Source organism: Lissotriton helveticus, chromosome 10 (assembly GCF_964261635.1).
Source record: "Lissotriton helveticus chromosome 10, aLisHel1.1, whole genome shotgun sequence".
Lineage (NCBI taxonomy): Eukaryota > Metazoa > Chordata > Amphibia > Caudata > Salamandridae > Lissotriton > Lissotriton helveticus.
The window spans coordinates 820,896,842-821,924,910 of NC_136071.1; the positions used below are offsets into that span (position 1 = coordinate 820,896,842).

General features: G+C 43.8%; 1 protein-coding gene across 3 annotated transcripts; it reads right to left on the reverse strand.

The window, feature by feature from the left end:
* Window positions 1–5,749: 5,749 nt before the first annotated feature.
* Window positions 5,750–817,967, reverse strand: APBB1IP (amyloid beta precursor protein binding family B member 1 interacting protein). Of its 3 annotated transcripts, XM_078663434.1 has the most exons (15): window positions 817,798–817,967; window positions 676,710–676,792; window positions 563,326–563,397; window positions 530,949–531,036; window positions 481,319–481,632; window positions 434,653–434,730; window positions 326,962–327,121; window positions 287,820–287,941; window positions 157,957–158,031; window positions 150,662–150,805; window positions 92,781–92,891; window positions 55,129–55,227; window positions 48,991–49,096; window positions 24,276–24,367; window positions 5,750–10,694 (listed from the first exon to the last, which is right to left on the reverse strand). In XM_078663434.1, exons 3-15 carry the CDS (start codon window positions 563,395–563,397, stop codon window positions 9,987–9,989), a joined length of 2,169 nt encoding a protein of 722 aa, XP_078519560.1. In that variant the 5' UTR covers window positions 676,710–676,792; window positions 817,798–817,967; the 3' UTR covers window positions 5,750–9,986. The 3 variants fall into 3 exon arrangements, with proteins under 3 accessions (XP_078519560.1, XP_078519561.1, XP_078519562.1); XM_078663435.1 differs by lacking the exons at window positions 676,710–676,792; window positions 817,798–817,967 and adding an exon at window positions 632,981–633,099 and having other exon boundaries at window positions 9,857–10,694; XM_078663436.1 differs by lacking the exons at window positions 676,710–676,792; window positions 817,798–817,967 and adding an exon at window positions 623,841–623,887 and having other exon boundaries at window positions 9,857–10,694.
* Between the last annotated feature and the right edge of the window lie 210,102 nt (window positions 817,968–1,028,069).

The following is a 1,028,069-nucleotide window of genomic DNA, read 5'->3' on the forward strand; positions in this document are numbered from 1 at the left end:
TCGTCGAAGATCCCACCAACGAAGGCTTAGGATGTGATGTCCGGCACCGAAGATGCTCCGTGCTGCAGAAGAGATGCGTTGGTTCCGCTGTATTCACAGATGGGCTAGCAGAACACCTTCCGGCCCACTTCCAAGGGTGCAGGACTGGGGTTGCATCACGTGGCAGGTACTAGTCAAAGATGGCAGAGTCCAGGTGCTGGGTTCAAGGTTGTTGGAGACTTCTGTCCATGAGGCTCTAGTCAGGAGGCCAGCCACCTAGCCCTAGGAATCATTCTGGGATTCTGGGTCCAACAGATGCACGTCCAGTCCTTCTCACACAGGCAAGAGGGCAGCAGGTCAACACAGCAAGCAGCAGTCCAACAAAGTGGCAGTCTTTCAACAGCACAACAGTCCTTCCAAGCAGAGTCTTCCACAGGTCCAGCATTTATACCTGGTGCCCACATTGAAGTAGAGGAAGCTTCTAGAGTCTCCCCCCCAACCCCCAAGGTGTTATGCATCCCCTTCCTCCCTGTCCTGGCCCCAGCTTGTCTGGGGTCACAAAAGACTAGCGACAAACCCTTTATGAGATTGCTCACGCAGAGCCTTTGTGATGTGCAAGTGAGGGAGGTGACAGCTCCTCCCTCTCGTTAACTGAGGTGTTGACAGGATGGGCCAGTCGAAGTTTTATTTGTCTCACTGTCTGGGAGAAATACACAAATACCAACTGCCAGGTGCACCTAGTCATGTGTCCCAGGATCAGGCTGTAGGCACCAAATGGTTAGGACAAGAAAATGGCAACTATCTAAAAGCAGCATTTTCAGCATTGTGACTACAAATCTGACTTTACCATTAAAGAGGAGTTTAAAGTACAATTCACTTGAGTCCAAACATGACACGCCTACCCGTTCCTAATCAAAAGTTAGCACCTATTAAATATAATAGGATAACGTAATGTTATCCTACGGGAGAGGGAGACCTTTCAGTAGTGACAAACAAATTTAGAAGTTTTTCACTACCAGGACTTATAAAACTTAAACCCACATGCCCTATTTTTTAAATACAATGCCTCCCCTAAGGGGAACGTATATGTATTAAAAAGGAAGGTTTGGGTCTTGCAAAAGTTCTATTGTCTAAACCTTCCTTTTTAATACATATAAGTAACCTCTTGGATAGGCCCTAAACAGCGCAGGGGGCATTGTATTTAAAAAATAGGACATTTACTTTTAAGGTGTACATGTCTTGGTAGTGAAAAACTCCTAAATCTGTGGTCTGCCTATCCTATAGGATAATATTGGAGTTCTTCCACATCTCCCAATAAAATTGGTACCTCACCTGCGGTAGTGGGTCTTGTGCCTACAAAAGGCAAGGGCCTAAAGTGCCACATGGACAGATCTAATGTTTCCTCTCAAAACCAACACTCACTTTTGCAATTTGGGTAGCTCTAGATTGTGGGCCCTAGCTCTGCAGCATCTAGGAATACCTACCAAACCCGCACATTTCTGAAACCTAAACTCCCACGGGAGTCCATGGTGGGGTGACTCTCACCCGGTTTGCTTACCCAGAAACCAAAGCAAACCTCAAATTTTAGGCTAAAAATTCATATTTGCCTTACATTTTTGTGAGGGAAAGGTCTGGAACTCGGGATCCTCAAAATTCCTACTGCCTAGAGTTTCTCCACTTGTTCTGATAAAAAACACTTTCCTTCTTGTATGGGAGGGTTTAGGACCTGTGACTCTAAAAGGCCCACAAAGCAATGTGGCGATATCAATATTTCCGCTCAAAAGATAACCCTATTTGGTAATAGGAATAGCTGCTTTGGCTCGGCCACTACCTAGAGAAACCTACCAAACCAGGCATTTCTGATAAATAGACCCCCCGGGGAGTCCAGGGTGGTGTGTTTCGTGTGGATCCCATGATGTTTCTTCCCCAAAATACCCTTAAAATCCTAAACTTTAACTAAAATCACATATTTTCCTTGCATTTCTGATGCAAACTTCTGGAATTCGCAGGGATACAGAAAATTCCTACCACCCAGCTTTCCCCCACTTATTCCAATACAAACGCTACCCCACTTGTGTGGCTGGGAATGGTGCCCGTGACAGGGTTAGATCAAACCAGGGTCAAGGAGAGTCTCGGGGTTTACATCAGCGAAATGCAAGATTTTTGGCAGAGTTTGAGTTAATCAGAGCACTGTAGTTAAGAAAATATCATGAAATCCACACACAGCATACCACCCTGGACTGCCCTCGATGTCTAGTTTTTAAAAATGGCTGGGTGTGGTAGGTTTCCCCAAGTGTCCGGCCTACCCAAGTCAAAAAATGCAGCCATTCACCTTGGCAAGTGGGGTGACATTTGGATTTAGCCCCACTCTCATGGCCCTTATGTAAAAATACCCAATAGCATCAAATGTCTTCTCGCTTGTCATTTGAATGAGATTTTTTAGATTCAGGGGAGCATAAAGACTGTTGTGTCTTTAGGGGTGAGGGTGGGACCTGATGTTAAGATGGACCAGACCCACACATTCTTATATATTAAAATAATATTCCTGCCATCCAGTCGGCTTTCTATCCTATTGGGGACAAACCTCCTCTTTGCCCGCCAGAGAGGCCAAAGTACTGGTTTGACCTTTTTGGGGTAGAAGCATGGACCAATGACAGAGTACAATCCCTTGGCCCCCTTTTGCCTCAAATGCAAAATCCCTGGTATCTGGTGAGCTTTCTATCCCCCCCACCACCCCCAGGGGTAAAGATTTGGGGCAACATGCCCAATTGGGACAAACCTCCTATGTGCCCCCAGGGGGGCAGTAAGACACTATTGTCCCTTTTGGGGCGAAGGTATGGCTCGATACCAGGGTAGGCCTCCCCATCCTTTACCTTCTTTTGGAATCATTTTGCAATCCCTGGTGTCTTCTGGGCTTTTCACTCCAAAGTGACCTGTATTCTTTCTCTATTGGCTCACTAGAGCTCTATGGGCTGCAAATTACTGGAATTATCAAATCATGCACAAGATCATATTGTTATTTGTCATTTTATTATATTTTTAGACTTGTTCATGTTTTCTCAATTCATCTTAATTGTACAAATGTTAAAAACATGTTATGGAAACCACAAGAAATTCTTCAATGTAAACATACAATAGTTCCACATTGAAATACATGTGATGGTTATTCTAGTGCAATGTTCAAATTTGTGAATAATACATATATATTGAAACATTTAGTGTACCCCCTAGAACCAACCACACTGACATTCTAACCTCACACGCAACAACACGCTAACACTTTCTCATCACATACATGGGCTACTCAGCCACAATTACATACACCGATGGTAATCACAGAGAGGACACTTCAAAAGATATCTATAACCGTATTGTAGGCTGAAATTTCACAACAACCCGGTCAACCCACTTTTGGCGACTTTACAATTTCTATCCACCTTCATCAGTACCACCCATTAATGAATTTAATGGTGAGTGGTAGGGGCATCATGAGGTTCTCTGGAGCTGTCTAAGAAAATGCCTCTGAGGAATCACAGAAATGAAGAGATAAACCAATACTGTCCCGCCTGAGACAAAGGTTCAGTATAAGAATTGCTATGGGAGGATTATCCCATCAATGGAAACCATATTGGCCCTTTTGGTGCAGGAGTTTGACCAATGCCACAGTGCAATACAGGAAACCCTTTCTTTTTCCCCTAAATACGAAATCCCTATTGTCTAGTGGGCTTCCTGCATGGGGAGGCTAATTGAATTAAATCCAAGGTGTGGCAGAAAGACTTGCAACTTTTTGGGGGTGAGGCATGGCCATTTCCATGATGAGGCAGGCCCCCACCTCTATGTTTTCTTTTTTATTGGTCAATATCCCTGGTGTCTAGCAGGCTTTCTGCCCCCTGGGGAGGTAGATTGAGACAAACCTCCAATCTGATGCACTTTTGTTGGGATGGGGCAAGCTCATGCCCATGATGAGCAGCTCCACCCCTATGGTTTATTTAATAAATATTTCCCGGTGTCTAGTGGGGTTTCTCCTCCCCACCTCCCAGAGGAGGCAGATTGGGTAAACCTACACTCTACCCCCAGGAGCAGGAAGACTTTTTCACCCATTTTGGGTGAGGCCACGGCTAGCCTCCACCACTATGTTTTTTTAACATATTGCCCTTGTGTCTGGTAGACTTTCTGCCCCCCATTCCTGATGGGGTGGCATATTAGGGGTAATCACCCCCATCCACCCACCAGGGGGGCAGAAAGTCTACAACTTTTTAGGGAGGTGCTGTGGGGGCAGAAGTCCTTGCCTAGGAGGCAGCTCCCCCTGCCAAAATCTATTGTGCCTAGTGGGTGGGTCCTTGCTTGGGGATCGCCCTCCTGTGGCAGTGAAAGTAAAACAAAACTAAAGTAAAGGACCAGAGGGTACTTTATAGCCCTCCCCAGCGATTCCAATGTCAGTCATACCCACCGAGTGCACTTAAAAGGTTAAAAAGTAATGCAAAGCAGACACTAGGGAACAAATTTATCAAAGAGTTGTGTTGCCTTTGCATCATGCAAGGTAACGCAAGGGCAACGCAACACCAAAATCAGATGTACTAAGCCATGCTAAGCTACCTTGTGTGGCACTTCGGTGCTTGGTAAATCTGGAGTAACGTATTACTCTGCCCTAGAGAGGTGTTTCATGGGTGGAGCAGGTGTGTTCCCACACATTCACCCATAGATTTTGGCCCACTCCCAGATTTACCATAAGTGGTAGATCTGAGACTGCGTCAAAATGCTACGCCTTCTCATTTCTTTTTCTTGCTACGTGTGCTACATTCTGCAGCACTTGTAGAACGAGGTAAAAGCCACAAATGATTGTTTGTGTGCAAGAAGGTGTCCCTTCCTGCACAATTAGAATCCTCCCTGCAACATAGGCACCCTTGCACCATGACGCAAGGGTACCTGCATTGGAGCTAGGCAGCCAAAAGAGCACAAGAAGAGGAGTGAAATACTCCATATGATGTTAAATATGGCGCATTCCTGCTCTCTCCCTTTCACGCAGCACAGAAAGATGTTTTGCTTGTGTGCTGCGTGAAATAGTGATAAATCTGCCTCAAAGTATTTGTAAATGTGGGCCCCAATTTCCCTCCTGTAAAATGGACGATGAGCAGAAGTAAATGGAGGAGACAACAGAAAAAGAGGATCACCAACGTGAACTTAGATAATGCCTTTCCGTTCATCTTGATGTCGCCATTTGTCCTCAAATCCACTTGCAACCAGAATCTCTACTGCAGATCAGATGATCCAAAGTCCATGGTGAGAAAGGCCAAACAGAGAGTCCCACCAGTCACATCCAACGTCCAAACGTTCCACACGTGCCACTACAAATTGCATGATTAGTGCAGAACTGCAGCATGAACACCAAGGGGGGACTGTTCAATGTCAGCATTGTTTCATCATAAGATACTTTGCGATTTTGATTAAGATGCTGATTTCTTTATCACTCAAATTCAGTCAATGTGTAGAAGGAAGGAGGCTATGGGATGCCCAAGTCAGACGTGTTTGTCTTCATCCCAACAGCTCATTCAATCACATAATTTCCCAACAACACAAACTTTAAAAAAAGAAACTTCGAAATGACCCATGAAAGTTCATTTGCAGGTTACCTGTACTATGGTGCAAGTTGAATAGTCTGGATTTATTGACTAGCGTGATCTTTTATGACTTTCTTCCAGTGCAGAGAGTTCGAAAACAAACACAAAACTCTATCATTTTAGTTCTAAACACCATCATATTTATTTTTAAAAAATGTTCATAGCCGAAGAACTTCTAAACAAACATTGGAATTTTGCCTGACTGCATAGTAATAATGTAATGAAAAAAATCCACACGTTGCAGAATTTAATAACAACAGCATTTAGAATCTCTCACTTCTGATTGGCAAATATCCTTACATCTGTTACTTCCAGTTGATTTTAACACTTTAATGTTCAAATTGTAATGGATGTACAACTCTTTTTATAGAATGAACCTTTGCATAGCAATTCGTTACGACATGGCAGTGATGCACACATTGCAACATGAAATTCTGAATATATGCATTTTTTACAGAAAATTGTTCAAAGAAAGAAAACAAAAGACCTCTTCATCCCTTTCTTTTCGTCGCATTCCTTAACTCTGCAGTATGCCCTATTCTCAGATAGGCCAAATGTTCATCACCTATTATCTTTTCCCCTCAATACTCCTTCTCCCTCTCTTCCCATGGTTCCTCCTACCCGTTAAGATGTCAACACATCACAGAACTTTTTCTCTCTGATCACAGTTTGCCGCTAGGACCTTGTTGGCAGGAAAGGGTGTCAAATTTATGGGAAGGTGACTAGTCCTGCAGGGATCTCGCTATCTTTCTTTGAAGAGCATGCTGAAGAATTGTTGGCTACATGTATCTAATAAAATCCTCATAGATAAACCCCTTGGTAGGCCCCAGGTATGTGTTGTATGTGGTGCCCAGGTGATTCTCTCTCTGAGTTCAGGCAGACATCTGGAGAAGAGAGAAGTGTCTCTATGGAGTCTGGAAGCGTCAATGGAGACAGGTCAAGCATGCTCACTGTTCTGCAACTTCAGGTAGCAGAGCTGGAAGTGGAATACTGGAAGGGGCTTTAAAGAGCCTGTACAAAGGGAGCAGATCCTGCAAACTGATTGATCATTTGTTATTTGGAAGGATAATTACCTGGATTTAGTTGTAATTGTACACTCAAACGGAAAAGCTGGAGGAGAGAGTGATTTTGTAGGTCTCCTTCGTGAGCTGACTCAAATACTGTGACGAATGTTTTGGATCTGTGCATCAGTGGAAAATCATCTGCAGAGGGCATGATTGACAGCACTTTACTGAAGCTGACTGAAGGGATAAAAAGGAGAGTTCAAAGTCTCACCATTCAGACTTGGATCATGGGTCTGACAAAGCATAGAAGCTGGAGGCTAAGTGGCTGTACATGGCCTCTGAGTGAAGGATGTCTGTGAAATGTAAGGGATAACACTTTTGTGTGAACTGGAAAATAAGACCCCAATGAAATTTGATAGATGGATGAATGGTCTGATAGATCTGATTTCCAGGAGACTGGCTAAAGAAAAGGGAAGTGGAAAGATCCCCAAACTGCACTTCAGCTTAATCATGACTGTTATTTCTTTCCTTAAGCAGTTGCCCAGTAACAGTGATAAATCAGCTACAGGAGCCAACAAATATAGGGTCTTTTCCTATATCAGGGTGTCACTCAGCTGTACCGCGGTAACTGTTTTAGCTGTAACTGGATCTCTTTCAAGAGTAAAAACTGACTTAGAGCCCAATAGAGCTATTCCCCCTACTCAATTCTACACTCACCTGTTGCTCCTTTGCTGTTGTCAGAGTTTAAGATGGACTGACTTATTTCCTATCTGCATTTAATTTCTTGGAAAACTGCCAGATTTATGAGTGACATGGGGTACCATGATGGGCTATCGTTCATTTCAGATGTCAGAAGTGTTTAAGATCTTGCTTATGGTTTCCTTAGTAGACTTGTGAAGACTATTTAAAACCATTTTTGTTGAATAAATTGGAGGTGCACTGCAATTAATTTTGGTTTAGAATTTTATATGGAATTTGTAATTCTGACAGTCCGCCAGTGCCTACTATTTCTAATTCCAAAGCCAGAACTTATATTGGTAATGCTATGATAATCTTAGAACTCTTAGAATTATGAACTTAAACAGTGCTTAGTCTCTTGTTTCAAATTCTTCTAATGGACCTGAGTTGCAGCCTGCTTCTTACCTTTCAATTATTAAACCATTTTCCATAAATCAAGACCTTTTTTCACTTTCATCCCTCTAGGCCCAGTATAACTCACAAGACATCCTGTCAGCAAAATCTGGTTTCACGGAGATTGACAAACATCCAAAACAGTGTTTTATAAATGCTCTTGCCAATCTTTAACTCTCAAATGAATTCTGCCTCCATTTACAAAACTTTAGAGGAATTGAGAAAAGCTGGCCACCCAAAAAAGAAAGAAGCCATGGATAGGGCATTGGAGGATATCACAGATGCTGCCTTTGTACGACTTTCTTGTTTAGAGATAAGGAATGGGACAAGGAAGAGATGAGATGCTGATGTCTAAATTACACTTCATTGTCCAATTCCTTAGATTTATCCTTCTTGCTAAAGTTAGCAAGCCTTGGCAGAGTCAACAAGTCTGGTTTGGATTTTAAACTATAAACCAGACCCATAGACTTTGCCTTTCCTTGTTAGCAGCTGCTCAGCAGCAGGATGAAAAGGAGCTTCTGGGTGTGCTGAAGGCTAGCACTGCCAATTGGCAAGATGAAAATGGGCCACTGGGTATTCTGAACATCAGTGGTGGCCCAGAGACAGGATGACAGGGAGCCATGGGACAGAGAATGAGTGAGCAGCACAGGGGCAGTATCAGAAAGAGAACCACTGGCCACACTCAGTACTGCATGTGTCCCAAAATGATGGTATAACAGTAGTACACGTTTAAAAGAAATTACATTGTGGCACTGCATATTAAATGGCATGTTCCCAAGATGGCTGACCGAAGAATCGTGAGACCTGGCATCTTGAGACCAAGCTATCCCAATCTGCAAATAAATAAACTAATAAAGCCACCATCATTAGATCAGACTCAAACTCGAGTCCTCTCAAAAACGATTCAAAAAGTCTCCTGGAGATAAAAATAATATCAAAAAGGGATTGCTTTATATACAGAATGCATGTATGACAGTAAATCACTGGATTATGTGATGATTGAGTGGCATGTTGTGGTGAGACAGTAATCCTACATGTACTTTTTTAGTGGTTAGAAATACAACGTCGGAAGGCAAGCTAGATTTTTCTGCAGCCAGACCTAGCTAGGGGCAGGGGTTGAGAGATCCAGTAATGGAAATAAAAACAAGAAGGTCTGGGATGGGTCTCCCTCTTGTACCTCTTAAGATTATGACGATTGTAAGGTGGGTCAGTTCGAAATGTTCCAATCAACCTTCCTTTGGGGGAGCTATTGCCAGGAAGTGCAAGAAATCTGCATACAGAACATGAAAGGCCAATCAATACTTGTGCTTCATCTACATTTCATTACAAATATTTTTAAGATACATATTAAAATTAGCCGGACATAAGTCATTTTAGCCCAAGTATATATACACACACACACACCAATACCTTAGTAGCTTTAAAGTCCTATATACACACATATCAATACCTCTGGAGCCTTAAATTCCTATCTATGTTCTTACATTGTAACACTGACAAATTGTCCGCCATGCCATTTCAGTCTGTTGAAAAATGAATGTGTGGTCATCATGCCACTATCTTTCAACTATTGCTTTAAAATAAAAAGGCTTCCAAGCTATGTTGATACACGATAAATAAAATTGACCATGTCGCCCACATAATCTAAGCTTAGTAAAGATTCTTTTATGCAGCGTCCATGTAGAATGAATTGGAGGTTAAGCTAACATGGAGCTTAGTCAAATGAGCCAGTTATTTGAATCAAATGTCCAGTTATCAGAAAGTCTTCCAGATAGTAACTCTGGACGGCAATCCTTGTTTGTATGTAGGACGAAAGTGTTGAATTGCAACACAAGTTGGGTAGGTGCCCATTATTACGCCATTCCAGGTAGCAAAGTGCCGGATAGCACACCAGATCCTGAACTTTTAAAATGTTATTTTTCCAACTTCTTTAGCACAAAAATTTACAAATGAGTTAAACATTTAAAAAGTAGGAGGGTACTGATTGTGGCGACTATATACAGTGTTTATCTCTTTTTCATTCCAACCTCCGGAAAATTAAACTGCAGGAGCGGAGGGTACAATAGTGTTACTGTAGGGACAACTAGGATAATGCGGCAGTACTTTTATCAACATGTTAACTTTAAAGTAAGGTATCACTGAGTTGATGAGGACCCACAATGTTCTTTCCCAATGAAGGAGGTTGACGAAGACTACCGCTCTACAGTTTCACATGGTACCTAATGTGAAACACTGTATACAGTAGCAGCATTCCTCAAGATATATTGGCCCTCTTCTTCTGTAAAGCTTTCATTAAGTCAGACATAAAATCTGGCTCTCCTGCTCCACCTCCACCTGGAGCACGCCCCGCAGGCCTTGATTCGCCAGGTGTTAGTCCAGTATTCCCTTGCCTCTTTGGGGGAGCTGGCAAAGGTTTTTTTATCGACGGCTGAGTACGGTTACTGAGCATGGCGGAAGGTGGAGGAGGGGCATTTCCGTTCCCAAAGATCTTAGGAGGAGGAGGGGGGGGTGCTGGAGGTGCCCCGGAAGTAAAGGCAGGTGGTGGTAAGGGAACTCCAGTAAAGGCGGGGGGAGGAGGAGGAGGTGGCGGTGGAGGAAATCCACCCTGACATGTTAGAGAAGGAGGAGGAGGGGGGAGAAAATCGGGTGGAGGGTCAAAAAAATCAGATGGAGGAGGTGGCAAATCATGCTCAAATAATGGAGGGGGTGGCAGAGCACTTGGTGCTGGTGGCAGTAGGGGAGGAGGAGGTGGGAAAGTAACAGTTTCAGATGAAATCCCAGAGCTCATATATTTAGGTTTCACTGGTACTGGTGGAGTAGAAGGAGCCTGATAAAATGAGGACCTTCGTATGGGGGTGGGAGGAGGTACTTTCGATGATGGCACGCCTGTGGTCTTCATTCTTGGCAGAGTGTTTGCTGTCTTGTTTATGCTGTCTTGGTTCATGTCCATTTTCTTTGATTCCTGCAAGAAAAAGAGGAAAGAAAAATATTGGTATGATTGAAATTATTATACAGTGCCCACATTAAAATTAGTTATAGTACTACTTCAGTGCTATAAATACTTCACATTCACCAGGGCTTTCAGATGCTGGAAGTGTAATGTTCCTTCATCGTCACCGAGGATGTTATTAAGCAAACCACTTTCAATTTGTAAATGCACAGATGGGCAAAAAAACAAAAGGCATATACATTTTAAGTGTGTTCAAAATGGCAAACTGTCTAGCTCAAAATGTGAGCGTTCTTGCCTTGTTTGCTGTTTTTCTTCCTAATGTTACATGTTAGCATATTTCTAAAGGATTCTTCTACCTGCAGATTCCACACCTTAAACATCTACTCGAGGCACCAGATTGGATCTTGAAAGTTTGCAATAGCTCTCTTATGCCAACAGTTGGTGCCATGGCTCCAAATTTATACTGACACTTCTTGGATAAGACTTCAGGGAGCTATATATGACGCCAACCAGTGCTCTACTGCCAGTTCCCTTTGAAGCAGACACGATGTACTCTGCTCTGATATATCCAAAGATTTTGCAGTATTATAGGTTCTGTTTTTTAGCTACTCCAGCATCTCTTGGTGTCTTGCCACTCTGGTATCTTCACCCTGATGAGTCTGGGCCATCCTACGACCTGTGTGGTTTGGGCATTTGTTATAGCCTCAGGTAGATGACCAGTGTAACCTCCCTTTGACCACGGATGGCAGAGAGGGAGACATCAGTCCAAGTCTCTTCAGGGATCCAGCACCCAAGGTATTTTCTCAGATTTGCCCTCTTTGTCCTCCCTAGAGCTCTTAACTTCAACTCAGTTCAGACAGTGTCTATCTGGCATCGTTATTGACCCCAGAGGGGGTCTGTTCCCGGAGGAGGTGTCTGAGTCTGAGCCATGGTGCCACAAGTCTGTGTGAGAGAGCTATTGCAAATTGTCCGCATCCAGCATGGGGCCAGGAGGAGAGTCAACAGGTGAGGAATCTGCAGGTAGGCATAACATCCAGCAGAATGATCGTTACCAAAGGCAAGCCATTTTCTCATCTAGGGATGGCATATGCCTACAATTTTAGTAGTACAGTTTTACAAATGTTCAATGATATATTTAAAAGATTGTTGTAAACTGGAACTGCCTGTCGAATTTAGTCAAACGGGATCTCGCCAGAAAAGAAGAAATCCTCCACAGAGCAGAAGTCATATATAATTTCACCAGTAGTGAGGAATTGAGCGCACCTGACAAAACTTGTGACGCTAGTCTAAGTACTCATGTACTTCAGAAAGCACATGTCGGCTGATAACACCAATACTCACATATCCTGAGTCAGCTTATAACTATTAGTGCATCAATAATAATAAAAGACATAACAAATCAGAAAAGACTTAAGAATATTTTGCTTGAAATACCTAGAGAACAGTGTTAAAATACTTCTCTTATAAGTGCAATATTCAACTATATTTAACAGTATTACATTCATATTCTGAGACGTATCATTGTCTATTGACGTTTAAGGGACATGTGAAAATTGTAGAGGGGTGGAATTTGGAGACTGGCAAAACATAACAAATCTAGGGTATTCTGGTTAACTCCACTCCTAGTTTGATGTTAGTGTTTAAATGTGACTCTGTCAATTAGTTATTTAGATGTGCAACTCATTGCATGTGGTTTTAGGTGGCATAATAATAGCTTTTTTGAATAGTACTTATACCTCAGTTTTTCTTTCTCAAAGATCTGTAAATAAAACGGATTCTATTAGCCAATGTACTGGTACTCAGTTTATTGCTTCACACGGGAGTTAGCTTATTTGGTTCCCAGGATTCAAGTCTATGATCTGCAGGTTACAGCAGATGTCAGTGGCGAGCATTTAGCTCATTGAGTCATCTTTGCCAAGTGCATTAATCTCTTTGAGATCTACGTTGGAAATGTGCCCTTTCTGTTTGCCTTCTGAGGCTGAACCCGTTTTTGTTGGCCAAAGGACCCTGTGCACTTTACCCTTGCTAAACAGTGCTAAAGTGCATGCACACTTCCCTTTAAACATGGTAAACTTGCCATATACTTGATTGGCACATTTAATTTACATATAAGTCCCTAGTGTATGGTACTCCATGTACCTATTGCCCGTAAATTAATGGCTACTAGTAAGCTGCAGCACTTATGCCACCCACTAAAGTAGCACACACTGTAAAACATGCCTCAGGCTAACGATAGCAGCCTGGTGTGCAATTTTAAAAATGCCATTTCGACCCAGCAAAATAAATCTTTTGTCAGGCATAAACCTTAATTTGTAATACTTGTAACTCGACCCTAAAGGCTCATTGGGCAGGGTGCATGGTATTTAAAAAGGAGGACACCTGTACTTAAGTTTTAGATGTCCTCTTTTCATGTACCCACAGTGAAAAAACCCAAAGTTGTTAGGTCTCGCCTAGGCAGCGCTTGCGCTGACTCTTCGAGACAAGCTGTATCCAGGATATAGGCATTCAACACGCCCAGCGCATTTGGTTGGTTAGTTGCTTTGCCTTTCTAAATTTCTTTACTGTGGTTGGTTAATAATATCCATCTGTCCTGCCTTTGTGCGCTTGGTTCCATCCCAGCCGACATCACCAATTGTTTTTTTGAGATGGCCATGTCTGGGTATCTGTTGCCTCCTCACTCGCACCCCCTCCCTCCCTCCCGTCATTGCTGCCGTCACTTAATCTTCCCAGTACCCCACCTCCCATTGTGCACTTAATCTCTCCAATGTCCCACCTCCCATCGTCGCTGCTTGTTTGTTGGGTTTCTGCACCTGAAAATGCCTGAGGGGCTTGCTGAACTTTGGCAGCACATTAATCGTGTGTGTCAGATGGCTTTGTGCAATGAGCTGAACAAACAGGTATTCGTGTGCTTGTGTAGGATCTGGAGCAGAGCAGCTCTATTCAGTGGCTTGGAAGTGATGCTGAAATTAACTAATTGTAGTGCTGGTTAAGACTGCAAGGTAATTAATGAACCACGGGAGCTAATGAGGTCTGCGCTGTGCTGGTTGCCTTGGCCATGCTGCTGCTTGTTATCACTTTTGCACGTTTAACTCGCCATTGAAAATGGATTCATGTTTCTTTGCACTTAGTTACTTTGTGCACTAGTGCACATTCTGTGTATAAACACATGACCATGTTCGCCAGAAAGGCACAGTTTTGCATGTAATGCAAATGTGGGAGCAAACACAGTAAAAACGTTATAAAAATAGATAATGGAAATAAATACCAGTATACTAGCAGAATAGCGGTGCGCGTCACTGTTATACTTTTATGGTAGGCATCCCGATGATTTTGAGAACATTTTCAAATAGTACGAAATCTGAGTAATTCATTCCTAAGGTGTGCCTTCATTAAAGATTGCTACACTAGTAAATAAATAGAAAAAAATACGGTGGCCGCTATTTATTGAGTTTTGTAGGAATGGCGGCTCGCCGCACTTTAGCTTTAAACATCTAATTCTTAAGCGTGGGGTGCCACCATTGCTACAAAACTCAATGAATAACAAAATAAAGCCAGGCAGACGCCAAATTCCTTTCCCATTTGCAAAGCCAATAGATCTCCATTTTAAAAAGAAGTTTTGCATTGCAAATGCTTGTTTTTCACTGTGGTAAGGCTAGCCTTCCATAGACTACCATGGGTTTGTCTTAATACATTAATTACATTATCACAAGTGATAACTTCAGTATGGGAGCAGCTAGAAAAATACTTCTGCTCATTTTGATTGTAATTTAAAATCCTCTTTAATTGGAAACTCGGAATTTAAATTACTATTTAGGAAATTGCACTTTTAGAAAGTTGACACTTTTTAGCTTAAACCGAATATGCCTTTCTGCCAGCGTCCAGGGTCACATGACTGTGAACGTCTCTCTTGGGTGATGTATATTCCTTCCAGGCAGTTGACAAAGGACCTAGGTATGGGGAGGTGAGGGTCTTCTGACAGGATGGCTGGGGAGGAGCCTTGCCTCTGCCCTATTTGCACTTCAGAGGGTAGCATGAAAGCTGTACCCTGCCCTTTCTGACTTCAGAAGATGCCTACCCTGTCCCTGGAAAATGCAGCTCACACCCTGGGATTCCTGCACTTTGCTTCCCTAGACAGACAGTAGTCGTACTCAGGGGAAAGGGAAGATTGGACCAGAACTAGTTTTGCACTGAAAAACCAAACAGGTCTCACCTTTTTAGCTTTGCCAAGGCAGAGCTACTGGCTATTCAACATCAGCAAAACGAAAAATGGTTTCTGCGAATGCTGAACAGCATAAGCCCAAAAAAAAAATATGACAATGAATATGTGCACATACGTCATCATGAATGCACACTTACAGCGTTACAGCTGCCCAAACGTGATGATGTGTATATGTGTATATATATATATATGTGTATATATATATATATGTGTGTATATATATATATATATATATATATATATATACATACATGGATGCATTGGCATATGTCGTGATGCAGCCGACCATTTTGTAAATTTACTGCTTCAAGACGGTGAATGCCTATCTTGGAGCAGTAAATTTAAAAACATAAATAAAATGTGCCAGGAAGCGCCTTTTCATCAAGCAATCAATCAATCAGGGGAACTGTAAGTGCACTACTCACCCGGGAAGGTCTCAAGGCGCTGGGGGGTGGAGGTGCGGGGGGGTCACAGTTCTGTTTAGCCAAAGAGCCAGGTCTTGAGAGTCTTCCTGAAGGTGTTCAGGGAGGGGGCGCGTCTGACCTCTGCCGGTAGCTCGTTCCTGGTCTTGGCTGCGATGTGAGAGAATGATCGTCCGCCTGCTCTGGCTCTGTGGATGTGCGGGGTTTCGGCCAGTGCGAGGTTGGAAGACCGGAGGTTTCTTTTGAGTACGTGGAAGTTGATTCTGTCACTGAGGTATTTGGGTCCGATGTTGTGTAGGCATTTGTAGGCGTGGGTGAGGATTTTGAAGGTGACTCTTTTCTCCACGGGAGCCAGTGGAGTCTTCGTAGGTGTTGGCTGATGTGTTCATGCCGGGTGATGCGAGGACGGGTCTGGCGGTGGTGTTCTGTATTGTCTGGAGTTTGTGGAGTATGGACTTGTTGATGCTGGTGTAGAGTGGGTTTCCGTACTTCGGTCTGCTTGTGATGAGTGCGTGGGTGACTGTCTTCCTTGACTCAGGGAGATCTATTTGAAGGTCTTGCGAAGGATTCGGAGGGTGTTGAAGCAGCTGGAAGTGACGGTGTTGACCTGTTGGTTCATGGTGAGAGATGAGTTGAGTACGATGCTGAGGTTTAGGCGTGGTCTGAGGGGGTAGGTAGGCTTCTGAGGGCGGTCAGCCACCAGGTGTTGTCCCATGCAGAAGGGGTGGTTCCAAGGACGAGGGCTATTGTCTTCTTGGCATTGAGTTTCAGGCAGCTGTTGGTCATCCAGACTGAGACGTCTGCCCTGGTAGCAAAATGCAAGTGGCTGGACCCTTCTAAAAAGTAAAATAAAATGAAATGAGGAAAAGAAACAAAACAGGCCAGAAGGAGTTGGGGACAGTAGAGGATTGGGGTATGGGATATCAAGTAAGTGCAGCTGACAAGCGGTGGTGTAGAGGAGGGAGGGGTCGGGAGCAATGGAAGGGTTGGTTAATATAGAAAGCCAAGTTTGATCGGTGATTAAAACAATGGATGTGATGAGCGTTTAAGAGTAACATGGAGAGAGTGGCGGTAAGGCAAAGGCGTGAAGGTGGAAGCAGCAAGCTGGGGGGGGGAGCAAAAAAACACATGCACTTCGATGAAGTGCTAAAAGTAAAACAAAAAGAATTTTCACTGAATATAAGCAGTGGAAGGATACAAGTAATCCATTCAAAAGGATGGTAAAGAAGCTATGCTCCAAGGGAATGACAAACAGAAAGCAAGATGAGGAAGTAAGGTTTTTGAATAAGAAGCAAATGAGATTGACTAGTAAGCCAACTAATGATAAGCAATAGGCTGACACAAAGCCCACTTTAAGAATTGGTACTGTCCACAATAGATCTTTCAACAGCAATTCTTGAGACTTAAAAATGTTACACAGTCTGCTGTCACAGTCCATTGTGATCTAGCCCTTATTATATATATATACCAATAAATATTTGGCAAACATGCGATAAACACGGGTTGCAGAAAGTTGCAACTGCCCATGTTTAAACACAAGTCTACCAGTCTCTGTTGGAGCTAAGCAGGATCTGCAGACGGTGCAAAGACACCCCTTTAAAGTGCACTCTCTCTTCCTAATTGATGTGAGACCCACAGGCTCAACCTGGTTGTTTTTAAGATGTTTCCAATAGACTTTAACCAATGAAATACGAGGATTGGAACTTGAAATTTGACTATATGTGGACCAGGGTTAGTGGGAACAACTGGCAAAACATCCCTGTCTTTGTATATTTGTAAAAAACACTGAATAGGATGCTATTCAAGATGCTGATCCACACCTACAAAGCCCTCCACAATCAAGGACCAGCATACATCAATCACTGCATAAACTTTCACCAATCCTCCAGAAACCTGCACTCCGCCTCCCTCTCCCTCGCTCACAACTCCCTCATCCCCCTAAGCAACAGCAGAGGTTTGTCCTTCTCCTCCCTCACTGCTATGTCCTTGAACGAGCTCCACTTGTAACACCCCTGGAGCTCATCCTCTCTTCTAGAATCCAGTAAGGGAGTCAAGACCCGGCTGTTCAATATAACCCGCCTGAAGCAGCAAGGCCCTCAGTGCCTGGATACCCTCACGGGTGATTAGCTGCGCTTTATAAATCCTGATTGATTGATAACTTAAAGAGGCAATGCATTGTGGTAGTCTCTGGCAGCCTGACAAATTTAGTTAAGTACCCTTAGACACCTTTTCAGTTATGTCTCTTCATTTGAGTCCTATGGAATGCTTTAAGTAAAGGCCCTATTAGTCACCATGCACCTCAACCAGTACCCCTTCCTCACCGTAGTAATGTTTACCAAACATAACAAAAGAATTGAGAGTGGGTCAAGCACATTTTTAAAATTTGGTGAAGATGGGTTCAACAGTTCAAAGTGATAAGCTGCCCTTTGCTGAAGCCTCAGTGACTGAGTTAAAAAAGTGACCGACAAAACTTTAGGAAAATGGCTGTTTAGGTTTAAACTCACCTTGCCTTAGTTATGTTATATACCATTAATTTCTAACTTTTATTAGGTCTCTGTATGGATTGCTTAGTATGTGGGCACTAATTAATGTTGTTTGCTCAATGAGAATGTGATGCAGCCACATAGAGCAGACTGTGAGCGGTAGCCTGTTTCTTTGCATGTGAGTTTAGGGTGACGAGTTAGTTCGTTTTTAAATTTATAGTGCGCAACAGATACCCAAAAAGAGTTTCCAGCCGCAAAGTAGCAAGAGCCTTATTGTCCAAGTAGATCAGGTGTTCCTAGCTGTTAATTACCCATCCTCTCATTTATGACCCGTCTTCTTTGGCTCATGCCCATTAACTGAAAGGCAATTAACAATGGTTAATGCCCCCTGTAGAGGGTGTTAACCAAAGTTCATGCCCAGAGCATAGGCTACAACACGTAATTCGAAATACAAATATGAATAAGCGATTTTAGTCCCATTATTATTCCCCCTTTCTCTCAGTCCACACAGCCCTATTAGGAGCCATGACTATCTCGCTGCATGGGCAAAAACGCAATCACGAAATTTGCTGTTTGCTGCAGGGTGGTGATACACAGTTACTGCCTGATGGTACCATTTGTAAGGCTGCACAGAGGTTCCCATGGTACTCCTGGGTATCTCCATGAGTGGGTGAAATCACAACTACACTCTCCTATGCTTGGGGTTCTTGGTGCGGTTTTGAAGCCAATGTGAGCTCACAAAGATACTGAGGCAGGAACCACAGACTGGTTCCACAATACCTGTGCACCCTGCAATCCAACCTCAGCCCTCAACAGTGGTGAGGTTTCCTGTGGAGTGACAGAGTGGTGGTTTGCATTACAGCTCTGCTTTTTCCAGCACATGCCCTAACCAGGAAAATTCGCACAGTCCTGAAGACAATACATTATTTTGGTTAATGGGTTGCGTAACCCTGGTTTGAGCCAGGCTCACCAACGGGTAGATTTACTAAGATTTCACGCAACGAAGCAAGGAAAAACTTCCTATACGAAAACTATACTTTGATAGGTCCCTGCAGCCTTGGGTAGGTGCACCATTTTGGTGCAAACCCATGTTTACAAATCATTGTAAAAATGGGTTTGTGTCAAAATACATGGGTATATAAATGGGAAAGGCCATGCTCCACCCATGTAACGCCTACCTGATGCAAGGTAGCTCTATGCGCTGTTACTATTTTTCTCGAGGGGGTCTGAACTGCTCTAGGTTTGGGGGAAGGGGTCAGGCTGTGGCCAAGAGGAAAATTTATTTAGACTCTAGTGAACAGAGACAAATATTATGTTTAAAATTGTGTAGTGTTTTTAATGAAAGAAAAGAGATTGGCACTTAGCCACTCTGTACTGGACCATCACTGTTGTATTTTTAACTCATCTTTGATGAGGGATCACTGTGTGGCTACTGTTACACTTTTAGGGGGAATGGCTGCCACAAGTATGATGGCAATCATGCATTTGATTGCATTTTCTAAAGGGACTTAGAAACACAACTGCAGTATTCGAATTGCAAATATGTTCAGAATTGCCAATTTTATATAATAGTTATGAGAAAATACGTTTGTCATTCCAAGGTACCCAATGATTGCTTTACATGATGAGGAGTAGAGCATTAAACACCACTGACTTATGAGGTTCAGAGGTCATCACCATGCACCAACGGGGATTGAGACCCTGTCCACCAGGGTGGGTATGAGAGGGAGACGAGATACATTGCTACACATCCCCTGTCGCTTAACTTGTTACTTCGGCAATCTTTTATGTTGCAGACTCCATGCATTTATTTTTTCTTAAAGCATTAATGTTTCTTAAACCAGTAATGGGTCATTTGTTAATATTAAGTCAGCATGATGCCCATGTGGCTGCCCTCAATGTTGAATTTCATGTCAGCTCGAGTAATGGGTTGGACAGAACTTCTTTCAGTAGAAGTTGAGTGCTTATTCCAACTTTGATTTGTGCTTCAATTTATTTGTGAGACATCTGGATAGCACTAAAAGAAGTCGTTCTTTCTCAATACAGTCGCACGCGTTTGGAACACTCTTGGAAGTAAGAAGCAGCCACTCTCCGTTGAAACTAAGAAGCCTAAGACCATTCTGCATGGCTAAACATGCAACTCTGTAATTTACAATTATTATTTTTATTAAAACAATAAAAACGTCTTCTAGTGCGTGTGCTCCTTGGCATGGCACTTCATATGAGCCATTACCAAAATGAGCATGACTTGCATACCAGGCTTGTTTCATACTCTATTAACTGAATCCATGTTGGACCTGATCCCCCTTCTGGAATAAACCGCTTGACACCAAACTAAATTCTACCGAGCTCTGCCCACAAGACTCACTGTTCTATCCAAAATATTACGTTATGATCCATATTCTCTTTTAATTTATTACACTAATTATCCGATACCCCTGAATTGAGGTTGTATAATGGAAATATCCCATATTCCAATGATATCTCATTTGTTAGGTTCCAAGGCTAGAAGCAGGAAAAAATGTATATCAAATTCTGTAAAATTGGCGTGTAAAACTGATGGCTTGGAATATTGTAGGCTATATGCGAGCAAGCAGAATCACAACTTTGCCTGTGCAGCTCTCAAAAGTTTAGCAAGTATTGGCAAAGCCAATAGGTGTGGTGTTGGCTGTGGAACTTTTGCTTTGCCTATGCTTATTTTGTGTGTTTTTGTATGAAGACACGTAACACATGAACGGCCTGGAAGAGGTATTGGGGAGCTGCCGATCCCTCACTAAAGTAAAACAAGCAGTCAGTAAAAACCCAAATAGATATATTTTTTCATGTAAAAGCACACATTCCACTAACAGTTCCTGAGACTGAAGGGTACTATTTACTGTGTGGATGTGTACATTGGGCAAGAGCAGAATGCTGTCCCTAACAGTCCTGTAGGCTAATGGCTTAAGTCGACTATATGCTGTGGAGGGCAGAAATAAAACGTGAATGCCACAACCAATGAATGAAGAGGGATAACTGAAAGTCCCTGTAAATAATCATATAGAGTATATACAAATATTTTTATGATTATAATCAAAAGATTTTGGCAAACGCCAGACCTAAAAAGAAGGTAAAAACAACTATGCATAGGAGTCAGGCTCCATGAAGCAATTGATAAGCAGGGATTTAGAAAATACGGCTCACTTTTATCCCCCATGCTATAAACTGGCAGGTAAATCTGAGCCTCATATACACAGATAAATTAAACAGATGCAAAATATGAGCGCATGACAGGTCCATCATTGGTAAGGGGAGCTGACAACTAGGAAGTGGCACTGCTCTATAATTCATCTCACTTGAAGGACAATCCTGAAGATGTAGTATATCCAGCAATAACGTTGCACTAGTAAGCCTGAATACATCCAAGCACAAAGAAAAGTTACAAGACATTATTTCAAGATCTACTTGAAACGCAGATGTCCTTTCTCTCCAGGAACCATGGAGAAGCACGGTTTAGGTATGCTTAGTTATTATGGGCCAGATTCACTAAGGTTTTACCTTAGGGTCGCACCACTTTTGTGGTGCTGCTCTGGCACAAAGTCCATGTTGGGATTTACTAAGCCATGCAAATCAAGAATTGTGTGCTTTTGCGTGGGATTTGAACCCAAAAGTAATGAAAATTAGGGTATAGCACTGCCTTGATTTACTTTGAGTCGGAGAGGTGTTACATGGTCCTTCCTGTGCATCCATCTATGTATTTTGAAGCAGGAAGGCACACCTTCCTGCACAAAAACCATCCTTAGAGGAATTTTTCTCTTTCTAAGTGTGCTGCATGATGCATAGAAAGAGGACACAATGAGGAGAAATAAAGATCTTTTTCTCCTTGTTGCACCTGCCCAGGGCAGGCGTATCATTTTGACGCAATCCCAGATTTACCAGTGTTGGTACATCTGGGAATGTGTCAAAATCCAGGGGTGAAAGCATGAAAACACCCACACTCCAACCATTGAATGCCTCCCTGGGACCAAGTTACGCAACGCAGCAATTTATCAAGGAATGCAGGGCCACGCAAGGAGGCATTGCGTAGCTTGATAAATCTTACTTTAGTGTTGTGTCACCCTTGTGCCTCCCTTGCGTGGGGGCACAACACATTGATAATTAGGACCCTTAAAGTGTGAAGTGAGGAGTGGATCAAACAGTGGCATAACTTCCATAGATAAGACTAAAAGAGTAGGGTAAAAAGATGCAAGATAAAAATCCAGCAGGCGAAGTGGGAATCTGTGACCCCTTGGACACTCAGCACAAATAGGAATCCCTGAACTGGCAACACAGACAAGGAAGCATGGCTCACACCACCTCCATCCCATCATTCTCCCGCTTCCTGCATGGAGGGCAGATCAATGAGAGGATTATGCTTTGTTTAATATCTGATTGCTAATAAGCATCTTGGCAATTTTCTTTAGATTATATTACGCTGCCTCTCATAAACAAAGCAAGGATTTCATTTCCTTAGAGGGAATTACTGTGCTGAAGAACTATTTTCATTTCAGCATTGGGACGTTAGAAGCAAGCATCACCGCTGACATGATATGCTTTAACTCCACTGCATCCGCAGATAATGTTGGAAGGTAATGATGCTGCTAAAGCTCAGACATGGGTCGTTTCACAGGGAGTTTAAGAATTAGTATTATCAAAACTGTCTCTCTTGCGTTTGCCTTTCAGCCATCAGATTTCCAACGATAGGAGGCCTGGGCCAGTGGCCTTATACCGCTTCAGGCATTGAAAGCTGCGGACACAACTGCAATCTTTATAGGCTGTTTCCCAGACCCCTGCACTTAATTGTCACCAGAAGTGAAAACACTTGCCAAGTATTGCTGGTCATAGTACATTTATCGCATACATTGAGTGATAAACATAGCTTGTGTCATTTGGCTTTGACTGCATGCCTGATTGTAGACACCCCAATTGGCAACACTCACTATGGTGTGCCCCCTGAATACTGAAGGTGGAATATCGTGGGATAGAAATATTGAGGAACAAATATCTAACCCAAAATATCGAAAGGTATGAAAGTATAGATTTTCTATATCGAACTCTACATTTATGTTCCTTGACGATATATACATACCCTCAAGGCACGTAGATGTGGAGATAGGAATAGTAAATATATACATCCTGTAAATGCACTAAACTGTTTGCTATTTTGATCTTCGATATTTGTGCTGCAATATTCTTGTGATATTCATATTCTCCATATTCGTAGTACAATCTGCCCAAGGCGGTGTGCAGGTTATGGGATAGTGGAAATGGAGAGAATCAGAAACAGTTAGGTCCTCATTTCTTGGGCTGCACAGATTGATTACAATTTACTAAGGGTTGCGCAGCACCTCACAATTTTGTGCTGCGTCCATAAGCCATATTTATGACAAATAAATCAATGGAAGTCTCTTTATGCTATGTGAACGCCTGCACAACACATTAAGGAGTAACCCTTATTCGGTTTTTGGAGAAAATAGAAGTTTGTGCCTGAAACATGGCGTAAATTTGTCCATTACAGCGCTTAATCTGCTTGTATTTCGGTCAGCCATACAGACTTAGGGCTAGATGTACGACCACTGGCAAAAACGGGATGCATTTAAAAAATCTTTAAGGGCAGGTAGTGGTCCCAGTCCTTTGCGCAGCCATTCACAAAGGTTTGCGAAAGGTTTACCACCCTCTTGAAGAGGGTGGTAAACTGCAAGTGTTTTGCGACCACAATGGCGGTTGCAAAGCATTCTTAGATAGGGTTTAGATTCGCTATTAGGTAGGGACGCCCTTGGAACACCCCTTCCTAATAGTGAGTCGCTAATCCTATTTTGAGAGTCACTATTTAATTAGCGACTCGCAAAATACGGTTAGTACATGGACCCTTAGGTTGTTTGCATGCGTAAACGGATCTAAAACCCATTTGCGCATGCAAAAATCCGTCGTACTTCTGGCCCTTGGTCGTTTCCTCATTTTGCTGTTGTGCATCAAATATCGGTGAAATTGATCACTCCTGTAGATTCAATCATTCAAATCTGGCGTTTTTTACAATTATTATTAAGATGACCAAGGGCGATTAATGAAAATGTTGAATACAAGGTGTAAACCATGAGATTTAACCTGAACATATATACATGAAACCCTTTTTGCACATTTATGTTTCCACAGTTCCTTTTTGAAACTGTTAAATCCGGTTCATAACGCAACCTGACTAGAACATTCATCCTGCCTTACTTCACCCTATTTTGAATGTAGGGAGGGGGAGCAAGTGGAACACCCTGCAGGCGGGATCTGTGTGTAGATGAAAGGAGACGCTCGCGCACATCAAGGTTCAGTAAAAAGAGCCCCGCCAATGCTTTTCGTGGCGTTTTCAAACAAATGGGAGTTTTCTTCAGGCTTTTCAAGATTTTATGACGTTTGGACCTTTTTTGAAAGAAGAACGCAAAGCCGCAGCTGGTTCGTTGCATACCTTCGTCTCCTCGGCTCGTTTCCAGGCCTCTGAAAAAGCGGAGCTGATGGGCGTCACCGACTGATGGATCTGTCCGTTCGGCTGAATCCCACCTGAAACACAGGCATAAGGGGAGAATGAAACTCACATTCGCTGTTAAAATAATCATAATGTTAAGTGATTCAACTCTGCAAGATTTGTATATGCTACATTATTCAGTCACATTTTATTCAGCGGAAATATAATCCATGCTTTTATCTGGTTTCAAACCAGGATATATCGTATTTATTAGAATTTCGGATAGAAAGGCGTTGTGACTGGACAGTGTGATTTGGCTCTAGCTGAAATTAAAATAGCTGTCCCAGGCCTCCCGGCTGTACAGATGTCAGTCACCTCTGCCTGGCAAACCTTTATATAGTCTATGCTAGTGGTTTTGAACCTTATGCCTTCTGTGGACCCCACCTTAATGATTACTGGAACCTAGATACTCCCGTTGAATCATTATTAGAATCTGGGAACCCCAAGGAGTTATTACTGGAAACCGGTGACCTCGGCCTAAGCATTTTCAATAAGTTGAACCAAAAAACATTACATGAAAAATACAGAAATAAGCATTCATCAAACAAATATACAAATTATGAAATATTTATTTCACAAACAAATATACATAAATCTGAATGTTAATGGGAAGATTGGAGCTGTACTTAATTTAATTAAGGCCACTCATTGTCCATAATATATGCTGTCTGAACTGAAGCACTTGCACTGCTCCTATCTGAGAATTTGAGAATACTACCTTAATTGCTCAAATTCCTTCACGCTTGCAGAATGTTTTACAGTTTTCACCTGAACATTTTGCATTATATACAGTTTATTAATCTGCTAATATTTAATTTTCTAAGCAGTCGCGGACCCCCTGGGTAGGCTTTGCAGACCCCCAGTGGTCCCCGGACCACAGGTTAAGAACCACTGGTCTCTGCACTTTCAAACAGGAAACAAGATGTTTGAAGTAATGGAGAGAACTACATTCTCGTTTTTAATTCCAAAGATAAAATATGAATTTCATTAAATCAAACAAACTCCAGGGGCAGAGGGAAGTGACAGCGAGTCTTCTGGGCAGCGCGGCCTGAGCAGTACAGGCTCTTCTCCTCCAGCACGGCCCTTGCTATCTGTGAAATACAAAAATCCAAGGGCACCTTTGGGGTCCCCAAGCCCTAGGGGACTCCTTGGAGGACTTTGGAGCACAAGTGCGATGGCTGTAGCGGGCTGGGGAATCATGTTCCGAAAGGAGCTTGCACCATCCGCAACCTTACAACATGGCAGTAGGCTCGGCCCCCCCAATTCAAATGTATCTTCAGGAGCAGAGCAACACTCAAGAGTACATTCAAGAAGACTTTGAGCATTTCAGTTGAAAATAAGTGCCTCTTTTTATTAGCCTCTCTCAGATGGTGACTTGAAATGTTGTGTCCTTCAATTTTGGCCAAAAATGTGGCTTCTTCTAGTTGAATGGTGACTAAACATGGAAAAGGTCAGATTTCTTATTCTTTCCAAAGCCTTGTGGGAACTTTTATTTTATAAATCACTTACGACTCTAAGTTGGTAACTAAACAATGGTTCGTGGCCACAATAGTGGCAAAAAAAACAGTGATATATTCCATGCCTGTAAGAAATTGGGTTGGTGGTTGACTGAGGTGTGAGCCCTGGTCAGGCAGCTATCACAATCCTTGTCTGGGTGAGACCCACGCCAACCCGAAATTAACCTGTGCATAACCCTCGGGTAGTTTGGCACAGAGCAGTTAAGCTTAACTTTGAGGCAATGTGTGAAGTATTTGTGCAACACTTCAAACACTAATAACTGTAATAATGTGAAAAACAACACACAAAAAGGATCCCACATCATGTTAGAAAAATATAACTTTCTGTAATAAATAAGACGAGACGAAAACAACAAAAATCCCATCAGTTGAACCAGTGATTTGCCATAGCGCCTACTCTGGCTGGGTCTGGTACCCTGTATCCAGCACCTCCCACACTGGTTAAAGAAAAAGGCTCTCTGTCGTTTATGTGGTTCGGCGCCGGAGGATATGCCGCATTTGCTGTGCTTCTGTGACAAACTGCTGGAAGAACGAAAGCACCTGCTAAAATTCAATTTTAACCAACGAGTAATTTGTTCACGAAGACAGGCAGTTCTTGCCTACCTCGCACCCCATGATCCTCAGTTGAGCTGTAGATTTGTGAGGTTCATGATGGCAGTGGAAAAAAAATGCCAAAAGCTGACTCCTAATTGCCTTTTAGACATTCTTTGCATCTCACTAACCTCACTTGATCTGCGGGCTTGTGAAGCTCAGGAAGGCAGTGGTCAAGAAAATATTAAGACGTGTTCTTAATTGTCTTTTAGATAATTTTCGTATTCCGTGATCCTCAGTAGAACAGTAATCTTGTGAAATTCAGGAAGGTAGAGGAAAAGAATTTGCCAAAACCTGTTCTTAACTGTTTTTTAGATAATTTTACTAAATAATCTATATGTATCTATTGTTATTTAAAATATGAGATCTCATGAAAAGGAAAAACTGTGAGTGGTGATATATTATTTCTTTTTTCTCTTTGTACATAGAGGTAACTTAAAATGTTCTGACATATTGTTTTATTTTAAAGCTTGTATTACAATGGTTTCAATTAACTTTGCAAATTAAAACTATTCCTATTCCTACTCGTATTTTTGGTTGCACCGGACTTGGACAAAGTCAGGCTGACCGCAATAGAGTGCGAGCAAATACAGGGAGCCAGTAAAGCCCGCTGAACAAAGTACCTTAAATCCTGGTTTGTGGTGCATTGCAAAGATTTGCGTCGAAGATGTGTTGCACAGCTGAAGAGATACACCGGTACTGAGATGCAGCAAGGGTGTGGTGCGAGGTCCTGCATTGTCATGAGGATCCTGTCAACGAGGGCTTGTGATGCAAAGACCAGTGGTGAGGATGCATTGAGCAGTCAAGGCAATGCATCAGTTCTGAGGAGCTGTGAGGTTGTAAAGGAGAGTCCGACATTGTCGTTGCGGCTGCCGTCAATGTGGGATGCAAGGGCTGGCACCGAGGATACATTGCACAGTGGCAGTTCAAATGGACTGCGATTCGATGCAGGTCCAATCCAGGCAGCAGGGTTGATGCGTCAGTTCTGTTCTGGTTTGCATCGCAGATCCTAAGAGATGTGCCAGTTCCACTGGATCACAAAGGCTGGCAGAGCATCATTAAGCCCCCTTCTAAGGATCCAGGACTGTGTTGGGACCACTTGGATCGGCAGACTCGCATATGGCAGAGTCCAGGTGCAGGTGTAAGGCTGTTGGAAGCCTGTGTGTCCTGAGGCCTCATATCAGGACTCCATCCAACTGTCCCTTGTAGTCACTCTGGGGTTTCGAGTTAGAGGTGCTGGTCCAGTCCGTCTCACCCAGGTAAGAGGGTAGCAGGTCAGCACAGCTGGACAACAGTTACTTCAGAGCAGCAGCCCTTTCAGCAGCACAGCAGTCTTTCTTCCTGGCAGAGTATTTACAAGTCCAGAAGTGTACTGAAATGGTGGTGTCTGAGGTCCAGTATTTACACCCAGTTGTGCCCTTGAAGTGGGGAAATCCTTCTAGAAGCAGGCCTTTGAAGTGTACAGGTGTCCTGTCCCTGGCACCATACCAACTACAAGGGGTATGCTTCCCTTTGTGTGTAGACAGGACACAGCCTATTCAAGTGTAAGTGGGGCTGGGCCAAACTCCTCCCACCCATCCTGCCAGTTATGACATATCCAGTCACACCGATTGTGTGTGGCTGTCTAGGAGGAATACACAATGCCCAACTGTCAACTACACTCAGGCATGTGACCCAGAGACAGGCTGCAGGCCCAATGTCTAAGGCAGGAAAACTTGCATTTTCCAAATTGTAATTTAAAATCCAACTTCACAATGAGTTAGGATTTTTCATTACAATTCCAAAGCCGCCAAACTTGAACTGGTAACCTGTTCCCATTTGGAAATTAAACTTACAAACTGTAATGAGGTAACTACAATGTTATCCTATGGGGTAGGTTGACCTTACAGTATTGAAGATTCATTTAAGAGTTTTTCACTACTACGACATGTAAAAATTAAAAGAACATGTCCTACTTTTTAAATACATTGCACCCTGCCCTCCAGGTTGTCCAGGACCTACCATAGGGGTGACTTATATGTACTAAAAGGAAGGTTTGGGCCTGGCAAAAGGTTTGTTTTGCCAGGTCGAAATGACATTTTTAAACTGCACACACAGGCTGCAATGGCAGGCCTGAAGCATGTTTAAAGTGCTTCTTATGTGTGTGGCACAATCAGTGCTGCAGGCCCACTAGTAGCATTTAATGTACAGGCTCTAGGCACATGTAGTGCCACTTTACTAGGAACTTACAAGTAAATTAAATAGTACAATTGGATATAATTCTACCATGTTTTAAGGAGAGAGCATAAGCACTTTAGGAAAGTGAGCAGACTCATGAAAGCTTACACAACTGTTCAGAAAACAGGAGGGTGAAGGTTAAAGTTTGGGGATTACCCTGCAGAAAGGGCAAAGTCCAACAATGCCATACTGCTAAGAGGAAGTGAACCTCCATTTCATGCCCTGTATTGTTTGCAGTTTGAAAAGAGTCTCAAAAACACTTTCTGTGTCCAAAAGAGTTTTTAAACTCACATTATATAGTGCCTTGTGTTTTTAAAGACTGTGATTTTGCAAATCACACACATATTAAAAACCGATATGGCAACCCATTTCAGTAATCACATCAAAAAACAAACAAAACGGAATGTATGCCAATACAACAGGAAAATGAGTAATGTATATACAATACAGCTACTAACGAAGGGGTGGTTTTTCACCAATGTATTGCGGGCCACATCATAGACAACTACGGCAAAGCTTAGGCCGATAACTACCATCTACAATTTAATGTCATGAGTGATGTAATATTTAAGGTCATAATACGAGGCCGTAAGTTATAGGTAGCTTAATTATAAGTGCTGAATTTCTATGGTTTTGTACGAGTGAAATTAATTTCAAAGTTTTTTTTTTTATTACTATTTCCTAACTATAACGTCCCAGTAACCTTTGATTTTTTAAGTGACTTCTAAAGGTTTTTTAAATTCCATTTCTAAAATATTATGTCTTTCTAATGTTTAGTTTCTTTAGTTAATTTGTGGGTTTTTATTTAATCCTAAATGTATTACAATTAATTTAGATTTTTAACTTAGTGTTGTTTGTACTGCTAACATTCATTTTTTCATACAAATACTTATTATATGTTTAAAACAAAAAAAAAATCACATATGTAGTTAATGTAAAGTATATGGAGATTTTTAAATGTAATTAAACAATTGTTATATTTAAAAAAAAAATTGGGGGTCCTGCGGTAACTTCGCAGGTCCATAAACATAGACGGAGTACTACTCAATGGTTTTTAATCCCAATCACATGATCGGTCTGATCTGCAGATTCACAGAACATTTTATAGATTACTGCGAATATGTACACACTTAAATTCTCATTAATTACATCAGCGTGAATATATTTACGAGTATATCTGTTTTCCCAAAAAGTTATCAGTTTTGCAACTTACGCGCATCGGCAATTTTACGTACCAGATTCCAGAATTCACTTGCAAGAACACCCAGACCTTGTCCTCTGATTGAACATATTTAAGACCCCACCCTTGCAAATGGAAAACCACACTCAAAAGCTTCTCCGGTTAAGTCTCTAGAGGGAGGATTGAGAAGCATTAGTGCTCTGATTTCACACAAAGGATGAAGCTACATCGTCCGTCCAAGATGTGCATCCACAGCCTGTTGAGGATGAGGAAGAAGACACACCACTTCGCAGAAAAATAAGTGATGTGTGGAAGTACTTTACTGTACCCTGTGGGGAAAAGAAGGTGATAGCAAAATATGTGCAGGGCACTATCTGTGGCAAGCAGTTATGCAGAGGTACTGGAAATAAGTATTCACATGGGACAAGTTCCATTTGGAAGCATCTAAAAATTCATGAAAGGGTCTACAACCAGATGATGCTAGAGAAAGCAGGTGCAGCAGAACAGTCGACCTCTACAGCAGCCTTAGGAGAACCACCATCCGCTGCAATCATTAGAATACGAGCTGACTGTGAAGAATCTGAGTGACATGGTTATTCACTGCGCGAAATGGCACAGTAAAAATGTTAATTGTTGGAGCATTCTTGGATACAGTGAAGACACATTGCTGTTAGGTTTTTATTTAGCTTAAAGTGACTACATAATGTTTTTGAAGACTGAAGCCAGTTGCTTCTTTGCATTTCCCCATTCTTACCCTTTTTACTACCCTGTTCACTTTTTGTTAAAAAAAGGGAAAAAAACAGTTAAAAACCCTTCTAGAAAAAAACTGTTCTTGTTAGAAACACCATCTACTCAAAGAGCTAACGCTGGGTTTTTAATGTGTCAGTGACTTTATCAGTGTAAGAGTGGGTATGTCAGTGTGTGCATCAATGCTTGCCTGGGTGTGTCATTGGATGCATTAGTGTGTGCTTGGGTGTGTCAGTGTGTGTTACTGGATGCATTACAGTTTGGCTGGGTGCATCTGTGTCGGCATTGCTGTATGTCCGGATATGTCAGTGTCTGCATTGGTATGTCTGGATGTTAGTGTATGTGTACGTGTCTGCCTGGGTGTCTTATTGGATCCATTAGTGTTTAGAATGGTGTGTTTTGTCTGCATTGTTGTAAACCATCGAGTGTCAGTGTCTGCACTGGTAAGTCTATGGGTGTTTCAATGTGTGCGCCAGTGTATGCTGGATGTGTTATTGGATTCATTAGTGTTTGCCTCGTTGTATCAGTGTCTACATTGCTGTATGCCCGTGTGTGTGAGTGTCTGCATTGATAAGTCTCTGGGTGTCTCAGTGTGTGTGCCAGTGAGTGCCTGGGTTTGTTATTAGATAAATTAGTGTTTTGCTGGCTTTGTCAGTGTCTGCACTGCTGTATGACTGGGTGTGTCAGTGTCTACATTGGTAAGTCTCTGAGTGTCTCAGTGCGTGCATCAGTGTGCGAATGGGTGTGGATGTAGAGAGAGATTTGAAGAAAAACACGTATTATTCTAGTGAATGGTGTGCATACAAAAAACAAAAAAAATTAAAAATCTGGCAGGAACTACTGGATGCAAATAAGGTGAAGAAAGCTACATTATATTTTAAAGACAATGTGTACTATAAAATGCTTTTCAGGTAATACCTCTAAAACTACTGTACAGATTTACACCACATAACAAAGAAGCAAGCTTTCTGAGCAAGAGCTGGCTTTCTTCCTAATTTGGTGTAATTCCATTGTGCTGTTCGTGCTCTAGTCGTGCTCAAAACCCTATGGGAAATTGCATGGGGAAAATGCAATTTTGGACTCCCCTTGTTTCTCGGTCCACGCTTGACGGATCACTCCCAAACTTTTAACACAGCAGCTGAAGTGAGTGGCAAACCAGTTTTGAAAATTTCGCAAGGATTCGTCAAACAGTGCCAAAGTTATTGCCAAAACAAAAAATGCTTTTCCTATGGAAATAAGGTCCTAACTATAACTACCTATTGGAGACCGCCAACATATAATATATATATATATATTATATACATTGTAAACACATTTATATACACTTGCATATATATATTTTGTTTTTTAAGTGAATATATATATGTATATATATATTCACTTAAAAAACAAAGGTTATAGGGATGTTATAGTTAGGCTCAGATTTCACATGTACAAAACCATAGAAAGTAAGCAGTTATAGTTACCAGAGCTAATTATGCCTTAATCCCCCGCAATGCACTGCTTCTGACCCCACATATTACATCACTCATAACATGTTCAGTGACATCACTGATGACATCTCAAACAACATCACTGATGACATTATCAAGCAAGTGAAAGTGTTTTTAAGAGTTTATGGGAGTTAAATATATATATATATATATACTAACCTACTACAAAAGTTAGGTTAGTATACTAGTTGCACTACTACTGAGTGATACTAATTCTAATATATATTATGTGAGTGGTGGCTGTGTGACTATATGTATCCTTGTGTGTATGAGTGTGTGAGTGGCTGTATCGGTGTGTGTGTGAGTAGTTTTGTGAGTGAGTTACTATGTGAATGGCTGTATTGGTGGGTGAGTGAGTGGGCGTGGCACCGGCTGTATGGGTGAATGAGTGACGGTGTGAGTGGCTCTATAGTTTGGGAAGTGGGTATGTAGTGACTGTATGGGTAAGTGAGTGAGTATCTGAATGGTTGTATGAGTGAGCAACTGGGTATGTGTGTGGCTGTATGGGTGAATGAGAGGCTGTTTGAGTGGGTGTTTAATTAAGTGAGTTGATGTGTGAGTGGCTGTATTGAGAGTAAATGTCTGTGAATGGCTGTATAGGTGAGTGAGTGATGTGTGAGCGCTTTCATGGATGTGTGAATTGGTATGTAAGTGTTTGTGTGGGCGTGAGTGTGTCTGCTTGTATGGGTGAGGAAGTGGCTGTGTTCAGAGGCTATATGGGTGAGTGGGTGTGTGAGTGACTGTGTAGGTAAATAAGTGGGTTATGTGAGTAGCTGTATGGGTGAATGTATGGCTACATGACTGGCTGTATGGGTAAATGACTGTATGAGTGGCTTATAGGTGAGTGAATGGTTGTGTGAGTGGCTGTGTGAGTGAGTGGGTATGTAAGTGACTCTATACAGAAGTGAGTGGGGGTATGAGTATTGTAAGGGGTTTGTGAATGGGTATGTGAGTGGTTGTGTGAGTGGTTTTGTGGATGATATCAGTGATGTCATTTAAGAAGTCATCAATGATGCCACTGACTATTTCATGAGTGATGTAATATGTATTGTATTGTTTTGTATTGTAATTGCATTTATATAGCGCTTACTACCCCTGACAAGCCGTCAAAGCGCTTTTTCGGCGAGTAGCACGCTACTCCAGGACCCATAGAGGATTAGTTTTGAATTAGTATAGTGAATCATGCAAGTACATTTTAAGTGGTGGATAGGTTAGTCCGTTATTTGGATTTGGAATGATAGCGAAAGGATAGAGGAGGACAAAGGTTTGTATTTATATAACGCTTGTTGACGCACGCTATTCAGGAAGCCTACAAAGGATTAGTGGTGAATTAATATGGTGAAATATGAAGTCATTTCAGTGGTGGATATTAATCAGTTACTTGGAGTGAGAAGGATAGTGGAGGAATAAAAGGGGAAGAAAGATTTGCATTCATATTGCACTTGTTACCCCTGATGGGTGTTGAATCGCTTTTCTGGCGAGTAGCACGCCACTCCGGAACCCATAAAGGATTACTGTTGAAAATTAGTATAATGAAAAAAATATGAAGTCATTTGAGTAGTGGATATGTTATTCAGTTATTTGGGTAGTATATTAGTATAGTTTAATATGGAATTTGAGAAGTGAACATGTTAGTCTGTTAATTTCGATTGAAAAGGATAGTGGAGGGATAAAAGAGTGAAATATATATTTATTTTTTTAGGTCTTAGCAATAGGAGGAGGACTGTGGGGGAGTAAGTATAGTTAGCTCAGATAAATATAACTACAGAATTTTTATGGTTTTGTATGAGTGAAATCTGAGCCTAACTATAATGACTGTAATCTTTGTTTTTTTCCAGTGAATTGCTAAGGTTTTACAAATTCTATTTCCTAACTATAATGTCCCTGTAACCTTTGTTTTTAATATTATTTTCTATGTTTTTTTTAAACTGGTAGTCATGTTTGCAGAGTGGTGGAGAAAGGGGGCGGGGCCTCAGACCAGCTCTCAAGAATCCCACTGTGTCGGACTTACAGGAGTTAACAGTAGGGCTGCTTGGCCCACAAGAGGACTTCGTTCCCCAACGAGTAGTGTGCCAGGAGGTGCATTTGCAGACTGGTGGAGAGAAGGGGCGGGGCGCCTCCGACCAGCTCCAAGCAAACGCCCTTAGTTGGACTTACTGGAGGTAACAGGAGGGGTTCTTGGCTCCCAATGACCCCTCAGCATCCAACCGGACTTCATCCCCCCAACAAGTAGTGCGCCAAGAGACGTGTTTGCAGAGTGGTTGGGAAAGGGGGTGTGGCCTCTGACCAGTTCACAGCAATCCAACTGTGTGGGAATTACTGCAGGTATCAGGAGGGGTTCTTGGCTGCCAAGGTTCCTCAGCATCCAAGGGGACTTCATCCCCAAATCAGTAGTGTGCCAGGAGGTGCGTTTGCAGAGTGCTGGAGAAAGGGGGCGTGGTCTCCAAAGACATCTCAGCAATCCTTCTGTGTGGGACTCACTGGAAGTAACAGGACCCTGAGCAGCCAAGGGGACTTTACCCCCTACAGGAGTCGGCATTACATTTAGACATACGGAGCTGCTGGAAAGGCAGTTTTATGTGTCTACAAGCAATTCTACTCAACTTCCAGCAAGCATGAGCACTTTTAAAGCTCTTGCTTGCTGGAAGTGAAGTGTTTGCTGTTGCTTGGCGGGAGGGGTAAAGCTCCCGCCAAGCAACAGGAAACAGCTAATTCCTGGGGGGGGTACCCCGCGACATAGCAGGAGCCGGCCCTAGGGGGTGGTGGTCCTCAGGGTCATTTATGGCTGCAGGAGGGGGCCACATGGCCTCCCTCCATTTTTGTGTGTAGGGCCTGTACTGGAGAGGTGGCAGACCTTGGAGCCGTGAATAAATAGGAGGGGGCCGCGCGACCCCCTCCCTATTATTTAAAAAGAGAATGACCTCAGGGAGGTGGTAATGCTCTCTGGGCACCGGGGTCCCTGAAGCCCATGAATACAAAACATTATGGCCCTGGGGAGGTGGTGGTGCACAGTGCCAGGGAGGTCTGAGAGGTCCCCATAATATTACATCAGTCCCGGGCAGGTGGTGGTCCCCAGGGGCTGAGGCCTCCTGATTTCTTTTTGGCATGAGACCGCGGGGAGATGGTGGTCCCCGGGGCCTGGAGGGGTCTGAGAGGCCCCCCATGTTGTAAATTAAATAAGACCCGGGGAGGTGGTGGTCCCCAGGGCATTAATATGCCCCAGGTGGTTGGGGCCCGAGCACCCCCCTCCTTTATTAGCACCAGGCCCCTGGGACCTGGCCTACCCAGGGGCTGATTACTAACAAAGCATGGGAGTCCATGTTTCGTTTTTTAAACATTTTCAGTGGAAGCTGAGAATCCAACACGACTCATGTCTAAATGTTTTTTTAAATCTTGTTTGTCCCTAAGAGACCTAGGGGTCAGGGTATTCCTTCCCTGCCCCCTTTCATTTTTTGTAAGTTTATTCTGGGACTCGGCTCAATCCAGGTACCAAGATGACTGACTACAGATCCTGGTTTGAAGTGTTGGCAGCCGTTCAGATTTGAACACAGAAACTGTTGGATCCTCAGAGGATATGCTTCCCTATATATACTAATTGGGATTTTCCTTAATATTTCCTAAACTACTGAACAGATTTATGCAATTTACAACAATTGGGCTTTCTGGACCAACAGCTATCATTTTGCCAAATTTGGTGTGATTCCATTCAGCAGTTTAGGTGCAGTCGTGTCTAAAGTTCCTAAGGGAATTAACCTGAGAAACACATGTTTTTTTGACCCACCCCCTCCCTTATACTTGGCACTTGCTTTAAGGATCACCTAAAAGTTTCCATCTGCAACAATATTCATTGGGGCACCTGTTTTTCAAGAATTTCACGAAGAGTCGTCAAACAGCGCCAAAGTAATAGGCAGGACAAAAAATGCTTTTCCTATGGACACTACATCCTAACTATAAATACCTACTGACGACCGCTTGTAGGTGATATATATGTGTGTGTGTATGTATATATATATATATATATATATATATATATATAACACACATATATTATAGATTCTATATATGTATGTTTTAGAAACTAGATATATTCTTGAATTAGATAGTCGTAGCCCGGGGGGTCTGAACGCAAGCGAGGACCTGTACACTTGCCTGTGAAAAAATGTCTTTAAAGAAAACATTTATATTGGAAAAGGGAAAGAGAGAAAACAACATCTATATAAAATTCACAGTGATTTAGGGCTACTGATGATTATCATCATAATTTCTTATTTCTATAACCCAGTGGAATGGTCTTATGGATTATAATTGGTTTCACATGTTTGCGAATAACTGTCGTAGAATCAAACACAAAGAAGGAAGGGGCTCCTCTCTTTTTTACTATGTGAATATGAATTTAATAGATTTTGGTTAATTCATTTAATTAAAATCTATTGCACTTGGCACTTTTTCTATATATTTTGTATTGTATAAATTTAACTGCTCTTTGTCACATGTAGTGATATACATTGAAAAGAAGTTTACACTTAGATTTAAAATGTTTGCAATAGCACTTTATTCTACCCCACTTGGGACTTATTAACTGAGGTTTTTTGAAAAAGGAAACGTAGGATTTTTTTATGTGATTTTATCGACATACGGTTTGATGATGTTACATATTTACATTTATTGATATGTACAGATATATGACCATTGCGATTAGTTGCACATGTATATATTCATATAATGAACTATGTATGATGTTTACTCACTATGAGTTTTAGTCATTGTTTAGACAGAAGGCTTTTATTTTGTCTTCAGTCTTTCCTTTGTTTCCTTTAAATGAACCCTTGACATGGGGAGGGTGGGATTATATGGTCCGCCCTTTGTGTTCACTACTTATATCCCACTTGTGACATAGTAGTCACACCATGTGATCAAGACTGTGGAGACAGTCGAAACGCGTCGTGGCGGCATGCTGAGCAGAATTATGCATAAATAAAGGCACCTTTTGTTTTGGCACCAAATTGGGATCTACTCTTCGTTATTTTTCCAGTTGAGGATGATAACTGGAGGTGTTTTCAGCGTCTGGCGAAGTTTTGTTCATATATACATTTATATACACATGTACACACACATATATATGTATAACCTTATCAGCCCCAACCCCGGAACCCTTACCTACCCTAACCCATACAAATACTCTTGCCACCCAAATACCTTACCCACCCAAAACCCCCAAAATTACCCTTACCATCCAAAATATCCTTACCCACCCTAAATCCTAAAAATACCCTTGCAACCACATACCTTTACCCACTCAAAACCCTGAAAACACCCTCGCCACCCAAATACCCCTACCCATCCTAAACCCTAAAAATACCCTTGCCATCCAAATATGCTTACCCCTGTAAACCCTAAAACTACCCTTTCCACCCAAATACCTTTACCCATCCTAAACCCCCACAACACTCTTGCCACTCAAATACCCCTACCCACCTAAACCCTAAAAACCTCCTTGCCACCAAACATTTTATTTGATTTTCATCACATACATATAGATTGCATTTAGAAAAGATGAATGATACAGTATTATCGTGTGGCGCAATCTCAAATATTGATACATACAATGTCTTTCACAATGCTAGTGTTCCCAGTGTTAGAGAATGTAGTGCTACCAATAAGTGCTGTGGTTCTGGGTGTATTGTGTTAGGTCTATCATGCTCTTGTTGTAAGCCCTTGGCTGTTTCATTGTAATGAGCTGACGTATGGTGGCGCACTGTTAGTGCAAAATGTAAGGGGTTTAACTTTCATCAAACATGGGTGGTCGGGTATGAACTGGGGCTACACTGTGAAGGGAGTACACGTCCGAATAGCAAAGATGGTGGGGGTGGGTGTGGGTATGCAGCATTGGATTGTTGGGAGCTGTGGGGAGTCGGTACACTCAATGCATTTGGTGTCCATGTATTAGTGGGGGTTGAATATCGTGATTCTCTGGTCGAGTGTTGCTCATGGTTCTGGTGGGAGACAGTATGGTGCGTGGTTGTGGGGGGGGGGTGTTTGTCAGTTTTTGAGATATGTGCGGCGATGTCATCCTAGTGGTAATTTGTTTGAAGTCATGGAGGAGTATTGCCCACTGCATGGAGATTGGTTGTTTGCGTATTCCCCTGGCCTCTTCATATTAGAGGGTGTCTTCTTTGGAGGTTCCCCACTTATTGCCTGCTCCTGTCCAGGCCACCAGCCAATGCATAGAGTTAGGGATGCAAATCTCATCTGAACTTTGTGGTATTTAGGACGCAGGGCTATATTTGTGAGTCCTGTTGTTTCGCGTATCGTGTTATGGATTGTGCCCCAATATGATTGTATCATTGGACAACTCCAGAACATGTGATGGAATGTCACATTGGGGGTATGATGTCTGGGACATGCAAATTGTGTATTCGGATACTAGCTTTGGAAGCGGTCAGGTGTTAGGCAGGCACGGTGCGGTACTTAGAATTGCATATTTTTAAAATGGGCATTGCGGGAGACCTTTTTCAGGAACTCCAGTGCTTGTTCCCATTCTGTGTCACGTATGCCTTTTAGAATCCTTGTAATGATATGACGCCTGGTTCCATTTGTAAAATGGCATGAATGACCTGGTGTGTCGTTGGTTCGTTTCCGACTATGTGCCAGGTGCGGCGACAGTCGAAGATCACTTGTCTATGCAAGAGGAATCGCCCCAGGGCTAAGTCCATACTCCTCTGCTAGATCGTCGAAGAAGAGTAGCTGGCCATCTGCAAAGAGGGATCCTACTTCTATAAGCGAATGGTCAGTCCGGAGAGTGCGTGAGGTGTAGTGTTCTTGACCTTTGGGTAGTCCCACAAGGGGTATCAAAGGGGTTTCTCGACATAGTCAATGGATGCAGGACATACAGGACTGCGCTCTTTGCACTTGTAGAAAGTGGGTCAAAGGCGTGGGAGCCTGGCAAGAGCATGCGTCGAATTACCGCCATGGGCAGTGGCCCTGCACCCACAGCAGTTTCCTCCAATGTGCGCCCCGCTGTCCAGCACGACAGCCACTGGAGATGGGCTACCAGGAAATATGCTTCACTCCTTGCCAAAAAAATACCGTTACCCACCCTAAACCCTCAATCTACACTTGCCAACCAAATACTCATACCCACTCTAAACCCAAAAAGTACCCTTGCCACCCAAATACCCCAACCAACCTTAAACCCCAAAAATACCATTGCCACCCAAATACCCTTACTCATCCTAAACCCTAAAAACACCCGTGCCATCCAAATACCCCTACCCCATAAACCCTAAAAACCCCATTTGCACCCAAATATTCCTATCCACCCTAAACCCCAAAAATACCCTTGCCACCCAAATACCCCCGCCCATCCTAAACCCTAAAAATACCCTTTCCACCCAAAAAACCCTACCCCCAAATACCCTTGTCATCCAAATACCCTTACCCACCCTAAACCCTAAAAACACCCTTGTCACCTAAATACCCGTACCCACCCTAAACCCACCCTTGCCATCCAAATACCCCTACCCTCAAATCCTAAAAATACCCTTGTCCTCCAAATACCCTTACCTACCCTAAACCCTAAAAACACCCTTGCCATCCAAATACCCTTACCCACCCTAAACCCTAAAAGCACTCTTGTCATTCAAATACCTTTACCTAACCTAAACCCTAAAACTACCCTTGCCACCTACATACCCTTACCCTCCCTGAATCCTACAAATATCATAGTCACCCAATATCATCTCCCACCTCTATGACCTAAAAGCGAAAACATTTATACTTACTTACCTTTCGATATTTTGGATTCAGTATTTTTTCCTTGATATTTCCATGCTTCAATATTCAGGGGGCGCACTATTACTTTGCCTTTATAATATGAATAACCTGTTTATAATATGACATTTCATATCTCACTTCGCTCATTTCCTTGCCTGCTCAAATCCCAATTCAGTGCAAACTTCCAGTTTCTGCCCAAATCGTTATTACAACTCAGGTGCTAAATGTCCACTCCCTGCTTATGTAGGGCAATCACCCCCACTCCAAAAAGTGTGAACAGCAATATTTGCATGTTATTCCTCATTCTGAGAACTTAAACTTGAAACAGAAACTGCATGTCCAGCAAAGTCCACATCCCATTGCCCAGTTATCATCAGCAGTTGCTGGTCAGGTGGAATAAGGTTTTATGTCCTTCAGATAACAAGTGTCTCAATAACCAAATGTAATGGTACTCAATCCCCCCAGTCTTAGAAGAGCACAAGACTGAGTTACCCTACCAGCAGTCAAAGCAGTGTCCTGCAAAGAACAGCAGATGTCTGCGGCATGCGTCAACTCGCTGAGCCACTTTGTTGCACACGACACACAGATCCCTTCGGACCTAATCATTCTGCCACATGCACAAAAGGTAGCAGCAAAAGTAATTCCACCATTCACTGAGGCCCAGGCATGCAAATACTGATTTTGCTAATGTATTTTTGAAGTACTCAAGGTATTTCAAAATTATACTTTCCTAATGCAAAAAAGCCATAGCTAAAGCAGCCTGATGCATCACCACAGTAATGATTTTCCTCTTTGACGGCTTAAATTTGAGGCAGAAAGGGCACTTTCGTCCTATTAGAATGCTGAAATAATCTTAGTTGAAGCAAAAGGCTGTAGTTAGTCCTATCCCTTAGATATTCCATTTGCACTGCTCAATATATTTCCATTATAAACACTCAATGTTCTATTCCAAAAATAATAGAGACATTATTAAGTCCTCCAGACCTAGCCCCAGCGCAGCTTTAAATGCACGAGTCTGGTTGCTCAATGTAAATTAATTTCGTGTATTTTAATATGTTTTGCATCGTCCACGGCAGAAATTATTAGTTCTCCAGATGCTTCGGTGGTGCTGCTTGTTTTGTTCTTTTCAATTCTGTATCTAGGACCTTATATCCGATCTAGATTCATGAACATGAACGTAAAGTTACTCTTCTGAAGGAGCGAGGGTTGGTAAGGATGCTTTGTACTTGGAGAAGCTGTTCCACGTTTTAGAAGATTTATCGGTGTACTGACATGTTAAATGCAGTTTCGTGGGGTTTGTCTATGAAAGGGCTCCTACCAGAGAGCAGGGGTGAAACTTTGTTAAACAGCCGAGTATTTTAAGGCTGGTCAGATGCTTTTGTAGTTTTCTGTATTTTTATTTTTACCTGAAAATATTGCATTTCTGTCATCTCTATGGTCATCATTTTTTAGGCCAGAACTGAGCCTCGTGGCTGAGGTGTGAACTTTCACTAGTTCATTCGCATGGTATTCAGGAAGCCCAGTATAGAACCCACACATATTGTGAAGATATACCTTTTTAAATGTTCTCACCATCTAGTTCTGGGGCAACGCTTTGCCATATTGGGTCTATATACTAAGACCCCGATTTGGAGTCAGGTGGAGCAAAATTACAGCACGGAATGTCACTCCACCTAATGCAGAGTGGGTTGGTTATTCCAATCAATCAATCAATAAATTCGAAACCTGTATTTCCGTGGTGTGAAACCGTATGCACCGTCTAAAGTGGGCATGTCTTTTTGTCAAGCCGGGGGAAATTGCATGAGGCTTTGGCGGTCCAGGCGCATCCAAGCCTCAATTCCCAGTTTCCTTTTCACACAAGGAGCTCAAAATGCCACCCCTGCTGGAAAAATCCTTCCCCTTCCCTTAGCTCCGCCCCACAGGTAACCTGCATAGATTTTGCAACTGCTGAGAGCAAGTGGTAAATGTATGCGTTAAAAATCCATGGAATTGGTAATTCCATGTGGTTAATGACTGTAAAAATGTATCCCACATAGTAATTCCACATTCCATAGGGTTTTACTAGTTATTGCAAAACACATGTGTGTATTTACTGCACAGTAACGGCAAAATCACATGAAATTGTACTGTTCCCAAGTACTGTTCAACTTGTAATCAGACCCTACAACCGGTGTGAAGTTTCGCAACCTGGTTGTCTTCAAAAGATACAAATGGTGCGGTGTGGTTGAAGAATGTATAAGGATGGGGTGGTCAGAGTGCTGCTGTTTAGAATTGGTGATCTAGACCATTCAGAAGGCCTTCTTTCTAGGAGCTGTTATGTAAGAGGCAAATTTGCTGCTTTAATTGGTTATAAGGGATACAGGCACAGACATTTATGTAGCTATTGATGTCCTTAGTGTGACCTTGTAGGGGGTGAGATTTAAATCTGGGAGGAAACCTGTGACATCATACATACGAATGCTGAACTGGAGGGGTAAAAGCTGAGAACGTGGCTGCTCAACAGGTGATGGTGACTAATTTAGAGAAAAAGGGTCAATCAAGAACTTTTCTCACTCACGAATGAACTGACTCACTATGATGTATATACAAAGGGAGTATTGGCAGTGCAGTCATGCAATGAGAGTATAGTTAGAGACGATGCCAAGATCACGGCTAGGCAAAGGACTAAGAACATTGTTGAAGCGTTTTCCTCTTGTTGGATGAAGATGTTGCTCAGGCAGAACAAGGGATGATGTCTGTAATATCTGGGCTAAAATCCAAGGAATATATGATATATACGTGTTCTATGATATGTTAAAGATGTTAGCTCACCAAGTTCCCAATGACTGTGGACATCCATTGTAGGACAGACTAGAGAGGGGTTCTTGTTTGGAGTGGCACATTATTACAAAGCGATGGACTAGATTGTGGCCAGAGTAATTCCCAGTGACTGAAATGAATTCATGCATTCCACCCATTCGCCTTTTATTATTCAATGGAGGAAGCTGGCAATAGTTCTAGAGTTCCCAAAACCCAGGGATGGTCTTTCTCAGGAGTTATTTGAGAACTAGATTGTGCATAGGCTTTTGGCATAGTGATTGAAGTGTGGTCATCTTTACACGGTAGGTAACTAGTGTGCGAGGATTTTGGCACATTACTTTACTAGCATATTAGCCGGGTCAAAGTGACAGTGAAGAAAATAAATAAGAATAACTACATTTGTGAACGACACACTGTAAAGAATCCATTAAAAAGCAAATGCACTTTATGTTGCAATGACCGTCATGAAGAAGCCATTTAAAAAATACCAGGATGAAGACAGTCTTTGAGAACAGCCAAAACTCTTAGTGTATCGCAAATCTTAATCATAAACACAGACTAAATGGTAATCTTCACATTAGACAGACCTCTACCCATTTCTATTTCTCTAACCCTCAACTAATTCCTATCCATAACACATCCACCCTCCCAAACATAATCCTAAACCCAAACTCTATGCTGAATGTAAAAGAAAACCTAAACACGACCGTATCCTTGTAGTCGGCCTATCCCTAATACTAGTCCCAACCCTAATCCTAAACTAATGAAAAATACACGTTCGAAATGTGTAATGGTCTTTTAATATCAGAATAGAAATTCTCATTTTATGTCATTGTTATATATATATATAATTTTTTTTAAACTTTGTTTATTGATTGAAATCACAGTAGTACAGTGCATGATTGAACGACATATTGCATGTTTCCACCAAAATATTCCAGCAAAACGTCAATCAAAATTACTCAATACATATCTCCTACCAGTCTCTCTTGCCTACGCATTTCCATTTCGCTCGTGGGTGACACACATAGATCTCCCCTGTGTTTGTTCCACTGTGACCACTTCTTGTCCCATTTCTTGGGGCATCCCCTGACCTTATAGACCTCAGTCTCTGCCAGCATATATCTGTCTATTTCTTTGACCCATAGGGTGACACGAGGTGGGTTTATGTCCCCCCAAACCTTAGCCACTTCTCCCTTTACCAGCGTGTAACCCAGTGTTGTCAACTGTTGTTCGATTTCCGTTAGGTCAGTGGCCTCCCAGATGTTCAATAATCCGAGTTGTGGGGTTAGTGTTATAGCTTTTCCTAAGGCAGTGAACATGTCATTTTTATATTTTGATCATAATGAGCTACTTCATTTTCACATAATGTCATACTAGAAATGCATCTCTAGATTTGGAAATATCTGGTAGACACAGCAGAGGGTGAGGGTATATTTGGAGGTTTACATGGTTGGGTTGCTTACCAGATTGTTGGGTGTCGGAGTTTGTTGTGGGCAATACAGTTTGCAGTTCATTGGGTGTTTTACAGGAAAACAATGTTATTTCTAACTATAGCTTTTGTAAAAGGGTCGGGGTCTATTTAGTGCTGTTAATGTGGCATTCCCGTTGACTTCTCATGTCTAATGTCTGCATTAGGGAACACCCATTACCCCCGACTGCTTCAATTGTTGTGATACCATCTTCTAACAGCCGTTTTGTGACTGCAGCCTCTCTGTTAGAACGTGTGCCTTCAAAACCTACATGGCAGCCTCTGCACCAAGCACTTATTTCAGGAAACCAAGACACTATATTTGTCCCGGAGGCAGAAGTCCTGCTTCTAGTGGATTGTAAGGAGAATCACTGGTGAATATTGTTTTTTTTTGGGGGGGGGGGGGGGAGATTTATATAGTGTAAACTCGACCCGAAGGTATCGTAGCGCTTTACATGGGCACCAGCTGCGTCACAGACAGAAATTTACATTTTTGTTAATCTCAGGAGATTAAGTGATTTGCCCGGAATCACAAGATGTTGAGCATCCCTGCCGAGGATCAAATCCTAATCCCCAGATTCGAGGTCGACGTTCTTGCCATTAGGCCACAGCTCTCCCCTCTTGTTCTGTTATGAGAGCCTTGAGCCATCTAGTCGTAGATTCTAGTCGTAGAATTAAAAACTGCATTTTAGTAATTAAGAAATATAATCCCATGCACGAAGTGTTAAGCATTGGTAGCACCCAGTGGTTAATTTGAGCTGGTGGTTTCCGGTGCTCAGCACAGGCACTCAATTGTTAACACTGTTACTTATGACAGTCTGTAACGTGGTGGCGCTGACTGTCTAATTTAGAGATAAGCACAACAGATGCTTATTAATTCAAGATACATTAAATAACTATTACCAGTGCTCATGTAATTCTTATGGCTTTGAGGGCCTGGAATAGTCTGAATAATCACCCTTTTAGGAGTGTGATAATTAATAGTTGTGACGGTACTGTCATGAGCAACGCTGGCTGGAGCAATGGGTGGTGCAAGCTGCAGTGGCCGCCTGTTGAGGGCCTCGCACTTTTTTGTTTACAAATTAAGCACTGTTAGGAACCTCCATATAGTGTGACCGAAACAGTACATAGGTTGTGGCTGATTGCAATTGATGCCCTGAAGTCGCCACAACCAAAGTACTGCTTTAGTCAAACTACAGGTTTCTATGAATTAACGGCATGCTCCAAAGGTAAAAGTGGACCACGCCAGTGGTGGTAGAGTCGGTGGTGCCCTCTAAGAAAACTGTAAGTACCAGTGCCTATTTTAATGCATTTACTTTTTTATGTATTTATTTCTACAAATTAAGGATTGTCTGCAACTCAAAAGAGAATAGTGAAAATGATATGCCTCACTTGTGAGTTTCTTAAGTAAATCATTCAATATAATGATTTTTTTGCAAAAGTAAAAAAAATGTTGTTGTGAGATGCCAGTATCTACATAAATCTCCCTTTCTATAACTTCAGGGCTTACTCGAATATTTCCATCGCCACACAACAACACAAAAGTCCTGGGAAGCAACCAAAATGTTCCAAAAGCATGTCAGTCAGTCAAAGATCTTTATTCGGGCTAAAAACAGCCATTAAAGAACACATTAAAAAACATTATTTCATAAGAATTAGCATGGTACACTTTAACCAACATAATTAATACGTAAAAAATCATTTTCTAACAATGTTACGGAGGCGAACTGCAGAGGAGATATACTTATAAATCATTAAACAAGTGAATTCATCATTTAAAAGGAGTAAAAAGCATGTATAATCCATGTTCTTAATATTTTTATACTATCTGTGATATTGTTATGTATGTAAAAAATTATATCAAGTTTGTCCTTGTTACGTAAGGCTTCTTTAGGATACTATTAGCATGAACACGATTTCATAACATAGTTAACCAATGCCCTGATGTTAAACCGGTTAAGACCCTAGCTGCGAAGCCTGTGTTGTGCCTGGCGGAGTTCTGCAGCCTACGATCAATCAATCATTTGCATTTGTAAAGCGCGCTACTCACCCGTGGGGGGGGTTTGGGGGTCAGTGCTCAAAAAGCCAGGTCTTGAGCTGCCTTCTGAAGGAGAGGTTGTCCTGTGTGGCGCGCAGGTGGCTGGGAAGAGAGTTCCAGGTCTTTGCTGCCAGGTAGGAAAAGGACCTGCCCCCGGCGGTGGCCCTGCGGATGCGGGGCACGGCTGCTAGGGCTTGTCCTGTCGAGCGTAGGGTGCCAGGGGGGCAGTAGAAGGAGAGGCGTTGGTTGATGAGTTTTGGTCCGAGGTTGTGAAGGGCTTTGTGTGTGTGGGTGAGGAGCCTTAAGGTGATCCTCTTGCTGACTGGGAGCCAGTGAAGTTTCTTCAGGTGTCCGGAGTCCGGAGATGTGGTGGTGGCGGGGGATGTTCAGGATGAGTCGTGCGGCTGCGTTCTGGATTCGTTGAAGTTTCTTCTGTAGTTTGGTAGTGATGCCGGCGTACAGAGTGTTCCCATAGTCCATGCGGCTGGTGACGAGGGCGTGGGTGATGGTCTTCATGGTGTCGGTGGGGATCCAGCGGAAGATTTTGCGGAGCATGCGGAGGGTGTTGAAGCATGCCGATGTCACCGCATTGACCTGTCTGTTCATGGAGAGGGACGAGTCCAGGATGAAGCCGAGGTTGCGAGCGTGGTCGGTGGGTTGGGGAGTGCTGCCCAGGGCGGGGGGCCACCAGGATTCGTCTCAGGCGGTGGGAGTAGGGCCGAGGATTAGGACCTCCGTCTTATCGGTGTTGAGTTTAAGCCGGCTGTCTGTCATCCAGTCCGCTACTTCCTTCATGCCTTCGTGTAGTCTGGTTCTTGCTGAGGTGGGGTTGTTGGTGAGGGAGAGGATGGGCTGAGTGTCGTCGGCATAGGATATGATGTTGACAGACCCAAGGAAGATCTGGGAATACAGGTTGGGTTCCTGACCACCTTCCCTTTCTGACACGCATCTCTGCAGGCGAATATATATTACTTGACATGGAATATGGCCCATAGGGTCAGACGTTTCTGGACACTAATGCTTTTAAATATCGTTCGGTTAAATATTTTAACGTCTAAATGGTACGGTCCATCAAGAACATGCCACTTATGTAATAATGGAGTCCAGGAATTTAAGCATGTTCTTTTTATTTGTCCAGCTATGTTGTAATATCATCTTAAGCTGTTGAGACGCCTGCTATGCATTTATTGTTCAATCCACCAAATTAAATGTTCTGTATAGAAGTTTTAACTTTAAAATGTTTTTTTAAATTGTATTGAATTACTCTGCACAATTTCGTTTTCTGATTATTTAATTAATGGTATCGCAGGGGGTAACCTGTTTTATGATATTAAGTTCATGCTGCTTATTTTGTATAATCTTTGTATATCTTGTTTTATGTGGACCTCCCAGGAGTTCCAAATAATGAAATTAACTTGACTTGGAGGCAAATATAGACCACACTAACAGATTGCTCCCAATGAGCTTCATTTTTGCCTGGCAGCTATCCACAAAAGGATATCTTTTAGGTATAAATGGTTTTACTCCTATGTAATTGTAGGTCACGACTGCATACAGTTGCGCATTAGTATATCCCATGCAAGGAGCAGTGCGTACATGGACAATAGCATGATTTGGTTTGAGATTTGTAAATACCCAATTACTTGTGAGTGTCATGGAATTCAGAAATGCCTCTCCAACCCCTGCCAACCCTGGACATGGTCAGAGACGTACTGCAGCAAATGGCTGGAGTAAGTTTCCTTCCAAGACTGGAAAGACACCTCCAAACTTTGTTTGGGTGGAGGGGAACGGGATTGTCCATGAGGAAAATGATTTCCCTGTGCAGACGAAAAAAAGTGCACCTTTCTCTCATGCGGATTGCACCCGGAGTCCAACTTCGTATTTATTAAATAGTAGATGTCACATGACATTTGCAGCAGTGCGCAGGGGTGGCTACTCCGTTGGAGCGGAGGAGGGTTGCCCCACTTAAAAGCACCCGAGATGAAAAATAAAATGGTAAATGATTATAATTTTATTTTTCATTCCCCCGTCCCGAACTGAGTGTCAGGACAAGGGCGGGCCGCTGCTGCGTGACAGCAGCAGGGAGGAGGGTGGGCTGTGTATGCACTGTTTAAAGTGTGTATGTCTGTTTTTTCTGCCCGTCTTGCTATGACCAGCCACACATGCGCACTTTAAAAATCTCTAACCCAGCTATATTGATAGCTAATTTAGAGCATGTGCATGCCTCCAGAGCACTGCGGAGTGCCGAGTGAGGCCGCTCCCTCCAATCAGGGTGATGGTCTCGTGCTGGTGAGATCAGTGCCCTGATTGGTCAAGAGAGTTTCTTTTTGGCCGGGCTGCAGTAGCGATGAGGAAATCCACAGCGAGGCGGTCCTGTTAAGTAAGGGATGGGTTTTATTTATTTATTTATTTTATTTAATTTTATATGCTCGCCTGCCCCCCACCTCCCCGTAGATGCCAGCCGCCACTAGCAGTGTGCCTGAAAAGCTGTGACAAGGGCAGCTTTCCAAGTGTACTACTGGAAGTGTTTGTGAAGTCCCAGTCACCGAACTCTCCCGAGCTTGCAATATTCTGATTACCAATGGCTGTGGCTTCTTTATCCCTATTCAGGTATCAATGCCGCTGCCGGGATTGGGATTCAATTTAGTCAGTTTCTTATGAGTCAAGGATTGAAAATCAAATCAATAAAGAACACATTCATTTTGCTGTACTCTCTAAATGTCACTTGCTTTGCATTAATATCCTATTAAGTATACAGTGCCTGGATTTCCAACTGTAGGGCAAACAATTCACCCAACGGGGCAGGCCCTTTCTGTTGTGAGGTTTAGTTACCTGTGGCAGTGTTTACTGGGTCCACGTTGCTTAGGTTCGCCCATCGCGTGGCCGTGGCAGCCCTCTGTGCAGCTTGTTTATAGTTATCATACAACGCCTTTCCATACTGCACAGAAAGAAAAGAAAGATGTCACCATGGGGCATAAAGACAAGAGACACAATAATACAGCCACACTGCATTAAGGGGGTCGTTAATTGCTAAACACTTGGCCCTCATGACGAGCTTCCCGCTGTTTTCGAACCCTGTGCAAGCAACTGTTTATGCAATGACCAGAATTACAAGTTACGCAAATGTTATCACACCCGATGATAAAGATGCATATACCCTAATAAATGTCAGCATGTCAAATCTACTGGGATTTAATATGCGAACAAAGCCTGTCACATATGCTGATTTGAGTGCATTAAGTACCAAAACCAACATGTTATTTCCAATTTTTTGTGTAAAATTTGTAATATGTGCCATTTATCACATCTGATAACTAAAGATCCTTGGAAAATATCACACTTTACAGTGGGCCACATTTAACGAAGGCCAAACCCGGATTCACGTTTTGAAAGAACTCAATTAAATGCCAGATATTTGTTGAAAATTTTCTATGGCAACTTACTTAGAGCGATGTCCCCTTGAAGCACTGACCATTATTTGAACAGTTACAGAGAAATTATCCTAAAAGAATGTTTGAAAAGAGGCACTTCTGCACTCCTCTCACCCGCTCCAAACAGAGCGAAAGGAGTGCTGCCAGTTGCACTAAAGAAAAAAGAGGAGATTTTTACAATGAATAAATACAATGAGCAGAATGCATGGGGAGTAGTGCTTTTGAGACTTGCAACTGCGCCATCACAGATAAAACATGAATTACACATTTAGAAGGACCACAGTGCCATGGGAGAAGGAGAGAGAGGAAGGACTAGTAAAATACTTAAGGCCTGATTGGGATTTTCAGCGGTGCAGGAGTGGGCGGTACGCCACCGCTGCGCTCCAGCTCCGCCGAAGGTCACCGCCGCCCATCCGGTTGTGCGGGCGGGATGGAGACTCCATTGCGGTGCCTTAGAAAACAGGCACCGCAATGGGACCGCACAACAAGGTTCCTGTAGGACATAGACTCAAAAGTCCATGCAGTGCAGAAACTGGGGTACATGCACATAATGTACCCCCTGCATGAAACCCCATGCAGAGGAGGCTTTTTCTCTCTGCCAATGTGTTCATGGAGTGTATACCTTCATGACACCGCCGGCGGAGGGGAAACTCATAATATATTTGGCGGGACCACGACGTCCCTGTAGTAATGTAAAGGATGATCAGGTCACGTAGGTTCTTGTAGAAAGATATATTTATTAATTAAGTTGACATGAGGTGGTAGTTCAAGATAGTAAGAGTAATTCCAAGGTAAATCCCCACCAGGAGCTGTCACCAGTCAGCTCAATCCTCATCTCCCAACTGATTCTAGCATCAGAGCATAACATTCCAAACAGTCATCCTGTGTGGTAACATTCCATTTGATGACATAGGTAAAACAACTAGAAAGCCAACACTACATATCTTCCTCTTTTATACATTTTGCAATTGCAACCAAAAGTTAAGATGTGAACAAAGCAATTACAAGTAATAATTATATATTAAAGAAGATAAATAGAAACGGACGTAGAATTGGTTATATTAAAAGTGAACGTGAAGTACGAAGAAACGGGAGTAGAAATGGCAAACACAATCATAAGAATAGTTGACATAAGAATAAATAAATGGTGAAAGTTTAAATATATAAGAATCAAGAGAAGTTTTGATTAGAGATGACTGAAAGAAAGAATTAAGAAACGAGAGTAAACTTAAAAGAATGAACACAAAACACATCTCCTCCCTAAGGGAATAAAGAGAAAAGATCATACGAGAGCGAATAAGAACACAAGACATCTCCTCCCTAGGGAATAAAGAGGAAGGATTATACGAGAGTGAAAACCGTTAAGAGGAGCACAAAATTCAACAACTGGCCATATTGGAGAAATTGTGAATCATAAACGAATGGATGAAAGGTAGAAACACATCAAGAATGAATAAAAAGAGAAAAATATATATATATACTCAACAGGAGAAACAATCAGAAACTCCAGCAAAATTAAAAGAAATGTAAAAATCAGGAGCACGAATAAAGAACATCATTGCCAGTTTGAACAATCATGAAATAAACCTTAAAGGTGAAGAAAATCTGGCATAAACAATCAATCAAAAGCAATACAAGTAAATCATTAAAACTTATGTATCATTAATAAAATGACAACTAAATTCCATGTGACGTACGTCTACGCACAGGAAATGTTCAGTAATAATAAAACTTTTGCGCAAAAGGTAGAGTATAATATCAATAGAGCTCTAGAATAACCATCAGAAAACAGTACTGTTTTTAAAGAATGACACCATAAAATATCATTTAAAACCGGTAACGTAGACAAATAATGTCCACTCATAAAGCATGCATAAATTTGAATTACTTAAGTAAATAATATCAATCATAACTGTATCATGCATCATGAAATGAAAATTTTCACGAAGAATGTGTCATTAATATTTAACTATCATAACAAAAATTACTGGTACTATAATAATCCTGTAATGATAATCATGAAAGAATTAAGCAATAAAATTAATCAGTGTTGTATCATAAATACATTAATTTTCAGAATGTAATCCATAGTAATCATACCTGCTGCAACCTACAATCAAAATAGCATTAAAATAGTAAAAGGTATACATATACTGTACATACTCAATAATTCATGTTATTATTAAGCAATGAACAAAATAATTAACTAAAATAATTAAAGTGGTCACCGTTGTCAATGTAGGAAAATAAAGGACTAAAATTAATAAATCAACACAAAAAAGTAGTACAGTCATCCTGTGTGGTAACATTCCATTTGATGACATAGGTAAAACAACTAGAAAGCCAACACTTCAGTCCCACCCAGCATTTTACTTCCTCTACCTCACCGTGCCACTACCAGGGAATTGTGGTTCCCTGGTGGCAGCAGTCCCAAGGCGGTCCGACAGCCAAATGGGGTGGTCGGGCTGCCGGTGCAGCGGTGGATGGACTGCCACCGTTGCGCTGCCAGACTTGTATTCAGGCCTTAAGTAGTTTTTTTATTGTTTTTTTATGTAGACCACACATTGTTTATCTTAATTTATGCAAACAACTTAAGTGTGTGGGTACTATTTCCTGTGTTACATTGTTGCAATTTTTGAGTTTTGACAAACACTTGCATATTACATAGATTGAATTATTTTTGTCATAATTGCGCACTTTAGGGTATCAGTGAACAAAGGAGTGTCAGACTGCAGTATGGCACAATCACAGGACCTATCCACTGACACAGAAGGAGATGCCGGCCACTTAATATGACCTCCAACATAAAAATAAAGCCTTATAGAAGCAAGAAGGCAAACCCAGTCTTGAGAGTCTGACCAGGAAGAACTAGAGGTCACACTGCAGGACAGGGCTCTCAAAAAGACAATTATCAAAAGGGCCGCTCCACATAACGGCCTCCTCATCACTTCTTGAATTCCACAAGAAGCTGAAGACCAGGCTTTTCAAGTAGTGTCAAGAGGCCCTAAGTGTGGCTAGACTCACACCTGCTCAGCACCAGGATACCCTCCCTGGAAAACATCTGCATAACACAACAAATGGCAGGATGAAGAGGTGGCCATTTAAGGGTCTTCTGCGTCTGAGGTAACAGCTTGCAGTCTAACCTGCAGTGGGAGGGAATTCCACAGGGAGGAGCCATGGGCATGGAAAGATTGACCCCCATAACTCTTGTTGCAACATGGTAGAGCGTGTTGCAAGTGTCGATGCAATTCTGCACTGAGAATTTGTCCAACGCTTGAACCAAATAACCAGCATAAAATGCCTGTCCTGCACTGGTCATTTGGTACAAATGCCTATTGTAGTCGTTGTAGAAATCCACAAATGCTGGTACAAAGTTGCACCAACTCTAGTGTTGTTTATGTAATCTGGAAATGCTACTGCAAAATTGAAGGAAAATGCACTCTAAAGCTGACAGGAACATCTCAGCAAATCATCCTTCTGAGGCTGATTGTTTGGTTTGCATGACGTGGTTTGATAGTAATACACAACATTACAGCCATAAGAAGCTTCCATCCATTTAAAACCCTATCTGACAAATCTTTACTACCACTGGGAACACATGCTCGATAAATCACCAGTACTTTACTGGAAAGCTATTTTAGAGATTTGATATGACGGGCATATTGAGAATTCTCTGCCTTAAAAGTGCTATAAATCATTGGGTAGTAATTCAACAACTAGTTGTCATACATGTTTCCACCTTTTAGACATGTCCCTGTAACACCAGATACTATGTACATCTGTAATTCCAGTGGCACTTGCAATGCAGTTGGGCAGAGCAGCAGTACCTGAGATTGTAAGAGACGCTGCTTAGAAGGTGGAGTAAGGAAGACTTTGGGGCAGTCGAGAGGTAGGGGAAAGTACCAGGGTAGGATATGTCAAATATATTTTGTATATGGGTTTTGGGACACTCTGGCCCGTTTCATCAAAGTGTCACGCAACACAGCAACAAGAGAGCAGGAACGCGCCATACCTACTAAGATATGATGCATTCCTGCTGCGTCCCTGCGCTGCTGTCCTGAGTGCTGACTAGCGCCAACGCAGACACCCTTGTGCCATGGTGCAAGGGTGAATGCGTTACAAGTAGGATTGTTCTTGTGCAGGAAGGGACACATTCCTGTGCAAAAACAATCCTTAGAAGCATTTTCCTCCTTCTACGTGTGCTACATAATGGAACTAACAAGGAGAAATAAAGGATTTTTTCCTTGTTACTCCATTGTTAGGATGGCGCACTATTTTTAAGCAGTCCAGGTTTGCAACCCTTAGAAAATCTGGTATTGTGCCAAAATCCATGGGTGGAAGCATTGGAACACCCATGACCACCCAAGGAACGCCTTCTCAATGCAGCGTAATACAAGGAAGCGATTTGCACTGCTTTGCTTTACTCTAGATTTACTAAGCCACGTAGGGCCATGCAAGATAGCTTTACGTGGCTTAGTAAATCTCACTTAAGCCCTTGTGTTGCCTTGTGTCACCTTTCGTGATGCATACACGATCTGCCCCTCCCTTTATTGTTCCGTTCGGACATAAAAAAAGGCTACATAGTGTAAAGCCCAGGTGAGGAGCGTGGCACCTGACAATAGTTAAACAGTATAAAATACAGAACGGTTACATTGTCTGAGATTGTAGAGCCTCTTCCCACTCTGGAGAACTCATTGACTCTCAGTACCAAACAAATTGTTTCTATGTTATAGATGACGTCACTGCAGAACGCTTGAGTAAAAGCAGCTGCGCCTGGCTTCGTCATCTAGGGATGTTGGGCGTTGGATAAGGCAGTAGGCAAAAGACACCATACAGAGCATGGCATCATACTTCATTTGAGAGGTTCTTCTACTGGTCATGGGGTGAGAAAAAGAGGTGCAGGGAAATCAACTACTTAGGTAAATAAGTGAGGATCCTATTCAAATTTAGACTATGAACTCAGAGTAGTCCGGCAATCCCTACCCTTGAGCAAATGTGATTTGCACCCAAATTGGGATTGAAGGTAGAGCATATGAAATGGGCATACACATTTTGCATGGAAACACCTGGAAAGATTTGCACCTGAAAAAAGATCAGAACTGATGGAGGAAATGGGAATTGGATGCACAACTCTGAGGCCACAAGTTATGCATGATTTTGACCTCCCCAATGAGGCATATTGGGTAACACCACCTGGGGGGGCTACCATACCCGGTGATATTCCCTGAGCGGTAATACAACACTAAAATACCGGCAAACTTGTAATAAGGTCCTAAAATGCAATATAAATTGCTTGATATGTTTGGGTCTTAGACGACAAATAGAACAAAGGCACCCATTCCCCTATCTGAAGACTGATGAAGCACAGGTGGTGCCTCCAGGAATAGAATACATGTGCACAAAGAAGTTCATCTCCCAAGTATGTTTTTAAAGCCTTCAGTCTATCGCTAACGCTAGGATTCATCCAAATGCCATTATTCCAGCTCAAGATGCAATGAACTAGGCTGGGACAAGCACAGAAGGGACCTCTCCCTCTCACCTTGGCAATCCGTATCCCTGTCACCCACTGGTGCAGCGTCCAAGGGTCGTCACAGCATAAATACTTGATGTATTGGGATTCCTTCTGGATCTGAGGATGCTGCAAGAGATACATGTTTGAAATTTAAAACAGTGACATGAAAAGGCATACATGAAAATAATGACGTGGTAATATTAACTCTTGAAGAACCACTCACTGGAAAAACTAGCAATATAGGTGACAAAAAGCAGGATATATTTTAGCAATGCAGAGTTATTGTTATTCCAGGAAACACCAGAAGTCCAAATTTCATTTGGTCATCATTTGAAATACAAAATAATATTCTATTTAAAATACTCCTAAACTATATTCACAAAGATGATAATAATAAAAGTATCATATTCAAGTGTGCCTGTGACTTCGTGGACCCGCATTAAATATAGACTGCAATGTCCCTATCAGTGCCATGATGCACCAGATGGGTGCGCCTGGCGCAGACCGAAACAGTGCATCCTATTACAGTAAATGTGCTGTCCTCAAGGCAGCAAAAATCATGCGTTTGCCCTGGAGCAATGCATTAGTGAAAGATGGACTGGCTGTTTGAAGACACTAGTCCACCTTTCACTGTGCAGGCAACACCGAGAATGCCTTTGAGTGGGAAGCTGAAATCCAATGCAGGCAGGTGCAATGCACCTAAATGCATAGGGCCCTTTCCCCTTCCAAGGAGCACCACAATGTTGTGCAATGTCGGTGCACCTTTCGATAGCTCCTTTGCCTCTCCACTCAAGTCTGTAATATGTCATGAATGAGAGCAAAGCATTTGCTTATTTGCATACTAACACGACCCAATGCAAATGAGGGAATTCCACCTCATGATCAAGCCTGTTCTAAATATGTGCCAGTACAATCCGTATTATTGAAGGGGTTGAAGTTGAACAAACATCTGTTGCTTAATACCAGACTGCCCCGAGGGCACAAGCATCAAGTACAAACCCCTAGTGTGTCCGTCAAGTACTTACTGTAATACGACCCATGGAGCGCTTGTTGGAAATAAAAAATATTCTGACCCTGATAAACCACTTTGTGAGAAAGGGTACTTTTAGTTGGGGTGGATGGTAGTCCACCACAAGTAATAAGGGCACTATTCATGACCAATAAATGTTTCAGTACTTTAAAACTGAGCTCAACCCCTAGTAGCCATGGCACAGAGGCAACAGGGTTAACTTAAGAAAATGTGTGAAACATTTAGAAGTGCCAAAATGGTTAAAAATAGATGACCCAATACAATAAGTATCCCACTCCAATTTGTAAAAATGGTGAATCATTTAAAGAACAAAATGACACCAAAATGACAAAGATCAAATACTATTTAAATAAAGATAGTGCCAAAAGCACTAGCCCTAGCTCCTCCCCTACTGGGATTGATGCCTGGCTCTTTAGAGGGACAAAGGAGGTGTCAGGCCCAGGTATTAGCTACATCAACATCTCACGGTGACAGGATAGGGACCTTAATGTTAGTTATGTTCCTGGGCACTGCCAAGCTGGTAATCCTGTCAAAGGAACAGAACACCTCCTCACACCCAAGGCCTAAGTCTCAGCTCTGAGAGCAGGTTCACACCTCTTAATTCAGGCTATTCAGCTCTAAGGTGACAGTGGAAAGCTCATGCTAATGGACTTCCAGAGGCTTTATGCAGGCAAAAGGTATGTTTTTAAAGCTACTTTTCATTTTAAATATTTAAAACAAATCCAACTTTAGCAATGAATTGACTTGTAATAAATATTCTTAAAATTGCAAGAATGAACTTTGTATTTGGTTCCTAGATGGAGATACCATTATTAAATGTAATATTGTATACCAATATTTTCTAATTGGACTGCTAACTGTGCTACACTGAAAACAGCTTCAGGGCCTTGTCGCTGTAAAGTCACATTTAACATTAAATGTTTCCAAATCTTGCTTTTAAATACCATGTACCCTGCCCTATGAGCATTCAAGTCCTGCTCCAGGGTGACTTAATATTTAAAATGAGGGTGTAGGCTTGTCAAAAGGGGTTATTTGGGAAGGTCGAATTTGTAGTTCTAAAAATACACAGACAGGCTACAGTGGTAGGCCTGCAGTCATGTTTTGCACAGTCACTCTAGTGGTGGCACAATATGTGCTCCAGTCCATTGGTGAAATTTAACTTACGGGTCCTGGGTACACTTTGTGCCATAAAGTAGGGACTTATATTTAAGTTAAGTATGCCAATTAGGAGTATAGACCATTTTGGCATGTTTTAGGGTTCACAGCACATACATTGGGGCCTGGTTAGCAGAGTTCCAGTGCACAGAGAAAAAAAAACAGCAGCATCTGTCCCAAAAAACTTGACGGCGATCATGCAAAAAGAGGTATTTTCCTAAACATACCATTCAGTTGTTGATTTGCATTTTTTAGCACTCACTGGCAGAAAAATACTTCAGTCCACTTTTTCGAAACTTGTTGTAGTAAGACATAAAAAGCTATAGCGCTGTGTTGAAAAATTGTACAGCAATATATTTACAGCGAGTTGAATGCTGATGATGTCACTGGTGGCTATCATACAAACAGGAAAAAAACATTTGTATGTGATGCTAAGCATGGAGTCCATCCATGGACAAGTGGCGTAATATGTGTAATTTTGGAGAAATTACATGTTTTTGCTTTTATTTGGCACTAGATTTTCACACCAAGCCATTTTATCTTACGGTAGTAGGTCTGGATCTGTATGGCATTTTAGGGTGGTTTGTTTTGCAAGTAACAGGGACCCCCTGATATCGGATCACGTTCCTGGGTCAGGGTGAGACAAATTATGACAAGTAACTAGCCCAGTCAACAATGAGGACAGTGGCAATGTAAATAAACAAGGAAAGAAAAAATATATACACTTTGAATCGCAAAATTGTTCGATTTAATATATTTTATAAAAATCAGATAAAAATAATTGCAAATGCATATTCATTTTTTAAAAAAAAGAATTTTAAATTCTCTACACATAAATGTATTAAATCGAACAATTTTGTGATTCAAAGTGTATATATTTTTTCTTTCCTTGTTTATTTACATTGCCACTGTCCTCATTGTTACCTGGGCTAGTTACTTGTCATAATTTTAGGGTTGTTTGCTCATTACCTGCTTATTGCACCTCCTTTTCACAATAAAGCAGGTTGCGTACTATGCGCTACACAGCAATTTTGCCATGCGCTTCCATCAAATTTTCAGAGCAAAACATTTTTATATTCAAAAGTTCATCGATACTGTTGCTTGCATTGCTTTGTGCTGTGAAAGCACTGGAGCAAAAGCATAGTAATATGGTCTCATGCAGTGCTTAATTTGTAACATAATAAGTACTGTTCCAAAACGTTTTGTTTAAAAGCCAGCGGCCAGTGCTATCAAAGGTCGGGACGCCTAATACCAAGGCTATGTAGTCTAAATTCCACCCATTGCTTTTTTTAATCCACCATCAGGTACTCCCACACTCTTTATCTCACTCTTTCAGATTCCTTTTCATCTTTGCTTTCACCCTTTATCACTGCTTTTCCAGCTTTCTCTTCCTCCTTCTTTCCCCCTTGTTTCTCTCTCTTGCCCTGCACGAATGGAGAAATATAAGGGCTAATCCCCCAAAATAAGTGCCGTTGTGCCCCACCTGCAACCACCGGCTCCAATTAAGCACTGGTCTCACTGTCGTAAACTCTGCTGACAGAGCGGATTCATTACCCACCCGATAACACCTGCAAAACCGTATTTAAAACCTTTGACCAATTGTACATTTGGTTCATCAAAACCGATACTTCTGAAGTACTAAGTTTTGGTTGATAAAAACGGTAAGTAAGGCCCTGCTGCCGCCTGCCCTGGTAGAGATTACAGAAACGAAGGTGATAGTTTCAATGAACAGGCCAGAAGGTTGGGTTGAATATTAGGCTCCACAGAGGAAATCGGATGTTAGAGGTAACTGCAACATGCGTGAGGGCTGGAGGGCTCACCTTCGGTTTCCTTCAACAATACCGCATCTGCTAACGCTCTGACACATGCCTTTCAAATGATGGGGAAAATTATGCCATTTATGTCTGGATAGAAAGTGCCAGTAAAACATCAGAGAACAGTGTCAGAGGACGAAAAACAGATTGCTGTCTGCGCCTGGATTCAAAATTAGGAATCCAGGCACAAAGGAAAGCAGACTTACCATCTCTTTACACAAAAGGCTCTGTTTATTTAAGATAAACGAAAGATCTGGTGGGACACAGGTGGAATGAGACAACTGTTCCTGGCACAACCTGCTTCCTCGAAGCGGTTTCATTTGACTAAAGGATGCTTTGAGCTCCATTCACAAAAATTTGAAAATCTATGGATCGTGGGTTTGTACGTATGACATGCCTCTACGTGTGCATTTTTCAAATATGGATCAAAACTGTATGCAGTTCGTAGGTTTCCAGGTATAGTCTTAGCCCAGCAACAGTTACTCCTTCAGACTGTTCTCAGTGCATACAATGCACAAAAATAAATGTGGTGGAAATCTGATCTGTAAAATTATACTTTTCTACTTTCTTTTCTTCGCTGTAGTGAATATCTTTCCATATGGAAAAAATTGATTTTCATCAATTTGCACACCTACCAGAGCTTCTTCTCACTATAATTAAGTACGTAAATTGAGCGTGAAAAGCCACTGGAAATAATTTAGGAAACTCCATTACAAATGGGCTCCCGCGCTCCTCTTCTGGGTATTTCTATTATTGATTAGGGTCAGAAATTCATCAAATATTGATTCTGTGCTTTGGAAACCCTATATCTAACCCTGGAGTCATAGCCGTCATTGCTGTACCCACACATGTTATAAATTGTGGCCTTCTGTTAAAATATTCCATTCTCTTCATTGCTGCACCGTTTGGTACAAACCTTAAGTTGCTTGTCCAGTGGTGGATTTGCCCAAATGATGTCACTCGAGGCCTGGGCTCAAACTTCTGCACTGGTACTTTATCAGAGAAAGATGCCACGCCAAAACTGTTGGCTTAATGCACACTCTTTCACATGGGTGGGACCATTTTAAGTAGCAAATGGCAACTTATTCACGCTGGCCCCAACATTAGGTTTGTTGTGCAACGGCCCTTCAAAATACCCAGCTGCCAGACATCCAGTTTGGCACTAGCTTTCCTTCAGTCTTAGTGCCTTGACTGGGGAATTATGTAGCACAAAGTATGCACACTATTGCCAACATTAATAAAGTCCACAAGCTCTTCAAAAACCACTTGCTAGCAAACACTTCTAACTCCCCAGACCCGTTTGCCTAAGTCTCCCTCTTGGCATCTTGAAAACCCACCTAAATGTTTCCGATTTGCTTTCACGAACTTCCCTAGGGCAAATTCCAAGAAGTCTATGGCAAAAACACTCTCTTATATGGATTTTACCCTTTGGCTTTCACCTTCAACCTGGGCCAATAAAGCTAGAGGGGCCTTTATTAAAACACTGGAATGTTGGGCGCTCCACAGGACACTAGAGTATGGAAGAGGGCTAATAATGGCTGTTACACACCTACTGCTCCGTGGAAAAGGGACAAAAATGGTATGTTGTAGAGTCTAGACCTCCTGCTCTGCATTTCAATGTACGTTTTGCTGTCTGATTTGGAACGTTCTACCCTAAATGAGTAAAATGCTTTAATAGCATTACAGCCCTCTACCGTGGGTTGTGCTGGTCGTTACAGGCTCCAATTCTTCTTTATAGGCCTTTTCCTAAGTATCAAGCAGTAATGCTGTACTGTGGCATTAACATGCAACTTAATATTTTCACTTTAGCAATACATATGTGAGTAAGCATTTATCAACAGACTGCTTGTAAATAGCACGTCACATTGGCATGCCCCCTGGCACCCCTGGCACTGCTTTTGCGACCACTATCGTCAGCAGTGGCAAATTCACTGGCAGAAACAGAAGCAGCTCGTCCTTATGGACGTCGGTGGGGGCTTCACTCACCCCGCTGTTTGTCAATTTTTTTATTAAACTAATAATGAATGATATTACATTATTCACTTACTATTAGTTTAATTAAAAAAAATTGGAGTACAAATAGCGCGAACATGACTTTTTCCTGGCAGCTGAGGTAAGCAAAACATGCTTTTAATTGTATATATATGGTGTGCGTGCTTGCAGTTTTGAGTTTGTTTATGTAAGAGAAAGTGAGTGTGAATGTGTAGTCAGTGTGTATGTGCGAATGCATGTATATGTATGAAAATATGTATGCGTGAGTGAAAGTAAAGGTCAAGGGGCGTGTGAAGTCACTTTCGCTTCCCCAGGCATTTTGGTGAATTAACGTCCATGCACATTGGGACACGTTTTATTGGCGTGGCGGAAACATAATAATCTAATGTAATAATGTAGTGTTCCAAGAACGCCTGTAGATGTCAGTATGTACTTTGATGTAGTAATAACCCAGTTTTCGGCAACCATGAAATGTTGCTTCAGAACCTGGATTAAGCCACTCACTGAATCTGAATGTCACTCTTTGATGTTTTAAATGGAATCTTTTCGAAAAGAAAATTACGGAGCCAACATCAGCGCCAGTAATTTAGGATTTACCCGGAAGACTGTGGGTGAATTCTAAGTGGTTGGAGGGGCGGAGAGTGAATGGAGAGATAATCATAGTAACGACGGGGAGAGACGACACAGGGCATGAATAAAAAAGAGTCGACAGCACTAGGAAATCATTAAAAAAAAACCTTGGACAGAGCAATTTTAATAATGCTTTCATAATTAATTATTTTTTCCCTTTTTCGTGAACTGTGCCTTTTCAGAGACAAGCATGCAGCCAGGCAGATGTGCTGGCAAAAATAACCTTATTTATTCCGCGATTAGAGGTTTCTACAGCATGACAGGGGGTGGAGGGGTGGGGATGGGGGGGGGGGGGGGGGTGGGGGGAGGTAGGGTTAGTGTTTAATGTGAAAAGGCCTGGTGCTCTTCGGGACAGAGGTAGGTGGTGTGTCTGCGGTGTGCAGGCAGGAGATACAAGGGCAGGGGCATACCAGTGGTTAATTTGTAAAAGAATAAGTGCTGGGGCTATCGTCAGTAACCAACTTGCACCAGTCCATTTCTCCCGTTCGTACTGTATAAAACACAACCAGCTACTTACCTTGAAAGTGGAGAATGGATGTGGCGTAACGACCAGAGCTGATGACTTCGGCCCTGGAGAACCAGGTTCGAGTCTCAGCTGGCTCAACATCCTGTGATTCTGGGCAAATCCGTTAATCTCCTGGTAGATAAATGTGTCCTTCACTGGTGTTCATGAAAAGTGCTGGTGTTGATGATTAAGTGCTGAGCACTGGAAACCACTGGCTCAAATTAAGCACTGCGGCAAACATAAGGACAAGCTGCGCATTTCAAAGTTCATGCATCAGTCAGTATTGTGGAAAGGTTATTGTACAAGGGGAGTTCAGAGTTCTCACCCAAGGACATTTTGGGGGCAATTCAGTGCTTAATTTTAGATGGTGGTTGCAGGTGAGGCCCACCAGCACTCTTGTATTGGGACCGGATCTCACTATTCCATCATTATGCTTTGACCCACTGCAAGGATGAGAAAGACAGCAAATGGGGAAAGAATGAGGAAGGTAATGGTGGAAAAAAGTGATAAAATAAGAAAGAAGGTAGGAAAAAGAACCTGCAAGAGTGATATAGTGGGCCAGGAAGGAAGTGGTGGATGGAAGAAGCATGAGGGGTAATCAAGAGTAGACAGCTTTGGTAGTTGGCAATTCCACCACTCGGTGTCAGCTGCAAGCTTTTGAGAAAAAGTTTGAGATTGGGCACTTATTTTATAAATTAATCACGGGATATTATGGTGGCAAATAGATCATTGCTGCAAAGGAAAACAGAGGTTTTTAGAGGACGTTTGCTGATTTCAGAGAAATGGCATGATTTTGAGAGCACGAAAAGTAAGTCTGGTTGTGCCCCCAACAAAACGAAGAACAGGGCTTAAAGTGGGGCAGGTCGTGCCAGGTCTAAGACCCAGAATTAATTAAAAACTGACTTTAAAATGTGCCTCTTTAGAGTCCTAAAGTCATTTCCCTAAATTAACATACAAAACAAAGATTGATTTCTCAACAACGACTATAAAAACCCTTAAAATAATCCATGTCAGCGAGGCACTAGCTATTTACAATTTACCTGTTGTACTTCATCTTGCATCCCCTAAGAGTATAAGATTTTACCAGATGTTTTGTGGCTGTAGTTATTTTTATGTGACATAGGATTCTTGTATAGTGCATAACGTGATCTGAGTTGCGTCTAGGTGTCTAGTTGAGTTCAGTTTGTCAGGTTGTGGCTGATTGTTTTTTAGACCTGGCATGCTTGGCTTGGTTTATCCTATAACATTTGGTCTTCAGTCCTCCTGTTTGCTGACTTTGTTTTGTTGGTTTTAGGGCTCTGCACACTTTACCACTGCTAGCCAGTGCTAAAGTGCTTGTGCTCCCTCCTTAAACAAGCATTGAAAATGCAATAGGTCTCACCTTTGATTAAGTTAAAACAATTTGTTTTGCTAATGGTATTGTATAGCAAAGCAAATAGCTTTAACTTAATAAAAGAAGAGACCTATTGCATTTTCAATGCTAGTTTGATTTACCAACCCAAAATGGTGGACACCACGTAGGAATACAAAACATTATTCAATGGTGCTAACGAGCAGATCTTAAAGTGCTTAATGTGGAGTGGCACGACAGGAAAACAGAAGAGCTGGGTACTCTAAAAACTGTTAAATAACTAAGGACTGCAACTCTGCAAGGGGTAGGACAGAAACGGTGTGGGTGGAGTGAGAAGAGGAAAGTAAGCACACAGGGGACAAAGCAACACAGGAGTATATGAAAGAAGCACCCAAAGAAGCGGTCCACAGAGTAGCATGGAAGTCGCACAGAAGAGAAACACAGTGAGCAACACGTGAGGGACTGAGCAACAAAGAACAGCTATCCGACAGGGGTACATGAGTGAGAACGTAAACTTGCACTTTTAAGGAGTGCTTAAACAAATGTTCTGAGAGCGAGCAATGGAAGGGCACAAGACAGCCAATTAAAAGCATAGTAAACAAAATATACTCTAGATGCGAGAGAAACAAGAAAGCATGCCATCTAATAAGAAGCAAGCAAATGAGTGACAAAGCCAACTAATGGTAAGCAATGGACTGGTTATAGGGCAACTGTACTTTTTTTGGCAAGCCTAAAATAGATCCTCCACAACCAGGCAGCTTATGCTGTTTGGTGAGACCTAAAAAATGCTTCCTGCATCAATGTGTACAAGTAGCGGCTGAGGAACGCCAACACACAGCATAGGCAACAGCTGGGCATGTAAGCTTAAAATCAGGATAAAGAACTGACAGCAAATGTCCAAGAAACGCACACCGTCTTTCTTCTGGCTTTAAACATGTAGTCCTAAATAAACATAAGAGAACCTAAGCTGTCAGCTAAAATCAGAAGACTTTAAAAGACCCCTTTGTTTCATCTTCAATTCTGGCTACCTTATATTTATGTGGACAACAGTAATAGATTAAAAACAAATATTGGGTAAGTAAGACAAAGTTTTTATTTTTTTCAGGCATGCAAAAAAAAACAAGGCAGCGCTGGGAGGGGGGCTGGGCACGAAGGAAGGAGAAATGCGAGTCACGGCCGGAGGCCGGCCGTGAAAACAATGCAGCGCTCGTGAAACTGAAAGCACGGCCGGCCGTGAAAGCCTTTGGTGCCGCAGGGGGTGGAGCGGCACCAAGCTGGGCAACAGATGGCTGACGATTTGATGCTGTGCACGCGCATTTTAGGTCAATGCGATTGCGCATTGACCTAAAAGCGTACGGGCACAGCATCAAATCGCCAGTTAGTTAAAGTCTGTTTAAGCCCCTATAGTCTCGCTCCGCTCAATGCGCATGCGCATTGACAGGTCGCGAGACCTAAAATGGCAGACTTGGTTTATATCCAATTGGCATACTTAATTTACTTGGAAGCCCCTAGTAAGGTGGAACTGACAGTGCCCAGGGCCGGCAAATTAAATGCTACTGCTGGGCCTGCAACACTGTTTGTACCACTCTCTTAAGTGGCACTTTAAACATGTCTCAGGACCGCCACTGCAGTTTTTGTGTGTGCAGTTTTAAACTGCCATTTTGACCTGGCAAAATGAATCTTTTACCAGGCTCAAACTTTCCTTTTAATACATAGAAGCTACCCCTTGGGTCGACTCTGAACAGGCCAGAGGGCAGGGTGCAGTGTATTTAAAAAGTGGCATGTACTTTTAAGTTTTACATGTCCTAGTTGTGAAAAACTCTTTCTATTATTTTTCACTACTGCAACATTATTACATTTAATAAACTGTAATTTCCAAATAGAAGTAGTTAACCAGTTCTTCTTTGGAGTCTTTGGAATTGTAATGAAAAATTCTAACTCATGGTAACATTGCATTTAAAATTACGATTTTTAAATGCCACTTTTAGAAAGTTGCCATTTTCCTGTCTCTGGGTTACATGACTAGGTGAAATTGAGAGTTGGGTATTGTATATTCCTCCAAGACAGCCACACACAACTGGAAGCTTAGGTGTGCCTGGATGGACCATCACTGGCAGACTGGGAAGGAGGAGCTAAGCCCAGCCCCACTTAAAATTAAATAGGTTGTGTACTGCCTCCACATAGAAGACTGCAAACCCATTTTAGTCAATCTGGACCCAGGGCCAGGAAGGCAGGGCACCTGTGGTTTTCAAAGTCCTGCCTCTAGAAGCTTTTCCCCACTTCAAGGGCACAACTGGGTATAAATACTGGACCTCATACACCAACCCTTCATCACATGTCTGGACCTGTGGATACTCTGCCAGGAAGAAGGACATCTGTGCTGCTGAAGCGTTTGCCCTTTCACTATGAACACAAAAACCTTACTTTTGGAACCAAATAAAGTATGGACAATTAGAGGGCAGACCAACTGCAATAGCGAGAATGTCATCTATCGATTGACATGCCCTTGCGACCTACATTACGTAGGAATGACCAGTAGGAAGATAAAACTACGTATCGGAGAGCACAGGAGCACCATCAGGTGCAAGAAGACGAATACAAAGCTCACTGAACATTTTTTGTCCATAGGTCACACTGCAGATGACCTCAAATGGACAATCATTGAACAAGTTCAACCAGGTACAAACCTGACCAAACGTCTATTCGAAAAGGAACAGAGGTGGGTCTACAGACTTTCCACGCATAAAACCGGTTTGAACGACAATATACCGTGGAATAACGTAATGACATAAGGGGGTCCATCACATTCCCGATTCTCCCTACATTAAAATATACTGACAAACTATGTGCCCGATTTATCTGCGAATGGTGGTGATCAAACCCGTTTTTGGTCCTGAATAGTTTTTCTGTCCTGAATAATTCTCTGAAATTTTCCCTCTATTTTATTTGTTTTATATGCTCACGAAATCGCTGGATGTAATAAGCCCGTATGTTTCCTGAATAAGATATACCATCACCATAGCGATGTAAACAATGAATCATACTGACAGAGTAGTCCTTCTACTATGTCAAACGATTCAACGTGAGTGGCCACCACCGGACCACGCGTTGAGCACACGTGACCCGGCCACGCCCAACCAGGAAGTGCGAGCAGGTTTACTTTACCGGCAGCGCTCAGGCACCCGAGACACTCCACGGGGCACGCCGGACAAGAACCAAGTAGGTTTTCGGTCTGACGATCAGAAGGCACAAGTAAGTACACTTGGTTGGATCGAAATGCGGTAACATTGGACCGCACTTTTCCTAAAGGCAACATTCGTTTGTCAGTACTCAGCGACTACAGAGCTGACACTCGATATATGCTTTCTCTACCTACAGGAGACGGAATCTTGTCATCTTGGTAAACGCTGGTGCCCATGAAGCGATAGTTCCGCTTCCAAGCGTAAGCATCTACCAATAACTAGTCGACTCCACAAATCATGACAGTTATTACACGACTGCTCACAACGTCTGGCAGCCGTACACACCGCAACACGCTAAAAGGTCACCCTCCCATTTACCGATCCCTGTTTTTTTTCACATATCCATGACGCCAAAACCACCCCGACACCTCTCATTTTGGCGCCGGTCCTTTGAGTGAAAAGGCACAACTCGGCAACTTATCACTGTAGTACCATTGTAAGTACGCAATAGAGAAAATCTACACTCAATATTGATATGCTGGCATGACTCAACACCTGGATGTCACGATTGTGGTGTTGACCACTAACGCTTGTGTTAAATGTGGTATAGTCATTTTGTCTACCCCAGTATGTGACCCCTTCCTGTTCTTTGTCTTCCTGTCTTTCCACAGGTTTTTTCAAAAAAGAAAAACGCACCTTTTTTCACGAGATCGCAATTTGCGGTCTCCTACTTGAACTAGGGCAGGACGCTCCTTAGCGTGGGCGGACCACCCAGTTCAAATCACCACGGTCCTGACGAAAACCCTTGAATTTATGTATGGGTTGAAACATGTAGACCTCCTTAAACAATAGTTTGTATAGATTCACATTCACATAGCACACTTTAGCTATTTTTATATATTTTAATACTACTTATGACACCAAAGCCTACCTAATTAGGCAAAGGTGCCACACTTTAATTTTAATGAGGGTTCAAGCACTCAAGAATAAAATACTTGCAGTGAGTAGTGTTGGCCCTTTTTAATACAGATTTGTTGATAGTCTTGAACACATAAAAGAAATAAAACCAGCTCCACTGTAATCAGGTGTCGCAGCACACCCTATAGGCACTCGGCCTATGGGGTGGGACCCCGATGATGAAGCATGTCACCAACTAGGTTGGTGAGTGAGGGGTCTTCTACAAGGATATTCATTATCCAGTAACAGGTTGGGGCAAAATGTGCTGACCAGAGCACTTAAGCTCATTGTCAGAGAGGTACCTCTCTCTGCCTACGAGGGGTTACTCCTCCTTTGTTTTTGCAAATTAGTTGGGGGACCAGGAGTTCCCACCTCACATAGTGCCTGTAATTATTTTCCCTCTCTCTCTCTTTTGTTATGAAGACTGCTGAAAGGACAGCCACTCTGCTGGACTGCTGCCCTGCTGTGTTGACCTGTTGCCTTCTTGCTTCAGTCAGGACTTGACCTGCATCTGCTAAACTTGGGACCGTAGAGTGCTGCAAAGGCTAGTTGGCTGGCCTCCTGGTGAGAGCCTCAGGGACATAAGGCTCAAACAACCTCAATCCCAGCACCTGTACTCTGCCATCTGTAACTCTACCCTGCCAAGTGGTGCCACTACAGTCCTTGACTCTTGGAAGTGGGTTCAAGGTGCTCTGCCAGCCTCTGTGGACCCAGTGAAACCAACACATTCCCTCTGTTGCACAGTGAAACCTTGATAAGAACCGATGAATCACAGCTGCTGCCTTTGTTGGACCCGTTGCAAAGACGCACATAACCTTCACAGCCCCTTCAAGAGCCTCTGCACGATCATCCTCGGCACAGGCCCTCACATCTCTTGCCGACGGCAGCTTAAATGATGAAGCTGGACTCCGCATGGCAGCTCCTCGTAAAATATGCATTGCTTCAGCTGCGTGACATCTTAAACGTGGATCTGTTGACTGCTCTGCAAACTAGGATTTAAGGTACTTTGTTCAGCGGGCCTAACTAGGTCCCTGTAGTTGGCCTCTGTTCTATCGTGTCAGCCTGAACTTGTGTCCCCGTCCGTCGCAACCAGATATCTACAGTTGGCAGTTTGTGCCTTTTGGTGCAATTGTTCCTAAAATCTTTCAAACTGCATATCTTTGGTTCTACTGATAGGATTTTTGTCTTTTTTATTCATTAAAAAACAAACTTTATTTTTCTAACTTGGCATCCTTTTGTGTGGTGTTTTTCACTTTATTACTGTTTCAAGCATTGCACAAATACTTTTCAAATTTCTTCTAATTTGAGCCAGGCTGCTCTGTGCCAAGCTACTAGAGGGTTGAGCACAGGTTACTTTAAAATGCAGCACACATAGAAAAAAGAGGAAGTAACAAAGAGAAATAAACATTGCTTTTCATTAAGCCAGACTGAGGAAGGTGCAGCATTTTGAAGCATTCCTAGGATTACTAGCTTTATTAAATCTGGGAATTCCCTAAAATCCATGGGTGGATGCATGCCAATGTCCAATCTCCACCCATAAAGCACCTTCCCAACGCAAGGTAGTGAAAGGCAGTGCTTTGCGCTACTACTTGTTACTCTGTATTTACTTAACCATGCTAAGTGGCTTTGCGTGGCTTAGTATATGCCACAAAGGATTTTGCGTTAGGGCTCCTCACAAAAGTGATGCAACCCTGATGCAAATTCTTAGTAAATCTGCTTGAGTAAGTGTGTTTGTGAGAGTGTATAGTGTAAGGGAAGTGAAGTGAAAAACGTACATGCAAAATGACAGTGAAAAGACAGTGATGCCGAGGCAGGAGATGGCGTGAGATAGGCAAATAGAGGATTTCAGAAATATGTGGAGAGCAAAGGACACAAGTGTGTACCAGAGTGAGTGACTACACAGGAAGGTGGTCTGAAGGGGAGGACTGGACTGATAAAGAAACTACAAAGACGACTATCCTTACACAGTCCTCTGTAATGTTTAATTTATAGTCTAAAAAATTAAAAACATAACCTTTTTGATTTAATTTACTCACAATAAAATCGTTGTTACTCCTTTATCTGATAGATCTAACAATTATCGGTAAAGCCAATGGGTCCGTCTTCTTTTAGGAGAATGCTTGTTGGTTTGTGATACATATGGATGCAATAACAGAAAACTAACAGTGTGGCACCTAAAAACTGGGAAGGTGGCATGCTGTGTGAAGCACATGATTTTAGTTTTCCTGGTTTAGGCCACATCCTGAATGAAATTCATGCTTCTTTGGCTGTGCCCTTCTAAGAGACCCTCCCAACCTTTTCCTTTCTCCTTAACACACTGGTTCAGGTCTCACAAACATGAGCTATCCAACAGAAGACACATAATTTAAGGACTCTGGGTTCATGCATCTTTCCTTTTCCGTGCGACACACATAATTTAGGTACCCTGATTTAGCACACACATGCTCTCCTATAGAATGTTAAAAGCCGGACATCACACAAGGGAACCACCCCTCTCTGTTGACAAGCATCTGACACACAAGGCCATATAATGAACGTGCACCGTTGCAGGGCACAGCTTTGATGTGCGTCTTTAACTTTAACTTTAATTGGAGCAGTGTTGGGGGGTCAGGATGTATACAGGGATGCTGTTCAAGATCCTAGGTGCATAGATGGAAAAGGTCTGCTGCCTTGTTTTTACTCCGCAGCCTCATGGGCCCCGCCCATAAGTGTGCAGAGAACCACCCGAGAGGGTGAGCAAGATAAGCTGTGCTGATGGTCATGATAGCTTCGTAAATGATGCAGCTGGTTGTGAAGATGGTGTGGACTGGCAAAGGGAGCCAATGGAGTTCCAATCCGGATGAGGCGGTGATCTGATCATATTTCTTTAGGCCCTGTATATGACCTGCTGTGACATGTAGGATGCCCTTAAGGGGTGTCAGTGTATTGTCTGGGAGGCCATGGAGTATAAGGTGTGACCACAATCCAAAAGCAGAAGTACAAGGTCTAAAGTCACATTCTGGAAGAAACTGTTTCACTTTCTTTGGAAGAGAGCACTGGTCTTCGTTCTTCTGACGATGTGTTCTTGTAAAGGTGAGATTGGTGTCAAGGGTGAGTTCAAGTCTATAGGTATTTAGTTAAAGGACCACGTCATTAAACCAGGCCTTTCTCTCAGGCATACACATCTTAAAGCCTGAGGCTTACACAGAATAGCTCTCCCTCACATTGAAATACTCCCACTAAATGACTTATAAAACTTAACACAGATTGACCAGGAAATTGGTCCAAGATCACACTGATCTTGGCAAGGAGCCTCATTTGAGCCCAGCCCCTAAGTAGGCTGATCGCTTTCCAGTCCACCCTTCTCATTTGTTGCTGATGAAGCTTTCCTGTACTCTCTCTCAACATGTCTCCCTTTTTCTAATTTCTCTCATACATTCACTTTCTCTGTATCGTACACTCTAGGTCTCCCTCTCATCTTATGTCTTTAGTTCACCTCCCTTGCTTATTAACCGTGTTATTAATCCCAACACTAAGCTGGTCAAATGGGATTCATTTGCAATTGGAAACCCCGTTAGCTAGACCCATTTTAAACATATTAGGTAAATACCATTAGTCGAAACGTTGTAGAATTTAAAGACCACTGACCTAATCAAGAGGCTGCAGTAGAACTTTTTTTTTATCTGCAATGCAGTCTAGAAAACCCTAAAGTTTGCCCACTTGCTTTCAGTGCAGTAAATGCATGTGCATGCAGTGGTATTTCAGGATATTGACTTCAGCTTTATCATGCTACAGGGATATCACAGGGAAAACACGTCGGACGGCCGGGGGCTGTCCTGAGCACTGAAGAGGTTAAGACTCAATATCCCGATCCCCTATAGCAACTGCAGCAAGTATCAGCTATCATACAAACTAGCCAGTATTCTGGCCTCTTGCTAACTGCGGGGAAAAATGCCCCACCCCAGATCTCCATCTTGCTGGCGACGGACTCATCTGTGGAGAAATATGAACATTTTCCGAAACTTTTCAATTTCTGAAGTAAAGGAGATAAAATAAGCAGAAATGACAGTGAAAAATATTATTGATATTTTTTTGACCCAGACCAAAAATGTGGGGTCTCTTTATCCATTGGACCCATGTCTCCTCAGCTACAAATCCTTATGTCACGGCCTCCATCTCCCTCACACATCTCCCATGGTACCCACATCCCACAACAGCCATTCTTTCTACTGATGCCAGGATATCTGCACCTTAACGGACTCTTCCTTTAGCCCACTCTACATGTTTCTAAACCTACCTTCACTCATATAGTTGCTGCATTCAGTCATAGGAGATAGGAAGAAGTCTCTGAGCGACATAACCCCTTCGGCGCTTGGAACATTTTCGCCCTGTGCGGACAATTTAAATAGTGAGCGGGATTCAGACGGCCCCCGGACGGCCTCCGTACCCGCCATGGGCCGTCATGCGCATCGAAGGGGTTAATGACTTGTGACGTGCTTCCTTGTCCCAGTAGCTCCACATATTTTTACAGCGTTACGACAGGCTTTGTTTCTGACTGAACAGAGGAAAAAAATCTGTGGGTAATGTTCAAAAGTTCAAAACTGTGCTAAAAATCTAAGTATAACTCAAAATGTACAGGTAATCAAGAAATCCGTAGGCAACTAAGACATCTGTGTTTTCCACAGCAAAATCTGTGTTGTAGATTTGGGCTACCTATACTTCTGAAGTATTTAAAAGTGGCCACGCGGAGGCCCAATGAGTTGAGGTCATTTGAAGAATTTGACAAACAAAGTGAGCAAGAGAAACATGGTTAGAATTTGTGGAATTCAATATTAAACTACACCTTGACCGACATACACCTGTGTAAACTTTCTTATGCTATTTTATAAAAATGTTGGCTCCCTAAAAGTAGATTCTTAGTGGGGGCTTTGAAAGATTACGTGTTGTGTTAAAGAAATGTGTTGGGATCAAAACCAACATTTGTTTTTTTATAGTAAAACATATATACTGCTGGTTTAATATGATCCTCTCTGTGGCTAGTGACAAGAAACTAGGTGGGTTGTTAGCAGCTGTCAGGTCCTCTGGAGAAACTGCTGCGTAATGTTAGTTACAAAGGCATGTACTTATCCTGCCAAAATGAAATAAGGCGTCTATACATTCATATACCTAAATGCTTGGGTGCTTGCATGGGTGCACAAAAGAGTGCATTCCTCTAGTTACATGACTACATCCCTATGCAAATCAGTGAGACTCGACTCTGCTGCCACACATACCCATTCACAGTGTGAGCTGAGCCAAGGCACCATTCAAGGGGTTTCAAGGTCATAGACTAGCCAGTCGGTGCTCTTCACTTTGTTCCCTGAGTGGACACTCTGGAAGAGCCCATAGAGGATCACAGGGACCTTCAGAGGTGCAGAGACAAGGATCTTCCTTTGGAAGTAGTGTGTGTAGCCCCATCCATAGCTAGGTCAGAGGGCCAATTGATGCAAGGATTTGCAAATAGGCTCATGCTCGTTTTATATTGGACTAGAGCCCCAACTAGCTTGTCACTGACACTTTTAAATGTTTTCTGGCCCTCCTCAATGGAAGGGCTGTCTACAGCGCGTTCTCGTGGAGCCGCTGGTGATACAGCCACTCTGGGTCAGTGGGCTAGAAGATGTTTGCATACACTGTAACTGAGTGCACTTGCACAGCAGAGTACAGCAAAAATGTCATAGTTATTGTATAGTTCTGGTCTGCACACGGCTCAAACACTTGCAGACCACCACAAAGCCACCATTTACATAATACACACAGATGTCTTTTGCAGAATATTCTGTTCTCCTTCATGGTGTTTAAAGCAGGTTGCACACCTCTGTGTTAAAAAAATTCTGGCAGGGCTGATTCCGTTTTTCATCCTTCCACGGTACATTGATTGAGTGACACCATACCACTGATACCATACCATCTGTTACCAGCACCTAGAGTCAGTTATGTTCTCTTTGTGATCTATGCCTCACGATATTTTAGGACTATTGTTAATTGTTTTCTTTTCATTTTTATGATTATTACTTATAGTAGTAGCATTATTATTATTGTTGTTGATATTATTATAGTTATTATGCTTAATATTGGTATTGTTGTTATTATTTGTAATAATAATGACAGCACTACTATTACCAATAGTAGTAAGTGTTGCATCAATAATAGTTTCCTGGCCACCAATAGGGAACCAGGATACATAACCCCAACGATGCACTCCTTGCACCTGCTATCCTCCCAACTTTCAGAACCCAGCCAGCTCTGCTTTCCAAATGTTTACCCGCATTAGGCCTGAAGTGCACCATCTGTCAGTGTTTCGAGTGTGAATCTTTCTGACTGAGCTTCCTTGGCGCCGCCATGAATGAAACAGACACCAGCCATTACTCCGAGAGATTCCATCTGCGTGTTTGTCTTTTCTTCAATGATATTGCCACTCACTAAAATCACCCACAATGTTTTACAAAGCAGTCTTCGTCACATGATCTGCCTCATAACTCCATTTCAGGCACAATTTCACCTGGCTTCACACATTACGGTATCTGAAAGGGCACATTTCTGGCGGATTCTTCCAAGAAAGAAAGTACAATCTCTAATGGACGAAAAAAGAACAAACGCGGCGAAACGTCTCTTCTTTTAGAAGATTGCAATCATCGTTTTATTGGGTTTTTCTGCACACTGGATCCAGTTACATCTGGCTCTGATGTGCTTCTATGCGGCCCTTTGTGCACACAGTCGGTTCCTAATTGTGGATAGGATGTGGCCTAGCGGCTAGGGCGGTCGATTTCAAATCTGTTAAATCGGGTTCGTGTATTGGTAATCGAACAGTACATGCCAGTCTCACCGCCCAGTACCACAAAGGAACACAAAGAACGCAGCAGTGTTATTCCAAACAAAAATGAAAATCAATCCGGCTGGATAGAGGAAAGGGACGGAAATCCGTTCCAGCAACAAACCACAATAATTTCCTGGAACATCGTAGGCATCAACAAAATTGTAGAAGGGGAACATATACAGGATTTTCTGACAAGGGGCAATGTATTATGCTTCCAAGAGACTTGAGCCCTGGCCAGCACCCCTCTGGCAGGGTTTTATGAATATCACACTGCAGCAATGAAAAAGAAAATTTTTGGCTGACCATCAGGTGGACTCTATCTTTCTGAAGCATGCCTGACGATTTGTGGCTAGAGAAGTTCAAACGAGGACTCCCAAGCTTCAAGATTTTTTGATTAAAGGTTTGCATTCAAATGTTCTACCACTACGTCTCCTGCTAATCAATTGTTACATCAAACCTGTATATACCAACACAGAACAATCTATGGATTCCCTGACAAATTCACTAGATTACCTTTTATCTCAAAATTAGACCAATCAAGTAATTATCGTGGGGGACTTCAACTTAAGGGACCTAGACAAAACACTTAGCGCTCCGAGGTGCAGGCGTCGGGGAGAATCATTATTTAATTTACTTAACAACTACAAGCTTATAACAGCCCATGCTCTAAAGTTGGCATGCACACCACTATGGACCTTAAAACCAACCTTTAGGAACATCTTGACGATTGATTACATCTTGGTTAGTGAAAGCATTTCATCAGGATTGATAGATTTCGAAGTTGTAGATAGGGCTGAAAGTGACCACAGACCTCAGAGGGCCACACTACAACTAGAGGCACCAATAGCTACCTCCTTTATTCCAATTGGGGAGGCGACAAGAGAAGAAACTCATATGGTTCCTCAAAGAATCAAGTGGTCAGTGAAAATTGAAGACAAAATGAGAGCATGGATCGAATTAAAGCAGCATGGCCCCGAATCACTAAAATATGTCTCATCAATAAAAGGCTGGGAGAATATAGCAGGAGATCTACTATCATACCTGGGAAACGGACAGCAACAGCACTCTGGCAACAAGCCCTTTGCTATTATTAGCTATCCACATTTTTCTAAGAACATAATTGACGGCAAACAAGCTATACGAAAGGCCCTGTTAGTCAGGAAAAGAGGGGGAATCCCACAAGAATGTTTCTCCCTCACAATCTGAGGTCAGCTTACAAAAGAAAGGTTTGGAAGCAAAAGAGAGAACATATTGAAAAGGAATGGCTGAAAGTATTCTCCCTGAAGAAGGAGAAGAACCATAGCAGTCTCTGGGGGCATATTAATCAGCTGAGTAACCATGGAGGGTCAAGAGTGAATGTGGTTGCCGAGAGTGACTGGCTAAGCCATGTAAAGCATCTATACACGAGCAACTCATTGAAAGAAGTCTCCACAGAAGCAACCAAGAGGGGAGCAGGGCACCGTAGGCCAATTACAGTAAAACATCCGATTTCACACCACAATATAGAAAAAGGTCATATAATTCTGAATAGCCCAGAAGCAGGACAGTACAGGCCTCAGCCACAACATTCAAAGCCAACGCGGACATCAAAACAATTAAGAAAATGAGGAATGATGGAGCACCAGGAACAAACGGTTTAACAGCTCCGGTATTTAAATCGGCACATGAATTTTGGGTAGCTGCCCTAACACCGCTTTTCAATTACATCTTTTTAACAGCAAGAGTACTGGACTCCGATTTTCAAGAAGGGCGACCGCTCCAAACCCGCAAATTATAGGTTAATCGCTCTTCTTGATATAGAAGCAAAGTCATATGCAAGCCTCCTTATGAAAGATTTGGAGGAATGGGCACAAGGAGAAGGCATCATTCCACCTTATCAATCAGGTGGCAACTATTACGAGTAGTGCTCTGGCACTAGCATGGGAGTCTTTTTCGCTCCCAATCTAGCAAATATCTATATGGACGATATCAAGTAAAAGTCGAATCATAATATCGAAATCAAGTTGCGTTTCTTGATCTTAATATCATTCATGACAATGTCATGTTATACACCTCACTCCGTAGAAAACCTACGGAAAAGAATACTCTCCTCTCCAATCAGAGTCAGCATCCGCGTGCTTTAAAAGATGGTATCCCTTTTGGCCAATTCCTTGGGGTGCGCCGAAACTGCACTTTCAAGGCAGATTATATGCAAGAGGCTGAGGTACTTAGGGCCAAACTTGTCACAATAGGGTATCCTAATAGGCTTGTTAAAAAGTCCCTTAAACGCGCCTGGCACTGTCCCAGAGAATAACTTCTTAAAATCAGAGACAAACCCAACTTCAACAAGATTGTTTGTGTTACTACCTTTGACACACATACCAATCAAGTCCGCAAATTGATAATGAAAAATTGGAACATAATCCAAAGTATTGACCCCACCATTGATACGCCTCTATTTGCCTACAAACGAGGGAAGAATTTAAAAGATCATTTAGTCAAATCAGCAACAGACATATCTACCAACAGGAGCAACACACTGATCACTGCCTGGGGTCTACCAAAAGTGAAAGGGTATCATAAGTGTGGAAACTGTGTTTGCCGTGACTTCACATTTAATACTAACACATTCAAACATGGAGTAATTAAACATAACTTAGAATCATTTTCTAACTGCAACCCGAAGAATGTTATATATTGTATTTGGTGTCCATGTGGCCTCCCCCAACGCAACGAGTGCCGTTGGATAGATAAGGCTAACTCCATAGATGAAGGTCTTAACACAGCATATGAATGGAGGGGTTATGTCACTACCCTCAACTAACAGTCACCAATATACTTGTCTCTCTCTGAATTTAATAGCGTTGTGGAAATAGAACCAACCGTCCGCTGACAAGCATCTATACTGTGTGACTCTATGATTAACATAGCCTGTACCTATTATAAGCATGGAAGTAACAATATATGTTTTATATCAGGACTTCACGCGCTATGTGTGGATGCTGCTTGATTGCACGATTGATGGAGAATGTACCTACAACATCTTTGTCCTGACAAATACAAGCGCGTTTAAGGCAATTATGCTGCTATGCCTTTTCATAATGAGCAGAACACAGTGATCAATGTATATGTAATCCCTTGTTTTTCTTGTGTTTTTTGCAACCTATTGTAATTTTATTTTCCATATGTCAAAAGTAAAACTGGAACACACCTTTAAGTTCCTTTCGCAAAATGTAGAACACAACGATCGACGTGCTTGTAATCCTCTTTGTTCTATGCATTTTATAGTAATTTTTTATTTTCCTATGTGGCTAATAACTATATGCATGCTTGTCCATTAAATGCGCATTTTAACCCAATGCAGCCAAACTTCCAATATGCCACACGATCTATGCTTCCCATCTAAGGTCTTTCTTCACTCTTTATCGCGTAGATACCGAGCACCGGATTGCTCAGTACAGCAGTTATCCATTGGTAGGTCTGCCGGTCCTAGGCCTGACACATTTTTGGCGGGAAAATCACTGTACTTAGCTCCCACCCCCAGCAGGGCTCATTGTCACTGTACCTCACAAGGCTGACGGAAGCAGCCTTGCTACTAGAAAAGGCGGAGCGCTGCCCCGTGGGATATTTATCTACATTCTGGTAAGAAACTGCATTATTAGGCCCCATTCAATCATTTTAGTTTATAATTTATATAGTCCAATTTCACCAACTATGTTTACACATCCCCACAGGTTACAGTGCATTTTAACTGGTTAACTTTTACCAAAGGGATTTCCCCCGCTACGGCTGCAGCGAAGTACGCCTTGAGCCCATCTGGCCGCATTCCAATAATTTTACTGTCAGTTTTTCCTCCTATTGAGGTAAGATCCTTAATTTAAAACATCACATCCAATTGGGTCTTGCTGTATTTTGATTGTGTTTTCTAACCTCATTATACTCCTTCCTCACATATCAGTACCCGGACGGGTTCTCATGTGAGTAACTTATTTTCTTCTATTGTTCCACGTGTGGCACACAATTCACAAGACTGCCCAGTTACATCCTCAGGTACCTTCTTATTACATTACCTTTTCACATATTTCTCACATTTTTGCCGGTATATGGGACTAATGCCTTGTATTTTCTTCATTAGATGTCCCTTCGTTAGTCCTGAAGAGACCCTACACGGACTATAGGGTTGAAACGCCGTCGACACACAGAAGAAGCGAACCATTACACAGCGCATGTAATTGCATATTGCTGCTGTCTACATAGAGATTATTCTTGTTAATGGTCGACTTAAAAAATTGTGGAAACCTTGTATATAGAAATTCACACTGTCACTTAACTTTGGGTTCCCGTTCTCACTTGGGACACAATGCACTAATGTTTTTTGATTTTCAAATTATGTTTATATTGCTTTTAGTCCAAAAATGTATAAAAATGTTACATGGATTCTCCTGTGTTAGTGTTTCTTTCGCACTCTGTCATTGAGGTACCCTCTAAAATATAGCAATTTTGCCTCATTTATTACAAAGGTACCATTGTTTTTCCTTATATAACTATTACCCTGGTTCCATAGTGAATAGGGTTTCCCTGTTTTCCTTCCTTGTCTAAAAGGAGTAGGGCCCATAGGCTGGGGTCTACTTTGACTATTTGGTGATCCAGAACTGAGCCTGGGCGTTTTGAAAGAGCAGTTGAGGAGGGAAGTCTGCCACGCAGGACCTTTGGGGTTCTGCTGAGGAATACTCAGATCAGATCACATGGGGGTTGGCAAGCCCAGAAACCTTACATCGAAGCTTCTGCTTTAAGGAAGAGGAACCTGTGGTGCCAGAGGCCACAAGGCTGCTGAAGAAAATTCTCAATCTCTGGGCTAGGAGGTCTGCAGCTACTGGTCCTGATGACTTGGGCCCGCCCAGAAAGTAAAAAGCAGAAAGCCCAGCTTTAAATCATCATGTTGGGACCAAGAAACCTACACCAGGGGTAGCTTATGATGCGTGGCATTTTTCACTGTTGCAAGTGGGCCCCTGCTGCTGTCACCAGAAGCCTAACACCATCATGCACAGCTGAAATATGGCTCTGGGATGGGGCCCAGAGGAGAAAGCCAGCTCTGTCTAGATACCTGCTGCATGCCTTGTTCAGCGGGTGCACATGATACAACGGGGCACCAGCGCTCATCAGTTTTTTTCACAATGTTGAAGGGAGATGAGGCACTTGGTGAGTCTTGGAAAGCCTCAGGATAGATGCTCCCTTCACAGTAAAACTTCCCCCTTTGCTATCTCACTAACCGAGCCCTGTCTTCCTTCCTGTACCGATCCCACTGAAATATTCCAAACACATCAGGGTCACATCAGGGCAAGTAGCCAGGGTGCAAGCAAAAAGGACTACCAGGATAGTGATTTATTGAATGTTATTGAATGTTATGGTTTCTGAGTGCCAGCCTGCAACACCTCCCCGGGTCAGACCTGGATTGTTCTGTTCCATTACCCTGAGAGTCAGGTGCTAAAAGAGGTACTTAGTCCCAAGGTAGAGAAGCCCTTGTACCCAGAGCACCAGAGGTAAAAGACACTTGTTGATAGAGTAAGGGCCCAGGAACTTGCACCGGGACTCCTTGAATTGGATTTATCCAAATTCCTTCCAGTCAGGGTTCTACCTTCAAACAGGAAACAGAAACTGACCTGGAATCCATGGTAAATGATAATTTAAGTCATGCAGATAAGGAAGCTCTTTCACTGCTGATTATGTGTGACTGTGGGGAACACCAGTGTTGACTAATGCCTGTCACATTGGGTATTATTACACCTTTGCAATGGTTCAGGTTATTTCTAATCATCCAAGAGCAGGAGTTGAGAACTGAGGTTTTTGTTTACTCTTCTGAAAACTGCAAAAATGGGGCAGGAAAAGGATCAATAAAACAACATTTTCCAGATAAAAAGTGGAAGCAAAAGAGCAAGAAAGCAGAAAAAGGGACAGAGCATGGATTCCCAAAAGAACTAAGCACAAAGAGAAAAATAAAAGCCAAAATAGACAAGAGGGAACTGTGTGAGATGAAACACAGGGGAAGGAGGGTTTAAAAACAGAGAAGTGAGTATTGGGAGTTTTCTCTCCAAAGGGAAACATAGCTACAATAAATAAAAACAGTAAAGTAGTGAAGCAGAGGATGGAAAACGAAGTGTTACAAATAGAAATAAATACTAACAGAAGTAAACAACTAATTAACACTACTAAGAAGTATACTTAAACATTTTATGGGATACTTTCAATGAATTAACCAATACAGAATTGATGTTTGAAAATCAATAGTTTTAGTGGCATATATTCCAGTTTCAATGCTTATCCATTGAATGGGCATAGTATTACATAGACCCATGGCTAGAAGATACATGGATGGACTATAAAGGTTTAGGGGTCCACTGATGGTTGCATATTCTACTTTCACAGGTGTCAGTTAGTCCATCTTTGTAGTAGAATTAAATAAGATCTGACATAAGGGACTTTGTAAGGCATGTTTTCACTTCAATTACAATAGTGTATGACTGTTGGTCATTATTTTGCAATCCTAAAGATGAGATGTCATAAAAAAGCTCCAACAGGGTCCCACAAAGGCAGGACGTGATGCCTTTTTACTGTTGCCAAAAATGTCACTTGTGATTCAGTATTTTAGCTCAAGACAAGTTTTTGTCTATCCAAGGGGAGCTGCAATTCTGTGGTGGCACAACAAATGGTCACCAACACAAAAAGTACAGTAATGTGTTTTGTGCGAGCCTGGCAGGCTCACCGGGGCGCTCAGAGACGTAAACATTGATTAAAGCAATATAGAACACCCAGCTCTGAGGTTATGCTAGCCATAAACACATCACACCTTTGTTTACCTTTCACAAGTAAGCTGGCAGTCGTCCAGTTATTTATTGTTTTGAGTCTGACAATTAAGACCTGTGGGATCTCCACCTGCCATTCTGTGGTGGCACAACATAAGGTCACCGACACAAAAAGTGCAGAAATGTGTTCTGTGTGAGCCTGGCCAGCTCACCGGGGAGCTCAGAGACATAAACATTGATTAAAGCAATATAGAACACCCCAGCTCTGATGTTATGCTCGCAATAAACACACCAACCCTTGGTTTACCTTTCACAAGTAAGCTGGCGGTCATCCAGTTATATAATTTTTTGAGTCTGACAATTAAGACCTGTGGGATCTCCACCTGTCAGCAGCCTACCACAGCAAGCGTTGAAGAATGTGGAATGGAGGAAAAGAATATAGGGACGGTGGCCTTTCACTGATGCCGAAACTATTGGCCTTTACTATGTCTGTAAAGAACTATTTTTTTTATGTTCAAAATATTTTATTAAATTTTACAGCAAGAGAGATACAGTGATGAACGAAACTAATCCACAGTAGAAAAGGAAAGTAACACTAGGGGGAGAGGGAGGAGGCTGTGCATACGTTGATATAGTAAACGCTCTACATCAAGGGTTGGATGGTACATTGTTTAGAAGTTAATATGTAGGCATGCAGATGTATCACAATCATTCTACATTAGGAATAGAACAGTACTGTATATATTGAAAATACATAGGCATATGGAGATGAATATTGCAGGGTTACATACTATGTCATAACATATCATATGGAGTGAACTAAAATGCCATACATACATCTTGTACATTAACCATTAAACAGGCATGAGTATTAGAAATCGGCATATTAAAAGTTAAGTGGAGTTAATAATCTTAACATCTATGACAAAATAAAAGGCACAGGGGTGAATAAAATGGATATATCTCATATGAGTGAGGAGGGAGAGCGACACATGTGGTTGTATGGGTGGCTGAAATAGTATAAGCGAGTCATCTACAGAGTGAACTGAGAGAATTGAGGGTGAGGTGAGTTTACCATTGTGATGATCATGGTAGTTTATAGGTGAAAACGCTTGTATCTAGGGCGTTCGAGATCGAGCATCGTGAGTGTCTCTACGGGGAGGATTGAAGAGCAATGTTGTCAGTACTTCTAAGAAAAGTTAGCCCCTCCTGCCATTTAGAAAAAGAAACTGCTTTGAAGTTTTTCCAGCTGTTTAATATTAGTTTGCAGGCTAGAGTAAGCATAAGGTCCAGGAGGAACCGATCATTGTCGTTCTTGATTTGGGGGTCCAAGGAGCCCTGTATAATGTATGAGAAGTCTATCGTGGGGACGATTTTTAGGGTATGTGTGATGAATTCGAACACTTAGACGCAATAGTCGTGGAGCAGGAGGCACTCAAACAACATATGTGCGAGGGATCCCTCGTGTTTGCCGGAACACCAGCATTTCAGATCTTTTGTAAGGCCTACCTTGAAGAGTCTAGCGGGGTTCAATTACAATAGTTTATGACTGTTAGTCATTAAGTTGCAATCCTAAAGATGAGATGTCATAAAAAAAACTCCAACAGGGTCCCACAAAGGCAGGACGTGATGCCTTTTTACTGTTGCCAAAAACATCACTTGTGTTTCAGTATTTTAGCTCAAGACAAGTTTTTGTCTATCCAAGGGGAGCTGCAATTCTGTGCTGTCACAATATATGGTCACCAACACAAAAAGTGCAGTAATGTGTTCTGTGTGAGCCTCGCCGGCTCACCGGGGCGCTCAGAGACGTAAACATTGATTAAAGCAATACAGAACACCCAGGTCTGATGTTATGCTAGCCATAAACACATCACACCTTGGTTTACCTTTCACAAGTAAGCTGGCAGTCGTCCAGGTATATATTGTTTTGAGTCTGACAATTAAGACCTGGGGGATCTCCACCTGTCAGACCACAGCAGGCGTTGAAGAATTTGGAATGGAGGAAAAGAACATAGGGATGGTGGCCTTTCACTGATGCCGAAATTATTGCCATTTACTATGTCTGAACTATTTTTAATAAAGGAGTCAGTATAAACTGACAGACATTGATCATTTTCTTATTCCCAGTTGAGTAATTTGCACCTTACAATAACTTATATTTTCTTATTTTACATGTCTTGGTCATCAGATTAGAAATGCTGTGATTGCTTAATTCACCCTGTTTGTGTATTAAAACTAGTACTGACCTCCACCATGTGGATGGAAACAATGTCTCTTCAACCGAATGTCCCACGTATTGGTCTCATAAACCAGGCCTTCAATTTGGACAACATTGAGAACACCACATTCACGCTGTAAATGGGGTCAACTTCCCTAGATGATTTAAAAGTACTAAATATGTTCTCAAAGTTCTCAGGGTCATGAAAATGTTTAGGTCAACTCAATCACCCTTATATTGTAACTCTTCAACGTACAGCTTTGGGATATGCCTTTCTCCTCCTTGGGCAAATATCACAGTCACGATTTTGAGGCCCTCCCTGTTAACCAATAGCTTCTAGAGTATTTGAGCGTCCCTTGCTGAACCATCGGTACATACCCGCATTGCTCTAGTCTGGGATTTCTTCTTATAGCTGTAGCTTGACGGCCATTTTCCATTTACAACTATAAGTCCATGTTTTCCTGTGCTATCTGGTGTGCCTCGTCATGGCCTTCTATGCTTGCCACATTTTTTGGTCAAACCAGTCAAGCATTTTAATCTCTGGTTGAATGTTTTATACCAATATTTACATGATTAGCAATCACACTCCTCCAAATAAAGAAGATCGCTCATTCAGAATAATAAGTCATGACATAGGTTTCAGCCACAGATCCTGTTCCTCATTAAATCTATACCAGTCAATGGCAGGTCTTCTGGACACGTTTGGAAGCAATTTCTTCTGGAGAAGACACAGTCTGCCAGTTCCTTCTCCTGGCTCCATGTTTGTAAATAAGAGCATGGGTATGTTAAGAAGAAGACTGGGAAACCCACAACTTTTGGAGGGCAGAAAACTAGATTCCACAAAAAACATCTGAAGGAAGCAAACATGCCAACTCAAGAGTAGCGGATCTAGATGCAAGAATACCAACTGTCATTGGAACAGGCAGGAAACTCCTCAGAGCAAGCAACAGGCTAAGCAAACAAAGCTGTGACACATCAAATAGTAAACTTACCATACTTGTATAGTTTCTATGGACTTATGACCTGGAGGGGGAGGATAGGAATAGGAAGAAATAGGTGGAAACTGTCCTCAAACACAAAAACCTGAACAGGAAATAAATCTGGAATGGATTGCACAGTTCTCAAGATTTCTATTGCCTGTAGCTAACAAAAAGACCGAATTCTCAATAGTCTCTTTTTTGGAATGAGGGGCCTAAGATGGAAGAATGTCAAGACCCCCACAACTCAGCCACGCTATTTTTCAGTCCAGGGAGGGTGTGAGTGACGACATGATCGTGACACTGCTGCATGTGTGTCGAGCAGGCACCATAGTAACAGCTCCATGAAGGAGATGAAAGGCAGTCCTTTCTGATCTGATGCTAAAGCAGCTCACAGTGCCCACCACTGCCCACAGAGACAGTCTGCAGAGCTGCCAAGGATACCTGATCTCAGCCAATCTTTGCCCAGAGCCAAGGTAAGCATCTTCGAGTACCGGGGTGCCAGGCCTACTGGTTTCCTGGTTTCATAACAGTGTCTAGCCACTGTAACTAATGTGTTCTATGCGCACTGCATCTGTTATGCTTGTTTTTAGAAAAAATCAGATAAATATATTTCACGTTGTATGAAAATTAGAATAAAGATTACATTTGGTCCTTAAGCAAACGTATTAAAGTAGCTTAAAAATCTCACTTTTGACAGAGTAAGAGTTTAGAACTAGCTGCAAGCGACCCTAGAATCAGAATGTTCCACTCACTCTGTTGTTGGTATTATTTTAGGAAAACTGCCTTCCAATTGGGTGCGACTCAATGACTCATCCACCGTATTCACTGAAGGTGTTTGCATTAGATTGCCTTCCCTGGAAGCCTTCAAAGGTGGAGTGTTATCATCACTTATGAATTAACAGAAGTCCCACTGGATGCCCTGGTGCCTTATAATGGAGAATACGATTGTTGTACTTACTATTGAGAATGCATTTTACTGATGGACTGACTCTCATGCATTTGTACGCCAAGGCCCGTCCTGCCCTATTGAAGTTTGATTGGGGATGATTTCCAAAATGCCCCAAATCCTATTTGAATGGAGATATATCCACTGCCAACCCGAATCCTCTCTATTTATACTAATAAAATATCTCTAAACCAAAGGGATTATGTATGCACAGAGTCCTTGCCTGTACTCTGACAGATTACTCATGCCTGTTAGCTTGGTGAACAGGTTTGTGAAGAGCTTCCTGATTCAGTGTTTAAGTTAATTGACCCAAATAAGTTTTTTACACTGCATGTTCATATTTATTTCAAAATCTGTTATGTCTGTCTATTCTTGACTGTTATAAAAACTACACATAACACCACTTGTAAGGAAATTAATTCAAAGGTCAGAAAATACGATTCTGGCGATATTTCCTTGACAGTTTGGGGCTATCCAATCCATCTTGTTTAAAAAAGGCAAATTATTAGCATTAATAAGTAAAGTACCACTGGGGCTGTTTCGAGTTAGTCCCGATTCTGTTCACTCATGTAAAAGCTTACCCCCAAAACTGAATCTGTTTTCACGTATAAGTTGATTCCGGTCCATTCTCTCGGGCATTTAACATTCTAGTTTTCTAAAGTTAGCACATGATTGTTCCTGGTAGTTATACGACTGGCCTATCACGGCTCTTTCATTGAGATATTGCTCAGGAATTTCCTATGATGCCCTACATTTTTTACAGTCGGGTTTTCGACACTTCCTCCAGGTATTTTGACATTAAAATGACAGCATATTTTGAGACTCCATCAATGGGTTCATTCCGTTGATATTCACACTTTGCTTTGACAATATTCTTCTCATTCACTGGGGCATTTACCAATTTATTAAAATCCTTTATTTGCCTGTGGTTAATGTGGTCTTCGCGGAGGGACGGGCCATTTATTCCACCAGGCATTTCCCGGCTGAAGCCCTTATGGGCCGGTTTTTAGCCCGGGCCCCTCCCGGTGACTCTGTCACTTCCCCAAACTTAATTGCAGTAGGCATGGGGGGGGGTAAGAGAGAGAGAGACAGAGACAGAGAGACAGAGAGACAGAGAGACAGAGAGACAGAGAGAGAGAGAGAGAGAGAGAGAGAGAGAGAGAGAGAGAGAGAGATATCGATTAATGGAAAGAGAGCGATTGCGCGAGACGAAGGGAGAGGATTTGAGCATTTTTGCCAGGGCTGCTTGTGGTTCCTCGATCTGGCCCTGGGGATCTTTCTTATTTGAAGTGAAGCCATACTGCCATCATGTATGAAGTGCTCAGCTTTGAAAAACTTCTGCAAGCACAAGATCTAACAGCACATTGACACAACACCTACTCCTGATGTCCATATGGAGATTCCACCAGGCCAGACACCCAAATGATTTACCTTCCACATCATATCTGCATGTGATCTTGAAAGTTAACTAGTCACTAAAGCTCACATTGTATGAGACTGGCATAATGCCATCAGCAATCAATAAGGAAATATCTAGAAAAACACTACTACATCATCTATGTGTCCTTTTACAATGCACCTTCCTAAATGTTCAAGACGGGACAGGAAGTGTGTCTCCTAAAAAAAAAGAACCTGCATTGTGCTGAAGTTATAAACTATTACCCAATTACACAATTGCTATTTTTGGGAAAGATCACTGAGAAGCCAGCCACATGCCTCATATGGGCCAGTGGCATTGTTCTTTATACATGGATTAGTATTCACATCAGATGACTCTCTGCCCTCCTGGCTGATCATTTCACCCATTTATAATCATTTTGTCTTTATATGTATTCCTATTCGAAACTGTTCCTATGCAAAAGGAACCTGGCTTAGAATGATTTGCAACATCCCTACATGAATTAAAATGAATAAAATATAGCTATCACAAACCTGGTCCTTAACAAGTTCAACATCATGCTGCACAACTTTAGATTACGTTGTGGCCTGGAAACAGCAACTGTCCAAGAGACCGACAATGTTCTTTAGATCACAGACAGTGGGACCCTGCCTTCTCATCCTCCTGGACTTCTGCACTACCTTCAACAAAGTCAACCTTCATGACCTGCTCTGCAACCTCGCATTCTACATGGGCTTTGATGGCATTGTCCTGCTATGATGTTAATAGTACTTGAGGAACAGAGCTCTCCTAGCCCAAGGTGGGCACTTGAGGTCTTATCCATAACAAGTGACACCCCTAAAGCTTTCATTATCACACCATTCATTTATTTTCAACCAGTAGAAGAGCATCTTAGTGTCCTACGAGCTGGCGTGGGTGTTAGTGTTCACCAGCATACGTGTTTGATGGACCTTGTTGGCTTGCTACTGCAACTCATTGACAATGCCAAATCCCTGGACTAGTTCAGAAATTCAGAAAAGCGTTCAGGCTAAACCTCATTATATTATAAACTTTAGGTTACATAATTCATTGGTAGATTGTCCGACCGCCGACCCTGATTATAGCGCTGTTTCCATACTAACCCCTTTAATGATCAATTTCCCTTTAATGGCAGCCCTTGTACTCCTGCCCCTCCCATAAGCCACTCTTTTGTACTATCGCTGCCCTCAACTGTTGCGCTTTTATTCCCTCTTTGCACAACAGCGCATTGCTTTTGAGCTAGGTTCTCACTCTGGAAGTCCATGTATATACATACACCTACCTATTACTGTCAGAACTTTCTATGGACTAAGTATTTGTGTAGATTGGACTGCATCTTTCACTATTGCTCTACTCAGTTTTCCTGTCACTCTCAGATGTTCTCCTATTCTTTACTGCCTTGGTTTTACAAACAAAAACCAAATAAAGTGTATTTGATTAATTGATTGATTGATACTGCCTTGTCTCATTAAGGAGCGTCGTCATGTCACTCTCTTTTCATGTATATGCTGGTAAAAAAACATGGTGCATTGGTACAGATAAAGAGGCGACTGGACAACGTCCTAGATGTTTTTCTTACGTTGATTTATTTTTCTACTTCACAACAATGATTCACATTAGGAGCTTAACTAAATACTTTTATGCTGACTTCAGACCACATGGAAGTAGAGGAAGCCATGCTTGGTAGCTGCAATTTATTAGGAGAAACTCTATGCCTGTAGTCTCTCTACATTATGTGCTTTAGAGTAATATTAATATATGAGAACTGTCATTTCGTTAGGCAAAGTGGGATTGAACTGAACAAATATAAGTGGGCTGCACCACCATGTTAGTGATAGCAATTCCGCCCGCCCAGAACCAAGAGAGGAAACAGATCCAGGAAGATGCTGATTCTTTGGTCATCGAGGATGTGATCGCTATGTCCCTGCAATCAGAGACTCGTCTGTGTGGTGTGTCTGCATGCCCACCAGTCAGTCAAAAGTACTTTATTCGGTTCATAGCAAAAACCATAAAAGTATACAAACATCAAGAGTCAGTCCCATAATGAAATACAATAATTAAAAATACAAATACAGACAACATATTAACATTCTAAAATTTGTCAGAACTTGATCGCTTTTAAGGTAGGTGAGCACAGTAAAAAAACTACAAAAAAAACATTCCCATGAAAAACAGGACCCGCTACGCACATCTCTTCCAATTGATTTTTTTGCTCAATCTCATTACTATAGTCAAAAAGTTCGACACATTAAAAATTTCCCAAATGTTCGACAACAGCTGAATGTACAGAAGGGCCGGTTTCACTTGTCTAAAACCTTTATCTTTGAATAGGGGTAAAATACATTTTTTCCGTATTAAGATAAAATATTTACAGAAAAACAAAGTGCGTGGTATCCATGATTGAGAATCCATCACATGGACAGATCTCTAGATCCTTCGCCTTAGTCCAGCCTGGGCGTCCTGTAAGAAGGAGATGGAATTTATTTAACCCGAACTTGGTCAACAAAAATCTATGATTACAATTGTTTACCACTCTCAGGTATAGTTCCATCTCGCCAAAATGTGTTAACAGCTGATGCGCTCTTACAGTTGGTTTAGTCAATTCATTATCTTCTCTCTCTAGTCCCTTAATAAGCTTGTATGTGTATTTTACCTATTTCACATCCCCCTTAACTAATTTAGAAGGCTGACTGAACAATTCTGGGCGACCTAAAATGGCCGCTACCCTCTTAACGTAGTTCAGCCATGGGATGGAATTGCTTTGCTCGAGGGCTAGACAGTCCCTCAATACCTCATGATTTAATTCTAGGTCTGGGTTCAACCACACTGTAATCCATTTTAAGAGCGGTGCTAAGGCTATTCGATTCACCAAATATTCCAACCCACATTCTTGGTGAACAATATAACCCGGGGTAAATTGGGGGACCGATAGAATATTCCTTAAAAACTTATCCTCCACACCCTGCAACAGTTTTACATCTTTAAAACCCCATAAATCTGCTCCATACATGGCCAAGGAAACACATTTAGCGTCATAAATTTTTTAAACAGCTTGCAATGGTTTCACGCCTAATTTCCGCGCAAAACCTAATACAGCCAAGGTAGCCCTTGCGAAAACGTTACGCTTAGCGGCCAGTTGGTGCAGCCATGAGGAGCTGTCATCAAAAATAGCCCCTAGATAAGGAAATCTCGAAACTTTAGACAGCACATTTCCATTGCAGTACAGGGTCTTCGTTTTTTTGCCCTTCATGCCCACAGCCATTACATGGGATTTAAAAAAATTAACACTTAGATCTAATGCTTTCATAAAATCATAAAATGAGTTTAAAAGCAGCTGTAACCCTACCGGTGTGCGTGCTAGGAGAGCGGCATCGTCCGCATAAAGTAATGCCGGTATGGCAAACTTGCCCGCTCTCGGTATGTCCTTGCACGCCTCTCCTAGGACCGCACCAAGTTCATTAATGTAGAGGGTAAAGAGAAGGGGGGGCTAAGATACACCCCTGCCTAACCCCATTCATGATCCCGATCTTGCCCGTACAATTGCCCTGGTGGTCAAACCTAACTGTGGCCGTAAGGTCCCTGTGAAGATCTGCAAGGAAGTACACAATATGGTGTGTCTGCATGCCCACCATTTGTAGGTCACTGGCCCCTATGTCCATGGCAGTTCAGATAAAGTTATAAGGCCCAATTCCTGGGGCGGTTTTAGTGGGAATAAGCATGATTTTCCCTTGTACATCCTCTGGCCAACTACTCTTCCAGAGGCCTTCCGATGGGTCAATGACGTTTGAAAGGACTTTGTTGCAACCCTGAGGAAGAGCAGCACATTGTTTGTCTATAGTAATATGGTGTGTAAATTGCATCCCAGCCTAACTCCCCTGTTTCCACTTTCCCACCAGATTATAAATAACAAAGGCTTTATTGCCAAGGCAAAGGTGATAGGGGGCACAACCGACATGTGCCTCTTTGTACAGAAAAGGACTTGGAGATTACTTTTCTGGTTTTTACCTCAGCTGTAGGTCGTTATATAGTAGTTTTAACCAATTGTAATCTCAGAAATGAAGCCCATCTTGTGGAGAACTTCAAATAGATACTTCCAGGCAAGGGAATCAAATGCTTTCTCCTACGCAACCGACACTACTATGGGCAGGCCAATGTCTCTGGAGTACTCATTCATGATATGAACACGATATTGAGGGTTTAGCACAATATTTATTTGTCTAATGAAGCCGGCCTCGTCCAAATGTACCAGCTCTGCCAGTAAGGGGGTTATCCTGGTTTCCAACACTTTACCCAGAAAATTTCAGTCCAGATTCTGGTGCGACAGTGGCCTGTATGGGGACACTTCCAGTAGCTCTGTGCCATGCTTTGGTAGTGTGACTATCAAAGCCTCCCTACAGTGGCGCATCAAAACTTGCAGGGGCCCCCCTGCAAAGCGCATGGAGGGGGCCCCCCATGCTCCGGACCCAGTTTGGAGCTCTCAGGTCCGCCTGTGCACAGTGCCAGAAGGGGGTACCTGGAGCTCAAGGGGCCCCTTCACTGCTGGGGCTACTGTTATGCCACTACCTCTCTACACCATGTTGGGAGCTCACCGCTATATTTCTGGATGTTTGATATAATACTTGGAAACTGGGTGGCAGGAGAAAATTGTATGTGTCATAAAACTTCAATAAGGACCTATTGCGTCCCAGAGTTTTACCCATAGCCAAGTTTCAGATTGCTATCTTGATCTCCTTAGAGTTAGTAGTGCATCTAGCTGTTTCATCTTTCATTGCCTATATTCCCTTCTCATTAATATTCCTTTCCAAGATGTGGGCATTGTGCCATCAGTAACATGGTACATACTTTCACAGTATTCCCTCATTGAATCATTAATCACACTGTGAGATTCCCCCTAGGCACCCATCTGCTGTCTGAAGCGCCACCACCGGACTATATGTTTTTGTTGTGTTCAGAACCCAGGCCAAGGTGCGGCCCACTTTACCTCCTTCAGCATGTTACTGATGCAGATACTGTTTATGGCCAAACAGGCACAGTTGGCCCGTCATTTCTCTGTGTTCATCCTAAAACACCCTAGCTCATTGTTTGCCTTGTACCACTCTCTTTTCCACAGTTCCAATTTCTGTTTCTAATCATGTGGCAGTCCCATTATGGGAACTTTTTACCTCAAATGTCATTTGGATACAAATACCTCCGAGATAAACCTTGAAGAGCGTCCTTTATATCACGGTATTATTGGCTGCACCTTGTTTTCTAAGAAGTAGTATGTGATGTATTTTCAATGTCACCTCTGGAGGCCTCGACGTTCAGTCCTGTCACTTGAGGGCACCATATCGGAATTCTCCCTAAAGATGGATTAAACTGATTGTTCAACATTCATGGCGCTTAATAAAAACTTTTTCCAGCAGCCTGTGCCATCAGGTTGGTGCACAGTGTTGCAATTTTTTTGTAGCAGGCCTACACTTTCATTTGTGACAGGAAATAGTGTTTTAATGTAATAGCTACATTGCTGACATTTACAAATTGTTTTCACTCTGAAGGTTGCAATAAAACGTATTATGATGTTGCAGTTTTTTCCTATTTTGAACTGTAACAATATAAGTCATTGGGTTAATGTCGGTGGCTCGTGTCAGTGACGCAAAGATCATTTCCGAGTCGTACATTAATACATTCAAGCTGCAGACAATTATTTCGCATTAGAGGAAATATACATGGAAGCACTGTAAACCGAGAGAGGTCAGGCTCTGACACACGGACTTCTGGTCTAATTATAACAGCATCGCTCCTTCTCGCTACGGCCCAGAGGCCACCGCCCACGGCCATTGTCCACGGTCACTGCGACAGAACAAATCTCACATTACGGCGACGTGACATCGTCTGCATTCTCGACATACCTTCAGGACAAAGCAGTGGTCGGTGGGCGCTTTATACTTCATTTTGCACTGCGTCGCATAGTAAACATTCACATTCTCAAACTGAACGAAGCACGACAGGTCCCGGGAAGTCTGGAAATAAAAAAGAAAACAAATATTCATTGGTACAAGCAAAACACCGAGGTCACGTTGCATCAAAGAGCCGGCTAACACCGGTTTAATAGCGTTAAGCTGTTGTTCTTTCTCATCATAGCGGCTGCAGGGAATTCATACACGCTGAACACTCTTGCAGCCCTTTATTACATTACTTTGCCTGTGAACCGTGCCACTGACAGCAGAAGGTCAAGTTGCCTTTTGAGAAGCAGCAATAACAGAGCAAACTCGGAATTACAAACGTTCTGCGCTGCGTTTTACTGCCTGACGTAAAGGCTCCAGTGTGGGGCTAACCGAGCGTGAAAGAGCCTCGCGGACGCACCTTGGCGGGAATGGGGGAACCAAGCTCGAGCTAATTTATGCAAATAGGTGACTAGCTTGCGACAACGCTCGAATGATGATGGTTTTTGGTGTCCCTCTCGGCATTTTGCACAGTTTATTTTCCACTAGGATACATAATTATGATATGAATATAAATACCCCCGCTAAACTACTATGCGTTTTATCCATTCTTCATTCAGATTACTGCAGATAGATAGACTGCTCTGCAGTCTAAGCCGCATCCCTCTTGTTCAGCAGGTTACAATTTACTGTGTATTGTTCTCTGGATATTGCCATGGCAACGAGAACGTGCCTTGCGTCAACGCGGTACGCGGCGGCCATGCAGAGACAATATAACGGAGGAAACCTGCGCATTCTGACACATTTCACGGTGGTTGTGCACCGGCCTATCTACCGGAATGCACTCACGAGCCAATCGATAGGTGCTCGGGAGGCGAACTACCCGAGTTTATCACTTTTCTGCCAGGAATGGCAATTTGACATATCATTTATTTCCCATCTCAATATTCCTCATAATGAATGCAGTGCTGTGGAAAGCTATTACACATTCTAATGTCATTCTCCTCTCTCCCGCCTTGCCCTGAGTGAAAGCGAGGTTAATTTGTTTCTAATTTCCAAATACCACCGGCAGTGCAGCTGCTAGACAGATTTCTATCAGTGCTGCTTTGTGGCAGCGGCCTTGCACTGCTGTTTCCTGCGGGCAGCCTTTGCTGTCATGGCAAAGGAACTAGGGGAATATATAGTACAAAAAATTTGCAAAATGACGCCCTTGTTGTCACAGGCCAGAGTAGAGTGTCTCTTCAGATGTGGGCTGACATGAGTTGTAAATGTGAATTAAATGAATTCTAATCAATAATGTTAACACACTGGCCTACCTCACTTAAACTGTAGGGCGAGATCAGGAGATAACATTTCACTGCACAGTTTACAGGTTTCAGTGGGAAAATGCGGAATGAGTACACTGACTTTTTTTTGCTCATTATTCTGTGTAAATTACCCGTGCTATTGTCAGATGCAATCAGTGAATAGTAAAACCACATCAAACCAGGGTTATTTACAGAAACGTGTAACTCTGTGTAAATAGGAAAATAAGTAGTAACCAAGGGGCATATTACCAAGCATAAGCGATAATTATCGCTAAGCTTGGTTAGAGGCAATAATTTTATCGCCGTGCTTCGCCTATTTTTATCGCTTAGAAACCTTGCAATTATCAAGGTTTATCTCCTAAGCGATAAAAATCGGCCGAAATGCATGAATATCGCTGTAAAGTCAGCAATATTTATGCATTACCGAGCTAATGCTCTTAGCCACGTTATCGACCTACCATTGGATAACATGGCTAGGAACTGCTCTGGGCAGGCGTTAGCTTTTGGAGATATTCACGCTTAGCGCGATTATTTCCAAAAGTAGGTAATAGGCGATAGCGTTGTTAGCGACTGTTTCCAGTCGCTAACATCTTGGCACGCCCACTTTCCATGTCATTAGCGATAAATATCGCTGACATGCAAAGTGGGCCCCAAGATGATCGCTATCACCTACTAGCTGTCGCTAACTGGTGTTAGCGACATCTAGGAGGTAATAGGGCGATAAAATTATCGCCGCTTTAGCGGGAAAAATTCCCGCTAAAGCGGCGATAAGGCCCTTGGTAATATGCCCCCTGGTTACTGCAGTTTTTTCTTTAAAATGTTGTTACCACAGCCCTCTAAGCGAGGGTGCACGTTTTCTCTTTCTTTCTGCAGTCCATACGATGTGAGGGTTCACAATATCTCTGGCACTGGAATCCCTTTTGCTTCCTTTACCTTTGAATAAATCACGTTCTAAAGAATTGCGTCCCACCAGGATGTCCACATATTGCAATAGTAGTAAAAAACCTACTACACCCACTCACTCTACCCACTCACTGCCTGTACAGACACTGCCTAAACCGTTTGGTGTTCTCACTAACACTCAGACTGGTTGTTCGATTGGGGTCAGGGTCATCCAAGGTCAATATGAAGAGATGCTTTCATTTTTAGTTTAGTGTCTTAAGCTTTGTGCTTTTAGTATACACAGCAGATAAACGCATTTGCAATGCAATAGGTCTTGCATTAACGAGAGTTTAAGCTATCGGCAATGCAATACATTAAACTCTCGCAAATGTGAGACCTATTGCATATATTTGTTTTACTAGCGTCCATGTGGCGCTTTCACATTTATGGAGGCCGCGCCCCTTTCTTTAGACAAGCCTCGTCTAACAAAGGGGGCGTGTCCTACATTAAAGTGAAACCGCGGCATGGGGGCTTTGACCAAATAAAACCCATCTGTTTTGTCAAGTTGACAAACAGATTTTTTGGGAGGTAAAAGAGCCCATGCTGAGCATTCACTTTAATGTCAGCCGCATATCTTTCTTTAGATGCAGTAAATGTGAAAGCGCCTGGGCGCGAGTTAACAAAATAAATAAATAAATAAACACAGCCACTAAATGCATAACTAGCTGCTAAAATAAATAAATGAAAAAAACGTGCCTGCTATAGTTAAAGCGGACCGCTTTTAGTAAAAATGTAAATAAAAGTGCGCGGCTGCTGCGAGGTTGTGTGTGGAATAGGGGAAGAACATTAAATAAAATAGTGCTCATCACCAACCCTTAAAGCAGACCATGTAACATCACCAGTGAAAGGTCCAGTCATTATGGGAGGTAACACATGCAGACAAGGAGATACCAAGGAGGGACTAACAATCTTAATAACCACTCAGTAGCCAGCATTTATGAAGGACAATGACACAAGGCAATTAAAAATATGGGCGAAGAGGGGGCGGGGCTTTATGGCATGCCTCAGTAGCGCATGCGCTGCCCAGGCTCAACCTAAAAAAGGAACTGAAACGGTTCAAACATGTTTTAGTTAGGTAAAGTGTGCAAAAATCTAGCCTGTTAGGTCAGTGGTGGCTGGTAATCTTTGAAAGTGATGGGCTGTAGTAACTGACCAGAATTCCAACGTGCAAAGCTAGCCCACCTTTCTTCATGTAGACTTATAAGGATTTTTTCCCCCCCAAGACAATTTTTTCTAATAACATAGGGTCAACTCAATTAACACAGTTTACAGTATATTTTTCACCTATTATTTGCTAATCAGTCAAAGTCTCTGAAAGGGTATTCAATAAAAATAACAATTGTTCAGGGTAACACTTAACTAATGTAAACTGTAAACACTAACAGAAAGCAGACACTCGGAATAGTGCATAGAAGTGTAAAACATGTTTAAAGCAACAACAAAGATTGCCTCCACTCATTTCTGCAATCCTCGCTTTGTTGTTCCAAGTTCAAAATGAGGCTGCGCACACTAGGAAGGTTAATCCAAACTGTGCAATGTACAAAACAGAATGGCAAAATAGCAGTGCATTTAAAATACGTGTCAGTGTGCAATAATGCTAATGCTTTAGTAAACTTTCAGCTGGTGTACAAACAAAATTGCAATTGATTAATACAACCTACATGATAGCACAGATTAAGGCCTATGCATGAATTTACATTCTCAGCTTGCCTGTTGTGTTGATAACACTAAACTTGGTAAAAGGAAGATCATGGCTTGCAGCCAAGATGAGGTGAACTTTTGGCATCTGAAAGTGTGATTTAAAAAAAACGTGGTTCTGGTAGTAACTGAGGGGCATATTTACATTTTTTTCATGCAACGCAGTGCAGCAAGTAAACCTTAACAAGAAGAAATACATCTAAGTCTCCTTGTCACAACTCTGTCGGGTAGACACACTATTTGGGTGCAAACCCAGGTTTAGAAGGCTTTGTAAATCAAGGTATGCAGCAAAATACATGGGTGAATGTATGGGAACGCCATGCTCCACCAATGGGACGCCTACCCCGTTAAGTAATGCAAGGAAGTGCTATCCAATGCATTGCGTCCCTTTGTATTTACTAAACCATGTAAAGCCATGTAGAGTGGCTTAGCGTTAGTTAGTAAGTTCCAGTTAAGGTTTGGGTACCCTTGGGATGACTTGCGTCACACAAGGACAACTAAGTCCTTATTAAATCTGCCTCCAAGTATATGTATAGACACTTTTGAACCATCTGCTCTTCTTTGTCCCTTCTTTGTTTCTCTCACACCCATGACCTCACCCCTGCTCATTAGAACTGCAACACATAGAATTGTGGGGGGGGGGGAGGGGAACACAACTTCTGCTCTCTATGGAACAGTACAGAGCTGAAGGCAGCTGATCAAATATGACCCAGAGAGAAACAATAATTGAGGTCGGCTGAGCAAATATGACCCAACGAGAAAAAAATATTGTGAGAAATCCAGGTCAAATGGTACCAGGGCAATCAGAGTTTATTGGATCCCAGTTGTGATGTGTTGGGGTTCTTCATAGTACCATTCCTATACTTGGAGCCTGCTATTCCATTTAGAACTTGTTTCTCAGAGGAGTAAGGTAGAGCAGTCCATGTCTTACTTAGGGAGGTACTGTGGACTAGAAACTCAGAAGTCAGCAACACAGCAAATTGTAGGAAAGTCAAGGAAGGACACGAAGTAAGTTGAGATCAGAGACGGAGTTTATTAGGTGCTCACGTCTTCAGGTTCAGGCTAGTAATGCCAGTTCAACAGATGTGGTACAATGATAACATTCTCGATGTTTCAAAAGATAACAAGGAGGTACAACAACACGAGCTTGTCACGAGCAGCCAGACATGCCTGAACGCTCATGACAGCTCGAGTCAACAAGAATACATTCCCAACACACCTTCCCCACTTAAAAAAAAAAAAAAAAAAAAACACATAAAAAAAAACAAGATCAATTCATCACAAAATCATTAAACCTAACAGGTAAGCGATGTGAGCGTAATGCTCTGGTGTTGTTAAAATCACACACAGCTTGAGGACATTCGCCATTATCATTCATTCTTCCAACATCATAGAAAATATTGCTGTCCGAATCTTCCACCGATTGGAAAGGACCATTAAACAAGGAAACCCTGCTCAAGTTCCAAACAGAACCACCATCAAGCCTGACCGCATTTCTAAAAACTTCAACAACCTTCTTGGGATTTGACCAAACAGGAAAACCCTTACTCACACCCTCTTTCTTTTTAATGCGAACGAGATCGCCCACCTTGATAGAACGACTAGACGTAGGACCCATCCTTTTGACCATATCGCGTTTCATCCTTTCCTTATATGACTGAACCCTGTGTAGAACAGCTTCAAAATCAACTTTATAACAATTTTCAAAACCAGCTAAATTTTTCTTTAGCCACCAAGGGACTAACTTGGTGCTGGGCTTCCGCCCTCTCAGAAGCTCAAAAGGAGTAACTAAAGTCACAGAATTGGGAGAAGTTCTATAAGCCAATAACATGGATTGCAAGGCATTCTTCCAGTTTAGATTACCTTTAATAGAAAGCTGTATGGCTTCTTTGACCACACGGTTGAAGCGTTCAACCTGACCATTCGCTTCAGGATGGAAAACCGCAATCTTCCTATGGACAATACCACATTTAGCAAAGAAAAGCTCTATCTCCTTACTCACAAACTGTGGGCCATTGTCAGTCACAATTTCCTGGGGAATCCCTTCCCTACAAAAGGTCTCATCTAAGAATTCTATAACTTGACTCGAAGTAACTTCCCTAACCATTTTGACCTCAGGCCATTTAGAAAAATAGTCTATGAGTACAATGCCGAAAGCCTCCTGCTTTGGTAAACAACTGAAAGGTCCAATGATGTCTAATCCTAATTTTCGCCAGGGACCTAAGGGTAATTCAATGGGACATGGCTCAGGACGTAAAGCGACTGCTGATTTATCGCTGTTAGAACACTGGGTACACTTTCGCACAAAATGCTCTACACACGAGTCAATGCCTGGCCACCAGAAAGACTCCTTCAAACGCCTTCTGGTAAAGGAAATCCCCAGATGTCCTTCATGCGCAATTTCAAGTAGAGAATTCCTAAGTTGAAAGGGTGGAACAATCTTGTCGCCACGAAGAATCAAACCATTTTCCACCGCAAGATTCTCCTGAACCTTAAAAAAACCCATCATGTTCCCGGACAACTTCCTCTGTTCAGGCCAACCCTGTATAAGGTACTTCTTCACACTGCTTAACTCCAAATCTTTATCCATCTCTTCCATCCAAACATCCTCCTGTAAAGAAAATCGTTCGCTACATACAGAATTGACATCTTTAAAATTGAAAGCAACCTCACACTCTTCTTCATGCACAACTCCCGAAACATCAGATTCGGAAATCAATCTGGACATGCAATCTGCATGAACATTCGCCTTTCCTTGAACATATTCAATTGTATATTGAAAAGACTGCAACCTAGAAGCTAATCTTGCAAGGCGTGCTGACATAGTCCTTCCTCCACCTGGAGCCATGAGGTACACCAATGGTTTATGATCGGTTTTTATCAAAAATTTAGTCCCCCACAAAAAAGGTCTGAAATGTTCAGCACCCCAAACACATGCCAGTAACTCCCTTTCTATAACGGAGTAATTCTTTTCAGCATCACGTAGAGCCCTAGATGCATAGGCCACAACCCATTCTTTTTCACAATCTTTCTGCAAGAGAACTCCACCTAAACCGGAGGAACAGGCGTCCACCATGATGATGCATTTCACGCCAATGACAAAAGGTTTTAAGCAAGGGGCATTCACAATAAACAATTTTAAGGATTCAAAAGCTTGTGTCATTACATCAGTCCAAACAAACTTTGCGTTTTTTTTCAAAAGACATCTGAACGGATCAACTTTCATTGAGAAATTTGGGATGAACTTAGCGTAGAACTCAATGAGACCTAAAAAAGCCACAAGTTGCTCTTTTGACGTAGGCACAGGAGCATCTACAATGCTCTTAACATGATTCTTCTTTGGTTTGATTCCCATTCCACTAATAGTATGTCCAAGATATTCTACCTCCTTTTGCCTAAATTTACATTTATCAAGGCGAAGTGTAAGGCCCTTCTGTGCTAATGCAGCGATCACACACCTTAGATTATTGTCATGCTCATAGTCATCCTTCCCATGCACTAAAATGTCATCCTGGAATGCTATGGCACCACTCAAACCTTCCAGGGTATCTCTCATTAGCCTCTGGAATACGGAGGCAGCACTTGCCAGTCCAAAGGGCATGCGACAAAACCTATATAACCCTTCAGGTGTGATAAAGGCAGTGATATTTCTGGACTCCTCAGCAAGTACAACTTGGTGGTAAGCGCTGGCTAGGTCAACACATGAAAAACTTGTGCACCAGCCAATGTCGACACCATTTCATGGAGGTTTGGTAAAGGGTGTGAATCAACCCAAATAGCATTATTTACACTGCGAAGGTCAATGCATAGCCTAAGTTCATCATTGGACTTAATCGAAATAACAATCGGAGAAACCCAAGGTGACGACTCTATAGGTTCAATGATGTTCTTCTCACATAAATCCTTTAGCATATCCTTAAGTTTAACTCTATAGGATAAAGGAACATTCCTTACTCTATGTCTTACAGGAATGGCATTCTCATTCAATCTGATGACATGTTCAAAACCTTTGTACTGACCCAAGGTACCACTGAACACAGTGGGAAAGGATTGGCGTAAATTCTCAATAAGTAAAGAACTGTCCCCAGTGACACTAGATACACTCACAGGTTGCACCACATACACGGGAGGATCAGCCCTGGGATCAATTTTCATCCCCAATTGAAATTGGTGTGGCCAACTCAAAAGTGACAGACCAGATCTTGACACATAAATCTTCCCTGAAATGTGGCTCCCAGAAAATTGTATGTCTGCTATGAAATAGCCAATTATGTCAATTCTGTGACCCGTATAACCACCAGTGGAAATATCCGAGTCAATTAGACTCTTATTCGGAAATTTATCTTTAAAGACATTTAAGGAAATTAAAGTGTACCAAGCACACGAGTCTACAAAAATTTCCAAACTCACATTATCAATGGTTATAATACAAGATGGAAATTTTGTGCAATCTCCATCTTCACAAACATTGATAACGGTGTTAACTTGAAAAGTTCCTTCGTCATCTGATTGAAACTCTTCACAGCATTCGTGTACACAATTCGTCTTCCCTGGTGTGGATTTACAATACTTTGTAAAATGACCTTTTTTATAGCACTTTGAACAAGTTTTGCCTAGAGCAGGACAATTCTTACTATCTGCTAAATGTCCATCACTTCCACACCTAAAACACAATAGTTTAGAGGTTCTCTTGTCATATTTCTGATTCTTATATTTGTTATCGGTCCTAGAAAAAAAATCATTTCTCTGCGAAAAACTCTTCTTAAACTTATCCCTGTCTTTAGATACACTGAAAACATCACTCTTATCATTACCCCTGATTTCTTTAACAAACTTCTCTGAATGTTCTATAGACTTTGCAATATCTATAGCATTATTGAGAGACATATCAGAGGTTGTCCAAAGACGTTCTTGTACTTTTTTGTTATTAGTTCTCATTAAAATCTGGTCCCTTAATACTTGCTCATAAGAGATATGTTCGAAATCACAAGTTACAGCCAATGATCTTAAGGCTGATACAAAATCCTCAACAGGTTCATCAGAACGTTGTTTTCGAGAGTAAAATATAAACCTTTCCATGACCACGTTCTTCTTTTTCCCATATCTCAAACATAACTGTTGTGAAGCATATTCATACACATTTATGTTTCCAGGATTCACTAAAACAGGTAAAGTTTTAAATTCCTTCAAAGCCATGCCGCCTAAACAATGTTTTAATAAGGACAATTTCCTTTCTGGTTCACACTCCCCTTCTTCTAACACATCAACATAGGCCAAAAAGACAGGTTCCCAAATCTCCCAAGCCATGGGTGGCTCTCCAGGTGCTGACAAAAATGAGGGTGGTGGTACAATGCCAGACATGTTACCTTAATTATTTATATACTATGAGGAAATTGATATGCACATATAACTATTATTGAAATATGTATAAGCACTTAAAGAAAATACACAGTCGCACTGTAAGTCATAAATGTGTGTAAAATGCGAATAAATAGTGACTAAAATCGTCCAACACACTTAAAGAAGGAAAGGAAAAAAAAACAATAATAACTTAAAGTTATTTTGAATTTGCTTATAGTTATCTTTGGTTGAATTTCCAGTAGTTCGATAACTGAGGGTAGCAGGATATCCACAGTACTTTAGAAGAAGAAACGATCAATTTCGTATAATGGTTCCCGTTTGCGCGAAGAAAAACCGGCACTGGGTTGCTTAGCAACGTTGCGTGATGACACTCGTGGGCGATGATGCAAAACGTCACGTTGGTTTGAAGTCGCGCGATGATAGAACGTAGTCGTGCGCGATGATGCAAAACGTCACGTTGGCTTGAAATCGCGTGATGACAGAACGTAGAGTTGCGCAATTCAGAATGGTGTGCACGGACTTCTGCAGTAACGATTCGAAGGATGCCACCAAAGTGAAAAAGTAAGAAAAGTGGAATTTTTCGATTCTTTAAACGAAACGATGGTCCTTCTGCTTCCTTCTAAAACGCAACAATCCAAAGGTCCTTCAGCTTCCCTTTAAACAGCTATAATCCAACGCTGTTCTGGTAGCGCCGGTAATTTCCCAATAAAATCCGGGAAAAATAAAAATAAATTATTAATCCAATGGTCTTTAGATGCAGGTGATGCAGTTCCCGCTCGTCGCCAGTGTAGGAAAGTCAAGGAAGGACACGAAGTAAGTTGAGATCAGAGACGGAGTTTATTAGGTGCTCACGTCTTCAGGTTCAGGCTAGTAATGCCAGTTCAACAGATGTGGTACAATGATAACATTCTCGATGTTTAAAAAGATAACAAGGAGGTACAACAACACGAGCTTGTCACGAGCAGCCAGACATGCCTGAACGCTCGTGACAGCTCGAGTCAACAAGAATACATTCCCAACACAAATATCACGCAATGAGTGCTGTTTCTGTAAAAGGGAAAAGTACTTTAATATATACAACACTAGATACTATCAGAAAAATTACAAATCCATTCAAAGGATACACCCTCAAAAGGCCCTCACAAGTTATAGGGGTTTGCATCAAAAGAAGGTCACAGGTGAGAAGTAACTTCTAAATCTAGACTGGGACTAATAGGTCTGCGGCACCTTTAACAGAACCAGCAAACCATAACCGATAAAATCACCACTTTCTCCCCAATGTGCACATAGCAAAACATGAAAGATGTGTAAACATAAAAAGCCACTCTTACTGGTTTTTATCAGAGGATTGTTTACAATGCAAGCAGCAATGGAAGATTAGACTTCTTAACAGCAACAACCCTTTTGGAGTGTTTAACAAATGAGCACATATGTTTTGTTTCAGCACGCACAAACCTAGCCTATTGGCTATGGCACACATAAAATGAACATTGCAGCAAAACATTTTGGGTAACAGGGGTGCTTTAGGGAGGTTACAGCCCCTGAATTTCATACAGCAACAATCAATCAATCAAGATATTTGTATAGCGCGCTACTCCCCCGGAGGGTCTCAAGGCACTTGGGGGAGGGGGGTCCGCTACTGCTCGAACAGCTAGGTCTTGAGTTGCGCCTGAAGGAGAAGTGGTCTTGGGTCAGACGGAGGTGGATGGGGAGGGAGTTCCAAGTCTTGGCTGCCAGGTAGGAGAAGGATCTGCCTCCCATGGTGGCTCTTCGAATGCGTGGAACGGCGGCGAGTGCGTGGCTGGTCGATCGTAGCTGGCGGGTGGGAGTGTAGAAGGTCAGGCGGATGTTGAGGTACCTGGGGCCCAAGTTGTGGAGCGCCTTGTGTGCGTGGGTGAGGAGTCGGAACGTGATTCTCTTGCTGACGGGGAGCCAGTGCAGGTCTCTTAGGTGTCCGGAGATTTGGCTGTGTCGGGGGATGTCCAGGATGAGTCGTGCGGAGGTGTTCTGGATGCGTTGGAGTCTTTTCTGAAGTTTGGCTGTGGTTCCGGTGTAGAGGGTGTTTCCGTAGTCCAGTCGGCTGGTGAGGAGTGCCTGTGTGACCGTCTTCCTGGTTTCGGTGGGGATCCATCGGAAGATCTTTCGGAGCATGCGTAGGATGTTGAAACATGATGATGAGACGGCGATGACTTGTCTGGTCATTGAGAGGGAGGAGTCCAGGATGAAGCCCAGGTTGCGTGCGTGGTCCGTTGGTTTGGGTGCGCTGCCCAGGGCAGGGGGCCACCAGGTGTCGTCCCAGGCAGAGGGTGATGATCCAAGGATGAGGACTTCCGTCTTGTCTGAGTTCAGTTTTAGGCGGCTGTTCCTCATCCACTCGGCTACGTCTTTCATCCCTTCGTGTAGGTTAGTTCTGGCGGTGGCTGGGCCTTTGGTGAGGGAGAGGATCAGCTGGGTGTCGTCGGCGTAGGAGATGATGTTGAGGTTGTGTTGGCGTGCGATGGCTGCGAGGGGGCTCATGTAGACGTTGAAGAGGGTGGGGCTGAGTGATGATCCTTGTGGTACGCCGCCGATGACTTCGGTGGCCTTGGATCTGAACGGGGGGAGGCGGACTCTCTGGGTTCTTCCGGTGAGGAACGAGATGGTCCACTCTAGTGCCTTCTCTTGGATTCCGATGTTGCTGAGGTGCTGCACTAGGGAGCGGTGGCAGACAGTATCGAACGCTGCGGAGAGGTCCAGGAGGATGAGGGCCGCTGTTTCCCCGTTGTCGAGCAGGGCTCGGATGTCGTCAGTGGCTGCGATGAGGGCGGTTTCGGTGCTGTGGTTGGCTCGGAAGCCGGACTGCGAGTGGTCGAGGGATCCGTTCGTCTTGAGGAAGGCGGCAAGCTGTCTGTTGACGGTCTTCTCGATGACTTTGGCAGGAAAAGGGAGGAGCGAGATGGAGCGGTAGTTCTTTAGGTCGGTGGGGTCTGCTGATGGTTTCTTCAGGAGGGCGCTGAGTTCGGCATGCTTCCAGCACTCCGGGAAGGTGGTGGTGCTGAAGGAGCAGTTGATGATGTCCCGGAGTTGGGGTGCGATGACGGAGTCGGCCTTGTTGAAGATGTGGTGGGGGCATGGGTCGGTTGGTGATCCGGAGTGGATGGTGTTCATCGTGCGGATGGTGTCTTCAGTGCTGACCGGGGTCCAGGCACGGAGGGTGGTAGTGGGGGGCGCCTGTTCGTGGTTGGGTGCGTGGGTCTGTGCGCCGAAGCTGTTGTGTATGTCGGCGATCTTGCTGTGGAAGAACGAGGCGAGTGAATCGCAGAGGTCTTGCGAGGGAGTGATGTCGTTGTTTCCGGCGCTGGGGTTGGAGAGCTCTTTGACGATGCTGAAGAGTTCCTTGCTGTTGTGTGCGAGTCGTTCCTTGAATGCTGTCTTCTTGGTGGTGTGGATCAGCTGGTGGTGTTTGCGGGTGGCGTGCTTGAGGGTGGCCATGTTGTCTGTAGTCGGGTTTTTTCGCCAGGCTTTCTCGAGGGTACGGCAGTTCTTCTTAGAGTTCTTGAGGTTGTCGTTGAACCAGGCGGCTTTCTTGCTGCCGGGCCTGCTGGGATGGTTTTTCAGAGGTGCGTGGTCGTCAGCGCAGTTGGTGATCCACTGTGTGAGGTTGTTGGCTGCTTGGTTGGGGTCCGTTGAGCTGGTGGGAGGGTTCTGGCTCAGTGATGTGGTGAGCTGGTCGGTGGTGATCTTGTTCCAGCTCCTGCGGGGAACCTGTTGCGGGTGGTGGTGAGTCGTGGTCTTTCTGAAGCTGAAGTGGACGCAGCTGTGGTCTGTCCAGTGGAGTCCGGTGGAGTGGCTGAAGGAGATGTACTTGCTGGAGGAGAAGACTGGGTCAACCGTGTGTCCGGCGTAGTGGGTGGGGGTGTTCACCAGTTGCTTGAGTCCGAGGTTGGCGAGGTTGTCCAGCAGGGTGGTGGTGTTGTTGTCGTTGTTGTTCTCCAGGTGGAAGTTGAGGTCCCCTAGGAGGATGTAGTCAGCGGAGGGGAGGGTGTGTGGGCTGATGAAGTCTGCGATGTCTTCGCTGAATTGTGTGCGGGGTCCTGGGGGTCTGTAGATGAGGGTGCCTCTGAGAGTGGTCTTGGGATCGGTGTGTATCTGGAAGTGAAGATGTTCGGCGGCTGTGAGGGTGTAGTCGGAGTCGGTCGTGATGCGGATGGTGTTCTTGTGGACGATGGCGATGCCTCCTCCTGTCTGGTTGACGCGGTCCCCCCGGGTGATCTTGTATCCGTCCGGGATGGCGATGGCAATGTCGGGCGCTGAGGAGGCGTTCATCCAGGTTTCCGTGAGGAAGGCGACGTCTGGAGATGTGGTGTCGAGCAGGTTCCAGAGCTCCATGGCGTGTCTGTGGACAGAGCGGGTATTGAGCAGGATGCACTTCAGGTGGTTGCTGCTGGTGCTCGGCTTGGCGGGTGCGGTACAGGTCCGGCTGCAGGAAAACTTGCAGGATTGGCAGGTGAAGGGTCCGTGGGTGCGTCTCGGGGTGGCTCGGTAGCAGCCGGGGATCCGGCAGGTGTTGAGTGCGTTGAGGGTGGCGGCGTCGTATGTCCGGCGGTTTGGATGGCATCTGCGGGGGCCAGGGGGTCTGGCGCTGGGCGCGGACGGGCGCAGACGGGCTTGCCTTTGGCGCACAATCGGCGCGCCCGCTGCGCGTGAACGCTGCGCGTACGTGCGTACTCTGCCATAAATGGAGAGTGGGGGTGAGGGAGGAGCAGCTGGGAGGCGGGAGCGGGGTGGCGACTAGGAGGGGAGAGGGTACAGAGGAGAAAAGGGGGCGGGGCTGCGGGGGAGCAGCGGCAGGGAGCAGGGAGAAAACAGCGGTAAACCAGGCGGCAGAGCAAGCGCAAAGATTACAAGTACAGGGGCGCAGGGGGGCGAGCAAAAATACGTCACAGAGCAGAGAACAACACAAAAATGGGCACAGGCGGCAGAACAAGTGTGGATTTGGAAAGTACAGGGGGCAAACGACAAAAGGCACAGAGCATGATACAAGGCGAAAAAGGCACAGAGCAGAAAGTAATCTACAACCAAGGCACATGAGCCCAGGGGCCGCGGCGACCAGGCGGCACGAGCAGGGGGGGGGACCGGCGCACTCAGGAGGAGTCACGCGGCGGGAGGAGCGACCGGCTCTGACTAGGTCAGGTCAGGTCACCAACAATGCAGTCCTTCAGCTCCTCTGTGGCACCAGAACTATCAATACTCAAATTTAAAACTACCCCAATGGGCTTCTATGATTGGACTTTGGCCCAAGGCGTTTGTCCTTCCTGGGCCATTCTTGTGGCCGCCGGCCAGCTCGGAAATCATTACTTTCTTTTCTGTGAAAACCCGATGATTTGCTTGGGTGTCTCACAAAACCAAGCTCCCCTGAATCCTTCTGTTGGCACTCATGTTAACCCCAGGAGAGCATCTTAGAGCTACTGAACCACCTGGTCAACACACACTCTCACCAGCCCTGGCACTTTTCTTTTCAGTGTCATATTGGTGATACAGTGCTGCTGCTACTTCCGCTCCCATAGGCAAGTTCACGCGGAGCAGGAAATGGAGTGTGACGGTAGTTACAGGGCTTGAGGATTTCCCCTCCTTAGAGCGGCAAGCCCACTGGTCTGTGGACTCCCCAGGTGGAACAGAGATCTGGTTCCTCCACCCCTAAGGGGATACTCTTAGGTAAGTGCGACAGTGCCAATGACCTAGCTGATCCCCAGAGCGGATACACCAGGAACCTGACTCCTCAGGGGATATATTAAAGCTGCTGTTCGTGGTCATGATTTTGAAACTTTGGTGGCCACTCAGAGCTTCAGATGACCTGCTGGAGACTGTGAGGGGGCTTGCATGAGCGACCTATTTAAATGGAAATTTCTCTGGACTGATTTTGATGGGAGTGGGTCTTGTTTTGCCCCTTGTGGCCTGGTCCTGTCACAAGCAGTGTTCCAGCAGGGTCTCCCGGTCCCCAAATCTTCAATGTAATATTATGGCTAGTTCCATAATAGTTTAAATTGAGTTTACAACCCCTTTGCACTGCTGCTTCTTCCTCCTAGCAGAAGTGGGCCGAAAAGAATTTTCAAACAGTCCCCTTGTTCTAGCTTTTGATATTATCCTGACCTGGAGTCTTCATTTTTAGGTAGTTAATTGCCCAGCACACATTGGCAGAGGGGATTTAGAAAAGACAGTTCAAACTGCTTCAGTATCTAACCTCACCCGTTGAGTAGGGTGCAAAACGACAATGAACTGAAACAAAATCTGATTTCAGCCTCTAAAAAACATTAGTTCTTTATCTTCTTTGAAAAGCCACTGAAAGGGTTGACATGTGTTCAAAACTGGTTCTTGAATGCATCCTCTCCCCAGCGGTAGAATATTGAATGTGAAGTGGTGACTGTGAGGATAAAGGGCGCGTCCACTGATCACAGGCGGGTTCAAAATGGGATATTTCCGTATGGAGAGAGGAGGCCCACGAGTGTGAAAGAGGAAGGTTATTTTATTTAGTGTCTCTTATATAGCGCGCAGCTACCCCAACGGGGTGTAAAAACACTCACCAGTTGAGAGGCATACTCAAGCCCTACAGAAGACTACCTTGGTGCCATTGAGTATGCACTTAATTTTGAACTTGGTGATATGCTGGAGTTGTCTGAATAGCAGCCATTAGGTGGTCCCTGTGTGGTTTGCACATTGGAACTATACAGTGCATGAGGATATGCACAAGCATATCACAACCCATAAGACGAATATACCCCTGCGGTGTACTTGTGTGAGCTACAGTTAGCCGAAAGACCAGGTGTTGTATTTAGAGGGCAGGGTCTTCATACAAGTCTGTAGCAACTCGGGTAAAAAGTAAGTTCTTTATTTCATGTTAGGACCTTTAAGTTAAAGCAACAGCAGTTAGGTAATGTCAGAGTTTCATTCCCCTCCAACTATCCCTATCATCTATCTACCACTGCCGACGACACACCGACATTCTATTACACCGTTCACTCTCAGCATCCCACTCCAGCTCAGAAATACATGGAATGAACATCTAAGCGTCCTCTTAGATGCACAGCTATCTTTTGAAAGTCAGATCAGGGCAACAGTAGGCATATGCTTCGGGGTGTTGAGACTGTTAAAGAAGCTTCTGAGGGTAATACCGGCCGCAGCACAAAAAACAGTAGTGCAGGCCTTGCTGGTGTCACGGCTCGACTACTGTGATGTGCTCTACTTGGGTACTTCGAGAGGCAGGCTGGCAATGCTGCAAAAAGTACAAAACGCTGAAGCCCGGATGCTTCTAAGATTACCGAAATGGTCTTCCATTAGCCACGGTTTGGCTGATCTTCAATGGCTCCCAGTTAAACACAGAATCACATTTAAAGCCCTGTGTTACACCCACAAGATGATGTATTGGAGGGGTCCCAGTTATCTCTTCTCATTGATCAATGCTCACACTCCTTCCAGAGCACTAAGATCTGGAGAAGCAGCGCTGGCAGTAATCCCCAGAGTACGTTGTGCACAACTGTGGGGGCTGTTCTTTTGGGCTGCACGCAGCCATGCTATGAAATCCAATGCCAATTAACCTAAGACTTGAACAGCCTGGGTGCAAGTTTCCACAAAACCTGAAGACCTGGCTCTTTAGACAGTTAGAAGCCCACTTGCCCCTTCCTGGCCAGGCCCTGATTCTGCTTAACGTGGGGACACTCCTTCGGAGTAACCAGGCGCATTATAAATCTAAAATTCACTAATTCATTCAACAAATAGCATACTACAGCAGGCTTGTAACAGCTCTTGACATTGGGAATGGGGGAGATCGGAGTGAATATTTATGAATCCCTCCCTGCCAGCAGTCATTGTGAAGGTAGGAGAGTACTTTCAGAGTAGGGAGCAGTCAGGTGCATTGTGCACACATCATAGAAAATACTTTAAACCCAGCAGGTGGGCAGACGAGTAACCTGTATACTGGATGTTTCAGCTTGGCAACCATCAATGCTCTTACCTTACCACTCTCTAAAAGAAACAGTAGTGACATTTTTACAAACATAACTGGCATTTTCTGAAGATTGGCAAATGAAATGAGGAGTTCTAAATATTGCAAGATGGGTACATTGTTATTAACTACAAAATAGATGTTGTTAATCAATGAAAAGTGAGAAAACAAAGACTTAATATTTAATCATATACAATAATTTGTTATTTGTTATGATTAAAGGCCCTCGTACCTTTTCCACATAACTGGGAAAAAGATTCATAGGAGAAGCCAATGCATCATCCTAACTAACTCTGTGCTTTCTGTTGTAAGATATGACAAACTGGTGACAAGGGGAGAAACCCTACTGCACAGCAGTAGACCAGCCAGGACGGACCTGGGCAGCTGCCACTCCCACACCTCCACCATCCTGTCCTCTGGGTGCTGAGAGCGCTCGCCTAACTGTCGGAGAGTGCCCATGACTCCTGACGACCTCTCGCACCGCAATCCAGTAGCGGCCCAAACTCCTGGCACCTCCCTGCCTCCAATGCTGCCTCCAATGCTGCCTGTCAATGCTCTATACGGTGCTGATCATCAGTGCACCCAATCTCCTGCAGACCCTCGCAAGGTCCTCGGAGGTAACTACAGCTGTTGCCAGCATATGCCAGTATCCAGGCCATGTCACCCTGCTGGAGAGCATCTTGGATTGGGGAGGCCTATTGATTGCCACGTTTATGAAGTGGCTGCCCCTGTTCGACATGTCCAAGAATCACAACATTGGAGCACGGTGGGCTGACTGGATTGAAAACAATTGATCATTTCATTGAAGCTAGACGAGCCAGATAAAACCAAGGCAATTAGATACCTCTAGAACCTCACAGTAGATGACATCAAAGCAGCCCTCAAGAAGATTGCGAAAGAAGAGGCCAACACATATCAAAAGGTGAAAGATGAGCTTGCAAAGAAGTTCGTCCCTGCCACTAAAGTGGACTATGAACACTACACACTCAGCAAACCCTACCAGCAACCGAAAGAATCAATTGATGACTTCATAGAGGGCCTGGAAGGCCTCCTCAAGCACAGTCGGTTCAACAGATTTTCCAATGAAGAAGCAATGTGCCTCAGGATCATAGATGGCTGTTAATTGGGAGCTTTCATTATACGCATGCTCAGAGAAACCCACTCTCTTGACACAATGTTGGCTGCAGCCCGCGCTTAACAGTGTTTTGACACGCAAGCGGCTGCCAATGAAACGGGCAACATCACCAAAGGGACAGTTTTAGCCATAGGGGCAGCCACCGTGCATGCAAAGACAAGTACAAGCCACGGCCTCTGGAAACTGCAAGAATTTGCTACAGATGCCACCTGGCATACACTCACAAAGGAAAGTGTCCAGTCATCAGACAGGTGTGCAAGGACTGCGGTAAGTAAAAACACTTCAAATTTGTCTCCCGAGTCAAGCATCCGCTGTCTGACTGCAGTAAATTCAGAGTCAAAACAAGTGGTGAGAGCCGCTGCTGCCACAACTCAGGCAACAGACCCAGATATCATGTGCGGATTGTCTCCACAACTCCCTGATGTCAACCGCCCATCTTGCTCTTCCTGACAGCCCACTGTGTCCATGGCCAGTGACAGTGGGGAGGATGGCTACCTCATGATGATGTCTGCATGGAACTGCGCAGCCTTGCGACCTACCGTGACCTTCGCACTAAATGGTCACACCATGAACTTCATTATCAACAGTGGGGCTTTGGTTAATGTCATCAGCGGGTGAAACCTAGTGGGCCTCCAAGATTGTGTGAAGCTGACAGAGATTCGATGAAAAGTCTGCGAGTAGGCTGAGAGCACACCAATACACACCAATACACTGCATAGGAAACTTCACAGCATCCCTCACCAAGAAGGGGCAAAGTGCCCCAGCCAATTTCTTCATCCTGGACTGTCGAGCACCAGTCCACAGAGCCCTCTGTCTACCCCTGTCACCAGTCTGGGACTGATGCATGTACACTCAGAGAATGGGACTATCCACCATGTGTACCTGCCAAAATCCACCTGCACCTGTCCAGCTGTTCACCTAGAATTGAACAGACAATCCATTCCATTCTTTATTTACAGTGGGATGTCCATCAATGTGATGCCGGTCAATCGCTTCACTAAACTCGACCCAGTCCAGAACCTCTTGAGGTCACCCAACAAGGTCTATACTTAGGCTGCATCCAAGCCGCTAAACAACCGTAGCTCATTCAATATGACCATAGCACATGGCACAACCTCAATTACAGCATTAATACATATGCTGCCAGGCAAGGCCTTTGGGGCCTGCCTCCCCAGCTTCACCACAGCAGCTGAAATGGGTCTATCTCCATCAACTACCACCTTGAGATGGACCAAGGCATCACTCATCAATTCCCAGCCAACTTCAGCTAAACTGAAGGATGTCCGCATCCACCTCTTTGTTGATGAGAGTGTTCACCTGGTAGCGCAACGACACAGGAGTATTGCGTTCCACCTGCAAGAAGCGGTCAGGTTCAGGAAACTTCTCAGCCTTGTCATTTCTGAAACGTCCAAATGCCCCACTCCCTGGGTGCCCCCCATTGCAGTCCCCAAGAAAAACAGAACAGGAGATGTCCAAATCTGCATCGACATGCACCAGCCCAACAAGGTAATACATAGAAAATTAGCACCACATCGTGGACATGATCACTCAGCTCAAAGGAGCAAAACTTTCTCCAAGCTCGACCTAAACAAGGGCTAACATCAGATTGAATTAGAAGAACACTGCTGCTACATTACGACCTTTGCCAATCACCTAGGACGTTTCTGTTACAAGAGACTGAAGTTTGTTATCTCGTCACCTGCTCAAATCTTCCAGAAGGTCATTTGGAGGGTCATTCAACCAGGACCCAATGCGACTGACGGGAGTCCCCGCGAAATGGCTGCCGCTTCGCAGACACAGCGGACCTGAGCCGGCAGGGGTGCATAATCCCCGAGAAGGTGCCGAACTGTCTCTCTGAGCTCCCCGAAGGCTATTTCACCGGCGGACTTTGCAGCGCCGAGAAGCTGAACCCACTGACCCGAGCAGTGGGGGGAAGCTCTGCGGACACGCGACCTCCGCAAAATGGCGGGGCGGCACCTTGCTCGAATCGGCGTCCGCCTGCTGAAGGATCCCCACAATCTCCCCACGGCCCCCCCATTGGTATACTGATTCCGAGTGAGGAGCAGGCTTAAGGTGTGATGGCAGCCCAGAAACCTTACCCATTCTAAGACTGGCACAGAGAGGCTGCACAGCATGGAGTTCGCGCCCCCCCCCTCTTCACCCACTACAGGTGAGCGATTCCAGGGGGCCGATGGGGGGCAATTGCAGGCGTGATGAGTCAATGGAGCTGGGGAGCCACAGTGATACCCGTGCATCCTTGTCCACCAGAAGACCATTTGGGAATGCCTGACTTTAATATGGCCGCCGGGGCCTATGCCTGATACTTTGAATGTGGCACTTCTCCTGGGGCTGCTCTCCCTTTACAGCTCTGAACAGTGAGAAGCGGTGAAAGGGGAGGTGGGGACACCGGCCCTTGCTCCCCGTAAGGAGGTTCTACCCTCTGAGGCATCTGGGCTGAGGCTCACATGAGGTTCCCCGAGAACAGCTCCGCTTTCCATTGGTGCCAGTGTGAAACAAATATAAGGCGCGATGCTATGCCTGGCATGCCAAGCCTGACACTCTTATAGTGGCCCGCAGTCACCTTTAGGCACTCTCCGATACCTCCACAAGAAGACGACAGCTGACCAATGAGATTTCCTCCCCAAGCGCCCCCCGCTGCTGATAGGGGACAATGTCTGAGGGCCCGCTATCTGTGCAGGAGGGAGAGCTGAGCTGATACTGGAGGTGGGGGCCATGAGTCTCTAGTGTGCCTTGTGAAAGACCGCGAGACCCGCAATTGTCCTCAGCCTATGATTACACCAGGCCTCTCATTCGACTGCCAGCACGAGCTGATCTAGGCCTCCCCACGGACGCACCTGTGTGTGTGCGTGTATGAAAGACTATGTTCACATTTGTGTGTTCTTGTGCATGTCTGTGCGTGTGATGGTGTTGACATGTATTTGTTTTTTTTTGTATTAGAGCATGTGATTCTACGTGTGCTTGTATTTGTGCGCACAGATGTTTCTGTATGTGTGCTTATGTCTGAGTATGATGGTGTGTGCATGTATTTGAGTGTTTTTATATTAGAGCATGGAATTGTATGTGTGCTTGTGCGTGTGGATGTTTCTGTATGTGCGCCCTCTGTTCGTGTATGAGAGTGTGTGCGCACATTTGTTGTGTGCTTTTGCATGTCTGTGCGTGTGATGGTGTGTGTGTGCATGTATTTGTGTGTGCGTCCTTGGGTATTTTTGTTCTGGAGCATGTGATTGTATGTGCACTTGTGTTTTTTTTGTGGATAGTTTCTGTATGTGCTTGTCTGCGTGTATATGAGAGTGAGCACATTTGTGTGTGCTTGTGCATGTCTGTGCTTGTGATGGTGTTTGCCTGTGCATGCATTTGGGTGATTTTGTATTAGAGCATGGGATTTTATGTGTGCTTGTGCTCTTGGATGTTTCTGGCTAAGTGCTTGTCTGTGTGCGTCAGTGCGCATATGAGAGTGTGTGCTCACATTGGTGTGTGATTGTGCATGTCTGTGTGTGTGATGGTGTGTGCACGCTGGATTTGTTATTTTCTGTCGGCTGCTGTCCTGGATATTGACTTTAACTGCCTGATAATAATAATAATAATAATAATAATAATCCACATTTGTAAAGCGCACAATCACCCGTAAGGGTCTCTAGGCGCTGGGGGCCGTCGGGAAGATTAAGCAAGCTATTGCCCAGAGTCACATGGTGCTGGGCTAACCTGCCGCCGGAGCCGGGGATCGAACCGTGATCCCCAGATTCCAGCGTCAGTCGCCCTGGCCGCGGCGCCACACCTCTGGCCACCAGTGTACCAGTGTACAGTACAGTCCCCTGCCTGACCCCAATATGGCTTCCTTAGTGGTCCCTTACACATTGTTTTACTTCCCTGGGACAACAATTGGACATTGACCAGACCTTGAATCTATCCCCTAACCTGCCTACACATCAGGACTTGGAACCTGCGGAAATTACCCCTGATGCAATTTGCAACATTATTGTCCCTCATGTAAAGCGCTCTGATTCCGTCGGGTCTAGCCAGCGCTATATAATAACTCATTAATTAAATTTGTTCCCATTTAGTACTCTTTCTCCCTTCGTCTACCTCCCTAGCTCCTATCCACTCTCCCCTGAATCTCTCACCTTGCCTGCTAGTCTGCCCAGCCCCCTGTCCTTTGTTCCCTTTGAGTAAGTCCACTGCGCCAAGGGAGCCACTCACAGCTGAGGTATGGTATGGCACCCCTTGCCAAAGCACTCCCTCTCCCCTTTTTGGGGAAGGATCCAGTATGTAGGCTTTGGAGTCTCAGAGACCCCTCTGAGAGAGTCCAATGCGTAAAGGGAGCCTCCCGCAACAGAGATAGGGAAGTGATACCACTTCCCCTGGGATCACAGCTTACTGGACTTTGGACGTTGCTTTGACTCATCTACCGGTTGTTTGTGTCCCAGTCGCCCTTACCCTCCTCTTTCCATGCGATGTTTTTCACCCTCCCCTCCTCTTTCCCGCCTTCATTACCTGTCTACTTCCCCAGCTCCTTCCCCCTCCTCTGAATCTTTCCCCTTGCCTGCTTTTCCCCTTAAGTATTTGTGCATATTGTTTATCTTGACCTCACAAGTTAACTATGTTGGCATGCTCTAATAACTGTGTAGCCTTTGTAACGATGTAACCTGTAACTATGATCTGATGCTCATGTTAAGTGCTCTGATAACTCCGGGTCGAGCCAGCACTATATGAAACTTTTAAAATAAATTAAAAAAATAAAATAAAAATAAAATGTGACGACATCCTAGTCTTGGAGCCTATACGCAAATTACATTATGTAGCACTCAAAAAAGACCTGCCGCCAACGGTGCGCGGCTGCTCGCACTCTCAACGCTGACAAATGTGAGTTCCATAAAACCAGACTGAAATTCTTCAGGCACCTGTTCTCTGAAGGGATGACCACCGTTCCAGCTCACAGTTGCCATCCCACTAGAGACGTTCTCGTTCTGTGTTCCTTTTTGGGAATGGCAAGCTACTACACCATGTACATTTGAGTCAATGCCACCCTCAGTGCCCCACGCCATCACCTCACAGGGCAGAAAGTGGTTTTTCAGGGGTTCCTAAAAGGTAAGCACGGCTTCCAGCAAATAAAGGCAGCCCCTGCTATGGCCACTATCTTGGCCTTCTTCGACTCCAAACTGTACACAAAGGTGACTGTTGATGCCAGCCCAGTGGGTCTCAGAGCCATCCTGGCACAACACTCTGGAACCCTAGATTCCCATCATCAAATTGTCGGGTAAGCCATCAGCAGTCTCTCTGCCACTGAGAAAGCCTATTCTCCACCCGAGAAGGAGAGTCTCGCAGTGGAGTGGGCCTGCAAACATTTTCCTATTTTCCTGCATGGCAAATGGTTAACCATCATAAGTGACCACCAGGCTCCTCGCCGTCTTTGGTAACCCCAAACTTAAAATGCCTCCCAGACTTGAACGATGGGGAATACGCCTACAGCAGTATGACTATACTATAGTCCACAAACCAAGAAAAGAACACAATCTGACTGACTACTTCTCTAGACAGCCATTACACCTGATGAAGCGGCACGCATCCACTGCTGAGGTATACTTCAATTCATAGTAAGCATGAGCGTGTCCATACACTCTTGATTCTTCAAATAGTCATTGCCACATTGCCTCATTGACAGACACAAGTAGAAGCACAGCAAGGAGTGGAGTAGTGGCTCGGAAGAGATCAAAGCGTTCTAAAATGTCAGGGACAGGCTGCCAGATACACAAGGACTCATCCTAAGAGGATCGAGCATTGTGATTCCCAAGAACCTCCACAAAGAAACGACCGACCTGGTACACAAAGGGCATCAAGGGTTCGTTGCCACCAAAAGGGTCCTCTGAGACAGACTATGGGTCCCTTGGCTTGATGCCATGGTAGAAACGGAACTGCAGCCACGCAACAACTACCCCTGGAGATGTCTGAAATACTGGAGAGAGTATGGGAGCAGATAGCAGTTGACGTTTCAGGCCACTTCAGTGTGGCAAGTATCTTCTGATGGTAGTAGAAGAATACTCATGATTCCAGCTAGTCAAAATGGTCTCATCAACTGAAACTGCCAAGGAAATCATGAGCCTGGACAACATCTTTGCTACATGGGGATTCCTCAAAGTCCTGAAGTTGGACAATGGGCCCCCATTCCCCAGTGGGGGCTTCAGACAGATCCTGAAACGTCTAGGCATTGAGCATCAACGGAGAGACCCACTTTGCCCCAAGTCAACCAAATAGCAGAATGATCATGGCCACATTCAAGCGAACTGTCCATAGAGTCTACAAAGAAGGAATTGCGCTTGAGGAGGCCTTCTGTCAAGTTGAACTGCCACACTCATGTTTTCCCAATCTATTTGAACCAAATTGCACAGTGGTCGCATGAGTGTCAGGTGAGTCTGGACAAGATCCACTGACTGGGAGAAGAAGATGAAAGTGCATGTGGAAACCAAGCGGCAAGTGCAAGAGACTCTCCCTGAAGTCGACAAAGGGGTAGTGGTCAAGCAGAGGCAACAGAGTAAAACGGACATCCCTTTTGACATCAAACCACTCCACGTGACAGTTAAGTAAAAGGGAGCATGGTCACACTGACTCGCCGTGGGAAGTCCATCACCCGGAACGCGTCGCACAGTGGCGTAACAAAGGCCCCACAGCCCCCGCCGTATGGAGGCCTGAGCTCATGGGGCCCTCTCAGCACAGTACCCTGGCCTGAGAGCTCCTAAGTGACTCAGGAGGGGGGCCACTCATGTGGTTTGCAGGTGGGACCCCTTAAGTTTCGTTACAGCACTGGCATCACAGTTTAAGACAACTCCCATGCAGAACAATTACCTCTGCCTTGGTACAGCAATGAACTCTGAGCTAGCAATGGACGTCTCTTCTGACCTGCTGGTTAAAGAACCAACTCCTCCAGGGGTGACCACTCCAGGCGTGACCACTCGGTCAGGTCATGTGATAACTAGGCCTCGATGGTTTATTGAAGACATCTAGACTCATGAGGAAGAACTGGGATTCATGTTGAAACAGGGGGTAAGTGTAGAGTCTGGCTTAGGATCCGGCGGTGCATCAGGCTGAAGCTATGATGACACAGCCAGCCAGAGGCAGAAGACAGGAGGAGGGGAGGGTTTAGGTTTTGCAGAGGAAGCACCGCAAGCAGGTGTGCAAGCAGCCTGCTGGCGCAAGTTAAAATAAAAGGTTACCCAGCAGTTCACGCTGTGTCGTGTCTTCTTTCTGCCATACGACACAACAGTAGGGTAAAGAATATCAAGTCTCTATAGGTTTTCCATGACGACTCCATACATATACATATATATATATATATATATATATATATATATATACATATTACCTACTGGCGGTCGCCAGTAGGTATATATAGTTAGGATTTTTTCTCTATGGGATTTTTGAAAATTCTATGTCTAATAACTTTGGCGTTTGTGGACGGAATTGGCTGAAATTTTCAGGAAAATGGCACATTTTGTTTCTGAGCAGCCCTTGAAAATTTGGGGGGGGGTTCGTCAAGGGGGGGCCGAGAAAAAAGGGGGGTCCCAAAACGTGTTTTTAACATTGAGTTTTCCATAGGGCGGTTGGCCTCACTTTTAGCCCGAACGGCTGAATGGATTTGCACGAAACTTGGCAAAATTGTAGGGACTGGTAGCCCGATGTGCCTTTGCTAGGTCTTAATATATGTGCTTCAGTAGATTTTGAGACATTAACGTTCAAAAAAAGATATATATCTGTAACAGCGGACCGGGCAGCGCTCCGGTTCGCGGACTTTTCGCGGTACGGAGCTTTGTGAAGCGAAGCTGATTGGTTCTCCGGCGTCTGTGAACATTCCAAACAGTCCGTAGCGGCCGCCATCTTGTCTCTCGGTAGGATCGAGAGACAAGAGGAGGCCAAAGCGAAGGGGCAAATGACCATAAGGGGGCATAGTAGATCCTCGCTGACCCCCTAGGTTTGATGTGGAGGTTTTAAAAGGGCCCCGCGGGGCAAAAAAAAAAAATAATAATAATAATCGAACGGCTGAATGGAGTTGCACGAAACTTGGTAAAATATTAGGGACTGGTAGCCCGATGTGCCTTTGCTAGGTCTCAATATATGTGCTCCAGTGGATTTTGAGAAATTAATGTTCAAAAAAAGATATATATCTGTAACAGCGCTCCGCTTCGCGTAACGGAGGTTTGCGAAGCTGATTGGTTCTCCGGCGTCTGTAAACATTGCAAACAGTCCGTAGCGGCCGCCATCTTGTCTCTCGGTAGGATCGAGAGACAAGAGGAGGCCAAAGCGAAGGGGCAAATGACCATAAGGGGGCATAGTAGATCCTCCTTGACCTCTTAGGTTTGATGTGGAGGTTTTAAAAGGGCCCCGCGGGGCAAAAAAAAAAATAATAATAATAATCGAACGGCTGAATGGATTTGCACGAAACTTGGCAAAATTGTAGGGACTGGTAGCTCGATGTGCCTTTGCTAGGTCTCAATATATGTGCTTCAGTGGATTTTGAGAAATTAACGTTCAAAAACAAGATATATATCTGTAACAGCGCTCCGCTTCGCGGAGATAAAATTATCTCTGTATTACCTAGCTGTTGCTAACACCAGTTAGCGACGGCTAGTAGGAGATAGCGACCATCTTGGGCCCCACTTTGCATGTGAGTGATATTTATCACTAATGACATGCAAAGTGGGCATGCCAAGATGTTAGCGACTGGAAACAGTCGCTAACATCGTTATCTCCTATTACCAACTTTTGGAAATATTCGCGATAAGCGCAAATATCTCCAAAAGCTACCACCTGCCCTGAGCAGTTCTTAGCCATGTTATCCAATGGGAGGTGGATAACATGGCTAAGAGCATTAGCTCGGTAATGCATGAATATCGCTGAGTTTTCAGCGATATTAATGCATTGCGGTCGTTTTTTATCGTATTTGCGATAAACCTTGATAATAGCAAGGTTTATCTGCGATAATTTCTGAAGATGCTTAGCGGTAAAAAATTAGTTGCTAAGCATCGTTAGGGATAAATATCGCTTAACTTTGGTAATATGCCCCAACGTCTGTTAACGTTCGATTCGAAGGAAATCAGGAAGTGTTGAAAAACATTGTCTGCGCCATCTTGCCTTTTTTCAAATGCCACACTTTTGTCGTGCACGGCAGTCATTTTAGATGCCTTGACCAGACCCACTCTCTGCACGCTGTCGATCCTTAGCATGGCTCCCCACCCTCGTAAGCATCTCCCCCAGGCAGTGGTCACCCCCGCTCTCTGTCTTATGCATGGGTAATAAACCACCCCCCATCTGCGCTGCTCTTCACTGAGAATCACACCCTGTGCCCGCCCGACACCTCCCTTTCGCCCTATTCACTACCGCACCCTCTGACACTCCTTTTCCTCTGTGTCCGATTGTCCAGGCCGGTCCTAGGGTATTAGCTAGCCCTGCAGATGTAGTTTATGGCCCCAGCTGTAAAGAATCACCCCTCTTCAAAGGAGTTATAGTAGATCAAGGCCCACACTCGATGAGATCCGTCACAGCAGACGCGTTCCTATTATCTGAAAACCATCCTGTATTGTGATTGGGGAGGGGACCGAGCCTGAAGCGGAAGATTCCAGGGATGACTCTTTGTACATCAAAGTTTTTACAATTATGTGTCACATTAAAAATATATAGCACCCCAACAAAGTAGTAAGATTATAAAACTTTAATAACTTATAAATATATACAAGAAAACAAAAACAGTAATAACATATAAACATTTTTAGGGAAAAACAACGAAGTAGCGGTCGGCTGTGCGAATAGTCCCAACGCAGCACAACGTCCAGATTTCACTGATTTCGGCATCCGGCGTGGGGCGTCGCGGGGGGTGGGTCATCAGTAGCAAACTGTTGTGCGAATAGTTCCAAGGCAGCAGAATGATGGCACCAAGGTGATGTCCAGTAAGTTGCCGCACTGGTTTTGGTATCCTACAATGCTGCTCCGAATAACGGCGTGGGGCGCCCCGGGGGAGGCGGCGTGAACGGGCCTCTCCAGGTGGAGTCTCGTCTGTTGTAGTGGGGCGCCCCTTTACCGTTTCAGTTGCCATTCCGTCCGCTTTTGGTCCACTGTGTCAAAAGCCTCAATTCAGCTGAGTTGCGCCCACTCTTGCGGTGCAGCGATAGGCGGCTGTCACAGGACTCTCAAAATGGCGGCAGGCTGTTTCCTTTTTGGGCCTGGTCCACTGAAATGGCCCTGGGACACCTTGGAAATCGGACACTTGTCTGCTAGGTCTTGGACCCCATTCTCGAAAGCGTCCCCTCCGCCTTGAGGATTCATCAAAAGTTTTGGGGGCCCCCGACTCCTGTAGGCTTCTGGTGGGGAGCGGCTGCCATGATTGCTCGCGGAATGACCACGACGGAGCTACGAGATGGTGGTGCTCTCATGCTGACGCCAGCTTCAGTCTGAAACATCCAGAAACAAGGTGGGGCTTTCATCGTTTGGGAAAAAAAAAAGTTTTCATCCAATGAAAAGTGTTGTTTTTAGGTCATATGATCAAGCCTTCCATCATTAGGAAACCAAAAGTAAAATGAACCAATGAAAAGTTTTATAAACAAGTCACATGACCTGTTATGCGGCATAGGGTATAAAATGCGGAGAAAATACGTTGGCACGTGAGGCGGCGTCAGTAGCCGACCGATGTGCGAATAGGCCGAAGGCAACACAACGCGCCAAGATCCGGATGGCACCGAGGTGGTGTCCAGCAAGTTGCAGCACTGGTGTGGCCATCCTACAATGCTGAAAGTCGGCGTGGGGCGCCCCGTTGGCCTGTGAGTTTGCGTCAGTAGCGGACCGATGTGCGAATAGGCCGAAGGCAGCACAACGCGCCAAGATCCGGATGGCACCGAGGTGGTGTCTAGTAAGTTGCCGCACTGGTGTGGCCATCCTACAATGTTGAAAGTCGGCGTGGGGCGCCCCGTTGGCCTGTGAGATGGCGTCAGTAGCGGACCGATGTGCGAATGGGGCCAAAGGCAGCGCAACAAAATTTTTGACTAGAAGACACCACAAGGCGCTGAGATGCCAAGATTCGGATGGCACCGAGGTGGTGTCTAGCAAGTTGTGGCACTGGTGTGGCCATCCTACAATGGTAAAAGTTGGCGTGGGGCGCCCTGTTGGCCTGTGAGATGGTGTCAGTTGCGGACCGATGTGCGAATGGGGCCAAAGGCAGAGCAACAATATTTTCTGTATGGAAGATACCACTAGGCGTTGAGATGCCAAGATCCGGATGGCACCGAGGTGATGTCTAGCAAGTTGCTGTACTGGTGTGGTCATCCTACAATGCTGAAACTCGGCGTGGGGTGCCCCATTAGCCTGTGAGATGGCGTCAGTAGCGGACCGATGTGTGAATAGGCCGGAACCAGCACAAGGCGCCAAGATCCGGATGTCACCGTGGTGGTTTCATAGTTGAGAGGCACTTCATCTGCAGTGGGGCGCCGAGATCCGGATGGCACCGAGGTGATGTCTAGCAAGTTGCTGTACTGGTGTGGTCATCCTACAATGCTGAAACTCGGCGTGGGGCGCCCCATTAGCCTGTGAGATGGCGTCAGTAGCGGACCGATGTGTGAATGGGGCAAAGGTAGCGCAAGAATATTTTCTGAAGAGGAGACACCACAAGGCGCTGAGATTCGGTTACCACCGAGATGATGTCTAGCAAGTTGCCGCACTGGTGTGGCCATCCTACAATACTGCTCCGAATAACGGCGTGGGGTGCCCGAAGGGGGGGGGGAGGGGGAGGCGGCGTGAACGGGCCTTCCTAGGTGGAGGCTCGTCTGCTGTAGTGGGGCGCCCCTTTACCGTTTCAGTTGCCATTCAGCTGAGTTTCGGCTGCTCTTGATGCTACAGCGACAGGCGGCTGCAACAGGACTCTCAAAATGGCGGCCTGTTCTTTGGATTTGGGCCTGGTCCACTAAAATGGCCCTGGGACACCTTAGAACTCGGACGCTCGATTTTTTTTTCCTTTCCTGTACATGCAAAAAAAGGTAAATGCCCGGTACGTTACACGCTTCATCTGCCACGATGAACTCTCCAGAGGAACCGAAAAAAAATATAGTTATGGTAACTATACCATGCATCGTCATATGGAGAGGTGGCACCAATTAATTATAGTGCTGCATAAAAGAGAGATTTGGAGGAGAACCCCTGACCTGCTAGTACATTCATCAAAGAAGTGGCACTGACAGCATCAGAGGCAAGGGAAACGGTCCCAAATATTTAGAAGAACTTTGGAAAGATTAAAATGACATGTTTAGATTGTGGCAAATTAATTTCATGTGGACAGATGAGTGTTACTCTAATAAATACAGCATATGAACATCATCATAGTCGATGGTTGGTAGAGACATTTTGACTATATCCTGGACCTGCCCGTCCTCGCCCAAAATGGCGCCGTAATAAATGGGACTCGTAACTCCTTGTTGTGTACTGGTTGCAGAACCTTGAAATCACGAGATACGTATGCAGTTTTGAAGCACATGGCGGGCGGGGACGAGAATTGATTGAATATTTCGACATCCCTATTGATATTAAGTTCTGATGTGTTATTGATTACTGTACTATTGAAAGTTCGAATTAACGTCACCCATGGTACTTGCCCGCAAATGTATATCTAGATAATTTTATTGTAACTGGCCCTGTCGTATTTTAATTATAAAATGTACGTCCACCGATTCCGTAACTGTTAGACACCTTAGTTCTTGCAACCTAATGGCCCGCCCGTTACGTTCCTCTACAGTGTAAATGTCTACTCATCATATACGATTACAGTTTGCTCCGTGGCAGGCCCACGTGGTTATAGGCTCGTATTTGTATAATGAAATTTTCACAATAAAGGTTTTTAAAAGAAAACATGGTAGTAGTATATACATTGGTAAAGTTTTTAATAATAGTCACTGTTTTAGAATCATTAAAAGGCAAGTGAAATAAAGCAGACCAATTACATGAAGGGTAAAAGGTATAATACGAAGGAACGCAGTAAAGATAAATGGTCAAGGGCTGTTGTGTTTTCTACTCCTGCAACATAAAGTGATCGATAAGAATCTCATATTCAGGCGTATCGGCGACTAAGACAGCAGGTCGACCCTCTTTTGCTCAACGGCTCCGTCATGGGACGAAGAAACGCTCTTTTTCTCGAAAAAAGAATATATTTTACTTGCAGGACAGTTGTAAATTTTCCGGGAAAGTACATTAGCCTGGAACATTATAACATATATTTAAGAAAAAATAATGTTCGGAAGTAATAAAAAGCGTAATTTTTAGGTCATATGACCAAGCCTTTCATCATTAGAATAAGAAAAGTAAAATGAACCAATGAAAAGTTTTATTAACAAGTCACATGACTTGTTATGCTTACGTTACGCGCTGCGCGCCCCGGATGACTTCCGGATGCGCTAACGCGGCGCGTCATATGACGCATTACGCGACAACGCAGGTCCAGAATATAGTCAAAATGTCTCCACCAACCAGCGGTCGGAACACAACCCCTTTCAGCAGGCTAAATAGTTCTGTTAAATGACAACAGAAGGGACAGGCAACAAGAACCATCAGTCAAAGAGGGGAGGGCTAGTTCTTCTCTACCGGGTTACATTGGGGCGCTACCGGAACTGATCGAATTGGTAGTCTACAGTGTTTCTGGATGTTTCAGACTGAAGCTGGGGTTAGCATGAGAGCAGCACCATTTCGTAGCTCCGTCGTGGCCATTCCGCAACCAATCATGGCAGCCGCTCTTTATCGTTATTTTGGGCGGGGTGGGTGGCGGAGCCGAGCTGTTTTGCAGCCATCATTGTGTGGAGTTCAGTTCATCTCACTAGTTTTGTATTTGTCATGAGGGGTTGTTCCTAATGTTTCTATTTTAGCGAGGTCAAAAAGAGATCCCATTAGTGGCCTACTGATTTTGCTCGATTCCTTTTCTTTTTTTTTTTACACGATTTTTCGTTATCTGCAAAGACTAAACAGAGTATTGCGACTCTGTGTTTGTTTGTAAATAGAGAATGAACCAAAGAGAACCAATTCTAAAACAGTAAATACTTGGAGAACAATCAATCAAATGGAGAGAGAAGCAGGCACGACGTATTACAACGGGGGCAAAGGCCTGCGTTAACTACCTTTCACTATCTGCAAAGAGAGAGTACTCCTAATAGAAATGAGGGGGGGGGGCACCATTCAAAGCAGATCAGTGTGCATAAACACGAAAATGTTTTCACTTACCACGTACTTGACATTCGACAGCTTATGATATTTGCTATTAAAAAACCATTGAAATTCACTGAAAAAACCATAGGTTATAGACCATATATAGTTAGGAATTAGCATTTACAAAACCTTGAAAATTCACTGAAAAAACCATAGGTTATAGACCATATATAGTTAGGAATTAGCATTTAAAAAACCTTATTTTACTCACACAAAACCATTGAAATTCCATATATAGTTAGTTGCACTAACTATATATCGCGCACCCGCAATCCACTGCTGATGATGTCACATATTACATCATTCATGACATGGTCAGTGACATCACTGATGACATCACTGATGACATCTCAAATGACATCACTGATGACATCTCATTTGACATCAATGACCACATCACTGATGATATCATTCATGTGACAATACAATGCATCTCCTCACATTTTAATATAACCTCTGTTTCACCCAGTGTTAAATACAGAGTATAATTTCTGAAACCATTGACACACCAATACTAGTTACTAAATACGTACTCACTGATTCCTACGTCTACACACACATTCACTCATTCACCCATACAATCATTCATACATACAATCACTCATCTTTACAACACTATCATATGCACTCATACACCTATACAGACACTCACACTCTGCCACTCATCCATGGAGTTACTCACACACCTAGTCAGTCCTGTAAAGAATCAATCACACTTCCATTTTCTTGTCTATACAGTTAAACATAGAGCACCTTACATTTTCAAACATATACTAACACATACTTACTTTCTTATACAATCATTGATACAAGTACACATTGATCTGCACAGAGTCACACACCTCCCAGCCAGCCACACACACACTCAGTCTCCCATACAAATACTTGGACAATCAATCAATAACCCATATAGTTAATCATATAGCTACTGATCAACACATGCAGCAGTTTACAGAACAACAGACATAATGATGCACAAATTAAGACAGTTTAGTCACTAACCCATGCACTCAGTGAGACACATTTAATCACTCACTCATACATTCAGTCATGCACCTACTAAATCCTTCGGCCAGACACTTATACATCTACTCATTCTTCAATATGTAAAACATATTTAAACTTTACAGAAACACACAGTCACTGGATGATGTCATCAGTGATGTCATCAGTGATGTCATTTGAGATGTCATCAGTGATGTCATCAGTGATGTCACTGACCATGTCATGAATGATGTAATATGTGACATCATCAGCAGTGGATTGCGGGTGCGCGATATATAGTTAGTGCAACTAACTATATATGGAATTTCAATGGTTTTGTGTGAGTAAAATAAGGTTTTTTAAATGCTAATTCCTAACTATATATGGTCTATAACCTATGGTTTTTTCAGTGAATTTTCAAGGTTTTGTAAATGCTAATTCCTAACTATATATGGTCTATAACCTATGGTTTTTTCAGTGAATATATATATATATATATATATATATATATATATATATATATATATGTATATATATATATATATATATAGAGAGAGAGTATTAGGCGGGTGGCAGCACTATTTTCAGCAATATTTATTGAAACGAATCAATTATGAGTCTCGTAAAAAGGATGTGAAATTAAAGATGGGGATTTTTATTGCAAACATTAGAGGAATTTCTTCACGAGATTTGGAAAATTAAAAGGAAATCATTTTACAGTTAGAGCACTTTAGGCACTCAAGCTCGCATTGTACTTCACTGTTTCTATTAGTCTGTTTTCAGGTAGGAGAAAACGGTATTTGGAAAGATATCCAAGTGCTATGGGGCTTATTTACAAGCCCCTTGCGCCGCTGGTGCGACACTATTAATATGGGAAAAAGTGACGTACCGGGGGCGCAAGGGGTTTGTAAATAGGCTCCTATGGATTTTTACAACGGAGAAGGGAAGACACATTATCTATTGTCAGTATTCTCAAATGCTATAAATATGACTTGCTCTAGCTATTTTATTGAGGGGTCATTTGTAGAAATGTTCTGAGTGAATATTGTATGATTTTATTTAGAAACTTAGAACGTATTATATGTATCGCTAGAATTATTGAAAATTACGAGGCAAGATATTGCTACTGCAAATATTGTAAAAACGAATCGGTTTATGATAGATATATTAAGGACTCAATTCTAAAAATTAGGAAATATCCATGTGCCTAGGGTGGGACTCAGTGAAGCTGGGAGTGTTCAGTAATTTCCGTTTGTGCGATTCCTTAAATGCAATGCATGAAAGTTTCAAAAATAGCGATTTCGCAATTAGGGGGAGCAAATTACCATGAGGGTAAACCTCATGGTAATTTGCGAAAACTTTGAAAAATGCACTTTTGTGCATTTTTCAAAGTTTAATGTTGTGCACACACATGCCCTTAGGACATGTGTGTGCACAACATGTGCACAGATTAATTTCAGGGGTGCAACAGGGTGTCCTTAGGACACCCCTGCACCCCTGCACCCTTGAAATCGCATTCTCAAATTGTGAATCGCAAATTGAGAATGTCTTCCCATTCCTTCCTATGGGCCTCTAGGCCCATAGGAATGACTGGGGAGGTATTCCTTAATTGCGACTCGCAATTTGCGAGTCGCAATTAAGGAATGTTTAGAAATCACACATTTTTCAGCGATTTCTTCATGCATAGGCTTTTGCGATTTCTTAATTGCGATTCCTTAAAAATCCCAATTAAGAAATCGCAAAAGCCGACAATGATGCATGAGCCTGTTAGTTTGATTCCTTTGACGCGTCGTTATTTCTAGTTTTGTTGAATGAGTATACTTTGCAGACGAGGCAAAGACTGGCATTTCTCGAGCCTTCTGAATAAAAACACCAGATAACCCCTCAAAGGAGGCCTTCCCGTGAATGATGAGTCGGGAACAAATGCTGTGCTCGTGGGCACCGCTTGCTGCTGGCTTTGATTTCAGCTTTTTGTTATTGGACAGAATGTCAGCAGCTATAAATCACGATGCAGTGCCTCTGTGGCATAAATGTTTTTTCTGAAGGTCTACGTTCAGTAGGCACAATTCTAGTTTAATACCATCTAAAAGAGGAACACAACTGTTCAACAAAACCCATCCACACATTGTGAGGATTTTTAATCCTTCATAAACAAACGCTATTGCTCACAATATTAATATATACGGATGAGTTAACACTCTAGTTCAAGTGCGCGTTTTGAAAAGATTAATAAAAAATGACGTGAACACAGGTGGCTTATTTTAAATGTTAGCGCTGCCATCACTAGGAAAACCTGGCGGGCTGGATTACTGAAATCTGAAGGTCGTGGTAAACGGTAATTACGGCGCCTTGGAGAGAGAGCTCTCCTTTTTAATCTTTTGCACATTTTGTACACATAAATAGGAATTGTGCATTAGGTCTGCAAATCAAACAAGAATACCACGCTGTTTATATTCAGAGGCAATCAGATTTTCTTCTTGGCAGGCAGACCTGCAAAAGACATGCTTAATACTTCTACACTTCCTGGGTTCTAGAGTACACAGGAAACCAGGAAATAGAGCCCATATGACCTTTCTCTCCATCTTTCTCCATGTTGTCATATGTTGTGGGTCAAATGAAGTAAATGAAGGTCTCGAGTTGATATAAATAATCCGTTTTGCACCCACAGACACAGGTTCCTCTATGACTCAATATCCAGCAGACTTTTACTCACAGGAAAAGCAAGCAGCCATGGGTACCACTCGATGGGACCCGAAGAATGACAGATCCATATGTAATGAAATCACATTAATCGCTGATTAAGTCCGCTCCATAACCACTCCATCACGATTCCCAGCAGTCAAAGAAACCAAAAGCACAACTACACGGGCAGCTCTCCACAATGACCATCAACATTTATTTGTGCATGTCAGTCCTCCGGTAAAACACCTTCACTCCGCAACTTTCACTCTGCATACCTTCACTCCTCATACCATTACAACGCAAGTACCATTACTCCGCATTACTAATATAACGCATTTTATATGCTTTTACCACGCATGCTTTTACAACGAAATTCGTTGTAAATGCATGAATGGTAAAAACATATGTTTTTCAAATTTAAGTTTAAGATAAGTATATGGTTTTAGTTTGGGGGTGTTGGGGTACATGTTTTAGGGGTTCAGGGGTACTTTAAGGGTGGGGTTGGGTTATGGGGTATCATGGTATGCGGGATTTCTGTTTGCGGAATAACATCATATATTCCAGTCCTCCTGCAATAGATCCTGATTGCCTCCTCAGTAGATCACATACAATGGAACACACCTTCCCAGGTAGTTACCCTTCCTTCTTTGAGTGCCCACTACCAATCTTTCCCTCTGAAGGCTCAACTGTGATGATTTCCAGCACACAGGTGCCACAGGAACATCCTTTGATGATTTGGATGCCATCCTAAATTCCTTTCCCCCCTTCATTTCTCTCATTGTACTGTACAACCTTATTCTCATTCTGGAAACAAGAATACACACTTACTGGTCAATTCATGCCTTGATTAAAATCCACTCAACTCCACTGTAAACATCCAGTCTTCGATCTAAGACGGTCAATTTGAGGATCCTCACTATTGATCTAACGCCCTAATCATCCTTCATAAGACTGTTAACATTCTCCTCTGACAACACCTTTTATGAAGCCTCATTCACCTCAAGAACACACATGCTAGTCCATCTTGAGTTACCTCAATCACATCAACAGCGACCTTGCCTTTCTACCAAATGTTATGTAATATGACTTAGAAAACAGTACTCATCCGTCAGCGTTCAACTCTCGCTACACCTTCAAACATTCACTCCAGGAACCTCCTGTACCCAAATCAGGTTTATGCCTACAACCTCAAAACAAAATAAATTAGTCTCCCCATCTTCACCGCTGCACTTACTACTAAAAGTGGCATATTTTCACAACCAGATAACTACACCAAGCTCATTACTCCAATTTGTGGCCTGCGACAGTAACACACTACTGTCTCCCTAACTATATATCTATTATTTAGTCATAGCACCCCGCCTCTGATGTCACTTTTCCTCCTCCAAACTCGCTACCATTCACTTCACTCTCACTAGGCTGATCCTCTTCCTTCTTCCCTCTCTTACACCTTAAAGCACTCCCAATTTTTCCGATCAGATCTCATTTTAAGCTTCCATAGTCAAGATCGCTAATTCTATGCACAATTAGACAGAAATTATAAAACATACCGCACTCCCAAGAATTTACCCTCCCCTAACCTCTGTGTTTAGCCACTCATTTCTATCTGTGTTGTACCATACATAAATCCAAATTGTTGTCATTCTACCATTACTGACGAATCCTATTTACAACCACAACTAAAAACTTCGCTTTTTCTGCTAAATCCACTAAATGCCTTATGTCCAAATGACTCAAGTGCTATATCTGGATGCACAATCTAATTAATCCTCACCAATTTGGCTTCTGTGTTCTCCATTTCACCATTACGGTTCCTGTTCAGATTTCGAATGTCTTTGTCACTGCACATCAAGGCTGCCTATTCCTCAATGTCATTCTGAGTGACCTATAAGCGGGAGTCACCACTGTTGATCACGCTAATCACAACAATCGCAATAATCAGTACTGCTGGCACAACACAGCCCTGGTTTCCCTCTTACCACTCTGATAGATCTTTCTCTGCTGCAGGTCTAAAAATGACATTGTAGTGGTGTGTAACTATATAATCCATTTTCTATCTATCTAAGTTCATCTAAATACCCTTTGCCCAGCTGGTTTGAACACAGATAAGGTATACACTGTATTTTGACTTTTTCCCGGCACAAGTTGGTTCAGGTTCATACAAATGTTCAGTCACCATTAAAGTTGGATAGCAAAATATGGTGCGTAATTTCTTTTCTGCATTGATTGATGTATTTTACTTTTGAAACACTCAGATATATGCATATTATTTATCGTTTTACACTTTCTCTTATGAACTATCGCTTTACATTTCTTTCTTATCCTACTTCTTTATTACCTCTTTCTTTGTTGTGCATTCTTTTTCAGTTTCTTTCTTTTTCTTCTTGTTTTTCTTTTACTCTTACTCTTACTATTTGTCTCTACTTTGTTCTAGTTTGTGATTTCTACCTCTATGTTTCACCTTTCCTTCATTTCCCATTGTTTCTTTCTTACTTTTCTCCTCGTTAATTCTCTTTATTTTGAGCTCTTTTTTCTCTACTTCTTTCTTTTTTACCATGCTTCTTCTCCTTCTTTCTCTCAATGACTCTTTCTTTTGTTGCCTCATTCGTTTCCCCCCGTTTTTGTCTTTTGCCTTTCTCCATACATTTGTAATTCATTCTTCCTTGATTACACTCCTTCTTTTCTACTGCCTTTATTTTGACCTAGCTCCGTCTTTCTTTACTTCTCTTCTCGTTTCTTCTTTCTCTCCTTTCTTTAAGTCTCATATTAATTCTCAGTCTTCATCTTTCCTCCTCTGGTATGCTTTTCATGTCTTTCTTTTTCCTGATATGTATTTATTTATTGCACTTTTTCATTTATTTTTTCTTGTTTCTCCGCCATGGCTGTCCTTTTGACCACGTCTTCCCTTTGTTTTATATTTTCTTTTTTCTATTCTTTCTCTCAGTTTTTCTTCCCTTACTTTTCACCCTTTTCTCATTCTCTTTTTCTTTCTCTTGCTTTCTTTAATGTCTCCTTCTCTGTTGGGTGGTTCCCTGTTTAATTTTCTTAATTTATCATTCTTCCTTTGTGTCTTTTGCTCCTTTCCCTATTTATTTGTGCTTTTATTTTTCCTCTTTCTTTTTCTGCTTCCTTTTGGTTTCCTTCTTTTCCTGTCTTTCTCTGCTTCTTTCTTATTTTCTTTTTTTTTGCTCTCTTGACTTTCCCCCCTCATTTTGCAATTGTTTTCCTTCTCTGTCTCTCTCTTCCTTTTCTTTCACGCACTCTCTAGCTCTCTTTCTCTTTTTAGGTCTCGGCCTATTTCCATTCCGCAGGAATGGAATAGGACGAGTCTATAGCAGTGAAACCAAGAGTTTCACCAAGAGCCCAAAAAAGAGGATTTCCACGAGGGCATGTGCTCTCGTGCACGAGCTTGCCCGAGCCTTCTGCCTGCCTCCTGCCTTGAAGGCAATCTGCTTCACCATATGCCTGCTCCCCACCCCCGCCCCCCACCAGACTTCATTGGAATGTGCTACGTGCATTCTCCCCTCCCTTTCAGCCTTTTTAGCCTCTTTCCCAGCACCCAGCCGGACCCTCCTTTCGTCTATCTCGTTATCTTCTCCACTCTCGCCTAATTTTTTAGGGCTCGTCCTATTAATCCCGCAAGGGATAATAGGACGAGAGTATAGCCGTCAAACCATCGGCCGGATTTTCAAGAGTGCATGTGCTCATGCACAAGCTTCCCATTTGCTTCCCAGCCTCCTTGCATCATGCAGCTGGGCCTCAGGCATTCACCCCAGCGTGCGCTAATTACATTTAATTAATCCCTGCTGTTTCACACTTCTTTGACGGCCGCGAGGCCGTGCTTCAAAGGGATCCGCTCCCCCGCCCCTAAAAGCTTCTTTTCGGCGATGTTCTTGTTGATACCGGTGCAAGCAGTTATGGGGCTTCACCCCTGTAGTTCCGGATCCTCGCCATTACAGAGACGCTCTGAATGGAGTATTAAGAATGCTTCTAGAACTGAATCTGTTCTGTCCTCTAATCAACAGAGATCCTGTTTTTTTAACTGAAGTTGCTGTATCCCCTCGCCTTAAGAAAGCTTTCCTGCGGTAATACCGTTGTCTGTCATCGGCTGTGTTGGTGTTGTGCTACTCTTGATGGGACTCGTGCCCTTCAGGCAGCCACCCACTCTAGTCTCATCTTTATGGTGCCTCAGTGATGCATGTTGGTGACAGTCATGTCCCTGCACAGCATTTGGTCTAGTGATTTGGCACCGCAGGGTAGTTGGGCTGCTGGTGTGCGTCATCCTTGTGAGTATTATTCACGTGTCTGCACAGCAAGCTGGTAATTTTCAGCAAAGAGCATCATAAGAGATCGTCTCGTCTACAGTTACGTTATTCAAATCACCTGGAAGAAGTTCTTCATTAGTAAATTCTTTCTGTGGATCGGACTACACAGGAATTCCTTTCTCTTCAATCTCCGTTTTGTCCATTCTAATTGCACACCACTGACTGGTTGCGATGTGCTATTACACATTGTTCAACTGTAACCTTGTCGACTGTGTAGCAACAGCGCCATCTACTGGCTTTAATTCAACTTCATATAAGACGGCTTCAAATACAATTGAAGAAATAATAGAAGAAATAATAAACATCTGGCTGGCTGGCAATCTTCAGCAGCGATCCACATCCTATTTTCTGACTGCTCGCAGCTACTCACTGCTCATGACAGGTAGTTTGGCTCTGCACTGGAGTCAGATGGCTGGGACGTACCATCCATGTGAGTGTACCTGGCGCAGGATCTGTGTGATATCCTGTGTGGATTTCCTTGGTGAACCCACACGCAATTTGTGTTCATGCTCCACTCCACTCTTGGCCATCAGTGTCAATCTTTCTGGACATTTCCTCACCTTCTGCGAACTGCTGGGGCATTCCTGTCTGTTGGGGGTATACCCATGAGGGTCACTCTCTTACCATTGTGATGGCGCTGCTACCTCTGCCCTAGATCCCTCCCTCATCAGTGTGGGCAGAGCAGTGCTATGATATGTCACGGCCCTTGAGATTCTGATTGCCCCTCCAGCTGTAATTGCCTTAATTAACTTCCCCCACACTGGCTCCTCCTCGCACTCAGCGCAGGCAGCCATAGCAGCAGGAAACGCTCCACTCTCCATTCCTGGGCCTTCATTCAGTGACCTGGGTTCATCCTAAAATATTAAGTAAATCTGCCGCCTCTGCTAAAAGTGTGGCTCCGAACACTTGAGCCCACCTGATCCTTTTTCACTTGCCTTTAATAGATTAATCGGCTCTGAGTTTCGAACCCGAACAATACAGCTGTTTTTCAAGAATCTGGCATTTTAATTCAGCCTTCCCAGTAAGTGCCCCTTTACTCTACGCTGCCTAGCTTTCTCACAGAGACCCCATGCACCTGATTTTAATTGGTGCTTTTTCCTTCCTTCCCAGTCTCTATCTCGAACTAACGTGAAGTCTACTGTAGCGCTCCATAGTCTCTTTTCATTTGATGCTTAATCATACCGCAAAAACACATGAGTATGTCTCAGATCTGTTAGTCTCATTGTTATGCGCTGTCCTCCCGCTTCTCTCGTAAATTCCCATCCATCCATCCCCCCACTCCATCCATCCCACTCCATCCATCCATCCCTCCCCCCCACTCCATCCATCCATCCCCCCACTCCATCCATCCATCCCCCACTCCATCCATCCATCCCACTCCAATCATCCATCTCACTCCATTTATCCATCCATCCCCTCCATCGATCCATCCATCCCCTCCATCGATCCATCCATCCATCCCCTCCATCGATCCATCGATCCATCCCCTCCATCGATCCATCTTCATCCATCCCACTCCATCCATCCATCTTCATCCATCCCACTCCATCCATCCATCCCCCCACTCCATCCATCCATCCCCCCACTCCATCCATCCATTAATCCATCCATCCATCCATCCATCCCCCCACTCCATCCATCCATCCATCCCATTCCATCCATCCATCCATCCATCCCACTCCATACATCCCCCCCGCTCCATCCATCCATCCATTCACCCTGCTCCATCCAGCCCTCCCTGCCCCACACTCCATCCCTGCCCCGCCCCACACTCCATCCCTCCCCTGCCCCACACTCCTTCCCTCCCCCGCCCCACACTCCATCCCTCCCCCGGCCCACACTCCATCCCTCGCCCACACTCCACCCCTTGCCCACACTCCATCCCTCGCCCACACTCCATCCCTCGCCCACACTCCATCCCTCGCCCACACTCCATCCCTCGCCCACACTCCATCCCTCGCCCACACTCCATCCCTCGCCCACACTCCATCCCTCGCCCACACTCCATCCCTCGCCCTCTTGCCCTGCCTCTATCTCTCGCCCTCCCTCTATCTATCTTTCGCCCTCCCTCTATCTATCGCCCTCACTATCCATCGCATCACCACAGCATCACTCAGGGGCATCACAACATCACTATGCGCTACCAGAGCATCACTGAACGCCACAGCATCACTCGTCGCCGCCACAACATCATTCAGAGCCACCACAGCATCAATCTGTGCAACCATTCAACAACAACTGATTCAAATATGTTCTCTCAATGTTTCAAACTTTATTAGAAATGTCACAAAAAAATGTTACTATTTCACTTCTGTTCTTGTATTTTCATCACAATAAAATACACTAAACATAATCTTCCAAAAAGTTATTTGCAAAAGTTTAAGCTATTGCCATTATAAATTACAATAACTTTTATTTAAGTATTAAATATTGAAAAAAATACAACCCATTGTTATTTTTAATATTAATACATCTAAGTCATGTAAATACAACACATATTGCATTACAAATGCTATAGGTGTCACGTTTGCAAAAGTTAACACTATTGGCATTGTAAATGACAAAGTTATTAATTTCGCTATTTTCAAAACAAAAACATAAATAAAAAATATGTCATTTACAATACTAATACCTCTAACTTTACTAATGCGAGCCCTATTGCATTGCAAATGCTTGTTGTGCCTTTCTGCCCTCTGTTAGACTCGTTTTTTGTGCTTTCCTGCCCCCTGTTAGACTCGTTTTTTGTGCCCTTCTGCCCTCTGTTAGACTCGTTTTCCCTTGTTTTTCTGCCCTTTTGCGCTCTGTTAGACTCGTTTTTTGTGCCCTTCTGCCCTCTGCATCACCACATCATCACTCAGCGCTACCCCAGCGTCACTCAGCGCTACCCCAGCATCACTCAGCACCACCACATTATCACTCGGCACCACCACATTATCACTCAGCACCACCACATTATCACTCAGCACCACCACAGCATCACTCAGCACCACCACAGCATCACCACAGCACCACTCAGCATCACCACAGCACCACTCAGCGCCACCACAGCATCACTAAGCGCCACCACAGAATCACTCAGCGGCACCACAGCATCACTCAGCACCACCACATTATCACTCAGCACCACCACAGCACCACCACAGCATCACTCCTCAGCACAACCACAGCATCACTTAGCACCACCACAGCACCACTTAGCACCACCACAGCACCACTCAGCACCACCCAGCATCACTCAGAACCACCCCAGTATCACTCAGCACTACCACAGCACCACTCATCACCACCACAACATCACTCAGCGCCACCCCAGAATCAATCTGCGCAACAATTCAACAACAACTGGTTCAAATATGTTCTCTCAATGTTTCAAGCTTTATTACAAATGTCACAAAAAGATGTTAATATTTCACTTCTGTTTTTCGTCACAATAAAATACACTGAACATAATCTTCACAAAAGTTATTTACAAAAGTTTAAGCTATTGCCATTATAAATTACAATCACTTTTATTTAAGTATTAATTATTTTAAAAAATTAAAAGTCATTGTAATTTGTAATATCAATACATCTAAGTCACGTAAATACAAAACATGTTGCATTACAAATGCTATAGGTGTCACATTTGCGAAAGTTATAACTATTGGCATTGTAAATGACAAAGCTATTAATTTAGCTATTTTCAAAACCAACACATAAATAAAAAAAAATCATTTACAAGACCAATAGCTCAAACTTTCCTAATGCGAGACCTATTGCATTGCAAATGCTTGTTATATTTCTAACCTATTCCCTTCCCTGTTTCGAGAGCAAAAGGACAACTCTTATCCTTCGGGACCCAAATGTGAACCTTTTTCAATACAGTTCCTGTGCCATTAATGCTGTATGCACACTGTTGCCAGACTGGGCTACCCAAGTGTTTTAAGTGTTGACTGTTTGTCAAAAATACTGGATCTATGAAATATTCATCAACCTGGATCAGGGAGTGTGCTGAAATCGGGGTTGTCCTCTACTTACAGCTGGAAATTAGAGTGTGAGATTTTAAATTTGGAGTCTTTCATCTAGCAGGGAACCCTAGAGTGATTGCATTAAGTGAAATCAGGATCCCGGGAAGTTGCCTGTCCTATTAAGTTATTACACGTAGGCATAAGTGTGTTGGTGATAATTATAATGGACCTGTGCAATAATTCTCTGAGATCCATTTCAGTTCCGTTGAGTTGGGAGCACACAATCATCACACCTATCATAAAAAAATACAACGGGTAAGATGTTGGAGACGCATGTGGAGGCATTCTCTCCATATTCTTATAATCCAATAAGACCTTGGCTGCTCAGGATAGTTTCAGAGCTGTGCACACCACTGAGCCACCTTTGATATTAGTGGTGGAATAGAGAGAAGGTGTAGTTTGTATAATGAAGGTTATGCAGCCTTCATACCGTTAGATCTTTTGACTGCCTTTGACACCCTTTTTCAAGGCAATCTGCGAGCTACTGGTAGCTCACGATCGACGCGTTGGAGACTCCTGTGCTAGAGGATGCCAAAGCATGTATTTAGGATATCTAGTGGCCTGAATCCTCCCCGCTATCAATAAACATAATTTTTACAACAGGTTTTAGTCTTAACCTCCGATTGATGTGTTAGCATTGGCATGCGTTTCAGAAACCTTTTGATATAGAAGTATGAAATGTTTACTCTGGATTGTTTTCTGTTCTGAATTACATAATAGGGGCATCACTCTATGCTTTTGGACACTTTGTGTTAGTTTCTTCCAATTGCCTGGACTCAGTGAAATACATCAGGTGTTGTTTTTATTCAATTCCAAAGAGTTTGGATAGTGTTTCGCAATTTAAAAGCTGTAATACTCTGCTTAGAATGGATAATGTGTATGTCTTTTTTTGGCTTGCTTTTGACCTCAGATGAAATTTTGCTAATCATTGATTAAAGAGCTTGGTAGAATGCAGATACTTGTCTGGGTACAGTTAGAATGTTGCTGGTGAACTGATGTGTTTAACTTGGAATCCCTTCAGTCAAAGTGGATTCTTCGTAAAGTCTGTTTTCAGGTCTCGCCTACTAGACTTCACATGTGCAGCGAGTTGCGAGACACTGATTGTGCCACCCACGCAAGTAGGCTTTCAAATGTATCTCAGACCTGCCACTTCAGTGTCTGTGAGTGCAGATTTAAACTGCCAGGTTGACTTGGCAAGTGCCCCCACTTGCCAGACCTTAACCTTCCCTTTTCTTACATGTAAGTCACCCCTCAGGTAGGCCCAAGGTACCGCCATGGGCAGGGTGCAGTGTATATCAAAGGTGGGACATGTACTGGTTTGTTTTACATGTTCTGATCGTGAAATACTGTGCATTTTGTTTTTCACTATTGCAAGGACTAGCTCTCCTATAGGTTATCATGGGAGCTGCCTTGAAACATTTTACAAATGTAACTTTCACTTGCAAACAGCTAGACATTTGGAGTTTAAGTTCTCTGAACTCAGAATTTAATAACACACCTTTTACTGAAGGTGGTTTTTAAATTGTGTGTTTAAAAATTCCACTTTTAGAAAATGAGCACTTTCTTGTTTAACATAACATAACATAACATAACATAACATAACATAACATATAACATAACATAACCTGTGTATTTGTAAAGCACACGTTCCCCCATAGGCATCTTGGTGCTGAATAACAGATGTTTGTTGTTACCCAACTCAATGGTACTCATTTTATTGACCTCAAATGGATGAAAAGCTGAGTGGACCCACCAGGATTTGAATCTGTGACCATGAGGTCAAACACAGGCCCCTGCAGTGGGCGCATTAGTCCATTGAGCCATCAGACCCGGTTTAACCATCCTGTGTGCCTCTGCCTGCTTGTGTATTCACTGTTTGGTTAAGACTGACAAAGGCTGTTTGTGCATTCACTTCAGACACTCACATAAAGGAAGCTGAGGTTTGTCCTGCATATGCTGATGAGGCATCCGGTGCTAGAGTGGTGGTAGGAGTCGTTCCTGACGCCTGAATAGGCTGTGGCTGCTCTGCACAATGCTGTCTTCACCTCCTGTAGTGAAACTGGACCAGGGAGGACAGAACTGGCTTTACTGAACAGGAGAGACTTTCTGAACAAAGACTTCAAAGGGAAAAGGGATTATAAGTATTATACCTAAAACCAGAGAACTTTAGATTACTTCTTGAATCAAGAGGAACCTCTGCCAAGGAGAAGAACTGAAGAGCTGTGGGGAGAAGTACTGCCCCTTTGCTGTGTGTTGCTTGGCTGGGTTTGCCAACAGTTGCTGCTTCTGCCAAAGAGAGGACAAAGACTGGACTTTGATGTGAAACCTGCTTCAGCAGAATCTCCAAGTGCTTGTGTGTGCTGGCCTCCTGTTCTGAAGTCTCAGGGACATAAAGACTTCACCTAGAGTCTTTTTGAAGTCCAGTGCTGGGAGTTCTAACCTACCTTTGCGTGCCTATACCAGTTCTGGACCCTTGGAGGATGTTCCTGCTACCGAAAGATCAATGCTTTGCTCATTTTGGGGCAGAATCTTCCCATGCAGCACTGCTGAGTGGGAGAAATTCCAGGCGCACAGCCCTGTGCAGCCGAAGAAATCCATGTAGCGCCTGTCCGCGGCCTGAGAAATCACTGCTCGCCGAGTCCTGTTTACCGATCTCCGAAGTCTGAGATCACCGCATCGGCTTCCACTCAGGTCCTGTTGAGTGGTTAAAGGAAGCAACACATCACCAGTCCGCGGCTATAGAAATTCATGCAATGCCTGAATTTTCTCATGCATCCACCTGTGCGACAAGTTTTTTCGATGAAACACCTCCCCTAATTGCAGAATCGCCTGGGAAATAAATGCATCACTTCCCCCTACAATCTAGATTTGACGCATCACTTCTGTATGCCGCAGAACTGTCACCTCGCCTCCCCAAGGACTCAGGAACTGACGCATCACTGTGTTTTTTGACGTTTTCCTTCTCTGCGGCTGTTTTGCCTTGTGGATTTTGACACATTTGAGGTACTTTGCGTAAAAATCATGCTTCCATAGATTACTATGGACAGATTTGCTTGAACTCATTTAAAAGTCATATCTTGAGTTGTGTATGTTTGATTTTTGTAATTTGGTCTAGTTTGGTTTCGATAAAGATACTTTGGGCTAAATGCCTCAAAGGGTTTTTCCCATTGTGTGTCTATGGGAAAATGTGCTCATGCATATGGCCCTTTATTTTTCGAAACTGGTGTGGCATCCATTTGTAATGTTTTCACTGTGTTACTGTGTGTTTTATGTACAAATACCTTACACATTGCCTCTGAGATAAGCCTGCCTGCTCGTGCCAATCAACCAAGGGGGTGAGCAGAGTGTGTGATCCCCTTACCCTGACTAGAAGGAATGGTCCATGCTTCGACAGGGTGCAAACCACTGCCAACTAGAGACCCTATTTCTAACAATTATTAACTTACAGAGGTGGGTTATTGGAACATATTTGCGAGTGCAAATAAAATATAAGTGTATGGGCCCAAAGTTTTTCTGATGAGCCAGCTGCCAGCGCTGCTGAATCCTGAGTTGTTGACAACCAGTTCTGACTAGATTTGATTCCGTCTCATATCTAGTTCTTCCACACCCTACATTGTCTCCCTCCATACCTCTTTATTGCAGGCTCTTTTTCATTCCTGCTTTCTCTTCTTCTCTTATTTTTTCCTCTTTCTCATTTCTCCCCTTTAACTTTTTACTTCTCTGGCTCAAAGTTCGATGATGGCAAATAAGCCCTGGTCCTGGAAAATAAGTACTGGTGTCCAATACCCCCAAACAACACCACAAACTAAGCACTTAGATTATGCTAGCAATTAAGCACATATGTCTTCGCCTGCAACCTTATAGAAGTCTTGCTCAACAAATTTAATGGTAACAAGCATTGGAAAAGCCAACATGCCTGGCTTTGACTGCCAGCCTTTTGGCTTTGTCAATGCTTGCTTTGCTTTGTCAAGTTTTTGATAAAACGTTATTCTTGGTGGAACTACTGGCCCAAAAAACCCCAAACATAGGTTAAAAGCAAAAAATATTTTTTTTTCTCAAAAAGCACACACTGCAATAGTAGTCCTTAGCACTGAAGGGAACTACACCTGTGTGTGCACAGATGTGCTTGTTGTGAAAGAACAGGATGTGGTCCCTCACAGTGATGCTAGCCAATTACTGAAATCAGTTGACTCATTGTCCTATGGTGTATTCTGCAGTGAGTGAAAGAACATGGAAAAATGACACTACAACAGATGCTGAGAGCCCTAGAAGTAAAAAAAAAAAATATATTACCTACTGGCGGTCGCCAGTAGGTATATATAGGTAGGATTTTTTCTCTATGGGATTTTTGAAAATTCTATGTCTAATAACTTTGGCGTTTGTGGACGGAATTGGCTGAAATGTTCAGGAAAATGGAACATTTTGTTTCTGAGCAGCCCCTGAAAATTTGGGGGGGGTTCGTCAAGGGGGGGCCGAGCAAAAAAGGGGGGTCCCAAAACGTGTTTTTAACATTGAGTTTCCCATAGGGCGGTTGGCCTCACTTTTAGCTCGAACGGCTGAATGGATTTGCACGAAACTTGGCAAAATTGTAGGGACTGGTAGCCCGATGTGCCTTTTGTAGGTCTCAATATATGTGCTTCAGTGGATTTTGAGAAATTAACGTTCAAAAAAAGATATATATCTGTAACAGCGGACCGGGCAGCGCTCCGCTACGCGTACTTTTCGCGCAACGGAGCTTTGTGAAGCGAAGCTGATTGGTTCTCCGGCGTCTGTCAACATTCCAAACAGTCCGTAGCGGCCGCCATCTTGTCTCTCGGTAGGATCGAGAGACAAGAGGAGGCCAAAGCGAAGGGGCAAATGACCATAAGGGGGCATAGTAGATCCTCGCTGACCCTCTAGGTTTGATGTGGAGGTTTTAAAAGGGTCCCGCGGGGCAAAAAAAAAAAATAATAATAATAATCGAACGGCTGAATGGATTTGCACGAAACTTGGCAAAATTGTAGGGACTGGTAGCCCGATGTGCCTTTTGTAGGTCTCAATATATGTGCTTCAGTGGATTTTGAGAAATTAACGTTCAAAAAAAGATATATATCTGTAACAGCGGACCGGGCAGCGCTCCGCTACGCGTACTTTTCGCGCAACGGAGCTTTGTGAAGCGAAGCTGATTGGTTCTCCGGCATCTGTCAACATTCCAAACAGTCCGTAGCGGCCGCCATCTTGTCTCTCGGTAGGATCGAGAGACAAGAGGAGGCCAAAGCGAAGGGGCAAATGACCATAAGGGGGCATAGTAGATCCTCCTTGACCTCTTAGGTTTGATGTGGAGGTTTTAAAAGGGCCCCGCGGGGCAAAAAAATAATAATAATAATAATCGAACGGCTGAATGGATTTGCACGAAACTTGGCAAAATTGTAGGGACTGGTAGCTCGATGTGCCTTTGCTAGGTCTCAATATATGTGCTTCAGTGGATTTTGAGAAATTAACGTTCAAAAACAAGATATATATCTGTAACAGCGCTCCGCTTCGCGGAGATAAAATTATATCTGTATTACCTAGCTGTTGCTAACACCAGTTAGCGACGGCTAGTAGGAGATAGCGACCATCTTGGGCCCCACTTTGCATGTGAGTGATATTTATCACTAATGACATGCAAAGTGGGCGTGCCAAGATGTTAGCGACTGGAAACAGTCGCTAACATCGCTATCTCCTATTATCAACTTTTGGAAATATTCGAGATAAGCGCGAATATCTCCAAAAAGTAGCACCTGCCCTGAGCAGTTCTTAGCCATGTTATCCAATGGGAGGTGGATAACATGGCTAAGAGCATTAGCTCGGTAATGCATGAATATCGCTGAGTTTTCAGCGATATTAATGCATTGCGGTCGTTTATTATCGTATTTGCGATAAACCTTGATAATAGCAAGGTTTATCTGCGATAATTTCTGACGATGCTTAGTGGTAAAAAAATCGTTGCTAAGCATCGTTAGGGATAAATATCGCTTAACTTTGGTAATATGCCCCAACGTCTGTTAACGTTCGATTCGAAGGAAATCAGGAAGTGTTGAAAAACATTGTCTGCGCCATCTTGTCTTTTTTCAAATGCCACACTTTTGTCGTGCACGGCAGCCATTTTAGATGCCTTGACCAGACCCACTCTCTGCAAGCTGTCGATCCTTAGCATGGCTCCCCACCCTCGCAAGCATCTCCCCCAGGCAGTGGTCACCCCCGCTTTCTGTCTTATGCATGGGTAATAAACCTCCCCCCATCTGCGCTGCTCTTCCCTGAGAATCACACCCTGTGCCCGCCCGACACCTCCCTTTCGCCCTATTCACTACCGCACCCTCTGACACTCCTCTTCCTCTGTGTCCGATTGTCCAGGCCGGTCCTAGGCTATCAGCTAGCCCTGCAGATGTAGTTTATGGCCCCAGCTGTAAAGAATCACCCCTCTTCAAAGGAGTTATAGTAGATCAAGGCCCACACTCGATGAGATTCGTCACAGCAGAAGCGTTCCTATTATCTGAAAACCATCCTGTATTGTGATTGGGGAGGGGACCGAGCCTGAAGCGGAAGATTCCAGGGATGACTCTTTGTACATCAAAGTTTTTACAATTATGTGTCACATTAAAAATATATAGCACTCCGACAAAGTAGTAAGATTATAAAACTTTAATAATTTATAAATATATACAAGAAAACAAAAATAGTAATAACATATAAACATTTTTAGGGAAAAACAACGAAGTAGCAGTCGGCTGTGCGAATAGTCCCAACGCAGCACAACGTCCAGATTTCCGGCATGGGGCGTCGCGGGGGGTGGGTCATCAGTAGCAAACTGTTGTGCGAATAGTTCCAAGGCAGCAGAACGCGCTGAAATCTAGATGACACGAAAGTGATGTCTAGTAAGTTGCCACCCAGCAAATAACGGCGTGGGGCGTCGCGGGGGGTGGGTCATCAGTAGCAAACTGTTGTGCGAATAGTTCCAAGGCAGCAGAACGATGGCACCAAGGTGATGTCCAGTAAGTTGCCGCACTGGTTTTGGTATCCTACAATGCTGCTCCGAATAACGGCGTGGGGCGCCCCGGGGGAGGCGGCGTGAACGGGCTTCTCCAGGTGGAGTGTCATCTGTTGTAGTGGGGCGCCCCTTTACCGTTTCAGTTGCCATTCCGTCCGTTTTTGGTCCACTATGTCAAAAGCCGCAATTCAGCTGAGTTGCGCCCACTCTTGCGGTGCAGCGATAGGCGGCTGTCACAGGACTCTCAAAATGGCGGCAGGCTCTTTCCTTTTTGGGCCTGGTCCACTGAAATGGCCCTGGGACACCTTGGAAATCGGACGCTTGTCTGCTAGGTCTTGGACCCCATTCTCGAAAGCGTCCCCTCCGCCTTGAGGATTTATCAAAAGTTTTGGGGGCCCCCGACTCCTGTAGGCTTCTGGTGGGGAGCGGTTGCCATGATTGCTCGCGGAATGACCACGACGGAGCTACGAGATGGTGGTGCTCTCATGCTGACGCCAGCTTCAGTCTGAAACATCCAGAAACAAGGTGGGGCTTTCATCGTTTGGGAAAAAAAAAAAGTTTTCATCCAATGAAAAGTGTTGTTTTTAGGTCATATGATCAAGCCTTCCATCATTAGGAAACCAAAAGTAAAATGAACCAATGAAAAGTTTTATAAACAAGTCACATGACCTGTTATGCGGCATAGGGTATAAAATGCGGAGAAAATACGTTGGCACGTGAGGCGGCGTCAGTAGCGGACCGATGTGCGAATAGGCCGAAGGCAACACAACGCGCCAAGATCCGGATGGCACCGAGGTGGTGTCCAGCAAGTTGCAGCACTGGTGTGGCCATCCTATAATGCTGAAAGTCGGCGTGGGGCGCCCCGTTGGCCTGTGAGTTTGCGTCAGTAGCGGACCGATGTGCGAATAGGCCGAAGGCAGCACAACGCGCCAAGATCCGGATGGCACCGAGGTGGTGTCTAGTAAGTTGCCGCACTGGTGTGGCCATCCTACAATGTTGAAAGTCGGCGTGGGGCGCCCCGTTGGCCTGTGAGATGGCGGCAGTAGCGGACCGATGTGCGAATGGGGCCAAAGGCAGCGCAACAATATTTTCGGAATAGAAGACACCACAAGGCGCTGAGATGCCAAGATCCGGATGGCACCGAGGTGGTGTCTAGCAAGTTGTGGCACTGGTGTGGCCATCCTACAATGGTAAAAGTCGGCGTGGGGCGCCCTGTTGGCCTGTGAGATGGTGTCAGTAGCGGACTGATGTGCGAATGGGGCCAAAGGCAGCGCAACAATATTTTCTGAAGAGAATACACCACAAGGCGCTGAGATGCCAAGATCCGGATGGCACCGAGGTGATGTCTAAGTTGCGGACCGATGTGCGAATGGGGTCAAAGGCAGCGCAACAATATTTTCTGTATGGAAGATACCACTAGGCGTTGAGATGCCAAGATCCGGATGGTACCGAGGTGATGTCTAGCAAGTTGCTGTACTGGTGTGGTCATCCTACAATGCTGAAACTCGGCGTGGGGCGCCCTATTAGCCTGTGAGATGGCGTCAGTAGCGGACCGATGTGTGAATGGGGCAAAGGTAGCGCAAGAATATTTTCTGAATAGAAGACACCACAAGGCGCTGAGATGCCAAGATCCGGATGGCACCGAGGTGGTGTCTAGTAAGGTGCACTGGTGTGGTCATCCTACAATGCTGAAACTCGGCGTGGGGCGCCCGATTAGTCTGTGAGATGGCGTCAGTAGCGGACCGATGTGCGAATAGGCCGAAGGCAGCACAACGCGCCAAGATCCGGATGTCACCGTGGTGGTTTCATAGTTGAGAGGCACTTCATCTGCAGTGGGGCGCCGAGATCCGGATGGCACCGAGGTGATGTCTAGCAAGTTGCTGTACTGGTGTGGCCATCCTACAATGCTGATAGTCGGCGTGGGGCGCCCCGTTGGCCTGTGAGATGGTGTCAGTAGCAGACCGATGTGCGAATGGGGCCAAAGGCAGCGCAACAATATTTTCTGATTTGAAGACACCACAAGGCGCTGAGATGCAAGATCCGGATGGCACCGAGGTGGTGTCTAGCAAGTTGTGGCACTGGTGTGGCCATCCTACAATGGTAAAAGTCGGCGTGGGGCGCCCTGTTGGCCTGTGAGATGGTGTCAGTAGTGGACCGATGTGCGAATGGGGACAAAGGCAGCGCAACAATATTTTCTGACTGACACCACAAGGCGCTGAGATGCCAAGATCCGGATGGCACCGAGGTGATGTCTAGCAAGTTGCTGTACTGGTGTGGCCATCCTACAATGGTAAAAGTCGGCGTGGGGCGCCCTGTTGGCCTGTGAGATGGTGTCAGTTGCAGACCGATGTGCGAATGGGGCCAAAGGCAGCGCAACAATATTTTCTACAATATTTTCGGAATAGAAGACACCACAAGGCGCTGAGATGCCAAGATCCGGATGGCACCGAGGTGATGTCTAGCAAGTTGCTGTACTGGTGTGGCCATCCTACAATGGTAAAAGTCGGCGTGGGGCGCCCTGTTGGCCTGTGAGATGGTGTCAGTTGCGGACCGATGTGCGAATGGGGCCAAAGGCAGCGCAACAATATTTTCTGTATGGAAGATACCACTAGGCGTTGAGATGCCAAGATCCGGATGGCACCGAGGTGATGTCTAGCAAGTTGCTGTACTGGTGTGGTCATCCTACAATGCTGAAACTCGGCGTGGGGCGCCCCATTAGCCTGTGAGATGGCGTCAGTAGCGGACCGATGTGTGAATGGGGCAAAGGTAGCGCAAGAATATTTTCTGAAGAGGAGACACTACAAGGGGCTGAGATTCGGTTACCACCGAGGTGATGTCTAGCAAGTTGCCGCACTGGTGTGGCCATCCTACAATACTGCTCCGAATAACGGCGTGGGGTGCCCGAAGGGGGGGGGGGGGGAGGCGGCGTGAACGGGCCTTCCCAGGTGGAGGCTCGTCTGCTGTAGTGGGGCGCCCCTTTACCGTTTCAGTTGCCATTCAGCTGAGTTTCGGCTGCTCTTGATGCTACAGCGACAGGCGGCTGCAACAGGACTCTCAAAATGGCGGCCTGTTCTTTGGATTTGGGCCTGGTCCACTAAAATGGCCCTGGGACACCTTAGAACTCGGACGCTCGATTTTTTTTTCCTTTCTTGTACATGCAAAAAAAGGTAAATGTCCGGTACGTTACACGCTTCATCTGCCACGATGAACTCTCCAGAGGAACCGAAAAAAAATATAGTTATGGTAACTATACCATGCATCGTCATATGGAGAGGTGGCACCAATTAATTATAGTGCTGCATAAAAGAGAGATTTGGAGGAGAACCCCTGACCTGCTAGTACATTCATCAAAGAAGTGGCACTGACAGCATCAGAGGCAAGGGAAACGGTCCCAAATATTTAGAAGAACTTTGGAAAGATTAAAATGACATGTTTAGATTGTGGCAAATTAATTTCATGTGGACAGATGAGTGTTACTCTAATAAATACAGCATATGAACATCATCATAGTCGAGGGTTGGTAGAGACATTTTGACTATATCCTGGACCTGCCCGTCCTCGCCCAAAATGGCGCCGGAATAAATGGGACTCGTAACTCCTTGTTGTGTACTGGTTGCAGAACCTTGAAATCACGAGATACGTATGCAGTTTTGAAGCACATGGCGGGCGGGGACGAGAATTGATTGAATATTTCGACATCCCTATTGATATTGAGTTCTGATGTGTTATTGATTACTGTACTATTCAAAGTTCGAATTAACGTCACCCATGGTACTTGCCCGCAAATGTATATGTAGATAATTTTATTGTAACTGGCCCTGTCGTATTTTAATTATAAAATGTACGTCCACCGATTCCGTAACTGTTAGACACCTTAGTTCTTGCAACCTAATGGCCCGCCCGTTACGTTCCTCTACAGTGTAAATGTCTACTCATCATATACGATTACAGTTTGCTCCGTGGCCGGCCCACGTGGTTATAGGCTCGTATTTGTATAATGAAATTTTCACAATAAAGGTTTTTAAAAGAAAACATGGTAGTAGTATATACATTGGTAAAGTTTTTAATAATAGTCACTGTTTTAGAATCATTAAAAGGCAAGTGAAATAAAGCAGACCAATTACATGAAGGGTAAAAGGTATAATACGAAGGAACGCAGTAAAGATAAATGGTCAAGGGCTGTTGTGTTTTCTACTCCTGCAACATAAAGTGATCGATAAGAATCTCATATTCAGGCGTATCGGCGACTAAGACAGCAGGTCGACCCTCTTTTGCTCAACGGCTCCGTCATGGGACGAAGAAACGCTCTTTTTCTCGAAAAAAGAATATATTTTACTTGCAGGACAGTTGTAAATTTTCCGGGAAAGTACATTAGCCTGGAACATTATAACATATATTTAAGAAAAAATAATGTTCGGAAGTAATAAAAAGCGTAATTTTTAGGTCATATGACCAAGCCTTTCATCATTAGAATAAGAAAAGTAAAATGAACCAATGAAAAGTTTTATTAACAAGTCACATGACTTGTTATGCTTACGTTACGCGCTGCGCGCCCCGGATGACTTCCGGATGCGCTAACGCGGCGCGTCATATGACGCATTACGCGACAACGCAGGTCCAGAATATAGTCAAAATGTCTCCACCAACCAGCGGTCGGAACACAACCCCTTTCAGCAGGCTAAATAGTTCTGTTAAATGACAACAGAAGGGACAGGCAACAAGAACCATCAGTCAAAGAGGGGAGGGCTAGTTCTTCTCTACCGGGTTACATTGGGGCGCTACCGGAACTGATCGAATTGGTAGTCTACAGTGTTTCTGGATGTTTCAGACTGAAGCTGGGGTTAGCATGAGAGCAGCACCATTTCGTAGCTCCGTCGTGGCCATTCCGCAACCAATCATGGCAGCCGCTCTTTATCGTTATTTTGGGCGGGGTGGGTGGCGGAGCCGAGCTGTTTTGCAGCCATCATTGTGTGGAGTTCAGTTCATCTCACTAGTTTTGTATTTGTCATGAGGGGTTGTTCCTAATGTTTCTATTTTAGCGAGGTCAAAAAGAGATCCCATTAGTGGCCTACTGATTTTGCTCGATTCCTTTTCTTTTTTTTTTTTACACGATTTTTCGTTATCTGCAAAGACTAAACAGAGTTCACATTCACCGTTATAGTAGAGCTTACTATAACATGTGTCCCTGCCATGCACTGTTTATGACCTGACATATTACATCACTCATGATGTCACCTTATATCACTTTTTTTTTTTACTTCAGGACAGGGGATTAAGTCCCGTTTTGGCTGCCAGCAACATTGTCTGATGTTGCTGGAAGCAAATCAGAGTGCTCGCTCCTGCGTGAGTCTGACTAATGCCGGAGAGAATTGGCCAATAGAGCATTGGGCAAATAAGAATGCTCTTTTTTTTTTAAGTTTCTCGAGTGTTTCACAGACCCAACCATCCAGATATGCAAATATTGTAGACCCTTAATTTCCAAATAACTACTGACAGGTTTACATCACATCAGAAAAAGCGCAATCTGTGAACTAAGATCTAGTTTCTTGTCAAATTTGCTGCAATTCTGTTCAGCAGTTTTTTCAGTAGAGCTTCTTAAAGAAGTCTAGGAGAAATATATATATATATATATATATATATATATATATATATATATATATATATATATATAATTTAGTAACATTAAAAGGTCTAACAATAAATCTAAAAATAGTCTTTCAGAAATATATGTATGGCCAAGTTACCTGAGCAAGTTTCTTGCAATCTGTGTGACAGTGATAACAGCTCTGGCTTATTCTTGTTATGCACATCAAACTTGCTTTATTTAATGTTCTTGCCAAGAGAAGGAGAGAGCGACTGTTTGAATACGATGATGAATGGCAATTTCCCACCGGGACCTCGGTGTACCGTAATTGTGTTATTTTCAGGAAAATGTCAGCCTCTAGTTGTTTAAAGCCAGCACTTAAATGAAATACGCCACTTTTATCACGCTGCAGAAACCAAACACTTGTTAAAACCCAAAAGGATTTAAAAATCATATCCCAATATTTGCTCAAGTGGTGCGGTCAGGGTAAAAACTCTCAGGTGCACCAGGCATGCACTTAACATTCCGCCTAGGGGGTTCTTTACTTTCACCTCCAAGAACTGCTTTATTGCTAAAATGTTTCCTGTGACCTCCTGACCTTGGTCTTCCCCTTCGGTACATAATAAATTCCAGAGGCCCGCAAGAGGAAATAGCGTCGTTTCCAGGATTTCTTTCCGTCTTCCCTCAAGTGCAGGGCTCCTTCAATCTCTGGCACAATGACGGAGGTTCCACAGAAGCTTTCCTGCACGACAAAAAAAACACGAGGGGTTAAGAGCATTGGTGGCAATACACAGAAATCACTCAAACGGTTGGCAGTGCCCTGTGAAGATGCAGAAGCAAAAGTGAATAAAAACGGACATATTTGTACACCTGGTAAATAGGCGATGAGACTCAGGAATTAGGAAACAGCGACTAAATGGAAATAGTTTCATAACTGCTAACAGAAATTTAGAATAAATTAAAAAGTATTAATTTGCTATTTCATGCCCACAGCACCATATTTGAAAGGATTGTCTTTTTTTCAAAATAATTTTTATCAAAGTTTAGCATATTATAACAGTTTACAGAGGCATATCACAACAGGTGGGTTGGCACAGTTCTTAGTCGATTACAGCATACTACTACGGGGGTTGTGATGCTCTTAAGCACAGCGGCGTAGTGTGGGTTGCCAGCAGGATTGGTAACGCAGGCCCTCTGGAAATGGCCGAAGGGCTGGCAGCCATGTTCTAGCTGTGGGCAGCTTTTTTTGGGCAGCCTGGGGGCTGTCTGTGCTGTAAGGATGCCGCCAGCGGCCCAGTGGGTGCCTGAGTGGCCTGTCCAGAGGCAGATGGGCGGAGGTATCTGTCCCTTTTTCTCACTGGGCTGGCCCATTAATGTATGCTGATTGAGCGGGGGCAGGGGGCCTGAGCAGAGGTGGTCTCACTTGAATTCATGTGTGGCTCTTTTCATAAAACTAAGCTGAGGCAGTGTTTTGTGGAAAGACAATACGCAAATGTGGGCCACTTTTTTTGGTGTGCCTGGGCTGATTTTTGATCCCAATCCAACCCTGGTTGCCAGCGCCCGGGGCTAGGCATGTACTGCGCACCCAACCCATGGACCGTTAGCACTTCCTGAGCCCCTTCCACTTTTCTTTGAAAATTTAGCGCCGCTAAGAATTTTGCACCTGGGGCAACTGCCCCTGTAGCCACGCCCACACTACGCCTCTGCTTAAGCGAACTCGAATATTTACCATACTAACGACTGCCTTTGTTGTACATAGATGTACGATGACCAAGTGTTTACCTGCTTCACAAGCTCCTCTCACGCCTATCCCCTGAAAGTCAACCCAGTAAACCATTATGCCCTAAACACTTGCGTGTTTGAAGTAGGTGTGTGTATAGTTGCAAAGTTATGACACTTGCAACTTGGCAAATGTTTCTGAGCTACATAATATATGAAGTTCTTTAGGTTTATAGGGCAGTTTCAGAAGTGCCAGCAGTGGGCAACTGGTCCTGTAGCTGCATGGAGCAGCAGGTTGACTAGTAATGCTTTGTCCTCAATCAAAGACACCCACTCCAACACTTCCCCTGCACCTCGCACCATCCTCTCAGAAACAGGGGCAGTTTCAGCAGGCCTTTCGGCAGTGGGAAACCATATCTGCTACTAAGAGAAGCAGTAGGGTCACTGGTGCTGCTTAGCAACTGCCCACTTTACCCTGGCACATCCTGACTCTCTCATCATCCTACCCTCAAAATGATCTCTCCTCACTCCTACGTGAGGTGCCTGGTTGCATAATATATCAGCAGGGCCCCTTCCTCCAGTGCTTAATTTGAGCCAGTGGTTTCCGATGCTTGGCACCGACACTTATTTGGCGGCACGGCACTTAATTGCCAGAACCTGCACTTATGACAGTTGCCACATGGTGGCGCTGTTTGTGCAATTTAAAGTTGAGCAGAAAAACTGTTGATTGTTAATTCAATATACAGTCAAAGCAACTAATACCTTTGGCGGCCTTGAACAGTCTTGATTGTCACACTTGTAGCAGTGTGATGGTTAGTAGTTATGAAAGTGCAGTAGCAATGTGTGATGAACACTGTGGTGGCCGGTTTTTATTTTCAGAATGTTGCGCCCTTTCTGGGTTGAATAATGTGGAACTAAGGGCGGACCCCTGTGGGTCTCCACATGAGATCTATAAGACATCTGAGAAGTGGCCGCCTTCCATTATCTGGAGAAAAGAGGACAGCCAGTCTAGGGCACTGTCTCTGATACCTGCCTCCTTCAGTCTGTGGATCATGGTGTTTTAATCCACAGTGTCAAAAGCCACACTAAGGTCAAGTAACAGGATTGCGGCTGCACTCCCCTCATCGAGGATTCCCTTGAGTTCCTCAGTGACCACTAGCAGGGCTGACTCTGTGCTATGCTGCGATCTGAAACCCATTTGGGTCTGATGTAACACCTTATTCTAATCCAGAAACTGGGACAGGGTATGGTTAACATGCTTTCCACAATTTTTCCCAACAGGGGTATTAGTGAGATGGGGCAGTAGTTTCCTGGGTCTGTAGGTCTAAATTGGGTTTCATTAGTAATGGCTGGACTATAGCATGTTTCTATTTTTTTGGAATTATCCAGTGTGCAAGAGATAGCTAAAGAAGTTCTGATGTAGTGGCCAGTGTTGTATTCCCGCCCTGCAGTAGAATGTGTGGAGGAACTGGGTCTTGGCGGGAGCCTGATTTACTGTTCCGCAGGATCATGCTTGTGGTTTCCATACTTAACACCGGGAAATGATCTAATATTGGTCCTGTGGCCTGTCCCTGAGGGTCATTGGTTCCTCGAGGGGCATCTATGCTGTCTGTAAAGTGCTTCCTTGCATAGAGTTATAGTTTTTCCACCTTGTTTTTGAAAAAGGTTGCAAGCTCGTTGCATTTCTCCTTTGAGGATTGTTGAGAGAGGGTCTCCTGTTCTGTGGTAGTTAGGGATCTAAGAACCTTAAAAAGTTCCCTAGAAGAGTTCAGGGCTGAGTTGATTTTTTCCACAAAGTGCTTTGCATGGGCTTGTTTGATTTCATTGTGGTAGTGTCTGATGACCTTCTTATATTGACATTTGATAGTAGGATCATATGTTTTCCTCCAGTTTCTTTTGATTTTTTACATGATTTTTTTCAGTGAGGCTCGAATGTTGTTGAACCATGCAGTTTGGTATGTTGACCCAATCAGACCATATCATATCCGCCTCCGCTACATCATTTCTTTTAATCCTTTTCATCCAATATTTGCACTACAATACGAGTGCAAATGCACGTCTTGGTTTTTTCATAATAAAAGGAATAGAGGTATCCAACACCATGCTATGAAACATGCTGGAAATGTATGTGTCCACGTATTCCTCAAAATAGTTGCACTGTTTTAATTTGCCTTTGTGACCTACTAAGGATATGTTTGTAAAAAGAGGTGCAGGCATAACCATCTGCTGTTTCGTTGGTGACATTCCAGAATGATATTGTTGGTTAAGTCTCCATTTCCTTTTTGATGAGTTTGCACACAGGTTCAAATAACTGTGGCAGTGGGAAAAATGTTGCACAATGCATAAAATTAAAGCACTCCACTCCTTCTGATCTGATTAAAGTGCATCACCATTTGTGCTTTGATGTGATCTTTCTAAAGTTGCAAAAAAGTGATGAATGCAATGATTGAATTATTCTCAGCCACTGGTGATTACTTGGGCTGCTTGCCAGTCCATCGTTATTCTGCACACCATGCACTTCAGTTTGGACTCAGTCATATACACATCTGTCTTCACCCTGATTCAGTGGGAACAGTCCAGCCCAAACTGCCTGGCCAGGTCCTTCCTGGACAAGAACACAAGGAACACAGGACTGGTTTTGACCTAGCTAGAGCTCATTGGTCAGATATAGCGTTGTTCCACAGACACAGTGTACAAGGGACCCACGTCTGGGCATACCCGTTACACCTAGGGCAACACACTAAAGTATACAAAAAAGAGATAGATGGAATGCTGGAAGTAATCTCAGCCTCTGGTAATTACTCTGGCCACATCCCAGGGTATTGCTATTTTGCACACCATGCCACCTCGGTTTGGGCCCCTTTTTAGGTCTCGGCTAGCGTAGGCTGCGCATGCGCAGTCTCGCGGGTGAGATCTTATGTCTCAGAGTAGCGAGGCTTAAACCCCCCCTCTCCTCCATTGGCTGGCCTCCTAAACGGCGGCAAGCCATTGGAGAAGAGGTCTCTGTGACATCATTGTCTCGCTGTAGACCCCGTCCTTTTCGGATTCAGGGGCGTGTTTTTTTCGTTTCGTTCTCTCCTCGAAAAACACGCCCCTCAATCCGAAAAGGACGGGGTTTACAAAGCACGGCGAGCGCGTGGAGAGTCCCGCTCACATGCGCCGGCACTTCACACCCACTCGAGCTGAATGGCAGCAGGGCTGCAACTGAGCATCCATCTGTTGGTTGTAAACCCCCTCCCCGCCCCCTCTTCTCTCTCGCATTGTCTGTCTCGCTCAATTTTACTCAGTCTTTGGCCCGCTCCTTCTCTCGGTCTTTATCCACATTTTCCGCTACTTATCCCTCTTACACCCTCTTGTTCTTTCTTATTTTCTCCCAGTTGTGTTTTCTCCGGCCCTCCACCCCCCGGTCCTATTTAGTGCCTTTCTCACACAACTTGCGCCTGCTCTTAGAGCACAGCCTCAGAATTCTAAACGATGCATCAAAAATAAGAGCAGTTTAAATAGCCAGTTTACACAAAGGCTGTAAGATGAGGTCTGGTGCCATCTTTCCCGAATCGTTGCAGAGATGAAGCTGTCCCAAGAACTTGCCTGGTTATTTGTTTCTGCGGAATGCTCGCAGGCCGTGCCTTCCTTTACAGAAATGATCCCCTCGGGGAGACTGCCCCAGCAGCCCCCCTCCCCCTCCCCCCACAGACGTCACCACAAGACATGAGGAGGGAGCGAGCAGCTGCAGGAAGGTAAACACCTGGCTGCCTCCCAACACGTGTAAACACGCCACCAGAAAGGCTCCGCAGCCGCAAACCACATACTCCCTCTGAGATCCGGAGGAGCAGGCCGCAGCCAGGGGCTCCTTGGCGACACTGAGTGCACCTGGCAAGAGGGCTTCTTAGACCTGCACTTTTAGGAAACATGTTTATCTAATTGTGCAGCATGAACCTACCCAAAACGGTGAGTAATCGCTACCAAGTAACTAAAGTGCTTCGTACAATGACAGGATGGATGCATGAGAGCCGCTGGATGCGGTAAAACAGGTTCCTCGCAAAGCATGGGGTACTTTTAAGTTCTTGATCGGGCAGCCTGTGGATTCCTACTTCTACAAGAATAGTACCCTCACAACGATAATAAGGAAGGAGATATTCCCGTGCTTTAAAATAGAAATATGCAACTCAGGCAAGGCTCGATACGGGCTCTTGCCACGCTCGACCTCTGTCCCATGGAGAATGGTGGGCCAAAACAGAGCAGAGTTTCTGAACCTTGAACATGGTGTGGAATAGCTGCCAGCCTCAAATTCACCAAGAGACTTAAGCACGCAGTTTGATGCACACTTGTCACCCCAAAAACCTGATAAAATGCCATAGGTTAAGAAGGGGCACTTATGAAATATTTCAAAACTTTCATTCATGGTGCGTTAAACAAGACTCTGACACCCTCCCTTCAAGAGCCCGGGGTCATCACCCTCCTCAAGACAACACTGAAATACTCTGGTATACAGGGACTTTTTCAGCACAATTTCTGTTAACAATTAGCTTAAAGGCCACAGGTATTGGAGACAGTTAAAAAAAAAGGGTCATGCAAATTCACGTTTCATCATGTCGCAAAATGTACAAATCATGTTTAGGTTTCGCTTATCTGACAGCCATTGGCTTGCCCAAATTGTGGCTATCCCACCCCTTAAGTTTGCCCCTCCTCTCACACCCCCTCACCCCCTCACACCCCCTCACCCTCACACCCCCTCACCCACCCTCACACCCCATCACTCACCCTCACTCACCCTCACTCACCCTCACTCACCCTCACACATCCTCACTCACCCCCTCACCCCCTCACCCTCACACCCCCTCACCCTCACACCCCCTCACCCTCACCCCCTCAACCCTTCACCCTCACCCCTCTCACCCTCACAACCTTCTCACCCTCACACACCCCTCACCCACCCCCTCACACACACCCTCAGCCTCACACACCCCCTCAGCCTCACACACCCCCTCAGCCTCACTCGCCCCCTCAGCCTCACACACCCCCTCAGCCTCACACACACCCTCACCCACCCTCACACACCCTCACCAACCCACCCTCACCCACCCTCACACACCCTCTCTCACCATCACACATCCTCTCTCACCCTCACACACCCTCTCTCACCCTCACACACCCTCACTCACCCTCTCACCCCCTCACTCACCCTCTCACTCACCCTCTCATCCTCACATCCCCTCACCCTCACACCCGGCGCTCTGTGTGTGTGTGTCGCTGTGTGTGTGTGTGGCGCTGTGTGTGTGTGGCGCTCTGTGTGTGTGTGGTGCTGTGTGTGTGTTTGTGTGGCTCTGTGTGTGGGTGAAAATGCAATAGGTCTCGCATTTGCGAGAGATTAAGCTATTGGCATTGTAAATGACAATGCCATTTATTTATATGTTTTAAAAACAAAAATAATGTCATGAGCAATGCCAATAGCTCTAACTTTAACAAAGACGAGACCATTGCATTGTAAATGCATGTTGTATATTTTAGTGTGTTGCCTGAAGTGGGAAGGGGCAAATGTCTGCAGCCCCTTCTGTAATACCAAATTTCCACAGAGAGGGGGTATACACACAAGTTGCTACCCTGGAGCACTTTATGTAATACGGCCCCTGGAAGGTACATTAAGGGAGCTAGTAGACTACCTAAAGATGCTTTAAGTAAGTGTTCTGGTTTGAGGAGATTTCCCGTTCCACTCAGTCATCTAGTCAGTAGTAGGGGGAAATCAAGCACTGGAAAAGCCAATAGGTTAGAGCTTGGCACACCTGCAATTATTTTATTTATTTATTTTTGGAAACAAATGCAAAAGGCATTAATAGTGAAAAAGTAATACAAAAACTAAAAAGCCGCTGGCTAAAGGTGGCATGCATATGTTTGCAAAAAATGAGGTAAAAAATATTTCATTGAAAAAATTAATTCAAAACCATGAAATGGAAGTAAGAATAAATTCGGAGATTGGCCAAGCATCCTGGAATTGTAGTCGGCTACTTTTTAGGTACATGTGCACATGTGCACAAGTAAAAGAGCTAACGTCTTAAGAGGTCTGACCTCTTTTTCCATTCTGCATGTTGTGGTGGGAAAAAGCAAAATGGAAAGGCATACTGCATGATAACATTCACAATACAAAAGAAAGGTATCTAAATGCTACCTTTACCTTACCTCTAGTAAGATTTCCTTGTTTTTGTCATTCATGTCCTTCCTTTCATTCTTCCCTTTGCTGGCATGGTAGAAATTCTATTAAAAAAACATATTGCCAAAAAGATTAATACAAGTTAAATAGATTCCAAAAAAGCGCTTCATGTCGATGTGAAATTAAGTCTGTCATCGGGGACAGATGCTTAGCTGTCAAAACATGGCTGCCTGAATCTCATTATGAGTGATATTTACCTCAACAGTTTATACAGCTTATCAGCTAACTCCTCGGGCCAAGACAATAATTATGTTATGTAAACGAGGGAAATGCTTTGGGCCAGAGCTGCATCGTGATTTTAGTTTTTACTCAGAGAAACAGTGACAAAATGTAACTATTATGACAACAATAGAAAGCTTGCTCTTCTTGTATTATTTATTCAATAAGTGCTGCTCCTGATAAAATCATTAATTGCTGCACCATAGCAGAATGTATTCAGTACAAGCTGTGCATACAAAAACACAAATATAAGAGCCCTCCAGTCAACAGAAATAATAATGAGCAGTAAAAATGATGAAAATCTATTCTTCAAGAGACACTTCCAATTTAAAAATATCACGTTTTAACTTTAAACCTACAGGAATTTTATGGTTAGTCAGAAGGAAAATGCCCAAGACAGTAACATTTAAGTTGAAAGCAAAGGCGCTCAAAATATCTTTAAAATGAGACCTTGCTGATTTTAGACATGTGAACCTGTAGCCGGCTTCCAGTGTATGAATTATATTAAATTACTTAGTTAGTGGGTGGTCAACATATAGTGTAATGCGAATATAAACATATCATATAAAAGAACTCATTGAGTCAGCCTGATGTCATCGTTGTCCCACACACTACAACGCTGGATCAACGAAAATTAAAAGACTATGAAATAAAGTTTAATATTAGGTCATAATATTTTTTAACAATCTAGGAGCAGCATTGCAATCTCGACGGAATACAATCCATATGGAATGGAAATATGAATTTGAGTCAAAAGGAACAGCATTATAAAATATAAAAAAATATTTGTGTGCATACACCGATCCATATGAAACTTTTATTCCTCAATTCCCGGGACTTTAGCCTACCCATTAGCCCTGTATTTCCTGGCCACATCACGCCATTAGGGCAAAATTGTAGAACAGTTTAAAGCATTTTGATGTGGATAGTTCATTTCATATGCACATCAACATTGTCCTGCAGCCATATCTCAGAGACTGTTGCTAGAATATTAGCAACCCAATATAGGCATAGTCTAGGACACATCCAGATTGTATGGTAGACATCCCCAACCAGTCCACATCCGTTGACGTATAGTTCACAGTTAATCTTGTCATATGTAAGCAAATCTGTTCAAGTAGAATACATCCTAAGCAGTATTTTTATGTGCACTAACCTGAACCCATCCCTTATGCCACCTCATGAGGGCATTGCAAGTCCTCCTCCCACCCAGTATCATCGCCCCAGATGTGGTGCCCATTTTAACCTTAGGTTGTCCAGTGGACACAAAGAACGATTGATCACTATCTGTAGAGTAACAAAATATTTTTGGGGATAAGGCTTCAGATAGTATTCAATGTTCAGGTGGGAGCTTCTCCGATAGAGCTATAGCCTCTGGTACATGCACCCTTATGGCATGCCTGAATTGTAAATATCTAATAAAAACACAGGCTACTAGTATAAACTCTTGCTGGACTGTGGAAAGGATTTATTGGAGTTATGTCCCCATACACCAGCCAGGGATGATACGCTGATGAAATCCTAATTACTAAACCCAGCAGGTGTTTTAACTTACTGAGCCTTTTGCATACACATAATGTAGTGTATCCGGCATATATATCTTTCCATCCTAGTTTCGTTGTGGTAGCCCACTATAATCTCGCCACGGCATCAAGTGTGTGTTGGTAGCCAAGTCATCAACCCCCTCCCATACAGCTTAAATATACGCATATAAGCCCTAAGATGTGGTTACTGTAGAGAAAAGAAAACACATTCATTTATGACCAGTAGTTGTGTTGCACAAGAATATGTCTCGTTATCCCGCATGCTTTTTTTACGCATGCCATTACAATGTGGACATTACAACGACCGCGCTGTAACAATTTATGCCAATACTCAGCAAGTCGGTACAACAACTTGCTCTGGGGAATGGGGGGGGGGGACGCTGGATGTTGGAATAGTATAATTTACTATTCCACCTCCAGTCTGTGCAACAGTAGGGAGGCTGTTGGATTTAAAATCCAACACCTTCTGACCCCTAGAGAAAGTCATTGTTCCGACTGGCGGAGTAATGGCATGCGTTGTAACAACGCGGGCGTTGTAACTAACACGTAGTAATGGCATGCGGTGTTCCGGTTACGAGGTAAACGATGTTTACCATCGCATAATGGTAGTTGAATAGATATAGGAGTGCAATCCCTGCGTCATATATCCCAAGCTAGCCTTGATTTACAGGATTCCCATAGCAGGGTTTGAAGTGCAACATCAACTCTTTAAAAATGGTTTTCCTGTACCCAGAAGGGTGTGTTTTGAAGCAAGAAAATCAACTTAGGAAACACAATCGTTTCATATTGCGTTGAACAGCTGAGGAGCGAAAGACGGAGCAAATGCCAATGTACTTTATCATACATAGATTTGTTCGGTACCTGACTCAGGTTAAGTTCTTAAAAGGCCTACCTATCACTTGTGACTAATACAGAAGACATGTTAAAGCCCTTAAATCTGTCCTAAAGGGAAATCTGGAAGCAGCCTTTCCATGTCCTGTCGTCAGAGGGAAGAGAGTAGACTTATCCCAATTAACATGAAAGTCAAAGTCTATACCTACTGTCTTGAAATATGCAGGATACCATCTGGCGTCTCTGTTCACGAGTTCCCTTTTGATGGCATCAAAGGGTTTATGCGGGTTTTGAATGGCTTGCATGAAGTTTGAAAAAAGAGGATGCTGAAATTTTCAACCTTTAGGGGTCCATGCAAACATGAGGCTTGCAAACTGACATCCCTGTCGCTATAGTTGAGTAATTGGGCTATCTACTCTGGGATGAACTCCGATTCTGGAAGGCAGAATTAGGACCCTTTTAGTGCATAATTTGAGCCGGTGGTTGCTGGTGGGGCAAACTGACGCTCATTTTTGAGGCCTAGAGCATACTGTTTTTGATCTGACATTTCCTGAGAGCAAGAGAGGGAAAACACACAAAGGGGAAAGAAGGAGAAAGACCGATAAACCATCAAAAAGGGAGAAAGGAACCTGCAAGAGTAAGATAATGGGGCATAAAGTGGCTGGCGGTGGATCAAAGTGCCTGAGGTGGTCCCTGGTATTCGGCGTGCTAACCTTTAATATCGCTGGGCTCTGGCTTCTGAGCATAGCTTTGGGCACCGGCATTCATTGCTTTACAAATTAAACACAGGACCCTTTGCACTCACTCCACAGAAAACAGATAGGCCCTTGGGTTGTGTGTGTCTAGAATCAGGGCTTCAACATATAGTTTGACACTCAGTCACTCACTCCCCTTTCTGGCACCCTCACTTTATGGATGTAGTTCTGCAGGAGCATCCCTTGATGTCCTCTGCTCTTGGGGCAAGCCATCTAACTTCAGCTTTGTTAGCTTTGATTTCCTCCTGCATTACTTTTATAGTGAGGTACTATTCACACACAGTACTTGTTGTTGTACCAACTCTTTCTGTCACTTTGGGAAGATCAATACAAAAAAGGTAGAAGTCTATTGTGTGATTCTTTGCTCCAACAGAGATAGAGTCTCTTTCACCACCCCAATACTTCCTTTAATATAGCATAAAAGTTCATCGGTGCATTCATTGCAGTTAGTGCTCCTGCTGATAAGGGGATTGAATTTGTATCACCCATGTGAACTCTACCAGGAAAGCCAAGAAAGCATATTTCTCCAGCCAGTTTTGTTGTGATGCCCTTGCCCTTCTGGCACAGGCCACGTTCCTCCAATTTCTGCAACTCTGCATCAAGAGCTCCTTTCATATTCAATGCATTAAGGTGCCTGTGTGGCAATGCCAGGACATCCGCATCACCAGGTGTAGATATTTATTGATCTTTCCAGAAGAGAAATTGTATAGTTGCCAGCAACAAATTTGATGCCAAGCAAAGAGACACTAGTCGGATCCATTTTTTATGTATCTTTCTTCATCCTGAGGAGAACGAAACCAATTGTGCAAAGTCAACCATTCGCTTCTTGCTGCACTGCCAACAATCGACGGAAATGATCTGATATTATGTGTCTGGTATCAGTTAGTTTTTTTAGGAGTGCTTTGTGGCACTGTGACAGAACGAAGGAAGAAGAGAGCAAAGAGCACTTCTTTCGTACTGATAGTCGCCTGATTGTGTCAATATAACAAAGAATCCTTGGCCAATCACTCACGTCAGGTCTTCTATGCCGATCATCCATTCAGTGGTGTGCCGATGACCGGGACCAGCGCCTGTGACCCATTTCAATGTTTTACAAGGGTAATTGAGTCAAGGGGGCATTTGTGACCCACTCCTCAACCGGAATTTGTAGTCGTCGACATAAGGTTTTCTCTGCCCCTCCTGCCTCTGTATGCAACTTCCTCACCAATTGGATAGTTCGCACTGGCTATGCAGTGCAGGAGTGTGGCCCTCTTCTGTGCACCACTGCAATCTTACTAGCTTTGAAACCGGATTCTTCACCGCACTCCCCCTTGTCAGTGGATGCAGGAGCTATGATCCATCCAGTGCTTCACAACCCTTTTGCAAGGTACTCTGAAACCAACCTTCAGGTCCCCAGACACGTTTCTTGGCCCCAACCATAGTAAAGGAGGAAGGCAACACAAGGCACAGGAGCACTCCCGATCCACTCCACCGTGGTCATTGATGCTCTCACGGCCTTGGTTCCTATTGGTGCATTTCCCATTGAGAGAGCGCAAATTAAGAAAAACTGTAGAAGTGCACCATATTTACAAGCACGTTGTATTAGTTTAGTAAACATTATATAAGAGTGTCGAAATTATAGAGTGAAAGTACATAATAGTGTTTAATTAGAATAGAATACTTATATAGAGTGTGAAAAGCTAATGTAGATGTTTTTAGAGATGTTAGAGATGTTGAAATCCTATGTTGTGTGACTGTAAGAGAAAATGTAATTCGGCTAAAACGTAGAAATGTGTAGGCCACATGGCAGTTCACAAAGAGTACAAGAAACTGATGTATTTCCACATAATTTGGATTTTAATGTTATTATGATTCAAGTATTACTGAACCTAGGACTGATATATATATGTTTTATAGACGTTTATATAATCATTGTGTGTAATAAGTTAGAATATTGTTTAAACTAAAGAAATTAAATGTTTTGCAGAAGTGCATAGGCCCGTTTCATGGAATCCTAACAGGCCTGAATAGATAAAGTCATTTCTTTTGATCTGCATGTGCTCGTTAGAGAAAGGTCAGGTTAAACACAAGACGCAGAGCCTGTTACATGGTTTACGACTTAAAGATATGGTGGAGGTCGGAATTTGGGGCCCACAGAGAAAGTGTCTTTTGCAGGTGCGAGGGGGTTTAATCAGGAAAGTGATGAATAGACTTTTGTTCAAGAGAGCCTGATACAGGCCTGGAGGAGTCGTCAGGAATTTCCTGGGGGTACCGTCTTGCCGGAGAGGAGCCTAGGAAGCAAGGTCAACGCTAACGATGGGCCTAGAAGGAGTACCAGCATGGAGCACCCACACCACGTGAGGGGCGTCTCTAAAGGGCGTTTCTAATGTAAATGTGATTTTGTATTAGGGACAGCACCCCTGGGTGGAGGCAAGGCAGATGATCTGAGGAACCTAAGAGAGCGGATGGGTAGGCAGATAGGGAACTGCAAGACATCGTTTGGAACAAAGACTAAGGGAAGTGCGTGATCTTCTTTGGAAGTCACCACTGCTGACACCTTTTTAGGTTAAGATCTTGCTAAATAGGGATGTCACTTAGTCTAGTGTAGGGACAGTCTAATCTGATTTCTTTCCTTTCTGTAAATGACACATAATCTACAGCTTGTGTTTATCCTCGTAACTTTGATAATTCTAGAGTTTGTTTTAGTGATATTCTTCTGCCGACTAAGAGCATTTAGAAAATTCATGTTTGTATTGATACCCGTATATCTTTTGAATCTTATTTTGAGATGTTTGTATCTCCAGTTAAGTTTGGCTTTGTAATAAACTTTTAAAACTTTTAAGCTTCAGTGATTCTTTAGAGTGGAGTAAGTTTTTAACTGATTAACCTAGTAGTGGATTGCCTTTTACTCAATGACAGGTACCAACGGTTCAGTCGACCTGAGTTGGGATCTAGATCTATAACTATAGACCAGAAATCCCGCGTTAACAGTTGGTAGCAGAGGATGGTTACCTTCTTGAGGAAGGTGATCTAGACTAGGTTAAGTTTACCCGAAGGTCGCTAGATCGAGAGGTGGCCTGCCGAAGAAGGTGCTGACGGCACGAGAGAAAAGCAGCAGAATTGGACGAGAGTGAGTATAACAAGGGTCATGCATGGACAGATTGCGGTGTTTTGTGTTGTATTTGTATTGTAATGTCAAGCGGAGTTGAATGCCTGTAGTGTGAATGAGAGAGGGTTGTGAGCGCGCGCAACCTGGTAAATCTTAAGTTCGGGGTAGAGCTTAAGTGGTTCGGGTGTATCGAACATCCAGAGTAGTTGTAGACCAGAGTAAGGGGGTCATGAGGTACCATTGATCGCCCGCAGGACCGAGATAGGGGGAATGCAAGAGTGAGTGTGAGGGTAACGGACGCAGGTCGAAAGTTACCGTGTGCAAGTAACCTATCAGAGAAGGCGGTTGTCTGGACGTATACGGAAAGACATTTCGTCAGTTAAGGTGACAATTACAGTTAGACTGTGGACGTACAGTCAGAGAAAGGTGATCGCTTGGTCGGAAGTAATCATTTTTCGGAGTATGAATGGGACGCATGCATGACCGGGAGACGAGCGGAAAAAGGAGGGGAACTGCTGCAAACGGGGACGAGTGACGTCAGCGAGAGCCGCGCTGTGATAGGGCAGTCACTGTGAAGCCGCGCTGGGACGAGAGACGTCAGCGAGAGCCGCGCTGTGATAGGGCGGTTGGGGTGACGTCAGCGAAGAGCCGCGCAGTGATAGGCCAGTTAGCGAAAACCGCGCTGAGATTGGTGGATTGTCATCAGGAAGTAAACGAACGCGGAGAAAATAGAAATTTGTAGAGTTTGAACATGAAGTGTTTTAAATGCTTGAGAGGGATTTTTAAGAGAAAAAGAAGAGAATCTTATTCCGGGGAAGAGGCGCCGCCGGAGGGTACACCAGCTCACTATATGGCAATGTTGGGTTGCATACTATACTGTGGCTTGGGACTTGGAGTAAGATTACAGAAGGGAATGAGGAATTGACCTTTCCGAAATACGGAACGTTTAGACTAGAGGTGTTGCATCAGTTGAAAGCAGTCATGTCCTCACTGAGACCTTTGCCTAGACCAACACAGTTTGAGGCCCTTAATGCGTGGATTAGGGCGGCGCACGACAGGAGTCAGAACAGACGCCAAGAAAGGGTAAGGCGATCAGTAAGGGCAGTGCAAGATGCTAAATGGGATGAAGAAGCCAAGAAGTGGAGGGTACAGGTGATTGAGGTAGATACGTTGTACCCCTTGAGAGAGGTTACAGGTGGAAAGAAACCCATGGAAGAGGATGATGAGAGCGAGTCGGAGGACGGCCTCATAAATAGGTTGTTGATAGATAGACCACCTCCGGACAATATGGAGACAGAAGGTACGGGGCTCCCAAAAGAAGACAGGGTTGGCATAGAAGGGTATAGGCCACTCCCTTTAGCGGATTGGGTACCTACCAAAGATGAAGGGACACTTCAACATAGTCCTGTACAGAGAGTAGTCGGAAGGTTTGTGGTGCAGAAGACGCCAGCAACAGAGAGGGCTGAGTCTCATGGATTGCCAGAGGCTCTTCAAGTACCTGTTACCATAGGTCCTATACGGTCGATTTATAGCCCAGAGAAAGCGAGAGAGGAAAACCAGGTACAGCTGGACAGGGAAAGAGTTGAGATAGAAGGAAGGAATAACACGACCAATGCCTGGAGGCAATTGCCAGGACCAATAACGTGGAGCACCCCATTGGATTCAGCAGTGGGCCCCGTAATAGAGCAAGGGGGACAGAGAGGACCGATGGATCTGAGGGGACCACGGCCGAAATCCTACAAAGAGCTGAGGGCTGACTTGAGAGAATGGGATGCGTCGACAGAAGCACAGAGCAACAGGTCAAGAGCAGAAGCAGAATGGGGAAGTCGAGGCAATGGAACATTATCTCATTGCGGGGCTAGCGAAGGCAGTCAGGAGTGGGATGGTAAAAGTCAGGAGAGTAGAGGAGTTATACGTCATACAGACAGAGGAAATGAGCAGGAGCAAAGAGGCAGAAGTACGGAGTGTGGGGAGACATCTCGTTTCATTCAAAATGAGGGAGGACAAAGGACCCAAGAGTACAGGGATAGGTTTAGGTGCACTCACCATGCACCCAGTGATAATGTACAGCACTGGAGTCGTGGGAGCATAGGGAACAGTGAAGGATCTTGTCAGGTGCCGACTGATCAGAGACCACCGGCAAATGGTGAAGAGATGGGGAATAACGGAATGTCTTACCATGCACCTAGGGAAGCCAGGCAAAATGGGAAATGTGGAACTATGGGGAATAGGGGAGTGTTTCACTACCAACCTAGAGAGGATGGAACTGCATGGGACCTGGAGAGATGGGAGCATGGGAGGACTCCCCATAACACGCCTGAGCCCAGACGTAGGACTCAGAGCTGTGATGGGAGAGATACAATTGGACTATCTAAAGATAGTATACTGAAAGCTGTGATAAAAGCCAAAAGACTCGATGTGACCAGCTTAAGATCTGATCTGAACGATATAATAGACGGTACATTGTCTTTAGAAAGGATCGACATGTACGAACAAGATGAGCTACTGTTTATAGCAAAGGACATCACTCGAAAAGCCAAAGCAACTCATGAGAAACTGTCTGAATTGGCAGACAAGTATATGGTAGATTTGTCCAGAACCAAGGCATTACAGGGTAATCACAGGTTGCAGTATTCAGATCAGGACTTAGATGAGAGGGGGACAACTGGATTAAAAACACACATAAGGGAACTGATCACAGGAATAAGAGCATGGAGAGACCTGGACAAATGGGAAGAGAGGTGGTCCAAGAAGGGAACTGTCAGGCGGAGTGCGAATGTGATGTCTCCAGAGGGAAGGCTAATGCAGATGGAGGCATTCCCTTTGCGGGAAATATCGAATGGGAATTATGTACATGTGCCCTGGAGTAGGGGAGATTTGGCTGCATTTACCAACTCATTTCCGAAGTTAAGGGAGAATCCTGTAGAGTGGTACAAGCAGGTAGAGAGGTTTGTCAAGATTTCAACGGTGTTGTGGATTGATTTGAACACCTTGTTTGATATTGTGGTTCCAGGAGACTTGTGGATAGCATGCAAGGTTAGTGTCGATTGGCCAACTGTAGAACCAGAAAGGGATCCTCGTACTAATGGACCGTCAGAAAGTGTAATGTTAAAATATGAAAGGGTGATTACATGGTTGAAGGATAAAGTGCCACCACAAGACATAGACTGGGTAAAAATAGACCGAACAAGACAGGAACCAAAGGAGACAGTTCATGAGTATTATGAGCGATTGCTGAAAGCATTCAAACAATACAGTGGACTGGATGTAATGGACCCCAAAGATATAGGACAGTTTGTATCAAAGTTTGTTTTGGGGTTGAGACCCGATATTTGTCTGATGATTCAGCAGCATTTAATTTGTTGGCAAAACAAACCATTGGATGAGATTTTGAGATACGCAAGATACTGCAGTGATGAGATAGAGTCCAAAGCAAAGAAATTAAAGGAAAAATTGATGGTGGTGCAAATGCAGTCAGCTGCAAAGGGAGGACAGCAGCAACAGGGAACAGGGACCATGGGACGGAAATCAAACAGTCAGAATAGGGACAACGAGGAAAACCCTAGACCTAGGATAGATCTTGCTACATTGAAAAAAACGACAAAGTGCCACCAGTGTCACCAGGTGGGACATTGGAGAGGCGAGTGTCCCTATAACCCTGAAAATGGAGAAATAGAAGTAGAGGAGGAAGTTCAGGAAGTTCCAGTTCAAAGGGTGACAGTGTCAAGAAGTAATGTGGCCAAAGGGGGGACTTCGGCTCCACGAGCTCAGTTCCCTCAGCCACCAAAGATTACGACAGGAGGAAAGGTCTATAGACAAATGCCTTTGTTCACAGGTAAAGAAGAGTGTTACTACGTTGATCCATTGACGGGACGACGTGTAAGTAGAGAGGAGGACTGTACCCTCGGGGCAGTTCTAGAAGTGGATCAACGAGGACCATTTGTTGAGGCAGAAGTGGCAGGGTGTCCTACAACATTCTTGGTGGATACTGGAGCTACTCGATCAACTCTGAGATCGGCAGTGGTTCCAGATCTACCAATGTCGGGGGAAACGAATCAGGTGGTAGGAGTTGCAAATAAGAGACTGAATAGCCCTTTGGCGGAACCAGTGTCAGTGAAAATAGGAAACTACACGGATGAACATCAGTTTGTGGTATGTGATTCTAGTCCTGTGTGTCTTTTAGGAAGGGACTTATTGTGCAAACTGAACTGCACGATATACTGCACACCTCAGGGAGTAGAGGTACAGACTACAGACGATGACGCTACCTTCAAAGTTGTAAATTCGAGAACATGCATAGAGCTGTATCCTACCCTGACAGTGGAGGAGCTCCCATGGGATTTACGAGATGCAGTGTCATCCGAGGTATGGGATTTTACTGGAGAAGAGATAGGACTGATCAAAGGAGTAGAACCAGTGAAGATTATGGTTAAACCAAATGCTGAATATCCAAGAACGCCCCAGTACAAACTGACCCCGGAGACGATTGCAGGAATAAAACCCGTAATCGACTCTATGATTCAACAGGGAATACTGAAGGAAATCGTGGGAAGTCCATGCAACTCCCCGATTATGGGTTTGCAGAAACCTAGTGGGAAATTTAGAATAGTGCAAGATCTTCGAAAAATTAACAACATAGTTGTTTCATGTTGTCCAGTGGTACCGAATCCATCAGTGATATTGTTTCAGATACCATTCCAAGCTGAGTGGTTCACAGTGATAGATCTTTGTCAGGCTTTCTTTTCAATCCCATTGGATGAAGAGAGCCAGTACCTTTTCGCTTTTAAAATGGAAAGTCGCGTTTTAACATGGTGTCGTATCCCCCAAGGGTTTACAGATAGCCCATCAATTTTCAACCAGCTGTTGAAGAAAAATCTTGAAAGTCTGGTACTGCCCCAGAACTCGGTTCTGGTCCAGTACATAGACGACCTACTTGTTGCGTCAGAAACAGAAGAGGCTTGTAAGACAGATACCATTGCCTTGCTGAACCATTTAGCTGAAAATGGACACAAGGTATCTCCGAGCAAATTGCAGTACTGTCTGACAGAAGTACAGTACTTGGGACACCGGATAGAAAAAGGAAAGCGCAAGGTGTCACCAGATAGGATAGAGGCGATAATGAAAATGAATGCGCCTACGACACAGAGAGAAGTCAGGATGTTCCTAGGAATGGTTGGTTATTGCCGACAGTGGATAGCTACCTTTTCACTGAAAGCAAAACCCTTACAGAAACTGACGCACAAGGAGGTGAGTGATCCGGTACCATGGGACAATGATTGTTTGATGGCGTTCCTGCAGCTGAGAGAGGATTTGTGCCGTGCTCCGGCTTTGGGAATGCCAGATTATGAGAAACCATTTGCACTTTTCTGGTGTGAGAGAGAAGGCTGTGCTTTGTCAGTCTTGGTACAAATTCATGTAAATGCCCGTAGACCAGTTGCATACTTTTCGGCTACCTTAGATCCAGTAGCCGCAGCGTTGCCCGGATGTCTCAAATCCGTTGCTGCAACGGGTGTCAGCATTGAGCAGTGTGAAAATATTGTAATGGGACACCAGTTAGTGGTGTATGTACCGCATTCTGTAGAATTGTTGATGACCAGGACCAAGACACAGCACATGACCAACAGCAGGCTCACGCGCTACGAGCAAGTTATTCTTGCTGCAGAGAACGTGACCCTTAAGAGGTGCTCTGTTTTGAATCCTGCTACATTGATGCCACTTCCTAATGATATTGAAGGCGAGGAATGTGAAGATCACGACTGCCTTGATGTGACTGAACTATGCACGAAGCCAAGACCAGATATCGTGGATGAGCCGTTGATCGACCCTGATGAAATTTTCTTTGTTGATGGCTCATGTTTAAGAGACGATACTGGTCGGTTGAGAGCAGCTTATGCTGTTTGCACCATTACTGGAGTTGTGGAAGCCGCTTGCCTGGAAGGAGTACACTCCGCTCAGGTAGCAGAAATCATTGCATTGACACGTGCCTGTATAGCAGGAAACAAAATTAGAGTCACCATATATACAGATAGCCAATATGGTTTCGGTGTAGTTCATGATTTCGGGCAGTTGTGGTCTCAGAGAGGTTACATGACCTCCTCTGGTTCGCCTATTCGAAATGGAGAATTTGTGCGACTACTGTTAGAAGCATTACAAGGTCCAGCTGAAATTGCAATAGTCAAATGCACAGCCCACACCAAAAATACAGATTTTGTGTCGCAAGGAAATAGATATGCAGATGAAGTTGCGCGCTATTGTGCGGAGCAAGGATATTCTTTCACGGAGGTGGAAGTAGGTGGGGCTCAGGAAAAGACCGAATTAAACATGATGTTAGAAACAGTAGATACTTGGGAGGATTTGAAAAACATGCAAGAAAATGCACCTGATTCTGAGAAAAAGGCATGGGAAACAGCAGGTTGTGTGAAAGGTGAAATGGATTTCTGGGTTTCAGCAGATGGAAGAGCAGTGTTACCTGAGGAATTAGTGAGTCCAATGACACGACAGATACATGGTCCAGTACACCTAGGAAGAGATGCCATGCTGAGGGTATTCAGGCAGACTTGGTATTGCCCTAAGTTTCGGATTGCAGCAGAAGCAGTGTGTAGGAGATGTGTCACATGTCAGCAACTAAACGTAGGGAAAAGAACACCAGTTACAATGAGTCACATTGGGAGGTCTGGGGGGCCTTTCAACAGAATGCAATTAGATTTTATTGAAATGCCAAAAAGCAACCACCTCAGGTATGTTCTGGTGGTTGTATGCATATTTTCCAGATGGGTCGAAGCATACCCTACACGCAGGTGCGATACACTCACAGTAGCAAAGTTGTTGCTTAGAGAGTTGATCCCGCGCTACGGGGTGCCAAACTCCCTGGAATCAGATCGACGAACTCATTTTAACAGTGAAGTTGTGAAAATGCTTTGCTCTGCATTGAACATTGATCAGAAGTTGCACTGTAGCTATCGACCAGAGGCTTCAGGTATCGTGGAGCAGATCAATGGCACGTTGAAGTCCCGAATAGCCAAAGTATGTTCATCGACTTCCTTAAGTTGGCCTGATGCTCTGCCTTTGGTGCTCATGAGTATGCGTAACACACCAGACAGGAGGACAGGTCTCTCTCCGCATGAGATCCTGATGGGGAGGGCAATGAGACTTCCAACTGTCCCAACCACTGCTTTGTTGAACATTACAGATGACCTAATCCTGGATTACTGCAAGGGACTGTCTGACGCCATTCATTCTGTGTCCTTCCAGGTGCAGGCTGCTGAGGTTCCATCTTCCAGAGACTTGTGTCATGATCTGTGCCCAGGGGATTGGGTTTTACTGAAAAAACATGTCCGGAAGAACTGTCTAGACGTGCGCTGGAAGGGGCCCTACCAGGTCATCCTTACCACGAATACCGCTGTGAAGTGCGGAGGGTTGCCAAATTGGATCCATGTTTCCCATACTCGAAGAGTTCCAGCACCCCTAGAAGAAACAGCTCCTCTCGCCGATGAAGATTCAGTTCTGGACGGTGAGCCACTAGAGGGGATCAGTCAAGCTGTGGGGGTGTCTGAAGAAGTTGGGAGCGCTACAGATCCAGAAGAAGAAAGACAGAACGGCAGTGAAACTGAAGTTGCCACTGAAGGAGAAAGCTGCTGTGAAAACAACTCAGACACAGATCAAGTCCAGAGTGATCAAGAACAGAGTGAGAGGACAAGAAATAGGAGAACAAGGCGTGGAGCAGCTATTGGCCTGAAAGAAAAAAGAGGCCAAGCTTGAAGCCAGCTCGAGAGGAAACTCTTGCTCCTATATCCGAAGACTCGGATCTGGACGAAGGTGTACAAGAGCAGGAACAGGAAGGTCTAAGGAGATCAAGGAGGGTGCGAGTGCCTTGTAGAAGATACTCTACTCCTGAGTGGACCTACCTCGCTGCAGATGTCAGAAGCACGCAGAACTGGGAGGGTGAGGCAAGTGACCCTGACCAGAATTGACCCCATCATAACAGTGGAAATAGAGTTGCTGATACCAGGAGTGGAGGTCGAAGGATTGCTGACTCTCAATATTGTCTATCCTCCTCTCCTGAGTGGAATAAGAGACTTGGTCTTAAACACAGTAGAATTTCCGGTTTGTTGTTCAAGGAGTCCAATACTCGAGGAGCTCCTTCTTCGTTTAGAAATATTAGAAGGTGTGATGAGAGTCGTTGGAACACGTATAATTCCAGATTGCTAAAGACTTTGTAGATAAATTAATGAAGAGATAACCTAGCACCGAGTGGAAGAAGAAACTAGGGACTTCCATTTAGTGGACGGAGAAGGGCTAGGGTTGTCTGTTGCTATAGAACACAAAGATTGATCTTGCGGAGAAGATTATCAGCTTCCAGGTGTGGTTCGACTAGAGACATTGTGCTGAGGAAGAAAACTGGAACTACACTGTTTGAGGTCATGGAGGCTGGCAACCCGAACCGCAGGGCCAAATGTATAATAGGCACTCTTTTAGTGGGAGTGATTTTTCTTATAGCTTTAGTGGTTACAATATCATATGTAGTGGGACATGAAAACGAAGAGAAAGCAACAACAAAACCAAAGATTACATCGACACAGACACCTACTATTGCTGGTAAAAAGGGGGACAATACAGGGAAAGACAAAGCTTTACTAGCAGCTGAGACTCGTAGGTTACATGTAGATGAATCACAGGGGAACTTTAAATCGAATGCATATGCTAAATTGCTATACGAATATGTTGATGCTATGGAGGCAAAAAATTGTTATGTCTGCATGAAACTGCCAGCCTCTGTAGACAAAGGTATCAGATACCATCATCTTCCATTGACTTATGGAATCACATGTAGTTTGTTGCTGAGCATATTTTATGAACGGGATGGGTTCGAATACTATTTTTCGAACTTTGATTCAGTGCTACCAGAAGTGCCGAACTACAAGCATTTAAATAAGTGGGATTACTATAAGAGTGAAGACAGATTACAGAAGTTTTTCCTTCCCTGGAAAACATTAGATACTTCACATGCCCGAAGAAATAATTTGACTTGTAAAGTGTCAGAAATTGAGAAAAAGTTTATAGGACAGGTGGATGATCGATACAGGAGACAAAAGATTTTAAAATCTTCAGGTCAATGGAAAACAGATTGGACCGAGGAAGAAAGGGCACACCGAAGAAAGGGCACACCAAAGAAAGGGTAGCAATGGTCCAATAGCTCTAGATAGAGAGAAAAGGGGGAAACTGTGCATACACAGAAGTGAAACTTATTACGAGAATGTGTTTGTGGGAAAAGTAAGTTGTGAACATGCTTTCCAATTAGAGTACTATTCTAAAGATTTCTTGAAGGAAATGCAGGTGATCCCGAATGTATATTTTGTCTGTGGTAAAAACGCATACGTGAAACTACCAGATAATTGGTATGGATCATGTTATTTGGTAATTGTCTTCCCCAAAATATACCATGCTAAGGATTTAGGAATCATAGAGGGGAAAACACAAGGTAGAGAAAGAAGAGATGTCAGCACCGAGGAAGTAGTTGGAGACGTATTTGGTGCTATGTTTCCTATTTTAGGGATAGCACTAAATGATGTTAAGATAAGACGATTGGCAACAGTTGTAGATAGGTTGTCCGCCAGTACTGCTAGATCACTAATGCTGGTGGAAGGAGAAATGCAATCGATAAGGGCAATGGTTCTTCAGAACCGACTTGCTCTAGATGTTTTGTTAGCCAAAGAGGGAGGAGTCTGTAAGGCTTTGAAGGTCCAGGAATGTTGCGCTTACATTCCAGACAATTCAAAACCTTTAGAAAAGTACATTCGAAACATTACTGAAATACATCATGAAATTGAGGATTTGACAAAGGTAACAGTGTGGGAAAAGGTAGGTCAAGGAATGGGTAAAGTTGGAGGTTGGTTTGCCAACCTAGGAAAGAATATCATTTGGTACATACTGAAACCTATTATCATAATAGTGATTTGTATAATCGCTTTGTGGGGATTGGTGCGGCTGTATCAATGGTATAGATCAAACAAGTTGCAAAGAACCATGAGAAGGCAAGAGAGGAGATTGACTGCGATGCAGGATAATCAGTATAGGAGCCTAAAGGCTCTAGAGACAATGAAACGAGGGAGTGCTGAAACGACTTCAGTTTGACTAAGTCCATACCTCAGGGATGGTGTTTTGAGGGTGATGACTACTGAAAGTCATCAAAGGGGGGATTGAGAGAGCGCAAATTAAGAAAAACTGTAGAAGTGCACCATATTTACAAGCACGTTGTATTAGTTTAGTAAACATTATATAAGAGTGTCGAAATTAGAGAGTGAAAGTACATAATAGTGTTTAATTAGAATAGAATACTTATATAGAGTGTGAAAAGCTAATGTAGATGTTTTTAGAGATGTTAGAGATGTTGAAATCCTATGTTGTGTGACTGTAAGAGAAAATGTAATTCGGCTAAAACGTAGAAATGTGTAGGCCACATGGCAGTTCACAAAGAGTACAAGAAACGGATGTATTTCCACATAATTTGGATTTTAATGTTATTATGATTCAAGTATTACTGAACCTAGGACTGATATATATATGTTTTATAGACGTTTATATAATCATTGTGTGTAATAAGTTAGAATATTGTTTAAACTAAAGAAATTAAATGTTTTGCAGAAGTGCATAGGCCCGTTTCATGGAATCCTAACAGGCCTGAATAGATAGTCATTTCTTTTGATCTGCATGTGCTCGTTAGAGAAAGGTCAGGTTAAACACAAGACGCAGAGCCTGTTACATGGTTTACGACTTAAAGATATGGTGGAGGCCGGAATTTGGGGCCCACAGAGAAAGTGTCTTTTGCAGGTGCGAGGGGGTTTAATCAGGAAAGTGATGAATAGACTTTTGTTCAAAAGAGCCTGGTACAGGCCTGGAGGAGTCGTCAGGAATTTACTGGGGGTACCGTCTTGCCGGAGAGGAGCCTGGGAAGCAAGGTCAACGCTAACGATGGGCCTAGAAGGAGTATCAGCATGGAGCACCCACACCACGTGAGGGGCGTCTCTAAAGGGCGTTTCTAATGTAAATGTGATTTTGTATTAGGGACAGCACCCCTGGGTGGAGGCAAGGCAGATGATCTGAGGAACCTAAGAGAGCGGATGGGTAGGCAGATAGGGAACTGCAAGACATCGTTTGGAACAAAGACTAAGGGAAGTGCGTGATCTTCTTTGGAAGTCACCACTGCTGACACCTTTTTAGGTTAAGATCTTGCTAAATAGGGATGTCACTTAGTCTAGTGTAGGGACAGTCTAATCTGATTTCTTTCCTTTCTGTAAATGACACATAAGCTACAGCTTGTGTTTATCCTCGTAACTTTGATAATTCTAGAGTTTGTTTTAGTGATATTCTTCTGCCGACTAAGAGCATTTAGAAAATTCATGTTTGTATTGATACCCGTATATCTTTTGAATCTTATTTTGAGATGTTTGTATCTCCAGTTAAGTTTGGCTTTGTAATAAACTTTTAAAACTTTTAAGCTTCAGTGGTTCTTTAGAGTGGAGTAAGTTTTTAACTGATTAACCTAGTAGTGGATTGCCTTTTACTCAATGACAGGTACCAACGGTTCAGTCGACCTGAGTTGGGATCTAGATCTATAACTATAGACCAGAAATCCCGCGTTAACACCATCTCAAGTGGCCATCTTCCACAAGTGGTAAAGACATGCCCCCAAGCGAAAATGACTTTATACAAGTCACTAAGTCTGGCAATGCTAAGTTGATATGTAGATGAATGCATGCTTTATTTGAATATGTTATTATGCGCTGCTGTTTGCGTTGGCTGTTGGAGATATCATTTGTAGTATTCTTTGTGTATCAATAGATTCATGTATGACTGTATAAAGAGTGTATCATGCGTGCATTGCAAGTATCATGATATATGACAATGGTGTCTCATCAAGTTGCTAGGTACGTCACTCATCTCCCAGATATTTGAACATTATGTTCACATACTCCTAATGTTCACACAATATACCAAGTATAACCATCTTATTTACTCTGAACTGGCAGGTCGTGTGTGCATTCAGTGAGAAAAGTTTGGCAGTGTGCGTGGAGTGTTGGAGCCACCCGGAGAGAGGTTTCGCACCTTCAAAGGACGCTCTATGCAAGGCACCAGAGTACTATCATGAACACTCCAATTTCCCTGAAGTCACCTGGAGAGAGGCTTCACACCTTCAAAGGACGCCCTATGCAAGGCACCAGAGTACTTTCTCGGGACTACAATTTCCCTGAAGTCAAATTATTCTCACAATGTCTGAAAACGTCTGTAGTCATTTTGATGTTATCAAGCATAAGTTCCTTGTTATCCACAGCATCCTTGCTATGCAACTGAGTAAGGTTGTTTCTGCAGTGAAACCTTTTTCTTAGAACCTAGGAACACCTTGGAGATTGTTAACATCTTTGGAAGTGACTGACTTCAGCATAGGAGTATTTTTAGAAATCCAATTTTTCGTGGAAAATACCTCTATTTGTCTATTTCAGATATATCCTTAATGAAGTATAAATGTATATTTTCTTTGTATTATCTTTTGCTTATCCAGGTGAGGAATGGGAGGGATCCTCTTCTCTTAAAAAGACTTATGTTTATGTTTATAGATTTATAAAGCGCATGGCTGCCGGATGGCTTCCCAACGCTGAGGACAAAATGCCGTCAGGGTATAGAAGTTATCAGGGAAAGAGCCATGTTTTTAGTTTTTTCCTAAATACCAGTTCATCTCTTAGCAATCGCATTTCTTTAGGTTGGGTGTTCCACAGACTAGGAGCCAGATGAGCAAAAGATCTTCCTCCCCATTTTGATCTCTTTATTCTTGTCCTTTTCATGAACAGATCTGATGAGGATCTTAGAGATCTATCCGGAAAATAAGAAGCTACAAGCTTTCTTATTAAGGCCGGGCCTTTGTCGTTCATGGCTTTGTGGGCAATACAAAGCGATTTAAATGTGATCCTGGCTTGGATCGGGAGTCAGTGCAGCATTTTCAGCGTGGCCTTCGCTGAGTTTTGTCTGGGGATGCCGAGTAGTATCCTGGATGCGGCATTCTGAACCAGCTGTAGTCTGTTTGATATATTTCTCAAGATGCATATACTGTGTTAGGGTAGTGATTTGAGTTTTGTGAAGTCATTATTTGATTTCAATATTTTAATGCACTTGAGGATTTTAATGTACTTAAGGAAGATATATGGATGGCGGAAATATGTAGTGATTGAAAGGGAGGGAATTTCGTCTTGTTTTTGTAATTGTATGTGCCAAACAAGTAATTCAGATTATTCTTAGAAGAAAATTAAAGTATGCTATTTTATTGTTATGCTTTGGAAACACTTGCACTTTGAAAGGTTAGTGGTAGTTAGTCGTAAGCCAACTCCATGTCTTTTTAGATTTCATTGTCAAAACATGATGGGCTTGGGGCCGTTATTTCATGTGTTTTAAATTGTATTTGTTTTATGTAAATATTTTGTATGAATTAGTTGTATTAATTATAATGCTGAAGCAAAAACGAAAAATTGATTGATTGATAGCTATCATTATGAACATTATATATCTAACGATTGTTTGTTATGCTACAGAGTAAGAAAACAGCCTTGAATATATATTCCAACCAAAAAGGATGTTACCACGAAAAAAGAAGCAGTTACCTTATCAGTATAAGGAATGAGATCATTCTAAATATTTAAAACCTTGGTTTAAAACCTATTATTTGTGTTTCAGTGTTGAAGACATGAAGATATAAAGAAGGTATATAATTTGTAAAACCAAGCGTTAAGCACTACAACATATTACTAAAAAACTACGGTGAGGTCCTGGCAACATTTAAATTAGGCTGGAGTAATGCTTGTAATTTGGGGAATTTGGCTTTACTCTTGTTATGCTAAATTCCTGAATTTACGCCATTATGCCACATCTTATATTTACTTGTCATTCATGAAAAAATGTGGCAATGACAGCTGTTTGTGTCTTGCACAATGCGTTCTTGAGTAAACATTGAAGCAAGGTTACCTCTCGTTCTAAAATATAGTACTAAATGATAAATTGGCATTTTATATAATTATGTGTGATGTTACTAAAACTGCATATAATCATGAGACAGCAAATTATGCAAATTTCGCACACCCCTACTAAAGATCTTAATTTTGTTTTCAGATATCCGTTATGAACTAGTAGAAGGCAATGCCCATCAGAGTGATGAGTCAGTGTGGCCATAAACAGTGCCTCTGTTTTCTTTCTTATTTGATTACCATTTCTCCTGTCCAATGTTAACCAAAGTTAACTAAAGTATTCCTCGCGTGTATGGTTGGCTGTGGATTCAAAGAAGTGCGGAAACATTCATCGCTGTTTTTTTTTTGTTATTTAGAGAAAAGAAACTCCTACTTTGGGAGTACGTTTTCTCTGAAAACATGGGATTTGCCTAGCAAACCTGCAGTACAGAGATGTCCACCAGGCAGGTGGAGATCTCTAAATAGGGTGTATCTCCTCTGTCAGAGCGGCGGAGGCTATTGCCTCCATCTCCCTGACTGACCAGCGGGTTGTCTGCCAGGGTCTGAGTGACCTTAGTGCCCTATTCACAAACCCAACCAAACACATCTTTTTTATGCCTGTCATGAACCCATTAAAAAGTTTCCTAGCATGTGTAAGAGGATTTATGAGTGTATATTTCTCCACCATGAGCGTGCAGAAATCTGCTCTCATAAATGCCACTCAAGGGGTAGGAAGTAGACATTCCAAAAAATGTAACAAACATGTATACTTGCGGGCATTCCCAAACTTCTCTCCATTCCATTTCCACCCTGCAAACGGTTGGAGATCTATTTTAACCAAGGGCTGGAGTAACTCTCCCTCCATGATGGGAAAAGGATCACCCCCACATTTACTGGGGGTGTACATGGAGGGATTTCACCAGGAGGATTTTTTTTTACCATAAAAGTGTGTATGCACCATAAGCTTCTATTCCTTCAGAATATGTTCCTCTGCATGGGGAGATATGTCTTCGGGCGAGGCATAGTTCTTTTTAGAGGCTATAATGTAGACATGTATTTATTTTTGGGGATTTACTTTTGCCTGTTTTATTTCTTAGGCATGGCCGTTGTTCTTTAGCCAATGATATAGGGCAATGTAATGGATTACCTATTGATTGTGAACATATTATGCAGTATCCAAATTTCATTTTTGTGTTTGAAAATATAATCGATTAAAGGTAATGTGTTTTAGAATATAATGAAATGATACATACAGTAAATATTTGTGCTTGCTCCATACGAATAAATTAAATATAGAAAATGCGCTCTCCACCAAAATATATAAACGTTATAGGTTCTATTTCTGCAGAATAGTGTAAAATAGCTGGTTAGCATGGGTGGACTGGCCAAGTGGGTTTTAATATCTGCAGTGCAATTGATACAGACTAGTTTGTTCCTTTAATTCTTAAAACTCCAACAACTACATCAATGACTAATGGGACATGATTTGTCGAGTATTGCCAAACGGTCAATATGTTCTGCATTAGATTTGCACACCTATCGCAGCACAAAACTAGGGTCTGGTTGCAACGCAGTCGCTGTGCAAAATATAGAGACGCTTTGCAATCTGTACTTTGCACATCAAGCCATAAGTTTCCTTTCCTTTTTCAGGCCCTCAGCAGCAAATCGGAGTTTGTTGTTAAGGCCAAGGTTGGAACAAGGGGTCAACTGTGGCATGTCAATGAGATTCAAATGGTGAGTGATGTAACTTTGCTATCCTTGGTATTTTGGTGAATCAGTGACCTTGAACCCACAATCACAAACACGTTATGTATTCTCCTGTTTCAGTGTTTCTAGAACTGTGTGTCAGAAGCCAATTTTTGGTGAGTCACATAAGTCCAAGCAATACATAAACATGCCTTTGAATTCTGTATTTACCTGGTCACATTTGCTTCAAAGACAGAGGTCAAATGTCAGGCAATGCCTGCTGACAAATTGCTGCTTATTATTTTAACGCGGGCATTGGTGTTTACAAACTCTTCTCACTTTGCAGGCAGAGAAAGAGAAGTAAAGTGAATTATGTGATAATCTTGCTGGGGTACCGTGAGTGTTAAAGTAAATGCTGATTTTTGTAACATACAACAAAATGTAAATAACCAGAAATGAACTGTACACAAACAACAGTTAGGAAAGTGAAAACGAAGCACTTTTTTGTATTTCCAAAATGTGATGGAAACAAAGATTTTAATAGCGCCAAAACCAATCAAGACACTTAACTGGGTCACACACAATTGATAAATATTAACAGAACCCTGATTTATTTTCACACTTTGTCATTTGTGTGCAATATGGTTTTATCAGTAAAAATGCAAGTCTGTGCAAATGCAGTGGCCATTTTAATGGAAACTGTGTTGTCTGTAAATGGCAGTGCACTATTACATTATGCTTTGGTTACATAAAAAAATCGTTTGCCTCTTGTCTATTAAAAGTAGGTGGGTCGCAAAATGTTCTAAAAATTAGATTGTGGTTCTAAAAAATTTGAGAAGCACTGTCCTATTTCATTAACAAATTGCCCTCAAATTTCAAACTGGGCCAGTGTAACTACAAACTGTCCCTAGATGCCTCCGATGATGTTAGCACGAATCAGCAGTGAACCCATAGCAACTCAATAGTAATGAATAAATAGGCATACAATATACAAACTGTTAATGAATAATCAGTGTTTGGAGTTAGGCACAGGACTTAGCTAGGGGAAGAAGGGTCAAGTATAAGAATATGTGGATGGACAAATTAAGCCAGTGCCTGCTGAATTACATTAACTTGTAGAGCAGGGCTTCCGTGTGGAAATTTAAGTGTTGGAAATCCCTTGGCAGTATGGTGCCTGTTAGTGGGTGCAGGGCAGTGTTCTGCAGCTGCATGCGATTTGTCAGAGTGAAACTGTAGCCTGAAATGTCAGTTTTGATTGCAGTGACATTATAACCAGCAAGAGCAATTTAGGAAAACATGTCTGCAGGATTTAGAAAAGTACATTTTGATAGATGGGCTGTCAATGCCATATGGCAAAATGAGAAACTGCTGTGGGGAGAAAGACTTAAAAAAGAAAACAATTCTGGAAAAAGAAGAGTTTTTTAACTTCATTCAAGGGTGTTGAAACGAGATGATTTTGTGCCCAAACTACACTGATGTGCCAAACTAACTGGCAGATCCCATACCATGACAACAGAAGTCCAACTTTCTAGATGATAGCAATATTCTCAAACTGGGTAAGGTGTATGCTCTTAGAACTCTTTTTTTTACCTAAAGAAACTGAATACAATTAGTTTTCCAAACCCTTTGGCCACAGTCATTAATATAATTTAAGTGACTTTTTTCAAATTATGTTCATCTTGAGGCAGGGGATGGGGTGTATTGTAAAGAATATTTAATATATATTCCATGATGCAGTGCTTAATGTGTGCCGGTGGGTGCAGGTGAGGAGCGCGAGCACTCATTTTTGAGGACTGCAACGTATTTTTCATCATGTGTTTTTGCCCCAGAGCAAGAGAGTAAATACCAGCAAATGCTGCAAGAAGAGAAAAATAAAATAATGGTGATAAAGGAAGAAAAGCAGGGATGTAAAAAACACCTACAAGAGTGGGATAAAGAGGCACGAAGCATAAAGAGTTGGAAGTAAGAGCCATGAGATTAAATCAAGTTTGGGCAACCTGGGAAATTTGGCACCGCCACCGTCGGGCTCCTTAGGAAAACATTACCCCATACTTAATTTTTATTCTAATAAAAAAAGCAATGAAATGACTTGGTCACCAGTATTTTGGTACTATGCCACAGTCAGTGCCAATACGCTCAGGCGGGTTCCTAATGGTCTTCAAAAGTATCTCCTGATAACAAAACATCTCAATGTTCCTGCTCGTGTATCCTGGCTGGGTTCATGCTGGTGCCTTTTCTTCTGTAAACGTTCAGTATTTCTATTCAAAACACTATGAGAATAGTTGGTATTCTAGCAATGTTCGCTATTTTGGTCATTTGTGTTTTTTTAATAAGGCACCAGCTTGCAAATGCGTTAAATGACACAATGAAAGCGCTCTCTGAACAGTACTGGGTGTCCTGGTTATGCATACTTTGAAAGAGATCCATCTACTCATATTATAATTTAGGGATTATATTACTTGCCACTTTCTTGACCTAAATAAAGTTCACAGGCTTTGCACTTCTGGCCCATCCTAATCCACACTTGTTAACATTAGAAGACTACTTGTGCACATCACTTAGTGGCACCCAGTAACTCAGTGAGAGCTCTTCGACTCACTGTTTATAATATCACCGCATCCTCGACTCACTGTTTATAATATCACCGCATCCGTCACCTCTTCTTCCAATGCTGCCAACCTACTAAAGCCTTCAAGAGGGGGGTGCACAGTGCTTAACTTGAGCCAGTGGTTTCCGCTGAGCACCGGCACTTAATCATCAACACCAGCGCTTTTCATGAGCCCCAGTTAACGACAGATTAATTTATGGTGAAATTAAGAGATTTGCCCATAATCACAGGCTGTTGTGCTGACGCCTAGGCTCGCACCTGATTCTCCAGCTCTAACGTCAGCAGATCTGGCCATTTGCCAGATCCTATCCCCACTTTCATGGTTGGTAGTTGGTTCTGTTTCAGGTGGTGCTAGCAGGGGAAATGGGCTGGTGCAAGCTGCCTCCTGACAACAGCCTGTCACTTTTTTTTTTTTTTTACAAATTAACCACTAGGGGTGCACTTCTGTGACACGCTTAAGTCTTAGTTTGAGTCCTCAGCTGTCTGCAATCAACCAACTAAGGCAACCTCTAGAGATTAGAATTAAGAGTCCTAGGGGCTCATTACGATCAGTCACAATCCGTGATCAGGTTTTGCAAAGTGAAGCTCCTGGTGACTTTTATTATAAGAAAGCAAATAGGACGAATTTGCAGAGCATTATGTAACTGTTCTTATATGTCATGCTAATACAAATAGGATCAAGAGAGGGCAACAAAGGCTTACCTATATAAGTAAAAATGACGCTTAACAGAACCACGCTGTAAGGAGGGAGGTAAAATGGTGACCAAATGCTCTCTTCTGGGAAGGAAGTGAGCAGGATTCAAAAGTACATTGTGTTGTGGTAGGACAGAACATCTTGCAAATGCTCATGATTGTCATGACGTCAACTAGTCATCAAAAGGATGTGAAACGTTTATTAGACAAGTAATTGTGACTGCCAGAGATCTGCAACACCATGAAAAGATCTACCTAAAATTTGATTAAGGTTATGAAGGGGATATTCCACAGAAAGTGGATCTACTGGAAAACGTGTTGACAACAGTGTATAATTCACCTCTTAAGACATAAGTGAAGTTTTAGTAAAGAATGGAATTGTAAACTGTCTCTCACCCCAAGTAATACCCTAAGGCCAATGTGGTCATAAATTTACGGGGAGCATAAAGATGGTTATGCGAGATGGATGGGATTGTGAGGAGGCAGTGAACGATTGCCATCTGTCGACGGGTTCCTCATGCAATCACTGAAGAATTACCATCAGGAGTATGACTCTGATGCAAGTCCATTTCCTCAATGTGTCCTTAAGGAATGCAGTGAGAGGGGAAGTTGCAAACTGATGATCTGGCAATGAGAGACTGTGAAAAGCAAACGTAGGGAACAACAAAAGAGTCCTATGATGGTTGTAAAGCGCCAAAGGCAATCGCCCTGAAGGGAGGTTAAGAGTGTGAAAAATAAACTTAAGATCTTTATAGAAAGGCTTTGCTTGTTTCCTCAAACTTTTAGTGTGATGGGTTTCATAAGAGGGCTCTGAAGTTTGCCTTATTGGAGAATTGTAATTTTAGCACGGTTGCAAAGTTTTCTCCTCCATATGAGAGCGCCACAAGTGACATGCTGTTTTCCACAGTAAGGCAGAGATGAGTCAGTCATAGGGGCAGGCAGGAAGTTTTGTCCACTGACATGATTAGTTATGTACACGTCCTTGTATTTTGTACGGAGATGTGGTGATCGCTACATATGTGTGTGGTTATTGCCAGAGATGAATGTTGTGTGTGTGGGGTTCTGAAGTCCTGATGTGAGTAGCAGGTGGGAGCATGTTTGGCCTTTGAGGGGGTAGTGCTGCCTTATCCTACTGCTGGTGGATAATACCTTTGTAGTAGGTAGAACATCTTGGTCCTTCTTTCAGGTTTCCTGCACATTCCAACATGTCAAAGTTTTTTTTGTGTTTTGTAATTCTTTATTGAAAAAAACCATAGAAGCAGTACATTCATGCAGTACATCCCACCAGGTTTCGGGGTAGGAGGTAGGCAGCAGGAGGGGGGCAAATAAGCAGAGCCTACATTACATGCATTGTCCTCAGGAGAATAATACCTTGGTGACAGGATCAAATACATCCAGCTGGCCTGGGTGGGGGTAGTGGTACCTGGTTAGTAACCAATAGTAGGGTCTTCTTGCTCTAGGCCTGTTTATTGCTGGCAGGTGGCTCAGCAATGAGGGGAGGTTGGTATCTTGTCCGGAGGGAGGGGAGGCAGAGAATAGGAGAGGGGTGAGAGGAAGACGGGGATAGCAGTGAGAAGGGGGGAGGGTGGGAAAGAAAGGGGAGCAGGGGTTTGATGGGGGTCCCCTTGAGATTTGGGGGGAATGCCCGATGCCTGTCCCTGTGCAGTTGGCTGGCCTCAGCACCGCTATGCGCCAATTTTCACTGCTCTGTGTCAAGGAGGAAGGGCGGACGAATGAGCAACGGGGTGGATAAATGGGCAGAAATAATGGAGACGATTGATAGGGGGATGCGGGAGGCCCACCTGAAATGTTGTCTCTTCAAAACAGTGAACGATTGGCATTGGACCCCGGCGAAGCTGCACAAGGCAGGACACGCAAACTGTTGGCAGTGCACCACCCAACCGCTGCGACCTGGTGCATATACTATCTTAACCCGTTGGCCGCGGCCGCGATTTCGCGGCAGTGCGGCACATCCTCAAAAACGGGCGGGGCCGCGTCGGCCGTAGGACGTGTGCAGCACTACGAGGTAGTGCTCACGACATCCAACGGCCGACAACAGCACTTAAGGTGTTAATGCCCCTCAATCCAACCATTCTGGGACGCGGTGAGGAAGGTGTTAGGCCATGACGCTCAGGACCCCTCTCCCCCACTCCCTGATTTTACTTCATGACATAGAGGTCTGCCCGGACCTCTCCCGCACTCAGCACCACCTTCTGCACACAGCCCTGGCAACAGACACATTTGCCTCCTTCGCCACTGGCACTCCCTCACACCCCCTTCACAAGAGGAGTGGCTGGCGGCAATGTTCCAGGCGGCCTTGACACAAGCGTGCCACATATAACCTCCATGATAGAGCAGAGATAATGTTAAAGTTTTGAAGATTTTCTCTCTTACTTAGCATCATTTCAGGCCTGGGAACGTAATCACATTTCTTCTGACCCAGATCCAGGCAGGACACGAAGCCATTTAGCGACGGCAGTTTGTTAATGGGACAAGCCTGAAGGCCCTAATTTCAGGCTTTGATGGTGATGATAATAAATCAAGTGCGCAAGTCAGAGTCAAAAGTCACTCTCAATGAAAATAACATATTTTATTGCGTTTCGGTTGGTTAGAGTTTTCAAGATAGATACAAAAAGTCCTTGACTTTTGAGGAGACAACCGAGAGATTAATTTTAAATTAAGACCATGAATTAAGAGGCTCTAAGGAAGTTTATCCTGATACTGACGGAGGGAATGCCAATTACATACAGCAGCATGTACAGGGTCTGGCTGTTATGGATGGGTAGGGATTATGCTATACACATTTACATAGGCAAGATGGTCAGTCGCCAATCAGAAGCATGAAATATTTAAAAGCAATCATTCAGGTAATTGATCATATATTTCTAGTCGGTCTCTGTGTTTTTGCCAAAATGGAACACGAACATGGCTTCTGGGGTGAGCAGAACAACCTTCTTTAATATGGTTTCTCTCAGATCCTGTGCAGTAGATGATTGGCACATCTCACGCTACAGGGTAGGAAGTATTATTTGGTGTATTTTAGAGTTAGAACATTTTAGCAGATCTTTGCGGGTTTGTGTTTTTAGGGTATCATTAACAACAGTATTATGCATTTTTATACATGATTCTACAGATCTGACCTAAATTAATTCAATTGTTTTTAAACGAATTTACTAGGATGTATAGAAGTATGTTTATTTATGTGTTTGTGTGTAAAACTCCATCTTGAACTAGACTGCAGTCATTTCTTCACTCTCTCGTGCTTCCCCCTGCGCACATTTTCTTCCCACAGGCTCCACAACACACAGTCAAGCTGGAGATTTAATAGTTTCTTTCAACTGTTTTGTTATTCTGCTCACTGTAAATCTTTAATGGTGCTGATGTAAAATTGTTAAATGTTATCAGTTTATTCACTGGACCCATTCATTCGCAGAAAGTATTTTTGTTAAATGTTTCCTATTTATTTAAACATCTCCGGATGAGACATTAACATAGAGGGTGGTGAGTAATTATTTGAGAAAATGGGATAGTGCTTTTCTTGTGTTCTGATTTACTGAAACATTTATTCTTTCACTCACAATTGTGTATAAAAATCCTCGATTTTAGGGGCGAGTCAGAAAACCTTCCTGTTCTACTAGAGGTGCTGCCCGATTATTTATTGATTACTGGCTTTAACGCTGATGGCGCTTGGTGAGGGGATCTTTGTTGACACCCATCAATGGTGCACCTCAGTTCATCATAGTCCCTCGCTCATATTTAGGGTGTCAGACAGACAGACACACACACAATACAAAGACAATAATTTATACAAGTGTGCAAATCAGTGTATAGGAAATGAGGGCTACAGAATGTATGAGTTGCATATCATTGACACTGGGACGCATTAACCTCTTCGATGCTCATGACGAGCTGAGCTCGTCATGAGCCACGGCGCTCCGGGGCTCATGACTAGCTCAGCTCGTCATGAGCCGTGGAACGCTCAGGTGCGGGGAGAATTCCCCACCTGTGCTGAGCGTTCCACAGGAGGCAATGCACCTGTGACGAGCTGAGCTCGTCATGAGCACAGGAGCGCCGTGCCTCATGATGAGCTCAGCGCGTCCCCCTCCCCCCCAGCACAGCACAGCAAGAGTGCTCGACCTAGAGTAATACAGAGTCAGAATTTAAAATGTAACACAGTAGTTGGGTTTGCCTGCCCTAATCCAAAAATTATTACTACACAAAGGCACCCTTTTTTTAGCAACCTCAGAATAAAAAAAGATTGAGAAGGCAAAAACAATACGTTTCTAAACCAACGCCTTGAAGTTTGCGTTCAGCTATTTGATGCTGGTTACTGTGCTATATTAGAAGGATTGAAATTTATGCAAGTAATAAAAAGATGTCTATGACAAAATCATTAACTCAGTCGGTTATCTACATGAAATACAAATCTGTGATCTGCATGTTAAACGTTTTACTTTGCAGCAGACACATTTACCCTATTTGTTTGTGATGGATCAAAACTTCCACTAGACAAAACTCAGACCTCTCCAGCACATATACCAATTATCACAGTTAACTTGACATTTCTATTATCGCCTGAAAATTGCAGGTGAAGCGAAGAACTTTACAGCATGTGCCTTTAACTGCGTATGGTATTTTAAAGTGAAGTGCCGCAGATCGTGGGGCCCAGTGCTGTGGCACCAGTGGAAGAACCATAAAGGCTCCACTGGACCAATCTACTAATATAATTCAATTTTACTAGACAGACGCGGACCCCCTGAATGTGGGTCACGAGCCCCCAGGGGGCTGCAGACCACAGGTTAAGAATGACTACAGCAGACAATACCCTGCCTTTGAAATAGGTGCTTGTATCACCAAACACCATTCTTGCCCATTTTGCATCATTTTGCTCACCTGGTAGCATCTTTGCCTTGCGTTTGTTGCCATATGAATTACTGGACATTCTCTGAAAACCTCAATATTGTTGGTATAGGCTAGTGCTGTGTAGCTGCCCATATATTTTAGTTCTAAAATATACTTTGGTTCTCTATCGCTCAATCCTCCTCCTGTATCACACTGCTAGATACTGCACCTCAAAACAAGATAAGAACCCCTTTCTAGCCACATATGACACCAAAATGCTACCAGCAGAGGCCCAGGACAAATACAACACTGTCAATCATGCACCCTCTCATCCACTGTGTAGTAGTCTGCTATCTGTCTAAAATTTAGCTTCACCCACCTACATACAGGTATGAAACACTATATTATTACTACAATTCAAACTCAGTCTACATGATTCTAACGCTCACATATCATTTTTGTACTGAAAGCCAGACCAACAACTTTCATCAATTACTGTGAGGTGTAACTGTGGGCAGAGAGGAACAACGACTTTTCCATTGATTCATGGATTATTTGGAGGGGCATTAGAAAATGGAGGTTACTGGTGCAAGGAAAATGAACCACCTTGCACTAGATCAGGCAATAAATATGCCACTGCATCTAATGCACTAATGACAACGATGATGCTGATAGAACTCAAACACACAAACTCTCATCAAAGTACCGACGTATGTATGTAAGTGGCATAAGTACAGCATGAATATGGGCAAAGGCAGCGGAGAGCTGTGCATGGTCCAATTCTAGAATGCAGTCGAAAAGTGATGAGAGGTAACTGGTTTGTGGACTGTAACTGCATTACGATGTAGTATTCTTTAAAAAGGCATTTATTTAACTCTTTAATGATTGTAGTGGGGTTGAGGTGATCCTGATGAAAATGGGCCTGTTTTTCCAGATCCTGGATGCATAGATGCAAAAGGTATGTTGCCTTCTTTACACTTCTTTGACTCTATTCTGCTGGTGTCCTTGTTGCAGGTGTGCTGAGAGCCAACAGTGTGCATGTCAGACAGACAGGAAGGGGTCCCAGTCGTGATGGGTTTGTAAATGATGTATCACGTTTTAAATATGGTATGGGCCGGCAAGTAGTGCCATTTGAGTTTATCAGGATGGGGTTGATGCGATCATATTTATGCAGGCCATGAATGATCAATGCCGGGCGCATAGGACACCTGTATAATGGGTGGCAAAGTGGAATCAGGTAGGGCCACGAAGTGAGTGTTTTCACCATTCAGATGTGAGAGTAAGAGGCCTTGAACAGAAGTACTGAAGTTGCTTCATGGCAGGGACCATTTCACTTTTCTCACATGAGAGCATGTGCCAGGTTGTTTTTAGTTTTCTTGTTATTTGTTCATTGAGGGTAAGATAGGTTGTCCAGTGTGAATCAAAGTGACCTGGTGTTGGACTTGGGCCTTCTGGCAGGGTCACCCCTGAACTTTTTGCCTTGAAAGTATAGTGATTTCTGGCCTTTGCGCACTTTAGCACTGTGGCGCAGTGTAAAGTGCGTGCTCTCCCTGAGTGCATGTGTGAGATTGGCCTGCCCTCCCATAGGAATGCATGGGGAATGTCTGTGTCCCTGGTAGTTCCTGATGCGTGAGGTGTGCATGGTCAAGTTTGGTATGTGTGAACTCGGGGGAGTGAATGCTGCGAGACGGTGTATGCGGCATGTATCTGTCTAGAAGGGAAGTGCTACTTCTAGACATTGATGTATGTGTGCAGTGAGGGTGCTGGGGCGTGATTGGCTGGAGCTGGCTGGCATGCCAGGCTCCAGGAAGTCTGGGTGGGTCTGCCCGGTGGTGAGTGTGAGATTAGCATGAGTGATGTGTGGGAGGAGTGTACCTGTGTCCTGGATGGGCTGGGTTTTCCCCCACACAATGCTGGCTCCGCCCCCCTGTGCTGTGTCTGATGACCCTAGCCCTGCCTGTGAATAGAATGGGTGGTTGGGCCATCAACAGTACTCCCAGACCAGCTGCGACTGGTTCTGCCCCCACCCTGCACCTAAAGACAAAGGGAAAAGGTGTATAAAAGAGGGGCTGTGACCCCATGCAAATGTTCTTGTTTGCTGCTTGAATCTGCCAGGGGCGTGCTGCTGCTTGGGCTCAGGGATGGCTTGCCTCCCTGAGCCCTGCCCAGCCCCTGGCTTGCTGATGGACCCCTGAAGGACTTGCTGTTGCCCTAGCGCCTGGGAGCGCTTTCCATTGACCCCTGGTGCATGTGAGCGGTATTCTGTGTGCCTAGCGCTGGGGGAGCGCTTTATTTGCCTTTTAGCGCTTGGAAGCGCTTGATGTCCTGCTAGTGCTTGGGAGCGCTATGGATCTCAGCCGGTGCCCACCCGGCGTTATTTGCCCCTTTTTATGACCTTCAGCGAGCGAGTGCCCACCTCGCTGTATATTTTATTTGAGGTGCCCAAAGTTGGAATCACCGCCGCGGCCCCCTCGCGCCGCAAACCGGAAGTCAGGCGGCCGGGTGCCTGGAGCGGGGCGGGACTTCCGCTTGCTTCAGGAAGTCCCGCCCGCCGCCGCGCCGCGATTGGCTGCCTGCCCAGAGGAGGATAATTATTTACAACAAGGGGTGGTGATGGACAGAGTCTCTGAATTAAGCAGAGTACTCTCACCCAGTCAAGAGATCAGGGCTAGATCCAACACCGTTTTTTAGCTCATTGCACCATCCCAGTTTCAGAACCTGGCTGTATGCAAATTAGTCTGTCCCTGGCCCAGTGCATCATGGGAACAGGGCAGACCAGACTACAAAAGCCAATTCTTACACTGGGAAGGAAACAAGCTTCCGGGGACCGGTTTCTGGCATTTCAGCCGTCTTCGGCCCGGCTTGCTTGAATCCTGATGGTGCAATGAGCAAGGGACTCACATCTGAGTATACCCTTCCACGCTTAGGGTGGACAAAATTATTTACAACAAGGGGTGGTGATGGACAGAGTCTCTGAATTAACCACATGAGCGCTAGCGAAATTCTGCCCCTGTGCTCGTTTTTTAAAAAACCCATTATTCATGACGAGCTGGCTAGCGTCGAAGGGGTTAAGCAGAGTACTCTCACCCAGTCAAGAGATCAGGGCTAGATCCAACACCGTTTTTTAGCTCATTGCACCATCCCAGTTTCAGAACCTGGCTGTATGCAAATTAGTCTGTCCCTGGCCCAGTGCATCATGGGAACAGGGCAGACCAGACTACAAAAGCCAATTCTTACACTGGGAAGGAAACAAGCTTCCGGGGACCGGTTTCTGGCATTTCAGCCGTCTTCGGCCCGGCTTGCTTGAATCCTGATGGTGCAATGAGCAAGGGACTCACATCTGAGTATACCCTTCCACGCTTAGGGTGGACAAAATTATTTACAACAAGGGGTGGTGATGGACAGAGTCTCTGAATTAAGCAGAGTACTCTCACCCAGTCAAGAGATCAGGGCTAGATCCAACACCGTTTTTTAGCTCATTGCACCATCCCAGTTTCAGAACCTGGCTGTATGCAAATTAGTCTGTCCCTGGCCCAGTGCATCATGGGAACAGGGCAGACCAGACTACAAAAGCCAATTCTTACACTGGGAAGGAAACAAGCTTCCGGGGACCGGTTTCTGGCATTTCAGCCGTCTTCGGCCCGGCTTGCTTGAATCCTGATGGTGCAATGAGCAAGGGACTCACATCTGAGTATACCCTTCCACGCTTAGGGTGGACAAAATTATTTACAACAAGGGGTGGTGATGGACAGAGTCTCTGAATTAAGCAGAGTACTCTCACCCAGTCAAGAGATCAGGGCTAGATCCAACACCGTTTTTTAGCTCATTGTACCATCCCAGTTTCAGAACCTGGCTGTATGCAAATTAGTCTGTCCCTGGCCCAGTGCATCATGGGAACAGGGCAGACCAGACTACAAAAGCCAATTCTTACACTGGGAAGGAAACAAGCTTCCGGGGACCGGTTTCTGGCATTTCAGCCGTCTTCGGCCCGGCTTGCTTGAATCCTGATGGTGCAATGAGCAAGGGACTCACATCTGAGTATACCCTTCCACGCTTAGGGTGGACAAAATTATTTACAACAAGGGGTGGTGATGGACAGAGTCTCTGAATTAAGCAGAGTACTCTCACCCAATCAAGAGATCAGGGCTAGATCCAACACCGTTTTTTAGCTCATTGCACCATCCCAGTTTCAGAACCTGGCTGTATGCAAATTAGTCTGTCCCTGGCCCAGTGCATCATGGGAACAGGGCAGACCAGACTACAAAAGCCAATTCTTACACTGGGAAGGAAACAAGCTTCCGGGGACCGGTTTCTGGCATTTCAGCCGTCTTCGGCCCGGCTTGCTTGAATCCTGATGGTGCAATGAGCAAGGGACTCACATCTGAGTATACCCTTCCACGCTTAGGGTGGACAAAATTATTTACAACAAGGGGTGGTGATGGACAGAGTCTCTGAATTAAGCAGAGTACTCTCACCCAGTCAAGAGATCAGGGCTAGATCCAACACCGTTTTTTAGCTCATTGCACCATCCCAGTTTCAGAACCTGGCTGTATGCAAATTAGTCTGTCCCTGGCCCAGTGCATCATGGGAACAGGGCAGACCAGACTACAAAAGCCAATTCTTACACTGGGAAGGAAACAAGCTTCCGGGGACCGGTTTCTGGCATTTCAGCCGTCTTCGGCCCGGCTTGCTTGAATCCTGATGGTGCAATGAGCAAGGGACTCACATCTGAGTATACCCTTCCACGCTTAGGGTGGACAAAATTATTTACAACAAGGGGTGATGATGGACAGAGTCTCTGAATTAAGCAGAGTACTCTCACCCAGTCAAGAGATCAGGGCTAGATCCAACACCGTTTTTTAGCTCATTGCACCATCCCAGTTTCAGAACCTGGCTGTATGCAAATTAGTCTGTCCCTGGCCCAGTGCATCATGGGAACAGGGCAGACCAGACTACAAAAGCCAATTCTTACACTGGGAAGGAAACAAGCTTCCGGGGACCGGTTTCTGGCATTTCAGCCGTCTTCGGCCCGGCTTGCTTGAATCCTGATGGTGCAATGAGCAAGGGACTCACATCTGAGTATACCCTTCCACGCTTAGGGTGGACAAAATTATTTACAACAAGGGGTGGTGATGGACAGAGTCTCTGAATTAAGCAGAGTACTCTCACCCAGTCAAGAGATCAGGGCTAGATCCAACACCGTTTTTTAGCTCATTGCACCATCCCAGTTTCAGAACCTGGCTGTATGCAAATTAGTCTGTCCCTGGCCCAGTGCATCATGGGAACAGGGCAGACCAGACTACAAAAGCCAATTCTTACACTGGGAAGGAAACAAGCTTCCGGGGACCGGTTTCTGGCATTTCAGCCGTCTTCGGCCCGGCTTGCTTGAATCCTGATGGTGCAATGAGCAAGGTACTCACATCTGAGTATACCCTTCCACGCTTAGGGTGGACAAAATTATTTACAACAAGGGGTGGTGATGGACAGAGTCTCTGAATCCCGGAAGCTTGTTTCCTTTCCAGTGAAGAATTGGCTTGGTAGTTTGGTCTGCCCTGTTCCCATGATGCACTGGGCCAGGGACAGACTAATTTGCATATAGCCAGGTTCTGAACTGGGATGGTGCAGTGAGCTAAAAAACGGTGATGGATCAAGCCCTGATCTGTTGACTGGGTAGGAGTGTTCTGATTAACTCAGATACTCTGTCCATCACCACCCCCTTTTTGTAATTATTTTGGCCACCATGAGTGTGGAAGGGTATGCTCAGACATGAGTCCCTTGCTCATTGCACCATCAGGATTCAAGCAAGCCGGGCCGAAGACGGCTGTGATGCCAGAAACCGGTCCCCGGAAGCTTGTTTCCTTTCCAGTGAAGAATTGGCTTGGTAGTTTGGTCTGCCCTGTTCCCATGATGCACTGGGCCAGGGACAGACTAATTTGCATATAGCCAGGTTCTGAACTGGGATGGTGCAGTGAGCTAAAAAACGGTGATGGATCAAGCCCTGATCTGTTGACTGGGTAGGAGTGTTCTGATTAACTCAGATACTCTGTCCATCACCACCCCCTTTTTGTAATTATTTTGGCCACCATGAGTGTGGAAGGGTATGCTCAGACATGAGTCCCTTGCTCATTGCACCATCAGGATTCAAGCAAGCCGGGCCGAAGACGGCTGTGATGCCAGAAACCGGTCCCCGGAAGCTTGTTTCCTTTCCAGTGAAGAATTGGCTTGGTAGTTTGGTCTGCCCTGTTCCCATGATGCACTGGGCCAGGGACAGACTAATTTGCATATAGCCAGGTTCTGAACTGGGATGGTGCAGTGAGCTAAAAAACGGTGATGGATCAAGCCCTGATCTGTTGACTGGGTAGGAGTGTTCTGATTAACTCAGATACTCTGTCCATCACCACCCCCTTTTTGTAATTATTTTGGCCACCATGAGTGTGGAAGGGTATGCTCAGACATGAGTCCCTTGCTCATTGCACCATCAGGATTCAAGCAAGCCGGGCCGAAGACGGCTGTGATGCCAGAAACCGGTCCCCGGAAGCTTGTTTCCTTTCCAGTGAAGAATTGGCTTGGTAGTTTGGTCTGCCCTGTTCCCATGATGCACTGGGCCAGGGACAGACTAATTTGCATATAGCCAGGTTCTGAACTGGGATGGTGCAGTGAGCTAAAAAACGGTGATGGATCAAGCCCTGATCTGTTGACTGGGTAGGAGTGTTCTGATTAACTCAGATACTCTGTCCATCACCACCCCCTTTTTGTAATTATTTTGGCCACCATGAGTGTGGAAGGGTATGCTCAGACATGAGTCCCTTGCTCATTGCACCATCAGGATTCAAGCAAGCCGGGCCGAAGACGGCTGTGATGCCAGAAACCGGTCCCCGGAAGCTTGTTTCCTTTCCAGTGAAGAATTGGCTTGGTAGTTTGGTCTGCCCTGTTCCCATGATGCACTGGGCCAGGGACAGACTAATTTGCATATAGCCAGGTTCTGAACTGGGATGGTGCAGTGAGCTAAAAAACGGTGATGGATGAAGCCCTGATCTGTTGACTGGGTAGGAGTGTTCTGATTAACTCAGATACTCTGTCCATCACCACCCCCTTTTTGTAATTATTTTGGCCACCATGAGTGTGGAAGGGTATGCTCAGACATGAGTCCCTTGCTCATTGCACCATCAGGATTCAAGCAAGCCGGGCCGAAGACGGCTGTGATGCCAGAAACCGGTCCCCGGAAGCTTGTTTCCTTTCCAGTGAAGAATTGGCTTGGTAGTTTGGTCTGCCCTGTTCCCATGATGCACTGGGCCAGGGACAGACTAATTTGCATATAGCCAGGTTCTGAACTGGGATGGTGCAGTGAGCTAAAAAACGGTGATGGATCAAGCCCTGATCTGTTGACTGGGTAGGAGTGTTCTGATTAACTCAGATACTCTGTCCATCACCACCCCCTTTTTGTAATTATTTTGGCCACCATGAGTGTGGAAGGGTATGCTCAGACATGAGTCCCTTGCTCATTGCACCATCAGGATTCAAGCAAGCCGGGCCGAAGACGGCTGTGATGCCAGAAACCGGTCCCCGGAAGCTTGTTTCCTTTCCAGTGAAGAATTGGCTTGGTAGTTTGGTCTGCCCTGTTCCCATGATGCACTGGGCCAGGGACAGACTAATTTGCATATAGCCAGGTTCTGAACTGGGATGGTGCAGTGAGCTAAAAAACGGTGATGGATCAAGCCCTGATCTGTTGACTGGGTAGGAGTGTTCTGATTAACTCAGATACTCTGTCCATCACCACCCCCTTTTTGTAATTATTTTGCCCAGAGGAGGAGCCCCGGAGGAAGAAGCCGGCAAAGAAGATGGCGAGATGCTGCCCGGGGCTCCCTTGAGCTGTTGGGAGCCCCGGTGGTCCTGCGGAGAGCTGGAGTCCTCGAGAAGAGGATAGGACCCCCCGCTGGAACCGCCGCCGGGGAGAGCCCCGCAAGCCTGCCGCTTCCGACGAGCAGCCGCCCCAGATGAAGAGGAGTCCCCCCGAGAAGCCCGGTGAGTGAGGAAGGGCTGGGGGGGGAAGCTCCGTGAGGCCCAGTGTTCACTGTGCCAGTGCAGGCACAGAGTCAGAGCGGCCCCGTGTGCACAGAGGGCCGCTCCAATGGAGGGGGCATTGAGGTATTTCTTAGAGCCCCGAGAGGCTCACAGGGCAGTGATATTTCGAGCCCAGAGAGGCTCAAGAAGGCGCCACAGTTGTTTGAAGAGCCACAGAGGCTCTTGAGGGCAGTTTATTGATTTCGAGTCCCCGGAGGGGGGACTCCAACATTGGCACCACATTTGCTCGAGCCCAGAGAGGCTCAGGGGCATTGCTTAATTTGAAGGCCTAGTGGGCTCCAAACTACGCCTATGTATGTTCTAGAGCCTAGAAGGCTCCCCGGTTGCACAGTTTTGCTTCCTGAGGGGCCAGTGAGGGCCCCTGGCGCAGATTTGTTTCCAGCTGCCCAGCAATTAGTGGGCAGCTGCACCGTTTAGGTATTTTGCTCCTAGGGACATGTTCTGGACTTAGGAGTGAGGCGCACTCCTTCATCCCTGGCCTTCCCCCAGCTGCGCAGCACTTAGTGCCAGCTGCAGCGTTTAGGCCCCCTGTTCTGTCCCTCAGCTGCCCAGCAAGTAGTGGGCAGCTGCTACGTTTAGGTTCTGGCGCAGTGGCGCAACCTGGACTTTGTGAGTTCTACGCTAAAGGTTTAGATGCTGTTATGATCTATGTCCTATTGCTTTTGGGTGTTAGGAAAGGTACAATGTGTAGTATGTTTTGCGCACCCTGTGTTCTGCACCTCTGAATGTGTTGTTGATACATTATGTGCCCTGTTCCTTACACCGCTGAACGTGTGTTAATGCGTCATGTGTGCCTTACACCGCTGAATGTAGGTTCTGCATCATGTGTTTTGTCCCCAGGTCTATGCCCCTACTTGTATTGTGATACTGAGGTGGTTGTTCTTGCTAGTGCAGTTGGTGCTAGTAAGGTCCTGGTTCCCTGCGTGACCTGTTCCTAGGGTGGTTAGGATTGCGTAGGGGGGACTTACCAGTTACCAGTGGGTACTGGTTGTGTGCTTTATGTCTTATTTTGTATTACAGTGATCTTCTGTTATAAGTGATCCCAAGGGCTTGATACTAAGCTTGCCCCCTGACCAGAGTCCCAGGACCAGTGGACTCTATGGTGCCTTCCCTGCCAAATTGCTGGGACTTGTCTGATCTCCCTGGGCCCCTGGGGCCTCGCTGAAGTGTGCCTCGCTCGTTCCCTCGGCAGCTCGTGCACGGCAGCCCGTCCAAGCCTCGAGCAGCGCCGCTCTCCCCTGAGCCGCGCCGCTTCGCTGGGTCGCCCGCATCCTGCCTCCCCCTCGTCTCCTGAGCCGCACACATTGGTCGCCCCAGAGAAACGCTTGTACCATGCCGGCAGCCCGTCCAAGCCTCGAGCAGCGCCGCTCTCCCCTGAGCCGCGCCGCTTCGCTGGGTCGCCCGCTCAAGCTTACTAAGGAGGTCACTCGCATTATCCCGTGCAACCAGGACGGAAGGTACTGTCTGATAGGCTATGTTCTAAGTTCTAGGCCTACAAGTATTGTATTGTTACTTCTAAAAGTGCTGATTCCTGACAGTTGTCCAGGTGGCCCTGTCTTGTAAATAATCCCTTGTAAATTCTGCCCGTGCCTCTGGCACATTGTAAAGTGTGTGTTTTATCTAATGTGTTTTGGTGTAATACAAAGGCTATTTTTATATAACCTTGTGTGGAGTTTCCTTTGTGGTGGGCCTTTGGTTGTTGTTGCTGGGGTGCGTGCGCAAATACTTAGCCTACATCGCCTCCAAGTTTAGCCTTGCTGCTCGCGCCACGTTACCTAGAGGGTGAGTAGGGGTTATCTTGGCGTGTAACTCCCTTGCCCTGACTTGGGTGTGGTGGTCTCTGACTGACTTTGGCGAAAGCCCTGGCCAGCCGGGGATCCCATTTCCAACACCTGGTATGTAAAATTGGGTGTCAAAGTTAACCTAAATTACCCAACTTTCTACAATGTCATGCTTGTTGGTCTTGGTAAATAACATAAATTCTGTTGTGGTGAGGTTGTGCTACAGCTAGGTTCTGGATATCGAGGTCTGGCTATGATGCAGGTAGTTTCTGAAGCATTGGATGTCTGGAACAGAGAAGGAATTTCAAGTAGAGTTGTGTATTGTTGGTAAATTGGTTGATTTTGATGCTGTTATCAGTGTTTAGAACCCAAAGGGCCTCAATGTAGAGGAAGGGGGCAGAATGGATCCTGTGGCGACCTGCCCATGATAGGGATCGGTAGGGAGCAGATGGACCCTGGGGGGACCTGCCGATGATAGGAATCTTCTGGAAACTGGAGGTCCCCATGTGAACAAACTAGTTAGTTAAAAAAGTGGGATGACCATTGAAGGACATTGCCAATGAATACAATTCAAGACTTTAGGGCATGGGTTAGTTTGAGACAGTTGATGGTGTCAGCTTATATATCACACAATAGATATGGCAAGAATAATATTCCTATATTCATTTCAGGAATAAAAAACTATGTGTTACAGAATAGTGAACATAGTGAAGATTTGGACAGAAAGGCCTCGCCCACTCTTTTGTGGCATGCTTCATCATCGGCCCATGTGACCCTGCATGTTGAGATAATACTAACATGGTGGTCTCAACGTCATTGGGAAGGGAAATCAGAATATTAATTCTCTGGTCATATATGGGGTCCAGATATTTTTCTAAAACAATCTCAGTGTAAACTCAGGTATTTCCTTTATTCTTGCATTCAGTCGGTGGGTTAAAAATTAAACATGAACATGCTACTGGGAACCCATGTCTCGAGCATCAGGTCAACTCATCTTTGCCAACATGTTTTGGTCTCCATAAAATCCTTTATGGGAGTATATAGGGCCTTCGTCTGGGCAGTCAACAGTACCCCTATAGTCAGTCCTTAATGCACCAGTCATGCGCATGCAGGTAAGAATACGTTTTACCTGCCAGTCCACCATCTTCACCTGTGGATAAAACATGCTGACTGGTCCACCAATATCAGGAGGCTAGGGTCGTTTTCATCTGCGGTCAGGAGGTATTTGTTTATGGTAGTTGTCCCTGTGCTGCAGCATGAGCTGAAGGCAGGTTGGTAGTCATGCAGTGCAGTGGATATTTGTCAATGATGTGATATTGGAGTTCAGTGTAGGCTGCTTTTGACGTGTTTATTTAATTTTCTTTTTTTTACAACCTTTCCTGTTTCCCGCAATGTATATCGTGTGTTCCTCTATTCTACACTGCATATTAGTTTTACATTTCACACAGGTTTTCAATGTTATGGATCTTTAAGCTGCATTAATGGATGGATGAATATATATCATTGATGAGAAATGTACAGATCAGCTGTCATAATTTTGTCCAAGTTGATGAATACAATTTATTGTTTCTCAGTGTTGGCTGTCTTAACGTTACCGTTTTCTTTTCCTAGGATTGCGCAGTCTGAATTTGGGTTTTGCCTATATACATAATCGGATTGCTATTTTTTTTTCATTTGGGTGGAATTGGAACTTAGAAATGAGGGGAAGGGAGAGGGGTTGGGTGGTTTCTCCATGTTTTGTCTCACTCTCAGTTTTATCACTTACTACGCTTTTTGGTGCTTTCCATGTACACTTATTTGCATTGGCTTTCGACCTGGATGCTATAATGGTTTATCTATGGACTGTGATGTGCTTCATGTGCTCATTGTTTCTGTAAACACTTCTGTGCACTATGAGTTTTTCTTCTGCCCTTTTTTTCTGCCACTGTGCTCAATAATTTAGTAGTTGTGCTGTAGAAGGCTTCCACTGTATCGTTTTTGCTCCTTCTAGCAATAATTAGGGTTCAATCTATAAACTTACTACTAACCTTTTTATCTTTTTTGTCTTGAGATTTGCCCCTTTAGATATATATCGCTCTTATGTAGCAAGGTCTGTTCTTACTAAACGCATCTCTATGTTCACTGGTATTTCTTTACAGTAACTCTCAAGTTGAGGCACTGCCACACTACAAAAAAGAATCCCACATTTTCTTTACTGGAACATCGTGAAAGTGTTGCTCCATATGTTTCTTGATTTTTCCTCTGGTTATATTGGTCCTAAGGAGGTACCTGAATTGGAGCAGCAAGTGTTTTTCTCGAGAACGTAAATCTATATTCTCGTACTCTTGATATTTCCACTTCTTCAAGTTCATGACCTACATCAGTTTCCCATTTTATCTTCTAGGTCTTCTAATGTGTGTTTTGTGGTGCAAATGAGGTCTTTGAATGACTATGCTATTTTACTTCTTTCACAGACCATCATGCATGCAAACTGTATAAATTCATGCCTTTATTGTTCTAATTCTGGGCTACCCTATCTCTTAGGTAGGGACTGTATGAATGTTTTATAAAGCAGAAATTGCGCTGGTGGGAGCCATTATTTAGATGTTTGTGTTCCCCCTATACCCAAAGTTTTCACTGTCTGCCTGTGTAATAAATAGTCAGGGCCGGACTGCGAACCGAAACCGGCCCAGGCAAACTGCTCGACCTGCTCCACCTCCAGGTGGGAGGGGGTGTGGCCAAGTTGCTCCAAGGAGAAGGGTTTTTTATGTCTCAGAGAAGCAACTGGGTGCTCTGTCAGCAGTGGACGCAACAAGTGTTTAGATAACAAAGTGCAGTGGTGCAACTGGGTGAGCGTAAAAACCCCTCTAACCACTCAGAAGTATGTCAGAGAAGTACTGACAAACCAACAAGTATATACAAGAATACCCTATGCACACAACAGAGAAATCTCATACAGTTGTGTCTATATAGACACACATTAACAAATGAACAAAGCCAACAGAAACAAACAAGAATATCCTGTGCGGTATGGTCACAGTTCAGTTCTTACATTTTTTCAGAAACAGCCAGCAGACACGTGTTTTATCGCTTTTGGAAAGATATTTCCGCGAATCCTCAGGGCTGAAAAATAGATTGCGTAAAAGAAAGGAGGTCGCTCCACTGGTGATAATTCCGACCCGGCAGGGCCCGTGACCTAATGTGTGCGATCCTGGAAGTAACAAGCTGCCAAATACGAGTAGAAATCAATGAGTATGTTTCCAAGTCATATGTATCGTCGATGAGTGACCAGATTAAGCCATGGTATCCTAGTTGAGGAGAATCTTTGTGGAGAATAATGCGCCCTAGGCGTTGTCGTAGGGGCTGTGATCCCGGGAGCAAAAAACTCCGCGTCACTCAGGAGCGGATAACTCCTAGATAGTCTTTAATTTCTAGTTGTGAAACGGATGTCCGATCCGTGTAACTCCCGGGTCGCGTGTGGCCAAGTTGTTTTCTAGGGCAGGTTTTGCTCGATTTTGTTACCGAGGACCGATATTCCCAGCCCCCGGTAACAAAAATGCCCCCCAGGGGCCCAAAACCGGCTCCCACACCTGGCAGCCCACCGGGTACATGCCCGGTGCCCGCTGCGGCCAGTCAAGCCCTGGTAATTGTCCCCGTCTGTTAGGATCCCCACAAGTGGTAAGAGGCGTACCATGGGATTTACTTTGATGTATGCAGATTTCTATCCCATAATTTAAACCTGCATTAGTTGTTTAATGTGCAGCAGTAGACTATTGCACCTACTTTCTTTTAACTCTATCTGGGTCAGGGCTCTCTCTGATAGAGAATTTCCCTGCAGCCACCACACTCTCCATTGGGCTGCAAAGTGATACATTTCAAAACCTGGCACTTCCATGCCACCTCTCTCCCTGGAAGTTTTATTTTCTTCAACACAACCCTTTTTCTTTGGGTACTCCATATGAAATCAGCAAGTAGCGTATCAAGTTCTGAAACCAGAGAGTCTCGATTTTCTAGACAGACAGATCTGTGAAGTGATATAAGAAACTGGACAGGGTAATCAGTTTAGTTACTGCTATTCTCCTGGTACACTAAGGGGCAGCGCTTTCCAAAATGCCATACTTCCCTTGAGGGATGCTTTAGCTTTGCCCAGACTCCCATCAACTAAATCAGTGTCTTTGTGTTCTATTTGTATTTCTAGAATGTTTACCTTTCGGGTCTTTGTCAGAGCATATACTGCTTTTTCGTTGATATTGCTGAGGAAGGCTAGGTGAGTGATGTACTAATAATTGCCTAGGTGATCGGGGTCTAGTCCATGGTTCTTTAGGAGTGGGAGGATCTGGCTGGTCTTGAGAGCACTTCTGGGAAGTTGCCTTAATTGACGGAGGCAATGACAAAAGTGAGAGAGCTTTGTTGAATGACAAGGGTAAGACATCTTCCTAGGGGTAGCTTTGAGGAAGCTGAGGATGTCCATGAGATTTAAAAGAAATAGGGCTTTGAAGGATGACTATAGCTGGATGCTATGAGGAGGCCCGGGTCTAAGAAGAGAAGCAGGCTTAGTTTTGTCAGATCTTCTGTATTTTTTCACTGAAGAAGAGGTGATGGCATTTCACAAGTCTGTTTATTTGCTTCCACAAACCATCTTTCTCAATGTAGGCTGTGTATGTAAATTATCCACCAAAATTAAACATATTACTGTTTACCTTTTCTAAACCTACATCCTATTTTAAGAATGTTTACGCCATAGCTGCAAAGGCCGTCTCAATGTTAAATCATTTTCTTTGCATCCATATTCATATGCATAATTACATTTCAGGTGCAGCTCTTATAAACATTGCTCTTTCCTACCGCATAGGATGCGGACTCGCTCTCATGGTCGCCTCCGCTCTACTCTTGCAATTCCCTACGGTGCTCTTTAGCTATAACTGCTAGGACAAGTGTGAGTTCCTGAGGTGCTCAATCAAAATATTAATTTGCTCTTTTGCAGTAAAATGTATTTTCTCACATTAAACAGCTCCTCGTTAATGGTGTGACTATTTTTGTGGCTCAGAGATTTAGCTGAAGAAAGTGCTCTCTGCCTGACCTACAAGCTACACTTTTCAATTGAGTAAATGCATCTACCAGCGTAAAGACCATTTAAATACCTGATGCAGAAACATAGGACGTTGTGAACTGCCTCAAGGGGACCTATTTCATTAAGTTTTGCCTGGTTTTTCTAACCGTAAATTTGTAATAATGCATTTTTGTGGTCTGCATCAATGTCTCCAAGAAAACAATGTGGACTAGCCCACTATGTGGAAGTAGTGGAATATCAATTAGTATTCCAGGTCACTTGTGAGTGTGGCTTTTCAGCTGGGCACAATAGGTTTTTGTTTATAAACCCCTCACACACCAACCTGGTTGGTGTCATGCTTCATCATCGGGGTCCGACCATTCTGACATTCTGTGTGTCTGATTCTCCTGATAACACGGCATTTGTTAGATTTCTATTTCGTCTCTTCACTGTTAAGTAGCACCTGCAACTTGGCAGAGACTGGCGTCTTCTACTGTGCAGTCTCAGTGGTGTCCATCAGGACATGTCACAGGGCTGCTCCCTCGGCCAGAGGGCTGTCTCTAGCACATCTCCACACTCATACCTACACAGGCATCACCAGGCTGGTGGCTATGTCAGTAAAAGGGAGTTGGATGCATGTGCTGTTGCTCCAGTTGTTACACTGCCTGTTTTCATGGGTATCCTTCCATACAGGTAGCACGGTGCCATGCGGCACTTCATTCACAACGAAGGCAGACCAAACCCGGACTGTCATCTTAATTCAGGCATGATGAGGCCCACAAGGAACCATGGTGATCTGGTTTCTGCCTAATGTTCCTTATAAAGTGTACCTGGCTGCCTCCAAGACAGGGATGGTATCTTTGTCCCTGCATTTTGAGGGGAGGGAATGTAACACCTAGCTGCTCTGTCTTAATAGGGGATCTAAAAGATGGTGTAACCCTTGACAGTCAGCAAGCCTGTTACTCCAGGGCAACCCAGCTGCACCTGTTGATCCAAGCACAGCATCACCCGAAGAAGGAAGAAGTGCGGCACCAGGAGAGGCTCTCCATGCAGGAGCCTCATTGGCTGATGGTACCCTACAGTGAATGGGCCGTCACCTACACCTGCATAATCACCCTGCCCAAAACCCGGTAACCTGATGAAGGCAATCGCCCAGCCCCTCTTCTTCAGTATTATGAACTCTGCCCAGGCTGAGAACTCCCTGATAGCTAGGTCAGCACAGTTGCTGAGGCTCACCCGGGGCTGTTTGGCGCCAACTGGAGAAACAGCCCATGGCCAAAGTCATAATCAGCACAGGCTATCATTCACATCTGAGCTTCCTGCGCCCCTGTTGTAGATTTGTATAATGAAGCCGCCTACTCAATAAGAACATGCCTACAGAACTTCCTGTCATAAGGGAGTGAAGGGGCTTTACTAAATGTGTGACTTTCCAACTCTCCACCATCATCAAACTTGAGTTGTCCTGCGCAGAACGTTATGAATACAGTGCCCGCTGCAGACTCTTTGCAGCCTGGGGCGGAAGAGTACCGCAGACATGCATGAGCAGCGCGCCCAAAAGTAAAATAATCTAAAAAGTAGCAGAGATTTGAGGGAAGTAGCAGTCACCGAAGGTCCTCCACCTGCACAGATTGTGCCATCGCCTTCTCACCGGAGTATATCCTGTTCCTAAATGTGCAAGAAACATGGGGGAGGAAAGGTGCAGAGAACAATATGCCTCATTCTCTTGTCAGCAGAACCCTAGAGCTACACGCAATCCAGACACTGCAGAGTGCTAGCCTGCACAACACCACAGTGCCAGCATAGAGTCTATGCTCCGCTCCTATATAAAGGTGCTTCAGACCCTTAAATAAAATGTCCCCCAGGCACCATGACTCTTGTCCCTGCAATGCGCCACCTTGCCCGCCACTACAGCTGCAGCCTCCTGCTGCTGCACGCCTCCTCTAAAGCCAAACTCCAAATGTCATTCATGAGGGAGGAAAGACGTGAGCGGATTCAACACTTCACATGGAACTGACAAGATGTGAAGAGGGTTGATGCTTGATTCCAGGGTGAACCTGGTCACCACCAAGACACTCGGAGGCCCTACTGGCCTATTTCAGAAGACCTGACCACCAAGAACGGGAAGAGAAGGGAGTGACGTGAATGCCCACAGTGGTGAACTCGAATACAGCTGCAATGTAAGAAAAAGATGGACTCCCTCCATATGACCCCAGCAATGCTCCCGGAGCACCGTGTGAACTTGTGAACAACAAACATGGAATATTTCAAGCATCAGCAGAGCAGACTGACTCTGTGTCCTCCAACAGGATCCTGCTGTGAGTGCTGTCAAAAGACCATGGACCCATCCACATCCAGGTTCAACTCTGAACTCCAGCGATGATTTCCTGTTGCAGCCAATATCGTTTGTCCAGTTTAGCTCCATTGCCCTGCTGTGACTGATAGACTTACAGTGGTGTCCTGTTTATTTTCCTCTGTTGAATTCTTTGACCCTTCCTTGCTTTTTAGGGGGAAAGTAATGTCCATCAGGACACGTTGCACCAAAGAAACCTCTCTTCCAGGGTTGTTCTTTAAAGATGTCCATCCCTATACAGGTGACCCTGCTAGTAAAATGGAGTTAGGCGCTCATGCCCTCACTCCAGTTACTGCAATGACCACATTGTTCGTGTGTTTCATTTAGAGCAGCATTACTTGAGCCACACCACAATCCAGCCACCAGCAAAAACGGAGCCATACAACGGCCAGACATTACAACACTTCACAGACCTAAAAGCAGGTGGAAATGTCATTGCACGTTTGAAACCAAGTTCAATCAGATGAAAACAGCACATGGCGTTTCTGTCTAGACATTACATTGTCTGGGGAGCGCTTTCCAGTTCCTCATTTGCTGTGGGGCCCGAGAGCAGTGAAGCTGTCTCTTTACTATGCGACAGCTTGTGTCTTTATGCCTCACGCCTGAGTGTAGTAACAGCCACTTATTACACTGAGGCTGTCAGAACATCCTGGTGGTCCGTCTGAAAGCTATGAGCCCTACCCTGCAGCTGCTTCTGTGGCAGAACCTGCTGCCGAGGGTCACCTGGACTGCACCTGCCGTGCAAGTGCATGACACTTTGTGGAGCCTTTTGTCCTGCTCTGCCACTGCTCTTGAACACCATGGCACACCCACAACGTAACCACTCCAATAATCAGACCAATCTCCACAGCTCCTGGCAGCAGCTCTTATGGATCCCATCACAGACCTGCAAGGCGAGAGGTGGCTCGGCTACAATTGTCCCCATGCCCTTTACCCACCACTACATGTGTTTTATGTGCCACAGGTTTTTTTTGCCTGAGAGGGAAGATCGTGCTGCCTCTTGTGCAGTTGTTCTGGGTGTGCGGTAAGTTTAGAGATGCCCTTGTGGCAACTGCTCTCTGTATGAGGGTGAAAGCATGCTCTACTATTGCCTATACTCCCAGGGGCGTAGTGCAGGCCCAAAACACGTTAGGGGGGCCATTTAGTTCAAGGTAAATGAATATCTGTAAGAACCAAAAGACTCGGGGTCTCCACATCACATTCTGCATGAGGGCCATAACTTTGCAATATGCCACTGTATACTCTATCACTGTCTTTGGGAGGGACTGTGCTACTGATGCCCATGTAGTACCGTTCCTTAGTGTGCTGATGGTTTGTGTGTGTGTTTGTGTAAGCGTTCAGAGGGAAATGTTGTGCAGCTGCTGGCTGTGCTGTACCTGTGTTTTTTGTGTAGGAGTGTAGCTTCCTCTGCTTCTGCCTTTGATTGATATTTTTTGTATTTGAGAGGAAAGCTTGTATGTATTGGAAATCAGCTATTCAGTCCTGTGGCAATGTTCTTAATACTGTACCCACAGCAGTGGTGGCTCTCCCATTGGGGCGTGGGGGCTTCGCCCCACTGCTTTCTCGCTGTGCGAGAAGGCAGAAACATAAAATGGTAAAAACTACCATTTATGTTTCTGCCTTCTCTCATTGCGGGAAAACAGAAGTGCCTCTGTGCGTGACTGACTGGGGGTGGGAGGGTGTGCGGTCCTGCTCGAGGGCAGGGGGGAATGGCTTGCCCAATGTTGTGCGTTCTGACTATTTGGTCGGCCCTGGAGTCGACCAGAGTCACTACCCACAATAGTAGGTGAGCCACTCAACCCTGACCTCGAGCAGTACCGCCTACTCTCCCTTTTTCTTTATGCACAGAAAATGTCCCGGGCTGGGGCGGTCTCCTTCTGCACCTACCAATCACAACGCTGCCATTTGCAGCGTTGTGATTGGCTTGAGTAGGGGAGGGAAGCTGCCTGCTGGCTGCTTCCTGTTCCTGCTTCCTGCAGCAGGAACACGAGGACCTGGCTGCCTCTGCACCAGTACAGCGTGACCGGGCAGGAGCGGAGGCGGTGTGGTACCTGGCACTCAGGTACGTTTTATTTTATTTGTTTTATTCCCTACCCGCGATCCACACCCGCGACCCCCACCCCCTCCCTCCCTCCCTCGAGCATGCCGCCCGCCGCTGACAGGAATTCAATTCCCTCTTGATGAAGTGACGGCAACAGCAGGCAGCCAGAGTGGGACAGCAGGTCACGAGGCCGCACCACTTGCTGTGCGCAACGCGGGACGTGTGTGCTTGGAATACATCGGATCCTATTTGGTGGAAATGAGCTAAAGAATGAAAAAAGTTGTACTTCGCTGTTCATCATTTTTATTTTCGTTTTTCATGTACGCATTATGCTAATTTTTTACCAGCAGAGCATTGCTAGATTGAGACATCATTTTCGGGTGCACTCTGCTACTCTGTCTATAATATGGCGCCGGTGCATAGGCAGTGGATTCCATCTTTGAAATGGGCTTATGCACCATGTAAATATAGGCCTGGCCACCAGGGACGGCGCCAGCGGACATTTAGAGCTGGTGTGATCTGTTTTACAGAAGCAGCAACACAAGCATCTGCCCCAAACACTAGCCCAGCCTGCCTTTTAGCATTCAGATACATCCTGAGGCACAGGCCGGGGCACTAGGATATACCTGTGCTATAAATACCAACCCTAGTCTGCCCTGTAAATACTGACCTAGCACTGTTCAAATAACACAGATCCGAGCCAGCCCTGCAGCAAACATGCAGCACAGGCTTGTTTTGAAAAGTTTTTTGTCATGGATACTTTGTAAATTTACAGCAAAATAATAAAAGAAACACATTTTTGGCCCCCGGCAGGGTCAGTGTGGGAACCCCACTACCAGGCCTAGGGGGCTAGGGTATTCCCACCCTGCCCCCATGTCTATTTTATAAGGTGTTTTTCTTGGGACTCGGCCAAGTCGCAAGATGGCTCTGAAAACTTCCTGGTTAAAGCATCCCTCCATGGGATCAATAAGCCCCAAGTTCCTGGGGTTATTGAAACATGGATGGGGAGGCTGGGCGGCGCCACCACCCCGAGCCCCAGGGACCACCACCTCCCCAGGGCTAAAAAGCACCTAATGGGGGCCCATGGGACCACCACCTCCCTGGGGCCAAATACTTTTAAAGCAATGGGAAAGGCCCTGCCACAAGTCAGTGGGGGAAGGGGCCATGTGACCACTGCCTGTGGCACGATTTTGCCCAGTGAACCCCATCTCCCGGGGGGAGCCTGAATGCCCTTGTGGTCTCATGCAGCTCCCTGTATGTGAGAGCAATTGTTTCATCTGTTTCCCTGGCTTCTTGACAGTGGGGAGGGAAACAGATGAAAACTCCCACTCGTTGAGAGCGAAGTTTGTGTTTGCTCTGACATGGCGGGATCTGTCAAAGCTCCCCCCAAGTCAGAGCAAACAGCTATGTCCTGGGGAATAGGGAGTTGACTTTGGGGGGTGGCGGCCCCAGGGGCATTAATGGCTCTGCATAGCACCCTCCCTCCTATATTCATGGTCTGCCCCAGGGAGGTGGTAGTCCCTGTTGCCGTACATGGTCTGGAGGGGGGCCGCATGGCCCCTCTCCTACTTCTATTAATTTCAGAGGCCCCGGGGAGGTGGCGGCCCATGGGGCCCGGGGGGTCCACGCTGCCCCCGCAAATTCTTTCATTTAATGATGCAGGAGGTGGTGGTCCCCGGGGCTTCTAGGAAGCCCAGAAGGGGGGGTCTGTGTGGCCACCTTCCATTAATTTACATCAATCTCCAGGGAGCTGGTGGTCACCAGGACTTCTCTGAAACAAAGGAGGGGGTCCGCGCTGCTCTCTCCATTTTTATAAATGATTCCCTGGGACGTTGGTGGTCCCCGGGGCTCCGAAATGCATCATGAGAGGTGCACTGTGTGTTCCCCTCCTTTTGTTAAACAAGGCCCACAGGACCTGGCCCACCCGGGGGCTCTTTTCAAAGCAAGGTCAGGAGCCCGTGCTTGGTTGAAAAAAAAACTTTCGAATGAGTTGCGGATCCACAGCGATTTTCAGGGAAAAATTTTAAAAAATGCTTTTTTCCCTGGTGGTGTCCCTCTGGGACCCCAGGAACAGTGCTAAGGGTTCAGGGTATCTCTATTCTGCCCCTTCTCTGTTTTTTAATGTTTTTTCAGGGACTTGTTTGAAGCTGAGATCCAAGATGGTTGCCAACACTTCAAGGTTGAAGTGTTGGCAGCCAATCAGATCTCAACACGAGATTGGGAGGGTTCGCAGAGCCTTTACGTCGCTAGCCTTACCAATTTGGATTTCTTTTAATAACTCTAACGCTACTGAATGGATTACACCAAATAACAAAAAAACACTCTTTTTACACCAAGAGCTACATTTCTTCCAAATTTGATGTAATTCCGTCCAGTAGTTCGGGCTGTAGTGGTGTTTAAAATTCCTAGGGGAATTAACATGGAAAACACCCTTTTTTTACCCTCCTTTTCCTTGGCCCCCGCTTGACTAAAACTTTCCACGGACAACTAGAATCACACTTTTTTTGGAGAATTTTGTGAAGATTTTTCAAACGATGCCAAAGAAGGTAATATATATATTTATATCTCACACAAAAAATAAATAAAGGTTGAAGTAATGCTATAGTTAGTTCTTTTAATAGGTTATCAAACAAATGTTAAAGTGATGTTGTAGTTACATATGGCAATAAGGCCTTACTTTATGTTAAATAAAACCCTAGAAACTCACTAAAATCAAAGGTTAAAGTGATTTTATAGTTAGGTGTTGAAATAAGATAAAAAGGTAAGTTTTAAAATAATATAAATCCAGTAAAATTCACCAGTTATAGTTTTACTGAGCTTACTATAACTTGCAACTCATCATACCCTGCTTACTCACTCACTTATGACATCATTGCCATCACTGATAACACCATAATTATAAGCAGCATAGAGTTACTAAGTATACATGTGTGGGTCCTTAGCATGCACATAGTGTAAGCTCTGGAGGCAAGCACGATTGTGCATGCTGAAAGTTATATGGTCTACTGTTTCCAAGTCCCTAAGGATTGGGGTTCAAGTACTCGTCCCTGTTACAAAAGATAAGGATGAGCACACACAATATGGATTGCAGAGGGATGTTTGAAAGTAGGCTGACTCTTAAATCCAAGAAATGTCAAAAAAATGTGTAAGAAAGGCCAACGTCATTATGTCAGTGAGCATGTCATGAGTGACTTGATATATGAGGTCATAAGCAGGGCATGGCGGGGGCACACATTATAGCTAGCTAAGTAAAATAGTGTAACAGGGGAATGTAGTTTTTTTTGCTTTTAAAATGTACCTATATGAATTACATTTTCACCTATTTATAATGCTACTTTAACCTTTTTTCAGTGAAATTCTAGGGTACTTTAATGCAAAGGTACATGGTATTCCCATACCTAACTACAACATCACATTAACCTTTGTTTTTTCAGTGATTTCCTGTTTTTTCTTTAATGTCAAGAAGGATCTTATGACCATACTTAACTATAACTTCACTTTAACGTTTGGTTTTTAAGTGAATATAATTTTTTCAAACATGAAGTAAAATCTTATTACCATACCCAACCCCCGCAGGCAGTCAATCACCAGTAGATGGCCAACTCCTCTGTGGCCAGGCCAAGTTTGCAACCTCCCGGGGACGGCCAAACGCCCCAAAGCGTGTGGCATTTGGCCATGCATCTCATGGGGTTGGCTGCAGGGCCTGAGGTGCGGTCTCCACTCCATAATCCTCCTTTATTTTTTTTCTCAGTCATGATGGGCTCCTGTGGGAGTAAAAGTGTTGCACTGACTCCTGGGGTAGTCTCATGGGACCACACGGGGGAGCTGCGCTCATTGTGAGCAGTCGAAATCTCCCATATGAGTAGTGCAGGACCGGCAGGCAAAAAAATGTTTTTAAATAATTTTTTTAACCCCAGAGAATGGGGCAGGAGCACACTGGGACCCCACCATAAGAGACAGAGAGGCATGGCACCCCTGCCCCCTACTACTTAGTTTTTCATTTTTTTTGTAATTAGGATACAGCAATCAAGTCCCTGTGTCCTGAAATGGCAGCTGCAGCATATTCTTTCAAGATGATGCCACCCAATGAGATCTCTAGGTCCTATGGGACCGCTAGTCTCGCAGGACCGAACCGGCCGACTGGCGAAAAAAGCCCTGTAACGAATGAAAATTCTCTACTTTTTAGGTCTCGACTATTCTATCCCGCAGGGATAAATAGACGAGAGTATAGTGGTTGAAACAAACTCTTTGACCAAGCGGATTCCAAGCGGATTCCTCACAATGCATGTGATCTATTAAAGCGTGATGCTTCACCAGCGCGCGCTTGGCCTCACTCACGTAGCCTCGCACCCATTTGCTCCCAAGGAATCCCTTCCGCTCCCCCCCAACCTCACAAACCACCATTTGTCGCACGCATCAGACCCGCCACAGGGAGAGCTTCAGACTTCAAAGGAATGCTCTCCCCGGCCCCCCTCTGTGCAATGCCAGTTTCATGTTTCTTGTTAAAAAAAGTTACCCAGCATTGCAGCTTGCTCCTCATTTTCGTACTGCTCCTCGTCACGCGCTATATGCTTTCAACATGAACAACAACACGGGCCCCATGCTTAATATTTCAGCAGGCGCCCGCTTAACTTTCTGACCTTGCCAATGCTCGTTTCACATTACAGGCGTTTATTTCGCTCAGTGCACGCCCGCCGCGCAGTCAGTAACATTAATTTTCCCACATTTCAAGCATTTATTTTTCTCAGCGCGACTCCCATCTCACAGTCGCCGCACTGGTCAGTAACTCCCTCCCACCCCACCCCCCATTACAGGCATTCATTTCGCTCATCGCTGCACCCATCTCACGGCCGCCGCGCTAATCATTAACGTTCATTTTCCACATTTCAAGTTTATTTCTCTACGCGCGGGGGCAACCTGAACACCTATCTGGCCCCGTCCTTTGTAGCAAACTTCTTTACTGGAGATTATGTACAATGCTGCGTTTTGCTCTCCTGCATGAAGGTTGTGCAGTGGCGTTTCAGCAAGCAGCTGATTTTTACATCATTCGTCTTCATAGGGTAGAATTCTTTTTTCATATTTTATCTAAGGCAGGGCGAGCCGATATGCCTTTCAACGGGGATAGATAGCGCACAACTTTATTTTTAAATACACTTGCACCCAAGAGTATGGATGCAGTTTCCCAACTAGTAAAAAATACAAGGATATTGCCTCCACGTACCCTCGATATCGCCCGTGAATCGGGATGCTGGCATGGTTGCCCAGCCCCCCTCCCAGCGCTGCCTTTCCTCTGCCGGCTAATTTTCACCCTTTTCTTTTAGTGCTTATCCGCTTATCCTCTTCTCCCTATTTTTTTTAAATGTTTCCTTTTAAATTCACGAGGGCCCAGTAGCTTTCCCAACAAAACCAAACAAGCATTGACAAAGCCAGAAGTCTGGCAGCCAACACCGGACTTTGCCAATGCTTGTTTTTCTACTGGTAGGGTGCTTTGTCTCTGTTTTCCTTTTAATTGAGTTGTTTTTGTGACTCTTGGCTCCCGTTGGTCAAACTACTTCTGCATCTGCGTGATGTGTTTGCAAATCTGTGGCACCACTGAACACCACAGCATCACTCAGCACCACTGAATGCCACAGCACCACTCAACGCCACAGCACCACTCAACGCCACAGCACCACTCAACGCCACAGCACCACTCAACGCCACAGCACCACTCAACGCTACAGCACCACTCAAAGCTACAGCACCACTCAACGCCACAGCACCACTCAACGCCACAGCACCACTCAACGCCACAGCACCACTCAACGCCACAGCATCACTGAACGCCACAGCATCACTCAGCACCACTGAACGCCACAGCATCACTCAGCACCACTGAACGCCACAGCATCACTCAGCACCAATGAAGGGCACAGCATCACTCAGCACCACTGAAGGCCACAGCATCACTCAGCACCACTGAAGGCCACAGCATCACTCTGTGCAACCATTCAACAACAACTGGTTCTAATATGTTCTCTCAATGTTTCAAGCTTTATTACAAATGTCACAAAAAGGTGTTAATATTTCACTTCTGTTCTTGGATTTTCATCACAATAAAATACACTGAACATAATCTTCCCAAAAGTTATTTACAAAAGTTTAAGCTATTGCCATTATAAATTACAATAACTTTTATTTAAGTATTCATTATTAAAAAAAATAAAAGCCATTGTTTTTTGTAATATTAATACATCTAAGTCATGTAAATACAACACATATTACATTACAAATGCTATAGGTGTCACGTTTGCGAAAGTTAAAACTATTGGCATTGTAAATGACAAAGCTATTAATTTTGCTATTTTCAAAACCAACACATAAATAAAAAGTTTGTCATTTACAATACCAGGTGACCAATCCAACGAACAAACTCAATATTGGAACAAGACCGAAACAATAAATGTTACTTCTTCCGACATTTCCGCTCATGATAATGAATGTAATTTGGATCTGAAGGTTATTAACTTGTCCAATAAAGTTTTGAACAGTGATCAGATTTCTGTGTTGAGTAAAGGCCTAAACTTCTGTCCTACCCAGGGCGGGGACTTTGCGGATGTACATGTGGATCTATATAAATTTGTTAGAATACTAAAATTGAGGGATTTTTTCTCCCATCAGAAACCCAAAACAAATGATAACATCTCAGAGGAGGCAGTAGGGTCACACACAGTCTCTGACGTTAGGAATATACAGTTGTTACTTAATCTTGATGACGAAGATACATTTGACATGCCTTCGCTATTGGAGGAATTGGGCATCGAACAGGACCGTGACACTGATAGTCATCTGAAACCAAGATCAAAATTTACCCCCTCTTACAATTACCATCCTAGCATCGATACGTTTTACGAACAAGTAACCAATGATTTATATAAATTAGAAACAAGTGAAAAACGTAATACCCCTACCAACCACAACATCACTGCTAAGGAGAGAACTGCCCTGGAGAAACTAAAAACAGACCGCACTATTGTCATCAAAGAGGCCGACAAGGGCGGAAATGTGGTCGTGATGAATTATCAGGACTACATGTCTGAAATCCAGAGACAACTAAGTGATACCAACTGCTACCAACATATTCGCACCAACCCTGTAACCAAGATTGGTTGTATGATAACAGCCAAACTCACTGAGTGGCGAGAAGTTTGTCTCATAAGTGACGACGAATTCAGATATCTAAGAGTCGAAAAACCAAGATATCCGTGCATTTACATTTTGCCGAAAATTCATAAGGGGGGCGTCTTTCCACCTGGACGCCCCATAATCTCTGGAATTGGCTCAGTAACTGAAAAACTTTCGGAATTTGTTGACCTTAACTTACAGAAACATGTCACCAATCTCCCTTCTTACATTAGGGACAGCAAAGACATTCTAAGTAAATTCAATGGCTTGCAATGGTCGGAAGAACTGTCCTTTGTAACTTTTGACGTGGAAAGCTTATACACATGTATCCAGAGTCACTTTGGCATAACGGCTGTGCGACACTTCCTGGATAGAGATAGAGCAGAATTACAGGACTATAACGAAATGCTCTTGGAAATGATTAGCATTATTCTTAACAACAACTACTTTTTACATGATGGCAAATGGTACCATCAAACCTGTGGGACCGCTATGGGCACAAAATTTGCACCTTCGTATGCCTGCCTCTTCATGGGGTGGTACGAACGGGAACATGCATGGAGTAGTCGTGCCTCCCCCTGGACAGAACACATTGTGTTCTGGGGGAGGTACATAGACGACATCATAGTGTTATGGTCAGGAACAGATGAGCAACTGAAAACCTTCCATTCCTACCTAAATGACAATAACTGTAATGTTAAACTTACCATGAAACAGGGAAAAGAAAGCATAGACTTCTTGGACATCCACTTTTACATCAAGGATGACACTGTCCAAAGCACTCTCTTTAGGAAAGAAACGGCCTGCAACGCAGTACTAAGAGCCGAGAGTGCTCACCCACAGTCCGTGATCAATAATATCCCCTATGGGGAAATGGTAAGGATACGGAGAAATTGCAGCCAGGAAGATACCTTTGCCAAAAACATACAGGAAGCAAGCAACAGATTTATGAAGAGGGGATATAAAAAGAATATTGTACACACAGCGACCGAAAGAGCGAGCAAATTAATTAGAGATGACACTCTGTGTACTAAACAACAAATCTCCAAATCTGGTTCAAAACAAGACTGCCCAGTAAGATTTGTGACCCAGTATAACATCAATAGCAACAAAGTATACAATATTCTTAGAAAAAACTGGGCAACTCTCAAAGGTATCACAGGATTATCCAATGTAATTACTGACAAGCCACAGATGACCTATCGCAAAGGAAGATCCCTGCGGAATACCCTTTGTAAGAGTTATGTGACCAATCCTAAAAAAATGTGGTTTCCATCTGAACCCACTGGTTTCTTCAATTGCGGATCATGCAACATGTGCCCGTTTGGTCATAATAAAACCTATGAATTTACGTTCAACTCGTCTAAAATGTACAAGATCATTGAGCTTATCAACTGTAATACGCCATACGTGGTATATGTACTGGGCTGTAATTGCAACATGATATATGTTGGTAGCACTGCCCGCCCACTCAAGACTAGGATCCAAGAACACCGCAGGGCCATAACCAACAAGGATATCCGATACCGAGTCAGCGCACATTACCATGACAAACATCCCAATGACTTAACCTTCTGGTTCCATGGGATTGACCATATCCCACAGGACAGTCGGGGGGGAGATAGGGAACTAGCACTCCGACAAAGGGAAGCAAAATGGATTTGCCGTTTGAGGGCAGTCCAAATGGGGCATAACACTGATAGGGAATTTCATTATTTCTTGCACTGACTTGGGAATTTGTGGTAACAATTCCTGAATGCACCCACAGCAATTTCCTAATTTATGCCTACTGTGTTATGTTGCCCCAGTGCGCCCTGACCAATGTACTTGCTCTCCATTCAGTCCTCATTGTCTTTTATATATAGCCACTGTGATACCCAACACAACTCTATGTTGGTGAGATGTCAGACCTAGACGGGGTATATCTATCCGGCTATACCTTAATAGCCCTTCTATGACCTGCTAATCTTTGCTTTACTGTTTCAGTTATTATATAAATACAACCTTACTTTCCAATTTAGTCAAATTTATTTAAATTACCATCTCTTCTCTTAAATTTACATCCCTTTCCGTAATATATGACATATAATTTTATTTTGGCCCAGCTTCAATATAACTTTATGCTGGTGAGATGTCATACCTTGACACGACACAAATATTCAGCCAAGTACGAACAGCCCTCCTATGCTCTCCTAATTATTACTTTACTTTTTTTGTTTTTGTATAAATATAACCCTATTTCCTAATATAACCCTATTTCCTAATTTTTTTCATACAACTAATACTTCTTCTCTTAAGAATTTATTTCGTTCCGTAATAGACTGTACATTACACTATTTCGCTCAGTTTCCATCTTTTTATCGAAAATACGCTGCCGATTTCAATCAGCATAATAATATTATGAATACGCCCGTTCTTTCTCCGCTCTCCCCGTAATAACTGTCGGCTATCAGCATTATATATATGCACTAATAAATGCATCTCGTTGGAACTAAACCTCCCTAATAATGGCGCTTACACAGCATTGGAAGCCTCACAGTGCACCGTCACGTGATGGTGGCGTTTAGGGGTGGGCCTCACAAGGAGTAAGGAGGTGAGGCACTTCTTACTTCCGCATATAAGCAACATGGCGTCCCCTTCTCGCTTCGCAAGACGCCGGCTGTGCTGCAACCTTGGACACGGGCACCCTATCATAGGTAAGAGGGCCAGATTTTCTGATGGGAGAACGGGGTTTGGGACATGGGGTAGTTTGACAGCCAGATATTTGATCTGCTGCACAACTTTGAGACCTCCGAGCGGGTGCCGAACCCTTAGTGGTTTCCTTTTTATTCACTTTAGGTGTGCCGTGGTTTGTGCCTTTAAAATTTGGGCTCTCACGGAACCGGCAACGCCCCAGCGAGCCGATCAACTCTTTCACCTTGGAGTTCCCTTCCGTAGATTCTGTGGTCCTATGCTCTGTGGGGCAGACTATTAGGTATGTGTCAACTGCTTACTTTAACTCTCTCCAATTTTCACTGTTCGCTCATGGCCCTTAGCGTATATTTGGTTTAAGAATTTTCTTTAATAATAAAAAAACATTTTCACCATGCTCGAAGACTCTCCTGTTATTCGAGCAGATTTGTCATGTCTACCTCTGCGAATAACCCCCTCCGGCGGGGCAGTCGTTAACTTAAAGTGTCACACAGGAATCTTGCCGGTTTCACTTTGGTTTTTTAGAATTATATCCCCGTGACTCGGTCCCCTTATGGCTTTTTCTGTACGATGTGCTGCCCACTCATTCTGTTCTATATTCTTCTAAAAAATAATTAATTTTTACCATTATAGAATTACTGTTGCAACTGATATGAGTCTACCACTTCCATAGCTTTACCACGGCATTGATTTTAGGTAAGGATATAAACGTGCGATTTTCATGTTTTTTATTTCAGGATATGACTAGGTCTCATCCAGTATATAACCAGCACGTGCACTGGGGGTCAGGGAAGCCACTGAAACATTACTGTTAGGCTTCGTAGCAACCACATTTTTTCTGAATTAAATCCACCAATGCATGAGGGGCCGCCTTGGATATGACAACATTCACCCCTGTCTGTACCCTGCTGCACTTAGAAACCAGGCACGCCGAGGTTCCTCCATCACTGAACTTGAATTCTTCAGTTTTTGCTATTTACTTCATTTTTATCTTATTTTTTATATTTCTATTTATTTTTTCATACAGCTTTCAACCTTTCATCTAACATAGAACTCTGACTGGATTAATGTGTGTTTATCCACTGCCGAGCTGTCCTTCTTTGACATTGAAGGTACAGTTTTCATTTTCTAACTGGATCACCTGGGTTCTTTCTTTGGATGTATAATCACCCCTATCTATATCCCAGATAAGATACCACAGTACCTTAAGGGTGATTCTACTTTAGATACAATCTCTCTTCCACCATTTATCAGATATAATTTACAAAATAAAAATATCAAACCCTGTTCTACTACAGGATACCTCCGTTTTTCTGATGAATCATTACCACCTCCGACTCAACTTTACATGACCCTTGCGAGCCCAGCTTACACCCAACTAAAGAAACCTGGTAAGTCCTCAGAATTCTCCCAAGACTTTTATCTTCTCAGTATGATGAGTTACTATTCTTCTCGCCCTATACCTCCAGTTTATACCGTCATACTCCCCAACCTCAGGATCCCCAATACATACCTCATACCACTCCCCCTTTGGGATTTACAGCAGGATAACATTATTTTTATATGTCTAGGTCTACATCACGCAAACAAACCCCCCTTTTTTCTGATAATTAGCCTCTCTACAAAATGTTTAACAAATTGAACTGGGAATGGTACATACTAGCTTTCTAAAACACCTAAAGTGAATAGAGATGTGTGTAAATATTATGTATCAGTCCTCTCCAAGTGTAATGAACGTTTTTTTTAACCAAGATGCATCTTAACATGGGTTGCAACAGTCTTTTTAGAACAAACTAGTTGAACTATTCATAACTGTTGCATTTTAGAAACGTCCTCTGATAGGCCCTGTTGTTTGACCACATGGTCTAGTTTTTAATTTTTGTTAGTCGTTGTTCTTTTTGGGTTAGTCTCATTTCAGTTAAACTGTGATCATTCATGTCTTTGTATGTTATGTTAAATGTATATTTATGTATATATATGTTTGTAACCTTTACAGCCCTGACGAAGTTCCTAAAAGGCAAGAGGAACGAAACGCGTTGGCTGTGCCTATACTTCATGAATACCCTTTGTTTGAATAAAGAAGAAGACTCTAAAATCACTATCTCCATTGACTTCATTTGAGTGCAACTTCCATTTTTGTCTTTTGCAACCATTCAACAACAACTGGTTCTAATATGTTCTCTCAATGTTTCAAGCTTTATTACAAATGTTACAAAAAGGTGTTAATATTTCACTTCTGTTCTTGGATTTTCATCACAATAAAATACACTGAACATAATCTTCCCAAAAGTTATTTACAAAAGTTTAAGCTATTGCCATTATAAATTACAATAACTTTTATTTAAGTATTCATTATTAAAAAAAATAAAAGCCATTGTTATTTGTAATATTAATACATCTAAGTCATGTAAATACAACACATATTACATTACAAATGCTATAGGTGTCACGTTTGCGAAAGTTAAAACTATTGGCATTGTAAATGACAAAGCTATTAATTTTGCTATTTTCAAAACCAACACATAAATAAAAAATTTGTCATTTACAATACCAATAGCTCAAACTTTCCTAATGCGAGACCTATTGCATTGCAAATGCTCGTTTCTTTTGCAGTCCTGTAATAGTCCCGTGGGACCAACTGTCCAAATAGGTCTATTTCTTGATTTCTCCGAAATGGCTCAACAGATTTACAGCAAGTTACAAAAAGCATGCTTTCTGGGTATATATCTTGCTTTCTGTCAAATTTGGTGAAATTCTGTTCAGCCGTTTTCTCTGCACCCTCCGGTAAAAATTCATATGGAAATTGTATGGAGAAATTGCATTTAGAGAGCTCCCCTTTTTCTCCTTCCACTCTTGATGGATAAATGGGGCAATCTGAAAAGGCAATTTCCCCTTACAATTTCCATAGAGATTTTAGACAAAACAGCATGAAATGCGGCTGAACAGAATTGCTCCAATTTTGACAGGAAGCTATATCTTTATTCAGAATAATGCAATATAAATATTGTGATTTGATGTAAATCTATTTGGTGGTTTTTGCGAAATTAAAGTTCAAAATGTAGAGGTGGCTCAGGCAGAGGGACTTCCTCTGGACCAGCTGATCAAAAGATGACATCTGATACGCTGCTGACAACATCAACAAAGATGTTTGGCAGCCGTTTTAGGACTTGGGGATTCAGTCCTGTGTTCTGAAAAAATAACATGTTGGGGCAGGGTAGGAATACCTTGACCCATAGGCCTAGAGGTGAGGATCCCAGAGTGACTCCCCCATGCCAAATAATATTTATTTATTTTGGTGTCGCTTTACAGCAGGAGTACCGCTCGAATGTAATTTTTATTTTAAAGGGCGGACGTCGTTTTCCATTACAATTGCCCTAGGGTGCGCCAGGACCTCAGGGGATTGCAACATTGTTTACTAAATATTCTGGGAAACGGGCATGTGTTTTTTTTTTAACCCCCTGAAGCCTACATTTCCATAGGAGCCAACGCATGTTTGGTGGGAACCCAGGACAACATCTCCGGGACCGCAAAGTGAAGAGGAGGGTGGAGCTCTGCTGCACACCCCCCGCTTGGTCCGCTACCATGCCTGTGCCATGGGGAATGGGGCGCACACCACAGCTAGACACTCGGACTGGAGGGGGCAGAGAAAAGGAAGCTGCCGTCTCTCACACCAGATTGTACTGGCAGACGGGAGCCAGCTTGGGAGTGCAGGAGTGGGTTACCCGTCTTGCCATTGTAACAATTTTTTTTTAAACCAGCCAGAGTGGCCACCGTGTGAGGCACCCTCACCTCCAAAAATGAGGTGTGTGGCAAAAACTGATGGGCAACGTGGGAGTGGGCTCCCCGTGCTGCCACTGAAATAGAAAAGCATTAGAAAAAATGTAGGAAGGCTGTAGGTGCCCGTGGGAATAAGACACCCACAATCAAATTTTTTTTTTAAAAAGGGGTTGTAATTGATCAAGTGAAGTAATTAAGGTGAGTTTCAGTTTAGGTTGAGATGATGCTACATTGAAGTGAGACTGAAGTTGAGGTGAGGTGAAGTGAGTGAAAAGAGGAAGGGTGAAGTTGAGGTTCAAGGGGTGGTACCGTGAGGTTTGGGTGGGGTAGAGAAGAGCCTGAGACGAGGCACACTTTCTTTCCAGCTTTTTCATTTCCGGTGGCGCCCGCATGCATATCCATGTTTGCACCTGTGCTCTGCTGCAGAGTCGTGCAGGTGCTGCCAATTTGGCACACCATGAGAGTGCACTGAACAGTGATCTTAAAAGATGCGAAATGAGCAGCTACAGTGAAGATGCTGCACTGTGCGGGGGAGTTGGGTGGGAATGCAATAAGGACCCGAAATTGTCATAACAATGGCTTCACACAGGGAAATGCGATTGCTATTGAGCACAGATGTGGCAATCAGACGATTGCCATGGAAACAGCCTCTGACCAAAATCTCGCCCTGGAGGAAAGAAAAATACATAAAAGTGTTCAGCAGAGAAAACAGAACATGGGAATCTCTTCTGGAATCACCATACAAATCATTCTGAACAAGTCAAGCAAAGCAAAAACAATGAGTTGTGCTGCCCAGAATTGACTGATTGACATTAAGACCAATTTAAAGGGGCGCTGCACTGTGGGTGGAAAACACGCTACTGCAAAATAGAATTCGTAGGAGGAAATGACGCATCAAACGCGCATGTAACGTAATAGAACTGAGTCAGCCAAGCAATAAAGGCACTTGCCGTTAATACTGGTCATAAATGTTTCCCCTTGAATGGGGAATAACATGAGAATGTTGGTGCAGCACCAAAGATCACATGTTCAGGTATTTCTTTCCCGACAATCTATTGCAGGTTTGACCTGCAAACATTTTTCCAGGGATTTGCTTTTTATCCCCCCCCCCATAACCCCAGTGTGATAAAAACTGCAAAACTCATAATTCTATTACAGGAGTGACTGCGCATATTGGAAGTTATTGACCAACTCCTAATGGAGGCCGAATAATCTTGGTAATGGCATGGAAATTGACTTTGCACAAGTAGCAGTATTTCTAAATTAAATAAAAAGTCATTAAAACACACTCAGCAAGTCCATCACATTCTAGTAGTGTCATGCTTCATCATCTGGTTCACCCTGACTCCTAAAAGTCAGGGTGGGCTCGACCGTACTTCAGGGAGCACTCAAGAGAGACAGGCCATGGGGTCTAAAGATTAAAAATCCTCCTCCGTCTCCAGATATCCCTTTATTGGCGGAGTCGTAATGGATTTTTAAAAGAGATAAAGGGGGCCATCAGGAGGTAATGGTGCTATGACCCTAATGCCAACATGTTTCAGCCCTATTGGATGGCCCACGTGGGTCCTGGGCTTTCTTCAGGGCAAACTGGGATTCCCTCCCTGGTTCTTCAGCTAGGGTATTATCCTACATATCTTTCAATGAAGAGTGCAGAAAGCTGCACTCTCGTGGGATGGTAAATAGTATACTTATCTCCCATCCAGTACTGTATTGTTTTGAGTCCGCCTGTAAAACAAACATTAGCGAGAATAATCACATGTGTCCGCTGTGCGATGGAACTATTTCACCCATGGATTGCTAGCGTACTGGGTGCTATAGTGTGCTTTCATACAACAACCTTAGTGTGATTTGTGATTAAAACGAGCTTTCTGGGGATAATATTATACCATGTGATCGCACTTAATGAGTCGTGATGTCATTTACATCTTTACATAAACGCCCTGGAAATTGTTAAAAAGCGTAGTTTTTTTTACATCTTCATGTCACAAAGATCCTGCACCTTTACTCTCACACTCATAATTCTTCTCTTATCATTAGTCATAGCATGTTGAATCAGAGATTCTTAGCCTATTAAGGAGGATCTACTGTCTCAAGGGACTGTGGTTAAAGAGGGGTAGCCTTGTTGTCAAACTCTGTATACGGATTTATCCAAAGTGGGTGGCAAACAATAGACACTCGCTTCTTTAGAAACATGTGACCTAAGCCTCACGCATGCTGTTCTCAGTTAACCAAAGGACGATCATAGTATTCCTCACCTCTCTACTTCCTCAAAGGTCCTGCCCCACATCCACACCTACTTGGGTCTGCGTCTCCTGGCATTTGCAACTCACTATGCAAGAGCCGCGGCTATAAAGCATTCTTGCCTGCCCTTCTCCTGATTGCCCGGGATGCGGGGCCCCGCCCCCGGCGCATTTCTATGATGTCATATCTGTGTGTCCCAGACGGGACTATGGAAGAGTATGGCATCATGGGGATTAACGTTCCTCCCCTTACGTGACCACAGTTACAGCCTATCGCCCGACCTATCAGGTTGTAGGGCGATCATTGTCAACCAATGCTTTGCACTATTGTGTACGGCGGTGAAAGGTACAGGGGCGATAGTAAGGTCCTGGGTGTAAACAATTAAAGTAGCCCCATCATGCGGAGAGTAACCCATCTATTGTATGTGCATTTCAGATGGTGTTATAGCAAATTGCAGTTAGAAATGCTATGCCCTTGGCGAGAGACACTATACAGGTGTCCTGGGTTAATGATACAAGCTACATTAATAGCATTAATTAGCATTATTTGTGAGGGGCTACTCCTGATGTCACTTTCTTTTTGTTTATCATCATTGGATTATGGCCTATCCAACTTGTGGTATAATTATCATGCTGTGAACAGAATATCCTGTCATAGTTGACTGTGCTGTATGTTTTGAAATCTGGCTTGTAGGCATATTTAAGACACAGAACTGCCCGCCAGCTTAGTGTTGTGAACTTCACATACAAGGTTCAGAAAAATATTCTATGTTAACACGGGAAAGAACACAAAGGGTGCTGGCTGTAGAGCTGCAACTTTTGTGCCAAGCTGAGAGAAATGAGGGACACAGACTGTAATTAAACTTTGAGGTACACTGGTGTGTGATGGAAACAATTGAATCAACCAGGTATTTTGGGTTTTCCAAAGTCAGGGTGTCTCTTTTTTTTTAAATTGAATGTTATCATACAAACAACTTAAAAGACAGATGCCTTATGACCTACGGGACATCATCAACGCCTCCTTCGACACCGCCACCTTCCCAGAGAGCTGGAAGCACGCCAAACTCAGCGCCCTACTGAAGAAACCATCTGCCGACCCCACCGACCTCAAAAACTACCGCCCCATCTCGCTTCTTCCTTTTCCTGCCAAAGTCATCGAGAAGTCCGTCAATAAACAGCTGGTTGCCTTCCTCGAGACGAATGGATCCCTCGACCACTCGCAGTCCGGCTTCCGGGCCAACCACATCACCGAGACCGACCTCATCGCAGCCACCGACGACATCCGAACCCTGCTCGACAACAGAGAAACAGCGGCCCTCATCCTCCTGGACCTCTCCGCGGCGTTCGACACGGTCTGCCACCGCACCCTAGTTCAGCGCCTCAACAACATCGGAATCCAGGAGAAGGCACTGGAATGGATCATCTCCTTCCTCGCCGGAAGAACACAGAGAGTCCGCCTCCCCCCGTTCAGATCAGAGGCCACGAAGTCATCTGTGGCGTACCACAAGGATCATCACTCAGCCCCACACTGTTCAACATCTACATGAGCCCCCTTGCGGCCATCGCACGCCAACACAACCTCAACATCATCTCCTACGCCGACGACACCCAGCTGATCCTCTCCCTCACCAACGACCCCGCCACCGCCAGAACCAACCTACACGAAGGGATGAAAGACGCAGCCGAGTGGATGATGAACAGCCGCCTGAAACTGAACTCAGATAAGACGGAAGTCCTCATCCTGGGATCTTCGCCCTCCGCCTGGGACAACTCCTGGTGGCCCCCTGCCCTGGGCCAGGAACAGACTAATTTGCATACAGCCAGGTTCTGAGCTGGGATGGGGCAGTGAGATAAATAACGGTGATGGATCAAGCCCTGATCTTTGGACTGGGTAAGAGTGGTCTGCTTAATTCAGACACTCTGTTCATCACCACCCCCTTTTCTGGATCCCCCTGCCCTGGGCAGCACACCCAAACCAACAGACCACGCACGCAACCTGGACTTCATCCTGGACTCCTCCCTCTCCATGACCAGACAAGTCAACGCCGTCTCCTCGTCATGCTTCAACATCCTGCGCATGCTACGTAAGATCTTCCGGTGGATCTCCACCGAAACCAGGAAGACGGTCACCCAGGCCCTCGTCACCAGCCGACTGGACTACGGCAACTCCCTCTACGCCGGAACCACAGCTAAGCTCCAGAAAAGACTCCAGCGCATTCAGAACGCCTCAGCACGCCTCATCCTGGACATTCCCCGACACAGCCACATCTCCACACACCTGAGAAACCTGCACTGGCTCCCCGTCAGCAAGAGAATCACGTTCCGACTCCTCACCCACGCACACAAAGCTCTCCACAACCAAGGCCCAAGATACCTCAACGAACGCCTGACCTTCTACACTCCCACCCGCCAGCTTCGATCGATCAGCCACATCCTCGCCGCCGTCCCCCGCATCCAAAGAGCCACAACGGGAGGAAGATCCTTATCCTACCTGGCGGCCAAGACGTGGAACTCCCTCCCCATCCACCTCCGACTGACCCAAGACCATCTCGCCTTCAGGAAGCAACTCAAGACCTGGCTTGTGTATCCCAGACCATGTAACGAACCTTCATGCTTGTGGGGCGACTTCGACCCCAATGCTCATTGTCCACTTAAACATGCGTCTCCTGGGTCTCAGCTGTGTTAGTGCTCTCAGTGTGATTAGATCCTGTACTTGCAGTCTTACTAAGATATGAGTTTGATATGCAACACAGCAACTCTTGGGCCGACTCGTGGGAGGGAGCAGCTCATTATATACATCAGCGTGTGTGTTGCAGTAAAGCATGTCTCAAGCCATTCTTTTATTTTTGGTAGCGGACACCCAGCTCATCTGACAGCCACTAGGCGCTTAGCGAGGAGAAGACCAATGGCGAGTAAGGGCGCACGGCTTTCTCCACGTTCAGATCCCAACTCGGCGACGCCATCTTAGGATCAGGTTCTAGGTCTGCACTGATAATGATCCCTAGTTCCTGGAACACTGCACCCCAGAATGATTGAATCCCGGGACACTGCCAAGCTAGGTGCCAAAAGCTCGCCTCGCCTCTCCCACATTTTAGACATTGAGAGTTGTTTGATAACCCACATCGAAACTGCGGCTTGGGGTACAGTAGGCTCTGTGCAGGAATTTAAAGTGAATGAGCCTATGTCTCCGGTTAAGAGAGCCGGACTAGTGCGGGAGCAGCAATATTGCCATTCTTTGTCGCTTAATAGAGCAGCCTGACTTTCACAACTTCCGCCCGACGGGTTTCCTGCATGCTAGTGTAAAATCTAGTGCTCAATTTAGAGGGTTCACTGATCTTGATGAGAGTGGTGAGGGCACCCTTTGCCTGCAGTTCCATCATATCATCATCCAAAAGGGCGTGCCAGGTATGCCTAGCCTGAAAAAAATGAAACAGCGCTGTGCCTGATGGCTGCACTTCTGAATTTTGTAGAGCCTCCCAACTATACACCATCGCACCATCCTATCCTTAAAGAAATCTCCCATTTTGTGGATGCCATCAGTCCGCAGGGCTTGCCTTGACCCCCCCATATTGCCCTAGTGGGAACCACGGGCACCAGTTTAATGGGATCTCTGGCGAATACAGGTAAGCCCCATGCCTGCATGTGTAGCAATGTCTGCTACTCATGCGCTGTAGTGGCCAATGAATCAAAGATTTGCTGTTGCCTGGATGCTAGATGGAATAGCGTCTCGGGAAGGGTAAGCGGTTCCGCTGCGTTCTTCTCCAAGTACAACAAGCATTGGCATAGCCAATAGGTCTCGCCTTTTGGACCTTATAAGTGTTTAGCCATGCAACAGTTCATGTTGTTGCACCAAGGATATTGTGCTGCATAACTAAATACTTATAAGGTCCCAAAAGCGAGACCTATTGGCTATGCCAATGCTTGGTTTCCAGTGCTCTGCACCAGCACTTAATTGTCTTCACCACATTTATGACACTCTGCCACATGGTGGCGCTGCTCATATAATTTAGAGAGGAGCACAATAATGGTTGTTTATGAATACAATATACATTAAAAAAATACTAATATCTCCCTCCCGAGCTATTCCTTTAGCTTTTGGGGACCTGGAATAAATTGAACTTTTGCACTTGCAGGCGAGAGAGATCGTTAGTAGTTGTTTTGGTACCGTTATTGGCAGAGATGACGGGTCAATGGGTGGTGTAACCTGCAGTGGCCTCCTGGTTAGGGAGCTGGCACTTATTATTTTACAAATTAAGCACTTTGTGTAACACGGTTTTAAAACTAGTTGGCAGCGTCTTGGTGTTTTTTCCCATTGACTTCAAGCCATTTTGCACAGCAGCCCACGCTACAGTGTAACATGACTTACAGTTAACAAACAAGCGTAATGACCCAGCGTCATATCGCGTTCTTTCTTTACTTCAAGCTATGTTGCATGGCAGACCGAGCATTGAAAAGGTTTATAATATCACTCTGCTGTGAACTACATACCGTGCGGCTCCGGCAGAAACTAGAGAGGGCAGTGAGTATTCAGATGGGGCATTGAGCAGATTGGACAATTGTGTGAGCTAAGGGGCAGGGAGCACAGAGGGCTGTGTGTGAGCAGAGTGTGTGTGTGTATGTGCGTGCGTGTACCGAAGAGGCAGGAGTAGAGATTTGACAATGAAATGAGTGGCATTGCTCAATTTTACATTTGATCAAATCGCATGTTTAGCACAAATGGATAATAAGTCTGCCTTCCTTTCCTTCTTCTCCCTGGCAACGTGTCCCCTTTAATATTCAAAATAGGTCCTGTAACCAGGGCCCACCAATAATTGTGTTAACTTGGTTCCATTGACAGAGGGCTAAGGAGCCTGTTTTTGAGAAGGGTGGTACATTTTAATTGGTCACTTTTAATTTCCTTCACAAAAGTAATTTTCTGGCCAGAGAAAATGACCACTGGGTGAGTATAACATAAGCACATCCAGATTAAACATGTATGCTCGCTGACGCTGAACCTTGGAAAAGGTGCAAAAACAAAAAAGGATTAAAGTAAACAAACGGGACGGTGCTGCCATCTATTGACCAATTGCTTAAGGTTTATAGAGTCTGTGGTTTAGCGACTTGGTGAGAAAGGATGTGAAACACTAAAATAAATAAAGAATTGCAGTTCTCAAATGCTTTCACATTTTTTATTTTATTTTTTAAAGTATTGTGCTTTAAATCAGTGGTGCCCAAAAACATTTTTCTAGACGAGTAATGAGCATGAAATGGGGTATTGAGTCCAAACGTTAAGCACGCGTGGGCACGCTAATTAGAAACAGATGGCCCCTGCGCGCCGCTGCTCGCTTCCCGCAAGGTGAATGCCGCTACAAGCACTAGTGTTTGAAAAGTGCAGACCGATTCCAAAAGGTCATCTCCTAGAGCAGCGCATGCGAGCTGCGCTATGCTCGACCTAAAAAGGGCGTGTCATGTGGGCCGTGTACCCAACAATGAGCGAATGTACTGTTGGCAGCTCTATAATACTTCTCCAAGTCTGGGGCACCCAACCCACCCAACCCACCTAAGTCGTAGGGCAAAGTGAGGGAGTCTCACCGTATCCGGGGCTATTTACCCGCCCAGGCTAGTCGTATAAGCTGGATGCGCAATTGCTTAAATAGGATGTGCGGTAGGGGAATTGGTATGTTTTGAAATAAAAAGAGAAATTGCGGCAGAACCACCATTTTCATTATGGCAATTCTTCCCATTAATTTAAATGTAAATGTAAATTGATACTTGTATAGCGCACTACTCACCCGCAAGGGTCTCAAGGTGCTTGTACGAATACCGCTGTGGAACCCATCCTGGCTTTCCCTGTGAGGTGTCCACTCCTGGGCACCCCCAAGGTGGAGGCCAGGCATCCTTAGCGTTGTGGGGGCCGTTGTGGAGATTAAGCAAGCTATTGCCCAGAGTTGCAGAGTGGGACTCCATGATTGGAATAGGCACCGAGGCGAGAATTATCAGGTCCGTGGAATTTTTGAGCCCAAGACCCGCCGAGGCGGGTAATTGAACCCTGGTCCCGGGCTAGACCTCTGCATCAGGGTCTGCCGCTCTAACCATTGAGCCACACTTCTCCACATTAATGAAAGCAGTAGCCTCATCCACCTATCCACGTCTTCTATGAGTCTCTGTGCGGCTGTTCGTAATTTTCCCGAATTACTACCGCAGGGTCTGTGTGGATCCAGATGTTCACATACAGCTCTGACTCAGTGGTCCACCGCAATAGGAACTCTAGAGCCGGCGCCGCCGTGGTAGAAGTGAGAGGAAATATAATGGACTTGTCCCAGTTGATACGCAGCCCTAAATGCCCGCTGAATTGGACCACCTCGCACAATATTTTAATTTTTTTATTTTGAAAGTTTTATATAGCGCGAACAAGATCTTTGCAGATATCAGAGTGCTTTACAAAGACAGGGGGTAAGAACAGGAGAGTGCATAACACGCATTTGGGCATAGCGTAATTGTAGGTAAAAAGTGAGGTAGGGTAGGTACATGAGGGAGAATATGGGGGACATGATTTCTTCTGGATTGTGGATATACAGCAGGGTATCGTCCACATATGCAAATATGTTCAGCATGTACTCTGGGAACCCCAGCCCTCTGTGAGAATGATATTCGTAAATAGCACAGGCCAGTGGCTCAGCCACAATCGCGTACAAAAGTGGGGACAGAGGGCATCCCTGTCTTGTGCCCCATGTGATGTTAAATGAATGAGTGACTACATCTCCAATTCTTACTCTAGCAGTGGGTGATGGGTATAACACCGACACCAGGCATAGGACTATCTCCCTGAAGCCGATCCTACGCAGCACAGCGCACATGAACCCCGACTCCACGGAGTCCAAAGCTTTCTCGGCATCAAGAAATACCGCCGCAGGTCTGACCTCCGGGTTCAATCTCTGCACCACGCTGAATAGTGTCCTCAGATTCTGTGTTAAATTATGGCTATGGACGAAACCTGCTTGCTCCGGGCCAATGACACCTGGTAATAACGGCGCCAGCCTGTTTGCCCAACTTTTCGTGTAGATTTTAGCATCTACATTAAGGAGAGACAAGGGTCTATACGAGGAGCAGTGGTTGGGTTGTTTACCTGCCTTTAAGAGTGTGACAATCACAGCCTCACGTAAGGAAGGGGGCATGATTCTGCCATCTCTTCGTCAAGCATTTTAAGATAGGGGATCAGCAGATCTTGAAACACTTTATAAAAGGCCACCGATAACCCATCTGCCCCCGGAGCTTTCCCTAATCTCGTCTGATTCCTGGGGAGTCATCAAATGTTCCCTATGTTCGTCACTAGCCACTGCATTTTGATATAGGACAAATATTCATCAAGGGCAACATTATCAGTCGGGATTTGTGATGTGTATAGTGTCTGGTAATAGTAATGAAAATGAGCTGCAAGTTGTGTGCAGAGAGGGCCCATCATTGTCCATCATGACTATCATTTTGTCCAAGTCCCTGTTGGGCTTCAAGAACCCCGCTAGCTTGGCTCCAGGTCTCTCCCATTCCCCGTAACAGAGTGTAGTGGCATACTTTCTCATGTTTGATTTCGTCATTTGCTGTGTCTTGTAATTCTGCCAATTCTTTCTTAAGTTCGGCAGTCTGGGCCCTGTGTATGTTTCCAATTTCCTTTTCCAAGGTCGATAATCTGCTGCGGATGGAGCGAAGCACTCCCGCATGCGAGGAAATCACCCCCCCCCACTGATGTACACCTTAAAAGTTTCGTAAACTGTAGCAAATGTTGGGACCAAGACTAAATTATTCGCAAAAAACTCTTCTATTGCTGTCATCAAGCCTGCCTTAAAGACAGTGTCTAATAATGAATAGGGTGGGCAATGCCAGGAGAATGCAGGGATTCTAGGTGACCTGTATTCTAATGTAAGCTGAACTGGGGAGTGGTCAGGGTATGTCCTGGGGAGGTGAGTGCAGGCTATTATCTTTGTGCATAATCCCCCTGATACTAACCAACAATCGATTTGGTATGTGTGTTGTAGGCTGAGGAGTACTGCGTGTAGCCCCTCTCTGAGGGTGATCTATGTCTCCAAATGTCTAACAGGCCCCCTGTGCGCATGATTGCCATTTTAGCTAACGCCGCTGCTGCTGCCGCTGGGCGTCTGGGTGGGCCCTGGGATCTGTTGGTATCCGATTTAAGGATATAGTTAAAATCCCTATACCATACCTGTGGAATACCTTCCCATTGTACCAGCTTTGCTGCTAGCGAATTATAAAAATGGGGGTCGACATGATTGGGGCCATATATACCGACCAGAAGAAATTTAAGATCCCCTTTGTTACAAAGAGCTGCTACGTACCTACATTGCGGGTCCATAACAAGACCTGTCATTTCCACCCCAGCCCTCTTATCTGCCCATAACAGCACTCCTCTAGTGTGTGAGGTATAGTCAGTGGAGTAGCACTGACCCTGCAGTTTATGCAGCACTTCCCCGCTGTTTTCTTCGCTGAGGTGTGTCTCCTGCAAACCGCAATAGCTATAGAGTACGCAACCACCCTCCGCACTTTCCTGTTATCGTTCCGACCACGAACTGTCCAGGTCATAAGATGCAAGGATGTGTCTTCCGGCCCTCAGGTGTCATTGAAGAAATGTCCCTTAGATATTAGAGGTAGATCCATGAGGCAAACTATGTTTCTGCCCCTTGGTAGATCCATGAGGCAAACTATTTTTCTGCCCCTTGCACAAAACTTTAAGGAGGAAAACTATTGAACCTCTCTTGGTGCAGCATAGTAGTGGAAGTCATGAGAAAGCACAGCTAACAGTCCTGAAGATGGAAAATGACTCTGCCATTGAGGTGTCTGCAATTTGTATTGGTAGTATGAAGAATCATATTAGGATCAGGCTGCATTATCTGCCTGAGGGCGACTGATGTGGGGGAGATGGATATTAGAAGTATGAACTGCGTACCAGCTTCTAATACATTATATATACATTGTAATATCATGAGCTGTGAAAACAATTATGAAGAATGCATCAGTTGCAGAACACAGTTTTTTATCACGGTGTGCAGATAATTGTCATTTTTGGTATAAATGTATAATTCTATTGTGGCTTTCGTATTTGTTTTATAAATATTGTATATAAATGTAATGCATTTGTTGATGGAAATTCTTTTAAAACAAAATTGACATGATGATGTACTAATAGGTGGTTAGACCCTTTTTATGAGTTGGGCTACTGAAGAGCCTAATGAATCTTACCACTTATGTGTCTGAGAAAGATAGAAATTATTGTGGGTTTATTTGCATAATCCACAGATATGATGGCACTAAGTACAATGGCAATATTTGCCGCCTGAAGTACTGGTGAGTGACACATATATGCCACCAGACTTTAGAGGGAATGGCAAATGCTATGGATCCAACTATTCGGGCTCTAGCTCTGATAGTAGTGATCCTGACAACACAGGTACACCATCATTCTCTAGAAAGGGGCGAGGGCGTTCTAATAGATCATCCTTCCGTGGACATTTCCCACAGGGTCAATTTCAGCAATGGTGGCCTCCGACACCCTGGGGTTACCCACAACAGCAAACGGCATACCCACCACCACTGGGGCCGTTTCACTGTTTTCCAAACGAATTTCACTACCAGCCATTTTTAGGGTACGGCCCACGCAGAATGCGGGGCAGAAATCGGTCAGGACAACAACCAGGGGTCCATTGGTCAGACCAGTTAGGCCCCTCAGCGGGGACTCGCAGTCAGACTAACGAGAATGCACAGAAGGCAGGACCATCAGGGAACCAACCCTCGTAAACAACCTCTCTACAAGAGTACTAAGCGAGATTGAGGAGCGTGTCCTCAACAAGGGCCTGGGGTTTGTTATGACTAATGATGGAGACCCATTCCTTCTGCAATGTGAACTCAGCCAATTCTTTTGTAAACTGCGACTTCACTACTTTTTCAAGGATAAAGACACTGAGTTGGTGGACACATCCGGAGTTAACACGGGATTAAAATTAAAATCCAAGTTTCAGCGACCGGCACATGCTACCACCCCTCAGGTCCTAGCCTTTGAGAGGGCTGTGCTGGATGATGCCACCAAGACCTGGGAAACTGAGAAGAGATCCTTCAAGAATCTCTCAAGAGATGAACATGCTGCACTTAACACCCTCTCCGAAGATCAGTCTGTAATCATAAAGCCAGCGGATAAGGGGGGCTCGACTGTCATCATGAATACCTGTGACTACAGAACCGAATGCTTGCGACAACTAGGAAATAGACAAGCTTACAGACAACTCAATCTAGATCCTATGGATGATCTTAGCAGACAGATTCTCACACTAGTGGAGGAGGCATCGGCGGAAGGCTGGATAACCGCGAAAGAAGCTCAATTCCTGACAATGGATAATCCGGTCATGCCATATTTTTATACCCTTCCGAAGGTTCATAAACAACAGAGGCCCCGTCCCGGAACACCAATTATCTCCAGGATCGGTTCGGTTTTGGAACCGTTATCTTCGTTTGTGGATTTCTTCCTGAGGCCGATCGTTCAGAAGATTCCAACTTACCTTCAGGATACGAAGGATGTTTTGAGAGCATTGCCTGAAATTGACTTCGATTCGGACAGGGACCTATTGGTCTCTTTTGACGTAGAGTCCCTGTACACTTCCATCCCCCAGGATGAGACCCTCGATGTGGTTAACACCATTCTTGAAGCACAGGACTTAGACACAATAACACCTGTACCGTTCATCATGGCCTTGGCTAAGCTAGCCATGAAAGAGAACTTCTTTCGCTATGAAGACACGATCTACCTACAAACATCAGGTACGAGCATGGGCAGCGTTTTCGCGCCCAGCTTGGCATGTCTATATGTTATGTTATGTTATGTTAACTTCGGTTTATATAGCGCCAACTCACCGGCAGATCTCAAGGCGCTCTAGACAGAGGAAACAGCAACAACTCCATAAATGAAAGGAGGCCAGTATCATATTATTTAAATTTAAATGGAGCCTAGGCCTTCCCTAAACAAGAGTGTTTTAAGCGACTTCCTGAAACGTAAAAGGTTTACCTCTTTGCAGAGGGGGTCAGGCAGCTTGTTCCACAGCTGTGGAACCTGTACCGAAAAAGATCTTCCTCCCTTGGTTGCTAGCTTAAAACAGGGGCAGGCCAGCAGCTGGGCATCAGAGGACCTAAGCGATCGCTTGGGGTTGTAAACCTCCAAGCGTTCCTTTATATAGGCTGGAGCCCGCCCATATATTGCCTTGTGCGCTATACATAAGCTTTTAAACTTCGTCCTCTGTTCTATAGGAAGCCAGTGGAGCTTAAGTAGCAGAGGAGAGGCATGGGTTCTTCTGGGGAGCCTGAAAATTAATCTCGCCGCATCATTCAAGACCACCTGCAATCTATTGGTCAGAATTTTGGGAAGGCCTAAATAGAGGGCGTTCCCATAGTCCAGTCTCGAAATAATTGTAGCCGAGACAACAGTACGAAGCATGGACTGTGAGAGGAGGGGAGCAAGCTTGCGCAGCTGCCTGATTAAACCAACACAGGTTCCTACAACGGAGGAGATCTGAGTGGCCATTGATAGTTCAAGGTCAATCTTAATACCAAGACTTTTTACTTTATCAACTGGTATCGGAGTGGGACCTAATTCCTGGGGCCAGTACAAATCACCCCAGGGTGAGGCACCAGTTGACACCACCAGAACCTCCGTTTTCTCGGGGTTTATTTTCAACAGATTGGCGGTCATCCAACCAACCGTGAATCTAAGGATGTTCTGAGCCTGAGTCTGCGCCGAGACTGAGTTGTCAATACTAAATAACAACTGGGTGTCATCGGCGTAGTTAAACACTCGGCAACCCATGTTTACTAGAGAGACAATCAGCGGTTGTAGGTACAGATTAAACAATAGTGGGAATAACGTGGTGCCCTGCTGGACTCAGCACTCCAAAATACCCACATCGGAAATATCATCTCCCTGCTGAATCCTCTGCGTCCTTCCAGTCAGAAAGGATTTAAGCCATTTATGGGCCACCTCCCTTATCCCAAAATTAGCCAGTCGGTCCAAAAGTAGGTCATGGCTGACAGTATCAAACGCCGCTGATGGGTCTAAAAGTATCAGGGCGCTCGATTTCTTACTGTCAGCCATGCCTCTAAGTTCATCCAGCACCGAGAGCATCACCAACACGGTGCTGTGGTGTGCCCGAAACCCTGCCTGCCGCTCCTGGAGAAGATTGTGTAACTCCAGGAAAGAGGAAAGGGCCTTCAGCACATGCTGTTCCAAAATTTTGGACAAGAAAGGCAATTGGGATATCGGCCGATAGTTCTTTAAGTAGCCGGATCGGCTCCAGGTATCTTTATCAGGGGCTTTACACGTGCCTCCTTGAGACTAGATGGGAGGTGACCAGTCCCCATTGAACTATTGAGAAGAGAAATAATGTGGTCTTCTAAGATAGAACGCGCCAATCGAAAGACACTAGGGGGACAAGGGTCCGCCGGAGAACCTGACTTAGTTGTACTCATAAGTTGCTCGAGACTTATAGAGTCTATCTCTGGGAACCTTGAGATAAAACATCAATTTGAACAGCAGCATGTGCTCACGCCCACTAATCCATTCCACTCTTCGATCCGTCGGTGGAAACGTTACATCGACGATGTATTAGTGGTGTGGAGAGGTAACTAGGAGTCTGTAGCAGCATTCCATCAGTGGATGAACAGCAGGAATGAATATCTGAAGTTCACCTTCGAAGTCAACAATAAGAGATTGGCTTTCTTGGACCTTTCCATATACGTTACACCTGCAGGCCTGCAGAGTGAACTTTACAAGAAACCCACAGCCAGTAATTCCTTACTGTTATATGAAAGCCACCATTCGAAAGCACTCAGGGACAATTTGCCCTACGGGCAATTCCTTAGAATACGAAGGAACTGCTCTAACAGAGGTGATTTCGAAACCCATGCGAATAACCTGACCACTCAATTACTCGAGAGACATTACCCACGTTCGCTAGTAAAGCGTGCTCGGAAACGGGCGAGTAACAATAACCGGGAATCACTCCTTGAACCTCCAACTGGTAAAGCTCACTCGGAGAGACTCACACTGGTGAGCACGATCAATACCAACAGTAATCAGATCCAAAAGATAGTTCGTCAACATTGGCGGATCTTGAACCATGGTAGCGATAAAATTGCTTTACCGCTCTTCGCTTTCAGGAAATCCAGGAGTATTCGGAATTGTTTAGTACATACTCGTCCGAAGGAAGCACCAAAGAGGACACTAGGCAGCCTTTGGGATTTGCCACTAGTTACAGGGCATCATCCATGTGGCACATGCTCGGTTTGTCCCCAAACTAGACATTCAAATCAAATCAAGATCGGAACGGATAGGCCATGGGTGCAGACCGTATTCACGAATTGCAACAGCGATAACCTTATCTATTTGCTGACATGTCCATGCTCTATGCAGTACGTGGGCATGACGACGCGGAAAGTGAGAGTGCGGATGCAGGAACATAAGAGCTCTTTTCGCTGCGGGAAATCCATGACTGGTCTGACGAAACATTTCCTGGAAAAACAGCACAGAGAAGCAGATTTTCAATGGACAGTACTTGAAAAACCCGTGTTCCCTTCACATTCCAGCGATCTCTCCAAATATTTATTCAGGAAAGAACAGAGATGGATTTATAAGCTCCGATCGAATGTGGTGGGACTGAATGATGACATACCCTGGGTATCTCTATAAATTATATCACGCACACTAACATTATAAATCAGAATACCAGAAGGGTAGAATGCTCTCATTGGGATAAGCCACCTCACTAGGAAAGCTATCCGCACTACCATCATTGAGAGATTCACATATGGGTGACCATATGGCAACGAGCTGTCTTACTTCAAGCATATAAGGAATATGTTTTGAACTGGCCTGTGCCATTCTAGCCCCTGACATATACATTATACATCATTGTGTCAACATCTCAGGCTTAATCCACTCATGTTCAGCCGGTATTGTTATGGAGGATTATTCGAACTGAAGAAACAGGCATGTTCTGACCTCCATACTATACCTATACATCTCTTTATACACTGGCACTAGCATATTCCTAATCGGCAGTGAGAAAAAAAGAGACTACCTGAATGATAGGGCGCTATCAACTATGGGGAATGCTTAGTCATCATGTTTTGACCTCTACACATTAGAGGATAGCTCTCATGCTCGAGGTGATTTAACTCGATTTATCTCTATATTTAATCTCGATAAGCGTTACATGGAAACTGTTCTTAGAACTACACGAGGCTAGGCTGTGACGTCACCTTGTAGTTCCGTGTTCACAGCCTTTTCCAAAACGACTGAAGGTTAGAGTGCAAGACCGTTTTTCAGGCTGGATATTGAATATATATATTTGCTACACCTATAAAATAATAGATTTACCCATTTTTCCAAACTTTGGCAAGTGGTTTGCTGACCTAAGGTGTAGAACTACACAAAGTGACGCCGTGATGCCATTTTGTAGTCCATAGTTTGCGGTCGGTTCCGGCAACCCAACGGACCTCGCGGTCGAACTACTAGGAATGATGCCGTGACGTCATCCTGTAGTTCTAAGCGACGATGAGCTGCTATTTTCCTTCCGCTCGAAGGTAAGTGTGAATAATGGAGATTTTGTGACCTATTATTCTCCTAAAATTAATACAAGCCCAGCGATCTTGTATTCATGAGTCGGCTTGACTTGTGTTCATAGCTTACAAGCCGATTTTGATAATTGAGGTAGTTTGATGCACGAACAGCGCACCTTATCACTAATGGAGCCTGGGACTGTTTTCCTTTAAATACACCTTAAACCTGCCGTTCGGTGCCTCCCCCAAAGACTCAGGCATGAGCTTTGAGGCACCGACGGACAGGTATGACCAGGCTTGCTTTTCTTTTCATGCCCCGGTTAGCCCTATTGCTTAGTTTTAATTCCATGAACATCACTAGGGGTTTGTAATGCTTTCTTGTGAGGTGAAGGGTTGCCCTAGGCTTGGGCTTACTTTCCAGTGAGTAGTTTTGTTACTAGACACCCTAGGGGTATGCAGCCGGTGAGACAATAGCCTCGGTTTTGCGCAGTTTGTAAACATACAAGACGGCTTTTTGTTAATATCAACACTTGAACTAAGTCTAGCTCTATACCAACTGAGCATAGTGTATTACCCAGCGGTCATTATTGAGACTAATGGGTTGATCTGCCTATGATGTAAGTAGGTCATCGACAGTTAGGACTTAGCCTTTGGTAGACAGAGATCACCATCGGCATTTTCATATATTGCCAATCATTTTGCTTATGAGTGAGAGATATGCCATTTAAGACGGACCCATATTGTGGTCAGGAGATTACGCTCCACAACCACGAGGAACTTTGATTAATTTAAGAATTTTAATTATCAATGTTGACCCCGGGTTTTTGTCTGATGTCCATCAGAGCGGGGCCTGGTGAAACCTGAGCACGGTCCAGGTGAGGTGAGGTCCAGTCCCCTGTCAAGCTGGGTGAGAACAATATTTTAATTTAGCATTACTTTGCACGAAATGTGGTGTGGGAATGGTGCATGTTTGTATTTACATACAGTTTTTCAATCATATAGATTTTGATTTATGGTTATTTGCATCCTTTTCTAGATGTGCCTATGCATCCACCGATCAGAGGGATCAGCTTTATACAGGTTGTATTTACTCCAACTTTTTTCAATTGTGTTTCTACATTTGATTCACACCACATTTGAAAGCAGTAGCATTAGATTAAGAGCAGAGGCCCTGATGAAAACCTGGGGACTTTGCTGCCCCGTTTGGCAGAAACATGTTGGCCTTGTTTAACGACAGATATTTTTTTCCACTGTCGCCTGCACTGTTCTGTTTTTAATTAAGGGGCGTGACCTTTGCCTAATAAAGATTTTTTTGGACATCCCACTCTATTTTACACTCACCACTTTTTTGTTTGCACTGCGTATTCATTTTCACTACAACCATCAATGATCAGCCGTTGTATGACCGTCCATAAGTGCCTATATCTTTGCTCCACGAACAACTCTGTGGGTAACTGGTCTCGATGATCAAGGGACCATCCACATGATATTGGTGAGCCAGATGATAGGACTGATCACGAAGTTCATTTTGATGGTGATCCATTTACGAGCTATCGGGATTGAGTAAATTGGCACTGTATGTACGTCAGTTCATGCACCCAGACCGATGTTTTTTGTACTCTACGTTCCAGGCTACCTAGGGTGACTAGGGCACTGTCTCCGAAATTGCTATAGGTATTGGAGTATAGGATAGCGTGCCACAAATAGTGTCACTTTAGACCCCCTGTGTTCTCTTGGTATATTATAAATTCTGGCAATCAACATGAAAGTTTAAATTACTGTAAGCAGTTCAAAAGATAAAGAGGGGGGAGATGGGGAGTGTGATGATTAATGAGATACAGTCAAAGGAAGGTTTTTGTGGTCTTCTCAAGTATGGATGTTTAGTACTCACTTTTAATTACCAGCAACGGGTACACTGGTTCTGGGAAGGTATTTTTAGTGATCTTGCAATATTCAGTGGGGAGGTCAATTTAGATGTGAAAACGTGATCCAGCCAGGTGATCGAGAAGTCATTAATTTTCCTCCAAGTCTTAATTAGTTTCCACAGTTCCATTTATTTAAACCCTGATTAACTCTGAGGAGAACCAGTTTCATGATGGATTAATATTTTTTTCTATTCTGCTTTTTATGTGGAGCAATATCATAGGAAATGTGAACCTGCTCAAAACAGGTGTGGACTCATTCCGTAATGTGTTGGAATTTATAGGGGAATGTACTCTATAATCCTTAGATGGTTAAGTTGTACCTTCAATCTGATGAAGATCCGACCATCTGACCTCAGTGCTTGAGATTGTACATGTTCACTGAACCCTCTGACTTTCAACTCTACCTCAGCATATTCAGCCTTGAGCCTGCCTCAGATATCATGTCTGAGTCAACAGAGAATGAAACAAATTGAGCAATGAAAAGAAAGCAAAGCAAAAAGGTAAATTTTCTGATTCACTCTCCCATGTAAGACTCATTTAAGACTTGGCATGCTTGATGGTTTGGTCCACTTGAAAGGGCTTTTGTCAGTTTAGCCAACTTTTTTCGTACTCCCATAGACTTCACATTTGACGCCTTATTCATTAATGTTAGATGGAAAGCAATACTAACTTTTATTAAAAAGGTTAAAGTTATTTTTTCACATTTTCCCGTAGTTCTACTTTTTCCCTAATGTATGTAATTTAATACTTTTTTTCATAAATTGTTTAATATGATCTTCTATGTACTTTATCTTTTTACCTGAAATTGACTGTGCCTATAATTAAGTCAGCTGATCATTGTTTCAATTAATGTCCTCGGGGCATCATTATTAAATCTTTTTCAACTGAAAGTACAATATAATGTCCTTTTAATAGACATGACTTCTAAGACATGCCCTTGTTACCACCTTGAGTCGCTACTGCCGAATAAATATAAATTTACACCAACATTCAGGGTTATTGGATTATAGTACTGGTTTGTAACAAAAGATTGGAAGAGTCAATGTTTAATTAAAAGAAATTAGAGAACATCAGCATTTGACCAGTGTGGTGATGAAGATTGTTGTTCTCTTATGAAGGAACCTTTTACGGCACAGATTCTTCTTTAAATTAAACTTTGCAAAGCAGGGCCGCAAATGTGCACAATGTAAATTGTGGCCGACCTATGCATTGCATTTGAAATTGGAATATAAAAATATTTAGCAATCCTATAAAAACGTATTATTACAACAAGGGCATATTTTATGTAACCTGCATTTTATTGGGTTGTCTTATGACATTTAATAAGTGATAACTTTCAATTGTGCGAGCAGGTATGAATGTTGAGTTTGGTCTCTAAAGAATTGTAATTTAAAAACCTCTTTAATTGTAAAGTTGGATTTTAAGTAATAATTCTGAAAGTGTCATTTTTTGTTATCTTCTTATCGTAACCATTTGGTGCCTGCAACCTATATCCTGGTTATTTTTATTTTATGTTTGTTTACATGAATGTTGAATTAGTCTATAACCCCCTGGCTTTCCATGACAGCAGTATTATGTTGTGCTTTGAATTGATATTCATATGATTATAGCACTGGCCACTTTATGCTGGTCTTCAGTCAGAGGCATTTCTGTTCATATGACTATTACACTAGCCACCTTATCGCTGTTTCGCCCCCATAAACGCAAGCCCGATGTTGTATGGCGAACTGTGAGTGTTACATTTGTATTGCCACTTATTTCATAATTGTTTAGGTGACTACTGATTTCACAAGTGATTTTAATTTACTTCCACTGTCATGGTTTTGATCGAAATAAAGTAATACTGACTAGGTGCAGCTGGCAGTTGGTCTTTGTGTATCACTCCCAGACAGTGAGACAAAGAGGGAATAGGTTTTGGCAGGATGGGACATATCTGACTTGATAGAGGGCGGAGCTGACACCTACCCCCCTTGCACATCACAAAGACTCTGACCCAGCACACGCACAAAGGGTTTCACACTAGTCTTTTGTGTCCCCAGACAAGCAGGGGCCAGGGCAGGGAGTCAGGAAATTCCAAACACCTCTGTAACCTACTTCAAAGTGGGCGCCAGGTATAAATATTGGACCCTCAGACCCAATTCTTCAGTACCCATCTGGACCTGTGAAAGACTCAAAAGAAGGAGTGCTGTGCTGCTCTGCTGCAAGATGGACTGCTGCCCTGCTGTGAGAGGAATGGATCAGCATCTTGAACCCAGGAGCACCAGAGCGACTCAAAGGCTAGTTGCCTGGCCTCTTGATCAGAGCTTCAGGGGCTTTAAAGGCTACAACCACCTTGAACCCTGCAACTCGACTCTGTCTCCTTTGATTCTTGGACCCAAGTGCCCAGTCCTGGAGCCTTGGAAATGGGCCTGAAGGTGGTCTGCCAGCCCGGCTGTGGTCTAAGAAGAACCAATGCAGTGTGTCGCATTCGCTCGCATCGGAACCACCACTGCACTACGTATCCCTGATGCTGGACCTAATAGCCCCTCGGATCTGCTGCTGTGCAATGCATCCTCAATGAAGGACTCACATCATAGCCCCTCAGCACCTCCGAACAGCTGCTGTGCGATGCATCCTTGATTCAGGAGATCGCATCACAAGCCTGAATCACCGCTGCACAACGCATCCTCGACGAGGGAGTTCGCAATGCTCCGCAACAAGAATTTATGGTACTTTGTTTGATGGGCCTAACTTCGTCCCTGTATCCAGCTCGCGGTCCACCGTGTTTGACCTGAACTTGTGACTTTGTTCCGGTCCAGCACACCCAGATAACCACAGTTGGAGCTTTGTGCTTTTAAGCACTATTTTTATCTAAATCTTTAAAATTGCATTCTCTGGCTCTACTGATTAGAGTTTTGTCATGTTTGTGTCAAATAATTTATCAAATTCTAAATTGATGTGGAATTTCTCTGGTGTTGTGTTTTCACTAAATTGTTGATTGTCTGCTGCATACATTCTTTACACCTTGCCTCTGAGTTAAGCATGACTGCTTTGTGCCAAGCTACCCCAGAGTTGAGCACAGGTTAAATAGGGGTTCGTTTGTGTTTCACCCTGACAAGAATTGTGGCTGATGGTTGAGTAGGGTTTCACCCCTCTTAACCAGTAACCCAATTTACTACATTGTAGCTCTACAAACATCTGGATTTGGGGTTTGCAGGTACTTATTTAAATGCGTTATACCTCTGTACACTTTCCCTTGAATGCTTAACAGTGAGTTAGTTACAAGACTTCTCTTTTTGGGGAATCAGATATTCAGCTCCTTTCTCTCAACCTAGGATTAACAAACATACAAACTAGATATGTTCATATGACATTGGTTTGTCAAAGCTGATCATATTTTGAAATTGTTAATAAGTCAGATCACAGAGTACATCTTAAACCATGGTATTATCAGCTTCCTGTAATGTTTTTATGCACTTGAATGTAAACTGTGCTAATTTGCTATGAAATTCATAGGTGGTTGCTGCTTGGCGGTTCAAGCCCCCAGCATTTTGAGTATCCTTCTGCTGAAGATCAGGTTATCTGTCTCACTGACTAGTTTCAGGCAAAAGCTAAACGTAAACATGTATAGCTAGGTCTCTGAAACCATCCCCAAGAGGCCCAGGTTTTTGAGGCGCACTGAATACACGCTGTCAGTAAGTCATCCGTGATTTTCTAAGGAAGAATGATATTCCAAAATGTCCGAGGCTCACTCACCCTGAAATAAACATGCACCCTGTAGGTTCAAGCTGACCAGCATCACTAAATACTTCACCTAACAGACCCATCGTTACACAGAACAATCACAGTGGTACCTGTCCACTGTACTCTCTTTCCCCGTATGCCTAGAGCGCAACAAAGCCATACAAAAGGCAGGAAAACTCTATATAAATACTGATTATTTAACATGAACCAACGAATGATGTCCAATATTAACTACCTGGTCAAAGTAATTGGGTCACAGTCTTAATTCACCCATTGGCCGTGCTACCGGGCCTTAAATGATGACAGTGAAGAGGCGGAGTCAAGCTAAAAGCTTTTGATGGGATGGTAGATACCACTTTCTCTTTCAACTGCTCCCAACCACATCCCCCCTTTTCTGGACCCAGCGAGTCTTACTCTGAACTCTTTACCCTGTTTCTTTAGTCTCAGAAGAATCCATAACAGGGAAACAGCTGGAGACAGAATTTACACCAAGTGATTGCAGAAGCGGTAGCAGAAGTGGAGCATGAAAAACCCCAGTGTTAACAAACCAGCCCCATCCATATTCGCGTAGCCATAATTAAGAGAACAAAAGGCAGACCTGATATTTTATTGCTGGTGCTCAAGGCACATTGCGTAGAATAATTATCATTCTTAAAAAAATAATAACAATTCAAGAATGCCCCAGGCGGGTTCGGGTAAACGTTGCTTTGTCTGGTACCATTTAATGTAAAAAAAAAAAAAAAAAAAAGACCACCATGGAGAAACAATTGGAGATCTTATCCCCTGGCTGTTTCTGAAAAACACACTGCAAACAGCGGAATCACATACATTATCCAGTCTCCTGCCGACGCTAGACCTAGTCCATAATTAGCACCAAATGTCAGCACAAAATAGAATACCGTCTCGAGCGAGGGGGCTCTGCCTATGAATAACAAGCAGCAGCGTGCACGTCTTACACCACAGGAGCTGGGGTCCAGGTGCTCACTCAAACATGGCGCCGAGAGCGGTGGGGGAGCGCGAGGCAGGCCATCCGGATATAATAACTCCAGGCCCAAGAGATTAGGTCACCGTAAACGCAACAGGTTAAACATATTTACAGAATAATGTTTGTTTTGCAGTGACACCATAGCTATTACTCTGACTTGCAGAAGCGTACTCCTACAATCTTAAATGGGTGGCTGTGAATGACGGTGTTGTTTTCTTCTGAAATGATTCAAGTGGCATCAGAAGCTATCGAGAGTGTATCTCAAGTTGTCTTTTGCATATGGTTGTTACCCTGAGGTGGAAAACTCTATTGGCTATTAACCACCTATAATCAATTCAATTCAATTCAAGAATCTTTATTCGGTGATTAAAAAACACCATAAAAGCACATTTATATATACACAGATAAGCAATAAAAAATTATTAAATACTAGTTAGGATCCTTGTACATAATTGATACGCTAAAAGAGAATGCCGACATAAGGGCCATAAGAATACAGATCACAATATTTCATTCCTCTCCCCTCGTCATTCTTAAACGGATTGCGACTTTGATAAAGTTCAAGATACTACACAAAGTAAAAGGGTCAGAGGCTTTTAACAGAAATACTAAGGCATCCCTGGCGTGTTCCAGTTGGGCCTTTTTTAAGATATTTACAAGGAATCTACGCCTAGGCATGGAAAAGTAGGGACAAAGCAAAACAAAATGAAGGGAGTCCTGCGGAGACCGATTGTCGCAGCCGCAGGGGCCCTTCTGCTCGATAGATGAAGTAAACCCGGCAGGTATAGCCAGCATGAAGGGGAGCAGATTCAGTCTGAGACGGCACATATAAAATCTGTCCTGTGCATTATGTAGAAGAAATAGGTAAGGCTCCATACCCTCCACGCTCTTTACCAAACTGTGGGCCCTTACAGTCTTTTTCACTCCTTCAGCACCAGCTCGACATTGGGTTTCTCGTTCCAGAAATAGTTCCCCAACTTGCTTCTTGTGCTGTGCTGAAATAGTAGTTGGGTTCGTGAAAAGATTCCCCAACCCTAGATCCTCCAGGGTATTTTTCACGTATTTGAGCCAGGGGATGCGCATAGAATGGGTCCTACCTAGGCAGTCCAATAGAATTTCTCTGCTTAAATGCGCATCTGGGTTTATCCATATTTTTAACCAGGCCACTATTGGCCTAAGTTTTAACAAATCTTCCAAATATGGCCTCCCTAGCTCCCTGTGGGCTATAAGACCAGCAGTGCTGGGTGGCGCCCTCAGGATTGCTTTCAAATACCTATTTTCTTCCTGTTGGATTCTAGTTGTGTTCACGAACCCCCAGACTTCTGCCCCATAAATTACTTTGGAGCATGTTATGGAGCCGTACAAATTCATCACCTGTTCCGGACTCCATCTGCCCACCCTCCTGCCATATCCAGCTATCGCCCCGTTAGAGGCAATCATTTTAGTACAACGTTCCGCTACCAAGGGGGTGAATTGCAGGGCACCGTCGAAGGTTACCCCGAGGTAGGAGAACGTCTTAACCTGCTCCAAACTGTGGGAACCAATTGTGTAGACAAATTTGGAGGAAGGTTTTTTGCCGGCCAGGAGCACATATGATTTACCAAGGTTGACAGATAGATCCAGATTACTCATAAACTCCGCAAACCCCTCTATCAGGGTTTGTAGGCTTCGAGGTGTTCTTGCCAGTAAAACCGCATCATCTGCGTAAAGCAGGACGGGGATATACCGCGGCCCAACCCTTGGACAATCTGCCTTTAAACCCAGAAGGAACTGCTCCAGGTTATTAATGTAAAGGGAGAACAAAAAAGGGGCAAGTATACAGCCTTGTCTGACTCCACTCCTACACGGAAAGGAGTCAGACAGTCCTCCCTCCCTATTAAATCTGACCTTGGCCGTGGTGTCACTATGCAGTTCCCTCAATATGGTGATTAGGCCACTCTCTATCCCCATACCTGACATCATGTCCCACAACTTTCCTCTGTTGACGTGATCGAATGCTGCTGCCAAATCCATGAATCCCATATAGATGGGTTAATCGCTGGCCAAGGTATACTTGGCAGTCAGCATGTATAGGTTCAGGCACTGGTCACAAGTGGACCTCCCTGTCCTAAACCCATACTGGGTATCCGAGAAGATGTTGTTCTCTTCGGTCCATTCGGTCAATCTATTCAGGATTGCCCTTCCCAAAAGTTTGGCCGATACGTCAATCAGGGAAATGGGCCGATAACACTTGGGGTCATCCCTATTGCCCTTTTTAAAAATTGGCACCATGATCGCCTTAGACCAGGATGATGGAAGCCCACAGGTAATAGCAGTATTTAAAACCCTGGTCATCAAAGGAGCCCATAAATCTATATTACTAAGGAACAGGTCAGGAGGAATTCCGTCCGGGCCCGGGGCTTTATTTTTAGTTAAACCCTCCATCCCTGACATGATCTCCTTAAGAGAGAATGCAACCGGTGGGACCTGTCTTGGGGATACCGGTGGCTCCACATGGGTGCCAGACTCATAATTATATAAACCCCTAAAGTGGGTAACCCATTGCTCCGGAAGAATATTAGCCCCTAACTCCGGGGAATCATTTTCTAAAAAAGTCGGTTTATTGATGATTCTCCAGAACCCCGCTAGATCTTTTCTTTCCCCAGCTTCTCTTAGATCTGCCCATGCTTCTGCCTGTAGGGCAAGTTTCCTCCGTTTGGTCTCTTTTTTATACTTTTCTCTACTGACCCTAATAATCTGTGGATCCCGTGGTTTCGTCTTGAGGGAGCATTTCAGTTCCCTCAGTGCCTTAGAGCAATCTCTGTCAAACCAACGGGGATTTACCTGGTTACGTGTGGGCGCACTAGACCTTAATAATTCATCAATTAAATTGGCAATATGATCAAACGCTTCCAAGACCCTTGGACCCTGTATTTCTAGATCTAAACAGTCATTAATGGCCACTAGGCCCTTGTCGCCCAGAGTTTTATAAAACTGTGCCCCATCAATTTTAGACCATTTCAATCTCCTGCCTTGGTCAGTGGCCCTCTCCTCGATTAAACAATAAGATTTAATTCCAGTGCCCGCCTTATAAAAGAGCGTTAAAATGAGCGGGTTATGGTCACTAAAACGGCTCCACTCTATCCCTACACTGATTATTTTGTTGATCAAGGATCTCGAGACCAAGATGTAATCTATAATAGATGCACAGCCCCTGCCCTTAAAAGTTGGTGGGAGCGTGCCATCCGACTGTGGGTCTATCATGTTAATGGTGTGCTCTAGGTCGTACTTAAGCCGAAGCAACCCAAGAGCCACCCCAGTCGGCGTGTGTGAAAAATGCGGCCCCTTCTCAATTGGGCATTGTGCCCAATCTGTATTTACCTTAATCAGTGCCGGACAGAGGTGACAGTTAAAGTCTCCTGCCAAAAGCAGCCCATGGGACGGCCCTTTATTCTGGGATATAATTTCTTGACCCAACCTATGGTCAAGTTCAGCTAATAGCGGGGAATGGGTATTTAATGTCTCAATGTTATAAAAATTAAAAACTGACAATTTTAACCCCTTTCCAGAAAACCGAACTACCTGTATACCATGTAGATTCCAGTCTGGGGACGACCAGGTACCTGGGAGGGATAAATCTACATAGACAGCTAAACCACCCATTGCTCTCCCTGAGCTAGATTTTCGGGCGGGAACAAAAAAACACTTATAGCCCTGGAGATGGTAATTATTCACCACAGCCCATGTCTCCTGTAAGCATATAACATTAAATTTCCTGATAAAATCAACCCACTCCTTGTTGTTAAATATACCTGCTAAGCCCGCTACATTCCAGGAAATGATCCTCACATCCTCTCCACCTGATGCTACACCCCCCTGACTCCTTGCACCTATCTCCTGCAACACCCCTTGCATAGCCCCCCCGCCTCCTCCTGCTAAACTATCTACAGCCATACCCTTGTTTTCCAAAAGCATTGGTTCCTCCGCCCCAATTATTTGAGTTTGCAGAGCCCTGTGTCTTTGCTCCTCCGATATTTCTACTTGAGCGCCCTTTTCTGTATTCTCCTTAGAGGCCTTCTCTATTTGTCAATCCACCCCCTCTAAGCCGTTCAGACAATTGAACCGGTTATAAGTAGGGGGAGGTGGTACTGGTCTGCCAAATAATGGCCTAGGGTGAAAGGCCTGGTGTCTCCCCCTTCTTCCAGCCCTCTCCCATCTGTCATAATTTGGGAGTGGGTGGAGTGGGCCTGGGGCGATGGGAAAGAAGAAAGACACACGGAGGGTTTGGATGGTAGATTCCCTTGATATGTTTTCCCCTTGACATATATACGACACCGTACCCTTATCCCTAAAACTCACCAATAAACAGTCCCCAGGGATGGATTTTTGAGTTCTCCCCACCCATGGGACCCTTCTTACCATTATAATTTCGTTATTAAGATGTCTCGGGAGGGGTCTATTTCTGTTTAGCCACTTGATTACCCTGGTTTTTAGGGCACAAAAATCCTCAACTTCGCCTTCGTCAAGTTGCGGGACCCCCGCCATGACCACAGTAAAGTCATTAGTCTCAGGTGGTAAGTTGGGACGACGAGGTCTTGCGGGGGGCTTCTTTTGGTTGTCCGGGATATTATTATCTACCGGGTGTACCGGAGGTACTAGGGCAAGAGAAGGGTTAAGTATGTTGGCATAAAGTGGTTTGGTGGTTGCAGGTTTTGGGTTTAAGGGTTGTTGAGGGACTACCCCATTTACAGCTTGTGGGGGGGCTGGGTTTGCTACCCTGTGTCCCGACCCTTGCGGGACAACAGAGGTAGTAATAGATTCTGGATCACTTCCCTGTCGACCAGCGCGAGTTTTCAGACTTCCCAATGTAGCCTCCAATATGGTTAGTCTGATCTCAATCTTTTTTATGCTTTCGCTGATCGGAAGTAGCAGCGACCTTAACAGGAATTCCAGATTTCCCAGCGGCACAACAGAGAGGGGGACATTAACACTACTAGTTCCTGTATCTTTGATCAAGGCAGGAACTGTGTCTTCCTGAACGTTAGGTTTAGGGTATGGCTCTGCCGGTAGTTTTGCTATTGGTACAGGGGGTTTTAGGGATTTGCCAAAGTCCAAATGTGAGTTCTTAGGTTTACTGCTTCCCTGTGCTCCCTTTGCCCTCCTCCTACGCTTTTTTGGAGGGGGTCCCAAAATTATTTGTGTAGTGACTGCTTTCGGTTTGGTATTCCTATCCTTATGAGCTGGGGGCGGTTGTGAAATTAAATCAATAGTCCCCCTAGCGGGGCTGGGGCTGATGGCTGGAGCTGTACTTATGATTTCAACTGGCGAGGTGTTAGTACGCTCCCTTAACAGGAGTGGGACATCCTCAATTCGAGATAACTCCTCCCTAGATGTAATGGATTGTTCTCCAAGGGGGGTATTTTTCAGGTTGTCCACTGATCGTCTCCGTTCAGCCCTTAGCCGGGACAGATTTCCCTCTTTGTCAGCCTCCCCCACTGCCCGTGAGAAATAGTTTTCAAGGGTCCCGATTTTCACTCCTCCCGGCTTCAAAGGGGTACTCTCCCTTGCCGGGGAAGGCATGACTTTGCTCAGGAAAGATCAGTTGTGACTCACAGAGCGGATATAACAAATTGATAGCTCCAGGAGTTACCTGCACAATCTGGAAAACCAAGAGAGTAGGCCCAGCCCAGCCTACTCCGGCCTATGACGGCCTTGGACGGTCCCGCCCTTGTCCCGGGCTTCTCCCGGCGCCCTCCCGCGCGCTCCCGCGCTACTAAATGTGCAATTGAAATTATACTGGCGGAAGTGGGTGTGGAGAGGCGGGGTGGGGCTGGGCGGGGCGGTCAGGGAGAGCGGGCCAGCTGGAATCGGCCTGCGCAACCCGGGACTCCTGGGAAACCGAGTCCGGGTTGCTGCTCGCAGCCCTGTCGCACACTCACCGCCCAGCAACAGCAGCAGCCTCGGCAAGCTCACTCCTACGACGCGGGACCCGCGGAGCGGGTTCCGCGAGCTGTGGCAGAAAAGGTCCTTCAATGGGTCAGTGGGCAGCAGCAAGTTCCAGGCGTCCTTTGCAAGTCCCAAGGTAATTGAGATTCCCCGCGCTATTTGAGGCGGGTGGGGCTGGGCGGGGCGGTCAGGGAGAGCGGGCCAGCTGGAATCGGCCTGCGCAACCCGGGACTCCTGGGAAACCGAGTCCGGGTTGCTGCTCGCAGCCCTGTCGCACACTCACCGCCCAGCAACAGCAGCAGCCTCGGCAAGCTCACTCCTACGACGCGGGACCCGCGGAGCGGGTTCCGCGAGCTGTGGCAGAAAAGGTCCTTCAAGGGGTCAGTGGGCAGCAGCAAGTTCCAGGCGTCCTTTGCAAGTCCCAAGGTAATTGAGATTCCCCGCGCTATTTGAGGCGGGTGGGGCTGGGCGGGGCGGTCAGGGAGAGCGGGCCAGCTGGAATCGGCCTGCGCAACCCGGGACTCCTGGGAAACCGAGTCCGGGTTGCTGCTCGCAGCCCTGTTGCACACTCACCGCCCAGCAACAGCAGCAGCCTCGGCAAGCTCACTCCTACGACGCGGGACCCGCGGAGCGGGTTCCGCGAGCTGTGGCAGAAAAGGTCCTTCAAGGGGTCAGTGGGCAGCAGCAAGTTCCAGGCGTCCTTTGCAAGTCCCAAGGTAATTGAGATTCCCCGCGCTATTTGAGGCGGGTGGGGCTGGGCGGGGCGGTCAGGGAGAGCGGGCCAGCTGGAATCGGCCTGCGCAACCCGGGACTCCTGGGAAACCGAGTCCGGGTTGCTGCTCGCAGCCCTGTCGCACACTCACCGCCCAGCAACAGCAGCAGCCTCGGCAAGCTCACTCCTACGACGCGGGACCCGCGGAGCGGGTTCCGCGAGCTGTGGCAGAAAAGGTCCTTCAAGGGGTCAGTGGGCAGCAGCAAGTTCCAGGCGTCCTTTACAAGTCCCAAGGTAATTGAGATTCCCCGCGCTATTTGAGGCGGGTGGGGCTGGGCGGGGCGGTCAGGGAGAGCGGGCCAGCTGGAATCGGCCTGCGCAACCCGGGACTCCTGGGAAACCGAGTCCAGGTTGCTGCTCGCAGCCCTGTCGCACACTCACCGCCCAGCAACAGCAGCAGCCTCGGCAAGCTCACTCCTACGACGCGGGACCCGCGGAGCGGGTTCCGCGAGCTGTGGCAGAAAAGGTCCTTCAAGGGGTCAGTGGGCAGCAGCAAGTTCCAGGCGTCCTTTGCAAGTCCCCCCCCACCTATAATCACATTTTGGGTATGAGCACCTTTATATGATGAGATGATCCTGTTAGTCAGCTATTTATTTATTTATTTATTTAATTTATATAGCGCATAATCACCCCGGGGTCTCTAAGCGCTTTTCCAGGTACATAATGCCACCCAAATTCTGCAGCTGATGATCAAGATTTACAGCACACCCCATGCTTGCTGAAAAAGCACTGTCTTTAGTTTCTTTCGAAACGGCAACAAGTTGGATTCTTTGCGCAATTCAGTGTGTAGGTTGTTCCAAACAGCTGGGAAGATGTTAGAGAAAGCGCGACCCCCAAGGGTAGATAGTTTATAGCGCGGTTGAACTAACAGGGAGGCATCTGTAGAGCGCAGCCGTCTGCCAGGTTTGTATGAGGCCAGACGAGCTTTGATGTAACTTGGCGCTTTCCCATACAGGGCTTTATGCGTGATACAAAGCCCTTTAAACAGAACCCTCTGTTTAACCGGGAGCCAGTGGAGTTCACGCAATAGAGGGGAGGCATGCGATCTCCGAGGTTTCTTAAAAATCAACCTGGCCGCATCATTCATGACGATCTGCAGGCGGTTCAACTGTTTTTGAAGGAGCCCTGCATACAGTGAATTTCCATAATCCATCCTCCCTAGGATCATAGCAGAGACGGCACGTCTTAGGGTGGTAAAGGACAAGAGTGAGGACATTTTCCTGAGTTGTCGAAGCAAACCTACACAAGTGCCAACCACCCCAGAGACTTGCCTTTGCATCGAGAAGCTACCGTCCAGGGAGATACCCAGACTTTTTACTACTACTGCGGGTTCCGGATGTGTTCCAAGATCTTCTGGCCAGAACCGATCGCTCCAGGGGTTGCCTGCAATTGTAATTGGCAACACCTCTGTCTTGTCTGGATTGATTTTCAAAGAGTTCAGAGACATCCAATTAGTAGTGTATCTTAGGATGTTCTGCATTCTTACATGTGCATCCGGACAGTCCTCCATTTGTATGACGATTTGGGTATCGTCGGCATAGTTATAGACTTGACAGTCCATCTGGTTAAGGGCCGAAATCAGGGGTTGCAAATAAACATTAAATAAAAGGGGGGAAAGAGCGGAGCCCTGAGGGACGCCACAAGTAATTGGCAATGTGGTGGAAAATAAGTCTGCCAATTGAACTCTCTGAGTTCTCCCTTGGAGAAAAGAGGATAGCCAGACAAGTGCTGTACCCTGGATGCCAGAGTCCCTCAACCGCAGCATCAATTGACTATGGCACACGGTGTCAAAAGCCGCGGAGAGGTCCAATAGCACCAGGGCCCCAGGAAGTTTCTTGTCAGCTCTGTTCCGTAGCTCATCTAAGATGGATAACATCACTAACTCCGTACTGTGATGCACACGGAACCCAGCCTGATTTTGATCAAGTAGGCCATTTTTCTCCAGATGGTCAGTAAAAAACGTAAGAACATGCTGCTCCAAGACCTTGGCCAAGAATGGAAGCTGAGAAATCGGCCTAAAGTTCTTTAGGTTCTTTACGTCTGCCCCCAACTTTTTCAGCAGGGGGATCAACCGTGCCTCCTTAAAGGAGGGGGCGACCTGACCTAATTGCAGGGAACTGTTAAGGAGAATTAAGACGTCTTCCTCGATGCCTGGCATGGCTAATTTATGCTATGCGGGGTAGAAGAATCACAGGGGAGCATTTCTATCTCCTGTTACCCCATACAGGGGTGTCACAGGTCCCTGCAGTCCCTCTAGCATAGGGAAGCCCCCCAACCCTTCAAGGGCATCCCATTCAGTCCAAGGTCAACGAATATCCGTGAAATATGGGAGACTTAGGGAACCCCAGTGACATTTTGCAGAGGGTAGGGGGCATAATTTTGCGTTATAGCACTGACCCCATCCTCCATCTTAGGTATTAAAAAATATATACTTAGGGACCATACCCCCTGAGAGACATTCTCCCCTCTCCCACCCACATATAACAAATACATATACCTGCCATTCAGTCAATCTCCTGCTACACTTTCCTCTCTCCTATAGCTGAAAACAAGCACTGGTAATGCCCATAGACCGGGATTTGGGAATGAAAGTGCCTCTTCAGCCACTGGTGGGTGGAGATACTCACTAATTTATCATGCTTTCACTCTGTCACTCACCAATCAATGAGAAAAAATAAAACATACGGCCTCCTAAAGATAGTGTATGTATTCTTCCCATATAAATAAAAAATGAAACACAGCAGCAGATGTCCATCTTTCAATGGTATTGTACATTGTGTATCATTGTTTTAAAGTTCCATCATGGCTGCCATGTTTAGAAGCAATGTGTTTCCCATTTTGAAACATTAAAACAATGATGAACTACGGACAATACTTTTCCAAGATGACCACCAGGTTTTAGAGTAGTGTCTGTGATAGATGCAGCACATTGGATATGAAGTGAGCGGGTAACAATGTCTTGAGAGATGCAGTATGCGTTAAAAAAGATCAACAAAATTAAAAAAGAGACGCAAATGTACCAAAAAAGGAGAAAATGAAAAACTTATCAACTGGCCTAATAGCCTTGTACTGGAGCAAACTCCTTTTCAAACAGATGTGCACGTGATTATACAAAATGTCATCAATGAGAGGGTAATAGTGCTAGTGGGCAGACAAACTGTCTCATGTTGTATGCTGTAATGGGTTGAAGCAGAGTGTAACTACCACTTGAACAGACAAGTAGCACAAGACGGTTGATACAAAGGCCCTCTATATATCTATATGTGTGCATATATGTATCTTGTTGAGAAAGTAGGCCCTGTCAGAACACGAGGAAATCTTGAGTGTCTGAGTACTGTTTACTAAAGTCCGAACAAGCTGACAGTAAACTGTGATGAATCCAAACCAAGCCGGACATTACTAAGGCATAAAATGTACTTTAGCAATGACTTGCAAGTGGAAAGAAGAACATCATCTATAACTTAATTTGACCTTAGATCTCTAGTAAGCCTGAATGATGAGCATGGTCCCAGTACTCACTGAATATATGTATTTACGTAATGTTTAGTGATGTCTTTGCATTACAAGTGCGTGCCAGACAAACCTGTCAGGCTCTTGTAAGAGGGACCAGTAAGGATTATCACAGTGCAAATCTTCCACCCTCACAGTTTATGAAGTGGGCTTATAACAAAAGTAATCTAGACAATTCCATATAACAAATTATTTGTCTATAGGCTTTAACACACAGTCATAACAACCCCCATTGGCTTTAACATATGCTTTTCATATTAAATATGTCAGGTCTACTATCTTGTTATAACTTTCATAATGAACATATTATACCTATGCCATGTGTCACAACTTTTCCCAGTGAAACAGGCCTGTAGCCTTTATTATTGGCTTGTCACCGTAACCAACAAAGGTCTACAATATTGAGAATAACCTTTTGAAGTAGGCAACCATCAGGGATACAGTCACAAAATTACAAATATGGACAAAATTACTGTTTGTAAAACAAAGTACATGCCTAACAAGGATTCTCCGAGTGAAAATATTCTACCCCAGGGTTTGTCAGAGGCTGTAAATGTAAATGTAAATGTACAGGAATTTATATAGCGCAAATCACCGAGCGGTTTCTAAGCGCTTGCTTAGGGAACCCGTCCTGGTATTCCCCTGTGAGATAACCCCGGCAGGGTATCCGCAAGGTGAAAGCCAGGCATCCCGCCGCGAGGGGCCGTTGTGGAGATTAAGCAAGCTATTGCCCAGAGACGCAGAGTGTGAACCCGTGAATCGAGTAGGCACCGGAGCGAGAATTGTCGAGTCCATGGACATTTTAGGACTCAAGACCCCGCCGAGCCGGGAATTGAACCCTGTTCCCGGGCTGACCTCTGCTTCCAGGTCTGCCTCCTCTAACCAGTGAGCCACACTTCTCCACCATCTGTAAAATTCCATGTAACAAAATATCTGTCAACAGGCTTTAATACAGTGTAATACGAATCCACCCTTAAAGGCCCACTGGCTTTAACATATGATTTTCACAATACATAAGTCAGGCCTACTATTTTTGTCATTACTTCTAATGATAAACAGATCAGGTCTGCAATCTCTATCACTAGCTTGTCACCAAAACCAACTCAGTATTGTTGTATTGAGTATAAGCTTTACTACAAGTCAAAAAGTGCAATAGAAGTACTCTTGTCAATGGAAGCAAACAAGTACTTCCCAATCAAATCCTGTATTCAAGAAAATAAACACCTGGGTGGAGCCAAGCCCTCTGCCAGTAGTGCTTCTGAAAGATCTTTTTATGTGTTGATCACATAAGGTCTAGCAACAGCAGCCTGAGAGTACATGGTGTCATGCCACCCTCCCTTGCCAAAGTTGTATATAAACAATACCAGGTGCCTCACTACCCTGCCACGGTGCTACGGTCCTTCCCTCATGCTTCCAGCTAAATTCTATAGTTTCCACTCTCACATCGAGATTAAAGAGCTAGCTCCATCCTGACAGCGGTTCTGTGACCGCAGTGGCAATTCTGGATTAAAAACTCTAACCGCCCTGGTCCTGCTTCAACGCCTGGTCGTTAGTAGAGATGGTGGTTTGTGATATCAAAGCTCCACCCGGTTCTTTCATCTTCATTGGTTGAGGTGCGACCTGAGAGAGGCAGGGAAAGTCTGAGAGATGGACGATAAACTGTAGTTTCACCGCAACCTTCAAGGCCATTGGGACATGCTGGAATCAGCATCTGCCGAAGAGCACCGGAATCAAAGCCCTACTTTTCATGCTCTGGCGTCAGACCAGGGGACGTTTGGGTTTTGAATTTGATGCCATCTATAATGGCTTCCAGTGAAAGCCATACACAATTCAGTCTTCTTTTTCACCCTTGTCGCTGCAAGCAATGATGCATGCCTCCTAACCCGACTTGAAAATATAAAATAAAAGCAAAAAAACCCTATTTTTTTTATAAAGAAAACTACATTCCTCTCCACTCGGGCCAGGCCATTACTGATTGCCTGTTTTTCCCATCTCCTTTGGGGGACAGGTGGTTCCTGGAGATACAAAAGCTCATCTGAGGTATTTTATTTTCAAATAAGCATTTAGGGTATACATGTTACTTTGATTGCTTTATTTTCCACAGTTTAACAAGCTTCGGAGAAATTGGGACATCACATTCCCCCTGCAATTCACGTAGGTCTGACTTGGGGCTGTTTCTCAGGTAAGTTGTATTCCACAGCAGATGAGGGGTATTCTCCATTGCCCTAGAACTCCCATTTTCTGGGTAACTGCTGCAAGAGCAGCTCTCTTTCCCCCACCCCGTCTGTGGCATAGTGGCTAGCATAGTTTGTGGAAATCTAGTCCACTGCAAGGTTAATTTAAGTGATTGATTCCCCAATACCATAAGGCCTTAATATTTCAGAGTGGTGAAGTAGATCTGATTGCAACTGAGAGAGCGCAAACTGATATAAATATATGAGTACATCACATTTACCTATAGAGAGCATAATTCATGAAGAGAAATGCCATGAGTGCTAATAGTATTTGAAATTATATTCTAAATGTATAGCTAATATAGAGATTTAAGTAGAAGTGGAATTAATACAGAAATGTGTGACATTATATGATTTTATTAGACGTGATTATTTTGAATCTATGTCGTGTAGCTGTTAACATATAAGATGGTCTGTGGTAAAACGCAGAACGTGGTAGGCCTCAGGGCCAGAGCTGGAGCTAAAAGGGAAGGTGTTTCTTTTCACGACACAGATTGTTTAACGTTTTTGGTCATTGCATTAATGGGCCATGATTTAGAGTAATGTTTTCTAAATAATAGAATAAGAGTTTTAACATGCTTTAATTAAATGAAGAAATTGAATGCTATAATCATAATGTGAAATATTGTAGGCCTGAAATGTTTTAGCATTGATTTACACGTACATGTCTGGGCTGAGAAATGTTGCAAGCCTTTTTAGAAGTCTATGAGAGTTGGGTTCTTGGCGGCAGATATCTGTCTGCAACAGGAAAGGGGGGATCCAATTATAAGTGAATGAATAGAGGCCTGTTCAGTAGACGGCCCAGACATGGAGGAGGGTTCTGGAATGTTTAAGGGGTATCAGCGGGCCGGAGAAGAGACTGAGAAGCAAGGTCAACTCTAACGTCTGAGGCCCAATACAAAGCATCATGGAAAAAGCCTGAAGTTGCACCACGTGAGAGGCGTTTCGCAAGGGGCGTCTCAAATGTTGTTGACTGTTTTGTATTAGGGACAGCACCCCTGGGTGGAGTTAGAGCAGAGACCTGAGGACCCTTTAGAGAGCGGATGGGTAGGCAGTGAGGGGTCATGACTGGAGAACTTTAGGTTTTCACCAAGAGACTTAGAGTGGGTGACTTCCCTTGGGGGTCATTCATTGCTGACACCTTTGTTAGGTTGGGATTTGGTTAAGTAGGGATACCATCTAGAACAGGGTAGGGACGCCTAACCTGTGTTTGTTTTCCTCCAACCTAAATGAAGGAGAGATATGCGTCTATGCTGATAGCTTTGCTATTTTTAGAACTTGTGTTAGTGATTTCTGTTGCTCGTCTGAGGGCTTTTCGAGAGCACATGTATGTAATTGGACCTGTGTATCTCGTGAATCTCATTCTGAGATGCTTGTATTTGCAGCTCATTATATCTTTACAATAAACTTTTGAAACCTAGAAGTTGTCCGTGATCTTTGAGAGTAGAGTCCTTTCTTGGGTGAACTAATTTGCAGATAGGTGTACTGTTTCCTTCCAAGACAGGCAATAAAGGTTCAGTCGACCAGAACGAGGTTTGGATCAATAGATATAAGGTATCGATCAAAATCTCGCCCTTTCAGTTGGTAGCTATAGAGGATGGTTGCCTTCTTGAGGACGGTGACCTAGGCCAGGTTAGCTTACCCCAAGGCCCCTAGAAATCGATGATCGGAAGAACAGCCCGCAGATGAAGATCCGGATGACGTGAGACAGAAAAAGCAGCAGTATCGGTCGAGAGTGAGTATAAAGGGTTATGCGTGTTAGATTGCGGTGTTTTTGTATTGTATCTATGTTGTAATGTCTGGCGGAGTTGAATGTTTGTAGAGTGACTGTGGAACAGGTTGTGAGCGCGCGCAACCGGTGGAAATCTTAAGTTCAAGGAGAGCTTAAGTGGTTCGGGTGTATCGGACACCCAGAGTAATTGTCAACTAGTGTGAAGGGGGTCATGAGGTACCATTGATCACCCGAGAGACCGAGATAGGGGGAACGTAAGAGTGAGTGCGTGAGTAACGGACGCTGGTCGGAAGTTACTGTGTGTGTAAGTAACCTATCAGAGAGACGATAGACATCTCGTCAGTTGTGTTGACAATTACAGATAGACTGTGGACGTACAGTCGAGAGAAGTGACCGCTTGGTCGGAAGTAGTCATTTTTCAGTGTATGAATGGGACGCATGCATAACCGGGAGACGAGTTGAGAAAGGAGGGGTGCTGCTGCGAAGCGGAGAAAAGAGACGTCAGGTGGTGTCGCGCAGTGATTGGCTGACCGGAGAAAGACCGCGCTGTGATAGGCCAGCTAGCGAACACGTCATACAGGGTCGCGACGTGATTGGCTGACAGGAGAAAGACCGCGCTGTGATAGGCCAAGCTAGCAAAGCCGCGACAGGATTGGTGGATTGTCATCAGGAAGTAAACAGAGTAGCGAGGCTGGATTTTGTGCGCATAATTATGAAGTGTTTTAAATGGTTGAAAGCGCTGTTTAAGAAAGAGAGGCGAGGATCGTATGAAGGGGAAGAAGCCCCGCCGGAGGGTACGCCAGCTCGTTATATGGCAGTAAATGTTGGGTTGCATACGATCCTTTGGATATCAGAGTGGAGTAAGATTACTGAAGGAAACGAGGAACTGACGTTCCCGAAGTACGGAACGTTCAGATTAGAGGTGTTACATCGATTGAAATCAATCATGACCTCAAAGAGACCCTTGCCTAGACCAACCCAGTTTGAAGCCCTTGAAGCATGGCTTAGGGCAGCGCATGAAAGGAATATGAACAGACGACAAGAAAGGGTGAAACGCTCGGTAAGGGCAGTACAGGATGCCAGGTGGGATGCGGATGCTAAAAGATGGAGAGTGCATAATTTGGAAATAAATAAACTGTACCCAGTGTTAGAGGCGCCAGTAAATAAAAGCCCCCTAGAAGAAGATGATGAGAGCGAAACAGAGGACAGCCTGATAAACAGATTACTGACAGACAGGCCACCCCCGTATAATAGAGCAGGGGGAGAGGTCGAGAATACTGAAGGAGAAAAGGGGGGCATTGCAGGAGAGCATAGACCGCTTCCCAGTTCACAGTGGGATCCTGAGCCAAAGAAAGAGTTGTTCCAGCCTAGTCAGGTGCAGCAGGTGGTCGGTAGGTTTGTGGTACAAAGAGCGCCGGAAACGGAAAGCGCCACATCCTACCCATTACCAGATGCACTACAGGTACCTGTTACCATAGGTCCTATAATATCGATATATGACCAAGAGAGAGCAAAAGGGGAAGAACGGAAGCGGAAAGACAGAGAAAGAGCAGAGCAGGCAAGGAGGAACGATACCACTAATTCCCCAAGTCAGATGCCGATACCCAGAGAGTGGAGCACCCCGATGCACACAGCAGGGGACCCAGGAGGAGATCCTGGGGGCCCTAGATGGCCAATGGATCTGAGGGGATCTGGACGAAAGTCCTTTCAAGAACTAAATGAGTACATGAAGCAGTGGGATGAGGCAGTGAAGGCTCAAAAGTGCATCAATGCTGCAGAAGCAGAAAGGGAAAGTCAGGACAGCAGAGCACGAACTCACTGCGGGGCTGGGGAGAGTAGCCCGGAGTGGGACTGTAGAGGGAGTAGGGGAGTCACCCATTGGGCCCGGAGTGGAGGTAGAACAGATCTGGAAAACGGGGGCCCCGGGAGTGGAGGGGTGGCGTGCCCGATACTCAGTGAAGAGGAGAGGAGAGCACAAGAGTACAGAAACAGCTTTAAGTGTCCACACTGTGTGCCCGGCACCAGAGAACTGAATGGGAGTTGTGAGAGGTCGCACCATAGTCCCTGTGATGACAGAAATGAGCGCAGCCCAGGGAATATGGGGAACCAGGAAGGATCGTATCGGATATTGAGCGATACGAGGCAAAGGGAGTGTAGCGACCAGAGGGAAAATAACAGAGAGATGTGCGGTGAGAGGAGAGAAGAAGAAGAGAGTGGGCAGAGAGAGAGTAGGGATAAAAGGCCCGTGTTCCATCACCTTCCAAGATCGGATGGCCGAGCATGGGACCTGGAGAGATGGGAGCAAGGGAGGCCACCCATTAATTCTCCCGAGCCCAAACGCAGAGCTCGAAGTTGGGATGGTAGGGAGACCAGGGAGCCCCCTTCAAAAGACATATTGCGAGCTGAGATAAAAGCCAAGAGACTTGATGTCTCCAGCTTAAGGTCAGATCTGGATGACATGGTAGATGGTACCCTGCCTTTAGAAAGAATGGAAATGTATGAACAGGATGAAATACTGTATATGGCAAAGGACATCACACGAAAGGCGAGAGCAGTCCATGAGAAGTTAGTCGAACTAGCAGGCAAATATATGGTGGACTTGTCAAGAACCAAAGCATTACAGGGTAACCACAGGCTACATTACTCAGATCGAGATCTAGATGAGAGGAGAACGATTGGGCTGAAAACACACATAAGGGAACTGATTACTGGAATAAGGACATGGAGGGCACTAGATAAATGGGAAGAGAGGTGGTCCAAGAAAGGGACCGGCAGAAGAAGCATGATTGGTATAACACCAGGACAGCAGGGAATAGAAGCTTACCCTTTGCGTGAAGTTGCCAATGGGAGCTATGTACATGTCCCTTGGAGTAGGGGAGATTTAGCTGCTTTTACCACATCTTTCCCCAAGTTACGAGAGAGCCCCGTGGAGTGGTACAAGCAAGTCGAGAGGTTTGTAAAGATCTCAAAAGTCCTATGGATAGATCTGAACACGCTGTTTGACATTGTAGTACCAGGAGATCTGTGGACAGCATGCAAGGTTAGCGCTGAGTGGCCCACAACGGAGCCAGAGAGAGATGCTAGGACTAATGGGCCGTCCGAGATCGTGATGGCAAAATTCGAGAGAGTGATGACTTGGCTGAAAGAAAAAGTGCCAATGCAAGACATAGATTGGGTCAGAATAGACAGAACGAGACAGGAACCCAAAGAGACAGTCCATGAATATTACGAGAGATTGCTGAAGGCGTTTAAACAGTATAGCGGCTTGGATGTAATGGATCCAAAGGACATAGGGCAATTCGTGTCCAAGTTCGTCCTGGGACTGAGACCGGATATTAGTTTAATGATTCAGCAACACTCGATTTGTTGGCAAAGTAGACCCCTAGATGAAATACTGAGATATGCTAGGTACTGCTGTGATGAGGTAGACTCCAAGACTAAGAAACTAAAAGAGAAGCTGATGGTGGTACAATTGCAGACAGCAGGAAAGGGGGGACCGCAACAACAGCAGCAAGGGACAGGTACAGGAGGTAAGAAGCAGTACAGTCAGAACAAGGGTAATGAGGAGAGTACTACCTTTAGACCCAGAGTAGACATAGCTACCTTGAAGAAAACGACTAGGTGCCACCAGTGCAACGAGTTGGGGCATTGGAAACGCGAGTGCCCTTACAATGTAGAGATCGGAGAGCAAGAGATAGAGGAGGAAGAGGTCCAGAGCGCACCTATGAGAGGGGCGACGCCATACCAAGGAAAGGTGCTCAAAGGGGGGGGGGCTCCTCCCCGAGCCCAGTTCCCGCAACCTCCTCGGGTAGGGAGTATGGGTAAGACCTATAGACAAATGCCCCTGTTTGTGGAAGGTGAAGAATGCTATTATGTGGACCCATTAACCGGACAGAGAGTGGAAAGAGAAGACTGCACCCTTGGGGCAGCCTTAGAGGTAGATCAGAGGGGACCCTATGTGGAAGCAGAAGTAGCAGGGTGCCCTACGACATTTCTGGTGGACACAGGAGCCACTAGATCCACGATCAGATCAGCTGCAGTTCCAGACCTGCCCATGTCTGGAGAGACCATACAGGTGGTAGGGGTCGCAAACAGGAGAATAACCAGCCAATTGACAGAACCGGTACAGGTGAAAATAGGGAAGTACAGCGATGAGCACCAATTTGTGGTTTGCGATTCAAGCCCTGTGTGTCTGCTAGGAAGAGACCTGTTGTGCAAATTGAATTGTACTATATATTGTACACCCCAGGGAGTGGAGGTATTGACTAATGATGATGATGCAGATTTCAAAGTTGCAAACTCAAGAATAAGTGTGGAGCTGTACCCTACTTTGACAGTAGACGAGCTTCCCTGGGATTTGAGAGAGACAGTGGCATCAGAGGTATGGGATTTCACTGGGGAAGAGATTGGATTAGTCAAAGGGGTGGACCCAGTGAAAATTGTAGTGAAACCGCATGCTGAGTTCCCAAGAACACCCCAGTATAAATTGACTCCAGAAACGATTGCAGGCATAAAACCCGTGATCGAGTCCATGATTAAACAGGGAATACTGAAAGAAATCGTGGGTAGTCCATGTAACTCCCCGATTATGGGTCTGCAGAAACCAAATGGGAAATTCCGGATAGTACAGGACCTTCGAAAGATTAATAACATAGTCGTTTCATGTTGTCCAGTGGTACCGAATCCATCAGTGATACTGTTTCAGATTCCATTCCAAGCTGAGTGGTTCACTGTGATCGATCTTTGTCAGGCTTTCTTTTCGATCCCTTTGGACGAAGATAGCCATTTTCTTTTCGCATTTAAGCTGGAAAATCGCGTCCTAACATGGTGTCGTATCCCTCAGGGGTATACAGAGAGTCCATCGATCTTTAACCAGCTTCTGAAGAAAAATCTTGAAAGTCTAGTGCTGCCCCAGAAGTCAGTTCTGGTCCAGTACATAGACGACCTCCTTGTGGCGTCAGAAACAGAAGAAGCTTGCAGGGAAGACTCCATTGCTTTGTTAAATCACCTAGCTGCCAATGGGCACAAGGTGTCCCCGGGAAAATTGCAGTACTGCCTGACAGAAGTACAGTACTTGGGACACAGAATTGAGAAAGGCAAACGAAAAGTGTCACCAGATAGGATAGAGGCGATCATGAAAATGAATGCGCCTCAGACACAGAGAGAGGTCAGGATGTTCCTAGGGATGGTGGGTTATTGCCGACAGTGGATCGTGAACTTTTCACTGAAAGCAAAGCCCTTGCAAAAACTGACGCACAAAGAGGTGAGTGATCCGGTACCATGGGACAAAGACTGTTTGATGGCATTCTTACAGCTGAGAGAGGACCTGTGTCGTGCTCCGGCATTGGGAATGCCTGATTACAATAAACAATTCTTTCTTTACTGTTGTGAGAGAGAAGGTTGTGCGTTGTCTGTGTTGGTCCAAATCCATGGGAATGCCCGTAGACCAGTTGCTTATTTCTCAGCTACTTTAGACCCAGTAGCCGCAGCGTTGCCCGGATGTCTCAAATCCGTTGCTGCAACGGGTGTCAGCATTGAGAGATGTGAAAATATCGTCATGGGGCACCCGTTAGAGGTGTGCGTGCCACATTCTGTTGAACTGTTGATGACCAGGACCAAAACACAGCATCTGACCAATAGCAGGCTCACGCGCTATGAGCAAGTTATTCTTGCTGCAGAGAACGTGACCCTCAAGAGATGCTCTGTTTTGAACCCTGCTACCTTAATGCCACTTCCAAATGATATTGATGATGATGATGAATATACAGACCATGACTGTCTCGATGTGACAGAACTATGCACCAAACCCAGACCCGACATCGTAGATGAGCCACTGACCGACCCAGACGAAGTTTTCTTTGTCGATGGCTCATGTGTAAGAGACGAAGTTGGGCAGTTGAGAGCAGCTTATGCTGTTTGTACAATTGAAGGAGTTGTGGAAGCAGGGTGCCTGGAAGGAGTAAACTCCGCTCAGGTAGCCGAGATTATTGCCCTAACACGTGCTTGCTTAGCAGGCAATCAAATTCGAGTCACCATCTACACCGACAGCCAATACGGGTTTGGGGTAGTTCATGATTACGGGCAGTTATGGTCTCAAAGAGGGTTCATGACTTCTTCAGGCTCTCCCATTCGCAATGGAGAGTTTGTGCGCTTGTTGTTAGAAGCATTGCAATGTCCAGCAAGTATCGCAGTTGTAAAGTGCATCGCACATACCAAAAATGAGGACTTTGTTTCGAAAGGCAATAGATATGCTGATGGAGTTGCGCGGTATTGCGCAGAACAAGGTTACTCTTTCACAGAGGTGGATGTGGGTGGAATAAATGTAAGAACTGAATTAGCCATGATACTGGAAACTGTTGATACTTGGGATGAATTGTCAACCATGCAAGAAAATGCTCCTGATTCAGAAAAGGAAACATGGGTAAAGGCAGGATGTGTAATGGGTGAGACTCATTTTTGGGTCTCAGCAGACGGCAGAGCAGTGTTGCCCAATGAGATGGTGAGTCCAATGGCTAGACTCATACATGGTCCCGTACACTTAGGGAGAGATGCTATGCTGAGAGTGTTTAGACAGACTTGGTACAATCCTAAGTTTAGAATAGCAGCAGAAGCAGTGTGCCAGCGTTGTGTGACCTGCCAGCAGCTGAATGTAGGGAAAAGAACACCAGTTGCACTAAGTCACATAGGAAGGTCTGGAGGTCCATTCAACAGAATGCAGATAGATTTCATTGAAATGCCAAGATGCAACCGCCTCCGCTATGTCCTGGTGGTTGTTTGTGTGTTCTCCAGATGGGTTGAGGCATACCCTACACGTAGGTGCGACACCCTCACAGTGGCTAAGTTACTGCTTAGAGAACTTATCCCTCGGTTCGGGGTGCCGGCCTTTTTGGAATCAGACAGGGGAACACATTTTAACAGCGAGCTTGTGAAGATGATTTGTGTTGCACTGAATATAGACCAAAAGCTCCATTGCAGTTACCGACCAGAAGCCTCAGGAATTGTGGAACAAATTAATGGCACGATCAAGTCCAGAATAGCGAAAGTTTGCTCCTCAACGACCCTGAGTTGGCCTGATGCCCTGCCATTGGTACTCATGAGCCTTCGTAGTACCCCAGACAGAAGAACAGGGTTGTCACCACATGAGGTGTTAATGGGGAGAGCAATGAGACTGCCATCTATTCCAGCTACTGCACTGTTAAATATCACAGATGATATGATCCTGGACTATTGTAAGGGGCTGTCTGACGCCATGCGTTCTGTGTCCCTTCAGGTGCAGGCTGCAGAGGTTCCAGCGTGCCAGGGCCCTTGCCATGACCTGTATCCTGGGGACTGGGTCCTGGTGAAGAAACATGTGAGAAGAAGCTGCTTGGATATTCGTTGGCGTGGGCCCTACCAGGTCATCCTGATCACAAGTACAGCTGTAAAGGTGGGAGGCCTGCCCAACTGGATACACGCGTCGCATACGAAAAGGGTTCCAGCACCTCTGGAAACAGCTCCTCTCTCGGATGGACGTCCAGCTGAGGACCAAGAAGCCATAGAGGGGGCTAGCCAAGCTGTAGAGGTGCCAGTGGAAGCAGGGAACGAGTCTGACCAAGCTGAGGACGGTCAGTACAACAGCGAAACAGAAGACGCTACAGAAGGAGAAGACAGCTGGGAGTACGAGTCTGACCCTGACAGGTCTGAAAGAGAGCGAGAACAGACCAGAAGGAGAAGGAGTAGAAGGGCACGTGGAGAAGCAAATTGGCCGCAAAGAAGAAGTTCTAGCCTGAGGTCAACTCCAGAAGCAACCCTTCCTCCGATATCAGAAGACTCAGACCCAGAAGAAGGTGCTCAGGGCGCTGAGGCACCGGACCGAAGAAGGTCAAGAAGAGTGCGTGTGCCTAACAGAAGATACTCCACACCTGAGTGGACATATCTGGCGACAAATGTCTGTGAAACCGGAGACAGGGAGGATCCGAGCGGTGGTGGTGTCCAGTTCTGAGCCCATTATCACCGTGGAAATACAACTGTTGGTACCCGGTGTCGAACAAGAAGGGTCACTAACATTCGTGCTCCCCAGACCTCCCCGCCTCAGCAAGTTAAAACACATGTTTCTTACAGAATTGAAATTCCCCGACTTTGGTACCACGATAACAGCACATGAAGAGCATACTCTTCGCATGGAAATATTGAACTATGCTATTGAAGCTGCAACCACAAATCTAATAGTCGATTGTTAAAGGACTTTGTAAATGAAGCAAGCAGAAGAAAAGAAGATTACCTAGCGCCCAGGAAGCAGAGAATTTTAGGGAACCCCTTGAGTGGATGGAGAAGGGCTAGGGTTGTCTTTTTGAACTGTGAAAGGACTTTTTGCGAAAAAGGCTGTCAGCCTCCAGCTGTGTGGATTCTAAAGACAAAAAAGGATTGAAAGAGACTGTAAAGGAACGAGAGGAAAAGAACTTTTTTTTGCAAAGAGAAAGGGAAAAGCTAGATTGTCTGACGAAATGGAGGCCGGCACCCCGAACCGCAGAGCTAAATGTATAATAGGTACACTAATAGTAGGAGTGATAATATTAATAGCTTTAGTGGTAACAATTTCTTATGTAAAGGGACAGGAGGAAGAGGTAAAGGTAACTGATGCGAATTCTGTAGTAACACTTACACCCACTGTTGCAGGTGAGAAAAGGGAAAACACTCAAGAGAAAGCGTTATTGGCTGCAGAAGCCCGCAGGTTACATGTAGACGAGTCCCAAGGAGACTTTAGGTCAAATGCTTATGCTAAACTTTTGTATGAATACGTGGATGCCATGGAGGTTAAGGATTGCTACGTCTGCATGCAGTTGCCTGCGTCTGTAGATGAAGGAATTCGATATCATCACCTCCCTCTGACATATGGCATTACATGTAGCTTATTGCTTAGTATATTTTATGAGAGAGATAGTTTTGAATACTATTTCTCCAACTATGATTCTGTGTTGCCAGAAGTCCCGAATTATAAGCAGATGAATAAATGGGATTACTGGAAGAGTGAAGACAGATTGGCCAAGTTCTTCATTCCTTGGATTACCTTAGATACTTCACATGCCCGTAGAAATAACCTGACATGTAAGGTGTCCGAAGTCGAGAAAAAGTTCATAGGGCAGGTGGATGATCGTTACAGGAGACAAAAGATTTTGAAAAAATCAGGACAAGGGAAATTAGATTGGACCGAGGAAGAGAAGTCACATAAGAGAAAGGGTAGTAGTGGTCCAATAGCTTTAGATAAAGCGCAGAAAGGAAAGTTATGTCTTCACCGAGCCAAAACGTATTATGAAAATGTATACGTGGGTGAAGTTGACTGTGAACATGCTTTTAATTTAGAGTACTACACTAAGGATTTCCTGAAGGGAATGCAAGTAATTCCAAATGTGTATTTTGTATGTGGAAGAAATGCTTACGTGAGACTACCTGACAACTGGTATGGATCATGTTACTTGGCAATTGTCTTCCCCAAAATATATCATGCACAAGACTTATTGATCATTGAGGGCCAGACATCATCGAGGGGAAGGAGGGATTTAGGCGATGCAGAAATGGTTGGAGATGTCTTTGGAGCTATGTTCCCTCTTTTGGGAATAATCCTTAATGATGTTAAAATTAGACGACTGGCAACAGTTGTCGACAGGTTGTCTGCCAGCACTGCTCAGTCCTTAATGCTGGTAGAAGGAGAGATGCAATCGATAAGGGCTATGGTTCTTCAAAATCGGCTTGCATTAGATGTCTTATTAGCAAAAGAGGGCGGAGTCTGTAAGGCTTTGAAGGTTCAGGAATGTTGCACTTACATTCCAGACCTTTCAAAACCCCTTGAGAAAGTTATTAAGAACATAACTAATATACACAAAGAGATCGAAGACTTGAGTAGAGAAAATGTCTGGGAAAAGGTGGGCCACGGAATGAGTACAGTTGGAGGGTGGTTTTCCACCTTAGGCAAAAGCTTTATTTGGTATATCCTAAAGCCTATCATCATAATATTGATCTGTGGGATAATATTGTGGGGATTGGTGAGGGTATTCAAATGGTACAGAGCAAGAAGGTCAGAAAGGGCCCAAAGAGAACAGTTGCAGAGATTGGCTGCCATACAAGATAATCAGTACAGGAGCCTGAGAGCTCTGGAAGCGCAGAGAATGCCAGCAATAACTGCAGTTTAAATGTTAGTGATGACCCCGAGAGGTCATCAAAGGGGGGAACTGAGAGAGCGCAAACTGATATAAATATATGAGTACATCACATTTACCTATAGAGAGCATAATTCATGAAGAGAAATGCCATGAGTGCTAATAGTATTTGAAATTATATTCTAAATGTATAGCTAATATAGAGATTTAAGTAGAAGTGGAATTAATACAGAAATGTGTGACATTATATGATTTTATTAGACGTGATTATTTTGAATCTATGTCGTGTAGCTGTTAACATATAAGATGGTCTGTGGTAAAACGCAGAACGTGGTAGGCCTCAGGGCCAGAGCTGGAGCTAAAAGGGAAGGTGTTTCTTTTCACGACACAGATTGTTTAACGTTTTTGGTCATTGCATTAATGGGCCATGATTTAGAGTAATGTTTTCTAAATAATAGAATAAGAGTTTTAACATGCTTTAATTAAATGAAGAAATTGAATGCTATAATCATAATGTGAAATATTGTAGGCCTGAAATGTTTTAGCATTGATTTACACGTACATGTCTGGGCTGAGAAATGTTGCAAGCCTTTTTAGAAGTCTATGAGAGTTGGGTTCTTGGCGGCAGATATCTGTCTGCAACAGGAAAGGGGGGATCCAATTATAAGTGAATGAATAGAGGCCTGTTCAGTAGACGGCCCAGACATGGAGGAGGGTTCTGGAATGTTTAAGGGGTATCAGCGGGCCGGAGAAGAGACTGAGAAGCAAGGTCAACTCTAACGTCTGAGGCCCAATACAAAGCATCATGGAAAAAGCCTGAAGTTGCACCACGTGAGAGGCGTTTCGCAAGGGGCGTCTCAAATGTTGTTGACTGTTTTGTATTAGGGACAGCACCCCTGGGTGGAGTTAGAGCAGAGACCTGAGGACCCTTTAGAGAGCGGATGGGTAGGCAGTGAGGGGTCATGACTGGAGAACTTTAGGTTTTCACCAAGAGACTTAGAGTGGGTGACTTCCCTTGGGGGTCATTCATTGCTGACACCTTTGTTAGGTTGGGATTTGGTTAAGTAGGGATACCATCTAGAACAGGGTAGGGACGCCTAACCTGTGTTTGTTTTCCTCCAACCTAAATGAAGGAGAGATATGCGTCTATGCTGATAGCTTTGCTATTTTTAGAACTTGTGTTAGTGATTTCTGTTGCTCGTCTGAGGGCTTTTCGAGAGCACATGTATGTAATTGGACCTGTGTATCTCGTGAATCTCATTCTGAGATGCTTGTATTTGCAGCTCATTATATCTTTACAATAAACTTTTGAAACCTAGAAGTTGTCCGTGATCTTTGAGAGTAGAGTCCTTTCTTGGGTGAACTAATTTGCAGATAGGTGTACTGTTTCCTTCCAAGACAGGCAATAAAGGTTCAGTCGACCAGAACGAGGTTTGGATCAATAGATATAAGGTATCGATCAAAATCTAATGTCTCACACTGTGGATCAGCTGCCCTTTCAGGCATTGTCAAGGGAGTGGAATGCCAGCTTGAAGTCACAACTAAATGGACCTCAGTAGCTTAAAAAGGGTTACTCCAATGTTTAGAGCTGTCAGATGCCACTGTGTTCTGACAAGGATGTGGTCTCATACTGCTGCCTGCATACATTTTTTGTCAGAACGAGTAGGACCTCACTTTTGAGGCTGAGATCGCCACATTAAAAAGATAGTGAGTAGTGATTGGGAATAGGGCCCTAAATGGGTATATTATATGATAATACGCTTATGATCCAACATTAATTGGTAATAAAAAGGGGAATTTAAAGCTACCTAATATTTGTGGGCTTGAGCTTTCTGTTGCATAGTATAACTTTAGAATTGTTTTTCCAAATTTTCCCCAATTAAATATCTGATTGAAGGCGCTTCTATGCATAATAGAGCATTAGGGTTACCTAAGTGAAAAATGTAAGGATCAAGCGTTCTCTTGTAACCAGCAAGTTACCACCAATTAATATTTTCTAAGGCACTATAGGTATGGATTGTTATATTAACAAACCTATGATTCAATGTTTCTGTAATTGTGTGTGATATAAGATGCTCCGATACCCTACACTGGTATGAGAGGTGCTATAAAGCAAGTGAAATACATGTGAGAGAGGAGCTATGAAGAGATGAGGGGCACTGTTGGAAGGTGATAGTAAGAGAATCATTGAAGAGCCCTAACAAAGATAGTCATATCCTGGTGCACTCCAAGTTCATCATTTACTATGCTTTAAAAGCTAATACAATTGAATAGATAGTGAAAAATGTGTAGTAGAATGCGCCATTTTTGCCTCAACTTTCTTGTGGAACAACCCCTAAACCCTCCTTGTAGTGGCCAGGCACACTCGCTTTGCAGCGTATGGGGGCTGGTCTGACATAATTTGCCAGTGCTGCTTCAGGTTCCCAGTCCGTCCCTGATACATTTGTCTAATCCTAAATTCACCTAAATGCCACAGCATTCGTAGATAACAGTATAAAAGTACAGAACTGTAATTTATATGCATCAATTGCTGCTAGTACAAGCAGAAATGTAACAGTATGAAGTATGGGGATTATACCAGTATTAGAATCAAAACGTGCGAAGTAAAGGACAAGGACAGTTGATTGTTCCAATGTTCCACTGTAAGATGCTATTCCATGGTGCGTCTAAGAAAAAGTTCCTCATCCTTTCAAAGGACAAAGCTCTCTAACAAAATAAATTGGGGTTACAAGCATAAGATGGCACCACCATGATAAATTATAGCAGCAATTCAAATAATATCTGGTTTCTGGGCCAGGAAATGGAATAAGCTCTTATCTATCATATCACAACGAATATGTGATGATACAACGCGTGGTGTTACTATGCGGTAGGTAACAACACGGTTGTTACAACGACTGCGTTGTTACCACGCGTGGCTTTACATCGCGAGTCGTTTCTACGACTTGCGCTAGATGGCTAAGGAATTGTAATAATTACTATTCCTATTCCAGTTAGCGCAACAGTAGGAAATGTGCTGGATTTAAAATCCAACACATTCCCTGGTGTTGCACGCCACCTAGCGCAAGTTTTAGAAACAACTTGCGATGTAAAGCCATGCGTGGTAACAAAGCGGTTGTTGTAATGACCGCGTTGTTACACCCACGTTCTAACCGCTGTTTCCCGTTCACAACAAAGGGCATATTATCTCACACCAGGCAAAGTGTTATCATTGATGTAATTCATTATGCATGATAGGTGCTCTCTCTCAGAGTACTGGCACAGCAGTGTGTCATGCATGCTTCATTTATGCAGCATGAACATTTGTCTATGATGAATCCAGCGGTGTTCAGTGTTTCTTGATGGACACAACGTGGTTTGCTGCGTGAATGCATAAGGGTCCTCTGTAATCTGGCAGACCCTGAAATATTGGAATATGTCACGAGTTCCCGACTAGATCTTGTTTTGGAACATATGGTATTTCGGCCAACAGATTTTAAAAATTGTGGTGTAAAGTGTATCATTTGACGCCATGCTTTAAAAATTGCCTTGTGTCTGAATTCACTTAAAAAACACAGTTAAAGTACAGTAATGGTTATAATTTCAACCTGGAAAATGGAAAAAACGCAGAAATTCATCAGTTCTAGTTAACTGAGCAATCCATAACTCGCACCCCAGCCATGCAAACCACAACTTGCACACCAATTGCAATGCTCTTATGTTATCTGTGTTTTTTTTTAAAAGTGAATTTCAGAGTTTAAAAAATATAAGTTATGTTGCATGAACAAAAGCTAACCATCACTTCACTATAACTGTGCTTCTTTCAGTGACTTTCTGTTTTTTTTAATATTATACTACATCTTCCTTTTAACATGCATAGGTGGTCATGTGTGCTAACTCTTCAAGGTGCGTCCAACCCCAATGTGCATAGCCTTTGGCATGGTGATGTGTAGTGGGAGTTGGCTGCAATCCCTCACTTTGGCCATGCGCTAACCCCAATAGTCTGCAGCGCCCCAGGGCACACTGTGCATAGCTCCATGTTATCTCAAAATCAGGAGATATACCCCCTGCCCCCTTTTGGCACTCTTATCAGGTCTCAGCTAAAGACAGCTTTAGCAGACCTTAGGGCCCCCCTTAACGCCACCCTTGTGGAAAACGGAACTGCTCGCCTTAAGGGCAGGGGTCCCGATGTTTGCATTAGGATGCGCCGCCACAGTGGCGGGCACATCACCCATTTTTAACATTGTGGCGGCCCATTAGGATGTCGGGCGGATTGCCCCCGCCAGGCTGGCGGTAGACACCGCCAGCCTGGCGGGGGCAATCCGCCCGACATCCACTCCCAAATGCCCCCACCATATTAGTATGGCGGGGGGGGGGACCGCGGTGGACGGAAAGACCGTCCGCCGCTTTTCTGCCCCGGTCGCCGTGCGGCCGGGGCGGAAAAGGATTAATATGGTGGCGGTGTCTAATAGACACCGCCAGCCATATTATGATGGGCCAAATCGGTGCCTGCCGCTTTGTTTATGCAAATGCACACATACATTTTTTACATTGTGGCGGGTGGTGCACTGAGCACCGCTCGCCACAATGTTAAAAATGGGGGATGTGCCGCAACGTCGCAGGCGCATCCTAATGCAAACATCGGGACCCCCGCCCTTAAGGCGGGCAGTCCCGTTTTCCGCAAGGGTGGCATCCTAATGGGGGCCCTAGTGTTTCCAATACATAACATATACTTTGAGTGGACTTTGACTTGCTCATTATTGGATGGCTTTCTTTCTAACCTCGTGTCTCTGCTCTTGATTTGGTGGCTTCATTCCCTATTTTTGCGTTTGTCCCTCCAAAGAGTATTTCAGGCTTACAGTCATCTGATTTGATGAGTTGCATACTTCCACTGCTGACTTGAGGGAACTTTTTTCCTTACTAATCAGCGCTCCATGGCAGGACAAGTCTCTCCTTGATATCTTCCCTGCTTATTCCTCCTAATATCCTTGTGCCCCTCCTCGGTTGTATGTTGGAACCAAGCAGGCATTTTGCACTCATGCCTTAACAATGCGGTTCAAAGTATAAATGACGTATTCATGGTTCAGACGGTGTTAAGGCACAGCATGGTTCGAGCTGTGTTGTAATGACTGTTTTTCTCCCTCTTCCTGTGCTCTGCATTTACTTAGCTCCACCTCTCCACTTCCTGATGCTCCCAATCTTACTCCATGTTTTCAATGTATTTTTTCAAATTATTTTTTAATTTTTGCAAGAGGGACCGGCAGTTGCAAACTGCCACCTTCCTTTTTTTGCACTTCCTTGCAATTTATTTGTACCCCCTAATGTACAGTTGTAAAATGTCGTCCATGTTGGAACTGTAACTTATGAATGCCAAAATTACCACTGGTGCATCACTATGCAAGCACAAACATGCATACACAGCAGAGGTCACTTTGTAAAGGCTTTATGAGCACATGTGCATCACATGCACATGACTCACAGAGACTTGTAAGCACAAGTGACTATTGTGGAATAACATTTCTTCAATAGTAACTCAATCCCAAGATGCCAGGCTTGCACCTGTATTGGTGTGCATGTGACAGGATGCATGCATTTACATGCATTGTGACAAACTGCTTGCCATTTGGACATTATTTAATGCAAGCAAGCACTGGCAAACCCTATACCAATTGACTTTACCAACTTTTTTTTTCAAGCCATGGGGTCCAAACCCCAAGCCATGTAACAGCAACTGCAACAGAAAGTTTTATTTTGTGGCAGCCAATATAAGCCTTTGAATGGATGGACCTGACTTTAGGTCCACAGATTAAAAATAGACAAAGGGGGAAAAATCTCCTTAGTCCAAAGGAGTCCTTTATTTCTTTAATTGTGGGCCCTTGAACAGTCAGTTTGTGAACTGACCATAGACTAACTGGAAACATATTTTTTATAACATATCCCTTTGAGGCGCACCTGCCATAGTCATAACACAAATTTCTCAAAAACAACAAAATGTATTGAACCAACCAAGCAAATCACTACTAGTTTAGTTCCAGATCATGAAGAGATACTTCTTCGGGAGTAATTCGTGCACTATATTAAATCTCTAAAATGTCTATATGCTAAGTTTGATGTAATTTTGTTCAGCATTTTTTCTGTACCAAAGAGCAAAGTGTCCTACGGGAGGTACAATGTCAAACAACATTTTTCCACCTCTTCAGTTGTCCTTGGATAGATCTACACCAAACTTGACCTAGGTAGACCCCTTGCAACATCTTCTTTCTCCAGTGTAACTTTCAAAAATAAATCAGGAGATCATTTGGATGCCATCACAAGTCTGGTTTTGAAACACGACAACAGAGTGCGATTAGTATTCATTAGGACCGGCCTGTGCAGGGCATAACATAAGCTAGCTGAGCGTTATAATAGATCAGACGATGGTCTGCCCAAAGAAGTTGGATACAATCTTTAAGACATAACCACGACTAGTAGCATGTATCTCCAGATTAATTACTTTGCAAAAATAATGGAAGCTTTGAGCATCATTATACAGCTGATCATCAGTGGTGTAACATTAGCGCCCGCGTTGCAGGGGAGCCTTCAAGATCCAGGGGGCCCTATCAGCCCCTCAGTGCATGGCATGCAGTCACACAACAAGCACTGGCCAGCACTGTGCAAAGGCGGCCAGTTTTCTGGCCTACTGGTCAGACAGGGCGAGAGAGCTCATGCTTAAATCAGTGCATTAGTTATACAATGTAGCCAATGCAGCACGAGGCTCTGGGGACACAGCACCCTGAGTCTTAAAAAAGAGCCACAAAAACAGGCGTTCTGATTTGGTGATTGTAGCTCAGCTTCGGATGCTGTGCACGCGTTGCAATCAGCCAATCTGATAGGAGCTAACGTGTGCTTTCATTCAAACATATGGTGCCTTGTTGTTCACACACTTCCAATCGGCTGATACCAATCAGCGAGGGTGGGATATACCACCAGAGAAGCGTGCAAACAGTCCTTTCCTGCACGCCATGCCTCTTTACAGGACTCAAGTAGCCGTCTCAGGCACTATATAGTGCCGTAGACCAGTTGTGCCATACTTTGAAGTGAACACACTGTTGGCATCAAAAACCCATGGCTGCAGTTGAACAGGTGCAGCTCATTCTCCTCCACCCCAGCCATGAGACACTTGTGGTCGCCCACCCAACATTAGCAGGAAGCAAGTTGAAGGGTGAGTGCCCAAGAAGTGGAGAGGGCAGGAAACCATGGGATTTATGTGGCAGGGCTGCTGATCAAGTCGTTTCTGTGTTTTCAATGAGTATGTATCTGTGACCAGGAGTTTTAGATCACAGATTCATCTCAAGAGTTCTATGCAGTGTTCATTGACCTGGATGTGACTTTAACTACCTCGGAGACACAGTCTCGCATATTAACGTAGTCTGTGCTTTTTTGTGAAGCACATGTGTATATTCTTTGGCACGGTTCGCGCTATGTAAAATCACTAAAAATAACATGTGAATTCTGTCTGTGACCCACCTCTGAATTTACAAATAGGAATACAACTTTGCCTTTGCATGGCTGGAGCTCTGGCCTCTGCCCACCCCATGCTGTGGCTTTGTAATATTGACTGCCGCGATTGGCTGCAAATGAGAAGTAACCTTTCTTTCAATCAGGCACAACTGCAACCCATTGAACAAGGTTTGAATCATGGCCTACGCTCAGTATTTTATGAATAATGGTAAATCTCCCTGTGTCAAAAATAAAAGACATTGAAAGTAATCTCTGTCTGCCATGTGGTGCTTTTTTGCTTTGTAAAATGTTACGAGTGGGCCTGCAGCACTGATTGTGCCACTCACTTAAGTAGTACATTAAACATGTCTCAAGCCTGCCATTGCAGCCTGTAGGTGCAGTTTTAAACGGCCATTTCGACCTGGTAATATAAATCTTTTGCCAGGACCAAATCCTCCTTTTTAATAGATATAAGTCACCCCTAGGATAGGCCCTGGAAAGCCCAGAGGGAAGGGTACAATGTATTTAAAAAGTAGCACATGTACTCTTAAGTCTAACATGTCCAATAGAGTGAAAATATCTTAACTTAGTTTTTCACTACTGCAGGGCCTACCTCTCCCATAGGATAACATTGAGTTATCTTGTTACATTTAACTAGCTGTAATTTCCATATGTGAGCAGGTATCCAGTTCATGTGTAGTGACTTTGAAATGAAAAATCCTAACTTATGGTGAAATTGGATTTTAAATTACAAGTCTGAAAATGACACTTTTAGGAAGATGGCATTTTCCTGCCTTAGCCATTTAGTGTCTGCAGCCTGTGTCCTAATCCCATGACTGTGTAGTCAGCAGTTGGGCTTTGTGTATTCTTACTAGACAGCCACACAAAATAGAGAGCTTAGGTGTGCCTGGATTGGCCATCACTGGAAGGAAAAGAGGGCCAGCAGGGTACAACCCTCCTTACACTTGAATAAGCGGTGTCACGCCTCCACACAAAGGACTGCCCTCTTGCCTGGGTGAGAAGAACTGGACCTGCATCTATTGAACCCAGGACCCCAGAGTGACTCCAAGGGCTAGCTGACTGGCCTCCTGACTTGAGCCTCAGGGATAGAAGGCTCCAGCAATTTCGACCACAGCACTGAACTCTGCCACCTGTGAATCTACCCTGCCAAGTGATACCACCCCAGTCTTGGATCCTTGGCAGTCGACCTAATGTATCCTGCCAGCCTCTCTGGATCCGGCGGAACCGATGCGTCCTCTCTGCTGCACAGAGCAACCACCAGCAGAACAGACACATCATCGCCCCTGCGTGGATCTTCCCCATCACAAAGACTCGCATCGCAGCCTGTCACCTCAATAGAACTGCCGCTGTGCAACACATCATCAGTGCAGGCCCTCACATCCCTCATCAACGGCAGCCTTGTCGATGACACATCGCAGCTACTTGGAAACAACACATCACCCTGACTGCGCGATGCATCCTCGATACCAGACTTCACATTGCAAGCCCTTGTCAATGGGATCCTTGATGATGACGCAAGACATCACATCACAGCCTCACTACATCTCAGAACCGATGCATTGTTTCGGCTGTGCAACGCATCTTCGACGTGGACCCTCACAATGCCATGCACACCAGGATTTAAGATACTTTGTTTAGCGAGCCTAACTCGGTTCCTGGCGCTGGCCCACACTCCATCGTGATGGGCCTGAACTTATGACTTTGTCCTGGCCTGCCGTGAACAGATATCCACAATTGGCGCTTTGTGCTTTTTGGTGCTAATTTCACTGAAATCTTTAAACTTGGGTATCCCTGGTTCTACTGATTGGATTTTTGTCGGTTTGGCCTTGTTTCATTTATTAAAAACTAATCTATTTTTCTAATATGGTGTGCCATCCTTTTTGTATAGTGTTATCATTTTTTACTGCTTGAATTGTTGCACAAATACTTCACGCATTGCCTCTACCTCTAACTTAACCTTGGATGCTCTGTGCCAGGCTAACAGAGGGTTGAGCACCGGTTAAGGTTAATTTATGGTTGGCTTGTGCCTCACCCTGACAAGAATTGTGGTTGCTGCTTGACCAGGGCTCACATCCCAGTCAACCAACAACCCAATTTCTCACATTCATGAATAGCAGTGAAGACGAGGACTTGTGTTTGTGCAGTGAAATACAGTGATTTTGTGTAACACTATCATCTCATATCTGATGCCAATTTGAGTTCTAAATTCTCCTTGATTGTCCTTTTTTGTATTGTCAAATTCTCTCTCTGACTGTGGTGCTTGGAACCACACCTTCAGGGTTGGAGTTTGAGGTGGCCAACACTAATGCCTACACTGTGGACCAGCTCAAACAGTTCTACAAGGAGAGGGGACTTCCAGTAAACAGCACTACCAGGAAAGTGGAGCTTCAAAAGGCGCTGAGGGCCTGGGAGGAAGCCCACCAGTCATTGGTTGCAGCCACGGAAGGGGATGATGAGATGGAAAGGCAAGGAGTGGACCTGCCCGAGGTACAGCCTTCAGCTGAGGGGGATGACGTGACCCATGAGTTGGAACTCCCTGCCAGAGCAGAGAGCAATGTGTTTTTTCGAGGCCTGTCCCCAAGGAGCTGACGGACAGAAAAACGGAGACAGGGTTTAGGCTGCAGATAGCCCAGTTGAATACAATTGAGAAGAAACTGGCCATGGAGGCAAAGTAAATGAAACTGGCTGACGAAGTAGAGGAAATGAAAATGACTCACAAGAGGAGCCTCAGACAGCTGGACATAAGGTCTATGCAAGAATAGTCCAGCACTCTTGGGAGCAGTATACCTGCAGTGTCTTCTGGAGACAAGACGGTCAGTATTCCCAAATGTCCTGTGTCTAACTTTGTTGTGGGGGATGAGATTGACAAGTTGTTTGAAGCTTATGAGCTGGCTTTACAGATGCATAGGATCCCTGAGGAGGATTGGTAGGCCTAGCCTCTGGAAGTACACCCATAGTGAGGGATTGGACACCTTACTGGCCATAGGAAAGGGAGACAGGATGAGGAATCCTCCATTGAAGAACACCCTTGGCAGAAAATATGGCCTCAACCCTGAGAAATCTAGGCAGAAGTTAAGGGACAGACGTAAGCTGGACCAGCAGTCCTGGGTAGATTGTGTGGACTCCTTGTGCAAGGCATTGGATTACTGGGTGAAAGGCAGTGAAGTAAAAGATTACCAGGGGCTGTACAATTTGATTGCAAAAGAGCACATGTTCAGTCTTTGTTTTGCAGCTCTGCGCCAACACCTTAGTGATAGTAAGATCGCTGACCCCAAGCAGCTTCCCAAGGAGGCGGTCCGCTGGCTTAGCACCAGGATCCATAAGGAGGTATCTGAGTGGGATCACCAAAAAGGTGGGCAGGATCGCCACCAGAAGAAGGATGGGGGAGGGAAACCGAAAAACAGGGAGTTATCTAAAAATCCCCAAACTAGCTCTAAGGGTCAGGAGTGCCAATTCCCACCTGACAGAAGAAATGGTTCTCTTATTTTAAGTCCTCAGGGAAGGCATCCCCCCGCCCCCCTAAGTGCTATGGGTGCTAACAGGTTGCGCACTACAAGAGGGGGTGGCAAGTGCCCCAGGTGGGCAGACACCGGGGTTAGTTAGTGTTGCGCTTTGTGAGGAGATCGCCCCAGATAGTGTGGGTGACAGTGTAGAGTACCTAGTGTACCAGGTTGAACATGGTGCAGAGAACTCACATGCCTAGCAGCACTAAGAAATACAGACAGTGTGGTGTGTCACTGTCAATGGGTAGAGGATGGAGGTTCTGAGAGACCCTAGAGCCAGCATGACAACTGCCAGATGAGATCTGGTGTTCTCAGAGCAGGTAGTCCCTAATGCAGTCCACCAGGTTATTTCAGCCAACAACCACAAGAGTCACTACCCAATGGCTCTGGTTCCCTTTGAGTGTGGGAGAAGTCTCAGGGTCCTAGAGTGTAGCCGAGAGTTCATCCATGCCTGTGAATTGTCTGCTTGGCAGTGATCTAGAGCACACTGTCAGAAACGGGGTTTCTGGTTAGTAGAGGTATGCACCCTGTCCAAGCAGGATCCACAATCCTAGTCAGGTTAAGTGTAGTATACACTAAACGTTTACCTGTGCTCACCCCCTGGAATATAGGCACAAAGCAGTCAGGCTAAACTAAAGAAACAATGAGTAAAGTGTTTGTGCACACACACAGTAATACAGTGAAAACACAACAAAAGTACTCCACACCAGTTTAGAAAAATAGACTACATTTATCTGACCGCGATCAAGTGCGGGCCGGATACAGGAGTCATGCAGACCCGTTTACTGTACCTTGGGTGCATCAAAACTTGGGGACGATGTGTTGACCAAAGGAGGGGATACGTCGCTGTCAGAAGCCATGCAACATTCCTAAAGTAGGGCAACATTATTTATGGGTCGATGTCTGGAGCGCTGAGCTGCGGGCAGAGGTGTTGATGTCAAACTGTTGGGCTCTAGACGGTGCACTGGCGTAAAGTCACGCAGGGCCGGGAATGCGTCGGGGGCGGTGCGCCACAGTCATTGGCAAAGCAGTGTCAAAGACTCACACAGCAGTGGTGATTCGGAGGTGCTGCATTGGTAAAGTCGGAGCTGTGTTGTAAGTCAAGGTTGTTGCATCATGCAGTCCGCGAGCTGTGTCCACAGCTTTGGTACAGGCAGAGGCAATGCGTCGTTATCTCAGAGAAATGTGCCAGTTCAGAATGGTGTTCCACTGTCGATGCATTGGTGTCTTGGGTTGCAGCACCACTCACCTCCAAGGACACAGGAATGGATTTGGCACCACTTGGCAGAGCAGGACTCAAAGCAGAAGAGCCCAGGTGAAGTCTTTGATATCCCTGATACTTCAGAAACAGGAGGCAAGCCCAGAACCTTTAGAAATGCAGGATGTAGAGAGTCAAGTCCAGTCCTATCGCTCCCAGGCAAGAACGTGCAGGCAGCAGGCCAACACAACAAAGCAAGCAGCAAAGTGGTAGTCCCATTTGGCAGCACAACAGGTCCTCTCACTGGTAGAATGTCCTCAGTTCCAGAAGCGTTCTGAGTATATGGTGTCAGACGTCCAGTACTTATATCCGTTTTAGATTTTGAAGTAGGGAGACTTCTTTTTTTTTTTTTAAACTTTATTTATTATTAAAAAAAAACAGAAACATGACAACGATAACACAAAGTGTTGAGTTGGGGAAACATCATAATGAATACATACATCATAGTCAGAAAAGATACAAGAGTTTAGCCTACTTAACAAATTAGAATTTTACATCAGTAGAGAAAAATAAAAAACATGAAAAAAAAGAAAACGGGGAAGTTTAATGTGAGAGCCAGTGCTCAAAAGGGGCCCAGATCTTGGATGCCACTTGGCGCCTCCTTCTCCCACTCAACAAATACACCGAGGATTCAAGATTATACCAGGCCAGCATCCTAGCTTTCCAGTGACCAAAGGTAGGAGCCTCCGGACTTAGCCACATAACCGAATCATTGCCATTGCAATAAACGGAAATGCTCGAGCATACCTTGTTCTTTCGATAGCTACTGAATATTCACAGCCCAATATAATTAACTTCGGAGAGATGTTAACCGGAATTTTAAGCACCTGATTAATGAAAACCTCAATGTCCTTCAGAAAGGAACTCAAATTAGGACAGGAGTGAAACATATGAATTGCACCAGCTGCGAGAAATTTACATCTAGAACAGGAATCCCCCTTACCACCCCCCAGGTAGCGATCTTGGCCGGTGTATGATATAAATTGAACATAGCCATGTAGCTTTGCATACGCAAAGTGTCCGAAACTAAAACATAGCTGGCTAGTTCAAGCGGCTGTTTCAAGTCCAATGTTGGAATACCAAATTTCGCCGCCCACTTAAAATTATGAATATCCAAATCATCAGGGAGATCTGAGAAGAGACACTGATAGATGACGCCTATTCTAGCTCTTTTCTTAATCAATTCAACTAAAGTGATCTTATCATACAGGCTAGGACTTCTACGGTAATTTCTATCCAAAAAGCTCCTGACCTGTAGTTATTTAAAGAAATCATTGGAATGCAAATGAAACTTATCCTTTAAGAAGGAAAAAGAGGCCAACTGACCATCATGACCCAGATCACCGATAACTTTTAGACCCAAGGAGTACCATTTATATGTTACACCATCCTGAAATATCGGTGGTAGCACACCCACAGCACTAAGCGGAGTATAGAAATTAATCTTCGGAATAACTATACGAGAACGAATTTTCTTCCAGATAGAAAACAGAGCCCAACTAACCTTGAATTTCGTTTTTTTTTAAATAGCTTGGCTCTAACACACGTGTTAGATCACCCTTGGCAGCATCACAGAGGGCTAGATCGTATATAGATGGACTGATACATAAAGGAATATCTACCGTATCGCCCATCAGTGGTGAGCCAAAATGTTGCAACATGGCAGCCCAATAGTAGTATAAGAGATTGGGGACAGCCCAGCCCCCCACTCCCTGAGGAGACAGGTCCATTTCGCAGCTCTTCTTACCCGGCAATAGCCCCATAAAAACCGCTGACATATTCTCTCCGCCCTAGCCAAAGTTACCTGCGAGATCAAAAGAGGGATTGACCTAAAAAAGTATAAAAACTTTGGAAGGATTAACATTTTTAGCAAATTACAGCATCCAAAGTGTGACAGATGAAGATGGTCTAAGCTCTCAAGCTTAGAATGGAGAGAGTCAATAGCAGGTAGGTAATTTAAATCCGAAATTTGCTCAACGACAGGAGAGAATTGAACCCCAAGATAGATAGCTTCTGTTGCAACAGATACCTGAGAAGTAGGCATACCTGCTGACTGGATAACTTGAGTTTTTGTGATGTTCAGCCTATATCCAGACGTAGACCCAAATTGAGCGGCCAAAGCCTCTAGGGCCACAAAGGTGGACCCAACATCATCAGTTAGAACAACAATATCATCGGCATAAGCCAATGCCTTGTATTCTACTCCATGAACCCTGACTGGCGATATATCCTGACACGCTTCAATCATATTAAGAAAAGGCTCAATAAACAGGGCAAATAGCAGGGGCGAGCAGGGGCAACCTTGTCTGGTTCCCCTGCTGATGTTAAAACACCCTGACTCTTGCCCTGAGATGCGGATTGTCGCAACTGGAGAAATATAAAGTGCCTGAATTGTCTGGATAAACTCAGCACAGAACGGTTTCCAACGCAGCACAGACCACAGGAACCCCCAGGAGACCCTGTCAAATGCCTTCTCGGCATCCAACAGGGGGAGCTCGTGGGCTGCGCCCAATCCAGGAGGGCAATAACGCGCCAGACATGGTCGGTTGTATCCCTGCCGGGAAAAACCCATGTTGGCGTAATGAGACCAGAGGAACTATGAAGCGCGCTAATCTAAAAGCAAGGATCCTGGAGTAAATTTGGATATCAGTATTGATGAGCGATATTGGCCGATATGAAGAGGGATTCAGCTCGTCTTTGCCTTTCTTTTTAAATAACACGCCCAGGTTTGCCGGCAAGAGTCAGGAATAATACCAGCCTGTGCGGCCCAAAATACGGCAAGCAAATCCTGTCTCAGCACTGCAGAGAAAGTCTTATAAAATTCTAAATGAATAAGATCAGGACCAGCAGCTTTACCATTAGCCAAAGATTTAATTGCAGCTTCCACCTCTTCCCAAGTAATAGGTGCAGAGAGTACCTCGTTTTGTTCTGTTGATATCCTCGGGGTATCTATAGCCTGCAGAAAATCATCCACACCATCCTGATTCTGAGTGACATTAGCCTCCTCAGTATAGAGAGTAGCATAAAATGTCGAAGACATCCATTACACCCCATGGGGTATCCTGAATACAACCCTGCTGATCCATAACATGAACAATACTGTTTGTTACACACTTCTGCTGAAGTCTCTTGGCTAGGACCCTGCCCGAGTTTTCGCCAAATTCATACATCGAGGTTCAGAATTGGACATATTTAGCCGCAAGATCCCGGCAGAAAGACTCCAGCAATTTAGATTTTAATATGGCCACCGCCTTCTGACTCTGGGAAATCTCATGACCTAACCGAATGTTGGTGCTTAACTCCAGCTCTGCGAAGCGTAACTCCTCTAACCAGGTTTTAGTCTGCACCTGTGCAATCTTCCAACGATGGGCAGCGAAACTTTTCGTTTCTCCATGCAACTCAGCTTTAAATGCGTCCCAGACTACACAGTCCGAGGCAGTCCCCCTATTAATATCCATAAACTCGGAGATCCAGCGCCCCATGTGGTCTTGATATGATTGATCTACAAGGAGCTTCCTCTCAAATGTCTAAGACCTAAGCTGTTTAATAGGGCGGTCCCAGGGGAACTCTACCACTAAAGCATTATGATCTGATATGATCCTTGAAAACAACTACGGGTGGGCTCTGATCAGCAAGGCTGAGCCAAATTATCAAAAAACAAAAATAGGATGCCAATACTGATATAAACAATTTAAACCAACAATGTGCTAACCTGAACCTGAAAAGACAATTCAAGGACGGGAATTGCTAGTTAATAGCTTTTTATTTGCAATATTTTTTAGAAAGATCAATTTTTATTTTTTCAAATGATATAAGGAAGACTTATTTACAGAGAAAGGACAAATACAATTAAGAAAAATGGAACATTGGTCTTCAATCATTCACTATTCCAACCATATCACAAGCATTCAAAACACTTTCATACCATTCAAGAGAAAGACTATAGAAGCATACAAACTTTTTAAAAAAAAATATATATATACATTTGCAAATTTGCTTTACAAGAGAACAAAATGCCACACCTGCGGGCAGACTCTTGCTTCTATAGTCTTTCTCTTGAATGGTATGAAAGTGTTTTGAATGCTTGTGATATGGTTGGAATAGTGAATGATTGAAGACCAATGTTCCATTTTTCTTAATTGTATTTGTCCTTTCTCTGTAAATAAGTCTTCCTTATATCATTTGAAAAAATAAAAATTGATCTTTCTAAAAAATATTGCAAATAAAAAGCTATTAACTAGCAATTCCCGTCCTTGAATTGTCTTTTCAGGTTCAGGTTAGCACATTGTTGGTTTAAATTGTTTATATCAGTATTGGCATCCTATTTTTGTTTTTTGCTGATATGATCCTTGGCACCACCTCAATAGTTGCCTTCCCTACATACTGATCAGACAGGAAAGTATAATCAAGGCAAACCGTTTTGTTATGTGGGATAGAATAGAATGTATACCCATCCTTATCTTGATGATGGTAGTGCCAGAGGTCTATCAGACCATGTTCGACAATTAAGGTTTGCAGAGCCTTGAACACGCAGGGTTTCCTACCTACATAATTTTGGTCAATTACCAAATTGAACTGGCTGGCTAAATTAATATTAAAATCCCCGCAAAACATAATTGGGTGCGACCATGCTGCTAGCTCCATATTAACCCCTTCGACGCTCATGACGAGCTGGGCTCGTCATGGCGTAGCCTCCTCGCACGCTCATGACGAGCCCAGCTCGTCACGTAAAGTGCGATTACGAAAAACCCAGCGTACGGGCGGAATTCCGCCCGCAAGCATGCGGTTAATATTTCTAAGGACCTCAGGGTCATCCAAGTTAGGACCATAAATTGAGCAGACCGACAGGGGACAGTTATTTAGTATTATCTCAGCAATCGCCCACCTGCCCGCATTATCCTCTTTCACTCTCTTAAGGCAACCGGCTCCCTTCTTCAGCAGAATAGCCACACCCCTGATCATAGAGGTCTGACGAGAGCAGGCCACTAACTCATAACCAGGCACTCTCAGGAGCCCGCGATTGCTCCATGGAATATAGGTCTCCTGTAGACACAATATATCAACCTGCATCATTTGAAGAATCTTGTAAAACATCCCACGTTTTTTCCCGTCATTTAACCCACAAATATTCCATGAACAGAAGCGCAGTCTATTCTGCCCCATTCATAAACAAGTTTATTTCGCACTCTCCATAATTTAGAAACAGAATTTCAGTGATCCCAATAAACACAAGTACTCGTCATAGTAATCCAGAATTTAGCAAAGAAAATGCTTCTCTTGATAAAGCACACATTTCCCCATCTCGACCTTACACCCAAAAAAACGAACCAACCCCAAAACACCCCCCACCACCAACCCCTGACCCCACCCAGAAGCCTCCCCCTCCCCCTCCCCCCACCCCGACCCAACCCCTCACCCCCCTTGTAGAGCAACAGGACCATAGTCCTTATGATGGTTTAGGTTGTAGGGCGACTTCAAAGAAAGGTCTTTGTAGTGCACAAGACCCTACCCTTCCCTGCCCTGGCTCCAGACACACTACATGAGGATAGGCAACATTTTGTGTGGGGACAGGCACAGCCCTATTCAGGTGCAAGTGTCAGCTCCTCCCTCTTACTCTAGCTCAGGAAGACCCATCAGCCTGGTGATGGGCTATCAGGATATGATGGGCACACCTCAGCTCCCTTTGTGTGTGACTGTCTAGAGAGAATGTGCAAAGACCAGCTGTCACCCACCCAGACATGTATTTCAGAGACAGGCAGAGGCATAGAATGGTTAAAATAAGAAAATGTCAACTTTCTAAAAGTGGCATTTTCATACCTGCAACTTAAAAACCAAGTTCACTAATAGATATGTTTTAACATATTAAATTGTGAGCCCAAAGACACCAAATTTACTTTTTCTATATTTTCCAATTGGAAGTTACACTTGTAAAGTGTTACAAGGCAACTCCTATATTAACCTATGGGAGAGAGGCCTTGCTGTAGTGAAATATGGATTTGAGGGTATTTTACTACCTGGACTTGTAAAACTGAAAAGTACATGTCCTACCTTTTAAATACACTGCACTCTGCCCAGGGTGCCACTGAGGGCTTACTTTAGAGGTGACCTATGTAATGAAAGAAAAGGTTTGAGCCTGGCAAGGAGGTGAACTGGCCAGGTCGAAATGTCAGTTTAAAACTGCACAGACAGGCTCTGCAGCGGCTGGCCTGGAACATATGCTAAAACTGTGATAGAAGCTGTGAAGAAGCTTTTTGATCTTCTCTCCTTCATATTTCCATGAATTTATCTGTGGCTTTCATCAAATAAAAAGTTTGGAATGCATATCTAGTGAGAAAGACATTGGCATTTTTAAGCAGGACTGCCTTTCTCAACAGACATGGGTAAAGACATCGTGATAGTCAATAGTATGATATATCTCTAGTCCAGTAAACTGTGGGAATTTATTTATGTTTACAAATGGGTAAATGAGAGCTCCAGAAAAACGAATTTGGTTTTCTAACGATGCAATGTTGATATGTCAAAAATATTTATTCTGATTGACTAGGAAGACAGTTGTGTCAACAAATATGTTAATATTGTCAAGACCTCAAATGTAGCTCTCTTTTACTCTAAACAAATACACATATCTCTGAGCCATTTAATGCAAAACATGTAACTATACCTGTGGATTTTTGAAAAGTGCATATTTCTCATTTTTCTGCAAGAACTTAATTTTATTTTCACTGTCTCTTGTCCAGTCCGATAGGATTTTGACCACATTTTCATGATCTTCGAAGAACCTTTCTGGCAAGATGAAAGCCATGTTAGGGAGAAAAAAAGGCAAGTGTTAGGAGAATTATGTCTATTTTCAGGAATATTAGCAAACATAGTTATTTTTTGTACGTACAATGATAATTCAATATTCAACGGTTGCTATAGAAAACATCCATCATAGCAGCTGCTAAATAAACCTTAGTGTCGAAACCATCGGTACCTTAAAAATGTCATAACCTTTCAACAGTAACTGCATTCTCAGCATCATAATGGATTTGAAAAGATATTTCTGTTTTAGCCCTGACATCTCTGTTGACCAAAATACTGCCCAACAATTGTGCATCTACATAGAATTATATATTTTGGATTGAAATTACAGAGTACATGTTTTCACAAATTTCACTGGGTTTTGTGTTTAGCACTAAATCCCCCAAAAAGTTTAAAATCACTCTCAATTTTTTTGTAAATTAGTTGTTGTATTGATTTGTTTCAAATTGAAGAGACAACATAATGCCTTTTTGTAGTGATAAGTACAGGTTTGACAGAAGCCATTTCGAAAATGGCCACAACGTCAGCTTTGTATGATGACTAGCGTGACCTGTGTGAAATGCAAAAAGGAGCTCTCAAGATGGCCGCTGCATCAGATATGTCTGACCTTGATTGCTGTGCATAATCCGGCACAATGCTTATTGCCCTAAAATGGCCGCCATGAGCAACTTGCAATCACTAGAATGGGGAATTTTCCTCAACCACTGTCATTACTGTTCACATTCGCACTGACCTTACTACTAGAATATGTCTCCGCAGTGCTTTTCACTGTGTTCCCAATGCACCGATGCAACGTAAAAACAATGGGGAACTTCTAATCTGAGCCCGAGGTTTTACAACTATGCAGAATCTGTGAATGTCGCAGCAATAAGAAAACGCGGGTAGAACACCAGTTGATTCCATGGGTTCAGCAGTTACCTGCGACATGTTACCAACATATTTGTAGTAAGTAACTACAAATGCACATAAATCATTGATAAGATTTATTGTAGATAAACAGGTATTGTGCAGCAGTGTTCATGAGTCAATACTCGTTCCCTTCAACTGTCACCTTCCCAATCAACATTCTATTCTAGAATAAGATGATACAAAAAGACTCCTAATGTTCTACCGGATGACTGAACAGTCAACACCATACTTATCACTAAACTTTGATTGAAGTGAAAGAAGAATATCCTATTGTGTACAGACCTCTAAAATGGTCAGGCCATTGCTTTGGATTAATCATTTACCTAGTTAACTATTTACCTTGCATATAGAAGTAGTTGTTTAACGCCCCAGGAATATCAGAGACAAGAAAGAAGATTTTTGGGGGGGATTTTAGGAAATCCTTTGTAAGAGATTTCTTTATCCTGCGACTTTCTTTTCTCCTACTTTAAGCAGACCAAAACAATCTTTGGGGTCAAAGGGAGTTTGTAATGAAAATACAGAGGACAATCTGTGATGATAGAATAATTATGGGTTCGTTCCACATCTGTTGTGGGGTTTATAGTTTTGGTTGTATGTCACAAAATTGACCTAAAATATATTAACCTTCATATTTACCGTGACCATAATATCAACTTCTGAAATATCATTAAGGTAAGTGCTGATACACTATTGTTAACTCATCCATGAAGATATTCTGGGGGATGATAAAATGGTCCCAGTGTATCTGTAGGTCGATATTTGGACTGTGAAGTTTTCTAGGGACCTTATCAATAATTGGGAGTCCAAGACCCAGGGCCCCAAGTTGCACCTTTCTGTTGACTGCAGTTCTTCGCAAAGCGGATTTAACCCTGGCAATGCATCTTCCGGAGCGGGACCAAGATGGATTTGCATACTATTGTTTTTTTCAGTAACAGCAAAGAAAAGTTAATAAACAATGGAACTGTTTCCCACTGGTTATGATTACAAAAAGGCTAAGGTGAAACATATTTTCACTATGCATGGGGTGCAGGATATCGTCTCTCCGCAATCTGCAGTAAGTCTTTTTGCACACGGCATGAGGATGGTCATTATGGGTGACATAACTGCAAACATGTGTGCCTGGAATAGCTTAATTCAATTGTGATAATGCCTGAGTTACTTTGATCGCCTAATGTTGTCTCATCTTCTTCTATTGTCATGTCATAAAAGGGAGCTGAAGGTAATTTGTATCTTGTAACTCAATGTTCCTCATGTAAAGCGCTCTGATACCTCCGGGTCTAGCCAGCGCTATATAAAACTCTTCAAATAAATAAATACTTTCTGCACCTGTAATCAAATCCACTCACCTAATGACAACACAGATAGATTCTGGCAAATCCACCAATTTCATGAGATGATCATGATGGTGCACTGAAATGTTGTCTGAAATGAGTGTCTTTGCATGTGATGTCTTTTACATTTATGTTGGTAAAAAGTTTATTTTACTGATCTACCGTCAGTCAGTCAAGAATTATATATTTCAATAAGAGGCATAATATCAATGATACCACAAAACTAAAGCATGGATGAGTAATGCACAGATGTTTAATTAGGTGGGTAAACGTCTGCCTCATGCTAGGAGGGTATATGTTCACCTGTGCAGACTAATGATGGTTCAAGGAATATTTTCCATGAGAACCAGAAATTAACAATGCAAACAGTGTTGCATTAAACATTCATGCACCTCTGGGTGCTGCTGTGGCGTATATATTTGTTTGTAATCTTCGATTCCTTATTGCGATATTTAGGTATCGTTTGCAGACTGTAGTTGTTTGTAATCAAAAAACTATTTTATCGAATAATGTAACATATACTTGGACTCGGCTTTGGATTAGTCTACATCACATAATTATCTTTTTATGCTCTTCCTCATCCACCCATTGACTTGAGCATTGTGAAGCACATCTTTGATCTGCCTACAGTTTATCGGGTCTCTCACCTCATTCTATCAGCTGTTTCTGTGTCCTCCCACCCCTAAGGAGTTCCTTCATTTCATTGGATGAGGGGCTATTGGTTCACTAGCGTCTCCCTTTCTCCCTGCCTCCTTCTGCTCCCCCCTTTTATGGGGGGAGCAGAAGGCATTGACAAAGCTAATAGCATCTTAGTTGCTTTTTAAAGGCGAGACTGATAATCTTTGATGATGTTTGTTTTACTTTCTTTCTGCTGATATCCTTATTATTATCACAGTGGCCTCAACATCCTTGAGCCCACTGGAGATGCTACATATTTAAGTACTTTACAAGAAGAACAAAAACCTTTGCTGCAGCAGAGATGCACATAAAGCATACCTTTACTCATATTAGAGGGTGGCTCTTGCCACCCGCCACCACACTGTGGGAAGAATGATGGTTAGTGGCAGCTGATTTGATAAGTAGGGCTAAAGGCATTTTTACTTGTTTGCCTATTGTTGTATTCTTTAGAGGATGTCATAAACTGGGTCCTTTCTCCACTTGAGCATGTTATGTAGGGTTGTGATTACATGTTTTATGTTTATGGTTACAGATTATGGTGGTGTGACAGGTGTGCTCTCCAAGGACCAAACACATGCAACACAAATAGATGTTTCTTGCTTTGGCATTGGCCATGACTCTGTATCTTGTCCGTGAAGCAGGACCTCGAGACTGTGCGTTGGAGACCCTCTTAGGGGTTTGAATCATATCTTGTTTATGGGTTGCAACACACATTATGCCCATAGATCTGCCCTACAATAGAGCTCTCTCTGGTCTACTCACACCACATCATAATGAACAGTTATTACTCCCCCTTTGGCCAGTGCAGAAAGCCTAGATAAAATGCTGGGGAACTTGAATCCAAAGGTGGCACACTGTAATCCATCAATCAATCAATGAATTTGTAAAGCGCACTACTCGCCAGTGAGGGTCTCAAGGCGCTGAGCGGGGGAGGGGTGCTGCTCGAAAATCTAGGTCTTGCGTAGCCTCCTGAAGGTCAGTAGGTCCTGGGTCTGCCGTAGGAGGATGGGGTGGGTGTTCCAGGTCTTGGCGGCGAGGTGGGAGAACAATCTGCTGCCGGTGGTTGCTCTTCGGATGCGGGGAACCGGGGCGAGGGCGAGGTTGACGGAGCGGAGCTGGTGGTTCGGGGTGTAGAAGGTGAGTCGTCTGTTGAGGTATGCTGGTCTTGTGTTGTGGAGTGCCTTGTGTGCGTGGGTGAGGAGCTTGAAGGTGATCCTTTTGTTGACGGGAAAACAGTGCAGGTCTCTCAGGTGGGGTGTGATGTGACTGTGGTGGGGGATGTCGAGCATCAGACGTACAGAAGCGTTCTGTATGCGTTGTAGACGTTTCAGGAGTTTGGCCGAGGCTCCTACCTAGAGGGCGTTTCCTTAGTCCAGCCTGCTGCTGACGAGGGCCTGGGTGACCATTCTTCTTGTTTCGGTGGGAATCCACCTGTATATCTTGCAGAGCATGCGGAGGGTGTTGAAGCAGGAGGATGAGATGGCGTTGACTTGCTTGGTCATGGAGAGTGTTGAGTCGAGGATGAACCCCAAGTTGCGTGCGTGGTTTGTGGGTGTCGGTGCTGCTCCCAGTATGGTCGGCCACCAGGAGTCGTCCCAATCTGAGGGGGTGGGGCTGAGGATGAGGACCTCCATTTTCTCCGAGTTCAGCTTCTGTTCTTCGGCTACGGCTTTCATTCCTTCGTGGAGGTTGGTTTTTGGTGAGGGGGTCCTTGGTGAGGGAGAGGATCAGCTGGGTGTCATCGGCATAAGAGATGATGTTGAGGTCGTGCTGTTGGGCGACGTGGGTGAGCGGAGCCATGTAGACGTTGAACAATGTTGGGCTGAGGGATGATCCTTGGGGTACGCCGCAGATGATTTCGGAGGCTTTGGAACAGAAAGAGGGAGGCGGACGCTCTGAGTTCTGCCGGAGAGGAAGGAGGTGGTCCAGTCCAGAGCCTTTTCTCGGATCCCTGTGTTGTGGAGGCATGTGCGTAGGTTGCGGTGGCAGACAGTGTCGAAGGAGGCTGATAGGTCCAGGAGTATGAGGGCCGCGGTTTTGCCGTTGTCCAGCAGGGCCCTGATGTCATCGGTGGCGGCGATGAGGGCAGTTTCGGTGCTGTGGTTTCTGTGGAACCCGGACTGGGACGGGTCCAGGATGTTGTTCTCCTCGAGGTAGAGGGTCAGCTGTCTGTTGATGGTTTTCTCGATGACCTTCGCCCGGAACGGGAGCAGGGAGATGGGCCGGAAGCTCTTGAGGTCCCTCGGATCCGCCTTGGGTTTCTTGAGTAAGGCGTGCTTCCAGCTCTCTGGGAAGGTCGCGGTCTCGAAGGAGATGTTGATGGCCTTGCGGAGATGGGGTGCGATGGTGGCGCTAGCTGTGTTGAAGATGTGGTGCGGGCATGAGTCTGACGGAGAGCCGGAGTGGATGGTGTTCATGATTTTGATGTTGTTGTCGTCATTTATGTTGGTCCAGGTGAGCAGGGGGTTGATGTGGGTGGTGGCCGTGGGGTCTGAGGTGTTGGTGGCTGTCAGGGCGGTCAGGTTGTTGAAGCTGTCGTGGATGTCTGCGATCTTGCGATGGAAGAAGGTGACAAGGGAGTCGCACAGGTCTTGTGATGGTGGGATGTTGTTGGTGTTGGAGCTGGGGTTGGAGAGTTCCTTCACGATGTTGAAGAGCTCTTTGCTATTGTGTGCGTTGTTGTTGAGGCGGTTCTTGAAGGAGGCCCTTTTGGCGGATCTGATGAGGCGATGGTGTCTGCAGATGGCGTTCTTGTGGGCTGCGTAGCTGTCTGGTGTCTGTTCGCGGTTCCATTTCTTCTCTAGTTTTCAGCAGGTTTGCTTGGAGGCCTGAAGGTCCGCGGTGAACCAGCTCGCTTTCTTGTTAGTGCGTCTGTTAGAGGGTTTCTTGATCGGGGTGAGAGTGTTGGAGCAGTCTTTGATCCAGCGCCTGAGGATGCCGGCGGCAGTGTCGGTGGGGTCGGCGGGTGGACTTCGTCGCGAGCGTGGAGTTTAGCTGGTCTTCAGTGATTTTGCTCCAGCTGCGGAGGGGGATCTGTTGAGTGCGGTGGTGCGTGGTGGGTTTCCGGAAGGTGAAGTGGATGCATCGATGGTCGGTCCAGTGGAGTTAGGTGGTGTAGCTGAAGAGACGTGGGGGCTTGCGGAGAAGATGGGGTCAACGTGTGGCCAGCGGAGTGGGTGGGTGTTGTGACGAGCTGTCTGAGACCGAGGTTGGCGAGGTTGTCAATCAGGGTGGTGGAGTTGTTGTCCTTGTTCTCGAGGTGGAAGGTCAGGTCTCCAAGGAGGATGTAGTCTGTGGAGGCAAGGGCGTGTGTGATGATGAAGTCGGCAATAGAATCGCTGAACTGAGGCCAGGGTCCGGGGGGTCTGTAGACAAAAGTTCCTCTGAGGGTGGTGTAGGGATCAGTGTGGACCTGGAAGTGTAGGTGTTCGGCAGTGCTGAGGTTGTCTTCGGTGCTTGTCGAAACACTGAGGGTGTTCTTGTGGATGATGGTGATTCCACCTCCTACTGCATTGGTGCGGTCCCTGCGTGTGATCTTGTAGCTGTCCGGGAAAGCTATGGCGATGTCGGGTGCCGAGGAGGCGTTCATCCAGGTCTCTGTCAGGAAGGCGATGTCCTGGGAGGATGGGTCGAACAGGTCCCAGAGTTTGATGTCGTGTTTGCGTGTGGAGCGGGTGTTCAGCAGTATGCATCTGAGGTGGTTGCGTCCTGTCAGCGTGGGTGGTTTAGCGGCTGGGAGGCTGGTCAAGCTCAATCTCCGGCAGGAGAAGGGTCCTTTGGTGTGTTTCGGGGCGGCCAGGAAGCAGGTGTGCTGTCGTCCGGTGTTGAGTGCGTGGAGGGTGCTGGCAGTGTAGTGGCGGCATTCGGTGAGGCGTCCGCGGGGACCAGGGGGTCTGGTACAGGCGCAGACGGGCACAGATGGGCACCGACGGGCTTGCCTTAGGCACGCCTTTGGAGCACCAGCGGCATGCCCGCTGCATGCGGCTGTGCAGCGGCCGCCATATGAGGGGCAGGAGCGGGGCAGCAAACGGGTTAGCAGGGGGGGCGGGGCCACAGGGACGCAGCGGCGGGAAGACTAGAGGTTAGAGCGGGTAGAGGAACAGAGGCAAAAACTGGCACAATAAAACAATATCACTACAACAGTACAAAGGAATAAGGCAAATACAATTAGGTACACTAGGGGAGCAGGAGCACAATCACAGGGAAAAAGGGCAGAGCGAGCGCAAGAGCGGACGGCCTACCACTGGCCACCAGGGATGAGGCGCAGATGGTAGCCTGCAGGTGGAGGAGGGCCTCGACTTCAGCATTTCAGCAAGCTGCAGCAGCGGGGGACACAGGCACACAGGTGGTGCTGTGCGGCATGGGGAGCGATTTGCCTAAACAGGGTCAAGGGTCGCTCTCTTCACCCCGCAGAAGCCACCATATGAGGGGAGGTGGGAGGGAGGAGCAGCTGGGAGGCGGGAGCGGGGTGGCAAATGAGCGAGCAGGGGGGGCAGGGGACGCAGCGGCAGGAAGACGAGAGGGTAGAGCTGGCAGAGGAACTGAGGCAAAAACGGGCACAATAACACTTCAACAGCACAAAGGAATAAGGCGAATACAATTAGGTACACTAGGGGAGCAGGAACATAATCACAGGGAAAAAGGGCAGAGCGAGCGCAAGAGCTGACGGCCTTCCACTGGCCACCAGGGATGAGGCGCAGGTGGTAGCCTGCGAGTGGAGGAGGGCCTCGACTTCAGCACTTCAGCAAGCTGCAGCAGCGGGGGACACGGGCACACAGGTGGCGTTGTGCCGCATGGGGAGCGACCTGCCTAAACAGGGTCAAGGGTCGCTCTCCTCACTGTGCAGCGGCCACCATATGAGGGGAGGTGGGAGGGAGGAGCAGGTGGGAGGCAAGAGCGGGTGGCGAATGGGCGAGCAGGGGGGGCGGGGCCACAGGGTACACAGGTGGCGAATGGGCGAGCAGGGGGGGCGGGGCCACAGGGTACACAGCGGTGGGAGGACGAGAGGGTAGAGCAGGCAGAGGAACAGAGGAAAAAACGGGCACAATAACACTACAGCAGTACAAAGGAATAAGGCGAATACAATTAGGTACACTAGGGGACCAGGAGCACAATCACAGGGAAAAAGGGCAGAGCGAGCGCAATAGCTGACGGCCTACCTCTGGCCACCAGGGATGAGGCGTAGGTGGTAGCCTGCGGGTGGAGGAGAGCCTTGACTTCAGCACTTCATCAAGCTGCAGCAGCGGGGGACACGGGCACACAGGTGGCGCGGTGCGGGGAGCGACCTGCCTAAACAGGGTCAAGGGTCGCTCTCCTCACCATGCAACGGCCACCATATGAGGGGAGGTGGGAGGGAGGAGCAGCTGGGGGCGGGAGCAGGGCAGCGAATGGGTGAGCATGGGGCGGGGCTGCAAGGGACGCAGCAGCGGGAAGAAGAGAGGGTGAAGCGGGCAGAGGAACAGAGGCAAAAACAGGCACAATAACACTACAACAGTACAAAGGAATAAGGTGAACACAATTAGGTACACTAGGGGAGCAGGAGCACAGTCACAGGGAAAAAGGGCAGAGCGAGCGCAAGAGCTGATGGTCTTCCACTGGCCACCAGGCATGATGCTCAGGTGGTAGCCTGCGGGTGGAGGAGGGCCTCGACTTCAGCAAGCTGCTGCAGCAGGGGACAAGGGCACACAGGTGGCGCTGTGCGGCGTGGGGAGCGACCTGCCTAAGCAGGGTCAAGGGTCGAGATCAAGGGTCTCTTCCCATGAGAGTCCAGAGAGTCCTGTAAGAACTGGACATCACTTTGATTTTCACTTTGACTTTGGAACTCTCTCTAATTACCACCTGAGAGGATGATGTGCGAGAAGGAGAACCTTCCAGTTGCTACCCCTTTCACCTCCGCTGTGACTGAGCCTAAGTACAGAGGAGTTTCAAGCTGCTGTCGTTGTATGGAATAAAAGAACCCAGAGTTGAGATAAGCAGACTTTGGCTGAAAGCATGACAGGATGAGGCACACCTGACTGAAACTTGTGTCGTAAACCTATTTGAGGAGGGAACCTACCCCAGAGTTATTACTGATCTACAGCCCAGCTGATGTGGACCACTCTGAGGTATTTAAATCAATGCATCATGATATGTTTGAGGATGTATAGGAGACACCAAGGAACTGAGCCTCTGCTGATGTCTCAGCATGGCTCATTGTACCCCTATCCCACTGTCGGGTATGCCCAGACGTGGGACCCGTGCTCTCCATGCCACTGGAGTCAAGCTATCCTGGCTGGTGAGGGGTGAAACCCGAAACAGGTCCTAGGATGCTTGTTTCCAGTCTAGGGAGGACCTGGCCTGGCAGTTAATGCTGGACTGTTCCCATTGGGCGCAGGGTCAAGACTGATTTGCATATTGCTAGGTTCAAACTGGAATGGCATGGGGAGCAAAAAAACGATGGATGTAGGCCCAGATCACTGTACTGGGGTGAATGTATGACATTGTTCTGCATTCTGTCCATCAATTGTTCTTTTTGCATTTTGGGACCTAGTGATGGGCAGAGTGGGCCTGAAGAAATATGAGAGGCGTTTTGCTGAAATTATAAGATTTCCATACTGTCTTTTACCAAGCTGGTGAGGAATGCTCTAATTTCAGTAGAACACTTGGATTGGTTCCTAGTGTATGGCCTGGGTTGTGATTCCAAAGTAATTGCAATTTCTCTTGTTAAAGTACCCATGTAATCCATATCCTACATTCTACTTCGCTGTGATAGTCTCACCGGATTCCGTGGACACTCCTTCCTTACAACAAAGATTTTTAGGTTTTGATGCAACTTTGTGAACTAAGATATAGGCCTCTGAAGTTCTTTAAAGCTCCAACAGCCACAGCCAAATCCAGGTTCTATGCACCTTTGCACAATGAACCAATTTGAGGCCAGATGGCGTTATTACTGAGTTCTGAACTGTGTTTGATCACCCATATTACAGACCCCAGATGTCCAGGTCTATCAAAAGCATAGCAACTGAAATAGACTCCACTTTATGCTAGCCAATCAGTAATGTCCATTTCAGTGGTTTGTGGTACCTAAAATAGGATTCATGGATACATGAATATTGGCAGAGCTTTTTTCTTGAAACCTGCACTGCGAGAAAAAAAACTAGAACAAGAGCTAGGCAGGTTAGAAATAGTTCAATGCAATACAAATCCCTGTTTGGCATCTACTCTTCATTTACTAAGGTATGGGAGCGAATGACTGTTGACAATCATTCCAGACCAAAGCAAATCTGAAGATTGAAAAATGTTAGCAATTTCTCTACATAAGCATCACAAATGATCATGGGCCACCATATTAAAGTAATAACTTTACCTTAACTTGTAAGCTCTCCAGCAAGCAAATTTAAAGATTGCACAATATTTGTACTCTCTACTCACAGACGCTGACAATGTCCATAGGCAACCAAGTTAAATGGATGACTTTACCCAACTACCCAAGGCTCAATTAAGATTAACATTAATATGTTTGCCCAAGAATTCGTTTTTTTGTAGTGCTTCACTCTAACTGCTCTATGTGTCCAACTGTAAATGATGACATATGTTAAAGCTCTGGATGCAGTTATATTTATGGATAGCATCTTGTTTGATTACTGTGTTACCCAGTGTCTATGTTCAAATCTATAATGAACTCCTGGAGTAAGATAATCCAGCTTTTTGTGAGAGTTTTAGATGACCCCATCATCGCTGGCCAAATGTGTTACCACTCTTACAACATGCACAGCTGGTTTGCACACAGTGCTCCCTAAATGTTGATAAATCTAGGACCTACTCTCAGTCATACATGTTGTTTTTAATACATTTCTGTGTTTCTGTACATTTCAAGTCTTGGCCTGATTTAGACTTTGGAGGATGGGTTCTCCTTCACAGACATGCCAGATATCCCATATACCTTAATATAAGTGTGTTCTATATCCCATTTGCCTTATTGTGCATTACATCCTATGGCACAAGGTGAACAGGATATCCAGAACGCTTGTGCCAAAGTACCCATCCACTGAAATCTAAATTAGGACCTACGTCATAAAGAATACAATACATGTGCCCACCTGGTCGCAAACTACACATTTGTACGACATCACAGAAATTTCCAGGTATATATGGCACAACGTGCACATTGTAATTGTATTTATTTAGCGCTTACTACCCCTGATGTGGCGTTGAAGCGCTTTTTGGCTAGTAGCATTCTACTTTGGAACCCAAAGGATTAGTGGTGGCGTAGTATAGGGAAATATATAGAATGAGTAGTGGACATGGGAGTCTGCTAGTTTGAGTGAATAGGATAAAGGAGGAATAGAGAAAGGAAGAGTCTAGATCGTGTTATTTGGGAGTTCATTTTAGTAATTTAGCTTGGGACGAGGGATAGAGGAGGGAAGGTTCTAGAAAGGGCTATTAGGGAGATTGTGGTAGTAAAATGAGGTTTGGGATAAGTCAAAGGAAAGATACAGGAGGAAGGAGCCTGGGAAGTGTTTTTATGGAGATCACAGTACTAAATTTATGTTTGGGATGAGTCAAGGGGGGATACAATATGTAAGAGTCTAGAAAGGGTTATGTGCAACATCCTAGTAGTAGAATGAGGTTTGGGGTGAGTCAGGTAAGGATAGAGGAGGGAGGAGTTAGGAAAGGATCTTCGGGAGATCATAGTAGTAGAATGACGTTTGGGATGAGTCAGAAAGTTGAGGTAGAGGCTATATTGAAAGAGGTATAGGATGAGACAGAGTAGTGCATTGGAGGGAGTTAAAGGATTATTTTTTGCTCTTTCTTCCTACAATAGGAATAAAATTATAAATACACAGATACATACCTACATAGAAAGGGTATACATGTTTAAGGGAAATAATAAAGAAATATAAAATGGTATCGCATAAAGTTCCATATGTGCAAGTATGGATAGCTAGTTAGAAATTTAGACTTTCAGGTGTTGCTTTATGTAAAAGCTAGTTTATTTGTGTGTTTTTATACTTTTTTAAATATATTTATTTTTATGTTTTCCTCAATAGTCTAATAGTGAAGCCATTATAGATACAATGGTTTTGATACTATTTACATATTGGGATAGATAAATAAAATAAACAGAGATCCATAAGCATTTCATCGAATAACGTGTATGACAATTATTCAATGACCTATATACATGTTAAGCATAAAATAATGCATATATATATATATATATATATATATATATATATATATATATATATATATATATATATATATATATATTGCAGTCTTTTTATCCGTGAATCCACTCACACAGGAAAGATGAAGTGCGGACCCAAAGTTCTTTGTGCCAGGTATTTTTTATTTTTCAAGCACCCTGCATCGCCGCCACGACGCGTTTCAGCCCCACCTGGCCCTTGATCACATGACGCGCTGCGTGTGTGTGAGAGAACATTTAAAGTGCTAGTGCAGTTTATAATTGTAATCAGCTGATCAGTGCAAAAGAAACAGGGAAGAAAGACTTTTTTTCTCAAATGCCGGCATGGTGCACAGGCAAAAAGACTCTAGAAAAAAGTACACTCAATATATATATCTAAAAACACACATCGTCTCGCTGCTGCGTGGCAAAGTATGAGTGCACCCCAGGAGGAAGGCAACATGCCGAAATGCATCTGAGAGTGCTGGCTGCTTCTCATTAAATTTATATATTATAGAAGACTCGGGAGTGCACTCATACTTTGCCACGTAACAGCGAGACGCCGTGTGTTTGAAAATGTAGCGGCTCACCACCGCAGAGTGGCACCAGAGACGTGAGGTGTGGGTTTGGTTGATATAGATATATACATATATATACATATATACCTATATATATATACACACACACACACATATATATTTTTAACCATAAGTAATAGATACATTTGTTAAGCAGGCCTAAAGACTATATATATATTTTTAAATCATAAGTAGTATATATTTTGTACAAAGAAATGCACATATCTAAATACATACATGTAATCCAATTATACATATTTACATGCACAGGGATACCCTGTATATTTGTGTTTGAGTGTAGTGGTCATGTAGGAAAGAGCCAACTCTTGAGTAGTCTTCTGAGTATAAGATAGTTATCCATGACACTTGTGTTCGGGAGTAATGAAGTCCATAGTTTGGCTGCTTGAACAGAGAAAGATGTACCACCTATGGTTTTTTTTCTTGTATGTTGGAGTTTTGAGACGAGGAGCTAATCTTGAGCAAGTTCCTTTGTTGCATGCAATTGGTGATTTTATTCTTGATAAAAAGAGGTCCTGTTCCATGTATTGCTTTCTGGGTGATAAAAAGAAGCTTGAAGGTGGATCTTCTGGCAACCGGTAACCAATGTAGGGCCTTCAAGGCAGAGGAGAAGTGGGCTAGTGGTTTTACATGTAGGAGTAGTCTGGCAGAAGAGTTCTGAGTTTGTTGTACTTTTTTCATAGTTAATAAAGAAGATCTGCAGTAGAAGCCACTAGCGTAATCAAATGTAGACAATAAAAGAGAGATAGTAGCTTGGACCTTATGTGGAAATCCAAGGAGGGGGAGATGAGTCAGAGTTTTCATAGTAATGAAGTATGCTCTTGATAACTTGTTTACTTGGGCATTCATTGATAATCTGGGGTATGTGGTAATTCCAAGGTTTCTTACTTCCTTAGATACTTTAGGAGGTGGTCTCAGATCGTCAGGCCAGGTACAGAGTGGGTTATCATTTTTCCAGTTGGCACATGTGAGTATTTCAGTTTTGGCACCATTCAATTTGAGAAGGCTCCATTTCCTCAACTGATCAACAGCTTTGAGGCAAATGAAGATTTTTGAGTTTCCAATGTCTTTGAGATGTTCCAGTTTCAGAAGTATCTGTGTGTCATCTGCATAGTTATAGCATGTGAGCTGAAATTCATTGATCATTGCCAGTAATGACTTCAAGTTGAAGATGAAAAGCATAGGTGAGATGATAGAGCCTTGAAGGACACCTGCTTTTGTGAAGTACGGTTGATGAGAAAGGGGAGTATTGATGACATTTGTCCCGTATCGAAGGTAGGATGTTACCCAGTCTAGAGCAGTCCTCTTTATGCTGGCTTCATACAGTCTTTTGTTTAGAGTGTCATGGTCAACTGTGTTGAAGGTAGCTGAAAGGTCCAATAGAATAGTGCAGTGGCCCCATTCCAGTCTACTGTGTTTTAAAACCATCCCAGATCACGATGAGGGCAGATTCTATGCCTCTTCCTGGATGGAATCTTGTTTGGAAGTCGGAAAGTATGACATTATCTTCTTAAACTGAGCCATCTGAGCGAATGCTGCCCTTTCTATCAGTTTGCCCAAGAAAGGTCCATTTGTAATTGGTCTGTAGTTGTTTGGGTCACGCAGGTCCAGGTTTGTTTTCTTTAATAATGAGCATATGTATACCAGTTTTAAGTCTTCTGGGAAGATTCCTCTAGTTAAAGAAGTATTGCTACTAACACCACCATCATGCTCTGGGTCTCATTGTGGTCTCTGATGAGCCCGATTACAGAAGATACATGGTCTATTGGGCCTGTTGAGTTTCCCCCCCAGATTCTAGTTGCTCAAAGGAGACAAAATCACCTAAGACCACCTAGCTAGGAGCCTACTCTAATGTGAACCATTCTTGCCTGGGGTGAAGATCTTGCGCCCCTTTATATGTGAGAAGAGAAAAGATTATTTAAACAACTTCAGCAATATCATTAAGTCTTCGAAATAGCTTCAGTCAGTCTAAAATGCTGCCGCTCACCACACAACAGGCAGCCCACTCTTTCACCATTGCTCCCCAAATTTTCACGCATCTACATTAGCTGCCCATTAGGAAGCTCATCGTTTTGAAGGCCATGGGCATGTTACATCGCCCTTCCATGGTTCAGTCCCACAATGTCTCAAGGCGAACGTTTCTTTGTACTTGCCAGCAAGACCCCTAATATCCAGAGGCCCCTTTCCACTGGACATGCTAAAGTCCCACATGAGAATCTTCAAAGGTTTCTCCTTTGTGGCTGACAGAGTATGGAATAAGCTCCACAGTGACAATCACTCTATATCTCAACTGTTCCCCTTCTGCAAGGTACTGAAACCCTACCTTTTAACCAGTAGAATGGGTTTCTTCTTTTCTTTGTATTCTGATAGCGCCATTACGCTTCGGTGAATATGCATTTCAAAAATAATAAATACATTTCAGCAATACAAAAATCAGATTCCTTCCAAATAGGTTCTGTCATACCTTTGTTATAGTCAATTAGGGAGGCTGTAAAATAGGCTGAAAAAAATAAATAAACCCTCTGCTCCTCCTTCGGTTATGAATGCCCAACTTGGATTCTGACACCAGGAGATAATATTTTGGCTGGTAAGTTGTAACTTCAGTTGCCCAAATTACCAGAACTATTAATGTGTATCTCACTAGGCCCCCTATGTCATGCCACGTGTGTTGTTGATGGATGGGTGAAATGCACGGGACAGAAGGATGCAAAAAGGAAACATGCTAAATATACTAATTTGTCTGTAACAAAAAAATTCACAGGATAATGATATTGAGGAATACTTGATAAATCTTTAATACATGTTTGTCGTTATTTACATACAATTGACGTTATATATGATGTGTGTGGATCTGAATTCTTCCATTTCGATGACTCACTGATAGTAATTTTTTTTTTATATATGCTTTCCCTTGAAGTTTTCATATTCATTCAAAATCATTTTGTTGCATGGACATAGCCTACTTTAATCAGATTATTTGCCCTCCAAGCACAAGTTTAAATTGCTACCAGTTTTATTTTACTGCGCACCCGTGCCTCGGGCTACATTGAGCCTGGGTAATGCTTACATGAATAAAATATGTAAATAAGGAAAAATGATCTTGGGTCAGGTAACACTTTCCTTCAGAAAGCCATATTGGAACCATTTTCCCAGTAGTTTGCTGATTTCGGACTGCCTGAAATTGATGCAATTTACAAAAAACAAATGTTTCAGTTGTGTGACCCGGGTCAACATTTTTGTACGCTTTGTGCTGATGTCGGTGTTTTCTTCGTTTATATTGCTTGCCCTTCACCACTTCCTTATGCCAGGTTACATGTTTTGCAGGTGGAAGATAGGCAGGTAGGACGTTCATAGGCAACCCAGTGAGCAACGCTGGGCAAGTACATCGTACACCTTTCCCCTCTCTGCAGAAGGCAGGTTTTATGCATGAAGTAGTCAATTATACCACTGCAAAGTATCCTTTTATGAATCAGGGCCTTCCTATGCAACTGGGATTTTTGCCGCTTTATGTGAGGGTGGTTGCTTTTACTGTCTGTGGTTGTGGTTAGGTATTGGCCTTCATATGTTCTAAAAAACATTTTTCTTACCATGCGTGACTTTTGTCATGTTTATAAATCAAGTCTAGTTCGCATTGTAGTTTTTGTGTTATCACTGAGTTAAAAGTAGAAATATATTTCATTATTTACATGCACAAATTCATCCAGGCCCTACCTGGTGAAATAAGTGCAGGGAGAAAGTGAGAATTTTGTGCACTCATCATCCTGAGTGGGACTCAACTAGCATTTTCACCTGAATTGGGATGATCACCCTAGTCAGAAGGAGGAACTGAGACAGTTCCTAAGGGTTACCGACTTTCGAATGTTTGAGTAGCTGCTAGGAGCCATTTGCCAATCTTTTTCTATTACTGTGTGTTAGACCTGACATCCTTGGTGTGGTTTTCCCCCTAACATTTTGCCTTCAGAGCTAGTGTTTTGCTAACTTTGTTTTTGCTGGCCTTAGGACTCTGCGCAGTTTACCACTGCTAATCAGTGCTAAAGTGCTCTTTCCTTAAAAGATGGTAGGATTGGCTTATACCCAATTGAAATATGTATTTTAGTTGTAAGTCTTTAGAAATGAAGCACTACTTGTGCCCAGGCCCTGTAAACTAAATGCTACTAGTGGGCCTGCAGCATTAATTGTGCCCACCATTTAAGTAGCACTTTAAACATGTTTAAGTCCTGTCATTGCTGCCTGCGTGTGTGAAGTTATAAACGGCCATTTCGACCTGGCAAAGTGAACCTTTTGCCAGGCCCAATCTTTTGTTTTTAATACATATACATTACCCCTTAAGTGGGGCGGGGGCAGCCCAGAGACCAGGGTGCAATGTACCTAAAAAGTAGGACATGTACTTTTAAGTTTACATGTCCTGGTAGTGACAAACTGGTAGTGACAGTACTGCAAGGCTTACCTCTCCCATAGGATAGCATGGGAGTTACCTTATTACATTTAATACATGTAATTTTCAAATGGGAACAGGTGATCAGTTCATGATTGGTATCTTTGGGGTTGTAATGAAAAATCCTAACTTATGGTGAAGTCGGATTTTGAGTTACAGATTTGAAAACACAACTTTTAGAAAGTTAGCATTTTCCTACCCTAGCAATTTGGTGCCTGCAGCATGTCTGTTGGTCACATGACTGGGTGTTTCTATGACAGTTGGGCTTTGTGTAATCCTCCTAGATAGACACACACAATATGGAGCTTATTTGTGCCTGGATTGGCTATGACTGGCAGGATGGGAGGGAGGAGCTGGGCCCAGCCACACTTATACTTCAATAGGCTGTCTCTGGTTGCCACACAAAGGGGTGTGTACCCGCCTGGCCGCAGGGCCAAGAAGCCAGGGCAGCTGTGCACTTCAAAGGTCTGCCTCTGGAAGCTTCTCCCTACTTCAAAGGCAGAACTGGGTATAATTCCAAAGCCTGTACCTCCTGCAGCTTACAGGAAAATGCCAGAGTGGCTGGTTGTGCTGCAAAATATAGCATATTTAGAGTAATTTACATTATTGTGTGTATAACACTTGTTATACTAAAAAAGTACCACCTTCTGTACATTATAACCATATTGTAAGTCACTGAGGAGTTCTGCAACCATATAGATGAACCAGGCCAAAGACCATGTTTTCTTTATAAGGCAATATCATTCTGAAGTGCCTTGCAATAGCCTTAAAATGTATTGCAGAACGTATTTTTTTCCTTACAATAAATGATCACACCACCGTCCTTCTTGCAAACTACTTAAATCCTTGGTGTCTTGCTCTTTCATATGGCCAAAATGGGTATGCGTGCTTAGGATGGGATGAGGAAGATAAGAAGGGTTGGGATAATTTGAGCAATATAGACTAGTTATGGGATGCTATGCACAGCGTTTTTTTGTATTCCTGGAATATACATGGGTTCAATAATGTATAGGAGCACCAAACCTTCAAAATCATAATTGACCAGTATACAATTTTGTGTTTACAGGAAACATGGCTGTGCATGAAACCTCCACAGATAGATGGTTTCTTGAAAGTGTACCAGAGTGCTTCAAATAATCCCTTAGGGTACCTATCAGGGTGTATGTTAACGCCTTAACCGCGGCGATTTTTCCGCCGCGGTGCGGGCGTTTTAAAGGGTGGGCGGGGCCGCGTCAGCCGTTGGACGTGCGCAGCACCAGCGAGGTAGCGCTCGCGACGTCCAACGGCAGCACGCAAGGTGTTAATGTTGATATCCATTAAAGTCGCCTCAAGGGTGTGGGAAATCAAGACCAGAAGCAATTGAGTTTCAGCTTGTGGTGTAAAACTGTCTAATGTTGAAATGGCCCTGGATTGCATAATTGTTCTTAATATCTACCTGCACACAAGGAGTCCATATCAAAATAAGGAAAATATGGAGATGTTTAAAGAGGACATGGTTAAAATAGGCTCATTGCATCCGCATTATTTGATTGTCTTAATGGGTGATTTTAATCACAAATTGGTCTCCACTGGGATTCATGAAAGGTATGCGGATTTACTGTTTATCTTTAATATAAATTTTGGTAGCTTCCTAGCAAATGCCGCTACAGCAAGAGATGTATCCTTGTTAGACTTTCTTGCATCAAATGGTTTCGTGAGTCTTAATGGTTGTGTTCCACCTGATATTCCAGCAAGGAAAACCTTTGTTCACAGCATTCATAACTGCCCAATAGAGTATGCGTTTGTTCAAGCATGGGCTTTTAGTTACATTAATAAGTTTGAGATATTGCAGATAGAAGGGTGCGACCATTACCTTTTGATTACAATACCAAGGGCCTCATTATGATTGCGGTGAATCCGTATACTCCGGGCCGGCGGAAGCCACCGCCGGCCCGGAGTATGCGGATTCACCGCCGCAGCCACATAGAACACCCACCGCCAGATTAGGATGGCAGTGGGATTGCGTTTGGACCAGCGGCGGACAGCAGGTCCGTCCGCCGCTGATCCGCGGGGTGGGGAGGGCTATTTGGTGACGGTGTCTGCAAGACACCGTCAGCCAAATTAGGATTTGCACGGAGACATGCTTCTCCGCGGCGGCTTTTCCGCTGTGGAAAAGCATGTGGACTTTGGCTTTTGGGGGCCCGTTGCAGGCCCCCAGGGTGTCGGGGGGTGCACATGGGGGGTACCTATGGTACCCCCCAACATTTACATGCACAAAGCGGCAGGCACCGCGCGGTGCCTGCCGCTTTGTGCATGTAAATGTAATACATGCTTTTTTAACATTGCGGTGGGTGCTGCTTGAAGCAGCACCCGCCGCAATGTTATTAATACAGGATGTGACCGCCACCCTGGCGGTCACATCGTAATTTGCACTGAGGGACCGCCGCTGCCCCTGCGGACGGTCTCTCCTACTCTATGGTGGCGGACGGACTCAGGTCCGTCCGCCATCATAATCGGCCCCCTAGTTTGGGCATTGATGCCAAGGAGAAGCAAATACTCACAGTAAAGGTTTATTGCCCAATACGGCTAAGGACAAGTATATTTGAGAAGTAGCTACATTGACTGAAGGATCTCCAATTTAATAATTATAGAAGTAGAATGAATACCCCCAAATTTCATTAAGCGGTATGAGGACCTAATCAATTAAGTAGTGGAATGCTTAAGTCGGCTTAAAAGACTTTAATAATATTTAGGGTAAAAATATGATTGAGAGGCAATCGAGGGACATCTGGGTTGACAGTGAATGTCGACTTCTAAAAAGAAGAATTAGGAAGCTAGAAAGATACATAAGGTCCTCAAGAAATAATAAGGATAAATACTGAATCGCTGATTTAAGGAAATCACATAAAAGACTGGTAGCAAGTAAAACGGGCACATAATGAAAAATGCTGGAAAGTCATGCTTGAAACAATTGAGTTGAATAATGTTAACACATTTTGGGAGTTGGTACAAAATGGGCTAGGAAAGACTGAAGGGAAGCTTAAATGACCAGTGGAAGAGAATGCCTGGGTTGACTACCTGAAGGAAGTTTATATAAAGATGTCCCAATAACCCAGGATCCAGGAATTTTTCATATTGATGAGGAAATATTGGTGTGTTTTTCAGCTCTAATAGTTAAGAAAACAATTTAGTCCCTAAAACTTACAAGAGCAGCCGGGACGGACATTCTTCTGGCAGTGATAATAAAAACCTATATTGACTGGTGGACTAGCCTGCTCTATCCACTTTTCCCAAAAATCCTTCTGAGATAGCTGTAAGGGAGTGGTTATTTAACCAATGTACAAAAAAAGTTGAATACTCCCTTCTTGAAAGCTACAGACAAATGAGTGGTAAAGTGTTCAAAAAAATCCTCCTGGGGTTACTGAAAGGCTGGGCTCAAGTAAACTCAGTAATTCCCATAGAGCAAGGCGGTTTTAAATGGTGACACTCTACAACAGATTATTTCCTCAGTTTATGGGCATTAGCAATGTGGAGGTTTATATTGTTGTTTCGTGGATTTCCACTCTGCATTTGACTCTGTTGATCAAGTTTTGCTATGTAGAGTTTAAAATAAATATGAAATCCCAGAGGGTCTACTTTTGATTTTACAGGAACTGCACACAGGTAGTTCGGCCCAGGTGGAACTAGATATCGAGGGGTGACTTTGGAGGCGAATAGATATAAGAAATGGCTTGAGAAAAGGGTGTGTTTTGGCACCCACACTGTTTTCTCAATTTTTGGCAGATTTGCCAAAAACGCTAAACCATCCCAATACTTTTAGCTCCAAAATGAATGGTCAACATGTAAATTGCCTTTTATATGCTGACAATCTAGTAGTCCTAGATTTGACAGAAATTTGCCTCCAGTGAAAGCTAAATGCTTTCCATGATTACTGCAGGAGGAAGAAAACTAAACATAAATAGGGAGAAGGTTAACATGCTTCCTTTTGGGAAGAAGAGGTTAAAGCCAGTTTGGTCTTTAAATAAAATCAAGATTGAGACCGTCAGTGACCTTTAGTAAGTAAAAAATATTTGGGGATGTAGTTTGCAAATAATCTGTCTTGGAAAGAACACAGTGAATCCCAGCAGGCAAAAGCACTTTCTTCTGTGGAGTGGCTTAAGAAATTCGACAAACTATATGGAGGCCACTCCTTAAGACCCGTACTGGCAGCTTATCATGGAATGATACAGCCACAGTTCCAGTAAGGTGCAGATTTTGCCTGTATTAGTGGGAAATCAAATTGGGACCTTGAAGAGGGTAGGTGTTTAAAAAGATTGCTTTCCCTCCCACCTTCTACGATGGTACAGGTGGTCAGGATAGAAATCAGCCTAAAGTCATGGACTTATTTAGCATTCGCAGCGACAATAAGATTCTTGGTAAGAATAGATAGCGAGAGGCTTCCCGAAATTTCATTGCTATGTAAAAAAGAAATTGTGATGAGTGAACTAAATTGGACAAGATCAGTCACTAGAAGAAGAATCCTAGATCTCTGCAAGAAGCTAACATTAGAAAATGAGAATGATCGGATAGGCGTGAGTAAAACCAAGCTTAAAACAATAACCAGGTGGCTTGGGAGGAAGATCTAAGTTATTTAACGAATAAAAAATCATTATTCCTTCTGATGCGTTAGTGGATGTAGGGGTAGACGTTTCCTTATCTGAAGAACTTACCCAATGTACGATTAAGACAATACTTATTGAAATTTAGAAGTGGGGTAAACCTGGTTGTAGTCTCTAACGCCCAGTGCTCCTTGTTAAACTTGGATAACATTTGTAAATGTGGCCTTAATATGAAAGGGGAATTTTTTATATGTAGGGGAATACCTTATTGATTTTCTATAACATACCTTCATAACACATTTCTATTGTCAGTACATATTCAATTATACATCGATCCAGTATAACATTGCGTTCCTATTTCCGACTGCCTTGGAAGCCCCACAGCATGTCATGCAGTTAATCTATTTCTGGGCATGCGGTTGTTAGATGTAACTTGCGCCTTAGGGTGATTTTTTCAGTCTGAATGAAGTTTTAGAAAAACATTGTATATTTTATCATGATGTTGGACAGTGGTATTTTGTGATTTTTATGCGCAAGCTTGGCCTTTTTTTTGCTGCATTAGTTTTAAAATGTATGAATAATGCGTTTTATCCTGCCAATGTTCTGAAGACTACGGTCTAAAATAAACTTATGTTTGACTGACTCACTGAAAGAGGTAGCAAGTTGGCAGCCAAGAAGAATAAAGGCAGAATCTAGTGTGCGAATAAACCTATCAAAAGCATGTAGTAATTTGTTGTAAAAAGATATTAGAATCAGTTTATTGCAACTCAGATTAAAAAAGGTATGTTAAGAATGTGTACAATAATGCAGAGACACTCAAAAAATAAACGTTACCCTGAATAACTGTTTTCTGCTCTTCACCATTTGTTTTTAGAAAAACAGATCAGAGGAATGAACTGCAGTTTTCTTTTTCATCCCATTGTTTAAACGGCAACTGCAATGATGCTCCGTGACCTGCCTTTCACCTTGGCAACTGGCCCAGACTTCAACTGTAATAACTTTTTACAGTTGAGTATCTGCGCCATTTCATGACGTCGTCACAAGTCACCTATACTATGGCTTTTATTCAAAGATCGCAGGTCCCTAGTTATTATAAGCTATCGCCACCGTAAATACCCTTTGCAAACGCCATGTGTGATTTTCTCACAAGTAGACCTGTTATACCAACGTTCCCCCGGCTGACAACACTCTCAGAATCACATTCCCTCAATATTAAAGTCGGCCGGAGGGAAGGCAGCCAAGGTCAGTGCGGCCCCTCGTCCTCCTATTTCATTACAAACCAACTTGGTGCCTCGACACCACGGGCGTGTAAAGCGAGAGGCCGCGTCACATTTACATCCAGCCCCGAGGCGCCGTGAAGCAGAGTTTGTCAGCTTGAACTAAGCAAATGTGCGCTTCGGCACAGCTGTGTTCTGGGGGCTCCCCAGCTATCAAAGGAATTAGTTCTCAAGTTGACAGGAGCAGCACTGCGGCTCTACAAGGACTGCGCCCCTCCTCTGAAAGATGGCCGCTGGAACTACACGGAAGTCCAGAAACAAAAGATGAAACGTGGGAAGCATTTCAGAAATTGCTCGGGGTGAGCACGTTTCAAGGTCACTCTCGGCACGAGGCAGAGTAGAGTGGCGCACAGTTAAATACTGAACCTAGTTTCATCTTGCCAACGTAAAGAAGTAATAAACAATTATGTGGCCATAGTAGTGTCATCGCAGTCCTGTCAAATTAAAGTAAAAGTGTCCAAAACGTCTCTAGCGACCGTAAGGGGATGCTTAGTAAGGGGGGAGCAGCCTCTAAAATGCTCTCAAAACTGGGACAGGAACTCCTTAAAGTTTCAACTACAGTCGGGAGAACACCCAGTAAAGACGTATTTATGTTGAATGCTTTCGTGTAAGAATAAAAACAATAAAGCTCAAAATGTATGTAGGCATGGATGGAAGTGTACCAAAAGAAGGCAGTGGAACTGTGAACAGTGGAATGGGACGGGAGGTTAAAGAGGAGGATGCAAGTGAAGGGTGGAGCATGTGCGGTCAGCTGATTTATTAGGCGGTGGCTGACAGCCCACAGAAAGAGAACAATTTGCATTTTTGATATGGGATAATGGGAGAAAATAAGGATGAAAGGTAATTATGTAGTCACATCAGAATACACTAGTTTCACGCATCTGAGGTAAATACGTCACCCTTCAAGCATATAACCAACTTCCCAAAGTCTCCATTTCAAACTGAGACTCAGACCTGGGCCACCTAATTTCCACTCGTTTCACATGCCTCCATCTCTCTCTCTCTACGTTTCGCCTCTCTCTCCTTCCCTGTGAGGGGAAAAATATATGTATATCACGTTTACCACCTCATCATACACCCCAGTAATCTTCACACACAAACACCACTGCCATATCCACAGCATATGCACCAGACGCACAATCAACACACACACATAGATGAACACACACAAACACAAACATCTCATACATACATAAGAGCAATAACTATAAACACCCCAAAATGTAGGTTAGAAGACGATTACCTAAAACATATACAAATACTTGACAATTATTCACTTACTTGGTTAGAGTATTAACTCAAATCACACAAAATCCTCAAATCTTGGTACAATTCTTCTCACCCTAATAGATCTTCTTACACCGGAGTCTTGTGAGCCAAAGAAAAGCTTGGTACCAGTAACTCCTTCCTTACCCACCTCACAAGCTGCATCGTGGGATCGCCTCTAATGCATACCTTTGCTCCATTACCCACATTCTCCCACATCATCTACCATATTTCACAATACCACATTTGTGACCACCACATCATAACAATGTTGACCCAGCATACTCAACTTGTCCACATCTCCCCACTCACCATGTTTAACTTCATCACTTAGACACAACACATGACCTTTCTCAGCCCCTACTCAATTATCCATACTGCAATGTCCCTGATATGCTTTTACAATACTGTTTTATTTAAACAACTCTCTAGAAATTGTGCATACTTTCTGTAAACCCATGGAAGAGCAATAACTACTCTTTGAAGTCTAAACTTAGTTCATTGTCAATTATATTCAGTATTTTTTTTTACATGTCCCACTCCTTCGAACTGTTGTGCCCTAAATGATTAACTTACACCTGTTAAAAATCTGCATTTCCATTCTTTGTGTATTAACCCATGATGTTTCTAAACTCATTCCAAATTTTTATTTATCTCCTATTTGCTCTAATCCACTTTCAGTATTTTATGTTCAAAGTCATTTCTTACTTTTTGACTCATGAACACGTTATGCATGATACTTTGAATTGCAAGCATATGAACAGATATGTATCTTTAGACGTTGTAAAGCAGCAAACTCTCTAGACTGCCCATAAAAATAATTTCATGGTTTGCACATGCAAAGTTCAGTGCTATAAAAACCTTTGCCTTTACCACCGTTGACATCATTCAATGCAATTTCAGCAAAGTATGTCAATTCATAAGTAGAAGGTGACTACACAATCTAATTTCTCCTGTGGATTTACATGTTAGGAATATTGGAGTCAACCCCAAAAAAAGAATGGATGATTCAAAAATTCCCTGCTAGCACAATACTTCTCACATCTTGATTAGTTTGCTCCAGTAAGTCAGAGTTACATTTACTACTCTGTGCATGTTGGAACTGAATTCATACAATGATTACTTCCTTTCAAATAACTAAGATAGATCACAATGAGACCTACCAGCACAGTTGTACGCTATTTACAGACTCACAATCTACAACAATGGTTTGAAGTGTGGGCACAGAGATCATCAAGCTTTATGTGCAACAATTTTTTATATCACCTACCCAAAATGGGTAATCATTATTGCCTCTTCTCCCTTTAAATTTCAATTATGTTCACATGTAACTCGTCAAGTTAATGTATGCCAGTCTAAGCTCCTGCTCAGGTGAGAGATCTGTACATGGCCACACTAAACCACAATGTTCCAAACATATCCGTAGCGATTATGGTGTACTTTTCCACCAATCAACCATGACTACCACCCACTTTTCCATTTGTAATGACAGCAATTCTTTTCTCCCCTCTCTTCCTTTTGATACATTAAGCATCATATTTTCCCTTCCTTCACACTATATCAACACATATCTCTTGTTTCACAATAGTAACCTTGCTCTTAGTCTGAGCTTTTATAAACCTCCTTTAAATGTCCTTTTTAAAACAATGTCTGCATTGCTTACCAATCACAGGACAAAAACTCAGTCTGAGGAAAGGAGTGCAACTTCTGCATAGGTATAACCCTTTTCTCCTTCGCCAATCTGTTTGCATCCTACAAGACATCCTCTGAGCAACACCTTCATCACTTACCCTTTCAATACAATAGTACAACATCATGTTACTCCTTTCCCTTAATCTCCTTCACACATTTCTCGTATTTTACAATACTTTAGCAGGGCCGTTGGAAAAACATGAGTGTGCATATGAACAGCTGAGGCTGCCATAAACAAAGGGTGATAGGGTGGGGTCGGATGGGGGGGGGGTGAAAAATACAATATTTCTTTTTTTTTTTAAATTGCCTTTAGCCGGCGGCCGCCTCAAGCATTGCGTCTCATCGCGCCACCTCTCCTCTTCCTGCCTGGTCCCAGCAGCCCCTGGGACAGACTCCCTGTCCAATCCCCATATTGCAGAGCAGCGCAGGGATTGGTCTGAGCGGGCAGGAAAGATGCCCTGCTCAGACCAGGGAGTCTGTGAGGTTACTCCAGCCCGCTGCTCAATGCAGCTGAGCTGAAGAAAATCTAAGTGGGGATGTGTGTTTTGGTCGGCCTGAGATGGACGGCCAAACACACATGAGCACTTAGGGAGTGGAGTGCACTAGCACGGCCCGCCCTTCCCCACACCACTGGCTAAGAGCCAGCAAATGTAAAATAAAACAATGCAAGAACATAGTTTCATTTGACATTTGTTGGCTCTGAGCCAGGTAGTGGGGCGACGCTCCTCTGCCATTGTGGAGAAGCCGCCACTGCAATATGAAGCATTTTAATAAATACAATTGTGCAACACTCACTAGTCTGCATGAAACAGTTTCTAGCCCAACAGTTATTAAGCTGCACACAGAGGTCAATGCTGCACCAGGCACTTAAAGAAAAGACAATTTAGCCCAAATAGTGTAAACATCCCCATTATATGGACTGTAGATAGACTGATTTATTCTTAGTCAGAAATTGCACTTTGGATTAGTTAATAACAAATTCATTTTTCATCACTGAAACAGTTCTCACAGCACCAGTTATTTCAACAGCGCCCGCAGACTTTATTAGCATCAAAAACATGGTACATATTTTTTTCCCATGCCCTGCATCTCTGAGTGCCTCCCCCAGTGAGACACATATATGCTGCATCTGAAATGGACAAAACTGTACTGCAACGTAAATTAAATGGAAAGATGATCATATTATTGCTGTATGAATTTTGTTTCCTAGCTGCAAAATGTAGTCAATGTTGCCTCCTAATTTGATTCTCCACTGCTCCATAATTCGAATAGCCTAGAGTACACACAAGTTTCAGCACTGTCTAAAAAGTGGGATTCCTTTCATCCCCAGTCTTTATTGAACAATTTTGCTGTAATTGTGTATCAAAACCTGTTCATGTTACATTCCAAGAGTACCATTTTGATATCAGCTTTCTCCGTACCACTAAAACTCAATGCTTTAAGAAAGGGGGGGCCGCTCGGCCCCCACGTATGCATGGCGGGGCAGGCCCCCACCCCCTCCTGCAGCCATTGGGTCGCGCCCCCGCGACCCGGAAGCACTATCGGTGTTTCCGGGCCGTGGGGGGCGTGGCTTGCGGTTTAAATGCCCGGCGAGCGCGCGAGACGGTCTCTTTGTCCCCGCGCTCGCCCCAGACAACAGCTTTGCTCCCCCCACCAGGGCCGGGGAGCCTTTAATTTTACCCACCCACCGTCCCTGATACATTTGGTTTGGAGTCTTTGGTTGTGGCTAGCCGTTAAGTAGTGTAAGGAATAATGGTTGTTGGCATATGTTAACGTGCAATTTTCATTCCTTAGGCCCTTTTTTCTCTAGAACAGGCAAAGTGGATTTACCGTGTGCAGTGGTTGTGTGATTAATTAAAGTTTTTCCTCAGGCCTTTTTTCCCAATTAGTAGCAATATATTGTCGTATTTATTATATCGGTCAGGCGGTAAGGTCATAATCGGTGAGCCCAATTGGAGGTCCTTAAGGGGGGGGCGGCACCATTAGCATATGGGCTTGCCCAGGGGGAGGGGCCACTGGTATCTCCCAGGGTACCTCTCAGAACTCCAGGGGCAGGATATACGTTGGCTTACAGGGGTGCGGGGGAGGGAGCAACGCTCTATCCTTTTGTGGAGTAGCCACCCCGCACATACACTATGATGTCGGTAAATGACGCGAGTGTAAGGGCCATCCTATCAGGGGTTAAATGGAGTTCCCGGTGTGTCCGAGGGTAAACAGGGTACAGACTCTCCCGGTGAACGGGCCCTCGTGGCGCATACGCACTCGGTCGGGAGAGTGCAGCAGATAAGGATCGGACACCGGTTAGCGACCTTGCCGTAGGCCCAGTAATTATAAAACTGCAAATGATGTGAAATTAGATTCGGTTAGGAACACGCTGTATTAGACAATTTGTTAAGGTTAGCCCTTTCAGACATGTCTATCACACTGTAATCTATTGTGGATATTTGCCGTTTTATAATTGTGTAAAATACCGTTTTTAATTTTGACAAGTTTAAATTTTCTTTTCATATTTAATAAATACGGCCGGGGATCTCCCCCCGCTTCCAAAGACTCCAACTGTTTTCCTCCACTTCATTTCATTGTGCTTTATCTGTGTAAGGTGGGGGGGTGGCCGGTAGTCCCTGCCCATGATCAAAATGCTTGTTTTCAATAATAGAACTTATATAATTCTAGAAACACATATCTTTTCTCTTTACCCCTCTTCCTATTGTTTTAGTGTCTACTAGCAAGCCGTATATCAATGCAAACCCTTTCCCTCTTCTATCCCTCCACCATACTTCTCCAAATAACTAACTAACATATCCACTGCTCAAATTATTTAAAAATGTTCACTATACCAATACACCACTAATCCTTTATGGGTTCCAGAGTAGCATTGTACTCGCCACAATGCGCTTCAACGCCTCGTCAGTGGTAGTACACGCTATATAAATGCAATTACTATTTCTTGCACACAACACACCCTTATCTCATGCGGTGTGTTACAAATTGTGCAACTGTGAAAAAGCTATCAGCAGCCTCAGCTCCTTGGCTCCAACACATTTAGGCCAATTTTGATCTGGGTTAAAATCTATTTCATTTAGTATGTCAGTCAATGGATGTTTTAAAGGCATCTAATAGCAGCAACTCCCACTTTGTAGGTGGCTTAGCTAGCAAATTGATGAAAGGTAGCGGTTTGTTCCTGTCATTTTGTAATGATTTCAGCACAATGTAAATCAGAAAATTGGTGAAATCAACAAAAACAAACACACAGCTCCATGACAGTACATCTAAACATGGCTAAAGACATATAATTGAAATGTATCCTCCTCTCTTACCGTATGTAGCACAATTTGGAACCTTTCGAGTAGTGCTTCCCAAATGTTTTGAAACCACCACCCACTTTGTAGAACAACAAACTTAACCATCCAGCTTGAATGGACATGAGGGAGGTGATTTTTTAATGTAACTAAAACATTGGGAGGTAGGGCACTGTCATTTACACAGAGCACATTTTCCATTGAAATGGACATCAAATTTACACAGCAATACAGTTTTACTGACTAAAATATATTGCACACAAACGATAATGTGTGGCAATCCGGTTTCAGTGAATATTTAGCATTTGTATATTACTACGCAAAATATCTTGATTTGTTTTGATCTTTATTAAAAACTTTGTTTCCATCACACTTCAGAATTCCCCCAAAAATGTGCTTAATTTTTTGCTTCCCTAACTGCTGAATGTGTACAGTTAATTTAGAGGTATTTATATGTTGTATGTTACAAAAATGACACCCTACACCTTTCCTTTTAACACACCCTGTATCCAGAAAACTTGTCACAAAATAAATACACTTTGCTTTTCTTTCGCGACTCGCACAGTTAGGGAAACACTGCAAAAAACAATGTATCAACCGCTAATCATTAAGGAGGGCAGATGCAAGGAGAGTATAAATCACTCAGAAAAGGGGAAGAAAGGGAGACCACAAGAGAGAGATGATTACCGGTCGAGGCATTGTTTTTTGGCTACATTCTCTACCCGGGTCTCAACTGGGTTAACGTGTTTACTCCTGTACTTCGCGTTCTTGGAGTCATTTACATCACAGACTGCAATGCCACATGAGCTGCAAGCTGATTCGTTTGCTGAAACTCGATCATATTTCCAGCCAATAGCAATACTCGTTGCATGCAGAGTCTCTGCGACAGATGCACACCAGGATGAGATCCTGACTGATCAAATGCTAAGCTGCTGATGCTCAGAAGACTAGTACAGTGCTCCACTTCTTCCTCACAATTTCTTAGAGGAGCATAGAGCAATTGGCTGCTGTTACTATGGAATAAACGTGCTGCTGTTGTAAGACCAAACAGGCGTCCAGTTTGAGTAAGTCTGAAAAGAAGAGACCCTGCCTCATATGCAAGAAGAGCTTTCCAATGGGTTCACGTGGAGGCTGTGACATTAAAGAGCATGTATGTTCCGTTCAATGCGCTCCCGGTAATTGATGAGATCAGACCCTACAACCCCAGTAGAATGATCACGCATTAATTTAATAAGCCAAGACAAACGCATACTACCCACAATGGGTGGAGGTAGAAAAGAATACCCCAGGTCTGCTGGGGGACTATTCTATGGGCCTCCATTACACAGGAAACACATTTGGAACAATATTAGAAAAATAAAATAACAAAACACCTATTTTAGCCTTTGATGAGGTAATCAATGACCTGCGCTTAGCTGCATTTGTTAACAATAAGTGCCTAATAAATGTCCTTCATAATAATAATAATCATTATGCTGGCAGACCACCTAGTTTGTGTAAATGGTTTCCACCACTGTGGAATGAATACTGCGCAGAAAACCTTATACTGCAACACATTATGATAGGTCAGCTGTGTGAGAACACCGCCTAGCAACAGTTCTGTGTGGCACGCTGCTCCACCCCTAAGTGCCTGAGCAGCAACACAAGCCACACCCTGGATTTGGTGTCAGTGACTCACTACTCTCAATGTCACTGTCACATGATCCAAAGATAACAGGACAGCAAGTGCAATAGACCCATTTAAATGAGCTACATTTAATACAACGTCACATCCCTATACTTGCACTGCACCTGAACCCCCTTTAATGGAAACACCAAGACTGCATTGTTATACATTTTGGGTATTACTTTATGCCATGGAGGAAGATGTTTGAAAACATCCACATGATTCACATTATGAGACCGCTGCAAAGCATTCGAGCTCAGATTGCAGAAAATAGGTCTGGTTCTAGCTGTCGGTCTCCCTGCAAAGCCTGGGTGTGATTTTAGTAACTCTGGCAACATGGCTCTGTTAAAAACAAAAAAGCTGAGCCAAAAATCAAAAACAGGGATGCCTACTCACTGAATTGTATGCCACCGTGGTTGAAGGCCACCTGGAGGAAGACCCCAAGTGAGCCTCCTGCTGTGAGCAATGCTGGGTGGGATGCAAATACATCCCGGACTATCAACTGATACCATATGCAGGTCTGGTCTCATCAGGGGTATTTGTAGATGATATGGAAGTTTTAAATGTGAACAAATACATGCCAGGTGCGGAGCAGATATGGTACGGGCTAGATTTGTAAAATATGGAACAAACCCGCTGAACGTTCTTGTGTTTACTTCAGTACGAAACCACACACCTTGGGTTTGTGAAAAATATTAGCAAATATGGCTGGAGGCGCCCTTACCAATCCATATGCTTGCGAATAAAGTGTGAATTTCAGGCAGTCAGGGTAGTTTTTGAATATGGGGTACATGGATATAAACCTAGGGAAGCATTTGAGGTTGTGGTTTTAGCTGTTTGATCGTAGTCCGTGCTCCAATCTTTACTTTTCTGGAATCTATTAATCTTAATTTTCCAGCGTCCATATTGTGGACGTTCGTCTGATCAGGCACCCCTTTGGCTGGTGCTTCTCTATTTCAGTTACTAAATATTTTCTATTCATTAATCGTATACATATGTAGAAATATTGCTTTTTTCACACACAACATTACTTTGCAAGCAGATACACGAAAGCCAGACAATTCTGTTCTCATTGCGCTCTTCCATTGACTGTTCAACTGACAATGCACTGCAGGTCCTGGAATGACCTGATATCGTAGAACAAAATCCTGAAGACTCCACTAGGCGAATATTAAACCCACAGACAATCACTCTATCCTCAATAAATGCACTTTCACGTGTTTACAAAATGTAACACAACCAAATAGCACAGTAGTTTAGAAAAATATATATGCCTATAATCTTATCATATAAAAAAATAATTTAAAATTACATATTCATGAAAACACATGTACATAAACAACACATACATGAAAAAATTGAGATATTTTAAGACAACACAATTAGTCTTTCAGTAAATACCCCTCTACTTTTTATGTACCTGAGTATACATGAATTTAATTAGTAGCATTTAAAGACCTCCAGTGCACTGTAGATTGTGCCTTCAATTTCCATCAAATTACTTGTTTTCATGTATATGTAAATTATTTTTTTTTTATATGACAGGGTTAACGCCATACCTATTTTTTAAAAGACTGTGGTAATTGAGTGTGTTGCTTTTTATAAACATGTGTGAAAGTCCATAAACTGAAGAGAGAGTGATTGTTTGTGGGTTTAGTACTCCCCTTCAGGAGTCTTCATGTTTTTTGGCTTGTGTAACCCCGTCTCCTTGACCTGACAGCTAGACAGACTCTTTGCGGGTGTCCCACAACAGAATGCCTATGAGAACAGCTGTGACATAATAAATGTCAGATGAAGAGGAGTGAGAACTGGGGCAATGGCAAGACCCAACAAGAATCTTGTGACCTTAAACTGAAGGGCAGGTTCTGACAGTAGGCAAAGCTGACCACTTAGGTCAAGATTTTCTGAGCTTCATGACTGCGGACACATCTACATATCGATTCTGCGAAAAGCCCTACATTTGTAGGGGGGTTGAAGCTGATGGGGGTGTTCATAGTGGCTTCAAGCCACAACTTAAAAATAAAATCACTAATTAAGGTGCTAATTTACCTTATTGAAGGGTATATTTGTAAGCTTGAGCCGCCTTGTCTAGTGGTGGAGGCATCTTCCTTTGTCCCTCCTACCTTGGTCAAGGGCAGAGGCTAATTTGAGGTCTTTGTTTCACTCTTGCCAAAGTTTGGGTGAGCTGTTTGTGCAGGTGATCCATTGTGAGCTGGTATTTTCCACTAATCCCCCTATCGGATCTCTTTTCACACTTTTCAATGGCTTGCTTTGTGTGCCTATTATGAGTCTTGACGGATCTACGGCCTATGCTGCAGGGGAGCCTTTTAATATCATTAGATATCATCTTATGTGCCTGGTACCATCTTACAGACAGAATTTTATTGCACTTTTGTTCATCTGCTTTTCTTATTTTATTTATTCACTTTGTCATTAGCATTTGCTTTATTTTCGAACATCGGGAATTCTTTTCAGTTTTTTAGGCTTCTTTAAGGTTCTGTCTCTAAATGTTGGAGTCTTTTTGACTCCCCTCATTAACTGTCTGGGCTGACTGATTCATTACGGGATGCTTCTACCATCGAGATTGGTAGGAGCAGTAAGTAAAGAAGTTTGATTAGGCATCACATCCCTCTTGTGAACTACAGTGTCTATTGTTCCACAGCTGTCTTTTTTCAGTCTCCTGGCTGCAGAATCTCCTGGACTACATCATCTGCTGTGGCACACATTGCTACAGCTGCTCCAAACTACAATGTAAAGCATGCCAGGCTGGCTCTAACCGTGATGAAAGGGAATGCCAACGCACTCAAGCCACTACACATCATCCTTTTCAACTGACCCACAAGGCACTACAAAGATTTAGGACCTGGAGAATTTATAGGGAGAAATAAAACGGGTTTCTGAAGATAACTTGATTGTGATTTTCATAAGACCTTCCCAGATAGACCCGAAGCATCTGTCCAAGGAAAGGAAGGCTTCTTTTGAAGATGGTTACAGTCAGGATGGAAAATGAGACAGTGTATTAGACAGCCACCTTCCATGGGGTATATACAAGCAGAGGTAGGAGGCTGGTGCCAAGTAAGGGACGGTTTCTTCTGGAACAAACATATACCAGAGGAAAGACAAATATATGCCTACAAAAGACTTTAGGCCTAATTTAGACTTTGGTGGACAGGTTACTCCTTCACAAAAGTCACCGATATCCGTTCCGCCTCATTACCAGTGGATTATATCCTATGGCACTTGCAATAAGGAGGATGGGATGTCAGTCAGGATGTGATGGAGTAACCTATCCATCAGCCTTTAAATCAGGCCCTTTATTTTCACACTATGCAAAAAGATGTAGATGGTAGTCACAGGTCTTTGATTGCCAACTTCTCAGAAAGAATTGAAAGAGATCTCATTGAGTAGGGCAGTGTGTGATAGCTGTGTGAGCCTGCACATGCATTTTTTGCACACGCAGGTAGCAGTGGTGCTGTGTTTCTGGAAAGGGAGAACTGAGGGGGCTTCTGACAAAATGGATGAGATATATTTACCTTTTGGATGAGGCTGTGAAAGGGGGGATCTTCAGGGCTATGGACAGCCACATACACATCAGTGGGAAAGGGACACTAATTCAGCCTTCACATTTTATGTCTGAATTCTTATAAATGCAAATATGCTCAGACAGAATGTTATGACATACATCTTCTACTGAACTGAAGTTGTGTGGAGCAAGAAGACGACTGTCTTGTCTGTGTTGCAATTCCTATCGCAAATAATTTAAGATCCATAATATACTGAAAAATCAAACCTTTTATATTTAGGGTTACTCAAGGGATAATTCGAAAGATGGATCCTAGTCAACCAGATTTATTTAAAGGCACCTTCCTGTAATTCGACATCTATGAGAGTAGCACATGATTTGTGTGCTTTTTTCATATTTTACAGTAGTCAAGCATGTATGTCATAACACAAATCACCACTGAATAGTTTCTGAAGCGCAGCATACTACACAACCTCTCGCAGCTAGTAAAACTCCCATGAGGCAGGGGCTGGGAATTGTTCTACGTTTCTCTGGGATGAAAAGCAAAGCTATTCTCCCATCACTGCTGTTCCCATAGTGCTATTAGTGTGTCTATAACTAAGTTCTCAATATACCTGTTCCATTAGCAACAATACGCCCACACATTGTGCCAATGAACTGGTCCTCAGTTTAGGTAATATGCCTTTAATTATGCCCTAAAGAGTCAGTGTGCCTGTAACCATGCCCCAACAGAATCAACAGAGCCATTTTGCAAATTCTCACACAGCAAGTTCAACAATAATGTTGTCCAACATGCTCTAAACAGCAACTGTGGATATACTCACATTTTAGCTTAGTTCTCTCTTGTCACATCATTTTATGCAAATAAAGACAGGCATGGATGTGTAGAAGTAAAACATTTTGTTGAGAAATGGTGCAAATGTGGGTTTGGTTTAGTTAGCACATCTAGGCCTTATTAACAAGAGTGGGGGTCACACTGCAGAAAAGTGCATGTTTATTTGTTGTACGTGAGCTCCATGTTCATGTGTTTTTATTTGTTTTCAAATAAATGATTGAATCCAGCTGTAATCATGGTCTCTGTTCTTGAGTGCAAATGTATCTTATCTCTATCTTCCTCGGGAAGGAACGTACTTGAGTTGTAACATTGCAAGGCTAAGAGTTAAACCTGTGTCTATGAAAGTGTAGAATAGGTTCTTTGTTTTCTTGTGTTTTTGCATGCATAAAATGTACGATATATTTTGTGCAACAAATTAATTAGTTAAACACCAGGAAAAAGTATGTGGAAGTACGTGTTGTTTCATAATCAATAGTGTGGTTGGTGCTGTGCAAGTAACATTTTTAATGCTGCCCATTTACATAAAATCATGCTATGAATTTGAGTTTTTTCTTTGTCCAGAACATTATAAAAGGTTTGCTACTTAGGAAGAGCCAATCTTCTTAGACTTTCCTGTTAGAATCCTTCAGCTTGTTGCTTAGAGAGGGCTGGATGCACTGATCTATTCTTTAACTAGGCCTATTTATTATTAATGTGACAATTCACCAGCTGTGCTGTGTAAGACTGGTATCTTAAAGTCACATGGCATTTTGCATTATTTTTATTTTTGTTATATACTAATTCCTTTGACTCTAATTCATTTTGCCTTCTGTAGTAATACTATTATTTGAATAAATCTACAAAAACTGAGAACTGGAAAAACCTTGTTGTGCAGGTTAACTTAATGGCTCTCGACAGATCTTTAAAGTTTAGGAATCTCCCTTTTCTGGCCATCAGCCCTCCTTAATTAATTACGGGTGTTGTGTGGATAGAAGTAGCATAAGCAGCATAAAAAATTGCCATACTGTGTACATTATCTATTTATTTTGCATCAGTTATTAAGAGTTTCCTTTCAGCCATATGATGTGGGATTTTCCGGTAAGTGAGAACTAGTGGGATACAGTGCTGAATTTTGATAATGATTCCACATGTAGGAATATTCTTAAGACTCCGGCGATATGATGGTAGGTCAGTTTCCAAGACTTAAAGCTAGTGCGATCACCATCAGATTCACAGATTGAGACCTCAAACTGGCTTGCCGTTAAATCTCTTTGTTATGGAAGTTTCCAACTGGACTGGCCCTTAAGCGATGGAGGCGGGAATTACTCAAATGGCCGGAGTGCGATGGGGCACTACTTAAAATAGAAGCACAACGGGGGAAGAGAAGTCCTGAATATATGCAGTCCTAGGAGGAAATCCTGCAGGATGAATGTATCTGAGAATTAATGGTCGTATATACCACATCAGGGGCACTCGGATGAGGGAATAGGCTGACCTCACCTATTCACAACCAGCTATGTGGCATGTTGGGGCCCTACGCTCCACCAGGCTTTAGTACAATGTTAAATGTGGTTTGGTGGATGCTTCAGTGGAAGTTTGTTGATTTTTTTTATTTCTTGTTTGAATTTCTTTTCCTTTTATGGTGTGCTCTTATGACTTATTCTTATACACTCAAGATACAGTAACTGCCTCTTGACTGTAGAGTTCACTCATTGAGACTTCTGCACAACTTCAGGTTATTTCTGGCACTGTTTATATCTGTGATGATTGCATCTTGATTGTCATGGACCTACATATGGACTTCAATGAGCCTTCAACATGCTATATTGAAAACTTTAAAAAAAAACAGTCAGCTTACAGAGCATCGTCTCTCTATGGTTGAAAGTTATTTTATATTTCTGTTTTGCCATCATTTCAAGGTGAGGGTACATAAAAGAGGACTTCTTTAGAAATTTCATCAGAACACCAAATGGAGCGGTGTGTGAAAAACGTAATACGGGTGTGCCCTGTGTTCATTGGGCCCACTGATTATTAGAACTGATGATTACATGAAAACCGATGATTACAATGTAACTAATGATTGGAACTGAACAACCTGTCCTCTCATTTCAAAATCTGCTAACGCCTCATCTGCCTAAACTATACCTGACCCAGTAACCTTTCCATTACAGGACTACCCACTCTGTCAGAACTGTAGAATATGAAATTTGTGTAACCCTATCCTTCACCATCTCCTACTCACCACTCTCTCTCCCGCCTTCAGCCTCAGCATTCTGCCTGTCCTCCCATTCTCCTACCAAAGTTCTTCCCTTTTCCCCATCTTCCTGCACCCCTTCAATACCAACCTCAAATTTCTTCCTTTTACTCAGAGTTCACACCTGGATGTCAGCCACAGTGATATATACATCAAAAAGGTTAATCCCAGGGTTCCAGCTTTACTCTTTATTATTTCCTTATCAGCCCCCTCTTTCTTCCTGAGATGTTTCCAGGACCCTTTCTTGCGAACTATCACTGAATCAAAGAGCAGTCTTTGAAATGTAAAGGGACTCTCTTCCCCGACTGGTATGTCTCCACCCAACGCCCTCGTTAGAGCTCCAGGTGGGAATGTAGCAAAACACAAATCTGTCTGGGGAATTCCCCTTGTCCTTACGCCTTTACCAGGCAGGACTGAGCTTACCAAAATGGAACTCAGTGACCTCTATAAAATGTACCATTACAAGCCCACTCACCCAGATTGCATTCATAGCACACTTTCTGTTCAGCATTAACACCTCTATGCATTATACCCGTAGACATACACATGTATTCAGCACACACACTCAGTCTGTGCACACTGTGCCGCATTGAAGCTTTTCTATCTATAACCAGAAGGTGTTATTTCAAAAAACATGCACACTGCTAGCACACGATCTCACTATGTGCTCGCTGCACAATTCTTCACCTTTCATGTATTATACTTCACACAAGCGCACATGCACCCAGCACATGCTGTCTCTGCACATGCACTGCACAGCACTATATCTCTCATGAATTGTATTCCCTTCAGGCATACAAAAACCCAGTACATGTACTAACCACACATGTACTGCATAGTAGTGCTCCATCCTTGCACTGTACCCTTCCCAGGCACATATACAACTAAGATAGTGCCACTACTACTGCACTATGCAGCAGTTCACATCTACCTGATGTAGGCTAAGAATGAGTTAAGCACACATCAGCGGAATGTTTAAGAAGGTGAGTGAGCCTGTAGGCCTCACTCCAGTGACAGGCTAAAAAGGTCATGTTCACTACTACTGACCACTACACAGTTAAGCAACATGAGCTGCCGCCACCGCACTCATGTTGCTTAACTCCTTGTGAAGGCATAGCCTTCCACCACCATGAGGGTAGTGCTTTGTGCGTCCGTCCCAGCCCAACAAGACTGCAGTCCGTGATACAGACCTATGTCATGGGGCACACGCATGATCCGTGTTCGCCTCAGACAAAAAAATCAGCTTTAGGGATCCAAACAACAGTACTATTGGGTACTCAGGGCAGGGTTAGATGTCTCTTAGCATGAAGAGGACTTTTCTGTCCCAATATATGCATAATCACAGTCTAAGTATGGCATAATGGACAATTTATTTTCAGACCTCTGTGAATTGGCCCCATAGGTCTACCTGGTGGGCCCTAGCATTGGCTATTGCACAGTTACATTTTCAAGTGTGAACTGTTTATCAGAACTGGTGAACCAATTGCCTTTGCAGTGCAGTTCTTTACACGCCACTTACCAACTTGCAGATCTGCATACACCTCATACAAGCACCATTCCACTGTGCAGTCGCAGTGCGTCTTTTCGAAAAGATTATCCAAGATGTCGCGCACTGTTTGCCGCTCGTCGACCATCAGGGTTTTGGTGCTGCTGTCGTTCATGTGAACTTTGACGACAAGCTGCAATAAACAGAACCACACAGTAGCCTTAAGCAATCAAGCATTGATAAAAGAAAACACTATTTTACAGGGAGTTTGTCGTTAGGGAATAGGGTGATAACACAAGAAATTCCCAAAGCTTGTGTGAGTCCGCTCAACATCAGCAAATCATTAGACAGCATAATTACAAAGCTTCGGATGCCGGATAGTAACATGTATAAACTTCAGGAAAAGTATAATAAGGACTGTAAACAAGCGCACTCAAAGGAAAAACCAAATTCGAGTTTCAATCAAAGCTTTATTGCTCTGTGTTGTTTCTGCAACAATTATGGTGTCTTTGATAAATGTTCAGCTGAGTGCAGTGCTGGGCCTAGCTGTCAAGACCTATCAAGAGAAATTACCCATAAGGCATCCAAGGGCCCTGAACTCCCGGTTTAACTTGCACCAGTGTATATTTTAACATTTCCACATGTGGAAACAGGCTAACGGGGGCCAGGAGAGGTGCCCATTAACTCCACCACAGTCCCCCAGGCCACAGGGGCACACACTGGATAAACTATTGCAAGAACCTGGTCTAAATATTACCACCAGTCACCATCATCGTGGTCATTAGCATCAGCATCAAAGAATCTGTGATTAATGCCAACCCCTTCACTCTTTTTTTATTAACTCTAGGGCAGGGGTCCCCTCCCTGAAAGTCTAAATCATGTCACAATATGTTTTACTTTACTAAACATGGAAGACTAAACAATTCTTCTGCCAACTCATTCACAGTCTGCAGGTCTCAAGTTCATTCATCCCGCCTGGCTCTGTGTGTAAGGCGATTCCTTGTGCTTGATGCTGGGCAGTACAGGCTGCAAGAGGAGAAAAACAAACTTCACACAGAAGGGGGCCTTGTAACGCTTAAGAGAGCTGAATATCTGGAATTAAGAGCAACTATCTTACCCACTTGGAGCAAGGAAATCAACCCTTCCTCAAAATGCCTGGGTCGTCTTAAAACCGAGTCATAACAATGTTTGATTATATGATTTCTATGAACCACTACTTAACTTATTACATGTTTTGAACCTAGTAAAAGCATTAGGGATTGATTTATAATTGTGTGTTAATGGAAATACCTCCGATTTGTGGAGGAAGTGGTAAATTCTCTCTTACAAAGCTCTCCAATGTTGGAGGATCTTCTGACAGAATTACCACAGCCTTGGGGATAGCTTGCACAAGTAAGGCCACTGGAAGAATCATCACTGGCAGGGAACCTTTGATGATGGGGGATTTACCACTCATTCTACAAATTGGAAGATATGTTACCATTCAACTAAAAATTATTTAGACAAGTGCAAATCAAATTTTCACTTGTGCAAATCCAAAGCACTCAGATACGCCACAGGCTCACACTGCCACAAATATACTCTCTACCTCGATCAGAACCTGTTGAGGGGTAAAGACACGGATACAGCATTTGTGTAAGTAGCTTCTGCACCCTTTCTTTGAATATCCATTTACAAAGAGATTAATAGTATGCTCCCCGAACATTGTATGTGTGACTTGTCCCTATAAAATGCTGCTAAAAGTTATGCACAAGTCGCACAGTAATCCGCTCGGCGTGGCTGGTTGCTTTAAATATAAGCTTCTTTTAGTATAACTATAAAACATAATGCAGATGATATGTCACAGGCCTGCCTACCTCAGTGCACCTGAGATTTTGGATTTAGGTGTAGCAGCACAGTGCTAGAATGTAGGGGTTCTGTCACCTGCTAAATAAGTAAGTAAAGGCATTGGGACACTGTCATGGATGGTAAACAACGCCACTAGGCAAACTGGTCTCTGTTGTGGTCTGTTTCCCTCTGCATTCGAACAATGCAATTTTAGTTGCATGTGCATGAGGGCCACTGGAGTTTTGGTGTTTACAAAATTAGTCATTGACCAACTAACTGCACATGGACAAGATGACCAGCCATGGAAATGTTCAATTCTGGCAAAACAGACTGGAACAGTGAATCTCCTGAAATAAGCACATTGTGAGTGCAACTTTTCACACTCCAAAGGAGCTTAGGGCATGATTTAGAGTTTGGCAGACAGGTTACTCTATCACAAACATGGCAGATCTCCCGTCTGCTTCATTATAATTGCCATAGGATGTCATGCATTTGTAGAAGGATGGATGGGATATCCGTCATGTTTGTGATGGAGTAACCCTTCCGTCAAACTCTAAATCAGTCCCTGATGTAGAGTTCATCAAAAAAGTTGACCTGGCAATAAGGGGCAAAATATGATCATAACCATAAATAAGTATCAGCTTCATAAACAAACTATGTGCTTTAGAAATGCTACTAAGTGAACCACATCTACATGTCAACATTTCCACGGATCTTCATCCTGTGTCGTCCTATGTTGAATATTAACGACAGAAACAACTGGTGACTACGATGAGAGTGACGTTATCGCTTTAGATCTCATTTGCACTGACAATATTGAATATTTAGGAGAGAGCAGGCAAAACAGGCCTGCAGAACTGCCACCTGCAGTTTCCCCAACTTATTTTTAGAAATGATACTTGGAAAACTCTAAAGCGTTCATGCCCCCCACCCTGACAACAATGCCAATAGTGAACTAAGAGCAGGACTACTAGAAGTATGCGGCTGGGGAGGGCCAAATTATTTGGCAGAGTTAACTAAATTATGCGCAAAGAAAAGGCACTTTATGCTCAATCATTTGGCCATGGTGTTACTGGTAAGATATACTGCTGTCTATTTATCCCTCTTTTCGTTTGGTTAGTTCCCCATTGACAATCTATCACAGGGAAAGGTCACAGGTTTCTTATATGATTGTCAGAGGGACTAATAAAATGAAGAGGAGCAAATGGTCACCACTAAAGACACTCTGGAGCATGTGGGTGGAAAAATGTATTTTTTAGAATTGATTCAAGTTGCACGATCAGGTAACATATCTTTAGGAGTCTTGAAAAATAAAATAATCTCTCTGATTCTAAGATTGGAACTACTTAACTTCAAAATAGTTCTTTGGAATTTTTTTCATCTACACATAGTTTTGATCAGGAAGGAATGAGCAATACGTTGATTACAATAACCTCAGGAGGAGAAGGTAGTCTAGCTACATTTTTTATGTATAAGATATTGTCCAAAAGGAGAACCTGCACCTATTTAAGGACTGTATGACTGACTGGGAAAGAAAGTCAGATATGCCCATTCTAGTGAATGTGTGAATTGAAATAATGATTGCCATTACTAATGGTGAATGTCAATATGAAGCATCTATTTAATTCAACAACCAACTGTTTCAGGTCATTACAGGTGCGCTATATTAATGCATAGAATAAAACTGATTTCAAAGTAGAGATATTGGAAAAGCCAGAATGACTGAGGAGCACTTAGACATTATTTATGACACGTTCAGTATTTAATGGATTATGGAATAAAATGTTGTAAAGCATTCAGCTTGTTACGGGAGAAGACCTAAAAGCATGTCATCCAAAGGAAAAAGGTATGGATGCGAAAAGTTGTATCAGGAGGATAAGATGAAAACTAAAAGATTGTAAGTCTACAGAAACTGCCGAAATAGAAGACTGGACTACTGAAATGTGTAAATTGGGCACTATGTAATGGATCACACAAGCATAGAAACAACAAATATTGGATGCCTTCATTTATGTAAGATAGAGACTATATTGGACTCTGCTTTCGACTCCTGCATGGGCTGTGAATATCCCGAAAATAGTATAGAATCACCATCTGAAAATGAGACATGTTAAGAAAACTGTCTTTTACTAATGGCCTCTTTCTAACGCTCCTGTAAATTCTGCAGTCCTATTATTAAACACTAGTTGCAAGAACTACATTTGCATTTGATGTTGATTCTTTGTGATTATCAGAATAAGGATATTGGCTTATCATTGTACAGACCAACTAGTGTTGCGTATACAGAGAAAGCTTGAGCTTTTTTCTCATATTTTGATTGAGATTTATATTTCTCGTCATGTTTCGCCTTTTTTATGCGATCCAGAGAGCCATTTTATTTGTTATGGCTTACAGTCTCAGAACGTGTGGTGGTACAAATTGGAAAAGTATTTGGAACACAAAGAGGCAGGGAAGGGGTTGGTAAACATAGGGCAGGAGAGGAAGGTGTACAATGATGGAGAACACATAATTTATACTTTCACAGGCAAGACACTGGGAAGTGAGCAACACAGAATATATTGGGGTGTCCATGACGGGAGGGTATACTCTTGTGATGTCCAGAAAGCATGGACAATAAAGGGAGGGTATACTCTTGTGATGTCCAGAAAGCAGGGAAAAATTGGAATAAGAATGGCAACGAGGGTGCCAAGAAGGAGCAAAGAAATATAAGGAATGTGCCGTGATATGTCAAAAGACATTACCGTCTGCGTTCTAAGGGTGCTATAAAACCACAGGGCACACAGATGTCTGAATGACACTAAAATGCTCGAGTATTTGTGAACATCTTACAAATTATGAAGCAAAAAGAGAGGTTATAAGAGCAAAGAAAATGTAGCTGGTTTATTGACCACAATCCCTCAGAACATAGAAGTCTCAGCATCAGAATCTTTAGTTTGCAAGGGTAAAATCCTGATATGAATGTGGTGAGGAAAGTCAAATTTAACTTTGAAGGTCCGGCCTTAGTTAAGGAAGGCAAAGAGTTTTTCGGGGTGCACTAGGGCTCATCCAATAATACATGGAAGCACTGCTATAGTGGTTGGTGGTAACTAGACCTGTTTTAATGGGCCCTGCAGCCTGCACCTGTCATTCTCTTACATCTGCTGATTAGGATACCCCATCCAAGCTGGGCTTTCAACAAAAGGTTTCACGCATGGGGCGTGAGCATGTGAGACATTCTGTAAAGGAACATACAAATGTAAACAATCTAGGCGAAGACGCACACTCATGTAAGAGTACATCAGATCAAGGAAAGGCCAGGTAATTGTTGGCATAGGAAAAAGTATTATTCGTATATGTTGGCTTGTCTTCTGATTAGCTCAAGCATTTCAATCAATCAATTTTCCACGTACTTAGGGCAAGAGCACATCATTTCAATCAATTAATTTTTCCATCAATCAATCCATTTTTCCACGTACTTAGGGCAAGAGCATATCATTTCAGGATTCTGTTCTGAACTACTAGCAATATAATTATATGCAGACAGGTGGCAAATAAATTGATGACCTTTTTCATTGAGATACCATAGCGAATAATCCAACTAAATATTGCCTTAGGTAAAACCTCATGATTGGGAGTATATGTACGCTATATGAGAGAATAGGCAGTGCTTTGTGAATTTTCTAGTGGTTGAGATTCTGAGGGTTGGCTCCAGAGGCAGAAGTATATGCACCTCTATTACAAGTACACATCTGGACAGTGGGAGCATGACTACTCTAGTATCAGAGGAATATGCACCTCCATTACAAGTACGCATCTGGACAGTTGGAGCGCGATTTCTCCAGAGGCAGAGAAATATGCACCTCCATTACTAGTAAACATCTGGACAGTAGGAGTGCATTTGCTCCAGGTGCAGACAAATATGCACCCCAGTTACTAGTAAACATCTGGACAGTAGGTGCAGAATTACTCCAGATGCAGAGAAACATGCTCCTCTATTACAAGTAAACATCTAGACAGTAGGAGTGTGATTTCTCCAGAGGCAGAGAAATAAGCACATCCATTACAATAAACCTATGGTTAGGTGTAGTGTGACTGCTTGAAAACTGATTGAGAGATCACTAGCTGCATGGACAGAGTCTTTACTGATTTGCATGGAAAGAGTGGATCAAAGGCAGAGCAAGGATTGAGAGCATGACTACTAAAGGGCTAAAGGGCTGGAGAATAGATAGGGCGATGCCTTGGCACTCCTGCTCGACTGGCACCCCTGATAAAAAGCATCAGTATTTGCCTTTTATCAGAGATAAAATCCTTCAGAATTTGGGAGTAGGGTGCTAGAGGGATGGCCACAGAAGAGAAAGAAGGGTGAAGAAAGAAGGAAGTCAATCACAGCAGGAGCAATGAGCTAGACACATGCATACGTGAATTACATATGCTTGCTCCACTGGGATATATTTTTAGTATTTTAGATCGTGCTCTTGACGAACATCCACAGTAAGCATGATTTCATCAAACATTTGTATTTTCTCACATTCATGAAATACATGTAAGCAATACATGTTTTGTTTGTGCACCTTAGGAAGGGCCAGGCCAGCAGATCGTCGGGCCCTAATCAAAATGCCCTTTTGCCAGCTCTTTCCCCTGACACTGGTGCCCGATTTGATGTTTTAAGGTGTAGTTTGGCCGCGACTTGCTGGTGACTTCCTGGGTGGCTGCCTATCATTGTCTCAGCACTGGCCCTTGACTTGAGTGCATTTTAAAGATGAGATGTTTGAAAACTTCTTGGTTATCCGTGCATCAGACTTGCTGAACCCAAGGTTAGAATGCCATCCGGGGGCCCTATTATGTAAAGGACGCTTTTTCTCTGCTTGCGCCCGGTGCACCCTAAAACAAGTGCGCCGGGCGCCAAGAGGGAAAGTGTGCCCTATTACATAGAATGCACTGCCACCGGGACAGCCACAAACTCTAGTTGCCCTGGAGGCAGCGCATTCATGTGAAAAACAGAGCAGCTGCTTTGAAGCCGCTCCGTGAATCAATGTGCAGTCGGGAGTCCGCCTGCACTTTTAAGGTGGATTAGAGATCCCCTTGCAGGTGGGTACAATGAGAGACTGCATCTGCCTTTACCCCCTCCAGAAGGCTGTCATCAGGGGGCGCACTGTCAGTGCGTCTCCTGACAGCTTCTTTGCCTCTGCGTCCACTTCAACAATACGGCGCAGGCACAGAGGCAAAGTGATTCCCTCATTGGCATGGGGCCATGCACCCATGCAAATGAGAGTATGCCCTCTGAAGATAGCGCTGGTGTTTTATGTGCACCAGTGCTATTGGTATTACAGAAGGGGATGCACAAGCATCTGCGGCCCCTTCTGTATTACCAAAGTGCCCCTAGGGGCGCGTAAAGCGGCAGCAAATTTCCATAATACGGATCCAGATTTTCATTTGGGTTGTTAGTATAAGGGATCATTTGTATGAAAGTAAGCAAGCACTGACAAAGCCACGAGGCTTGGTTCTCAAAGACTGAGCATTTGGCTTTGCAAATACCTTTTATTGGTTGCATTGGACCGCAAGTATCATGACATATTGTTGCCAATTTTGCTACTATATATTTGTTTAAGAATACCCATTCCAAGATGCCTGTCGAAGCCTTGTGAAATGTGCGATTCAATGGTGCATGCAAAGGGATGCATGGAAACAATTTTTGTTTGACGGATCTAACACAATGGGCCAAGTTAGACAACTACATTAAACGTTTTTTTTAAAAGAAGGTAAATATCATGTTAGACAGATAAATTAAAAGTGGAGAAAAGGTAAAACAAAGTGCCGAAACACCCAAATAAATGAAGCGAGCAGCTTGGTGGCAATTCGAAGCTGCCTGGCCATTAAACAATAGGGTGAAAATATTGAAAATGGGTTGTGGGGTTGGAACAGAGTAGGGAGCATTAGGGAGCTGAGCATGAGAGTGATGTGGAAAGACAGCAACAGTACACAAGGGTGGAGGGGACTAGAACAAGCAGGGGAGAGAGCAATAAAAACATGCTGTTCCGTGATATACAAAATGAAACACGCATTGGTAATGCATCAGTTTCGCCTATGTAGTGAATAATGAGCTGTTTTTATCAATCATCGTCCAGTAGAAGGAAAGAGCTTCCTGACAGATAACACAAGAGCCTAGAGGAGGTGGTCGAGCGGCCAGAGCTGCTGAATCGAGAGCTGGTGATCCCGGTTCGAGTCTTGGCAGCACCGCGCAACATCCTGTGATTCTATGCAAATCAATTAATATCTCCAGGTGATAAATTGTTACATAAATGTGCTGCAAGGGTAAAAGTAAAAAATTTATGAAAATATAGTTCCACTAAAGCTGGTGTTAACAGTATTTCGGTGGCAGGAAATTGATAAGAGAAGCAGACAAGGAACAAGCATGGGTAAATGCAGGAAATATGCTACAGCCAATATGAATGGAGAAAAGGTAAGTGACACGCACAGGAACCAATGAGAAGCCAGGAAAGAGAGGAGGCAGGATGTAAGTCCCTTTTAAGTTTATATTAAAAACAATAGATGTCTCAAGCACGGGCACTGTGCAGACAATACCTAAAAAGAGTCCCATGAAGTCAGCAGTCGAAGAACACAACTCATCCATTTTTAACACTGAGACCAAAGTACTCCTTGGCAGGACAAACAGACCAATAGGAAAGAAAACCATCAAATCAAAAGCAGGCACATGAGATAGACAAAAATGGCAATCAATGATAAGCAAGAGGCTAACCAAAGCCCACTCAATATGACATTGAAAACAATGTCTGACAGTCTGCCTGTAGCCCGACGTAAATGAGGAATTATACGGGAAGTTAAAAATATGCAAAACTGCAGCATTAGGGATAGTCACCAACCATAATTTATTTTTTTTGACTTGCTGGATACGGCATATTCTTTGATCATCCCGGTCTAATAAACATGGGATGCGTCATTTCAGTCTGTCTGCCTAGACTCATTTTGGTTGAGCATTATGATGAAAAAATATTATAGTGAAAAATATCAGTGGTCCGCTTTGCAATTTGATAGAAGTGATGCAAAAAGCAAGAATGATAAATTCGTGCTTGTCTACATGCAAAAAAAATAATGCAAAAATAAAACTGAAGAATAATGTAGAAATACATACATCTTGCCGAGTAAATACTGACTGGGCACATACTTTTGTGTCCCAAATGTGGACATTTAATTCTTAAAAGATACAAGTGTAATCATTATCATCAGTACAGTCAATTAACATTATTATTACCAATGATATATTACTATGATTTATTATGAATGTTATTGCTTTTTCATTTTCAGTTGTTATCTAAATTGTGATTGATAGTAAAAAGTGCAATAACCGCCACATTTATTTATGCTCACGTTTTTATTATTGTGCTTTTGGACGGCAGCAGGGAGTAGAAAACTATTTTTCCCTCGATCCTCAATCCTTTATAGGCAATAGATATCCTGAATGTTTCCTATATATTACATAGTGAGAACCTCCCAAGAAATGAGCACAATTTATACTCTTCTATTAGGACATTATCAATGTATTTTATTGCACATATAGAATTATAGATGAGCAGCTAAATTAAATTCATGTTTTTCACTTAGGGGCTCTAAGGTACGTGAAAATACATCAAAAGGGAAGCTTGCATTGTGTATGATCTTTCTCAGAACATTGAGGTAAAAAACATTCACATAATTGACTATTTACTCATCTATAATTTTATGTTATGTATGGACCACAAAATCAAATTCCCCTGCTTTCAACCGTAACACAGAGATAGAGGAGTAATGGGAGAGCCATACATAACATGACACGCTTCCCTTCCCCACCCTTCCCCAATAAAAAAACAAATATATCCTTCTGCCGCCCATTCCCACAACCTTTAGTGCTTTCCCTTCCCCTCCAAATGTTGTCCTCCGTACTCTATTATTGAGCAAGCAAATGATGGACGGAATGCTGAACAAATTAAACATTCAATCCCACTCACAGATCAAGGTTAAATAGGTGGTTTTCTTTTCCTCGCCACGCCATTCCACCTGGGCACACCATATGCAAATCATTCTTGACCCTGACCCCCATGGGACCAGTCCAATCTAAACTGCCAGGCCAGGTCCTCCCTGAACCTGAAAACAAGCATCCTGGGACCGGTTTCAGGGTATCACCCCTCATCAGCTGCGTCTGGCGGCTTAGTGGACTAATGGTTGCAATGTAGGTGCCTTTGTCCGACCTTATGGTCACAGGATCAAATCCCAGTGGGTCCACTCACTCTTTCATCATTTTGAGGTAGATAAAATGAGTACCATTGAGTTGAGTAACAATAAACATCTGTTATTCAGTGGCAAGATACCGTTGGGTGAACGGGAGCTTTAGAAAAACACATGTTATGTTATCAGCCAGCCTAGCTTGAATCTGGTGGTGCAGTGAGTATGGGATCCATGTCTGGGCATACCCATTCCACTTAGGGTGAAAATCGTTGTTGCTCCGTCATATTAAGGAATAACTAAGTTTATAATCCAGTGGTTCAAGCTAATGACTCTCAGCAAGAACCATGCTTAACATATCCATTTCAAAATGGTAGTTCTCACTGTACACCACAGGGCTGTGATGTAAGCGTTGGAGGGATGAGTTGAAGGCAGTCTGAGTATGTTGAGCTCTGACTTACATGCTGTGGAATAAAGATATGTAAAATTACTCTCTGCGTGTGGTTTGGTTATCGCAAGTACCTGGGCTGGCAGGCCACTACAACTGGTGATGAGGATGGGATGCAAAGCTTATACATGAAAGCGCTCTTCCAGACAGTTTGCTGTGGTCCAGAAAGGTAATTGTGAGTGGCATGTTTGCCATGTTTACCGCAGTTAAAAGTGCAGAATCGACGCTCGCACCAGTGGAATCTCAGCACAATGCCAGCCTATATCAAAGCTTAAATACAAGGAAAATGACATTGAAAGTCTACCTGTCAGTGTCTAGGAACTGAATGCATCAGAAACAAATAAAATGTACCGTAACATTATGCAAATCAATGCGATACACTATACAGAGTAAGAACACTAAAGGCAGAAACAACCCGGTTACAAAAGAATACAAATTAAACTGAAATTCATATGCTGTGAAGACGAGATTAACCAGGTGTTTGTGAAGAAACATTAAGCACAAAGTCGACCAATGTCATCTGATTTCATGGACTTGTAGTGTACAAAGAAATATCTACTCGCCAAGACCATTAATTAATCATCCACAACGTGCTGCAGAGCAGCCCCAGAAGGAGGGTCAAAGGGGTTGTATTTGACAGCATCGCTGCCCACCACCAATGGTTCCATATAGGGGCCTAGAATAACTCCTCAGACAGCCATCAATAAAAGAGCTACAATAAAGAGCCAGGTCAAGATCCAGCTCCGAAAGTCATTAAGGCTGACCCCAAAGCCAGCACATCACAAAGTGCTAAGGAAGCTCTGCCTAACCAAGTTCCACAAAGACCACTGCTGTCCACAAGTTTATCTATGGCTGTTGCACTTAAAACCACCAACTGCATTTGATACTGCCAAGAAACACAATATTGACAATAGATGCACTGCATGGATAGAGACTTCTGAAGATGTCATAGATGCAAAAGATTATAAAGTATCTGAGGAACATGGCTGGTGGAGGAGAGAAAGAAGCCATGAAAAACATACCACAAGAAGGTGGAGTGACGTACGATTAAATCAAAACAGTCCTGAATGTCAAGTTTAATCCAGTGCAAATGTAGATTATGAAAGATATATATTCAATCAAGAATGCCAGAGGCCAGGTGAGACCATCCATGAATTTGGGGAGAGACTGGATGTTCTGGTGAAGCACTGTAAATTCAATGAATTTAATGACGAGGAAGCTACCTGCCTCAGAATAATTGAAGGATGTCTGTCAGATCCTCTTCGACAACGAATGCTGAAGGAAACTCTGAGTTTTGAACAAGTCCTCAAGGCTGCTCGTGCTGAAGAGTGTGCTGATCATCAAGCGACTGACATGGAGGCACCCAAAGTGAATCATGTTTATGAAAAGTAAGCCATGGTACAAGGCCGAGGGACACAAGGCAATGTCTCCCCCGAAAAAGATAACATGTTACAGATGAGGGCTGTCAATTCCACACAAAGCTAAATGTCATGTCATTGGACAGATATGCATCGGCTGTGGTAAAGCAAACTATTTTGTGATGACTTGAAAGGCAAAGAGAAAAGTAAGTGTGTCACAGTATGGAGATAAAATCAGCGAAGTTAGACGCGTTCCCACAAGGCTAAGCAGTCACAACAACTGAGGCAAATTGACACCAAACAAAGTTGATCATCGTCTAAATCATATACAAAGAGTTCCTCAATATCATTTTCCACTCAAAGTGACAATGACAATTGTGCAATGTCGATGTTTACTTAAAAAAGGTATGCACATGTGAGACTATTCGAATGTGAGGAAAAATCCAACACGAAAAAGCACCAACAGTATTGAAACATTGTCCAAAGAATCAATGGGTGTTGGGTATTATTCATAATTGACAGCATTGCAAGGATAAATACCATGCCTGAGGAGAGCCATCAAGAATTGTCTCCGTTACCACAACTTACAAAGTCAAAAATGTATGTATACACATGGGCTGCTTCAACGCCCTTAAGAATCAAGGTTCCTTTGTAGCCACAATAAAACACAAGAAAACTGTGTCACAAGCATGTATTTATGTACTTCAGGGAACAGCTTCAAGTGCCAGTTTGCGGAGTTTTAATACTACTGCTGATATGGGATTAATATCAGTGATCTGCAATAAGAATTCTCATAATCTCATCATGAACTTGTAAATTAATTTCCTTCATTACTTCATAGGGTAGGAACACTCAAAACAATAAAAGTAAAGTTACATGTAAATGAGGATGTTCATACTGTTGCTCAAAGACACAGATGAATTCTGTTTCAATCGCAAGAATGTGTTGAAAAGGAGCTTAATTCTTTGCTTAAACATGACATCACTGAATGCTCCACTGATCAGACAGTATGGGGTTCTCCCATTGTAACAGTGCCTAAAGGGATCAGCCAAGGAGCATATGTGTTGACACGCGTCAGGCAGGCAAGGCAATTGAGCGAGAGAGGCATCCTGGCCTGCACATTGCTGATATGATAGCTCAATTGAATGGTGCTTAGTTCTTCTCTCGACTCAACTTAAATAAGGAATATCACCATTTGGAACTTGAAGAAAAATCCATGTACATTTCAACCTTTTCTATGCATATTGGTCTGTTTTGCAATAAGTGGTTGCGTTTTGGTGTATCCTCTGCTGCAGAACCTTTCCAAGACGTTATTTGACGTATCATACAGCCTGCAGTAAATGCATTTAACCTTAGAGATGACATATTGGTTTTCAGAAAGAGCATGACAAATCTTTCATGCAAGTATATTGTTTGCTGAATGATGCAGGCTTAACTCTGAATGCTGACACATGTGAATTCCACAAGAAAAGCTTGACATTCTTTGGCCGTGTCTTTTATGATGTGGGTATGAAACCTGATCCAGCTAAAGTGCAAGTGTTGTCTACTGCAAATCCCCTACAAGACATTTTTATGTTACGATCATTTCTTGGACTGGCCAGTTACTGTTCTATCTACATACAAAACTTTGCTACATTCAGTGCACCTTTACGAGAACTAACAAAAAATAATTTGTCTTTTCATTGGTCACGTAAATGTGAGATGAGCTTTAAATAAATCAAGCAAGACATTGATAGTGCAACTGAAATGGCCTACTTTGATCCAAAACTACATATATAGGTTGTAGTTGATGCTAGCCCTGTCCGGTTAGGCGTATCCTTGCACAGAAGCATGGACAGCCAAATGCCCAAAGACATATCGTGGCATACGCCACTAAAAGTCTGTCACAAACAGAACGTGCTTACTCGCAGAAAGTTTTGCAGCGGTCTGAGCAAGTGAATATTTCCATGTATTCTTGTTCAGAAAGCCTTTCACAGTGTTGACTGATCATCAAGTACTGTTGACGATATTTGGCAATCCCAAAGCCAAAATGGCTCCTCAAATTGAATGTTGGGCTTTGAGGTTACAAGAATACAACTATACAATTCTTCATTGTCCAGGGAAAGATCAGAATGTTACTGATTAGTTTTTAAGAGGACCATTGAAATGCCCTTGTACCCCATCCAGGACAGCAGAGGCCTACATCAATTTTACGGTGAAATTCAGCACACCAGCTACTATGTCTGTAGAACAAATTGTCACTGCCACGAGCCAAGATGGTTATGATGGAGCGAGATTTGGAAATAAATTTGTTTCAACTCGCAAAGTTACACTTCCATAACGAATAATAATATTAACAAGCTGTGCAGTGAAATGTACTAATCAACCTAGATTTAAACTTACAAATCACAACACGCGGGAAACTAATATGTGTGCTCATATATGTGCATTTTGTGCAAAGTGCTTGCATGTGAGAAATAATTAACTAATCCTGACTATTGTGATTGTCAGAATTAAATGCGGCTGCTTAAATAATGGCATGTGCTTATTTCTGGGTGCTCATATTTTGTCTTTTGTTTTAAATGTTGCACAAGTCTGTTTTGTTGCTTTGTTTGCTTCTGCTAGGTAACATAGATTAATGGGTTAATTAATTAGCAAAGGTGGGTGGGTAACAGAACAAATGTCAATTCTTAAATTAATTCATGTTTTATGTTTGTTTATATAATAGTTTTACAAATGAAGCTTAGAATTGGCTGCAGAAAATTAATGCATTTTAAAAGTGACGCAAGAAGAAGTGGCGCAGAAAATTGACGCTTTATGAAAAGAAGCCTGTTGATAAAAAGCCACAAGAGAAGATTTATTTTGAAAAAGATGAGAAGCCTATAGACTTTTATTTTGAAAAGTTTTGAAAAGATCTGCCAAAAGCGACTCTGTGGAGAGGTTTGCTAATGTGCCACGAGAAGCTCGGAACAGACAGGCTCAAGGTTGGAAGTAACAGTCGTGACATTTTTGTACATTGCTTGAACATCTTTGCTACAAAATGTAGCAGCCTAAGGAAGTGCTGCCAAGACTCTAATGTATGAACAATGGGTTAGTAAAAAAGCCCGGACATGAGCTAGAAGATGTCACAATTTAATGTGGCATGAGGTTCAGAGTTCAGCTGTTGGAATGTGAAAATAGTTAGATTAGCTTTAGTTTTAGGGTATAAGAATTGGCTCAAAGAACAGACATTTGGCTTACGCTTTTTGATTCCAGAGGGTCGTGTTCTGCTGATGGACGAATGCACGTAAGGAAAGGAGTCTTTGATAAAACTTTGTTTTCAGGCGATGAGGGTAGAGACAGGAAAATAGTTAGGATTTGGAAATGGTTATTTTTACTTATTTCTGCTAATGAATAATAATATTTCTTGAATTAAGCTCTCTTTAAAAATGCTAAATAAACCTCTCTTTATGTCATTTTATAATGCTTGTTTAATAAAATTCCAAAACCTAAGTTTTCTGAATATGTTTGAATAAACTTACTAAATGACAAGCTGGTCTTGTTTATTATAGATAGTTTAAACAACATATATAGATCTAATCGCCTCATGATTCAGTCGCTTTGTTGTTGATATGGGCCTAGTATTGTAGAGTAAGTTTGGTGGTAGTAGGTAAAGACATTTATGTAAAATTTTGGTAAGGGCGCTGGATCAATTACCTTGGTAGCATTCAGACGGTTTATATGTTGTTTTTAACATACATGTTACATGCATGTTACATATATGTTGGTATATTCATAGGATCAATGTTTAACATATGTTGAGTTATTGATTTTGTCAGATTGTTATATGTAGTTGAAAGGGTTGTAAGGATTTTTCCAGCAGTGTGAAAAATCCCAGGTTAGCCATGGCAAGATTAGTGTAACGCTGATAGCAGGACGCTGTTATTAGGTTACACAGTTCATTTGTTCTGATTCAAAGGGTGATATCGCGCATATCATCGTGTTGTGGACGTACAACACAAGTTTAGGGTTCTAGGTGTGTTGAGTAAATTGTATGTATGATAGTGAGGATTGTCTAAGAAATTTGAGCTTTGAGTATAGGGACAAAGAGCCTGTTTTAAAACTCTCTGTGAAAAGAGTAATAGGATATATCTAAGCTTGTGTGAAGGGTAAGCGTTGTTTTTCTCTTCCAAGGTTAGAGTCCTAAGGAAGAAAAATAAGCGTCATTTTCTTACTGGCAACAGAGGTTTTCTTCTAAGGTTACAGTCCTGAGGAAAAAACAAGTATGCATGAATAGGGATTTCCTTTGTATGAATGTATGTGTAAATGTGGTAGAAAATATTCTGGAGAAGTAGCGTCGTCTATTTCAAGTGAATGAGTGAAAATCTGTGTGTCTGTGAAACTACTGTCCTTTTAGGGAAGCAGGCACATGGTTTCGTTTTGTGTAAGTCACTAAATTGTCCCAAAAGTAATTGTAAAGCGCTTTGGAGCCTTCGGGTAAAGTCCGCGCTATTTCTATGTATTAAAAAGTGTTGCGCGCTATTCTAAAAGCATTTCCAAGTGTTTCGATTGAAATTGTGAAGGAGGGGCCGACTTTAGGAGCGAGAGTGTAAAGGGAAAGCTTGAAGCCGCAGCGGCTGTGTACGTCAGAGCCGCCGCGCTCCGATTGGCTGAAACGTCCGGCACGTCACAGTAAAGCCGCCCTCTAATTGGCTAAGGAGTCCAGAGCGTTCTGGTCGCCGCGCTGTAATTGGCTGAAACATCACAGTAAACGCTCTGTGATTGGCCGAGATATTGAGAGTGGTCGCGCAGTAATTGGTCGATGCGCATTTACCACTGTCTACTGATTAAATTATATTTTAAAAGTGTCCCCGATTCGGTTTCTTTCTTTGCTACAGCCGCGCGTGTCACAACTAAAATGTGATAAAGGCCGGCGAATGATTTGCACTGTATTTTGAGCTCACCTCATTTTGCAAGGGAGGGGCTGATTGAGGAGTAAGAACGATGAGGAGAGAACTGAAAACCGCAGCGGCTACATGCGTCATAGCCGCCGTGCTGTGATAGGCCGAAATGTTATAATGGCTGCGCTCTGATTGGCTGAGGCATTTGTTGCGCTGCCATTGGCTAAATGCGCGTTGTTTACTATTAGTGAATCATTTCCTTTGATTTAGCAAATGCGATGTGGTAGCAGCCGGCGAGCGTTGCACTCTATGTTTAAGCTGATGTCACTTGTTACGGGCTGATGTGCTCCTCAAATAAAGTGTTGTGAGCTCGTTAGGTAGAAGAGGGGCTAATTTGGAGAGCGAAAGCGCGAGGAAAGAAAGAGAGACTGCAGTGGCAGTATAGGTCACTGTAGCAGCGCTGTGATTGGCTTGTGCGTCATAGCTGCCGCTTTGTGATTGGCTGTAGCCTCATGGTAGCAGCGCTGAGATTGGCCGAGACATTTGTTGAGCTGTAATTGGTTAATGCTCGTTGTTTGCTACTGTCGAGAGTGTTTTTGTTTTCTTAGCGCTAGTGCCCAGAGGTTTGTTTATATTAGAATAAATCACATAATTGTACAAAGTTTTTATCAGGCTGAAAGGGTTCTAACCTTCAATATTGATTTGAATATACTTTGGGGAGGTGGGACTTATTGTAAATTAGTGGATACCACAGCAGCCACCCTGGTTAGGACAAAGCAGCAGTAGTAACAAGTACAGAGACAGCAGTAATATCAGCTGTCACAATAATAGGTAGTAGTGCAGCATTAGCAACTATCACCAGAGTTGCAAATTATAATTATAGTAGTAGTAGTTTCTACTAGAATAAGAAACATAGCAACAGCCATAGTTGTGATTTCAGCCACCTCCACAGTAGCATCAGTAGTTATAATAATAATTGTGATTTGTGATTACTAAGCCAAAATTAAGTTCAAAGAAGACTAAATTAAAGTTAATTGACAGAAGGGAAGATAGAGGATTGTATAGCATAATTGAATAAATAAACATTACTGAGTCTTCCCCACAGCTGATATGTGATTATAGCATCTTACAATGCTGCATGTAATTTATTAACAGCAGTGTAGTAACAATCTAGTAGTATAATTAAATTAAAGTATACTGAGTCCTTATTCTGTTTTCAGATAGTTCTGTCCCTATTTATGATTTGTTAGTTGAATTATTTCCATTGGTGGTTTCAATTAGTTTATTTCTCTACTGTCCAAATTAAAGTGAAAGCATAGGAAAAAGAGAAAGTCAAGCCTGACAAATCGCTTAGCTTTGTGAACTAATTAGTGAATTTTGCGTGTGGTCAATAAAGTAAACAATTTTATTTGTTGTGGTCAATCTTAATAAAAGTAAATATTTTATAAAGTATGGATAATTATTATCTAAAGAAAGAGAAAATGATTTCCTGGTATCAGAAAATGAAAAGGGTTGTTGTTATATGTGAGAGCAAATTAATGAATACACTACATCTCCCAAAAGAAATAGTTTTTAATGAAAATTCAGTTGCCAAATCAGCAAATTTAAATAATAAAATTGTCAGAGTAGAATTTATTGATCACTGTAAAAATGATGTTGTAAATACAGATCAGGACAGAAATTCAAGCAAACCCCCCAGAGCAAATTAATGTGCCAAGAGTCCCAGTTCAGATTAATAGAGTCCCAGACCAGCCTCTTCTCAACATGTCACAACAGAAAGGTATGATGAGATGCCTAGTATTTTGGGAATTAATATTCCTGATCATGTGAATTCTGCTAGTGATTTAATTGAACAGTTAACTAGAAACATTGACGCAGAGACAGTTCCTGTGATAATTTGGATCTGTTCACCCAGTGCTTAGAAAAGATGAAACTAGTCCCACAGCTTTAACGCTCCCATTAAATTCTAAAATACAACTTTTGGTGAAACACTTTGTTCTAATGCATCTGAAAGTCAGCAAATAATAATTCTAACTCAGCAAGAGAGAGTGATGACTTCAGCTCCAACCAGTGCGGACTCTGATGTTGAAATGATTGACCTGACACAGCCTGATGAGTACAAATTACTGAATGTTGCAAAATTAAAGGTTGATTTAGAAGAATTTATAAATGGTACAATCAGTACAGACAGATTAAAAACTTATCAGGATGATGAATTGATGTTTCTTTACAAAAGCATTACTTGGAAAACTAAAAATAAGCATGATGCTATTGAAGAAATGGCTTTTGATTTAAAAATTGATTTGAGTAAACAAAAACAGTTTCAGAAAAGTTACAGAATGGATTTCACTGAAAGGGACATTGAAAGCTTGAACAATTCAGGTAGAATTGCCCATATAAAAGATTTAATTTGGACTTTGAGAAATTGGGGTAATCTGAATAAATGGAAAACAAAATGGACGAAGAAAAAGGAGAAGGAAAAAGCAAAATTAGTTTTTATAAGAGTGTGTAAAAATTCGCCCAGAAATATCATTAAGAATGAATCATGGTCTGATACGATCACTCTTTTGAATCATTTGACAGATGAGGGACAAAGTGTCACCTGCAAAATTACAGTTTTCCAAGCAAGAAGTAAAATACCTTGGTCACAGAATTACAAAAGGAATCAGACAAGAGACAATTGAGAGAGTCAAAATGATTCAGGGAATGAAACCTCCAACAACACAGAGACAGGTCAGAATGTTTTTAGGAATGGTTGGCTATTGTTGTCAATGGATTCGTGGATTTTCAGTAATTGTGAAACAACTGCAGAGACTGACAAAATCAGATATAAAAGATCCAATTGTCTTTACAGAAATTGAAATGGAAGCTTTTGAAAAGCTAAAAAGGAGCTTGTGTGAGGCACCAACATTAGGCATGCCAGACTATGAAAAGGATTTTGAGCTATACTGCAGTGAAAGGGAAAGATGTGCTTTAATTCAGAGACACGAAAAACTGAGAAAACGAATTGCATATTTCTCAGCAGTGCTTGACCGAGTTGCAAAAGCATTACCAGAACTAACTCAACTACAAGGAAAGGTCGAGGACCTCGAAAATCGACAAAGGAGATCCAACCTTAAAATCTACGGAATTCCGGAAGGGCTAGAAGGATCGGACCCAAGGGCTTTTTTGGTGAAACTTCTACCACGTGCCTTTCCGGATCTCTCCGACTGGGATTGGGATTCCCAAATTCAAAGAGCACACCGACTCCCACTTGGTTTAAAACGACAGAATAGTAAATTTCCACGACCATTCTTAGTGCATTTTGGCAACTTTCTGCTTCGACAAGCTGTGTGGCAAAAAGCCAAACCTAACACTCCAATAACTATAGACAACCTTACCATCTTTACTCGTTCAGACCTTAGTAAAACTACGATGGATAAAAGATGGGAAATGCGTAAATTAATTGACCCAGTCATTAAAATGGGAGGTCAAGCATATTTACAGGAACATGCTCGACTTAAAATGATCATGAACGGGCGCACACATTTTTTTAGTGATGTGCAGGAGGCTCAGGCATTTCTAACTAGTGTCAATAGGAGCAAAGACTGAGTAAAGACTGAAGGAAAGAGGGGGGATTACCCCTACACGTGTTATATCATCACCAGATAAATAGAAGTGGGGTTACGAAGGGACACTGGGCACTGTATTATTAAACACCTATTCACTTAATCACTAAAACTTAATAAGCACTAAATACTACTAGACAGCAATGGATGTATAATTTACCCAGTCAAATATTACACATTGATATGAAGATAAGATTGGGCTGATGCTGCATATCTGATAACTGTAGCTCCAGTGGGTGAAGGGGGGGGCAATCAATTTTACTGCCGCAGGCGCTGCCTCACCAACGGCAGCAGTTGGTAAGGGGGGGAGGTGGGGGTGGGTCTTCGCAGAGAGGGGAGGGAGTGGAAGGAGTGGGTAGGAGGGGGGTGGGTGGGAAGAAAAAAGAAAAAAAAAATCATCCTGGCAGTGGGACATGACAAGAGATTGGAGATTGTAAAATATATTGTTGGCCTGGATTTATTTAATGAATTGCTAGGATCAATAGAAATGATGGAATGGATGCCATTTAGCGACAAAAAAATTAAAAATATTTTTAATTTGGTAAAGGGACTGAACGTAATATTTGAGTTTGTAAAAAACGTTATTTTACATTTAGGACTTTATATTAAGATGCTGTTTATTGTCATTCTACTTTATATTAGGGATGCATAATATTAAATGTTTGGCTTGGAACGTCTCAGGGTTGAATAACAAGCGCAAAAGACGGTTAGTTGCAGAAGAATTAAGACTCTATAACCCCCATTTAGTATTCTTGACGGAAACACATATCACAGATAAAGACATAAAATTGTTGAATCAACTGGGATTAGAGTTGGTCGTAAGTTCAAGTGTGGTATCTCTGACCAGGGGAGTTGCAATTCTGAAAGATAAAAGATTTAAAGCAGAAATAATTAAATCAATCCACGACAAAAGGGGAAGGTGGGCAATTACTCAACTTTGCATCAACAATATGAAGTTTGTAGCCTGTGTTGTATACAGCTCTAACACAGATGAACCCAGAATATTTGATCAACTAAATATAGCACTATTAGACTGGGAGGGAGAACTGATAATGATGGGAGATTTTAATTGTATCTTGAACTGTCAAATAGATACCACTCGGCCCGGTAATCAGAAACGTATGTCTAAAACTAGAACTTCTATCCTAGATCTATGCAAGACGCACAATGTTAAAGATATATGGAGGTACTTACACCCAAACATTCCCGGTTACACATATTATTCAGCACCCCACAAATTATGCTCCCGACTAGACATGGCTTTTGCCTCAGATTTTTTGCTTAACTCTGTGTCAATGGTCATCTATCCCCATATCTCATCTGATCATAACCCTATTATGGTGGAACTGTCTATCTCATCAAATCGTAAACCTCCCAGACCTTTTACGTTTCCTAGGAATCTAATATCAGACACGACCTATATTTCACAGCTAAAACTCCATATAACAGAATTTCTGGACATCAACAAAAACTCCGCTTCATGCTTAATAGTATGGGACGCCTGTAAGGCAGGCATTCGAGGGTTTACACAATCTTACGTCCTGGGACAGGCCTCTGAAAAACGAAAAACTGATGCAGCTTTGACTTCTGATATTGCTGCTGGAGAGATTCAGCTAGCACTAGCTTTAAAAAATAACCTACCTACCCTGGAAATCTGCGCAAATCTTACACAGCTAAAATGTAAGACCAAAGAGAAACTAGAAACTTTTAAAAAAAAATAGTGTACAGATACATAAATATACATTTTTGAATTATGAGGGTCGAGATAAAATAGGCAAAATTCTGGCCTTTAAAGTGGCCGAAGATAGAGTAGACTCCACGATTACTCAAATAACGGGACTTGACAACAGGAAATATAGTCAACCAAAGGATATCATTCAACAGTTCGCTAAATATTACGAAACTTTGTACACCCCTGAAAATTTGCCCAGCAGCTCTGTAATCGAGGATTACTTAAGAGAAAACCCAATGAAACAGTTAACTGAGTCTGAAGTAGATGCTTTGGCCATAGGCATAACGAGAAAGGAATTAGAAGAGGCTATACTATAATTGCCTATAGGGAAAGCAGCAGGGGAAGATACTATTCCACTAGAAATATATAAACAATGCTCAGATGAACTAATACCTTCTCTTTTAGAAGTTATAACACACATTAGCAGGACAGGGCTGGCCCCTAGATCTTGGAATAAAGCTAAAATAATAGTTTTCCACAAAAAAGGCAAACCGAAAGAGGAGATGGGTTCGTATAGACCCATATCCCTGATTAACTCAGACGCAAAAATGTTTGCAAAATGCCTGGCCAAAAAACTTGCACCAATAATGCCCAGAATTGTAAATACTCAACAGCACGGGTTCATAGCAGGGAGAGACACATCAGCCCACGTCAATACATCAATAACAGCATTTGATATAGCTGAGATAGAAGCCACCCCCCTTGCTATGATAATGCTTGACGCCGAAAAGGCATTTGACCGGGTGGGATGGGATTATTTATGGCGCACACTTGGTTCTTTGGGCCTCAAAGGGGGGTTTCTGAATGGGATTCGAGCACTCTACGACAATCCAACGGCATACATTAGCTATGGAGGGCTTACCTCGTTATGTTTTTCAATCTTGAGGGGCACCCGTCAAGGGTGCCCTCTATCACCTCTGCTATTCGCCCTCTCACTAGAACCGTTCCTAAAGGCCTTGGATACTCAACAAGGAATAACCTCATTCAAGTCTGGCCGGCATAGTCTAAAAATTACTGCATACGCAGACGACATTGCTATTTATACGTCCGAAATAACTAAGTCTCTAAGTGCTATTAATCTTGAAGCACTTAAATTTGGGACAGTTTCAGGGTATAAATTGAACACACATAAAACTCAAATAATAGCTAACTTTGCCCCCCCTGCACCGGTACCAGAAATTTGCAAGGTAGCTACCTATCTCGGAGTTAAAATCACTTCAAATATTAAAGAACTTAACGCTATTAATTATAACGACCTAACAAAAAATACTATCTCCACCCTGAAAAAATGGCATCGACTTCCACTAAATTTAATTGGCAGAATGAATCTGATTAAAATGAAAATAATACCCAAATATTTATATTTGTTTAGATCAATTCCTCTGATCTGGAATAGATCTTTTTTTAAACAATTAGATGGGATCAATAAAGGTACTGAAAAATCAAATAGAGTCAGGCGGTTTAAATTTCCCTGACTTGAGACTATACTTCTGGGCTTCATATGTAAGACGCATACGGTCATTATTAAATATGGAGGACACATTATTTTACCATCACTTAATGCTAAAAGGAGATTCTAACCAATTCTTGTTACACATAACAGACCCAAATTACCACAAACGAGTCAAGTTTAAGACCGCACGTGATATAATAAGAGTATGGAAGGATATTCTCGAATACTGTAAAACCACTATATATCATTCTCAGATGATATTATGGAACAACCCCGGTCTACCGAGCTTTTTTAGTGACGGAGAATTCCGTAGATGGCATCTGAAAGGCATAAAGGTTTTGGGTGATTTGTACAATTCCCAAGGCATGCTAGACTTTCCCACTTTGAAACTCTTATATGATCTCTCTGAAATACACAGGTTTAAATATTTACAAATATATGATTTTCTAGTGCGTAAAAATAGAATCAATAGTGTGTCAAGCGGTGGTATCTGGGATTACTTAAATTCTAGAAAAGAGAAAGCAATTATCAGTTTGACGTATACATTTCTTACAGGCCTTAGACCTGACGACAGCGATCTACTAGCTCAAAAATGGAACTCTAAATTGGGAACTAATTTCACAGGGAAACATATAATACAATCTTACACCAATATCCATAATTCTGTACGGTCATCTAGCTTAAGACTACAACAATACAGAACCACCTACATGCTTTATTATACGCCAGAAAAATTCTCGAAATGGCTTACAAACAACGCTATAGGAGACAAAACCAAATGCCCGAAATGTGCTAAATATGCGGCTGACTTGGCGCACATGTTGTTTTCCTGTCCAAAGCTCGAGAAATATTGGGAAGAAGTGGGAAATATAATGGCTGTTAAAAATATCCTTAGCTCTCCGATAACGGCGCCTATGGCTTTATTTGGTTTACATATGACCAATCAACCACGATCGGTGTTAGCATCAATATTAATCTCATGTGCTAAACTAATATTAGCTAGGGCATGGATTAGCCTTAATATACCTAATGTCATGGATTGGTGGTATCTAGCTATCGAAATTAAAACAATGGAGGGTACTCTAGCGGAATTAAGAGGTACTAGGTCGCTTAAGAAATTTGAGAAAATTTGGGGAGATTTAGATTGAATTGAATAACGCTAAGACTAACTCCGACTGACAAATTGATTATGTTGTTGTATTTATAATTTTTGTTACTGGTTATATGAATTTCTGTGAATCTCTGTATATTTACGAGACATATCTGATTTTACCAATAACATTTTCTGTACTTAAACAAAACTCTTGTAAAAATAAGGTCATCTAAATCAAAACACAGAATGATGTGAAACTATTGTGAAACTTTCTGTTCCGGACCAGGTGAAAATAAAATAAAAAAAAAAAAAAGGAATCAGACAAGAGACAATTGAGAGAGTCAAAATGATTAAGGGAATGAAACCTCCAACAACACAGAGACAGGTCAGAATGTTTTTAGGAATGGTTGGCTATTGCTGTCAATGGATTAGTGGATTTTCAGTAATTGTGAAACAACTGCAGAGACTGACAAAATCAGATATAAAAGATCCAATTGTCTTTACAGAAATTGAAATAGAAGCTTTTGAAAAGCTAAAAAGGAGCTTGTGTGAGGCACCAACATTAGGCATGCCAGACTATGAAAAGGATTTTGAGCTATACTGCAGTGAAAGGGAAAGATGTGCTTTAATTCAGAGACACGAAAAACTGAGAAAACGAATTGCATATTTCTCAGCAGTGCTTGACCGAGTTGCAAAAGCATTACCAGGCTGCTTAAAAGCAGTAGCTGCAACAAGAGTAAGCTTTGAGCAGAGTAAAGGAATCATAATGGGGTTTCTTGTAAAAGTATATGTACCTCATTCAGTTGAAATCCTTCTTACCAGAAGCAAAACTCAACACTTGACAAGTGACAGGATGACCAAATTTGAAAAGATAATTCTGGGATCAGATAATGTCTCAATAGAAAAATGTGTGAATTTAAATCCTTCCACATTGTTGTCTGATGGTGGTGTAATAGAAATCAGAAAGGAAAATGATGTTGATCATGAGTGCTTGGACATTTTGGAATATTGCACCAAGCCAAGGCAGGACATTAAAGATGTTCCTCTGCCAGAGTCAGATTATGTTTACTTTGTTGCTGACTCTTGTCTAAGAACAGAAGAAGGCTTTAGTGCTGATGTGGTTGAAGCATCATGTCTTAAAAGAATTCGTTCAGCTCAAGTAGCAAAATTGATTGCTTTGATTAGTGCTTGTGAAAAAGCAATAAATTCGAAAATCACTATAATAACTGACAGCGAATACGGTTATGGAGTTGTGCGTGATTATGAACAGCTCTGGTCCCAAAGAGTTTATTTCATTTCTGCAGGTTCACCAATCAGAAATGCAAAATTAAATAAAAGACTGATCGATGGCATTCAATTACCAGGAAAGATTGCTGTCGTGAAATGTTCAGCTCACAAAAGAGGTGAGGATTTCATGACCAAAGGAAATACATATGGAAATGAAATTGTAAAATATTGTGCTAGAAACAATCTTGCAATTAATTGGGAAAAAAATTATGAACATGCTTTGAGTTCACTAATACTAACATCTGTAGTTGAAACATGGCAGGGAGTCAAAGATTTACAAGATAAAGCAAGTCATGAGGAGAAAAACACATGGTTGAAAGCAGAATGTAGACAGCGAAATGAGGATAGAATTTGGACACACAAAGATGGCAGAACAATCTTACCAGATAGCAAGATTGCTGACATGGCTAGGATGTATCATGGTCAGACACATATTGGAAGAGATTACATGATTAGGCTTTTTAGAGAGACATGGTTCAATCCAAAGTTCAGAATTATTGCAGTCTCTCTCTGTCAACGGTGCTTAGTTTGCCAACAATTGAACACCAACAGAAAAACAGTTGTGAGTTTGGGAACAATAGGACGGGAGGATGGTCCTTTCACCAGATTACAAATGGATTTCATTGAGATGACACCATATAACAAACTGTACTACGTTCTTGTGATTGTCTGTTTGTTTTCAAGATGGGTTGAAGCATTTCCTACGCAACATAATGATGCAATTACTGTTGCAAAGTTACCAGATGGTGGAAGACATATTGAAAACAGACTGTTACAAATGATTTGTGAAGCTTTAAACATTGAACAAAAGCTCCATTGTACATATAGACCAGAAATTTCAGGTGTTATGGAGCAAGAGAATGGTACTATAAAGAACAGAAATGTAAAAATATGCCTAGCTACAAGTATAAAATGGACAGATGCTCTTCCACTTATATTGATGACTCTAAGAAGTACACCTGATAAAAAGACAGGTTTAAGCCCACGTGATATTCTGATAGACAGAGTCATGAGACAGGAATTTAAACTAGTAGGGAAGTTGATGACAATTAATGATAGCGTCATTTTGGAGTACTGCAGGAATTTATCAGATGTAGTGACTTCTGTGTCCAATCAGATGGGAACTGAAGTACAGTCAAGAGGCAAAGAGCAAGCACATGATCTGTCACCAGATGACTGGGTGAGAACAAAAGTTCACCGAAGAAGAAACTGTTTGGTACCCAAATGGCAGAAAACAAGACAGATTATTTTTGTCACTACAAAAATAGTGAAGTACAAAGACCTGAAAAGGTGGATTGATGTTAGCCACACCATTTGTGTGCTTACACCTGAAAATTCAGATGAAGAAAGTGACATCACTACTGATTCTGAAGAAGAGCCTGAAAGAAATCCAGATCTTGAAGATCGACAAGAAGTTCGACATCTGGAGAGTTTAAGTGGAAAACAAGCCTTGAATGAAGAAGACTTGGAAATTGTGACAATAGACTCAGAAAATGATGAAGATCTGCCAGAAAAAGAGTCTGAATCAGAAGAAGTAGAAGATTCTGAAGATGAGAAAACTGAAATTTCGCTAGATCAAATAGCAGAAGAAGATGAAGAATCTGATCAAGAGATTCCAGAATTTCAAGAACAAATTCAGGAGACTATTGAAAAGCAGAAAAGAAACTCTGGAAGCAGGAACAGGAATTCTGAAACTGGGAAGTTGAAGGTAATTGAAGAAGAAGAAGAAGACGAATTATCAAGTACCAGCTATAAAGATGATGTTCCTAACGGAGTGAAACTGCCGAGTAAAGAAGTACCTGAGTCCAGAATTGGAATTTCTGACACTGAAACTGATGAGAGTGATGATGATTCTCAAGTAAGAAAATTCAGAAAAAGAGCTTGGAGAACAGAATGTAATGTGATCGAGCAAAAGAAGAAATTTCCAAGAGAAGGTGATATCTGGCCAGAAGAAAATGAAGGTCTGAAATTGAAATTGCTACACAGATCAAAGGAACAGATTAATGAAAAGAAAAGTGAGGCAGAAAATAAAATAAAAGTTTCACCTGTAGTGGAGATCAATAGTAGCAGTCAGGAAGAAATAGATGACAAAAGTTAGGCTGAAGAAATTGTGTTAGGTGACACAAGGTCCAAGAAATCGTGTTAGCTGGAAAACAAATTGTGACGTAAGGTCGAAGAAAAGCTGTTAGAGGGTTGAGAGTTTTAAAAAAAAAAAATTGAAAAAGGGGGGTGTTAGACATTTTTAATTTAGAGAATTTAGACATTTTTAAAAAAAAATTGTTTTTTCTTTACAAACTTAGTGAAAATGCCTTATATTTTTGTAAATAACAGTTCAAGATGCTCCATCTTAAAGAGATGTTATAAGATGTCTCTGATATGTGTACTCCTAATAATTCTGCTTGGTTAGTTCTAGTTGTCATTTTCCCTTTTGAAATTGACAAGGAGAAGTTTAAGGTCAATATGACAAGCAAAGCTTCAGCTAATCAAGACAAACATGGCGTAATCACTGAACTGCAATAAGAAATTGTTCCCTTAGAAGAGGATGATTTTTCTGAACGTCTGTCTAAATGATTTCAGGCAATCAAAACCTGGTTTCAAGAGATTAGTGGTTCAATTCTTGGCAAGATACTGACACTTTATTAGTTATAGTTTTTGCAATACTTTTGTTGAAAATCAGTTGCATATTACACAAAAGAAAGAAATACCTGAGGGAAAAGAAGAGAATTTACAAAATCAGAAAGACATAAGAGAGAGATAGAACTGGAGGAGTTTCGTAAAACTCAATATGAGAGTTGCAGACAAACTGATGAGACAAGTCTTTAGAAATACTAACATAGCGAAATCGAATCATGTTCATCTATAAGATAAAATTTGCTAAATTTTTGGGTGTGGTGTGGTGATTTTGAAATCACCAGATGAGGGAGTTGATGGAGCGAGATTTGGAAATAAATTTGTTTCAACTTGCAAAGTTACACTTCCATAACGAATAATAATATTAACAAGGTGTGCAGTGAAATGTACTAATCAACCTAGATTTAAACTTACAAATCATAACACGCGGGAAACTAATATGTGTGCCCATATATGTGCATTTTGTGCAAAGTGCTTGCATGTGAGAAATAATTAACTAATCCTGACTATTGTGATTGTCAGAATTAAATGCGGCTGTTTAAATAATGGCATGTGCTTATTTCTGTGTGCTTATATTTTGTCTTTTGTTTTAAATGTTGCACAAGTCTGTTTTGTTGCTTTGTTTGCTTCTGCTAGGTAACATAGATTAATGGGTTAATTAATTAGCAAAGGTGGGTGGGTAACAGAACAAATGTCAATTCTTAAATTAATTCATGTTTTATGTTTGTTTATATAATAGTTTTACAAATGAAGCTTAGAATTGGCTGCAGAAAATTAATGCATTTTAACGGTGACGCAAGAAGAAGTGGCGCAGAAAATTGACGCTTTATGAAAAGAAGCCTGTTGATGAAAAGCCACAAGAGAAGATTTATTTTGAAAAAGATGAGAAGCCTATAGACTTTTATTTTGAAAAGTTTTGAAAAGATCTGCCAAAAGCGACTGTGTGGAGAGGTTTGCTAATGTGCCACGAAAAGCTCGGAACGGACAGGCTCAAGGTTGGAAGGAACAGTCGTGACATTTTTGTACATTGCTTGAACATCTTTGCTACAAAATGTAGCAGCCTAAGGAAGTGCTGCCAAGACTCTAATGCATGAACAATGGGTTAGTAAAAAAGCCCGGACATGAGCTAGAAGATGTCACAATTTAATGTGGCATGAGGTGGTCAGCCAATGGAGAGCCAGAATTCAGCTGTTGGAATGTGAAAATAGTTAGATTAGCTTTAGTTTAGGGTATAAGAATTGTCTCAAAGAACAGACATTTGGCTTACGCTTTTTGATTCCAGAGGGTCGTGTTCTGCTGATGGACGAATGCACGTAAGGAAAGGAGTCTTTGATAAAACTTTGTTTTCAGGCGATGAGGGTAGAGACAGGAAAATAGTTAGGATTTGGAAATGGTTATTTTTACTTATTTCTGCTAATGAATAATAATATTTCTTGAATTAAGCTCTCTTTAAAAATGCTAAATAAACCTCTCTTTATGACATTTTATAATGCTTTTTTAATAAAATTCCAAAACCTAAGTTTTCTGAATATGTTTGAATAAACTTACTAAATGACAAGCTGGTCTTGTTTATTGTAGATAGTTTAAACAACATATATAGATCTAATCGCCTCATGATTCAGTCGGTTTGTTGTTGATATGGGCCTAGTATTGTAGAGTAAGTTTGGTGGTAGTAGGTAAAGACATTTCTGCAAAATTTTGGTAAGGGCGCTGGATCAGTTACAAGTTAAAGTTAAAAGACATTATTGCTCATCAATCGTGGAACCAATACTCTAGACCTTTCACGAAAGACAGTGAGTATTTGAGGTTCAAAAATGTAAGATATGAACTTTCAGTGACTCCAGAAGGCCTCATTCTGTGAGGTACACAAATTCTTATTACTGAGAGTCTATAACAAGTGATTGACGTCTCCCACAAGGGACATCAAGCAATATTTTGCCACCAAAAGAGCTCTCTGACCGAGTCTGGTTTCCATATCTCGATGAAAAGTTTGAAAAAGAATTAAAGACTTGTCATATATTCAACTGTTTTTCATCTTAGATCATTGAACAGCCTTTGAACATGTCAGAATTACCACATCATGCTTGGGATAAACTTGCTATTTATTTCTTTAGTCCGCTTGAGAATGGACATCATCCTCTAGTCATTGATAATTATTACTACAGTTTTCCATTGGTAGAAGATCTTTCATTCACTACACTAGAAGAAATTATTCCAAATTTAGATGGAATCTTTGGGACATGGGGCAAGCCTTAAAAGCAGACAATGGCCCACCTTTCTATAGTCGAGAATGTAAAGAATTTCTGAATCACCTCAATATAAAGTATCAAAAAACACTCCTCTTTGGCTCCTGGCCAATGGTCTGGTAGAGTGGTTCATAAGTACTCTAAAGAAAGCTGTTCAGCATTTTGCATTAGAGAAGCTCGACCTCAAAATTGTTCTGAACACTACTCTTCAAGCTACCGTTTGACCCCTCATTCAACCACAGATGAAAGCCAAATAACTCATGTTTGGAAGAGCCATGATGACCAAGCTGCCCCCAATGGACTCAGATCAAAGAATAAGGAAGACATTCACACTACGAACTTTGCTGACAGACAACGTCATGTAAAAGATATCACTTTTAAGAGAGATTGAGTGCTTGTCAGACAACACAAAAAGAGAAAGTCTGATGCTCCTTTTGAGGCTGAACCTTTTACCATCTCTAACACCAAATGACACATGGTGCCTGCCCAGCATCCTTGGAAATCCTTTACTAGAGATTCCTCTCATTTGCAACACGTGGCCCCCTCACTCACCAAACATTGATGTCAATGTAGAGACTGTGTGTGTCCAGACAGACTGCCGATGACTCGGTGTTTGGTGATGATGCCTCCTCACCTGTGCAGATCACTGACACTTCGACTGCTTATCCCAGTTTCCCGGGACCCAATCAGGAAGTGTGATTCAGGTGCAGTAACGCTTAATTGAAAAGTTATAATTGCTTGTATATCTACATATTTATTCATGTATCTGCATATTTATATATGTATTCATTCATTCATTTATTTATTTCCTATTTTTTTATTTTTTTTTAAAATATATTTTTATTGCGAAAGCATAAAGTAGGCACAAGGTACATGGTCATCGAGACCGCTTATACGTAAGGGATGATAACATGCTGTTGCAAGGATAATACACAGCCAAGTATGGCCCACATCCCGGAGGCTGGGCGGCGTAGGAACAAAGCACGTAATGAGGAAAGGAAAATTGCATTTGTGCTCTAAGGATACGAAACTATTAGTACATTCGCTATTTTTCTTAATCTGAGTTCTCATTTTATGTAACATTTTAACAATAACTAAATCCCCCAAAAACAAAGGCATCAATAGTACAGAGTCGAAGGAAGTAGATCATATATGTGGGGCCCGGCTAAGGCATAGACATCATAATGCAGTACGGACCTATGGGGATCACAGTTATGTACAAGCATACATATCAAGGAATACCGGCGTGGCTACGGAGGGTCTTTACACTGGATCCAAGCTCCCCACATCTGCCCCCTCCCCAGCACAGTCAGACTCCGGGTCAGTGGGAGTAAATAACTCAGCGCTGGTGGCATCCGAATCATCCTCTGCCAGTCCCTCCATGCACAACACCCTCCAGGCAAGCAGATCATGCTGCAGCATCCCATCCTTGCGAGTGCGTTGCATGTGCGTCTCCTCAGCCAAGGCCCACTCTCTCGCATCACTCAGCCAAAGGGAAAGGTCGGGTGCCATCTGACCCATCCAAGTGATAGCAACGCGCCTCCTCGCCAGAACCAACAAGAGTTGCAAGAATTTATAAGACAGTTTCTTCTTCCTGGGCTTGGGTACCAGCGCCAGGAGGCAATGGATCGGGTCCAAAAGAAGCCCGATTTGCGTGGCCCGGGCAATATGGGCCACCGCTTTCCGCCAAAAGTTCTGAACCAGGGGGCATTCCCATGCCAAGTGCAGGAAACCCGCCCTCTGCGCTCCACACCGCGGGCAAGTGTGTCGTCTATCCGCCGACATGCGAAGCAGGGAGACCGGGGTCATATAGGTTCGATGGACAAAGTTAAAATGTATAAGTTTAAAACGCGCATTAAGGAGACCTTGTGGGTCAAAAGCCCAATCCGCTTCCGTTGGTCAGGCTCCAGTGCCACCCCTAAGTCCGTCTCCCAAGCCGCCCAAGTAGGCGCCATCGGGGGGGGTTGAGTCTCAGCCCATGGCCGAGTAGAGAAGGGAGATCAATCGCTTGCCTCTTCCACATTTATTTCCTATTTTTAATTTTTTTTTACTTTTTATTTAACAACGTGGGAGATGTATTGTCTTGTATATAAAATAACGTTGGAACTCCTTAGGTTACCACTGTATACCTTAGGCCTGTGACGTAAGCGTTGTAGGGATGAGTTGAAGGCAGGCTTAGAATGTTGAGTTCTGATTACACGCAGTGGAATAAAGAGGTGTAAAATTACTCTTCATGTGTAGTTTGGTTATTGGCGAGTACCTGGACTGGCAGGACACTATAGTTGTGAGATGTTTATCTGTGACATCATCTTTCGCCTCAGCATGACCTACCAGCTTAACACCAGTTCAATAGCTGAGGCAAGGTGTGCAGCTTACTTTGAATTATTTATGTGACTACAGGAAAGGTCATTACAGAGAAAGTCTTGCTAGGAAGTTGCTACTATGCGTTGTTTTAATAAACGAAAATTACTTTGTAACTGCAGTGAACCTGTTACAATGAACAAAATATAACCTGAAAAGTAACAATAATTTAATACAAAATAAAAACAGGCAACATAGCCAGCAAATAACAAATCCAAAAAGCATGAACAGTAATAAAAAGATACGTTTTTAATTTCTTCCAAAAGACAACAGAGAAGCCTCACTCAAAATAACACTATAGCTATCTCTGACTCTTGCACCACTGAAAACCCCACTTAAATGTGGCTATCTTTACAGTTGGCCAGAGGAGACTCAGGGTATTATCAAATCCAATAGAATCCATCTCTGCAGGAGTCAGAATTCATTGGGTGAAATAAATATCACCTTTACAAGATTTTTCACAACTATCTAATTTCTCAGTTATTGCTGGGTATTTTTTCAATGTTAATTTTCAGCATGTTTGACCTGCCAACATTTAATAAGTGATGCAAACTTTATCACACCCAGGCATTATCAGGTGAGATAGGCTTCAGGTAATTTATAATTCCGACCCCTGCGCAAATAGGTGTTTGGGCAGCTGTCTGAAATTTGCAGCCCACTCAAAATAAGTGCCTACGATACTAAATGTAACCCTAAAATGAACCATGTTCAAACTCTTTACTTGAAACTACCACCAACATACTCCATTAACATCAATGTAAATAACACATTGTGTTACAATCCCTTTTTTAATGACTTTTCATGTGGGAGATTTTCTGCAATGGTTTTCTCTGTTCAGGATTTATTATAATATAATCCTTATCTTGAAGACAGAATTTGTTTATCATAGTTATGGTTTGCACAAAGCATGGCGAAGGGAGAATGGAGAAAATAATTTGCATCGTGTTTGTTAATTAGCCATTACTCTGAGGACTTGGCTTCCACCTGGATGCTTTTGTCATTGATTCTTCTTTACTTGCCCATAGGCAGTGTAAATCATTTGCCTACCAGGCCTTTCATTTATTTACCTGGTTGTTTTAGTGTAATGGCACTTCAGCAAAATGAGCTAAATGTATTGTTAGTGATATAGAGAGTTACATTTGGTGATTGGTGGTACTAGAGGCATCACACATTCTACATACTTCCAGAGTGTGCATCACGTCTCTTTACCTATTGGATGGGGATAAGTTTCATATTGAATGTAGCGTGATGGTGACTCCATGTGATTGGTTTTTTTCCTTCTCGAAATGAAATAACCATTTTGAAAAGGTTCCATTGCTTAAAAAAAATTCCATCAGGGACAATTCATATAAGAGTAAAGCGTAAAACTTACAGAAAAAGTCAATCTAGGTTTTCATTGTTGCCATAAATATCAGTAATTACCATACATGGCAACACATCCAGTTCAGGTGGGAAACTTCAGGGGCCAGATTACAGAAGTGTCCCGCAACGGGCGTTTGCGCCCACTTTGTGCGCCCCTCACCCACTGCACTTTGGTACTACAGAAGGGGCCAAAAATGCTTGTGCTGCCCCTTCTGTAATACAGATAGCGCTAGAGCACATGTAGCACCAGCACTGTCTCAAGATGACGTTTCTCTCAATTGCATGAGGGCGTGACCCCTCTGCAAGTGAGGGGATCTCTCCATCTCTGCGCTATTGTTAAATTATAGATGCGGGCACAAAGGCAAAAAAGCTGTCAGGAGTCGCACTGACAGTGAGCCACAAAAAGATAGCTCACTGTCAGTGCGACCCCTGAATACAGGCCTTTCAAGAGGGCCAAGGGGGTTCCATGGACCACCCAGACATCCCCTTGGAGGAGGGTGCGGTCACTCACTGCACCTGCCTGCATGGGGATCGCTTTCTACTCATAAAAGTGCAGGCGGGTTGCTGCCTGCACAGTGAAACATGGAGTGGCTGCTTCAAAGCCACATCACATTTCACTTGAAAGCACTGCCCCCAGGGCAGCATGACTTCACGGCTGCCATTGGGCCAGTGTATTAATTCTGATACGGCACACTTTTCCTGTTTGCGTAGGGCGCACCTTCCGAAAGGTGCGCTGTGGCGTAAACAAGGAAAGTGAGCTGCTTTTGTGATTCGGCCCCAGGTTTTTAAAGCCAAACATGACTTTATTTTAGATTTCTCCCACCTAAAAATGCCTCCGCTTCAATACATGTCAAAAGGGGAAAATACATTACTGATTTATTCTTCAAAATATCCTTCTTTCTTGCTTCCAAATGTTAACATGCATGGTAAATGTTATAATTACATCTATACTATTGTTGTCCATACAAGGTTTGCTTAATGTTCTGTTATAGACCTGGGTTATTGCTAAGCAATGCCCAAAACATTTAAAAGGTGTTGAGTAAGGCATTAGGGTGAAAATAATTCCTAATTTATGTCTTTTCCACTAGTTATGGTACAGTACAGCAGGGCTTGTGCCAAACAGTAGGAAGGTGTAGTGAATTTGGATAGTTTGGAGACACTTATCATATGACTGGCTAGAGAACCCCTTGCCTGTTGTTCATTGGCTGTGAGGTCTGAGTATAAAAGGCTGGCTCTCTACTTCGATGACTGCCTCCGAATATCAATAGAGTGAGCCAGGAAGGTGTTTCAAGTATCCTTTTATATTTCATGCACATACTACAATGTAAAGAGTGCATGCTCTTGTAGATGCCTTGAAGCACAATCTGACAAACTTTGACTGGCTGGTCCAGAACTGATAAACTCTGTCTGGAATTGTTCCAGCCAGAGACTTGTTCAAGCAAGAGACTTTATCAGTTCTGTCCCCTGACTGTATGAATTTAAATGGGTATCTTGTAAGGCCCAATGCTGTCAAGTTGTTTCTCTCTTCTCCCTGTTCTCTTGCTGCATGTGTTGAGGAGAGAAGCAAAGGGCCTACTATGGTTCTAATGCATATGGTCATGGGCTGATAAGGAAGAAGCAGGAATCAGCAGGCCGGCTTTCAGTTTAATTCTGCTTATCAGATAACTGTGACATCCATTCTTATGCATGGCTACCCGGGACACTTCTATCATTTACACCAGATTCTAAATCTGCTTGCTAGTCAAGAAGGACTTGTAGGCCAGACAGATGGAGCTCTCTGAGAGCAGAGCTGGGAAGCAGGGACACAGATTCGAGAGGGAAGGGAGGAGAAGGCACAGAGAGTAGTAGGAGTGGATGGGAGGTGCCCATGTAAGTTTAAAAAAAAAATTGGGACACAGAGGAGAAGTCATGTTATGTATGCCTCCCTCAATACTTCTCTGTCATGCATAGTGATGGAAAGCAGAGGTAGATGGTTTTGGAGACCCGTTCATAACATAAAATGATAGATGGGTAAAAAGTGAATTACGGGTGTGTTTTTCACCTCACCCTCATTTTCTGCCTCATGTCACTCAGAACACCTCAGTGAAAAACATCCCTGTAATTCACCTGTTACTCATCTATAATTCTATATGTTTTCATGGTTTTGGGAGCAGGCTCTTGAAAGTACAACTAATTTTATGGGTAAATACTCAAATGACACATAAATTAGCATGGCTGTTACATGATTTGGTATGGCTTGGTGTCAAAAAAGGGTGGAGCTCCTCCAATTTCATGAATAGCTTCTGTCTAGTCTGTCCTCCTCCTTCCATGGTTACCTTGGGTCCACACCCCTGGCCTGGTGCTCGGTCTGCTGTGACTGCTTCCACAGATCCCTGTTGGAGTAAGTCCCCCACTAGCACCAGGCTCACTTGAGAATTTGCTCCCCGTATTATCCTTGCATTCTTGCCTAGGGTCAGAAATGCCTTCTTCATTGGTTCCAACTCTTCTTTTTGCCCTCTTCTTCTTAAATCTACTCACATTTAGAGAAATCAAAATTTGAGACCCCGTATACATAACTTTCCCTTTTTTAGACTTTTTGTGGTTTCATGTCAGACTTTGACGTCTGAATCAGACGGCTTAAAGCCTCTTAGTCCGACGATGATTGTTGGTTTTCTTTTTCTTCTTCTTGGCTGTAGTTTATTCAGTCCAAGTTATAGACATTCAATGATGTCAAGCTGGCGAAGCTCCTAGGTCATAGGGAATTGTTCCTCCATCCAGCCTTCAAGAAATAGTTTAAGGTTTGCCACTAACTTTTGTCGAAATTTGAGTATATACAAGTTGGTCTTGCACAATTAGTCTTGTTATCACTCTGTATAATTTGACAGTTTTTTATTTTCTGTTTTGCAAGCCAAATTGAAATATTTAATCTTGTCCGCTATGGAGGACAGCTCTCATGATTTATTCTGTTGCTGCTGATCATGCCTATTAGTGACTTCTGTTTTTTTCACCCTCTCCCTTAGGATAGCTGCACTTAACCTATACAGTTTCAAATATATCACTGGAGTAATAATATCAATCCTTCCTAGCATCTCCAATTTTATGTGTTTAGAGGGCTAAAAAGGTCTGGGATGACCATCTCTGGCTAAAAGATTCCCCCGCTTTTCCCTTCTTAACATAAATAATCTGAGACTCCTCTACACATTATCTGTTTATTTGAACTATTTGGCAATCCAATAATGAGGGTCATTAAAGGCACCTTCAATACTGGACCTCAGTCAGTAACAGAAATAAGACAAATATACTAATAATTCTTTAAGATTTGATCCACATAATGAGGTCTGGAAAGCAAGCGGCAGTGCACAGTTAATATATCTATGCTCATGTACCTGTATGCTCTACACAGGTGAAATCCTATATTGTCTTGATGCTAGAAGCCCCTTAGTGCCCTCTTCTCATTATTGCAACCTAAGAGGGCCTCTTCTCTCTACATCTTTGTGAGAAGTAGAAGGACATCTGACACTAATATGATGCCCATACTGCAATAATCCCCACAAAGTGCATGCTGCCGTGGTGTTCAGCCCTAGCCATTCTGAGATAGTTTGACCCAACTGACTACCTCAACCATGAAGCCAGCGAGGTTGGGGGAGGAAAGGTTAACCTTCCCCAGGTTTCACCTTGCATTTATTTATTAAGGAGCAGGCCCTTTACAATTGAATGTAGTTCCTGGGTCCACCCTAACTGGTATACCAGCAAAATGAAGAAAAACACCTCCTTATGTCATTGTTTATGCTATACACCTCATAAGGTCAAGCTGCCAGTTGATTAATGCTTTTTTAGCCTGCTGGAGATTCTGGCAGGTAAATGTTAAGAATCTAAAAGTTCCCAAATATTCATTAAAAATCTTAAATTACTATTCAAGTGCATTTTTAATAAATATTAAAAATAGCATTTGAATCATCGTAGATAGCAGTTTCCTGCCAAAAGTTATTCTTTAAACTTTATAATCTATAGTTTTATATTTTCTAGAATTCAGCTACATTCCTGTCAGTAAAATTTGCTTTTGGGAGTTAGTCACTTGAGGAAAATGCCAACTTTAAATTCACACGTTCTACTTTTAAATATCAGATGCCCCACCCTGTAGGCAACACGGTGTACTCAGGGGTGACTTATTAAAATTAAAAGCTGGTTTTTATGCTTGTCAAAAAGAGTTATTTTGACAGATATGACAGCAGCTTTTTTGGCTGCTGCAGTCAGAGTACACTGGTACACTTGTCTCACTCTGTGGATAGCACACTATATGTTACAGTACACGGGTACCATTTACCTTCCAAGCCTTAGGTGCTTTTTCTACTCCACATACGAGCGACTTGTAAGCAAGTTAAATATATCAATCATAAGCCAATTTAACCATGTTTAAATGGGGGGAGGCACAGGCATTTTACTACAGTTTCACTGGGGTTAAAGTGCACAGAGTTGTAGGTCCAACAGAAAAGACGTCTAGAAGGTGAAACATCGGTTGTGACCACGCAGAAAAGCTAGATTTGCTACAGGTGTATGTATGCCTTTGTACGTTTTCTGGGAATTCTCCTGTTCACAGGGAGCTATTGATCGTGGTTCTGACTGGAGTGGCTGCAGATGTTGAGAGAACACAATTTATGAAGATTTGTGGGGGGGGCGACAAGAATTGGAAGAGCTGCCACCTGCACTCTAGCTTTCACTAGATCCTTGAAATTAGTCACTGACAGGTCTTTGAAAGATAACAGAGCTGAGGAGGTCTTTTTTGCAAGAGGCAGATAGTTTTTAGTGTTTTAGCTATGTTCCCAACATTTGTGCTTTTGTAATATGACTCACCAAATGATTCCAGAACTAGGAGAGTTAGGAAAGGATTCATGGGGCTTTCTGGTTGTAAAGTTCAGACAATATTTTAAATAGCTCATTATTGCGGCATTTCACATTGTGGATTCTGCTAGAGTAGTAAAACATTTTTGTATTTGTGGCTTGAATATTTAGCTTGTCTATGCAGGCCTAATAAAAATCAGCATGTCCCTAGTACAGTGGTGAACTGGAAAGAGGCAAAACATCTAGACTTGTTCAATCTATGTTAAATGGGTCTGCTGCTGGTAGTATGCACTGCTGCTCATCACCTTGTTTTCATATGGTAGCATTTGTGGATAAGCTTTAAAGTCCCCCCTAAAGCTGTTATGTTGTGAAATCATTGGTGGTAAATACGAATATATACCCTTACAACGCATGCAAATACATCGCACGCCGTTACAACGACCGCGTTGTTAGAACGCATACCATTACATCGCAAGTCATTACTACGACTTGCTGTAGGGGGCATGCTGGACTTAGGAATAGTATTATTTACTATTCCTACTCCAGTTTGAGCAACAGCAGGGAAGGTGTTGGATTCTATATCCAACACCAGGGCGCCCCCTATATCAAGTCGTAGTAATGACTTGCAATGTAATGGTATGCAAGGTAACAATGCGGTCGTTGTAATGGTACCGTTGTAGTGTAGTTCCTATAGTCCCAATAGGCTCTGCGCATTGGAATAATATCTTCAGTAGTGTAGACGTAGGACTGAGGTTAACTAGGTCTCTACTGACTATATTAGACTTAAGTTTTTTGCCAGCTAGCTCAGAGTTCACTAGAAACTTTCTCGAATAAGCGAGGAGGAGTTTAACCTCCCTGGATAGACAAGAAGGGATTTCGTTTCTGACAACCATAAAACATGACAACTTTGCTCTCCCTGATTAAGAGTATATCTCTAGAGTCGTGTGAAAACAAAAGACAGCTATTTCACTCAGTCAATAAGTGCGTACTTAGTTTCACCAGATTGCAGAGAAAAAGAGAGACAGCCGTTTTCAATAAAAGGTGTTATTTATTGAGCAGTCTCTTTCCTCATACAAGAGAAATGAATTGCTACAATTGCAATACTTATAGTTAAGTAAAGTGCATACAGTAAAAGCAGGATTATGAAATAATACTGAAAAAGCATTGATATGGTTTCTTAGCCATATGATACTTTAAAATGGATAAAATAGATACATACATATATACATTGACTAATCGTAATCAACTGGTGCTTCTAACTACGCCTATCCAGGTGTACCTGACCTAAGCCTAATACGTGGGAAGGAGTAAGTAAGTAGCAGTTTAAGTTAAGTTTGTTTTGCCAAGAATCTGACTCAAGAATTCTCTGTAAGGGTTTAGTCAGTTCAGTACCTGGGTATTAGAAGGCAGGAGGGCAGGTATCTCTCTCTCAGGACTCGGTATCCCAGTCACCCTCAAGGGTAATCTGGAAACGCCGGAGGCTGGATTTCTCGGCAAGAGAAAAGACAGCGTCTTTCTCAGCGCGTCAAAAGGGAGGGGCAGCGTCCATGGGCTCTAGCATCAGCTGGGCTCTCGGGCAAGTAGTAGCTGCTCCAGATTCATCACCACCGTGTGTTTGCTTAAGGCAACTGTAACGGGGTGTCCCCGGATCTGTTACCCGTTGTAGGGATTGACCCTGAACTACTACAAGGGGCTCTGAAAAAACCCTCATTCACCCCCTCTTATCTCCCTCAGCAGATGGACTATCGAGGATATGAATCCGTGGGCTCTCGCATCAGCTGGGCTCTCGGGCAAGTAGTAGCTGCTCCAGATTCATCACCACCGTGTGTTTGCTTAAGGCAACGTTGGTATATTTATACCTGAAAGGTGCCGGGTTTGACGTAAGGCTGGACATAAGACGTCAATAAAGATGTCACTAAGAACTGGTCGTTCTTACAGTGCTTTACAGGAGTTCTCGGACGAAATCAAAACAAAGCAGCGGGGATTTCCCAGGTTGCTGGAGGCTTGGATTTGTTTAAGAACTCAGTGTGCTTTCTAGGGGGCTGGAGGAGTAGGCTTGCTTAATGTGACAGCATGCGCTACGACTGAATTATGAAAAGGGTTTCTATGCCGTTGTAGGGATATTATTGATTTATAACCGGACAAGGGCAAAGAATAGGAATATCGATTCAGGTACCTAGATAGACTACACCCACTCCACGAATTCATGTCCATAATTACTAAACTAAGCAATAGTAAACATATCTAACGGTGCATGTGTATACCGATCCACCCCAAAATACATTTTTTTGCATCTGAAATGGCATATGCGAAATACACGAAAAATGAGTATAGGTACAGTATTTCAAGCAGAGTAATCATTCATAAAATAGGATGCATATATATCAGCGGAATGATTTTGCGAAAATTTACACATGAAATGGCTCTTAATACAGAAAAGAAAAGTGCGAGACCATTTCATCACATATAAATACAGTTTTTTGTAAATATGCTAGAGGCTGAGGTAATATATTGTCTCTAGAGTTCCTAAAAATAGAAGCTCTGTTCTCTAAGAATAGTTCTACTTTAAGCAGAGGATGAGTTGAAAAAAAAAAGGTAAATATTTTGGAATCAGGAAAAAAATAATTTCGTTTTTCAAGGGAAGAAGTCAAAACAGTTCCAAATATTTCCAGAAGCTTTTGTTTTTCAAAGCTGAAGGCCAAATTCAGAGTTCAGGGAACGCTGAGTGCTCGTTTGCTTAAAAGTTATTCTTTTTGTTCAGGGGAGAACATCATTTCAGACAGACTTTCAAAAAAGCAGTTTACCGCTTCAGGTGAAAGTTCGACCAAGTTGGAAAATGCCGCAACTGTGCAGTCGTGAGAATGATTGCTATCATCGATGTATTGATCAACATTGCTCACAGAAGGTCGTACCTGGTTGATGCTGCTCTCATCTTGCACTTCACTACCCTTTAATCGCAGTGGTGAAGTTTCAACGAATGCCGTCATCAGGATGGTTAACCGCTGGGGACAACACAATGCATGAGCCGTTACAGGGCGTAGCAAAGTATCTGTATCAATGGTACTTCTGATTGTAGTGTGAGACAGACGTCTAACACGCATTCTTCTCCGCACAGCATACATCTTAACACATGTAAGATACAATTCTGCCAGATGGGTCTGAATGAAAGAAACCAGGTCATATTCAGATCTCTTAGCCGGGCTAATCCAAGGACTTTAGTTATGCGGTCCCGATAGCGTATAGCTAGGATCGTTTCTTCCATTGTTGCTGGAGTCTTGTCTGTGATATGGCTTGCCATAACGAAGCAGGAGTATCAAAAATAAAATGCCTGCTACGAGTCCCAACAGGAGTGGAAGGCCGCCAAAGATCGAATGGACAAAATTAGGAAAGATGCCCAGGACTGCTTTAAAAGGTGACAACAGTCCCGAAAAAATTGTCTTAAATACACTCTGGATACCGTTCGTATCTAAAATGTTTAAGATTTGGTTTAGCATTTCTGCGAGGTGTAAGGGGCAATTTGTTGATAAAAGGTTATGTATCTCTGCCGTTATCCTTGCAACTTGGAGATCATACGTTTCTTTTGATGACGTCAAGGGCACAGGCGTCTGTAGAAGAACAGACTTCATTCTGCTTAAAGTATCAATTCGAATAGAAGAGATTTTCAAACTGGGCCAAATTTTTCCCTCCCTGTCTGGAGTGTCGCTCGGATACAATACTTGCATACAACAAGTGACCATGGAAGAAACACTTACTAGATAAGCTTTTCCTGGCACCAAGCCACAACATCTGTGGTCCACTATTAGAATATAGCTCCCGTTCGAAAGCCGTCTAAAGAATGGCTCTATTCGAGTTGCAGGTGTGCCAAGCTGGTGACATGAAAGGTTATTTGAAGTCCCCTCACAGGCCCCATGTAGATTTATACCCTGACACAGAAGTATACCACTTAGTGATTTTTCACAATTATTACCACTAAGAAATACATTCTGTCCTTTTTCACTATAACGTGTGTGTGTAAGGTAATTTCCATGTTGACTTAATGTATCCTTTAACCAACCTTTCATACTGGCCTGCCTGTATATACTTTTGGCAGTATCGAAATTGGAAAGTTGTTATCGGAATAGTTATGATTCCGTATATTATCCATTCAATGACAGGTCGTTCTGACATTGTCGATGGTAATCTCTCAAGTTTTTCAATGCTCAGAATTGTATATTCTGCTCCTTTTTGTGCCAAGCTGATTTGTATATCAGTAAGGTTAAAGATAGAGAATAGTGACGTTGTGTTGATTAAAGGCCAAGGCACGTAGCCTGAACGCAGATTTTGTAACGTCCAGCCAAAGCTGTACAATAGAACGCAATTGGGACTGACCATGTTGTAACATTAGTAAGTCCTGCTCTATTATATCGATTGCAGATGATACAATACTGTCCAGTGAATATATTCTAGAAGACAGAGTCATTAACTCATTGTCCACAACAGAAAGTGATTTTTCCAAATTAATACGGTCAATTTCCCGTATTTTCTCTGCTGTTTCAATTTGAGTTTCTTTCCAAGCTTCGTTATAAGCTGCATATATAGAGGCCGCTATGAAACGTTTTTGACGCTGTTTGCGTGGTCCCATAATGAAATCACGCAAGTCAGCACTTTCTTTAAGTAAAGTTAAGTGTTGCTTAATTTCTGTCAGTGTGGATGTCTGTAGCCATTCGAGGCAGAGTTTTCCTACACTGTATGTTGTTACTATCCCTGGATGTTGTCTCTGGGAGTATCTAAGGTCTGGCCTGGTCAATTTGAACCCCTGTATTTTGTTCAGGAATCTATCTTGACAGTTATTTGTGTCTGTGGGCCAGATCAACCATTTTTTCCAATCAGGATGTGTTCTGTTTTGGTTTAAAATACGGAATACGTCTATCTCAACATCTGTAGTGCTATTACTGTCAGGTGTTGGCTTTGGAATAGACGGTTTGTATAAGTCTTTAATTTTGGCTAGGCCAAGACAGGTTGTTTGTTGAATTGTGTCATTCAAAAATATAATTTGTTCTGGGATCATGCAGGCTCTGAATAATGAATCTATACCTTGCACTTGCCAATCTTTGGTACCCCAGATGGTTTTTGTTTCAATGTTATTTTTCCAAAAATCAAAACCAAATGTATTCATTTTTTCAAAAAATGTTTCTGAATAGATTAATTTTGTATTTGTCAGCATGGTTTTCATTCCGGTCTTATTTAACAGTTTGAAATAAAACGTTTCTGCTTCACTTGTGTTAAACCCTGAGAAGTATGGGAATTTCTCATAAAATGTTTTTGAACTACCTTTTGGTGGAGTTGCACAATGTTCCCATTGATTATAATTTAAAACATTTCTAGGTTGAGCAGATTTATGCAAATAATGGTTAGCATAGTGATTGTAGCAGTACATCTGTTCATAATTTGATGAACCTTGCAAATAATCATGTTCTGTAAATTTTGCTGACATAACTAAGTCTGACATCATATCATTAATACTTTCAAAGTCCCAATCATCAGAGAATGTGCTCGGTTTTACAAAGTCACTTAATGAAACCTTAAATTGATGAGGATACTTCAAGAGCTCGACCGGGCCATATATTTCGTAATCTGTTTTGTCCCATGCTACCCCACCGGGTATCGGATTGGCTGTGAAGTTTACTGAAGAAAGTTCTCTTTTCTCGATGTGTGAAGACTTGTGTGGCTTTAGGACCAGGTTGATATTCTGGCTTGCTGTGTCCATTGTAATATATTTTCCCTCAATGAAGTGTCCCAAGCATAGCACCATGATGAGCCAAAGCAGGAGGAAAAGTACACCTAGCACCACCCAAAATTCAATCCCTGGGAAAATCAGATAGGTTTCTTGTAGTTGATGAAAGAGTTCTTTAGTTTTGTCTTTAAAAGTTTTTGTTGTTGTTGGCTGTTCCTCAGGTTCGCTCGGATCCTCAGAAAAGTCATCGAAATTGATGAAGTAGCCTGATGCAGTTCTGTCAATTGTTGGAATTGCTTCTGGATTTTTCTTTGTTTCATTAGCATAGTCTGTGGCTACATCGTTGTAGACAGGTGTTTCTTGACGAATTGTTGCAATTTGGGTTTTAACCCCTTCAGTGCTAATGACAAGGGTAACTCGTCATGGAGTTTCCATTGATTTCAATGGAAATTACATGAAGAAGAGCAAATACCCTTAGCATCCAAGTGGTTAAGAGGCATAAGTTCCATGGCTTTGTTGCATAGTCCTTGTTGATTCACTGTAGGTTTATCAAATGTGATTAGTCTCTCAGTTTGAACCTCTTGATTTGTAGCAAACTTTGGTGTTCTGCTATTTCTCGGGAGTCCACTTGGCCTACTATTTATTATTGGCCACATGATTGTGGTTTAACCAGGTCGATGGATACAACTCGGTTCTCCTTTTTACCAGCAAGGGGCGGTAGTACAACTGATCTTGTTCCGTTGACAGCTAAGACAGGTACTGCTTTTCTGTAAGAAGGCCCAAATTCCTTCTTCACCGCGATTTTCTCCCTGACCAGATCCCCAATCTTTGGAATCCAGACAGGCCTTGCTGGGACAGGTGGTTTCTCTTCAGTGGCGGTTGGCTGTTGTTTCAACTTTATGTTGCTCAGGTCTTTTCTTGTTTCATTTAAGTCCTGTAAAATAGCCAAACGATCTTTGATATCAAAGCATTTTCTTTCTACCACTGAAGTCGGACTATCGAGATCCTGGATATGCATTCTAGTCCCGAACAATAGTTCGTACGGACTGAAACCTTTTACAGAATTTCTTGGCAGATTGTTAAGACTACGTTGGACACTTATTAGATGTTTGACCCACCCAACCCCCGAACCTAATACCTTTGCCGTTATAGATTGCTTTATGTCTCGGTTTTTTCTTTCCACCATCCCATTTCCCTCAGGAAGGAAGTGATAAGATTACCGCAATGCAATGCCCATGCTGGTCATGGCCTCCTTATAAGCTCGAGAGCTAAAAGCAAGACCCTGGTCAGAGTGTAGCATGCCAATTGCGTTTATGCCGCGATAGACTCGCAAATCTTTTATAACAGTTCAGACGTCAGCCGAGAGCTGGGGTCTACATTTTAAGTGAAACTAGTCTTAAATAATATTAATGGGACGCATTTTTTCTGGGTATTTCGTATCGATATTCTTGTGATATCTAAAAGAAGGGCAATGGTAATACTCCGGGCAGTTCGCCACTGCGATCTCTGTTGCAGTTTTGACAGTAAAATGCAAATTTGTAGTTTTGCAGGCTCATTCCCGGCCACCAGTATATTGATTGTAATTCTTTCAGAGATACCTTAATCTTAAGGTGTCTAGACCCTCACCCATATGTGCGTCTGCTATTAATAAGTTTCTCCTGTTCGTGTTTGGAATTACCCTATCCCCCACTCCAGGGATTTGAGCAAAAGGAACGGAGTTTGCATCGATTATGTATGTATAATTGAGTGGATAGTTGACGGGTAGCGCTGCAAAGTCGCCTTTTGATGACGTTTTTACCGCCAGCATCGTTTCCCCGTCTACGTATTTTCCTGAACGCTTTTTGTAGCTACGGAAGCCGGCTTAGTTGCTTCCGCTGTGGCTGTCTCAGCCAATGAATTCCCTGAAACGTGAACGCCATCACGTTGATGACTCAGTGTATGTATCACATGAGTCTTTTGTAGTTCCTTTTGTAAAAGAACTACTTGTTCCCAAAGCGATTTTTGCTTTATTGTGGCACCTGTGTCATCTTTGTAACCATTTTGAACCCATTTCTGCAAGTCGTGATTGTATGATTTGACGCATTAATATGAATCGCACACTATTAGTGTCGGGAATTCGCGATCAGCATTATCTAGCGCCATTTTTAACGCTATTACTTCAGTTTGTTGTTCTGAATTGTTCTCTACAGAGTGTGATATTGTTACCAGAGGTCTCAATTTACCTCCGCGCCACACGTATTTAACAATCTCGCATGTGGTGTCATAGGCTTGTTTTCCCCAAACTGAGGGTTGTGCATATTTGTCTGTATATATTACACAGGCGTACTATTGTATGGGCAGAATGTCGATTGGCAGAGGATATTCTCTTTCATATTCTAGATTTTTTAATCTTTTCATGTTTGGGCCAAAATAGTATTTCACTTTGTCTGTAGCAAGAGAATTTTCCCATTGTATCCATTTTGGATTTAATGCCACGGTAGTTAAATTACATGGGCTTGTTAATGCCTCAAAGGCTGATTCTGCTGTTATAACAGTAATCCGTCTGCCTTCGGCTTGGTCTCTTTCTTTTGCTACAGCTGTTTGAACCGCATGTACAATGTTTTCCTTAATACTGAATGTTTTTTCAGCTTCTGTGTACAAACGTGATTTGTATGCTATTGGTACCGTTTCTCCCTCATTAGAGGTTAGGTATGTGAATCCGCATCTTCCTGGGATGACCCGGATCACAAGGTTGCGTGTGTTATCGCATGTTGGCAATTTTGTTTTAGCTAACATGTCTGTTTGCAACGATCTCAAAATTTCTGTGTGTTTTTGAGTCCAATTGATTGTTTTAAAATCTGGTTTTATTAGTTCATAGAGGTTTAACCCTCTCTGCATAATTTAGAATGTACGTTCTTCAGAAATTCAGGAAACCTAGAATTGATTGTAAGTTTTTCAGCGTTCTTGGTGCTTGGATTACAGCACATTTCTCTAAGAAATTGTCTGCCAGGCTTTTGCCTTCACTTGATAATTCATATCCTAAAAACAGGACAGTTAGATGGGCAATTCGTGACTTTTTAAAGTTGAATTTGTAACCCTCTGCTGCGAACCCAAGTGTTATGGTGTTCACTCTTTTCAAGTGAGTATCCAAGTCATCATCTGTTAGATAGATGTCATCGACACAAGATAATGCCTCATCATCATACATTTGTAGTAACTATGTTACTGTTGCTGAGAATAATCCTGGGCTGTTCTTGAACCCCTGTGGGAGTCGACAGAATTTTTACTGCGAGCCCATTATTGAGAAAGCGGTCAAATACCTGCTTTCAGGTGCTATGTTTTGACAAAAGAATCCATTAGAGATGTCTAATGTTGTTTTGTATTTTTTGCGCACGATGTTATTCATTAGTGCTGCACTATGTGAGTTTTGTACTGCAAACGTTTTGCAACATGAGTTTAGATGTCTGTAGTCCAAAACTAGACGATATGAATCGTCTGGCTTGGAGACAGGAAACAAAGGATTGTTCATTTGTGAGGTGCAAGTGTCAATCACCCCCTGGTATTCAAGTTGATCTAAGATCTCCCTAACCTGTTTTTTAGCTTCTTGCTTAATTGGGTACTGCCTCTGTGCAGTTGGTTGACATTTTAACTGGATTTTGTGAGGAGGAGAGTCCTCATCCCATCCAACATGGTTTTTATATAATGCAGGTACTTGGGCTACTGCCCACTTTCTTGCAAGTGTATATTTTTTATGAATTGGAATGTGATTTGAGAAGGCAGGCATAATCATTTCTTCGCCATGAGGGCACTCTCTGAAAAACTCCGGTGGCCAGTCTTTTTCAGCTAAAAGGATGTCATAGCCTTTTGAGAGGTTATCCCAAAATAGACCCCTTATTTTCCTAGTCTTATCTCCCTCTATACGTAATGTTATTTCGTATATTTTATGAGGTTTGCTAACTCTGGTGTCTGCAGTTTCCACCTGAATGTATTCATTCGTGTCCACTGTCTCCAGATGATTCATCAGGATCTTGCGAGCTATGCTCACTTCTGCTGCGCTGTCTAGCATTGTCTGAGCCCACTCTCCGTTTTTCAGCTGTGTCCTCAGGATCCTCGGCATGTTTGATTATTTTAATACTGGCTACCTTCTTTTTTGGAAATTGTAATTTTTTACTTTGATGAGCAGGTTCCTTGTCTTTGAACTTGACGTGCTCTTCCCTGTGTTCTGACCGTCCTCTTCTTTCGGATTTCTGCGAGGAAGTCTGAAAAGATCGAGAGGGACGTGAATCAACATCTTGATATCTATCAGGTTTCTTCAAATTATCCCTATTTCTAAGGTTGTATCTTTTCTCAGAGGGCTCCCTCTGGGGAGACTTGTGTCCTTGGTCCGGAGATCTTTCTCTCTGCCGAGGAGACTTTCCTCTGGACTGGAATCTTTTTTCTTTGGGAGTGGATTGTTTATTTCCATCCCAGTTCTTTTTTGGAGTGTTTAAATTATTTTTAACAAATATTTTTTCAGGATTTTCAGTTAGTTGGGGTTTTACTGGTTTCCCACCCAAACTATCTCTTCCTAGTTCTTCATAGGATTTTTCTATGATTCTGGCAAGTTCAAATGGTTGTTCTGCTATATCTGTTTCTTTCAATTTCTGGAGGAAAGTTATATCCTCCGTTGCCAATTGAACCAACTCTCTATATGCCTGTGTTAATTCTTTTATTTTAACTAAGAGTTCTTCACTTGACATTTTATCAATGTCTGGATGTGGTGTGTCGCTGGCTAGAACCGGCCACGTTGCTCCTGGTCTACCTAGTGGACCGAGCCTGGTGATGTGATTATTATGTTTTAGGGCGCCTTTAAACCAGAGCAGGTGCTCTTTGTTTTTTAATGGGATTTCCACCTCCTCGAAAGGGGTGTACTCATCCGGTGGTTCCTCTATTTTGTAATAGTGGAACTCATGTGTGACAGCGTTTGCTGCTGGAAAATGTATCCATGAATAGAATACCTCTGTCTGCTGATATTCATGTGCCTCAAATACGAATATGACTGTACCACCCCCCGATGTTAGTCCACTTTCTATAAGTTTAATAGTTATAGTTTTTCTTATGTTGACCGGGATGAGTATTGCATCCGGGTCAGTCTGTAGGAGACTATTGTCATCCTCTAGGAGACGAGCTGCTATTCTAGCTGTCTCCCTCTCTTCTTCAGTTTCTGACATTTTTACTGACAGAAAGGTTTTTGTTGCAGATCAAGTTTCAAGGAAACAAAGATTAGGTGCACAATATTTTGGAACACTGTTTCCTTCAACGTTGAATAAACCAAAAACTATACATAGAAATCTCTTCCTACTAAGTTCCGGCGGATTTTTAACCTTTTACCCACTCCAGACGTCTTTTGGAATATTTACGGGAAAAAGGGTCTGTGTGAAAAAGCACGACTGAGTTACTCTAACGTCTTGCGTTAGATTTATCGCCTTACCAAACGTTGGGCGCCATGTAGTGTAGTTCCTATAGTCCCAATAGGCTCTGCGCATTGGAATAATAATCTTCAGTAGTGTAGACGTAGGACTGAAGTTAACTAGGTCTCTACTGACTATATTAGACTTAAGTTTTTTGCCAGCTAGCTCAGAGTTCACTAGAAACTTTCTTGAATAAGCGAGGAGGAGTTTAACCTCCCTGGATAGACAAGAAGGGATTTAGTTTCTGACAACCATAAAACATGACAACTTTGCTCTCCCTGATTAAGAGTATATCTCTAGAGTCGTGTGAAAACAAAAGACAGCTATTTCACTCAGTCAATAAGTGCGTACTTAGTTTCACCAGATTGCAGAGAAAAAGAGAGACGGGCGTTTTCAATAAAAGGTGTTATTTATTGAGCAGTCTCTTTCCTCATACAAGAGAAATGAATTGCTACAATTGCAATACTTATAGTTAAGTAAAGTGCATACAGTAAAAGCAGGATTATGAAATAATGCTGTAAAAGCATTGATATGGTTTCTTAGCCATATGATACTTTAAAATGGATAAAATAGATACATACATGTATACATTGACTAATCGTACTCAACTGGTGCTTCTAACTACGCCTACCCCGGTGTACCTGACCTAAGCCTAATACGTGGGAAGGAGTAAGTAAGTAGCAGTTTAAGTTAAGTTTGTTTTGCCAAGAATCTGACTCAAGAATTCTCTGTAAGGGTTTAGTCAGTTCAGTACCTGGGTATTTGAAGGCAGGAGGGCTGGTATCTCTCTCTCAGGACTCGGTATCCCAGTCACCCGCAAGGGTAAGCTGGAAACGCCGGAGGCTGGATTTCTCGGCAAGAGAAAAGACAGCGTCTTTCTCAGCGCGTCAAAAGGGAGGGGTAGCGTCCGTGGTAGCGTCCGTGGGCTCTAGCAAGTAGTAGCTGCTCCAGATTCATCACCACCGTGTGTTTGCTTAAGGCAACTGTAACGGGGTGTCCCCGGATCTGTTACCCGTTGTAGGGATTGACCCTGAACTACTACAAGGGGCTCTGAGAAAACCCTCATTCACCCCCTCTTGTCTCCCTCAGCAGATGGACTATCGAGGATATGAATCCGAGACTGCTTCCTGCATGGAGAGTGACCGTGACTGGCCCTTTAACCCTCAGGCCGTGGACGAGTGGGCGGGGTTCCAGACTGACGGAACGCCGTCAAATGCGGAAGCACAGAGAGACGAGGTGTGCTTGTACACCCGGAGTGTAGAGGAAGAGAGAGGTCAGAGAAAGAAGGAAGCGAGCTGGAGAGACGAGTCAAAAACAGGAGAAGAGGTCCTGTCCTTGGAGGAGACGCCTGGAGGCCACCGGTCCCACGAGCCGCCCAGCCACTCACCCGGGGGAGGTGTGTGGCTTGCCCAGGTGCGTAATATGATCAGGGGCTGGGTGGGACGGAAGGGTGGTCCCGTTGTAAAATAGCGGTTTCCCCTTGTCCCGGTTTCCCTACCCTGAGCACCCCCCCCGTCCCCGCACTTGTATATATCGTCGGAGCACGGGTTGATCAATCTCCTCACTCCCTTTCCCTGAGTGTCGGTCCGTGTTGGATACCCCCCCTCACGTACTACATTTCTTTTGTTTCCTTTCGGTCCCGTGTGTTGAGGCGCCAAGACGGACCAGGAAGACACCAAGCCCCGGCGAAGCCAGACCGGCTATCGTAGGACTCTGACAGTCAAGCCCCGGGAGAGGAGAAGCACCCGAAGCCGGTCTCCCCGCCGAACTACCCTACCTAGAAAGACTTGTTCAGACCACTTGTTTGAAACAATAAATCCCGTGATAACCAGAACCCGACTGTTGCCTTTCCCTTCTGTCCACGTGATCCCCGGTCCCGCACACATTACAGCAACGTTGGTATATTCATACCTGAAAGGTGCCGGGTTTGACGTAAGGCTGGACATAAGACGTCAATAAAGATGTCACTAAGAACTGGTCGTTCTTACAGTGCTTTACAGGAGTTCTCGGACGAAATCAAAACAAAGCAGCGGGGATTTCCCAGGTTGCTGGAGGCTTGGATTTGTTTAAGAACTCGGTGTGCTTTCTAGGGGGCTGGAGGAGTAGGCTTGCTTAATGTGACAGCATGCGCTATGACTGAATTATGAAAAGGGTTTCTATTGCGTTGTAGGGATATTATTGATTTATAACCGGACAAGGGCAAAGAATAGGAATATCGATTCAGGTACCTAGATAAACACACTACACTGTGTTGTGGAGACAGCGCTGTAAACGCTGGTTCCCAGTAAATACATGTTGTACCAGAAATTTCAACATAAATTATTTTCCTTATATTGTGTTTGGAGTTTGTCCATTGCTTGGAAAGGGCACTGGCAGACACTTGGAAACTTAATTTCTTAAAATGGTGAAATGCAACAAGCGAGAAAAGTATCAGCTAATGGCAGATGGGTTATGTCAGAAATTTCTGTAGTACCAAAGGTCACAAAATTTGCGGGCAACTCTTTGGCTTCCCATCTAAACAGCAGACCTTAATTAAGGAAACATACATGCGGGGTAAAGAGAAAACACAGTATTTTGTGCTACCTAGAGGTGTTACTGCTGCACCACAGTGGAAGAATGCAGGCCTGCTTTTCATAATGAAAGTGCCTGTTGTTATCAGGAGTGTTAGGCCCTCTATAAGTGCAGGGCCCTGTACAAAGAGGCTGTGCTCCCTGCCCTGTGCGATGGCCCTGATGGGTGCATGTTCCTGCAAAGAAGCAGGGCCGTTTCTAGGTGTTTTGCGGCCCTAGACGAGAATTGAAAAAAGCCCCCCCCCCTCCCTTTTACAACCATCACTCTGTCCCCCTGTCAATCAGGCCTCTGAAGTTTCTCACTCTCTATATACTTTAATTCTTTCTCTTCCCAAAAAATCATTTAGCACTCTTTGAGAACTTTAACTGCCAGTTACAGTGGCAACTCTGCTCGTTTTGCTGCAGAATTGACTGGCCTTGGTGAGTTGCCCATCCCTATACCAGGCTGTCATCTCATCATCTTCTATCTCATCAAAGGGTGAGTTCAGGAGCCTCTCTGACCTCACGCAATCCTGTGACATGATATTAGAGGGTACAGAGAAAACTTTAGAAGTGAAAAACTTAACTCTGCACATGTCAGCTTTCAGTTACCTGCATCAGAGCCTGAGCCTGGAAGTAACTGCATGCTGCCTGAGGGTCCATGCAACAGCAGTTGAGGAGCAGTAGTGGATTGATGCTGGCAGCTGAAACAAGGAAAGTTGGAGAAAAAACTGTCCATGTGTGAGAGAGACGGTGAGTGCATGTGTGCGCATTTGTGTGTGTGTGTGATTGTGTGTATGTGTGAGAGAAAGGGGAGAGAGAGAGAATGTGTGTCTGTGTGAACATGTGAGCGAGCGCGTTTGTTTGTGAGTGTAAATGACACATTTATGGCAATGGCATATGTAAAGTAATTCTTGGCCCTATTTATTGCCGGCCCATTTTGAATAAATAGGGTCCACGCCTGGGGAGCGTCAGGCTGCACTGGCTTGGCACACCAATGGCTATTGAGCCAATCTGTGTCAAATTTGACCCCATATTATTCAAAAAATTTCCCAGTGGAGAATCTTCCTGAGCCCTTATAGCAGAAGTCTGTGAATATGATTGAAACCTGCACTGCTATCATTGATGCTGTTCCTAATCGCTGTGCCTTTCGTACATAGTTGTGCATTTTCATGTGGTGCTGTGGCTGGTATTAAGGCAGTAACTGGACATTGGGGCTGTATTTGGACTGCATAGCACGGTCATCTGGATATACATATGCCCATGGGTATATTATAGCCACATCCTTGTCATAATTGCAGATCTGTTGGAATATGTAGAATAACTCAAACAGACTTGTACCTCCTTTAGCATTTTTGTTATTTTATTGACCAGGGATTTAATTTTGCTCTTCAGACCATAAATTGCTGCTCATTGCACAACTGCTGCTGAGCCAACATATGCCAGGTCTGATTCATATTTTATGCAGAGGTTAGTAGGGAGGTCGTCAAGGCACTGGGTGTTTATGAAAGAAGGCCACGGCATCTGACCTTGTCTTGATACCACACCTTTAGTTCCCTCCTTGGAACATTGTTATTTTTTTCCGATTCCCTCCACTGGAGCTGACCGCCCCCAAATAGCAGCGTTTATTCGGAGTGTCAGAGCTGTGATGAGCCTAACGATAATTTCTGAGCCGCCAAAGATAAACAGCAACACAAATGGATTGTTGCTCTTCCTTTACTTTAGAAACATCTTTAGGGTGACAAGATGGGCAGCATTGCACTTTCTCCTCCACTGCATCCCTAAGCTGTTGCAATAAAGTGACAGGCACATGGCTGTAACTAATGCTTAATGTATGAAATGACCAATCTAACTGCGCTGTTTAATAAACAGATGAAGAAAAAAAAAAAAAAGTGACAGGCGATCTCAAGCTTCTGTTTTTTGCCACCCACCCCCTTTTGCCGCCCTAGGCGGCCGCCTAGTCTTGCCTAATGGCAGAAACGGCATAGCAAAGAAGGCTACACTACAGTGTTATTTAGTGTAAGGCTAAACCTTCGAACATTTTCACAGTCACAAATGTGCCGATTCAGCGAATGCACTAGTTAAAATGTGTTTTGATACGAACTAATCCCATTCTAAAAGTCAGAAAAGGTTTTCTGACTGCTAAAATGGGATTCCAAATTAATACCGATTTGGTTGACTGTGTTGTAGGCGACCCTGACAAGCACTTAATCAGTAACATATGTATCAACGTTTTGCGAGGTAAATATTTACATTTTTCCGACCGTCAATTTGCATTCACAACAGGGAAGGGGTCTTTTTAGGACCTCTTCTCCTTTGTGAATTAGAAATAAATAAGTGTGTTGGTGAGTAGGCAGTGGTCCAAAGGACCACTGTCAACTCTCAAACAAATAAACGTAAAAGCAATACTTCTTATAAAAAACAGACAGACAAAAATCTTTACAAATGTTAGTCTATGTGTATGCAGAGTATGGGGCGAGTTGTGTCAAAACACTGCAGCTCTTTTAGTAAAAAACAGACACAGCTTCTGTTTTCTAAGTATGTTTTTGATCTTGCATGTTCAGCACAATCCCTTCTGGTTCCGCATGGCTGGAAAGCCCCCATATGTAATACTTAACCTATTTCCTTCTTTTAAATCTTGCCACTTCCGTGATACTATAATGCCTCTTTATATATATATCTTTCTTTATACGATTTGGAAGCACTTTCCTCTGGCCTGATTTCTACTCAATTATTTCTGCTTCAAATATTTTTTGCTTTTGTAAATGCCAAGCCAGCAATAAGTTTAGGTTAAGAATTTGCAATTATATTTGCTCTTTGAACAGATTAATTTCTATATCCAATAATTAATTGTGTCCTGAACCCATAATGAGTTTTACCTCTTCTATTGTTTTAATTATTATGTCCTTTACTCCTATTTATTTATTAAATATGAGATAGCACTCGCTCCCTTCTGCAGATTGGATAAGACACTGAGGCTGTGGCATGCCAGAGCTTGCAGTTGGACTCTTTCATAATATATGGGGTAATGTATATATGGCTATACATTCTCAGGATATTACAGTTCCTGGCTAAAACGCCTCATGCCAGGGACCTCATGTCTCACTCATTACCAGGAAATTGAAGAAGTCACAGAAATTAAGGCATTTTGAAAAAAATTTAAGAAATGAATAGCAAGAGCTGCATATCAACCTTACAATGAATCCAGGTTTAGATTAAGGGTTCTAGGAAATAAGGATATGCTGTACAGAAGATGTATTAGTTTGTGTATTTTGCTGTGTAATAGTGTTACTGCTCTGGAAATGACACCAGGTACTACAAGGTATTCAGAGGTAGTTAAAGTAATTACATTATAATCGAAGTGGGTGGTGAGCAAAAACTTTAAACCTGTTGGTGGATCAAATCATCCAAATGGAACTTAGACCCATCTTAAAAACATCTTTGAAGCAGAACGCCCAGATAATGATTCTAAGAGGGCTATGAGGTACGCCGGCACTTGCCCACCCAGGAGCAAGAATCCGTGTACAGGGCGGAGTGTTTTGTGTTCCGTAGGAGAAGCGACTGGGCACTTCTTAGAATGAAGGGCACAAAAGGAAAAAGTGCAAAAAATAGCAGATTTATCTTTTCTGGAACAAACATAAATGAAAGGTATTCTCCTTTTGAAATGAACAATTAAAATGTTTAGCAATATTAAATTAATCTTCACGAAAGTAAATGGTTTTGGAGAGATTAGAAAAATGAATATGCTCATGCACAAATGTCAACAATTAAAGGCCGGCATAACCTACAAGCAGGAGATACACCAAGGGCTCTATTATAGATAGGGCACACTTTTCCTGTTTGCGCCACGGAACACCATTAAGAAGGTGCGTCGGTTGCAAACTGGACAAGAGCGCCCTATCATGTAGAATGCGTTGCCCTCAGGGCAGCCGCAAACTCGTGCTGCCCCCAGTGTAGCGCATTCAAGAGAAATACAGAGCAGCTGTTCAAAAGCTGTTCAAAAGCTGATCCGTGTTTCTCTGTGCAGGTGGCAACTCGCCTTCATTTTAACAAGGGATTTGAGATCCCCTTGGTGGCAGATGCAGTGAGTGACTGCACACACCTGCAAGGGGATGTTTGGGGGTTCATAGGACCCCCTTAACCCTTCAGAGGGCTACATATGTGCCAGCACTTTCAGTGTTACATAAGGGGCCGCACAAGTGTCTGCAGCACCTTTTGTAATACCAACGTGCCCCGAGGGGCGTGCAAAGCGAGCGCACATGCCATTGCACCGCTGGGGCATGTTCTGCAACACGGCCCCTGGTAGAGCGACATGAAGAAATACTGACAAGCAACACTTGGGTACAGAAGCTCTACTTTGCCAATAGCATAGCAGCACTAATAGGAATAGTGGTGGTAATAAGGAAAAACTGTTATTGTGTAAAAGGAAAACGTGACAAAGCTGGTCGATGGTTTATATTACAGCTTAGAAAGGGACACATTAGTCTCACAAAAGGATATTATTATGCTTCTATCGAAGATGATTTAACCACAGAAAGAGCACATTTTTTCTCTCCCATGGTGTTAGGTGTAGACTATAATGTGGCAGTGTTGGAGCTTGCAAGCAAACGTTTGGCAAAAACTGGGGTGCATAGGAGAGGAATTAAAATGAGCTAGACTGACCTAATGATGCCGTATAGTTACAGTGTGATAGACATCTGTAGAAACATGTATCGGGAAGAATGGGGCTTTATGTACATTAGTTGAAAATATAAAAGTCAAGCACTGATCCATTACTTTCTGCATCTCTTATTTGAAATGTAAAGAGGCTGGAGATTCTCCCAGGTTTTTATCAGACCCCTCCCAGCCAGGGTTGGACTGGCAGCAGCGGGCACCGGGCAATCCCCAGGTGCGCCGCACGGGTGGGGGCCGTTGTGGGCCCCTGGGGGCCGTTTTTGTCACAGGACCGTTTTTGCAGCATGGCTGCAAAATCATCCCTTTAACAAAATCGGCCGAAAACTGGCCTCGGCAAAGAGCTCGGTGGCACCCCCAACCCCCCCGGGCCCTTTACCACTGCTGATCAGTGCTAAAGTGCATATGCTCTCAGTGCATATTTACCAGTAGGTCCCTAATAAAGTACACTGAGTGTGCCAGGGCTGGTAATTCAAATGCTACTAGTGGGCCTTTTGTACCCCCTTTTGTACCACTAGTGGGCCTGCAGCACTGATGGAAAACAACCTTTACAACGCAGTCATTACATCGCACTACACTTACAACGCAGTCATTACATCGCAACATCCTTTACAACGCATGTCACTACAACGCAGGCATTACAACCCATACCATTACAACGCATGACACTACATCGCATACCATTACAATGCATAGTACCCCTACACTATCCAACACTTACCCTACTGTTGCAGCCCCTGGAGTTAGAATAGTAATTTTAACCCCTACACTATCCAACATTTACCCTACTGTTGCACCCCCTGGAGTTAGAATAGAAATGTTTACCCCTATACTATCCAATACTTAAATGCAAAGTAATGGTATGCATTGTAATGGTATGCGTTGTAAAGGTAGTATGCGATGTAATGGAATGCGTTGTAAAGGTAGTTTTTTAATATGCGATGTAGTGTCATTCGATGTATTGGAATGCGTTGTAGTGGATGTTGCAATGTAAAAATTGCGTTGTAAATGTATGCGTTGTAACGTCATACATTCGCACTGATTGTGCCACCCACATGAATAGCCCCAAAGAGATGACTCAGATCTGCCACCTCAATGCCTGTGCGCAGTTTGCTAACTGCCATGTTGACCTGGCCAGTGTACCCACTTGCCAGGCCTGACCCTTCCCTTTTCTTACACATAGGACACCCCTATGGTAGGCTCAAGGTACCACCCTGGGCAGGGTGCAGTGTATGTGAAAGGTAGGACATGTACTAGTGTGGGTAACATGCCCTGATAGTGAAATACTGCCAATTTCGTTTTTTCACTATTGAAAGGCTATCTTGCCCATAGGCCAGGATGGGGAATGCAGTGTAACACATTTACCTGCATATCTTCCCATAGGAGTGAGATAGAAGATTAGAGTCTGGTATCCCTGAAAACAGAATTTGATAACACATCTTTTAGTAAAGATGGTTTTTAAATTCTATGTTTGAAAATAGCACTTTTAGAAAGTGGCTATTTTCTTGTTCAAGCTTTCTGTGTGCCTCTGCCTATTTGTGGATTGACTGTCTGGCTTGAGAGTGACAGGGGCTGGGGTGGCTCCAGGAGTCTGGGTGAGTCAGCAATAGGCTGAATAGGCCGATCTGCATTTGGAGTGGTGGGAGGAGTAGCACCTGGGCCTGAATAGGGCTGTGCCTGCCTTCCATGATGCTGGCTCCACCTCCTGAGGTGTGTCTGAAGACCCTGGTCCACATTCACAAAGGAAGAAGTTGTGCACTGGCAGAGTGCACCCAGAACTGGTTTGGACCGGGTCCAGGACCCCTCACACAGAGAAAAAATACTTTTGGGGTATACATATTAGGGCTGAAACCCCTGAAAGTTAGACTACTTCGTGATCAAGAGGAACCTGTTGCCAAAGAGGACAGCTGTAGAGACTGAGGAGCAGTACTGCCCTTGCTGTGTGTCTGGGACTGGCCTGCAGTTTGCTGATTCTGCTGAGGAGAGGACAAAGGGACTTTGCTGTGTGCTGTGTCCCCTGCTTGAAAGACTTTGCTGTGTGTTGTGTCTAGTTGACGAAAAGTCTTCAAGGGCCTGAGAAGGGCTGGCCTCCTGTCTTGAAGTCCCAGGAACAAAAGGACTTCACCCCCAGCTCCCCTGAACTTCCTTGCTGGGAGGTTTGACCTGCCAGGAGGTGCCTGTCTCTGTGTGTGGGCCTCTGGAGGTTGCTACAGCTGTTGGGAGCTGGAGGAAACTAAAGAGAAGGAAGTTTCCGACGCCGTTGATGCCGCCGCTGTGATGCCACGCCCTCCATCGAGGCCCGGGGAGCCGCTCGTGAAGTGAACGACGCAGCGCCCAGCCTGCTCCGCAGATCCGACGCCCTATGACACCCGCCGAGCCGGCAGTGATAGTCCGTGCCCGTCGCCAGCGCTCGCATCGACTCAGTCTTCGCCAGCGCCCGCATGTTGCTATCGCGGTGCCAATAACCGCCGAAAGTGACTCAAGAAACTTGCCGATGTCACATCATCACCGGAGCTGACATCGGCCATCTTCGACACTGTGAATCGTCACCGACATCGTTTTCAAGGTACTGTTTGTGTGGGGGTCTGTGTGACTCCGCGCCAGAGGCAGCGATCCTCGCGGGCGGTGCGTACTTTGGATTTCGTACTGTCCTGACGTCGTGATAGTCCCAGTTGGTGCTATTTGATTTCTACAAGCTTATTTTTGCAACATCCTTTTTAAAGACATTCTACTTTTGTTTTGGTCTTCTTTAGTTTAGATAAAGATATTTTATTTTTCTAAACTGGTGTGGTGTCCGTTTGTGGTGTTTCACTGTGTTACTGTGGGTGTTGGTGCAAATACTTTACACATTGCCTTGGGGATAAGCCTGTCTGCTTGTGCCAAGCTACCAAGGGGATGAGCAGGGGTTATCTACAGTGTGTCCCCCCCTTACCCTGACTAGAAGCAAGGGTCCCTATTTAGTCAAATGTACCTACCTCTGCCAACTAGAGGCCCCCATTTCTAACACACACACATATATATATTACCTACTGGCGGTCGCCATTAGGTATATATAGTTAGGATTTTTTCTCTATGGGTTTTTTGAAAATTCTATGTCTAATAACTTTGGCGTTTGTGGACGGAATTGGCTGAAATGTTCAGGAAAATGGCACATTTTGTTTCTGAGCAGCCCTTGAAAATTTGGGGGGGGTTCGTCCAGTGGGGGCCGAGAAAAAAGGGGGGTCCCAAAACGTGTTTTTAACATTGAGTTTTCCATAGGGCGGTTGGCCTCACTTTTAGCCCGAACGGCTGAATGGATTTGCACGAAACTTGGCAAAATTGTAGGGACTGGTAGCCCGATGTGCCTTTTGTAGGTCTCAATATATGTGCTCCAGTGGATTTTGAGAAATTAACGTTTAAAAAAAGATATATATCTGTAACAGCGGACCGGTTAGCGCTCTGGTTCGCGGACTTTTCGCGCAACGGAGCTTTGTGAAGCGAAGCTGATTGGTTCTCCGGCGTCTGTCAACATTCCAAACAGTCCGTAGCGGCCGCCATCTTGTCTCTCGGTAGGATCGAGAGACAAGAGGAGGTCAAAACAAAGGGGGAAATAACTATAAGGGGGCATAGTAGATCCTCGCTGACCCCCTAGGTTTGATGTGGAGGTTTTAAAAGGGCCCCGCGGGGCAAAAAAAAAAAATAAAAATAATAATTGAACGGCTGAATGGATTTGCACGAAACTTGGCAAAATATTAGGGACTGGTAGCCCGATGTGCCTTTGCTAGGTCTCAATATATGTGCTCCAGTGGATTTTGAGAAATTAACGTTCAAAAAAAGATATATATCTGTAACAGCGCTCCGCTTCGCGTAACGGAGGTTTGCGAAGCTGATTGGTCATTCTGTCACTGGGCTATAGTTGGGCTACATCTGGCTGATATTTGGGCTACATTTGTTTTTTTGTGTGTCTGGCGGCCATCTTTGGGCTACATTGGGCTACATTGGGCTTCATTGGGCTACATTCGGCTAATTAGCAAATAGCTCATCGCAAACTAGGAATGGTAAAGAATCGCTATTTATTCCTTAAAGTTCGCTATTTAGGAAATGCAAATAACTTTGATGATACATATGGCGGTTCATCTCTAACAAGATAAGAAGCATAGGGATAGATTTATGATGACTGGCGCATCACCAGGGATGTGTTAGTCATTCTGTGCCGCTGTTCCGTCACCTATGGTGTGCTGCATTTACAATGCGGCGCATCATGGGGCAAAAACAGCACAGATGCGTGATGTATCTGTGCCGTAAAGGTGGCGCATTGCTGGAGTTGTATCGCAAGTGTGATGAAGGTCCAGCAAGGGTCAGGGGTGCCCCTGTCGCAGGGTTTCTGTTCTCACACAGAACTGTGGACAGAGGATTGGAACCTCGGCGAATTAGGGTGTCCCAAAACTCACGTTAGTAATCAAAAACTATTTAGCAAGCTAGGTACAGTGTCACATTGGATATAACAAACTCTCAATGTTTAGACAATCCAGAATATGAACTTATAGTACCTCAGGATACGTGGAACTCATGAACAGTCGGTCGTTATATATTTCTTAGAAACCAGAACATGGAGTTAAGAAGAACACATGTGTATTTGAAATGTTTATTTACTAATGCCGTCTTCTCAGGCGTAGTACCTTAGATAATAAAAGTACACATATTATCAGTAGCAAAATTACCAGCATAGTTACTAGTACATAAAAAGTGAATGGTGATAGTATGTTAACATGCTGTAAATGAATAAGAGTTAGCAACACTTATAAGCAGCCGCGGGCCGTGGAGGGAGTTACGGTGAGGCAGGGAGGCGGGGAGGGGGAGAAGCAGGGTGGAGAATACAAGTACACATATTATCAGTAGCAAAATTACCAGCATAGTTACTAGTACATAAAAAGCGAATGGTGACAGTATGTTAACATGCTGTAAATGAATAAGAGTTAGCAACACTTATAAGCAGCCGCGGGCCGTGGAGGGAGTTACGGTGGGGCAGGGAGGCGGGGAGGGGGAGGGGCAAGGTAGAGAGGGCTCCACCCTGCTTCTCCCCCTCCCCGCCTCCCTGCCTCACCGTAACTCCCTCCACGGCCCGCGGCTGCTTATATCTCACCCTCCCTAATACACATATTATATTATTTGCTAAGAAGGTCTCTTTGTGTTGGTTTAGGGCGTGCCCATACTTTAGTGTCTTAGATTTGAAGGAATCACATCAGCATACACCAGCTCTCTCTTCATGTGAACCGCATCAACTGTTGTGTATGTGTGTTCGGCAAAGCAATATAAAACCCGCCTCATGCCCAGAATTGGCAGAAGTTGCACTTATGTTATGAGTATGAAGTCGTGGAGATCAGACCTCATAACAATTCTGTATCGTGTTGTTCTTGAAACTTTAGCACTCGCTGTACAGATATAGTTTAACAAGTAAAGCAGATAGTAGACCAATAACATATTATTCTCATGTAAACCACGATGAACTACTAGGTGGAAAGCTAAAGCAACAACTAAGTGTCGTGTGCAGAAGTTGCAAAAAAGGAAAAATGGCGTTTAAACCGGTAATGAGCCCATGCTAACTTAACACGGTGTAAAGATATCCAGGACCTAGATGACACCTCCTCATGATCCGGAAACGAACTGAATAAGATAATAGAAGTGCCATCTCATGAGAGCAGATTGCAAGTTTATATGTGGACGGTCCGCAAGGTAAAGCATTAAAAACTAGGAAAATTCAATGCTAAAGAAAAATAAAACAGCCAAGTACTTTATCGAGTCTTAAGCCAATAGGCAAGGTAAATAATAAAAACTTGACAAATAAGTCAATGAATTGTCAATGAAATGCTAGTACTCAGCATATGAAACATGAAAAAGGTCTATGACATAACTGTGTATGCAAAATAAGCTGCAACAGCCTCCAATAGGAAGTCACCGTCTTCATCCGAAAACAGTTCAGCCATCCAATTTAAAAGCGGAAAAGAACATACGTGCTCTCCCAGCACTGGATCCTCTATCACCATCAGAGGACAGCTCGGTGGGTTTTCAAGAAAGCTGTGTTCCAAGAAAGACTGTGCTGCCGCCAGTAAATTCCAGGGACCAAGTAGTCCATGCATCAATGCCACAGCCATAATCCTTTCGCCAGGACAAATCAACTCGTGAGTAATGATAGGAGTCATCAGCTGATTAAAGTCGACGTCAGGAGAAACCGGTCCGCAGAGACACAAATCAATGGCCCAATCGAAATCACAGGTCAGGCAGTGAAATACAGGCTGGACACAGGTGAAGTAGGAGAACCGAAAAGATAATCCATATGCCGTGCTTAATATCGCCAACGGCATTGTGCCATAATATTCTAGCATGCGATTGCGGAACAGTGTCAGCAGCTGCAGGGTCGGAGGTTGCATAGGAGGGACATCCATATTTAAAAATGTAAAAAAGCACAAGAGCGTCCGCTGGTAATGCAAGTAAAAATGCAATCCACGAACCAGAGTGGAGAAAATGGAATGAAAGGGAGCAGGGATGACTCCAAAGATTTTCTCAAATGAAGTCACGAGACCACTGGTAACAACTTTAAAAAAGTGTGCCAGGGATTTTGTGGAGGATGCGTTAAAGATAGTCGGAAACATGTTGCTGAAATTGAAAGGCAAACCTGTGTACGGGTGTTCGCTATGTGAAGTACGAAAGTTTCACGGGCCGAACTCAAGGCCACCTCTCTCTGAGACAAAAGAGCTCTTATTCTTGTCATGCCGTTGAAACGTGTCCCAAGGTTGGTATTTGTGGCCAGATTGAAAACTCCCTATGTTCATGTGTGGGAGGAAATAGAACATTTCTGCAGCAAATAACCCGTTCACTTACTGTTACGATAAAAGGAATACTTTTAATTAACTCAGAACAATCTTCATTATTGAGCATCAAATAACTACCATTTTCCAACAACTTGAACGTGGGGATGATAGCAGGAACTGGCGTGCCTTGCAACACGCAAGCCATATTTGGTCGGTGTTTGTTGCATGAATCGTGTAACTGTATGTGCCTACACATTAGTGAATGATCTGGCGTCTCAGTGCATTCCTCTCCATTCAGATAAACTTCTTGATCATCTTTGAAACATCTGTATGTGTATGGAAGCGACCAGACCTCATGAACAAAAGCACTACCTAAAGGTTCATAAAGACCTATTGGTATATATTTCATACAATTTGAAAACTTATATAAAGCAAAAGGCAGCGTTATTAAACCGTGGATAAGGCATGTTGCCAAAAAACCCGCAATCCTCTGCTGATGATGTCACTGAGCATGTCATGAATGATGTAATATGTGACATCATCAGTAGTGGATTATGGGTAATAGTATCTCTAGTTTACTCCCCTATAGCTGTCTTTCTTTTAACATAAGTGTGTGTTTCCTTCCCTTATACTTACTGTTTTTGGTTCGCTTCCAGTTCGCGTACCAGCGAGCGAACTAGGAAGCGAACTAAGAGAAATAGAGGTTGGCACAGTTCCAAATATTGTACCAATTTTTTAATAACGGGGAGGTAGTTCTGAAAAGAACTTTTTTTTTTATTTTTCTGAACATTTTTTTACTGTTTTTGAATTTTTCGGAACAGTTTTATATTTTTTTGGGTTTTTCTTGGAGGGGGCAATGAAAACGATTCATTGTAAAGGGCTCAACAGGAGCAACAAAACAAAAAAAAGAAGTATTTATTATTTTGGGCGTTTCGGACAAACTTGCATATGATAGTCAATAGCTCTGTTGATCAGAGTGATGCTTCTTTCTCCGTAGGAAATGAATCCATCGCAAAATACGCAGGTGTGTTTTACTTCACCAAATCTCATTTGTATATTTGGCACCATCTCCCTGCCCTCTGGTCCCGTTACTTCCGGTACAACAGATCTTCTGGCCATAATAGGGAGATTATCTAGGTCGTTCCGAAACTGTGCAGCACTGTAGTTGTTAGGATGCCACCTAGTCATATGGCGATGCATTGTGTAGTTTCCGAAACTGTATTTTTTGTCGGTCCCTCTGGACAGTCTATCTTGACATATAAGGCAAGTTACGTATCTTGCATTTACTTTTTTCTGACCTTTGGGAATTTTAAAAAATTGCCAAATGAAGTTTTCTTTCCGGTGAGACGTCTTGGGCTGCTCAGGCAAAAACTGCCTCTCTTCGTGCTCGTCCTCCTGTTCCTCTTCTTCTTCTTCTTGTTGAATTACAACTTGAGCAGGTGGTCCACTCTTCCTTGGATGTGGTGGAGGTGGTGGGGAAGCACCAGCTGAAGCTACTAAAGAAGCCATTGCTCAGTGATCACAAAGGGTCTTTCTCTCACAATGATGAAAGTCAGAGTGAGGAAAGAAGGAGGGATTTTCATCATTTGGGAAAAACAAGAGTTCTCAACCAATCAAAAGTGTTCATTTTAGATTATATGACCTAGTCTTACATCATTAGGAAACCAAAAGTGAAATGAACCAATGAAAAGTGTTATTACCAAGTCACATGACTTGCTGTGTTTACGTTAAGCGCTTTGCAGGGCCTCCCTGTTTGCTTCCAGAAACCTGCGCTTTGGCACTCGCTTCGCGTACCAGTTCGCTAACGTAGCACGTCATATGACGTATCAAGCGACAACGTGGAACGTCATGCGGACGGGAGGCGTCACGATGTTGTTTTCTAACGCGGCACTTGCGGTAAAGAAACGTTTACCGGCTCGCGGTCTATTTCGCGGCATCAAGGTCAGCTAACGGGAAGCTTCCTGATTCGCGAAGCGGGAACGAAGAAAAAAAAATATTTAAAAAAAAATATATTCATAAACATATAAAATATATTTTTGGATTTAAAGAAGAATACATTTTACAGCTACAGATATTAGCTGTTAAAAAACCAATGAAATTCACAGAAAAAACCATAGGTTATAGACCATATATAGTTAGGAATTAGCATTTACAAAACCTTGAAAATTCACTGAAAAAAACCATAGGTTATAGACCATATATAGTTAGGAAATAGCATTTAGAAAACCTTATTTTACTCACACGAAACCATTGAAATTCCATATATAGTTAGTTGCACTAACTATATATCGCGCACCTGCAATCCACTGCTGATGATGTCACATATTACATCATTCATGACATGGTCAGTGACATCACTGATGACATCACTGATGACATCTCAAATGACATCACTGATGACATCACTGATGACAACATCCAGTGACTGTATGCTTCTGTAAAGTTAAAATATGTCTTACATATTGAAGAATGAGTGGATGTATAAGTGTCTGGATGAAGGATTTAGTAGGTGCATGACTGACTGTATAAGTGAGTGATTAAATGTGTCTCACTGAGTGCATGGGTTAGTGACTAAACTGTTTTAAATTGTGCATCATTGTGTCTGTTGTTTTGTAATCTGATGCATGTGTTGATCATTAGCTATATGACTAACTATATGGGTTATTGATTAGTTGCCCAAGTATTTGTATGGGAGACTGAGTGTGTGTGTGGGTGTCTGGGAGGTGTATGACTCTGTGCATAGATGTGTGAGCAGTTGATTCACTAGATGTATGGGTTCAAAAGTGCATGTGGAAACATCTGTATGGGCGGTTGACTGTGTGCATGAGTGTATTGGTGAGTGAATGGATATCTCAGTGCTACATGTCAAAGTAAGTACATATGTAAAACACAGTACATGTGATAGTTGACATATATAAATAACTGTGCATAAGAGCCAGTGAATGTGTGAGTGGCTGTATGGATTATTGTGAACTTGTATCAGGGATTGTATAACAGAGTAAATATGTGTTATTATATGTTCCAATAAGTAAGGTGTGTATAACTATATAGTTGAGGAAATCGAGGTGTGATTGATTCTTTGCAAGACTGACTAGGTGTGTGAGTAACTCCATGGATGAGTGACAGTCTGTGAGTGTCTGTTTACACTGAGTGTATCTAAGGTTATATTAGAGTCTGAAGAGGTTCATTGTATCATCACATGAATGATGTCATCAGTGATGTGATCAGTAATGTCAAATGAGATGTCATCAGTGATGTCATCAGTGATGTCATTTGAGATGTCATCAGTGATGTCATCAGTGATGTCACTGACCATGTCATGAATGATGTAATATGTGACATCATCAGCAGTGGATTGCAGGTGCGCGATATATAGTTAGTGCAACTAACTATATATGGAATTTCAATGGTTTTGTGTGAGTAAAATAAGGTTTTCTAAATGCTATTTCCTAACTATATATGGTCTATAACCTATGGTTTTTTCAGTGAATATATATATATATCTCACCGCTTCCTTCTCACGCCAAACCCTGCACTCCAGCACGGGTGCTTGTTCGCGGAGGGCGTGCCCCGCAATTTATCCAAGCTTCCAACTTCTTATTTTACAAAAGAAGAAACAGCACTCTCGGGAGGATGATCACGATTTTATTTAGACCCTCTGAGCACCAGACGCGTTTCGGCTACTGCCTTTGTCAATAGTACATCGGCGCGCCATTTTTTCTCTTTTTTTTATACCTATCACGTGTTAATTTGTCATGGAAGTAGAGACAAGACTGATACATTTATCGCGTGACATGTTGGAAAGATTTACAACATATTTACGTCATTAACCATTTTTCCTATACATTTGTTTCATTTCGCCCTGTATGGGCTCTTTGTAAATTGTACAATGTATAAAACTTGTATTCCCATTATTACACCCTATATGGGTAATAGCGCATGTTTTTGTATCCATTATTTCGCCCTGGATGGGCACAACCTACTACCTCTACTTCTCACAAACTAATTCAAAACCCACACAGTGTAAATCATAAAATCCATCACCAAAACAAAATTCCTTAAAATTATTTTTAAAAACCTTACAGTTTTCCAAGGATTCCTAAGGATCCATCTACCACACAACTCAATGGAGCAGGGAGCCCCCTACCCCAGGTGTACTGTCATTTCCTCGTGACTATTCAGACCTCCTGGCACCTTGGTCCCTATGTCTATTATGTGCCTGGATTCTAGCCTCCTTAGTCTTAATAATCTGTCACCTCCTCGTGCACTAGCTGGTACATGATCCAATGCAAAATATACCAGTAGTTCACTATTGCTCTTATGTTCTTGTTTATAGTGCCTCGCTACTGGATATGAGGGATCATAGTTTTTGATTGCCCTGAGGTGCTCCAGGATACGCATCTTAGTGGGATTTACTGTACTTCCAATATAGCGCAGTCCGCATGGACATACAAGGCAGTAAACTGTATACGGGGTTGAGCAAGTTAAAAACCTTTTGATTTTCCTCCGTTCCCCTCTTACTTCATAAGCCAATACCTTTTTGCTGTGTTTACAAGCTTTACATCGCCCACATGGGGAGAATCCTGGTTTTGGATCCCCAAATGTTTGTTCTACCGGGCGTGTTAGGTAACTGCTCGTCAAGGTATTTTTTAGTGCTCTCGCCCTTCTATATGTTACCATAGGTTGGCTTGGGATGTCCATTCCTATCACTGGATCTGATGTTAAAAGTTTCCAGTTTTTCCTTCAAACTGTTCTCAGCTCCCCTGCCCCTTCCGAAAAAGTAGTACTGAATCTGCACTTGCTCTCTTTTTCTGTATCCTTTTTTTTGTGTTTCAACATCTCTAGTCGTGAGATATTTTTCACCTTTCTCTGTGCTTCTTCCAGACACCTTTCTCCATAGCCTCGTACTCTAAATCTTTCTACGCCCTCCTTAGCATTTCTGGTATAATCTTCTTCTGATGTACAATTACGTTTAATTCGTAATAGTTCACCATAAGGAATACTATGGATTAACTTTAATGGATGACTGCTGCTAGAGTGTAGGATTGAGTTACCAGCTGTCTGTTTTCTGAATAGTTGTGTATATATTTTCCTTTGCTCTATTCTAATCTCGAGGTCGAGGAAATTCACTTTGTTGCTGCTTATTTCCGCTGTGAAGTGTAGGTTGTGTGTGTTGGTGTTTAGCTTGTCAATATATTCTACAGCTTTGCTTTCTGGCCCTCGCCAGACAATTAGCAGATCGTCTATATATCTATACCAGGTCAGTATATGTTGGTTCCAATCTGCATGACATGTGTTCCATGCCACATTTTCCTCCCACCACCCCACAAAGATATTTGCGAAGCTGGGGGAATAACTCGTGCCCATTGCCACCCCAACTAATTGTTTGTAATACTGATCCTGATATAAAAATATGTTATTGCTAAGGCTGAAGTTCAAAAATTCTAAAAGCATAACATTGTGTTCTGCGAAGTTAGCCTCTCTGGTTGATAGGACATTCTCTATTGCCTTCATTCCATCCTCATGGCCTATACTTGTATAAAGGCTCGTGATATCCATCACTATTAACAGATCTCCTTCTCTAGGGATGTATGACGTTACAACGCACACTTTTACAACGCATACCTTTACAACGCATTTTTTACACCGCAACATCCATTACACCGCATACCATTACAACGCATACCATTACAACGAATTCTTAGAAACTACCTTTACAACGCATTCCACTACAACGCATACTACATTTACAACGCATACCATTACAACGCATTACATTACATTGCATATAAGGTAAGTGTTGGATAGTGTAGGGGTTAAAATTACTATTCTAACTCCAGGGGTTACAACAGTAGGGAAAGTGTTGGATAGTGTAGGGGTTAAAATTACTATTCTAACTCCAGGGGGTGCAACAGTAGGGTAAGTGTTGGATGGTAAGTTTTGCGTTGTAATGGTATGCGTTGTAATGACTGCGTTGTAATGGTATGCGTTGTAGTAGTGTGCGTTGTAGTGTCATGCGTTTTAATGACTGCGTTGTAAATGCATGCGTTGTAATAGATTTTGCGTTGTAAAAGTTTCATTGTAATGGTAGTGCGTTGTAAAAGTTGCGTTGTAAAGGTTGTATACCTTCTTTAGGCATTAGCTGTTCTAAATTGCATAACGAGTCTTTAGTGTCCCTTATATAACTTCGCAGAGTTTTCACATGATCAATCAGAAAATAGTCAATATAAATTGATAAATGTTCCAAAAGGCTGCCCTGAGCACTTACAATTGGTCGTCCTGGTGGTCTCATTTTGTCCTTGTGCACCTTAGGTAGGTGATAGAAACATGGTGTCGTTGGATTCAAGCGTCTCAAATATAGGTACTCTTCTGTTTCGAGTATTCCTTTGTCATACCATTTCCTTAGCATTTCGTGACACTCCGTAATGCTATTTTGATATTCTTTTCTCCCCACTTTTAGGTAGCACTTTGTGTCATGTAATTGTCTTATAGCATCTTCGTTGTAAGTCTCATATGTTTGCAGGACAACGTTGCCTCCTTTATCTGAAGGTTTCACGATTAGTTTTTTATCACTTTGTAAATTCTTGATTGCCTGCCAATGTTTAGGTGTTAAATTCCATTGTTTGTTCGTATGCCCCTTCTTTTCAATTTTTCTTAGATCTTTCTAAACGGATTCCACAAATAGATCTATGTTATCACTGGGCATTTGTGGCACAAACGTTGATGCTGGTTTAAAGTTCGTCTCACCGCCTTTCTGTATTATTTCCACTTGGGACAAATTTTCCAGTTGACTTGCTCCTTCCATTCTAAGTTCTTGCATAGCCTTAAGGGCAGGTAAATCCTTCACTCGAATTCCTTGTGCCCCAACTTTATCTTGTTGTTTTTCCCCTTTTTTGGGGCGTAGTTTGCAAAATTCCTGCAGTTTGTTTTCTGGAAGATTTATAAAGGTCTATTTTTGTTTGTGTATATTCTAATGGTTTCGAAGGACAGAAAGAGAGTCCCAATTTCAGAACCTGTTCTTCTTCTCTCGTTAAGACCCGCTGACTAAGGTTCACGATAGTCCGGTTGTTATCCTGGTTGTATATTTCCGCTACCGTCTTTTGTTGCTCCTGGCACTGCGTGTCGTTGGCGGTGAGTAATTGCTTCTTCCGCCATTCCCCGCCCCTCCTTGTGGGCCGCTTTTTTGCCTGTTTGGGGGTTTGCCCCTGCCTCCTTGTTGTCGCGTCTGTCTTAGTATTTGGAACTCGTCCCGAAAAGGAAGTTTCCGAACTCCCCACCGCACCTTGATCTTTCCTCGCCTCCTCATTCTCAGAGACTTCGGACTCTGTAGTATCGTCCGATACCTCTCTTCTCTCCATGGCAGCTTTGCTTGTTTTGGCAGTCATGGCTTTCACCTGTGCATCATACCGCTTGGCAAATGTTAGTACTCTCCCAGCCTCATAGTCTCGTTCGTCACGTTCGAAATTTTCCTGTTTCCGTTTTCTTATTTTGTCTTCATATGCTTTCAGTCTTTTTGTCATGGTACTTTTCAACTCATCAAGTTTCTTTTTATCCTCGCCCATACTCTCTATTTCTTTTTCCAGCTCGGTTATTTCATTCCGTGCTTTTCCATGGTCACTCCATGCGAATTTTATCAATCATTTTAGGAGCCCTTGGCAAAAATCCGCTGTATACTCTTACCATTCCTCTAGTAGTTGGGGGTCCGGATTTTCATAAGCAGGGACCGTGTAAATCCGTAGTCAGTGATGTCATTTGAGATGTCATCAGTGATGTCACTGACCATGTCATGAATGATGTAATATGTGACATCATCAGCAGTGGATTGCGGGTGTGCGAAATATAGTTAGTACAACTAACTATATAGGAGCAATTTCAATGGTTTTGTATAAGTGAAATGTCCAGCTAACTATAACACCCCTAAAACTTATAGTTTTTTGAGTGAATTTTAAAGGTTTTTTAAATGCTAATTCCTAACTATATAAGGCCTGAAACCTATGGTTTTTTCATTAAATTTCAAAAGTTATTTAAATGCTAATTCCTAACTATATAAGGCCTGAAACCTATGGTTTTTTTTCAGTGAATTTGCAAGGTTTTTTAAATGCTAATTCCTAACTATATAAGACCTAAAAGCCCACCAGGAATCTCCAGTATGCGCCAGGGGACTGCATTGCAGAGAGGTGTAATGAAGCCATGCCCCTTTTTACACCTCTCTGCAACGCAGCCCCCGTGCATGTTTGAAGAGGAGGAACTAATTCCCCTTGCATACTGGGGGCCCCTGTGGGCCAACTAGCCCACCTTGAACCTCCAGTATGCGCCAGGGGGCTGCATTGCAGAGGTGTAATGAGGCTATGCCCCTTGTTACACCTCTCTGCAAAGCAGCCCCCTGGCGCGTTTGCAGAGGGGGAACTAATTCCCCTTGCATACTGGGGGTCCCTGGGGGCCAACTAGCCCACCAGGAGCCTCCAGTATGCGCCAGGGGGCTGCATTGCAGAGAGGTGTAATGAGGCCACACCCTTTTTTACACCTCTCTGCAACGCAGCCCCGTGCATGTTTGAAGAGGGGGAACTAATTCCCCTTGCATACTGGGGGTCCCTGGGGGCCAACTAGCCCACCTGGAACCTCCAGTATGCGCCAGTGGGCTGCATTGCACAGAGGTGTAATCAGGCTATGCCTCTTTTTACACCTCTCTGCAACGCAGGCCACTGGCGCGTTTGCAGAGGGGGGACTAATTCCCCTTGCATACTAGGGGTCCCTGGGTCATATCTGCCCAAACGCCGAAATTCCGAACGATTGAAAATGACTTTTCTTGAGGAAACATTTGTATTTGGATTATCATGTCCTATGCTATAAATTACTCAAGTCTGCCCGAATTGTGTGGGTAAAATTGATACCTAGTCACTTTGAATAAGAATGTACTTACGTCTCGTCTAACATTTGGCAGAAATATCTAGTTATATCACAACAGGATACCGACATAACTTGAAGGAAATAAGAACGCCCTGAAGAAGTTCTGTTTTACAGAACGAAACGCGTCAGCTGGCTGTGGTACATAAACTTAAGGAAAATAAAAGCATTTGAATATACACCAAGATTCAGCGCTTCAATAAGGACTCTAAGTGATATGATTTGATTGGACTTATTGTGCAAGTGGTGCTGTGCCAAACTTTGGAATATTCTCCACTACTCTCTACTACTTACTCTCTACTACTCCACTACTCTCTAATACTCACTCTCTACTACTCATTCTCTACTACTCTACTACTCTCTACTACTCTCTCTCTACTACTCACTCCCTACTTCCCTACTACTCACTATCTACTACTCTCTACTACTCACTCTCTACTATTCACTCTCTACTACTCTCTCTCTACTACTCACTCTCTACTACTCACTCTTTACTACTCACTATCTACTACTCTCTACTACTCACTCTCTACTTCTCACTCTCTACTACTCTCTCTCTACTACTCACTCTCTACCACTCTCTACTACTCACTCTCTACTACTCTCTCTCTACTACTCACTCTGCTACTCACTCTCTACTACTCTCTACTATTCTCTCTCTCTGCTACTCACTCTCTACTACTCTCTACTACTCACTCCGTACTACTCTCTACTACTCACTTTCTCCTGCTCTCTACTACTCACTCTACTACTTACTCTCTACTACTCTCTACTACTCACTCTCTACTACTCTCTACTACTCACTCTACTATTCACTCTACTACTCACTCTCTGCTACTCTCTCTACTGCTCTATACTACTCTCTACTACTCACTCTCTACTCTATTACGCACTCTCTTCTCTCTACCTCTCTACTTCTCTCTCTACTAGTCTCTACCTCTCTACCTCTACCTCTCTACCTCTACCTCTCTACCTCTACACCTCTACCTCTCTACCTCTCTCTACACGCACAAATATACACATATATATATGCATATATATGCATATGCATTTATGTATGTGTATATATATATATACATGCATATATAAACATATGTAATCTGCATATCTATATAAATACAAATATAAATGCATGCATACATATACATATATGCATACATATGCATTTTATTTACATGAAAGTTTTAAAAACACGAATAAAAGCAAAGCTAAAAAGCCACCTCATTACAAACAGAATGGCTTTAACAAACAAGGGCGAGATCTATTGCATTTTCAATGCTTGTTTATTTTGGTTCCATTAAAAAGAAGGCATTCAGATGCGTCACACATTTGCCATAAATTCTGAATGTTAGCACTCTAGTTGCTCATTAGATCACTGTAGTAAAGCTACTGCTCACCAGGGAAGTCTGCTGTTAATCATACTTTCTATGGCAAAATGAACCCCCTCATTTTGTTCCTTTTTAAATTAAATGTTTTCGAGACTTACCACTTCATTCCAATCAAGATGGCTTCTGGTGTGCCATACTTGTGTCATAAGTAAGACTGTTAGCGCTCTAGTTGTTCTTTAGAACACTCTGGGACATTCTGTTATTGGGCTATACTTGGGCTACATCTGGGTGATAATTGGGCTACATTTGGGCTCTTTTGTCTCTGGTAGCCATCTTGGGAAACTGCATGTCAGAATTTTTTTATGAAATAGAAGAGGATTTGGGAAGTCACTCAAAATGTGCCCTAATTTTTCTTTCTGCAGCACTAATCATACTTTCTATGGCAAAATATACCCCCTCATTTTGTTCCTTTTTAAATTAAATGTTTTAAGAGTTACCACTTTATTCCAATCAAGATGGCTTCAGGTGTGCCATACCTTTGTAATAAGTAGGACTGTTAGCGCTCTAGTTGTTCTTTAGAACACTCTAGGAGGCTGCAGTAGAACACAAAGGAATCAACTGACAGTCTCTGTCCTTGTTGGATGTACATGTTTTACTGAGAATGTCAGACTTCATGCTCACATGACTGAGAAAGATAGTGTGAATTTACAGAAAATATGCTTTCAGTTTAGCTTATAGATCCCCTTCCAAACCACTGTGGGAAAAGCATGAGATAATAGTTTTCTTTCAAACATGATTCATGATATCCCAGCAGAAGGCTTTTTCACATGGTAAAATCACCTTAGAACACACCACAATTCCTAAAATGAGTATGGTACCATCAACAAATGATTTATAATGTAACTAAAGTCCTAAAACTCTCTATTAACTACAATACTTTTTAATGAGGTGCTATCATGTATATTGGTCCCAAGATGGCTGCCAACAGTTCTTGGAATAAAGATCCTCGCAAGGTAGAGTAGTATAGACCTATCTCTCTACTAAATGTAGATTATAAGATCTTCGCAGGTGTATTAGCAACAAGACTGGCCAAGGCAATCAAATCCATTGTCCACTTTGACCAAAGGGGGTTTATCCCTGAGCGGCAACTCAATGAATTAACCTTCCAAGTCATTGCTGCAATAGATGTCGCCATTGAGAAAAAGCTGCCCCTGACCATCGTAGCTGTCGATGCTGCTAAAGCATTCGACCAGGTAGAGTGGGAATATCTATGGCTGGCTCTGGCAAAATTTGAGTTTCCCGTTAATTTTATAACCGCGATCAAATCCCTATACCATGCACCACTAGCTAAAATTTTAGTCAATGGCTCTCTCACAGATCAGATATTTATAGCTCGAGGAACCAGACAGGGCTGTCCCCTATCCCCTCTTTTATTTGACTTGTATATTGAGCCTTTTGTCTGCTTACTTAGATCGGACGCTCTTATCAAATCATTTAAGATCGCTGACCTAGAATTAAAATTTGCAATTTATGCCGACGACCTGTTGATGTACACCTCAAACCCGGGAGTTGCCATTCCTAGACTAATACAACTAGCAGAAAGTTTTGGTGAGGTCTCTGGGTATTCAATCAACAAGGATAAAACTGAGATCATGGAATGGAATCAGGGGGTAGCCACGGCAGGTTGTAGGTCAAAGATGAGGTATCTGGGAGTACATCTAGTCAAAAAAATAGAGGACATTCCAAAAGTCAATCTGGATAGGGTTATAAAAGATACTACAGCCCTACTCCATCGCTGGTCATCTCTCCCATTAAATATCTTTGGGCGGGTGAACCTACTCAAAATGATTATCCTCCCTAAGATTACCTTTCTATTTAATTCAATACCCTTATCCTTTCCCTTGATAACAATCAAGAAGCTACAAGGGAAATTGGGATCCTTTATCTGGAATACGAAAGCCCCTCGAATAGCTTGGAAAAAGCTTAGGAGAAGCCTAAAAACTGGAGGATTAGCCTTCCCTGACCTACACATCTACTGCCATGCCTTTCACTTCAAACACTTTAGACTTATGGCCGGTAAAACTGACCAAACTTCCATGGGTTTATTATTTCTAGCACTATTGCAGGATATCCCCCAAGGACAGGACTCTTTCTTGTTTAAGTTCGGGGACCCAAAATTCTTTAAGAAGGTCAGGCTTAAGATTCTGGGGACCGCGGTTAGAAACTGGGTATTTGTCAACCCCTAGGGATAGCTTAAGAACTGAAGCTAACACCCATCTAATTTCTTCAGATTTGGCCCCTGGTGCGTGTTGATGACCGTTTTTGCATGAACATTGAGCGAGCCTTTCCTACAAGCAGGTATGCTATCTGTGGAACATGAAGCGGTGGTGCATTTTTTCTACTATTAATTCTAAGTAGTAGAATCTTTATGTCCCCCGACAGTTGTACAGTGCCCATTTTCTGCTATATTTGTAGCTTTGAAAATAACTGCCTTTTCTGTCATCTGAATATCTCGAGTGGTTATATTAACGCACCACCTCCAATGAGAGTGAGAGCACTGCCTTTCACATCTTGATCCGCACCATCGTCTTTGGATGATTGGCTACCCCTCTCTTACCTACCAATACTATACGTGACTCTATGATTGTTGATACACTTCCGATGCATTCCTCCTTCCTATCCAACTGAAAAGTAGTTCCGCTTGACGAACTTTTATGAAATTTGTTTGGGATCCTTTGTGACCCATGCACTAATTGTTTTTAAATTATCCATTTTTATGTAGATCCATTGCCCCACCCCTCAACGTCCCCGTCCTGATGAAGACCCTCTAGCAAGGTTTATCCACACCTGCACTCCATTTGGGTCGAAACGTCGACATTTCCTTCTATGTTCAGCCTCGACTATCAGTTATTAGTATTGTTTTTCATTGAGGCATGATTTTGTTTAATAGAAGATGATTTAATTCTGTATACAATCAACTGGTTATACTGTGGTTTTGCAGACCTTCCTTGAAGATCTTATTCTTTCACTATCCCAACACTACCCTTCCCTTTCTTACTTTCGTAGGGGCATTTTTGAAAAGTGATATATTGTACATGTATTGAATGAATTAATGTGATTTGAGACACATTGTGATTAAAAACAATGCTGCTATAATTAATTGTATATTTATTTTTATTGGTGATTGAATGTTTCTATTTGTTCTCTATAACTGGGACCACTTTGTTTGTACTGCAACCAGAAGGGAGGGCAACAAAATCCCAAACCTAAGATTCGACGCTGTAACTAGAAGAGGAAGGTGGAAGAGTCAAATTGCATACTGGTATACATCGATGCTTGAGGAGGAGGATGTAACTGAACCTGAACTGAAAAAACTCTGGATGAATAAGTTAAGCACAGATATTATTAACATTAGGGACTGGTGGTTTGACTCCTTTGCTATCCTACATTCAGTAGTTAAACCCGCAACGTTAAAAAGAAATCATCTATATACTATGTATCGGGTTTATATAACTCCTAAGAAATTAGTGGAGATCACCAAGCTAGAGCATTGTTGTCCGAGATGTAGCCATCCGGAAGCTGACGATGTTCATATGTTTGCGGACTGTCCCGAATTGAAAGGTTACTGGGAGAAAATCACCGATTTCCTGGGAGAGGTTCTAGGGGTCTCCTTGGTAATAACTACAACTACCATCCTGACGGGGCTAAGTATGGGCTATAACATCAATGATCCCTCTACAAAACTTGTCTTTTATGTCATCCTCCTTGCAAGGCGAGAAATATGTAGAGCCTGGAAGGACATAGCCCCCCCCACCTTCCCATGCTGCCTACGACAAATCATCCTTACCAGTAAGTCCGACCTGGCATGCGGTTCCACAAGTTTGGTTAAAATCTGGGCGGCCCTCGAGGCATGGCAACACAGTTGATTGGTTTTCCAATGATTTATCTGGAGCCTTGCCGGTTCCCTTGACTCCAAAGTAGCACGGGGCACCAGTGAAACTGTGAAATGGAGTATGGATGGGAAAGCAGTGGCTACTTGAGGGAGTAGGTTCACCTATCCCGCTTTTGGTCATACATAACAACAAGGGCCGGATCAGGACGACCAAATTGCGCAAAGGTTACCAGTTTCCCATCAAGACTTCCAATAATGGTATATGAGGATTACCCAAAAAAAAAAAAAAAAGAAAAAAAAAAAAAAACACTTCTTGGATGAAGTGCTGACAGCCAATCAGATCTCACGATGAGATGTGTGGTTAGGCTCCGCCCAGATATATATGTGTTTTTGAAGTTAATTTTCATAAAAACAACTGGAGCAATTTTCACCAAATATAGCAAAGGCACTTCTGCGTACCAGTCCCTACAATTTTGCCAAGTTTGGTGTAATTCCGTTCAGCGGTTCGGGCTGTAGCCTTTCAGAACATCCTATGGAAATTAACATGGGGAAAACACGTTTTGGGACCCCCCTTTTTTCTCAGCCCCCACATCACGAATCCCCCCGAAACTTTCAGGGAAGGAGCGCAGCGGAGCTGGCCAAACTTTTGGAAAATTACACACAAATTCCTCAACCGGCGCCAAAGTTATTCCCAATAGAATGTTGCGGATTTCCTATGGTAGCTAGGTCCTAACTATATATACCTACTGGCTATCGCCAGTAGGGGGGATGGATGGATGGATGGATGGATGGATATATATATATATATATATATATATATATATATATATATATATATATATATATATATATATATATATATATATATATATATTACCTACTGGCGGTCGCCAGTAGGTATATATAGTTAGGATTTTTTCTCTATGGGTTTTTTGAAAATTCTATGTCTAATAACTTTGGCGTTTGTGGACGGAATTGGCTGAAATTTTCAGGAAAATGGCACATTTTGTTTCTGAGCAGCCCTTGAAAATTTGGGGGGGGTTCGTCCAGTGGGGGCCGAGAAAAAAGGGGGGTCCCAAAACGTGTTTTTAACATTGAGTTTTCCATAGGGCGGTTGGCCTCACTTTTAGCCCGAACGGCTGAATGGATTTGCACGAAACTTGGCAAAATTGTAGGGACTGGTAGCCCGATGTGCCTTTTGTAGGTCTCAATATATGTGCTCCAGTGGATTTTGAGAAATTAACGTTTAAAAAAAGATATATATCTGTAACAGCGGACCGGTTAGCGCTCTGGTTCGCGGACTTTTCGCGCAACGGAGCTTTGTGAAGCGAAGCTGATTGGTTCTCCGGCGTCTGTCAACATTCCAAACAGTCCGTAGCTGCCGCCATCTTGTCTCTCGGTAGGATCGAGAGACAAGAGGAGGCGAAAGCGAAGGGGCAAATGACCATAAGGGGGAATAGTAGATCCTCGCTGACCCCCTAGGTTTGATGTGGAGGTTTTAAAAGGGCCCCGCGGGGCAAAAAAAAATAATAATAATAATAATCGAACGGCTGAATGGATTTGCACGAAACTTGGTAAAATATTAGGGACTGGTAGCCCGATGTGCCTTTGCTAGGTCTCAATATATGTGCTCCAGTGGATTTTGAGAAATTAACGTTCAAAAAAAGATATATATCTGTAACAGCGCTCCGCTTCGCGTACTTTTCGCGTTACGGAGCTTTGCGAAGCTGATTGGTTCTCCGGCGTCTGTCAACATTCCAAACAGTCCGTAGCGGCCGCCATCTTGTCTCTCGGTAGGATTGAGAGACAAGAGGAGGCCAAAGTGAAGGGGGAAATGACCATAAGGGGGCATAGTAGATCCTTCCTGACCTCTTAGGTTTGATGTACCATTTTGCCAAGTTTGGTGTAATTCCGTTCAGCCATTCAGGCTGTAGACGTATGTAAATGTCCTATGGAAAATTGCATGGGGAAAACACATTTGAAAGTGTTGAAATTTAGAACCAATTAAAATGTTACTTTGGTTTTGTATTTGTGTGTGATGAAAGTTAATTGGTTATGTATATATGTCAAATGAGAGGAAACCACAGCCATTTTGCGATACTACTGTCTGAGGTACATTTGTGAGGAATTTTTGGTGGTGAATTTCTGGTGTTTGATTTACACAGTACTAACACTTCTGCTACTTTTAAAAAGGTGAGTTGTTAATTTGTAAGGGGAACTATGTTGTACACTTGAAGATAATTTGAAAAATGTTTTCTGTTATTTATTTGCAGTCCTTCTGTTATACTAAATACTTGATGAAGTTAGTTTTATATTATGTATTACTAAAAACGATAAATGAAAGTGATTATTTTTTTCTGCAATTTACAGCAAGCAATTTCAAAATAAAATGGCTCACAATGAAGAGACCGTGGCAATTTCTTTTGAATTGTCCACTACATTGATTGAAATTGAGAGCACCAATAATGAAATATTGTCACAAGGAGGACATGACTTGTATGATTCCATTAGATTGATTGAAATGGACAGCACCAAGAATGAAATATTGTCACAAGGAGATGACTTGAATGATTCCACTACATTGATTGAAATTGAGAGCACCAATAATGAAATATTGTCACAAGGAGGAGATGGCTTGTATGATTCCATTAGATTGATTGAAATGGACAGCACCAATAATGAAATATTGTCACAAGGAGGAGATGACTTGAATGATTCCACTACATTGATTGAAATTGAGAGCACCAATAATGAAATATTGTCACGAGGAGATGACTTGAATGATTCCACTACATTGATTGAAATGGACAGCACCAATAATGAAATATTGTCAGAAGGAGGAGATGACTTGAATGATTTTTTTGATCAATCTCTTGATGGCGAATTTATCGAGTGTTTGGAGACCATAGAGTTACAAGAATCATCATTGCAGACTTTTAATGAGGAGATTCCAGATGAGATGATTGAAGAGGAAATTACTGATGAGGACATGTTACTAGTTGTTTCAAATTTAGAAAATTCTGAAGAATAAATTTATATTTAGAAATCAAAAATTGTTTGAGACATTATTTATTTTTATTTTTAATTTATGAGGTTGTAGCGAAGTGATTGTAGTATAAAATGAGACTTATAGTATAGAGTGCAACATTTTTATGTTACATGGTAAGTTTACTCATATTTACTTCCCTTCTGCCACTATATTATCTCCAATGTGTATTTGACATGTCTTCTTCATCTCCGGCCTCCTTTCTCTCACTGTGTGTCTCCGATGCATCTTATCGCTGGTATTTTGTGTAATTACAGAAGAGAGTAAAATAAAATAGTTCGGAACGTGAAAAGGGGGCAAAGTAGAGTACTCCTCACCCCCTAGGCCTTTTTAGGCGGTCCCAAAAGGATCAGTTTCTGCTTTCCTGAGAGATTATGGTATGAGTTCCATATACCACAATAACTTGCATTACAACATGCAAGATATCTATCTCCTATTACCAACTTTTGGAGATATTCGCGCTAAGCGCGAATATCTCCAAAAAGTAACACCTGCCCTGAGCAGTTCTTAGCCATGTTATCCAATGGGAGGTGGATAACATGGCTAAGAGTATTAGCTCGGTAATGCATGAATATCGCTGAGTTTTTAGCGATATTCATGCATTGCGGCCGTTTATTATCGCATTTGCGATAAACCTTGATAATAGTAAGGTTTATCTTCGATAATTTCTGACGATGCTTAGTGGTAAAAAATTGGTTGGTAAGCATCGTTAGCGATAAATATCGCTTAACTTTGGTAATATGCCCCAACGTCTGTTAACGTTCGATTCGAAGGAAATGAGGAAGTGTTGAAAAACATTGTCTGCGCCATCTTGCCTTTTTTGAAATGCCACACTTTTGTCGTGCACGGCAGCCATTTTAGATGTCTTGACCAGACCCACTCTCTGCACGCTGTCGATTCGTAGCATGGCTCCTCACCCTCGCAAGCATCTTCCCCAGGCACTGGTCACCCCCGCTCTCTGTCTTATGCATGGGCAATAAACCTCCCCCCATCTGCGCTGCTCTTCCCTGAGAATCACACTGTGCCCGCCCGACACCTCCCTTTCGCCCTATTCACTACCGCACCCTGTGACACTCCTCTTCCTCTGTGTCCGATTGTCCAGGCTATCAGCTAGCCCTGCAGATGTAGTTTATGGCCCCAGCTGTAAAGAATCACCCCTCTTCAAAGGAGTTATAGTAGATCAAGGCCCACACCCGATGAGATCCGTCACACCACACGTGTTCCTACTATCTGAAAACTATCCTGTATTGTGATTGGGGAGGGGACCGAGCCTGAAGCGGAAGATTCCAGGAATGACTCTTTGTACATCAAAGTTTTTACAATTATGTGTCACATAAAAAATATATAGCACTCCAACAAAGTAGTAGGAATATAAAACTTTAATAACATATAAATATATACAACAAAACAAAAACAGTAATAGATTTATTGAAATTGACAGCACCAATAATGAAATATTCTTGTCAGTAGCGGTCTGTTGTGCGAATAGTTCCAAGGCAGCAGAACGCGCTGAAATCTGGATGTCACGAAGGTGATGTCTAGCAAGTTGCCGCCCAGCAAATAACGGCGTGGGGCGCCGCGGGGGTGAGTGAGTCCAGTAGGCACCACAGCTATTCTTACCGGCATTGCAGAATTACTGCTGGGGACAATGCCTGTGCTGGAGCAGGGTCACAGCAGAAACAAAAAGGATTCTGTTGAAGATGTTGTTGGTTTTCAATTTGAAAACAGTTCTGGTGTCAACTGCTATGCTAATGTAGTGGTTAATGTTTTGTTTTCTCTAGAAAATGTAAAAGAGGGGGAGGCAGTCCAAAGTTCCGTTAAAAGGGCAAAGGAAAGGATCGGTGGTTTGAACTATCAGTCAAAAAGGGGAGGGGGTGCAACAATTTTTCCTACCGGGTCACACTGTGCTTTCACCGGAAGTGAGGTCTGCAGGATTCTAGTAATTCAAAGTGAGGCTGGCGCCGACGTCCCGCGGATACAGTTTCGTCACTCCACGGGTGATCATGGCAGTCATTCCCCATCGGGGGTCGGAGACTCCCGCGGCTCCTCTAGAATCTTCAAGGTCGTGGAGGACTACGGTGGTGGAGTCAACCAGTGACCGGGCCATTTCTTTATGCTGGGCCCGCTCTTGCCAGGTCGACCGCCATTTTGAGAGTTCGGTAGCTACTGGCGATCGCGGGGTCAAATGAGCGGACGGGCTCCACCCTGCCGGGCGAGACGTTGCAGCATGGCCACAGTGGAAGAACTCTTTTCCGGGCGCCTGGACCGCTGAGGGTGCAGCTGGGAAGCCTCCACTGGGGAGGCGGGAGAGGCCTGTTCGCACCGTCTCTCCCTCCCAGTGCACCCCACGGCGTCTCGCTTGAGATTTGTTATGGCCGGACCAGGCGATGAGGACGAGGGGGGGGGGTCGGAGGCATGTGCAAGACATCCCCCCCCAGGGTTGTTGCAGCAATTATACAAGAAAGAAGAAGTGTCCCGTCCGTCTTCGGGCCGGGCTTCCGGTAGATGTCGGCCGGACGCCCCTGGCTCTGGCCCCATGAACGGGTTTCTTGGTTTATCGGCTGCAGCCGGATTCCGTCGGTCTCGGCCCCCCGACCGTTGGTGGCCGGACCGGAAGAGCATGTGGCGGGACTACCTGCAACTCTCAAGGGCCACCGCGGCCGGACTGGGAGAGAGAGGGGAGGGTCGAGGAGACATTCCCCCCCCCTGCAACTGTTCAGCGTTGTAAAGGCAATTCCCTGGCCGGGTCCCGTTGGTCTCGGCCTCTCCTCCGGCTACACCCTACGTTAGGATCTCCGAGGCGTGGCAGCAGGACCTGCCTTATATGGGCTGCTCCCGGCTGGGCGTAGCCGGAACCCTGCCCCACCTTGGAAGTTTCCAGAGTGGGGGTGGATGTTCTACTGACTTGCATTTTCCCTAGTCTATCGATTTTTTTGGCGTGGCAGGCGGTGGGACAGCGAGGGGTGATTTGGTTTCTCTTACTGTTTTTCTGGTCTCTCACCACTGGCATATTTTAACGTTTTCTTGTTTCTAGGACATTAATAGGTTTTATCATTACGTTATGTTATCGTTTCTTTGTTCGTTGTTTAATAAAAGTTCATGTTCATCAGTGGCCTACTGATTTTCGTTTTCCTATTCTTTTCTTTCCAGGTTGTTTCATGCTAAAGTTTCTGTTAACAGGATACAGTGATCACTTCGTTATTATTGCATATGTCCTTTTCACTAGGGGTGCTCTCTGGTCGGGCCAGATGACGTATGTCTAGTAAATGGTCCGGGTGAAACAGGTGCATCAATCAGTGGGGAGTAGATAGGCATGACAGATTACAACGGGGGAGAAAGGTCCGCATTACGTACCCTTTCACTACTTGCAAAGATTTTCCTACGTTTATTTGCAAACAGGGAATACCTCCAAAAAGAACTAATTCCCAAACAGTCAATGTTCGGACAATCAATCAATCAATGAGGAATGAAATAGGTACGACGTGTTAAAGGCTTGCGTTACCTACCCTTCACTATCTGCAAAGGGAGAGAGAATATTCCTATTCTTCCTCGTTTGCAGGTAGAGAAGATCCTTAAGAGAATTAACATCGAACAATTCAATGCTCGATTGAAACAATCAACAAGGGGTACTGTGAACACAAATGAACGCCGCTTATGTACATACGCATTGCTATTTTCAACAGGTTGTTCCTAATGTTTCTATTTTAGCGAGGTCAAAAAGAGATCCCATTAGTGGCCTACTGATTTTGCTCGATTCCTTTTGTTTTTTTACACGATTTTTCGCTATCTGCAAAGACTAAACAGAGTATTGCGACTCTGTGCTTGTTTGTAAATAGAGAATGAACCAAAGAGAACAATCAATCAAATGGAGAGAGAAGCAGGCACGACGGATTACAAAGGGGGCAAAGGGCTGCGTTAACTACCCTTCACTATCTGCAAAGAGAGAGTACTCCTAATAGAAATGAGGGGTGGGGGGCAGCATTCAAAGCAGATCAGTGTGCATAAACACGAAAATGTTTTTACTTACCACGTACTTGACATTCGACAGCTTATGATATTTGCTATTAAAAAACCATTGAAATTCACTGAAAAAACCATAGGTTATAGACCATATATAGTTAGGAATTAGCATTTACAAAACCTTGAAAATTCACTGAAAAAACCATAGGTTATAGACCATATATAGTTAGGAATTAGCATTTAAAAAACCTTATTTTACTCACACAAAACCATTGAAATTCCATATATAGTTAGTTGCACTAACTATATATGGCGCACCCGCAATCCACTGCTGATCATGTCACATATTACATCATTCATGACATGGTCAGTGACATCACTGATGACATCACTGATGACATCTCAAATGACATCACTGATGACATCACTGATGACATCTCATTTGACATCATTCTTGTGCTAATACGATAAACCTCTTCAGACTCTAATATAACCTTAGATACACTCAGTGTATACAGACACTCACACACTGCCACTCATCCATGGAGTTACTCACACACCCAGTCAGTCATGCAAAGAAACAATCTCACCTCCATTTCTTCAACTATACAGTTAAACACACCTTACTTATTGAAACATATACTAACACATATTTACTCTCTTATACAATCCCTGATACAAGTTCACAATGATCGATACAACCACTCACTCATTCAGTGGCTCTCATGCACAGTTATTTATATATGCCAACTCTCACATGTACTGTGTTTTACATATGTACTTACTATGACATGTAGCATTGAGATATCCATTCACTCATCAATACACTCATGCACACAGTCAACTGCCCATGTAGCTGTTTCCACATGCACTCTTGAACTCATACACCTAGTGAATAAACTGCTCACACATCTATGCATAGAGTCTCACACCTTCCAGCCACCCCCACACAAACTCAATCTCCCATAGAAATACTTGGGCAACCAATTAATAACACATATAGCCTCTCGTATAGCTAATGATCAACACATGCAGCAGTTTACAGAACAACAGACATAATGATGCACAAATTAAGACAGTTTAGTCACTAACCCATGCATTCAGTGAGACACATTTAATCACTCACTCATACAGTCAGTCATGCACCTACTAAATCCTTCATCCAGACACTTATACATCCACTCAAGACATATTTTAACTTTACAGAAAAATACAGTCACTGGATGTTGTCATCAGTGATGTCATTTGAGATGTCATCAGTGATGTCATCAGTGATGTCACTGACCATGTCATGAATGATGTAATATGTGACATGATCAGCAGTGGATTGCGGGTGCGCCATATATAGTTAGTGCAACTAACTATATATGGAATTTCAATGGTTTTGTGTGAGTAAAATAAGGTTTTTTAAATGCTAATTCCTAACTATATATGGTCTATAACCTATGGTTTTTTCAGTGAATATATATATATATATATATATATATATATATATATATATATATATATATATATATTCACTGAAAAAACCATAGGTTATAGACCATATATAGTTAGGAATTAGCATTTAAAAAACCTTATTTTACTCACACAAAACCATTGAAATTCCATATATAGTTAGTTGCACTAACTATATATCGCGCACCTGCAATCCACTGCTGATCATGTCACATATTACATCATTCATGACATGGTCAGTGACATCACTGATGACATCACTGATGACATCTCAAATGACATCACTGATGACATCACTGATGACATCTCATTTGACATCATTCTTGTGCTAATACGATAAACCTCTTCAGACTCTAATATAACCTTAGATACACTCAGTGTATACAGACACTCACACACTGCCACTCATCCATGGAGTTACTCACACACCCAGTCAGTCATGCAAAGAAACAATCTCACCTCCATTTCTTCAACTATACAGTTAAACACACCTTACATATTGAAACATATACTAACACATATTTACTCTCTTATACAATCCCTGATACAAGTTCACAATGATCGATACAACCACTCACTCATTCAGTGGCTCTCATGCACAGTTATTTATATATGCCAACTCTCACATGTACTGTGTTTTACATATGTACTTACTATGACATGTAGCATTGAGATATCCATTCACTCATCAATACACTCATGCACACAGTCAACTGCCCATGTAGCTGTTTCCACATGCACTCTTGAACTCATACACCTAGTGAATAAACTGTTCACACATCTATGCATAGAGTCACACACCTTCCAGCCACCCCCACACAAACTCAATCTCCCATAGAAATACTTGGGCAAGCAATTAATAACACATATAGCCTCTCGTATAGCTAATGATCAACACATGCAGCAGTTTACAGAACAACAGACATAATGATGCACAAATTAAGACAGTTTAGTCACTAACCCATGCATTCAGTGAGACACATTTAATCACTCACTCATACAGTCAGTCACGCACCTACTAAATCCTTCATCCAGACACTTATACATCCACTCATTCTTCAATATGTAAGATATATTTTAACTTTACAGAAACAGACAGTCACTGGATGTTGTCATCAGTGATGTCATCAGTGATGTCATTTGAGATGTCATCAGTGATGTCATCAGTGATGTCACTGACCATGTCATGAATGATGTAATATGTGACATGATCAGCAGTGGATTGCAGGTGCGCGATATATAGTTAGTGCAACTAACTATATATGGAATTTCAATGGTTTTGTGTGAGTAAAATAAGGTTTTTTAAATGCTAATTCCTAACTATATATGGTCTATAACCTATGGTTTTTTCAGTGAATTTTCAAGGTTTTGTAAATGCTAATTCCTAACTATATATGGTCTATAACCTATGGTTTTTTCAGTGAATTTCAATGGTTTTTTAATAGCAAATATCATAAGCTGTCGAATGTCAAGTACGTGGTAAGTGAAAACATTTTCGTGTTTATGCACACTGATCTGCTTTGAATGGTGCCCCCCCCCCCCTCATTTCTATTAGGAGTACTCTCTCTTTGCAGATAGTGAAAGGTAGTTAACGCAGGCCTTTGCCCCCGTTGTAATCCGTCGTGCCTGCTTCTCTCTCCATTTGATTGATTGTTATCCAAGTATTTACTGTTTTAGAATTAGTTCTCTTTGGTTCATTCTCTATTTACAAACAAACACAGAGTCGCAATACTCTGTTTAGTCTTTGCAGATAACGAAAAATCGTGTAAAAAAAAAGAAAAGGAATCGAGCAAAATCAGTAGGCCACTAATGGGATCTCTTTTTGACCTCGCTAAAATAGAAACATTAGGAACAACCCCTCATGACAAATACAAAACTAGTGAGATGAACTGAACTCCACACAATGATGGCTGCAAAACAGCTCGGCTCCGCCACCCACCCCGCCCAAAATAACGATAAAGAGCGGCTGCCATGATTGGTTGCGGAATGGCCACGACGGAGCTACGAAATGATGCTGCTCTCATGCTAACCCCAGCTTCAGTCTGAAACATCCAGAAACACAGTAGACTACCAATTCGATCAGTTCCGGTAGCGCCCCAATGTAACCCGGTAGAGAATAACTAGCCCTCCCCTCTTTCACTGATGGTTCTTGTTGCCTGTCCCTTCTGTTCTCATTTAACAGAACTATTTAGCCTGCTGAAAGGGGTTGTGTTCCGACCGCTGGTTGGTGGAGACATTTTGACTATATTCTGGACCTGCGTTGTCGCGTAATGCGTCATATGACGCGCCGCGTTAGCGCATCCGGAAGTCATCCGGGGCGCGCAGCGCGTAACGTAAGCATAACAAGTCATGTGACTTGTTAATAAAACTTTTCATTGGTTCATTTTACTTTTCTTATTGTAATGATGAAAGGCTTGCTCATATGACCTAAAAATTACGCTTTTCATTACTTCCGAACATTATTTTTTCTTAAATATATGTTATAATGTTCCAGGCTAATGTACTTTCCCGGAAATTTTACAACTGTCCTGCAAGTAAAATATATTCTTTTTTCGAGAAAAAGAGCGTTTCTTCGTCCCATGATGGAGCCGTTGAGCAAAAGAGGGTCGACCTGCTGTCTTAGTCGCCGATACGCCTGAATATGAGATTCTTATCGATCACTTTATGTTGCAGGAATAGAAAACACAACAGCCCTTGACCATTTATCTTTACTGCGTTCCTTCGTATTATACCTTTTACCCTTCATGTAATTGGTCTGCTTTATTTCACTTGCCTTTTAATGATTCTAAAACAGTGACTATTATTACAAACTTTACCAATGTATATACTACTACCATGTTTTCTTTTAAAAACCTTTATTGTGAAAATTTCATTATACAAATACGAGCCTATAACCACGTGGGCCGGCCACGGAGCAAACTGTAATCGTATGTGATGAGTAGACATTTACACTGTAGAGGAACGTAACGGGCGGGCCATTAGGTTGCAAGAACTAAGGTGTCTAACAGTTACGGAATCGGTGGACGTACATTTTATAATTAAAATACGACAGGGCCAGTTACAATAAAATTATCTAGATATACATTTGCGGGCAAGTACCATGGGTGACGTTAATTCGAACTTTCAACAGTACAGTAATCAATAACACATCAGAACTTAATATCAATAGGGATGTCGAAATATTCAATCAATTCTCGTCCCCGCCCGCCATGTGCTTCAAAACTGCATACGTATCTCGTGATTTCAAGGTTCTGCAACCAGTACACAACAAGGAGTTACGAGTCCCATTTATTCCGGCGCCATTTTGGGCGAGGACGGGCAGGTCCAGGATATAGTCAAAATGTCTCTACCAACCATCGACTATGATGATGTTCATATGCTGTATTTATTAGAGTAACACTCATCTGCCCACATGAAATTAATTTACCACAATCTAAACATGTCATTTTAATCTTTCCAAAGTTCTTCTAAATATTTGGGACCGTTTCCCTTGCCTCTGAAGCTCTCAGTGCCACTTCTTTGATGAATGTACTAGCAGGTCAGGGGTTCTCCTCCAAATCTCTCTTTTATGCAGCACTATAATTAATTGGTGCCACCTCTCCATATGACGATGCATGGTATAGTTACCACAACTATATATTTTTTCGGTTCCTCTGGAGAGTTCATCGTGGCAGATGAAGCGTGTAACATACCGGGCATTTACCTTTTTTTGCATGTACAGGAAAGGAAAAAAAAATCGAGCGTTCGAGTTCTTAGGTGTCCCAGGGCCATTTTAGTGGACCAGGCCCAAATCCAAAGAACAGCTATCTCACAGGCTAATGGGGCGACCCACGCCGAGTTTCAGCATTGTAGGATGACCACACAAGTACAGCAACTTGCTAGACATCACCTCGGTGCCATCCGGATCTCGGCGCCCCACTGCAGATGAAGTGCCTCTCAACTATGAAACCACCAGAAAACGCTTGAGTCAGCTTTGTGTGAAGCCGCCATTTTGATTCAATCAATAGCGTCCCCCTGCACACATTCAGGGACCTGGTCGTGTCTTCAGGTCAAACGAATTTGGGACAAGATGCAGAAAGGAAAAGGAAAAAAGTTCCGCCGGACCCCGGGAGGTGGCCGCCTATGTCATGGGCGATCTTAGGCCACACCAGGGCAATAGTGAAGCTGCAGCAGGTGCAAATAAGCTTCAGACAGTGTTACAAGCGCTGCTCAGAACTCTCAACTATGACACCACCTCAGTGCCATCCGGATCTTGGCGCCTTGTGCTGGTTCCGGCCTATTCACACATCGGTCCGCTACTGACGCCACCTCACAGGCCAACGGGGCACCCCACGCCGACTTTCGGCGCAGCATTGTAGGATGGCCACACCAGTGCGGCAAATTGCTGGACACCACCTCGGTGCCATCCAGATCTCGGCGCGTTGTGCTGCCTTCGGCCTATTCGCCACAAGTGCGCACGCAACTCAGCTGCATAGCGAGTGAAACACCAAGGGGCGCCCCACTGCAGCCGAGGAACCTCCATCTTGGGGGCGACGCACAGCATCACATTGCTTTCCAATGCAGTCAGATCCTCAAACAGCCCCCACTGACTGACGCGAACTCACAGGCCAACGGGGCGCCCCACGCCGACTTTCGGCGCAGCATTGTAGGATGGCCACACCAGTGCGGCAAGTTGCTGGACACCACCTCGGTGCCATCCGGATCTTGGCGCGTTGTGCTGCCTTTGGCCCCATTCGCACATCAGTCCGCTACTGACGCCATCTCACAGGCTAATGGGGCGCCCCACGCCGACTTTCAGCATTGTAGGATGACCACACCAGTACAGCAACTTGCTAGACATCACCTCGGTGCCATCCGGATCTCGGCGCCCCACTGCAGATGAAGTGCCTCTCAACTATGAAACCACCACTGTGACATCCGGATCTTGGCGCGTTGTGCTGCCTTCGGCCTATTCGCACATCGGTCCGCTACTGACGCCATCTCACAGGCTAATGGGGCGACCCACGCCGAGTTTCAGCATTGTAGGATGACCACACCAGTGCAGCAACTTGCTAGACATCACCTCGGTGCCATCCGAATCTTGGCATCTCAACGCCTAGTGGTATCTTCCATACAGAAAATATTGTTACGCTACCTTTGGCCCCATTCGCACATCAGTCCGCAACTTAGACATCACCTCGGTGCCATCCGGATCTTGGCATCTCAGCGCCTTGTGGTGTCTTCTCGTCAGAAAATATTGTTGCGCTGCCTTTGGCCCCATTCGCACATCAGTCCGCTACTGACACCATCTCACAGGCCAACAGGGCGCCCCACGCCGACTTTCAGCATTGTAGGATGGCCACACCAGTGCGGCAACTTACTAGACACCACCTCGGTGCCATCCGGATCTTGGCGCGTTGTGCTGCCTTCGGCCTATTCGCACATCGGTCCGCTACTGACGCAAACTCACAGGCCAACGGGGCGCCCCACGCCGACTTTCAACATTGTAGGATGGCCACACCAGTGCTGCAACTTGCTGGACACCACCTCGGTGCCATCCGGATCTTGGCGCGCTGTGTTGCCTTCGGCCTATTCGCACATCGGTCTGCTACTGACGCCGCCTCACGTGCCAACGTATTTTCTCCGCATTTTATACCCTATGCCGCATAACAGGTCATGTGACTTGTTTATAAAACTTTTCATTGGTTCATTTTACTTTTGGTTTCCTAATGATGGAAGGCTTGATCATATGACCTAAAAACAACACTTTTCATTGGATGAAAACTTTTTTTTTTTTCCAAACGATGAAAGCCCCACCTTGTTTCTGGATGTTTCAGACTGAAGCTGGCGTCAGCATGAGAGCACCACCATCTCGTAGCTCCGTCGTGGTCATTCCGCGAGCAATCATGGCAGCCGCTCCCCACCAGAAGCCTGCAGGAGTCGGGGCCCCCAAAACTTTTGATGAATTCTCAAAGCGGAGGGGACGCTTTCGAGAATGGGGTCCAAGACCTAGCAGACAAGCTTCCGATTTCCAAGGTGTCCCAGGGCCATTTCAGTGGACCAGGCCCAAAAAGGAAAGAGCCTGCCGCCATTTTGAGAGTCCTGTGGCAGCCGACTATCGCTGCACCGCAAGAGTGGGCGCAACTCAGCTGAATTGCGGCTTTTGACACAGTGGACCAAAAACGGACGGAATGGCAACTGAAACGGTAAAGGGGCGCCCCACTACAACAGATGACACTCCACCTGGAGAGGCCCGTTCACGCCGCCTCCCCCGGGGCGCTCCACGCCGTTATTCGGAGCAGCATTGTAGGATACCAAAACCAGTGCGGCAACTTACTGGACATCACCTTGGTGCCATCGTTCTGCTGCCTTGGAACTATTCGCACAACAGTTTGCTACTGAAGACCCACCCCCCGCGACGCCCCACGCCGTTATTTGCTGGGTGGCAACTTACTAGACATCACTTTCGTGTCATGTAGATTTCAGCGCGTTCTGCTGCCTTGGAACTATTCGCACAACAGTTTGCTACTGATGACCCGCCCCACGCCGGAAATCTGGACGTTGTGCTGCGTTGGGACTATTCGCACAGCCGACCGCTACTTCGTTGTTTTTCCCTAAAAATGTTTATATGTTATTACTATTTTTGTTTTCTTGTATATATTTATAAATTATTAAAGTTTTATAATCTTACTACTTTGTCGGAGTGCTATATATTTTTAATGTGACACATAATTGTAAAAACTTTGATGTACAAAGAGTCATCCCTGGAATCTTCCGCTTCACGCTCGGTCCCCTCCCCAATCACAATACAGGATGGTTTTCAGATAATAGCAACGCTTCTGCTGTGACGGATCTCATCGAGTGTGGGCCTTGATCTACTATAACTCCTTTGAAGAGGGGTGAATCTTTACAGCTGTGGCCATAAACTACATCTGCAGGGCTAGCTGATACCCTAGGACCAGCCTGGACAATCGGACACAGAGGAAAAGGAGTGTCAGAGGGTGCAGTAGTGAATAGGGCGAAAGGGAGGTGTCGGGCGGGCACAGGGTGTGATTCTCAGGAAAGAGCAGCGCAGATGGGGGGAGGTTTATTACCCATGCATAAGACAGAGAGCGGGGGTGACCACTGCCTGGGGGAGATGCTTGCGAGGGTGGGGAGCCATGCTAAGGATCGACAGCGTGCACAGAGTGGGTCTGGTCAAGGCATCTAAAATGGCTGCCGTGCACGACAAAAGTGTGGCATTTGAAAAAAGACAAGATGGCGCAGACAATGTTTTTCAACACTTCCTGATTTCCTTCGAATCGAACGTTAACAGACGTTGGGGCATATTACCAAAGTTAAGCGATATTTATCCCTAACGATGCATTGCAAAGATTTTTTTACCGTCAGAAATTATCGCAGATAAACGTTGCTATTATCAAAGTTTATCGCAAATACGATAAAAACCGACCGCAATGCATTAATATCGCTGAAAACTCAGCGATATTCATGCATTACCGAGCTAATCCTCTTAGCCATGTTATCCACCTCCCATAGGATAACATGGCTAAGAACTGCTCAGGGCAGCTGTTACTTTTTGGAGATATTCGCGCTTATCTCGAATATTTCCAAAAGTTGATAATAGGAGATAGCGATGTTAGCGACTGTTTCCAGTCGCTAACATCTTGGCATGCCCACTTTGCATGTCATTAGTGATAAATATCACTCACATGCAAAGTGGGGCCCAAGATGGTCGCTATCTCCTACTAGCCGTCGCTAACTGGTGTTAGCAACAGCTAGGTAATACAGATATAATTTTATCTCCGCGAAGCGGAGCGCTGTTACAGATATATATCTTGTTTTTGAACGTTAATTTCTCAAAATGCACTGAAGCACATATATTGAGACCTAGCAAAGGCACATCGGGCTACCAGTCCCTAATATTTTACCAAGTTTCGTGCAAATCCATTCAGCCGTTCGATTATTATTATTATTTATTTTTTTTGCCCCGCGGGGCCCTTTTAAAACCTCCACATCAAACCTAGGGGATCAGCGAGGATCTACTATGCCCCCTTATGGTCATTTGCCCCTTCGCTTTGGCCTCCTCTTGTCTCTCGATCCTACCGAGAGACAAGATGGCGGCCGCTACGGACTGTTTGGAATGTTTACAGACACCGGAGAGCCAATCAGCTTCGCTTCGCAAAGCTCCGTAACGCGAAAAGTACGCGAAGCGGTCCGCTGTTACAGATATATATCTTTTTTTGAACGTTAATTTCTCAAAATCCACTGAAGCACATATATTGAGACCTAGCAAAGGCACATCGGGCTACCAGTCCCTACAATTTTGCCAAGTTTCGTGCAAATCCATTCAGCCGTAAGATTATTATTATAATTTTTTTTTTTTGCCCCGCGGGGCCCTTTTAAAACCTCCACATCAAACCTAGGGGGTCAGCGAGGATCTACTATTCCCCCTTATGGTCATTTGCCCCTTCGCTTTGGCCTCCTCTTGTCTCTCGATCCTACCGAGAGACAAGATGGCGGCCGCTACGGACTTTTTGGAATGTTGACAGACGCCAGAGAACCAATCAGCTTCGCTTCACAAAGCTCCGTTGCGCGAAAAGTCCGCGAACCAGTGCGCTAACTGGTCCGCTGTTACAGATATATATCTTTTTTTAAACGTTAATTTCTCAAAATCCACTGGAGCACATATATTGAGACCTACAAAAGGCACATCGGGCTACCAGTCCCTACAATTTTGCCAAGTTTCGTGCAAATCCATTCAGCCGTTCGGGCTAAAAGTGAGGCCAACCGCCCTATGGAAAACTCAATGTTAAAAACACGTTTTGGGACCCCCCTTTTTTCTCGGCCCCCACCGGACGAACCCCCCCCAAATTTTCAAGAGCTGCTCAGAAACAAAATGTGCCATTTTCCTGAAAATTTCAGCCAATTCCGTCCACAAACGCCAAAGTTATTAGACATAGAATTTTCAAAAAACCCATAGAGAAAAAATCCTAACTATATATACCTACTGGCGACCGCCAGTAGGTAATATATATATATATATATTCCACAAGTGGGCCCGTCCGTATATATATATATATATATATATATATATATATATATATGTATATATACCATATCCATCGGTCTCCAGCCTGTCCACTTCAGGTAGTGGAGAAAAGAGCATGTCATCTGCATGTAGTGAGACCCTATCAGCAATTCCTTACTCCCAGTGAAACCCTTGCACAAGGCCACTCATCTGTACCCAGGCAGAGACCTGCTTAGACCCTAAGACAAAAAACTGTGCGGAAAGTGTACAACCTTGCCTAGTGCCTGCCCACTCTGATTTGGCATGCCTAGATCATGTCCCATTTACTGAAATCTGAACCCCAGTATTATTGTGTAAACCTTGGATGTAGGCAATACATTTGGGGAATTCTCTCGAGGACTTGCTAAAAAAATGTCCTATCTCACTGGATCAAACACTATTCCAAACCAACAAATATTAAATCACAGGAAACAGAGAATTCCTAAGCTCTTTGGTCTAAGTGGACCGGAGAGGAACTCAGCATAATCGGCCTGTTTGAAATAATCTTTGCCGAAATCTTAGGGGCAAATTTACTAAGGGCTTACTTTGCCCTTGTTTGACGCAAGTCGTCATAAGGCAATGCAAGCCCACCATTTACTAAGCCATGCAAAGTCACCTTGCATGGCTGTGCATGGTTTAATAAATCCACGTACTTCACACACTTCCTACATTTCAGTAACACACTCCAACATGTTATCTCATGCAATACAAAACAGGTATGTTCTGTTATTATGGTTACTATGATTATTATGGTAAATACAAATGATAGCAAATGAAAGCATATGCTCTAAAGTTAAGTCAGAAATATTATCACATTTCGTGTGCAACTCGATACAGCTATACTCCGATAGTGAGGTTTACACAACAACACGTTTTAATGTTAAATTCTTTAGGATGCAGTGTACACAAAGATACTGTCGCATGCAATCTGGTGCAGTTTTGTTATGTTACGACACTGTGGTTAAGATAAATGATTTAAAAAAAAATGTTTTGCTCCAACACTATGGTTAAGACTAGGCCTGGGCGTAGGACTACGCTACGCTTGCATAGTTTGCGTAACTACGCGCTACGCAAATTGCATGTAGCACAGTGCAAAAACGCGTAGCGTAGCGGGCATTCTTTGCTTGCTAGCGGTCCTCAACGTCAAGTTGGCGACCGCGAGTGAGCAAAATAACATCCCGGCGAGACTTTTTCCTCGTTCGCGATCAGCAACATCAAGTTGCCGATGGCGAGTGTGGAAAATAAACCTCCTGGCAAGATTCTCAATGCGGGGAGGTCAGGTTTCTCATTGCGAGTGGTCTCAAATGCTCGCGACTGCTCGCGATGAGAAACTACCAGTCCGCGTTGAGAAAGCTGCAGCTCGAGGACAAATCTACTCGAGCGGCAGAAAACGACCTCTTGCACTGTGCAAGATGCAGTTTGCACAGATTGCACAGTGCGGACAAGCATCCGGCACTGTGCAATAAGTGAGAACAGCATTTTGCACAGTGCACTAGGCAGTTTGCGTAGTTAAGTGTAGCTCGCGTAGTGCAAAGTGCACTTCGCGTAGCTACGAGTAGCGCTACTACGCAAACTATGCCCAGGGTTAGTCTAGACGTATACATTTGTACCATATAGATAAATGCTACAAAGATAATTCACTGTTACTATCGATTATCTTATGCATCATGATACAGGTACATCACGAAACTGCTGTTTAGACAACAATATGTTTAATGATGAATGCATAAGAATGCATTTGGAATAATCCATAGTTATTGCTACTTTCTGTTCTATGTTCTCTCCCAGCGGCAACAACTGCTCTCCCTGTTCTCTCTCTCCTCCACTCAGCAGCCAGACCCATGGGTCATCCACCTCCCCCAATCAACCAGAGGGTGCTCAGTGGGTGGTATATGGGTGGGTTAATGGGTTTTTTCTTCCTTCCAATCTCTTATCTCGGTCACATTCTTGTTCTCCTTGCCCCTTCTCCTTCCTTACAGATGATCACCTCATCCTGCAGATGTCACAAAAACATAAGCTACAAACTTCTTCACATCGAAAACTGGCTTACATGTCACTCTAAAAATGCCATGGCACTCCCCCAATCATCACGACACATAAACTATTATGTAAATCTGTAAAAACACAACCTCAAAACTACATACGATCACAGCATAAGAGGTGGCCACCATACCTCACATGTCTGCGCCCTACGAAGCACTAAAGACCACTGTTCCTGTTATATGACCTAATACAGAATATGACTCATTACATCACATAGCAATACAACGCATGCCATTGCAACACGGGTATTACTACGCAATGTCAATTACAATGACATACCATTACAACACAAAGTTTTACCACGAATATGCATGCCATTACAACGCAAAGGCACGCGTGGTAAAGGTATCCTCATGGTAAACGTTTGCAAGGTAAGTGACTCCACCCTACCCTACCCAAAACACTAATGTAGTACCACTGCACGACCCTCCCCTGACCACCCAGTCCTCTCCCTACAATGACACTACACTACGCTGCACGACCCCCAGCACTACCCTAAATCCTAAAACACTACCCCCAGCACGACTCTTCCCCTGCCAAAGTCCGGTCCCTACACTCAAACACTACTCTGCACGACCCCCGACACTACCCTAAACCCTAAAACACTACCCTACACTACACAAACACCACAACACTATCCCAACCCTAAAACACTACTCCCAGCACGAGCCTCACCCGCCCCCCAGTCCGGTACCTACACTCAAACACTACCCTGCATGACCCCCCAACACTACCATAAACCCTAAAACACTACACTACACTATACAACACCACAACACTACCCTAAAACACCAGCACGTCCATCCCCCTACCCCCAGTCCGGTCCCTACCCTGCACGACCCCCGACACTACCCTAAAACACAACCTTACACAACACAAACACCACAGCACTACCCTAAACCCTAAACCCCTACCTCCAGCACAACCCTCCCCTTCCCCCAGTCCGGTCCCTACACACTACACTACCCTGCATGACCCCCGACCTAAATCCTAAAGCAAAACCCTACATTACATAAACATTACAACACTACCCTAAACCCTAAAAAAGTAACCCTCTCCCCAAGCGCAATCCCCTTACCTCTCTCTCCTTATGGCTCCTCTATTCTGGTTCCAGCTGCGTCTGAGGGGCGGTGCACGTCGTTGTGAGGAAACGAACAGCCTCAGTTTCCTCACAATGATGTGGATAACCATTACATTGCATGCGTTGTAAAAGCTCATGCAATGTAATGGTATGCGTAGTAATGGCTACGCGTTGTTACATCGCATGCATTGTAATGCATGCGATGCAATGACTTGTGGGGTAACAGCCACATTGTAATGGCTGTTACCCGTAATACCACACCTGCAATGGATAAGCTTGGATCTCATTGCCACAACTAAGAAACATGACTAACAATTCACTCAAAGTACTCTCTCTCAACCCAAAATGTATTAATCACCTGGTAAGGCACAGAAAAATCTAGGATTACTGCACTAAACCTAATGGTGATATAAATATTTGGCAAAAAACAAAAATGGGACACAAAGAATGCAACTCCCTGCAATATCAAAGGATACATAGCAATATTGCCTCCCCCGCCACTAAAGGAGAAAAACGGAGTCATCACCCTTATTAAAAAAAAAGCTCAGTTAGAAGTTGTGGACATAACCCATGACAATGATGGCAGATGGCTAATCACCAAAGTTAAAAACAATCACAGGTCTCTTCATATTGTTAACATATATGCCCCTACAGCTGACGATCCTGAATTCTGGGTTGCTCTAAATGGACAACACTGTGAACTACCAAAAGAATCTAGGTTTCTCCTTGCAGGGGATTTTAACCTCCTGTGGGATACTATATTGGATAGGAACTCCACATACAAGTACAGACCCAATAAATTGCATAAACAAATGAGGATCATATGTAAAAAGCATTGTTGGAATGACATTTGGCGCCTTCACAACCTGACCGGAAGTGAATTAATTCTCTTCTCACATCCACACAACACGCTCTTAAGAATAGACAATATACTGACAAATATTGTACTCATCCTGGCTGCCTCTGCCCCATCAATCCAACCAATTCTAATCTTAGACCCCGCCTGTGTCTCAGTAGACTTAAAATTCGTCCATAACCCCCATGAGCAGACTCAATGGAGAATCAACAACGTAGTCCTTAAACACCAATCATTAATTGAAGAAATTAAAAGCTCTATTACTAACTTCTTTCATGAGAACGATACCCCGGAAATCTTAAAAGATACCCTATGGGATGCCATGAAAGCTACCATCAGAGGAGACCTCATTAGGATTGTGCCTAACATAAACAAGAACAAACAAGTCAATGATTTAGAACAATCAATTAAACAACTGGGAAAGGAATTTTCAGTTAATAAAAAATGCACAACTCTAAAATATGATAATAATATTAAATGAATTTCTAGAGTGCTTGTATATCAGGAAGTGTCTTGGCGCTAGCTTAAACTGAAACCTAATCAGACCCTCCAGCATTTTGCGATTTACGAAAAATGCGAAATCAGCTCACTAGCGTGATGGCTGTAATATTTACAATTTTGGCTGCAACATTTTACAAAAAATGATCTACCAAGACAGCAAAACAAACAATGCCCTTTTATTGGCCAGTGCGCGCATACGTCAGTAAGTGCCGCGGTACAGCCGTCCAATATCTGCTTCCTCCTGGCCAAAATACTGTGTATTAATTGGCCTCTCTGTGTTTTGCTGTTGTATACCTGACAGAAATAAACACCTCTCTTGTGTACCGTCCCTTTAGGGGACATGATGTGTAATTGCCGTGTGTTGGGCCCAAGCGAGAGTGAAAAGAAAAGGGTGTAGCAGAGGAAGCAAACCTACAGGGAAAGTGTGGAAAGTGCTCTGACTTCTATCCGGGCCCTCAGAAGAGTTAACATCTCAATAGCTCGCCTGGAGTTGCCCTCGCTGTGCATGCTTGGCTGCCCTCTTCATTGTGTGGTCTGCCGTTCCTTTGATGTCTGCCTGTGTTTGTTTATTAGTGCCAATGGCCTGTGTTCAGTCTGTGACTCTGACTGAACCCTTGTCTTCCCTACCCCCGGCCTAGGAGCTGTTCGTGTCTGTCGAGTTTAAATATGAACATCATTTACACTTGCTGCTGTTTGCACCTGCTTCTCAATATGATGTATTAGAAAAGAAATACCTCCCCCGTCCCCTCGGCTCAGGGGGTATTAGTCAGGACTGCTCTGTTCAGTGTCTATGGAAGTTTGACAAAGTTCAGCACCTATGAAAGGCCCAAAGGACTGGGCAAGGGCGTAACATGGGAGGGGTCCCCAACCCATCAGATGGGCCCCATTCCTCCCAAGGCCTTTGAATGCAGTATGCTTGGTCACATAGAGACACAATGTATCATTGACACAGGGCGGGGAGACGTAAACCCTTGCTTTGGGGCAGATGTTGGCACTGAAAGGTGAACAGGTGAGGGTTTCTCCCTTTCCCATCATTGTGGGGATGAGCAACTTGAATACTTTTCAGCTGCATGAGTAGTGCTGGGTGTCAGGGTTGAATACGATAGCTCACATGGTCGGGTTGCCTCTTTCTCTCATATATTAATCAGACCATCCAGCATTTCGCGATTCACACAAACATCGCGAAATCATCTGACTAGCGCGATGGCCGCAATATATACAATTTTGGCACAATATTTACAAAAAAGTGTCTACTGGGAGACAGCAAAACAAACAATGCCCTTTTATTGGCTGTGCGCGCACATGTCACTATGTGCCGCCATCCAATATCTGCTTCCTCCTGGCCAAGCTGTGAGAGGTGAAATTCGCATTATAAATTCCCATTTCGATTCAATGAGAGAGCAAGTCAGTTTCCAGCCATGGGAGTCTTCTGTGGCAGATTATCTATCAGAGGGAGCGCTGGAGTGCAGATGCAGGTCATCAATTGCATGGCAATGTTGTGTTATATATCTGGATGAATGGACAGAAGCAGCAAAATACCATTCGGGACAGCACACTCTACTAAGTGCAAATTTGTAGGTTAAGTGTTTTAAGCCACGCCCATATTTACATCGGCCAGGCCCCTATGAGAGACCCCCCCAGTTTTTTCATCTTACTTAAAGCCCTGCACACACACTCCCTTAAACTTGGCAAAGCGCCAGGGCCTAATGGCTTTCAGTCAGCTTCTATAAAACCTTCCAAAATGAACTGACCACTCAACTGGAATCCCTCTTCCCTCACTTTGATAAAACTGGTAAAATCACAGGTACAACATCTGAAGCCACCATTACCATAATTCATAAAGAGGGAAGGACCCTCTTGAGGTCAAAAACTATATAGACCGATTTCACTCCTTAAATTGGACTGTAAAATGTACGCAAAACTCCTGGTATGAAGACTAGAGAGAACCCTTTCGTCCCTTATTCACAGATCACAAGCTGGCTTCGTTACAGGTAGATAGGGCTCAGACAACGTTCGACTTTTTGCCACATTATTAAAAAGCAAAATGTCTAACATCACCTACAATGGCTGTGATCCTGGATGCATAAAGGCCTTAAATAGGGTCTCTTGGCCTTTACTGCTTGCTGTCATGCGAAAACTTAATCTTGAAGTGGCCTTAATCCATGAAACACTCACATTGTATGCCCAACCTTCGGCTTGTATCAGAGTTAATGGGTTCCTATCCAATAAAATAAACTTAGCACATGGTACCAGACAAGGATGTCCCCTCTCTACCCATATTTACCTCTTTAGCCATCAAACCTCTCCTTGACTTCATCAGAACCAGCATACTTATAAAAGGAATATCTATTGAGAACACTACGCAGATACCATTCTTGTATTCTCATCAGAGGCCGAAGCCGCCCTCCCTGCAATCTGATCCGTAATAAATTCCTACATGCTGGTCTCAGGCTACACCCTGAACCTTGAAAAAAACTATGTTTTTCCCCTAAATAACATAACTCTCCTGTCAACAATACTAAATTACATTGGCAATCCTTGCAGATCATTTAGCTTGGTATACACGTTGAAAATAACCTAGAAGACTCAAAGAAAATAAATGAGGAGATTCTCCTTAAGAAAATCAAAGAAACTATCAGCCTGGTTGCCAAAATTCATGACCTGGTGGGGTAGCGTGGAAAGAATCAAAATTATAATTGCCCCACAAATAAACTTGATCACTTCCATGCTTCCCATACAATTAACTAATTACTTCTTCCAAAATATGTACGCCGTAAGTTTCGAATATCTTAGGAAAGGAAAGAAGGGTGGAATAGCCCACAAGAAACTAAAACGAAATAAAGGCGAAACATCCCAAATTTCCTCAAATACCAACTTGCCTTCCTAAACAAAGAAACCATTTGGTGGGTCTACCCTGAAACATTAGATACACCGCTATGGGTTCACTTTGAAGAATCTCTGGCAAAACCATATGCTCTAATTTCGTTGTTAAAAAGTAAAACTGTCCCACTCCAACACCCACATTCCATTCTCAAGGCACTATATCGGCTCACAGCACAATTGGTAAACGGCTTCCACATAAAATCCAAAACAACGCTAAAATTAAAGTTGAAGGTGTGCCTCCATCATGGTCATCAAACAATATATTAGTCCTCAAAGACATCGGCCCACCAACACAACCCAAAACGTTTGCAGACTTACAGAACTCACACAACCTTAACTTCCTCAAACTAAAAGTCGTAGTAAAAAAGATTCCCACCCCACACAATTCTGACCTGATTCCCCTCTCTTTAAATTATCTAAAATACCCAAAGCAGCTTCCGCAATTTATAAATCACTGAACTCTTCCAGCACCAGCAAAAGAATCATATTCGAAATTTAAACTAAGTGGACCGAATCCAATCCTAATTCCACAATCCCAAACCTAGACGACACAGCATGGAAAAAGATATGGACATATGCCCTCAAAAATAAAATATCTCCAACTCTTTCACAATTTAAGCATTGGATACTGCACATAGCGCACTGGGCACCTGAGAAACTCTTCAAATTAGGGTTTCTAGACTCAGACGGGTACGGGAACTTCCAAAAGTCCCCAGGCACAATTTCCCAAGTGTTTTTCCAATGTAGAAAACTTCACCATTTCTGAAATAAAATTCAGAAAACCATAAACGCAACATTCATCATTGAGATATCCCTGATTTTCCACACAGTCACCTTAGGACCCTGGTCCCATTATCCCTCCCTGAAGAAATTTCAATAGGAAATGTGTCTCATGGACCTCCTAATAAAATTAGGATTAAATAACATTCTAATCAAATGGAAATTATTCCAAAACCTCTCTTATCATACTTGGTGGCCATGGGTCTGATTCACGAAAAGCGCAGACAACGTACTTTCTAACAACAACTACAATTGCCAGACATCTCAGAAACTATGGAATAAAATAGAGTTATATATGTAAAAATCAAACCTCCTTGAGTATATAACACCATAATGCCCCCAACGGTAACACTAAAACAACCTGCCTCATTTTGCTAGGTGCCAGATGTTTTAGCAGCGAATACCTACCCCCACATCAGTGCCAGTAGTCTACCATGGACATCTCTCTCCTCTCCTCGCCTCCTCTCTTTCTCTCTGTCTCTTTCCCTCTTCTATCCCTTATCTCCTTGGGTACCCTTTGTTATCCCCTTCCCACTCATTCCCCCATGACTCTCCCCCCCCACCCCATGGGGTTTTACCTTCATTAATATTTTTGAACATTCAAATGTGACTTAGATATATACCCAGATGATTACGTCTTGCTTTACTCTTGAATCTACTTATATACCACAAGCATTATACTGTCCAATACCCCCCCTTTTTTGCCTCCGCTTTGTCTTTTTTTTATCCCATAAAACCAATAAAATCTTTGAAATAAAAAACTAAAAAAATGACTACAGGCCATTTCATGCACTAAGGATCTAAAACAACGTGCCTGTATCCATCAGGGCCGCATAAATGCTGCTCCAATTTTGGAAAGAGTTTTAGACGCACCGCGTATATTACATCGCAATATATTAACAGTCCACCACACAGCTTTCTCTCTTATTACTTGCTGGCTTTAAGCTTGCCTTTGACCGACCAAGTACAGCGCTCTGCTGCCTTTTGGCTAGGCTTGTGCTATAGAAATACCATATATATACACATTTGCTCACATCACCCAAATACACTGCGACTTACACTAGCCATTCACAATCAAAACTGATTATTTTAACAAGTCACCTCTTCTGGTGACTCAAGAAAGGTGACAAGCAGAGAATTACAGCTTCTGTAAGTTCCAATCAACTTGGCTATTGCACAAAAACAACACCTTTCGTGAACAGCTGCTTCCTCCTGAAACTCTTTTCTAACAGACCAAAGAAAACCTACCGCACTAATCACCTTCAGGAAGCATCTGAAAGTCCATCTGTTTTCGACAATTTCTGAATGACTCTTGCAGTCTCATTTCATCATAGATCTCACGAACATTTCTCAGTTTTTTACTACATATCACTATGTCCTATTTAAATATTTCTATGCAAAGTGCCCTGATATCTGTTTGGTCCAGATGCACTATATAAAATAAATCATTGTGAATCAAGCCCTGTGTATCCTTCTATAATTCCATCCATCCATTTATTCATGCATTCAACTTACCAAGCTCCCACAAACCCATCCACGAATTCTGTTTTTCATGAACTGTGAATGTCCTGTTTCACCTATTCATCAACCCGTGCAATCAGTCATTCACAGTAGCGGCCGGCATGGCGCGGGGGTGGGGGTGCGGGTGGGGGGAGTCGCGCGAGGGTTAGCGCTGGGGGGTTTATAAAAAAAAAAAGTACCTTCCTGGTCCCGCGCTGTCTCAGCTCCTGGCCTGGTCCCGCGAACAGGAAGCAGGCAGTCTCCTTCCCCTAAGCCAAACACAATGCTGCAATGGCAGCGTTGTGATTTATGGGGACACCAACCGGCCAGGCGTCCATGGTGAGGCCATTTTCTCCAAGTGCGCATGACTGGTTTGGTCGGCTCCAGAGAGCCGACCAGTCAGGGCCCACAGCATTGGGCAAGCCACTCCTCCTGTGCCCTCGAGCATACCCGCCTACCCACCCACCCCCAACCAACATAAAATGGTAGTTTTACCATTTTATGTTTCTGCTTCTCACACTGCAAGAAAGCAGTAGGGCGATGCCCTCGCCCTAATGGAGGAGCCACCTCGGTCATTCACTCGCACATTCTTCCATTGACACCTTCTCACATTCATCCACTCATTCATTCACATAACCACAGGGGAACATGCATAAAAAGACTCCCCAATCAATGAGGGAGCAATTCTGCTCACAAGCGGCGTAGCCAGCGTGTCATGGACCCTAGTGCAAGGAAGGAAATGGGTCCACTGATCAGAGTTTGAACTTTGAGATACAGCAATATTCAGGGTTCAGTGAGCCCTTCAGGCCTCTGGACCCCGGTGTCACTGCACCCGCTGCACCAATGGAAGCTGCTGCTTGTTTAAAAGTGAGGTATATTTGATTTGGCGGGGGTTTTAGTGCCAGATCTACAATACACATTTCCAAGTTAATGCAATATATTCCATATATTCCATAGAAGCTGATGATTTGGTTCTGGTATTCGGGATCAGAGGGACAAATGTTACAAATATCATGAATGCCTGTTGTGAAAAGAATTATGTACTAGGACGTAACTTGACAAATAGTTTTCCAATTGAGTGCTACGTGGCACTATAGTATTGGAGACCTAAAAAAACCTCACAGATTGGAAAATAAACCAGACTACAAAGGATTTTCAATCAGCCCATAAAATGTGTGCTCCAGCCTCTGCCACTAACCCAGAATTATGTCATTAAAGTGTTATCCGTTCAATCTAATCTAAGGCAGAGGAAAGATAGTGTTTCACTGCTGCAGTCTGGGTGAGAAATTTACAATAGACAGAGAACTGGGAGTGAGAAATGCCTGACAGGGTTTCTTGTAAATTAGATTAGCAAATTATCTGTGCAAGTACTGTCTGGAGATCTCCAATGTGATTGAACTGAACAACTAAGTCGGGAGCACGGGTATGGATGTCCCTGGTTGAAATTAGAGACAATATGTTCAGACATTTTTCAGAGGGAGGCCATCCGTAACCAATTAACATCTAACATCCTTTAAAGTATCAGACCAACTAGTTTTCATCCTCACATCATTCTGGGACAGCACTCCTCTGAGGAAGGTTCCTTTCTGATCCTCATAATAATAAGTTATTTTAAGCCTATTGATGTGTGCTAGCATCACCCACTGGTAAGCACCTTCGATAAGTCTACACACATTCCATGTTAAAAACCTAACCTCTTATGTGGCTATGTTAATTTACAACAATGTGTCTCAGCATGGTCTTTAAACTCCCTTAGGCCCCCCCTTACCTTAATGTTCTTCCGGGAGAACATGGTTGACATAAGAAAGATTCAGAACAGAAAAGGGCACGGTAGGATATTTATCAAATATGAGCTTTTTTTAAAGCATAAACACCAAACCCTTTGTTTAATTGCAAATACAAAACGGTAAGAAAACAATTTGTGCGTAAAAGATACGTTTTAGATCCATCCTTCCGACCATGGTTTGTTCTTTATAACAAAGAAAGAAACATCTATTAGCATGGCGTCCTTGCTTACCTTTCGAACTTTGGCCTCTTTCATCTTTTCTAAAGCAAGTTTAATTTTGTCAGCTTTAGCTTTGGACTCCTCTTCTTCCTGCAAGGAACATACAATTTAATTCACAGAATTCTTTGCAAAGACAGCTTTTGATCAACCAGAAAGGTCAATTTTCAAAGAAGGACGATTTTGCATACATACATTGATGCCTTCTAAAATGAAACAGATAATTCGTGCTGAACTGTTTAATCTATTTAAAGGTATTTCATTCTTGTTTTGTTCACAGAGAAGAAAGGCATCCTTAGTTGAATAGCTTGATTTGTAAGAAGTTGCTGGCAGCATGAGATACAGACATGTTGCTGACTGAAGCAGTTATCGTAAATTAGCTCACTGTTCCAAACAGGAGCAATCTTATCTGGGCCGCAGCAGCATCCAGACCGTCTCCATCTTCGTCAAAGTGATAACATGTATAAATAGAATACGGCACAGTGGGGACGAGCATGAAATGGCTGACGGCAGCCGTGTGACAGCAAGAACGCCATTCAGAGCATCAGAAAGAAGGGACGGGGGTGCTCTAAACTCTGATGCACGCACCGACGCACTCACCCACGCACACGCGTGCGCTGCATGCAGCCGTGGAAAAAACATACCCATATCTTTGACGTACTCAAGCATTTAAAAAGCGCACGTGAAAAGAATACAGATCTGCAGTTTTCAAAAATGCAATGGCTTCCCTTCCTCACCAGTAGCCATTGCTCTGAGTCCAGGGCCTTTGTATAAGCATCCTAAGCCAGGGGCGCAACTAGTCCCGACTGGGGGCGGGGGCGGGCTAGCCCTAGCACTGTTCGCACATGGTGCAACAGTCTTTTTTGGCTCCCCCTCCCCCATTTCCTCCTCCTCCACGAATTCCCTCACTACCACTCAACAACAATGCACCTCTTCTCTCTATAGCACCTTTCTGACAAACATTTCATTTTTTATAGTGCCATTCATAGTTTACTCACACTCAATTCTGTGATCTGCATGGTACTCATTATTTGTAGCAGGCACATTAACCCTCTACGCTTTGCAGGTAGCAGAGTGGGACAAAATGGTTAGTGATGGTCTTGTTTGAGTGAGATTGCAGATGAGCAGTGAGAGGGACAGGTGAGTGAAGAGAGACGAGTGCAGGGTGAGTAGTGTGCTTGTGTGACTGCAGGGTGAGGTACATGGTGAAGAGCGCAAGTGCATTGTGAGTGCAGAGTGATCACTGTGAGTGAAGGGTGAGCAGGTGAATGGTGTGAGTGCATAGTGATGGTTGTGAGTGCAGGGTGAGCGTGAAAGTAAAGGGCGAAAGTGAGGAGTGAGTTGTCTGAATGCAGGATGCATTCCCAGGCCCTGGAAGTAACTCAGCTTGTTATTGATGGCAGCATAGGGTTTCAGATGTAAGTTAAATTATTGCTATTATGGCACTAATCAGGGTTGAGGGTAGAGGAAATAAATAATGTGCTGATCCTGCAACAAACTTCCAGTCTTATGATTAGGGTTGCCATCTCATTATTTTGATGTCCCCTACAGTAAAAAAAATAAGCAGTCACCTAAAGCTGTATTTTCAGCACCTATCTGTCCATAGTTTTAATTGTGTTCTAAGGCTGCCTGAACGATCCATGACTGGTAATTAAAGGGAACAAAGACAGAAAAGTCACATTACAAATGAATACATTTCTCTTTTATTTATAACCCCATTTAGTGTCAAGATGAGGACTTTGCAGGCACCTTTAAACAACACATGGCTGGCATTTTTCTACTATATATTGCTTTTCATGAAATACATCCTCACACTACAGCAGTAAATGTAAAATACAAATGTAAGGAATTGGCAGAGTCGGGGCCACGGGGTATGGGAACGGGAAAAAAAATGAAGCCTCGGTAACCAGTTTACAAAGGTATGTAAATATGCAAATGGTCTTTAAAGAGCTGTGAAAAACTCGGGCGTGCTGGAGATAAGACTCCAGAGTCCAGACACTGCCCAGCCGAGCCCACAGCAGCTTGAGGTGCAGCAGCCCGAACTGAGACTCACAACGGGAAGGGGGGGGGGGGGAAGAGCTGAAGTCATTTTAGCCCTATAGGCCTTACGCGCCTGCTATAAGCTACTAGCAGGGCTTTGCTTGAAACAGTCTATCATCTAACATCCATGTCATTGTGGCAAGGTCACAGTGACAATGGCATTCGAATACGGCCACAGGAGTAGAGAACATGAACAAAGAGGGAGCACAGAGAGTGGAACAAGGACAGGACGTCTAGTACACAAAGAAACGAGAAATCAAGCCAATTAGGGACAACAAAATTATATGGTCACACCCCACCAGACATCACACCACAGGCACCTACAGAAAGTGGCAGATGAGCTTTATAGATTTCACTTAACAATAGGAATCACTCTACAATAGGAAACACCTGACATGCAAGCGAAGAGATTCCTTTGTATTGCAAAAAAGCAAGTATTGGCAAAGCTAATAGGTGTGGCCTTGGCGTGATGGAAAATCTTTCATTTTTATAAGACGCATTTGACACACACAAAAAAAGAAAGCCTGTGTTCACGTAAACATGGTGGCCTTATACTTGCAATAAAAACAATTTAGATAAAAAAATAACATTTGCATGCCATTTTAATAGAGCAGTGCGGATGCTTCCTAGCAGGCAGGTCTGTTTGGAACAGGTGGATACACCCTTTTTAGTTTTAATGCACATCACAGAAAACAAACATATTTATAGGTGCGAAGGCACTATTGACTGTGGATTACTGTAACTTGAAGACATAGTTTAAACACACGAGCATTACTGAAAAGAAACAAAAGAGAAAGAATTTTTTTTCCAAAGTGCTGCTTGCCAGCGTATATATATTTTTAATGCATTTTTTGATCTAGTCTACCGAGGCAACAAAACCTGTCAATGCCACACCTAAAACACTTAGGGGCCGATTATGATGGCGGACGGACCTGAGTCCGTCCGCCACCATAGAGTAGGGGGGAACGTCCGCATGGGCAGCGGCGTTCCCCCCGTGAAGATTAGGATGTGACCGCCAGGGTGGCGGTCACATCCTCTATCCTTAACATTGCGGCGGGTGCAGCTTTAAGCTGCACCCGCCGCAATGTTAAAAATGCATACTTTGCATTTGTATGCAGAAAGCGGCAGGCACCGCGCAGTGCCTGCCGATCTCTGCATACAAATGCAGGGGGGTACCATAAGTACCCCCCATGTGCACCCCCCACCCCCCCTTCACCTAGGGGGCCCGCAACGGGCCCCCGCAGTGAAGTCCTACATGCTTTTCCACGGCGGAAAATCCGCCGCGGAAAAGCATCTTTTCAGGCATTTCCTAATATGGTGGACGGTGTCTGAGAGACACCGCCACCATATGAAAGCTTTTCCGCCGCGGTTGTAAGCCAACCGCAGCGGAATAGCTGCGGACGGAAACCAGGACCCTCCAGCCATCCTAATGTGGCGGTGGGTCTCTGGTGGGTCCGCTGCGGTTTTTCCGCATCCTCTGGGCCGGCGGTGGCTTCCGCCGGCCCAGAGGATGCGGAAAAACCGCAATCCTAATAGGCCCCATAATGCAGTTATATGGTTTACTTACAATGCCAGATTCAAACCGACCAAGTTTCATACTACGTAACAAGAAAATCCCATTTCATAATTATACCCGAGGCCTTAATTACCAGCTCAGCTATCAGTAAGGTTAAACTGTCTAGAGATATAGCATGTAATTTCTTAGACAAACAAAATAAGAGAAACCCATTTCTGAAAACCCAAATAATCAGGAAACCCATTGAGTGGAAAAATAAATTAACAATAAAACAGTTTGGTTAGAAATAAGGCAAAGAACCCAAGACGAGTTAAAAAATAAATATTAATTTAATATACACGTTTTTCTAAAAGGTGGACCTTGTATGGGTTTAATATTAAAACAGAAAAAAGAGACCTAGAGATAAAGGTAGACTAAGCCAGTGTAGAGGAGAAGTTAAGTGGGAAAAAGAGGAGAATGAGGAGGAAAGAAATAAAATCTTTATAAAAATGGATGAAGTAGGAGGGATTTTGGATCTCTCCCGGAAATAAAACAAGGGGTAGGGGGTGAAGAGGGCTGAAGGAGGATGAGGTGGGTGTCCGGACCTCTTCATAAACTCCTCTGAAAGAATCAGAACTCAGATTTCCTATCTCTCACTGATATGATACCCACTCAGGAGGAAGGTAGGAACATGTTTACCTCAAGCACCTTGAACCTAGCGACATTCTGCTACACCACACATCAATGACCTGCTTCCAAGTACCTTGGAACACAATGCAGCCCGCTGTAAACTTAAATACACTAACTACTCAATTTTCCTCCAAAAATAGCCACACAGACATTATTCATCTATTAATTTCGTATTATTACATTGTACATGCTACTATAAAATGCAGTGTCAGAAAACTCACAACCTATTAGACTATCTACAACACTGGTATTAGACATAAACAGGATAAGGGTAATTCAGAATTATAACATGGGGCAAACCTCTGATAATGGGCTTGAATATGAAAGTTGCACTATTAATTTACTTCAGGACAGCATGTCGTCCATAAGCGGAAGGCCAGCAAAAGGAGCTAATTACAAAGACTAAAAATAGTATGCAAGGTCAGAAAACATGCGGCAAATTGGAGAGATAACGAAAGAGGAAAAGGACTGAGACTATAGAGAACATAAGAAAAAAGCTCAGAGAAGAACAAGAAGAGACTATAGAGTAGAAATAGCAAAAGCGGAGCAAAGAATGAAAAAAGGAGCAAATGATGAAAATGCAAAATTCTACCTCAAGAAAAACGAAGCAGCAAATAGGAGGCAATATGAAAGGCAAGAAGAAACTTTCATGTGCAAATAGTACATAAAAAATAAGAGTAAGCAACGAAATTAGGGAGCAATTAGAAAAAGCAGTAGAAGAGAGAGACACACTTAGCAAAGAGAAGACATCAAAAGAAGCATCAAACAGAGAAAATTGAGCGAATGGAACACGTTGATGCAAGGAGTGAACATAATACAATTGTTTAAAAAAAAGTAGTAAATGGGGCAAGAGGAAAAAACATAATCAGCAAATAGGAGCGAAAAACAGATGCAAGGAGAACATAATATGTAAATAAAAGGGTTAAAAAAGCAAGCATGGAGAGAAAATATGCTATTTATCATAATGGAAAATAGATAATATGTAAAAAAAGGATGAGACTGAACAAGGTGCTACAAATAAATAACAAATAGAAGAAAGCATGATTTGGGAGAAGAACAGAAAAATGGGCTAAAATGGAAAGAGCTAGAAAGGCTAAGGAAAGACAACAGGAAACACATTGGCTAACACAAGAGACTTTATGGGAGGAAATAAGGAATACAAAGAAAGGTGTAAGAATGAGCATGGTGGGAAAAAATTAAATGGGTGAGCGCACTTCGTAAAAACAAAGATAGTACATAAAACGGCACTTGATTGGAGCAAAAGAGGACAACAACACAAAAATGAGAAGCACATTATAGAAGGAAAGACGAGATAAGTTGCAGACAAGAGGAAGTAATATAGAGGAAAATAGAAGACAGATGTCAATAAGGTAAAGTACGGAGCAAATAGATGAAACCATGAAAGAGCAAGGTGGAAAAATAAGTTTGCATAGGCTAGATAGGGCAAGTATAAGCAAATAGTGCAAATCTAAAAAGAGGTAGGAGAGAACATTTTATATATATTTATATATATGTGTATATATATATATATATATATATATATATATATATGTATATATATATATATATAGAGAGAGAGAGAGAGAGAGAGAGAGAGAGAGCGAGAGAGAGAGAGAGAGAGAGAGAGCGAGAGAGAGAGAGGTGGGAGCAAGAAAGAGCAGTGAGAGAAAACAGAGGCAGTATTCAGGAATAGGACATGGCAAGGAGAGAAAATATAAACTAAGTAGGAGATAAAAATATTAAGATAGAAAGTGATGAACAAATACAAGGGTGGGTCACGTAAAATATGGACCAATTGAGAGAGAATAGGAAAGTGGGCATGAAAAGTAAAGTCAGGGCATGGATAGGGGTTATGAATTTACATTACTAGAGAGGAGGGAGTCCCTTTCAAGAGCCAAGTTTTCAGTTTTAAACGTGACATGAATTGTAGGATAATGCTCTCTGGCAAACAATGGTAAAGAGCACTAGTTGGAAAACACTCCTGTTCTGGTCTACTCGACGGAACCATTGTTCGGTTTGATTTTGTGTGGACTGTAGGTCTTTGTCAGAAGTAGCAGAATTGAACCTTGATTTTTAGGCCTATCATGGCTGACTGCTCACAATACAAATTCTTGACAAACTGGCCAGAATGAGTAAGGCAAAAAATGAACTAAGAGAAGGGGTTGGAACCAAAAATAGGAACTACAAGGATAACCTACAATCTTGCGAAAAAATTCAGGCGCAAATCCCTGGCAGCTCAGAGAGCCAATCTGAGCATTTCCGATATAACAGGGCACTAGTCGAAGGGTACACCCAGGTACACGGCGTCCCCCCCACTCTTTTCACAGGGTGGACGCCGTCCCCCCTTCCATGAAGTTAGGCCCCACAGAAATATGTTGAACTTGTCCCCGTGCAAGACACCGAGACACGTTCAGCAGCTCCTGCAAGTTGAATGCTTTCCATTCTAGGAGCAACGTGCAGGCAGCGAGGGAGCCTTTTTTCACCTTCAGCTGGGCCTAAGTTAAGGGGCCTTCCGGCCTCCTTTTATTTTATATGCTGACTGGGGGTTGCCTGGAATCTCACACAAATGTAAATGCCACAGAGGGAAACAAAAATACACAGCTTGCCTGCTCTTTACAGGTACTTAAGAGAAGCATGCTTTTGCCGTTGTTGTGTCCCTGTATATAAGTGCAGACACTGTAAGACTGTCAGAGGGTGTGGACTGTCCCAATATTTACACAAATAATTTAAATAGCGTTATTTTATTTTTATAGTGCTAGGTCGTGACGCCATGACATCATTTGCATACTGTCTTACTTGGTCAGTCCCCCCACTTCTTTTTTTCTTCTTATAGTTTAGACTGTTGCAGTAAAGTCGCCACCTTTCAGAAAGAGGCTCAAAATGACATACCGTTCTTAATTTGTTTGAAAAATAGTACTTGCTGCAATGACTGTACGGAAAAACAGTATTGCCTTTGCAAGAAGGTCATGCAGTGCCTAAATACCTTATTGCCTTAAAAACCAAAGCTACCTACTGATTCACCAGTGCAAGGAACCTAAGACCCCACCAGATAATGTGCCTTTCTGGAAAACATGAATAATAGTGACCTTGAAAGTGATACAAACATTGTACACAAGTAAATAAGTGTTTTTTCAACACATTTATCCCACTATGGGTGGACAGGCTCCTAACACAGGTATTTGTAGACCATGTGTAATTTCAATTGCCTACCGTCAGGCCCACTCAGAGCTACAAAAACGGCACCCAAAAAAACACTGGAGCCCAATCACAAATGGCATTTTGTCATACATTTGGTAGTACTACAATAGTACTAGTCACATACTACAAGTTGCTAGTCACAAACCTAAGTATCTCCTCTCCCATCTTTTATGTGCCAAGATCTCTGCTCCAACTGCAGCTTTTCCTCAAATGTATGCATATGTTTTTGTAGTACTTGTGGAAGGGACAGGAGAGTGGCTTGAAAATGAGGAATACAACTAAATGGGAGGGGCATAGGAAGGAGTGAAGAGGAACTACATGAGGACTAGGGAGGGGCTTAAGGAGGGACTTGCACCCCAAACTATGATTAAGCCCATTCCGATTTGCAAACTGCACTTCTAAAGTTACTACAGACAAAAGGATCCACAGCAGTCATGCTTGTACTTTATCTCAGACCTGCAATAAATCCAGCACCACACATGGACAAACACTGGTACTGCAAAAAACCTCCATAGAAAATAATGGAGGGTGTGACTTAAAATAAAATCCCACTGGAAATGGTATTAAAATTAAATTATTTATTTAGTCTTTAAAAAAATACATGAGCATTTAATGTTAAAATATTATGTAAATAAAGTAATTGTTTTTATTGAAATATTTTTTTACATTTTGAAATTTCAAAATAAATCTAACCTTATTTTTTTAAATATTAAAATGGTTTAAATGGATTTTCAACACAACGTTTAGTACATTTTAATACATAATAAGTAAATAAATACATGCATTACTTTTGGTGAATATTTTTAATAAATATTAAAAATATTTTAATTTAATATATTTAAATTGATTAAATATTTAATTCACATTTAAGTTAATTCCAGTTGCTTCTTTTACAATCTTATCCTACATTTAAACTAAGTATAGTAAATTAACCTACATCAACGTTTGTTATAATTTAAGTTAAATAACCTTTGCACAATTGTCCTATATTTTACAATAGGAGACCTTCACCTATGGGGGTAAAGTTACAACTTTACACTTGTAAATTAAGCCTCACACCCTTTATGAATAGACCTCATTGATTTATCACTTCTGTGCATGAAACAATCTCTTGGGCAAAGAATGTGTATCAAACCACTGAACATGCCAATCCAGATCTACAACAAGCATTTGCAAAGTCAATAGGTATGATTTTGGCAGACAGTCTTTTGACTTTGTCAATGCTTGTTTAATTTTGTCACTGTTGTTGAAATATTATTGCTGGGAAAGCTGCCAAGGCCCTTTGTCAATATATTAAAAAAATGTTAAATGCTACGATGGATGAAGAGGAAGGGTGGAAAGCCCCTATAGGTATACTTTACATATAAATGTAGTAACATCAGAAGGATTTGGCTTATGCCAGACAACCCAAAGCCCTAATACTGTGCATGAAACAATTACTCACTAGGCAATTTTAACCACTGACCAAAACCTGAACTGGACCATAAAAGGGGCAGGTAGAGAACACAAGGAGTAGACATAAACAATTGCATACAATGTGAGAAAAGCAGTAGCAAATAATAAAGCTCAAGCGAGGGCACAAAGCAACATAATTAAGTTTAAGTGTGGGATTACTGGCAGAGGGAGAATGAAGCGAAAATAAGGAACATGAGTTAATGAGAGAGAACATGGAAAGAGGGGAAAATAGAAACATAAATAATAAATATAGGAGATAAGGGAATAAAATGAGAAAAAAATAAGAAGTGAATATGGAAACCAGTGAAAATATGAAGCACAAATGAGACATTGAGGAAGAGGCCAAAAAGAGAAATGCAAGAGAAAACAAGAGAGACAAAGAGAGGAGACAAATAGATAAAGTAGGAAACATGGCAGAGAGGCAGGTTATAAGAAGTAAAAAAAAAATTGAGGTAGAATAGACAATAAGGTGCAAATTGAAGAAAGCAGGACAGATTGCGTTTAGAGAAAATTGTTGCAAATATAATACACAAAATGAGGTAAAGGAAAGAAAATAAGAAAAAAGAGCACTCAACAAAACAAAGAGAAAAAATAAGAACATGGGAGAGCTAGAAATGGCAAGAATACAAAGGATGGGGCAAATTAGAGAGAGAAAGAAAAGAAAATACAAAAGATTCTGAAGAAATCAAAAGATGAGCGAAGGAAAGAAATAAGCAAGGAATAAAAAAAATCCGTAGTAAACATAAATATGCAAAAAACAGCAAGAAGAGCATATAAGACACAAAGAGAACATATCAAGAGAATGACGCGAGTGAGACACTAAGGAAGAAATCGGAAATAGTAAGGTAAGGGAAAATAAGATAAAACAAGAAACAATTGAGAGATAATGCAAGGGATGGTAAAGTGAGAAAATATGGGAAACAAAAATGACAGAGAAGGGTCCAGAGGCAAAGAAAAAAATAAAATCCTAGTAGAAAAGATTAAAGGACTGCAATAAGGATAGAGTTTCAACATTACTCTAATATGGGAAGTTTTCTATAATGGAGATGTGTATGTTGTCAGGGTGCAAATGTAAAGACATAGTGTATATTTTGTGATACATCTGTTATTTAACTGTGAAAGCCAAGGGGTTCAATAATAATACATTTGTACACATCATAAGGGTTCAGCTGTAATCCAGCTGTGTTAGGTAGGGGGGTTCAGGAGTACTTAACCGGCTCACGTAATTTCTCAGGGGTATATGCGAAATCAAATTGCACATGTTCTGGGGGTTCCTGAATTCAATTGTGGTTACAGTTCTAGTGCTCTGTAAATGTATTCCATTTGCAGCGTGGGATTTTTTTTATGATTCTTGATTAATGCCCTGTGCACAGGGTGTGCGGCTATGGAGGAGAGGATTGAAGCAACAATCATTTGACGATGCTTCTGTAGCCTGAAGAAGGGCATCATTGCCGGCACTTCCTGGACTCCTCAATGAAGCCACACCTACCTTCTTGATCGGGTCCTTATTGACTAACCTGCCTAATGAAGCCAATGGATAGGTCTTTATGGGGAGGGGACAGCAACTAACATCTGCTTAATGTTGTTTTACCTGTACTGCCTGATAGCGGGCATGCTACCCATACCGCCTAATGCGGCTACATCTATCATGCCTTGGGATGGATGTTATCATGTATTGTGTTATTAGGTGGTACATTTAAATGTTCTAATGTGTGTTATACACGGGTATACTTGTGGGTGAAGCATGTCTGTGAATGGGTACCTATAAATGTATTCTGAATGTGCCCATTGTACAGAATGCGGCGGCAAGACTGATTGGCAATATCCCTTATCGGCAGTCGGTTGCGTCCTACTGCAAGAAATTACATTGGCTTCCCATCGCATGCCGTTTCCAATTTAAGATTCTTACCCTCGCCTTTCGTGCTCTTAATGGTCTCGGTCCAGGATACTTGAAAAAGCGAGTGGTAGTATCCCAATCAGTCAGATCGCTCAGATCTAACAGTTTACGCCTTCTGATTGTGCCACGCTTCCGACTTTCCAGAATGGGCGGTAGAGGGTTTGGCGTAATGACTGCCAAACTCTGGAATAGCCTCCCACTTGATCTTAGGTTCAGCCCGTCTGAGTCCCTTTTTCGTAGTAAATTAAAAACGTGGCTGTTCTCCAGGTCTTGAACTCAGTCCTGAACTTAGCCCTGTTTCTTCTCCTTACCTCTGAGCCTTCTGTCCTAGCGCTGGGACACCCCTTCGGGGGTAGCCGTGCGCTCTATAAGCTACTTAAATAAATAAATAAATAAATGGGTGCTTTTGCATGTAGTGCCTGTGGGTATGATGTTTGTGCCTTAATGTTTGTGGTGTCTATGCAGTGTGAATGTGTATCATGTGTGCATTCGAAAGTCAGTTCTACTGGCTTTGTCAGTGTGTTCATACTGTTGATCTCTTACAATTTGCTATAGCCGGGAATAGATACAATGTGCACTTCCATCATGTTCTCCAGAAACCCACTAGCGTTTCAGTTCAGCTTAAACGGACATGACAGAAATGATGGAATACGATGAGATTCCACCATGCTCGTCTTTGAAACGAACGCTGTCTCTCATTTCAAATCAAGGATTTGAAAGAAAAGTTAAAAACGTTAGCATTCATTGAAAGGGACATTTCTGCGTCCTGTCATGCATTCTGTTGGGAAATTATTGAAAAAAGACGGCTCTGCATTCCTTAGGCTGACAATTCTGGGCATTCCCTCAGTGCAAGTCATAGTATTCGCAAAGTGCAAAGAATTAGTATTCACTGTATTTAGAGGACTATGGTATAGATGCATCAACAATGCCATTTGCGATTCCTTATTAGCGAAAAATAAGGATTCGCTAATAAGGAATAGCAAAAGGCTATGCATGTAGAAATCGCCCCAAAAAATTGCGATTTCTAAACATTCCTTAATTTCGACTTGCAAATTGCGAGTCGCAATTAAGGAATACCTCCCCATTCATTCCTATGGGACTAGAGGCCCATAGGAAAGAATGGGAAGACATTCTCAATTTGCGATTTCTCAATTAGAGAATCGCAAATTGAGAATGCAATTTAAAGGGTGCCAGGGTGTCAAAAGGACACCCTGTTGCACCCCTGAAATTTGCATATGAGAACATCGTGCACACACACATGCTCCAAGGGCATGTGTGTGTGTAAAATGGAACTTTGAAAAATGCACCTTAGTGCATTTTTCAAAGTTTTTCCAAATTACCATGAAGTACAACTTCATGGTAATTTGCTCCCCCTATTAGCGAAATCGCTAATTTTTTTACTTTGATGCATTGCATTTAAGGAATCTCAATTTGAGATTCCTTAAATGTAATCGCAATTTAAGTAATCGCAATTTTGCGATTTCTTAAATTGCGATTTTTGCATTTGGGATGATGCATCCTGAATGCAAAAATGCTGGTCGCAAAGGGGCAGATTCTGAGAATCTGCCCCTTTGCGACCGGTTTTTCCTTTGATGCATCTATACCTATGTTCTGCTCACGTTAGTATCTTGGCTTTGTTAAACGGTAAGCTAGTAGCAGAGGTTGTCTGAGAGCTGAAACACGCCCTTGAAAATGTTTTGCCACCCACATACTGCAAAAACAAATGGGCTGGTCTGGCCCTCTCCTAGGTAGGGTTGCTACCTGACCAGTTTTATACCAGCACCACAGAGAGAGAAGTGTAAAATCGACTCCACCTCGAGAGATGTGTTCTAAGCGCATTACAGTCAAATGTAGTCTGCGCTCTTCCATGTGACAAATGTCATTAATAGAAGTTGGGGTATTGCCTGTATAAAGAGATCCCTTCAAAATAATGCAATATATATGTGTTTAGCGATGTAACTAATAGAATTGTGACTCTCCATGAAAATGTTTGTGACCGTTTTCTCAGATAAGTGAAATAGTGGTGTGTTTACTAAATTAAAGTTCATATGCTTAGTTGCTCTAGCTGAATAATCATGTTACTACTGTATTAATTCTAAAGCTACATGTTGAGAAATTCTGACTTATTTGTATGTAGAAGAGTGCACATAAATGCAACGCATGCATTTGTTAACTTAGCCTAACTTGGGGGCCTGAGATACATTTGGATTCAAGCTCACATTTCAGTTTAACATGTGAATTCATATTTTATTTTTGCAGTAGAAATGTTCATGTATTTTGCGTTCCCAGTGCAGGTGGACAAGACTTTGGGGCTCATGCATCAAACCATTTTGCGATCGCAAACAGTGCAAATCGCAAAATGTGGCCATTTGCGATCGCAAAATGGCCTTTTCAGATGCATGTACCTTTTTTGGCATTCACAATTAAGGAAATCGAAATTTTTTGCACTTCCCTTTGCAAATTGTGTCTCCCTAAATGCGATGCATCATGCATTTGCAAATTGCGTTTTCGCAATTTGGAATCGCAAATTCCAATCAACTTTAAGTTGATGGTAATTTACAATTCCTTTGAAAAATGGAAAAAAGCATTTTTTAAAGTGCATTGTGGTGCATACACATGCCCTTAGGGCATGTATGTGCACCACATGTGTACTTACCTGTTTTTGGGGGTACATCAAGGTGGTCTTTTGGCCGCCTTGCACCCTTGAAATTGCATGCGCAATTTGCCAGTATCTATTTTGTACTCGCAAATTGTGAATGCAATTCCATTGATTACTATGGGCTTCTAGGCCCATAGGAATGAATGGTAGGTCATTCCTTAATAGCGAGTCGCAATTTGCAATTCACTATTAAGGAGAATGTAGCAATCACAATTTTTATTTCAAAACTTACATGTATAGGTAATTGCGAGTCCTTAATAGCGAATCCTTCATAATCGCTATTAAGGACTCACAATTCCTAACTTTGATCCATGTGCCCCTTTGTTAGTAGAGGGAAAAGGGGTTTTATTCTTAGTAGATAGTTAGGCATGTGAAGCGGCAACTGGTTCAGAGAGTGTGATAACAAGGTGGGCTGTGAGCTCTCATGGGAGAAGGAGACGAGACCAAGGATGGCTGGAGTAACGGTTTATGAGAATAGCAAGATGGTGTGAAGAGGCCAATGTGTGCTGATAGTATGGAAATGTACTGAGTACGGTCTGTGGGACGTCCTTTCAATACAACTAATTTTGTGATACAATGTAGTATGGGATAGCTAGCATTCTGACTTAGGATGCCTTGAGGTGCCTACCTCTCCTTTGATTACTGTGGCTTTATGCTATTTGACCCATGTTGGAGCCCCTTTTATAGAGGACTCTGACGGCTGACACCTTTTTCTATTTCCTTCTTCTTGCTTTAGTTTAGGGTTGCCTCTTTAGAGTAAGGTATGGTAGAGACACATAGGGGATTCATGCTTATTTTCAATAACAAATGAATGCGATATGATGCAAAGTTCTGTTTCCTTATTCCTTATATAGCAATAATCAAATTAGTTGGTTTCTATTTGTTATAGAGTGAATCGCTCTAGAAGATTTGGCTTCATACTATTTGCATTGTATTTCTATATGCTAATGCCCAGATTGATATATGTTAATCTGTTTTTGAATTTGAATCTGGAATACATTTACTAACTCGAGATCTGGTGTCGAACTGAGTTGTTGTGTAACCAAAAGTGGCTACACTGTATTTGGATATTGAATTGAAAGTGTTCTTCTCCTCATCTCTCATGTCACACAAACTGTGTAAGTGGGCCCAGGCTTCATCACCGGTATTTTTTTGTTCCGGCCGGTACAAAAATAAACAAATACACTTAAGGCCAGTATTGTTAACCCATATCTGTACATACTTTAAATAGAAATTATAAATTGAAAGCACTTTTAAATGTGTTCTAGAGATGCCTTAAGATCTCTGACTAATAATTAAAGTAAACAAAGGCGAAAAAGTACTGTTTCAATACATTTGATTTTGTTTAAAGTCATATTCAGTATCATGTCAGGGCCTTTCCAAACTCTGAAAACAACAACATATGTCTGGTATCTTTCTCTTGGAAAAGTGGCAACCATTGTCCCGGGGCATTATGGGGCTTCATTTTTGTGTGCTACGATCTCAGGGCTGCACATTCTGGCCTGGCATTCGCACATCCAATCCAAAAGGCAAAGCACTGCCCTCCAGCCCACCTCAGTTTACCCTTGAGCCAGCCCCTTATGGTTAGCCTAGCCTTACAACCAGTCATTATGTAGTGTTGTAGAGCATGGGCAGCAGCAGGTCCAGTGGTACAGTGGTCCAAGAGTGTGAGGGGGTCTCTACACCCCACTTGACACCATTGCTGGCAAAATGATTTGAACAGCACAGGCGGAAGATTGAACAGATGGTATTTTAGGTGCTTCCAGATCTGGGGGTAGGCTTTAGTTTTTCTTTGAAGTCCTCATAGCTTTCGCCTCAGAGTCAGATGTAGATTTAACATTTCTAGGCTTCCACGAGAACCCACATCTCATGATGTACTAACACTGCATGTGTTCTACGCTCGGTGCCTGCTTTTGTTACAGGTTTAACACACTTGATTAAGTTGCTGCAGTGGTTAAAGCTAGAATTGTTTTCATATGAATACATTGGACCTAATTACTGAAGAAATTTAGTTATGGTAAAGTAATGCTCTGCTATTATCACACCTCTGGGATGATCCTATAATATTAGTCTCAAACAGTTTGCCAGAAGGAACGCTTCATTTTCTCTTGCTGAGCGGCAATTAAGTTCTGTTTTGTTTTCTGCCAGTGGTAATTTTTGTACCCCAGTGGTAAAAATTACTGCTTCTAGAAAAAAGTGAATTTAAAGGAATTCTGGGGCAAAAAAGCATTCACTGAACATACCAACCACACACTTCTGGCGCTGGCATGTTGTTCTGTTTCAAACTTTATTTAAGATGGGCTCAGAGCAGATCCTATTTTAAATGGCGAACACCGTCATTTTTAGATTGTATTTACTGCTACTGCAAAAGTGGATTATTTGAAAGTGGTGGGGCGTAAAAGTTGGGTCTGACTTTTATATAGCGAGTGAAGCAAGCACGCTTGATGCACAAACGTGGGTTTATGGGGGAACCTCCTCGTTAAAAAATTGAAAAAAGAATGGCAAATGTTGCATTTTAAAACAAATTTTAATAAAGAATTTAGTGAAAATGCAAGAAAGTATTCAAAGAAAATGTGAACGTGTAGTCTTAAAATGTTTAAAATCATGAACTCTGCCTCATATCTTACTGCATTGATATGTTCAACAGTTACTGTAGTGTGCATATTGTACAGTGCAGCAAATCAGGCTTGGGGAAGCACTACTATCAGTCAAATATGTGCAGACAGAGGTTTAAGTGTGATAAAAATGTGGGGTCTCTAAAAGGGGCATGGCTTAAATGTGTAAAGTAAATTTCTGTGATTTTCATAGTGTGCCACACAACTTGTATTTTGTTTCTCTCTGGGCTTTCTGTTATTGCATCCAGACATATAACACAACAACTGACATATACCAAAAAACCTGCCAGGACGATTGGCTTTGTCAAGGGCTGTTAGCTGTTTAAGAATAATAAGTAACACCAATGATTTTTTTGTAAATAATTATTATTGAAAATGTTTCAATTCTGAAAATGTGAGACTGTGAATTAAATATGATTGAGGCCTTGGGAAGGAGTATTGGTATTCAGTTATGTGCACTTTATGTTAGACATGTATGCCCTTTTCTTCCCACATATTGTCCATCTGCATGTCTTAAACCTCTTCTCTTTCCTCTTCAGCACTCTCTTTTCACTCTGTCCTGCATCACTTCCTTGCATCTCCTTCACTTCACCGCCCCCAAACATACGCTCACTCACTCACATAAAAGCACTTCCTTTTACTTTCACTTTGTCAAGATTTTGAAAACTGTTTACCCCTTCACACATTTACACAGAATTTCAATTGCAAGTGGAATATGTGACCATTGCTGTGTGCTCTACAGTGTGCGCACTACAACCCACTGTGAGAAATTTGCAATGCCTTCAGCGTCCGTGCCAGAGCTCGCATTTGAGGCCTGCCATAAACACCTAGCACGTCTGAGATCAAAATATGCACATGCACTATGCACTTGCACTATGGAAGAGTAATAAGATACACAAAAAAACACAGAAACACAAATTGATGTCTTAAGGAATGCACGATTAAGTAAAACACATGTATTAGGAACAGGAGCTAAATTGCCGACATGCATTATGTTAGACCAATCAGCTTTAGGGTGATCCTCCCTCAAACCTTTTGCCTTACGCTTCCATATTTTTCTGATTTTGTGTTTGGTGGCCTTAGAACTCTGTGCATGTGCTCCCTCCTTAAAATATGATAACATTGGTTTTCTGTCAATTAGCTCATTTAACTTACTCAAAAGTTTCCAGTAAAGTGGTACTCCATCTAACCAGGGCTGTAAATTAAATTCAACTAGTGGGCCCGCAGCACGTATTGTGCCACTCACTTAAGTAGCTCTTGAAACATGTCTCAGGCCTAGGTTTGAAACCTGTGTGTGCAGTTTAAACAGCCATTTCAACCTGGCAAAATAAAGCTTTTGCCAGGTCCAAACATTCCTTTTTAAATACAAGTCACCCCAGTGTAGGACCCAAACGCCCCAAAGGGCAAGTTGCAACGTATTTAAAAAGTAGGGCATGTACTATTTAGTTTTACATGTCTTAGTAGTGAAAACATCTTACATTTGTTTTTCATGTCGGCAAGGCCTACCTCTACCATAGGATAGCCTTAGAATTACTGTGTTACACTTAATACGGGTATCTTCCAAATTGGAGGAGGTAAACAGTTCATGTTTAGTGTCTTTGCAATTGCAATAAAAACTCCTCTTTCATGGTAAAGTTGGATTTTCAAATCCAATGTTGAAAATGCCACTTTTAGAAAGTTGACATTTTCCTTCCTTAGCCATTTAGTGCCTGCAGCCTGTCTCTGGGTCACATGATTCGGTGTAGTTGGCATTTGGCCTTTGTGTTTTCCTCCTAGACAACCACATAAATAGAAAGCTTAGGAACGGAGAGGATGTAGCCTTACGCTAGAGCAGTCGACCTCGAAGCTGGGGAACCCGGGTTCGAATCTCGGCAACGACGCTCAACAACCTGTGATTCTGGGCAAATCACTTAATCTCCCCGTGCCTAACAAAAATTAATGTGTCCTTCTGTAACAAAACTGGTGCTATGTTAAGCGATCTGATACCCGATGTCTCAAGTCTAGTTTGTGCTATATAAAACTCTCAGAAAAAAAAGATAGAAAAAGGTGTGTCTGGATAGGCCATCATTGGCAGGATGAGAGGGGGGAGGTTGGCACAGCCCCAATTATCACTGAATAAGCTGTGTCCTGCCTTCACAGAAAGGACTGCTGCTCTGCTCCCCTCTTGCCTAGGTGGGAAGGACTGAACCTGCAACTTGTACCCATGACCACCAGAGAGATTCCAAGGCTAGACTCTTATACCCAGCACCTGGAGTCTGCAGCTGTGAGCCCTACCCTGCCAATTGGTGGCATCTTGTCCTGGACCCTTGGAAGTGGTTCTGAAGGTGCTCTGCCAGCCCAGCCCATCTGTGGACCCAGCAGTACCAATGCATCACTTCTGCTGTGCAACCCTGAGCAGAACTGATTTATTGCCTCTGCTGCATGGACTGTCCCATCTTAAGGACTTTACATTGCCAGAACACCCCCCTCCTCATCAGAACCACAGCTGTGTGGCCCATCCTTAACGCAGGCCCTTGTATCGCAAGCCCCTCATATACGGCATCCTCAAAGACGACGCAGGACTCTGCATCGGAAGTTCTGCAGCTCCTTCTCAAAAAAGCCGTTGCACAATGCAAGACCTCGCATCACTTCTCCGCAGGTCCCCAGAACTGACACTGAAAAACTGACACTGGATCTCCAACCAGGACCTCGCATTGCCTCCGCTGTTCACCACATCCTCAATGCAGGATCTCACAACGTTCCGCAACCAGGATTTAAGGTACTCTTGTTCAGCGGGCCTAACTGGGTCCCTTTAGCCAGCCTGTACTCCATCATGGTCAGCCAGTACTTGTGACTTTGTCTTGGACTGACGTAACCAGATATCCACAGCTGATGCTTTGTGCTTTATGGCACAATTTTCACTGAAACCTTTAAACTTGCATATCTCTGGTTTTTGGCATTTTGGTCTTGATTTATCTAATAAAAACTACTCTATTTCTCTAAACTCGTGTGGAATTTCTCTTGCGTCCTGTTTTCAAATTATTATTCTTCAAATTGCTGCACACATACTTTTAACATTACCCCTCTATGCCAAGCTACCCAAAGGTTTAGCACAGGTTAATTTAGAGCTGCTTGTGACTTCATCATGACAAGGAATGTTGGTGCTGCTTGGATAGGGTTTCAACTCCTCAACGAGTAACCCAATTTCTTACACATTACCTTAATGTTTTTAACATTCATTGATTGGAAATCAATTAGTGTTTTTGGCAACAACGTTAAGGGCATGAATATAGGGCCCAACAGGGACTAGTTTCGATGTCTGTCTTAATGCCATTTGACGGAGCCAGAACCCCAGAATTTCGCAACTACAAACATCAAGCATGCTACATTGTCTAACTATCTTCAAAATCAAAACATCTCCTGAGTGGGGATACAACATTTTAGAACAATTGCACTGATCAAACAAAGTAAATCAGGACCTTAATAAGCATTGGGTTTTTTCTGCTATCCTAGAAATCCAGACACTATATTCACATTTTCTCCCTTTGTGCTGAACTCCCTAAAAAGTTGAGGATATTTGGATCAACTTTGTTGGGGAGCAAAAGCCCTGCAATACTTAGGGATCAACTTTGCCAGGGGAACAATTGCAGCAGTTGCACTATATAGGCCAGCGACTTACAGCCTTGGTCTGGGGTGTCACAGCGAGGAGGTTGGTGTGACAGGCATCTCAGCACAATGTACCTAATACAAGCTCAGCAGTAACACTTACCATTACCGATGATAAGGCGCCAAACGTCACTTACCACGCTCGCATCAAATCCTAGCCTGTGATGAATGGAAAATGGTGGGATCCATGCCTTTGAATGATATCTGGCCTCATGCTGGGATATAGTCTCCAACGCCTGAAATAGTATCACCGGAAGCTTCATTGCCCTTCAGTGATATCATCAAAGGTTTTCATGGCACTGAAGGGCTTTTAAAAGCCAACACTTAAATACATTGATTTATTTAGAGATACGATCTCAGATCATATCTCTAAATAAATCAAAGTATTTATTATTTTTTGCAAAAAAGAAGAATTTCTGAGGGGCAAAGGCCCAGACCCCTAAAGCATGAACCGTGCAATGCTTTGAATTCCGAGTTGGTTGATAATTCTTACACTGTTTCTGATTAAGGATAATGCCTATAAAAAAAAGAGTCAAAAATCGTATTTTACCGTTTTAAATACCGATTCTGCATATTAGGCCTCATTTGACAGCTGAAAATTCGAAGAAGAAGGTCTTAACCACACACAACAATTACCTGATCCCCGGGCAATAGAATATACCACGTGTGTTTAAGTGGTTTGCCACCAGTTGTAATCTGCTGGTAATGGAGTAGAACATTTTTCATGATTGGGGGTTGCTTTTTTCTTCTAGATTAGGCAGTGCTGTATTGCTGGTGGTATTTCCCTCTTACCACCCAGGGCCATAATACCACCCTTTGTGGAAAGAGGCCTCTACCATCTAACACGTGGCTACATTCAGCTGTAAGAGGCAACAGTAAAGAGTTGCTTATGTACTATTTTTAAGGCAGCACCCAGCAATGCTGTCTGTTCATAAACATATGATGACAGCGCAGAGACTGTAATTTTCGTGATGGAAGTCAGATTCCGTGTGCCTGCCTTTCTCCCTTTCTCCAACCTTTATCAGAAGCTACAAATTAAGCACTTGTTGCAGAACTACAGAAATGCCAGTAATTGCATATTTTATTAACATACTGGAATGAAGTAATGTTGAATTGCGAAAACATTGGAGTAAATGTGTTTCCTGTCTAGTGCTTTACAACCTGTCAGTGATGTCTAAACTGAAACAGAACATGTTAAGTCATAGAGATCTGTAATGTGTAAGCTTAGAGACCTGAATGACAATACTTTTTTCATGATACAGTGTGACTTACTCCTAGAAAAAAGTCATAATTTACTTATGATTCATACAAAAGATCTACATTTTGCACAGGATAAGTGAAAAATGTATAAAGACCTCATTTAGAGATTGTGCAGAGGTTAAGTGAAAATGTATAAAGCCCTAACTCACCTAGAGAAGGCCGGTAACCAGACTTCCCCATCATCTGCGTTCCCCTGTCCCATTTTATGTCCCAAACATGACACCCTTTCTACTGCAAGAGCTGCGATTGGCTCTCCCACGTGGAAAATGGATCTCGTGAAAGTGATGCTGTTGGTATGGTTTCGGACTAAGATGCCAATTTAAGGTGACCACCCGCCAATATTTTTGGGCTTATTGAATCCTAAGCACGATGACCATTTAAAAAATATTGGTCTTGAAGAGAAATCATGCAAAATGTCCTTGATGTACTAATATGGGGGAGTTTTCCACTATTTACTTTTGTGATTAATTATGCGGGCCTGCCAAGTGTCACGCATCAGGTGTCACACTAACGCATTTCAGTGTGGTGTTCCGCAACATTTTAATACCTGCCACTGTCAATCACCTACCAGCGCTAAACAGGCTGCTGGCGCTCGCGCCGGCGCCGGCGCCTGTGACTCCTGTGCGTCGGCTCTGCTGCTCCCGGCTGCTGCTTCTGTGCTAAAATATGTATCCTTATTTTAGCCCTGTTGACTGCATTACTTGAAATACCCGCCTGCCTGCCTGTGGCGTAGATATCACGTCACAGACTCACTGCCCCATACTATGGAGACCCGGGCAGAGGTTACGTTGTGGCTTTGACCTCACGTCCTGGTCTGGAAGGAAGTGAGGTCAGATATTCAAGAAGCCGCGGGACTGACTGGAGCGCTTGCTGTCCGCGTCCGGTGGAGAAAAGAAGAATGAAACAGAGACAATGTAATTTAAAAAAAAAACTTATTAACACTACTCATGCACATAATATGCAATAAAGAATTTATTTACACATGCAGTGGGTTACATAAGTATGAATAAAACTACTTTCTGTTATCCTAATTTACTAAACATAGTAGGACATTTCCTCCCAAAGGCTTACTCTTCTGTTTCAAGTAAATGTTCTCAAATCATACAAGTTTTAAAGGTTTTAAAGGTTGCCAGGAATCCTCCTGCAAATCAGTGAAGGTCACAGATTCCGGTGAGTAGTTCTTGAATTAGCTCTGAATTCCATGTTTCTTTCATACAAAGCCGTTTATGCATGTGAAAAGCTGGCAAGTGTACTTTTGCATACGTATAAATATACTGCACGAGTGCATTTTCAGTTTTCAACAATTTTATCCATGAGAAGACCCTTCCCCTAAATACCCACACATTTTTAGAATGTTCGCCCCCTTTTCCACCTTCAAACAAATTTAGTCCTGTCTGCCAAAGGAGTAAATATGCAATAATTTTCAGGGCCCAAAAAGACTTGCAATAGATCAGTGAATATGCACTAACTTGTTTGTAGGTTTTCACTAACATTTGCAATTGTCCTCTTCCTGAAAAGTCCACAACTCACCCCGTGAGATGATTAACTCGCACTTAAAATTACAAAATCCTTGTGTAAAAGTACAGGTGAAGGGATTAATTTAGGAGTGCACATTTGCATTTTGTGCATTACAAAAATGTTAATTTTCCCTTGTACATTTTACCAGCTGTGCACTTAAGTCTAACTTAAGTCTGTAAATAGAGGTTTATATTGGGCCATACTGCTAGTGTTGACAGAGTGCATACATTACCTATGTTTAGGTTATCCCCAATGTAAATGTTTGTGAATTACCAATTCACTTACATGTGGATGCATTGCATACCTCTCTGGTAAAGCCCCAAAAGAGGGGGTGTCTAACAATTAGTACACAAAGAGTTTCTGAAAGCTTTGTGGATCACAAGCCACAGACGTGCTAATTTGCCTATTTTTATGCATCACTCCGCGAGTCGTGGACCAGTTGTACTGTTGTTCTCTTATATGGATGCTAATTACATTAAGCATCCCAAGAGACACATTGAAATGTACTGTATTGTACATGCCGAGTACTGCATTTGAATAAAATCAATTGGCTTTGGTTCTGAGCCCCCTTTTTGTGAATGTAATTAAAAAGGATGTCTGAAGGACAGATCTTGCATGCAGGAAAAGTGTGTCAGGAATGTATGAAGCTAGGGATTAGCGACAAAAGAAGTCTATTGTGAAAGGTTCATGGGATAAAGACTATTCAATGACACCCTTCAGGGCTAAACGTGACAAGAGAGAGTAACTCTCTTGGGAAATGTATTCTGGGGGATGCAATTAGATTAGGAACACAGATAATGCTCAGCTTCCTTTGTTCCCAGCTACAAATTAAGGAGTCAGCTTGTGCAGAACAGAGGTGCATAGACTGCGTCGAGATCAAAGATGTTGAACGTGCCTGGGTGCATCACCTCTCCTCCAATCCGAATGCCTTGTTGAGGACCAAGAAACAGACATTTTCTTTTAAACTAAGTAATATACTTCGTGTTTGATGCCTGAAGAAAATAATCCATCAAGTGATTAGAAGTTAGTATATCACAACAGGATAAGTAATATTAAATAAATATTTAAATAAAACCACTTATTTTGCGCTCGTCGCATCGCCACATCCGCGATGCAGTGAGCACAAAGTAATGTGCTTTTTATTAATTCATTTATTTATTGTTGCTTATCTCGTCATCTGTCGACTTCCAACACATCGCGCCCGCGCCCCCGCCTCACCGCTCTTATCTGTGCGAGCCGCTACTGGTACAATATGCTTTAACATTACTTGTAAATTGAACCGATGTACAATTCCATCATGCAGCATGTTAAGTGACCAGGATCATGCCAGTAAATAGCATCCAACAGTTGCGACATGACCCATTACAAGCTCAACCCACATCTCACTAGGCCTTGTTTGAGTAACATCTTTCTGCAACAATCAGTACAGTACTGCATTAAGGCACTGTAGACAACTACCGTATTCTGATACTGCAATGGCAACAGGAGGCTGCTAGATTGCAACAAATAATTTTGTGTCAAGGAGAAAGACAGCAGCTAAACAGCAAGTCTTGTAAGGAATGGGTTTCCCAAAATCCTAGTGCCTAAGTTTGTGATTATCACCCAATTCTAATAAAACACTAGCATGCCTAACCTAGGCCAAAAGGGGTGGCAGCATTTTGAGTAATGGTGCTGGATTAAAAAAAGCTTTAGAACATGCCATTTTCCTAGGCAGCAGGCTGAATGTGTAGCCGAAAATAGTTCTTGTCTGGCTTCTGCAAGTTTTAGATAGAGAGGTGGGCCCAAAATATCGTTTATCCTTCCATATATATTCACATATTTTTTCAGGCTGTATTAATATTTAAACTATGCACTCCAGGAGGAGGAGCCAAGCTGGCGACCGAGATGGCTGCATAGACGCTCGGCTCCGTGAGCCTTCTCACCCCGCGCATACATCCTGGCAATTATCCTGAGCCGTAACGGCATGTTTAAGTAGGCGAAGGATAACTATCACTGACCGTTTGCTCCTGAGGCTTTTCCGTGCGGCAGACCCGTGGAATTGTCCCCGACTGTTTTGCGGCCTTCACGGAGTTGGGACCGGGGTGTCGAGTGAGGAGAGTGGCCGGCCGCGACTGCGACAACAGCGGCTTTCCCCCGGCCTCGGCGGGCGGCTCCCAGGGAGCGGCGGAGATTTTGTTTAGCCTTTTGGTGACCCTCCGCTGGGAGACCTGCCTTGACTTTCGGGGTCCTCATGGTGACTCCTGTAGCGCCCGAGGTGAGGTGGAGAAGGATGAGGCCGGATGAGCTACGATAGCGGATGTCACCCTCTTACGCAGACCACATCCAGGCAGAGAAGCTGATGTGCGGGAGAATCCTGGGGTCTGGCGACACGTGAATGAGCCCACGTCCAGAGATATACTGGCTGCGCTAACAACCCTGTATGCGATTCTGCTCCGGGACGCCCGGGATCTGGGAAGAAGGATGGCCGCCATTGTTGTCCCACCGTCCCACGCGGGCATGGTTCGCTCTCACGGAAGCGCCGATGTGCCCGCCTCTGCGTCAGTGGTGAGTGCTGCAGCTACGCCTACACTCGTGGAGACGCTGGAAGACCCGGTTCATGAGATCGCTTTGGTCGGATCTGTTGAACATGTGAGTGACTCGTCGGGGCACTTATCTATTCGGCGGCTGGGGAAACAAAGTCAATTTATGGTTTGGGCTGCCCTGGCGGCGGCTCAGCGCTTCCCGGATGGTGTGACTCTCTTTCCCGGACTGGTGAGACCGAGTTCGGACTGGTGGATGTCTTCGAGGTCGATATTGACGCAGACGGATTTCCGCCATACATATTCGGCTGGGTCTTGGTGGCTGAAGTCCCATGGAGTAATAACACTGCCCGGTCCGCCCGGATCATTTGGACCCTCCACGCTGCTCTGTGTGCCGATTGATAAGTGGACTTACGTTGGTCCTCCTGATAGAAAAGGCCAGGGGTGACACCGTCTAGGACATAGTGGAACTTATTGTTGGCTGACGGTGATTTGGGGGACACTCAGCGGGGATGTCATTGATTGTGTTATCGGTGATTACTGTTTTCTATGACTATTCTGATTTTGCTTTTATGATGTTTACTGTGCGCGGTGGTGGGGGGGGGCGGGTGGCCAGATCGATGGCCCCTCCCCGCATTTTTCTTCTTTTTCCCCTTTTTCTCCTTTTCTATATTTTGGGTCTCTTATTTAGGGTGACAGGCACGCTGCTGGGGGGGGGATAGGCCGTAGCCTTCTGCAGGGGTGCAGGGTGGGGGATGGGGTTTGTTAATTTGTCCTTTTTTTGTTTCTATGGCCCTTTGTCTTTCTCCTTTTTGGTGTCGTCGTTCTTTATGTTTCCTACAGTATGTTTCGTTTTGAGGGGTGGGGTGCAGCTTTGCTACGAAACGTTTTTGTTTTTACATCTATCCTGCCTCGTATACCTTGCCCCCAATACTTCAACTGTATTTTCACTATTTGCGGATTTCCTGCTTCATGCTTGCTATTGTAGAACCACGTATGACCGTATGGCGCTGATCCTGAGTTTCTCTTTCTTTATTGTAAAATGAACCTTCTCAATTCCTGATTCTTACACGTTACGTTTGATTACAAGATATATCCTGGACACTTATTAGACCCCGATTTTCGGGCTGCTGTATTTTTCTAAATTGCTTTGCTGTTCTTGTGACTTGACTAGCGGCCGGCCGGGACGGTTGTAGGCCCATACTTGTACTTACTTGAAGTGACAATAAAGGTTCTTAATGAAAAAAAAAAAAAACTATGCACTCCATTAAAGTTGACATTGTATTTAAAAATATAATTTTCCTTTTTGCACTCTTCAATATTCCAGTATAACAATATAGAAAGTCATTGCCATTTAAGGAAAATTCATCCTCAATTGTTTGTTCTGTTAATAATATTTCTCCCTGTTGGTATGAATGTTTTTATTTTGGGGAATAGTTTGCATATATATTGAAAATCTCTTATCGGCACTGTCATACAAAGAAAAATATTCTTAGAATCTTAGAGGCAACACAGCACAAATGTAGTTATTGACAACTGCGAATAAGAGTTTTGTATTTTTTATTGTAAATGTAAATGTAAATGTACAGGAATTTATATAGCGCAAATCACCAAGCGGTTTCTAAGCGCTTGCTTAGGGAACCCGTCCTGGTATTCCCCTGTGAGATAACCCCGGCAGGGTATCCGCAAGGTGAAAGCCAGGCATCCCGCCGCGAGGGGCCGTTGTGGAGATTAAGCAAGCTATTGCCCAGAGTCGCAGAGTGTGAACCCGTGAATCGAGTAGGCACCGGAGCGAGAATTGTCGAGTCCATGGACATTTTAGGACTCAAGACCCCGCCGAGCCGGGAATTGAACCCTGGTCCCCGGCTGACCTCTGCTTCCAGGTCTGCCTCCTCTAACCAGTGAGCCACACTTCTCCACCATTGTAGAGAACTGCATTCCTAACAGGTGAGCCACATTTGAAAACGACTAGTTATTTTTCTTAGAAACGTAACAGAAAAAATATTACCACCCACATTGTTTCCCAGAAAGAATTAACAACTTTTAAAGTTTAAACGTCTTCTGGTTTTATACCACCCATTTTGCATGTGTCCGATGTTAAAAAGGATGTCAACTCCATGCAAGATTAACAGATTATTGATATGAAAATGATTCCGCTCCTGGACTCAGAATCTAACTTTACATTTCGAAATTGACAATGACAACCCACAAAGAATAGAGAGGAAAACATTTCAAAGCAAAATTTATTTTTTATAACATTACCTTTTAATGGGCCTCTGTGGCAAAAGGGAATGCTACCATTCATACATTGAGAGGCACCACCCAGCTCTAAAAGATATGTAAAGAAGCTACACATTGGGAGTAAACGACTGACTGCAGGCACCACCTGTATCAAATGTAGTCTATTGGTACAATCCTACAGACAGAGAGAGCTAGGGCACTCTTTAAAGGAGGGGAAAAAGACATGACATTTAAAAAAAATTATTAGAGAAATCTCTTTATCATCTCAAAAGGGTTAAAGCAAATTTAGAAAATTCAGTAAAAAGTCTTCACTAAATATTCTTTGACAACCAAGAAAACTCAGATGGAATCGGCACAAACATATTTTCTTCAAATGCACAAATAAAGGGCAAAATATAGATCATACCTATTGATTAATCGTAGAGCTCTCGCTCAAACGCTAAGTGGGAAATGGATTTAGCATTGAATTTGTGATCTAACCTATATCATACCCCTTCTAGAGTATATCATCACACTATACCTTCATGTTAAAATTGTATATTAACATACAAACAAATGTCTGAAAAAATAATATATGTTGAGCATGATCAGACCTGTTTTTAATTGATTTACAGTCTTCTACATATTTCTTGGCTAAACACTGTTTTAGAGATAAACCTCACTGAAAAAGCAAATTTCTGAACATTTAGTTTCCCAATAAAGCCAATTTAAAATAATATTTGAAAGGGAGCATAAGGCATAGTACTGGAGGGAACATGTGTGTTTAAAGCAAGAAAGATTAGTCAGGCAAGGAGATCATTTGAGAGAACGTAAACATGTCTTTGGTTGTCACTTGATGAGACAGCATTTTATACATCACCTCCTAAGATCACGTAATGACCATTTCAATTTGCTTATTATTTCAAATAGTTGTGTGTTTTGCTAGGAGAATACCTATTTGGCTTTTCATGTCCATAGTGTGTGTTGTATTCAACTGTATCACATTAAAGAAAGTGGGAACAAAATGGAAAAGACTTTGAAAAGAAAAAAATGTGCATTGGAACCAAACTTTCAAAAAATTATGTTGCATTGAAAATATTTTAAACATCATAGCCATGCAAATAATTCTGCTACTCGGTTGACTGAATAAGTACTAAATACAAATTATGAAATCCAGTATTCTTAAAAAAATGGGTCTATAATTCAGGAGCTGTGATTTTACAAAACAAGAAACCCAGTAATTTAGGCCCTAATTCAGAAAGACTTGAAGCCTAGATTAAAAAGTATCTGAGTTTGAAAAATCCAGATATAAAAAAAAGATAAGAATTACATGTGAACTAAATACCATATAAGGAATCTTGGGAATATTTTAAAACATTTAGTTAACTAATGTATGAGAGGGAAACAAATCGCTCCTAAGGTGAATTATTCTCCAATTGTTGACAGAAAATGTTGACACTTGTCTTCTTTTAATTTATCACATATGAGCTGATTCTACCTCCTCGAGACAGTAAAACAGCAGGAATATGCTTAAAATTTTATCTTGCAATAGCTTTCACATCCAACCCGTGCTTCCTACAAATGTTAGCCACCATTTCAATGCTGCTACCAGAGGGTGTATGAGTGTTCCTTTTTCTCCATTTGTGCTAGTGAGAGCTACGGGAGGGAGGAAAGGCCAAACAAACTTGGAATGGCTTTTTTGACTCAATGAGTTAAGTCCGGTCAGTAAAGGGGACCAAAGTGTCTAGTGATGTTGAAGAACTGGTCCCTGCACCGTAGCTTGGCATTACTTAACTTCCTGAAGTGTCCCATCTCTACCCGGCAACAGTGAGAACCTAACAAGTGTTTTTACGGTACAGATACTACATTACTAAATTCTTGACCCCCACCCCCCCTCCATAGCTGAAAGTCCTTCAAAGGCAGGGGTACAGCTAATTTGATTCAGGATTTACCACCAATCACAATGCAGTCCTAACACATCACTTTCTTTATGCTCCAAAGCATCAGTCACCATCATCCTCAGTAACTCGGAGCTTCACAATGTAATCAACGTGCACCACTTCCGTGTACAAATAGGTCTAAGTTTATGGACAGTCGTACGGTCTTAGGGTGGAATTGTGCATGTGACTGTTGTAATGCTTAGAACACGGGTTGTTGCTGCATGTACCTAAGCCAATGAGTGAGGACAATTACAGGCCTCTCTAATAGATCCAACTCTCCTATGATGATGAATCCTTGGGTTGGAAGAGGGAAAGAGGAAGAGGGCCTAAATAAATAATAGTTTTTTCCAGCTGCTGACTAATCAGTCGAAGAAATTCGATGCTTTCAATTTTATGGACATCTCAGAGTCCACCTCCTTAGAGTGAGCAATTGAAGAAGTGTTGTTAGTAACAAGCAAGTGTGGCTTAGTATCAAAGATGTAGGGTGGGCTATTTGTTTTTTTATTTGGATAGTACGGGTCATTGCCAAAAAGTATTGCTATTCATCCACATTGAAATCTTTTTAAAACCAATGAATACTATCTAGTTCATTCACCTTAAGTTAGCTCTGAGTATTAGTAGAAGAATGGCATCCTGGCTGTAGAAACATAATAATCCACTGAAGGGGATCCATATAGAGATGTAAAAAAATGAGCAAGAGATGCAAGCTCTGAGGAATCTCACCGTTAATCACTGAATCAGAGGTTTAGAGGTTTCCGATAATCAACCCCAGGAACTGATTGGAAAGAAACTAACAGAACCATTCACAAGACATAGGAGGGCACAGGACTTGCTTTCTAAAGTTAGAAAAATTGAACGGTTTGGTTCACAGTGTCAAGGACTTTAGGCAGCTCTAGCAGTATAAATAAACCAGTCCTTGGATTGAGATGCTCTGAACGATGTCCACAACTTTCATCAGGGAGTTGCAATTTCAAGTTAACATCTAAATCTAGACTGTAGTGGATTAAGGAGTCAGTGAGTATCCAAGTGTTTTGAAGAAGGCGCCACACAACCTTCTCCAGTATTCTGTAAGGTGGTGTCAGAGTTGTAATCCGTCAAGAGTTGCTCTATATTTAAGGCAGAGTTTTATTTCAGGAGGAGCTTAACGTGTCTTTGTTTAAATTTAAGCAGGGCTATTCCTTGCTGGAGGTTAATGATGCCTGCTAAAAAAGTTAGAATAAAGAGTGTTGGCTGAAACACCCATTTTGGAATAGGATACAACAGCAATTCAGTAGGCGTGCTACTTTTGAGTAGTGAAGGAATAGCTTCTTCTGAGATGTTTGAGAAGGAATACACAACATCTCTCTTAAAGAGCAAGAGTTGATTACACCCCCAGCCTTCAAAAAATGTCACTTAATGCCCATCGGGCAAAAACAATACTTTGTTGTCTTACCCAAAGGAAATTCACATCCACTGTCCTGTTTTGCTTGAACCTAACTGATTACCTGGTTCAACAATGCTCCTTCCATTTCTTGGCTAATTTAGAAATACAAAACCATCCTACTACAGACTGAATTCAACAAATTTGGGCTTTGCTGCTGTGCCAGCTGAATTCTAGGCCTGGGAGGTGAACTCCACTCCGTTCATGGAGTTTGCAGAGTTTACCTCACTCCACGTAGCACGCGAAGTTCGGAAAAACTTCCCTCTGCTAAGCGGAGTGGAGATTTGTTCCCTGCTTGCAATCGCCAATGCTAGACCACCTCCCAGCGAGATTTCTCAATGCAGATGGTCGCAACTGCTCACGTTGAGAAACCATCCGTTCGCGTTGAGGAAGCTGTCGCTTGAGTAGAAAATCTACTCGAGTGGCAGACAGAAGCAATGCCCTCTTGCGCTGCGTATGGTGCAGTTAGCGCTGATTTTCCAGCATGGGACAAACACCTTGTGTTAAAAATCCACGCAAACGGCACAACCTAAAGCACTCCGCCACTTGCGGAACTCTGCACAGCACGGCAGAGTTTTTGGGTCACTTCACGGAGTTCCGCTGTAGGAACTCCACTAATTCCACCAAGGCCTAGTGAATACTCAACTACATAATAGAAACCTAAGGCAGTCACAAGCTATCTGTAGTGCTTTCTAAAAAACAAACAAATATATCAATAGAGTTTCATTTTGTGATTGCTCACTGTAGAATAGCTAAGTACTCTTCACACTTACCTCCACTCGTCCACAACTCTGAGAGAGAATGGTGACTGGAAAGCCTTTGTTTATGACACAGTTCTGACAAATAGGGGAAACCATCTCACACAAAAGCATGTGATATTGTGCAATTATGAGTAAAAGTGGTTCATTAAACTGTGTAGAATACACACATAGCAAACTTGTAAGCTATTTACAAAGTACATTTTATTTACTCATTGAAGGGCCTAATTACGATGTCGATCAGAAAGTCCATGACCGCTGGTTGGAGGCTTTCTGATGGACATGGTAGGTTTAAACTCCAACTGCTGCATTAGGAAGACAGCGGTCGGAGTTTAAACTGGTGGGGTAATCCGACTCGGTTCCGAGGAGCCTGTCGGAATTGCACCATAATCCTTTAAGGACAGTGTTTCCGCCGTCGGGATTATGATGTTGGTTTCCAACAGCCAATCCATGTTGGTCTTACCAACATGAGTTGGCTGTCAGAAACCGACTTTGGGGGCCCCTAGCAGGGGGAGTGCAGGGATGTGTACAAAATTCCATGTTTCAGCCCACCGCACAAGCTCTCATTTAAAAATGGAAGTTTGCGACTGCGCCATGTGCGGTCGCAACCCAATAGGGTTGTCAGAACCGCAGACCTAAGGTCAGGAGGTTCTTTCCCCAAAAGGGTGTTGGATATTCCAAAATGTAACATTTTCAATGTTTGATGAATTTTTATAGTCTTAATGAGAACATCTGTTATTTTCTCTTGCCTAAGGGTTCTGAGACCAAAATGACCACAAATACAGGAACCTGCACTTTCTGGTCATAACCACATGGGTGCGGATTTCAGAATGTAAGGAATTCACAACATTCTCTCACAGCATGCCTACAAAACTGCAACAGTTGAGATTTTCCAGGTATGCTCATAGAAATCCTTTGTGAATTTGCACTTGCAATTAAATGGATTGCATTCATTATGCAAATTTTTTTTAGCATACAATTCACATTAGAAAAGCCGATAACATTTGTGTAATTGCATTTTATGATTTTCAAATATTTTTCACTACCAGGGAAACACTGTTCCCAAGGTGTCATCCATTCCGCTAGTGTGTTTGGAGTGTTGTTTGTGTTTTGAAAGGTAACCTAAAAAGCCAGATGATTATATTGCTATTGGAAACCCAGCAGAAGCTGCTACCAGACGGAGTGGTGAGGCAGAAATGTAAAAAAAAGAAACCGTCCTCCGCCTTTTCTCCGTCCTCTACTTCCTTTCTCCATCAGCAGCAGGAAGCAGGAGGCAGGAAGCACCCGGACTCCCAGGCTCCCAATAGCCTATCGCAATGCTGCAATGCAGCATTGTGATTGGTCTGATTGCAGTGGTTTGGCGCTCAATCGGTTACTGGAAGGCTTTGTAAAGCAAGCTTGGTGGGAAAGATGCAAAGTGTGCAGGACTGTTATGAGCACTTAAGGAGTGCAAACCACTCTTCTCCCTGGTCTTGCCAGCCCCGCCCTGCCCGAGAGCCACTGACGTCAATAGGAAAGAAAACAATTATAATAATGATATGTTATCATTTTATTTTTTCCTTTTGAGCAGTGGGGTGGCGCTCCCCCGCTTTAGCCGAGGAGCTGCCACTGTCTAAACCATTCTCCGATCAGTAGTGTGGACATTAAAGAGTAGTTACTGCTTGTAGATAGAGACTTTGGGAATCGGAGGGTGCTCATTTTCCACACTCAAATTGGTAGATATTTTGGATTTTTGGGAATTCTCACAGGTTTTTCAGGTTGTTTTAAAAGCGTCAAGGTTTTCTAGGTGTATGTCTGCAAAATCTTTGTCGTTTCCATTTCTTCACATACACAGGTGTTTCTGCGTGCATGCCAAATTGCAAGGTGTGTATTTACACAAGGGGCTCACTTGGCATTTAAGTAAATGCTTTTTTCATGAATTATTTTCACTTTATTGATGTTGCTTTTTTTAGCCTTGTACAATCTTGGATACAGTTGGTACATAGTTAATTAGAGATGTAGTTTGTCATATGCCATCACGTTACAGCTAGTATAAGGCTGCTATCTTGCATAATTTGTCCAAGTAAACAGGCTTCATTGTCATTCTCCTAATGCCGGTTCATTGTATCTGAATGCAATTGGAAAGTGATAACTGAATAATCCAAACCCTCCCTCCCCCCACCCCCTGAGCCTGCTCGCTGACGTTGATTATATTGTCATGCGTTTCTACCTCTGCTAACTTGTTACCTCGTGTAAGGGCCAGTGCTTACTATGGCATTGTGTTGTGCGTCGTTTCTACACCCTGATAGGTCCGTACCCTGTGGTATTAGAGCATAGAGACTTCCCTTATGTGTTGCGTGTTGCGGAGAAGGGGGTGGGTTCGGCGGCTTTATCGACTCCAGCAGGAGGTCCCAGCCCATCATTTTTCATTCATTTTAATTCTATTTATTTTTGACCTACAGGCATAATATGCTTCACCCTGGAGGAAACGATTCTGGTAAATCCCTGCCAATGTTGGGCTGTCCCATTCTAAGGCCCACATTGCAATGTGATTTGTTCCTGCCTGTTACAAGGTAAGTCTTCAATCTTTTTCAGGGGTGCAATTGGTCAGATAAAAGTTTGAGAATACCAACAAACATTCCGATTTGTGGGTGCGCATACGTTTTTAGCATAGTCAAGCCATGGAACGCCCTTCATTTTTCATTTTACAAGTGTGAAATCTAAAATTGCTAAGAAAACGCAAGATATCGATTTCGGGTCCAGGGTAAATGTATTTATTTGCCAGTATGAACAAAGCTCAGCATGGCACAACGTTTAGTTTATTGCGAAAATACCAAGGATTTTTCCATGCACTTTATTGCCTGAGAGCGGATTTAGACAAAAACCTTAATGAAGACATTGCTTATGCCAACAACGAGGCTCCTCATCTATGGAAACCTCTTGTTTTACCATGTGAGTTTTAAACATCTTATCCGGTAATGATTCATCCACCCCATTTTATTACATCCCCAGATTTATGCCTTTCTTTTGTAAATCTGGTTTTGTTGGCTTTTAGGCTTCAGCACACTTTACTCCTGCTAACTAATGGTAAAGTTCCTATGCTCTCCCTTCGATACATTGTAAAATTGGTATTGATCGGTCCGTTCAATTTACTTGTAAGCTCCTAGTATATGTTGCTACATGTACCGAGGGCCTGTAAATTAAATGCTACTAGTGGCCTGCAGCATCTCTTGTGCCACCTGCTAAAGTAGCAATGTAAAACATGTCTCAGGCCTCTACTGCAGCTTATAGTGCAGTTGCAAACTGTCATTTCGACCTGGCAAAATAAACCTTTTGCTAAACTTAAACATTCATTATTTTTAATGCTTATAAGGCACTCCTAAGGTAGGCCCTAAAGGCACATAGAATAGATAGGGTGCATGGTATTTAAAAAGTAGGCCATGTGTACTTAGGTTTTACATGTCATGCAGTAAATTATAAAAACTCCCAAGGTAATTTTTCACTGTGGCAAGGCTAGCTACCATAGACTAACCCTGGGTTACCTTATTAAACTAATTAATAACTTCAGTTTGGGAGTAGCTCCTACACTTCGGGAAGATTCCGAAGAAGGACTGTTTTGCTGTATGAGTAAGGAAGAGTGGACCAGCTTAGCTTGCCTTCAACCCAGGAACCCTATTCTTATCTCAAGTCAAGTCAAGTCAAGTCAAGTCAAAATTTGTATAGCGCACTACTCACCCAGAGGGTCTCAAGGCGCTTGGGGGAGGGGGTTTCACTATTTATCAAACAGCCAGGTTTTGAGTTGTTTTCTGAAGGAGAGGTGGTTCTGTGTAAAGTGTAGGTGGGTGGGGAGAGAATTCCAGGTTTTGGCCGCTAAGTAGGAGAATGATCTTCCTCCCATGGTGGCTCTTCGGATTCGTGGGATCGTGGCGAGGGCTTGATTGGACGATCGTAGTTGACGGGTGGGGGTGTAAAAGGTCAGGCGCGTGTTGAGGTAGCTGGGTCCTAGGCCGCAGAGGGCCTTGTGTGCGTGGGTGAGGAGACGGAACTTGATTCTCTTGTTGACGGGGAGCCAGTTAAGGTCTCTCAGGTGACCGGAGATGTGATTGTGGCGGGGTATGTCTAGGATGAGTCGGGCGGAGGCGTTCTGAATGCGTTGGAGTTTTTTCTGCAGTTTGGCTGTGGTTCCGGCGTATAGGGTGTTTCCGTAGTCCAGTCGGCTTGTGACAAGTGCTTGGGTGACCGTCTTTCTTGTTTCGGTGGGGATCCATCGGAAGATCTTTCGGAACATGCGTAAGATGTTGAAGCATGATGACGAGACGGCGTTGACTTGTCTGGTCATTGAGAGGGAGGAGTCTAGAATGAATCCTAGGTTGCGAGCGTGGTCTGTTGGTTTGGGCGCGCTGCCAAGGGCTGGTGGCCCCCATGAGTCGTCCCATGCAGAGGGGGACGATCCTAGGATGAGGACTTCCGTCTTGTCTGAATTCAGTTTTAGGCGGCTGTTCTTCATCCACTCGGCTACGTCTTTCATCCCTTCGTGTAGGTTGGTTTTGGCGGTGTTTGGGTCTTTTGTGAGGGAGAGGATCAGCTGTGTGTCGTCCGCGTAGGAGATGATGTTAAGGTTGTGCTGGCGTGCGATGGAAGCGAGGGGGCTCATGTAGACGTTGAAGAGGGTGGGGCTCAGGGATGATCCTTGTGGTACTCCACAGATGACTTCGGTGGCCTCTGATCTGAAGGGGGGGAGGCGGACTCTCTGAGTTCTTCCGGCGAGGAACGAGATGATCCAGTCCAATGCTTTTTCTTGTATCCCGACGTTGCTGAGGCGTTGTACAAGCGTGCTATGGCAGACCGTGTCAAATGCTGCGGAGAGGTCCAGGAGGATGAGGGCCGCTGTTTCCCCGTTGTCTAGTAGTGTTCGGAGGTCGTCTGTGGCTGCGATGAGGGCGGTCTCGGTGCTGTGTTTGGCTCGGAAGCCGGATTGTGAGGGGTCGAGGGAGCCGTTAGACTCGAGGAAGGCGGCGAGCTGGTTGTTGACAGTCTTCTCTATGACTTTGGCAGGGAATGGGAGGGGTTTGGGGCGGTAGTTCTTAAGTTCGGTGGGGTCTGCTGTAGGTTTCTTCAGGAGGGCACTGAGTTCGGCATGTTTCCAGCTTTCTGGGAAGGTAGCGTTGTAGAGGGAGCAGTTGATGATATCCCTGAGTTGGGGTGCGATGATGGAGTCGGCCTTGTTGAAGGTGTGGTGGGGGCATGGGTTGGTTGGTGATCCGGAGTGGATGGAGTTCATCAAGCGGATGGTGTCTTCGGTGCTGATCGGGGTCCAGGCGCAAAGGGTGGTGGTGGGGGGCTTCAGTTCGGTGGTGAGGAGAGTGAGTTGTTCGCCGAAGCTGTTATGTATGTCGGCGATCTTGCTGTGGAAGAACGAGGCTAGAGAGTCGCAGAGGTCTTGAGAGGGAGTGATGTCATTGGTGCCGGCGCTGGGGTTGGTAAGCTCTTTGACAATGCTGAAGAGTTCCTTGCTGTTGTGGGCGTTGTTGTCGAGTCGATCCTTGAATGCTGATTTCTTGGTGGATCGGATCAGCTGGTGGTGTTTGCGGGTGGCGTCTTTGAGGGCGGGCATGTTGTCTGTGGTTGTTTTTTTTTGGCAGGCTTTCTCGAAGGTGCGTCATTTTTTTGGGGAGTTTTTGAGGTCGTCATTGAACCAGGTGGCTCTTTTGCTTCCTGGCTTGTTGTGGTGGTTTTTCAAGGGTGCTAATTCGTCGGCGCAGCGGGTGATCCATTGTGCGAGATTGATGGCTGCATGGTTTGGGTCCGATACTCTGGCGGGGGGGGGGTTGGTTTAGCGATGTGGTGAGCTGGTCGGTGGTAATTTTGTTCCAGTTTCTGCGGGGAACTTGTTGTGGGTGGTGGTGTGTCGTGGTTTTTCTGAAGTTGAAGTGGACGCAGCTGTGGTCTGTCCAGTGGAGTCCTGTGGCGTGGTTGAAGGAGATGTGTTTGCTGGAGGAGAAGATTGCGTCGAGCGTGTGTCCGGCGTAGTGGGTGGAGGTGTTTACCAGTTGTTTGAGTCCGAGATTGGCGAGGTTGTCCAGAAGGGTGGTGGTATTGCTATCGTTGTTCTTTTCCAGGTGGAAGTTGAGGTCCCCAAGGAGAATGTAGTCCTCGGAGGGGAGGGCGTGTGGGCTGATAAAGTCAGTGATGTCTTCGCAGAATTGTGTGCGGGATCCTGGGGGTCTGTAGACGAGGGTGCCTCTAAGTGTTGTCTTGGGGTCGGTGTGAATCTGGAAGTGAAGATGTTCGGCGGCTGTGAGGGTGTCTTTGGAGCTGGTCGTGATGCGGATGGAGTTCTTGTGGACGATGGCGATGCCTCCTCCTGTTTGGTTGATGCGGTCCCTTCGGATGATCTTGTATCCTTCCGGGATAGCTATGGCTATGTCGGGCGCTGATGAGGCGTTCATCCAGGTTTCCGTGAGAAAGGCGACGTCCGGAGTTGTGGTGTCGAGTAGGTTCCATAGTTCAATGGCATGTCTGTGGACCGAGCGGGTGTTGAGCAGGATGCACTTCAGGTGGTTGTTGTTTGGGCTCTGTTTGGTGTTTGTGGTTGCAGTGTGGGTTCTGATGCAGCAGAACTTGCAGGATTGGCAGGTGAAGGGTCCATGGGCGCGTCCTGGGGCGGCTTGGTGGCAGTCGGGGAGTCGGCCGTTGTTGAGTGCAGTGAGGGTTACGGCGTCGTATGTAAGGCGGGTGGAGTGGTGATTGCGGGGTCCAGGGGGTCTGGTGCTGGGCGCGGTCCAGGCGCGGACGGGCGTAGACGGGCTTACCTTTGGCGCGCCCGCTGCGCGTGAATGCTGTGCGTATGCCATACTGCCATAAGTGGAGAGTGGAGGGGGGCGGAGCGAGGGAGGAGCAGCTGGGAGGCGGGAGCGGGGTGGCGCGTGGGGAAGGGATTGCTTGAGGATGCTGTAGGGAGCGGGAGTGGGGCCGCGGGGGAGCAGCGGCAGGGAGCGGGGAGGAGAAATGGGCTGGGACACAAAATGGCACCAAACAACAACAAAAGGCAATGCAGGGCGAGATCGGGGCACAGGCTGGCACAAATGCTTAATTAGTGCAGCAAATACGATATCAGCAACAGAAACCAAGACAGCAACTCAATTAAGGCAGTAAACATGATATCAGCAACAAAAATTAAGGCAGCAACTTAACTAAGGAAGCAAATACGATATCAGCAGCAGAAAGCAATGCAAGGCGAGATCGGGGCTCAGGCTGTCACAGATGCTTAATTAGGCAGTAAATACGATACCAAACAGAGCGAGGTCGGGGCACAGGCTGGCAGGGCATGATGCTTAATTAGGCAGTAAATACGATACCAAGCAAAGCGAGGTCAGGGCACAGGCTGGCAGGGCACAGAGTGGGGATGAGATGCGAGGACGGCCAGGAGCGGGTGGAGCGCCGGATCTGACTGGATCAGGACGGTCACAGCTCTTCACCGCTCTGGTCAGTCCTTAAGTTCCAGTGGGACGGAGGAGCAGCTGGGAGGCAGGAGCGGGGTGGCGCGTGGGGAAGGGATTGCTTGAGGATGCTGTAGGGAGCGGGGGTGGGGCCACGGGGGAGCAGCAGCAGGGAGCAGGGAGGAGAGATGGGCTGGGACACAAAATGGCACCAAACAACAACAAAAGGCAATGCAGGCGAGATCGGGGCACAGGCTGGCACAAATGCTTAATTAGTGCAGCAAATACGATATCAGCAACAGAAACCAAGGCAGCAACTCAATTAAGGCAGTAAACACGATATCAGCAACAGAAATTAAGGCAGCAACTTAATTAAGGCAGTAAATATGATATCAGCAGCAGAAATTAAGGCAGCAACTTAACTAAGGCAGCAAATACGATATCAGCAGCAGAAAGCAATGCAAGGCGAGATCGGGGCTCAGGCTGTCACAGATGCTTAATTAGGCAGTAAATACGATATCAAACAGAGCGAGGTCGGGGCACAGGCTGGCAGGGCACGATGCTTAATTAGGCAGTAAATACGATACCAAGCAAAGCGAGGTTGGGACACAGGCTGGCAGGGCACAGAGTGGGGATGAGATGCGAGGACGGCCAGGAGCGGGTGGAGCGACTGGATCTGACTGGGTCAGGACGGTCTGATAATTTAAAAATTCATAACGCCAGTTCTGTTTATTGGATTTTTGTCATTTTTATGCCATTTTATATATTAATATGTACTCTATTTTTCTAAATTGATTTGGGATTTTTTTAATGTGTGTTTTCACTTTATTACTGTTTGCCTCTAAGTTAAGACTGATTTTATGCCCAGCTACCAAAAGGTTAAGCACAGGTTTATTTAGTGACTATTGTGGTTGGCCCTGACAAAGATTGTGTTTATTATTTGAGTGAGGCTCCCACCCCTTCCATTAACGACCCAATTTCTTGCTAAAGATTCACTTGTGAGAGTTTATTTAATTAAATGCATCTCACAAAAACAACCAATGCATTCCAACTGCAGCTGTGCTGGTTAGGTCACTGTAGAATGCACCGGATACAAAATATCGGTATGATGTCATTAATTCCTTACAAACATAGATGGTTTCAACCTGGTTGCCACTAAACAAGCAAATATCTAAGCTACATATCTGACAAGTTCACAAAATAAACTGTCTAATATAAAGTTCTCACATGGTCAAACGCTGGTTGGTAAAATTGGTATTAACATTGCCCAAAAAGCAAAACACTTGGGGCCTGATTTTCAGTGTTTCAAAGAGGGAGCCACACTGTAATTCAGTGGTGCCTTTGCCCTACCAAATTTGCAGTTCCTCCACTCTACTTAGAGCTGGGGTGATCATTGCTTTTACCCCAACAGAATTTTTGCTGACCTCAGCGTCACATTGATAGTTGTCCCTCCCTACTGAAGGTGGAACGACTTGTACTCATTTTCCTTGGCCTAGCTTTGAAAACATGGAATGGCCACCACACAAAAGAGAAATCTCCCATTATCACAGAGTCATTTGTTTTTTTTACATGGAACACAAACTTCTTTTTTGGGAGTTTATTTTCTCTGTACAAAAAGTTTGCAAATCATGCACTTTAAAAATGGTGCTACGTGACAAGCCTTCAGTGCTCTTAATAGCGCTACTGTCGCAGTTCTCTCCATAGCACAGAGATCTCAATCATACAGGTGGGGATCTTTAAATAGAGCAGACAATCCTCTGCCTGGGTTGCAGAGGCCATGTCAGATTGTGGACTCTCCTACATTGTCCAAATATCCCAGTAGTCCTGTTTGACCTATACTTGAATCTTGAAGAGCAAATCAATCAATTAACACAAATGGTAGTTTTCAATTACATATAATGGCTAAACTGTGAAAAATGATCATACCACTAATACAAGAGTCATTATTGGTCCTTGAATAGATTACTGAAATGTATGCCTTTTGAGGACTCTGAAAAGGTTATAGCACGACTGCAGAAATTATAGACCTATGCGGCCAGAGTGGTGGAAGGAACTCCTCGGTATGCTCACTCACCAGCGATTCTAAATACATTGTATTAGCTCCCTATTATCTCACAAGTGGAACTTACGGTGATGACATTGGTGTATAGGGCCATTAATCCAGATTTCTCAGACAATTCAAAGGCTTCCTTCTGGCAGCATTTTTCAGAATAAAGGGCTAGATGTAGGTAAATAGTATTTACCGATTCTAAAATAGCGAATTTTACCGAATCGTTATTTTAGAATCAGTAAATGCTATGTAGGTAATAATTCGGTAAAAATTACCGAATCGTTAAGATTCGGTATTTACCGAATCGGTATATTGCCATTCATTCCTATGGGCCTGGAGGCCCATAGGAATGAATGTCAATTACCGAATCGGTAATTACCGATTCGGTAAAATAGGGAAAGAGTCAAGGGTGGCAGGGTGTCACTTTGACACCCTGTTGCACCCCTGAATATGGCTTGTTTGCACATGTGGCACACATACATGCCCTAAGGGCATGTATGTCTGTCACATGGCGCAGGTGTAAATGCACCGATTTGCATTTTCCAGAGGTATTCGTTATTTACCACCAACTAATAGTTGGTGGTAAATAACGCATCCTTAAAGCACAGAAGCACTCTTCAAAGTGCTTCCTACATGTCATTTACCGATTCGGTAAATACCAAATCGGTAAATGATGATTCGGTAAATACCGATTCGTTATTTACCGAACCCTCCCCTACATCCCAAATGCCCAATACCGGTCGGTAACGGACGAAATTCGTTAATTTCGGCTGTTACCGATCGGTAATACCCTTCCTACATCTGGCCCCAAATCGTAATAATTGGATTTAAGCCCCTGGTGATCCCACAATTTATAAGAAACTCACTGGTCGGCTAGTGCCGTCAGGTGCTTGGGACTCCCTCTGGAATCAGTCTTCAAATAACAAAGGAATTATAAGACTGATCACCTTTTAAAAACTCAGCTCTTTTATTAAATTGCATACTGGGGCTTGATTTATGAAATGCATCTGAATGGTCCTTGGATATGGGCAGGAGCATGCATTTATTGTGATTAATAATTAAGATAGACTGTAGAAGCTATTCTGTCTCTGAAAGTAAATGTTAATTTGTGTTCCTCTCACTGCATCTAGAAGAGGGAAAGGGGGACTGGCACTGTGCTTGATCTTTGTGGACAATTTGTCAATAGGCTTTATCAATGGGAATAAGAACCTTTGCCAGTTTATGGAATCTAGATTGCAGTAGCAAAAGAGGAAATAAGCCCTCTGGTTGGCTTTTGGATTCACCTTATACACGAGAGAATTAGTGATTTAGCTAATCTAGAGTTGGGCATCATTACACTCAGTAAAATCTAACAAGGAGCGGACACTTATGTAGACCACCTTTTGAGATGGGTTGCTTGGTAAAGGCAAACTAGACTACATGGCTAGCTGAGAGCAGTGAACTGTACTGAGTATTCAGCATCAATCATACTCTACTAAGCTTAATAGATTAAGGTTCTTTTGCTTTTTTAATTGGATTTGTATAGTCAAGGTTAAGTAAAGAAATTATTCCAGCAGAGTGTGATGGTCGGAACAACCTAATTCTGTATATGGGCGCTAGATAGTGCATTAAAAAATTACCTAGTGTAAATATTAAAATTTATGGGCTTTCATAATAGTTTTGCTAGAGGCTACTGATGACATAAGTGAACAAAATATGTACAGAAATGTACTGCTCCATGAGAGGCATGTGAAGCAAGGAGAATTGGCAAAAGCTCTTTAAATACTGTCACTGTTACTTTGGACTCAGGACACACAGAAGCAGGACGATGTCAGATCAGTAATCAAGAAAAGTAAATTGACTAGCTGCTGCATGAGCGTGGTTTCTCAATTTACGATAGAGACTAGTCAAATAAATACAAATTATATGAGGGGTAGAAATGAATTAACCCATGATGGTTCTTCTGTGCTTTTATGAAATAACATCTTCCCTTCTGGTGTTATTATGCATACATTGAAGTGAAATACTGCTACAAGCTAATAAACTTAAAAAATTCAAACTGCTAATAGCTTCCAGTTTTTAAAGTCAGAAGGTTGGGAGGTTTGTGGGCGAGGAACTGCATATGTGGAATGATTATGAGCTATAAAACTGCAAATTGCTTCCCTCAAATGTGGTCTGGTGAAAAATCTTCTCCACGGTGCCGTTCCTAACCATTCTTTACGGTATGCATCCCCACTCCAGTCCTGCCCATTACATGCACTAGGCATGTCACTGTTTTCTTGCTTATATGCGGCTGGTTAAAATTCTATCCCTTTGTAAACAGAAGTTTGCATATTGAACTGAATCTCAGGCTGTGGTATGATTATCGTATACCAGCTGTTTTCGCCCCACCTGATTTCGGCAGGTCAAACCTGCCAAATGTATCAATGGAAAAGAGCCATAAGCGAGTAAAAATATAAAGAATTTGAGGCCTGATGTACTAGGATGAATATTAAGAAAATGCAAATTGCATCAAATAACAATTTGCAATGAGATTTCTCATTAAGATTGGATATGGTAGAAGTGAGCGCAATTTGCATTCCGACTTCTACCAAATAAATTGGTGTTTTGTGAACCAACCTATCTATTAATAGGTTGGCTAACAAAATACCAATTCGCAGTGGGTCACAATTTGGCCTACCTCATTAATATACATGCAAATTGAGATCCTCTGCGATTGGATGAAGTCACAGAAATGGTGGCCTGCTAAAGTCAGTAGACCACCCTGTAATTGCTCTTGAATAAAGCAATCGTTTTTTAATGCAGTCTAAGGAGATTCATTTAAAAAAAGAAAATTAATACTTTTATAAACATTTTTTGACAAACAGGCAGTGCTCCCAAGGACCACTGCCCGCTTGTAAAAAACATTTTTGTTGACAATCACAAAGGACAAGTTGCCACTTCTCATTTTCAAATGCTTACTACTACTTTTGATTATGGGGGTTAACATTAATGTTTTGCAACCAGATTCCGGTTACAACCATTAATAAATAAGCTAAAGAATTTGTATTTGGAAGGGACGCCCTTTACATGCCCCTTCCAAATACTGATTCTGTATTTATTCTAAAACCCAGTCACAATTTGGGCTTTGTAGATTTGAAAAGGCTACTTTATATTCACAAAGGCTCAAATATTACCTTTGCAATTGTTAAATTGTTTGGTACATCAGACCCTTGATATGACAGTTGAAAGAACACATTACTTCTTCTAACTGCTAACATATTTAAATTAATTACATCTTCCATTATTATTCTAGCTGCTATTAAGATCGCCATGGTTTACTTCACCCCAAGAAGGACTGAAAAGATTCCACCCATGCTCAAATAGCCAAAACCCAGATCTTTCCCACCACACCAATTCAATGCCATATATACTAACACTGTACCGCAGGAGTAGCCACTTGCTTCACAAATATAGTGTTTTCCTAGTATTAGTTTTCAGTTTAGTTAACTCTTCCTCCAATATTCCTTTACAAGGAATACCCTCCCACATATGTGAGTGGAATTTTAGTGTTAAACAATATACTCAATGTTAGCAAATATTGTAGAAAAAGTGAAATTGGACAACTCTGACACCACTGAGACAAAAAATAATCGGAGGATCCCATAACTGAGGATTAAGATTAGGGCCCAGAAACAACAGTACTCAGCTTCTTGGACAACTTCCTCTGTATTGTGGGGCGTATGCATGTGTTTTCAGTCATCCATTTATACTCCACTGTCTCAACCCAATCCTAGCAGTTTCTGACTAAACAGTAAAATATGTTCTTTGGAGATATTTGGGGTGTTCCAACTGTTATCCCTGTGCTGCAAGCATGCAATACATTGAGGGTTGTCTCTCCCAAGGGAATGGTCTCATTACATCCACTGGTGTAATATAATTGAATCTTAACAACTGCTAATACAGAATATTGTGGAATAATTGTAAAGGAAAGGAATTATTGTATAAGGTTAACATTCAATACTGGTTTCGAGGTATGATAAAATATAATGCAGCTGCGGGGGGATAAGAAGCTGCAAAAGATTTACCCATGTTAGTAGTGATATAAATGTAATAGGCACTTTTTGAGGAACAGGATATTTATTTTAGGTATAATTAAGTATATTGTTGTAGGAAACATAACCCAGTACTTAGCCTAGGCCAACTGCAGGTAAGAGTGATTAAGGTAAAAAAACAACCTTACCAATGAATGTCATTGTGTCTGTGATAGAAACACTGCAGAAAATATCAAATATTTATCACAATTAGGAAACTCCTGTAATGATGATTTCAGATATTTGTGCATGAATATTCTTTTTGGGAAACAAAAGTTGAATTATATTAAGACAGTTGTCTTCAAATGCACCAGAACTAGGTAACTCTAATATATAAAACAGATTTATAGCTGTTTGAACCAGGGTAAGGCTTCATCCAGCTTCTCTAGCTTGAAACCGCTTTAGAGCTATCTTAAATCAGTTAGGTTCTTAGTAAATCGTCCCTCATGCTTTTAACTCTTTTTTAACACTCTCTACTCCTGTGTTTGATCAGAAAATTGTAGTATGCATTGTTTTAGTTTTAATTCTTCTATTTTAAAATATGTTTACTTTTACTCTCCTAATGTATTCTGTTCACTTTGAGTTTTCTTAACACACTATATTTTTTAACTTTTTCATTTCCCACTGTCTAACACTAAAATATTCACATGACCCCTACAGTAGTGGATTAGTGGTGCTAATGTCTTAAATGTACTGCAATTAATCACTAGAGAACTTCAGCAAAAGGCATTTGGTGAGATTGTGCTTACGCTAACACAAACTGATATTTGTGAGCAGTGTGAGTGAGATGGAGATGTGAATACATTTTAAGAAGTTTTAATTAAATTAAAATATTTTGAGGATGCACATTTAGAGTGTAAAAATCAAGTATTAGCAGAAATCAATTAGTAAGCCTGGTTCATTTTATGCTGTACTTATAATTTACTTTGATTCTCACAGTTGAATATGTTCTAACAGGCTAATACGTATCATACTACTTATATTACAAACCATAAAAAACACATAAAGCATGATAAACAGAGACAGTGCTTGCATGTGAACACAATTTCTCACAGCTTGCTAAAGAATAAGAATGTTATATTTGTGTGGAATATGTGCACTTCTACTTGTCCATCTTTATCTGCCTATTTAAGGTGTAACTGCTTGTAGGTCCTATATATCAGTCTGCATCTCTTTCTGCATATTGTGGATTCCAATTTGTCTTTCTTATCCTAGATCTCTTTCTGAATTATATAAAAGTCTGCCAGTCCACAGCAGGACTTCATGGTTGTTTGCCTATTTGTTTTTCCTGGTTACCTCTTGCTACCTGTTTCTCCCTCCCGTATAAACAACAGTTTAGAACATATTGTTTAATATTCATTTTCAATGTCTCTGTTTCATTGTGTCTGGATCTTCACATTGTGAGTGTACTGATTTGTTGGTGACTGTTCATGTTCTCAAAATGCACCTTTTCTAACTCTGTCTTCCATAGTCCCCTCCATTAACCCAACAAGAAATGGAACCTGGAAATAAGTAACTAATATGTGATTGCCTTCTGATGTTATATTGTAATTGCACTTTTTCTAGGTAAGCACCCTGTTGCACTAGTGGCTAGGGCCAGATTCTATAAATAAAATAAAATAAATAAATGAATGATCATGTTTGCACGTATTCCTATTAATAATGTGCAAGTGTTACACTGCCTTTAACCACATGTATACAACCATAATGCAAAAAATATATTTCTGGTACAGGCTTTGTCCAATAGAAGTCAATAAAAAGAACATGCTTTCATGTAAAAAGCAAACTGAATAATATTTCATACATAATACCACATAAACAACATAGCTTACCTGCGTGAGTGTTTCTTCAGGTTCTGGTGGTGGTGGTGGAGGAGGTGGTGGAAGTTCAAAATCAGGTTGCGGAAATGAAGGTGGCGGTGGTAAGTCTTCTTCAAAATTTATATCAGCATTATCGGGAAAGCTTGACCCATAATCAAAGGAAGAAGCACCACCAAGTTTGGTTTCAATAAATAAGTTTGTGTTTTGTTGTGAGTCGGACTTGGGTTTCTTTGATTGAAGTGTTTTCTGTTCAGCCTCATTGATATCTGCTAGGAGGTCTGCCATTAAAGCATCCAGGTCATTATCTTCCAGTTCATTTAGAGACTCTGACAATGAAAATCCAAAAATACCCAATGAGAATAGACATGACGCGAACAAGGTGCACATAACGTTATGGTGTACTTGAATGGTACAGTTATTTAAATCCATAATGTTATCAATAGTGTAACCGCTTACCAACATTGAATGAGGCTATCACAAGTATGAAAAAACTGAAAAAGATATGGTCGTTCAATGTGTTTAATGAAAAATAGTTGTTTTAACAGAAGTGGTAAACAAAGTTGCAATCAACCGTAGAAAAATGTCAAGTGGATGAAGTAGAGATAACTTGCTGTTTTGAAAAATTTGAATGATGGCGAACTCACTGATATATTACAATAATTTCAATTGTGTTAAGGTTAACATGCATCAAATTGTTGCTGCAACCTTTTTTGCCTATTTTATTTTTATATTTACATTAGAGGGTTGTATATCAGAATATCATATGCCGAAATATTATCTGACACAAATATTGTGTCCTAAATATCATTACCAAACATATCATCATGTTGGAGTTAATTTTCTTTTAATAAATCCAGTAGACCAATGTTATTGTAGACAATATATCGGGCACAATAATAATGTCAGACAATACTCAGACAACAATATCATACCAATTTGAGTGTCAAAGCTTGTGGTCAGCATATGATTTGTTTAATATTATTAAAGGTTAGCTCTTATTGCTACGGGAAGAACAATCTACCTAATAAGGAGTTTAAATTACAGCAGCACCTCTCAAAGATGTATCATTGTATAAAAACAGAGAAAGGTGTGAGACTCTTCTCCAACTTTCACACAGTGAGAGATGAGTAGGGGGCATAGGATCATAACTTCTACCAATATCAATATAACACCTCAGCGAACACAGATACTCATCACTCCCATCCAGAGGAGGATCACAAAGCATGCAGTGCCTCCAAAATCCTCCTGTGATCCATCACTTTAAATTCCCTAGGTTCCTGTGTTGTTCTTAAGTAAACTCAAGTACTACATGCATCAGAGATCAAAGGGCAAGTATCGAGGCCCTACTAATTACACAATAGCAAGTAAAAAAATGAACAACCTAATTGGTGTTCATGTTTAATGCGGCGCCAAGACGTTGCTGTTGTTGTAAAACAGCCGTCATAACAGCATAGGATTGAAATAACAAACTACACATACAAAAGCATTGCAGAAGAGACAAAGGGCCATATGTAGGTAGCTAAATACCGGTTGGTAACGGCCGAAAAGCAGTAATTATCCCGTTATCGACCGGTATTTAGCCTTTTCTAATGTAGGAGGCAGGTTTTAAGGATTCAGTAATTTACCGATTCCTTATTTTAAGGAATCGGTAAAATACCGAATCCTTATTTTAAGGAATCGGTAAATTACCGATTCCTTAAAGTGAGTGCATTTTTGCTATCAAGATTTGTTATTTACCACCAATTACAAGCTGGTGGTAAATACCGAATACCTTAAATAAAGCAATTTTTTGCTTTTTTCTCAGTGCCATGTGGCAGACATACATGCGTGTATGTGCGCCACATGTGCACACATGCACGAATCAGGGATGCAACAGGGTGTCAATGTGACACCCTGCCACCCTTGGATATGCTTCCCCTATTACTGATTCAGTATTTACCGAATCGGTAATAGTGAATGGCTTCCCATTCATTCCTATGGGCCTCCAGGCCCATATGAATGAATGGGAAGGTGATTCCTTATTACCGAATCGGTATTACTGATTCGATAATAACACATTTTACCGATTCAGTATTTTTTACTGAATTTTTAGCTACATATGAAATACCGATTCCTAAATAACGGTATTTAGGAATCGGTATTTCATATTTACCTACATAGGGCAAGGTATTTACCAATTAGTATCCTATTCTGAGTTTTCCTGGTTGGAAAGAGTTATGACATGCAAATTCTAAATTATATGCACCAATTACACTGGAGGCCTTATTATGATGTTGGTAGGCCCACCACCAACAGGTCGTCATGTCGCGCCCACCCACAACCAGCATTGGTGCCAACCACGACACTACAATGCGGTTGGTTGAACTGCAGCAGATTAAGGGACTGACTGACACCTCCCGTCAGAGTGTGCGTCCGACTGTAATACCTACAATGAGGGCGTGCCTGCAGAGGCACCGCTGTAGGGATTATGATGGCCCACTTCCTCATGCCTTTACATGGTGGTCCGACTGGCATGTAAAGGCAAATAGTATTGGATTTTGTGGGCCCCCAGCAGGGCCCACATCCCCCTGGGCCTCCCACGGGGGGCACATGTGGTGCACCCCTGAACATCCATGCACCGTGTAGCAGGCACCACATGGTGACCTGCCAGACCGTGCATGGATGTTTGAAAACGGATCTTTTGCATTGTGGCTTGTGCTGCAGCCCTTTAATAGGGCCGCAGCTAAAGCTGCAATGCAAAAGAGCAGTTTTCTGACCAACTGCATGGTGGTCACATTGTAATTGGGCAGGTGTAACCACTGACATGTAGTGGGTCAGACACCTGACCGATACAATGGCGGCCGGACGCTTGTCTGACCGCCATCGTAATGAGCCCAAAGTTTTGTCTCTTAGTAGTAGTGTTCCAGGGCGCATTTTCCCAGGTTTTTAATTGGAAAATATGAATTGAGAATGTTCCCAGATGTACAAATTTTCCCAGCACAATGGGACTCGCAATAATGCTAAAAGGCATGCTTTTGATGCTAAATTGGTCTTATTCATTCTCATTCTTTAACTCAATGATGTGTTTCTCTTCTAATGATAAAGAGTAGTGTTTTGGGGGACAGGTAATTCTTGCACATCACAAACCTTTTATATTATGTGAGTGTCACAGTATCTGAAATATGTGGCATAGTAGAGCTGATTCACATAGGCAATTATGAGTCAGTGAAGTAGTACTCTTGTAATAATAGCTACTCCTATAGTACTATTCACATACTCTTACATGTTTTTGCGATTTGCTCCCAAAACATTTAAAATGGGAATATTTATACGCAATTAGTACACCTGGAAAAGGCTGTTCTCCTTTCTTACTATTAGGGAGTTTTGGGCCATTTCACAAAGGTATATGTTACCAGGTGATGTTGTACTCCTTAATTATACTTCTTGTTCTTCTAAAGTCTTTGTGAAACACCACAATAAATCAAAGAGACTACCATTAAAAGTTATTAATAATATTAAAATCCTGTGAACCCCTTTTATAAGAAGAAGGCAGGGATGCGTAGAGGTGGGTAAGTACCTGGGAGTAGTGGATGAGCAAGCAGACAAGGATTTAGCAAGTCAACATAGAATGAGAGCCTTGGTACTGAATTAGTAGTAAGTAGCAGCAACTCTATGAATGTTACCAGAAATGCCATCCTTCAATGATTAACAAAGAGTCAATGATTGATTATAAACAGTTTACTTATTTTTTTTATAGTTGTTTGCTTTTTGTTGGATGTGATATATGAAGTTTCGTTTGTATCTGTAATACATTGATTAATCTGAAAACAGAAAAACAGGACAACTCAGACATCATCTGAGTCAGGTGGACTTTCTTAGGTAAAATTCAAGACTCTTGGAAGCATTGAAGAGTAATTTAACTCCCTCTCTGGGGCTTTGAATAAGAACAGTAAGAGGGACAGTGCTGTGGACTAATTTCTCCTTGCCCTGTCTGGCTTCTAGGACATCCTGATTGGTATCAGAATCTGAACCTGACCTGTTAGTCTCAGACCATAAGGCGGAGGCTGTGCTCTCTATTACTTCATCAATGAAAGAGCCATGTGTAGTGAAGCCGAGATCTCTGTCCAAAACTCTGGTACACGAGATGTATATGTTAGCTAACACTAGAACAGGAGGAATTCTGGATCTGCAGGAAGATATTGAAGATATTATTATACATTTAGCCTCAACAGATAAGAGAGTGGTAGAGTTAAAGTCTGTGCTGCGTAATGGTGAAAAGGTTTCACCTCACTGTGTCATGAATAGCACAAATGGATGATGTTACCAGAAAGCTTGGAGGGCTGGACAATCAATAGTTGAGATAATGTCAGCAAAATCACTCTTGAAGAGGGGATACAAGAAATAGCTTCTCTTGTATGTCTTTACACAAGCATTTCCTACCTGGTCTTAGCAATGTACTACCTTTACATCACTGGCAGCACATCAGGAGCCATTACGTCATAGGCTGGACATTGGGAGTCATTACATCCAGGGAAATATTTCTACATTTACATTGGGAGCCATTACATAACATGGTAACTTACTTTGCAATGAGAGCTAGATCTAAATGAGTGTGTGTATGAGTGTGAGTGTGTGTGTGTGTGTGTGTGTGTGTGTATGTATATATATATATATATAGGGCTGAACAGCAATAACAATCTCACCTATATATTATGCTCAGCTTCAAATAGTTTGAATGGTGGGTAGGTCCATTAGAAGCTATTACCTGGGTTTTATTCATGTTGAGCCTGTATCTTACCTCTCCGTACTGGCATATGATTGATTTTATTATTGGCAGAGCATTCTCTTCATCCTTTGTGAAAATGACACCATCATTTCCTTATCCGTCTAGGTTAATCACTCGATTCTTTATTAGATTGTATCTCTTTTCCAAGTCTGCTTTCATATAAGAAGGGTTCCACGTAAAGTACATAGAATAAGGTAGAATTGAAACCCATTCTGTTGATTGCCATTGATGGCCTACAATGAACAAAATGTTCAAGAATTGAGATATATTCTTCCAAAAGCTGAATAGGGAGATAACATTCACTAGATGACTTGTTATTGGGTAGTGCTCTCTCAGTTTCTTTACATTGCTTTAATGTGAAATTTGCATCCACTCTTTTCATATTCTTATTGCTTAACCTATTTTCTGATATTGTAATTTAATAATCCCAAATGTTTTTTGCCCTATTTATTTGTCTTTCAGTATAGAGCATCTCAACACAGAGGACAAAGCTGTGTCTTATTCCATCATCAATAACGTATTGTCCAGTCTGATACACACTCACTTCGATATGTATTGCAGCTCCTTTTGAATCTAAGTAAATGATCAAGTGTATGCCCAGCACTTTGTCCACACTAATAGATACACAATTGAAAAACCTGCTAACTTAAAATTGTTCTCATGGACAATCTTTTGAATATTAATCTGCTGATGTTTAACTGTGAATTATATCTGATCCACTATCGTACCAGTGTAGGTGTCACAGAGGTTCACATATGTATTTTAATGTTGTTTTTATTGAATTTGATATTGCTCTCAAAAGCACATATTTAATGGATTAATGATCAGGTGGTGCCGATATATTCGATAGACCTATCTCAGTGTTGTGCTGGGACTCTGGCACCACAAACATGTCAAACATGCCTCTCCATTACTGGTACAGTGAAAAACTGGTGTACTGAAAACATTGATTGTAATACCTTCACCTCAGTTCTATTTGGGTAGTTCTGAACATCATGTAGTATACACTCTAATCCATGGGTTCTCACAAACTTTCAGTCGGGGGCCAAAATTACAGTGTGGTTTGTGGCCGAGGGCCACACCAGTAGGGGTGGGGTCGGTAGGGGTGGGTTGGGGTCAGTGGCGGTGGGGTCAGTGGGGGAGTCGGAGCTAGAGTAAAAAAAATTAAACCCGTTTCAAAACATTAGACAATGCGGCAACGCTGTATTTCAAAATCAGTTGCAACTACAAAGAGCAATTTTGATAATACATTTTTATTAGCAGACAGTAGCAATCTTAAGAGGCATTGCATAGCTTCATACACTCTTTGACACCAATTCCCTCACAGTCTCTCTCCCTCTCAGTCAGTCTTTCTCTCTCTCTCTCTGTCAGTCAGTCTCTCTCTCAGTCTGAGTCTCTCTCTCAGTCAGTCTCTCTCTCTCGTCAGTCTCTCTCTTTGTCAGTCTCTCTCTTTGTCAGTCTCTCTCGTAGTCAGTCAGTCTCTCTCTCATTGTCTTTCTCAGTCCGTCTCTCTCTCTAACAGTAAGTCTCTTTCTCTGTCAGTTAGTCTCTCTCTCCCTCAGTCAGTCAGCCAGTCTCTCCCTCTCGCTCCCTGTCAGTCTCTCTCTCCCTCAGTCAGTCAGCCAGTCTCTCCCTCTCGCTCCCTGTCAGTCTTTCTCTCCCTCAGTCAGTCAGCCAGTCTCTCCCTCTCGCTCCCTGTCAGTCTCTCTCTCTCCCTGTCAGGACACTCTCCCTCTCTCTGTCAGTCTTTCTCTCTGTCAGTCAGCCTCTCCCTCTGTCAGTCAGTCTCTAACTCTCTTAGTCAGTCTCTCTCTCTTAGTCAGTCAGTCTCTCTCTGTCAGTCTCTCTCTGTCAGTTAGTCAGTCTCTCTCAGTCAGTCAGTCTCTCTCTGCCAGCCAGTCTCTCTCTGTCAGTCTCTCTCTTTCCGTCAGTCAGTCTCTCTCTCTCTCTCAGTAAGTCAGTGGCTATCTCTCTGGCAGTCTCTCTCTCAGTCAGTCAGTCTCTTTCTCTCTCTGTCAGTCTCTCTCTCTGTCAGTCAGTCTCTCTCTCTGTCAGTCAGTCTCTCTCTCTGTCAGTCAGTCTCTCTCTCTGTGTCAGTCAGTCTCTCTCTCTGTGTCAGTCAGTCTCTCTCTCTGTCAGTCAGTCTCTCTCTCTCTGTCAGTCTCTCTCGGTCAGACAGTCTCTGTCAATCTCTCTCTCTCTGTGTCAGTCAGTCTCTCGCTCTCACTCAGTCAGCCAGTCTCTCTCTCTCTCTCTCTCTCTCTGTCAGGCAGTCTCTCTCTCTGTCAGTCTCTCTCTCTGTCAGTCAGTCTCTCTCTCTGTCAGTCTCTCTCGGTCAGTCAGTCTCTGTCAGTCTCTCTCTCTCTCTCTCTCTGTGTGTGTCAGTCAGTCTCTCTCTCGCTCTCACTCAGTCAGCCAGTCTCTCTCTCTCTCTGTCAGTCAGTCTCTCTGTCAGTCTCTGTCATTCTCTCTGCCAGTCATTCTCTCTCTGTCAGTCAGTCTCTATCTGGCAGTCAGTCAGTCTCTGGCAGTCAGCCAGTCTCTCTCTCTCTCTCTCTCAGTCAGACTCTATCTCTGTCAGTCAGTCTCTCTCTCTGTCAGTCTCTCTCTCTACTCTCTCCACTCTCTCTCTTCACTCTCTCTTCACACTCTCTCTCGCTCTCCACTCTCTCTCATTCCACTCTCTCTCTCTCCTCTCTATCTCTCTCCCTCTCTCACTTTCTTTCCACGTTCTCTCTCTCTCTCTCTCTGGGGGGTCATGGCTACATTACCTGCAAGGTCCGCGGACTGCCAAGGAAGGCCTGCCGGGCCCCTGGCGGCCCAGGGGTTGTACTATGAGTACCACAGCTCTAATCTATATAATAGAGTTGAGGGAATTTTAACCTAGGAGACCGTCAATACATGATTTTGATGTTGTCAAGTGTCATTATTGAATCTTTTAAGCCCAGCTCTCCGGTCAGAGATTTTGGACTGCAGTTCCCGACTCGATTACTCTAACGGCCTCTATCTTGGTCTACCTAAATATGCGGTGCAACGCCTACAAATCGTGCAGAATGCGGCTGCGAGATTAATAAAACGGATCCCTTTCAGGCAGCACATCTCTCCGCATCTGCACGAGCTGCATTGGCTACCAGTGGCAAGCAGAATTAAGTTCAAAGTGTTAACCCTGGCTTTTAGAGCGCTAAAAGGCACGTGTCCAAATTATCTGAAACTCCGACTCCCCCGCTACCACCAAAAACGTGAGCTGCGCTCCAACTCCCTACTCAAGCTAACTGTACCGCGCGTAAGGAAAGCTAGACTTGGAGGCAGGTCCTTTTCGGCCGGCACGGCGAAACTTTGGAATACCCTGCCTCCTGCCATCCAATCCGCCACGTCAGAAGCAAGCTTTAGGAAACTCCTAAAAACCTGGCTTTTTATGCAATAACTCTGCCCCCCCTCCTGACTACTTACTCTTGCTGTGGGACTCGTTAGCGCCGGGACACCTCCCCAGAGGTAGCTGTTCGCGCTCAATAAGTTTCTGTATTATTATTATTATTATTATTTTGCTTTATGTGGGCCAATTTGGAGTTATTCTGAGATATTCTTACCCATAGGTAGTTGTAATTTTTACACTCTCCAATTGAGCGGACCCATTGTCCCATGTGTAATGCTACTTTTTATTATATTTTGTGAAGTAGATCAATTTGCTTTTATCTACATTTACATTCAGAAGTGATTATTGTAAGTGATTATTATAAGTCATTATATGTATTAACCAAGTGAACTTGGTTAATACATACAATGCTCCATGGAGGCAGATGGGGAGTGTAATTAGAAACAATTATATTATTGACCTAAAGTAGTGGACTTCCATGGTTGGTGGACACAAATCATATATGTAAAGAGAAATGGTAGAGGGCCAGTATACATCCCTGCTTAAGGCTTGTTTTGTTGAGATCTGATTGCTCAAATCCCTATCTTGGCCTTATTGAATTAGGTACCCTGTGTTTGTATGAAGTGCCATTAGTATTGCAAGTAAGTTCTCTGGGACATCAAGAGCGTCCCATTTGTACTTCGTTGGATGTTGTGGAGAAGTCTTTATAAGCCAGATAGAGTGCTGTACTATCGAAAAGGGCAACAGGATGATAATTCTGATGTGTGTCTTTTGCCCTTTTCTTATGTATGGGGATTAGTTTGCTGCCTCTCCAAGATGATGGAATGACAGCAGATATAGGATTATGCCTCAGGCATATGGATTGCTCATCATGACAGAAACTGGCATTTCACCCAAGCTCGGCACTGCTTAAAATAATCAGAATTTGATGTGCTTTACTATGTTGAACATTGGTTGGAAAGAAGGATTTGATTTATAAAGTGTAACAGCAGCCAGAATCGTCATCCTGGCACTAAGCAAACAGAACAAGGGCAAATATTTCATTCATCACCAAAACTATTGTGAGAAAACAAACATGTTTTGATGAGTTTCCTGAATTTTAATTCATCATCGAAACGCCAGAGTGATAAGGGAGGATTATTTTATAGTTTAGCAGCTAAATAAGAAAAATATTTGCCTCCAATTCTCTTCCATCTGAAATTTGGAAGCTGGAGCAGCCTTGTTCTAAGGGATCTCAGATTTCTAACAGGACTGTAGAGCTGAAGTCTGCCTCTCCAATTTTTTGGGTAGATCTCATGGTATAACTGATGAACCAGGGTTAGAGATTTAAATTGAATGCCCTTGTGCACAGGCAGCCAGTGAACTGTCTTACATGACTCGATATTATTGAATGCCTTGGGAGCTTTAAGATCGTATGTGCTGCTACATTCTGTACTGCATTACCTGCAGTCCATTGATCAAAGTTTTAGGAAGACTGAGATGGAGACTACTGGACTATCGGTGTAGTCAAATAGGCGAAGTGATCATAATATGTACAACTGTGCATCCAGAAGTGAGAGATCAAGACATTTTTTCAGAGTCTGGAATAAGGCAAAGCACGTACCTGTGGTATTGAGAATTTGCTGAAGAAATGACAACTCATTGTCAATCCCCCACCCCATGTTTTTTTGCACTGTTGCCGGGGGGGGGGGGGTTGGTGTCACTCAGTAGTCCAGCTCCATTCATCAAAGGTAGTTATTTGCTTCCCAAAGACCAATATCTCGGTCTTCTCTGAATTAATTTTCATGTGACTCTGATGCATCTATTTGCTGACCTGTGCTAAACAGTTTTTGAAAGCTACTTCTGAGATGTCAGGTGAGACTCTATCCATGGATAGGATAAGTTGGGTATCATCTGCATAAAATACTGTTTTGATCCAAAATGAGTCAATCAGCGCAGCTAAGGGTGCCATTTATACATTAAAGAGTGTCGGACTCAGGGAGCAGACCTGAGGAACACTGTATTGAAGCTCCTTATTCTTTGAGGTTACTGGGATATCACGACTGACTAATATCTATACCATAAAAAAATGTTTTAATCCATTCAACGCCTGGCTGCAGACTTACACCTCCACCAAACTTTGAAGCATAAGGGAGTGGCATACTGTATATAATGCTGCTGCTAAGTAAAAAAAAATTAGGCAGCGTTCCAACCTCTATCTAAAGTGATCTTTAAATACCCTGAAACTTCTAACAATCAAATTCCATACTGAATTTCGGTCTAAACTCTGACCACTAGTGATGTAAGAGCCCTGCTGTTTCCAAACATTCAGACAACTGAGCATTCAAAGGTTAGTCCAACATCTTGGAAAAAGCTGGTAGTAAGGAAATTGGCTAATAACTCTGAGTAGGCAGATGTTTTTTTAGTAACAGTTTCATAATAGCCATTTTCCAGATTAATGGCACTGTCACAGAAGTCAAAGAGTTAAGAAACAGCACATTTATCACAAGGTTAAGGATCTCAATTGCTTTAACTAGCACTTTAGGAGGACAAGGATCCACAGGGGATCCGGCTTTACATTTTCTAATTACTTATTCAGATTGCACCAAACTAACTAGCTTTAAACTGGACTGGGCAGGATTGTGTTTTGACACTGAAATTGATGGTTGTGTTAATCCTGATATTCATGAATATTTGAATTAAAGCCGGACTGCAATTTCCGAATTTTCTCCTCAAAAAAATGTGTCAAATCATTGCAAAGATCTAGTGAGAGTTTAAACTTGGTATTACAGGCTTTAGGTTGTAAAAAGAGATTTGCAACAGGAAAGATCTACTGTAGCTCGCTCTTAGATGTATTAATCTCGAAGGAGAAGAAATTTGATTGTGCAACTTTAATTTCCTTCCTATACAATTTAAGAGCAGCTTTATATATAATGTTATCTTCTGTCCTGTAATCTCTTCTCCATTTCCGCTCTAGATTTTTAAATTTTTTCTATTTTAGACCTAACTGCGCTGAACACCAGGTATTTCTTTTTCTATGAGTGGTCCAACGTGCAGGAGCAGCTAGCATAATCATGCAGTATCCCAACCATGCTGCCTGTTAAAATAGGTGGGGAACTTTACAGATTGTAAATTAGGTCTACTTTTTTATTTGATTCCAGTTCTGTGTAGCCTGGCCTGCATCAAATATTTCTTCTAAATTAAACTTTAACATTCACCCAACTAAAATGTATTAGTCAGTAATCTGTCCAAGGTACTTCCACTAGGTCTTCTACTCTTAGGGTATTTTTATTGGTGGAAATAACATCCAAAATGTGTCCTGCTACATGTGTGGGTGATTGAAATACTTGATTCAAATTTAAGGCCAGATATGTGCCCAAGAGGGATTGAGCATTAGCATCATCCAAATTATCTAGGTGAATGTTAAAATCACCCAGCAATGTAAAAGTAGTATATTGGACAGTGTGTGGGTAATGACTTCAGCTAATGAAATGACAAAATCAGAAGGTAGTCCAGGAGGTCTATAGATTAAAGCTTCGAAGTGAGGTTTTAAAATGTAATCCAAGACCTTCCGCTGCTGACCGTTTTACCAAAGTGAAGGTGGAGCACTGAAAACTCAAATAATATCTAAAAGTCCTCCCCTTGTGAAGGGTGGAACCTAGAGGTACAGGAACAAGAGGGAGGAAATAAGGTAGGGAACAGTGGAGGTGGCAACTGATGGATACCTGGTAGGAGAAGGGGGAGAAAGAAGAAGGAGCCAATACCTATAAAAGCCATGGAGGAATCAGTCAGTTAAGGATACAGAATGGTAACAGTACCAATCCTTACCTGGTAAATCTCTGTTTCAGATTAGGGCATCCCTGCCCACTGTGAGGGGGAAAAGAGGCAAAGAGTGACCCTTGGGTCTAAGTGAACTGTTTGAAGAGGGGACCAAGACTGACATAGGGAATGTGAACCCTTAAAGGCTGGAGATATAACACGGGTGGGTGTAACTAGTGCAATTCTCTTTGGTGTAATTATTCGTAATCACTGCAAAATGACTCGTAATTATGCACAATTTTGTGAGAAGCATAGGCCAGCATTTAGCGCTATTTTTTCAAGCAAAATGCACCCTCATATCCAAAGAGGGCCAAAGGATGGATTTTGCGCTAAGAAAACAGCACTTAATACTACTAGACAAAACCAGAACTGGCCAGCAGCCACTCGCTATCTCTTAGTTTGTTGTTCTAGTGCTACCGTGGTAGGATTTCTCACCAAAATTACTCTTAATTACTCATAAGTAATCTCATAATTTTGCCTCACAAGAGTAATGCATAATTACTGAAATTACTCTGTTGCAATTCAATTAGATTGGACCCTGAAGGACTGGAGTAAGCTTTGAGAGAGTAGACTATTTACAATAAATCAGACTTGAACATTTGATACTTTTACATGTGTTGGTTTACTCCAAGAAGAGATGTGGATAAATACCTGCTTGACATATTGAATAAAATCACATTCAATTGGAAAAAACATTTTATATACCCCAGCTTACTTTCTTCTGCTGTTTGTAGATCCTTTCTGGAAGGTCTTACTTAGTTTTCATCAATAGCTAGATATGTTTTACCAATTTTTTTATGATTTCTTGTGGAACAAACTAGTAAGCCTATTCTGTTGTATACTTAAGGCCTTCTCTGTGTTCACTTTAAAGGATTAAATCCATAGTTTTTGGATGAAGGATTTTTACTCTGACCAATCTATTCTTTGGCTGCTCGAATCATTAATTATTGCCAGACAGTGGGATGGCACATATATTCTCTAGGAAGGTGAGCAGAAGGTAATCAAAAAAAGTTTTGATTTGAGTAACCTGTGTATCACTGTTGTCTTTTGGTCTACTAGTGTATTTCTGTATCTTAGATTCTATTAAGTGGCAGCATCAATGGAAATAGATACTCGGACCTGTAATGGTCACTTATTTGCGGTGACACGAGTAACATACTTGTTATCTTGTTAAATAGTTGGTAATGTGATCGTATAATTAATTGCCGAGGATGTCTAAAATCCATGATGCTTGCCGAAATGTGTTCTTTAACTCGATCATTTAGTATTGCGCAATAAAGGGCTTAGGAGATGTTTTCCTCTTGCATAAGCTCTTGTCCTAGGGGGCATTAATTCTGGAATATTGCAGATTCTTTTCTGTATATTGTCCCCTCAGAGCGGTACTACTTTCTGTGAGATATTTTCAAATTTCACAGTGTGTATGTGAAAGAAATATTAAGACAAACTCCAGGAAGCATGATTAATTTACACAGAGTTAGGCCATGTAAAAGATGCAGTTATAACATAACAGGGCATGGCACAATGTTTTTTTTTTCATACAGAGTTTTATATAGCCCGAACTTGATATTCATTTTTGTTAGACACAGGGAAATTAAGTGATTTGCCCAGAATCACAGGATGTTCAGCGTCATTGCTGAGCCTCGAACCCAGTTCCCCAGATTCGAGGTTGACCACCCTAGCCGTTAGGCCAAGTCATCTCCACAATTAAAAAGAATACTTATGAATAGGCTTTACTGTTTTCAGTTTCTATTGTTGGTAAATACTGGTGGGGTTTTTTCAGTGATTTAAATACCTTAAAAAACAGTGGTTATCATTGGGTACACATTTTAGTGCCAATAAAAACAACAGAAACAGCGTTTTTCCAGTGGTTATGGTACAAATCAAATTTATTGTAGTACCCTATGCAAAACTTCTTCAATGACCACGCCATTAAACTTTTATTCATGAAAAGGCCGTCTCAACATTGGCATTCGAGACGGGCAATGCCAAAACAGCCAGTACATAATTTGCTAGCTCTGGTCACTGGCATAGCTTTCCATGCCAATACTTGGGCACCTGAAGATTGCAATTCTCTTGGACATATTCTGCAACATATGCGTTGAACTGGATGCATATGCCCTCAGAGTTGTTGAAGGGGTCAAAAATAAAGTAGTACCTTTCAAAGTTTGTGGAAAAGTCCCTTTTACGGAAGGGATCGAGAACCTGTGTAGAGTACCACATTGAGGCTTCATTGACTTCAAATGCCATGGTTGGTGAAGGGACATTTCTATGCATCATTGCAAGCCATTTCTGATGCATTCTAAAATAACATTGCCTGAACTGCCCCTCTACATTTTCGTTGCTAACCAAGTGGCATGTTGCAGTGCCAAAGTCACTAAAAGTGTTACCCAGCCTACTCTCAAGGAGATGTTTTAAATCTACAACAATTGCACTGGTCACCTGGTAGACAAGAGTTTTTCAGACTATAGTTTTTTGATTATGTCTACTACAGCAGTCATGTTGGAGTAGAGAGTACTTTTTTTCCCATCACTATCAATATGCGTCCAAACATCCTCACATTTTTTGCTTTGGGTATCATCACTAACCAAAAATTCTGTAAATGGTAGCCACATGGATAATATAGCAATCACGGCATCTAGGACTGAGAATCACTGGCCAATGACATAGTTAGGATTACTATTTCTTTGATGCCACACAAAGCACAAAATGAGAAATATTTGCGTTTAAGTTCCTACGTATAATGAAACAATGCACCAGAATGGACTGCAAAGTCAATAGCATTCTTCAATAACTCTGAAGATTGTAAATATGCTTTTAGCATACCCTCTAGCAAGGGGCAAGGATCTCTTACCAGGAAGCACTTCAGCTCAGATATTGGTTTTGGCAAGTTATCACACAACTTTTTCATATACATAACTGAAGTACTAAAAATACAACTAATATTACTTCAATCTTTGTGGAACTTGGTAAGAATATTTTCCAGCAGCAATCCAAGTGACACTGCATTCCATGTTTTCCTAAAGTCTGCTGTCATGTTTTCACCACTATCCCAGATGCTTGGTGACAGTACTCTTTAGGAAAATGTGTTATGAAATCAATCATTTTACCTATCAGTGAAAGAATCAAAAGTAGCCAAAATATCAATTATGAGTTTGATATTTCCTAATTCTCTACAGTTTATAAAATAATTTAAAAAAAGACCTCAAACATGCTTTTAAACACTGCATCCTAGGACCAAAGACCACAAAAATGCAAAAACCAAAGGGAAGAAGAAACAATATTTTAGTGACATCCCTAAACAACAAAACTCAAGCAGAATAATGTTAGTTCAGTCTTTCTTGCTGCTACCTTATATAACAGAGTTACATTGTATTGGCCCCTTCAAGAAGAAATAAAAATTACTCTTTTACTCTCCTTATCCTTTGTTTCAATGGCATTTAGTTTGTGGTAATATAGGTGTTTCTATGTTTACACGAACATGGGCTATTTCTCGCTTGGTTGGTTCTTACCAGATATTATAGGTTTAACCCCATGCGCGCTGCGGGTTTTCCCCGCTGTGCGCTGACTTTTTCGAAAAGCAGCGGATCATGACGAGCTCAGCTCGTCATGAGCGTACAACAGGCGTAACTCATGACGAGCTGAGCTCGTCATGAGCGTTGAAGGGGTTAAACATAAAACCGGATAGTCTATTTATGAAGACGCAATTGGTTCATGAACCCGTTCTGAGGGAACTGTAAACTAAACCTCTATAATTGCACATATTCATGTAAGTACTGTTTTCTGAGAACATACACTAAAAAAATTGCAAACAATATTTACACACTAGCTATTTATGAATTGAAATCTTGCCACATTACAATGTAGATTATTGGAAGTAAGCCTCAGTAGGAATTAGATTGCACACCCATTCGCAAATGTCTTCTCATTGCATTGAATGAGGGTATTGTATAAAGAATAGAACTATTATGGCTAGAACAGTCCTCACCGAATCTCATTACTATGTCAAAGGAAAACATATATTATCTGAATGGACTGATTCATTTTTTCACCATTGGTAGCTCCACCGCTCAATCTCCTTTTTTAGTTTAAAGATGTATTTCTGGATTTACCCAAGATTGTCTAGTGTGGGTTCTAATGAATGCTATTTTTCCAAACAAGGTCTACCGTTTTGAACAGGGTTCATTTATATGGGTATACACACCAGCACACTTTGATATCAGTCAACTGCCATTCTTCACAGCTTCTGTCTGGGTTAAAAGAGCCCATGGCGACATAAAAATGTTCGCCAAATGCTCAACCAAAATCTTTATTTTTTAAAATGAAGAAAACCAGGCTGGTGAAACTTCATTTTAGAGAAAAGTTAAAATGAGAAGGTACCTTTTACAAGAACATATAATCTTTCTGTGGAAAGGAAAATGTTTATTTTAAACAACAACATTATAAAGAAGTAATAAAGTATAAGGGGTGGGTGATATACAGAACAGGATGAAGCCTGGGTAGGCAAAAAGAAATAGTAAAACATTTGTTTAAAAATAGGGAGTGGAGTGGGGGAGTAAGGAGTTTGAATAAAGAGAGTAAAGCAGGAGAGAGCATAACAGGTTTGTAAAGAATTGTAAAGTGGGAAGAGGAGTAAGGGGCTTAAAAAAAACAGAGTACAGCTGGAACGACAATAAAAGATTAAAATAAGGAATGAAATGGAAGAGGGAGTACGTGGTTTAAAAAAGGGAGTAAAGCAGGAGGGGTAAAAAGTGGTTTGCAAAAAAATGGGATAAGGTTGGAAGAAGATTAAAGTTTTGGAAAAATGGTGTTAAGTGGGAGTGATGGGCTTGTTAAAAAGTAAAGTTCGAAGGGGTAGGCAACGCGGGGTAAATTAGGATTTATTAAAGAAGGAAGTAAGGGACGCAGGAAGGGGAATACATTGCTTGCAAAAAGGGATTAAAGTGGATGAGGAAGGCAGGGTTTTAAAAAAAATAATTGGGTATAGCTCGAGGGGCCTTATGGGTTTGAAAATAGTGTACAAAAGTGGGGGAAAGCGTTTATAAAAATGGGATTAAAGCAGAGTTTGTAACAAGGAAGTGGAGTAGGAGTAAAAGGTTTGTAAAACAGGGAGTAAGGTCGGAGTGTGAACAAGGGATATGTCAAGAAATGGGATTCAGGCAGGAGGGGACTAAGGAGTTAGAAAAAGGGGTAAGAGTCACATATATGATTATTTCAAATAGCGATTACCTAATTGGGATTCTCTGCAAATCACAATTAGGTAATCGCTATTTGAATGTATGAAACTCCATGAGTTTCATTTAGAGTTTCCTCATGGGTCGCAAATCGACCTACCTCATTAATATTAATGAGGCTGGTCACAATTTGTGAACCATTAGGAATCACAAAAAATCAATGGGGTGGTTTCCTGCTGGGGGTCAGCAGACCACGATATGAGTGATTCCTTTTAAATAAAGCAATATTTCTTTTTAATGCAGCTCGTTTTCCTTAAAGGAAAATGGGTTGTGCTTAAAAAAGAAAAATGTAATGTCTTCTTTTATTTTATTAAGAGCAGGAAATGGTCCATTGGACCACTGCTTGCTCTTAAAAAACATTTTTATGAACATTCACTAAGGGGAAGGGGTCTCTTGGGGACTCTTTCTCATTTGCAAATGGGTTAATACCTACTTGAAGTAGATGGCGACATCCGAATGTTTTGTGACCGCATTTCTGTCGCAAAACATTCCTACATACCGCTGTGATTCGGTAGTGGGAAGGGACAACCTAAACACACCCCTTCCTAATACCGAATCAGTATGTATTTGAAATTCCAAATTGCGATTCGGTACCATGTTACCAAATCGCAAACTGAAATTCATACATACCGAAAAGCATTTTACTGGTCGCAAACGGCCCAAATCTGCAAAACTGGCCCTTTGTGACCAGAAAATGCATGACACATGTGGCCCTAGGAGATCTGTAATATGGGAGTAAAGATGTAGGAAGAGGAAGGAGTTTGAAAAAAGGAGTAAATCAGGAATGGGAGTAATTTGTTTATAAAACAGGACGTACGTGGGAGGTGAACTAAGGGCGTTAGAAAAGGGGGAAAAGCCCGAATAGGTTAAGGGGTTTGTAAAAAACAGAAATCGGTGTAGAAGCTGGAGGAGTAAGGGGTTTGAAAGACAGGAAGTAAAGTGGGAATCAGGGGATTGTAAAAGAACAACAAGGGAGAAAAGTGGAAAGGCCCAAACAGGTATGCAAAATATGGAGTAAATCGGCAGCAGGAGTAATGAGTTTGTAAAAAAACACAACAGTAGAAGGAGAGGAAGGTGTAAAGCGGGATGGAGCGTATCCCAATGGTCATGAAAGGCAGGGAAAAGGGTTTTGAGAAAAAGCAACAGTGGCTAAGGGAGGGGAATCTCCCCCCTCTTAAAAGCCACATACTATCAGCTGGAAATTTGGAAGTCACACTGCAGCTATCTTGGGTAGACTCTCTACATGTACCGGGCCATATTTTGGTGGCCATCATAGGTACAGTTGACGGCTCAGTGATATAGTGTTTTGTTGTGGCAACAAGGGCCGACCAGCTAACCTTTAGTTTACGGTCAGTTGCTACATGGCCATGCACAGAGTGCGCCGCTGACAGGCCAAAGGTGTACCTAAGACATGTTCATTAGTCATACAAACGGAACTACTCACTCATCTTTAAGATCCTAGAATGTCTTATGGGCTTTGGCATCCATATTAACAGCCCACGTGACTCAACATCACTGGTGTCCTCACCTGCACCACTCCCAAATATCAAGCGGCCCACCTCAGCTTACAAATAAGCAAATTAACAAGGTAATCTATCTTGCTCACTGTTCATTCTGTGTTTCCTTCTCGCTCACTATAGGGAGTTTCATAATCTGATTGATACCATGAAACTGCACCTATTTTTCTAACCAAAACTTGCATCACTTGCCCAGACTAACACATTACAATACCTTCAGGTTATAAGCTCCTGCAGAGTGACAGAAGGGGAAGCCACTCTAATCTATCCAAACAGCACCCAACTCATTGTCAGACACGACAATCGTATGCCAACCTTATGATCCATTCTTAGAAACAGTCTATAATACAGTCAATCCTGAATGACACGACTTTCTCAAAATCAGTGGCAACAAAACAGAGTAGCTTCTTGTGGGCAAACATGTATAGAGATGGAAAACTCTATCTACACCCCTCCCCCAATTTGAGCATCTGCCTGATACTAGCTTCCAAAGATCAATCACCGGGGGTCTGGATCGACCACAAGTTTCCAAACAAGGGATTCTCAAGGAAACTAAAAGATTTGTATCAAATACACACCTGTAGCCCTGGTCTGACTCAAATCTTACTGACTGTGCTTCCTCAAAAAAAATATCTACTATAATATAATATTCCCACTGAAACATTCCAAAAGGGAATTGCTATTGGCGGGAATTCGAAAGGCATAAAAGCATTAAAAAAAGTATATATATTACTACAGAGAATATCTTCGAGTTCCTCAAAAGTATCATCAGTCTAACATTTGCATACCATTCTCACGGTAGGTTATTCAGTTACAAAAATTAAATCATATCAGAGTGAATATGAACATATTCCGAAGGAGACGTGTGCGGAACTTTGATGGACAGCCAAGTCAACTAATTTAGCCTTCACTGTCTTATCGGGAGAATCTTTACCGTGGTGTCTCTCCTGTGGTTTCCTCCCGCTGCTGCCGCCATCCATGACCAGGCGCGGCCGCCGAGAGGGGGGACCAGAAAGACTACACTACCCAGGACCCTCCAGGGCGCCCACGCTCACAACGCGCCCGGAGGCGCTTAAAACCACGTCCCATTTTCCGCTACGCGGGACGCGAGCGGGACTAGCTGGGCTAAGCCCAGGCAAAGGGCGGGCCCTCTGTGGCCCTCAGAGGCCGGAGGAGGTCGGGTTGGGCCTGGGACTTTAATTGAATGTCTTAAGGACATATATGTAACCATAGTTCTGCACATTTTGGTAGATTTGTTTCTTGATATTTGGCTCCTCAAGCAGTTCGGGCTCTGAGGGTATATCATTGATCATTTGCCCCTCCAAATACTGCTTGTTGTTGCTGTGTTGTGGATGTGGTCCTTATATAGCCCTAGAATCTATTATTGAATGTCTGTGGGGTTGCCTCAGAAGTAACAAAGCAAGAGATCCTCTTGGGCTATGCACTTTGAAACATCAAGGTAGTTATAGGCCAGATAGGACTGCTAAACTGTTTGTCAGCACTCATTTTCCCCTATTATTTCTATATTCTTTTAAATTTTAAATTGTAAGCGTTGTCGTAATCAGTATAATTTTGTATTTTATTCCTGCTCCGAATTATGGGGAAAAGGAAACACATAAGCCCTAAGCAATCTAAGGGCCAGGGGGTTAACAGCAATTCTCAGCAGACCCTATTGAACTTTCTAACCGGGGCAGTGGGTGCACTCGATAAGCAAATCCTTTCGGTTGAAGAGTCTATTGAAAGTACTTCCTCAAAATTAAGTCATGACTCCTCCCTTTCAGCAGACAGGGATATTATAAAGTAGGGATCACCCTACAACAACCCTTAAATGGTTGCATAGTATACAGCCCAGATGAGCTTATTTTTCTGGAAAATGATTCTTTATCACAACCCCCTCAAAAAAAATCAAGAAACCCTAGAACAGTTGCCAATATACATTTAGAAACGGGCAAAGATGTTATTCAAACTATTGTTCATCCCCAATTACAACGAAATAAAGCCGCTAAAAGGCCTTCTAAAACCAAGAACCGCTCAGGACAACACAAATCCCAACTAAGATCTAGTGATAGCACACAGAATGAAGAATTTGGTTTCCTGTGTAGAATGCTTGGATCTTTATGTTAGGGTAAGATTAGATCACTTAACATCAAGGCTAACATCCATTGAGGAACTCTTCACTGAGAATCTTCCAAAAACAACTAAGGCTAGTGATAACCCAATGGGAACTACTACCTCTATGATTGTAACTAGTATGGGCGCAGGTAACTCCCACTTCCCTACTAAGAAAAATCCCTCCATTCAGGCTCCCACCTCTAACTGTAAGAGTAAGATCTCAAATTTACCCTCCTCCAAACAGTTGAGTAAACAGCCAGATAAAAAGAAGGAAGCAACACATAGAAGTTCACAAGATATTCAATCCGGTTCTTCCCCAAAAATTGCGAGGGATACGCGTATGGATCATCTTTCTCCATCAGTTTCTTTCCGGTTACGTAATACACGTCCAATTTATCAGCATTTAGACCTACCCCCAAAAGCCACTCCGTACACTATAGTATTGGCCAATGCTCCCCAGCTAGCTAATTCTGTTGATGAAAGTTGGTCCGCATTAAAAAATAAACCATTACACTGGCTATGTTCTAGGGTAGGCGTGAATAAGTATCTTTACCAGGAATTTAAGATGGTTAGGAGAGTTAAATGGGTAGGATCTAGGGATACGCCATTCAGTGGTGACTGTATAGTCATGACCTTTGCTTCTCCTATCCTAGTCAAAGAGATCTTGAGAATAGGGGCAAATAACTATCTGGACCGGTATGGGATAAACATTTTGCCATTGGGCTTCTTCTATCTGCCAATGTAGCAAAATGTGAATACCTCTAATTGGAGGAATCACCAAGGAACTTATATCCAACCCCAACCGATCTTCACCCAGAACAGATTTAACATACTCTCAGGGTTGAATGAAAATGAATGACTAATTGATTCTTGCAACTATACAGGTTTTTCTTCACACCCTCCACCCAGCAAGGTTATTGTCCAACACGAAGTGCCAATAACAAAAGATCACCTAGATAAATCAATTCTTCATAGGACCCCGCAAACCTTGAAAAAAGACAGATGCCCAGAAGCCGTTGGGCCCTCAAATCAGTTGGTAAATTTCCCTTCCCCTGCTTTGGTCTCTCCCGATGGCACTTGTCTAAAAGTATCCCCTGACTATATTGCTTTGACTGCCCAACCAGTCTGTAACCTTAAATTCATAATGATTTTTTGGAATGTAGCAGGCTTACGTACTAAAATTTACATTTACATTTACTTCTCCTATCCACCTTCAGGGGTATAAATCCTTTAATTCCAGTGCAAGCCCTTCCGTTTCGGGGAGACCTAAAGGAGGATTAGTAATCTATGTATCAAATGACCTTCCAGTAAAGGAGATACTTAAACTAAAGATAGAAGAGAATTACCAAATCATTAGATTAGTACTGAATAAAGCCTCTACTTACATTTTGGTTAACTTGTATAATAATTTGTAGTTAATAGACTCAGTTAAACTTTTAAACGAAATTTCGCTTTTTTTAATGGAGAAGCGGAGTAAGTTTATGAACACCTCATTTAATTTGATTTGGGGTGGAGATTTTAATATTTCCCTTTGCAAAGATTACAAAAATGGTATCTGTGGAATGCAGGATGAATGTGGGAGTAATTTAACCCATTTCACACATTCCATTAATGGGAATTGTCTTAATGAGCATTTCTTTTCTTTAGAGCTGGGCTTTGTGAATGACCTGGTAGCCCCACCTGTAGATTTTTCTCCCACATTTCATGGAAGGGGCTTCTCGAGCATAATTGACTTCATATTAGTATCTCATAATATGAAGGATCAGCTGAGTAAGTTTAAAACGGGAGATAACGTTACCAGTGATCATTTCCCCAACAGCTTTATTTTAACAGTCCCGAATATACAAAAAAAATGGTTCTCTCAGCTTATTAAACCAACAAACCCTGAGCCTGGATAAGATGAACGGATTCTAGGTTAAATGGGCAAAAGTAGACCCAGATGTTATAACAGCCAAGGTGATAAATAGAGCACTTCCCTTGTTGGAAACTTGTCTTAACCTGGAGGCTTCTAACACGCTGATTCTATCTGGTTTTGTGGACATCACTAAAATAATTAGTGAAGAGCAATTCCGCAAGCAGAAGCATAATAACAAACTAGATAAGGGGTGGTTTAACCCCGAATGCAGGAAGGCTCTTTCACGTTTAAAGGCCGCTACACATAAAACTATTAGAGACCAAGATGAAGTTCGAAGATTAAGAAAGGAATATAATCTGGCCAAGAAAAAATGTAGGCAGGAAATAAAAAAGGGTCTATGGGAACAACTTCATGAGAGTTGTCGCACAAAAGATAGCTCTACCTTCTGGCGAGTAATAAAAACTCCTTTTCTCTCGGAAACAACCTCTGCTCCCAGAATTGAAGTAGCAGTGAACGCAGAGATTGGGTAAGCCATTTCTCGAAAATCTTTAACCCTGAAGAAAGTCTGACTCAGACTGATACTGAGAGTGGCTGGGAGGGTGCCCCCCCCCCCCCCCAATCGACAAATATATCCCATTCATTTACACTTTGATCATAGCGAAGTAATTCACGCTCTGTCTGGCTCAAAGTCCGGCAAAGCCCCTGGCCCAGATGGGGTTCCTCTGGACATATTTACCAACAATATGGACCTATGGTCTCCAATTTTAACTCGGGTCATCGAAGCTGCAACATCGAATGGGCTTATTAAATCCTGGTCAACAGCAACGTTACTTCCAATCTTTAAAAAGGGAGATCGTAACAACCCAGCCTGCTACAGGCCCATATCCCTCCTGGATTCCCTCGGCAAAGTGGCCGGTCAGTTAGTCCTCGAACGCTTACAGGATTGGGCCGAAACAAGCCACATAGTGACAGATCTACAATATGGGTTCCGGGAGGGCCTGGGCACTGTTGAGCAGGCCTTCAATCTCTCCCTACTGATTGGTAAATACGCTGGGGCAAAGAATGGTAACTTACATTTGGTTTACGTGGATTTGACCGCAGCGTTTTATTGCGTCTCTCACTCCAAACTGTGGTCAATTCTCACGAAAATAGGTGTGGACCCTCCGTTGGTTGTATTCCTACGTGAATTGTACTCAGAGGCCTCAGCCAGAGTCAGATACGGTGTTAACGGTAAACTTCCCAATTCATTTCCTGTGACTAAGGGAGTCAGACAGGGCTGCGTTCTGGCTCCCTTTCTTTTTAATCTTTACACAAATGGTCTTGAATCGGCCATGCTGGAAGGGAGCCAGGACCTTCCGGCAATTGATCACTGCCCAATCCCCGCATTACTTTACGCGGATGATGCGGTGATCATGGCAAGAACCCCCTTCAATTACAGTATCTTCTTAATAGTTATTGTAAATTCATGGCTTCCTTGGACCTTATGGTCAATATTAAGAAGACCTTTGTAATGCACATAGGCAAAAGGGTAAAGAGGCCGAAACCAATTTTTATCAATAATAATAAACTGGAATGTGCCAACGTATACCCGTATTTAGGCATTTTATTCGATAATAAATCATATTGGCAACAGGCCATTAGCACCAGGAAATTATTATTCCTAAGAGCCACGACTGCCCTGGTTGCTTTCGCCCAAAAACTCGGGAAGCCTCCTCCCGAAGAAATGATTAAAATATTTCAGGCAAAATGCCATAGTGTAGTAGTTTATGGTGCTGGGGTGTGGGGCCATGTTGCCGTAGATTCTCTTCAGAGGGTAGAGAACGGATTTATTAGATATTTGTTGCCAGTCCCGCAGAGTTCTCCGACCTACGGTTGCCATATTGAGTTGGGTATGGACTATATAACAGATTACATCAGAACCCAGCCAATTCTTTTATGGCACTGAGTTTGGACGATGGACCAGTGTAAATTGACTCGTTCCCTGGTTGACTGACTCCCATCACTAACTGAATCACAAAATACTATAATAGATGTCAGTGTTAGGGGAAAAATCATCAATGAGGTTGGGGTGGGAAGTATACAAACAGATGAGGTACACCTTACACCAGCTCAAGGCTTAGTTAGTGCACCGGGTCAAATGGTGTCCCATGAAAAGGAAGAACATGCCACCCCCTATGAGTTGGTGGAACAGAGGATTCAAGACCCGGGTTGCTATATTAGCACTCGGGACACTAAGTCAAATAGAGGTAGTGAATACTTAAGGGTGCAAAATAATGAATTTAAGATTATAAGCTGGAATGTTGCAGGACTCCAGCAAAGGGTCTCTGATTTGGAATGGCTAAAGGTTATTTCAGATAAGGACATAATATTATTGCAGGAAACCTGGGCGATAACAGCGGTACACATAGAGGGCTTTCATTGCTATTGTATTAAGGCCGAAAAGCCTGTTTTTGGCCGCCCGATTGGAGGTTTATTAATAGGGTTTAAGATAAATATAGGGGGGTCCATAAAATTGATCCCCTCTAAAAATCCAAATATTCAGATAATTGAGTATACTCGTAGGCTTCCATACTACCTAATTAATTTTTATAATAATGATTTTAGCTCAACTCCGAATAAGAACTACATAGCACTTTTCGGAGAATTATCTAAAATAGCGGGAAAATCCCATAATCAGGTGAGCACTAGGACAATCCTAGCAGGAGATTTTAATGCAAAGTTTACAACATCTAAAACGGATAATATACAAATAGATAGGGCTTACAAACGGGGCGAAGAATTAGAACGCTTCCTTAATGAACACATCCTAACAGACATAATGGATTTTAATAAAAATGAGCCACCTACCTACATCCCAACCTTTAGAGGACGAGAATTCTCTAGCACAGTGGACTATATCTTTATGTCTTCTGACCTAATAGATAGAGTCAAGAAGGCTGGTGTCCTTGAAACTGCCTTCGGGGACCACAATGCCCTGGAGGTTAACATTGGCTTAGGTCCCCCTAATGCCTTTGCTCGCATCTTGGGAGCTAGGGATATCACGGTCTCAACTAATAATTTAAGATTAAAATGGCGAGGGGTAGACAGTAGCCAAGTAACAAACACAATCATAAGTAACCATGGTCTGTTAATCGAATCCTGCTCTTTGGATGATGGGAACCATCACAGAATAGTAAAAGATTTCTCTAAACTCTGCAATACCATAAAATTCCTCCTAAGTGTCCCTATTAAATTGACTGCCCCTGAGCCAAGGTGGTTCGATTGCTATTGCTCAGCAGCAAATAAAGCTCTTCGTAGAGCTTTAAACTGCAAACCCAGAAGCATAAGGGATGTGAGGGCCGCTAGACAAAATTATAAAACAGCCATAGGCTCAAGGAAGGCTGCTTTACTAGCTGAGCAATGGGAGGCACTAACAACTGCTGCTGCGTTAGGGAGCAGTACGACTTTCTGCCGTTAAAAAGATGCGGGATATGGGTAAGCAACTAACTCCAACTAGCTGTACCATAGCAAGTGAGCAATGGGAACTGCATTTTTCCAAAATATACGCTAGCCCTGGAGTGGTTATAGAAGACTATGCCCCAGGAATATTGGAATCCCTAGAAATCACCGTGGGGGAAGTCACCGTGGCCATCAATCAGAGCCTTGGTAACAAGGCACCTGGGCCCGATGGCTTCCCAATAGACATAATCAAGTATAAGCCGGAACTCTGGGGGAAAGTTTTTGTAAACCTTTTTAATAGTTTACCGTTTGTCCCAATACCCGCAACCTGGTCCACGAGCATAATAGTGCCCATTTATAAAAAGGGCGAAAGATCTGATCCTGTAAATTACAGGCCTATTTCGCTCCTGGACAATACATTGAAGATCTTGGGCAGGGTACTGTACAATAGAGTCAATGACTGGGCTGAGGAAATGGGGGTACTAGACCTTTGTCAAATGGGTTTTAGATGCAAGGTTGGGACCATTGAACAATGCCTAAATCTAAATCTTTTAATCAGTAAATATAATATAGCTAAGGCATCACCCATTGACCTTGCATTTATGCACTTATCGTCCGCATTTGACCTGGTAAATAGGTCAAAATTGTGGTCGATTCTTTTGTCGTACGGCCTGGATCCCCCCCCTGGTACATTTCCTCGCCTACCTGCACAAAGATACAAACGCGCAAGTACGGATTGACATGGAGGGTACAGTTTCTGGGCCAATTAATGTAGAAAGAGGTGTGAGACAGGGGTGCGTTTTAGCACCCCTGTTATTCATTATTTATATAAATGGCCTGAGCAACTCTCTCAAGAAGGCTACCTCAGATGTTCCCAAAATTAAAGGAGGCCCACTACCTTGTCTTTTGTATGCGGATGACGCCGTGCTTATGGGATTAACACCTAATGCCCTACGTGCATTAGTCAGGGATTTTTCATTTTATATGGGAAATTTGGATCTTAAAGTAAATTTAAAAAAATCATTCATTATGTCTTGTGGGCCGGGTGCTAGGCAACTAAACTCTATTACGATAGGAGCTGATAAGTTGCTCTCAACTAAAACGTTCCCATACTTAGGTATAGTCTTTGCTGCGAACGGCCTGTGGAGTGGGCATATTGCCCACGCCACAGGCAAGTTCTCAAAGGCTATAAACTCAATGTTATCCCTTCCCAGACCGAGGAAAATTGGAGCAACTAAAGCCATTTTAAAGATATATAGGCTTCAATGTACACCAGTGGCAACCTACGGCGCCGAAATTTGGGGTTCAGTCAAAACCCCCACATTACAAAGAGAAGAGAATCGGCTCTGTAGGAAACTACTGGGGGTTCCCATTTCATCATCAGGGTACATTTGCCACTCAGAGCTGAATATACCTTATATTAGTGATTTTATTGCTGCCAGGCCCGTACTATTTTGGTTGGCTATTTGGGCAAATGACTATGCTAGCCTAACACAGGACATCCTAAGGGAATGCTTAGCCTGTGACAAATGGAACAAGATCCCATGGCTTCGAGGTATACAAGAAAGTTTGTCTAGCATAGATAGAGGTGACCTCTTTGATAATCCATCTCACATTAAGAGGACCGATAAAAAGGAAGTCCAACTTGAACTATATGCCACCTATAATGGAAAAAGACTGTCAGAAGAGACGCGAAAACAAACTGTTGTGTCCTATATTAACAATGACTTATCAATCCAACAACTCCCATTGTATTTGATACTACCAATGTGTAATTGGGAAAGATCCTTACTCTTCAGAATGAGAGCAGGAACGATAAAGTTTTCACTTTGTTTTCCTTTGGGACACAGCCCAGATGGAAATATTCCGTGTCCTTGTGACGGAACCAGTAAACAAAATGATTTACATTTCTTTTTCATGTGTAAGTTTTATATGAAATATATTAAATGGTTTCTAGCCCCATATTTTAAAAAACATAGACCTCTTTCCTTGAACCAGTCCTATTTCTTGCTCCTAAAATTAGAGGACGATGAACTTATATTCCGCACAAGTACTTTCCTAAAAGTTATTTTTAATGTACGTAGAAGTATGGAATGCCCTTGATTTATTTGTACTCCTCATGATTATTGACCTCCTTTGCACTTTAGACAATGGAAATATGGGACTTTGTAATTGTACTGATATGCACTTTATAACATCTATTGCATCTACTGTAACTGTAATTGTAAATATGTTGAATTGTATTTTAAATTGTGCTTTTATGGATTTTTTTGCAATCCGAATAAAGATTTTGAATCGAATCGACTCGTTCCCTCATTACGGACTGTATAGGCCTTGCAAACTGGGTAAAAATTCCATGGTTGGTATACGTTAGCAACTTCCTTAAGGACTTTAAATCTTGCCTCCTATTTTTTCCAGCCTTTATCTATAGTAAGCATTACGAGGAAGAATCTGAAAATCCTATGTTTATCTCATTTAAGGGAGTTGCATTTAACTCAGGAAATTAATAAAGTCTCGAATTGTCAGATCTTAACCATCCAGACCCGATTAGGTATTCAACCCTATTTATTGTACCATTTGAATACTTATGAAAAGTATCTTTTGACCCGGTTTTGTTTTAATACTTTTTTTCGTATTGTAATTTATCCGAAGAAACAAGATTGGTCAAAATTGCATATCAAATGTCCATGTGATGAAATTTCAGTACAGTCCACAATTCATGTAACGCTATTTTGTAGATTTTACGAGTTACCACGCAAGCGATGGATCATTCCACTATTACAAGCTATGGGCCTGAGAAGCTGTCGCCCCGCTTTTCTCGCTCTTCAATATTTAGATTCTGAATTTTATGCTAAAGGTATTGCATGTTTTAAGGCGTGTATAAAACATCGCTGTAATTATGACTAACTTTCTGATGCCCTAGCACTAAAATATGACCTGTTTTGCTCCCTTCGAATATTTTACGTTGTAAAATGTGATTGTATAATTAATTCCGCTCTCATTTTATATCTGTATTTTGAAATGTTTTTATGTACTTTTTGTGGTTCCTACTAAATTACGGCAACCGAATAAAAGATATATGACTGACTGAATTAGTTTAGATAACCAAAAGCCAACATGTGTGTTGCAGTGTCTACTTTCCTGCTTCTTCAGGGATATATTCTGATTGTATATTCAACTCTGTTCTTAAATCTCAAATAAGTACATTAGAGTACTTAATCCAAAATTTCCTTCTTGGACATGCCACCGACATTGTATCAGCCTTCAGCGTCTTATCTGTTGTAGAAATAAATTATACTTCCATATCACTGGCTTGTCCTATTTCCATTCACTTTATTCATCCCCAGATACCAGTAAACACACACAGCAGGCACAAACAACCATCTATTCATATTATAATAAAGATTCATAACAGTATTTGGCCACATCCAATCCCCAGATAACATTGAATCCACACACCACAAAGAGCTGACCAAATCTCTTCCTGCTACCTGCTGTAAACTATCTAATTTAACTGCATTCAGTATGTTGCAGGGATTCTGTTTGGAAACAGAACTATGCCTGGGATCACAGGACATCAGATTGTAGGGACTGAGTCCCCATATCACATCAGTACCTATGGCCCCAAATCCGACTAGCTCATAGTGCCCTCCTAACCTTTCCAGAGTAGCAGATAAATTAGCAACCCAGAGCAAAATTCTCTAGTCCCCAGGGGAACCGTGGAAACAGATTGTCACCTTTCGTTTTCTCACTCATGGATGTCCATAATAAACTAAAGAAAGACACGAGGAAAGTTTTCAGTTTTTATTGAAATTATCGTGCTCTATCATGAAGCAACTGTGCTGCAATTAGGAAATATATACATTATGAGAAAACTGTATACAATGAAAATCTGCACCATGGCAAATGATACATCTGCCTAAGCCTACCCTCTCTACGTGAGCACAGAGATATATCGGTGATCTCTGGGATTTGAACCGGACACCATCTCTGGCATTTATAGTTAGGTGGTCTGCATCTCAGGTTGTGCAATGCTTATGTGCCCATTCCAGGACCTAGCCCTCTACTAGAAATCCTCCACTCTGGTTTCAAAAAGCAAGTCTTGGTTTATATTATAAGAAGTGCCATGTTAGAAAACAGCAGCTGTACCTCTCTGTTGTGCCTAAATGTTAGAATATGTTGCTGACCACCCACAGAAAAACAGTGCATGGTGTTGTTCGACTCAGTCACTACAGAGTTACCCCATCCCCATTTTTATTAAACTTTTCATACCAATACTGTTCACGTCCAGATCATGAGACATTGCAGCCCCCCACACCCCCTTGAGCCTATGTTTTTAGTCGCTCTATTACTGTTTATTAAAATGTTCTTAGCAATACTGTTCCCATCAAGCTCATGAGGCATTGCTGCCTCTCCACTCCCCCGTGTTAAGAATGGCGGCAGCTTCGGGATGCTGCGCCTTTCCTATTTTCTGCACGCGTCAGCTCGTTTTGCTTTTCTATCACATCAGAGCAGACATTAGGGCCGGCATGTGCACAACTCCTCCATCACTCCCAGCCATCTTCATAGTTCAACACATGGCTGTGCGGGATGTTCTGCCTAAAAGGTAAGTGCCCTCCAACACTTCAGTTGCTACAGAGTTAACCCATCCCCATTTTTATTAAAATCTTCATACCAATACTGTTCCCGCCCAGCGCATGAAGCATTACAGACCCTCCTACTCCCCCTGGTTGAGAATTGCAGCAGCTACAGGGGGCCGCGTGCCTTTCTTATTTTTGCACATGCCCGCTTGTTTTCACAGTGCTTTGCCGTGTCCAGAGCAGCGAAAAACTGATGATACATCAGAGGAGACGATGGGGCTGACTGCTGGCAGAGGCACGGGGCTTTGTTTAGTGTTTGGGAAGGTGAGGGGCGAGCCGGTGGTGCAGCCACCATGTTATCTCAGTCACATATCGTTTCTTCCTCCCGCTTTAACTGGACAAACCCGTAGCGATCATGAGTCACTTAGTGTGTAGTAATTGTATAGCTCTTTAATCCCTGGCAGAACAGCACCAAGAATATTGTGCTGTATGGCTAAACACTTACAAAGTCCCAAAGGCAAGACCTATAAGCTATGTCAATGCTTGTTAGTATTTGCTTCCAGGGAAGGAGGAGGAGCCGCTGCCTATGGTGAGAGACAGAAAGATCTGAACAGTAAATCATACCTGAAAGCGAGCCACTAGGACCTGTAATAATTAAGTTCTGAAAATACATAGGTTACATATTTAGCCGAGTAAGTTGAATAGCGGTGGCTTTGCTTATGTACTACTTCACCCATGGTAATGTGTAATTAAACCTCTCATTATGGGACTATGCCACATGAGCATCAGTAGCTGTTTTGGACCCAAGAGTGAATCGCACATGTATACTTTCCTGGATCTCAATTACCAGGTGGAGTATCTAACTATCCACCAACCATGGATGTCTTTCTACTCCAGTACTCTACATTGCCAGAATAGACATATCGCCTGAAGTCAGTGTCAAAACATAGATAAACCAGGGCTACATGTAATATTAAAGGACTAGTTGTACAAGAAGAAATTTCTGTGGGTTGATTTGATGCATTTCTTTCTATGGATGTTTCATCTACGTCTCTCTTCCTCATCACAGTCATAAATATCGAGATGAACCCACCTCTAAAACAGGAATCTCCAAAACAATGCTACAGATTTAAGGCTCAATCACCACGACTTAGTACCATACTCGCATTTCCAGGATCCTCCGTCTAACATGACTATCAGTTGGTGAAACTGCACAAATATTGCTTTGACATACTAGATGGTTACTATTTGGCTACTATCGGAGAATCAGGCCTGCTTAACTAGATGCATGGCTGGGCAGATGTTCATGGCATTACTCTACACAACATTCACAGTGAAGCAGCCTGGGCACTTTAGCACTGCTGATCCATGCTAAAGTGAAAGTGCTCCCTGTGTAAATTGTGATTATGATTGGTTATCCATGATTGGCATATTTGATTTACTATTAAATCCCTAGTAAAGTGCACTGGTGTGTGCCCAGGGCTTGTAAATCAAATGCTACTAGTGGGATTGCAGCACTGGTTGTGCCTCACCCGTGAATAGCCCTGTAAACTTGTCTCTGACCGTCCATTGCAGTGTCTGCGAGTGCAGTTTTAAACCGACATGTCAAAATCTTTCCTTTTACTACATGTAAGGCACCCCTAAGGTAGGCAGGGTGCAGTGTATGTGAATGGTAGGACATGACCTGGTGTGTTTTACATGTCCTGATATTGAAAAACTGCCAATTTATTTTTTCACTATTGTAAGGGAAATCTCTACAATAGGTTATCATTGGAGCTGCCTTGTAACTTTCAATTGGGAAGAGATGGAGATTTGGAGTTTGGGCTCCTGAATTCAAAATTTAAAAATACATCTTTTAGTTAAGTTGTTTTTTAAACTGTGTCTTTGAAAATGCCACTTTTAGAAGGTGGGCATGTTCTTGCTTTACCATTCTGTGTCTCTGTCTGCCTGTGGAATCAACATGTGGTTTAGACGGACAGGGGCTGTTTGTGCATTCACTCTAGATGGTCACACAAAGGGAGCGGAAGTGTGCCCTGGATACCCTGATGACCCATCACCAAGCTGGGCCAAAGGGAGCTGAGGTGCACCCTGGACACCCTGATGGCACATCACCAAGCTGATGGGTCTTTCTGAACTAGTGTAATGGAAAACACATCACCCTTCCAGCGCATGTTATCCCAATCCAACACTGCTGTGCAGGAGAAGTTTCCGTGCACCGCTGCTGTGCGGCCAAAGAAACCGATGCATCACCTGTCCACGGCTGAAATAGCTGCCGCATCCTAAGTCCAGAGCACTGAGTCTCCAATATATGAGACCCCCGCTCCAGCTTTTGCGCAGGCCCTGCTGTGTGGCTGAAAGAATCAACGATTCACCTGTCTGTGGCTGGAAGAATCAGTGCAGAACCTGTTTTGCAGACCAGAACTGTATTTGGATTTCGAAGCAAAGCTTCTCCACACAGTATGGCACCGACACAACACTTCTCTCGCGTGCAGCAGAACTGATGCATCGGTCACCCAAGTACTCAAGAACCGACACATCCCTGTTTCTTCCAACGCTTCTCTCCTTTGTGGCTGTTTTTCGATTTGGATTTTAAACCACCAAATGTACTTGGTGTAAAATCATCGCAACCATGGAGTTCTATGAACCACATTTTAAAAGTGATATTTTACATTCTGTATGTTGGATTTTTGTTGTTTTGATCTTGTATGGTTTAGATAAATATTGTTTATTTTTTATAACTTGTGTGGTGTCCATTTGTAGTGTTTTGTACAAATACTTTACACATTGCCTCTGAGATAAGCCTGACTACCAAGGGGGTGAGTAGGGGTTATCCTGGGTGTGTAACTCCGTTACCCTGACTAGAAGGAAGGGTCCCTACTTGGACAGGGTGCATACCGCTGCCAACTAGAGACCATCATTTCTAACACCCCTAGTCCTACTCATTCTTATCACAGTTGTTACAAAACAACCAACGACCCCCGGCCGCCAGCCATGGGTCAGGGACTGGTTCGTTCAAAATGGCATTCCAGGTTGGTTGGGTGGGTATCACACTAACAGCATTGTTTTGGGACTTGCTGCCTTGGAGGTAAAATTCCTCTAAAAAGCAAGGACACTGATGAAGAAGAGTAGCGCTAAGGAGTAATTAAGATTACATGAGCAATCCAGCTCTTTTTTGTTGTCTCTGCGATTTGTTGCTTTGCGCAAAAAAATCTTTTCTGGTGATTTGGGACTGCAGGTGTCTAACTACAAAGCCTCTCTCTGCATCATGAATCGATCCTGCGCTGCTCAGTGAAATTCGAAGACTACATTTCTTTTGTGGCATTTAAAAATGTCACAGCTGTGATTAATTATAAAGATTATTATTGATTGGAACTTGAATTGCTATAGTAAATTATCTCAAACAGTATACAAGTGATTTGCATCAATATTTTATACAGCCAACTAAAATATATAGTTACTGCTCGAGGGTTAGTAGCAAGGCAACATTTGGATTTTTGTTTAATAAGGAAGGCAAACCATTTTATTCTTTAAAGTGTAAGGTCATTTAACACCGAGGGACATCCGCAAGAAATGCTTCTCCGAGGCCCAGAGCCCAAAAAGGCCATTAGCTTAACTTGCGTAACTAGCTTGACTCACCCATAGACTCCGCTCTTACTACAGTAGATTTTAGTCGTTAGGAAAAGTGTAAGCTTGTTGTGGTATTCCCGTGGTAAATGTCGGGGAGCTTCCATCTTTTTAGAGATTTTTGACAAAAACGGGTTTTTGCCTTTTGGTGTGATTGCAGTCACTCTCCAGGCACAGCGCATGTATTGTGTTTAAAGTATATGAGGTTGTTTGTTTTACAAACTGCAATAAAGTTTCTCTAGTTATGCAAAAGTGTGGACAGCTGCCCAGAAATAATATATATGAAACGTTGTAACAAAGGATAAAGTTATCCATGTCTTCTATAAAGCTAACAACGCAATTTTAGAGTGCATGTAGTTGCCAATGACATTATTTAGGGGTCGCTGCATGTCCCTTGTGACCCCTGGCACTGCCTTTGAGACCCCTAGTGTAAGAAGTGGCAAAATCAGTGCCAGGAACAGAAGTAGCTCGTCCTTTTGGAAGTCGGTGGGGGCTTGACTCTCCTTGCTTATTGTCAATTTTGTATTATACTACTAGTGAATAATATTATATTATTCGCTATTAGTTTAATAAACAAGCATTGGCATAGCCAATAGGTCTCACCTTTGGGACCTTTTAAGTATTTAGTTATGCAGCACAATATCCTTACTGCAACAACATTAGCTGTTGCATGGCTACAACACTTATAATTTGCTGTCACTGCAGTCCGGAAAAAAGTGCCAGGGCGCAAAACAGCCCGATAGAGACCTGTTTCGAGACAACAGGCCCATCGATGTGCGCTGCCAACATTGCTCACTTCTCACTAGTGGAGAAGTTACGGTATGACATCATGCCAGGTAAGCATTGTGGGGGAAGGGAAATTCTTTAAAGAGTCATTTTCTTTCTGGATTTCCCTTCTCTTACTGAAACGCAAGAGCAACAACATTGTGGTGTTGTCACCAGGGCTTTAATTGGAAGCTTTTTCAATATTATATGTAACAAGCCATAGTTGCAGCTTATGTATCGTATGCAACGAATACCCATTGACAAAGCCAATAGTCCTTACTTGTTGTAGGTATGAAGTTACTTGTTGTAGGTATGAAGTTACTGGTTGTATCACATATCTGGATGCAATGACAGAAACAGCAAAATACAAGTCGGGCGGTGTACTATGCTAAGCACAGATTTTTAGCGTAAGTGTTTTAAAGCCACACCCCTAATTACACTGGCCACGCCCCTTTGACAGACCCCCCCAATTTTTTCATTCCACTTAAAGCCCTGCCTGAGGGTGAATCAGGTGCCCTGCACGGCCTGACGGTCTTAGTTCAAGTCCTGCTTGGTGACAGCTTGACGCTTCTGAAAGGAGGGCCGGTGGCTGAGGAAGGGTGAGCACATGGCAGGCGTGGCCTGGCTATCACTTCGCCAGCACTCGTGACCACAGACCGGGCCCTCTGAAAGGACGGTAGGTCTGCCGTCTCGAGCCAGCACTTGTCCAACGCAGCTCACCGGGCCCCCGCCCTGAGAGCAGAACTGTTTTCGACACGGTCCTCTCCGAGAGCCTGCTGCCCACCCTGGACCCCAACTGGAGAGAGTGTCTTCTAGGGACAAGGATAATCGAGGGGGCACGAGAGAACCAGCGAGGGGCAGGAATGCATTCACTGCTTCAGGGGCCCCCGCGCTGTGCTGTAATGCAGGTATGAGCTTGAAACTGAGTTGCCACCGTAAGAAGGTGAGAGGGTCCCATTGTGTGGCTTTGCTTGGAGGAAGTCACACGGAAGTATTACTTTAGAATCCTATCATAAGGCTTTACTCCTGTGGAGTGCGGCATGGTAGAGTTTACACCGGGGGTAAACAGAGGAGATTTACTCTGGAGGTTGGGGGAGGGGTCGACCTCACGGTATGGCTTCACTCTAACCGAGAGGGTTTTACGTTTGGGGGGGTCCATGGTGATGTGAGGCTTGCCGAGGGAGGTGTTCCTTTTCGGGGCCCACAGTGTCACCTCGACGCAGAGGGTCTTGTGGTAGGGATTAATACTCGTAAATCAGGGGGCAGTGGGTGTCCTCGGAGTCTGATAAACAAGTGGACCACAAGGAAGGGCAACCCACGTGTTTTCTAGAAAAAGTATTCCAGCAAGAGAACCCCAAACTGAAGACACGCCAAATGTCACCCTAGAAACCCCCCCAAAGAACGCCTCACATGGAGGGGACATAACAAAACCCTAGACAGGGTGGAAGTCCGAGAGAGTCAGGCAGACTGGCGACCAAGAGAGTGCCTTAGGGAGATGGGAACAGTGAACAAGGGTCAGTGAAGGAGCGTGCCTACCTGTAGATGTTTTCTCCCATCTCGTGGCTGCTGTGATGAGTGGGGGGGATTTGGGGGGCTCCTGTCTTGGGTGTACCAACCCTGCAAAAAAAAGGTTTGTTAAAATTGCAAGCATATACCCCACCCCTGGCCAGAGGGCATGAACATCACTTATTGTCGGCATTCTTTCCAGTTCCATCCTGATGTTTTGTCTTCTCTGGGCGTCAGCTGGACACGCTGGCAAGGGTCTTGGACTCGCCTATTAAGTTGCCCCAATGGACGCAGAGCTTGCCAGCTCGTGGTGGCCCTTGCTTGTTTCCCCATTGAATCTGGCATGTCTAAAGTCTTAGTTTCTCATTTATCGACCTCCTGGTCCATCAAAAACCTTCAGAGAAGCCCTGATAAACACTGTCGTAGCACTGGCTCTCCAGACTGCCAATTTTAACATTATAGGCGATTTGAAACTCCATTTAGAGCTACAAGAATCCTCGGAGATTGTCAGCTTTCTGGGGGACTTGACAGCCTGTCAGCTGACTCAACTGAACCCCAGTGCCACGCACAGAGCGGGACATCTTCTTGACCCCATTTTCCCTAACTTAGAGTTACTGGAAGTTCTATCACTGCTTCCCATGATCTGGACAGATCATTTTCTTATCCTGATGCAGCTAATAATAGCTGGCTAAAAGCCCAAGCCTAATCAACATCCCTCATTAAAACGGCCCTGGCATAAATTGAATCAAGCTGACCTCCTCACAGTCTTGAGCGCAAAGCCCTTGGAAAAAGCTGCAATCATGGAAGATGCTAACCGGATCTTCCAAAGGTGGATAATACAAGCCTTAGATACATGTATTCCCCTGAAACTTACTCATTCTAAAAGCACTCGGGCTAACGCCTGGTTCAATGAAGATCTAATCCTTGCTTAGAAGAACTGCAAGATCTTGGAAAGATCCTGGAGGATATCATATGACCCCCAGGCCAAAGTGTTATAAAGAGTGGCCATTAAATCCTATCATAAGCTGGTGCGCAAAACCAGAGCAGCTCATTATTCCAGCCGGATTAGCACAAGCACCCACTGCAGCAAAACTATATTCTCTCTACTGAAAGATTTGGTTTCTTCTCCAGGGGAATCAGGCAATATTATTTCCTCCAACAAACACTGAGGAGCTGGTAACTTTTTTCTTGAAGAAGGTCGAGGATTTCTACCAAAAGTTCGATAATGGCATATCCTCCAGTGCTTGTGGGAAGCATGGATATAGTGGCTCTGAGACTGTCCTCCTTGCATCTCTTCCTTCTATCCCCTTGAAGGAATTAGAGAGATTAGTGGCCAAAATTAAATCTGGATCTCCAGACGATCCCCTCAAACCAGATGCTTTCAGGAAAATTCAACAAGGTCTTCTACCATAGTGTCTGGAGTTACTTAATCTATCCCTCTCCACAGCGGTGGTGCCTGAGTCATGGAAGCATGCAAAAGTAGTTCCTTTACTCAAGAAACCAACACTTGACATGTCTAAATCAGAGAACTACCGCCCGATCTCATTGCTTCCATTCCTTTCTAAAATTCTGGAAGCACATGTGAACTCTATACTAACACAGTTCCTAGAATGTAATCACATACTTGAGAGCTCACAGAACGGGTTCCGACCATGATACAGCACCGAGTCAGCTCTATTGGCTGTGGTAGAACAACTCAAATTCGCGCTGGATGCCGGCAGCACATCAGTGCTGTTGCTGATAGATCTAAGCGTGCCATTTGACACGGTGTCCCAGGAAATCCTGCTCCTCCGTTTGGAGGAGATAGGAATTGGGAATAAAGCTCTAGCGTGGTTCTCCTCCTTCCTGGCCGACCGGACCTTTCAAATGACATCTCTCCCCTTCTCCTCCCATGTCCACCCCCTCCATTGCGGGGTTCCATAGGGCTCTACATTGAGCCCTACGCTCTTCAATATATATATATGAGCCCTTTGGCACGGATGGCCAAAGATCGAGGAATCTCCCTGGTGTCATACGCCAACGACACCCAACTGGTGATTGCCCTGTCCAATAATCCCAAGCAAGATAAAATAACATTTAAAGAAAACATCTCTGCAATCCCAAAATGAATGACAGCTAACTTTCTGCAATTGAATTCTACCAAATCGGAAATTCTCTTGGTTGGCAAAGAGTCTCATCTCTGGACAAATGAATGGTGGCCCTCGGCACTTGGTGATCCCCCTGATCCTAAACCTGCGGTTCATAGTTGATAAAAACCTTAATTTTGAAACACATACCAAATCAGTGGCTGGGAAATGTTTTGGACTGCTGTGCGGCCTCCGACCAATTTTGGGCCTCTTCGACGCCCAAACACGCAAACTGATCATTCAAGCTTCTATCCTGCTCGTCTGGACTACTGCAATGTGCTTTTTCTTGGCTCTTATAAATCCATGCTTAGTAGAGTGCAGCGAGTCCAGAATGCGGCAGCACGAGCTATCTTTGCCCTTCCTAAATTCAGTCATGCTTCTAATCTTCTTCGTCACCTGCACTGGCTACCCCTTGAACAGCGTGTTTGTTTCAAGACGCTTTGCATCACGCACAAGATACTGACAGGAAGTGCCCCAGACACTGTAGGTGATCTTTGCACCCTGTACACCCCTTTGTGTGCACTACGCTCGGCGAACCAGAGCCTCACATATATTCCTCACAAACACAGAGCTAGATCTGGCGGCCGCTCCTTTAGATGCCTGGCCCCCACTCTCTGGAATTCTCTTCCCTTACACATTCACAGCAATCCCGACCATCAGGCATTCAGACGTCTTGTGAAGACCTGGCTCTATTCCCAGGTATAACTCCTTTTGTCTTGTCCCCTGCTCTTCTCCCAGGCATAAATCCCTGTGCTTTGTCCCCTTCTCAGTCCTGCTTCAGCACTGGGACACCTCTTTGCCGAGGCAGCCATGCACTTTATAAGTATTTTAATCTAATCTAATCTAATCTAATCTTAGTTGGAAAAGAACCCACAAGAAGGCGTGGAGTCACTTTTAACTTACCTACATGGTCCAAGAAATTACTGCAGCAGGAAATTCAAGGGCCGCTCGGGGCGGGACCGAGGAGGGCAGATGGGGAAGAAAGAGATAAAGTTGGCGAAGGCGGGGTGGTGGTGGGGGGGCGGCAGCACTTGGGCAGAACGGGAAGTAAACGGCGAGAGAAGATAGTAAGAAGCAATGAAGAGAGATAATGACGAGCAGCAGAGCGTTAACCGCAAAAGGTCTTTCTGCAAACCCGAGGCGAGAAGAGAGGAAGCGGGGCAGGTCAGAAGGGCGAGGCAATGGGGCATAGGCAGAGATGTCTTGTGAAGGCCGGGTGGCGCCACATGAAAAGGAAAATAACTAAATGGGTCGATTTAAAGGAGGTAGATAGGATGCGAGCCCAGAGAAGAAGCCCACTCCTGGCATGTGAGGCTTCAACCCATTCTCGAGCCGAGGCACTGATGTAGCTTCCCAAAAACCCAGCACTGACAAGACAACTCCATCAAGGGCCTATCCCGGCCATCAGCCCCGGAACACGGCTGCAGTGCAGAAAGCACGAGTGGCCCAGTAGCGTGCGAGACATAGGAGGGCTGAGAGGGGTCAAAGGGACATCACTGCGGAAGTTGCATCTTATCTCAGGAGGCGAGGGACTGAGTGTGACTCTTGCATCTGAGAGTCGGACACCAACAGAAGCTGAGACATTGGGAGAGAAGACTTGCGGCAAACGCTGCATCGGTGCTTTACATTTAACCATGTTAAAGTAAATAGCTGGTGCTGCGATTGCACAAAAGTAAAGAAATAAAAAAAACATGTATTTCTTTACTTTTGCTAGAATCGCGGCACCCGCACTTTACTTTTAACATGGTGAAAGTAAAGCGCGGGTGCCGCGATTCTAGCAAAAGTAAAGAAATATATATTTTTTTAAATGTCTTTACTTTCGTGCAATTGCAGCATTCACGGCACCAGTGCTTCACATTTAACCATGTTAAAGTAAAGCGCAGGTGCCGCGATTGCACGAAAGTAAAGAAATAAAAAATACATATATTTCTTTACTTTTGCTAGAATCGCGGCACCCGCGCTTTACTTTTAACATGGTTAAAATAAAGTGCGGGTGCCGCGATTGAGCACTGTTGAGCAAAAGTAAACAAAGTTGGCGGCTGCGGCCTGCTACAGTCAGCTGTGCACGTCACGCGCGCGCTTGTGCCCGTGACAGACAGCTGGTGGCCTGCAAAAGCCTGTGGTGGGTAGCACTTTGAAACCCGCTTACTAAATATCTCGCCAGACCAGTGCATGGGCTGGCTCAGGCGAGACCTAAAAATGGAGGTCAAATAGCTGGAATATGAATTTCCCTGGCAGCGGAGGTAAGTAAAATAAATTGCTGTTACATGAATGTATGTTGTGTGCGTGTTTGCAGTTTTTAGTGTAGTTATGTAAGAGTGTGTGTGTGAATGTGTAGACAGAGTGTGTGTGTGTGTATGTGTGGGTGTGTACGTGTGTGTGAATGCGTGTTTATGTGTAAGCATGTGCATGTTTGAGTAAAACTGAAAGTCAAGGAACATGTGAAGTCACTTCCGCTACCCATGGCATTTTGGTGAATTGACGTCCGTGATAGTTTCACCTTACTGTGCTGCAGAATGTTTCATTCCTAAGTAAATATAATTATGTTATTTCTTTGTGACTATTAAATGATAAATGCGTTCAGAACCCTATTTTCAGCATTCATGTAACATGGACCGGAACAGATCACTGGAGAAGTTACCATGTACTCCTGTAGCAGTTATGGGATGTGGAATACAATAGAATATGCTACAATGATATACAATAATGCGTAGAATAATGTCTGCCAAAGAAAATTACCTAATAGGCACATCTGTGTTTGGAGTTACCTAATACCTGCTCTGCTTACCAGCAGCCACTTAAAGGGGTGCTCACAGACAGGGTGGCGGGTGAACAGTGCCGGGTATGACAGGGACCCACTCATCACTGAATTCGAACAGTAACCTCTTTTTTCCTTCACAAAGTACAAGCCACAGTAGGCTTTCTTGTAAACCTTTCTAGAGGGAGGATCAGGCCAGCTAAGGTTCGGTATTGGTTTTTCTTTCTACTGCATTGTGCTGATCTGTGGAGTTGGGAGTCAGCGGAGATCTCTGCACTGCCGTCACAGTGCCTCACCATCTTGGTGTTTAGGGGCATTTCATTCTCGGATATATCTTGGGCCTGGAGGAACACACAGGTAAATCTGTTATCTTCTATTAATGCGATCATGGGACAATCTGGAATGCTGTTGTAGATCCCAGCCTCTCATTACGTCAAAAAACGTAATCCAATTCAGGCTTTCTAGGGTTTCACAATGATGCATGGTATGTCACTTCCAGGTCACCCCAATGACTTGGTGTCACCCTACATCACAGAGCAGCCACACAACACACAATATGACACACACACCTAAATGAAGTGTATGCACACAGTAGTGAGGTTCTTTCACAACCACCCTAATGGTCACTTGATGTTCACAAACCATAGCTCCAACATTGCATAAAGCACCTTCAATCCCATTCCCTGTGAATGTGATATTGGTTCAGTGGATGAGCTGGTGAGATTTATTTGAACTGCTGATTTGGATTTCTGACTGTGCTTTTAAATTGAACTTTGGTCTATTTGTGGTTCTTGCTCCACATTTTTAGAAACATCCTCAGTTTATTATTTTATCCTTTGTAACCCAGTGTATTTTATTATAATTTCAGCCTGTTAACTTACTCGGTCTGAACATTTAAGTTCCTTGTATCTTAACAGTATGATTGTTTAATTATTTTTGCAAATATGCCAGGCTCATTTTCTCTGAGATTACCTCCTGATGACTCAGGACTGCCAATTGTGGCCTACTGGCAACCTTTCTACTGAGACACAAGTGATAACATGGTCTAACTTTTTATGCAAAAGATTCAGCCCTGTGGGATTTTCTTCTTGTATACCAAAGACTACACAATGACCAGTTCAAATTCAGAAAAACCCTTAGAAACACCCCTGTTCACCTTTGCATTTGGATAACCATATTTTCAGTAAAGTCCTTTCTATTCAGATCACTAGTGCTGCCAGGTCAGACGCTGCAGACTGCCTGCAGATTCTCACCTAGGCTCTCATAACTCTTGCCTCAAGGCTTTGGCATATTGTAAGGGTCAAATAGTAGTAGTAAACCTTTATTCGGTTTCAATTTACATGAAAAACCATAAAAGACATTATACAATACATCATTTAAAATTCATTTTAACAATACTAAGACAGAATTTATATATTTACAAAAGGGGATGCCCTTCTTCTTTGCCCCGAATAATCAAGCATTACCACATCAAAGATTTACTCTATGTTTAAAAATAAATTTTAAAAAGGTGCTCACAGTTTTACAAGTCAATTCAGAACTTAAAAATTGCAGCCACAACATAGCGGGACGGCATCTTCTAAGGCCCAAAGTTCTCAAAAGGGGAGTTAGCCATAGCTTGCGATGTGCAGAATAAAATTTACAGAACATTACCGTATGGATTGTTGACTGTTCAGACGTTTCATCACACGGACAGACCGTTAAGCTTTCGTCCCAGCTATTTCTGTTAGGAAAGGCTACGACCCTATGGAAAATATTCAGCCTAAATCTTGCCAGTAAAAACCGCTCAAAGTGTGACTCAACATAGGTTAAATAGGGTTCCATTTCTAACGTGGTCATGACTGTCAGGGAGTGTTGGACTGAAAATTTCTTTATCTCTATGCTGGTACGTAGTTCTTCTACATGACTCAAAGCCCTTCTTTTTAGATCTTTCCTCGGGATTTCAATAATTGATTCAGGGTTGGAATAATATTCTGCCATTCCCAAATCAGTAAGAAAGTTTTTTACATATCTCAGCCATTCTATTTTTTCCACATGGTCCATTGACATACAGTCTGCCACAATCTCCTTTGTAAAAGTATTTTTTGTTGACGTCCAAATACGGCGCCAGAGGAGTATGGGTTCGATCTTTGCCAAATCCTCGATATGGGGCATTCCTAACTCTGCATGGCAGGCGAAAGTAGATACTCGTTTGGGGACCGCCAAAAGGAATCTCATGAAGGTATTCTCTGCTACCTGTAGGTCTTTTGTGTTTTTATGTCCCCACAGACCCGCCCCATAGAGTGCGATGGAGTGACACTTTGCTTTATAAATGCGTAATAGCTCTACTGGTGGCCTTTTTCCTAATTTCTGTGCAAATTTTATAAGGGCAGCAATTGCTCGCAGGAGTTGGTGTTTGCGAGCTTCTATAGCTGCTTTCCAATTTAGCTTCTCGTCCATCATAATCCCCAGGTAAGGATATTGGGCAGTTGGTTCTATTTTTTCGTTATCGAGAAAACTTCTCTTCCACTGTTTCTTTCCTTGTCCTGCCACCATGACATATGTCTTCTTTATATTTATGTGGAGGTCCAAGTTGGCCATGAATTGTGCATACCTATTTAGTGCTTTCTGTAGCTCCCGTGGGGTGCGTGCTAATATCACAGCATCGTCTGCGTATAGGAGCGCAGGAGCGCAGGCACCAGGCGATCTTTCACTCGGGGTAGGTCCTGGCCCCCCTCAACATCTCTACCTCGAGACCGTTAGTATAAAGGGAGAAGAGAAAGGGGGCCAGTACACACCCCTGCCTGACGCCGCGCTCCACTGCGAACGGCTCTGATAGTTCGCCCCGCACTCCAAAACGCACCCTGGAGGAAGCGTTGGAATACAGTTCTCTAAGGAAGGTTACCAGGACTGGATCCATACCCATGTTAATAAGAACTAACCACAGTTTTGCATGAGAGACACAGTCAAAAGCTGCGGATAGGTCGACATAGACCATATACAGTTTTTCCCGCTGAGCCGACACATACTTTCCCATCATTAGGGCCAAGTTCAGGGCTTGTTCTGTAGTCCCGAAGCCCTCTCGGAAGCCGAACTGGATGTCCGAAAGGGTCCCGGTGTCGTCCGCCCACTCCTGTAGACGCTGGAGAACCACTCTGCCCAGTACTTTCCCCAGTGAATCCAGGAGCGAGATCGGACGGTAATAGGACACATCCTCTCTGTTTCCCTTCTTAAATATAGGTACCAAAATTGATTGGGTCCAAGATGTAATTAGCCCACGCTTCATAGTAGCGTCAAACACCCTCTTTATAATTGGGGCCCACAGATCTAATTTGAATTTAAAGAAGTCAACTGGTACCCCGTCTGGGTGAGGGGCTTTTCCGCATTTGCTCGCTTTAACTGCATTAATTACTTCATAAAGTTCAACCTCCAGTGCAATTGGAAATGGGCTATCCTGATTTTCCTGGTTGTTTCCCTCAGTTAAAACTACTTTTGAAGGGTTTCCAAAGATTTTCGAGAAATGGTTTACCCATGTTGTTCCCTCGATAGCGACTTCTACTTTTGGATGGTTGTTTGTGTCTGTCAGGAAAGGGGCTTTCACCACCTTCCAGAACAGTTCACCATTTCTATTTAGTGAACTCTCATGGAGTTGGTTCCATAGGGCTTTCTTTAATTCCTCTTTTCTAACTTTACAAGCCAGCCTGTATGCCCTTCTCAGGATCCTAACCTCCTCTTGATCTCTGTTAGTTTTTGTTAATGCTCTTTTTAAAGTTTTATGAGCCACTGAGCAATTGTGGTTGCACCATCCTTTTTTTCCTTCCTTTGTACCTTTTTGGTTCCTTGTCAGGGATTCATTTACCTTTTCCAGAATCACCATAAAATTATCTAGGACTTCCTCTTCTTTTACATTAGTGTCTAGGCATTTCAGTATTGCCGGGTATGCCGCAGTTACTACCTTATTTGTTTATTCTACGGGATCTATCTTCCCCCATCCTAAGGTATAACCATTTGTTTTTTTTAGGTGTATGTTATTCTGGGCGAGTGTGGTCATTAGAGTCTGTGCTGATAAATTCCCCAGTTCTATAGATAGGTCAAAGGCTAGCGCGGCATGGTCGCTCAAAGTATTTATTAGCACATTGAATCTCTGGACCTTATTTCTGAGGGTCGCAGTGGTCAATATGTAGTCAATTGTTGACTCACTGCCCCTTCCAAGATAGGTTGGGTCCAATTTCCCACAGGAGGTTTTTACTTCATTTAATATCACGAGGTCCAGATTAGATAAAGTTTCATTTAAGAAATCTCCCACCACTGAGTGGCTAAAATGGGTTATCTGTTCATCTATTTCATGCCCCATACTACAAATATTACTGTTATTCCTTTCACAAGGGTGGTGATTAAAATCGCCGCCCCACACGATGCTTGGGGGTTCTAGGCCTTGTGTTTGTTTTGAGTAGGTAAGGAGTTTCTTACGGAGAGCCCAGAGTGTTTTTACTCTCTCGCTTTCTACTAGATTGTCGTACATATTTACGAGTAGAAAGACCCTCCTTATCTGGAAAGACAGTCTCAATATCTGATAGGTTGGTTCTATGCTGAGGACAGTAGTTTCTAGCCCTGGTATGGTGTTCGCTATGTAAATTATCAGCCCACCCTTTGCCCTATCATAAGTGCCAGGGATAGCTGGAGAAAAATACGTTTTGTACCCTGTCAGATGCATTTCGGTAGTAAGCCAAGTCTCCTGGAGGGCTACTATCTGGTAGTCTTTGACAAAATCTAAGGCACTTCCATCCATAATTTTTGTGCGAAGACCTGCAATGTTCCAAAACATGATTTTTATTTTTATTCCTTTCATACCGGGGTCTAATCTCTCATTCATGTCAGTGTCCTTATTTAGAGCAGGTGTCCCCAAAACCGACTGCCTTTCCTCTCTTGTTAAATCTGGTGTGTCGCTAGATGTGTTCCCCGGGACTAGATTTACTCCCTCCCTTGCAGATTTCATGTTCAGTAGGGCCAGCTGATTTTCACCTTCTGATTTGTAACTTTCTACCGAATCTTTCAAAAAGGTATCACCCTGCGGGTTGGTGGATTCTGACACAATGTGTTTTTCCGGAGAAGGTTGTTCCCTGTCAAGTCAATCTATTTCGTCCAACCCAAACAGCGTTGAAAAAGGATTAAAAGTAGGTATGTTAAATTCTGGGAATGGTTGATAAGTGTTATTCTGGTTCCCCCACTGTGGGTATGGGTATACTGGTTGGAAAGATTGATTACGAAATTTTTTCTGAGAAGGTTGGTAGCCTCCTTCTCTCCAATCTGTGTAAAACCTTTTTGTTGGATTCTGCTTTAGGTTTGTTATCAGTTCTCGTGGGTAAAAATAACTAACATAGTGTGTAGAAATGTTATCTCCCCCTATAACTTCATACCAGTCTCCAATGCACCTCACTGCTCTATGATCCTTAAAGTTTATAATTATAACGTCCCCCCTCTTATCTTTTGGTCTTGGTCCCACCCAGACTGCTCGCCTTACTGTTAGAATTTCCCCGTTTACATGTGCGGGGAGGGGTCTGTTTTGCTTTAGCCAATAGATGGTTTTATTTTTTAAGGCATAGTAGTTCTCTCTAACCCCCTCTGCTAATTCCGGCACCCGTCATAATTATTGTATAAGGGGCCGATTCTGGCGGTAAATCCACTGTCCTAGATATTGGTCTATTTAGACGCTGGGGTAACTGTTCCCCCTTCTCCCTATCTAGTCTATTTTTCATGGGTAAGTTATTTTTTGCGGAAGGGGGGTTTGTTGTTACTTCTCTTTTCTCTCCCTCCTTTTTTCCGCTGTCAATTTGGGACACTCCATTTTTTGCTTGATTATTTACGGGGGGCTTGGGTTTTTCTATAATTGTTATTTCCTTTGATGATTTTGCTAATGCTTTTTTCCCCTGCATAGTACTAGGTATTGGGGGTACACCACTAGTTGAAGGTTGTTCTGGCAGTGGAACGGTGGGGGAAACAGAATTTGTAGTAGAATTTTTTGGCTGTGGCATAGACATTTTCATTATGGCCAAGGTATTCCCTTCTATTTGCTTACCCAACTTATCTAGATGTGTACTTATTAGTCTGGTTCTCTCCAAAAGAGGAAGTAGAAGGGACTTCACAGTAATCTCTATTTTAGAGAGGAGTTCGCTCTCAGAGTTTTGGTCGGGCAGTAGGCCTAATATGTTAGTCATTTTAGGTGGGTGATTTGGTTTAGGTGACCGTGTAAATAAGGGTGTTAAGGGCGAAGTGTTAACTTTATCTTTTGTAGCTGGGCTTGAGGTAGAGCCTTGTCTCTTTCTTTTTTTTTAATTGATTTCCTGCTTGTTCTGGAGTCGCTAGAGAGGATACAAATAATTTGGGTGAACTAGATAACCTTGTAGCATTAGGACTTACTAAGAAATCGGAGGGGAACGTGTGACCACATATACTAGTCCTGTTATTTCCCTCGTCCCCTACGGCTCCTGGAAGAGTGGGAGAAGTAATCTCAATAGGGGGGGCATTATCGCTCGGAGGATCTAAAACTATCACCTCGGGTGAAAGTGCATTCCCAATTTGTCCCAGAGAGGAACGCTTGCCAGTTAGCAGGTCCAAGGATAAACGTTTTTCTGTGTCAGCAATTTCCTTCTCTAGGACAGTGGTGACTCCTTTGAAAAATTGGTCGATTGTACCTATTACTGCCCCCTTAGATGTATTGACAGTTATATTCCTTGATTTCCCTGTCTCTACAGACATATTGATACAAGCGAGAGACCTTCAGTATATGAACACAGTAGGCGGTGAACGAAACCAGTATCTTACAGTTCAATGGGTACTTTACTGGGATGTATGACGTTACAACGCATACTTTTACATCGCATGCCTTTACAACGCGGTTTTTACATCGCATACCATTACAACGCATAATGCTTTTAGGCGCTGGATAGTGATTTATTTAATTTACTATTCCAACTCCAGTCCCCGTGGATAGTAGGGAAGGTGTTGGATAGTATATTAAATACATTCCCTATCCTAGAGCGCCCCCCAGCGCTATGCGTTGTAATGGTTTGCGTTGTAAAAGTTGCGTCGTAATGGTAGTGCGTTGTAAAAGTTTCGTTGTAATGGATGTTTCCCACTTTACTGATGTCCAACGGGTGCTGATAGAGGGGTAGGTCTCTTACCGGGAAACAAATGTTAGAGGGGTGGCCCGTCCCGTCCTTTATCGACCTTTGACGGCCTTAGACGGCCCGCCCTTGTCCCGGGCTTCTCCCGGGCTGCTCCCGCGCAGGGCGGTTAGGTAATTAAATTTATGTAAAACAGTGTGAGTGGGGAGGAGCATGCAGGGAGAGCGGCCCAGGTGCAGGCAATTGGGTCTGGCGGGCGCTCCTGGGACTTGAAGTCCTGCGCCCGCACTCGCAGCCCCGCGCTATACCGTCACCCACAGTCGCTGCCTCGGGCAAAGGACAACAAACTCCACAGTCCGACCTAGATAATGATGATTGAAGCCCCCACACAAAGCGGGACCCGCGAAGAGGGACCCGCGAAGCGGGTACCGCGAGCAGTAGAAGCAGGAAGAGGGAAAGCTTCACCGGCACAGAATCCCAGCGTGAGTACTTGCAGACAGTGTCCCAGTAAGCATCCAAAAGGAAAGGTTTTTAAAAGGCGGTGGTGGGGAGGAGCATGCAGGGAGAGCGGCCCAGGTGCAGGCAATTGGGTCTGGCGGGCGCTCCTGGGACTTGAAGTCCTGCGCCCGCACTCGCTCGCAGCCCCGCGCTATACCGTCACCCACAGTCGCTGCCTCGGGCAAAGGACAACAAACTCCACAGTCCGACCTCGATAACGATGATTGAAGCCCCCACACGAAGCGGGACCCGCGAAGCGGGTACCGCGAGCAGTAGAAGCAGGAAGAGGGAAAGCTTCACCGGCACAGAATCCCAGCGTGAGTACTTGCAGACAGTGTCGGTAGGGATCATCAAACAATCTTCCTCCTTGTCAATGATTGATTGGCTCTCCAGCATTTGGTTCTTGCAATACATCATACTGAATTCCACCGCTCATTCTCATGTGTACCACACCCAAACCAATCTGAGACCACCACAGTTTGGTTACAACACATTAAAAATCCAAAATTAATATAAATTAAAAAACATGCTTTGTTTTTCTAAAGCCCAATCTTGAATTCCTCAGCTAAACAATATTATCAAGAATTACTCACCATTCAAGTCTTTGAAACCAACTGAAAAGTTGAAATCTGTGGTAGGCATTTTGGGTGATGGAGGTTGAGTTGAATGTACTCCTAGACTCTGTTGAAAAATAAAAGAAACTGACATTAAAATACAACTAAATTACTAAACAACTAGTCATTTACTGGTCACATTGATCATGGTGTCATTATCTTAACAGAACATATTACGTCCTGATATGATTTGATGCCAACATTTATATAGCACACGATTGCCCAGGGGCGTCTAGGTGCTGCTACCAGAAAGTCCAGAAAGGCTGCCGATGAAAACTGTAGAATGAAATATTAGTTGGGGAAAAACCAGGTTTTTAGCAATTCTCTGAAGGATAACAGCCTTGGACTGTTATTTAAGCCGGCCGGAAGCGAGTTCCAAGTTTTAACTGCCCCTAAAATGAAGCTTCTTCCACCCCAAGGAGCTTTCTTAAATCTGGCGTTTGTATTAATTTACATCTCCCGCCTCGCTATCTCGCTCCTGCAGGTTCGTGTTATCACTGCTTTAACTCTTTGTCACAGAAACTCTCCCTTAGAAAATGGGCCTTTTTCGTTTTTTAAGTTTCAACGGGTAAGTTTTAAAAGTATGTCACAGAGGATAAAATAAAATTTAGAGTAACAGAGCATCAAAGATAAACAATGCAAAGCATATTACTAATGGCAGATACGCAAATAATCATACAAGAGGAAAAGGTTCAAGGCTTTTAGTTTTATTTTTTTGAGCAGCATCCTGAGAGCGATCAGCCTGTTCAGGAAAGCTGAAAAAGAAAGGGTTAGGTCAGTTTCCATAAACCATCATTTCATGATTCTCGAGGAATAAATACTGTATATTTCACGCTGTGAAAACGCGGTACACGGAAACTGATTATAAAACACTGCTATAGGCGCTATATTAGGTTGCACTGCAACGGGAGGCACTCGTAGGAGCTTCTGTGCATATCTGGTTTCTAACAAAACTCGTTATTTTTCTTCTAAAGCATGCACAGACCTGCTCATTATTCTAAAAATAATCGTCAGGTGACTTCAACGTTAGAAACCGCTGCCCCATTCAAAGGACTGCCGGTCCAACCTCATTTAAATAGCAGTTTATTGACCGGTGCCCTACAACAACAGTCAGCAGATCAGCAAAGCGAGATACTAAAGTAGGACGCCATATTATGCGGAGAAAAAAAACACATGCTTGGACTGGTCTTGTATAGAACTATCAAGAAATATCACCGCGCCAAAATATGTTTGTGGGTGTGCACAATATTAAAAGCTAAAATATCTGCAATGGTTGATTTGGCTATGTTCACTCAATTTTGTAGATTAACCTGTTTTGTTTTTAACTTTAATTTCTTCTGAACACTAGCAGTTAGATACGTGTCCGCAAACACACGTTTACTGGCATTCACGGCGTTTTTAAGTGATATAAAGCAACCTGTCCGTACACATAATACGTGTTGAATAGGCTTTATTTCACAACAGAACAATGGCTGTGAAATGATGCCAACATAATCGGGTTCACATAAAGCCAGATGTGATGTTAGATTATGACATAACTCAAGCAAGGGAAAAGAAAACGGATCCAGGGAGTACAAAAAATAGAGCGAGAAGTATGTTTTGCTGGTATTAAAATCCCAGTATCGTGCACTCCTATCAAAGGATAGTTTATTACGATCACGGCGAAACATACATTATAAAAATGGCTTCTGCTTTTGGGTTTTATATTCACTCAATTCTATATTTACAGAGTCATTTAGTAAAATCCATCGTATTCAGCTCAAGGTGAACACTTGACCTTGAACGTGATATGCTATGCCCTTGTAGGATGTCCTCCAAAACATTTCCCCATGGTAATCTGTGTAAATCTGGCATGTATTGCATTTTTTATGTGACCATTTGTAAAATGGGGTGGTCCATCTATTTCAGTGCTCAGACAGTCTAGATGTTCCAGAGAAATTGCACATATTCAAATTTCTATCTCTCTTTTAAAAATATGCAGGCTGCATCGAGTTAATTTTATCCAATTCCTCTACGTAGTATTGGTCTATTTTCGGGCAATAATACAGCTTTTCATTGTAAATCGCAGGATTTGTAATATTGTTGCAGGCCACCTGAATTTAGTCCTTGGGGTCGTTGGGTGGCAGGGATGCTGGTAATGTTGATAGTTAAATACAATATTGCTTTTCTTGCATGTTTGTCATGTCCATCCACGATTTCATGTATCTGGAGCTGGTAACTTTATCTACGCTGAGGATCTTCTGTTGTATGTTTACGATATCAATGCTCAGCAAGTTATTAATATAAACACAATGTTAGTCCTCTATAAGGTCCCATCCCCCCCCCACCCCCCCCCAGAAATGTATGGATCACTGAAGTCAATTTAATAGCTTATGTTTCAAGTTTTGTGAAGGATGTAATGTGGTTACGGAAATATATAATTTTGCAGTGACGGCTCCTCTACAAAGGCAGAGGAGTGTCGCTCCACAGCTCAAAAGGAAAAATAAAATGGTAACGTACTGTTATCATTTTAGTTTTCCTATTGCAGTCAGTGGCTCTTGGGGCGGACGGGGCTGGCCAGAACATTGGGAGAAGTGGTTTGCACTCCCTAAGTGAGCATGACTCTTGGGCAGGCCAAACAGTCATGTGCACTTTGCATCTTCCCGACCAGGTTGTAATGCACAGGCTGGTGAGGAACATACCCAGCCTCTGATTACCCATCTGAGCGTCAAACCATGGTGCTTAGACAAATCACAATGCTGCATTGCAGCATTGTGATCGGCTCAGGGGAGCCTGGGAGCCCCGGTGCTTCCTGCTGCCAGGACTGGAGACAGGAAGAAAAGGATGGAAGAGAGGCATCGGTCTGCCGGCTGTAGCGTAGGAAGTGTTTTTTAGGGCTCGACCTCTGCCAATGCGCTTGCGCATTGCAGATGTCGAGACATATTGGGGCTTAACGAGAGCTTAACCAAACGGGCGATTTGATGCTGTGCCCGTGAAAAAAGCGCGTGCACGCATCAAAGCCACCAGCCTCCCTCCCACAAGCTTCCCCCAGCGTGCGCTCTGGCATTTCTCCTCCCCTAATTATTCACTGCCCACGGCCGGCCGGCACATGAAAGGCTGCTGCTCCCCGTGCGTCTCGTCACCCTTACTCTCCCCTATTCTTCCCTTCTTGCCTCTCCCCGCCCCCCCCATCCCCACCACAGCAATGCCGAGGGCTTGTTTCATGTGTTGGCTTTGGTTGCACATCCTATTTTACATTTGTACAGTGTTGACTTCGCTGTCTATAGATTTAGCATTGCTTTGTGTAGTTGTTTGGCTCCATATAAATGGAGATTCTCCGTTGTCGTGGATTTTGCTTGGCCTACGGATGTGCTTACATAAGTCTTGTATAGCTCAGTCTTGTTATCGGGCTGTGTTTATAGATTTTGTTTGGCTTAATATGCATGTGTAGTTCCTTCTGACTGTACAAGTTTTACGTATTTCTCCTTTTCCTAGGTGGATTTTGACCTTTTCCCAATGCCTGCACAAATAGTATAGCTTTAATGTGTGATTCAACTTTGTGCGTTAGAAGTGTGAGTTAAGCCTAGACGGCGATTGCAAAATCTCTTGTTACGAGAAAAAAAATCTTAAAGGGGTTAGAGCCCTGGCATTAGTTACCTTTACTTACTACTAGTTGTTTCCCACGTTACTCGTGTTTCCTTTCTTCCCGTTGGTCAGTGCCTCCTCCCTCCAGCTTCCTGCTTGGCTTCACGTCTTTGTTCTTGCTGTGGCGCCTGGCTCAAGTAATGTTTTCGGCATCCAGTGTCCTTCCACTGGCCTTGCACTTGTAATATCCATTTTTTTTTTTTACTGTCCAGCGTCCACATTCTATTTTGTTGCTTGCCTGTCCCTACCACGACCTCACGTCTGTCGCTGCATGCTTCTTCCCCTTCGTTGCTGGCCTGTCTCTCACTACCTAGATCCTGTCACTGCATGCTCCTTCCCCACCCCATTGCTAATTGCCTCCCTCAATCATAGCTTGTTTTATATAGCGCAGAGTCCACTGGAAGGGCTTGGAGTGATTTAGATGAGCACCAGTTACATTGCAGAAGGACACATCATTTTTCAGGCAAGGGGCGGCTATTTGATTTGCCCAGAATTACAGGATGTTGATCTGGTGCCGAGACTCTAATCTGGTTCCCCAGTTTCAAGGTTAGCACCTCTGGCCGTAACACCAGTCTGTCCATGCTCCGCGTTCCTGCTAGCTACACTTTGGCACGCTAGTAACTTCACTGGGCATTAAGTATAGGAAAAATAACAATTTAAACTTCTTTGTACCTGCATAGCTTAAAGTAAAAAAAAAGCGATATGACACGATCTGACCACATTTTTTATTTTTTATTTTACATTAAGCTATGTAGCACAGCAGCTTGTACTGCTGTGCAAAAAAATCAGGCTCAATTTGCTGAATTCTAGACTCCCTCCTCCATTGCCCAGAGGCGCTGACAACCCTCCGCCATCGCCTGCTCTTTACACTCGCCATGACTCATGAGCACGCTGTGCCTCTAATTCGAGGGGAGGAGGCTGACACCCTGTCCCCAGCAGGCCGCCTCCTCACCAGACTGCGCTGTTTACTGTAGCTGCCGTTTGTTTTCACTTTTTAGAAACGCTGCAAACAAACAGGACGTGTTTATCCGATATTTTACTTCCTGAGGCGTAAAATCTTCTGCGCAGAAACGCTTCTAATATTCTCACCAAACAATAGTGAGTAAAGATACTCCACTGCCCACAACAGAAGAACTGATATCTTATCTCTCCGCTCTCCTTACTCTCACCACTCTCCCCTTCCTCTCTCACCTCCCTCTCACCTCAATCTCCCCTCTCCTCACTATCCTCACTATCCCCACTCTCCCCTCTCACCACTCTCCTCTCACCACTCTCCCCTCTCTCCCCCTCACTCCCCTCTCCCTTCTCCTCACTCTCCCCTCTCCTCACTCTCCAATCCTTCTCTCCCCTCCCTCTCTTTCCCCTCTCTCCCCACTCCCCTCTCTCCTCACTACCCTCTCTCTTCACTCCCCTCTCTCCTCACTCCCCTCTCTCCGCTCCCTCTCCCCTCTCCTCACTCTCCCCTCTCCTCACTCAACCCTCTCCTCACTCAACCCTCTCCTCACTCAACCCTCTCCTCACTCAACCCTCTCCTCACTCAACCCTCTCCTCACTCTCCCCTCTCCTCACTCAACCCTCTCCTCACTCAACCCTCTCCTCACTCTCCCCTTTCTTATTCTCTCTCACCTCTCTTCTCCTATCTACTCTCTACCCTCTTACCTCTCTCCTCTAGTCCCGGCCCCCCGCAGCACCACCACAGCATCACTCAGGGGCACCACAACATCACTATGCGCCACTACAGCATCACTGTACGCCACAGCATCACTCAGCACAACGCCAGCATCACTCAGCACCACTCACCATCACCACATCATCACTCAGCATCACCCCAGCATCACTCAGCACCACCACAGCACCACTCATCATCACCACATCATCACTCAGCGCTACCCCAGCATCACTCAGCACCACCACATTATCACTCAGCGCCACCCCAGCATCACTCAGTGCCACCCCACCATCACCCAGCACCACCACAGCATCATTCAGCACAACCACAGCATCACTCTGCACAACCACAGCATCACTCAGCGCAACCACAGCATCACTCAGCGCAACCACAGCATCACTCAGCGCAACCACAGCATCACTCAGCGCAACCACAGCATCACTGGTTCAAATATGTTCTTTCAATGTTTCAAGCTGTTTTCAAGCTTTCACGCTTTATTACAAATCACAAAAAGATGTTAATAATTCACTTCTGTTCTTTGATTTTCGTTTTTTTTTTTTGAACAAAGAGGGGGCGAAGGGGGACAGTGTTTAGAGGGGTCCAGTGTACCTGTCCAAAGAACATGTAGCAAAAGAGGTTGTACAAAGTTCCCCTAGAATGAAACCTGTAATAGAGTCTCTCTCTCAGAGGAGGTAGTGGAGGGAAAGGGAGTTTGGGAAGTCAACAGGTCCCTTGTCGGAATTAAGAAGCCTCACACAACTAATGGGCTGGATGACATGTCTCATTCAGCCCTTTGTGATGTTGTTTGCATCATCGGCTTCCTGCTCCTACGTCAAGCCGGCGCTGCAATGCCTGACGGGTAACAACGCGTGTTACTCTTTAACGGAGATCTTTTGTTCCTTGCCGTGATTTTCTGGCGTATGAGGTACATAGAAAAGTGAGGTAGTGAGCAAAATGTGAGTTTAAAAAAAGTTGGATAGTCCACTAAGTGACCTTTATTCGTGTGGCTAGCCACTTTGTTAAAAAGTGCAAAGAGGGGTATAGAGGACCAAAATAACCATTAGTATGGCCTCATTTCAACCCTCAGACATGGTCAACATGTTTCATGGCCTAAAGGCAATTCTTCAGGACCAGATAATGCTCATAAACTCATTGGGTGCCCTAAGGTGAGCTCAGGAGTATGGTTTATACAACCTGGTTGGTCTATGACTGGAGCAAGCTAAAAGTACTGCCACACCGTCAGACCTAAGGATTAAAAACAGAAAACATCAACATTGTATGCAAAAAACGCTTATATGTTATGCGTCTAAAGTATCCCAAGTTTTAATGAAGCACCCAGGCATCAGTGATTCACTCGGTGCTGAAACCATTATTTATGTGTAACTTCGTGCAGAGCGAGAGAGAGAGACTCTCATTACGATATGGTCCAAAGTATTATTTGGAACACGTGTGAAAAAATCTTAACTGGAGGTATGTTACTTGTTAACACTGGAGCCTCTCGTGTCAAGAAATGATAACTAATATTGAACAGCCAGTGGCCACCGTGGGGGAAGACATGGACTAGAAGGGAAGACTACCAGCAAGTGTGACTGCCAGCAATAACCGGGCGCATACCATTGCAAAACCTGTATCAATCTGCGCGGCTGGTTCAGGTGGGGCGTGCGCTAGCGGTAGCTCCCTGCAAAAACAATCAACAGGGGAGGGAGGGAGACAAGGAGTCATGACCAGATCATAGTCGGGGGAAGAATTTGGATGACGGGATAGCCAGTAGGTCACATGGGGTCCCGTCACGTCAGGCTGTGCCGCACGGTAAGACTGGTTCCCAGTCACAGTCCGCGACTCCGCCCGTGGGCGCCGAGCAAGTGCGCCGGTGGTCAGAAGTGCGACCAGCGGTCTGGTGGGCCGTGGGTGTGGGAGTCAGAGTAGCGGCCCCGGCCGCCAAATCAGGCGGAGCCGCAGGACCGGGCGAGGGCAGTCACCATTAACCGCAGCCCGGCGGTACAAGAAGCCCCACGTGGTCTCTTTGGGGAGTCCGTTACAGACGCAGCGTCGGAGCAGGGTTAAAGGCCCTGATTGCTTACCTTAGCGACGAGGTGTCGGCGCCATTCGTAACCTACCCCCACTCACTCAGGCGTGTAAGGACACGCGAACCAGCCGGTAGCGCGCTGTAACCCAGTCGCCGTTAAATGCCGGGCTTGCAAGTATCAGTGGGGGCGTGTCTCGTGACGTGTGTGCCAGGGCAGCCAATCAGGGGCCTCTCATGTCAGAGGACGGGAAATGTAGTTGACTGAACTGACAGTAAGGTTCATGGAATACGAGGGAAGTGTCTTAGCCTTTCGAAGCCCCTGTGTCCTATTAGAGTGTGTTATGTGATCTCAGGGCGGGACAGCCCTCTGCAGAGAATTGCAATGAACCCTAAAGGAGATCTTCGAATGTGGAGGTGGCTACGTCAGGGAGCGTCTCAAAACTGGCGAGGCCATCCAAATCGTAAGGGAGCGTCCCACAACTAGCGTCGCCTTAGGGGGGCGGGGAAACCAGATAGGTCCTCTGGGCATCTTCCAGTGGATGGTTTTAACCCCCCGTGCAGATGATGCTAAGAAGGGTTATACGGGCGGTGGGTGATCGAGTACGACAGGGATGTTGGGAGGTGTGAGGCACCAGAGTGTGTAAGGGGACTAGTTAAGTCTGTCTTCTTTGGTTGTCCAATCTCAACATCATCCCTGGCTGGGCAGGGTAATAAGGGAGAGTCATAAGAGTTATTTTGCTAGCTGATTCCAAGGGACAGAATCATTCAATCCACAGGTGTCTAATTGTAATCGGTGCACCCACCTCTGTTCCAATCTATGTAGCGCTTGCTGACTGATGGAAGGATGCCATTCTAGGACTACCCATTTCATGTTTTCTGCTGAGTGGCCGGCTTCTTTGCAATGTTCATAAAGCCTTGTATGAGTCTTAGTACAGCGAATGTTGCTGTTGTGTTCAATTATGCGTGTTTTCACAGTGCGCATTGTCATGCCTATATATTTGAGTCCACAGGGGCATGTGAGCATATATATACATCTACTGCTGTTGCAGTTGGTATGTTTGTTCATATGCCAAGTGAAAGATGGTGATAGAGTAATCTCTTTGCTTTGTATGGACTGCGGACAGACGATGCAGTTACCACATCTGAAATGGCCATGGTGGTAAATCCCAGAGTGTGTTCTGGTGGTGAGTACTAGACTTCTTCGGTCGAGTATGGGTCAGGGTATCCTTGAGGTTGGCAGTTCTTTTGAAGGCAAAGCGTGGACGTGGGATGTCCAAGCCAGCAGAGTTCAGAGTGCCCCAATGGGAATTGATTATCTTCTTAATGAAGGTGGAATTCTTGGTGTAAGTGGTTACACAAGTGATGGCATCATCTACTGGCTTAGTATGTGTCTCCAACAGGGCTTCTAGACTCCCTCCTCCATTGCCCAGAGGCGCTGACAACCCTCCGCCATCGCCTGCTCTTTACACTCGCCATGACTCATGAGCACGCTGTGCCTCTAATTCGAGGGGAGGAGGCTGACACCCTGTCCCCAGCAGGCCGCCTCCTCACCAGACTGCGCTGTTTACTGTAGCTGCCGTTTGTTTTCACTTTTTAGAAACGCTGCAAACAAACAGGACGTGTTTATCCGATATTTTACTTCCTGAGGCGTAAAATCTTCTGCGCAGAAACGCTTCTAATATTCTCACCAAACAATAGTGAGTAAAGATACTCCACTGCCCACAACAGAAGAACTGATATCTTATCTCTCCGCTCTCCTTACTCTCACCACTCTCCCCTCCCTCTCTCACCTCCCTCTCACCTCAATCTCCCCTCTCCTCACTATCCTCACTATCCCCACTCTCCCCACTCTCCTCTCACCACTCTCCCCTCTCTCCCCCTCACTCCCCTCTCCCCTCCCTCTCCCCTCCCTCTCCCCTCTCCTCCCTCTCCCTTCTCCTCACTCTCCCCTCTCCTCACTCTCCAATCCTTCTCTCCCCTCCCTCTCTTTCCCCTCTCTCCCCACTCCCCTCTCTCCTCACTACCCTCTCTCTTCACTCCCCTCTCTCCTCACTCCCCTCTCTCCGCTCCCTCTCCCCTCTCCTCACTCTCCCCTCTCCTCACTCAACCCTCTCCTCACTCAACCCTCTCCTCACTCAACCCTCTCCTCACTCTCCCATCTCCTCACTCAACCCTCTCCTCACTCAACCCTCTCCTCACTCTCCCCTTTCTTATTCTCTCTCACCTCTCTTCTCCTATCTACTCTCTACCCTCTTACCTCTCTCCTCTAGTCCCAGCCCCCCGCAGCACCACCACAGCATCACTCAGGGGCACCACAACATCACTATGCGCCACTACAGCATCACTGTACGCCACAGCATTACTCATCGCCACCACAGCATCACTCAGCACAACGCCAGCATCACTCAGCACCACTCACCATCACCACATCATCACTCAGCATCACCCCAGCATCACTCAGCACCACCACAGCACCACTCATCATCACCACATCATCACTCAGCGCTACCCCAGCATCACTCAGCACCACCACATTATCACTCAGCGCCACCCCAGCATCACTCAGTGCCACCCCACCATCACCCAGCACCACCACAGCATCATTCAGCACAACCACAGCATCACTCTGCACAACCACTGCATCACTCAGCGCAACCACAGCATCACTCAGCGCAACCACAGCATCACTCAGCGCAACCACAGCATCACTGGTTCAAATATGTTCTTTCAATGTTTCAAGCTGTTTTCAAGCTTTCACGCTTTATTACAAATCACAAAAAGATATTAATATTTCACTTCTGTTCTTTGATTTTCGTCACAATAAAAAACACTGAACATAATCTTCACAAAAGTTATTTACAAAAGTTTAAGCTATTGCCATTACAAATTAAATAAATTATTTAAGTATTAATTATTTAAAAAAATTAAAAGCCATTGTTATTTGTAATATCAATACATCTAAGTCACGTAAATACAAAACATGTTGCATTACAAATGCTATAGGTGTCACATTTGCGAAAGTTATAACTATTGCCATTGTAAATGACAAAGCTATTAATTTAGCTATTTGAATAAATAACACAATTTCATTTATAAGACCAATAGCTCAAACTTTCCTAATGCAAGCCCTATTGCATTTCCAATGCTTGTTGTTTTCTTTTTTACGTCTCACCACTCGTGTCCGGTACTAGCTGCTACTGTAATTTTGTTGATGGATCGCCTTAAATGCACGAATAAGGAGGCAACCATTCAGCCATTTGTTTAGTGGTCGTGCTCTAAAGATGCTGCCTCAACTCTATTCACGGATGCAGGGCGCGCTACGAATTTCGTTTTAATAATTAAATTGTTTACTTACCAGCAATTATCCATATGCCGGTTTTTAGCACCCTCCACCCTGCCCCTCCCCCTCCCCGCCTCCCTGCCCCACCGTAACTCGGTCCACGGGCCGCGGCTGATCCTAGAGTTAGTACAGTGTCATTTGTGCTTGTATTAAAACAAAATATATATATCAACAACCTAAACAGTATGTAACCGATGAAAACAACACCTATAGTCATCATTAATTAAAAAAAAAATCATTCACATTAAACGAACAATTAAAAATGCACAACATAGTGGGAAACCTTTTTTGTTCCTAATTTCATAATGAAGCAACACCACAATACACTGCCAGAGGTGGAACACGTTTGAAGTTTCGTAGAACAATTCAATCTGAACAGTGTCTAGTAGGTCTCCTAATTCCAGAGTTACATTTCCTCTCTGTCAAGATCGCTTGAATTGGATTGTATCCAATTTTGATATGTGTCTAATTTCAGAGCACAAAACTATTGAACACATGGCAAAGTGGGCAACTGCCCGTGGCCCCTACTCTTCCAAGAGCCCCGCAGAGAAAGTTGTTGTAGCAGCTAGAATTCCGAATAACTGAAAGTTTAAATAACTGAAAATAAATCTGTCTGTCTCTTGTCTATCTCCTTAGTGTACTTCATAATTTATACCTCCTCTTCTCTCTTTTCCTCTCTAATTTTCTCTGCATCTCTGTATGCTACCCCTTCTCTGTCTCAGCTATCTCCACCCCAACTCTCTCTCTCTCATTACACCTCTTTCTTCTCCACCTTTCTGTACCACTTTTTCATGACCTTTCATCTCTACGTACCCCTACATTTCTACATCTCTACTACTTCTCTCTACCTAAGATGTCTTCCTACATCACGTCAGAATGTTTTAAGGCATGGGCAAAGAGGGCTCTGGCCCAGAGCCTGAGCCTTTCAGGTGCCCCCCTGATAAAGCCTGCTCTGGTCTGCAGAGAGTCCTGCCCTGAAGACCTTGAATAATTCTTAAACGTATTGTTTTAAATACTGTTTTCCTTTAATGTATTTTTAATGTGAGTGATATGTGAGTCTATTACAGACATTTTCCAGAGAAATATTGTGCTTATCTTTCATGCAATAAACCTCCATAAAAAGTTTCTTTTAGATTAAAAGAAGATCTCACATATGAGAATTGGAATGATGTCACAGAGATTATGTGCAGTAATATGCGTGAGCTGCTGCTGCGTTACAATGTTGAAAACACGTCGTTATCCCTGAAAATTAGAAGTAAACACATTGAGGGCCATATTTATGACCCGGTGTGTGTAGCATTTGCACCACGCAATGTGGTACATGCATGACGCAAACTTTAAGTGAGATTTTTGAAGCCGCGCAGGGCCACTTTGCGTGGTCATGAATAGCTCCATAAATCTGGAGTAAAGCAACGCAGCGCAAATTGCAGCATTGCTTCACTCTGCCCTCAGAAGGCATTTCATGGGTGTTGCGTGGGTGTTCCCATGCAACTTTCATAGATTTTGACGCATCCCAGATTTACCAGAATTGGTAAACCTGGGAAAGCGCCCAAAATATATGCCTTCCCAGGGGAGGCGTTAACAAGGAGAAATCTCTTTATTTCTCCTTGTTACTTTCTCTTTCTGTGTGTGCTGCATTCTGAGGCACACATCGAAAAAAGAATATGCCACAGCGGATTGCTTTTGTGCAGGAAGATGCCCCTTCTTACACAAGACAATCCTGCGTGCAAAGGAGGCACCCTTGCACCATGGTGCAAGGGTGACTGAGTTAGTGCTAGGCTGCAAAAAGGGCGACACCGCAGGGGAAAAGGCAAGAATGTCCAGTATTTACTTTAATACGGTGTATTCCTGCCCTTCGCATGTCATGCCGTGCACTTGCTGCGCTGTGTTACAATTCCATAAATATGCCCCTTAGTATTTGTACGAGTGTGTCCATGCCCTGTCAGTGACCTGGCCAAAGGGGGCATGAAAGAGCTGAAATTAGATTATAAATTCTCTCCTGAACAGGGGCCCCCAAAAATACATTTGGCTCAGGGCCCCCAAAATCCTTAAGGTGTCTCTGCCTCACGTATCTTGCAGCCCCCTCTCTACATCACCTCATTGTACTGCTTCCATCTAATTTTCCCTGTACCTCTCCACCCTCTTCTTTATCACTTCCAACCTCATTCCTTGCTTTACCTCAACACTTTGTATCTCTCTCTCAACCCTCTCTCTTCACTACTATCTAACTTATTATTGACTCCACTTCGTTTCCCTGTTTTACATCTTTCCCATTACCCTTCTTTTATCTTTCTCTCTCACTACCAAACATAGTTGTATACCTTACCATACATTTGCTATGTCCCCTTTCCATCTACCCTCTCTCATTCTACCTCTGTTCCTTCTTCCAGAGTTCTCTCACTGATGCACATCGTTCTTTTTTACCTAGCTTTTTTTCTATCATACCCCTCCCTATTTCGCCTCTCTATGTCCCTCTTTACACATCTCTCTTCCTCGCCTCTTTTCCTACTTCACTATCTCACAACTATGAATCTATTCCTCTCTCTGCCTCTCTATAAACCTCACCTCTCTTTCTTTCATTTTCTTCTATACTTCCTCTTTTCTCACTAAGCCTCATCTCTTTCTACTCTTGACCTCTCTTTCTGCTTTTATCTCTGCCTCACAACTCTTGTGACCTGATCTGTCTTTCTATTCCTCTTCTCTTTGTTCTCTCTCTGCCTCACCACTTTCTCTCTCTACCTTGCATGTCTCTATAGTTCCTATACTTCACTCACTACCACACTGCTCTACCTGTTCACCTCTACCTCTATCCACCTCTACCTCTCTCCACCTCTACCTCACAGTAACTCATGTCTTTCCACCTGCCCACTCTCTTTACCTCACACCTTGGTGTACACCATCACTCTCCCTATTTACACATTTTCTTCTACCTTTCTCTAGCTCCCTTTACCGCTCTACTTTTTACTAAAATCTTATATCTCTATTTGTCTTGCTACCTTCCTCTTTCTACTGGTCTGTTCTGTCTCTTTCTGTAAGCCTCACCTTCATCTCTCTATCTTACATATGTACCTGCCCCCTTTCCATTCTTCTTCTCATTGTTCCCTTTGTGCATCTAGGGCCACATGTAGGTAATTCCGATTTACCTACTCTTAAATACCGAATCATACCGATTCGGTATTTAAGAGTAGGTAAATTGGAAGTAGGCAGATGTAGGTAATTTGAATTTCACAATTACCGATTCTGTAAGATTCGGTATTTACCGATTCTGTAAATACCGAATCGGTATTTCCCATTGATTCCTATGGGCCTTGAAGCCCATAGGAATCAATGGGAAATACTGATTCGGTATTTACAGAATTGGTAAATACAGAATCCTGGCAGGGGGAACGGGGTGTCACTTTGACACCCTGTAGCACCCCAATTGCAGGCTTGTGTTCCATGTGGCACACATACATGCCCTAAGGGCATGTCTGTGTGTCACATGGCATAGGTGTACATGCACAGATGTGCATGTACACTGGAATTCAGTATTTTACCACCCAATAGGATTGGGTGGTAAAATAAGAATTCCTAAGGGCCTGTGGCACTGCAAACTGTGCCACCTACATATGGATTAACAGAATCTGTATATTTACAGATTCGGAAAAATACAGAAGCGCTAAATTTACCGAATCGGTAAATATACCGATTCTGTAAAATCCGAGCCACCTACATGTCGAAAGCCAAATACCGGTCGGTAACGGCCGAAATCGGCCGTTACTGACCGATATTTGGCTACCTACATCTGGCCCCTAATGACTCCAGTTGTGTGATTTGCAGCTTCAGTATATATTCTAAGCGTGATACCATCTGTGAAGAGCATGATTTTAATTTCTTTTGTGGTGTCGGAATACTTCCCTTGATCTATCCATAAGAATATACTAATAGTTATTACAGTACCAATGAAAATAGAAAATGTCATACAGGGTATTTTTTGCTTGATACCTATGCTTATGTTAAAAGAGTTTATGACAGAGCCTCACTGTTAGACCTAGCATCCTTGGAGTGGCTTTCCCTGACATTTTGATTTTTGACCTCCTGTTTTACTGACTGCATTTTAGCTGGTGTTGAGATTCTGGGCACTTTACCTCTGCTAACCAGTGCTAAAGTGCATATGCTCTCTACTAAAACATGGTTACACTGGTTTATCCACAACTGGCATATTTAATTTACATATACGTCCCTAATAAAAAGCACTATATGTGCCCAGGGACAGTAAATTAAATTCTACTAGTGGTCCTGCCGCACTGATTGTGCCACCCAATTCATTAGCCCTTTAAACATGGCTCAGGTCTGCCACTGCAGAACCTGTGTGTGCAGTTTAAACTGCTATTTAGGCCTGGCTAGTTAACCTACTTGCCAGACACAAATCTTCTCTTTTATAACTTATAAGTCACCCCTAAGGTAGACTCTAGGCAGCCCGATAGGTAGGAATGCAGTGCATTTAAAAGGTATGACATGTACTTTTCAGTTTTACATGCCCTTGTATTGAAAAACTGCTAAATTAGCTTTTCACTACTGCAAAGCCTATCCCTCCTGCAGATTAATATTGAGATTGCCTTAAAATATCTTTCAAGTGCAACTTCCAATTGGAAAAAGGTACAGATTTGGAGTTTGGTGTCCCTTGATTCATAATTTAAAATTACAATTCATGGCGAAGTCGGATTTTAAATTGGAAGTTTGAAAATGCCACTTTTAGAACGTTGACATGTCTTACTTTAACTATTCTGTGCCTCTGTCTGTCTCTGAATACATGTCTGGGTTGGGTTACAGCTGGGTTTTGTGCATTCCCTCTAGACAGTCACACACAATGAGAGCTGGGCTGTGAAAGTTGCATCCCGATGGCCCATCAACAGGCTGATTGTCCTGCCTAAGTTAGGAGGAGCTGATACTTGCATATCACTAGGGCTGTGCCTGTTCTTCCACAAAGAGCTGCACAGTCCCCTATAGTGAGTCTGGAGCCAGGGTAGAAAAGGCAGGGGCTGTGTGATCTTCAAAGGCCTATTTGAAGTCTTTCCCACTTCAAAGGCACAGCTGGGTATATGTACTGGACCCTTGACACCATCAAATAAGCCTGTATTCTGCCTGGAAGAAGAGCTGCTGTGCTGTAGGAGGGACTGCTATTCTGCTAACCGCTTTGCTGTGCTGGCCTGCTGACTGCTGATTGCTGTGCTATAGAAGGGGCTGCCACTTTGCTACTTGATTTGCTGTGTTGGCCTGCTGCCTGCTTCTTCTTGCTTGAAAGTGAGAAGGACAGAGCCTGCTTTCTACACCTTTGAACCCAAGTTTTTCCTGGGGTTTGACCCCTGTTCTTGAAGTCTCAGGGCCATCAAATACTTCCTTCAATTTAGCTTCAGCTGCTGGACTCTGCCAACTGTGAGTTCTTCCCTGCCAAGAGGTGTCAATCCAGTCCTGGGCCTTAAAAGTGGGTGCTGCAGGTGTTGTCCTGCGAAAATCAATGCAATGATGACTTTACGCCGATTGGAACCAAAGAAGGGGCCCTTCAATGTGACACAGTGCCAATACGAAGGCCTCCCTGTGTGGCTCGACGATGATGTAAGACTCAAGTGCGAGACTCAATCATGACACGGGACCCGACTGTGAAGTTTGACAACAATGCATTGCCGAACCGAGGTCCTGACTGCGAGGCTCAAGGATGATGCAGTGCCTGCATGATAAGGGGTTCTAAAACAACACAGGACCCGACTTCGAGGCTCGACTCCGACGAATCAACCCAACTGTGTGAATTAGAGCCGAAGCATAGAGTCTTCGATGCCGAAGCTTTTTCCATCCAAGGTACTTTTTCTTTTTTTTTTATATATTTTTTTATTTTAACAGTAAGACAAGAGTAGGCATTACAAATATCAGGCGTCAAACAGTACAATGCGGGAAAGGGACAGGCGGGGGAATATGCATACAGGAATCATCTTAAGAAACCCACGTTGAATCACGACTACACACAACAATTAGGAAAAATAAACAGTCTAAGATACGATCGAAAATAACCCCGCCACATCCTCCCCCATCCGCAACGATACAGGATAATTAAGGCTAGTATAGACACACGAGCAAGAAAGGATCCGTGAAGAATAAACAGCCCACTTCTCGTGAAAGGAAAAAAAGGAAAGACAAAAGGGCCATAGAACAAAACAAAGGAAAAAAAAAAAAACCCTCCCCTAACCCCCCACCCTACACCCCTGCAATGGCTACGGCCTAACCCACTAGCAGCGTGCCGGTCGCCCAAGAGCTACCCTAAAAGAAGGAAAAGAGAGAAAAAGTGTAGGAGGAGAAACCAAACACACTCCCGGTCTCCCGTGCCCCCCGCCAACAGCGACCACCCCAGACGCGATAAAGCGAACAGTTCAGCAAAATATTCAAACCAGTCGGGGGAGTATAGTCAATAGCCACCCAACTCCCGTTACACTATAGGCACAACTCCGTTGCTGAAAACTATAATATCGGATCGAAGCAGTAAAATTCAGCCCTGGCCAGTACGATCTTCCTTAAGAGTCTCCTTCCCTCGAGCCGCCATCTTGAGAAAAAAGGCAAAGCGTCCATGAGAGTTCTCGGCAGTGCAGTAGAGTCGAGTACAGGATAATTGTTCACGAATAAGACAATGAAATGCCTCCAGGAACGGCACGTTTCCCAAAAAGTCAATGAAGAACTTGTTACCACACTGGAGAGCGTCCATAGATGTAACATGAGGAAACAGAATCGAACAGGAGACGCTGGCGTGAAACACAGGCTTGAGGGTCGTTGATTCGGAACCGCCAGGGCTCAGGAAAGCCGTGTCGGCACAGGGACCTCGAGTCCAGACATTCGATGCCCCGCTGGCATTACAGCCAGTGGAGAACTCAGCAGAGGGTCATCCTCCGGTTCCAGGATACCGTCCACTTTCACGATCAGTGTCCGGAACACAGCGCTAGTATGCGAATGGAGCGCCTCAATGGCGGCCATGATGGCCCGCCGCGATGGCGTGCCTTCCATCCGCTCCGTCCCCTCTCAGTAGGCGGCAGAGCCGGATTTGAACCCCGGAGGCCGGCTACTCCGGGGTAACAGGCCACGCAAGTCAAATGTCAAACAGTGGGCGCTCCTCGTATAGCAGAACACACCTTTGCCGTCAGTGAGGGCCCCGTCCCGTCGACCCCGGGAGGTCAGAAGGTCTTCGGGCACCAGACCCCACCACGGCATCCGGTGGAACACGTCAATGTGTCCTCGGTGGAGATCAATCACAGGACCGTCACCTAAAAGCAGCAATTCACAGCACACTTCGGGAGACCGGGCTCAGTCCAGGTCTCACGGCCGTTGTTGATCACTTCCAGATCGGATAGGATAGAAATCGAGGTCCCGGCTTCCACACGATGTTAGGCCGAGAATGGAGACACGGCGTATCTTCGTCGACCGATGAGGTAGAAAACTCAGGATTGCACCGGTAGAAGCAGCAGCAGAAGACCTAAAATGACAGAATTTCACAAATCGGCACACCGTCCTGTAAATGCTATTCCAAGTATTCCGCATTATCGCAAAACAGTTGCAAACTTTTGAGGTAGTTGATATTTTTCTAAGAACCTTATCGTTCACTAAATTATTATTTTTTTCTTCAGAAAGTTTTCTCTCCTTCAAAGGTACTGCAACTGGCCATGTTGTTCTGATTGCCTTTTCAGAAGATACTGCATGACACTAATACCTTCCACATGGGCCCACAGAAAAACACTGTATCTCCCTCCTCTAACGTCAAAGGCGTACACATCAATCTATCCACCTCTACTCTGTGCAAAACCATACATGCTGCCACCATATGTGTTGTTTGCAAGGGTGTCCAATGTGGGGAAGACTTTTAGTTCTCTTGACACCCCTCAAAGAGCGCAATCACACCATGAGACATGTTTTGTTGTGTTACATATAAACAGTAGTTTTAAAAACAAGGTGAATTGGGCCCCTTTTAGACAGACAATAAGCATATTACCAATGGACATTTAGGTTCATTATAACTTGCTTGATCTCACAGAGGAATATAGTGTAATAATAATTTTAATTATATAGCCCTTACTACCCCGATGAGGCAATGACGAGCTCTGCAGAAAGCAGCATGGTACTATAGAACCCAAGGCTAGAGGTAAATAGGTAGTAGATTAGTAATATGTGCTTACTTTACATTAAAAAAAACTTACATGAACAAAAACCAAAAGTTAAAGTAACCTTATAGTGAGGCGAAAATGTCAGTTTAAACGTAACATTTTAAACCTTAAAAAAACAGTGAAATTCAACAGTTATAATTATTTCACATAACTATAACTCGCGCCCCACCATTCACGGAGTTGTTGTCAATCAATGATGTCAATTCAGTTGTCATCAGTGAAGTTATAAATTATGTCAGAGAATATGTCATTAGTGTTGTAATATGTGAGGTCCTAAGCAATGCATGGCAGGGCTCGAATTACTATCAAAATTCAGTGTTATTTATTAAAAAGTGTTACGTTTAAACTGACGTTTTCACCTAACTATAAGGTAAGCTAGGAAGGGTTCTAGTCTAGAGCAGAGATTCCAGTACTGGATATATTTTGTGATTTTCGTCTTGATGAAAAGTGGTCTGTTGTCATTTATTGCTTTGTGGGTGATACAAAGCAGATTGAAAAAAGGTCTTTTGGTAACTGGCAACTAGTGGAGTGCCTTCAAGGCAGAGGGGATACTAGTTTGTGCACACAGTAGGAGTAGCCTGTCAGCAGTGTTCTGAATTTTCTGTAATATTCTCATGATTGCTAAAGGTGAGCCGTGATATAGACCATTAGGGTAATCTAGCTAAGAAAGTACAAGATAGATTGTTACTTGGACCTTTGTGGGCGAGTGCTAGGTGTGGGAAGATGATTTCAGCATATTCATGGTAGAAAGGTTGATATGGATAACTTATAAACTTTGGCATTTATTGACAGGTTGTAGTCCTTGGTAATCAAATTTGGTGGTGGGCCTAGATATCCACCAATGGTCAACGGTCCGAAGTCAATCGAAGATTTTGAAGTTTGCAATGTGCTTGGGGCTTTTCAGTTTAACCCCTTCCCGCTCATGACGAGCTCAGCTCGTCATGAGTTGTGTCGCTCGCACGCTGATGACTAGCTGAGCTCGTCATGTAACGCGGCTTTTTTAAAAAAGCCGCGCAGCGCGAAAATAGCCGCCGCACGCATGCGGTTAAGAAGGATCTGCATAGGTATAGCAGGTTAACTCAAAAGCACTGATTAGTTCTACTAAGCATTTCATCCAAATGTTGAAAGGGAGGGGTGAGATGTTAGAACCTTGAGGGACTCCTGCTTTTATGCTGTAGGGTTTTGATGAGCAAGGAGGAGTACAGATCACATTTTTTCTATTGCATAAGTCAGGTGAGATCCAAATGAGAGTGAAACTTTCTATGCCAGTTTCATATAGTCCTAGGATTTATGTGCAATGTGTCTAAGGCAACATAAAAGGCCAAGATAAGCAGTAGAGCATCCCCATTCTGGTCCACTGTGTTTTTAAGGTCATCCCAGATAGATATTAGGGCGGAGTCAGTACTTCTGCCTGGATGGAATCCAGTTTGGAAGTCAGAAAATGTGGTGTTATCTTCAATGGACATTGACTTCTGGATGAATGAGTTTGCCTAGGAATTGTCTGTAAGCTTTTGGCCTGTAAATGTTGGGGTCTTGAGGGTCCAGTTTTTTTTTTTTAAATAATGGGCGCATGTATATTTTTTTTAGTCTTCTGGGAAAACTCTTCCTGTTAACAAATTGCTGATCATTGTTCTGACTAGGATGGCTACTGAATTTTATTTAAAAAATGTTTGGAAGATTTGTGGACGACAAGGGCCACTGGGCAACTCTGCTGGCCTGCTAGCTTCGACAAGATTCAGAAATGTGTTTTTAGATACTTCTCTGAAAGAGAGCAGAGGCTGTGTTTGCTGGAAGTAGGCCTGTGCAGTTTATTTTTTTGTCCTGTTAAGCATGGATCCAACATTTATTCTTCAGTTGTGTAATAAGTTTCCAGTTTGCCATAAAAGTGAATGGGTTCTTTCTGTGCATTTTAGATTGCAAAGTTCTGCCCGCATTAAAAAAAAAAAGCTTTATTAGGGCATTTTAGTTGTGGATACTGCTTGAGTTGTAGCTGTTTTAGCTTTTTGCATGGATATGCTATGCATTCTGTTATGTCTGTCCAGGCATATTTTGTTTTCAGGGTTATTTGTTTTGAGCAAGGTCTGTTAAAGCTTTGTAAAGCTTTTTATCTTTTGTTTTTAAATCTGAAATTATCTAAGGGCCTTTTTTCATTTATGTTTTTTTGTGGGATTCAGATATCAAAAGCTGGAACTATCCATAGGTTTTCTGAACTGTGTTTATTGTGTCCAGATCCTTTTTGGAAATAAGTTAAGTTTTTAGGTCCTTCAAATTCTTTCTGTTCCAAGGTCAATACATAGTTGCAGGTAAGCTGTGTTTTGTTGAGGTAAGTTGTGGTGTTTTGTGTCACAAGGCATCAGGTAGTGGACTGACCACATGACCGAAGTAATTCTTCGGAATGCAACCAGATCTGGATAGCTGGGAAGGATATCTAAAGTGTTTATCCCAATGTTATGTTATGTTAACTGGAATTTATAGAGCGTGTAATCACCGGCAGTTCTCTTAGTGCTGCGAGAGAGTAGCTAAACCCAGCCAACAGTCAACGCCAATGTGTGTGGTTTTGGGAGTGATCTGTTGTGAGTTGAGTATGTTTAGGCATGTTAGGATTGTTATGGAATGGCGCCTATTAGGTTGGCCAGATCACATGTTAAGCTCACCAAGGATGCACAGGTTTGAGTATTTGATAATCAGGCACGGGAGTGTGCCGAGAAAGGTGGCTGGGAATGTTCTATTACAGGTTGGTGGTCTATAAAGAAGGAGAAAGTTACAGGTAAAGTTGGGTAGGATTGCATGTGAAATGGAGGGCCTCACAATCTTGTGTGGAACCATTGTCAGCTTTGGAAAGGGATGTTATTTCCTTAAATATGATGGCAAAGCTACTTCCTCTTTTGCCTATGCAAGTTTGAGCAACAGTTTTATAGTCTGGTGGGGCAGCGTCATGCAGATGCCATGTCCTTCCTCAGCCATGATTCAGTTATGAAGAATAAGTCAGGTTCTGGGTCTGTCAATCGGTCAAGGATGTAGTACTTGCTTTTGGACATAGAATAAGCATTTTATAGTAGACAGTTTAAAGGAGCTGTTTTGGAGCTGAAGCGGTTTTGTGCTGCAAGAGACTAAGGGCCCGATGTAGGTGGCCCAAATACCGGTCGGTAATGGTGAAATTCAGTACATTTCTCCGTTACCGACTCCCCTCGTCCTTGGAAGGGGGGTCCATTGTCAGACTTGACTTCTTCCGGCAGCCCCATCATTGCAAAGGCTTGATCCAGGACTTTCTTCACCTGTGGGAAGGCTGTTGACACGATGACTTCGATGATGGGAAACTTCGAGAATGAGTCAACCATGACCAACATGTGACCACCATCCGGGAAGCTCCCAAAGTCCACACTGAGATGTGTCCACGGAGTCCTGCATGGTTCTTCCGTGATCACCGGTGCTGGCACTGGGTCTCCCCCGGTGATCATGCAGGCATGGCACTGCGGTACCTTCTCCTCTACCCTGAAGTCCATGGCCGGGAACCAAACTTTGTCCCTCAACCTTGCCTTGGTATTGGCCATTCCCTGGTGACCAACATGGGCCAACGCGAGGATCCTCCTCTGTGGGATTTCTGGAACCACGATGAGATGTCCATACACGGCCACAGAATTATAGGGGCAACGCGGGTGGACACCGCATGCTCGGAGCGATGCGGGTGGGTTCCGCAGTCGGTCTCCTCCCAGATCTTCACACGGCCACAGCGTGAGAGGGGCAACACGGGTGGACACCGCGCGCTTCTCGAACGAAGCACTTGAGGAGGGCGGGCACGCGTGGGGTACGATCGACCTCGTCGCCAATGTAGCACGGCGGGGCCCCGGTCATATAGGCCGCAAATGCGCTGATAGTGAAGACACTGGAGTCAGTACTTTTACTCTCGGCCGGAAGACCACTAGCGATCTTCAGCCCATTTATTTATACCCTCAGGACGAGCCCACCCCGAGGGGTGTAGGGATGCTTGAGTGTATCACAACGTTGTTGGAGAGAGTCCGGGTGGCTCTCTACAATATGCATTTTTACAGAAAGAGAAAAGCTGTTATTTGAGTCAAAATAATGTACTCACAGAAACTAACAATCTTTGGTTTGGTGAAAAATTATCCTATGTTGAACAATTGAAAGTTAATATTTGTGGCAAGAAGAGAATTTATTTTTAAAGGGTCATTTTTATGTTGAGCCTACTACACAGTGCCTGCACTGTCTATCACGAGGCATATCGTGGCTTACAAACAACATAGAGGAGCTTGGAGCTTGCCCATTACTTCTTATTGGTTGACTTTCCCTGCTGCCCTCATTTGCCTGTTTCTTATTCATACCCCAGATTCAAAATGTTGTGCTTGTCCCTCCCATGGAGCATTGCCTCTGTACCAGTGCTTTGACTGCCTGGCATATCTGCTTCCATTACATGCTGAAGAAGCACAACTTATTTTCTTTTGTGCTGAGCACGCCAAAAGAGTGTGTGTTTTTAAGCTGTCTCCCTTGCCTCCTTCTCTTCCTGTGTTACTCTCTGTCACCTGCCCCGCCAGTTACACTCACCTGTGTACTTCTTCCGATTGACTCCTCACACCTGTGCCCTCCATTGTTGCTTCTCTGCCCCTCCTGCCCTCTTTAATTTTGCTTCCATGTTCATTCCCAAACACCCTCCCCATGGTTGCTTTTGAATCCTTTACCTCCACTATCTGTGTTGCGTTCTTTTCCAGTCGCCCACCCTCCCCGTGAGGAATGCAAATTCGATCTCTAGTCACAAGATGAAAGGCTACAGAAATAGGCTCAGGATTATTAGTCACCCCTCCCCCACTCTTGGAAATTGAGCACCCGCTCCTCGCGGAACCCCAACATGGCCGCCACAGGTTTTATTCTTCCTGCCAACGCTCCGAGGAGTACAAGTGCGGCAGCGCAAAGCTCAACTGAACCTGTTGCCTGAGTGGCGTCTCAGCTTTGCACCTAAATTTACCTCAGAGATCTCTAGGTTTTTACAAAACTCCTCCCCTTATCTCCACCTTTAAAAAAAAGGCTGGTGTGCACACCTGAGGAATAGTTTTTCCCTTTTGACCATACATTTTGTCATTGTCTTCAGGAGCTGCGAATATTCCCGCTTGTGAAGAGAAAGAAATTCCAGAGTCAAAGAACAGTTATTTATGACAAGTATCTATCATTTCCAGAGCCGTATCTACCAGTTGACAAATAAGAGGTGGAATAGGGTTGAAAGATCGCGAATCACAAGTAAGGAGAATGTTCCCATAGGTCATATGTATATTTATTGCTAAATTGTCTTAAAACGTTAAAAATAATGGAGATGAACTCTCTCTCAAACCTCCCTCGACAATTCAGAGCAAAAGACTTATATCATTTCTTTGAAATCTTAACACTCATGGAAATATAAAGGACTATTACTTCTGACCTACCAATTAGACAGGGGCTGGTCCTTGAAGCTTCAATAGGTATTGTGAATAGTGTTTCAGGGAAATTTACGTATAAACTCTGTAATTGCATGTATTAGAATTGTGAGTAAGACAGAGTGAGAACTGTGGTTTATGCTGGTCAATTAGTCTTTTAGGTATTGTCATGTATGAATAATCTTCAGAGAGGAGTATCGAAGACACTATCAGAGACTTCAAGGCAGTCTCTCTTCTCTTTTCTACAAAATCCCCTTCCCCCTGATGAATCTTTCATTTAGAATTCTATTAAGGTTAATTGGGATCGTTTGCTTGGGGGTGCAGGGAAACATTCTTCTTCTCCTGTGGAATCGTTGGCACCAGGTTAGTGTTCTGACACTCCCACATATCGCCTCCATGTTCATTTATCCTGCTTCCACTCTTACCTGTGCTGCTTTCCCATCTGTTTGTCCCCTCCCCTGTGTTGTTTTCGCTACCCTATTTCTCTGTTCTCTCCCTGCTCATTTTTAAAGAAAATAAATGCTATTGCGCTTTTTTTTGTTTTTAGTTGCCAATCCAACTCAGATTGGTAATTAAAAAGGAAAAAGTGTAACGCCTTTTGAAGGACGAGCAGGCGTTTGTGGGCACACATACAAAATAATACAAGTGGCCACATCCAAGACGTCTTTCTTTTTTTTTTAACTTTAGCCATTCTGCACAGTATGGACATGTAGTGGAGCATGGCTAAAAACCATTGGCTGTTATGATTTAATCGTTCCACTTCTAGGGGGTGCAACACATGTACAAACGGCAGCTTGTAAATCCAGGGAGATGGTTGGTGGAGCGGGGAAGGGGGAGAGTCGACACATGATGATGTGGGAAAGTAAATTTTTTATCGTTAAGTCAATGATGCGGCGAGCGCAAGTTAAGTGGTTTTCTTTATTTTTTACTTTACTTTCCCTCGTCGTCATATGTCGACTTTCCCCTCCCCCACCCCAGCATTCTTACCTGCATCAGCCGTTCCGGTGGATATCACCACTAAAACACATCCAAAGTCCCTGTATAACTTCCGCCAGCTTTCCATTTCAGCCCTGGGCTGATTGGAAAACCTGTGTTTGCTTCCAAGGGCTATTGATCCCAGAATGCACTGCCCAGTATTCGTAGAGACCTGATATCTACTAGGCAATACTTACAATGGGATTGGCCTTGGTTTTTTTTTCAGCACTGGATTCTTTCTTTCAGGACTTGTCAGAGTTGGCAATTTCACACACATGTGAAGAGTCTTGCGATTCTGCCCTGGACTTGCCCGTGCTTCGAATTGCTTATAGGCTGCTATTGTCTGAAGCTCTTCGTTCATGCACTGAAGGTATTTCCTCTGTGTACTGGATCTCTTGTTGCCTGTTTTCCAAGACTAGGTCATGCCTTGCTTACTTCAGACAGAGCATGAGTCCTGTTCCTGTGAAACATTTCTCTCAGCCCTGCATTGCCTTTGTTTTACTCCCTTTTCTGTTCTGCCTTTTTTCTGACGTTAGGTGCCGGCCCAGGGCTGCTTCCATTCTAACAGGTCGTAGTTTGTTTATTCTATTCCTGCTTTTAATTCCATGTCTTATCCCTTTTGTTTGTCATAGCTCCTGCATTTTCTCATAGTCTGCTAGATTCTGTTCCTTGTGCCCAGACCGGAAACAAGCATTCTGGGACCGGTTTCGGGGAAACACCCCTCATCAGCCAGGCTAGCTTGAATCCAGTTGCAAAGTGAGCAAGGGATCCACGTCTGGGGATACAATTCCAACTTATTGTGAACAAAGCAAACACAAGGAGATGATTGATGAAGTGCGGACACCTTTCAGACACTCGCCTCCAGTCACAGATCTGGGTTGAATCAATCATTGTTCTTTAGCTCACTCTGCCACCCCATTTCAGACACAGCTATTTGCAAAGCAGTCTTGACCCTGTTCCTTATGAGAACAGTCCAGGCCGAACTGCCAAGCCAAGTCTTCTTTGGACCGAAACAAGCATCCTGGGATCGGTAAAGTGGGGCTCACGCTACTTTCTAAGACCTGTCATTGTGAGATCAGTGTAACATTTCATTGCTCTCTCCTGCTTCTTTAAACTCATCAGTCACAATCATACATTTTTTTACTACATAGGAAATAGCTAGATGGGAAAATTAAAGGAAGGGGAAGGCAAAAATGAAAGAGAGTACTTTAAACATACTGACACTTCATGGTAAATTGCATATTCAGATTATTTGAAATGCCTATAATACTTACAGCTTTCCTGCTAATTTGTTGGAGGAAATGTGCTGGAAATGTAATATTTGACCACATATTTCAAAAATAATATTGAGGAATGAACACATTGGCACCACAAATGCTACTTCAGAAGCTTAGACTTGCTCGACCTGAAATGAGTTTTGGAAGGTTTCACAAGTGCTTTTTCAGAAGCAGCTGTAAACCCTAAAGCCTTTTTAACTAGTTCCTCATGGAAAGGCACTGACATTAGAAAGTACTGGATAAAGGCCAATACTCTTCTTAAATGCCACGCTGTAACAGAGTTATGGATGGTGCTGGTTTGCTGTGCCATTAATGTATGCAAAATAAGTATTGCTAATTAGCACGAATTACGACAATTCAAAAGGCTAGGGTGTACAAAGTTCGGTTGAAATGTTTCCACGGCCAGTCAACCACACCAAAAAATTGTAATCACTTAAAAGATGGTATATTTTTGCGAACCTTGGGCAGAATTGTGTATAATGTACAGCTAACTAGTTGTTGGGCTATTTTCAATGCGGTTTTGCAGCACAATTAGCAACAATGGTGCCAAACCTGCCCAATACTAGATACAGTGTATATAATCTCGTCCTAGAATTGAAAATAAAAGGAGTGATGTTATAACTGAGGTAAATGTTTCTCTCACTATTTCAGTTAAATCAGTTAACATTGAGATACTGCTTTCGAAAACCTAATATAACTGGATTTAGCTAACTGGCAATCAGTTCTGTAAATGTTACTTCAAACATTACTCATTAGTACAAAACAGCTGGTAATATTTAGAGGTGGTGGACTTTTTTTCTATGAAACTTATCGCCCAGTACATTCTTGTCAATTTTTCTCTTGTCAGAGCGTCTTTTCTTCTCCGAGACGTAGCTCCTGAATACTGAATACAGAACATTGTGGTACAATAATATTGAGGACAATATATCGGAAGGTAAGTATGTATAGATTTTCTATACTTAACACCACATCTGTGTAACTTGACTTTATATATATATATATATATATATATATATATATATTACATTTATATATACACACACATATATATACATATAAATATATATATACATATATATATATATATATATATATTACCTACTGGCGGTCGCCAGTAGGTAGTTATAGTTAGGATCGTTTTCCATAGGAAATCCGCAACATTCTATTGGGAATAACTTTGGCGCCGAATGAGGGATCTGCCTGTAATTTTCCTTGACTTTGCTCCGCTCCTTCCCTGAAAGTTTCGGGGTGATCCGTCAAGCGGGGGCCGAGATAAAAGGGGGTCCCAAAACGTGTTTTCCCCATGTTAATTTCCATAGGGCGGTTGGACTCACTTTTAGCCCGAACGGCTGAATGGATTTCCACCAAACTTGGCAAAATTGTAGGGACTGGTACCCCGATGTGCCTTTGCTATGTCTCAAGATATATGCTCCAGTGGTTTTTACGAAAATTAACTTTGAAAAAAAATATATTGGGCTACATTGGGCAATATATATATGTTAGAGCCCAAATGTAGCCCAAGGTAGCCCAATGTAGCCCAATGTAGCCCAAAGATGGCCACCAGAGACCAAAAAAAACAAATGTAGCCCAAATATCAGCCAGATGTAGCCCAACTATAGCCCAATGACAGAACGTCCCAGAGTGTTCTAAAGAACAACTAGAACGCTAACAGTCTTACTTATGACAAATGTATGGCACACCTGAAGTCATCTTGATTGGAATAAAGTGGTAACACTTAATACATTTAATTTGATAAGGAACAAAATGAGGGGTTTCATTTTGCCATAGAAATTTTATATATGTATATATATGTATATATATATATATATATATATATATATATATATATATATATTCACTGAAAAAAACATAGGTTTCACACCAGTTATAGTTAGGTGGAAATTTTACTCGCATAAAACCATTGAAATTCCCACGTTATAGTTAGTTGGACTCACTATAACTTGCGCGTGCAATGCACTGCTGATGACGTCACATATTACATCACTCATGACATGGTCAGTGACATCACTCATGACATCACTGATGACATCTCAAATGACATCACTGATGACATCATCCAGTGAATGTGTATCTTTCTGAAAAATAAATATTTTTTATATATGTATATCTAAATGTTGATGGAAGAATAAATGGGTAAATAAATGTCTAAATGGATTTTTTTTGTGTAAAATTGATTGGTTAACTGACTTATTAAATGTATCTTAGTGAATACATATATTAGCGAGTAATGTTTAAATATTTAAATATTTGTATCTGTGTCTCACTTTGTGTATAAGTGGCTGCATGGGTTGGTGAGTAGCTACATGAGTGTGTATATGGGTTATTAGTTGTTTTTTTGAGTATCAGTATCAGTGTCTGTATGGTTCGGTGGGGGATATTACTTAGAGCACAGATGCATGAATGAGTGACTCACTATTTGTATGTATTTTGAAGACAGCATGTGTGCAAGCCTGTATGGGTGGATGATTGTGTGTATGGGTGGGTTAGTGAGTATGTGTTTTTATAATTGATTGTTTAAGAGAGTAAATATGTTCCCGTTTCTGTAGAAGTATGTGTAGTGGTGTGTATATAGCAGTATAATCAAGTAAATGTTTTTTTGATAGGTTATTTGCATGTGTGAATTTGTGTGTGAGTAACTATATGGATGAGTATTAGTGTGTAACAGGATGTATACGTGTATGAGTACATATGATGAGTAAGTACATGCATGAGTGACTATATAGAACTGTTGGTGAATGAGTGGATGTGTATGTAGATGTTGGAATTACCTAATAAGTTGTTGTAATTGGTATTGGTTTCTCCTTTTTTAAGAAAATGTTAGTTTCTATTTTTGAATGTGTGTGTCAAAGGTTATTTTATGCTGATAGGAGGTCTGCCACTTTGTCACAAGGATGTTGTCATCAGTGATGTCATTTGAGATGTCATGAGTGATGTCATGAGTGATGTCACTGACCATGTCATGAGTGATGTAATATGTGACGTCATCAGCAGTGCATTGCACCCGCAAGTTATAGTGAGTCCAACTAACTATAACGTGGGAATTTCAATGGTTTTATGCGAGTAAAATTTCCACCTAACTATAACTGGTGTGAAACCTATGGTTTTTTCAGTGAATATATATATAAATTCACTGAAAAAACCATAGGTTATAGACCATATATAGTTAGGAATTAGCATTTACAAAACCTTGAAAATTCACTGAAAAAACCATAGGTTATAGACCATATATAGTTAGGAATTAGCATTTAAAAAACCTTATTTTACTCACACAAAACCATTGAAATTCCATATATAGTTAGTTGCACTAACTATATATCGCGCACCCGCAATCCACTGCTGATCATGTCACATATTACATCATTCATGACATGGTCAGTGACATCACTGATGACATCACTGATGACATCTCAAATGACATCACTGATGAGATCACTGATGACGTCATCCAGTGACTGTGTGTTTCTGTAAAGTTTAAATATGTTTTACATATTGAAGAATGAGTAGATGTATAAGTGTCTGGACGAAGGATTTAGTAGGTGCATGACTGAATGTATGAGTGAGTGATTAAATGTGTCTCACTGAGTGCATGGGTTAGTGACTAAACTGTCTTAATTTGTGCATCATTATGTCTGTTGTTCTGTAAACTGCTGCATGTGTTGATCAGTAGCTATATGATTAACTATATGGGTTATTGATTGATTGTCCAAGTATTTGTATGGGAGACTGAGTGTGTGTGTGGCTGGCTGGGAGGTGTGTGACTCTGTGCAGATCAATGTGTACTTGTATCAATGATTGTATAAGAAAGTAAGTATGTGTTAGTATATGTTTGAAAATGTAAGGTGCTCTATGTTTAACTGTATAGACAAGAAAATGGAAGTGTGATTGATTCTTTACAGGACTGACTAGGTGTGTGAGTAACTCCATGGATGAGTGGCAGAGTGTGAGTGTCTGTATAGGTGTATGAGTGCACATGATAGTGTTGTAAAGATGAGTGATTGTATGTATGAATGATTGTATGGGTGAATGAGTGAATGTGTGTGTAGACGTAGGAATCAGTGAGTACGTATGTAGTAACTAGTATTGGTGTGTCAATGGTTTCAAAAATTATACTCTGTATTTAACACTGGGTGAAACAGAGGTTATATTAAAATGTGAGGAGATGCATTGTATTGTCACATGAATGATATCATCAGTGATGTGGTCATTGATGTCAAATGAGATGTCTTTTATATTTTTTTTTTTTATATATTTTTTATATACTTTTTTTTTTATTTTTTTTTTATATATTTTTATATACTTTATACATAGTCAATGTACTATGCCCCCTTATGGTCATTTGCCCCTTCGCTTTGGCCTCCTCTTGTCTCTCGATCCTACCGAGAGACAAGATGGCGGCCGCTACGGACTGTTTGGAATGTTGACAGACGCCGGAGAACCAATCAGCTTCGCTTCACAAAGCTCCGTTGCGCGAAAAGTACGCGTAGCGGAGCGCTGCCCAGTCCGCTGTTACAGATATATATCTTTTTTTGAACATTAATTTCTCAAAATCCACTGAAGCACATATATTGAGACCTACAAAAGGCACATCGGGCTACCAGTCCCTACAATTTTGCCAAGTTTCGTGCAAATCCATTCAGCCGTTCGGGCTAAAAGTGAGGCCAACCGCCCTATGGAAATTAACATGGGAAAAACGCGTTTTGGGACCCCCCTTTTTTCTCGGCCCCCCCTTGACGAACCCCCCCAAAATTTTCAGGGGCTGCTCAGAAACAAAATGTGCCATTTTCCTGAAAATTTCAGCCAATTCCGTCCACAAACGCCAAAGTTATTAGACATAGAATTTTCAAAAAACCCATAGAGAAAAAATCCTAACTATATATACCTACTGGCGACCGCCAGTAGGTAATATATATATATATATATATATATATATATATATATATATATATATATATATATCAATATATATATATATATACATATATACATATATGTGGTCAAGGTACATTGGTGTGATGTTAAGAATAGTAAATCTATTCTTCCCTATATGCCCTTACCTTTCAGTAGGTTGTTCCTCAATATTTTGCCTATGTATTAGTGTTTCACAATATTCCTGTACTCGATAATCCTGTGTTAACGTAAGCGGCCATGTTGTTCTAATTGCCTTTTCAGAAGACACTGCATGACACTAATACCTTCCACATGGACCCAAAGAAAACACTGTATCTCCCTCCCTCAAAGTCCAAAGCATCATCTCTCCCTCCCACCGCCACTCAGTGTAAAGCTATCCATGTTGCCACCATATGTGGCGTTTGCAAAAGCAGTCCAATGTGCAAAACACTTAGTTGTCTTGACACCCATCAAAGAGCACAAACACACTATGAGACAAGTTTTCATGCGTTACGCATACACAGTAGTTTTAAAATAATGGAGAATCAGGCCTCTCTTAGACAGTCAATAAGCATACAGCAAATGGAAAATTAGGTTCAGCACAACTTGCTTGGTCTCACAGAGGAACACATGAATTCATTGTTGGCTTCAGCATGAAAAGAAATGATACATTTTTCAGAAAAGGCCTGTTCCATATATATGCCTACAGATGTTTCATACTTCGACCCTGTGCAATGATGTAATCTTCGCAATTCTGTCGGCAATATATCAAAATGCCATGCTCTAATTTCGTATAAATTCACTGCTGTTTTCTATTTATCCAGCATGGACATCCTTTCTACATGGGTCTCTGTAGTGATGCAAGATGCAGTTTAGATGAAAAGAGGTCCTAAGATGCATATATACCACACTATATTTTTTGAGTGGGGGTGCAGTTTACCTGTGTAAGGAGGTCCATTTCCCCCAGTAGGTTGCTGAACATTGCATCGATGTCATCACACGTTTGCTCCATCTGATGACAAAAAGAAACCATCAATTAAAGAAAAATACATAATGTGGTTTGCTAAAGATAATAAAATAGTCCAGTGCAGTAGATGTATTTAAGTCCCTTTGCTGTCGCCATCCCTGCGATTCAAAGGATTTGCAACCACAAAATGCATTTTTAACAATGTATAAAAGCCACTACGAACTGGATAAGTCTATCCTATTATACAAGTGCTCCTCCGAATGACGATGGCGCTTAAATGGGTGCTCACCACTGATTCCTGTTTGGAAGGGTTAGTATCAACTGTTTGTGAGCACAATTGTGGCCAGAAACCATTAAACAGTAATCGACCCCCAAGTTTGGGTGGTAACTGCTGCTCAAATGCTAAACTGCCTCTAATCCCCATAATGACGTCCCAAATGGGAAGGAAACATTTGAGAAAGCAAATGCATGGGAAGACATCTGCTATCTGTTGCATGTTTTCATCCTTGCATCCACAGACAGTTACAGGGGTCCCAAATTGAGACTTGTGCAATTAATATTCATTAGACAGCCTGTTCCCTTCTGCGAATGAGAATCCAATTTGTGATTCAACCTCTTGGTACATAAGATGCATCTCAAACTGCACCTCCCTCATTTGCAAACTCTAGTAGTACATCAGGTCCTTCCTTTCTAAGAAGCTACGGAGAATATTTTGAGCAGCTAAATAAATGGTAAACATACCCATTTCTCTAATAAAATATGTATTAAAGTGTAAAAAAAAGTTTCCTTTGATTCTTGTATGCTGTTTACACAGTACTGCATTCCCCTCACAGGCGGTTTCAGAATGATCTTCCCTTTAAAGTATGTAAAAGCAGTGGCGGCTGGTGACATGATAATTGGTGAGGCAAGCACATCAATTATTTTGTCCAACTGACAGGCACTTTAAGAAACCAGCAATGCCTTTAAGGTCAATGTCAAAGCTCTCAATCATGGCTCGTTATAAACAGTGTTTTTAATGGACCACGACTGAAAGCTCTGGCATTGAGGCTGAAAGCAGTGCGAGTTTCTCACAGTGGTAGTCAGTGGGTCATAAACTTAAAAATAAAATATGTACTTCCCATTGCAATACACTAGCACACCTCTGCCGGTCCTTGTGCTTCTAGTCCGTCGGAACGCATGGTCTGAACCAATTCCCCTAACCAATCCAGATGCTGCTCTAATGTTGCTGATAATGTTAAGCAGCATGAAAGAAGAGTCAGGAATGGTTGGAGTGGGCTGGCTCGTTGCTCACTCAGGCACTGGGGGCCTGTGTCTGCTCTCCACATATCTGTCTAAGAGAACTCGGGTTGGAGAGGTTTAAAGTACAACTCGGGTTGGAGAGGTTAAAAGTGCACCTATCAGCCTGGCTGTTGCAAGACAGCCAGCCAAAGTAACATGCACTCTAAACTGCAGTGAGTCCTGTGCATAACCTGCCATGGGAGCTGGCTGTAAGGCCTGGCCTACGGAAAGGCCTTTACCCAACCCACCATGTGCGGTTAACCCCTCCTGCACATTGCCTTCGGCCAGGCCAGGCCAATAGCCTGCTAAGGGTGGAACATGGATTTCTGCCTACAGCTAGTGTCTGCACCCAAATCACCTGTGGATGGACAATACCGACACTGCACAGCCTTCTGCCTAGTGCAGTAGGGATTCCCTTCCATTTGCTGGCCTTCTGCCAGACATGGCGCTCGACAACATGTGGGCACCCATCCCCCACTGCAAATGGCCTTTGGTCACTCTCTGCAAGCGTCAGCCACAGGGCCATAATAAGCAGCCAACACCTACTGTGCAACACCTTTGAGCGGCCATGCAGATCCTGGGGTCCTTTTTCCATTATTGTTTATTATTTTGGGGGGATTTACATTTTTAACCAAGTTGTGACCAGCCATTCAAAGAGTCTGGGGTCTGTGGACCCGGCTTTGAGATTGCAGACCCTAAATAGATGATAGGATGAACCTCTCCCTCATCCAATCAGGGGTGAATATTTTTCAAAATTAGTTTGAGAACATCCACAGAGTAACCTTCCATATATCTTTAACTTTTTAACCCTTTCAAGTTCATGCCAAAATGATAATTAAATGCAAATTTCTTGACGTCCACGGAAGAGATTTACACCAAACCAGCAAAAGAAGCTCTTTGAGGAAAGTCCTACTTGCAAGCAAAGTTTGGTGTAATCCTGTTCAGAGGTTTTTTTCTGCAGTAGAAAGTGAAGATCACTATGGGAATTCAAATGGGGATTAAAAATAGAAAAGTCACTTTTTGACCGTCCCTCTTATTTTTAACCCCTCCCCTTTGACAGATAAGTGTGAAATTTGCTTGCCATATTGAACCCAATGAACATGAACTTAAAAAAAAAATGTTGAGCACTTTCGACAAAGAGCTGTAAGTTATAAGGAAGAAAGAGAGAAAATGCCTTATCAATGGAAACTCTGACCTAACCATAACTTTACAGTTGCTAATGTCAACTCTTTGTGTTCAGGAACATAAATTGAATTTTGTTACTTGAAGCACATCTTGCAGTAACCCTGTGCTCAGCAGATTGCTGTAAGGGATTCCTCTCCTAGGGCCATATACGAGTAGTGTGGCTCACTGGTTAGAGGCGGCAGGCCCGAGAGCAGAAGTCGGCCCGGGACCAGGGTTCAATTCCCGTCGCGGCAGGGTCGTGGACCTTGGTCAGCGGACTCGATAATTCTCGCTTCGGTGCTTACTCTAATCAGGGGTTCCACTCTGCAACTCTGGGCATTAGCTTGCCTAATCTCCACAACGGCCCCACCAATTCCGGGGATGCCTGGCTCCACCTTGGGGACTCCCAGCAAGGGACCATCCCACAGGGAAAGCCAGGACGGGTTCCCCAGAGTTATACAGCGCCAGGAAACCTATGGACGGGTAGCAGTGCGCTTTACAAGCTCAAAAACATTTACATTTACATTTTACGAGTACGGCACACTTTCCTTGTTTGCACCACGACACACCTTTCAAAAGTTGCGCCGGATACAAACAAGGAAAGTGCGTTGGATTAGAACGAATGTGCTGGCTTCAGGGCTGCTATGAACTCGTACTTCCCCCAGGGCAGAGCATTCAAGCGAAACATGAAGCAGCTGCTTCAAAGCTGCTCCCTGTGTCACTGTGCAGACAGCAACCGCCTGCACTTTTCATGGTGATAAGAGATCAGCTTGCAGGCAGGTGCATTGAATGACTGCACCCACCTGCAGGGGGATGTCTGAGGGGTCCATGGGACCCTGTTTCTCCCCCTAGAGGGCTGGCTTTAGGAGGGGCACTGTAAGTATACTACCTTTTTTGTGGTGCACTTTCAGTGCACCTCTTAAAGGCATGTTTGCTTCTGCACCCACGTCGGTAATACGGTGCAGGCTCAGCGGCAAAGTGATTACATAATTTGCATGGGGCCACACCCCATGAAAATGAGAGATGATATAATTCTGTTTGGCCTCTCTCAATTAGATCTCCAAAGAACCCTGAGAGTGCTGCACAACTATGGAGAAAGGACATTGTTATGATAAATATAACAAAAAGGGAAAATTAGCTTTTGATGGCAAGAAAAGAGGGCAGGAAAATAATTGTTACTTGGGCAAAGAAAAGCGGGAAAAGGTAAAGAAATATGTCTTCTTAAGCAGAACCTTCTCCAGCAATTTAAGTGAGAAGTTTCACATTACAAATTAGAGCAATAAAGCTCCTAGTCACACTAGCTCTCTTAAACTCTTTACAACTCTATGGGGAGTGGGTATTTTAATAATTTAATACAAATCTACAAAATTAAAATCCCTTCCAAATTAAGCTATGCTGTAGAACATATACAAATTGCAACTTGGTCATTCCTTAATGCTTATGAAGGGATGATTTGAAATACATTTCGCAGTCTAAACTCTGTGTTCCCAGTGCAATTTCTTAGACTTGCGTTTGGATTATGTAGTTCATATGCTAACACTCTTGCTAACGTAATCCAATGGGTGTTCAATCTCCTGCATGCACCGCGTTAATCTCCAAGGGCTCTCCTCAGGAAAGATCTTGTCAAGCTGTCGAGTGATCATATGGCTTTTAAGAGAAATTTAAAAAGAACCTTAGGCCCTGATTGCGAGTTGGGCGGTTAATTCGGTCCTGTGCGTAAACCCCTGTTTACACAATGGACAAAATGATGAGTTTGGATTTATTTAATGCATCTGATAATTATCGGAAGTGTTAAATAACCCAACGTTCATTAAATGTAACAGGGTAAATATTTACGGTATTTACCGTACTATGCGGATTTTGGTGTGTTAAACACCAAAGTAACCATGTTATTCCCCAATAATTTATAATAGGTTCTATTTATCGCATCTGATAAATAATGAACCCCAGGGTATCAGTATTTACCAGGTGAAATAAATAGCACCTTTACTTGTAATCAAACCCCTAGAGTATTTTAACTGTAATATGGATGTTCTTAGATTATGGACCGCTTGGCATTTTAGATTATGCCTTGGAACTCAGACTTCACATTTAGTTATTCTCTAGATGTAGGGAACTGCTCTTCACTGAAAATATACAAGAGCATATGCACTTATATTCTATTTGGCCAGGCATGACCTTTTCTTTCCTTTCAAACCTACCATAATGTCACACGTTTCATTTTGATTTTTCGCACACGGAACTTACATCTTAATACCTTGACGATGAGATGGAGATGTAACTCTTCTAATTCTCCCCTCTGTAATTTTTGTCAAGTAAGAATGCAAAATGTGTTTATTGTCCTGCATCTGTGCCCAGCATTAACAGAGCCAATATTTAATTCCAATGATAAATGACTTTAATATGGATACACACCTAGATCTGATTCAATTACTTAGGAACCCGCCAAAAGGCACGAGGGAGATAGTAGATGTACTGGAAGAAGCATCAGTCTTTCACATACATGCTCAGTCTCAGAGCTCCTGGTGGGGAGGGGCAGTGGAAGAAACTTCCATCGTTGAAACATTGTCAACTAAAGGTACCATATGTTGTGAGATTACAGTATATAATCATTATACACAGCTTTCAGGAAGGAACCTTTGCTGTGAATATTAGTTTCCCATCAAAATCATATACAACAGATTAATACATTGTATTGCAATATTTACTCTGTGCTTCAAACCCATAATTAAGATTAAGCTTTTTGCTGGATGGCTAGCTTGCTACACCGTAGGTGATTATGTGGTTTAAGGTGTGTTGTCCTTGGATGTGTGCCCATATGGGTAGCGTATTGGCGTCATGCATGAGGGACAGGAAAGTGCTCTTATTTTGGAATGCAGTGCTTAGTGGTGCGATAGACCTAAGGGTGTGAGAGACAGACACACAGGTTCATGGTGTTAATAGACGGCTTCTATATATTGCTTAGCAGATCCCTGTTTGTGATTTCTGTTTTCCAAATAATTTCTCTCCTGACTGAAGCAGAAGAGTGCCCACTTGAGGTCTTGTGGTGGTGGGTGGAGGTTAAAGGGGAGGTAGAGTGGCTGGAGATCTGCTTAATTGTGTTATGGTCGACCTACAGATGATTACTAGTAAGGCAGAGATTATTTTGGTCGGGACCTGCAGAGATGGACTATGTTAGAGCCTACCTGTTCACCAGCTAAGTGTCAGATCTTTGCATGGAGTACTTCCTGCTTAATTGGAACTGAGAGCATAGATAAAGTACTGTCACAATAATGGCAAGTGGAAAAGGCATGTCTTATAGGGGGTGATGTTTTGTTTGATTAATATGTACGAGCCATTTTTAGTATGCAGACTGGGCAAATAACACACTGCTGCAGAAGATTAGAGGTGTTAAGGTAAAAGGTGAAACAAGGGAGCAGAGTGGTTCTGTCTCCAGTTCCAGTGGGAGTGCCTGATTTGGTCTTCTCTGAATGGTGGTTATTGGTTGTTAGTCCATGTGGCTATCTGAATGCGGTGGCCCTGGTGGGACGGGCCCAGCACTCTGGTGAATTATCTCAGCAACAGCCTAATTTTTACCTCACTTCTTAATTTCAGGTGTGCCTGTATATTCTGTATTTGGCTGACAAAAGGTCCAGAGTCTCGTCACCTGGCATGAGAAGGCAGATCAGCCTATGGATCTTTTTCTGTAGTCAGGGATAGCAATCCATGGAGCTAATACTGAATGCAGTGTTCTGTTTTGTGGTTGTGTTCCCAGTTCTAGTGGGAGTGGCTGACTTGTTCTCTACGTGGTGGTTGTTAGCTGTTAGTCCATGTGGGCATCTGAATAGTGTTGCCAAGGTCCTAACAGCAATGGTCACAGCAGTCTGGTGTATTATGTCAGGAGCAAAAGGTTGTGGATGGATATCAGTGCAAAAAACTTTAAAGCGATGCCGGTTTTATAAAACAAAATAAGCAAATTTGACTAGGGGTTGAGAAGGAACAGAGAGATTTGTGGGAGCAGGAGCTCCAGAGCTGCTAAGACAAACAAAACAACTCAGTCAAGGTTAAGGTCTAAAAGAAGAGTTTAAAAGAGGAGGCGAAGAAGAGGAGCAACATAATTTGACAACTTCTAACTCCTGTGCCCCCCCAACAAAAATGATATATTTCAAGCATTTTAACCCTGGGTTTCCTAGCGTCATGGCTCAGTGAGTTGACAGTTGTAACGTTAAGGTCACACATTTGAATCCGAGTCTTCCTTTGCTGCTCAAGGAAACTGAATTGCATCAATAGGGTTAAAGTAATTTGATATTTAGACTGCTTAGAAATTCCAGGAATCCAGTACAAAGCACAATACAAATGAGTAATTATGAGGACGTGTAAAATTAACATTTTAAAGGTTGAAAGCCCAAACATTATAAGGAATAAAATACCCCCTAACTTTACATTCATAAGGATACTGCAAGTCACTTCAGAGTTCCATGACCTAATAAATGCCTTCCCTTATGGTATGATACCGCCATATGGTCAAGGAAACATAGTCCTGCAAACAATACTCTCCAGCCTTCTCACTTCACCAAAGTTTGGAAATATACCAATATAATCAATATAGGTTCAGGCACAACAATCAGTCAGCGTACTAAAATTGCATTCATGCTGGTCAATATGGGCAACTGTCATGCTGATTCAGAATCCATGAAACATTGGTAAATATTGCTTTAAAGAACTTTCACCTTTCAAATTGAACGCTGGAGGCAGAATATTCTGTACGGTGCTACATTATGCTGGATTACCCGCAAAACTAGTACTTTGTAATGGGTTCAACTAGTAATTCTGTTATACACATTTAGACGAACAGCCGTTTGCCTCTCCCATTGAGGCTGTGCCAAAAAATAGAAACATACACCCAAGTGCTTTCAATATAGTCCAGACCACAATCAAGTCACGTCTTAGATTTCACATTATAACAACAATATCTTTGACAACAAAGCTCGAAGGCAAACTGGGAAAATAAAGCTTTTTAAATGTCTCCATTGATTTTTTTTTTCCTTTGGTATTTTGGGGCTGCTTTGCCTCCGATCTTGCATGTAAGAAAATTCAGAATGCATGAAAGACATTAAAAAGTAGCTAAAGGCAAACAATTACCAGCAGCTGTGCACGGAAGCTTGGATTAATGGCGGTGCCTTTTCAGTGCAACTGCGAAATTGAATTTTTCAAAAAAGGATTTTCAAAAGCGATGTAGTTTGAGATTGGAGGAACTTGTTGGTCAAATTGTGGAAATTGCTCAGCGCTATGTCTGAATGGTAAATGGCACAGTATGTAGTTGCTATCCGACTGACGTAATAAGGGATTGAGAAAAAGTGAGTAAGATTTCGTTCCCACTCATCCCTGAATTTAAAACACAATTAAACTGCAATGATTTACCTATTAGTTGCCAACTTCCCTTCATATTGTTTTTTAAAACTTTTATACTCTCATAAATTACCATTGTTAGTCCACCTAAAAGCCTCTTTTACTTTTTTGACGTATTACTGTGGCAAATTTTCTGATTATTCTGTGGTTTTGCAGACAGTACACTAACTTTCAAATGTGTACCTAAGAATACAAGCCCCATACCATCTATGCAAATCAAACAATAACAAAATAATCCAAAGACCTTGCATTATTTTGGGCATTTTGTAAAGTTAGGCGGACAAGAAACTCCTAGACAGAAATGGCTGCGCTATTACAAGATCCCTTAAGCTATAATGCACCTGTAAAACAGTGGACGGGATCTCGGACCTGTTTGTGAAGGAATATCCCATCCTGGCTCTTGTAAATACAGTCAACAAGATGTCAGAATCGTCTGTGTCAGGATATCATCCTTGCCAAATGCTAAATAAGGCCCTAAATATTGAACTGCTAAAGACTTACCTCTTGGGGGCCGGATTTAGAGTTTGTCGGATGGGTTACTCTGATTCAAGCATTGTAGATATCCCTTTCACCATATTACAAGTGCATTATATCCGTCATCAGTTGTAAAACGGCAGATGGGATACATGCCATGTTTGGGCCCTCAGTTTTCTCCAAACCTTTTCCAGGGATGCAGATCATTAAGGAGCTGGATGGAAACGTTCCACAAATTCCACTCAACAGTGTTGGTCACACATGACACTCAACAAGCTGCTTATAACTCTTTACTATTTGATTTGAGATATTGTTTAACTATGGAATGTTCACCATAGAGTTTGACAGGTACCACAGATTATTGTTGGCATTGTACCTAGAATTTACTAAGCACTTTGTATATAAAGCCACTTACATTGAACTGCTCTTTGTGTCCAGCATCTACCTGAAACTCAATCCACCCAAGACAGAATTCCAGCACTTGGAACTTGCTACCCCTAAGCATCAGGAAATGCCTAATCTCCTTACTTTTAGAAACCTTCTCAAAATGCAACTCTTGCACCACTGCCTGAACTAATCCTCAATGTACTCCTTTGCTATATACTACATTTTTATGCCACTATATGCGTTATAAATTACTTGCAATTTTCACTCCTTTGTACTCTTCTGGTTAGTTCCATCTATTTCATTAGCTCTATATATTCTAATATGAGTTACATGTAAAGCCACCTAATACCTAGGGCACAGGAATGCATATAGGAATATATGTATGTGGTATTTGTATAGTGAACGCAAAGTCATGGATCAGCAGAGCATCGCACAGGGTCAGAGGCAAAGATACAGTCCAAAGCTGAGTTGGGCATTGAAAGGGGACTGTCACTGTGTTGTGATGTAGTCTTCTTTGAAGCGGTGTCTCTTCTAATCTTTCCGAAACTGGAGCTCGGTTTGAGTAAGTTCTGATGTTTTTGATCCTTGGTGCATAGATTGAGAAGGCCTGTTGACATTTATATTTTTCACTTTTTCATGCCCAAACCAGTATCCTGGCTGTGAGTGTGACAGGAATCACCGTAGACGGTGAGCTTTTGAGCCAGATAGGTATAGTCGTGAAGGATTTGTATATGATAGAGCTGATCTGTAAGATTTTATGGGACAGTGAGGAAGGCCAGTATTGTTCCACCAAGGTGGGGGTTAATTGGCCATTTTTATTCAGGCTCTTAAGGGGGCATGTTTTGGTATGTAGATGCCCTTAAGGGTGGCAGTGTAAACTCTGAAAGAAAATGGCCAGAAGTTACTACAAGATTGGAGAGCACAAGGCTTGGACGGCCGTTCGGGAGTCACTTTCAGTAGCAGAAAGTGCTGGTACAAAGTAGCCTGGTTTTATTGGTGACCTGCTTCTTGCAGATTAAATTGATGATCTGTTTGATTCAAATTGACTTGGTATTTGGTGGAGGTTGGAGTTGGATGTGTTCAGGTTAATTTTGCTGAGCCAGATTTGGACTAGTTGTGTGTGTTTTTCTTACTGACCAGCAGGAATTCCTTTTTGGTGGAGCTGAGTTTCGGAATGGTGATGGCATCCAGGACTGGATGAGGTGCATGCAGTGCATGAGATAATGGATGTCTGGAGTAGAGAAGACTTTCAAGTAGATTTTGGTGTCATTAGTGTAGTAGTAAATATTGATGTTACTGTTGACAATTAGGGATAATAGGGGATCCATCCAGAGGATGAAGGTGATCAATGATAATACGGTGCCCTGGAGAATTTCTGGGAACTGGAGGTGCTCATGTGAATGGACTGACGGTGGTTACCAGTGAATTTTCGAATTTAAAAAGAGAGCCCACTTCTACATGCATCTAACCTCCTTAACTTGGCTACCCTCAATAAAAGTGTTCAAGGGCCTTTACCTTTGTCATTGTTTCATCATCATTGACCCGTGCTCTATTTAAAGGGGGGGGGGGGGTAACTCTTATTTGCCAGCAGAATTAGGTCCTCATCTGGTATTCAGTTATTCCCCATTCCCAAGCTCCGCCACCCAAGACCTGAAGGCTAGGCATTTTTGGTTGTCGAAGTGAAGGCATGAAATAGTTTTCATTTTCTCCTTTGGACTATGAAGGAGACAAACATATTTCTCAAACTGTTGAAAAGATATCTGTTTCCTGAAATCTAGTTGGCCTTGGATTCTCCCCCAACAATCCTACAGTGCCAGCACTCCCCGTTTCTGGAATAGCAGTACGCTCTATAAATATTCAAAACAATTAACCAATCAATCAATCAATCAGGATGTTGTTGGGGAGACTTAAGTGTGTGGATTAGAGTGAGATGGTCAACAGTTTCAAAGGTAGCTGAGAAGTCCAGCACTATCAGGAGGTAGTGGTAATCTTGAACTGTGGCCAGAAGGCCATTGTCTATGATTTGTAAGTTAGTTGTTATTGTGCTGAAGTGTAATCTGAAGCCTGATTGGCAATCACACAGGAGATGGTTGGAGTTGATATGATCTTGGAGCTGTGCATAGACAGTATTATGGATGATCTTGCTCATGAAGGCTATACTGATTGATGAACCAGTAACTGGCAAAGTCTTCAGTGTCTAGCACGGTCGTGTTCTAGAGTGGAGGATCTGTATTTGAGTGCTTCTGGAATGTTGTGGCTTGTAACCCGAGCTCACCCCCACTCACATCCACCCCTGGGAATTGCTGTCTGCCCCTTCCTTCTCTTGATCAGGACATTGTCTTTCAAGACATTGTCTACGTGGCGTGACATAAGTCACGCTGCCCTGGATTGTGGCTGTCATATGTGTGCTGCCCAGTTGTGCCCCCTCCATCACCAACACTACCAGTTCTGTCCTCATATTTGCACCCCAAACCCTTTGACACATCTGAGTCACAGGCTAAAGCAGAATTCAAGAATTTACTGCAGGATTTGAGGATCCTGGGATTTGATGATTTGTCACAGGATTTGCGGATCTGACGCAGGATATGAGGATCTTCCAGTCTATAAAACCACACCCAGGATGGAGACAGGTGCTTGGCTTTCCCTTTCCTCCCTGTTGATGAGTTGAAGTGTCTGCTAGGGCCCTGGTCTTCATATGTGTTCCTTTGCATGGCCTCAGTTCTTCACTTTTGTTCCTGGCTGTCTATTCAAGAATCTCTTCCAGCCAGATGTTGAGAAAAACTTCTCAGAATTGTTCTGTGTGTGGCACTTCTTGAAATTTTTACTGCAGATTCACTTTCCATTCCTCCTTGGAATTAGTGAAACTCTTCAAGCACTTTCTTCAGAGGACTTAGGTTTGTGATAGCTAGGGAGAGTCAGTTATTACTTGTTTGGTTTGTGAGACTCTTGTTAGACACCTGTATTGTCCTCTACACCTATGCACGGGAAATCTGTCATGCCCTCAAAATTGTGCTGTAACAACTTCCCCTTGTACCTCAGTAGTGGTATATGCAGATCCTGTGTGAACCTTTGTTTCCAATTGGTGTCTCAGGTTGTGGAGAGTTTAAAAACTGCCATAGAACATTGAAACAAGACCAGCTTTATGACCACAGTGAATCAGTTACTAGAGTTAATGTTCTTTTTGTCTCATTTCTTGCTGACTATTACCATTGCTGTTAAATCCTCGTAAATGCAAACACATGCATATTCAAAGCTGAAGTAGTAGCAGAGAGTAACAGAAGTCTTATACTCTTGTTAGCATAAAAAGCTGTCATTTGTGAGAAACTGCAGAAAATCTGAGAGAATCTCCATCCGATGAGCGAAGCTGTGTGACTACTAACTGACAATGTCTCTTGTGTGCCTTCTCTCCCTGTCCACTTTTCGCCTCCTCACCATCACTGACGAGTTTATTTATTTATGAACACTTATATACAATGATAAGAAGTAGAGTACCTCTAGTTAATTCAGGTGAACTAACCAGCATAGTGTTCCTCGAAAGATTCACTTCCCATTCTTTGAGTTTGCAGTTGCCTGCTGCAAAATCAGTCAATCAACCAATCATCCCAGCTGTCATCGATTGTCCTCTAGGATACAGTTCTTCATTTCAGGATAAATACCTTGAATTGAATCAGCAGACTATTGCTAGAAAATGATAATCGTGGGTGATTACAAAATTTCTCTGTGATGGTAGATAGAACACTATCTAAAAAATCAAGAGACATCCACAAAATATGCAGGGTGTTGGTGTGAATCATGAAGTGCATGGCTCAGCTCATGTTGCTGATCATACATTGGATCTGTTGCTTGTGCGCACCATGGAAACTTGTTACCTGTTACTGCAAGAAGAGTCCAGATCAGATTGTTCATATATATCTCTACACTGCACAAATCCGCTGCAATGTCCTACCAGACTAGCAAGCCGCCACATTACCGTATTTTACCCAAAGATTATAGTGATCTCAGTGGTGTGAAATTTGAGGCAACCTTCTTCTGCTCTGTCAATGTAAACTATCCAGGTATCCCGGACTACAAAGCCTTACTAGGAAATATCGACAGGAACATAATTACCACAGTAGGCAAGCATGCCCCACTCAAAAACAGACATCAAAGTTACCAATGAAAGGTATAAGGAGTCCTGGCTGACATGACATTAACCAAATGTGAATTATTATGCCAGTGGTGAACCCAGAAATGACATGGCCAAAACTAACTGCAAGGGATATAGCAAGAGCTGCCATAGAGCCGTTATCAGAGCCAAAAAAGGCAGAACTCTCTAAATGAAGTGGTGATTCACAAACTAAACAAGGAGACCATCAATATCTATTGAGTTATCCTGTCAGAATGCAATGAAAACACCATATGTGGACATCAACAGCACCGCTACAATCTTCTAATGCTCTTTGATACTGATATCTCCCAAATCCAGGAATCCAGCTGAAGTAAATTAAAACATTTGGGCTACTCACGCAGCTTTTGGTTGCTGCCCCACATTCTACACACAGACATATGAGAAATTAATGATTTTATCCCAAAAAACTAAAGCTGTTCAAAGAGCCATATTCAGCCAACTTGTCAGCAGCAATTCATTCTCTTATGTCAAAGGTCCATGATCAGTGTCTCCATTTTAAAACGTTTAGTTCCAAGCATGCTGAAGCAGCCATCATAAACCCTCTGCAGAAGAAGCCAAGGGCTGAATTGAAGGACTTTGCTATCTATTATCTGATTTCCTATCTCTTCTTCCCCAGCAAAGTCCTGAAGTAGTAGATCACAAGCCTGTGTCAATTACATTTTAGTATGGTCTGGGTCGTATCGGAGATTACCTATTTTTATACTTGAAAAATAAAAAAGGTCAGCTCTCAAACGCTTCAGTCTTGCAGCACCTTACAGCACTGTGAATTATAAAGCACTGCCAAAAAGGCACGAGGATTGCCATGGACTATTAAGAACTGCCTTCCTTTCAATTACAGAGAACACGTTTAGATTGGAATAATTTTAATTATTATGCACAGCAAAATATGAAGTTACCAAGCCACCCGTATACTTCATTTTAACTTTTGCAGGTGCTTTCTGACTAAGTACCACATTAGGTGAACCCAATTGCATCCTAATGAAACTGAAATAAACTTCCAGCTATAAAACGGTTCTACCAACCAGGCCAGTATGTTTATATGCCAGGACCACATGTGCCACTGAATGAAAGAGACCATCCTTTGTATGAACGGAGCCAAGAAGGAGATCATAGCATAACAGATGTTCCATTGCTCTTCAATAGGCCCCCTAACGTATTGTGCCTCCTTCCACCACACCAAAATTAAGTAATTTGGAAGTGCTTTCTAAAAAATGTTGGTCTATTTTCTTTCCCCGATAAATGCGGTGACTAAGGGTGCAATTGACACTTGGGCAAACCATGAGATATCGACAAAACACACAGACACAAACTAAAAAAAGAACACATAGCCAAATGTAAAGTACATGGAACAAGAATACGGGCACTGTCCCAGACACTGAGGTAAATACTTTCAAATTCAGCCTAAGATAACATTATTACCAAAGATTTTTACACCTCATATTTAGACTCGGGTAGGAAACCAGAACATATGTTTTGCTGCTGCCCTAGTCTTCACAAGGAAGACAGTAGCACAGGTTCTCGTCACCTTGAATAGGAGAAATATCTCCTATGGCCAAATACTTGGGATATAACTTATACAAAACAATGCCATTTTAGATGAACGAGGCTTTGAAGATACAGGCCCTGATTCAAAAAGGAAATTTACACTTTTGCATAATTTACACTTTTGAGTATGTTTATTACTTTTTACTTTTCATAAAGTGAGAGTGTAAGTTACACTTTTGGAGTAAATTTACACTCTGATTTTGTAACTAGCCAAAAAGTTGTAAACTTACTCAAAAGTGTATAATAAACAAAAGTGTATATCCCCCATGCCCTTCAATTTGGTGGAGATGCTAATTACACTTTTAAAGTAAAATGACACTCCGATTTTGTGAATAGGCAAAAAGTGGTAAACGTATTCAAAAGCAGTGTTTCATTAGAGGTGGTGGTTGCTGGTGGAGGGCATCAGCACTTATTTTTGGGGACCAGAACTTATTTTTCCTGTATCAGGTATTTACTGAGTGCAAGAGGGAAAGAAACACACAGATCAGAAACATGGAGGAAGAAGAACACAGCAACACCGTCACAATCAAAAAGCAGGACCCTGTAAGGGGCAGGGAGTGTCTGGCAGTGGATTAAAGACTATCGGCCATGGTTTTCTGGTACGTCAACGTTTAATTGAACCAGGTGCCATCTCCTGGGCAGAGCTTCAGGCACCAGCACTCTTTCTTGAACAAATTAAGCACTGCTCAAAAGTGTAAATTACTTTTGTGAATCAGGCCCACGGTGATCAAACTATGAGTGAATCGATTAAGCTCGTTTAGGGCCAGGTGTACAACACTATTTTGCATGCACCAACGGGTTTGCGACCCATTTGCGCATGCAAAATCTAATAGGGCCATGTACAATCCCTATTTAGCGAGTTTTAATTTTTGTGCGACTCGCTAAATAGGAATTGCGAGTCACTATTAGGAGGGTTAAACAAAAACAATGGTTCTGTCGGGTTTACCAACTATTTCTTCTGAGTACGTCTAGTGTGGATGTACTATTCTACAGTCTGCAAACATTCATATCGCAGCTATCTAGACATATGGAACATATAACAAAAAGTAATACACATGACACAAATTGCTGTCTACTCTCTTATTTTATATAAATTGAATCATTCATATATATTTACACATTTGTAAACAAGGTTGTCAAGACGAGGGGAGGTTCTTAGGTGAGGTGATCAAGTGACATTTGTGCACAGTGCCGGTGTTTAGTGCGCAATATGTACAGCATGGTTTAAATATGTACATGGCAAAGAAATATATAGAGGCCAGGAATATTAGGGAAAAATAGTGACTCTGCTGTATATTGACTCTGCTGTATATTAAATAATCTTTTGTACGCAGAGCCCTGGTCAATCTGGACCATGCGAGGTTGTCGACGTTTCAACCCAAACAATGCTCCATTAAGTAGTCAAGGCAGGTCTTCATCAGGACAGAAACAGGGGTAAGGGGTGACAGCCCACAGAGAACCAGAGTGATTTCTGGGTAATCATTCAGCTTGTGGAGCCTGGTGGTCATGAATAGTCTTTGGCCCAGGCGATGTAGATCCAGTCAAAAGATTGTCAGAGTGGTCAAGTCCAAAGGTCTTCGATGCTGCAGCAAAGGAGGGTTCAGAGCTGCAAAGCGAGGGTTCAGAGCTGCAAAGCGGGAACAGGCGTGTGTCCTGTATGATTATTCATGACCATCAGGCACCACAAGCTGAATGATTATCCAGAAATCACTCTGGTTCTCTGTGGGCTGTCCTGATGAAGACCCGCCTTGACTAGTTAATGGAGCATTGTTTGGGTGGAAACGTCGACAACCTCGCATGGTCCAGCTAGACCAGGGCTCTGGGTACAAAAGATAATTTAATATACAGCAGAGTCACTGTTTTTCCCTAATATTCTGGCCTATATATATTTCTTTCCCATGTACATATTTTAACCATACTGTACATATTGCGCACTAAACACCCACACTGAGCACAAATGATCACCTCACCTAAGAACCTCACCTCGTCTTGACAGCCTTGTTTACAAATGTGTAAATATATATGAATGATTCAATTTATATAAAACAAGAGAGTAGACAGCAATTTGTGTCAGGTGTATTACTTTTTGCTATATGTTCCATATGTCTAGATAGCTGAGATATGAATGTTTGGAGACTGTAGAATAGTACATATACACTAAACGTACTCAGAAGAAATAGTTGGTAAACCCGACAGAACCATTGTTTTTGTTTAATTATCCATACCCAGGTTCTGAGGGACACAGGGTCGCCCCATTGTTGTTTAACTACTTTTAGGAAGGGGTGTTCCAAGGGCGTCCCGTCCTAATAGCGAGTCAGAGGCCTATGTCGCAAAACACTCGCAATTTCCTTCCTCTCTTCAAGAGGGTGGTAAAGCACTTGCAAATGGGAATGGGTCCCTAGCGGACCCCTTCCCCTTTGCAAATGCAGGGGAAAATATTTTTATGGGGAAGACAGGGGTCCCAGGAACCACTACCTGCCCTTAAAAAATGAAACGAAAATGTTTAATTTTTCTTTTTTAAATGCATCCCGTTTTCTTTTAAGGAAAACAGACTGCATTTAAAAAAACAAAACTGCTTAATTTAAAAGCAGTCCCAGACATGGAGGTCTGCTGAGCCCAGCAGGCCACAATACCTAGGAGGGTCAGCCATTCTTAATGGGCTCTCAAATTGCGATTGCCTCAATAATATGCATGAGGCATGCAATTTGCGACCCCATTAGGAATCGCTAACAGTGTCTCAGACACTGTTTTACATGGCATTTAGCGACTCACAAATTGTGACTCGTAATTGAGAGCAATTTGCGAGTCGCTCAATAACGTGGTTGTACAGATGGCCCTTAGTGTTTTAAGCATTCCTGTTGTTAAATCTGTTTCTTTGCCGTACATATGGACATCATCTCAAGACCTTACAACCAACGAGCTGCACAGACGAAGGATCATATTAAATTACCTGACAAATAGAAAAAGAGAACCCGGGCGCTGAAGTTAAAATATATTCTACATTTTCTTATCTCCTCATGCTGTGAAGCAGGATGGTGGCAGCAATGGACATTTTCTCAACACAATGAATCCGTCATGATCATGTTCCTGTCATTGCCTGATTGGCTGGCAGGAGGCTGCATGCTTGCGCTATTACACCCAAGAATGTGCACATTTTCTTACACGATTTGCTTCGCATAGACTCAGAAATGATGGATGACAAATTACTTTGGGAGAAACTGGCTGGGTTTATAGCACTGTGAAACAGATATTGTCACTTTTTCCAGGCCGCTCCACCTTACTCCGAGCATGCTACATTGTCTTCAGTGAGAACAAAAATTACCAGCTTGTATCCAACCTTCCATTTTTAGGAGAGTTTATCGAGACGAAGCCAAGGGAACAACTACATGGCAGTAAGATTCTACCTGTCTTTTCCAGAAGTCTTAAAACAACTTTCCTGTCAAGCTATGTACGCCTCCGTCTCTCCACACTACAATGGTGCCGAAAAGAGTGAGATTAGCTCCACAGCGTTCCTGTTGACGAATACATTGAAATTACAATTTGGGCAATTTTGCCTTGATATTGGAACGGGTTCAATCTGTATGGGACCAGCTGAGCCACATTTGGTATGAAGGGATTGGTATTGGTTCTAAAAGAATATACCTCTGTGCTGAAACATTTGACTGGTTAGTCAGAGGACCATGTCCTGAAGAGACTATTAATATGGATATTGATGCGTTTGCCAACAAAAATGAACTATCGTCTTATTATTAGATTCACCCGTTCTGAACTCCACATCTAACTCGGCACGCAAGTATGTAGACAGGCAGGCCCTGCGACCTAGTCCCGAGATTACTGATTGATGAGTCACAGGTGGGAGGCTGCATAGCTGGCAGGCAAACACTTGGGCAGGAAACTCTTGATCAATGCCACAGATAGGTGCAACGACATTACAATGATCAGGGGAGATTGCCCCAATAAGGCACACAAGGTCGGTGGGGGTCAGCGCTCCTAAAAACACCATAAAGTCAGATGTCACACGTGTTAGGAACACATAACCAATCAGTGCCTAGCACACAGTGATCACATGCTCCCCATACAGACATATGGACACACTCACCACTGGCCATACTGTGTCCATGCAGGGCAAGATCCGCTTGAGGTAACCAGTGACCATTAATTTATGACCCTTGTTGGACGAGGCCCCTTTTGCAGGGTCATCCCTGAGCTTTTTGCCTTCCTCCTATATTTTTTCTGACCTCTTGTTGGCTATGACTCTGGGCACTTTACCACTGCTGATCAGTGCTAAAGTGAATATGCTCTCCCTATTGTAAATTAATGTATGTATTAATTGGTGGTTCCATGGTTGACTATTTGGTTTACTTGTCAGACCCTAGTACAGTGCACTGAGTGTGCCCAAGGCGTGAAATCCAAATGCTGCTGGTGGGCTTGCAGCACTGGTTGTGCCACCCACAGAAGCAGCCTGGTAAAAAGTGTCCAAGGTCTGCCATTGCAGAGCCTGCGTGCAGTCTGGTACTGACATGCTGACTGGGCAAGTGCACCCACTTGCCAGACCCTGAACCTCCCCTTTTCTTCATATCAGACACCCCTAAGGTAGGCCCAAGGACAGGGTGCATTGGAAGTATAAGGTAGGGCAAGCCCTGATGTGTGCGGCATGTCCTAATAGTGAATTACAGCCATTTTCGATTTCACTATTGCAAGGCTACCTGTTCTCCATAGGCCAGAATGGGCTGTTAGAATTATTACATTTAATAATCCTAACTGACTCAGAGAACATAGAAATTCAAGTTTAGTATGCCTGGACTCAGAATGATAAAAATACATCTTTTAGTGAAGTTTATTTTAATATTCTGTGTTTGTAAATACCACTTTAAGAAAGTAGGTATTTGCTTGCCTAACCATGTAAGCCTGCCTCTGCGAGGTTGTGTATTCCTTTGTCTGGAGTTTGAGTGACAGGGCTGGGGGATTCCAGGAGACCGAATGAGTCAGCCCAGTGGTGAATAGGGAGATCTGCATCTAGATGGGAGGGATGAGTTGCACCTGGGACCTGAATAGGACTGTGCCCGCCCCCCACAGTGTTGGCTTCACCTCCTGTGGGGGGTCTGATGTCTCTGCCCTATGCTATGAAAGGAAAGGAGAAGTCTGGTAAACAGAGTGCTTCAGAACTGGTTTGGACTGGGCACAGGCCCTTCTCCCCTCAGAGAACAAAGGATTTTGGAGCATAAATATTGGGCCCCTGATCCCAAGAAATTAGATCACTTCTGGACTTACTAGACGAAACCTCTGCTGAGGAGAGGAACCTGAAGAAACTGAGGAGAGACTATTCCCAATCTGAAGTGCTGCTTGGGGGATTGGCCTGCAGTAGTTGCCTGACTGCCAAAGAGAGGAGAAAGAATTTTATGGACTTTGCTTTCAACTTGTGCAAAGATCTCCAAGGTCTTGTAAGAGAGCTTGCCCCCTGACCGAAGTCCAGGACCAGCAGACTTCACCAGCCTTTGTGAATTGCTGCTGGGAACACAGTTTCAGTAGCTACAGAGGCAGGGAGCTGTGACCGACTCTCACGACCTGCCCGGTGTCCTGTAGGTACCGCATCAAGCAACGTCCGCCTCGAACAACGCAAGCTCTGAGCTCACCGACTCCGTATTGACGCCGTCACCGAGCCGTTGCCGGCTCCGCGCATGGTGGACACCTCGACGTGCAACGCCTCGCTACACCGACTTGTACTGGAGGAAAATAGATAAGAACTTAGAACATACATTTTTTTTAAAGTTGCCAAACTGAGATCTTCATACATATTTTGGGGAATTTTGGTTTTATTTAGATCTGGTGCTAGCCAGGGCCTTTTGATTTTAGTAAAATTACACATACATTATGCTTATTACATCGCCATTGGTCTGCTGTTGTGTCATTCACATTTTTCTTCCACCCACTAGAGCACACAGAATGGGGCAGTTTACTTCAGCCATTGGCTAAGTTCACTGTGAGTGATGGGATTTTGCTTTTTCACAGGTAACACTTCTGCACACAACATGCCGGGAATAATGTGTGCATTTTGAGAAAAACATTGTGGGTTTTTGCCAATTTGTTTTTATTTTGGCGATGGTACGGCAATTCCTTCAATCACAGTGTTTTAAAAGAATATGAAAAGACAAGCGTTCCCAAAAGTAAAAGGCTGGCAGCCAAAGCCATACATACTGCCTTTGCTAATGCTTGTTTTGAGTTTGGGAGAGTAGATTAATACAGCCCAAGAAAACAGATAAACAGTTGATGAAATGGGTTTCTTGTGCACGTCACTCTTGCTGTATTATTTCAATAATCATAAGAAAGCTGGCAAAGATAATAATGTACATAGCAATCATGTTCTTGACTTCAGCCACCTACTTCAGAAAACTTTGTGGACCTTCAGAAAATCAGAAGAGGGCGGGACCTGCTGTCTGTGACCTGACAGGACCTTGAAGGACCGGACCTGCTCCCTCTTCTGTCCAGAACAAAGAAGTGGACTCCATGGGTCACTTGACTGACTGCCTTGTCTGGCTACACAGACATATCAAGCAGCAACACACCTTTAGCCTGAAGTGACCAGCTGACCAGAACTAACTGCACCTGAACTGAACCTTGTTGGTGGTCTCTGCTGGAGTTAGTCTTGGCTCCTAAGTGCTCTCCCTTGGATCCCAGGAGCCCGAGGACCCAGAGGAGCTGCTCCAGAAACCCTGAAAAGAGATTGTTTGGACTTCCAAGAATGGTCAGGAGGAATTTGCGGCAAGGGGTGTACGATTTGGATGCACCTTCTCGGATACTGCATCAGGCTTGCACTGCTGGAGGATTTTGAACTCCATAAAAAAGACTAAGGGCCCGATGTAGGTGGCCCAAATAACGGTCGGTAACGGTGAAATTCGGTAAATTTCACCGTTACCGACCGGTATTTAGCCATTCCTGATTTAGTGAAGGAATTGGTAATAAGGAATCGGTAAATACCGATTCCTTAATACCGATTCCTTATTGGACTTGCATTTAAGGAATCAGTAACACCGATTCCTTAAATGCAATGTAGAAAGCATACAAAAGAGTGCTTTTGGGCCTTAAGGAATTGGTAATTACCACCAACTTCAAGTTGGTGGTAAATTACCGAATTCCTCTAAAAAAGCACTTTCCTGCTTTTTTTGAAGTGCCATGTGGCACACATCCATGCCCTTAGGACATGCATGTGTGTCACATGTGCACACATGCACATTTCAGGGGTGCAACAGGGTGTCCTTTGGACACCCTGGCACCCTTGAAATACCTCCTGGTATTACCGATTCGGTAATACCGAACGGTAATACCGAATGTCTTCACATTCATTCCTATGGGCTTCCAAGCCCATAGGAATGAATGGGTAGGTATTTGTTATTACCGATTCTCAATTACCGATTCGGTAATAACGAATAGTAAGGATTCGGTAAAAAATACCGAATTCTTACCTACATCTGAAATTCCGATTTCTTAATACCGAATCGGTAAAATTCGGTATTAAGAATTCGGAATTTCAAAGTTACCTACATCGGGCCCTATGTTAGAAGGTAAAATCTTTGATTGAGACGAATCCGTTTGGTGTATGCCACCCGCACTTCTTAGGAGTCAGCCTGGAATCGAGCCTAAGTCCTGCCCTTCGCTACAATAGACTATCAGTGGTGCTTAGTGTTTTCAGGAGCTATTTTTACTTAAAATTAAAAAAATTGTCCAGGTCCCCTAATGGAATTTCGGTTGTTTTGGTGTCACTTTGTTTATTACATTTTACTCTTTTGTTTAATTGGGTTTGAGATTTGTATTATTTGGTGTTTTAACTTTATTACAGTTTTGAGACTGCATAAATAATTTACACATTGCCTTAAGTTAAGCCTGTCTACTCTGTACCATAGCTACCAGAAGGCTGAGTTCAGGTTAATTCAGTGACTTTTTGGTTCACCATGACAAATTAGTGTTGTTATTCCTTGAGGTCGGCAACCGCCTACCCAAATTATTAGTCCACTTTCTTCCAAAACATTTTCTATTGCAGGGTATTTATGAGCTATCCAGTTTAGAAGGGTGAACGTTCTCTTCTTGGACCACAACTGAATAATTTCGTATCCACTAAGATTTGGTTAGAAAATGTATTCTTGAAGTTCCATATTTGCCTCAAGACCTTCTTGTTGTCTTAACCCTGCCCTTTCCATTCTATTCCCTTTAGGAGTAACTCCCAATGAATGGGCATATGCACGAATTAATTGGAATTGGCTGTGCAGAATCTAGAGACATACATACGGCAGGTACATTATATAGATTGCTATTATTTGCCCCTCTACTCACTGTATTACTTGTCAAATTAAGTTGATGCGCAAGAAACATGCTTTGACAACGGCATATACTTATCTGCACAGCAAATGTTCTGATTACGTGGAATGTACATAACTACTCTTTTGGTATACTATCTATGAACGAACGTTAGACTGAGCAATGTGCTAACCAAACTTCATCAGACGAAACCATACATGTCATTGCCAACTGAATTTTCATGCACTTTTATTGAGATCAGGGTACCTTATCTTTTGAGACCATCTACTACAGCCAATTGTACGAGCTATAATGTGTATTTCATACAACAAGCATCACTCCCTGTATTGACACACCAGTGTTATGGGTTTTTCACTAACATTTTGTATGTCACAGACTAATGGAACGAGATTTCCTGTGGAAACTTGTGGCATTCATTTTTCTTGCTTTTATCCCTGCTTACATATCCTTAACTATCCAGTCTCATTTTAAGTTCAGAAAACTCTTCTTAAACTAATCATAAAACCAACTGATTCACCCATCAATAGTGAAATCCAGCAACAATGTTGCTGATTTGCCTTTAGATTCTGACTCTCTTACCCTATTCATGGTAAAGCAGCAGAGACAAAGATTTATATTAAACAACTCACAGTCAGGCATTCTGGGAACGGCGGTTCGGTTGGGGAGAAACTTCTCTCTCCTTTTCCTCCTCATCATAATCTTACAAAGGAGCACTATACCAAATGTGTTTACATCTGCTCAGAAGCTGCTTAGTTGTAATCTCTGCTTCAGACTAGGAGTGCAGTTAGTGTAATCGATGAATGCATTTGCAAAATATCTCACTTTTGCAAATCAGACTCTAGAGATTGGCCATACATTTGTATGGCCAATCTCTAGAGCCTGAATTGTCAAAGTGAAATGTACTCTTTGATTCTCTTTAGCCAGCTTTCTGGTTCATAAAATGGAGCCATGTTACTATTTATTGTTGTGTAAGACAGAAATTAAAGGAATCGAAATCCAACCTGGATTCAGACATGAGTGGTTACTGGAAATGTCTGGGATTAAAGAATCTATTTGGTGAATGCGGTCATAATAGGTCTCAAAAACCAAGCGGACATCTTCAAATAAAGTATTATTCTGCAATGCCTAATGTTGGTAATTATTAATGATGCAGGGCTGTTTTCTCTATACTGGATGAACCATTTTTGTGGTTTTGTGGCAATTGGGTAATTCAGAGATTGCTGTGGATGATTTGCAGGGAGGAGCGAATTGCTGGATAAGATTGTCTGAGTTAGCTGTGGAGCATGTTGGAAGGATTGTTGAGCTGGAGGCTTATGTAGGTAAAGTCTGAAAGGCATGGGGATCTTCAGGGGAGGGTATTGAGTGGTGGATTGTTGTAGACGAGATTTGGTGCAGTATTGATGATGCGTTTTTTGGGCAGTGGATGCTAGAGATGGTTGTGGACATGTGGTTGGGGGAGGGTTGCATGGCTTTTGGGGCTATTGGGCAGGGTTGTTTGTGGTAGTTATTGGCAATTGTAAAATCTGATGTGGTGTAATTGGTACGTGATCCCATGGTGTGACATATTCTTAGTTACTTAATTATGCCTTCTACCTGTTCTTAGGGTATGAGTCATCAACCAGAACTCTCCACCTGTCTCTATACGAGGCTTTCCTATCAATTTGACTCCAGCTAGTTTTTTCAGTTCACAGTGGGCTGAATGACTGGTAATTTCATGTTTGTTTCAGAAGAAACTTCTGAAGAAGATGCTGAATATCTTTGTCCCACTATTATGGGGAGCGTTAAGTATTCTAGAAAATACAGACCACCCCGCTCCACCCCTGTATTTCACACTTCAATGCATGCTTGGTCCATCACCACCCCCTTTTGTACCGCTTTGTTCGCCATAAATTGGCAGGGTATGCTCAGACGTTGAGTCCCTTGCTCACTTTGCCACTGGATTCAAGCAAGCCTAGCTGAAGACGGCTGAAATGCCAGAAACCGGGCCTAGGATTCCGGTCCAGGGAAGGCATGGCTTGGCAGTTCGGGGTGGACTGTTCCCATGAGGCACAGGGTCAGACTGATTTGCATATGGCCATGTCTGAACTGGGGTGGTGGAGTGGGCTAAAGAACGGTGATGGATTAAACCTAGATCTGTTGACTGGGTGTGAGTGTTTGATTGGTTCAGATGCTCTGTCTATCACCACCCCCTTTTGTACCGCTTTGTTCGCCATAAGTTGGCAGGGTATGCTCAGCGAGAGTCCCTTGCTCACTTTGCCACTGGATTCAAGCAAGCCTGGCTGAAGACAGCTGAAATGCCAGAAACCGGTCCTAGGAAGCTTGATTCCGGTCCAGGGAAGGCATGGCTTGGCAGTTCGGGCGGGACTGTTCCCATGAGGCACAGGATTAGACTGATTTGCATTTGGCCATGTCTGAACTGGGGTGGCGGAGTGGGCTAAAGAACGGTGATGGATTATACCCAGATCTGTTGGCTGGGTGTGAGTGTTTGATTGGTTCAGACTCTCCGTCCATCACCACCCCCTTTTGTACCGCTTTGTTCCCCATAATTTTGCAGGGTATGCTCAGCCAGTCCCTTGCTCACTTTGCCACTGGTTCCAAGCAAGCCAGGCTGAAGACGGCTGAAATGCCAGAAACCGGTCCTAGGAAGCTTGTTTCCGGTCCAGGGAAGGCATGGCTTGGCAGTTCGGGCTGGACTGTTCTCAAGAGGCACAGGGTCAGACTGATTTGCATATGACCATGTCTGAACTGGGGTGGCTGAGTGGGCTAAAGAACGGTTATGGAATAAACCCAGATCTGTTGACTGGGTGTGACTGGGTGCATATGGCCATGTCTGAACTGATTAGCACAAGTTATTGAATGGGGCTGTGAGGGTGGGTAATTGTACTAAATAAATCATCTACCCTTGGATGGGGCATTGTCATTACTACATAATTCTATTTGCTTAAAAGGATTGGCATACCTTGGGTGGCTTCACTTAGTATATTATCAAGTATAGAATCGAGAAAGGTAATCAGCAGAGTAGATCACACATCGTGGTGATATTTCTCTAGTCAAAGCAAATGCATCACATTTGTTTAATCTTTCAGATAGTAGCTCACAGACTGCCCAGTTGTGTAAGCAAAGGGCTGAATTACATGTGGGAGTTCACTGGACTATTACAAGCACCTGGCGGCAAGAGAAAATGGCCTGTTTTCCTACTTGCTGCATTTTTATTCAGCTTCTGTAAATTAGGAACATATGTTTTGTAGTAGTCGTGGGTATTACAGATTCAGCAAGTGACACACAAACGTTTGGGGCTTTTTAGCATCTTACTGCATGAAAGAAGAAACAAGCAGTGGAAAAAAGATATCATGGTTTGCTACAGTCAGACTGACACCTGGATCAGGAGATCAGGGTGTCCAGTGAGAGCAGTCCGCCTTTAGAGGTGATCCTGCTGACATTTAAACCGTCCTGTGCGGTAGCAAGGAAGTCAGCTTGGCACTCTGTCCCAGTTTCGGAGCAGTTTACGCCCCCCCTGCCCAACAGGGATTGGTGTGTGTGCTGGAGAGGGCTACAGAGCATTAGGGCTGTGGTTTTGAATGAAAGATGTGCACTGCTCACCACCGGCCACGGAGAGGTAAGTATTGCCCAGATCATTCCACAGCGTGCCATGGGCTTCGGGTCACTAGTGACTGCCATTAGCCTCCTAAATATTAAAGCTATAAATGCACCTTGGAGGGCGCAAACCCTCAACGGAACTAAGTCCACATATCTGTTTAAACCGCACTTGCTCGGTGCCTCGCCCATCCCTTGCCTTACACTGGGAGTGTCGCAGCTGGTAAACGGACAGAAACCATCTCTAGGAGTGGCCGAGCAATACTTTGTCCGCTTACGGAACCCCGCAGAAGATAGCGGAGTTTTTCGGAAACTCTGAGGAATTTTGCGGACTGAAACTCCATGAGTTCTGCCCAGGCCTACTATTTCACAGGTTTTCCTTGGGAAAACAAATTAATATTTCTCATTTTTAGTTTATGGATTTAATATATGCACTGTCCAGTGCTTAGAGAATGAGTGTGAGTGCCCAAGGCTTTGCTCAGGAGCCTGCAGCCAGCGCAATCAAATGTTGGTGCGCCCAATACTAAGGCTGCATGGTCTGAAATCCACCTCATGCTTCTTTAATCCACCACCAGCAATCCCTGCTCCTCTATCTCACTCATGCAGGTTCCTATGTTCTCCCTTTATGAACGTTTTTCTGTCTTTCTTCTCCTCCCCCTTTCTGATTTGCTTGTTTTACTGTCGCTGGCTCTCAATATATATTTGATGTGGAAAATAAGTGCCAGTGGCCCCCATTGGCAACCACCAGCTCAAATTAAAGTCTGGCACTGCCACATCAAGGGACATACACAGTAGCTGAATGTAATGTATATTTGTTTATCGCTGAACTTTGTTACAACCTGTCCAGTGTCAAGCCAGCCAAATACCATGCTAGCAGTTTGTGTCTATTGTATCATGGAATATTATCTTTGATTGTAATTTATGCATGAGGCAGTGTTGTACTTTGGAGTCACTCGGTCAGCCTCAAAGAATTGCAATATAAATTATCTCCAGCATCTGATAAATCTCCTGAGAGTCCTACATCTGTGTAGAGCAATGGCACATTCTGTCTTCTATCTGGGTGCATGCCTCTTACCTTCCTAAGACACAGGGTGTCAATCAGATTTGAACCAGCAGTATCAATTGGCACGAGCAAATTGCCCCTAGAGTCCTTTCATTCACAATAGAAACTGCAGAATCTCTGGGGATATCCAACTTAAAAAACTATTGGTGGTGTTTAGGGGAAGAAAGGCATGCATGAAACTACAGCTTACTTGAAAACAGTGGCCAGCATATAAACATGAAAAGGTTAATATATTACATACAAGATCCACAAATTCGCTCGGAAACCTTAGGCAACAATCCAGCTAGCATTCAAAATTGGGTGATTAACAACTCTAGCCCCTTACACAGGCACCCTATCAAAATCCACTCTCAGGGTTAAATCTTCTGGGGCTGAAAATCTTGCCTTGGAAGAGCACGTCAATGTAGATGTTTCATCTAGTTTCTGCATACCCTGGATTCTGGGTAAGATCTTATCATATATTTCCAAGCCCTCAATGTGAGAGACACCGCTGCCTGCAATCTCTTGTGCATGGATTATTTCAATGGCCCCTAATTTGGGTCTTCCAGTCTAAGAAAAGCTACATTAAAACAATGACAGAATTTTGCCGTATGAAGGGCTGATGAAATATAGTCCAGTGTCAGCTGCTAGACGACCACTTCACTGGTTTCTCAGAGGGTGTATTTCAAAGTGGTGTGTGAGATGCACTGGGTTTTATGGCATCATCCTAGACAATCTTGCCTTAAAGATAGATTCCCAATGTATGACACCACAGGATGTGCGTTTCTTAGCCTTTTGACTTCTGTGAACATCCAGAGAATCACTATTGGACGCTGGAACCCCAGCCAAAGCAATTTCTATAATTTTCCAATGCGGAGAAATACAGTACATATCAAACAAATACACAAATCATGACCTATGTACTTGCTTCAAAATCATACACAAAATCGATTTTTTAATGGGAATATTTGAACTTTTCAAAAGTTGGCTTTATTTCTATAGGACAAAGCGATGTACTAGACTCTGACGTATTACTTTGTCTTGTTTGCTCCTAATGCATGATCTTTTTTTGTTAGCGCGTAAACGGGCTTCAATAGAGGCCACCAGATTTCTTTACTAAATTGTGTTTTCTGTACTTACACTGCTGCAACAAGCTAAGGATCCCAACATAATTTTTATCCTCAAATTTCAGACTTTTAACAGTTACAGGGTGTTTTTGAATTGTATGTATATATTCTTTATTAATTTGCTAATTCTGGAGGCAGTGACGTTTCCCAGGAGTAAGTGTCCTGGATCCCAAGTTAAAAACGAATCCTCTAGGTAATTGTGGGTGTTTTCTCCTTTTGATACTTTGTTCCTAAATTGTCAAAATCTTCCAATTAGTTCTCCCCTAAGAGTCCAACCACTTCTCCTTTAGGAAGGATAAAAAAAGTTTTATTGATTCTCTCCAACTGCACATTTGTCTCATTCACAACTTTCTTTTCAACCCTCGGATATAATTTTTTCAGTTCCATTTGCTCTTGAATGACCATTCACCTTTACAAGTTATAAAGAACAATAATGAGTGTAAACAAACACACTAAGAATGTTCCAATCCCAAACATAGTAGGATTGACTTTCACTGCTCCTCTAGCCACATTGAGGAGAAACAGGGTCATGGTTCCCCTGTTAAGGTCAGGAGTAGTCCGACTTTTTGAGTCATACTAAAACTGAATGTAACTTCATGAAGCTTACTTTTAGCCTGATGCCAACAGATCAACCAAGGATGCCTCGGACTATCTATAATCCTGGTTCCTGGATATGATGGACAGTCCTTCATGATGAAATTCTATCTTACTTTGAGATGGACTATAGTCAGGTCATCACTATATACTAAAATGCTTCAACTGTACTTCGTAGCCTAAGCCACCCAACATGAAGCGGCAGTAATTTAACATGACTTCTTTGATGACATGCTCTAAAATCTCACCATCTTGCTGTGTTACCATCAAAATGATTGCTCTTGCAACAATTCAGATCCACATATGTGACAAAAATCAGAAATCTCTACTAGCGTAAATTTCCAATAAATTATTTTCCATATTGGAATTTTTTGTTTGTACATGGGATGGAGTTCACCTCCTCACCAAGCTTCCATTAGCGGTAAACTTGACGTTAAATGTCTTCCTGACACCTATTTATGCGAAAATTGTATAGTATGTTTGGCTCAACTACACTTTTAAAATTGAGTCTTACTGATCTGTTAATGTCATTTAGGACACTGGAATGTTAGGACCTCCAGGGAAGACAAGAAGAGTGGCTAAGGGCCAAAAACGGCTGGCATTAGTCTTCTGCTCCAACATTCCAGCGTTATTATTTCTGTATCTCCCTGTTTAATTTAGAACATTCTACAATCAGTGCATTGAATACTTGATTCGCAATGTAGCCTACCTATGAGGGCTACACTATAGCATTATAGCCCATTACAGAGGGCTGTACTAAATGATTCTGGCTTAAGTCTTCAAGTAGGAATAGAAGGTATGGGATTGGTCCACTGCATACAGAGGAGGACAGAGATATGATCGGATATTGTGCGGGCCAGGTATTCAACAGAGTGCATAGAGCAATGGATGTTCGAGGTGCAAAGAAATGTGTCCAATCAACGTGGACCTCGTGGAGGCCTGAGAAGAAAGAATAGTTCCATTTCTGCAGTTGAGTGTGTCTCCAACAATCAACAAGCCCCCCATTGATGTTGCGAATCTCCAAAAGGCCCGGGCCGTACACACCGTTTGGAAGTCACACAGTTGGATATCTGATACACTATTAAAGTACCCTCCCATAATGGTTGGAAACATTAAGTAATATGCTATCGGGTGTGATAAGTTGTCATAAAAAGCAGTCTCATCCGAGTTTGGAGCATGTACATTCACAATGGTCATGGCACGGCCCTCTAGGTGACCCCGCGCCAAAGCAAATCTACTCTCTGGGTCTATTAAGGTGTCAGTTTGTTGAAAGGGCACCCCCGCCCTAACCCATGTCAACACTTCCCTGTTATACGCTGAGTATGTGGTGTAAAAGGCTTGGCCTCTCCATCTACGCTGCTTTGCTAACCCCTTTTTTGCCCTGTGAAGTGTTTATTGTAATAGCGCTATTTGCACTACACTCCTGTTTAGTTAAGAGAAAACCTTGTTCCGCTTTGACATAGTGTACATACAATGTATGTTCCAGAAGATGCATTTATAGGTTAAAAGTACTGCCAAATGTAAGATGTTAGAAGGATATGGGAATATCCTCCTGCCTTTCCTCCGCCCAATGCCAGCAGCCAGCAATCCCTGGAACTGAATAGTGTATGCAGTATAGTATGACTCAAAATTCCCCAACATGTTAACCAAAACAATTTACCCAACGCCCTCTCCCCAGTACAAGCAGGTGGTCGTACCCCATCCAAGCAAATAAACTATGACTAGAAAAGTTGTTGGAGTTCCCCCGCTGTTCTCAGAGAGGGGGTGAGTGATCAAGGGATTCCATCAGGCAACAACCCCTCCATCCAGTTTTAATCAAATGACAACTTGATCCAGCCCAGAGGAAGAGGTTCAGTTAGAGCAGCTGTTGCTCTGCAGCATACAATGTAGGTCCATTGATGAGTTCCCCTGCCTCAGTAGAAGTCTGTCCAGGTAGTTAGATAAGGTGGTCAGATGATCTCAGCATCACTTTGGGGAGCGTAAGGCTCAAAACTGCAGAGCTGATGATCCCCGGTCTGATTCCGAATTGTGTGATGCAGCCTCCATCTCTGGCGTCGAGGGCCCTATGTCTCCTCTGCTAAGTTGCTCCAAGGCTTCCACCACATTCTGTCTATCCAGTTTCGCTTCGGCCTGTGAAGGAGCTGTAAAACCGTGTGGCAAACTTCTCGGCCCAGAGCGGGAGCGACGTTCTAGCTGCTGCTTTGGACTTTCATTGGGTTCCTGCTGCGGGCGTCTGTCGAGCCAGTCGCATATCTCCTGGGCAGAGTGAAAGAATCTAGCACCATCTGGCACCACCACCCGCAATCGGGCTGGGAATAGCATCACGTTGGAAAGGCCAAGTATCGCATTTTCTTCTTGGCCTCCTGAAATGTGGCTCTCTATCTTTGTACCTCTTGAAAGAAGTCCTGCACTGTCGATTCGGGGCGGTCATTTATGGCGGGACTGGGCTAGAATATGGTCCCGGTCTTTGTAGTAGAGTAGTCGAGCTACCACCAGTCTCGGTGGAGCCCCCGGCAGAGGTGGCCACATCGGCACCCGGGGTGCGCAGTCAAGAGCAGATAATGCCCACCTGCGACACTTCATCTCGTAGCCACTGCTACAGGTAGGATACCAAACCGGGTCCTTCTATTTTCTCCGGCAGGCCTACTACTTGTACATTATTTCGACAGGATCGATTTTCAGCATCCTACGCTCTGAGCTCTAAGGTATGAATTTTGTTTCCATAGTAGTCATTTACTCCTTTGTCGTGGTAAGTATGGGTGGTATTTATCTCAGCGTTCATTCAAGAGTGGTAACCCTCTCCACTAGGTGCCTATGATCATTGAGTAAGAGGCCCAGATAGGAACTTAGACTGTCTATTTTAGTTTCCAACACTGTTCTAGATCTTGTGATGGCCTGAAGTATGTCATGCAGTGAAGGATTCTTATCCGCTTCTAGTATTGGAGGTGCCCTGTCACCATCAGGAAGGAGATCCAGAGGTCCCTTCAGGGTCAAATCTCATCTGCTGTGGTTTTGCCAATGGTCACCTTAAGTTAGGCTATCGATACTGATTGCCACTTTACCCACAGCGCTCAACTGGTCCACAGGGATAGGGGTCTGCAGGCCTCAGAGGAGAAGGCAAATCACAGCCAGTCATTCAGGCCCAGTCACTGCATGTCAGACCCTTCCAAGGGCCGCCACAATCACACTGCGGCAGCCCACATCTTCGAGGGCAGGCGGTCCCTCAATTCTGTTTTGTGTCATACAATAAAGCCCATCTAGTACTGCTGTTCAAGTTCCCTCAAAGCACAGCAGAGCAGGGGCAAAAAAGTTTAAGTGACATCCCTTCTCACAAGGCAGCAACGTTTCCCACCGCCTTAGTCCTCTGAAGGCGATTCCCCGCTGTTAGTCTTTCTGCCCGAAGGGCACCTGCCGATACGCAGGCCAAGCAAGACTGGCCCAGCCCCACACTCGCCACCTCTCCTCTGCTCCAACAGGTAGTTAGATAAGGTCGCCAGATGATCTTGGGGCCACTTTTGGGGAGCGTAAGGCTCAAAACTCCAATTGCAGGAGGCAGGACAACAGCCTCTGTCCTCTTCAGGAGAGCCGCGTTCCGTCAGAAGCACCAAGCAGCGCCGGGGCACCTGTACCTGCCTGTGTCAGGACCTCGGCACCCACCAGGCCAGGAAGACGGATGGATCTCTGATCCAGCGCCCCAGGACACGGGCACCAACAGTCACCTTGCTCATGGAAACTACTGATGACTTCCTTCGCAGTAGTGAGGAAAACTCATCCCACCACTTCGTCCATATGGCTGCTTTTTATTTAAGACTGGAATTTGTTTACGCCTTCTGACGCAAAATCCATTAGCAGATCAGACAACACACTTTGCAATTCAGCTATTAATTCCAATGCTCAGTTTTGGAAGGACAGAACTGGTAAGGCTCTGCATCAATGAAAAGATGGAGCGTACAAGAGATTGTGCAGAGCTGTGTGCTGTCTCTAGAAGCACTGATCTCCTGTCAGGCAGAGATAAGCTGAGTCCCAGCTGGTTTAGGGTGATAGGACCCTTCCTCTTTATATCCATTCTTGCTGATGCCTTATTAGAAAGGTAGGTGGGTGCTTAGCAGACTGTTCTGTGGATGGGAGTATGAAAACAAAGCGACACCAGTGAAGGTGAGGGGTAGCGCCCTGTCTCCAACTGAAACAGGAGGGCTGAATATCATGGGGGATTTTTTTGAGGATAGGGTGAATGATGAATCAAGCAGTCATTTAAACTTAGTGTGTATGACCCTAAATTGATTTTGTCATATACAGAATATTGAGAAAAGTATTCTATGTATGCTTTCAAGTGAAAGTGCAAGAGCCAGTAAATTCAAATAGTCAACTGTGCATTCGGTACGCATGTGCTGTGAGAATAAAAGAAATGTAGAGAAATTAAAAGGATGTCTTTGATTATGAGTGAGTCTACTGAGGATTAATCTAACTGGGCCAGTGTTAGATCTCATTCACAGAAAAATACAAAATATCTTTATTGTTTCAGCTGCTACCCTTACAATTGATACATAAAAATGTTCCCTTAAAATAACACATAAAACAGCAGCTCCACATTAACACTTTGTGCCTAATAAAATGTAAAAAGGCATCTAGTCGATATGCATTTAACTGCAACCTCGAAGAGAAATGCAGGTGCTTAACAAATAAAGAGAAAAGAATATTATTTAATATATATATAAAATGGTTCCAATAGAATTTCTAAAAAGTAAGGAGGGACTAGGACTTGATTAGTAAGTCCAGCACGCGCACTCCTAAGATGCCATAGTAACAACAAAAGGTATGATGTTCCTCAAACGAGAGAAAGAAAAGGAAAAGAAAACTAGTAGCTGTCTGTTGGAATAAGGGGGACTAATCAACAGGATTGAAGGGATCCTATTGATCAGAAGCAGTGGCTATCACATACCCAGAAGGGTGTCATGCTTCATTATCGGGCATCTCCTCGCTGGGCCGGCGAAGCATTGCTCAATGAGCCCCTCGTGGGGGCTTTTTGCTGGAGCTCTTTAAAATTGCTTTCCGTGATGATGACTATTTGTGATGGTTCTGTGGGTGTAGGGTGGTGGAGTCAGTGGTTAAAAATATCTAAGGGGTAGCTGGTTTAAATTAATATGGTGGTCCCCTTGGCATGAGTTATAAAAGATAGTGGCTATCCTTGGGACTAATGAACATTAACTGTGCATAAGATGTGAATCAGGGTCAACATGTTTCTTGCCTTATGTGGTCCAACAGGATCTTAGGCAATTCATCAGGACCAGAAAATATGACATCTAGCCTACACTTGATTGGGAATCAATGTTTGTGTGCAGTACTCAATCACAAAAATCAAAATGTGAGTGTTGTGTCTGCTATACCTACTATTGTGCAGGACACTAAAGATCCAACCATATTAGAGAGGGATAATTGCCCCTTAGGTGTGGGCAGAGGACCACCCTCTTCGGCGGGAGAGAAAGTGGCCCAATGCTGTATAATGCCCTTGACCTACCCACTGACAAATTAGCCAACAGGTGGCACAAGTTTGACTCACACATGGTACTGCATTTGCCAACTAGTCACACAACGGATTAGTGGGGGAAGTACTTCTTAAACTCAGCACATTTTAACCAAGCTACACTGCTGTTACTGCTTCGCCAAGGAGACCTTATCCGTCTTATGATGTGCCAGAGGCATACACGTTGAGGGTGGAATTATGTATCAAATTAAAGGAGAGGGGAACAATGCTTTTGATAATTTTAAAGGCTAAATTCTGTTGGAACCACAAAAGGTATGGTGTTCCTCAAACAAGAGAAAGAAAAGGTGAGAGAAAAATGGTAGCTGTCAGTCGAAAATCAGGGGCACTTATCAACAGGCTCGGGGATCTGAATTATCGGAAGCAATGACTTTCACACACCAAGAAGGGTGTCATGCTTCATCATCGAGCAGCTCCACGTTGGTCTGGTGATGAAATGCTCAACGGATCCTCGAGGGGACTCTTCGCCGGAGATCTTTAAAGTTGTTTGCCATGATGATGAGCATATGTAATGGTGCCGTGGGTATAGGGTGAAGAAGTGAGTGGTTAAAAATATCTAAAGGGTATCTAGAGTAATTTAATAGGTTGGTTCCCTTGGCATGTGTAAAAAATAAAGCCGCTGTCCTTGGGACTAATGAACCTTGACAGCACATAAGATGTGAATCAGGGTCAGCATGTTTTTTTCCTTATGTGGTTCAACAGGATCTTAGCCAATTTGTCAGGACCAGAAAATATGACTCGTAGTCTACACTTGAATGGTAATCAATGTTTGTGTGCAGTACTCAATAAAAAAAATCTAAATGTGAGTGAGGTGTCTACTATACCTACTATGGTACAAGACACTCAATAGAGAGGGACAATTGACCCTTAGGTGTGGGGAGAGGACTGTGCCCTGCTGTGGGAGATAAAGTAGTCCAACGCGGTGTAATGCCCTGGACCTGGTTATTTGGGAATTAATGTTTGACTGCAGTACCCAATCAAAAAAACAAATACAGATATAAAGTACATAAAGCCTCCTTAACATCTGTCCAATTAATATTTACCAGAAAACTTTATGACAATCACATCTACTGTGTCAGAGTCTGTAAATTGTGTTTTATTTGACAATCTCACCCATTCTAAGTAACAAACAGCATCAATGTCACATGTGACACTTTATTCTGTTCAGTTTCATTCAAACTTACTTGAGTATTCACAGGTTTGAGGATGAATAGCATTTTTGTAATAAATATTCAAGGAGTAGAAAACTACTCAAAGGGAATTTAAAGAATGATAAAGAACAAATGTTTTCATTCCACTCTCAAATAACTCAAGCTATCTTATATCTTATGTTGCCAGTTTAAAAACTGTTTGAGCTTCAAAAGCGGGGAACTTTATCATCATAGTATTACATGGTGTTATGTAGAGAAACTGATGGACGAGAACAGAACAGGAAGTGGAGGTCTCACCCCTCAGTTAGCTCAAAGATTGTTTGACACACCCACACGTTGTTGACCCACATCACGGTATTGCTTTTGCCACATGCATCATTTCTACTGCTGGCAGTACTGATGATGTAGGTATTCGCCTGGAGTGTTGCCATTGATATTTGGCTTGTACATGTGCCCCAACATCTGCAAATTTTAACATGTCAAACAAAGATGCAGAGTTGGTAGATGGGGTACCCCTTGGAGTCTTTGTGATATAGAGGAAGTACAAGGTGTATCCTGCAAGTGGTGGCTTAAGAGGGAAACACAAGGTCAGATACCTCCTTTTCAAGGTCTCATGGTATCCACAAACTTTGTACTCAAAAGTTTTGAGTGAGATTTACCTACCTAATTTAGAAAAAGTGTTCCTTTTCTGATACTTACATTGTCCCTGAACTTTCAGGAACTATTCATTGGGCACCCAGCCGCAGGTTAAAGAGAGATACATTATTTTCTCTACACTCAGTCAGGACCACAACAAGTGTGGCATGCTCTGCTTGTTAGCTGATTTGGTCTTCCCAGGCTAAGGAAAAGTTAGACCACAGCACTAGGCACTCTAGGATAACCCCATGACCCTCGTTGTCCTTAGGGGACTCGCAAGAGATCTGTGTGAAGTAGGAATGAGAGCCTAAGACTCAAGCCAAACCACATCTAGAACTGTACCATCTCCCTGGGAGACAGGATTTCTTTAACATCAGTCTGTTTCAGTGTCAGCTGGTGGATTAACCCATGAGCATTAACTGAAAAAGGAAGTAGTTGTGTGTGTGTGTGATGGGGAGGGTTATCGCTGTGCAAGAAATGTTTAAAAAACATGGATTCAAATAGCAGATTTTACAACATTAGTTTTAGGTAAATGTCTATAAATTTAAACAAAAGGAGTTTAAATAACACATTTAAATCATTCCTCAGGCATAATACCCAATGTCTTTTACCAAAATGCCCTAAAACCACGAGTCCAAAACAAAGCCCAGAATACCCAAGAGGTCACGCAATGTGTTTCCTACCTGTAAAGCCTACCCTACACATTCAGATTAAATTGCTCTATATTCCTAGAGAAGATGGAGCAGGTGAGCTCGTGTCAGTAGCTTTGACAAAGGAAGCAGTTTCTCTCAAGACTGCAGTCTTATGTGGAATGTGTATAAATCAATATTACATCATAGGAGATAGATTTGTTAAAACATTTAAATGTATCTTCACACAGGATTAGCAAGGAGAAAAGGAGCCAGAAAAACTTGAGCACACCTCAAATGGTGCTTGGAGAATTATATCATGTCTATTTAGCACTCTAGATTTGTTATAGCATAAAAGGATCATCAATGTGCTAACCCAACGAAAACCCTTTCTTAAAAGCAAATATAAATTGATAACACTCAGTGTAGCCTGTACGTTCCATTTAACGACACGCTCTTCTTCCATCTCCATACTCCACACCTGAATGACTGATCTCGTGTTAGTGCTAGCAAGCGGTGCTGCCATCATGGTTCTTCTATGGGTCAGGGCTTGCCCTTCAGCAGGGGCTACACTGACATTTGGTGAGAACTGACTTACTTCTGGGCACAGTGGTGGATGCGATATGTCTGAGACTGGCAATGGTGTTAAGAGCGTGTTAACCAGTCCAGTTGTTGTCCCTGGGTTTGGGTCAAGCTCCAAGGTCACCTCCTTGCATTGCAGTTTGGTGGCTCAGCCTGTTCCCTGTGTCTCTTGCACCCTGAGGCCTCCTATCTCCCTCAGACACAGCACAGTGTGAGCACTGGAAGTGGGGCCATTTTGTGGAGTTATATTCCCACTGTCCTATTGTCACTGGCTACTCCCCATACACAACAACGTAAGTAAATAGCACATTATACTATACTCTGTACATATGCAAATATACTATACACATATAAATATAGGAGCTCGCCTAGGTATGTACTTATGCATATACATTGACTGTAATGTGGTTAAATTAAGACTTTGAAAGAAAATGTATTTTTTATTTTCTAAAACCTTTACATTGTTCGGTAAATTTCCATTAAATGTGGTGTGTCCAGCTCAAAGACTTCATTAACATTTTTATGCACATGTGTCAAGGAGAGTAATAGTTAGCTGAGTGAGCTAAAAGTTCCATTTTTCATCGTAAGTTCGCTAGGAATGTTATCTCTACGCTACAGTGACTACTGCAGAACAGAATTACACAAAACTTAGCAGGAATAAGTTTAGTTACAACACAGTGGTTTTGCAGTTTTCTGCAAATTGAGTATTGTATGAGAAGTTCTTATTAGAAGAAGTTGTTGGGTGGTCTTGGGAGGAAAAATCCATTAAATATGTACAATGTTGGGTTCAAGACTAGTTGAAAAATGATGCAGTTTGAGATGGAGTTTGAATTAAGAAACAAGTCGGGTTAGCCGTGGCAGCTGTTTCCTGTTATGCATGCAGTTATTAAATGGTTCGAGAAACTTATACAGCGCTAGTGGCTTTCAAACTGCTTGGAACAGGTTCTGGGATATATAGAAATGCTAAGTGGGGCAGAAAAAGGCCAGGTTTTGCTGCACAAGACTGAAGGCTTTGCACAGTGATCTATGTGGCAACAGGAACCAAGCTCAATATGTGTCACACAGGGCCAGAGGCCATGTGCAGAAGGCTCTGGCATCTGAAAACAGGGTTTATTGGTATACCACTTCCTACCACCAGAGCCACTGTGAAAGGATATGTCCTCCTTTGCACACCACCAAAGGTAGAGAGTAATTTACTCAGTGACTATGGAAAAGTAGAAATAGGGTCCAGCCGAAGACACAAAAAGCAGCTAGAACCTGGGGATTAGGTGCCCAATCCAGGGTACCTGTAAGGGGGCACTGAGACTGTGTATTGATTACAGGCAGAGAGCATGAGCTACACCTAAAATCCGTTCCATAGCAGCAGACTTTAAGGCTACAGAGACGGGCCAGTGCAAGTTTGGCCATGAGGTAAAGGGAACTGTGTGAAGGCCGTGCCCAAATGCCAGACACTGCCTCTCAAACCTGCTGTATTCTGAGTAATGTCATGTGCAGCAAACGCCAAGGGCTCTGAGTAGTGGCCATAAGACATAGCTAAAGGCCATGGACTATTTGCGAGATCAATCTTTACAGTAGAAGGTCTTATGCAGTGGGCTCTGGGCCTATGCAGATGAGTGCCAGGTATGTATTCAGAACAGTGGGACAGGGTGAATGGTGTGAGGCAGAAGCCGCTCTCTTGAGCGTTCCCCTACCCATGGGAGAAGTCTCTTTTGGCTTACTTCGCACTCAGGATCACAATTGCCCATCCACTAGAAAATCCAAACTTGACGGTGATCTCTTTCCTTCCTACCGTGGAACGCAGCAAGGAGACATCAATGGCGCTCCAAGAAGAGACAACCTCATTGCGGCCCAATTTACAGCACCCACTTTACCTCTGTCCTGAATGAATGAGTGTGTGGTATAGGTGAGTGCAAACACTTATGGGAAAGCCCTCTCGATAAAGTGACACTTCTAGTAAGTAAAACTATTACTGATTACTCGACCAACCAAACATGCACCAATGTTGAGAATACCGCATTGGAACAAAGAATACAGAATGGTATAAAGAATAATCAAATATCTAAGGAAGAAATGCTCTGGGGGCTGTTGATAAATGGGAATGACGTCAATTCAAGTTAAAAACTGAGTTTGGAATCAAGCTCTAAGAATCTAAATTGCTGAAAAGCTGAAGGGGGTTTCCCTAACAGCAAGTTGTTTATCCACTAAAGAGCAAATGGAAAGATTCTTCCACAGGTAATTTTTGGAGCTTTCCTTCAGGCCACGAGTGACAGATATGCATTAGATATGCGAGTGAGGTATACATTCCAGACAGTAATATCAGACGCATCCATAGGATAAAAAATGTATTCTTGTTTTAGGCATATAAAGGATCAGAGAGCAATGTTAAACTCCTAGACAGCACTTCAAATATATGGTTCCATTAAAGACCTAATTGTTATACAATCAAATAAAAATATGATTTAAAAAAGTAGAACTATTTAGTTACAAAAACCGAAACTTTACAAAATGTGTTTCCAATAATGCAGACGATTATTAGGGCAGGAGAGACAATTCTAAATCCCTTAATGGCTTTTGAGAAATTACTATTAATTATGGTGATTCCAAAGTGAAAACAGGTAAAATCAGCAACAGATGACCAAGGGCCAATTAGAGAAGAAAAAACGTCATGGTGTGCTGCAGAAAGCAGAACCAAGAACACAAACATTCTACTTGCTAATAACAAGGGATTATTCAATAATGTTCCCTCACATTATAGCTGCAGGCAATCAGAAATAATAATTAGTAGTTACTAAAAATAAAGAAAGACCACAAAGCAGTGTGGCTAAAATGGGAACAGCTGCTCCAGAAAACAGCGATTAACTTTTCCTTTGGTGCAATGGAAGAATAATATAAATACTAGCAGAGAATGATAATTCACTGAACAGGAAAGCATTTTTATAATACCAGTTGACTGTAGGAAGCTGGCTCTCTATATAGTGTACCAATATGAGGTGCACTGTGCAGAGAGTCCAGGTATCCCTTACTAGTGGGCAGGGGCGTGCTCTAGCAATCCCAAGGTGATCTATTTGTGGTAGTGGGGTCGAGCCGCATTAAGCTTATCAGAGGGGAGAGTTAGGGTTAGTTGCACACACAGAGTCAAAAAATGAGACACTCACTCATTAAAGACATTTGACACCAATCTAGACAAGCATTGGCAATGCAATAGGTCGTGCATGTGCGAGAGTTAGAGCTATTGTAAATTGCAATGTTTTTTATGTATGTGTTTTTGTTTGGTGTGGAGTGGATGTATGTGGGCTGAATTGGAATTGTTAATTGTGGAATAGTGTGGGTTTAAATTGTGTGGTGTGCAGGGGCGGCTCCTCCGCTATGGAGGAGAAGCGTCGCCCCACAGCTTTTGAGCAGTGTGAAGAAAAGAAACATAAAATGATAATAACTTTAAGTTATTATTATTTTATGCCTCGTGATGTGTCCTGCTGCTTTGCGGGCGGGTTTCAGGGCTGCTCCGCTCATGGAGCAGGGCAGGGAAGTAGTGTTTTGACCACTCCTAAGTGCGTAATGACTGTTTGGTCAGCCCTTTCGGGTCACCCGAAACGGTCATGCGTACTTCCCTGTTCTTAATGCAGGATGCATTACAGCCTGCATGGACAACATGCCCATTCCTCCAGCCCTGGGCTGAGCGCCATGTCACAATGCTCAGACCACATACAAAGCTGCATTGCAGCGTTGTGATTGGCTTTGGGAAGGGAGCCTGGCTGCCTGCTTACTGTTCTGTTGGAGGCAGGAGCAGAGAAGATGCGGGACCAGGCCTCAAGGTAAGTTTATGTTTTTTTGTATGTTATTTTACAAATGTGACACCACCCACCATTGCCCCCCTCGCAAACCCTGCGTTCGCCCCCCCCCCACCTGTGAGCCATGCAGGCTGCTGCTGGTGGTGTGTTGGGAATTTGTGTAGTGGAATTATGTGGCATGGTGAATAGATAGGGGTGAGAGCTGACAAGAATAGATAGAAAGCAAGAAAGAGAGGGATAAGTAATTTGTGCACAAAGCCGTAAATGAACTCCAGACAGAGGAGCAGAAAAAGTATGTGTGAACGAGAGAAAGAAGAGGAGAGATGGCCTAAGACTCATAAAGAGGAAGCTTCTGTGTATGCAGGAGACATCCTAAGAAGAGGAGGATCATGTGGGTTTGGGGGACAGAAATCTTGGAAAGGCACAGGAAAGACACTGTGATCAAAGACCTGAAGTGAACCACATGAGAGAGGTGAGAAGAATGCGTGAGAGAGCGAGAGATAGGTGTGAGAGAGAGAATATGAGAGACAGAGAGAGAGGAGTAGGAGGGGAACCCAGGATAGTGGAGGCGAGAGGTGGACCAGTGCACAGCATGAGGAGTTATAGGAAGGTAGTATATGTGAACAAGCAGTATAGAGAGGGAACAGGGAGTGTGAAGGAGGGATTAGAGCATCGCAGTGGAATTGCGAGATAAGAGGAGGTAGTAGTAGTGGGAGGGAGAGAAGAAAGGGGAAGTGGGTGTGTAGGGGAGAGATGATAGGGTTGGTGGAAGTGAGGGGAGAGGATGTGGTCTCACGGCTAGACTGCCGACCTTGGAGCTGGGAAACCAAGGTTCGAGCCTTGGGGTCGACTCCACATCCTGTGATTCTGGGAAATCCCTTAATCACCCTGTGCCTACCAAAAAATAATAATAAATTAATGTGTCATTGTGTAGCGTAACTGGTGCTCATGTAAAGTGCCTCAATACCTTCGGGTCAAGTTCGCGCTATATAAATCTGCAACAAAAAAAGTGCGAGGTAGAGACGGGTTGTTTTTTTAATTGTTGTGGAGTATTGTGTTGAGGAATTGTGTGGTGTGAAGTGCACTGGTGCAGAGTGCAGTGGCACAGAGTGCATTGGCATACAGTGCACGGTATAAAGTGGTTCAAAATGGAGTGCAGTGGAGCAGAGTGGTGCAGTGCAAAGTGGTGCAGAGCAGAGTGGAGCTGAGTGATGCAGAGCAGAGTGGCTTAGAGTGCATTGTAGTAGAGTGCAGTGGCGTGGACTGGTGCAGAGAAAAGTGACTTTGAGTGCAATGGAGTAAAGTAGAATGGCGTAGGGTGCAGTACAGTAGAGTGTTGGAGAGTAGAGCATAGTAACGTGCAGTGGTGCATAGTACATTGGCATACAGTGCAGTGATGCCGAGTGCAGTGGCGTAGATCGCAGCAGTGCAGAGTGGAATAGAGTGGCGTAGAGTAGATTGTATCGAGATGGAGAGAAGTGGCATAGTGTGGAGTGATAGAGTATAGTGCAGTGACACAGTGTGGAATGGCGTAGTGTGGAGTGGTGCAGAGTAGAGTGCAGAGTCATGGAGTGGTGCAGAGTAGAGTGGATTTGGGTAAGGTGGAGTACACATGATGTGGAAAAGCACTATTACAGACAACACATCTTCAATTGGAATGACCATTACATGTGCACAGACATGCAGTTTTAATGATAAAAGTATAAAGCGCACAAGCTATAATGTGTGTAAATCTCATCACCTAGTGTATTGATTTGTTTTGATTGCATTAAAATATTTGTTTCCAACCCATTCTGAATTACAAAAAATATGCTTAATTGGTGCTTTCTATATTCTGAAATATCTGCACAGTTCATTAACAGGCATTTAAAAAAAATGTGTGTTAGAAAACAAAATAACATAGTAGAGCATACCCAGAGTAGCCATCATGATTGTTATATAAATCCTCTCACTTTAAAGTCAGAAAAAGAAAAGTAAAGACCAAAATCATGACATGAGTGAGACTGGTGTGTCATAAAAGGTAGGAAAAGAGAAGATTCTAGAATCTAGGGCAGGAATTTGTTCATACTTTCTTAAAAGATGTAGTTGAGGGAATCAGTCTGATTTCAGTGAGCAAGGTATTCAACATTTTCGTTGAGATCACAGAGAAAGCTCCTTTGGGTATTCACCTCTCACCACATGATGAAAAGTATTTCAGCCATATTTTAGGCAGAAAATCAATTTGGGAACCTTGCATTGCTATCAAGGCAGTGGGGTAACGTAACATGATGGCCCTACCCCCTGCAGAATGTGATGAGGGGCTCCCTTGTCTCCCCTTGGACTGAATGGGGGCACCCTTGAAGGTTTAGCGCCCCCCTGGACGGTTGGGGACCTCCAGACACCACAAGGGCTTGCATTATGCCCCTGTTTTCAATACTTAAAAAGTTTGGTTTACTGTTTTTCTCCTTTGCAATAGGTACAGCTGCAGATGTTCATTGATTTGTGCGGTGCCTGTGTGTACATTGATTTGCCAGCATACCAGGGGTGGCATACGCAAGCGAAATCACTGAAAGTGACATCACAGGATGTTTAACCCCTGGTCTTCCCAGGAAGTGATGACAAGGTCATGACCTTGACGGCATCACAATCATTGACACTCAAGAATGCTTTACACAAAATAACAACAATTACTAATAGGATGTAAAGCCATTAAAACACAGAACAACACCAGTAACCTAACTACTTATATCACAAAACTGTCGCTGTTTATTGGTTCCACTAGTGTGTACCTTAACAAGATCTCTGGGTAAATTACAGGAAAACGCTCCAAAAAAGATTAATATCTGCCTGCAGTAGTTCATATATACTGTGTATTGAATATGAGCTATGTTATTGGGCTTACATTATTCGCCATCATTGTTAAAACGTTTTCATTTGTGTCATTTGCTAGGCACTATCACTCATGCAAAGCACGAGTTGAAACTTGTATTCAGACATCGGTTTGCACGTATTGACAATAATCAAACATGGCAACAAGTTGTTTAAATTTTTTTTATTTTTTTATTTATATATTTAATTCCTTCAGATGAGTACGCATTCCAAACGCTGCATTTATGTTATACATTTTAAAAATACTAATAACTAGAGTCCAAGTGGGAGAGGTAAAAACTAACTACCGCTGTATACATTCCTTTCTTGGCACTGCTTTTACCACAACTCTGAGCCCAGGGGTCAGATGGATCAAAACCCGGGCAGCAAGCCCTACCTCTGACGACCCTAATTGACATTTGGTAAATGTGTTGATTTACAATTCTATTAAGGGACCGGAGGCTTTGGATTATTGCTTCTCTTTCTTTACTGTAAACTCACAGCAGCCAATGAAAAAACGTTTTACGCATAAACAAACTACATTTCCCTTGATGCTCTTACATCCCATCATATCCTGTCAGACCCTATAAGAATCATAATTTCTGTCCCATGAGCCTCTTTCTTTGCTGCTCATGCAGAGATAGAGATAAGTTCTCACCATTTATTACTAAGGCACTGTTATTTGCATGGATCAATGTAATTGTGTCGCACTTACCAAGTTTGCATAGCGTAAATTTTGGCCCATTCGGGCACTTTGATTGCAGAGTTTTTTCACTGAAATCGACTTAGCTGAAGGTCTTCTTGTTACGCGCATTGCGCGCGAGCTGACCGCGATACATTGCAGGTTTGGCCTGACTGGGCATTTAATTGTAAGAGCTCCTCGCGCATACCATCGGAGGCCTCCCTTGTCGGCTGAGATACGGTACATAGCCACTTACTGCTTGATGTGCGTAGCCCAAAAGGTTTTGGGCTACGCACGTAGCACGCACCATGGATGCAATTATGAGGCTAATGCATGCGTGGGAAGTTACCGGACAGCCTCAACTTGTTACGCCTGACCGGCACGAAGAACAGTCTGCCCAAGGAGTGAGCACACGCTCCTTGAATTTCTTTATTTGGTCTTAAACCCACTTGGCTGGAATAATTGTTGATTACAGCTGTTGCTGAGTAGCTAGGTACTCAGTGGTCTGATTGTGTGCTTGTGGGTTGGCTTCCCCCTGACTCATCCAGTAATTACCTTGCCCTGCTCATTTTCTTATATATTTAGCAAGCGTAAATTCAGTGTGCGCAATGGGAGAATGGGTTAGATATGAAGAGGAGGATGAGCCCTATTGGGGTGGACAGCAGGAATCTGTCATTGAGAATAATATTGTTGACACTCTGGATGCCTCGGTCCTGCAGTCAGTCAACAGGGCCATTGAAACTACGGTCCCTAATACAGTTCAGCAGGCATTAGCTGCAGCCCTAAAACCTATCACCAAGCAGCTTGAAAGTTTTGCCAAACGCCATGGGTTTCAAGCCCCGGTTGATCGTCAAACAGACAACCAGTCAGGAAAATCAAAGTCAGGGTCATGGTCCCACGCCGATGCTCTAGCGAACCTGCCTCAAGATCAAGGTTGCCTCACTCCCTCTACCACAGATGATGGGAAAGCGAAATGCAAGCAGAGTTTATGTAGATAGCGACACCACTAGTACGGACACGACTGATGAGGAGGCCCCTGCTAAGAAGAAATATAGGAAGTCGGTCATTTTGAATTCCGATATGACGCGACAAAATCCTAACACCCCTTCACCTTCAACCCATCAGACATCATGCATCCACGATAATCTGATTGGGCCCCAGCTCCGGAGGTGGAAGACTACCTACACGATAACCTTAGAAAGGGATTCGATAAGGAAGTACGCAACAGATTGCGCTCAGAGTGCCCTCGACCCGATATCCTAGACAAGATGGCAGAAAAACTGGATATCGATGCCAGTTTACTTACCTTCCTTAAAAAGTTCGCAAAAGATCCCAAGAAAGGGATTGATCGTGCCTGGTGGGGCTGCCAGGACAAACTCTGGGATGTAGCGGGCCCTTGGCCAAAATTCTGGCAATGGCCCTTGTGGCAAAAGAGTCAGCCACGCCTGAAAACCAGATATATTGGCAGGCTGGACACAGAGAGCGGTATGCCTTTTAGGAAATGCAAATTGTGCCATCTCCACGGAGCGGCGCAAGTCTCTGTTAATGTGGATGGACTCAAACCTGACGGAATTGGCCTCGGCCATGCCTGGTCCATTTGCGGAGGGCAACCTCTTTGGAGAACGATTCGTCTAAGACGTTTCAAAATATGTGGGAACCTTTACATCGTTGGACAAAGCCCAATCCAGAATAAAAAGGGTGTTTTAAGCGGGCCTTTTTAACAGGGCCAGGCGAGGCAGAGGATGCTCGCCAGGCTGTCAGTTCTACCAAGGTCATCATGGTGGAGATCATGGATGAGATAGAGGTGACTGGGACTCTACCAGAGGCGGAACCTTCTACCCCACAAGAAAAAGGTTCAACAAGCGCCGCTTCCACAGAGGTGGAAACCAAGCCGGTTTCCAAGCCCAAAACTCTGCAGGTAAGACTTATCGACAGTTCTCATTTACCTTCTGGGGGGTCGGACTCAATTCTTCAGCCACAATTGGGGAATGTTATCACACGATGCCTGGATTCTTCAGACTATTCAAGGGTTCCACCTAGAATTTTAACCATTCCAAGACACTCAACCGAGACAACTCGGTTTTTCCCAACAAGCGTTTGTTTTTCTAGATGTAGAAATAGAAGAATTGCTGCAGAAACAAGCGATTGCTTACTGCGACGATGGGCCTCTCGGTTTCTGTAGCAATGTCTTCTTAGTGCAGAAGAAGGGTGGGGGTCATAGGTTAGTGTTAAACCTGAGAGAGTTCAATCAGTTTATTACCTACATACACTTCAAGATTGAGGGTATCCATCTTTTAGCGGACTTACTAAAGAAAGGAGATTGGATGGTCAGATTAGACTTGAAGGATGCCTATCTAATGATTCTAATTTCCATCCACACCGGTGCCTCCTGCTATTTTGATGGCAGAATCGCTGGGTGGAGTATATGGTCCTCCCTTTCGGGCTGTCCTCAGCTCCATGGTGCTTCACCAAGGTACTGAAGACAGTGATAGCTCACCTATGAGTGCAGGGCATACGTATGATAGTGCATCTGGACAATATACTTATCATGGCCCAGACTCAGGATCTGGCCATTCAACATTTGCAAATGATCATGTCTCTTCTGCAGAACTTGGGGTTTGTGATCAACAAACCCAATTCGTCACTTTTTCCCTCTCAGACAGTGGACTTTCTGGGCTTCGTCATAGACTCACAAACAGCTCAGTTGAGCCTTCCCCGATCAAAGTTACGAGGCATCAAGAAGGAGCTCACCTCGATACTGACCAAGCAAACAGTGAGATATATCAACAAGTTAGGAGGTACAAGGTCGTCTCTACTAGTGGAGATGGTGAACGATTTTTTGCACTATTGCCTAAACCATCAGATATTGGTCATAGCGGAATACATTCCGGGACAGTCGAACATTGTGGCGGACTGGAATTCCCGGTATCTGAAGGATTACAGAGACTGCAGGCTCCACCCTCAGGTATTTCAATGGTAACAGACAGTTTGGGGTCCTACAAAACATATCTTTTTGCATCCAGACTCAACAGACAATTGCAAACGTTCTTCATCTGAAGACCGGACCCTTAAACGAGAGCAACAGCCACGTTCTCCCAGGATTGGTCAGTGAACCTGAACTATGCCTTTTCCCCATTCATCTTGATTCCCAGGGTGATGACCCAGATACTCCGTCAGAAGGCGGAAGTGATTCTGGTGACCCCCCTGTGGAAGGCACAACCCTGGTTCCCAATACTTCTAGAGATGAGTTGCGATCTTCTCAGGTTACTTCTGTGGTCTCAGACAATGATCCAGGGCCCTCGCAGAGAATTGCACCCGATGGTGACATCGGGGCAGCTGTCCCGGATGGCATGGAGGCTTTCCGGCAACAATGGGAAATGCCTGGTTTTTCAGACAAGGCTTCCGCATTCATTAAACAAGCCTGGGCCCCTTCCACTAGAAAAAAATATTCTTCCGCTTGGAAAAGCTGGGTACGGCACGTGGATCCCGTGGGGGCAGACATATCCCATGTTGTGAATTTCTCGTCAGATAAGGCTTCTGAAGGTTTAGCGTATCGTTCAGTCAATAACTTCAGATCGGCCATATCGGCAGGCCATACTCACGTTGACTGTAAGCTGGTGGGTATGCACCCCGTAGTGTGTAAAGTACTCAAAGGGATCAGAGTAGCTAACCCTCCCAAGCCAAAGTATTCCTCTCTGTGGGATGTTTCACTGGTTCTATCTCTATTTGACAAATGGCCGGCTAATAGTTTCTCATCTAGGAAACAGTTGTCAGCTAAACTTGGTATGCTATTGTGTCTATCTGCCTGTAGATGATCTTCAGATGTGAGCGCTCTGGAAATTACAGGTAGCGTATTCATTCCAGAAGGTGTTTATTTTAATATTACTGGTAGGATGAAGATGTTATCACGTAGTATTGAATATAATGCTTTTACCAGTAATGCAAAGTTATGTGTGTTGCAATGTCTTAAAGCCTATGAAGAATGCACAAGGTCCTTGCGACCAGAGGGTTCAAAGCAATTATTGATTGCATTGTTAAAACCATTTAAATCGGTATCAGCAGCTACGATAGCTAGATAGTTTAAATCAATCATCCTAGAGGCTGGTGTTGATACCCAGATTTTTGGTGCACATTCTGTTCGTGGTGCAACGGCATCCAAGTCATTCATGTTGGGTTCAACTGTTCAAGATATTATGAGATCTGCTGATTGGTCATCAGAATCTACGTTTAAGCAATTTTATTATAAACCGCTGGGTGATATAACTACGGTAGTTTTTGATAAGTGTTAAACGAGCAATAATCTGAAGCCTCTGGTCCTGTAATAGAATAAAAAATTTGCTAGCATTCGCGCCAAGAATTTTCAATTCTATTAAGGACCTAGAGGCGAGGATTATGCCACCTGGCTATATTTCAATGCCTTGTAATAAAGTACCCGCCCGTTTGTAATATGTATTCTGTTTAACAGAAATTACGGGTTTTCTTGTGTTTAATTTATTTTAGGTTCTTCTGGTTGAAAAGGCTGTACGATGTTCCAGATTTGATTATAGTTCTTCCACATTGGAGGATGCTTAGTTGGATTTGAAATTTGTTCGCAAATGGACTATGGATTCGAGCAAAGAAAGAGGCGCATGGGACTGTGACTCTTATAGGGTCTGATAGGATATGATGGGATGTAAGAGCATCATGGGAAATGTAGTTTGTTTATGTGTATAATGTTTTTTCATTGGCTGCTGTGAGTTTACAGTAAAGAAAGAGAAGCAATAATCCTCGCCTCTGTGTCCTTAATAGAATTATAAATTCTTGGCACGAATGCTAGCCCATTTTTAACTCTCCTGTGATATAATTGGCTCCGTAGAAAGCACATCTAATTTGTACTTGATAACATCTAATGCATTACTAATTACGAACATCTACATTATTAACGTTAACGTATTTGTTAGCACTCTTTTTGGCAGATAAAGCCACCGAGACTCATGGAAGGAGAGTGACTGGCTGAGGGTCACACAAGTTGGTCGACTGACGAACACTGGATTCGAGCTCGAAGTCTCTTGTTTCTACTCCTGACGATTTAAGACACTAGATCACATGTCCACTATTTTTAAAAATAAACTAGCACAGGACAAAGCGGAGCTCTGAAGAAATGTACGCCTTGCAATGCAGAAAAAATCTAAAAGTGAAATGTTTGTGTTCCTAAATGCTTGTAAATAAATGTTTACATGTAAAGAGAAAAACATGTGATAAGATTGTGATATTGTTTTTAATGTTTTTTTATGAATGTATACTTTGATGGTGGTAATAAACTAATAAAGTTCGTATTCGTAACAAAGCACTTATCCAGTAGGCTGCTGTTGTGTGTGCTGCTCTCAGGTAGGCGGGTCTGATGCACTTTTCAATATTCGCTCGATGCCTCGGTTTCCCTCAGCTCTGCACATTGTTCCAGATTCTGGCTTGGTGGGTTCCGTGAATGTCAGCTTTGACTTCACTTTCAGATTCCTCGCATTCTTTTCAATTCTGCAGGAAAGAGGAGCAGAGAAGCGGGCGCCGAGGCCCGCAGCACAGAACCCCAGAGACTCAGAGCCAGGCCCGGACTGGCCGTTGCAGGCACCGGGCAATCCCCCGGTCGGCCGCATGGGTGGGGGCCGGTTTTGGGCCCCAGGGGGCCGTTTTTGTTACAGGGCCGTTTTTTGCAGCATAGCTGCAAAAACGGCCCTGTAACAAAATCGGCAGAAAACCTGCCCTGGCAAATAGTGCGGTCGCACCGCCAGGGTAGAGGGGGGGGCCGGCTGAGCACTTTGCCAGGGCCGATTTCGGTTCCCAGTCCGGCCCTGCTCAGAGCACTGTCTCCAGCACTCTGGTTTCTGATTCCCCCTTCTCCTGCACCACAGGTGAATGTGGACCTCCCCGTGCAAGCGATGTGCGCAGCGCACTCACACTGCCAGGTCAGCATTAAGTAGCGTAACAAGGCTGCCATTATTCAAGGCTCTGCAGCAGCACGCGGCAGCTCAAGGCAGACACTATGCACCTAAGGAGTGGTACTAAGTCCCTGCTCTGACGGAGGAACAGAAGAGAGAAAGGAGGGACAAAGAGGCAGGACTATCCACTAGCAAGCAAGGATTTTTTAAGGACACTGACATAGACAAATGAAAAGCAATTGCAAGAAATGGGATGGACTGATTACACCAGCGCTGTCTAGCTCAATCTAAAAAAATAACATTTTTATATTTATTTAGACACCAAGCTCTATGAGATTAGGTAGGTACTTTTCAAGTTAGCGATTTTGAAAGACTCCATATACACAAATACAGCGGTCAGATTTGAGGCACGAGCCTTGAATGAGGTAATATTATCCTATGGGAGAAACATACACTGCATAGGGTCACTTACAAGACTGTTATTCAGGACTTAAAGTAAGTAGGGGCCACGGTCCTTAATGCGACCAGCAGTTTTGGGTTACCTGCCCTGGTGCAGACGTGCTGGTCGCAAAGGTAGCCATGAAAGCTACTGCTGAAGTCTAAGGAGAAACCTGTAAGCAGAAAAAGGGTGTGAGTGGGGACTTGGGTAAAAGTCTGTCGGAACCCAATGGGAGGCTCAGTTCTTGAGGGTCTCTGGGGCAAGGGTGTACTGTCAGTAGGTTCAGAATCAAGTTGTGGGACTCAGGTGCAGAGGTGTTTTGTCCAGTAGGTCACTTGTGTTGGTTGCTCTCACTTTTGGGGTTGACCTGGAGATGGGGACAAAACAAAACAGCAGGGACACTCGTGGTGCTGGTGACATCTCTCATTGGTAGGTCGGTCTTGGCAATGTTGGGGTCCGGGCTGAACACTAAGCAAGCCTTGTTTGCTGCAAAGGATCCTGTACCCCGGGTGTAGGTGTGGGCAGCTCCTGGGGTTCTAGAGTCTCCAAACTTGGTGGGGAGACGAATCTGACCTACAGGAGCACGATGATCTCCTCCTGCATTGGTGGGCCCGGTGGTTAGCAGATCGGTGAACCGGACGTTTTGGTCGGTGCCTGCACACTGCAGAGAAGTGGCTCCTCCACTTCAAGGGAGATGCTGACATTTGGCAAAGTGCTGGCAGCCCACCAAGGCTTTTAGTGGATGCACAGCTACAGGATGAATTGGGTCTTTGCAATTGTCGACACAGGAGCAGGCAGACAATGTTTGGCTCCTAGCCCACAGCTAGTCTTCAGTTCTTGCATTTTTCACCTCTTCTTTGTCCTTTGTCTTAAGGTCAGCTGATTCTGAGTTCTTGGTGTTAGGGGGGGACTAAATACTGAATTTATGGGCATTAAGGGGTGTTAAGGATAGTAGCTAATGGGCTACTTACCCTTGGGGATCACTACACCCCCTATATGAGCACTTCCTGTGGGGAGTGGGCTTAACACTGTCCCAGAGTTCCTAATTCCAGCAAAAATAAGATGGTGGAATCCTTCTTTCGTGGAGCACATTAGGCAGCCCACCATAGGGGTGTGACTAGTCTGGTGGTGCAATACGCCTACTGCATAGCTAAGTTTCCCACCTACCTTGGTGCCAAATGGGCCTCATGGCAAGGGGTGGCATCTCCAGGTCTTGGGGAATTTAGGGGTGCATATCAAAGTTGATAGGGGCATTGAAGCCCCTGGCCTTGATATGCTAAATCATTAGCCATCCTGCAGGAGGAGGTCTGAATACCTTTCTCCGGAGCAGGCATCGTTTCTGGCCTCAGAAAGCGTGGGCTCTTGCCTGCAGGGGTCTGAAACATTGTCTGTGGTGGGTGGCTGGTGGGGTCTGTCAGCCAGCACACTAGATAGTAGGTTTTGCTGGGGCACCTCCAAGGTGCCCTCTGGGTGCATGCTATAATAATTCCTGCACTGGCTTCAGTACAGATCTATTAAGACATAGTTCGGTACCAAACACCATAGGTTCCAGTAAAGCCCTCATGTAGCTGGGGAACCTGTAATGGCCAGTGCCCAGTACATGTACTTAAGATGACTTCCCTGTTCACTTGTACCATCTAGTAATTGAACTAGACAGAACAGGGGTATATCTGCTCATGCACATATGCCCTTACATATAATATAATGCGCCCTGCCTAAGGGCACCAAGGCCTGCTGTAGGGGTGACTTACATACATTACCTACAGTGACTTTAGCATGAGACACAGAGTGTGCCATGTCGTGCTTTCACTAATGGTTTGCACCATGACACGTAGTCTGTATTTGTCATTCTGCATGCAATTTGTAAGGCGGTCCCATGGGGTGGCATAATACATGCTGCAGCCCTTAGGGACCCTCTTTGATCCTCAGACCCTAGGTACCAAGGGTCCCACTTACTATGGTCTTACGGGAGTGCCAAAGTATATGCCAATTCAGTGGCAATTAGAAGATGTTACCTTGTTTTAGGGAAAGTGCACTGCACTGGGAAACTAGATGGCAGAGACCCAGTGCACATCAGTCGAAAAACATCAGTATCAGTGGCATAAAGTGGGGATGACAATGATAAAAATAGGCACTTTCCTTCATTGACAACAATACCTAAACACCTCACCTATCAGCTGAATCAGATGAAAGTCAAGGCATTTTAACTAAAGCTGCTCTAAACATATGTTTAATGAGTCTGCCACTAGGCTGCAGATATGCAATAAGGGTATACTACAGTTACTTTGCAGGCCTTAAAGTGGGTCATTGCATTCACACACATCCTCAAGCTTTACGCTCTTCTGGCAAATATCTATTTGATACTCTGAAAGCACATTTTCTATTGCAGCGGTCATGGAGTGGAACTTTGTATCTGTGAAATAAAGCTCACAAAGTTCTCCTGCCCCAGGAGGAAACAATTTAAAAAAAATTAAAGCTGCATTTAATTTCCCACAATCCAGTTTGTGTAATCTGGGATCTTTCCTTAGTGAATAGCCATTACTTTCAGTGCCAATGAGGAAAATTGTATGTGAGCTCAAAAAAATACTACATAACATGACATTGCAGGAATCATTACATAGCGGGTGTGTTTTAGTACACCAAATGCAATGCACATGATCCCACCACATATATTCTAATAAATAGCAACAACTAAAAGAGAAATTAAATCAAACAACAAGATACATTTCAAACATTTCATCAAACCAATTAAGGATTCTTTTCATAGTCTTTCTGTCAAAGCGGTAAGGGTAATGTGATAGGTAATCTCATCTATAGGGTGACTTGCAACATTTGTAATTGCATCTGTTTCATTAAGTGCAAAGTTATGATGATTTAATTTGGTGTGTGAGTAATTGTCTGCAGAAGTCTTGGGCAAGTTATGCATGCTGATCCTAACCATGAATGCAATTTAAGTGATTCTTTGGATTTAATTTGTAACCATAACTGCACTGTATTGTGTTCTTAGGTAAATATGCACATATGTGTACATACTGTTAAGTATATACACATTTGAAATGTTAAGTTAATCTAAATTAAATAGAATTAATTAATCAATGCAGTGATTAACATTCATTTAAATGTATGTTATTAATGTAAATGTTATGTTTAAGTTTAAATAACTAAGCTATTGTACTTAGGAATTTAATCTGTGAATAAATCAAAGGATATATATATATATATATATATATATATATATATATATATATATATATATATATATATATATATCTATCTATCAACTTTGGTCTTTCTGTCTCCCCACGCCCAAGGCAGAGGATCGCTCTAGCCGCTGGAGCACGATGGATTAAACCATCAACTGATGAGTACACTACCTCTGAGTGATCGCTTTATTGAACTTTGTTTATATATATATATTACTCAGTGGCAGTCGTCACTGGGTAGTTATAGTTAGGTGTTCCATTTTTGTCTTGCTAATAACGTTGGCCCAGTTTGACGAATCTCCACGAACCTTTCCAAACAGATGCTACTTTTTGACTAGGTTGTGAATGGAAAGTTTCAGGGTGATTCATCAAGTGGGGACTGAGAAAAAAGGGGAGGGTCCTAAAACACAAAATCCCCATGCATTTTCCATAGACTTCTTTAAGAAGCGGCACTGCAAAAACTGCTGATCAAAATTACACCAAATTCGTCAGGAAGCTAGATCTTGGTCCACAGATAGTGTTTTTATAATTTGGTGTAAAGCAGTTCAGTCGATTTATTTTTATTAAGAGTCGAAAATATTTGTTTATCCAGATGGGAGTGCCAGTTGAAAAAGAGAGCATTCTGATTGGCCCAGTGAACTTTATTTCCCTTCTACCACTTTGCTCCCCCGAGCGCTCTGATTAGCTGCCACAAACATCAGAGAAAGGTTGCAGCCAGCCATTACAGGATTCAGGGACTTAGTTCCCGGTCCTGTAGTTTCTAAAACAAAAATGGATTTACAGGGGCAGGGAAGGGATAGAGACTGCATGGTTGAAAACTTCCTAACCAAACACACCTTGAGGGTTTCTCTTCCACATAATCTCTCATCAGTCAATGACTTAGAATGGGAGTCAATCAAGCTTTAATTTTATCACCCTACCTGTTTAATCTGTTGGTTAGTTCTCTAGCATTGTTGATTCAATCCTTCGATATGAAACAGTTTATTTAAGGCAAGGGCTTCTAATACTTAGTAAAGGTTGATTCTAAGACTGGGTACATTACTGTGTGAATTCAGGGCCGCCTTAATGGAGTCGTCAGTGCCAAAATAAGGTAAATCTGAACATCAATAAAACAAAAGTTCTACTTCTCTTCCATAAAAATGGCTCTGGAATCAAAATGTCCGCCCCAGGCCGTCATTACAAGGAACCAATTCCAATTCCAATTCCAAAAATTCTTTATTTCGGTCATATAGACCATAAAAGAGACAATAAAAACACATACATTTAAATACACATCATGTTTAGAAAATTACATGTTATAAAATACTCCATCCCAGCGTAGAAATAATTAAGATACTAAAATTCAGAGAGTTCAACAGATCCTATCTTTTTTCTGATCAACCATACGGCCATAAGGAATTTTGAGACAGCAAACACGATGTGGCCCAGGGTGCTAGTTTTCAAGATCCTGTATGCCTGTGCATACTCTCTAAACCCCAGGTTTTTGCAAAGTGGTGCTATCCAGCGTTTCCTAGGCCTTTGGTAGGCGCGGCACACAAATAAAATATGAAGATCGTCTTCCAAGTGGGTTTTACAGCATGGGCAAGATTTGTCAGCCGTGCTGGACCACTTGGATGTAAAGGTTTTAGTAGGCAGAGTGCCCAGCCTCCATTGGACAAAGAGTTTTCTAGCCAGAATGGGAAAAATAAAATCCATAAAATGTTCAAAAGTGTATGAATTTTTGGATTCTAAAAATCGCAGAGTAAGGGTACCGCTGTGTTGCGCATTTATCAAGAAAGCAAGTGACCTGTCCTTGAAAATTTTTGACAGTGCTTTACGCGAGATTGCTTGGCAACCTCGCGCTGGGTCCTCCCAGAGGAGACGGAGATTCATCAAAGTCAGTTCATTTTTAACAGAGACAAACCAAGGAATTTTTCCACCACTATTAAGACTCATAACGTGAGTGAGGTCCTCCCTATAATGACGCAGTTCGTTCGTGGACCAGAGCCTGTGCCAAAACTTCACTGGTCTGGACACAAGCTCCTCTGCAATAGGGGGTAGCCCCAAGTCCATTCTCAGGGGCAAGGAACCTGTTAATTAGTGTGTTTGCACCTGATAAAGTCGCTAAAGACCACCCAATTACACATGTTTGAGAATACGTTGCTATGATGCTTACCGCACCAAAACCATAATGCTCTGGTAAATACAGTCCATTTTTCCCCTGATCTATAATGACAGGTTTGACCTGCCAATATTTATCACAAACTCATAATTGTGACGTGCAATAACAGGAGTTATCACACATACAGCACCTAACTGGACGGCTCCAAGTGAGGGGATATCTTGCAGACCGCAAAAATACAGTTAGAAACCAGGGTTTATTAATAGACTTCTATTTAATCTTCATACAACAGGTTAACCCTGTCACAAAGAATAGCTTTTACCAAATTTGTATATTGAAACAAGTTGTAATTGTTTTTTATTGGCAACCACAAATTTATGCTAATGAATACATTTGTACTACTACGCATTTTTCATCATTTAAAAAAAAAAAAGTTCATGAAGTCTAAAGAGTAATGCAAATAAAAGTTAGAGATAAACGTGAGGTATTAAAAGAAAAAGTCAAGGCGGATGGGAAACACATGAGTTACAGGACTACAGTGTCATTTTATAATTAGAGTTGACTGTACAACCTGGGGTCAAGCTTCTGGTTCATTTCCATTTTTCACTCAAAAGTCTTACTGGGAAAGCAGTTTCCCTGCCCAGTGTAAAATGCGATACAAAAGGGGATGATGGACGGAGCGCTTGAACAAATCAAACACTCAGCCCCAGTCAAGTGATCTGGGTTTAATCCATCACCATTCTTTAGTTCACTCAGCCACCCCAGTTCAGACATGGCTATATGCAAATCAGTCTGACCCTGTGCCTTATGGGAACAGTCCAGCCCGAACTGCCAACATGATTTCTGGAAACCTCTCCTCTATCTCCAGTACTCACAAAAATGCATAGGTATCATCCAAGTTTTTACACCAGCAAACATTTTGCTGTCATGAAGGGCCCCATTACATTGCATATACAACCGACACTCCCTAAACACCCATCTGCTCTCAGTATATCAAGCATTGAATTGGACTGACCTATTAGTCTACTTTTGTAATGCAATGTTGTGCAATTCCTATCATGACTAGCTCTTTTTTTCACGTTTTTCAATTTATAATCAACATTCCACCGCTATCCCCCTAAGAAATAACCAGAAACCATTGTTATTGATCTTTATATTGAAACAAACTCCAAAATATTATTTTATTTTCAATGTTAATAAGCAATGCAAAATAAAAAATACAACAACTTGAAAGGAAAGTCCAAGCATGGAAAAAGTTGTGTCCCAGTGATAAATCGTCATTCGGATTGCCAACTTACTCCATGTTGTATGGACACCATGTTTACAGCTCTGGGCTTTCAATTGACTTGCTGTTTGACTTGCCTGCAATTACATATGATTCTCCAAATGCACTTTTTATTTCCCTTCCAATGCTAAAACCAGTCGGAATTTGATAATCTGGTCTTTGTTCACCTAGAAGAGTATTGTATATAGGTCATGGGTTATATGAACACAGGCCCTAGGTTTACAAGTTTAAGTATGCCAGATGCGATGGGAACGGCTGGGAATCGAAAGGAGCGCTGCTAAAAAAATTCAAAATCAGCCCTGCTTAACAAGAAAAAGTCAGCCTAGTGAGAGAATTCCACTGATCCTATTCGAATTTCATCACGTCATTGATTGCCTCACCTTTTTCATTGCTATTTTATTTTTCACGTTTAGCGTGCAGCAGCCTCCAGCTGGGATAAATGGGGCATGTCCTCCTCTGTTGCCCATTAGCAGCTTAGAGGACTGGTAGAGCAAGTTGGAGCATCTCTTGAGCCGGACAAAGTGGCATGCACACTTTGCAGCTCTCAACTCGGCTGTCTTAGACAGCTGGGAGGAGACCTAAAGGGCCTGAAGGAGCGTCCAGTTCAGCAAGGATACTCCATCCAATCCGGACGATGCTCTCACGCTGGTGAAAGTAGTACCAGGATTGGTTAGTGGAATTTCCTGGATTTTGGAGCCCGTGGAGCATTTTGAAAGGGGACCGAGGAGGGTGTCGGACGTGCAGCAGGCAAGGCAAGTGACTTTATTTTTTATTATTAGCCACTTGCCTGCATTCACGCACCCATCCACCCAACACTTAGTTGTCCGCCCACCCATCCCACCGGTGCATATAATTGCCAGCCGTCCCTGTCTTTCCGTTATTTTCATTCTGTTAGACAGTGTTGTTTTGAAAGGACATCAAAATGAAGTTCACAATTATCAGCCTTGTAGAAACTCTATTTTTTTATAGATTATCATATGCACAGAACAAAAGCTATCATGGAAAGAATGCACACTTGATTTAATCGTACATATTCTCATTTTGATTAATTTGGTTAGCACAGGATATTCACAGTAAGCAAGACAGGAAATTCCTGGAAACAGTAGCGGCAAGCACTGATCGGAGGTAGGGTTGCAGGGGTGGAAGGATGCAGGGGGAAGCGGGTATAAAAAATAAAATAAATACGGCCCAAGAGGGCCGGCCAGACAGTCATTGCGCACTTAGGAAGGTGCTACCACTCCTTCCCTACCCCACCCCCACAAGCAATGCTGCGGAAGTAGGAGAAAATAAAATGATAATAACACACTCATTATCATTATATTTTCCCTTTGTTTCACTGCAAAAAAGTAGTGGGGCGACGCTCCTCCGCCTTAACGGAGGAGCCGCCACTGTTGGAAATGCAAGAAAAGTCATAATATTTACAACAACAACATCCCACTCCCTCTTTCAGCCTTACCTGCAAATGAGGTGCAGGGGCAGTGACGATGCCTCTGACTGCCCTAAGAGGGGCGCGTGTGCACATGTTGTACATTTTATATAAACACACCCTTCTTGGCTTCATATCTCCCCTGTGGGCTCAGTCATTGGTCAGAAAGGGGCCTGAACAGAATATTTAATGCCTCACTACAGTCTGTCCTCCTTTGAGGAAAGATTGCATCCAGTCACTCTGATTCCAGCCTTGCAGATTTAACCCCTGCCTGTGCCAATTGTCCTTGCTGCAGGTTGTTGCCTTCTGGGCCACTAACATTTTCCATTTTATTTTCCCTTCATGTATTCACTTCGAGTTTAGTTTAGGAGTACTGTTAACTACTATGAAGGAGTATTACTTTTTTTCCAATATGTCAGGAGAGCCTTCTTTGGGACGGTGTTCGGGGCTTAGCCTCTGAAGGTACTATAGTTTAGGGATACAATAGCGATTCTTACAGCCTGAATTTGGTTTGGGGATTTTCCCCACATGTTTTCCATTTTGGAACTATTTACTTATAAGGTATTAAGGCTTAAGAGGAAAGGATGTTTTTCAAGGATGGTTGTTTCTGTCCTCTAAATTCTTCCAGCTTGGAATATTCTAGAATGGCAAATGCCACAAGCTGTCATCGTTTCAGCATTAGGTGCCATGGCAGGCGGCCCCTCTTTCATGGTATAGGTGCAGTCTGTCTATCAGGACACACTTGTAGGGAGGGTCAAGGGCTGTCTTATTCCCTTGTCCGGTCTTCCTCGAGCTCTTCCAGCTATGGGGATTGCTTAGTAGGATGTTTTTAGTTGACCTTGTTGAAAGTATAATAAAAATATAGAGTAAAAAGGTTCTGTCAGCTGTGTATGTTCGGAGCGCGGGGGTTTTCTGTAACTATGCTGTTCTTGTTTTCATTCCATGTCCGTACAGTACTCTGGGGACATCAGCTTGATACATATTTCCTTGTGTTCTAACGCAATCCTTACAATTTTAAGACAACACTGGCCTTTGCCCTTTATGTTTAAATAAGTAAATAAACAAGGTTGCTGAATGTTCTCTTTCTGGCAACTATTTAATTAACTGCAGACTAGAACTCTATACCAAATTAGGTTTGTTTTCTGTTTACTGCTCTAAATTAGCAGATCAACTTTTGCTTTAAACTGCTTACATTACCTTTCTATTACAAAGGAGCAGGTAGTCTTTTGAGAACGATGACGGTAGGAAGTCACACTGTTTACGTGCCGTGACACCCTTATTTTTCCTACGACCTTACAGGAAGTGGTCTACCAAACAGTATCACGTGACCAGAACCTCCCTTCCTTACTTGCGAAAACAAACTGAAACTTTATAGCAAAGAGCACGTTAAAACTAACCAGGTGCAATGGTGGCCAGGACTCGAGATACTGCCAATAAAGATACCACATGGCCACCCGTCAAGAGACACCGACGGTCCGGTTTACTTCACAGCCAACTGTAATCCGGAAGTTTAGTCCATTGAGGTTAAATAGAACTACGATTCCCAGAGTGCACAGGACGTTAAATGAAAACTCAGGACTGGATCGTTTAGTCATTTTTTCTTTAATTTAGGCACCTTGTACAGCGCTGTTATATAGCAAGCAAGAATGGACTGGGTTGCTTTTATGTAGTTTTTAGATGCCTCAGTGTTTCCTTTTTCGTATCCTTGTACGTAACTTAACGTTGCATTAAGCTCAGAAGGTAGTCAGTCCTGCCAAGATGTGAACAGGGCATCTACAAGCCCTATAACCATGTTGACAGTGAGTCTACAGCCTGTTGCTCCATCTTATCAGCCACTCAATGCTTGAAAGTGTTACAGGAGAAAGAAACTTAGGTCTCAAGAAGTCGAACCTCCTGATTGGTCCGTGCCTCAGAAAGGCCTGCATGGCTGAAACAGTTAGTCTCATTGATGGTTCTCCAGACTTTTACGTGACTAATCAGAAACCTGGAGTTTACCCTAGAACTAAGGTTGCCAGGGGCCTCATGGGAGGGAAGAGAACACTTTACCAATGTGATGGATGATTCATAACAAATGAGGTATATTGCCCAACGCAGAACAAACTGAAACATTTTCAGCAATGTTAAATTTGAAATGACTTTACATTTGAATGCCACTGGTGTGTTGCATCATTTAATCTGAATGATTGAATCCCAATATGTGTAATTGGTTAAGTACATACTTTCTCTTTCAACAAGCACAGATGAAGCCGACAGGTCTAGGCTCTATTGTTGATTTATGGGCAAATGTATCTCTGAGGGGATGTGTTACGGTAAGAACGTTCACAGTGGGATAGCTAGATTATCGTGTGTTAAAATGAAAGTGGAATGAATAGGTGTGTGAGAATAAGTGGACCGATGAATAAATGAATTTGAGTGTAAAGAGAGTTGGCCAATTCAAGCTACTGACCTACACACACAAGGCTGTACACAACTAAGGACCAGCCTACATTAACCACTGCCTGAACTTTCACCAACCATTGAGAAGACTACTCTACGCCTCCCTTTCACTTGCCCATACTCCGCACATCTACCAAAGCAGAAGTGGAGGACGCTCCTTCTCCCACATCATAGCAAAGACCTGGAACAGTCTCCCCACGCACCTCCAGACCATCACCTCACTTCCAGAATTCCAAATGGCCCTCAAGACCTGGCTGTTCGAATAAACCTCCGGGGCCTGGAAGCACCTGGATACCCTATTGGGTGATTAGCCATGCTTTATGAATCCTGATTGATTCATTAAGGATGATGGATGAATGGATGATTGAGTGAGAGTGTGTGGACGGATAGATGGATAAATTGGAGTGAGGCTGGATGGGTGGATAAATAAATCGGTAATATGTGGATGAATTAATGATTTGAAGATTAGATGGAAGTGTTTGGTTGGGGAAGAGGCAGATGTAAGCTGGACTGTGCTGTGCGGTTACGTCCAGTTTTTGTATTACTAGCACCTAAGTTCTGCCACTTTATCTCCAGGTTCCCAAACTATTTAGGGACAACTATGAAGGTGTAATTGCTAATTTTCATTAACAAGAAAGTATTTAATGTGAATTGATTAACATTTACTGCACCAACTCTGGATCACACAGCCCCACCTGAGCATCAGTGCAGCACCACTACCTCCGCACCACCTGAGCATCAGTGCAGCACCACTACGTCAGCATCCAGCATCACCTCCACACCACCACCTCAGTCTATATATATATATATATATATATGTATATATATATGTATATATATATATATATATATATATATATATATATATATATATATCTTATAATACTTTTTTAATATAACTTTTCAACATGTTGCACACAGCAGCCACAATGCTTTACAACATAGCATAAACGCATTGGGAAAGCCAATCGCTCTGGTTAAACACATATAAGGTCCCAAAGGCGAGACCTATTGGCTATGCCAATGCTTGTTATTTGACAAGCTCACCCCTCTGCAGTCTATCAACGCGACAGGGAAAACCTTCTGAACATTCACAAAACCCAACTTTTTCTTCTGACTTCAGCTCCATCTCAACGCATGTGGGATTGCATGATGAGCTGTTACTGCCTCTGCCACTGCTCAGGTAAGCTTCCTCTTAAATCTCACTAACTCTGTTGATCTGTACGATGGATTAGTAGTACAAAACATGACAGCTGCTTTGCAGTTCTCACACAATATCACCAATATTGATTGCGTCATCCTATTTATTTTAACTAATTTTTATATTTTCAATGGTAGAAACTCTGATGGGAAGGAGCAGGACATCAACACAGCTCTGGCCATTTCCAGGTTTCAGGAATCCCTCTTCAAAGTTCTAGAAGACATCTGCCTTGATGTCCCTTGGGATTATGCCTCAGAATGAAGTTCTTATTGTACATTTACATGTATATTCAACACCGGGGGACACAGCAGTTTACACAGGGCCACCAAACAGGGCGGTTCTTTTTCAATACACCCATCTACCAGGGTAACTTCTATACTACTGAAACAAGGTTACATAGTGGGAGAGGGTGTAGCTTAATGGCTAAAGTGGCCAACCTTGAAGCTCGGGAACCAGGTTTGAGTCTGGCAGGAGGTTCAAACATCCTGTGATTCTAGGCAGTTCAATTAATATCCATGTGTCTTAAAAAATAAAATTGAATGTGTACTTCTGTAATGCAACTGGTGCTCATGTAAAGTGCTCATGTAAAGTGCTCTGGGTTGAGTTTGTGCAATATAGTTCAGCAGCAAAAAAATGTTGTTGCTCTACTCATTCTCTCCTTCATTGCAGAAGCTCTGAAGAGCCACTCTAAAATGTATCACTTCTGGCAGTTTCAAAATAACATTGGCTATCTGCCCCCTGCTGATGCACTGAAAAAGAACACCCATTTTTATAGTTGGTTCATTTCAGTACCATGATGTTCAACTTAGAGGGCTGCCTCAATTGTATTGAAGAGGAACACGTCATTAAGACGACCTGACAAAAAGAGGAGTTAGGATGGTAGGTTATGACAGTGAACCAAGATATCAATATCCAGGCAAGGCCACTTCAGGAACAGCTAAAAGATAGGAGTTATACATGCACATGCATACCCATGAGAATTGTAGGAAAATGCCCCTTTTTGCGTTGTCATCCTCACTTTTCTTGCTAGCTTTTATTGCTGGTTTTTAGACTCTATACACTGGAACACTGCTGCCCAGTGCTCAGTGAATGTGCTCTGACCCTTAAAAACATTTTTGAAATTGTCTATACTTCTGTTAGGCATTATAAACATAACTATAAGTCCTTGATATGTGGTGCAAAGTGTACGTTAAACGTCACTAGTGGACGCAACACACATTGTGCCATCACTAGAGTGGCGGTGCAAAACATGACAGTAGGCCTACCTACCGCCAGTAGCCTGTTCTTACCAATGTCGACCTGTCAAAATAATCCCTTTTGACAGGCCCAAATCCCCCTTTTTTAAATACTACTAAGTCACTCCTAAAAAGGTCTTAAACGCCCATAAGGCATGGTGTATAGTATTTAAAAGTAGGGCATGTACATATTTTATGTTAAGCGTGTGCTTACAGTGACAAGACCCTAAAAGCCCTTTTCACTGCAGCAGGATTAGCTGTCCTATTTGAAAGCATTGGGATACAACATTAAAATTAAAATTAACAATTCTATTTTCAAATAAGAAACTCCTAAAACATTTCTTCTTGTAGTTTTTGAAATATAAAATATAAGCCCAATTCACTAGTAAAGGCATATTTGTGATAAATATGTTACAAAAAGTACTTTTAAAAAGTCATCTTTTACCTGTCTAACGGCTTTAAATCCCATTTGCATGTGCTTCCAACTGCCAGCCAGGAGTTAAATATCTCCTTAGTGAAGAGTCAACTTGCTCCAGGAGCTAAGCCAAAGGCCTTGGGTGTGGGTGATGTCCTGTTCCTTGAAAAGGCTGACCCTCTGGGATGTGTCCAGGAACATATTTAACTTCAAAGAGGCCTACCCTGTCACAGGCAGATGTAGTTAACACCTGGGCCTGCCCCATACTTTGCCCCCAGAGTCAGCCAGACACCACTCCCAGTCACAGAGGAACTGCCTCTAGAATCAGTGTTGAGTGACCACAGAGAAGGGGCTGCTTATTGCCCTGGCCACACTTAAAAGATGGTCAGTGGAGCTCCGCAGAGGGGAAGAAAGGTTCTGCCATATTGGATTTAGGTAGTGAGGGGCTTTGTGGAACTGTTTGCAGTAAGACACACAGGAACTGCTGCAAAAGTGGACAGGGTTACCCATGGAAACTTTTTCCCTGTTGGTAAGGGAGTGGTCAGAAGTTACCACCAACCTCAGGCTAGTATCAGGCATAAATATGTCACCCCGGGCACTGTCTTCAGAACACTCCTGGACCTGTGCACATAAAAGGATGGACTGCATCTGCTGTTAAGACCTGTAAGGAGATTTGAAAGGCTATACCTGCTCCCAAATTTACCCAGGACAAAGAAGTGGACTCCAAGGGCCAGTTGACTGACCTCCTGTTAAGCTACAGGGGAACAACAAGCTTCCAGAAGCCCTTTTTCCTGAAGAGACCAGCTGGCCAGTTCCAGTGGATTTTGCTGGAGTGACTGATGACTCCTAAGTACTGTTCCTGAGGTTGTGGGACCATTGGCTGTGTCAAGTGTGTACTCCTCCTAACAGCCCGAAAAACTTGGGACTTAGAAACTTTTTGGATCAAAAACCTCTGGGGGACGGGGACAAACGTTCCAAGTTAATGTGGCAAAAGTGCGTGATGCTGGGCCAAAGATTCAGGTGGCTTCCGCTCTGAGCTTTTCTACAGCAGCAAATCAGTTACAACAGGATGTCACGGAAAAGCTGTCTAGCCTCATGGAGCCCTGTTTGGCCACATCTCTCAACCTTGCCACACTGGAGCAATCCGAGCTTCAAAAAGTGACTAAGTCTGAAGGTAGAAATCTTCCCCGGGCAAAGGTGGTAAAAGTATCCCGCCACCGAGGATCCTTCCTCGGGCGTGAATTTTGATTTTCTCCCACTTGGAGCTTTCCTGATAAAAGTCAACAGCTTCACCAAGACCTCATCCAATGGCGATCCACCCGCTTGGAGGCATTCTCTGCAATTGTGTGCTGCCTTGCTCACTGAGGATATTTTTTACTTACATTTCAGAGACTAATGAAGAAGGGGAACTTTCTGGCCGGGACAAACCTAGTTTCTGTGTCTGACTTGTGCTTCATTGTGGTCACCCCTAAATTGCGCCTAGGTTCTGGTCAAGCACAACCGTGGTTGGCGATTAATGCTTTTTGACCCTACTTTCATTTATAACTATAAAAATATATATCAGCAGTTCCCCTTATTGGATATTTGTCATTATGGTGTCCTTTTATTCATTACATTATTATCTGCTTTTATCAATTAGAGTGGGATTTGTATTGTGTTGTGTTTTCGTTTTTTAACTGTTTTGCTACTTCTAAAGGATTTATAAATGTTCTTAAGTTAAGTCTGTCTGCTCTCTGTCATAGCTACCAGGGCTGAGCTGAGGTTTAAATGACTGAAACCTTTACCAGATCTAATAAGTATTGTGACATTATTACTTGTGGTTGACTATCATCCACCCCAAATAATAATCCACTTTCTCACAGAAAGCAATGCATGCACACAAACAGATGGCCATCTTACAGTGGGTTTTGTCATTAATAACGGTGAAACCACAAAGCATTGACATAGTCAATAAGTCTGTCTTTAACCTGTTGACCGCGGCGTGAATTCTGCTGCGGTGCGGGCGAAATAATGAGTGGGCGGGGTTCGCAAAGCCCCGGGCGTCCGACGCATGGAACGGATTAATATGCCAACGTGTGAAATACATGTATTTACAAATGCTGTTTACATGCACTGAATACACAAATGCTGATTATCACATAAAGCCCGCTGTATTGGCATTGCCAATGCTGGGAAAAAATTAAAAAAATGGATTCCTTTTTGCATAAAATACAGGAGAGAAAGAATTGAACGAGACAAACAAATTGAAGGTTGAGTGTACTTTTCAAGTGTAAATTAGTCCCTCATTTATTCCAGTGGAAAGACCTCTTTGACGGCTGAGTGCTACACCAAATCTAATAGCATGGGGTGAAAGAGTATTACTCCACTGAGTGGAGCCAATGCCTACTCTATGAAGAAGAAATGGTAACAATGGGTGCATGTATTTCTGCATGAATATGATATATCTGTAGCAGGAATATAGCTAAAAGGCAGCAGAGCACTGCACTTGATAAAGGCAAGCATAAAGTCAATGAGTATTAGGAGATGAAGTTGTGTTGTTGACGGTTAGTGTATTGTAATGTAGTTTTAAAGAGGTGAATCTTCAACTCTTTCCTAAAGTAGACCAGCAATGGGATGGTCCTGATGGATATGGGGATGTTGTTACAGATCCTCAGTGGATAGATGGAAAAGCTGCAGACTCGGGAACTGGGGATTCGGGTTTGCGTCTCTGCTTTGACTCAACATTTTGTGAATCTGGGCAAATCACTTAATCACCTGTGGACAGCGCCTAGATACCCTCATGGGTGGTAAGCTGCGCTATATAAATCTACAAATTATTGAGTCCTGGGCCAAATTACAGATGACTGCAACAGCGCTAAATGTCGCTGTGCGCCAGAGTATGTTTGTGTTTATGTACGTTAGCGTCTGTGCGCTAATACAATATGCGTACAGACGCAAACTCACATAAACACAGAGTTCAAAGACTGCGCCAACATCACAGCGCATTACAGACCTATCCTCTGTAATATCGTCAGATGCATACCCTGGTGCACCGCAACAATTAGCGCTGGCGCAGTCATCTGTAATACGGCCCCTGGTTTGCGGAGCAAGATCCTGCATCAAGGATGTGTCATGCAGCGGTGGTTACGAGGAGCTACGGGCTGCGATGCTGAGCCCTGTGTCATTGAGGGTGTTGTTGATGATGGGCTTGCAATGCAATGTTTTACATCAAAGATGCATTGTGCACCAGCTGTTCAGAGAAGATGCAGAGTGGTCCTGATTGATATGGGGATGTTCCAGATCCTCAGTGCATAGATGGAAAAGCTGCTGACTCGGAAACTGGGGTTCCGGGTTGGAGGCTCGGTATCAGCTCAACATCCTGTGTTCTGGACAAATCACTTAATGTTCCTGTACCCAAGGGCAGTGCCTGGATACCCTTATGGGTGATAAACCGCACTATATAAATCCACAAATGATCAAGTCCTAGTTTTCAGAACATTGCGAGATCCCGCATTAAGGATGTGTTGCACAGCGGTGGTTCCGAGGAGCTGTGGGGCTGCAGTGCTGAGTCCTGCGTCATCAGTGGGTATTTCGTCGATGAGAGTTTGCGATGTTAGGGTCTGTGTTGAGGATGTGTCGTGCAGTGGCACTTCCGAGGAGACTGCGGGCTGCAATGTGTGGCCTTGTGTCAGGGATGTGTTGAACTGCAGTGGTTCTGATGTGGCTGCGAGGAGATGCATTGCGCTGCATCAGGTCTGCTTCACAGGACCACAGCTGGGCTGGAAGAGCACCTTCAGGCCCACTTGCAAGGAACCAGGACTGGAGTGTCACCACATGGGGATAGGACTCACCGAACGCAGAGTCCAGGTACTGGGTGCAAGGTGGTTGGAGCCTTGTCTGTACTCTGATCACACTGAAGAGGTGAGTCTGGGGGTCCAATAATGTATATTTGGTGGCCATTTTGAAGTAGGAGAAGGTTCTAGACAATTCCGTTTGAAGTCCTTGAAGTACCCTTCCTCCCCTGTTCCTCCAAGCTGGTTGCATGAACAATGCAGTGGTGACAAGTCCTCTGTGGGAAGGCAGTGCACAGCCAATCCAGTTGCAACTGGGGCTGTGCCCAGCTACACCCGCATCCTGTTATTTGATGGCCCATCCAGGCACACCTAATCCTTCTATTGTGTGGCTATCTGTGAGGAATAAACAAAGTCCAACTGCCAACTGCACTCAGTCATGTGAGCCAGGAACAGGCTGCAAACACCAAATACTTAAGGGCAAGAAAATGGGAACTTTCTAAAAGTGTACATTTCAAAATTGTAACTTAAAATCTGACTTTCCCCATTAAAGAGAAGTTTTAATTACAATTTCTCAGACACCAAACATGACATTCCCATCTGCTCCCAATAGAAAATGATCACTTATTAAATGTAATGGCTAACCTAATGTTAGCCTATGGGAGAGATAGGCCTTGCTGTAGTGAACACAAAATTGAAGAGATTTTCACTACCAGGATATGTAAAACTTAAAATTACATGTCCAACTGTTTAAATACACTGCACCCTGCTCTACGGGCTGTTTAGGGTCTACCCTAGGGTTTACTTATATGTATTGAAAAGAACTGTTTGGGCCTGGAAGATGTTTATTTTGCGAGGTCAAAATGACTGGTTAAAGCTGCACACATGCCACAATGGCAGGCCTGAGACATGTATAAAGGCTACTTAAGAAGGCGGCACAATAAGTGCTGCAGGCCCACTAGTAGCATTTAATTTACAGGCCCTGGTTGCATGTAGAGCCAGTTTACTAGGGACTTAGAAGTAAATTAAATGTGCCAATAGGGTATAAGCCAGTTTAACCATGTTTAAAGAAGAGAGCACAAGCACTGTAGCACTGGATAGCAGTGCTAAAGTGTGCAGAGGTCTAAAAGCAACAAATAAAGGGGTTCAGAAAAAAGTGGAGGCAAAGAGTTTGGGGATTACCCTGCAGAAAGAGCTAAGTTCAGCAAGTAGGAAGAAGGCGGGACGTGATGACCCTTCTTCAGCCTATGGATGAAAGGAAATGCAGTGATGTCACTTACTGTGCAGATTGTTAATGGAAAATGCAGTATCTTCCGTCCTGTGCAGATGGATGACGGAAAATGATGCCCTCCTGCTTGGCTTCTTCTTTCATGCAGGCAGCTGTGCTGTCAAGCTAGACCTAAAAAAGCATTGGCAAATTACTAGGTCTGGTCCCCGATATCAAAGATGGGAACTATGACTTTATTTGTGCACCATTGAATATTTTCCATATTTCTTTGAAGATCTAAACTCGCTCACCATTTTGGTGGGGTCTGACCTGCTCATTTTAGGCAACTCGAATAAGTCTACTGGGCATGTTTCATAAGTATTGTGAGAGGCTTCGTGCCAGCAGATAATATTAAACAAAGAGTAAACAGAGCTAAACGTTTGATAACTGAATTTGGAAAATTATTATTTGTTCTGAATTAGCTTTCATGTTTATTTTAAGAAGGCCAGGTTTTAGGTATTTTTCCATTATTACAGTTGTTTGTGAATAGAATTCGCTTGTAATATAAGCCGCCGTTGCAAAGACTTCAAACTGATGCTCTGCAATCTCTGCTGGAGGCCAGACTTTCCAAGGGATAGAATGCTTTTCCTCCGACCTACGTTTAATCAAGTTGACATTCCATCGCGACAATGGAAAGGAGCGGTTTCTTTATTCAGATTAATGTCACTGCAGTTTATGCAAATGCCCGTCAATAGCCAGTGAGAGGGAGAATTCTGTTATCTGCCGAGGCCTCCTTTGAATTACTGTATGCAAAGAATAATTTTAATGATTACTGAAAGGAAAACTCCCTCTGCCGTTTTTTCCAAGCATATTTAAAATAGATGATTTCACAAAACTCAAACTGGACGGCCTCGTGTTTGCACAAATTCCAGTTAACCTCGGGCACGGAGCAACGCTAATGCTGAGCTCACACGCTCAAACTTCCTGTCAGCGTTTACTCCCAGCGCCGCAGGGAACCACCCAGTTTCCCGGGTCATTTTGCCAGTGTAGCTCAGCGAGGCACTGGAGAGAGAGGAAGGTCGACGACTTATAGCCGCTTGCTTTTTTTTGGTGGTGTTTAATAAATGCATGGCACAATGTACTTTTTTTTCGGTAAAAAATTACCACTGGATATTAAACAATATTGGATCGTGAATTGACTTCAGGAAGTGCCATAGATTTGTATATTAGGATTACCGCTGATGGTAAATGGCAGTTTCAGCGGTTTTTGCGGCAGTGTTGCAAGGATCTACTATAGTCTGAGGTATAGAAATATCACAGTGTGGAGACACTGCTACTGATAACAACCATCTGACGGTAAAAAACACAGCTTGCAAAAAACATAGTCGTGTATTACAAGGGGATAGTGCCACCAGAACTTCACTTTTAGCGATGTTCTGGTGCTGCTATGTACCTCCTTATTTACAAAATGGTGTTAAGCCACGGTATGGGCCCTTTATACGCATCACTTAGCGTGAAAGGGCGTGCAATGGGTGTTGCTGTAGGTGTTCCACAGCAACACCCATTGCTTTTTTATGCTGCCCCACATTTACAAGGATGTGTAAATCTGAGGCAGCACCAAAAACTAATGCCATACAAGAGCAACCGCTAGAATGGCGAAACGAGGAGAAATACTTTTATTTCTCCTCGTGTTTGCTTTCTCGATGTGTGTGATATTCAGCAGCACACATAGAAAGAGTAAAATGCCATTCATGATTGTTTATGTGCAAGAAGGGACACCTTATATAATGATGTGCTTCTTCTTTGTATGCTGTAGGGTGCAGCACACATAGAAGTAACAAATCACCATTATTGATTGTTTATGTGCAGTAAGGGGCACCTTCCTGCACATAAACAATCATTCCCTGCAATGCCGGCACCCTTGCACTATGGTGCCAGGGTGCCTCTGCTGCTACTAGGCAGCTAATTTTAGTGCTAGGGAAAACACAGGGGTGCCGAGGAGGATTCACTGCCACAGTGGTATTACATCATACATGACAGAAACATTCAATTCCCTCCTCTACAGCATCTGTGCATGTTGCTGACTCGCATTGCGGGCTAGCGGGCTAAGAATCCTCACTCACCTTCCTGTGTCCCATACATTGTATGGGAACATTAAATAAATAATAATAATAATACCGACATTTATAAGGCACAAACAGATACCTCAAACAGAGATGTCCCGGCGCTAAATGCGCTAAGAGCATTGACGGAGCATTAACGGAGGCGTCCATGCATGTGCATATTCAATTATTTAATATCCTAAATGTTAGTCAATAAAGGGTGTATTAACGTTCTTCTGTTTCCATAGTGTCAGCAGCTGTAGCTTATCTCCTGGGCCTCCTTATGTGCTCTGATGCCAAAAGTTGCAAAAAATAGACATATCTTGCCAGAGCTACAAAATGAGATGGCTGGTGGATGTTACCAGAAGTAAAATCCCTTACAGAAATGGCACATCTCAGTATGAAGAAGTAGTCACTGCCATTATAATTATTGGCCACTGCTCAGAATGTTTTTCCCTCTGATAATATATAATGGATGACCGATGCACTAGTTACACAACCCTAATGTTCAATCCAGTTGCATTTCATTTTGAGGTGTATGATGACTTTACTTATTTTGGGTACAATAACTGAATGATTTTGGAGAAGGGGCTCCAATTTACATTAACCAACATAGTATCTTGAAAAATGTCTGAAGACAATAAAATGCGGAAATGTTGCTGTTCTTCAGGCTGCTTTTACATTCAGGGATTATTTACAACAAGGGGTGGTGAGGGACAGAGTCTCTGAATTAAGCAGAATACTCTCACCCAGTCAAGAGATCAGGGCTAGATCCAACACCGTTTTTTAGCTCATTGCACCATCCCAGTTTCAGAACCTGGCTGTATGCAAATTAGTCTGTTCCTGTCCCAGTGCATGATGGGAACAGGGCAAACCAAACTACAAAAGCCAATTCTTACACTGGGAATTTTTTTTGGTGCAATGAGCAAGGGACTCATGTCTGAGTATACCCTTCCACGCTTAGGGTGGACAAAATTATTTACAACAAGGGGTGGTGTAAGAATTGGCTTTTGTAGTCTGGTCTGCCCTGTTCCCATGATGCACTGGGCCAGGGACAGACTAATTTGCATACAGCCAGGTTCTGAAACTGGGATGGTGCAATGAGCTAAAAAACGGTGTTGGATCTAGCCCTGATCTCTTGACTGGGTGAGAGTACTCTGCTTAATTCAGAGACTCTGTCCATCACCACCCCTTGTTGTAAATAATTTTGTCCACCCTAAGCGTGGAAGGGTATACTCAGATGTGAGTCCCTTGCTCATTGCACCATCAGGATTCAAGCAAGCCGGGCCGAAGACGGCTGGAATGCCAGAAACCGGTCCCCGGAAGCTTGTTTCCTTCCCAGTGTAAGAATTGGCTTTTGTAGTCTGGTCTGCCCTGTTCCCATTATGCACTGGGCCAGGGACAGACTAATTTGCATACAGCCAGGTTCTGAAACTGGGATGGTGCAATGAGCTAAAAAACGGTGTTGGATCTAGCCCTGATCTCTTGACTGGGTGAGAGTACTCTGCTTAATTCAGAGACTCTGTCCATCACCACCCCTTGTTTTACATTCAGGGAAGCACTTAACTGTGAAATGACAGGACACTAAATGTTTGGAAATGTGAAATTTTATTAACTTCAGTCCTATGAGAGAGACAGCATGACTCTTGCCGGGCCACTGCCTGAGCAATGGTTTTAGAGAGCATAAGTTGGCCTTGCCATTCAAATAAACTGAAGCCCTTAGACAACAGCTGGTCATGGACAATCAGCCCCCACCCTGTCATAACATGCATTATACAGAGGACCCTGCATTGAGGCACAGTCTATTATGTTGTAACAGAAGACAAAACCCAGGACATTCAATTACACATCAACCTTCTAGTCCTTTCTATATCAAGCATCACTGCTCCATTTATGCAAGTTCCCGTAATAATTACTTTGCAATTTGGCCTGTGGTTCGGCAATTTACAAATGAGGAGTATGGCCACATGACTCAGGATGTGCTGTTTCCATGTATCATGAAATTCTATGCTCACCCATGCAAGGAAGTCTTAGGTAGGCAAGAACACGCCACTATAGGGGGTATGCAAGTAATTGTACCTGTGAAATGATTCAAGTATTCAATGCAGGAGACAGCTTACTAAAGAAGACATGCACTGGGTCAAAGGGACAAATATCATATATCAAGCATGGGATCTTTGGGTCACTTTGTGCTGTCAACCTTATGTTGCATTAGGCTAAATCTGTTATCTGTCTTTTCACAACCCTATAGGAAAGGAGGTCCACCCACAAAGCCCAGGTTGCTTTTCTAGATTCCGATATGGAATAAAAGACTACCTCACTACTGACTCTGCATACAAGTGTGATGAAATCTATTTACTTCATCTGATTCACCCTTTTTTGATTTGTGACTCTGGAATTCTGATCTCTCCTGTGGGATGAGGTCTGCCACACAAACGCAGGCAATAGATAGGCTTTCCTGTTTTAGGTTTAAACCTATATTAGCTGATGAAATACCACCTAAAGGGAAATAGTCTGGATCATTGCAAACATATAAACACTAATAAACACCTACACAACCACAATCTAACATGCCTTTCAAGGGAAATATAGCGAGAGACAAGGCGTAATTTTCATTTAGTCTAGAAGGGGCCAACATAATTGAACTTTGTTATACAAAGAAAGCCGGCTTGCATTTTGTTATTTAGAGATGTTGTTAAATGTTCTTTTTTTTCTCTTTCATTTCTTTCAGTGTTTTTCTGTTTTTGTTAAAGGTTGGGGTTACGGAGCATATTTTCAGGTCTAATCTAATTACTTTATACACTCCAGAGAATCTGGCATATAAATTCATATTTCATCTTTTGCAGTGTTACATTCTGTCACTGATTGGTGAAATGGCTGATTGATAGGAATCTTGGGCAGTATGTATCATCACATTTTCCCATAGCCACAGAATGGATAAAGCCCTTTGATACATCATCCTCCTTGCTCACAAGTGAGTATTGTTATCAGGTCAACACCCCAAGCATTAAATAGCCAGTGCCAATTGTGATAACAGGTACCTGTGATGAGTGTGCTGTCACAATGAAACAGTAGTGAAAACATGGCACAGGACCTTCTATATACAAAAAAAGCAGCATAACAACAAAGATTCATAGCTGCAGGGAAGCCCAATGTCATGTGTGACATGGTCAGCTAATCCTGTCTTTTTAGCCAACTGCAATGTACTGCTGGGATTTTTGGGCTCATACTTAAAATGCTAGCAGTGAATTAGCGAGGCAGAATACAGGGTAAGTTTGGTTAAAAAGTCAGGACTGTCTTAAAGTGCGATATTGTTAGCAGGATTATCATTTTACAATGTTATAATATTTAATAGGTAGTATGTGAATAACACCCCAACTGGAACCACAAATTATTACATACATTACATATTCTGCATTACTTCACCTATAAATGAAATATATATGTGTGTGTGTGTGTATATATAAACGCGTTGGGAGGGCTATGTGATTTTAGCGGGTCTGGCTGTCTCCCGCACTGCTTCCTTCGATCAATAAAGACGAGGCAAATGAATTTCCTGATGGTGGTCTCTTCCTATGTGCAGGCATCTTTTGTTGGATTGTATAGCGGCTTGCCTGAGCCGCGGGAAAGAGACCGGCTGCTGTTTACAGCAGTCCTGGAGGTACGCCACACGGTGTGTCTTCAAAGGACGTTGGGAGCCGGATTAAAGGAGTAAACAGTTGTTGCGGTGTATGACTGCCGAACACCGCTATCCACTTGGACAAAACTGAACTGTGTTTACCATGGATAAGAAGGCAACTCACTTGAGACTTACAATGCACCACAGGCCATTGGGGTGGCCACGCCCACCATGGGCGGAGTATTTGAGACTTACCAGGTGCTGAAAAACTTTTGCCGCCGAGTCCTTTGCCTAAGCCTGAGCCCCTGATGAAGCGATGACTCGCGAAACGCGTTGGGAGGGCTATGTGATTTTAGCGGGTCTGGCTGTCTCCCGCACTGCTTCCTTCGATCAATAAAGACGAGGCAAATAAATTTCCTGATGGTGGTCTCTTCCTATGTGCAGGCACCTTTTGTTGGATTGTATAGCGGCTTGCCTGAGCCGCGGGAAAGAGACCGGCTGCTGTTTACAGCAGTCCTGGAGGTACGCCACACGGTGTGTCTTCAAAGGACGTTGGGAGCCGGATTAAAGGAGTAAACAGTTGTTGCAGTGTATGACTGCCGAACACCGCTATCCACTTGGACAAAACTGAACTGTGTTTACCATGGATAAGAAGGCAACTCACTTGAGACTTACAATGCACCACAAGTACCACAGGCCATTGGGGTGGCCACGCCCACCATGGGCGGAGTATTTGAGACTTACCAGGTGCTGAAAAACTTTTGCCGCCGAGTCCTTTGCCTAAGCCTGAGCCCCTGATGAAGCGATGACTCGCGAAACGCGTTGGGAGGGCTATGTGATTTTAGCGGGTCTGGCTGTCTCCCGCACTGCTTCCTTCGATCAATAAAGACGAGGCAAATGAATTTCCTGATGGTGGTCTCTTCCTATGTGCAGGCACCTTTTGTTGGATTGTATAGCGGCTTGCCTGAGCCGCGGGAAAGAGACCGGATGCTGTTTACATCAGTCCTGGAGGTACGCCACACGGTGTGTCTTCAAAGGACGTTGGGAGCCGGATTAAAGGAGTAAACAGTTGTTGCGGTGTATGACTGCCGAACACCGCTATCCACTTGGACAAAACTGAACTGTGTTTACCATGGATAAGAAGGCAACTCACTTGAGACTTACAATGCACCACAAGTACCACAGGCCATTGGGGTGGCCACGCCCACCATGGGCGGAGTATTTGAGACTTACCAGGTGCTGAAAAACTTTTGCCGCCGAGTCCTTTGCCTAAGCCTGAGCCCCTGATGAAGCGTTGACTCGCGAAACGCGTTGGGAGGGCTATGTGATTTTAGCGGGTCTGGCTGTCTCCCGCACTGCTTCCTTCGATCAATAAAGACGAGGCAAATGAATTTCCTGATGGTGGTCTCTTCCTATGTGCAGGCACCTTTTGTTGGATTGAGCCGCGGGAAAGAGACCGGCTGCTGTTTACAGCAGTCCTGGCGGTACGCCACACGGTGTGTCTTCAAAGGACGTTGGGAGCCGGATTAAAGGAGTAAACAGTTGTTGCGGTGTATGACTGCCGAACACCGCTATCCACTTGGACAAAACTGAACTGTGTTTACCATGGATAAGAAGGCAACTCACTTGAGACTTACAATGCACCACAAGTACCACAGGCCATTGGGGTGGCCACGCCCACCATGGGCGGAGTATTTGAGACTTACCAGGTGCTGAAAAACTTTTGCCGCCGAGTCCTTTGCCTAAGCCTGAGCCCCTGATGAAGCGATGACTCGCGAAACGCGTTGGGAGGGCTATGTGATTTTAGCGGGTCTGGCTGTCTCCCGCACTGCTTCCTTCGATCAATAAAGACGAGGCAAATGAATTTCCTGATGGTGGTCTCTTCCTATGTGCAGGCACCTTTTGTTGGATTGTATAGCGGCTTGCCTGAGCCGCGGGAAAGAGACCGGCTGCTGTTTACAGCAGTCCTGGAGGTACGCCACACGGTGTGTCTTCAAAGGACGTTGGGAGCCGGATTAAAGGAGTAAACAGTTGTTGCGGTGTATGACTGCCGAACACCGCTATCCACTTGGACAAAACTGAACTGTGTTTACCATGGATAAGAAGGCAACTCACTTGAGACTTACAATGCACCACAAGTACCACAGGCCATTGGGGTGGCCACGCCCACCATGGGCGGAGTATTTGAGACTTACCAGGTGCTGAAAAACTTTTGCCGCCGAGTCCTTTGCCTAAGCCTGAGCCCCTGATGAAGCGATGACTCGCGAAACGCGTTAGGAGGGCTATGTGATTTTAGCGGGTCTGGCTGTCTCCCGCACTGCTTCCTTCGATCAATAAAGACGAGGCAAATGAATTTCCTGATGGTGGTCTCTTCCTATGTGCAGGCACCTTTTGTTGGATTGTATAGCGGCTTGCCTGAGCCGCGGGAAAGAGACCGGCTGCTGTTTACAGCAGTCCTGGAGGTACGCCACACGGTGTGTCTTCAAAGGACGTTGGGAGCCGGATTAAAGGAGTAAACAGTTGTTGCGGTGTATGACTGCCGAACACCGCTATCCACTTGGACAAAACTGAACTGTGTTTACCATGGATAAGAAGGCAACTCACTTGAGACTTAAAATGCACCACAAGTACCACAGGCCATTGGGGTGGCCACGCCCACCATGGGCGGAGTATTTGAGACTTACCAGGTGCTGAAAAACTTTTGCCGCCGAGTCCTTTGCCTAAGCCTGAGCCCCTGATGAAGCGATGACTCGCGAAACGCGTTGGGAGGGCTATGTGATTTTAGCGGGTCTGGCTGTCTCCCGCACTGCTTCCTTCGATCAATAAAGACGAGGCAAATGAATTTCCTGATGGTGGTCTCTTCCTATGTGCAGGCACCTTTTGTTGGATTGTATAGCGGCTTGCCTGAGCCGCGGGAAAGAGACCGGCTGCTGTTTACAGCAGTCCTGGAGGTACGCCACACAGTGTGTCTTCAAAGGACGTTGGGAGCCGGATTAAAGGAGTAAACAGTTGTTGCGGTGTATGACTGCCGAACACCGCTATCCACTTGGACAAAACTGAACTGTGTTTACCATGGATAAGAAGGCAACTCACTTGAGACTTACAATGCACCACAAGTACCACAGGCCATTGGGGTGGCCACGCCCACCATGGGCGGAGTATTTGAGACTTACCAGGTGCTGAAAAACATTTGCCGCCGAGTCCTTTGCCTAAGCCTGAGCCCCTGATGAAGCGATGACTCGCGAAACGCGTTGGGAGGGCTATGTGATTTTAGCGGGTCTGGCTGTCTCCCGCACTGCTTCCTTCGATCAATAAAGACGAGGCAAATGAATTTCCTGATGGTGGTCTCTTCCTATGTGCAGGCACCTTTTGTTGGATTATATATATATATATATATATATATATATGTATATATATATATATATATATATATATATATATATATAATATATATATATATATATATATATATATATATATATATATTGCATACAAGTTGTCCTGTCGCAGCGGGAGCACTTCTCAGCCGGTGCCAGCGACGGGACCAGGGCAGTGTCCCAGATTTGCATGGAATACCAAATAACTCGCCGCACTCGCCTTGGTTAAGTTGCAGTTTCTTTATTTCTCAAAACGTGACAAAACACCTACGCGTTTCGAACCGTAGTTCGTGTTCACGGTAGCCATAATGTGTAGTCCCTTCATTATTTCAATACAATTAGGCCTGTAGTGCACGCCCCTATTTTTTGAAGCATGCTGGTCCCAGCTAGGGCACCTTGTGTGCATGATGAGGAGCACGAGGGAGTCTCAAGGCCCCTGTGGTCTCAGTCTGCTCCCCGCCTACTGCAGGAGCCAGCAATGCTGCTGCACACAGGGAGCTGCTGGAAATGCTGCTCCCTGTATGCAGGAGCAATAGTTACATTTATTTCCCTGCCCGCATGTCTGTAGGCAGGAAAATAGGTGGGTGGAAGCATTATGACAGCTCCCACCCACTGGAACCAGAGTGTTTTCTTTTGCAAGCAAAAGCAAACAGCTGTATCCCAGAGGTGGGCATCCCAGGACATAGCAGGAGCCAGCCCTGGGGGTAGAGGTCCCCAGAGCCATAAATGGCTCCAGGAGGGGGGGCTGAATGGCCTCCCTCCTTTTCTGAGCACAGGCAGCCCTGGGGCGGTGGTGGTCCCCGGGTAATATATGGTCCAGGCGGGGGGACCACATGAACCTCTCCCAGCATTATTTAGTATCTAGGCTGGGGAGAAGGTGGTCCCCTTGGTCCAGGGGTCTCTGCCCACTAATTCATTTAATTGCACCAGGGAGGTGGTGATCCTCAGGCCTTCTTAAAAGCATAGGAGGGGGTTCTCACGGCCCTCCTACATTATTTTAAAAAAAAAAAGCCGGTGGAGGTCCCCGGGGCTCAGTGAGCCTTAAGAGTGGGGCCCTATGTGCCCACTCCTTTAAAAAAAATGCCTGTGACCTGGCCCACCAGGGGGCTTTATTCGAAATAAGCACAGGAGCCGCGTGTATTTTTGAAACACAAAATCCCAGAGATTTGTGACTCTGTCACGCTTCCGTAGCAAACTTTTTAAAAAAGGCTTCTTTGCCCTGGCGGGGTCCCTCTAGGACCTCGTGACCAGAGCTAAGGTGTCACTGTACTCCTAACCTGCACCCTTTTCTTTTTTTGAAATGTTTTTTTGTGGGAATTGACTGAAGCTGAGTCCCAAGATGGCTGCCAACACTTCCGGGTTGAAGTGTTGGTAGCCAGTCAAATTTCAGCGCAGAGACTGTCTGATTCTCGGAGGATCCGCGTCCCTAGATGTACAAGTTTGGATTTACTTTAATTTCCTGATAACTGGAATGATGTACACCAAGTAACAAAATGGGTTCTTTCTGGACCAAGAGCTTACCTTTCTGTCAAATATGGTGTAATTCCATCCTGCGGTTCGGGCTGTAGTTGTGTCTAAATTGTCTATGGGAATTAACATGGGGTAAAAGCATTTTGCCCCCCCCCCCTTTTTCTCGGCTCCTGGTTGATGAATCCCCCCAAAACTTTCAACATAGCAGCGAAACTAAGAGTCGTACTAATTTTGAAAACATTTAATTTACTTATAAGTCCCTAGTAAAGGTACTATATGTATCGATGGCCTGCAAATTAAATGCTAGTAGGGGGCACGCCCTGTGCTACCCTCTGAAGTATTACTGTAAAACCATCTCAGGAATGCCACTGCAGCCTGAAGTGCAGTTTTCAACCTGGCAATATAAACCTTTTGCCAGGCTTATATCTTCCTTTTAACACTAATATGCCATCCCTACGCTAGACCTTAAAAATTCATGGGGTAGGGTGTATGGTTTTTAAAAAGTAGGATATATACTTAACTTTTAACCCTAAAGTCGTGTTTCACTGTAGCATGGCTAGCTCTCCCATAAACTAACACTGGTTTAACTTATTACATTTAATCAGTGATAACTGCAGTTGGGTACAGCTGAAGAAATACTTGTTCCTCATCTGAATTGCAATTTAAAATCATCTTTAATTGAAAGGTCGGATTTTAAGAAGAAAGTCTGCCCTGCTGTCTGAAGATGGAAGACTGGAACCAGGAACCCACAAGTGACTCCAAGGGTCAGTTGGCTGACCTCCTGTTTGAGCTACAGTTACAACAACAACCTTCCAGTGACCTCTCCTGCTTTCCAGTTGGCCAGACCCAACTGGACCTGCCCTTGCCTCCCCTACCCCCCACTGGTCCCTGTGGGAGTGAGTGCTGCTCCCCAAAGTGCTGTCTTCAAAGTCCTGGCCCTTGGTTGGAGTCAGAGTGTACTCCTCCCTACTCAACTGAAGGTTTCACCGGATTCAATGCAGCGCGGCGCAGACCGATGCAGGACCTCTTTTCTCAGCTTCTCACAGCTCTTGAATGACGGCTTCATTGGATCCAGCGCAGAGTGACACAAAGCCTCACATTGTAGCAACTTGCAGCTTATAATTGGCAGTTTCACCAGATCTGGTGCAGAACAGGGCAGGACAACGCAGGGCCTAGCAGCCCAGCACCGCACAGCTCCTGATCGGCAGCTTCACTGGCTCAAACGCAGATCGTTGAAGAGCCTCATGTTTTCGTGTGTGGGTCAGTAGCGGCCCGTGGAGGGAGTTCCATGGGGCGGTGAGGCAGGGAGGAGGAGGGGCAGGGTGGGGGGTAGTAAAAACCGGAATATGGATGAACGGAGGCAAGTAAATATTTAAATAAATAAAACGAATTTTGTTGCGCCGCTGCATAGCATTTGGCGATGCAGCACGCGCAACAAAATGTTTGTTTACTTCCGTTCATCCATATTCCGGTGTTTACTACCTCCCACCCTACCCCTCCTCCGCCTCGTCTCACTGCCCCACGGAACTCCCTCCACGGGGAGCTACTGGTGTGGGTGTGTGTGCGTGTGTTCACTTATAAGTGGCAAACATCAAACATTTTCATCTTTTTTTTTTAAATAAATTTTTATTGGGTTTTGTTACACAGAAAATACAAATTCAATTGGGTTTTCTATATTGTCTCAACAACCAATAAGACCCCAAGGCTACATTTGCAGGCAGTAGAACAGGATGATAGTCAGATCGTGTGTGTGATCTCCTCTACAAATATACCTTGGTGCTCTTGCGCCCAACAAACTAACAGGAAATCCCATATTCCCTCCTCCCTCCCTGAACCCTCATCACCGATGGATATTGGTAGCAGTCAACAAAGTAGCGTGTATGCGCAGGAGCCATTAGGGGATGTTCAATGTGATGTACCTGGCATGTCTTGGGGGAGTGGGCCGGGTAGTGTACTAGGCCGTCGCCTCACCACATGTATCATAATCGCGCAATGCTTGGACTAATGCGTCCCAAGCCTGAGCCGTTTCCAGAGCTTTGTCATTGTGTTGTCTTCGTGCAGTGCGAAATCTTAACATACTTTCTCCCTGAGCCCATTTAAGAAACTCATTCCTCCATCTAGTGCCATCGGGTCCCACCGCTGCTTTCCAGTGTCTCGTAATTTCTTCCTTTGCTAATATGAGCCCCATGTCCATAAATTTACTAGTGACCTTATTCTTGGGGGTATGAGGGAACCAGTGTAAGACGCTCACCGCCATGTCAAATTCTAAGCCCCTCTCTGTAATCGTGTTCAAAGTGGTTCCCACCTACTTCCAATACTTCTCCAAGATCGGGCATGTCCATAGCATATGTCCCAATTCTACACCTAATGCCGCGCATCGAGGGCACGCCGCAGTGTCTGCGTCAAAATACTTTTTGATCTTTCCCGGAGTCAGGTATGCGCGGTGGAGGATGTAGAACTGCACTAGCTGGAATCGTGCATTGCGTGTACTTTTCCAGGCCCTTCGCACTATTTGCGCCCACACCGTCTCAGGGATGTCCTTACCTATATCGGCTGCCCACTTGTCCTTCAATGACTCTAGGGGAGTGAGTCCTTCATTAATCATTCGAGAGTAGAGGCATGTGACTGCCTTGAAGGTTCCCACGGCCATCATAGCATATTGGCAAGCCATCGTTGTTCTCGGCTCCGCCAAACCCTCCCTCCAATGCTTCTGTATTGCCTGCGTCAGTGCCGCATGCAGTAGGAAGCCCCCTCTGGGTAGGTCAAATCGTTCCAGGAGTGTTGGGTAGGGCAAGAGGACTCCCTCCTCGTATAAGTCCCCTACTACTTGGACCCCTGCTTCTTCCCAATCCAGTAGTTGTGACCAATCCCCACCATGTTGTAGCGCCGTTAGCATCCCCAAAGGGATTTCAGGGGCATACGGATGTAACACATTCGCTCTACGCTGTGAGCGGTTCCAACAGAGTCTGATTGTTCTTTCTTCCTGTGTTAGGTCTCTAAGAACTAATTTCTGTTGTAATGCTATAAAGGAAAGAACATGGCGAGGAATGCCTCGACCCCTGGTATGTTCTGGGCCTCTGAATTCTCGCGCCACCTCTTGCGTATAGACCTGTAGCTGACCTGCCAAGTAATACTATTCGAAATCGGGGACAGCCAGCCCTCCCTCCTTAGGTCGCAGCAGGGTCATCAATGCCACTCTCCGGCGACCCGATCCCCAGAGGAAGGATACCATCAGAGACCTTAGAAGTCGGAAGGTAGCAACAGGTATCCATACTGGTAGCGTCCTGAAGTAATAAAGGAGTCGCTGAAGGGCCACCATCTTCAGCAACGCTATGCGGCCTGCCATGGACAATGGGAGGGTGGTCCAGAAGGACATGCTGCTCTTCAGGGCTCGTATTCCGTGGCCTATATTTCCTTCCAATAGATCGGCTGGCGTGTGATAAATGTGTACGCCCAGATATTTCAGGCAACTGGGCTCCCAGCGTACCAATATGGTCGTGGGTGGTTGAGTTTCCCCTTTGCGTACAGGGAACAGACATGTCTTGGCCCAATTCACTTTCAGGCCTGATATTTCGCCAAAGCGCGTAAGCACGTTTTCAGCTCCCACCAGCGCCTCGTCGGCATCCTCGAGAAAAAGCAGGAGATCATCCGTGTATAATGATATGTAGTGGCGCCCAATTCTACTTCATAAACCTCCATAATGTTCCCCTGTTCGAAGCAACATTGCTAGAGGTTCTACTGCCAGGGCGAACAGCAGAGGCGACAATGAGCACCCCTGTCTCGTGCCCCTCTCTATTGAGTATTGCTGGGAGATCAGTGAGCTCGCTTTTACTCTAGCTACCGCTGAGGTATACAGCACAGTCGTCCATCTTATATAATCCTCACCCACTCCAAAACGTCTCAGCACCGCGTATTCCCATTCGAGGCTGTCAAATGCCTTTTCTATGTCCACTGACAATACCATTGGGCATCGAGCCTCATGGTAGTCTCCTTCCAGCAATCGCAGCAAACGGCGTATGTTCGAGGCCGTGTTTCGCGTTGGTATAAAGCCAGCCTGGTCTTCATGTACCAGCGAGGTCATGTGGTCTAAGAGGCGAGACGCCAGGATGCTGCTAAGTATATTGTAATCAGTGGTTAGAATCGAGAGTGGTCTGTACGAAGCTGTGTCTCCACTGTTTCTCCCTGGTTTCAGTAGGGGTATTATTAGCGCTTCCCGCATGGAGTGCGGGAGTCGCCCCAATTGTTTCGCTTTTCTATAGACCTCCAGCAATCGTGGTGTCAGAAGGTCAACATATGTGCCATAAAATTCAATGGGTAGCCCGTCTAACCCAGGGGTTTTGTTATGAGCCTTGTGCTTTATGGCGCGTCGTATTTCCTCTAATTCGATAGCCCTGCCCAACGCTTTCGCTTGATCCTGATCTAATTCTAAAAATGGGAGCCCTTCTAAAAAGGCCTCCACGTCTGGAACGCCGGTTGTCAGTTTGCTTTTGTATAATAATTCATAATATCTCGTGAAGCAGTGCAAAATTTCAGTTTGGAAGTAGACCTCCTCGCCGCTTGCTGTACGCATGGACACTATCGGTGTTCCCCTCTTCATGGGGTTGGCAAGCCAAGCTAAGAGGGTCCCGGCCTTGTCGCCCTCCGCATAGTCCTGGCTGTATATGCTTTATAATCGAAGCTACGCAAACGTTCTGTTTCCATGGCTACCGCTTCTTTAGCCTCACTGACCCTACCCTGTAGCTCTGGGTGACCCAGTCGTGCGAGTTCTGCATCGCGTAATTTTTTGTCCGCCCTATCCAGATCTTGTAGAAGAACCTTCCGCACTCCTACTTGCTGCCCTATGCAGAACCCCCTCAGGACCACCTTGAAGGCGTTCCACTCCGTCGCCCGCGCCTCAGTCGTGCCAGCGTTGTCCTCAAAGTATTGTACTATTCTTTCCTTCAACGCCCCTTGAAAAAGGGGGTCCTCTAATGACTCAGGGCGTAGTTTCCAAGTGGGGACGCTTGCTGCGCTCGGACACCACTGCATAGCAATTAACAAAGGATTATGATCCGATATCGTCCTTGACAAGTATTCAGTCCTCGTAATCATTGGTACTAGGTCTGGGGAGCAAAGCATCACATCCAGTTGCACATGGAGCTCGTGCATGCCTGAGAAGTGAGAGTAATCCCGGGTTTGCGGGTGCTGTGCAGGCCAAATGTCTGTCAGGCCCCATCTCAGTTGCCACTCCGTTCTACCCTTGGTGATGCGGTGTGTTGGGGAGTCAGCCAGTGGGGGGGTGCGATCTATCAAGTGAGATATCCAGCACTGAGTTATAATCACCTCCCATTAGTAATGGTCCCACCAGGAAGTGAGCTAGGGATCCGGACAACCGCTTCAGAAAAGTCAGCTGGTCAACGTTGGGTGCATAGACACTGCAGAAGGCTATGTCCCTGCCCCGCAACCTTCCCGCTATCGCTACAAATCTACCCTCGGGTCTATAATTTGTTTGGTTAACTGAAATGGGACCCCAGCTCTGATCCATATTAAAGCGCCTCTAGCAAAGGCCGAGTAAGTAGTGTTAAATACGTGTCCCAGCCACCTGCGCTGCAATGCCACCCCCTCAGTCTGTGTCAGATGTGTTTCTTGAAGCATCGCGACCTGCACTCCTCTACGCACTAAGTAGGCATGGACTTTGTGTCGCTGTTGCATTGTGTGCAGCCCCCGCACATTCCAGGTTATACATCTCAAGTTAGCTAGATCATCCATTGTCCCACAGTGTCCCGCACATTCTACCACATCGACTTCTTAGTCTCCCTGAACGTGGGAAAACAACAGCATCGATGATGAGCCCACCCTCCAACATCCCAAAATGAATCAACCCCCTCCCCCCAGAACAGGACCTAGCAACCTCCATCTAGTTCCCACCCAAACGTTCCCCATGAACAAAATGTGACTAACCCAACAGGAGTCGCCCCGTAGTAAGCGATCGAGCCCCAATCAGTGAAGCATCGCAATGCCCAACCGCCTCACAATCCCAGTTAAACAGTCCCTCCCACAACATATAATTAAGCATTTGTTACAGTCCAAAGGTGGAACCCATACAGCTCACCAGGTGCTTGTAGCCCTCATCTATCATTTCCTCCTCCGTCGCTGGGGTGACCACCGGCAAAGGTGTACTGTCCGTTTCAGATCGCTCTGTGTCCGATTGTTCATCTCCCTTTTCGGACCTCTCGTCCTCCTGCGACGGCGAATCTTGTGCTCCGGACAAAGAAGTCACCACCTCCAGGACCCCCAGCTGCTCCGCCGCCGTTTCCGACTGTGATGGTCTCCTCAGACCCCTTCGCCTGTTTCGAATCCGCCGGGATTTTCGTTGCGGCAACCCCTCGGCGCCCAACCGGGGTCGGTGATCAAGGGTGTCTTTTCTGGATTTGTACAGTTCTAGCCAGGCACAGGCATTGTCAGGAGTGTCAAAGAACCTGGTGGTATCGTCCACAATCACTCGCAGCCAAGCAGGAAAGAGCAAGGAGTACTGTAGGCCCTCAGCTCTCAGTTCTCTTTTGACCGCCAGGAAAGAGGTCCGCCGTCGTTGTGTCTCGTATGTGTAATCCGGAAAGATATTGATTTTACTGTTCTCCACTTGAAAAGGACCGTTTAGCCGTGCATTGTGGAGCAGCAAGTCCCTATCCCGATAGTGTAACAGTCGGGCGACCACAGGGCGCGGAGGACGGCCCTGCTGCAGCAGCCTGGCCGGGACTCTGTGGGCCTGCTCCACCGTGTAGAAAGAGGAGAGACCCTCCGGCGCCACCACTGTTCGGAGCCATTCCTCAAGGTAAAGTACCATATCTTTTCCCTCCACTTTCTCCGATAAGCCTACTATTCTGATGTTGTTTCGGCGATTACGCCCTTCTGCCTCCTCCGCCCGCCTCTCTAGCACATCGATGCGGTCCAGCACGTTGGTCATAGTGGCTGCAAGGTCTTTTTGCGCCGGCTCTAGAGTGTGAATCGTGTCCTCCACCATCTTAACTCTGTCCGTTAATTTTCCGTGAACGGCCCGCAGTAGTCCCAGGCCGGTGGCCACCTGGGCAATGTCTTGCTGAAGCGCCGCTCGGGAGTCCGCTATTGCAGAGAGAATTTTGTCCAGTTGAAGTTGCAATTGAGGGTCTCACGGTGGTACGGAGTCGGCGCTGTCCCCCTGGTCCGGCGCCTCAGAATCCGACGTGGGCTGAGCCCCGCCCTTGGTCCCCTTAGGTTTGCCCATGGTAGGGGCGTGTGGCCGAACGTCTCGGCAGCAGGCAGGAAGGCGCAATTCGGAAGCAAGGGGCTCAGTTTAGTTAGCTGTTCTCGAGGTCGTAACCCTGGAGCCTGTTGAGCTATGATCCAGACGTTTGGGGCATAGGGATCCCCAGCAGTAACACTGTCCTATGAATCCAGCAGGAGTCACCAATGTTGCAGCGATGCAGGCACCATCCATATGAGCTCAGGGCACGTCAGAACGGGCCCCAATGGGGTGACTAGGCGTCAGACGCAGGGTCCTCGCGGCGACAGGAAAGGAGTAGGCCGACATCGCCCATATGTATTGTCATCGGCCAACCAGCAGCGTATAGCTCACTCTATGGTAGTCCCCACCGGGTCAGCCGGCGTGCGTCCTTCAATCGTGTTGTAGTGAGCTAATGTCTTCCGTGTGTAGCCCCGGGAGGGTTCCCCTCTACCACAATGCTGCGCACACTGGCCTCCAGGGTCCGCAGGAGCAGGCCATAACCCAGGCGCCTCTGGTCATAGGGGTAATAAATGATCCGTGTGCGGGCGATAACACTAGAAGGTAGCAGGAATCGGTCCCCAGCAACAGAGTTCTCCCATATTGGTCACTGCGCAGTGCCTCTGCCCACTCTCGGACCCAGGGCGCATCAGTACCTTGGGTCGCCACGTGACACCCACGAGAATTTCAAAGATCGGCCTCATCCGCTCATAATCAGTGGCCAGGTAATGCTGGGAACCGTCCCTCGGTGTCTCGCCACCCGTCCCCCGCTGCGCCGCCATGGGAGCCCGCCACCTCGTCCCACCTTCAATCCATGGCGCGACTCGCCACAGCCGCCAAACTCCTCACAGCAGTTCCGGTTGTTAGACGCTCAGTTCGGGGGTCCCGTAGTGTACAACCTATGTCCCAGAGATCGTCCCTCTCAATGAGCGGAGATTGTGCTCAGGGAGCCGCAGGGCTCCGAGGAAACCACTCTCCCGCGGCGCGGTCGGACTGCAGCCCCACGTCCCTCCTCACTCCGGGGGAGGTCAGCTTCTCTCTGGGGCTTCGCAGCGGCCGAGGGGGTGGGGAGAGGTCATCAGCCGCACTCGCCAACAAATCAGGCGGAACAGTAGATCCGCGGAGCTCGGTATCGGGAGCACCTCAGCGGCGCCCCCCGTCCCCGCGAGCAGGGGTCAGCAGCGTCTCTCGTCCGAGGAGTCCGACGTGCGGGGGTCAAGCACCTCGCCCCCAGGGTATGGGCCCACGGATCCTCAGTGCAGCTCTCAGGAGCAGGCCGAACGGGCGCAACACTCGTCTCCCCGTGCGGGCCCCCCCCAGTCGGCCACAGCACCTCACTCCAACTGCAGCCCCGGAGAAACCATGGATCGGCAGGGCTCCCTGTAGCGCTCGGTACCCAGGGACTCAGTTCATCGTTGTAGCCGCCATTTTAGGTGCGCCCTCAGTCGGGACACCCCGGGCAGCTCGCTGGCGTCTTTCAGCGCTGGTGGTAAGTTTGGCACAGCGTTCTGTAGGTCCGCCGCGAGGGAGATCTCCCTCTCGTTGTTTTAGGCGAATTGGGGGTCAGCAAAAGCGATAAAACAGCATTTAAACAGGATTAATGAAGGCTCGATCGTGGAGCTCAACGCTCAGGCGGCCTCCTCCATCGGCGTTCAAGCCACGCCCCATCAAACATTTTCATCTTGTAGGTATGTTTGTCTGGACTGGAGCATTCACTGGTATGGACACTGATGATTGGAATATTGATAAGCAAAGGGTATGCTTAGTAAGAGACGCAGCAGCTACAAGAACTATTGCGTAAATCAGTAGGAAGGTCCTAAACTCATAGCAGAGGACTAAGAATAACATGCATAATTCATGAATGGTTCATGTTATTTTATGTCTCTGAATTTCACACGTAGCAGAAAGCAGGTAGCATACTTACATTGTGGCCAGAATACTTTATATGAACCTGGGATAAAGTGTTACAATGCTTAGCTTTTATTTTACATTCCTTTGTAATCTGATAATTCATTCTAAATACTTTAACTGATGTGAACAAAGAATATAACATAGAAAATGTATTAGGTTATTATAGCTGTTCTATGTTCCATCCTACGCAGAAATGTATGTTCCCAAACTCCAAAATCAAGGTTTAGACTGTATATTTCCAGCCACGGCCGGTGGTAGGTGTAACTGCAGGGCGGTGACGTAGGGAGGGGGAGGAACAGGGTGGGGGGTTGTAATGTATGGACTACGGACATTAACAGGTAAGTAAACATATAAATAAATACAACAAATCTTGTTGCGCGCACTGCATCGCATTTGGTGATGCAGTGCACACAACGAAATTCGTTGTATTTATTTATATGTTTACTTACCTGTTAAAGTCCGTAATCCATACATTACAACCCCCCTCCCCCTCCCTACGTCACCGCCCTGCAGTTACACCTACCACCGGCCGTGGCTGTATATTTCTTTACATTTGTAGGTACTTCCACTAAATTCTGGGCGCTTTTATCAAAGGAAACAGTGCAATGGCACAAGGGCGCAGGTCAGAGACAGCTTGCAATACAGACAATGCCTATTTTGTATTTATATACATGTACAGGGAGAGGTAGAATGACTTGCAGAGAAATGACTAGTAGGGCTTGTGCCTTTGAAAGACTGCTGTGGCAGTTTCAATAAAACACTTGATGTGAGCTTCTTAGAAGGTGGTAGGTCTAGGGCAGTCTGTTACATTTGACTCTGAAAGGTCAGGGATGATTGTGCATTTGGAAGGACAGTTCATGTGGGCGGGACGATTTAGGGGCCATCGGGCTTGTAGCCGCAACTCGGCCGCGGGCGGTAGTGGGTGTTCCTGCAGGGCGGTAAAGTGGGGAAGGGGAGGGGCAGGGTGGGGGGTAGTAATCTATAGATTACGGAGCTTTACAGGTAAGTAAACATATAAATTTTAAAAAACAATTTCGTTGCATGCACTGGATCCCCAAATGCGATGCAGTGCATGCAACGAAATTGGTTTTATTTATTTATATGTTTACTTACCTGTAAAGCTCCGTAATCCATAGATTACTACCCCCCACCCTGTCCCTCCCCCTCCCCACGTCACTGCCCGGCAGGTACACCCACTACCGACCGCAGCTGCTGCAACCCCTGGCTTGCCCCTTGTTACACCTGGCACTGCTTTTGCGACACCTGGTCTCAGAGGTGGCAAAATCAGTTCCTGGAACACAGGGGCAGATCATCCTTCTTTCTAATGGCAGTGGCGGCTCCTCCGCTATGTTGTTATTTTATTTTTTCCTCCTGCTGCGGCAGTGCATGGGGGGAGGGGCGGAGCTGCAGGGGAGGAGTGGTAGACACTCCTGTGCGCAATGACTGTTTGGTCTGCCCTCTTGGGCCGCCCACAACAGTCATGCACACTTCCCAGTTCTCCATGCAGGCTGCATTACAGCATGCATGGAGAACATACCCACCCCTACTGCCCCTGGCTGAACGCCGTGTCACGGCACTCAGACCAATCACAACGCTCCACTAGAGTGTTGTGATTGGCTTAGGGGTGGGAGCCTGGCTGTCTGCCTCCTGTTCCAACCTGGAGTCTGGCACAGGCAAGCAGGAGAGAAGATGCGGGACCTGGCGGCAGCAAGGTACGTTTTTTCAATATTTTATTATCTTAGCCCATGAGCGCCCCCCACGCCCACCCTCTCACTTGCTAACCGTAGCGGCTGCCCCTGCCTAACGGACATTGGTTGGCGCTCCACTTGCCTGGTTTCTGTCAATTATTTTATTATACAAATAGTGAATAATATTATTCACTATTAGTGTATTAGAAAATGGAGTACATTAGCTGGAATATGACTATCTGGAAGCTAAGCTAAGTAAAAAATGCTGTTAAATGTATGTTGTATGCATGCTTGCAGGTGGTAGTGTGTTTATGTGCATAAGAGTGTGTGAAATTGTTAGTATGTGTAAGCAGGTGTGTGTGTGAGTCAAAGTGAAGGTCAAATGGCGTGCAATGTCACTTCTGCTACCCCTGGCATTTTGGTGAATTGAAATCCATGACTATAGGGCTGGGACAGAGTCATAGATGCTGTAGGCAGGAGTGTGTGGGTGCTGCAGCACTCACAAAACACCCGTCCTGGAGTTCTGAACGTAAATGAACAATAGACATGCCATTAAATTTCGTTTTTATCTTGTCACATTTGCTGTGTCTTCAAAGATATACGTGAAACGTCAGGCTATGTTTTGTAGAAAATTGTTGCTCTCAAAATGGAGACTGGTGTTTACTTTTCTCTCTGCAAAGTTAAAGGATTTCGCAAAGTGAACTATCTGACGAACTAGCTGAAGTGTGAAAGGAGAGCCTGTAGTATGTCAATAGTTTCTTACGGACAACTAAATTTAAATGCCTGTAAAAATATTTCAATATATACCAGAATCCAAAGTGTGATGGAAATAAAGATTTTAATGGGATCAAACCAAATCAAGACATTTGGAGATGTGAAAATGATAAATATTTGCAGAAACCAGATTTCCACACATTATTGTTTGGGAGCTATATAGTCTTCACAGTAAACCTGCATGTCAGTTCGAAATTTGAGACGGATAATATGCTATTTGGAAATTTCTGATTGCTACCACACCATGCTTTAGTAATATATCTGCAACAGTGTACTCCAATATGTACCACTGACTACATATCACACCTTCACCCACTCCCCTGCTGAATAACAGTGGCTCATTTGCAGCACTTGTTCTTTGTGTGACGCTTGGATTTTTCACGATCCCCCTCACTTCAGTAATATAACACTGATGGCAGCACCCCCACTCTGAAAATTGTTCCAGCAACCCTGGACAGAGTTAGTCTACACCACATTTTCCCTTCTCGGAGTGTCAGAAGGGCAGTGCCTTCAATATTTACATGCTAGATTTTTGCCTGTGGAAGCATTTCTATGTGTGTTGGACACTCTGACTTTCTGAAATGCCCTGTCTCTTGAGAGCATTGCTTAGGGGAGATTGTCTGTGTGTCAGACTATTTGCATGTGTTTAGGACCTCAGATTGGATGTGACTTTAGCAAATGGGAACCTTTGTGTAACTTTCTGCGTGTGATTGTGAATATGACTATATGTGTGAGACTTTTTGTCTGCGTTATTCTCTGCCTGTGTGACCATATGCTTGTTTGAGACTCTCCAGCTGAGCCCCATGGGTGGGTGTGTACGACTGTATATGTGTGATACTATGGCCCTGATTAACAAAGGTGTCGCACAACGCAGCACAGCAAATAAAGTTGCAGCGATGAGGTGCGTGAGGGAACAAGAGCAAGATAGCACCATATCTCCATAGATATGGCACTGTCCTACTCTTTCCCTACAGCTAGTGTGCAATCAGGCTGCCTAGCATCACACACACTCCTTTGCACCATACAGCAAAGGTGTCTGCATCAGGTCTAGCATAGGTTTTGTACGTTTTGCGCTGGAAAGTAAGTCTAACAAAACATTTTACGCTAATTTGCCTCACTTTGTGACACAAACCCAAGACAAATGTTTTGTAAGTTTGGGCCTCTTTCTGAATGTGACTCGCTACCTATGTCAGATTAGCTACCAGAATGAGATTCTCAGACTGTGGATGAGTATGCCTCTTCTAGTGTGTCACTCTTTGCATCAGACATTCAGACCCCTATTATGAGCTATCATTAATGAGCTGTCAGCCATATAGCAATTTTAAGGTCTATTGGTCTGTGGATATGTAATGCTGAATCTAGAGCTGTCCGATGTTCATAACAGCTGAAAACTTAAGGTGGAAACTGCAAGGTAAATAAGAACTTCAGGTTGAATTGACCTTAAGATTATTTAGGGCCTAATTTGTATTATTGCGGGCGGCCCATTTCTCTGTCAGGGAGAGAGAGTAAATTACTCCATCACCCTGATTAGGGGGTACCTGCCAAATTCAGAAATGACTGCTAAGCTGGCATTCGTAATGCATTATTGAGTTCTGCACCTAACTGTTTTCTTTTTTTCCCCAAAGCTGGGTTTTCTTCTTGAAAATAAAAATACATGCTCCCCTCGCCATTGGAGTCCTCTCACGTGGTGAGGAGAGCATTCTGGAATTTTCACTGCTCCTTACCGCCAGAGTTTTCAAGGCAAAGATAGGCAATGAAAATTGACCTCAAATTCTGCCCATCTAAATTAAGCAAGTGCCTCAGACTGCCCTTACTCAGGGCTTTAATCACGGCGTAGACAGAGTCGTCTCCAATGTGGTGAAACCTAAAGTCCGCCCGCATCTAAATTTGCAGGCGGTCTATTATCTTGGCAGTATAGATACTCTGTGACCGTTGCAACAGAGTATCTATTACTTTAAGATATAAACCGGGCCCCTGTTAATTCCCCATTTCTCAATGGAACTTCGTCTCAGTGTTCCAACAGAATACCAGTGAACTCTGCACTGTTAACGCGATTCCCAGTAATATTAATTCATATTATACAGGCTTACCGGTGCAGGTCCAGGACTTCCATGATGAGGCCCTCTGTACTGTTGGCTCTCTGCATATGTAGAACTCTGTTTATAGGATGCATGTTTGATACTCTCCCTGGCTGGTACTCTCTTCCTGTATGAGACAGTCTTCTTGAGACTCTCTAGGTGAGACTGCCTGTGTGAGACCCTGGATGGGTGTTAATTTGTCTGTGACTCCGCATGTAGGACACTCAGACTGTGCAGGACTTCCTGTCTGTATGAGATCACATGAGGCTCCATGATACAGGAAGACCCCCTGAGACTGTATGTGTGTGTGACAGTCAGACAGTCAGAGCCAGCATCGAGCAGCCTGAATATGGTAGTGGTGCAGTACCTAATCTCTCACCAGTCACAGAGTCCCTGGAGATGTATGCCACAGCCTTACATCAACCAAGTCTCTTCTGTGTTTACAGACATAAAAGATGTATGGCAAAGGCCACATTAACAAAATTAAACTAGTGGTGAGATATCCATCAACTTTCAACATGTTATGACTGTCTTCAAATTAAAACAAAAGAGTAGAAACTCTAAATAAAGCATTTGGGAACGCGAGGAAATGATTAGAGGAGGAAACATGATTTAATAATGCTCTTTATAAACTCTCTGGCTGTTGTACATGTGCTCATTACATATGGAAGATATCGTTTTCTTGAGACGATGTTTATCAGAAACTGGCAGACGGTTTACTTGTTCCCAAACACATGTGGAAGACATTTGCTCATTGGGATTGATGTCTGGGGATGAAGTGTTTATTCTGTGATGGTGTTGCTATTTATTTTATTATATACACTGTGAAAACGAAAGGCTAAGCTTGTCATGAGTAGACATTAAAACATGTATTTTCTTTTTATAATTTGTTTAGAGTGTACCGACCCTGTGAGGGCATCAAAACGAAGCATTGAGGGTACCGGCAATAAACTAAATGTAAAGCAGCTAGAAGACACTCAACTACAGTACAGGTGCCTAACAGGTAACTTTCAGATGATACAGAATAAAGAGACAAATCAGACACAAATTCGGATCCAGCATTTTGTGTAGGATTAAGATCAGCCTCTACCTACTATGGCGAGTGCACTTGTCGAAGTCTTAAGATCTGGAGTGAGGCATGTACGACAGCCTGGCATCTGGCAATGAGAGTTCAAGAGAGTCTCTAGAAAACCTTAAAGGAGGAGAAGAAATAGGAGAAAGGCAGAGTGAGAGTGCACATGAAGCCATCTCAAAGGAGAGAATAGGATGCAGGAGGGGCCCATCCCCAAGCAGATGCAGGACACTCGGTGAGTGAAGATTGACTGTGGGTAGTGATCAACACAGGGATGTAGCTGGCTTATTTGAGTACATCCAGTGTGTGTGGAAGAAGGAGTCTTTGTGTAAGCTAGGGGATGTGTTATGCAAAGTGCCCTGGGGGTGCAATGGGAGTGTGTGCCTGCTTTGGGCGCCGCACTGCGGTGTTACACAAGGGGGCAAAGATGCGTGTACGTCCCTTTCTGTAATATTGATAGCACTGGTGCACATGTAGTGCCAACGTTATCTCTCGAAGGTATTACCTCATTTGTATGGGGCCCCTGTCCCATGAGGCTACAGGTTTCACACCCTTTTTACAGAGTTCGGACCTGATCTCTGGAATCTTCTACATCATTTTCTAGAACCCTGTTCGAGGACACCGTGCAACCCTTCTTATTGTTGAGACTTCCTCTCAGTCTCACTAAAAGAACTTGAACCGATTAACCCTACCTAAAGGTCACATTCCACACCATGACATGGCTAAATGTATTGATAAATAGGGAAGTCCACTAGCTCAGCTTCAGAGGACAGACCCAAGGATTTTTCATTATCTATCAGATTACAGTGATATAAAAGGACACAAGGAAGGAGTTTAAAAAGGCCACTCTGAAAGCATCATAGAAATCCTTAACAATAACGTTTGCATGCACCCGAATACTGGAAACAGCCAAACCAACTTCATTTTCATCATGGACAATCAGAAATCATGCCAATGTGCATTCTAGAGAGTAAGTCTCCCCATCAAAAGCTCATGCTGTGTTCTTCTACAGATCTTACAGGAAACTCACTATCAATTTCTACTCCAGTGAAACAGTATCATCCAGGCTAGCAGACTAGCAACCATAGCAAACCCTCTTAAGGTCAAAGCATCCAACACCGCATATGTCTTCAAACAATCTCTGACACTGACTCAACGTAACTGAACATTGACCAGCATTTATGTTAACAGCTGACAAAAATGGCCTTTGCCCTGGACACCAAAAACTGACAACACACGTTGCCTGCTGAATTCACCTTGCTCCCATGGCTGCAGTGATATCTCTCCATGTCCCTATATGGCCTGAGAGATAGCTGGATCAATCCTCTCTGGCAACCTTGCAGCAACATCAGAAGAACACCCAGCACCACCAAGAACGGAGACTAAGCTCAGTCCCAGTCCTAACAATAAGTTCCTCACAAAACTAGGACCTATCAGCACTGGCTAGGAACGGAAAAATGCCTTAGACACCCACAACCATCTAATGGAGGCCAGTTGCCAAGTTGTCAGTTTCACAGAGACTTCGTTCAATGATAGTTCCAATGTCCTCCTAAACGACTTACTTCCCTTAAGCTATAAGACAATCATTAGAAATAGAAAGACCAAGAAAGAGGCGAGGTGGTCATTCTCCACACAGATTACCTGTCTGCTACTTTTCACAGGGTACATGGTATTTGAATTCATCACCGCTCAATATTCTCTCAACCCCAATATTATGGTCTACCATTTCCTTGAAACCCTGTCACTCACTTGTAAACCCAATCAGATATATTAGTGATTATGAGTGTGGTTCAATTTTTGGATCAACAGACTTGAATCAATACCAACAGTGAATCTCTTCAAAATACATTAAGACCTTGGATTTTAACCATACAATTAGCATCCAAATGCATGTTTCTGAGCACCCTTGAACCTGAGGCTTTGTGCATAATCTGTACAACAATAAAGCCATTCTCGAGGAGCTGGTCCCAGGCAAAACAAAAAACAAAAATAAAAAAATGGGTTCCAAGTCATCTAAGAACTGGTTTAACAATGCTCTGGCAAAGTTGATATGTAGCAAACACTAACTGGAGCGCAAATGGCATAAGTTAATATCATCAGAAGATAAGCTCCACTGTAAGTGGCAATGGAGTGGCTACCACAATGCCATCATAAGAGCAAAAAGGCACCTACGATGCCTCCAAACAAATTAGGAAGAGATTGAGCATCTTTTGAGAACTGTTTACTCCAGCTGCCCTAAGGAAGGCCTCCAGTGCAGCATAATGACTACTATGCAATGATTATTAGATTATTTAGGTCTGAAATAAACAACATCCTTAATGAAATAGCTAATTAAAACCCCACCATTTCATTATTTGCATCTCTCATGAACCTTCTTAGGGAACTTTCACATATATAAGTTGGTTGGAGTCCGGAAAGTGTTGAAACCGAAATTCAAGGAATAAAGCACGACACTAAGGGGCCTATTATGATTGCGGTTTTCCCGCATCCTCCAGGTCGGCGGAAGCCACCGCCGGCCCGGAGGATGCGGGAAAACCACCGCGGAGCCTCGAAAGACCCACCGCCATATTAGGATGGCTGGTGGGTCTGGCATTCCGTCCGCAGCTTTTACGCCGCGGTCGCCTTCCGACCGCGGCGGAAAAGCTTTAACATGGCTGGCGGTGTCTATCAGACACCGCCAGCCATATTAGGATGGTGTAAAAGGCATGCTTTTCCGCGGCGGCTTTTCCGCCGTGGAAAAGCATACGGACCTTCACTTTGGGGGCCTGTTGCGGGCCCCCTGGGTGAAGGTGTGGTGGGGGGTGCACATGGGGGGTACCTATGGTACCCCCCTGCATTTGCGTGCACAAAGCAGCAGGCACTGCGCGGTGACTGCCGCTTTGTGCATGTAAATGCAATGCATGCATTTTTAACCTTGCGACAGGTGCAGCTTGAAGTTGCACCCGCCGCAATGTTAAAGATAGAGGATGTAACCGCCACCCTGGCGGTCACATCCTAATCAGTTCGGAGGGAACGCCGCAGCCCTTGCGGACGTTCCCTCCTGCTCATGGGTCGCGGACGGACTCAAGTCCGTCCGCGATCATAATCGGCCCCTTACTCAGGGAACTAAGTCCTGCTACATGCACCGACCAATTCCTCCATTTGCTAATTGGAGGTATCCCTAATTTGGTAAATATGTCTCTTTCCAAAGAATTTTGTGCTCACGAAAAAAGCCATCATCATCCCACTTTTGAATATAGGAGGAGCAGCAGAAGTGAAAATCCTGGAAATCTATTTAGCAATGTAATCCACTACACCCCAGCAATATTATGGAACAGGAAGCTGCATTTAAGTTTTGGAAAGACCTGCCTAATGGAGGGCATTGAATCAATGATAATGGAGATTACAAGCAATTATGCTGCTTGGCTGAAGTTAATGATAGAATGAGTGTTATAGTTAGTTTTTGTCTTTTTGGAAAGGTGGGAGAAAAAGTTATGTTGGGAGTTACATTGGGAGTTTAGTATAAAATATAAGGTTTTTGCTCAGAGACTGGGGGATATTTTTAAAACCTAAGATTGACTTGCACGTTGAATTTCCAATGAATACGTTAGCTGTACTTTCTCCATACAAATTTGGATTTTCCCAAAAGAGCAGTAAACACTCAATTCTGGACAGCCCCACTGAGTATCATGCTTGTGGTAAAAATCGTGTGAACTAGTTCAGTGCCTCAAAAACATTAATATATCAGCTAGTACCAATTAACAAGAAGCATCAGGAACACGTATGAAGAGTATAATGTACAATGTCTGATGGGTTGCTCTCTGTGTGCCACTACATGTCCAGGAGTCCAGAATCTCTGTGGCAAATGCCAAGTAATTGGTAGAAATACCAGGTGCTAACCTGCCCTCATCTCTGCTCTCTAGGTGCTCAACACTAGGACCTATGAACCATATAATAACAAAATACTGGGGAAAAGGTGGGAGAGGAAGAACGCTGGTCCTCCCAGGCACGTCTGAAGGTGTCTAAGACAGTGAGTTACGCCATGGACTGAGGGTTCATAGAGTACAGTTAGCCTATGAACAAACAATAGAATACCTGTAGTGACCATCTATTCAAGTAACAAGTTCTTCTTAAGCATATTGACTTTTTTGTACATATGAGCTAGAGCTCACCCTGTTTGTAGGAATGAGATGGAGGTAAACCTATACAGGAAGGCACTGATTTTTATGGGAGGATTGCCATAGAGCAGGTAGTCTTCATGAGAGGGTCACTAATAGAGCAGGTGATCTTCTTACAAGTAGAGCTGTAGAGGAAGCATAAGTTGCAAAAAGTAACTTCCTCAGAAATATATGATTCCCAAGAGAGTCTGACAAGGAAAGAAAACAATAAAGTGAAAGAAGGGAATTGGGTTTGTGAAGCTGAAGTGTATGCAACAGTAAAATCTTGCCAGGCACCCTGGTAAAAGTGCTGTGCATCTTTAAGCATCTCAGTTGTCCTTAACCTGGAAGGGTCTCTGCTGCCTAGGTTGACCTGGAATAAATGTACTCCATCAGTCTATGACTCGATATGGAAGTTGCAAGATGCTTGCAAACCAACACCACCTTCATGAGTCCTATCACTTACGTACAAAGCCGGGACCTTGTACAAAAGACTACTACCGCGTGAAGGGTTTCCTTGGGTTGATGGCCCCATTGCCCCCCTCATGCAGGGTCCTGAACTTTGAGCATAAGAAACTGTAGTGATTTGTGTCGCAGCCATTTGTAATATTTTCTCTAGGAAGAAGAGTTTAGTCATGTCTGAGATTTGAGGAGTCATTAGGACCCCAAATTAGACAATTAATAGAGAGAGATGGCTTTTTCCACTGATACAAATATCCTTTGACAGAGGGACACACTTTTGATGTTAATGATCTTGGCTGCTGCAGATGTAGTAAGTAATGAATTTGTCAGGCTTGGCGTCATTTGCATAATTTGTTTTCATGTTTGGAATTCGTTGCTGATGATTAGGTTGGTGCCTTCCTTGGAAAGATGACCAAAGTTGAATATCATAATTATAATACAAATAGAACACAAAAAGGTAGAAGGAGTGAGACAACCTATCATCACCACCACCACCCGTAAGTGCGCTAAACAAACATTGACTGTGTCAGAATCAAGGTTGTATATTCACAGAGAGGAAACAGGAACCCTCAGGCACCCACACAAGGTAGGTAGCCAATTGTCCTCATCGGGTTCCAGTTTTTAGTATGTGCAGTGATACAGAACATAAAGTGCAAATTAAAATGAGTATAGACCACTCCCTCAACCAAAACTTTTAATAGAGGGGTGATTCGAACTCAGTTAAGAACAAAGTGAAAAAATCGGACACATGAAGGTTGTGCCAATTTGAACCCAGTGTCCTAAAAAAACGGTCGACATGTTTCAGCTTATGAGTCGTATTCGACTCAGCATTCCTCAGGACCAATAGTTTATTCTCACCTAGATGGAGGCACACCCTAAGGAGCCTACTCAAACTAGGAGGAAAATTATTTTCTATTGAAAAGCGTTTACCAACTTGGAATCGCTGCACTGGAAAACTCAGGTACACGCCCTCTAATCTCTGAGGGTTAAGGAATTCGGTTTACATTCCAACCGGCTTCCTGAGCACAAGGAAAGGGAAGCCTTCACCTCAGGATTAGGTTTATCCTGTTACCCGCTTCCTGGACACGCGGTGGGGGAAAACCTTCACGTCAGCATTAAATGGCTGACGACCCCCCGCCTGTCCACCTAGACTCTACTCTTCCGCGGCCCGTATACGCTCCTTAGGGTGTGCCTCCATCTAGGTGAGAATAAACTATTGGTCCTGAGGAATGCTGAGTCGAATACGATTCATAAGCTGAAATATGTCGACCGTTTTTTAGGACACTGGGTTCAAATTGGCACAACCTTCATGTGTCCAATTTTTTCACTTTGTTTTTAACTGAGTTCGAATCACCCCTCTATTAAAAGTTTTGGTTGAGGGAGTGGTCTATACTCATTTTAATTTGCACTTTATGTTCTGTATCACTGCACATACTAAAAACGGGAACCCGATGAGGACAATTGGCTACTTACCTTGTGTGGGTGCCTGAGGGTTCCTGTTTCCTCACTGTGAATATACAACCTTGATTCTGACACAGTCAATGTTTGTTTAGCGCACGTACGGGTGGTGGTGGTGATGATAGGTTGTCTCACTCCTTCTACCTTTTTATGTTCTATTTTTATTATAGTTGGAGATACTCTTTAGTTGTTTTTGATAAATTATCCCAAGGGGTGTGAGAGTAATCTGATTTACCCTTTCTCTCTTGTTGTTCGAGTATGAATATCATAATTAGTCATATCCTGAAATGACAGGCTTCTGGCAGCTTTTTAAAATAATTTTAAACATCTAAAAGTTGTTTACACTTGAATGGCAGTCATGATAGAGGCTCATATACTGGACCTGAAAGAAGACAGGATCCTGCCACCCTAATGTACTCATTGAAGTGGTGAACATAACATTTAATCTGCCACCTATGTAAAGTTGCATCATTCCTGCATATTGGTGGTCCTCCTTATTTTAAGAACTGGACTCTATCCTTGCAGCTTTGATATTATAATCAGATAGTGGGACCCAAGTAGTTCACGGGTTGTGGTCTTCTTTTGCGTCACATCATACACAAGATGAATTTCAGTTTTTACAATTGTGTGAAGATAAATTTTCCGAAAATACCTATTAAAGTAATCCTCTAGTGTTAAGGCACTGGTCAAGGAGACCCTCTAGAATGGTGTGGAGAAACCTTTTTCTTCTAGTTAGTGGTGAGGAGGGTGCAGAGTGTGGAAAAGTGAAAGTTATGTCTGCATCATAGAAACACCTTGAAGGCAGCACGGAGAGGAATTTCACATCATTCTGTCCAATCTCAAAACAAGTGACTGTTTAGCAGACCTGACCTATCAGGTGGACAAAATTAAAAATGCAATTGCGGTGGGGGAGGAATGTTGGTCATTCATCAAATCAACAACTCAACTCTTTTTCTGTCATGTAATTTCAAATCAAATCTCAAACTACTCAAGGCAGATAGAGAGAGTGATGCTGTTTGACCCATGGACATGGCACATCCATAATTATACATGCCTGAGGCCTGCATGTCACTAGTAGAGACACTCGTAGGATTAAAATACATGTAAGTCAAAAAAGATGCAGATCACAGAAGACTGAGTTGAGTTGGAGCTCAGTGAGATGTGAGTGCATTTATCTTGCTTAAGATGCAACACTACTGTGCAGGATATGTTGATGCATTTCTTTTTTTTTTTTTTTCTTTTTTTCTTCCAAAAAACCTTTATTGGTAGTTGGACATGTACACAGCCCTCTGCTTACAACCAATCATTGGCCAGCGGCTATCGTAAATAGACAAACTCCACAGCTGTAGTGATGGACACATTGAAATAGTTACACAGCATGCCGCCTACAACCACTTTGGGCCGGCCGCGTTATTTCACATTCCAGTTCTTTTCTATCTAGGGTATATGATGGAAGAAGAGGAGCGCCTCCCCTCAACGCACCCTTGCCGCGTCTCATCAGTCAAATGCAGGCACGCCACCCGGTTCAATCGGACAGATTCATTTATGCATACTCGTTCCGTTCAAGGGGGCAGATCACACTTCTTCGGGGATTTGCAACCTGTTGTTTAGTTTCATCCCTCGCCTGTCTCCTCAACCATTGTCTGCAAGTAGCTGACAAGAGGCGCCCAAGTGTCTCGCGGTCTGGAGGAGACGGGCAATAGCTCCACATGTATTGCTGACTGGTCTTGGCAATATATCAAGTCCTCAAGCCATTCCTTAAACTTCGGCGCCCTCCCTCTGCCCCACCTACAGGCCACTCGTCTCTTCGCTAGCAATAAGGCCAGAGCAGTGTACTTCCTACTGGCTACCGGTATTTGTGCCACACCTCCCAGTAACGCAACTAGCGGAGAGCATTCTACCTGCACTCCAGTCATATTTCTCAGGGCTTCGAAGACTTGGTTCCAGTAAGCCTGCACTGCTGGGCAATTCCAAGCTAAATGTAAAAAATCCGCCTGTGGGGCACGACAACGATCGCACCTATCATTGTCCCTTAGTTGAAATCTATGCATACTGGCCATGTTGATGCATTTCTACTAGCAATAATGTTGTTATCCAAACACCCCAACACCTGGTTATGAGGCTTATGAGCAAGGTTGTGATCGGTGCTACACTGCATTATCCCAAGTTTACTTACAGGTTTGGTCACAGCAGATGCGCCAGGTATCATAGTATAAGTTTACCTTCTCTCACATGGAGTCATGATGCCAATCTTGGAAATGCATCATGGGCCAAGCCATGGGCTTGCTCTTTGTCCTCTGTTACAAGCCTCTACCTAGTGCTCTGTGACCTTTGAGATGTCTTCTTGGTCAGCTGCAACTGCAGTCAGGTGCTCTTTATCTTCAACTTTCTCATAATTTTCATAACCAATGCTATGTCTTCACCACCTTGGTAGGAAACAGGAATTATGACAGGTTGCCTTGCTGGAATGTCAACGATCTGTGGGTTTCCAACACCCAGGACATCTTAATATATATTAAGATAATTCTAATTTGGATGCCAAGATGGGTTTATAGCCGAAATGGGTTTTTGAACTGTGAAGGAATATTACATTTCAAAGATGCTTTTTCCATGAAGATTTTAATCAAAGTTGCTTTTTCCATGCCGAGTTTAACCAAAGTTCTTTTTTTCATGCAGATTTTAATCAAAGTTGCTTTTTCCACGCATGTCCTATCAGGAAATAACAACTAGTGAATTTGTCCGTGAGGAAATGGTCTAGAATGGGTGACAGATGAACAAGAATCCGTGTGCACACGTGGATATATTTGGTAAATGCGTAATTGCTACTGAAGAATTCAGCACCATCACAATAATACTGCTCCAGGAATAACCCCATCCGGTGGAATCAGTAGGTCTGGGTGTCGGACCCTTTTGCTGCACCTCTAGTAATGAGTGCCTTGGTGTAGTAAACTGAGAACGTTAAGTAACTATTGATAGTAGATTGTGTCTGGAGCAGCACCAGAGTACTTGAGGATGACTCCCCCAATTAATGTGGGCCCGGTGGTGTTCTATGTGCAATATGATAACACCAAATTGTTTTATCTTCTGGCACCAGGCATTAGCATAAAGTGATATATCACACTCCCCCCATGAACATGTGAGAAGTGAGCTCTGGTGGCAGCAGGCTCCATTTTTCTCTGACTTGGTGTTCAGGGAGATTATTCATATTGGAAACGATAATCAATCAACGCTGACATTTTTAAATGAGTTGGGTTACAATAACCTCAGTTACACTAAGAGTTAGAAAAAAAAGGCAAATCAACCATAGCAAATGCTGTTAAATCCAAATTATTAATATTTAAATTTCATTTTGAGCCCAAGTATATTATGATGATGATGAATATTATAATTATTTTAAAAATAACATTATTTTCTGTTGCAAATGTTAATCTTTTAGACAAAGCAACCGTATCAAACGCTAATAAATCCAAAATATTAGTTTCTTATTTTAAATTGAGTCTAATTATTATTATTATTAATGATATTATTATTTTTTATTATTATTAATAATAATAATTATGTGCAACGATTGTACAAATCTGCTTTAGGTTAGGGCCCGAGGCACAATTCTTACGGTAGGAAGTAATCAGGAAGAAACACACTGTCATATTCTACACACTGCATTATAATATATTGCATTATTATAAAAATAATAGCTGTTTCTAATAACTAGTTTGGGCTGGCAATTTCTTTTTTAAGTAGCACTGATGTGTGGAATTGTAGAAACAGAACACTGCATATTGACTTCACTTGCAATATACTTAATGCCAATACTTGCAGCATTGGGACTAAATATACAATGGATAATTCCTATCTACAACCCTCTGTCAAAATTCAAAATCCTATAATTTGAGGCAGACAAATACCCTTATCAAAGGCAAGCCACCAGCAGACTTGGCACGCTCAAAGCGGTTGTAATCATCCGTTTCTCGGTTTCACTTGAAGCTCTGTAGATCTTACTGTGCCTAATACTGCTTTAAAAGGCCAATGAATATTCATGAGGGTTAAAAGCATTTGAAGATAAAAGCATCACCTCATAAAGTGACAGCACATATAAAAGCTGTAAATTATATGTGATTCTTTTCACTTTCATACCTCTTTAAAAATGTAGTATTTTTCATTTTTTACCATTTCATTGCAATGGTAGAAAATACGATTAAATCACTAGCGAGCTAAATTAGACTCGATAATAATCTGACTAGTCAATTGGTATTAATGACCCAAAATAAGGATTACAAGTATGCAGACTTGTGGTTGACGACTTTCAAAGGTCAATTTAAATGCGTGCGGATTGAGTGGCGTGTTGGGCCATCAGAAAGTCAAGCCATTTCCAGACTAGAAGTTTTCTATATTGGCAGAGAGAGTACTTTTTTCTTAAAATGTTGAATCAAAAAGAACAAAACCGTATAAACGTCTATGATGGACCTATAGGCAATTAGTTAAAAGTACATTATTATAGAAACATGAAAAAACACTAATGTTTTCTAATCCTTAAGATTCAAACCTCGTGGATAGGGGCAATTAATTCTCCCATTGCCTTTTCAATGCCAACCATAATGGGGGAGGCGTTATTATTCCAAAATACCATTTTTTATTTTTAGTAAATCTTTTTAAGGAATCTTTGTTTATATTTGCTTAAAATGGGTTTTATAGGGGTTGTGATCCATTTTCTATATTTTTTTCATTTACGTGTATCCTTTTCCTAGCAGCTGCATCTGATTAGGTATGTCTCCACTGCTCCCTTGCAGTTGCTGAGCTGCAATCTGGTACTGGAAATAGGAACCAGCAGGCCAGGATTTACGTGCTGCAAACAATGACCTCTGTGGGGCAGCAGGGGGAGGTTTATGAAAGTAACCTCAAGCTCTCTTACAGCTTTAGAAAGGATGGCAGCTCAAGCCATGGCAGAAGCTTCAATAGGGTATGGGATCCCACCCCTGCTAGTCTGTGTGGATTCAAATTGGACAATGAGAATGTGGTCTCACGGCTAGACTGCCGACTTTGGATCTGGTAAACCAAGGTTCGAGCGTCGGGGGTCGACTCCACATCCTGTGATTCTGGGCAAATCACTTAATCTCCCAGTGCCTACCAAAAAAAAAAAAAGAAATGAATGTGTCCTTGGGTAATGCAACCGGTGCTCATGTAAAGCGCTCCAATACCTCCGGGTTGAGTTTGCGCTATATAAAAGCTGCAAAAAAAATAAAAGTTGATGCATTGATTAGTACCTGGAAGCCCCATTTTAGCAGATATACTGCAGTGCATGAAGCATGTGCAATATGTTGTCTAAATAACATGGATTGTAATGGGAGGTAGCTGAAGTGTGCCTTTACATATGTGCAATCCAGGCATTCATTTGAAGTGTGCTGTTTTCTTTAGCAGCCCTTTCCAGATGTATCGAGCCTCGCAACCCTCAATCACTCGCCGCCTCATGTCTTCAGCTGGGGAGCAAGGAGAGGTAAAGAGAGCTGACAAGCACACTAGCAGTGTTAATGAAAACACAAACCTGTTTTCATGAGCACTTCTGAAAGGTGTGCACCCTTAATATTGAACGTATCATATTTTGAGTATAATTGTATTAAGGAATAAGACATTATCATTGATAAGTGTATCGTTTTTGTATTTCATACAATATTGAAGTTTTAAATACCAAAAACATTAATATTTACAGTAGAAATTCAATGAAAACACCAAAGGTCCAAAAAGATTTTATAGTTAGGTAAACAGGTCAGTTAAAACATAATGTTTTATATTAACAAAAGCGCTGAAATTCACAAATAGTTTTGTCAAGTACCGTTAAGTCGTGCCTTAACGTAACCATAACTCGCACTCTCGCCATGTACTAGTTACTTCCTATTTTACATCGTTCATGACCTGTCCTTTGACATCATTGATAACATCACTGTAGCAGCAGAAATTACATCATTGATGATAATACTATGCATTTTTGGGGAACGTGAGTTATAGCTACTTTAGTCCACGAGTTATAGCTCCTTGAGATAACTATGACTAGTGAATTTCAGTGGGTTTTGCGAGTTTAAATCATTCTGCTTTAACTAACATTTACAACTAACTATAACATCTCTTTAAACTTTTTTTTTCTCACTGAATATATATATTAATATATATTCACCGAAGAAAAGGTTAAAGTACTCATTATAGTTAGCTGAATCTTTCAGTTATAATATTAACGTTTTGAACTAAAAAAGGACCCAGACATTCACCAACTATAGGTAGCAGTGTCAACTATAATTTGTGCCCCACCATGCACTGCTTATGACCTTGCATATGATATTACTCATGACATGATCTATGACATAATTTATGATATCATTGTTGACATCTCAAATGACATAATTGATGACATTACTGCTGACATCACTAATGACATCGTCCAAGCTTTGTTTTTCCCACATATTGATCTATAAATTACTATGGCATCGGAGGATTGGCAGTGAGTACAAAATAGCTCAGGAGAATATCAGCCATCATTATTGCCATCACAGACACAACTCATTTAGGTGTAGAAAGCATGCATTATGTGCAACATTGAACCTATATCATACACTTTACTGCTAGCATAGTTCACATTAACAATCAACTACAGATATAAGGGAAACCCTCATTGAGTACAGTGTTCAATCTGCATACAACTGTTCAAAGAAAGTCAAGGTCCTAAAAATAGTGAATCTCAGTTCCAAGACAAATGACCTAATACAGACAGCTTTTATTTGTGTTGAGCACCTGAAACTCACAGAACCTACATTGGAAATTAAGTTGATATCAGTAGAGTACTGGGTACTGTGCTTACTCTATGGAGAGAATTTACTTTATACCCCACTGTTTCCAAACAGTAAAACTTTCTTAAGAAACCTACCACAGAGTATTAAAAAGTAACTACTAAAAGCAGTGTACACTCTATGCAACAGTTGCCAAAAATACCCTATTTGCTAAAAATAACCAAGTGCTGAAGGTGCAAAACATCCTACTACCTACACCCTTTATACTGCCATGAAATCTTTACAGATAGCCCCAAACAAGCACGCGTATATAGGTTAGTGTTTGGTGCACACAGTCTTCTAAGTTATTCAGAAATTGTCACGCTGACACAATTCTGTCTAATAACTCAAGGCTGCTTACACAATTTTAGTATCTACTACATAGGATCTTATTCCTGTTGAAACGTTTACTGCAGAACCAAAAACCCTGTGTGGAACATAATGAACACAAGTCAATTGTCCAATGCACACAGAGTTACTCTTGGATACAGAGATTTATTACATATTCAATGCTTCTACACACATATGGTGCAATCAGAGCAGATCTGTTTGGCAAACACATACACCCATTAGCTGGATCAATGCTGTACAAAAGTAGATAGACAAGCAATATGGTACTTACCTGCCACTATGTGAACTATAAAATGAACTAGCACACTCATTGGATGATGTCATCAGTAATGTTATCAATTATATCATTTGAGATGTTATTATTGATTTCATACATTTTGTCATAGAACATGTCATAAGTGATGTCATACTCATATGTGAGGCCATTAATAGTGCATGGCGGGGCATAAGTTATAGTTAGCACTGCTAACTATAACTGGTGATTTTCTGTTTTTTTGTGTTCAAAACGTTAATGATATTACTGATCTTCTCCTAACTATAACTTACATTAACCTTTATTTTTTAAAGCAAGTTTGCGTTTTTTAAATTAAAAACATCCTTTTATTACACTCAACTATAACGTTACATGAACCTTTTTCTTTTTCTGCGAATTTCTAGTTTTTTTTAGTATAAAGTTATACAAAATTATCATATGTAAATGCAACCCTCAGGCCCCTGCAGCCAATACCCCGCCATGCATCCAACCCCACGCTGTGCATGGCCTTCGGCCACACACAGTAGGGGGTTAGCTATAGGGCCTGGCCCTGGAGACCCCATTCCCCATGACCATTTTTTCTTAATTAATGTGGAGTGAAGCAGTGCCACCCCCCTCCCGAGCCGTTATCGGTCTCAGGGACTCCATCCCCTTGGGCAACATACTTAAATAATGCGGAGGGTTCGCGCATGGCCTCCCTTCCCTAAGATGATTTTGGACCCAGGGACCCCATGCCCTTGGGCATGGTGTAATTTTAATGGGGAGGAGGCATGCAGCCCCCCTGCCCTATTACGACCCCAAGGACTTCATTCCCCAGGTCCTGGCTCACTTTTCAGGGGGTGGGGGCATGCAGCCCCCCACCCCAGGCTGATTTTGGCCCTGACGGTCCCATCTGCTGGGACGCAATGCATTTTACAGGGCGAGGTGAGTACAGGCCCCGATTTTGGCATCAGGGACCCTATCCCCGAGACCTGGCATAATTGTGAAGGGGGGCATGTGGCACCCATCCCCGGGTTGATTTCCGTGCAGGGGAACCCATCCCAGGAAACCAACACCTTAAAGTTGGTGCCCTGGTGCACAACCGGGGCACCCACCTCTCTGTCATTGAGGGCCATGTGCAGAGCCCTAAAGCCCTTGAGGCCCCAGCGGGCTCAACGCTTCCAGTAAGAGCAGGCATTGATCAGGGAGCAGCAAAGAATGCTGCAGAATTTTTCTCATGATGCTGGCAGTCAATCAGAGTGCTTGCTCTCGCGATATGGCCCAAGGGAAATAAGGCTCCCTGAGCCAATCAGTATGTTCTATTATAAAACTTGCGCTCCTAACTGCCAAAATATACAATTATTTTTGACCCTTAATATCTCAAAAACTACCGATTTACACCCAGTCACAAAAAGCTCAATCTGTAGACCAAATCTAGCTTCCTGTCAGATTTTATGTAATTTCTGTCAGCAGTTTTTACTGTAACAGCTCTTAAAAAAGTCTATGGAAAATACATGGAGATTTACGTTTTGGTATCCCTTTTTTCTTGGCCCCTGCTTGATGATGGGTCACTCCAAACCTACCAGGAAGGAGTTGAGGTGGACAAATGTTTTTTTTGGGCAACGTTTCATGAAGATTCGTCAAACTGGGCCAAAGTTATTAGCAAACCAAAAAATTATCCATTTTGAATAGCATGGAGTAGAGTGGCATTCAGTGGAGTAGCATATAGTAGAGTGGCATAGAGTCGAGTGAGTATAATAGTATACAGTAGAGCTTCGTAGAGTGTAGTGGTCTATAGTGTAGTGGCATTCTGTGGAGCCGCATTGAGTAGTATAATCTATGGTGTAGTGTCATAGAGTGGAGAGGTGTACAGTGCAATAGTGGACAGAAGAATAACGTAGAGTGGATAGGCATACAGTTTAGTGGAGTTGATTGGAGTGTGATAGAATGGAGTGGCATACAGTGTAATAGCTTAGAGTGGAGTGGCTTAGAGTGGAGGTGTGTAGAGTAGAGTTGAGTGACAAACGGTGGATTAGCATACAGTGGAGTGGCATATTGGTGAGTGACGTAGAGTGTAGTGGTATAGAATGTAATAGTGTAGAGTGGAGTGGCATACAGTGGAGTATGGTAATTGAAACATACATAGTGTGAAAGTGTAGAGAAATGTTCTAAATATAGTTATTGTGCTTTAGGTAGAACTGCACATTAAAAAAAAAAAAAAGTAGTACAGTAATTTGTAGGTATTTCCACGCTACTACATACACTTTTTGCGCAGATTTAAATATGTTAGGAATAGAAAATACACTGTAGTACACTACATTTGTAAAATATAGTTTAGTACAGTATATTTTTAATTTTTTTAACGTAATGTTTTTAAATTAATTTTAAGTAGAGGTACTCTTGATGAAGTAAGTAGATACTCCATATATATTACCCCAAAAAATATTGAAGCATAAATATTTTTCCCTACGTATTACCACTGTAATAATGTGTTAATAAGTAGGGTAATAATATCAAACCTAATACTTATATCTAAGGGGGAATGCAGAACACAGCGAAAGTGTACCTATAAACAACATGGCTACCTTTAACCTTTGTAAAGGCAGCCAATAGCCTATCACACAATGACTTGTCATCGCTATATGCCACAAAGTTCAAGCAAGTACCGCAGCAACAGATATCACTAAGTTAAAATGCCTTGTAACTGAAAAAATACTTGCTCTACTTACATACTACCTGTAATACCTGAAAGGACAATCTGTGCACTATAATGTGTAATCTTGCAAAATGTGATGGAAATCCGTTCAGCCGTTTTCACGCTACATGAGACATGAAAGTCTATGGAAAATGCCTTCGTAGAAAAATGCGTTGTGGGACACCCCCCTTTCATCTTTGAACCCCCTTGACCAATCACCACAGAATTTCCATCCTCCACCAATGTAGGAAAAGCTTTAGGTCTGGAAAGTTTATATAAATACACACACACACAGGTGCACCCCCCCCCACACATTCACACTCACAAATATACATATGCAGAAAAGGAAGTAGCTAACCCTTGGTGATTTCCAGGGAGAGCAGCTCCATCATATGGGACACTCTACAACCGAACCTACACTCTAAAACTGCTCACCTTAAATGCCAGTTTTTCTAGCAGAACATTTTACCATAGGATTAACACAGTGCCATTCACCCCAAGCTAGAAAAGTGATAAAGCATTTTGTCATTTTTACAGCAAAGTCTTAAAGCATAGGATTAGCCATTGCCCTCTACACCTAGCTGAGAAATGCCATAAGCTTTTTACGATTTCATGCATAGTATTATAGCTATGAACTGGTAATGTACCACCCATTAGAACCTGGAATGAATAAAAGCAGCCACTGACACATGTTTCCCTCGTAGAGTTCGTCAGAGAGGGTTGTATGATGGTACAAAGCATGTCTAAACCACGTGGTCTCTACCACGACCGCGTCTTTAGCACGCATGCCTTTACAACCAATTGCGTGGTAAAGACATGATGGGTAAAAGGGCAAGCGGGCTAAAGATCATACCCCTGCCCTGTAAACTGCCCCTTTTCCCCATACCCTGCCCCCAAATATTAACTACCCTAAATCCATCCACCGCCCTTAGCCCTAAACTATACCAACATCCCTAATCTACCCCAACCCTGCCCTTTCAACTGTGCTTCTCCCTCTGCCCTAAGCCCTAAAAATTAAACCCATGCCCTAACCCCAGCTCCCCTGCCCTTAGCCCTGAAAAACTGTTTCGCATCTCTGTGAAGTACCACAACCCAGTAACCCAGCCACCCACCCGGTCTGAGGCCTAAAACTGTCCCCTGCCCTGAGCCATAAAATCTATTCCCTACATCTCTAAACCAGCCCGACCCTGTCACCTGTCCTGTAAACTGTCCTTCTCCCCCTGCCCTGAGCCCTAAACTATCCCCTGCATCCCTAACTGCCCGACCCTGCTCCCTGCCATGTAAACTGTCTCCTTTCCCCCCGCCCTTAGCCCTAAAAACTGTTCCCACCCTAAAAACTACCACGGCCCCCTTTGGAGTCCAAAAACCTACCCCCCAAAATGGGGGACTTCCTTGTCCTGGCCCTTATACCTGAGTGATGCCTGCTCAGTTCAGTGGGATGCAGTGAACTAGTAAAGAGTTTGTATCTAAAAGCACAGGATCTACCCAATTTATAAACTATGTCTTGTATTAGAGATGTGAAAAATATAATTGTGAACAATCTGACGCAATTTTGACTGTAGAAGCAAACAGGAAGTACATAAAATCTTGTAAAAACTGCGGTCCCATAATAAAGACATATGATCACATATGCAGGGCTTTTCAGACAATACAGACCAAGCTGAACAAAAAGGAACTAGAAGACAAAAATTATCAGCACTGCCTCCTTTTAAGATCATGAGGTTCAACAGTGCAGGGCTAACAACAACTATTTGAGCTGCACCACTATAGTGGGCATACAGAATTATTTAACGTATAACAATTATATATAACATTGTAAGCACAGTTTCCTCAGCATCTTAGATTTGTATTTAAATAGATGATGAACAAGCTCTTGGATAAGCACACCTGAAATATTTATTGTGGCTACGCAAGACACACACAACCATCTTTTTAAAAAATCCATTAAAACATTACACCTAATCACAAATCATCTGTGTTTATAAATTAATATGAATATAAATAAACCAGGTTCAGCCTATAGATGTATATAACCGGCCTGTTCTATTTCATGATTGCTTTAAACGGTCTCAAAACCTTGACTCAGTCCATGTGCAGCGTGATTTATGCTGTGACCTATACAAATAAATGTAAACACACATAACTGAAATAATAATTCAATTCTAATTCAGTTCACATATAGAAAAGGGACATTGAAGCCAAAAACAATGCGATGGACACATGTTTTATTTTATGGACAAACCAGCTGAAATTACAGAACTCTGTGGAGCTCCCAGAATTATTACATGGATGCCATGATTTTGAACTAAATATGTGAATTTGACTCACCTTTTCTGAAGAATAGAATTTGATATCGGTGGGTTATGATTACTTCGGATCCAAACTTGCTTTGGCCAGCCAATTATGAACTTCTGTGGAAGAAAATATTTTGACATTTAAAAGCTACACAACATTTCCCTCTCTTCAACTGGTCAAGTTCAATAAGATGGGCAGTCTTCAAAGGTTTCTTCCTCCATTGTTAGACTCAAGACAAAAACTGTGGTTCGGATTGTGATATCCTCAAACTACAATGGGTTACATGGCAGCTTGCTTTGGAATCATAAATATTTCCACATCTTGCAGAAAATACTATAAATTATTTGATTTCTTGTTAGAATATAGATCATGATTCATGTCCTGCTTCTCTATAGATAAACTTTCTCTATATAATTCATTTTAACAGTATTCAGGAAACACTGCACAATTACAGTATCTGGATCTTGGGCTTTAGCACTCACAGTCTGAGCTTTTTAGGTCATGAACTACCCAGATGTGCTCTGTCCTTGTAATACATTCCTGCACTCACTCAGTCCCATACCCTTAGTTGAACACAATCTTATTAGATGTAATCTTTGGTGGACTGCCAAAATTCATCACATATATGTTTTACAGACCAGTGCCACCTCATTGCTTGGTCCATTTGCTGACAGAACCATAGAGTTTAGCCTTTGATGTAATCCAATTTCCTGTTGTCTGGCTCAATCCCACCATCATATCATGAATTCCCTTCTCACCAGGAATTAAAACAGAGTTGATGGCGACACATTTTCTACCATTGCTACTACAATCAAGAAGACCATGAGCCATAGATTACACTCTTTCACAGATCCGGCTCTTTTGGACCTCATGTTATTCATTATTGTGTTGGGCAGACAATTGTATAAGACTAGGATGAGGCCTACTGCTATTCTCTTGTCCTAAGATTTACGTTCACTACGATATACATGAGCTCAACCGAATACATTCTCTGATGGAAACTGTTGACCATAAATGGAGCCTTACACTCACATGAACATGGGTATTAACATTGATCCAAAACGTCTGCTTTGCAGACGCTAGCCTCATAGGCTCTATTCATTGGTGAATCTGCTGCAGAAATCTTTGTACAACCTTTAGTTGAATAGACTGTGGAGCCAATTCAGCCTTTCACATTTTATGGCCTGGCCCATTAAATGAATGTGGTTGAGTTAGATAACAGTAAATCTAGTTGTTGACAGTGCAAATGAATCTGCGGAACTCAAGCTGAGTTGTACATACATTCATATGCTCCACATGTTCCCTTGAATTACAAATGCTCTGCAAACCTAATATGTGAGTTTTCTAATCCAAATCAGTATTGTGGAACATTAGGTGAGAAACGTTACTCAGCTTCAAAGGCTCCAAAAGGGAGTTTCTATTAGGATTTCCAGCCATACATCATAGGATCAATCCACTTTATTCAATAGCACATTTGCAGACTTGTTAATCTATACACGATTCAACAACAAATGTTTAGGAGTCACCATTGATTGGCATTTTAGTTTGGAAAATCCTGCCAAAGGGATAGTCAAAATTTTTTATTTTGATAGCTTACATGTATCTTTCGGAAGAGAATGAATGGAAAATATCCATGCAATAGACATGGTAGAAATTTCCATCTAGAATTCGGTTCATTGTTGTTCATGGTCAAATAGCTCTAAATTACTACAGCCTCAGTTGTCAGTTTCGAAAACACCACAAAACACCATTACAAGTTCCTCAAAAGAGCCAAGAAGTCTAACAAAAGCACTAAAGAATCTTCCAATAATCTGACAAAATATAGCCTTAACCACCATGAAATATCTCCGAAATGGATAGTGAAGTTGCGTGACAAAACAGTCTCCTAAAAGGGTTTCCATTGAATACCCTCTGCACTGTTGTGTATGAAGACCTAGATAGGAACACATCAGAGTGGGAAGACTTCATTCTGGTTAACAATGAATTACCAACTCACACCTATGTGGGATAAGAACTAGTAGCATTTTGCACATTTGTTTAAATAATCGTAAAAGAGTTAAATCAAAATAGTTTTTCAGACATGTATGTATTCAATATTACTTAGAGTCTCTCCAATAGCTTGTTGAACTTGTTTTTAGGTTTACATATGCTAGTCAAGATTGTTTAAAAATCACATGGGTTAGCATGTGGGTTTGAAGGTCTGAAATTAGCACATGCACCTAAAAATCTAACTGGTTCAAGTTAACTTTTTCAATGTCAATCTGAAGATGTTGGATCACTTCTTCATTAAGTTCAGTTGGACCACTTTACCTTTGAAGGGTGTACACGTAGGGGTGATCCTTCTCTCATACAAACCATGCATTAAAGTTAAGCATGGTTAGCTTATGGCCTCTCTAACTGAGTCCACCCACAAACTTTTGGGCAACATTTAAACTGACACTGTTATGGTTGAAAACTGGATTCTCTTGGCAGTCAACAAATTTGCTCCTATTTTGTCTAGGAAATCTCGTAGAAGCGGATCTTCTGCTCCTTGGTTCACTGAAGCTCATGCCACAGAGAATAAAATATGCAAAAAGTGTAAGAGAAACTGGTGCAAAGGGGTTAACACAACATATAAAGAGACCTATTTGGAGGCCCTAGGAAAATACCATGCCTCTGTCAAGATTACCAGAATAGCCTTCTTTGAAGACATGATCAAAACAGCTGGAAACAAGTCACGAGACGTTTTCAAGATAGTAAATAAATGTATGGGCCCCAATGCTTGCAATCGAGGTGTGCTGCCATAGTTAGAATGTTGTGAAAAATTGGCTTATTTTTTCAAGATAAGATTCTTAAAGCCCAATCCAATTTGGAGGGATCTTCCTTGGAAGAAATTATCGGTCTTCCTCCCAAAGAAGTGATAAAGGTGGCGGAATGCTCCTCTCCTTCATTACATCTATCTCCTTAGAAGAATCTCTGGTAGCCATTCAGAGTCTTAAAACCTGCCTCACCTATGGGCCTCTGCCCCACTAATTTGTTAATCATAGGTACAGAGGTGATTAATCCACTGGTAAACAAATTGCTTAATGACTGGGTAGGATATGAGAGGAATGGTTTCTTCTGGCTGGAAGCTGTCAAAAATCCTTCCTCTACTCAAAAAGCCTTCGGCAGATCCCAGCATCCCAGAAAAGTATAGGCCTATCTTCCTGCTTCCGGCGCTATCAAAGCTGTTAGAGAAATTTATGAACAGACAACTCTCCTGATATCTGGAGACTAATGATTTCTTTCACCCTAGCCAGTCATGTTTTAGGCAGAACCTGAGCACCGAAATGGCTCTACTTGAGGTACTGGAGCAAATCAAGTGAACTTTGGACACAGGATGTAATGTGGGGCTCATTATGTTGGATCTATCAGCAGACTTTTATACAGTACCTCACTCTACCCTACCGTGTCAGTACTTTAATTTATCCTCATGTGTCACCTCCAGAAGATCGGAGTTAAGGGGTTGGCATTAAAGTGGATGAGCGCAATTTTCCAGGGAATAGAGAATAAGCAGTTTGGAATGCCCCTTTTGCATCTCTCATTGTTCCTCCCTTAGTAACACTTAGTTCAATATCTACCTTACCCCTCTTGCCTCCCTGGTCGAATCATTTGGTGTCAAGATTAGATTTTATGTGGATGACACTCAGTTACCTTTCTCCTATTACAAAGGTGAAGACGTTGCCCCAGAGTTAACTAGGCCCTGCCTGGTCGCAATGTTTTCCTGGATGCATCAGAATCAACTGACGTGTAACGTTGACCAGACAGAAATACTTTACTTCGGCATAATGGCACCTCCTAATTGGTCGGTGGTTGGCCGAAAGGAGCACCTCTTTGGGCTTCCCAAACTGAGATGGTTAAGAACCTAGGAGTTAAATTTGACAACCTGTAATCATTCCATCCGCAAGTTAAATTTGTGGTAGCAACCTGTTTAGGCTCCTCCTCGCACTGAATAAGTTTCTGGTTTTATTGTCTGTTCCATCCAGGAAATCTGTGATTCAGGCCCTCATTACTTCCCAGTTGGGCTTAGCCAACGCTCTGTACCTTGGACTGCCGGGCTACATCATTCATAGACTACATGTGGTCCAGAACGCAGCAGCATGGATATTACTCAATATACCTACTGAAATTCGTGCCTCTATGCACCTTCATGCCCTGCATTGGCTCCCTGTAAGGAAAGGAATTTTGTTTAAGACTCTGGTGATGATTTACCGAGCTTTGCTTCAGACTGGCCCGAAATACTTGTTCACCAGAATCCATTTCTACTGCCCTGCCAAGAGCCTATGGTCCTCCTATAGGCCCTTTGCCAATGTTCCTGGAATTCTTCAGGCTAGAGCTGGGGGACGATCCTTCTCTTTTGTTGGTTCCTCCAAATGGAATAAACTTCCTCTGGATCTTCGGTTGGCAAGCTGGGAGCAGATCTTCACAAAAGCTGAAAACATGGCTTTTCACCTAGTCCTATAATTGCATAACTGGAAGATAGTGTCGGGAAACTCCTGGAAGCATGTGTGCGCTCTGCAACTTATATTCATCAGCATCACCATCATCATTAGCTGATTACCAGAAAGGCAAACATGGTCAAACTAGTGATTCAGTGGAAATAAATGTAAAAAAATAATCAAAGGACAGGCAAAGGGCTAAAACGCCAAACAGAGAGGCGTCTTGACAAAGACCAGCAGTTGTACCGATAACCTGCAAAGTGCAATATCGCTGCACACTGTAATGAAATTAACTGAAATTGAGCTAATCACTACAACACCAAATAATCCGTGCAAAATTTCATCATGGAATCACCAAGTAGCGGTTACAGTTGTCTTTCCACTGTGTTCACAAACTACCAGGAATCAAATATATTTCCAAAGTGGTATTACATTATGTTTAGGCTGTGTCCCTTCCATAGGGGTTATTTATGAGTCAACTTTACTTTGTAACATCAGCACTTTACATTAGGGTTTGTGTGCTCGTCTTATTTTCGCATAAAAATGCTGATAAGAATGTTAAGAGGTGCGCTTTTGTTGCCTTTTAAAGGTGGTGGTGGAGGCATTTTATCATGACCAATCTTGACTGTCACTACACTGTTAAGATAAGTAGACTTGGAGCTAGGCACAATAAATATGTACATCCCTATATATACTTACCTTGACAATGCAGTGGTAGTCTGTTCAGTGGATTCAATATTTTTGTAGGCTGATAATAATGTCTAGGGGTGGGGGATTTATTTTTCTTTTGTAGTCTGTGGCAAGTGTATGCCATATTTCGGGCAGAAATACAGTAATGTATTTGGAAAAGTGCAAAGTGAAAATATGTTTATGTTAAATATTAATGTATATTCATTAAATGTAGAACATAAAATGAAGTTGCAGCATTAATAACTTAGTTTAAATGTAATTATTTTGAATATAATAAATGAAATTAAATTGTTTTAAGGAAATATATTTAAAAAACCCACCTTTTGTAAAATGTAAATATTTACATTTACATATTATGTATCACACATTACAAACAAATAAGTATACAATTGATTTAAATTAATTTAATGGCATTTACAAATTACATGTATATTTGTTTTTAAAATGAAGAACAATGTTAGATTATGTTATCATAAAATAATATTTATTTATAAATTATATTGAAGTACTTTAATATAAAATTAGTTTTCTACATGCTTACATATATTTAACAGTCATAATAAATACTTCATTTAGTATTATTTACCATGGTGTTCTGTTTTAAGTCCCAGCCTCGTTATTTCATGTGGAGAATTGAGTTGCAGTTTCAGTGGTTGGTCAAGTGTGGTGGTGGACTTACTGCTGCTCTTTTCTGGCTCTAGTAACTTCACACCTGTAATTTGGCTCAACCCCTCAACATCCCCTTTCCCGTTTCAGGGGGGTGAAGACATGTAAGTATCAACTTTTTAGTTGCTTTACACTCGTAAAAGGTGATTAGGCTAAAGTAGTTAAATTACTTAAAAGTACATTTACACATGCAAGTTTACCTTTGTGAATAGGCCCCATAGTGTAAAACGTAGAAGTATGAACAGGTAGACTGTGTACCAAGTTTTCACACACCACGTGATCCCCAAAAACTACGTATAAGGAGATCCCATTTAGTGCTCTGCCGGGAGCTTTAAATGAAACTTTAGATGCTCTTTTGTGAGCACAAACACTGAAGCAACGTCTGGGTGTTACTTCCCTTGGCGATGTCACGAATTACGAAATGTGCTTCTTGCATCATGTAATTTCATTTCCTTTACAACCATGACAAGTCAGTCATTCAAAATGTCCTACAAAAACGCCTTGTAATTTACTACCGAGCCTCACAGTTTGGAGTCATTATAGACAAACATTCTGTCAAAAAGCAAATGATTGTATGCTCAACAAACTGCACGTCACACTGTATATAATTTGAAACTGTTGCTTTTCGGAAAAAACCACTACAATTTCAATGTGACTTTAATGTACAATAACCATCCTCAGCGCTTGCAGTAGAGACTAGCAAGAGTATAGACGAGAGCCACAAATAAGGTGTGACATAGTGTTGTCACAATTACAGATTTGGGTATAAAGCTAAGGTGGCAATTTCGGCACAACCACTGGCCTGACTGCCTTTTCACAGTAGTAATGTCACAATCATTTTTGAGATGCCACAAGGCTTAGGGTTAGACACAGGCTTGGGAGACGTTTCTGACAGTCTACAGTGAAAAAATAACACGTGGGGCCTGCTTCCGTTTATTCCAGGTGGCAGGGTACTAGCAAGTTATTAATTGTATAAAAACTCCTATTTTTTTATATAGCACATGTCGCCATCTGGTGCCATGTCCGTGTGAACAACCTCCTCATTAATAATACAAATGACAGCCTAGATTTATAAATCTAGAATTAGATATTGATGCAGAAATGCAGGGGCTTGTAAATGCATAGGGCTTAGGGCATACGGCCTCCTCTGATCCCTTCTTGTGATGGCCCTGGTTATACAGCTGTGTAATCTTTCGACTGGATAATCAAGGAACTACTGCAGCTATATGTTAGGCCAAGACCCTTAAGCAGAGGTCTTCAAACTTTTGGATACCGAGACCCCCCTGTCAACATTTTCAGGTGTAAGAACCCCCTCCTGACAAAAATTTGTAAACCTGTAGGCAGGGCTACTTGGAATTATGAGGCAGGTGAGGACCAAATTACGCGACATGCTTGAATAAATTGCGTGGAAAGAAAATGTAAATAATGTTATGCCATGTATTTTGGGATAGTATTGATTCATTAGTTTGACATTTTTTACACAGTAACACTGAGGAAACTTTCACCCTATCAGTACCAGTTTATAACCAAAATACAGCAATTATCAGAAAGATGTCTAGTCAACCTTTGTGAAGTGCCCTCCACTCCGCAGGAATACGTGCTCCCACATTAGAAGCTCACCTGGCCCTGGGGGAGCAGCAGGGGTCCCTTAAAACCCTGGCGGTCTTGTGCAGAGCTAAGCAGTTTACCCATGCTGCTTTCCTCTCACCCCTCCCTTCCATCCCTCTCTCCTCTCCCAATCCCGGATCCCTCTCTCACTTTGCAGGCCATTTTCTTTCACCCCTTTTTACAACTTCCGAACTCTCCCCATGCAACCTCTCACTTTACCTTAAATCCCCTCTGGCCATTCTGTCTTTTCACTGCCCTCATCTCTAACACACTCACATTTATCTCATGGCCTCTCTGGCCCTGTCCCCTACCGTGTCCCTCTGCACTTCTCATTCACCTCAAGTCTCTCCATTCAAATTTTTGTCTATTTGTATCTTACACCTCACCAGTCCCCCGATTCATCTTTCACATCTCTACTTTGTTCTTCCACACCTTCTTGAACCGACGTCCCTCTCCACTGTTACCTCAGCACCAGTGCCTAATTTGAGCAGGTGGTTTCCGGTGCTCTGCACTAGCACCTAACTGTGCACACAGGCTCTATGACAGTCTTGTACATGGTGGCTCTGTTTGTGTAATTTAGAGATGAGCAGAACAGCTGTTTATTAATTCAATATACATTAAAAACGATAAACTCCTGACACCCATGCCAGTCTGATAGCTTTGGGGGCTTGAAATAGTCTGAATAGTCACACTTGTACAAGTGTTATGGTTGGCAGTTGCATAGGTATTGTCATTGGTCCCGCAGGCCAGGCAATGGGTGGGTGGTTAAAGTTGCAGTGGCCTACTGGTGAGGGCCCTAATCCAAGGCGGATACAGTTCCAATTATTCCAGGAATTCATCTACATCTAAATCTGTGTATTCATCAAACTCCAGCTCTGGTCCAGGCAGCACAACAAGTTTGGATTCCAGAGCAGGAGTGGGCAAAAATCCTGTATTCATGGCTCTGCCGATGCCGCAGGTTAACAAGTGGTTCGCTAAGCCTACATACTCAGTGCTTTAAAAATTTTATGACTCCAGCACATCTACAGGACCAAATTCTCACGGCTTGGAGTGCCGAGATGCAATGGGACTTGTATATAATGGTTTTATAAGATAAATTATTCTGGTAAGAGAAATTGACAAAAGTGAAAAACACTGTGTACAGAAAAAACCTTTTAAGATGTATAAATGTTTTTTTCATTCTTGGTTAATTTCATTTGTGGTTGAACTGTGAAATTCTTAACTTCCTGGAGTTTTATTCACAGCTGTGTTTGACAGAACAGTTTAAATGTAAGGATTAGGCAGAGTGCGGGCCCAGGGGGTACTGGAACCAGAAAAAACACAAAGCCTCCGTAACCAGTTTATAAAGGCATGTAAATATGCAAATGGTCTTTAACGACCTCTGAAAAACTCAGGCCGTGCCGGAGATAAGACTCCAGACACTACCCAGCCGAGCCAACAACAGCTTGAGCTGCACTGCAGCAGCCCGGGCTGAGACACAGACAGGGAGGAGGGGGCCTGAAGCCCTTGTAGTCCTGGGCAGAAGTGTGACTGGGAATGCGCGACCCCCTTTGTATCACTCCATGCCCCCTCTGGGGGTCGCACCCCACAGTTTGAAGACCCCTGCCTTTAAGTGTGATTCGGGGTCTAAACTGGTCTGAACTGCAGATGGCTCGGGTTGGGAGAATGCACCTTCACTCACAAACTCAGGGAAGTTGCTATATTTTGCCCCTGCAAGGCGATGAAAAATGTAACAATGCCACCTTACTTTGCTGGTGCAAGGTTTTCTATCTGTGGCCAACACAGATTGACTAATTTCCTGATGCAAGGTGTCCCATCCTTGAAGCTGGAAAACCCACCAGACCAGAAGTGCAGGATCGGGCTAAGGACAGGGCGGCAGCTGGTGCTTGCGGATGCCGGCTGGAGCTCAGAGACCAAGCAAAAGGGGGGTTGAGATGCTTACTCATAAGAGCCCTGGCAAGGAGGAATAGGCAATGTTGCAGGGTTGGATATTGGTGTGGAAAGGAGCATTGGGCTGCAGATTTGTGAGGGGATTTTGTGCCTTAGGACATGTGTGGGGTCTTGCTCTCGGGCACCTTGGTAGGGATGATGGGGGAACAGTGAGTCAGGGTATGTGGCGAGGAGTGGGAATGAGCAGGGATGTGTTGGTGCTCTGATGGAAGACTGCTGCTGAGCCCTCTGCAGCCACTTCAGCTACCCTTAGCTACAAATCAGGGCAGCTGAAGTCGTTTCTGGGCTGCCACAAAGAACCATTAAAACTGCCTGTCTTTATTTTTTTATAACTTTTTATAACTTGTATTTAGTAGGATCCTTCTTCGAAATGAATAATCCCAACGCTCACAAATGGCAACCCAATTGGTTTTTCAGAATCAAGAAAGGTAAGGCTCTCTACAGATTGAATAGGCAGCCACAGTTCCTACAATCCAATCGCCTTCTTTTTCCTCATGAACAACTACTGAGTCCATGTTGCCAAGATGATGAAAAATATAAGGCAATGCTGATACGTTTCATGATGTGGAAAACTAAATAATTACTGCAGGATGGCTAAGCCCCTGTAGCTAACACTGATTAAGCAGAAAATGAGTTATAAAGTGATGGTTTACACGAAACAGATTTGTCATGCTTTGATGTAGATGGGTTTTCCACTAGAGGCCACATACGTTGATTTGAATCATCATTAAAATATGGCAAGCCCATAACAATATTACTTGTAGCTGAAGTGATTCTCTAAGGATAAGAAAATATAAAAATTGTCGGATCGGCATGCAAACAAGGTGGTGTCTTTCCTTTAATGAATGAGGCCCACAACGCTTTAAAACCTTTTTATGAGAATATGTACCAAGAAAACGAGTCACTGAAAATTGAACCAATTCTGACACTAAACCTCAATGTTGTCATTCTGTGAGTTCCTAAAAAGATTTAAGATGAAACGATGAGCCTCCACAATTAAAACTAGCCTGGGTCATCATATGCATGTGCCTTGAAATGCTTGTCCAAATGCCCAATTGTTGAGATCATCTTCTGTGGACAGATACCGCTGGGTATGTGGTGTGTTAGAGTTGTGCAATAACTAGTCTGTAGAAAATGACAAATAATAAACCGTGGATTTGTTTTCTGCAAACAAAGCTGAAGTTGGAGGGGCACTGGGCCCCTTTCCTTTAAAAAAAGAAGAGAATGAATGAGTCAAGGGCATGGGTGATACCGGCATAAACAACCAATTAATTAAGCAAATGGTCCTCTGTGCATGTGGCCCATCGAAGACCAAGACAGTTTCACAGCTTACCCACTTACGCCCTGCTTGCATTGCTGACTGCTCTTTCCTGAGGAAACAGAGTACCAAGAAGAACAACGTGCTGGAAAAACAGAACAAGCAATGGCAAAGCCAGTGGGTCTGGCCCTGGAAAGCTGGGGTCATTTTTTAGGTCTCGCCTATCCCATTCCGCAAGGAATGGATAGGGGAGAATGTTAGTAGGCAAAAAAGTTCTCAAACCATCGGCATATTTCAAACAGTTCACGTGAACACAAGCATGCGCTTTTCCCCCACATTGGCTTTCATGCTGGTTTACACTCCCAACTACCCTACCCCTCCCACAAAGCAAGCCAAGAACATCAAAGCGACCGGCCGCTTTGAGTCCATTTGCCACCCACCATGACCATCTGCTCGTGAATCAGGATGCTGGCATGGTTGCCCAGCCCCCCATCCCAGCGCGGCCTTTCCTCTGCCGGCTATTTTTAACTTGTTTTCCAGTGCCGCTTGCTTACTTCGCTGGGAACTTCACTCGTGTCTTTGTAGAATCGAAACTTTTGCGGCAGCGGCCCGAGCTTGTCTTGTTTAACATGCATTCAGGTATAAGAATTATGCTGGTATTTCTTTTCCTCTGCTGGCTACTTTTAACTTTTTTTCCAGTGCCTCTTGTTTACTTAGCTGGGAGCTTCACTCGTGTCTTTGCAGAATCGAAACTTTCGCGGCAGCGGGCCGAGCCTGTCTTGTTTAACATGCATTCAGGTATCAGAATTATGCTGGAATTTCAACTGATTTCTTACATTGCTGCAGTTTTCTCACTTAAAGCAGTTTTAGTCCGCAGCACGCTCTAGTACAATTTGGGGGCTGACTTCTAAAACAGTGAAAACAACCCCCCCAAGATTCGCACTCCACCATTTCAGCCCCATTCTCATGGTGAATACGGCATAAATAAAGCTTGTAGGATTTATCGACACTGCTCTGGGAACGTCCGAGAGAAGACACATTGTCACTGTGCTGTTCGGCATCAGAACGCAGAGCTCACAAACCCCAAAGGCCGGGAGGCTACCAAGCATGATGTAGCATTTAAATACAATGTGTGACGTAGTTAAAAGATGAGTGCTCGTTATTCTGATGCAACAGTACTGAATGCCAGAACATATAATCATGCTAGGTTCTTGGATCCATAGGTATGCTATTTGTTTTTTTCAGCTGTCTTTTTATTCTGACGATTCAAAATGCTACGGTGAATGAGTTACCTTACATCATGAGCATTCAGTGCTTATTAGAGGCATTCATTTCAACGAACATTGCCAGTGCCAGGTGGTGCTCATCTGGAAAGTAATAATAAAAAAAGTAGCCCAAAGTCAGCGCACGGACTTGAGGGCTGTTCGGGAAACACACACAATCCTAGGGTCCGCGAATCGATACTTGCGCGTATTCCATTTGGCATTCAAAAACATAACTTGCCCAACATGTTCGCTATCGATACAGTAATGAATGTTTCGCCTCATTAGTGCGTGAATCGAGGGAGGAGCTAGTATTTGTACCTTACATCTCCTAAAACAGGAAGTTACCGACGTTCGTCAGTCGCCAGGCAGAATGGAGGGCTTAATGTGCTTGTGTGTGTGTGTGTGTTAGGGGAGGGGTTAGGGTAGGGGAGGGACATTATTGCCCTGCGTGTGCTTTGTGTTTACTCTGGTCTGTTTTACTACGGGGGCCTTGTGCTGCGTGGACACGCTCAGGGCAAGCTCACCAGACACCTGTATTTGGGGTTGGGTCGGGGCTGCCAGACACCCCTGGCTCCTCTTAGTTGCACATCTTTCACTTGACGCAGGATCATTCCTGGACACACACTTCCTTGTTAATCTTTTTTTTCCTCCGCCATTTTGACCTCTCATTTTCATTCAACCTGATCTCAATCTGTTCTCTGCCTTCAGCCACCTATCCTCTCTCTATAATACTTTTCGGTCCAGATCTCATGAACTCTTCTCTCATATTTTCTCCTCTGATGTCTTTCTCGCCCCATGTTCCCCTCTTCGCCACCCCTTTCACTGGCTTGCAGTCAAGAATAAAAATTATGTTTAGGGATGGCTACACTGCTCAGCAGTGAGCATTTAATTTAACACACTGAGCCATCCTGCTACCAGAATCGTTTTGGAAGGCACAATGTGGTTAGATGTCAAAGAACAGAACGCAACTTCGGTTTTTGTTTTATTGTTGCACTTTTGTACTCGAAGAAATATGTTGAAAAAAACCTTGTTTTTTTAAGATGGGGAAAATTGGGTTTTTAGGCGCTCTAGTAATTTATGAGAATCTTGTTGCAAAAAGTACATTGTAAAACAGAGATTCAGGCACTTAAAAAAAATGTACAGGAATTCAGTTTGCAACATTCTTTGTGTACATCTCCTATTCATTTAATTATTTACCACCACCACCACATCCACCACCACTACGTCCACCACCACCACGTCCATCCCCACCACGTCCATCCCCACCACCAAGTCCACGTCCACCACCACCACGTCCACCACCACGTCCACCACCACCATGTCCACCACCACCACGTCCATACCCACCATGTCCAACACCACCATGTCCACCACCACCACGTCCACCACCACCACGTCCACCACCCCATCACACCCACCACCACCATCACCACGTCCACCGCCACGTCCACCACCACCATCACACCCACCACCACCACGTCCACCACAACATCCACCACGTCCACCACAACATCCACCACCACCACGTCCACCACAACTTCCACCACCACCACAACATCCACCACCACAACATCCACCACCACAACATCCACCACCACAACATCCACCACCACAACATCCACCACCATAACATCCACCACCACAACATCCACCACCACAACGTCCACCACCACAACATCCACCACCACAACGTCCACCACCACAACGTCCACCACCACAATGTCCACCACCACAACATCCACCACCACCACGTCCACCACCACAACATCCACCACCACCACATCCACCACCACCACGTCCACCACCACAACATCCACCACCACCACGTTCACCACCACAACATCCACCACCACCACGTCCACCACCACAACATCCACCACCACCACAACATCCACCACAACATCCACCACCACCACGTCCACCACCACCATGTCCACCATGTCCACCACCAACACCACCAACAAAACCACCCCCACCACCACGTCCACCACGTCCACCACAACCACGTCCACCACAACAACCACGTCCACCACAACCACGTCCACCACAACCACGTCCACCACAACCACGTCCACCACAACCACGTCCACCACAACCACGCCCACCACAACCACGCCCACCACAACCACGTCCACCACAACCACGTCCACCACAACCACGTCCACCACAACCACGTCCACCACAACCACGTCCACCACCACCACCACGTCCACCACCACCACGTCCACCACCACCACGTCCACCACCACCACGTCCACCACCACCACGTCCACCACCACCACGTCCACCACCACCACGTCCACCACCACCACGTCCACCACCACCACGTCCACCACCACCACATCCACCACCACCACGTCCACCACCACCACGTCCACCACCACCACCACGTCCTCCACCACCACCACACATGTCTGCTTATAACAAGCATTTGCAATGCAATAAGTCTCGCATTACTGGATGTTTGAGCGATTGGTGTTGCATTATTATTAGCAATGTCAATAGCTCAAATTTTTTATAATGTGAGAACTATTGCCCCTATCTATCGCCCTCACTCTATCGCCCTCACTCTATCGCCCTCACTCTATCGCCCTCACTCTATCGCCCTCACTCTATCGCCCTCACTCTATCGCCCTCACTCTATCGCCCTCACTCTATCGCTCTCACTCTATCGCTCTCACTCTATCGCTCTCACTCTATCACCCTCACTCTATCACCCTCACTCTATCTATCGCCCTCTATCTATCTATCGCCCTGACACTATCTATCTATCTATCGCCTTACTCTATCGCCCTCACTCTATCGCCCTCACTCTATCTATCTATATATCTATCTGTCTATCTATCGCCCTCACTCTATCTATCTATATATCTATCTGTCTATCTATCGCCATCACTCTATCTATCGCCCGCCCTCACTCTATATCGCCCTCACTATCTATCTGTCTATCTATATCGCCCCCACTCTATATCGCCCTCACTCTATATCGCCCTCACTCTATATCGCCCTCACTCTATATCGCCCTCACTCTCTATCGCCCTCACTCTCTATCGCCCTCACTCTATCTATCGCCCTCACTCTATCTATCGCCCTCACTCTATCTATCGCCCTCACTCTATCTATCGCCCTCACTCTATCTATCGCCCTCACTCTATCTATCGCCCTCACTCTATCTATCGCCCTCACTCTATGTATCGCCCTCACTCTATCTATCGCCCTCACTCTATCTATCGTCCTCACTCTATCTATCGCCCTCACTCTATCTATCGCCCTCACTCTATCTATCGCCCTCACTCTATCTATCGCCCTCACTCTATCGCCCTCACTCTATCGCCCTCACTCTATCGCCCTCACTCTATCGCCCTCACTCTATCGCCCTCGCTCTATCGCCCTCGCTCTATCGCCCTCGCTCTATCGCCCTCACTCTATCGCCCTCACTCTATCGCCCTCACTCTATCGCCCTCACTCTATCACCCTCACTCTATTACCCTCACTCTATCTATTACCCTCACTCTATCTATCACCCTCACTCTATCTATCACCCTCACTCTATCTATCACCCTCACTCTATCTATCACCCTCACTCTATCTATCACCCTTACTCTATCTATCACCCTCACTCTATCTATCACCCTCACTCTATCTATCACCCTCACTCTATCTATCTATCAATCCATCTATCTATCTATCGCCCTCATTCTATCTATCTATCTATCTATCTATCTATCTATCTATCTATCTATCTATCTATCTATCTATCTATCTATCTATCTATCTATCTATCTATCTATCGCATTCACTCTATAATATCTATTGCATCACCACAGCATCACTCAGCACCACCACAGCATCACTCAGGGGCACCCCAACATCACTATGTGCTACCAGAGCATCACTGAACGCCACAACATCATTTGTCGCCACCACAACATCACTCAGCGTCGCCACAGCATCAATCTGTGCAACCATTCAACAACAACTGGTAAAAATATGTTCTCTCAATGTTTCAAGCTTTATTACAAATGTCACAAAAAGATGTTAATATTTCACTTCTGTTCTTGGATTTTCGTCACAATAAAATACACTGAACATAATCTTCACAAAAGTTATTTACAAACGTTTAAGCTATTGCCATTATAAATTACAATAACTTTTATTTAGGTATTAATTATTTGTAAAAATGAAATGCCAAATACATCTAAGTCACGTAAATACAACACATATTGCATTACAAATGCTATAGGTGTCACGTTTGCGAAAGTTATAACTATTGGCATTGTAAATGACAAAGCTATTCATTTTGCTATTTTCAAAACCAACACATAAATAAAAAATGTGTCATTTACAATACCGATAGCTCAAACTTTCCTAATGCGAGACCTATTGCATTGCAAATGCTTGTTTCTATTACAAGCAGACATCACAAAAATAAAAGGAAAAAAGAAAATATGTCAACTCAACCTGGTTGTCTTGCGTTTGGAACAAAAATGTATTTAAAAAACAATTCTAATATGCAGCTCTTCTACAAAGGATTTTTTGAAGAACAAGCTTTTCTGCTGCACATTCATTGTAGTATAAATAGGTTTGTTGAAAACAAGAACGCTCACCACCTAGCCATTCACTCAGTTCAAACAATTTGTATATTTAAGACATTTGTATCTTAAAGAATAAGTATAGACAAGTCATTAAATACATTTCAACACATACCCATTCAGAATGAAAAATAATTTAAGGGCAATACAAATCTAGGTAATGTCCATGTATGGCATTGTGAATAAAAATTACTTAGATACCATTTTTGAGCATATATTATATTGTGGAAAGATTCCTTTGAAAAATTTGTGTCACCGGGGTAAAAAATAAAAACGATCTAAAACAATATGAACCTTAAAACATGCACAATCTATTTGGGTCTTTAAGCGCGTTTATACCATACAAGGGTGCATTAAGGGGATGTCTCCCTATTCTAAATTTTAGTATTTTGCTGCGTATTTGCTGGTTTTGGAGAGAGTTTAAGTATACAAAGGTTGATTTATTTTCCAATCAAGCATTCAAATCACATGTTGCTACAATGTCCGTTAAATATTTTATAACGTAAACTTTAAAAATGAATGCAGGCAAAATAAAGTTAATGTATGAATAATTTTTTTTTTTTTAAATCACACTTTAAGCAAGCTTTGCAAATTGAGCATGAACTATGCGCGTAGGCTTTGCACAGTCACTCAAAGTAAAGGAAGCCAATGGGTAAAGGAGTGACCATTGATCCATGCTATATGCTGCAATGGGCAGAATCAAAATGTGAATAGCAATTTAGCAGACTGACAATGACTGGAGCCTACTGACAACAGGCCCCTCTATTTTGGGGAAAAGAATAGCCTTGCAAGACGCTAAAAGACCAGACCTAAAAAGTGTGATGCAAAAGGATAGAGGAGGTATAAAGCCACATTAAAACAAACGTAAAACAGGCTTTCACTGTATAGAATTCAGTGGTGAACTATGTGCAATAGTGAATTCTCTGGGGTGTTGAACAGGATGAAATGGATGAGCTGATGAAAGAGGGATGCCTTGAAAACTGAGAAATAAGAGACTACTAAATCTATCAATATATGTGACGGTAAGGTCAGTAAATCTATGCCTACCTACCTTAACGAGATTGTTATAGCCAATAATTTTGTAGCATAATACTTTTCTACACAATATTCTGATACACAAATCTTAGGATGAGTGTTCCTTGCATATAGAATATTAAAATTGCGATTGTCTGGTAGTACACCGTCTTAAGAGGTGTGCAGTAACTACCTTTGAGGGATTCATAGATTCCTAGCTTCAAGAACATCTTGGCTCAAGAGGGATTGCCAGTCAAATCACTATTAAGTTAAATCCAAAGGCAACATATTTTAGAATTAGAAGGGGAAAGTGACGATCATGCAACAGCTCTAGAACCCAAAAGGGACATAGCCTTCGACAGAGGGAAGAAAAAGGAAAAGTTGTGATTTAATGCTTCACAGATTCAATTTTTTCTAGCATTACCACAGCACCATTCTGCAGAAAAGTGTATTGTAGTTAGTGAGATAGCATTTCTAAACAACTAGCAGGTGCAAGGATTATTTTCCTTTTTTAGCTGAGAGCATGAAGATGACTGCGCAGTGCTTAAAAAAAGACAAGCGGACCGGTCAAGAAACAACCTTTACAACGCAACCATTACATTGCACTACATTTACAACGCAGGCATTACATCGCAACATCCTTTACAACTCATGTCACTATAACGCATCCCTTACATTGCATGTCACTACAACGCATGACACTACATCGCATGTCACTACAATGCAGGCATTACATCGCATGTCATTACAACACATACCATTACAACGCATAGTACACCTATACTATCCAACACTTACCCTACTGTTGCACCCCCTGGAGTTAGAATAGTTATTTTTACCCCTGCACTATCCAACACTTACCCTACTGTTGCACCCCCTGGAGTTAGAATAGTAATTTTTACCCCTACACTATCCAACCCTTACCTTAAATGCAAGGTAATGGTAAGTGTTGTAATGGTATGTGTTGTAATGGTATGCGTTGTAAAGGTATAATGCTATGTAATGGAATGCGTTGTATGTGTAGTTTAAAAAAAATTGTTGTAGTGGTATGCGATGTAAAGGTAAGCATTGTAAATGATGTTCCGATGTAAAAACTGCGTTGTAAAAGCATGCGAAGCAAATGTATGCATTGTAACGTCATACATTCAGAGCGGTCTAAAAAAGTGACACTGAAAAAGGAGCTGTGAATCATAAACCATAAGGTTTGATGGGAGGAAATGACTCACGGGTCTTTAGGTGATGTATGTGAGAAACACATTAACATAGAAGACTTGTAATTAATGTTGAAAAGCCTAGAAGGGGGTTAGGAATTCAAATACTCTAAAAAGAAGAAGTTCCTTCTCGTGTGATTAGTTAATATAATTTTTGTTAAGGCCGCCGGGACTTCGGTAAAGACAATGACTCAGGAGATGCTGAAGTGCAACGGAAAATCGAAGCCACTGCCACCATAAAGTAAGGACATCAAAGAGAAGGGAAACTGTGGTTGGACCTTAGATGTGCATGTGGTTGGTTGGATTTCAACACACTAGGTGTACATTTTCTTTTACAGAGATTAAAAAGTACTAGGCATGGCTATTACCTACAAGTACTGACAACCAGTCTGCAAAATCATATATTAAAAACAAAATTCACTATAATTTAGCAAAAATTGTTGGTGGAAGCATTGAAGGCGTATTACCATACATTGCAAAGAGCAAAAAAAGCGATATCCTCTAACTGTGTTCTAATCATTAGTGCAAGGCTGTACTTGTCTTACACTCTTCTCTCTTCATGTTTATTTGATAAAATTTTAGGCAAACAGTGTGCGAAGTCTGCTTTGAGTGAAGAATCAGATAGTAGTCGGTAACTACAGTTCATGGTATGTGATTGGGTTGTCCCTGTATATGATAAGATTTTCCAGGTTCATTATGTGCCTATTTCTCCCCTAAAGTAGTTGGCATCCGAAATCCCAACTGCATAGCAAAGTGGCGGTTTTTCAGAAGAGATTCTCCTCTCTACCAGTCAGCACTCTACCCTTTCCTACTTGCTGAATTAGCACACTTCCAGATCCCTTATCGATCTCTTATTGATATCTTGCTGATCAGCAAAGAACACAATACCTATAGTATATTGTTCTGTTGGTGACAAGACCATATAGACATTTGATTTCTCTCCACTATCGCCCTTGATTGGATTAGCACGAATCACAGAAGATAACCACAATTGCCCAACTTCACTTTTGTAAATTTCAATATCTCCGCTTATATTTTGATTTATCATAAGTGCTATATGTTATGGATTGTTCAAGTGATAATATTTAAGTCGTAATCATGCAGTCTGCTATTCTATGTTTAACCAAACACCTGATAGCATCATTGTGAAGGCTAGGAGCTTTTCTGAATGGCAAATAATGCTATATGTATACCAAGTGATGACAATATCTGTATTATTCTTCATTTGGTCCGAACCTCTACCCTGCATAAGCTGAAAGGTCACACAGATTAATTTTCTGGAGTATTTAATCTTTTAGAACTACCTTTGAACCGCTAGTATTTACGTGGCAACATGTATCCTGGTGGCATGATAAAACAACCTATGGCAAAGCAAATGTGTCTGGCTTTAATTTAGCAATTCGTGTGAACACAGGAATGTAGAAAGTCTGTTTGCATGAATTTACTACCCGTAAGCAATACCTGCTTATTTATTACTGATAACACACATACAGTGTCTGGCACAAACACACTAGAACCTTTTCGTGGTGGTTGCAGTGATGGTGGTAATGGTAGTAATGCAGTTAATGGTGGCATTGGGAAGTGCAATGTGGTGATTGTTGGTGGTGGAAATGGTGTGGATAACAGCAGTGGGAATGGTAGTGATGATGATATCAATGTTGGTAACGGTTAGTGGTGGGGTAGTAGTCGTGGTGGTAATGGGGGTGCTCATGGTGGTAAAGGTGGTGAGAACGATTGTGGTGGTAATGGTAGTAACGTATTAGTAATGGTCTTGGAAATGGTAATGTGGGGATGTAGTGGTGGTGGTGATTGTAGGAATAAAGGGTGTGATGGTAATGGTGGTGGTAATGGTAAAGGAAGTGATGGTAGGTGTGAGGCAGTATGTTGATCTCAAACAGCTCTGCATTACTGCTGTATGATCTTTTGAATTCCATTACCATACAAGGTGGCTGTTGCCTGCTCTGCATATCAAAGGAGTAGCCCGGCATGTGCATCAGTAGGGGTACCAAAACCAAAGCTTGGAAATGAAATGACTGGCATACAAGCCTTTGGGATGAGCTGCCAGATGTGGGACTGTCAGAGCAGAATACAGGACTTCTGTAGGCTGCAGAGCAATTGTCAGAGCAGAAGACAGGACTACCATGAACCTTTGTAAAATGGAGGGCGACAAAGCAGGAGCCAGGGCTACTGAACCACAGTGATGCAGTGACAAGGAGGGCGTGGCAGAGCAAAAGCTGGACCGCCGGCAAGGACATTTGGGGGTCATGCCATCCCAATGTGTGAACACATTAAAGCAGTTAAATGATCATCTTGAGGTCAGACATATACTTGATTCAAAAGAAAAACATTGAACAAAGCATGCTGAAGTAAAAAGGAAAATAACCAAAACTAATTTTTTGGCGTAGAAGGTCCACCTTGATTAATTGTGACTAATTCTAATGATGACCAATTTGTTGATAACTGATTGTTTAATAATGTTTTAACCACTGGTTCTTAATTATTTATCTATTTTATTGTATGTACATATTTTATCTGTGCTTTTATGGTCGTCGACCGAAATAAAGTTATCAATTGGCAAAACTAATTGTTTTCTTGATTAGAAGCATATATGAAATACATTATTTCATATGTGATGGTGGGGTGTATGTTTCAGTTGTAAAATGATCCTTCGTGTATTGCAATTAACCAACTTCCTAGGTAGACAAATGATGCACCAAAAATAGCCAATAACACGATGCAGGAGATATGTGCTTCTCTGGGCTGATCCAAGATGTGAGTGACAAAGTCTCAAACCAATGCCTTGAAGGAGGCTGACCCAAACAAACCAGCGACTGACGGTGCTGACCCCACTCTGTATCGTGTATACAAAGAAAATAGATCTATCAGGCCGCTGCTCTTTTAAGTCAGAACTACAAAACGTGTTCAGCAAAAAACCATCTATGTGTTCATCTACAGCATATTTTGTGATTGGTAGACACGTCATAAAACCTTAGTATTCATTTTGAATCTTTAATTGGAAAGAAACAAGAACTATTTTCCGACATTATTTGCAAGCTGCTATTATGTTTACTGGAGTTTTCAAAGAACTCCTATATTTTTTATTATCCACGCAGGCCTTTTTTTGAGCACGTCATTTTCAGTCTGTGGAACGTGGCATTCTTTCATTTCCGGGGCATCCAGAGTTCTCAATATAATGAACTATGGAGGGAGGATGGGATTTAAAAGGCCTCCATTCGTTCTCTGGCATCATAAAAACATTTGCAACAGATGTGGTGCAGCTTGTCTAAAGCAAAGCATTAAAGTTATCAAGTATAATGTTTGAAGTTTGAAAAACACTGCTGAAGGTAGGATGTCTTCCAAGCAAAAGTCTCAAAGGTGGCTTGTGTTGGTGGAGTTTCAAAATGTTCTTGTCCCATTCATTAAAGTGAGCAAAAGAGTATTTAGTGTGTGTCTTTGAATTTGAGGGGGGAGAAGTTGTTAATGAAGTTCTTATATGTACATTACCTTAATGTTGGTTAGAGGATATCGCTTTATTTGCACTTTAGCAAATTAACATGTCCTTCTCTGTACTGTATAAATGCTGCTACTTCAACTGTAGATGATAATTTTCTTTTAAAAAAATTGAGAATGCCTAAATATTTTTGGAAAGACACATTGAGCCTATTGCATCACACTACGTGGATACGGATTTAGAAGATGTGCCTTTACTCCTCATGACCTATCAATGAAGCTAGAAGTATGTCACTAGATTTTTTATGCAAAGCCAGTAAGGAGAAAAGTCTCCAGTACATTATTATAGCTAAATCAGGAAGTTGCTTGATGAAATATGGAGGCAGGCATGGGTAGACCAAACTTGCCTCAGGTGGCTGGATACTCATCCTTTCCACTTTAAGGATAGGATGTGGCATAACGGCCAAAGCTGCCGACTTTGGAACTGGGGAACCAAGTTCGAGCTTCAGCGCCGGCCAAGCAGCCTGTGATTCTGGGCGAATCACTTAATATCCCCGTCACTAAAAACTAAGGGGCATATTTATCAAAGAGTCATGCAGAGCATTGCAGCAAGCTACCTTGCTGCGCTGCATGACACGGAAAGGGCAGGAATATTCAGGATTTAACATTATAAGGTGCAGTCCTCTCTTTTCCCAGCACAGTGGCACAATGTGCTGGTAGCAACAACACAGTCACCCTTGCACCATGCAAGGGTGCCAGTGTTGTAAGCAGGATTTTTTTGTGCAGAAAGGGACACCATCCTGCACAAAAAAATCCCCAATGGCATTTTCCTCTTCCTAAGCGCTGCAGAATGCAGCACACATAGAAAGAGGAAAAAACAAGGAGAAATGAACATATTTCTTCTCATCATCAAATGCTTTATTTCAGTCGTTATAACCATAAAAGAGACAAACACACAATGCACAATTGATGAAGACTGGATTGAGAGGATCATTCAAGGGTTAACATGGCAGACCGACATGAGGAGAAGGATAATTCAATTTAATGATAATGTATCATTTAAAAGTCTAAAACTAAAGTGCTGGCACGGAAAAGGTCATGGGAATACCATCCTGACCTGGAGCTTTCGCTGGTATAATGGCTTTTATGGAAGAAAACATGTCCTATTTAGTAAAGGAGAGGTTACCTACTGGGAGGCCTATATCACAGGAAAACTGGAGTCTATATTGGGTGTAGGTGAGGGAGTACAAGTCACTTAAGTTCTTGTGCCACTTAACAGCTGGAATGTTATTCGCTAAGGGGGGCGATCTTTCAAAGTGGCCCTTAGATATATTTCTTCTCATTACGCGTCACCTGGGGAGACTAAGCAGTTTGGCCGCTTTTCCAAGTGTACCACTTATGGTAAATCTGGGAATGCATCAAATTCCATGGGTGATGCGTGGAAACTCCCATGGAACTTCTACCCGTAGCAGAGTAACACAATGCAGCGATTTGAACTGCGTTACTTCAGATTTATCAAGTCAGAAGGTGGCCTTGTGTGGCTTGATAAATCACACTTTGTATTTAGGTCGCACTTGCACCCTGTTGCGTGATGCAAGTGCCACGCAACTACTTGATAAATATGGCCCAGAAAATAAATGTGTGCTTGTGTAATGTAGCCAGTGGTAATGTCAAGTGCTCTAATACCTCCGGGTCGAGTTTGTGTTATATAAAACTGTGAAAAACATAAATAAAAGAAATAAGGGCAAGTATGAAATGGCTATGGCACCCACTTCAAGGGGAAAAAATGGAAACAAAATTAGGGGCTCATTACGATGGCGGAAATTTAGCCACTGGCGGTGGCGATCGTTCCGCCATCGTCATGAGATTTACCCCCCAGCCACATTATGATGGCGGTGGGTATCGCTGCGGACGGAAAGTCTGTCCGCCACTTTTCTGCTGTTAGCAATCGTCACGAATGCCTGGCAGAGTGGGCAGCATGCTCACACTGGCGACGGAGCCTAGCAGGCTCCACCGGCACAATATGATGCCGGCGGAGGCCAGCCTTTCCGTGGTGGTTGAACTGCCATTGAAAGGCTGGAGAATGTCTTCAGGCACCCCTTGGGTTCGGGGGAGGTGTGGGTGCACTGGAGGGGTACCCCCCCTAAATTTCACTGGACCAAGTGGCAGGCACAGTGTAGTGCCTGCCACGTAGTGCAGTGAATTGTACAACATTCTCTTTTTAACATCGCGGCGGTGCTGCTGTCATCAGCCACCGCCGCAATGTTAAAGGTTTGAATCCGACTGCAGCGGTGGTGGTCCCATCATAATTGTATATACGGGATCGCCGCACGCATGGCGGTCGGACCCAATCCCCGCCCGTCATCCTAATGAGCCCCTTTAATTGGGGGAGTCTTAAATGTATTTGTAAAAAAAAAAATGAGTCACACCTAATGTAATACAGTCCTGTATTTAAATTAGTATGTTTTTAAGCCTGGCTTCCTTAAATAAATAAATCCATCTATGAAAATAATGACCGTGCCTATGTTCTTTGCAAATTCGTCCTCTTGTAAATGTGGCTAAAATATGGGACATCTCCAAAGATTTCAGAAAAACGAATAAGGAAATTACATGTCTTCTCTGTTGGTGAAACTCGTCAGGCTGCAAATTATGCGCAATCTATTAATGCTTTGCTGAGGATGAAATCTTGAACACGTGTCGCGCCTCTTCCACAGATCTAGCACTGCATCAGAAAACAGCCAAAGGTGAACTGAAGGAAGAACAGGTGAATACCAAAAAATCATAACATTGAAAGAATGACAGAACATTTTCACCAAAGATCCTTTGAGGCGATGAAGAGCAGCTGACAAGATGCCTTACAGCAAACTCATCTACAGCAAGTCACCTTTTATCAAGGTGAAGCAATTTACTTGAAAGCTGACAAGAGCTTCCGAACAATGAACACTATGGCACATTGATTACCCAGTTTAATGGACTTCACCTCCTGCATAGTGATCAAACCACGCTGATGAAAGCAGCTGACACAATGTCAAATTCTTCAAGGTTCTCCTTTTCACAAAGGGTGAATGTTGTAGTTGCCTCTCGCTTTGAGCACGACCCCATACAAGGTCTGTGATGGGATATTATCTCCACATATCACTTATCTGAGGGACTCTGGTCCAGAAGATTGCATGAGGGGCAGGGGCATTTCATTTAAAACTATCGATCTGCTGCCCCAGTCTTATTTTAGTGACTAATAATTGCACTGAGTTTAAATAAGGCAGCGGGTGACCTTCATGTCCTATAGAGATCGCTGATGTGTTGCTGATGGCACAAAATTGTCTTTGTGCATGTCAAAGCCTAATGCCATAAAGGTGACAAAAACCCTGCACGGCACAGCACTTTTGAGCAACATGGAAATATTTAATACCCTAATATTTTTGGTCAATGCAAATCAACTTCTACTTGTGTGAGATGCCACCCAATGTAAATCTGATCTGCATTTTAAGAAACTTCAGGCATAAAGAAACTAACCAGGGTGCCCAAGAAAAGTGATACACAGCTAAATCAGAATATGTACAGGTAATATTTGATTCAATTAGTTATTCAGTAGAAACTTTATTCAGTTTTATTACATTTTTTAAACCATAAAAGTGCATATGTTACAACCATACAGTTCCTATAATACATTGTCAATAATAGATATGACACAATATGACACAAAAATTTAGTCAATAACAAAACATATCTAAAGAGCTAAAATGAGCAAAATGATCAAATACAGAGCACTTAAATATCGCCTATCCATTTGCGTATATATATTTTTGGCCAGTTAAAAGTTACCACTGCTACACAAACCTCTGGTGACTGTAACAGAAAAGCAATGAGGGGCTGCAATGTCTAACGTTACATTTTGTTAACAGTGTTTTAATGTATTGGGCCATCATACACCTTAAAACCTACAGATGAATATGAGGTGTAGGGAACATTAAGTGGAGAACTCATCAGAAGGACAACTTGGTAAAAAGCTAGACCAATCTTAGTAGTATGTTGTACCTACATCTTGTCAACACAAAGCTATACCCAGAATTCATAACCCTTTCCATGTATAGTTGTATACCCCCCTTAATTAGAATGAGTAAGTGTGAAGTCACACTTATTTTATGGCGTTCCCTGTTAATCTTACCTCTTCACACATTTTCAGATAAAGGTCTATAAGATCACCTTTGGGTGCAGGCTAATGAGGTCTTTTCAGATAGTTCACTCACAAATCCTTGTGGCAGACATAAGTAACACAGCTCGTTGGGATGGGCATCATTTTCTTTAGACAGGCATTCTCCTCTTTCTGCAGGTTTCCCAAGTTGATATAACACCAAACACTTGCCCTGTAAATACTCATGGAAACGCATGTTGCCCTGTAAATCAAGCCCAACTGGCATAAGGGTTTCGGCCCCAGTTTGGCTGCAAATCTAAATAGTTCAGTTATAGCATTATAATGTTATTGCTTTTTTATGTTCTTTAACTGTGCCGATGTGCCTACTGAGTCAATCTGTATATCCAAGTAAGTGAATGAGCTAACTCTGCTTAATTGAATCCCATTTGCCACAAATGGACGGGCTTTAGCCTCTTTGTTAGAAATCGGGTACCTAGTTGGCCACCCTGTCCAAGCAGGGACTATCACCCAAGACAGGGTAATTAAGGTTCACACCCCTACCCTAAATTAACCTTTGCTCATCCTCTGGTAGCTTAGCACTTAACAGTCAGGCTTAACTTAAGAGGCAATGTGTAAAGTATTTCTGCAACACTTAAATTACTGTAACTCAATGAAAACACGCAAAAACAGTCTACATATTTTTAGAACAATAGGGAATATTAATTTCAGTAAAACAAGATCAAAATGACAACATTTCAACAAGTAGAAGTCGAGATGTGAATTTCAAAAGATTAAGGGCCCGATGTAGGTAATCCCAGATTACCAATTCTTAAATACCGAATCATACCGATTCGGTATTTAAGAACAGGCAAATGGGATGTAGGTAATTTTTCTTAAATAATTACCGAATCGGTAAGTTTCGGTAATTACCGAATCAGTATTTACCATACATTCATTTCTATGGGCCTTGTGGCCGATTCGGTAAATGGGGGAAACATTCAAGGGTGGCAGGGTGGCACTCTGACACCCTGTTGCACCCCTAAAATGTGTATGGGTGCACATGTTTCAGACATACATGTCCTAAGGGCATGTATGTCTGCAACATGGCACTGTTGGAAAAGCAAAAAAAATGATATTTTTTAAGGTTTTCATTATTTACCACCAACTTCTAGTTGGTGGTAAATAACGAATCCTAAGATGGGAAAAGCACTCATTTGAGTGCTCCCTACATTTCAGATTCGGTAATTTACCGATTCGGTATTTTTAAGAATCTGTAATTTACCGAATTCTTAAATACCGATTGGGTAAATTACCGAATCTGAAATGAAGCTACCTACATATGAAAAGCCTAATTCCGGTCGGTAACGGCCGAAATTCGGTAATTTCAGCCGTTACCGACCGGAATTACGCTTCCTACATCTGGCCCCAAATGTGAAAACAGTGCTTAGAAGTCACTAGCGGTCCAAAGGTTACTTGAGGTCATGAGGGATCAGTGCAAATCTAAAGTTCAGGCCGACAGGGATGGAGGACAGACTGTCTCCAAGACCCAGACAGGGCCCGCTGAAGAAATACCTTGGATGGAACTTTTGTCAATGTTGAATCTACTGTGTCGTCATTGAGCTTCGGAAAGGGGGTCCATCGTCGAGCTCTATTGAAGTGACTGCAGTGGATGTGCCATTTTCATAAATCAGTCTTCTTTCAAGGACAGCTTTGTCTATTAATCTTAAGACTCACTCACTTGTCCCACTTTCTTCCTGACCCCCAGTACCTCTTGGAGATAATTAACTTGCCGAGTCCTTTTCTTCTCCATGTTCTCTTCTCTCATGCAGCTCCTTGCCACTTTAGCTGCTCTCCTTTCTACATCACACCCTGCAGCCCCTCACAACAAGGGAAGCTCGACTCCCACAACTGCTTTTGTGATAATAATGTGTGGTAAGTTGCTGATTTGAATTAATTGTCAGTGAATTCAGCATGTGGAATTCACATAACAGCTCTGGGGCCAGTGTCATGGCTCAGTAGCTAAGAATGGGCCTTTTGTCATCATGTTTGGCTCAATGTCTTAACTTTGGGCAGCCTTCTGCAAAAGGTCTGTGGGTGCTTAACATTAGGATGGTGCAGTGGCTATTTTGATTATAGGATTAAAATGATCAAATTCAAAAGTAAATATGAATATTCAGCAGAGGGTTGCATATGATTGTTGAGTTTGTCACAAAAAGATACGCTAAATATTCATATAAGAACATCAATATCTATTTCCATTTGGAATGAGTAATCCAGTAGTTCTTCAAATGCACACTAGCATCACTATTTCCTAAAAAACATTGATTCACCATGTTGGAACTATTATTCAAGTAGTTGAATGCTTTTAAATCATACCTCCTTTTTATGATCTATGATTTATGAGAGGTGGACGTTCAGAAGTGTATTGCACACATAGGGACGGTTTTGCTCTTATTCCTCAGGACTTAAATGTTTATTCCTTTCAATACAATAATTCATTGAGTTATATCTCAGCTGAGATCAACAATGTTTAACATTTTCAGTAAAAACAGACAGTTTACAAATCACATCTCTACAACTACACAGATTTTTTTTTAAAGATTTGAAAAAATCTACGAAGGTTGTAACATTTGGATGAGACTTTGACAATGATAACAGTTTGTCAAAATTAGAAATTTTAAATTTAAAAGACAGAGGTTTTAAAAAACTGGATGCGGACACAAGGTAAGTGCATGTTTAAATCCTGTACACCCTCCCCCTCCATTGTATAGATCAGAACTGCAAGATAAATAATGTTCTGAGCCATACCAACAATTCATGAATTGCTAGCAAGAGAAAAAGCACAATCTTAACATTATTAGTAAACATCGTACATTATGATCCAATGAAAACTATATATATTTTGGGGGTTTCTTAAGAGACATGTTATCACAGTATGGCCTATATGTTTTTAAGGTGAGACAGTGGGTGACATTGCTAGAATAACGCAGTTTAATCACAACCTTTTAAAAAAAAAAAGCAGAAGTTCCTTATTACAACTTTGATGGTGTTCCAATGGGACCGCCACCTCTGCAGTCCCAGGAAGACCACCAAGGCTGTGGTGAGCCCACACACCCAAGAGTTTAATCCAGAGCAGACGTACGGTGCTGCTACGGTCTCACAGCGGCGGCAGTGTTAGCCTCATCAGAGAGCCTGATCGGCATACCGCATCATGAGAGTGCCTGGAGCACGTTCGCTCAAGGTGTGGCATGCACCATATTGCGCATGCCACACCGCGCAGGAACTTGGGTGCAATTCCGGGGGGGGGGGCATAATATGTGCCCCCTCTCCCCCGCATGCACCCCAAGGCCCTGAATCGGCCGGGGGTGATGTTATGACCGCCTTACCTGCATGTCCGTCACCCTTTTCATGGAGGGGCCCTCGCTAGTAAAAGGGCGGTGGATATGCAGGTTAGGATATGCTTGGCGGTGCCGGCACCACCAAGCATATTCAGGCCGTTGTCAGCGGGAACTTTGAACCAGACAGAGGTGGCGGTCTTGTGGCAGTCTCACCACCACACTTGTACTAGGGCGGACGGGTGGTGGTGGTCAGACTTCCACCGTGACTGCTGTGATCGTAATAGGGCCCTAAATTGGGATGGATTCCACCGCTGGAGGATTGTGCATTGCAATTGCACTCTGCTAACCCTGAGATTGTTATTAAGATTGTAAGTTAGCATTTTACCTTTAAAAGCTTTCTCCTTTAGTAAGTCTTTTAGGGTGCCCGATACAGCATTTATTAATTTATAGGCCCATCTAATGATATTAGCCAATGCAGTGAAAAAGGTACTTGTTAGGGCGAATTCCAGCCTTAATACCTGGACAGAAACTGCCTGACTTAAAGAGGATAAATACCAGAGCAGCTTGCCATCATAGTGGTTCATGAGAGGCCAATGACAGAGGGGAATATACTTAAGAGCGTAAGATGGGGTGGATGGATTCTTTGCATGTAGATCTCTAAATTTGCATTAAAATGGCGCTTGCCGAAAGCATTATAACATTTTCTTAAGGCGCCAATATGGGCCAATGCTTTAGAGACAGTTTGTAATAGATGGGACCTATTTTCTAGAGCTTAGCAGAAGAATCTTCCAAGATAGACATGTGTTTTTACAACCTCTAAAAGACTTCCCCCCAAGTTTCATTTAATAGGTCAATACTGCCTACTGCCTCTTGCCTCTAAACGGTATCACCTCAGTCCTAGTTATGTTTATTGCCAGAAAGCTCTCTCTTGCATATTTCAAAACAGCATCTAAGCTATGTTTGAATCCATTCGTTATAAGATTAAAAATGACGACATTGTCAGTGTACAATAAAACATGTAAATTACCTTGCACTATAAGTGGAAGAATTTTTTTAGCAAAGTGAGAAGGAAAATCACATGAATAGATTGAACACAGAAGAGGAGCAGAACATAGCCCTGATCAAGGCCAATCGGTATTATCATTTTTGGAGCCAAACTCTAACTTCCTGCCACTGTACACCATGTAGACAAATATAATGCTATAACTAATCTTAATAAGTTAGAAGATAGCCACAGACAAATCAGTTTCTTCCAATGGGTGGGTGTTTCCACTTTATCAAATTCCATTGAGAAGTCAACAAATACAGAATATAGAATCTGAGACTTAGACCACACATATTTGGCATGGAAAGACTGAACAATTGCTATGTTGTCTGTTACTGAATGATGGGGTCTAAAGCCCGCTTGAACAGTTGGAATCATGCCTGACGAGTATGTCCATTCTTCTAGGTGCTCCAGAATGCTGGATGCAAAGATCTTCCCTGCAGCGTCCAGCAAGTCAATTTGACTATAGTTAGTAGGCAGATAGCAAGATCCCTTTTTGTGGATCGGGACAATACTCCCTGCCCATGGACTAGGGATATGCCCGGAGTAATAGTACAATGCAAAACGGCAGCGCTGTAACATTAGTCCCCGTAGCTCCCAGGGTGTGGGGGGTCCTTAAGCTCCAGGGGGCCCCCTCAGCAGAATGCAGTCACGCACCGCACACTGACCGGCACAGTGCACGGGTAGCCTGGTTACAGGCCTACTGGTCCAACTGGGCAAGAGAGCTCATGCTTAAATTAGTGCAATTAGTTATGTAATGTAGCCAAAGCAGCGCGAGGCGCTGGGGGCACAGCACCCTGAGTCTGAAAAAAACAGAGTTACAAGAACAGGTGTTCTGATTGGGTGATTGTAGCGTGGTTAGGGCTGCTGAGCCTGCGTGGCAATCAGCCAATCAGATGGCAGATAACATTTGTGCTTTCATTCAAACATATGGTGCCCTGTTGTTTGCAAGCTTCTAATCAGTTGATACCAATCAGCGAGGGCAGGATATACTGCCAGAGAAGCATGCTAACGGCTCTTTCCAGCCCCTGTATGCTGTGCCTCATGACTTTTTGCAGGAGGACTGAAGTGGCCATGTCAGGCACTATATTGTGCTGCATACCAGTTGTGCCAAGCTTTAAAGTGGCCACACTGTTGGCAGCAAAAACCCACAGCTGTAGTTGAGCAGGTGAAGTTCACTCTCCTCCACCCCAGCCATGGAACACTTGTGGTTGCCTCCCTGCAGCAGCAGGAAGCAAGATGAAGGGTGAGTGCCCAAGAAGTGGAGAGGGTGGTAAAACGTGGGGTTTATGTGGCAGGGTCACTAAAGAGTATGTTTCAGTGTCTTCAATGAGTATGTATCTGTGACCAAGAGTTTTAGATTACAGATTCATCTCAAGAGTTCTATGCAGTGTTTATTGACCAAGATGTGACTTTAACTATTTCGAAGCCACAGTCTCACATATTAACGTAGCCTGTGTCTTTTGTGAAGCACATGTGTATGTTCTTTGGCAGTATGTAAAATCACCAAAATAAAATGTGAATTCTGTCTGTGGCCCACCTCTTAATTTCCACCTCAGTAAATTAAGAATAATCTATTTTCACAATATGTTTTGATTTGCAAACTGTACTTATAGCTTTTTGCCCAGATTTTTGGTAAGTCACAGTTTCTGTGAGGCTACAGACTAATACAGGGGCAGTGGAAGTAGAAGCAGGTCAAGCACACCCCATCCCCACACTGCCAATAAGGACACAACAAGTTGTCAGTCAAACCTTGAATGAAGCTGGAGAAAACATTATTTTAATACACTTGATGTGCAACAGAAAAATCAAAGTAACATAACATATATAGCCAGTTCATCTGGTGAGAGGAGGAGTAGAGAATATAGGTTTGAGCATGTTGGGAAGAAGGCCACAATGCATGCCAGCATTTATTTCAGTGCATGGGAAAGAAACAATAATGCCTGCCTTTGGGGACCCCAGTGGGATCTCTCAATACAAGACAACGAGGGAAGACATTTGTACACAACCCCAACACCACACAACATCAGTGAGTAGGTTTAAAAACAGTAAAGACACTGACACCACACAACGCAGCGCAATGACAGCCAGTGGCACATCCTCTCCACGCACCAGCACTGATTGTTAGTAAGTTGCACAATCAGTTCTTCCAACAGAATGAAGATGACTGACTCTCCCATTCTAGCATGTCCTTTTGGAATGGAAAATCACCAGGCTTTTAAACTACAAACTGCACCAAGGTGCCATTGGAGGTGTTGATATATAAAGAGACAGTAACACAGAAAAATATAGGATCGTTTAGGGAGTTACCTATTAAGGCATGCGCTACAGCATGCTATTGTGCTGAAAACAGTCCATCAACGTATTTATCTTTGCAGATTTGGGTTTACGAAATTGTATTTTCTAATCAGTTTACATCGTATTATTATTATTATAAAAGAACTTTATTTTGGGTTACACATTTTTATATTCCAGACTAGTTATCATACATTTGTCGAAATCTATATTTAATTTGTGTTCCTTCTCTTATTGCCCACATATCAGGCAACTAGGTTGCGAAATATTTTCATTTCACCAAAAAGTAATTCGTGTATTCTACTCTCTCTGAAACACCCCTGGCATCCGTTTAACCCACGACCAGATGCCTTGCTTTGCTTCAAATCCGTTTGTGTCTGCTTCCTGTCAGTGCAAGCTGCAGCTCTTCTTCAAAGCTGTTCCTAATTTAGCACACCTTCATAAATCAGGTTTAGAGGGCACTTGCTTCATTATTTCAATGCTCAATGCTGTCTTGGATTATAAAACATCATTAAGGCAAGGAAAATGAGATGCAGGTGTCAGAGAGATCACTTGCTTTTTAAACTACATTTATGATGTGGTGTTGGGGATAGTAAATTTTCAAAACCACAACAGCACTAATAAAATGTTTTCACCATGCACGAATGCTCTATTGTCAAAATGAGAACCAAGCACACTAAATGAGGCCTTCCAGCACACACTCTCTCAGCTGTGGTCACAAACTATTGATACATTCCTTTCCGATTCGCAGATAGTTGCGGGAGGGTCCGTTCATGCCCCTTCCAGTATGAGTTATTTTCACCCATGTAAGACTCCATGTTAAGTGTGACATTTCCAGCATGTCTTGCTTTCGGCTGATATCACTTTGCATATGGGAGCTGTATGAGGTATCAACAAGATAACAACAGGCTTCAGCAGGGAAAGTGAAGTTGATTAAAAATCGAAAGACTGATAAAGGGGTTCACACAGGCATGGGCTGCATAGCAGCTGTGCCCATACCCATTCTGCACCATCAAGATTCTTCCTTTTTAATAATAGAACTTCTTAATGGAATCCTTTGTGTTTACAGAATTTAGGAGCTGATTAATATGTCAGTCAGAAAGGCTCCAAACAGGATTCGGATTTTCCAACCCGTGTCAGAACCCATGTTTCCGATCAACTCGGAAACATTCCCGACCAACCGATCACGATGGAAAGGTAAACGTCCAGTCTTTCCAACTCAGTTCTGACCGGCGTTCGGAGACTCTAAGTCGGTCAGAGCCGAATGGACATGTTTCCTTTTTTTCTTTTTTTTTAACATTTTTTATTTTCAAAGCAAAAAAGAAGACAATACAATTGCTTCAGTTTCCAGACCACAGAACCCCCCCCCCCACCCCACGTCCAGCAGAAACCATTGTCAAAACATATAGCAAGCAGTAGAAGTCAATTAATCAAATTAACTATTTATCAATTTAGACAGAAATATCAAGAAAAGGTAAAGACGTAAGAATTAGCCATAGAGCACAGGAAGGTCCAGAGGGTGGGGACGGAGGTGAGAAAAGAGAGAGGTTGACTCCAGGTACATGGGGGTAGGGCATAGGCATGGAGAAAGGCTGATAGAATAAGAAATGAAGACGACAAGCATAAATAGGTTAATAACAAAAACATTGCTACCTATTACCAAATGTGGCTACACCTCCTGTACATTCAATGTGTTGAGCAACTTGGTTAGAGGTGCCCATATCTGTAATCCCTTTTTTTCCTGGCCCTGCCCTTCCTGGCATATATAGCTGACTCAAGTTTATAAGTGGAAAGCAGTCGAGCCTGCCATTGAGCGAAAGAGGGAGGGTTTGGATCCTTCCAATGAGAGGCTATACAGATCCGAAGAATAGTCATGGCCAGGAACAACAAGGCACCTCCAGATTTTATGTTAATCGTGTCGGTTAATCCTAACATTACAGTAACTGGCATCAATTGTATATCTTGTAAGAGAACTCTGTTGATGAATAGTTGCACCCTTTCAAGTAATGGGGCCAATTTTGAGCATGTGACAAACATGTGCACTGAGTCCGCACTATATTCAGCGCATCTCGGGCAGGTTGTTCCGTTGCCAGAGCCCCATTTAGCCACTCTACTTGGAGTTATATATAAGAAGAAGCCAGTTTTAAAGAATTGTGCTTGCAGCTTTGATGACAGTAGGTGTTTTTGTGTGAGACTTAGGGCATCACAAAAGTTATCAGGTAGTACATTCAAGTTCTGCTGCCATTTTTCGTCTATTCTATTAATGTCATCTGGCCTCCGCTCATTTTAACATTGTGTAAATACTTTCAATCCGTGGTATACTGGGCTCTAGAATTTTATCTATCAAGGCCATCTTAAAGAATCCTACTGGACCACCAGTTTTATTTGTTAAATATCCTGAAATTGCATTATACTGAAATAATTGACTATTGTCCAAATTATACCGAATTTTTAGGATACTAAAAGGCAAGATGCCTTCTGAAGTGATCACATCGCCCAGTTTGGAGAAGCCTGCTTGATACCACTGTAGACGGTATGCATTTTGAAAAATGAGCGGTAGACTGCCGTTATTCCGAGTAAGAGTATAGAAATTTAATTTGGAAAGCCCAAGCGATTTACGTATGTTGGAAAATACTCTATAAGCATTCAAAAGAATCTTAAATCTGACCCTTTTGAAATAGCAGTAATCTAGCTGACGCCAAAGGCATCCTCTCACCCTTTCCCCTAGGAGTATTGTATAAGGCGACGGAAGGCCTGAGGGGTTCTCAGTAGGAGAGTCTTGTAATAGCTCAGAACTATATTGCAGAACAGTAGCCCTGTAAAATAATTTAATATTGGGGAGAGCCCACCCTCCTCTCTCTCTGGGCAGTGAAAGAAATGTAAAACGCCCTTCTTGGTTGTGCTTAAACCCAGATGAACTGGGAGAAAATTTGATCAAACGTATGCAACATTATATTGTTAAATTCTAGCTGGATGGTCCGAAAGAAATATAGCAATTTGGGGAAAAATATAATCTTTAAAACATAACATCTCCCCACTATTGTCAAGTGCATGTTGTTAATCCTTTTAAGTGATTTTTTCATGTCGGATGCGAGCGGGGTCAGATTTACTATAACAATTAGATCCAAATTGGAAACTATATTGACCCCAAGGTATTTAGCCTTCTTGGTTACTCTATCATCATCCCAGCTTATATATTCATTCAGCACAATCTGAGTTTTAGATTTATTAAGGGCATAACCAGAAATCTCCCCAAATTATTGGGCCTCTAGTTCCATAGCTTTAATGGCCCTTTCTGGTTCTGGAGTTACCAAGGCTAGATCATCGGCATATGCCATAATCTTCGTGTCAAAGCCGAACCTGCTCACCGCTACTATCTCAGAATTAGATCCAATTTTCCTAATCAAAGGATCAATAAATAATGCAAACAGCAGCAGTGAGCAGGGGCATCCTTGTCTTGTTCCACGTGTTATCCCTATCTGCCTTGTCAGATGCCCATTGTTTGAAATTATGGCAGTAGGGCCCTGATATAAAGCCTGTAGTGCCTGTAAAATCCTGGGACTGAAACCAATCCGTCTTAAGACCCCCCCAGAGGTATTGCCAGGAGACCCGATCAAACGCTTTTTTAGCATCTAAGAGTATTAATGCGATCGGGTCTCCTGGTACCTTAGCAGCATCGAATAGGGTGATAGTCCAATGGACATGTTCCGTGGTACCCTTTTTCGGTATAAAACCGTGCTGCCAATTCGAAACCAGAGAGTCAATATTAATGACAGTCTAGATGAGAGGACTTTAGAGAATATCTTGGAGTCGGTATTAATAAGGGTTATCGGTCTGTAAGAGGACATTTCCAGAGCAGGTTTATCTTTTTTGAGAAATACTACTATTTTTGCCGAAGACCAAGACTGCGGAGATGACCCATTAAAGATGGAAGAAACTACATTTGTAAATAAGTCTTTTATCTGTTGCGAAAAGATCTTATAAAATTCAACTGGGAAATTGTCATCTCCTGTAGCCTTGCCATCAGGAAGACTTGCTAAGGCAATTGCGATTTCATCCCAGGCTGGGGAGATTTCTAATTGATTGCTCCTCCTCTCTCTTTGGGCGCAGAGATACTCTGAAAAGAGTCGATTCAAGCGCGTTATAAACCCGCAAATAAAATTATAAACCCGCAAATAAATATTAAGCTCCGCTACCGAAGTAGCATCTAAATAGTTATTAATTTCCAATTCTCTAGACTTAGTAATCTCTTCTGTGTATAATGTCTCATAGAAATCTCTGAACGCCTCCTCTATTTTCACAGGATCTTTCGTTATCCCCTCCGAATTCGTTTGAATTGAAGTATTCTGTTGCCTGGTAGATATAGCAAGTTGATGGCCAATAAGTTCACTGCATTCGTAAAGCCTTTTGCGGGACAAGGCCCATTTTGCCGCTGTTCTTTCTGCTAAAATGGTCCCCATTTCTGCCTTGGCAACCGCAACGTTGGTCTGTGCTTCTTCAATTCCAGATCTCGACTGGACAGCCTGTATTAATTTTCTTTCAGCTTCTATCATTTGCTTGAGTGGAGCATTAGCCTGTGCTTTCTCTTTTTTGTTCCTTCTAATAGAAAATCTGAGCGTCTCCCCCCTTATCCCTGCTTTTAATGTGTCCCAGACAACCATGACCGATGCTGACCCACAATTAATCTCAAAGAACTCCTGTATCCATATTAAGTGTTCAAGGTAGTCATTATCATACAGGAGGGCTTTTTCAAAAGTCCAATTAGAGCCTCACCCCTATTTACCAATCCCTCTAAATTAATAATAAGAGGGTTGTGATCTGAAAGAAGTCGAGGAGCAATATCAATAGCACAATCATGGATCAGGGATGGAGAGACTAGAAAATAGTCCAGCCGAGCAAATGATGTATGAGGAGCTGAGAAAAAGGTATACCCGTCCTGATTAAGTTTTAGCTTAGCCCAGACATCTTTCAGACCATGAGTTCTAATCAAATTTAACACAGCCTGGAAGACCTTAGGTTTGCTGCCTCTATAATCCCAGGTCCCTTCTGAGTTCCAGGTACTAGGCAGATTTAAGTTTAAATTGCCGCACAGTATGATAGGAAGTGGCCAGTGTGCAAGTTCCTCGTTTACTCCATGAATTACGCCTGGATCATCAAGGTTGCTTCCATATACAGAGCAGATTGTAAAAATAAAATTTGAGGAAAGAGAAGAAATGGAACAACCTGCTATCACCCACCGTCCTAGAGAGTCACCTTTACCTGGTTAACGGTTAGAGGTAATCTTTTTGAAACTAGGATCCCAATTCCTTTGACCCTGGCTCCTTGCGAGGTCGCACCGATAACCTTATAGCCCAGGGTGTTCAGCAGAGATTTCTGAGCTCCTTCTGCATGCGTCTCCTGAAGGCAGACAATGTCTGCCCCCATTGTTCATAAGACTTGTGCAGTTTGGCATCTTTTCGCGGGGTCATTTAGACCACAAATATTAAGCGAGATGATTCTAAGTTTGTTCAACATATTAATTGTTAGATTTTAAATACATTAACCTAATAACTTTATCAGCAGAAATATTCCTTTTGCCAGCCGCTAAGCTATTAATGCTTCACCTTCCCAGACCCACCTCCTTGTCCAACCATCCCCTTAATATCTCTACCCTTCTTCATATCTAAAAGTTTTCCTGAATCCTTTCCGGGCAAAACCGGAAAAAAATTCAAACCAATACCACAATTCTTCTACCGCTGCTTGCATTCCAGCCTCCCTATCCCCCCCCCCAAAACAGGCAGTCAGGAAAAGCCTGAATGATGGTAAGCATGTGTGAGCTCTGATCGCCAGACCACACCTAGTTTAAACGGTTGGACGGAGGTTTGGTTCTCATCCCCTTTCCCTTTCTTTCCCATAGTTACCAGCTGTTTTTAACCCACACTCTTTTTTTCCTTTTTTTTGGGGGGGGGGGGGGTGGGGTGTGAAGCAAGCAATCAAGATTAAGCAGAGCCTTCATTTAAAAAAAAAAAAAAAGAAAAGTGAGAGAAAAGTAAGTGCGTAAGTGCGTGGATGCAATATTCAGTGTAGAACATAGAGCATCTATATCAATTATAAGAAAATAAAGGTAAGAAACAAATAGAGCCCATATCAGGATGGTTCAACTGGACCCCAAGAATCAGACGAGCTTAATTCAGTCTTTTTCTTCCCACAATGTCTTTCAGATATTCTCCAGCTTTGATCTCTGACAGAAAAACCCGTGTGGTTTCCTCAAATATTACTTTTAGCCTTGCTGGATTCATGAGATATACTTGGGCACCTTGCTGTTGAAAAGGTGAGATCAATTGACGTAATCTCCACCTATGTTCAACTGTTGTGTGGCCAAAGTCGGGCTTAGAAAATATTTTTATACCGTTGACTTCCTTCTGAGAATTCGGTCTGGCTTGGTCATACACCAGCTGCCTCAAAAGAAAGTTTCCTTAAAAAAAACAAAAACACCCTGGGTTTCTCATCTCCTGATCGGCTGCCATCTCTTTGCAACTTTAAGTTGAACGGAAAACCGTGTGCCCTCTGGATCTCTTGGTCCCAATTCCAGCTGGACTATGAGGGGAAGGCAGCACAGAGCAGCTTAACGATATACCCTCTGGGGTCATCTCCCTCAACCCCTTCCGGGATCCCGAGCAGCCTTAGGTTATTTCTCCGCATTCTGTTCTCCTGGTCCTCCATCTTGGTCATCAGGTCAGTAAGACAAGCCGCCTTGGATATAAGCCTTGCTCTTTCACGCTAGCCATGTCAGCTTCCAGAGACTCTGCCCGAGCTTCTACCACTGCAACTCGATCACCAATATCCGTGCAGATTGTATTCAGTTTCCTGATCCCCCCTGAAGTTTTTTAGAGGCCCCCTTAGCGCCAGGCTGTCAGATCTTGCTTCATCCCGAAATTGTTTAATAGACTCCAGAATGGTAACCAGAGAAGGCTCGGCCGGGCTCCCGGTGATCGTGTTTAGTCTCTCTTCGGTCAGCAGATTGGGGAAATCCCCAGTGGGGAATGACCCGTGGGAGTCTGAATAATCCCATTTCAGCTGGGTCCATCTTCTGCTCCTGTTTTTTTTTTTTTTGTTGAGAGGTCTTGGATGATGGATCAGGTTCATTGTCCACCTGTTTGCTGTTCACAGAAGAGCTGATCTGGGCATCTTCATTTTCCGTACCGGACAAAGACCCGCCTGAGACTGAAAAGACATTTTTCTGTAGCTAGATCTGGAGACGCAGATCTGTTAGGCCAGCGCAAGCACTCTCCTTAAGATAATCACTACCCTGGGTTTCAATATACTGCCAGGAAGGTTTTACAGTCTGGTAATAGTATCTGGAGTGACCGGGCTGCCGCTTAGTGCCTCTGTACCACTTTTTAATGCCTCAGGAGCTTGCACGGGCGTTAGCAGACTCTCCCCGTCCCCTCCTTCCCAGGATTATTTGCATCTTTGTCTGAGTCATTGGCCAAGAAATTAGCTGAGACACTCTGCAAAGTTAGCAGAGTTTATGGCGCAGGATCCAACTCCTCGATCCCCCCAGCCATCAGACAAGCCCCATCTGGATTGACGTCCCCCTTCCCATCAGGTATGCTAGAGTCTGAGAGAGTGTGGGGGGCTTAGTTATAGCAGGGAAATGTTTGGTAATGGAGGGTGAGATCACAGAACCTGCCACTGAACTGTCTTTTAACATACTATGTCCTACTGTCTTCCCAGCATTCTTTTTAGTAGTCCCCTCAGCCCGTTTACCTTTAGGGGGGGGGTTCGTCTTTTCAGGCAGTGTCTCAACAGGCCTCTCTGCATTATCTCTTTCTGCAGCATTTTGATTCAGGGCCATTTTCAATTTGATGTTTTTCTGCCCCCCGCGTCGTCATGTTGGGCTTCCTCCTACAATGGCGTGTTGAAAACGATATTATACTCCCCAGGTGCCTTACAAGCAAACCGGATTGAGCCCGGTTTGCTACAGTAGCCAACGCGCTTCTTTTGATCGTGACGTTCACAATGTAGCAATTTAGATTCCGGAAAGCGGAGGCTCCAGCTCGTGACCCACTGCTTGTGAATGAAAGTGCAAAGCAGCCGGGCGTTTCGGCTTTACAAACAACCACCGCCGTAATCGCAGACATCTGTCTCATTCCATCTCAGTCAGCTGGGATAGAAGCAGGTCATCTCATCAAGCTCCGACATATCGCTCATGGTGTGGCGGCTGGCTCACAGGAAGCTTACACTAGCGTCATCTGCTGCCCTCCGTTTCCGACCAACATATTAGGAGGTCGGATTAAAACAGCCTTTCCAAATTGGTCTGTCCAAAACAAAATGGCTATTGGAAACTGACTTTGGGGGCCTGTAGTAGGCCCCCCTTCACCCGAAGACCTGCAGTTGGGGCCCATGGGGTAACCCATGGGTCCCGTCTTTACAACCATGCACAGTGTGGCAGGCATCATGGGGTGCCCGTCACAGGGTGCAAGGTTTTCCCCAACCATCCCTTTTTTCAATGGAAGCCTGTGTTGTCAGTCGGAACACAGGCTACCATTGAAGTCATTGGGAGTCCGACTGAACGGTGAACGATTCCGACAAGGAGTCTGTCGGAATGCTTTCTGACCGACATCGTAATAAGGCCCTAAATCTCTTAAATCTCGAGTATTCACTTCCTTGATGTGTTGGCATCCCAATCCTTCATGAAGGAAGACCAATTTCAAACAACTGAGAGTACATTGCTACCACTACATCACTCAGATGTGTCCACAATTATATTTTCCAATTCACATCCTACACCTCATTGTACCTACCCAGTCATATGAAGGTTATTTCAACTGTTTTCATTATAATGTTTTTATTTTCATTATAACATTATTAATTATCTGTTATTTGTTTTGGTACTTTAATGTATTTAAAAGGTATTACCTGATTACCGACTCCAAAATATCGACTAGCCATAATATTGTGATCAAAATATCATCTGCCTAAAAATAGTGTGCTATAGAATAGCGAGGGCAAGCATATTGTTTTTATGCATTTAAAAAATGTTAGAGTATACTAATGCTGTACATAATATTGTTGTTAGGAAATAAGTTATTTGTTTGGAATTTTTATATATAAATAAATGTAACATTCTTCTGTTTATAATTTTTTTACAATTGTATTTTTTTAAGTGTTAAGTGTATTTTGGGTGTGAAATGTTTGATTAAAAATATGATCTAATATGTCATATATATGTATTTATAATGTTAATTTTATTTATGTTTTTGAAATGTTGAATTATTGATTGTAGGATTTTTTTAGGGATTGTGTGTGTAGTGTGTTATTTTAATAATAAATTAATTTATAGTATATTAATATTTAATAATTACATAATTTAAACATAACTATGCTATCGATTTAGTTTTAAAGACATTATACAATTATTTGACTAAATATTAGTGTTCATTTGTTTATTTTTATAAATTGTAAAACATAAGGTTTCATTTTTTGGGCAATTTGATGAGTAGTTGATTATTATTAATGGGATCTATTTAATATTAATTTATTTTCAAATTATTATTGTAAGTGGGACCATTTTTCGAAAGAAAATATTTCAGGATTTAGGATTTAGGTTAATATATAATTGTTTAAAATTAATTATTTTATTGAATGAAACGTGGTTGACATTTTTCTTCTTAATATTGTTTACAGTTTTAACCTGTAAAACAAATAGTTTGTGATATACTTTAATTATAAATGTCAGATTTAACCTGAAATTAATATAGTAAAATAATGTCATTTTCTAATAAATAATAGTAACTGTTTCATAGCGTTTGACAGTATCATTATTTAAACTGTTTCTTGCATATAGTTTTTTTAAACAATTTTATTTTCAGTTAGGTCAGTAAATGCAGCTATTGAGGCACCCGTGCAGTGACCCCGTCTGGCCTGGAGGATTGAGAGTTCTTCCACTGGCCTAATAATTACTGAAAGGGTCTAAATCTTGCAGTGCACGACTCCCTGTGAACTCATCTCCTGGAGGAATGGGGGTTGAGAGGGAAAACCCGACAGGCCACGTAGGGCTTTTCTGTTGCCCCTTCGCAGACGGTGGTGAGTACCGACTCAGCCACCCTTTCACCCTTCTTCCACCACATTGCTGTGGGCTCCTGTAGGGGAGATCGAGAATGGTTGTGTCCCCAATGATGAGGTGGTAGAGGGGCCGTGCTGTAAAGCAAACTGCAGTGGACACGTTTACTCTATCTAAGGAGACCGCTAATAAACTACCATCAGAGCACCAGTAGCCACCTATGGCACAATCTTCAGGTGCGAAGAATGACCCCCCCCCTAATGGACATTATGGCGGCAGGGTCCGCACTGCCCTGGAGATGAAAATAGAAGCGGTGTCCACTGACCTCACCCTGATAAGGGCGGATCTCCCCAATATGTTAGAACCATTGACGGCCTGCTTGAGAACCAACTCTATGATCAGAGGCCTGCGATGGATAGCGAGTGGGATCGCCCTCTATGTGGAGGATATTCTGCTGTATGTTGCTAATCTTGCTAATTCCCTTGACGGCATTATGCCAGTGTTCACATGATACCAGAGGTACTCGGGTTACACTATTAATTGAAATAAATCACTGATATATGTAGCTGAGCAGCTCCTGTGTTGCCAATCAATTGTGAAGCCCAGGTAGTAGCTGCTTGTTTTCGATACATGCGGATTTTCATACGCATGACCAGAGGGTCTTTAATGTACATAATCTTTAGCTGCTGTTGGCTTGACTGAGAGTGATGTCTGGCACTGGAGGGCATTAACTCTGTTTCTTTTGGGGAGGGCTGCCTTCTTCAAGATGATGGCCCTGCCCCGATTCTTGTATTCGCTCCATAACACACCATACACTGTTCCTTCGTCCTACTTCCAGGTAATAGACAGTGAAGTGAGTGCCCTTCTCTATTTATGGGGGTCCCCTATGTATAGCCCTGCAGAAACTGACTCGGAACTGGTTTGATGGAGGTATAGCTTTTCCAGACATAAAAAGTGTCACTGGGTGGCACAACTGGTGGCTATTAACCCCTTTTGACCACAGGGTATGAAACCACCACCTATATGCTTTTATGTATGTGTCACGTGTTTGTCTAACTTGGTTCCTATCACTACCTGTTACAAATCACAAATTCATGCATGCTAGTATTGCATGCCTCTACAAGTACTATACAAGACTGCTTTGTATGGCGCTATTGTATGATTTCTTTTCATATCTTCCTTCCACAGGTCAGTGACATTCTGCAGGTACACTTATACGGTTCTTAGTGTTGGGACACTACTTGCTGCATCCTTGGTCCCAGACACTGTGTAGATTAGTTTTACAGTCATGAAGAATTGCCCTAGATTACATCTTGACTAATTGACGGCATGAAATGTGATGACCTTGAAAGTTGCTAGGAATTATTATCCCCATTGGGGGCATCACGTTTATAATAAGTAAGGCATACTCATTGTTGGAAAATGAGGCATTAGTTGTGAGGCCTGCACAAATAATGGGTCTATATCTGTCATTCACTGGGAACCAATTGTACTTGACTCTCAGAGGGTAGAGTTGCAGAGCAGTCTAAGGCTTACTCATGGAACTCAGAAAGAACTTTGTATTCAAAGTAGGTGATGCAATAATCCCTACAACTAAGACGTCTTTTTTGACAGTAAATTGAACTAGGGCCCGCGTGTTCTTAAAAAAAAGGGGAGCTTGTTAGGGTGAAAGCATCCATTTTTAATTTTACATCCAAACTGGGGAAAAAACCTACTGGTGCCATGCTGCAACTATATAATGCGAAATCAGTGGCCACGGCTGTATATGGCAGTGAAATATGGGGGTATGTTGCGGAAGAGCAGCTCCAGATTGTGGAGAACTCATTTATGAAACGTCTTTTGTGTGTCCCCCCGGGCACGTCCAATCTAGCAGTCTATGAAGAACTGGGGACACAGTATGTAAGCGATATTTTCTCCCTACGGCCACTGACGTGTTGGATAAAACTAAATCCTGATATCCCACCAACGCACTTAATTGTGAAAGACTGTCTGTCTCAGGATAATGCGTTGGCTATTCCATGGCTGAAATACTTGAAGTCAAGTTTTCTCAGATTGGGACGTTCTGAGGTGTTTGAAACCCCTGATAGCATTACTAAGAGGGACCTGGAGGCAACGAAATTGGCTTACCTCATGGATAGGAAGATCCAGAGGAAGCCATCGAGATTCAGAAGCCGAGTGTCAGAAAATATGTTATGTTAAAAACATCTGCATCTATTGAGCCTTATCTAATGGGCACTCTGACCTCTCACGAAAAATTTTTATTGACTAGATTTAGGCTAAATCTCTTTTATCCTTTGCTTGTTAGGCCAAGAACTGCTATTTTTAGTAAAGTTGCAGCTCCTGCGGCTGCGACGGAAAGTCTCCGCAGGATATGCTGCAGTTTATGTTTTTATGTAGATTTTATGAATACCCCCGCAAACGCTATCTGGTGTCACTTTTAAGAAAACTTAATTTCTGTCAGATCAGACCAGCTTTGATGTATCTACAACTCTTGCACAGTGACAGTATTCTCCATGTACTTGAATTTCTAAAATCAATTGTCAAATACAGAAAATGCCTGGATTTGTAATGGTTTTTACTCAATTAAGTTTTCTTATGAGACTGTATATACAACTTGGAAAAATCATGTATTCTTTTCTCTGGAATGTTGACTTTATATTTTGCACTTACTGTATCCTAATATGGTATGTATTTTTAAGAAAATGAATTTTGTACTATTGTATGTGTACTTTTATGGTTTTCGAACAAAACCGAAATAAAGTTTTATTGATTGATACTCATGGAAGGGGGTGTGGGCTAGTAATCACCATTTAACAGTACGCAGAAATAACTCTCAATAATTGATTGTACAGTATGTACTTTTCTTTATAAAAAGGAAGAGTACATTTATTACCCACACACACTACTCAATACTATGCATCAATTTACAAACATACATAAACTGATGGAAATACTTCTTGACATTGCATAAACATTCCCCTCCCCGCAGGAGGGGGGTCTAGTGCCACCACTCACATGTATGAACATCATCTTGTCCCCCAAATGCCACGGCTTGACAATAACCTGGAGTGAGGGCCATTTCCACTGGTACCACCCCGGTGGCTACCCACCACATTGTTACAACAAGCATTTATAATGGGAACACCTGTCATAGTGACACATAACCTTGACTGAGAGCACCTATTACTGACTATACAATATACACACTTAATTCAGAGTGGCTGACAGTCTGCTTGTTCAACTAACGCTGTGGCAAGAATACAGGTCTAAGCAGGACTTATCATATATGTAAACATGTGCGATGCAAGTCAATCACAGCCCCTAAAAGGCATTACATTTATAATCACATGGCTCTGCAATTACAACCAGGGACCTGGCAAGGATACCTTGCAACATATTTCCAATTTACTCATTACATTACATACTGCATGTGATCTCTAGTCTCCAAAAGGAACAACATTACACAAATGCACCACATGTGCAGTTACACGTTTATACCCCTAGGGGTTGTCGCCACTGAGACCACCCACATTCAGCCTCTCACAACTCAATGTAATCCTAACCATCAGCTCCCAGGTGAAGAACAAAAGTTCCAGCATTTCATATGCTTGAAAACAAGAACCCTTGAGAGATTATTTCCTTTCAATCACCAGAGACTTAGGGTGGGGACTTTTCACTTCTGGGCTGGGGGAGTCTGCTCTGCTCCTGAGCTCTCCTTGCATCTTTGCATTTAAATGGTGGTGACCCCATCTTCCTGGGGTTACCACAAGCCGGAAAAAAACAGGTTTTCATGATGGCATAACCATGCCCTGCAGGGCATTATGGGGTGCTTCCTCCAGCGCATGAATATGCTCTGGAGGAAGCAACAGGTTACAGGTGACATCAGGGAGCGACAGCGCTCCCTGATGTCACCTTCTTCTGGGGCAGCCCTCTGGACCTGACCCACCTCCGGGGCACATCAGAGACCGCAGCGGAGCACCACGCACTTTGTTGTCGGACCGGTTAAAGGTCAAAGGTCGCCTACTCTCTAGGGGGGGGCTATCTCGCCCCCTGCTGGACCGATTTCACCGATCTTGGGTTTGTTTTGCTCTTGGTGGCCAGTCCTAGCCACTTTTCACCACCCTCCTGGCCTCCAAGAGGGAGAATTCAGCAAGGAGATGTCTTCATTGGCTCCCTGCACCAGACTTTCACCTGGCTCTCCCTCTGTCCAGAAGCCCAGGCATCCTCTCACTGGCCCTGGACTTCATCAGAGGCACAGTCCAGAGTCCTGGGGCAGTCAGGTGGTTCCTCCCACCAACTGCCCATGGCGCTAGTCTCCAGCACCAGTCTTCCTCAGTAAGACCACACCCCAGAGAGAGCTCCTCTTCCTGTGCAAGACCTTTTAAGAGAAAATGGAGGGGGCTGGGAGAATGCACTTCTGTCTTATCCTGCAGTGACACATCAAGTCTCTGGCCCTGATCCCTCAGTCCTGCACAAGCCTCTGGGGTACTTCAAGATGCCGTCATCCAGGGGTCTCATGCCACATGGTCCCTGAAAAGCCCCCTTCCCCCTCTTGCTGACATCATGGGCCGGTGCTGGAGCAGGTCTGGTGACTGGCACCAGATGACAGCTGCTGATTTATCCACTGCAGCTTTACCCCATCTCTCCCTCTTGGAGAGAAGACCTTTGCCCTGGGGAATGCTTGCGGTGAAGGGCTAGGCCTCTGATACTACAGCCTGGGGAGGAAGGTAATTAATCTAGCCTGGCACAGGTCTGGTTCTGAGCTGAGTCCGAGGAATATGAAATTTCTGGATGACCCATAAGCAGTATAGATATGGCTTTGAACATAGCAGTATGGTTTTTTTTCACACAACTTACAGTGTACTTTGGTGTGTGTCTGGAGTTCGTAGACCCTAGGGAACTGAAACTATCCCATGTGGTCTCTTTCTCCATAGGAGAATAATGGAGTGTTCCTACAGTGAAACAGTAAGGCACACTGACTATCCCTTACATTTTCCGTGTCACCACCCAACTCTGCATAGTCCCTTCAACACTATTCTATCTGTACCCAGCTCCTGGGCTGCGCACAACAGGAATCTCCCCAGCACAGCCCTTACACAGTTGCACACACGTGTCCACATGTAATCAGTCCGGTTCCTCTTAGCATGGCTGCAACACAGCGGCCTTACCCCACAAGGCGGACACCGGTGGAACCCAAAAGCAGTCCATTTTATCATGGGTTTACTGTGGGTGAGTCCCTTGCTATGAGATTCTCCCACAGTAAAAGCTCAAAAATAAGGTGTTCAAAAAGCGAAAAATCTATGCTACCCAGATGGTCAAAACCACCTTCTCACACTCATGGATTAAAATTGATTGAGACTTGCCTGGCCTTTTTTAAGTCACTAATCGCACTGACACCTACGTTTCCTCAATCTACACAAAGGGCCCTTAACTTGCACTTCACATCACAGCTTTGGAAAAAGTTCTCCGATAAAGAACCCCCTTGAGGGTGCCCGTCAGGCATTGCAGCGCCGGCCTGATGAGAAGCAAGCCGGATGATGAAGAATGACACCTGCAAGGGTGTGTGAGGGCCCTATTTCCAAAAAGGAACTACTCCACTTGTAGTGGCTCTTTTTCTCTGACCTACTGCCCTTTGTCCTTTGTCCCCTTTAGAAACAGCATACCTTTTTCTTTTGAGTATTAACCACTGGGCCCACCTCCTGGAGGGGGAACAAGCATACAGGATGGATAGGGACAACATGCAACCTGGTGGTCATCTTAGAGCCATCTCTTGGGGTTCAGGGGCCGCACCCTCTCCTAGCCTTACCTCGACTACATTAGCTCTCTGGGACACGGCACTCCACGATATGGGGTGGAGGGACAAAATCATGCAGGCCACCCCCTTGTGGGATACGGCAAAGCTGGGCACCTTAGCAACATAAAGAGGTCTTGACAAATGGGACTTAACTGGTCTGTTAAAGGTGGGTGATCTGTGGAAGCAGGGGAGTGTGCTTTCTTTTTCTGAGTTACAAACAGTGCTTAATTTGTGCCTGTGCCTTCCGGTACTCAGCACTGCCACTTTTTCTCAGCTCCCGGTCTACGTCGGAAAATAATTCAAATTTAATGCCTCTTTGATACATGCATTGTTAAGAGGCACATTCCGCCTCCCTGGGGAGAGACTGCCCGCGACCGAGAGCATACAGTGGAGCAGTACCTGCCCATGATCCTTAGGGTAATAACAATCGTTCTTCTCCCCGGCTGTAAGGCTGTAATCACGTCCCTCCTGCCGTAAAAAACAACACAGTGCAGCCTCCAGGGCAGAGCGTGGGGGCACCTTCCCCCCACGCTCTAACTTCCACCACCTCTCTGCTTCCGCTTCCTGTCCCTGCCATGGTTCTGACCTGAGGGCACTCGAATAGCAGCAAAAGGCGGGCATTTTCTTTATCAGCTGTTATTTATTTCCTCTCCCAAGCTCAATTCAATAAATATCCACAGTCCAGGCAGTCTGTCATCATAGTACGGCCCCGCCCAGGACTCACAGGAGTCAGGAGGTGGTCGCGTGAACGTGCGCAGCAAGACCGGTAGTGAAGCGTGAACCCGAACAAACCTTTGGAGCAGCTGCCCTGGGGAAGGTGCCGTCCAATCAGTGCACACCATCCCAGTGCCCAGGAAACAAAGCAGGTGAGCTAAGGCAGTAATAATATTTTTTTTTAAACGACAGACGAGTCACTGTAATCTGCTCCCCTTCAGTAAGAACTGCGGCGCAACCACGCGGCAGTTCACACTCACTGCAGAGGTCACGTCACCTGCACACCTTCTGCTCAAGTCTTATGCATTATTTAATGAATGCACCTTGTCGCCCCGCTCTGGTAGCTCCGTCAGCAAGCAGGTAACGTCTCCGTTCCAGGTACGGAGAGAGCACTCAAAGGCCGACAAAGGTGCTCACTTTGTGCAGCCTGCCCTTCCTGACTACTTCTGCATTACTCCTGCTCAGATAAGGATGGATGAGTGAAAGAAGAATGCAGGGCTCGTGTCGAGGGTGGACGCTGTCTACCCACTATTTCGAGGGGGGGTAGATGCCGTCTACACTGCCAAGAGGTTGGGCCCCACAGAAATGTGCTGAACTGGTCATGTTGTAATTTTCCGGACACTTTCAGCAGCGCATGCACGTTCTGCTTTTGTCCTCAGCAGCAAGGTGCAGGGGGGAGAGGGTTTTCAGATTACAGCTTCGCCCATAACAAAAGCGTAAGTTAAGGGGGCATCAGGTCTCTTTTTCCTTCCAGGTATTTAACAATGACATGCTTTTTACTTTGTTCGGTCCCAGTTTATATGAGATATGCATACACTGTAAGAATGTTAGATGTGTTGGTCGCCCCAGTATTGACACAAATAACAATTTAAATACCACTATTTTGTTTTATTTCTTTAAAGCGCTTTAGCAATACTCATTCCTCTGCAGGCTGTCAGAATGCTTTACATCACAGGTACATTGACAATAAATCAGGTATGCACATCAAGATAAAGAATGTGTTACATAAGACATGGAGGGTTATGAGGGGTAGGAGTCACATGCCCTGGCATCAGCGCTATAATTAAGGCAGACTGACTGGCCTACTGACATTATGCACGCACAAGTGGTCTCTTCTTTCAGCAACACCCTTTTCAAGGTAACGTTTCCTACTTTATTTCATTTATGTAGAGAGTAGTTTCACTGTCTTTGTGTAACCTCTTCCAAATCATATCCCCTGATGCTACAGGATTATCTCATGGACACATTTCTAAATGTTTCTTATTGCTCTGCACACTTTTGTTTACACAAGCAGTTTATTCATATTTATTTTCGAACAACAATATTGCTTGCACAAAATACCGAAATGTACAGTCTAACATGTACAATTTCAAACTTAAGTGGCAATAACCAGGTCGAAAGAAAGGCAAACAAAATATACCCAAATATCCCACCAACTGTACTTTTCACCAGCATACATCCTACATCCATAGTGTGCACGGGGTCAGGGGGGCTAGCCATGCAAGAATGTGCCTGGCACAATAATTAAGCGCAAGAATCACGAGGCCTCAGCCCAGGGACATGGCTGCAGCCCATAAGGGAGTTTGAGGGGTGTTGGGGGTGAAAGGTTTGTTGGCAGGCATGCTCTGTACATGTTTGACGTACTTTACTTTTATTTGGCTAGGCTCAAAAGAAATCAAATCCATGAAAGGAATAAAAGATGTGATACTGATTGTTAAGGTGATTTGCACGGTGTGGGAAGTGTGAAAAACACTGCAAGAATCACGAGGCCTCAGTCCACGGACCTGACTGCAGCCTTCCAGGGGAGATTGAGGGTCGGTGGGGGTGAAAGACTTGTTGGCTGGCATGTCCTGGTACATGATGTCCTTGGTTGTGAGTGGTTAGTCTGTAGACTGAGGCGGTGAGTTGACGTCACATTGGGGCACCTCCCTGCAGGGAGGTATGCTGTGCATTCCTAGAGAAGGTTAAAAAGCAGGGATGGGGCCTTCCCGGAAATCCCTCCCAGTATGGACAGAGGAGAGAGCGGGAGCAATGGTGGATTGGAGGCCTGCCTGGAGAGGGCTGAGGAGGGCAGGTGATGTCAGGAGAATAGAGACCAGAAGGGGGGGCAGGGCAGCCCTGTAGGAGAGAGCACAAAAGGGGGGCGAGTCTATGTTTAGAAAGCAGAAGAGAGGACCAAGTATGCAGGCCTGCGGGAGGGAGGGGATCAGAAGGGCGTGTAAGATGATGAGGTGTCAGGCATAGCGAGAAGACCCGAAGGAAACTCGGGGACAACCAGGCAATAACTTGACATGGGGCAGGGAAGTCATGATCAGGGCTGAGGGGGGAGGAGGCCTCAAGTAGATATCAGAAGAGATGGGGACACACTGCAGAAGACGGTGAGTTTACAGGCCTTGGAGACAACAGAAGGGGATGGGGGGGTTAGAGCTTGCCAAGATAGAGGCTGAGCGCAGGAGGGGAAAGTGTGCAGGTGTGTGGAGACAGCAGGAGGGAGGGAGGTGTAAGGGCGTTTGCAGGTCTGGTGGAGGGAACAGAGGGGTTATGGGGAGGTAAGGGCCCACTGTGGAGAAAGAGGGCAGGGCCAGGGGGAAATGGGTGTGGCCTCTGACAAATATTTGAGCACCTGGACTTCATATTTTACAAATTAAGCACTGGCAAAGATAGTACAAACTGGCTCCCACCGAGACCATCCGCTATTTACAAATTCAAAACGCCCTGCACAAGGCAATCCCTAAGGGGATAGACCTCCCTGAGTCCATACTGATTTAGGATCGGTTGTTAGAGGAATATATAAGCGACATGCAATCTTGTTCAACTATCGTACATTGTTCAGTAACTCTCCTGATCCTCTGTCCAAGCTGCTGATGAGCTGGGACCATGGCAAATGGGATTTTGAGGATGGAGAGTGGCATGAAGCCCTGGCCTCCCAAGGGAGGTGGCCATACGCTCCAGATTTCGATTTGTGCAATTGAAAATTCTGCACCGGAGCTAATATGCATGTAATACCCTTGTTAAAATGGGAAAAAACGATCATGCTTGTTGTCCTAGGAAGTGTGGTCGGGAGGGTACGTTCTTCCATATGCCTTGGAGTTGTCCAATACTCCGACATTACTGGTGATGAGTGTTGGCTTGCCTCAATTAAATGGTGGGGGGTGATCTGGCACTAACTGCCAAATGGTGCCTCCTCAATGTTTGGGCTGAAACAGAACTCAATCATATGGACCGACTCAGGCTCACATTGGGATTGACGGTGGCTAAGCGAAATATAGCTTGGCTGTTGAGATCCGAATTTAACCAGAGTTTGGGGGTCTGGCAAAGAGACATGGATTGGTGCGTGCTGGCTGAGAAGGAGGTATATGTGAGGAGGGGTTTTCCAAATTAATGAACTAAAATATGAAGAAAGTGGAATGCTTGTGGTAGGAACTCTATGACCCCCTGGTTGGTACTAATGATGATGTCTCGTAATGCTGATGGTATGAATCTTACCGCTAATTTGTGTGTTGTGGATACAATAGTCAATTGCTGATATATTGCTATCCTTATAGGACTATGTCAGTGGATGCTACTGTCCTTACCTTCTGTAGGGGTTTTACAGGTAGCATGTTATATTTATAGTAATAGAAAAAAGTACTTTTTAATAAATACTTTTTTACAAATAAATACATTTATGATGATAAATATTTATATATTTTAATATAATACTTTTTGATGTTTAGAAATATGAATTACATTTATTTTGAAAAAAGATGGATTGTTTTGAATGAAAAATTAATTACAATTTAAAGTTAATTTAGGGAATTGATCAAGAAATCGCTTACAAGGGCTGTTTCAAGTGACTCTTTTTTATACTTTCAGTTTAAAATTACTATAATTTTGCTGTCTATATTTTGGTGTTGAATATTTTTGTATATACTGTATTTTTACTCACAATATTTTTGTTGTCAAAATTTCTGTACTTACCATAATAAGTACTGAGAGTCGATAATATTGGCCTGCAATATTGCAACTACAATATTTTTGTATCACACATTTTTGTAGTCAATTTCTTGGCATACAACGTTTATTATTATTCAAGACAGCTTTTCTTTTTAAATGTTCATTCGCTGTACCTGTTTACCATACAGATGGGTTAATGGATTTGGCTTGCGGTGTGGTGATTGGTTACGAACCTATCTCTTTCCGAAATAAACGAAAAGATAGAACCAGACCTTAGCAATTCTTTTTCTTTCTGACTAACCAATAAAGAGAGCACTAACTATGTATAAGCAGTCTATGTAAAAAGAGATGAGGGGCACATCTCTTAAAGAAGCCTCGCGTGAAGGGGTCCGGGCTCGTGCGGTCCCACGCCACCACATTGTGCAAATAGTACATTATTTCAGGTCGGTGGGTTGAAGATCAATGTACTTTTGCAGCAGCCTAGCAGTCTCAATTTTTGCTTCGGCTTCAAAATGGTTCTTTTTGAAAGTGTGTTGCTTTTTATAATTGTATTTCTTCTTTTTCTATTGTAGTAGATGTTACTGCAACTAAAAGAGAAGTAACACAATGACTTTACAGTACACAACAGCAAACAGCTCAAGAAGATGGGTGCATGAAATTGCTGCTAACAGAGGGGGCATGAGATTCTTATTGAAAAAACGGGAAGTTTGCATCAGTTTGTTATTGCTGCTTGTCTCTGTCATTGGAAATGGAAGTGCCACATGAAAATCACTCTGACCCAGTACAAGTGATGCAGCTAAGGTTTAAAATAGAAGAAAAAGACCCAAAATAAGGATTACAAATACACGCACGATTTTTACGCAGGAACAGCAGTGGATCAATTGGCAGGATTTATTTTAAAGATGATTTTTTTCTGAATGCAACACCAACATATAAAACATCACCCTTCAAACATTAAGTTAAACAACAAAATCTAAAGCTTTCATACATGTAGGATGTAATGGAATTTGGTCTGTAAGATTATTTAGGATTTACCACATCCAGGACTATGTCCCTTACATTTTTAAACCTGAGGTTTACATTTCAGAATCCTTGAATTTAGGACTTTATGAGTCTGCAGTGAAAAATGTAGATTTCTATTCTTTGTGTCACAACAATAAGGAAATATTGGGAAACATAATTTGTGTACACCCAGTGTGAGACATAAAAGGGGTATTTTACTTGAAAGACATTTTAATGGGAGAGATGAGAACAGCGAAAGACGCTGTTTTAAATTCGCCATGTCCACAAGTGTCAGTTAGGTTGGTAAATACTTTTGTGTTTCAAAAGAATATTGTTGGGATATAATAAGAGAAAATTATCTGTATGAATTTGGTGCATGTAAGTATTATTTGAATCAATAATAAAATACATCACCATGGATTTCTCTGGGTTGTTAGGATTCATGCATGTCAAGGGTTGCTCCCTGTTTACTGACTGACTAAGGCAACAAACTGTGCAACCATTCACACTGGCAAATGAGAGGAAAGTAGGATTTCTTTGAGTGTAGATTTGACAGAAGGGCTATCAGAGAGGGGGAGGGGTAAATCCCCCTAATCTGAAGCCCCCCCTGAGGGCAGAAATACTGTTTGGGGCCAGAGAGTAGGGTGAAAGTCAAGGTGGTCGAGCGCTCCATACGATTCCTTTTCTCACTCTTTCCCTGGTAGTCTCTTGTGCTGTTTCCAGGGTGGCCTGATTGGGGTATTTACCACCAATCTGTCCAGACAGGAGTAGCGGAGGGGGGTCAGAAAACCCACCAAACCAGAAGAAAAAGCGAGAAAAAGAATGGGGTATGGGGTGTGCCCATCCTATCACTGGATTACAGCCCCCACCTGAGCACCAGACAGAGTTTCTACCATTTGGGGAACGCAGAATGGCGATCCATATGTCAATATTACGCTCAAAGAATCACAATTTCTTCTCACTTGTCATGAGGAGGACTGTAGTATTCGAGTGTTATGCCTTGCAGGCAGACACATTGTTGGAGATTTAGGAGTGGGGGCAGGACCAGATGCCGGGATAGATAATCTCCTATCCTATTCGCTTAAAAAATCTATCCCTGGCATCCAGTAGGCTTTTTGTCCCCTAGAGATGAAATAGAGTAACTGCCTTGATCTGCTCTCTGGAGGGTAAATCCCTGAATCTGCTCCCTGGGGGTCAGAAAGACTTTTAGGGCTTTAGGATGGATTGGTTAGGTTGGCACTCTCCTGACTTTTTTGGTTTACATAAACCGATATCTAGTGATTTAATTGTGTTTTCCCCTTTGCCCCTGCGGTATACCAGAAACAAAAAATGTCCAATCCGCTCCTAAGGAGGCTCAATCCACAGCCAACCAAATTACAGTTCATAGGTAGTGACCATCTGCCAGGAGGGCACACCCTCTCTGCACCAAACAAAACTCTGGTGGTCTAGTGGGGATTCATACTGAGGGATTGTGGTCCCACATGATTCCTCAGCAGAAATCCACATTGGAGTGGTACTGGGGAAAGGAGAAACACCTTCCCTCTTGTGTTTCTCCTGTGGGTCACCATAAGAAAGATAAGCAGCTCTTCCTCTTTAGAGATTCTGCTCACATACATGATGGACTCCCCAAATTTCACCACACCACTCCCCTGTTGCAATCATTGCATTGGCTACCGGTGAAGGAGAGGGCTCTCTTCAAGCTGGGCTGTATGACATACCAGGCTAGGTCTGGGACCGCCCCTGCCTTCCTTTGCGAGATTATATCTCCTTACCTCCCGGCCAGAGAGCTTCGTTCCTCTAACCAAGCTCTGTTGACAGTCCCTCGCTTCAGGAAGAAGAGGTCTGGGGGGACGAGATTTGCGGTCCTAGCCCCTTCTTTTTGGAATTCCCTACCTTTTGCCCTCAGAGCTTCCACTTCTTATGTGGAATTCCGTAAACTCCTCAAAACCTTTCTGTTTCCCAGATCCCCAGCAGTCTAGCCTCCGCCCTTGACTCCCCCGGTTCACCGCTACCTAGCGCCAGGAAACCGTCTCGGTAATAGTGCGCTCTAGAAATTCATTAAAATTCAAAAAAAATCAAATGATGTAAGAAAAATGGCTTCCAGCATGTCTGTGAGTAAGTTCATGACATCAGCTACCTTGCCCGTGGTAACGTCATGATTTCGGCCAGAGTAGAGTCATGAGTGGTAGCGGATGCAATTCTGTTGCCCTTCATGGTACAGTCCTGCCGAGGTAGCACCAAGGGGGGAGCAACAGCGCTTCCCTCGAGGTTGGATGCTTGGAACTCACTGTCCTCAGCACTTCTTGGATTGCACTGTTGATGGATAAGTTACATCCATAGCACCCTGGGGATAAAAAACTGATTGTTAAAACTAAGGGTCTCTAGTTGGCAGAGGTAGGTAACTTTGGCTAAGTAGGGACCCTTGCTTCTAGTCAGGGTAAGGTGGATACACACTTTAGATAACCCCTGCTCACCCCCTTGGTAGCTTGGCACGAGCAGACAGGCCTATCCCAAAAGCAATGTGTTGTAATGAATCACCACATCCGGTAGGTTACTCATGTATTTTTTATTAGTTAAATGATAACAGGTGCTTCCAGCTTGGCGGCTAATCTCACACACCTTCAACGTTCTAACTCGCCCTCTAAGGAGCAGTGCGGACCATACCAAAGAGGAGAGAGGGAGAGGGGTGGGTGCGGGAGGGTACAGCTGGTGAAGTTACAACACACCTTCCCCCCTAAGGAGAACAGAGGGAAGGAGATCCCAGGGCCCCTGGCTAGGGAGAGAGGGAAAGAGGGAATGGAGGAAAGAACCCCAGAGGAAAGACAAAAAGCGAACGGAAGAGATGATAGGGGGGGGGGAAAGGAGGAACTGCGCCAGAAACCAAAGCAGGTGGGACTGAAGGGTGAAGAAGGGAGACAGGGTAAGGCGACCCCCATAAACTTGCAAATGAAGAACAACATAGACTCTGAAACTTGAACCCCAAAACAGGAGACAGGTGGCTCCTTACGCATTATCCTGAATGGAGGGGAAAAAATCCAACTGGGCGCCTGTCTAGTAAGATAGGAGATACTTGCACTACCAAAAGTTAGTTCTTTTAGCGACCCAGTTATCCCGGGAAAAGTTGACTGCCTCCCAATTCTCTTCTGAATTTGGCTACTTCCGTCATCGAGGTGATGATCACCACCGCTTCCGGCGGCGGAGTTGCTGAGAGATAGGGTTGCTAGTTCCACGTGGTCACTGGCCACGCTTTGTCCCTTCCACTGAGTGGGTGACTGTTCCGTCCCTTAACATGCTTATGTTCGGACTGAAAGCACAACATTTGCCCTCCTTTCTGTTCCCTTTGGCTAGTGTCACATCCATGTTTGGTTTAAGTTGAGGGTTAGGAAAGGGAACTGATGCCTAATGGTACTCTGAATTAATGTCCTCAGGAACCGCTCGACCAAAATGTACTCTGCCGACATGCTCAAGTCCTCCGTTACACATACCTCCTCATCCTGCTGGCAAGCATCTATCCCTTTGAACAATTTAATCCTTTATATCTATATATATATATTTTTTTTTTTTCTTCGGAAGTTTCCTGGACCATATTTCACTGCTTCTGACCCTGCCCCTGTGACCGGTTTCCTTCTCATTGGTCTCCTTGTTGTTGTGTTCCACATAATTTCTCTTGTGGAACGCCGTGCCTGTGCTTCCCGTACTTCCACCTGTACAAGCCTCCTCGGGGACTGGACTTCCCTCCAGCTTCGCCCCTGGGATAAACCTTGTGAATCTGGCCTTGTCCTTAGTAAACCCTAACACAACTTCTTCCCAGCCTACTGGGAGCCCATAGACTCTTCCAACCGGACCTTTAGGGTACTGGCTTGGTCCGTTTTTGAGTGAATTCTCACACCCTCCTTGACGATTTCCTTTTCCCAGGCTCGTGTGAAGGTCAGATCTCTTATACGGTCTGAGTTGGTAAACAACCCTAGCGGCATAGTTCCACGCTATCTTAACCCAGAGGCAGATTGGTTTGGACAGTTCGTCCACTACTCTCGTGGACTGTGTTACCCCGTACGTTTCCTCCTTAACCATCTCCTTTTCTTCTAGAATATCATGTTCCCTGTTCATTCTCACAAAGTTTTTTCTCATCTTGTTTCCAACATCCTTTTCCTCAGACATATTCTGCTTTATTTTGCGCTTGACCATCGCGGTTTCTGTTTTCTTTTTGTTCCTCCAGACTTTTCTTCTTCTTACTTCATGACCTAAGGATGGAAACGTGTTGACCTTCAAATTCTCCAATCTAGTAAGTGGGTTATTTTTATTTACAGCCAACCTTATCTTGGACTCAGAACCTTTCGGATTTTTATTTCTACTTAATTTCCTTCGTTCCATCCCTTCCTGTGCTGCAACCACCTCTTCTGCATTATTCACTTTAAATTTCATACTTCTCTTCATGTAATACCACTCTGTCCCGTTTTTTCCTTTCAATATCAAATTTCCATCTGCGTCTGCTGCTCTCACTTCATTTCCTTTGGTTAAAGACAAATCACTCTTCCATCTGTATTTGTCCATCACTGTACTTTGCGACTCTGCATCTGTGAGAGCTCCCTTAAATTCACCACCCCTATTGATGGTAAGCCTCAGTTTTGCTTCGCTTTTGTTTCTTACCGCTACTATATCTCCCCTCTCTCGGCATATTTTCCTCCTTTGCACTTTGGCACTTCTTTCTCGTTCATTTTGTACATTTGCATAATTCAAGTTCTTTTGCCGTCCTTTTATTTCTGCGTCCTTACCGTCTCTCCCTTCACTGTTACTCTTCGCTCTCCATTCTTCCCTTTCCCTACAGTTAGTCCAATCTTCTTCCCCTATCTCTTTCACCACAGGTTCCTCCTTCTCCTCCGAAATGATTATGACGAATGGTATGCTTTTCTCATCCCATCTTCCTCTCCTTGTTATCTGCGGTACCAATTTTATTTTCTTCTTGGTTAATAGCTTAGGATGCGATAATTTTCCCATAGTGCCTCTTCTGAAGACTTCTCTATGCCTTTATCCTTATGTCCTCCTTACGTTTTGTGCTTTTCTATGGAGGCTCTGGTGGAAAGGCCTAGTTTCTTGCACTACACTGAGATGTCTTCATATGCTTTGCTCCCAACTCCTGTAGCTTCCTGATCCTTGACCCCCACAAGTTAAGGATCCTCGAAAAATATCATATCTCACTTGAGATGCTCTTCCTCCAATCTGAACAAGACTCTTCCCTTAGGGTTCACTGCACACTTTGCCCCTCAGAGATATCCTCACGCAGCTACTTGACGCTGTTTCAAAGCGCTACCTCAGTTCCTTTTCACGCGTTGCAACGGGGATTGACAGCCTTCCCTGAAGTTCTGAGGGGAAGATTATGCTTCCTGCTCCGCCTCCTGCTTCCCTTCTCGGCTTACAGAGTTTACTCAAAAATGCTTTGCGCCGATACTCGTGTGAGCTGACTACATGTGCTCGCATTTAGATTCATCTCACTGTTATTTCATATATTCCCTAGAAAGAGGCTATCATGTACTTCTTGACGCTTGTAAAATCAACATCCTTTTCAACCATCGGTTACAGTTCTTGAAGAAATGCGCATCACCTCACGGCTCGCTGCCTCAGCTCAATTTCATACGTTGCACCAGGGGTTTGCTGGACACCCTGTTCTCAATTTCTTCACGAGATGCTTATCACCTCACGGCGCGTTGCCTCAGTTCACTTTTATACGCTGCACCAGGGGTTTGCTGGACACCCTGTTGTTCTTAATTTCTTCACGAGATGCTTATCACCTCACGGCGCGTTGCCTCAGTTCACTTTTATACGCTGCACCAGGGGTTTGCAGGACACCCTGTTATTCTCAATTTCTTCACGAGATGCTTATCACCTCACGGCGCGCTGCCTCAGATCACTTTTATACGCTGCACCAGGGGTTTGCTGGACACCCTGTTCTTCTCAATTTCTTCACAAACTGCGCATCACCTCACGGCGCTCTGCCACAGTTCAATTTCTTCACGCAGCACACAAACGTCGCCTTAGATCAGTTTCAAACGCGGGAACAGGGGTTTACAGCACACCCTGTCCCGCTCCCGTCTCCTCTCACGGTTTCACTGGCTACCCACATGCACTTGCACCACTTTTTTTGTGTTTTTTCACTTGGGTCCAGCCTTCGGGAGTTTTACCTCACCCGCTTATACAAACGTGCCCAGGTTGACATAAGCTGTTCCACTCACTCATGCTTAAATAGCTTGACGCACTGCCTCAGGTCAGTTTCCACTGCGATGTCTGAGGTTTGACTTAGTTCCCTGCACTGAACACCTCTCCTCCGACAGCTTCAAAAGTCTCACCTCCTTGACTTGCACTGATCCCCCTGTTCTCCTCGCCTCGGATAAAACTGTGAGTGCGAGATCTCCGCTTCCCCGTGCTGTTATTCAATCACTCACAATAACCCAGCACTCTGCCTCGGACAAGCGTCAAATCAGCTCCTTTTTCCACACGCAGATTCCTAAGCTCACCTCATGCGCTTAGATGAATCCCTCTGTTATTGTCTTGAGTTTTGCTTCCCCCACTCCGTGACAGTTTCCAGAGGCACCACAGGGAAACCGAGTTGACTTTCTCCTTTCTTCCTTTTCTCCCACAGGCCACCAGAAAGGGAAATATGCTGCAAAGTCCTCTTTCTTTTTCCAGGATTAAGTAACAGGAACTTCCTGTCGACGACTAAGCAGTTCCTCGGAGCAAGAAAGTCCTCTCCCTGAATGATTTTTCCTGCTTCTCACGACCTGCGCCAAATCCTTTCAGAACACGGGGGAGGGCACGGCGCTGTTCGGGAAATCACCTCATAGATACCAGGAATGGAACATTTCCTCCGTTATACGTGCGCCCTCACAGCTTCACTCCTAGCGCCACGTCCCTTACCGGCAACACTTCGGGTTGTAGACTGGGTGGGTTCCAGATTTCAGCTCCGATTATTGGCTATAGACCATAGATCTTCATTCAGCACTTTACAAGCCTCAACTCACTTCGTCTCTTCGCACAAGCATAAATTCATCCAGGGGGAATGCACCTAACTGACCCTGGCTCAGCTCCACGTCCTCGTCGCCAAAATGTTGTAATGAATCACCACATCCGGTAGGTTACTCATGTATTTTTTATTAGTTAAATGATAACAGGTGCTTCCAGCTTGGCGGCTAATCTCACACACCTTCAACGTTCTAACTCGCCCTCTAAGGAGCAGTGCGGACCATACCAAAGAGGAGAGAGGGAGAGGGGTGGGTGCGGGAGGGTACAGCTGGTGAAGTTACAACACAATGTGTAAATTATTTGTACTCAAAACACACAGTAATATAGTGAAAACACCACAAATGCACACCACACCAGTTTAGAAAAATAACGTATCTTTATCTCAACCAAACAAGACCAAAACAACAGAAATCCAACATACAGGTAGTAATATATGACTTTTAGAACAGTTATCTCAAAAATAGAACTTGTAGCAAACAAATAGCTCCACCTAGGGCTATTACGATGTTATGACAAGCAATAATCCAAAGTACGGCGCCAGACACGAGGTGCGCGGCATCGAGCACAGAGTCACACAGACCCCCAAACAACAGTACCTTGGAATAAAGTCTTTGGACGATGTACGGCGTCATGGAGATGAGGAGTCAGTGCTGAGGTCAAGGCCAGCTCCCTAGCTGCCACAGGGCAATTGAGGTGTTATGTCCGTGAGGAGGCGACGTGTCCAGTCCAGGACAGGGTAAGTCAGTAACGCCAGTGGTGAGGCATCGGTTCCAGTGAGGCAATGTGAAGTCGAAGACTCGTGGAGTCACCCTCATAGGTTATCGGTTCTGCAATAAAAGGATGCAGGCGCTGGCAGTGAAGGCATTTGTGCGAACGCTGGCGTTGGGAAAGCCAATAACTGCAGGCATTGAAGGCCGTTGAAGCTGCATTGTGGGCAGGGTAGTATGTTGTGCAATTCACAAGTGGGGCCTCTGTCTCTGTGCAGGTCGCTGCATCACAGCAGTGTCGCTGACAGCGTCAGAGATTGTTTTTCTTGCTTCTTTTAGGTTTGTTCCAACTCCCAACAGCAGGAACAACCTCCTGAGGCAAAAACTGGAATAGCACCCCATGGCAGGTGAGTACTCCCAGCAATGCATTTTAGGGAAGCTGGTGGTGAAGCCTTTGTGTCCCTGAGACTTCAGAACAGGAGGCCAGCACACACAAGCCCTTGGAGATTCTTCTTCAAGCAAGTTTCCCAGCAAAGTTCCAGTCTTTGTATTTTCCTTGGCAGAGGCAGCATCTGCAGGCCAATCCCACACTGCACACAGCAAAGGGGCAGTACCCCTCCTGACATCTCTCCAGCTCCGCCCCTTGGCAAAGGTTCCACTTGAGTGCAGAAGTGATCTAAAGTCCTGGGATTTAAGGTCCACTACTTATACCATATTTTGTCTTTGCTCTTTGTGCAGGGTCTCTGAGCCAAGTCCAAACCAGTTCTGTCCTCACTGGTGCATTATGACCATAGGGGGTGGAGACAGCAATGTGCAAGAGACAGGCCCTATTCAGGTGCAAGGAAAACTCACCCCATTACTCTAAGGACAGCCAAAGTCTATTCAGCTTAGCTCTGAGTCATCCAGGAAGCACCAGGCACATCTCAGCCCCCCCCACAGTGGCTGTCAACAGTGAATGCACATCCCTCACCCCTATCACTCCAAAACCAGACAGTCAATCCACAAACAAGCAGAGACACATAGAATGGTTAAAAAAGAAAATGCCTACTTTCTAAAAGTGGCATTTTCAAACACACAATTTAAAAAACATGTTTAAAAAAAGATTTGTAATTAAATTCTGAGTTCAGAGAACCTAAACCTTATTCCTCCATCTTGTCCCAATGTGAAGTTATACTTGTAAGATGTTACAAATTATTTCCCATGCTATACTATGGGACAAATAGCCTTTAAATAGTGAAAAACGAAATTGGCAGCTTTTTACTATCAGGACATGTCACACACACCAGTACATGTCCTACCTTTCACATACCCTGCACCCTGCCCATGGGGGTACCTTGGGTCTACTAGAGGGGTGTCTTACATGTAAGAAAAGACAGGGTTAGGGCTTGGCAAGTGGGTGCACTTGACAGGTCAACATGGCACTTCAAAACTGCGCGTTGACACTGCAGTGGCAGGTCTGAGATACATTTACAGGGCTACTCATGTGGGTGGCACAATCAGTGCTGCAGGCCTACTAGTAGCACTTTACTAGGGGCTTACCTGTCGTAGTTTGACAGCGATTGGGTTAGCATTTGCTTCAGCTACACAAATTTTCCCTGTTAGCTTGACTATACTCCGGAGGCCATTTTGTATTCCTGGCTTCCATTCCTAGTGAATGCGCTGCCTCGTGGTCAGCGTGCCCTTTTGTCCTTTCTCTCTCCCGACGACCATTTGATCTGCCCAGCAACAGGTTATTTTTAGTAATGGTCAAGTTTGCACATGCGCATTTAGGCCCTCAAGGTTAATGATCGGTCACTGCTTAGGAATGTCCTCCAAACTGACCAGTGGTACTAAACTCCTCCCATCAGTTGGCTGTGTTCCAAAAATGCCCATATATGTACCTAAATTGTGTAAAGTGTATGCCACCTACTTTTCAAATTCCTGTAAACTGTATAAAAGAAGCTACGTACTCAGTGTTCGATGTGATACTCCTTACATTGCTGAAGGGTGCTGTAGGATTGTATCACCACCCCATGGGGTCTTAATAAACTTGTCTTTTGCATTTTCAGTTTCCGTTCCAACTTCTATTCTAAGGTATCAAGAGTTTGTACAGAGTATGTAGATCTGTTGAAACCCAATACCACATACCAGTAAATCAAAGAGGCCAATCAGGGATGCCCAATTACAATAACAATTTGTGCAGGAAGCACTTGCAATTTGACACTGATCAGCAGTGACAAACTGTCCAAAGCATCTAAGCCAGCAAAAACAAAATCCAGCACAGCATCAAAAATATAGGAGATAGAGGCAAAAAGTCAGGGGAAATCACACCAAAGGTGCCAAGTCTAACGCTGATTGAAGAACGTTTTGTCTACACTGAGCTACCAGGATTTCTGAGGCAACACTGCCCTGCAGCAAAGAGAAGGCGGGCATAGAAAAATAGCTCTATATATCACTCTTCCTTCTATGACTGCACACTATACTTTTCTTGACACTGGGCTGCCTGGACGTCTGAGCCAACATTGCAATACAGGAAGGAGGAGGTGAGACATAGAAAAAAAGTTTTGTATAGCGAGCTCTCTTCTCCCACTGTGCAGGATACTTTTGCTGACCCTGGGCTTCCCGGACTTGTGAGCTCACAGTACTCTGCAGCATGAAGGAGAGGCAGAGAACATCTTCAAATAATGTTTCTTTGTAATACTGTGCGAGTCATGCCCAGGCTGCAATTGATCAATGGCTGGGGAACACTGTGCCAACAGGGGGATCTCCTCTCTGCCCTTCTATTGCATTTTCTTACGGAGCAGCGCATCATCATCTGATTGGGTACGACGAAAATGACTGCCCTCACGGAGGGCTGGGTAGGTTACCCTGATAATTCAAAGGAAAAATTCATATTAAGCGCTATGAAAGCCGGTAATAAAGGAATTTTAAATATAGAGGAAGCGTTAGAGGTGACCCAAGAAACTGTTCACATTAAGCGGGGGAAAATTAGTGGACCAGCCACAACTCGGAACGGAGATTTGGGAAATACATGAGCATGTATCTCTGGTGATTTCTTAGCAATCATTCCAGCCTCCTCTTTGACCGTAGATGGCCGCCTGACTGCCAACAATAAAAAGAAAGCAGGAGCAAGCTCTTTACGAGTAGGCCGCAAAACAGAGCAACTCGGTTTGGAGAATTTGTAGTGAAAGAAATTCTTTAGGGCTCATCACCTATAGTGCTTGGGGACAGACACAACATTATAAATTGAAAACTAATGGTACTTAAGGGTAAAAGGAATAATCAGGATTGATCAAACTTTATTACAGGGTTCTCTGTTTCCAGGAGTGATATGGGCCATGAATATTATTGTTATTAATGGTTTCATGACGTATTATACCACAGCCCCTCCAGCTACCGCAGACAGAGTGAAAGGGTGAATTTGCACATTTATCTCAATCCTAATCCCAGGTACAAAGGTATATAAACATCTTAGTTTTCCATATTCCCAAACAATGGGATTATTGCTGTCAAAGAGCGTTTTTCTTATCATTGATCATTTATTTGTGACAGCATTTGTGTGATAGTGGGCCTTGTTAAAGAGTTAGAGATATCTGTAAAAGAAAAGAGGTACAGACACATATGTTGCGGGGGGGATTTTAATTCCCAATTATGTAAATCTGCTAAAGACTTTTGTGAGAATTTTTATTTAGTGGGTTCTGGCCAATCTAATTTTGGACACAATGGGGAGGCTTTAAACAATCTATTCATTAAAAATTATTTTGTTTTTGCAAACAGGATTTGTGACTTACCAGTCAAGTTTCCCGACACACTTTTGCAGGGACTAGAGAGCAAGCACTATTGATTTCATTTTAATTACTGACAATTTGAGACCTTTGGTATACAATTTTAAGATTCACATAAAATGTATGAGTGTTCACAATTCCTTAAGTATTGATATCCTAAATAGAAAGAATTGTGAGATTTTAACAACAATGAAGCATGTGGAAAATATAGGCATGCCCTACTATAAAATGGAATAGGGTGCATTCGAGGGGTTCCTATGGAACCTAATAAATACCAATAAGAAGCATTTTGAGATCTGTGTGGATGAGACAGCTGGGTACAAAGCCATCAAGAGGCCCTTCACCACACTCTCCAACACAATCAAAAAAGTTTTAACACCAATATCCTCTGGTCAGAGGCCCAAATAGAGAGGATGGGTTGACAAGAACTGTACCAAGGCACATAGGCCCACATGCATCAAAGCAAAAACCGGTCACAAACGGGCAGACTCTCAGAATCTGCCCCTCTGCTACCTGTTTTTTTTGTTTGCATTTGGGATGCATCATCCCAAATGCAAAAATCGCAATTTAAGTAATCTCTAAATTGCGATTACTTAAATTGTCATTGCATTTAAGGAATCGCAAATTGAGATTCCTTAAATGCAATGCATTAAAGTAAAAAAACTAGCGATTTCGCTAATAGCAAATTACCATGAAGTTGAACTTCATGGTAATTTGCAAAAACTTTGAAAAATGCACTAAAGTGCATTTTTCAAAGTTCCATTTTACACACACACATGCCCTTGGGGCATGTGTGTGTGCAAGATGTACTCATATGCAGATTTCAGGGGTGCAACAGGTTGTCCTTTTGACACCCTGGCACCCTTGAAATTGCATTCTCAATTTGCGATTCTCTAATATAGAATCGCAAATTGAGAATGTCTTCCCATTCATTCCTATGGGCTTCTAGGCCCATAGGAATGAATGGGGAGGTATTCCTTAATCGCGACTCGCAATTTGCGAGTCGCAATTAAGGAATGTTTAGAAATCGCTAATTTGTAAGCGATTTCTACTTGCACAGCCTTTTGCTATTCCTTATTAGCGAATCCTTATTTCTCGATAATAAGGAATCGCAAATGGCATTGTTGATGCATGTGCCAGATAGAGAATTATAGATGGCACTTAGTAAAGACAGTAGAAATATGGCAATAGGGAGTGCATGCAGGCGGCTATACAGGTGTGTGCTGGCTGTGCGGCACAAAGTCTTTAAGGTTGGGGCTTGGCCAACACTTTTGGTGCTATTCCCACCCCCCCCCCAGCCCCCCCCCCCCCGCAGCAGTGGATCTGTCATTTTATTAGCATTTATGAGATTATGATTAGGAAAGGGCAGGCAAGGGAGACGGATTTTTGTATTCAAGGTTTTCAGAGGCAATGTAAATAGGATCAGCCCAGTGGTTTTTATGTTAGATGAAAGCCAGAGAAGGGAAGTTCCGAGGGCGTGTGGAATACCAAGTGACTGCATTAAGGAGAACATTGATTTACGAAACTTAATGGCATATTGCTTTTGTAAATCAGCCATTGTGACAAACAGTTACAGATGAAAATGCTGTTACAAATGACAGTTTTTTCCTATTCATTTTGAATTCTTCTTCATTTCAACAGTTTGTTTCTTTGGGTAAACCTTGAGGGATCTACACACATGATCCCTTACTAAATTTGGAATTTGTATCTACTTCACAGAAAATATAGCCTTCCTGGATCACCCATGGGTTTTACACTGGTTTCCACTACAAACTGGAAAAATAGGAAAAATGCACTACCTCTTTGAAAAATGCCAAAACTGTGGTAAGAGAAGTAATTTTTTGATTTATATTTTCATGTTCCTGAAAGCTAGGAAGATGGTGACTTTAACACAGTAAAGTGTTCTTTAATGCCATTTTTAGAGAAAAAACAAACGCTTTTATCGAGAGCACTTTGGGCCATATGTATGAAACTTTGGTTGTGCGATTCTCAAATAGCGATTTTTTGTAAATCGCTATTTGAGAATCGCAAAATGCTATGTATGTAGGATTTGCAATTTATTTTGCGGATCCTACACTTTCCTTAATTGCGAAATGCAACTTCCCATTCATTCCCATGGGTCTAAAGGCCCATGGGAATGAATGGGAAGACATTCTCAATTTGCGATTCTCAATTAGAGAATCGCAAATTGAGAATGCAATTTCAAGGGTCCCAGGGTGTCAAAAGGACACCCTGTTGCACCCCTGAAATGTGCATGTGTGCACTTTCAAAAATGCAAAAAAGTGCATTTTTCAAAGAAATCGCAAATTACCACCAAATTGAAGTTGGTGGTAATTTGCGATTCCTTAAGCCCAAATTGCACATTTTCTATGCCTCTTACATTGCATTTAAGGAATCGCAATTTGCGATTCCTTAAATGCAATCGCAAAATAAGCAATCGCAAATTTAGCGATTCCTTATTTTGCGAGGCAGTTTTTCTTTAATACATACCATTAAGCCCAGTGGCGATCGCAAACGCCGAAATTCTGCGAATTTCGGCGTTTGCAATCTCAATTTGTAATGTGGATTCCCCAAAAAATCCACAACCACTTAGTATCGTTAGAATCCCTAGTATGTTGGAAAAAAGAACATTTGGCGTGGAATCCTTATGTGGAAAAAAGGTATTGAGCCCTAAGCTCAAACAATCCCAAATAGCCAAAAAAGGGATCAGCAATGTGAAAGTGGGCGGGGGGGGTCTTGGAGGGGTTGTTAAAGACTCAGATGTCAAGGGGTTACGTTGGGTTGTTGATTTTTCTACTGAGGAGTTCAGTTTGATGTATACCAATTAATAAACACTAGGAAAAATCATTTTGATAAAGCTATCAGTGCAATATTGAGATTCTCACTAAACTTGGGATGAAGCCCATAAAAGAAATAGGTCAAATACAATGGGCTAAGTGAGTCTTGTTGGCAAGCTTCGGGGCTGAAGTCTGAGGCTAGGTGTATGTAAATGATGTACTGGTGTCAGAAAACACCTGCTTAAGAAGGTTGCTGGCAGTTCCCCCAAGCTGCTCCACGTATGTTAGCCACAGAGAACTGGGTGTTAGCCATTTGAAAGATCTTTTTCAGCTTTGCCCTCTTCTTCTGAGGCACAGGATTTGGAGGCCACTTTTAATAGTCAAATTGTTGAAGATTGGTCGACCCTGGATACAGCCTCAGAGATTCAGTGGCTGTGATGTATTAAGATGCATTGTGATATGGTGGGTTGACTGAAAAATTAGGACGATCCAGGGACATTTATAGCTGCCAAGGTTTAAGATTGCTTATGTGTGCCATTTTCATAATTTCAGTGCAATTATGAGTGACATTCAACAACTATGAATGACACTCTCACACTCAAAACAAGCAACAAAGGCGAGAGAAACGTAAATATCAGAAATCACACGCAATTGCGCAAAGTAAAACTCTAAGATCTTAACACCTTAGCCGCAGCCGTTATTTCGCGGTAGTGCGGCGGTTCCGCGGAGTGGGCGGGGCCGCGACGGCCGTTGGACGTTCGCAGCACCAGCAAGGTAGTGCTTGCGACGGCCAACAGTCGACGGCAGCAGGGAAGGGGTTAAAACTGCTGCAAACACCAGAAATGGAAGGGCACTTGTGAACAGCCAAATGTGTGAGACTTGATGTGACATTTTCGCTCGAGTAAAACAAAGCAATGAAGTCCATGGGAAGAGATAAATATTAGAAATTAGACAAGTTTGATCAATGATAAACCCTAAAATACCTTCAATTGCTTCAAAACCCCTGAATTAGAAGATTAAGATACTAATACAAAATAATGTGTGTGCATAGAAGATATGAAAGTAAAGAAATTATCATATCACTTTTCACAACCTCATGCCATTGCACTTTATTATGCCCTAATACAGGTAAGCCCATGCTGCAGATATCAAATGAACACTGGGCAGATATTTTGTTGCTTCAGCCTGTGGAAAAATAAGCAAAATCACCAAAAGCTGTTAAATATTTGCAACCTTTAACTGAACATACTACAAAGAACAAGAGCAAATAGAAAGCACTGTAAACACAGAAATGGTACGTTACCAATGAATAAATATGATTTTGTTTTCCAGTTCTATTTAATATTATGTCCAGGCATTAGCAGACTTGATAAAGCAGCTAAAGTGTTCTTGGGAATGTGAAACCCTTAGTCAGAGTGCTTGACTCACACGCTGCCAATCCACCACTGCCTGGGAGTGGGTCTCAATGCTGAACGCTTTGCCATTTAACTGTATTTACAGTCCTGAGCTGCAACGTGTCTTGGTGATGCAGCTGCAGTTTAAAGCTGAGTCAGAGTGGATGGAGAGCCACAGGCAGATCATCCAAGATTGGCTTGCTCTAGTTGGCAGCAGTTTTCGATGTTTCGATGACCCCATACATGTTAATTTCAGGCAGGCCCGTTGAGCACCAGTGATGCCTTCTTGGGGGCTGGCACGATAATATAATTAAAACATCCTGCCAGCCATGCGCGCTGATGACCGTATAAAGGTTTGAGGTTAGCACACAGAGTTTACCAACAATCAGGTGCCATTTGGAACAGAGGACTCCAACCTCATACTCTCTCTCTGCTTTGCGCGGGCACCGGGCCGTCCATGAAAAAGATAGTTTAATTTGCCCGCCACCACCACTCATTGATTGGCCATATTCTCAACACAGTGCACGGGTGGTGCTAGTTCCTGTAAAGCTAGCAAGGACAAGGCGCCCCCCGGATCCTTAAGTGCAGGAGCAATGCCGGGCGATTTGATCACTGTGGCACGGATATAGAAACTGAATTGTGTTGTTTTTCTGTGACATCCACGCCACGTGTAGCTGCACCGCAGCCCGGGCTGAGAGTCAGTGGCTGATTAAATGCAGACAGACCAGGCACAGGCACAGGCCATGCATGGTGCGTGCTAATTCCAATTGGCGATAATTGCAATGCTTCCCAGTATGAAGCAGCAGGTTATGGTCAGGCAGAACACAGTGTGTGCACTGACCTCACCAGACTTTCACTGCTTTAGCTAATGGAGCATGCCTGCTACGTCTGTCTTGCTCATGCCACGCAGTGCAATGGTGTCAGATGGCGCTATGAATTTGTGACTTATGCAATTTAGTGCGGTGATGTGGACCAACACAGTAAAATGCGTTAGTCTAACATCTGATGCGTGGCAATTGCCAGGGCTGGACATTAAATGAGATTATAAAGGAGATTCTAAGGCATTATTTACACAAAGGTTATAGGATAGATATGATAAGAAGCCCCACAAGTCGAGTGTTACCTTGCATTTCATTCTGTTACTTAAGGATGCCTTTTCATCTTATTTGGAGATAGTAAAAAACACACAGCACTAATTTGTTTTAACATGACTTCGATTGACCTTGAATCGTGTCCTTGTATCGTTTCCCAAGACAAATCCATTGAACTTTATTCGGTTAATAAATTCATAACCATAAAAGGACATAAAATAGACAAAGCAGCTGAATAAATTAAACAGTTTCAAAACGCAAGGCAAATACGTCCCGGATAAAAGAAGAAAGATACCAAATTGAGAAAAATGCATTCATGGATATCCAGGCCAATTATTTCCTTAAGAGTGTCTGCTATAAAACTTGCCACCCTGAAACAAACATAAATATCTGGTAATAACTGCAAATACATCAAAACAGGGTGAACTTGCGTAAGATTCATCCTTCTTAACAGGGGCCCCAACAATTCTTGCCTGGGTTTTCTATAAAATCTATAAAAAAAAAGAGAGAGGGACCCCTTATACCACACCAAGGGAATAGGGTACTACCACCAAGTAAAAACAAAATATCCCTTGGTTGCTACAAGATTAGATTGAGAACAAGACTCTACTCACAATTAAAGAACAGGTAAGGATAATAACACTGCTGCAGCCCATGTAATAGACACACAAGATGTATAATCCAAACCAAAAATTATCACAACAAGCACCAGGTTGTCTGTTTGGCTCAGAAGGACTGACTCGCCATATAAAGTGATCAAACATGTTATGTCTAAAAAGGGTCAATAAGAACCGATGGTGAGCATTTAAACCCAGCTCGAGATACTGTTACATAAAAAGACTTGTCTGCAAGATGGCATGATTTATTGACTGTGGGTTAAGAAAACTCTATCTGTTCCCTAATGGAACATCTCCATCTCAAATAATTCACTTAAATCCATGAAAGGTCAGCTTTCACAAATTTTTCAGGGTTTTCAAAAGCTCCCTTCTCGCCAATGGAGAGCAATATTGACCCACGTGCCTCAGTCATGGGATCAGATGCCATCTGTCTAGAGAGAGACAACCCCTACGGAATCAGCCTATTAAAATTGCATTCTGGTCTGGTCCCGATGGTGATCCTCTTAATAAGTCAAATAGGCTAGGCCCAATTCTTTGTGGACAATATAGGAGGGTGTACAATGCAGAATGCCCAGCAATTTTCTGCAAAATTAGTCTTCAATAGCCTAATGTAAGCCAACTCCCTTATAGCCCCACACATCCTCTCCGTACACGACAATTGAAACTCACTTAGTCTAATACAATTTTAACATGACGCTTACCTAGAGGCAAACTCGATAATGACTCCAAGTAGCCTCAGTGAGTCTCTTATTCATCAAAAGGGGAGACCAAGTACCTGCACAGTCAAAGGTAACTCCTAATTACAGGAAAATGGGACCCTTCCCAAAACATGACCATTAGCGGGAAACTGCCTGATTTTCATGGACTTGGGGCCCATGGTCATAACGTATGATTTGCAAAGATTGTTTGACAAGTTTAGATCTGTAATGAAAGCCACAAATGAGTCTATTAAGCGTTGAAGACCCAGAGGGCCAATATGCAATCCTGAGGCAAAACCCAACTAACTTTAAAAGACTTAGTACAAGAGCCATCACTATTGTACCACACCCATGAAGACATACCATGGTGCCTGTCACATGGAAAATGCATGATGTTACAATCTACCCCCATAGATAATTTCCGAAAGTTTAGCCCTATTTACTTTGTCAAAGGCAGAAGTGAAATCCATGAATGCAAGGTGATGACTTGATATTACATTCACACATTTATTCACAATCAAGTGCAGGTTCAGACTTTGATCACGAGTGCTGAGACCTGGTCTAAAACCAAACTGTAAGTCGGAGAGGATTTCAATTTCCTCTAGCCAAGTAGGGACCCGATTAAGAATCACCCTCTCCACTATCTTGACAACTGCATCTAATAAGGAGATGGTGTGATAACAAAGGGGAGAGGGACTATCACTATTTTTGAAGCTAGGAATAAGGACTGAGGTTGACTAGAACTTGGGTGGGCCATCCACCACAGCCGTGTTGATACAATGGGTTAACATCGGGGTCTGAAATTCAGGTTCACTTGAAAAGAGGTCAGTGGAGATCTTATCTGGAGCCTTATTACTAGGGAGGGCAAAAATTTAATATTTTGTCTTCTTGAGGCCCACAAACAAGGTGAAGACACCCCTTGGGGTTATGGTGTCTTCAGGCAAAGCTTCGAGATCTATATTAACATTTTCTTAAGCAATCTCTGTGTTTTGGGGGTGGGGGGCAATGTGGGTAGGAATTGTAACCATAGAGTAGACTGCCTTTGCGATCACTGAAAAGGCCCCTAAGACCTCTGAGAGGTTAGTTGAACCCCACCAACTCTGATTTAGTTCCAGGGAACAGACTTCCCTTAAGTGTGCATGGAAGGCCACTGGGGCCACATTTGATCATTTTAGTCTTCTCCCTCTGACACTTGGTTTTATATCTATGGTATTGGACTTGCTATTAACCCTTTCATGCAGGGGGGTCCACCGCGGCCTCAGAGAAATGGGGTTGTGGTCACTAAAACCCATGAGGTGAAGTTAGAATAGACTCCGTCCTCTGTAGTGCCCTCCTGGCTGCAATGGTAACACATACGGAGTACCTACCCAGGACCATTTCAGATCATAACCCCTTGCTAGTGGTAGTGCAGTGGCAACAGGCGAGATCTGCGATCCCAACATGGAGGCTGCGACCGGATACGTTAGAGGACCCGGTGTTCAGTGACACGGTCCTGCAGGGCATAGAGCGCTACTTTGAGGTGAATGAGGGTTCGGCTGCCACGAGATCGATAGAGTGGGATGCGATGAAGGTGGTAGTGAGAGGCGAGTGTATGGGCAGGTTTTCGAATGCAAGGACGTCGGTCTTGGCCGATCTGGAGAAGGCGGAGGGTGTGCTGAGGGATCTAGAGCGGTAATTGCAAACATAACAGTGATGGACAGAATGTGGATCAATGTCACACATTCACCCCAGTCCAAAGATCTGGGCCCAAATCCATCGTTTTTCCACTCCACACCACCCTGGGTTAGACAATGGCGATATGCAAATCAGCGCTGACCCTGTGCCCCATGGGAACAGTCCAGTCCGAACTACAAAAGCCATGTCCTTCCCAGAACGGAATCAAGCATCCGAGGACCGGCCCGGTTTCGAGGTAACACCTCTCATCAGCCCGGCTAGCTTGACTCCAGTGGTGTGGAGTGCCTGGGACTCACGTCTGAGCATCCCCAGTACACTTAGGGATCTAGAGCTGCATAGACCGGAGCGTCCGGATTTATAGGCGCAGCTACTAGAAGCAAAGGAGGTGGTAGCGACTGAAACGGAGAGGCTGAGATGCTATGACTACAAGCTATACGCCACCAAGGTTGATGCGGAGGCGGATAAGGTGGGAACGCTACTTGCTAAACTTGCCAATTCGGAACCTAGAGGTTGCTCGATAATGAGCATAAGAACGGAGGCGGGGGACATAGTTTACTCGCAGCCAGCGGTCATGGCGCGCTTCCAGTCTTATTACGCGGAGCTGTATGAGAGTCAGTTGGGGATAGAGGTTTCTGAGATAGGGGAATTCCTGGAGCCCATGCCTCTCCCGGTGTTGGATGGCGAGGCAGCGAAAGATATAGGCGGCCCCATCACACTGCCAGAGATCCGGGCGGCCATTAAGCAGATGGCTAGAAATAAAACACCGGGTGTGGATGGCTTGCCGATAGAATTTTACTCGAAATATATAGATATATTGGCGCCCAGATTGCTGGTGGTGTACTCGGAAGCATTGACACTGGGGCATCTGCCAGCATCAATGAGGGAAGCGCTAGTAGTGCCGTTATTGAAACCAGGAAGGGGAGCCTTAGATGCGGCGTCGTATAGGCCCTTGTCAATGCTGACGGCGGATTATAAGATCTTGAGCCGTATTTTGGCCACTAGACTGCTACCGCACATGACCATGCTGGTACACAGGGACCAGGCAGGGTTTATCCCTGCTAGGAACACATCCATGAACGTTCGCCGATTGGTCCGCATATTGGACGGCGCTGTAGACCCGGATCGGAAACCGGCAGTGTTGTCGGTTGACATCGAAAAAGCTTTCGATAGTCTTGAGTGGAAATACTTAGATGAGGTGTTGGTGAAGTTCGGCCTTGGGGACGGGTTTGGAAGATGGACGAAAGTTCTCTACTCCTCTGCTACTGCAAGGGTACGCCTGAGGCCAGTTATATCCTCTGAATACCCGGTGCGCAGAGGGACGAGACAGGGGTGCTCGCTGTCTCCCCTGCTGTTCGCCTTAGCGATGGAACCACTTGCAGCCCAGGCGAGGTTGGGCACATTGTACAATGGGATTAGACATGGTGGGGCCTTGCATTACATATCGCTCTACGCAGATGATCTATTGCTGTACCTGGAGGACACCGAAAAGGCTCTGAGAGGAGCTGTTGCGATGTTGTCCAGCTTCCGCCGACTGTCTGGCCTTAAGGTCAATTGGAACAAAACATGTGTTTTCCCATTGCGGACGGATACGCCGTATCCTCCTCTCGAGGTGGATGTGGTGTGGGAACCCACGTGTTTCACCTATCTGGGTGTCCGGGTTTACCACGGGCGGAGAATTTGCTGGAGGGAAATATAGGGCGCTGCATAAGAGCGCTAAGGCGGTGCATGTCCTTCTTGGCCTCCCTCCCTCTATCGGTATTGGGCCGAGTGGCATTGTTGAAGATGGTGGCTCTGCCGCGGTTACTCTATTACTTCCGTACCCTACCGATATGGATCCCTCAGCGGATCATCAAAGACCTGAAGGCGATGCTTACAGGCTTCCTCTGGGGACACGGACGACGTAGGGTGGCACTGACTACTCTGCTCAGGCCCAAACTGGGGGGGGGGATGGCAGTCCCCGATTTTGAATTGTATTACCTGGCGGCTCAGTTGCAGATATTAACGCAACACATTGCCAGAGAGTTTAGGGGCCCGGACCACGATCGGGGGGCCGGTATCCAGCGACATGTCTTGTCATATATCGTCATGCAGCAGAAGTTGGATCTGAGGGGTCTCACCTTGGAGGAAAAAACCCTTCGGACGTGCTGGCTTAGAAGTTTAAAGAGAGCGAAGATAGCCCAACCATACGCACCGGAGATCCCACTAGGGATGCTGACGGCGCTGCCACACGGGGACGATTGGTCTCCGCTGTCGGAATGGGAAGAGCTGGGTCTACAGATGGTGGGGGACCTATATACTGATGGGAAGCTGGCCCCCTTTCGGGCGTTGCAGGAGCAGTTTGGCCTCCCTGATGGGAATTATCTCTTGCATGCAGCAGTGATAGCGGCGATGCAGAAGCACTGGAAGGGAAGCCTGGCGGAACCGAACACGAATATGGCCTGCCAATATGTGGTGATGGCTGCGGGCACCATTAAGGCGGTGACCTGCCTCCACTCTAGAATGTTGCATGAAGGACTAGAGCCGCTACTTGCACTGAAGACGAAGTGGGAGGACAGTATAGGTAAGCCCATACCGGACACAGTCTGGGGTCATGTATTGACACGGACGTGGAAGGGTGTTAGAAATGCCCGCTTCCAACAGGTGCACTTTTTCATACTTCATAGGGCCTATCTGACCCCGGGGAGAGTCAAACGATATTTTGGAGTGCAGGATGCAGTGTGCCCTAGGTGCGTGGCACCGGACGTGGAGCTGGACCACTTGTTATGGAGTTGCCAAAAATTGGGGGCGTACTGGCCTGCAGTGGGAGAACTTTTGAACGCGGTCACTGACAGGGACGTGGAGTTTGATATGGCGGCATGCCTGCTGCTTTGGTTCCCTCACACGAAGAAGACAAAACTCACGAGCAAATTTATAGATCTAGGGCTCATCTTGGCTCAGAGAGAGATTACTTGGCACTGGAAATCCAAGGAGGGCCCGTCGGTGAGGAGATGGATGAATGAGTTGTTGAAATGGTCCAGGTGCGAGAGCGTGATTAGAATGCGACAAGCTGCCAGAACTGACAACGAAAAGAGCTTGGAGATGGCGAGGGCCTGGGAATCGATAGTGCAAGCGTTAAGCGACTACATGGTGGGGGACGAAGAATAGGTACACTTGAAGACAGGGTTTCCATGGGGCATGTAAACACTAATGCAATACCCGACAAGTAAGGTACTATTCCATCAGACCACACGAGTACGCCCACATCAGCAGCAGTTTGGGGGGGGAGGGGAAAGGTAGTGGGGTGTTATTAGGCACCATCGTCCATCTAGGAAGATGCCTGCGACTAGGAGGCATAGCCGGTCCCATAGGGGTGGGGTCCCCGGGTGGTATACTGAGGGCCCCTGTGGGGTTGTCCTTGCTCGACCCTGGGGTGGACAGCAATAGCAGGGTGCTACAATGGACATGTTGGAGCAGATCCTGGGGTTATTGGCCTCGCCCCAGAGGGAGGCTAGCTGTTCTTGATGGTGACTAGGGGGGAGGGAGTTTGATGTGCATAAAAAAGCAGATACCAAAGAGTGTTGTTAACCAGCAACCAATGGGGGATGATTGCTGTGACATTTTCTTTGCAGGGACGATCTGATGCGCCGCCCAGCCTCCGGGATGTGGGCTGAATGGCTGTGTATGTCTCTATTGCCTTTTCTATGCTTCGAAGTGTCAAGGTTGTACTGGTTGACCTACCCCGAGGTCTTGTTGATAATTCTGCAATAAAAAATAAATTTAAAAAAAATTAAAAATAAAATAAAACCCATGAGGTGAACCCTAACTTCCACTATGCTGCTAAATAAATTTCCTGATTCCAGAATGTAATCAATCACTGTTGTACAAAAACACAAGAGGGAGGTAGAGCAAAATGGGGATTGGATTCTTGCTCACTTCAGCGGAGCAGCGTGTAGGGGTAAGACGGTGATTACTGGGTCCCGATCCTATTGCAAAAGCAACACCCCTGACGTTCCTATTGCTCATGAAGCAAGCAAGCAAGCTTCACAAGTCATTGTGCTTGTAGCAGACCGCTGTAGGCACACTTAGCCTAAATTAATTCACTTTTTTGTAAATACACTGTGATATCCATTTAGAAATACGTGAGTAAGGTGGGGAAGTTGTGCCCCCGTCCTGAAGAAGGAGCTTGCCTCCGAAACATGTTGACGCACACCAGAGGTCCTGTTCTTTAATACAACAGATTCGACCTCACACTGCACCCTTTTTTAATAGTACCAGCCAGAGTTTAGAATACATTTTTCCATATACTCATGTGCCAGGTACTTTTTAAATCTTCACTATATCCCACCGCTCACTTGCAATAACACCCCACACACATGCACCACATATAGTCAATAACTATAAGTGCTCCCGCGTATTCGTTGGTCGCAGCACGCCGCATCCCGTTAGAGGGGTGCGAAGACCCCGATGATGAAGCATGACACCAAGGGGCCTTTTGGTGTGTGAGGGGTATTTTACAAAACACTGAATGCTTCAACATTTGTTGAAACACTTCACCCCACTTCTGTGTTGGATTCTCTTTGTTTATCAATCACTGTTGAACAGCCTCTTCATGTAAAGGATGGGAGAGGGATGTTAGCCCTTGCAAAACAAACATTTCAAAAGCACAAAACAGATCAAATTCAGAAACAAACACATTTAAAAGATCCCCTAGATTCGAGTGCTAAAAGTGTAACTTATTATCTTGCAGGAGCAAAGACTGGCGTTAAATAACATGACAGTGGCTGTAGATTAAAATCCCCCATTAATATTGTCCAGTAGTGAGCTAGGTATCTAACTCGCTGGGTGCCAAAGAACCTGCATAGTGCAACCAAGTGCTCTGAGGAGGTGGAGCCAGAAATAGCATTGTAAAAATTTACTACCAGCAACACTGCTTCGTCAGTGAACTGTAAGACCACCGCCTGAAAGTCTGATGAATCAGCCTGTAAATGCTGGGACCTGCATGGAATAGATAAAGTTATCAACAGTAGGAAGCCTTCCTTAGGACCTCCGAGCTGAAGAATGAGTTGCAGGGACAAATAATGTCTGCAAGCCATCCAGTGCAAAAGAACAGTTAGTGCCCTATGTCTCTTGTAGATAGAAAATGACACTGTATGAAAGCCCAGTGTGCTCAAAGGAAGGAACCTGGGTATACTGTAATTATAGAACAAGTGGCTCCGTGGGTCTCAATCAAAGTGACCAATGAGGTTAAAGTACATATAGATCTTAATCATAAGTCTAATTTATTATGCTTCCATGAAGGTGCCAGACAACAAATCAATAAAGAGCAAATGGTGCAGTGCTCATAAGGACAATAGTGAAACAATTAAAATATGATACATATATGCAACACGGGTGTCCATATTTTCAAACATTTAGTCAGTTTAAATACTGATACAGAACAAAAACTGATTTGATTTTTGGATAATGCCCACTCCAGTGACGACGTTTCGACCCAAAAACCAATTCCAATGGGTCTCCTCAGTTCAGAACTCCATCTGACAAAGCAGCTGGGAGAATACATTGTGGGAACACTTATTAACCTCATGGGCATTTTTACATGTGTCACACATAGATCTACTTCACATAGTGTGTCCCTGTATTTATCCTGTGCATCTAGAGGTCTCAATCAGGTTCACTACCATACCTCTCTGCAACAAATAACCACATAGTATGTAGATGTAGAAAATTACTACTAAAACAGTACGCCACATTCTCATAGTTACTCATGTGATGTGCCACATCATCAGTGAACTGGATAACCCGGACCATGTTTCCATGGATATGTCAGACAACTACACAATAGTATCCCATAATATATCCACAATTCTATATGGACGTTATAGCACTTGTTTCATCAAATTAACCATTGCAAACATATGCCACTACTGTATCCATATGACATGTTCAGGATATAGTTGTATGTGATGGTTGTTATCCTGTCCTCCTAAGTCCTCCAGTTCAATTCATTTGGCAAACTATCCATATTCATAAATGATCAGAAGATTTTGATTAGGCTCTGTTTTTTACTGGGTTGCAGAGGGTCTAATTTTTGTGCCAGATTTTTAATTGTAATTGTATTGAATTATGTCAATACTGAGATCTGTTTATATGTATTTTTATTGCTGCTATATGAATTTTCTGGAAACCATGAGTTGAAAGGTATTGGAATTTTATGTGTGCTTCTTTATGGTTTTTAAAATGTATTCAATTGAATTGAATTGAACTGGTTGCACTAGAAACATTCTCCCTAGCTTTTACAAACCAGAACAGCTTAGCCCAAGTTTTACATCTGCTCACACTACTCAGTCATTCTTTGACACTCTCTGGTATTCAAAATGGCACGTGCAGCACGTTATATAACTCATAAATACATATATAGCCGCATTTTTGACATGCTTACCTATGCCTATACTTATCCATATTACCTATGCCTTAATTTACTGATGCAATATTGTTTATATGTCTTGTAGTCGCAGATTTAGCTTTTCCAAAACGTTTAGGCCATCTGTACAGAGAGCAACCTTGCTCTCAGCTTTCCACATCCACTGGTTGCTAACAGTGCTGTTCCTGACACTAATCAGCCATTGGTTGACTGTAACTATCATACATGATGTGTGGGGTTATGCCATTTTATTGATGCAGCAGTTGAAATGTGTCTATGTAGAGTGGTGTAAGCTTTGAATGTTTCACCCAACACTTTCATAAAGCAGAGTATGAAGTTATGTCTTATTCATCATACATAGTTATGGCATATTGTCTTTGACATGTTTAACAGGAGTTGATAATGGGAAAATGTAATCCATTTTGAACCAGTCACCCTTTCTGCTGGAGGCCATTGGCAACTCCCTGTCAATAGTATGGTATAATTCACTGAGACCCAAGAGAGTATCCCACAATGGGCCATATTACAAGTTAGGAGGAGTGAAATGAACCCAGGTTTTCGCTCCACCTAATAATGAGTGTTAGATCATGGCACCCTCTCTCATTGGCTCTATGGCTGGAAGAAAAAACTTTCAGAAATGTATGATTTGGAAATATTAAAAATAAATTCTCATGAATTTGCAGTTTATGTATGTCATGAATATTTTTCATATAAAAAAGAAAAAAAGAAACAAAGCACGTTCTCATTCACTTATATCTGGTGCTGATTCCTCTTACCCCACCATCGCATACTGGAAATTGAAGCTGTCAATCACCAGATATGGAACAGCTGCTCGGCCATCATGTCGGATGGAGTTACCCAGCGACTCACTTCAATTGTGGCCTTCCAACACCTCTTACTCTACTCGATCTCTGGACTACAATCTAGACACCAAGTAGCACCACATGCCTATCACTCCAGCATCTTCATTTTTACATGTAATTTTTTACTGTACATGATCAGGAAAGGAACTCTGACTCTTGGTTTCCTGAAGGTAAGTCAACCTAAGCCCTTAATCTGGGGCGATGCACATAATAACATATGAAAACCACAGGTATAGATACACTGTACTTCTAATTTCTTACTCTGAATTACTGTAATTAAACTGCAAGAGTCAGATTTTTTAATGTTTAACGTTGCCCTTGTGCCACTCTGGGGTGCATGGATGATGCAAAACCTAAGTGAGATTTATCAAGCCACTCAGTGCCACCTTGACAATGCAAGAGGCAGACAGAGCTATCACCTCTAACGTTTTAATGTACATTATCTTATTTTGTATTAAAAAAACCTGTCCACCAAAAGGCTGGTCAGGTTGTACAGAGCATTGGGCGTTTCTCTGAGAGGCTGGAAGGAAAGAAGGTCGGTTTTGTTACATGGGAGACTTTTTCATAGTAATGCAGCAGTTTTGAAAGCACCCATTGCAGAGTTCCTTGTATATCCAGTAGTTTTCAGACAACTATACAAGTGTCAAGATAACTCTGGTGATTTATGTATATGTTGGAGAGAGATTGGAGTTGTGTCTAGTGGCCCTTTTGACTCATCTAAGGTGGCGCAGAGGGTTAATATGCCTGCTGCAAAGCATGTGTACCGTGCAGATCACAGAACCGTATTTTATGTGCATAGCTCAGTGGGTTACTGCTATTGTCATAGACAGCCTTTTGTTACTGTGCAGTTCATAAGTTACAATCATACAAACTACATGGTACAGGGTAGAGTTATGTTTTTTCCGAGTCTCTAATTATCCTGATGTTACTAGAAAGGGTTTGTTTGGTTAGAAATAAATTATTATGAGTAAAGCCAACTCTAACCACTGTGCTATAGTCTGAAACCTGAGTTTGTGCTTCTCCTGAACAAACACTTTAAAAAAAATGCCTACCAGTATGGATGACATGAATCCAACACCTTGTAGTCCCCTTTGTCTTATGGAACATTTTCTATACACTGATTTACACACACATGATTCAATATCTCTGTATTTGTGTGTGATATAAAGTGCTCCGACACCCTACACTGGTATTAGAGGTGCTATAAAACAAATTAAATACACGTGAGAGAGGGGCAATGGAGAGATAAAGGGCCCTGTTGCTGTGTGATAATGAGGGAATCATTGAAAAGCCCCAACAAAGATTTTCATATCCGGGTGCACTCGGTCATCATTCACTATGGTTTAAAAGTGAATACAATTGAATATATAATGAAAAATGTGTTGTAAGGTGCGCCATTTTCCCCTACATTTTGTTGGGGGGAGAAACCCCCAAACGCTCCTTGCAGTGGCCAGGGGCACTTGCTGCACTCACTATGCATCGTACGGGGGCTGGTCTGAAACAATATCCCAGGGTTGCTTCGTGTTCCAAGTCTAGACCTGCTGTCCACAGCATTGACCTTTGTTTAGAAGCCTTCCATCTATTGATTAATTAACTTTAAGCACATAACTTGTAATTGGATAAAGAATCTGCTGAATAAATATTGTCAGTAAAATCCCTTACAATTGATATTTTGTCCTTACAACAAACTTTGTAAAAATGAGTATATTTTTCAGATTTGGTTTCATGTGAATAACACTGTTTAAATGTCGGTTGTCATGTGCCAGTGTTAGACTACCATTACCCTCATTTGAAAGGCGCTATATTTGCCTATTCAAACTTATGTTTATCAATTTAGGTGGCTGTGTCACGCTTTGGACTCCATTATAACCTTAGCATTGTTCACTAAAATAAAAACATAAAACCTCAAACTTCAGCAGGGTTGGAGACCCTATTATCTTTACGAATTATTCGACAAGGTTGATGCTAATCACTTTCATTAAGAACTAAATTAACATGGACGGTTCTGTAGAATATGAACTTTCTATTGTGTGAGACTTCATGATTTACAAAGGTCACCCTAGTTACATTTATATAATCAAAAATCTCTTCAGTCCTGCAGGCTCATTAGTCAGCCTCATGGGAATTGTACCTTGTATTAACGCCGCCGAATTTGGGATTCTGGTTTTTCACCTATGATTATGTGACCATTGGCTCCACTTCTTTCCTTACAATGTCACATTAATGTAAAGATTTGGCTCACTCAAACGTAGTTCAAAATTGGTACCTTCTGATCCCTCACATGATATAACATGTGGTGAGTCTTAGGTAGATTTCTAAAATGAAAATTATACTTTGGGACACCCCCAAATGAAAGCTTTTCAGGGGAAACAGTGTTTACAATGCTGTCGGTACAACGCAGTGCCATTACAACGCGGTCAGTACAACGACTGCGTTGTTACCACTTATACCATTACAACGCAAGTCATTACAACGACTTGCTGTAGCGGGCTTTAGGTGTTAAATTTCAAATCCAACACCTTCCCTACTGTTGCACAGACTGGAGATGGAATAGTAAATTACACTATTCCAAACTCCAGCGCCCCCTACAGCAAGTCAGGAGACCTGGACCCTTCCATCTCATTCTTAAACTAAGTCCCAATCTCTCTCAAGAACTCACACAGCTTTCAATCAATGCCACCCTCAACATTCCATGTAGAAGTCACAAACACTCTTTATCTTCTGGCTATCCCTAGAGTGCTCTCTTGAATTAAAGCATTCGCAGCATATAAAGCTTTACTTTTGAACCACCTGAAATGAAGGCTCTTCGAGAGACCTAGTGTGCAGTTGCAAGACTTTCTTGTTAAAGTAAGTTTACTATGGTTTTCCTACACATCAGAAAGCTTCACCACAATCCTATTGGTGGAGCAGAGCAGAGGCTCCCACTTCTGCCCAATTGACAGATAACTGCACACCACATTGCAAGATCCAGGTCAGTAATTAAGGGATAATTTTTTCAGAATGAGCTCCCGCCTTATTCAGGGGGAAATGTTTTGTCACAAAAGTAATTTTGTCTGGAAGCCCTGAAATAGTGCCTAGTTGGCTTGTTTATGTATTTCATTAAAAAACACTAATACAGGAGTTTGTTTCTGCGATAGTAAATAATAAACGCTCTGACATGGAAGAATATTTCTCCATGAATTTGGGGGCCATTGTGGATTCCTTCTGTCTGGTTCGGCCAAGACTTCCACAGCAGACCGAGGCAGGTAAAATCTGCATTGGAAGCTCTGCCGAGAGCAATGTGCTAGATGGACAGTGGGTTAAAGGTTTCTGATAGCAGTGCCTCGGGTGATACTGGGGTGAAGGAACCATGGACATAGTGGGGCAGGGGGAACTGCTGATGTATGGCAGTTCTACATTCTACCAAATCCTAAATGACCCTAAGTATCCCATACAGTCTCAACTTAGGACACAAGATACTTGTGCACTGACAATATACCCGCACTCTGGGTGTGCGTGAGTATTGTGGGGTATGATTGTGTGACTTTACCTTGAAATACACTCACAGCACTATCTTGGGTCCAGTCAGGCTCATTTGTAAAACCCCTGGTAGCTGTTAGAAGCACCAAACAAAGATATAAGAAAGTGACACCAGATGAAAGAAAACCAACACCAATTTCTAAAAATAGATGTAATGTTAAGGAATGCTTAGACACCAAGATTAGCAGAATGCACTTGAGGGTCCAAGAGATATATATGTTTAAGTAAAACGTAAATCACAGCTTTTTAAACCAAAACTCAAACAAGCATTGGTAACTGTAAAGTTTGTAAACTATTGAAAGAGTTGTGCTAGGCTAATCCAACAGAGAGAAGGTCTGGGGGGCAACTATGGACTACTTGGACAGTTACCTGGTCTCCAAAGCAATCTCAAGTTCAGTTCCACACTTAATATCAAGACCGCCGTAGACTTCAATGGAGTGGTCCTGATGCTGGGGATGGAGGGTGCTGGGGATGCTGAAAGATGCTCTGGGTGCTGTGCAGTCGATGGAGATCTTCCAGGGATTATTTCTCGGTCCACGTGTAAGGTGGGGTGAATTTGGCCACAGGGGCAAGGGTTCCTCAAAGTCCTCTTTGAGCCAGTAGAAGCCCATCAGCCTCGGGGCCATTGATCTACAGTCACAGTAGGTCCATCCATATCCTTTGATGAGGGCTGATGTCCAACTTTGGCAACCAATCCACACTCTGGCAACTCTCCCGGGTCCAACAGACACAAGTGCAACTTTGGGGCCTTCTTGGATGCACGTCGGTAATCAGCAGAGATTCCTTGTGAGTAGCTACTAACTGGGCAGGATGGGTGACTTCAGCTTTTGTGGCCCTGATGCTGGAACAGGGGTTCACCTACTGACCCTTAGAGTCACTAATTTGGACTGGGGCTCAGGGGGAACTTTTCCTCGAGCAGGGTACCACACGCACAGTCCTCTCTTTAATAGCCCAACGAGCAGCAGGGGTAGTTCAGTGGTTTGTGCAGCCTTTCATGCCAGTTCCTGGGATCAGCAGGGCAGTCCTTCTTCAGTCTTGTCATCAGTCCAGATGCGATCTGAGGTTCGGGGTGCCAGGGGTGCCATTTTCATGTCCAGAAAGTGCCCTGGGTCGGTGAAGTGGTCACTATACACTGAGATACCATTTTGCCTCCCACCCTATGATGACTTCTGGCTATGTATGGTATCTAGCAATCCCAGAGTGAACTAGTCTGCTCACTCTCAAGATGTCGGAACACTTCTTTGGATGCTAGGAGGTTGGTATCCTTCTCTAAAGGTGTGGCTACCGTGAACAGTATGCCTATGGAAAAAACAGTTTGGCAACTGGTTCTCCCTCTCTGTTCTCTCCGACAGCCAGTCTACCTGAAGAAAGAGGCAGCCCTAAACAAATGTGATTGCCATTTGCCCAACAAAGGCTGCTTCCCCTTTGAAGCACGCCTTTTGGGACAACACCCTTTTTGGCCACTTGCAAGGGTTAGGTAACACCTCTTTGTGTGGATGGTCTCTATTGTTCCTGAGCCTGGGAGTCATTCACACATCTCCCAAGGGGAGGAGAAGACTGTCTAGTAACCAGAAACTATGAAAGACCACTGGACAACAGAGTGGCAACGTTCTAAAAGTTGCCTTTCCTTACATTTGACTTGGGCATCAAGTTGGGTTTAATGCCACCCTCAAGTACTCATTTTAGTAGTCCCATTTAGATGTACGCAGAGCTGGGTTGTCAGACCATACCTCTGTGTTAGCCAAATGGGGCTACTAGCTTTTCCACAGTAAAAACAACAATTTGGAAGTTTTACTGTTAGGACATGTTAAAGTATATATTCCACTTAAGAGTGTACAGCTCCTTGCCTTAGGGTTCGATAGGCCCTCTATAGGAGAGACCTGTATATACTGTTATGGGAAGTGGGGTCTTTGCCATTTGTTTAAATGGTAAAGTTGTACTAGCAGCTTTAAAGCTGCTCTTCCAGGCTGCAGTGGCAGGCCGGGAGCCATGTTGTACTTTGTCACACACAGGTGCTGCAGTCCTGGGTGGACACTCTAAGTGACATTCCGTGGGTACCCTGGTACCATATATTATAGGCTTATAAGTAAGTCAGCTTATGCCAATTGACGGAACCAAATTTAACATACATTTTGCAAGGGGTTAGAAGAATGACACTGAGGTCTGGTTAGCAGACCTCGGTGCACTTTTAGAGTCGAAAAACGAGCAGCATCAGTCAAAAGCTTTAAGGATGATCATGCAAACAGAGGCATTTCCTTACAGTGTGGAATTCCAGGACCCACATCTGGCAGTGAATAGTTCACCATTCAACTTGGTAATTGGTGTAACTTCTCAAAAGTGAATTGTCCCATGGTAGATAAAACCACTTTGGTCAAGCAACCTTCAGTTTCCTCTGTCACGTTGACAGATGACAGAAATATGCTCCATGGGTGAACTGAAAATCTGCTGCCCATACTTTGAAACAGACCATTGCCCTTTTCATGATTTCAGTTATGCAATAGTTAGTTTCAAGTTCCAACTCCAAGAGTGAGCAATGCCATCTCTGATGTAGAATTTGAAACTAATCCCTTTAGTTCTGAAATAATTAGTTTCAGTTTCTAGCTCCAAGAGGGAGTAGAGCCCTTACTTCTAGATGCAGCTCATCTTTCCTCTACACTTAAACTTGAAGCATAAATTGACCAAGCTGTAAAGGTTTAGCTTGCATTGCCTATCAATGGGAAAAAATAAATTTTTACAGCAACTCCACATTGAGTAATATCGGTAAAATTTGGATTCAATATAGAGTGCTGAGATCTAAGATTTCCAAGCTGCCTTTTATTAGTCATTTAATGTGATACAAAACAATAACCAAATGTGACATCAGAACCTGACTTTGTTACAGTCAATTATGTGAAATAGGAACAATACACATGCATAGTTGTATTTTAATGAAAAACATGTTTGAATTTACTGTCAATAATGTAACACTTCCCCAAACTATCCGTTCCCACCCAATAACTCCTCCTCATGCCCTCCACCCCATTGGTCAATTAATGCTTAGGAGGATGCACTAAGTAACAGACTCAAAGAAGGACGAATCAAAAGCAGAATTGCAAGTAAAGGGATCATTCAGGGAATCACCTCATCCATCTCTGGCCTGTACCCCTGTTAACTAGAGCCACCAAGTGTCCTATCACACATAGGGCGCACTTTCCCTGTTTGTGCTATGGCGCAACTTAAAACAGGTGTGCCGGGTGCAGACATGGAAAGTGCACCCTATTACACTGGATGCGCTGCCCCCATGGCAACCACTAAGTTATGCTGCGCCGGGGCTGTGCATTCAAGTGAAAAACAGAGCTTTGTAGCAGCTGCTTTATGTTGCACTGTGCAGACGGAAACCCATATGCGCTTTTCAGAGGGGAGAGAGTTCCCTTGCAGGAGGGTGCAGTGAGTGACTGCCCCTGTCTGCAAGGGGATGTCTGGGGGGGTCTATGGGACCCCCTATCCTACTTTCAGAGGGCTGCCATCAGGGGCCGCACTGACAGTGCTCCACCTTCCAAGTGGCGCACTGTTAGTGAGCCTCCTGACAGCTTCTTTACCCCTGCACCCATGTCTCTAATACAGAACCGGCGCAGAGGCAAAGGGATTCCCTCATTTGTATGGGGCCACACCCTCTGATGATAGCACTAGCGCCATATGTGCACCAGCGCAACGGCGGCCCTTTCTGTGATACCAAAGTGCCCCGGGTCATGCAAAGGAGACGCACATGCCTGTTACACACCCAAAGCACTTCCATAATTCGGCCTCAGGTTATTCCAGTGACTGGGTCGTCTCCGTGATTGCATGATAGCATGGGCTTTGCTTGTTTTATGTTGCTGGTATAGACCTTACGAGGTCAGTTGTCTGATTCGGTCACCAGAGCTAATTATATCACATGCCATTCAGCAGTTGATTAAGTACCACGTCCTGTCTTTACATTTGTGCTATAAATGCATCTGCCTTACTCCATTTTTCAACCTCCCACAACCAGGACATTATACTGGAAGCTCTCTTCACTTTCTAGCTCATAACTATACAATGTTTAGACAGCACTAGGGGTAAGTCTATACATCTATTTATTTGTTTCGATTCTCTTGGTCTACTTTGGTGACCCAGCAAGCAAACTGCAGGGTCTAGCACCAGTTTTTTGCCAGTAAGCTCTTCGATCTGTGTTATTATTGCTACCCAGTAATTCCAGATCACTGTACAGTTACCGACCAACTGGGCTAACTGTGGAATCCACCACAGTTAGCCCACACCTCTGCCAAAGGTCGTTAGGCCCAGGAAACATGCGCTAGTGACAGATGGTGGTGAAGGTAGTTTGTGTTGGGTGAATTGTAATCTAGGATTCCTAGTGACTCCTTTTGTGTTTTCCAATATATGCTCCCACTCAGGGTCTGTAAATTCCTTCCCATTCTTTGTTTCCCATATTAGCCTGGGTGTTGTCTTGTCAGTGAGTGTACTCCGGACGATCTCAGAGTGAATCTGTGTAACCATGTTGCAAAGCAGTCTACCAGTCAAGATTTTAGTAACATAGCTCTCCTCGGGGTGGTTTGTTGCCCTCCTCGTCCCAGGTCAGTCAAGCTGCCATGGTCAGAGCATTAAACATTAGGAACTGTCCAACGTTGATCCCCAATCCTCCCTCATTGAGTTGAATGTCCATTGCTTCCCACCCTGGTACAGGTAACCAACCGTTGCTACCCCAGCCTACTCCCAGGGTCTTCTGTCATGAGTCCAATCCACACTCCTAAATCTCAGCAGGCAATAAAAAGGCAGTTTGGGGGCATACAAGGCCTGTACCTTCAATCTCCCGAGGTATATCTGCCAGCAGTGCTTCACCTCTCTGGGTGTTTTATAATGCCTCTTGTTTTGGCCACCTCCACCGTAAATGGCATATTCGATTGAGCTCCCCTCCCCCCAGGAAATACCTTGTGTCTTTCCTGGCCATGTATGGGTTAGTTCTCATCCATCTCCTCAGGTAGGTAATTTGGCTGTGCCATAATAGTTTTCGAAATTTGGAGCCTCAAGGCCACTCATAGTAAGAGGACACTTTCCTTTATCGACAGACAGTCAATGCCCAGCACGGCTCCATACTAAATTTGATAGGGCTGTGTTCAGATCCCTCAAAAAGAGTTGCTAAATGAGGATGGGTAGTACTAAGTAATGATCTAAAAATCTAGGTAGCAACACTATCTTAGGTATGGTAACACTTCCCAAAGGGGAAAGGGGCAGCTTAAAGCAGAAGGTGGATAACTGTTGAAAGAAGGAGGCAACTTCCCCATGGTTCTTCTGGAAGCACCTGTGCTCTTCTCTGTATACCTGTACTCACCAGGGATATGACAGTATTGAGTTGCCATATGAGGGGCAGACCCATGGTCAACGGTTGTGCCTATTTCTCAGTTCAGTACAGCAGAAACAAATATGACTTTTCCCAACTGGTATTGAGACCTTTCACATGCCCAAAGTGCTCTAGTTGCTTCATAATGTTGGGAAGATCTTCAATAGGATCCCGAGGCACAGCTGGGCGTCACCTACATATAGGGATATCATATGAGTGGAATGGGACACCTTAATTCCCCAGGAATGTGCACTGTTCCTCATCAAGCAGGCCAGAGCCTCTACTGCATGTGCAAAATAAAAGCAGCGGCATCAACGGCACCCCGGACTAGTGCCCTTATCGATCCTCCATTGATCTGAGTATATCTGGCCAGTCCAAACTCCGGCGGTCAACTTTTGATATAGTTACTGTATCCAGCTGAGGATAGTTCTGCCCATTCCCATACGTTGCAGCACCTTGAGCAGGCAGTCCCACATCAGGGGGTTGAAAACCTTCTGTATATATAGGGAGCCTACTAATGTCCACTGTCGAGGTGTTGGGCCCTGTCCGTTACATGATAAAGTCATCTGAGATTGGCATGTGTTTTGTCCAGGGATAAACCAGTTCTGGTCGGGGTGTTCATGAAGGGGAGCTGTCTATTGGCTATAATTTTGCCCAGGATCTTATCCTCGGTGTAAAGTAGGGATAACGGCCTGTAAGATATACCACTGAGTGGGCCCCTGTCCTGCTTAGGAAGCACCATAGTGCTGTAATAGAAGTTTAAGGGATTTCAGGGGATTGGACTAAATGTAAAATGTGTTGTGGAATGCCAGGAAAATACAGAGCAACGCAGATCGTGACATGCTCAATTGGGAAGAGCATAACATTTTGTTTTCAGATGTATGTGCAGGAAGCAGGCAAATTATATACGAGCGCTGAAAATACTATAAGACCAAACAACCAGTGGTACTTTGAGACCATTAGCTATAAAGCATCAAAGAACATTTTGGCAGTGATATCTCAGTAGACATCCCATTAACAGTGGGTCCCCTGAAAGCTTTTTACTGGACATCATTCTGGAAACATTTAATCACATGGTTCTGTTCCTGATTGTTTTTTGTTACACTGAATGGAGAGATAAAAGGATAAACTGAGTAGGTACCACAGTCGCCATTATAGTTTAATATAAGATTGGTTGAAGCAACAGGGCATTCTTTGCGGGAACAAAGAAGTGAGGCTGTTGTAATTTACTGAGGGATACTGTCAATGCAGAATCCTATGATGTCATGGAATGTGGAAGGGGAGTTATGTGTGAGAAGGGCTTGGAGCTTGGAGAGAGAAGGCTGACTGTGTCGTTGATGCTGATGGATATCACTTATGAATAAATTATATTCATCTACCTTTTTATCTTGTATGGATTCATCATTTTAATAGAGGCGTGTATAGAAAATCAGCTTGAGCTCAGAAATGTGATAGTAACACATATCGGAGCCAGACTGCTCTGAGGCTAATTTGCAGACGACGGGCATATTTAGAAGCCCCTTGCGTCACTTTTGCGCCACCGTTGCGTCACTTTTGTGACACAGCGGCAGCGTAACAGTTGCGGCCCATTTACAACGTGACGCATCTAGGGAGATGCGTAACGTTGTAAATCCCTGTGTCACATTCTATGCCCGTCAGCTATAATTATGCAAGGCCGGCGTTCCCATGCAAAAAGCCATGTAGAACTGACATAGTGAAATTTACAACATTTCACTGCTTCACTCTATGCCTTGGCTGCGTCAAAATCCTTATGCCTGCTCAGACCAGGCGTATGGAATGACGCAGGGCTTTTTGAATTGGACTCATCCATCTATTGTGGCGCATTGCTGGAGTTGCGTCACTTTCATGAGCAACTCCAGCAATGCGTCACTTTTGCGCCAAGAGATGCTTCATAACTTCTGATGCATCTGTCACTTCTTGCGGCATGGTGACGCAAGGGTTTTGCATGGTGGTGCTGGGAAAGTGACGCCTCTCTACAGAGGCGTCACTTTCTTGTAAATCTGCCCCGATGTTTAGTGGGCTGTGTCAAACGATGTATTTCCTCTGGGTGAGATGTGCAATGTTGACAGCCTTTCACCTTATGCTCTGAAGATGTGTGCCTTGTGAGATTTAGCAGATGTTTCACACACATTGCATTTTAACAGGGTCATTTTCTTGCTGAAATTCTTTTCTAAGCGGTACAAAAGGGGGTGGTGATGGACGGAGCATCTGAACCAATCAAACACTCACACCCAGTCAACAGATCTGGGTTTAATCCATCACCGTTCTTTAGCCCACTCTGCCACCCCAGTTCAGACATGGCCATATGCAAATCAGTCTGACCCTGTGCCTCATGGGAACAGTCCAGCCCAAACTGCCAAGCCATGCCTTCCCTGGACCGGAAACAAGCTTCCTAGGACCGGTTTCTGGCATTACAGCCGTCTTCAGCCAGGCTTGCTTGAATCCAGTGGCAAAGTGAGCAAGGGACTCATGTCTGAGCATACCCTGCCAACTTATGGCGAACAAAGCGGTACAAAAGGGGGTGGTGATGGACGGAGCATCTGAACCAATCAAACAGTCACACCCAGTCAACAGATCTGGGTTTAATCCATCACCGTTCTTTAGCCCACGCTGCCAGCCCAGTTCAGACAGGGCCATATGCAAATCAGTCTGACCCTGTGCCTCATGGGAACAGTCCAGCCCGAACTGCCAAGCCATGCCTTCCCTGGACCGGAAACAAGCTTCCTAGGACCGGTTTCTGGCATTACACTGTCTTCAGCCAGGCTTGCTTGAATCCAGTGGCAAAGTGAGCAAGGGACTCACTTCTGAGCATAAACTGCCAATTTATGGCGAACAAAGCGGTACAAAAGGGGGTGGTGATGGACGGAGCATCTGAACCAATCAAACACTCACACCCAGTCAACAGATCTGGGTTTAATCCATCACCGTTCTTTAGCCCACTCTGCCACCCCATTTCAGACATGGCCATATGAAAATCAGTCTGACCCTGTGCCTCATGGGAACGATCCAGCCCGAACTGCCAAGCCATGCCTTCCCTGGACCGGAAACAATCTTCCTAGGACCGGTTTCTGGCATTACAGTCGTCTTCAGCCAGGCTTGCTTGAATCCAGTGGCAAAGTGAGCAAGGTGCTCACGTCTGAGCATACCCTGCCAACGTATGGCGAACAAAGCGGTACAAAAGGGGGTGGTGATGGAGGGAGCATCTGAACCAATCAAACATTCACACCCAGTCAACAGATCTGGGTTTAATCCATCACCGTTCTTTAGCCCAGTCTGCCACCCCAGTTTAGACATGGCCATATGCAAATCAGTCTGACCCTGTGCCTCGTGGGAACAGTCTAGCCCGAACTGCCAAGCCATGCCTTCCCAGGACCAGAAACAAGCTTCCTAGGACCGGTTTCTGGCATTACAGCCGTCTTCAGCCAGGCTTGCTTGAATCCAGTGGCAAAGTGAGCAATGGACTCACGTCTGAGCATACCCTGCCAACTTATGGCGAACAAAGCGGTGCAAAAGGGGGTGGTTATGGACGGAGCATCTGAACCTATCAAACAGTCACACCCAGTCAACAGATCTGGGTTTAATCCATCACCGTTCTTTAGCCCACGCTGCCAGCCCAGTTCAGACATGGCCATATGCAAATCAGTCCGACCCTGTGCCTCATGGGAACAGTCCAGCCCGAACTGCCAAGCCATGCCTTCCCTGGACCGGAAACAAGCTTCCTAGGACCGGTTTCTGGCATTACACTGTCTTCAGCCAGGCTTGCTTGAATCCAGTGGCAAAGTGAGCAAGGGACTCACGTCTGAGCATACACTGCCAACTTATGGCGAACAAAGCGGTACAAAAGGGGGTGGTGATGGACGGAGCATCTGAACCAATCAAACACTCACACCCAGTCAACAGATCTGGGTTTAATCCATCACCGTTCTTTAGCCCACTCTGCCACCTCATTTCAGACAGGGCCATATGCAAATCAGTCTGACCCTGTGCCTCATGGGAACAGTCCAGCCCGAACTGCCAAGCCATGCCTTCCCTGGACCGGAAACAATCTTCCTAGGACCAGTTTCTGGCATTACAGTCGTCTTCAGCCAGGCTTGCTTGAATCCAGTGGCAAAGTGGCGTGTATAGAAAATCAGCTTGAGCTCAGAAATGTGATAGTAACAAATATCGGAGCCAGACTGCTCTGAGGCTAATTTGCAGACGACGGGCATATTTACAAGCCCCTTGCGTCACTTTTGCGCCACCGTTGCGTCACTTTTGTGACACAGCGGCAGCGTAACAGTTGCGGCCCATTTACAACGTGACGCAGTCAACAGATCTGGGTTTGATTGGTTCAGATGCTCCGTCCATCACCACCCCCTTTTGTACCGCTTTTTTCGCCATAAGTTGGCAGGGTATGCTCAGACGTGAGTCCCTTGCTCACTTTGCCACTGGATTCAAGCAAGCCTGGCTGAAGACGGCTGGAATGCCAGAAACCGGTCCTAGGAAGCTTCTTTCCGGTCCAGGGAAGGCATGGCTTGGCAGTTTGGGCTGGACTGTTCCCATGAGGCACAGGGTCAGACTGATTTGCATATGGCTATGTCTGAACTGGGGTGGCAGAGTGGGCTAACGAACGGTGATGGATTAAACCCAGATCTGTTGACTGGGTGTGAGTGTTTGATTGGTTCAGATGCTCCGTCCATCACCACCCCCTTTTGTACCGCAAAATTCTTTTCTAGGCATGGTCTCCCACAAAAACACATTCTTGCAGCAGAATGCCCCTGACAAAAGTAGGTATTGCAAGCTGTCTCTTTCGTTCTATCTTACACACACACGCATGCATGCAGGCACACACACTCACTCACTCACTCACTTACTCACATGTGTATGGACTTTCAAATTTACATTGATGCCTGTGAATTGATAAACCTACACTCTGTAGTATTGCAAACACTCACTCTTCCATGTTTTGCAATTTCTCCATTTGGCTACAATAGGGTGAGCGTGGTCTCACATGATTCTACGACAATGTAAACAAACTTTTGTTACCTGTATTCTGTCTAAAAATCAAACTTTCTCTGATTTCTGAGTAAGAAATTCAAAGGACAAGGCACATACAGGCCAGAGATCTGCAAATTACAGGTATGAAAGTCAGCAGTAGGGTGACTACATCGTTCCAGGACGTTACAGACACTGGCCCAGATTCTGAAAGGTGTCAGGCAACGCAGTGCAGCACCCAGAGGTTCTGTGCTGTATTGTGTGATAGTGAGAGAGTGGGAGAGCACCATATTCACAGAGATATGGCACTTTCCTGCCCTCTCCCTTGCGCGGAGCTGATTTCAACTGTTGTGTGCCATGCTCACACCCCAGCGCCACAGTATGCTAGGATGTGTGCCTGAGTCTAGCATAGGTTTTGTACTGGAAGGGTACCATTCCTGTAAAAAATACTATGCCTAGACAAATTTAAAAGCTGTTCCTACTTTGTATGAGTGGTGTACAGTGCAGCATGCATGCAAAGTCGGGAAAGCACGGAGGAATGAAAATATTTCGCCATATAAACCCCTGCTTTTCAGCGGTGGTAATTGTTAGAGCTAAACCCTTTTTAGCAATGTTAGTGAATAGGTTTTAGTGTCAAAAAGCATTGGTGGTTGCATGGAAATGTCCATGTACCACCCATTTAACACCCCCTTGATGCAAAGTAAGGAAAAACAGCGTTTTGTGCTGCTCTGTGTTACTTTCACATACAAAACAACGCTACAAACTATGTAAGAGTTTCAGGCGTCTGAGCTCGGAGACATTGGGCCCTATCCTAAACACTTGCACATGCTCAGAGCAGAACCAAATGCGTATTATTATGTGCTAGCACTGTCTAAAATGCATTCCTTGAACTGACTATTCAAAGAGTAAGTGCTTGAATGTAGAAACACAACTTGGAAACAGAAAGAGGTAAACCTTGCTCATTATTTTATCTTTTTCTGTGCCTTCTGAAAATTAAGCTCTAACCTGGAGAAATATTGATTTAAGTGAATGGACTTTAGGCAGCGCAAGCGCATAAAAACAGGCGCTCGGCTCTGTGCTAAGCCAATGCAACAGTGCATGATATGGTACATGGAGTGCTGTAGTTAGCGCTATTTTACAGGAAAAATGTATCTGGTCCTCTTATGCACTTGTGTTTGGATGCAAAAGTAGCTCTAGATGTTGCCCTCATCAACAATGTGAACACCTCTATTGGCCCTGGTGCAGCCACGTTTCTATCATTAATTTGCCATATCTACCATGAAGAGAACTGCTGCAACAGTGGTCCCTCTCATGGTACAGAGAGGACTGCTGGGCCAGTATCCATCTCTAAAACTGTTGCTAGGAATATTAGCAAGATGGCGGAGGCAGTGTCCATCAACTCAAAGACACTACTGTGTCCACCAAGGGCAAAATCAGGCCCTCGGTTTGTCTTCATCACTAATGCCATCAAACCTTAAATTCATGGATTATGGGACGAAATGAATCTAGCTGCCTTCAAATAACTACTCACAGGGAGAATCAAATCCCTAGAATAAACAACAGTGATCTCAACTTCAACACAGAGGTCGGCCACATAACCAAGTCAGCCTGCCATAAACTATCTCAGCTTCATAAAGTGTGGACATTCCTTGCTGAGGACACTTTCACAGCAGTTGCTCAAGTTCTAGTTCATTCTCATCATGGTTTAAGCAGTACCTTAGTCACCAGCATCCCAGAAAGCTATATATCCTCTCCAGGTAGCATCCTTCATGCAGCAACACACCTCATCAAAGACCCCTGAAAATGCAATAAAATAGAACCTGCACTAAGAGATCTCCATTGACTTCTAGTATCCATCTATCCATCTACATCTTATTCAAGAGCTGCTATATCATCGGTAAAATGGTCCATGATGGCAACCCGTTATAAGTAAGATCTAAAGTCAAGACAGTATGACGACTTAGCAAGTCCAACAATCGCCACGTCATATGCCATCCGACCTAAGACGAGGAATTGCAGGAAGGAGAAAGCTTATGCTAAGCCTTCTCTTTCTGTCTCAGAATTTGGAGCATGGCATCTCAGATTCCACCAATTACCATCCAACCACCAATTTAGAAAAGAGCCCATGACTGCTCTTCAAGCAACACCTCATTAATCTGTGCCCCTTCTTTTCCTGCCTGGCCATCTCACCCTTCTCCGTCGGCAACTCCTGAAAACCAGACAAATTGCAATTGCTTGTTTCACCTAGCCTGCTTCCCAGACCTTTACTCTAGCTGAACCCACTACTGTACCCTTGCCAACTGCACACCCCTCCTTTGCTAAATTGCTAGGTTCATATTCCATTAGTCACCATGCATACAAACATACATATCAGAAATGATAAGGGCAGAAGACACAATAATTACTGCACTTAACAAAAAAGCAATGGTAGTAATAGCAATGAGACAAAATTCTGACACCATGTCTTATATAGCCCCAGTAAAATATAGATAAAAGTTCCATTCTTCAGTGCCTGTAGTCTCTTCCCTGCTCCATTCCATCTTTCCAACACTTTCTTGTTATTGCAAATTTAGACCACTGTTCTGTTTTATGTTAGTTTTAAATGCTATATTCTTGAGCTCTTATATCAAGACAGCCCATTTTCTCATTAAATAGCATATCATATTGTGTTTTTTAGTGGTAAAACGCAATGTAATTTACTGAAAGTGGATGAAAACAAAATAATGGAAGAAACCCATGAGGAAATTCAAAGAACATCCTCGGAGAGGATGTGGCATTACAGTCAGAGCTGCCAACTTTGAAATTGGGGTATTGGTGTTTGCTCAACATCCTGTGATTCCGGGTAAACCTTCCCATGCCTAAAATGAATGTGACATTGTTTGATATAACTGGTGCTCATGTGAATCATTCCAACACCTTCAGGTTCAGTTTGGGCTATACAAAACTTTTTAAAAAAAGAACCATGCATTTAGAGATCCTCCCTCTCCAGAAGAAAACCATATTAAACCCTGACAATAACGGCAACTCCTGGCCCAGCACTCGTGTACCTTGCATTGCCAAGATCATATCACTGCCAACTACCTTCTGCAAAACTATCATTCTTGCGTCAAATCCCACAGCAGCCTGGAGACACCTATCTTACAGATCATAGAGGTCACTGTCCTGACCACAGATCAAAATTAACCCTGCTTGCTGACAGTACTGGACCTCTCAGCTGCCTTCAACAGTGTCACCCACCACACTCTCCCCCAAACTCCTGATCACATTAGACCCCAGTACCTGCAAGGCTCTGCAGGGTTCCATCACGTCAGCTATCATCTTCAACCTCTACAAAGAGCCCATGCATCTCTACTCACAGATAGCATCAAAAATCACTAATATTTAGACAACGCACAACTGAACTTAACAAGCATTGGCATAGCCAATAGGTCTCGCAGTTGTTAGAGTTTGAGCCATTGGCATTGTAAATGGCACTGCCTTTTATTTGTGTTGGTTTTTAAAACGTAAATAAAAGGCATTGTCAATTACAATACCAATAGGTTTAACTCTCGCAAATGCAAGACCTATTGCATTAGTAAGTTGTTGGATGCAAAGTTACCAGACAGAAACCGCCACAACATTTTCAACAAATAATGCACTGCTAACCATGCCTCAGAAACAATCCTGCAAACCTACATTCAGAACATGCGCCGTTATATGCATAATAACGTAAGAAGGAAAAGTGGCCGGTGGATATTGGGAGTGCATTCTCTGCTTTGGGGGTAGTTGGGTTTGGCGTCTGCATGCGGTCAGGTCGGGGTGTGCTCATGCTCGAGGGCTGCCTTCCAGTGGTGCGCATTGAAATGCAGTGCGTGCATCTGCCATCGACCGGGTGGCCCTGGGAATGAAGTCATCGCTGAGTGCAATGGGTGCACGCCCCGGGATTATTAATGGCCTCCACTCACACTGCAGGCAGGCGAGCTGGGTGCATCCGTGCAGTCCGTGCATGCCACCGAGTGGGGAGAAACATGCAGGCTCCCGACAGAGAACACTTGGGACACAGGGGTGCCACCCTAGCCCCCCCAGCACTGATAGGGGAAACATACCATGTTGTAAACATGAGGAGAGGAGAAAAGAAATGCGACACGGCGGGCAGGGGAGGGGGCTGGAGGGGGAGGTGTGCTGGGAGAGAGAGTGGGGAGGGGGCGGGTACAGGGGGCGGAGCAGGGAGAGCGGCAAAGAGGAGAAAAGAAATGCGACACGGCGGGCAGGGGAGGGGGCTTGAGGGGGGGGTGTGCTGGGAGAGAGAGTGGGGAGGGGGCAGCAAGCTGAGATGCGGAAAGACGTGATAAAAAAAAACAAGAGAAAAGCAAACTTGATTTGAGGCACTTCATCGGCAATTACTGTTCAAAACAAATTGCGACGAGAGGAAGGCAAACACTGAAGTCGTGCAAATGTTTAAAATAAACAAGACGGAGGTAAGGAAGAGAAGGGGAGGGGGGAGGAGAAATGCGACACGACGGGCAGAGGAGGGGGCCGAGTTAGAGAGGCCTGAGGCAGAGCGCACCATATGGAGAGGGAGGGGGGTGGCAGTGGGATGGTGATTGATGGGTGGGCAGTGCTGGGGAAGCCTTTGATGTGGCCTGGCGGCCGTGGAGAAAGTGCCCTGAAGAAATGCGACACGGCAGACAGGGGAGGGGGCGGAGCGGGGGTGTGGGAGGAGTGCGGCTGAGGGAAAAGACATCCAGGCGGCTGGGGGCATGTGCACGCGCTTTTAAGCTCAATGCACATGCGCATTGAGCTTAAAAGTCACGGGCACTGCAAGGAATCGCCACGATTCCTTGCTTCTTAGTTAAAGCTTGTTTAAGCCGCAATAGGCTCGCAAGCTCGATGCGCATGCGCATCGACAGGCGAGACCTAAAAATCTCCTCTGCCCCAGAATCCAATGCCTCAAACACTGTATGCACCTAATTCAGATCTGGATTTCCAGTATCTACCTGAATCTTAACCCTACCAAACCAGAATCCCTCCTAATATCCAAGAACAACAAGGAGAAACTAATCCAAACCTGGCTCAATAATATGAATGGATTTGAACCTCAACCCAATACCAAGGTACTTCGATTCACCTTGTACACTGATCTCACCCTCAAGGAACACCTCACCCACACTCCAAGACGGCTCGAAAACCCTCTCTCTGTTTAAGAAAGTGAAACTCTCCCTCCCAGAAAGTTTTGAAAAAACGTCTGTTCAAGCCATTATACTCATTAATCTCACTGTTCTCAATGCCGTGCTCCATGGCCTATCTGGCACCGCGTTGGTTCCCCTTAATGGCATCCTACATGCTGCAGCATGCCTCATTAAAGGCCTGAAGAAATATGATCACATCACCCCATCTTGATGGAACTCTGCTGGGTTCCTTTGCAGGTCCACACATCTTCAAAATCAGTTGCACTGTCTACAAAGCCATCACAACTGGCCCTCCTGGCTACCAGGCTGACAAGCTCACATGGATCTCGGAAAAAACAGCCAGGACACCATCAGACTGGAGATAACGAAAGCAACAACAAAGAAAAAACACAAGGCAACAAAAGTTCTTGGTCTACACACCTCGAGCATGCATCAGTATCCCTGTATCTATCTGCACCGGCCCAACCCTGCTCCACTTCAGGATACAGGGGAAGACCCTCCTCTTTAAAGAATACTACATCATCATGCTGTAAAAGTCCACAAACCAGTTACTCATCCTATCTCATGTTGGCGGTATATTTGCCTTTGACCCTGTACAGCGCTACGTACCTTTCAGATAGGTTTGTGATATATAAATGCGATATACATACATTGATTCAAACATCCATGTGTTTCAGGAAATACAGTTAGTAAGTCTGATTCTGGCTTCCATCACGAAAACAAAATTAAAGTCTAGTTTAAAACATGAAAAGTGTGATACTGGTGGGGTCATTCCTTATGTACATTCTGTGGTTAAATATGGCAACTTCAGGAAAAAGAGATCATCGAAACGTACATACAAACACCTAGGTTCTTTAGCAAAAAATTACTTTTCTGATTGATTGGTAAATCTGGAATTAAATTAATTGGTTGTCCAAAGACAAGTGACCTTAAAATTATGAGCATGTGTTTCCTGTGGTGTACAGCAGAAAGTGTCTGCCTGACTCGAATTAGCCATATAGGCCTTAACCTATGCAAATCGAATAAAGCCGGTAATTCAAACAGCCTGACCTAAAAAAAAAAGACTAGAGAAAAACTTGATATTACAAATGCTAGATTTCTCCATGTTTCAAACCTTTTATTAATAGATTATTCCGCAGTGGAATCCCTTGTTGTTCTCCAACGTGCTAAATGTATTTATGCGACGTGATATTATTTGGCATCCTAAAACTCTCGCAGTTTCAGTGTTTTCTGTTCCTTATGATTGAGAATGATAACTCCGAGTTTTTTTTGTGGCACATGTTTACAACATAATGAAGTGGCTATTTTTATTACATGTTTTTTTTCTATATTACGGTAGGTGTCATATTGTTAGCACTACCTGTACTCATTTAGTGCATACATTATTTACAGATAGGCTGCCGCCTGTCTACAGGCGTGCAGCAGAGAACTCTACTCTGCAGCTACTACTATTTAAAATGCCACATAGAAAGGTTAAACTTTAAGTTCAGTGAGCGTGGCCGGCTTTAGAGCTGGTGGCGCCCGGTGCGACAATGTTTGTTGGCGCCCCCCCCATGACCTTCTTCTCCATGAATTCCCTCACCAACACCCTTTAACAGTGACCCTCAATGTGGTCACAGTTTTGCCGTCTGCGTGAATGAGCGGGTGGGTGTGTCAGATAGAAGACTGACTCTTCAGATGTAGGTTGAAATAAGTTTAATCCAAGAGATAGAGCAGGTGCACAGCCAGACAGGTAACAGGTCAGCAATCAACTGAATCCAATAGAATACATATGACATATGCAGAACACAGTACACTACGTTCCAATAGAATAAAGAACGTATGCAGTTAAAGGTGTATATACATATTACACAACATAACAGGGTGCTGGCGGTTTCTGCATTGCCGCCCGTGGTGGCAGCATGAAAGAGCAGGGGAGGAGGCTTCTACACCCCTTGCTACGCCACTGCCCTCAATTATCCATAACCACTCTCTTTCAGATTCTTTTCTTTGGTTTTATAGTTTTACTTATCAAGCACTGGGTGTCAGAGCACTTTACATCACACCTTACATAAAGGCGATGAATCATATGCGTAAATCAGTGTATAAGAAATGTTACATAAGAAAGAGAATTACAAGTTATAAGAGTCCCATGCCATCCATACTGGTAGGAAGTATAGTTTGAGAGTGCTTGATCTGGAGCAGCAAAACTCAGAATTAAAAATGTACCACTATGGTTGGGAGTTGTCTTCACTAATAAGAATTGGTTTCTACCCAAATGAACCCTTTTTGCAACATTAAGGTAATGAAAAACTGGGGGGAAAAACATAACGCTCTAACCTTGCAGTTTCCACTCCACCCAGCTCTTTGAAGACCGTTAATAGCTAACTGTTCCATATTAGGATATTAATTTATAAATTGTAAGTAACAAAAAGATCTCACTGACAAAAGCAGTACCCCACTGAACTATTTACATTATTTGTACTTCTGTGAGCTGCATGGTACATGTTCTTTGCAGCAGGAATATTCACCCTCTGAGCTACTTTATGAAGAGTCAAAATTTCCACTAGACAAAACTGATCACCCTCTAGAAGGTTCGTTAATCACCAGAGCTATATAGACATTTTTATTGTTGCCTGGAAATTGCTGAAGGCAACGAAGGCTGCAGCTGTTGCTTTTAAATTCACAATCTATTTGACAACGCAGCGCCCCCTGAAGTCTGCGCCTAGTGCGGTGGCACTGATTGCACTGCCCTAGAGCCGACCCTGTCAGTGAGAATGGGTTGCAGTAATAAAACTCTTTTATGAAGTGGCTCATAGACATAACATTCACTGGTGTGATTCTTAGCTGAGATAAAATACCTTCACACTCTGCAAGAAATCCTTACAATAGGTATAGCCCGTAGTGACAGCATCTTTGCGGGAGGATTCTTCCATTCTTTGCATTGGAATATGTATTATGAGAAATTCCGCCTTAAAATAGCTGTTCTCATTGATAATAATGCAAGTATACACATAGTTGAAGGTTTCAGCAAACAGGTTTGGCAGTTCAGTTCTGAACGATGCACAATAAATATATGGCGCTCCGTCCATCATCTCCTTGTGCTTGCTTTATTCTTACTAAGTTGGCAGGACATGCCCAGACGTGGGTCTCTTGCTCACTTTGCCATTGGATTCAAGCTAGCCTGGCTGATGAAGGGTCTTCCCCCAAAACGGGTCCCAGAATGCTTGTTTTTGGTCCAGGGAAGGCTTGGAAGTTCGGGCTGGGCTGTTCCCATAAGGAACATGGTCAAGATTGATTTGCATATGGCTGGGTCTGACCTGGGGTGGCGAAGCAAGCTAAAGAACGATGATGGATTCGACCCAGATCTGTGACTGGGGATAAGTGTCCGAAAAGTTTCCGCGCTCCGTCCATCATCTCCTTGTGTTTGCTTTGTTCGCCCTAAAATGGTAGGGTATGCCCAGATGTGGATCCCTTGTTCACTTTGCCACTGGATTCAAGCTAGCCTGGCTGATGAGGGGTGTTACCCCAAACCGGTCCCAGGATGCTTGTTTCCGGTCCAGGGAAGACTTGGCTTGGCAGTTCGGGCTGGTCTGTACCCATAAGAAACAGGGTCAAGACTGATTTGCATATGGCTGGGTCTGACCTGGGGCGGAGAAGTGAGCTAAAGAACAATGATAGATTCAACCCACATCTGTGACTGGGGTGAGTGTCTGAAAAGTTTCAGCGCTCCGTCCCTCATCTCCTTGTGTTTGCTTTGTTCGCCCTAAATTGTCAGGGCATATGCCCAGACGTGGGTCCCTGGCTCACTTTGCCACTGGATTCAAGCTAGCCTGGCTGCTGAGGGGTGGTACTGCGAAACCTGTTCCAACATGCTTGTTTCCGACCCAGGGAGGACTTGGATTGGCAGTTCGGGAAGGACTGTTCCCATAAGGAATAGGGTCAAGACTGATTTGCATATGGCTGGGTCTGAGCTGGGGTGGCAAAGTGAGCTAAAGAACAATGATCGATTCAACCCAGATCTGTGACTGGAGGTGAGTGTCTGAAAAGTTTCAGCGCTCCGTCCATCATCTCCTTGTGTTTGCCTTTTTCAATATATTGTCCAGACAGGGTAATAACGTTTATTACAATTATTAAACTTTAATTCATAGTGGTCCAATAGCACAGTTAAAAAGGAGGACTGGTAGAAATTGAAATTACTTTGGCATCGTTTGCGTAATTTGGGTAATTTCACATGATGCTTGCTATTCAATACTCTAGAAATTACGCTATTATGCCTGTTGCATAATTATGTCACTGTTCATGCTAAAAAATATAGGGCAGGGCCATGTGACCAACAAGAATAATCAGAACTACTGTTGATGCTATGCAGGAGTGATTCTGCTCTGCTGGGAAAAGACAGAAACATCTGTGTAGGTATCTTGCAAGGGTTTTACTGTCTTTTGTGCACAGAGTGATATTCAAAGGCACACAACTTTGGCATCACTAGTACTTCATTTGAGCCAGTGGTTGCAGTTGGGGTCCAGAAGCACTCATATTTTTTGGGCACTGGTACTTATTTTTCATAATTTTGACCCTAGACAAGAGCAAGAAAAGCAGAAAGATGGGAAAGAAGGAGGAAGAGAAAGACAGAAAAACATTTACAACAGGAAAAAGCAGGGATGAAAAAGAATCAATACCAGACTGGCCTGGTACTCAGCAACTCCAACATCTGGCAGTGCTAACAGCAGCCTTGTGAGTGTGCCCCCCACACCTATAATGTTACAAGTTAAGCACTGGGCATGACCTTCACGCTGCTGTGACATGCCCTTTATGTTGGAACTAGATCTCTACATCCTAGTGAACATGCAAGCAGCATGTCAATTTCATTGGACGATGAGCACCTCCAGTAACCTCAATGCACTGATGTTTGCACCATAGGTGTCTTAAGATTTTCTCACTCACTTTTGGCTGCAGGAGCGTTGGAGAGTTGGTTGGATATGAGGTCCAGGTAGGTCTCAGTCAAAGAGTTACCTTCAGACGTAAACATTTTTCTAGAGAGAGGTTGTCAATGAGTTGCTGGGAGGGCAAGCTGCAAGCAGGTCCCACCTTTAGGGTTCTCCTCACAGGTCACAACAGCAGGTGCAGTCCTTCTCTTTTCTACAGGTCCAGCAGTGTTCTGAAGAGGGTACCTAGGGTGCCACATTTATGCCCAGGGCAATTTATGCCCAGGGCAAGCTTGTGGTTGGAAGAATCTCCTGGCCACTCCTTAACCAATGGGGTAAAATTTCCCAGTAGTGACCATACCCACTTCTGAAGCATGTCCTGTGTGCTTTACTCTAAACTATGCCACAATGCCCCCCTCAGTAAAACCAACATGACAGAACCTTTCTTCCCTTATGCAGATATCCCTCTGCCTACCCTGAAGTGTGGCGAAAATAATGGGCAAACCTTCCCTTGTGTGGAGGCTGCTCCTCTTCCACTGGGAATGGTGCCTGGTTGGCTAGTAGGATAATAGAAGGTGAAAGCCCAGGTGTGAGCTACATCTGCCAGTGACAGGGAAGGCAATCTTTGACGTCAATTAAGTTCCTGTGCACTGCCCAGATGGCAATCCTGTCAGGCGAAGTGAACCCCACCTCTTTTGTTTCAGCTCTGGGAGCCACTTCACATCGAATCAATGAGCCATTCAGTTCCTGGATGACATTGAACAATGACAGAAAGGAACATTTGGCTCAGACAGGAAAATGACAACTTTCTAAAAGTGCAATTTTATAAACAGGAATATAAAATACATCTTGACATTAAGTTGAATCTCAAATTACTATTAAAATGAGTTCTTGAATCATTTTTCTAGCTATTCCCAAATTGAAGTTAAAATGATAAGATATTATAATGTAACTCAGTGCTTTCCTATGGGAGAGCCAGACTGCAACAGTAAAAAACGACATTGGAAGTTATTCACTGCCAGGGCATGTAAAACATAAAATGGACATGCCCTAGTGTTTAAATACCATGCATCCTGTCCTCTGGGTATTTAGGGCCTACCTATAGGGTGACTTATAAGAATTAAAAAAAGAAGGTTTTAGCCTGGTACATGGTGTATTTTGCCAGTTCGAATTTAACTTACAGGCCTTGGGCACTCTTTGAATCACATACAAGGGACTTATAGGTGAGTTAGATGTGCCAATCAGGGATTTAGCCAATGTTTGCATGAATTACGGGTCAGAGCGCATCCAGTAGGTTCTGGACAGCAGTGTCCCTTACGCAGAGTCCAAAAACCAGCAATTAAATCTAGCAAATAAAGGGGGGACCATACAAAAATAGGCATTTCCTGCAAAATCCAATAAATAAAATAAAATAAACACTATTAACATTCCATAAAGTATGTCTTGGAAGTTTTAATATCCTCCTCCAGGTTTCCCCATTGTACAGCACTGAACTGTTTGACTTTCCTATTCCTCATTGGCTCTACCCGTAAGGGTATTTCATGTTTTGCTTGCAATATTATTCTCATAATGGTCTGTGTACAGAGGCCCATATGAATTTTCATGCACTGTTTCAAAAAAATGTATACACATTTTGAATCACTTGCATTAGCTCTGCCTGTGATATATTGCTGGATTTTAATGGAAAGTGCGACTTTTGACTGGAAAGCAACATTTGTTGATATCTCTCGAGTAAATGACAGAACACAGTACAATGACATAACACAAAGTAAAATAAGAACACAATAAAACCATAACAGGGCACAACAAAACAAAATCAGTCAAAGCAGAATGCAGCATAACCACAGCACAACAAACAACGCAATAAAGTAACACAAAAATACAACAGCACAAAAAATAACATGTCACCACAACTAACCAATTGCAAGACAACGAATATACACACATATGTTGATGAGAAATTAACAGCTCCAAATCCATATTCATAAAACTAAGGCAAAAGGTGTTTTCACCAACCACTGCTTTATTTACACCAATGACATATGCTAACAACAGTCAAAATGTTTTGTGATCCGGCCCTACATGAGCAGACAAAATGTGTTCAATGTGCACTGGTGCATGGACAGCTATGACAATGTTTACACCGTTTACTTTAAATCCCAGGCACAGAGGGGAAGATTTACATGTTCACAAATAGTTTCACACTAAGGGCCTAATTACAAGTCCGGCTGTCTGAGGACCACCAGACGAGTGGGAGTGTGACGGTGGCTGTTCAGCCACTGCTGCACCTGTGGTATGACTCCCCCATTACAAGTTGGGTGGTTGGACCGCCATTGCACGTTCCCTGGAGGTGGCGCGGCGGCCAGGGGCTAAGTAATATGATGGTGGTGCTGCTGTGGCACTGCCATGCATATCACGAGTTTCAAGACCGCCAGCAGTGTCATGGAGGTCTTTCTTCCATGAAAAGGCTGACGGTCCTGAAACAAAGCTGTTGCCCATGTGTATGGGGATGCATGCAGGGAGGCACAACATGTGCCCTCCTGTGTGCATGCAGCCCAGTTCCTGCACGGCATGGACCTTATAGTCCATGCCATGCAGGAACTATAATTAGCGTTCCCATTGCGGTGCCCACTTTCAGAGACACCGCTGTGGGACTGCCAAAAGCAGCACGTCAAACACGAGGAAATACGTAATCTGGCGGGTGGTGCGACCACAGGTTTTGCGGTGTGAGAGAGGGCCACCAGCATGGCGGTCTACTCCTTCACCGCCAAACTCATATTCGGCCCCTTAAAGCTGATCACCATCGTTTATAAGGTGTACCACTAAGAACTGAATGCTCAATAGGTGTTACCCAGCTCAAAGTCTATTGATCTCAAATTTAAATCGGTGGTTGAAAGCTCCCCTTCGTCCTCTCTACCGATGTACAACCACTTCCTTCTTCCCTCTTTAGGCACCCATCTTGGTTCAGATCCAAAGAGCCCATCTCCTTTTGTATGTGCTCCCCAATTCCCCGTTTGTACTCTCACCCCTCTCTAGCATTTTTTGAAGAGCCTTTGTACCTATTCTCCTACGTACAACCTGTAAGTCTCCTGCATATATTTTCTACTTACTACCACCCACACATGCCTATGTGTGTCTTGCTTTGTGGATAAAGTGAACCCTATCACTATGCCATAGACAAAAATATTGCTTTGTCCATGTGTGTATCTTTAAGTGGAGGATAGAATAAATATAAAGTCCTCCTAATATTTTCCATACCAGAAAACTCCTTGTGGTAGTTTATCACATGATTAGTAGAATAAAACATTACATTTGAAATCATTCAATAAGCATGTGGTTTGTATTATTAGGCATTTGTTAAAATATTTAAGCTTTCTCTTGTTTGTCTCACATGGCATATATACTGTTTCATCAGTGAGGTATGCAACAGTATATGGAGTTTTAAAGTAAAGGAACAAAGAACAGGAAAAAACTATAGGCATGTTACTCATTATCATCCTTTGCTTTCCATAGAATGTAATACTGAGCCAGAATTGAACTGAATAATGTTCAGGGAATATACTGATGATGTGTTCCTCATAAACTGAGCACCAAATTGTTAAAAGTGAGTTTGTTTTTCTGCAATGATGTTCAGATGTTTGTGCAGCACCTAATATAGACTGGCCCTTGTGCCTAAATGACTACTCTAAAGGGCACTCTAATTAAGTAGACTCATACCCGCAGCCCACTGGCCATTCTCCTACCCCTTGATAACAATTTCCCACCCATTACCACAGACACCCCATCAACCATATCGTGTTTGCAACTATAAGAAATCCTATTTGGGGTTCTAGGCCAATCAGAAGTTACTGAGTCCCAATTGTACGAATGGTGGCATTTTACCTCTTGTCGCCTAGGGCCTCTGTGCCACAGAACACCAAACTGAGGCCCAGCGAGCCCTTTCAGCACTTGAATCTCAGCCTATCAAGGCAAAGCAGTCCATGGCTGACTCAGGGAGGTGCTGTGGTCTAGAAACTGAGAACTCAGCAACACATAACAATAACACTCAATAAGTCAATGTCCACCCAGTGCCTTCACTTTCATAAGGAAACGTAATTCAATGCATACATAACTCAAGGAGAGGATGTAGCTTTACGGCTAGAGCTGTCGACCTCTAATCTAGGGAACCAGGTTTGAGTCTCGGCAGGGACGCTCAACATCCTGTGATTCTGGGCAAATCAATTAATCTCCCTGTGCCTAAAAAAAAAAAAAAAAAATGTGTCCATTTGTAACGAAACTGGTGCTCATGTAAAGCGCTCTGATACCTGATATCTTTGATCGAGTTTGCGCTATATAAAAGTCTAAAAAAAAACCAAAATGTCATGCACTGAAAGATAAATAGATACAGGTTTCCAATGGGATTTACAAGTTGAAAACTCTCCTAAAGTTACCTTACAAAATATCCAGGGTGGAGATCATGTCCTCTAAAGATTTATCACAGTGGGCAACAAATCCTAAAAATATTGCCTGTTCCCAATATGTATGAATTACAATGTGGCAATGTGCATGCTAGCAGGTCATAACCTTGAAAATCAGCAACACTCCACTTCAGATTTATTCAAAAAACATTTGGCTTTTCACAGTGTAATGTTTTTTGACTACATTGTTGATTGTTTTACAATTGACAAGAAAGTTCATGTGCCTTTGACAATCGTTTTTTACAATTAAGAAATCAAGCCTACTGGTTTTTGCGTACACCTGAACATAACACCGGTCCATTCTCATCTAAAGCTTGTATAAAGATTATCACTAGGTTTTCCTATGAAGACCTAAACATTGGCAGCAATTTGAGCTTTTGTTGAACAGTGATAATGGGATCAAAACTTTTGATGCTTGGGGGAACATTATCTCAAGATACTCTTGAGGAGACTGCAGCATTTTGGCTATCGATTCATGTTTGCAGTAAGGGGTGGCCGTAGCCTGCATAAAAGATTCTCCTCTCAGATAATTCCAATACGCAATTTTCAACATAGATTTGTAATTTTGGAGGGTTCAGGCAATCCTGCAGAATCTACATATAGGTTAAATCACCTTTCTGCAGGCATTATCTAACATATTCAAACATCGGAGAGCTGAGCTTGATCCAATGCTCTGACTTTCTGGAACTAAGCTAGAAATACATAAGTTGCAGCACTTCCCCCCACTTTAATCCAAATGATACCCGATTGCAACCCTGGACGGCTCCCGCCTTAGTACTAAATGGCCAACAATTACAAGCTATTGATCTACTCTTCTGGCGTGTGAAACCCTGAAAATTGGTATTATTTTGCATCATTGCACAGTAAGACTGTATGTCTGTCTGATTATCAAGCCAACTATTGTGCTCTGTGCTCTGTGGATAGTATTCAGACTCCCATGACATCCTGGAAGCCATTACCGACCATCTACAGCTTTGCAACAGCAGAGTTTTTTATATTCCCTGTGTTAGATATGTTCATGGCTTGTTTATTGTGGATAAACAATAAAGACAGTAATATAAAGATATAATACATATGGGTTCATAAAAGTTGATTTTTCTTATTTATACTCAATCTTTTCCAATAATTTCTGAGTATTCACAAGATACTTTCTGTCACACTGTATTCTATTATAGATAATGTCTCACTCGTCTCACATATCTTTAACAATGTACTCTTCCTTCTCTGTTGCAGCTGTCAAACGGTGGCTGTCCTTGTAGTTTCTTGCCAGAAATAAATCGCCCCTTCTTGCCTTTTGGCTCTTGCTGAAAGAAGGCTGTTTCTGAAGATGATACAGTAAAACCTTATGGATCTCAGACATTGTCAAGTTGTTGCTGCCAAGTAGGTGTGTATTGTGCAATATTTTATAACAACACATTACAACTGACTGAAATGCACCACATATGTGGAGACCGCTTGGGCCCTCTAAGTATTCGGGCACAGCCTTCTGGTATAATAGAGCCTCCAAGAATGCCTGTCAATGGTGGGCACCCAACATTCAATGTTTAGCAGCGTGGTGTGCACATATATTAAAGCCAGGGTGTATCTTGTTTCATGCCTATCTACATATTGTTTTGTTTTTCATGTAGCAGTGTTTTACATACACATTTCTTAGGTTCTGGTTTCATTACTTACTGCTGCCTTCAGTGGCCAATCCCTAATTTGGAGACTGGCACGAATTAATGTTCTGCCAAAAACAGTGCATTGTTGATCTGTGCCTCTACCTTTAAGCCACTGTATTTGGAATTGGCTCTATGAAGGGAGACCTAGTCTGAAAGAGCCCTCTGTTTCTTCCAATAGGTCTACTACAGTGTGGTGAAAACTCTGCTCCACCAGGATTGATGGCGAAGCAGCTGTCTAGTGCAAGGTGCATGGTGCAATGGCACGTCTGCCCGAGGTAAGTCCATGGGACGGTAGCAGAATTTTACCAAAAGCTAACAGTGCCCCTAGCATGCTGGGAAATATCCACCTGCATATCAGTGAGATTAGAGTTATGGGTATTTCCAATTCCCAGTACCCATATTAATGGCAGAATTTCCACTATCTACTACGGGCTCTAGGGCAATTTTCTGGTGACTTCTCACCATCACTGTAGCTTCTCTAATGGCGGAGACAGATACTTTGTAGTAAAAACCTCTGCAACTGTATCAGAAAACTCAAAACATGATGCCTTTCCACTGAAGGGGAGTTGAAACACATATATTCACTAGAAAAGCCCAGTGCTTCTGAATTCCATTTTGGAATACTATTTCAATTGCACATTCAGTCCACCACTCAGGGTGTGCCTTTTCTTTTGCCTGTACTACATCATAAGCATTTTATGAGTCTAAGGCCCTGATTGTGGTAATCTAATTACGATTTGTACAGTTGCTGCTGTTGCTCACAATGCAAATTACAATTTGTGTGATAAGCACCGCATTCCCCACACTTTCCCCTAGTAAATAACGGATCACTCGGATTTTATACAGTCAGCACCGAACTCTGAATGTTAGTTCCCTTTTTCCAGGCAATTATGGTAACTGTGTGCTAATTATTGCACCTGATAAATTGCAACCCCTGCAATGTTGAACTACATAGACCCTCTTTAGGAGTGCCCTGCTGGGAAGGCAATTATTATTGCACCTTTTACTAGCCAATACCACAAGACTGGAATTTAAAAGGTGTGATCATTATCACTGACTATAAGTTGTGCCCTTTAAAAGGAGGCATAACATGCGGAATATGTATTTAACACACCAAATTCCACATGGTTTGCCTTTTTTACAGCCCCTTCCTGCCACTCCTTACAAATGTCAGCCTGTTAGACCTGCCAGAATTTATCAGGGGAAAATTCTGAGGGTATGATAATTATCACATAATTCTTAATTCCAACCCCTGTGCAAACGCATGGTTGCACTGGGATCGAATTTAGCCCTGCGCTTGTAGCGTGCACTAGTGTGCAATACGGAGCAATAAATATCACATGCCTTTCCTAGCCGGCCATAAATGGGGATAGGAGCAGGGCTCGAGCTGGGGGTACACGCAAGTACATGGTGTTCTCCCACTCTTTTCACAGGGTGGACGCCATCCCCCCTGCCAAGAGGTTGGGCCCCACAGAAACATGCTGAACTTTTCCCGGTGTAATTTTCAGACACCGGGACACGTTCAGCAGCTCCTGCACGTTGCCTGCTTTGCATTCCCAGCAGCAACGTGCAGGCAGCGAGGGAGCCTTTTTTCACCTCCAGCTGGGCCGAAGTTAAGGGGCCATCCGACCTCCTTTTGTTTGTATACGCTGACTGGAGACCGCCTGGAACCTTGCATTTAAAAGGGAGAGCAGAGTTGGCCTTACGGCTAGAGGGGTTGTTCTAGAAGCTGGGAATGAAAAGGGGGGCCCTCGGCCCCCCCGCCCGCATGGCGGTGCGGCGACCCCCTCTCCCCTTGCCTCCCGGTGGTGGGGGCGTTGCATCCCGGCGTCCAGTGATGACGCGGGGGTTGCGCGCCGCACCACCGGTTGGCTGGCGCCCGACCCCTGACCCGGAAGGCATTGTGCAGACTTCCGGGTCCGGGGGGGCGGGCGGCTGGGGCGTGCCGCCCCCTCCCCGCGCCCCCGGGAATAAAGGAGAGGGGAGCGCTCAGGTGGCCCCTTGTCGCCTGGATGCTCCACCACACTGGTCGTGCCCCGCGCTCGGGGCTTCCTAATTTTTCTTCCTTTTTCTCCTGCTACAGGTAGTCGAGCAGCATAGCTCATATGCAGTTATTCCGGATATTCACGGCCGGAGGTGAGAGGATTGAAGAGAACGCGACGGCGCGCGGTGGCGCTCGTGTACAACAGCAGCAGCTTCAATTCCTGGTGATGCTTGGAGGCGGCAAGGGTCCTCGGCTGTCTAGAGGACAAAGAGGAGAACGATAGGCAAGTAAGCTGTCGAGCTGGGCGGAGGAATAAACACTCGTCAGTCGCTTAGGTAAGCGGGTGGTGCGCTCGAGAGAGACCCCACGTGCTGGATGTGGCAGGGTCTTTTACGGGGGCTTACGGGACATAATAGTTGAATACTTATGCTTGATGCCGATCGGAGTGCTGCAAGTGAGTGCCCGCCTTTCGTTCTCATACGGAAAAGGCGGTGGCTGGGGTTTTTTACGTGGGCTTACGGGGCATAATCTCAGTTAAATACTTATGCTTGATGCTGATCTATATTTTGTGTTATGTCTGCGCTCTGCTTAGCATAAAGCACCCTTGTACAGGTATGTGTTTACTATGCAATACTTCGTTTTCGGTTTTGGGTGAAATGGCTTTTACTTACCCTGCCATGCCTCTCACACATTGAAGACAGTACATTCCGCATTAATATACTTTTGTTAAATGTTACATTACAAGGGGCATCGTGCATGGCATAACCGTCTGGTCAAGTAACTCATATGCACTGAACATTGATGTCATGAACGATATCCTTATATTACTGTATCAAATGTAATGGTTTGTTATTGCTGTGGCATATAGGTTTTGGTCATTGTTGCTTCCCAAATACATCAGCGTTATGCAGCCGGGTTTAGGATATAGAATCTTGGAAACCTACTTGCCAGATCTAGCCTAATTCATCGCTGATAGATACAGGTCTGGACAGTACCACTGATTGTAACTTGACCTTTATTGAGAGTGCTGGACACCAGAAGCCGGGTGTGCTATAGGGCGATTAGAGCAATGTGTGATACTTGAGGTTCTCTAGCTGGCCATGGTGGCTGCAGCTGTAGGTCAACCTGCATCGGGTATGTAAACTCTGGGTTCATTGACTGAATTCCTTCTGGATGCTTCCTATCTAAGGCAGAACTAAAGCTAGAAAGGCACGATGTCAGTTTCTTTTGAAGCTTCAGTGAATTGCTCCATTTGGATATTAGGTTTCAATGTTCCTTATGGTTTAAGGGTAAATGCTATCTAGCGAAGCTTCAGTTTCTATGACCAAGTTAATTGCAACTCTCAAAGGCTACAACTTACATTGTTCACCTAGCACTAATGATAGCCAGACGTGTTCATGTATTTCAAGCAAATTGCTGCTTACTTTATTGCTAAAATATTGCATTACGGAACGAAACAATTTAACCCACGCTCCCGGGCTTTGCTTGTCATTAAATGCCCTATAGTAAGAGAAAGGGTCTTATCTGTCCAGCTTAGCCCAAGTCAGAAGGGATATAATGCTGTTAGATAGACTTTCCACTAAGGATACATTGCACTAAATTAAATGAGGATAAATAAAAGTAATGCACTGAAGCTTTAGGGCAGAAGGCTTATATATGGCCGTGATTGCCCCATTGCGACTACATTGACTTCAAAGCTACTCTCACCATCCCCATGCTCATGGTCTTCGCATGCCTCTTTTCTTTACTCTCTCCTCGACGTCCCGGTGGTAGGGGCGTTGCATCCCAGCATCCAGCGATGACGCGGAGGGTGCGCGCCGCACCACCGGTTGGCTGGCGCACGACCCCTGACCCGGAAGGTGTTGTGCAGACTTCCGGGTCGGGGGGGGCAGGGCGGCTGGGGGGGCAGAGGGAGGGGGGCGTGCAGAGGATTAACCAGTTCCGATGTCATATTTGCTCCGCAACATAGTTTCGGTTCATGCATTAGCGGGTAAGGACGATCAGTAGCGCACATGAGTAGGGAAGGAAACGTAATTGGGTTTAGGGACAGGACAGTGGAAGAAAGGAAACGTAATGGGGTTTAGGGACAGGACAGTGGAAGAATGCTGTAGTGCATGGCGTCAATTTATAAGAGACAACTCCCCCAAGTAACAGATGGGGAGCCGGTAAGAACTCTAGCAGTAATTTATTATGTGAAGACAATTACCTGTGTGGCAAGGTCAACATTAACATATCGAGCGTAACGTCCGGTATGCCAAACTTAGAGGTCCCGACCCCTCGATTAGTTTAAGCATGAGTCCATCCAATTGCTTCTCCTGTGCAAATGTACGCCAATTAGCTCAATCAAATCACATCTCTCATCAGAGGTGGATTAAGATGACATGCCTTTGCATATGTACTTTATCAAATAACAGAGATCAACCCCGATCCTAGTCATGGAAAACCTGCTTAAATGCTATTGAGTTATTAATTGTATCAGTGTCCTGGAATTGCGAGGTTTCTTTCCTCTTAACAATTGAGATCCAGCAGCAATTTGGTGTGTGATCTCACCGAGATTATAATAGATTGAGACAAGGAGGACCATTGAAATGTTAAGTTCCTCGCCTTCCTCATGCGGTTGTAAGAAGGAGGTAGCGCAGATACACTATGATGTGGATCTATAGGTAGGGACTGTCATTCAGGCCCCCCCCCCTTATCATCAGTATGGGACAGCTTTCTGCTGGGGAATGTTAGTTTATTGATTTTTTTTAGAAACAACAACAGCGGAAAGTCCCTGGGTTTGTGTCCTTGCTTCATCTACTAGCTGGGACGGGCCCAGAGCTCTGGATGGCTCTTGTAGTGATATTTGAATTATTGCTCATTCCTATGGTGGGTGTGTCACATGGTTATCGCATGGACATCCAACTTTTCTCTTCTTTTCCGAACTTTATGCGTTAGGGAAGGTAACGAATCTTAGGTGGCAAGGACTTCTAGTGCTTGGCCACTTGGACCAAGAAACTGAATCCTCCAGTGGATTTCCTATTGAAACTTGATTTAAAGTTCTGAGGTGCTACCCCTGGGTGAAGAGCCCTGTTTTTTGTCTGCATTGCGAACAATTTTGTTTGAAGTGGTACTCCTTTTCCTTGGGGTGCCCTGTAGATGGTGCAGATTGCCTTAAACATTGATCATATACCCAGAGCAGGTAGCCATCAGGGTGCTTGTGGAATTGGGTGTCATTTGTTCTTTGGGGGAAACTATGCGGGCATAGTGTGAGAAGGTTGCCTGCCATATACTGTACACCATTCTAGTGGGGTCATTGCACCAGTTCAAATTACCCTATAGATGTTATGTCAAAGGCAACCTGATTAGAAGCTAGCATAGGGGTAGCGGTGGAGAGCAGCCTTCGGGCTAAGTCTTGGTGGAATGTAAAGCAGTGTGTTGTTTACCAGTCTAGATTCAGTACATTTAATGGACACACAGTAGATTAGCACAAGACACGTTGAGCCCTAGGGGTGTACCAAACCATACATCAAGAAAGTGGTATAAGAACCACGATTGGCATGAAGACAAGGCCCAGAGCTCGTAGAACTGCTGGGGGCCACCAGGAATCACCCAAGGTAGTGACACATGGGGACCCACGCAAAGAAAAAGCTTTTATCTCACAAGTCCATCTTATTCTAGGACTACTAGCAATGGCATCAACCGAACTGATAGTTACAACAAGCGTGGGAACTTCTCCAAACTATGACCTCTTTCTTGGGGTCCTGATATTCCTACGCTCCCTGGCCACTACGCTCCCTAGCCAATGTCGTAATACCTTCAAAGGTGTCCCGGTGCCCAGTTGCGGCATCACATGGGCAGTGGGGGGCCGGTGTCTAAAACCCTAGGATCCATGTCCTGGTAGTGTGCTTTGGTGTTGAGAGTTAGTAATCATGGAGGGGTTATGGCATTCACTGTAGCCTACAAGCTTATTCCTAGCGCAAGGTTATACTAATAGGCACCCCACGGTAGTATAGAGTTAAATGCGCTACAAGTGTAACAAACTGATGCTATGCTGACCACTCGCAGCGGCGAGTAATGAGGAAAATGCATCTGGGGTTAATCTCAGCTAAGGCCTAGCATCTGAGGACGATGAATGCAGACACGTGTGGGGCAGCTTTCGTTAGAAGGCCAGATACTTTACCTAACCATACAGCACTATTACACGGCATTCCACACTGTGTATTGTCCTGAATCAATCATGGATGGGTTATTGCATTCACCATGGACTACAGGTCTAGGCTTTCTGAAGGTCATACTATCAGGCACCCGTACGGTAGCCCTAATGTAAATGTTCAGCAGGTGGCACAAGACGGATGCAATGCGACACGCTGGCGCTTGCAGGTTGGATGGAAAGGCATCCAGGGGCAGACATTAGCTAAGGCTTAGAGTGTGACAACAACTTAGTACGGGCATGTGTACTGTATCTGTCGTCCGGGGGCCAGAAGCATTAATCGTCTGTGTTTGTTTTCCGTTTTATGTCAGACAGGACCCATGGTTGATACCGGGGAAGGGCTCCACGCCACGACTACAAGAGGAGGACAGCCAAGAGGATCGTTACACCTGGATTGCGAGTGTCAGAGAAAGGCATCAGGTGTAATGAGCGGCCATTTCAATGGTTAAAGCGGTGCCGGCGGTTTCGCAAACCTGTCACGCGGGGGAGGAACTCGCCGCGGGTCAGTGAGGAACTACAGCAGCTCAACGCAAGCGACAAGGAGAACAACGGACATCGGTGACTTGGTTTGTGGCCCACTCTTATGTGAGGCGCTCTAAACATGTTTTTCTTTCACGTGAAAGTAGGGAAAGGGCGGAGCACAAGGGGTTTTCTGTTTTCCTCTTGGGAGGGGGGGGCTTATGCCCCAGCCAGTTCAGAACCTATTTTCAGGAACTCTTATCTCAGCAACCCGTCCCCCCGTCAGTGGTGATACTTCACCCGGGGGAGAATGATTTGGCCAAAATAAGTAGGCGCATCTTTATTGAGGCAATCATCTCCACTGCGGGGTGGGTGACCAGGACATGCCCGGGTTGCACGGTAGTTTGGTCGCAACTTATACCTCGGGGGCAGTGGCGAGGGGGGGACTCGGTCGAGGCGTTGAATCACTCGGTAAAGAGGATCAACGCGCAATCGGACAAATTAGTTTGAGCCCCCCGGTTGCAGACGATCCCTCATGGGTGTATTTGGGGGAAACATTTCTACCTACGGGACGGGGTACACTTGCCTGAGGCAGGGAACATCCGATGGGCTAAGTAACATATTGGCATGGCTAGAGGGATTTGCGAGGCGAGTATGACCTTTTTTAGGAGTAGGAAGGGGGAGGCCAGATCGTCGGTTAACAATGCTGGCCTGTGGCGGTAAGGTCATGACCGGTGAGCAGCTATTTTAAGGTCTGTGGGGGCGGCATCATCCTTTGGAGGTGTCCGCCCAGGGGGAGTGGTCACTGGCCCCTCCTAGAACTTCAGGGGCAGGTATAACTGGTGCTGCAAAGGGGCGCGGGTAGGAGAGTCACGCTGTCCTTAGGCTGGTAGCCACCCCGCGCGTACTCATGACGTCAGCGAATGGCGTGAGTAAGGGCCCTCCTTCAGTGGGTAAATGGAGTTCACGGTGTGGACCGAGTAATTAACGGGCTCTGCTGCGCATGCGCACCTGCCGTAAGGGCGCAGCTAGTAGGACCTGACATTGGTTAGCGGCCTCGCCATATGGCCAGAAATCTTAGTATGCAAAAATTTCAGATGAGGATGTTAGATTTCGGTTAGGAAACAAGCTTTATTAGAATCTTGTTAAGGTTAGCCTATCATACTTGTTGATATGATTTTATCTAATGTCCCTGAATGTTTTTTGCATAAAACTGTGGCTTTTTGTTTAATAATTTTATTATTTTGTATCTTAATAAATACGGCCGGGGGGTCTCGCGATCCCCCGCCTTCCAAAGACAATTATGTTTCAATGTCAATGTGTTCTGGGTTGATGTGGGTTCACAGGGAGGGGGCGGTAGCCGTCACTGACCATGCCGGGTTTGAGTCTCGGCCACAACGCTCAACATCCTGTGATCCTGGGCAAATCACATCATCTCCCCGTGCCTAACAAAAACTGAATGTGTCCTTCTGTAATGAAACTGGTGTAAAGCACTCTGATACCCGATATCTCGCGTCAAGTTTGCGCTATATAAAACTCTGGAGAATAAAAATGCAATGCCGCAGAGGGAAACAAAGGCACACAGATTGCCTTCTCTTCACAGATGCTTAAGAGAGGCATGCTTTTGCCTTTGTTCTTTCCCTGTATATAAATGCAGACACTGTAAGACTGTCATATGGGCTAGTCTGTCCCAGTATTTACACAAATAATTTAAATAGCACTAGTTATTTCTTTTATAGCACTCTGTCGTGACGTCATGAGGTCATTTGAATATATTGTCTTACTTGGTCAGTCTCCCGACTTCTTTTTATAGGACTTGTGCCCTGCCTAGGAGTCAAACCACGGTTAATCTTGAGTATAAATGAGCGCCTACTTTAAGAGAGATACGGTCCGTGGAAGATATGAAGCAAGATAGCAAAACCACAGACGCTGTCATGTAGAGGAATTCGTTGGGAAAGTATGTCTGTGCGCCGAGGAGGAAGTGGAGAGCATTTAAAGTTCCTTAGAGTGGCGCCTGGTGTCTCAATGAGAGGACGAACAGAGGGCACCGCCGACAATGGCCTCTCATGGGACTCAAACGTCACCGCCGCTGAGTTGAGTCAAACCCTGTGGAGTCTTTATTATGTTTAACTGTTTGTTGTGCCTGACCCTTCAGTGACAAACCACGCCGCGACTGCTGTACTGAAACACTGGGGCTGATCTGAAATAATCAGCCCTCAAGCATTTGTATTTGCTGCTTCTGCAACCACCCTAGCTTCCTGGAACTTGTTTTCAGTCTGCAGTACACGGGGGACGAGGCGTGGTCCGGAGCAGAGATAAAAGGAAGGAAGGTTTAGAAATGTGTGTGGGTGAAACCCTTAGCTCCACCTCAGACTTTGTAGCTGAAGTCGAGGCCCTTTACCTCTTGTCCCCTCGACGCACACATTTTCAGGTCAAGCTTGCAACCCCCGCAATAACCAGTGTATGAAAAGACACAACTTTGTCTCATTAAAATGCTCTTTCAATCCCCCGACAGAAGTGATAGACTCCTTGTGGCTTTCTTATGTACGTATTTTCTAAATTGATTTTGGTCCTCACCCTATGCGTCTACTTTAAAGTATCCAGCACGACATTATATTCTTTTTTTCACTTTGTTTTTCAGTAGCAGACTTCTGCCTTTGCATGACTTTTCAGAGCTGAGTAGTTTTTCAGGTAAGGCATATGTTGGTGAGATAGCTCAGTGAGTTAATGCATGCTGATGGCATCTGGTGTGGTCTGCAGATCACAACTTTGAATCCTAGAATGGCTGACTCAGCCTTCCATATTTCGGGGGTCAGCAAATTCAGTAGCATTAGATTAGTTAATTGTAACAAAGGTTATTTACAGTGCTTTGAACAGCAGAAGTGTGATGTGCGGCACTGTGTTAAAATAAGTTATTAATATAAGTCACCAAGACCATCTGTATTATCTTGTGTGTGGTCAGGCAAGGATGTCAGTCAACAAGGAGTTAATTCCTGATCCCTGCACAAAGGTGAGTTTGCTTAGGGATCAGAATTCCTGTGAGTGTGATAATTGTCCCAGTTGTTTCCGTACAGATTTTAAAGAAACTCACATTGTAGTTTATCAGAGGGAAATGCCCAGAAAATAGACAAAATACGCCCAATTTGGTGCAATGTATTCCAATTTGCTTGTAAGACCCCTATGCCAGGTGAAAAACTAGGACTAGGAGCTATTTATTTATGAGGACCAAAAATACCCCACCTCAGGGTATGAGTATTTCCACTGTCTAGTGAATACCACCCCTATTCCGCACAGCTCATAATTAGGGCCAGATCTTACTGGAGGTCGCGCTATCAGCACCATTAAATTGATATCACTTTTAGATAAGAGATGTAAGAAAGAGATAAAGCTGGATCATTAGTATCCAAAATGTGTCATACTGATCAGAAACTATTTTCAATTAAAAGAGAGTATGTATCAAAGAATGGCTAAAGAGGGGTTCCTGTTGCCCAAAGCAGTGGATTGAGCTCAAGATACTAAGGTCATTTAGAAGTGAGTAGGAAACAGGCATAACAGAGTCGGCATAATACCTCAAGGAAGAGCGAGTAGAATTTCCAAAAAGAGATAGCAGGTTGTTAAAAATTCAAAACAAAAAAAACATGCTAAAATTCAGGAAGGTCATTTTCCCTGCATTTAACTTGATTTTTGCATTGAGAGAAAAATGTAAGGCTATAACTCGGCATAGGCAGTCAGTGCTCATTAAATCCGGCAAAACATTGATGCTTATTTTACTGAGGATAATGTACAGAACCAGAATTATAGATGTTAATCCCCTATTCGTTTCTAATATTGTTGTAATATCACGATTACTGGTTGCAGTAACATTACAGAGATTTTGGTATGAAGTCGAGGGCCAATCGATCTCTAAATGAGGGCCTGGTAAGCGAATCAATGTGGCATTTGAGGCAAACCCCCAGACTGTAATGCCCCTGTTATCGGAATATTAATAACAAGCATATTTTCAGTCACGTCCTGTTCATACAGTTCCTTAGAAATGTTTAGGTGCTGAAGTGACGTGTGCCGTGATATGAAGTATTGAAGTTTGAACATTCAGGTCTGAGGAATACTTGCAGAAACTCGTACGAAAATATTTTTTCACCGTATACAAGTATGGCAAACTTTCCGCTAATGAAAGTATTCAGAAAAATATTTAGCTTTTTTTCTAAATTGAGGTTTCTGCTGCCAAGTTCAGAAAATGATGTGTGCAAGGCTAACATCTCTTCAAGTTTTTTCGTGGTCTGGTAGAGGGCCCTTTGGCGTTCAAACAGCGGTGCCTATTAAAAAGGCACTTCAATGGGAACACCAAAGCCCGTTCCTGCACGGTATGCACTGTGCAGTCCATGTCATGCAGGAAAGGGGGTGCATGCAGAAAGGGGGCACAACATGTGCCCCCTGCATGCATCGTCAAGCCATGAGAGAGCAGAGGGTCCTGCTGGGTCCCCTTAGTTTCATCACTGCCAAAGGTTGAATGGCGGGCTCACGACAATGAAATCTGCGGCAGTGAGGGATCCTGGATCCCTGGTGGTTGCAGCGGTCCTATGGTGGTTCGAACGCCGTAGTTGTAACACGGCGGTAGTTATAACACGGCGGTCGAACCACTCGTGCGGCGGTCCCCGACCGCACCTCCACCACGAGTTTTGATGTCCCATGGTCCCCCAAACTCGTAATTAGGCCCTAAGTAACCTAGCCTTATGAACAATATTTAACAATGCAAACTGCTGCATTAAAATAATTTTAGGCAAGGTCAACCTTTTGAAAAACTGCACTAAAAGTCTTATACCGCACTCACAATACCAACACCCTGCAACCCTGAGATAAACCTCAGTACATTGGTGAGCCATGAAAAGTTAGCAACAATATTTGGCGTAAGCCACTTACACCAGGGAAGCATCTATCACTGATATGCAGATGAATATGTTCAATAGTTCTATATTATCATTATTCAGTCTCATAATGCGCACAGCAACCTCAAGGGGTTTACCGGAGCTAGATCAGGTAAGATGCGACCAAAAAGCAGCCCAGTGCTAAAACAGTCATGCCTTCACCCCTGCAAAACCTTGTAAGGGAAGAGCAACTTTGCAATGTTTAAGACAAGTTATTCCATAACTTTGGGCCAAGATAAGTGTACAGCTCCACCGGGGCTGCAGGGCTGCAGAAGGGTCCGGGGGGGGGGGGAAGGTGCTGCTGGTGCGCAGGGCCGTTACTACCATTAGGCAAGACTCGGCGGGCGCCTAGCTTTACTTTCGTAGGTTCAAATTTAAAGAAAAATTCCCCTTTTTGCCGCCCTAGCCCTTTTGCCGCCCTAGGCGGCTGCCTAGACTTGCCTAATGGTAGAAACGGCCCTGCTTGGGGAGGCAGAAAAGAAGCCTGGCAGCAGCTGTGTATAAATGGTGTCATACAGGCTTGAACCTTCAATGCTCCTCTGGTTGGTCACCCTAGCTCCTAAAGGCATGTCACCTACACATCCACACATAAGCATTAATCGCCTATATGCAGACTCAACTTGAATCAAATACATCTCCAAGGCAAAAAGGCTCTCATTCAGAGAAGAGCACATGATGTGGTTGTAGACTGCAGTGGCATGCCTGCACCTCATGCTTACCTCTAGCTCCAAATGTTGAACTGTTCAGAGAAAAGATGAGGAATTGGCCCTTCTAACGTCATTAATGTGTGCTTTTGAATTTTTTTTAACACAATCACCATCTGTCCACTAATGTGTGCTTTTGAACTTTTTTTCACACAATCACCACCAGTCTATTAATGTGTGCTTTAGAACTTTTTTCTTTTTAAAGACAGTGGTCCTTAGACAAGAGGGAGATTTATAAGAGAATGAATATAGACCAAATAGAACTATATTTTTTTTAAAGAAATGTCCAGCCGGACAATTTATTATCTTGATGAAAAAGATCACAAAGCAATAAAACAAAGAGTGTGATAAAAGTGGGACACCAGCCGATGTCCGACTAACACACTAGGGGAACACAAACAAAAGGGAAAAGTGGTAGGCAATATCCGGTCATCTAAATATCATAAATCATAAAACAGATAATCCACAATATACGCATATGCAAGAACAATTCGTGTCAGCTATGCATTTAGGGCATTTAGGTCGACGACGTTTCGAACCATACAAAATATCGGTACATCCTCAGAACAGAGAATAGTTGCCTAAAGAATTAACAATCACAGTTGTGCCCACTAAGTGGGAATCAATATGCCATACAATAACAGAAACAATAAAAGGGAAAAAGGGGAAGACATAAAAGGATAAAACATGTGAGTAAATCAGACCCTTATCAAAACTGCGTATACAGTGCAAAACTCAAACCATGCCAAGGCGGAGTGAGATGCATGCTAGATACAAGCGGTGAGCTGGGAGTTGAAGGAGCGAAGTGGGTGGCGCGACATCCCAATAGTGACTCAGACTGACGGATTTTAATTTGAAAAAGGGGAGGTGAAGAGGATCGCTATAGTGCGAATTATACAGGTGGTCTGTGTCTAGAAATATAGCCAAGGTGAAGGACTTCTGAGGGGTTGTAAGAGTGACGGTGAGGGATAAGTCTACACAAACAGTGGCAACGAGTGGCTTACCAGTGGGGTGTAGCTGAAAGGGGTTCAGCGCAAAACGCAATGTTGAGCAATAATCTAGGAAAGGAGGAATTAGATCATTAAAAACAATCTACTAGCCATTAATTGAGTTGCCATAATAATGGGGGAAAGAAAGCTTACCAATGGATGGGTCCAAGGCAATTATTAAGGTGATCTGTGAGGAAAGGGAGAGGGTAAGCTAGGATATCGATAATTGCGTGAAAAATACAAGGTAAAGTGCTCTGCTAATTGAGCTTACCAGCGGGAAAATGCCCTCGATGAAAAGTCTGTGGGGAGGGAAAGTAACCATAAAACATTATTACGGGTTCAGAAGGATCGTGTTAATTGCCTCGAGCATGCCGCGCATCTTCGTAGGCTTACCTGACAATATGAAAAAGCAGGTCCACAATGGGGGTCCTTGCAGGCGTGAAGATTCTACACGACTCGCACTCGGCGAAGTGTAAACATAATAAGGAAGTAATTCGCGATCACGTGGAAGCGAGTGACCTATGGGAACACGGCAGAAAGTGTCGGCCATTTTGGGTAGGTCACGAATTGCGAAGGCTAATGCAGCAAGGGCGTATGTGGCGGCCATCTTGAGTATGCTCGGGCCAAAGGGTCCGCAATTAAGAACAGAACATACAATTGCATAATCGCTCTAAGAATGAAAGGAGTGCATTTCGAAATTCCCACAATGTACAAGCACACAGTGACATGTTTACAAGGTCAAGCAATATTTAGACAATGTCAAAAATGGGCAAGAATTATAAGACACGAAAAGAACTTTTTACAATAAACACGAAGGGGTGAGATTAGTGGTAGAAAATTCATAAATAAACCAGTCAAAGTCATGTACTACTATGCAAAAGTCAATGGTCCAGTACACCAAAAGACGTAGAAAAGTTCCATTAGGCAGGGCAACGCTGAGGCCTAGATCAAGGAGGTCCAATCCTCGGTGCGATTCAGGCCAGTGTGCAGACTCTGTGTCTTCAGTATCCAACGTAGTTCCTCCTTGTTTAGTAACTGCTGTAAGTTACCTCCACGGCTGGGGAGTCTAATCCCAGAAATAATAGTCCATTTGAAGTCCATTTCAGTGTGAGACAGTTCGGTAAAATGATGCACAAGGGGAGCATTGGGAGTCCTGCAGCTTATTCTGCTCCTATGTTGGCACATTCTTGTGCGCGCCTTCTGAGTTGTCTGCCCTATATAGATCATAGAACAAGGACAAACAATGGCATAGATGGCATTTGTACTGTTGCAATTAGAAAATTCCTTGCGCGCATGCTTGATATCATTGTGCGTGAATTCCTTGCCTTCTATAGTACTGTCACACATAGAACAGTTGCCACACTTCACATGCCCAGTAAGTCTCGGGAGACCCCAGAGTTTGTCAATTGTAGCCATTTGTTCGGGGGCAGGTAATGCTGCGCGCACCAAATGGTCTCTCAAATTCTTGGAATTCTTGAAGGCAAACAAGGGTTTGGCTAGTTGGAGTTGGCCTACATTCAACACTGGCCAGTGTTTCTTGATACTCTTAGTCAGTGAATTGGATGCTGGTGAAAAAGTGGTAACACAGACCAGCCGGTTCTGTGCTTTTTAGGTCTCGCCTGTCGATGCGCATGCGCATCGAGCAAGGCGAGAGTATTGCGAGTTATCCACTCTTTATCCACACTGCAAGGAATCGTGGCGATTCCTTGCAGTGCCCGTGACTTTTAAGGTCAATGCGCATGCGCATTAAGCTTATGCGCATGCGCATTGACCTTAAAAGTCACGGGCGCGTGCATGTCCGTCTTTGTTTACCGTGTCGCATTTCTCCTCCCCCCTCCCCTCTCTTCCCTTCGGCTTGTTTGTTGATTTGACCCGCTCCGCCCCCTCCCCTTCCCACCGTGTCGCATTTCTCCTCCCCCCGCCCCTCTCTTCCCTCCGGCTTCGTTTTTTTTTTTGTTTATTTTACCCGCCGTGTCTCCGATCCTTTCGCTTGTTTATTTGAATGAGCGTTTCCCTGGCTTAGAGCGGCACCCAATTCATGGGTGCCTTACTTTAATGTATACAGATGCTTGCTCTCCTCCCTTTGTGAGTGTTTCTCTGGCTCAGGCAAGCATGCTGCTGGCTTTCACGTTCCTGTAGCTGTACCCTTTACATCCGTGTTCCTAACCTTACTGCTTCAGACTATTAAGCCACCTTCACACCACCAGCCCCCTTTAGCAGCCCACGCATGCTCCTCCGCACAGAGGTTCCAATCACAGTAACTGCATGCCACAGCTTCTTCGTAACTAACGTCCTCCTGTGCCGTGAACCTCAGAGAACGAACAAGAAAGAGGTTACTGGAGGTTCTTTCAGTGGGTACACACTCTCCCTGAAATCTCAGCTGAGGGGCACCGACAGCGAAACTGGTTAATGCAATCTAGTATCGCATTTCTCCTCCCCCCTCCCCTCTCTTCCCTTCGGCTTGTTTGTTGATTTGACCCGCTCCGCCCCCTCCACTTCCCACCGTGTCGCATTTCTCCTCCCCCCTCCCCTCTCTTCCCTCCGGCTTCGTTTTTTTTGTTGTTTATTTTACCCGCCGTGTCTCCGATCCTTTCGCTTGTTTATTTGAATGAGCGTTTCCCTGGCTTAGAGCGGCACCCAATTCATGGGTGCCTTACTTTAATGTATACAGATGCTTGCTCTCCTCCCTTTGTGAGTGTTTCTCTGGCTCAGGCAAGCATGCTGCTGGCTTTCACGTTCCTGTAGCTGTACCCTTTACATCCGTGTTCCTAACCTTACTGCTTCAGACTATTAAGCCACCTTCACACCACCAGCCCCCTTTAGCAGCCCACGCATGCTCCTCCGCACAGAGGTTCCAATCACAGTAACTGCATGCCACAGCTTCTTCGTAACTAACGTCCTCCTGTGCCGTGAACCTCAGAGAACGAACAAGAAAGAGGTTACTGGAGGTTCTTTCAGTGGGTACACACTCTCCCTGAAATCTCAGCTGAGGGGCACCGACAGCGAAACTGGTTAATGCAATCTAGTAGCACAATTAGGGGAGTGATGATAATTTTTATGTGTTGATACATTTTAATTATTCAATGAAAGTTTTACTGCATTTTTTTTTTTGTTGGGTAGCTTCATCATTAACAATGGCGGCGCGTGCCTTTATTCATCTTTAATAATGGCGGTAGCATGCCTTTCTTTTGTTCTGCGCGGCTCGCCCATCTCTTTATTTACTTTGCTGTCATTCAGAAGCTGTCAGTGGTGGCCGCTGTTCAACAGCCTGTTGCGTTTTTGCGGTCACAGGAAACAAAGTTCCAAAACGTTCCTGGGGCCGTAATCGAAAAATGTCATGTCAGCATTAGGAATAGGCGTGGCAGAAAGCAGCATAGCTTTTTCACACCGCCTACAATGTCTCCAGCCTTATATCTGCTTTATTCGCTACAATCAGCAAGTCATGAATATTTGTTGGGCGAAGCGACATTTAACGCTTTGCAGTGAGTTATAGTGCGTGTGCATTTACACATGGGGAAGGGGGTTGTTAAGCGCCTGCTGCACAAAACATTGCTCTAGGAGCGCTGCGCAGCAGACAATGGAAATCCGATGGAAGTAGATAAGCACTAATCACTGGTTACATTCTCAATGGCTCCCAATGCTGATAAATAATGTTTAATATTTGTTATCAGACGCCACAGTGGAGCCGCTGCAGTTCTGTGTTCATTTCCACACAGAAAGCCGGCCCTCTTCTTTCTCTCACTAGCTCGCCTCCAACCCTCATCTCCCAATGTAATTTCATGTAATTCTTTTAGTGAACGACTTTATTACAATGATGCCAAATCCACGATAAGAAGACAAGCAGGTTTATTGCAGCACAGCTAAGGCGTCCGCCCAGGTTGATCTCCAGATGCAACTGGAGATAACTGAGTGGAATATACAGTTACAGGCACTCCATTAAGAATGTAGAACGCCATGTGAAAATACACAGAGCGCACAACAACCAGGCCTCATCAGCTGTACCTCAAAACAACCAGGACTCATCACCCCTCTCTCACAACAACCAGGCCTCATCACCCCTCTCTCACAACACTCACTCTCACTCACCCTCAACCCCTCAGCCTCACCCTCACCCTCACTCACCCTCAACCCCTCACCCTCACTCACCCTCACCCTCACTCACCCTCACCCTCACTCACCCTCAACCCCTCACCCTCACTCATTCACCCTCACTCACCCTCAACCCCTCCCCCTCGACCCCTCCCCCTCAACCCCTCACCCTCACCCTCACTCACCCTCACTCACCCTCAACCCCTCACCCTCAAACCCTCACTCACCCTCAACCCCTCACCCTCAACCCCTCACTCACCCTCACTCTCACTCATCCTCACTCACCCTCAACCCCTCACCCTCAACCCCTCACTCACCCTCACTCTCACTCACCCTCACTCAGCCTCAACTACTCCCCCTCACTCACCCAAAACCCCTCACCCTCACTCACCCTCAACCCCTCACCCTCAAACCCTCACTCACCCTCAACCCCTCACCCTCACTCACCCTCAACCCCTCACCCTCACTCACTCACCCTCAACCCCTCACCCCCTCACTCACCCTCACTCTCACTCACCCTCACTCAGCCTCAACTACTCCCCCTCACTCACCCAAAACCCCTCACCCTCACTCACCCTCACTCACCCTCACCCTCAACACCTCACTCACCCTCACCCTCACCCACCCTCACCCTCACTCACCCTCAACACCTCACCCTCAACCTCAACCCCTCACCCTCACTCACCCTCACTCCCCCTCACTCACCCTCACTCACCCTCACTCACCCTCACTCTCACTCACCCTCAACCCCTCACCCTCACTCACCCTCACTCACCCTCACTCACCCTCACACAGTGCAATAGTTCTCAGACCATTTCAGTTAGAGCTTTTAGAAATGTTTATGGCTTTTTTTATTTGTAATACTTTAGCATTGGCTACAGGAAACAAAAATGCTAAACATTGACAAAAAAACCCCATAAACAATTCTAAAAGCACTAACTCTAATGGTGCGAGACCTATTGCATTTCCAATGCTTGTTTAGGCTTGGGTTCTAACAGCACTTCCCTGGGGCAAAACCACGCTCTTTTGAGTGAATTTCTTATCAGTCTACGTGGATAGCCTCTAGCGCTAAGTTTGACGCTAAGTAATTGTGCTTCTTTAAAGTAATCATCTTTGAGGTAGCAATTTCTTCTCAACCTTAGAAATTGTGAATAAGGGAGGGAATCACGGAGCGCTCTAGGATGGTTGCTCTTGTAGCTTAACAAAGTATTCCGCTCCGTGGGCTTCCTATAGAGGCTGGTGATTAGTAAGCCCTCTTTATCCTGTATATTAAGGTCTAGGAAGGGAATGCTGGAATGGCTTGTGGTTAGGGTATAGGTGAGACCACTACATCAGATGATCTGTTACCCCAATTTTTACATTGGCTTAATAGCAACTGTAGTGGTCTCACCTATACCCTAACCACAAGCCATTCCAGCATTCCCTTCCTAGACCTTAATATACAGGATAAAGAGGGCTTACTAATCACCAGCCTCTATAGGAAGCCCACGGAGCGGAATACTTTGTTAAGCTACAAGAGCAACCATCCTAGAGCGCTCCGTGATTCTTTCCCTTATTCACAATTTCTAAGGTTGAGAACAAATTGCTACCTCAAAGATGATTACTTTAAAGAAGCACAATTACTTAGCGTCAAACTTAGCGCTAGAGGCTATCCACGTAGACTGATAAGATATTCACTCAAAAGAGTGTGGTTTTGCCCCAGGGAAGTGCTGTTAGAACCCAAACCTAAAAAAGCACAGAACCGGCTGGTCTGTGTTACCACTTTTTCACCAGCATCCAATTCACTGACTAAGAGTATCAAGAAACACTGGCCAGTGTTGAATGTAGGCCAACTCCAACTAGCCAAACCCTTGTTTGCCTTCAAGAAGTCCAAGAATTTGAGAGACCATTTGGTGCGCGCAGCATTACCTGCCCCCGAACAAATGGCTACAATTGACAAACTCTGGGGTCTCCCGAGACTTACTGGGCATGTGAAGTGTGGCAACTGTTCTATGTGTGAAAGTACTATAGAAGGCAAGGAATTCACGCACAATGATATCAAGCATGCGCGCAAGGAATTTTCTAATTGCAACAGTACAAATGCCATCTATGCCATTGCTTGTCCTTGTTCTATGATCCATATAGGGCAGACAACTCAGAAGGCGCGCACAAGAATGTGCCAACATAGGAGCAGAATACGCTGCAGGACTCCCAATGCTCCCCTTGTGCATCATTTTACCGAACTGTCTCACACTGAAATGGACTTCAAATGGACTATTATTTCTGTGATTAGACTCCCCAGCCGTGGAGGTAACTTACAGCAGTTATTAAACAAGGAGGAACTACGTTGGATACTGAAGACACAGAGTCTGCACACTGGCCTGAATCGCACCGAGGATTGGACCTCCTTGATCTAGGCCTCAGCGTTGCCCTGCCTAATGGAACTTTTCTACGTCTTTTGGTGTACTGGACCATTGACTTTTGCATAGTAGTACATGACTTTGACTGGTTTATTTATGAATTTTCTACCACTAATCTCACCCCTTTGTGTTTATTGTAAAAAGTTATTTTCGTGTCTTATAATTCTTGCCCATTTTTGACATTGTCTAAATATTGCTTGACCTTGTAAACATGTCACTGTGTGCTTGTACATTGTGGGAATTTCGAAATGCACTCCTTTGATTCTTAGAGCGATTATGCAATTGTATGTTCTGTTCTTAATTGCGGACCCTTTGGCCCCAGCATACTCAAGATGGCCGCCACATACGCCCTTGCTGCATTAGCCTTCACAATTCGTGACCTACCCAAAATGGCCGACACTTTCTGCCGTGTTCCCATAGGTCACTCGCTTCCACGTGATCGCGAATTACTTCCTTATTATGTTTACACTTCGCCGAGTGCGAGTCGTGTAGAATCTTCACGCCTGCAAGGACCCCCATTGTGGACCTGCTTTTTCATATTGTCAGGTAAGCCTACGAAGATGCGCGGCATGCTCGAGGCAATTAACACGATCCTTCTGAACCCGTAATAATGTTTTATGGTTACTTTCCCTCCCCACAGACTTTTCATCGAGGGCATTTTCCCGCTGGTAAGCTCAATTAGCAGAGCACTTTACCTTTTATTTTGCACGCAATTATCGATATCCTAGCTTACCCTCTCCCTTTCCTCACAGATCACCTTAATAATTGCCTTGGACCCATCCATTGGTAAGCTTTCTTTCCCCCATTATTATGGCAACTCAATTAATGGCTAGTAGATCGTTTTTAATGATCTAATTCCTCCTTTCCTAGATTATTGCTCAACATTGCGTTTTGCGCTGAACCCCTTTCAGCTACACCCCACTGGTAAGCCACTCGTTGCCACTGTTCGTGTAGACTTATCCCGCACTGTCACTCTTACAACCCCTCAGAAGTCCTTCACCTTGGCTATATTTCTAGACACAGACCACCTGTATAATTCGCACTATAGCGATCCTCTTCACCTCCCCTTTTTGGTTCTCGGCTAGAAACGCGCGAAGCGCGTTCTCGCAGAGAACTATTGTGATCAGTTCAGCCGGCAAAAGCCGACAAGGATTTGGGACAGGAGCTGGCCACGCGCACCATGCACCGCATTCAAACAGCATGGCAGAGTCGGATTACGACGCGCGCTTTAGGATTTGGTCGCGCGCGCGTCGCGCGTGAGCTCCTTAAGTTTCGTTTTTCCTTTCGCCTCGATAACCCGGCGGAGTTGTGGACGAGCGTCGGCACCCCCGAATGATGCACAGGCAGATGAAACTAGCTGCAGATTGAGGCAGGGGAGTGCGGTAGCCCTCGCCTTCCCGACTCCTGAGGAGCAGACGCGTCGCTTCTTCACCTAGAAGTGCCCGTCCTTCGAGGTCAGGATCTGAACTGTTAGAGCTCTGCGGGGCAGCGCGCCTGGGGCACCTGGTTCGGCGGTGCGGATGCGGCAGCTGGGGAAGTCTGTGTGTATGTGTGGGCAGAGAAGTCCGTCATCGTGCCGTCACCTCGCTCCATTCATCCCTCAGTCGCGCCTATTCACAAAGCGCGGCACGCGGCTCTTCGACGCTGCAGACGCAGTACTCTCGTCTCTTCCTTCCATCCTTGGCTCCTGTCAGCTGCCACGGTGCTCCATCTTGCCAGCTGTCTTTCGTTACTCATAGAGGCTTGTTGTTTATCACTTTTATGTGTATTGGTTAAGTATTCGCTGTCGTTCTTATTCTATTTAGAATCAATATTTTCCTGTTGCGTGGAGGGGGCATGCCCCTCTTCTGCCTCTTCGTTTGATGGGGTAGACTGATCCCTTTTTTACTCTGATCTAACTTGTGTATAAGACTGCTTCGCTGTTGTATTTTTTAGTTTTCTAAGTCATACACTCTGTTCAGTGTGACGTGGTCGCCGATGAACTTCCTCAAGCTCCCACTCCCTGCTTGCACTTGTTCGTCGTCATTTTTCTGGGGAAAATACATGTTGGGTTGTGCTTACCTTTAAAAGGACAGTACGGCAATAAGGCCCCACACGCTTGTTGTCATGCCGTCTCTTGTAGAGCGCATGTTGTATGTAGTGTTGAATGTAGTTTTGAATGATCTGGCAGGGCTTCACTAAGGACCCCGTGGCTCTTAGTAAGGAGTTTAATCCTGTTTGGTTGTAGGCTAATTTAAACCTCCAAGTAATACCCTAAGGGGTTATATGGTGGTAATGAGGCTGCATCTGGCTGTTTGAAATCTTTGCTTTTCCCCTCATGCAGCTGGTCTTTGGCGTGGGCTACAGTGGTTTGGCAGTTCCTCTGTTATGTACCTTCAGACAACACCCTGACAGCACTGTTCGAAACTGCTTTAAGCTAACATCTCTCAAATACGCTGCAGTCTCCTTTACAGCTCCTTGAAGCACAGATCACTCTGGGCACCTTAATAAATGCCCTGATTTCTTATTTCCTGCATCTCTTTAGAAGCTCTATGGAGACTCAAGTTTATTCTCAGAATATTCTAGCATAAATTGCTAAATTTTTTTTCTTTGTTTCAGAGTTTCGGTGGCACTTTCTTTAAGCTCATTTATTAATTTTCATTTTATTCACAATTTTAAAATATGTAAACTTAGTAGTATGCCCCTAAACTTAATATGTACCTAAGATACATATGTTTTAAATTGGGGTGTTGCAAGTAAACAGTCGCTGATTTTATTATGCGTCCTAATTTGTTGACGTTTTAAAACACCCAGGTCATTCTGAATTCAAAAGAGTTAGTGCTTGTCCTCACCCACAGCAGCAAACCTAAACAACCGGCGTGCACCCTTTTCCATACTCTTCACGGAAGGCATTACCTAGTGTCCTGCCACCTACATCCTGCCACAGCAAAACCTCTGTGTCAAGTTGCACACCTCTAAAGACCAAAGTATTTTTACTCAATCATGCCTGCCTAAACTGTTCCATACCCAGTTATCCATCCACACATCCACCCCAAACACTGTGGTATCTAGCTGTATGTCCTATGACCCCAACCACAAAACATCCCTCACAGTTTGTGATGGCAGCTCACACCACCAAATCATCCCTTATCTTCGTCATCAGTTGGGAAATCTCAATAAGGTTTAATTCTGCCCGAATCCAAAACACCATAGCCCCAAACCTAGAGCCATGACCTGGTCCACACCCTCCAGAGTCCCATACCTAGCATGGGAAGCACGATGTTCCTTACTTGACATCCTTTCACCCCACCCCCTCCACCCCCCCCCCCCAATGGAACACATCCACACCTGACATCAATACTCCCTGGACACAGGAACCCCCACTTTATAAGTAGGTGTGCCGCTGAGAGAATCAGCATTTACTTTTTCATTTTTGACTGTACCTTTCTTTTATATAGCACATCATGTCATCCTTTTGCTACCTGCACCCATTGAAATACTATGTGTTTTTACCTATTTCAGATGAATTGATGGGTGGGTTGGTATAGTTAGGGATCTAACATATGAATTACAGCTGACACATCTGTCAAGGGTACGTTTGGGGTTTATTCACAATAGTAGCCTCACAGGATTAACCTCTTGTTTTTTGCTTGGGATCACCTGCATCACATTGCCATTTGCTTGGCAGGGCGATGTAAAGGATGCCATCCAAAAGGTTACCGTATTTTTAAAAGGTAAACCTGGATCACACAAAGTCTCAAGGATCGTTTGGTATTTCATCACTTTCATATGTGTGATATCCATTTGTGGGACCAAGTCTGAGATTTTAATGATACAAAATAGAACATTGATTACTTTAACTTTTTTTAACATAACACTGTGGTTGGAGATAGTGTCCTCAGAATTGACTGCTGAATCAATTGTGTAATTCCATTCCATTCTATCATTCAAGCACCTGATAAATTGTTTCTTCTTTTCACATAACCATGTAAAAGAATTTGAGCATAGTGGGACAGCAGAGAGATGTGATCTAATGACTGAGTTCAAAACTTAAGTCAGGTGAGTCTTGCAGCTGAATTCCATATTTCCCACTTGAACAACTGTGTAATAGTTGGCAAATATCTTTGTCTTCCTGTGTAGAGCTCATCTCGAAAACATGTTTTGTGGACAACACCAAAACCTAGTCTGGGCTTTGGCCCAGCCCATTATTTACCATTGATTGGCTTGCATGATAATCCTATTTGCTTGCTTATATTCAATTGCTTACTTCCTACTTTTTGTTTTTTACCCTCCCTAGCATAGTTTCTTTACCATCCTTTTGATTGGATGACTTGTATCCTTTTAGTATTCCCATTCTGGGAGCTGCATCAAGAACAGACAATGGACGGAACGCTGAATAAATGAAGCATTTACCCCCCAGTCACAGATCTGGGTCAAATCCATCGATTTCTTGCTTGCCATGCCATGCCATTCCAGTTTGGAGCCATCCATTCCAGTTTGGAACCAACCATATGCAATTTAGTCTCCACCTTGCTACCCATGGGAATAGCCCAGCCCAAACTGCTATGCCAGGTCCTCCCTGGACCAAAAACAAGCATCCTGGGACCAGTTTCGGGGTGTTTCCACTCATCAGCCAAGCTAACTTTAATTAGTAGGTAAGCGAGCATGGGAGAGATGTCTGGGCATTCCCTTTCCACTTAGTGCGACAAAAACAAAAAGAACAGATGATGGATGGAATGCAGAATAAGTCAAACATTCACTCAGTCACCGATCTGGGTTTAATCCATCGGTTTTTGGCCACCATCCCACCCAGTTTGGACCCAGCCATATGCAAATCAGTCTTGACCTTGCTCCCTAGGGGAACAGTCCAGCCCAAACTCAACCTAACCATCTTCAGTGTTTCAGGTACAATAAACTTTCCTCTTTAATTACCTCACTTGATTTTTCTTCAGCTTTTGACCCAGTGGACTGTCCACTTTTCACTCCATTTTTCATTCCATTTCCACTCCTTGCGTCTTTTTCCTACGGTACTTCGTTCTGTTTATATCTCACTGTCCACTGCTCTCTTTCTCTCCTTCTTATCTGTGGTGTACCTCAGAGATTTGTCCTAGGCGCACCTTTCAGATCTTCCGCAAAAAGAGAACATGCCAATGAGCCTTCTCTGGCGCTGCACCAAAAATTTGGAACTCTCTTCCACTGGAAATTCGTAGAATCTCCTCCAAGGTTGCCTTCAAAGTGGAAGCAAAAAGATTCCTCATGAATAAGTTCTTACCTTAACACGATGGACCCCAATCGCTCTGTAAATACTAAAGCATTGGCTAATAATTCTGTTTGTTACAATTGTATTCGCCCCCTTACATCATTATGTATCTTCACTCCCTTGATATCATCTTATCATTGACTAGCCCACTTTGCATTAATCCTTAATTAGATAGGATCTGTCCTGTTTGCACCATATGTTTCTATGCATATTGTTTCACCATTTTAGTCTTGTTGTGATCTTTTTCCTTCCTCTCCCTCTAACTGTAAAGTGCTCATTTATCCTTCGGGATCAAGTTCGCGCTATATAATACTTTATAAATAAATAAATAGATAGATAAACGTGTCTTTTCTCTTGGCTATTACTTTTTCGTACAACTTCTATGCTAATGATTCACAATTTATTTCCTTTTTTTCACTGTATCCCTTAACAGAACTGTTGTAATTGTCTGCCCGCCATCAACTACTAAATACCTTTTTCACTCTTGACTGCTTGACCGTTTTTGTTCCTTCTTTCATCTTTTTTTCCCACCTAAACACCTTGCCTTGTCTCCTTATGTTTTATCTTTGACTGCAATGTTTGCTTTTCCCACCACACCTGCCCACTGCACCTGCCTGGTCTTTTGTACCGGTTCCTTTCAGATTTATTCAGCTTTTCTGGTGCGAGGTTTCTCCTTCGTATTCGAGCACATGGTGTCCTACCCCGAGGCAAAGGGGACCAGTGTACAGTGATCCCCGACAGCGTCCGGAGCACAGGGGGCTCCAATAAGGGCGGGACCGAACCGAGGTGTGTGTCTGTGGGAGCATCATTTTACTGAATTGTGGGGTTTTAGATCTTTGGGTAGCGCACACCTAACTGCAAACAGCAGTGGAGCGCTTTATGGCGTTCATTTTGTAGTAACCGGAGCACTTACACAGGAGGTGTAGAGATCAGACACTGCTGTGAGGCCCTTAGGGCAATTGAAAGGGGGCGAAAGTCAAAGGGAGGGTACTAGCTAGTGCCATACACGTTTATTTTCTTATTGGCAATTCAAAGCACCTGTCAGTCAAATAATTTGATCAGAATCTCACATCTGAGGAAATGAGAGTGCCATCACCAGCTGCCAGCTCTCACCTTCCTAAAGCCAGCGGCTCACTTGAGTTGCCTTTAGGAACACTTGGAACTAAATACAACGAACACAAAATCAACACGGGGAGGGGGAAGGGCAGTCTCAGCAAAATTCCCACAATGTACAGTGATCCCAGGTGTGATGGGATTTGTGTTCTTGCCATATGATGTGCACATGAACTGTTTCTCTTTCGCACTAGTACATTTATTTTCTTACTTCATTTGCTATTCGCATTTACTGTGTGCAGAGACAACCCTCTCCTGGGAGGCTTGGGCTAAAGTGACAGAGGAAAACAAGCATGTAAAAATGCAATAGGTCTCGCCTTTGATTAAGTTAAAGCCATTTTTTTGCTATACAATACCATTAGCGAAGTAAATGGCTTTAACTTAATCAAAGGCGAGACCTATTGAATTTTCAATGTGTGTGTGGGTGTGTCTGTCTGTGTGTGTGTGTGTGTGTCTGTCTGTGTGTGTGTCTCTGTGTGTGTGTGTCTGTCTGTGTGGGTCTGTGTGTGTGTGGGTCTGTGTGTGTGTGTGTGTGTGTGGCTGTGTGTGGGGGGATGGCTCTGTGTGTGTGTGGGTCTGTGTCTTTGTGTGTGGCATTTGCGAGAGATTAAGCTATTGGCATTGTAAATGACAATGCCATTTATTTATCGGTTTTCAAAACAACACATAAATAAAAATGTTGTCATTTACAATGCTAATAGCTCTAACTTTTGCAATGCCGAGAACGTTGCATTGTAAATGCTTGTTCAAATTAAAATCTGTCAGTCTGAGTCACTATTGGGATGTCGCGCCACCCACTTCGCTCCTTCAACTCCCAGCTCACTGCTTGTATCTAGCACGCATCTCACTCCGCCTTGGCATGGTTTGAGTTTTGCACTGTATACACAGTTTTGATAAGGGTCTGATTTACTGACATGTTTTATCCTTTTATGTCTTCCCCTTTTTCCCTTTTATTGTTTCTGTTATTGTATGGCATATTGATTCCCACTTAGTGGGCACAACTGTGATTGTTAATTCTTTAGGCAACTATTCTCTGTCCTGAGGATGAACCGATATTTTGTATGGTTCGAAACGTCGTCGACCTAAATGCACTAAATGCATAGCTGACACGAATTGTTCTTGCATATGTGTATATTGTGGATTATCTGTTTTATGATTTATGATATTCAGATGACCCGATATTGCCTACCACTTTTCCCTTTTGTTTGTGTTCCCCTAGTGTGTTAGTCGGACATCGGCTGGTGTCCCACTTTTATCACACTCTGTGTTTTATTGCTTTGTGATCATTTTCATCAAGATAATAAATTGTCCGGCTGGACATTTCTTTAAAAAAAATATAGTTCTATTTGGTCTATATTCATTCTCTTATAAATCTCCCTCTTGTCTAAGGACCACTGTCTTTAAAAATAAGCACCTACCCAAGGTCCTTAGCATATTGCGCCCTGGGTTCCCTTGTTTTGTTTAAATAATTAGAACTTTTTTTATACAATCACTCTGGCTAGTGGTGAACCTGCACATGTATCCATGTTTGAAATGGTTCTTCTGAGTAGATGAGTTGGTAAGACTGCATCACCCATATTCTCAAAAAGCGTGAAAGCTGTCAAGTGTGCAGTAATCACCACGACTCACCAAGGAGTCTTATCTGAAAATGATTTCTTATGGAGCCTTTCATTGAGCCATTTATCCAGCAAGCGGTGTCACTGGAAAAAGTGCCCCCCTTAATTACACCCAATGACTACCTATCAAGTGCCTCATTTGGGGTATTATTCACGAAGAAATTCAAGACTTCTTGCACACATAACTGTGAACAGTTTCATTTAACTCACTTCAGCTAATCACTGGAGCACCGTGGCATGATCACACTAGCGTCTGTGGCACATTGATTGCTTGTGATATACCTATACTATCCATGAATAGAAGAAATGGCTACTATTTAAGGACTGATTAACAAAAGAAAAATTAAACAACAGTAAAAATTACGTATTCTTACAAATGCTTTTCCAGGAGCATCCATACTCGACCATGTGTGGTAGTACACATTTTTTCTATGAAGTACAACTAAACTCATTAAAACCGATTCCAACGGAACCTCTGTATTTTACATGGCCTGCCTGCCTAGTTCCTGAGTTTACTAGGCAGCACAATTTTTCATGAAGCGTGGTGGTACTGAGGCATGAACCTGATTCTCACCCAGTTGATCAGCAGCGCCAGTGGAGGTAATAGCGGTGTGGGGCTAGGTTGGGAGTGTGGGGGGATTTCGACAGACGACAAGGGAAAATTAAATAAATAACTCATATTACCTCGGCGTTGGCAGATGACGCTGGGCTCCCTAGACTAATGCATACCCTAAAGAATTCTGTGTATGACCTCATGGTCACAGGTTCGAATACCTGTGGGTGCACTCATCCTTTCAACCTTCTGAGGTCAATTAAACAAAGAACCATTAAGTTGGGTAACAATAAATATCTGTCATATTAGCGCCATTTACAAATAAATGTTATATTATGCATGACACACATTTCACCCTACTCCTTTCGACGTTTCTATGCCTACAGGTGTCACCTTAACTAAAGTATATTCTACATTTTACCACATAGGAGGACAAATAGCATCCGTCTCACCCTATCATTTAAGCATCATTCTTTTCCGTTTCCTCTGTTTCATTTTTCGCTTCTCGTTCTCTTTTTCCAACATCCATCCTTTCCCTTCCTTTTTTCCACTTCCCTCCCCCACACCGCTCCTTAATTTGCAAGTGTCCCTCACAATCTCAACTCGATGTACACCAGTGATGGGAACCAACAAGTATAATGAAACGAGTGGCATATTTATTTTCATACATGTTTGCGTTGGGAGAAAGCCTTCGCAAATGCAGCATACACTACTACTAAAATGGCCACCGAGTTCCAGTGGTTGACAGACAACTCAACTTTACAGTTCCAACAAACCATACGTAACTGTGGAATGTGCTTTCCAGTATCGCCGTAAAAAATAAATACCCTTCTAAGAACATCATAGAAACGTGTAGCCTTCGGCCCTGCCCCACCCACCTTTGCCTATCTGTACATGCCACTGGTATGAGCGATCCATAGACAAACACTGCTGATCCCGTGACAAGTGTCGTTACACTGTTTTTTATGCGTACTAGCAGCTGTGGGCATGCATATTATTTATAACACTTTTTCAAGTAGCGTTTTTCTTGTGCACTACGAATTGTATGGTTTAGCATGCTAGAGAACTCCTGGCATTAAATTACATTTAAAAAAACACACTTTTTTTGTAGTTTTCTGTTAGCATTCGGCCAGCATGCGACTATAAGTGCCCGTGTGACGCGCATTTATATATTTTACTCTTTAGACTACACGTTAGCATTCTCTCTGTTATCTGTATACTTTGTATTTCTCTTCCGGGCGGCAGGTAAACAAGAGCACACACGAACCTCGCCTACAGACACTTCATTCACTCAGACAGGCAGACCTATGATTATTACAAACGAACAGCAAAGTCTCTCACCTTGACAAAGTTGCTCCCTCTTTTACAGCTCACAAATGTTTAGTCGGAGGATTGTAGGTGACTAACAGGCTTCCTCGCCAGCTCTTTGCCCCACACTTTGTTACGAAACACTTCTCCTTTGCAGAGCAGCAACACGTTGTTTCCCCTCTAAAAGGAAGTGGTATCTCTGCAAGTCAAATCATGGCGAAATGTGTCATGTTGTCTCGCTTTGCGGCACGACCCCAAACGTGTCGGAGTTAAAAAAGGCATGTTCGAACAGGAGGCCGTAACAAGCATGCGCGCGCTCAAAAAATGTACAGCTGAGCGGAGATCATTCTTGCACCACCCGTGCGGGACTCCCGTCTTAATATGTGCACCTTCGTACAACATGGAGAGTCGAATAAAATAAGGGAAAAAATATTTTACACAGACCTTTCATATCCTGAATGCAAAGACTTTCTTAACTAAAAGGCCTCATCCGTGTTGAATGCGAGGTAAACACTCTTATTAAACGTGAGTAGTAATTTGGTCGCGCGTGCCAATGCAGCGCAGCATTTCTAAACACTCATTAAAAGCTCAGCCTGCCCGTGACCTATCATGGACTAGTACAGTAGTCTGGCATTAACTCACAGAGGCACGTGAGGTACAGTCGAAGAAGCTGTACGCCATGAAAAACACAGTTTCTACCTCCTTCTGAGGAGCAAGGCGTTCAATAACAGAAAAGTACAAGAGAAAAAAAACCTAGAAACAGCGGCAACACCCAAACCGAGGAGGCTTCAGATAGTGAAATCAGCTAAGGCAGCAGGTGAAAGGCAACGACTAAAATAGCAGTATTAACTTCTGGAACGAAACGATATCTTTATTTTGAATATATTGTCTTATATCAGCCCCAGAGGAAGTTGAGAAAGTACTGCTAGTGCGAACGCGTAAAAAGTGCAAAAAATGCTATACATTGCCTGAGGCGCTTTGGTTGATTCTCTGATATTTATCAAAGGAATATTGCAGTGGCGATTTTATCTACGCTAACCATAACTTACATGTTCACCTTGCAATACGAATGACATCATACATGACCTCAATGATAACCTAATAGCTGACAAATTTTTTTATGACATCACCATTGACAACCCTGCTTGAACTATAACTGGTGCCGCCCCCTTGCACTACAAATGAACATTCATATCCCATAGTGTAGCCGAGAGTGCATATCTGAGTGAGTGGCTTAATGTGTAAAGTTGGACGTGTGTTGGACACCTACCATCACACGGTATCTTTCCCTGCATTGGAGCATTCATATCCCTGGGTACCTCACGTAGGGCCTGATTACGATTTTGGCAGTACAGCGCTGGGTCTGCCCCACCAGTGCACTGCCAACCTATGACCTTAACACATCACTCAACACCTGCAAGACCTCCACTGGCTCTCCGTCGAGAAGGGAGTAACCTTCAAGCTACTCACCCATACCTACAAACCCCTCCACAACACCGGACCCAAACACCTCAACGAAAGAGTCTCCTTCCAAGAAAACCTCTGCTTCGCTGACTTCGCCCTCGCCCTGCGCATTCGTAGAGCCAGAGCGGGTGGAACAGATTTCTCCTACATCGCAGCAAAAACCTGGAACGAGCTCTTGATAAACATCGGACACTCCCCCACCCTGCACTATGCGCTCTTTCAGGAAGAGCCTCAAGACCTGGCTCTTCGGCTGACTCAGAGCTGTCCCCCCCCAGCGCCTTGAGACCCTCACGGTTGAGTAGCACGATTCACAATTTCCTGATTGATTGAACAACCTCTTTGCTCATACCATCCTTAGATATTCAAATCAACATGAAATATTTAAGCAATGGAACTTTCACAGAATGAATTGACTAGTATTCACAACAGAAGGGAGCGGAAGAGACCGTGACTACGTTTCAAATCATAGGGCACCGGAGAAAGTTAATTGAAAGCAATGAAATCATGACAATGTAATTACACCATTAACCCATTACACATCGGCCAGACTGTGCACTGCAGAGAAGAGGAGAGAGTGGCAGAGATAGTATCCATCTTGTCCAAGATTGCGTTTAATAGGAAAATGTGTCATATTTATTACACATCTCATCAAAAGGGAGGGAGAAAGAAGACGAGATCCATCCAGCTTCCAAACATATGAAACATTGACATCAAAAGGGAATAGATCACATGTGTCAATAAACCAGTCTCACATAGACAATATTGGAGACCCTCAACCACAATACATCGTGGGCAGTATACCTTGATTCTCCGCCTCTCGGGTTATGTGGATTAAATCATCATAGGGGACGTCACTTGAATGTCCCGTTCTTCAAGTGATCTCCTGTATTCCACTAGGAGGGAGACTGGCTCGATTGCGACAGTCATAATGAGTAATTAAAAATAACTATTTTCCTGTAAAGTAAGAGTTATTCGACAGGGAAATGATACGCTTAAAAAGAAATGGCGGTGTACAAGTCGGTGAGTAATTGTTCCACAACATCTGGAGAGCGGTCAATAATGTTAATTCAACCTATATATACAGATTCACATGTGAAAAGTCATTGTAATTGTCATTCTTAATGCACAAAATATAAACCCCCAAAAAACAATCTAGCAATTCCCCCCTATGATTATTTTATAATCACAAAAAATGATTATAACTTTATTAATCAGGAACTCTTTTCTATTGGCATCATGTATTGCTTCTTCCTGTAAGTTTCTTTGATAGACTTGGCATCTTTTGGAGTTTTCCCCTGTCTTTTTGCTTTCTGACCTCCCAGTTTTGACTCTTTTCATTGGTTTAGTGTCTCTGTGCACTTTCTCACTGCTGTTCAGTGTTAAAGTGTCAAGTGCTCCTATTGTAAATTGTTTTAGGGATTGGTGTTTCCATGATTGGCTGATTTGACTTACTAGTCAGTCCCTAGTACAGTGCACCGTGTGTGCCCAGGGCCTGTAAATCAAATGCTGCAAGTGGGCTTGCAGCACTGGTTGTGTCACCCAAAAGAAGCAGCCTGTAAATGTAACTCTGACCTGCCATTGCAGGAGTCTGTGCACAGTCTGGTACTACCATGTCGACTTGGCAAGTGTACCCAGTTGCCAGGCCCTAACCTTCCCTTTTCTTACATATCACTCAGCCCTAAGGAAGGCCCAAGGTACCCCTGTAGCCAGAGTGTAGTGTATGTGAAAGGTAGGACATGCCCTGGTGTGTGTGGCATGTCCTGATAGTTAATTACTGCCAATTTCGTTTTCACTATTGCAAGGCTACCTCTTCCCATAGGACAGAATGGGGAATTTTTTTATAGCATCTTATACATATAACCACCCCTGGGATCAAGGTAGGAAAATAAAGTTTAGTATGCCTGAACTCAGAATCTAAAGATGCAACTTTTAGTAAAGGTGATTTGTACATTCCGTGTTTGAAAATACCACTTTTAGAAAGTAGGTATTTTCATACTTAGCCAACCAGGATGCCACTGCTGGGTTTGTGGATTGACTGTCTGGCTTTGAATGACAGGGGCTGGGGAGGAGCAGTGGCTTCAGAGAGTCTAGATGGGTCAGGGATGGGTTGAATAGAACTGGGCTGCATTTAGAGTAGGGGAGGAGATTTCCTTTCACCTGAATGGGCCTGGTCTGCCTCTGACATTGCTGTCTCCACCTCCTGCCGGGAAGTTGCACCAGAGAGGGCAGAACTGTGTCTGGCTGGGCACAGACACTCTATGCCCCCAGAGAACAAAGGATTTTGGGCTATAAAAAGTGGGGCCCAAACCCCTAAACTTCAGAACTCTTTTGGACCAAGAAGACTGCCAAGAAGAAGAGCAGAGAAGCTCTGAGGAGGAACTACCACTTTGCTATGTTGGCCTGCAGTGGCTGCTTCTGTCTCAGGCAGTGAAAGGACTGGACTGGAACTTTCTGCAAACTCTTTTTGTGAGTTTCTCCAAGGGCTTGAGGTAGAGCTTTCCCCCTGTTCAAGAAGTCCCAGGAATGGCAAATACTTCAAGTTCTTCTGCCCTCAGCAGTGGGGACTGTGTGTTTTGTGCTGCAACAGAAGAAAAGCAATCTGACGCCGTGTACAATGCTGCTGCCGACTCTGTGTCCTGAAGGCACCACAGAGAGCACCGCCACAATGCCACACCGCAACCCTGGTCTCACCGACAATTCCTGCTTACGCCGCCACCAAGCCATGGCTTGCACCGTGACCTGTGGGCACAGCACTCCGCATCGCCTCACTTCACAACGTTGCCTTGGTATACCTGATGATGCCGCTTCACGCCAACATCAACGCTGCTGCTTGCACCATGGTCCGAGGGCACTGCTCGTAAGTTACACGGTCCTCTTCCAGCAGCGCAGCCTTGGCCTGCCGGCGCCATTGACTCCAGTACGTCTGCCGACAACAGCGCTTCAGCAACGATGACGACGCTGCTTACACCATGACCTGCCAGCACTGCAACGAGCGCCACTGCACTTCGCACCGCAGCACCCAACGCCTACCGACACCAGCGCTCCTGACTTCATCTGCGAGGAGTTTGATCTGCAACGCGTGTGACTTCAAGGGCCTGGCGACTCCTGCTCCGACCTCTGGAACTGACGCCTGCGGACGCCGTGCTGTCAGAGCTCAACGAGAGGTCACCGATGCCCTGTATTTCTAAAGGTACTGTTTTGCGGGTCTTCCCGACAGTGTAGCTGGCCCGCGACGGGCGGTCAGCCAGAACTGTTTGGAATTTGTTGTTCACAATGCCGTGATAGCCCCAGACGGAGCTATCGACTTAAAGGAACTTTATTTCAAGTTTATTTGGATAACTGAAGAGTTCTACGTACTGTATTGTGGATTTTTATCGTTTTTGGTCTTATCTTAAGTTGATAGAAATATTGGATATTTTTCTAAATTGGTGTGGAGTCCTTTTGTAGTGCTTACACTGTGTTGCTGTTGGTTATATGCAAATGCTTTACACACTGCCTCTACGATAAGCCTGACTGCCTGGTGCCAAGCTACCAAGGGGGTGAACAGGGGTTATTTTAGGATTGTAACTCTCATATCCTGACTAGAAGAAACGGTCCCTACTCGGACAAAGGCGCAAACCCTTGCCAACTAGATCCCCCATTTCTAACATTCTTGCATTATCTATAGCTGTTTGTAGACACAATCCTTGATATTCTCCATCTCAATGGTCAGACATTTTTCTCTTTAATGAAATTGATTTACCTTATATTTACAACTTTTATTTAGGCATCCACAAAACTTTAAGAAGAGAAACAAAATAATTGCACAAATCAGTATAATTATTACTGGGGTTAGTAGTGGGAGGGATGGATGACGTTACAACGCACACTTTTACAACGCATACCTTTACAACGCTTTTTTTACACCGCAACATCCATTACAACGCACACTTTTACAACGCATACCATTACAACGAATTCTTAAAAAATACCTTTACAACGCATTCCACTACAACGCATACTACATTTACAACGCATACCATTACAACGCATTACATTACATTGCAAATAAGGTAAGTGTTGGATAGTGTAGGGGTTAAAATTACTATTCTAACTCCAGGGGGTGCAACAGTAGGGTAAGTATTGGATGGTAAGTTTTGCGTTGTAATGGTATGCGTTGTAATGACTGCGTTGTAATGGTATGCGTTGTGGTGGTGTGCGTTGTAGTGTCATGCGTTGTAGTGACTGCGTTGTAAATGTATGCGTTGTAATGGATGTTGCGTTGTAAAAGTTTCGTTGTAATGGTAGTGCGTTGTAAAAGTTGCGTTGTAAACATTACATACCAGTGGGAGACTAGTCCCACTCCAAAATTATCAGTACATTGACCAACCTTACTAATATCTTTCCCTATCTCACTAACCCATGATCCTACAGGTTCCCAGAAGTCATGCTCTTCAAAAGATTGAAGCTTTCAAGAAATATTAGTAATATTCATGTTATAAGTGTTAATGACAGGACCGGTATCAGGTATGAAGGTACATCACCTCTTAACTTTTAGTACTTTCCAAACACTGCCTTCCTTCACAACAAGGATAGCTAATGCTACACTGCTCTGCATAACCATAGACCTAATAGCCATTAAATCTGTATATATTTGAGTTAGTGCCCTGCAGGACTTAAGGCAAGTTTATCCAACAAGGTAGACAACCATCTTATCTTCACATCATTCATTGCCACTCTTTTAGACAGAATAGTTGCACCTAATATATCTATAACTACCTATCCAAAACCTTAATTCACTTTTCTCAGACCAGCTGCATCATCCATTACTCTCATATGATAGACGCTAGGAAACACCAAAGCAAGATAACACAATCTTACACAGTTCCTTGGCAAATTAAAATAAGCAGTCTTATCACACACATAGTAAATCCCTCTCAGAATCGGCTCTCCCTCAATCTAATAATCACCTCTTCATATTTTTTACATTCACTTTATCCCACAAATTTAGCCCTACTACCTTTAAGAGGTCCTCAAACCACCATACACATTTCACCTCTTCTTTCTTGTCCCATTCTCAATGTAGGATGTAAATTTGATATTCTAAGATCTTCCTCATTCTTGATTTACTCTCTTATGGCCTCTTTGTCTCTCCAGTCTCTCACAATCTTTACTCTTATATTATATTCCCTAATACATTAATATTGTTCTGTTCTTAGGCTGCACACATATCCCTGTTTAATGGTTTTAGTCTCATGCTTAATTTTTTCACTTATTCTAAAAGATTTACTATATTTAATACCCTGATCAGGCCCTCAACGCTCCAAAATATCAAGATCCTCCAATGATACATTGAAATTAGACAAGTAATGGACAAAAAATCATTGTTAATAAATATGCTCACAAACAATGTACAAGATAGGCCATATAAAATTGGAACCTGTGAATAGGTAACACCTTAACCTGCAGACGTAGGAAGCAAAGTACACTTGAAACAATTCTTAACACGCATAATCTCTGAATATTCAGATTACATTTTAGTATAAATGTTACCTTGAAATCCAAACGAAACTCTCCTTAGGATTAATCATGTTATGTTTCACTTCGTTATGTACTGCAGTTAATTCAACTCTTGTGGAGGCATGTCCCACCAGAAATAGTAAGCACAACAACAGGCTAACTAGAATCAGTTATGATATTAATAGCACAATAAAATGAATAATTGTATAGTGTCTACTGTAATCTATTTTCGACTACAACAAAAATGCGTGAAGCTCCAAAACTCAAAATGACTAAAATTCTTCTTTAACACATTAATAAATGTCTTCTTTTCTTCCTATTTCTTAAAAACAATAATCAAAACAAAATATTAAAAATAGTCTCTGCTTTTCAAAAGCATTCAGTTCATGCTTTCAATACATTTTCTTTCACTTAATTTATTAATCAAACACAGATTTCCTACTCAGAAAACCTCTCAAGGTAGTTCTTCTTCCTCTGATTTACTTATAAACTCGCTCTCAAAACTGCATGTCTGTCAATTAAACACTGGGCTACAGACTACTGGCTCTGACTCTGGCTCTGACTCTTCTGATACTGCTGCCAAGTATACCTGTTCAGGTGATGCATACTGTATTTGGTGTTCTCTTCCTCACTGGTCGTTTAGCAACAAGTGATTCACACCCTCTATTTTATAAGTCCAGTTCAATAATTTCAGGATTTTCATTTATTGACTCTAGTCTCTCTTGTTTCTCTGGCTCACAGTATTTTCTTTCACATGTTCTTTTTAGTGGCTTGCTATCTTCAGTTTTCTCTCTATCATCTGTCTTTTCAATCAATGACGAGGTTAAACCTTGAACAAACTCAACAGTGCGACTTATTGTGAATTGTTTTCTTCCTCTGGATGTTCTTGTCACTCAAATTTTCAAATGCAACTCTTAAATGTTTGAGTCAGAGACTACCTCTTTGTGTTGCCACGTATGCCTTTGACTTTGACATTGCAACAGCCCTTCACTCTAATCCCTGCTCTGGAACTGGACTGTATCACCACTGGTAGAGGTACCAGGTTCTTCACCAGAACTCTGACTCTCACTCATCTGGACTTTTTAAACACTTCCAAAATATTCAAACCCTCTGGATCCATGCTGCAAACATAAGCTTAACTCTGTTGTTTTAACCATTTCTGCATCTGGTGCCTGCACTCTTTTCATGAGAGCAGCGTGGATCCACTGCGGGACTCCTGCATACTTTACTACAGTATTTATTGCCAATATCACTTATAGGGTGCACACTAGCCCTCTTCCAGACAGTTCTGCATTAGGTGTTTTCAGACCACTATCCAGTCTCCTGCTTCAAGCAATTGCATAATATGTCTTTTGTTGCTTTTGTTTCTACATTCCCCTAGTGAGAGACCGATTTCACCATATCACACAGACCTTTGCAGTAATCTAACACAAACATAATCAGTTATTGACACTAGTATAGCTGAAGATATATATGAGCCAATGCCATTGCTCTACCTATGATAACTTCATGGACATACAGATCAGCCTTTTTGTCAGCTGTACATCTGATGCTCAGTAAAACCAGTGGGAGTGCATGAGGCCACTTTAACCCCGGTGAACAGAATTTCTTTTATTCTTGAGGTTGCCATTTACTCTCTCTACCACACCAGAAGATTATGGATGATAACTACAATAAAACATCTGATTTATTTGACAGGCACTGCCGATTATTTACAAAACTTCATTTCTGAAGTGTCAACCATGATCTGTCTCAAAAGAAGTTGGAAGGCCAAATCTAAACATCAACTCCATCAACCAAAGTTTCACGACTGTAAGGCGATTTGATCTCCAGATGGGGTATGCTTCAACCTATTTAGAAAACAAGCAGTTAATGATCAAGATATATTTCAAGCTATTGTAAACTGGCATCTCTACAAAGTCTGCTTAGAGTCTTGTAAATGGGCCCTCTGATCTGTCAATATGATTCCTCACAATTAATACCTTCCTTTCTTGATTATTAATCTAACAACTCAAACACATGGATCACACATCTTGGGCAACATTTTTAAAATTGTATTTTTCCAATATTTTCTCAATATTTGACTCATACTGTCTCCTCCCCAGTGTTAAATTTTGTGAAAGTAGCATCCAATAGGATACAGCATAGAACAAGAGTGAATACTTTTATTCTCAATAGTAGCACACAAATTCTGATGATTTTTCATGTATCCCAATTTTTCCCATTTTGTTGCTCATCTTCTGTAGCCTTCCTCAGAAGGTCTCTCAACTCTCTTAGAAAGCTCTGGATTTATTTACAAAAGACACAGTTCATATTTTCAGTATTTTGTATAGTATTTATTCTTAGGTCATCGTTTTCAGTTTCTTGAACCCCTGGTTCATCCTCCAGTGCACGATACCTGGCTAACAGATCAGCATCATTATTTCCAAGAGTAAGGAAATCATTTAAAGTGTTATGGGCAGTGCACTTGACTACAGCAATCTCTTTGTTTGCTGAATCGCATTAGCGAGATCAAGTATATTCAAACCCTTCTTCATGGATGTTCAGAATATGTCATCAAACATCTCTGAGACCAAAGTTGACTGCATAATCATGCCCCACACCAAAGTCATATTGGCTGTCTGTCTACATTATCGCATTCACATCTAGCAAATTGGATGCTTCAAAAGTTGCAGAAAAAGAACACAGTCCATATTCATCCTTCAAATGTTCCACATTGGTCCCTCAAACAAGAACAATCAACAAACAAAGTGAGATCCGGCATTTCTAAAAGAGTCTTTTTTTATATCATGTATTGGCTAAGTACATAACTCGGTAACTGCAATACAGTCATGCTCACTCTTATTTTCTTCATCTTCATTTTAAGTATCTCTGCCTTCACAATGTTTGTCCAGTATTGGAAGCAGAGTTGCTTGATTGAGAGACTTGCACCTTTTAATTGAAATGTTTTCTGCAGCAAGAATTTCTCGCTCATACCTGGTGAACCTACTTGTTGTCATATGCTGAGCCCTTCTTCGTGTTAATAGGATCTCAAATAAAAGTGGTACATATGCAAATAAAGTATGGCGCATCACTCTTCCTTTACTTTGCTCAATGGCACACAAACATCTGCAACTAATTTCAGACAACCAGGAAGTCTTACAGCTACTGGATCCAATACAACTGAAAGGTAGATGACAAACCTCATTTTACCATTGTATCTCTGTGTAGGAATTGATAGTGCTCCTCCACCCTTCTCATGACAATACAAAAACAAAGTCAAATTATGTGTCATCAGTGAAGTCACTGACCATGTCATGAGTGATGTAATATATGACCTCATCAGCAGTGCATTGCAGCGGCATGAGTTATAGTTACCTCAACTAACTAGAACAACTGATTTGGTGGTTTTGTACGACTGAAATGTCCAACTAACTATAAGATCCCTGAAACCAGTAAATTTAAAATGTTTTTTAAATGCTAATTTCTAACTATAGTGTCCATGAAACCTGTGGTTCTTTCAGTGAATTTCTATGGTATTTAAATTCTAATTTCTAACTATAATGTCCCTGAAACCTATGTTTTTTTCAGTGAATTTCAAAGGATTTTCAAATGCTAACTTCTAATTATAACGTCCCTGAAACCAATTTTTTTTTGGAGTGAATTTCTAGGTTTTTTAAATGCTAATTTCTAACTATGTCTAGATAGGTAGGACATGTGCAGAAAGAGGAAGAAAGGTGCAGAAAGAAGCAATAGAAATGCAGAAAGAGGCAATAGAAGTCCAGAAATATGAAGAAAGGTGCAGAAAGAAGCAAGAGATATGCAGAAAGAACCAGCAGAGGTGCAGAAAGAGGCCTTGTTGCAAAGTCATCCTATGCCCTCAACATTTTGCTGACTAATACTGGTAGTAACTGCCTATGACTAACCAGGCCCTGAGCCAGTGCCATGCTGAAAAAACACCTAGGATACAATGAAAACACCTACATACCCTAGGGTACACTATGGGTTTGGGTACCGAAGTGATTGGCATGACCTCCCCTGTAAGGCCCTATTACATAATAAGTATGGGTGAATTTTGAGTTTCTGCGGTCCGTAAATTCACGCAAAATTGCAATAAAATCAGCGAGTTTGTGGAAAAATCGCGATCTCGCTTATTTTTAGAAATATATTACTGGAGTACTTTCTACTGCCTAATCAGTAAGTTCTACCTCGTGTGCGTAAATGTATAGTGCTTTTCCTACACTACAGCTGCGTAAAGTGCCAGAAGAGTTGTCTCCAGTGACCCTTGAGTGAGCTGTCCATCATAGTGGGTAAATGGCGGGAAGACGGTGCACACCGCAAGTGTGTGGGCGGGGCCAAACGGGCGGGCCTTCTATGCGAGTTCACATGCCTCTTGTGTGTGTCAAAGGTCAGAGACCGATTAGAGCAGCAGATGAGGAGAAAGAAGCTCCTGGTCACAGGAATTGCACGGGGATTGCACTTGTGAAAGTCAAGAATGCAAAGGCCTCTATCAAGCATCACAGCTCATTTTCGACTGTAGATATGGGGAGAAAGCACACCTGCCCTGCCTCGACAAAGCTCAAGATTGTTTTTGGGCTGATGAATGCGTTACTGAATTTGAGCTTCAACTCGGGCATGATTCGTTGTAACTATTCTCTGACCCTGCCTCGGGTACCCGGCTGTTTAGGGTCAGGACAGGGTCAGAGAATAGTTGCAAGTACGCAACTTCAACTCTGGCAGCTTGCCGGCACCATTTGTAACTATTCTCTGACCCTGCCTTGGGCACCCGGCTGTTTAGGGTCAGGACAGGGTCAGAGAATAGTTGCAACAAGTAAGCAACTTCAACTCTGGCAGCTTGCCAGCGCCATTACCTGCCTTAACTCTGTAAGTGCTTCCTGTCGAGGTTTAATTTTGGTGACAGGAGCATCCTGTCAGAATGTAAATCTTTTTGTGGATTTTTCGGCAATTTCGCGAGATTCGCGGATCGCGAAATTGCCGAAAATCCGCAAATTCCACAAGCAGAACGGACTTTGCACCCATAGTTAGTACATAATAGGGCAGGGGTATTAAAACTACCTCTAACTCAGAGGTGCAGAAAGAAGCAAGAGCAGTACAGAAATAACCAACAGAGGTGCAGAAAGAGGGCTGCAGAAAGAAGCAAAAGCAGTGTAGAAAGAACAAACAGAGGTGCAAAAAGAGGCAAGAGGGGTGTAGAAAGAAGTAGGAGAGGTGCACAAAGAGGCAAGAGGGGTACAGAAAGAGGCATGAGGGGTGCAGAAAGAAGCCAAGAAGTGCAGAAAGAAACAACAGAGGTGCTGAAAGAGGCAAGAGGGGTACAGAAACAGGCAAGAGAGGTGCAGAAACAGGCAGGAAAGGTGCAGAAAGAGGGAACAGGGGTGGACAAAGAGGCAAGAGAGATACAGAAATTTGCAAAAGGGGTGCAGAAAGAAGCTATAGCAGTGCAGAAAGAACCAATACAGGTGCATAAAGAGGCAAGAGGGGTGCAGAAAGAGGTAGGAGAGGTGCACAAAGAAGCAAGATGGGTAGAGAAAGAGGCAAGAGGGGTGCAGAAAGAAGGAAGAGAAGTGCAGAAAGAAGCAACAAAGGTGCTGAAAGAGACAAGAAGGGTGCAGAAAGAGGCAAAAGAAGTGCATAAGGAGGTAAAAGAGTTGCAGAAAAAGGCAACAGAGGTACAGAAAGAGGCAATAGAGATGCAGAAATAGGCAAGTGAGGTGCAGAAGGAGGCAAGAGAGGTGCAGAAAGAAGAGAGTGAGGTTCAGATAGAGGCAAGAGAAGAGCAGAAAGTGGCAAGTGAGGTGCAGAAAGAGGCTGGAGAGGTATAGAAAGAGGCAAGATAAGTGTAGAAAGAGGCAAGCAAAGTGCAGAAAGAGGCACTTGAGCTACAGAAAGAGGCAAGCGAGGTACAGAAAGAGGCTCGAGAAGGGCAGAAAGAGGCAATAGGATTGCAGAAAGAGGCAAGAGAGATGCAGAGGGAAGAGAGTGAGGTGTAGTAAGAGGCAAGTGAGGTACAGAAAGAGGCAAGAGAGGTACATAAAGAGGCAATGGAAGTGCAGAAACAGGCAAGGGAAATGCACAAAGTGGCAAGAGAAGTGCAGAAAGAGGCAAGTGAAGTAAGAAGCCGGAGCAGTACAGAAAGAACCAACATAGGTGCAAAAAGAGGCAAGAGAGGTACAGAAAGAGGCAGGAGGTGTGCAGAAAGAAGGAAGAGAAGTACAAAAACAAGCAACAGAGGTTCTGAAAGAAGCGCAAAGGGTGCAGAAAGAGCAAGAGAAGAACAGAAAGAAGCAACAGAGGTGCAGAAAGAGGCAAGAGAGGTGCAGAAACAGGCAGGAAAGGTGCAGAAAGAGGGAACAGGGATGCAGAAAGAGGCAAGAGTGATACAGAAAGTTTGCAAAAGAGGTGCAGAAAGAAGCAAGAAAGGTACATAAAGAAGCAGGAGGGGTGCAGAAAGAAGGAAGAAAAGTGCAGAAAGAGGCAAGAGAGGTGCAGGAAAAGGCAAGAGGGATACAGAAAGAGGCAAGAGAAATGCAGAAAGAAGCAACAGGTGCAGAAAGAAGCAACAGAGGTACAGAAACAGACAGGAAACGTGCAGAAAGATGGAGAGGTACAGAAAGAAGCAAGAGCAGTGCAGAAAGAACCAACAGAGGTGCAGAGAGGGGCAAGAGGGGTTCAGAAAGAGGTAGGAGAGGTTCACAAAGAAGTAAGAAAGGTATAGAAAGAAGCAAGAGGGGTGCAGAAAGAAGGAATAAAAGTACAGAAAGAGGTAAGAGAGGTGAAGAAAGACAAGAACAGTGCAGAAAGAGGCAAGAGAAGTGCATGAAGAAGCATCAGAGTTGCTGAAAGAGGTGAAAGACGTGCAGAAAGCGGCAAGAACATTGCAGAAAGAAGAAAGTGAGGTGCAGAAAGAGGCAAGAGAGGTGCATAAGGAAGAGAGTGAGCTTCAGAAAGAAGCAGGAGAAGAGCAGAAAGTGGCAAGTGGGGTGCAGAAAAAGGTAAGAGAGGTAGAGAAAGAGGCAAGATAAGTGTAGAAAGAGGCAAGAGAAGTGCAGAAAGAGTGACTTGAGCTGCAGAAAGAGGCAAGAGAGGTCAGAAAGAGGCTCGAGAAGTGCAGAAAGAGGCAAGAGAAGTGCAGAAAGAGGAAAGAGAGGTGCAGAAAGAAGAGAGTGAGATGCAGAAACAGGCAAGTGAGGTGCAGAAAGAGGCAAGAGAGGTACAGAAACAGGCAAGGGGAGTGCAGAAACAGCCAAGAGAAATGCACAAAGATGCAAGAGATGAGCAGAAAGAGGCAAGAGAGGAGTAGAAAGAAGGAATAGAAGTACAGAAAGAGGCAAGAGAGGTGCAGAAAGAGACAAGAACGGTGCAGAAAGAGGCAAGAGAAGTGCATAAAGAAGCATCAGAGTTGCTGAAAGAGGTGATAGAGGTGCCAGAAAGCGGCAATAACATTGCAGAAAGAAGAAAGTGAGCTGCAGAAAGAGGCAAGTGAGGTGCATGAAGAAGAGAATGAGCTTCAGAAAGAAGCAAGAGAAGAGCAGGAAGTGGCAAGTGGGGTGCAGAAAAAGGTAAGAGAGGTAGAGAAAGAGGCAAGATAAGTGTAGAAAGAGGCAAGAGAAGTGCTGAAAGAGTGACTTGAGCTGCAGAAAGAGGCAAGAGAGGTCAGAAAGAGGCTCGAGAAGTGCAGAAAGAGGCAAGAGAAATGCAGAAAGAGTGACTTGAGCTGCAGAAAGAGGCAAGAGAGGTCAGAAAGAGGCTCGAGAAGTGCAGAAAGAGGCAAGAGAAGTGCAGAAAGAGGGAAGAGAGGTGCAGAAAGAAGAGAGTGAGATGCAGAAACAGGCAAGTGAGGTGCAGAAAGAGGCAAGAGAGGTACAGAAACAGGCAAGGGGAGTGCAGAAACAGGCAAGAGAAATGCACAAAGATGCAAGAGAGTAGCATAAAGAGGCAAGAGAGGAGTAGAAAGAAGCAAGAGAAGTACAGAAAGAAGCAAGTGAGGTGCAGAAAGAGGCAAGTGAGGTGCAGAAAAATTCAAGAGAGGTGAAGAAAGAGGCAAGAGAGGTGCAGAAAGAAGACATTAAGGTGCAGAAAGAGGAAGAAAGGTGCAGAAAGAAGCAAGAGAAATGCCGAAAGAGGCAAGAGAGGCAAAGAAAGAAGAGAGGTTTGTGCACGATTCGTACCAATTTAACACCCACATTTAGCAATAAGTAACATGTGACCATTCCAGTTTTGCAAAGGGCCTTCCACCATGCTGTAACATATGACACTGCATTTTTGGGAACATTTGAGCTAGAAACAAGGCTTTTTGTGTTCAAATCTGCAGATTAGGCAGCAGATGATGGAATATTTGGCAAATGCGGAAAATGTTTAATTATGTAAAAATTGGTGCAGCCAAACAGTTACATAATTCCAGTGGCCCTGCTCATACCTCTTACTAGGTTCAGGAGTGCTCCTCAGTTGTTCCTTCTTTTTTTGTGGAAGACTAAACCTGAGGTTACCACTCCACAACACAGACTACAATACCACATAATTACTCTCCAAAACACATAATCCCACTCCACATAATTCCTATCCACTAAATACCACATTCTATCTATCCACATAATTTCACCGCACAACATACCACATAATTCCACTACACACAATGTACATCCACTCCACTCCAAATATATTAGTAAAAAAATGTTTACATTTACAATGCCAACAGTTTTAATTCTCGCAAATGCGAGATCTATTACATTAAAAATGCTTCTTTAACTGGTAGTCGCATTTACAAAGTGGTACAGAAAGGGGGCTGGCCCTCCGACCAGTGCTCAGGAATTCCACTGTGTAGGACTTAGAGGAGATACCAGGAGGGCTTCTTGGCTCCCTAAGTCCCTCAGGAGTAAAGTGGACTTCATCCTCAACCAGTACTGTGCCAGGAGGTGCGTTTTCAGAGTGGTGGAGAAAAGGGGGTGGGGGGTGGCCTCCGAAGACCTCTTCGCAATCCCACTGTGTGGGACTTAGTGGAGGTAATAGGAGAGGTAGTTGGCCCCCAAGTACAGCGGGATTGCTAAGTTGTCAAAGCAGGCTTTGCCCCTTTCCCCACCACTCTGCAAACACACTCCCTGGGGCGCTCTTGGATAGGGATTAAAGCCCCCTGCACTGCTGGTGGTCCTTAGGGGCCAACTAGCCTACCTGATACCTCCAGTATGCCCCAGATAGTGGGATTGCTGTTAGGTGGACACAAGCCACGCCCCCTTTCTCCACCACTCAGTTGGGGGATTAAGTCCCCTTCATTCCTGAGGGTCCCAGGGGGCCAGCTAGCCCACCAGGTACCTCCAGTAAGCCCCACACAGCTGGATTGCTGAGAGTGGTCCGAGGTCACGCCCGCTTTTTACACCACTCTGCAAACGCACCTCCTGGCGCACTGCTGCTCGGGGAGGAAGTCCACTTGTGTCCTCAGGTCCTCAGGACACAAGAGGTGTCCACCATCCACCCGTTCCAAGTGCACATTTACACCTTGGTGTCGACTTACATGTCTCCATCCCCTCCAGTGATGGGGTGAAGCCTCCTACAACAAATGTATGAATGCAAGATTACTATTTTTGGAAAGAAGACGGGAACGTTCATTAAGTTTACATTTTGAAAATTAATTCCGAACGTTTTAATGGAAAATATTAATGTAAAATACTTTAAAATGAAAACTACTGACCATGAACTAATAAAAAAAACCTCTTACAACATACTGCCTCAAATTAAATTTGTTTTACATTATAAAATAAGTTAAATATAATAATTTAAATTGCATATAATAATTATAATTTAAAAACAGAATTATTCACCCCACTAGCATCTTTTCATTTGAAATAAACTTGGTAATTTAAAAATAAGCTAAAAATGTTTAGAAAAATTAAACTAAGTGTATTATTACAGTTGTTTAAAAAAATTATTGAATAATAATCCTTTTTTTTTTTTTTAAACCTTTATTGAGTCAATCAAATCAGTACAGGCGCAGGCCTACAACCACAGGGGCCGGCCGCTAACTCAGGAGATAGAAACAGGAGCATTGCAATTGTTTACGGTTCAAGGAGTAATCACGGTGTAGACATAATACATGGTTGTAGGCACAGCGAAGCACAAGGATAAGAGAGGTTTCATTTTTATAATATTGAAAAAGGAGCTGCGGCTATATCATCAGAGGCATCACACTACACAATAGACAAGAAGAGACGGGAGGGGCATATCCCTCCACGCAATCGGGAATCGATGATGAGCAATAAGGCCTAAAACACACTACGCCCGCCGAATGCAGGCCAGGAGTAAAGGTCAAACCATGGCAAGCAATTTAGCGAGAACATCATATGGAAAACCCACCCTTCCGAGACAATAAAATAGAAGCAAGTGCAGATGCCCGACAGAGAAAGGGATGAAAGAGGAAGATACAACCACCCCTACTAAGAAGGAAGAGAGAAAGGGACCATAGAACAAAACAAACTAAAATAACAAAACCCCCCCCAACACCCGCCACCCCACATGTATGTATGTATGTATGTAGGTGTACTTGTAAAGCGCGATCCTGTCACCCAAAGGGCATCCTGGCGCTTGAACTTCGGTCAACAACACTTTTCACTGCTCAGACATTTCTAGGAAAGAAGTGCGTTTTTAAGGCTTTCCTGAACGGAAAGTAATCCCTATGGCTTCTCAAAGAGAGTGGCAGGGAGTTCCAAAGTTTGGCCGCTGCAACACTAAATGAGCGGCCACCCATCCTGACTCTCTGAAACCTCGGGACCACAAGCAGTTGTGCCGAAGAAGAGCGGAGGGGCCGCGAGGCAGAGTACCAGGCAAACATATTCTGCAGGAGCACTGGACCCTGTCGATGTACCGCCTTAAACACCAGGCACTCCGCCTTATACAATACACGCAAGTGTACCGGTAGCCAGTGTAGATCTCTTAAAGCTAGAGTAGAAGAGCTAAAGTTAGGGCGAGAAAGAGCCAGTTTGGCGGCCATATTCTGCACCCGTTGTAACTTCCCCAGCAGATTTTTTGGAGCCTCCAGAAGTAGCGCATTACAATAGTCTAAACGACTTAGTATGGTCCCGCGAACTACTTCCGGCCTGGCCTGAGCGGGGAGAAGGGGCAGGACTTTACGCAGCATGCGTAGCAGCATCATGCACGTAGAGATGGTCTTGTTGACGTGCACATCAAGTTGTAGATTTGGGCCGAAGATCACCCCCAAGTTACGAGCTGACTCCGCCGCCGACACTGGCTCGGGAAAAGTCGCAGGCCAAAAATTCTCTGGGAGTACTCGCGGGATCCGATCCCTGGAGCAGTGGAGCACCTCCGTCTTTGTGCTGTTAAATTGAAGGGAATTGGCCCACAGCCAGTCCGCTGTGGCTGCCATACAGCAGTGGAAAGTCTCCAACGGTACCGCGTTATTTCCTTCCAGAGAGAAAACCAGCTGGGTGTCATCAGCGTAGTTAAAAGCCGAGACACCAAAAGATTTTATAAGCTGGACCAGAGGGCGAAGGTACAAATTAAAGAGTATAGGGCTGATGGCCGAGCCCTGTGGAACCCCCTGCCCTACTTTCCGTGGCTCCGATCGAAATGGAGGTAGCGAGACCAACTGCTGCCGGCTGCTGAGATAGGATACCAGCCAGTCTCTTGCTCACTCTGTGACCCCGCACTCCTCAAGCCTCCCGATGAGGGTCCGATGGCAAACCTTGTCAAACGCGGCCGACATGTCGAGCAGCACTAAAAAGGCTGCCCGACCACTGTCGACATGCGAACGAAGATTGTCCAGTACGGTTACCAGTGCGGATTCCGTCCCGTGCCCAGGACGGAAGCCAAACTGTGACTCATCGAACCATCCGATTTCCTCCAGGAAGCCTGAGAGAGAGCGGGTCACCCATTTTTCCACGATCTTAATAGGAAAAGGGAGCAAGGAAATTGGTCTATAATTGGAAAGACAGGCAGGATCCAGCGTTGGTTTCTTAAGCAGAGGAGACACTACTGCTAACTTCCAGCACTCGGGAACAATAGCCAAATCCAAGGACTGGAGGCAGATGGAATATAAAGGCTGGAAAAGTTCCGCCTGAAATGCCTTCCAGAATTTGGGGGGCAGTGGATCGAGAGGAGAACCCGATGATACCGTGTGTGCCATGCTGCAAAATTCCTCAAAGGAAGGACTAGGAAAAAATCTTAGTTGGGGTCGATTGGAAGAAATGTCCGGAGCTCCCAAACTAAGAACTAAGTCACTCGCCTGGGGTCGACTGGATGACCCGTCCGGAGCTCCCAGACCAGGGCCAGAGACAACCGGCCGGGGTCGACTGGACGGGCTAACCGGAGCTCCCAGGCCGAGAGCAGGAGGCAAAGAGTTTTTTAAGCCATCTAAGATCTTAGCAGTCTTTTCCTCAAAAGCACCCGCCAGGGAGTCACAAGGGCCTGTGACGCAACGACCGTGTTGGCCACGCACACGGGATGAGACAAGTCCCTGACGATTTTGAACAGGGCTTGAGACTTATTAGGCGCCTGGTTCAGAGTGGTTTCCAGAAAAGCCGCTTTAGCCAACTTAATCTGCGCCTTGTAGCACTGCAGTGCTAGCCTGAACGAGGCCCTTGCTGGGGTCGAGTACTGCTTCCTCCAAGCTCTCTCAGCGCGTTTGCAGCTTAATTTCAGTTGCCGCAGCTCCTCCGTGTACCATGGGCAAGCCCGGTTCAGTCTACCTCGAGACTTACGAAGGGGCGCGACCTTGTCTAGCATGTTAGTAATAGACCGGCACAAAGTAAGATAACTTTCCTCCACCGAGTTACTCAGGCAGAAGTTATCTGGTAGAAGAGAAAGCGACGAAGATGAGCTTAGCAGCCGGGACCAAGGTCTGCCCAGTTTAGCCTGTCCGACACCAACTTCCCCCGAGAGATGGACCCCTATCCGGAGGGAGAAGGCAACCAGTGAGTGGTCGGTCCAGTATTGACATAGGATGTCATTGACCACTGCTAATTGTGCGTCAGCAAAGACCAGGTCCAAGGCATGACCCCCCCTGTGAGTCGCTGATCGAACCAATTGCTGCAGCTGAATGTCGCCAAGAGCTTGGCAGAGTGTCGTAAACGCACCGTCCAGCGGACCACCCTGCCATAGGTTGAAGTCCCCTAGGACCAGCAACTTGGAGTGGGTATTAGACAGGTCATATATCAGGTCGATGAAATCTGATAGGGAGGATACAGAGCCCGGCGGACGATAGCACAACACGCCTGTAAGCAGTGTTCTCTCAGGATCTTTAATAGAGAATCCCATCAGCTCAAAGCCAGAGACCTCCCTGATTTTAAATTGGAGGAGCCCCAACGTTTCTCTATAAATAACACCAATTCCACCGCCTCTGTTCTTCAGCCGAGGAGTGTGAATGATTTTGAAGCCTGGGGGGCAGGCCAGGCCCAATTCAACCAGGCAGTCCTCGCGAGTCCAGGTTTCAGTTAAAAACAAAACCTCCAGCCCCGAGGACTCGATAAGAAAGGCAATCTCTGTATGATGCTTGCAAAGCGACCGAACATTAAGCAGTCCGCAAGACAGAGAGCGAGGCAGAGGTAAGGCAGTGGCCTTCTGAGTCGAGGATGCCTGGCTCGATCTCAGTTCCAACAGGGCAGCCCGAGAGTATACTAAGCGAGGGGAGTGCGGAAGGCCAGAGGAAGCGGCACGATACACGCCCGTTACGCGAACGGGCGCAAACCGGCTTACCTCTTGCGCACCTCCGGCGCGCCTACGTTGCGCCCGCTGCGCGTGACCGCTGCGTGCTTGGTCAGCCATTCTTTTATAGTATTAGACCGAGCGGAAGTCCGCCTCCTGCGTCCCTTGACCTTAACAAGATGGCGCCCAAAGTGCTCCCAGCCTTCACCCCCACCCAAGATGGCGGTCGGACCCGCTAATCTGTCTGTATCCCGCCGAATGCGGGTGTAAGCCAATTAGGGTGCGAGTAAGCCTGTCCAATTCCCCGGCCTACGGAGCCGACACCAGGTAAGCAGCGCGAATTTAGCGAGCTCTAACAGCTCTGTGGCGCAACGACCAGCAGCGCGAGTAAGTTTCTAAAATGAGCACAATTAAAAATGTTACAGCAGCAAAGAGCGCGCAGGCCAATAGTTCTAACCTGTCTGCGCCCTCAGTGGCTTAAATAAGCTCACCAAGTGCGGAAGTCCACCTCCTGCGTCCCTTGACCTTATCAAGATGGCGCCCGAAGTGCTCCCAGCCTTCACCCCCACCCAAGATGGCGGTCGGACCCGCTAATCTGTCTGTATCCCGCCGAATGCGGGTGTAAGCCAATTAGGGTGCGAGTAAGCCTGTCCAATTCCCCGGCCTAGGGAGCCGACACCAGGTAAGCAGCGCGAATTTAGCGAGCTCTAACAGCTCTGTGGCGCGATGACCAGCAGCGCGAGTAAGTTTCTAAAATGAGCACAATTAAAAATGTTACAGCAGCAAAGAGCGCGCAGGCACCGTAATGGCTATGGCCTACCCCACTAACAGCGTGCCTGTCGCCCCAGAATTACCCTGAAGAGAGGAAATAAAAGACAAGAAAGAGAGAAAGACAATAAAGAAAAATATATGAGGTGAAGGGCCGGCGATTCGGATATCCGGTCCCTCCCACCCCCGCATACTAAAATCGTATAAACAGAAGCCACAGAAAAGTACAAAGATCAGTAAGCACAGAAAACGCAATCAATTACAGCCCCACTAAACGTGCCCTGGAATCACCATTAACCAGCAAGAAGTCCCTCCAAGTCCCAAGCGAGGTCACCCCTGGCCACTTCTATTAATAATAGCAATGTTAAACATCCTTGCAATCGGGAGACAATTCGATACAAAAGGTTCAATCGTTCCGGGCAGACCAGGTAGCGCCGCCGCCCAACATCGTGCCAGCCACCGAGAAACAACTGACGATGCACGGCGGAGGCCGAAATGCAACAATACACAGACCACCAACAGTTCCAAGTCCAAAAACAGGTCTGCCAAGCATGGAAAGGAAGTCACAGGATGTGGGAAACACAGCAGCACTGTCTGGGCCTCAGGTACCATGGATTGATGGGGCTTCTCCACTTGCTGGTCAGTGAAAGGCCCCGATGAGACCACCAGTTGCGGAACAGGTGTGACGACAATAAGCTCAGGAACCAAATCTATTCGTGCCTTCAAGACAGTAGACTCATCCGGGGAACATGGCAATGCAGCAGAAGGAGACACGTCGGCACCGACTCGGGGGCAAACCACTACGTTACAAAATGGCGGGTCAGCAATGGCGGCGATCCTTCCCTCCAAGTCCCGGGATCTCCGGAGCAGAGCAGTCCGCAGGGTCATCAGTGCAGCCAGTACGCGGCTACGCGTAATCGTTTCCCCATGTAGGCGAACTCCGGGGGTCTCAAGTACAGCGGTTTCTCCGTCCCCGGGAGGGGTGCACTCCAAGGCGCCATCCGCCATTTCAGCCATCTTGTTCTCCGTCGCTTCCCCTTCACCTCCGAGTCCAGTCCGACCACCAGAGTCAACAGGTCCCACGGCTGGACTTCTATAGTCGGCGCTTGGTGCAGAAAGGAGAGTCAACAAAAGGCTGGGTGCGCTCCCCGCTGCTCGCCGGGAGTCAACCGCCGGTTCCCGGACGGGACTATTAACATGGCCGGGCGTCACCCCCAAGGGGAACTGGGCAACACGGCCTCTCTCCGGCTCGGCGATATCTCGGGTTCACGGGGCAATCCACTATTGGGAGTGGGCTGTTACCAACTCCCCTGGCTCGCGGCTCTCAGGTTCCCACTGACCGGCTTCTCATCCCGACCAGGGCCGCCAACACTACGAACACTGCCGGGCAACCTCTGCACTCGAGGCCCCGGCGTCAGCGCCACGAAGGCCGGCAAGGAGACGGGGACAGTTCTTCGGATCTACTGCACGGTGGAGCCCCAGAAACAGATGGTAAGTGATTGCTTCTCTTTAACAACGTAGATCAGCAAGCCTCGCTCAGGATTATCGTCAGGATAGACGTGCGGGGAGGAAGGGTCCTCGGAGCCAAGCGTTTATGCGACTGTTCCGATCACCATCTTGGCTCCTCCCCCCAATAATAATACTTTTTTATCACTAAAAAGCAAAGATATTTATATTTTAAATGTAAAATTAATTTATTAAATGTAACATTAATTCCTAGGGATTGTTAGCCTAATTTGTGATGTTGTTATTTGCGCTCTAAGTGGCTAAGGGTATGCCCAAACATGGGTCCCTTGCTTGCTGCGCCACTGGATTCAAGCTAGCCTGGCAGATGAGGGGTGATACGCAGAAACCGGTCCCAAGATACTTGTTTCTTGTCCAGGGAGGATCTGGCTTGGCAGTTCAGGCTGGACTGTTTTGATATGGAGCAGGGTCAAGACTGATTTGCATATGGCTGGGTCCAAACTGGAGTGACGTGGCGCGCAAAATAATGATGGATTAAGCCTAGATCTGTGACTAGGGGTGAGTGTTTGAAAAGTTTCAACACTCCATCCACCTTTTTATTTTGTGATGCTGTTAGCCTCTGCTGCCATTTATTTCTATTGAACTGTGTTGCTGGACCAGTGGTTGGACATGTGTGGAGCTCAACTTACCTCAATGCTAGGCTCGAGTACATTTAAGCCTGAACAGAAATGGGACTGCATTTAAAAAGAAAAAATTACTTTTAAAAAGAGTTTTTTGAGGGTTTGTGGTAGTTCTGTGAACCACTGCCTTCTTTCCATCAAACTTCTATTTAACATTCCCTTCCCTTTCCTTTTGAGAATGAATTATTGCAAGAAAAGGGGGTCTCTAGTTGGCAGGTTGACGGTGTCTAGTGGCATCGGTGAGACTAGGGCTACGGTGCTCGCAGGTCTTGGGGCAGGCAGTGAAGTTGTTATTGCTGAAGAGCTGTCGTTGGTAGACCCAAGGTTGTGGTGCGAGATGGGCCAATTAGGCGTGCGGGCCTACAAGTCACGTGGCAAGCAGCAGCATCGGTTGAAGATCTGGAGTCGATGGTGCCAGCATTGGTGGACCAAGGCTGTGATATGGGACAGGGTAGTGTGTCAAGTAACTTACGAGCGGTGCCCCCAGGCCACGGTGCAGACATCGGCGTCAATGCTGGAATAGAGCGACATTGTCGGTGAGGCCAGGCGATGTGAAGCGGTGCCCTCAGGTCACGGTGCAAGCAGCGACTCGTGACAGCGTCAGGCGGTGAGGAGACCATGTTTGTGGTACGGAATGGGGTGATGCTCTCTTGAGGGCCTTCGGGTCATAGAGCCAGCAGTGGCTTTTCTTATGTTGCAGCACAAAACAAACAGTTTCCAGTGCTGTTGGTAGATGAACTTGAGGTCTTTGATATTCCTGAGACTAAGTTTTAGAAAGTTTAGTCCAGCCCTTTCACTGAACAAGACAGAAGAAACAACTGCAGTCCAACCCAACAAAGCAACAAACAGCAAAGGGACAGTACTCTACCTTGTAGCTCTCCTTCTTGGCATGATCCTTAGTACTAAAGAGTGCTAAAGTTCTGGGGTCAGGGCCCCAATATTTGTACTACTTTTCTCTTTGAAATCTTCAGCAGAGTCCCTCTTACTCAGTAAAAAACAGTTCTATCCTCCCTGGTCCAGCTCCACTACAGGGGGAGGAGATAGCATTGTGTAGAGTAGCGACAGCCTTTTCAGGTGTCAGTGGCAACTCCTCCCACCACCCTAGCCCAGGATGGCCCATCAGCCTATGCAGGGCACACCTCAGCTCCATTTGAGTGAGTGTCTGGAGTGAATGCACAAATAGTTCTGTCAGTCTAAACCCAGACGGTGAATCCATAAGCAGGCAGAGGCACACAGGATAGTTAAGCAAGAAAATGTCCACTTTCTGGCATTTTCAAACTCACAATTTAAAAGCGCTTTACTAAAAGATGTGTTTTTCATTTCTGAGCTCAGGGAACCTAAACTCCATTTCTCTATCTTTTCCCAGTAAAATCTTACAATGGAGCTCCCATGATCACCTATGGAAACAACAGCTTTTCAATAATGAAAAACGAAATGCAAAGTAATTCACTATCAGGACATGTAAAACACACAAGCACATGTCTTTTTACATGTACTGCCTTTCACAAACACTGCACCCTGCCCACGGGGCTAACTTTGGCCTACCTTAGGGGTGACTTATATGTAATAAAAGGGAAGGGTTAGGCCTGGCAAGTGGGTGCAGTCTGGCAGTTATAAACTGCACTCGCACACACTGCAGTGGCAGGTCTGAGACGCCTTTGAAAGGATACTTGTGTGGATGGCACAATCAGTGCTGCAGGAAGCTGGCTCTTCATATACCATACCAAAGTAAAGTATAGTAAGCACAGAGTACAGGGTGTCCCCAGAGGTATAGCAGCGGCTAAATTAGGTAAGTACTAATAGCTCTCTTTGTGGAAGTGTGTACGAGCAGTTAGGCTTATCCAGAGGGTGTGTGTTAAGCATTTATTGTATTCACTCAATCAATAACTGATTATACAAACTAAGAGACAGAATCCAAACCAATTGGGTTAGTTTAAAAAAGGTATACTTATGTTTTATTTATAGAACCAATCAGGATTTGGCACAGGTACGTGAAATATACTCTCAAATGCAAGACTTTATACGGAAATGCAGTTGTGGTTGAATTCGCAACTGTTACAGGCTTGTATTGGGTTTCAAAACAGTTTAAATTACACAGTAATTTCTTTTGGAATTCCTTCTGATTATTTTCAGATTATGTCAACTACTCGGGTGGTTTGCCTAGATACCACACCCCAGATCCTACAATACAAGGTAAGTAAGAATTTTTCTAGTTTCAATACAGTTACTTTTCTTTTCATACAAAAAGTTCAGCTCAACACTTAGAACATTTTTAGGTACAAACTCTTAACATGGCTTCCTATGAGAGAAAATGGAATAGTGGTTTCTCAGGTAAGCAAATGACTTACGAGGGGGAGTTTTGGGGGTTAGGACCAGGGTTCCCCCAAGGTCCAGTTGGGCACTCAATTTGCACCACCAGCGGCACAGGGGCGAACGGGTTAAGAGTGCTGAGACCCAATGTTATCCCATGGGGCTAAGGGGGCCTTCAGACATTGTCGGTGAGGCCAGGCGATGTGAAGCGGTGCCCTCAGGTCACGGTGCAAGCAGCGACTCGTGACAGCGTCAGGCGGTGACATAGAGGAGACCAGGTTTGTGGTACGGAATGGGGTGATGCTCTCTTGAGGGCCTTCGGGTCATAGAGCCAGCAGTGTCTTTTCGTATGTTGCAGCACAAAACAAACAGTTTCCAGTGCTGTTGGCAGATGAACTTGAGGTCTTTGATGTTCCTGAGACTAAGTTTTAGAAAGTTTAGTCCAGCCCTTTCACTGAACAAGACAGAAGAAACAACTGCAGTCCAACCCAACAAAGCAACAAACAGCAAAGGGACAGTACTCTACCTTGTAGCTCTCCTTCTTGGCATTATCCTTAGTACTAAAGAGTGCTAAAGTTCTGGGGTCAGGGCCCCAATATTTGTACTACTTTTCTCTTTGAAATCTTCAGCAGAGTCCCTCTTACTCAGTAAAAAACAGTTCTATCCTCCCTGGTCCAGCTCCACTACAGGGTGAGGAGATAGCATTGTGTAGAGTAGCGACAGCCTTTTCAGGTGTCAGTGACAACTCCTCCCACCACCCTAGCCCAGGATGGCCCATCAGCCTATGCAGGGCACACCTCAGCTCCATTTGAGTGAGTGTCTGGAGTGAATGCACAAATAGTTCTGTCAGTCTAAACCCAGACGGTGAATCCATAAGCAGGCAGAGGCACACAGGATAGTTAAGCAAGAAAATGTCCACTTTCTGGCATTTTCAAACTCACAATTTAAAAGCGCTTTACTAAAAGATGTGTTTTTCATTTCTGTGCTCAGGGAACCTAAACTCCATTTCTCTATCTTTTCCCAGTAAAATTTTAGAATGGAGCTCCCATGATCACCTATGGAAACAACAGCTTTTCAATAATGAAAAACGAAATGCAAAGTAATTCACTATCAGGACATGTAAAACACACAAGCACATGTCTTTTTACATGTACTGCCTTTCACAAACACTGCACCCTGCCCACGGGGCTAACTTTGGCCTACCTTAGGGGTGACTTATATGTAATAAAAGGGAAGGGTTAGGCCTGGCAAGTGGGTGCAGTCTGACAGTTATAAACTGCACTCGCACACACTGCAGTGACAGGTCTGAGACGCCTTTGAAAGGATACTTGTGTGGATGGCACAATCAGTGCTGCAGGCTGTAGGAAGCTGGCTCTTCATATACCATACCAAAGTAAAGTATAGTAAGCACAGAGTACAGGGTGTCCCCAGAGGTATAGCAGCGGCTAAATTAGGTAAGTACTAATAGCTCTCTTTGTGGAAGTGTGTACGAGCAGTTAGGCTTATCCAGAGGGTGTGTGTTAAGCATTTATTGTATTCACTCAATCAATAACTGATTATACAAACTAAGAGACAGAATCCAAACCAATTGAGTTAGTTTAAAAAAGGTATACTTATGTTTTATTTATAGAACCAATCAGGATTTGGCACAGGTAAGTGAAATATACTCTCAAATGCAAGGCTTTATACGGAAATGCAGTTGTGGTTGAATTTGCAAGTGTTACAGGCTTGTATTGGGTTTCAAAACAGTTTAAATTACACAGTAATTTCTTTTGGAATTCCTTCTGATTATTTTCAGATTACGTCAACTACTCGGGTGGTTTGCCTAGATACCACACCCCAGATCCTACAATACAAGGTAAGTAAGACTTTTTCTAGTTTCAATACAGTTACTTTTCTTTTCATACAAAAAGTTCAACTCAACACTTAGAAAATTTTTAGGTACAAACTCTTAACATGGGTTCCTATGAGAGAAAATGGAATAGTGGTTTCTCAGGTAAGCAAATGACTTACGAGGGGGAGTTTTGGGGGTTAGGACCAGGGTTCCCCCAAGGTCCAGTTGGGCACTCAATTTGCACCACCAGCGGCACAGGGGCGAACGGGTTAAGAGTGCTGAGACCCAATGTTATCCCATGGGGCTAAGGGGGCCTTCAGTCAGAGGCTGCTTATGAGTAGGCCACTCGGGTGTGGGAGCAAAGCTCCTGGGGTTAAGTTCAGCACTGTAGGGGCCAACAATCAGCACAGGAGCTGCACCACCAGCGGCAGAGGGGTGGCTGGGTGCAGAGTGCCAAGGAGGCATTGGGGACCCTGTGGATTCCAGTGGAGATCTTCGGTTCGGCAATGGTGCTGCAGGCTCGGGCAAGGAGGGTTTCTAAACACGCCCACCATCTGGAAAGGCAAGTTGGGTTCTTGGGGGATGCCTGATCACCGTTGGTTGGGCCACCCAAGGCCAAGGGGTTTCAGGTTCAGAGGAGTCTTTTGGCATCTGGTTCTTTTTACAAGTTTCAGTTGTGGTTGGGGGGACCTCTTAGGTTGAGGCTGCAGGCATCATCTTGAAGCTTGAGGGAGGTTGGAGATGACCAGATTCCAGGTCAGGGTTGCTGAGGAAACCTCCTCAGGGTGTAGGGCCATTCAAACTCAGGCTGTGGGCATCGGGTGCAGAGTGGTGCAAAATCGTGGAGCCACCTGGATCTGGATTCTGTGGGTAAGTCTTTGTTTGAGCAAATCTGGTGCTCACAGGAGAGCAAGTCTTTAGGATGGTTGCAGGGCAGGTACTCCAGGCTTTGGCGGGCTGCTGGTGATGCTGGGGTTTTGCTGTAGGAAGGTCAGAGTTGGTACAGGCCCGTAGGGCTGGGGCCAAAGCTGTAGGTGTCCTCTTCTTCTTGGGTCAGCACGGCTCTTCGGTCCTTCTTATTTCTTCCTCAAATCTGAGGAGGCAAGGTTTGGGGTCACCCTGAAATACTACATTTAGGGGCGTTATAGGGATTTGCAGGTCGGGACCAATGGGTGCCTTCCTTGGGGTGAGAACACCTCCTATTATGCCATCCTCTAGTGGGAGGGGGACATGAGACTCTTCCTAATTGGCTGGGTCCCCGCATCTTCAAGATGGAGGGGACTGAGAAGTGTGAATCACCTTGCCTCTCCCATCTGAGGGGTGGGGTTGGCAAAGGTGGGCACACCTCTCCTCCTAGCCAGGTTTTTCCCGCCGATTCTCCCACCCAAAGTGGGGGCCTGAACCGGTGGGAGCCAGCTAACAAAGGTGTCAACCTTTGAAGCTTCCCCTTCTTGGATCCAGGATGCCCAGGATGGCTTTGCTTATGGACCTAGAGAGTGGAGGCTCTCTACCCAAGGTTCCATAAACGGATGTATGACGTTACAACGCACACTTTTACAACGCATACCTTTACAACGCATTTTTTACACCGCAACATCCATTACAACGCACACTTTTACAACGCATACCATTACAACGAATTCTTAAAAAATACCTTTACAACGCATTCCACTACAACGCATACTACATTTACAACACATACCATTACAACGCATTACATTACATTGCAAATAAGGTAAGTGGTGGATAGTGTAGGGGTTAAAATTACTATTCTAACTCCAGGGGGTGCAACAGTAGGGAAAATATTGGATAGTGTAGGGGTTAAAATTACTAATCTAACTCCAGGGGGTGCAACATAGGGTAAGTATTGGATGGTAAGTTTTGCGTTGTAATGGTATGCGTTGTAATGACTGCGTTGTAATGGTATGCGTTGTAGTGGTGTGCATTGTAGTGTCCTGCGTTGTAATGACTGCATTGTAAATGTATGCATTGTAATGGATGTTGCGTTGTAAAAGTTTCGTTGTAATGGTAGTGCGTTGTAAAAGTTGCGTTGTAAACGTTACATACCTCCATAAACATGTCTGGTGGTGGTAAATGGCGGATAGCCATTCAGGAACCACAAAAGGGCTGGTCGTTTTTCATGGGGCAGCTCTAAGATGCCCTCTGTGTGTAAGGCATTAAATCCCACACTGGCATCAAGGTGGGTTTAATGTGCTGAGATGTTTGCTACCAAACTTCCCAGGTTTCAGTGAAGCCATTATGGAACTTTGGAGTTCGTAATGACCAACTTCCAGACCATATATTCTTTATGGATTCACTGCATTTACATTGTCTATGAATGGATTTAGACACTCTAGGTGTACAGTGCTCATGCAAACGTACCCTCATCTGTGGTCTAAAGCACCCTGCTAGAGGGGTGATTTATCTAAGCCACAGGCAGTGGATTGTAGGCCTGGTCATAGGGATGTGTGCCAGGTTGACTCTTCACTTTTCTCTGCACTAAAACACACAGCCTGAAATGGCAGTGTGTGGGTGTTAAGGTACAGGGCCCCTAAGGGTGGCACACCAGGTGCTGCAGCCCGAAGAGGCCTTCCCTGGCCACAATGCCTTTGGTATCTATGGTACCTTTTTACAAGGGGCTTACTTGTGGCCAGAAATGTGCCAATTTGGGGGTGTACAAGGGTACAGCTTTGGGAAAGAACACAGGGCCTGGGAACCTGATTAGCAGGGACCCAAGGCACACCAGGCCAAAGTGCATCATGTGTCAGGCAAAAAGTGGTGGGTAACCATGCAAAAAGGGGCACTTTCCTACACAGCCCCAATAGTAGCATTTGATTTACAGGCCCTGGGCACACGCAGTGCACTTTACTAGGGACTTACCAGTAAATCAAATATGCCATGAAAATCCTATCATAAAACAATTTACAGTAGGAGCACTTGCACCTTAGCACTATATATCAGTGAAAAAGTGCACAGAGACACTAGACAAGCAAAAACGAAGTCCAGCATACCATAAAAAACAGGAGGTCAGAAAGCAAAAAGACAGTGGAATCACGCCAAAAGAAGCCAGGTCTAACAGTTACCAGTAACATGCACCCTCACCATGTACTGCTAATTACTCCACTTACTACATCACTCATGACATGATCTATGAGATCACGGATAACGTCGCTGCAGCATCTGAAATTACATCATTGATAAAATCACTGTGCATGGCAGGGACACGAGTTATAGTTACTTTAGGGCTCGAGTGAGAGTTCCTTGAGATAACTATAACTGGTGAATTTCAGTAGATTTGTTTAGTTAAAATGGCATGTTTTAACTAACATTTTGACCTACTTATAACGCCCCTTTCACTTTTGTTTTTTTCCAATGAATATATCGATATATACATACATACAAAGTGAGTTTTAGACATTTTAAGCAAACAACACTGCTTCACAGTGAAAGGTATTTGGTAAAATGAAAGATGCAATTTTCTTTGTGTTTTTCTATGCCACCTCCTGGCACATTCAACTGTTGTGGTGGTGGGCCCAAGAGCTTGACCAGGGAAAATAAAGCTGGGGCATGGCCCCATCGGCCTCACCTCTAGAGACACCGCTGAGAGAAGGGAAGAAGGAAACAGGAGTGGTTTCAACATTTTTGCCAGGTCTGCTTTTGGGTCCCAGTACGACCCTACACAAAATTAAGGACACATTTTGAGGGGAGGCTCAACACACACCATTGTAAAGCCCTTTTACTCTTAACACTAATAGCACAAATGATCAAATGGTGGGCACACACACATTCTTCCACAGCTTCATAGTACTAACAGAACAAAGTAGAGTAGGATTCTGGGAACAATTTCCCCATCTCCAAGACAGATGGCAGACAGAGAATGGAATGTCTGGAGAATATCTGGATGCCATTTGTTGCTTTGCTAGCTATCACACAGGTATGTATTCTAAAAATAAAGTACCAGATTTCACCTACTGCAAGCTCCCTTCCACCTTGTAACAGGAACATCCACCTTCCACAATAAAAGACAAAGACAGAAGTGTCTCCAGCCCCATAATTATTTAGTGTTCAAGGGGATGCAACTATTAATAAATTAGGGTTCCTACCACACCTCTGCCGTTGGTTTTCATATATGAGGCTATACACTTTCTTCAGAGTTAAATGAAGGACCTGTGCTTGTCATTTGTCATGATCATACCATACATTACTGAATATAAATAATACATTTTCGTTTATGAATCACACATTTGTAACTTCGTTTTCCAGAAATAATTAATAAATTAAAAGCCAAGAAGGGATCAAGCACCTTACAGTCCATGGAGATGACAGGTGTCTTAGACTATGGAGGTTTCAGGGCGCAGGCTCTTTTGGCAGTAGCGACTGGGCTGCTATACTCTTCTGTTTGAATGTGTTAATAATCAGTAATGGCATTTAACAAAGTGGCACCCGTGCCACCTCATTTAAAAAAAAAATGTTCTGAACTAGATGCTTGCCAGGTCCTCTCTCGGCACTGTGATGTATGTGTTGTACTTGGTAATAGCCTCTGTCCTGGAGGTCTGCCAAACTGGGTACTTACGAGCACTTCCATCTTGCCAGCAGCTGGGCCCATGGAAAAGAAGCAGTTAGCAGTTCATAGAAAAAAAGCTGAGCCCGAAATTCATCCGCCAGTCTTGTTTGAGACTGAGTTCTTTGCATGGAAACATCACAGTGTCAGAAATGCATATTTCAGTTCTTGGACTTTTATCCCGTCGATCTGAACCAACAATATTTTAAAATGTATTTTTGCATAGATCTTGTCTGGTGTTTTTCTTTTATCAGTGTTAATTGAAATATTTGTATGTCCCATCTTTCAAGGGGGGTGCATATCATGTAGTGCCCTAATGTATGGTTTAAATCGTTTAAGTATTAGCATTTGTCAATTATAACACTGCACATAGGCATTGAAAAATAGTTATTGTGATTCACTTAGCTCTGATGAGTGCATTAACAGCTGTTTATTGCCTGCTACACCCTGAGCCAAATGCCAGGGCGCCTAATGAGGGGACCGGACAATCAACAGTCGTTAACTCGTAGCATCAAGTGGCAAAATGTTCCCTACTTTTCATGTCCCTACTTCAAAGTAACACTCACATTGAAAGCAAGTACACATCGGTAGACACCGCCAGCATCCTAAACATTGACACAGATGGCCTCTTGATCTAATGGCTGACTGTTAAACCCTTTGACAATGCTATAAGGCACTCCGATTCCTTGGGTCTTGCCAGCGCTATATAAAACTCTTTAAATATATAAATAAGATGCATCAATCTCAGCATTCCATAAAGATCGGTAATTAACGTCTATCGATCTCCTCAATGAAAAACAATTTCATTTTACCTTCCTCCACGTTTTCCAAAAAGGATCAGCCAAATGCTAGTACTGTTGTAAACCCAAAGTGCATGTCTGCCTCACCCTTGACGCCTCACCCTTGACAAAGGCATTTGCTTGGATTTAATGAAAACCACAGTGCATCTTATTGTCAAACAGTATATGCCATTAAGGGATGTTCAGTAATCAATGGAACGGGGTAATAAGGTTACATTTTTATATTTCGCTTGACAGTGTAGGTGTCTGCAAGACATATTTTCTAACAACACTTTAACCCCTTACCTGCAGAGGCATTTCCAACCTCAGTGCTGAACCCCTTTCTGATGTTTGGGGTGCGTTTGATAAATGCGCGTTACATTTTTTTCCCTCAAAAAGTATTTAAGCCAAAGTTGTATCGTTTTCCCACATCTTGGGGATTTTAGGGTACCCAGGATTTGTGGATTCCATTGCAGCGAACCAAGAAAATAGCCACATTACAATAGAAGTCTGTTTTTTGTTGGAAAAATGAAGAAAAGAGCTGTGCAAGAAAGTGCATGTTTTGTTCTAAAAATGTTATTAACAAAAGGTTTGCAGTGCTAGGATCAGCATTTCCTCAGCTTTCTGAAATAAGCAGAGTTGTAAAAAAACAAAAACATTTTTTTATCACTTTTTTCATTTCTTTAACTTGTGGTCGATGTTTCCTATTTTGTGTGATTTCAATATACTTGTAGTTTGAGGTGGAAACAGGTGTGGAATCCACTGGAGAATCCAAAAATCTATATATTTCTGAAAAGTGGGCAAAATTCAAAATTTAGCAAGGGGTGAATTGTGCAGATTGCTCATGGTTTTCCCAAAGAAATATATGGCTTGAAATAAAAAAAGTGAATGAAAATAAATTTGAAAATTAACAATTGATGATGAAGTTTTTACACCTGTACTTTTTAGGTCTCGACTACAAAGCGCGCATGCGCTGCATAGGAAAAAGACCTTTATAAATCGTTTTGACTTTTCAGCCAATAACATGCATGCTTTGCATTGCTTCCATCTGTTAGTAATTAACATATGGTTCCTACTCGCTCCCACAAGGGAAACAGGTGCAGTCAGGAAAAACCACCACCGCCATAAGCTGTAAAATCAACGGGGAAACAGAAAAAAAGCAGACCAGTCTCTGGGCAAAGAGAGATGAGCAAATTCATTTTGTATATTTATCTTCCCGTCCTATTCATTCAAAATGCAAATTTTGATATGTTACAGATTTCCCACCCCTCCACATTGTGCCAATATCAGGGTAAGTTACACATGGGCTACCCTGCTGAACGTGAATTCTGGTGATCATGTTCTTCCTTTTTTTCCTGTTTTTTTGGGATACAGTGTTGGTGTTGAGCTTCTCTATGGATCTTTATTTTTTTGCCAGTGCTGTTTTTAAGCCAAGCATGCTAGACAGTGCAGGCTCTTACTGCGAAATACCTTTTATGGACCTACCCAGAGCTTCCTGGGGCTTATACCCTCCCATGTATTGCATTTGTCAACCTCATTTCCTTGCTTCTTATTGTCCCATCAAATGTTTTTTACTCCCTGAATCATAGTCTTGTTACCATCTCTCTGGCTGGCTGCTACCCTTTCACTGTTCACTTTTAGGGAACTACTTTGTAGTTCAAAACCTATAAGACAGCTGCTCTCTGGTCGCTAAAAGGCTTCGTGGTGACTTTCTGAAAGCCTACCTATGCTTGCATTCCACCCATTGCTTACCATTGTCTGTGTGGTTTGTAACTCACATTTTCTTGCTATTTGCTGGATGTATATATATTTTTTGGGCTGTCCAGCATGTCTTTGCCCCTCTGGTTGAGCATACCGTGTTTACTGCATTTGTTGTACGTTTAAAGACAGAGATAAATTGTCCAGGTTTGTCTTCAGGCGCTTGGTGTTTACTTGTTTTTCTCTGACTTCAAAGTGAGAGGATTTATCTGATAGTTTGGTGCTGTGAAAGGAAAGGCCTTTTTTTCAAAAACATAAGAAAATGTAAATTATTTTAAATGAACTGTGCAAATATCTCCGAATATATCACATTTAGGAAAGCATAAATGAAGTACATTTTTTCATAATTTTGATGTGTACTGGAAACAGATTTCCATACATAATTACTTTGTGTGCTGTGCTGTATAGTTTTATCAGTAAAACTGTATATCTGTGCAAATGTAATGGTCATTTCAAATGAAAATGTGTTTTCTTTAATGGCAGTGCACTAACACACCATGCATACTCAACTCTATGCCGCTCTACTCACTCTATGACTCTTTTCTCTGTGATACTCTACTCCACTTTACACCACTTCACTGTACTCCACTGTACACCACTCTAGGCCACCCTACTCCAGTCTATGACACTCCACTCTATCTCACTCCACTCAACTCTACTCCACAACACTCTGCTCCATGCCACTGTCCTCTGTGCCATTCTACTATACCCCACTCTATGCTGCACTACACTACAAACTCTATGCCACTTCACTCTAGGCCACTATCCTCCTTTCTATTCCACTCCACTGGACTACGCTCCATGCCAATTTACTCCACTCTGACACTCCACTTTGACACTTTAGGCCATTCCACTGCATTCCACTCTACACCATACTATGACTCTCTTCTCCCTACAACATAGCCAAAACTTCAGGATAAACACATAGGGTCCCAAAAGCAAGACCTATTGGCTATGCCAATGCTTGTTGTATTAATGGCTGATTTACAAGAGTAACATTTTGTTACATCTGTCCGGTCCATTTAGTCGCAGAGACATATAGTTTGTTGGTTGGTCAAAAACATGCAATACCCAGAGTCAGCAAATGAGCTCCATCGTGTACCGACGTAGGGGAAATACACATTGTAAAATCTAATGAATGAAAAATGGGTATTAAAAAAACCTATGAATTTTCAAAATGCCACTGAATTTGGGGTTACCCGTACTATCGTGATTCAGAGGGTAATTGGCAAAACGTGATTTTGTCGGGCACATTGGCTTACCTGTAAAATCAAAAATTGAGAAAAATTAAATTGGTAATAACAAATTCCATACTATTCTGTGTTCCTACTCTTCTCCTGATAAAAATGGTACAGCACTTGTGTGGGTGGGCCTATTGCCCACTACAGAAAAGGACCCAAAACACAATGTGGAGGCATAAACTTATTGGTTTAAAAAACAACCCTTTGTGGAGATGTGGGTAGCTGCGGACTTTGGTCCCGGACTCGGCTGTTAGTCAGGGAAACACAAACATTTCTGAAAATTACACCCCATGAATAGTTCAGGACAGTATGACTTGTGCGGACATTATCACATTTTCTTTGCCAAAATGTCCCGTAAGCCTCAAATTATGGCTGAAATCTCGCATTTTCCTCATATTTCTGTGGCAGAATCTTCTGGAATCTGTGGGGATACACAAAATTCCTACCACTCAGCATTCACACACTTCTGATAAAAATGATTCTCCACTTGTGTGGCTAAGCATGGCACCCATAACAGGAAGGGCCTCAAAATGCATCGTGGAGACATTACATTTCTGGCATGAAAAACAAACTTTTCAGAATGATAAACAATGCCAGAATCCCTCGATACCCTCCTGGGGAAACAATGCATGTCAATGTGCACCTTCGCTATGTTCAAATAACTCAGGTGGGAGAGGAGCTTCTGGGGGAAAACAGATTTACCTTGTGCTGTTTCTCTCCAAAAATATAGCAAGGAGAACTTGCAAGATTACACAATTTTTGCATTTCCAGCGGACATTTTGAGAATGACCTAGGTATTGAAACCATGCCCTGGCCCCATCTTCTTGCTTGCTATCCAGATGTTTGGAGGAGAAAGACCTCCTCATGACCACGTGTCTCCCTAGTTGAAGTCACTTGCCTATTTCCCTTCCCAACAGCCTCAGCCTGTTCGGAGTGAAGACTCTGCACCTACAATATAAAAGGAGAGCAAGATTAGTGAGATACAAGCCAACACAATATGAACTTTGCATTAAGGTGCCTGTGCCTAGGGCGTACCTTACCTGTTAGAGGCTGTTGTTTTGGGAGGTGATTCATTGGACAGCCACCATGCAAGAGAAGAAACAGAACATCAGAGTTTAAATGATGCAATCGAATAAAAGTAATAACCCCACGGGGGGGGGGGTGAGATACTGCATGATTTGGGAAAGCTTATAATAACAAATCACTTTCGTTTTCTCTTGTGTTATACTTAAGAAGCATTGAACCTTTTCATAGAACTTGCACAACTCAATGAGTAAAGGGCACAGAGAAAATCAAGCTTGGTAACAGTAATCAATGCTAGCAAATTCGTACAGCGTTAAGTGCACGTGTATCCGGGGTTAAGCGAACCTAGAAAACTGATGCATGGTTCACGAGTGTGATTTGTTTATTTCGTGAAAATAATGGAAACCAAGCAGGCAACTAGAGAAGCGAGGTGTTTAGACGAGTAAGTCAATATAAAAAAGAAAACCTAATTTAACACCTTTTTTCTATAGTGAGAAAGGAAACGGAGAGATCTTTAATGGTAAACGTGGGGAACAATAGAGTGTCAGGTAGGAAAGTGCAAGACTGTGAGCAGACACACGTTAAACTGAGATTAGGCTGTTTCAAAGTTATGTTAATACAGTTATTTCTCTTTGCATTTAACCTAGAAGCTGTAGCACACATCCTAAATCCCAGCAGGACTAGTGGGATGATGATAGAAGAACATGAGCAGGGCGAGCCTCAGTGACTGAGCCACATCATCTCATCTGCCTTTACCTTCCATACCCCTTTCAGGTACCCTTCAATGGGCACAGCTAGCCATTAGGTGCAGTTGGGCCTAGGCCACAGCTGTTGAAGACATTTCTCTCTCTCAGGCAGGAATAAACAGGTTAGTGCTTTGGGAGTTTAGTGCTTTGGGTCTTGACACTGTTTCTTTTTTGAAGTGATGTTTGGAGGGGAACTACAAAACCATGTAAAAATATGTTTACATTGTATTGGGTTAAGCTACGCTGCTGGTCCAGTATGCATTAGAATATACTCCTTTTCCTCAATATGTCTTACGGGGAAATCATCTCCCTCAAAATTAGAAATCAATATTTCCTTGCTTAAACTCAAATAAACTGGATTTTTAGGCTTCTTATTTGATGTGCAACTCTATGAGCTATATGCTCTGATGCCAGAGGAAGTACTGATTCCAGTGACTGTGTGAAGGGTGATCCGTTTCCCCACGGGGATGTGTGGCATGCCACTATGGAAGGTACAGCCGCTGTGGAAACTAGTTCTGGCGATAAGATGATTGTCTTTACTGTTTTCAGCTGAGAGACACGGGCAACAAGGCGGGACATATAAAGACTTGGCGGAAGGAAATCATTCAACTTAATATTGAGACTTCACTGTTGATCCCATATGTTTACGAAAAGCTGACTCTGCACAGGCCTTTCTGTGGGGCGTCAAGAAATGAAACACTGAAGGACTGTTTGAGGTTGAGGCTCTGAGTTTGACTTTGTGTGTGCCTCCTTTTTGAGGGGTTCTGACTGGGGTGTAATGTGGGGTGGAGATGAGCCGAGAGTTTTTTTTAGCTGTTAGTTTATTGATTACTGGTGTTTAATTAAAGCTTCTGTCTACTTTTGTCTTACCTATCCTCCTCCCTACCCCATGTTGACCCTCTCTGTCTGGTACACTAGTTTTTGAATGATATGGGCATTTCCATATAGTTGATTGTAATTAACAGTTATCCCCATGATAATATATTGATGAGGGATGTTGCTTAGTGTGCTTATAGGCCCTGTCATTGTATCCTTTACTGTGTATTTTAAGTTTTGAAGAAGGAAAAGAGGCCCTGTAGTTTTAAATTCACAAACTCCCCAAATGAGAACTTCTAACCTTGTGTGCAAACATCTTAAAATATGTTTAATATTTGATCATTGCCACTGAGTCAATATGCTTTAATTTCCTGTGGATGTTTTTTTTTTTTACATTTGTATGGCGCGCAGCTACCCAAGAAGGGTTTCCCGGCGCCTTTGACCTAAGGTTGAACAGAGGTATATGCTGGGTATGGTTTTAGCACAGTTGTTTCTGGAAGAGCCAGGTTTTTACATTTTTCCAGAAACTAGCGTAGTTTTCTTCTTTCCGGATATGTAGGGGAAGTGTGTTCCACAGTATAGGCCCTCTGACAGAAAATGAACTTCCGCCAGTTCTTTGCAATCTAAATCTGGGAACAGCGAAATTGGCTGCAGTTTGGGAGCGCAGGTTTCTTGCTGGTTGGTAGGGGGTAGCTAACGCTTGCAGATAAGTTGGTGCCGTTTTGGATTTGATTTTAAACATATAGCTCAGTGTTTTGAAACTGATCCGGTGTTCAATCCTGAGCCAATGTAAATCGTTTAGGTATTTTGATGCTCTTGCCGATTTTGGTATCCTGCACAGGAGTCTTGCGGCTGAATTTTGGATCATTTGGAGTCGCTTGATGACTGCTTGGTTTGAACTCAGGTAGAGGATGTTGCCGTAGTCGATGCGCGATGTTATTAGCGCGTTGACTACGGTTTTTTGTGTGGCAGGGGGCAGCATCCATGTGATTTTTTTCAGCCATTTTATTATGGTGAAACATAGCCCTGCAACTTTGTTTGCCTGCTGTTTCATTGACAGTGCATTGTCAATGATGACTCCTAAATTTCTTACCTGGGTTACTGGAGGGGGAAAATTTCCCAACTCAGGGGGCCAATGGGAGGAATTCCAGAGCTCTTTATTTTTTCCTAATAGGAGGATTTCGGTTTTATCACCGTTTAATTTCAACTGGTTGGTGGTCATCCAGTTGAAAATTTTCTGGAGTCCAATTTTGAGGAGAGAAGGAGCTGAGGGATTTGATTCTGATAGTGAGAAAATGATTTGGGAGTCATCTGCGTAGGTCATTAATGTTAGGCCTACGCAGTCCGCTAGGTCGGCCAGTGGTTTGAGATACAGATTAAAGAACAGCGGGCTCAGGATGGAGCCCTGTGGTACTCCATGTGGGGCGTGAAAAGTGTCTGAGCAGGCAAGGCTGGATTTGATCTGAAAAGTCCTCTCGGTAAGAAAGGACTTAATCCACTGTAGGGCATCACTGCGGATGCTGTTTCTCTCTAGTGTGGGCAGGAGAATTTTGTGTGATATGGTATCAAACGCCGCACTCAGATCTAATAGAATGAGTGCGACCGTTTGACCGTCATCCAGGAGTTTTCTGATTTTTTCCGTGACGCCCAGTAGAGCGGTCTTCGTGGAGTATCCTGCTCTGAAGCCTGATTGTGAAGGATGGAGGAGGTCGTTTTCCTCGGCGAAGAGGGTGAGGGCAGAGTGTATGTGCCTTTCCATGAGTTTGGAGAAGGCTGGGAGCAGAGATATTGGCCGATAGTTTGTTAGGACAGTGGGGTCCGCTGAGGGCTTTTTCAGGAGTGGGGTAACCATTGCGTGTTTCCAACTTGACGGGACTGTAGAGAATTTGAGGGATGCGTTTAGCGTATCTGATATGATAGTCAGGGGGGTGGTGTCAAGTTGTTTTAGAATGCTCACGGGAAGAGGATCACGAGGGGATCCTGATGTAATGGATTTCAGGGAGGATTTTAGGGAGTCCATGGTTATAAGGGGCCATTTCTCAAGGGTGTTCGATTTGTCAGGTAACACAGGGACATCATCATGTAGGCTTTTATCGTTAGGTCTAGAGCTAATGTTAAGGATGATTTTTTCTATTTTTTCATTAAAAAATGTGGCAAGGTCTTGACATTGTTTTTTATTTAAAGGGCGTGTTGTAGCAGTTGTTTGAGCACCTGCTAGGTCCTTTACTGTGTTGAATAGGGTTTTTGCTTTGTTTGTGGCATTGTTTATGATGTTGGCCACATAAAGGGCACGAGCCTTGACGTAGGAAGAGTGGTATGCATTTCTGGCTTTGTTATATATTATCTTTTTTTCTTGATTGTATTCTTTGCGCCATTGCCTTTCTAGGGCTTTACATTTTGATTTTTCAGTTTTAAGAAGTTCATTGAACCAGGGGGCTGGGGGACGATGGAAGTTTTTTTTTGCCTGAGTTTGAGGGAGGCATTCATTTGTTGCATTTTCTAGCCACAGGTTAGTGGCTTCGGCTAGACTTTCCACATTCTGGTCGTAAGTAGGTGTACTATTTGTTAATGCTTGATTCAGTTTATCTATGTCAAGGAGTTTCCAGTTTCTCATGGAGTTTGCTGGCCATGCTGTATTTTGAGGGGAGTGTGTTTGATTTATGCAGAAACTGAGGAGGTAGTGGTCTGACCAACATAAGGGGCTGGTTTGAGTCCATTTTAATTCTGGGAGGTTGGTGAAGATGGGGTCTAATAGGTGACCTGCCTTATGCGTGGGTCCTGAGTTGAGAAGCGATAGGTTGAGAGCCATTAGGTCGTCAGTTAAGTTACAGCATGCCGCGTTTGTTGAGTCCTCAAGATGCAAATTTAAGTCCCCTGGGAGTGTAAAATTTTTGTAGTCTAACAGAAATGAAGTGTTATAGTTTGCTAGGTTGGCTGCCCATGTATTGGCATTCCCAAGAGGTCTATATATTAGGAGGCCAGAGAAAGTGAAGTTGGGGTTAAGGGTGATTCGAAAAGAAGCGGCTTCACAGTCGGGAATGTTTACTGGGAGCATATTGCAGGTAAGATCTTTGCGAAATATGATTGCAATACCTCCCCCCACTTGGCCCTGCCTGTCTCTTCTTACGATGGCATAGTTTGCTGGGAGGGCAGTTGCTACATCCGGGCCGGAGCTTTCATGCAGCCATGTTTCCGTGAGGAAGAGAGCACTGGGTGCTTCGTCTAGTAGGAAGGTGAGGATGTCGAGTTTATGTTGTGGCAGGGACCTGCAATTAACGCTGAAAAAAGAGTATTTGCAAGAGGTGTGCTTTGAGCGTTAAAATGGAGTTTGTGTCCGGGTTTCCGGATCAGGGTGCGGTTGGATATTAGTGATGTGAACCTTGCAATTTGTACAGTGTGTATCGCCAGATGGCGAGAGCACTATGCAATCACGATGTGCTGGAGGGCGTAAGGCTTTTAATTTCGTGGAACTCATACCTGAGGTTTGGAGGGCTGTCAATGAATGATTTCCTGCCCCATGCCCCGTACTCTCCCGGACGGGCCCAGACGGGCATGTCTTAGGCTTGTCTTTGGCGCGGTTGCTGCGCGTATTCGCTGCGCGTCATACGGCGTGTCTGGTTTATGTAGAGGACGGGCTGTTGTTCAGCTCCGCCTCTACACATCCATTAGCCCAATCAGTGCCTGCCCCAGCCTGGAAGCCGGAAGAAGGTACCGCCCTGCACCCTCCCCACAAACAAGCCTAACGCTTGCGGAGGACCGGGGCTACAGGGGACACAAATTGTTATTACAGAAGGTCTTACAAGGTGGGTTCACAAAATTAACTTCACACGGTGCAATTTTTTAAAATCAAATCGACGCGGTGAGTTAAAAAGTGTAGCGCTCGAACATACGTTCGATTTTCAGCGCTGCTCGGTGTGTATTCAGTATTTCTTGAGAATAAAAGCGGCGTCACTTGCAATCAGTCACGCAGCTCAGTTTTAGGCATTACCTTCGTTCGTCAAAAGTCAACAGAAGGAAAGCTAAATGTTAAAGGGCTTATGTAGAGGACGGGCTGTTGTTCAGCTCCGCCTCTACACATCCATTAGCCCAATCAGTGCCTGCCCCAGCCTGGAAGCCGGAAGAAGGTACCGCCCTGCACCCTCCCCACAAACAAGCCTAACGCTTGCGGAGGACCGGGGCTACAGGGGACACAAATTGTTATTACAGAAGGTCTTACAAGGTGGGTTCACAAAATTAACTTCACACAGTGCAATTTTTTAAAATCAAATCGACGCGGTGGGTTAAAAAGTGTAGCGCTCGAACATGCGTTCGATTTTCAGCGCTGCTTGGTGTGTATTCAGTATTTCTTGAGAATAAAAGCGGCGTCACTTGCAATCAGTCACGCAGCTCAGTTTTAGGCATTACCTTTGTTCGTCAAAAGTCAACAGAAGGAAAGCTAAATGTTAAAGGGCTTATGTAGAGGACGGGCTGTTGTTCAGCTCCGCCTCTACACATCCATTAGCCCAAACAGTGCCTGACCCAGCCTGGAAGCTGGAAGAAGGTACCGCCCTGCACCCTCCCCACAAACAAGCCTAACGCTTGCGGAGGACCGGGGCTACAGGGGACACAAATTGTTATTACAGAAGGTCTTACAAGGTGGGTTCACAAAATTAACTTCACACAGTGCAATTTTTTAAAATCAAATCGACGCGGTGAGTTAAAAAGTGTAGCGCTCGAACATGCGTTCTATTTTCAGCGCTGCTCGGTGTGTATTCAGTATTTCTTGAGAATAAAAGCGGCGTCACTTGCAATCAGTCACGCAGCTCAGTTTTAGGCATTACCTTCGTTCGTCAAAAGTCAACAGACAAATACAAACAGTGGCCATTTCCACAGATGACATAAGAAGGGCAGTACAATAATGGTGGTTTTACATTTCTCATCTGCTACATTCGAAGATTAGATGACAGTGGTCGAACCCATTGCATTACAATCAGTAACCCAACAACATATAGTACAAACTTTCACTTGTTCACCTGAAGTAAGTCCGGATGTTCACGTAGAAAGTCAGTTAGGTGTCCCCAGATATCGGATGGCTTGGACGCAGTGGGGAGTTCTTCCGCATAAAGCAGAAATTTATCTCTGCAGTATACCGCATCTAGCAACCAGCGGTCCACTGTGGGTGAACGTCTGCTGTCCCAGTTCATAGCCACTCTACGCTTAGCAAGTAATAACATTATAGCTATCAGTTTCTTTTTTTCAGACCTTAGAGGTACATCAAGGCCCAGCAGACATACACGTGGTGTGCATGGCAAGTCACATGACATCATCGAGCCTAGGATATCGATCACCTTCACCCAGAACTCTTGCACCTTCTTGCAGTCCCATGCCAAGTGCGGGAAGTCTGCCTGATCAATACCACACCTTCTACAATATGAATTTCCTGTGGATCCTTGAAAACTTTCTGGGAGAGACCAAAGATGTTGCCCTGCATGAAGGTTTCCACTAGGCCCAAAAAAGACTTCTGACAAAGCCGGCTTGCTGTATGAATAGATGTGAAGCCAGTGAGGTTGGAAGCTGATGTAGTCACATCTATTACCCACCCACCAACAACTGAACAGCAGGGTATCCAACGACTCTCCCACTTCAGCAAAATACAGAACATGCAAACTCCAACCAGAAAGTAAAGAGTCAAAGACAGTACAGTAAAACAGAGAAAGGACGTGGTGAAAGATAATCTCCATCAGATCCAAGTATGGAACTTTAGCTTCTTAGATGTGTATTTTGGAGAGATGTCACTTTCTGAACAGCAGATCTCATAAAATAACCGTTTTTTATTTTTGCTCGCTTCCCTCGCTTCCCCTCTGCATCTTTGTGGGGCCCTGGGAAGGCTTCAACCCCCAGGGTTCACTGTCCAAAGCTTTCAGAATTACATGCTCTTTTCATCTCCATTTCACACCCTTGTTCTGGCGCAGAGGACCCAACACACCAAACACGTTTGGATGTATGACATTACAACGCATGCTTTTACCACGCATGCCTTTACAACGCTGTTTTTACAACGCATGCCTTTACAACGCATAGTGCTTTGGGGCGCTGGATAGTGAATAGTTTAATTTACTATTCCAACTCCAGTCCCCGTGGATAGTAGGGAAGGTGTTGGATAGTAAATTAAACCTATTCCCTATCCTAGAGCGCCAACCAGCGCAATGCGTTGTAATGGTTTGCATTGTAAAAGTTGTGTCGTAAAGGCACTGCGTGGTAAAAGTTGCGTTGTAAAGGATGTTTCCCAACACATTTATACACAGCATCTAATGTTTGAGGAAATGTTGCCTGTTCTTTTCATATAATTAAACTGTTTCCTGCTCCTCTTCTTGGAGCTAGATCGGTGCTACATCCAATACCAAAAGATCAAAACCATGATGTTTCATATAAATTTATATATGACCTGATGAATAATTTATTTCAGAAAACACCCAAGAATAAAATTTCAACAAATAAGCTATAAAAGTGATGCATGGTCTGCTTATTAACTCTATAAGGTCGTTTTTTGTTGAAAATATGTTTTATGAAGTGTTTGCAGAAAAACGTAGACACATTCCACAATATAAAACATATAGGGGTATATTCACAAGAACGTGTGATAACTACTGCAAGAGTAGTGTAACGCAACTTTCAACATCGCAGCCTATCGCGGGGAAATAACCCTGTGTCAACGTGGTATTCACAACAAGGCTGTAGCATGCGATAGGCACCAGATAACTTGTCAAATGTCCACGTGAAAATCAATGCCACGCCACAAAAATGCGATACGCGAACGCTAAAAATCATGCAATGAGGCCAACCGCGGTACAAAAAGTAGCGAAAACTGGCCACAGGCCTGCAAATCCCTCTGGCGGGACAAAGCACCATAAAAACCACAGAAAAAACACACCAGAAATAAGCCAAAGCACGTAGCAACACGGATGCACCCTGACCCAGCGCAGAGGCCTACTCGAACCCCACAAGCCCCACAGACTATCAGCAAGGAAAAACTGGGTCGGGGAAGGCCAAGGAGTAGAGGGAGAGGAAGACATGGTGCAGACTGCAGGAAAACAAAACCAGGGTCATGGAGGTGACAGAACACTACCAGCAACTGACCCACAAGCAGACCACCTGGAATGCAGTCAGAGTGCCGAGGAGGCCAATAGGCACCGGCATGACATGACAACCTAAATCAGGCACAAGCCCGCTGCCAAAAGGAAGGCAGCAACAGCAACAGGAGGTGGCAGTCCAGCGCCACCGGAGGAGCTGGAGAAAACCCAGGCCACAGTCATCAGTGTGGAAACGGTGCAAGGAGTAGGGAGTACGGATACAGCTCGAGAGGACCTGACACAACATCAACAGGGAGTGCAACGAACAGGGACTGGAGGGACAGGGGGAGATGGGCACAATGGCACACATGCACACCGAGGTGTAGCACACTGCACGCCCACAATTACCCAGGATCATGTCCCAGAACCCCTTGGCACACTGCAGCACACACACATAGCAAGAACAGCACACCGACATTGACGACAACGTGGTACAATGTGCATAGCCAACACGGCAGAACAGAGGACACAACTGGCTCCACACATGCACAGAAACATGCCTACTACATCTGACAGAGCCGGAAACTTTGAAATGGAAATGTACGCGTACGACCTCACATCCATCATGTAGTCCAAATGCACACTGTCCCACAGAAGAATCCAGCACCCCCAAACAGTCACAATGTACATTGCCATACAGTCTGCGTGCAAACCAGCACAATGTACCAACATACATGTCAACACAATGTCAACATGCATCTCCCCTTCACATTGCAGAGGGGCACACAATACCTTCAGCAGAGCACAGAATACAACACATCTGTGATGCCGGAGAGAACCACCACACCATCGACACAGATGCCCTACAACAGCCCATAGATATCCCACGCGACCCCCCACCAGGACCCGGCCAGCCAAGCTACTCAGAGGAGAACATTGAGCCTGCAACATACTACACAGCAGGAAGCACCCACAAGCACAGCGGGCTCACAACACTTCACCCACCCACACATGGCATCCCATTGTCATGTGTCAGCACGCCAAAAGGAGGTGGCCCAACAGATGTTGGTGGGGGCCCGAACCTATGGAATGCAAACTAGGACACATACGTAGGTGTCTATCACCCTTCAGGGCCCAGACATACCCAACTAAGGTCACCCACACTGTCATAGAGATACATGCAGATGCACATTCACAGTCCAGAACCACGCCGAGGGACACTCAAATAGCAATCTCACACCATGTTGGCTCTGCGTACGACTGCAATGGCCACTCCCCTTACAAATTGAGTGGGTGACGACAAAGCTACATGTCCAAGCTCCAACCCGCTGCCTGCTGTGACATGTCTGCATCTGATGTCAGCACAATGTAATGTCGTAGGGCCTAGGGCCCTCATGCATTCAACAAGACCACAGGGACACACGCATATATCATGTTGAACTGGCTATGGACACATGCGCCCGACACCTTTATTGGCAGGGCCACATGTACGGTGATGCCTGTGCTGGATGTGTGTTGAGTGAGTATAAGCCATTCCGCACTGAATGTCTCGTGCAGGCAACCACTTGAACATTGGACACCAGTGCAACGGAAACAGAAAACAGATGCATCACAGAGTTAACTGCTGAGCAACATGGAGTGAGCCGGAGAAAGGCCAGAGGACAGCCAACATGCAAACAGAAATGTCCGTGAGTTGCAGTGCACTGGGGTTGGGACACTTGAGATGTGCGCGCTCATGTGAAGAAAAAGTCTTCGATTGTGTCCCTTCGGTACATTCCTGATGCAGATGCAGTGGGGTGTGTTAGACCTGCATCATCTTCCCCATCAACGTCTCAGGGCCCCCACACTGTTTGAGGTGAAATAGCTGTGCAACCGCTCCACAGCACAAAACACAATCAGCAACGGACTATGGCCTGCGGTGCACTGAGTCACTGGCACCTGGAGCGCTGAATTGGGGTATCAGGCCAATGATGGCATCCGCGACAGGTCTGAGCAACTCCATAACTCTGTCAGAAGCACCGTTTCGACTCTGGCAGATGGCGGTTGGAGGTGGCCCTTGCGGTGGTGGCATGTGCCACCTGTGGTGATGCGACGTCCGGGCCAGTCTGGACTCGCTTTGGTGTGTGAGCCCTGGTGGGACGCATTTGGGCCTGGAGGCTGCCTACAGCGCAAGGCCACAGAGAAATGGCCTTGATGACCCCAAGGCCAACGCTTCAGGGGCCACCCAATATCTCAGGAAAAGGGGTCCCTGCCCAGACCAGCACATAGTTAGTGGCCCCGGATGCACTGCGGCCAGCATAGGCACCCAGCCACAGGACGGTGACTTGTGGTGCTGCCAGAAGGGCCATGCGACCTGAGCAGGTCCTCATCAATGTCTGAGGTATATGTTGCGGAGGGTTGTGGGGGACAGTGGAAGGTGTCCTCCAGGGCATGATGCGGAAGGTTTGATTTTATCCGGAAGGAGCAAATGGAGGAGTGGAATGCTACAGCCTCGTTGCCACCACCAATTCGGTATCAGCTACATGAGGATGAAAACTGCCCTCTAGTCCATAGACTCAGACGCCACGAAAATACGACCAGAGAGTGTCCATGAATGTCAGGGAACAGACTTAGTGGCACCAGGGCTGAGAGGGGTTGCAGCTGAGATGATGCCGGTACACTGATATGTACTCCTCCATTGCAGAATCAAGACTCTGTGACCCACTGGACCACAGTGTAGGCCGGAAGCAGCGGTCAGCAGCGGCCCACAGCCATGTGTTGTTGGCTCGCGATGCACAGAGTTAGTGACACCAGGGCAGTTGGCGGTAGTGTACGACCACCTTCGTAACGATTATACTTTTCTCTTCACCAAGATGCAACGCGTCATCCTCTGACGCCTCTCCTTGCGTGCAGTGATAAGTAATCTGCCTTTGCATACTTGATGTTCAGTTCCAAATCTGTAACTACTCAAGCGCAGCGTAGACCGAGAGAAGTGTACGCTAGAGGCAGCGGTCAGCACGAGCCATTCACCGAGTGTCGCCATCATAGGTTGGTGGCCCCACTGGCCTGCGTAGTTCAGGTTCAGTGGCACCACGTGCTCCATGACTGTGACCCGGCTTTCGTCCGGACTGAGCCGCATCTTCCTCTTACTCCTCTCCGTGCGACCACTGGTGTGGACTCTGCCATTTGTGATTCGCAACTAGGTGCTGGATGTGAGACCTACTGGTCCACAGGGTAGTCCTGGTCCCTCATCCACGTGTCCCTGGCTGGCGTTGAACAGGGTTTGTAGCAGCACATGTTGCTGGCTGGCGTTGAACAAAGTGTGTGGCAGCATGGATCTACTGGTCCGCAGGGTAGTCCTGGTCCCTCATCCACGTGTCCCTGGCTGGCGTTAAACAGGGTTAGTGCCAGCACGTGTCGCAAGATGCCCATATGGAACTATGTCTCACTGATCAGGGGTCCAGTGCTGTAGCCGCTGGCCCGGATTTGGGGTCACTGCCATTCAGGACCCAGGACACAGTTCCACATATGGGACCTACTGGGCTGCAGAGGACACTGGCGGAGTATGTAAATGAGAAAGGAGTAATGTGGGCCAGCGTTGGGGGGCCAGCGATGGTCTGAGAGGCTGGCAGGGTCGCGGGCCTCGGGCTTGGAGCTTCCACAGGCACCTGGTGGGCCCTCCTTGACACACGCCGTGTCGGCAGGTGATCAGTGTGGCCTGGCAGCGCAGGAGCAGGCCTGGCCGGTTCGTGGTCCAGCGGGCCGGGGTACCGCAGGCGCACAGGATCGCAGGCAACTCCGCTAATGACGACGGCGTCAGCCTTGTGGCAGGGTTGGAGGTGCCACCCTGGCAGAGACGTTGGCCTTTCCGGAAGAGGACCACGCCCAGGGCTATGTGCTTTTTATTCACACCCCTTCGCTGGCCTGGCAGGCCATCCCACTCTGCTCCCGCTTACAGGGATGCGTAACAGGCAATATTTCAGCAATGACCCCCACTGGCTGGGGTGACATGGTTGCGTCCACTGTCCACTACACTCCATACACCAGATGTGTATGTTGCTGTGGATATGGGTGTGTTCTGCATACTGTGGTCGGTCCAGCACATCGTCGCCACTCTTGGCATTGTGTACTTTCCCAATCATGGTTCTACTGCATCCTTCACACATGCCTGGTTGCCACCTCTCCCCACATTCGGCTATTGTGTGGCTGAGGTGCCATGCCATTGATTGGTCACGTTCACAGCTTGCCCAGGTTACCATTGTAAGTTGTTCTGTCGTGTCTGGTGGGTGGGCATGTTGTTGTGCATGTTGGTTGTGATTTTGTGACGTGTGCATTGCCAAAGTTGTGGATTGCATGGTTGTGGAGTTGAGATGAGTGGGGTGTTAATTTGGAACTTGCCAAGGGGCTGTGCATTTCCCTTGGTGCCATTCTGGGAACGCTGGTTGCTGATGGACTGTCGGAGGGTGAAGGGATCATTCACACTGGCTGTGTATTTGGAGGCGACATTGGTGAAGGTCCCATGGTGTTCTGATGTTGTCTGCACGTTGATGTGTGATGTGTGCTTTCTGTTGCAGTGATCGTGTGCTGTGTCACCAGGGGGCACAGGTGGGCCATGTGTGCAGTGGATTGCCCCCAACATGTGTGTGCATCCGGCTATGGTGTATGGTCCTTGCTTGGTCTCCAGTGGTTCCTGCACCTGGTGTTGGATGTATGGGGACTGGGGTGCCAGGGTGATGGTGATGTCCAGGACAGGTGTGGGGGACTTGGATGTGCCTGGCTGTGAGACTCCGCCGACTCTGCGGTTGTTTGTTGGGGTGTGCCAGAGGCCAACAGGTGCAGCACAGCCAGCAGCTTGGTGTGGGGTGGGATGTTGGTTGTCTACTGTGTTGGTACTCTTGGCCTGTTAGCCGATGATGGTCTAGATGCGTAGGATGGTTGTCCCTTTCAGCCTGTAGTGGACAGTGACATTGTCAGATGTTGAGCCAGGGAAGCAGATGCGTTTCCTGGGGGGCCACTGTCTTTGTCTGCTCTGCCTCTGTGGTGGTCCGGGGGGGGGTTGCTGGGTGGGTGTTGTGGCCCTCTTAGTTGTCCGGGCTGCATGATGGATGGCTCCATGGCATCTGTTGCCCTTCCGATGACACCCTGGGCTGGGCTCCCTTTTGTGGTGCAGGCTGCCGTCCGACTTTACACTAGGTCAGAGCAGGTGTTAATTTCCTGCTGCTAACGCACCTTATTGCGTGTTTTGTGTTCTTATCGCAAATCTGGCTGGTCGTTGTGAATATTGAGGTGTCGTGTTTGCGCGGCTTTATGCACGGGAACGCCTACTCTGCATCTCGTTAGCGATAGTTGCAGAGGCCCTCTGTGGAGATGTTTTTTGCGGCTGATATTGCAGGTTAACTGGTGCTGTGAGCTGGGGGAGGTACATTTATCACGACTTTGGCTGTGAAAAAGTGCAGTAAATTCGGCGATAGCTCCTTGTGAATATGCCCCATAGTGAGGTTGCGCAGCTTGAATGAGTGAGGGCTGCGGTGGAAAGGCAGACATCCACTTTTGTACAATAAAACAAGACAGCTAGAAAGAATAGGGAAGGGGGGATGAGGGGAGGCCCAGGGGGGTCATAACTTAAAATCTGGCTATGTTCAATGGGGGACATGGAGAAAAGTCGAAGGGTTGGTGCAGTAATGCATGGGGGAACAGGAGTGGGTAGGCGGTCACTCGCCTGAGCTAGTGTAGGCTGTTTCACTGATAATGTATTTTTTTTAACATATATGTTAATAGGTTTTTTTAACCTCCTGGAGCCGAATTACTTGCATCACACAGGTATGTCAAAATTGTAGCACAAGTGATGGGGCATTGAACCCCATGTGCAAATTATGTTTGTTTTGAAAGTACCACATTATGCATGGATGAATTAAGCTGAACATATTCCTTGTTACAGATGAGCACATTACTAAGGTGCCCTGGTAGCAGTACACCTCAATATCTTTTGAGTTTTTTTACTTCCCCAGCAGTACCCGTGCACCAAATATTCCTTATGACAGATTTACAATAAGCATTATCACCAAGCATTCTTCCCATTAAGTATGTTGTTACATTTGCATTAAATGGGCAGTGTAAAAACTACATTTCAACTGACAGAAAATTATATTTTGCACTATTCCTTCAATGCAGCATGTCATTTTGCACAGTGTCGAATTGTCTCTCCAGAAGTGCAAAGTATTTGCCCAGCCACCGCTGCATTCTATGTAATCCAACCAGGTGATCTATATCAGCTGTTCGAATTATTAATAAAACTAAACTGAAATGAGAAAATATGGTCGATGTGTAGGGTGAGGTGGAGGGACAGAGTGCACTTTCCATTAAAACATCCTATTGATTACTATGACCTGTAGCTTGTGCTGCAACGAAAGAGACATTTTTGAGTGAAAGGAACTTATAAACAACGTGTTCATGTCAGTAAGTTAGCAAAATGCACTTGTGGGCAGAATTTCTATAAACGACCTAAAAAAACTCGAAAGGGGTTTTTAGTTCATATTTAAGAGGATAACGTCTCTGTCTTCGCCGAAAAGAATCAAAACAAGTCAGCGGTTTCTTCTGTTTAGACTTAAGAAATGCAGACAATAACTTAACTGCTTACACAGACTGATGCCCCGGGTGCCCGTGGCCTCCCCGGTGCTTTTATAAACAGTTTACTTTCATATCTGCTCTCTGCTTGCGAGCTGTTTATGAAGTGTCTACTATGCACGAATGAATACCAGCCTTTTCTTTTCCAGAAATAGCAAAGAATCGATTTCAACAGCTCCGTGTCCATATATCCTGAAACAATACACGTACTCAAATGCGTGCCAAAAATATCAGCCTTTCCACGTGGAATTCTTTCTGGAGATCTGGCAGATTGTGTGTTGCAGAAAGAAAACCCGGTAACATATATATTTGATCCCTTGCTGCCTTTGGCCCATACACAAAATACCTTTACTTTGTTTAGAGGCGGAGAAGGGGTTGCGAAATAAGAACTGAGAATGAAAACTGCTGATAAGAAAACATTCCTTTTCCAAACCAGCCTGTTTTTTCTTCACGCGCCAGCCTCTCGTGGGTATGAAAAAGCCTAATTTATTCAAGTGCGGTTTTTGTCCGAGTTAAAGTGTGCTTTCATTTGCCATACTGTTCTAGTCACACCTCACGGTACTTGCCTACGGTGTACCACGCATCTGCAGTGTCTGTAGTGACCAGCGGCGAACGTTCAACCAGCTGTGACGCTACACCACTGATAAATCAGACGCAGCACGAGAAGGAGCGTCACACCCAGGTCTGTTCTGCAGAAGAGTCTTAGGCCTCAAATACGAGTTTCCTTGTACATACCACCAAACTTAAACTTAGGGTAAATTTCACTGGGTATGGCAAATAACAGGTGTTAAATAATACTACTTATGAGTTTTTCTTGTGCACCAGCAAATCATTATTTAGCACTTTTGTTAAATACCGAATGTGTTATTTAGCGCATGTGCTAAATATCTCACCTGATGAAGAGCGCAAGCACAAAACAGGAAGGGGCCATTTTCAGGTACTGGAAGTTCCTGGAGAGAGAAAATGAATCCATAGAAAACAGAAACAGCCAGAGCAACATCCAAAATGACCTAGGACACCCCAAAAGTACACCAACAACTCCGTCCTACTTAGGAGAGTGCGGACATTTATTTTGTGTGAATAAAGCACCCAGAAACAAGGCAAACAGAATCCACTGCCATCCTCTGATATCACTCAGTCATCCCTGGTATAACTCTGCCAAATGTCTCCATCATGGACCCATGCAGGTAAAGGAAGCAAAAGTTAATAAATCCTGAGCATAAAGTCCTAGCCAAAGAAGTGGTACGACTCCATGACCATCTCATGCTGAAGATACCATCAAAAACAAAGTAAAACACGCTTGTCGAAGAAGATAATGGCCAAAATCATTACTGAATCAACATATCCACATAATCTTAAGAACATTAAAAACAGGTTCTAAACCTTGAAATTCTAGGTTCTTAAGCAAGTTGCCAAGCACAACCACCAAATCATGGCAACTGGTGGTAGTTCTCCACCTCGAGCTATGGGAAGAACCAATAATGATCATCCTCAAGTTGTCTGGAGTGGAAGACATGAAAGAAGGTCTCGAGGTTGGAGGAATTCAAGTTAACAGTCATAAGAGTTGAATTGAAAGTATATGTGATTGTTAAAAAGTTGACTTGGCTGAAAATCATCATTGTTGTGAAGAGTGGACAATATCATTTGTTACACATATTCACATTGATCAATGTATATGTCATAGGGGCTAACAGCCCTCTAATGGTATTGCTGACTTGCATAGAGATCGGGCTACAACAATCATAATGCACTGTAATCTTGATGATGAAGTATTGATTTGTCTGCTCAGTACCTTAAGAATGATGCGTTTCCATAATATGACTAATGTTACTTCTCATCAGCATTGTAACATTGGGGTTTAATACAGAGTGCCTAACACACCAGTTCAGTATACACAGATCCAAATCACATAGCATTTGCACATAAAAAGTGTGTTTCATTTTACGGTTTCAGCACACTTGTTCCAGTCTACCTAAGGAAGCCATGTGTACATGAGTGCAGCTAATTGACTCTAGGATATCTGGAAATCCTACTGTAGAATAGATGTTTAATTTTCTGGAATTAGCTGTGTGTGTGTCCAAGAGTAACTATTAGACCTGACAGTCTTAGGGTGGTCTTCCCTCCAACATTTTGTCTACCTCCTCCACTTTTATGACCTTGTGCTTGCTGGCTTTAGGAGTCTATGCACTTTACCACTGCTAACCAGTGCTAAAGTTCTTGTGCCCGCTCCCCTTATGTGGTGGGAGATGACATTGACAAATGTTTTTTTCTGCCTATGAGGTTACACTGTGGGTTCACAAGGTACCTGAAGAGCACGGGGGTTAGTCTGTGGGAACACATGCTTACTGTGGGGAGGGACACACTCCTGAGGTTGGGGACAAACTCAAATACACCCCCATGAAGGCCATTTTACCTTGCCAAATGTGAACTGACACATGAGAAGTATATCCACAGATTCATGGACAGCCAGAAGCTCCCCAACCAATCCAGGGTATATTTTGTGGACTACTCCAGTGAGGCACTGAATGGTTGGGCGCAGGACAACAAACTTAATGATTATGTTGGGTTGTACAATTTAATCATGAGAGAGCACATGCTCAGGATCTGTTTTGCAGAGTTGCGCCAGCAACTAGTTGACAGTATGCTGACTGACCACAGGAAGCTTGCTGAGGAGGCATAGCTCTGGGCTAGAACAGAGTGTCCAAAATGTTATCTAGGAGGAGTCCCACAGAGGTGGTCATGGTTCCAGCCAGAAGAGAGACTGGGGAGAAAACTTAAAAATAATGAGTTCTCTAAAGCATGGGTACTTACAAAGATTTGCCAGAGACCATAAAATATGGTCCGTGGTGTGCCCAAGGACAGCAATGATGCCAGCGTGATGGGAGTGGGGCTTTGTAGGCTGGGGTGAGGTAGACTTTGAGGAAACGAAGCATGTACAAAATGTTTCAGTGAGTCATGGAGTCATTTTGAGGGTTTCAGTCCATACTTTCCTATAAATGAATCCCCTGTCTCTAGAAGAGTCATAGATTTGACAATACTGTGCTAAGCAGTATCTGAATCGCTATCCCTTTTCCAGCCTTCTCTACTTGCTATCACTGCCTCGGGAAAGTCAAGTGTAAACAAGCATTGGCATAGCCAATAGGTCTCACTTTTGGGACCTTATATTTATTTAGTTATGCAGAACAATATCCTTAGTGCAACAACACCAACTGCTGCATGGCTAAACACTTATAAGGTCCCAAAGGCGAGACCTATTGGCTATGCCAATGCTTGCTTCTATATGAAAACAATCAACAATATTCATAGTAGGAGGGTGTCTATGATCTTTCTTCCCTTTCATTAAAACAAGAAAAGTAATGCAGTCTCTTCATTTGCTGCAGCTTGAGGCATTCAAAATGGTCTCATCTGGGAGAACAAGCCTGGTAAAATATATTGGTGGGTTATTTCTGGTTTATTGCCAGTGGGTTCCCCTCCCTGTCCAAGTCTCCATGCAATAAAAATACAGAAATGACACTCTAGGCGTGGAGTTGACGGTGTAATAACCCCTCCCTTGGCTTGGCCTGGTTATGTGAGCTGGAGCCAGAGAGAAGGTTGCACTGACTGCCAGCAGCAGCGAGGACAGTCCAGCTGTCGGTAGCTCCCTTGCCTCCCCAACAGAGGATTCTGTCTGGACACTGACGGAATCTCCACCCGACGTCTCCTGCTATGGAGACCCAGGGCCAGAAGTGCGGCACCCGGAAAGGAGGTACCCCGCTGCTGTCTCCCACCGCATCACCTGGCTACAGGAGAAGGAGGAACTGCAGGACCTGAACGACAGACTTGTGATCCACATCGACAAGATGCGCTCGCTCGTGTCAGAGAAAGCTGGATTGCGCATCACTGAATGTGAAGAGACAGTGAACCACGAGAAGACGGGAATCAAGTCAGCTTATGAGGTGGAGCTTGGGGATGCGCGAAAGACCCTGGATTCTGTGTCTAAGGAGCACGTGCGCGCCTGCAGCTCGAGCTCAACAAAATGCTTGAGGACTACAAAAAGTTAAAGGCCAGGTAAGGCGACTGAAGCTAACAGGGTAGGACATGGTGCTAATACTACTGTGCTTTTCTCTGGTGGCCTGGAGCCCTTGGAACTGGTTTTCAAAGCACAGGACCACTCCTGGTGTATCTGCTACTTTCCTCAGCTCAGCAGGTTTAATTGCAGCAGCCATATGAAGGCTGCAAGAGAGAGGGAAAGAGAGAAAGAGAAGAGACAGAGGAAAGAAGGAGAGAGGGAGAGAGGGAATGGGTGGCTGGAAAGAGAGCTTGGGCAGGGAAACCAAGAGAGAGGAGCAGGTCTGAGTCTCTTTGCAGAGGCTCATTTTGATTCCCTTGTCTGGGGATAGCAACATCTTCTGTTTTTTTATGGCTCTTTGCACTGCACATGTTGCAGATTGCTAGTGCAATAATTAATTTAGTACCACCCATACTCATTTTATCAATCTCAATGAAGGAAAGGCTGGGTCAATTGTACCAGGATTGTGACCTTGAGCTCTCACAGACAGTTTTGAAGAGACGTTAATCTGCCGACTCACTTTGCAGTTACTACTACTACTACTAATTCTTATTATTGCTGTTATTAATATTTAAATATTAATAACATATCCAATAATGTTCGCTGTAATATTGGCTAAATAATGACTAGTATCACATAATCGTTTATGTGCACAAATAGTTTTGAAGAGACATTAAACTGCTGAGTCATTTTGAAGTTATCATTATGAGAATATGAATAACTCCAATATTAGTAGTAGCAAAAATCTTGATAATATAATTAGCAGTATTAATGTAATCATGTATGTGCCAGACATTGTCGGACAAACTAACTTGTCAGTGTGTTAACCAGGTCTGACAGCTGCCAGTCACCGTCAAATTGTTCTTGCAATCGTGACATGCGGAGTCATCTCGAGGGGTTGCAAGTTTCGGACATGTGTTAGCGTAATTCGGGCATGTAAAAGACGCATGCCTGGATTAGATCGGCGAGTACAATACTGAAACTTCAAAATATTTGAAATATAAAGTGGATTTTCTACAAAACTTGAAACAAGCAATAAAAAACACGAGTTTGATAATACCATAAATTACCAGGGTGGAAGGAACTCATTCTAAAACTCCTACGATTTGAATGCGAGCCTAACAGAACCTAAGATTGCTAGTGGATTTTGCCTTTCGAGGTCCTACCCTATGCTATTCTCTACCTATAAATATTCGAAATTGTACTTCCTTTTTCGAGTTTTGTAAGCTGTTGACTATTTTATCATCACTGCTGTCACTGTAGCGCTAGGAAATCCCGTTGGGGTAGCCATGCGCTTTACACATTTATTTATCATTATCATTGTAAGGGATATGGGCTTAGGTGACAGCACAGAAACTATTAATCACTATTGCCGTGTCAGAATTAGGGTAACATGTGCTGGAGATGTGTATCTATGAGCTGTAGAATCATTGTAGGCAGTTTGTAGCTTTTCCTAACTCGGCAGTTGTCACTATGCAAGCAGAGTTTTGTTGAGAAATTCTGGCTGAGCAGCAAAATGAAACAGCCACCCTGAATGACAAAAAAGGATACATTATTAGTTTCGATGCACGGTGACAGAACATGATTCACAAACCAGTCTTTACACAATAGAAGGTAACTCCCTTATTGTAAACATTTGTTTGCTTTGGGTAGAGTTCTCATGTAAAAGTTACCTTCAAACTGCGGTTAAGGAGAAGTGCTTTATAACAGTCCCCTACAAAATAAACTCACGTAGCAGTTCAAAGCAGCTGCACAGGGGGCTGACTGCATTTATGAGATGCACAGTTAGTCAGATTTAAGTGTTGTCCTTTTTTCTGTAAAGGAAACGGATGAGAACAAAGGAAACTTTGTTTATCACGAAACACAAAGAGTGTTACTTTCAATACTGTAGGGATCAATGACCTTCTCATATCTTCTAGGGTGTAAAGGTCCTAACACACAAGATATCATTTTGACATGTTATGTTTTCCCAATAAACACTTTGCGGGGCAGGCGGAGGTGCTGACGAAGCTGTGTCCCTTTTTTCAGGTTATGTTTATAATCCACAATGAGGAGCTATACTTCCTCATGTCTGGGAACAAAACGTCTCCAGATATCGGAGCGCAAATCTCATAGCCAAGCAGATTTTTACAGGTGCGCCTTCATGTCCTCAGAGCATCGCAGAGAAGCCCACAGCCGGAGAGGCTTCAGCTTACGGAGCCCCCTGAGCTCGATCTCTGAGCTTTCCCGGGCCCAGTGCCTTTGGAGTTCATCTCTGACCTACCTCTTCAAATACCCTGCAGCCTCTATTCTCCTCACGGCTCAAGTCACGCTGAGGTATCGGGTTCTGACAGGCCTACATACTCTGCAAAAACTCTCGAACACCATATAATGGAAATTGGCACGGAAACTGAAAATGCAAAAGACAAGTTTATTAGGACCCCATGGGGTGGTGGTACATTCCTACAGCACCCTTCGGCAATGCAAGAAGTATCACACCGAACATCGGTGCGCGACCTCTTTTATACATTTTAACAGCAATAAAAAGGTAGGCGGTATACATTTGAACAGTTTTAGGTACATATAAGGACATTTTTGGGACACAGCCAGCATGTGGGAGGGGCTTAATACCACTGGTCAGTTTGGGGAACATTCCTAAGGAGTGACCACTCGTTAGTCCAGAGATCAGATGTACGCATGCGCGAGACTGACCATTGCTAAAAATAGCCTGTTGCTGGGCAGGGAAAAAGGTTCATTGGCATGGAGGAAGGACGAAAGGGCACGCTGACCACGAGGCCGCATGTTCATACAAAATGGAAGCCACCAAATACAAAATGGCCCCCGCACGTTTGGTCAAGTTAACAGTGAAAACTCGTGTAGCTGAGCTAAACGCTAACTCAGGTACTGCCAAATTACGACAGACGGCCCTTTTAGCGTTTAGCTGAAGCTACCTCATAATGGAAGTAATCCGGATGTTCATCGTCAATATCGATCATCATAATTTTCATTACCTCGACATTACTCATCTGTACATTTTTAGCAATAGCTCGTCTGGATGGGATACAGGCTGTAATACATACAGAGCATAAAGTAGGACCACATTGAATACATAAACAACAGAAGAAGAATATCCCAATAATCACGCATAGAATCGTTAACAGTTTCCAACCCCATGTACTGAGCAGAGTCCAAAACCAACCAGAAAAAGTCCAAGTACCATTGTCAGTGTGAATTTCAGCAGCAATTTTGTGCAATTTAGAAATGGCATCATACACAGATGGTGAATTATCAGGGACATAAACACAACAACTACTTCCGATGATGCGGCATGCACCCCCACGATCAGCTAACACTACGTCCAGAACCATTCGGTTCTGAAGCATAACAATTCTCGTAATCTGGAGTTCTTCAGTTATATTCCCTAGAGCAGAGGCAGTTTCATTAGCAACTGCTTCCACAACACGTGTTAGCCGCCTTATTTTCCGGCTGTTTAAAGCAGCACCAACAAAAGAGAACAGGCCTAAATTAAAATCCACATATTGTTGTAGTGAGGTATTAGTTTGGTCAACGTCATCAATGTCCAATGTTCTCTTAACTCTATTCAATATAAAATCGTGATACAATACAAAATCATTATGGTACATAGGCGGGGCAATAAACACAGGGGGTAATACAAAAGATATATAACATGTGCCTAACCATCCAAGAGGAAGACGATGATAACCTTTATTACCGCAAATAAAGTAAGTGTTTCATGACGCCACAAAAGAAATACCATTGGGTGTATCAAATGTGAGAGTGATATTGCATTCACTCCTCCCTACCAGAATTGTTCCTTTATTTCTAATGCAAAGATCTGCGTTTGTATCAATAACTGTAATCACATGTAAACTAGACATATTTGTAAGTCTCTGATTGGTGAAGATACGAGGTGTAGATACATTGTCCGGTCGATATTCTTCCCACTCGAATTTAGTTCCTTCTGCTTGTGGATAGCCATCTCGATCGTTGTAACAGACCTTGTTCAATCGGAAAAGTAGTCCACCTTTTGTTGGCCATCTTAATGTAAAGAGAAGAGTGTACCAAGCATTACACGAACCATTGTGAGAAAAAGGAAGAGGAATAAGTGGAGTTCCTCCTTTCTTCTGATGTCCAGGCAACATCCCACATACCCAACAATTGGAGGTATTTGTCATATTGTGTGTGTGGTGTAAAATTTGAATGAAACTGTTATTCAAGTAAGTCTATCTATGTCTCTCTTCATGATAGGGCAAAGTAAAATGGAAATGTTCGGATGGAATCGGAGTGGTAGGCAGTAAATAGTCCTGTGCAGGAAACAGTCTTTCTATAGTCCAAGCTATTACTGCTATTACCACTATTGTCGTAGCAAAAAGAATTGCACCCAAAATTCTTCTATTTCTCAATGTCATAGGTGCCATAGTACAAAGAACAAAGTCTCAAAAACCAAACTAAAAAATAAAAATATAGTGCTGAGAACCGAGGCTGCCGCTGGTTTCTTCTCCGAGATTCAAGACGGGTGTCGCTACACTGGGCAGAACTGACCCCCCCCCCTTGATATTCCCGGCTTCCGTTTTCACAAACCTCGGAACGGTTACTAACCAGTCACGAAAAAATACAATAATTTTATTTCCTTGGCCGCAGATTGTACTTCACTCCACCAGAAACAGTGTGGTCCGGGAAGGCTCCCTCCGACTCGTGAGGCGTAACAGCTGGGCTCCTCTCCGCGTCCAAGATGTCTCGGTAGTCAGACAACACAGTAGGGTTCACCAGATCCGGAGAAACACGTCGGCAGTGCGTTGAATGTATCCACCGCTTCTTATTCGTGACGCGCACAGCCGTTCGCGTTGCCAGCAGTACCTGTTCAGGGCCACGCCACCTCGGCTCCAAACGGCTGGATCTCTCAAACACTCGGATCATGACATGATCGCCAGGACGAAGATTGTGAGCCTCTCCAATGGAATTGTCGGGGAGCGCTTCTCGAACCTGTTGATGAATAGAAAGTAAATCATTTGTTAATCGTGCCAAATAATCGTTCATCATTATGCAAGGCACATCATGTATCAAACGAGGCGTTGGAACTCCCCAAATATTCGTGGGCCTTCCGAACACCACTTCATAGGGTGTGAGGCCAGATCGGGAATGTGGCACTGATCTGATAGACAGCAATGCCAAAGGCAAAGCGTCCGGCCATTTCAAAGACGTGGATGCCACGATCTTCGCTAACTTCTGCTTCAGAGTCGCATTGTACCTCTCTACCAGACCTGCTGACTGCGGATGGAATACAGCATGACATTTTTGCTTCATTCCCAATCCTTTCAGGACATGCTCCACTACTTTCCCAACGAAATGAGGACCATTATCATTCCACAAAAATTTACAAACACCATAACGCGGGAAGTACTCTTTGAGTAACACCTTAGCTGTTGTCAATGCTGTATTATCCTTCGTAGGGTAGGCCTCAATCCATTTACTGAAGGCACACACCACCACTAGGACATATTTGAGGTTATTACAGCGCTCAAGCTGGATGTAATCCATTTGCAGTACTTCGAATGGTGCAGTAGGTGGAACGAACCCTCCTTTAGGAGTATAGGTCCCTTTAGCAGGATTGTACTGTAGGCATATCAGACAGGTCTGCACTACTCTCCTAGCAGTGCTGGCAATCTCAGGATGCTCCCAAACTTGTGTAAGCAATTTAGTAATTGCAAGAGCTCCAACATGTGCCAGCCCATGTGTCATTTGAACCATTGCTTGCAAGTAAGCAGCAGGCAATTTCCATTTTTCCATGTCTTTGCTTCTCCAACAACCCTCATCATCCAGTACTCCTTCTGTTGCCCAGTTCGCGAGTTCTGCTTCAGATGCTGACTTCTGTATGTCTAGAATTTCTTCTCTAGCATCATGCCATCACTCAGCTTGTGATCGCACCACATACATAGGGGAGTCATTTTGCAACATGGCAGTCTCTCTCGCTATGCGGTCTGCAAAAGCATTTCCTTGCCCTATTTTGTCTGTCACTTTCTTATGTGCACTACATTTTATTATCGCAACCTTCTTTGGACATAATAGTGCATTCAGGAAGTCACATACCAACTCTCCGTACATGATGTGTGTTCCGTGTGAGGTCATAAACCCTCGTTCCTTCCAGAGTAGGCCAAAATCGTGCACTACTCCAAAAGCGTAACGACTATCAGTATAGATATTCACATTTAAATCAGCACCTAACTCACATGCTTTCGTTAAGGCTATCAATTCAGCTGCTTGGGCAGATTTTTACGGTATTCGTGCTGTTTCTACCACTGTTTTGAGTGTCGTGATCGCATAGGCTGCGGAAGCCGTACCATCTGGCAATCTCACACACGATCCATCAACCCACAGTTCCCCATCTATATCTGGAAGTGGCGTGTCCTGTAAATCGACACGACCCTTTGTTTGTTCGTCAGTCAGAAAAACACAGTCATGTTGTTCTTCCACCTGGGTCTCAGTAACAGGATATGGCAATAAAGTAGCAGGGTTCAAAGTGGCGCACCTCTTCAATGTAATGTGTGGCGCCAACAGTGTTAACTTGTATCCCGTTAAACGGGCACTGGTTGGATGCTGCGTTTTTGTTTGGTTCAATAGCGCATCTACCGCATGGGGAACCAACACCAACAATTTGTGTGACAAAACTATTCCCTCACTCTGCCGTATAGCTACTGCTGTTGCTGCAACTGCTCGGAGGCATCCAGGCAGTCCTCGAGCCACAGGATCGAGTACCGCTGAAAAATATGCGCAAGGCCTCTGTTTGTCTCCGTGTAACTGTACTAAGACTGACAATGCGCACCCATCCTTCTCGTGTACATATAATGTAAAGAGCTTTGTATAATCTGGTGTACCTAACACTGGTGCAGAACAAAGAGCTTGTCTCAATTGTTCAAAAGCATTCTGACATTCATCCGTCCATTCAAGGGGAATTGGTGCAGTTTTGGACAGCAATGCTAACAAAGGTTTTACAATGTACGAAAATCCTAGTATCCATTGCCTACAAAAGGACGTCAAACCTATGAAAGCGCGAACATCCTTCTGAGTGCAAGGGACTGGTGTATCTAAAATTGCTTGAATTCGATCTGATGTCAATGCACGTCCCTCCTTAGACAAAAGATGACCAAGGTAGGTCACCTTTGGTCTACAATATTGTAACTTTTTTCGGGAAACCTTGTGATTGTGTTTAGCAAGGAAAGAAAGTAAGGAGAGTGTACTCTCCTCGCATTGCTCCTGTGTGTCTGCTGCGAGCAAAATGTCATCGACATATTGGATAAGAGCCACCCCAGACTGCAAATCAAAAGAATCAAGCTGTCTTTTCAAAGCCTGGCTGTAACTGCTAGGACTTTCTGTATAACCTTGAGGAACTCGACAAAATCTATAAGATTTATTATTTAGTGTAAAACCGAACAAGTATCGGCTGTCAGGATGAATGGGGATCGAAAAGAAAGCATTTTTCAAATCGATCACCGTAAATGTAGTAGATGTGGGTGGAACCAAAGTAAGTAAGGTGGTAATGTCAGACACTACTGGATACTGGGGTACAACTATCTTATTAATTTCCCTCAAATCAATAATGAAACAATAGATCTTAGTATCTGTATCTTTCTTTAAAATCAGAAGAATTGGACTGTTGCAAACATTGTAGGGAACTTCCTCTACCACCCCCGCCAATCATTCACAATGTGTGTCAAAGCTATTTCGCCTTCTCTGGAGATCGTGTACTGAGGAACACGAGGCAAAGCCGCTCCCTCCTTTACAGTAATGCGTACAGGAGGAATAATCATTTGACCCACATCAGTATCGGAAGTAGCCCATAACGTGCTTGGAAGGGAAGCTAATGCATCGGCCTCCTGCATGAGGCACAATCTCTCAATTTCTGGGTAGTTCTCATTCAAAATAACCCGCACCCCTTCAGGGGCACAGCGTATTGTTGCACGAAAATGCTTTAGCATATCTAGTCCCATAATATTATCTGGTGTATTTGGAGATAATAGAAATGAACATGGGGCAATACATTTATCAACGTGAAATGTAAGGGGTTGAGACAATGGGCTTAGAGAAGGTGTTCCATTGAACCCTATTGCTGTAATTGTTTCGCCAGACAGGGGAGCCCTTGGAACCAAGTGTTTGGACAGAGCGCTACGAGTAGCTCCTGTGTCAACCAGAAACTGATCAGTAGAACCCAAAACATGTGCTGATATATATGGACCCCTTTGATCGACTGGTACTTCAACCGATTCCACACCCCATCCTACGCAATCCTATGCATATCTATTGTCCTGAGACTCAGTATTCTCTCCTTCAGCTATCTCATATTGATTACGCCGATCAAAAGTATTATGTTCAACCTGACCACGACCCCTCTCTTCAACCCTACCACGATCATTCGCTCCACCTCTCGGTCCTGAATAACTATTCCGTGACCTTCCACTTCCTCGACCCCTCTGACTACGCTGTTCACGAAGTACCGGACAATCTGTAACCCAATGTCCAAACTGCTTACAGTATGCACACTGGTCCTCAGAAATGTCAGAACGAGGGGGAGACGCAACATACGATCCTCGTCTACCCCTATCATTCCCTCTCGATTGCGTAGCATGAACCTGAGCCAACATCACCTTCGTCTTTAAGTCCTTCGCTTTCTTATCACTACTTTCTTTAGCCTCCAATTCCTGTCGTTCATAATACTGAGCCATGGTTAATAAAGAAGCGGGCGTTGCAGTGGTCCATGAACTTTCGCTAGCCTTTAATCGTTTTGCAATCTCCGGTAGGAGATTAGCCACATACTTGTCTACGAACAAATGCCTGCCCGTGTCCTCGGTTAATAATTGACCACTGTAATCATGGAATGCTTCCTCAAAACGGGAAAAGAAATCAGAGACCGTTTCGTCCGATTTCTGTTTACAAGACGCCAATACTGTCCAATCAATTTTCTTAGGGGGAACAAGCGTTTTAAATTTATTTAAGATAGCCGTCGGTATATCTAAAATCAATTGACACGGCTTACTTGCAGGTCCCCTCTCTAAATCAGCTCTAGCTATGTCCTTCCACTCTGCACCTAAAATCGCTCGATCATCAAACTTACGAATCGCCCTCCACATATCAGGAGGCAATATCAAACCAAAGAAAAGATCAATATCGAGTAATGTCATAATGCACGAAGAAATAGCGCCCTCCACACCTTCATAGAAAGCTGCTGGATTTTTACGGGGGTCAGGCAAAGCATTCTTAAGTGCCATAACATCTGCTCTATTCCATGGCGTATAAACCCAATTATACACAAAATAGCCCTTTGCATCTTTAGACGTCTTATCATCATCCGTACCATCCCCTTTAGGAGGGACATACAAAGGCGCAGCTTCCCGCAACGGCATAACATTAACCGCAACACTCTTATCTGATCCATAGATAGGGCACTCTCTGGAATTTTCCGTCGATCCAGACAATGATGGATCCGATGCCTTTTTCGCCGCTCGCAATCGTGTCGCCTCATCCCGTAGCAGAATCAACCGCCGGAAAAATTCATCCGCCTCTAAAAGAGCAAAAATACCTTTACGAAAATTCTCACGACCAACTGATATATCTTTAGGTTCCAACTCAGGAGATTGCTTCCTAAACCGGTCAACAACTTCATCTGCAAAATGATCTAAAAAATACAATCGTTCCTTGTCAGACCATTTACTCATAAGATCAGCAACCCCTGAAACAGTTATAGCATTGACATTAAGTTTACGAGCAACCGAACGCAATTCCGTCATACGATCGGTAGGTAACCTGGTACGCTGTTTATCCCGACTATCCTCGTCCGAGTCCTCATCCGGAGCCGTAGGCTGAACATACGGAGGCGGGCAACGATCTAACAATGACAAATCATCTAATTCATTAGTAAGGACAGGATAAAGAAGACGTTGAATAGGAAACTGACCATTAACTTGTAAATTACGTTCTCGACTCTCTTTCTCTTTATGTTCCTGCAATTCCTTCTCCTGCAGCTGTAAAGCTTTATCCCGAGCAGCCTTTCGCTGCTCTTTGTCCGCCAAGGCTTCTTCACGCTTCATTCGTTCACGCACAGCTTTCTCCCACATACGCACACAATCGAACATATCCTGTCTAGACCTGCGCTGAAACAAACATTGTTCCACATACTGAACTTTTCGTAAGTCAAACGACCCATGTAGTGGCCATTGCAATTCACGATCAGTTTTGGTGTATTTGTGCCATAATGTGCTATACATAATGGGAGGAAGGCCAAATTTAATGTACATTTCGCGATTAGGAGTTCCCTCTGGGGGAGCCGGCTGGGATTCATTTAATCGATAATTGGTACCATTTCCAAAGCAGCACATTCCTCGGAGTGTGCTGAGAACAGGCATGTTCAAAATATCACGAAAACGCGATATTACAACAAATGGCACTTAAATGTACTTTACGCATGGTGTGCCGGTCAAACAAATTCAAAATCAGAGAAATATCCCTACATGCCTGCCTATGTGAGGTGCACTCCACATATAATTCAAATCATAGGTCCAAACGTTAGCTAACTCATACAAATTCAAATTCAAATTCAAATTAAAAAAGCCACAGTAAGTGTAAGTAGACTACCTTACCAAACATAAGCTTACCAAATATTTTCAAAAGTGTCCAGATTCCAACTGCCAAGTTCCGTAACCGAATCAGCCAAACGGGCACTACACGACAAGCCAAACGATCAGGATCTCAGTCGAAGACCGGCGCCACCTGGAAGGTCAGATCAGAAGGAAAGGTAAAAACACCGTGGGTGCCAAGACTCGGGTCACTCAGTGGCAGCGTACGCGTCCATAGCGAGTTTCCAATCCTTCGTCGCGACCTCTCCTTCGGGCATCTGAGTCGCCGATGAGTCCCTTCGTGGTCGCCAATTGAAGTATCGGGTTCTGACAGGCCTACATACTCTGCAAAAACTCTCGAACACCATATAATGGAAATTGGCACGGAAACTGAAAATGCAAAAGACAAGTTTATTAGGACCCCATGGGGTGGTGGTACATTCCTACAGCACCCTTCGGCAATGCAAGAAGTATCACACCGAACATCGGTGCGCGACCTCTTTTATACATTTTAACAGCAATAAAAAGGTAGGCGGTATACATTTGAACAGTTTTAGGTACATATAAGGACATTTTTGGAACACAGCCAGCATGTGGGAGGGGCTTAATACCACTGGTCAGTTTGGGGAACATTCCTAAGGAGTGACCACTCGTTAGTCCAGAGATCAGATGTACGCATGCGCGAGACTGACCATTGCTAAAAATAGCCTGTTGCTGGGCAGGGTAAAGGTTCATTGGCATGGAGGAAGGACGAAAGGGCACGCTGAACACGAGGCCGCATGTTCATACAAAATGGAAGCCACCAAATACAAAATGGCCCCCGCACGTTTGGTCAAGTTAACAGTGAAAACTCGTGTAGCTGAGCTAAACGCTAACTCAGGTACTGCCAAATTACGACAACGCGATACTCGCACCCACACTCTCAATGCCATCAGAAGGCAAGCAAAGATGCGGTTTTTCTCATGTGTATGATCAAACACCTATGAGGATATCGTGTCAGAGTGCACATTCATCTAATACTACACAGCCATCCACCAAAGCACAGGCATGCCACAGAGAACAGCACTGTGGTCCCCCCAAGGCCATGCGCGCCGCACACACGTCCTAAACAGAACAAAAAGACAGAACTCTGACCGCGCACCCAACACTACCCATAAACAGAAGTAAGCAGGCAGAAGGGAGCGGAACAGCAGATGGCACATTTAATGGGCAAATACACAATGACCTTGTTATCACCCTACAACCCCTACGCCTAATACAGACCATGTCCTTAACCCCACGACCAGGACATCACTGCGAACCTAGTCATAGTCTAGTCTGCGAAGGCAGCCCAGGGACTCGGAGTACTAAATGCGCTCCGAAGCCATACTTATGGCCAATTGTGCCTACACAAATCTCAAGGAACAATAACGTACCAATTTGCAAATTGTACAATTGACTTCAACTATGAAAAAAGGCGAAAACCTGCACATTCATGAAGCATAGCTTGTTCCCTAACAGCAGCGTGCGCTCACTTGAAAACACAGCTGGCAACAAACAACATTGGCCATTCGGGTTCGGAGACGTAGGAACTCTTGCTCCTGCTCAGCTGAAGATGTAGATTTTGTTGGTCGGAAAACAGTACGTTGCTGCCCAAGCCCATCTTTGGCTTGTGTGCTGGAGGGCCTTGGGCAGCTACTCAGGAACAAAGACCACAGGATGCGCAGCACCGAGAAATTTCATTTGCTCACCCGCCCCTCCCTCGGTTCAACAAACACACTTAACAAGCATTGGCCTCGCTGCAGTAAAGCCGCGCGGCCGTGAAATCGATCATATGCATTAAAAAAAAGCATGCGCCCCGCGCGGCAGCAGGGGGAGGGGGCCTGAGCAATTCCCTTGTGGGAGCGTGCGACCATATGGCGCCACCATATGGCGCCGCACACTCCCGCAAGGAAATCACCAAGATATGCACGCGTTGCATTGCAAGCAATGCAATGCGTGCACGTTTTTGCCCCCAAAGCTGCGGTGATGGCTACAGGTCTCTCTCCTATGCAGCGCCTTCGCGCTGCGTAGGCAAGACCTAAAAAAGAAGTAACTTTTGCACAATGTGAAACCAAAAAACCTATGATCAATCCCGGCTTCACACTTGAACAAACTGTGTCATTTCACATGTAAGAGCTCCTTGAAATATCCATGTTCAGGATATGCATGGTACACAACCTTCTAATGTGTTTGATTTAATAAACTATAATGTTATCCATCAGTAGTAAGAACTTAAGCCACCCAGAGGGTTTGACAGGACAACTGACTAGGATAACTGACTTCCCTCTTAGTTCACTATTGACATTGTTGTCAGGGTGGGAGGAAGCATGCATGTTTTCTATGTTCATTAAAAAACACCATCACTTTTAAAAATAGTTCTAAATGCACTGATACAATCGTATTTACTAAGGTGATATGCTTTTGCATGTTCATGAAAAAACCTTTAAGTTTTGAAAAAACATTGCCATTTTTAAACATGTTTGTTGCAAGATGTCTTCAAAATTAATATATTCTGGAAGTTAAGTGGTGCAGGATACCTTTAATTCGCCATCTTTCTGAAAGTTAGTGGCTCCTTGAAATATCCGTGTTCAGGATATGCATGGTACACAACCTTCTAATGTGTTTGATTTAATAAACTATAATGATATCCATCAGTAGTAAGAATCCAAACCACACAGCGGGTTTGACAGGACAACTGACTAGGACAACTGACTTGCCTCTTAATTCACTATTGACATTGTTGTCAGGGTGGGAGGAAACATGCATGTTTTCTATGTTAATTGAAAAAAACATCACTTTTAAAAATAGTTCTAAATTCACTGATACAATCGTACTTACTAAGGTGAAATGCTTTTTCCATGTTCATGAAAAAACCTTTGAAGTTTGAAAGAACATTGCCATTTTTAAAAATGTTTGTTGCAAGATGTCTTTAAAGAACATTTTCTGGAAGTACAGTGGTGCAGGATACCTTTTATTTGCTTCTGTTCTTTTACTTCGGCATTCTTGTAACTAAACGCTTACGCGTATATTTACCATCTTTCTGAAAGTTAGTGGTCTCTTATGTAAAGAGCAGGTCAGAGCTGCTGTTCACCGAGAAGCCGCAAGAAGGTCAGGAGGGCCACAAGCAGCCCGCGGGCTGTACTTTGTGTATCACTGCTCTAAAGGCTTAAAAAACCCTTCTTAAGGGAGTAGTGGCAACCAGTCCCCGCCTGATCCTTAGAAGAAGGCGTTCTTTAACAAGCAGGCAGGGAGGTTTGTACCCCAATGTACTGAGTGGGCACTCCAAGGGTTCCCTTTGAGTGGGGGGGGGGGCTCAGGTTCTCTGAAGTTGCTGTGAGCCCTGCCAGGTTTGTAGATTGTCTGTTAGGCAACGGCCTGGAGCACACTGCCTGGAGGGAGGTAGAGCTCAGGTCACACTTGGAGATGATGCGATTACCTGAGTGAGTCTGTATTACCACACGGTTCATGACTGCCTGTGAAGCCTTGAACAATGGGCCAGACATCTGCCAAGGAGAGAGGTAAGGGGCAGAAGAAACCAGCCACGGAAGTCCCTACAGTGGAGGTTGACAGGGTCCCTGAGGATGAGGCCCCGAGCCAACCAGGGAGGACACTGATGCTCTAGGTGACCTACCTGAGCTTGCTAGCTGGCAAGTTGAGGGTGGGCCCACCAGGAAGGAATTCTGCCAAGCACAGAAAGGGTGTTCCACTCTTGAGGGCTTGAGGCCGCAGGCCTAAGCCCATGCAGCAGGTGAAGCCTCTGGGGGCAAACGATTCGCTATAGAGGAGAATGATCTCCTTTATAGCATGTCTAAGGCTTCTGATGCTGGGTCAGCCTGTGTGCTGGAGTTTTCCCAGTGTTACACGACCTTCCTACTAGGTTTGGCTCACCAGATACACCTAGCACGAGATTAAGGACAAGACAAGACCTTCGCTAAGCTTGTCTCCCACTTTAATTGGCCCCGGATGAAGACAGCCTCAGATGCATTCGCAGGTCCTGTTCCACCTGCCATGCCAGTGGGAAATCAGGGAAAAGCAAAACATTCCCCTGACCCCATTACCAGTAGTTGGGCCCCCTTTTAAAATGTAGGCTTCAACATCATTTGACCTTTAGACCCCAAGAAAGTCTTGGCAACAGGTTTGTCCTGGGCTTGGTAGACCATGTTACCCATTACCCAGAGGCTATCCCTCTGAGGTCAGTGACTGCACCTGTGGTGGCTAGAGTTCTGATAGGGACCATTAACCATGCTGGGTTCGCTAAGGAGGTAGTATCTGCCAGAGGCACTAACTTCATGTCTGTATAGGTGAAGTCCATGTGGGATTCGTTTGGTGTAAGATTGGGGAGAGATTCAACAAGACCTTGATGGGCATGATTATGGGCCAGTCTGAGCCCTTCAGGCATACGTGGGAGGCCCTCTTGCCATGCCCTCTCTTTGCTTACAATTACATTTTGTAACTTCTATTAAGCAGCACACATAGAAGTGACAAAACAGAATGTGGAGATTGTTTATGTGCAGGAAGGGGGACCTTCCTGTACATAAACAATCTTCCATTTCACGCAGACACCCTTGCACTATGGTGCAAGGGTCCCAGCGTTGGCGCTAAACTGCTAAATGTAGCACCAGCACAGGGAGAAACGCAAGCCTGCACCATATTCTTGTAAATATGGTGCAGCCTTGTGTTTCTGAAGTGGCGCAGTGAGGCGTTAAGCCATGACGGCTAATGACTCACTCCGCCACCTCTTTGTAAATATCCCCCTTAGTGACCAAAAGCTATCCTTTTGTGAATACCTTGCACTTGTAAATGTGGTAGTTTAAAACAGAAGGTAGACTGATCTACGTTTAGCTATGCTTTTTAGTTATTTTCTACGGACATTGTGGGAGACAAAAAATGGTTATTTTGGGTGCTCTGGGAACAGTTTACGCTATTCTTTACCACGTTTTAATGTTACAGTTTTATGTGGCATCATTCAAGAAAAAAACAATGTTATGAATAAGTAGAAGTGAGTATCCTGAGGATTAAAGGATAAGTATGATATCTCTTTGTTCCACCTATCCAACAATTACCTGGCCTGTTTTCACGATGGGCATGTGGTTAGTTTTTTTTTTGTGTAAAATATATTTGTGTGTATGATGGTTTTATGGACTTTGGGCATGAGATGCACGTGGCTTTGAAGAATCAATTCATTTCAACAATCAAATAGAATGAATGGGAAATGAATTACTATTTGTAGTAAATTAAACTGTTTTTTATCTCAGAGGAACTATTTGAGAAGAGTTGCTTTGAAGATTGCTGTGGAAAGAATGTGGTTTCAATATTGAGTTGGTGCATCTTCATGTAAATTAGTACGCTTAGCTTGAGGAATACAATAATGAAGAACTGGCAAAGAAAATTGGGCATTCTCAGCTTCCTTCGTTTTACCATCCATTTAATTCACATTTGGTGGGGGAATGTTATCGGTGAAGAAACCTCCTGCTCTAGCCCTACACCAAGTTGACTCCTCCAGTCATGATTGCAGACAACACTTGTTGTTTTGCAGGAAAAGACCACCTTGTGAGTAATGACTGTATACCCTCACTTTCTGGAACATGTCCTTTACCTACATTTGCTAATGGAGTTTTTAAAAACATTGCTTAACATTGCTGACTTTTCCAGCAATATTACTTCTCTGCCAACATGGCTTCTTCAACTGCCAAAATAGACTCTTTGAGTTAATAACAGCAGATGTAGTGGACAACTCTAACATGACAGATATTCAACCGTAATCTTGACTTAGCAGAGTTTGTAGTTTTTCTATCATTAAAAGAAACTCCGCTGACCATTTCTTTTTAATCAGGCTGTTTTTGTTCACAGTCCTATGTGTGTGCCATAAACCTAGGTGATATTGGAAAGCACCTATTTTCCTTCAAGGCTACTCTTGAAAAATAAAGGGCTTGTTTCCGGCAGTGCCATTATGTCCCAAACAATATCCTTTAATTGTATCTGCGGAACTGTGATGAATTAAGCACTATGTTTCCCTTTAGAAATTAGTGCAGACAGCTTCAGAATGTGTTTAATGGTTCTCAAATTATACTAACTTTCCAGCTGAGGTAACCATTCAGTTTAGACTGTGTGAATTAATTCTTCGTGTGCTCCTACAAGATCTTATTTATAACCGGAACCCCTCTAACTTATCCCTTTACCAATTCTCCACTTAAATACAAAGGAGGGGAGATTTTAAAGAAGCTAAGTAGAACTCATACCTCTCTACCATCTCATGAGATTGGCCTTTGTTTCTTTCCTAGCCACCCCACTAACCCAAGGTAACAGTGCAATACCGATTAGTTCCTTTAGAGAACTTAGGAATGAACAACCCCTTACATTCTAATGATCTATAAGATTACAAAGTGTTAAAGTTGTCACATAAAAATTCTAGGAAAATGTGCTATTCTGTCCTTCCTATTAATACAAATGCCTGATGAGCCTCCATAGTATATCTGATGTAAAGAGTAAGAGCTTCTCCAGACAACTCCATGTATGCCACCTGGAGTCACACTTCAGCTGAATTGGATCCAATGATTAGCCCTATTTCAAAAGCATCAATCTTACGAAGAAGTGTAGTGACTAGAGCTTGATGATTACTTTGTCTCTAAAAGATCTACACAGTTGAGAATAACACAAATTGGATTCTCAGCTAAATCATCAAGAAGACCTGCCACAAACAGCATCTGATATCCAGGCAGAATCACGATCTACATACTGAACATTTACTATAACAATTCCTTTATACATAGAAAGGGCACTCGGGGACCTCCTGTTAATTATTGAATAGTATTAGTATTTGACCCTCACAAAACATCTTCTCACCTACCTACAAAATTAAACTGGGGATGGTAGGAGAGCACCGAAGGGTAGTACAGTAGAAGGCATTCCACCAGCAGATTCTCTTAAGAATTGTCACTTTATTCAGAAATGTGAGAATTTACTATTTCCACCCAACTCTAAATCAGACTCTTGGTGTGTAGAAAATAATTTGAAAACACACTATTAAAAATAAAAGGTTATGATCTCTTGTAATTTAATCCAAGCAAGTACTCGGACATTTTCACCCCAATAAACTGAAGCAAGCAATTGATATTCCTGTCTGTTTGGATCATTTCCCAGTAAATCGGTAGCTTGAAAAATACTATTATGTTATGGACACTTAAGTTGCTGCTTACATTGCCTGAACCCAATGTGTTTGTGGCCCTAAATATTTTGGGCCTGATTCACAAAGCTAGGTGTATGAGTAAGTGTGATTTACTCCTGCAATACTCTTAGCATACTTATGAATTTCACGTATATATCTGATTTACTCCTTACTTACTACTGGAATTCAGTAATAATACATGCCTACGTTACAACAATATCATTGTGAATCGGGCTCTATATGTCTGTACAGATTTAAGTATCTTCTATTATGGCCAGAGTCACAAAAATGTTGATGTGCCTTACCATCACAGTACTCGTAACGTCCAGGAGTAAGCCAGGAGAAAGCAATGAGTACTGCAAGTGTATGCCACGTTTACTCATGCATCAGTCTTTGTTAAACTAGGTCAATACGCATACAGAATCAGAGGCGGCTGGAACAGATCAATGGTGGGAGGGCAGAAGGCAGGGGGGAGAGGGTGTAAAGAAAAAGAAACATACCTTCTGGCTGCATATCACTGCTCTTTCCACCGTCGTCTCTCCTGGGAAAGGAACAGAGCACCCAGGAAACACCCAGGCTCCCCTGAGCCAATCACAGCACTTCAATGCAGCGTTGTGATTGATCTGAGCACTATGGTTGGGCGCTCAAACAGGGACTGGGGGCCAGGGCATGAGTTTCACCCAGTTGTAATACAGCCTGGGTGGAGAAAATACAAAGTGCACATGACTTTCTGGCCAGCCCTACATGGCTGGCCAAACATTCACGCGCACTTAGGGAGTGCAAACGACTCCTCTCCTGCTTTGTCAGCAGAGCAGTCCCGACCCGCCCGCAAAGATGCCACAACAAGGAAAAATGAAAATTATAACTTAGAGTTTTATTTTTCCTTTATTTATACTGCTTAAAAGCATTGGGAGGACGCTCCTCTGCCTTAGCGAAGAAACCAACACTTCACTGTATGGAATCGGAAGGTCTGACCCTATCATAATAAGATAGTTTTCCGAAACTTACAGTAAATGCCTTTATCTTTGAGACTCTTTCTGCCAATTCAATCATTCTTTCCGGAATTGGGAAAGAGTTCTGAAATTGCAGAGCCCTCATTCATGAGGCAATTTATTATGGTGCAGCTTTCCCCATACAGCTTCAATTGTCGAATCAGAACCCAGGAACAGACTGAGGTATGTTGCATTAGGAGAGTTCCTACTGGGCTTCTACATCCTTGGCAGGGTCTTTATTGCTGCGGCAAAATGATGCTATGGGTACTGTGACAAACCCTCTAGTAACAAGCTTTGCAAAGCCAATAGGTCTCGCCTACGACCGCTATTAGCTTTGGCAATGTTTGGTAGCCATGCTCTACAGCACCCCCTGAGGCTTTACAGTGTGGCTAAAACTGATTCTAAGAAAGCGCTATGATGCAGCCAGGGCTAATGCACTTTTTTAAAAAGTGTATTAGGGTTAGATGCCTCATAGTCATTATTTGCTATTATTTTTACCCATGCTGCACAGCAGTCACGCTGCGATACAGCAGGGCTAGAAATCATTGCCAAAGTCGGCAATGCTCATACTGGACAGCATGAACAAAAGGCAATGACAAAGTCAATAGTCTCAAAGGCGAGAACTATTGGCTTTGCCAATTCTTCTTAGATCTCAGTACATTACCCCTGTCATTCTGAGGAAATTGGTTAATCTCCCCATGTGTGAAAAAGAAAACAAATATGACATGTGGCAAAGAATCCTATCACATAAAGAAACTTATTTCACCAATGTCCATGTATTAGTAAAAAATGAATTTAGAAGCAGCTATCATCTGTTGTTACAATAAAAGCAGATGACATCTGTTGTCTCATTAAACATCCATTTCAGAGGAGAAAAGATGTGTGTGTGGCACATTAAAACACAGCTACAAATGGCAAGAGGTTCAACGAAGATTACAGGGAAGAAATAAAAATAGAAATAGTACCTCAATCTCAGCACGATCAGTGGAAGACTGCAATCAAGCTGAAGCAATCAATACTTGATGTATGCTCCAGCTGAAAGAAAAGGAAGTAAAGTCAGCACATGATGGCCAATTAGAAGGCAGCAAATAAGAGTGACAATGAAGTCAATGAATGTTGAGCATCGGGCGGGCTGAAAGCCCATTGTTATATACAATAGCCCTCGCACACAAGAGCACATATCATAGATGACACCTCAAAATTCAGTTTTGTCCTTGTGAAAAAACAAAACAACTTTGCATCACTAAAGGTAAAACATTTTGCCTAAATGTAAAATTGGCAAAATACAAACTTTTTTAGTCCTCTTACAGAGTTGAATTAAATTGAAAAAATGGCTCAATACACTTCTATTGTAGTCTCCAGTGAATTGTGGATTTTGTGGCCAAACACAGAAAAAAACGTTCTGCTTGTTTGTAAAATACAGTTAATGTAGATGCTGACTACTTTTGGAATGGCAGTAACAAAAGTACCTAATCTGATTAGTTAAATGGGTTACCAATCTGATTGCTATTCTTTCAACAATCTGATTGGCCATCCTTTCACCCAATCCAAATAGGGTCCTATGTTCGGGGCTGTCAGCCAATCAGAATAGCAGCAGGAAGCACCCGGGCACACAGGCTCACCTGGGCCAATCACAACACTGCAATGCAGCGATATGATTGGTCTGAGTGCCATGGATCGGCGCTCAGACTGGAACAGGGAGCCTGTGCATGCTCCTCACCAGGCTGTTTAATGCTGCTTGGTAGGAACATGCAAAGTGCGCATGAACGGTTTGGTTGGCCCAAGAGGGCTGGACAAAGAGTTCATGCGCACTTAAGGAGTGCACACCACTCCTCCCCTGCTCTGGCCAGCCGCGCCGTGCCCCGCCCCACCCCACCACTGACTGCAATAGTGAAAATAAAATGATAATAATGAAAGTTATTATCATTTTATTTTTCCTTTTGAACAGTGGGGCTACGCACCTCCGCCTTAGTGGAGGAGCCACCAGTTTTGAGAAAATTACAGCAGGTTTACCCTGCAGCAGTCCACAAACTCCTGCAAGATTATTGGACTACAGATTGACTTTTGGCCAGATTAGTGGCCTAAAGAACAGGATTTTGCAAATAGGATCCCTGAGAATTTCACTGCAACTTCTCATTAGGTTTCGCCTGGGCCGGAGCTCCTAGCTCCGCCCAGGAGAAATCTCATGTTCTTACAGTGTGGGGCTTAGTCCCGCCTTGTCTTTCATTGGCTAGCTCCATAAATGGAGGCTAGCCATTGGAAGAGATTGGCCGTCAATCACGTTTTCCAGAGAAAACGCGATTCGGGGGCGTTTCTGGGTCTTTTTTTAAGCCCCGCCCCTTGTTGACGTGTGTCCCGGGCCGCGCTGTGATTGGCTGCAGGCCCGGGACACCCCAGTGACGTCATTTCCCGGGCCGCGCTGTGATTGGCTGCCGGCCCGGGACACCCCGTGACGTCAGCCAATCACAGCACGGCCCGGGACCTGACTTGTTTTAATTATATCACACTCATTTTGAGACCATTGAGTATAGGCAGCTAGATTTCATCTCCCTGTTGATATAGACACTTAAAAGAGAATCCAGTAAAAAGCTGGAAATTAGGCGGTCTGATGTAATCTGGGGTACGGTACTCATCTGAGAACAACTATTTTGCATTTCCTGAAGGGGTAAAATTACTTTTTAAAGTTCTACTCACAAGAAATGATCCCAGTTTCTCAATCTCATTTTGCAATTCAGCCGTTATATCAGTAACGTAGTTTCTCTTTCCTTTTTTCACATCAAAGGTGACTGGTTTGCTTTTATTAGTTCTGTTTGCACGACGTTAGAGCGATAAAAGCTCCGCTCATTTTGGGCTCGAGCTTGCAGCTACTCGCCAACGCGAATATATGGCACGAGTCCACCACAGCTATGTCATGAAGAGCGCTCCCCGTTGCTGTAGCTGGGTTTCCAGTACACAAACACACACTCCCCTGACGAAGCACACAGCTCCACCTCGTATCGTTGTGACGCAGAACCAGCAGAATGACGGAGCCTAGGTCAGCCACTGCCAGGTGAACGCCTGGCTCGTCATGGTGTTACCGTGAAGGAGTGCCTGAGGGAGGTGGGTGCTCAAACCGTTTTCAAACACAAGACTTGGAGCGTATTTGAGGTGTTGCCGTTGTTCTTGCCGCCATCCTGAAGTGGGTTATTGGTTATTGATTAACAAAGGTAACACAACACGCAGCCTGAAGAAAAAATAATTCTGTAATAAAAAAATTACCTTTTTGGCTTAAAAGACATTTTCTCATCCTTAATGAATATTTAGAATAGTGTTCAATTGTTTAGACTATAAATAGTAAAAGTGAATACAAATAATTGTTATTTTTTTCGTTGTCATAATGGTAATAAATTCGTGTGATTTCTAGTTTCCTTTCAAGTAGGGCTTATTGCGGCCGAACCTGGGGAGGCGTTCCTTGTCGGTCTTCTACACCCTTCTACGTAGGCTGACCCCGCCTCCTGTAAATACCTGTTACCTGCGCCCAGCCCAGGCAGAGTGCAGCGCAGACAGCTCAGGGACCCACGTAAGAAGCAACAATGACGGAGGGCTTGGATAACCTGGAGGGGCGAAGCTCCAGCCACCATGAGCATCTCATCTTCAGATTACAAGTCCAGCGGCAAGCAGATCACAGTCGGAAACACGGTCAGTACTACCCAACTGAATACATAGTCTACTCTAGTGCTTCCTTGTTTGTGTTCCCGCATTTATATGAATATTTATTTTTGACGTTGAAGGTGCTCATAGTGCATTCGTCCTCGAATATTTAATATCACCGAAGTTGCATGGTAACTTTTACTGTAAACCCTATTAGGAAGAGATACAACTATTGAAAGCATTTTAATCGGAGTTAAACGTCATGCCATGGCCATGTAGAACAGAGCTGACTCTTTCACACCACACCTCCCCTTCACTCCCACCCCCTTTGAAAGGCTGGGACCATGGGCCAGAGTCCACTTTGCAGATGCCTTAAAAGTTCTCTGAAAAAATAAACCTAACTCTCCCAGGAGGGGGTTAATTCACAGCGCTGAAATACTTCAGCTGCAGTGGGAGGCAAGGGGTCTCCTCTACTAAAATTGAAAGCTTGTCTAACTTTTTGTAAGGCGGAACCGTTGCATTGTAAATGCTTGTTTTTAATTGCAGTTTACAGATCCTGAGTCAGTGACGAATCCAACTGCTTTCAAGTGCCTTGCATAGGAATAAAGAAACAGTGAATGCTGGGGGAAACTCACCAGCTACATCTTCATTGGGGTTCAAAACTTTTCGCTTAACAAAACAATATTGACTAGCCCTATTTCATGTCATTAGTGGTAAGTTAAGGCATTGTTTGGTGCAAACACCTTTCTCCACTGTGTTCTGCAAATAGGGTTCTGGAGTTGTAAATGTGTGAGAAGATTGTTTGTGCATTTTTGTGTAGCATATAGTTGTGGTAGTGATGTCTTTCTGTCATGTTTTTGTACTGCTTTATTGCATTGTGTTTTGCGTTGTACTGTGGCTGTTGTGGCAAACACAAGGAGATGATGGACGGAGCGCTGCAACTTTTCATACATTCATCCCCAATCACAGATCTGTGTTGAATCCATCATGTTCTTTAGCTCACTTCACCACCCCAATTCAGACCCAGCCATATGCAACTTAGTATTGACCCTGTTCCTCTTGGTAACAGTCCAGCCTGAACTGCCAAGCCAGGCTTCCCTGGACCGGAAACAAGCATCCTGGGATCGGTTTAGGGGAAACATACCTCATCAGCCAGGCTAGTTTCAATCCAGTGGCAAAGTGAGCAAGGGACCCACGTCTGGGCATACCCTGCCAACTTAGGGGAAACAAAGCAAACACAAGGAGATGATGGACGGAGCGCTGAAACTTTTCAGACCCTCACCCCCAGTCACAGATCTGGGTTGAACCCATCATCGTTCTTTAGCTCACTTTGCCACCCCAGTTCAAACCCAGCCATATGCAAATCAGTTTTGACTCTGTCCCTCATGGGAACAGTCCAGCCCGAACTGCTGTTGTATTGCATACTAGTTTGACTACTATTTCGTGCCCTGTTACGTAATGTTTTGTTATGTTGTTTTGGTTGTGTTATTGTGTTATGTTCTGCTGCTCATGTTAGCAAATGCTGCTACCTTTCCAGACAAAAAAATATATCCCTTCAAAGCTACTGTGACAAGCAACTGTCTACCACTGTATAGGGCAGTAAAACAGCGCTGATGCAACTCTTCAGCTATTTAGGACACCAGACAGCCCACAACCATAGCAGACACTTCCTCTTAAATTAGCACTTTTCGTACTTTATGTCACGAGCCAAGCGTCGCAAAAGATTGCAGTACACATGCAAGGCAGATGGCAACACATTCACGGCCCTACGTCGCCTCCTTCTGCAGATGTGAAGTGAAATTGACCAGGAACATCCTGCGGCCACAGCCTCCCTGGCAGGGCGTCCCTATTCGCTGATGCAGAGGAGAGGAGCCCTATGAACCTTTTAGCTTACCATTCGGGAAGCAGGGAGGCTCCATAACGCGCGCACAGCGAAAAATCTGACGTTTATAATCTGACGTTTGATTACTCAGCAGAAATGCGCAGCTAAACCTCTAGCACATGCGACACGTGGTGCTGTCAGGAGTGTAGGAATCATTTGTGCAGCAGGCGGAGTAGCAGTAAAAGAGCTGAGGACGACGACTGTGTTTCGCTTCTTATTTTTGTAAATGTAGACTATGATAGAACTAGCAAAATGGCTTAAGATAGCATGTCTCATTTATTTGCACCAATGCAAATTTAAAGGATTAAGGCCCATATGTATCATCATCACCATTTGCGATTTCTAAATAGCGATTTTTAAGGAATCGCTATTTAGAAATCGCAAAATGGTATGTATGTAGGAAATCGCTACTTTTTAGCGATTCCTTAACATTCCTAAATTGCGATTAGCAAATTGCTAATCGCAAATTTCCCAATTTAGGAATATTTTCAAGGCTGCAGGGGTGTCACAAGAACATCCTGCTGCACCCCTGAAAATGACATGTGTGGGCATATGGCGCACATACATGCCCTAAGGGCATGTATGAGCGTCATATGGCACCTTTGGATTTTAAATAAATTGCTTTTTTAAAAGAATTCGCAATTTACCACCAACTAGAAGTTGGTGGTAATTTGCAAATCCTTATGGGCATTTTTGCATTAATTTTTCTTTGATACATTGCATTTAAGGAATCGCAAAATTTGCGATTCCTTAAGTGCAATCGCAAAATAAGGAATGGCAAATTTTGCGATTCCTTATTTTGCTGCAAAAATGTTTCATACATACCATTTAGCAAATTAGCATTCGCAAAGGCCGAAATTCTGCGAATTTCAGCCTTTGCGAATGCTAATTTGCTTGATACATATGGCCCTAAATGCCAATTCAATTCAATACAATTCAGCACAATTATATTCATGCATGCAACCAGAGAATAAAGTTCGTTTTTTGAACAGCAAAAATACCGGTTTTCTTGCTTAACAGCCTTACCATATCAACATTTTTAAAAATGTCATTTCTTTACATCTGTATATTTTTTTGTACTTCACAAACTAAACGAGGCTTAGAGTAAATACCTCCATCATCACATTGAAATAACACAAGCAGCATCACATCTTGTTTGTTTTCTAAGATCCTGCCTCTCCAATGGTAGGATTAAGTTCGAGTTATCTGTAGTTGTTTCATATAACGCGTGTGTGATCTTCGGCAGGGCCACCGTGAGAGCATTGACATTCAACTGATACAATAACTCAATACTGTCTTAACACACATCTTTTCACCTTTGTCTCTATCTGTCTGGGATACTATGTTATCATCTTGAATGCCTTCGAAGAAATTTCAGTTGACTGGTTACAACTCATATGACATTGCATCCCGTTGGTACATACTGGTTTCAAGCCATTGTATTGTTTATGTCGACCAGAAATTACAAGGAAAATTGACCTGGTTCGAGTACTGGAACCAGTAGACACTATTTGGCGAGGGTAGGCGCTCCCAAGATACAACAGGAACTTTCTGCTTTGCAGTCCATTAAATAACCAAAAACCACTATGGAAGCCACTAGATCCAGGAGAGCCCCTTTGTAAATAGTCAACTGGAATTTGCACCAGGATTCCTTCTTTGGTTTCATAATCCAACCTATGATTCCTGGTATTTACTGCTTCTCCTTCCTTGTGTTTCCTTCAAGTTTAAAATAGTGATGGGAGTAAAAAATGAGTGAAAAAGGGTGAGAACATTAATTTCTTAATACCTCTTTCCTGATCCACAGACTACATTTATGCTGATAAACAGGTCGTATTGGACTCCATAAAAACTCTTTAAACTCAAACTTACAGAGAACCCCCTTTGCTGGAACTGCAAATCAGAAACAGGCAACCTCGCGCACATGCTCTTTTACTGCCCGCGGTTGCAAGAGTTCTGGGACAAGATTTATAATTATATCCAGCGTACCTTCCACTATACACCACCCAGGGAATTTGCATATGTCCTACTGGGAGCAATTGACCCGAATATAGCGAGAGACCATGACAGACACCTACTAGATCTCATGATGACACTTGCATGCAAGGTTGTACTCAGTAAATGGAAGAGTTCCTCCGAGGTTTCCTTCAGAATCTGGCAGAAATGGTTGGCGTCCCTGAGGGGAGCTGATAATGACGTTCTACATTCTTACCACTGGCAAAAACCCAATACCAAACTGTGGATTTTACTTGACTCAAAGGAAATTTGCTACGATCCACCTTAAACAATCTGTCTCGCAACACGTCCGTGACTATGCGCTGAATCTCTGTGCCTGTCTTGGGAGTTCCCAGTCTTCTTCTTCCTCACACACTGCTTAATGCTTTGCTGCTGCTGCCTGACCCCCCCTCACCCTCCTCTCCCTCTTATTACACGGGTCCAATACATGATGTATGGATGGTAGAAGAATGCTCTCAATTATCAAGTGTCCGTACAGAACCCACCGTGTGACCTTTTTATGTATCAATGTAAGCTAACAAAACATTTTCTATCCTCAATTTATTTTTGGTCCCCACTTTCTGTGATGTTGTTTGTATTAGTTTGTACTCAATAAAAAAACATTTGAAATCCCCCCCCCAAAAAAAACTCTTTCCTGATCCTTTTCACAGAACACACCAGTGAATGAGACCCCCCACAAGAGCTCTAGAAATGCAGAATTCTAAATGGAAAGGAACTGAAAGAAGGTAAAATTAGCACACCACTGTGTAGCTCACAAACTCTTACATGCAGTAAATGTACGAGGGGCGCTTCTTTGTAGAAGACAATGCTAAAACATATACTTGCATATAGATTTGCAATGATAAAACTCCACAATGTGATAAATTGTGAGAAGTGCTTGGTGTACAATACCTTGGGTAGACACAAATAAACAGAAGCATTGGCAAAATCAACGGATCTGGCTTTACCAAGATGGTGTAATGGTTTTTATAATGGCATATACCACAACAATACAACAAAAAAAAGTATGATCAAATGCATGTAATAAAAATGTGAAATGAGAAAATACATATAATTTAAACAGAACAGTATGGGCGCTTACTAACAGGTAGCATACTTAGGGATGGCATCGAAAACCCATTTTAGTTTTAATACAAACTAAAGGAAAATGCTCTTATTGGCACAAAGAAAAGGTTGTATCAGTCGTGAATTACTGAAATCTGAAAAAAATTGTTTAAACACATAGGAATGACTACAAATATAAAAAAAAAACATTATAAAGAATGGCAAGAAAAAGCACTGAGAAAATATAATATTGTTCCACCAGCCCTAGCAATTAAATGAACTTCTTTTTAGGTAGCTGAGTGCCTGTGCTTTGACAAAATGCATTGACTCACTGTTCAAGGCAACAGTCACACAAGGGGCCTTACCTCATTGCCCCTTGCTGTATTCCATGGGCGAGTGGGGGAGTGAGGGTTGGAGGGGGAAGAGTGAAGCAACATTTGAATAACAGCAGATCAGTGAATGAAGAAGACTGACTGAAAGCCCACCTGTGTATGTATACAAGCATTTAATTCATATTTATGATTTTTTTTATTACAAGAGCCTGGTAAGCCAAATCTTGCAATATGCAAACAAAGATGGAAAGAATGATAAAAGTAAATAAAAAAGAACAAATAGAAACAGAAAACCATGGAAACTTAAAAGGAATGTAAAATGAAAGATTGAAATGACAAATCAAAAGGGAGGGAGGGAGGGAGGGAGGGAGGGAGAAAAGGAAAGGAAAGTGCAGGAAAAAGAAAAGGAAGCAAGCTTTAAACAAGAAATGTGCTTGAAAAATAGTGGTGAAACTAAAGAGGAGAAGGAGGCATTCTAATGATAGAGCGGTGTAGATTAATGCGATATAGATACTTATAGTGCTTGAGCTCGACATTACAGGCATTCTGCTGGCATTCCTTGGCTTTATGTGGATATTCTATGTAATACATGGCTCTCCTTGCCATGTTGTGATCATTCTAGTCTTTATAGAGACTCTGGCACAAGGCAGACCTTTGTATATTTTTTTGACATATTACGGCAGTCTGGTATTTGGGGCATCTGGTGGCATTAGTATATGTCAGCCGGCCTGACATAGGAGCTTATTCCGATGTCGGTGCCCGTCAGTGGCGGTCCCACCAACATCTACAGGAGTGGTCCGATCACCTGATTCTGATCCTGCGGCCAGAGGCATTGGATGGAGGGACTGACCACTGCTTTTCCTATGGGCTCAAGTAGCCCGTCGGTGCAGCGGATGGACAGTAATCCCCTACAATAGGGGCATGCCTGCTCGGGCACCACTGTAGGGATTACACTGCCCGTTTACACTCTGCCTTTTCATGGTGGTCCAACTGCCATGAAATAGCAGATGGAAAGGGAATTTGGGGGCCCCTAGCAGGGCCCTCATCCCCCTGGGGCCTCCGCTATGGGGTCTGGGGGGCACATGTGGTGTTCCCCCTCACATCCCTGCACAGTGTGCCAGGCACCACTTGGTTCCTGGCACCAGGTGGTTCACAGGCCATGGCACAAGCTGGAATTGAAAAGGCAATTTCCAATCACCGTGCTGTCAGTCTCATTGGAATACCGAGAGTGGAACCGCAATGACTAGTCGGGCGGTTCCACTTCCACTGCGATGTTGGTCAGACGCTTGTCTGACCAACATCAGAAGGAGCTCCATAGTATGGAGTTTCTATAGATTATGGAGCCAGAGGAATAAGGTGGCCCTTATTGACCTATTATGAGCATCATAAACATTATAGTGGCAACCCCTTGTGAAAGGGCATAAGGCAGTTATGCTTAGCATATTGTCAGTATTTCTGACATCTTAACACATATAAGCAACCCCTGCCTTGCGAATTCTCCTTGGGAATTCTGGAATTGTTTCTTAAAAAGTACTCTGTGAGGATGTGATGGACTTCCTCTGCTCTCGCTTCGATGTTATAGGTATCCAAAGATATTGGAGTAGACACCTCACTCACTTATCGTGAGATGCTTCATCATCGGCGCCTAGCCACACCCAGGTAAGATGATACTACCCAAGTGGACTCAACCATAGGACAAGCAGGGATCCAGATCAGTGATGTTTAAAAATACCACTAGGTATACCCAAACCCTAGGTTTTATTTCGAGGGTACCTGGGGTAAAGATATAAAGGTGAATTTGTGGGTTTTACTGAATTTAATTGTTCAGTTGTACCCCTTTAGAAGTGCCAACATGTTTCGGCCCTTGCTAGGAGCCTACGTGGATCTGGGGCCTTCGTCAGGGCTATTTATCTATGTTTTTGTCCCGGCTATGATATTGTGCATGCCCTTTATGCACTCCCGTGAGGCCTAATGCTGTCACCTGTCTTCTTTTCGTCCGCAGTAGGTTTTCCACTGCTGTCTTTTTTCAAGGGACATGTGGATCAGGTGGGAGGTGCTGCCTTATAGTCACACATTCGTCAAAGGCTCAGCACTGCAGGGTTAACTCTACGCCACTCCGTCCGCTGCCGGTGACCCTCAAACTGGATAGTGTGGCAGGAGTTTGGGACTTTGACCGCTCCATCCCAGCAGGTGCTAGCCAGGATAACCGGTTACAACAAGGAGCTAAGGGGATCAGGAACAGGTCGTCCCCCTCTCACCGTAACATATACAATACAAGACCTGTTCCTATGGTGAGTGCACTTCTCCTGATCATAGCCAACCAATGGAGGCTAGCAGGATGGTACTCGCCTGCCGCCTGCTGCCTAGGTTCTCATCATCAGCATCCACCACTCCGACCAGGCGAGTACCATCCTGCTAGCCTCCATGGTGTTACTCCCGTGAGGCTCCACCACTCCGTTTCTCACTTTTTCTACTTTATTTATCCTACTCAGCTTTCACTCCAGATAGTTCTTGGGGGAGAGTAGAGTGAGAAGGGAGTCACAGAGAAAACAGCGCATCGTTTTAATTAATGTTCTAAAAAGGGTGACCCTGATCCAAGAACACAAGATGGCTAGATGCTGCAGCTGCTTGTCCAATTAAATAACATTATTGGTTGGCTATGATCAGGAGAAGTGCACTCACCATAGGAACAGGTCTTGTGTTTTATATGCTAGCCAGGATAAGCCATCTTCCGTTTATGTACCATTCATAAGATAATGTTAGCAAATTCACATATCATATGTCACAGCATGAACTACTCCATTGAGGTGCTTGGCCCACCCAGGCAAAGCATCATGGGAGTTGTAGTGCACATCGTTAGCATGTGGTACACTGTGCTGATACCACACCAAACATATATGTACAACACAAACATGGCAACACACATATATCAGAGTCACAACAATATTGTGGAAAAACATTAACCATTTAATTTAGTAACTATGTTATGTTATGTTATGTTACGTCTATTTATTGTGCGCACAGATACTCCAGCCAAGGAGCGTCCTGGCGCAGAGACAAGGTAGCCCGTAACACAACGAGAGGCTAAAAACAGAAACTAAGAAGCAGCTAGAACAAGAAGGTTTTTATAGCCTTCCGAAAGGTCAGAAGGTCCTCCAGCAAGCGGATTTCAACAGGGAGGGAGTTCCATGCTGACGCAGCCATTACCCTAAACGAGCGGCCTCCCATGCGGCTAAGCCTGAATCTGGGAACCACCGCAAGGGCCAGACCTTGAGAGCGGAGGCAACGGGCAGGGACATAAAAAGACAGACAACTCGACAGGATTTCCGGGCATGTACCTCTCAAGATTTTAAAAGCAAGGCACAAGACCTTAAAGAGGATGCACTTCCTAACCGGGAGCCAGTGTAGGGAGCGAAGGACACCTGTCACTGAGCAGAATCTAGGCAAACCAACAATCGCCCTCGCCGCAGCATTCTGAACCCGTTGTAAACGGGTTAGTTCAGCCTGGTTGGCCCCAGCCAGGAGAGAGCTGGCGTAATCCAGGCGAGAGATGATAGTGGCCTGGATCACCAGCTGCCTGGTCGGGGCATCAAAGAACTTGAGAACAGGTCTCAAGCCCCTCAGGAGACCGAAACTATATACAAGCATTTCCACAGATCACGGCCCGGACCTGTCAGGACCCGTGACAGTCAAAGGGGCTACCGGCAGTAAGGTTGTCCTTGAACCCATGACACCACCATCTGAACACCAACCGACAAAGGAGCTACCATCTCCCAACACCCGATTTTGAGGACAGCGATAGGGGACAGTCACATGGGAGGGACCTCACAACAGCAGAACCCAGGACACTGCAAAGACACATAGAGATTTTGTCCAACATGTCTGATACACCGCCCATGTATGCTGACCTGGAGAGGTCCATCCTCAGCACACAGCGCCTGCAGACCAAACAAATAGGCAGAGTGAGTAGGCAGCTGCTACGCATGGCAAAGTTCATGCAGAACATAGAAAAGGGCAGGATCGCTGGCTAGTAGCAATGGAGCGGTAGCACCGTGTGCTGCTTCAGAGGCAGAAGCAGTACCTGGTCCGCTTTGACACCTTCACTCGGTCAATCAACTGGCTGGCAGCCGCAACATCGAGCCTGGCAAACATACAGATGGACATGTCACACTGTTGCCAGGACTTCGCTCATGGGCTGGTGCAGGTCACAATTGCTTTGGAAAACATCCAGACCCACAACTTGTGTATTCCCAACATTGCCACACCACCTGAGAGTGAGGAGGGCTCCAGCCTAAGTGGCTTATCTGTCCAGGAGCCTTGCTCAGCCAGGCTTTCACGATGCAATCCCTCTGACTCAGCGTCAGCCCCACAACCCAGTGCTGCATAGAAAACACCAAACCCTACAGGACGCAAGAAGTGACCCCCAAGTAACACAGTGGGATGAGTTGCCTTATTTACTTTGCTAATCTTTTGTTTACAATGTTTCATCCACAAGGATGCAGTGATCCTTGCTTTCTATGATGAGGTAGCCACTTGAATAAAAGGCGATCATTCATTTGTGCACCAAGCACTACGCCATGTGTGATGTCTCCATTTTTTGTTAATCTAATTTCTCTTATCTCTGAAATAGTTGCAGGTGATCTCTGTGCATTGTGCATGTTCCTCTGCTGCACCTGTAGCGGTGGTAACTCATCAGCAGAGTCGGTATCTGACTATGGGAATGTTGTGCAGACCCTTCCTCATAGAAATATTGTGCAGTATGGCACAAGTGGCGATGATTTTGCACCATTTATCTGGTCTGTACAATAGTGCCCCACCAGTTTTGTGGAGGCAGCGGTAGCGGGACTTCAGGATCCCAAAGGTCTGCTCTATGATGGAGTTTATTGTCCTGTGTGCCTGGTTGTATTGCCTCTCACTTCTTGTCCTCAGAGTCAGTTATGGTGTGAGTAGCTAGGGTTGTAAGTCATATGCACTGTCACCTTAAGAGCATGAGAAGAAAAACCATTAGGTAACATTACACACACGTGCTGGCCAACATATACATTGACTGTGTGATTCTCTTACCAAGTAGGAAACCATTGCCAAATTCAGCCTTTGCCAGTTGGATGTGGGTTCCACTGTGGTGGAACATAAATAAGTCCTGGGTGCGGCCTGGTAATCTGGCCTCAAGATTAGTTATGATACAGGAGGCGTCACACTCTACCTGCTCATTAAGTGAGTGTGAGCTGTTCCTGTAGGTGTATTCAGTTGCTGAGGGGGGACATATGGCAATATGTGTGCCAACTACATAGCCAATGATATTGGGGAACTGTGCTACCCTGTAGAACATGAGTTTGGTTTGCTGCAATGATTGGGGGGTAATAGGGTACAAGATATATTGGTTGATCTTATTCATCAAAAGGTCAAGGAACCATTGAGGGAACATGGAAAAGGCACTTTGTGACACCCCCCCCTGCCACTGCTATGACCCCCTGGTAACTGGCAGATGCTAAAAGGTGTAGGCAATTCAATACCCACACATGTGGTGATATTACATTGCTTCTGAGTGTTGGAGCCTGTAGCTGAGGTTGTAACTCAGCTATTAAATCAAGTATTTTTTTTTTTGTGTGCAAAATTCCATACAAACATACAATGCAGGCATCTCGAGACAGGCATGGAATACATAAATCTTGAATCTTTGTGGGTCAGGCAGTATTAACAATAAATTTACACGCGTACTGCATGGTCATGAACATACATCATATATGGCAGAACAGACGGTGCCATCGCCCATTTCCACCCCCATCATAGCTAATACACTGGTAGCTCAGCCTCCTTTAGTAACCAGGAACAGCTCTACACAAAGTAAAAAGAAGGGGCTGACACATCCCCCCAGCCACACTATAGTGCAGGAGCAACCTTTGTCAGTAGGATAATGTGATCTAAGTTGACCCCTCTCTCCCCTCTGGCTCAGGAGTATTGGCTGCCTCTGTCGATGCCGCCACTTGGATAAGGTACATCTGCAGCGGCCCCCATATATCGGTCGGCCTAGAAGCCCCTGGTTGAGTTTCCGCATAGACTCTGTGTTTCTCTTGGCAGTACACCATATCTTGTACTCATTCCTTAAATTTAGGGGCACATCCCCTCCCCCACCTGCACGCGAGCCGCCTTTTGGCCAGGAGTAATGCCACATCTAAGAATTTCCTGCTGCCTCTCGGGATTTGTGCTGTGTACCCTAATAACAATATAAGAGGGTCCATATCAATAGTAGTATCACTCATTAGTTCCAATGCCTCATGGACCTGTTCCCAGTATTGCCTCACTTGTGGACATTCCCACGCCAAGTGTAAGAAGCCGGCTCCGGCCTGTCCACAGCGCTCGCAGCTATCCGAGTCGGCTAGGTGGAATCTATATTTGCGGGCAGGAGTATAATAAAGTCTGTGGAGGAACTTATAGTGAATGATTTTGAAACGGCAGCTGGACGTTATATTCCCCGTGAGTGTACAACAGTATTCCCACTGCTCATCAGTCACCTCCCTGTCAAGGTCACTAACCCAGTGTGTTCTAGCTGTACCTACCACTACCGGGGTATGGTTACGGAGACTGCCGCAAATGCCGGAGACCATGTGTGCTCCATTGGTGCTGAGTAGAACTACATTCAGAGGAGCAGTGCAAGGCAGTTCCTTCGGGTATTCTTGGAGCAGGGCCTTCATACTTTCTCTCAATCGAATATAATAAAAGACCTCCAGTGGGCTGGGGGTTTGTTCGCTAAAGAACTGTTCCCGTGATCGGAATTCCCCTCCAAGGAACAGATCTCCCCACATGCCTATATTGAGCCGATGCTTCAATTTCTGAAAGCCAACTTCTTGCAGTAACGCCACTCGGGGATGTTATGTAAGAGGCATTCGGGACAAGTAAAGTATCGGTTCCTGCAGCCGCTTCACTATTCTCTGCCATGCATCAATCGTACATGTCACAGTGGTCGGCGGGGTGTCCAATGCACTAGAAGGACCATGAACAATGCCACTCAGAGGTATGGGATGAGCAAGCCAGTCCTCAACCGCCACCTGTGGCATATATCTGGTAGGTTTAACCCAATGATACAAATAGTGGGCCTGCGCACTTAAGTAGTACGCCTCGAAGTCTGGTATATCAAAGCCCCCCATACTATAAGGTTGTTCCATAACAGCCCATTTGAGTCGCGCTTGTCGCCCCCCCCATACTAGTCTAATCAGTTCAGACTTCAGAGTCTTAAAAAAGAAGGAACCTGGGTTTTACGGAATACTAAGAAAGTAATATAAAAAACGGGGCAATACAACCATTTTAATCAGAGAGACTCTGCCCGCCATTGATAACGGAAGCCAAATCCATCTCGTGACTGAGTCTGTTAGTTTGGTTATGGCTGTACCATAATTAAGCCGTAGTGTCTCCCCCTTATCGCTGGAGATTTGGATACCTAAGTAACGCAAGTCAGAGTGACACCATTCCAGGGGGAAATCTAATGGGAATTCCGACACAGCAGCAGTTAACGGAAAAAACTGCGATTTCCCCCATTTGATTGCCACACCAGATAGTCTACCAAAAACTACAAACTCCCTCAGTAGGGCATTCAGGGTATTTTGCGGGTCCTTGACATATAGTGTGACATCGTCAGCATACAATGAGATGGAAAGTTGTCTCTGAAAGCAGCAGAAGGAACTGTCTTTATGTAACTGTCGTATGCGACACGCCAATGGTTCTATCGCAATGGCAAATAAGAGGGGAGACAGCGGGCAACCCGGTCGGGTGCCCCTAGTTATCTTGAAAGACTCCGAGAGACGACCATTCGCCAGCACTTTGGCAGTAGGTTCAGTGTACAACAATTTTACCCACTCCACGAAGAGTGGGGGGAAGCCCATTTTCTGTAGGATGGTAAAGAGGTAGCGCCAATCCACGGAATCAAACGCCTTAGATGCGTCTAAAAATATCACGGCTAGAGGAAGTTCCGGGGCCACCGTTTGTATGAGTGAAAAAATCGTCCATAGATTATGGGAACTTGACCTCGTCGGGACAAAGCCTGACTGGTCGAGAAGTATAATTCTAGTCATTAGGAGGGACAGTCTCGTAGCCAGTACTTTTGCCAAGATCTTAGCATCACAATTAAGTAACGACAAAGGCTGGTAGGAGTCACATTGCGTAGGAATTTTACCCGGCTTCAGGAGGGATGTGATTACCACCTCTCTCATAGACCGGGGGAGTATCCCCATCTCCAAGGAGTCCTCAAATACTTCTTTTAACACTGGTGCCATGATATCTATATAGCATTTGTAGAACTCTGCCGGAATCCCGTCTAAGCCGGGGGCCTTCCCGTTACTAAGAGACATTATAGCATCGCGGATCTCATCCACTTCAAATGGGGCACTGAGGAATGTTCTATGTGTATCACTCAGCCAGCATAAAGCCAATTCCCCCAAGAACCCTTCTAAGTCAATTTCCCCTGTGGATTGGGTAGTATAAAAGCACGCATAATGTGTTTGCAGAACGGTCAGGATACTGTCGTTATCTCCACAGATCTCCCCTGCCGTGTCCTTGAGTTCTAAGATGGTGTTAGTACCCCGTGCACTCCGTACATCCATTGATAGTGCCCTTCCCGGTCTCTCTCCCTCTACATATCTACGAGCCTTCCAATATTTGCCCCTAAAGTTCCTTTCCCGCAACGCCTCAGCCTCATACTCCGAAAGTTTGGTGCAAAATTGTTGGTGCAATTGTCCTGTATCTACCCTAAGCATCTGTCTCTCCAGACCCTTCAGTTCCCCTTCAAGTTTCCGTATTGTGCGCTGGATGTCTCGTAACACCCCAAAGCTTTTGGCGATACACCAACCCCGGACAGTGACCTTGAAGGCCTCCCATACCGTCTCAACGCTATCCACAGTGTCTTTATTGCGGGGAAAAAATTCCTCTATGTCGGCCCTCAGCTCTTCGCGAAAGACAGAATCTAACAAGGCAGTCGGTTGCAGCCGCCAGGGCCGCAGAGGACAAGCATATCCCGGCATGGTCAGTGTAAGCAGAACCGGACAATGATCAGACTGAGTCCTGGCTAAATGTCTGGCCTCAGTTATATTAGGGGCCAAATCCCTGGACAAAAAACAGTAGTCGATTCTCGCCCATGTTCTGGTATAAGAGGTGAAATGTGTTCCCTCCCGAAGCGTGGGGTGTAAATGGCATCAGCCATCTATTAGTTCACCCTCCTCTACAATGCCTTGTAGTGTCTCCCTCGTTCTGGGATGGTATTGAGCCTGTCCATCTGCCCTATCCAATCTAGGTGTCACAGCCACGTTAAAGTCCCCCCCAAAATGATGTGCCGGGAGCCTATGTCCCAAATTAGTCCCCATAGTGATGTAAAAAATGCCGGGGTGTCTACATTCGGAGCATAACAATTAGCAATGGTAACAGTGTCCCTTCCCAACCTCCCCCACAATATCACATATCTTCCATCTTTGTCGATCAGCTCACCCAGAAGTGTGAAGGGAGTCATCCGACTTATCAGAATAGCCGTGCCTCTAGAATATGATGAGTAGTTAGAGAACACCCTGACACCCGCCCATCTGCTAGCAAAGGAAGGATTGGTGTGTGGAGGGATATGTGTCTCCTGCAACATCACAACATTTACCCCATTGTCTATCAAAATAGGCCAACATTTGTCTGCATTTCCGAGCGTCTTTAAGGCCACGTATATTCCAGGATAGTACTGTGCATCTAGTCGTATTTGAATCACCCATCAGGAATAGTCCCGACATATCTGACATACCACCATAGTGTCCACATCAAGTTCGCATTGTCCCACAAGTTCATACTACCCAATATTTCTGTTCGAGTTGTACTCATCAACATAATAACTGAAAGCTTTCCCTCCTTCACCCCCTGCCCACTGAGGCCCCCCAATCGAGCCCCTGGTCCCCCCCTGCTCCCCCCCCCCTGCTCACCCCCCTGACCCAATTCTCCCCTCTCTTCCTACCCCCCTCCCACTGAAGCATCCCAATCATTCCAGACATTCTCTGCCCCCCTCCCACCCACCCAGCAACATTCCAATCCCATGAAATAGTAGGGGAATACCCATGGGGTGCAATCCGTAAGCGGCGCATCGTTACCTTGCTATAGATCAGAAGACCGCCGAATCTCGACAATCCCCTGCACCAGCAAGGGTGTCCGGTACATATATCTATTGTGATACATTCTACTTTCTCTAAGTCATGCAAACAGTTCTAGCAGTAAGGGATTAAACAAACCCAACACAGTAGTCGATAGCATACATTACATCGATCCGCAGTTCAATGCCATACGTGGCCAACGTGTGTCCGCCCTCCATCAGCATGGCCACTGTTCGACTGTCTCTGCAAAGCACAAAATCAGGTCATTCCACATCAGACAGTGGTAGTTGAGCTTCTTCATCCCGGTCCGCTGGGCTCTCTTTCCGCTTTTTTATCTCCTTGAGGAATTTTTCCGCCGACTGCGGTGTCATGTGGAAGCTCTGTTTGCCCTGATGAGTGATCTGTAGCCATGCTGGATACAGAAGGGCATAATCTATTTGCTCTTGGCGTAGTTTCTGCTTTATCCCATTGAATTTTTTGCGTTCCTCCTGCACCCGAGCTGTAAAATCCGGGAAGATGGTGAAGGACACTCCAGAGAAGTTAAGTTGCCTCTTATCTCTCGCTACCTTTAGGACAACGTCACGATCCCGATAATTTAGCAGACGGGCTATAATGGGACGAGGATTCGCCCCAGGAGGTGGACGGGGTCCCAGAGAGTGATGCGCCCTTTCTACGATGAACTGAGCAGATAGTGCACCCTCCTCTGTGATTGCTAGTAGTATTCTTTCAACGTACTGCTCGAGCCGCCCCGTGTTTGTGCTTTCGGGTATGCCTAAAATGCGTATATTGTTGCGGCGACTTCTTGCTTCAATATCCTCATTCTTGGCGTCTATTATACGCATGAGTTTGTCCATTTGAGTCACCGCCACCTTGAGTTGCTCCGTAACGTCTTCAGAGTCCGAAATTCTCTGCTCTGCCTCCTTAATCCTGGTCTCGTGGATGTTTAGTTTTTGAGTGATGCCCTCTATTCGAGTAGTAAGCGTGTCCATTTTGGACGCAATGGTTGTAAAGCCCTGTCTCATTTCTGTGAGTATGGCCTGTAGATCGCTAGCAGCACCGCAGCTTTCGTCAGGCAATCTCTCCTCCTCTGTGGGCACCTCTGTCGCTGGCGCCTTTTTTGGAGCCCTCTTGGCCTCAAACGTGAGGCGTGGCTGGCGGGAGTCTAAGCGGCCCATGGCGTCCTCTTGTTAGCCGTTCACCGTAGTATAATCCCTTGTCACAATCCAAACGCCTCATAGTTTAATACAGAATAATGCCCCCATAGCCGCAGCTCCTCCAGGTGCGTGGCTCATAGTTCAAACAGTAGTGGCGCCTCGAATTTCTTCTTCAATCAGCAGGGCCTAGTCTCCCCAGATTTGGCCCTCAGCTTCACGCAGTTGGTGCGATGCCCCAGGGGTGGGGAACCCAGAGATGGTCTCTCTCCACAGTATACAAACAGCGTTTCCACTCAATTGCTGAGCACACCCACCGGGTCTCGCCACCTGACCCTATTCTATTCCATCAACTTCTGGGCTTTAGGTAAGGAGTAGCAGAGGCCGTAGCCAGGCCTCTCTGTCGTAGCCAGCGGCGCAATCCACAAGCAAGCGGCCCTATACGCTTGTCGTTACGCACATGAGCCCCTGCTGGCAAGTGTATGTTAGATCAGTTGCCCCGTCACGGCAGCAGTGGTTGTAAGGATATGGGCCCAGGCGCATTATGCATCCAGAATCAGAAAGAAACAAGTGCTCATGCAGCGCCCTGCAGCGTGGGTAGCGATAAATGGCCGCCGGCCTGTGCCTTCCAAGGACCTGCAGTCCCCCCCTGGGAGGCGACAATACCGTTGGTACGTTGGTACACCTCAGAGCCCTCAATGTAGGAATTATTGTGTAGGAGCCAATGCTGCGAAATGTACATTCATCCCTTCCTCATGCAGAGTGCTCCCAGTGCAGGTAATATGCCTCGTGTGGAGTCCCCCGTCTAGGAGCAGTTATATCAGCAGGCCCCAACCTTCACTAGGCCGCTAGTTCCCCGGGCTGTGAGGGCGCTAAGATCCAGTGCAGGAATCCTCACCTTGGCGGGCTGCCCGTACCTGCATTTGAACGTCGCCGCCGCCCGTCACCGCCAGGAGATCTCCAGGGACGGCTGTAGTGCGTGGTACCCTCTGCGGCCTGCACTCCTCGTGGGGACCACGGCTCTCGCGTAGCAGCCGTCCCCCGTCGTGGGCACCAGAGCAGTTCTGAGCTGGCACTGCCACACCAGTAGGAGCCTCACCGCGCTCGTTGGTAGCATCCGCCGGCAGCCAAACGTCACCGGCAGCAGTAGCAGCCTTTCCGCAATCGATATTCACCACTTATATAAAGAGATTGGGAATGTATCTGCAGGATAAATGAATTTCAGGCGACCGGACTACGGGAGCCTCACGGAGTGTCAGCCATTTCGCTAGTGCGCCACCTAGCGCCCCCTAGCTATTAAATCAAGTATTAACTGGCTACTCAATCTGCACCTATCAATAATCTAATTCGCTGTCTGTTTAAACAGGGTGAACCTCCCCCTCAATATCCTCTCAAAAACATACAGGGCTGCCACTGTGAAATAACCTGATGCATTTTGGGTGCCTTTTTAGATTTATCACCTGGTAACCACCTGATCAGATTCAGTGGTAATTGCATTTCTTAAATGGCCATTTTGTGACTAGTCGCTATTCAAAAAAGCTATGTACATGTGGTTAGGAAATCGCAAATAGGAAGTCCCTATTTGCAATTTCCAATTTTCTAATTCACAACATGCGATTTCTACTGGGTATAAATCACATTTTGTGATGCAGCATATGTCTTTTTATATTCTTATTTCTTAATGGCCCGAAATAGCAATTAGGTCCGCTAAGAAATGAAAAATTGTTTCATACTTAGGGGCTTACATGAACTATTCCAACTCAAACCGAACTGCATTGGCAAAGTTAGATGTACTATTCCCGCTCAAAGCATATTCATATTTGGAAAAGTGCTGGGGTTAGATTTTCTATTCCCACCACAAATTAAGCTACGTTGTTGATAGTATTGGATTCTGGGAGCTTTACACTTACTAACCACATTCCAAAATTACCCACAAAAGCAAACATTCTTGACATTTGAACACCAAATGTATAAATAGATAACTAAAATGAATACAAATCTATATTTACAAAAATGTATTTTTAAAACAAAAGCATAAAGATGAAACCAAGTTAAAGATTGTTATAATAACATATGGTCCAAAGTCCCTAAAATATAATTATCAGAAATATATTTAGCACTTCGGTCATTCAATCAAGAGATTTGTAAAGTGTGACAAATCACCCATGAGGGTCTCAGGCACTGGACTTGCCATCTGCTACATGGTGATCTGTCAATTTGGAAATCACAAGAAGGGACAGAGGGCTAAATAAAGGTCCAGCTCACATGCCCCCAACAAAATCGAAATACAAGAAGGTGTGCAGTTCCTATTGGAAGGTCAGTCAGGAGGTTCCTGAGGGATCGAGTCCGGGGATCTGATCCTTCAGGAGCAAGAGCCCTCACACACCCCTAGGGGTGACATGCTTCATCATTGGGCAGCTCCTCGTTGGGCTGGCGCTGCAATTCCCAACAGGCCCCGTGAGGGTGTAGTGAGTGAGCAGAGTGGCAAGTTTAAAAATAACTCATAGGGAATTGTAAGTTAAAGTTTAATGCAGGGCCAGCTTTAGCACTAGTGCCGCCCTGTGCGACAATGTTTGTTGGCGCCCTCCCCCCCCAATGACCACCTCTGCCACGGATTCCCTCACCACCGCCCTTTAACAGTGCCCCTCAAGTCTCCAGAACCACTGTCTCTCGGATTCATTTAGTTTAATAGCACCACTCATACCATTGTAAGGTGTCACAGAGCACTTTACATCACACACACATTGGACAGAGACAATCATAGGTATGTAAATCCATGTATGGGAAATGTTACATTAGGCAGGGCTACAAGGTGTAGTGTAAGAGTACCATGTCAATACTGGTAGGCAATATAGTTTAAGAGTCCTTATTCTTGTAAATCACAAATTCAGAATTTAAAATAATAACAAGAAATGTTTTCTACCCAAATGAACCCTTTTGGCAAGATTAGGACGATGAAAGGCTGGGTAAAAAAGCAGATAGCTCTAACATAATACTTGCAGTTTACACCAACTGTTTGATGACAGTTAATAGCTCAATTCTTAGCAGCAGTCATTTTAACCCACCACTACCTTTGGATCAGTGAAAACTCTTTCTCTTTCCAGGAAGACATTAATCACTGGAGTTATCTTGGCATTTTAATTGATGCCTGATAATTGCTGGAGGCCAGGAACTTCGCTGCAGCAGGTGCTTTTTAAATGACAAAATACTTGCACAAATGACGCCGCCTCACCCCAAGTCAGCGCCTGGTGCGGTGGTACCGATCGCACCGCCCTAGAGCCGGCCCTGGTTTAATGTGTAAAGATCTAGGTTAAGTTAAAAACAGTTGTAGGCCAAGGTGGATATAATGATCCACATTAGCTCAAAGTGTAAATAATGGTCAACATGTTTCTTGCCAATAAAGTCATGAAAGATCTGGGCAATTCACCAGGACCGTGAACGTTAAAAACTAAACTACTCCTGGGGAAGCAGTCAAAAGCACATGTCTCCTCTAGTGCCGTGCTATCCCACATGCAAAAGGGTATAGAATCTACTTTGTTGCAATCAATAAGTGTACTGACCGCTGAACATAAGAAACAGTGCTCCAATGAGCAAGAGTCGAATTGTGCTTAGCGTTGTCCCGTGGTTCCAGATCGCTGCGGATAGCATGCGACCTACCCGTAGCTCGGCTGTTGCTCGAATACGATAAAATGAGGGTTGGGGTTAGAAGTTTTCATAGATGGTTGAGATCTTGTTTTGGAAGAAGTCCTTCAGGGTCTCACACAGCTCTTAGGAGGGGATGATGTTGTTTCTGGTAACCGCGGGGTTGGAGAACTCCTTCACAATGTCGAAGAGCTCCTTGCTGCAGTTTGCACTGGCATCTATGCAGTCTGCTAGGGTGCTCTATTTAGTTTCTTTTAGGAGGTGGTGATACTGGTTGAGTGTTGTCTTGAAGGTGATACATAGCTGTCAAGGTTTGAGATTGCTATGAGTGACAGTTGCATACTTTCAGTGAAAATATGAGTGACATTTTAGGGACTATGAGTGACACTTTCTCGCAAGCAACATAAAGATGAGGGAAGCACATAAACACAAAAAAATACACTAATTTCAGCATGGAGAAACTCTAGGAAGATCTTAAGCGTACTGCAAGGGACAAGAAATTGAAGGGCATTAAAATCTAGTACTCTGTCAGAGACTCGAGTGGGGGTGGCAAGTGTTAACTACTTTAATTACTTAACTCGGTCCTTGGTGATCCGATCTTCATCCAGGAAGTCGCAGCACAGTGGGTCTGGCCTCGGCGATTGACTCTGGAGCAGGGCTGCCTCGTGCCTTCCGCCCCCCTCCCAGGCAATCATTTTCGGTTTGCTGCCCATGCCCGGAGATTTCAGGCAGCCTGTCCGAGTCCTCTCCTGACAGCTGCTGCAAAACGGTCGGTCACGACGGTCAGAGGTCATCTCTCCTACCACACTCTACAATGCACTTTCTCGATCGGCCTCCCCATACGGAGCTGTCTGCAGTGGCCCGGCCTGTGTGTGATGACAGAGTCTGTCTCTGACTGTATGCGTTGGTCCCGCACCGGCGCCGGCCGTAGAGCGGCACGAGGACCCGAGGGCACGGCGGTTGCACAGCACACTGCATGCATGTCATGGCCATTCAGAGCCAATCTCCCAGCCCGGACGCAGCGCTGGCAATTGGTCAATCATGCTGCAGCTGGCCTCCCGCCGGGGTAACGAGGTTTACAAATATATGCGCAGACACTCGACATGACTCTAAGTCTCATTCGAGTTCCCCGCCGCTTTCAACCACCTGACTTCCTCCAGGACGTGACAGGAGGCAGAGGTCACATCCGGATATCCCCTCCCCCACGGTGCCACAGCCACTAGCAAGCAACCACTGCTCAGGGCAGGCCCCGCCCCGGGTCTCGGTAATTCGGCCGTGTCACAGTGAAGTCAGTGATTTACAGCCGCGCCGCGAGCGCGAAACATGCAGCCAGGCAGCAGGTGCAAATATGTAACATTGTCTCGTAGCACTCTCCACCAGAGGCTTCTGAGCTGCAGACTAAACTTTAACTATCTGCTGCCAAGTCTGCGAGGAGCCGCAGAGCCGGCACACTGTGTCACAGATGCCAGCGGCGCACGGTAGCACATGTGCCTAGCCAGTTTCAGCATGGCATTCAAAATGCGTGACAATGCATTTCAGTGCGGTGTTGCGGAACACCACACTGAAATGCGTTAGCGTCACGCGTGATGCGTGATACTTGGCTGGCCTGGGTGATATGGCCTCCTGTCTCTTTTCCGGTGTGCCACTTTCTTTCTAGTTGGCAGCAGTTGCGTTTGGTGGATTTCAGCTGCATGATGAGCTAGCTGGTTCTTCTGGTTGGTCCTTTGGATTTGGCTGGCTTGGTGGGGGCGATTGTGTTGGCACATTCAGTGATCCACTAGGAGAAGCTCTTCACAGCCTGTACTGGGTTGGATGTTGTGTCTGGGAAGGGGGAGTGGAGTGTGTTGTTCCACTGGTCTTCAGATATATTTTTCCAGTTTCTCTGTGTGAAGCTGGGGGCCTGGTGCCAGTTTTGGTAGCTCCTGAGTTGGTGAAGTGGATGCTGTAGAGGTCGTCCGGCAGATGGTGTCCTTGTGAGTGATGGTAAGTCCACCTCCGTGTTTGTTGATTCAGTCCCGGTGTGTTATCTTGTAGCCTTCAGGGGTGGCGATGGCTATGTCTGGCACGGAGGCAGGGTTCAGCCAGGTCTCAATGAGGAAGATATATATAGAGAAAGAACAGTTCCTATGGAATAATAGAACTGATTTAAGCAATATATATGCATAATCGCAATATGAAGGGTGCAGTAATGTCAGAGGGCAAGAAACCATGTACACAGTTGATTCAGTATAGCCTATTTTATAAAAAAACAAAAGAATATATGTACACTTCTTTTTAGTCAAAAGGGCAAATATTTGTGCATTGTGTCCCCAAGTGAAAAATGGAACCAAAAATGTGAATATACAGGGTGAATAGTTATATACACAGTTTCCATGAATTCTAAGAAACGACCATTCATATGCAACAGCATAGGTACACAATGATACACGCTGGGTAATGGTCCGTTCTTTGTGCTTGTCGACAGCGTTTCGACCCTTCTATCGATGCCGGTCTCCTCAGAACTAGTGATGTAGGGACATCTGAATAATGATTAGTTCAACCTTGGTGAAAGTGGTGTGCCACAGTGAAAAAGTGAAAATAATAACTCACAAGAGGACCCAGCCGGGTTCTCCGTGTGAGGCAAGGCAGGCAGTTCAGGATGTGATAAGGCCAGGCAGGCTCTTCAATCAAACCGCTACAGTCGTAGTGGTGCAGTTAATCCCTTTGAAGTACTGGGTACAATGATTTCGCACTGTGTTTATCCGGATATTTCAATGACCGGATGAATCTCCGTGTCTTTTGCTGAAGCCGAGTCAGCTGCAGTCTGGCCGCGTGATTTAGCTCTTGGTGCGATGATCTGTGGCATTTGAAAAAGTGGAATTACGCTGTCATTGAAAGTAAATGGCAAAACATGGAAAAAGGTTTAAATAAAATCATGGTATCAAAGTGGAGTACTGGAAGTATAAGTGGATTCTTATTGAAGAAAAAGTTCTTGTTTTAAGGCTGTGCGATGTTTAGGTGGCGGGCGAGGATGTGCCACATTTTGTTTGACATAATATATTCGTGCTATGTGGGACAGAGCACGACATCAAGTCTGCACATCACAACTGCTATGAGCGATCAGAAATATTCAAATACCACAAATAAAGAAAGGTGTGCATTCAATCACTTCGTTTTGAGATGATCTGAAGGTCAGCCATGCTGTCTACTGATTTATTCTTCTTTTTTTGCACCATGCCACCTTCAAGTAGATTCAGAGTGAAATATATGACTGCAAATCAAGAAAGGGGCAGTGTGAGCAAATAACACTAGATGGAGATAGAGATGAGGGAAAATGAAAAAAAGGGTATCATATCTGTCTGAGCAATGGCAAGAGGCCATGCCAAGTTGCATACCTGAAAGACTAAACTCCCTGTTAAACGTGAAGCTTTCAATGTTTAAGAAATTTACACTGAAAATTGTTTCATTTCGCTATTGATTATTACAATGTAATTTGGGGGAGGGTGACACTTAAAACACCAGTGTGGAAGATGCAATTTGTCAGGCACATCTAAAGGTGTCTTTTAGAACTGCCAGTGAAGACTATTTTTTGCAAATTCATTTCGAATTTTTTCTTACAAATGCACAATGTTGCCCTCTTTTTAACAACTTTTTCTTGGGAGGGTGTGACTTCCCCACGTTAACTTCAATAGGCAACTGATAATATTTTTAGAGGATTTCATGACTGCCCACGCAGGATATTACAGTAACCTTGTAGCTCAACCGTCATTTGCTAATTGAGCTGTCAAATGCACCATTTGGGACAATTGTTTCAAAAAAATCCCAGAGGCAAACCCTCACCCCAAATATTAGTAGTCGGTACAGGAGTATCTTGTTTCACTTGCTTCTTGAGTGCCATTCAGGATTTGTGTGAGAGAGTGGATCCTTAGGATGAGATGTGAGTCCTCACTAAGTAATAATGTCACAATTCTGTCCCAGGTCCAGTCAGGTCTCAATAATTTAAATCGGAACTCAAACATTGGTAGCTGTACCACAGTGCAGACTGGCTTAACTTAGGAGAAATGTGTAAAGCATGTTCAGTACCAAACAGTTAAAAGGTAGAAAGAACAACATATAAAAATCCCACTTGAATTTCTAAAACTTGAGTCAAATGTAATCAACAAATAGACACCAAAATGACAAAAGTTGCTTGTGGGGAACCATGTTTTTGATTTTTAGAGCTTTTCAGTCGAGATAGTGCCTTAAAGCACTGAGCGCGCTAATCCAGGTCCAAGTCAAAGTTAAGGTCAACTGCCAGTCGGATACAGGTACTTGATTTGCCCTGATGGAAAGTTTACCTTCTGATTTAGAAGATTTTCTCATGCAAAGTCCTCACTTACAGGTTGCCGGCGGGACAGGTGATGGGCTGGATCTGAAGTAGGGCTCGATGAAGGCAGCCTGGGGAAGGGTGGGTCCTCGCTCAGAGACTTATCTCTGTCAGGAAATATAGAGTGGTTGTTGTCGACAGTAGAAAAGCTCCAAATTGGCAAAGTCTGGAATATGTGACTAAGAAGGCCTCACTGATAGTTGGATGCTCTCCCATGTCGACCTCAGTTAAGGCTCAATATATGCAGACTTACAATCTTTTCTGGAAGTAAAAATACTTCCAACCGGGGAAACTTCAAGTGGAGTCAAACGGAGATTCGACATTGGTGCTAAAGCTTTGATCCCGGTCTCCCCTGGTGCTCTGGAGGAAAAGTTCAGAAAAGGGTTCTAACTGTTCAGATATGCAAGTTTTAGTACAGAAGAGTACATTCTAAAAACAGTAAGGTGTTCAGGTCCTGGTGGGCGCCATTGAAGGTTAGTTCTCACTCTCCCAGTTTACTGCCAGCAGGCTCCGGTTGGAACTGATCAGCTGGGCTCTTGGAAAAAGTAGGCGTCTTGCGCTTTTGTGGCCATGTAGTTTAACAGGTCCGTCAACTGACCCTTGATTCACTTCTGTGTGTTGGGTACAAATGGGAGAGAGTCCAGCACATGGGGTCCACTCCACAGGTTCAACAGCAGGTTCAGTCCATCGTCTTTCCTCCACAGGATCAGATGGGCTATAAAAAGGCTACTGCGGGTGCCACATGAATATCTAGATCTATCCACTTAGTGGGGGAAATTCCTGGCCACTCCATAAATAATGGGGTAAACGTTCCCAGGGTTTCCCCTACCCACGTTTTCAAAATTTTCAGTGTGGTTCACTGTAAACATTCTCACAGTGCACGTCTCTATCTGAATCCAACATGGTAGAATATCTCTTCCCTTGTGCAGAGCTCCCCTATGCCCACCAGTGGTGTTACTATGATAATGGATAAACCCCTGCCTTGTGGTTAAGTGTGATAATAGGTACTACTCACACCGCATTTACCTTTTTAAAGACTTACGGGCACATGCATCATTCCTACATTTTGCATTTCTTAATTTGCGAAAATTACCGAATCGCAAATTAAGAATTGCAAAATGCTATGCATCATTTTTTTCGGTATTTATGTGTGATTCGGTAAAAATCGCAATTTTTACCGAATCGCAAATAAATACCAAATTCCTAACTGCTTTTTCGCAAATCCCATTGATTCCTATGGGCCGAAAGGCCCATAGGAGTCAATGGGAAGGCATTTACGAATTCGCAATTTGTTGATGCATTCCAAGGGTGCAGGGGGGGGTCCAAAGGACCCCCCCTGCACCCCTGAAATGTATTTGAAAGTGCATGTTTCAAACACACATGTCCTAAGGACATGTGTGTCTGTAACATGACAGTGTAAAAAATGCATTTTTTTGCATTTTGAAAGATTTTCGCAAATTAACACGAGGGTCAACCTCGTGTTAATTTGCACTTCCAATTTCAAAATTCACATTTTTTTTAAATTGATGCATTGCATTTAAGGAATCGCACAAATGCGATTCCTTAAATGCATTCGCATTTTTAAGAAATGCAAAAAATGAGAATATTGAAAAAGTGTTTGATGCATCCCAAAAACGTATTTAGGAAGTGCAAACGGCCGAATTTACCGATTCGCACCATTTGCACTTCCTAAATAGGTTGATGCATGTGCCCATTTGTGTGTTAGCACCTGCTAATTTTAAACTCCTGCACCTTATTGCTTTTTGCACCTTCAATTCTCCTTAACCTCACAGCTCTCACATGCTGTAGATGCTGCGCGCGGATTGTGATTCACTGGGGGAACCAATCTGAGGAACAGGGCGGGTCTGTCAGAGTTTACAGCCCTATAAATGCTGGCAGCAGCACGGACGCGATGATTACAGGAACTGTTCAGACTGCATTTAGCTTTTTAAAATATTTTGTGTTAGCGCTTGCTGATTTTAAAAACTCCTGCACCTTATTGCCAACTTTCGAAAAGTGACATTTTCAAAGTTTTAATTTAAAATCTGACTTATTACAAAGACACCAAACATGAAGTAGTTACCTGCTCCCATTCGGAAATGATCACTTATTAAATGTAAGTTTAATTTTATCCTGTAGTAGAGGCAGACCTTGCATTAGTGAAAGCTAATTTGAGAGTTTTTTTACTACCACGACATGTAAAACTTAAAAGTACATGTCTTACTTTTTAAATGCACTGTACTCGGCCCTCTGGGCTGTCCAGGTCCTAACCTAGGGGGCCCTTATATGTAGAAGAATTGTTGGTCCTGGCAGAAACTTTATTTTGCCAGGTTGAAATGGTAGGTTAAAACTTCACACACGGGCTTGAGACATGTTTGAAAGGGCTTAAGCGGTTGGCACAATCAGTGCTGCAGGCCCACTAATAGCATTTAATTTACAGGCCCTGGGCAGAAGTAGTGCCACTTCACTAGTGACTTACAAGTAAATTAAATATGACAATTGGGTATAAGTCAATTCTACTATGTTTTAACGGAGAGCAGAAGAACTTTAGCAGTGGTTATTAGAGGTAAGTTGTGCACAGTCCAATAACCAGCAAAAACAAAGTCAGCAAAGCTGTAGGAGGGAAGACAAAAAGTTAGGAGAGAACCATGCTAAGGATGCTAGGTTTAACAGGGAACAAAACAACTGCACATGTACAATCCCAATACATCAAGTCACTGCCATGTCTACATGAGTTACACAGCCATTTCAAAAAACCCATTTAAAGAGTGTACAGCATGTCCATTCAACAGTAGACATTGAATAAGCACAGAGTGAGTATTGTATAGAATAGACAGTCAGCACCTTGAGACCCTCACGGGTGATTTGCCGAGCTACACAAATCCTTGACTGATTGGTTGATTGATAGACCCTAAAGAAGACAGCGTCATCCTTTTAGGTGAGCAGTATTAACTTTGTAAAATAATAAGTGCCGGTGCACACAGCCAGCGCTACTGAACATAAGGATTGTACAATGCCAAAGCTTTCTAGTCTTCTTTCCACCTCATGCCTATTTGATCCACCTCCAGACACTATCTGGCCCCTTTATCTGACTTGTGTAGATTTTCTTCCCAGCTTTCTCCCTTCGGCACTCATCTTTCTCTTCTTCCTTCTTTTCTCCTTTCTGCTTTTCTTATTCTCTTAATCTGTGTCAAAATCTGATAATGAAAAATAAGTGCAGGTCCCCAAAAATGAGTGATGGCGGGCCCTCCCACTGCAACTACAGACTCAAAAATTAAACTCTGCCTCAGATAGACCAGCATTACATGGAAATCCATCCAGTCATGGGTCATGGCATTATTATCCATTGTCATCATAGATAGTCATGGACATTCTCCAGGAAAGCCATCACCACAGCTACCAACATAAGGTATGGTTGGGTCTGCACCATTCAAAGAAGGCCAGGACAGACACACACCCAGGCCCACACAAACACACAAACTCTCCCATACACACACACTGCCATTTTGTAATGGTTTTTATAATCTTTGTAACGAATAACATTCCATGAAGGCTACTTGTTGATATCCATGCTTGAGCACACACAGACAGCCATCTTGTAATAGAATTTGACATAGTATGGTTTTTGTTATACTTTATAAAGAACGTTGAAAGGAAACACGTTCTGACAAAGCCAATAGCTCGGCAGCCAAAGCCAGGCATATGGGCTTTACCAATGCTGTTTTTTCAGCTGTGCAAGGAACAATGCTCCGTTCGTGTTTTAGTACTGTTACTGTATATTCCACTTTCATATTTTTATTTGGAAGCTGAAGCTTCGGTGTGGATTGCTATGGGCACTCATAATTGTTTTAAAGTCTACATGTGAATCTTGAGTCTTTATCATATGCTGTAATAGAATGCGTACACCTTGCACTAGACTGCAGTACTCAGCATTACTGCTATTGTGCATACCCACGAACCCTGCATTTTGTCCTTATTAGGTTTTTTCTTATTTCTTTACAGCTTTGTTTGAAGTGAATCTTGTCAGGAAGAGGCAGTGCTGCTAATGTTTGTTTTTGCGTGAAGAGCTGTTTACGTCTTAAACGTTTTAATGGACGTGTGCCTGGCTGTGCATCTTTGTGCCTCATTCATGGCACTTTGATGAAAATGTGCCATCTTTACTCTTAACGTCTTTGAGTGACCTTGGTTGGTGTGCGTTTTGTTACTTAAATTGACATACGCATCGTTAACTTTTCCTAGGGTTTACCTATACTTTTTGCAACCGTTGAAGGGCGTCATCTGCAGTAAACGACCTTTGTCGATTTGACTTGGAGTATGTTGTGTGGCCAAGCACCACGGCCTGGAACAGGGCAATAACAAATACACACACACACAAGGCTGATGGTGTGGGCCGGAAGTCGCGAGCGACCTCCGCCTGTTTATTTAAGCTCTCTTGCCACGCCTGGCCAGAGAGTGATACAAAGTATGAGGGCCATACCGGGCCAAGGGTTTAGGGTCACTTCAACATGCAGCCACTAGACCGCTACATCCCATGCCAAGTTTGTGTTCAAACAAAATCATGAAACAAATTAACACAAAAAGTCTGCAAGTTTTTGGATCGGTCTGGGATTGGGTCTCAGACTGTATCAACGCTGATGAACTCCTTGACATCGTGGAGAGGTGTAGTGCAGTGGCAAGGGCAGCTGACTTTGGAGCACAGGGCTCACGGTTTGATCCCCAGCTCTGGCGGCAGCTCAGCTCAGCACCATATGGCTCTGGGCAATAGCTCACTTAATTTCCACAACGGCCCCAAGCGCCTTGAGATCCGTAAGGGTGAGTAATTTGTGCTTTACAAATATGGATTTACATTTATGTCTCATCGGGCTGATAGGCTCTTGGGTTCTTGAGATGGCACTAGGGTCATCCTCCACAGTTTGGGTTGGAGTCATGTGGATTTCTGCTTGATCTTCTTCCAGGTACAGGGTCATACCTCCGCTTGCAGTCTCCCCATCCTCCGGTTGCCCTGAATGCGGTACCTCAGCGTCTGACGCTTGTACTCTTTTGAACCAGGATGCATTCCTGGTGATAGTCGCTTCTCCTTTCTTCTCTGTGAGGGCAGTCCCATTGAGCTTCAGCACAGTATTTAGCCCAGGCTCGTACGCTGTGCGGAATTTCCCTCTGCTGCGGCGGTTTCGTACCAGAACAGTGCACCCTGGCGCTATAACAAGGGTCTTCACTCTTCTCCGCCCGCTAGTCTTTTCATTGGTTACCTTCTCGCTGAGCTTATGTGTGGACTGGGCCGTACGTTCAGGCATCCAGTTGTAGGCTACCAGGATCGTATCCCGCTGTGGCCCAGCCACCATTAACGACCAGGGCGACTTCTGTGTCATGCAGTGTGGGGTGCTCCTGTACTGCCATAGGAATCTTTGGAGCACCACCTCTGGATCGGACTGCTCTGCCACCGCTATCCAACAGACTTTGTTTAGAGTTCGCATGAAGCATTCAGCTTTGCCATTGGCCTGCGGCCATTGTGGAGTGATGCGATTATGTTTCATTCCCAGCAGAGTTAGCAGGTCCTTAAACTCTCCTCCTTGGAACTGGGGCCCGTTGTCAGCCTTGATGACGTGTGGCAGTCTGAAGAGAGTGAATGTCTTCTCCAGCACTGGCTGCAAATGGTTGAAGGATGTGGACAGCAAGACTTCAACTATCGGGTACTTTGTGTAACTGTCGATCAGGACAGCGGTCACTCGCCCGTCCGGCCAGCCCGTCATGAACATGGGGCTGGTGCCGGGTCTTCTGTTATCACAGGCACTGGGTCTTCCAGGCCACTGGTGAGCTGGCAGGCTCTGCAGTTCCTGACGACCGTGTCCATGGCTGCTTCCAGGCCAGGGAACCACACCTTCTCTCTCATTCTCGACTTCATCCTCACTGTTCCCTGATGGCCTCCATGTGCTAGGACGGTGCTCACTCCTGGAGGCTCACCGGGATGACAATCTGTGATACTCTCAGCACTACACCATATTAGGCAGCACACTGCTCATCTTGGACTCCAGATTTTCCCCTGTCCGGGCCCGGTCTGATTCGTTCCACCCGTTGACGCCGTGGAGGAAATCTTCCCAAGATCCCTTCTGCAGGGCTTCCACCACCTTCTGGAGCACCACATCGGTGTTCATCTCCACTTTGATTTCATCCATGGTTAGGGCTTGGGGACACGCCCATTGGGATAACATGTTGATGTACTCTTCCATCCGCTGCTCTTGTTCGGAACTTTCCTCTGTTAGGTCTGGGGGGTGCTGTGACAAGAAGTCGGCAGGATTGCTTGCTCCAGGTCGATAGACGAACTCCATCTGGTAGTGTTGCAATTGCATCGCCCACCGCTCGATTCTTGGTGGAGGTTGTGGTGCAGTGCCTCTGAACAATGGAAGCAGCAGCGGGTGGTCTGTCATGACTCTGAAGGGATGTCTGCTGACATACATGTGGAAGTGGTTGCAGGCCTACTTGATTGCCAGTGCTTCCCGTTCGATTTGGGAGTAACAGGCTTCTGTTGGGGTGAGAGCCTTACTTGTGAAAACCAGCGGAGCCCATTTTCCTGGTTCGTCACTTGGGCAAGGAACGCTCCCAGCCCGACAGGGCTAGCATCCACTACTAATTCTGTCAGCCGTTGGTGTTGAAATAGGTCATGGTGGCTTTCCCCAAGAGGACTAACTTTACTTTCTGAAAGGATCTTTCCACCTCTCTCTCCCATTTCCAGACAGCATCTTGCTTGGTCAGAGCCTGCAGGGGTTCAGCCATGGTAGCCAGGTTTGGTATGAACCACCCACAGTATGTGGCCATCCCTAGGAAGCTCTAGGTTTCAGATGCTGTTGTGGGTGTGGAGGCTTGTTGTATGACCTGCCACTTCCTGGGGTCTACTTTCACTCCTTCCTGAGTGAATATCTAGCCAAAGAACTCAATGGATTTTTGGAAGAACTGACACTAGCCTCAAATGGTGGTATCCGACATAAAGGTCTAGCTTGGAAAACCAGCGGAACCCGTTGAGATCAGCCAGGATATCGTCAACCGTTGGCATCAGGTGCCTCTCCTGCATTATCACTTGGTTGGGCATGCGCATATCAACGGACAGTCTGATTTTTCCTGGCTGCTTCGGTGTCACAAGGCGACTGGCTTTACCGCCTTATCAATGTGTCGATTCAGAAGTGGCCTATTCGTGCACCCGAGGCCTTTGAATAACTGTGGGAATAGTTCTAGTATATCTTTGGTCTGCAGTGTCCTGGCTGCATTGTCCAATGTGACCAAGCCAAGGTCTTAAGCCTTGTGACTTCTCACCAATATGTCTGCCTCTCTGTCTACCACGTGGATTGTTGTGGGTGGTGATCTCGTGATCTTCCAATTTAACCTGTATCATCAACTTGCACTTGAGAGGTAATGCCGTCTGGCTGCCATACATCAAGATTTTCCCATGCGACGGGGTCAGTAGGGGTCTTGGATTCAGCCGTTTGTACTGCTGACACCCCATCATGTTTACAGATGCTCCTGTGTCAATCAGTGCCGTGACTGGCGAACCTGCAATCTCACTGGTGCATGTGGGTTGTGGGCGCCGCCTTCGTTTGAGATCACTGGCGAAGGAGATGAGGTAGCATTCTCCGTCCTCTTCCATGGAGGAATCCTCCAAGTATTGTCTGCGCTGTGCTGGTGCTTTGGGCGCTTTTGGACTGTCAGACTCCTCCAACAATAGGTGTCTCACTGCCTTGGACTGTGGCCTTCTTCTGTGAGCCCCTCGGCTCAGAGGTGCTCCTCTGCATATGCTCGCAAAGTGATTGGAGGTGCCGCACTTCGAGCACGTCCTGCCATGTGCGGGGCATTCTTCTTGGGGGTGTTCCTTTCTTCCACAGTATCCACACTGTGACCCTTGTGAGCTTCTGTTCGGCCACCTCCCGTGGGCGCCCCTGCTCTGTGTACACATGGCATCCGCTCTCTTGGTCTTGACTGCCACCGTCATCTCCGGCTGTTGGGTGATTGTGATGTCCATTGTGGTTGCCCTGGCCTCCAAAAAGTCCTGTGATCGTGCCATGATAAGGATGTTCTCAAGAGTGATTCCTGGCTGCCATAGGATGAGGGTCCGCAGGTTTTTATTCCAGCATCCCTGGATGACTTGGGCTCTCACCTCCTTGTTTTGGTCATCATCTGTGCATGTGCTAGCCAGTTCCCTTACACGCGGGTGGAAGGCATCCATTGACTCCCCCTCTCTCTGATGTGCCTGTCGGAGCTTAAACCCTCATAGTCAGGGTTTAGTTGGGGATCAAAACATGCGTTCAGAGCCCTGATCGCAGCGTCGTAGTCAGCGGGCGCCCCAGTGTTTGGCAGGTGAGCAAACAGCTTGTAAATTTCTTCCCCTGCAAAGTGTAGCAGTAGCGATCTCTTGACTGCGCCGTCCATTTCCCTTGTGGCTGTAAAGTAGTTGTCCAACCTGCCAATCCAGACATTCCATCTGGGGGACGCAATGACCGGGTCAATTAGCTCACTGATTTGAGGCAGCGCTGATTTGGGAGTGTTGGTACACCGGTTGTGCTGCGTGTTGTATCTGTTGGGCATTTGGTGGAGTCGCTTGTGCTGCTGGGTCTGACATGTCTGAGTGTTGGGCTTTGTAGCTCCCACTATAGTGTTGACAACTGCCTCCAAATTCTGTTTCCTATGCTGATGAGCAACGTGTGGGCCCCCAAATGTGAGTGACCTTTCTCTTGTCTATATGAAACATTAGATGCTGCACCTTCTGCTATCATGTGAAGTGAGGAGTTTACTTTTCCTCCCTCTGTGCCTGTGCATATGTTCCAATTATGGTGCTCAGCAGGCTGCACTTTAGGGCTGCGCCCTGCCACGTGCTTTCAGGCCGTGTGGGGAGACAGTGGTGGCTGTTCTTGGTTCCACAGCAAACTGCCGATAATCGGCTGGTGATGCGGCGCATGCACGCATCTCTGGGACTCACGCGCTGGTTATGCTCCAAGGCCTGGCAGTGAGTCCGCGGCATATGGCAATCCAGTACTGCAGAAGCCGAGCGGGCCATTAGCGGGGGTACGGTACCTTTGCTCCGCTGCGTGAAGGGCACGGACCACTGCTGGGCATCTACGCCACCTCAGTGCTGCAGCACTATGCCTGCAAAACCAACAGTTGATGGACAGAATGCAGAACAATGTCATACATTCACCCCAGTACAGAGTTCTGGGCCTAAATCCATTGTTTGTTTGCACTCCACACCACCCCAGTTCAGAAATGGCCATATGCAAATCAGCCTTGACCCTGTGCCCCAGGGGAACAGTCCAGCTCGAACTGCCAAGCCATGTCTTTCCTGGACCGGAATCAAGCATCCTAGGACTGGTTTCTGGCTATCAGCCGTCTTCAGCCAGGATAGCTTGACTCCAGTGGTGTGGAGAGCAACTCTCGTCTGAGCATACCCATCCCACTCAGGGTGACAAATGCAAAGCCAACAGTTGATTGACAGAATGCAGAACAATGTCATACATTCACCCCAGTATAGAGATCTAGGCCTAAATCCATCGTTTTTTTGCACTCCACACCAACCCAGTTCAAACATGGCCATATGCAAATCAGCCGTGACCCTTGTGCCCCATGGGAATAGTCCAGCCCGAACTGCCAAGCCATGTCTTTCCTGGACCGGAATCAAGCATCCTAGGACCGGTTTCTGGCTAACAGCCGTCTTCAGCCAGGATAGCTTGACTCCAGTGGTGTGGAGAGCATGGGACTCACATCTGAGCATACCCATCCCACTCGGGGTGACAAATGCAAAACCAACAGTTGATGGACAGAATGCAGAACAATGTCATATATTCACCCCAGTACAGAGATCTGGGCCTAAATCCATCGTTTTTTTGCACTCCACACCACCCCAGTTTAACATGGCCATATGCACATCAGCCTAGACCCTGTGCCCCATGGGAACAGTCCAGCCGGAACTGCCAAGCCATGTCTTTCCTGGACCGGAATCAAGCATCCTAGGACCGGTTTCTGGCTATCAGCCGTCTTCAGCCAGGATAGCTTGACTCCAGTGGTGTGGAGAGCATGGGACTCACGTCTGAGCATACCCATCCCACTCGGGTTACAAATGCAAAACCAACAGTTGATGGACAGAATGCAGAACAATGTCCTGCATTCACCCCAGTACAGAGATCTGGGCCTAAATCCATCGTTTTTTTGCACTCCACACCACCCCAGTTCAGACATGGCCATATGCAAATCAGCCTTGACCCTGTGCCCCATGGGAACAGTCCAGCTCGAACTGCCAAGCCATGTCTTTCCTGGACCGGAATCAATCATCCTAGGACCGGTTTCTGGCCATCAGCCGTCTTCAGCAAGGATAGCTTGACTCCAGTGGTGTGGAGAGCATGAGACTCACGTCTGAGCATACCCATCCCACTCGGGGTGACAAATGCAAAACCAACAGTTGATGGACAGAATGCAGAACAATGTCATGCATTCACCCCAGTACAGAGATCTGGGCCTAAATCCATCGTTTTTTTGCACTCCACACCACCCTAGTTAAGACATGGCCATACGCAAATCAGCCTTGACCCTGTGCCCCTGGGAACAGTCCAGCTCGAACTGCCAAGCCATGTCATTCCTGGACCGGAATCAAGCATCTTAGGACCTGTTTCTGGCTATCAGCTGTCTTCAGCCAGGATAGCTTGACTCCAGTGGTTTGGAGAGCAACTCACGTCTGAGCATACCCATCCCACTCGGGGTGACAAATGCAAAGCCAACAGTTGATGGACAGAATGCAGAACACTGTCATACATTCACCCCAGTACAGAGATCTGGGCCTAAATCCATCGTTTTTTTGCACTCCACACCACCCAGTTCAGACATGGCCATATGCAAATCAATCTTGACCCTGTGCCCCATGGGAACAGTCCAGCCCGAACTGCCCAGCCATGTCTTTCCTGGACCAGAATCAAGCATCCTAGGACCGGTTTCTGGCTATCAGCCGTCTTCTGCCAGTTTAGCTTGACTCCAGCGGTGTGGAGAGCATGGGACTCACGTCTGAGCATACCCATCCCACTCGGGGTGACACATGCAAAACCAACAGTTGATGGACAGAATGCAGAACAATGTGATACATTAACCCCAGTGCAGAGATCTGGGCCTAAATCCATCATTTGTTGGCACTCCACACCACCCCAGTTCAGACATGGCCATATGCAAATCAGCCTTGACCCTGTGCCCCATGGGAACAGTCCAGCCCGAACTGCCAAGCCATGTCTTTCCTGGTCTGGAATCAAGCATCCTAGGACCGGTTTCTGGCTATCAGCCGTCTTCAGCCAGGATAGCTTGACCCCAGTGGTGTGGAGAGCATGGGACTCACGTCTGAGCATACCCATCCCACTCGGGGTGACAAATGCAAAACCAACAGTTGATGGACAGAATGCAGTACAATGTCATGCATTCACCCCAGCACAGAGATCTGGGCCTAAATCCATCTTTTTTTGCACTCCACACCACCCTAGTTCAGACATGGCCATATGCAAATCAGCCTTGACCCTGTGCCCCGTGGGAACAGTCCAGCCTGAACTGCCAAGCCATGTCTTTCCTGGACCGGAATCAAGCATCTTAGGACCGGTTTCTGGCTATCAGCCGTCTTCAGCCAGGATAGCTTGACTCCAGCGGTGTGGAGAGCATGGGACTCACGTCTGAGCATACCCATCCCACTCGGTGTGACAAATGCAAAACCAACAGTTGATGGACAGAATGCAGAACAATGTCAGACATTCACCCCAGTACAGAGATCTGGGCCTAAATCCATCGTTTTTTTGCACTCCACACCACCCCATTTCAGACATGGCTATATGCAAATCAGCCTTGACCCTGTGCCCCATGGGAACAGTCCAGCCCGAACTGCCAAGCCATGTCTTTCCTGGTCTGGAATCAAGCGTCCTAGGACCGGTTTCTGGCTATCAGCCGTCTTCAGCCAGGATAGCTTGACTCCAGTGGTGTGGAGAGCATGGGACTCACTTCTGAGCATACCCATCGCACTCGGGGTGACAAATGCAAAACCAACAGTTGATGGACAGAATGCAGAACAATGTCATATATTCACCCCAGTACAGAGATCTGGGCCTAAATTCATCATTTTTTTGCACTCCACACCACCCCAGTTCAGACATGACCATATGCAAATCAGCCTTGACCCTGTGCCCCATGGGAACAGTCCAGCCCGAACTGCCAAGCCATGTCTTTCCTGGACCGGAATCAAGCATCTTAGGGCCGGTTTCTGGCTATCAGCCGTCTTCAGCCAGGATAGATTGACTCCAGTGGTGTGGAGAGCATGGGACTCGGGGTGACAAATGCAAAAGCAACAGTTGATGGACAGAATGCAGAACAATGTCGTACATTCACCCCAGTACAGAGATCTGGGCCTAAATCTATCGTTTTTTTGCACTCCACACCACCCCAGTTCAGACATGGCCATATGCAAATCAGCCTTGACCCTGTGCCCCATGGTAACAGTCCAGCCCGAACTGCCAAGCCATGTCTTTCCTGGACCGGAATCAAGCATCCTAGGACCGGGGTCTGGCTATCAGCCGTCTTCAGCCAGGATAGCTTGACTACAGTGGTGTGGAGAGCATGGGACTCACGTCTGAGCATACCTATCCCACTCGGGGTGACAAATGCAAAACCAACAGTTGATGGACAGAATGCAGAACAATGTGATACATTAACCCCAGTGCAGAGATCTGGGCCTAAATCCATCATTTGTTGGCACTCCACACCACCCCAGTTCAGACATGGCCATATGCAAATCAGCCTTGACCCTGTGCCCCATGGGAACAGTCCAGCCCGAACTGCCAAGCCATGTCTTTCCTGGTCTGGAATCAAGCATCCTAGGACCGGTTTCTGGCTATCAGCCGTCTTCAGCCAGGATAGCTTGACCCCAGTGGTGTGGAGAGCATGGGACTCACGTCTGAGCATACCCATCCCACTCGGGGTGACAAATGCAAAACCAACAGTTGATGGACAGAATGCAGTACAATGTCATGCATTCACCCCAGCACAGAGATCTGGGCCTAAATCCATCTTTTTTTGCACTCCACACCACCCTAGTTCAGACATGGCCATATGCAAATCAGCCTTGACCCTGTGCCCCGTGGGAACAGTCCAGCCTGAACTGCCAAGCCATGTCTTTCCTGGACCGGAATCAAGCATCTTAGGACCGGTTTCTGGCTATCAGCCGTCTTCAGCCAGGATAGCTTGACTCCAGCGGTGTGGAGAGCATGGGACTCACGTCTGAGCATACCCATCCCACTCGGTGTGACAAATGCAAAACCAACAGTTGATGGACAGAATGCAGAACAATGTCAGACATTCACCCCAGTACAGAGATCTGGGCCTAAATCCATCGTTTTTTTGCACTCCACACCACCCCATTTCAGACATGGCTATATGCAAATCAGCCTTGACCCTGTGCCCCATGGGAACAGTCCAGCCCGAACTGCCAAGCCATGTCTTTCCTGGTCTGGAATCAAGCGTCCTAGGACCGGTTTCTGGCTATCAGCCGTCTTCAGCCAGGATAGCTTGACTCCAGTGGTGTGGAGAGCATGGGACTCACTTCTGAGCATACCCATCCCACTCGGGGTGACAAATGCAAAACCAACAGTTGATGGACAGAATGCAGAACAATGTCATATATTCACCCCAGTACAGAGATCTGGGCCTAAATTCATCATTTTTTTGCACTCCACACCACCCCAGTTCAGACATGACCATATGCAAATCAGCCTTGACCCTGTGCCCCATGGGAACAGTCCAGCCCGAACTGCCAAGCCATGTCTTTCCTGGACCGGAATCAAGCATCTTAGGGCCGGTTTCTGGCTATCAGCCGTCTTCAGCCAGGATAGATTGACTCCAGTGGTGTGGAGAGCATGGGACTCGGGGTGACAAATGCAAAAGCAACAGTTGATGGACAGAATGCAGAACAATGTCGTACATTCACCCCAGTACAGAGATCTGGGCCTAAATCTATCGTTTTTTTGCACTCCACACCACCCCAGTTCAGACATGGCCATATGCAAATCAGCCTTGACCCTGTGCCCCATGGTAACAGTCCAGCCCGAACTGCCAAGCCATGTCTTTCCTGGACCGGAATCAAGCATCCTAGGACCGGGGTCTGGCTATCAGCCGTCTTCAGCCAGGATAGCTTGACTACAGTGGTGTGGAGAGCATGGGACTCACGTCTGAGCATACCTATCCCACTCGGGGTGACAAATGCAAAACCAACAGTTGATGGACAGAATGCAGAACAATGTCATACATTCACCCCAGTACAGAGATCTGGGCCTAAATCCATCGTTTTTTTGCACTCCACACCACCCCAGTTCAGACATGGCCATATGCAAATCAGCCTTGACCCTGTGCCCCATGGGAACAGTCCAGCCCGAACTGTCAAGCCATGTTATTCCTGGACCGAAATCAAGCATCCTAGGACCGGTTTCTGGCTATCAGCCGTCTTCAGCCAGGATAGCTTGACCCCAGTGGTGTGGAGAGCATGGGACTCACGTCTGAGCATACCCATCCCACTCGGGGTGACAAATGCAAAGCCAACAGTTGATGGACAGAATGCAGAACAATGTCATACATTCACCCCAGTACAGAGATCTGGACCTAAATCCATCGTCCATTTTGGTTGCCCTGGCCTCCGAAAGGTCATGTGATCGTGCCATGATAAGGATGTTCCCAAGAGTGATTCCTGGCTGCCTTAGGATGAGGGTCCGCAGGTTTTTATTCCAGCATCCCTGGATGACTTGGGCTCTCACCTCCATGTTTTGGTGATCATCTGTGCATGTGCTAGCCAGTTCCCTTACACGCGGGTGGAAGGCATCCATTGTCTCCCCCTCTCTCTGACGTGCCTGTCGGAGCTTAAACCCCTCATAGTCGGGGATTAGTTGGGCATCAAAACATGCGTTCAGAGACCTGATCGCATCATCGTAGTCAACGGGCGCCCCAGTGTTTGGCAGGTGTGCAAACAGCTTGTAAATTTCTTCCCCTGCAAAGTGTAGCAGTAGCGATCTCTTGACTGCGCCGTCCGTTTCCCTTGTGGCTTTAAAGTGTTGTCCAACTTGCCAATCCAGACATTCCCTCTGGGGGACGCAGTGACCGGGTCAATTAGCTCACTGATTGGAGGCAGCGCTCTGATTTGGGAGTGTTGGTACACCGGTTGTGCTGCGTGTTGTATCTGTTGGGCATTTGGTGGAGCCGCTTGTGCTGCTGGGTCTGACATGTCTGAGTTTTGGGCTTTGTAGCTCCCACTATAGTGTTGACAACTGCCTCCAAATTCTGTTTCCTATGCTGATGAGCAACATGTGGGCCCCCAAATGTGAGTGACCTTTCACTTGTCTATATGCATCCTTAGATGCAGCACCCCCTGCTGTCAGGTGAAGTGAGGAGTCTACTTTTCCTCCCTCTGTGCCTGTGCAAATGTTCCAATTATGGTGCTCAGCAGGTTGCAATTTAGGGCTGCGCCCCGCCACGTGCTTTCAGGCCATGTGGGGAGACAGTGGTAGCTGCTCTTGGTTCCACAGCAAACTGCTGATAATCGGCTGGTGGTGCAGCGCATGCGCACATCTCCGGGACTCACGCGCTGGTTATGCTCCAAGGCCTGGCAGTGAGTCAGCGGCATGTGGCATACCAGTGCTGCAGAAGCTGAGCGGGCCATTAGCGGGGGTATGGTACCTTTGCTCCGCTGCGTGAAGGGCACGGACCACTGCTGGGCATCTACGCCACCTCAGTGCTGCAGCACTATGCCTGCGGCAGCAGGGGGCACAAGGCGGACCAGCCAGCAAGGACGGTTCTCCACACGCCATCGTGCAGGGCAGAGGTGAGAGGGCAGTGTGGGGGCAAACGACCACTGCGGATGTACACCCAGTGTTGTGTGGCCTGGAACAGGGCAGTTACAAATACATGCACACACAAAGCTGCTGGTGTGAGCCGGAAGTCCCGAGCGACCTCCGCCCGTTTATTTAAGCTCTCTGGCCACGCCTGGCCAGAGCGTGATACAAAGTATGTGGGCCCCTCCGGGCCAAGGGTTTAGGGTAACTTCAACACGCAGCCACTAGACCGCTACAGAGTACACCCGAGGAAAATATGTATGAAATAAAAAAATTGCTATTTCAGACTTGAAACCGTAAAATCCTTAAAAAGGTCGCTAAAATGCGTATGCTTTCGGCATCTTTTCTTCATCTTGTGAGTAATTGATTAAACATGGATTTCTGCGTTTGACAAAAATGCCTGCCAAAGTTCAAAATAACATTTCGTCTGGCCTACTATTCGGAATATGTTTTGAATTTCACTATAAATGTAAAGACTGAACAGATGTTTCTTCTGCGCTTGCACGTATCCTCGCAGTAAACAATGAGAACTGTTCCAGTCAGCATCGCAGACACCTCCTGTTCAATTATGGACAACCAAGGGCCGCAGGTGCTGCCCATAACTTGGCATCTTGGACCCCTGTGCCTAGGCCTCCCTGCCCTTGGTCTCAAAGATCAGGAAATTAGTAGCAAGAATAGAAAGTAAACGTGTTTGAGAGTACTTTTAACTTTCTTTAACTTCTAATAGCACCTTTATCAATGCCCCTCTGTAACAAATAAGAGGTTGCTAAGAAGAGCCAAGGGGTGGGACAAAAGGTCAGCCGAATAAGGTCATACGGGTTATGATGACACTTCTGCAAATCACTGGCATTTTGGCGAAATGTTTAGAGCTCTGGCAGGGAGGACGGACCAGTCTGACACTCGCGTATTTTCCTAGTGAGCTGCGGTCTCGAGGCTGCTTTCAGAACTGGATCGGCAGGCAGGCCTCCACCTCGGAAGGCCCTGTAGCCTCATTCTGGACTACCGGGTGCTGCTGTTTGTAGATTTTTGCCAGGACTGATTTCATTTTTCTGTCCATCCCTTGGATCTTGGTGAGTCATGGAGCATGGGGTATCCAGGGGTGTCTCTCCTGATACACAGAAGCACAATATAAAATAACCTATTAATTCTTCTGGGATCCCTCACAAAAAAGCAATCAAGCATCAATGTAGAGCAGACGCATTATTCTTGCTGTTAAAAGCAAGGAACCATACTGCACTTCGAGGTTGACTCTAAGCAGTGCTGGAGCTGGAAACAGTATTCACAAGCATTTACAATGCAACGGTCTCGGCATTGCAAAAGTTAGAGCTATTAGCATTGTAAATGAACGCGAGTTTAAGATCTTGACATTGTAAATGACAAGGTCTTTTATTTATGTTTTAAAAACCAAAACATAAATAAAAGTCATTGTCATTTACAATGCCAATAGCTCAAAGTCGCCTAATGTGTATGGCAAACTACAGTAGCCTCCTGACGAGTGCCCTTTCACTTAATTTTTTACAAATGAAAGCCCTGGCACTTTTTTTTTTACAAATTAAGCACGGGTGGTGTCTGTGTGTGCATGGGAGTGGTGGTGTCCGTGTGTGCATGGCAGTGGTGGTGTCTGTGTGTGCATGGCAGTGGTGGTGTCCGTGTGTGTATGGCAGTGGTGGTGTCCGTGTGTGCACGGCAGTGGTGGTGTCCGTGTGTGCACGGCAGTGGTGGTGTCTGTGTGTGCACGGCAGTGGTGGTGTCCGTGTGTGCACGGCAGTGGTGGTGTCCGTGTGTGCATGGCAGTGGTGGTGTCCGTGTGTGCATGGCAGTGGTGGTGTCCGTGTGTGCTCGGCAGTGGTGGTGTCCGTGTGTGCACGGCAGTGGTGGTGTCCGTGTGTGCACGGCAGTGGTGGTGTCCGTGTGTGCATGGCAGTGGTGGTGTCCGTGTGTGCATGGCAGTGGTGGTGTCCGTGTGTGCATGGCAGTGGTGGTGTCCGTGTGTGCATGGCAGTGGTGGTGTCCGTGTGTGCATGGCAGTGGTGGTGTCCGTGTGTGCATGGGAGTGGTGGTGTCCGTGTGTGCGTGTCCGTGTGTGTAATGAAGGAAGTGATGAGGCCAAAGTCTCACAGCACAAAAGCAACCGGCTCTTTTACTTTCAATAACGTTTTGTTTTCGGCTCACTTCGTATTTAAAATAGGTGTTTCTTATCCAGTGTATTTCTCCTGTGACACATTATTAACTTCATAAATAACACCACCACCTAATTAGCACATAGGATATTATTACAAATCGGAATAAAGTGTGGATATAATTATCTTAGCGTTCCACATCAATTTTTACAAACCAACTGCTTGTTCTGTTAGGCAAACGGGTATGAACAAAACAAATAGATGACGTCAAAGATGGGCAAGCAGCACACATTGTACGATCACTTGAGCACTGAGAGAGAAAGCCATAGGCATGTAAACAAGCCACTGTGCCATTTTTCCTATATCCATGGAATTCAAGGTGCTTTGAGTAAAGCTGTGCAGGCAGCACAGGGGAAGGAGACCTGGCTAGATACTGCTAGTGAAAAACCTGACCCTGCCTGTTGATCAGCGCCGCGCGCTGGTATGCAGACTCCCCCTGCATTCCACAGAGGCGCGCGACGCGATGCGGCCTGCCATGCATGCCGTGGAGACAAGACCTGGCCGCGCGCACAACGTTATCCTAGGGAAAAACGCTGCGCGCGGCCAGGTCTTGTCTCCCTTCGGCGTCTCAGACTGCTGAGACGCCGACAATAGTTCTCGGCGAGAACACGCTTTCAGCGCGTTATAGCCGAGCCCTAATAAATGGGAAATGGCGGCAGAAGTGGGTGAGTTATAAGAGCAGCACCACGAGGAGCAGGGCACATTTTATTTCTATTGATTTGCTCTCCAAAGAAACCGGCAACAAGGCAAAAGCCATTTTAAAGCTCTTTTGCCTAATATTGTTGTAAACATGCTGTAATTTAAGCTAGTGAAGGGGGTTAATTTTGAGCTATAATGGTTTACTGAGGTGACATAGGTGAAACATTAAAACATGTGCCCATACAATAAAAAGCACTGGATTGGCAAAGCCAATAGGTCATGCCTTTGGAATATATTTACTTTGCCATTGAGTTTTGGTGATTCTCTACCAGCATTGGGCTTTTTCCTAGTACTGTGTAGTAACCTCCACCCCCCCATAAAGATGGCACAATGACACCACATCTGCTGGCGGTCATGTCAATCCGATGGCGTGCACATGCATTATGACGTGGATGTGCATGTGTCAGAATGCATGCACGTGTTAGTGGAAAGACATGGGCGCTATTTGCTTTCATTTTTTATTTACCTATCCAAGATGACGAATGCCACTTGGAACGGTAAATAAAAAATTAAGATGTTTTCTTAGAGTGAAAGCACAAATGTTTTATTTAAGAAAAAGGACTCGCTTGGGAGTTTAATAGAGGAGAAAATTGGGGGAGGTGATGGGGTGGAGGATGGAAAAAGCATCAGATCAGGGAGACAGCAAAACGGGGGCAGGAAAAAATACACAATGAGTGAAGAATACAGACTATTGGGCTTAGAGAAGATAAGAACACGAAGCATGGTGGTTAGGCAGAGAAGAGAACAAAGGAGCAAAAAGCTTATAAAAGTGACAGCAATACAGGTGGGAAGCACATGATAGCTAGAACAACACAGAGCATGAGGGTGGCATAGGGGATAAGTACACAAGAGAGAAAAAGAAAGTGCAGAGGTGGGCATTTAGATGGAACAAATGGGGAAGATAAAGAAAGAGTTAGAAAAAAGTTCTCTTGGAATGCTTAAAGAGAAAGAAAAAAAAGTTTCCTAAAAGTGAGCAGTGGAAGGATAGAAGCCAACCAGTCAGAAAGATGGTAAAGAGGCTATGCTACAGAGCAGAAACAAACACAAGTTAGAAATGCTGGGACAAGGAAAGCCATTGAACAAGAAGCAAAATAATATAAGAATGACAATAAAGTAAAACAGTGGTAAGCAATGAGTGCTCTGTAAGCCTCTGTGAGTTCTTGGTAAGCCCACGACAGACTTTTTGCAAAAAACACAGGTTGTGCTGTCTGGTAGGCTCTGCCTAAATGGGACAAAGACGAATTGATAAAAAAGAAACTTTTCAATACATTTCTTCTAGATACATTGTCTGCTGGTTTTAATGTTGACAACATTTTAACCCTATTGCTACTAGTGGGTCATCAATCATCAGGACAAATGCAATAGGTTAAAGCACATGGCAGAGGAATCTGACAGGTTCTGACACAGGGGGGAAGCATATGCAGCAGAAATCGATATGTATTCAGCAACTTTCAGGATAACTGGTGCTTATAGGTTTTTCTGAAGAGATCTTTCTGCACTCCCTCCCCATAGGCATAAGTCATCATAACATAGTTCAGAGGTTAATGTGTTTGCTGTATAGAATATCATTTAAATGTAGATCACAGATTTGTATTTTATGTGAGATAACTAAATGAGTTAATCCATTAGATGCAGATATTCTTGTGTTCTCGGGAGGACATGCATTATAACCCAGGTAAAATAGTTGTTATTTTTTTGCCTGCTTCAAATCGCTCAAGAAAAACACAATAGTGTGCTTGACAGAAGTGTGTATGAGGCAGATAAAATGCAATGTAGGGAACTCGGTTCTAAGCTTTTATAGAATATGCTTTTCTTTCAAGACATGAAATATTGTGAAAGTTAATTAGAAGAGGCACCTCTGACAAATTGTTTACTTTGTTAAATTCTAGTGTGTTTTGTAAAACTATAACCCTGAAGATGGAACGTTAGTCTCGAACTGTGCTGAGAAGTGGAATAAAATAGACTTCAGTTCATAGAAGACATGATATATAAGGTCAAAACTAAGAACTATTAATACTTAAGGTTTCTACTACAATTAATTATATATGTGTTGGAAATGACCGTTTTTGCAGGGTTACCCCAAGCTTTTTGCTTTTCTCCTTCTCTTTTTCTGACCTTGTTTTTGTTGGCTTTAGGACTCTGTCCACTTTTCCACTGCTACCCTATGCTAAAATGCTTGTGCTCTCTACTTAAAATACGGTATAATTGGTTAACAGCTGTTTGGCATATTTAATTTACATATAAGTTCCTAGTAAAGTGCACTACATGTGCCCAGAGCCTGTGTGTGCGCAGTTTTAGCCTGTGAAGTTAACCTACTTTCCAGGCCCAAACCATCGTTTTTATTACATGTAGGTCACCCCTAAGGTAGGCCCTAGACAGCCCATGGGCAACGTGCAGTGTATTTAAAAAGTAGGAGATATACTTTTAAGTTTTGCATGTCCGGGTAGTGAAATACTCTTGAATTTGTTTTTCACTACAGCAAGGCCTATTGCTCCCATAGGACTTATAGTTTAAAAACACAACTGATGGTGAAGTTGGTTTTTAAATTGCAGTTCTGAAAATGCAAATTTTAGAAAGTTGGCATTTTCTTACTTAAACTATTTGGTGCCTTCTGCCTGTCTCTGGAATACAAGTCTGGGGTGGGTGGCAGATGGCTTTCTGCATTCCTCTAGACAGTCACGCACAAAGGAAGAGTAGGTGTGGCTGAGCAGTCATCTGCATGTTGATGGGTCATCCTTAGCAGGATGGGAGAGAGGTGCTGACACTTTTACACCTGTAAGGGCTGTGTGCTATCCCCACACAAAGGATTGCATACCCTCTTGGAGTGAATCTGGTGCTTCAAAGCATCTCTTTGAAGTGTCCCTACTTCAAAGGCCCAACTGGATATAAATACTGTGCCTCTAACACCATCAACTCAGAACACTTCTGGAACCGAGGACATTCTGCCAGGAAGAAGGGTTGCTGTGCTGTAGGAGGGACTGCCAATTTCCTGCACTTCTTTGCTGTGTTGGCCTGCTGCCTGCTGCTTCTGGTTTGGGAGGAAGAATAACTAGACCTGCATCTTTACATCCCAGAACATAAGTTTCTCCAAGGGTTTGTTGGCTTGCCTCCTGTTGCTGAAGTCTCAGAAATATCAAATACTTCACTTTCATCTTCACGCAGCACCTGGACAAGCTTGCTGTAAGTCCTGTTCTGCCAAGTGGTGTCAACCTAGTCCATAGCCCTTGGAAGTAAGTGTAAAAATGCTGCTATGGCCAGAACCTGCTCATCGATACCATTGCACCAGTTAGACCCAACACATTGCCTGCTGCGAGATCGGGATTGAAGCATCATGGCTGTTTCAGGGACCGGACCGGGGCATCGTACTCGGAAGCACCTCATCGTCTCCAGAACCACCACTTTGGAACCAACTCATTGCTGCCGCTACCCAGAGAAGATTGATGCATTGTCCCTACTGCGTGGTTTAATCTGGTGCATTCACTTCGGAAGTGCTGCACTTGAGACCGGCACTTCGCTCAATAGAACCAACGTATCGCCGAAGGTGCGTGGAGAAATCCAATGGAAAAACCCCAACTGCGTGGGGATCCTCGATGCATCTGGTGTGGTGAGGCAGCATCAAGGCTTAAGGTACTTTTGCTCAGCGGGCCTGTGTGGGTTGTTTAGCTCGCCTGTGCTCATGAAGCCTTGACTTTGCCCCGGTTCAGCATGACCAATTAACTCTTTAAGCACTATTTGCTTCTAAGTGCTATTTTTACATTTAATCTTTGAAAATTCATATCTTAACTTCTACTTCTTGGATTTTTGTCATTTTCGTCACAATATAATACTCTATTTCTCCAAACTGGTGTGGAGTCTTTTTGTGGTGTTTTCTCTGTGCTACTGTGTGATGTGTTGTTCAACTACTTAACACCCTGCCACTTAAGTTAAGCTTGCCTGCTCTATGCCAAGTTACCAGAGGGTAGGCACATGTTAATTAAAAGTGTGTATCCAATTTACCCTTTATTTGGATTGTGGTTGCATCTTGAACAGGGTGAAAACCAGAAACCGAATTTTTAACAATTTGATAGCTAGTTTGCATGTACCTCTATATATAGGGAGAGACTCACCATTAATAATGATATTATGCATGCTTTCAGCAATTTGGAAGTGTAAGGAAAACTAATAACTTATGATTTAACTTAGAAACTAACCAATGGGAACAAGATAATGTAATCGAAGATTCTGCAACAGTGATAGTCCACCGGTAAATAGTATTTTTGAGAAAGGCACATTTTCTGCCTACAGAAAAAATACTAACATTTTGGGCGTTTTGGGCAGTAATTTTTTTGTGGCCTGCAATTTATCTACCCAGGCCACACATTTCCAGGGTGTCTGACTGCAGTGATTGAGGAAGAATAGAGTAGGGGTTTTAAAATGTAACGACAACTGATTGTCTGGAAACACCAGTTCAAAAATCAGAAACATCCTTTGGAATTTAGGCGTTTGCATTTCCAGCATGCTGTACCAGGCCTGGACTGCACATCTTTCTGCCAGGCATTTCCCCGGTAGGCTGGGGCATTTGGAGGTTGGTGTTTACGACAGGGGCGGGCGCTGCAACCACCTCTGCCACTTTTGCCAGCTTCCACAGGTATTTACAGGAGGCAAAGGGTAGAGGTGGAGGGGTCTTCAGGAGAAAGAGGAGAAAGCGAGAGAGAAATGAGAAGTGAGCGAGTGATAGAGGGCGACGAATAAGGGATCTGGGCTGTCTTGACAGCTGCTTTTGTTTCCCAGTCTGACCCTGCACTCTACAAATCCTACAGGTGGTGAGGAAAGTGGCAGATCTCAGATGAGAGGGCCACAAGAGGAATATCTTGCAAAAGTTCTTGAAAGGATCCATCAAAATTTGGAAAGAAATTCTGGTATCAATGAAGAGGAGGATAGATATGTAGGGGCGAGAGACGTTTTTAATATGCAAGTGTAGTCCCATGTACTTCCCAATGATTTGCCTACTCATAGCTCGTGGAGCTCCCCGCTTTACCTAGGCTTACATATTCACATTGTTTTCACTAACTATTTCTTTTGAGTGACTCTGAAACACTCTTGTACCTGTAACTTAAGAATGTTTTAACTCAAGTGCATACTTTGCTCATCTTGTTTTAGCGAGCGAGCCTAAAAATGCTGTGCTCCCGTAACGCAGGAACAATTGTGTACCATGTATGTACTGTACTGTACTGTACTATATCATACTATACTATATGTATGTACATATATACTGCAGTACTATATATCTACTGTAGTGCATATATATGTACTATAAAACGTTATCTGTACTATAGTACATACCTTGCGTAGATGTCCCTTGCAAGTGATTCAGCACAAACTGCCCTCACATACAAAATGTTCGTGAAAACTCAGATTTTCATGCAGAAGCACTTTTACTAAACTAGAGGTACTTTTGTGTGGTTTTCATAGTTTTGGCAAGAATTAAGCACACTTTGTGACAAAAAATCGACACATTTTACATAGCCCTGTTGATAGGGACAAATAAGTAGGATTTGGATTTACTGAGACCTCCATAACAAAGATGAATGAATGAATGAATGAAGCCAAATTTATAAAGGCGCCTAGCCAAATAAATAATGAGGTCAGAGAGCATGATTACAGGTAGGCCTTGGTGAAACACCACGTTTTTAGAGCTTTCTTAAAAAGAGCCATGGTGGGTTGAGATTTGATCTCAGAAGGGAGGTCATTCCATAGTTTAGGGGCTACAGATGAGAAGGCTCTTCCGCCCCATCTGACCCTGTTTGTCCGAGGGACGGTAAGAAGGTTCCTATTGGCAGAGCGAAGATTTCTGCTGGGGGTGTACGGAATCAGAAGGGTGCTTATGGCCTCAGAGCTGCCGCCGGATAGGGCACTGAAAACTAGGCATAGGATTTTAAAAGAGACTCTGGCCTGGATCGGAAGCCAGTGAAGACTCTACCAAGCAAGAGAAACAGAGGCGGTGCTGGGGACGTCCAGAACAAATCTGGCAGCTGCATTCTGGATGGTCTGGAGGCGTTGGATGAGGCCTTTATTGATGCCAGCATAAAGGGCGTTACAATAATCCAGCCGTGATGTGACTAAGGCCACCACGGTCTGTTTACGAGCTTGAGGGGAAAGATAATGGGCGATTTTTCTAAGAACTTTAATAACTCCCCAACAGGTAGAAACAGTTCTATTGACCTGTAATGACATGTCCAGAGAGGTATCGAAGATCACGCCAAGATTCCGGGCGGAATTTGACGGTATAGGACAGGCTCCGAGAGAGTGAGGCCACCATTCACTGGACCAACTGTTTTGATCTTTGCCGAAGATCAAGACCTCGGTTTTCTCTCCGTTCAGCTTCAGGGCGTTTAAAATCATCCAATCGGACACAGCCTGCATGCAGTTCCTGAAGCTGAACGTGGAGGTACTCACCGAGTGGGAGAGGGACCCCAAGATCTGGGTGTCATCGGCGTATGACACCACCTCCATCCCCTGCGCTCTTATTAGTCTAGCAAGTGGGGCCACATAAATGTTAAAGAGGGTCGGGCTCAAGGCTGACCCCTGTGGGACCCCACATTGCACAGGCTTGGCTGGGGAGAGGAACTCTCCAAGCTTGACCCTCTGTTCTCTCTGATCAAGGAAAGAGGACAGCAGGCTCAGTGCAGGTCCCTCCACCCCTATCTCCCCCAGACGAACTGTTAAAGTCGAGGGTGATAGGGTATCAAAAGCGGCGGTCAGGTCTAAGAGGACCAAAAAAGTGGTCTGGCCTCGGTCGACTTTAGATCGTATATTGTCTGTAACTACTGTGAGCGCCGACTCAGTGCTGTGGAATTTTCGGAAGCCATGCTGGGACTGGTCCAGGAACCCAGACGCATCAAGGAAAGCAGTGAGATGCTGATTAAGGTGTGATTCCAACATTTTGGCTGGAGCAGGCAGTAAGGAGATCGGCCGGAAGTTTTTAAGGGTGTTCGGGTCCAGAGTGGGCTTTTTGAGTAGTGGCTTAACTATGGCCTGTTTCCAAGATGCGGGAAAGAGGCCCTCAGCCATAGCCTGGTTCATTACCTCAAGAAGAGGGGGCAGCAGGACCTCCCTGCAGTCTTTTAGAATCTTCAGAGGCCAGGGGTCCATAGGTGAACCTGATTTTGTCCTGTTTTACAGTGAATCTAGTTGGTCAAGAGTAAGGGGCGGGAAGTTGGTCAAAGTCTTAGAGGGATCCTTGGCCCAAGATTCTAAGACAGGTTGAGGCGGAAGAGGACGGGAACACATAAGGTCTCTCTATGCTCCCAAAGTGAGAGAAATATCGGCGATCTTAGCATGAAAGAAGTAAGCAATCTTGTCACATAACTCTTGGGAACCTATGATGGGATCGGGCGTTTGTAGAGAACACAAGGAATCTACAATCTTAAATAATTCCCTACGGGATGTAAGGGACGATGTGAGCCTGGAGAAATAGTCCTGTTTTTCTTTGATGACCTTAGTCTTATATTCTCCAAGTAGCAGCTTGTGTTTTTCTCTATCTATAGGGTTCCAAGTTTTTCGCCATTGCCTCTCCTGCCTCCTACATCCCTGCCTCAGCAGTCTAAGCTGCTCCGTAAACCAGGGGGCAGAAGGTTTCCGCCTAGCTGAATAGCATAGAGAGGCAGGGGCTAATAGATCAACCGCTCTGGAAATAGAATTAGCAAAATCCAGTGCAGCGTCACTGGCATCCTTCAAGGAGGGGGTAGAAGCCTGCGCTATAAGGGGGGCAAGAGAGTCATTGGTGATATCCTTATAGTTCCGCTTAAGTATTTTATTAGTAGAACTTCGTAGAGGTAGAGAAGAGGAAAGGGTTTTAAGTTCTAAGGGAACAGCCATATGGTCTGACCAGACCAGAGGAATAGGGGGGCCTACAGATAATCTAGGACCATTGGAGAACACCCCATCGAGAATGTGGCCAGCCAGGTGGGTAGGGCTATCAACCAACTGATGAAGTCCACATGCGGCCAGGGGGTCCACCAGGGAGAGGGTGTCCTTAGAACAAAGGTCATCTAGATGAAAATTAAGGTCTCCCAGAATCGTAAGATGGGGTTTGCCAAAATAGGGTTCCAAGATTTTAAATAGATTAGGGCTAAAGCAGGATCTGGGGCCAGGTGGTCTGTAAATGAGGAGACCTTTGAAGGACACAGAGGGGGAGGAAGAAATGGCAAAGTGAATGGCCTGGAAGAGGTCTGAGGGCGCAGAAAGCGTTTTAATACGACAGACAGAAGAGAGTCTAAACATGATTGCCAGCCCACCACCCCTGCGTCCTAGTCTGTCCAGTCTTTGTAATGCATACCCTCGGGGATAGCATGCAAAAGCTGGGGACCAGATGAGTCCGACGCCCAAGTTTCGGTAATAAAAACCCAGGAAGGGCTTCTATCAGTAACGAACTCATGAAAAGCAATGTTATTTTTTATCATTGACCTAGCATTGATAAGAAAGCCCCTTTCCAAACTGTAGGTTGGCATAACGGGGGTGATAGCCGATGGGTGCATTATAGGGGAACAAGGGGGATAAGACTCATTAGTACGGAGAAAGCAACAGCATACCGGTGACCCAAGAAAAGCTTCCGGGGGAAGGGTATGGTGACAGGGAAGGGGACTTCAGAGCAAGTATTTCGGAAAGGGCATAGGACCGAGTTACCTGGCTGTCCAAAGATGTCTCAATACTGCGCAGCCCGTCCTGCAGCCCATCCTGCAGCCCGTCCTCAGCGCAGACGGGCGCAGACGGGCTTGACTTTGGCGTCACTTCGGCGGAAATTCGCTGTGCGCGATTTGGGACATCATTGTTTAAATACGTCAGGTAACGTATCTCGCGCCCCACCTGACTGAAAGCAGCCAATGGGAGCGGAGACCCAATCTCTGCCGGCGAGCCCTCCACACAAGCGGGAAAACCCGTGGTGGAACGGGGCCACGGCAGGAGTAAGAGCAAAGCAGAAAGCTGTAAAACAGCACTAGAATGCAACTATGTTAAAAACACGCCGCAAAATTTTAAAAACACACACATTTAAGTTGCAAGATTTTAAGCTATCATAATATCCCAATGTAAGTCTTGAGTGCTAGAAAATATACATAGGTCACCAGAACATCTTAATCATGCTCTGAGACACAAACCAACCGAGGCTTCGAGATTGCCCAGTTTTTCAAGGTTAGCTCTCGCGCCCCACCTGACTGAAAGCAGCCAATTGGAGCGGAGACCCAATCTCTGCCGGCGAGCCCTCCACACAAGCGGGAAAACCCGTGGTGGAACGGGGCCACGGCAGGAGTAAGAGCAAAGCAGAAAGCTGTAAAACAGCACTAGAATGCAACTATGTTAAAAACACGCCGCAAAATTTTAAAAACACACAAATTTAAGTTGCAAGATTTTAAGCTATCATAATATCCCAATGTAAGTCTTGAGTGCTAGAAAATATACATAGGTCACCAGAACATCTTAATCATGCTCTGAGACACAAACCATCATTGAACAAAGATAGCTATTGATCTTCCATGATCTAAAAGACTTATAACAATTTCTACGAGGGCAGACTGAAGAGAATATGGCAACTTGAATAAGTAGATGTGGGACTCTCAAGTTAAATTTCTATGTGCTGGGGAGACATCAAGATATTATCTTTTTGTGATTGTGTGTTTAAATGTTCCTGTATTAGTGATTGATGCTACACATATATGTTGTAAGTCTTTTATGTGTAATAATGAGTTTTTTTTTCATAAGACATCCTTTCAAGGCATGAAGATGGTTTTGTGTATGGTTACAATATTTGAAAATCTACAGGTTCTGAGTTGTATCCCAACATTTTTTTTTTAACAAAGGGGTAGTAGATGTTGGGATGCGAGGCATTTTACTCTTCACTTCTGTTATTTTTTTCTTCTTTATCATTTGTGTTCAACTTCTTGCTCTTTTCTTTCATTCATTTGGTGCCATATTGAGTGCCACCGTTCACTCTACATACAGGTAAACTTTTCTTTAGGTTTATGGATCACCTGCTATCCACCTATCAATCTAGCCTTTCTCTGGCTACTGCCTCAAGGCAGCTTTCATTTATATTATTTTTTTGTAAAACTATGTGATGCACTCAGCATTGTGGGCTCATGCATTGGGGCTCATGCCTCCTCCTTCTCCCTAATGTCTCAGCAATATTCACCAAAATTCACCCCCATAGACCAATGTCAACCCTGGAGCACTGTATGGGTTTTCATGTCCAAGTGCTGAAATAGATCCTATCTTTCCAGGTTGTAACATTATGTTTACGGAAATTTCAATAAGGGTGACATTAACACCAACATATCAGGCACTGTAAAAGCTCAGTACCTAGAGCATGTTTCTGCAACAAGTCGCTCTTCAACTAGGAGAGAACTGATGGAATGGAAAATCTCATTTCATTTAGAGGGGTGCATCGTAATCATGTATAGAGCATACCATCATATACCGCATATAATCATTTACTGTATTTACTGTATTAACGTGAAGTGTTAGAATTGCGAATTGTGTTGACATGAATAAGGGGCAGATGTATCATTACCATCATTTACGATTCCCAAATAGCGATTTTTTAGAAATCGCTATTTGGGAATTGCAAATTGGGATGCATGTAGAAATTCGCAAATTTTTAGCGATTTCTTAAAATTCCTTAATTGCGATTAGCAAATTGCTAATCGCAATTAAGGAATCATTTCCCATTCATTTCTAAGGGCCAGGAGGCCCATAGGAATGAATGGGAAGTTATTTATTTGCTAATCGCAAATTGAGAATAATTTCAAGGGTGCAGGGGTGTCCAAATGACACCCTGTTGCACCCCTGAAATATGCATTGGTGCACATGTGGCGCACATACATGCCCTAAGGGCATGTATGCGTGTCACATGACACTTTGAAAAATGCAAAAATGTGCATTTTCCAAGGAATCCGCAACTTACCACCAACTAGAAGTTGGTGGTAATTTGCGATTCCTTAAGGGCATTTTGCTAAATTTTTTTGCTACATACATTGCATTTAAGGAATCGCAAAATATGCGATTCCTTAAATGCAATTGCAAAATAAGGAATCACAAATTTTGCGATTCCTTATTTTGCACCAGATTTTGCTTCATACATTCCATTTAGCAAATTCGCATTCGCAAAGGCGAATTTCGGCCTTTGCGAATGCGAATTTGCTTGATACATCTGGCCCTAAGTGATGTATTTTAAGCCATTGACAATTAGCATGCAGAAGTAACATAGAATATGATTGTAGTAAGCTGACGACGTTAACATGAAGAACTCATGTTGTGCAACTGCCAATTTTTCGTGCAGTAAATGTGTGTTAATTATGTCATTTCATACGTAGGTAAATATATTAGTTGAAATTGCATTCATGTTATGTGAATTTGTAAAGCTCATATGATGCTTTCTTATGTTAGCTGAAATTTGTAGGCTTGAAAATGCAAGTCCCTGAAGACTCTCGCTTTAGAATTAACAGTTTGAATTTCATGTGTGCTGTGGAATCTGTTCTTTCCCACGTTTTGTGTTGCAGGTGAAGAAGCACTTTTGTTAGTCAGATTAATGTCTTTGTTTTACTAGCTGGGCAAGGAGAGAAGAAGTTACAATCATATGGCTTGAATCAATAAAGGAAGGTTGTTACGTTTCACACATGAGAAGGCCTGATAACCAAGGACCAATTTTAGCGAGGAAGGTATACCATTGACATCATAGAAAAAAATACCTTCAGGACTGTACCCAGAGCGGATGCCATTATTTGAAATGCACCATGGGAGTGCTACCTGTGGATAACTGGTTGTTGGAATTACGGATAGTGCCCTACTTATTTCCTGCTACCAAAGAGAGAGCACCCTTGAACAAGCTCTGTCTTTGCTATAGTAGCTTTATGCTACTTGACCTATTGAGCATGGAGAGACTTCTTAGGAAGACTCCACATGCTGACACCTTTCATTCTTTCTGAAAATGCTTAAGTAGGGATGTCACCTTAGTGTTAGAATTGGATACATTTAATGTTTTTCACTCCCTAACCCTTGATGCAGGGATATTTGGAGTCATTTTCCTGATTTTCTGTATCTTACTTCTTGAACTAATTGTGTTGCTTATGCTGCACTGACTAAACTGGATGCGCAGATTTGGCTTCATGCTAATACCATTGTATTTCTATACCCTCGTATTGAGGTGTCTCTATGTTCAGTTATGTTTGGCTTTGTAATAAACCAACTAACTTTGAGTCATTGTCCGTGGATTTTTATGTATCTAAGAGAATTAGTGTCAAATTGATTATTTCCTAACAACTTTTCTCCCCTTTACATTTTCATGCTGTGTAAAAGAACCATCGGAGTGGGAGTCAAAAACAGGTCTAGAACTTATGGGCCCGGCCCTTTCAGGCACGTATGACTAGCACAGGACTCCAGTGTGATATATGCAAAAATTTTCAAAATATTAAAATATTTGATGAATGGACTGTTTGTTTTTGTCAAAAGTACTGGTTTTGCTCAGGGAAATATGTAATTACATTATTATTTAGCCCACTGTACCGTTACAGTGATAGGCCAAGAATATGTAAATCCGCCAAAGCCTCAGCGCAGGATTGTCAGTATATCCCAAACTGCTACATTTTGCCTCCTCAGCATAGGGGCACAAATAACACTGGGACATTTTTTACCTCGTTGGGCTGAATCAGTGAGGTGCAGTTTGAGGTACTATGGCATAATGAGTGATGGACATATTTGTGACACACTGGGGAAAATGCAAAACGTGACAGATGTAATACTTAAACTAATCATAACTTTGGAATTGCTCTGATTATCATTACACATATTTGTTTTTTGCTCACTGTGCAATTGAATAGCGTGAGACCACAATTGCATTGAATGGGAGCACCAGCCACCAAAGAGCAGGTTTGTTGTTGCAAGCTAAAGTACTTTTGTGTCTGATGAAATGCTTGAACTAATCATAAATACTGGCATTGATATGAGTAGCATACCATTCACTTTTTTTGCATACTGCGTCATTATAGAGGTGGACCAACAGCATAGAAAGGTATCTTGGCACCAAGCGGTACAGCCTGAAATGGTAGGCCACATATCTCCTCAAAGGGAACACATATAAACCCTAAGGTGTTTCTCCCTGTTTGGGCCTCATTAAGAAGCAGCTTGAGTCTCTCTGGCGAAGCAAACTACAAGACCAGGACTCTGAATATATGTGTCTTTTTGAGTGACTCACTGAGAAAAAAACAAAAAAACATAGTGATTGGATTACTTGAGTTCTTCATAAATATTAGCATTGCTTTCAGCAGTGTTCCATTCAATATGGATTTGCTAACTGTGCTATTAGAGATGGGGACCAACAATACTAAAATAAGATGTAGCCTCATCCAATAAAAGGGAAATTCAACCCAAACTGCTAGGCTATGCCTTCCCTGAATATCAACACAAGTAACTCAAAATCAGCTTCAGCACCAGTGGCGATGGGTCTCAAATCTGGGCATAAACTTGGCATTTAGAATTGCTCACTGAGAAAAACAAAATATAAGATTGTTGGAATGCTTGAATTACTCATCATCAGTGGCTTTGCTCTGAGTGAACAGCTTTCCATTGAATTACTTGTTTTTACCAGCTTTGGGTCTCATTTAGAATTTGATGGGTGGCACATCATCCGCCATAGTGGTGAAGGTTGTTACCTTGTTGTGGTGGCTCAGCAAGCTTATTTGCTACTCAAACACAAACTTCCAAAATGGAAGTTTGTTTTTGATAAACAAAGAATAAATGATCTTGACACCCTATGGAGTTTTTTTCCCCAGGGTGTGAGGGTCATTTTTCCTTTTTTCTGTTTGGGACACCAGACTTTTCCATACAGTACCAAACATAAAAAAATACACCAAACAGGCAGACATTTTGATGTCCGTACAACGATGGCCACTAGTCTGTTGGCTATTGGTTTAGATTTCCATTGGTGAAACTAACAAGGGCACCACTGGCAGAAACATGACGGTTCACCTGACTCTAAGTAGAGTGGACGTACAGTCAGTTTGGTGGACAGGATTTATGGAGTACCCTGTGCACCACTTTTAAATAAGGCCTTATTCATTGCAGAAAGAGAGTAGGAAAATGGCTGCATACCCTCTGCTATGTAGACCAACTGCATGCAACTGTAGGAATCCAACCCACAATTGCGCTTTTCTATCTCTTGAACATCTTCTTACACATGGCAAGTACTTAAGAGTTAATCAATCTTTGTAATTTTTGGGGGAATCTTTATTCATCATCCGAATTATTAATCAGCTTATCCAACATAACAATGTTTAATGGGTGATAAATGTTTATCACTCGTCATAAATCACCCAGCATGCTTCTGTGACACTACATTCGTTTAATTCAATGACATTGCACATATCTCCAATACATTTTGCTCATTGGTCACCCTTCATCAGGGAGAAAAACATAAAAAAAATTAAGAAATATAAGGAAAGGGAAATAAAAATAGATGGAAATATCGAGAGAGCCACTATCTTCTGTTGTGCACCAATTGCCGACTATGGGACAGGATCTGCATCATGCAGCAAGTATTCTGTATTAAAATCATGACGGCTTTCAAAAACCGAAACACACACTGACACCAGAATTAAATATCAGAGACCGCATACCCACACCCTTACCACTGCTCATCTGCTCCGCTCACACCTCAGTGTACTTTTCCAGTCCTTTTTCTGAATGACACTACTTCTTTTGAACAAAATTTTTTTTACACTGCTTGAACGTCGAAATGCAAATAGTGGTCTCTTTTTGTAGAGATTCCCCAAATCCTTCTCACTTTGCAAAATTTCCCAGCGTCTCAGAAAGATCTTTTTAATTTTATTGTGAATAATTAAAAATTGAGATACAAACTTGAACCTTGGCTGTTACTGTTTCTTACGTGGTAGCAAAACAGTTTATCTGTTTTTCAACTTCAAGCAGTTACCTGAATCTTGTATGAGAGTCTCAGAGTACCCTCTTACCACGAATCATTCAATATATTCTTTTTGTGTTAATTCAAAATCCGATGCATCAGTTGTCATTATTTTCAGACTCATAAACTGAGAGTAAGGAAGATGCTTTTTGAGTGGTCCAGAATGGAAACTCGAAAAAGATAGCCATTTGTTTCTGTCTGCAAGTTTTCTGGGTACTGTTATATGAATGCTACTTCTCTTGATATGTACTTACACATCAAGAAATGAAAGGATGTTCTTTTCAATCTGATGTGTCAAATATAATGAGGTTGTTGTTGTTCAGTTCTACCACTTGACTCAACAATATATCATATGGATCCACCCATACAATGAATGTCATTTATATATCTCAAATATAAACAAATATAAACAAACGTTGTACAACATAGTTAACTCAACAGATAAAAAAGATGTGACGTTAGCTTACACACAGGAGCAAGCATCCAAAATCTACTTATTAACTGCACTATGTAAATCAATGTGCAGGAAATGTTACTTAAGAGAATGAGGGTTGTAAGATGCAAGAGTCATACATACATGTAGACATTATATGTTAAGAGTGCGGAACTCAAAGTCAGGATATAAAACGTAGCACATTGATTGAGGTTGCCTGCACTAACAAGACATTAGTAATTCCCAAACGAGCTGTTCTTTGCAATCTTAGATTGACAAAATATTGAGAAAAAAATAATAAGCACTAAACCACTTGCCAGCACAAAATTCAAGGAACACTTTAAAACCACCTATGGGCAGTTTACCCTTAACGTTACACATCTATCTCCCCAATTTGCGGCCTGGTCTGTACCTAATGCCCAAAGCCCTCACCTCAGAAGCAATCCCCTGGTCGACCACAAACACCCCCACAGTCAGAGCCACTCCCTCAGGCTAATCCTGTGGGTCAGGTGAGTAATGCTCCAACCCGAATGGCTCCCGACTGTGGTGAAAGTGCAGGTTTAAATACCTTGTAAGTGGGTGGGCCTGCACACCTCTTAGTGAGTATTAAACTGCGATATTTTTAAGAAACTGAACAAAAGATTTGTTGCGTGTCTATGTGCTATCTCGCTGTGGGGTACAGCCCTAACCCCTGTTTAATAATGGTGTGTGTCAAGGCCTGGGACAACCGACGCCTGTGTGATGCACAGCCTTAGTCCCTAAGGTTTCAAATTCTCATTACATTTTATACAATTTAGATGAGATTAAAACAAAGGAAGTTCAAAAACGTATATTGTTCTACTCAAACAATTTTGAATAACATAAATCTCTATGAGTAAACTTGAAAGTAAACATGTGCAACTATCTGTTGCATGCTACTGTGTCTAACAAACACTGGATTACACATAAGTTCAAAAGTAATTCCCAATGCATTTCGGGATATATTAACCCTTCTTCAGGGGTGCTTCCAGATAACGATGTGGAGATTAATACTTGTTCCCTCCGTCTGGAATTACAACAAAATGGAAAATAGGAGAAGTGTCACAAGGTAACGAAACATTGTTTGAAACAATATTTGAAACAATAGAATTTGCACATGGCTAGGGTTGTGAATGCTCCTGTAAAATTGAGAAAGTGTGGGTCACACAAAACCACCGTAAGACAGCTAGGCGAGCAAAGAGTTCAAGAGGTAATGGCAAAACATGCCCAGAAGAAAGCACATACATTACCCAGTGTAAAAATACGAGTGTGGGTTAGAGTTTTGTCCCATGCATGATGTTAATGAAACAGTAAACCATCGAGGGTTAAAACAAGGTATAGAATCTGAGCAATATTAGCGTGCCATGCAAATGTGTGAGCGCATGTGATGCCCATGCGCCGGTGCAAGGTAAAGTCTTACCCGCTGCGCAAAGTGTCTAAACACCAAATTCGAAACTGTTAGACCTGACATCCTTGGCGTGGTTTCCCCCTATCTTTTTGCCTCTACCACCTGTATTTTTGATGCTGTGCTGGATTTCGTTTTTGCTGGTTTAGATGCTTTGGACACTCTGCCATGGCTCATCAGTGTCAGAGTGTAAGTGCTCCCTGTGTAAATTGTTATGGTGATTGGATATACATGATTGGCATATTTGTATCACGTAGAAGTCCCTAGTAAAGTGCACTGGGTGTGCCAGGGCTGGTGATGACAAATGCTACTAGTGAGCCTGCAGCACTGATTGTGCCACCCACATCAGTAGCCCTAAAATGGTGTGTGCAGTCTGTGAACTGCCATGTCCTCCTGGTCAGTGTCCACACTGACCAGGCCTAACTCTTCCCTTTCTGTGCACATTGGTCACCCCTATGGAAAGCCCAAGGTACCCCCTTGGACAGGGTGCAGCGTAGGTGAAATGTAGAGCATGTACTTGTGCAAGTGACATGCTCTGGTAGTGAATTACAGCCATTTTCGTTTTTCACTGCTGTAAGGCTATCTTGCTCCATAGGCTATCATGGGGGATGCTGGCTACAGTGGCTACAAGCATATCTTCCCATAAGAGCAAGATAGGTCATAAAAGTCTGGTATCCCTGAACTCAGAATTTAATAACACATGCTTTAGGAAAGGTGGTTTTTAAATCCTGTGTTTGAGAGTAGCACATTTAGAAAGTTGTTGTTCTCAAGTCTGACCTTTCTGTGTGCCTTGGCCTGTTTGTGAATTGACTGTCTGGTTTGAGAGTGACATGGGCTGGGGATTCCCCAGGAGGCTGGCTGAGTCAGCCCTAGGCTGAATGACTGCATTTGCAACTTGAGTGGTGGGAAGAGATAGCACCTGGGCCTGAATAGGGCTGTGCCTGCCTTCCACAATGCTGGCTCCACCTCCTGCTGGGTGGCTGACAACCCTGCTCTCACTCTAAAAGGAAAGGAGAAGTCAGGAAAACAAAGTGCTCAAGGAACACCCAGAACTGGTTCAGACCGGGCTCAGAGCCCTCCTGCACAAAGAGAACAAAGACTTTTAGGGGTATAAGTACAGGACCCCTGACTACAGAAAATTAGATCATCCTGGAATCAAGAAGGAACCTCTGCCAAGGAGAAAGATGAAACTGAAGAAGGAAGACTGTCCTGCTGTTGCTCTGCTGGACTGACCTGCTGTTGCTTTGCTGCCAAGGAGAGGGGAATGACTTTGCTTTGTGCTGTGTCCCCTTGCTTAAAGGAATCTCCAAGGGCCTGAGAGAGAGCTGGCTCCCTGTTATGAAGTCCCAGGAACAAAAGGACTTCACCCCCAGCTTCCCTGAACTCTACTGAGAGAGTTCTGTCCTTCCTGGAGTGCATGGCCCATGCGTGGTGCCTCTGGAAGTTGTACCTGTGTTGGTAAGCTGGAAACCAAGCTTTTAAAGAACTTTCTGCAAGTTTTGTCGCAAACCCGGCTGAGCGAGAAAATTCCCGCCGCTACAAAGACCGAGATCGTCACAGCACCTGTCGCCGCTGCCTGAAGACGTTGCACCCTTTGTTAGCTGGAAGATTTCCGCCGCTGCGAACATCGTCGCAGAGCCTGTCATCGCTGGGTGAAATCATCGCACCACGTCGCTGCGAGAATCGTCAGAGCCATCGCATCGAGGAGCTGCGAGAGAAAGATCGCCGCTGGATCGCGCATCGTCGCCCCGGAGATCATCGCAACACCCGAGAATCATTGCATCGTGCCTTTGCGGGAGAAATCTTCCTAAAGAACCTACGCACCGGAATCCATACAAGTGGCCTTCCTCCCCATACAGACCAGATTCGTCGCAACACGCCCGGTGCTGCAGCGGGGCTGTCGCTAACGCCTCCCCAGCGTTTCAGGAGCAACGCAACGCTTGTTTTTCACCGCTACAGCTTCTGTGCTTGGAACTTTTTTTATCGCTAACAAAGGTACTGTGGCTAAAACGTGACGCAACTGTGGATAATTTTATCGCTAACCTTAAAAACTCTTTTGCAACCATATTCTTGAACTGTGTATGTTGGAATTTTGTCGTTTTGGTCTTGTGTAGTTTAGATTAAATACCTTTATTTTTCTAAACTGTTGTGGAGTCAGTTTTTGGGGTTTTCACTGTGTTACTGTGAGTTTTGGTACAAATACTTTACACATCGCCTTTGATAAGCCTTGACTGCTCGTGCCAAGCTACCAAGGGGGTGAGCAGGGGTTATCTCAGATGGTTTCCTCCTTACCCTGACTAGAAGCAAGGGTCCCTATTTGGACAGTGGTACCTACCTATGCCAACTAAAGACCCCCAGTTCTAACAGACACTGTAAAAAAAGTGTACACAAGATGTTGGTGATTAACAAGTCAATATCAATGAGAGCTTGGAACTTACCGAGAACCAAACCCAAAAAGGCTTGTTGCTAGAAAAAAAAGGGAGACTGCCTTATGTCAACAAACTATTTGGTGTCTATAAGGTGTGAGTTATGTGAAAGTTAAAGTTAAAAACACCAGATACGTGAGTGAAAGAGAGCCGCTCACCTGCGAGGACAGGTAACGGACCGCCAGAACACCACCGCTCTCGCCGAACAGAAAGTGCAGGTTTACCAGGAGTGCAAGAAGCTTGAAACCAGGTCCCCAGCAGGCTCCTCCAAGCTCAGCCAAGGCCACTGCCCCATGATCCCAGCTCTGCACAGGCTGCACGATTCCTGTGTGAAACCTTTAGTGAAATTAAAAAGGGTAGGGAGGGAGAAGAAAAAACTACGTAGGCTTTCGGTCATCCTCCCCGGCCCCCATCTGTCCACGTCGATCACCTGGCAGCTCCAGCTGAAAATTTCCGATTTCCGAGCTGCGCCCAAAGCAATGAATCCCTTCGGGGAAAGAAAGAAGAAAAAAGAAGAAACTGAGGTTCTGTAGAGTCCTCCGGCGTGTCTCAGGCGGCATGTTGTTGTCCAGGAGCGGAGTGCTAAGGAGAGACTTTTCCCATGCTCCTCTGCTCCTTTTAAAGGGGGGAATTTCACACCCAGCTGGAAAAAACAGGTCCCGGCTAGATCCGGGACCCGTTCTTCCTGAGTTGCCCACTTCGAACTGCTTCCAGGGCACCGCTGTCGGGGCCAATAAGCGGGCGGGCGCGGACCACGTCATCGACGTGGGGCCCGCCACCCCAGTGGAATCGTTGCGGGGACCAGAACAGGCGCTATATTAGCGGCGTGCCCAAGTTCCCGGTATTGCCCTGCGAAACGTAACACATTGATTGGGGTTGTCTGCACTAACAAGACATTATTAATTCCCAAACGAGCTGTTCTTTGCAATCTTAGAATGACAAAATATTGAGAAAGTAATAATAATAATCTAAACCTATGACTTACAGTTTGCATGCAGCTCCTTGATGCCAGTAAAGAGATCACTGAGATTGCTACTCATGACTGCAAGTAACAGAATGATCTCAGTGTCAAAAGCAGTAGTCCACTTACCTATCTACATAAACAGTAAGCCTGGACGGAGTTGTGCGCTTGGTAATAACTACTCATGTTGCTTTTCAGCACCAGGTTTTTGTCCTGCGCTGGAAAATCAATGCGAACGGCATCATGCTCAGTACAGGAGGGCGCTGCTTCATTCTCATGCTCGAGAAGATTTTCTACCCGAGTAGTAACTTTCTCAACGAAAACAGAATGTTTCTCAACATGAGCAGTCGCGATAACCCGCGACCGCCCGCATCGAGAAATAAGACCGCCCGTGTAGAGAAATCTCGCTGGGAGGTGGATTTTCCTTGCTCGCCCTTGCCAACTTGATGCTCGAAAGCGCGAGTGAGGGAAAAAAAACGGCGTAAATTTCTCTAGCTGAGCGAAGTTCACCGTCCCGGCTTAAATAAATGACAAATCTGTGTTCTGCATGTTACATAATGTGTTTTGCAGTACATCCATTAACCCTCTTTGCTTCTTTATGAGTCAAAACTATGAATGAACAAAACAAAAAAACTCTCCCAGAACGGCATTTGCCAGCAGAGTTATTGGACCCTGTTATAACCCCTTTCAAACTGCAAAAAATACAAACACCTCTGCTGCAGGTGTGTTAACCCTGTAATATATCTTAACATGCAGAACTGTATGAGTTCAGGTGTTAAACCAGTTATTGAAATTGTGTGTCTGTCTGTTAGTGTTTCTGTCTATGATTCTAATTTACACTCACACGGGCGTGTATGTGTGCATACGTTTTGTGTTTGTGTGTGCATAAGCACGCACATCAGTACGAGCATGGGTTCAGGCGGAGAAACGAAAAGGTAGGCCATAAAACAGTCAGTTTTGTTCTCCATCACATTGGTGGAAGGTTGATAACAACAGCATTATTTCATAGTGGAGTGATGGAGTATTTTAGAGGTGGTCAAAAGTCATCATTTCAGCTACATTTAAGCCATCGGCTCTCTTGCGTGTGCTCCCGACTGGGAATTCAGGTCAGAGAGAGACTGCTGCCTTGGCATGCCCTGGTTTAACTATGTGGCGGAGAGAACCGGACCTTTGACCCTAAAAGCCTCTGGCTAGAATAGTTTACATTCAGAAACTACATGGGAGACCAGTTTCATTAAGGAACACACGGGCACAACGTGCCGGCGCTACATCCTGCCCTGTGGATTTGTTGTTTGTTCTATACAGTTTGCCCTTTGTGAGTTTATCCTATTTTCTAGTCATGTTCACGTGCTTTGCTTGCGGTGTTCGATTCGAGTCAGCATTCTATGTAGGAAGTGTTGCTGTCATGTCGAAGCCGCTCAGAGTCGACGCCATTGGTTCACCGCCCCTCCATTGAGCGAGGTATGCAATAATCCACTAGAAATGAAAAGACCTCTCAACGCCTCCAGGCTGCTGGATGAGGGGAAGCGTCAGCAGACTGTGGGAATATTTATCTGGATGGCTGCACAAATGACCACAGATAAGGGGTGGGAATTGTTCGAGAGCCACGGCCCACAATCACTTCACTCTCCACCAGAAAGTAAAGGACTGGCAGTTCAGCTAGTTTATATATTGCCCTAATCAGAAAGATCATAACTATAATTTTTGAAAAACAGAAGATTTGGCTTACAACGAATGTCTGCTGTCCATCCGATCTCAAAATAACTTTATCTCATGTCATAAGATAGAGGTAGTTTCTACACTTGAGAAACTCTGTTTACTCCATTTAGTGAAAGATTTGCGGCATTATTTGTCAAATAAAAAATAAATCTGAAATTCAATGCAATTTTGTTCTGAAACCATGTACATAACTTCTAAATAGTATACAACAAATATTACTGTTTATTTAAAACAACTGGCGTCCTCAACCGATTGTCACTTTGGAGTCAGGCAACAAAACCGTCAGGGAAATATCTTCTGTGTACAGTATTGGGTGGGTTTTTGCAATTGATTCTACTAATGCAATAGGTATTTACATGCATACAAGTTATGCGTGTCCATTTTTTGCATGGTATATCCATTATCACAATATTTAGGCTATGGATAAAAATCGTACGTGCAAAAACCCTGGAAGGAGTGCAGTTTCTGTGAAACCCATGATTGTAAATCTGAGACAAGCACAATTGTCGCCTAATGTTACAATTACAACTTTATTTACTTGCTTAATTATCTGTATAGAGTCACATTACTGCTCTTTAAATAGTAGAAAAACCATCAAAGAAACATGTGATAGCTTTTAGGGTATTTGACTTCAACAGTAGCTGTAGGAAGAAATTGAGTAAGAAAATTGGATAGAAGCCATTCAGCAACATGCAGTGGGGGAACGGTGGGTGGGTGGTGGGGAGGAGTTGTTGAATAGAAGCCATTCTGCAACATGCAGTGGGGGAATGGTGGGTGGGTGGTGGGGGAGGGGTTGTTGGATAGAAGCTATTCTGCAACATGCAGTGGGGGAACGGTGGGTGGGTGGTGGGGAGGGGTTGATGGATAGAAGCCGTTCAGTAACATGCAGTGGGGGAATGGTGGGTGGGTGGTGTTATGTTATAAGTTATGTTATAAAAATATTTTATTACGCGCTCTGCTACTACAGAGTATCCTGGCGCGATATGTAAGCACTAAACAGACCAAATCCAGAAAGAAAGAAGCAGAGAACTACATACTAAGATTAAAAAGATGGGTTTTTAACCCTTTCTTGAATCCCGCTAATGTGGTTGATGCTCTCAGAGAAAGTGGCAAGGCATTCCAGGACCGTGCTGTGTGGACAGAAATTGACTGCCCACCCAGTCTTGCATATCTGACCTTGGGCATAGACATCAGATGGAGATTGGCCGATCGAAGAGCACGGTGAGGCGTGTAAAAGGTAAACCTCTTGTGCAAATATTGTGGGCCTTGGTGATGCAAGGCCCGAAAGGCCAGAACCAATGATTTGAACAGAATGCGATGTGCCACTGGGAGCCAGTGGAGCTCACGAAGATGGGCACGTGCACTAGTTCTTCGTGGAAGGTGGAACAGAAGTCGCACGGCCGCATTCTGAATGATCTGCATTCGATTTATAAGGTATTTCGGGAGACCACTGTAGAGAGCATTGGCATAGTCGAGCCGTGCCAGGATCAAAGCACGCAAAACAGTCTCCTTCGCCTCCCTGTGAAGAAGTGGAAGGAACCTCTTGAGTGACTTAAGGGTCGCAAAACAGGTCGCAGTAAGTTTTTTTAGGTGAGCTTCAAACTTAAGATCCTGTCCAAACCAGACCCCCAGGTTTTTGGCCGGGCCTCCGTGATAGCTAGGACATGCAGAATCAGTTGGCCAAATAAGATCCCTAAAATTGGCCGGAAAATTGCCATAAAATAATAGCTCTGACTTGTCCTCATTGCATTTTAGCTGAGCTGAGACAAGCCATCGGAAGAAATTGGTCAGACAGGAACAGACGGCCCGAGCGTCTAAGCAGTCCTTAGGCCAGGTAAACAGCAACTGCGTGTCATCGGCGTATGACATTATTTTGGCTCCCCACTGCTCAGCCAGATAGATCAACGGAGTCATATAGACGTTGAACAGCAGAGGGCTTAGCGTTGAGCCCTGTGGTACCCCGGTGGTGAGCTTCTTAGGTGATGAAGCAAATGGGGGCATCCATACCTGCTGCGACCGCTCAGACAGAAACGAAGACAGCCAGGCCAGAACTGCGCCCGACAGCCCCACCTCTGCCAGCCTTGTCAACAACTGGGCATGGGGTACCGTATCAAAGGCGGCAGATAAGTCCAACAAAACCAGGACCGCTCTGCCGCCTCCGTCGAGGCACTCCCTAATAGCTTCTGAAACTTCCACCAGAGCCGTCTCAGTGCTGAAAGCAGCCCTGAACCCCGATTGAGCCGGGTGCAGGGCATGAGAAGATTCAATAAAACTATTTAGTTGCCTAAAAACAACTTTTTCACACACTTTCGCTAATGCCGGGAGCAACGATATTGGGCGATAGCTGGAAGTAGCCAGGGGGTCTAGGCCGGGCTTCTTCAACAAAGTAAGAAGTTTCGCCTGTTTCCAACAGAGAGGTACTGAGGCAGAAGCCAGAGACAGGTTAACAACCTGGGTAACCTCCTGATACACCAGACTAGCCGCTCCCCCCAGAACCCTAGCAGGGCACGGGTCAGAGGGTGAACCAGACTTTAGCGCCTCCAAAATGGCCAGCACATCAGCTTGCTGGGCTGGCTCAAAGATGGAAAATTGGCTGACAGGTTGCTTCGCACCCAGATCAATGATAGGTGGTGAAAGCTGAAGGGGACCACCGGAGTTTAAAAGCTCCTCTTGAATTTTAGCGATCTTATTATCAAAGAAACATGACAGTTCCTCACACCACAGATCGGATGCCGGAGGAACTGGGGAGGCGGCACAAGGGGAGAGAAAGCTCTGAACAATGGCAAAGACTTCTCTGCCATTGTTGTCCGCCTTCTCAATCCTAACTGAAAAGTAGCTACTTTTAGCAGCCTTGATTTCAGCATAATATACCTTCTGCGCCCTCCGCAGCTTGCACTTAAGTTCCGGGCAGAATTCAAGGCGCCAGGCTCGCTCCAGCTTTTTGCACCCTGATTTGAGCTCTCTAAGGGCATGGGTGAACCAGGGTTTGGAGGGAGACAACCTCGACCGCCTGCTACCACCCTTATTAGTATGTAGAACGGGGAGGGGTTGTAGGCTCAGAGTGTACAAAGATCTACTTTAGTTCATGGTACAAAGCTGTTTTTAGTCATCTTCATGACAGGAAGGCAGGATGCGTTCTCCGCTGAGCAGTGAGAGTGTTCCAGCGATTGTTTGCTGATAGTGGGGAGCAGAATTGTGTCATAGTTGAGAAAGTCCTGAATTTGGGAGTCTTAAGAAGCAGTGTGTTTTTACTTTTTATGATTAACTCCCTATCTGTAATGGTGTAGGTGGACTGAATATGGTGGACTGCTCATGTACACAGCTTACTGTGCAAGGCAGCCATTTCGAAATTGATCCTTGTTTCTAGGGGTAACCAGTGAAGTTCTCGTTAGATGAGGAGATATGCTCAAAAGTCTTCTTGTTTGAGATTAGTGTGGCAGTGGAGTAGAAGAATGCCTTGAACTGTGCTAGCGAGGTGAGTGACTGTTCGTGGTGAGCAGGCCACTTTTTTATTTTGTTTAGTGAATGTAAGTGGAAGATAGCTGATTTAGCCAGTTTGTTCATGTAGGTTATTAGTGTGAGTGTGTTGTCTAGAGTGAAGCCTAAGGATTTCACAACTGGTGATATGGAGGAGTACTTTTACTTCCCTGTGAAGTACCTGGTTAATTTTGCTTTTCGATTTTGAGATGATGAGAAAGTATTCAGTTTTTTGTGGGTTGAGCATCAGAAAATTTGAAGACATCCAATGTTGCTTTCTTTGCACAAGTTTGAAGGGTGAAGATGTCATGAGTGGATGATATTTTTATGGAGAGATGCTTATTGTCTGTGTATTGTTGTAAATTGGCTCCTGTAGTGGAAAAGTGTGTGATTAGGGACGAACACATAAGTGGAACAGAGTGAGATAAATTATATTTCCTTGGGGACTCCGGATATCATGGGAAAATGTTGGAGATTTTTTTTTACTAATCTTCACTACATAGTTGCAGTTCGGGATGAGTTTGGAGGACCCATTCTGTGCTTTACTCTGTCTAGCAGATCAATGGGGTTGGATAAGAGGTTGGAGACCACCATGTGGTTCAATAGTATGTTTGGATCCAAGATGATATTTTTTTAGAATTTCGGGGATCTGTTCCATCTGTATGAGACCTGGCAATATTTGCTGCATCAGTGAACCATTTATCAGCATATACTATGATGGTTCTGGTAGAAGGATATTAGTTTTGAACATTTTTGCTGGTATTAGGTCTTAGTTATAGTTTTTACTACTAAGATGCTTCACCAATTTGGGTAGCTCATTTGAATTTTTTGTCGGGAAGGTTTCCAATGAGTTCTGGGCTTTTTTAAGTAAATGTTTCTGATTACTTTATTGTCATCTTGTCTCTCATCTTCATAATATTTTCAGAGAAGAGCATTATAAATCCATCTTATTATTTCAGGAGGTGATATTGCAGGGGTTTTGTAAGGTGAAGAGATGTTGTTGTGGATACATTTTAATTGAGATTTTGCATGGTTCACATACTCACGACCTGCTCTTGGATTCAATTAGATTTGGTTCATAGGATAGCTAGTCTGTGTTCCGTTAGCTTGTGTCGGCTTGTAGGCGATTTAGAGGATACTTGTTTCTTCTAAGGTTGGAGAATGACTGCATCACTTGATGAATTAAGTTGATGTTCCATGGTTGGGTAGGTCTGAAGCACATCTGGCAATGTGTTAGTTTCCAATGTACTATGATGTTAATGAAATCCTCAATTGCAGTGTGGCATTCTGACAGGGTCAGACTGGCCTATATAGCAATCAAGCAATGCCTGATAGGCTGGTCTGACACATCAGTGTATGTGCCAGTTTTATGGCTGTTTGTGGGCCTGTTTTATGGTTTGGTTGGCAGGTATTTACGGTTGAATTTAATATATTAAAATAAGCTGTAAAAAAACTGGGTTATTGGTTGAGGGGGGGTGAAATCCCCACTCATGCAACAACTACAATCCTTGTTAGAGTGAACCACAAAAGTCACTAAATTAACCTGTTCTTATCCCTTTGGAAGCTTGGCACAAAGCAGTCAGGCTTAACTTAGAGGCAATGGTTGAAGTATTTATGCAGCACACAAACAGTAATAAATTGAAAACACAACACAAGAAAAATCCCAATCCCTGTGTATGTGAAAAAATCTAATAGTGTTATAAAACAGAGTGAAAAAATAAGTTGGAACAAATACAACCAATAAACCTGAACTTCAGGCATATTAATCCTTCCTCAGTCACTGGATGCTGATGGCACCCGTGATTTACGAGGATCATACCTCACCTCACCTGCCCACGGCTCAAGAAAAGAGGCCCCGCTCTGTCCATCGGTACCTCGAGCCGGAACTGAACTCTTCGGGGGTTGTAGACCCTGGTTACCTTCAAGAGGAACCAGGAGGAGATCCCAGATGTTCCAAACTATTTTTTCACTCTGTTTCATGACGCTATTAGATTTTTTCACATACACAGTAGCAATAGTTCATGCAGTGGTCCTAAAGAAGCCTTGGACGATCGGATGTCCAGTTGGCTGAAACATGTAGACCCATTTTCGGCAGTTATTTTGTCAAAACTGCTCTTCCACTGTTTTTAGTTTGGAAAACAAGAGATACTTATTAAATAAATTTTTTCTTGCTGTTCAATTTTAAATATCACGCTTTCACACACCTTTTGATTTAGCACTGCGCCCGTCACTGTTCATCATACTGGTTAGACACTATAGAAATTTGACAGAGCTCACTTAAAAACATCTGCGAGCTCCCTTCTGGTAGACGGAAGGTTGTAGCCCTTGGTTACCTTAGAGAGGAACCAGGAGGAGATCCCAGAGGATGAAGCATGTCACCTAGGTGAGTGATGGGAATCCGTCCTCCTTTAAGGATTTTCCTATAAGTACTTTAGTTTTGTTAATTAGCAAAAAACACTTTCCCTCCTCCAACTGTTTTGTTTGTGAGATCATTGCACGTTTGTAAGGTTACCTGGACCTGCAAGACTGGTGGACTTCTGTTGGTGTATATGATAATTAAAATATGACTTCAGAATTAAATATGGTTTTAAATGACAATTCATTGAGGGTAAACAGCATATCTCTATCTGTTCTCAGTCCAAAGTGAAAAACGACTTTATGAGTTTTTTACTGCCACGACATGTAAAACTGAAGTACACATGCTCTACATTTTAAATACAATGTACCTTGACCTATGAGTGCCTACCTTAAAGGTGACTTATATGTATTAAAAAGGAAGGTTTAGGTATGGCAAAAGGCGTAGTTTGCGTGATACAGCATTTACAACAAGGTTTTTAACACGTTGTGACTTTACCACGCATTTTTAAGCACGCATGTTTTTACAATGTGTAGGTTTTTACATCGGATGCCATTACCACATATTTAAGGTAAGTAGGGGTGTGTGGGGGTCTCTCCCCACAAATGCATTGTTCATAAATAAATAAATAATGTGTGGTAATAGAATCTGTATACAAAATGCACAATGCGTGTTTAAAGCTTGCGACCTATTTCCCTGCGTTTTTCTGTCTTACAACCTATTTTGCCAGGTTAAATTGGCATTTTAAAACTGCACTACCGGCTGCAGTAACAGATGTTAAAAGGCTCACTAGTGGCATTTAATTTACAGGCTTCATGTACATGTAGTACTGTCTACCAAGGACTTACAAGTTAATTAAGTTTGCTAAATAGGTGTAGACATATTCTACTATGTTTGAAGAAGACAGAACAGGCACTTTAGCACTGGTTAGCAGTTGTAGAGTTCACAGAGTTCTAAAGCCAACAAAAACGAATTCAACAACACAGGAGGAGTGAAGGTGAAAGATGTGGGTGAATGTCATGCCAAGGAACATTACCTGCAGCAAACACATATGCATCAATCTCCCATACCTTGCAAAACACCTATACAGCGTGTCTTTACAAGTTTAAAACGTCCATTGTTCGCAAATATGGGCCATGTTTTTAGTTGTTTGGCTCGCTAAAGAGGACCACTTTTAATATGGTTCCCAGGCCTATTTTCTGTACCAGTCCAGCCAAGTGTTCCTATGCCAGCTTTCTCACATTGATTTTTGGGATGTGGAGGTATTCTGGGGTGGTTTCTATTATGTTTTTCAAGGGACAATTCCAGGTCTTTTTTTTTTAAAGGATAGTGAGTGTCATTGCCTGGCAGAGAGAATAAATAATGGACCCTGTACAGGTCTGATCGGTTAATCTGGATCTGGGGCATGTATCTGATAGAAGTTAATCATGTTATATTTAGATTGAATATAAATATATCTAAGATTTGATTTGGGAAGGAAAAGAGCTAAGGGAGGCTGTGAGGCTGGAACAGGCTGTTGAGATCTCTGTAAGTCTTGGATGAGGTCCAGATTAAAGTGTTAGCTGGAGATTGCATTTGATTGTGGGTAACACATTTAGTCAGCTGTTTGGTGAAGATGGCTTTAGATTTAGGAAGGGAGTAATTTACATAAACCTGTTTGGTGTTTGAGAGTGTTTGTGAAATGACAACCTTTAGGCATGCGAAAGTAAGACAGTCTGCGATTTGCAATATTGAATAGCTTAGGGAACAATGATTCCATCCCGCCTTCTTGTTTTACTGTTAATTTTCCTAGAAAAAGATGTAGCCCTGATTTACTAGAAAATCCATTATGCATTATGTTTTTGAGTTTTGCAATGTTTCTCTGATTGATGTTATGAATGGAGATGAGCATGGAAATATCTACAGTGAGTGCATTTGCTGATTTGATATTGTGCAACGTTCAGGTTAGATATGTGTCTGTCAACATTTTGTTTAGAACAAACTTTGGTTGCCATCTGATGTGAATGTGGTTTTGGGCATTGCTTCTTTGCTGGGAAAAGGATTAGTGAAAAGGGGATTGGTGAATTGTTGGTTACAGGCAATATCTAGGGGGTGAGTAAAGAGGCTGCAAATTGTGTTTTGTAGAACAGAAGTGGGAAATCATACAGAGAGTCCTTAGTTTAGACTCCATCAATTGTAGTATAGTGTCTAACCAAGCTGGAAAAGTAGATCATTGGAGCTAGGCTTTCATAGGCTGCATCGCTTATCTTGGTACGTAGATGGCTAGAGTTCAGGAGATGATCTTTTCAGATGATTATCCAGTTTTCAATTATTGGGCTTACATAATACATCTTATATAATGATGTCCTGATCTTAGTGACAGTTATAATAAGTGAGTGGATAGCCAATATCAAGTTATGGAAATTGCAGAAGAAATAAATAGTTATAAGTAATGCAAAAGAAAAGGAAATAAAATGATAGTAAAATACATTAGTTGACTTGATAAGGGAGGTCGCCATGCTATTAATCCTAACTATAAAGCTTTTTTAATTATGAGTAGGCAAAAGTAGCTAAGTAATTAGTCTAATGTGTAGAGTGATAGTTAAGTGAGTGTTAGGAAGTGGTACCAGTAAAAGGAAGCAGAAAGAAAAGATAATCGCAATACTAAGTACAAGTGAGTAAGAAATTGTAGCAATTGCATGTGTGAAATATTGGTGAGTGGTGTCATGTGAGTGTAAATTAGTAGTGTTATATTCCATATAGGTACCCCAATATAGGCTCGGGTAACATTTCATCTATATTCATCCCTAAACTACATACAAAACGAGCTCCTAGGAGCGACCCTTTACCTAGTTACAGTACTGCTTACAGAATGTGGGATTTCCCCTGAAAAAAGCCTCATACATTATGCATGAGGATCCTTGGATTCTAGGAAGCTCAGCAGGACTACCATCTCCTGCATAACAACTATGTACAAGGTACATTCCCGACGCCATCCTAAGTCTCACAGTGACACAGCAAGGTAGACCACTGGGGATACCTTCGGGTATATAAACATCACATTTTGCTGAGATAGAGTGAGGAGATCAGAACTTCCATGCTGACACACTGATGCGAGACGCTGAAGTCCCTGCATGCAGATACTCCATCTGGCAGTGGTCTAACATCCCTTTCGGGGTGTCCAACTTGAGGCCTAGACGGTGTCCCACAGTCTCTCACTTCAATTAATGGGGTTGACTTTATCCCAGAGGAATTCTTGGCTCAACACCTACATACATGCTAGGTACATTTAGGTACATCTAGTTAGGGTAGCATCATAGCGGTAGGCATTTTGTTGTCATGTATTTATATATACTTGTCTGTATTCATGATTATAGCAAAATGGAAGAAATCTACCATCCTTTTACTTTCTTAGTGCTTCTAATCATTTATATATGTTACTGTCTAATGGTTGTGTTATGTTTTCTTACCCTGGAACACTTTTGTGAGAACACTCTCTATGTAATATGTGATGCTGCATGGAATATTCACCATGTAATGCATGATGTGGTTAGTGTTATACTTCTGTTGGGTTGGGCATTTTATGAACTACCACTCTGCCAGTTTGAAGCTGGATTGCACTTGTGAGGGTTGTATTTTACCTTACTGAAATAAATCTACTTATTTCAACTCAAGATTCCTGAAACTTCTTTAAAACACTGGCGACGAGGTAAATAGGCGATCAGAGCGAAGATTAAACAACCCTACACGGAAATTTTTAAAGAAGAACCCACGGGGCGTGGCCAAGATGGCGGGCTGAGCGGTCGCACCATCCACGAGCTCCCGTAATCCTGGGCCCTTGAACCTCTAATTATCGCTGATCTCCCCCCCAAATGCCTGGGGATCGGCGCTGGGCACGAGAGAGCACGCAGTGACACTGATCAAGGCTCCGTGCGGTCCGGTGGTCGCGGCTGCGGGGCCCCAGAGTGAGCCCAGAGGCGGAGACGGCTCGGGAGCTGACCGAGTGCTGAGGCGGCCGGGATCGCGGAGCAACGGAGCCACGCCAGGGCCAACTCGGCACGGCACGGACTGCCTGGACGTCACGGTCGGCCCTGCACGAGCCCCCGGCGAGATCCAGCAGCGGCGGTGCACGCGGTGCCCGGGACTGAAACCGCTGAGCAAGGGACCGGCGTAGGATCGCTACGCAAGGCCGGGGATCCGGCCTGTCAGTGGGCCTCTGGCTGCATGACTTCCCCCCGGCCCATCGATATTCAGCGTCGGGGGTGAGAGCACGTAGATGACCACCCGGAGCCCCAGGAGAGCCCTGACACGGCACTAACCACCTGGAGGTGACAGTCGGCCCCCGCACGAGCCCCCAGCGGGATCCAGCAGCGGGGGTGCACGCGGTGCCAGGGGGCTGACAGCGCGGAATGACGGACCGTCGTAGGGTCGCTACGCGAAGCCGAGGACGCGGCCTGAAGGTGGGCCCCTGGTTGCACGACTCCCCCCCCGGCCCACCGATACTCGGCGCCGGGGATGAGGACACCTTAAACGACCCCTCCGGAGCCCCAGGAGAGCCCTGAGCCCAGCGTCGAGGCCCCCAGAGACAGCAGAGAACAGTGACGACCTGAGAGGGTGCCGCGGCGCAGCGGGGGACGATGCATAAGGCCTGTGGTGAGACCCGTCTCCCAACGGAGAGGGGGCGGCCCTGTCGCACCCCGGGTGGACCCGACTGGAGGCGGCCGACTAGGTGAGGAGGAGGAATCGGGCCGACTGCGGACCCTGGCGGTGACCCGGCGTACGGGGCGGAGGCCGGCCGCGGCGGGACTCCATCATCATAGAGTGCGGCGCCATCTGGATGGCGTGTGGACCCACGCGGCCAGAACAAAGAGGCCTGTAGCGGGCCAATTGCACCACAGACGCACGGCCACACGGTCGCAGCAGACCAGGATCGTCTGAGCCGCACGGTCCCACCCGGATTGAGTGCGCCCCTATTGCGACCTACTCGAGGGGAGGCCCCAACCACCCCCCCGGTCAAGTTTCTCAGCGCGGCCTAGGAGCCCGGAGGCAGAAATGAACGGATAGCTGAGACACCCGCTGGTGTTGCATTGGACCCGGGCCCCACGGGGCGTCGACCCGCCAGGCGGGCGGTACCCCCAGAACTGTGCCACGCGGCACGGCTCCCGCCAGAGCGCTCCATCATTTAACGTGCCTCCACCACTTTCAAGATGGCTAACAACAGGGGGGTGAAAAAGGGAGACCGGACATTTCTGGAAATGCTGAGTAGGGGTCCCCCGCGACAAGATAAAGGTCAGCACTCACCGGGCCCCTCGGGCAGCTCCCGAGGGGCGGAAGGGGGAGAACCTCCGGTCACCAGATCCTTCCTGGAGTCTCTTTTCAGTTCACTCAGGGAAGATTTCCAAGCACTGAAGCGGCCGGAGAGGTTTGGGAAGTGCGGAGAGAGGTCGACGCCCTTGGCGAAAGAGTGGCTACTCTGGAAGAAGCGAGACGAAGAGATCGCGCAGCTACAACAGGAAGTGTTACGACTAAGGGATCAGCAGCTTGACCTCCAAGCACACAATGAGGATCTCGGCGCAATAACATCCGGGTCCGGGGAATTCTATCTAAAGAGGAGGGCGAAAACATAGCTGGATACCTGAGGGACCTGTTTAGGGAGATACTGGGCGAACCGGGGGACTTCCCTATAAGAATTGACAGGGCACACAGAGTGGGCCTACCGCACCGGGCCTCGGCGCCGCCCCCGACATCCCCCGACATCTTGGCCTTCCTGCCGGACTTCCCTCTGAAGGAACGGATCCTCCGTGAAGCGCGGAAGCAGCAATCCCTGCGTTTTCGGGGACACCAGGTAGCTCTTTTTCAGGATTTATCGGCAATCACGCTCCAGAAGGGCAAAGCATTTAAAATAGCAATGGACTTCCTGAGAGAACACGATACGCAGTATACCTGGGGCCACCCTTTTCGACTCATCTTTCGGAGGAACGGGACTTTGCACCAACTCCGCTCCCTCCAGGACACCTGCGGAGTACTGGGAATCACCGCGACGGACGAAGATGCACCTACTCCCCGCCGTAGGCGCACCACCAGAGATGGTTGGCAGACACTTCCTGGGCGGGGATCCCCTTCTTTGCCCACGCAACCAGACTCACCCACCATCCGGGCAGAAATGGGCAGTGCGGTGCGGGAGGTGGCCAGAGACACGGCATCTGGTGAGGTGGCCCTAACGGCCTGAGAGAACTCCGGAGGGAGATCGACACAGCCTTCTCATCCATGCAGGTTCAGGAGTTCGGGGGGAGGTGGGGCGGAGGGGTGGTGTGTAGTGGCTGGACGTCCACTTGAGTAACTTTCCACGGACTTGTCCATTATGGACCGGACTTGGACAATGGGATTTTTGGAACAGTTGGCTGGGGGGGGATGTGGGGGAGGGGGGCAGTTGGGGAGGTTTCGGTTTCGGGTTTGGGTGGAGGGGGGGTCAACTAGAGGGGGGAGTTGAGGGGGTTTTGGTTGAGAGGGGGGAGTTGGGAGGGGAGGGTGGGTCGTCAAGTGCACTATGAGGGCTTCGCCCAATCTAGCGGGGTTTACACGCCTTGCCCCGCTCTGGGGGAGATCCTGCGCTTCTATTTTCACTCTGTCACATGCCTCCCACAACTCTTAAGGTGGTAACCCTCAATGTCAGGGGCTTAAACAACCCAGTCAAGAGAAGGGCAGTGTTGTCTCTTTTGGAAAGCACCCACGCAGACATTTGTCTTCTTCAGGAGACCCACTTGCTAGCCCGCGACTCCCATAGACTCCGGTCCCATAAATTCCCAACACAATATTTTTTCCTCTAACACTACTAAGACAGCAGGAGTGGCAATCTTAGTGGGCGACACTTCAGGGGCGAAATCCTACACAAATTTGCAGAGCACAAAGGCAGGCTCTTGGTCTATAGGTTTAGGATTGGAGGGGTTTCTTTTACAATCGGGTCCTTGTACAGCCCTAATGATCAGCAGGACTGCTTCCTGCGTTCGGCGGTAGTAGACGTCACCGCCTCACCAGATAGACACATTATGATTGGGGGAGACTTCAACATGGTCTTTGACTCGGCTCTCGATAGATCCGCCAAACGCTCTCCGCAGGTCGGAGAATTCTCAGCCGGGAGTCGGGCGCTCCTGAAGGAGGTCGACCTCCACGATCTCTGGCGATCACGGCACCCCACCGACCCGGGGTACTCTTATTATTCCCACGCGCACAAGACCTACGCGAGGCTAGACCACCTTCTAGTCACGACCCCGGTGCTTGCTATGGTCTCTTCGACCGATGTGGGAGTGATATCATTGTCGGACCATGCCCCTCTCACCGCCACACTCTGCTTGCCGCCGATGTCCTGCCCACCCAGAGTCTGGTGTCTCAGAGATACCCTGCTGCACAAGAAAGAGGTGGTTCAGCGCATACAAGATGTGATCCGGGATTATCTGTCACACAATGATAACCCTGATACCTCCCTGGCGACGCAGTGGGCAGCCTTGAAGGCGGTCCTCAGGGGGGAGTTTTTGGCCATCTCTTCAGCTGAAAATAAAGAGCGTCTAGATAAGAGAGAGGAACTTACCCAACGGGTCCGAGATCTTGAGCAGATACACCGCCGGACCGGGGCTCCCCGGATCTGGAAGCAGCTTAAGGAGGCGAGGAAGCTCCTTACGGCTCTAGACATGGACCGAGCGGAGTACGCTGCACTTCGCTTACGTCACGCTTTCTACACCGGAGGGGACCGCTGTGGTAGACTACTGGCCAACAAACTCCGAGTGGCGCACCAGAGTCGAGTGGTTAAGGAGATCTCTGACCCTGCCGGGTCGGTGGTCACGGAGGATGCTCATATTGCCGAAGCCTTTCGGAGGTTCTATGCGGATCTTTACGCCGGGGATCCTCCGGACGGGACCGCTACCTCGGCTTACCTAGACTCGGTCACCCTCCCGTCCCTTACCCCCTCGCAAGCGGAACACATGGAAAGGGACATCCGGCCTGAGGAGGTCATCTCTGCCATCGCTAGACTTAAACATGGCAAGGCTCCAGGCCCGGACGGATATACGTCTCTCTTCTACAAAACGTTCTGCGTGTCACTAGCTCCACTGCTCACCCGCCTATTTAACTCATTCGCCGCTCCGGGGGCCATCCCGCCTGACCTTCTGAGGGCCTCTCTTACGGTCATTCCCAAACCGGGGAAGGACAGATCGCACTGCAGCTCCTATAGACCGATCTCTCTCCTGAATGTCGATCTTAAGCTATACACTGGGATCCTCACGGCTCGACTGGCCCCCCACCTACCGGGTCTTATAGACCCGGACCAGGCTGGGTTTGTCCCGGGGCGGCAGACGGTGGATAACACCAAGAGGATTGTCCACCTCATAGAGAAGGCCTCCCGAATCCCTGGCGAGAGGATGATGCTGGCGATTGACGCCCAAAAGGCGCTTGACCGAGTCCACTGGCCCTTTTTGGAACAGGTACTACTGAAGGTGGGCATAGGAGAGAAGTTCCGCTCCATGGTTCTTAACTGCTATAAGTTCCCGACCGCAGTGGTAAGGGTGAATGGACACAATTCCAGTAGCTTCACCATCGAGAGAGGTACTAGGCAGGGGTGCCCACTTTCGCCCCTGCTCTTCGCCCTCTATATGGAGCCCTTTGCCCAGCGGATACGCACCAACCGGGCGGTGACGGGGGTAAGATTTGGAGGCTTTACCCACACCATAAGCCTCTACGCAGATGATATTATATTGTCGCTGGATGAGCCCAGGACTGCCCTCCCGGCGTGCCTTAAGGAGCTAGACTCCTTTGCCGCGGTTGCGGGATTTCGAATAAACATGGGGAGATCAGTAACCTTAGACGTCTCCCTGAAACCGGCCACTAGATCTTACCTGCAGGGGTTGTTCCCACTGCTTTGGTCCTCGGATTTGGTACCCTACTTGGGGATTCAGCTGGCTCCCACTCTGCCGGCCATGGTCACGGCCAACTACGCAGCGCTAGGTCGAAAGATCCGAGAGGAACTGGGGAGGTGGAACCGTGGTACCCTCTCCTGGTTGGGCCGGATAGCGGCAGTTAAAATGACGATCCTGCCCCAGGTCCTATACCTGTTCAGGGCATTACCATTACAGCCCCCCACTGGGTGGATCCAACAAACGCAGGCAGATCTTTCGCGTTTTATCTGGCAGGGCAGGAAGCCCAGGATGCGTAGAACGCTTTCTGTGCTGGCCCCAGAGGCCGGGGGACTCGGGATCCCGGATCTTCTCAAGTATTTTCAAGCGGCCCAGTTGCGCTATCTTGTAGAATGGTAGATAAACTGGGGGGGATAGGCCCGAAAGACCGGAGCCAGGTAGGGCCTTTTACAAATAGTATCAATAGTAATGACCTGGTCTCTTGTCACTTATATTTCAATTACTTATAAAATAACCACACTAACTTCTGTTTGTGGTTGGGTTATTTAATCACCCAATTATTTCAAAAACTCATTCTTTTAGGTAAAAAGGACTCTGTTCTCCTCAGAACCATACATACAGTTTACTAACATTTAGCACAACACTTGACAAATAATTACAGTTTACATATACGAAAAATTATATATACTAACAATTCAATCCTTCCCACTTAATGGGATTTTCAAATACTACACACAGTACACTTTACTATACATAGTACAAACACATTAAGAAACAAAAAACCAATGTGGAGCAAAGATATGTGCTCTTTGTTATTCAATCCAATTGAAAAATAAAACCCGTTTTCAAATTATTAATCTAGCTTCTTTCAAAGGTGTCAATCCTATATTATTTTTGTAGGCGCTTTAATTTTGCTCAGCGGAACTCTCGCTCTGCCGACGCGTTTCAAGCCACACTGTTGCCTTTGTGGGCTCTCATCAGGGCATCTTAGTTTCCAACATTGGACTTATCTGCCAATGTGGTAAAGTTGTTTTGGGTATAAGGGCTCCTTGGCAGTTTTCTCAGCTGATTATGAGGTAAACCTGCAATTTAATTCGTTCTACGACTTATTTTCTTTCTCTCTTCATTGCCAGGCCATTCTTTCAGCGTGTTAATAGTTCACCGCCTACTCGTATGTGCTCGCAGAATGGAGCAGGTGGGAATCGGATGAGCACTGGCTTTTCCAGGACCAGGCAGTGGCGGGCCGCCCCCTTCAAGAGGTGCCGTTTCTGCGCCAACCTCATCGTCCTGCGAATGTATACGCCTCTTTCGTTACCAGAGTACCCCTGCGGGTCTGGGACGCTACCAACTCCGTGTACAACCTTACTACATTCCCGTCCCCGCTCACAACACTGGTGGACAACCCGGACTTCACTCCGGGGATGGAGAGGGGAGCTTTTACCCACTGGAGAGCGGCCGGGTGCCCGGGAGTTGGGGCGGGTGGGAAGGGAGTTTTGGGAAGGAAATGTTGGTCTCTTCACGCCACACTCTATGTTCTTAGCCGTCGCTGTGAAAGGGTCTGCAGCCAAATCATCCTTTTGTAGATGCGAAGTAAAAGAGTTGCCCGAACCGCGGTGGCATTCCACCTCATACGCTTTGTATGTTTGTTTCTGTGTATTATATCAATAAAATACTTTAAACCTAAAGAAGAACCCACGCGCATATAACAAGACGTTTCCTATTTCCTCACCACGAGCAAGCTGAGGCGACGAAGGGAGGTGATCTTCACAGAGTTGAAAAGCTAACTGAGGCTCGGTACCACTTGCAGGTATTTGTTTTCGTGGTGTATAGCCTCTGTCCCGACTTTGTACGAGGTATGTGGACAGTTCGCTTTCTTTCAAGGGAATGATGACGTATCCTTGACTCAACAGTCACGCACGTCTAGAGCGTCAACAAACAACTAGACTGTCAACCTTGTTTTCCGAAGGGGACAAGAATGTCAATAGCGTCATGACGTATTCACGCGACCAACGTAGCGGCCATTGTAACTATTCTGTGTATTTTCTTCACTGTTACCGATCGAGTGGGACAATGAGGTAACAGTTTTGATTTTTATTTATATTCTCAACTAAACTCTGATACATGCGCAAACTAATTGGAATGCACTCATCTTGTGAAACGTGTCAGTGACTCGAGCCATTCCGGAAATCGAAAACTTTTAAATACATTTTTTTTCCAACAAACAGTTCTTAACATTTTACAAACAATTGACTGATTTTTTTTTTCTAACTTTAAAAAGGATTATTGACATGTCACAAGTTATAAGTTATAAAGGAAATCGACTTTTGTGTATACACTGTGATACATACACATTTTAAGGTTTTCTTCATAGAAACTGATTTATAGCATATGTTAACTCATATTCACCAACATATTATCTTTTCATGTATTTGCACTTATAGAGTTTATTTTTGATTTTGTTAACTTTTAAGTAATAACAATGTCGACATCTTTTGAACCCCCACATTTTTTATCTGAGAAGGGTGAGCCTGTGTTACCGTGGAAGAGATGGAAGCAGATTTTTGACTCTTATCTTATTGCAATTGGTGGTGAGAAATTCTCTGTATGTCGCAAACAGGCAATCCTTTTGCATAACTTAAGCATTGAAGGGAGGTGCATCTATGAGAGCCTTGACTTGATCGAGATCCGAAATGAAGCTGGTGAACCTGGGAATTTATATGACATGTCGGTTTTAATGCTCGAAAAACACTTTGGATCACATATTAATGTGGTTTTAGAACGACATAAATTCTTTTCAAGAGTCCAGGGCAAGTCTGAAAAAAATTCCAGTTCTGTGGCTGCCCTTAAGACTATAGCTAGAACTTGTGAGTTTGAACATTTAACGGATTCTCTTATCAGAGATCAAATTGATAGGTGTACAAATAATACAAAGGTATAAGAGAAACTGCTAAGCAAACATCCTAATTTAAAAGACGCAGTTGCCATTATTGAGGGGATGGAAAACACTAATATGTGGGTACAAGAAATGCGTAATGACAAAGGTAAAGATGATTCAGGTAAAGAGAATTTCACTTCTCGTGAAGCATCAATTAATGAAGTTTCCAGAGCAGACAAACTAGGTAAAAAAGAAAGTGACAAAAATTCCAAAACTGTAAATAATGAAATCGAGAAAGGGAATGAAAAAAAATGTATCCTCAAAATGATAGTAGGAGTAGCAATCCTAAATGCTTCAGATGTGGTAGTAAAGAACATTGGACAAATAGTCCATGATGCTTTGCAAGATATGCTATCTGCAAGAATTGTGGTAAAAAGGGCCATTATGCCAGGGTTTGTCGTGCACCAAAACAGCAAAATGTAAATTGTCTATCTGAGAAAACAACGATTGTTTCCAGTATACGTGAAGATGGAAGTGTGGATACTGATCCTTTAGAAATGCCAGAATGTGAGATAACTGTGGGTGGAAAGAGAATATCTGTTCTAGCAGATTTGGGATCACCTTACACTATGATCAGTGATAAAAATTGGGAGGCAACATTTGGAGGTGAGAACATTAACTTATTACCTCCAGACATTAATCCTGTGGGGTATGGATGAGTGAAAATTGATGTACTAGGTTACTGTGTCAAAAAGATTCAATTTGATGACCATGAAACTGTGGGCAAAGTGTATGTGACTAGGAGAGGAGACAATCACCTTGGGTGGAGACACCAGAGAGATATGGGAATTACACTTAATCCAAGTGGCACACAAAAAGTTTTGATAATGAACATGGAAAAATTACCTGTGGATCTTTGTGAGAATGTTCCTAATGTATTTAGAGATGATCTGGGTGTACTAAAAAATTTTGAACATAAAATCATCCTAAAGCATGGAGCCACACCTTGTGTAGCGAAAGTCAGGAAAGTTCCAATTATGATGATGGAGCCTTTGGAACGTGAAATTAAGAAACTCAGAGATAGAGGTGTTATTGAGGAGATTGAAAGCTCGGAGTGGTTGGCTCCAATAGTTTTGGCACCAAAGGTTGGAGTAAAGGAGATTCGTCTTTGTGCTGATTTGAGAGGGCTAAATAAGTTTATTTGGGTTGACAGGCAGCCTTTACCGAATATAAATGAGACCTTAGCTCTTATCAGGGATGCTAAAATCTTTAGTGTAATGGATTTGTCCTCCACTTACCATCAGGTTAAGTTGCATCCGGAGTCAAAGCATTTGACCTCGTTTGTTACACCTATTGGGGCATTTCAATTTGTGAGAATGCCGTTTGGGCTTGCATCGGCAGCTGCATGTTTCCAAAGGGTAATGAAACAAGTGTTGAATGGTCTGAATAAAGTTCTGCTTTTTCAGGATGATATCTTGATGCATGGAAAGGATATGGAGGAACATGATGAAATCTTGTGGAAAGTTTTGAGTAGATTAGAATCTTCTGGTCTTGTGATAAAGAAGGAAAAGTGTAAATTCAGGGTCACGCCAGTAACCTACCTTGGTCATACTATATCCGGAGAAGGTATCAGCCCTAAGTTGGAATTAGCAAAAAGTATATATGAAGCTCCCAAACCATGTAATAAGGATCAGATTCGTTCTTTTCTTGGATTGGCAGAATTCTGTTCAAAATGTATACAAAATTTTGCTTCTATTACTCTGCCCTTGAGATCCCTGTTAAAAAAAGGCACTCAATTTGATTGGCCTGATGATTGTGACAAATCTTTCAAGCATGTTAAGGATTGTATTGCAAGGCTGCCAACTTTAGGAAACTTTGTTGTTAATAAAAAAAACATTTTATATACAGATGCCAGTATTTCTGGATTAGGTGCTGTCCTTTCTCAATTTGACAATCATGAATTGAAAGTTGTTGCATTTGCCTCACGAGCTTTGAGAGGTGCAAAGGAAAGATACACCGTAATTGAAAGGGAAGCGTTGGCTGTGTTTTGGAGGATTCTCCATTTTAAATTTTTCTTATAGGGTATACCTTTCACAGTGAGATCTGACCATAAGCCTCTCTCAAAGATTTTTACTACTAGGGAAATGGATAATCTTTCTCCTAGGATCTCTCGTTGGGTTGATGGGTTGTCTAATTAAAATTTTGTTGGGGAATACATACCTGGTCCTAAGAATTGTTTAGCGGATTGTATGTCAAGATTGTCCATACAGACAGAAGTGATAAATACTGATTCGTCAACAGTAAATTGGATTTGTGAATCAGCATTAGATGACAAAGAGTGGACTGAATCTAATGAGAGTTATCAGGATTTTCATATCTTGAGGGATTTCATAGTTAAGGGGTGGCCTGACAAGAAGATGTTGTCTTCCTCTATGTCCTGTTATTATGGAGTGAAGGATGAACTGAGTATCTTGAATGGGAAAATACTTAGGGGCAAACGTTTAATTGCTCCTTCAAGCTTAAGAGGAAAATTGATTAATTTGGCACATGAAGGCCATTTGGGTCGTAACAAGACAAAATCTCGACTCCGTGAATGGTACTGGTGGCCAAGCATGGATCATGAGGTGGAGAATGTGGTGAAAGATTGTTGGCAGTGTGCAAACAATGATAAATCTAAAAAAATCTTCACAGCACCAATTTCTCCCATAGAAGTACCTCTTGAGCCATGGACAAAATTAGGATTAGACATTGCAGGACCATTTGAATTACTTCCTCATGATGAATGTTTTGTGATTTTGCTTGTGGACTACACTTCTAAATGGGTGGTGACAAAGTGTGTTCCAGTGGCCAATACTAAGAATGTTATTGAATTTCTTAGTGAAGAATTTTCGAGTGAAGGCATACCAAAAATCATTATAACAGATAATGGTACACAATTTGTGTCCTTAGAAATTGAACAATTCTTCTCTAGTTTGGCTATCAACCATTACAAAACTGCACTTTATTCTCCTCAAGCAAATGGTCTTGCGGAGAGTATGAACAAAATTGTCAAAAGTTGTGTACAAAGAGCAATTATGAATAATTTATCTCTGAAGGTAACTCTTAAAGAAACATGGTGGGCACATAGGGCAACGCCAAATTCTGTGTCATCTGTGACTCCGTTTTCTGTTCTCAGAGATAGAAAACCTCATTGTTAAATCCTGTTTGGTTGGTATTAGATACATCCATTCTTGATCAACCTTCTTCTTCTGATTTGGATGTACCTAGAAAGTCTTATCAAGATAAATATAAGATTCATTTTGATAATAGACATAACACAAAACACACAGTGTGGTGTGTAGGTGATACTGTTCCAATAAGAAAACCTGGTTTTATAAGAAAAGGTTTATCTAAATGTATGGGTCCTTTTGTAATCTCTGCTGTCAAAAAAAATGTGGTTGAACTAGACTCTGGTGACGTTTGGAGCATGTCATGTCTTGTGAAAAGTTCTAGCAATTATTCACGGTTATCTAATCGTGTTGGATTTTCCCATTCTTCTCAAAGTTTGAGAAGTGACTCAGTAAGATCCAGATTTAAACCTGCATGGCACAAAGATTATGTAATGCATTTCCATTAATTACAATTATTGTTGCATGTATTTGACATTAATATGTTAATACAAGATATGTATGTTTCATGTTTCATATATTAACGTGTAGCTTAGTTCTCTTTTTACTTGTTTTTTTAGGAGGGAAGATGTGTTATGTTTTCTTATCCTGGAACAATTTTGTGAGAACACTCTCTATGTAATATGTGATGCTGCATGGAATATTCACCATGTAATGCACAATGTGGTTAGTGTTCTACTTCTGTTGGGTTGGGCATTTTATGAGCTACCACTCCGGCAGTTTGAAGCTGGATTGCACTTGTGAGGGTTGTATTTTACCTTACTGAAATAAATCTACTTATTTCAACTCAAGATTCCTGAAACTTCTTTAAAACAGGTTGTTACAGCACACCTATTTTACACTAGAATAGCGACTGTTCAATAAACGCTTATTGAAAACGTTCATACCGTTTATTCTGTGTATCTCTCTGAGACCAAGTGAGCACGAGTGACTGAGCGGAAAGTAGTGCACTGTTTCCACGGTCCTGAGAGATCAGGGTTGTCTTGTTCGATAGTTGCCAAGAACTATTCTCTCCTTGATAAGAGGAGTCTCTAGTGGCACTTTGAGCTAGCTGGTATACAGGCCAACATACCGAGTGGTGGTGACTGAAATCAGTCTGGACACCAAGCCCGCAGTGAATGTTGTCTAAACGTGCAGATCCTGTTTAGGTTTTATAGGAACTACACGGCAGTAGCAGTAGTAAAAGGTAATCTCTGCAGAGATGAAAAGTGGAAGTAGTTATTTGAGGTAGGTAATGAAGTAGTAAAAATAATGATAGTAGTTAAGTAAGTAGATGAGATAATATAAGGGCTGATAATAAGTACTCACCGTGAGTTGTGATCCGCCCGACATCTGCCACTGGCGGGCTGCCCTTTGCATTACGATGTGGCTGGCGGAGGCATCAGGTGGAGGGACAGTCTGCTGCTGTTCCATCTGGTTCCTTGAGCCCGTCGGAGCATTGGGAATTCTGGTGATCCCTTAATGATAGCAGAGACAGCCTCAGCTCTGCCGTCGGGATCATGATATCATTTTCAAACAGCCTTTCTATGTCGACCTTTCTGACATGGAAAGGCTGTCAGAAATGACTTTCGGGGCCCTAGCAGGGCCCTCTTCCCCTGGCCCTCCACTATAAGGCCTGGTGCCCCCCTAAACATCCCTGCACCGTGTGGCCACATGCTGCAGGGATGTTACAAAACATCCTTTTTACAATAGCAGCTCGTGCTGCTGGCCTTTTCCGCATGCCACACAAGCTGCCATCATCAAATGGATGTTCCCGACCACCCACAGGGCGGTCGCATCCTAATACTGAGGTTGGAACAGCCGATCCAAGGTCGGGCGGTTCCAGACCGCTACGGTGATGTCTGCGCGACATTGTAATGAACCCCATAGTGTGATTACTCATTAATGAAAGTGAGTGGCTTAAAGCAAGTAGTGGCAGCAGTGCTTAAGTGAGTAACAGTCATAATCACAATGCACATATGACAATAGTAATGAATATTGGACAGTTAGTTTGGCAGGTAAGAAGTCATCTAGATTAATCTTAAATCCTTGATGAAACTGAGTAATGATGTTAACAATTCTTAGACCTGGGTAAGGATCAGGATGGTTCTTTAGTCCATGAACTTTGTCTTATTTGCAATGTATTGGTAGATAGATACAAGATTTCGTAAGCCATTTCAAGATAGACTCTGTCAGTTTAAAAAATGGGTGCTAATGTGGAGTATGGTTGACGCTAAGAGGATGCTCTAGTTTCCAGTGATTAGGCAAGTGGATGAAAGCTAACTTAAAAAAAAAAGCTATCACTTGCTATCCAGCATCGTCCAATTGTGCCTTCCAGAGTGGTGGTGTATGTGGATGGATAGGTAGGTACTCAAGTACAGTGACAGACCCTGGATTTTCCAGATTGGGGACTCTGTTGAAAGAGCTGAGGAGGTGCTTCAGATTGTTTCAGTCAGGATACTACAATGTGCCCAGAGCACCACTGTACTTACAAAAGGCACTGTCATACCAAACAACATTCACTCTCATTTAGAGTCAATGGAGAAAAAGGAGTACTCCTGTTTCTGTGATAACTATGCACTACTTAGATTTTCAGCTACCCAAATCTTCTACATGTGGTACAACTTGCAGTTGAAAAATCTGTAAGAGCAAACCTATTCCATTGCATGATATTCTGCATACTTTAATGACTGACCGATTTGGATCTGTGACAATAAACATAGGAGAGGGGGAATATGGCGGGCAGCTAGGGAGCGCAGCTTACAAGCTCCGATGCTCCAACTAGGAATATCGTTATTATTGACACTATGGGCAAAATTGAAACCTCTAAAAATTGACCACAAATACCTGATACTTGTTTATGGTCCATCCTTCTCGTGGATCGTGGGACTCAACCTTGGCCCCTCTGCTGCTCTGGAGTGCTCGGCTGCCCTGCTCGGGGTTGGCTCTCCTCTGATACGTACCGCATACCAGCTGTGGAGAGGTCAACAGGCGGCAGGACCTTTGGGCTTCCGGGCCACCGGAGCGTCTGGAACAGTAGGAGCCGTGCTGGAGACCAGCAGGAACAGAAGGAGTCAGAGACTAGATCGGCAGATTAAGAGCCACAAAATCGATAAGGAGGTGAGGGGAATGGAAGGGGAAATAAGTTTGGAAGTGTAATTTTCCCACAATTAAAACAGGGCAAAACTGCTCAGCTTCTATGTTTAAATCAAAAAGAGAGGCATAATAGCTATATGACCCCAGAGAAAGGTAGCAGAGGACTCCCTAGGGAGAAAAAGTGTCTTCAGAAGGTTGGTGACTCAGGCTTACAAAGAAAGGGTGTAGTAGAAGCAGGACAGGAGCAATCAAGCACTGGCACAGCTATTAACACCCCAGGGCTTAATATAGCAACTGAAACCGTGGGAACTGTTAAAAATTGGTATTCTCTGCGAAACACAGAGCGTATACTTTTATTAGCAAAAGGAAAGGGGGAACCTAATAAGGATATAGGGGTAGGTGCAACACTAGTCTCCGCACCCCCCGGTAGAGCAAAAAAAACCTGTTTCACTGCAGCAAGACAATATGGGCAGGACAGAGAAGGCTCCAATGACAAATAAAATCTACTCAGGGAAACCCAGAGTCACACCATCTTTGAGGTCCTACTTTAAGCAGAAGCAGTCAGTAGCCTCGACCGACCTCCCCATATCTAACAGGTATACTACATTATTGGAAGACGACACGGGTATGGGCAACTAGGTGCCCCCGACACATACTCTCTTGGAAAGTGAAACAGTTCCTAGTGATCCTAACGATAAATGCACAAATGAATGTGAAGACAAATGCACAGATTCCAGATATGTGGTTGATGAAAATGAAGCTTTCAAAAGAGATTAAAGATAAATGTGCTATTTCTGAAAGCAACCGAGCTAAAATACAGGAGTCGTGTGAAAGTTTGGATGCTAAAATGGCAGAAATAAAGCAAGGTTAACAGCAATTGCGACAGTGATTGGAGGATTGCAGGAGGAGGTTAAGGCTTACCACTGAGAGATCCAAACTCTAATAAGCAACGAAAAGCAGATCAGAGACAAGCTTGAGGCATTAGTAAACAACTCTAGGTCAAACAACTTGAGACTGCTAAATGTCCAGGAAGGACTGAAAAAGAGAAATATGAACGACGTTGTGGTAAATATCCTTAAGGTGTCAATGCCGGAATTTCAAACGTGGGACTTAGAATAGGATATACAAAGGGTGCACAGAGATCCGTTTAGACGGGACCCAAAACGAGAAAACCAAGGAAAATTCTCCTGAATTTTCACACCTATGATATAAAAGAGGCAATTATCTCAGCTGCCCACAAAGCAAAAAATGTCCAAAAAGATGATTGGTCCAATACCATAAGATCAGATATAGCAAGAACAATACAAAATCGTCAGTGGGAGCTTGGAAAGCACATCAGAACTCTGGAAACATTGGGGGCAACGGCGCAGCTAAAGTTCCCTGCTACTTTAAAAGTTATGTGGAGAAACAAAATACATAACTTTAGGGAGGTTTCGGAAGTCGAAAATTTGATTGATTATATCAACGCACAAAATGGTACATAATAGGTACATGAAATGGGTTGGAACGTCGGAGCATCAGGGGGGCAATGTGTTACCGCATATGGATTAAGGGAGGGTTCCCCAGGGTAGGGGGGTGGAGGGTCAAAGGTCACTGGCTGTATATTTTCACTTGTAATTATGAGCACTGGGTAGGGAGCATTAGGAAGAAAATAAACAAAAAAATCCTCATACATGACTTTAGCCAATACACTAAAAGGAGGCATCAGACAGCAAATTAGAATATTATCTTGGAATGTTAATGGCCTGAGGGTACACAGGAGAAGGAGAAAGATTCTATAACTAATTTAACTCTCTGAAAATGATGTAATAATACTGCAGGAGACACATCTTCGACAAGAGGAATGGGAAGGGGTTCTTAAATTAAATAAGTAGATAACACAGTTGGTATGCACTAACCAATCATGTAACGTCAAAGGAGTAGCCGTATTATTTAAGAAATCAGCAAACACTAAAATAGAGAGCTTCAAGGATGGGTAATAGTTAACAACAAAATCAATAAACTCGGACTTACATTGGTAGCATACTATGGCCCCAATGTTGATGACCTGTCCCCCCTCAATGAGCTATAAAAGCACCTCTTAGACGCCAAGTATAACATCATCATCATGGCAGGGGACTTTAATATTTTAATGAATCCTGCCCTGGATAGATCATCAACTAAGCACACAGTTAATGCCCCAAAAATGAGAAAGAGCATACAGCAGTTTGTCAAGAATCTTGGTTTATTGGATATCTGGAGACTTAAGGCTGGCATTAGGCAATAATGTACGTATCGGAACAAGGAGTACTCACACGCCTCCAGAATTGACGTATTTCTTGTTGATGCAAGATTGAGTAAAAATACTCTTACGGTCATTCACCAACCTGAGCACTTGTCTGATCACGCGGCCGTGAGGTTAGAAATCTCCATGGAAAAACAACAGATTGAATATAGATGGACATTAGATAGAACACTTTTGGGGAAACAGGAGGAGGTAGATGCTTAAAAAAAAGATGTGGCTGAATGTTTGGAAATAATTGGAGAGTCTGCAACGCCACACATTGTGTGGGATACTTTTAAGGCCTATCTCCGGGGTAGAGTAACAAGTTCTGTAGCATTTAACAGGAAAGAAGGGAGAAGGGAGTTAAGAGAATATGAGGTTAAAATTGAAAAAGCGCAGGAAAGCTTCCTTGACTGTCATAATATCACCTTAAGAAATGGGCTCCTGGGCAAGCTAAATGAGGCTAAAGAACATCTAGTAGAGTTTTTGGAGAGAAGGATTAGGGAGTGATGGGATGCCAGCCAAATGGCCCACTATGAGTATGGGGAAGGATGTGGGAAACTCCTTGCATGGAAGACAAAGCAAGACCAGTTAAGAAATGAGATCAAAAAGGTACAGGATGACGCCACTCAGGAACTATGTGAGGACAACTATAGTATAGGGAAGGCATTCAGAGACTTCTTCCAAGATTTATAGACTGAAGACACGAGGGCCACCCAAATAGAACTGAATGAGTGGTTGAATCAAGACCCCCTACCCAGGGTAAAAATTAATCAACAACTATTTTTAAATCAAGAACTCACTACTCTAGAGATAGAGAAATCTATTGCTCATTTAAAAAGAGGGAAGGTGGCAGGCCTGGACGGCATTCCTAATGAGTTGTATAAAGTCCTAAAAGAAGTGTTGGTTCCACACCTGAATAAATTACTGAATAGTTTTTATGTTCATCATGCCCCTCTCCCAGTTTCACAGAAAGAGGCAGTTATAACATTAATTTTGAAACCTGCAAAAGATCCTTTCAAGTGCGAGTCTTATAGACTGATCTCACTATTCAATAGTGAATATAAAATATTTACACAAATTCTAGCTACAAGGTTAAATAGTGTACTTGGTGATATTATACATCAGAAGGGCTTTATGAAGCATAGGTAGCTCTATGATCTAACACACGATCTGGTCAGTGCAATTGATATAGCTACCACAACTAAGTCTCCCTTAACTATTATAAAGATCGACGTGGCCAAAGCTTTTGACCGGGTAAGTTGGCCCTACTTATATGAATTCATTGAACAAAATGATCTAGGTACCAATTTCCTGGAAGCCATACTATCAAATATACGATGTGCCAACAGCAAGGTTAGCGGTAAATGGATCCCTTCACCTAAGATCATGATAGAAAGCTTTTGACCGGGTAAGTTGGCATTATTTATATGAAGTCATTGAACGAAATGATCTAGGTACCAATTTCCTGGAAGCCATACGATCAATATACTATGTGCCAACAGCAAGGTCAGTGGTAAATGGATCCCTTTCACCTAAGATCATGATAGAACGCGGTACTAGACAGGGGTGCCCCCTGTCACCATTACTCTTTAATTTATATTTAGAGCCCCTTGCCAGGAGAATTAGGTTCGGAAATGGTATTCGCCCTTTTAGATATCTGGATTGGGCGAAAAATGAAGCATTATACGCTGATGATTTGCTGATTTATACACCAAGTCTGGAGGCATCATTACCTCTTATATAATGGGAATAACGGAAGCTTTTGGGAAAATCTCTGGCTATTTAGTAAATAAGGACAAAACCGAGACCATGACTTGGAATGGCTCCGCAAATTCCCCACCAGAAAAGTCAGAAATCAGATATCTTGGCGTAAAAATAGTCAAGGATCTGGATAAGCTAGCTTCCATCAATTTTAAGAGAATTCATTTGGAAACCAAGATACCTTTGGAATCATGGATGCCTTTGGAGATATGGAGATCGGACATGCCAGAGTCCGATATACAAAGTTCAAGGCAAGTATCAATCGCTACACTTTGGTCAACTGTCAGACCCGCACCTTTGAGAAGGAATCATCTCTTTACTCTATACAGAGCGTATTGGTCTCGAAAGAAGCTATCCAAGATGGGTAGAAGTTAAATAAAAAATGCCCTAAATGCATGCTGGAAAATGCAGACAATTTTCATCTGCTATGGCAATGTCCGGTAATCCAAATCTTCTGGCGCGAGGTGGGTGAGTTTGCCTCTAGAATCCTTGGGGCCAAAATAGAGGTAAGCCTTTAACTGGTTATATTTGGGATCTCACTTAGAGGTGATATAAATTATGTAGTGAAGAAATCTCAGGTGCATCTGTTATTTGTATTGATAATTATAGCAAGCAGAAAAATCTGTACGAAATCCGTAGTTCAGAATGCACCATCACCGAGTGAGTGGATTGTATATGTAAGAAACACCTGTATTTACCGAATCATCATTTACCGATTCGGTATTTACCGAATCGGTAAATGAGATGTAGGAAGCACTGTAAACAGTGCTTCTGGGCTTTAAGAATTTGTTATTTACCACAAACTATTAGTTGGTGGTAAATAAGGAATTCCTATGTAAATGCATAAATGTGCATTTACACCTGTGCCATGTGACAGACATAAATGCCCTTAGGGCGTGTATGTATGCCACATGTGCACACCAGCACTAATCAGCGGTGCAACAGGGTGTCAAAGTGACACCCTGCCACCCTTGGATTTTTCCCAATTTTACCGAATCTGTAATTACCGATTCGGTAATTGACATTCATTCCTATGGGCCTCCAGGCCCATAGGAATGAATGGCAAATACCGAATCTTAATGATTCGAAATTTTCTACCGATTAATTACCTATATAGGATTTACCGATTCTAAAATACTGAATCGGTAAAATTCGGTATTTTAGAATCGGTAAAACCTATTTACCTACATCTAGCCCTGTGTTTCCACCACTTACTTGATAATAATGTAGAAACAGATTGAATTTTAGCCAAGATAGTAATAATTATAATGTTTAGTTCTGATGCTAACCAAGATTTTTTGGTTTTACTAAAATTATATAAATAATATATTTCTAGAGGCTTTCATACAGCCCTCTTCATCCACTAGTCTGTCATTGTGTTAGTCACATTTTTCTTCCACCCCTAAGAAGGTTCAGCCCACTTCAGCCACTGGCTAACTTCACTGTGAGTGACAGCATTCTGCCTTTTCACAAGGAGCACATTCACATACAAAGTAGTTCCCTTAAGTGCAGGGGTGTCTACTATGGCAATGTGTGCATTTTGAAACGAAAACAGTATATTTGCTTTTAGTCAATGTTTTTTTCGGATTCACAAGGGCCCAGCAGCTTTGCCAACAATAAGGTTTTGCACAAACCATGACAAAGCACAACAACCATTGACAAAGCAAAAATAAAGTTTTTCAGCCAATACCACACATATATTGACTTTACGAATGCTTATTTCATATAGTGCTCAATACCATTTCTAAGCAACGTAAATAGCAGATGTGAAACTTTATGATAATTGCTTTACTAACTTTGGAAGGATCAAAGGCTAGATCTGGTTTGTCTGGAATTTAATCTTGTGACCGTCTGAGCACCACACAGATCAGCGGGGAGCTTTTTACCCAGCATGCCGTCTTGCTGGGTTAAAGCCTATGTCATGTTGTTCCAATAGTTAGAGCTTGCTCAGTATACCATCATATGGTTACAATAATTACAGCTTGCTTACTATACTATAACTGGGTGAAAGGTGGTTGTGATGGTGAGGCCCAGGGACTGCCCTCCGCAGGGAAATGATACTGTGTTGAGGCCATGCCCCGATTAATCAGTTTATTTTTACGTTGTAGTAATGGTAGAGTTAAATGTTGAGTCTCCTTGAGGTAGGTGTAAAACTCAACCCACTGGACTACTTTGGGTGGTAGTTGCAAATCAAGGATTGTATTTAAGCATTCATTAACGTAATTGAGCTGTTTTGTAAGTATCCCAATTGTTAGCAGATAAAGAAATAAAGAGGAGATTGTGCAGCCTTTTCTCTGGGTCATGGAGCAGTAGGTGTTTGGGGGACATCATTGGTGGGGGATACTATTGCTTAGAATTGGTGTTCATAACTATCTAAATTCCATACTTGACTCTCCAAGGCTAGTGATAGTCAACTTGCAAGGCTAATTCAAGGCTGTGATAAATGGGTTTAAACTGAGATACAGTATGATACCCTAATAACAATTGATAAACCCAGCGTCTGGTCAGATATATATCTCTTTTAGGCTACTTGGGGCCAGATATATGTAAGAATTTCAAGCACAAAATAAACATCTGCTATCCTGTAATATCGACTACCAATATATAGTGAAGTCAAGTATCTATTTAGGTATAGATTTACTATTCTTAATTGCACACCTACATGCCTTGAAGATACACATATTGTTAACTACATATATATATGGAGTTAAGAATAGTAAAATTACACTTACCTATATTTATTTGAGCTTCACCATTTTGCGGTAATCCTTAATTTAATCACAATATTTTGGCAGTTCGAATTTTAAAGCTCACTATTCTGGTAGAAATCCCTAAAAGTCTAACTTGTAGGGGCAGTGTGGAATACATCCCAAAATATGTGCTCTATGAGTTAGTCTCCCATGCACATTTTTTCTGCCTATCAGTTCCCACCGGGAACAATGTAGCTCTCAGTTTCCCTACAGATAGCACTTTTTGGTCCCTAAAAAAACGATTATGAGAACTGTGTCATCACTATCTGGGCAAACTTTTCACCTCTTTAGTACCAAATACAGCAATCGGCAAGTGAAAGGTGAACAGACAACCTTTGCAATTGGCTTTCCACTGTGTGGCAACATGTCAGCACATTTTTGTAACTTTTTATCTGTTTGAGCTTAAAAGATTTTTTGTAAAAATCGACAGATTATGGATTATATGGCAAATGTGGCAAATACTTAATTATGTGGAAAACGCTACAGGAGTAAAATTGCTTAAGCCCAGTGTCCCAGATGATGCCTCCCTCCTGTGTGGTGCTTTCAACTTGTCTGCCTCCTCTGTGGTGCTTTCATTGTTGTTTTGGTCTCAAGATGACATGAATTAAAACAAAAAAACTATAGCTAAATTTTTAGCTCTACTTGACGATTATGACATGTCATCTGTTGTCATACGGATTGCAAGATTTACATCTTGCCATTTCATCTCGTGACAGTCACTGGGTTGTTTCTTTGAAGTAGCACTTCGTATCTACCATGGGAGGCTTTCAACACTGCATTAATTCTTAAGCAATTCAGCCTGGAAGGCCAAAATTACGTAGATATTCCATGATGTGTGCCATCTGTCCTTTTTTCTATTGTTGACAGCAATTTTCTGACCATTCCTGATTAATATGAGACAAAGCATTAGCAATCTAAATAATTGTCATTTCGCAGGCTTTCCATCTGCCTTTTCTCTTGTCAGTCTGCTTTTACTCTATCACCCCCTCTTCACATGCTGCCTAGAACCATGTAGTGCAGATGTAGTGTTATTTCGCACAAAAGTACCCCCAGGGTTTATTCCTACAACTAGGGAGCTTTTCTGGAGTCAGAATATGAATGTCTTCCAGCCAAACATTTATGTCAAGTTCACCCATGAATATGAGCGAGCATGCTAACTTCTCCCTGTAAGTCATAATGTGGCAAATGCTCTCATCATAGTCGTGAGGTTTGATGGGGAAGTGTTTATAGACCACTTTTAGCTGTCTGTTATCAATGATCCATTCTGGACAATACAATACTTACAGTGGACTTTGGGTCAGCTCATTGGCTTTCTTGTCAATGTTCATTTGCTTGAATTTTATTTGATGGTTCTCCTTCCTACTCTTGGGTTGGTCCCTCTCAGTGCTTAATTTGAGCTGATGTTTTCCGATGGGGTCACTGGCACTCATTTTTATGGACCGGCTCTTATTTTTCAATATCAGACATTACAGAGAGCAAGAGAGATAAAAACAGACAAAGCGGAAAGACAGAGGAAAAGAAAGACTGAAAAACTCATACGCGGAGAAAGCAGGAATCTGCACGAGTGAGATGAAGAGGCAGGGAGTGTCTGGTGGTGGATTAAGGAGGAATGAGGTGGGTTAAAGTCTGCACAGCCGTGGTATTCAGTGTGCAACATTTAATTTCACTGTCCACGGGCTTCTGAGCAGATTTGGGAACCGATACTGTTTCTTTTTCAAAATAAGCACTGACCCGTCTACTGGAGTTTAGCTTTGTTACCATCATTTTAATTGTATTATTTGTATCCTTCCAGGTATCCACATGAGGGACTTACTTTTTTCTTTTTCTTTAAGGACACCATGGGAGTGCATGTTTTCCTGTTCTCTCCCTGCGTGATGCTCTTTTGCCTCTCTCCCAATACTCTGACTGTTGCTTCCACATGCTTTTCTGATGCTTACCCCACCCCTTCCTGTCCCACTCAGTTTTTTAAAATAATGTTAACAGCCCCTATCCAAGGTCTTCCGTTGCGTTCCCTTCTGCTCCCATTGCTCATCAATGTTTACTTTCCTTCCTGTTTTTTTAAAGATTTTTTTCCTTTTGCGAGAGAATGGCAGCTAATTATAGCTCCTTTCATTAAAAAAATATAAAGGATTACACCATCTTGAAATGGGAAACTGAAGCAAAGACAAAATGGCCACTTCCTCATGGCTGATGCACATGCATGCATCATCAGGCTACGACTGCCATAGCATTATGAGGCATGATGCATTCATGCACATGCGTCGTGACATGGTGGCGTATCATCACATGCCTTTGCCATTGTTGTTCAGCATTAGCAATAACCATTTTTTTTCTTTATCCGTATACTGAACATTATTAGAAAAACTGAACATGAATGCTTGTTAGGTTTGGGTTTAATATCACTTTAGCTTCATTGATGACAAATCATTTTAAGATGTGTCAGTGGCGTAAGGAAACTTGAGGGGCCCCCTTGCAAGATACATGGATACTTCGGTTTCAATCAGGAGCTCTCAGATCAGGGGACTGTGCTGAGGGGGCCCCTGAAGCTTAAGCCCCCCCCCCCCCCCGCACCACAGGGGCTGCGGGGGGCCTATGCTAGGCCACTGAGATGAGATGGGTAGCTTAATCAGAACTGTCAGTAATATAGTATTTTCTGTAGCCGGTCTGCTTATTTATTACACAATCAGCTAATGGCACCATGGACTGTGGTGCGTGGCAGTAAATTAGTTCCTAACAGTGTAAATAACTGGATCACTAAAAGAAGAGCACAAAATGTTCACTTTTATTTTTTTAATTTTAGTTTACCAAAGGTTTCTCCCTAGATTGGATAACCAATGCATTCTCTGAAATGAACAACGGCACATTCTGCAGTGCTTTTGGGGTGTAAGCAAACATCACCACACCCTAGCAAAAACAATAGCAAAACGCCCCAAGAATTTTACCCAAAAAACAGCAATGTGTTGCAAAAAGATTTTACACTCAGTTCAATGTATTGCTGTTTTTTTAAAAAATGCTGTAGTTCAAAATGTGTAGAAACAAGTATAGAGTCGGTCTTTGTTGCAATGACCTACTGCGTGGGAAAATAAACGTGTTGCCATAAATATGTTCCTTCAGCTGATCACTGTTCATTTTGGAAAACAAAGTCAGTTCTCAGTGCCTTTGTTTAAAATGCAGCTGTAATTATGCTCTGAGAACTGCCGTTCAACTTGCTGATTTGGCAGTAGGCATTATGATGCCAGAACTCAACTGTAATAACTTACTGCATTTGAGCAGCTAAATAATTTTCTTATTACAGATGACTAGAGACAGCACAGCTCCATTGTAAAAAGTAAATTAAGAGTCAGGGTTTCATGCGGGATTGCAAGCTTCAATGTATTATATAAGCAATTGAGAATGCCGAACAAAACAATTTACTTTTCCAACACATGAAGGATGTAGAAAAAGGTTCGAGTTTTCAGTGCCAACGTCCACACCAATGTAAATTGAGATGTGGCAGATAATAATAGGAAATAGTGCACTTTCACAGTATTCCTTGAAGCTGATTTTAAAATCCAAGGAGTATATATTTAGAATATTTGTACTTTAACAGCCCTTATTTAAAGTATGCATTTTCTGTGAACCACATAAAAAACGTTATCGCTGTGATGCTCAGATTCAACGGACCCAGAACTGAAGATATATTTGAAGATATATAGACTATTGTGAATGCATTATTTGCTTTTCGTGGTGTTGGCTGATCCTGGCATTGTATACGAATAATTCAGAGACAGTGTAGATTATGCTATAAACAGTTAGAAACCGCTACACAAATATTGCTTTATTATGCAGTATTAATAAAAATGTGCAATACACATTAATTCTCTAATGTTTGTGGAGCATGAGGGTAAAAATTGAACACATTACACAAATTACAAATAACAGGAAACGATGTTTATTAGCACTATAGAGAGATGTTTTAAATTTTGTATTAAATGTGTAAATATGTAGAGTAATCAAAGTGCAATGAATTGAAAGAAGTGAGATGATTTTTACCGGAAAGAAGCAATTTAAGGTTTATTGGGAAAAAAAGTATTTTATAAATGAAAATGTATCTAGCCCTCATGACCTACTTGGGTGAGGCTTGAACCGTCGCGTCCCATAACCACTGAAAAGTCAGAGGAGTGCTCGGCAATTCAGTTTGGGGTGCGTTAGGACTGTGTGTCCAGAAAACCAGTAGCAAACAATTCAATTTGGAGCCCAGTAACCCCTGACTGCATAGGACCACTTGAAGTAGGTTTAAGGGCCGCTTTCGCACAACTTTGATGGTGAGTTTTAAAACTTCACCCACCCCTCGTCAAGAATGAGTAACATGGCACCTGAAGCAGCACCAACATGTTTTGGCTTTCTCTGGATGAATAGTCAAACTGATATATACTACATTACATGGCTGTCCAACCATAAATAGCCTGAAAGCTGACTGTCAGTGGTAGAGTAGATTTTGATACATTGCTGAGATTTTGATGTTGTCTCTGGTGAGTATTTATCTGAGGGGTTCCCCTAAGAGGTTGAAGAAGATGGGGGAGAGGTTATGACTTTGATGTACTCCTTATGGGATGGGGAGTCTCTGAGATCCTACTTTTCCTATCTGTGCACGTTGGTGCTGAGTGGTGAGGTAGGAAGAGAATCATGGTATTTGACTGCAAAAGATGTGTCCTCTACTGCTCCATCTATAGTCTCACTAGGGACAGCATCTCACTGGAGTGCATTTGAGTATAGGGCAACACCCTTACGTACTGCCCATATAATTAATGCTGTAAATGAAGAGGTACAATGCCTCCGGTTAGTAAAGCTCACTATCAATGTCATGATGATGATTATGGTGGCTAAAGATTTTTCCCTTAGAAAAATGAAAATTCATAATATGCTACGTTGCTGTGTCTTTCATACTCTTTTTCGGTTATCCCTATAAGTTCCTTTTTGATTTGTTTACAACAGTTTGAGAGACCTTTATACTTAAGGGCCTCTCAAATGCAAATAGGTGCTTCTGAGCGACGCCCTCTGGTTGAACCTTGAGATGAGGGACCATACATTGTTATTCCCACCCAGTAGCGGTAGTAGGTGGCGTCCATGTCCCATCTGCACTTATCCTGGCTGGTAACTGCAACTCCTAGTCTTTGTCGTGTAGTAGTAGCACCCTGGAGAAATACCTATTGGCTTCCCTGTGTAAGTCAAGTTTAGATTCTTGATGGAGACCCGGGCCGGTTGATGTTTTTGTGTGTACTTTGGATGTTTATGAACATTATACAAATAAAGTTTTTTAATATTCAATGAAATTACATGAACAAGTGTCATAGGCAAATACTTCATGAACGCTATTGGTGCACCTGTTATTAGTATTGCCCTCAAGTATTCTCAAACATTTATTAATCCGTAAGAATGACGGTTTCAAAATGGAGGACGGCTGTTGCCCACACAGGATAATGATAGCTCTATCCTCTATGTCTTCTCCCTTAGCTGTTCTTTGTTTCTATGGCTGCCTGGGGAAATACATATTTAGCACCAGCGCAGCCCCCAGGGGCTTGTCTCTGGTCAACTGCATATAAGCAATGCACAGTGCTTTGAATTATGAGAAGGAGGTCTTTCCTGGAGCCCTTCTCTGGATACAAACTCTGACACTTTCTCATAAGCGTCCCTTTCAAAATTGGAGAACGTGCTGCTCTGACTGGCAAGGGGTCATAGACCAACTCCCTAAATTTGGACTATTAAATTGGAAGTTCTCTTGTGTATTTTAAACACCTCTTGGGTACATAAACATAAATATAAAGAGCTATAATGGAATTAATATCAGGAAAGTACTTAGTGAAAAATGAACTGTTTAAATGAAATGAGATTACCTCTTTGTAATTTGGTAAGTATTTTTCTTGTTAAATAAAGATTGAAAATTAAATAAAAGATGCAAGGGCTACTTCTACCATAATGCTTTGTGTCGTTACTGAATTCAAACACATTTGAAAAGTTTGTTGCTGCTTTGTTTAAGTGCTATCACAATCTGTCACTTTGTTTTTGAAACTGTGGCTTCCAGCGCCATTCACCTGTGCCAAGGGCTGCGCCCTTCTTGGAAGATGTATTTGGGTATTTTACAATTGAATTGTTCGGCTGCACTCAAAGTCAGCACCATCCATCAAGACTGAGTTCCTCTGAAGAGCTTTAATTGAAACGAAACATCATGATGTCAGGAAAATAACTGAGTGAAATTGAAGGTAAATTGCTTCTTTAAACATTGCTCAATATTTTATTGTTGAATGAAGATTGAAAATGAAATGATAGATGCAAGGACTACATCTTCTATAAGGCTATTGGGTTCTTGCTGAAAGCAGCCTAAATGAAGGCAAACACCTGTGAAAAGCTCTGTGCTACTTTGTTTGAGAGATACCACAATCCGTGTTTTTGTTTTTGAACCTCTTGGAAACCGAATTGTATGGGCCCCAGTGCTGCTGGTGCTTCCATAGCATGCAGCGAGTGCTGCAGTTTCCTCCTGCTATGAACAAGTGCTGTGAACAATCCCGCAGACCTGTATTTGGGCCTCTGGTGATGCCTTCTACTGCTGCTCTCCTTACCTGCCTAGAAGCACCTATTCACTCCAAGAAGTACAAACACATGGAACTCTTTGAAGCACTCTATAACCCTCCCCAGAGACTGCAGGAGAGCTGTAGGTGACCTGCTTGGTGACTCTCCTTGGATGCATTCCTCCATGTACCAACTTTTAATATTGTCTTCTTTAGGCGATTGTTGATTTTCATTGGTCCAGAACATGAATGGTTTGAGAAAGGACAAACTGTCAAAGACATGTGTGGTCTAGAGCATCCCTTTTGCGTGTACGGCCTTAAACCCACTGCTGTGTCAAACTGTTCAGCCACTGGTCCTAACCCAATGTGCCCCCCAGGCCATGAGCTGCCGTTATTTTATGTCATCAACACCATCTATAGTTCAATAAGGAGAGTTGCTGTTCCTAGGTGAAGGTGTGTAAACTGTTTTATTTTAAAAGTCAGAGAGATTTGTACTTGGTGCCCTCACACACCCAGAAGGATGTCATGCTTCATCAGAGGGCTGTGATCCTCCTTGGGCCACCGCTGCAATTCCCTAAGTGTCCCCCAAAGGGTCACTTTGGCAGAGATCTTTTGTTTGTCAAGCCCCAAGGTGTATGCAAGTCAGTATTGATTCTGTTGGGAAGAGGTGGTGAATGGTGGGTTAAAAATGACTAGGGGGTATTCAAAGTGAGTAGATTTAATAAGGGGGGCCCCTCTGTCATGGTTAAAAAACAAATAGGCTAAGTGCTGCTCAAGTGTAGTTATGGCCCATAGTACCTGAAATCAAGTAGTGTTATTAAAGTGAAAACCAGTAGGTCGACATGTTTCGTGCGTCACGTGATCTCAGGAGGAGATCCCTAGTGCTTCTTCAGGACCGAATGGCTGGAAGAGGTAATAGTAAGTGAGTGGAGCGTGGCCTTGTCAATTGAGGTAGTGCCACTGAGAGGACCTAGAAAACGGTCTAATCTAAAACGACAAGAAGGGAGGGGTACACAGAAAAGACAATTAAGAAGTAACACAATTGGTTGTATAGATGGTGTATTAGGCTATACACACCATATGCGATCCCTAGGTAGTGGGCCATAGTACAGTGTACGGACTTTGAATCCAGGGTTAACTCTTGACACAGTTGGAGTCACAAAGTAAGACAATACATGGTAAAAAAGGGGGAAAGACAGACAAAAATCCAAGTAGTTGATCGAGTCTAGTACAGGTGAACGTTTTTTACAATGTGCTTTATGGTATCCCGAGGTTACGGACAACAGTGAGTAGCATCACACAATGTGGAGTGTCCATCTAGTGATAGGGCAAATTATTGATATTCCAGTATAGTATAGTTTTGTGTGCATATCACGGGTTCATTCCCATTAATGGCAAATTCTTTATTTAAGTGGTGGTAGGGTTCTCTAGACACATATATCACGCGTATAGCATCATACAGTGCTAGGTATCCATTCAGTGATTGAACGAGGTGCTGATAAACCTGTATGGTCTGATTGCGAGTGCATCTTGCGAGCCTATTTCTATTAATGGCAAACCTTTGTTTGAATGGTGATATGGTTCTATAGTAACACATGTCATGTGGGAAACAGGGGGAGGGAGGATGGGGAAGGGGGATTGGAAAGGGAAGATGGAAATGAGGGAAAGGAAAACAAAAAAGAAAAAATATATGGGAACAGGTGGGCGACCACTTACCTATAGTAAATAGGTAGATTGCACCATGAGTCACCCGAGAGCATACTGGTTTTCACGATCTGCATAGGAGAGAGGTATAGCAGTTGTACAACCCAGTGTTACCGTGACACATTTCCAACCGCAGATTTAAAGCAGTGGTACTCACAGTTTTGTTTCCAGGCATTGTCTCTTGCACCTATCCGACCTCTGTGTTGCTCGAAGGTAGGGCGCCTTGGTCCTTGCTGCTTTTCAAGTCCCGATCGGAGGGTTGTGGCTATCGGTGCGCGGAGAATGACGTGGAGTGCAACGAGAGTTGTGCATGCTGATATGTGAGGCGGTGAAGAAAATGGATGCCATCTTGAAGTGGAGTGAGGGAAAGTGTATCTCTGGGTTTTGTTGTGGTTGTATAGGCGACTAGCCGGGTTTAGTAGTTAGTCACAAGTGACCTATAGATGGGATAAGGAAGTAGAATCTGTATTAATATGTGACTTTTGTAGTCTGAGTATGATCTATGTGTGGCGAGGACAGCAACGAAGTGATGGGTATAGTCGACTTCCCTGTGTGTTAACGGGGAGGGATGGTGGTGTAGGTACCATATCAAAGTATGACAGTGTGGCTGTGAATGAAGTTTGCACGTATGTTGTGGAAAAGTAAATTTTGTCATGTTCTGTGTCCCTACGTGTCATCCATCATATGTTATGTGTGCATGACCAATATGCATATGTTATTCCCCATGTCCGATTAATGACGCAATTATAGTTGTGTCCACCTCTAATATGCCAGTTTCCAGGCCTCGTGAATACTACGAATATCAGGCCTATGTAAAGTAATGTTGCCACGTTTCTCAGTGTGCACGTTATTCCATTATAAAGTCCCCGTTTCTAGGCCTCAAAAGGGCCTGGACATCAGATTCAGCTCCTGTCTCCTGAAGCCTCGCTGAGGAGCGAAGCAGCCCCCACCTGTATCCTCGACCTTTCACTTACTTCCTGCCTCGCAGTGCCCGGTGCAGCTTGGCTCTGTCTCTGAGTCTGCCAAAAGTATGTTATAGTTCCAGTTATCAGTTCAGTCCTCCTTCTCTGCATTCCTAAGCTACTGAACTGCATCAATAGTTTCCGTCATTGTCTAGCCTTCAGGGCTCCACGTTAGAGAAATACTGCATTTAATGGTCATTTAATATTCTTCATCACGCACTACATGTAGAATAATGCGTGGTCCAGTCTTAGAGTCAGTTAGCTTTTCCCCTCATGACTTCTAGTTTATATCAACATGTTCCCTAAACATCAGATACTAGATAGGGTTTAGGTACATGTCGCTCCGACCCTCCAGACTTTAGTCTCTGCTCCTAGCACAGAGTTCATAGCCCCCAGCTTCTCCTAGTAACACGTCATTGCCAGTTTGCGCGCACCATCAGGTTAGAGGTCCCGGCTCCTTAGGTAGCCCCTTCCAATGTTTCCGCCCATTCATGACATATTCTGTTACGTCTGCACCACATGTCTATGTATACGCCCAGTTACACCTACTTTTACTCTTATCTTTCGCGACTGCTACGCGTCACGCCTTCTGCTCCACCCACTGCTACGCCTACTGCAATGTAATGCTATGTGTTTTCGTTTTGTATATAAGCTCATGTATTGTTATTAAAAGTTGGCGCGCTCATCCCAGACCCAGCCCCAGCAGCTGCTGGGCCCTGCCATCCTATTCCCGTGCAGGTTGTCCTGTTCCTGTCCTTATGCTGTATTAAACCTGCAAAACTCCTACTACCTCGAATCTTGACTCTTATTTATTGAGCTATCTGTTATGATATATGTCTAGTCAAAAATAGGGTATTATTTATTTATTTACCACATAATGGCGCCCGAATAGGGACTTGCCCTTTCCCCACGCGTCGGTGAAGCCACGCCGACCCCCTGACCCTCTGCAGCCGTGACGGAACCATACCGGCCACGTGCAGATATTTCTGCTTCTGCTTCAAGTATCCCTCAGGCCCACGGAGGAGACGGAGGAGGCGGTCCAGCATCCAAACGAGACGGTGGAGGAACGCGGCGAGTCCCGACCAGAGCCCAAGCCAAGAGTCCAAGGTCCGAGGTATCCGGAGGCCCACCCGTAACCAAAGTCCGAAGTTCGTCGTCCGTCGTCGTAGCAGTCCAGTCCAGTCCGAAGCTTTCCGTTCTTGCTGCCCGGTGAGTACCATTACTGGGGTAGTATCTAGACAGGGTCAATCTAAATTGACTCTGGTCCGTGGGTTGGTGGTACCCAGGCCCACAAACGAAGTGTTCACCTAGGTGGATACGGGTCTTGATGCGTCCCTTTATGGGACCGGTATGTTCCGTACTGTTTCAGCAGCGCATCCAGTAACTCTAGTCTGTTCCGTTCTCGAGAAATTCTTGTGTTTCTGTTCTCAGTATTCCAGGTAATATTTCTGTCCGAACTGTAAATGTTATGATGTTGTTCCATGTATTTCCAATGTCGTGGTATGCCTGAATTGTTTTCCCAATTGTTATTGTTCCTCGTCTATTGTATTGTGTTCCGATTCAAGTTTACAATGTCTCTCTTTTCGAGACTACGTCAGTTAAAAACTAGAAAGGGTTTGTTAGAAGAAGCAGTTCCTGTCCCGCCCAGGGACAGTCCAGGTCACTTTATGTATCAGGAACATGGCATAAGTGCCATATTGTATCTAGATTTATGGGTAGATTATACCAAACAGTTAGAAGAAAAGTATAGATGGCCCGTATCGGGTACATGGGATGCCGAATGCATCATGCGAGTAGAAGAAGCATTATGGAAAAAGAAAGCCAGACAGTCACAGAAAGATGCCATCGAGTTATGGCGCAAAGAAGCTCATAAAAGAACCGAAAAAGAAATCAGAAAGTCAGAACTAAGTAGAGAATCCCAAGAACGAGCCCAAGAAAGAGAATTAATCGAGATAGGTGAACGAGTTAGAACTGAGCAATCAGACAGACAGAGGCATGCCCTTAATAAGGGTATGTATCCTCTTCTTGCTGAGTGTTCGCCAAAAGCGACCCCAGAGGCATCCAGTAATTTCCCGCCACCATTAGTTCCGACCAAGCTACGTCACAAACCGACCGCAGCTGATATTTTTATTTCATCCTATCTGGACGACACAGTCCCCGAATATGCAAATCCTGTTCACGCTCCGCCAGTCCCTGTAAATCAGGTAATTCCTGCTCCTCCAGACACCGGGGTGCCCTTAACAGCCCCCCCGGGTCAGCCCGCCATACAAGTCCAGCCCACGTTACAATTACCGACCCTGCCAGGACGAAAAGCATCAGTTGAGGATTCTAGTTTAGGGGCCGCAGGGGGAGGTCTTCCTCAAACCCCGCCGCCATACAAGCGTTTATCAGCACTCGAATTACATGCTCAAGCATCACAGCGTACTCCTAAAAATAATAAGTCTGTTGCAGAAATCAGGCAAACCCTTGGTGAATGTGTCTATGACCCAGTTCCAGGCGAATTTAATATGGTTTTATATTCCGTACGCATAAGGAGGGTGACCGAGTATCTAGTCACCTTGCCGAATATGAAAGAAGATCTAGACAGAATATATCGTTTCATCCGTACAGGGGATGATCCAGAAAGTATTAGTAATGCCATGTCTCAAAGGAAAGCCGAGATTCAGCGCATGATATTAAAGTTCTTAATTAACTGTCTAATAAGAGAACAAGATTACCCGTCTAAAGATCCAGAAGAAATGAAAACTCTGACAAAGTGGAGTGATAATATAGCCGAAGGAAAGCACAATACCATTAGTGCCATGGAAAGTATGTACAAGAAAATCCGTAGAGAGATAATAAAGATACACGAACAGCGTAAAGCAGCACAAGTAAGCGAGAAAGAAAGTACCTCCGATCCTGAAGAGGAAGACGACGAGAATACTGCCAGAATAGCGTATGTAGGAAAACCTAGATGTCCAGATCGCCATTTACGTCTAGAACCCAAGTCTACTTTCCATCATCCAGCACCAGAACAAGGTTCCCTAGAACAAGTATTTCAAGCTACCGATCACATTCTGAAATCACGAATCGGTTACAGTGAGTTAAGTACTATGCATGAACAGGAATTAGTGCGATCAGCAGTCCGATGGATTACTGATTCTACCACTTTTCCAGACGAAATAGTGGCACAAATGTTTCTGAAATTGCCCCCAGCCGAGCAGCGACTGGTGGGTATGTATATGATTCAGTACCTCATTACTCTGTATGAGGGTCAGCACTCTGATCCAGGTCCGTTACATGATATCCTGAACGAGTTACTCCAGTATAAATGGAGAGGTCTAGGTACCGATTTAATTAGTGTCATTCTAGAACAGCGTCACAAATATAGAACATTCTTGAACCCGCATTTTGTTCATGTCTCACCCCCAGAAAGTAAATCATTCTACATAGACAGACAGAATCCGTTACGAGAAGTCCACCCAGTTAAAGGAACGGGTGGCGAAATGCAACGAGTGTTTGTATACACTCCAATCACAAAGATGGAACTCCTTGAAATGAAGAAATTAATTCCCTGTCATGACAAAGATCCAGCAGGGTTCCATAGAGAATTAAAAGACATGCTCCGTATGGGAGAATACACATACCCAGATATCATTAAAATGTTAAAGGTTCTGCTACCCGCAGGGGTGTATGAAAAGCTAAAGGAAAAAGAATGGGAGGTGGGAGAGAAAAAGATAGATTGGGCAGTCCTGGAAGCAGAAGATAAGATACGTGTACCAGGTACTGGTCTAGGAGAGAAATGTAAAGAATTACCAGAATTATTAATTCAAGTTCTACCCAGATTATTAACAACGAGAAAAGAAGACTGGGATGCAATCTCAGCCTGTAAACAGAAACAAGATGAAGATATTAGTGATTTTTATTCTAGATTTGAAAAATGTTTCAGTATCAACAGTGGTCTCAAGACAAGTAGTGAGTCATACCCTCACCTTTTTGTTACTAAATTAGTCGAGAATTCAAGTCCACCAATTAAAAACCGAGTTTTGAAAGTCGAAAGCACCTGGCAAGCTAATACTCCGTCCCAGATGCTCCAGATGCTCCAGTATCACCAGAATAGAATCAGGGAAGAGCAAGAACACGAGAGAAAACGTATGAAAGACACGAAAATGAAAGTACTAGTTGCACAATCTGTTCCTCAAGACAGTCAGAAGAGGGGTCCGAATCAAGCCAGTCATCCTGCAGCTCCCGTTAAAGGGAACTGCAATTATTGTAAACAGCCAGGTCATTTTATAAATGAGTGTGCAGTTCTGAAACACAACATAGCTACTGGTAAGACTAAAGAAAGACCACGTCCGCCTAGACAAGAACAAGTTTCACAGATTCCTCAGCCACAGAATGCACCACAGACAGTTACAGCACCGCAGCCTATCGCTGCAACACAGCACGTTACATCGCAGATGTACCAGTATGCACAGTCTGAGTATCCAGAGTACCAGCCATATTCATGAAACAGCCTAGAGAGGGAGGTAGGCTTGCCTCTCATCGAGATACCTGTAGATCAAGAAGGTCCCTATGTCCACAGTCAAGTATTAGGGAAAGACAGAAAGTTTTTGATTGATACAGGGGCAAGTAGGACCACAATTAGTCATGCCGAAGTTCCAGGGGCTCCGCTCTCAGGCTCAAGAAATGTTTCCCTTGGATTTTCAGGAAAGCCTATCGTTAATGAGATATCTAAGCCAGTTACTCTAGAAGTAGGTCCATTGTCCCGCACTACTGATCTGTTACTTACTAAGTCATGTCCAGAAAACCTATTAGGCATTAAAACACTGAAAGAATTAGGTGCAGTTATATGCTGTTCCCCAGAGGGAATACGTCTGTTCCTACGTGACTTTAAGGGTCACTATGTATTACGAGATTTTGATTCCAGACTGTCTAATGTCCCGCAGCATTTATGGGCGCAAGGTCCAACTGATGTAGGTTACATGCAAATCACACCCTATCGTGTGACTCTCAAACCAGGTGTAGTGTTACCACGAATCAGACAGTACAGATTGCCACCCGAGGCTGTAGCAGCCTTATCCAAAATTATAGACGAGCTCATCGCTCAAGGAGTAGTTGTAGAAACTGACTCCAATGTATGTAACTCTCCGATCATTCCAGTCATGAAACGTACTGATCCAAATGCACCCCCAGTATATCGATTAGTGATTGACCTACGAGAACTTAACAAATGTATTATTCCTCAGTACCCAGTTGTCCCAGACATCTCTTCCCTATTGACAGCCATTGATTCCGAAGCCACGTTCTTCACAGTAATCGACCTCAAGAATGCATTTTTTAGTGTTCCTATTCATCCAGACAGCCAGTTTCTTTTCGGATTTTGTTTAAATGGAAGGAGCTATATGTTCACACGAGCTCCTCAAGGTTTCACAGAAAGCCCTAGTATTTACAGTCAAGCACTCAAGAAACAACTAGACAACATTCACATGCCAACTGACACTGCCCTGCTCCAGTATGTCGATGATCTACTGATCACAGCCCGTTCTGAACGTGACTGCGAGCGAGCGTCACTCACGGTTCTGTATTTCCTAGCCGAGATGGGGCACAAGGTGTCACCTTCGAAGCTTCAATTCTGTGTCCAGCAAGTGGTCTACTTAGGACACTTACTGTCCAAGAGGGGTAGGCAGTTGACACCAGACCGTATCCAGTTAATAGCGAGTCTTCCCCAGCCCAGGACCCAGAAGGAGGTACGTGCCTTTATCGGCCTCACTTCTTATTGTAGACAATGGATTCCCCAGTATGCATTTCTAGCCAAGCCACTGATACAGTTAACGACACAGGAGGCAGCCGTATCGACTGTCCTCCCTTGGACATCTGAACATACACTTAGTTTCAACGAGTTAAAGAAAGCCCTATGCCAAGCTCCAGTTCTAGCTACACCGAACTACAGTAAGCCTTTTACACTTTTCGTTACTGAACGCGAAGGTACAGCATTATCTGTTCTCACACAAGATCAAGCAGGACAATACAAGCCCTGTGCTTATTTTTCGAGCACACTAGATCCAGTCGCCCAGGCGTTGCCTGCGTGCCTCAAGTCAGTTGCAGCCACAGCACTAGCTATCAGACAAAGTGATTCCATAGTTTTAGGACATACCTTGACAGTACAAGTCCCACACTCCGTGGAAGTTCTTTTAAACCGAACACAAACTCAGCACTTGACAATTGCACGTTTAACAGGTTATGAATTGACACTGTTCCAGCCACACATAGTAATCAGACGCTGCAACGTCCTGAATCCTGCTACATTGTTACCATCAGTTAGTTCAAATTCTGCCACACACGACTGCGTGGAAGTAGTTAACATTACGACAAAGCCAAGACAAGACCTGACAGACATTCCGTTCCCAGACTCCGACCTGACACTTTATGTGGATGGTTCATGTATGAGAACTAGTACAGGAGAACTAGTCGCCGCGTATGCAGTGACTACTGACACCGAAGTTATTGAAACACACCGTATTGACACTCTGTCCGCTCAAGCAGCAGAGCTAGTTGCTCTGACACAAGCCTGCATACACGCCAAGAACCTGAAAGTTAATGTTTACACAGATTCACGTTACGCATTTGGAGTTGTACACGACTTCGGAGTGCTCTGGCAGGAGAGAGGTTTCATGACTTCTCATGGAACCAAGATTCAGCATGGTCTCCTTATTCAAGCTCTGTTAGATGCCATACACTTACCGACATCCATTGCTATCATGAAATGTAAAGCACATACGAAAGTCACTGACATTATTTCTCAAGGTAATGATCTAGCAGATCGCACAGCCAAGCTCACAGCACAGACTCTAGACATTCCAGTTAACCTGACACACACTCCAGATCCGACTACATGTATGACAGTTAGGGACCCTACTGAAGATGTCATAGATATCCAGTTACATGCTACTCCTGAAGAAATCAAGAAATGGTCCGAACAAGGAGGGGTCCAGACAGATCAAGGATGGTTAACGAAGGGTAGAGCCACATGGTTTCTCCCCGACTCTATGGTTCAAGTCATCATTAATACCGCACATAGTCCAGCACATTTAGGAGAAAAAGCTATGTTAGACAGTATCCAGAACATTTGGTTCAACAAACATTTACGAGCTGCAGCCAAGCAGAAAGTCCGTACCTGTATGATATGTTGTCAGTTTAATCCACGTAAAAGTGTCCCGGTGGAACAAGGTGGTTTCCAGCCTCCTGACCACCCCTTTGAAGTCCTCCAGATGGATTATATTCAGATGGAGCGATGTCGAGGTTTCAAGTATGTCCTTGTAGTTGTATGCGCTTTGTCCAGATGGACAGAAGCATATCCAGTCCCAGATTACACAGCCGCGACCACTGCCAAGCAGTTGGTTCGTGAATTCTTCCCTCGATATGGACTCCCTAGAGTCGTATATTCTGATAACGGTCAGCCATTCTCATCTGAACTGATGAAGCACGTTTCCCTGTTGTTAGGGTACCAGTGGAAGTTTCATTGTGTACGCCATCCTGAAGCAGCTGGTCTAGTCGAGAGACATAATCAGACTCTGAAAATTCGAATTGCAAAAATATGTAAAGATAAGGGTGTGGACTGGCTAGTAGCTCTGCCAGTCGCTTTGTTTTATATGCGCATGGTCGCACATTCCAGATCAGGTCTGTCCCCGTATGAGGTCGTATTCGGCCGCCCCCCTAACATGTGGGGTACTCCTAGACCCCGAAGTATTACTGATGTTTCATGTAATATGCTGACAGATTACCTAGCTTCCTTGATGTCTGCCCTCAACTCATGTCGTTCACAGGTTGCTGCCGCATTTCCAGACAATACCGAGGTGGCACCGCATGAAATCGTTCCAGGTTCCATGGTGATGGTCCGGAACTTTGACAGATCAAGTCCGCTGGAGCCTCGATGGAAAGAGCCCCGTCAGGTCCTCCTCACCACCCGTACAGCCGTGAAGTTGGAAGGCCGAAAAGGATGGATACACCTTTCGCACGTCAAGAAATTCTACGGATTGAAACCCGTCTTTAAAAACATTTTCCAGGATATCAAGACTTGTCAAAACATTGTTCCTAAGGACTGTCCCGCAAAAGACATTGATACAACCCCTCCCTTGGTAGAGAAAACTCCGCAGCAGGAGTATAAGCAAAAACTCCGGTCTAGTAAAATAAGTCAGTCAGTTTGATTGTATAAGTCCTCCCCTAGGTGAAACGGTTAGACTGTTTCTGACATGTATAAAATAGACCCCCATAGTGAGAGAGTTAGTAAAAACTCAATTCAATGTATCGTTTTTCTAAGTTTCATATTATTCATCAGCATTATGATTTCCTGCACCAGTTATGCCTTTTTCCTATATTTCCCAGTTCTTCATGTAAATAAGTCTGCTAATGCTACAGCAGAGCACACGTTTAGTGATCTGCCTCCTCACGAATATTCCTACCGCCTCGCTATGGTAATAACTCATTTATCCGCATGTTACATTACTCACACCAGACCAGCAATGCCACTAATTGTTGGGTGTGTGGTCGACTTCCCCCTTTCCAGACACCGAAGGGAGTTCTGCCACTCTTTCCTTATCCATTCTCACATAATGGTTCGTGTGGAGCATGGTCCACGTTAACGTCATCCTCAACAGATATGTCTTTTCTTAACAGCACATGTTTCCCAGACAAGCAAGGTCTCCCCCACAGAACAGGTCTAGATCTAGAAAATGAAGTGTATAATTTAGGTAATTATTCGTCGAATTTTATGGTCCTGAATGTTCAGTCTGATACTACTCCAGACTCACCTGCTATTTCAGTACTACCAGTCAAAGGCGAATTATGTGTCCGAAATAAGGGTTCCGTACACGTAGGACATAGTGATTGTACTACTATTGTCAAGTATAGTGACAGTGGGAAATCTATTTTTAAAGCTTCACGTCATTCTTATTTTGTTTGCGGTCAAACTGCATATGTTCGTCTGCCCCTCGATTGGGAGGGAACCTGTTACATTGCTTTCCTACTGCCACCTGTTTTTCTAGCCCCACCTGACTACCATAGGAATTCCTTCCTAGTACATACTAGACACAAGAGAAACCTCCCGATTGTCGATTATACTGAAACTGCTGCAGAACAATTCATTGATATTGATAAAGGTGTGTTCCCTTATTTAGGTACAGTTGTAAATAGTAAGCTAATTCGTAGGTTAACAAGAACCCTTGAAGCTGTAGTAGATGAGACTGCCTCCGCTCTAGGTAACTTAACCGAAGAGCAATCCTTTATGAGAATTGTCGTTTTACAGAATCGTCTCGTCCTTGACGTCATACTGGCCGATAGGGCCGGGCCTGTAGACTCATCGGATCCAGTTGTTGCATTTTCATTCCAAATAACGCGCCGTCTGTTTATTCAGCTATAACCAGACTTCATAAAATTGCCCATCTGTTACACCAAGATCCAGGCACCTGGACATGGTCCGGTTGGTTCTGGAATATAATTTCCGCCTGGGGATGGAAAGTCCTGTCCTTTCTAGGTATCGCAGTAGCGATCATATTCAGCTGCTGCCTCTGTATACAATGTGGCCCTGCGATTTGCGGCATTTGTGCTACCTCTTGTATTCCTAGTCCCAAGCCCCGTTCTAAAACCCGTTCCAGGATAATTCGAGACGAGCAAATGATACTATATGAAATGATAGATGGTATCATGAATATTGATATTTCCTGATGGAAACGTAGTGACAAGGAGGGAATGTGGAAAAGTAAATTTTGTCATGTTCTGTGTCCCTACGTGTCATCCATCATATGTTATGTGTGCATGACCAATATGCATATGTTATTCCCCATGTCCGATTAATGACGCAATTATAGTTGTGTCCACCTCTAATATGCCAGTTTCCAGGCCTCGTGAATACTACGAATATCAGGCCTATGTAAAGTAATGTTGCCACGTTTCTCAGTGTGCACGTTATTCCATTATAAAGTCCCCGTTTCTAGGCCTCAAAAGGGCCTGGACATCAGATTCAGCTCCTGTCTCCTGAAGCCTCGCTGAGGAGCGAAGCAGCCCCCACCTGTATCCTCGACCTTTCACTTACTTCCTGCCTCGCAGTGCCCGGTGCAGCTTGGCTCTGTCTCTGAGTCTGCCAAAAGTATGTTATAGTTCCAGTTATCAGTTCAGTCCTCCTTCTCTGCATTCCTAAGCTACTGAACTGCATCAATAGTTTCCGTCATTGTCTAGCCTTCAGGGCTCCACGTTAGAGAAATACTGCATTTAATGGTCATTTAATATTCTTCATCACGCACTACATGTAGAATAATGCGTGGTCCAGTCTTAGAGTCAGTTAGCTTTTCCCCTCATGACTTCTAGTTTATATCAACATGTTCCCTAAACATCAGATACTAGATAGGGTTTAGGTACATGTCGCTCCGACCCTCCAGACTTTAGTCTCTGCTCCTAGCACAGAGTTCATAGCCCCCAGCTTCTCCTAGTAACACGTCATTGCCAGTTTGCGCGCACCATCAGGTTAGAGGTCCCGGCTCCTTAGGTAGCCCCCTCCAATGTTTCCGCCCATTCATGACATATTCTGTTACGTCTGCACCACATGTCTATGTATACGCCCAGTTACACCTACTTTTACTCTTATCTTTCGCGACTGCTACGCGTCACGCCTTCTGCTCCACCCACTGCTACGCCTACTGCAATGTAATGCTATGTGTTTTCGTTTTGTATATAAGCTCATGTATTGTTATTAAAAGTTGGCGCGCTCATCCCAGACCCAGCCCCAGCAGCTGCTGGGCCCTGCCATCCTATTCCCGTGCAGGTTGTCCTGTTCCTGTCCTTATGCTGTATTAAACCTGCAAAACTCCTACTACCTCGAATCTTGACTCTTATTTATTGAGCTATCTGTTATGATATATGTCTAGTCAAAAATAGGGTATTATTTATTTATTTACCACAATGTGCAGAACTGATCTGATATAATACATCAGAGATTGGAACGGTTCTCATGTGATGGTAAATGTACTGGGGCATGTGTTACTGACTGTCTCTTGTTTATTGGGTGGAGACTAGCGTATGCCAGAGTATTGGCCTCATTCAGACTCATGTAGGTAAGAGGTTAGTGTCTTGTTGCTCCTATGCTATTTTATCAACGCAATGTAAGAATCTTTAAAGGTGGGGTGTGTCAAGTTGAAAAATAATGCGGAGAGGTGACACCCAGGGTGGGGCAGGGTATGTATATGACCACTTGGGGTAAAGTCTCTGGATACAGAATTAGCACCTTCACCTAGGAACAGCAACTCTCCTTATTGAACTATTCATTATTCAGGAGCACGAGTTGCTGGACCTTCATTTAGCTCCCTGTCTCCCCTCTTTTTTCTCATTTAGCAACACCATCTAACCATAAAATATTAAAGTCTTATATTCCTTTCCACATTAATTCACTATTCCATACTCCAAGACTCTGTACCTTTGCCCTGCAAGTTACTAGTACACTGTACTATCATGTCACACTGTGTTAGCTTCGTTTCAGTTTGTAATCAGTACTTGTTATAACGTGTTAGACCTGGCATCATTGGCGTGAGTCTCCCTTCCAATTTTTGACGGATTGCCTCCTCTGTTTTGATATGTTTTTGCTGGATTTATGCTTTGAGCACTGTGCCACTGCTAATCAGTGCCACAGTGCAAGTGCTCCCTATGTTAAATGAATGTACTGATTGGTTATTCTATGATTGGGTTATTTGATTTACCTGTCAGCCGCTAGTATAGTGCACCATGTGTGCCCAGGGCTTGGAAATCAGATGCTGCTGGTGGGATTGCAGCACTGGTTGTGCCACCCACAGAAGCAACTTGTAAAGTGTGTCTCAGGCCTGCCTTTGCAAGGCATGTGTGCAGTCTAGCACTGCCATGTCGACTTGGCCAAGTGCACCCTCTTGCCAGTCCCAAAACCTTCCTGTTGCTTTATATTAAACCCCCCTATGGTAGGCCCAAGGGCAGGGTGCATTGTAAGTACAAGGTAGGACATGCTCTGAAGTGTGTAGCATGTTCTAATAGTGAATTACAGGCATTTTCGTTTTTCACTATTGAAGGCTACCTGTTCTCGTAGGCCAGAATGGGCTGTTAGATTATTACATTCTTATAATCCTAACTGACTCAGGGAACACGGTAGAAATTCGAATTTAGTATGCCTGAACTCAGAATAATAAAGTACATCTTTTAGTAAAGTTTTGTTTTAATATTCTGTGTTTGCAAATACCACTTTTAGAAAGTAGGTATTTGCTTGCCTAACGATTTGAGCCTGCCTCTGCTGGGTTGTGTATTCCTTGTCTGGGTTTGTGAGTGACAGGGCTGGGGAATTCCAGGAGACAGGCTGGGGCAGCCCAGTGGTGAATAGAGAGATCAGCATCTAGATGGGAATGAGGAGTTGCACCTGGGACATGAATAGGGCTGGGCCTTCCCTCCACTATGCTGGCTCCACCTCCAGTGGCTTGTCTGATGTCTCTACCCTACACTGTGAAAGGAGAGGAGGAATCATGTCAACAGAGTGCTTCAGTGCTGTATCTTCCCTCCCCTGTGCTGGCTCCACCTCCTGTGGGGCGGCTGATGTCTCTGCCCTGCACAGTGAAAGGAAGAAGAGAGTCATGTAAACAAAGTGCTCTAGAACTGGTTTGAACTAGGCAGAGGCCTCTCTGCCTTCAGAGAGAAAAGGATTTTGGGGTATAAATATTGGGACCCTGATCCCATGAAATTAGATTACTTCTGGAACAAGAAACTTTTCTGTCAAGGAGAAGAACCAAGGAAGCTGCAGGAGTTGTACTGCCCCTCTGCCAGTGTGCTGTTTGCTGGGTTTGCCTGCAGTGGTTGCTTCTTTGCCAAGGGAAAGGAAAAGAAACTTTGTAAGGACTTTCATCTACAGAATATTCTCCAAGGGCTTGAACGGTGCTCGACTCCTGCTAAAGTCTCAGGGACAAAATACTTCACCTCCAGCTCCCTCCTGAATTTCCTTGCTGAGAATTCTGACTCCAGTCACTTGCGTGCCGCTGGGAGCTGGAAGCGCGACGCATCGAAAAGAAGCATGTCGCCGCCGCAGCTGAAATCATCGCAACGCCGGAGAAACGAGCCTTTGCTGCATCTCCCTGGAAGCGTGTGTTCATCGAAGCTGCCTGCTGTCGCATCACCAGAGAAGCGTGACGCCATCGAGAGAGTCGCCGTTGCATCACCGGAGAAGCGTGTTGCAGGGCCTGTCGCGGCTCCAAAGTACAGAGTCGTTGCAAGGTCGGCAGGGCGTCATCGCATCGCCGCATCAAGGGCGCCATTTTCTTGCATCGCAACCAGTTCATAGCTTCCCATCAAAGCGCCATCTTGCGCACCGCAACAGCCCGCAAGCCGAGAATCTTCGCATCACCTCCGCACCGGTAAAGCTCACGACGAGTACCCTACTCTGCACAAGCATTGAGTAAGGAGGTGAATGAGGACGCAACCGTTCCCCCGGGTCACGGAACCGACACATCTCCCCTTTTGCGAGCCTTTTGTTCACTTTGAATTACGCATCCAGGTACTTTGTTCAGAACTTTGTCGCATTTACCATCAACTTGAACTAAGAGACTATAATCATCTTTGAAGTAATCTTAAGTGTTGTATTGTGGATTTTTCTCGTTTGTGGTCTTGTGTTTAAGTCTATATAAAGAATACTTATTTTTATAAAACCTGTGTTGTGTCCATCTGTAGTGTTTTCACTGTATTACTGTGTATATTCACAAATGCTTAACACACTGCCTCTGGGATAAGCCTGTCTGCTCGTGCCAAGCTACCAAGGGGGTGAGCAGGGGTTATTAAGGAGTGTAATCCCCTTATCCTGACTTAGAAGTAAGGGTCCCTATTTGGACAAAGGTGAATACCACTGCCAACTAAAGACCCCCAGATCTAACATAAAGTATAAACACAAGTTAGCAACCTGGGGTAGGCAGCACTATCACTGAGCTCCCCAGGACAGACAGAAATGAAGTCAAGAGCCCAGATGCCCCCCCCCCCTACAACCGCATTTTCATATCAAGATGCCCCTCCTTTTTTCTCACTTGTTGATGCTCCAGCCAATTGATGGTAATTTGAACCCAAAGCAGAGGGCTACAATCTCAGCAGCTGATCAGACTGCAGCTCCTCTGTAGTAGTGCTCCCCTGATGGTCAACCAAAGACAAAAGTCACAACTATTGACCTATGAATGGGGGGACCCATTGAATGTGTTTTACTCCCATTAGTGTTAGCTTGCAGTGGTAGCCCCACCACTTAAATTGACTGAGGTCCTGATATCCTCCATCTGAGGTGTCACTAGGATAAGAAAGTACATCTAAGTGGGCAGGTATTTTAAAGTGAACTGCTATAGAACTATTTCAGCAAAGGGGTTGGAATTTAAGAACACTAAAAAAGGTTCTGCCTCAGAGAGTTGACTTTACTTTTTCTTATCTTCAGAATTCTGAAGAAAGAGAAAGGCCATACAGAGCACTCTGTAAAACTTCCAGGTTTGGATGAAGGACTGTAATCTTCCATTTGTACAGTGTTATGAGCACCATTAGTTAGCTACTGCAATCAGGGTATGTTTTAGACCTGGCATCCTTGGTGTGGTTTTCCCTCTAACTTTTGCCTTCAGACCTCCTATTATTGCTGACTTTGTTTCTGCTGGTCTTAGGACTTGTGCACATTGCCACTGCTAACCGGTGCTTAAGTGCTTGTGCTCTCTCCTTAAAACATATTAGATTGTCTTATACCCAATTGGCATATTTAATTTACTTGTAAGTCCCTAGGAAGGTAGCACTACTTGTGCACAGGGCCTGTAAATTAAATGCTACTAGTGGGCCAGCAGTTGTGGTAGTGAAAAACTCTTAAATTTGTTTTTCACTAATGCAAGGCCTACCTCTCCCATAGGATAAGACTGGAGTAAGCTTATTACATTTTATAAGTGTAAATTCCAAATTGGAATAGGTAACTAGTTCATGTTTGGTGTCTTTGGAATTGTAACAAAAAATCCTGACTTATGGTGAAGTCAGATTTTAAATTACAATTTTGAAAATGCCACTTTTAAATAATTGCTGCAAAATCAGACACAATTGTGTCCCTCGCAGGGATGCACTGTTCGTGACGGCCCTAGTGCCAGGGTGCTTTGCCCACGTTTTTTAGCAAATAAACATATGTATCAGTATTTACAACTTCATTAAACCATCAGTGTCTTCAAAATACTTGATACACAGACACAAACCAAATTCATATTCGAAAACTTCTCCTTTTTACTGTTTCAAAGTGTTTTGATTCTCCTATTTCATTTAATTAACCTTTTCCAACATATTCACAATTCGTTTTCATTGAGAACATAATGCAAACTGATATAATTTTTCAAAAATCATGGTCCACATCATTGTCATATAATACAATAATTGTATCACAACAGGCGATGACTCCCTCCCAATGCATTTCGATGCCGCCGCATCTTCGTCAGGGGAATAACTTTCCACGTAAAATAACAAAAGCGTAATTTTTATCTGCATCACTGTGTGTATACTCATGCATCACATGCTGTATATTTACTCTATTCACAAACCTCATGCAATAGAGTAAATATACAGCATGTGATGCATGAGTATACACACAGTGATGCAGATAAAAATTACGCTTTTGTTATTTTACATGGAAAGTTTTTTTACACAGTTATTCCCCTGACGAAGATGCGGCGGCATCGAAATGCATTGGGAGGGAGTCATCGCCTGTTGTGATACAATTATTGTATTTGGTGTCTGCAGCCTGTTTTTGGGTCCCATGCATGGGTGTAGTTGACAGATGGGATTTGTGTATTCTTCCTAGACAGCCAACATAATGGAGAGCTTAGGTATAATTGGATGGGCCATCACTGGCAGGATGGGAGGTTGGAGCTGATCCCAGCCCCACTTACACTTGAATAGGCTGTGTTTTGTCTCCACAAAAAGGACTGTATATCCCTTTAGTTAGTCTGGGACCGGACCAGGAAGGCAGGGGATCTGTGCACTTCAAAGGCATGCATCTAGACGCTTCTCCCCACTTCAAAGGCACAACTGGGTATATATACTGGACCTCGGGAACCAACTCTTCAGTACACTTCTTGACCTGTGGATACTGTGCCGGGAAGGAGTACTCATGCGCTGCTGAAAGGACTGCCACTCTGCTGGACTGCTGATCTTAAGGAATGCTGCCCTGCTATGCCGACCTGCTGCCTGCTGCCCTCTTGCCTGGGTGAGAAGGACTGGACCTGCATCTCTTGAACCCAGAACCTACAGTGACTCCGAGGGCTTGTTGGCTGGCTTCCTTATCTGCAGCCTCAGGGACTCTGCCATCTGTGAGTCGACTCTACCAAATGGTGCCACCCTAGTCCTGGACCCTTGGAAGTGGGCATAAGGTGCTCTGCAGCCTTTGTGGATCCAGCAGAACCAATGCATCTCCTCTGTGGCACGGAACAAAACTGAGCAGAAACGCTGCATCGCTACTGCTGCGTGGATTGGACCAGTTGCAAAGGTTCGCATCACCTCTGCAGTCTCATCAGAACCACTATTGTACAATGCATTCTCGGCACAACCCTTTGAATCCCTTGTCGATGGCAGCCTCTCTGATGAGGATGGACAGTATTGCAGCCTCGTAGCTCCTCAGAACAGACGCATCGCCCTGACTGTGCACTGCATCCTTGACGCCAGACTTCCTATCGCAAACCTCGTTGACGAGATTCTCAATAACAATGCATGCCCTCACATCGCAGCCTCGCTGCATCTCGGAAGCAATGCATCGCTTCAGGCTGCACGGTGCATCTTCAATGTGGATCCTCGCAATGCTCCGCAAACCAGGATTTAAGGTACTGTGTTCAGCAGACATAACTGGCTCCATTACGGTCAGCCTGAACTTATGACTTTGACCTGATCCAGCATGACCAGAGGCCATATTACAGAGAGTGCCCCGGGGACACAAAGGGCATTTGAGGCTGCTTTGTGTGCCCCTGGGGCACTTTGGTATGACAGAAGGGGCAGCAGTCGCTTGTGCATCCCCTTCTGTAATACTGATAGCGCGAATGCATATAAAGTGCCAGCGTTATCTGCAGTTGGTGTTCCCTCATTTGCATGGGGGTGTGCCCCATGCAAATGAGGGAATCCCTTTGCATATGTGCCCACAGCATATAACAGAGGAGGTTGCAGAGGCAAAGAAACTGTCAAGAGGCCCACTGACAGAGCAGTGCTCCCCCTGAGAGCAGCCCTCTGCAGGTGTTAAAGGAGGTCCTATGGAACCCCCAGACTTCCCCTTGCAGGTGGGTTCAGTCTCTGACTGCACCCGCCTGCAAGGGGATCTCTAATCCCCTTCAAAGTGCATGTGGAATGCCGCCTGCAATGTGAAAACGTGGAGCGGTTTTAAAGCAGCCGCTCTGTTTTTCACCTGAATGCGTGCCCCCAGGTCGTGTTTGCGGCTGACCTGTGGGCAGCGCATTCATTGTGATAGGGCACGTTTTTCATTGTTTGTGACAGGCCTACCTTTTAAAAGGTGTGCCTGATGCCAACAATGAAAATACGCATTTACTGTAATATGGCCCCAGATAACCACAGTTGGCGCTTTGTGCTTTTTGGCACTATTTTCACTGAAATCTTTAAAATTGCATCTCTCCACTTCTACTGATTGGATTGTTGTCGGTTTGGTATTACTTTATTTATTAACTTGGCGTGGGATACATTTTGTGTGGTGTTTTCACTTTATAATTGTTGGAAGGATCCTGACAAGGACTAAGATTGCTGTTTGACCCCACTCAACCAACAACCCAATACCTTACAGTATGTGTGTGAATTTTGCTGAACCATTCCAGTGTTTTAGAAACTACATTACCATTGTGCTGTGTTTTCACATTCAAGAGTGTGCTGTTATCCAGTGACCTCGTGTTGAAATACTATTCCTTAGTCTACTGAGTTTTTCTACTTTCTAATATTTGATTTCCATTGGTACTGCAAATAGGAGGAGATGTGGCTTAGTGGCTCAGCTTTGGGGTCTGTTGACCTAGGTTTGAGTTCCATCATTGGTGTTAGACTCAACATCAATGTGATTGTGGGTAAATCACTTTGGACCTGATTGTGATCTTGGCGGATGGGATACTTTGTCACAAATGTGACGGATATCCCGTCCGCTGTATTACAAGTTCCATTATTGCCTATGGAACTTGTAATACGGTGGGCGGGATATCTGTCAGGTTTGTGACGGAGTATCCAATCCAACAAGATCTAAATCAGGCCCTTAATCCCCTCTGCCTAAATAGGAGTAAAATGTATTTGAGTATTCATAATTTGATGTACATGGTCTTGTAGACTGTCTCTCGACACCTTACATAGTATACAGTACTCTGTTGCTTTTCACCTAGATTTGCACTATATAGATACATATATTTGAGATATATTAAATTGAGTACTCACAGAATATGCTTTTACAACTATGATTACCTTCTGCTGCATATCCAGCCTCCTCACCACCTTCATTGAAATGGGCCCTCGCTGCTCTTCCACGCCTCCCTAGAAAATCAAGGAGGGCAGCTTCCTGCTGTAGAACCAACACCCAATGCTCTATCTAGTGGGGAACACCAGTGCTCTGATGTTTGTCTGTAAAAAGCCTTAAAGCCTCCATGTTTTCAAATAAAACAACTTTTGTTGTTATGAAACAATGATACTCCAAGAAGGACTGGTTTCTTTTGAGGAAGAACAAACTGCAGAGTGTTCCCTTGCCATGTGTAATGCCTAGTTCAGGTCCCGCCATTTTGTATCCCAAACCCCTATGGCAAAAGAAAAGTCCCAGGATGGAAGATGTTTGTTTACTGAAAAGCCAGAATTGGATGAGTGGCGCACATGATGTGGTCACATGGGCAGGCACCAGTATGTTCTACCACTGTGTCACAATCAAAATATCATCCTACAAAAATACTGCAGCCAGGATATCGAGCTTACTACTGTATTGCAGTGTAAGTGAAGGTAATTGGATGTGGGTTTAAGAATAGTAAATATATACTTATCTTGATGAGATAGTTAGTCGTAGGCAATGCAGTGGCCCTGTTATTTTTTTGTAGATCAGTATTTTATCAGAGACATTGGTAACACAGCACCCCATGACGTAAGGGAAACCAAGCGAAAGGTGTGATATTAGAGGACCTCCCTCGTCACATCTTTTATTGTCTATTGTGGTTTTGGGTGCAGCTGAGTTGTGTCCTTTTCTCTCTCATCTGCTCTTTACGCAGGAGGCGGAGCAGTAGCAGGATTAGGATCCCATAGGCCTGGGAGCAGTTTCCAAGCTTCTCTGCAGCAGTCCTATAAGCTCCACGGTGACTTGAAAGCATTCCAGCACTTCATTTCAAAGCTTACTTTAAATGTGGCTTCGAGGATGACCCGAAACGTCTCTGCTCTCCTCGCCAAAAGACGCAAGCGGAAAAACACATATTGTATCCATTGTGGAATTACGCCACCCCAGGTGTCGGAAAATACCTAAAGAACGGTGATTATGCTACTAAGCAGGGGCCCCATCTGAACATGCTAAAGGATATGGCGGGGGAACTTTGTGAACGGTGCTCCAATTTGATGTGACGGCCAGAACTGCTAACTTTGCAGCTGGAAAACCAGGTTCGACTCTCAGCGTCGCCTCGACATCCTGTGATTCTGGGCAATTCGCTTAATCTGCCTGTGCTTACCAAACATGAATGTGTCCTTGTATAATGTATGCAACTGGTGCGCCAGTAAAGGCTCCAATACCTTCGGGTCGAGTTCGTGGTATTTAAAACTGCAAAAAAAAAAGTTTTAATTCCTACACAGAAAATACACAATTTATAAAATGCGCACTGGGTTGAGGGGAGGCTGGCGCAGCACAGTGTCCAGCTGGAAGTGTGTGTGGCCGGATTAGGCTATCGGTATTTGTTTTTGCAGGCTGCCCCCTCCACCCTAAAGCCACCTCCTTCAGAGGGCACCGCTGGGCTGGCTCCCTGGATGGTTCCCTCCTGTGCTCCTAAAAGGTTGCTCAAGCGATGCCGTTTGGGACAGCCTGAGCGCACGAGCCTCCCCTCGGGGTAGGTTTACGATAACAGCAGCATGCGGCGCCGAGGGGGTTAAAGGGAGGTCCGGGGGAAACGTGATGCTAATGAAACCTAAGGAATGTTACACATTAGCATTCCCTCGCAGCCTCTCCGGAGGAGGCCGCTCTCGACTACCGGGAGCAGCAGAGAGGCTGCTGGCGGAGCGCGGAAAGTTCCTGACTGAGCTGACAGAGCGCGGAGGGCTCTGCGCGCGCCCGCGGTGAGGCGCGGCCGGCACGATCCTCCTGGAGACACTCACCGCCAAAGAGGAAGGGGCAGCACAGTGAGGCCACCCCGCCGGAGTTTAAATGTGAGTATTCCCGTCCGGGACGGTTGGCAGGAAATTTGCGAAACGTGGACACCTTGGTGTGCACTATAAGGCAACATAGGAAGATTCTGATGGAAAAGGCCAGTTAGAGGCAAACCTAGCGCCCAGTGCGCTCTGCGCTCGCAACTTCTGTAAAGTCATTTAGTTATGCATATGATCCCCAGAGGACCTCACCGCAGGGGATACCATCCATCAGGGGGTCCAAATTCAGTATAAAGCCTACGGATACCCGCGAGATTTAGTACTCTCGGGTCCCTTACTGAACTCAAACTTGGGGTCCTCCTTATCTGACGTTACGCCACTGGAGATACTGCCTGAGCCACTTAAATGTTAACGGGTGTTAATTATGAGAACAACTTGATCTTATATAGCACTTCAAATCGTTTCTAATCAAAGCCAATGACAGATGTTACTATTACCAAGTGATGGTACCTACCGTCGGGCGGATGTGAGGCTGAGTGCACGTCACTCACTGGAAGACACTCTGGGCAGCCTGGACGAGAATGCCCCTTGTCACTCACCGTCGAAAGTTCGAGCAAGCAACGCTTATTGCGCGCGCCCTCTTCTCAATAAGAGCGTAACACGTGTGCACGTATTGTTTCCAAACTCATTTGGAGATGTGGCGCGGGTTGAGTCATGCTCCAAAGTTTTTTGCACTTCATTCTGCATAATATGCTTTTCGTCAAATGTAGGATAACAGTAAATTGGAAAAGATCGCAGAGTGTTTATTTTATTTAAATTGCGCAATGTAAACTCGCTGCACTGGCGTGTATGTCTCATGTCAGGAGTAATTTGTATTAATTAGAACAGGATGCAAGGAATGTCTCTCTTGTCAACGTCGTGCGCTGTAACGAAAAAGCAAGTCACTGTGCATGCCTTATGTCAGACACACTTTGTACTGCTTTTGCAGGCTGTTGACAGCGCATGCCTTTTGTCAGACATAGTGTGCTACGTCAACGCACGTTTTATTGATTTCTTGTATTAGGTACCTTCAACAAAGACCTGCTGAGCACCAATTATGGAACGCTGATCAACCGGATGCAGTGGTGGAAGTAGATAACGTGACGTAGATCATTTTTTGGGGGGATGCAATAGATAAGAAGAATGGGCGCAAGCAAAGAGAACATTTCAAGCGAGATTTTGAAAATTTGGAAAGAAGGCGAACAAGCATTGTCAAAGTCATTCATTTAGGGTTGGGAAAGAGAAAAGCATTTTCTGCGATACAGTAAGTCACACTAAAGGCACCACTTATACAGCCGCAGAGTAAGCCTCTCAGAGATTCACAATGTGCATAGCACAAACAATAGTACACTTAGCCCCCACACAGACAAGTTACAACACTGGCACCAGCACTGTAGTAAAGCCCATTCATAAGTAGGGAACAGACATTGAAACACCTAGGAGCATTAGTAGGAAACTCAAAGATCTTCTACCATCAATATACCAATGGAACCCAACCTTACCTAAAGTTCTCCTGCTCAAGAAACAGCATTCACCCAGCCAACACTCTAAACACAGTTCAAGAGTAGATGTCTTCCCATCATTACATTTAAAGCGAAAAGCATCAAAAACAATATTCCTCCTCATTTCCGCATCTCAGTCCCCACTGGCAATGCAATCATGGTTGGTTGGACTCAATGTAAGTGTAAATGTAGTGGTACTTGTATAGCGCACGAATCACCCATGAGGCATCTCGGCGCTTGTACGAATAGCGCTGAGGAACCCTTCCTGGCCTTTCCCTGTGAAGTGCCCACTCTCTGGGCACCCCCAAGGTGAAGCCAGGCATCCTTGCAATGTGGAGATTAAGCAAGCTATTGCCCAGAGTTGCAGGGTGGGACCCATGATTAGAATAGGCACCGAGGTGAGAATGATCAGGTCCGAGGAAGTTGAGTCCAGGACCCGCCGAGGTGGGAATTGAACCCTGGTCCCGGGCTAGACCTCTGCATCAGGGTCTGCCGCTCTAACCATTGAGCCACACTTCTCCACTCTCAATCAACCTCTTCAGCTGCAAGCCGACCATCATCAGCACCGTATCATTTGGAGTCACCCTAGACAAAAGACCCAGTCTACAGTCACAAGTCAACACCATGGCCAGAGCTGCACACTTTTAATTGTGTCTTCTCTGGGGAATCTGCTACCTCATTCTAGAGCAAGATCTCAAAATGTTACCTCAATCACTGGTACTATTTAGAATTGTCCTCTGAAATTCTCTCCCAATTGGCCTTCCCAAATTTCATCTAATTTCACTGAAAGCAGCTTTACATGCAGCAGCATGTTTCATCTCTGGGACCAAAGGAAAGACCATATCCACTGGTACGGTTATTTTTTTTGTCCTCATTAGCCTCTTTAATGGGAAGAAAAAACAATGACTTTCTTCCACTTGCACATTTTTTTGGGTGATGGATACATAAACTCATGTGCTTTTAAACAGGTTTGGAAAGAGAGACGGAGATCATAGCTCTATACGGCCCTCGGACTGAACTCCCATCTTCCCTATTTTCTTTTTATCTGTCTCAGCCCTCTCACTATCCAACTGGGAGACTAGACAAAGAAAACCTAACCAAAAACCCGATGAGGCTGAGAAGGCTTAATCATTGGATCTCTGAATAAGTCCTGTTAACATTTAAAACATTACACCATTCGAAAGAAGGGAGCCAAACGTCGTGATTACTAGAGCTCTTCATATCTAAAGCGGCTATATGTTTAATGGAACGCAGCCAGCTATCCAAGCTGGGGGGGCGGCAGCAGCGACCCAGAACTTACATATCTCGCTCCGCACCAGCAGTATACCATAAAAAATAAGCTTTGCCTATTTTTTTCGTAGTTTTTACTACTGATTCCACGTGTCCAAAAATAACAAGCATGACGCTTACCTCGATATTGAGCTCCAGCATTTCAGACAATGCCCTACTCACTTCTCTCCAGAATACCAGTAATTCAGGCAGGGCCGGCTCTAGGCTCACGGAGGCCCTGAGCAGGGAGTGTAGGTAGGGGGCCCGAGGCCGCCAAATCCCTGCCAGGGGCCGCCACGCAAATATGTATCTAAGGATATATATTGGCGTGGCGGCCCCTGGGGTTTGGCGGCCCTGTGTAGGTGCACAGCTTGCACATGCCTTAGGCCGGCCCTGATTCAGGGCATTCTACAAACATGTGGACATCATCCTCTTTCATGCTACCACACTTCAGACAGCCAACTTCACCTCCTCTCCCAAACTTTGACAATTTCTGGGGAGGCCAGTACGCTCTGTGAATGGAAAAGAGACGATTTCTCCTTAGGTATGCAGGCTTTACTATTTTAAATAGCATAGTCATAGATACTTAACATTGGTGTTCCAGCGATGACTCCGGCAAGCATTTCCCCGATAGATCCGCAGGCAAAGTAAAACCTCCATCCTCGATTTCAATCATTAGCCAATAGATAATCGCTAACTCCTTCTTATGTACTGACTCTTGCATAAGTCGTGTTTCCAGGTTACCAATCTTTGTTGCCGGGTCTTGGAACCAAATTCCTATTTGAAGGTATTTAAATCTAGAAAGGTGGTACCCAGCTTGTTGGCTACACTCTTCCCATGAAATGAGCTTGCCATCCACTATTATCTGCTCCCATCGTAAAAGGCCCCCCTCTAACAGTGGTTTTGCCAACGTCTTTTGTCCATTCTGGGAAACCCAGTCCATCCCACATAACCACTGGTACGTTTAATACTTCACTGGTTTCCAATTGAAGCTAGCACAATGTATAAAATGGCTTGCATCGCACTCAAGGCACCCATTCCCACATCTGCTCCACAGTATCTGGCTGCCACGCAGAAGTTTCTGTAAGGTCCAGACCATCACAGAATAATAAAATACTTCTTCTAGGACCCCTGAGCTTTAAAAAGGACATATTGCTCAATCCTTTTCGGGGAGTGCAACAGGAGCCTAGATTTCTCTACCTTCGTGTCTACACATCACTGACGCTCTTAAATTGGATACGAAATCCCTTCTACTCAAAAGACATTTTAGCTAATTTCTACTCCTTTCTCATCTAGGACGCAATGCTCCACAATGGTACATGTCTGGTAAATAAACTCTGTATCTTGATATGATTTGGCTCCCTCCTAACACTGCACAAACAGTCATTCCATTCTGATACTCAATACATCTGACTTTGCAATCTATGTGCAAAATGTTATGTTCCATTTTTTTACAGAAAGCGCTCTAACACCTGGAAATATCTACAAGGGTCCTCCATGTTAGAGGGCTTGTCATTCTTCCTTAGTATTATTTGACACCTTCCCAGACTTGCCTCTGTGCTCTTTATGCTATGCATTATTTATGACTAAGTAATATATGTACTATACTTAATGCTTAAGTGCTCTTTTAAAGCACTCTAACGCCTTTGGGTAATGTCTGTGCCATATAAAACTAAATACATAAATAAACAAATAAACAAATACTTAAATTCTAACAATGCTCTTTCAGTAACTTGAGAGAGGAAGTGAGGATGGAGTGAGAGGGCCGGCCCATGATCGAGTGAGCGAGAGTCTGGAGAGGAAGACTTTCCAGAGGACTTGGGATGTAAAGTGAGGACAAACCGCAGAGTGGTTTGTCCACTGGTGGAGGATGGGCAGAAATAGGTGTACCTCCTGGGTGTTGGGCAGTGGAAAGGTGATCCATAGATGTAGTGCAGGGTGAAACTTTGGCATGGGAGAGCTGGACTCAGGACTTAGGCCCTGACATTTAGTGGAGTGCAGGGAGCTGTCTGCATACATGTCACTCAGTTGTCTCACTCTGGCCTGGGAGACTGGCTCCAATGAAAAGCTTTAATCATTGTCTCTGCAAGCAGCCACCGCCCCATCTCACCTCATCAATAAATCTACTCATCCTTCCTCTTCTCACCCATTTGTCAACACACTTCACATAGGGTTGTTGTGGAAGATGTTACATGCTAAAACAATTAAATTAACATAAAGTAGGGTCAAGTAGATGAAAGGAAGGCCATCTAATATGCATCTGAAAGAAAGGTAGTAATTTAAAGGCCAGTGCCACTCAATCCAATGACAGAAAACCTTCTATGGAAAATGTAGGTGACACTGGGAGAAGCTCAGATTAAGGGTCGAAAAAAGTAGAGGTCAGTGGAGTAGAACTCAGGTGCGGGGCAAATTTGGTTTCACCATTGGTGCTATGTGGACAAAGGCCTAGCCCTGGATGTAGGTGACAAAGGAGAAGGTCACATGTGGGGCAGGGTAGGCTGTGTAGTGTGTGCCTCCATCCTGTACAGGCTGGCCCAAAGTCAAAGAGCGAGTTGGTGACACTTTGGAGGTTTAGAGAGGTTCACCAAGAAGTTTAAGGAATGAAGGCAGCCAGCCTGTGTCTGAAGGACCATAATAAGGGAATAGGCATCTACATGACAAGGGTTTGAAGGGCAGTTGGACATATGGGGCAAACAGTGACTTAGTCACAGAGGCCCATACAGGTTTGGACTGGCCTATAGGGAAATATGAATTGCCAGAAGGGCTGGTCTGAAAGGTCAGTGTGTGTCATTTTTAGGCTGTAGGCCTGTTTTATGGTCTGCAAGCCCGAGTTCTACTGTTGATTTTGCTGATATTACAACAAACATTGCCTGTAGCAAGCACAAATGCCCGCAATTTCCCACAATTTGCAAAACACGTGTACAGCTTGTCTTTACAAGTTTAAAACGTCCCTGATTTGGAGAATGTGTGCCACTTATTTAGCTATCTGATTCGCCAGTGGGAGGGACTTTTATTTTGATTCCGGGGCCTATTTTCTGTTGCAGTCCAATCCTGGACATACAAGCTGCAGGCATGTCTGAGTCCAGCACAGCAGGATAACCAACACACTGAACTGACTATCTGAGACTGAAACCTGCCATCCGCAGAGCACACAACTCAGACAGCCCCAGAAAAAATAGAACATTTTACTGAGTCATCAATCCATGACTCCTTTCTGGAGGTTTCCTCTGCAAGACATCCTACTGGGGCTACAGAGGAAGCTAGAGAGGTTTTACCTGTGCTTGTGAAACTCTTGTAAACAATATATATCTTGAAACGGGCTGAGCCCACCCATTACTTACCACTGGCGTTTACTTGCTTTTTATTGATCAGAGCCTTCTCCTTGCCTTGGCCTCCTCCTGTGGCTTATCTGTGTCTCGCTGCCGTGGTCATGGGCCAAGTACAGCTTCCTGTCTGCGATCAGTATTCTTGCACTGGCACAGGCTCCT

Coding starts and splice junctions, on each gene's coding strand:
- APBB1IP (XM_078663434.1), bottom strand. CDS start 563,397: ATGGAGCAAACGTGTGATGACATCGATGCAATGTTCAGCAACCTACTG. Junction 287,942..326,961: donor GTATGCAGATCTGCAAGTTG/GTAAGTGGCGTG, acceptor TCATCTTGCCAG/AAAGGTTCTTCGAAGATCAT. Junction 150,806..157,956: donor ACAAGGAAATCTTACTAGAG/GTAAGGTAAAGG, acceptor TTTGTCGTGCAG/GAAAGCTTCTGTGGAACCTC.